Consider the following 1,042,023-nt stretch of genomic DNA (forward strand, 5'->3'; position numbering starts at 1 on the left):
ATAAAATCGCCTGCATTTCCATATGCAATTGTCTTTCGGTTTCTATTGCTTCGACGACAAAACACCATGACTGAAAGCAAGCTGGGGTGGATAAAGCTTATTCTGCTCACACTTCCTCGTTGCTGTCTGTTCATCAAGGAAGTCAGGACGAGGAACTCAAATAGCGCAGGAACCAGGAGACAGCCGCTGATGTAGAGGCCATGGAGGGGTTCTTGCTTGCTGGCTTTCTCTCAAGGCTTTGCTTAGCCTGTTTTCTTATAGAATCCAAGACCACCAGCTCAGGGTTGGCCCTACTCACAGAGGGCTGATCCCCAGCACATACATCAATCACTAATTAAGAAAATGGCTTACAACTACGTCTTATGGAGGCATTTTTCTCAATTATGGTTCCCTCCTTTCAGCTAACTCTAGATTTTAGTGGGTGAAGTTGTCATAAGACTAGCCAGCACAGTAATGTACTCTCATATATTTTGCCCTATCAAATTTTAGTTTTTAAAACATTTCAATGTGAAATACTAATTTGATTTCATAATCTACAATGAGCAAAGAGTCACAGTCAGAAAAACATTAATATTATCAGGTGTTGTTTGGAAGATGGCAGGCTTTTTTTTTTTTCATAATAAAAAGAGACGAGTGGAGAGGGGAAAAGTAGAAAGGAGGGCAGAAAGAGCAACTTGATAGAAACAAAGAGAGAGCAGCCTGAGAGTCAAGCTGTATAGTTTAAGCTTTTTATAAAATGTGGGTGTATCCAATTTGCAGATTTGCTCTCTTAATATCCATCCACCTTTACATATGCCTTCAGGGAAAAGCTGTATATTCTTATGTTCTGTGTATATGTGTATGCATGAGTGTATGTGAATGTGTGTTATATATACTACACCAGTCTTAATGCTAAAGCCAAAGGCCAATTTACTCACGTAAAGAGATGTAATATTCTCAACTGATTGATTGACTCTACTAACTGAGCAGATGATAGGTTCGTGGTAAGTCGAGAGTGAGTTGTACAAGGATTACGCTGATGCTGTTTGCATGTGGATGTGGTTTGCACTCATAGGCATTCACACACAAGAAAGTTGTAGTGATTCCCTGGAAACATTGTCTTAGCGAGGTCAAGGCTCAAGGAACCATCTGCTCCTTGTGTATTTTAATAGGTTTCTACAGGTGATATCCACTGTGCGATTGAGATCTATGTGAGGACTTTGGGTCTAACCTCACATGGGTCAGAGTCTTACAGAACAACAGATGTTTTCCTTTTCACAAATCTTAAAGGGACCCAAAGAAAATTCATGGGATAGGTGAGCCTTTCTCCTCCATAAAATAAATCTCTTCACAGAACCCACCATAAAAGGCTTTGCAATGCAGTAGGAGAGGAGGTTAAATCATTCTTAGGGTAAAACTCACTGACATATCATAAATGATCGTATGACCAGATTCTCTAACCTCTACAGACACACACACACACACACACACACACACACAGAGGCAGGCACGCATGTACGCACACATGCAGAGAGAATTCTTTTAATTCTCTCTCTCTCTCTCTCTCTCTCTCTCTCTCTCTCTCTCTCTCTCTCTCTCTCTCTCTGTGTGTGTGTGTGTGTGTGTGTGTGTGTATGTGTGTTAGGATTTCCTTGAACCCAAGGCCCAGAAACCTCTCACCCAATTCTCTACATCAGTAACTGACCGTAAGGGCTGAAGCTTCATGGGATGAAGTAGTCAATAATGTCCACTAGGAGGCAGTAGAAGCGGCACACATTCTTGGTTACAACCTTTGTGACGGGAAGGAAATAACCCCCTACCACCCTAATGACATTAGGTGAGTTGTTATTATGCTTCTGGGTGTCCCAGAGCCAAGATGGATTAAGGAGTTGGGAGGCAGGTTGAGTGGGGGTTGAAGTTGTAGGTAAACACAGGGCCATTTCTTTTGACTTACTGTAGGAATATGTCAGACAGGTCTGTGTGGACAGTCAAATCTTTGGGTCTCAGAGTAAGTAAATTGGGACAGAGAGTAGAAAACACTAGCTAACCTGATGGGTTTATTCCTGTTTTGTCTAGTAATCATCAGTGGTAATTACATTTCCCTTATAGTAGATTTCATAATCTTGATCTTTAACTAAATTGCTGGTCTGACCTCTGTCTATGTAGATAAAGGTAATGGCCTGATACTTAGCCCCTCCATCTCTAAACATTTTACTACTCTGAGAGTTTGTCTCTCCTTTCTGGCCTCATGGTTGTTTGTAGAGACAGAATCTCACTATGTTTCCCAGCCTGGTCTGGAACTCACTAAATAAACTAGGATGACATCGAACTTGTAACAATAAGCTAAGGTCCCATCCAGTTTTACTTTTGCTGTGATATTTGAGTCTCCGTCCTTACCATCTTCCAGTAGTGTGCTGGGATCAATTCTTATTGGTGGGTATTGCTGATCAACTACACAATTGGTAACATCAGGTAGCTTAAAATCAGCTGTAGTAAGAATGGTTAGGCCACAGACATCGGCTGAAGTTAGAAATCAGGTGACCTCACTCCTCTAAAGCCAGTTTTTAAACACTTACCAGGAACCTGCTACAATGCTCTCAAAGTTAAGTTTGAATTCTAGGCTGATAGACACTACTATATAAGTTATTACAGCTTAAATTCTTTTGGCAGGAAAGAAATCTTGAATCTCAAATGTGTTTCCTTATGGTTCTCAACCCTCTTTTTTAAGAAAGAAATTACCTATTTTAAACTAGCTATACTTAAAATCCTAGCCCCTCAGAGGCCAATAATTGATCTTTGATCTTTCTTTTAAAGTCATTCTCCTTCCTCATTTCCCTTGCCAACCTTCATCTTGTTTCATCTAAATTTGAGAGACTCTCAACTCCTCTCTTTCTCTTCTTGCTCTCTCTCCCTCTTTCTTCTTTCTCTCTTTCCTCCATCTCGCTTTCCTCTCTTGCTCTCTTCTCTCCCTTTTTCTCCCCTTTTTCCCACTCTCCTCTCTATCCCCTCCCTCTCCTCTCTCTCCTCCATGCTCTCCCCTCTCATTTGCAAATACTGTTCATGGCTCTGACTCTGATCGTAGTTTTCCTCCAATAATCTCTGCCTTGTCCACAAAACTCCCATCAGTTCTGGCAATGTGTCTGCTGTCTCGTGGTCACTCATTTTAGCTGTGACACATCTGTCTGCTACAATGACTCTTCCTGTCACCTCACATAAGCCCTGTTACTTGAGCTGTTCTTTCAAAGACATGGGACACTATTCTCTCTAACTGTCAGAAAGAAATAAAGACAGCAACCAACCATATGAAGCAGGTTTAACCTCACAGTGATCTGCTCTGAGCCTGCTCATGCCCATGGCCTCCCTGCTTTGCCCATCTAGCTCAGTTTAATCTTTGACATTGTCTTCTCATTTTGATTCATTTAGAAATTTCAGCCTAACTAAGAAGTGATGCCATTGTTCCTGGTGAAAAGGAATTCTCAAAGATACTGGTTCTAGACAGAGGCAGGCAGACAGACAGACAGACACACACACACACACACACACACACACACAGAGGCTTTTGTAACCAATCATAGAGAAACTTTTACAGTAATGCTTATTTCTGTTCTGTTCACAATATAAAAGAAATGGAAATAAATTAGATATCCATCAATAGATAAATGGATAATGAAAATGTGGTAAATATACACAACTGAGCTTTATTTAGTTGTAAAAAAATGAAGTTATTATATTTGAAAGAAAATATATAGGTCTGGCAAATATATTAAGCAAAGTGACCCAGATCTAAAGGATAAAACCACCTATTCTTTGCCTGTGTGGATAGATCCTAGCTTGTAAGATAAACATGTATGTATATAAACGGGTTTAACTTTTCTAACCATTAAAAAAACCAAGATAGAAGACCAAAAGTGGTATCAAAGAAGGGAAAAGGGTGAAAGAACAGGGAAAGGACATGAAAGCAAAATATGAGACCATAAAGTTGCAATAGAAGTCAAGGGGACATGGAAGTTAGGGGGATGGTAGAAGGGTGAGAATCTACTAAAACTCAATTATTAGAAAATGCTATAATAATATGTAATAGCTGTGTGCTGCTTGCTGCACAGCACTGTCCTCCAATCCAAAACAGTTGCCATCTTCATGAGTTCAGCTGTGCTATTCGCAAATGTCCATCAGGTGGACTGATGGACTGCTGCCATTCCCTCATAGAAAAGGTTGCAAGAATGGTCATTGGATCTTTACCTAAAGATCCAGCCATTTCCCCCAAGACAGTTGTATGCAATTCTGTCTTAATTGCCTGTGACCTCTGTGTCTCTGTAGAGCAAGAAGATCTAAGTTGTAAAGGAACTAGGGGATAGGCATCTTCTGGATAGCTGTGAGGTAGCTGTCATCTCTGCTGAGTGCAGACGTCCCAGTGTGCCTGCTTTATGTTCACTCACACACCTATCTGTAAACTCTTTCATTATTTCTTCAGGGAGAACTTTGGTGGAATCTAACTTGAGTATGTCATTGGGACTTTAGGGGTTATTTGATGATTATTTTCTGTTACTCAAGTAGTTTGAAAGAGAAAAGGATAGAAGATACTATTATTAATGCAGAAGAGATTTACATAAGTCAGATTCCCATGGTGATGAATAGCTTCTCACTGGAGCACAGTAGGTCAGGGGAAGATCCTGTCCACAATTTCTTCTGCAAACCAGAATTGTAATTTGATGGGGGCTTTATGGCTCAATAAGACTTTTCTGATCCCAAGGCTAAGATTTCATGATTTAGTGACTGAGACGGACATGTAAAATACTAATTACAGGATACCAAGATAAATAACTTGGTAGAAGTAGAAAAAGGAACCAGAGATATGAGAGAATAAGGTTTTTTGTTTGTTTGTTTGTTTGTTTGTTTGTTTGTAAACAATGTCTCTGAGTTGAGATGCTATGGAAGGTGAAGGACTTCTCAAAATTTAGAATGGGGGTGAAATCCTAGAGTATTATGGAAAAGGTACAAGGATAGAAAAGAGAGGCACTACTGGAGAAGGGTGGATGCTTGTGTGTCTATAGAGTTGAGAATTGAGAGAGGACAGGAGAAAAGGTCTGTTAGATATAACATACCAGTCTCTTAATATATTCTTTCAAAATAACACCACTGTCATAGTAAAACTCTATATCATTTGATAATGTTTTGTTTTCCAAATGCTGTTATTAAGGTAGCTGAAACAATCCTGAATACTAAAAATAATGCTGGAGGAATCATTGTTCTGGATTTCAAGTTCTATAATACAGGTCCACAGCAGTAAACACAGCATGGTTCTGGCATAAAAGTAGGAACACAGGTCAATTGAACAGAATACAGAACTCAGATATAGCTTAATGCAACCACAGCTGCCTGAATTTGACAGACAGACCAAAAAACACACACTGGAGGAAGAATATTATCTTCAGAAAATGGTGCTGCACAAATTGGATAGCTACATGTAGAAGAATGAACCAAAATATTTATATCTCGTCATTATGAAACTTGACTTTAAGTGGATCAAGAACCAGTATTTGATAAACAGGACCTAATGAAACTAAAAATCCTCTATACTGCAAGATGCCACCAGCCAAGTGAAGAGGCAGCCCAAGGAGGGGAAACTCTTTGCCAACTATTCATCTTGCCGAGGGTTATGGTTATTGTTTAGAATATTCAAAGAACTAAAAAAGATCAACACCAAGAAAACTAATAATCCAGGTTTAATAAAAATGGGACATCAGACTAAATAGATTTTCCCAGGAGAAGAAATACAAACAAAGATTTTTTTTAAATGTTGGCAACCTTGGCTATTCGCTAAATGAAAATTAAGAATACTTTGAGATTTTATCATACTTGAATCAGAATGGCTAAGGGTCTTTCTAATGACAAAAAAATGGTGTCATGTTGTAGGATAAACGGGACTACCTTTTCACTGTCATTTGAGTGTAAATTGGTGCATTCACTATGAAAATCAGTGTGGTGGTTCCACAAAACAATGTAGAAATAGTCTATTATATCACCCACTTTTACCACTCAGGCTCATATACTCAAAGGGCTCCATCTATACAGAGACACTTGATCATCCATGTTAATTGCTGCATTATTTACATACCCAGGAAATGGAAACAGTCTAGATGTCCATCAACTGACATCACTGGACAATGAAAATATGGCATATTCATAGACCATAATGATGTTCGGCTGCAAAGGAAAATGTGAAATTATGAAAATTTCAGATAAATAGTTGGAACTGAAAATAATCATCCTGAGTGTGATAGCAAAGACCCAGAAAGACAAACAGCACACGGTCTCTCTCACAGGGATGCTAGATTTGAATCTTCAGGTCTATGTTTAAATTGGAGTTCCCATATAAGTCAAGAAAGTAGTGAGGAGCTCTGGCAGGCAGGAGTGCTGGGTTCCAGCCTTGCTTTGGTTTAGTATTTCCTCACTATACCCTCACTTCTCCCTTTTGGAATAGTAATGTTTATCTGTCCTGTTATATGTTGGAAGTATGTAATTTGCCTTTTGATTATTCAGGGGATTGCAGTTAAGCAATTATTTTCAGTCTCAAAACAAAACAAACAAACAAACAAAAAACCCAACTGACTTTGGACTTTTGAACAGAATTGAGACTGTGAAGAAGGAATGGGATTTTTTTTATATTGAATTAAATGCATTTTGCTTTATGATATATATATATATATATATATATATATATATATATATATATATAGAGAGAGAGAGAGAGAGAGAGAGTCATGAGCTTACATGGGACAGGGAATATGATGTGGTAGTTTGAATGAAAAGTATCCTTCCATAGGTTCAAGTGTTTGAAGACTTGGTTCTCAGTGGGTACTGATGTTCAGGGAGGTCTAGGTGACATAGCCTCCCTGGAGTAGGTACTGAGTGAAGATTGGTCCAATTTCTCTCCTCTTGTATCTGTCTTGCTATGGTGAATGCAACAAAACTAACATCAAAGGCTTCTGTCAAAGTTTCTGAAATACCGTGGCAGTCTTAAGTCTGAATATCCTAAGGTTACTGTCTAGGGGAGACTATGTGGTTAGAAGTCCCATGGAAATTGGCCTCTCAAATATCCTCATCAAAGTGCTAGATATACTGAAGAAATTCTACCTCGTCGGATGCTAGGACAGAGCTGGCTTACTAGAGATACCTTGAATTCACTTTTTTTTTTTAATTTCAGCAGGGATTAACAATGCTATCAGCCTATTTTACTAACCATCTATCTGAGACCACTCATTATGCAAAATCCCTTGTGAGAATCCCATCATCAACGGTTTACAGCATTTCATTTTATTGTTACGAAACTAATACTTGGAGAACTTATTATTTATTTATTTATTTATTTATTTATTTATTTGCAGGGAACAGCCCTCTAAGTAAAGTGACTTACCCTAGTACTTGTGCATTCAAAAATGAACCAGAACAGGAAAATGGGGGAAAATCCAGGGACATTGGAAAGGAGAAGATGACTGGTTCCTAAAATGTACCAACTTTTAGCTACCTTTCCTTCTTCATGCTATGTTGCTGGACAGAATATCATGGATGAAATAAAACACAAACTTGAACTGCTGTCAATCAAAGACCCTTTGATCTGGACTTCACTGGGGAAATACCATGGAGAGGAGTAAGTGGGTATATTAGGTACATTTCCTGGAATAAAACTCCTTCTGAATTATTTTTGACAACTGCATGTATATATAAGATCACCTTAAATCCACACATACTCCCCAGTAGAAGCTATAATGTAGACTTAGGAAATCTTCCTCAGAAATACTGTAGAGTGGTAGGTAGAGGCTTTGAACATAGCTCCTTCCTCTTTACTCTGTCAGATACGGTGAAATCTGCAGTTGAAGAGCTCCAGGTCTGGCCTGTGAAACAGGTATAGATATAGATAATTTTTATGCCACATGATAATTTCCACTATGGCAGCACATGCAAGGTATCAAAGGAGCAAGTGGAAGAAGAAACTAGCTGTAGCTGGGAGACCTTAGATTTGACTAGTAAAGTCACAAAGGCAATATTTAAGACCAAACAGTAATTTGTTTGATTGATTTTTGTTGTTTCTGTTTTAAAAACACACTCTAAATAAAGAATGTATATTGTTCAGGTGATAGAGAAAAGCAAAGCCAAAAGTGGCAAACAAATCTTCATTGAATCTCAGACATCCAGCTCATGGGTATCACAGGCTCTGAAGTCAGACCTATTAGTCACAGAGCTCTTTATAGAGCTTTCTTTCCTCCCCTCTCATCTCCATGGCAAGTCTTTCTCCTTTATTTCTTGAGCTTCTTCAAGATGTACTGCTTGAATTCTCTTTTCTAATCTGTCTACAGTCAGATATCAACCAATGTGCTCCAAAGCTGTTGTTTTAAAACAATTCAGAGTTACAAAATCCAATTTTATGTCAATTGTGGATATCGTCTTTAAAATTGTAAGCCCATACCCCAATTTTCTGGTTAACCTCATTAGCTAGATGCTCATAGTATAGCTCAAGCATATGTCCAAAACATGACTCTTACATTCCCTCTCTATGTAAGCTTTCTTTATAATGTCTATAATTCTACTAAATGTCAAGGCCATCTTTCTCATCACGTAGGAAATGAGCCTTGGTGTCTATCACTGGCTTCTTTCAGTATCTCATACTCCACCTCCAACAGATACTAAGCCAAGCTCATTGTGTCAATCTTCAAAATGCGTTGAGTATGAACCTACCTCTTAGAGTCTCCATTACATCTATGCTGCAGCAGAATCTTAGGATTGTTCTTCCTGTCCTATGCAGTGTCTCCTGCACACACAGGTACTCAACACAGCAACTAGAACAGTCATTCTAGATGAAAGTCAAATCTGTTACTCTTGCCTTCAAAACTACCAAAGGTGTTTTAACCCAAGGATCTTTGGGTTACCCTTAGATAGAGAAGGCTGAGTAAATAATTTTGGGGTTTCCACTATGGAATACACAGATACTCCATGAGAAGAGGAGAGGTGAATGGTTTTTAGTAGCTGTCCACATGTCATGTGGAAAAACTCTACAAAAATTATGGAAAACTGGAGAACATGAAATAGCCCACTGGAGATATATACTATGCCCACCGATGCGATGATTTAACAGCTACCTTTAAGCAACCACTCCGGGGGAAAGGCTCAATATCTTAAAAAAAATGTCCAAGAAAATTTATTGAAGCATTGACCATAACAGCAAAACTTCTGAGGCAGATACAATGATCAAGAGGAACAAAAACAAACTCTAATTTAATCACATAATATTGCTGAGTGTTTTATAACTGCATTAAATAATTCCCAAAATATAATAAAAATAGCTTCAGAATGATTCCATTTTTGCAATATAATGCAAAATAAAACCATGTCATGGGTGAACAATAGATACTAAATCCAAAAACCTTGCTGCTTTACAGGTGGACAAAGGATGGAATAAAGATGAGTATCTGAAAGGTTCATCTATACTAACGTGTCTTGTTTCTCTTAAAAACATCATGTCATTAAAGCAAAACTAATATAACAATAATTAAAACTATGTGTTAGGTCATAATGCACCTCATTTTTCTGTATGTTTGAATACCTTAAAGGTGTGAAAAAAGTGATGACCTTTTACTTAAATATCTCATAGTTTAGCTGGAAAGAGGTATGCCTACTGCTAGTTTGTTGGTGATGAGAACAGAGTCCCTCAAATCAGCTTCAAAATGCAGGCATGTATTATAAAGTCACACAAAGGACGTCTACTGAAATCAAAGGATAGAAAACAAAATACAGCCAAGACTCCTGCGGACTGGAGTAGGAACTGGAAGGTGGCCCAGAGACCAAGCTACCATTCCTAAAAGCTTCAAGGTTGTATTTGCTTTCTTTCTATCTCTGCCTCTGCCTCTGCCTCTGCCTCTGCCTCTGCCTCTGCCTCTGCCTCTGCCTCTGCCTCTGCCTCTGCCTCTGCCTCTGCCTCTGCCTCTGCCTCTGCCTCTGCCTCTGCCTCTGCCTCTGCCTCTGTCTCTGTCTCTGCCTCTCTCTGTCTCTGCCTCTCTCTCTCTCTGTCTCCCTCTCTCTCCCATCCCTTCCATCCCTTCCCCCTCCCTCCTTTCCTCCCCTTCTGATTTCTCTATGCAGCTGCTTTATTCAATGCTATCTATCCATACTGCCTTAGCCTCTGCTCTGCTGAGTCACCTCTAGAACTGAACAGGAAACTGCCCTTCAGAGTGGCAGCTTCCTTTGCGATTTTATTCCCATTTAAAAAGAGAGTACAATCTTTCTTAGGTAGATAAAGGAGCCTGGTTCCAGGACCCCCACAAGACTCTCAGACTCCAAATACTGACATAGTATTTACATATAATCTGCACATATCCTTTTGTATGCTTTAAATCATCTCCAGGTTATTTATAATATTTCATACAAGGCAAACTGTATAAGTAAATGCTAAACCATGCTGTCTATGGAATAATGACAAGGCAAAAAGCCCGAATATACTCAGAACAAACAAAATCTTTTTCAAATAGTTTCAATATGAAGCTAACCCAAATCTAGGAAATTTGTGAGCATGGAGAACTTCATGTATTTAATTGAGACATAACATCTTTATAAAACAGGCTATGCTGGTCTATTGTCATGCCAGCCCTGACATACAAGCCACTTCCTTTGCCAAATCCTTCGTTCATCCTTGTGGCCCTTCTTAGTGCAAATATGGCCAGGGTTGTTCACTCTCAGCAGGTTATAGGGGAGGCCGCTTTCAACTGCCATGGCCACAATCAACAGGTTTATCACCAATTCAGTGCTTGTTGTAGCCTGAAATACTTCACCAGGCATTTTGCATTCATCAACCCATTAGCTTCATAGCACAAAAATACTGCATTTACGGATGAAACAAAATGACTTATCCAAGGCTTATTGCAAATGCCAGCACTGGCAAGCAGTTAGTGCATGTCAAGTAAGTCTGTGGACAAGTCCTGTACTCCCTGCAAGGGCAGGCTGCATCCAGTTCAGTCATTGACAAGCAAGTGCAGAGGAGAGAAGAGGAAGAAGTCCTTCTTGCAGGGCAGCTGTTAATGGCTTAAAGAGACACTCAGAAATTCAAGGGTGCTGAGATTTTGCCATCCTTAACTCCTAGATTTCTTCAACTGGGATTCCATATGCAGTTGGAAAGAAGTGGACTGATGCAGGATGAGTGGAATTGTCTTCCAGCAGGAGTACCCAGAATTATGCAATCACTTGCATTCTTTCCTCATTGGCCAAGATGAAAGATCTTCCAGTGCGATGGTCAAATATCTAGGAAAATCTGTGTGATTACTAAAAGGGCAAACACACACTGGGGCTTGCTGCAAACAGTTGGCTCCTTAGGAAGCACACATTTCAGAATTCCAAGGGCTTTCCTGATATAAACACACCCTTCTGTGTGTGTGTGTGTGTGTGTGTGTGCTATTGTATAGATTTTTCTTGAACAACTAGCAAAGACCATCATTTCCCAGTATTGTCATCCTGGACCAGGACCCCAGACCCTTGAAAAGGCTTGTTTCATTCCTCTCTAAATTTAAGGTCACACTCCTATAAAATGAGCTCTCACCAAGTTAAACAGAAGTGTCTGCCTCCCTCTTCTACCCTACTTTTGCTTCCTTTCCCCTCCCTTTACTCTCCTGTGCTCCCTCCTCTTCTCTCTTTCTCTCTGTTCTGCCCCAGGCTGGGGCACATGGGAAAGTGCTCCATCCCTAACTATACCCTCAGGCTTGCAGTGTTTCTAATGGTAGTGATGGGGAGTGGGGGTAAGTTTCTACTTGTTGGTCCTGGAGAAAGGATACCCTCCATGAAGCAAGGATGCCCTCCATCACTACACTGGGACAAAAGGCGCTGTACTGTGTCCTTCCTGGAACTCCCCTCCTACAGCATCAGGGTCTTCTGAGTTTTTCTGAGTTCACTCTCAGTCCAGGGGCATGGGAGGGAAGATTTAATATGAAGATATTCAACATACACAGGTTATTGCTTCTTTCACTTTATCTAATCTGTTAAACTTGCTGTCATGATTCATCTTCTGTAATTAGCTTCTCTAAGGATAAAATCTTTTCAATGGAATGCTTCCCAGAATTTATCAATTAAAAATACCTTCCTTTTTTTTTTTTTTTTCTTTAAATACCAGTGCCTGTGCAGAGAAAGAAGAAGAAAACACTTGCAAGCATGATAAAAGGATACAGGCTTCTGACTGCTTTCTCTGTCTTCTCTACTTTTTGTAGAATCCCCCTGTTTAACAGTTTCTTGTAAGTCTTCCTAGAGAACAAAGACTCTGTTGTTGGGGGTTTTACACGCCACAGCCATTTGCATCTTTTAGCTCTGCCATCAAAGATGGGGGAGGGTGTGCCCACAGGGACCCATCTGCCTTAGAGTAGGACAAAGGTGCTCTTTGCTTACACACCCTGCTTCCTTTTATTTTCTCCTTATCTTTTGGTCCTGGAATTCCTGCCAGAATACAAAGGCCTAATGTGCACAGCTTTTGACAAGCACCCTGCCCTGCCCTGCAAGCCCTGCCTGCCGCCCTGATCTTCCAGGAAGAGCCCAGCTCTGGCTTTGCCCCAGTGTTTTGTACATCCTAGTGAGTGCAAAGCATTTTCCCAGGGGCTGTAATTGCTGAGGTGCTGCCTCCTGCTGTCTTTGCTCGCTGACAGAAAGCAGTACCATCAGCCCTCTGAGTGCTTATCCCATACTAGGAGTTTAGTAAATAGAATAAGAGAATAGTGGCGATCAGACTATGACAGAGTGTGGGAGGCCACCCTGGCTGGGACCTTCACAAAAGCACTGATTTTCCTACTGAGGCTCACCCAAGGGGCAGAGGCCTGCTTCTCAGAGGCTTAGGGTGTGGTCTGGAATCCTGCGCACTGAAATATTTCCACGTGGTATTTTATTGATGCCCTAGGTGGGAGGCAGTGCTGTCGCATGGGAAAGGGGTGGAGAAAGAGACAGTTCTTCCTTTTCCAGTTTCGAAAGTTCTACGATATTTTGGAGAAAGATGCAAATATCAGATCCTTCTCAGACACAGACATGCAGGCAGAGACACATACGCACTGGGAGACGCTGGGCCTTTGCTAAATATAACCCTTTGTAGCGACAGTGTCTCAGTAATTTTAAAGTGAAGAGATAAGGAGGGGAGCCAAGTCTTTCATAATGAATGCAAGCCTATAGCTTTTAAACAGGGCTAACATATGGGCCACTGATGTGAATGTGAATGCAAATTAGATATTTCTGATTGCTTGAAATAAAGTCAGCAGAATCAGCCTCACACAAGCAAATGGTGAAGCTTTAACTACGTCGGTGCCAGGTTGGAGACAAGAGCTCTCAACACATACTCGGAATAAAGAGGGCTTCAGGCTGGCATTTTGGATGGAGGCCTTTCTACACAGGGCATGCTCTTCTCATTGTTGCCAATATAGTTCTTTGTTTTTTTAGAGTCTTTCATTTATGTTGCTCAGAAATAAAGATCTATTTAGACGTCTAACCTGTCCGGTTGACTGTAGGTTGTGGACAGCCTTGGTGTGGTCAGGAATCTCTGAGAAGTCATTTTTATTAGATCTGCTTTACCAGCTGGTAACATCTGTCCTGTGTGTGGGGGTGAGGGGGGTGGTGAGAGCAGAGGGTCAAAAATTGGTGCATGGACATCACCCATTGTGGTACATAAAACCACACCAAAAGTCTCACTAAGGTGTCACATGATGCTCTGAAAGAGGCAGTCCTTGAAGGCCATAAGAATTTACAGATGGGGTCTCTCTCTCTCTCTCTCTCTCTCTCTCTCTCTCTCTCTCTCTGTATCTCTGTGTTTGTGTATACACAGAAGGCTTCATGGAGGAAGAGCCCCTTAGCTAAGTCTTCAAAATCAAACGAGAGAAGGAAGTAGAGGAGGGTCAGAGTCCATCCCTGCTCCAGACACAGGTGAGGTAACACAGGCAAAGGGCAATGAGAAGCATTTTGCTCTATGGTAGTGGGAGAGTGGGCTGGCAAGCTGCGATCAGAAACATCCCTGACGGCTTCACAACAAGATTGGTACCTTACATGGTTCACTAGAGTTGTTGGCCACAGGACAAGGCCAACAGAAACCTTTCATGAGAGGCCTTAGCTTAAGTGCTGAGTTCAGGCAGAAGAAACATGCGGCCCAGAGCTGATCCCATGGCCCCTACACACTTGATGATTGTCCAGAGACCTGAAATACGCACCCATGGCTCACTATTGGTAAGGAAAACACTGTCAAAGCAGTCCAAACGTTCTAACAACTTCTAGTAAAAGTGATATCCTGCCTGGTCCTACTCTGTTCTCAGTGCAGATGTTTCTCAGCCTTGCTTCTGTGTGGGCCAGCACAAGGGTCTCAGCATAAGGATGGAAGCTATCTGCAGGAGACATTTGCCAATGTCTGGAGACAGTTTTGATTGCCATAATCAGTGCGACAGGAGGTGCAGCTGACATCGAGTGTGTCAAGGTCAAGGATACAGTTAACACCTGTAATAGAGAAAAATTTTGCCACAGTGAGAATAGCCAATCAAAAATGTCAACAGTAGCAAAGCTGAGATACTCTGCAACCCCCCAAAAGCCCCAAGGAGATGGGAAATACTGCCTATTGCTGAAGGAGAAAAGCCTCAACTTTGGTTATGTTTCCTCTTCATCTATCCTTGGGGCTATGGCCTCACTGAGCAGGTCAAGACAATGGCAGTTTGAATATGTACAAGTTACAGTTTGAATATGAAACAGAAATGCAGCTGGTGCTCTGGTAGAGAGGAAATCGATTAAGCATTGATTAGAAACCTGTTTCCCTTCTTCTGTCTCCTTGCCATTATCACCTATGTCCTGAGGACCTTGAGACAGACAGCTCAACCCCCCCAGAGCCTTCATCAGTGTTTTCTCAGTGCTTTTCCAGGCTTGGAGTGGACTTGTATCAAACGTTCGCCACACTGGGGGAATTTAAAGTTTATCAGAGCTGAGAGGTCAATCATAGCTTTCTAGTTTCAAGTTATAATCGGTTGATGCTTTTAACTTCTTAGTTCATTGATAGATATGGTGTGCATCAAAGTATAAATGCTCCAAACAATGCAGCAATATTGGTCCCATCATCCCTGTCCCCATGTAGCCTCTAACTCTGATGGAAGATACCATTGGAGAGGAGGAACAATACCTTTGTCCAGAACCATACCTTTGTTTTACCTCTGTTTGTAGGCATGTCTTGTGCTGTGCTTCACTCCCTGACTTCAGTGGAAGCATCACTCACACCTGCCTTTACTATTGCTGCCCCAGAACATGAGTGTATTCTCTAAAAGAGGACATCAGCCTCCCCATAAAGGCTAAGAGACCAAGATAAAGGAAATCAGCTGATATAAACTAGCTCCAGGCTGCCTACCTCTTTCTACCTGACCCATTCAAACCGGCTTGCAGGCAGGTGCTCTGTGGTTAGGACAGGGTCTGCTCCAATTCCAGAAACATTCCTGTTCTTTACTGACTGTTTTCCCTGCTGTGGGAAGTTGCCTAGCAAGTCTTCAGCTGCATAGCTGCTCAAGGTTGCTAGCAAGCTGTTCTCATCCCCCTAAACAAATTGTTATTCCTACTAATATCAGATCCTGCTTACTAAACATAGGACATTGCTCACTAAATCCACAGCTGCTTTTTTGTTCAAGGGTACTCAGGACTTATTTCAGTCAGGTAGAGTAAGGTGCCTAGACATAAAGTAACTGTCCTGAAGTAAAGACATTTATACTCAGGCTTCCCCCACATACAGGAGATGCATGGCACATGGTATGGGGCCACACAGGGAAAGCACCAGACTAGCTTAGTTTCTGCAAGAATCAGCAAGGGGTAGAGGAAATGGGAGGCAATGCTTTCACTGTAGTTTTAGCTAGGAAGAAAAGGAGATCTAAGATAGGGAGGTTTAGGAATGAAATAATTTCATCAGGTCCTTGGGTTTGAGAACAGTCTGTATTCTCTGGCTCTGAGATGATAGAGGATGGGGTGGGGACACTGCATGGTTTGACGATTTGATCTTGTTGGTTTGGTTGGCTTCACACTGAACAAAAAAGGAAAAGTATGCTCTCTTGAGTCATTTACTTTCTTTAGGAATTTGTGGCCCAGCATCAGGATACAGAAAATAAGAGGCATGCTTCCTTCTATCTCCTATGGAGGCTGTAAATGGTGATGTGGGTCCAGTGCTTCTGGGGTTTGCTTTACTCTATATACTCCTTTATTCAAACAAAACATTACTGATTTGCCCAATATATAAAATGATCATCACCAAGGGCTGGGCTGGTGAACATAGGACCATTGTACAAAGTCTGAAAGACATAACCTCCCTCCCTTTTCTTCAATGGCCTTACTTTTTAATTTAATTTAATTTAATTTAATTTCTCTACCTCTACATGTATGTGCCTGAGTGTGTATGTGCATGCAGGAGCCCATTATGACTAGACAAGGCATCAGATCACCTGGAGCTGAAGTTACAGATAGTTGTAAGTTGGTATGTGGGTGCTGGGCACTGAAACTGAGTCCTCTGGAAGAGCAGTCAATTCTCTTTATGGCTGAACCATTTCTCCAGTCCTGCACCCTATTTTTGGAGACAGAGTCTCACTATGCAGTTCTGACTGGCTTGGAATATGTTGTGTATACCATGCTGGCCTTGAATTCATAGGAATCTGACTGCATCAGTGTTCCAAATCCTTAGACTAAAGGCATAGGCCATCACACTTGGATTTCTGGGTGTTTTATAATAAGGGAGGTGAGACTAGAAGTCTGTGGATGATGTCTTGAAGATGTACACAGAAGGCTTCTCCTATTGCTAGTTATGCCTACATAACAAGGGATTTGGCTGTACACATTCTATCCTCTGGTCTGTCGAAATTTCCAAAGTTTTTATCACCTGAGACATTGTCTGCTCAGAGGACAGGCTAGGAAGAATATGTCTTATCTGGATGTTAGGTTTACCCTGGGTATTGTATGTGAACCATGACTATGACTTGGGCAGGATAGAAATCCAAAGTATGATGACATAGGCAAGAAGGACTGGGAGAGAAGAGAGGCCTTGTGCCTGAGACCTGATCTGTGTTCTCTGATGGAAAAGGGGGCAAACTTCAGACTCTATAAAGACCTTATAGTCCACTGACTCAATATAGGTTTCCTAAAAGACATCTTATTCAGAACAATAGATAAAGTGCATCCACTCAGGGCCAGACAATGCCCTCCTGAAGACACCCGATCAAGAATGCCAATGGCAGTGATTTGGCTGGGCTTGCACAGAACCTTACATTCCTAGAGCACCTACCTCTGAGACGGAGATCCTGCTCCTCATCACTCTCCAAATTCGGGGACTAAGAACACCATGTTCTAGAGTAGTCCATAACTCTCTCAGGCCTAGGTGAAGGTCTCTGAACAGAACTCCTTGGTCAGTTGCTGGTTATGGCTTTGGAGCTGTAGCCCTATTGCCAGAAACTGTCTGTGGCCTAGAACAAAGTTGTGCTCCCTCCTAGTATTCCCCATGCTTCTAAATCCCTTCAGGTCTTCCTATTCTACTGGCCAGGAGGGAACTCTCTACAAAAAGCCAGGCAGCTCTGGAGGTGTAAAGCCAGACCAGGTCTCAGGCTCAAGACTGGAGCAGCCATGATGACTTTCTGAAGGCCTCTCCAGGTCTGCCTCATCTCAGGAAGTACAAATAAGTCCAGGAAAGGGCAAAATGGTCTTATCACTTCCACGATTAATACTATTATTCAGATGATCACTGTTAATTGTTGCTGTCTGGTTTTCCATATTAACCCCTTCTTGTTTGGAGCCAGTTATCACTAACATGGTTGAGTCTAGGGAGACTATAGTTCATTTCTCATGGATCTCAGTGTTCTGAGGCCCTGCCTGTCACACGATGTGATGTGATAGTACCGAGGTTTCTTGCCTGCTTTCCTTCCTTCTTTCCCTTCCCTTCCCTTCCTTCCTTCCACCTTCCTTCCTTCCCTTCCATTCCTTTCTTTCACTCTCCCTCTCTCCTTCCCTGTCTGCTTGTCTGTCTTTCTGACTTTCTCCTTGCTGGGTCCCATATTTGTAGGCAAGCTGACACTTGGGCAGAGTCAGGAATCACCACTGCTGGGCTTGCTCCCAGACCTCTGTTGAAGTTTATCTCATTCTACTCCTGTGTTAGAGAAATGGAGGGCCACATGTTACTAATTATTCATCAGTACCCATTTCATTCTCACCTGTTTCTTGTGAGCACAGGATCCTTCGGCAGAGGAGAATGTATTTCTGTTTGGAATTTGAATTAGAAAATGGTCATCATTGTTTTGCCCCGTGGAACTGCCCGGTGACAAGGCCTTGGAATCAGAGGCAATGGCCATGCTGACCCATAAGTTATGGAAGTAATGACATCACTTTTATTTGTCCTTGATTTTGAGTTTAGAATTTGGTATTAGGATGTTGAAGGTACCTGCTAGGAGTTTAATTTCTGAAATAGTGAATAACATCCTTAGAATATTGTGGGCACATAAAAAGGTGCCTAGGTTGATAATACCCCAGGAGACTCTTGGTGTAACAGAGACAGGTGGCGTATTAGAGAATTGAGCAAATATGTAGAAGGCTGTGTTTATAATCCAGATGTTTCTACTTACTGGCTGCCTGATTTTAAACTCCCCTTTTCTTTCATTCATACCAACATGAATGCTGAATGTTCAAGTGAGGTTATTCATATAAAAATATTTAAAAACCAAGGCAAGAGCTGTGAAACTCTGAACTTGTTTTCTTGGCTTCTTAAGGTCATATAGAAAATGAGAAATTACATTTGATTCTTTCGGGTGGGCAGATGAAGTAGAAAACAAACTCATGTGGTAAGGACAGGACCCCCAAGCATAGGTGAAATATGATGCAAAATGAGAGAGGAAAGCAGTTGGTCATGGATGTGTTAAACCACAGTCTTCCCTTATGATTCTGGTATAGCTGCCTCAAATGTGTGAATGTGTCCAAAATCTAGGATCAAACATTTAATGCAGAAGGAAAATGGCATTTGAAGTACACAATAAGATGACTTCAGGTTAATTTTGCAACTATTTCTAAAACAGATCCCCTGAGGTCAAGGTTGATCTTACTCAGTTTTGAAACATTTGCAGAAATCTCTGAGACTCACTGCTATAGAAACAGACAGGACAACAGAGTTTCAGATGTGGACCACTCAATAGCTCTGGCTTTGCTCCTTTTAACAACCACAACAACAAAAAACAGAAACAAAAACAGAAAAACCCTCCAAATAACAGTGAGATCAACTGTCTCGATCATTTTATGATCTACATAGGAAACCTAATTTTCAGGGTGGTGACTAACATCTCCAAGGTCACATTCTAAGTCTGCACTGTACAGTCTGGTAGAACAACATGGCAGCCACCAACCGCGGTGGCTATGGAGACGAGAGTGTGATGAAAGGAACTGAAAAATGAATTCTAAATTTTATTTTATCTAAGTTAATTTAAATTTAAAAGTGGATACTTGATTCATTTGCTGGAAAATTGTAAGTGCTATCTAGTGCAATTTGGCTATGTTAACCTACTTTTAAATCTGAATCTAAATACAGATCAATTATTTCTGAGAAAAATATAGCATCTGAATTTAGGTTGTTGTAAGTGTAAGATGAAAGTCAGATTTCTAGGACTTAGCAACAATTTAATGTGAGTATCTTAACAATAATTTTATATTGATCATTTGCGGAAATAATATTTTGGATGCATCAAGCTAAACAAAAACAAAAAATTAAGCGAGTAAGATTAATTTTCCCATTTCTGTGTTAGATGTTCTATTGTGACTACTAAAACTTTCATTACACTTGTGTCTCAAATTATAATCTTTTGGACAGCACTATTCCATAGCCTAAAACAATGAATTTGTAAACATAGTGTTTTGACTTTTGGCCTCTTGATATTAGCTGCATTGCTTTTTGAGAATTGTGTTCGGTCCTTTCCATTATTTCAGAAAAAGCTCACACAGGGGCATTCATCATAATGAGTATCAGTAAGGGGCAGAAGCAAGGAAGCACCGCCTTCTCGATAGGTGTAGGCCCTGCTTGGCTGCCTTGTCTGTTCTTCTTGGCCCATCTAGGAGTCAAGTCTTAACTTTGCTCCCAGTGTGCCCTGCTGACTGCGACTCTTCATTCTGTTCTCTGTACTGTTATTTGCCAACTTCCCTTTTCTCTTTCACTCGAGTGTGATCATGGCTTTTGCTTTGGCCAATGAAACCTGGACAACTATGATGTCTACCTCTCAAGAGTAGAGAGAATAGACTGGTGTGGGCTTTGACTTTGTTTCTTTCTTCCTGGACTCGGATTTTGACTGTGAAGCTATTGCATGAGTCTGGGATCTGAACTGATGGTATAAAGGCATGCCGGAAGCCACATGCCGGAAGCCACATGCCGGAAGCCCACATACCAGAAGCCCACATGCTGGAAACCATACAAAAAAGAACTGTCCTTTGACTGGCAACCCCTGAGCTGCAGGGGGTCACGTATTATTGTACTACAGCCCAGATCTCAGTGTTAATAAGCTTTGAATAGGTCAGGAGCTAGAGACAGGTAAGAGGAGATCCGGCTGTATGTCAGGTGACTCCTATTTTTCTTTTATAAAGGCTTTGAAAAATGTAACAAAAAACAATCCATTTAAGTGATTTACAAAAGGCCCAGAGAAAGAGTTAAGAGTTTCCAGGGGAAAAGTCCCCTCCCGGGTAAGAGTTGTGGGGACAGACTTTCTTCTCAGGAGTAAAGAGACTACATCTGTCCTCTTGTACCTAGAATGAAACTGTTACAAGTTTGATGAAAGAAAACTGACCCTGGTTGAGGGGAGAGGGGTGAAACCCAGTTCTCTTGATTATAGAGATTGTAGATAGCCCTGCTTTATAGTCATGCACAAGGTTTTAATGGCTATATTGGACCCGGATACAGCAATAGATGTTTATAGGTCAGTTATACTTGGAAAATATTCTCAAAACTCCATTGGCAGAGGCTGGAGACACAGAGCAGTGGGTAAGAGCACTTGTCCTTGTAAGAGGACTAGGGTTTGATTCCCAGCACCCACATGACAGCTAACAACTGTCTGCAACTCCAGTTACAGAGGATCTGACATTTTCTTCTGGCATTCCTGGACACTGTGTGTATGTGGCACACAGACACATATGCAGGAGAAGTACCTATACATATAAAGCAAAAATATATAAATCTTAAAACATTAAAACTCACACCATTGGCATTATACTCTATAAACTCTTCCGTGCTTTGTTGAAATCACTCTCAATGACAGTTTGATAACCCTAAAATTAAAAGAATCCTACATCAGACTTTCTTTAGTCACACAAGGATATTCCAACTGTACAAGCTAAAATGTGTTTAAAAAATCTTCTTTTCTCCTGTAGTGTATTTAGACCTTTATTGTAAAAATATTACACCAAACCCATTTCTTTATCCTGTAACTCTACAGTGGGATGCCTGGGAGTTTGTGCATTTATGTTAATGTGCTTATGTGAGAAATTAAAGGAAGGCAGCTCAACTTAAAAATACCTTTAGACATTTTAATAAATACTGTACCTCAAAAGGCAAATGAAAGTATCAACTTTGTCTGTCTTAGGTTTTATAATTTTGGTCTTAAGTTTTACTACCCTAGCTGATAAACTGGTCTCTCATTTGATATAATTTACTTTGTATCATAAATACATTTGTGCTTCACAGCATACTGTGACTGGGGTTCAGAGAGCACACAAGTGGGGTGGTTATCTCCTTGAGGACTTTAGCTCAAAGGCTGGAGCCTAAGTTCTCTGGAGGACAAGGTCAGACTCTTAAAGGAGAGATTCATCCTCAACTTTTTTTCTGAATGTCTGACACTTAGCTCTGGTACCAGTGTGTGGGAAACCGTCTTTCAGTGGTTGTCAAATGAATACAAACGGGTACAAAAGTATAAGACAAACCTGAGGAATAAATGTCATACTTTTAAAGAATTGGAAGCACAATGTTGTTATAGTCTAAAGAATTAAAAGATAACATTGCAGATAGTTACAGGTTGCATGGCCTTAATGGGCGATAGGGTACAACAACATGAGATTCCATCTTTGGAAAGGTCAGACACTTAGTTTAATGTTTGGTTATTGTTATATAAAAATTCTTAATGTTTTTTTTCCAAGGGTCTTGTGTTTCATTTTGCAATAGACTCTGTCAGTCACTTACCAGATGCCGGGTAGAGATGATGAAGGAAAAAAACCAAAGCTTCCGCACTAAGGGGAAATTAGTCCATAGTGAATTTTTCAGGAAGAAATATTGGCCTCCCCCTCCCTCTTCTAACATGGCAGGGTGGGGAAGGAGGCAAGAAGGAGCCTGGCTTTGTGGCTTTGAGCAGGGAGAAGAGAAGCTTCTTAGGCAGGCCCTTACCTGTCGTGATCTTGGCGGGTGACGGAGAGACTACACATAAGCTCCCCGCAGCAGCGGGGTGGGTCCTCTAGCTCCTTCTATTAATTCTATTTACTAGGAGGAGACATTATATTCCTATAGAGTAAGAAGACAGAGCCTCCAAAACTGTCTGTTTTAGGTCTCAGATCAGAGGCAGTTGAGGGACAGAACAAAATTCCAGACCCCAAATCATTTCTTAACTTAATAGGGAATGTACTCCCTCCTCTGTTTCCCTAATCCCCATCTCTTCCTTCCTTCCTTTGACTTCCTTCTTCCTTCCTTCCTTCTTTTCTTTTCTTTCTTTCTTTCTTTCTTTCTTTCTTTCTTTCTTTCTTTCTTTCTTTCTTTCTTTCTTTCTTCCTTTCTTTCTTTCTTTCTTTCTTTCTTTCCCTTTCCTTTCCCTGTCTTTCTTTCTTCCTTTCTTCCTTCTTCCTTTCTTCCTTCCTTCCTCTTTCTTTCTTCCTTTCTTTCTTTCTTTCTTTCTTTCTTTCTTTCTTTCTTTCTTTCTTTCTTTCTTTCTTTCTTTCTTTCTTTCTTGTGTTTCTAGTTGCCAAGCCAGTTTCTGCTCCTTGGCTATTTTCTAACCCTGGAGACTTTGTTTTCTTGGACATTCTGACTGTGTTGCCGGTTTGTTTCTGTTCTAGGATCTCAGGGTAATACACCATGAATTTGTGTGGAAGCTCTGTGGAAGTCTTCTAAGCCTGTGCCCCTGGAAGCTGATGAAAATAAACTCTAAGCAAAAAGCTCCCTGCACTGCTCAAGCCTCCTGCTTTTCAACGAGTGGGCCTTGCCTCTAACTTAGATCACTACCAAGGTTTCTGGCTCACTTTATTTTCTGTCTCTGGCTGGGTCACCTTTATGGCATTTTGGTCTTATCTGGTGCCTTATAGTTCCTGCACCCTAACCACACTGCCTTCCAGAACTTCAGCTTTGGTCAGGGTCAGCCTCTGTTCCTCTTTCTGGTGTTGGAATGGAGCAGATTTTAATTCCTTCATATAGGCATTTCTGGGAACCTCAGATATCACACTAAAAAGAACACAAAGCCCCACCATCTCCCACTGCCCAGACCCTTGGGAACTGAGACTAGCAGGGGAAGGATAGTCACCACCATTGTCCAAAATAAAGACAACTGTATTTACAGTAGCCACTGCCTTGAGGTTCCCACCAACCTCTCATATCGCCATGGAAGTAATTCCTAGGTAATGTCTGTATATTTCCAATCCTTTAAGGCAGAGGCAGAAAAAGCAAGCAGGCAGGATGCCCCTTTGAATAAAGCAGAATTGGGGCCCTTCTGGGAGGGTTTCTCACAGCTATGATTCTCTACTTTCTTTAGGGGACAGGGATGGCATGCCTTTCTAGCATAGAATTGTGCCCCAAGTAATAGCGTAGAAAATTCTCAGAGAGCTACAGGGAATTCTTACAAGGAGGCCCCTCTGGTCTCTCCTATTTCCTAGTGGTGCAGAGGGAGAACGGAGAAAGCAGCAAGCATCCAAGGGCTTCAGTGCTTTGGATGACCTTCATCCACTTCTAGGAAGTTGTATTACAGGACCGTCCTGGACAAGAGCCCAGAGAGCAACCCTGTAACTCTAAGAGAGCTTATGGAAGAACCGAAGGCGCTTGAAGAGGGAGCAAAGGAGAAGGGGAGGGAAGAACGGAGGGGGAGAAATTTTAATGCCTTACAATATGGAATTGGTTAAATAAACCATGGTCCATCTGTAAATGAAATACGATAATACTATGCAACTTTAAAAAATAATTTTAATGTGGTTTCTACCCTGGAAAATGTTCTTGCTTTATTGTTAAGGTAGAAAAAGCAGGTTACCAAACAGTATCCATTTAAGGAAACACAGTAAATGTTAACAGTGGTTAGCCGTGGGTGGTGTGATTTCGGTTGACTTTTAAAAATTATTTTTGTTTATATGCTTTTTTTTTAAATCATCCACAAAAACATGCATTACTTTTGTAGTTACAAGCGACAGTCTGAAAACTAATAATGCAGCCACTGAACACCTAGCCACTCTCAGGTTGTTTTGTGTGAGGTGCAAAGGCGCCACAGAGACCCAGTGTCCTGTCTTTGAAGCACTTTGTTCCCCAGTTAGAGTGAGCAGAGACTTAGACTGAGACCCTGTACTCGCCAGACATTGCCTCATATAAATCCCTGGCGTTGGCAGCCCTGGCTTTCAGCCGAATCCCCACCTGGGGCCACTGTGAGAAATGAGGTTACAACAACTTGGTGGGCGTGGGGGAGGGACACCTTCTGTTGAGCTGACGCACATCTACACAGCGCCACCCAGAGGATAATCAAGGAACTCAACTCTTTAATTTTTCTATCCTGCCAACGTTTCTGATAGCTGCAGGTGCACACAGTTGTCTGTTTATCCTAATGTTAGGGTTACCATTTAACTTGATGAAACCAAGCCCTGTGGAGATCCTCTGTGAGCATCTTAAGGTGTGGTTTTGGGTGTTATTTCCCAGTAGACTCAGGATCTCTGAGGGCAGTATCTGGGGGCGATTCTAAAAGCTGCTCACAGTACTCCTCTGCACACCAAGAGTTGTTAGGCAGCCAGCCCCCCCTCCTCCCTCCCTCTCACGTCTATGTAAGTCCTCCCACTGCCGGACTCACCTTTTCCTTCTCTCTGGAGTAAGCAGTGGGGTCGGTGGGAATATAGACAAGCTGCTGCCCACCAACAACTTCTGAGTTCCTTTCTTCATTCATTCTCACTTTGAGACAGCGTGAGCAAATGATTTAGCCATCGGCACACCCCCTCAGGAATTCATTTTTAGAGGGGACATGAGCAGGTGAACACAAATGATCATACAGTGGGAGGAAACCACCATATGGGCTCGTGCCACTCCAGGAGAGCCTCAAGTACTGAGAAGCAATAGGAAAGTCCTTGTGTCCAGAGCAGCAACTCAGAGAAAGGAAGCTTTGCAGAGCTAATGGGAGAGGCAGAGGGACCCATTTCATAGCTGAGAATACAGAGGAATTGAAATCAATCGTTTGCTTGTGCGGTAGCACAGGGAATCAGGCTAGAGGTAAACCTTCTCATCTGTAGAACATGGGCAATGGTTCTGCTGCCCAGCTGGGTGGCTCTGTTCAGCTCTGTAGCCGTGCTGAACAGATACGTATCACCATTTTGCTGTTGTGGAGCCTGAAGATCGAATGGGGTGTACAAATGTGTATACACGCCCCTCTGAAACTGTGAGAGGTACATTGAGCCCTCTAGTGCTTCCAGAGTTTCCAGAATGCAAATGCCTACCCCACCATAAGAAGCAGAGAGAAGCCAGGAAGAGTGTGACTGCAGGGAGCTGAACTCAAAGAAAGATTCTCATCATTACTGAAAGAAATGGCTTCGAGAAGGGCAAGAGGAAAACAGCAGAGCGAGGAGGCTGAGCGGAGTTGCTGCCAGGAGAGCGTCCAAAGTGATGGCAGCTGACGCGAGAGCTGTATTTCAGGATCTTTCACCCACTTGCACATTTGTCACTTGGAGATGCTAACAAAGGCCCACAGTGGAGATCTGCTGTCTTGCCATTGAGCCTCTCTATGAGGGCATGGCAATTAAACAAAGAAGCCAGAAGCATGAGAAACCAAACAACAGGAGGCTGACTGTATGGTGGAGGTCAGTGCACATTAGTGAACTCAGTTGATGCCATTCCAGAACATTCTCATTTTCCTCTTGGCATAGAGCTTACTCTGAGGATCCCCATTATCTGGGACAGCAGCAACCATCAGTATCTGCCCTGCTTGGCCTCTACTGTCAGGGACCTGTTCTGTTCAAGTAATGATGATAAACTCACTCAACAAGTTCCAGAGGCTGTAAATAATGGACCCAGTGGCCCTTCTTCAGATGACAGTGAACCGAAGCAGCACTTTCGAGTCTCCTTTACAAGAAACAAGGGGTGTCACAGGATGACTGATGAAGATAATTTGGACCAATGACCAAAGGTCACTATGCTATTATCTAGCAGTGCCAGCCTCAATGTCTGTCTTAAAGCCATGCTAAACAGTACATCAGACCAGACTTAGAAGGTTTTCTCAGCGTGGCTTGTCCATTCAAAGCTTCCCACAGAAAGAGCCTTAATGGACAGATTCTTCTGGTATCACAGGAGCCTGGAAGAGACCATAGAAACCAACCCTTCAATACCTGTTTCTCTAGCAATCAAGGCAAAGATGCTGTCTGCTTAGCAGATGAGGGTAAGCCTCTGGAGTGGGGTTTGTATCAGGAGTTTGATCTTGCAGGCTCTGAGTTTTAAGTTTCTTATCTATAAGATATAAATCTATGCCACCCAATTTATTATAGAAATTAACTAGATATTTCATCTGAATTGTCAATACAGTATTGGGTAGACAGTAGGTGCTCAATGTTTCCCCCACTTTTCCTTTTAAGTAAACAGCCTCAAGTCACTCTCCAGGAAAATGGCAGAGGCAGGTGTTCCTTTGGCTAGTCCAGGAATTCTTCTATGGATTTCTTCCTACCCATCCTGCATCTTCTTCAAGGCACGATGGAAAGAACTTCCCATCCTCAGATGGCTATCTTGTGACTCACCTTTCATGACAAACATCCCTGCAGAATTAATTTGAAGTGTCACTAGGTGAGGTAGTGGTGGATGTGAGTGATATTTTTTATAGTGTTACAATAATTTATCATCTTCCCTCCAGCAGCTCTACTCTGGCTGGCAGCTCTAAAAACCCCACAGTCGACAAGAGAGCAGTGAACAGAAATATTTTCAAGAGCAGATGGGACATACCTTCAAAACGCAGGATTGTCCCACTGAAACTGGGACATCTGGCAACCCTAAAAAAGCCCAAACTAGATGAAATAAAAATTATGAGATGGAGGAACAGAAAAATATGTCTTTGCATTGATTAACAGAGAATGTAATTAATCTCCTCCAACTCCCTTCTCAGTCCTGCAGTGTAAAGCAAGGAGAACTTGCAGCCTTACTGGGTCCCCCTGTGACAATTCTTACGTGATAATTTCAAAGTAGTATGAGTCTTGAAACTTCATAGTAGTGCCTCCCTTCCTACTGCTGGCACTGTCCAGGGAGCAATGGAATCCACACCTCAAACTTCTTCAGCACAAAAATTATTAGCCTGGGCAACAGTGATGGGGAGGGACTTCAGGTGGTTAGAACCGGGCCAAAGCTTGAAGTTTTATTGGGAAATTAGAAGGAGAACTCTTTCTTGCTTTGTTAGATGGCTTTTATTCCTGATTTCTTCCTTAGTCTGTTCTTCACTTCTGTCCTCTGCTAGGGATTGAACCTGGGGCCCTCATAAGCCACGTGGCAGGCCTGAGAACAAGAGAACAGTGTCAATCAATAAACTTGTTTTGCTAAATCTCCAAGGAAGATTTATTGGAGAAACTGGCTCTGTCCATCTCCAGCCATGGCCCACTGCCTAACTGTTCCTGTATGTGTGTTGCATCTAGCCAGAGCTGTCTGTCACTCTATCTACAACACCCTTTCCACTCTCCCAGCACTCAGGCACCACCCAATGCTTGTTCTTGTGTTACCTCACAGCTCTTGGTCCTCCAGCTTTAGCCATTTATTTACACTCACCTCCCGTGTCTCCACCATTACTTTCCATGTTCCAGGTTGCACTGTGACCCTGTGTAATGTGGTAGCGCTTCTTAGTGGGGAAGAACAAGGGGTCAGTCAGCTCTGGAGACTGAGAATCAGTTTTGCTCTATACTAGCTCTGTGATGTGTGCTCATTTGGTAAAGTGTACTCAGCTTCTCCATGTGGGAAGAAGGAGAGTCATTGTTCCACAGGATCCCTGTGAAAACTATTTGAAAAATAAACATAATTAAGCAACTATGCTACTAACATCACAGTGAGCGCCGTGATAGGAAACATGATACTCGTTTGTATTAATATTATGATTACTCGTGTTTTTACTAATATTATTGCTGTGGATTAACTTCTAGGCCATACAGATCCAGAGACCTGTCAATTTAGTAGGAAATAGTCATCAGTGAAGGTGCCAGGCTTCAGTGCCAGACTCTGCCTAGCAATGGGATTCAGGATGGTCACTGCCACAAGGGCAACTGAGCTGAGAAGAGGCCTGTGCATCAGGCTGATCAAGGATTCCATTGCAAGAGGGATTTGCAGACTTAGACCCAAATGTGACGTTGTTAGAAGATTAGAAAGGACATCAAGGACCAAATCTCCGTCCTTCCCAGGCATAGAAGTAGAAGGGAGAGAGCCTGCTATGCTTGGGTGCTTAGCCTTTTTCCTATCAACTTAAGTGTGTATTATTGGAAGATCGTGGTGGTGTGTGTTTGGAACAATGGTGAAAGGTGATGGGAGTGAACTCTCTCTTTGGCCCACTGGCTGTTCATTTGGTCCAAATTTTAAATACAAATCCTGCTGGTTATGCTCACTATGATGCTCAAGCATCCTTGATATCTGATCAAAACTCTCATGCACCAACTTCACTAGCTTACCTTCCTGCCCTGTTGTGCACAGCTATCACATCAAATCTGTTTAGCCACGGCTCCCCTTCCCCCTGATGCTTCTACTTAGTAACTTTCCCTACTCTGCTCCTTGCCTACCACTCTCCATTGTCCTAGATGCATCCAGATAACAAGCTCTTCTCCATGCCATGGCGGCTCCTTCCTACATAGCCTGTAATGCCCCACCCTGAAAAACAACTTTCATAATGACTTCAGCATCTACATACAATCTTTTCTCTTTAATGTCAGTCAAAAAATTGTGAATACGAGCTGGAAGGGCTAGGGCTGGATCTCAGACAGAGGGGGGACAGAGAGGGAGCTATGGGGCCAGAAATGTGAGACTCAAGACTTGGCAGGACTTAGTGACAGATTGGTTGAAGGAAGAACGGGTGAGGGAAAGATTGGAAGTGATTGATTCTTGATTTTTAGCCTGTGAAGCCAGACAGATGGTGGTTATATAAGCGAAGTTTGAAAATGGAGATAAGGGGAATTTTCTGGATCCCTGGAATACATGTGGAAATACCTGAGAAGTGGCTGAGAGGAATGTGTGGGTGCATTGCTCAAAGGAAAAGTCCTCAGTTGGGGCTAAAGGATGGGGGAGCTTTATCAACCTGTGTAGCTAACAGAAGTGATAGCAGTTGAGAACACCAGGCAAAGAGGCCACAATTAAAAACCATGAAGAATATAAATAATTGAATCTGCAGATCCCTCTCCCCGTTGTCTGTGTAAACTCTTCCTTCACTGACCAGAGTTGTAGCTTCCTTGTTTCATTCTTTGCACGGAGTAGGAGTAAGGTTGCCCATCCTGGCTCAAAGAATCTATAAATGTGCTGCCCAGAGGATGTAGCTCAATGCTAGAGCACTTGTCCAGTATGTGCAAAGCCCTAGGTTTGATTCCCTAATATCACCATGGAAATAAATAAGTAAGTAAATAAAATGGTTCTTAAAAGGAAGTCATCTGTAACTCTCCCAAGGACCCTAGCAGAATCAATTTTATTGCAGTATCGTGAATTAACAGACCTTTGGCTTAGGGCTCCCAAAGTATTCCTGATAAGATTCCAGCCCTTTGGCTCTGATATGCACAGGGACGGGATTCTTGCTTTTGTGTCCAGCATATTATGGACGGGAATGAAAGACATCTGTCACCTGCAGAGGTTCAAGCCTGCTCAATTAGGACAAAGTCAGTAGGATGGAATGGCATAATATAATGCACTTAAATGCTTATTGCCCTTCCTGGCCACAGGCAAGCTTATTTTATGTGAAGAGGGTCTTTGAGCTTTATACACAAGGCATAGACACACAGGTCGTGAGCACTGTGAGATTTACGTATGAACTGTAATTTCCTGGGATGGGAGGAATTGCTATGCATAGGCTTGACTTTACACCCATGGTCACCAACAATTCAGTGTCCTATAAAGAAGAGCACCTAGGTTGAGTTTACCAGAAAATGGGCTCTGGAGAAGAGAAGGCATCCAAGGATATTGTAGTTTGCATGTTTGTGAGGCAGACCGGAGCAACTGTGTAGAATAGAAACCTCCCAAGAAGGGCGGAACATCCAGAGACCTGTGACCACTTGTTTTGGTTTCATACCAAGATTTACCTTTCCCTGATAAACTACCAGAAGAGGAGGAGGTGAATCTTCTGGTCATTCTAGTCTGTCTATTTACTTGAGCATCTTTAACATCTATAGCTGTGTTTGGTGTACGGTGAGGGGTGGACAGGTACTCATTGATTGAATATCCCCTCTAAAAGTTTGGGCGTAGTCCCTGACACAGAGCAGGGTGGGATCTGATGCTCAACTTTCCTTCTGCCTTCCAGAAAGACATGCTCTAAGGTCCGTGTTCTAAGTATGCATTCATTTCCTCTTTCCTCCTGTGCACACTGAGGGTCCCTACTTCTCTCAGAGGATCTCAAGAAAACGGATTTTCTGTGTTTTTATTTTTTTCTGCTTCTAATCACATCCTCCACCTTCTGTTCCATCCTTCAGCACTCTGCATTCTGCTTGACAATAGCACCTTACAATCTTTATTTTGATAGACCAACTGCTACTCTCTTTCAGCTATTAGATGCTCTAAGATCTAGGGATGTTAGATCAAAGTGGTTCTACAGCTGTGTCCGTGAAAGGTCTTCCAGCCAGTCTTCAGGAGAAGATAATGACATGAGCACCACGTTATCATTCCAGAATTGTCGATACAACCATGGGTTGTCTAGGTTGGAGTATGAAAATCTGTGGTAAGAACAGTCTTGTTTAAGAGACCTGGCTTTAGCACTGCCACTAATCACATCCTGTGACATGGGTAAATTAAAGTTCTGTAGCTCTCTGAGCCTCAAGTTCACTTCTGCAAAATGAGAATAATTAGAATGACAATCTCTTGCATATTCTGTTTTAAAGACTTATTGAAGGAATCAAATGCATAATAAGCTTAGAAATTTGCAAGGTTTCCTATGATATGAGGACTCTTTCTTTTTTCACTACTACAAGTGGTCGATAATAAAGCGAGTGCCACAAAGATGCCTGAAGATGGAGTAATAGTACTCACCGTCTATTCATTTAAACTCTAAGTTAATATTTTCTAAGACAGATTAGGTATACTTAAACTGTGCTCCATAAACTTTTAATCAGACATGCCAAATGTCTTACGGTCCAGTTTGGCAGGAGTAACTCGTTGCCTTAGTCATTACTTCCATAAACAACACATTGAGGGCTTAAATCACCACCACGGAGAGAAAGGCTATTTGCCAAGCATCCTTTGGTCCATGAGCCTCACCAATTGACAGTTATCTGAATGAGTATAAGGAGAGGCAGTTGGATCCAAGACATCTGAACTGACTCCTGCCAAGTGGCAGGAACAATTTTAGTGCTGCTGAGAACCTGACTGCAGTTGCCGCCTCCTCCGCCTTCTTCCTTCCTCCTGTCCTTGAGCTCACAGATGCCGCCTGCCTTCTGCTCTCTCCTTTACCAGCTTCTTGCATTTCCATGTTTCTTTGCACCCGCTTTTCTAGCTGCAGATTCTCATTTCTGAGTTTTCCTCTGTCTCTCTCCACCCCCATACGCATGGTCGCATGGTCGTAGACTGGCTTCCTGGTGGGCCTGTGGTTTCCTTCCCTCACCCCAGTAAAGGTGGCCAGACAAGCTTTTGCTGCAGCAGGGACAACTCATCCTCCTGCCCAATCATGTCCACTGTGCCAGCATCTTGACTTTGCTTCTCCTGCTTCACCTGGATCATCCACCCCGACATAGTTGTCCTGCCCAGTCAGGTCCCCCCCCCCCCCAAGCCCAAGAGTGAACAGAGTGGCCCCAACCTTCTCTCTGCCAGAATGTTATCACCATTCCAGACAGACTCTAAAATCCTCAGCCCTAGTTTGAAGCTAGTCTGTCATTTGGCTTCTTAGTGTTTCAAACTGATTCATCACCAGTGACACTTTGATATCATGTTCAGTGAATGAACGAAAGAATCAGGAATAAAGGAATAGCTGTTCTTCACATGATACAGGGTGCTGCACTAGAAATGGATGGATTTGAGCTTAGGGCTGTATTGAGGCTTCAGCTGTTTATTCACTGGGTTTGAGAAACTCACCATTCTGTCTACTCTTCTCAGTAGCTAAAGGTAACTCTTACACCCAGGCCTGTGATGGTGTCTGGGGTTCCTAAGTAAATGGTTTACCATGGACCATCCTAACCTCACACCCCTGGGAATCAAGGAAATAATACTTTAAATCTTATGGTGAACAAACTGCAAAATTATAAGGAAAGACACTACCTGTCCTGTTCCTCCCACTCTCATTTTCTTTCTCATTTTTTTTCTCCTAGAAATGTATTTTAAGATTTTGGGTTACTTGAGTTTTTGGTGAATATGGATCATAAATAATTTTATAAACATTTTCCTTTAACACATACTGACTAAGAAGCACTGCTCTCAAGTTCAAGGTGGTCCAGAGCTCTGTGGTTTTCTAGAATTGATCACTTGTTCCTGAGTGGCCATGTACTGTGGGAGACTTGGGCTAGATAATACTACTAAGTCTGGGGCCACTGTATACTGTGAACACAGTGCCCTGGGGCCACTGTATACTATGAACATGGTTCCCTGGGGCCACTGTATACTATGAACACAGTGCCCTCTGGTGTTGGGATTACAGAGCCCTATTTGGGTCCTTTAGCAGGTGCTTTTGAATATCCTTCACAACTCACTCACCCCTTACCTTTTTAGGTTTTTATCTTTTTATTATGTTCCTCACTTACTACTGTACTCATATGGACAATGTATGCTATCTATCTATGTAGCCATTTCTTTCCTAAGTACCCACGGAGTCCCTTTCATTAAGTAGGGCACATTCACAGACATTAGAATAATGAAGAATGAGTTGGCATGGTACCTGAGATCAGAAAGACCAGAATAAACAATTAAGTAAGTAGACACATATATCAATCGTGAATTGGCAAAGTAGCAAAACAAAACAAAACAAAACAAACAAACAAACAAATCTAAAGTACTCTGATGAGGGTTCATAGAAAGAGGCTTGCAAACATAGAATGTTCAGAGAAGACTTTCTAGGGACAGAGCCCTGAAGGATGCCAATGTATTAGCCATGCAAAGACCAAGGGAGAAATGTCAGTAGATGAATGAATGAGAGGTGTTAAAGCTTGAGGAGAGAGTTAGCCTGCTATGCTCCACCAACTGAAGGGAGATCCATGTCCTACACATAGGGGGACCCACAGGACAGAGCTGTTGGGGTAGTTTCCCATATAGAAACACCATTCATGCCCGACTTTCTGTGCCATGAGAACTCTTTATCTAGCTTGAAAACACATAGCCTGTCTTGGGCTGGTATTCTGTTGAAGATTCAGTTGTGAGCATACAGACCACCTCTACCAGTGAGACATGCTCCTAGCTGCACCAGTGCTGCATGTGTGCTCTGATGTCCTTCCCCACAGATTCTCTTCATAGTGGTTCTTATTTCCCTATACCTGTTATAACCTCTTGTTCCTGAGGAATCCAGGCTGAGCAGTCATCAGAATGAGATACCCTGGATCATCAGCCAGGAACAAATCCGGACCCCAGGCTGAACTCCTGAGATCACATCCCTAAAGTATGTTCTAACTGGAATCAACAGGAAAGGTTATGTTCTTCTCTTCATGATGGGGTTCTTGTTTAGCTGCCCATGGCCACATCCTCTGCTTGGAGGAGAAAAATGTGTACTTTCAGAGAGGATGAAGTAAAGAAGACAGGTAGATAGGAGATGGTGGCAGGATTTGAACCACAGCCCCTACCCACTTCATGGTATCCATTCTTTCATTCTGTGTATGTCCCAAGTATTCTAATAAATACAGCTTACTCCTTATTTTGTTTAAATACACTACAAATGCAACTTTCTGGACTCCTCATTCTCTTAAGGACTATCCTGGGCTAATTCTCCCAGAGTCCAAGGCTTTACCTGAGTTCTAGTTTATTTCTATGTTGCTATGCTAAAACACTGGACACCAGCAACTTAAAGGACAAGAGAATTTTTGTGTTTTAATTTTTATGTTACAGTTCATCATCGAGAACTGGAGGAGTTGGAGCAGAGACCATGGAGGGATGGCAGAGTACCTTCTTGCTTCTAGGATCACATTGAACTAACTGGCTTACAAAGTTCAGGTCCACCTGCCTATGAATGGTACTACTTATAGTGGGCAAAATATTCCTCTATCGATTACCAATCCAAAAAAAAAAAAAATGCTCCATGAGCCTGCCAGCAGGTCAGTCTGATGGATGCAGTTCCTCAGTTAAGCTTCCTTCCTCCCAGCTGTGTTAAGCTGACAACCAAGATTCACCAGCACTAAGTCCTTCCAGAAACGATATATTAAGAACAGGGAGGGAAATCCCACTCTCTCCAAGCACATTCCTCTCTACCAGTGAACATGAGCGTGTCTCACTTCTTTGAGCAGTGTCAGAACTGGGAGATCATAGGTCAGATTCCATGATGCCTCTAAGCTAGGACAGATGTAACACAGCTTCATGAAAGCCTGCAGATACTCTCAGTTACACGTTTGGGTGTGTGCTTATGCATATGGGGTCAAATTGTCAGTCACGGCTTTCAAGATGATCCACATTTTATAAACGGAAGGTCTTTCCCTGGGCTCTGGTCAGTTTGGAGTTCTTAAGACCATCTGGAACATGATTTCCTTTCTTCTTAGAGTTTCTCTGTGCTATTTTTCTTTAAGCTCAACGGTATCGGAGGAGGGAGAAAAGTCCCTAGAAACCAAGCCAAAAACTCCGTGTGAATCCTAACAGCAGGCTCCAAAATGCCAAATGGGAGAGAAAGAAATGGAAACATTGACTTTTTCCAGAGTCGTGTAACAATTCATCTTTTAGCAGATTTCCATGTGGTCTGATGCGCCTGAGCTCTTGGAGGCAGCCGGGCCAGCAGGAGCAGTTTGTCTTGCTGGCTTCATGTTATCTTGTCCCCATCTATCCATCCGTTTCCATCACTCCAAATCTGGTGACCTTTAGGATTTGCTGTAAAATCCAGATGTTCAATCTGGCTTGTAACCCCCCTGAGGACTGGCTATTGGAGCATCACAGAGGTGCATGCAGGTATTTTAAACTGAAAATGATTAGTTAATGAGGAGGTAGCTTTGGGGAGCACCAGAAGGAATGATCTACTGCTGGAGAGTGGGTTTTCCTGCCGCTCACTCCACTTCTAGGAATAAGTTCTCTTGTTAACCCTCCATCCACTCAAAATGTACTGCTCGTAAAAACAGTTCTGTAACTTCCAGGGTGTCCACCAGCCTGAGGATACAATTTATGAAAAATCCTGAACGTCCAAAATGCAGTTAGTATATACTGGTTATTCAAATGTCAAACTGTGTTTATCAAGCGATATAGATCTTATACATATCTTGTTCTTCTGTTTCCTTTAAAATAGGAACAAACCAAGTGTGATGGTTTACACGAGTAATTGCAGCACATGGGAAGTCAATAATATTGCCACAAATTTAAGGCTAGTCCTAATTAAATAGTGAGTTCTGGGCAAGAAGGTTTGGCTACACAATGAAGTCCCGTGGGGGGGGGGAGAGAGAGAGAGAGAGAGAGAGAGAGAGAGAGAGAGAGAGAGAGAAAGAGAAAGGGGGAGGGAGGGAGGGAGAGAGAGAGAGAGAAAGAGGGAGAGAGAGAGGAAGGGAGGGAGGGGGAGAGAAAGAGAAAGGGGGAGGGAGGGAGGGAGGGAGAGAGAGAGAGAGAGAGAAAGAGGGAGAGAGAGAGGAAGGGAGGGAGGGAGAGAGAGGAAGGGGGAGGGGAAAGGGGAGAGAGAGTAAGTAAACAAAAAATGTTGGTAACATACACATATCAAGAAAAATGTTTTGAGTAAAACACAAACAGATGCATCCATCAGTATCAGTCATCTTGTATTTTCTTCCTAAGTCCTATTGTCATTTGAAATCTATTGTGGCTCTGTATTTCAGCAATTCTTGCCTTACTTTACCTCCCCAAGTGCTGAGATTTCAAGTGTGTACCACTTTGTGCAGCCAAAATAACCTTACCATTTCAATGGTTACTTGTTTGCTTCCCCTATTAGAAGGTATATCATGTGGGGACAGACACTTCACTGGTCACTTCTCTAATCCATAACCTGAAACAGAAAGTTTGTTGAATATTTGCTGAATATTAGATGACTACAGAGTAACTGAGTAAGAAATAAGAAGAGATATGCAATGGTGTCTGGGTTTGGTAGTTGTATATGAGATGGATCCCCGGGTGGGGCAGTCTCTGGATGGTCTTTCCTTTTGTCTCAGTTCCAAACTTTGTCTCTGTAACTCCTTCCATGGGTATTTTGTTCCCCATTCTAAGAAGGAACGAAGTATCCACACTTTGGTCTTCCTTCTTCTTGAGTTTCATGTGTTTTGCAAATTGTATCTTGGATATTCTAAGTTTCTGGGCTAATATCCACTTATCAGTGAGTGCGTATCATGTGTGTTCTTTTGTGATTGGGTTACCTCACTCAGGATGATATCCTCCAGATCCATCCATTTGCCTAAGAATTTCATGAATTCATTGTTTTTCATTGCTGAGTAGAACTCCACTGTGTAAATGTACCACATTTTCTGTACCCATTCCTCTGTTGAGGGACATCTGGGTTCTTTCCAGCTTCTGGCTATTATAAATAAGGCTGCTATGAACATAGTGGAGCATGTGTCTTTCTTACCGGTTGGATCATCTTCTGGATAGATGCCTAGGAGAGGTATTGCTGGATCCTCCGGTAGTACTATGTCTAATTTTCTGAGGAACCACCAGACTGACTTCCAGAGTGGTTGTACCAGCTTGCAATCCCACCAACAATGGAGGAATGTTCCCTCTTTTTCCACATTCTCGCCAGCATCTGCTGTCACCTGAATTTTTGATATTAGCCATTCTGACTGTAATTTAAGAAAATATCTAATAAAAAATGCCTTAAAAAGGAAATATGATACTGAGAGATACAAAAAAAGAAAAAGAAAAGGAAAGAAAAGAAAAGAAAGAGAAGTAAGAGGACTAAGCATGTTGTCGAACAAATACTTGAGCTGTAACTACTTAGCAGAAAAAGCCTTCACTCCTGACTGTGGCTAAATCACCAGTAACGTTTTCCGTTTTGGAGAACTCTGACATGCACTTCTGCTGTGCCCTTGAGCCTCTGAGTCACCTTCATGAATGACAACTCACAAGGATCGTTCCTACATTGTTCTTCACTTGATCTTAGCCAAAAGGCCGAGAAGTGATTACATTGTTCTTTAGGTTCTGTATCTCCACTATAAATTGAGGAAAAGAGCCAAGTCCACTCCTTTCTATTTGCATCTGGGTATGCAAATATATGGCTCTTTTATTTATTTAGAGGTGTGTGGGTCTCTCTCTCTTCTCTTTCTCCTCCCCCTGCCCCCGTGTGTGTGTGTGTGTGTGTGTGTGTGTGTGTGTGTGTGTGTGTGTGTGTGTGTATGGAGGTCAGAAGAGGGCATCCTGGAGCTGGAGTTTCAAGTAGTTGTGAGCTGCTTGTCAGTGTGGGTGCTTAGAACAGAAATATAGACCTCTGCAAGAGCAGCAAATGCTAATTACCACTGAGCTACCTCTCTAGCCCCTCTACCATGTGTAGCATTTGTCCTCCTATTGGCATAATGGGAGCCCTGATTTTTGCACTACTTTATTGCTCTCTACTCCTGGACTCATGGTTCAGACAAATATCCTGGATTATACTGAATGCAGAATGCCTGTGTCAAAAGTACCTGTGCACTGCTCTGTGCTGACATGTACCATGAGGACAGTTTCATTTTCTAGTGTATAAGTAACTATGGCCAGTGAGATTAGCTGGGTGCCTGGTATGCAAAATCAAGCTTGATACAGCAGCCAGTTTCCCCAGATCTGTCTACTGTGTCAGTGTCACTGAAAAGAGTGTGAAACATTAGACAAGGCTTTCTGATGAGGAATATCTGCGATTGTGGACCTGGAGAGTCTTGCCTGACAATTGGCATTGACTCTGTAGCATCTGTTGGGAGATCTGTTTGTCAAGTCCCAAAGACTTGGATTTTAGACTTCAATTTAAAGCTTAATGCCCCCCCAAAGACACCCACTTTCAATTATAGACAAGTCATTCTCTCCAGAAATCATTTTTTCTTCTTTGAAGTGGGATTCACATACAGCTTCCTGAGCCATTCTGAGAGTTAAATGCCACAGTGTCCATCAATATTTGCCACATGCTAGGCACTCAGCAAAGGCTAGTTCTGTCCCCCATTTCTCACTTACATACCTTAATTTAGACAATCATTTTCCACCCTCTTTGAAAAAGTGCAGAGAATATCACTCTAAACCAAACAGGATGTTCAGTTCTCATCATCATGAGTGACCTGCCTTGATCTCAGGCAACCATGGAAGGATGTGTGCTATTGCATTCACCCTACTTCACACCCACTGTGAGTTTACCCTGTCTTGTTGGGGCCTATCATACCTATAGCCTTTCACAAATATTACTGAGGCTTAGCAGGAGAAAGAAATGTTGCCTGTAGGTTACAGGATAAGAGATTCCAATCTCAACTTTAACTTCGTGGAATAGTTAAGGATGAGCCACTCCTAGCCTTTTAGTGTGTGCTGTGACCTACTTTACACAGCTCTCCATATAGTGAACGAAAAGGGATTTCACCCCTCAAGAAGGACAGCTAACTTGTCACAAGTTACACCATTACAAAGAGTAAAGCTAGAATATGAGCCCTCAAGTTTGACTTAAGACGAGAGCAGTAAAACTGCCAGATCCCCCTGAATCTCAGCCAACCCAAGTAGCTGCCTCCATCATTAACACAATGAGAATGGGGTGGGGCGGGGACTTGATACAGCAAATTCTTGACTTTGGAAAGGGTTGAGCCTGCCTGTAGAGAAAAATAGGCTAGAAATGAAGCATCTACATTTGTCATCAGGAAACAGTATCTTGAACAGTCCTCTTTGTCTGCCTCTTCTAATAGAACAGGAAGATTGTCTCAGACATTCAGCAAGCTTATCAATTTCTCTTGTGATTTTTCGGTTCTCTCTCTAAAGAAGGAACGGAGAGCCTGTGATTTATTTTGGTATGGCCCACAGGGTCTGGAGTGAAACAAAGGAAGGATTCCTCTCCTTTTTCTGTTCCTGCTCTGCTGCAATAACAGCTCGCTCATCCCCAAGGGAAGCAGGACTCACCGCTGATGTGAGCATAAACAGTCTAGCTGCATCCTGTAGCTATCAGGAAGTCCTTGCTACTCAGGAGGGCAAGTGGACCCTGCAGTTAATCAAGCAGCTGAGTGGACATTGTAGTTAATCAAATCAGATATTGTGGCATCAGCTCTATTTGAAACAAAAGAAGGGCAGAGGGCTCTAGCAAGACTATGCTAGCAGAATGGGAGATAATTTGTTTCAGCGATGAATTATTGTTTAAAAAAAAAAAGGATGGATAAGATAGTGGGACTGATTTTAATCCAGATCAAAGCTATTTGAGGTTTACATAGAAGTCACTCTTGTGAGGCAAAAATAGCTATGCTAGAGACCTGGACTCAGTACTACCATCAGAACTTCCTGAATTGGAATTTGCTGTCATGAAAAATGAGATAGCCAAGCTATCTCATGCAGTATGGGTTTAATTACTGATGATTAAGACTGATTGTCACCGGATTTCAATATTATCAAACTTCAAATTACTTAAACTTCTCAGTGAGAGTAACAGTTCAGCAAACGTGTTCATGATTGCTTGAGTGTATAACACTAGGCACAACTACACGTTTAAAATCAGACATTTCCAATGCCCAGGAAATTGTTTCAGATAGCATAATTATTCACTCTTCATAAATGGGTATAACATTGTTAACTCACTTTCCAGACAAGACCTCTGAGGTTCTGGGATGTTACATGAACTGTGAGTGTCACATGCAGTTTTCAGTGGACCTTTAATATTCCTGAATACCTGTATAGATAAATACAGCATAGTGAGGTTCCCCAAGTAGACAATTTCCTGTATTTTGTCTGTATTTGTAATTGTTATTAGTCTTGTAGGGGAGTAGAGTAAAAGTGACAGTGTCTCAGTGGCTGGCACCTAAGTAGCAAAACACAGATTAGCAGCAGAAAAGCAGAATAAATTTTATTTAACCAAAGTTCTATAAGACACATCAGCCTTCATAAAATGAAGACCTGGAAATTAGAGAAAAATATTTTTATGCTGTCTGGTGCAAGGAGTGGGCAGCTATGAAGAGCTGTGACTAGGCATAGAGGTCCTAACATTGTATTGTATGTGTAAAATGACAATGACAAATGGAACTTTGAAAGGCTCTTTTGTTCAGACTCATTCCTGAAGGTCTGTGTGAAATTTTTTCCCAATGTCTACAGGGCAGAAAGCCTGTCATAAAAGGACATTCAAAGGACAAGGGTCAAGAGTGTCTTACTAAGGTGAAAAGAGGCACTATGGCTTCTGTGACTCTTGATATGGGGCTAAAATCCACACTTAGAATTGTCATGAGTATTTATTACTTGGATGGGGGGCATTCTAAGATGTAAGCCTTTCTTTTTTTTTTATTAGTGTCTTTTCTTTATTTACATTTCAAATACTATCCCTTTCCCTGGTTTCTCCTCAGAACCCCCCCCCCCAATCCCCTCTGCCCTACTCCTGCTCACCAACCCACCCACTCCTGCTTCCTGGCCCTGGCATTCCCCTACACTGGGGCATAGAGCTTTCATAGGACTAAGGGCCTCTCCTCCCATTGATGACCAACAAGGCCATCCTCTGCTATGCATGCAGCTGGAGCCATGAGTTCCCATCATGTGTACTTTTTGGTTGGTGTTTTAGTCCCTGGGAACTCTGGGGGTACTGGTTAGCTCATATTGTTGCTCCTCCTATGGGGCAGCAAACCCCGTCAATTCCTTGGGTCCTTTCTTTAGCTCCTTCACTGGAGACCCTGTGCTTAGTCCAATGGACGGCTATGAGCATCCATTTCTGTATTTGTCAGGCACTGGCAGAGCCTCTCAGGAGAGAGCTATATCAGGCTCCTGTCAGCAAGCACTTGTTGGTATCCACAATAGTGTCTGGGTTTGGTGATTGTATATGGGATGGATACCCAGGTGGGGCAGTCCCTGGATGATCATTCCTTCAGTCTCTGCTTCACACTTTGTCTCCGTAATTCCTTCCATGGGTATTTTGTTCCCCCTTCTAAGAAGGATCGACGTATCCACACTTTGGTCTTCCTTCTTCTTGAGTTTCATGTGGTTTGTGAATTGTATCTTGGGTATTCCGAGCTTCTGGGCTAATATCCACTAAGCAGTGAGTGTGTATCATGTGTGATGTTTTGTGATTGGGGTACCTCACTCAGGATGATATCCTCCAGATCTATCCATTTGTCTAAGAATTTCATGAATTCATTGCTTTTAATAGCTGGGTAGTACTCCATTGTGTAAATGTACCACATTTTCTATATCCATTCCTCTGTTGAGGGACATCTGGGTTCTTTCCAGCTTCTGGCTATTATAAATAAAGCTGTTATGAACATAGTGGAGCATGTGTCCTTATTACATGTTGGAGCATCTTCTGGGTATAGGCCCAGGAGTGGTATTGCTGGGTCCTCAAGTAGTACTATGTCTAATTTTGTGAGGAAGCGCCAAACTGGTTTCCAGAGTGGTTGTACCAGATTGCAATCCCACCAGCAGTGGAGAAGTGTTCCTCTTTCTCCACATCCTCACTAGCATCTGCTGTCACCTAAGTTATAGATCTTAGCTATTCTACTGGTATGAGGTGGAATCTCTGGGTTGTTTTGATTTGCATTTCCCTGATGATTAAGGATGTTGAATATTTTATTTTAGGTGCTTCTCAGCCATTCAGTATTCCTCAGTTGAGAATTCTTTGTTTAGCTCTGTACCCCATTTTAAAATAGTGTTGTTTGGTTTTCTGGAGTCTAACTTCTTGAGTTCTTTGTATATATTGGATAATAGCCTTCTATTGGATGCAGGATTGGTAAAGATCTTTTCTCAATCTGTTGGTTGCCTTTTTGTCTTATTGACAGTGTCCTTTGCCTTACAGAAGCAATACTCACAAATAATATGAAATACCTTGATGAGACTCTAACTAAGCAAGTGAAAGATCTGTATGATAAAAAAAAAAAAAAAAACTTCAAGTCTCTGAAGAAAGAAATTGAAGATCTCAGACGATGGAAAGATCTCCCATGCTCATGGACTGGCAGGATTAATATAGTAAAATGGTCATCTTGCCAAAAGCAATCTATAGATTCAATGCAATCCCCATCAAAATTTCAACTCAATTCTTCACAGAGTTAGAAAGAGAAATTTTCAAATTCAGTTGGAATAACAAAAAAAAAAAGAAGAAAAAACCAAAAAAACAAAAACATAAAACAAAACAAAACAGGATAGCAGAAACTATTCTCAATAATAAAAGAACTTCTGAGGGAATCACCATACCTGACTTCAATTTGTATTACAGAGCAATAGTGATTAAAAACTGCATGGTATTGGTACAGTGACAGGAAGGTAGATCAACAGAACAGAATTGAAGACCCAGAAATGAACCTACATACATATTGTCACTTGATCTTTGATAAAGGAGCTAAAACCATCCAGTAGAAAAAAAAAAAGAATAGCATTTTTAACAAAAGGTGCTGATTCAACTGGTGGATAGTATGTAGAAGAATGCAAATTGACCCATTCTTATCTCCTTGTACAAAGTTCAAGTCCAAGTGCATCAAGGACCTTTACATAAAACCAGATACACTGAAAACTTATAGAGGAGAAAGTGGGGAAGAGCCTTGAAGATATGGGCACAGGGGAAAGATTCCTGAACAGAACATCAATGGCTTGTGCTGTCAGATCAAGAATTGACAAATGGGACCTCATAAAGTTGCAAAGCTACTGTAAGGCAAAGGACACTGTCAATAAGATGTAAGCCTTTAAATGCATAAGTTCAGAATATTGAGCATGATAGAGGTGTGGTCAGCTCATTCCTAATGAGTAGGCCCCAGTAGAAGCATCCAAGTTGGTCTTCTAATGTTGCCCTTGCACACTCTATCATTAATCTAACATTGTCCTTGGGGCCTTGTTAACTTGTTTTGTTAACACAAGAAGCTAACTCTCCAGTGACACAAAGTGTGGTTGCTGTTTTATTGATCATCTGTACTTTATCAATGTCATTGATACTTAACACAAATACTCTAAGAATGAAGTGTTCACCCATCTTGGCAACCTAGCAGAAAGTTTAAGAAATGTGGAAGCTTTTTTCAAATACTAGGTTTTTGTGGGGCATCTGTGTATTAGGGCCAATCAAGTTTATTGTCATATATAAATATATTTGACCAGAAATAAGGCTCAGCTTAGAAGTTGTACCCATAGAGGGAAAAAGCAAAATTAGGTTATTGAACAAGGGCTAGAGTGAGAAGAATAAAGAGGAGATATCATGGACATTGGGGTGGAATTGACTAGAAGGAGCAACTTCTCACAGTCTATATCACAGGATGATACCCACCATTAACAGCAATTAATAGAATATTTCAATATAGTTATTAGATAAAAGTTTGAATGTTCTCAACACAAGGAAATGCCAGCAATTGAAGATTGATCTGCCTATTTTCCCGTTAGAATTATCACATAACTTATACATATGTTGAATGTCACACTGTACTCCATAAACACACACAATTATTGAGCCAATTAAAAACAAAAAAAAATCTGAAAACATAATGAGACTTGAGGAGCAAAGAGGACAACATCCTGCTAGATACTTGAGTGGGATTTTTCTCTCTCAATCCTCACAGAACACTACATAGCACACATTACTATTGACAAGCTCATAGAAAATGAATGTGAAGCTAGCCATTGTTTAATGCCTGCGCTCACACATTGTCTGCTCTATTCACAGTAGCCAGGAAATGGAAACAACCTAAATGTCCTTCAAATGATGAGTAGGTAAAGAATATGTGGTCCACATACACAATGGAATACTATATAAATGTAAAAAAAAAAAGTGAAAACATGAAATTTCAGGTAAATTAATGGAACTAGAAAATATATTGAAGGAAATACCCCCAAACCAGAAAGATATGTGTTCCATGTTCTGTCCTGTCTGTGGGGTGCTAGCTTGTAATCCTTAGATTCGAGTGCATAACCTGGAGTGACTGCAGAAACCAGGAAACTAAGCTGGAACCATGGTAGGGGTGGGCTTATTGGAGCACCAGAGAGGAGACTTTTTGGGAAGGGGAAAATGAGAAAGTCAGCAGGGGAGACTTACTTGGGAATACGGGCAGGGAAAGCTACATAGAGGAAGAAGAAAGGGTAAGGGATAAATAACAATAAGATGTTTGAAAAAGCTGTCGGGAATTATTTATGTTAAAATTACACTGTCTCTATTAAAGTTTGGGCCCTTGGGTGATGGCGATTCCCCCCAAATCATAGACTGTCTAGCATGACTAGTGTCAGGCATGGGACTCTTCCTTTCAATTTATTGGTTGGGAGTTCATCAGACCACCCAGACAATATAGGCTATTGCCTTTGTCCTTGGTGCCTTCCAGAAAAAGCAAGTAAGACCCTTTTTACCAAGGATGCCACACATTCTTGACTCAGGCCCTGAAGATCTAGATCAATCTGGATCTGATCTGGAAGCCTCGTTTCTGAGGATTAGCTCTCACGGACAGGAAGGTACAAGGTAAGCAACTGGTAGTCCTAGCCAGCTGTGACACCTATGAACCATTACAACGAATTGCTAGGCAAGATGTGTCTAAAGATTCAGTAGCTGCACTTACGTTCTGGGCACACACAGCCAACAGCCACTTAGTTGAACTTAAAATCTGCTCAATAGGAGGGGATTCAGGCCTGGTGCTGTTAATCTAGCCTATCTCCATGGCTGCTGAGGCTATGGGCCCTAAAGGAGGATCTGCTGCTGCCATTTTCCTAAAACTCTGAAATCTCTAACTGGATGTGAGTACTTACCCTCATCCCCACAGGTGAGTGGACTTCCCACTGCTCATCAAAGCTTCACTTTACACCATGAAGGCCAATGCAGGAGCCACAACTGGTCACATGTCAGAGATAACTGAACGTGGGTGCACACCCCCAACTAGTGCCAACAATGCCTACATTTAAGGCTCAGGGAAGACTGTGGAAGATCGATGGAAATGTTATAAGAGCTAGAGTACCAGAGCATCTGCTGCAGGATGGCCTCGTCCCTAAGATAGATGGATAGATAAGTAGATAGATAACTAAATTAATAAATGATTAATTGATTGATTGTATGTAAAGTAAAGGAGAGCAAATTTTTTTTCCCAGAAAGCATAGAAAGTGTAAAATGAGAGAAAAACAAGTAGAAGAAAGATAATAAAACTTAGGAAGCATAGAAAGTGTAAAATGAGAGAAAAACAAGGAGAATAAAGATAGTAAAACTCAGGACAGATGACACCATTCTTGTTATACTTTTTGCTTCTATGTGAAGCCCTGGGAACGGTGGAAAAGCTACTAAAATCAGAACTCTTTTGAAAGAACACACTCTGGATCTTCCATGCAAACTCAAAGAAGACATTTGGATTAAAACAAGCAAGTTCGATAAAGATAAGAAAAACAGGTTTTCTACAAAGAAGCAAGCATCAGTTTAACCCTGTGTCTTCTTTATTACTCTAAATGCCAGCAGACAAACATACTTTAATGATCTTCTTCTCTCAATGAAGTTTCAGATCTGAGTGTTTAAACTCAGTTAACTGCAAGAAAGCAGTAAAAATATACAACATACAGCAGAGTATTACTATTTTTGATAAAATTACTTGAATGCTCATTCCCATTTGACAAAAGAAGAAACAAAGTCAGATTAAGAAGGAAGAAACTGTAACATTTAAAAGATTTGTTTGACTATTTCAACAATCCTTTGAACATGTGCAAATGCGTGTGGGTTCATGTGTGCATGCGTGCATACAGACATTCACATGCACATACATATACAGATACAGACACACACATAGAAACACACACATACACACATGGACACAGACACACACAAAGAAACACACACATGCACATACACACATGGACATACACACAGAGAGAAACACATACACACACACACACACACACACACACACACACACACTTGTTTCATGTACATTTGTTACATGAAAGCCTAAATTAAAAATGCAATTTCTAATTTAACCAATTACAATAGTTGTAATTATTGTAAAGTCATAAAGAATACATGTTGGTCTTAATCTACATTTTCTAACAGAGCTTCTAAAGTCCTTGAGTTTTGCAAAGACTGCATTGAGAGGACATTCTGTTGTTCTTTATAATCCTATTTCCATCCACACCTGAGTTTCTGCTGATGCCCTGACTCTAAAGGATGTGCTGCCTGCCTCTCTGTGGGAATCAGCTTTATGATGAGAGAGGATCAGAGCTTGCATCAGTGTGTCTCTGCTCAGCTCTTCAGAGGGGAGCAGGCTGGGATTGAGTCAATGGGTACCACTGAGTCAATGGTTATTGTTGCCGTCTTTCATATAAAAGTAACAAGGTCTCCATAAAGTCCCTAAGTGACCCGGTTCAGTGTTTCTGGGTGGGCGAGGAGGCGCTAGAGCAGGGAGAGAAGTGCTCTTTCCCCGTGACACAACTTGTGCTAGACATGCCCTCCATGTGTCTGTTTGCTTGACTTGGAGCCTCTATAACAAAACACATGTAGCAAGTCAGCTTATGTCTGAGCCCTGTGCTGGGAGAGCAACTCTCAAGCTTGGTAAAGGGTCAGGGGAGTGCTCACTTCATAGCCCATGGGCCAACAGTTCGTGGGGCCTAGTTTTCAAGTGCACAGCAGCTTTTAATCTCAGAAGCAGGTAGACTTTGGTGATAGTTTTACATCCGTCATTTAAGGGGAGGTCATCTATAAAATTTAAGGCTAGATTTTTTTTTTAATGTCTTTTGCCACCAAGTGGTGCCTTCCCCTTCAGATCTAATGACTTTTGTAAGCAGGGTAAAATAGCTGTAAGCTGGAGAGAAATCTGACTTCTGAGATTCAGAAAGTTTGCTATGGAGAACTGAGTAAACTAGAAATGCCAGAGGTATGTTTTCACTCACTTACTTGCCAGCTGTCCCACAGACACCCCACTATTCCCAACTGACACAGGAAACTCTATGGCCATGTCACTAGGTCCCTATGGTACTCTTTCTTGGCCTGTTCTTACCAAAGTCATACTGGTCTGTCTTTGCTTAAGTTGAAGAACCACTATCTTAAATATTGTAGATCAGTGGATCTCAACCTTCCTAAGGCTGCAGCTCATTAATAGAATTCCTCATGTTGTAGTGACCCTCCTCATCATCAAATTATTTCATTGCTCCTTCATACCTGTGATTTTTCTGTTATGAATTATAATGTAAACATCCAATATTACCCACACATTGAGAACTGCTACTGTATAGCTTCTCCAAAAATTACATCTCTAACTTCTGATTTGTTTCTAGGTCCTGCATGGCAGAATTGCCTGTGGTATCTCCTTTGCTGTGCCCAAGCTCAGAAGCAAAATGGCTTTGAGATTATAGGCATCTGTTACAATGTTCAACCAATGTGGATTATTTTTCTCTTGATTTTTTTTTTTTTTTTGATAGAAGAGATCCAATCATTTTGGTCTGCTTTGCAGGGAGTGAGAGGAAGGTAAGCTTTGGGTGTGAATATGTGTGAGGAACACTTGCGGACCTGTTATAATGACACCATAGAAATCTTTTAGCGTCAAAAACAAAAATACCCCGATACTTCCTGCCTTCCCGTGGAGCACTGGCCTTAGACAAGAGTGTTACAAAAGCTGGGAGAGTTGATGTGTTTGTGGATGTCGTTATGGAAAGAATTTAATTTGAAGGGTTAAGTGGGAGAAATATTACAGATTAAGTTTCCTAAAATAGAGAATCAGAAAGTCTTTGTTCTGTCAATATACATCTGCTACTTCCAGCTGTACTTACACAAAGCAAGCAAGGTTGATAGACCTTAAGATGAGGAAAGGAAATCTGTAATGCCCCCAAATCTGTGGTTGGAGAAGGAGATGTTTACTGTTACTTCCTCTCTTTCAACAGCATCAGGAGGGTGTTTTCAGAGTGTTCTGTGATTCTTGAGTTGTAAATACAGTTTATGCAACATCACTAACCTGATATGAAGGTGGAAGATTCATCCAGCTTGACGGAAATGGGGAAAAGGAGACAGGCAGGATGATGACCACCCAAGCAGCCTTCTCCACCCTCCCCCAGTGAAATCCTGATGAGAGACCTGGATGGATGTCATATTAAATCTGGCAATGTTTAGGCTTCTCTTGTCACCGTTCTCAAGTGAAAACAGTACATGATATCACTGGATCAAGCTGGTTACTCCCTGCCTGTAATGGAGCATGACAGCCAAGTTCCACCTGTGCCTTTTTTCACCATGATGTTTGGCCAGTGGCCGAAGCTGCTTGGCTACTTGGCTGTATAAGAAGGAAACTAAACTGTAACTGAGATGATTAATCTGATTCTATACTCACAACAGGCAGACCTTTGAAGGGCTTTGGGACACAAAGAGTAGAGACTGTAATGGTTGGTAGCACTTTTTTTTTAGGCTCTGAAGAAGAAATTAACCAATGAACTTGGGTCCATTGATCTGGCATTATTAGTATTTGGAAAATAAAATGGTAGCTCTATCTGCATTGGCCATCAAGTCGCATGGCCACAGTTTATTACTGGGCTGTTCATTACTCATCATACTCTCCTTTCCAGAGAAGATCCCTCGAACATAGATGCTCCATATAATACGTTCACACTGATTCACAAAAAGTGAGCAGCCATTCACTTTTGCACGTGAAACCACTCCAAGAGGAAGCAGGGCACCATCATCCCCATTGGCTGACAGGGAAACTGAGGATGAAAACATTAGGCAGTTGGCCTATTCCATACAGCAAATGAATGGCTGCCCCAGTCCTTGAATCCATACCAGCTAACAGAGTACATGCTTACCGGTATCCTGCTAGCTGCTGGCTTCCGGCCTTCAGCCCAGCGCTCTTACTTCCATGACATAGACTTTTCTCTGGCCTCAACATCAGTGTCATCTTGAGTAACCATGGCTTTGTCCTGTAACTCTGTGAGCTTGACACTCAAACTCATCAGTTCTGTCCACAAACCCATGCAAGAGCTGTTGGCAAACTTATACAAATCTTAAAATACATTTTTTTTCTGAGCCTTCACAATTAGTGCCTCTATTCCAGGTGGTAAAAAAACAAAACAAAAACCAGCAAAACAAACAAACAAACAAACAAACAAACAAAAAAAACCCAACAACATCAACCAAAAAAACCCTCATCGGGGCATACTGAAACACTATAATGTGTCATCTAGAAATACCCTATTCAGGGCACACAGAAACACTATAATGTGTCATCTAGAAAGCAAAAGTGTACATGGAATATGTTTTGTGATTCTTCTCTCAGCATGGAGATACAAGTGTAAAAGAGAATTAATTTGTGTCAAGTATAAACTCTGTCATTAAACTAAAGGTTATCAGTGAATATAATGGCCACATATTATTACATCTACTTCCTGTTGATATATTAGTCTCCAAGTGCTTTTATGTAGTAATTAATTTTTATTTCATTTTATCCTTTTTTTTTTCTTTGTTGAGCTAGGATCTCATAGCCCTAGCCCTGGAACTCACTATGTGGTCTAGGTGGCTTTATACTCATAGTGACCCTACTTCAGCCTCTCATGTGTTGGGGTTACAAATGTGAGCTATCATGCCTCATTAATAGCTATATTTAACACAATTAAAAACATGTGTGGTTTTTAAAAACCAATATGGCCTTTAATTCTTACTATAGTTGAGATCTGAAGTGTTTCCCCCCAAGGCCAGCGAGTGTGCAGCCCAGACTTCATGGAGATGTTCTCAGGCGGTATTGAAATTGCAGATGTATGACCAGGAAGTGGTCTTCAGGCCACTTCAGTCATGTGCTTACAGGAAACCATGAAACCATAGCCTTTACCCTCTTCTTTCAGTTCTTTTCCATGAGGTAGGAGGTCCTGTTCTGCCACGGGTTTTCCTCCAATTAACACTTGGCAGCCACCCTGAGACTTCAAGGTGCTGATGCAGTTGATCGTGGACTGGAGCCCTGAAAGCTATGAGCCAAAACAGGGAAATCCGACTAACATGTCCTCTTCCGCATCCTAGAAATGCTCCTGATGGTAAAGAAAGATAAAGACAGGCCTTACCAACTTATATAAAACACGGGCCTCGCCTGGATAATCAAACCCCAAGCAAAAATGAGGGGCTTCACACGGAAGGGAGTTTCCACATACATCCTTATTCCCCACCCCCCTCTCTGAAGACTCTCACATACCCTCTTCCCTCTGATAGTTAAGACTAGCAGCACACGATATTTACCAGGGGAACTATTAATTGTACTAGAGCATATCATGAATTAGAGAAAATGAGGATATACACTGCAATTATTGATGAGAAAGACTGCAAAATTAAATATTTATTAGAATTATTCTATAAGTTCAAGGCAGCATTAAGTAAAAGCCAGCATGGGTGGTAAATTTCCGCTGAACTTTCAGCAAAGTCATCCTAAACATTGAACGCACAATAACATTTAAGGCCAACATGGTGGTTTAAATGAATGTTCCCCATAGGCTCTGGTATTTGAATAACTGGTCCCCAGGCTATGGTGCTACTTGGGTGGGTTCAGGAGGTATGGTCTCACCGGAGGAAATACATCAGTAGGTGTTGTCTTTGAGGTTTCAAAGCCTTGCACCATTCCAAGTTGACTCTATCTCTGACTCTTGCTTGCTTGTGCTTCACGATGTGAGATCTTAGCTGTTTCTCCTGTCGTGCCTGCTCTCTGCTGCCATGATGCTGTTTCATGACAAACTCCCACTTCTCTGCCACTGTAATCCAAATAAGCCCTTCCTTCTGAAAGCTGCTGTAGCCATGGGATTTGATCACAGCAACAGCAAAGTAACTACCGCTGCAAAATTGAGGACAAAGAAAAGGGTTTGCCATCCTGGTTAAGGAGATTTACCTGAAGACTTCAGTAACCCAAAACTGTGAGGTGGTGGTTCAGACCCATGAACAAATAAAACACACCTAACAGAAGCAAAGGTCAGAGAAATGGCATCGTACACAGAAATGAAGGAAGTAGATGTAGTGCCAATTCAGGTGGTGATGGTATTCCAAATGCTGGCTTTCAGTATACACAAAAGGCAAGCACGGGTCTTCATGCTATTATAAAAACAACCCCAGCAGTGTGCAAGAACTAGGTATAAAGGTAAAGACACGGAATACAAGGTAGAATAGAACGTTTTTAAAATCACTGTGATTTGGGTGAGAAAGTATTTTTTTATGTAAAACCCCAAAGCACAAGCCAGACAGTAAAACCCGATTTTGACAAAATCAGAATTAAAGACCCCTGTTCAATGAGACTCCTGTAAAATAGAGTAGCATATGGTTGGCAGATTAGAACGTATTTGCACCTGTGAAAACCAACAGAGGGCTGATTTAGAAACTACAAGGGACTCTAAGAACCAACCAGAAACACAAAGAAATGGTTGAAGTCACTGCCTCTGCTCTCTAGTCCACCACCAAAGAGAAAGGGAATGGGTCTTTGGCAGTAAACCTGTGGCAGGAATGTGACTTTCAGTCTTTGATATGTGCTTAGACAACACAGTGTCTCTTTGAGTTAAAAAACAAACAAACAAACAAACAAACAAGGGGGGAGGTGTTTCCAGGGTACTATGAATATGCATAATACCTCAGATCCTTGCTCATAGGTATAATTTTGAACAAAGTAAAATATTCTCACCAATTCTTGATTCTCTGGCCTGTAAAATTCTCAGTTGACCATGATGCTGAAATCCAGCTATAGGTGTATTTCTCAGGCACTTTTAGACAAGTTCATAAAAGATCAGTTGTGAAAAATACTGTTTATAATCAAATTATGGGCAAGTTTGTAGCACTGGAGTCTAGCTAAATATCTTTCCACTTTGTAAAACATAGTCAGATGAACGGCTTGGTTTTTAAATGATATGTAGGGACCATACAAGCAAAGAAGTGCGAACAAGTTCGTCTCTAAAAGTGGAATCTGGATCTTCACGTGGTGTATGGGAGAAATAGCCCTTCAGGGTACCTGAAAATGGCACGTGACAGGTCAGATCTCTATTAGATATTGGAATGGATTAGAGTAAGAGGAACCCAGAAAAAAATGAGGACCAGCAAGGGGTATAACAGAGCAATATTCAGATTGAACAGGTAGTGTCAGTACACATAGATAGAAAAATGTCTGAGTGGACTTCAAGGGGACAAGATGATAGGACTTGGTTTTGATGAGAATGAAGAATGGATAAACCATGAATAATGCAAAACTTTTGGTTTGAATTTTAAGACATTACTCTCATTACTAATTGAAATCTGACGGGCATTTCCTGCAGTCAGAAGTGATGTTTGTAAATAAAGAAAAGCCATCGGCTTTAATGTTCAGAATATTTAATTTTAGCCAGTATGAGAACCACAGAAGTATTTACTATTGACTGGTATGCTGTGCCTAGTGGAGCTTGATCCTGTAAACCTTGTTAGAAGCAGTGAGAAAATGAAGAAGAGACAGACATACAAACAAAAAAGCTGAGGGCAGGAGAGCTGTGCCCACTCTGATAGAATAGCACCTACTGTACAGCAACCTGGAACCTCATTCAATTTGTTATGTATGGCACAGGAGGAGGAGTCAGCTAGTCTTTGTAGGAGCAGTTGCTAGTTAGTTATTTATAAACACTTGTACTTTCACACACTGTCAACATTCATAGTAAACAATATTATGGAATATATGCAAGGCACAGTGGTGATATGTGGTAGCGGCATTAGCATTGCCCTGAGAGGGACACAGAATAGAACCTAATTGTGTGGCTTTGAGTCTGGTTCTATTCTGACTGCTGCTGTTTCTCCATGTCTTAGGTCCTTACCTGTAAAACAGGGTAATGTGTGCAATATGATTGTTATGTGCTTTAAAACAGAATGCCATGGAAGATGTCAAAATAAGTGAGCATAGCATCAAGAGGAGATTTATAAAAGACCCTGGAAGCCCAACATGGCAGAGGGTTGAGACCGTGGTGATCTTGCGATCATATTAAGAGGCTGTGGAACCTTTAAGAGGTGGAGCCTAGCAGAACTTCTTTAGGTCATTGCAAACACTGACTCTGGAAGAGATTGAGGTAGCTCTTCTGGAGCTCTGAGTTGGTTTTCAACAAAAGCTTGTTTGAAAACAAGCCCTATCATTTTCTATGCTCTTCGGCTTCCAATCTAGAGTTACCTCTCCCATGCTCCCAACCTATAGAATATAAGGTGATCTATCCAGGAAAGACCTCTCCCATACAACACCAACCACATTATTTGGACTTTTGGTCTCTAAAAAAATAAATTATCCACATTGGGTATTTTTTTTTAATAGTAGCAGAAAACTTTCAAATACATGGACTAACCTGGGACCTGTCAAACAGAAGGGCAGGTGAAAGAGTACATGCAAAATCATGAGGTTAGACAAAATAGACAATCTGGGGAAAATCTATTAATTCAATATATCTGGAAGGTATAGTGTGTATGTCTGGTGTCAGAGACAGTTGAGGCTGGACATGTTACCCTGTGAAGCCTTTGTTTTAATAAACTCATCTCTGAGAGTCCTTGTTGTCCTTCTTCCCATTGCTCACCACTGCCCCTCTCCGTGTTTGCTTTCTCTTATTTGCTTTTTGTCTTGAATGGTTATATGTGAATTGAGATGGTTGGTTAAGATTTTGACCTATACAAGTCTGCCCACATCAGTTATGATACCTAAAACAAAAAGCCAAAATTTCCTCTTTGTTTGAACATCTACTGGTTCTCGACACATCAAATTTCACCTTAACTACCAAGATGGATCCCACATTGCTCAGGTGTCATCTTGATCCTTAGAAGTGACAGCCTTCATTGTGTTATTGGATGAGTGCTTCGTTTTCTCCAGGTCAGTCTTCAGATTTTCATGCCCTTTGTGTAGTCTATGTTGCATCTGAGGAGGCTCTTCCTGACTTCTGTGATCCCTGATTTTGAGTAGTCAACATGTCCTCCTCATTGGTTGTGGTTCAACAAGAAATAATCAGGAGCAGCTAAGAGTTGAGCTTAAATTTATGGTACAAAATGGAATGGCTACTTCTGAATCTTGCCTGTGTTCTTTAGACTCGTTGCATCTACGCCTACATTACCAAATAGCCCCTCCTTTCTGGTAAGTAGCTGGAAACTTAAAGACACTGAGCAGGATATCATTTCATAATCTTAAGTCATCTTTTTGAGACATGCTCTCACTATGCATAATTGACTGGACTAGAGCTCGATATGTAGACCAGGTTATCCTTGAACTCACAGAGTGCTTGCCTCTGCCTCCCAAGTGCTAGGACTAAAGGCATATACTACCATCCATAGCAAAAGTTTATAATCTTGATAGGGACAATTCAAATAAAAATATTGCCAGACACATAGAAGACAAATAAACTATCTATAGGTGCATTGAAACTTTAGGTTGCTAGCAGGGGGAAAAAAGTGAGTCTAAACAGAAAAAGGAGACAAGACTACAAAATGAAGGTTCTCTTTCTAGATCAAGAAATGAAGAGTTCAAGGTAGAGGAGAGCAAGCACTCTGTGAGTTCAAGGCTAGCCTGCTCTACATATTGAGCTCCAGTCCAGCCAAGTATACATAGTGACACCATTTCTCAAAAAGATGGCTTAAGATTATGAAATGATTTTAATTTTAAAGATCATGACTTGACCACTGGCAGGGACTGAGAAGGTAGCATACAGGATGTATGAGAAAGGGACATCCCAAAGTATGGGAAATGACCATGGATCATTCTGCAAGGAATTATTCCAGAGGTTCTGTAACCTTGTCAAAGGGGCATCCAGGCTTGGAAACAGAAGCAGGAGCTGTTAGTGCTGTCATGAACCTTTGGATAGGTATGGTGCCTTTTTTTATGAGTGGTATTAAGTCCTCCCATGTTGAACCCAGGTGAGGAAAGAAAACAAAAGAGCATTGCTGCCTTAGATATCCAAGAAAGTCTTTACAAACAAAATAAAACACAGAGGAAGCGCTGCCTGAGGCTGCAAAGCCAACACAGAGGGCACACATTACAGTCATTACTGCGATTCCACAGGGGGGAGAAATGTAAACAGAAGCATGTACTTGATTCTCAAGCATTAGCCCGTCTGTGGGAACAGGGAAATATCAAGGGCAGAGGTCTGACCTAGGGATAAAATTACCAATTCATTCCACCTTCCTTTCAGGGTTCTTATGACAATTAACTTGCCAAGTTTCAACCACAAGACCATATGTTTGCTAGGTCACGTGGAGAAATGGGGTTTATTCTGATTATTTGTTTGTGTTAACATTGGAGCAGTGCAACAGTTATCACACTGGACAGATTCAATCTGTCAGGAGAGCTCCCCGTACACGAACGTGTGAAAGTACTCCAAATGCATGTGAATTTTCAGGACGTTTTATTTATTAGCTTTTGTGTACATTTATGTAAGTGCTATATGTGTGCCTAGTGCCCACAAAAGGGTTCTAGATACCCTGCAGCTGTAATTATGGACTAGGTGGTTGAGTGCTGCCCTGTGGGTGCTGGAGATTGGATTTAGTCCTCCGGAAGAGTGGTGAGTCTTAACCACAGAGTCGTTCCCCAGCCCTCCAATGGGAACTTTTCAGTAGGAAATCCCTGCATCTGAGTCCTCCACAGCAGACCTTGTGCATAAATGCCTTTCACAGGATGGTGTTCCTGCTGCTGCCAGGCCAAACAACTGGTTCTGAAGACCCTTCTTAACTGGCAAAAGAATAGTCAGATATGTCAAGAACAGTTTTGGTCCATTAAATTAATGGACACTAACTATTCTAGTATTTTGGCAGTTGCTAATCAGTGATGTCACCCCAGTTAGGCTTTTTGATCAACCAAACCACCCATCCATCTATGCACAAAGAATAACAGGAGCACGCGTCACTATTCCCTTAGAAGCTTTACTTTCATAACTATATGAAAATTACTAACCTCGGACACGAATGAGCCTGGAGACAGGGCTCGGTGATTAAGAGAGCTTACTACTCTTCCCAGGCACCCAGACTCAGTTTCCAGCACCCACATTGGGTGACTCCCAATTGCCTGTAACTGCAGCTCCAGAAGATCCAACATCCTCTCTGGTTCCCATGGGCCCCTGCACACAAATGGCATACAGATACACAGACGCATACCTACCCACACATAAACTTAAAAATTAATATAAGATGTAGGGTCATCATCCTACCCTAATTCGTACGTGGGATTTCTGAGTCATAAGTCATAATTCAACCCACTAGACAGGCTCCCTGATTCTTTGGCCTCTCCAGTCTATTTTACTTTCGCATGCTCTGTTCTCACCACAAAGACTCCTTGGCATTCCCCCAAAGGCACTGTCCTATTCTACTGTCTTAGTGCTCTCTGCCTTCAGCATTCTCCAGGCAGTCTAAGCCAAGTTTAACCCCTTCAGCCCCACTCTTCAGGAAAGTACTATGCCCTGAGAACCAGTGAGGGCATTATTCTCCAGAAAGCCCCCTTCCCTTGAATGAATTCACCCTCTCTGGAGGAATGCCTCAACATTCCTCAGTGAGATCTCACTGCTGATCTGCATTCCAGATGCCACAAACTGTCCTTAAGGAGCAGAGTGAGTTGCTCATCTTCAATAGTCCCCTTCCCTAGCTTTCGGTGCAGCATGAAGTAGAGCTCAGAGGATCTTAAGGGCACATGGATGCCCAGAACCTCTTTAGTTAGACTCATTTCTGAGGGAGCTGTGTTGTCCAGGTCCCCTCTTTTCAGTGTCTCCTTCAGCTCAGGAAAACAAGTTTTTCCTTAGAACAAATGGGCGTGGAGTATGAAAATATCATGCAGGATTAGTCAAATGCTCTACTGCTTCCTGGTCTATGTCTTTCAGACAGTCTAGGAGTGGAGCTTGCGGCAGGTGGATAGGGATGTGGGGGAGACAGGGGGTTCTGGTGAGCATCTAGGGAGGTGGCTCAGGTGAACAGCTGTGAGGGGTTGATGAACAGCTTTAGAGGGCCCAGGTGAGCAGTGGCTTTGGAGAATGAACATTGCTTGTCCCCAGAACTCTACTCCGCCTGGGAAGGTAAGACTGTTTGCTAACTTCGTGAGTCACAGTACTCTACATGTTCTTGCGGCAGCCTGAAAGAAAACACTGAGTTCTCCCGTTGCCTTCCCACGTACTGGTACTGTGGAGACTCTGGGGCTGTAACCTGAATAACAGGCTCACAGGAATGCAGGTGAAATTGACCAAATTGGGTTGCTAGACACAAATGGGAAGATTTCAATGTTGTGGAGGCTGAAGGTGTTGAAATGCTCCCTGGGAGAAATGCTAATTGGAGTTGTGGGGGCTAAGAATCCGCAGGTGAATGGTGTGAGCATGCGTGCTAGCTGATTCCAGGGAAAGAGAAGAAATGGAGGAAGGGTCAGAGAAGCGATAGACAGGACAGACAGACACACAGAGACACACACACACACAGACACACAGACACACACACACACAGACACACAGACAAATAGACACACACATAGAGACACACAGAGACACACAGACAGAGACACACAGACACACAGACACACAGACACATAGAGACACATACACAGAGAGAGACACACACACATAGAGACACAGACACACACAGACACACACACAGACACACAGAGACACACAGACACACACACATAGGCAAACACACACACAGAGACAGACACACACACACAGAGACACACACAGACACACACACACAGACACACACACACAGACACACACACAGACACACACACACAGACACACACACACAGACACACACACACAGACACACACACAGACACACACACACCCCACATGAAAGTTCAGTTTCTAACTTTAAACTGGTGATGCTTATGTGAATCTGCCACTCTATAACAAGTTTTAGAATGATATTTTGATACTTTATCTTTAACAGTTATAGACTGCTAATTAATGAAACATCTGTTAAACACTAATGAAATTAAATGTTCCAACCAAACAGTAGAACATACTTGTGTTCTACTGTGTGTGTGTGTTGAGAGCAATTTCATTTGGCAGGTATTTTAAAAGTCAGTCATGGCTCTCTGGCTCTCTGTCACTTCTGGTTTGGTTTGGGGGCTCGGGCCTATTTTAGTTGCCATTACAGAGGAACATTCAAGACAAAAGGAACTGACTTTATAATTATTGATTCTTATTCAATCATCTTCAGCTAAATAATAATTTAAAGCATCCTTCTCCCAACTCTTTTCAGTCAAGATATGAAAGATGGAGTGAGAAATTAAGAGAAAAGCTTGTTTGTTTTGCCTTTTTAGAGAATCATTGTAATGATGCCTTTTATTTCTTTTATTGCTTCTCAATAAAAACATGTTGTAAATGCAGTGAAGGAAACTCACTGCTTTCTGCGGCATCGGTAAAAACCAGAGGCAATGCATCGAACTACTATATGGACACTAAAATTAGGCATGTGTGGGCTTCATCATACAAGCAGTGATGAGATAAAAGGCGTCCAGGACAGTGAGTGACTGCAGCTTGCCATGACTGCTTTGTACACCTGAGAAAGCAGGGATGGAATGAATTTCCTCAGCCTTATCTACCTTCTGCCATTTTATAAGCTCGCTATGAGCCAGCCTGATCTACTCACACAAGCAAGGACATGAGGAGGGAGCATGCTTGAGAGAGGCAGAACAAGGAACTAGAGAACAGACACCAAGTATGACCCCGAGTGAAGGGAAGGTGTGAGTTGACCCTTCTCAGGGTATGAGTGGATGAAGTCATTACGCTAATTGAGAGGCTATGTGTTTCAAAAAGCTCTCTGCCGACATATGCTGCTAGATTCTTAATTAAACATTAACCTTTTACAAATTGAAGTGTGCTACTAAAGGGAGGGAGAGGAGTGCAGTGAGGAACAGTAGGCAACAAACAGCAACATGGACGTTTTCCAGAGAGTCAGGGACACAGCGCTGGGGAAGATGTAGGGGTTGGGAGCTTAGAGATAACACCTTCCTTCTAAACAGCACAGTCATCTGTTATTGATTTCCAAATCTAGAATGCAAAAAATGATGGGTATCCTTGCTTTTACATAGATCTCATTGTACTTTGAATATCTTGTGTCTTGATTTACCCTGGACCTTCTTCACCCCTCCTCTAATCCTTTTCTTGCATACCAAATAGTCCCCACTAATTTCCTGTCGTTATATCGAAGTGTACAGTAAAAATCTAAATGTGATGCTTTTCTTGACCCCCATTATTACCCTATTTTGTTCCCCCCCCCGTTCCCTCTTTCATTACACACAATGCACACGCAAACACACATTTAACTCTAGATTCCGCATAGATTCCCTCCACTCTGCACAGCCTTGGTGTCTGCTCTCTAGTTCCTTGTTCTCCTTCCCTCGTGCATGCCTCCTTCTCATGCAAATTTAATCCAAGTTTGACTAATTTACTTAACATCATGATGTCTAGTTCTGTCCAATTTCCAGCAAATAGTATAACTCAACTCTTTTTTTATGGCTGAATAAAGGCTTGTTGTGTATAGGTGCTATATATTCCTTTTATACTGATCTGGTACCATCGCTTGGCTATTATGAATAGTGTTGCAGTAGACATGGCTGTGCAGTATCTCTGTGGTATGCTTGCTTATAGTACTTCAGATATACACTCAGGAATGATATAATTCCATCAAGGGATGCTTATATTTTCAGCATTTGAGATCCTCCATATTGATCTCTAGTGTGTGATCAACCGCAGTGATTCCCACCAGCAGTGTAGAAAGCTCCGTTTTTATGTGTCTTTTCACAGAACTTACTGTTTTCTTCATGACACCTATTCTGACTGGGAAGACAGAGAACTTCAATGACGTTTCGCTTTGCATTTCTCTGGTGACTGAATGGGATCCCCCACACAATTGGTTTCTCAATAATTAAGTATTGATGTATAAAGGAGATACTGATTTTTCTATGTCAATTTTGTATTCTGATCTTTGCTAGGCATGTTTGCTATACCTTAGCATTAACCTGTAATTATCTTCATGTTATCTTGTATAGCTTTGGGGGGTTTTAAGTACATGATCATATCATCTACAAATACAAAGTTTTATTTTTTGTCTCTTCTATTTGTATTTACTTTGTTTCCTGTGTGTGTGTGTGTGTGTGTGTGTGTGTGTGTGTGTGTGTGTTATAGCTAGGACTTTAAACCTCATTTTGAGTAAGGATGGACAGAATTATTACCCTGACTTTATAGGAGATACTTTTATTTTTGCATTTAGTATAATGCTGACTAAAGTTTTCTCATATGTAGTTTTTATCATGTTCAGGTATGTTTGTTTTGTTTATAGTTTCCAGGATTTTTATCATATAGGGTTGTTGAACTATATCAAAGGAATTTTTTTAAGTAGCTAGCAAAGTAGTAGGCTTCTGTAAGTCTTTCCTACATGTTTAGTGTTTGTTAGCGTACTCTACCCCATTCTTTCCTCTCCCCTGTTGCCCATCCCTATCTATACTTAAATTTTTAACTCGCAGTATTCCCCATGCTCTTATATGATATTTGTTCTATTATTATCTCATCCCTTATCCCACCTCCAACACTTCTCATGGGCCTTTTTGAGTTTCCTGACCTCTATAGACACCAAGAATTATTCATATACATCTAAAAATTCAAAGCTAAGATCCACATATGAGAGAAAACATTCAGTGTATGCCTGGCTGTGCCTGGGTAACTTCATTTAGTTAAATATTTGCTAGTTCCATCTACTCCTAAAAATTTAGTAATTTATTTTTTCTTAGCAGACAAATAAAATTCTATTGTATACACATTTTGCATCTCCATTACATATATCACTTGATGAACATCTATGTGGATTCCATTTTTAAGACATTATTAATAGAGGGGTGATGGGCAGTCTCTCTGTGCTTTAGGTATTTGCTCAGTAATGGTATGGATGGCTGATATGATAGCTCTATTTTTAGCTTTTTTGACAACCTCCCACACACACTTCCATAGTAGCTGCTCCCTTCCACAGTGGGTAAGAGATATTTTTCTCCACATCCTCCAAGGCATTTGTTGTCATTTATTTTCTTCTTAGTAGCTATTTGACTGAGATGAGATGGAATCTCAAAGTGGCTTTCATTTACATTTCCCTAGTGGCTAGCGGTGTTGCAGTTGTGTCTGAGACATATAAGTTTAACATTATACTGTCCTCTTGATGGATTGTACCCTAAATTAGCATGAATGTTTTACCCTTTCCCACTAGTTCCAGTTTGAAGTCTCTTTTGTCAGACATTAAACCAGTGACAGCCCTTTCCTAAGATCCATTTGCTTGTCCAACAACTTTTTCAATCCTTTCACCCAGAGAGTGTCTGTCTTTTGTGATGCAACGCATTTCTTGGAAGCAGCAAGTACATGTTTCCTGCTGATTGATCCTAGTCTGCTAGTCTGTATCTTTTGATTAGGAAATTAAGACCCATTGATATTCAGTTATGATGGAAAAGTTTGTGTTGATTCCTGTCCATGTTGGGTTGTTTTTGTTGTTGTTGTTGTTGTTGTTGTTGTTAGTTTTTGTTTTTTGTTTTGTTTTTATAGTGTTTAATTCCCCCCTTCATCTTTCTCAGTGGCTTAGCTGTTCTTCTACTGTGGCCCACAGATGAATTTGTTCTTCAGTTCTAGAGGATTCTTCACAGTATTTTCTGTCAACCTGGCATAGTGATTATAAATTGCTTTAGCTTATTTTTGCCATGAAAAAAATTTTTGTTTATAATAGATAGTTTTGCTGGGTGCAGTGGTATGGTTTGGCAGTTATTATCTTTTAGTACTTTTAGTACGAGATAGTAATCTGGGCTTTTAAATTCCTGTTAGAAAAATCTGCTGTTAGTTTTCCAGGAATGCATTTATATGTGACTTGGCGTTTCTTTCTTGGTGCTTTCAGTACACTTCCTTTGTTGTATATTTAATATTTTAATTATAATATGACAAGGGAGGTTCTTTTACGGTCTGTCTGAGGTCCTAAATGTTGGATTGGCATATCTTTTCCTGACAATGGGACATTTTCTGTCATAATGTTTTTTAAATGTTTCTTTGCCTTTAGAACTATATTTTTTCCTTCTTCCATGCCTATTCATAGACTTGGTCTTTTCAGAACACCATGTCTATGTTGGAATCCACACTGGTACCTTATTACTGTTTTATCTTTGCCCTTGTTTGTTCTAATTCCTCCACCTTGTCTTCAAGCTCAGTTGTTCTTCCCTCTTCTTGGTATAGTTTTTTTTTTTTTTGTTTTTTGTTTTTTTGTAGAAACTTTGCATAGAGATTTTTGTTCAACCTATATTTTTTTCATGTAAAGTATTTCACTTCTTCCACTATTCACATCTCTTTGTTGAATTCTTTTTCATATCTTACATAGTCTTCCTTACTTCATCCAGTCACTTTTGTTCAGAATAAAGAGCTTAATTTTTTTCTTTGATTTCTTTGAACATATTTAAAGTCATTCTTTTGAGTGCTCTGTCTGGGTATTTAGTTACTGTTTTATTGTTGCAAAGAGACACCATGATCAAGGCAACTTATAAAAGATAGATAAGATAGACATATAAAACATAGATAAGAGAGAAATATTCTGGGAATATCAAATTTAAAATATTTTCAGAGAAGAACAGTTCTATAGAGCAGAATACATGTAATAAGTCTTTGAAAAAGCTATCTCAATGATCATTTGAAGTGTACTTAGCAGGCATGATCTTATTTGCTTTCTTATTTATTTTTCTAAGTCTTTTGCTGTATGATTTAACACAACTCAGATGGTTCAGAATGCACATAGGGAGCTCAGAGGTGGTGAGGATCCTATAAAGGGTACAGAAGATGTATCTGACTCAGAATAGTATGGCATGAAAACAAAACAGCTTTTTCCAAGGGATGTAGATGATAGAACATGGGGCCAAGAATTGAATTGAAGTCTGTCTCACTGGAGTTTATGCAATTGAGGGAAATTTTAAAAAATTGCCTAAACACAAAAGTTTTATGTTCTCACATAGCCATGATTAGAGCCTTGCACATCCATTTACACGTGTAACTGACAAAATCATGTCTTGTGGAAAACTTGTCTAGGACCAAAGCTGTTTTACTCAGAAGCACCTATGGAACTGCAAGTGTGTATCTTGTTGAATGGTAAGAGATGAGCGTATGGCAGTCTCTTAGTCAGGGTTGCTATGGCTGTGGTTAAGCACCATGATCAAAAGCATTGGGAAAGGAAAGAGCTTATTTTGTTTATACTTCCATATCACAGTTCACCATTAATGTAAATTAGAACATAAATTCAGGGCAACAATCTGGAGGCTGGAGCTGATGCAGAGGTCATGGAGGAGTGCTACTTACTCTCTTGGTCCTCATGACTTGCTCAACCTGCTTTCTTACAAAACCCAGAGCCAAGAGCCTAGGAGTGCGACAGCCCACAGTGAACTGGCCCTTCCCCCATCAGTCACTAATTAAGAAAATGCCCTACAGTCTTGCCTATAGCCAATCTGATGGAGGCATTTTCTTAAGTGTGTGTGTGTGTGTGTGTGTGTGTGTGTGTGTGTGTGTGTGTGTGCGCGCGCGCGCATGTGTGCATATGCTCATGCATGCTGCCCTCCACCCCATGCCTGCATGTGTGTGCATGCGTTAGATGACACTCACTTGCACAATAAGAACTAATAGTCCAGCAGTGGTTGTCCTCATGATAGGGAAGGAGATAACCCAGTAGCTCCTCAGTTTATAAAGCAGGAAGTTTCAGGAATCATGATCTAGTATTGAAAGGCAAGAAAATCCAGAAGAAAAGACCGAAGATGCTGGCATCTAACGCAGCTTTAGAAGCAAAGGCAGTCAAAGCACAGGTTGCTTTCTCCTCAGACCTTTCTGTACCAGGGCTACTAAGTGGAAGGTGCCACCAACTTGGAGAGCAGATCTTTCCCCCTCATTTCCCTTACAAAAATGTTCTCACAAACATGTCCAAAGGTGTATCTTCTAAGCAATTCTAAATTCCATCAAGTTAGAAGTGGATGCTTACAATCAGCTATTGGATGGAACACAGGGCCCCCAATGGAGGAGCTAGAGAAAGTACCCAAGGAGCTAAAAGGAACTGCAACCCTATAGGTGGAACAACACTATGAACTAACCAGTACCCCGGAGCTCGTGTCTCTAGCTGCATATGTAGCATAAGATGGGCTAGTCGGCCATCATTGGGAAGAGAGACCCCTTGGTCTTGCAAACTTTATATGTCTCAGTACGGGGGAATGCCAGGGCCAAGAAGTGGGAGTGGGTGGGTAGGGGAGTGGGTGGGTAGGGTTTGGGGGGACTTTTGGGATAGCATTTGAAATGTAAATGAAGAAAATACCTAATTTTAAAAAATCATGACTAATGTCATCAGCCTGAGAATATTTTCAAGATGCTACTCTGTTGACTTTGGTTGAGTGCAGCTCCTCAACACTGGAGAAGATAAGGAATTTATTTTCTCCTAGCCTCTAAGAAAGAATGTAATCTATCTTAGTCAGTATTCTATTGCTATGGGAAGACACAATGAACATGGCCACTCTTCTAAAAGAAAGTATTTAAGTCAGAGCTGGCTTATAGTTTCAGAAGTTTAGTCCACGATCAGCATGGCTGGAAGCATGGCTCCAGCAAGCTGTTGGAGTAGTACTTGAGATGTAGATCATCCTGGAGAGAGAGAGAGAGAGAGAGAGAGAGAGAGAGAGAGAGAGAGAGAGAGAGAGAAGAGAGAGAGTTTAGGAATTTAGGCTTGGCATAAACTTTTGAAACCACAAAGCCCTCCCCCATAGATACACTTCCTCCAACAACTTCACACCTCTTAATCCTTCTAATGTTATCAAAGGCTTCCACTCCTAGTGACTAAGCAGTCAAATATAAGAGTTAACTGGGGCCATTGTCATTCAAACTACCACACAGCCATACTGAGGCTTTGATTTTGCTTATTATACTATTTTTTTCTGACTTCTACAACTAAGAAATAATTTCATGTTTTCTTAAGCAATTTAAGTTGTCCTCATTTCTCATTGCAGCAGTGGCAAACGAATAAAAATTGAAATAGACTTGCAAGTGGACTTGATGTTGCAAGCATGGAGCATCTACAACCAATAGGAATAGAATAGGTGAAGCAAGTTTCTGAGTGAGGGATAGAAGAATCAGGTCATTAGATTAGGTTTGAGGTGTATGGGTCAAAAATTGAGCTCTCATGTTATTCTTCCTTAATTTCAGGGTCCACAGGGAAAAAACAAAATGCTACAGTTGCATACAGTAAATAATTTGCACAGAACCCAGGACATTTTCTGCACAGTGTAGAAAATTACAGAACAGTTTCATCAGGGTAAAAGGAATAATTATGTTTGCCTTTAATTTATGTTTGAGCTGTTCTTGATTGTTTAAACCTTTGTAAACCTGAAAGAACAAATTTAACCGCACACAATCAATTATTTAGAACTATGGGAAATTTTTTTATGAACCAATTCCCACAGAGCATACAGCTCTTGAATCTGAATCTTCCATCACTATCCAGGAGATGGGAAAGAAGTTGGACAAGACACAGAATTTCCCCAAGGTTCCCATTTGTGAAATTTTGCCCAATCCATCAACAGAAGCAGGGAATCTTGACTCCTAGATAGTAAAAGATTGCTAGGGATGCCAGGGGTTCAGATTTCTTGTTTTATCTATAACTAGCATAATGCATGAAGCAGCTCTTAACACAAAATGACAGGAGGGCATGGGCTGTCCTTGGATGATGTACACTTGTGGGCAAGCTCCTAATGCATTTTCTAGATTTGATGAATGATGTGAAAAGGCTGGGTTCAGGATTTTTTTTAAAAAAAAGCCAACTGAGAAAGCCATGAGAACAGACCAGTAAGCAGCATTCATCCATGACTTCTAATTCAAAGAGGTATTATATAAAGAAATGTCTATCTGGTTCCATAAAAAAACTAGTTACTAAAGTAAGGGTGCACAAAGAGATTGAATAGTGCTCCTTAAGGGAACTTTAGCCCTTTTAGATGGATTGACATTTAGGGTTTATCTGTAAAATTCACACATAAGCCATTCCTCATTAGGATTTTAGAAGTCTTGTTTACTTAGTTGTTTATGATCTATTTTTGGATAGTGTTCATGACCAAAGGAAACTTAGAGAAGAAAGGGTTAATTTCATCTTACATAGCCAGGTCACAATCCATCACTGAGGGCAAGAACTCAGGGCAGGAACCTGTGTGTGGAACTGAAGTAGAGGCCTTGGGGGGGGGGGGGTGCAGCTTATTGGCCTGCTTCCTATAGCTTGCTTTAGTTGCTTTGTTCATTTGCCTGCACATGTGCAAATTCACCACATACATTCCTGGTCACTGTGGAAGACAGAAAAAGTCCTAGGTCCAGTGTAACTGGAGTAACAGACAGTTGTAAGCTGTCTTGTGGATGCTGGCAACTAGTCCTGAATCCTCTGCAATAGCATCAAGTGCTCTTAATCACGGAGTGATCTTTCTAGCTAATCAGCTTGTTTTCTTATATAGTTCAAGCCCAGCAGTCTAGGGATAGTGTCTTGAACCCAGTGAGTGATTCTCCCCCTCCCCACGATCAGTTAACAATCAAGAAGATGCTTCTACATACATCCCATATGCCAATCTGATGAAGGCAATTCCTTGATTGAAGTTCCTTCTTCCTATGTGTTTGAAGCTGACAATCAAATTTAGGTATCATAGATAGGATATGTATCATAGGTCAACCTCACATTTGAGATTCTTCTTCCCAGCTTCCCAAAGACTGGGATGACAATATACTATGTCTTGCTTTGCCTTTCTTACTAATGAGGTAAGATTTGTTGTCTTAGGTGCTACTTGTAAAGTTCTCAATTCTTGAAAGAGAAGAACTTTTGGATTAAAAAATGCCTTTGGGATAAAAATGGCAGAAAACTATGAACTTAGCAATGCTGAATGCACTCTAGCTTAGGGGACTCATGGAAGAAATAAGACAAGAGACAGTACAGGAAGTATGCCAGTAAGGAAGTAGCTATTCAGTGACACTGATATTGTTGTATGTCCAAGACAATGTGTTGGAAGCTGTCTATACTCACTCTGTTCAGATTAATTATTCCTGGATTCTTGGTAGTGATCCTTCCAGTGAAACATGTTGGTTTGATAGTAAATAGGACAGAATCAATACCTGCTTCCTACAGAACCGAGTGAAGTCAACTTAACACCATATACCATATGTTTATTGAACAATTGTTTCCTATAAGCAAAGTAAATGAGTATATTGTCCAGGCGCCTAAAGTGTTCTAGAAAACATTTCCCTAAAGCACTCATTTACACTCAGACATTTTATACCTTATTTACAGTGACAAGCAATATATGCACGCACATATACTTTAAGTCGTGGCTAGTAGTTCCATTCTAGGATTGTAGATTAGAATGTAGTTTGTTTTGTTCTTTGACTATAAGGCAAGCTTTAACAAATTCATTGTTAAAAAGCAATTTCGGCTTTCTTACTGCCTTTCATCTACTTTGCAGAGCGGTTAATTGAAGTCATAGAATGTACATTTTTCCCTTTGGGGATCAATATAGCAAGGTAGAAAAGGAAATAATTTTTGTTGCTAGTTATAATGCAGCCCATAAATTTTTATGTCTTGAATTGTCTTGCTTTGAAAACATTTTATTCACCTATCTTCTGTTAGCTTCTTTTACATACTATTATAACTATTTGTTTATGACTTTATCTGCATTCTTCAAGCAGTCTTAATGCAGAAAAAAATCTATTATTTTCATATCCATAGCTCCTTGAAGAATGTTAGCCTGAAGATGCTACTTGATAAACTGTGTAGAGATGAAATAAAAGTGAATAATGTTCAGGTTCAGATGTAAAAGCCGGATTCCTCACCAAACTCCAGGACTATGTATCCAAGTTCATAGCACGATTACTATTGCTATCATCATCATCATCATCACCACCACCACCATCATCATCATCATCATCATCACCATCTGTCTAACAACACACAAAATGATGGTATCAGGTTTGGAAGCAATTCCTCCTGTGTTATTGCTTTGATCCTTAGAATAATTCTGCAGTAGGAACATCAATAAAAGTATATCTGCTCTGTAGTGAGTTGTCAGCTCAGACTGAGACCTGCTTAAGTTCTCACAGCTGGACAACCTGATCTGAAGCTTAGCTCTGTGCTCTGAGTCCCGAGAGGTCTGTGTCTTGCTTTGTTTAGATAGCTACTCAATGTCCACCTTGTGCTTTGTGTTCAGTACTGCTCAGCCCAGTATGTTTGATGTTTGGTGAATAAGGTCTATGTGAGCTGCTCTGACTGTCCATTGCCTCTGTCCTGTAGACACCAAGAAGATCATTTCTTTGTCACCATTGTGACAAAAAATGCTTTTCAGCCATTGGTAAAAGTCCTGTTGGGTAAAACCCAGTTCTCGTTGATGCTCAGTGGTCTAACAGCAGGCACAATGTAAAAAATGCTCAGGGACAGGCAAATGAAGAACGAGGAAGTTGTGCCCTTCTTTGGCTGGCAGCATCATTTGATTTACAATTAAAAAAAATGAATTGGCTAATAGAGCTATTGTGATGAGAATAAATAGGAAATATTTATTGAGCAGGCATGAAGTGCTAATTCAAAATCTAAGGAGAACAATATACAGCATTGTTAAATGCCTTCCTAAAATGAAACACCATCTTAAAGTCCATCTAGTGGAACACAGAGCAATTTGGGACCAGCCAATCTCATGATCGGCACTTAGCAGCTCGATATGCCATATTATCTTCTAGAGATTAGTTAGAAGAGAATTGCCTTTCTTTTATTTTAGTGGCTTGCTAACCAATAAATCAGTTCCAATCATTGTTTAACTGTACTGTCCGTAGAGATTATACTGTCAAGTAAGTTTCTGGCTCATTGCTACTGTTCAGAACATTTTGAGTTTTAGGTTTTTTTACATGATTAAGGAGGGAAGGAACATGTTGCTCTAACCTATTGATTTATGTAAAGCACCAGGACACACATAGACCCTCTTGGCAAACATAGAACAGAACCAAAGGGCTAAATCTATCTCCTTCCCCATTAAATTTATCAGAAAATAGAATTATCCCACTATTTATGGAACAATAGACTTTTTTGCATTACAGCTATTGGCATACTCTAGTTTTTGAACTCTGGTCTTGAATTTGGGAGTCCAGTAGATTATACATATATGGTGGTTAATTTTTGTTGCTGCTGCTGTTGTTATTGTTTTGTTTTCAATAAGACACAAAATATTGTCAACTGGGAAGAGGGAAACTCAGCTGAGGAATTGCCCCCATCAGATTGGCTTGTGGGCATTGGCACAGGGGCATTTCCTTGATTAGTGACTGATGTAGAAGGACCAAGCCAACTGTGTGCAGTGCCAGCCTATGCAGATAAGTGGTGGGTGCTATAAGAAAACAATCTGAGCAAGTCAAGGGGAGAGAACCAATAGGCAGCATTCCTTCTTGGTTTTTGCTGAAGAACTTGTCTCCAAGTTCTTGCCTTGAGTTCTTTCCTGGATGACTCTCAATGATGCACTATGGGATAGAAGTATACCCCAATAAATCCTTGCCTCCCCAAGCCGTTCTTTTGGTTATAGTATTTGTCATATCAACAGAAAACAAACTAGAAAAGCTTAAGATCAGATAGGCTTGGCCACAACACATAGGGTGACAGGATAAACTATTTAACATAGATGGTCCAGTTTCTGCATCTATAAATTGATGTAATCATGTCTTTCACCTAGATTCATTGGAAGAATCAAATAAGATAATGACACAAGCTTCCACTCTGGGACTTGGCGCAATGATTAATACATGAGGGTCATATCATTGCTGTATTTTCCATTGAAATGGGACAAGAGTTCTTTTGAAGCTGTTTTGACATTATCTGTACAGGATGGTTCTCTTGCTCCGATCAGAAATGAACATTGAAAGGTCTTGTTCCCCAATCAATAAAGATGCTAGCGGCTAATGGCTGGGTGGAAGAGGAAGAATTTTCAGTTTCTGGCAGGTAGGTTAGCAAACACAGGAGAAGAAAAGATTCACCATGATTGGTGTGTGTGTGTGTGTGTGTGTGTGTGTGTGTGTGAGAGAGAGAGAGAGAGAGAGAGAGAGAGAGAGAGAGAGAGAGAGAGAGGAAGAGGGAGGGAGGAAGAGGGAGGGAGAGAGAGGGGGGATGGATGGAGGAAGAGAGAGAGAGAGAGAGAGAGAGAGAGAGAGAGAGAGAGAGAGAGAGAGAGAGAGAGTCATTAGCCATGTGAGAGGTGCTGAGCTGGGAGTGAAGAAAAGGGCACACTAGTTGAGAGAGACTTAGAAAATTCTGACCATTGAGCAAAAAGCAGATTAAAAATAAGCTAGTGTGTATTTATCTTTCATCTGCGGATCCAAGGGAACCTGGGCATGGCTGGCAGTACTGTTTGCTTGGAGCTTAAAGTGGGGTAATAGAAACTACGCACTGCAATTATCACTTTTTTGGGGGAAACACTTTAATTGCACAGAACATGCATCTGATGAAGATGACAGGTAAGTGAACTTCTCTCCCAGCCCAGGATCTCTCTCTAGAGCACTAACCATTGCTCAACCCCCATCACCATCCCAATTACCTCAGCAGAAAGTTTTCCCCAGATGGCAAGGAGTCTAGCAGCACAGCTCTCCAGCTTAATCAGGATATTATATAACTGTGTCCTGCGAGGGAAGGGTGTGGATATAAAAGAACAATGTCAAGCACACAGGTCAGAATCTAACCAGGGGAGGAGGCACACAGACAAAACCAAGGGTTTTGAAATGCCTCAGGTCTAAATAGACCAGTTCAGACTATTATCTCACCCTAGGCTATAAAGAATTAGCATTTTCTATGCACACTATGGTTTGGGGTTTTGGGACTATTGAACTAAAATTCCCAATGATTTGTTTTTTATGCCAGCTCTTTTGCTAACCTAGACCTGAATGCTTTTCCTTGATAGTTTGAATACATTAGCTGGAGAGCTCAGCAATACAACTGGGACCATTCTAGAGTTATCAGCAACTGGATGGTAGCAGTTTGGGTGTTCATGTGGATGAGAAATCTCTGCCCTTCATGGCTTACATCCCTACTTTGATATTCTAACCTTCCCTCATTTGTTTTTTCTGGACGGGGATCTCCTTTTGAAACTACTTTCCAAAGTGAACTCATTTATTTCCTTGGCATTAACTGTGGTCTGATTTTGTGGCTGATGACACAGGTCAGCTCAGATTTCATCACTCAACTTCTGACACCCATACCTAGACTGTCTCTCTCTCTCTCTCTTTAAGCCTTTATATTTTCAAGAGAAGCCCAAACTTTACATTTTCCTGACAAAATTCTATAGACCCTTCCACAAACTTCTGACTCCCTCTCTAATCCCTAGTAGACAAATACAAATATTTACCCAAGTTGGAAACCTGAGAACAGTCTTTGAATTTTGCTTCCTCCTACATAATAGAACAAAGTAAAACCTGCTGACTTTTCTTTCCACAAAATGCTAAAATAACTCACTTCTCTGTTCTTATCTGATGGGCCTGTCGCCGGTATGTTTTACCTGCTCGCCAGCTTCCTGTCTTCAGTCTTGTTGATTCCAACCACTTTATTCCCCATATGGAAGCAATACAAAACAGTTTTAGGATAAAAATCTGATCATGTCATTTCCAACTGCCCTCCAAATTAAGTTTGAACTCGTACCGGGATGTGAAGTGTGCTGCGTGTGTTCTAATTACTCTTTCCCTCTGTGTAATGCTACCTGACTTGTCTCTTCCTATACTACTGACCCTTGCAAGCCTTCAGCTGGACCATTTTACCTCTTGCATTTAGACTTGTGCACATGCTGTGTCTCTCTCTAACCACTCTCTTCCTCCTGCTCCAAGAAATGGGCTTATGCTTAGTTCCTGTAGCCATTTTAAATCTATCCCAGGCAGGCATATGATGCAGGTGAATCCAGTAAATTAAGACACATTAATACTGAATCTTCCTTTATCCTCGTTTACCAGGACAGCTTATTAATGGCAGGATTGTACAAGAGAAGCACTCTGTCAGGTTCCAGATACCTTAGACCAACTGCAGAGCATCCCTAAATTCTGTTTTGTGACACTGTCAAATTTCTGAGCTTTAAGGGATTTGCTTTTTTAACCTTGCTATCCTAGTATAGCATTGCTAAGTGAATTCCAAGAGATCAACATAATGAGAATAATTTACGTAGTGGAATGTAGGAATGTGTGGCATCACTCCCAGGTTTGCCTTTTTTCATCTTGTCCTGAACTAGGAACTGGAGAACCTCTCATTTCGCCTCTTTCCCCTTCATGATATCTCCTCAGTAGTTGACTCCTGTTCTTACTCAGGACCAACTATAGACAATGTAACTTCCAGGCTGCTTCATGCAAATTTACAGTTGGGCAGTGTCCTCCTGTTCTATGCAACTACACTATCATTTTGGATTTCCTTCTTTATCTCTTCCTTTAGACGGTGAACACTTCAGTGTACTTAAAGATATCACACTCACTGAAGTCCCATGGACAGTAGGGTCCCTTGAACTGTCCTCTTAGTTTGGTCATCCTTCTAGGGACTGGAACTGTGTTTGTGTTTATGCCTAGCTCCCTTGGAACTTTCCTATCAATGTTTCTGTGCATTGAATCTCTCAGGCCTGAATACCAAGTCCCACTGTGTGTTTGTGTGTGTGTGTGTGTGTGTGTGTGTGTGTGTGTGTGTGTTCCAGTAATGGTTTGCAATGCAAATCACTGGATTGGTAACAGGCAGTACCATAACCATGGTAACCAAATAAAGACAAGTTGCTTGCCTTCCTCAGGAAAGTGCATTCTAGCATTGCATTCAGCCCTGGTGTCACTGCCAGTGAGTCAAAGGGCATTGAAGAAATGAGCAATTTCATAGAAATAAAAAGACAACAGAGCCATTGCATTGTTCCCCACACTCTTCCTCACAGCCCAGAATTTGTGACTAATAATCCCATCATTTGTATTTTCTGTTACTTTTTTTTTCTTATAGAGATGAAGGGAGAAAGAATGAGTCATTATGTGTTTTATCCTTGAACTTAACAATGGATGGCTTTTGCCAAGCAGATCATACTGGGCTTTCATAACAATTAGCGTTTAAGTAGGAGCAGATAGAAGCTGGGTCACTTTGGTCACCTGAACTTTTCCATCTTGGCAATGGTAAGACAGGAAATAGAAAGTACCGAGATCTCCAGATTCTCAGAGCAACTACAGCAAGTTCCAGGCCCACTTCTAGGCTGGGATCCCTTCACTCTGCTGCAGTAAGTCTTACAATCTCTTCTATCCCAGCCTGTGGGAGGTGTTAAAGCTCTACTCTCACTTCCTCGCTGTTGGAATGAGAGGGCAGCTTGAGTTTGTTCTGAGATCCTTTACCTGCAGCTGTATGGCTGGGCAATTCCCAGGAAGAAAGCCATTAGCAGTTGGTAAAGTGATCTGATTGCCAGGGATTCAGGCCTGGATATCTTCATGTAGTAGCCTGGGTGGCTACTATTATCATGGAAAGGTCTGATGTTCCAGGATCAAGCTTGTTTGGTTTCATCCCTGAAGGATCCAATACTGTTTCCAGCAAAGTGTTCATGGAGTGATGCAGAAATGGTGTGTTTTCCTTGGGGAGCTCTTCTTTGCTTATTGGGATCATTGTGCCTTCTTTTCACTGCTTATTTTCATTTTTAACTAAACAATGAATTTATAAAACATGATGAAGGAGTTTAGTGTACTAGAGATATGCAAAATGTGAGGTGTGTGTGTGTGTGTGTGTGTGTGTGTGTGTGTGTGTGTGTGTGCCTGTGCAAAATGTGTATGGAAGCGAAAATCTTGACAGAACAGAGAATGCTCTTTCAGGCAGCTTGTCAAATAAAATGAAGAGGACTTGGTTACATTTGACTCTTAGATTCAGAATCTTTATTTGATTCTTGGTTTGATTCTTTTGAATTCTATCCCAAATAATTCATTGGGCACACTAATGCTGCAAATTGTATGGTTGGCATATGTGCAGGGTGTGTGTGTGTGTGTGTGTGTGTGTGTGTGTGTATGTGTGTGTGTAGGGGGTGTCATTATTTTGTTTTCCACCTGAAATTCAAATGCAACTGGCTACTCTGTTTTGTTGCTGAGACATGCAACTTGATTAAAGGATAAGAACTGGAGAAGGTGCTGAGTGAATCAATGAGCACAAACTTCTCATTATAAAAATTTTACTGTTTATATCCCACCAAAACATCACCCATCTATTGTTGCCTTAGTGCCACATGTAGGAAAGGGTTTCATATTGAAATGTACACATTAGGATGGGAAGCCAACAACAGCACAATCAGAACAGCTTGGAGTTGAGTGAGTGAATCTTGCCTCACTATGGTGACATGAACGTTTGTGTTTTAGTGGTTTCCAAACTAAAAATTGTAAATGGCTATGACCCTGACGATATGCATGGCCACCTGAGAGGATACTGGGTGAGAGCTGCTCCCTGCAGTCCTCTCTTGGCTTTCCAGTGTGGCTAGTCACCCTCAGAACAATCTCTTCTAGGACACTAACTAGCCCCAGGGAATGAGGCACAGATATGTTTTGCACATAAAAAAAAAAAGGAAGAAGGAGGAGGAGAAGAAGAAGAAGAAAGAGAGAGAGAGAGAGAGAGAGAGAGAGAGAGAGAGAGAGAGAGAGAGAGAGAGAGAAACAAATAAAAGAAAAAGAAAATCAACCAAACAAAGCTAAGAAAAACTGGCCAAAATACTAAAGCATGATTTTCGGCACATTGGGCATCCTACTCTGTTTACTAGCCATAGCTTTGTCCCTGGTATATTATGAAAGTTGCTCAAGCAAGTTGATACATATTTAGAAAGAAGAAACTAATACATAGAAAATTAGCATCTTGTTTGCCAATACAGAGTACTTTCTATATGCCTCCCAAAGTTATTCCAACTTCTCCGGGACTTGACTATGAGAGGCATTCAGGATGTATGTTTGGAGGTTACAGGGAATCCCCCAAAGTGTTGAAGTTGGTGCGAGAGAGAGAAAGAAAGGCAAGGATAATAAAAAAATATGGAGAGATGGAGAGAGGAACAAGGAGGGGTGTGAGAGGAAAAAGAGGTAAGAAGGGGGAGAGAAAGCAGTGATAAACAAAGGGAAGGAGAGAGAGAGGAGGGGAGAGAAGGGGAGGGAGGAGAGACAGAGAGACTAACTCGGTTTGTGGGTGTTATCCATTAGGCTCTTGATGAATGGGTTATGAATTGGTTTCTTTAAAGAAAACATGCATGAAAGGGGGAGCATCAGTATAGTCCATATATTTATTATAATTATTGAATTCTTTCAGGCCTTCAACTTGCTCTACCTCTGGACAGTTGTATTGGTTGCTTCTTCTCTTAAGGATTTGCTGGTATTTCTAGTTTGGGCCCCTACTGGCTTTAGATGGGTGGGGAGAGGTAATAAACCTTCCTTCACCCAAACTTGGACCTCTGTTGTTTACGTTGTTTGTCATATTTTCATCTCTAGTCTGGAGAATCCTTTATTCATTAGCAGAGATAGTTCTCCTACCTCTTTGTCTGCCTATGTGTGACTTCTGCCCGTTCCTCAGTGTGTGTCTTGGAAAGCTTAGGAGATTGTCTTTCATTTTCTCCACCCTATCAAGCGTCCTCCAACAGGTTCTACATACTTGAGCATAGGGAGACTGCACAGCTCTCCCGAGCTTTCCCCAGGAACAGCCTCTGCCTTAGTCAGAGTTATCATTGTTATGACGAAGCAGCATAACCAAAGCCAAGTTGGGAAGGAAAGGGTTTATTTGGCTTGAGCTTTAACTTTACATTGTTCATCACTGAAGCAAGCCAGGACAGAAACTCAAAAAGTGCAGGAGCTGATGCAGAGGTCATGGAAGGGTGCTGTTTACTGGCTTGCTCCTCTTGGTTTGCTTGGTCTGCTTTCTTACAGAACCCATGACCATCAGCCCAGGAATATCCCCAGAAACAAAGGGCTAGGGATTCCCATATCAATCATGAATATAGAAAATGCCTGAAAGGCTTGTCTCCCACTGCATCTCATGGAAGTACTTTCTTAATCGGGGTTTTGATCTCTCACTTGACTTTAGCTTGTGTCAAAGTGACATAAAACTATCTGGCACAGGTGCATACTTAGGGCAATATGGGAGGCCTTTCCTTGGGGCTTTTATTCTAACCAGAGACTATAGCACATTCAAAACTCTGAGGAATTGATGCGACTAACTTCTTAACTTCCATAGAAAACACCCACGGAGCAGAGACTTGGCAGCTCTTTTTGATTTTTGTGTCCACATTTATCCCATTTGCCTCTTCGCTGGTTGATTATTTTCGTATTCTATGCAACTTCATTGCTGATGCTTTTATTGTCACAGATAGCATCATGTTATTCAGAAACACTTATATTTTGATACAGCCAAATTTAAGCATCTTTTGCTCTAAATAGTTTTTTCTTTTTATCTTGATTAATCAGAGCTTTTCTACTCTAAGTTCTAACAATACTTTCCTGTGTTTCTCATAGCTTTGTTCATCTGTCTGTTTGTTGCCCTTTTACTTTATGATTTCAGATGGAATTTAAGGCCATCCAGAGACTTCCCCACCTGGGGATCCATCCCATATACAATCACCAAACCCAGACACTATTGTGGATGCCAACAAGTGCTTACTGACAGGAGCCTGATATAGCTGTCTCCTGAGAGGCTCTGTCAGTGCCTGACAGATACAGAGGTGGATGCTCTTAGCCAACCATTGGACTGAACACAGGGCCCCCAATGAAGGAGGTAGAGAAAGGACCCAAAGGGTTTACAGCTCCATAGGAGGAACAACAATATGAAACAAACAGTACCCTCAGAGCTCCCTGGGACTAAACCACCAACCAAAGAGTACTCCATGGAGGGCCCCATGACTCCAGCTGCATATGTAGCAGAGGATGGTCGTGTCTATCATCAGTGGGAGGAGGGGCCCTTGGTCCTGTGAAGGCTCGATGCCCCAGTGTAGGGGAATGCCCAGACCAAGAAGCAGGAGTGGGTGGGTTGATGAGCAGGGGGAGAGGGGAAGGGATAGGGAGTTTTTGAAGGGGAAACCAAGACAGGATAACATTTGAAATATAAATAAAGAAAATATCTTAGAAAAAACAAAAACAAAAACAAACAAAAAACAGGTGGGATTTAATCCTGCTAATGGTGTGAAGCAGGGGTTTAAATAGTTTAAATAGCTATTTTCTCCTGAGTGAGTATTTTCTTGTCCCAAAGTAAGTTACTGCTAGAATGACTTGCTTTCTTGACTCTTAACTCAAAATCGGGGCCTCCTCTCCCTTCCCTTTTCTGTCTCCTCCCAGAAACTGCTGAGATTTTCTCCTCTGCCCTGTGGGGATTGAACTCTTTCTCTTAAACTGAAATGAAATTGTCCCTGAGTTCCCTTTGGAATCCATTTTAATGTTTACTTTTTATGTGTGCATGTGTATGAAAATGATGTGCTCATTCATGTGTGTTCGAATACACACGCGTGGTTTTTTTTTTTTTTTTTCTTTTACAGTTCAGATTTTATTCCCCTTCCAGTCAGAGGGCAGTCATGATAGGCCCGTTTTTTGTGAGCAGATCAGTAATAGTGTCAAGTCTTGGGGGCCTCCCCTTGAGCTGGTTCCCAATTTGGGCCTGTCACCAGACCTCCTTTCCCTCAGGCTCTTCTCCATTTTTTATCCCTGGAGTTCTTTCAGACAGAAACAACTATGGGTCAGATTTTTGACTGCAGTTTTTTGGGATCAAACTCAGTTCTTTGTCCTTGCAAGGTAAGTAACAGATTTCTCTTTTTTAAAAAAGCCCTGAGTCTGTTTTTAATTTCTTTTATCTACAAGACTAAGAGCCTCAAATGGGGACCTTATGTTCCAGGGTAATATTTGATAACAAGGTGTTAAGCTATATTTTCCACCAATTAAGTATGTCCACTAAATATAGTATTTATATTTGTCTATTTTTCTAGCTCAGCTGTCAGTTCTGAGAATGTTGTATTACAAGTTTTTAATATGATTAGCAGCCCCAATTTCTGCTTCAATCACCTCTTCAGTTTTACTTTGTTTCCAGAAGTTACATACTAGATACAAACATCCATAATCTATGCTTCTGCAGTATGAATACTGACTATTCATATGATGCACAATGACATGTTGGCCTGATCAGAAGAATGTATGACAGTGACCTGCAAAACGATGTAGTGCTGATGTCATGACTGTTATCGTTTGCATGTGCACACTCTATGTTGTTTACACCTAGACAACAGCCACCTAATGAAGCTTCCTAAGGCTGGTCTCCTGTTGCTATGCAACACATAATTGTATCTTACAAGGTGATGTGCATATCTGTCAAGTTAATACCTTTTACCTGGAGTTCAATTTTGTTCTAAATTAATATTGATATAGCTGTTTTTTAAAAGTATTTCTCTGGGGGTATATCTTTCTTCATTTTAACCTTCCTCCTCTGTTTGTTTTGTTTCATAAATCTTTCTCCTTTAAGTGCCACCAGCTGTATTTTAACAACATTCCATCAGAGTTTGTCTATCATTTCCTATGTAAATGCAACACATTTGTACTGCTTTCACAGACACATAAGGTCTGCATGACCTCAGTTTGTATTTTCTGTCTATTGAACTAGGTCTTTCCGGACTCCACGGATTGGTTTTAGCTTCTGATGTTTCATCATTTATTTTCCATTGGCTGAAAGAAGCTACTGTATCTTCATTTTCCAATAGCTAACCTTCAAATTTTAAGTCCCTTATTTCTAAACATACTCTGCCCATTCCTACCCACAGACAAGACAGGGATTACTCTCAAATCCATTGAAAATCACCACTGATCTGCACAATATGAAATTGGTATGATAATATGAACAACTTTTGCCATACGGTTGAGAGGTTACATAAAACAAAGAGAAGTCTTAGAAAAACTCACTTATGAAAACTGATGCTCTGGTAGAAAACCGGAACTATATTATAATAACAAACGGAATCTAGACAAGCATGGTGGATCATCCCTGTAATCCAACCATTTCAGAGGTAGAGGCAGAAGAATTGAGACCTTGAAGCCAGATTGAACTAAGTAGGGGGATATTGTCTCAGAAATAAATAAGTAAAAATAAAGAACTTGGATTTATAAGCCTTCCATGGAAAAAGGTGACCTCATTGGTACATATAAACATTTAAGGAATTAGTCCATACTTCTATCCCATCTAGGAAAAAAATAAAGACCTTTCCCAAACATTTTATGCAGCTAATCCACCTTGCAATTGGTATTTAGCAATTATTTTATAAGAAAGAAAAAAATCCTGGCTGATTGCTTTTGCTAATAAGAAAATTAAAAACCCAATTAAAATATGAGCAAATGACAGGAACCTGATATAGCTTTCTCCTGAGAGGCTCTGCCAGCACCTGACTATGACAGATGCAGACACTCATAGCCAACCAGTGGACTGAGCCCAGGGACCCCAATGGAAGAGTTAGGGAAGGGCTGAAGGAGCTGAAGGGGATTGAAACCCCATAGGAAGAACAACAATATCAACTAACCAGATCCCTCAGAGCTCCCAGGGACTACACCACCAACCAAAGAATATACATGGATGGGTTCTTGGCTCCAGCTAACTATACAGCAGAGGACTGCCTTATTTGGCATCAATGAGAGAGGAGGCCCTTGGTCCTGTGGAGGCTTGATGCCTCAACAGAGGGGAATGCTAGAACGGTGAGTGGGTGGGAGAGCACCCTCATAGAGGCAAAGTGGAGGGGGATAGAATAGGGGTGTGTGAAGAGGAGACCTGGAAGGGGGACAACATTTGAAATGTAAATAAATAAAATGACCAATAAAAAATAAATAAAATATGAGCAAAATTAGTTTAGTGGATATATGAATTGTTACTACATCAGGATCTAGTTGATTTTGTTTTAGGCCTGCAAAATTACTATCTAACATTCATAAAATCAACGAATGCAACTTACTACAATAACCACATTAAATAGTGGTATGTTATGGTGAAAAAAATAATTTCATGCAAATCAACACTATTTTATGACATTTTGCAAAATTAGCAAACTGGGAACAAAATGCTTAAACTAGGATTGAATAATGAGTTTAAAGTCTAGAAACAAAAGCATCTTATTAAAGATAAAACGTAAAGGCTTTCCTTGTGTATTGAAGGACAACATGAAGTAAACAGCTGTTGCTTATAAACCAAGTCTTCGTCCACTGTTTGGCAGGATACTCTGCTTGCTCTACATCCTAAATGCCTCAGAGTCACATCTCATGCTACCTGTTGGGGACACTTATTTCAGATAACTTTGTCTAATAACTGTATCTGTTTTGTAACTTCACACAGAGCCACTCATTGGCAAGTGTTGTTAGTACTCTTTGTTTCTCTTTCTGAGACATCGATCAACCCTTAGTTAATTTCCTATCTACACTCCTTTCTCTTTTATTTTGCCATTCCTGGTTGACAACATTAAGGGAAAGCTGCTTTGAATTCCCATTAGAGATGAATGATTAGAGCACAGGTGATGGGGCATGTTGGGATGGGGAGATGTGTTGCCCGGTGGCAGACACTTCTGGTGGCCACTTATGGAAATGCAAGGCAATGCACAAGATTTCAATCTTGGGAATGGGTGTAATAAGAAATTACTGTTCCAACCCCTTTCCTTGGCTATTATTGAGTTTCTGTAATTGAGGTAGTAAAGTCTAGTTATAAACAGGTAAGAAGCAGGCTTGTACTGAAGATTGCTTCTATGAAATGAGTGATGGGTACTTTTAGGATAGAATTCCAACATTGAAAAGCACCTGAAGTTTATCTAAACTTGCCTGTCTTCCTTCAAGCATCTCTTCAACAGTACACCAGCAACCTATTTCTGCATGCATGTATTTTCTCTAGAAGATGTTTTGTTTCCTGAATGTAATCATTAAAGGAAAATATGGTGATACCTTTACAGTCTCTTACAATCATTTAGCAGAAATAAGATCTCCTTCCATCTCTTGGTTCCTTGAGATTCAGTGGTTATGATCAAAGTGAAAAGGGAAAGATTTTGTTAAAGTGATGATAGAGATTAAAGAATTGTCTTAAAGGTTGCCTCTACAATTGATGAGGGTAGAAAATGGATTTAGACACAGGTGAATGCTTAGGCCTGAATCTTTTCTAACTATTAACCATTTCTAGTTCCTTCCCTTCCCTCCACTCCCCTCCCCTCCCCTCTCTTCCTTTCCCTTCTCCCCTCCCTCTCTTCCTTCCTTCCTTCCTTCCTTCCTTCCTTCCTTCCTTCCCTCCCTCCCTTCCTTCTTTCCTTCCTTCCTTCCTTCCTTCCTTCCTTCCTTCCTTCCTTCCTTCCTTTTGGTAGTTTTTCTGTCAGAGCCTTTCTTCATTTGTACCATTGTAATTGTGTACCATGGTATTAAAATATGATACAATTCTACTTGTATAACAATATATTATTTTAAACTTGGGATGTATTCAACTCATAATCTTAAACTACTTGACTAGTTACTGTATATGGACTATTTTATTACATATGATTATACATAATATATATATATATATATATATATATACTTTATTTTTAAAAGTAGATTTAGCTTCACAGCAAAATCTAGAAAGTAGAGTTCATATACAGCCCCTTCCCTCTATCTATAGCTTTCCTCATTGTCAACATCCCTCAAAATGTCAACAACTCGTTGAAATTAAGAAATCACATTGAGAAACTATTATCACTCAAGGCCCACAGTTTACATTATTACTCATGCTCTGTGTCCATTCTATGGGATTGAGCAATACATAATGCCATTTATAAAGCATTATTGTATTATTCAGAGTCATTTTTCACTATCGTAAAACATCCTCTGTGCTTTCCCTATTCATTGTTTTCCCTGCCTTAAGCCTTAATGATTATTGATATTTTCCTGAGTTCATAGTTTTCTGCCTAGAAAGCCATATATTTAGATTCAGGAAGTGTGTGGCTTTGAAGACTGGTTTTTGTTTAACTATATGAATTTCAGGCCTCTTAATGTCTTTTTATGGCTTGATAGCTTGCATCTATTATAGAGTTAACCATAGCCTCGTTATTCACTTTCTCAGGGACACCCTCCTCCCAATTTTGTCAATTATGAATAAAGCTGCCATAAAGGCATTAATTGTGTGGGTTTACGTTTTCAACTCTTCTTGGATAAAGAACAGGAGTGTAATTGCTGGGTCATATGCAAGACAATGACAAACTGTCTTCCAAAGTGGTATAGTAGTTCCTACTTCAACCAGCAGTGAATGAATATTCTTGATGCTCTATATCCTTGCCCATACTCAGTGATGAATGTTCTAGATTTGGCTCCTCTAATGGGTTTGTGGGGGTACCTAGTCTATATTTCCCTCACAACCTATAGTGTAGAACATCTTTTCAAAGGTGTATTAACTATCTGTTTATCTTCCTTGATATCCTGAAAAGATATTACTTAAGGCAACAGTTCTCAACCTTTTAGTTATGACCCCTTTGGGGGGGTCAAACTACCCTTTCACAGAGGTCACACATCAGATATTTACATTATAACAGTAGAAATTTACTGTTATAATTAGAGATGAAATAATTTTATGTTTGAGAGCCAACACAACATGAAGAACTGTATTAAAATGTTTCAGCATTAGGAAGGTTGAGAACCACTCACTTAGGTTTTTTGGTCGGTTGTTTAATCTGCTTGTTCAGTTATAAGGATTCAGTGGGTGCTGTCCACTGACAATAGTCTTTGATTATATTTTCTCCTTTGATCATATATCTCTATCTCTATCTATCTATCAATCTATCAATCTATCTATCTATCTATCTATCTATCTATCTATCTATAACTTATTTTTATAGTCTGTGCTGATAGTGTAATTTAGACATTTTAAAATATTTTTTTTATTTTGCATGTGACAAACTTGTGATTCATGTTGACTTCAATTTTTTCTGCATGGTGAAAACTATGTCCATATGCATTGTTTTGCATGTGTGCTCTTATTGTTTTTGTGCCCTTTGTTGACAAGGCTACATTTCTCCTTTCCTCCTTCAAGATCAGCCCATGGCAGTAATTGTTGCTGAACTTTGTTTTGTTCTAATCTCCTACTTTGCTTCCAGCATAGCACTGGAAAAATGATTCGAGGATCTTAGTGAGGCAGCTAGAAGTTTCTCACCAAGTCTGATGCTACTTGCACGTCTGTCTGTTTATTTGTTTATTGGAGATTACGTGTTAGGTTGGGAATACCTAGTTGACCATCATATTCTAAAGGCAAGAGGAAAGATACATGGGAGGGACATGTGGTAGAGCCAAAATGAAGGGTAATTATCAGTCAAGATAGCATCTGGTTTTTTTAACACTCAAGAGCATATATTCATCAGAAAGCCACTTTTTAAAGTACATGAATTCTATTGTTAAGTATCCCAGTGCCTGTGTCCTGAAATTTTTTCCTATTTGTCTCTACACCTTCAAGGCCCAGAATCAATATATTTGTGACAAACATATGCTCTCGAGTTTTAAAAATAAGATGCCATCTTAACTGGTGATTATTGTGCATAAGTAACCCTTCAGTTTGGCTCTTTCATGGGTCCCCTTCCCATAGACCTTCCCTGTTGTCTCCTTTCTAAGAATCCCGATGTCTTTATAAACGAACAGATCCTCTTCTAGTGTTTGAGAAATGGTTCTGTGCTTCTGTTAAGATGCACATCCTCCTGCATCTCTCGCACTATAGTTAGTTGGTATAATTTCTCATAGTCAACTCTGAGCTTCTTAAAACTTGTCTTGTACACAGTAGATGCCCAAGTATTTAATTGAATTAAAATGGTAAATGTCATTATTGTACTCATTTACTTATTTTTTTAAATATTTTTATTAGGTATTTTCCTCATTTACATTTCAAATGCTATCCCAAAAGTCCCCCATACCCCCCCCCCACTCCCCTAACCACCCACTCCTACTTTTTGGCCCTGGCATTCCCCTGTACTGGGGCATATAAAGTTTGCAAGTCCAATGGGCCTCTCTTTCCAGTGATGGCCGACTAGGCCATCTTTTGATACATATGCAGCTAGAGACAAGAGCTCCGGGGTACTGGTTAGTTCATAATGTTGTTCCACCTATAGGGTTGAAGATCCCTTTAGCTCCTTGGGTACTTTCTCTAGCTCCTCCATTGGGGGCCCTGTGATCCATCCAATAGCTGACTGTGGGCATCCACTTCTGTGTTTGCTAGGCACCTGCATAGTCTCACAAGAGAGAGCTATATCTGGGTCCTTTCAGCAAAATCTTGCTAGTGCTGAGTTCAATTCCCAGCAATGACATGGTGGCTCACAACCATCTGTACTGGGGATCCGATGCCTTCTTCTGGTGTGTCTGAAGACAGTGACAGTATGCCCACACACATGTAAATTAAAAAAAAAACAGCAATATGCCAACTCATTTACTTATAATGGGTAATTTTTACAATGTATTTTATGAATAACTTCTGGTATATGATGCTGTCTTTGACACGATAAATATAAAGATGAATACGTCATAATTTGATCTTACTAAGAACATAGAATCCAAGGTCAGGAACAATCACTGTTTCATTCATTAAGCAGTTATTGCTAATCATCTATAATCACTTGTATCCTGATCTAAGTACCATGGATCCAAAAGGAATTTCATGGATTTTTGCCTTCAGTTAATGCACTTACATAATGGGGGAGGCAGTCATGAAGTGAACCATTTCACTTGAGTGTGGTAAGTGCTATAGTAGGGGTTTGCAAAAGTTTTTGTGAAGACATTGAAGGAGAGAGGAGCTCAAAAATTAAGTTCTATTTTATTAAAATAAAACAGGGTCCAGGAAAGAGACAGTGATTGCTTGTAGCAGGACCTGTAGCCAACATGATTAGACAGAACTCATTGATGAACCTGAGTTCTCTGTTTTCAGAGATTTATATACTTGTCAAAGGAACTTAGATTGCAGCCATGGAGGAATAGGAGCACCCCTGATGTTCTTTTGCCTTTCTTTTTTCCCCTCCTTGGCAGAATGAGGCAAAGTCAATGTGGAAAGGACCAAGGGAAAAGTCAAGGAAGTCACTGAGGAATTTTTTTTTTAAGCTTGAAAGTTTCGAAGTGACTAACACAGTGCTAGCAGTGGAGATACCAGTAAGTCTGACATCATCCATCTTGAAGCTGTTGCAGGTCTCCCGGAAGTGGTGTATGTGGTCTTTCAGCTAATAATCTTGAGCTTATTTTCCCTAGCAAAAGATGTTAACTCCAAGTTCAGGAAGTCTGACATTAGGATCCAGCTGGGGCACAAATGTCTTGTCTTGAAATCCAGCTTGCTCCTAAATGGCAAGAGTGAGGCACCTTCACATATTCATGGTGGGAGGAAGCCACCCACAGAACAAGTCATCACAGACGGCCTGTTCCTCCCAGCAGAGTGTTGATGGAACACACTCTTCCCAAGGATCTGCCTCTACTTTCCTGAATCACTTGGAAATCTTTACTAGTGTTTGTGGGACTTCAATACTTGGATAGGAATGAAGAGCAGAAGGGCATTCCTGGCTTGACTTTGTTGTTTGAGCTTTTACATCTTCCAGATTTATGAGTCGTAGGAACAATGGCTTATTCTTCCTCTTCATGTAGTTTTGTTGAATATAATTTTAAAATATTTTAAGTGTGAGTACCATTAGTCACATATTAAATAATCTGTGGGGAAGATGAAAATAGAATAATGAAATTGCAAAATTATCTCATCTCATCAATTCCTTCCTATTATATGAATAGAAATTACATTCCAAGAAAACTTGAAACTACACGTCTAGTGTTATACAGCCAATTGACAGCTATTTGTTGATTAACTAAACTGGAAACTACAAGCTTTTTGTTTCCCTGGTGATGGATTAAATCTTTCATTTGCTTATCAGCTGTTGAGAGGCTAATAGGAGAAGTGAAAAGGAAGTATTCACATAGTTTTAGACCATATTTTAGGTAGTACTTACTATAATATGAATATTGTTTGTATGTGTTCACATGTATGCATAATCACACTATTTTTCTAATTCATATCTATTATACATTACTCCTTGATGCTGTGAACCATTCCTAACAAATATGTAGTAGCAGCCTCTTTTCTAGCCTTTTCTATTTCAATCAGCTTTGCCTTGGCATTGCTCAGTTGTTTCTGGTATTCATTTACATATACACCCATTCAGTAAGTACACATTCAGTACTTTACTTATGCCAATATGGTAAGATTAGGAAGACATCTGTCCTGAATAAACTCACAGGGTGATTAAGGTAGTTTAGAAACATAGTGACTAAATTGAAGGATAGAAAGAAACAGACTTACCAAAGAAAACCAATACCTTAAAATAGCAATTTAGAGTGAGTTATGTATGAGTTATAGTGAAACAAATACAGACATATTTACATAGGGAGAAGTTGTAGACAGAAGAGAGAAATGGACAGCAAAGACGGAAGTATGGAACATCCAAAACTTAGAATCTAGGAAATGAGAAACAAACTTGAGAAAGAATGCTTTAACACTAAGTAGGAAGAAATTCTGGAAGTGTAATCTTTAAAAATCCAGTTAAAAGTTGTTTCTATTAAGAGGAAGTGATAACTACAGTTTCTAGAGATTCTAAAATGATAAGCATAGAGATTGAAGTACTAATGATTCATTCAGTTACATAGGGAAGGTGTGGATTGTGTGTGGACAGGGGCCTTCTACTAGACCCAAGAGAGACTGCAAGTTCTGTTTCTGTCAGGTTGATAGCAGTGGGAAAGGATGTTTTGAGCTATATGGTAATCCTCCATTTTAGGATTAAATTTGAGAGATGGAAGGAATTCAGGAATCAGGGAAGGCTTGTAAGTTCTTGATGGAGCAGGTATGCTAAAGGAGATGAAATTTGTTAAGATGCAGAATGCTAAAAGAGGGGAAGATACATTTGGGATTAAGAATGGAACCAAGGAAACAATGAAGAATTCTGTGTGGAACATATTAAGTTGTCTACAAACATTCATGTGGAAATGTCAAGTAAAGGGGAAGTGCATGGCCTGAAGTTCAGAGGATATGCAAAATTTGGAAGTTTAAGTTTGGGTGTCATCATCACTGGTCTATAAAAACAAGGCAAGGTTTGAGAATTTGAGAGGGCAGGGGAGGATTATTGTAAGATGAATCATATTATAGTGTGTTTTAATGTGGATAGAATGATCCAGTGAAGGACCAATGACTCCAAAAGGATAAAGATGGTGTCCAAAGAAATTCTGAATAGAATAGAAGTAATAGCAGGGGCCAGACAGATGGCTTAGAGGTTAAGAACACTGACTGCACTTCCAGCATTCCTGAGTTCAATTTCCAGAAACCACATGGTGTGTCACAATTATCTGTAATGGGATGTGATGCCCTCTTCTGGTGTGTCTGAAGACAGCAATGTACTCATATAAATAAGTAAATAAGTAAATAAACAAATAAATCTTTTTAAAAAAAGAAGTAATAGCAGATGCTTGAATTGGGATTTGTGAGTCCATTTTCCAATGATGAACAAAGTATGAGCATAGGAATTGAGTAGAAATGTGAAAACATAATGGACTGAGGGGACAAGTGTCAGAGGGTCTCTATATGGTCTACATTGCTAAGGAAATGTTTCAGAAAAAGATGACAAGAAAGCTGTTCTATTACTGGCAGTGTATGAGGGTGAATGCAGTGGATATTCATGGTCTGATGACATATGCAGAGAATGCAAGAGCACAAAACAGCAAGATGATCACAAAAGAAATGTGTACCATCCCCAAATACATAGTTCAAATTGTAGGATAGAAGGGATAGAAGTTCCTGGCTTGAGAGGGCAAGCACAAGGGAAATCACACCCGTGTTTCAGTTAGAAACTGGAGATAAAGGAGTATTCAGTGATGAGGTAGGGATGCAGGGGGCAGTGGATGGAAGTGAGTGAATTCTGGGGATGAAGAGAATCAAAAAGCGGGCGTGGGGATTGGGCCAGATAAGCAGTCACTCACAGGAATGTGACCCAAAGACACAGTGAGATGGTACCCAGTCTCTACTTCCCTTGATGTGTCAACTTCTCAGGGTTAGAGTCTTAGTTTTGGTAGTGAAGTGAATAATCTTGAAGGTTTTAATAATAATCTTTTAGAAAATATGAGCCTAGAATTTTTATATATAGATAGATATAGATATAGATAGATATATAGATGATATATAGATATATAGATAGAGATATAGAGATGAGATATAGAGATATAGAGATATAGAGATATAGAGATATAGAGATATAGAGATATAGAGATATAGAGATATAGAGATATAGAGATATAGAGATATATCTGTGAGCAATGCCAGAGCTGGGAATAGGCATATCCTACCAGAGTACTGGGTAGCCGAAAGGAACCTAAGCGTACCGCTGGGGGAGTCAGTGTGTGAAATGGGTAGAGTAGAGGAAGGCAAGAGTTGGATGACATTATAGATCTTATAAAGGATTTCAGAACAGCCCTGATAACAATGGTTAGATGAGACCCAAGGATATGGTTGAAGAGATCTCTGTGGACCTGTCTGGATCCCTGTGGGCTATGCCAGGGTTGTTTTTCCTTTATGAGGTTGCCTTCTTGACCACAGGGAACATTCAAAAGGGGTGACCAATGCTAAAAACTGCAGCTTGTACCCAAGAGATCAAGTACACATGGAAGAAATTTCAAGACCCTGCTAAAAGCCTCTAGCATGCCACAGAGACTCTACATTCCCACAGTTAGAGAAATACTGTATTCTCACATTTCCAATAGTTTCTGCTAGTCTACTGAGTTATTTCAAGACAACATGGGTTATATACAAATTAAGAGTGTTAAATCTGTTTGGGATCAGAAAAACTCTTGTATTGGTTAGTATAGTGGTTAGTCTTAAATGTCAACTTTAAACAACATATAACACCTGGGAAAAGAGCCTCAATTGAGTATTTGTCTTTATCAGACTGGTCTGTGAGCATGTTCTGTTCATTCAAAACAAATCTCTCTATTTTTAAGTCTATAAAAGAAACCATGTCATCCTGGGTAGCAATTTCCCTAGGCAGGAGGCCTTGAACTATAAAGGACAAGAGAAACCTGGATGTTAGAAGACAGCATCTATGCATTTGTTTCTTCCTGATCTTGACTATGGATCAAGTTCTCATATAAACTTCCCCTCAATGATGGACTAGATCCTAGAAATGTAAAATAAAATAAAGGCTCTTTTCCCCTGACTTGATATTCTATCATAGTAATGGAAATTGTCTTAGTTAGGGTTTCCATTGCTGTAATAAAACAACATAACCAAAAGCAGCTTGGAGAGGGAAGGGTTTATTTTGCTTAAACTTCCACAACATGGTCCACCATTTTAGGAAAGCAGAGCAGGAACTTAAATCCAGCAGGAACCTGGAGACAAGGGTTGATGTAGAGACCATGGATGTAGGAATGATGATTATTGGCTTGTTCATCATGGCTTGCTCAGCCTGCGTTCTTATAGGACCACCAGCCCAGGGACAGCACCATCCATAATGGATTGGGCCCTCACACATCAATCACTAATTTAAAAAGTAATAATGTCTCACAGGCTTTTCAATAGGTCAATCTCAGTTGATGTTTCCATTTCACAAATGCCTCTAGCGTGTATCAAATTGACCTAAAATTAGGCAGCACAGAACCAAGACTAGAACAATTGGTGATTTCTTTCTTTCTCTTGGCCGTTCTTGACAGGGTAATGATGAGAGAGAAAAAGAAAAACATAAAAGAGGAGAGACTGAAAAGTACAATCAGTGGTTGTTTTGAATAGGCTTCCCATTAATTCTTTCATATGAACTAGTTATTTTACAACTATTCCAAGAGTGATGGAATGCAGTATAAAATAAGTTTGAGAATTCCTTCAAAGTTCAGAACGCAGCAGAGCTGAGAAGAGTCAAGGGATCTGACCTGCCAGATTTGCTATTTTAATCACATAAGAACCAAGGATGTTGTTGGCTGAAATGGAAACCTGCTACCAAACCTGATGACTTGCATTCAATCCTCAGACCTCGGGTGGTGGAAGGGGAGAGTAGACCTCTGAATTCTATAGCTTCTCCATACTTGTGCCCACTTGAAAATTAAAGGAATAAATGTGAAAGAAACACTAAACGAAAAACAAAACAGCCAACAAAAGTGCTGCCCAAACTACCTGGAGTTTCCTTTCCCATGACCATTTGGCCTGGTCCATGTGCTACGCTGGAGCCTGATGTGCCATACCACACTCTTGGAGGTGTAATGATTGTCACTTTGTTGGGATTTTTACATTTCCTGACTCTGCTATGGAATTAAGAGATAGGGACAGATGGGGTGATGTTGCTCAAACTATAGAAAATTCAAAACAGAATTGTTGTGTTATGTGGAACCAATTGTTTTCTCCTTTGGATTGTTTTCACCATTCTGAGAATTTGGTAATGTTTTGTGTTTTCTTTTTCAACACATTTGCTTATTGTACAAAGTGAAGATTTGGTACGTGTAACTTTGTATCTTTAAAATTAAACATGATATAACCAACCACCCGTATTAGTGGGTCTTTTTATATATACATGTCTATCAAAATAGAAGGATGTGGAAGAAAGGACTGCCTGTTTCAGGTTTTGGTGACCACATAATCCAGATGTAAGCTTTCTCCTAGGGTCAAGTCAAAGTGGCCAGCACTGGGTTTCAAATGGTCCTGGGAACAAAGGTGTTCCCTAGAGGAGACAGTAGGGCTCAAGCAGCACAACTGCCTGGCAATTCAAGGGACAATTCAATGGAACAATTCAAGGCTATCATTCAATTAGTTTATGTCCTTTTCTAAAGAGGCACATTGAGGGTCCAGTGAATAGATGTCAAAGTTGGCCATTCGAGCAGCAGAGACTTAACTCCAGAAGCAGACTTGTTTACTAACTGGTAGTTGCCCACTAAGGCAAAGTGAACAAGAGACTTCCTTTACCAATGGTCCCTAACCTCTGCTTCTGGCAAAATTTCCACTTTTGAGGCATACATTTTTATAATCTGTAGTAAGTACAACCAATCTGGTAGAGAACCAGTCTTCAATGGTTGCATAATACTGGAGGCTGAGGTGGAATTTACTGAGTGAAAGCTTGGGACATAAAACTAAAATGATATTTCTATCTAAAAATGAAACAATTCTCCCAGTGATTTGCAAAAAGCAGTGGCTCAGTTGACATGTAACATTCTGGCTCAGAACATAGTCAGCTGCTTGGTAACTCCTGCCCTTCTGAGCAAAATCTCCAGCTGAGACCAAGAAAAGGATCATATAATCGGAAGAACCTTGCTGTTCTGTGACATACTATTCTGTTGTTAAAGTTTTCTGATTCTCTAATGAGTGTCACATCTCAGGATATCCTTGAACAAACTTTTAGAATTTTACTTCTTGTGAAATTTTGCCTCTTCAAAGCTATCTTCTGATTTTTACTCACACCCACAAGACAACCTTTTCCTTAAATCTGAAAGAGTAAAAAATCCTGTGTAAAATTAAATAAATGCACTTTTAGTGCAGATCATAGGCATTCATTTTTCTAGTGTTATGAATTCTAGTATACAACTCCATCGAGTATGAAATATAATCTGATCTCTATTACTTGTGCCTTGATTTATTGCCATTTTTAAAAAAATTGCCAAAGAGGAGACTCAAAAGTTAACATTCTTGAATAAAATGTCCGCCTTTTGGGCCTTACATTTAACTGTTTGAAACGTTTTGGTTTTTGCATTTAGAATGTAAAATTAATAGTTATCTTAAGTATCAGTTCTAAATTTACATGAATGGCACATTTTAATGTATAAAGCATGTAAGGGCAGTGTTCCTGACAATTTCATCTGGAGTGCATGCCTGAACTTAAGAGAGAATCAGATATTTGCAGCCAGTCAGAATGGTTTGCCTTTCTCAGACACGAGTTGCGAATGACAGCTTATGTGTCACGTGACTTGTGATTGCGCACCAAAACCAGGAAGCTAGGAAGACTGCTGCAGCCTGGCTGGCTCTTCAGCCATGTCTATGAATTTAAAGACTGAACTAACGCTGACCGAAACATTTTACCACACTACTTTAAGCACAAAGAGTGTTTTTGAACTTGAACTTTGGTATCTTAATTTTTTACATGTTTTTTAAAACACCTGTTATGTGCTGAAAGTTCATATCCTCAAAAGTAAGAATTGTGTTCTCTATCCACATCTCAGAACACAGAATCCATGTGGATGTGGCTTTGTGTCTGGCAATGCCAAGTTACTCCCTTGGTCTGTCTGACCATCGTAAGGAAACTATTCTGCCAAAAATCAGCGGGGATTCTACTTGAGTAGGGGAGCCTGTTTCAGTGAGACAGTGACCTTAGATGGCTCAGTTGCTTCTAAGAATCCTTCCTGTCGTTGAGCTAAAACTCATTGTGCCTGGTTTGTCTGCCTGTGTAGTTTCAGTAAGCTTGTGGAACCACCCTCATGATAATGGAGGAATTACAAGGATCTGACACTCCCAGAGCAGGTCTGGAGATGAGCAAGAGAGATATCCTAAGACATACGAAGAGGGCATGGGCACCTCTGGATGGGCATCTGCTTCCTGACTCTGAGGAAGAAAACCCAATGGTCACTATGTATGTGCAAGGTAAGGGTCCTTCTAGGGATCTAGGAAGTGCTCTGCTGTGGGCAATGCGGGATGTGAGGCTTTTGCTTGGGAACAAGTGACCTCTAAGGACTTGATATTAAAGAAACAAGTGTTCCTGGCATGATTTCAGGCAATTCTATAAAACAGACATACATGACTTCAGCACAAATAGACCAGCTAAGTGATAAACACTGCTTCTTTTTCATTTCAATACCCTCATCCTAAAATCCCAAGACTATGAAGATACATTCAGGCCCAAGTCAAAAAAGCTTCTCCTCCCGACACCAACTTCTCCTCTTCCTCCTCCTCCTCCTCCTCCTCCTCCTCCTCCTCCTCCTCCTCCTCTTCCTTCTCTTCTGTTTCCTTCTCCTCCCCATTTCTTCCTTTTCCTCGTCCTCTTCTGTCTCTTCCTTCTTTTCCTCCCCATCCCCTCACCAACCTTCTGGTCCTCCTCCTCCCCACCCTCTCTTCCTCTGCCTCCTCTTCTTATTCTCTTTCATTTCCTTTTTCTTCTTCCTCTTCTTTGTGTACATGTGTATGTCAGAGATAGAGAGGTAATCTTGCTGAACTGTGAGCCGTGCAATTGAGCTAGACTGGCTGCCAATGAGATCAAGGGATCTGGGTCCTTCTAGTTCAACTATGCCCTGCTCTTTCATGGGTACTGGGGAACCAAATGCAGTTCCTCATGTTAGCATAATAACAAGCACTTGAACCACATGCCATTTCCTCAGCTCCCAATAAACCTTATTTTAGAACACCATTTGATTTAAAATTTCTTGGGCGTCTTGCATGAGGCACTGGTGATCATTGACTAACATGAAAAAGTAATAAAGAGGAAAACATTCCCATTTTATGTACGCATAGCACAAATGTACGCATAGCACAAATGAAGACCACTCAGCATCTCCCAGCTTTACTGGCTGGTTTACTTTACCCAATAGTCTATATGAGAATTATTCAAGTATTTTATGGATAAAGTCAGACTGAGCCCAGGGTATGATGTGGTAGCTAACAAGAGCTAGAGCAATTGTCTCTCAGGGCTGGTTCTGCTCATCTCCTTTCTTTTTCCATTTTCTAATTTTTGAGCTAGTGCTAAAGATCCACCTTAAAAGGCTGGAGCCTTTTTAACACACAGGTTGCCTTTGGAAATTCTGGGACTCTATGGCAATTTGTCCCTGGAATGAATGCAAATCTGGTTTCTAATCTGGCAGAGAACTCCTTGCAAATAAACATTGCTGGCTAGCTGCCTTAGGTAAATGTTGGGATTTAATAAGGAGAGGTTCCATGGTGATTTAGGGCCAACAAGAGAGAAACAAAAGTCTCATCCCTTTTTCTATTCATTGTATTCACGCTACGCAACTTTCCACCCACTCCAGCACCTCTCACCTCCATTGATTCATTTTGCCAGTCCTCTATGCTTTGTTCCTTTTTTCCTTAAGTTATAGTCGTTTGGCAAGTTTACATCCATTCTTGGAGAGGCTGATTATGGAAAACAGGAGGTTGTGCCTCCAGGGGGAAAATGAATATGCTTACATGAACATGTGACTAACTATGTAGGAAACAGAGCTGCTGAGTGTGGCAGATGATAGAGTGGGTCATTGTAGATGGTTGTGCTTTGACTAACAGATCTGGTGCTTTCATTTTCTTTGTAGAAAATTCCAAACAGGAAAGTATCCAGCAGTGGCTAGACTCTGGATTCTTGTAAGTGGTGTTTTATTTTATCTTACTTTTGCATGTCTGTGTACTTTATACAGTTCTCTTGCAAAGCTCCATGAAAATAATGTTGGTTAGCTCTCCCTGGAATGGGCTCTCAGCCATGGGTTACCAGGGTGGGAGAAGTATGGGTTTTCATATTAACTGAGTACTTGAGGATTGCTGCATTACTTCAAAAGCTGTATGTCAATGTGCAAGTACAAAGGTGGACTATTATTTGGATTCAACTGCCTGAATTTTTGTTTTGTTCATCAGTTTAATTACAGAAGCAACTTGGTAATAATCTCTCTACGTATATTGTTGGGCTCACAGTGCTTTGCTTCTTTTATAGTGTCTCTGTAAATGAAAACTTCCAGCAAACCATCAACCATACTGGTAAGGCAAGACAACCCATCGAAGCTGTGCTTTGTGGAGCTGAGTAGATGTATGTGTGAAAGGCACCTATGATAATCAAACTTCCTCAAGGGAGACTAAGAAGAGGCTCTTGGAAATAAGTCTATCTTCTCTCTTGATTTTATAAGACTAGGACTCAGAAAGTGTACCCATGTCCCCAGCAGTGGGTGATGGGCTGAAACCAGCATTCTTGCTACCATCAAACACTCAGACTGTAGCAGGAAACTCTCTCAGCCTCTGTAGACATTTGTAAGGATGTAATTATGTAAACAAAATTGTTTAGTTATTCATAATATATTGTAGTTTATTTCCAATCCTATTTTCTCTCTCTTTTCCCTCTTTTTTTGTATCAAGCATAACATTTCTATCTTTTCTCTAATGATATGTTTATTCTAGAGATGAACAAATGACTAAATCCTAAAACAAAGAGCACAAATATTTCTGAGACAGAAAGTGTATCATACTGCCTCCCTGGGGTTTGATAACAACATTATTAAAATAATGAATGCAGATCTCATGGATTCCATCTTTATTAAATGAAAATACCAGATTTCATGGGATCTGAGATTCTTCCATTATAAAATGTGCTTGTTTTATAAATACCTCTCAGATGGGTAAGATGAAATCTTGTGAGTGAAAATGAAAATTGGCATCAACACCAAAACACCTTGATCATATGTGTTAAAAATAATGTTCTAGAATTGATTGAATGCCTAAAGAATCTGTCTAAATATGACATAAACAAGGAATGTAATGATAACAGAGACAGTTATTAGTCTATTGTAACTTACCTTGCTGTTCTTAATTATTTTATATCCTCTACACCTTCTTCAATTAAGATTGACCAATGTTTGCCAGTCGATTAAAATTGGATCATTTTGCTTTTCCAAACTTTTAACTTTTTAAAAGTTTAGACTTAAAATTTCATTGAAATTCCCTCCTACACTCAGTTGCTCTACATTTTAAATTTAATTTCTTATTCTTTTAGAGTGCCATTATGTTCATAATGAATTTTATTCATTACTCATTACCTCCTGTCATCTTCAGTCTCTCCTTTCGCCATCTTCCCCTCCTTCCCAAGAAGCTCGTCCTGTTTTTATGTTCTATTGAGTTTAAGTAGGGTTGCTCATGTAAGCATGGGTGAAAGCTATTTCTTGGATTATATCCAATCAATCAGTAGCTACACGACTAAAGAACGTGATACCCTTCCGTGCCCACCATTAGCTGTCAATAATCACTCAGGGAGAGATGGGCCTCATGAAACCTTTCCTCTTCCATGATCAAGTATGGACACGCCCACTCTTGTGCAAGTTTCTTTACCTGCAGTGGGTTCATTGAGTCCAAGGCCATATTATTCCAAAAGAAGTCTTTTCACTACATACCTTCTCTTACCCTGGCCCTTCCATTTTCCTATTCTCTTTCCCAAATAAGACCTTGACTCTGAGAGAGAGAGAGAGAGAGAGAGAGAGAGAGAGAGAGAGAGAGAGAGAGAGAACATTATTTAAGATCCATTTTGAGCTTAGCACTCAGCCAACCTTTACTCTCCACACTGCTTTAACTGCTGTAGGTTGTAATGAGACACTTCTCTGATGGCAAATAAGAAAAGCATTAATCTATGGATAGAAACATGAGGTTTTAGAAGGCAAATTAACCACATTTCAATTAAATCACTTTATTTTTAACATAAGGCCTCCGTGATGTCAAAATTTCAGAACATGCTTCCAATAAATTGAATATGATGGCCTCTCTATTCATATCAATTCACACTCAAGGAAGAGACAGAAACATAAGTATATTTTATCACACAGACCTGTCTTTGACTCTTGTTTATGTCATGCTGTGAGGCCGGCATTCTTCCTTCCTTTGGTTACACTGTACTTCCTGGAAAATACAACTCATGGTCTGGCTTCATCAGAGCCAAGTTAGTGAACTATAAAGTATAAAGGCACAGCCAGGAGGGAAGCAGGGTCTCTGTGTGACTCTGAGGTCAGAGGGCACAGCTTTTACTTGGCAGCTTGTTAGTCTTCAGCAAGGCTTTTTAACAAAGCCTTCTTCTATAAGCTAACTGAGCTTTTGTCCCCCAAGTCCTTTCTCATTGGTCATATTTGGAACTCAGTAACCCATGTGGGAACATGGCTGGTTCTCATTCTTCTGTTGCAGTCGAAGAATTTGAATGTCAAGTGCTATGACTTTTGGTCAAAGATAGTTACAAGCAGGCAGGAAGCTAGACTTGCAGGCCTCCAGGAGAATATATGTGCATAGAGCTTATGGAATTCCAGAGCCACACTGGGAATAAGTTGAAGAGAGGGAAGAAAAGGGGTTACTGCTAAGAAAGGTAAGGTTCAAACTCAGAAAATCTGGTGAGGGTATAAGGTGATAGATATCACACTATCTTCCTACTTTCTCCAGAGACAGTGGCTTAACACAGACAGAAACTTCTTCTTAGTGTACTGGATACTTTCCATGTCCCTTGTTTCCATGTTAATTTTAATAATTGCAGAAGACTTGCAGCCACCCTTCCCACTTATTTGCCAACTAACATAGGCATTATGAATAATGCTCTTTCACTTTCAGCTACGTTTGATATCAAATATTATGGCATTGCAGTGAAAATCTCTCTGTCCCCCCTTTAAGTTACCCCAAAACATTGTCTAACAGTAGATAGTGACTTATAAGCAACTAAAAACTAAAAACTGCCAAGTCCAGACAATGTTCTCTTATTGGCCTCTTACTGCCAGTTTGACCATATGGGCTTGGTGGAGCAGCAAGGATCCACCCATAACCAGACATTCAAAGCCTCTTTGAGGACATAGTGCCAAGGACTGTGTCTATCTTCCCACAACAACTTACTCTTTGACTCAGATTCCATATTCAAACAAGATTGTTGCAAATGCCTTGTCAACTTCTGAGGACAGATTGAATGACACTGCTACCTAACTGTGAAAGTATATAGTCATTATAATGTAAAGATCAGACACCACCTGGCATATTTCACTTATAAAATGATAAAATTACATTGTGTATATGTAAAAATGTTTTAAAATAAACTTCCTTATGATTTATTATGGGTGAATGTTCGGCTATGTACCTATTTTATGTACTGAGGTGTCTTAGTAATTGTTTTATTGCTGTGAAGAGACATCATGACCAAGGCAACTCTTATAAAAGAGAACATTTAATTGGGGCTTGCATAGAGTTTCAGAGGTTAGTCCATTATCACTATGGTGGGAACAGGGCAGTAGACAGGTAGGCAACATGCTAGAGAAGTAAGCTGAGAGTTCTACATTCTGATCTGGAGAGAGAGAGAGAGAGAGAGAGAGAGAGAGAGAGAGAGAGAGAGAGAGAGAGAGAGAGAGAGCGCCTTACAAGGGCTTTTGAAATCTCAAAGCTTGCTTCCCCAGTGACACACTTCTTCCAATTAGGCCACACCTTCTTATCCTTCTAATCCTTTCAAGCAGTATTCCCTGCTGACTAAGCATTTAAATATATGAGACTATGGGGTCATCCTTATTGAAGCCACCACATTATATTAGATGATTTATGAGTGGAAGCTGAAGACATCCTGTTCTGGAAAGGTACATACATGTGGAGACTACTACTCTCAAGAATTCCACTCTTTCTAGATCATGGCAATTTGAGCTTAACATAGGCTACCCTTATGATGAGACCCTGTAGTCTCAGCTCGTCCTACTTCTTAATCTTTCTTCATCTCATGTCTCCTAAGTTGAAGTTTTATTCAGATGGCCTCTTGCCATTCTCTGAGGCCTTCTCAAATTCCATATCCTCTGAGCGGTTCCTCCAGGCTTCTGCATGGAGATGTACTTTTTCTGTAAAGAAGAAGAAGAAGAAGAAGAAGAAGAAGAAGAAGAAGAAGAAGAAGAAGAAGAAGAAGAAGAAGAAGAAGAAGAAGAAGAAGAAGAAGTTAGATCCGTCCTGGGTCCTACCGGGTAGCCCTTGGCTGATACTGCCTCCAATTGTTAGAGCAAATGGAAATCCTAACCAGGGTACAGATCATCTGTAAATTCAGTGGCCTAAAACTAGTCAGACAAGAGTCGTAATAAACACAAGGATGATGCTATCAGGTTAGAAAGTTTTCTCAGAAGACTAGACCTAGTCAATGAAAAATTAAGAAAACAGTGAGGCAAAGCAAGAACATTCAATGTAATGAAAGTAAGGAGTTTGAACAAGACAAAGAGATGAAAGAAAGTTAAATGTATGCAGGAACACATATGGAAGGAGATCATTTTGAGGAAATGTTTTGTGCAGTGAGGGAGACAGAAATTTTTGTTTTAAATAAGATGTACTCAGATGATAGATTTCTGAAATTCCAGAGAGGAAGAATCACATGCAGTCTCAGGATGGGCTTGGCATAGGAACACCATCTACGGTCTCCTTTCAAATGGGTAATTGTAACTGAGGTCTGCGATCAATAAGATTTTAATGTCATGTCTTTCCTTAGAAGAGAGTCCTGAGCAACTTTTGACGAGCATCTCTACTGGAGTGACCTATGACCTTACTACAACGAGGAAACAGATGTTCCTGGCTATGGGAATGGCTGTTACATCTTGAGCAGAAGCTATTACAGACTTAGGCTTGCAGCAAGGGCTTCCACTCGTGTCAAGTTTGAAATGGGAGGAAAAGAAATAAATGGCTATAAGGAATGAGAATATGATTCCAAATAGCTTTAAGATGTTGAATGCAAGTGTTAGCCAATATGTAAGAGTCTGTTTGGGGTAAGAACATGGGTTAATAATTATCCATACAAAGCTAACACACTGTGGATTACCCCTACAAAGTGTCCTGGTCAGGCAAGAGTTAAATTTGCAGAAAGCTACAGAATGTTATTATTTTAGAGCATTGCAGAACTGTAATTTGATTAGTCTATTGGACGATATTCCAAAGAACCAAATGTCTTCCATGAATCAGTCAGAAATGCTTAGGAAAACCAAAATAAAAAATGCTTTCTAAGCCAACAAAGGTGCTAATTAGTGCCTTCTGCAGATCTGACTGCATCTTCTTCAGTAATACATTGTGCAGGGTTAAGTGCGGTATCTGCTGCTTCAGATGGCACAAGTCCACCTAACAGTAGGGCGGATGGCTAGAGATTATATCTAGAAGGAAGCAGAATTGGAATTTTAACCACAGACGAGAATGAAATCAACAGACTTTTGTTCTCACTTTAATGGGAACCTTGGCTAGCAGGAATTCGCTGACCTTTGTTTCACCTTCTCCAAAGGCTTCCAGCTAGTATTATAAATCAAAGGAGGGGTCCTGGAGGGGGAAAATGGTAGAGAAAGCATGAAAGCCAAACAAGATGGAGTGTAGCACTGAAACTGCCCAGCTACCAGGGTGTGGCATAGCATCATAGATGCAGGTATGTTCCACCTATTGCACATACAACCTTAAGCCTGATGCCTACCGAAGTTTCAGGACATCTAGGATAATAGGGGAGGGTTTCCTTCCTGCTGTGGTGTTCCCCATGCTTCAGATTCTTGTTCTCATTCGAGGTAGCAAATGCTTCAAGGATCCATGCAGATAATCACTAATGAAGCAGGCAACATAAAGACAAGAAAATTGGAGTGTAGGCTGCCGTCAACAGATTGCTACCCTAAAGACACCTGGGCAAGCGCTGCAGCCACTTCCAAGTTTTAAGGAAAGTCTTGGAGTTCCAATCCCTGTGAGAACTGGCACCCCATGAGCCACCAGCTTGTGCCTCTCCTTCAGGCTCATCTTGGTACCAGGCCAGAGAAGCCTTCTTGACCTTGACAAGCCCGACCGTGGCATCCAGGAAGTTTATCTTACAAATCAGAAAACAACAACAAAAACCAAGGAACAGTTTCTCTCTTGGTGCTCTAGGCAAGACTCTCTACAAGTGGTCCATGTGCTGGGAGGCCAGCTGCTGCTTCTGCAGATTCAAGACATCATCACAGAAGCACTATGAGAACAGAAACTGGCCTCCCGGGGCGGAGAGAGGTGGGGAATGTGGACTAGAAATCAGTGAGTGAGCCTAATAATTGTAATAACCTTTTAACATTTTTTTAAAATCAGGCTTACTTTTAAAAGTCTTATCAGGTGTCCTGTGCTAAATTTTCTTCAGACTCTCAGCTTGGCAGCTCAAAGGGTTCTGTGTCTGAACGCACTGGCAGAGCCAGATTGTTGGGTCATTTCCAGAAGTATTGAGAAAAGTATCAGGAGTCTAGGAAAGCACTTGAGTAGCTGCACGTGTACTGTCATGATGCTGAAATTGAGGTAAGGGAGCAACTGTCTTCTAACTGGTGATGGTGCCTCACAGCATGTGGTTGCAGGACCAGAAAGCTCTCCCCCTAGCTGGTGCTGAAGGTGTAAGGTTTCCTTGTGTATCTGGAAACCCCACTGTGAGCAAGCCTGGCCCCCAACACGTTCCAAGAATGTGCCTGCTAACTTTCAGGAACTTGTTTTTTCCCTGGATGCTGGCTGCCCTTTGTGTCCTGGCAGCCAGCTGGATCCTCACTACAGCATCATGCAGAGGGATGTGCTCTGTTGTTTGTGTAGCCTCCGAAATCTCATGAAGAATTCTAGGGCATGAGGATCCAGAGTCCAGTGACTAGAATTTTCTGGGTGACTGCATTTTCTTCAGGGTTATGGTTTTTTAAAATGTAGCAAAGCTAAGTTAACTCTTCTTATCAATATCAGAAAATGGATCAGTTTCTCTCTGACAGTTTGAGCAATTCACTGTGGCCACAGTGCCAGACGCCTGCCTGAATATACACATTCATTTACATTTTCTAGGACACCCAGGACAGATAACTAGAAAGGGCCAGGGCAGCTCAAGAGCAGCCACGTGGCAAAAAAAATATAGCCAAATTTCTCAGAACCACAGAGTTCTTCCATGGGGAGAGCTGTACAGAAGAACAACAAACAAACAAACAAACAACAAAACAAATCCAAAAATCAGAATTCTCCTGATGAGCTAGTCCAAGGGGTGCTTACTCTGTAGATTACAAAGTAATACTAGAGGCTGTACTTATAGAAAGAGGGGAAGGAAAGAGGGAAGTTTGCTCAAAATGTTAAATAGACCTTATTTTACCTTCCATTTGGCAACTTGCTACTTAATTCATCATGACATTCTCTTCATGTAATTGCTTACAATTTGCACTGCGCTTGCTTTTATGACGTGATTAATAAGGTGGTAAATCAGATTTCTTTCCACTGACAACTTCACTCAATTGTCTGCGATTTTGTAATCTCGAGACGCTCCAAGACTGAATTGATTTTAGTGCACAAGTGAGCCACTATGGATTAATAATGCCTGTGCAGGCGAGAGGTCAGTACTGAGTAGACTTTGTTTATGAACTCTAGCTTACACTGGTGTCTAAATGCTTCATCACATTCCCTAGAATACTCTGTGAAGTAGCAATGACTTTATTTACTTATTGATTTCCCCTTCAAATTTATGTCTCCTTAAATAGCTACTTGTTAACATATGACAAAGTCCTTCCCCTCACATGAAAATCTGTAATGTGAAGATTTAGAAAGTCTATCTAGGCTCAGTGGAACAGTGATGTAATTTATTAGTCATAACTACCACTGGACTAGGAAAAGAGTATTGTACAAGAGCTCCAGGCTGGGTCACATCCTTTCCAATGAATTGTTTCTCAACCTGCTTTATTCCTGGGAGGGTCCTACTTGCTTTGCTATACATTCTGTGTATTTTACTCTCACCAACTCTTTAAAGTGTAATTGTACATGTTTGGCTTGCTTAAAATCCTCTATTTAAGCTGTGGCACATACCTTTAATCCTAAGTCTTGGGAGGGAGGTATGGGTGGGTTTCTCTGTGTTAAGTCCATTGCTGTCTACATAATAAGTTCTAGGACACCCAGAGCTACATAGTGAGAGGCTGTGTCAAACACAGAAACAAAGAAACAAAGAAGCAAAATCATCTACTTACCCACATAGCATTTATGTACTTCCAGTCTTTATTTCTCTAGGTCATGTAGCAGGATAGCTGAACTTTTAAACCCTCTTTAAAGTATGATGCTATGCACCTGGACTCCCAGCCCTGGAGAGCCTGAGATAGGAAGAGATGACTGCAAGTCTAGCTTGGAGTTCATAGGGAGACCCTGTCTTATAACAGCAATAGAAAAAAAAAAAAAGAAGAAGAAAAAAAATGACCAACAGTAATGAGTGAGTCTTCTTACCTTTACTCTCCAAACTTGAAACCCACAGTCAAGTTCCTAGGAACCTTGAAGTCATTCAGTGACTCACTACCTAGACAGTAATCTTGGCTCTAGACTAAAAGGCCTTTCATCACATGCAATGGTCTTCTTTATGCTTCCTTCTGTCAGGGTTTTCCATTTAAACCTTCTCCTGTTCTTTCTTTTCAGTAGAGGCAAGCTTTATTTTTTTCACAGTACTGGTGGCAACATTGACACTCATACATGTCACATGTTATAACAGGACAACCAGGAGTGAGAAGTCTGGTGGACATTAGGTTAAATTTGACCGTGATCTGAATATATCTTTTGTAGGTATTATTGACATGTTATGTTGTGACACAGTGTGAATACTACAGTGACTTTTAAGTGTCCCCTTTGATGTCTAACCAACATTTTGTTCCCAACACCATCCTTCTTGCATCTACCAGGCAACTGGACCCTCAGTACCATCTTCATCACATACAGTGTTTTGCTTAAAACAATGGATTTTCATATCCTGGTACATAAATGTAAATCTGTCTTTTTGGCTTTTAAACACACTACGGGACATTCTGTTGGCAGTGTGGTGTTTTGGAAAGAAAGAAAACAACAACAGCAGCAAACCAAAATAAGCTGTGGCATTTTACAGGCCAGGAGAAGTTTATGTAACTGTGATCTCTCCTTTCCTTCTCCCTTAAGTGTAAAATAACAAGGCCCATTTTAAGGACTTATTGTGAGGACTTGGAAGATTGTGTAAGAGCTGAAGACATGACTTAGCAATTAAGAATGCTTTCTACATATTTTGCAAATGATCCTAGTTCAGATGCCAGCACCCACGAGGTAGATTAAAACTATTCTTAATTCTAGTTCCAGGACACCTGATGTTCTTTTCTGGACTCCTCAGAAGCACTGTACATGCCTATATGAAGGCAAACACTTATGCACATAGAATAAAATAAATACATCTTTTTGAAAATTAATTTTTAAAAAAAGGCATAACTGGCAGGCTTTGCACAGTACCTCACACAGTTAGTGCAAAATAAATAGTTACTGCTGTAATTAGTAATAAAGGTACTAATAAATTCCTTAACTTTGCTATCTTTGACTATATATGTGTGTGTGTGTGTGTGTGTGTGTGTGTGTGTGTGTGTGTCTGTATGTCTGTGTGTCTGTGTGTGTATATATACACACACATACATACATAGTCAGGGAAGTATGACTACTTTTTCATGCATTCTGTGAAAAAACAAGGGTAGGACCTAAACTGAATGGTATAGAAAGGACTAGATGATACAAATGAATGGTAGAGCTGGGTGCCTGCTGAATGTTCCCTGCATGGTAGCCTTGACCATCTTCTACCTGTGATCTTGCCAGAGCACCCTGAGTTATCCTGTGCGAATACCCCCAGAACAGTGCTTCCCACCTGCTGCAGATGCCGTTTTAATTATCTCTAAAGCTACACCTTTGTCCAGGAAATTCTAACCCCACTTCAAAATACAAACGGCATCTTTTCTATGACACCTTTGCTAAGTTTCCTGTTTGCTGCTGATCCCAATTCCCTGCTCCACACTGAGTCCCCACCGACCCTCACATGATTTAGCATTGTCTAGGTCTTGTTTACCTCAGAGGTACAGTGCCAGGTAACACCCCTGGATAGGACTCCTCTCCCACAAAGGTTCTCCCGGAGCCGTGTATGACAATCATGTTTAACCCTATCTTTTCTCTTTTCTTTTTCCCTTTGTTTTGTTTTGTTTTTTGTAATTGCAGCTTCTTTGCACGAACAAGGAATCATTCAAATGACCGTGAAAGACTACATGAGGTACGTAGCCAAATCAGTCACTTCACTTTGAAATTCAACAGCTACATCACTGAAGCAGAAACAATGAGAATATTTCTTCTAAATAATTGTATGGATTTGAGGATCTCAGGAAATATCTCAGCCACTATGATTAGAGCATTTTCGCTGACCTTGGCAGAGTTAGAGCTTCCTTAAATATCATAAAGGAATAAGAGGATTAAATCAACAAATGCTGACCTGCTGTGAAACTTAGTTACAATATTTGCATAAATGCATCCTACTGCAGTGCATCAACTCACAGAAGGTATCATCACAGGTTTGTCTGGAAATGGTGGTGCTCAGGGCACCTCTTACTGACTGTTTAGATGCTGATGGGAAGCAGTGTGTCTCTAGTGGAGGAGAAAGTAGATTTCAGAGTGTGCTCCCCAGTACAGCAGCATGAGCTGGACCCTTAGTATCAAAGCTCACCTAAGACACACTGAACTGAAATTCATAGGTGAGGCTCAAAACTCTTCTTTGCAAACCCTTTAGATGATACTAAGGGACAGTCTAGTTCAACAGATGCCGGGATTGACTGAGCTCTTTGAGGCTAGGAACTACTTCCTGATCTTCCTGATATTGGATCATCTTGTAATGCCAGAATCCTTCCAGAAAACTAAATGTGGAGTGCTGAGGTACACACATTTCACAGTTATCCCTCCCTTAAGCGATTGGGTGTTTTTGTTTGTTTGTTTGTTTGTTTGTTTGTTTGTTTGATCTGATGCAATTATATGATTTTAAAGCAAAGCAAAACAAAAACAAAAACAAAAAAACTCCCAGGGAGCTCAAAGAGGAGACTGAGAGCTGGATTTAGGGTCAAGCTCATGTCCACATGATTGAATCAAACCTGCAAGCATTCATGGATTTTTCTGGATCTAAGTCCAGGGCTACTTCTATGTTGTTCTACTAAACATTGCAAAATGTATGTAGCCCTCAAATGTGGAAAAAAGGTATGGTAGTTTGCCTCTCTGACACTGTGATAAAACACTGATGATCAAAAGCAGCTTGAAGGAGGAAAGGATTTTGCTGGTTTACAAGTTATAGTCTTTCACTTAGGGAAACTGGAGCAGGAACCTGGAGGCAGGGACTGAAACAAGAACACAGAGGAATGTGGCTTGCTCAGCTACCTTTCTTATACAGCCTGAGTTCCCCTGCCTAGGGATGGATTTATCCACATTAGACTAGAATTTCCTCCATCCAGGAACAATCAAGAAAATGCCCTGCATACATTTCCATAGACCAATCAGATAGTGGCAACTCCCCATTTGGGGTTTCCTTTTGACAAGTGTCTTTATTTTGTGAGGCAAGTTGAGAAAAAAATACTAACCAGTACACAAGGCAATAATAAGTAAATAAATAAATAAGTTTTCCTCTTCTGTCAAGATCTACCGCCATTTAAGTGTAGAATTCATATTATTCAGAAACGTGTTCTTTTTCATTGTTAATGAAAAGATACAATTAAGTAGAGAGGCAGGGTCCAGATGTTCTTACTCAGTACGGACAGGACTAAAACAAATTTAGCAACTCAAGTTTAGTAACCTTGTCTCCTTGGGAACATTGACATCTGCAGAGTGTTGTTTGATAAATTTTAATTGTATGCCAACTGTCTAATATGATCCATGATATGCCTGAGCTACATAAAATAGAATTGTATTATAATACAGTTCAATTTTCTTTGGAAGTGCTTTAAAATGTTTTGCAATAGAGGTATACTAAATATGGTGATTCTCATTGTCTTGGGTAGTAAGGGACTTCATTACTATTGCATATGGTTGGCCATGGGGGACTCTGGGGACACAGGTTAGAGACTGTTAGCCATGTACTGTGAAATCCTTCTTCATTTTGAGAAATGACGTGGAGTACCTCCAGTGGTTGTTTGCTGTAAATCTTTCATCACATAATATTAACTTCTTCCCTCAAGTCGGAGCCTGGCAAAGCTGTGTTCCAGAATGGTCCCCCAATGATTTGCCATCTGTCAAGAGTGAGACATTCTGTCACCTTTATAAACACTCACAGTCACCTAACACTTAAATTCTCACACATTCTAGAACAATGCTCAGAAAGGAGGAGCACCCCTCTGCTACACACACTGCCTCCTTCCAAGGTGCGCCCACTGTGGGGTTATTAGAAACAGGAGGAAACAAAAATGATTTCTTGAGAAAGGACATCGTCCCAATGACCTTCTGGGAGAATCTAAACAATATGACTCATCTTTGATCCCCTTGTCTTCTAGATCTCTACATCAGTTCTCAGAGACTCCTACCCTGTCCAGAGGGACTAGTTTCAACTCGTGTTATTCCACCACAGGTGTACCTCAAAGGTATGTGATTTCCAGGAACTTTCATCAAGATAGATGATTCAGCTCAACAATTGGCTTTGTTAAATTAAAAATATCTACTTGAGAAATACTTGTTAAATTAAAGGATGAGAGGGAGAACAAAGGAATTCCAAATCCTATTTTTAAGAGTACATTTAAAAAGGCAGTGAAGTTGGAAAGGAGATTAACTGTCTGTCACTGGGAAATATCTGATAAATAACCATATATATATATATATATATATATATATATATATATATATATATATATATATATATAGTTGCTGCAATTTCATTTGTTGACAAAACAAGTAGGGTGTATAAGAACTGCAACTCTACCCATTAGAACTATCACTGAGTTATATTTTAAGACAACTATAAGCTGTAAAAAAGATACAGAGACCACATTATTATTGACAAGAATAACAGGTAAAATTTATAAAACATGTCTAAGATCTGGAGAGAGACCCCTGGACTTAGTGGGAGCAGGGTAAGGACTTAGAACAAAGATTTACATGAAATGATTTACTTTCTAAAAGGTACATTTGTTTCATTTATTTCCTGTGCTATTAAATATATTGCAAGTTAATGATATTTTTATAATGATTCAATAATATGTTTAGTGACAAGCCAATCAATATTCATATTGATATCCATGACACTGTACCCTTTGGAAGTCAGGGACAGTCTTTGTTTACTTTGTGTTGTACCTTGCCCCAGAGCTTAGAGTACTACAGATGTTCAAAAAAGATTAGTAAGAATAGACTGAATAAAGATTTATACAGTGGGGCCAATAGATAATAAATTAAATTTTCATGTAGAATTTAGGATTCTCTCCAAACTAATTACTCATTCGAACCTTCTTTATATCAATTTGTCCATGGCATACAACCAACTGATTGTCACTGCAGCCTTCCAAATCATTTTAATGATTAAGGTATCCTAGCCAAAGCCATTTAGACCCCTCAATGAGGGTTCCTAGCCTGCCTTTTTGTCTCTGATTGAGTCAGAAGGCAAACCATCAAATCTGTAAGTGACATTAGAAATTGTGAACATGATACAAGCCCAAGGGAAGGGGGCTTGCCCAGGGGACTAATGAGACTGAAGCTCCAGAGAGAAAATTATCTAATTTTCTGTGTCCCGAGCAAGCTTTTGAGAGTACCATGGGAAGTAAAGGCAAGCAGAACCCTTCACGAAACACAAGAAAACCCTCTGAAACCTTTTGAGAAATCTCAGTTCCCACAGCATTTGGAAGGTCAAACACCAGAAACTTTGAGTGAGAAATGAGTTGGTATATATAAAATTTCTAGACAATTTATTCTTAATTTCTGTACCAACACAGACTAGAACTATTTAACGAAAGGATTTGTTGTTTTTGGCCAAGTCAAGACAAAATATAAAGAAACAAAAACCAGAACATATTCTAACCCTACCTAGTGATTTGAAAATGTTATTTGGAAATGTTGAACCTATGGTGTGCATTCAGTAATATCCTTGTCAGATTGGTGTAGCTAAGGATGCCCCAGACTGATACTTACAACAAAAATTCTTTGGGTATCCACTTCCAGGTTGTTGGTGATATTGTGTGTTCTATTTCCTTGATTGCTATCAGACATTGTTTTAAGGTGATTGCCCGTGTGCTATGACTTCCACTCCCTACTCTTTCTGCCCTGTCCGATTTAACACTTGCACAGTAGGAAAGGAAAACCAGATGGATAAGCTCATAGTTTTGTTTGTAAAGCACAGGCACTTGTTGGTAGGTTGGGTATCTGACTGGCTTCGAAGTGAGCTGTGTGAGAGTTGTAGTGAACTCAGCATCTGTTTGTCTCTTCAAATTTCTCTTCCACTCAAATTCTGGAAGACTGGGTAAGAAGAATAAAATGGGCTATGGATAAATGGGCTGTTATACATAAAGATATTCTTATTTTTAATCTCAGCATTCCTGAATGGCTGGAATTTTGGGAAAAAGATCCAGTGGAGATTCTCTTGGACTTGGGGTTTGGTGCTGATGAACCAGATATCTGCACACAAATCCCAGCCCGGTTCCTTGGCTATAGCTCAGCAGCCAGAGGAATTAACATCCATGTTTTTCTTGAAGCACAGAAGCAGCGGATGGACTTTGAGAACCCTGACTTATATGGTAAGTGGGAGCTGGTGGCATTGCATCTCAACACTTGGCACTGAGTACTGGGGAGGGCCACAGTATTTGACAGATTAGGCTACTGTTTACTTGTGATACCACTCAACCCCAAGGGACTTGAAACAGGAAAAATTGACTTCTCAATCCCTCTTTGATTATCTACCATGGTTTGCTATGTATATTTAGAAGCAAGACTGATCTGCCCCACAGTGTCACTGAAGGATTTGCCCTGTATCTACCACAATCTTGGAGTATCACCAGTTGCAATGGCAGGGGAAATGTGGGAATGGGAAATTATACATCACAGGTCTTCTCAGATGTCATTGGCCAAAACAAGTCACATGACTTCCTAACTCCAAGGCAGTGGAATGCACAATCCTGTGTAAGCCCAAAGGTGAAACACTCTCATGGGTAACACTACTCTAGCCACTCCCCAAGAGACAGCCCAGCCTGCTTATCATGAAGCTTTGAGTGAAATCTTCTCAATTAGAGGCTGCTTAGACTGCTGCTATCTATGCCTTGAGATGCAGGAGGTAGCTACTCACCACTCATATCTTAGTGAACTGTGGATTAACTATATTTAGTTCTTATTTCCAGTGTGTACTGCCCATGTTTCGCTAGCTTGTGGCCAGTAGAATACCTACCACTAAGGTATCTCAGCAGATTCTCTTGGAGAACATGTACTTGAGCAAATAAATTGAAAGACAGAAACCTAGTAGTAAGCAATTTATTTGCCACAGGGTTGATTGACAGTCCTCAGGGTAAACTATTTACAACAGGGTTGATTGACAGTCCTTGGGCTCCTAGAGGGAAGGTAGTACAACTTTTTCAAACTCATTTAGATGTGAGCCACTCTCAGATCAACAAGGTACACTTCCATGGATTACATAAAAGAGTTTGAGAAAATCTAGATGAGAAGTTACAAAATTATGATTCTGAAATAAGTTCTTTTTTCATATTTTTATTGGATATTTTATTTATTTACATTTCAAATGTCATCCTCTTTCCTGGTTTCCCCTCCAAAAACCCCCTATCCCATCCTGCCTCCCCCTGCTCTATGAGGGTGCTCCCCCAACCCACATACCCACTCCTGCCTCTCTGCCCTGGCATTCCTCTACAATGGGGCATCAAGCCTTCCTGAGATGAAGGGCATCTTCTTCCATTAATGTCCAACAAGGACATCCTCTGCTATGGGTCCCTCCATGTGTTCTGTTCTATTGATCTACCTTCCTGTCACTGTACCAATATCATGCAGGGTTTTTTTTTTAAATCACTATTGCTCTGTAATACAGCTTGAGGTCAAGGATGGTGATTCCCCCAGAAGTTCTTTTATTGTTGAGAATAGTTTCTGCTATCCTGTTTTGTTTTTGTTGTTGTTGTTGCTGTTGCTGTTATTCCAGCTGACTTTGAAAATTGTTCTTTCTAACTCTATGAAGAATTGAGTTGGAATTTTGATGGGATTACATTGAATCTGTAGATTGCTTTTGGCAAGATAGTCATTTTTGTATATTAATTCTGCCAATCCATGAGCATGGGAAATCTTTCTATATTCTGAGATCTTCTTGGATTTCTTTCTTCAGAGACTTGAAGTTCTTGTCATACAGATCTTTCACTTGGTTGGTTTAGAGTCACTATTATTTGTGATTATAAGTTCTCCAAAAGTTAAGTCAATTAAAAGGAAGAATTTTCTCAAATAGTTTTCTAAAAAATACTTCTCTTGGATTTCTCAGTTTACTCTCTCTCTCTCTCTCTCTCTCTCTCTCTCTCTCTCTCTCTCTCTCTCTCTCCCTCCATGTGTGTGTGTGTGTGTGTGTAAAATGGTTCTCAAAATCTCAGGAGTTAGTTTTTTAAGACTATGTGATCCTGTGAATGCTTTGATGTGTTCTTCTTACTTGTAGAAAGAGTTAAACACAGTCTCTCCTCCTTCCAAAAATGAAGTTCCTTCATCAATTTTCTATTTCTAGAAAATATCTAGATTTAGGTAGGCATTTTATAAATGAAATTGATATGTTGATTATAGAAAATCCAGGGCTGGGCCTTTGGTCCTGGAGTGGCTGACTTGTTTTTATTTCTCTTGCATTGCACAAGTATACTAGTACTTCAATAATGCTAAGAAGGTCAAATGTAAATAGGCAAGAGCTATGTTAGTTGGATACTAAAGACAGAACTGAAAAGAACGTCTCATTCAAATTTAGAGCAGAGGGTTTAAACTGGAAAGTAAAATCAGTTAATCTGCCCACGGGCCAACATAAAATGCTAATTCATGCTCAAGACAGTTGTTCTCTGAGTCGACTGAACCAAATAAATCAGTAGGTTTGTCTTAGCTGAATACAAACTTTTTATGAGATTATGGAAGGCAATCATAAAAGCAACTGTGTGTATTATAGTTCATGAAAGTGATGATAGTTCCTATAAGCTTAACATAGGGGAAGAATGTAATGAGAATTATCTGGAAAGATAAGAATTCCTCTAAAGGTCTTGAAAGAATTTCACTGTGGTCTGTGAAATGTTCACCAGTTCTTCAAAGCTGAAGGATGATTAGCTGATAGTTCTCCTTTCATATGAAAGAAACAGGTGAGCACAGGATGTGGTTAGGGAAGGCTGGAGAGACTGCTATGTGTGTCCAGACAGAATGGAGGGCAGCATCCATGATTTGCTATCTTCCTTGTCAACTTAACTATATTATTAGAGCACATATCCACTGTGCTGATACTGTGGCAAAACTTCTATGTCTGTTCCAGAGAGGCTGTTGAAGAGAGGCTGAACTTAACCATGATGAACTAATTAGAATGTTAGAGGAGATTTCAAAGCAGACAAGTATCATGCTCATGTATAGTTATTGCTATTTGTTTCTAGAAAAATGTATAACAAAAACTGAGCAAGATGTTAACAAGAATGTCTAGAAGTTAGTTAGCCCAGAAATCTATGGAAAGATGGAGTGGAGATCACAACTGCTGAGACAATTGAAGCCATTAGAAGAAACCAAATACTTTGCATCAAAATAATAGAAAAGACCTATTGAAGGCATCTCAAGAATTGGCCTACAGCTGAAGAGATGCTCAGTGGGCAAAGCTCTTGATAGGCAAGTGAGAAAACTTGAGGTTGGACTCCCAAACCCCATGAAAACAATAGGTGAGAACTGAGAAGACACTTAAGTTGTGTTTGCCACATAAGTTAGCAGTGAAGGGTGAGGCCCTTTGAGTCCCTCTTCCATCCATCCATGACCATTGAAGGGCACATTCTTTTTTTAATATTTTTTATTACATATTTTCCTCAATTACATTTCCAATGCTATACCAAAAGTCCCCCATACCCTCCCCCCCCACTTCCCTACCCACCCATTCCCATTTTTTTTTTGGCCCTGGCGTTCCCCTATACTGGGGCATATACAGTTTGCGTGTCCAATGGGCCTCTCTTTCCAGTGATGGCCGACTAGGCCATCTTTTGAAACATATGCAGCTAGAGTCAAGAGATCCAGGGTACTGGTTAGTTCATAATGTTGTTCCACCTATAGGGTTGCAGATCCCTTTAGCTCCTTGGGTACTTTCTCTAGCTCCTCCATTGGGAGCCCTGTGATCTATCCAATAGCTGACTGTGAGCATCCACTTCTGTGTTTGCTAGGCCCCGGCATAGTCTCACAAGAGACAGCTACATCTGGGTCCTTTCGATGAAATCTTGCTAGTGTATGCAATGGTGTCAGCGTTTGGAAGCTGATTATGGGGTGGATCCCTGGATATGGCAGTCTCTAGATGGTTCATTCTTTCGTCTCAGCTCCAAACTTTGTCTCTGTAACTCCTTCCATGGGTGTTTTGTTCCCAATTCTAAGGAGGGGCATAGTGTCCACACTTCAGTCTTCATTCTTCTTGAGTTTCATGTGTTTAGCAAATTGTATCTTATATCTTGGGTATCCTAGGTTTGGGGCTAATATCCACTTATCAGTGAGTACATATTGTGTGAGTTCCTTTGTGAATGTGTTACCTCACTCAGGATGATGCCCTCCAGGTCCATCCATTTGCCTAGGAATTTCATAAATTCATTCTTTTTAATAGCAGAGTAGTACTCCATTGTGTAAATGTACCACATTTTCTGTATCCATTCCTCTGTTGAGGGGCATCTGGGTTCTTTCCAGCTTCTGGCTATTATAAATAAGGCTGCTATGAACATAGTGGAGCATGTGTCCTTCTTACTGGTTGGGACATCTTCTGGGTATATGCCCAGGAGAGGTATTGCTGGATCTTCTGGTCGTTCTATGTCCAATTTTCTGAGGAACCGCCAGACTGATTTCCAGAGTGGTTGTACAAGCCTGCAATCCCACCAACAATGGAGGAGTGTTCCTCTTTCTCCACATCCTCGCCAGCATCTGCTGTCACCTGAATTTTTGATTTTAGCCATTCTGACTGGTGTGAGGTGGAATCTCAGGGTTGTTTTGATTTGCATTTCCCTGATGATTAAGGATGTTGAACATTTTTTCAGGTGCTTCTCTGCTTCTCTGTATTCCTCAGGTGAGAATTCTTTGTTCAGTTCTGAGCCCAATTTTTTAATGGGGTTATTTGAATTTCTGAAGTCCACCTTCTTGAGTTCTTTATATATGTTGTATATTAGTCCCCTATCTGATTTAGGATAGGTAAAGATCCTTCCCAATCTGTTGGTGGTCTTTTTGTCTTATTGATGGTGTCTTTTGCCTTGCAGAAGCTTTGAAGTTTCATGAGGTCCCATTTGTCAATTCTCTATCTTACAGCACAAGCCATTGCTGTTCTATTCAGGAATTTTTCCCCTGTGAAGGGCACATTCTTATTTCAAAGTAAAGCCTGGGATGTCAGGCAATTTGCAGAGTTAGGTTTTCTAGAGGTAGGTACTGAGAGGACAATGTCTATAGCTATGAAAGGGAAGCCAAAATGCAAGAAACCCCAGAAGTTAGAGATCCAGCCACATGGAACATCTGTCATGTAAAGCCACAGTCAAAGAGCAGAGCAATACCCAGAAAGAGGCCACATAGGCTGGAAATAATAAGGTCAAAGCAGCCAGGCTTTATCAATGCACTGTAGTTCCCATTATGCCGATCTGTGCCCTGGAGGTTATCATTGAGCCACAGGACTTAAGGTTTTTTCTCTTGGATTTCATCCTTGCTTTGATCTCATCCCATTGTTCTAGGATTCCATCTTTCCCCCCTTGGAATTCAGGATATTTATTCTAGCTCATCATGTTTGAGAAATGTAGAAACTATTTCTGATCTTACATGGTCTGACTCTTCAGAGGAGACTTTGAACTCGCACTTTTGAGCTGTTTACACTGTTAAGAATGTAGAAACACTTGGAGATGCATTTATACATGAGTCATCCATAAGTGTTTGAGGGCCAGATGTGGAATGCAGTGATTTAATGAGAGATATGTGGGTGGCAAGGTAACAGGGGTATATTTGTTATGGTTAACTTTGGCTGTTAACTATATTGAGAAACAAGAAATTAGAAAAGCACACTTCCAGGTATGTCTGCATGCTTTCAGAGAGGATTAACTCTGAAAATGGTGGGGAGATGGTGCTGAATGTGAGTAGCACTGTCCCACAGTTTAATAGAAGGCAGAGAACTTAAATAGAATACAGAGAACAAAGAAATTTCTAGATATTTATGTTTGTATTCATAGATGAATGTTACTGTCTATCTTAAGTAGAGAAGCCATGAATTCCAGAAAATGGTAGTAAATGCAGAAAAGACTCTTGGCTGCACAAGGTGCTGAAAATAGGTGCTCAACCCTAAATAAAACACATAATATTCCCTTTAAGGCTCATGGAACGTTACCCAGATGAGTTTGGAAAAATCGTAAGGACTGGGAAATAAAGAGGGGGGAGTGCAAAAAGCCATCTTTTGGGCAAAACACAGCCATTGCAACCTTGAACTCATAGCATGTCTGCCATGACTAGGTGTGCATAAGAATGTGCCCCTCAACAGTCAGGTATGGATGGAAGAGGGACTCAAAGGGCATCACTCACCCTTCACGGCTAACTATTATGCTACTGACATATTCAGGAAGAGAGGAAGTCACTGCCTTCAGTTGCATACCACTGGCAACTCCTTCAGGCTCCATTCCGATGCTCACACAGATAGCACTAATTAAGGGCTACACAAATCAAGTGTTATAGATCTGGAAAATGGACTTTTAGATATGGGCCAAGGGATAGGATAGGGATATGGAACGATAGGAATGGGAAAGAGATCCATCCCATAATCAGCCACCAAACGCAGATACTATTGCATACACCAGCAAGATTTTGCTGAAAGGACCCTGGTATAGCTGTCTCTTGTGAGGCTATGCCAGTGCCTGGCAAACACAGAAGTGGATGCTCACAGTCAGCTATTGGAAGGAACACAGGGCCCCCAATGGAGGAGCTAGAGAAAGTACCCAAGGAGCTGAAGGGATCTGCAACCTTATAGGTGGAACAACAATATGAACTAACCAGTACCCCCAGAGCTCATGTCTCTAGCTGCATATGTATCAGAAGATGGCCTAGTTGGCCATCATTGGGAAGAGAGGCCCCTTGGTCTTGCAAACTTTATATGCCCCAGTACGGGGAATACCAGGGCCAAGAAGTGGGAGTATGTGGATAGGGGAGCAGGAAGGGGAGGGTATAGGGGACTTTCAGGATAGCATTTGAAATGTAAATGAAGTAAATACCTAATAAAATATTGGGAAAGAAAAGAGGGGAGGAGGAGAGTAACCAGAATACATTAAATATATGTATGGAATAGTCAGAGAACTAAATTAATAAAAAATACGGAAAAAAGAAAGCCCACTAGCTCAGGTATACATATTTCCTGTCCTTCCCTTTTTATCCGTGATGATGTGGGCTGTCATACTCTGCCACACCCTCCTCACTACGATTAACTGAAACCTCTAAAAACATGAATAAAAAAGCTTTCTCCTGAAAGCTTTTCTTTCAAGTATTTGGTCATAGTAGTGAGAAAATGTGATATATAGCATGTCTCTGACCAACTATGTGTGCTTTTACCATTATCAAGTAATATAATCTTCATGCTAGCATTGGGGCTTGGTGAAGCCATACTAAAAAAGTAAAAGCCCTTGGTTTTCTGTCACCATAGCTTTATTTTAACAATGTAAAAAAGAACCCACCTCGCCATGGCATCATATGCCTAAATTATCTCTTACTTCATGAGGTCACCCTATAAATCTAATTAAGACAGTAATTTTATATATTGACAGATTATTAAGGCATATTAAGATACTATATATTATGAAGAAAGACTAACAAATTGAAAATATGATTCATTTTGAAAGCAAATAAGATTCTTCATTATTTACTGTTTGTTTCTTGAAAGGATGAAAACAATATGGTGCCTTTTAATAACTTTAATAGCCAATCTTTGTTTAATGTTGTCTATTTACATGTTTGCTTTGATGTACATCACAGCTATGAGAGACATATAGACAGCCACAATTAAGAAAGTTAAAAAATAAATCCATGAGCATTTACTATGTTTGGCATGGAATTAAACCCTGCATGTGTATTAATTCATGCATAATGGGGTCAAACTTACAGTGATGGCTAACCAGGGGCTTGTAACCAGGCCTCCTGATTCCACATGCTATTCCACACTTGGGTAATGAATATGGTAGGCATGAAAATGAGACAACTACTGAATGAAGCCAGGGAAAGAAGACTTAGGCAACATCATAATAAGAGCCTGAGATATTGCTTTAGAATGTATTTTATCATTTGCAATAGTATGGATGGATATTGGTACTTTGTCCACTAGGACAGCACTATGCCACTAAGCAAATCCTCAGCCCTAGAGCTTATCTTTTGACATTTGATATTTTACACATAAACATACAGAGTCACATATCTCTAGGGTTTTAAATGAATTAGCATGTAACAACTATGTTATATATGAACCTATGAAGTTATGTGTATCCAACTCAGTTTAAAAGCTATCAGCTTTCCTCATGATAGAGTGACTACTTGGTGGGTAGGTGTCCCATCTTCAGAGAGAGGGAGTTTTAACAGCCTTCATCAACTTGGAAAAGCACATTATCCATTCTACAAGCTTGTTTCTCTTCTTTTTTAAAATTTATTTATTCTTTAGGGTTTTTTTGTTTGTTTTTACAGTCCAGACTTTATCCCCCCTCCCAGTCCACTCTCTGTCTATTCCACATCCTTTTCTTCTTACATTTATTTTACTTACTGTATGTGTGCCTGTGTACATTCCACACACGTGGAGGCTAGAGGACAACTTGTGGGAGCTGGTTTACCATGTGGATTCCATGGATGAAAGTAAAATCTTTGGAATTAACTACAGACAGCTTTACCTGCTAAGTGATGTCAGTGTCCTCCATTATTTAGTTCTTACTATATTATTTACGGCATCAAAGTAGTTTAATGGCAAAAAAAAAACCTATTGTAAAAATTCTATGTTCCTATATTTTTCAGGTCGGTTCCAACAGTTGGAAATCCTGGATCATGTGACCAATGCCTTCTCTTCTTTGCTGGATGGTGTTAAAACCCAACAGAACCAACATGAAGAAAAAGCTGAAAGACAGGCTATGCAAAATCCTTCATCAAGTGGAGCTAAAGAACATAAGAGAAAAATGAGCCAACTTTTAAAAAGAGCTTCAAGACAGACGAGCAGGATGGATGGTAACCCAGCACTGTCAAAATCATGCAAGACAGAACATGAGATTCCAACTCTGCCAACCAAGCCATGGGATCCTAGAGTGGAGCTACAGGTGGCTTCCATTAGCCATGATGCAAGTCAAATGCTTCCATTAATAGAGTGTGGTTCTGCCCAAGTCCACAATGACTTGTCACCTTGTCCTCCTCTTTGTCCTCCTCCGCATGCTCTTCTGGACAAGCCATGGCCTTGCTCATGCACACTGGCCAAGCAATCTCCTCATACCTGTTTGTCTGAGGGGTCAGTTAGAAGGAGAAACTGGAAGGAGAAATGGAATCACATGGACAGACTCAAGAACTTGTCACACATTGTGAGTAAAGGACCAGATTCCTTTGAAATGGAAGAGGTGAGTGCTGCATCTAGTGCTCAGTTCCCACTGGAATGGCCCACGCTACCATATCTATCTTTTTGCTTTCTTGACCCCATTGATACACTTGATCTCCCAACTCTTTTAGCATTTTACCTTGTGGTTCTGTCTTAGTTAAGATTTTATTGCTGTGAAGAGACACCATGACCAAGGTAATTCTTATAAAGAAAACATTTAATTGGGGCTGGCTTACAGTTTTAGAGGTTTAGTCCATTGTCATCATGGCAGGAAGCACGGCAGCATGCAGACAGACATAGTTCTGGAGGAGGAGAGAGTTCTAAATCTTAATGCATAGGCAACAGAAGATATTGTTCCCCTAGGCATAGTTTGATCTTATGTGAATTCAAAGCTCTACCTCCACAGTGACATACTTCCTTTAACAAAGCCATACCTCCTCCAATAAGCCACATTTCCTGATAATGCCACTTCCTATGTCCAGGCATTTACATACATAAATCTATGGGGCCATACCTATTAAAACTACCATAGGTTCCAAATTCAATTTAGTCTGAGACAGTTAAAGTCATTTTAGTAGCTTCACACAGAACTAAACTAGGATGAAACCAGCCTTAGTTATTTTTCTATTACTGTGTCAAGATACCACTATGAAGGCAATTATAGGAGAAACAGTTCATTCAGAGACTTACAGTTTGGGATGATAAACCCACGATTATCATGGACAGGAAGGAGCATGGCAGTAAGCAAGCAGTCATGAGAGCTTACATCCTGAACCATGAGAGCTTACATCCTGATCCACAGGCACTCTACAAGGAGAGCTAACTGAGAATGGCCTAGAATTTTGAAACCTCAAAGCCTACGCCCAGTGACACACCTATATCTATAAAACCACACCTCTTAATCCTTCCCAAAGAGTTCCTACAACTGGGAATCTACAGGGTCATTCTCAAACACCACACGGATCCACCTATTTTTTCTTATTCACAACTGAATTTGAGTAATCTCTTACTTTGCTTTTACTCTATTTTTTATTACATATCTCAATGTGGTTTTTATCTACCTTCTATCCACAATACACCTTCTTTAAGGGGTCAGTTCAATTACTCCAACTCAGTGATAGTTGAATCCAAATTTCCCTCTCCGTTTGTTCTTAAAGCCCCATCATGGAGACCTAGTGAAAAGATGTGTGTATCGGTTGCCACTTCTGTGCTGAACTCCTGACAGCATCAAGACCAAAGAAAGTGTTCAGAAATGCTTGCCAAAATGTGTCATGCAATATCTTTAATAAAACACTAAGAGTGCAGTGAGGGCTTGGAATTTGGGGAGTTAGTTTTCTTTATGTACTTGTGTCCGGGATTATTGATATTTATATATGATGGCCCTGTTTTCCCTGTGTTCTCTAATTCTTCAGTCTTACTTCTCTCATTCATATTAATTTGCATTTTATTCTGATATCTCCTTTTGTGTTTAGTTGGTTTTGTGTGTGTGTGTGTGTGTGTGTGTGTGTACATTGTGTGTCTGCGTATGTGTGTATGTGTATGTATGTGTGTGTGTCTGTGTGTGCATGTGCTTGTATTGATAATGGAAAATAGAATGGGACATGAACTTATTGATAACTTATTTCATTTAATGCTATAGAATGAGAAAAGGCAGCCTAGGGAGACTGCATATTAAAAAATGAGCCAATGTCAGGATTAGTAGCAAATCTAAACATTTAATTTCAAGAATTAAAATGTGTAAAATGGCAGGTTTTTTGAGAGCAAGCAATTTTTTGGTATTAAATGATAACCAATATTCATAACTAATCTGGACAATCGAGTTTAACTAGGGTTGGTTAAAGTCTTTGAAGACAATCTATCATGTTTTCCTCCAATCCTATTGAATGTTGCTTTTGGCAGTATTTGGCTTGACTACGAAAACTATACTCCCTACAAAAATTATACACATATTTTTAATGCAAAGGGCAACATATTCTGTGTTTAAGTCTACTAAGTAGAATTGAGTCAGTTTCTTTCTTTTTACATTACCAAGCATATTAAATGAATTTCATAGTTATGAAATTCATGCAGTTATGTTACATGACAGATGCTTTTTTATATTCATGATCAATAATCTTTATCCTTCCTTCCTTTGTGAATGGACTATGTATTACAGAAAACACATATGAGGCCACCAGTATTATTGTTAGTTGGCATTTTTATTGGATGCAGACTGCCTCTTTATTTAATCTTTACTGACTTTTAAAACTAATAACAATGGATCATGTAGGAAGGTTACACATGGCATTTATATTAAATTGTTGCACTCTTTTCTTTCTTGTTTTTTTTTTTTTCTAACTGAAAAAAATGTGCTTTGCAGCATAGCAGATTGACTTTTCTTCATGATAATGATGTGGAAAGAGAGTTTTCTCATTACATTTAAAAATGTGATAAAGCACATTGGTTTGATCTACTGAAACCAGCAAAAGGAATGCTGGGGAAGTGCATCTAATCAGCTCTCAGTATAAGAGACTGCTTCTGAATCCTCAAGTGAAAACTTTGACTTCATGACTATATCCTAAAAAGTGAGCTAAACCTAAATCCTATAAAGAAATAGTCCAAAATGTCAACAGTATTTTCACTATATGAAGCTCTATATGGTGACACACTTCTACAGTAAGCAGTGTTACTGTCTAAAGGTGATAGTTGCTGCTTTGTTTTAGCAATAGCTTGGTCATCATTCATAGAATATTATTTATTACTCTCCAAAATATTTCAAAAATAAACTCTGCTCCCTCAATATAGAATTAATCTTGTGTGTGTGTGTGTGTGTGTGTGTGAATATGTAGCAGCTACATTATCTCAAATTACTGTGCATAAGCTTTTCAAGCAATACTAGCTTTCTCACATATATTTAATATTCTTCAATAGCAAAAGGAGTTCTAATTCACAACTTCCAAAAAGAAGAAGCCTTGATCCTCTCATCCAGAAGTGACCCTCCCCTCCCATAAACTCTTTTAATTCGCTGAGTCTTTTTTGTGGACATCTCATGCCTCCTTCTCTCCTCCATCTCCTCCTCCTCCTTTTCCCAGAAGTCCATTATCTATCCCCATCAATTTATGTTTATTCCTCTGCACGGTTATCAGTTGATAATTATTGCTTATTGGTTAAATAAAGTGAATGTGTCATGAAAATATTTCTAGTGAAATTGATGTATTTTGACATCTTAGGTCCAGAGCTTTGAAGAAGACACTGGCAACCCTCTTATCCTGACATCAGGAATTGTAGGTAAGGATTCAATAGTAGATATGGTTTCATTAGTGATCGTTCAGGGACAGAATGAAATAGCCAATGCTTAGCTCAGTTAAAATATATGGAGATTCATTGTGACAATGAATTCCAATCCATTTCTATAGCGTTTGAGCTGCAATGTAAATATATGTGTAAATTTTAAAATACTTTTCAGGAAAGTATTCCCTTTCCCTGTGGTTGTTGTGTGGTTTGTCGAGCTGGCTCTATGAGCCGTGTGTAAGAGAATGGATTTACCATCTGAGACTGAATGGGCGTTTTCCTCTCCTACTGTCTGGGGCTGATTGTTGCACAAGTCATGCCATTTTACAGGGCTCAGTTTTTTCCCACAAATAATAAAGAAATCAGTGCGAATAATTTTAATGTTTCCTACTAACACTTGCATTTTAAATTGTTTGTAACCTCATGTCAGATTCTTCATGGACAGAAATTGCCAGGGTGCAGCTTTCCTGGCCTTCTCTTGGGATGTACATTCTAGAGTAGAGAGTGAGCCTTGCTTTGTTCTTGTTTCTTATCCCCCCCAGTTACAGCACTCACAGCTGCCATGATCCTTCAGTGAAGCTGGAAGCAGGCAGAGATTAGTCAAGCAAAATAGAGCAGATGAAGCTAGTGTGTTTCCTGGAAGAAAATATGCAAATTTTAAATTTAATTTAGTGTGGTGTCAAACACATCTTTTCCATTACAAAGTGTATGTATGGGTCTCATTTTGCTAAATGCTGTTTAGAAATTATGCATTAGTAATTATAGGGTCCTGCTGATTATATAAATTGTTATCCTGCTCTTCAAGTAATTACCACATAACCTGCACTGAGATTTATAAGACAAAAATAAGCATCTGTTTTCCATCTAATTGAATGCTTCTCAATGAAGCTGGAGGTCCCCTTGTCAAAAGGAACTGCCTTCCTTGACATTCAATTAGGAGGTCTACTGATATCACATAAGCCATCCCAATTATTCCAAAAAGATTACGTGGGAAGTTGAGCAAATTAGGAGACTAAAGTGAGAGAGGTGGTAGTTTGCCTAATAAGAAAAATCTGGACAAGTTGGGTTCTCTCTCTCTCTCTCTCTCTCTCTCTCTCTCTCTCTCTCTCTCTCTCTCTCTCTCTCTCTCTCTCCCCCCTCTCTCTCCCTCTCCCTTTCCCTCCCCCGCTCCCCCTCTATGTCTGTTTGTCTCTCTATCATTTTTTGTCATTTTCCTTAATTTTCAAAACTAGTGTTTTGCCAAAGTATGTTAACATATGTCTGTAATCTCAGGATGTAGGAGGCCAAGGCAGGAGGATGGCAAATTTGAGGCCAGCCTGGGATACCCTGTCTCCAAACAACTGAATAAAAATATGACTACAATCAGAGTTAAAAGAATTGAATAAATGAAGCAAGAAAAGTATCCTGTATCATGTTTATCCTGCATCACATATATACATGCATTTTAAAATAGATTAATTAATCAATTAATTAATTAATTAACATCATAAATGCTGCTCCCTGTCTGGGTCATCAAGTCCCTCTCACCATCTCTCTCACCTTCTCCTTTGAGAAAGTGGGACACCTCCCTTGGTATCCCTCCACCGTGGTGTATCAAGACTTTGCATCCTCTCCTACTGATGTGCCCTGTGGTCATTTCAGCCTGTGTGTGTTCTTTGGTTAGTGATTTAGTCTCTGGGAGCTCCCAGGGGTCCAGGTTTATTGACTCTGTTGGTCTTCCTGTGGGGTTCCCATCTATTTCTGGGTCTTCAATCCATACCACTAATTCTTTTATGAGTGTCACCCAACTCCACCTTATGTTTGGTTGGGGGTATCTGCATCTATTTCTGTCTACTGCTGAGTAGAGCCTCTCAGAGGACAGTTATGTTAGGCTCCTCTTTACAAGTATAGCAGAGTATCATTAATAATGTCAGGGATTGGTGTTTGCCCATGGAATGGGTTTTGAGTTGGGCCAGTTATTGGTTGGCCTTTCCTTTGGTCTCTGTTCCATCCTTGCATTTTTTTTTTTTTTTTTTAGACAGAACTAACTTTGGGTCAGAAGTTTAGTGGGTGTGTTGGTGGACCTATCCTCCTACAGGGGGTCGGATGCACCTAGCTACAGGAGATGCTCTCTTCAGGTCCATGTCCCTACTGTTAGGCATCTCAGCTAAGGTTGCCTACATTGACTCCTGGGAGCCCCTCCTATCCCAGGTCTCTGGGACTTCCTAGAGATCCCCCAACCCCAGACAGCTGCATATTTCCATTCATTCCCCTGGCATACTGGGTCTTTCTCCTGTCTCTCTTTTCACCTGATTTCCCCTCCCCTTCTTCTTCCCCCTCCCATTTCCCTTCTTCCTCCTGCCTCCTATGACTATTTTGTTTCCCCTTCTAAGTGTGATTCAAGCAAACTTGCTTGAGCCTTCCTTCTCTTTTAACTTATTTGGGTCAGGTGGGGTGAATCATGGGTATTCTGTCTCTTATGGCTAATACTCACTTATCAGAGAGTACATGTCATGTGTGTTCTTTTAGGTCTGAATTACCTCATCCAGGATATTTTCTAGTTCTATTTGCCTACAAAATTAATGATGTCCTTGTTTTTATACCTGTATATTCCATTGTGTAAATGAACCATATTTTCTGTATCCACTCTTTGATTGAGGGACATCTTGGTTTGTTTCCAGTTTCTGGCTAATACAAATAAAGCGGCTATGAACATGGTGGAGGAGGACATGCACTTGGGGTATTATGGGGCATCTTTTGAGTATATGCCCAGGAATGGTATAGTTGGATCTTCAGGTAGAAATATTTCCAACTTTCTGAGAACCATCAGATTGATTTCCAGAGTGGTTATTCAAGTTTGCGTTCCCATCAGCAATGGAGAACTGCTCTGCTTTCTCCACATCCTCACCAGCATCTGCTGTCACTTGAGCTTTTGACCTTAGTCATTCTGACTGAGGTAAGGTGGAATCTTAGGGTCTTTATGATTCGCAGTTCTCTTATGACTAAAGATGTTGAGCATTTCTTTGGGTGTTTCTCAGTCATTCAAGATTCCTCTGTTGAGAATTCTCTATTTAGCTCTGTGTCCCATTTTAAAATTGGGTTATTTGGTTTGTTGGAGTTTAACTTCTTGACTTATTTATGTATTTTGGATATTAGCCCTGTGTCAGATGTAGAATTAGTGGAGATTTTTCCCAATCTGTAGGCCGCTGTTTTGTCCTATTGACAGTGTCTTTTGCCTTACAGAACATTTCCAGTTTCATGCGGTTCCATTTGTCAATTGTTGATCTTAGAGCCTGAGTCACTGGTGTTCTGTTCAGGAAGTTGTCTCCTGCACCAGTGCATTCAAGACTCTTCCCACTTTCTCTTCTATCAGGTTTGGTGTATCTGGTTTTATGTTGAAGTCCTTGGTCTATTTGGACTTGGGTTTGGTGTAGGATGATAAATACAGGTTTATTTACATTCTTGTACACGCAGACATTCAGTTAGACTAGCACCAGTTTTTGAAGATGCTTTCTTTTTTCCACTGTATGATTGGGGTCTCTGTCATAAGTCAAGTGTCCAGAGGTGTGTGTGTGTGTGTGTGTGTGTGTGTGTGTGTGTGTGTGTTTATTTCTGGGTCTTTGATTCTATTCCATTGATCAACCTATTCACTTTTGTACTGGTACAGCTTTTATCACTATTGCTCTAAAGTACAACATGAGGTCTGGAACAGTGATTCCTCCAGAGGGTTTTTTTGTTTGTTTGTTTTTTGTTTTGGTATTGTTCAGGATTGTTTTTTTTTTTAATTTTTCTATATGAAGTTTAGAATTGTACTTTTAAGGTCTACAAAACATGTGTTGGGAATTTGATGGGGATTGCATTAAATCTGTAGATGGCTTTTGGTAAGATGGCCATTTTCACTATGTTACCCCTACCTATCTAAGATCATGGGAGATCCTTCTGTCTTCTGATATCTTCTTCAATTTCTTTCTTCAGGGTTTTGAAGTTCTTTTTGTACAGGCTTTTAATTGCTTGGTTAGAGTTACACCTAGATATTTTATATTATTTGTGGCTATTGTTTCTCTAATTTCTTTCTCTGTCTGTTAATCATTTGTATAAAGGACAGCTGCTGATTTCTTTGAGTTAATTTTATATTCAGCCACTTTGCTGAAGTTCTGTATCAGCTGTAGGAGTGTTCTGGTAGAATTTTGGGGATTGCTTATGTATATATTATATTGTCTGCAAATAGGGATATTGTGACTTCCTCCTTCCAAATTTGTATTCCCTTGATCTCCTCTTGTTGTTGTAATGCTCTACCTAGAACTTCAAGAACTATATTGAATAAATAGTGGGAGAGTGGGCAGCCTTGTCCTGTCCCTGATTTTATTGGAATTGCTTTAAGTTTCTCTCCATTTAATTTGATATAGGCTATTGGTTTGCTGTATATTGCTTTTATTATGTTTAGTTATGTGCCTTGAATCCTTGAAAAGGTGTTGGATTTTGCCAAAGGCCTTTTCAGCATTTAATGAGATAATCATCTCATTTTACTCTTTCAGTTTATTTATATAGTGGATTACATTGATAGATTTTTGTATATTGAACTATCTCTGCATCCCTTGTGTGACGCCTGCTTGCTCATGGTAAATGCAGTTTTTGATGTCCTTTTTTATTTGGTTTGCAAGAATTTTATTAAGTATTTTTGTGTAAAATAAGTGAAATTGGTCTGAGGTTCTCTTTCTTTGTTGAGTCTTTGTGTGGTTTATATATATCAAGGTTACTGTGATTTCATATAATGAATTAGGTAGTGTTCCTTCTGTTTCTATTTTGTGGAATAGTTTGAGGAGTATTGACATTATCTCTTCTTTTAATGTCTGGTAGAATTCTGCTCTAAAACCATGTGGCCCTGGATTTTTTTTTCTTTTTTCTTTTCTTCTCTTTTTCTCTTTTCTTTTCTTTTCTTTTCCTTTTCTTTTCTTCCTTCCTTCCTTTCTTCCTTCCTTCCTTCATTCCTTCCTTCCTCTCTCTCTCTCACTTTCTTTCTTTCTTTCTTTCTTTCTTTCTTTCTTTCTTTCTTTCTTTCTTTCTTTTTTGTTTTTGTTTTGTTAGGAGACTTTTAGTGAGTACTTCTTTTTCCTTAGGGGTATGGGACTGTTTAGATTATGTAATCTTGATTTAACTTTGGTATGTGGTATCTGTCCAGAAATTTCATTTATATTTTCCAGTTTTGTGGAGTACAAGCTTTTGAAGTAAGGCCTAATGACTTTTGGATTTGTTTCTGTTGTTTTGTCTCCGTTTTCATTTCTAATGCTTTTAGTTCAGATACTGTCTCTGTGCCTTTTTGTTAGTTTAGCTACGGATTTGTCCATCTTGTTGATTTTCTCAAAGAACCAGCTTTTGGTTTTGTTTGTATTGTTTTCTTTGTTTCTATTTGATTGATTTCAGCCCTGAGTTTGACTATTTTCTGTTGTGGTAATTCTCCAACCCAAATATGCCCCAGCAATGAAAACACAACTCAATTACTAGGAATACAAGCCACTACACTACCATCCTCTCCATCTATGAGAGCCCTTATAACTTGCGGTTTCTCCAGGCCATGCGCTTCTGCTCCTCCATGTGCTTTTCTTCCACCTCCTCTGTCCTCTCTCCCATTTTTTAGCTCCACCTTCCTTTCTTCTGCCCAATCACAGGCTCTAGTCTTTATTTTACAAATTAAGGTGGGCCTTTGGGGCATAGATGCTCCGAATTGAGACATTACCTTGGTGGATTTTTCATTTGATGAATATGAAGTGTCTTTCCCCATCTCTCTTGATAGCTTTTGGTCGAAAGTCTATTTTGTTAGATATTCGAATTTCTACTTCAACTTGTTTCTTGAGTTCATTTGCTTGGAGATCCTTTTTCCAGTCCTTTACTCCTGAGGTAGTTCATATGCAGCATAAGGATAGATCCTGTTTATGTATCCAGTCTGTTATGTGTGTATTTTTATTGGTGAATTAATTGCACCTGTTGATGTTGAGAGATTTTAATGACCAATATTTTTAGTTCTTATTAGTTTGATATTGAAGGTGTTATTGTGTGTGATTCTCTTCTTTTGGTTTTGCTGTGAGTTGATTAATTTCTTATGTTTTACTGGGTGTAGTTACCCTCTTTGTGTCAGAGTTTTACTTCTATTACCCTCTGTAGAGCTGTATTAGTTGAAAGATATTATTTACATTTTTTTCATGGAATATCTTGGTTTCTCCATCTATGGTGATTGAGTGTTTTGATGGGTATAGTAGTCTGGGCTGACATCTGTAATCTCTTTGTGTCTGCAAGAAATCTGTCCAGGATCTTCTGGCTTTTAGTGTCTTTGTTGAGAAGTCAGGTATAATTCTGATAAAGGTCTGCCTTTATTTGTTAATTGGCCTTTTTTCCCTTACAGTTTTTAATATTCTTTCTTTGCTCTACACATTTGGTGGTTTGGTTATTATTGGTGGCAAAAGAATTTTCTGGTCCGATCTATGTGGTATTCTCTAAATATCGTGAACATTTATAGTTTATAGCCATCTCTTTCTTTAGGTTGGGGAAGTTTTCTCCTATGATTTTCTTAAAGATGTTTTCTGACACTTTGAACTGGAAACCTTTATGCCTTTCTCTTCCTATTATTCCTTGAATTAATCTTTTTATAGTATTTCAAATTTCCTCGATGTTTTGAGTTAGAAACGTCTTACATTTAGCACTTTCTTTGATCAATGTATCTATTTCTTCTATGGAATCTTCTATGCCTGAGAGTCTCTCTTTCATCTCTTATATTCTGTTGGTGATGCTTGTGTCTGTAGTTCCTGATCTCTTTACTAGGTTTTCTATCTCCAGATTTGCCTCCATTGTGTTATCTTTATTATTTCTGTCTTAGGGTTTTACTGCTGTGAACAGACACCATGACCATGGCAACTATTATAAGGACAACGTCTAATTGCAGCTGGCTTATAGGTTCAGAACTTCAGTCCATTATCATCAAGGTGGAAGCATAGCAGCATCCAGTATATATGGTGTAGGAGGAATTGAGAGTTCTACATGGTGTTCCAAAGACAAATAGGAAAAGACAGACTTCCTGGCAGCTAAGATGAGGGTATTAAAGCCCATACTCACAGTGATACTCCTTGGGCCAAGCTACAAACCAGCACAGCTTCAATTTCCAATTTTAGGTGTTGGATGGTTTTATTAATATCCTTCACCTGTTTGATTGTATTTTTCTGTATGTGGCAGGAGGATTTTCTTTTTTGGTCCAATCTCTTTAGTATTCTCTAAGCTTCTTGTACATTTATAGTTTATAGTCATATCTTTATTTAGTTTAAGTAAGTTTTCTTCTATGATTTTGTTGAAGATGTTTTCTTGTCCTTTGAACTTGAAATCTTCACCCTCTTCTACTCCTGATATTCTTAGGATTGGTCTTTTCATAGTATTCCAAATTTCCTGGATCTTTTGAGTTAGAGACTTTAAGGGCCTTATTTGTTTCCTCTTTAAGGGTTTCTAACTGTTTGATTGTATTTTCCTGTATTTCTTTAAGAGAATTATTTCTATCCTCTCTATCGTTTTCATGAGATAGGATTTAAGGTCACAGTCTTGCCCTTCAGGTATGTTAGGATATCCAGGGCTTACATATTATCTTGGCTTCTGTTGATTATGTTCTTGTGCTTGCCTTTTACCATCTAGTTGTCTCTGTTGGTGTGAGTTGGTGTTGGTTGGTATGAGTGTCCTGCATTAGAGTAGGTTCCCAGGTGACAGGTAGAGCTATAAGTGTGGAGTTTGGGCAGGCTTTCTGGGAGGCAGGTAGAGCTGTGGGGTGGGATGCAGTGCAGTGAGCTGCTATGCTACCCACTCGGATGCTGACATAGAGCACAAGGAATATGGCTATACTACATTTTTTTTTAATACACAATTCTAAAGATGACTTAATCTAAAAGATGAAAGCACATGAGTTTCTTCCTTGCCAGCAGACTATAACTGGCTACTTTTAGGGTACTAGCTGCTGATTTGTAATCCCTTCACTGCTTCCTGGATCTGGGCATGTCTGTTCTTAGAGCTGTTCCTCTGAGAACCCAGTCCCATGCTGCATAGAGGTGTCTCATATAGACATCCTGGTAGACATCCTTGATTGAACTTCTATATGAGTGAGCCATCCTTGATGCCTAGTCTAGTAGTTAACTTTTGAGCTGACTCCAGCCCAGAATACAGTGGCAACCATACAGCCTAGCAAGTCAGCCTACATAGCTGTGGGAAGCAATTGCTTAATATTATCACATATTACAGATACGTAGTTGAGAGCACATAAATATCTCATAAATATCATTAAGGCTCAGTTGACTCTTTTTATGCACAAAATTCTGAATGTTAGCAAAAAGTATAACCATTTCATTTATGAATTTGAACAAAGTGACTTTTTTATAGGAGATGAGGAGCAAAGCTATAAATACTGAATTTCTGCTTACCTCTCAAAAGTTAACGCTGAAATGACAAGGTAAAAAAGGATATATATATACATATATATATATATATATATATATATGTATATATATATGCTATTTAAAATGGGGAAGGTATATCATCTTATTCCAGAAGTCATTGGAGATTGTATTGGTTCTGAATGAGAGAAACAGTATGGGGGAATCTGTGTGGATAATTCCAAAAGAAGAACCCATTGAGGGATTAAAGAAAATGGTTTGCTAAAAGAACACAATACATCAGTTATGTCATCCAAATGAATAACATGTAACTATTGGACTAATCAGGACATACATTTTCTGTTACTTTAGAAAATAAACAAACATGGAAAACTTGCTACAAGATTTGGCACTTTGAAATCTCATTATTTAAAAGAAATATCTGCTTCTAAAACACGGATTCAAAGGGACATTCAGAACTCCCTGGAGGAATTCATTTCCAGTGAGAAGCATGAGGAAAGCCCATGCCTCAGATCGGTCCCCCAGGGCGGCCATTCTGCTCAGGTCTAGCATGCAAGGCCTGATTCTGTGTCTGATGATAGGCAGATTTCCCATAAATAACCACAAATTCCAACCATAGTGTTTCTAAAAGTTCTACGTAAAGACATTGAAGCTAGAATGTTAGCAGGCAAACAGCTGGGGGTTTCAGTGCTTGAGAAAAGGGAATAGCACCTTGGGTAGGGTTTTTCAAAGAAAGCAGAGTCCTTCTCCTGCCTGAGGTGGACTTATTTGTCACCCTTCCAAAACTGAAGCAGAAAATTGTGATACAAGCTCCCCTCCAAAACAAAAATCAGAAAACAAAGTCTAGGATAAAGATAGAAGGATTCCGAACAGTAAAGAGGCATGACTCCCAGAAAGAGATGGTCAGTCTGGGGAATGCCCAGTTCTAGGTGTGAAATCTGTCCATAGCTCCATACTTGAAGTAAACATGCATCAGAAAGTCCAAGAGATAGCAAAGGCTAGAAGAAGTGAAAAAACAGTCCATTTTGGATAATTGGTAGCTTTCCCTTAAATGTTCCTTGCATCCTGAAACACTATTTTCAATGTGTAGGTACAATAAAATATATGATGAAATAAGAAAATATAGCCAGTGCTTACCAAAACAAACACATAAACTAACAACAAAAAAACCAAGTAATTGAGAAAAGTCATAAGAAACTCTAAATGTTGGAATCACCGAATATCATCAAGCTAAACAGTGCGAAAGAAAATATGCTCAAACTAAGTAAAATTATTACAAATCTCAAAAGTAAAATAGAAATTATGCTACAGTGAAAAACAATAAGTGATATAGTTTTTTATAATTCACACTTCAGAGAATGGGTTTAACAGTAAGCTGAGCAGGTAGCACAAGGTCACAACTCCAGCATCTAAGGGGGAATACCACAGATTTGAGGCCAGACAGTTCTATATACTTTGTTCTCCCCTCCCCCACATATTTTTAAACTCCAAATTGAAAATATTAAAAAGACTTGGAGAGCTTTAACAGATATGTGTTATAGATTACAGATGCACCTATCAATAGAAAGTATTAAATAATATAAAAAGGGTAAGTGAAAAAGCATCTGAGATATAGGAACCTATAGAAAAGTGTTGAGGACCAAATATACATTTGATTGCAGATAGAGAAGGACTTGGTCAAGGAGAACTGTGCAGGAAAAACATTTTGAAAAAGTAATGTTCCATAACCTACTTATAAATGTGCATATGCAAATATAAATTGGAAAAACTTAGCAAATACCAACAGGATAAATGCATAGAATGCTACACCCCAAAGTGTTAGGATCAAAGTCATGAAGACCTACTGGAAGAGAGCATATTTAAACAGACACAGAAAAAGAATAATGATGTAAAGATTTGAAAGGCAAAGGCCTTCTCATCAGAAAAGATGAAGGCCACGGGACCATACTCGTAAGCCAGAATCTGCTTTCAGCAAAGTGCCTTGGAAAAGATGATAAAGACATCTTCAGACCACACTAACTAAAATACCTCCCCAGAGGCATACATTCTGCCAGTAATTCTCAAAGAAGTGCTTCAAAGATGGGCAGCATACCTCTACTGTTGTAATACATATTATTTATAGAAGAAGGATCTGAAAGCCAGTAGGTAGACTCATATAGATACATGAGATGGCACAATAGCAAATTTAAATAGATTGGAAAATTAAGGACATAAAAAGACTAGCTCAGAAAAATAGAAGAAATGTAATATACTTTAAACATACACACACATACATACAACATAAAATGACTCCCTTAGAAAAATTACTGAAAAGTAGATGATGTATGGGAAAATTATCTGTACTCATGGAAAATGCACAGAAATTATATAATAAACAGAACACCATTTAGATGGATCTAGAAAATATTAAGTGAACTTAACAGAGAGTAAGTTTGTTGTTTCTGTTTCGAGCAAGGTTCTGAAATTTTAACAGTTACAAAGTCAAGTAAATAGATGGGTAGATGGATAGGTAGGTAGGTAGGTAGGTAGGTAGGTAGATAGATAGATAGATAGATAGATAGATAGATAGATAGATAGATAGATAGATGTAGATACAGATATAGATAAGAAAAGATAGATAACAGACAGAGGAGAGGATATAGACACTATATAAATATAGTTTTTTCAAAGAAACTGAAAGAACCAGTTTCCCAACCCTGAGCCTTTTGGCTCACTGTGGTTACAAACAAGGATCATGTTGCATAAAAGAGCAAGGGCAGTGGGTGAGAAGTTGTCACTAGTACTCAGTGGGAGCTTGCTGTTCCAGAATACATTTTGCCTGTCTGCCTGTCACGCCTCTAATCCCAGCACTCAGGAAGCAGAGGCAGGTGGATTTCAGCCTGGTCTACAAAGTGAGTTCCAGGTCAGCCAGGACTATACAGAGAAACCCTGTCTTTAAAAAAAAAAAAAAGACTCTCTACAGTTAGAAGATGGCTCCCATGTAGTAACACCAACAGAGTGTAGAAAATGTGAGTACAGATAGAGAAATCTATTGAGCAAGAGAAGTGTTGGTTCATGAATTTGAGCATATTTCCCCAGATTTTATCTCTGCAGTTGAGATTTGCCTTATAATTGATGACTGGCCTTAGTTTCATAGTGGCTTTTCCATATCATTCTCAGTGGTTTAAAACTGATGGTCCCTAATATTTGGTGACAATTGGCATAAATAAAATGTAATGTCCTCTACTAAGCTGTTATCCCTGCAGTGTGTGTAGTATTTACACAGCCAGCTAAACACTGGCTATTGGTTTCATGCTTTGAGAACTGACTAACAGAAAACCAGAGTGACAAGTCTGGGATCAAACAAATTGAAATAACTCCTGAAATGAACGTTTTGATTTGGAAAGTTGAAAGAAAAAGTGGAGGAAAGATCAAAACAAAGTGAAGCAAGCAAGCAAACAGAAAGCAGGTGGAATGCTCAGACTGGTTAACCAAGGGGCAGTTTCCACAGAGCTATGAACAAATTTGATAGAAACCAACAATAAGCAGTGCAAAATCTGTATGTAGAAGCATCCTGATGGCGCTGCCACTGTCAGGATGCTCGATCAGAAAGGAACCAGGAGTGAATACTTTTGCTCAAAGCTGGACCGGTCTGTGGAAGGAGACAGCTAAGCTGCATACCACTCAGCAACTTCTGCTTTCCCAGCCCTTCAAACTTCAAGGGTCAAACCCAAGTGGAATCTACAGACTATTGGCTTATGTTAGGATCTGTTTTTTTTTTTTTTTTTTTTTTTTTTAACGTGTATATCATACTTTGGGCAAACATAAATAAATTCTACAATAAAATGTATGCGAAGCCCAAGCATATCAGTGAAATTAGACTATGTCATAACAAAGTACATCATACCAAGTTAAAGGGTTTGGCAAGATAAAGGTTATCCATGAATTTCCAGACAGAAAACCACAGAGAAACTCAAAGATCTTGTTAGTAACACTAAATGGCAAGTTGGGTGTGTGGGGGAAACAGTGTTATTTAGAACTGAAATATATGAACCAATGATTTTATAAGTAGATATACTCTTCGGACATACAAGGGACAGCTAACATCATTTCCAAAGCTAGGAAGCCTCAGCCAGTACAACCATACCCTCAAAGACAAAGTGCTCAAAGAGCTGTAGGCATGCTTGGACGCTGAACCCCGGAAGTAGCACGCTCTCTCAGCTGCAGCTTGGGACTGAGTTGCCCAGTGTCCATGCTTCCGTGTCTCCGCTTAAAGAGAAACTTTAAGGGCTTTGGCAACAGATCTACCTCGAAGGACTATGAAGGAGTAAGTTGTTATATGTAAAGCTCTTAGATCATGCTTTTTATTTATTTTTTATTGTTCTTCTCATTAAATGTTACTAAAAGCATTCTAGAACAGTTGGAATCAGGAACGGAAGACGTAAACTTGAATAGTAAGATCAACAAGATGTGCCATTCCAGTTTAGCTCTTGAAAAAAAAAATGCTATGCAATTACTCGGGAGAGGCTGGGAGTTGGCTCAGTTATAAAACATGTGCCATGTTAGCATGAGGACCTGAGTTCAGATGCCACACCTAGGCTTACATATAGTGAGCTGCCTATATTGGCTTGTTGCTCTTGACTTAGTCAACCTGCTTTCTTATAAAACCCAGGACCACCGGCCCAGGTGTGGTACCATCCCCCAGGGAGCTGGGCTAACCTACACCAATCGTCAATCATACAAATGACCCCATGGTCTTTTGTAAAGGTCAGCACGATGGAGGCAAGTCGTCAACTGAGATTGTTTCTTCACAGATATGCCTAGGTCTACATAAAGTTGCCATAAAACAACTAGAACAGACTCAGTTTCATAAAAGGAAGGCAGTGATGGATGTGACAGGGCAACATGCATCTCTGGCCTCAATTTTACATTAACGTGCACACTCATATACTCACACATATCACACTGACACACATGCACACTGTGAGATTTAAAATATGACTACACGTTTAAATTCCATTTTATTACAGCAAACTTACCATGAAAGCTTAGCTGTGAAAATTAGACATAGGATTATAGAAAAACAAACACAGAAACTAATCAAGAACTATAAAGCTAAAATAAAATAGTGCATATTTTAAAGCAGAAGAAAATATTGAAAATAAAATGCTAAATTTCAGGTTATTCCAAATTATAAACTTCATTTAAAAATTAACAGTCTGCCTGGAAAGCTGGTTCTGCTGTTCCAGAGGACCCAAGTTTGATTCCCAGCATCGATTTTGTAGCTTACAACTGTCTGTAACTCCAGTGCTGGGAGATACAACACCCTCTCACGATATTTGTGGGAGTACACAGACATACATGCAGGTGAAACACTCACATATATACCATTTAAAAAATAAATCTTAAGTTTTGAAAAAGGGGGTTCTAGTATTTCAGTCTTTTACAGGTCAAATATAAACCAGAAAAGGAGACAAGGTGCTGATGTTACAGTTAATTATATGCATTTAATATAACAATTATATAAATATTCTATCACAGTATTTTTGGAGAATTTTACATCTTCTAATGATTTGTGAATGCAAAGATTATTTCATTGATTTCTTAGATATGCACACAAGTATGGGTCACTTCTCCATAGACATGAAATGCAGTGGAGTAAAACATTCAACACTTTTCCAAACCCATATGACAAAACAACAACAACAGCACAAAACTAATGTATAAGGGCTGTATCCTCTATTCCAAATAAAAAATAAAATTGCTGGAACTGTTATGTAAAAACTACTAATTCTGATAACATAATGAGAATGAAGACATCTCATGGAAACATATACTTATAAAAACAAAGCAGCAATTTGACACAAATTGACAATAGGAATTGTTTTCATTATCAAATTAGAACTCAGCAAAAATAAAATGTCTGCCTAAAGAAGCCAGCATAAGCTCCGGGGGGCTGCAACCCTATAGGTGGAACAACAATATGAACTAAACAGTACCCTTGGAGCTTGTATCTCTAGCTGCATATGTAGCAGAAGATGGCCTAGTCGGCCATCATTGGGAAGAGAGGCCCCTTGGTCTTGCAAACTTTATATGTCTCAGTACAGGGGAACACCAGGGCCAAGAAGTAGGAGTGGGTGGGTAGGGGAGTGGGAACTGGGAGGGTCTAGGGGACTTTTGGGATAGCATTTGAAATATAAATGAAGAAAATACCTAATTAAAAAATAAATTTTAAAAAAGCCAGCATTATAAAATAAACATGCTTTGAAGCTGGACATAATAAAGAGAGGTGGCAGGCCTGCAGGGTGACATGGTGGGAAGGAGCTTACAGCCAAACCTGATGACCCGAGTTTGATACCCAGACATGGGTGATAAAAGGAGAGAGCCAACACCTCCCAAGTTGTCCTCTGATCTCCACACACAAGCACCATAGGATACCACACAGAACGAGACAAAGAAATAAACACCAAAAAATGATCAAATGAAATTGGTAATAGAGGAAGCGGAGACAAACTGTTTGCTAAGAAAAACTCAAGCACTAAATCCTTAACAGGAAAAAAATATAAAGCTTTACCAAAAAAAAAAAAAAAAGCAATAGAAGACAAAAATTATAAAGTTGGAAAAGAAAAAAACTGACATAGAAAGGAAGTAATATAATATGCAAAATCTATTTAAATTATAAAGGACATCAGTGTAATCAAAACCAGAGATAATTGTTTGGAGTTTATTGTAGGAAATTATACATGTGTATATAGTATATCAATTTTATATATAAAGAAGGTTCCTATGGATAAATCTATATACAATTTTATTACATGTTATAAATTTTAAATTATTGGTATTGTGTTAACAATAAATATTATGGGCTATATAGTCAAAATTACCAACATAATTTGTAGACCAGAAAATTCAGAGTTGTAATTACTTGTACAGTAGGATCATACACAGCAATGATATTAAACAAGTTAACTTTTCACACAGGTAAGTATCACAATAGAACGTCTGCATATGTATATACAATATACATTAACCGTACCCATATTCATTTTGTACTAAATATGTAAAAACAAAAAACCCCACAAATATACGCAAGGGAAATATGAAGACCCACCTAGAACCCTGCTTCACTTTTGCAAAAAGGCAGATGTGGTGGAAGTGAGACCACAGAGTTTGTCCAGGGGTCCTATACCTGCCATTTTCCTTTTTATAGGAATTGCAGCTCAGGGATAAAATACTTCCTTAGCATGTGTAATGCCTAGGACTTGATTCCCAGCAATTCTGAAAAACAAAAAACAAAACAAAACAAAACCAAAAACCATGAAGTAGCAATTAAATGTTAATTTTCATAGAGCTTTTGGATGCTTATAAGAATCAGATGTTTGTTGTGTTCTTTTCTTTCTATGTACTAAAATCTGAAAGATTTTCAAATATTTCACAAAAATATTAACAAAATTTAACAAAATAAGTGGTTGCAGAAGGAATTTTTACTAAATAAGGAGTATGTAAGTGAGCAATTTTCAGCTCAATTGAAATGTAAGAAGTAAATTTTAAATTAAATTGAGTCAAATAGAGGTGCAAGTGCCCATGTAATCTGTGTCAAGGAAACTCATTAAACAATTTATATCTGACATTTTCAACTGTGGCTACCTGCTGGCCTCAGTATACTCACTAGAAAGTTTCTCTATGCAATACTAAAAAGGTACAAAAGTCAAGACTAGCTTAGATAGCTAACAAAGAGGAGTATTTGAATGATGAAGCATAGAGTGTGGGCTTGTCACTGAGATGAGGCCATCAGGCCTGCTTTGTCATGGTGCACTAACAAAAACCATGGCTGATTCTAAGACATCACTATGAAGACTGTTCCCAAGGAAGAATATCTCAATTCTTTGCATTAGAATGCACATATGCATAAAAATACATTTACAGCTAGGTGTGGTGTTACTGCCTTGAATCCTAACACCCAGGAAGCAGATGCAGGTGAATCGCTATGTGAGATATACCTGATAAGCACTGATTTCCAGGCCAGCCAGGGTTACATACAGAGGGCGTATGGGTATATAGGACCTATAATTTATAGTGTCTATAATTTCTGTAACATACAATAAATATTGAGCATAGATTGATGAGTAAATAAATGGGTAAGTAAATAGATAGATCTACAGATATGTATAGATAGAGAGATATCTGATAGATGGATAGGTGGGTGGATGGATAGATAGATGATAGATGGTAAATAGATACAAAATAAATAGATGATAGATGATAGATGATAGATAGATAGATAGATAGATAGATAGATAGATAGATAGATGATCGATAAATGGTAGCTATGGTGCTGTTAATGCTGATCTTTGATGGCAGAATGACATCTAATTTCTCTTTCTTTTACTTGTCTGTATCTTCTAATTAGTATAAAACAAAGCCAACAATTTATTCAACAAAAATCATCTATAAGTGCCATTTAAAATTAAGTATATTTGTGTATTTAGTAAGAATAAATTGTTAAGTATTTGTTAGTAGTGTTTTTGCCTCAGATCTAGATAAGGGGTGTTTTAATATGTTTCTTTTATATCTTGACTCTAGACTGGGCTTCTCACTGACCACCCAATTCTAGGCTTTGTTCTCTCTCTGTCCCTGCCTCTCTCCCTTCTCTCTCCTGGTGCTATTTCAAAGGTGCTGAGACACTTATTAGATAGCATCCACCATTCTCATTTCTCAGTCAGATCACTGGGTTCTTGCTTCTCCAAAGGGCACTGCTATTGGCCTCACCTGGAGAGACTATAACTATTTGCTTCTATTTCTCTTTCATTTGCTAAACTGCTCCACTTGAGGATTGGATCTGGTGCTTGACTCCATGCAGACTGTCTCTCACACGGGTCATGTCACATCTGGGCTCCTCTCATGTTAGGTAAAAGAGGGAGTCCTAATTATGTTTATTTATCGATGGTGCTAGGTATCCAGGGTCTCATGGCCGGTAGTCAAGGGCTCTACCACAGACCTACATCTCCAGCCCAGAAGGTCCCATGTAATTCATTAGTATGATTTAACTTTATGACAATGTGTTACATTTAGGCAACAATGTATATTCTCAAAATGAGACTATTTTAGACAGTTCCTGGATTTCAATAAGATCACCCTCCGTATCTGGTGAGATTAGTTCCAGGTTTCCCTGGCAGACATCACAGAAGCTCAAGTTCCTTATATTTACATGAGAGGAAAGCCAACCCTACTCTCATGGAACTTATGAATTTCAACAGATACCAGATAATTGTTGAACTGTACAGAATAAAAAGTAATACATGAGTAGAAAGATGCTAGCCTCTGAGAGAGGGCCTGGCCATGGATTTGAGAACCTTGAACTTCTTCTGGTACACTCTTTTGCACACCCACATCCTGGGTGCCACATTACAGGTATCATGCTTGCATTTTCTGAGTTTCATTCTCTCATCATCTTCCCGCAGGGGCAGGAAGTAAGGTGCGGATGGCACACTACCACAGCCAAACCCTGCAGAGGCCCTGGCCGTGTTAAATTCCGTTGCCTTGTGGACTGACCCGAGAAGCATGCTCCCTGTGGTGCCCTCAGCATCCACTTTAAATCCTTGTACAGGAAAGCTAATAAAATACAAAATAAACCCAAAAATTAAACAGAGACCTGAAGCCTGAGAAGACAGCCATGTCTTCCAGAGCATGCTACACATCCTTTGCCCATGACAGCTTTAAACCCACACCAGCAACTATAACCTCCATGGTCATGAGCATTGCTGAGGTATAGATGTCACTGCCCCTGAGGAGAGGAATGGGGTGCTGAGGAATGGGGTGCTCCTCTCCTTTGATGTTTGGTTGATTTAAGAGATGCTATGTTTGTAGAGAAACAGCACCCATGCAACAGCACATCTCAAAAAGAAGGGACTGATCTCAAGGAGTTGTCTGTTCAGAAGATATATTAGGACCAGTAGACACATGGAGAGCAGCGGTCGGGGCCCAGTCCCATGGCTCAGTTGTCTGGCATCAATTCAAGTCCAATTGCTTAATTTTTGCACACCCCACAGAAGCCGATTCCCATGTCATCTGTTGTCATCTTTATATTTCTCTATAATGCGGTTTCTGTTTGTTTAAATGTGGCAAGCTTTATGGTAAGGTGCCGCCTGCAGTTGAGTGGTGGTGGCTTTCCTTTCCTTTCTTCCTTTCTTTTTCTTTCTTCCTTTCTAATTTTCTCTCCCTTTCTCTTTTTTGTTCCTTGGCAGTAGGCATAGACTTAATTTTAAAGACATATTCAAACCCAAATAGCCCTGAACAACTTTTACAAAAAGCTGGGTATTTTCTAGCCTTGTTTTAAAAAATATTACAATTTTATTAGGCAATTTTATCATTGTTATAAATAAGTAATTGTACTGGGGAGAAGGGATAATCCTTATTTAATTAAATTCATCTATACTCCCATGTTGGCAGCAAGAAGACATATGTGAGACTAATACCCGCAGCCTGCCTCTTTGCATGTGCAATTAAAAATTCACTCTACAGTAGCCCTGGCAGTTTAGTGTTGCTTTTGGCATTTACAAATTCTTTTATTTTGTGACTTTTTTTTTACCATACACATATGCTGGAGCAGATGTTGCTTATTTGTTGTTTATTCAAATCTGTAGGCTCTGGCAGCTAACTCCATTGTTCTGTAATGAAGCTTTATTCTCTGTCCTGTATTAGGACCCAGCGCCTGCTCCAGAGACTGTGAGAGGCTGCCTTCCTTCCCAGTAGGATGCCACAGTTATTGCCCTTGTAGTTGGCTGCTTATAGTCTGAAGCTTGCACAGAGAGGGAAAGCAGCAACAACAAAGGGCGGGGTGGTCATGGTCGGAGTGAGTGCAAGGGAACAAACTGGAAGGTCATCTAGCTGTCCTTTGCTCCGTTTCTGCCCTGTGGTCTCTGCCTGGCATCCACACTCATCTGCTGTGGGGATTTGGGGTCTGAGACTTGGAAGCATTCTCTCTCTCTTTCTCTCTCTCTCTCTCTCTCTCTCTCTCTCTCTCTCTCTCTCTCTCTCTCTCTCTCCCTCTCTCTCTCTCTCCACCCCTCCCTTCCTCCAACCTTCCCTCACTCCCTCCTCTCTCTCCCTCTAATTTATTTTGTTCATAAGCAGGACTTGTACTGCCTCTTCCCACCCCACCCCCACTCTCATCCTCGCATTTCCAATGCATCCAGATTGGCTAACAACCATGCTTAACTACACAAGCACTGCCCAGCCCAAACCTGTTTCTGTTGTCAATCACACCTTCAACACATCTTTCTTTATCCAGACACTGGTTCTGGCTGCCCATATCTTGGGGGCAGCCACACTTCATAAAGTAGAGAATGTCAGGTCCTTGTTGACCATAATAAAGACCTGCTGATCCCTAGAGCTTGGATGCCAATTTGGAGACATTCGCCTTCTGGAAAACCCCTGTCTTGGCCAGGAGGCAATCAATCAGAGATGTAACCACCTCCATCTGGCACATTATGACATGGAACCTCACTATTAACACATTTGTGATTCATCTTGTCCCAATGAGTGGTGCCAGGGATCAAAATCCTCCCTCCCCATGGCAGCTGGGAGCATTCTAGCTTCCCAGCATGTGGAGTTAACACGTCGGCTCCTGTGACATTGCAAGTAACAATTCTTTTAATTATCACACCTTCTTCCCCCTCCCCACCCACTCCACAGACATTTTGGCATGATGGGGATATTTTGCAGCCTGTAGTCAGTATTCTTAATTGACTGAATGTGTTCAGATAGCATGGTATTACCCACCATGGGGTGAAAAGGGCAGTTGCCTGATGCTAAGTTCTGTAGATATAATACCCTACTCTTGTTCTAGAGGCTTTTATTTCCTCAATGATGATGAATGTCCCTAAGCCATCTATATAAATAATGTGAACCTCCTTAGGACTTAGTTCAAGGTTCCTCTTGTTCTGATCTCAGCATCCCTCCGTAGACCCGCTTTCTCTCCACTTGCTTGCCTGTGTTTTAAGGTTACTAAGTACCCCCTTCCCAAGGCCTTACTCTTATGTCTCTGAGGCTGTGCTCTTCCCTTTGAATGGGATCCACTTCTGATCTACTTTGCCAAAGATCTAAAGTCATTTGTCCCTCAAGATCTCAGCTTAGCCATTGTCTCTTCTACCACCTCTGCTACAAACTCTGTTCCCCAGGGACACTCTGTCTTCAGGGATCCCCAAAAATGTGTATATATTCCTCCATGGAAATCTTAACTCATTTTGCATCTGAAATGAGCTGTGTAGAAAGTATGTGCTCTTAAGTCTGTCATTACATCTTTAAGAACATTTACCATATATTGTACTAGGTCTCTCTCAGCTAAGGGTTAGTGTTCCATCTACAGAGAGGTTAACATGGAGGTTATAAAAAATGGAGGCAAAAGGAACACTTTTAAGAAATGGAGAGATGCCTAGGTGGTTAGGAGCACATATTGCTCTTCCAGAGACCCAAGTTCAATTATCACATCAGGTGACTCAAAATTGCTCTAACTACAGCTTGTGGGGGCTGTGGGACCTTGGTGCATACCTGCATTCATGTGTACATATGCACACACAAAACCACACATACAAAATTACAAATAATAAAATAAATCTTCTTAAAAACACTATTGAAGCCGGGCAGTGGTGGCACACGTCTTTAATTCCAGCACTTGGGAGGCAGAGGCAGGCAGATTTCTGAGTTCAAGCCCAGCCTGGTCTACAAAGTGAGTTCCAGGACAGCCAGGGCTCTACAGAGAAACCCTGTCTCAAAAAACCAAAACCAAAACCAAAACCAAAACCAAAACCAAAACCAAAACCAAAACCAAAACCCACTATTGAGAATTCTGTGTGCCAGGCAATACACAAAACTGTATGTGTGGTATGTGTGTGTGTGTCTGTGTGTGTGTGTGTGGGGGGGGGGTGTTCCACCCAAACATATACTTGTGAGGAACAAAAGTATCCCATAGTTATCTTTTTCCATTGCTCCTCACCCTGATTTTGAGGCAAGATCTCTCATTGAATAAGAAACTCAGACCATCACTTTGGCTAGGCCGCGTGCCCAGCAATGCGCACGCTTTAGGGTAAGTCTGCTCTCCACTAGCACTTGAATTACAGGTGCATACCTGAGCTTTTAAATGGATACCGGGCCCCCAATTCATGTTCTCATTGACTAACAGCAAGTACTGTGCCTGGTGAGCCATCACCCCAGAATTAAAGTAGTGGCCAGTGTGACTTCTAGACTAATGCTGCCTTCTCCTCATTTGTTCTTTTAAGAGGAGTAGGAACTAAACTTGGGAGCTCATGCATGCTCAGCATGTTCTCTGCCACTGAGCTATCACCCAAATTACATGTTTAACTCATCCTCAAAACTATTGTGAGGATAAGTAGAGTTTATTCTATTTACAGAGAAGAACACAGAGGGCTCAGGAGTGTAGAGACCTGGATCAGGGTCACCCAGCTAGTGAGCAAATGAGTTATGATTCATTGATTTGTCTCATCATGAAGTGACATTCTTGTCAGAATTTACCTATTTTCCTAGGCTAAAACAAAGAAAAAAAAAAAAAGCAAACCAAACCAAAACAACAACAACAACATAAAACCAAACCAAACCAAAATCTAGTGTTCTTCTACTCGATTATTCAAATATTTCCTTACAATAAAAATATAGATTGTACTGGAATTCTGAATAAAGAAAGAAAAATACTCCCGAAGGAATATTAAAACCAAATAATATTACTTTGGTTGAGATGCTCCACTCCAAGAAAAAGATCAAATCAAAATGTATTATCTAACTAGGGACTAAATTTAGTTAATACCAAATAATCTTGCATCACCTGCATATGTCTATCTTGTATAGCACTAATTGTAACAGTAATAATGATTCTAAACCACATAGTAGCTGGAGCTCTGCTAGGTGCGAAAGGGAAGGCAAACACACCCAGCTACCCCTCTCACAGGCTAAGCTTGGCATTTAACAAGAGATACAACTCTGAATGTCCTCCAAAGGAGCTTATGTCAGAAACCAAGAAGCTTTTCCTTCAGTTGGGCTTTGTTTTGGAACACAGTTAGAGAAAAAGTCTCTTGTACTTTTTTTTTAAGTTTACAGAAATCATTTTGTAAGGAAAAGGGATTGTGGCCAAGGTCTGGCTAACTTCTAGAAGCCCCTAGAAGGAAAGTAAATAAGCCAGGGTTGGTGCCAACAAAGACGAAGCGAGCAGTGCAGCAGCAAACCTATACCGTTAATTAGGAAGCTTGTGATTGGCCAGACATCTCATAGAGCATGAAGTCAACATGAAGATCAAGGAGAGCAAGAGGACGTACACAGGTTCCCACCAGCTTTTCAGGTGTCACTGGGATGGAGAGCCCAGGTCTGGCCTGTGTAATAAACATCACCCTTTGTCATGATGTGAGCCTGTGATAGCAGATGCCTCATTATCATAATAAAACGCCCCAACATCATAAAAAGCAATTGCGGGAAAAGCTTTAGAGAGTGGGGTTCTTCCTTCTATAAGTGACCTTTTCTGGCTTCTCTGCCCTTTGAGGGAATTGACATTTCCTTTCTGAGCCTTCTCTAGGAAAACTGAAACCAGGGATTGGTCTTTGCAGGCGGAAGAGAGTTGGAAAAGGTATTTGCCAACGCAGCTGAGAGCTTGATTGGTTTCTGCTACTGCCAACTCGGCCATCTTCTGTCACCCACGCAGACCTCAGTGATGATGTCTAACACTCTATTTTCCTTCCACATGTGCAGTTCTTGTATGAACACCTCAAGGATTTGACCTCGGATGGATATACCAGTCAATTGGATTTTAAACTTGTTTTTATATAATATGTACTTTATACGTTTTCTATTTTCATTGACATTTAAAATGTGTGGAGTCAGTCTACAGTGCATTTCACATCTTTTTCTTTACAGGTATTATATTGCTAGTATGATTTCCTGCTCCTGACAATATTACTATTTAAAACACACTAGTTGGTCTTTATTAACTACAAAATAGAAAATGTTATAATTCTGTAGATGTCCAAAGATCTTGCCATGCATTAGTCAGGAAATAATCTGGTTTTGTGGGATTGAACACAGCCTAGAAGCTCAGTGATTGTGTGTTGAGTTGATGAGTAGGCCCAACAAAGATTTCTCAGAGGCTCTGTTTTCATTTTTTCTATAGAAAACTCCAATGATGGGTGGGTAGAGAAGTGGGGGTGGGTATGGGGGACTTTTGGGATAGCATTGGGAAATGTAAATGAGGAAAATACCTAATAAAAAATAAAATAAAATAAAATAAAATAAAATAAAATAAAATAAAATAAAATAAAATAAGAAAGAAAATATGTGCTGAAAGCATCTGGTCCTGGGGTTTTTTGGGTTTGTTGGGGGGGGGGGATTTCCTTAGGGGTTATAGTATTATGTAAATTGTTTACCTGATCTTGATTTAACTTTTAGTCTTTATCAAGAAAATCATCCAATTCATTTAGATTTTCCAATTACATGGAGGACAGGTTTTTGCAGTAAGACTTAACAATTCTACAAATTTCCTCAGTGTACTGTTATTATGATTCCCTTTTCACTTCTGATTTTGTTAATTTGGATACTTTTTTTTAGTTAGTTTGGCTAAGAGTTTATCTATCTAGTTGATTTTCTCAAAGAACCAGCTCTTGGTTTCCTTGATTCTTTGTATTGTTTTTGTTTGTTTGTTTGTTTGTTTGTTTGTTTCTAATTACTGATTTCAGCCCTGAGTTTGATTATTTTCTGCCATTTACTGCTCTTTGGTGTCTTTGCTTCTTTTGGTTCTAGAGCTTTCAGGTGTGCTTTTAAGTTGCTAGTATGAGATCTCTCTAATTTCTTTATGATGCCATGTTATGCTATGAACTTTCCTCTTAGCACTGCTCTCATTGTGTCCTATAAATTTGGTAATGTTCTGCCTTCACTTTCATTGAATTTGAGAAAGTATTTCATTTCTTTGCTTTATCTTCCCTGTCCTGTATTCTTCAGTAAAGAGTTGTTCAATTTCCATGAGTTTGTAAGCTTGCTATTGTTTTTGTTATTGAAGTCCAGCTTTAATTCATGGTAGTCTGATAAGACACAAGGGGTTATTTCAGTTTTCTTGTATCTTTTGACACTTGTCTTGTGAGTGAGTAAATGTTCAATTTTTTGAGAAGGTTGTGTGAAGTGCTGAAAAGTTAAATTCTTTTTTATGTGTGGGGGGGTGCTCAATAAATATCTGTTAGGTTCCCCCCCCCCAAAAAAAGAAAAGAAGACTCCAATGAAACCATTAATGTTTAATAAATGTGGAGAAGATGAAAGAAAAGGGAGAAGAGAAATGAGGGAGGAAACACAGGGAGACAGAGAGTGAGTGTGGTGCTTCGTGAGGCTTAGGATGGTTAAGCACCACAAGCTTACACAAAATCAAAACCATGTAACAGAACTTGACAGCGATAATGTCAGCCAGTGCTGTAAATTCCTGTTTTTCTGTCCTGATATGGGAAGCAGAAAAGTTTAAGATTAGAAAGAATAAAATATTACCTTATCAGACAAATATTTTCTCATTTTAAAATCAAGTCTCGTCTCAACTAGAATTTTCATCCTGGAATTAAAGAGGAGTCTGAAAGTTTACCTGGAGAGGCGGATGAGAAAGTATGGGCTAAGAGAGTTCTTGTGAGAGGTTCCCAGGCAATGACTGGCAAACTGATTTGACTAATTGCTGATATTTTAATTATCATGTTATTATTTTCCTTGATGCATATTGCCATCTATTTTTATACTTTCTAATATAGTCTTGATATATTGTTTTCAGAAGCTAAAGTTTTACATGATGTATAAGCTAACAAACTGGTAGTTTCCACTTAAACTCAGCTTATTCATCTTTGGTAATTTCTGTTTTGTTTCATCACTGAATGGGAAGGACTCTATGCCTTTGCATTTTTATTAGATTCTTTCTCTCCTACAGTTTTTGTCTGTGTCTTTCTTTAGGTATTGTCCTCATTTATTTAGACTATAATCCAATAATTTTATTAGAATTAAGGGTGCAGAACTCCATACAATGTTTTGTTCTAAGTGTACATTTTCTGTTGCCCACGGGTTACTTTGATTTCTTCATTCAAGGCTGTCACTTTAGGATTTCTTAGCATTACTCAATTAGAGGTTCCTTTGAAGTAAATTCAGCCAGGGGACCTTGCTCTTTAGACCATCTCCTCTCATCTCTGTTTCTCTGTTCTCTGTTCTCTGTTCTCTGTTCTCTGTTCTCTGTTCTCTGTTCTCTCTTCTCTTCTCTCTTCTCTCTCTCTCCTCTCTCTCTCCCTCCCTCCATCTCCCTCCCTCCCTCTCTCTCTCCATGCTTATGTGTGTATATACACATTTATATGTGTGTGGTATATACATGTTTATATATTCTTTTGTGTGCAAGTGAGTACTTATATGTGTATGTATGCATGTTTGTATGTATGTATGTATGTATGTATGTATGTATGTATGTATGTGTGTGCCTGTGTTATATATGCATGTGCTTGTTTATATGTTCTTTTTGTACACACAAGTGTCTATATTCTTGTGCGTGTGGTCTATGTATGTTTATATATTCTTTTGTGTGTCCCTGATATATGTAAGCATGTGCATGTTTGTGGTACATACATTTCTCTGTGTTGTTGTCTATGTATGTATGTGTGCAGATGGATTTGAGTACATACACACAAGGAGGCTAGCGGTTAACACTGTTTTCCTCAATCAGTCTCTACCTTAATTGCTTTAAGATGGGATCTCTCACTGAACCTGCACTTTGCTGATGTGAGGCTAGACTAACTGGATAGCGAGCCTGGAGGATCCTCCTGTCTCTACCTCCCAGGTTTGGAATTACAGGCATGCAGGATTCAACCTTGTTTTTCCATGGGTGCTGAGGCTCGGTATGGAAATCCCCATACTTGTAACTGAACCATCATCTCTCTATGGCCCAACTTTTCTTTATCAATTGATGATGTACTCATGCTGATAGAGGGCTGTCTCCAGTAGTTTCCTAGGAACTACACAGAAATAGAAGACTTTTTGAGAACTTGGCTATCTGAAAATGTTTTGATATGTTCCTTGCACTCCATTAGCATGCAGGCTCAGCATGAATTCTGGGTTGCCAGAAATCCATCCACCATTCTGAAGACCTTGTCCACTTGTCTCATTCCTGTGCTCAGTCATTGAGAATTCTTAAAAAAAAAAATTGTCTCTACTGCTCTGAAATAACACAATAGACTTATTTTCATCCACTGGATTGGGATCCATGACACAAATGCATGACCTTTGGTTGTAAATTATTTCTTAGGAATCTTCTAATAATAACTTTCACTTTCCTTCTGGAGATCAACGTCCTTAATATTGGCACTCTGGAAGTAGTCCTCCAATGTTTGCATGTTTGCTTGGTGATTGTCATGAAAACAACAGGCCTCCTCTATCATGTACACCTCCTTTGATGCAGGCTGAACACAAATTGAAACCATGAACCAAATTAAACCTTTATTCCTGTTAGGTTGATTCTCATAGGTGTTTTTGTTTGTTTGTTTGTTTGTTTGTCTGTTTGCCACGGTGACTGCTGATCAATAGACCGATTTCCATTTCCATGCACTTAATTTCAGTGAAGCTTTTGTTCTCAATAGGCTTCCCCCCCATAGCATCTTAGTTTTTTCTCTTTTCATTAAAATTATCAGTTACAGCTCATGCATATGTATGCGCATGACTTGATACATTTTCGTGAAGTTTCTTGTGGCATAGTTCTTGTTTTTTCCTAGGCATTTCTTTTTCTATCTTCTTATTGAGGACTTTCTCTTCAGTGTTGCAAGTTGTCTTAGATATCTGGCTATACATAGTAGGATCTTCATGATTAAGAATGAAATATTGAAATTCTCATTAAGAATTTGGAATATATATGAATATGTGTGTGTGATATTTATATGTATGTATGTATATATGTATGTATGTATAAGTAAACAGTTTGTTATACATAAGTTTAAACACATATTGGTCTAAAATAGATAACATTGAATGTTAGTTTCTATTAAACTACTTATATTCCTCAGAGGATGTTCTTCTAATCTCCTGCCTAGAGTAACATTCAGTCATTTAGTGATCTGGGAAGCTAGTCAAGACAGCTTAGAGATTTTGGCTTTCAGAACTCAGTGTGTGCATGTTTGCAGTAAAATAGGCACAACACCAAGTTAAGGTCATTGGACCCTTTATTTATCCCAGATCCAATGAATAAATTTCCATCATTTGGCTGGGTTGGAAGTAAATAGCCATTCAGTATTATAAGCTTGCGAGGAATACTATCTGTGCTTCCCAAGCAGCTCTTACTGAATTGAGTTTTCTTCATGCCTTCCTTTAAGTGCACTTAAAGACATTACTATCAAGGGTCCCTACACCGTTTAATGGTTCTGATGCATACATGAGGCTAGTTCTTCTTTTTGCTGCTTTATGAGTCATGTTCCTCTAGGAAGCAAGCTAACATGTTTCTTATATTTTCTAGCTCTTAAGGTACTACTTTGATCCCTTATGTGCTTGTTTTCATTCTTTAATTCATTCATTGGTTTTATAACAACTGTATTGAGATGCAATTTATATGCCACAAGCTGACCCTTCATGTGTCTGTCACTGCTAATTTTAGATTATTTTCATCACCCTATAATTGAATTACAGAGCCATCATTGGTCATTTTTTTTTCATTTCTGATATCCTCTCTTACAAGACTTTGACTAAATATTGTTTTCCCACAGTGCTTATGAATATTTTGTAAATGGAGTAACAGAAAATGAGATCTTTTTTGGGTTACTTTATTTATCCTAATGTTGAGGTTCAACCATACTTTATCCTGTACCAGAAGTATATCCTTCGCTGTCTCCAAATAGTTGTCTACCTTGTGGGTGGTTACATTTTTTAAATTATTATCAGCTAATAGATGTTAAGTTGATGTGTTTGTAAGTTTTGTTGTTATGGCATCAGCCACAACTTATTGGAGGAAGGATTAAGGATTTACTTTGCCCAGAGTTTCAGTGGTTCCAGTCAGTTATGCTGTCGGTGAGGAACAGCAGGGTAGCTCAGGTCAGGAATACAGGAAGTGGGAGTCAGGAAACACCGGAGCCATGCTTCCATCTATAGCCCATCAACTCCCAATAATAGTATAGTCGAATTTTAACCCATCAGTAGATAAACCATTTGTTAGATGCTCTCAAGGTCTAATTATGCCTGGAAGTGCTTAGAATGAGTTTTACTAATGATCAAGGAGTTTCCCCATCCAATCAAGTTGATAATTAAGATTAACCATCACTGACAGCTTCTGAATAGGGGCTGTTATGAATGCTTCTATTAGTATTCATGTTTAAGGCTTTGTGTATACATAGGCTATGTTTCTCTTGAGCACATACTAGGAGTGGAGTTATCAGGATGTGTGATGGTTTGCTGTTTAACCTTGTGAGGACATCTTGAAGGGTTTCAAAAATCACCTTAAATATTTCTTAATCCTGCCAGCAAAGAAGAAAAGTTCCAGTTTTCCTAATTATTGTTAGTATCTATTACTGTCTGTCTTTTATTGTATGTTATTGTATGCTGTGTGATATATGTGGGATATGAGCACATATATGTTGCTATATGGTGTGTGAATATGATATGCGTGGTATATGAACAAATGTTTTGGGGGATTGCTCATACCTATGCACAAGTGTGCAGAAGCCAAAGGAAGATATTATGTGTCATGTTTTATCAGTCTCTGTCTTATTATTTTGTAATCTCTTAACAAATTGGAAGTTAGGCTGGAGGTCAGAGTAGCCCAGTGGTCATCTTATCTCTGCCCCCTACAGCGCATAGTCACCTGCATGCACTGCCACACCAAGCATTTTATGTTGATGCTGGGACCTAAACTCAGGACTTTATGCTCACTCAGCAGGCATTCTCACTCACTGATCCATTCATCCAGCCTCTAATATCTGGCTTAGTTATCTCAGATTCATTACCAGTTGTATCTTATTGTAGTTCTGATTTTCATTTCCCTTATGATGAATAATATTGACTTTTTATCTACCTGTCAAGTATTGCATGACAGATTTGGAGAAATTTCACATTTAATATCATGCTTTTAATTTGGAGTTTGGAGATTTGGCTGTTTTTGAGTTCTGAGAGATTTGTATATATTCTCAATGTTAGTCCCTTATTGAATATTTCATATATACTTTAAAAATATTGTCTCCCATTTCATGGATTGTCTGCTTGTGTTGTTGATAAGCCCATCTGGAATTCAGTTTTAGATTATGACGTCTTATATGTCTGAGTTTCTCTTTTCAATTATTCCTTTGGCTTCGTAACTGAGACATCATTGCATAGCACAATGTTCAGTGATTTGCCCTACAATCCCATGGTAGTTTTATAGTGCAGGAAATTAGACATTAGAAAATTACCCATATTCATTTGAGTTAATTTTTGTTGTTGGTATGAATTAGAAGGCTCAACTCTATTCTTCTAATTGTGGTTATTTTGGCTGCTATAATGCAGCATTTGTCTGTATTTCTGTTCTTTTCTAATTGTATTACCTTTTTTTCTTTGTTAAGTAAACTCTAAGTGTATGCGTATTTTTCTGTCAAGCTACTCTAGTTTACTCCTTTGGTCTCTATGTCCAAATGCTATAGACTGCCTTCTTGATAGCTTCCCAGTGGGTTATAAATAAAGAAACGTAGGCTTTTCACCTTTTTTCTTTTTCAGTATTGTCTCAGCTACTCTTGATCTTTGAATTTCAAGGAGAAGTTTAGAGACAGCTTTTTGATTTCCACATAAAGGAATAGGAGAGATTTTGGTGGAAGTTTGGTTCATTTTAAAATTAAATTGGAGACTATTACTAATAATATCTTTTGCAATAATATGAATGTATTTTTATTTATCTGGTCATCTTTAAATTCCAACAGTGTGTTGGAGTTTCAAATATTGAAACCTTGCAGCTATTTGATTAAAATTGTTCTGAAGTATTTTGTTCTTTTTGTTTTTATAAACAACTATTGTTTTTATAATGGAACTATTTTTCTTAACTTTGACTTGAAAATGCTCATGCTATATAATATATAAATAAAATTGAAATTTTGATGTGGATTTTGCATCCTGCAACTTTACCAAACTCATTTTTTGTTTGAATTGTTTTCAACAAAATTACCAGAATTACATTTACATATATAGAAATACATATATACATATATTATACATATATACTTAGTGAAATGATAAGAATCAGAATATTTCTATATACATGCATATAATTCTAAGATGAGAACATCCACATTTCTGATGTGTGTATACATGATATAAATGTGTAGATTGTATATATAGAACATAAAATATGTAGATATAAAATATGTAAAGAACTCCCAGTACTCAATGGCAAAAAGACAAATAAAATTAAAAATAGGCAAGCAATTTAAGGTTATTTCTATGAAATGTTTATACGAATAGATGATCAATGAATGAAACTTTTCTCAAATCATGAGACATCAGTGTAATGAGATCTAGTATAATGAAATAGTTCATAGAGCAAATCATTGTACAGTGTACTATGCAATGAGGTCTTAGTTTTGCCAAAGGAATAATTGAAAAGAGAAACTGAGACATATAAGACTTCATAATCTGAAACTGAATTCCAGTTGGGCTTATCAACAGAAAAGCAGATGATCCATGAAATGGGAGACAATGTAGTATGTTATATGACTACATAGAACATACGTATGTGGCACCTGCAAATCTAATGTTAATTCTTCATATATTCTGGATTGACCGATTGATTGATTGATTGATTGATTGATTAAATTGTCCTAGAAATAAAAGAACAGAGAGTGGATATCTTGTGCTGCTAATCTTTGGAAGTAAGCATTCACTCTTTTAACATTAAGTACAATATATACTATATTCTTTTTATAGATGCCCCTTTTCAGATAAAAGTCAGCTTATTTGTAATTTGAGTGTTTTCTATCATTAAGGATTATTGTATTTTGCCTAATAATTTCTTTGTAATTGTTTGATATAGCCATAAACATGATTCTTTCATTTATTGTATAATATATTGAGTAATTTTCTGATGTAAAAGTATTCTTGCCTTCCTGAGGTAAATCTCATAAAGCTGTATAGCATAACCTAATATAAATACATTTCTGTACTCATATTGATGAGTTTGTCTACATGTACAGACCTCTGGTGACACCTCTGAGCAATTTTACCATCAAACATAGGTTTAAAAAGAATCAGTAAACGTTTGGATATGGAATGACCCCAAATGCCCACATAGCAAAGGCTTGTTTCCAGTGTGCTTTGGGGAAGTGACAGAAATGTTAAAGGCTAGACCTAGTGGGAAGAATTCATGGTCATTGGAAAATGGCCCTAAAGGAGTCAGTATTAGTTATTTTTCCCATTGCTATTAACAAAACATCTGACAAAAGCAAGTTAAGTTTATTTTGGCTTACAGTTTGAAGGGGTAGTCCATTATGGTAAAGAAGCTGTAAAGGCAAGAACTGAATGTAGCTAGTCATGTTGCATCCACATCTAGGGAAAAGATGAATGATTGGTGCTTGACTTGTGTGTTCTTCTTTGAATTCAGTCTCAGGTTCAGCCCCATAGGAAGAGCCACCTGCATTTACAGTGGGTCTGTCCTCCTCAGCCAATGCTTTCTGGAAACATTGTCATAGGCATACTCAGAGGTCTGTTTCCACATTGATCCTAAGTCTAGCCAAGTAGAATTTCTCTTAGCAGAATTCAGCCATCTCAGGAACTGGGATCTGTCCTTTCTTTAAACTTTCCTTGGTAATGAGATGAGCAGTTTCGCTCCCCCACATGCCCACTAATTCCTCTTCATATCCCCAAAGCAATGGGACCTCAACATCTGTGGGGCAAAATAACCCCCTTTTTTTAAAAAGCTGATTATCTCGGCAATTTATTACAGTGTCAGTTGATGACTTCTTTCTTGTGTTTTATTGAAGAATTATGAACAAATCAATAAAATCATTACTGTTGTCATACCAAATTATTAATGTTCCCTTAAATTATTGGTTAAATTTATCACCAAAGTCAATAGTCAGAAGCTTTCCTTTGTGAAATATTTTAAACTACCAGTTAATTACCAGGAAACATCTGTCAAAGATCAATTCTAGGTTTCCCATGACTACCTTTCTGTGGCTTGCATCTCATCTAAAGTCATGGAATTTGTTTTCAGTCTTTCCTGCAGTCTTCTTTGCTTCTGAGAGATGGATGATTACCCTAGTTTAGTTTTCAAGTTACTAACTGAAATTTTCCCTTTAAACTAGGTAAACCTATGTAATTTTCTTCATTGTTTTTTCAAAAGCTCCTTTTTATTCCTTCTTTTATCTTTTTCTCATCAATTTAGATTCTCTCTGCTCTAATCTTCATTGTTTCTTTCATTGCACATGTTTTGCATTTAGTTTGGTGTTCCATTCTCACAGTCTTAAGATCAATTTGAAAGAACTAGTTTGAAATTCACTTGTTCGCTTTGAGAAAGCTTTCACTATGTAACCAATCCTGCCTTAGAGTTCCCATTGTAGCCTCCATGTGGCTCCAATTGATCACTTCCTTCCTACACTGGTGTCTTACTTATGTATCACCACATCCAGATAAACTGCTTTAGGTTTCGTTTGGTTTTGATTTTGTGATGCTGGAAATAGAACCCACGGCCTTGAGCGAGTTAGGCAAGTGTGCTAGAACTAAGCTGTCTTCCTAGTTTTGCTTTTTGTAATTTTTTAAACGATAGTTACATAATATCTCCCTTCCCTTTCTACCCCTCAAACCCCCCCCCATATATCCCTGCTTACTCTCTTTCAAATTCATGACAATTTTTCATTAATTGTTGTTACATGCATATATTTTTTCTAAATATAACCCACATTATGTTATTTGTATATTTGTTTTCAACACCAACCATTCGGGACTGGACAACCAATTGGTGTGCTCTTCCATGAAGAAGATTATTTCCCCCTTTTTCAGTATTCCTTGACTGTAGTTCTTTTGTGGGGTTGTCCTTATCCACATTTGCATGTCTAAGTTGTCTGTGTTCAGTTCATGTTTAGGCAGTCATACTGATGAGACTTTATGAGTGGACTTTCTGACATTACTAAGAGACACAGTCTTAGAGAAACCCTCTTATCCTTTGGCTCTGAAAATCTTTCCACTTCCTCTGCCACAATATTCCCTGAGTCTTAGGGGCAGGAGTTGTTTTGTATATGTATGCACTGGAACTGGGCTCCATAACTCTGTCTTTGCTGTTGTTGTTACTGTTTCCTAAAATGATCTCTGTTGCAAAGAGAAGTTTCCTTGAGGAAGGGTAAAGACTGTACTTATCTGTGGGTATAAGCACAAATATTTCTGTGTAGTTAGGGGTTATGCTGGTGTAAAGGCTCTGCTCCGGGATCCATGATTTCACCAGGTCTGGGTAGTGGCCAGTTTCCCTGTACAAGGCATACTTTCACTCTTTGAGAAGTTCTTAAGCTTAATCAAAGAGCTGTTGGTTACTGCCAATGTACGTGTGCCACTAGTGTATCCTTAGAGTTATCAAGTGCCAGATTGTGACGATTGTGATTGATAGGCATCATAGCTGAGCATGACTGTTGGTAGGTTCCCTCCTTTGGAAGCATTTGTGTTGCCTTCTGGAACCATTGAAGGATGTCAGTTCCAGCTCTGGGAAGTCTGAGTCCTGTATAAAATACTTGATGTCTTCAGCAATAGGCACTTCTACATCTGGGGGACAGCCAGGGCAGTAGCAATAGCTTATAGGTTTTGGAAGTCTCTTGGAAAACCCTAACCAACAACTCAATAGAGAGCTCTCATGTTAGGTAATATTTGGTTCTTGGAGGAAACATTGTCAGCCTAGATCAGAAAATTTTATGTAAGCAATGTGTATATATTTAACCACAGACTTGTCTGTATTATAAACTTTTAAGGTAAATAGTAACATGATTACTTATGACTTTTTCAGACATCCACATTGTTATTTTACTTTCTTTCTTTTTTCTTTCTTTCTTTCTTTCTTTCTTTCTTTCTTTCTTTCTTTCTTTCTTTCTTTTTTTTAATTTATCTTCCTCCCCATTCCTAATTAGCGTTCCACCTTTTTCAAGATAAGCTCACTTAACATGGGGATTTGTAACTATAAAGTTAAAACATTGCTTTGGCTACATTTCATAAATTATGATATCCTATATTTTAACTTTAACTCATAGTAAGCATTCTTAATTTTCTTTGTAAAATATTTTATTTATATCTACATACTCATATGTGTTTATATCAAATATACTCCACATTTCCTCCTCCCCAGTTCTTCCCCAACTCCTCCCCAGACACTTTTCCTTCTCCATTTCATATGCTTTTTTTATTTTTAAATGCCCACTGAGTCCATTTAATGCTACCTATATGTGCATAGTTGTGGGACTATCTATAGAACCTGGGTAGACTTTCAGATTCACCATCACTGAATCTTTCTCTTCTAGCACCCATCAGTTTCTAGTAGCTCAAAGATAGGGGTGGGACTTTATGAGACCATCTTCCATCCCTGCTGGCATTCTAGAGGGCTCGATCTTGTTCAAGTATTGGCCATTCACATAGTCCCAGACGCAGTGAGTTCACGTATATTACTGCATGGTCATGTCCAGCCAACACTGTTTCGCTACAAAAATCTACTCTTAGCTCTTTCAATCTTTCTGCTTCCTCTTTTCAGATTTTTCCCTGAGCATTAGAAGGGATTATAATATAGATGTCCCATTAAAGTTGAGCCCTTTAAAGTCTCTTATTCTCTGTATGCTGACTAGTTATGAGTCTGTATTAACCATCATGAATATAAAGGTAAGAACTAGGGGCCATTTTATTACTATGTCTACTTAGCAGAATAATAGTACCAGGTTTTCCCATGGGGCCTATAACCTAGGCAGTCATGGGATTTTCAGAGCCAAGCAAAAGTTACATCTTGTAGAGGAGACTTTAGACTCAAAAGGAAAGTGGATGGTTATTTACATAACATTCATACCACTATTGTACAATTAGACATAGCTTGCCAGGACAATCATTATTGTAGTTCACAGATTCACAAATATGTTAGTTTGTTGATGACTTTTGTTCAAGGTAATACATAGAACCTTCTAGAACTATGAAAGTTTGCCAATAGAAATGAGACTTCCATGTCTGCATGGGCTTAATTTTTTTATTATTTGTGATGCAGGTATGTGTTGTAATCAGCAATAGCATCTTGCCATCAGGTTCTATAGGTTACTTAAGGACAATGACAGTACCCTGTAATGGTTGAGATCACACTGACCAACGATTCTAAGAAGAGACAAACCAAAACATGCACAGGACTTCTTATTTGATAGCATATATTGTCAAGTAGGGGAACACTTGGTCCCTTGTTATGGGGTAACTCCACTTAAATCCCTTTTATTTATATATGTGCATATATTTTAGGAAGCTTCTATAGTGATGTTTCATATGGCATTTTTAAAGGTCTTTAGTTATCCTTTCATTTAGTCTATTCCTTATTTTGGAGTGTGCTTTAAAGAATTCTACATATCTGTGACTTTCTCGGATTTCCTTTTGCCATGGATTTCCAGTTTTATTCTTAGGCCCATCATGATGAGGTAATTTAGGGCTGCAGGAATTGATTCTTTTGCTCCACTTAAAGAATAAAAAGGCAGAAAGAGCTAGGTCTCAGCACTCTGTCAAATTTTATGAAAGCAGAAACACACACACACACACACACACACACACACACACACACACACTTATAGTGGAGGGGAGATTGACCAAAATAAATAAATAAATAAATAACCTTTTGTTTGCAGTTGAAGTGAATACCTTTTCTCTCTCAGGGTTGGCTGATTTGGAATATTAAAGGTGATTAGACAATCTAGACAAATAAGGAGAAGCTAATTAGGTCCCACTAGAGAAGATTCGGTCCTCTCTCCCCAGGTGTCTGAAAGTCACAAGGACTGACTAGTTCCCAATAGTAGGGGAGTTAGAGGAAATCCACTAAGTCTTTCTCTTGGAGAAAGAGAAGAAACAGGAAGTGAGCTGCCTTAACTACTTAAGCAAATGTATATTAATCTACCTTTACCATACTTTCCCTGTTCACCTACCTACCAAGGATCTAACTCCTTTAATTCTGGAAAGGCTAGCAAACATACATTTTATTATTTCAAATCTTAAGCCATTTTTCTTAATAGTTATCCTGTTCACTTTAGTACCTTAGCTTAAAATAGTAAAGACAAAATTAAGATTTAAAAAAAATTGAAAGAATGTAAACGACTTCTTCCTATATTAGACTCTCTCTCTCTCTTTTTTTGTTTTTGCAAAATCGCTTTGCTCGTGGTGAATTATATTAATTTTCTTTGTGTGTGTGTCTTTAAATAAAATAACTTAATTATTTTATTTTATGTGCATTGGTGGTTGGCCTGAATGTATGATTGTGTGAAAGTGTCAGGTCCCTTGGAACTGGAGCTATAGACAGTTGTGAGATGCCATGCTGGGAATCTCTCTAGGCCCAAATCATCTTATATTTAAGATGTTTTATTTTTGAAGAATGGGTTCATAGATGAAAGAATTGTTGATCTTTTGATTGGTATTCTTTGTTTTACTACCTTGAAAATGTCATTCCAAAATCTTCTGGCTCCTAATGGTTCTGGTAAGAGCTCAGTTCCTAATCTTATTGAATATCTCTTGTATGTGACAAATCATTTTGTCTTGCTAGTTTCAAGACTTTTTAAAAATGTTTTTAATATACCTAACCATGCTTCCTTCTGTGTTTCTTCTGCCTAAAATTCATTAAGTTGTGAAAATTTTTGTCAAAATAGGAAATTGTATTGAATTATCTCTTATTGAATTATTTTTATCTTCTTTAATTCTACTTTGTTTGTTGGCACACTTGGTGATATCCTACCAATTTCTGGAACTTTGTTCATTTTGTTTCTAACTACTTTAATAGCTGAATGATTGGAATCAACTTATTTACAAAGTTTCTGATTTTTTTACTTGGTAGCTTAGATGTGATGCATAAGGTCCTCTACTGAATTTTTCATTTTCGTTATCATGCTGTAAACCTTTGAGATTTATTTAACTATTATTATGTATTTTATAGTAGTGTTCATATTGCTTTACTTCTTCAAATGCTAATCTATAAATTCATATAGAATTCATGTAAACAATGTCAAATATATACAATATGTATGAAATATAATATATTAAATATATAATTATTGATTTATTGTTTATTGTGAATGCAATATCTGCTTTCCCTTATGGAGAATTCTAATTGGCTGATTTTCTTTGTTTTCTCTTACTTTGCTACATAATAACCATGCTTTACTTTTTGTGCCTTCTAATTGTGATATACTGGGAGTTTTAAGTAACATGAAAACTCTTGAATTCAAACAGTCCCATCATGATTGTGGTAGCAATGATCTGTTGTGTTTGTTTCTTGTTTGCTTGCTGGAACTTTTGGGGCCAGTAATTCTCACAGTTCCATGTCCTCTGCCATATATAGCCACTGAAGTTCTACTTAATAGTCTAGTGACCCACTAATGATCAAGTAGATTTTCTTAGTTGTCTTGGACAAATAATCTTAGCACCCTTTGGTATAGCACTGTCTTATTGGTTCACATCTTCAACAGTCTATCTGAAGGTTCATCTCTTGCCTTCACTTCCTTGTGTTCAATATCTCAAAGTTATGTAGAGGTGTGCAACTGAAATCTTTTAACGCTTTCCTGGACATGTGCACGGCCATGAGGGAAAAATGTATGCTCACTCTACTCTATGTTCGTTTCATTATAAAGTAATTTATCTAATTATGCTTCAGTCAGGGCATGTGTTTATTATAAATACCTGATTGTTACTGGATTATGGATTTGAAGTTTTCTACTTGTAGAATATCTGGTGGCAAGATACACCAGAAGGAAAGATATTCTCGTTTAAGGGCACCTTTCCTTTAAATCCCCATATGATGAGCAGTCTGTTGTATTTCACTCTGAAGCCAAATCCTGTGGTTATGTTTATATTTGTGCTGTATACTCAACAGCACTCTGCCTTTTGGGTTTGAAAGGCGTCTCTGCAGTGCAGACCTCCGTTGGAATTCTCTCCACTACTTAGAGTAGAAACACACTAATGGCACTTGTGCTCCTTACCGTTTTCTAGTACGTTTGTGCTTCCCTTCTGACTTTTTGTCACATGTGTCATTGAAGTCAAGATTATATACCTTTCCTGATGCTGAGGGGCTTGCCATAAGAAAAGCAGCTAATACAAATAGTATGATCATTTGTGGACCTCTTCACTGCATTACCTTTGTCTTTGACCTCAGGGAACATGAAGTGCTAAGTTGTTCTTTAGTCTAAACTATATAATGCTTAAAATAACTGTACAACATGTGATATCATCTTATACAGCAAAAGTATGGAAGTATGCTTCCCAATAAAACTATATTTCAAGGGGTGGAATAAATCACTGTTGCTTGGTGTAGGTTCTTAGGGATGAAAGTGGAATGATAATCAATTTAGTAGCATGGCTTTTTTTTTTTTAATATGTGATATTATGATATTACCACATCATTTCTCCCATCCTTTTCCTCCCTCCATACCCTGTCATGTACCCTTCTTTGTTCTCTCTTAAAGTCATGGCCTCTGTTTTCCATTCATTTTTGCATACATGTACATACACATAGTCCTACATATAGCCTTCTCAGTCTGTATTGTACCACTTCTACGTATGTTTTCAGGGCTGACCATTTGGTATTGGACAACTAAATGGTATCCTCTTTTCAGGGGAAGATTAATTTTGCCATCTGGTCTTCCTTAGTTGCCTATAGTTCTTTGTGTAAAGTTGAGGCCTCCTAGGTTTTCCAACATCCACATTAGCATGCTTGTTGTTGTTTTCCTTGTTAGGCTCATATTGGCAAGACTTTAGCGACATAGTTCCTGATATTACTTGAAGACTGAATATCACAGCGAACTCTCTGATCCTCTAGCTCTTACAATATTTCCTCTCCTTTTCTGCAATGCCCCCTGGGCCTTAGGTGTAGAAGTTGCTTTATGGCTATATCCACTGGGACTGGGATCCACAAGTCTGCATTTTGATTGATTGTACTTTTGCATATGATTTGTCTGCTGCAAAGAGAAATTTCCTTGATAATGGGTAAGGACTCTTGTCTGTGAGTATAACAAGAAGTATTTAGAGTATAATTAGGAAGCACAATGCTTTAATAGAGTTGTGCTTCTCCTCCAAGATCCATGACTTTACTAGTCCATCACTTATTTTAAAAAATAACTTCAATCTGCATTTCACATTTATATTCATCCTAGTAGTTAGCAAATATTTATTGAACACTCCTGAAATTCCCAGAAATAAGACAAAGACAAATCAGGCCTCTACAAAAAGACAAACATTTCACAGGTCTATGAACTTTATGAGTACATTAATTTTCTTCAATAACGTATACCTGTGACCTTGTATATAATTCCTGATACACACTGAACTTATGAAATCAATTAAGATAATTTCAGATGTTTTTACGTGTTATAAAACATGACAACAGAAACTTGGTGCTCTGGCATGGGAATTGATGATGGCACAGGTAGTTCAGAGAGAACTCGTGAGGAGGGACCACAGAATGCCACTGTTGTCTGCATTTACTTATGTTAGAAACAAGCATGGAGGAGACCCCTGACTTGGGGGCTCTGTTATGTGCTCGCATCCCTCAGACCTCTGGATTGAGTTTTTGATTCGCTGAGATATGTCAAAGATGAAAACTGCACATGACCAGTATAGCATCCCCCCTCTCATCTGTGGGAGAGAGTAAGACATTTAATGGAGGCCTCATTTCCTTTATATACTCTAGTAGCTACCCTTCTGCTGCTGTGATTAAACACCATGCCCAAAGGAACTTATGGAAGATAGAGTTTATTCTGGTTTACAGATGTAGAGAGGCCATCTCTAATGACAGAGAATGTGGCACTAGGCAGCCAGGGCAGGAAGGTGAGAGATTTTATCTCCAACCATACACAGAAGAATATGACCAGGAGGATGGGAAAAGCTATGAACTTTCAAAGCCCACCCACAATGATGTGTTTCCTCCAGCAAGGCTCCACCTCCTAAACCTTCCATAATCTCCACAAACAGCACCACAAAGCAAGGTCCAAGTTTCCAAATACATGGGTAGTTCATGGGGGCATTTGTCATTCAAACCACTGTGTTCATATATCCATTATAAATTTTATTATATAAATTGGAAAATAACAAACTACAATATACTATAATAAAACTTCCAGGATTATGCTCCCCTTCTTTCTGTCTCACTCCTAGCCTTCAAAATATCGTTTTGTGTTCTACTGTATTTTTAGACCTAAAATTGACTGTGAGAATTGGAAATACAAAATTCAAAACCATAGATAATTAAATACCGTTGTAGTGTTTATTTATTTATCTTGAAAGTAACGAGTAAATTTTCCCATGCCATATTTTTGTTTTGGGAAAAAGGTGCGACATCATCTTTAATGATTGCTAATGTGATGTCTTGAGCAAAGTAAATCTTGTAAGTAATGTCTTAAGCAAAGTAAAATAACAAATTATTTTAAAAGGGAAATTCTTAATTCCTAGAGGGAAAGTATGTGTAATTATATAGACTTTCATTTTTAGCTAGTACAAAATTTGTTGTTAGTAGCAATTGCTTGACCAGGTATGGACAGTAGAAGTAGTGTGTTGGGTTTTACAAAAAAGCCTTAGTTTTCTGTTAAGTCGCTGGTCAGTGTACAATCTGTGATAATGTTTTGAGAATCTTATTTTACTTACAAACACAAATCATTGGCATTTCCTCAATTTAGAAGAGTTAACAGTTTGTTACTAATTACACTGTGTCTTCTTCAAATCTCCTTATTACTTACATTTCCTGTAACTATCTTTCCTTACTAACAAACTGCTCCTTGGTACTATGGTGAGGCTGTAAACAGTGTAGGGAGCCCAGAGAGAGGGATTTACATGTGGTAGGTGAACCCCGTCCCCATGAAATCTGTTTATCATTTAACTTATTTCTTAGAGCATTGTCATCTTTTAGAAAGAACTTCCTGGAGTGGGGAGATCCTGTGATCACTCCACCTGCAGCAGAAGCTCCTGTGATCATTCTATAACCTCAGTAGGTCTAGAACCCTGCTATAATTAGAATGTAAATAAAAACCAATGACTCAGTAATGGACTTACCAGAGAAAGTGATTGTTACGAGTGAGTTTTTCAATATCTAGCTTTTCATAACTGATCAAACTTGAGTCTTGTATGTTAGATACCAAAGACACCAAGTGTTTCCACGCTATATTCATGGATCCCTGAAGTGGGACCCTAAAAGAACCAGCATCAGCATTTGCAGCGGGAGTTGGGGAGCAATGTTGGACATCTGGGTGCCACAAACTTTTAACACCCAAGTCCCACACATCTTTGGATGAGATTATTTCTTTGATGATTCATGTCTAATACAAAAGCTCCCAAGTGCCCATCTCTTTAGAGAAGCTAGATTTGCTAGAGAAGCCTTTGAGCTAAAGTTTCTAAAACAGATTCCTGCTTGTCCTCTCTGCAGTGAGGTTGCAATGCAGGTGCTAAAAATCTGTGACCATGGCTTAGTCTGTGTAAACTATCTCCGACTCTGTTGACTGGCAAATCCATTACACAACAGCATTCTGTCTTCCTGGACAGCATTTACTTCTGTGCTGGATTGTGTGTGCCAAATACTCAGAAGTGGGCCTCAAGTAGGTCCTTAGAGAAAGCAAATTTCTTTTTTTAAGTTAAAAACCTAAAGCAAGCTTTTCTTAAAATGTCTTTAAACATTTTATTTATAAAGTTATTTTATCAAAGGAAAACTCTCTAATACTGGATTCCTAGGGTATAGGTCTAGGATCCAATACATCAAGCCTTGTCACTCACTCCAGAAGTCAAAGAAAAGATACCGGAGGAAGATGGGAACTTAATTTTCAGTGGGTAAGCAGGGAATGCAGAGGAAATCAGTCTCTTCCTTTCTTGAGGGGGAATGGACACAAGTGTCAGCTATAAATCAGAAAAAAAAAATCAGGAAGATGGCAAGGGGTGTAAATGACCAAACCAAGGTTAGTTTAATCAATACCTAAGTTCTTCTCAGAGTCTTCTCAGTGTCAAGACATTGACATTGCTCCATGATGCTTGGGGAAATCTCTCTTCAGGGTAGGCACCTAATTGAGCTGCTGTGAGGGGTACTCCAGAGGGTGATCTGCTTTGCAAGGCATTTACTTATCAGGACTGTGGTTGCAAAAAAGGGCAACCACGCAAAACCACACTCATATAATGTGGTTGTCCTTTCCTCATAGACTGATCTACCTGGAAGGATCTATTCTCACTGAAAAATGGAGGTCAGGACTTGTAGGGACAACTCTGGGGATCGAGATCAAAATTATACGCGCTGCCGGTTGGCCATCTGCAGATTATAGTGTCCCTGTAATTAGTTGTTTGCCATTTCTAGCCTTGGAAAAGGTGGGTTACTTGTGGGAGATTAATACTTATTAAATGATATTACATGCCTGTTGGAATAGTATGGGATTTGATCAAAGCTAAAGGAAGAGGAGGGCTAGGATAAAAGCAGAGTTGCTAAGTTCTACCAATCTTTAGGTGTTTACCAAGTTCTACCTGTCAGTCATCTGCAGGATTGAATGAAGAGTCAGTACTTGGACCAAATACAGCCTCTAAGACCTTTTCAGAATTCAAACTGAAATTAAAGAATATATTTAATCCAGCTGCAGTAGATGCTAAGAGATTTTATTTATTAGGAGTAGTAATGATAAAAATCTTCAGTTAAGACTTTTTTTAAAAACTGGATTGAAATCTATGTTTTCTTTTCAATGTTACAAGAAAACCAACTTGATTCTAAAATCAAAGAACAGACAGAAGTTCAAGTGGGTTGTAAACTTGGCAAAAACATGTTCTGCCAAGAAAAAAAAAAAAGAATTCAATCTCAAAATCTGCTACAGTGCTTCTTCTTCTTCTAGTTCTCCTTGTGTAAGTGCAAAGTCCAGAAAAAGAGCCTCAGAGCATCATCCAGAAAATATAGCATATTCTGTGAAGCTAAAGATGTTTACAGTGCTTATCTGAAGTTTGACCATTTGCATCATTGGCTACCGTGTGCTTCCAGTTCCAATCCTACTGTACATTGTTCTAGTTGGGCTGTACATTGTTCTAGCTGGGCTGCTCCTACTAGATACTTCTCTAGTACATTTTGTTCAGGTTTTGCTTGTTCCAGGCTGATGACTGTCCTTCCTATATTGTGCTTCTGTTGATAATATGGCTGTCACGGGGGAAATGCAGTGGCTTAACCTGCTTTTTTTCTATAGCAGTTCTTCCTATTTTCTCTTCTGAACACTTTCACCATTTGGAACTCAGACAATTTTCTGCATGTCAGGAGAGAAATCAGGGCAGGAACTTAAGACAGGATCCTGGAGGCAGGAACTGATGTAAGGACTGTAGAGCAGTGTTGCTTACTGGCTCACTCCCCATGGCTTGCTTAGTCTGATTTCTTATAATACTAGGGTCCAGCTGCCCAGGGATTGCACTATCCATGGTGGACTAGGTCCCTCCACATCAGGTATCAATGAAGAAAATCCCCATGGGCCAATGTTTCTCAACTAAGCTTACTTTTCTCAGTTGACAATAACTTATGTCAAGTGGACAAAAAACCAACCAGGATGCTTGGAAATAGTCTGGAAACATATATACAAAGCAGAAGTACATCCTTTCACCATATCAGATATTCCCATACAGCACATCCACTGCATCTATTTTACCCTAGAACTGTAACTTCCATGCTGAGTAAGTTCCTTGATGGCTTCCCTGTCTTTCATTTTGCTTCTTTGTCCGCTCAGGTCCTACAGAGTATTCAGTCAACAAGTGGTAGCTGTTCCATAAGTAACCAATAACATTCAAGTACATTTTATCTAAACTAAAAGTGACTGGGAATATCAGTAGTGTAAGAAAATGTAACATGAAAGACATTCTTTTAAGAATTATCAGAATAAAAATAGGTGCATGTGGTAGTTTGAATGAAAAAGGCCCTATAGGATGTTAGGGATTGGCACTATTGGGAGATATGGCCTTGTTGGAATAGATGTAGCATTGTTGGAGAAAGTGTGTCACTAGGAGTGGGCTTTTTGAGGTCTCAGAAGCTCAAGAAAGACCTAGTGTTTCTCACTCTTCCAGCTGCTGTGCATCCAAATGTAGAACTCTCAGATACTCTCCAGCACCATATCTGTTAGCATGCCACCATACTTCCCACCATGACAATAATGGACTAAATCTCTGAACTGTAAGCCAATCCCAATTAAATAGTGTCTTTTATATGAGTTGCTGTGGTCACAATGTCTAAGACAGTGAGTAAGGTAGAGATGAAAGGACTACATATTTAGATACAGAAGGTAATGCTCCAGCCCTCTGCCTGCCTTTCCTCTAAGCCTATGCGAGTTGAAGTCCCTAAAATCTCAAACATTTTTATTGAACATGAGATTAATTCTAGAGTTTTCTGGTTGCTTTTCTAGACATAACATTCAGTCAAGAAAAATATTCAAAGGGCATCAAATGAAAAGTGTTTTGAAAGGGGGTATTTAGCTAAAGTGAGATTCTGGGAACTACTCAAAAATGGGGCGCCTGGAGGCTTGTAAGATCACCATTACCATCCTTATGTCTAAAAGACCAGAGGAAGCCTATAAATTGCCTTCGAAGAGAGACCCATAGGAGCTCTTTTGATAAATGCACAGCTGTTTTCTAAAGGCATCCTGGAGAAGAAGGCAGTGAACACAATCTAGGCAATTCTTCCTGTTCTTAAATCTCCTAGCCTATGGGCATCTCCCATTGTCTGAACACCAAGTAAAGACTAGAACACAAGGCAGTACATAAAGTATCGTGAATGGATGAAGACATGGGCATGGAAGGGTGAGTAGAGAGTGAGTAAGGACAGTTGGCCTCTGGAGGAAGCCTTCTGCTCCCACTCAGCTGCAAGTGGGAGAGGGAGTGCAGCTATAGAAGACATCATAAACTTGGTAAGTCTTTATTCACTTATGAGGTGCCAGGAATCAAACACAGAGTCCCTGCATGCCAAAAAACAAACAAACAAACAAACAAACAAACAAACAACAAACAGCATGCCAAAGAAACAGCCTAAAAGAAACAGTTTAAAAGAATTAGTTCTTTAGCTTTACAATTCTTTTTTCTCTCTTTTCTATTTTGAATTTTTGCTTTTGATGAACTGCAATGCCATATAAGAGGAATAATTCTTCTTACTATTTGAATTATTAACAAATAACTTGCCAACCAACTAATTGACTTGAACGATAGCATCTCCCAGTCTGCTTCACAAGATAAGAACTATGTTAGGTGAGCATTATAGAGATTAAAATTCCAACTAATGATGCTATTTAGACAAGAGAAAACTTAGATTTTCATAGTATCATGTTATTTGGATTTTTAATTCACTATTTATCTAGTCCTGGGAACTCCTATCCCTCTGTTTTGGAATATGGAATAAACCCAGGTCTAAATTAAAATTTATCATTATATCAAATTCTTCAGGACAATGAATCAGACATACTTCTCAAAATTGGATCTGGTCTCTTTGTTTTTATTGAAGCAATGGCTAATTTAAAAAAGAAAAGAAAAAGTGTACACAGACAAAGAAGGTACTGTTTAAGGAATAAATTCATATACTATTCTATTTTCAGAATATTTATCTAGACTGAAATTGTAACTTGCTTTATTTCAATATCCTGTGTGGCTAACTGTTCCTGGAATATTCATTGCATTAAGCTCACACTCCGTTGGCCTCTTGACCCCCTCTAGGCAGAGGTATATCATGTGGAGGAAGGAAGAGAAGGGGCAGGCATACTGGGTCACTCCTTGGCATGATTACTCTGAAGAGTTCTTTTTAACAGTTTCCAAGGGTCATGCCATTCTTTAAAGAAAACAAGCAGAGAAAGCAGTATGCTGTAACTATGTAGAAATAGAATGAGAATCTGAAGGCCTCCATGGAGAAGGCTGTTTTTACTCAGTTACATATCAGGAAACCATTTCCTCAGATGACAGAAGATGTGTAGAGTTGTGTTAGCTGTGTTTTAAAGTGGACATATGATGCAATAGTTCATATAAGCTAAAGCTCAAATGGAAGACAACAGTTTCTGAATAAAGATATGGCCAAGGTCCACCAAAAGAGGGCAGCCTGTGTGAGGGGATGGTAAGGTGTCGTTCAAAGACCTGCAGCTCCACTAATGTCATACCCATGACCATTAGTATTCCCCAAAGAGAAAATGCCAAAAGTATCAATGACTATGTCTGAAATCATAGAATATACCATAGAAAGTTGAATAGCTGAGGGAAAATTGTCAATAAACACTGACTAGGAGCATAGTCAATACTTTCAATTGTTTGGTATTCGATATCATCAATGGAAGATGAGCTTTAATTTTTACTTTAACTTTTATTTTTAAATAACTTCTTATACAATATAGTTTGATCATATTCTTTTTCCTCCCCTAACTCCTATGACATCTTTGCTCCTCTCCCCTCCCTTCCTCAACTTCATATCTTCAAGTTCTCCCGCCCCCCTCCCTCCTTTCCTCCTCCCTTTCTCTGTAAAAACAAAATACTGACCACGTGTTCTTCCCTAGGAATGTAACTGATATATTCTTTGACTGCATTGAAGAAAACTATCCCTGCCCCCGGAAGCTGTCACTATGCAAATAGTTCCTTGTAAGACCTTGTGCAGGTCTTGTGCATGATGTCACAGTCTCTATGAGTTTATATGTGAATCAGCCCTATTGTGTCTAGAACCTGCTACCTCTTTGGAGTCAAGAGGGTTCATCAACCTTGGCTTCTACAATCTTTATGCTTCCTCTTTCATGTAGATCCCTGAGCATTGAGTGATGGAGTTTGATACAAAGGCACCATTTAAGGCTCAGCATTTCAAAGTTTCTCACTCCCTGAAAACTGTCCAGTTGTGGGTGTTAATTAGTATCTAGTGTCAGAAAAAGTTTCTGAGATGATAGATGAGCCATGCACTGATCCAGTATAACAACATGTTATTAGGAGTTATTTTATTTCTATGATGTTCATTTAACAGAATAATACTTCGTTTTATGCCCATAACCTATCTATTCTCAGGTTCTTGACAATATCAGACGCAGTTTCTATCTCATGGAGTGTGTCTAAATCTAATAAAAAAGTTGTTGGTTATTCCCATAACATCTGTGCTACTATTGCACCAGAGGGTATATCTTGAAGGCAAGCCACTGTTGTAGTTTACAGAATCTGTAGCTGGGCAAAATAGTAAAAATTTAAGATGTCATTAATTCAAGAATAATTCACAAAACATTAAACTACTAGGAAACTAAAAGTTGTTTTTCCAAGTTTCTAAAGAACATAAAAAAAAGAGGGCTTTATTTAGAGACAAAACAAATGCTTACACATGCACACACACACACACACACACACACACACACACACACGCACGCACACATCTTAAGGATTGACTATAAAAAATTCATAATATACTATTTAAACAGAAGGAGGGTACAAAGTGGGTAGTACTACTTTGTTAATGCATACAGGTTCACAGGAGCTCAATGAAAGTGCACTGGGCTAAAATACACAGATATATATAGAAATACTTGTCTTCCCACATGATTAGATAAAGATATTTTTCATTTTCTAAATTGTCTTCACCGTTGTGTACTGTTTTATAATAGTGAATTAATTAATACTTAATGGTATCAAGCCAAATAAATTTACTTTTAGAGAAGTACTTTTTTTCCAGTGACTAAGAAATGTAGCTATTCTGACTGAAGAGTGGAGGAGAAACCGCTAAACCTGGAATAATAGAACAAGGAAAGGGAAAAATTCACAGCTTGCAAAGCATCAGCTGAGGGCTCACGGGCACTCTCAAGTGTGCTGCAGAAATCCTCCATCGGAAAACCTGAACTCTCTAGAACTTCTGGCACGAGTGAAGGCATTGACATGTTTCAGATAGGTTTTTCAAAACCCATGAACATACTATCTCTTCTTCATGCATATCTGGGATGAGACCTGAGGTCAGGAGAGCAGGCATCTTTGCTGACACTGTATAGCATCTAGGGCAGTATAAGACCTGAGGGGACCCAGTGCACATTCTAGGGATGAAGGGTCCCACAGGAACATCTGTAGCCCTGCCTCTGTGCCCTGCACTTCTCACTGCATTAGCAAGGAGTTGACTCACAGCACGAATGTGTGGGACGCCAGAGATGACACAGAAAGGTTTCCAATGGAAGTCAAGCTATCATTGACAGAATGAACCTTGAACGCGTAGGAGCCAACACAAAACTTAGACAAGAATAGCTAATAAGGAAGGCTCTAGAAGGTCCCCCACGGTACCTAATTGGTAACCCCATCTTGACTTATGCGGGGATCTGAAGACAAAACCATAAAGATGTTCCGAAGCATTTGAAATGGCATTCTAAAAATGCCTCCGTGATAGCCACTCCAGCCCAAACAATCCTCGCTGCTTCCTATTGGGCAAAGCCGCCGCTCTTCATCTCAGGTTCCAAGCCCCTCCTGGAGCCCTTTGGTTTTGCGTCATCTGTAAGTCCACACAAGTCCTAAGACATGTGACTCAGCCTTACCCCTGAGAGGTCACAGACTTCCTACCCTGTGACAATGAATGAGAGAGACACTTGGCAATTAAATAGGTAATATCGAATCTATTGATGTAGATGGTTAACCCCAAAGTTCAAGGTTGGACCATGTTTTCTTATTCTGTATGATTTCTTCATGTTCCTTGTCCCTGTAAACCCTGTTTCTTTTCATCTCTTTACAATTTACATTTCAACTCCTTCCCCTCTTTTGTTTCCTGAGATGCTCTACACAAAGACTATTTTCAATGCAACTCAGGTGCTTTTACTATTGACACAGTCCAGAGAGAAGGCTTCTTCTATTGGAAGGTCTTGGCAGAGCCCTGGCTCCTCCGTGGTTGGTGTAATGCTGCCATCTGGTGGTTACTTTGACAAAATGCCTAAGGCATCTTTCCCTTGGGTAGGTAGGCCTGTTAGCTCAGTACAAAGGTGAAGTTTGCAGGCAGGGCTCACCCAGCTGAAATAGTAAAATCTAAATTCTAGAAGGCAGATTTGCACTGTAGAAGTTAATTTCTAGTTGCTATCAATGCTATCCATCACAGTCATGAATTGTGTAAACAGTGAGACTGAATTATAATAGTTAAAATGATGTTCCTTGGGAACTATCATTACATGTTCTTAGATTTACACATATACTATTGGGCATTAACCTCACTCGTCAGAAGCCCAATATAAGAGAATAACAGTTCCTACATAGGAGAGACAGAATCCAAAGCTGGTAGATGTGGCTATAAATCTGCCAGATGAGTCAGTTGGGTATTCTAATAGCGTGTTAGCTAAATATATTATGAGTTTAGCCTCTAGGAGCCATGGGATAGTCAGAGCTGGTGAACTATCAGTTATTGAGAGCAAAATGAAATCAAGCAGAGGTTTGGGTGGTGAGGGGTGTCATTTATCTAGTTTTGGTTTAGAACAGGGACCAATGAGAGGGGAAGTTTGTATGATAAAAATTTTCTAAAAGAAAAAGAAAACCTTCAGGAAGCAAGGTGGACAAAAACAAAACAAAAACAAAAATAAAAACAAAACAAGGCCTCCACTTAGCAGAGTGGACCAAAGCTCCTTGGGAGAAGGTTCCCAGAAAAGGTCCGCTGGCATAAGCTCCAGTTCTCCTAGGCGTGGCCTGGCAGGCTTCAGGGACTGGGTGGGATGGCCCCCTGAGATAGCGCTGCTTCCATTACTCTTCAAAAGCCATGTTCTTGTACCGGAAGTCAAGCCCTCCTGCCTGGGTGTTACCTTGAGGATGTAGCAGTGATAAACGATACTCATTTGTATCTGTCTGTTTGCTTAATAATCCATCATAGCTATCCCAGACTAGGGGATTTCTCATACTTTATCTCTTTTAACTACTACAGCCCTAAGGGGAAGTTTAAAATGAGGAAATCGAGAACTTAGCTGCTGGTAGTCCCTGAAAACACTTTATAAGGGGCAAAGATCTTAGTCTCCTAAAGAAACTAAGCCATCTGTAAATTGCCCCACACATTTCTTATGTCTCTTAGAATGATTCAGGATGTACACATTTGACTTCTAAAGCAAACAAAAACTGAAAATCCTGTTCGTGAGAGCATCATGCTCAACTCTGTTGTTCAGTCACACCATGAAAGGGAAATCTCGGTTTGGTCTTTTGTTAAATTTAATTAAATTTGAGAGATATCACTTGAGTGAGATTTAGCAATTGTGTGTCATTTTACAGGGATACAGTTAATGAAATGTAACTGTTGTCAATACCACAAATACACACCCTTTAGAACAAATGACTCCTACAGTGTAAAGACACATCACATTGTGCCTGTAGCTGTTTACAGTACGTCCTCCTACTCAGAAAAGCTCCATCTATCTGCAAACCTTAAACTGTAACTATTACAAATGTGTTGAATATATGAAAGATGTAGACTTTTATCTTTGCTGTTCTTTAAGCAACTTTTATATACCATTTAAATTATAGTAGGTATTGTAAATAATCCAAGATGATTTTAAGACGGAAGGACAGTTGCGCATACGTCACATGCAAATATCGTGGTATTTTGTGTGAGAGATTTGAGTAGCTGCAGTTTTTACTATTCTGAGGGATGGAGTTCCATGAAACCAGTCACCTACAGATCTCAGGACCAAAAGTATTTCCATTTGGATCAGGTTGTTAGAGACTAACCAGTTTATGGACAGATTTTGGCTTAGTGGCAGAACATTGCTTCCTCTGAGCATGGCAAGGATAATAGCAGCCATCAGCCATCATACATCACACTGATGGCTCCTGCTCCAGAACAAGAATCTTGAAAATTGTTCTGGAAAAGTGAGTAGCAATAGTGTCCAGGTGATGCCTAAAACACTTCACTAAAGCAAGTGGCTCCACATCCTGTTTTGCCTCCCCTGCCCTGAGTCTTAAATCCTCTTACTTAGGAATTTTCTCTCTTGATGCTATAGGCCAGGGGTGATGAAGGAGATGTGGAAGTTAGTCCTGCTTACTGAATATCTACAGTCAGGGCCTCCTGAGGTGAAACAGGCTGTCGGGGGACCTAAAGCACATATGGTAGCTTGAAGTAGGAAGCTCATGTAGAAAGTGTTCAGGGATGGTCTGCTCACTTACCTGATGAGTAGATGGGCTCTATGTAAAGTAGTCAGGGCATTGTGTGAAAAATATTAGAAAATCTACACAAAGCTTTTACACTGTTATTATAACAATTATCACATAATTTACAAACATTACATAAATTACAAAATAGGTGATTTACTTCCTAACTTCAAAAGTACCCGGAGAAGTTGTTTTGTTTTGTTTTGTTTTGTTTGTTTGTTTGTTTGTTTGTTTTTTCAAGACAGGGTTTCTCTGTATAGCCCTGGCTGTCCTGGAACTCACTTTGTAGACCAGGCTGGCCTCGAACTCAGAACTCCTCCTGTCTCTGCCTCCCAAGTGCTGGGATTAAAGGCGTGCACCACCACGCCCAGCTACCTGGAGAAGTTTTTTAAAATAATATTTTTATTTTATTACTTTTTGAAATTTCATACATCTATGCAATGTATTTCGATCCTATTCACTCACCACCTCTCTTCAGTGTTCCCTAGGATCCACCCCATCTCATTTCTTTTGTTGTTGTTAGAAACTCCCTGAGTCCAACTAATGCTGCCCACATGCAGACATCATCTTCTCTCCCCATTCTCCTTCTCTCCACTAAAACTTTAACCTTGAAAATTACCCCACTTGCCTTTCATGTTGTCTATGTTCAGCTGACAAGTTATAATGCTGGTTGAATTTGATTTTAACAAGATCAACCAGCTCTTAAATATGTGACACAAATTAAGTATTATAAAATAAATCTCTATAAATATGTGACATACAATAAGACAAAAAGGCCACCAAAAGATTGGGAAAGGATCTTTACCTATCCTAAATCAGATAGGGGACTAATATCCAATATATATAAAGAACTCAAGAAGGTGGACTTCAGAAAATCAAATAACCCCATTAAAAAATGGGGCTCAGAACTAAACAAAGAATTCTTACCTGAGGAATACCGAATGGCTGAGAAGCAACTGAAAAAATGTTCAACATCCTTAATCATCAGAGAAATGCAAATCAAAACAACCCTGAGATTCCATCTCACACCAGTCAGAATGGCTAAAATCAAAAATTCAGGTGACAGCAGATGCTGGCGAGGATGTGGAGAAAGAGAAACACTCCTCCATTGTTGGTGGGATTGCGAGCTTGTACAACCACTCTGGAAATCAGTCTGGCAGTTCCTCAGAAAACTGGATACAGTACTACCGGAGGATCCAGCAATACCTCTCCTGGGCATATATCCAGAAAATGTCCCAACCGGTAAGAAGGACACATGCTCCACTATGTTCATAGCAGCCTTATTTATAATAGCCAGAAGCTGGAAAGAACCCAGATGCCCCTCTACAGAGGAATGGATACAGAAAATGTGGTACATTTACACAATGGAGTACTACTCAGCTATTAAAAAGAATGAATTTATGGAATTCCTAGGCAAATGGATGGACCTGGAGGGTATCATCCTGAGTGAGGTAACCCAATCACAAAGGAACTCCCACAATATGTACTCACTGATAAGTGGATATTAGCCCAGAAACTTAGGATACTCAAGATATAAGATACAATTTGCTAAACGCATGAAACTCAAGAAGAACGAAGACCAAAGTGTGGACACTTTGCCCCTTCTTAGAAATGGGAACAAAACACCCATGGAAGGAGTTACAGAGACAAAGTTTGGAGCTGTGTCAAAAGGATGGATCATCTAGAACTTGCCATATCCAGGGTTCCATCCCATAATCAGCTTCCAAACGCTGACACCATTGCATATACTAGCAAGATTTTGCTGAAAGTACCCAGATATAGCTGTCTCTTGTGAGACTATGCCGGGGCCTAGCAAACACAGAAGTGGATGCTCACAGTCAGCTATTGGATGGATCACAGGCCCCCCAATGGAGGAGCTAGAGAAAGTACCCAAGGAGCTAAAGGGATCTGCAACCCTATAGGTGGAACAACATTATGAACTAACCAGTACCCCAGAGCTCTTGACTCTAGCTGCATATGTATCAAAAGATGGCCTAGTCGGCCATCACTGGAAAGAGAGGCTCATTGGTCTTGCAAACTTTATATGCCCCAGTACAGGGGAACGCCAGGGCCAAAAAGTGGGAGTGGGTGGGTAGGGGAGTGGGTGGGGGGGTATGGGAGACTTTTGGGATAGCATTGGAAATGTAAATGAGGAAAAATATCTAATAAAAAGTATAAAAAAAATACATTGTATGAAATTCCCAAAGAACCAATATTTAACATATTGTTTTTAAAAAAATTCAACTGTATCAAAAATAGCAATAAATTTAGTATGTGGGTGTCTAAAAAAGAATATGTGACATAAATTATCATAAAATAAATCATAAAAATTATTTATTTTTATTTATTTATTATTTATAAATATTTATTATTTTCATTGATAGTTAACAACAAATATTCTATTACTAGTATTAAATGTTCTATAAAAATTGAATGTTATACTTGGGTGTTTACTTGATTGGCTCTTTCCCTATAACCTGCTCTATGTTATAATAATTCTTATTTTCATACACTCAAAGGGTTTTTGTAATAAGCCCATTGCTATATTATTATCATTTTTGTTAACATAGTCAATTTCCCCCCAAAGTAGGGATCAAACACAGAATTTTAACAATGCTAGGCAACTGCTCAACCACTGGGTTTGCCCCCAGTCTTCACTTATCTTTGAAAGGAGTTAAACCTTTTTAAATGTGTGTTTGATGCTTCCTTTCAGGCTTTTCACAGTCTGGCCTCCAAAGGAGTCACTTCCCTATTTTCCCAGGATTATTTTCAAAGATAATTCTCCTTCTGCTTTTATGTTAAGTGTATATAATACGCCTCTCCAGTGGAGTGGATTTTAAGACTTTTTCCTCTTCGTTGTTGGTATTAAATTATTTGTTTCTGATGTGCCTTGGTGTAGCTTTCTTCATGTTCTGTATGCCGGGGGGTGGGGAGGGATTGTTTCTGTCAAACACTTCATGTGTTCTCCATTCTCTTTGGAATTTTCCAGTTATTAAAATATCTATTCACTCAGAGAGGTGGCACCATGTATTGGTGTGATTTTCATCACTTAAATTCTTGTTTTCCCTATGCAAATTTGATTTGGGATCATTTCTATAAGCTATGTATTTCTTTCATTAGTTGTTTTTATTACACAATCCTTCATTTGCTTTTAATCTTATCCATTATGAACTATCATAAGCAGTATAGTTTTCATCATCTTTAGTTTGATTTGGGTCTTTAAACAGACATACACACACACACACACACACACACAGCATCAATGTCTGCACTTAACACATTTCATCATATTCCTTGGCCATATGGCATATAGTCATAAGTGTTTAATGTCCTTGTCTGATCATTCTAACATCAGGATCAATTCTTTATTTGTTTTCATTTGCTGGTGTTCTGCCTTCCTGTTTGGGTCACATTTACCGGCTTCTTTTATAGTTAATTATATTCCTTCATTGGCAATTTCTTTCCTGTATATAATGTATTTTGATTACTCTTCCCCACCTGCTCTTATCTCCCTCCCACCCTCTTTCCTACAAATATCTTTCCCACATTCTTGCCTTTTTTGTTGTTGTCTTGTGTGGTGTGACCCAGAGTTTCATAAGGGCAGTCTATGTGACCATAGGTTTGGAACTATGCATTGAAGAGGGTGGACACACATTTGACATACCTGGTATCTTGTAGTAGATGCTAAGTGGTATGGATTTAATTTTGCATGTGGTAAGTATTGGTGGATTCCTAAAAAGCTATTATTGAATTTACTTCTGAGGCAGAGTTGAGCTACCAGGAAATACTCTGATGAATTGGAGTATTATTATTATTATTGTTATTATTATTATTATTATTATTATTATTATTATTATCTTTAAGCTTTTCCAGTCCTTATCCTTCTCCCATTTTGTCCTCCCATTTGTTCCTCATTCCATTCCTCCTCCCCCATATCCAAGAGGATATCCCCACCCCACACATAGCCCTACTTGCCCCCACACTCTGCCAGGTCTATACCCTGGAGCCTCAAGTCTCTCAAGGGTTAGGTGTGTCTTCTCTCATTGAGACCAGACCAGGAAGTCCTCTGCTGAATGTGTCAGGGACCTTATATCAGCTACTGTAATTTGCCTGTCTGGTGGCTCAGTGTCTGAGAGATCTCAGGGGTCCAGGTTTGTTGAGGCCACTGGTCTTCCTATGGGGTCACCCTCCTCCTCAACTTCTTCCAGCCTTTCCTTAATTTAACCACAGTGATCTCTGACTTCAGACCATCGGTTGGGTGTAACTATCTGCTTCTGTCTCAGTCAGCTGCTTGTTGGTCCTTTCCGAGGGCAGCCATGGAAGGCCTCTGGTTTTAAGTACATCATAGCATCAGTAAGAGAGGCCCTGGAGCCTCTCCTTGAGATGATGGGTCCCTATTTGGACTGGTCACTGGACCTTCTTTTCCTCAGTCTCTTCTCCATTTTTATCCCTGTAGTAGTTCTTTTAAATAGGAACAATTCTGGGTCAAAGTTTTTGACTGTGGGATGGCAACCCTACCCTTCAACTTGTACCCTGTCTTTCTACTGGAGGTGGATTCTACAGGTTCCTTCTCCCCACTATTGAGCATTTCATCTAAGGTCCCTCCCTTTGAGTTTTGAGAGTCTCTCACCTCCCAGGTCTCTGGTACATTCTATAGGGTCCCCCTACTCCCCAACTTCCACGGTTGTATATTTCCATTCATTCTGCTGGCCCTTGGGGTTTTGCTCATCACCACCACCAATACCTGATCATGTTCCCCTTTTTCCTCTGCCTCTCCTCCTCCCCTCTCCCACCCAGTTCCCTCCCTCCACCTGTTCCCTGTGATTATTTTATTCTCCCTCTCAAGTCGGATTGAAACATCCTCACTTGGGCCCTTTGGTTTCTTAATCTACTTGAGTTCTGTGGGTTATATCCTGGGTATTTTATACTTTTTTGGCTAATACATCCACTTATTACTGAGTATTATACAATGCATGTCCTTTTGAGTCTGAAATACCTCACTCAGGATAATATTTTCTAGTTCCATCCATTTGCCTGCAAAACTCATGATGTCTTCATTCTTAACAGCTGAATAGTATTCAACTGTGTAATGAACCACACATCTGCTCATGGATTGGTAGGATTAACATAGTAAAAATGGCCATCCTACCAAAAGCAATCAACAGATTCAATGTAATCCCCATCAAAATTCCAACACAGTTCCTCAAAGAAATGAAAATAGGGGAGAGCCAGAGAGCTTCTGAGGCAGCGCCATCTTCGGCTCCAGACAACCGGCCACCTTCCTGGTGAGAGCACAGGGGTCCGCCCGGCCGGAGAGGTTTCTGCCTCAGGCCCCGGCGGCGGGAGCCTCCTTGGCTCTGGGACTCCGCGGAGGGCAGGCTGCACGGGTGAGGGTGTGGAACACAGAGGCCAGCCATTTCTGAGACAGGCGAGAGCCACAGAGCTTCTGAGGCGGCGCCATCTTCGGCTCCAGAAAACCGGCCACCTTCCTGGCCAAAGCAACACAGCTCCTGGGAAAGATCCTGTTTTGGGCCTTCTTCTTCGGCCAGGAGGAGGACCAAACACCAGATAACTGTGCACCTTCCCCGAAAGTGGAGAGCTTGCTTGCAGAGACTGCTCTGACCACTGAAACTCAGAGGAGAGAGCTAGTCTCCCACGTCTGCTGATAGAGGGTAACAAAATCAACAGAGGAACAATATCTAAACAAAGACAACTATAACAACTAACTCCAGAGATTTCCAGGTGGCGAAAGGTAAACATAAGAATCCTACTAACAGAAACCAGGACCACTCACCATCATCAGAACCCAGAACGCCCACTTCGCCCAGTACAGGGCATCCTAACACACCTGAAAAGGTAGACCTGGATTTAAAAGCATATCTCATGATGATGGTAGAGGAGGACATAAAGAAGGAATTTAATAACTCACTTAAAGAAATACAGGAGAACACTGCTAAAGAGTTACAAGTCCTTAAAGAAAAACAGGAAAACACAACCAAACAGGTAGAAGTCCTTATAGAAAAACAGGAAAACACATCCAAACAGATGATGGAAATGAAAACCATACTAGACCTAAAATGGGAAGTAGACACAATGAAGAAAACCCAAAGTGAAGCAACGCTGGAGATAGAAACCCTAGGAAAGAAATCTGGAACCATAGATGCCAGCATCAGCAACAGAATACAAGAGATGGAAGAGAGAATCTCAGGTGCAGAAGATTCCATAGAGAACATCGGCACAACAATCAAAGAAAATGGAAAATGCAAAAAGATCCTAACTCAAAACATCCAGGAAATACAGGACACAATGAGAAGACCAAACCTATGCATAATAGGAGTGGATGAGAATGAAGATTTTCAACTCAAAGGACCAGCAAACATCTTCAACAAAATTATTGAAGAAAACTTCACAAATCTAAAGAAAGAGATGCCCATGAACATACAAGAAGCCTACAGAACTCCAAATAGACTGGACCAGAAAAGAAATTCCTCCCGACACATAATAATCAGAACATCAAATGCACTAAATAAAGATAGAATACTAAAAGCAGTAAGGGAAAAAGGTCAAGTAACATATAAAGGCAAGCCTATCAGAATTACACCAGATTTTTCACCAGAGACTATGAAAGCCAGAAGAGCCTGGACAGATGTTATACAGACACTAAGAGAACACAAATTCCAGCTCAGGCTACTATACCCAGCCAAACTCTCAATTATCATAGATGGAGAAACCAAAGTATTCCACGACAAAACTAAATTCACCCATTATCTCTCCACGAATCCAGCCCTTCAAAGGATAATAACAGAAAAAAAACAATACAAGGACGGGAACCACGCCCTAGAAAAAACAAGATAATCCCTCAACAAAACTAAAAGAAGACAGCCACAAAAACAGAATGCCAACTATAACAACAAAAATAACAGGAAGCAACAATTACTTTTCATTAATATCTCTTAATATCAATGGACTCAACTCCCCAATAAAAAGACATAGACTAACAAACTGGCTACACAAACAAGACCCAACATATTGCTGCTTACAGGAAACTCATCTCAGAGAAAAAGATAGACACTACCTCAGAATAAAAGGCTGGAAAACAATTTTCCAAGCAAATGGTATGAAGAAACAAGCTGGAGTAGCTATCCTAATATCTGATAAGATTGACTTCCAACCCAAAATAATCCAAAAAGACAAGGAGGGGCACTTCATACTCATCAAAGGTAAAATCCTCCAAGAGGAACTCTCAATTCTGAATATCTATGCTCCAAATACAAGGGCAGCCACATTCATTAAAGAAACTTTAGTAAAGCTCAAAGCACACATTGCACCTCACACAATAATAGTGGGAGACTTCAACACACCACTTTCACCAATGGACAGATCATGGAAACAGAAACTAAACAGGGACACAGTGAAACTAACAGAAGTGATGAAACAAATGGACTTAACAGATATCTACAGAACATTTTATCCTAAAACAAAAGGATATACCTTCTTCTCAGCACCTCATGGTACCTTCTCTAAAATTGACCACATAATTGGTCACAAAACAAACCTCAACATATACAAAAATATTGAAATTGTCCCATGCATCCTATCAGACCACCATGGTCTAAGGCTGATCTTCAATAACAAAATAAATAATAGAAAGCCAACATTCACGTGGAAACTGAACAACACTCTTGTCAATGATACCTTGGTCAAGGAAGGAATAAAGAAAGAAATTAAGGACTTTTTGGAGTTTAATGAAAATGAAGCCACAACATATCCAAACTTATGGGACACAATGAAAGCATTCCTAAGAGGAAAACTCATAGCTCTGAGTGCCTCCAAAAAGAAACTAGAGAAAGCACACATTAGCAGCTTGACAACACACCTAAAACGTCTAGAAGAAAAGGAAGCAAATTCACCCCAAGAGGAGTAGAAGGCAGGAAATAATCAAACTCAGGGGTGAAATCAACCAAGTGGAAACAAGAACTGTTCAAAGAATCAACCAATCAAGGAGCTGGTTCTTTGAGAAAATCAACAAGATAGATAAACCCTTAGCCAGACTCACTAGAGGGCACAGGGAAAACATCCTAATTAACAAAATCAGAAACGAAAAGGGAGACATAACAACAGATCCTGAAGAAATCCAAAACACCATCAGATCCTTCTACAAAAGGCTATACTCAACAAAGCTGGAAAACCTGGACGAAATGGACAAATTTCTGGACAGATACCAGGTACCAAAGTTGAATCAGGATCAAGTTGACCATCTAAACAGTCCCATATCCCCTAAAGAAATAGAAGCAGTTATTAATAGACTCCCAGCCAAAAAAAGCCCAGGACCAGACAGGTTTAGTGCAGAGTTCTATCAGACCTTCAAAGAAGATCTAATTCCAGTTCTTCACAAACTATTCCACAAGATAGAAGTAGAAGGTACTCTACCCAACTCATTTTATGAAGCCACTATTACTCTGATACCTAAACCACAAAAAGACCCAACAAATATAGAGAACTTCAGACCAATTTCCCTTATGAATATCGATGCAAAAATCCTCAATAAAGTTCTTGCTAACTGAATCCAAGAACACATCAAAACAATCATCCATCCTGACCAAGTCGGTTATATTCCAGGGATGCAGGGATGGTTTAATATACGAAAATCCATCAATGTAATCCATTATATAAACAAACTCAAAGACAAAAACCACATGATCATCTCGTTAGATGCTGAGAAAGCATTTGACAAAATCCAACATCCATTCATGATAAAAGTCTTGGAAAGATCAGGAATTCAAGGCCCATACCTAAACATGATAAAAGCAATCTACAGCAAACCAATAGCCAACATCAAAGTAAATGGTGAGAAGCTGGAAGCAATCCCACTAAAATCAGGGACTAGACAAGGCTGTCCACTCTCACCCTACCTATTCAACATTGTACTTGAAGTCCTAGCCAGAGCAATTAGACAACAAAAGGAGATCAAGGGGTTACAAATTGGAAAGGAAGAAGTCAAAATATCACTTTTTGCAGATGATATGATAGTATATATAAGTGACCCTAAAAATTCCACCAGAGAACTCCTAAGCCTGATAAACAGCTTCGGTAAAGTAGCTGGATATAAAATAAACTCAAACAAGTCAATGGCCTTTCTCTACACAAAGAATAAACAGGCTGAGAAAGAAATTAGGGAAACAACACCCTTCTCAATAGTCACAAATAATATAAAATACCTTGGCGTGACTCTAACTAAGGAAGTAAAAGATCTGTATGATAAGAACTTCAAGTCTCTAAAGAAAGAAATTAAAGAAGATCTCAGAAGATGGAAAGATCTCCCATGCTCATGGATTGGCAGGATCAACATTGTAAAAATGGCCATCTTGCCAAAAGCAATCTACAGATTCAATGCAATCCCTATCAAAATTCCAACTCAATTCTTCAAGGAATTAGAAAGGGCAATCGGCAGATTCATCTGGAATAACAAAAAACCGAGGATAGCAAAAACTCTTCTCAAGGATAAAAGAACCTCTGGTGGAATCACCATGCCGGACCTAAATCTGTACTACAGAGCAATTGTGATCAAAACTGCATGGTACTGGTATAGTGACAGACAAGTAGACCAATGGAACAGAATTGAAGACCCAGAGATGAATCCACACACCTATGGTCACTTGATCTTTGACAAGGGAGCTAAAACCATCCAGTGGAAAAAAGACAGCATTTTCAACAAATGGTGCTGGCACAACTCTCGGTTATCATGTAGAAGAATGCAAATTGATCCATTTCTATCTCCTTGTACTAAGGTCAAATCTAAGTGGATTAAGGAACTCCACATAAAACCAGAGACACTGAAACTTATAGAGGAGAAGGTAGGGAAAAGCCTTGAAGATATGGGTACAGGGGGAAAATTCCTGAATAGAACAGCAATGGCTTGTGCTGTAAGATCAAGAATCGATAAATGGGACCTCATAAAATTGCAAAGCTTCTGCAAAGCAAAAGACACCGTCAATAAGACAAAAAGGCCACCAACATATTGGGAAAGGATCTTTACCTATCCCAAATCGGATAGGGGAGTAATATCCAATATATATAAAGAACTCAAGAAGGTGGACTCCAGAAAATCAAATAACCCCATTCAAAAATGGGGCTCAGAGCTGAACAAAGAATTCTCACCTGAGGAATACCGAATGGCAGAGAAGCACCTGAAAAAATGTTCAACATCCTTAATCATCAGGGAAATGCAAATCAAAACAACACTGAGATTCCACTTCACTCCAGTCAGAATGGCTAAGATCAAAAATTCAGGTGACAGCAGATGCTGGCGAGGATGTGGAGAAAGGGGAACACTCCTCCATTGTTGGTGGGATTGCAAGCTTGTACAACCACTCTGGAAATCAGTCTGGCGGTTCCTCAGAAAATTGGACATAGTACTACCGGAGGATCCCGCAATACCTCTCCTGGGCATATATCCAGAAGATGTCCCAACCGGTAAGAAGAACACATGCTCCACTATGTTCATAGCAGCCTTGTTTATAATAGCCAGAAGCTGAAAAGAACCCAGATGCCCCTCAACAGAGGAATGGATACAGAAAATGTGGTACATTTACACAATAGAATACTACTCAGCTATTTAAAAAAAATGAATTTATGAAATTCCTAGGCAAATGGATGGACCTGGAGGGTATCATCCTGAGTGAATCACAAAGGAACTCGCACAATATGTACTCACTGATAAGTGGATATTAGCCCAGAAACTTAGGATACCCAAGATATAAGATACAACTTGCCAAACGCATGAAATTCAAGAAGAACGAAGACCAAAGTGTGGACATTCTACCCTTTCTTAGAAATGGGAACAAAACACCCATAGAAGGAGTTACAGAGACAAAACTTGGAGCTGTGACGAAAGGATGGACCATCTAGTGATTGCCATATGCAGGGATCCATCCCATAATCAGCTTCCAAACGCTGACACCATTGCATACACTAGCAAGATTTTGCTGAAAGGACCCAGATATAGCTCTCTCTTGTGAGACTATGCCGGGGCCTAGCAAACACAGAAGTGGATGATCACAGTCAGCTATTGGATGGGTCACATGACCCCTTATGGAGGAGCTAGAGAAATTACCCAAGGAGCTAAAGGGAACTGCAACCCTATAGGTGGAACAACAATATGAACTAACCAGTACCTGGGAGCTCTTGTCTTTAGCTGCATATGTATCAAAAGATAGCCTAGTCAGTCATCACTGCAAAGAGAGGCCCATTGGAATTGCAAACTTTATATGCCCCAGTACAGGGGAACACCAGGGCCAAAAAGGGGCAGTGGGTGGGTAGGAGATTGGGGGGGGGTGGGTATGGGGGACCTTTGGGATAGCATTGAAAATGTAAACAAGGAAAATACCTAAAAAAAAAATGAAAATAGCAATTCTCAATTTCATATGGAAAGACAAAAAAACCCAGGATAGAAAAAACAATTCTTAACAATAAAAGAACTTCTGGGGGAATCACCATCCCTGACCTCAAGCTACCAAGTAATAATGATAATAAAAAAAAGAAGAAGGAGGAGGAGGAGGAGGAGAAGGAAGAGGAGGAGGAAGAGGCGGCATGGTATTGGTACAGAGACAGACACGTTGATGAATGGAATAGAATTGAAGACCCAGAAATAAAACCACACATTTTTGGACAATTGACCTTTGACAAAATCAAAAATATACAGTGGAAAAAAATAAAGCATCTTCAATAAAGGGTACTAGCCTAACTGGCAGTTGATATGTAGAAAAATGAAAATAGATCGATATTTGTCACTTTGCACAAAGCTCAAGTCTGAGTGGATCAAGGACTTCAACATAAAATCAGATACAATGAATCTAATAGTGGACTCTTACTTTTAAGAGAGTATGAAGAACCAGAACAATGCCCTTCTCAGGCTACTTACTCCTCACCTCCGAGTCAATACCTTAAATGTGCTATATGAATTATGGAGTTTCTTGGCCCTGGGTGAATTTTGAGTCCTATTTTCTTCAATTATTTTAGATGTTTCCTCCCCTATGCTAGAGCATAGCTTAAGAGGGAACCAAGAACTCATTCTCCATGGGACTTTCCTTTTTTTTTCTCACACTATCCTGAAAACCCTAGATGGCTCAATTTTGCTGGAGTCTTACCTCTACTTCCTTCATTAAATGTGTCTTCCAAGACTCTCCATGAGTTTCTGTCCTTATACTGAGTCTTGTAAACTAGCAGCAGAAATCTGGGTAATCATGGCGCTCACATCACTGAGCCTGCTTCTCCGCAATTGCTCTCTTGGATTGCTGCCTGTCTTCAAACAAAACAAAAACCATTGTTCATGTGCTTTGTACAGTATTTAATTGTTTCAGAAGGTAGAGAAATTCTGGTACCTATTACTTCAGCTTGCCAAGAGCAGAGGTCCTTTTAAGGTTGTTCTTGGGTGAAGATTTCCATATTTCATCCTTAAAAACACACCAAGAAGTGACATTTATATCAGAGAAACCATTCCTTCAAAATTTTCCACTGAGTTCCTCAATCCCACCAGGTTCAGGTGTCAAATGCCTTTCTTTCTTGGTTTCTAGCTTTTAAATGTCTTGAGTCTGAATTGAAGAATATGAGGTTTGAACTTCCTAATTGTAGGAAGATCAGTGTCTTTCTTCCTCAGGGCAAATGAGCTGATGTGGGCTGCTGGACCACCTCAGAGACCATTTCAACTCAGACACATAACATTAAGACTGACTGAAGACAGCCCTACATGAAGAAAGCATTGGTGTTAATAGAGACATCCTCAAGGCTAGGTCTGGAAAACGTAAGCAGTGCTTATGATCTTTGAACTTTTCTTCAATAGTTAGATGTGTAAGCAATGGAAAATTAAATATTTCTCACTTAGGCACCAGATATCTAAGAGTGTCATAGATATATAGATAAAGATAGATAGATAGATAGATAGATAGATAGATAGATAGATAGATAGATAGATAGATAGATAGAGAGATATTCAACACCAACTTCCAGATGTATTCTTTGTCTCTTTTCCCAGAGAAGACAATGTCTTCTAGTATAAGCAAGTGTTATTAGAGAAAAATCCAATACTTTGGGCTGGAGTGAAACACATCTAACAGATTATTGGCCTAGCAAATATAAAGTACTGGATCTAATCCACAGTACTACACAGTGGATAGTATAAACTTATAGTCTAAGCATTCAGGATGCAGAGACAGGAGGTAAAAATGCTTAAGATCATCCTTGGCTTAGCTACATGGTGAATTTGAGGCCAGCATGGAATATATGAGACTCCACCTCAAAATAAAATGCCATAGTTTAATCTTTAGTGCAATGACTTGCTATCAAGTACCTATTCTTTCAACTAGACACAATACAACACAACACAATACAACACAACATGTGCATATAATGTCTGCAAACCCTAGCCTGTCTGCATAGCATTGTCCTCTGTCTGCCCTGCCCAGTGTTTTGTGGGAACAAAAGTCACAGTCTGGACATGGGCATGACCTTGTGGTCTTAAATTTAGAGCCAGGGAAAGCTAGGAGAGAGTTTGTAGCTAAAACTTAGTCAAAGGAAAGATAATATATATGTGTAAACATATTACATAGGAAGGTATTGTTGTATTAATGTGATATTTAGGGACATCTGTACTTTTTGTCATTAGTTAAAATTCAGCTCACAATCAATCGTATTATAATTTAAGAAGTGATTTCTTCTACTGGTCCATGTTTTTACAGGTTCAGGAAGATGTAGATGCAGTTTTACATGAGCTTTCTAACACTTGAAGTAAGATGTCCTTGGAAGTTTCCCATTGGGTCATTCATGGTCAGACTATGCATGATCTCTAATGTGCTAGGCATAGAGAAGGTTTACTCTCAGTCTTCTGGGCAGGAAAATTTCACTTCCCTAACCTCCATGTCTCTTTCTTCACACAGGCACTCGAGTGGACAGAACAAACAGCTGTCAGTCTGATAGCAGTGGATTTTTAGAAGAGCTACCAGAGCTCCAGCCCCTCCAGGTAGGTACAAGGGGGATGGAATGGGGCCCTGACTGGATACTTAACACTCTAAGTCCTATCAACCACCCAACCCCAATTATAAACTCAGTCCTGAAGACCTTGGAATGACAAATCTAAAGTGCACATCACTAATGGAAAGTTTTAAAGACCACACACTATAGATAGATAGGTAGATAGATAGATAGATAGATAGATAGATAGATAGATAGATAGATAGATAGAGAGAGATAGAGATATGTAGATATAGATATAGTTAGATATAGATGTATAGATGATATAGGTGATTGATATAGATGATATAGATATATACTCTCTTTGGTTTGATTTTTCTAAACAATGAGCTGAAGTTCATAGGGAAGAGGTGCTAGGTGACATAGTAATCTGATAAAATTCCACGTTTATAGCCTGTGCTCAAGACTTCTGTGCCACTGGTCTGCCCTAACTTCTTGATTCATTTTCCATGTTGGTTTCTCCTGCAGGTGTCTTCCATGACAGGCAGCCAGAGTCCTACTGTCTGTAGAGGTTGCAAACCAAGGGATCAGAGTCATAGTCCAGCATCACAGCAAGACTCTCTGCAGGAGTCATATGGCTCTAAATCCAAGAGCATGACAAGCTCATCTTTGTTGAGCCAAGATTGGAGTACATTGGAAGAAAATGCTTCAGCTTCTGTGGTGGAGGAGGAGCTTCAACTCAAGGCCATGGAAGAGCCACCAGAAATAGTCAACCCAGATATGACCCTCATCAAGACTATCATGGTGGGAGAACACCCAGAGAGTGTTGCTGGACCTGTGGTCACTTCTACTTCTACATGTAATAACACAATGGGGGTCTTGGTGACTCATGTCACAGAAAAGGAAGATAGGTCTGTAGGCCACAAGGGTACTCGAAAAATGCTGATACAAAGGCACCACTTTGAGTCACCAAGGTCATTCAGGATTGATCAGCCTTCAGACAATTTCTATCATGTGGACTCTGAGATCACCAAAACAGAGGACAACTGCAAAGTCTGCCCTGATACCAAGCAAAGCTCACTGGTGCAGGAGAGGCCAGCACAGCACTCTCACCAGCACAGAGGAGCCATGCCCTATAAAGGCGACCTTGTTCAAACCTCTGAAAAGTCAATTCCCCACCTTGATAAGCCACCTGGACATGTTCCCACTGACTCAAATGCTGCCAGCTCTTGGTCTGTGACAACCCAGATGTCCTCCAATCTGGTGTCAGCTGCTCAGAGGGTTGCAGACCTAGGGACCTATAATAAAGGAACAGCTTTTGAATGCACTCCATGTGACCCTCTTAATACCACAGACCTAAAACTGCAGACAGAAACAAGGCAGGTCAAGGATGTTGCTGTTCAGACTTATGCACATGAATGCAAGCTCAGGCCATCACATAATGACTTCATTCATGGGCCTCGGCCCCTCGCCAAATCCATCTCTTTGGATACAGGTTTTCCTAGTATCTCCGCAACAGGCTTCTGCCACACCATACCTGCCCACTGTTGTGTCTGCTGTCATCACTGCCCCAACTGCCAATGGAGGAGGCAAAGCCCTGGCCCAGAACCCTCTATTTGCAGGCATTCCCTGTATTCACAAGCAGAGGATCCTAAAGTGCAGTTCATGAAGACATTGAAAATACTCCAAGACACTACTGTGAGGGACCTGTGTTCTGTAAGTGTTTCCTCTACAAACTGGGATGGCAGATGCACCAACCACATTCTGACGCTACAAAGATAGTGTTTTTCCTCCTTTATAGCAGAGAAAACTCAGAGCATATCTCTTTTTTTAAGTGTTAGTCATGTTTGTTGAGTGTTTTATAGTTTATGAGATAAATTCATACATTCAAGGTTATAATATCAATTAACCTGTATCATCTCCAAGTCAGTATAAGTGAGAATTCTGACTTTTAAATCCAGTAGGCTATATAATCTTGACTGAGCTATTTAGAGTCTCTAGGGCAGTCATGAAAAACAGTGGAATGGGGACTATGGATGTAGCTCGGTGGCTAAGTACTTGCATACGGCCCTGGGTTTAATGCATTTACATATATGTACATATATATATAGGAATGCATTCCTGTATGCATCCAAATATATATACATATATGTAGAGAATTGACCCATTCCATTATCACAAAATTGTGTAGGGATGAAATAAACCACTCAACATATTTAGAGACTCAATGCAATACTTAACATGGAGAAAGCTCAAGTTAATATTAATTGATAGAGGATTGCAATAGTCATCAATTTTTGTCACTCTTATTATTGATGTATTACTTGAACCTCTGGTGTTATATAAAGAGACTTCTGATCTACCTTTGGCAACTGGTTTAAAAATGAGTACTAGGGTAATGGAACACTGAGTAATGTCAACCTAATCCCTGATTAATCAATTTGTCTACAATGAATCCTTCTAATGTGCCTTTTAAGTCTTTCTAAGGTGGGGGATAGTCTAGGTCTTACAGGCTAACTATCAAGTAAATCTTTAAGAGTATAACATCTGAAATTTCACATACAAAAAGTAAAGGGTGTTGATGATACAGGATTATAGTTGTTTATGAACAGTACAGAGGAACTGGCTTACTAAGTGTCACAGTTCAGTGCCCTTGTGTACCCTTCAACCCATTAATTCCACACACAAAAAATGTACTGACTGTCTATTGTAAACACTTAATTTATACTGTGTCGTCTAATCTTCACTTTCTTAGATGTCATAAATATTCATTGGGTTTCTAGTGTGTGGCAATTCCTCTCTCCTTTGTAAAAGAAGAAACTGGACTGAGAGAGTTTAGGTAATCTTTCAGCACTTTGCAACCACTAAGTGGTGAGTCTCAACTCAAATTCTTAGGCAAAGATGTGTCCAATTTTAAAACATCTAAACCTGTATAAGATCGATTGCGTGAAAGATAAAGGAAATCATCATGTGAACTTTTGACATATAGAACTCTACATAAGCCTAACATAAACCTTGAAATTAATTTTCAGATGGCAAGATGTCAGAAATTTAGAATATTTAAGAATGAGCCAAAATAAAGGCTGTATTACTCATAGAAAGATTCATCTAGGCTTTGTAATTAACTCTGGGTATCTTATTCAGTGGAAGAAAAGGGCAAAGGTTGATGTGTATTTAGGATCCTGGGGTTAAAATAACCAAATCCTGGAGAATGGGCCTGGGGATACAGCTCAGTGGTGGAATGCCTAGGTACCTCAAATTTCAATATCAAGATAAATAAAATAAAATCTAGGAGAGCAGAAAAATCACCACCACACTCATTAACTGCGAGGTTATAAGTACTCTAAGCAACTGTTCTTCCCCACTCTGGCTCATATCAGGTGACATTGCCAGTCTTTGGAGACACCTTACTTGTCACAACTGGAAGGCCAGTGGGTGTTACTGGCAACAAATGGATACAGAGCAGAGAAGCTATTGAGCATGCTACTGTACATGCAAAGGGCAGCCTTACCACAGATCACTCTTTGGTCTAATATGTCAGTGTTGTCCATACTGAAAACCACAGCCCTAGAAAAATAAGCACTTACTTGACTATGTAGTTTATATGCTAATATGTCAGATATGAAAGTGAGCTAAAGAAGGTGCTATTTGAGATCCTATACAGACAGTTAGATCATATAAACAAGTACTCCCATCTGTAATGAGAGCCTGGTTCAGTTATAGTGGTCCATTTCTGTAATGCCATAACTCAGAAGATTAAGGCAGGAAGAGCATCACCAGGTCAAGGTTAGTCTGGTCAACATAGCAAATGCTGAAGGCTACATAGTGAAGCCTCATCTCAAGGATCAATTTTACAAAGAACTATAAATGAAATGATATTTAGTCTTATGTTTTATTTAAGATAACAAGAATGCAATCAAAATTATGTTAAAATTTTCAGGTGAGAAAGTTGTTGGAGACATACCCAATGTCATTTGGTAATCATGATGGTGGGATAGGATACTAAATCTGTTTTCTGATCACATCACACCCACCAATTAAAAATAATGTGCATTTTTCTTGGCAGCGTAAGAAAAACAGTAAAACATGTACTAGTAAACAGAATGTAGAAGACAACTGCATCAAACTGTGTTTGAGAATAACTGTCAATGTGAGGAGACCAGAGAAACTCAGGCATAGGGACCCAAAGTTGGCTCAAAGTTAAGAAAGTTAAGGATGCTGCTTATGATAGTGATAGTGACTGAGTTTGGGTCAGGGGTTTCCCTGAGTATGGAACAGGAAGGGCCTTGGACTTACATGATTCTAGCTGGGTGGAATGATTTGGCGCCTGGAAACAGATGCTCTGCTTCATTTGGCACTACAGCATAGAAAGGTTGTTGTGATCCTTTGTGTAGAATCGCCATCCTCGCACTGGTATGTAGGTGTCAGTATCAGTCTATTGAGTGTGAGCTTTCCTATCTCTCTGCTTGCCCCATGATGTGTTAGCCCTCATCCTCCTGGAGTCTGGAATTATCAGGGGCCGGGGAGGTGGCTCTGTAAAGTGCTTGCTGTACAAGCATGAGAACCTGAGTTTGTAGCTCCAGTATCCACATAAAAACCAGGATATGTGCTGGCACAAGGACCTGGAGGTCAGTGCTGGGGAGGGGGTGCAGAGGTCAGTGCTGGGGTGGGGTGCGGAAACAGGTGGATCCCCTGGAGCTTAATGGCTAGCCATTCTAGCTGAATAGGTAAGCTACAGGTTTATCTAGAGAGCTTGTCCCCAAAATAAGGGACAAATAATACTTAATGTCAACCTCTGACTTATACACACACACACACACCTGCATGTACATGAACATGGACACACGTAACCACAGCAAGAAAAGAATTTGTAAGTATACAGAAAATACAAAGGTAATTGATTTGGCTGATGTGGATATTCCACAGTTTTACTAGATGGCCATGTATTTTTCTTCCTTTAAATTTAAGAGTTCAGAAATACACATTCAATGGGAACAGTAAACTCATGTGGTCATATACACTTACAATGAGTGTTTGTTTTCATACACACACACACACACACACACGCGCGCCTGCACACATCTGCACACACATGTAGATAAGTCCAGGAGCAGGGGATTAGTGAAGAAACTTGAAGAGTAGAAAAGGAATGGGATCTGTGCTGTGCATGAGCCTGGCTGGGCCTGTAAAACCTGGAAAAGGATTCTGCAGGCAATGTGGCTTTAAGTTAAACCCAATGGGATAGGAAATCTATTTAGGACAAAAGTAAACAGAAACTAGGTCATAGGCAAAATGAAGATTATAGACAGAGATGGATGCTACCTGTCTCGTGGCAACAGGCATTCAGAGCAGATGTTGAAAGTCAGAGCAATTTTATGTAAAAATCTTGCCTTGAGAAAACTTTCCCTGCCCACTCTTGTCTTCTCCCCCATGGTGTGTGACACTACAGAGAAACCCACAGCTCGTTCTGTGATAATCCGGTTTACCTAGAAGACCGGTTTGTTGATATGATTAGATTCCTATGTGTACTTTATAACAATAATTTCTTAGTGGAGAACTGATTTGTTCATATAATTAACTTTGTCCATATGAAATTTTGGGAATAGTTTAATTAAGGTATGTTAAGTCAAAGCCAAATGTATTTCCATACTTAAAATAAGATTCCTGAGTATTAAAAATCTGTATGTACAGGCTTAGGTTTAAAAATAGAAATTTTGCAGTGTTTAAAAATGTGAGTCAATTAGAAAGTGAAAGCTCACGTTGTTGGTTTGCTTTTATACTGCTATTCTTACTGTTGAAGTTTAGATTAATGGGTTTCACCAGTAGAGCAGACCCTGTGGGTTTGACCCAGACTTTACTTAGGACAAAAAGACAGAGATGTCACCACACACACACACACACACACACACACACACACACACACACACACACACACCTGTTATTATCCTTGCCAGGGTTTGCTTTATTCTGAAATTAATTACTTAATTAATTAATTATTTCTAGTACTTGGACTAAATTGTGTATTTCTAAATAACCAGGAGGTGGCAGCACTTCAGAATTTTCCACAGCACTGCAGTCTTAAGTCACAAGCTGGCCATCAGCAGTCTCCAAATCTAAGCTCCCTCCACACTCCTGCCATCCAGTCTCAGGGGGTTACCCACACACATTGAGCTGAGCCTTGAAACACAGTGTTAATGATGCTCAGCCTGCTTGAGTATTGTGCTGCATGGCCTGGCCTTGCTGCTCCTTGGTCTTTGAAAGTAGTTACCTGAATTGACTTGAAGCACTGACCAGCTTCCTTCTGAGGGACAGGTGTCTCTTCATGCTGTCTGATCTTGCTTCATTCCATGCAGTGACTTCGTTAGATATTGGGAAAGAAAAGATCAATTAGGTGGTGTGAATTTGAAATATGAGCAGCGCTTTTGACTACAGACACAGACATCAAAGAGTTTTTGTCTACACACAGGTGGGCCTCTGGGTCATGGTCATACAAAGAATCATCCCATACAGATTGCAAAACAAGGGGAAAGCTGATCAGAGATTGGAAAATCAGGACAGTGCCCCCCAGATAAACTAGGCTCAGTGGTTCAAAGACACACAGAGGACATCAATTAACAAGGTGAAAACAGGTTTGATTTAGGAACCGATAGTAAAGGAAAGAACTGGATTTCATTTTGATCTGTGCAGAAGTATTATGGGGATTTTAAGGAAAGGGTGAGAGAGAGAGGGAGAGCAGAGGCTCAGTGGAGCTTGTGCAACAGAAAATGGAAAAAGGACAGATGTGTTTGTAAGCTGGCTGTATTTTAAACTCTTCTAGGTAAAGCAGTAACCAACAAGCTGGCATGATCTTGACCGTGGAATTTTGAGGATAAGTAATTAAAAAAAAAAAGTCTTGGACTTTCCAGAAACAGAGGCAGAGGACGGTGGGTTCTGTGGCCTGGCAGTCCAATGGGTTTCATTTGAGTTACTTCTCCAAAGCCCACAGAATCCTATCCTCCCACAGAGACTTCTAGTTTGAGCTCAATTCATAGGAATGGCTCTCGGGTCCTTAAGAAAGACACTTCTGGTTTGTACAGCATGAGTGTTCACTGCTGTGAGTCCTGAAGAAGGAAGGCTGGAGTCTGTGTTGCTGTGCCTGCCTCCCCACGGTGCTTGTACACTGCACTGCTTGGCACTCAACATCAGCTTCTTCATGCAGCAGATGGAGTCTATTAGAGAGATCCACAGCCAGTCAAAATGCAGAGAGTTAGTGGTACACACACACACACACACACACACACACACACACACACACGGCCCCAAACAGGACATCCATAGTATAACCCCTACATCTAAGGCTCAGTAAACATCATGGAAGAGAGGGTAGAAAGATTGTATGAACCAGAGACTGAAATATCAGCTGTGTGGCATTATGGACATAACAAAGACATTACACCCATAAACTCTCAACAACATGGCTGCCTGCACAAGACCTCAGCTATTTATATGAAATCATTTATGGAGGAAAAAAAATCAAAACCAATGGTCTTACCTCTAGATGAAGAACTAACAGGCAATCAGTGTTTGATGAGAGCAAGAACCATTTTTTTCCAAATACAAGACCCCAACACTAGGTGGTTATTCCTAAATACATGCAAATAGGGGCAACAGTAGTGTGTGTGTGTGTGTGTGTGTGTGTGTGTGTGTGTGTGTGTGTGTGATTTCTGGCAACATTGAGCTTTCTTAGGCAATCACTTTAATTAGATGTTAGTCATCCTAGGGCCATGGCCAAGTGTCTGGTCAACTCACTACAGGTCAGAGTTATTCTCTGTGGATAATTTCAAAGCTCTTAGGTTGCAATAATATATTGAATCAAGAACACGAATAGATAGCACGCATTGAACACTAGTATGGGGAGTGGGACCAAGAAGAGCTCAAGTCTTAATTCTAGCTCCTAGAGAGCATGGATGCCTAACATTTCTCTCAGTTGGTGTTGTTTGACGAGGAAAACAGATCCTGTAGACTTCTGTCTTCAAGGACTGTGGTTATGAAAGGATAAAACTAGGAAAAAAAATCCTAAGCAAATTTTTGAGCAAATACATTTAAGTAAATGTATTCAATGTTGTTGATGCTAAGAGTAATGGGGTACTGGGTACCAACACTGAACAAGATTAAAGGAGACTTCATTCTTCTAAGTGTGAGTCTGCTCTATGGTGATTTTTCCTGTTCTCTCTCCACCTGCTTGCATCTCTGTATCATCTAGGACTAGCTTGGGCTTCCATGGATATAATTAATTCTCATCCAAGTGCCACTCAGCAGCCGCTCCCTTTTGTATTGGTCAAATACAATCTCTAATTTCTTCCCAAGCCACGTGCTGGTGCTCCTTGGTCTCTTCTAAATGTTAGCACTTGGGCTTCTTTGCAAAGGGTGCATTCCAAATGGGAAGAAAGGCAGACTCCTCCAGCCATGTTAGCAGAAAGTTCACCCTTCTCAGGTTGTTCTTTTTTGTTGTCAGTGCACAGTCTACGAGATGGAAACCATGAAGATGGTGTGCCAGAGTTTCCGGGAGCACTTAGAGGAAATCGAGCAGCACTTCATGGGACAGCAGGCACTCTATCCCAGGGACATGTCAGAAGAGGAAAGGTAATTATCTAAGGCAAGCATAAAAGTAAGTACCAGACCACACACCTGGAGCAAGGGAAGGTAATCAGGGCAGGCAGGCCAGATGAGCATGATGGAGCAGGGCTAATGAGCAATCGGCTGGCTCCTTGCTTTCATGGCCTTAGTTGTGCTTTCTCAGTGTGAGACCATGAGAGCCGGCATGGGATGGGTACCCTCATTATTGAAGATTGGGGCTATTTGAGAAGGTCAGAAGAGGGGCAATCAGATGAGAAGACAGGAAAGGACAGCAGGATTTCTTTAATTGATGGGAATGGGACTTGTGCAGGGAGGTATCAGAGTTTAGCCATGTGCATTATTGTCACAGGGGTGGAAAATATCACCAAAATGAATTCATTCACCTATTGCCTATGGCTGTTGGGATAGGTTTTTAAAGTAAAGTTCTTATTGGGGAGTATTGTGTGTTCTTATTTGGGAGACGGCATGTTTTAGAGTTTCATGGTGGTTATCCTTACCCAACTTGGTAACTTTCTTACAAATAATTTATATCATCTTGAGATAGGTAAATGTGGTACATAAGTTATACCACAGTAGGATTTCTCTTTAACTGGTGATGATTTTGAAGTTTTCTTTTCTATTGTCTTTGAGCAGGGAAGAGGCTGAGTACCTGAGGACTTTGCGAGAAGCCCTGAGGCAGCAAGTGGCAGAGCTGGCCTTTCAGTTAGGAGACAGAGCCAGGCAAATCAAAGAAGGGATCCTACTGGTAAGGGGTGTGGCGGGGAATGGACACAGAGTGGGTACATAGTGTGCCTGTCCCCAGCCTACTACTCACAGGAGAGCTGCTCAAATGAGAAGCCAATGGCGGGACAGTTTCAGACTATAATCTTACATATTACCTGGTCACATCTGGAGATTGACCTTGACCTGTCAAGTGCTGGTTGGCTCAGATTTGTAGCTACTCTAAGGTTTCTCCTGCCATTCAAAGGAGGAAGAAGTACTATTAACCCTTTCCCTGTAAAATCAAGAATCCCAACATACTGAATCTGGCCTACTTAGCCAACATAAGCTAGCTCACCACTCCACTTGGCTACTGGTTTGGAAAGCCCATTGCAGAACGTTTGTGCCCCATAGATACCTTTCTGGCAGGTCTGGGGTAGCTATTTAGTGCAAATGTGACAGGTCTCTGTCACTAGCAGTGGACTCAGAGGAACAGTTCTGCTCTGTGTTTTCCACATGCCTATAGTAACCTGAAGCATCCCTCTTTCCCACTAGGGCCTCCATTCAAGTAAAAGCAGAACTCATGACGTCATCAAAGAGAACAATTCCAAGACAGGCAGCATGAATCACAATTTGAGCCTATTACAGATATTTTTAGCACAGATTTTTAACTACAGGAGTTAATTGGGGGACATGTGGGGAAAGAGTAAGACATGCTCACATGTGGAGAGTCCCATTAGGTTTGTTTTAGTAGGCACATATAGGATTTATGTGGTTCTCAAGTTACACTGCTAAAAGTTGTGAATAGCCAACTCCCCCTCTTTAGCATTGCTCAAAGAGAGCAGCTCACAACAAAGTTAAAGTTTACAGAAGGGGCCAGAGAAGTAACTCAGGAGTTAGCACTTGTCTTGCAGAAGTTTAGTGCACAGCATCTGGGAATGGTAGCTCACAACCACCTGTAACTCCACCTCTAAGGGATTCAACACCCTTTGCTTGATCTTTGAACAACTACAAACAGATATGTACATAATTAAAACATATACAAAGAAATTGTAAAAAATCATGAATTTTCTTCTCTGAGCAAACTTGTAAGATCGATTCCTGGGGGATATTGTTTAGGGTTAAGAGTGAGAGGTGAAGAGAACTCATGTTCCCTAAGGGAGCAGTTTATTTATTGTCTTTGGTAAAATGCTTTGTCAAATATATTATTTTGGTGAGCTATTTGGACTTTCTTGGTGATATCTGGTTTCCTGCCTTTCTCTATGGAAAGCAGCTCAGATTCCTGGACCCACACATTTCTCCCCATGTGTCCTAGTTATCTTCTATCACTATGATAAAACACCTTGGCTGAAAGCAACTTGGAGAACAAAGGGTTCATTCGCCTTGCAAATTACAGTTGACCATCAGGGAAAACCAAAGCGGTATCTCATGTCAGGTATCTAGAAGCAGAAGTAAAGCAGAGGCTATGGGGGAATCTCTGCGTACTGCCTTTTTCTCTTCTCCAATACTTGCTCAGCCTGATTGCTTATAACTCAGAACCACATACCCAGGGGTGGCACCACCCACGGTGGCCTGGACCCTCCTACATTTCTTTTTAGGCAATTTGTTAGAGGAATTTTCTTAACTGGGGATGTTCTTCTCAGATAACTCTAGTTTGTGTCAAGCTGATAAAAAACTAACCAGTGTGCCATGTCACCATGGCCCCTATCTTCCTGTCCTGCTCTCTACACACTCCATTTTGTCTTTTCTTTCAGCAGCTAGACCTTCTGTGTGAGGAGCTACCTGAACACTGCGACAATCTGCCACAATGCAACTGGACAGAAGGAAAGCATGGCCAGAGATCATGTGTTCAAACCCATGCTGTGGCCCCTGATCCCACCCTTCCTGCCAGTAGTGGCCAGTGGACTCCCTGCTCTGGGATGACTCAGCCAGTTGCTCTTAGTCCCTCTCACCTTGAGACCAGAGGAGGGATATCTCTACAGTCACCAGCTAGGGCAGAATCAGGTCCGGGTCCTTCACTCAGTCATGTTGGAGAGAAGTCTCTGTTAGACCAAAGTGGGTTTGATGATCTTTGTACAAAATGCAATGTCCAAGAGCAGCTTTAACAAGGGAATCCAAATCCTATGTAGCCTAAAAGCTCTGAATATTTTAATATTCATTGATTGCATGCGCCCACTATGTAACTGACTGAGGTATATTATAGTCACTGAGTAGCATATGATTGCTATCCTGATAGAGCATGTGTCCTAGTGGAGGATGAGAAATGTTTAAACATGCATATGTATCTACAATGAAAAATCAATAAAAAGACAATGTGGCCTTATTTTATGAAAAATAATTATCTGAGTCTGATCAGGTATCTGGAAGGCATGTTTGGAGATGTTGGAGGCATCTGTGAGCAAGACAGAATGTCTTTCCATCACAAGTTAGATAACATGAGGGAAACAAGACAATGAATAAATGCTATTTCCATAAGGCAGTTTGTGGAAGAGTCACTTTCTAAACTGGGAAGAAAGGGTCTCGACAAAGGGACCTATGAGAAAGGACTTGAAAGTAAGACGATGGAAGCCCTACAGAACTCAGGTGCAAGAGCCTGGAAAGCAGAATGGAAGGTTCACAAAGCTGGGGCGTAGAAACAAGCCTTTTGCCAACTGAAGTGAGTGATAAGTCAAAAGGGGTCCGAGTAAGGAACCTGAGTCCCTTCAGACCATGGTCATGTGTCTAAGAGCATATATTCTTTCAAGTGCAACAGAAAGCCTCTGTGAGTGTTAAATGTGGTGTTCAGTGGTCCTATCTGCCTTTACTAATCACAGAAAGATACCACCATGGAGCCCACAAAGAGACAAGGCTACTGGTTATAAGTCTATGTTTGCTGTAGCCCTCAAGTCAAAGGCAACAGTTGTCCAGTTGTTTCCATTCAGCTGTGGGAACAGCATAGCTCCTACTGCAGGGGGGATGCATGAAGGTGGATAGGAAGGCCAAAGGATGAGTCTCTGGAATGAGAGACAGGTGAAAAATGAAAGAATCAGAAACAACATCCTGGGAAGTGCTTGAAGGAAGTTTCTTGTTTGTATGAGAGAATGGGTGCGCAAAGAACACTTCCCAGCTAGGAACCTAAGACAGCATTCTTTTGGAAACTATCTACTTCCAAGACCTGCCCGTTAGCCTGTTTCATTCCTTATCCTCCTGCTTTGGTTGCTATGACTCACTGAGACTCTGCCCCCTGGATCTACTGGATCCACTACTGTACTTCCTCAGAATGTGGGTCTCCATTCACAAACTTTCCTCAGTATCTGTATGTATAATATGGCCCCAGCACCAACCCCTTCCAAAACTCCAGCCTTCCATCCTCTAGCCATTCAATCTCAGATGTACTCATCTGCCTTGTCTTACTGTGTCCTTCATTGACACCTCAGAGTCAGTCATTGTATCACTGCTGGGATCTGTCATCGTATGGCTTTCAGAGTTCCCAATTACCCAGTAACAGACATGCCTTAGCTTTTTGCTCTCTAAGCTGCCTTGGTAGCTAACAAACTGCCAGGCACTGATGGAGTCATGTTTCCTTGAGTCATGGAGAGAACCTTAAAAGTACTATGTCAGAGAACTAAGAGTCATCTCAAGGCCATGATTCCAGGACACTCTGCTCCCAAAATGTTTCTACACCCTGGAATTGAAAGATCCTGGCAGAATGTAAAAGGACACAGAAGCCCTGAAATTGGCAAGATAGACGTCAGTATTAGCAGAAGTAGCTCCACTGATTTAGAAAAATAGAGGTGCACAATGCTCTGGCCACTCCTTGAACCTGTGTGTCTGCCAATGTTCTGACCAGGTGTGTGCCCATTGCTGCACCTTCATTAGACTCTTTCCTTGTACCCCTCCCATACCCATTTCTTGAGAATAGACATTGTTTAGATCTGGAAATCCCCTACTCTCCCCCTTCGCCTTTCCCCCCTGAGGGCCTATAAAAACTGGGACCTCTTTCCCCTCGAGGTCGACTCCTCTACCCCTGCATGGGATATGAGTCGTCCCCAGAGCTCTGGCTTTCCCCCGAATAAAGCCTCATGTGGTTTGCAAAAAGCTCAGTCTATCATGAGTTCTTGGGTGTCCACTATTGTCCTGAGGCCTGAGCGCGGGGCTCCTTTTGGAGTCTTTCAGAATTACTACACACTCTCCTTTCTACTGCTGCTCCACTTTCCTGGACCACATCTTCGCTCTAGTTCCCACATTAAGATGCAGCTTCCAGCCCTAAACTGGCTTCTAATTGCTTTTGTACATCCCGAATTTCTTCCTTTTCTATCCTTTCAATATTTTACTTGGCTCAGACTTGAGTTACATTTGCCTGCAGTGTGTGAGCATGTGATTCCTGCCTGTTTGTTCACTAACTGCCTACCGTCCTTGCAGCCACCTGCATTATGGTCTCATGTCCTAGTTTGTTCTTATGTCAATCCGAAACATTTGTCCTCTGAACTACCTTCTATATTCACACATCCCTTCATATCACAGGCTCTGCATACATGAATTCAACTGACAATAGTTCAGCCATATTAAAAAAACAATCACATATCATTATAAACATTATTGTTATTATTCAACTATTGTGTAACTAATACATTCTTTTGTTACCACTATAGGTAAACTAGGGATGATTTAAAGTATTTAGAGTATGCAGGAGACGTCTGTGTTTTGTGTAAACACTACATTGTTTAACATGGGGTTACTGGACAGAGTAAATATAGTAATTGGTTACAGTGTTTAATATGGTATCCCTCACAGAGTAAATGCTCAGTACATGTCTACTATTATTAGTGAAAAGGGGAAACCATCAGTAAGTCCCTGATTATTACCTTCATAATCCCTCTTGTTGAGAAGGATTCTGTGAAACAAGCAGCTTACCCAGGAAGAATTTTAACAAATACTCAAGAAATGGGGATGCCAAGAGACAGGGAAAGATGGTGATCTCAACCCAGAAGCAGCACTTCTTTAGACTGTGGGAGGAGCTAATCTTGAACTTAAAGAAAATTTGGGTGTGCATGGTTTCGTCCATCAGGCATAGGACTTCAGCTGTGACGGAGGGGATGAAGACCCACTGCTTAAATGAAGAATGTCACATGGAGTCCCCAAAGAGGTCTACATAGTCAGCAACCGACCCCAACTCTCCAACAAGAAAGATAAAAGGGAGCACAATGTACAAACATGGTATCCCTTTCTGCTTTTGCTGTCTTAAATGACTGAGAAACTGATTGCCAAGTATCACCTGGAATTCCCAAGTTCTCAGGCCTTTGGTCTCAGACTAATTGTATCCATTGACTTTTCTACTTCATGTGATTTTGTTTTTCTGGAAAACTCTGATAGTAAAGAAGAACACAAAAACCAAGAACCTGACTTATAAAAAGGTATGCTGAGTCCTGGGCTTGCTAATAAGAAGCTATTGGACTCTGGGAATAAATACAAAGTTTGATCCAATTTTGTGATTAATTATTTGTATTTAATAAGCTAAGCTCCCTAGGTCTCAAGGTCATCGTCTATTACTGAACAGAGACAATTCTTATTCAGGTCTGTAGCTGAGGCCTGGAATGTAGTCAAGGCTCAGTAAATAAATACAGTGTTATTTGTCACTAGTGGGTTGATGAGAGGAAGAGGAGTAGGTGTCATTGGGTGACCATCTCACCTTTAGCTGAGTACTGTGCTAAGTACTTATGTGTCTTGTCACATATCTCCACAACAAAATTCCAGAGCAGAACTTCATGTATGCAAAACACACACACACAAAGAGAGAGCGAGATAGACAGACAGACAAACAGACAGACAGAAACAGACGAAACTACTTCAGGTTTGGAAGGCAGTAAGGGTGTAGGCTGACACACACTGATTTTCTAAAACCATGGTTATCTTTAAGACTGTCAAGTCTTGGGACTTACGTGCAACTCACTGATGAGCTCAACTCAACCAGAGTAACCTTTGTTCTGTCTGTAAACTGATATCTAAAGTTGAATCTCTCCAAACACAGATTCCAGCAGCTTTCACACCTCCTCAGTGAAGTTTCTTTGTGTAGTAGGTGGTGGTTAATTTAAGAACTCACAACTGAGCAAAGGGCAGAACACTGTTAGTGGATTTCTCAACCAAAAATGGTACATATGTATCATACCCAACTCAATACCCAGGAACTATCATAGAAGATAGTACAAAAAGATTATAGGAGCCATGAAGGAAATGGGAGAACAACCACACTCATGAACTCAAAGGGCCATGATTGCCTACACAAGATAAAGTCAGTCAATCTTCTAGCACAGGGAGTGAGGAGACATACATCCCCACCTCTACTTGAAGGGCTGTGGACAGTGGATAGCTTCTAGGATGGAAAGAGTCAGTTTTTATTAAGGGCATGGTCTCTAGCATAGCAACCACATGGTTTCATACCCAGGAGTACATAGGTTGCGCAAATTATGCATGATGGGTTATTTAAAAGCAAAACAAAATGAAGACATAATGTTGTAAGTAGGGCTAAAGAGGTGTTAGCAGATGTTGGAGGAGCTGGGGGAATAAGAATAAATATCAAAATACATTTATGAACTTCTCAAAAAATTAGTAAAAATGTTTAGTAAAAAAGCAACCCTAGAGGAGCTTAGTTTGAGTTAAGCAAAGATGGCTTCCATGTTTGAGATTCTGTTCACATTCTATGATTTTCAGGAAAGGAAATTTGACATCAGTTTGAATAATCTGCCAACCTTGTAATTACAGCTGTTACATGTTGTTTAAATTCCAATTTGAAATTAGATATATAACCAGCCATCCCACAGGAAAACACCATGGAAATATTTCCTCCCAAGAAGAAATAACTTTGATTCTTTGACCTCTTTATAAGTGCCCTATATTATTCCACTTCACAGAAAGCAATTACATTTTCAACACAGAGCCAGTAATTCCTGAGCAAACGCTCTTGTCATTAAATACTTTTTTGCTTCATTTTTCAGTGTTAGCAAAATTCTTTTCTTTTGGAGAAAAACTGGGGCTATGCTCTACAGGAAAAAAAAAAGAAAGAAAGAATAGAAATAAGAAAGATCTGTTCAATATACAAAATCATAGGGGACATGTCTCTGAAGAATATTTTTCTATGCACTAAAACGTGAATTTCTTTACACAAATCTGTGTGGTCTGTGCATATGTTATGGATCAGAACAACTGTCAAGGTTGCTTTCTTTATCTCCATCTTGCAACTTGGGTCTTCACTCATGCATAACACAGCCAAACAAAATATGTGACTTGAATTCCAAGTGCTATTTCTGAAATTAGCCTCTCTAATCAAAGCTCTTGGTTTTGAGTACTGAAACCTAAAGGGGGTAAAATTTACACAAAGAAGTATGATATAGAAGAGGCCAAGTTGTTCCCTGGCAAATGTCTAAATGTGAAGTCTGAGTTTATTCTTTTGTTCTTTTTGATTTAAAGAGAATGACTTCAGCTTCATGTAAAGGACTATTTATGTTATCCACTTCTTGAAGGTATTGGAAAAATGAATGGGTTTCTCCATTTTTATTTATTTTATGGTGTGTTGGTGTTTTATGTGTCTGTGTGAGGGTGTCTGATTCCCTGGAACTGGAGTTATTTTATATACAGTTATGAGCTGCCATGTGGGTGCTGGAAATTGAACCTGGGTCCTCTGGAGGAGCAACTGATTTTCCTAACTACTGAGTCATCTCTCCAGCCCGGTTTTCTCTATTTTTAACTACATGATCTAAAATTCCCTCAAGAATCAACTTGAACAAGATCAAAATATAAGAGTACATTCAAACCTTGGGCCTGTGAACTCCCAACCATAAGTTCTTGGCTAGATTTATAGCACCAGATATATGTTTCCTTATGTGCAGCAAGTCAAATCTAATCATAAGTAGTTGATTATTCCCATATCTTGCCACACTGGTCATTATTGCAGGACACAGAGTTTATATATGGCTCAGACTATTGATGTTTTCCTAATTCCTTTAGTACCCTACACAGTATCTTTCGAAACTCTTAAAGCTAGTCATTCAAGGAGGAAGCTTCCTAGTCAGTACCAATTACATTTCTCCATGCCCTGTGGCCAATCATTTCAAAAACCATATATAGATTTAGTACAACCTCAACCAAAATTTCAATACAACTATTCATATAATTTTTTTTAAAACTTAAAAACTTAAATTCACATGTCAGCACAAAGACCCTGGATAGCCAAAACTTTCGTGAATAGAAGAACAAAACAAAACAAAAAAACAACAACAACAAAAGAAAACACTGTTAGAGGTACCACTGTTCCTGATTTCAAGTTATACTACAAAGCTATAATAGTAAAAGCAGCATGGTACTGATACAAAAACAGACACACTGATCAATAGATCGAATCAAGGTCTCAGATATAAGTCCATGTCCCTACAACTACCTTATTTTAACAAAAATACCAAAATCATACACTGAAGAAAAGACAGGATATTTAACAAATGGTGTTGGGAAACGTGGGTGTATAAGATGAAAACTGACTCTTCTCTCTCACCCTGAACACAAACAGTTCCACGTGAAGCTTAGATCTCAGTGTTATCCATTAGAGTGGCCCAGATCACAAACTCAAGTGACAGAGCATGCTGGCAAGGATGTGGAGCAAGGGGAACACTTCTCCACTGCTGCTGGGAGAGCAAACTTATACAACCACTTTGGAAATCAATTTGGCAGTTTCTCAGAAAATTGGGAACAGTTCTACCTTAAAACCCAGCTATACCACTCCTGGACATATACCCAAAAATTGCCCCACTCTATCACAGGGACACTTGTTCGACTATATTCATAGCAGCTTTATGCATAATAGCCAGAACTGAAAACAACCTAGATGCCCCTCAACTGAAGAATTAACAAAGAAAACGTGGTATATCTACCCAACTGAACACTATTCAGCTGTTTAAAAAAAAAAGCCATCATAAAATTTGCAGAGAAATGGATGGAACTTGAGAATATCATCCTGAGTGAGGTAACTCAGACCAGAAAGAAATATGATATGTACTCACTTATAAGTGGACATTAGCCATAAAGTGCAGATCATGCTACAATCTGTAGGCCCAATGAAACTAGATAATAAGGAGGGCCCAAGAGAGTATGTGTTAATCTCACTCAAAAGCAGAAACAAAACAGTCATTGCAGGTGGATGGAGAGAGGGAACATGGTGGGAGAGGGGGTGGGAGAAGGGTATGGGGATGGTAATCTGGTGTGAGGCAGATTCGGGAGAGGGCTGGGAGTGAGAATAGAAGACAGTGGGGTCTATCTCTGGGACTAACTGAAGTTCTAGGATAGGGGAAGTTATAGGAAGTCTACATGGGTGACCTTAGCTGAAATTCCTACTGGGGTGGGGGATATAGACTGAAGTGGCTACCTCCTGTAGCCAGTTAGGATTTCCAGTAGAAGGAGGAAGACATCAATCAACCCACAAAGCCTTCAACCCAAAATTTGTCCTGCCTAAGAAAAGGATTGAACAGAGACTGAGAGACTGGCCAACCAATGACTGGCCCAACTTGAGACCTATCCCATGGGGAAAAGCTAACTTCTGACACTACTAATGATACTCTTGTATGCTTGCAGACAGGAACCTAGCATAACTGTCTCCTGAGAGGCTTCATCCAGCAGCAGATGGAAACAGATGCAGAGACCCACAGCAAAACATCAGGCAGAGCTTGGGGAATCTTTTGAAAGAGTGGGGGATAGAATTGAGTGAGTCAGAGGTCAAAGACACTATAAGAAAACCTACAGAGTCAGCTAACCTGGGACCATGGTGGTTTATAGACAATGAACGACCAACCAAAGAACATGCAGAAGCTGGAGCTAGGCCCCCTACACATTTGTAGCAGATGAGTAGCTTGGTCTTTATGTGGGTTCTCTATCAGTTGGAGCAGGAGATGAGTCTGACTCTGTTGCCTTCCATTGGATCCCTCACCCCCTACCTGAAATACCTGGTTGGGCCTCAGCGGGAGAGGATGTGCTTAGCCCTGCTGGGACTAGATGTCCCAGGGTCAGGTGGTACTCAAAGGGAAGGATAATGAGAAGAGGGATTTGTAATGGAGGGGAGGAGGGAGGGGCTGTGATTGGGATGTAAGGTGAACAAAAAAATAAATTATGGAAGAAAAAGTGTGTGGAGAATGAAAGCAAAAAAGATCTCAGTGTTAGACATGAAACTCTGAGGCTTCTGGAAGAGAGCGGGAGGTAGGTACACTTATGGCTGTAAGTTCTGGTAAGCACTTTCTTGATAGCAATCTGACTGCCCGAGATATTATACCAATAATAAAGTGGAACTTCATTAAATTAAAAGGCTTCTCATTGCAAAGAAAACTGTGAATTGACTGAGATGCAGCCTACATCTCAGCCCAGTTAATCATCTGATGGCAGCTTGGTATCTAGAATATACATAGAATTTAAAAACTAACAACAAGACAATGAACAACCCACTTAAAAAGTGGGATGTAGACCTGAACAGAGAGTTCTCAGAGAAAACACAATGGTTCACTAATATTTAAAAGGTGTTCACCATCCCTAGCCATCAGGGAAATACCAATTAAAACCATTTTGAGATTCTTCACTGGCAAACTGGTCCACTTTTAAAATATTGGAAGAACACATGTTTTACATGGTATGTTTCCTATCTGAATCTGTGACAATTTAGTAAACAATGGTCAACATCAAAAATTATTTCAAATCATGAAACTGAAGACCTTTCTTTTCTTGGTCTGTTGAGAATATAAGGTCACCCAGCACTACAGATACCTGGTAACTCTGAAACCAGTCCTTGCACTGTTCACTTTCTAGAAAAAAAAAAAAAAACAACAAAAACAACAAAAAAACAAACAAAAAAGAAAAAAAACCAGAAGAGAAACAGCAAGCTGGAATCTTTCCTCTGTTGGCCAGCCATTCCTGCACTTCCAGGGATTCTAACTGCTTAGTGACTAATAACAGTATGCCAGAATCTCAGGATAGCTATATATGCTTATTTATTAAAACCTAAAGCATTGGATTTGGGGAGATGGCAGATAACAGGCAGGTTGAACCTGCTAGAATCTCTAAGGAGATTCTGATAACAGCTGTGATAAGCAAACAGTGAGAATCAAAAATCTCAAGTTTCACAGCAAAGTAAAAGCAGAAAGCTTACAAAGTAGGGTGAGGAAATGGGCCAGAGTCTTTCCTGGAGGGATTGACTTATCCAGGGAGGTAAGTCAAGATAAGAGGGAGGGGGAGGGGAGGGAGAGGGAGAGGAACAGAGAGGGAGGGAGAGGTAGAGTGGGGTGGAAGGGGAAAGGAGAGAGAAGGAGGGAGGGGGGAGGGAGGGGGAGAGGGGGGAGAAAGGGGGAGAGGGGGGTTAGGCAGAAAGGGTGGGTTAGGGGATTGGGAGAGGGAAAGGGAAGGGGGAGGGGAAGGGAGAGAGAGAGAGAGAGAGAGAGAGAGAGAGAGAGAGAGAGAGAGAGAGAGAGAGAGAGAGAGAGAGAGAGAGAGAGAGGCAATAGTTGCACACAGCAACAACTGAAGGAGGAAAACACTAAGAAAGAAGCTCTCCCTGCTACTCTGCTCTGTTGGGCTTTCTGCTGTAACAGCAGCTAGGGGCCATTTTAAGCAGCATGGCATCTTAACTAGCTTAGGCCTCTAACTTTAACTTAGAGGCCTAAGTACTGATGCTGGACCCTGACTGGCAGCACCAGACCTGCCACAAACCACATTCTTGGGTTTGGAGAGCAAGTGTGATGGGACTATACCCTGAAGTCCAACCAGCACAGTCCCTTTATTGTTTATTTATGCAAACCTTCTCACTAAAACATGAGGATATCACACAGTGTATTTTGATCACATTCCCTCTCAAACCTCTTCTCTGCTCAGCCAGCCTTTTGTGTTCTCTCTCTCTCTCTCTTTCTCTCTCTCTCTCTCTCTCCCTCTCCCTCTCCCTCTCCCTCTCCCTCTCCCTCTCCCTCTCCCTCTCCCTCTCCCTCTCCCTCTCCCCCTCTCTCTCTCTCTCTCTCTCTCTCTCTCTCTCTCTCTCTCTCTCTCTCTCTTTCCCCCCCCTCAAACCTACCAAGATTTTTTGTGCTGCCTATATGCTCTTGGTCTATAAGATGGTTGGCCTATAAGGGGTAATGGCCTTAAAAAACACCAACTCCCCTTCTGCCAGCAGTTATTAATTTTCAGGAGATACTCACCTAGCAGTGAGACATTGTTTCCACCTCTCCTATCATTTTTGGAAGTTTCTCTGGCGTAAATTGTCAAACTGCTCTGAGTTCATATGTGTGAGTGTCTAGCTGCATCTGGAAAACAGTTTTTTTATAGGCCACCCACCACCACTGGCTCTAATGATCTATGTACACCCTTTCCATAAGTATCCACAAGCCTTGGGGAAAGGGGTATGATACAGCTAAACCATTTAGGGCTTAGCATTCTTTTTTTTTTCCTTTTAAAAGTTCTTTATTATTATAGTATATTGCTTATATACTTCTTTTTTAAATTTTATTTAATCTTTTTTTTAACACTCCAAATTTTATCCACCTCCTGATCTACCTTCTGACTGTTCCCCATCCCCTCACCCCTGTCTCCACAAGGATGTCCACAGCCCACTAGATCTCTAAACTCTCTGGATTTTATTTCCCTCCCTCCCCCACCCCGGTACACCCTCCAACTGTTCCACATCCCATACATCCTTCCCAACACCCTGTCTCCACAAGAATGTCCTGCACTTCCCACCCCCCACCCATCCAAACCTCTAAACTCCCTGGGGCCTCCAGTATCTTGAGGGTTAGGTGCATCTTCTCTGACTTAACCCAGACCCCGCAGTCCCCTGCTGTATATGTGTTGAGGGCCTCATATCAGCTGGTACATGCTGCCTGGTTGGCTGTCCAATGTCTGAGATTCTCAGGGGTCTAGGTTAATTGAGATTGCTGTTCCTCCTACCAGGTCACCCTCCTCCTCATCTTCTTGCAGCTTTTCCCTAATTCAACCACAGGGGTCAGCAGCTTCTGTCCATTGGTTGGATGCAAATATCTGCATCTGACTCATTCATCTGCTTGTTGGGTCTTTCAAAGGGCAGTCATGCTAGGTCCCTCTTTGTGGGGCCTCAGTAATAGTGTCAGGACTTCGGACCTCCTCTTGAGCTGGATCCCACTTTGGGCCTGTTGCTGGACCTCCTTTTCCTCAGAGTCCTCTCCATTTCCACCCCTGTAGCTCTTCCAGACAGGAATAATTATGGGTCAGAGTGTTGACTGTGGGATGGCAATCCCATCCCTCACTTGATGCCCTGTCTTTCTGCTGAGCTCTACAAGTTCCCTTTTCCCATTTTAGGATATATCATCTAAGGTCCCTCTCTTTGAGTCCTAAGAGTCTCTCACTTTCCAGGTCTCTGGTACATTCTGGAGAATCCTTCTACCCTCGACCTCCAGAGGTTGCCTGTTTCCATTCTTTCTGCTGGTCCTCAGGGTTTCAGTCATTTTCCCTCACACAATACCAGATCAGGGTCCCCTCTCCCCTCCAATCCTCTTTCCCTCCCAGGTGCTTCCCTCCCCTCTTGTGATTGCTTTCTTCTCCCTCCCAAGTGAGATTGAGGTGACCTCACGTGGGCCCCTCAGCTTGTCGACCTTTTTGAGTTCTGTAGACTGTATCTTGGATATTCTGTTCTTTTTTTTTTTTTTTTTTTTTTTTTGGCTGATTGATTTACACAATAGAATACTAGTCAGCTCTTTAGCATGAGGAAATCCTGAATTTTGCAGGAAATGAATGGAATTAGAAAATATCATCCTTAGTGAAGTAACTCAGACCCTAAAGGACATGTATGGTATGTTGACCCGTCCAGCAGGTCCAGTTATTCGAGGGTCTCAAGGGGACCTTCTCCTAAGAACCAAATGGGGGGTAGAGAGAGATGAGGGTCTTGTGCGAATAACGACACAGAAACGTTCTGAATTGCATCAGGACCCCAATGTATTGCAAAAGGCCCAAGGCTTAAATGCACAAGCAAAAGGGGAAGTACAGATGCTTATCAGCGGGAGGGGTGGGGCAATACAAGCAAAAGAAGTACTTATCAGTGGGGGGGGGGGCAATAGAAATTCTTTCTTTTGGCAGCTACATGGGGAAGCAGGAACTTGGTGGTATCAGGGTGTGGTCAGGACATCGGCGATGACTTAGGGCTGGAACATCCCGTGGTTGTTCTCAGAATCGATGTGTCGGTGGCCCGCTTTTGACCCCCTTTTCTTCTCGGGGGGAGAGGCCCAATTCAGAGATCAAGAGTTGTCTTAATAGCTCCCAACAGTATGTACTCACTAATAAGTGGATATTAGTTAAAACAACAACAACAATAACAACAACAACAACAACAAAAAGGACTTAGCATTCTATAGGTTCAACATCCTTAGACATCAGGAGAAATGTGAATTGAAACTACTTTGAGATTTCATCTTCGAGATTTCATCTTACCTCAGAATATCTAGAATTCAAATAAAATTATGGAAAGATGGTGTGGATGTGAGGAAAGATAAACACTTATTCACTGTTGATGGAAGTGCAAACTGGTGCAGCCACTATGGAAATCAGCAAGGAATCCCTCAAAAAAGCTGCAAATATATTTATTAGAGCTATATCACTCTTGGGCAATATAATGCAATGTAAGGTGAACCAATACATGCATGCTGCTAGCAAAGAATCCTTCATCACGTAGCCTTTCACTCTTGCTTTAGCAGAACATCCTTTCACCTTTATGTGCTTCAGATAAATGTTCTTTCATGAGTCTGGCATAGTCTTTCACCTGTGTCTATTTTAGCTAAATGTTCCTTCATGTGTTTGCCCCAGCAAAATACCATCCAACTAATTTTCCAAAGACCCCTTAAGTTTCCACTTCTAGAACCTGTAAGTAGACCCATCATATGTCCTTGAGAAAAACCTAGTACTATTATTCTGCTTAATTACTTAGTATTAAGCCAACTCCTAATGCTTTATCATTAAATCCATAGACTAGTATGTTTCTCAACCATCATCAATGAAGCTGTTCTCTGTAGTAAGTCATATTTACACAGGGACTCAAGGTGCCGAGAATAGGAGATTGCATTTTAAATCTTTTATTGAGAATTCCATGGCCAAATGAAAAGGTTAGCTTGTATTGTTTAAAGTACCTCTTTCTTATATAGAAGACTGACTAATAACTATGTTCAAGTCATTTCTGTTCATTTATTATAGGTGGTTTTATCCGTGAGGGTGTAGTCTCCCAAGTAATGAGAACCTTGGTCATTAGGTTCAAAGAGAAAAAATGAAAACTTACCCTATTTGTATTTTTAACCTGAATGTCAATCAGGGGAAAAAAAAAGCCCAATTCATTTATTAAGGCAAATCTCTTATCTAAACCTACCAACCTAATGGCTCAGGCTTTCCTTCTTCTTCTTTCATTTAATTTTTATTTTATCTGCATGGATGTTTTGCCTGAATGTTTTGACGGTGAACTACATGTATGAGTGTGGTGTCCATATAGAACAGAAGAAGGTGTCAGATATCCAGGACCTGGCATTACAGATAAGCTTTGTTGCTTTCAACATGATGCTGGAAATCAAGCATAGGTCCTCTGGAATAGTAGCCACTGACTGAACATCTCTCCATAACACCTTGTTCTTCTTATTCAGAGAGAACTTATACCCCTGAGTTAAAAAACTAATCACAAAAATGCACATAGCAAAAACAGCTTTTTCTATTTCTGAGTTACAAGATTTTCCACTATCCTTCCCCAAAACCATTGTACTCCAATCCATTACAACTACACCCCACTTCTCTGGTGCTAATTTCTGTCTTAATTCTTTTTGCGTTACTTTGACAAAATACTCTTGGAAAAGCCAATGGCAGAGTTCTAGTTCCCTTTTTTTTTTTTGCTCTAATTAAACACTAATCAAAAGAAACTTAAGGGAGGAAAGGGTATTATTGGCTCCAGGTCTCAGTCCATCATTGAGGAAGATACCCAGACAAGAACAGATACCCAGACAAGAACTTGAAGCATAAACCATGGAAGAACCCTGATTGCTATCTTAGCAGACTTAAGCTTAGCTAACTTTCTTATACAAACCAGGATTACTTGTTTAGGAATGCTGCCATGCTCAGTGAATGGGATTCTCCTATATCAATTTAAAATCAAGACAGTCTCCCACAGATATTCACATAGACCATATGATCTAGTCAATTACTAGTTGAGGGTATTCTATCAGATGACTCAAGTTCCTGTTAAGTTGATAGAGTAGAGAGAAACAATGAGAGCAATTGACCCTAACTTTACCTGGGAAGAGAATAAGCCCAGAAGACTTGGGAAATTATACTGGCTTTTCTTCCATTGTAGGCCTGTATAAGAGTAATCAGTAATAACTATACCACACACCTCAAGTTTCATTGTCTTGAAAATTTCCCCTGCCAAAGAAATTAGTCATTTATTTTTAAATTTAGCCTAGTGTTACTTCTCTAGATACAGGCCGAACACAGCCACATTCTTTACCAAAATATCACATGAATGCTCCTTGGTTCAATTCTAGACAAACTCCTAACACCTTTTGAGTTGGGCCTCTGGTGTCTGCATTTCTTTTAGCATTACTGTTTTCCAAAGTCTCACTAGAATAGCCATTAAGCTCTGCATAGTTCCAACCTAAAGCTCCAGAATCTTCCACATTTTTCTACAGATTAGAATAAACAAACAAATAAACAACAACAAAGCCCGACATGGTAGGATTTATCACAGCAACAGCCTCACCTCTCAGGGTCAGAAAGTAGACCAAAGTTAACTAGAAGTGATGAGAATGACCAAAACTCATTCTGGACTGGCCTGGACTTGAGCCTCATTGACCTCCCCAGAAGCAGACTTGCAACTCTCAGCTCCTGGACAGCATTGGGTATGCCCTCCAGGCCTTCTAGGTTATATACAACTATGTCTCATTCTTTGGCCTCTAGACTTACCAAGAGACAGGATCCAAGAAAACACCCACATTTTCACCAGGTGTTGGCCCTGAAGTACCCTGGTGGAATTAATAAATAAATAAAACCAACACATATCTGGATCCTGAAGACACAGATCCATCATGTCTTACAGCACTCACTTCCTGTGACTGTCTTTGGGACTCAACCTGAGCCCTGACACAAGGGATTACTTGGGGTGCACAGATGGCAGGTGTGAGAGTTGCCATGGTTACCACCACAGGCCTTTCATGTTGGTTTCACTGAATTATTTTGCATCTCTTGGGCAGTGAATTACAGAAGCCAGTCAATACATGTGCATTTCTTTGAGTAGGAAAATACTATCTATGGGGAAGTAACCAGTAGTAATAGCAATTGGGAAGTCAGTCAATAAATAGAAGATTATGTTCAAATCACAAAAAATACACAGAAATAATGTGTATAATAGTATATAAGTCAATTCCTGGTGGCAAGGTACTCAGTTTTGCTGACAAATGCATATATATGCTCAATAAAAGACATAATAATACAAGGCACAATTAATAGTTCAGTACTACAAGAGGGTGATATGATTGTCAAGTTAATCTGCATCAATCAATGATGGCTAACTATAATTCTCAACTTGGTTGAAATTGGAGTCAACTGAAGGATGATCCTCTTGGGTGGGAGTGGGAGGACATTTGCTAGAATTCACTGAAGGAGGGGAGATCCTCTCCTAGAGTCGGCAGCACCTACTAGCTGCTACTCAGGTGTAATGAGGGAGAGAAATCCTGCTTCTGCCTGCTAGGCTCATAAGTGTTTCTACTCTGTTGCTGCCAAACTTCACTGATGTCAAAGCACAGCTGCTTGCCTTTAAACAAATACTGAAGAGCAGCAGATCTCCAGGAATCTTGCAGGCCTTCCATGTCACCAGAGTGGTACTGCTGAGGTGTATAACCTAGTAGACTAATAAGCAGTTCTCAGTCTCTCCAGTATAGAGATAGCTAGTATTGACTACCCAGCTTGTATCATGTAAGCCAACCTAATAAGTTCCCTTTGTAATGCATTTTCATTCTGTTTCTCTTGAGAACCCTGACTAATACAAAGTGTATTTGTTTTTCTGCCCAGGATGCTTTATATCATAATAACCAGTAGAACATGATGTAGTGGCACTCACCTTTAATTCCACCATGTAGGAGGCAGAGACAGGCAGATCTCTCTGAGTTCAAATCTACATAGAGAGTTCCAAGCCAGTCAGGTCAACCTAGTGAGATTCTGTCTCAACATACACACACACACACACACACACACACACACACACACACACACACACACAGAGAGAGAGAGAGAGAGAGAGAGAGAGAGAGAGAGAGAGAGAGAAACAGAGCAGGGGAGGGGGGAGAGAGAGAGGAAAGAGAGATGGGGAAGCAGGAAAAGATTCCCCCAGGCCAAATAACAGAACTTCTTGAGTGTAGAGAATTTAAATATTTCAGAACAATGTATATTGAGCTAATTTTTGTCCCTTCTGAAAGCAATCCATTGTTCATACCTGTGTCTGACCTAACATCTTTGTAACTATATAAAACACAATAAATGCATTCTTAGCAAATGGCTTGTTTCTACCACATCACCAGACAGCATCTGAGCCGTAGCTGAGCCTGACTTGGTTTGCTGTGTGCCCTGCCTACTTGATCTTTCCATTGATACATTTGAAAATGTATTGATATATGAATCTCTTGATTTTGCTACTATGAGAACATCTTATGAAACTATTACCACACTTGAACATGGCATTTGGGTAACCTTTATCTATGTCCCCAGACCTTGATCATTCCTATTTGACTCCACAGTGAATTATCCTTTATTCTTCTTGAGGTGAGAGTAAGTAATGTTCTTGTATCATCAGGTAATAACTAAGAATTTTTTAAAACATTACTACTTCTTTTTCAAATAAATAAGAACTTTCACAAACAAACAAAAATGGCTTCCTCTTCATATACAGGTGCAAAGACCTGAAGCAGTGTTAATGTTGTCTTGGCATACAAAAGTAACTTTTTAAATTTTATTTTTTATGTGTAGGTGCCTGGAGACATATATATACATATGCAGAAGCCCTCAGAGATCAGAGGAAGACATTGGGTTCCATGGACCTGCAGGGAGCAGGCAGTAGTGAGCCACCCCATGAGTGATGAAAGCTGAACCTAGGTCCTCCATAATAACAGCAATCATTCTTAACAACAGTCATTTCTCTAGACCTAGACATGATTCTTAACCATATTGAATTTTGCCTTCAATTTTCCATCTTTCTGTCTGGGCAAAGGAACTTCTGAATTAAGAGTGTGTATACTAAGCTAGGATGTAGCTTAACTAGGACACTGCCTGCCTAGCATACACAAAGCCCTGGTATAATCCCTGGCATTGTATAAAAGCAGACATGGCAACACATGCCTATAATCCCAGCATTTGGGAGTTGAAGATAGGAGGCTCAGAAGTTAAAGGTCACCTTTGGTTGGTTACGTAGAGAGCTGGAGGCCAGCCTAGGCAACATGAGATTGTCTAAAGTAAACAGAAGTGTATGAGGACTCATCATTTGCAATTTAGCCATAAATCTGGCTTCATCTCTTTCCTCTCCACAATTCCACTAAACTCGTTCTGGAAAATTGGTGACTTATAATAGAAAACAATCAAGTTATTTGTCTTTGTCTGGTTTATATAAGGCTTTGCAGCACAGTGTTTGGAAGGCTCTGTATAACAACAATACTTATCTCCCACACATTGCATTCATGGATGAACTACCCAACCTGCGGTTCTGTGTTTATGTAATAAAAAGAGGAGAAACACCAAAAATAAACAAAACGTTGGCTATGCTAGCAATAACCTCAAAAGGTTATTCCAGAGGTTTGGGATAAAATAATAGGTTATTTTGGATGACTTGGCAGTGTCTAAAAAAAGCTTAATGTTAAATAGCAGAAGCTATTTCTGGGTACTTGTAGCTAATATTGAGTCTATTTGCAGAATTTGAAGCTGTGGACCAGGCTTTTCATAGAGAAAGTGCCTGTTTTCCAAGTCACTCCACTCCCTGCATTTTCCCTCCATCTCACTTGCATTCTTTCTGTGTACATCATAAACTCTGTTCCAACTGACTGTTTCCTACACACACATTTCTGAAGGCGTTCTGCTTCAGTCATCACACCTTGGCCATTGTGCACCACAAGGAAGAGAACACACCAGTGGGCTCATGAAACAACAAAATCTTTTATTATACCTACCACATAAGCCCAGTCACTGATGGATCAAAGTCACCAGACAAGGCCCAGAGAGACTTGTCTCTTCTGAGAGCCCTGAGTAGGGGTTGAAGCAGGGTTTATAAGCATAAAAACTACAAGCAGCTGGGCTAGGGTACAGTTGTAATTTTGACCAATCAGAACTCCGTGATTAGGGACTTTCCTAAGTTTTCCATCATTGTCAACTGACATCGAATGTCAGTGGTTTTGCCCAACCAATCAAGTTCATTTATTCTTTCTGCTGGTAGGACCAGGCATTATGTTTTGTGTAACTATCATTGCTTAGAGAGGGAGTTGGTAACAGGTACGTTTTGGGGAATTACTATTGCTTACAGAGGAAGTTGGTCAGCTTAGGTAAAATGGAGTCTGAAGTAAAAAAGGCAGTATTTAAGGCAAGTTCTGCTCTCAAAACAGTCTCTCCTTTTTTTCTCAGCAATCCTCATTTTAATTTTCAGTTGTGCCCATAAAATAGCTCATGTATATTCACATCTTTAACTCAGACCTCTGTTTTACATTGTGATCAGCAATTGGACACACACAGTTCCAGAGTGTCTATGCTAATGATATCAGGAATGATAGAGGTAGAAGAGAAACTGAGGCAGATTTGTGACTAAATCAGAAATTCAATAATGATACCATTTGACACTTACTTTTTTTTAAAATTTTTTTTTCCATTTTTATTAGGTATTTAGCTCATTTACATTTCCAATGCTATACCAAAAGTCCCCCATACCCACCCACCCCCACTCCCCTACCCACCCACTCCCCCTTTTTGGCCCTGGCGTTCCCCTGTACTGGGGCATATAAAGTTTGCGTGTCCAATGGGCCTCTCTTTCCAGTGATGGCCGACTAGGCCATCTTTTGATACATATGCAGCTAGAGTCCAGAGCTCCGGGGTTTACTTTTATAGGCACCATCCCTGCCCTGGAGCTTGAGGTTATTGAAGAGGATTCCGGTGATCTGAATAAACTTGGTATTGTTCAAGACAACTGGGCTTTGACTGTCCTCTTCGCTCTGGAGGGGCATATGGCCTCACTGATACTGACTTTGGGTAAAAGGCAGAAAAGCCCAAGAGCTGCTAAAGCTTCCTTAAGCAATCATGCAGAGGTTATTAGTAAAGGCCATTCCAAGAGGTGGTGTTGATCCCGAGTACAAAAATCCTTGAGCTGTAGCAAAAATTTGGCAGATCTGATTCTTAAATCTCAAAGAATTTATTCTACCTTGAATTATCATAGCATTTGTCTGTTTCCTGATTGCGATGAATGATAGCTTGTTCCATTTAACTTTCTACTGTCTAAGGTTTACTCAGCTTCTCATTTCTATGAGAATCATCCTAGACTTAGAAAATAATCAGCTATTACTTATTTTTGTATTCATACATCAATTTCTTTCAACTTTCCTTCAACATTGCTAACGCTCTTTCATACATTTCCTCATGCTATGAGGATCCCCAACCATAAAGTTATTTTCATTGGTACTTCATACCTGTAATGTTGCTACTGTTATAAATCGCAATGTGAATATTTTTAGAGACAGTGGGTTGCCAAAGGGGCCACAACCCACATGTTGAGAACTACTGAACTAAATACTGTATTATCCTCTCTTCCCGTATGATTCCTATATAATAAATAAGCACTTGAATTAACTATCCTCGCCCCAGTATAGTGATGAGAAACAGAGGCGTATAGGTGTTAGAGGAATTGATGTCACACACGAAGGAAACCAGGCGAACTCTGAACCATTCTAGAATGCAGATAATCATGGCCTGCTCTGTCATGCAGCCTGAACTGGGTCAAAGCTGCAGACAGTGTAGGTGAGGGTTAGTTGATGGTCTTCTTTGGACCTTATGTTTCCCTACCTTTCAGCATTGATTAGGTCAGGTTGAACAATGTACTTATGCATAAGCCTTGTTGAGATTTAATATTGCTTTGTGTTGGTTAGTGGGCAGGTGTTTGTTTAAAGGAAGTGGAAACAGGTGTGCCAGCCTTGATTCAATTATACCAGGAAGGGAGACACACTGATCCATGGCCATTTTCAAGGAGAGATGCTGATTGCACTAATTAATCATTTGTCTGTCAGAACTAAATAGAACATAATAGAAAATGATGTTCCAGTTGCCATAGGTATGGAACATGGAGTCTTGTGCCTGGCTCTCCCGGAAAGCAGATGCAACTGTTTATCATGACATCAATTAAGATGCAGTGCGTGACTCTGCCTGGATTACCATGTCTGAGATGACTAGAAGGAAAGGTGTTTTCTAAACTCTTGCCAACAATGTGGGACCTCATCCAACAGGAACTGCCTCTCACAGGAACATTTCCTTTCAAAGAGATTAATTGAGTCTTTTTAGATCAAAAAGTATCCCCAAGATAGGGTAAAAGGGATATTTGGTATTCTGTCTCTTGAAACATTCAATCTAGTTGTTTATCTGTCCAGACAGTCATGTTCATAATGGGCTATCATAGAGTATTTAATTTATTCCTTCATTTATCTACTGGCTACTCAGTAGCCATAATGGTCTTTTAAAACCATAAGTCAAGTACATTGATCTGCTTAAGTGTCTTCAATGACTGATCAATAGATTTATAGTTTCATAGAAATGAATAGCAAATCATAATACAGGGGGACATATATCAACAGTTTACAAGATAGATACTTCCAGTTAGCATGATATTCAGGAAAAAAAAAGCATTTGATAGAATTTACAGTTTTATAATAAAACTCCCTACAGAAATTGATATTAGAGGAAATTTCATAAAATGGTGAAGGACATCAATAAAGCTCAACACTTATCATCAGCAATGGTGAAAAGATTACTGGTGCTTACTAAGATTAGCACTGAAGCACAGAAGTGCACTCTCACGACTCCTGATCAGAGTTTTACTGGATGACGTAAATAGAGCAAAGATGCAAGAAAGGTGAATGAGAAGCATATATGTATTTTTTTTATTTTATTTTATTTTATTTTATTAGATACTTTCATTATTTACTTTTCAAATGTTATCCCCTTTCCTGGTCTCCCTCTGGAAGCCCCCTCCCCTTATCCCCTCCTCCCTCCTCTGCTCACCAACCCACCTACTCCCTATACTGGGGCACAGAGCCTTCACAGGACCAAGGGCCTCTCCTCCCATTGATGACCGACTAGACCATCCTCTGCTTCATATGTAGCTGGAGCCATGATTCCCACAATGTGTACTCTTTGGTTGGTGGTTTAGTCCCTGGGAGCTCTGAAGGTACTGGTTAGTTCATATTGTTGCTCCTCCTGTGGAACTGTAAACCCCTTCAACTCCTTGGATACATTCTCTATCTCCTTAATTGGGGACCCTGTGCTCAGTCCAAGGCATGGCTGTGAGCATCTCCTTCTGTATTTGTCAGGCACTAGTAGAGCCTCTCAGGGGACAGTTATATCAGTTTCCTGCCAGCACTTGTTGGTATCCACAATGGTGTCTTGGTTTGGTGGTTGTATATGGGATGGATCCCCAGGTGGGGGAGTCTCTGGCTGTTCATTCTTTCAGTCTCTGCTCCACACTTTGTCTCTGTAACTCCTTCCATGGGTATTTTGTTCCCTTTCTAGGAAGGATCAAAGTATCCACACTTGGTCTTCCTTCTTGAGTTTCATATGGTTTGCGAATTGAATCTTGGGTGTTCTGAGCTTCTGAGCTAATATCCACTTGTAGGTGAGTTCATATTATGTTCTTTTGTGATTGGGCTACCTCACACAGGATGATATACTCCAGATCAATCCATTTCTCTAAGAATTTCATAAATTCATTGTTTTAAATAGCTAAGTAGTAATCCATTGTGTAAATGTGCCACATTTTCTGTATCCATTCCTCTATTGAGGGACATCTGGGTTCTTTCCAGCTTCTGGCTATTATAAATAAGACTGCTATGAACATAGTGGAACATGCGTCCTTATTACCTGTTGGAGCATCTTTTAGGTATATGCCCAGGAGTGGTATTGCTGGGTCCTCAGGTAGTATGTCCAACTTTCTTAGGAACCACCAAACTGACTTCCAGAGTGGTTTTACCAGGTTGCAATCCCACCAGCAGTGGAGGAGTGTTCCTCTTTCTCCACATCCTCACTAGCATCTGCTGTCAGGTTTTGAACTTAGCCATTCTGACTGGTGTGAGGTAGAATCTTAAGTTTGTTTTGATTCACATTTCCCCGATAACTAAGGATGTTAAAAACTTTTTTAGATGCTTCTCAGCCATTCCGTATTCCCCAGGTGAGAGTTCTTTGTTTAGTTCTGTACCCCGTTTTTAAATAGGGTTATTTGTTTCTCTGGAGTCTAACTTCTTGAGTTCTTTATATATGTTGAATATTAGCCCCCTTAGAATTGGTAAAGATCTTTTCCCAATCTGTTGGTTGCCTTTTTGTCTTATTGAAAGTGTCCTTTGCCTTACAGAAGCTTTGCAATTTTATGACGTTCCAGTTGTCGATTCTTGATCTTACAGCACAAGCCATTGTTGTTCTGTTCAGGAATTTTGTCCTGTGCCCATATTTTCGAGGATCTTCCCTACTTTCTCCTCAATAAGTTCCAGTGTCTCTGGCTTTATGTGGAGGTCCTTGATCCACTTAGTCTTGAGCTTTGTACAAGGAGAAAAGAGTGTGTCAATTGGCATTCTTCTATGTGCTGACCACCAGTTGAACCAGCACCAATTTGTTTAAAATGCTGTCACTTTTTCACTGCATGGTTTTAGCTCCTTTATCAAAGATCAAGTGACCAAGGTGTGTGGGTTCATTTCTGGGTCTTCAATTCTGTTCCATTGATCTACCTGTCTGTCACTATACCAATACCATGCAGTTTTTATCACAATTGCTCTGTAGTACAGCTTGAGGTCAGGCATGGTGATTCCACCAGAGGTTCTTTTATTGTTAAGAATAGTTTTGCTATCCTAGGTTTTTTGTTATTCCAGATGAATTTGAAAATCGCCCTCTCTAACTCTGTAGACAACTGAGTTGGAATTTTGATGGGAATTGCATTGAATCTGTAGATTGCTTTTGGCAAGATAGGCATTTTTACTATATTAATCCTGCCAATCCACAAGCTTGGGAGATCTTTCCATCTTCTTAGATTTTCTTCGATTTCTTTATTCAGACACTGGAAGTTCTTATACATATCTTTCACATGCTTAGTTAGAGTCACACCAAGGGTGAAGGATCTTGTTTCCCTAATTTCTTTCTCAGCCTGTTTATCCTTTGTGTAGAGGAAGGTTACTGATTTGTTTGAGATAATTATATATCCAGCTACTGTGCTGAAGTTGTTTATCAGGTTTAGGAGATCTCGTGGAATTTTTGGGGTCACTTAAGTATACTATCATATCATCTGCAAAGAGTGATATTTTGACTTCTTTTCTTTCCAATTTGTATCCCTTTGATCTACTTTTGTTGTCTAATTTTTCTGTCTAGGAATTCATGTACAATATTGAATAGGTGGGGGGAGAGAGAGAGAGAGAGAGAGAAAGAGAGAGAGAGAGAGAGAGAGAGAGAGAGAGAGAGAGAGAGAGAGAGAGAGAGGGCAGCCTTGTCTAGTCTCTGATTTCAGTGGGATTGCTTCCAATATCTCCATTTAGTTTGATGTTGGCTACTGGTTTGCTGTATATTGTTTTTAATATGTTTAGGTATGGGCCTCAAATTCCTGATCTTACCAAGACTTTTATAATGAAGGGGTATTGGATTTTGTTGAATGCTTTCTCAGCATCTAATGAGATGATCATATGGTTTTTTCTTTGAGTTTGTTTATATAGTAGATTACATTGATGGATTTCTGTATATTGAAACATCCCTGCATCACTAGGATGAAGCCTACTTGATCATGATGGATGATCAATTTAATGTGTTCTTGGATTCAGTTTGTAAGAATTTTATTGAGTATTTTTGCATCAATATTCATAAGGGAAATTGGTCTGAATTTCTTTCTTTGTTGGGTCTTTGTGTGGTTTAGGAGTGATTGTGGCTTCATAGAATGAATTGGGTAGATTATCTTCTGTTTCTATTTTGTGGAATAGTTTGAGGAGGTTTGGTATTATGTCTTATTTGAAGGTGTGATAGAACCTTGCACTAAATCCATCTGATCCTGGGCTTTTTTTGGTTGGGAGACTATTTATGACTATTTTTATTTCTTTAGGGGATATGGGACTGTTTAGATCGTTAATCTGATCCTGATTTAACTTTGGTACCTGGTATCTGTCTAGAAAACTGTCCATTTCATCCAGGTTTTCTAGTCTTGTTGAGTATAGGCTTTTGTAGTAGGATCTGATGATACTTTGGATTTCCTCGGTTTCTTTTGTAATGTCTCCCTTTTCGTTTCTGGATTTGGATAATTAGGATACTGTCTCTGTGCCCTCTAGTTAGTCTGGCTAAGGGTTTATCTATTTTGTTGATTTTCTCACTGGTTTGGTTGATTCTTTGTATAGTTCTTTTTGTTTCCACTTGATTGATTTCATCCCTGAGTTTGATTATTTCTTCAGTCTACTCCTCTTGGGTGAATTTGCTTCTTTTTGTTCTAGAGCTGTCAGGTGTGCTGTCAGGGTGCTAGTGTATGCTCTCTCCAGTTTCTTTTTGGAGGCACTCAGAGCTATGAGTTTTCCTTTTAGGACTGCTTTCATTGTGTCCCATAAGTTTGGGTATGTTGTGGCTCCATTTTCATTAAACTTTAAAAAGTCTTTAATTTCTTTCTTTATTTCTTCCTTGACCAAGTTATCATTTAGAAGAGTGTTGTTCATCTTCCACATGTATGTGGGATTTCTCTTATTTATGTTGTTATTGAAGATCAGCCTTAGTCCAAGGTAATCTGGCAGGATGCATGGGATTCTTTCAGTGTTTTTGTATCTGTTGAGGCCTGTTTTGTGACCGATTATATGGTCAATTTTGGAGAAGGTACCACGAGGTGCTGAGAAGAAGCTATATCCTTTTGTTTTAGGATAAAATATTCTATAGATGTCTGTTAAATCCATTTGTTTCATAACTTCTGTTAGTTTCACTGTGTCTCTGTTTAGTTTCTGTTTCCACGATCTGTCCATTGATGAGAGTGGGGTGTTGAAATCTCCCACTATTATTGTGTGCGGTACAATGTGTGCCTTGAGCTTTAGTAAGGTTTCTTTTATAAACATGGATGCCCTTGCATTTGGACCATAGATGTTCAGAATTGAGAGTTCATCTTGGTGGAGTTTACCTTTGATGAATATGAAGTGTCTCTCCTTATTTTTTTTTTTTTGATAACTTTAGGTTGAAAGTCAATTTTATTCGATATTAGAACAGCTACTCCAACTTGTTTCTTTGGACTGTTTGCTTGGAAAATTGTTTTCCAGCCTTTTACTCTGAGGTATTGTCTGTCTTTGTCACTGACGAGGGGTTTCCTGTATGCAGCAAAATGTTGAGTCCTGTTTATGTAACTGGTCTGTTAGCCTATGTCTTTTTATTGGGGAATTAAGTCCATTGAGAGATACTAAGGAAAATTAATTGTTGTTTCTTGTTATTTTTGTTGTTAGAGTTGGAATTCTGTTCATGTGGCTGTCTTCTTTTAGGTTTGTTGAATAATTACTTTCTTGCTTTTTCTAGGGCATAATTTCCCTCCTTTTGTTGGAGTTTTCCCTTTATTATCCTTTGAAGGGCTGGATTCATGGAAAGATATTGTGTAAATTTAGTTTTATCATAGAATATCTTGGTTTCTCCATCTATGGTAATTGAGAATTTTGTTGGGTATAGTAGCCTGGGCTGGAATCTGTGCTCTCTTAGGATCTGTATGACATCTGTCCAGGATCTACTGGCTTTCATCATTTCTGGCAAGAAGTCTGGTGTAATTCTGATAGGTCTGCCTTTATCTGTTAGTTGATCTTTGTCCCTCACTGCTTTTAATATTCTTTCTTTGTTTTGTGCATTTGGGGAGGAATTTCTTTTCTGGTCCAATCTATTTGGAGTTCTGTAGGCTTCTTGTATGTTCATGGGCATCTCTTTCTTTAGGTTCGGGAAGTTTACTTCTAGAATTTTGTTGAAGATATTTACTGTCCCTTTAAGTTGGAAATCTTCATTCTCATCTATACCTATTATCCTTAGGTTTGGTCTTCTCATTGTGTGTTTTGGGTTAGGATCTTTTGCATTTTTCATTTTCTTTGTTGTGTCAATGTTTTCTGTGGTATCTTCTCCACCTGAGATTCTCTCCTTTATCTCTTGTATTCTGTTGGTGATGCTTTCATCTATGATTCCTGATCTCTTTCCTAGGTTTTCTATCTCCAGGGTTGTCTCTCTTTGTTATTTCTTTATTGTTTCTACTTCCATTTTTAGATCCAGGATGGTTTTGTTCAATTCCTTCACCTGTTTGGTTTTGTTTTTCTGTAATTCTTTAAGGTGTTTTTGTGTTTCCTCTTTAAGGGTTTCTTCTTATTTACCTGTGTTCTCCTGTATTTCTTTAAGGGAGTTATTTATGTCCTTCTTAAAGTCCTCTATCGTCATCATGAGAAGTGGCTTTAGATCCTTATCTTGCTTTTCTGGTGTGGTGGTGTACCCAGGACTTGCTATGGTAAGAGAATTGATTTCTGATGATGCCAAGTAAACTTGGTTTCTGTTGCTTCTGTTCTTATGCTTTCCTCCTGACACCTGATTATCTCAAGAGCTCCCTGCCCTCGAGATATCTGATTGGAGCCTCTCCTTCCTGTAATCCCAGTTGAGTGAGAACTCCTCAGAATCTGGCTTTCTCTGTGATCCTGTGATTCTGGGTGTGCCAGAGTTCCTGGGAGTCAAGCTGCTTCTGAGACCCTGAGATCCTGGTGTGATCAAGCTCCTGGGATTCTGGAATCCTAAGATACTGGGTGTGTTAGAGTGTCCAGGAGTGGAGAATTCTCTCCTCTGGGGACTGTGGGACTGTCTGCCAAGATTGTGCCCAAGCAGTGTATATGTCTTAAAAAGTAAAAATGTATTCATAGATGAAACTAACTAGAAAATCCCAAAGGATCTCCAAAAGAGCTATGACAGTGTGTTTAGCAAGACTGCATAACCCTAGCTCAGTGTACAAACCTTGCAGGTTTGTATGTTGTAATGAGTAATTAGAAAAATAAAGTCCTAAGTAAAATTTAAAAGGTAAATGAAACATGCAAACTTTAGAAAATATATAAATGTTTTGGACTAAGAAGTATAAAAAAGTATGTTTTTTAAAGGGAGTAAGATATGTTCTGAGTCAAATGAGTATAACCTTGGTCAGGAATAAGGATTCAGGTTGCCTTGGATGTATACAGTTATATGATTTCTTATACAGATACAGAACAAAATAAAGTCTTAAGTCAGTGCATTTAGCAAATGTATTTAGGGGCATCAGGTAATTGGATTACAGATCTCTGCTATGGGCTTCAGGTGTTCTCTGATACTTTGGAGGGTGGAATTTTATTTATTAATTTTGTTATTGCACTGTTTCATACATATAAACAATATATTCTTATAATTCTCTCCCTCACTCCTTCTTACCTCCCTCACAACCAGAGGGATACCTATCTGTATCGCCACGTATTCTTACCCAGATTCATGACTCTTGGTTTGGTTTTGTTATTCATTTCATTTGACCAGGGCCACCTATTTCAGCACTGGATTTTAACTACCCATCATTAGTGAATAAGCCCATAAAACTGAAATAGGTAGGTAGATAATTTGTTTATGAATTGGAAGAGTTGGTAAAATATCGCCGTGCCAAAATTTGACCTAAGGATTCAACTAAAATTAAATCTCTCAGCAGAATATTTAAAGAAATGGATCCTCATATTCTAAAGTTAATATGGTAAAATAAAAGAGTTTGAGTAGCAAAGAAAATTGAGAGAAAGAAGGATAAAGTTGATGAAGGTTGTGAGGAAGGTAAGAAGGAGTGAGGAAAAGAGTAATAACATATTGTTTATATGTAGGAAAAAGTGCAATACAAAATTAATAAACAAAAATCCATCCTCCAAAGTACCATAGAGCACCTGAAGCAGAGATCTCTCTACTCAGTCTTAATTTAAAGCCTATTAAAAGGTAAAGTTAAGAAACTACAGCAGTAGTAAAAATATGAACAAATAGAATATCAAGATAGGAAGGATCTGAAGAAATGACTCAGACATTCAGTCAATCTTTATCATCATAGATTCTACATTTGAAATCCAATTTGCTGGGTCCTGTTCCTCAGAATCTGTCCCTATGTATCCATTAGCCAAAAAAATGTATGACTAAGTATCCAGGGTCATGGTTTGGAGCAGGAGAGGACAGACTGATTTGAAATGAAATCCAGGCTTGCTTGCACCACCAAATTCAGGAATGATAGTAAGAGAATGTACACAGAGAGCAGCAGGCAGACATTAATATTGCAAAACTCAAGCAGTACAGTATAGGACTCTAGGTATGAGTGCTGGAGTTAGAGTAAGACTATGCTCGATGGAAAAAAAAAGCAGAAAAGAAAGATACATGCTTTAGAAGGGACTAAAGAAAAGAATATGGTAAAGGCATCTGCTGATTCCATGCACTAGAGAGCAAGAGTGTAACATGGAAGCTGGTCACAGGAATGAGCTCTGGTTCCAACTGGTATCAAAGTGTGTGGTCATATTGGACACTGATAGTGACTGAAGTGTATTTAACATATGGAAATCAGAATCCTCCTTCTTGCAGTCATAGACTAGAATCTGGAGTAGAAGATGGTCATTGGGAAAGAACCAATTCATATTAGTTTATAAATTAAAAAAATTTCAATTCCAAGAGTATTTCAAAGGCAGAGTCTCTTATCTATAATACTTTGACTGTATTTCAAGAAACTTTTCTTAGATAATTACCCATTGAATCACTAAGTAAGATGGCTGATTTGTTCAACAAACAGCTACTGAGTGTATACTTTATGCTAGTCAATATCAAAGTGTCTCAAACATACAAAGCCAGATAGACAAGGTCTTGCTTTCATAGTTTGCATTCTGTGAGATATTCAGGACACGAATAGGTAAAATATAAGTAAGTATGTAAAAGCAATAAAAATTTAAATAATAGCAAGTACAATTATATAATATAATTAACAAATTAGATGTGATAGCTGATGTACTGTGTCATCAGCCATGGGCAGCTCCATCAAGTGAGAAACCAGAATAATGAAATTAAGTGAATCCCATGTCAACAAGTGTTGAAGATGTAGAGAAATCACAACTCTTTATAATTTTCGTGGCAATAGAAAGATGGGCATAGCCAATTTAAAAACAATATATTATTTTTTCAATATGGTGAACTCAGAATTACCACCTGACCTAGCTATACTACTCCTGTCTACCCACAAAAATTCATGACTGCATGTAGATGTATACACAAATGTTCAAGAAGGATTGCTCATGATAGTCAGAAGCAACATAAATCTCCATTTGCCTGGGGTCCACAGTCTTTTTCTTTTCCAAGACAGGGTTTCTCTGTACAGCCCTGGAACGTACTCCGTAGACCAGGCTGGCCTCAAACTCAGAAATCTGCCTGCCTCCCAAGTGCTGGGATTAAAGGGGTGTGCCAACACTGCCCAGCTGGGTCCACTGTCTTAAGAGCCCTTTAAGGATGGACAAGCTTCAAAATGGCCAAACTTTCTTCTAGTTTGTACTTCCCCTTTAAAGGTTTTACCACCTCTTCAAAATGCCACAAGCTAAAGACCAAGCTTTTTCTACAGCCTTTAGGGACATCCAAAACTATAGTAGTCTGTTAAGTTCAATGACATTTGAATTTTGTTTTGAATGCCAAAAGAAGCTGCTGCAGAATTTGAAGTAGGGTGGTGACATGGTGTGATGCATTTTAAAAGGTTACTCTGGCTACTTTGTGGGTAAATGACTCCAAGCATAGCAAACAGAGAGCAATCAGACAGGAACTTCTGTAATAGTTGGCACAACACCCAAATTTTGGTTACTTTCTCGATTTTCCTCCCCTCCCCTCCCCTCTCCTTTCCTTCCCTTTCCTCTTTTTTCACCTTTTAATTTCCCATTTATGTTTTATTTTTAAATAAAAAAGAAGGTTGCTGTGGGTTGAACAGAACAACTCACAAGTTTTCCCAGAAAAAAATGTCTGCTTAAAATATCTGTCAACCTTCATTGGCCACTATAGACTAGTTTATCAGTAACAAAAACTTAAAAATTTCTCTTATGTAATTAGGATGTATTCAGGGTGTGTTGTCCCACCTAGTATTTTGATCCCACATTTTATTTCAAAGACCCATAGCCAGAGTAAAATACAGGCCCCTAGGAGTGACTATGGCAACGCTCTCTGTAACTGACAGCCAAGAATGACTTTGCCACATCGTGATCTGCCATCATCAGAGCTGTACTCAGAGAAAACAATAGGGCATCTATGTGTAGGAAAACACAATTTTCATCTGACTCCTCATTTTGCCCGAAGGGCCATTTCCTTTGTGCAGACTGATGTGGGTGGTAAAGAAGAGACAAGCTTTATTAGACTCTTACCCACATGACAGGATTTGCGGGCTGCTATTCAGCACCTTTTCTAATAAGCACTTTTCCCAGCACTGAATTGCTTCCTGAAGCCAATTTTTACTATCAGATATAATTTAAAAATAAAAGAGAATAAGTTTCCCTTATTTTCCTTGACCTCCAGTCTTCAGTCCATCTCCTTACTTGATATAGAAGGTTTGTAGAGCAAGCACACTACTGTTTGCAACCTAGACATGTTCCACTATGATCTAGGACTCTTCCAACCCCACTCTCACCTGTGACAGGCACCTGGGTAGCTGTTCAGATGTCACAGATATACCTATGTTAGAAGGCAGTCTATTGTGAGAGTGTGAGTGACTTTGCATCTTATCTTTCAGCCAGTTTCAAGAATTCACAGATGGCATGCCCAATTTCCTATAATGCTGAGCCAGCCCTAACCATTTCATCAGCCCTCAACAATTCCTGCCCAGTGTGGTTTTCTTCCACAGTCTCTCCTTCATGTTCCTGAATACCACTTTGCAAACCATTTGTCTCCTAATCCCACTAACGGGTAACTCTTATCTCGGTGTGGTTTGGATTTTAAAACAGTTAGTTATGTTTTTAAATGATCTACAGGCATCTACTGAACTTTAAACCCAGGATATAACACAATGGCTTTACCACCTCTGTCACAGAGTCCTATTGCACCTGGGCACCATGTGCTGGCATGGTTGTGTCATATGCCTACTAGGTCAACTACCTGCTGTATGTTGCCTACCCATCCCATCTCAAGTCACCAAACTAGCACTAACATCTGGATTTCTCCCACACCATGCCCAGGCTGTCAGGATAGTCTCTGCTTGTACTCATGGAGATGAAGTAAATAAGATTCACTCACATGAGAAGAAGCAGAGATGGCCCATGCAGAGATGTCTGTAATAAGGGAGTCAGCTGTCATCACATGCATTTGTCAGACTCAAAAGCAGGTCATGGGTTGCAAAATTTTATAATAAAATTAAAAGGAAAAGGAAGACTACTGGTGTGCCCTGATTCAAAATTGGCATCGGAAAGACAGAAGCAGGCTAATAAGGGGGGTATCCTATATCATCAGTTTATACAACTTATTTACTTTTTTTCTGGTTGAGTTGAGTTAAAGTGAGGGAAAAAACATGCAAGCTGATTGTCAATTTCTAGGTCCTGACTTCTGAATTATTGTAGCACATCTAATCTCTCAAGAGATGGTTGGCTAAAAGTCTATTTCCCAACTTAGTCTTTTCATTTGTACATTCAGTCTTTTTAGGAAGGAAATTATTTCTCTTTCTCTTCAGTATGTAAGAACTCTCTTTCTAGACTAAAGACATCCATTCTTTGTCATATATACTGTAAACAATCTGAATTTGTTTAAAGTTCTTAGATTAGTTTATAAACATTGTATAAATATTCAGTTTTCATGGCCTCTGCTTTAATGCTTTTCATATTCAAAAATATGAAATTTGTATCCTTGTATTTCACCTGTATTTCCTTCTCATGGGCAATTTTATTTCTTGCTTTTATTATTATAGTCTATTTGGGATTTACACTGGTTAAAGCGAAGGTGGTTTTCTGATTCCTCCAGGCCTCCCTTGGCTGCCCTGCCCTCCAGGCAATCTTCGGTGGCCCACTCTGCTTACCTAAGAGAAGGTGTGCTGAGCCCCATTGTGTTTGCCCAGTGTGCAGTACTTGCTCCCCACAGTGAAGATGCCTGGGGAAGAAGGATTCTTTCTGTCCATGGATCCTTGGAGCTCTCATCTGTCTCTCCAGCTCTTACCCCATCATTGGGGAGTCTCTTTATTTCCACTTACAAGAGATTTCTTCTTCTCTCCCAACAGTTTTATTTATTAAGTTTATTAAACTTAGATCACTAGACTTCTTTGCATCATCATTTCTATAGTAGGTTCAAAACACTAATTTCTGAAATCTTGCCATTTTCTAGATTCTTAACAATAACACAGCTGGGTGTGGTGGCGCATGCCTTTAATCCCAGCAGAGGCAGGCGGATTTCTGAGTTCGAGGTCAGCCTGGTCTACAGAGTGAGTTCCAGGACAGCCAGGGCTATACAGAGAAACCCTGTCTCGAAAAAAACAAACAAACAAACAAACAAAAAAACAAAAACAAAAAACAAACAAACAAACAAAAAAACCCAAACAATAACACAAGCCTCTTTTCACCTTTCATTTGATTGAATAGAGGGGACAGTCATGAAGTTATAATCTTTATAATCTCATACCAGTAGATCTTGTAAATGGTTTACAAAGTTCTAATGAGTATCTAAGCATAGAGCTGACCCAGGAGATTCTCACTAGAACCGATGTAGACTTGACTTTTAGATTTCTATTATTAATGGGACAAGTAGGGATATTTTTAGGTGCCTACAACGGATCAACTGACAATGAATCAGCCGTTGTATCTGACACTTAGGTAGTATCATCTCACATAATATTTATTACATCTTGTAAACAAGTGGGACACTCCTTTTCTAGCTGGAAAAAATTAGATTTCAGATATTAAATTATCTATGGTCAACATGGTGTAAATTGAGGAGATGGGATTTAAGCACAATTCTCTGTGACCTCAGGCCTTCTGCTGTCTCTCCAGGTATAGCATATGTATTAGACAGAAATGTGTATGAAGACTGGGAGAAGACTGTTCAGGAAGCAGTAGCCTATCAGGTAGATGAGATGGGATTAGCCCAGGTGAGCCTGGTTGTTGATGCAAATGTTCAAAACTGACCTTGCGGGCAATCGGTATCATTGTGGTGTCCTGCAAGGCAATGGGAATCAGTCTGCCTTGAAAACAGGGACAGAAGTAAGATATGCTTGGTTTTCTCTAACCCAAACCCCAAAGAACACACAGCTGAATGAGAAGGCACGCGCTTCCTCTCTAATAAAGCATGGACACGTTACCCGACCCCTCTAGACCTAAGCATGCGGGCTGCACATATGTGGCACTCCTGTGCTGTCACGGTCTGGCCGAGGAGTAGACCAAAGCTGGGCACACACACCTCTGTCAACACCTGCTGACCTTCTCACCAGCAACTGGAAGAGAGCTTCCCTGGGCTTTGTGAGTGGGCTGACATGCGGCACACACGTTTCTTTAAACCAAGTGCAGAAATTATAGCCGATATTGCAAACACATGCTGGGCTTTTGCACATCCCCAAACTGGGTGTCATTTTTTATACAGTTGAAACTAAAGAGGTAAAAAACAAAAATCTTAAAACTTAAAAGGATCTTTTCCACATTGTAAAGATCTTACTAAACACTTTTCCTTATGTTCATGGAAAGTTAATGAACTTAATTACTAATATTTTGTAGCACTATTCAAGAACAATAACCCTGCATTTCTAAATACTGCTCTTTGTGCAAAAAAAAAAAGGGGGGGCTTTCAAATACATTGTTACGTACCTTAAAATTCTATGTGCCCTCTGGGAGGGTGTACACACTCCCTCCCTCTGCATTCAGAAGCCCGAAGGAGCCATGTGTTTGCCTCTCTCCTCACCATCTGCTAGCTGACATCAATCCCCTCTCTGGCTTCCTCCAACAAGGCAGCCTTGTAAGAACGCTTGCAGAACAGTTCATGGGCTTTGGCAACGCAGTGAGAATTGGACTTGTTTTCTCTATTGCCTTCTCTCTGTAGTGAAGCTTTCTCCAAACTTGGACAACTTACATTTGAGAATTGCAATCGCTCATTGAGAAAGAAGTGAGCAAAGATTTCACTTCTCCATGGGCCTAGCCTTTCTTGGGTGTTGTGGAGGCCAGCTGTGACCAGGTTAGCCCCTTCGCAGCTTGCTGCTGGATCAGCCAGTGCGTCCTTAGCATCCTAATCTTTAGTACATGTATTGATTGCACACCTGGGGAGCTGTGACAGAACTGATACTCACGCAAACCTTTTGAATAGTGACTGAGCAGTGATCACTCTCATATAGAAGGCAGATGGCAGTTTCGAGAAAATGGTTCTTGTGACTAAAGCCCTGATGGGTCGGAGACATTCCAACAACACATGGAAGTGGAAGAGCAGAAGGCCAAGGAGGCTGCAAATGTGTGACACTCAAGAAGTCACCCTCATCACAGAGAGAGACAAAGGACACCATGGACTCTGGAGAAGAGGTATCTGGATCCCAGTCCCCCCTTTTCTCTTAGTAGCTGTGTGTCTTGGCTAGAACGTACGTCTCAGAAAATCAGGTTTTACCTTGCAACATGGTGTGAGAACAGGCATCTGAGATGCAGTGAGAAGGTCATAATATGTAGCCAGGTCAGGGCACATTTGGTGAACTGACAAAATTCCAGAGGACAGATTAACGACTGTTCAGACCACCATGGAGGGTGGAGGAAGAGAGAGGAGCTGCACCCCTAAAAGCCTAGCAAGAGGGACCCTGGCACTAGGGGGGTTACCAGTGTCTGCAGTGTGCTGGTACATGCATAAATCTACCTGACTGGTAAAAGCATGACACACAAGCATGGAAAGACATACAAGAAAATTGAGATGAGAAGGTGGTTGGACGAACAGCCGTATCCTCAGTCAGAAGCCGAGACCTTCTGCCCCAGCGTGACAAAATGTCACCTGTGAGGGGAACTCAGTACCACACACCAGTGAGGAGAACTCAGTGCCACACACAAAGGCTCCATCTCCACCAGCTTTTCACAACGGCCCCAACCGAAGTGAAAGACATTTAAAGATTAAGTATGTTATATGTTTTTATTTCGAGTAATTTGTTAGATAACAGAATTTCTGTGTTCTTAACTCAAATGCTCCCCATTATCAGGAGCCAAAATGTGTTCAAAGCTGTGGCCAGAGCAAAAGCCTAAACAGCTGTTTACCCGAAGAATCAATCTGAGGGAGATAATTCCTTCCCTCAGAGGTCGATGTGGACAAACAAAGATGTCTCCAAGACTTCTGGGAGATCTCTCTCTCTCTCTCTCTCTCTCTCTCTCTCTCTTTCTCTCTCTCACAAACACACACACACACACACACACACACACACACACACACATACACACATACTCCCCAGCCACATAAAAACTTTTGTAGATTGATTTTGAACGGCAAATGTTTTAAGAGGCCATTTCATGGGTTATTAACTGAAATAAGTTGTTTAGAATTGCATATTTTTGATACTGGTCACATTCATAAAGATTCAATCCTTGTGAAAAAGTGAAAATGCATTCATAAAGAGAGCAGAAGCCTCAGGTGTCCATCAGAGGGCTCTGCATACTGTAGAGCAGTTTGCAGACACAGTGGCCTCTTGTACTTACACTGGAGTGTTCAGCACGGGTCGGTGATTTCACCAGTGCCCATGTGTAGTTGTTATTTAAAGCTCTCCAAGGCATACATCTGCATTACCATCTGTCATTTCACTTGCAGTTTTCATCTGTCTTGAGAGTGGGGAGGGACATGATCAGCTGGAGTGTGTCTGTGGGGGGGGGGATGGGGAGTCCACAGCAGCCCCAAGCTGAACCCGGATATATATATATATATATATATATATATATATATGCCTAGGCAAAGAGACGTAGAAACCTGTATGCTTTGTAGATAATCCCTTTGAACTGTGGTAAATTAAACATCTAAAAAGTTTACAAAATTCCACAGGCTAGAATGCCTTACAATAAGACAGTTCAGTTCTGAGGAATCTCAGAAATATTTCAATTACCTATTTTTTTGACAGTGTTTCTCTGTGTAGCCCTGGCCATCCTGGAACTCACTCTGTAGACCAGGCTGGACTCGAACTCAGAAATCTGCCTACCTCTACCTCCTAAGTGCTGGGATTAAAGGCATGTGCCACCACTGGCCGGCTTACCTATGCGTTTTAGTGATAAATTTGACTCTGTAAAAATTTAAGAACCTTTTGTTTGTGTGTCTGTGTGTGTGTGTGTGTGTGTGTGTGTGTGTGTGTGTGTGTGTGATGGGCTCTACTAAGAGACTAAAAAGATAAGCACAAGTTGTGAGTAAATAATTGTAAAGTTTTAATTAAGAACTAGTATCTAGAATATGTAAAGAATTTTGAAAATTCAACAATAAAAAATCCAATTGGAAAACGAGTGAAGATGCGAAGAGGCACTTCACAAGGAAAATATATACATGACAAATAAGAACATGAAAAATGTTTAATATCACAGTCCCTTTAGGTGATGCAAATTGAAACCACAATGAGCAATCACTACATGATGAGAAGAGTATTCAGGAAAATCATGACAATATGAAAGGCTCCTGAAGATGAGAGACCAGAGCATCCCACTCTGCTAGCGAGGATGAGAAACCGTACAGCTGCTGTATGGTATCATAACCTTAAACATTCAGTTGCTAGAAATTGTACTTCTGGGCACTTATCCAAGAGAAACAAGAGATTTCATTCACACAAAAAGCCTCTACACAGTGTTCAGCGCAGCTTTCTTTGTAATCGCCCAGCATTGAGGACAACCCAGGTGTTCTTCAGTAGGTGAATGCTTAAGCACACTGAAGCCACCCAACATTGCTCTATAGTGAAAAGGAAGGTGTTGCTGGTTCAGGCAGTGATGAATCTTCAGAGAATATGCTGAAAGAGAAATGCCAGCCCAAAGCCTCCTCCTGCAGAACTCCATGCTCATCAAATTGTTGAAGGAACAAAATCCCAGAAATATAGAACAAACTGGTAGTAGGGGAATGGGTTAGTGAGACATAGGTCTACCTATATACACGCCTGCTGAGGGAATCATGTGATGACAGCAATGTTCTGAATATTACGACATCAATACTATGGGGTCACTCTGATATTGTTATAGTTTATTAAGATGCTTGATTGGCAAGAAATTGCCTAGCGGTTATAGGGATTCCTTCTGAATTATTTCTTTATATTTCTGTGCTAAGAGTTGTTTTTATTTGAAGTGATTTTCTCAACGGTATAATGAATTACAGTCTCAAATATGTGAAAAGACAGCAAAAACGTTCAGTGTTACTAAGATTTGTTGAATTCTAGAAACTAAAAAAAAAAGTATAATAACTTATAGCTACCCCCAAAAGGACATTTGAAGCAAAATATTAAGCTTTTTGGGAGAAAATATGTTTTCCACTTATGTTTAAAAGAAGACACTGCTAATAGAGTGTCCGGCAAGGCTGTTGGTTAGGAGACAGGCAGCTGGAAGCAGTGAACTGCTTCCTCTCACTGCCCCTCAACATGAAGACTTTCTTTCTCAAGCAATCCTTTGGCAGTCTTTCTTTTGTTCATTTGGTTGGTTGGTTGTTTTGGTTTTTGGTTTGGTTTTCATTGTCTTGGGTTTCTGCTGTCATCATCATTGTTGATGTTGTTGTTATTGGGTTTTGGAGACAGGGTTTCTCTGTTTAGCCCTAGCTGTTCTGGAACTCACTCTGTAGACCAAGCTGGCCTCGAACACACAGAGATCAACTTGCCTATGCCTCCCAAGTGCTGGGATTAAAGGCCTCTATCTCTTTACAGGAAGTTTTTTGGTGGTTTTATCTGTTTGCTTGCTAGTTTGTTGTTTAATATTGGCAAAGGGCATCAGCTGACTCATAATATAGAGCTTTCCTCTGAACAGGTCAGTATGTCTTACCTGCTTACTTGAGCCCAAGCCTGTGGTGGTATACATATGATTTTTGTCTTTGGTTTCTTTGAAGGAATACAGTTTTCTTGACATCCAAACAGTGTGGACAGGGACTAATCTCTTTTGCTTTGTGCTATTTGAAATGCTCTTTGATAAGTAGCAGGAGAGAGTGGCTAGGAACAGGGAATTAGTATTAGTTGCTGGATTTGAAACCCTCCCTTTGCTGTTTGCTAATGGTAAGAGCACTTTTTTGTCAGTCTTGCAAGGATCATGGGGCCCTGAGTTCCACGAGACTTCATGTCCTCCTGAACAAATCTGTGATCTTTGAGACAACTGTGGTGGTGGACTGGCATCTCAGTTTCACTCTCCTGTTCAGATGGAGATTCCTAAGGCTGTTCCCTTTAAGGTTGTTAGGGCTAATGGGGTTGGAAGAATGCCTGGCACTGGAGAGTACTAGCAGTCTGTAAAAGGTAGTAATAGGTGCCATCATTATTCCTTTCCTCATCAAGGCATCAAGCTCTGGACTCAATTGATACCAACTTAAGTGTTGCAATTTGCTGTGGCCCCTTGATGACAAGCTGCTAACCTTTGTGCCTCAAGTTCCATATTTGTAATCCCAGGCAACCTTACCCCTGAAAACCAGTTTTTAAACCTGCCTCTGAATTTTCAGTAGGATTCTAAAGTGGAGTTGGTTTGTGTTGATTTCCCTGATACTTACACTAAGAACTCAACGTAGACTCCGGGTGTTGCCGTTGTTTGTAATATACAATTATTGCTGCAGAGAGCAGGGATGACCAAGTTAGTTATTGTTCTCTCTCCATCCCCCTTGCCCTGGTGCCTGAGAAACAGAGCATCCCCATGGCAACCACAGCAGCTGGTCCCTAGATAAGAGGAGCTGGAGTAGGGCAGCAGCAGCCAGTGCAGCCGAGTAGAGCCCCAGCGCGGTGAGAAGAACTGCCTTTACCTTCTCGGCTCAACGCCTGCACTGATTGGTAAGTGCTTCGTATTTTTACCCAGGAACTTTGGCAATAAAAAAAAAAAGGCCAGCTTTCAGTAACTTATTGCTTCCTTGTGTTTGGTGGGACAAAGCAAAGCATGTTGAATGTTCTTTATGGAGCAAGGCTAAGCTGGGGCTCCCCGGGGCGAACAAAGTCACGGTTGTTACATCAGTTTGCTGGTGTTGTGGGGGTCTTGACCTCTGTGATAGTCTGTGTCCTCTCAAACAAAACAGCGAAGCTTGGAGATGAGTGTGGTGGGTGTCTTCATACTCACTTGAGGCCCTGAAGGTCTGGGCAAAGTGCGCTTGTCTCCGTACATCCTCACATCTTACTTCACAGCACAGTCAGTCCATGAAGAAGACTGCATGCAGGGTTAGGTCTCCACATGAAGGATTCTATCTGCACGTGTGGTGCTCCGGGGCTTGAGTTCAATCCTCAGTTCAAAAGAGGTTGGCAAAGTGTGCAGAGCCAGAGGGAAGGCTAACCGGGCTTACACTGGGCTGTGGATATTGTTTTTCCAAAACTTTTATTGCATCAAGTAAAGCTAGACCTAGTTGTGTGGCAGATACTCCTTAGAATGTTATGTGACTAACAGAGTATCTAGTGGCTCCCGAGACTTGCTTCTCTTCATCCTGAGGCCTGGAAATGGGTGTCCTCTGCCTTTGGGTTGTGCCTTTGGGTGTGCTAATTTCATCAGCAGCTTTGGAAAAGGCTGGCACTGGGATGAGATTGGTATGACAATTTAGATTAACTTAAATATAAGTTCGTGATTACTGTGACTAAGTGAGCAGAGAAGGCATCCACCTACAGAAGGATCCGTGTGTGCCTGGCTTCTGGCTGGACTCGGGTCCTTTTACAAGCCCTAGGGAAGAGATGCTGGTACACCCAGTTACAGACGTGAAAGCGCTCGCTTTCTTAGCCTTTTGGCTAGGGTCAAGTGTGCAGACATGGAAGCTAACTTTGCAAGGTAACACCTTGCTTCCCAGCAAGAGTGAGGAAAGTAACAGAGACTGCTTCTGCCTAGGGCCAACTCACAGTGTGTCACCTTTGGGGCAATTTCTTGCCCGTGCATTAAAATGTATATCCTTACTCTCTTAAGAGAACTCAGTGCCTGGGCCAGTTTGTGACCTCAAACTGAGCTGCAGAAGCAGCACGGCTGTCCCCTTAAAAGTAGCCTGGGTGAGTGGAGACTGGCCTCAGCAAAGTGTGCACCCGGGTTTTCATAGCTGTGCTGGCACAGGATGGCCCTCTGGCTCTTTAGCAACTTAAAGAGATACCTTCCCTGGTATCAGTGACAGTTAGGTGACAGTTATCACCAGCACTGGCTGGTAACAGTTCATGGATCTCCATTGCCAGTAGCATTTGCATTAGTGTGAATTCCAGTGGAGAGAAAGTCTGGGTCCCTTATGAAAAGAGGTAGTAAAGAGGTTACAAGGTTGTAACATATGGAGTCCTGGAAATCTCCCCAAGATCCTAAAGTTAAGGTTGCTGGTCTAGTACACACTTCCCATGGGCCACCCACATTCTCTCAAGTAAGCACCAAGAAAAGGCTTCAGCTACCCAGCCTTTATTCTTTGAGACATCTGAAAAGCAGAAAGGATGAAGAATGGTGCGGCTGTTCTATGGTTCATCATAAACTCAGTACCAGAACCTGACCTGAGAGGATATGAATCTTCTTGGTGTCCATCCTTGCAGCTTTTGTGGTGAATGCTTGAATTTGTCTGTAGAAATAATGCATGAGATTGCCGGGACTCCCCAGGGCCCCTCTAGGAGTCTTACATAATGAAAATGTCCTGGTTTCCCAGCAAATGGCTTCAGCTCAGGGTAGGTGGGCCAATGCTGAGTGAAAGAGGCCCTGCTAAAGCAGGATGAAGCAAAAAAATTTAAAAAGATAAAGAAGTCACAAGCCCTTAACTAAAGGTTAAACATCCCTATTGTAAAATCTCTGTGAGTAAGCATCTCTGAAGGCTTTAACATTGGGGCTGGAATCTGAGGACCCAAGGGAACCAATTGTTTAGAAAAAAAAAATTAACTGGTTTCCCAGAAACTCACCCAAATTACAGGGAGCAGCCAAGGGAGCAATAGAAACTTTCTCTGGCCATCATGACAAGTGCAGGGTCCTATATGAAAGCTAGGACACAGATGGAGTTAAAGGGATAATGCTTGGGTAGAGTGGGGAAATGAGACAGACTTTCCTATTGTAGGGAGCTTCCTTTCCTCTTAGGGTGGCAGTGGAGAGCGAGGCAGGACTGTGTGGTTGTCTCACATCAACACTCAACAGGCAGTGATAAGTGACCTCCATCAACGAGACAGCTCTGAACCCAGACACTCCATTATCATCACTGTTCTTTGTTCTCTTTGAAGATCTCATGACAGGACTGTCAAAATGACATCACCCAAGATTAAAGTGTCTTGTGATTCCCCTGGTCAAAACATGCCTCTGTCAAACATCTTTGATACTCTCTTAACATAAAATCCCAAATCAGAAAAGTCTCCCAGGTCCTCCTATCAAACAGTATTCTACTCCACCATAGCTGGAGTTTAATCACACATTGGCTACCTCAGCCTGCCCAGGGGATCCTGACATCTCCAGCTGATGCTTCGACAGCAGTGGGTAGGTCCTTCCTGTTGTGGTCCATGGCTGATAACACTGCTTATCTCAGATGAGGGCAGGTTCTCCCCAGCTCACCATCTGCATGAAAGAGAAACCTCTAGTGTTTCTTGGGATTTTTCAGTTACTCAGCTGCTCCTCATCAACTGTCATAAGCAATGGTATAGAACAGTTGCTATCCAATAGAAAGCACCTTCAATGTGTTAAACATGGGGTGATCCAACTTCATCTTCACGGGGACTCCATGGGGAAAATGCCATAGCATCAAAGTAAAGAGTACCAGCTACTGGGCTCATGGGAGATGTGATCCCAGACCAAGGAGGAATTTGCTTTAGGTTGCAGGGGAGACAGGTAACATCATAAGGGCCTAGATCTCTGCAATGATTCTGTGAGTACATGACTACTGGTAGGTCAGCCTAAACTCCCTAAACTTCAGTTTGCTTTGAGGATGGATGGTCATGGCAGACCACTGTGGGTGATTTTCAACACACCTGTGACATGGCAAAGAGGAGGAAGTCTCATCAAATAGGGCCATGTTGAGTCAATGCTTCCATGTTGAGGAAATGGTTCCTGCAGTCTTTAGCATAGAGCTCAGTCTTCCTGGATGACAGTCCCCTTTTTAAAACTCCTGGCACAAGGGGATAGTCTATGGACAGTTACAACACACTTCCTTAAGGTTCCAGGGAGTTGGCAGACTATATACCCAGTCTAAATTGATGTCTGCTGAAGTCACTCACACAATCAGTTTGCTAAGAGTCACTAAAAGCCAGGCTCAAGTGATCGTCTAATGGCCCATCTGTTCTGCAATGACCTCAGCTGGTGGGGGGGGGGGATCCCTCAGTCTTCCCAGGGAACAGTGACTTAGTCTTCAAAGCGAAGGAGTTAGCTCAGAGCTCCCAGTCTGTCATTGGGGATGGTTTGTGGTTCTTCTGCCTGTTGCAGGAACAAGACTCTCATGAGCAGAGTATCAGCTTGGTCATTTTAACCTTGTTCATTTCTCCTTGCCCTTACCCTCGCTAATATGGACACCAGCAATAAATTATCAGAAGGGAACACAAGAAATAGACTCTAATGGAGATTTTCTCAGAACCTCAGCTAATGCATTTCTCATCCAGACTTCACATGTGTCCGTGCAGAAAGAATTTTGCTCCTCCTGGGCAAGGCTCTAACTAATCACTGGGAAAGATCACACGTTTGTGTTCCAGGAAAGACAGGTGTCCAGGGACAGGAGGGGACTTGTTTTTATGTCAGGGATCCTGAGAAAAGTAACAGAAATATTCACAAAGATCAAGTTTTCCTCACTAGGTACCTGCTGCCCTCACAGGTACATGAGGAGGCAGCTGAGTTACTTTGTAAGTTCCAGTTATGAGGACCCAAGAGCCTTAGTTAACTCTGGGTTCAGAGGATTTTCTTCCTTCCTTCCTTCCTTCCTTCCTTCCTTCCTTCCTTCCTTCCTTCCTTCCTTCCTTCCTTCCTTTCTTCCTTCCTTCCTCCCTCCCTCCCTCCCTCCCCCCTCTCTCTTTCTTTCTGTCTTTCTTTCTTTCTTTCTTTCTTTCTTTCTTTCTTTCTTTCTTTCTTTCTTTCTCTTTTAAGAGATTAAAGTGCCAAGAATTCACTAGGACTAGATCAGTCTCATAGATTTTAATCTAAACTTAACTAAGATGACGTGTGATAACTAAATAAATAAAGCGAACTTGTGCGCTCCTGTTCCTCACTTGTTATGTGGATATAATCATGCATTATAGAACTCAACACAGAAAATGCACAACATGATGGATGCTTGATGTTTTCTTTAGCTCTTAGTCAACTCATTTCTAACTCAAACTTGATTAGCTCCATGAACCCTTGAATAGGCAAATAATAAAGATTTGACATTCAGCACTTCCTAATAGGGAGAAAGATGACCGTGTGTGTCTGTGTGTGGTTTTGTGTGTGTGTTGTTTTATTTTGTATTACATTTCAGATTTTGCAATAAACCATAAGAAGAATACATGGAAAATAGGACTGAGATAGGATCTGTAATAGTAATCACTTGATATTTAATGTATTTATTAAATAAATAAGTGGATGAATGAACAGAAGAGACTTACATACTTAGATACTGTTTTTAATTTCTCCCGTGCCAGAAAAGACTCTCTCTCTCTCTCTCTCTCTCTCTCTCTCTCTCTCTCTCTCTCTCTGTCAACTGAGGATGTCCACTGAGATGATGACCACCGAGCCAGTGCCGCCTCTGGAGCTTTCAGACGACATACTAGGCAAGCTGGATCCTCAGTGCAGCCCCTCAGGTAAATGCTCCCTCTGGCACATCTGTCCGCAGGCCACAGGAGGGTCTCTGCCGCCATACTGCTGTCAGGCAAGTCTGAGAGAAGGGCCCCTGAAACCCGATAGCCAGTGCCTTCTGGTGACAGGCTACACCAGATGGACAGGCAAATAGCCATGGGTCTGTGGGGTTCGCCACGTAAATATCAGTGGAAGTACTGGAGAGAAGTTCATTCCAATGAGAGAGAGAGAGAGAGAGAGGGAGAGAGAGAGAGAGAGAGGGAGAGAGAGAGAGAGAGGGAGAGAGAGAGAGAGAGAGAGAATCATTGTCCTGTGTTTTGGATTTGACAGAGTCCCAGGCAGAGCATTTTTGAGGCAATAAATGGAATGTGGCAATATAGCTTGTTTCCAGTATTTTCCAGCACACTTAAACCCCATGTGCAGCGCCAATAAAATATTTCAAATATCTCTCTTTGCCTATCAAGGCAGAATTTTAAATAGCCCCTTTCTGCTTTATTGTCAATCTGTTTCCTTTCCAGAACTGACTTTTTGCATAACCTTTGTAATGAAAACACCAAAAACATTTCTGCCTCTACCCATTTCTAAAAATGAGACACTCAGACTTTTGATGGATGGGCCTCTTGCATATTCATAGTCTTTGTTAATGCCTCGTCTGGCTATGGCTCCTCTCATCTCCCCTCTCCTCGATTGCCTTCAAGATATTTTATGTTCAGGATTCCTCCAAAAAATAGGGAAAATTACAATTGAAATGAAAGTCAAAATTGAAACAAATGTCTCACTCTCTGCACTAGGTGCCGAGTAGCACCTTAGTAGCCCACCCCTAACAGATTTATATGCAAGGTATGCCTTCAGGGACCCCACAGCTGGGCAGCACCCATCCTAAGCACCATCAGTCAATCAATACCTATTGTGTGTCTATCATGGGGAAGGGTAATAAGCCTCAATGTGGTAACAACTTTGAAGAATTACAGTGTCTGCCAGGCTGACAATCAAGCTGAGTAGCGCCAAGATGTCGCGTGATCCTTATCAATAACCTGGTCACATTTGTAAACAGGAGATGAAAGTAGAACAACCACAGGCTTAGTGTGGGGATTAAATGAGGTCATTTGTCCAAGAATGGGATGAAGCGTTTGGTAAAATGTAGTCAGAGAGAAACGGAAAGAGCCCAAATGTGCAGCAAAATCAGAACAATCTCCCCAGGCCTCCTTTTCATATGTAGGTGAACTTCACGCAGCCCAGTGCCATCCCAGTACAAACGCAGTAAGTATTGATTAGACTGAGGCTGTTGGTAGCATTATCAATGCTTTTCATTTAGAGGAAAAGCTGACTTTTCAGTATCACCAAAGAGAACCATGACATGTGGGGTTTTTTTCTTTCTTATGTTTCTATATGGGGATGGCTGATGATGCATGCACATTGTGTGTGGTTACTAAGTATTTCTAGTGTAACGTTTCAAAACATCTGGACTATGTAGTCTAAGAGACTACAAGCAACTTGGAGGCAAAAATGATTTCTTACCATTTTACTTCTAGGATCTAATAAATCATTTGACAGGTAATAATAGGTGTTAAAAATGTTGTTTGGCTAGAATCATGAATGACTTTGGGTATGTCTCGTCCCACAAAATTGAACTGAAAGTTTTACATATTTAGTCATCAGTATTTTAAAGTAATTTATCTGAACATTTCCTCAAAGAAATATATAAAGAAAGAAAAGTGGGAGCCAAGAATAACCATACACATGTAAAATTCCTGCACTTAGGAGAGTGAAGCAGAAATATTACAAGTTCAAGGCCAGCCTGGGCTACACAGAGTCTTGGGGGTGGGATGGGGAGGGAGAAGGAAAGAGGACAAACAAGGAAAAAACAAGAGAGTGGGAGGGGCGAGAAAGTACTGAAATGTTAAATCAACCTTTAAATCCCCCATATCTATAGAAATGCCCAGATTGTATCCAGGCCACAGTTATGAGCGTTCAGAGAAAATGTGTAATTTCTTGGTAGATTCATAATAGAATAGCTCTTTAGAATAGGCCTATTTGAATCCATTCATTCAAAGACATTTTGAACAAACATGTACTTGTGATGACTAAAATGATTTCAAAAACAAAGTAATATCAGAAATAATACTGACATCACCCTTTAAAATATTATCTGAGCAAAATTGCTATTCATATTCAAGAAATTATAAAGACTAGTTAGGGCTGGGTTTAACAAAGGCTGACAGGCTGACAACGTTGGGGCTTCCTGCAGATCTGCTGGCAGGTCAGACTGAGCAATGACATGGTGCACAGGTGACATGTATCAGATCTCCAAAACACATGCACATTGATTAGACGTCACCTCCACTTAAACGATGGAGATGATATCAATGGGTTTAGAAATTATGTCCGGAGTTTCCAAACTCAGCAAGTGGGAGACTCAGGATGTGAACTTGGAGTAGAGTTAGTTCAACTTGCATCTAGAGAGCGTTGGTTGGAGAGAGATGCAATGAAGAACAAAATCCCCCAAAGTGTGTGACCTTTGTCTCCTTGAAAACTGTCTGGAGCAGGAGACTACAGGGATTAATCATTTCAGAGCTATGCATCAGGGCTCCAGCAACGGCAGAGAAATGCAAAGCAGAGCAGAGCAGAGCAGAGCAAAGATGCCTGGGTTTAAGATGCAGGCTGGACAAGGTTTTCAGGAGCCAAGGGATTGGTCTGGAGTCATCACCTGTGAGAACCTCTGATGATGTAATGGTACAAGCTGGGATGTCCAGGATCTAGTAAACGTGGCTGTGAAAAGCAAAGAGATCAGACAGAAAACAACGTTATAATTGTATAACCTTATAAAGAGGAGACTTGGCAAAAACACGGCCAGAGAGGAAGGTAGATGCTGAAGTCTGAGTGGGGCTTTTCAAGAGGACTCAGCAGCTCACAGAGGTAAAGCAAATAAGAGATTCACCTTATACCCTAGTGAAACAAACCAGGATCTAGGAGCACGTACCACCTTGGCCTTGTGGGCATTTAAGGAAAATGATTCTTGAGCAAAAGAGCCTGAACAGTGAACAGTGAACCTACTGTTCCTGCAGAAATTCAGCTCAAGAACTGGTCACATTTTTTTCTGCTTGTCTTTGCCCTAATAACTTTCCTGATTTCTCTAAATTTAAAGTTTTACCAGGGTTCTGGCTCAGTGGTTAAGTTCACTGGTCAGCCAACGAGGAACAGTTAGGACCATCTAGAACTCCAGTCCCAGCGGGGGATACCAGTGCCCTCTTCTGGTCTCTCCAGGAACTGCATACACAGGCATACATGCAGGCAAAACACCCACATGTATAAAACAAGAATAAGTGTTAAACACTATTTAAACTTTGCTGAGTTCTGATTTTCTATTTTATATACAAACATAAGCAAGTGCATTTTGGATATTCCATTTGGTGTGGTAAAAAAATAAGCACTTTTCTGGCCAAATGACCTCTGTCCCTAACATCAAATATGGTTAAGAAACGAACCAACTCACGACCCAATTGTGTTATTCCTTTTCCTCTTTGAACCCATTTCCTCTTTGGAACCAGATGACCTTTCAGACCAGTTCATTAAGGACTGTGACCTCAAAAAGAAGCCAAGGAAGGGGAAGAATGTACAGGCCACTCTGAATGTTGAGTCAGATCAAAAGAAACCCAGGAGGAAAGACACACCAGCAGTGCACATCCCACCTTTCATCCCAGGTAAGGGGCGGGACATGTTGCTCTCTGTGGCTGTAATGGCAGGCCTGTAAGACCCGACACCATCAACACACGGGGAATAAAGTCCCCACAAGCTTCCAAAGCTCCCATGAGCATCTACATCCAGCAGACATGGGGTGGCGTCCGGAGGTTTGAAAGCTACGTTGTTTGCCTTCTCCGGTACCAGCCCACAATGCACCTATGCACAACACTTCCACATTAGGATCTGCAAACGTGACTACTTGACCCTCTTCCTCTTTCTGCTCCTCTAACCATGCAGGTGTGATTTCGGAACACTTAATCAAAAGATATGATGTTCAAGAGAGAATTCCAAAGGCCAAATCAGGCCCAGCTCTTCATAACTCTGATATGGAACAAAAAAGGCCAAGGAGAAAAGACACGCCTGCCTTGCACATGCCTCCCTTTGTTGCAGGTAAAAAACAAAAACAAAAACAAAGCTGGTCTAGAACATTCACAGCAGGGATGGGAGCACTCTCGAGGTGCAAGGGACATGCCCTATGCCCTGTGTCCTGGCCCAGCAAGCTGTGTTGCATTCACATGCCCAGGAGAAGGGTATACGCACTGCTGCCTTCTGGGTTTTCCTTCATTAGTAGTTCCCCAGGGGATGACTTGGGGGAGGAGAAGGCTGAGAAATAACTCCTGCTTCATCAGACCTGGTCAAATTCACTCAACCATTGAAACAAATATCGGTGGGATCTTGAGAAGAGGTGAAATTCCTGCTTCCCCACCTTACATGGATTGTTCATGCTAGAGCCCGTGGATAACTTCCCAGATTGTATGGACCAATTGTCAAGACCTGGGACAGAGATAGAGGAAGATAGAGAAGATTCACATCAATATCCTAATACATGTCAGATCACACACGCATGCATGTGTAATAAAATGAGGTATTGTCTTTGTCCCTGGGAAGTTGGTGAGTGAATGGGAAAAGAAGCAAATGGAATCACAGTCAGACTATGACTCTGCAGACTTAGCAAAGTTTCTTGAGTCAGGGAAGCTCTGCCTTAAGGACCTTCAGTGGCAAACATCGCTGCAGGCACACAAACACACACACACAAACACACACACACACACACACACACACACACACACACACACACACACACCCTGCTTCTCTCACTGTGTTAGCTGAGGTGCTTTATTTCTGGAAGCTTTTCGTATATAAAGAATTGGCAGTAACCACAATGCTAGTTAAGCTAAGAAGGACAGAGCCTTTTGGCGGGTATCCAGAAAGACTCGTGCTGGTTCTAATACGGCTGTTGAGAGGAACTCACAGGCAAACACACCATAGAGACATATCTCATTAACCCTTGGCAAGTGGAAGCTGGACAAGGATTCACTACCCCTTCTAAATCTCATGCTAACCATCTCCCTCCCTTAGGTTAATGAGCTTATTTGACAAGTCCAACTGCCTGAATGGAGCCTCTGTGGGGAGGCCTCTAAGGCTTCCCTGCCAGGCCCGGGCTTTGTTCGAACTTGGCTCACAGTTGAAAACTGCATGGCAGAGAGTGTTGGTTGTGATTGGTCAGAAACACATACCAAGAACTGTCTAAGAGAAAAGAAGTACTTAGTCTACATTGGGGGTGGAGGAGAAGGAGCCAGACAAAATAAGGATGATGCAGCAGGTAACAGTGAACACCAACAGGACAGTTGGGAGTCAGAAATCAAAGCAGTGCACTCATACAAAGCAAAGAGAGTCAGAAATCAAAACAGTGCGCTCCTGCAAAGGGAAGAGAGTACCTCCGTTGAAACTGGCACATGTCTGTTCTGCTCAGGGGGAGAAATCCCTTGGTTTGGTTTATGAGGACAGGTGCCATCTTTGTCAAGACTCCTCAATGTTTGAGGAACATCTACTTAATGCAGATAGCTATGGTTTGGATGGTGCCTAGGTGAGATCTTGCTTAGAATTGGCACAAAGACCCAGGACTAGAAATCTTGGCCCAACACCAAGATTCCTTGGCTCAACATGCTAACATCTTACAAGCAGCCAAGTTTCCTTAGCTCTAAGTTCTGCTCTACACAGAAAGAACGGAACTGACATTTGCTAGAGCTTTACTAGATCTGAGTCTTGTTCTAGACGTTGAATGTGTGAGAACGCCAGAACGTGACTGTTGCTCAACGTTTCCTGTCCTGCAAACCATGATTTTAGCAGAGGGTCTATAGGGTATTGATGGAGAACTACAGAATGAAGCCTGGTCTTAGGAGATGGCTCAGTGGATAAAGCGTAGGGCTCCAGTTTCAGTCTCCAGACTGACCTTTTTTGTGTGGGTGTAGACATAGAGCCTGTATCCCCAGGGATCATGAAGTAGAGGCAAGGGATGCCAAAGGCAGGCTGGCTAGCTAGCCTGGCTGATTGTTGAGCTCCAGATTAAGAGACCTTGTCTCAGTATATAAAATGGAAAGTGATTGTGGAAGATACTTTATCTAAAGCTCTTGCCTCTACATATACACGTGTACACATGTGCCTGTAAACATGTAGACTCACGTGCATTTGTATACACACATGACAAATTAAAAGGATAAAGAGACTGAAGGCTCAAGTCTCTCTTACAGTATCAAACCCTTGAGGAAATGCAGATTATTTTCCTAGTAGGTAAGCTGAGACTTGGGTGGCTGGAGTGAGCTCCTCAGTGGGGACTGATGACCAAGGGAAGAGCTTTCGTTTTAATGTCTCCCTCCCCTCAGAATCACAGTCCTGACTCCTCAGGAGAACAGAGACCAGGAGGAAGTCAGATCCCATCAGTGTTGCTCAAACTGTCCTCAAATGCCCGAAGTGACGAGAACAGGAGAGGCTGTAGTAGCATGCTCCCATCCCTATGTTCTCTGAACAGGGTACCCAGAAAAGTCGACACTACTCTGAGCTTCTGTAATGGGTGTCCTTCCGATACTGTGACAAAACACTGGAGAAAATCAACTTAAAGTGAGGAAAGTTTTGTTTGCCTTAGGTTTTCAGAGCTTTGGTTCATAGTTGCTTGGCTCTGTTGCCTTTGAGTCAGCAGCAAGACAGACCATGGCAAAATGAGGTACATGGTAAGACAAAGCACTTCATCTTGCAGTGGCTTGGAAAGAAATGCAGGGTGGGGATAGGATGCTAATGTCCTTCAAGGATCTAACTTCCTGCTGATAGGCTCTGTATCCAAACAGCTCCACCACTTACAGACATCAGCAGCAACTGGAAGTCCCATTAAGAGCCCAAACACAATATATCCTTTATCATTCGCTTATAAAATATTACAACCAATGCTTACCTGTGTTGATATAAAATTTGAGTTCATTCTGCATGTTAAATTATTTTCTGTGCCCCTGTGGACAGACTGTTCCACTTCAGGAAGGGCCAGCCTTTACCATTTAATATGTTCCTGCTCTTCTTGCTGTCCCAGGGCCTCCTCCCACCTTCTGGCCCAGATTTTTAAGGACTACATTTCAAGGGCACCCAAAGTAACTAGAAAGTTGCTGATGATAAAAATGTAGATTTTTGTCTATTTTAAATTACCAAAAATTTGACTTAATGTAAAGAGATATCCAAGAAGGAAGTATGGAAAGTTTGACCCATTAACAAAGCTAATTCTACATGCTCCTAGCATACTGGTTTTAATTCTAAATAAAAGCAGAATGCTATGCAGATATTATAAGAGAAATTATCTCCAACTGTGCTTTATAAGTGATTTATGCAAAAGCCTTAGTTTTAGCCAGACTTGAAGTTATTTTTCTCCTCCAATAAATACTATCTAATTGATTAAAAATATAAACAAGCTAAAAATTGAATCAAATGAATAGTCATTAAGATCCACACATAGTTTTCATTAATTTGTTGCCGTTGAGTGGAGGCCAATGCTGTAGAAAAGCCCCGTGTGGAGCGCAGCTTCCAATCCCCAAGCTGAGATCTTTAGGAAGTGCTGCGTGGACTGGAAAATCCCTAATGACAGGAGTGGAGGCAGGCCGTGCAAAGCTGTGGTGGGAAGCATGGCTGGGAACCAGAGGGAAGAGACAGAAATTACCCACACTCATTTGTCACTCATTAAAGTGGCCCTGCCTTCACTAATGGACAGCATCAATGAAGTCTCCCTTGCTGAGCTTTTCTGAACTGATCAGCTCTGAAAAATGATAAAAAAGGAAGGAAGAAAGGAGGCAAGGAAGCAAGGAGGGAGGGAGGGAATAATAAAAGAGAAAGAAAAAAGACAGACAGGAAGGGAGAGAGGGAGGGAGGGAAAGAGAGGGGGAGGGGGAGAGAGAGAGAGAGAGAGAGAGAGAGGAAAAGTTAAATCAAATCTTCTGAATTTCACAGGCCAGTAAAAAACAACTTCATACTTTGCCTAAGTAAGGATTCATCTAATATATCTACATTTTGTAAAAATGGGGATATTTTAATTCTATCTTCAAATGAAGAGTGGTTCTAAAGTGTGGCCATACTGTGTGTGAGAATACACTGCTCTCTAGTACCTCCCTTTGCTCTGAAGTGGGGGGGGGGGGGGGGGGCGGCTCTGTCATCCAAGGGCTGACAGACACTGGGAAGGAGACACTCAGAGCTCAATATTTTCTCTGGTGCTTTTAGGTTTGATTTTATTAGTCTTACTGTTCCATTCAAAAGAGAAACAGACTAACAAATTATAGAAAAATAAAGTGAAAAAAACCTGTATTATTTAATTGATCATAGGTGTGGCTTTCAACTTTTAAAAATATGTATTTATGAATGGTGGGGGTGGGGAAGACAAGCAGTACATGTGCTACAATGGGTCTGTGGAGGTCAGAGGACAACTTATAGGAAATAGTTCTCTCCTTCCATCTTATGGGTCCTGGAGATCCAACTCAGGCTATCAGTGGTAATGACAAGCCACTTTACTGAGCCATGTCACTGGCCCACAGATGTGGATGTTTTGCTAGGCATGTTACCAACACCTTATTTAATTGATGTAATGCTTGTTTGTAATAAGTATTAGTGTTTTCATTTTACATATGAGAATAGAACATTTAGATGAAACAACATTAGGTCGCACTATTTGCATTAAAAGAGTGGCTAAACAGAAGCCCCCAACATTTGGCCTCCAAAATCCCTGTGCCTTTTATCCTACCATACTGCAAAGAGTGAAGGTAGCCTATGGCTTAGGACCTGTCTCTCCTTGTGTCCAGAATGGAGTCCTCTTGAATACCTCCTCAGCAAAGGTCTAACAAGGTCACTGTTTCTCCCCAGACTTGGAAGCATTTCTGTGTGTCATTGTGCCTTTGAGAGCAGTCTTGGGGCTCCAGGGACTACCTGATACTTCAATTGGATGTTTGTATAATTGCAGGTCTGACTCTGCTCCGGGATGAGAGTGCAGGAGTGATTCTAGAGGATGAAGAAATGGATGGTGACAAGCTAGCTATTTAAAGACATCTCCCCTGAGATTGCGTGTAAATAGATTACACTGGTTCCCTATGGTGATCTAGAGGGAAAAAATAGATTTGTCTCTGCTCTCATTTTGTCCTAGTCGACTCTAAGATCTAGACGCCTCCTCCCCAGGAGACCTACTACTCAGATTGCTGGTCAGGTCACCTCTTTGTCTTTCCTTTCTTGCTTTTTAACCCCACCTCCTAAACTTTCATTTTTCTATACTGTGCAAAGGAAAGTGATTTTTTTCTTCCAAAGTAAGAGAGGTGAGACCTCAGTGCTTCATGTCTGCAAGCAAAAATCCTGGATAAAAGATGGGGAGGGGGGAGGGGAGGCGGTCCTTTCCACCTGGTTTAGTAGCAGGGCAGTCCGATTCAGCATCAAACACTCAGGAGTACAGCAAGGCCACAGCTGCTGGTTAGACTGTAAGAACATTTGGACTCTAACTCATGGACTGCTATGATGAAATGTTTTTTTCTTTCTTCCTTCCTATCTTGAGAGTCCAACTCTGATCATCCTCTCCTCTGAAGACCCTCATTACAGATGTTATAATGGTTCAAGAAGAGGAAGCCAGCCCATTATGCAAGAATAAAAGACATCAAAGGCAGAGGATGCTGGTCTATGTAGGGAGGTCTTATACTTAATCTATTGTTAAAAAAAAAGAGAGTTCTTAACTATATTGGTTGTCGTGATATTTGTGAATTATGTCATAATGGGAGGTAAATAAATACCAATGTAAGGAATTTATTTTTTTAAATCTAAGGCCAGTTGAAGGTTGTTCTGATATTTTTGCCATCTCACTTATTTAGACTCTGATACGTTTTCTTATATAAGAGGTGGTGTTGTCTAGTGAACACAGATGTGCATTTGGCTCCTGTGCAGCTGGCAATCTCCAAGTGCCTGTGGGGACTCTTTGCATCTGTACTTCATCAGCCAAACAGCAGACAGAGAGGAGGTGAGGACTAAAAGGGTGAAAAGCAGAGTATCTAGTGTTCAGACCAAGGCAGGAGGCATGGGACAGCTCTGTACATACTGAGGTCCAGCTGTTTGTTATCCTTTCTGTCTTTCTGTTCCCCTTACAAAGATGTGAAAGATGCAATACATTTCAGAAATAAAGATACTTCCGCACACATCTCTGTGTCCTAGAAATTTCTCCTGACTCTTACTTATGATTTTATATATATATATATATATATATATATATATATATATATTGAGAACAAGAAGCCACAAACCTTGCATAGTTTGGCTTTGATTTGCTCGTAGTTTTGTTTTGACTGTAAAGATTGTTTTAAATCCTTGAATTAGCTGTTAATATTTAAGGATCAAACCCGAATATCTGCATGAAATCCTAGATTTCATATTGTCTTCAGAAAATGTCTGGAGAGCTGGCGTTCTAGGCAGGCTAGGCTTTACTAAAACACCCTAGCTCACCCTATGACTACTGAGTTCTAGACACAGTTCTAGAAGGCATGCACACTCTACATTTGGGGATCTGTTCCATCCCAGCTACTGACCCATTGACTTCACACTCTAACATTTTCTGGAAGTTTAGTATCCTGGTAGTAGAGACCGGGAACCTATATATCCTCAGGGCTTTCTTGTCTTCTTGCTCCAGGCAGACCAAGTTGGGACGGAGGAGGGGGTGGAGCATGAGACTGTGACCAGATTGCCAAGTGGTGAAAAGGGCCACGATAAAGTCTTTAAGCAAGCCAAAGCAATGGCAGGCGAGTGAGCAGCAGCATTAATACACCAGCAACTGAATGATTTGCAGGGGTCTCACAAAGAAAACACAGGTGCCCTCTCGCCTTATTAGATTTTCTGTTTAAACACAGAGTTCACCAGCTGCCAGGCCTGCAGGCTGTGCTTGATAACTCCCAGTAACTTGGGAAAGCACCCATCATTTCTCATGGAAACAAACTGGCTGTTCTAGAAGTGAGGGCCTTGGATTCAAGCCCTAAATGTGTGATGCTGAGCAGATCCCTGAAGCTCCGAGTTTGAATATAAGGATAATAATGGTCCTTTAAAAAAAACAAACAAACAAACAAAAACAAAAACCTTCTTTGTAGCTTGAGAATCAGTATGTAGACAATGGGTTTTGTAAGCTAACATGGCTATCCACGGAGGTTTGGGAGGATTAGAGAAGGGACGATGCCTTTCTGTGGACAATCCCCAGTTGCTTTGCTGTTGATCTGTGAACAGACCTGGGAGGTGAGAGACTCTCCGGGACTAAAGGAGAGGGACCTTGGATGCAGTGCTCTACAGTGAGGAGGGGGATCTTGTAGAGTCCATCTCCAATGGAGGGACAGGACATAAAGTGTGCAGGGATAGGGTTGCCATCCCAGTCAAAAGCTCTGACCCAGAACTGTTCCTGTCTGAAGGAACTGCAGGACAAAAATGGAGAAGAACCTGAGAGAAAGGAAGTCCAGTGAGAGGTTCAAATTGGGATCCAGCTCAAGGGGAAACCTGGGGCCCTGACACTGTTACTGATGCTGTGGTGCGCTTGCGACAGGAGCCTCGGAGAGGCCCAACAAGCAGCTGAAAGAGTCAGATGCAGATACGAGCACCCAACCAATGGACAGAGGCCAGGGACCCTTGTGGTTGAATTGGGGAAAGTTGGAAGAAGCTGAGGAGAAGGGTGCCCCCATGGGAAGACCAGCAGTCTCAACTGAACTTGACCCCCAAGATCTCTCAGACACTGAGGCCCCCAAGACATACACAGTAGAAGACTGCCTGGTCTGGCCTCAGTGAGAGAAGATGCACCTAACCTTCAAGAGACTTGAGGCCCCAGGGAGTGGGGAGGTCTGGTGGAGTAGGGGTGGGGACATCCTCTTGGAGACAGGGGTTGGGGTAGGAGATCAGTCAGGGGGCAGACTGGGAGGGGGATGAAGACTGGATTGTAAAAAATAATTTAATAATAATAATAATAATAATAATAATAATAATAATAATAATGATGATGGAACTGGTTCAGGGTATCAGGTGGGGAGAGTCTGCCACCTGTGCAGCCCTCATTCAAATGTCTTCTTTCTATTTCTGGGAAGTTGTCCCTTGTGACAGAACGCAGCCTCTATGAAAAGGGGCAAAGCCAGACAAAGTGCACCCAAACCTGGATGTCACTGCAGTGATGTGTGTTGAAGCCAAACCTCTGTCATGCCCTTTGTCCCATGTGGCCCTTTTCTGGGTAGTAGATTAGTGAGTAGACTTGTGACTAGTTCTCCATATACTGTAAATTCCCTCCAATCAAAGAATGGTGCTGATAGAAAATGTATTTCAAGCACCATTCAGAAAGCAGGCTCAAGAAGCAGTTGGCCAAGCAGTCTTTTCCACAGCGTCCTCGCTGAACCTGAATTCGTTAAGATAAAGAGATTCCACATATGAGAAGTAACTCTCTTTCAAAATTTAGCATCCCATCCAGACAGCCTTTAAAAGTTGTTGGCTGAGCTCACACAGTCAGCTTCTAATGCCTAGTTATTTCTTGGAAGGTCACAAGAGGTGCTGCCAGGTAGAACGGGACCATGAAGAAAGAGAGCAAGGTTTTCTTTTCATTACTATTGGGTCAGTTTTTCTTCCCCAGACTGTGGCATCCAAGTTGCCCTTTTTAAAGAAGAGAACGACTTAGCTTGCAGTTGTCCCAGCTACGAGGCTGGTCACATGATATTTTCCCCAGCTACAAGGCTGGTCACATGATATTTTCCCCAGCTACGAGGCTGGTCACATGATATTTTTCCCAGCTACGAGGCTGGTCACATGATGGGTTTGGAGCTACCTTTCAGTTCCTCTGAGGGAAGCGTCCTTGCCTCTGTGACTGATGGGTACAGAAAGGATGTTCACAGGAATATCAAAGCAGCGAGGGGAGACAGCCAGCTCGCCGCAGAGGGCAGCTGCGAATGCCCTTGTGCTCCCAGACACCTAGGGTCCCTGTCAGTCAATCTATCACCTTTCCGGATGTTTTGAACACAAGTGTGAACCCACAAATCAAGCCAGAAGACTGAGTCTTTTCTTCCCAAAGGCATCTTCACTGGACCCAAGCTCACTGAGCTAAGAAAGCATCACACATGAGAGTTATTTATTTTTTTTAAAGCACTGGCCAGGGTCTTTCTTTAAATCCAGACAGCCTTTATTAGCATTTCAAGAACTTGTGCTCTGTTGGAAACAAGTTCTGCCCTGGAATATCCAAAATGCCAAGTTACCTTTCTCAAGAAGAAAAGAATAAGTGTTTCTTAAGATGAGAAAAAATCCTGATACCCTAAATCTAATTCTAAGTGTAGGGAGGTGCAGGAGGAGAGGGAAGAGCCAATCAGCTAACAGTTCCTGGCAGAAACAACAAAAGACTTTCCCATACTCCTAAACATATGCTGGAACCCAATTTTGAATCCCAGGCTGCATATCAGAAACGGTTAGGTGTGAGAACTGCAACCGATCCAGAAAGGCCTCATTCTCCTTCTGAATTGTCCTTATGTCCATAAGTCTTTCTCCATGCCCAGGGGCACTGTTGTCTGTCTACACAGTTAGTGTAGCAGAGGATCCATGTAAATAACACATTATTTTCAACTGGAAATTTTCAATGCAGAATTTTTTTAAAAATTATTTTGTTATATTTAGGGGTGTGTGTGTGTGTGTGTGTGTGTGTGTGTGTGTGTGTGTGTCATAGGACTTGCAGGGGGAAGAAGTCTGTTCTTTTCTTCTACCACGTGGGTCCCTGGGATTAAACTCAAGACATCAGACTTAAAAGCAAGCACCTTTACGCACTGAGCCACTTCACCAGCCCTTTAGAAAGACTCTTAGCTAGAGTCCCAGGAAACAGCGTTCTAAACACCGGTTCACCTGTATCTGGTAGCAGAGAGAAGCCAGGCAAGAACCTGGATTTTTTTCTACCCCAATATCCACAAGGGTTCAAAAACAAACAAACAAAACAATAACAACAACAAAAACTCTTTAATTTCAATGATTTCCTCAGTCTCTGCTTTTTGGAACCTAAAGTTGCAGATCCTTCCAGCAAGGTAAGATTCCTTAAAGAACTCACAGTAGAAAAACAATAAAAAATTAAAAGGAAAATTGTTTATTCTAATGTGTCTCTTCCTTTTGATGCTAAGGATTTACCTTGTTAGCTGAGAAAGAAAGAAAGAAAGAAAGAAAGAAAGAAAAAAAGAAAGAAAGAAAGAAAGAAAGAAAGAAAGAAAGAAAAAAAGAAAGAAAGAAAGAAAGAAAGAGAGAGAGAGAGAGAGAGAGAGAGAGAGACAGAGACAGAGAGAAAGAAAGAAAGAAAGAAAGAAAGGAAAGAGAAAGAAAGAAAGAAAGAAAGAAAGAAAGAAAGAAAGAAAGAAAGAAAGAAAGGAAGGAAGGAAGAAAGAAAGGAGAAAGGAAGAAAAAAGAAAGAGAAAGAAAGAAAGAGAGAAAGAAGAAAGAAAGAGAAGAAAGAAAAGAAAAAAAGAAAGACAAAACAAACAAACAAAAAACCCCACAGAACTAATCTAAACTGTAGGTCCTCCTATCCCTATGTATGATATGTTAGATCATACATTAGTGATACAGAGAAATAATATGTACCTTAATACTTACCTGAGAAATCGCACACATTGTGCTGCCCCTCAGAATAAAAGCTCTTCTCTGATCCTTGTCTGCTCTTTTTCCCATGCTCCTCCTTTAATCCTTAAAAGCAATTTGCAAAAAGTCAGATAAGGCCCAGGGAACTGAGAGTCAAGGAAGCTCAGGTAAGAATACTCAGAACTAGCTCAGTGCTGTTCATACTGGGTGGAATTCTGAGACTCTTCCTTCGACGTAGGGGTCAGGGCACAACTGAGACTGTAGCAGTCTTTCTGTAATCTAGAATTCTTAAGATCCCTTGAAACCATCTTTCCCATTGTCATAATCCAAAGCATTGTTTTCTCTTTAACGGTGCTAGCATCTTCAGAAACATCTCCTTTCTTTGTTATATCTGTGCACAGGATTTTCTAATCAAGCTAGACGTCTTTTCAAGTTTATCTGCTCTGCTCTTTTGATCCAAAATATCATTTAAAATGTTGCTAAAATATCCAGCAATATCCACACCACAGCCTGAATGCTGGTTACTGTGATATTTCCTTCATGTCTAATCTATCAAATCTGAATTCAGTCTCATGCAGAATACTGTGGCAAAAACAAAGTATAAACAAGTTCTGACCTATATTGTAATAATGTGATCTCTAGCTTAATTGCCAGTAGCTTTCTCATTTTGATATGAACCCTCATGAGCCTGGTGTTCTCTATCTGTAGTTCTAGTTGCAAGTCTACTTTTCTAAGATTCGACCAAAAGTTTCCCATCAAGGTGTTGCTTCCAGTATTCTGGCTCTTTTCTACTTAAGCTTCAAGTTTTCCCTATAAACCACTTACAAAGCACTTATGAACCACATGATCAGGTCTGTCATGGCAACAGTTGCACTCTCTGATACCAAGGTTATGTTTTGGTTGCTTCTGGAGAGCTATGACTAAAATGCCTGAGAACACGACTTGAAGAAAGAGCAACTTGTGTGGAGCTCATAGGGTGAAGCCCAATGTGTGTTTTAAACTAAGTTACTTATAAGAGTGGGGGATAAAAAAAGTAAAAGAGGAAGACTTGACCCCATACCATTATGCAGAGCAGCAAGGCAGCGGGAGTGAATGGTTGCTAATACTCTTTACTGCAAGGTGGACAGGAAGCGGACAGCTGGGGAGGGACAGACCTGGTTAATCCCTCAAGGATACATACCTAGCCCAGTGTTGTACTTTATCCAACTAAGCCTCATCTCTTAAATGTTTCTAAACATCCTGAGATAGCACACACAGCTGCAGACCAAGCACTCAGTACACGGGGTCATGGAAGAAATTTCATGATTAAACCACAGTAACACTTTCAATTTAAGTCATATGTGAGAACTCCTTATCACCAACATGTTAAGTCACTACCGCATTAGCAAGTAGATCCATCACGAAGTGCATGTATGAAAGTGTCTTTGTTCAGTGTGCTTTGCTCCCAAGTAAAAATTGGGTGGCTTCCCTGGGTTTTAGAACTTGAGTCTGCACATGCTCACCTGGTGGTAGTGGTCCCAAAGCAGTCCTTGAACTGCACAGTTGTAGCTGTTGTGTGGTAGACAGAGCACTTCTCCACTCAAGATCTTAGACTGCTAATCCACAGGCTGCATCTCATCCACATAGGTGTGTACCTAGAGCTTCTGACAGTGTGTAGAGGTATGGTACAGGATTGACACTAGAAAGAAGACTCAGTCAATGGAGAGAGAAGAAGAAGTTCATCAATAAATCAGTAGGGAGCTTAAGGTTACAGTGTACAGGGGCAGCAGATCACAGTTACAGGGCCCTCCTCTGCTATACAAAGGGAAACAAGGACAGAAACCCAGGTACAGAGAAAATTCTGGCCTTCTTGGGATGAAACATCAGAAAAACTCCCATCATGTTCATCTTGGAGTTTGATGTAATGGTTCAGCCACAGCTTAAGGGAAAGAAGGTTCTAGGTTGTCTTTGGGGCTATACTCACTAGCATCACATCGGCAGCTAGAGAGATGGGGGCACCATCCACATGTTCTTGCTACAGGATGCATGTGAAAGGATGAGGAGAAATGCCAGTCCTTTCTACCAACTGTCTTTCAGCCTCTACTGGGAGTGAGAGGAAGGGGACCCAGGGCACAGACCTAGACAGGCACCTGAAGGAAGCAGTGCTATGTGCTACACTCTGCAGCTACAAGCTCAGAATAAACATAAATCTTGCATAAAATGCAACCAGAAGTCATGAAGTCATTTCAATCTCATTGCTCTGAAAAGCAAGCGTCAGAGTATATTCAACCCTATTCCATGCCACTAACGTCTGCCCCAGAGTGAAGCTTTTTGCTCCATTTTCAAGTGTTAGGGGCTTCTTTTGTTCCAAAGAAATCACGTTTAGAAGTGTAACATGTGGAGTATACAAAAGCCAAGGTACAAAGTAGGAGAAATGGGAGCAGTCCCCAGGCTGCCCTCCATTCCATTCCCTCCATACATACTTCATTTGGTGGCCTTTGAGGGAATCCTTAGCACTCTTCAGAGGGGACCGGAAAGCACCACATTGGGTAATTAGGCAGCTCTGTTCTTTCCTTCACTGCCTCCAACCTGAGCATCCTCCATTCACACTCAGCCCCAAGCCTCCCATGTGGAGTGGGATGCAGGTTTTCATTGTGTGGGTAATGTATGGGTTTTAATATACAAGTTTGCAATCTTTGTCTTTGATCTACCATGTGCATTTCTGAATAGGAACAACATCCCTAGTGACTCCTCACTCTGAGTAGCAGCCAAAGCTGCAGCCAGTCTCCTGTAGTGCAGCGCAAAAAGCCAGCAATAAAAAAACTAACTAGCAAATCAACAGGGTGTAGTTGTTGAACGCCTGCACATTCATAATTTGTAACTGTGTAGCTATAAATCCCCTCCTAGTGCTTTGCTTGAACGACCTGAAACAAGATGCTTTTAGTTTTTCTGCATTTAGATATTTGGTGAAGAAGCAATATACGTTTGCCAATAGTAAAAATATTTATAGCTTTTATTACCTTAAGGAATTGCCTCAATGACAGGAATTGCAAAGAACCAATACCAGATTTCACCAAACCCTAAAATGAAGTTGCTACCACTCCCAGATTATTTTAAAGGAAAGGGAGTATGTTTGATCTGCCTAATAGTTTTTAGGACATAAGCTCTCTCAGCAAATCCTCAACAGCAGGACTAGCCGCATAAACCAGTGGATACAGTAAGACCCAATCCAGGTGTTCCTCAACTTCAGTGCAAAGCACACGGGAGTTAACAACAGAGAGAATATTCTGGGTCTTTTAACTTAATACATGCCAGACTAAGTGTTACCTGTCAGATCAAGTAGATTAGACAACAGAGTTTCTAATCTGCCAACTGGACAGATATCAGTCAAAAAATAATAACTCTATGATATCAAAACACAATTGTGCTGGCTACACAGAGGTTCTGAGAGCTCATAAAAGAAGAATCTGACCCTATCTGGGGAAGAGGCATAGTGAGGAAAACCTTGCTGAAAGGAATAATGTTCTAGTGGGGAGCTCAAGAGTGTATCAGGTAAAGGGGGAGTAATGAATGGAGGGAAGAGCAGCTCCAGGTGGTGGAGAGAGGAAGTACTGAGGCTCTGTGAAAGAGGGGAATTCAGGGAGAAGACCAAGGTGAGCCAGCATGACCAAGCACAGAAAACAGCTGGGGTGAGGCAGTCTGGGGAATGTTCTTGCATGTATGTTTGTATACCACATGTGTGTACAATGCCCTTAGAGGTCAGATGATGTCAGATCCTCTGGGAACTGCAGTTATTGAAGTTGTGAACCATCATGTGGGTTCTGGGAACAGAATCTCAGTCTTCTGCAAGAGCAACAGTGCTCCTAACAACTGAGCGTCTCTCTAGCCCCCGTGTGAATCCTTTCAAGGCCCTTAATGTACATTTGCCTTTCTCTTTCTTTTACTGAAGAGGAAAGCAAGAAACAAAGATAGAAATGGCATCTCCAAGGCTAAGAACTACCTATTAATAAGCTCAAACCACCAGCCTCTTGACTCTGGTTGCAGCTCTGCTCTGTGGTTTTGAAACTACAGATAAAGGTGCAGGCATACACAGCAATAAATAAAACTTTCCATATTGTATTGATTTTTGATTTCTGCTGATGCCCCATCACACAGTGGTAAGGTCCATGAGCAATCCTCAGTCATGCTAGCTCCCCTGGAACCATGTGGCACTATAATCTCTCAGAGAATGATGTCTAAGAACAATTCCTAAGGGTTTTAGATTCACAGGCTGCTTAGGTAGTAATCCTAGAGTCTGTGGGCCAGGGGGAGCATAAAATTGTTATCTCTTCTCTAGGAAGGAAAACAAGCTAGCATTCTTCTCTCAGAGAAGACAACCAGGATACCTAAAGTATCACCTAATAGCCCCTGGGAGAGTCACTATCCTAGTTCTCCCATTCATTGACTAATAAGAGTCATTTCTGGTCCACCACACCCACAATGCAAGGACAGTGCACATCTCCTACACAGCTGTTTGTTTAGCTGTTGTTCTGGAAGTTTAGTTATTGCAAACAGTTCTCAAAGAACATTTAAAAAGCTTGAAAAAATAATTTTAAATAACACATCGATATTTGTAGTTCTTATAACCAGTTCTTTATTCTGACATTCTTTTTTGCTTTTAACATTTATTTATTTATTTATTTATTTATTTATTTATTTATTTATTCATTCATTCATTCATTCATTCAATGTATATGAGTACACTGTAGCTGTCTTCAGACACAGCAGAAGAGGGCATCAGATCCCATTACAGATGGTTGTGAGCCACCATATGGCTACTGGGAAATGAACTCAGGACCTCTGCAAGAGCAGTCAGTGCTCTTAACCTCTGAGCCATCTCTCCAGCCCCTATTCTGACGTTTATATGTTAGCTCACTTGTGTTTACTCTTTTATCACCTAAGTATTTATGGATTGTTCCCAAATCACAGAATATTTAGAGGTGAAATATGACACAGCACCAGCCTTCTCTGAGCTCATCTCAGAGGGGGCCACCATGAACATGCTGATGATAAACCATGTCTGCCTCTAAATAAATGCCAGTTCTGGAGAGAGATTGGAGTTAAGTACTTGCAGGGAGATTTCCACAAGGGATCTGAGGAGTGAGCTTGACTTGAATAATTCAACTGAATGGAGACTGGAGAAGAAATGATTCTTTCAGACTGAAGGACAGCTGGGTAGAAGCAAGAGGCTGAGGGATGCCTCTGCAGCCTTGGGTGACACACCCTTCAAGGCTGTACCTTAAAGTTTGTAATTCGTGGTCTGTCCACACTGATATAACTTCAGGCTTCTCACTGCTAAGATTTAACCTTTGGCTTCTGGACCTTTTTGGAGTCTTGCTTAATTTCCAGAAAGAAAAAAAATTTAAATGGTCCATATAAACTTTGCTAGGCTACTACAAAGAATACCTGCAAAAGCACTGGTAAGCAGCATCCAGGGGGGCCTGAAACATGGGATTGGAACTTGTCGGTAAGGCCATGTTCTTTATCCCATTGGTTGAAGGTAGCCTGCTGCTTGGGCTCTCCAGGGAAATGGCTGCCAGCAGGCACGGGTGGGAATCTGGTACGGGATGGTTCAGATTGAGTAGATTCTTTTGTTCCTCATCACACATTTTGCCGTGGCAATGAAGCCAGATTCCATAAAAAGATAACTCCCAATCGGTTTAGCAGTGACTGTTTGGGACTCGTGAAGGAATAAACATTTGGCTTATTGTCCTTCAGCTCTGCTTTCCTAGAGGCCCAGGTCCTGCAGACTCCTGATGGCTTATGCTTATTTTCTCGATAACCTCACCTGTGTCCACCAGGCTTACACACAGCCTACCCAGCCCACCTGCCTGGGGATCCTGAAACACAGATCACATAGAGTCCTCACCTTCTCATAGTGCAGAAGGACTCATGGTCATGGCCTGTCACATTCACCAAGTGTCCTCAGTCCACCCAGTACCAAACAATTCTTATGTAGGAGGACACTGGAACAAAGAGGAAATTAGTAATTTGCTACACAGTAGGAAGAGTTAGTGGTTGGTTTTTATAAGCCTGGATAGAGTGGGTGCTTAATAATGACCTGGGAAGAGGAAAAAAAAACAATATTTTGTGTTTTTATCATGCCAAACACTGCATTTTAACATTTTAAATTCTACAATTGTTTCAGAAACACCCTTAGCCTTGCCCTACAAGTACCAAAAAGGAAAGAATGAAACCTGGGAGATTCCCATCTGGAATGGTGACTGGAGACTTGTTCCACATTGAAAGCTCAATGTACTTAGGAAGACAGGATACAGTCTGCAAAGGGTGCTTGTGATAAAGGGTCATAGGAGATCTTTCCCCTCTAATCTGAGGTCCAAGGCTACATGGGAGAAGGTTTTGTTTTGATTGAGCCCATTCAGGGACGTTAACTATTCAAAAATTTCCTCAGGACTTGTCATAAAAAAACAAACAAACATGAAAATGCAATTTGATAACACAAATGTGTATCTGGAAAGGAGTTGTATGTTGGGACTTTATAATGAGACTATTAAGACATAAAGAACAACTCCTCCACCCTAAAGTCAGGGAGCTGGAGAGAGGGCTCAGCTATTCTTGAAGAGACCAGGGTTCAGTTTCCAGCACCCACACTAAACAGGGAACAACCATCTGCAACTCCAGCAGATGAGAGTAGACACCCACTGTATCAAATGCACAAAACCCCACAGGAACACATAATTAAAAATAATGAAAACAAAACAAAACAAAAACCAACCACAAACTCTTCCTACTGTGTAGCAAATTACAAAGTTTCTCTTTGTTCCAGTGTCCTCCTACATAAGAATTGTTTGGTATTGGGTGAACCGAGGACACTTGGTGAATGTGACAGGCCATGACCATGAGTCCTCTGTACTATGAGAAGGTGAGGACTCTATGTGATCTGTGTTTCAGGATCCCCAGGCAGGTGGGCTGGGTAGGCTGTGTGTAAGCCTGGTGGACACAGGTGAGGTTATCGAGAAAATAAGCATAAGCCATCAGGAGTCTGCAGGACCTGGGCCTCTAGGAAAGCAGAGCTGAAGGACAATAAGCCAAATGTTTATTCCTTCACGAGCCCCAAACAGTCACTGGTAAAAAAAAATCACCTTCCAGACCATAAGTAAGGCACTGGATCAGAGAAAGACTGGCAGCTCTCAGCCAGAGGACAATGCATGAAAATAAATTCTTCTCTCTGCCTGTGCCCTGTCTCTGTGTTTGTATGTCGGGGTGTGTGTGAGTGTGTGTACTAATGGTTCCGTTTCCCTGGGGAACACTAACTACACATTGACGAGACTTAAGAGTTTTTCATCCCCACAACTTCTGTTTGTTCTGTTTCATGTTTGACAGTTAACATGGCTAAAATCAATAAAAAACCCTTGGGGATTCACGGGCAGATGTTCTTGGATCTATCCTCAGGAAAAAAAAAAAAAAAGGAGGGGTTTGACAAAGCCCCGAGGCTCCTCAGCTCAGTGAGGGATAGCTGCTGAGTTAGAGAAATATAGAAAAGATCCATCCATCAGGAGCATGGAGTTGGAAGTGCTCTATTGTCTTGGGCAGAATCTTAAGATCTGACTTTAGAATTTTCATTGGTAAAGGTAACTTAGTCCATAAGGTTATGTCAAGATAAAAAACTAGTAGGCATCCCAGCATTATCCACTTTCTTTTGTTCTTGGATTGGGGTGAGTGGTTCTGTCTCAAAGGACACATACATATTTATGAGATAAACTGACTTATGATGTCTAATTTGTTAGCTCTCAAATGCATGGAGATTGAGTGTCTCCTTGTTCTCGCCTAATGGCTCCTTTCCAATTACCTGCATCACATCTGAGCCCCATGACCAAAGCAGTGGCTATGGGCAAAGAGCCACTCATTGATTAGGGATTTACAGAACATACTGTACAGTTAGTCAATTCTAGGTGGAAGGGCAGTGAGACAGTACAAAGGAGGTGATGAGGATAAATCAAAGATCATGTCTGCATTCAGTGTCTTTTTGATGCTCTTTATTGAGAGAGAACGCCCATTACGGATCATGTTAGACAGATAAGACTAAGGCGCAGAGAATCTAAGCAACTTGCCCATGTTTGCTGAGGAAAGAAGCATTTATTCTATAATTGGGTCCTAGGGTTTTGCTTGTGAATCCTCACACATTACCGTTTATAGTCCCACCTTTCTGAAATACAGTAGTAGTCTACTGTGGGTCCTCATTTCCTTAAAACAAAACAAAACTATTCAGATCCTAGCTGTTTAAATGTGTCTTGAACACATAAAATTGTTTTTGGTATTATAGAAACAATAGAAATACACCACCACTGGAAACTAGTGCACAGCTAATTTCAGAGGCATTTATTGTACAGCTCTTCCCTGTGTGACTGGGTTTTTTTTTGTTTGTTTGTTTGTTTTGTTTTGTTTTTTGTTTGTTTTGTTTTGGGGTTTTTTGTTTGATTGTTTTTTGTTCTTGGTTTTTTGGGACAGGGTTTCTCTGTATAGCCCTGGCTGTCCTGGAACTCACTCTGTAGACCAGGCTGGCCTCGAACTCAGAAATCCGCCTGCCTCTGCCTCCCGAGTGCTGGGATTAAAGGCGTGAGCCACCATGCCCAGCTCCCTGTGTGACTGTTGAGAAACTCATGGTGGGACTTCAACGAGACCCAGCCTCTCCCTGCCTCTAACAGCTTTCCCTCATTAAAAACAAAAACAAAAATGAAAACAAAAACAAACAAACAAACAAAAAACAGAGACAAGTTTTCAGAAAATTAGTCACAGAAATTATGCCAAAATGATCTTGAAGGTTAGTTTAAGGACATCCCTCTTGAGTCGCAAAAGGGGCCCAGGACCCTTCTGAGGTCAACCCAGCAGTTTAATGAGAGGCTCGTGGCTCCTGCTCAAAGCACACTCCACTTGTCCCCATTGTTGCCCTTTCAATGTAAGTCAATGTACAATGATGAAGCTGCTCCCAAACTGGCCGGCCGCTGTCACCCACCAGCAGCAAGAGCTCAGCTCCACAGTGTCATCTACACAGCTTGGGGATCCTCTCAGCGTCTCAGAGGCTTCTTCTCCTCAGTCACAACAGAGATTCAGGACCAGGCAGAGGGAAGCAAAGTTAGGGAATTTGCTAACCAGGATAATGGACAGAGGCGACTTGAGAGGCAACCATAGAACAGCCCACTTCTGGAGCAGAGCAGGAGTTTTGCAAGTGATTGTGGACTTGTGGAGTTTCTTCATTTAAGGGAGATGATCTATAACAAAGGGTGAGGCAGGAAAATGTATTGGTCTACTCATTTCCTTGTTGGAATCAGGTTTCCCTTTAAATAAAATCATTAAAAGTTGTGACTGAGGCAAAAACATAGGTTAAAATGTAAAGATTAATTTGATTTTGTTGTGCAGGTCATGCAGTGGTTAAAAAACATGCCCTTACCAAGAGCATTATTCACTGGCTGGTGTTTTCAGGAAGAAAGTATAATTTCTGTGTACAGTTTTCATTTAGGGCAGTTTCTAGCTGGCTATGTCAAAAGTATTGATTCAGCAAGAGACTTAAAATAAGCCGTGGTAGGTGAAGGGCTGCTTCCCTTCCTATATTCCATTTATCTTTCAAGCTTGCCTCAGTAGCAAGGAGCTATGGGGCACCACACATATTTTATAATTCTAAAAGATGGAAACACTGCAGTGGTTTCTAGGACATACTCATTAGAATCCATCTAAATGCCTTGTTCTAGAAGTTTCCCATTTTTAAAAAGCATAGAATTCCTTCTAATGACCCAAATCTCAAGGAGTAAGGCCTTGTGGAAATATAGCTCATTAAAAAATAATTGTAGTAAGAGAAAAGAAGAAGAAGAAGAAGAAGAAGAAGAAGAAGAAGAAGAAGAAGAAGAAGAAGAAGAAGAAGAAGAAGAAGAAGAAGAAGAGGAAGAAGAAGGGGAAGGGGAAGGGGAAGGGGAAGGGGAAGGGGAAGGAGGAGGAGGAGGAGGAGGAGGAGGAGGAGGAGGAGGAGGAGGAGAAGGAGAAGGAGAAGGAGAAGGAGAAGGAGAAGGAGAAGGAGAAGGAGAAGGAGAAGGAGAAGGAGAAGGAGAAGGAGAAGAAAAACTTATTTGCTCTTTCCATATGTGCATACATACCACACACAAAGTTCTTTCAGACAGTTGATAAGTGTTTAAGTCAAGACATACAAACCTTAGGTTGTTTTGAACAAACTACCTTCAAAACATAATGTGAGTTCCTTTGCTCTCAAAGATACACTGTAAATACAGAATCGTCTACCTCAGACAAGTCAGCAATTCATTGTCCTAAGAGCCCTGTGGTGACATGCAATTCCTTCACACCTGTCCTAGTTAGAGTTATCATTGATGCAAGGAAACATGATGACCCAAAGCAAGTCTGGGAGGAAAGGGTTTATTTAGCTTACACTTCCACATCACAGCACATCATTGAAATAAGTTAGGACAGGAACTCAACCAGAGCAGGAACCTGAACTTGGAGGCAAAATCTGATGCAGAGGCCATAGAAGGGTGCTGCTTGCTATTTTGCTCTCCTTGCGTTGCCCAGCCTACTTTCACCAGTCCAGGAGTGGCATCACCCACAATGGTCTTAGACTCTCCCACATTAATCACTAATTAAGAGAATGTCTAGGCTTTCCTATAGCCCAATCTTATAAGGCATTTTCTCAGTTAGGGTTCCAATATTTCAAACGACTCTAGCTTTAGTCAGCTTGACATTAAACTAGCCAGCACAACACCTAACATTGGAGAGCACCTCACTGTGATATGTAGGGCAATGTATGAAAGTCTCCCAAGTCCTATATTTGCCACAGGGTATACGCTGGAGTCAGGAGGTCAGAGACCATCTATCATTTGCAAACTGGATGCTCAGTATAATTGGGAACTTTCAACCAGTTTCCTTTACCTGCCAAAGAGAATAATGACTGTTGCCATATATTCAGAGTGTTGGTGGGAAGAGAGGCTATGCTCACAACGTAGAATGCTTGCCTCTGAGTACAGGTGTTCAGTTTTTCTCTTCTTTCCTAGATCCATGCTTCAGGGAAGGTAATTTGTTTTATTTTATTCTGTATCTTTGATGAGTCATAATGGCCAGAGAAATGACATTGCACATACAGTCATCAAAGATAAATATCGACAACGAAGACAAGCAAACTCTTTTTCTTCCAGGTCTTATGCAGAGTGGTGTTTATCAACCACTGTGAGTGGGTGGGTACCTTCTGGGTTAACCCTTCCATTAATGCATTCACCAAGTAGTCTTGTCTTTACTTATGACTGAAACCTTTTTTTTAAAGATGTATTTTATTTATTTATTTATTTATTTATTTATTTATTTATTTATTTATAAGTACCTAAGTACACTGTAGCTGTCTTCAGATGCACCAGAAGAGGACGTCAGATTTCATTACGGATGGTTGTGAGCCACCATGTGGTTGCTGGGATTTGAACTCAGGACCTTCAGAAGAGCAGTCGGTGCTCTTAACCACTGAGCCATCTCTCCAGCCCATGACTGAAATCTTATGATACAAGTTCATCATGCCTACCTGTGCCCATGTCCACCATTTTAACCATTTGAACATGTATTCCATGATTTTGAGCTAAGCATGCCCATAATGTATCTGCCATTGTTCTTTTTAATTAGAATCTTAAACTGAGCATGCTCAGGATGCCACTCCTTCACTGAGCATGCTCAGGACTCTATTCCTTCACTGCGCATGCTCACGGTGCTTAATCCTAAAGTGATTTATATAAACATGTGTATCTCCCTGGGCAGAGCTCCCATTCCTGCTTTGCAGAAGTTCTGTCCCCGCTCCTCTTACCCACTACAGTAAAAAGCCTCCTCCATCTTTTGTCTCTGTTGTGCAAAAGCTATTTTGATTCTACCATTCCCTTGCACTGTTTCTAGGCTTGTCTTCGGGGTTTCTTTGTCAATATGATAGCAAACAACAAAGATCCATGGATGAAGAACTGGTTGTGGATTTGATTTTTCAGTTCTTTTTAAAAATCTTTGAGATAGAACCCTGCCTGTCAGAAAAAGACACATTATTCGTTATCACTGTGGATTCTACAAATCACCTTATTTCACTCCTACTGGGTCATCACATACATTCCTAGGACAGTGCCTGGAGAATGAAAGGGTTAAAGACTCATTTGCACACTTCTATGGAACACCCCAAGCCAGACCTTTGTCAAAAACATAGCTTTTCTTCCGACACAGCAGTGCCACCTGCTGGATATATTATCACATTACACTTCTAACCTCTTGATAGTGCGTTCGATTAATCTTTGATAAACTGATCTGTAATTTGTAATTTCAGAGTACTGCAATCATCAGGCAATGTTGAGGTTTATTTTGCTTTTTATAATTGCCAGAGTGTGGGGGTGGGGGTTAAGAGAGATATCTTGGGTGAGACTCTGAATTATAAGAGTTGCTTTGGGGAAGAAGCTTTGTAATATAAAACTGGAGTGTGGTCAAATGTGATAGCCTTGTGAATTGTCACAAAGGTTAGGGACAGACCAATCGGAGCTTTAGGCATTTTAAAAACTGGCCACTTAGTGCAGTCAATGTTCTATCACAAACTCAATGATCATTAGGACAACTCTCCCAATTTTAACCATAGCTGTGGGGAAAATAAATGAAACTAGCACCATTAACCTAGTTTAATGTCTTTTTGCTCATATTTAATAGAATTGTTCCATTTGAAAACTAGAATCCGGAATTTAGCTTTTCAGTAGTTTGAGCTGACCTCTCAAACTAATAGAATTTCCAGACTCCACATGGGAAGCCTCAGCTCACTCCCGAGCCACTGGGAAAAAATGAGCCTGAACCGAAATTAAAGCTATTTCTTTGAAACAACTGTTCAGAGTATTATGATTTCAATCATCACTTAACAGGACATACTGAATGGAAGATTTCAGCCTTGCTGAAGGATGTCACCTGAGAAAATGAGGCCATAGAAAGCCTGATAATCTCGGAAAATGAGCAGTAGAAACTTGCCTTCTCCCTTATTGGGCTGTACTCTGCCTCCTTGTGTCTCTGTAGCACTTCCTGACCTCTGTCATCACCCTTACTGGGTGCCTGGAGTGACTATCAGTATCAGAGGGTTTCTGGTCACACCTCCTCCCAGCCATTCAGCCAAGAAAGACACCAGGAAACCAGAAAGAGGAGTGTGAGGATGATGGAAGGAGACAGGCTGGATATGCAGGTCCACCCCCCCCCCCCAAAAGCAAGCACTGGTTGAAAGCACCTGAGGCCACGGGTGGTGTTTCTGGGGAACTCATTTCTACAGCATAAATTACTGAAAAGAGACCACAGAAAGCGATGGTGCATCCCTGTAATTATAGAACTAAGTAGGCAAGAGAAGGATCAGGTGTTTGAGGGAATGCTAGGAAATTTACTAAAACAACGACAACAACAATAACAACAACGATAATAGATGTCACAGCAAGGGAGAGGCAGCAATACCTCCAGTTGCTTATGATAGAGTCAAGATGGCAAGGAAGAACAAAAGCTTCAATTTTGAAAGATCCCAGGTGCCAGTTTGCATCCATGATTCTTGCTGACCAGTGAAAGACATCTTACTTCTGGAAGTGGTAGGGACATCGTGGATGAATGTCCAAGTCCTGATATATATTCAATTGTTTTTCCATTCTCAGGTCTCCCCTTCGGAAATCCCCTATCCCCTCCCCTCCCTCCTGCCTCTGTGAGGGTGCTGCCCCATGCACCCACCTACTCCTGTCTTAATGCCCTGGCATTTCCCTACACTGGGACATCAAATACCCTCAGACCCAAGGGCCACTCCTCCCACTGAAGTCCAACAAGGCCATCTTCTGCCACATATGTGGCCAGAGCCGTGGGTCCTTCCATGTGTACTCTTGGTTTGGTGGTCCAGTCCCTGGGAGCTCCAGGGGATCTGGCCGGTTGACACTGTTGCTCCCCCATGGGACTGCAAACCCCTCAGTTCCTTCAATCCCTTCTCGAGCTCCTCATTCAGGGACTCCACACTCGGTCCAATGGTTGACTGTGAGCCTCTGCCTTTTCTGTATTTGTCAGGCTGTGACAGAGCCTCTTAGGAGATAGCCATATCAGCCTCCTATCAGCAAGCACTTCCCAGCATCCATAATAGAGTTTCAGGCTTGGTAGCCCATTCCAGTAATGGTGTGCTAGAGAGCTCAGGATAGTAGTTTTAGTCTTTCCAGAGGAACCCGAGAACACATTCACAGTATTCACAGAGCAGGATCCCAAACCATCCTACACTGTCTGCCTTGTTGTACTGAGCACTGTTTGGCTTTTGACTGGCAGTGACTGCATTTCTCTGCCTAGATCTTAAGATTCTCACTCGCTCATCCCATTCAGGACCATAGCCTCAGGGCTACCCAAATATGCTGGGCTCCTGTCCTATTCCAAAGTTAATCCTGGTTCACCAGTTAGCCCCAATCAAGCCTAGGACACAGGATAGGCACAGGCAATAAGAACAGCGGGGATATGCAACAGTTGAAGCTCATGGGTATGAGTGGGGTGAGTGAGAGATGGTCATGAACACGAGTGCGAACATGTGGAACATATTCTCAACTTTCTTAATGCTGCAACCCTTTAGTACAGTTCCTCGGGTTGTAGTGTCCCCAACCCCAGAATTATATTTGCTGCTACTCCATAACTGTAATTTTGCTACTGTTACTAATCATAATGTAAATATGTAATGTATATGTAATGTGTTTCGTGATGATCTTAGGTGACCCCTGTGAAAGGGTCATTGTACCCTACAAAATGGGTTGCGACTCATAGATTGGGAACCATTGCTCTAAGTCATCTTAGCAAAAAGCAAACATAGCATGCTCCTGTCTCTTACAAACAACCCCTAAAATACAAAAATATTGTAACAGCCCTGGCAGAAATGAAGATGTTCTAAAGAAACGCTTGTGTCTCTCATTCAATGAGTCTGTTGAAGCAATGGACACTAAGAAATGGAGATGTCCTCCCTGGAATCTCATGATGGGAGAAAAAGGGGCTTCAGCCTTGTGAGACCACCTACAGGATGAAACTGAAGCCCAGACAGAGATGGTCAATAGCCAGCTCCCTGGTCACCCCACCCCATGGTTTCCTTGCCCGTCTGTTGCATATTTGCAGTTGTCACATCTGTCCTGACTACAGGTCCCTTTCTATACTCAGAATCATCCCTAAGGGTAAGGATTGCATGTCTCAAGTAATAAGACACTCCCTTGAATAGAAGTTCTTTAAAAACAGAAGAAAAAATTCCTGCCCATTTATGTGTTGAACCTGGATGAAATTTGAAAAATAAGACCAGAGTCATTCTCACAGCCAAAATTTTCACCAATAAACCTAGCGACCTGGGTCTCTGTAGAGCCTCTTGGGAGATGCTTATTATACCCAGATCAAATATCTCAAAGGTACCCAGCTGCAAGGACTGTATTCCAGTATTTCTGGATGTGGTCCCAGGAGAGACAACACAAATAACAATTCGAGTCCAGGCCAGAATATAAACGAGAAGTGTTGGAAGTTCGCAGTGGTGTTTCTAACGCTCCCCAGGCTATGCTCATGTTCACAAGGGACAGGTGGTAGCTTGATGCAATTAGGAGATGCTCTAACCCAAAAGTCTTCTTCAGGACTTTGTGATGTGTAAGAGAGGCACCTCCCTCAATTCAGAGGCTTTTCATTTTTTGTCTCTCCCTTGGGAACTTCAGTTCTTTAAGACTTCCTTCAGTACATATCCAAGAACTGGAAAAAGTTTGATGCTAAATGGGGGAGGGGCAGCTAATATTTTACAGTGACATCATTATCTGGCATCAATATAGTTTAGATAATGTTGATTTGGACAAAGGATGGTGACAAGTTATTTCTCAGTCAGTGTAATGAGCCAGCTCAAGCCATATTAAAGTAAATATAAATGCAAGTTTATTGGAAACTTTTATTCTGTGCAAGAGTTCACTGTTCCCAAGAAAAGTGCTCAGAGTTGTTGCCATGGGTAGGGAGACAGAGGGAAAGGGGGAGAGAAAGAAAGAGCATGCACAGAGAGAGGGAGAGAAAAGAGAGGAAGAAGGGGAAGAAGGGTTGCAGGAAAGCATCTCGTTGCCTTCCTCTTCCAGAGCTGCTGTTGTGTGGCAGCAGGCAGGGCTCTCCATATCTATGGCTCACCTGTACCATGCGACAGAGGGCAGGTCTGTGGGCATCTTTGCCTAGCAGAGCTGTGGGACAAGAGGTTAGCAGTATTCTGGATGTCTCCTGACTTTTAACCTCCAATGTCATCAGCACATCCCTTGGGACTGTGATGACTTCCTTGTCACAGCAGGTCCCAGTGTAAGGCAAGTCAGGATTTTATTATTAATTTTAGATATCTATTTGTTTTCTATCAAGAGAGAAAGAACAGTCATTGATTTGGATGGGATGGTTGGTCGGGGGCAGTTGAGAAGAGTTGGTGAAGGAAAACTATAGTCAGAATATATCTTATAAAGAAAAATATTTAAAAATACAAAGAGGAAGAGGAAGAAGAGGAGGGTGAGAAAGAAGAGGAGGAGGAAGAAGGAGGAGGAGGAAGGAGGAGGAGGAAGAAGGAAGAGGAGAAGGAAGAAAAAGGAGGAAGAGGAGGAAGAAGGAGGAGGAGAAGGAGGAAGGAGGAGGAAGAGGAGGAAGAGGAGGATGACAAGGAAGAAGAAGGAGGAGGAGGAAGAAGAGGAGGAGGAGGAGAAGGAGGAAGAGGAGGAGGAGGAGGAGGAGGAGAAGGAGGAAGAGGAGGAGGAGGAGGAGGAGGGGGAAAGCCTTGCTCACTGGCTAGCATGATGGCTCTGCAGGAAAAGGTGCAGTTCTCTCTACTGTTTGTTTTCAATCAGAGAAAGGTATCGTTTTAAATGTGTGTAACAAGCCTTTTGACCTTTTTTGCTATTATTGGGCATCTACATGAGCCTTCTCAAGGACCAACTTAGGTGCTAGGTCTTTGAGTGTTAAAGGTTCTAGTTTGATCCCATTTAGCTTCCTGTCTTGGAAGCATAAACTTTAAATTTAGCTTTTGAGGGTTTCAACAACAAAAATTAAATTATGTGGTTCAAAGGCCTCAGAATCAGCCATTATAGACACAAGAATAAACCCAATTTCTAGAGTTAACCCTGGGAATAATGTATTTTCTCAGAGAGATAATATACCTTAGAGAACCTCCAAGCTTGTCAAAGAGGGTTCTAAGGGGAAAGTGCTCACTGTGGGGTACCAGGACATAGAAAAGGAAATGCCTTCCGCAGAGTTCTAAGAAACAAGGCTTTGCCTCTCTGCAAAGTGGGAAAGCACTGGAAGGGACAATGTCTCACATCTGCAAGCAGGATGGGGTATCAACCTGATGGTGACTGATCTTAAATACTGAAGTTTTCCAAAGTTCCCTAGTGAGGCGCCACTCCATGTAAGTGACTGCAGATCACCAATGAGGCACCTCAGGTAACTCTAGTCATGGCAGGTAAAATGTTAGTTTTCCCCCTCAATATAGGAGCATTATTCTCTACTTTAATCTATTGATCCCATTTTAAATAACAGCATAGTCAAGTGATGGTGGGAATGCCTCCAAACCAAGGAATTATTGTCATCTTAGCCTTGCTAATTGTCCCATAAGTTGCCACGTAAAAAGGCATGCTATTGGGTGTCCTCATTTAAAAGTTAGGGAACATTCCTAGACACATGGTTTATTTCTCCAGCTAAACCTTGTACTATGTAGCTATCTAGGATGTATATAAACTACAGCAGCTAAAGCAATGTTGCTAGATGGGCCTTGTCACGGATATAAATAATCATTTGATGTTTGCTCATCTCTTCCCAGAGTGCATAAAGATTTTAAAGAACTAGAACTCAAGGAATTCTCTAGAACAAAACTCTCTTTTTGGATTCTTCACATCCTTAATAAATTAAGACACATTGTTTATACCAGTGTACTAAGAAAGGGCTTACAAATTCTCTTCAAACAAGAGAATGTGTCTCCTAACTTCTTTCATGCAAAGATTTACGCACCTGTCAATAGTTGTAATCTTGCTTTAGGTCTTGGGTTTCTTCATTGTTTTATATTCTGTCAGGACTAGTATAGTCCATACTCAATTATTTGTATCTCACACTAGTTTCCTTTTAATCTATTCAACCTCTGGGTTTCTTCTTGAAATTATGCCTGTGTGTTTTGCTACATTTTCAACATAAAACTGTAAGAATCCTTTGTCAAACAGTACTAAGAGACTAACCCAAGAAACTCACCCCTGGGAGCAAACCACATAAGGATGACTCTAGGGTTATATATGGATGCAGTTTTCCTGCTCTTGCCCTTTGGGGGACATTCATTGACAGAATCAGATTATTTTTCTTTGGACCTTTGTTTTTTCTTTTTTAAAAGATAGTTTTGTAATTATATTTGTTAGCATTTTGTCTCAACTCTGCCCCAGTTTCCTGGCAACAGCCTGGTGTGCCTGACTCACTATAAAAGGGAGTGCTTGCCCCCTCCTCTCTCCCTTGCTCTTGCCTTCTTGCTCCTGCTCTGTCTCTCTCCCCATTCCTCTCCCCCCCCCTCTGCACACAGCCTCTACTTCTCTATTCCTCCTCCTCCTCCTCCTCCTCCTTCTTCTTTTCTCTCTCTCTCTCTCTCTCTCTCTCTCTCTCTCTCTCTCTCTCTCTCTCTCTCTCTCTCTCTCTGCCTTTCTCTGTCTTTATTACCCTACTAACTCCCCTCCCCAGGCCCCGAATAAACTCTTCTATACTATACCATCCTGTGGCTGGTCCCTTGGGGAAGGGATGCCTGAGCATGGGCCCACAGAGGCAATGTCTTCCCCCATACCTGACTACACATCCACCAAAACAAATCCCCTCTCTCCTTATCTTTTTATAAACACAACAATATTTATATTCAGAAAACTTAGCACTGATCATTTAACCTGTTTTAGTGGCAAGTTCTTTGTCCTTTGCTTTTTCTAGATTGGCAATTCGAATCACAGATTTAGGACCCAGGGTGTTGTCTTCCCAGTAACAACGGGTCTTATCATATCTGTCATTGTACTTGGTCCTGATAGCTTCCATCAGCTTATCCAGAGTACCTTTGTCTTCCGAGTCAACCCTTGTGAAGGCAACAGTAGTAAATATGTTCTGTGGGTCAGCTGTCTCAGCCTGGCCTTTTGATGATGCAGTAGGGGGCCCTCATCTTATGACACAGGTTGACAAAAATGTGGTTTACATTGTAGCCAGTCACCACCAACTGAGCCTTCTTGTTTCCCACCAAGGTACTGATAGTATTGAACCCTGCTGGAAGGACAGGTGGTCTCTTAGTTGTGAACTTTAGTAGAAGCTTTCTTCTCAGCAAGGGTCAGCAGCCTTGTTTCTTCTGCTTTGTGTCTGGCCTGTACTTGTGGGCAAACTTAAGCAGCTAGGTATCTTTTTGCTGGTCCATGGCCTAGGGAGTCTGGTTAATGGTGGAAGTTTCTTTGAGCCACTTATAGAGGAGAGAGAGCCCCTTTGCTGCTTTAGCCTGATATAGCAGGGCCATTTGAAGAATTAAGAGAGTTTTCTTTGGGGCTGGATGTCTTACCCAATGCAGAAGTTCTTCTCTTAAACCACCATTTTGGCCTCCTGTTTCTTCACAGCAGTGGGGCCAGGGCCACATTCTTCACATTGCTCTTTCTTTGAGGCTTTTTGCTTGCCTGGAGGAAAAACCTGGACCTTGTGTTTTTAACTTCTTCTTCTTCTAGAATATAGCAATTTCAGACCAATTGTAATGTCTGCAATTTTAGTAAGTCCTACTACAGGGAATTCAAGTACTCTCTGACTGCTGGATAGACTAGGGAGATTCTTGTGGTCCCTTTCTGGCAGGGACTATGTAGCAGGGAATAATTTTTAAATGAAAGACCCCAGACCCTCATTTTTAGCTATCCCAAAAAACTTCTGGGACTATAACTCTTAGAGAGAAGCTGAGGCAGGGAAGTAGGGTAGAGGATGAAGTGTAGATGGCCTTACACAAAGTCTGCAGCATTGTTATGTGAGAAAACCTGTTGGCAAAGAGGGAGGTTTCAAAGCTCACTCCTGAAGCCCACGTGAGCAAGAAAGACTAGACTAGGCAAATGATCCAGAGATCTCACACTGTGCAAAGAACCCCTAAAGCCTTATCCTTTGTATACCACCTCCCCGTGAGCTTTTAAACTTGTTCCTGTGGTGGTTCACTTCTTCCCTTGGGACTGTGTTGTTTTTTTAATGACTTCTCTTTTTCCCCTTGCTACTGTCAATGTGCCTTCTTCCAGTTCCTTGTTCTGGAAAACAATTCCCTGGAAATTTTGGCAGGTGCTCACCAAATCCCAGTATTTACTATTATTATCCCCACAGGCCAGCACTCAGTCATAGGCTCACATAATTAGGCCTTGAAAAAAATATCCATGTGTATGGAAAGGAAATTAGCTTGTTAAGTCAGTGTCATGCTTCTCCCGACCCTATTAAGAAGAAAAAGTACAAGTTCACAGAACACACATGCTCATTTAAGAAGGATCCATCAGGCATCAAAACTGTCTGCTTTCTGTGGTCTTCAAACAAGGTTTGTAATGTGAACACATGTAATGTGAACTTACTGAGGGGCAAATGACATAGGACAACTTAAACCATTGTTTCTTGGGGTTTTGCTCCACAATCTCTCTTCCTGTTTGCAAATGAATTGACCTGAGAGCTCATCTATGTGTTCAAGTTTTATTGATTAATTCTTCCTTTCCCATGGTACCCATGAATTCTTCTCACAAAGTATCAGCTATGGAAACCTCCAGGAATGAAGAAGAGAAATGCATAAGCCACCGTAGGGTTGTCTCTCTCCAGAGTCAGCTCTCTAGAGGGTTTCTATGAAGGCTTAGGCACAGCGCTGGTGAAGGCCTAGGATACAGCCTTAGAGCCCGCTTGGCAGGGCTCTGACAGGACTCTCTGTGGTGTACTGGAGGGATAGAAATAAGGAAGTCAGATACTAGCTTATTCTCAAATATAGCAACAAAAATAAAAAGCAGTGTTGATCTAGGTGTATTATGACAATTATTTTCCTTTATGAAGTAAATTGTGAGACCCCCGACTTCGAGCATTTCTCCCTGGAAGGTAAAGCCCCTGGACGTTCCCCAAACTTGTTTTCCCTGATCTCTAAAAATACAGCCAGAAAGCTCTTTGTTCTCTATAGCCAGCAAAAAGCCTTTTTGTTTCTGTGCCTTATAGCCAGAGATGTGATAATTGTAGGAAGACCTACAAGGAAATGGAGATAGACACTGAAGAGGAGGCTGCAGCACACTCCGCCCCCCCTCACCAGAAAGGAGTTATAGCCAACTCTCCTCCCAACTCCTCCCAATTCCTCAGCTAGCTGTTAAAAGCCCCCTACTGTTACCACTCGGGGTCGAACTCCCCTGCCCTGCACGGGGCAGAAGGAGTTCATCCTCAGCTAGCTGATAATAAAACCTCTTGCAGTTTGCATCAGGTGTGGTTTTCTCTCCAGTCATTGGGGTGCCGGCCAGCTCATCCTGGGACCTGAGCGGAGGCCCAGCTTCGGGGGTCTTACAAAATCACTATATAACAGAGATGTAGGCAGACAAACAGATATATACATATACCTATATTAGTATATATAATCATTTGATGAATCTATATGAAATATATTTATATACTTTAAAAAATTAAGAAAGTAGTTGCCTCAGAATCCCAGGTTGTAAATTTTTCTCTAAAACATGTTAATTTCCATTTCTTGTTATGACATAAATTACATATGATCTAATTAAGCTGAGAGAGAGAACATTATTACTATGTACTCAGTTGGGACATGTTAATTTAGACTTGGATTTTTCCACACCTATTTTATTTAGGTTTCTAGAACACTACAACCTCCCTTCTAACCCACTGACCTGAGGTAGGAGATAAAGAAGGTTTATAGGAAAAGGATGTTGTGGGCCTGTTTAGAAGTAATTCTTTGGAGGCAATTTCACTCTTTGTAGTCAGGCTAACATCAATGTAGTCCAATAGCAAACACCAAACATGAATCAGTAGCAGTGGCTCTATCCCTCTATCCAGCAGCAACTTCAAGGCTCAGCCAAATCTATATGAGTCAGCTAAAATGACAAGACTCAGCCAGAATACCACGAGAAGTTCTTTGGTGTGTTTCTCTCTATGAAGTGAAAACCAGCAAGGAAGACCAGTGAAGACCAGCAAAGAATAGTGAAGCATCGCAAGGTATAGCAAAGCAAGATCATCCTTTCACTATCTGTGCGGTTCTACTTAGACGCTTTCCAAACACTGTGCATCCTCTCAAGCAAAACACGGCATGCCCTCTCGTGTGTCTGCTTCAGCAAAACATCCTCTCACATATCTGCTTCAGCAAAACATCCTCTCACATGTGTGGTTCAGCAAAACATCCTCTCACACGACAGCTCCCAGAAAAACATGACATGACACAATTGAGTTTCTAAAGAAACCAGAAATTTCCACTTCACCTTATGAAAAAAAGGGGTTCAAAGACATAAGGAACATTGTTAATATAACCCTATTTCCACATATTTACTTTCCTGAGTTTTCTCAATTATCAAGTTAAACCACATCATTCCAATGGTGACAATATGCAGCAAGGACATCTAAATTGTTCAGGGATTTCCCTTGTAATCATGAGGTCCAGAAAATATATAAAAAGGCCAGGCATGGCCATACACGTTTGTACTCAGGCACTAGGGCGGTAAAGGCAGGTGAAAAAGAAGCCAGTTCCCTGGGGCTCAGTGGTCCCAATGTCTATCCTTTTTGGTGAACTACAAGCCAGTGAGAGATCTGGTCTGAAAAACAAAACAAACCAAACAAAAACCCGTGGGTATTGAGACATCCAAGACTGTTTGTCCATTGTTCTCATACAAGTGCATACATGAATATGCATACATGTATATACACTCTTAACGAGAGAGAGAGAGAGAGAGAGTCTATCAAACCCATGTATTTTATGTAAATTTAGCAATTGCTTGTCAAACTTTGTAATGTCATTTTGTTCATATGATGGTTTGAATGAGCATGGCCCCATAGGCTCCTATGTTTGTATGCTTGGTCCACAATTTATGAAACTGTTTGGGAAGTATTAAGAGGTGTGGCCTTGTTGGAATACATGTGTCACTTGGAATGGGCTGTGAGGTTTCAAAGGCCCAGACAGGCCCAGTCTCTCTGAACCTGCTGCCTGTGCATCAGGATGTAAGGTTCTCAGCTACTGCCTCAGCATGGTGCCCGCCTTCTTTCTGCCTTGATGACCATAACTACTGAAACTGTAAGCAAGCTCCAATTAGATGCTTTCCTTTAGAAGAAATTGCTTTGGTCATGGTGTCTCTTCTCAGCAATAATAACAGTAAATAAGACAACTTGTTTCTACATAATTAATGATAATCTGCTGGGTTTTGCAATTTAAAGTCTTTTAGTCTCAGATTTTGTGGCATGGTGACTTTTCCCCTCCTTTTGTGCTCATACTTTGTCTTCCCTGGGTTTAATTTCTGAGAAATTTGAAGCATTTAGATGAGCTTTTGGTAACAAATTCACTGGTTTTCTCTCGATTTTATAACTCTTAGGTTCCATGGAATGTCTTAATCCTCAATCCTTGGCCACGGTTTTACTTCACATTTTTAAACTCTAAGTTTTAACCCTTATGATGTAAAATTAAATTTACCCATCTAGTCATCTTTTAGTGCTGTTTCCCATTCCTTTTCTTCAATAATAAGTATCTTCTGCATTTTTATTTCCCTTCTTTAAATTTCATGCTCCCAGTTTGAACTGATTTTCATTCTATCTCTATTTATTTGACTTTTACTTACATTTATTTTATATTGAATTTATTCCTATGAGGTACATTCTGTTTCTTTAATTTCTTCTGGGATATCCTTTTCTTCTGTGCAACCCCCTCTTCTGACTTTGGAACAAATTCTTTCTTTTCAGTGAAAGTCATCTCAGTGTGATTAGGTTAACCCAGCCATAAGTTCTGTAAATTCACTGGCACATCTTAGGAGTTTTGCTCACTTTGATATGTTCAATAATCAGAGAATATACATTTAAACCCTTAAGTTCAGCATGACTCTCTGCATTTTTAAACATGTACAGCAAAAAAAAAACCAAACCAAACCAAACCAAACCAAACAAAAAACTCAGCACTGTTTAGTGCCACTGACTCTGTGTCCAGCCCATGAATGGCCAATATGGCTCCTTTAAAATGACATCGTTCAAACACATGGTAACTTCCCAGATATGCATGCTCTTGATGGCCAGGAAACTTTTACCTGTGTTCTTAAGAGAACATAAAGATTTGAACCTCTTAATTTGCATGATGTTGGGTTTTCTGGGTCAAGAGAGTAGTGAACCATCTTCACAGGTCACCCAAGGCCACTTACAGGATTAGGAAGCCTTAATCTCCAGTGTCCTTTCAATCGTACTTATCCTTTTCACCATCTTTAGGATTTCTCTAGCCAGCTTCTGTGTCTGATTTTGTGCCTGCCTGCTTTCTACCTGCCTGTAAGAAGAATAGCTTGTCTTTCATCATAGAGTTGTACATATAATCTCTGGACACAGAGGACCATCATTTACAGACCCACTCCTTTCTCTAGATTTCATCTCCTAAGTTTCTATCACATCCTTGAAACCCATAAAATGATGAACCCATCAGTGGAGGAAGACCATTAATGATGTTAGAGACTTCACAAACCAATCACTTCCTACCTTTGGATATTATTGAAGGGAACCAGGCCTTCAGCATTTGATTCTTTGGTAGATATTTCAGGTCCAAATTGGCACTCTAATCTGTCCTGACTAATTTTATGGCAAGTTGGCACAAACTAAAGTCATCTGAGAGGAAGGAACCTCAATTGAAAAAATGTCCCTATAAGACTGGGCTGTAGGAAGGCCAGCCTATAGGGCATTTAAGATTCTGTCTCCTAAGTTTGCATTACCTCCTGGAAACCCATAAAATGGAGTTAGTCTACTAATGATGGCAGAGACTTCACAATACATTCATTTCTTATCTTTGGACAAGAAAACAACCTTAAAAAATTTTAAATTAGTAATTGGTGGGAGAAGGTCCAGCCCAATGTGGGTGGTACCATCCCAGTTTTATAAGAGAGCAGGCTGAGCAAGCCACGAGGAGAGCAAACCAGTAAGCAGCATCCCTCCATGGTTCTGCATCAGTTCTTGTTTCCAGGTTCCCAAGCTGTTTGAGTTCCTGCCTTGACTTCCATCAATGATTCAGGATATGTAAGTTAATGAGCACTTTCACCCTCATTCTGCTTTTGTTCATGATGTTTCATCCGAGAAATGGTAACCATAACTAAAGCACTAACGCAAACAACAAAAATAATGGTAAGTGCAATTAGCGAAAGGCTAAGCAACCCCACACATGTGTAAAATTTGTGGGGTATTGTACTCTTCAAAATTAGACTTCTGCCGGGCGTGGTGGCACACGCCTTTAATCCCAGCACTCCAGAGGCAGAAGCAGGCGGATTTCTGAGTTCGAGGCCAGCCTGGTCTACAGAGTGAGTTCCAGGACAGCCAGGGCTATACAGAGAAACCCGGTCTTGAAAAACAAAAACAAAAACAAACAAACAAAATTAAACTTCCATTTGAGCTTTCCTTAGAGCCCCAAACCAGCATCTTAATCAAGTAATTATTGTCATATGAATTCTACAATTGCTAAATAGATTAAGTAATTTCTGTTCTGTTCTAAAGACCACCCTCTCTTTGCCCGGCTACACCACACGTTCCCATGTAATCAATGCCATCTTCACCCTCATCATTAGCAACATCATCAGGATCTTTCTCAAACTCCCTGTTCATGTTCTGTTGATTCCACTTTCCAATTTTAGATCTCCACATTCACATCCACTTCTGCCCTCAATTCCTCCCCGACTCTGAGATCTCCTTGCTGAATTATCAGTTTTGTCTCTTCTCAGATTCTAGAAAATTTTCTATTTGACAGCCACATGATCTTTGTAGCTTTAAATTTTATCCCACTAGGACCCTGTTAATATTTTGAAGAAAAAAAAGTGAGAAAGAAAGAAAAAGAAAAAGAAAAAGAAAGAAAAATAATCTTTTAATTACTTTTAATATCAAGTCTTCACTCTCTATTACAGCATTATAAAGCATATCTACTTTTGCCTTTGCCTATCCTAAGGAGCTTACCTCATACTAACCTCTCAAGTACTTACCACCCTAGCACAGTGTCAGTCTTTTCCTATTTATTAAACATATTCTCTTTGTTTGTGCTCTTTCTCCTCCTTAGAAAGTGCCTCTCTCTTCTCCAGATGCCTGAGCCTGCAGGTCTCCACTAAGATGAGAAGGGTCATTGGGATGTAAGAAGAAATAGTACCTCTCCTTTTCATGACAGTAGACCCATTGTGTCAACAACTGAAGTTGGTTGTATTAAATGACATCAGTGTCAAAGAGCTAACTGGAAAATCATACACACACACATAAGCACACACACACATACACACACACACACACACACACACACACACACACACACTTCATCAAAAGTACAAACCTGATGTGGAATATCTCCTTGAGTACTTACTTGGGAGCTGTCTTCCAGGGTCATGATACTAATAGTTGACTGACAGCAACTTAATAAACAAGGGTTTATTTTTCTGTCACACAACAGTAAGAACCAATGGCAATGCACAGGTTTGTCATCTCAGGGTAAACTGAGGCAGGCAGCCAGTGAGGGTCAGTGCTGAGAGCAGATGATAGAGGTTGATACCCAGATACCTACTGGGGCTTCTGCCTATGGCAGACAGCCAGTGATTAGAGAAATTACTCAGCAGACTTTTCTCTGAGAGAACAAAGCTTGATTCACTGGGGCTTGGCACTCCCTGCAGCCAGGGAACAGTCAACTCTTTTAACTCCCTGGGGCCAGTGAGAAAGAAAAGGAAAGAGAGAAAAATCATACATACACATACACATGCACATATATACACACACTGAGTAAATGAGGCAAAAGAGAAACTCCAATAACACCATACATACAAATTCATACACATAATTGGTGATAAAGTAGCTCCAACACACAGCCAAACAAAATTAACATATACACATACATACAGATTTGATGGATGGGACAAAGTTCCAACACACACTCTCATACTACAAACTTTACAAGATACATTCATACACATACATGTATACATAATACTTGGAGGGTAAAGAGAACAATATTCCAATGAGTTTATTTTTCTCCCATATTTGATATATATTCCAGCAAAATCATTTGAGCAGTATAAAATTGCAATGTGAATATGTTTTTGTTCTTTTCTAGTGAATGCCTATGAAAAAACAGTATGTTCCCCAATACCTTTTGAGAAATAACATAACATAGTATCGATAAAGAAAACAAATTATTCCCAAGAACCAATGTATATTTGTAACTAAGCAACTTGTTATAGATTAAAACAGTGTAAACAAGCAAGGTAGGTTTTTCAGCCAGTTTCTCTTACTGGAAGGCAGCAATTTGCAGTTACTTTAATTTATTCTTAAAATTGATCTTATAAGAATCTTAGAAGAATCACAAATCTAAACTTTTATATAAAAGTCAGTCATGTCTATTTTAAATCCTCAGAATGCATATCTACTGATCAGCAATTATTCATAAATCAGATCAGAAAGCTGAGAGCAAAAAATAGGTAGAAGAAATCAATTATCACCAGTCCAGTCTCAGTGAGAGTCATGCCAGCTAGTGCTGTCATTGTTCTTGTTCTCTGACCTTAAAAGGTCCATGGCTTAACTAATAAGAGTGTGTCTTTCTTTTTTTTTTTTTTTTTTTTTTTTTTTTTTTTTTTTTTTTTTTTTTTTCCATTTTTTATTAGGTATTTCGCTCATTTACATTTGCAATGCTATACCAAAAGTCCCCCATAGCCACCCACCCCTTCTCCCCTACCCACCCACTCCCCTTTTATGGCCCTGGCGTTCCCCTGTACTGGGGCATATAAAGTTTGCGTGTCCAATGGGCCTCTCTTTCCAGTGATGGCCGACTAGGCCATCTTTTGATGCATATGCAGCTAGAGTCAAGAGCTCCGGGGTACTGGTTAGTTCATAATGTTGTTCCACCTATAGGGTTGCAGATCCCTTTAGCTTCTTTGGTACTTTCTCTAGCTCCTTCATTGGGGGCCATGTGATCCATCCAATAGCCGACTGTGAGCATCCACTTCTATGTTTGCTAGGCCCAGGCATACTCTGACAAAAAAAAAAAAAAAAAAAAAAAAAAGCCAGTATCAAAAACATCCTAACTGCCGTCGGCGTGGTGCCACACACCTTTAATCCCAGCTATATCAGAGTGTGTCTTTCTAAATGTCAAATTGTTTCCTAAGATTTTCTACATCAGAGCCAGTATCAAAAACATCCTAACTGCCGTCGGCGTGGTGCCACACACCTTTAATCCCAGCACTCCAGAGGTAGAGACAGGCAGATTTCGGAGTTTGAGGCCATCCTGGTCTACAAAGTTTGTTCCAGGACAGCCAGGGTTATACAAAGAAACCCTGTCTCGAACCTCCCCTCCCCCTCAAAAAAGGTTCCCCTTCAACCTATGAAGTTGCTAGAAAAGCTAGGTTATCTTAACCTAGCTTTTCTAGCAACTTCATTTTTCCAATTGTTTTCTAAGGGTGGTGGTCATTGCTGACAGTCCACACTTCTAAGTTCTTTCCTAGGATGGTGATTAAATCACTAATCTGCTCCAGCACAATGCCTGAAAAAAGAGATCAAGCACTATTATTGTGAGTGGCAGAACTACTGCCCAGAGAGGATCTGGAAGCCCCCTTAAAGTTTTCATAGAATTCCGAGATTAAGAGGGATGTGAGGGCAGCAGGCAGAGCAGAACTCCATAACAGCATGAAGTCCTCTGGACAGGCATGTCAGGGTCATGCCTCAATCCAGGTGCACCCATCATGTCTTTGCTACCAGTGGGCCACATTCCACGAGTTCTAAAGTCATCTGTCATTCCTTCTGCATGGCCTTCATCAATCCAAGAGGTCAACAGTAAGACCTATGTATCAGATTCAGTAATGTAATCAGGGATCCAGGCCTTTTCTATCTTGGTGTTTAGTGTCATGCAAGGAGCTGAACTCCCAATTCCAGGTATGTGATTCTGTGTGGCCCTCCAGACTTTGGTGAGGGGCAGCTTCAATTCTCACTAAGTCAAGCCCACTTCAATTGGATGAACATGGAGAAAGTAGAGTGTCTTACAGCTCTTCCAGAAAAGGAAAGCACTGGCAAGGGCCTTATGATGGCTGTGAGGGTGTGCTGGTACAGTTCCTGGAATCTCACAAACTGGGAGGCCTAGCCAGAAGGACCAAGAGTTTGAGCAGCAACTTGGGCTACACAGTAAGAGCCTGTCTCAAGTCCACAGACAAAACAAAACAACTCCCATCCCCAGAGAAATAGATGTTGAGTTGACACGTCAGTGTACTAGGGATAATAAGAAGGAATTAATGCCAGTGTGTCTGCCTGTTGCTATTTGTTTTCACATTCAAATGTGTGACTAGTTTGTCTACTTAGAACTTTATCTCTTCTATTTCCTTTAGTGTCTATAGCTCATCTTCTAGTATTTCCTAAATTCAATTTTCTTTGTGAGTGTGGAGTTATTCATATATACACACACACATGCACATGTGTGCTCTCTCTCTCTCTCTCTCTCTCTCTCTCTCTCTCTCTCTCTCTCTCTCTCTCTCTCTCTCTCTCGATTGCCCAGAAGTCATTCTTCTGAAAGACACCAGGTGGCAGCAATGCCTAAGAAGTGGCTGACATAGTCCGGTTAGCCCCATGTAATTGAATCCATTTAAATAAATCAGGTAAGTTGGAGAAGTGGCTGTCTTTGCCAAGTCCTTGAGCCACTAATCATTATGGCTTCAGCCTCACTTCCAGAAATGAGAACAGCCTGAGTAACATCCACTAGTAGCACCATTTTTTTTGGCTTATGGACAGCCCAGACCCTACTGAATTTAAAGAATTGCCATACCGTACCATCACCTGGTCCACACTCTGCTACCAGACCACACTCTGACACTCTGGATTACTGCAAAGCCTACACACATGGACATTCCTGAGGTAGACACCTCGACAGACCTTCCCCTCTAAGGACTAGGATATCCTGTCTTCTCGGGGAATTTTGAATTTTAAAAAACAAAGCAGAGGAATATGGAACAAAATGGCATTCTAAAAACATTTTTGACATAATAAGAAACCTGGCCAGCAGAGCAGATCATTAAAATAAAGGAAGTATCGAGTCCTTTCCTGGATGTGGGTGCTGACTGGCTTTAGCACAGTGAAAAGTCTGGCTCACTGAAATAAGTAGCCTGGAGCTCTGCACTGGGAAACTGCTGTGGTGGTCTGGGTGAGAATGGCCCCCAGAGGCTCAGGTGTTTGAATACCAGTTGGTAACACTGTTTTAGTAGGTTCAGGGATATGGGCTTGCTGGAGGGAGTATGTCACACAGTGGGGGCTTTAAGATCTCATAACCCTGTGATATTCCCAGTCTGCTTTCTCTGGTTGGGGCTTGCAGTTTAAGATGTGATTCCTCAGCTTCTACTACAGCCATTATGTCTCCTGCTCATGGCCACACTTTCCCACCATGAGCCAAGAAATTATACAACAGGGAAAAGCTAAGATCTGTGTAATCCACTGATACCATGCTTTGCACTGTAATTTAGTGGTTCTTAACCTGTAGGTCACCACCCCTTTGGGGAATCACACATCAAATATCCTGCATATCAGATACTTAGATTATTGATAACAGTAGCAAAGTGAAAGAGCAATGACATCCTTTTATGTTTGGGGATCATCACAGCATTAGGAAAGTTGAGAACCACAGTGTACTCCCAGTACTCAGGGGACTGAGGCCAACCTGGGATACATAAAGCTACTATAACTGAACTACAAAGCTGTCACTTGTAGAGAAGGAACAGGCTCATGGAGAGTTAAACACAAGTCAAAACAAAGCATCATTTTTACCCGAGGAAGTAAGAGTCCCTCAGCCAAAAGAAAGTGAATTTGCTGTTGCACTTTAGAGAACAGCTCAGGTTTCAACATGCAGAAAACAGAAGACATTGCAAAGCTGTTGCTTTGCAGAAAAACAAATAACCTGCCATTTGTCCTAGGGATGGGACTGTAGATAGAAATCATAGACTCAAAATTAAGAGTCATCAGCCACACAGACATATCTTATCCCATGGGGAACCCAAAACCTCAGCAATGAGAGCTGGACTCTCAACTGCTGGCACGATCAGTGGGTGTGCACATACATGACAGCTATGGGAGGAAGCAGTAGAGTTTAATGCTCTCTTAGTGATGGTCAATGACTTGACCTTGTGTACATAAGTTTAGTAACTATATGGAAAAGAAAGAACTAGAACTCCTGAAGTTGATTATGGTCAGAGGCTGAGAATAAAAGAGACTGGATAGTTATTCTGATTTTTTCCTACCTAAGACTTGACCCATAGTAAAAGAAAATTGCCATTGTGAAGATTCTGTGAATTCTTTGTTGTTTCAGAAATGAGACATAAAATGATGTCAATTGTTTTCTAGAGTATGCTTTAAAAATACCCAGAATGTGTGTCATGTAATGGATGAAAAATGGGTTGCTCTACACATTCATGAGAAATTTAGGCTCAGTGCCAGAGCAAACAGGTGACAGTACAAGCCCAAGAATGTAGAGGCAAATATGTCCCTAAAGGACCCACAGTCAGCAAGACACCCTGCACCAAGGGACTGTTATCTGAATCATGTTGAGCCTTCAGGAAAGTTCTGTACAGTTGAGCTATAGGGTACATTAGAGAAGCAAAGCAACTGGGCTGGGATTCAGTGGAGTGATGGACAGAGGGGTAGATCCTATAAAAGACATGATGTAGTGGGTGGTCGGGGATTTCATAGGAAGTAGGAAGTAATAGTAGCACACAACTGTAACAGTTGGAGGGAGACTCAAGAACTCTAAAGTGTGGGAGATACAAAGCAAGGGGGTGTTGGGGTGCAGATTTTGTGTTTCTACCATATGGAGGAATACATGAAAGTCTTTAATACAGGATGATGTGCAAATAGCCACATGAGCATCAACTCCATGTAACGGCAGGTGAGGATGAACGCCCATGTCATGTCAGAGAACCTGTGAGGGACATCGTTCTCTCACTAGCGGTCTTATTTCTTTCTCGGGCTGGCGCTCCTCTCTCCATAAGGAATAAAAGCTAATAATTGCAGTATGTTCGCTCTAGTCAACCCCACACTATGCTGGGCGAGGCTTTATTATTACTTCACTTTCTTGTAAATGAAACAGAAGTTGACAATGATTATGTAACTCAGTTACAGAGGAAACTAAAGGCAGATCCAGGGTTTACTAATGAGTTTTCCTAACTCCAAAGCCCAGTTCCCAATCTTTAGCTAGGCAGCTTGCCCTGAAATGACAAGTATGCTGGTAACACGGGTGTTCTTCTACTGAGTAACCCCATTGTAAGTTTCTGCCATTAGCAAATTAACTTATTGAGTCTGAATGGACGAAAAGATTATATAATTACAATAATCTGCTACACAAATTCATAAACTGAAAGAGATGAGTCACACTAGTCACCTTAACAAGACAAACAATTCTGAATACTGCCAACCTGGGGACAGGGAGGGGGGCCTACTTTTCAAGTAAACTGCAAAATTCTAAGAAAAAAAGTTGACACATAGCCAAGGAAGTCCATTCAAAGCATTTTTTATTTGCTATAAGAATATAATCTTTCATTTTCTGCTTGTAAAACATAGTAGGCATTTATAAGCAATGTAGACTCTCCACATGTGAATGTTTATTGAACTAAAATTTTAGCAAAGATTGAAAAAAAAAATCACATCTTAAGAGAAAAAAAAAACCACAGAAAGAACAAACATCCTCAACACCCTACCCTCAATCAGCCATGAAAGAGAAGAACCACTGAGGCCTGTAAACTAAGTCAGGAAGTTTTAAGAGACAGGAAGGTCCCCCAAACCTTGTCAGTGTGTAGTCAAAGTGGCTCTTTGCATTCTGCATGAAAGTTTCTGCATGGTACCAAGTAGACAGTACCTGTGAGTTAAACTAATCCAGATGGAGGTACACTTCCAAGCTGCGGACAGCTTTTCTTGCTCAAATACTGGGTAGGGAACTAAGAATTGTGATTGTCTTCCATATCAAAAAGTCACAGTGATTTCTCGCTTGTATAACAATTATCTGAACAAACTACATTATATATGAGCTGCCCAACCTTATCAGTGCTCACTGGATGCTGGAGCTTATTTCTTGGATAATTATGGTCTGTGGAAATGAACTGAACTCTCTAATCAAAGCCAGGATTCTGTGACTATCACAAAAGGTTCCTTGCTTCCCTGAACATGGAGTGCCCTGTACTAAAGCTTCTCTGTACCTATAGTCAGCGGGTGTGGCAATAGCTTCCTGAAACCCACAGTCCATCTCCATCAGAAAAGTAGTAGGTTAAACAAACTGAGACTTGAAAATGTCACATGGAAAGCTCAAGGACCCAATGCAAGTCTCAGGCAGAGCAAGCTTGTCTTAAAACCAATTGAACCTTCGGATGCTCTCTCCAGGTGTGAGAATTCCCTTGCATCTCTATGATTTTAGTCTCAAAGTAAAACTTCTTGGTAAAGTCATAGAAAAGCTAACAATGGCATGCCAACAAGAGGTGACTTAGGAAGATTTCTGTCCCACCAACAGTGAGGAGAGCAGGTGGGAACCTCAAGAGCTTTGGGTGGGCAGTCTGTGGCCTAGATGAGCTAAGATTTAATTTAAAGGCATCTCTAAACTCTGGGGGGCAAAGCTGGAAATGAGGAAATAACTTTAGGTTTATCAGTTTACAGCTTCCTGCTTCAGTTCCACAAAACCATATTCCCCTGTGGTAGATCTGGAGCCTGGAGTCTTCGAGCGACAGGCACTTCATGGATCCCTGGGTACTCTGACAGAGGGAAAAGATTAAAATGAATTGAGCCAAATGTATAGCTAGAAAACTCAAAAGTTCCAAAGTACATTTAAGCTGCTAGGAATGAGATGTGATCAGAAATCAAAATCTCTCCCTCCCTCCCCCTCACCCCTCCTCCTCCTTGTCCCCCTCCCTCTCCCCTCCCTCTCCCCACCCTCTTAGATCTATTTTCTAAGTCTGAATTCTGTAAAATCAATGAAGAAAACAACCCACCATCCATCTTTCCTCTAAGATTGTTGTGCTCAGAAGAAGAACATTTGTTTTGAATGTGTTTGCTTTCAAGGTCACACATTTGCTTGAATTTTGAGTAAGTATTTTAAATTTTAAATCAGTGAGTTTAAAATTGGACAACACTAGCAGACATGCTAACATGAAGCAGAGAAATCTTATGGGGTTGCAACCCTAGACAAAGAAGTATAATCAATTAAGGAATGCTGAGAGTGGGAGAAAATTAGTTTTTTTCCCCAGGAAAAACCACATCAACTGATTGTCCAACACCAAATAGTCTTCTCTGAAACACACACATACAAGTAACACAGGGACTGAGCAGATTATAATTATATTTAGTAATATATATATATATATATATATATATATGCGATATATAATATAATATATAAAAAACAAAAAGTCATGCTTTTGAGAGAGAACAAGTGTGTATGCAAGGGTTTGGAAGAAGGGAAAATAAAGGGGAAAATGGTGTAATCATATTTTAATTTCACAAAATAACATCATTTTAATGGGAAAAGTTATTTTTAGACGTACATTTCCTATCCCTGATGGCTATTGAGGCAGTGTTCGTGTAAGGGTAAATCATCTCTTGGGGATGAAAAAACAGGTCAGTGGGAAGAATTTAATTTTTCAGGATAAGATACATCATTTTTAATTTGGGGGCAACTTACCGCTTTTAAAGGCCTACACAGTAAAATCAAGTAAGCCTAGCATTTACTAGCTTTTTGCTGGAGTCTTTATTGACTCCAAATGTAGTGACTGGTGATCTATAAGAGAATGACCGAGGGGAATCTCAGGCAGATTTCACTTTGACTCTCAGGGTCAGCCACAGTAGTGTAAGCTGTAAGAGGTGTGTCCTGGTGCATCTGGTAGGTGCTAAGGGACACTCTCTCTGTTCTTATACTTGCCCTATTTTTTGTTCCAGTGATGAGAGATGTTCTGGATCTTTTTCATCTTGATCCGCTGATCCAGCATCTTGTATCTTACAGGATGATCATCAGTTTTCTTCGGGACGGAAGGTGCATAGGAGCTAGATGCATAAGCAGGACGCTTAAAGTGACGCAAAGGAGGCTTGATGACTGGAGAGCATGGAAAGGAAGACAGAGAACCATTAGCTTCAGAGAGACTTGACTGGACAGAGACATGGCCGTTGTGTTCCTCTTTGACTTGTATGTCTCCTCCAAGCCAAAAAAATGAATAAGATTAAATTTCTAAACTGATTGAATAAGCACAATATAACTTAGTTATTAACTTTAAACTCAATAAAGACAAACTGCTAGAGATGGGCAGTGGTAGCTGTATATAACATTTACATGGCAATGAATGGGTGAACTTATGAAAAGGTGTGGGAATGCCGGGATCACCAAGCAAGGTGACCATGGTGAGCAGTGACATATCCATTGCTCACAACATTTAGCACTGTGTGTAAGCTTTGGGGACTAGAGAAATGCCACATACTCCCAAAGTACTAACTACAAGCACACCACCAAGAAAATATTTGCAAGATATCTATAAAGATCTAATATCCAATATGTACAAAGAACTCTTAAAATTCAGTGGAAGGAAACAATTCAGTGGCAAAATGAATAAACTCCTAGCTACAGAAGAGACATATATCAAATAAGCACAGGACAAATGTGTACACTGAAGAATTACAAATAAAAAAGCAATATTTGATAAAATTGATAAAAATAAATGAGTGATCAAGCCATATGAACATGTAGACACATCTTAAATACACGTTGCTAAGAGAAAGAAACCAGTCTGCAAAGTTAGTCATACTATGTGATTGTACTTACAGGATAAGCTTGAAGGGGGAAAGAACCCCACAGAACTATGGAGACAATAAAAAGATCACTGGCTGAAACATTATTAAAGTGAGGAAAAAATAATAAATAGGTAAGCAGTAGGAATTCCAGGGGAGTAAAATCATTTTATGTAATACTAGTAGATTCTGACACTATTTGTCAAAACTCATAAACTTTTATAGGAGAGATCTCTAATGTATGCAATTTTTTAAAAAGGCATTGAGGTTATTAGGATCCCAGAATGCACTGCAAAAAATCTGACATCCCTGCAAATTTAAGTAACAATGAGCCTGCAGGGAACAGGAAGCTAGAGGACCACCTGATTAACTGCTTATAAGCAGGCTCTAAGAGCAAAAGGGTCAGGGAAGCTACACATAAACTATGCATTCTGGTATTAAAGTTGCTTCTCAGACAGGGGCAGATGAACAATTCCAATTCTACTCTACAATTATCTAAAATTGAAAACTTGTATATAAAATGAGAACAGATGACAAAAACTATCCACGAAGATGTTAGCAGCTAAGCAAAAGGAGGAGGCTAGCACGATCTAAAGGTCATTGATTAGACTTGGTGAAATCAATACAAATTCATCACAAAGATATTGATGGCTACATATAACAGTGTTTATAAATAGGAGTGCTTACATAGCTTAGTGTACACACGTGCATTTCTTTATCAGACCTAGAATAATTGCAGGCTTTAAAGCTACAGCAGCAGAGAACTAATCTTATATGTGCATATTTATTTCAAATACCACTCTCCAATGAGGGAGAAAAAACACATCTTATAGCAATAGCTTGCTATAGAACTAAGCACAGTATATACACAGTGGACTTGGATACCATTATAGAAACATAAAACTCAAAAGTACCAAAAAAAGAAAGAGAGAGAAGAAGAAAAGGAGGAGAAGGAAGAAGAAGAGGAAGAGGAGGGAGAGGAAGGAGGGAGAGGAGGAGGAGGAGGAAGAGTTTTAGCATGGGTTGAACATGGTAATATCCTTCCAAAGAACGTGTATCCTAAGAAGGATGAAATAGCAGTCACAGTGAAGAAATATGACCAATATGGCCCCATTCAGGAGACAAAACATGACATAGCATAGCATAACAGAGCATATATCCTTGGTTTTATGTGACAGGAGTTAATATTTTGTGATGAAAGTAAAACTTACATAACCCCATTCTAACAGTAAGAAAAAGAAGATAACCCCAACTGGTAGACAACCACAAAACACCTGACTAGTAAAGCAAAGAAGCCCGAGAGACTGAGAAGCTGCAGAGCCAAGAGGAGCTAAGGAGACACAATGCTCTCGTGTGTTTCCCTGGGTGATCCTAGAACAGAGAAAAGAGTGGCAAGTGAGAAGCAGGAAGATGTGAATGGTGGAGTCCAACATTTAACTGGCAGTTCTGTGAGGAGAAGAGATGAAGAATTGATTAGGTTTTCTCTTGTCTGTTCTACTCTCCCACAACCCTTATTGTTCCTCCTGAAATTCTGTTTAGTTAATGGACATGGGGAGAGGAATAATGTAGTCAGTAAGGACAAAACAAATATGATAATTAGGTGAGAAGCCTGGAGAATCAGAGGTGGTGCAGCTGATTGCCCAAGCACCAGCTCTCTGCAGGCCATTCCTGCTTTTCCTAAAGACCAAAGGGAAATGGTACTTAACTAAGAGGGTTGAAAGGACTTAGAGCTAAGAGACACTTCTATTAAACACCTAAAGCAGTTCTCAGAAATACCCTCTCAGCAAATATTTTGTTACATGTGGGGCTGGGCAGATGGTTCAATGAGCAAATCTCTGTAACCGTTAGGCCCAATCAAGTTCAGATCCCTAGTAGCCACAGAGAAGCCTGGTACAATGACAAGCAAGTATAGGCCCCCAGTTCTGGTGGGGCAGAGACATGTCAATCCCAGAGTCTCCCTGGACATTCAGTCTAAAAGGAATGGCAAATTCTAGGTTCAGTGAGAGACAGTGCCTCAAAAAGTAACATGGAGAAATAGAGGAAGACATCTCTGGCCTCCACAAATGTTCGTATGATAAGCACCCTCCGTACACATACATCACATACACTCAGACACAAATGAACTATGAAATGCGATACATTAAATTGTCATGTTTCAGGCCAGCAAGATGACTAAGCTAACTAGCTAGATGATCTGACTTCAATCACTGGAACTCACACAGTGGGAGAAGGAAATTGACTAAAACAAGTTATCTTTTGAGCACAACATCTACGCCATGGCACACACACGTGGGCACACACACACACACACTAAAGAAATAAAAAAATAGAAATATATTTAAATAAATTCTCAGTTTTTATTTAATAAAACACAGTACTGTGATATCATGAAAATATTGAACAAGTGTTTGTTAGCAAAAATAGAGGCTTATGTGATTATTATCACATAATAATGAACAATAACTCTGACTCTAAGCTTTATATATCATGTATTACTGTTTTGCCTACATGTGTGTCTGTGCACCACACACGTGTCTGGTACCCTCAGACTAGAAGAGGTTATCAGATGTTCTAGAACTGTAGTTACAGACAATTGTGGACTGTTATGTGGGCGCTGGGACTTGAACCTGGGTTCTCTGTAAGACCAGCAAGTGTTCTTAATCTGTGAGCTAACTCTCCAGCCCCTAACCTAATCTTATCACCACAAAGCATATTATCATGTGCATAGGAAAATCTAAAAAACAAAACCAGCTCCAGGCCATGGTTATATCTATGCAATATGAACATTTGCTTTGATTGACTGTTAGAGTTGTAATTTTACAAAAGAAACACAACTGAGCATTTCTTCTACCGAATCATCTGTCAACTCTACAGGAATACACCAGAGAGAAAATTCGATAAGACAATGTTCCCTGGGGTTTTCCCACTAGACCCCCAGAAAGTCTGGCTCAGCACACTTTTTGAAGTCTAAGATTAATATTTACCTATTGGTTTCTTAGAACATATGCTGTGTGCTGCTGGTATAACGGAAAAGAACAGAAATCCCTGCCCTGGTGGGCAGTCTTTCTAGGTCTACCCGAGAACTTGTGCATCACTTACAAGAAGAGGCATTCTTATAAGCTGCTCTTCCCAGGCTTCTTAATGCCCAGGCTGAAACTGCTTGGTGATATCTTCACACAATGAAGGCTGTCAGAAAATGGGTCTGTTGTGACACAGGAATAAATTCCCCTGTTTATTGTTAGAATGGTCACATTTAAGCTCTCAGAATGCTTAATCCCATAGTTTAGGGTCAACAAGTATTATAGCCGCCACCATTCCCACCCCCAACACATCTAGAACAAGTATAAAAACATTGCAGTGACCCAGGAGGATAGAGAAGGGAGGGCTGAGCGTCTCAGATCACAAGCTCAGGCCTGGGATCACTGATTTATGTCTTTTGAGTCACAGTCCCTCTTCATATTCATCCTATTTTCACAACTCAGCATGAACTCAGCCAAAGTATTATTGAATTTCCCACTTCACAGCATGAAGGAACATTTACCATTTGCTAGAATTCTGATTGTCAGAACAAAAACTCTGCTTGCCACTAGCTGCAAATAGCCTGAACCTACTGGTAGAGATCAGCTCCCCACCGAGCTATAAATACGTGCATGCCTGCTGTCACAGCCACTCAATATGGGGAAAGGGGGGAGGCTGTGCCCAATGCTGTTTGTGTGTACTTTTTGCTTTTCTCCTGCGCAGGGATCAAGATTTGATGGCAAGATATGACAGCAGGGCAGGCACAGGGGCACCATCTTGAGTGCTGTGTTGATCTTTCTTCTGGGGTTCTAGGTGTCTTCCTGAAGGGTAAGTTTTTTTGTTTTGTTTTGTTTTTTTTTTTGTTGTTTTTGGATTTTTGAGACAGGGTTTCTCTGTATAGCCCTGGCTGTCCTGAAGCTCATTTTGTAGACCAGGCTGGCCTCGAACTCAGAAATCTGCCTGCCTCTGCCTCCCGAGTGCTGGGATTAAAGGCGTGCGTAAGATTTTATTCATCATTGGAATGTTTCTGGGGTCTTAGAAGGGACCCGATCCTCTTCCTTTCAGTAACTGCCATTCACTACAGCTGAACCCAATAGTACAGTCTCCTTCTCTGGGCAAAGAAGAACCAAATAGGGAACAGAACCCTACTTTCCATGTGTTTTATCTGCATGGTTAACACGTCTTCCACTAGTGGACACTGAAATAAGAAATATATCCTCTTATGGCAGATGACTTGCACAAAATGATAGTATCAGCTGATGTAGATTTTGACTCCGGCTTACACACCTGCACACAGTGTTTATTTAGAGGTCACTTTTGAACACAATCAGAAAAAGACAAACTTAAAACAGAAACTATACATCATTACCTATTATTGTTTATTTTAAAATTACACATAATCTTTGATTTTCATAAATCAACACTCTTTCAGGAGCATCAACTCTCATTTAGCCCTCATTATTTTCATAAATACTACAATTCCTTCCTCCCAAATAATGCCCATAGCTTTCTTCTCCTCTTCTTCTTCTTCTTCTTCTTCTTCTTCTTCTTCTTCTTCTTCTTCTTCTTCTTCTTCTTCTTCTCCTTCTTCTCCTTCTTCTCCTTCTTCTTCTTCTTCTTCTTCTTCTTCTTCTTCTTCTTCTTCTTCTTCTTCTTCTTCTTCTTCTTCTTCTTCTTCTTCTTTCTTCCTTCTTCCTTCCTTTTTCTTCTTCCTTCCTTCCTTCCCTCCTCCTCCTCCTCCTCCCTCTTCTTCTTCTTCTTCCCCCCTCTCTCTTTTTCTCTCTCTCCCCTGTCTCTCTCTGTCACTCTTCTCTTTTCCTTTCCTCTCCTCTCCTCCTGCCTCACTTCCTTCCCCTATCTCTTCTCATAAACTAATGCACATACTCTTTAGTCTAGAAAACAGATTTAATTTGTTTAGACATCAAATTTATACAGCTGTTGAATTCAGATATGATTATGATAAATGACATATAATGTCTACTAACTGTACAAGGTAACACGCTGAGAATTTAATATGAATTAGCTTAGTCCATGCCTCCATTCACACCTGGCAATAAGGAAGCACTGGGGCCACTCCTTACCCAGGTATGGAAACTGAGGCTTAATAGATGTATATCACAACTATGATGAAGGAAGTCTGAAGCCTTGAGTCACATCCAAACAGACTTCAGACCCTTCCTGGTACATGGATTAGTATGTTGGACCAAATTTAGTTTTAATAATTGCTATAACAGGCTTAAAATGCCAAGTTAAAACTATTCCCTTTAAGTATCACTGAACCTACATAACTCCTGTGGCATATGCTGAGTTCTGCAGTACTCCCCGTACAGCTATAATAATGCTTCTTAAAACACATGTCTTCTGTGTGTATGGCTCAAAGAGATCCTGAAGGAGGTCCCCTAAGTAAGTGTTTTCTTCTGGTGCCTCCCTCCTCTCCACAAGCTAGAATGCTGGCATGTGTTCCAAGTTTGGGGGAGTAGAAACAAGTCACCATGCCAGGCAGGCTTGGGACCTTAGGTGAAATTGTCCTTATTGGTTCCTCCCCTGTCTGTCACATGAAGAGCTGCAAAAAAACCTACCGCTGTGGTGTCCAAGTTTAGTTCAAGCACATAGAGCAGAAGCTGTGGGGCAGACTGAGCCTCTACTGTCTTTACACCACCACAAATCCAGAGAGCAGGAACTCCTACCTTAATCTCTCCAGGATTCTTCCTGATTTGTATCTCCACAATCGCATTTGCAGCTCTGTCGTCTTTAGAGGGTAGACAGATTCAGCTTTGGCCCTGTAGTCATGTGACATGAGAGCCTTGTTTCACCCTCTCAACTCAGTACTAGTGATGAATTAGCACTCACTTCAGAAGTCAATACTGAGAATGCAAAGAACCACGGGTCCAAAAGCAGCCAGCACTGGTATTTAAAGGAGTGCTCCTTCCCTAGCAGTTTTTCTGCATTTCCCGAGTTGAAGATATGGAATTGTCTGGCAGATTTGTTATTGCCAGGAGTATTCAGTAGCAGTATCCTCTACAAAATTTCAACTTATATACATCCCAAGATGTGGAAGCATTAGCCTGAAGCCAGGCTCATAGGTATCCTGAACTTTTGTAGACACAGAATTTTATAATATTAGCCAAATCAGAAAATTACTCTTCATCCACACACATTACATGGAGTTGTCTAAAGTGACACTTTATTTTTGAATCTTCACATTGTATTTCATATTAAACAATAGAATGATGACATTTTTAAAGATCTTGGTTTTCCAAAGACTACCTCAAGAAAATGAGAAGCCTACACATAGTCTATAGCTTTTGCTTTTTCCTCAGAAATACCAAAGAGCTCTGTGAGGTGAACATGGAAAGCCTGCATTCTGGGAAGCTATCTAGTGATACTCATGTTGAGCCAAGGTTAAGACCACAGATGGGCTGAGCTCATTTTGAAAGAAAAAAGTCATCTATAATACAGTCATGCATCATATAATGATGCTTTGGGCTGCATATAAAGTGGAATATTCCATATAGGCCAGGTGTGTTATCAAGCTATACCACTGAGGTTTATGTAAGAATTCTGCATGGTGTACACACACTGAAATCACTTAATGACATATTCCTGGATATGAATCTCCATTGTGAAGTGGTGTATGGCAGTATTTAGGGTTAGAGGAATCTATGGGGTACATGACTGGGTCTGATTCATGCATAAAGACCTGTTCTTGTCCCTTTTCATCAGCATTACATGATACAGACTTTGTGACGAGATCTATGGCAGAAAAGCCCATGAGTTTGTCCTCTTGGAAGCAGTGGGTGGCATTATGGGAGAAACATTGGCCTAAAGGCACAAAGAACTGGGGTCATTACTACTCTATCTGAGATCCTAAGGGTCTCCTCATGAAGGGCTATTTTTTTTTTCTTTTCAACTATACTATGATGTGGGGAAATGGTAACTTCTTTCCGTGGATGTTATGAAAACTTCAAGAGGTTGTATACCAGGGAGAATATACAAGCTGGTTCTTTGCAGTGAATAAAAAGTAGGTACTTGGTAACAATCATTACATGATAAATGAGCATGGAAGACCAGGATGTTTTATCATGGAGTCTTTTCTCTTGATTTTCTTATAACACTATTGCAAATTTATCAAATTCCCCAAACACTATTTACACCTGAATGATCTCACCACATAATGAAGAGATTCTATTTCTTTGCATTTGTCAGATAACATACCACGTAACTTCTCAAGGAAACCACGTTTTAAAATGATGTGGTATTCTAAGCAAGGAAGACTACACAAAACACATTTTGAACTAAGCAAGTAAAAAGATGGACGTTCACTCAATGACTCTGAGAAGGACCTAAAAAGATGCTAGAGATACTGATGGGGAGAATGCTCAGATAGAGATACTGATGGGGAGAATGCTCAGATAGAGATACTGATGGGGAGAATGCTCAGCCAGCCAACGAGGAGATGGAGCTTCGTTCCTGACTTCTAATCTATATGTAATTAGTAGATTGTGGGGAGGCTATGAAAATGACAAGACCCATCCTGATTCCTGAGACCCTGCATTCCTGACACTGAGACATAGAAATGCTTGAGTCACTCTCTGTGGGGGTGGTTGCTTGTTTTATGCACTTCTTTATTCCATACCCTCTTCAGCCCTTCACATCTACATCCCTGGGTAGGGATAATGTGCACACACATTTTTGCATTCCCTGATGTAACCAATATTGATAGTAGCTGGTGCAGAGAAATGCTTAAATGAGTGAACAAACTACGGTGTGCCACACTCAGTAACCTTCACAGGTGTTGCCTTTAAAAAAACAAATGACTCACTTTAACTATGCACTTGCTGGCAATGTTGTTGGTGTTAACAGAAACCAGCATTTCTCCCTTACTCCTGTGATGTCATCATACCTAGAGTCACTGCCTATGACTTTTATAAGAAGGATGCCAGTGAGTCCATCCCATCACAAGCTTCAGGTGTACACTGCAGTGAACCATTGCTTTATACAGTTGCTGCGACTCTGGCTTCTATCTGTAGGTCTCGCTATAACAGGGAAAGGCACTGATGCATAGGCCTCAGTCTCATCTCCTAACAAACAAGTGAAGGGAAGGGGGCTGGAAGGTCAACTATTTCTATATTCAAGCAACAGCAACCTTCAATTACCCTGTTCTGCTTTAAGGAAAGAAACCTTCCCTCAGGGAGATGATCATATTTTATTTCATATTTTTATGTTCTCCTCTTGTGTGTCCTGGCACACACAAAGTCCATGTTCCCCACTGGGACAAGTGGCATTGTGGAAAGCCTTTCACTTAGTTTTCCTCATCAACATGTGGATGTTTCTTTCACTTGATTATTTAGATTCAAAATGGAAACATATGGCTAATCAGTTAGCTGCGTGCCCATGTCTGTGCTAAACCATTTCAGAGGCTTCTGACAAGAAATTATTAGTAATTGTACAGCTATGGCGCCACAGAAAGGCATAAAATATAAGCCTTGATTCAGTCCACAGAAAGTGAGCAACAATGGCCAACTCTCACTTGAAATTGCAAGTGAAAGTCAGTTGCATAACCAGGTCAGTGGTCATTTTGGGACTTACTTGAAAGAATCCTTCATGCCAGAGATATAAAGCCTTAAAGTCACAGGTGGAGAAATGATCTAAACCTCCAGACATAAGGCAAGTTTATGAAAAGGTGGCTCCAAGTGTGCAGAAGTTACCTTTAGCCTTTTCTTGAATCTCCCAGGAATGAGAACAGGCTTGCCAGTGGCCAATAATTACTTTGGGCAAGTGATTAAGGTATTCATGCCTCAGTTACCTGAAGTGTTAAAGAAGATGCTAGTACCAAAGTCCTCAGAAAATTATCAGGGTTTAATATATGTTATTAACAGCATTTTCCCTTATGTCTGCAGGTTTAAAATACATATAAAAGGACTTGTCTTTAAAAAGCTGGATTAGGGAGAGCAAAACTCACCAATTGAAGTTTAATACTCAATAACTTACAATACATGTAGATTTTGTTTGGGGAAAAAAATATAAATTTTCCACATTGTCTTCAGACCTTGGGGATGGTCAGGTTTCTTCCAAGGAAGTTTCTGGATGATGTTTTATCCGTAGTCTCCTGCAACAGGACACAGAACAATATTATTGGGAGATGGATAGCATTTGGCCCAGAAATTCTTTCTATAGCAGGCAGCAGAGTTCAGAAGCAGAGCCACATCTATTGCAAGACTACTGTACATGCCGCAGTTTGTGCAAGGAGCAGTCAGCTATATCTGCATCAGCAATGACTAGGTACTGTACCTTTCCTCTAAGATCACTTCAGGAGGCACCTGGGAAGCTGCTCAGAAGTCACTGCTTTGGATGGGTGACAGTTATGGCTGATAGTTGTGATAAAACTTCAGGCAAGAGCCAACAGTTCCCCAGCTCTCCACCATGGATGTTCCCCACCCCTAAAGTCCATGAAATTGCCATTCAAAATGCCACTGGACAACAAATAAAGTAGGCTCTAGGAAAAAAAAAAATCCTTTCGGTATGTGCTAGTCTTTCCAATGCAAGTTCCATTCAGGTTTAGATGTGCAAGGGTTCCAGATGATGACCCCAAGCAGCTTTCTTGTGCTGAAGCTGAAAGGTGATCCTGTTAGTTAACTGCAGAACTTTAGTCCTTTAATGAAATGATCACGGTAGCCTTCTGACAAACAACTTCCAGAGCTTCTAAAAAGACCTATCCCCTCATATCTAAACCACATCCAAAGATTAGAAGGGAAAGATGTCAAAGTTCATAGAGCCCATGTTAAAGTAGCAACATGAATGATCGATTATTTTTGCAAAACAGCCATAGCTTTACATAAAGTCATTTTTTTAAACACATGGAAAAGTATACCAAAATCAAGCTAGCAAAATAAGTACCTATACTCGCCATGCAGCTTAATGAAATCAATGTTTTAAACATTTTAAAAGAGATAAAATGGGAGCTGGGAATGTGGTCAGTGGGTAAAGTGCTGGCTGCAGAAGCCTGAAGACCACTAGCATCAATGTGAAAAAAGATGTGGTGGTTTATTCTTGTAAACCTAGTGCTAAGGATGCCTCCAAAGGGATGTCTAGGGCTTGGTGGTTAGCTTTTCTAGCTCAGTTAGTAAGTTCCAGGTTCAGTGAGAAAGCCTATCTCAAAAAGTAAGGTGGAAAGAGATAAAGGAAAACACCCAACATTAACTTTATCCACACGAGAGCTTAAACACAGGTAGGACTTAGTACTTATTCTCCATCACATCCCTTTAACTCTCCAAAGCCATCACCTTGAATTTCTTTATTCCTGTGCATATGTGCATGGTATTACATTTGTAGTCATAAAATAATATTTCTCTATGTTTTAAAATGAGAAAAATCATTCTAGAGGTTATTACCTTTTAGTGACTTGTTTTTCTTGCTCAACATCATGTAATATACTATGTATAAACAGTCTTGTAGCAACAAGACTAGAAAATAATTACAACAGAAAAATGATTAAATACCATGTGTCATATTTGTACAGTAGAGTTATGTATAGATGGTCTCCAAAAAGCCAGCTCTGTATTTGGATGGAGCTTCCTTTACCAAACACAAATGGAATATGACTATAGTACCAATGCATACCAATACACAAATGTAAAAGTGGGATGGATCTGATCCAATTATGTCATTGCTGCAGTTGAAAAGTCAATTTAAGTGGAAGGCAATGGTTGCTAACTACATCTGGGGGCTTGTTTTGACACTCAGGTTTGTGTTGAAATTGCCATTCTGCATTCTTAGTTATTTCTTTTCTTTTCTCTGTCTATTGACTTCCTGCTTGATCAGTTTTTCATTTGGATGCCTGTTCTATCTTAGGCTACTGTGCCACAGTGACTGCTGGGTGGCTTATCAAGACAAAAAAACCCTGACTTTTCATGGGTATAAGCCTTGACTTATAAAATCTGAGTTCCAGGTAAAGGCCCACTGCCTTCAGTTTGGACTGAAACTTCTTGTTATGTTCTTATTGGATGGTTTCAAAGCTCCTAGCCCACCCATGTTGGTTCAACCCTTGTGACCTAACAATGTTATTGTGGGATGTTTGATCACACTGTGAACCATTAGATTGTGCTGTTTACTGAAAAACCTGTTTCTAGTGTGGTGTGGCCCAGCCTTAGCACAGACCTTTAATTCCTCTGGCTGGGATATAGGCACTCCTATAGTATACACTTTTAATCACAAACAACCAAGGAAAAATTAGTTTGTAGAAGGAAGCATCCATGTTTGAAAGGGATGTCTAACTGAGAGGCACACAAAGTGAAGAATCAAAGAAAGATTTGACAGAACAGAATATATACCCAGTTTTTACTAGAAGACAGAGAACAAAGAAGTTACTTAAGAGAGAAGAATTCAGAGAAAGAAAAGGAGAGGAGGCAGTTTTGCTGGGAAAGTTTTACAGAGATAGGTTGCAGAGAGAACAAACCAGACACAGGTGAAGACAGAACCATCCAGAGAATGAGAGGGAACCAGAAGATTAGAACAGATTACCAGAGTTAGTTTGAGAGCAAGCAGAGCAAAAAGTCAGAGGCCAAGAAAGAAGACAGACTGAATCAGTCAGCCTGGAGCCAGAACAGCTGAGTTGAATCAGCCAGCCATAGACCAGAAAGAAGTAGGAAGGGGTGACCTTATTTAGCAGCAAGTCTCAGAGACTGAAAACATTATAGGCCTAGATTAGATTGTATGGAGGCTAGAAGCTTCCAGGACTCAGCCTAGATCACCAGATGGAGGCAGTAAGCCTCTGAGATGACAATTACATCAGGAGAATAAAAGATAGTTTTACACATTTCCTACCATCCTATTGTAGATTAGGCTCCAACACATGGGATTGGGGCAGGACCCAAAAATTCAGTTCATAAAAATACTACACATTATATATTTAACTATTTCACTGATGATCTTTTGTGTTAGAAAGTCACAAAATTTCTCAGTTTTTCCCAGAGAAAGAAGAAATTAGTACTCCCAATTCCACACTGCAATGACTTTATGTATAGCTTCTCCTTCCTGTTTTACTACAGTATTTTTATAGTCCTACACACTTAGCAACATGTGTACTGCCATTCTACCTTCCTTCTTTCTGATATGTGCCCCTCAATGCTTTCAGCAATGACTAAAGAATAGCACATCCTGTAACTGTCCACACTGAATGAAGATTAAAGGCGCCTTTTCTCCCTCCTTCACTGGGTATTAATGTTTCCTCTTGCATGTGGAAGGCATAGATCTTCATTGCCTTCTGACATCGACTGTAGCCAGTGACAATTTGATGCCAGGTGGTTGGCAGCTGGTACTGGTACGTTTTCTGAAATAACCATATCATTTAAGGTTTTCTCATCCTTGAGGTCATTTTTGAAACTCTCCTACAAAGTCTTTAAGTATGCATTTTGTGGCTGTTGTTGCTGTTGCTGTTGTCATTTTAGGTCTGTTTGAATTAAGATCTGGTGTTGACATTCACAAAGGAACTCACACAATATGTACTCACTGATAAGTGGATATTAGCCCCAAACCTAGGATTCCCAAGATATAAGATACAATTTGCTAAACACATGAAACTCAAGAAGAATGAAGACTGAAGTGTGGACACTATGCCCCTCCTTAGAATTGGGAAAAAAACACCCATGGAAGGAGTTACAGAGACAAAGTTTGGAGCTGAGATGAAAGGATGGACCTCGTAGAGACTGCCATATCCAGGGATCCACCCCATAATCAGCATCCAAACGCTGACACCATTGCATACACTAGCAAGATTTTATTGAAAGGACCCAGATGTAGCTGTCTCTTGTGAGACTATGCCGGGGCCTAGCAAACACAGAAGTGGATGCTCACAGTCAGCTATTGGATGGATCACAGGGCTCCCAATGGAGGAGCTAGAGAAAGTAGCCAAGGAGCTAAAGGGATCTGCAACTCTATAGGTGGAACAACATTATGAACTAACCAGTACCCCAGAGCTCTTGACTCTAGCTGCATATGTATCAAAAGATGGCCTAGTCGGCCATCACTGGAAAGAGAGGCCCATTGGACTTGCAAACTTTATATGCCCCAGTACAGGGGAACGCCAGGGCCAAAAGGGGGAGTGGGTGGGTAGGGGAGTGGGGGTGGGTGGGTATGGGAGACTTTTGGTATAGCATTGGAAATGTAAATGAGCTAAATACCTAATAAAAAATGGAAAAAAAAAAAGATCTGGTGTTGAATGTGGCTTTCCCATTGGCCTGTCTTTCCTGAGCCATGTGCAGTCCTTTACCTCCTATGCTTTCATTTTTTAATCAACTGGTAAATTATTTACAATAGGATTCACCTTTTTATATATGCATCTTGTAGTTTTTCATATAATCACAGAGTTATGCAATCATTAAAATCATCTAAATTCTGAGAGTTTAATCCCTTCCCTCACAAATCCCATGCCCTTGAAAAGCCACCCCATACTCCTCTCTCTACATAGCATATGCCATCAGTACCCAAGTCAAGTCTCTTGCAATATGTCATACAAACAGAATCACTGACATATAGATTTTTGTGTCTGGCTTCTACTGAGAGAAGTGTTCTCAAGGATCTTCAGAATGTATCAGCAGTTCATTCATTTGGAATAGATGCGAGATTTTGTTAATATAATTTTTCAGTTTCTGGGAATGTAGATGGGTTTCTACATTGGACTACTATGGGAGACTTTATTGTGAATATGTGATAACAAAGTTTCCTATGAAAATTGCTTTCGATTCTCTAGCATTCGAATCTAGAATTCCTGGGTCATTTGATGACATAAAAGATTTTATTTTGTTTTGCGACAGGGATTTTCATTGCAGCCTAAGCTGGCTGGAACTTGCTATTGAGTCTGGGTTGCTGTCCAACACTTGATCCCTCTTACTCTGCCCCACATATGCCAACCAGCATACACCAGAATACTTGGATACATTTAACTTTTTAACACATTGTAAAAATTTCCCAAAGGGCTCTGCTACTGCCCAGCACTGAGGAAGGATTCCAGTTTCTCCTCAGCTTCATTTAAACGTCGTTGTTCGTCTTTTTTTCCTGCCATCCACTACACTTGAAGTCAGATCCCACCAAGTTTGAACTGTATTTCTCTGACTAAGGATGCTGCTTGGTCATCTAGTTATACATTCATTGGTCATTTGAAGTTCTGTGAGAAACTACTTCTTCTTCTCCTTGTCCATTCGTGAGCTTGGCTCTTGGGCTTTTACTGTTGAGCTGCTCAAGTCCACTATACATTCTAGAAACTAACCCCTACTCAAACATTATTTGCCGATATTTTTCCTATTGCTCAATTTGCCTTTAGACACAGTTGGTAATATTAGTTGCCCCAAATTATATTATTTTGATAAGGCCCCATTTACCTATCACTTCTGACGTTATCACTGCAATTCCTGTGTTTTGTGTTCTGTGCTTCTTTCCATTTTGCCCCCCACCCCCCATGATAGCTCTACATCCTGTCTAGGGTTTGTAGTTACTTTCATTTGATCCCTTAAATATTCTGCCAGGGAAGGGCTTATGATGATGCTTTGTTTCTAAAGCCCCAAGTCATAGTTGGAGGATTAGAAATTCACTTCCAGTGCTGGCCTTGCTGATAAGAAGGCACATGACTGTTTGCCCGTTGGTCAGTAGCTCAGGCTAGAGCTCCAAACAAAGGCCACCAGCAGAGATTTTACCTCTCTTGTCCCTGTCTTGTATTCTGACTAGGTCCCTATTATATCAGGCCTGCATCCCAGAAGAGGTTTTTTTTTTTTTTTAACTACTTTTTGGAACTTCTTGACAGACATTGCTTGGGCTATGGAGCACAATTGTTCCACAACATCAGTCCTGTGGTGAACCCTGTGTACGTCCCTTTTGTTTCTCCTTCCCAGAGCTGTTTGTCTCTTACACTGCCTTTCAAGACTTTAATTCTTTTTTTTTTTTCTTTTATTTTCGAGACAGGGTTTCTCTGTGTAGTCCTGGCTATCCTGGAACTCACTCTGTAGACCAGGCTGGCCTTGAACTCAGAAATCTGCCTCTGCCTCCCAAGTGCTTGGATTAAAGGCGTGCCAGGCTCATTTTCCTATTTTGTCTATCTTTGCATGTGTTTGAAGCAGAGGAGTATATATCAAGGAATGAACATCTCAGGTTATCCTGACCAGAATTCACAAGAAGAGTTTCATCACTTAATGACTGAATCAAGTAGCCTGTAGCTGATTGGTGTGATCATACTCAATTCAGCCTTGAAGATGGTGTGATCATACTCAATTCAGCCTTGAAGATGGTGTGATCATACTCAATTCAGCCTTGAAGATGGTGTGATCATACTCAATTCAGCCTTGAAGATGGTGTGATCATACTCAATTCAGCCTTGAAGATGGTGTGATCATACTCAATTCAGCCTTGAAGATGGTGTGATCATACTCAATTCAGCCTTGAAGATGGTGTGATCATACTCAATTCAGCCTTGAAGATGGTGTGATCATACTCAATTCAGCCTTGAAGATGGTGTGATCATACTCAATTCAGCCTTGAAGATGGTGTGATCATACTCAATTCAGCCTTGAAGATGGTGTGATCATACTCAATTCAGCCTTGAAGATGGTGTGATCATACTCAATTCAGCCTTGAAGATGGTGTGATCATACTCAATTCAGCCTTGAAGATGGTGATAAGGCCTAAATCTTAAACTCTTCAGCTAGGTCCATTTAAATGACTCCATGATCCATGCTTTTTAAAACTACTGTTTGTTGGTTATAGTTAAAAATTTTCTATAATATAGCTGTGGTATGATCACCAGCTCCTTTAAAGTAGAACTTAAGAAGACCCTAGCCAGATCTGAGTAGGTAGCCATAACACCATCAAATAAGAAGGAGAAACTATGTATAGTTCTTGAAGTAGGAAGGGGTTGAAGAAAGCTGACGATTATAATTAGCAAATTGGAGGCATCTGTTAGACAAAGTCCCTGCAATTGTGTCATGCATTTTGACACATAGGCTTTTGAGATGGCCAGAACTTAGAAAGTAAGACCTATGGGCAAGTCTAGACTGGCAAACTCAGATAAAAAGACAAGGCTTCCATCATGGTGATTCATTGGCCATATAAGCCTAACAAGCTACCTCAGTATTCAGCACAGCAAGTGGGTCAACATCAGGTCTGCATACTCTTGTAGATAGCCAGGTTGACCTCTGGGATCCTCCCTGGCTCAAGAATGAGATATCTTTCCAATATGCAGGTATGATCACTTTCCACTGGCATTGCTGGTGTGACGCTCAGAATTCTGAAGTGCACAATAACCACAGCAGGCACATGATAAGATAACTTCTAGACACTGAGGATGGGTCCTTTCTAAGGAGCCACAACTCTCACTCACAGAAGCTTTGTGGATACTGATGGGCATCTGCTTATCACCTTGGCAGTCTGGGGATCAGAAAGTAGAAAGAGGAACTTCACTGTAGAAAAAAGCTAACTATTAACAGGTAAAAGCACTTTGAAGAAAATTGGTGCCACACAATATTAATTTTACCCAGATGGTTTGGAGAAAACTGCAAAGAGAAATGAGCCAAGGGAAACTAGTTTCAGGCAGTCACAGAAGAGAGAAAAATCAAGGCTCCTTAGCAGACAATGATGGAATCCACAGGTCAGGCCTGTGCACAGAGCTACAGATCATAAAGTGAAATACTAGGTCAATGTGGATTAGGGTTCACTGTCAAGAATGCTACTCATTGTGAAGTGAGCTATTATTTTTGCCTACAAGCAAGAAAAATGTTAATCAAATTATCACATACCATGAATTACAAACCAGCCTAATTCCAGAGTGATTAAAACACAAGACAATATGCTTCTCACAATAGTTGAAATATAGTAATTCCCCAAGGCAGAAATCTAAAAGATAATTTCACATTAGTAAAGATATTTTTAAGAAGACAAAGGCAAACAAAATAAGGATGAGTTGTCATTTTTCCCACCAAAGTAATAAGTTGCAAAACATAATATTCAGCATTGGCAAAAAGATAACAAAATGTGCAATTAATTAATTAATTATAATAAGAGATAAATTAATATTATTAAAAGGAATCTTCACAAGAATCTAAGTATCTACGAATTCTTAAGCCAGGATTCCTAACCCAGGAATATCCCTCATTAGAATCCAAATATTTATAGACAAGAATGTAACATGAGTATAATAATAAAAGTTATCATTGCATATATAAGTAAACTGACATAACCATTGACACATTAGCCAATTACCAAGATATTGGTTAATTTACTAACATGTAGAAGACATTTCAAAATGGATAAAAAAAATCCTATATAAGATGGAGATTTAATTCAAGGAAAAAAATGTGTAATAAGACCTAGAAGCAGAAGGGATCTTAGTTAATGTGTAACATTAGCAATAAACAACATTTTTCTTCCTATAGTCTTTCTTATTATTATGAAAAAGATTACCATGTCCATGTTTACCTTTTATAGTGTCTCTTTCTCAAAACAAATCCCACTATACTTAAGCTTGTAATAGGGGGTGTGAGGCTACCCATGTCAAGCTACTATCGAGGAGCAGGCATTAGTCTTCCTTGAACATACATATGAGCATTATGGGTGAATATTTTCTCCTAGGAGATCCTAGAAGGGAACTGGGTCATATTGACTTTCATATTTGTAATAGTAGACCCTCACTGTGCCTTCCATATGTATACACACACACACACACACACACACACACACACACACACACACACACACACAGTATGAACTGTGTTAGAACTGTCAGTCCTAATCCTTAGAGAAATGAAGTAGGTGAGAAAAGTAAAGTTCCAAGACAAAGGGGCACAGAGGAGGTTTGAAAGTTAATCTATCTATCTGTCTGTCTGTCTATCTATCTATCTATCTATCTATCTATCTATCTATCTATCTATCTATCTTTCCATCCATATGTCATCTATCTATCTACCCACCTAGCCATGCCCCTATCTCTATCTCTCTACCTCTCTCTATCTCTCTCTGCCCATCCATTTTCCTTGAACTACCTGATTCTCAGAAGTAGATACTTCATAGCCTGCACAAAAGAGAGCACAGTTCCCCTCTGTCCATTGCTGAGTGGAAGATTGTGTGGGAAACAACATGGTCACATCTGGAAGAAACTCACAAGTGAAAGCAACAGACACAACACTCCCTGATAAGCTGGACTTGAACAGAGGCTTTTCTACAGATGCTGCTGCCAACTCTTGAAACACTAGTGCTTTCTGTTGAGTGTGGTCACTGAGATAATAGGGCAATGTCATTTACCTACCTGGCAAGGTAATGCGACTTGTGGAACTAGTGCTCGGAGCAGGTGAGCCATGAGAACGCTTCTTTGTACCTATGAATAGGAAAGAGAAGATAAGGAAAGTATAATCAGGACTGGCAAACGCTCAGCTGATACAGATGTCTGGACCTGAAAATACCATGTAGAAGATGGCTGGTCAAGGTTACAGGTGTGTATTCTATGGCACAGAGAAGCCAGAAGTTCAGCTTGTACCTTTGTGGGATTATACTTAGTATTTTGGATAGTAGTTTGGCATGGTAGGTACCAATGCTCTTGAGCAGAACACTTCAGTATTAGTAGAGATTATTGATAAGTATGTAGTTACAAGAGATGCCAATTTCAGTGTTCTAGAGTGGAGACTATAATAGTTTAAAGCTCCACGAAGTTATAATGTGTATGTAGGGTGGGAATCAGCAGTTGGGAAATGGAAAGTTTGGAATTTAGAACTGAGCAATCAGGGATTTAAAATATGTTTTAACTACAGCTTGTTCCTGGAACTGGATCATGAAAGGGATCTGTCTGATTCTCAGATCTTCACCAGGAAATGAGTGAACAACTATGTCTATGTTTTCTGGCAAAGTAGGGTATGTTAGTGCACTCAGAAACTGAGGAAACCACTGATGTTATGTTAGCAGGGTCCTCAAGCTTCCAGCAGATGGTGACTAACTTCATTTGCAAAGTCAGTATCTTTCTTCATATAAGCAGGTGAATGTGTCATGAAGAAATGAAGAGACAGCCTCCAGGATAAGATTTAAAAAATGAAAAAGAAAAAAGGAAGCAAATCAAAGGAACAAAACAAAGGAAGACAGAATTGTTCATTAAAGGAACGCATTTCTCACACACATACATCTTAAACACACACATACAAATATTTATATATAAAAAATCAAGTGATGTAGACAATTATATACACATATATTATATAGTTATAAATACTATTTGCTTAGATTTTTTTGTTACTTCATTTTATCATCCATATTGAAGAGAAAGAAGCATGGAAACCATAACTCAGCAGCAACACATATGATGATCCCTTCAAAGAGATGTGAAGATAGTTCTTTTGGTTGAACCATACAGTGTTTCACTTTGTAACTCATGCTACCCTGGACCTCAGTATTCTTCTATCTCAGTCTCCTGAGAATTGAGTTACAGGCATGTATCACCATGTGTGTTCAGAAAAAAAAAATAAGCAAAGAATATACATAAGCCAATGTTATTTCTGTTACGAGTTCCTGCAATTGCCCAATATCTTAGCTACTTTCCTATTGCTTAACAAAACAGCATGACTAAGGCAGCTTATGAAAGAAAGCATTTAATTTGTCTTATGGTTTCAGACAATTGGAGTCCATGATAGTAGAACAAAGACATGACAACAGAAATAGCTGAGAATTCACATCTCCATTCTCAAGTAGGAAGTAGAGAAGGAACACTGAGAATGACACAAGTCTTGAAAACCCACCACCCACCCCACAGGGACACACCTCCTCCCCCAAGGCTACATCTCTTAAGTCTTCCTAAAGTTTCACAAACCACATATTTAAACAAATGGGGACCACCACTGTCATTCAAACCACCACACTCAAACTATTAGTAAAGTCACATCCAGTATAGGTGGGTGCAGAGAACTGGGGTGCTTAGAAGTTGTACTAATGAGTTAAACCATGCTATCTTGGTCCAGGTAAAGATAACAAGAGGGATCAGCATCAGAGGAAGTATGAACCCAGAACTGGAGATGTGTGGGTAATCAGTGAGGTTTTCCTGCTCTACAGTCTCCTGGTATAGTGCAGAGACATAGCTTCTGCAAGGTGTAGAGGCACAGCTTCTGTACAGTACCAGGGACTGTTTTCTTTTCTCCTCCCTCAACACCCTCAAGATCCTCACAATCCAACATCATCTCTCTCTGTCTCTGTCTCTCCCTCTCCCCCACCCCCTCTTTCTCCCTTCCTCTCTCTCTAAAAACGAACAAAACAAAACAAGAATCATGGGGTCCAATTTGTATTGGTTATCTGCTCTTGAGCATGCGGCTTGCCCTAGAGTGTGGTTGCCACCCCTTGTCACTCCACTGAAGAAAACTGATTTTTCCTCTTCCAGTAGCTATCAATAGCCTAGAGGTAGCACTCTTGGCCCACTTATGCTTTTCTATGCTGAGATCTTGTATGGCTTGAGTTTGTGCAGGTCTTATGCATGGTGTCTCAATCTCTGTGAGTTCAAACATGCATGAGTTTTTTTTTTAATGTCTAAAGATATTTTTCCCCTTGAGGTTGTCCATAATCTCTGGCTTTTACAATCTCTTCCACATTGATTTCTTGATGGGGGAGGTGTGATTAAGACATTCCATTTAGGGTTAAGTGATCCAAAGTCTTTCACTTTGTACATTGTCCAGCTGTGAGACTCAGCGTTAATTGCCTGTGAGAAGATGTTTCTCTGATGAGGGTTGAGTAACACACTGATATATAAGTACAACAATGTATCTTTAAGAGTTGCTTTATGTTCACATAGCAAAATAGCAGTAGTTAGTTTTTGCTGCCCAGTGTCTACTACCCTATCTGGGGCAATCTAGCTTGTTGTACACCAAGCTGGGGTAGAGAGAGGGAACCTTAATCCAGTATAGGCGGGTGTAGTACAGGATCTCCATCAGCAATGAATGTACAGGCAAAAACCACACCTGGGAACAGCTTTGGGGGACTGTTTTGTTTATTTGGGGGAGGGTGGGATAGTGAAATGGTATTTATGCTCCTGGGAAGATGGCCACGATCTCTGGGCCAAGGTTTGCGTGGACCTGTCCATTGGCCTGGACAGGGGTATTAGAAGGTGCTTTATCTACATACTCAGGGGCTGTAGGGTCAAGGAGGAGAAGACCTTATGAGCTCAAACAAGGAATGAAGCCCAATAACTGTCAGAGTAATAAATTCGTGCTAGGTTTGATGGTGGGGCAGCTAGCTTTATGGCACCAGGTTGGGAGGGGGAGGGAGCCAACTCTTGTTGTCCTCATATTTGGGATATCCAGGATTGAAGCTTCCTGGACCCTTCCTCTATGGTCCTGAGCCATTATGGTCCCACAAGCTTTTGCCTACAGTTCATGCCCTATATAGTTTCAAGTTCTTGGCTTCATTAACAATGTCAAGTATTTGTTCCATCTCATAGAGTGGGCTTGGCTGGTTACACTCACAACATTCATGATGTTCTTGCACCATGGACATATCCTGCAGGCATGACAGAGCAAGACAGTGCATAGCTCCTTTCATCTTTTCCTCTTGCTGAGGCAACTTCACTTTAACTAGAATTTGATCTCCTTGATGAAGAATTTTATGTAAAATTGCCCTTCTTTATTCAAATAACCCACAGCCAAGCTGCCCCAGCTAACTTATCTTGCCTCTATAAAAATACCTATTTTTTGGTTTCAAATCTCCATTTCCAGCTAACTATTTATCTTAGCTTCTGTTAAACTGTTTGTTTTTACAAAATATCTGCCTGAAGCTGCAGAATAAGATACCAAACAACGGTTTTTGCCTTTAAAAGCCCCCTGCTCTAAATACTTGGGGATACACTTAGGTTCTGTATACCTGAGTATAGTCCCAGCTGGTTGGGATAAATACTTTCAGTTGGCTATAAACTGTGTCTGAGTGGTTATCTCTGGTGGGATTCCCATAATACTGGCAGGGCACTGTTGTAGCTTGCAGAATAAGATATGTGGGTGAGATTAGTAATTAATTTTCTCCTCCAGCAGGATAGATAGCACTTTCCATCACTGTGAATGGCTGTCAGTAGAGGTGAAACTTATGGTTGATTGCTCCATGTTCTGTGACATAAGTATTTGGTGTCTTTGTCAACAAGGTTTTATCATCAAGTTGTGGAGGGTAACCAATAGTTTTGACAAAAACCTGTTATGTTTCAGGTGTCTATGAGACCCCTTTAGCCACCAATTCAAATGATATAACCGATTCATGGTACTAGTGCTTTTATTTGGTAGTATATGATGGGTATTCCTGCACAAACATCATGACCAAGAAGCAAGTTGGGGAGGAAAGGGTTTATTCAGCTTACACTTCCACATTGCTGTTCATCACCAAAGAAAGTCAGGACTGGAACTCAAGTAGGTCAGGAAGCAGGAGCTGATGTAGAGGCCAGGGAGGAATGTTTCTTACTAGCTTGCTTCCTCTGGCTTGCTCAGCTTGCTCTCTTATAGAACCCAAGACTACCAGCCTAGGGATGGCACCACCCACATTGGGCCCTACCCCATTGATTACTATTTGAGGAAATGCCCCACAGTTGAATCTCAAGAAGGTATTTCCTGAACTGAAGCTCCTTTCTCTGTGATAACTTCAGCTTGTGTCAAGTTGACACAAAACCAGCCAGTACAGAGCCCCAATTAAATGATGTCCTTATATGAGTTGCCTTGGTCATGGTGTCTGTCCACAACAATGTAAATCCTAAGACAGGCTAGAAAAGCAGTTGAATGCTATAAGCAGGGCTTAATGGGCCATCCATGTAGGAGCTTGGAAGGCAGTAATGCTGAGAGCAATGTGGATACTGGCAGCCCAGTTCAAGAAGTTTCATATGGGAACAATATTAGCTAAAGGCTAGAAACCACTGTGATATTTTGGCAAAGCATGTGATTATTTTCTGCCCTTTCTCTTAAAAATCTTCTGGAGGTTAAATTGAAGACTTTGAGATTAAATCCCTTAGCAGAGTAGATTTTAAGATAGCCTAGTATTCACGTTGTCTTTGTCCTGTGGTTATTAGTGATCATTCTTATGCAGATCTACAATGAAAAAGAGCTCACAGGGTAAAAAGAAATACAAAATGCTGAGTTCAAGGAGAAAAAGATCACCAGGAAATTCAATGTTGGACATAAATTTTGTGTTCAACGAGATGAAAAGCTTAAAGAAAGTCTGATGCAAAATGGAGTAAAGGGAGAGATGGCCTCAGGGGCAGACCCCACTCAACCAAGCTTCCAACTCTTAATAAGGAGCCCATAGAATTAAAGGAGAGCTTATGCAACAACAACAACAAAAAAGTACCAATAAATCAAAGCTTATGCAAATACATGCAGGGGGCCAAGTTCCATCCCAGGCAAGCAGAACTGGTCAGATTCCAACCATGTGATTCTGAGTATAGAGTCAAGGAAGCCATAATAAAGAGGTTGTAGACTCTTCCTCGGCAGTTAAAGAAAGCCACTAGCTGAGGGCAGGCTTGTGGCAGGGAGTCCCCTGCTTGCCATGGCCTCAAGCTGTGAAAGTGAAGCCTTGATTGTGTAAGAGACTCCAAGATGTTGGAGATGCCAGAACTGAGAGATGTCTACTGAGAACTTCAAACACCAGAAAAAAAAATTGTGCTGTAGTTAACAGAGCTGGAATCTAAGCCTTTTGATTTGAGCCTTTGGTCTTTTTAGACTTTTAAACAGTCTTGAGACTGTGGAAGACTGGGGACTTTTGAAGTCAGACTAAATGCACTTTGCTTTATATGGCTACAAGCCTATGGGAGCCAGGGAATGAAATGTTGTGGTTTGAATGTGAATGACCCCCTCATGTTCATACTGGGAATGTTTGATTCCCTGTGGCAGCTCCATCAGGGACTCCATATTCACTCTGTCAGTGTTTGTCAGCCTATGGAGAGTGAGGGTCACAGTGCCATCTGCAGACATTTGAGCCCTTTAATTAGGAGTGAGGTATCGGTGGGATGGGCTTGGCCTGGCAATTCCAGTGTAAATGAATACTCAGTGAAGAGACTGTTTTGAGTTGAAGAGAGGAGCCATCTTTCTTCTGAACAACCAATACGCTTTGGCCTCACAGATGCTATTTTTAAGTCATTTCTGCTCATGTATCTTTAGGTTTTCAGAAAACTCAGATCTGGCTTATGACTTATTACTGCAAACTGGGGAGGCTCTTTGCCCTGCATTTCCACATAAAGACAATTTCCTGGGCTAATAGTTTCCCTTTATCCTTCCACTCTTATTCTGCCTTTTCTTTTTTCTTTTTTCTTTTTGTTTTTTGCCCTCTGCCCCTTCTCATTCTTTCTACATATGTATGTGGGTTCATGTGTGCATGTACGTATGCATGCACACATAAGTGTGTAGGCCACAGAACAACATCAGTTGTCATTCTTCAGTCACTGTCCACCACGGTTTTAGAACAGAATATTTCAATGGTCTGGAATTCATTGAGTAGGTATGGTGGTTTGAACAATAACAGCTCCGATAATCTTTTAAATTTGAATGCTTGGTACCCTGGTTAGTGGAACTGGGAAGGATTAGGAGCTGTGGTTATGTTAAAGTAGGTGAGGTCTGGGTATAGGAGTTGTGTCACTGGGGATGGGTTTTGAGATTTCAAATGCCCACACCAGACCTGGTCTCTCTCTCTGTCTCTCTTTCTGTCTGTCTGTCATGAACTCTACTACCATCTATAATCCAAATTGAATGCTTCCTCTTATAAAATGTTACCTTAGTCACGGTGTCTCCTCACACACATACAGTAGACTGGTTGTCCAGCAAGGCCCAGAGTTCCACCTATCTTCACCCTTTGAGTGCTATACCACCCAGCTTTTCTTTAATGTGGGTTCTGGAAATGAAACTGGTGTGATTATGTTCTGAAGATGAACACTTTATCAACCATGTGGGCCATCTTCCCAGCCTTTATTCTGCTTTCTTAATTTAAAGAGTCTATTCAAGTTATGAGTCTTTAGAATTCGCAAATATTTTATAAGTAGGCAAGGCATACAAAAGAATAAGCAAGTACATTGAAACAGACTTTATTTCATTTTTGTCAACTATTAAGGTTTAAAAACATCTATTTCAGGATAAAACTTTGAGGGTCAGGTAACAATACTCATGCAAGTGTGCTTTGTAAACAATGGAGTATAATAATGTAAGTGTTTGGGTTTTACTCTAAGGGAAGTGTGTGTGTGTGTGTGTGTGTGTGTGTGTGTGTGTGTGTGTGTATGGTGTGTGTGTGCTTGTCAGTGCTAATAATGCAATGCGCATATGCACATGGAAATATGTCATGGTTGGAAAGGGACATTTTAAAGCCAAGAATTAAATTGTCCTTGATCTACAGTGAATGTTTAGAGAGTAAACTATCTAATCAGTCAGCTCGGGGCAGAAATGTCACCAGGGCGACTCGTGTGACTGGTGTCTTTTGACAAACGAATAGCTTTCAGATATTTCAAATTAATGTCCTTGGCTCCCTCAGCTGAAAGGCAATGAATCCAATTATTCAGGAGACTGGAAATGGGATGGAGATGGAAGTGACAGTCAAGGCTGCCACCCACACAGTGAACACACGTTCCTAAGACAGGACAGCCTGAGGTTAGTGAGAAACCCCAATGATTTGTGACTGAACTCAACCATTTCATTTCCCTTCTACAAAGATGGGTGGCACAAGCTCAAGCCTGAGGGGAAAAGAGTGGTTTAAGTGCCTGTGAGTCCAAATATCATCCTCCTGAATGGTACTGCTATAAATACAACCCACTGGGCAGCATGGGTATAGAAAGGCCATGATGGCAAAGGATATTGACATAGTAGGCATTTTAAATCTATGTTTTTGAGCATATTATAAATGCCTGCTCTTACAGTAGTCATAACTTTCTGGCCATTGTTGCTAAGTGTACCTACTGACATTGTTGTGTTCTACTCGGCCATTTGTAGTAGGCTGATGTCTCAGAACAAATGATCACTTGTGTTTTCTTTTTATATCCTAAAAGAAAGGGCATTAAGTTCTCTTTCATTGTAGAATCACAGCAGCTTAGGAGATCTCAAACTGAGTCTCCCAAAGGGTTATTCTCCAGCAATGTACGCATGCCCAGAGCTCGTACCTGCAGTGTACTTTCCCACACTACACCATCAGTTCTATGTTTGCTCTGGCGAGACTTGTTTTCTCTTTGCAAAATACAACGAGCTCTTCACACATCAGCATTTATTTATGCTGCTTAAATATAGCTCTTTTAACATTTGATTGTGCTAAGAAATTGGACACCCCCACAGTATTTGCAATGTTTAAACCTATAGCTGAACATCTAACAACTTGTTCAGGAACGATATTCTAAAATGTGACAAAATCTAATATTCAGACAGATTCGTTTCTGTTATTTAGAATACATATGCTAAAATAAAAACGTCCAACTTCATTGATCAATAGCAGAGAGGTGGTTAAATAAATACTACTAAATAAATACTAGAGATACTAGATGCATTTATGTTTGTGCTAAAATTATATGAATGAGGAGGCTTAAAAAACAGGATAATGTTTACACGTTAATATTATATGAAATGAGTCATAGTGATAACTTAGGTACACTGCATCACCTTAACTATGTAAACAGAGTAGTTTACACATAGTAAAGTGTGCACAGTCAAAGACCTTAAGGAAACGCAGTGAAATGCTGGCAGTGATTAATTGTGGGGTGGGGTAGTACAAGTAACTAAGTTCTTGTTGATGATCTGATAACAGCACTTTTATAATTAAACAACCAGATCCCACAGGGAAGAAGTACATAGCTAAAGGTTATAATTTATAAACTGGCAAGGCAGGTAGTAATACAGCAGAGTTACTGTGTGAATAATATGCAGAGCCACACTGAGTAGTGATTGTGTGATACAGTCCATCACCACAAGGGCTGCTTCTTAGTTGCTGGTTGCAGATCTTATGACAGTAAATGGCATCTCTCCTTATAGACAATGATAATGGGCAAACTAATGCTACTCTGTTTAAAAGGAAAGGAAAACATTTCCAAGAATGGAGGAAGAAAATAATTTAGAATTTGAAAGTTGGCATTCAGGATTATGATACCATTGTACTAAGTGAAAAAATTACTTGGAAGCCAACCTAACTCTAGGACAGCAACCTTAGCTTCTGATAACGCATTGAACATAACCTTAACCCCCATGAAGACTTTACAAACACGGCGGCCTACTGTGAGTAACCCCTAGTGTGCAATAGAAGTGGTTGCTATTTGAACATTACCCAGGATTCAGGAGGGTGTAAGTAATGGTGGTAGAGCAGGTTCGGACAGCCCCAGATTTGGCATAGAGAGTAGACAACAACTCCGAGAAAAACACAGCCATCTCTTTGTTTCAAATTCCAATAAAGAGGTTAACTAATGTCTTTATTTGACAATTAGAGGAACATACAATTATTTATTACTAGATGTTAGGGGGAATTATACATGAAGGATTATCAGGCTCTTTTGTGCAATAAAGATTTACAATAAACATATTTTTAAATGTTTTAACAGCAGTTTGGCACTCTCTGTTTTTACATGAATCCCGTGCTTCGATTTTGCATTTGGAGGTGTGATGTTACAGTGTGTGAACAATTAGCATGACGGTACAGCACCATAGGGGACAGAATACTTTTCCTTAGAATGGATGGCCATTCCCTTGCTCTGTGATGGATACATGCAAGCTGAAACCTGCACTATGTCTGCCTGAGACTCCCTCACATCAGGGAAGTACATGATATTGTGCCATGAAGTAAACACAAGCCATTTCCGATCTTCCTTTTTGGAAAGGCATCTGCAGTACCACAACCATACATTTCTTAACTCCCCCTCTCCCAACAACTAGGTATGTGGCCTAATCTGGGAAAAGTCTGGCAGGCTGGCAGCCTTCTTTCTTCAGAGTTCTGCTAAATGTTCTTGACAGCATTTTAGACACTTGTCACAAATCTAGCCGTCTGGATCTGAACAGCAGCAACATCTAAGGCTTAGAAAGGGTTTCTACCTTCTATTCCTATATAGGCAGGGGAGAGAAGCTCCCTACAAGGAATGAGTGAGTCTACAGACTCATGATGAGAACATAACATCCAGAGGAAAAAACCCTTGTAACAGAAAAAAAAAAATGTCCTACAATCAAGGAAGACAAAACATTGTATTAACCTGTAAGTTGCTTTGAAAAATTTCCTCCCATTCTGAGTTCCTTGTCCTTGCCTCCCTTTACCAATATATCCCTTTCTCCCTGTATAGCTTCTTCACTTTGCTTTAGACACTTAACACTTCCTCATTTGGATTACACTAGAAAATGTGCCCCCCCCCCACTATTTTGTGTTTCTCTGTGCTCAAATGATACTGCAGGTAGCATGGCTTATCTGGACAGAAGCCACTGAAGAGACTTGGGAAATGACAGAAAATGTGAGACACAAAGGAAACCACGAAGGGAAGGGCATGAAGCAGGGAGAGGATACTTCAAAAGTCAAGCGGGTGTCCCTGTACAGCGGAACAAAAGAGCTAAGACAACCCGAGCCAAGATCTACAAATGAAAATAGCAAAAATATTTTAAAATCTTACAGCATATAAAATTGTATAAAATCGCCTCAAAACAAGAAAAAAAAAAAAAGAAAGAAAGGAATTCTCTACAGTCTGTTTCTAGAATCCATCACTGGATGGTATGTATGGCTGTAGATTTTCACTATAAAGCTATAAGTATTAATGTGTGTGTTTTTTATATCATCACACATATCACATGTATACCTATTTGAAGACAAGGGCAGCAGTATACAAAGCCCCCTCCCTAGTATAGAGCACATAAGAAGAGCAGATATAAGCAGAGGTATGCCTCCTGAGCACTTGGTTAAAAGCCATTTCAGCCCCAGGGCTCTAGTGAGCTTGCCTGTGAGTGCTTCTGCAAGTGTAGACTTCAGCTCCCATGAAGAGTGTGTCCATGTGGGAGCCTCAGAGGCAATGGGTGAGCCTGAGCCCTCCAGAAAAGATGCTCAGTACTGACACTGACTGTGGACTGGTACAGTCAGCAGTCACACAGAAGGCAGATGAATCCCCAGCAGAGAAGCTAGGTAAGTGTGTTCTGGTTGAGCTGAAAGGTTCCACCATTCTCCTGTTCCTGACTCTGCAATGGCCCCTTAGTTTGGGAACAGGTGTATCAGGGAAACCTGCCCTTGCCAGTGTTAACCCAGTTCCACTTGAACAAAAGTCAGGATGAATGCTAATTCATCTCTAATATGTGTGCCGATATTTTGAGTGAAAATGGGAAGCAGCGTTGATATAAGAAGATAATCAGAACTTCAGTCTTTAAAGCCTGACCTTGAACTTCTCGGATCAGGTCTCCTGCTGGCCTCACCATTGTTTCCTGAGAAAACAAGTTCTTAAATGAGGCTGGCTTTGCTCATCACAGGAGATCTCCTGGAGAGAACATCCCCCATACAAAGATCCACTGAGAAGCTCACATTTTTCTAACCTTACTCACATTTGCTAAACACTGCAGTCAAATCAGTAGGTGGCCCTGGTTATATCCTGACTTCAGGGCCACCTCTGTGCCCACCAGTGTTTCTGCTTGGACATAGGGTAATGAGTCCCCTGGTTTCACAGGAACGTTGTTGCTGTTCATAACTGGCAGCTCATTATGCTCTCTTTCTCAGTGATAATGAGGCCTTTAATCACGGATCGCTGTTGATGGATTACAAGTATAATTTTCCATTTGTTCAAGAATAAGAACCAATATAACATCATTATTGAAACATTATATTCAATAACACTCAGCTTCACTGCAGCTGGGCGTTGTGCCCACCACGGTAGCAGAGCAAACCCTGCAGTGATTTCTCATGCTGCATTGATAGTATTTCCCATTTGTTTCAAGAGCGTCCAAGTTTCAGCTTGGATTCTAAGCAGAGTCATGAGCACTTCCTGCAGTTCTGTGGCATTATCCCTCCTGGTTCAGTCTCTGAAGAACCTCATTTCATTGATTTTATTTATTCATTTTTTTGTTTTGTTTTTGTTGTTCTTTCTCAAAATTAAAGGCCACAGAAAATATATTAATCGACTTTCATGCACTTGTTAGCTCTGACAATTTCCCCAAATAGCCTGCTGTTTCCCCTTGTGATTCAAGTATGTCTGCATTTACCCAGAATGCAAGTCTCATGAATACAGCCACATGGAAGGAGAAGGTTTGGAATATGTTGTAAAGGAAATTTGAACTTTGTTTGAATTGGAAGGGGACAGTATGATTCCATCTGACAGTGCTCCCATGTGTCCTGAATGTTGGCTGGGTGACAGGCACTGTGACAGACCAGACCTCTAATTCCTGCAGTGTGGCTGGGCATCTCAGTGTTAGAATGAAGAGTCTGACTGGGAATAAAGGTACTCCCCCAATCTCTTTTATTTGGAAAATTATGCTACACTCAGACTTGCAATCCTGGAATCTTCTCTGTCTCATCATGAAAAGGATTTTCTACTTTTTATTATTTTTTTCCCCACACTCATTGGGAGAACATTATAAAATGTTTCTCGTTATAAAATGTCTACTCACACATTAACAAACACCAGAGGAAGATATACCTTATTTGTCCCCCCATCTCTCCTCCCATTGACTCATAAAGTCTGTGTAAAGAAAACTTACTCATGAGAGAAGAGAGTTCAGGTTCCCAAGTGCCAGAATGTGGAGCACAAAATAGCCCCCTCCCCTCACACTGTATGATAACATTACCCTTCCCTTTTCATTTTTATGCTTTCTAATGTCATGGCTGGAGTTAGAAAATATGATGTCTGAGATTCTACAAAGGAGATAAATCTGCAACACTAGCTTGCCTTTGCCTTTAGTGCTTATCATGATGTCTATAAAGGTAGATGTGCGCAGAATCCTGTCAGATGTCTTCAATAGTTTCTTAAAAGTTCCAAGAACAAAACGGCCAGTGGAAAAAAGTGCTTTAATGATTTAGAAATGTATCTTTTAATTGATGCCATAAGCTACTGGGACACACAGACTAGGAAAGGCAGCTACAAATAAGAAATAAAAACCACAACTCCGTAAGGATCAGTCCCTCTGTCCTGAGATGAGACCATAGTGACATAACTTGGATATAGACTTGTTGGGTGATATGAAGGTACAACTCAAGAAGTGATTCCAGTTATCAAGCTATACTCAGAAACATGAAAAGTATTTATTGTAATACTAATGAGTATGAGGCCACTGATGTGCCCACGGTTTCTTATAGTAACTCTGGTGTGCAAGGCTGCACTATGCACATGAACCAGAGCAAGATGATAACTGGGGTATGGGATGATGCCGGTTGGATATCAAAGCAAAACTTGGAAGAAGCTGTTTCAAGAAAAGCAAAACCCACGTTAAAAAATGCTAGAGCTTTGGAAATATTGTTTCTTCTTGTGAATACTGACCTGGAATAATTATTCTAATGTGGTATCAGATCTAGGATGAGTTTAGAGCAGAGTAGTGTGCTGCTAAACAAATGGCTTTGCATGTGTAGTCAATGTGCTTTGACACTTGAGAAGTAGAATGCTGGGACTGAGTTAGCAGAGCTTTTGTTCCTTCTTTTCCCATTCTTTTTCAGCAGATTAGTGGCTAACAGCAAATTTAAATCATTTACATCTTCACTGATTCTAGAGAAATGGCTATATTCCTATTTCTTTTTAAATATTGTGTAGTATTATTTGCTAGATTATAAAATGAAGCAGTAGGCATTCTGTATCAACTGCCCAAGTGCTTCACATACAAAAATATAGAGTAGATGTGAGGTAAAAGGCCCATGTTCCAAAGGCATAGACTGCATACACTCAAGCATTGAATTGACACACGGAATCAGTCTACCTTTAAGAACACAGTTTGTAATCCGGTGATCCCTGGGTGGCATGCAGCTCATAAGCACATTTTCTTGCACTAGTGCAGCGTAAGCATCTGAATTCGAAGCCAATGTATAAAACTTTGTAGGAGATTTACACAAAATACTGTGTACGTAGGACCCCTGTTCCTACACAGCACAGATATAGCCCATGATACTGGGCTGCTGCTTTCTTACCACAGCATCTCCTTCAGCAGTTCCTCCCCATCCTTACTCTTCACTAACACCCAGCCTCATCAATTCCTGAGCATCCTCACTCTTCTCTCACAGCCATGCCTCTCCAGGACCCCAACATTCTTACTCTTTCTTACTGTCTCCTTGATATCACAGCCCATCAAACTGCCTTGTATTCCAATACTTAGATATTACATGGCTTGTTCTAATCATGACATTTGGCCCTTCCATCTATGCTCCCAAAGTTATTTAAATCTGAAAGCTCATAGTTTAGTTAGGAAAGCAGATAGAGCAATGAAGAAGTGTCAGTGTTGTGATGAGGCCAAATATACAACCAACAGAGAAAAGTCAGTAAACATCGGTTCTGTGTGCTCCAGGCAACAACTTTCTTCCCGACTTCCTGCTGTAGCCTGTTTCTGTGAGCCAAGAGGTCGTAAGGACCCTACACAGTCTTCTTTAACCTCTCAAGAAACACTAATAACTTATTTCAGCAATACAGATACTTTAAAATATCTGACTGTATGCTTTTAATATAGAAATTAAATCTGTGGAGCTCATCTAAGTTTATTACCTAGTTCATTTTTTTTTCCCTAACATTAATCCTATAAGACATGCATTATGTTCAAAAAGGACCTAAAACTATAAAATAAAAATACATCCAAATCAAATGATGGGGGGAAAAAAATCACACCTTCCTTGCATTTCACTGGATCCCACTTTCTGTTTGGCTTCAGAAAAATCTACTTTTATTCCCTTTTCCTACCAAATATCTTATCTTTATTTTCTATTTGTGCTATTAATAAACTCCTTTATAGTGTTAAAAATCTCATTTAAATGAATCTCATCTCTCTGGTTCTGGGTCCCTTATCACTTCCCTTTCTAAAGCATTTTTAAATTAATGAGGCCAATTTATAGATATTCAAAAGAAAATGAACAGACAGTGGTCAACATTTGAGCGACATTGTAGTGATTGGTACTTCCCAGTCACAGCACTGGGGAACCCGCCTGGCAATATGGTCATCAGCTAACACATTCAAGTATATATTTATGAATTTACAGATAATAAATTAAGCATCAAATACAGAGACCTACAGGATAAGCTCCTCTTTAAAAAACAGTTTTGTATTACACAAATGGGAAAAAATTGTTCTTAATTTTAAGTCATAAAGTAAACTGAAAAAAAAATGAAAGTTGTTGACTGATGAAAAATAAAAGAACCAGAGATTGGCATTTCACTGTAGTCGTAATGAAGGCCAGTCTGGCTATATTCACCATCAGGAGCCGGGGTGAAAGGCAACAATCTAAGATAACAGCATTAACAAAAACAAAACGGCAGTCTCCAGGTCTCACTCAGCGCATCCGGAATGGCAGTCTTTCACCAGGTCCAGAAAGCCAGATTACTAGTAATGGATTATAAAGTGGCCTTTCATGTTTGATTTCTGCTGGGCTGGGGATGGGGGGGAAACCAAAATGAAAATAAAAAGAACATAAGGAACCACACATGGGTTTTGTGTGTTCAGGGAAAGAAATCCCCCAGAATTCTAAGACCTCAAGCCAACCCCCAGAGGCCCCTGGGAGGGAGAGAGAAGGCCAAATGTGGGACTTGGCTTTGAAAGCTGTACACCTTCCCCAGCTATGAGTCTTTGTGGAAGAAGGAGAATGGAGAAGCTCAGCTAAAATGGCGGGAGACACTGGCAGCCTCAGTCTATGTGAGGTCTTTTCTACTCCTCTGGATCTGAAAGAAAGAAAAAGAAAAAGAAAAGTGTCAATGCTGCCTTCCCTCCCCCTCTACCCTCAAGGTCTCAGGAAAAGAAAATCTGGGGCAAAAAATCAAGGCAATCAATGGAACAATTCAGATTAATCATAGCAGAAAACCAGTTGGGAGATAGGAGAGCTCTGCTGTCCAAAACAAGACGCATTCTATTCATAAGGAAAATCTCAGGAGGGAACCTTAAGCCCCAGACACATATGTACAGACACAAGGGCTGTCTAAACTGGGTCTACAGGCATTCAGCTCAAGCACTGTTTAATAAGTCACTTTTTTTTTTTTTTGTCACGGAGAGGACAGTGGCTGAGAGTCTGGCTAGTGTATTTCAATGGTTGATGGGATCGGAATAAATCAGATTGCTCCAATCTTGTTTCCATGCAAAGAGAAACCTTCTCAGAATATCTGTCCCATTTACAGAGAAGCTTCCCAAAGACTTCCCAAACAAGAAATGCCCCAGCCCAAATCATCATGCAAACACATCCAGAGGAAGAGTCAAAGACGAAAACAAAGATGGAAACAGAAGTAAATTCATGGAAATAGACAATATTGGGATTTTTTTTTTCACCTGGTGAACTCTATCCCGCTTATCCTCAAAGCCTTAAAGCAACAGCCCCTGTAGGACTGGCAGGCACTGGTGTTCCAGTAAGTCATCCTTCCCTGTTGGAAAAGTTCCCTGCTGTGCAGGGCCCCAAAGGAATGACAGTGTAGGATTCCAGCCTCTAGGAAGGGTAATCGCTTCATCTACAGCAGTCTTAGAAGTAATCTCAGGACAAGGAAAGCTTCCCCTTCAAACTTTAAGATACTTTCCTAAATAAGACTTAGCTGAAATTAGGCAGAAAACTAGTTGCAAGATAGGACAGCCCCTTCTGATCTATTGTAATTATAGCCAAGTCTCAGTTTTCCAGGGGCCATTGATCCCGACCTCCTGCTGCTCCTTTTATTCTGGGCTTGATGTTTGCTATGTTTACCATTAGCAACTGCACCCATTTGGGAGAAATAATAGAAAAAAAAAAAAAAACAAAAACAAAAAACCCAGCCCTTAGGCCAGTCCTTCTCTATTGACAGCACTTAGCAGCAAGGGAGGGAGACAAGACCAAAGGTAACATTGAAAATTAGAATTTTTCTATAGCTTATACAGTTTGGTCCACAAGGGAATTGAAAACTGGATCTCCCTTCTTAGTGCTCAGGCCCTGCCACTATCAGTTTAAGGTCATACATAAACGTGACTCCTTATAGATGGTACTCATCACAGTCACAGATACTCCTCCAAAACTCAATTTTGTTATGATGGATGGCATAAGAGTTTTGTTTTGTTTAAAATAAGACACTTTGGTTAGAAGGAAGCTGAGGGCAATTTGCTCAAAAGCACCATCATTAAACGTAGTAGGCTCTGCCTGGCTGGCTAACAAGGAGTGTGACAGCCCTCCAACATTGCAAGTAGTCTGGATTATCAGTGGCCTGCTGTCAAAAGTTGTTCCAGAGATGGAAAGATCTCAGGATCTTAGATCTTCCCACCTTTCTAATCATCGCTTAAGTGTGAAACAGAGGAATGAGTGCTTCCTCAGGCTCTAGACCTCAACTGAGCTTTTTCTAATATTGGATCAAAGTTGGGGAGGTATGGGGGGGCTAAGGATAAAGAAAGGATGTATATTTAAACAGTATGTGAGTTTGTTACTATTATATATAAGATCAACAGCAAAACACCAAGAGGTTACAGATCCCTGGCCATCATTCCAGCCTCAAACACATAGCTTGCTTAGGGTAATTTTTATTTAAGATGCTTTACCCTAGATGTCCACTTTTGTAGCTTCTCAAAGGATGATGTTCTCTGACAAACTTGACTCTTTGAGATGAGGAAAATCATCTATTTCTGTCCACCTTTGTGTCCTTTACTACATGACATAAAAACATAGTATGCTTTGGCAAAATATTATATTCCATATATAGGAAAGTCTAAAGTGAATGGCGGTTTGTGCAGCTGATCTCTGGAGAGGGGACACCTGCCACAAGGCATCTTTGCCATGGTTTATTAATCACATCTGAGCCTCTCCTCACTCTACTTCTTATGTGTGCTTATGCATTTCAGATTTGTATTTTTGTTGTCAAGTTAAACAGAAATTGAGAAAAAAAATCATCAAGACCATAGAGTACATGAAAATGAAGAGTCTGAAGACAAATTATTATAAGAGAGGTTGCTGTACTGAATTCTAGTTAAAATAGTTTGCTATAGATTTTATTTGTAATAAATCCATGGTCAACTTTTTGGAGGCCAACAAAAATGTTGAATGTTCTTCCTTTCAAAGGGATAATTCATGAACTAAAATGGAACTAGGCCATCTTGGGATGATTAAAGAAAATGTTTAGGCAAGTGTTCCCTATCTGCTCCTTGATCTAAGACTCCTTACTTCTCACAGGGGGAAGCTTGGTTAGCTTTGAATCCTGAAGCACAAACATGTGCCACAAGAATTCAAATAAGTGTACTGGCTTCATGGTGGTAGATAATGATATCTCAGCAGCTTCTTACAGACATGGGAGATGGATTTAAAGTAGGGTAGCTTTGCCTAGTTCACTCTTCCTCTGCATCCTATTCCCAAGAGATGCTGAGTTTGGGTCCTATAGCCATTTGGGTTAAAAGTCATGCTTTTAAAGAAACAGTCAAGGTTCACATGAATCTGGTATAGTTTTTCAAATGTGTTTATCATTCATATTGTTTATTCTCAGGTTATCAGCTGAGCCTCAGACAGGCAGATAGTCTAAGAATATGACCCTAGCCTTAAATAAAACACTGTAAACATAACTCATTGCTACATATTTCTTTTACATTTTTCTTGGGTTTATTTATTTGTTTTCTAATAGCCTGATTCAATGTCACAGACTCAAAGAGGTAAGCTGAGTTGGCTGAGGACAGCTCCATATTTTCAAATGGAGTTGGCTGAGGACAGCTCCATATTTTCAAATGGAGAAATACTGTTTCCATATGGAATCAATGAAAAATTCAAAGCTGTATAGCAAGTGACTCAAAGATCTACAAAATGTTAAATATAAAAAAAAATGGAAAGAATAAACAGTTAAAAAAAAAACAATACCCAATTTTAATTGTCAAATATATTCTGGGATACAAATAAGCATTTGTTTTATATTTTATTAATAAGAATACTAAGACATACTAAGAAAATCATTATTTTAGATATATTTATTAGAGTCTATCCAGGTGGAGATTTCACTGTTCTAGTCTCAGGCTATGGCATGTGTTTTAAAGGGTTATTTTCAATGTGTACATTTTTTTCTTGTACCCTCAATAAAGGTCAAGATTGTAGAATTATTCCAAATTAATTCAACTATATATACTATCAATGTCACAACACTGTTTAAACAAAATGCTATGTACATACAGTCTAGCAGAGCTAGTCAGACAAATGGATAGCTGAGTTAGTAGATAGTAAAAAAAAAAGATAAACAAGGATAGATAGATGAGGGACTATAACTTCTAAAAGACTGAACTATGCTATCTATATGCCATAGATAGCAAGGCTATCTATATTCCGCAGAGTGCCACCATCTGATCCCAAATACAATAAGCTTCACGCATGCCCCCAGCCTGCCTCTCTCATCCATGGCGCCATCGCACCACTGTTACTGGTGCTGTCACTAAGCTTTCCTGTTCCTTTGCTGTTTGCCTCTTCCTTTGTATGGCATGTGCTTCCTTTGCAAATCTGGAATATTAACCTGTCCATGTTCTGTCTGTTAGGAAGCAATGTTTCTTTCTGCTTTCACTTTCATTTTAGGTAAAGTGCTACATTTCCCACTGCAGGACCCCAGTCACTGCTGCTAGGTCAGTAAGTCTTGCAGGGACCTGTACTTACACTGGTATGGGTAATGCACAATTTCTACACAAGACAGTGTTCTTTTTACAGTCTTTGGATTTGCAAATCTCAGAAGGAACCAGGACCATGAAGGTTAAGAAAGGTCTTCCGAAAAGTTTGTGGGACACAGAATCCTGACCTGAAACATCCTGACAGCACTTCATGCTTTCCTTCAGTATATTAGTTCAGGGAATCACTGGCTGTTTCAACATGGATGAAGAAAAAGAATGAATTCTGATGCCTTCATGATGGTTTGTGCCAAAGAGTACAATTATCATGTACTGTAGAAATCTAGTGTTTAGAAACACATACATTCTCATCTGGAAATCAGGGAGTCTTTCCTATGAGAGCTCTAAGATAAATATTGAGCATGGACATTTGACACAGTTCCTGAGATCCTGCATATGTAGCTAAGACATGGCAGTCAAGATGTAGACAGCCTTGGGTCAGAATATATATTATTTCAAAAGAAGCTGGTTTTTTGTTTTAAGGATTTTTAAAAATCAATAGAGCTTCTCTGAGAAAATATTGTTACTTTTGTTTTTCTAATTGTTTGCACAGAACCTGACAAAATATACTTTTTTTCCTAAGGGAGAAACAAATAAGTATGCATTATGTTATTACCATTTTCTTTTTTATATGTTCTTTTTATATGTTCTGTATACCAATATTAGTTAAAAAAATAAAAACCACTTTTTTTTCATCAAAAATATCATTGTCCCACTATAGAAGCTTAGATCCAGACCCATGGCTTAGGAACCCACTTAGTTTACAGGTCATTTTTACATGATAAGTAGCTTCTTTCATTACCCTTCCTTCAATCCATTTGTTTCCATTCATACCCACAGGCCTAGCTCCAGATCTGTGACCTTCAAACCTGTTTTGTTTCCAAGCCATCTTTGACTGTTAAGACACTCTTTTCCTCTCTCATCTTTCCCACTGCCTGATGCCATCTCTACACACATATGCCAAACTCCAGTCCTGGTGCCATTTTCCTGGTCCAATTAAACAGCTCATCTCCCAGCTTTACCACATAACTCCTGTCCTGGCTCAATATAAAACAGGACAGAGTCTCACACCACACACACAACCAAAGAAAGAAGTCCACATACCCAAGTCAAATCATAAAAACAACATTAATGACCAAGACAGCATGGCTCTCATCAACCACAGTAGTACCATAGTACTATTCCTTAATGAGAAATAGCTAGATGAGTCCCAGGACACAGATTTTAAAAGGGAAATCATAAATATTATCAAAGAATTAAAGTAATTATAAAAAGACATGCTTAAATATCTTATTGAACTGCAAGAAGATAGCAGTAAGTACCTGAGTAGTGTCCAAGAAAATATAAATATACAACTGAATAAAATGATGAAGATAGTTAAAGATTTGAAAACATTGTAAAGAGATAGAAATATTGAAGAAAACACAAACTGAAATGAAGACAGAATTGAAAACTCAATACCAGAATAAGAAATCTTAAGTAAATACTCTTACAAGTAGAATGAATTAAACAGAAGATAAAATATCAGAGGTCAGAGATAGAGCAAAAGATCTATACCAAATAAGTGAAATACACACGCGCGCGCACACACACACACACACACACACACACACATACATATGCAGAAATATGAAGAAAATGTGGGACACTAAGACCAAATCTTCAAATTTTAGCCATATATAAGGGAGAAGAATCATAAGACCTTCCCATAGAGCAGATATTTAACAAGATCACAGAATAAAATTTTCCCAAACTAAAGAAATGCATACCAATGTAGATACAAGAAGCACAGAGAACCCCAGCTAGACAATGCTAAAAAAGAAACTTTCTAGGGTTTAATTTAATATCACAGTTAAAGCACTAAATGCAAAGAATAAAGAAAAATTGTTGGATGCTGCACAAGAAAAAACACAGGTTACATCTACGGAAAACATATCATAATCATTGATTTCTCAGTGGGAAAGTCTGAAAGCCAGAAAAGTCTGGAGCAGTGCACTTCATGCTCTATAAGACTTTGACTGACAATAGAGATTACTATACCCAGAAAAACTATCACCACAGTTGAAGAAATAAAAACTTTCCACAGCCTAAAAGAACTAATAATATTCAACACCTAAAGAAAATGCTACATAGAATACCAGAAGTAATGAACTGAAGAGAGTCATGAGCATAGCCAAGAGATTCGACAATAAAGCCAAACAATAAAAACTATAATTAAGGAATTGTAAAGCATGACAGAGAATTCAAACAGTAAAACAAACCCTAGCATCAACATACACCCTCAATACAGTTCTAATATTAACAGCTCCAACTCGCTAATCAAGAGTAACTGAATGAGTTAAGAAATAAAAGCCATCTTCCTATTGTTTATAAAAATCTATTTTAGCTTTAAAGTTAGGCAGAACCAATGTGAAATGATAAAATAAAGTATCTCAAGTAAACAGGATCAGGAAGCAAGCAAGCATTGCCATCCTAATAATTGACAGAATAAACTTCACACTAACATTAACCAGAAAAGACAAATAAGGGCACTTCATTTCAGTAAAAGGACAAATTACAAAAACAAAAATTACAATATTAGACAATATGCATCCAACTCTGGCACACTTAATAAATAGATAAATAAAAACATACTAATGAAAGCAAAGGCAATACAAACTCAATAATATCAGTTGACTTCAACACTCTATTTTTCCAATAAACAGGTTTTCTGGACAAAAATAACCAGAGAAACCTAAGAATTATATGACCGTTTACACCAAATAGACATAAAAGATATATAAAGAATATTCTACCCAAACACTAAATATAGCCTGATTTTTTTGCTACTTTGGGAGTTCTTTTTTCTCCCACCCTATTAACTCTTTAGATAGGAAAGAAAAAAGGATAGAATGGAGGCACTGTTATCATTAAATGTCTTCCTGCTGATTAGTGGCATCAAATGCCTTGGGGGAAGTTTGATCTTCACTGTCAGAATATCTAATTTTTTTCTTCTTTGCATACATTACTTAAACTGCAAACAACAGCAGCCAACCACCAACCACCAACTACCATGAACCCACCCACCAACCCACCAATGACTATACCTCTATGGTCTCTAGTATTTATATACCCACTGAAGAGTTCCAAAAATTCTAAATGTAAATAATCAGAGAAACATTCTACCACTGGCAAAATCCCACCCCTGCTAGAGTATGAGGCAAATGATAGTCAGCTGCTGTAAAAAATATGGGGGAGCATCCTTGTATCCCACACCTGTATTTAAAATGAAAGTACATTCTTATAATATTTCTCTCTTTTTAAAGAAACCAAAATTCTCACTACAATGAAAGAATATACATTCTATTCAGCAGCACAGGGATGCTTCTTTAAATTAGACCATCTGGGACACAAAACAAATTTTAACAGTTACAGAAAAGCTGAAATGATTCCATATATTCTATCCAACTATTATGCAATAAAACTTAAAATCAATAGTATGCAAAACTCTAGTAAATGTATAAACTCGTGGAGAATAAACAATACATTGCTGAGTAATGAGTAGGTCAAAGAAGAAATTAAAATATTCTTATAGTTAAATAAATATGAAAACACAAAATCTCAGGGACAGATTAAAATTGTCCCTAAAAGCAAAACTAATGACCCTAGGTGCCTACATTAAAAAATCAGAGAGAACACAAATAAAGGAGTTAATGATTTATCATAAGAATAAAAATATGTCCAAAGTCAATAACTGGCAAGAAATAATAAAAGTCAAAGAGGAAGTTAATGAAATAGAAACAAGGCACATAATACAAAGAATCATGGAATGTAAGAAATGGTTCTTTGAGAAGATGAGCAAACTCTTTTAACAAAATCAAAACTAAACAGGGAAACACTACAATGGACATCAAAGAAAGAATATTATACAGGGACATTTTAAAAGCTTGTACTTCAATAAGTTAGGAAATTTAAAAGGAATTTATCAATTTTCTGATTTCTCTAAGCTACCAAAGTTGAACCAAGAAGACATCAACAACCTAAGCAGTTCTGTAGCAAAGGTGACACTGGAAAGTAATAAAAGCCTTCCAGCTAAAAAGCCACGTGTCGATGAATTCACAACAGAGTTCTACCAAACCTGCAGAGAACTACAATTATACTTCTTAAATTATTAAAAAAAAAAACCCTGGAAACAGAAGGAACACTCCAAAATTTATCCTATGAAGTCATATTGTGTTGCTATGTAAGGACGTAGCAAACAAACAAACAAACAAAAAGCTCTACGGACTAATTTGTCTGATGAACAGAGATGAAGACCCTCAATAAAATCCTAGCAAACAGAAAGCAGGCACATATCAAGAAGATCATCCACCATGATCAAGCTGGCTTCATCCCAGAAATGCAGGGATGGTTCAACACATGTAAGTCAATAAATATAACAATATAGCAGTATATATTATTTATATAACAATACAAAATGTGTAAAATATAACAATAAATATATAAATGGACTTAAAGATTTAAAAAAAAAATCATATCATTTCAATTGATGCAGAAAAAGCCTTTGAAAAATCCAAGTGCTGTCATGATTAAGGCATTAGAGACAATAGGCCTGGAAGAAATATACCTCAACATAATAAAGGCAATAGATAACAAACCCACAGGCAAAATCATCCTAAATAGAAAAAAAAAAACTTGAAGCAACCCCATTAAAATTATGAATGGGACAGGGATATCCACTCTTCCCACTTCTTTTCAAAATAGTACTAGAAACATAAGCCAGAGCAATATGGCAAAAGAAGGAAGCTAAAGGATACAGATAGGAAAGATGCTAAATTATACTTATTTGCAGATGACATGATATTATATATAACTGATTCAAGAAAATTTACCAGGCAACTTCTAGAAACAATCAACAATTTCAGCTAGCATCAAAGACAATAAAATATCTTGGGATAAACTTCAAGGCATATTATAAAGCTATAGTAATAAAAACAATATAGAACTGGCACAAAAATAGACATGTTGCCCAATGAAACAAAATAAAAAGCTCAAACATGAGTGTGTGAAACGAGCCATCTGATACTGATAAAAAAGCATCTTCAACAAATGGTGCCAGGTAATTGAATGCTCACATACAAGCATGAACTTGGGCTCATACTTATCACTCTGTACAAAAATTAGCTTCAAGTGGGTCAAAGACTTTTAATCTGAAACCTGAAATGATACAACTGCTAGAAGAAAACTTAGGCAAGATACGGGTGTAGAAAGGGATTTTTCTGAATAGAACTCTAATTGTTCAGAAACTGAGGCCAACAATTAATCAATGGAAACTCATAAAACTAAAATGCTTCTATACTAAAGAAACCATCAGTCAAATGAATAAGAAATTCACAGAATATGAGAAAATTTTTATCAGCCACATATCCAACAAATCATTAGTACCCAGAACATATTAAGAAGTACAAAAATAAATAGAGTCTAGGAAACAAATGACCCAACTAAGAAATGGACAGAAGAAAAATGTCTATGAAATACCTCGAAAAATGTTCATTATCCTGGGCAATTAGTAAAATGCCCATTAAAACAACTTGAATTTTATCTCACCCTAGTCAGAATGGCTAAGATCGATAAAACAAGGACACCAAATGTGAGTGAGGCTGTAGAGAGAACGTAGTGTTCAGTCACTGTTTGTTGGAAGGCACTCTGAAATCAGTATGGAGAATGGTCAAAAGAACTAAAAATAGCACTATGGTATGATTCAGCTACCAGTCTTTGGTAGATGCCCAAAGGAGTCAACATTGTTCTCCACAGATACTTGCTCATCCATGTTCATAGCCATCCTACTTACAAAGTTTATTTACAATTGGAAATACAAACAGCCTAACTGCCCTTCAACAAATGAATGTGTACTAAAAAACACAGTATCTATGCATTTAAGAATGCTATACAGCTGCTAAAAAATGAAATAGTGAAATTTGAATGTAAATGGATAGACTAGAAGCATTTACATTGAATGAGGTAACTCCCATCCAGAAAGACAAACATTGTATGATCTCTCTCATCCATAATACCTAGTTCCAAATCTTCAGATATTAGTATATAATACAGAGTTACTACAGAAGCCAGGAAAGTATAAAGGAACAATGGAGGTACTTCAAATGGGAATAGCAGGATACAGATGATATTAAAGGGGGAATGGAAAAATGAAGAGGGAGGGCAATAAAGAAGCAGAAGGAGGAAGAGAGGAACAGATAGCACCAAGGTTGTTTGATATCGTCTCAAGGAATCATCTTATGTCACACATAGACACACATACTTGCACATACACATATACAGTTATGCCACTTGGTCTGACAATGCTCCCATGAGAATCATAGGTTAAACATAAAACCTCCTCTCATGTGGCTGGTAAGGATAATCTAGATAACTCCCCAAACCATAGAGGTTACGGTTGTTGCCCTGGATGTTTTTCAGAGGTTAAATATAAGTCCCTATTGCTAAAGACACCACACACACTTGTACTATTCAAGCTGGATCTAACCTGAAAGCCTACTTCCTACAGTCTAGCTTCCATAGTACCAGAAAGTACTAGGAAACTGCCAAGGAAGGGAAGCAATTAAACAGTCCGACCCAACTTGAGACACAGCAGTGGCACTCAGATGGTGGTGGTAAATGACAGCTATTCAAGTGGACCTGAGGTCTACTTAGCATGAGGGAAATCATGCCTGTTCACAGAAACCTAGCCAGTTACCTGGGACTAGTTAGACCACGGATCTTAGAAGAGAATGTACTGTTGCCACTTTCTATATCACCATAATTCCTATTTTTATACCCACAGAGAAGTGTAGCTATTTCCTCTCACAAAGAAGCTTCTCTTTATAGAACATGATGACCATCTACAGAAAACTACAACTGTGTGTATGCAAAGATCAGTAGTTTGTGGGGTCCCTAGCTCTAACATATACATCTTCAGCCTAGCTCCTACATCTATGGTTCAGAGGAAAAAGATTGTAAAGGCCAGAATTTTAGGAAGTCTGCAGTGTGATTGCCAGTAGATCAACAAACCTGAATGATGGTAATACCCATAGACATGCCAACACAGAAAGGTGAGAATCTCATGGGGCCCTACCCCTAGACAAAAAATCTCCAGACAACTAATGATTATGACAGATGGAGAACTGGCCTCTGCCATAGATGACTTCTCTGAATGGGGATAAAATACAAAGTTGTCACCTGAAACCATGCACATGCAGACAACAAAAATGAACCGGACAGGTTGTACTTACATATTGCTACATATACGATACATTTATACATAACAATAATAATCAAATTTATCAATTTGAGAGTAGGGTGGGATATGGGAGGAGTCAAAGGGAGGTGATATGAGAGGGGCTTCAGGAAGAAAAGGAAAGGGGCTGATACAATATATTTTAATTAAAATATAAAAAGTAAATAAATATTTTTTATTTCTTTTTGTCAAGCCCAGTTCCTTAACAAGTATAATGATATATCAAGAGTATAATGAAATGCCAAGAAGATAAAATGAAACAATAAAAGTTTATATATCAATAATTACAAGGTAAAGTTGTTTTTTAAAGATTAGTTTTGTCTTTAACAACAACAACAAAAAACCTGCAATAGGCTTTCGTTTGATATTTTCACTACACCGTTATCTGATAAGAGACTGGGTTCTAAGCAGCTGGGACAAAAGCATGCATGGGTGCTGGATAGTTCCCTTCCTATAACACAATTTAATATTTTTAAATCCACTAATCTATAATATAGCATGCATATATACAGTGTAATATACAGTGTATATACTCTATGGTTATAAACTTCCAGAACATAAATTCTACAGGGGAAAAATGTATGTCACATTCTACTTTCTGTTGTATAATCCATCACTGATTCGACATAAAATTATATTCACATTGCATTGATTTGTGGTATATGCTAGTTCAAAAGGAGCCAATGGGTCTGATTAATCATGATTCATCAGTTCTAGAGCCATGAGTAACTCCTGGCCCCTGCTCCCTGATCCTAAGGGGGGATTCCATCACTAAAATAAGCTAAGAGGTTTTGCAAGTCTCCACCTACCCACTTCTCACCCACATACACATTGGCCCATAGGCCTCCCAAACGTCATCCACAGCCAAACAGAAGCAGATTTGTGCATACTTGAGTCTACAGTGACTCTTAGTATTTGATCAATGTAAAGGGTAGATTCCAAAATAAATTAAGAAGCCACAGTGTATTACACAAACAAAAATGTTTAGGCAACACAGCCCAGGAGAGTCTCATTAGTGGAGTATTGTTTTGATGCATAGCAAGCCCCTTGGATAACATTGCAGTTCTCTCCATTCACTGATGGGGACATTGGCCTATGCTTAAAGTTCTTGAGAAAAGACTAAAATGCTTTCAAAAACAAATATTTCATGCTGAGGCACAACTTGCATTTACTGTCAGTATGTTTAATTAGGTCAAAGGAGATTCCATGGACAAATGGCTAAGGGAATAGAATATTAATCAGAACATGTGTTGTCATGATGACTTATCTTAATTGCTACCCAGAGCACTCCAGATGTTTGGTCCCTCAAGCCATAAGGATTCTGGATTCTCACACTAAGAGAAATTCATTTATTTAAGAAATAAGTCTACCTTTTCTCTCTGTAAATATAAAGCTACAGCAAGACACTTTCTAAATACAAGAAATAGTGTTATCATCTAAGATGGAAGACATACTTTCTTCCTTCCTGTTAAAAAAACAAACAAACAAAAGATGGACTTAGCTGTTTGTAGAAAATAACCTCAGAATATGTTTATCTTTGTGCAATGTACAATAGTGCAGATACTGAAAATAAGCTGAGCACTCAAGCTAGTGAGAACTAATTTGCTAATTTTAAAGTAATTAGAAAGGACTCCAGGTCCCTGCAGCTGCAGCACCACCTTGGCTGTGGCAGAAAAGGTCAGACAACAGCAAGAGTTCCCAAACTTTTGTCATTTTGGTCTATTTTCCACATCATTTCATCTGCAGACACATTTATGTTTGTTACACATATGGTAGAGAAAAACTCATGAGAATCAAATCATCTGAGAACATCTGCCTTAAAGATAGCAAGGTTCCATCAAGACCAAGGACTAGGAAAACAACCAAGAAAGACTAAAAGAAGACAGCCACACATTTGTCTGAAAAGGAGAGCAGAAGGATGCTGCTGGGGAGACTTGCTTTCAGGACACGAGACACACAAGATGGCTCAGGCTCACTTGTCCCAGGAGATGCAACCCAAAGGTAGAGACAAATGCCAGGGGTTCCCAGGAATGAGGATGGAAGGAAGATCACTGAGAAGTTCAATCGACTCCTCCCCACATCCCCCGGGTTATCAATACAATAAGATCCATTACTTAGAAGTAGTTCCAATTTTATTCCCATATTTTAAGTCAACCTAGGCACTGGTCTAGATATTTCCTCTCCATTGATTCTCTAAATAGAGTGTTCTAGTGACCAAGAGGAAAGTGTAAGAGAAAATCATCAAATTCTTTTCCACTTCATCTACCAAGAAGTGGCTTTAGACCTGGTAAGGATTTTGAATGAAAATAGCACCAATTCTCCCAAGCTCGATGTTCTCAGTCTTGCTGATTCCAAATTAGTGACAAAGGACACAAAACACAGTTACTCAGCCTGTCTTCCTACAAGCTAGCAAGCACACGGGCATACTGAGTCCCTCTTGAGGCACTTGTAGGTTGGTGTTACAGTTGGATACTAGGGACAGAGGGCAGGGCTTGTCATTCTTTACTGCAACCAGTTCATTGTGGCATCAGATCAAATTAATCACTGTGCCAATCAATTTAATTCTTTTAAATCCTTGGGAATAATTAAGTTTAAGGACATGGTTAAAATAAGAAGGCTTTCTGAAGATGATCAAATTTAAGCCATAATGCACATGTAATGGCATCGTGTCGGTTTTAAGTACAACTGTGAGGATTGGGAGGTAGCTCATTCTTGAATTCTTGGCTAGAATAGACAGGCCCTGGGTTTTGATCTTCAGGGATGATGATGATGCTGATGCTGATACATATCTATGAAGTTCAAGCTCCCATATTAGAAATTAGAGGCTTGATTTGATTCTGGGACTTATGCTGTAGGACTCAGATGAGGAGTATGGTCAGATGTTAAGTGCAGGACTGAATGCTGTGTTTGCAGGAGACACTGTTCCTCCACAGAGTATTTCTGGGGTGGACTGCTTGATTTGGTCTAATGACACCTGACAAAGAGCCTCTGGCATTTGAGCAAGCTTTCTCATTTTAAATTGCATTTTATTTCTGCATAATTCACTTATAATAATTCACTTCTTAGTCACAATTACTGAAGGAGGAATCAAGTGGTTTCTGGTTGCATGAGCAAGTTGGTGAAAAATTCCAGGTGTGAGTTCCCTATATATTATATGATAAGACACTTGAAGTGAGTGTTCTGATTGCTTTTAAAAGGAGCAGTTTAACAACAAACTTCACATATGAAAGTAAAGACAGTTATCATTGTTGCTACACTAAAAGGGGTTGACACATTCCCCATCCCCTAAAATTAAAATTATTTTAATTTTATTATTTTATGTGTATGGTTGTTTTGCCAGCATGCATGCAGTACCTGAAGATGCCAGAAGAGTGTGTCTTACCCCTCAAGCTGGAATTGCATATGGTTGTGAGCTATCATGTGGGTGCTAGAAATTAAACCCTGGTCCTCCAAAAAAACAAGTGGTCTTAACTACTTAGTTACCACTCCATTCTCCATTTACTTTTTGAGAATGTGTCTTATGTACTGCCAGGCGAGTCTAAACCCAAGGGTGACCTTGAACTTCCTTTTCTTTAACATACACTTTTATTTATTGTTTGAGAATTTTGTATAAGCATACAAAATGTTTTCGTCAAATCCACTCCTAACTATTTACTGTTGCACTCAAATGTCCTCTTATTCCTCAATTTGATCTCCCAGCATTTGTTCTTCAAAGAACAGCCTTTCATCAAATAGACAAAGTGCATGGAAAATATGATACCCTTGTCAAAAACTATTTACTAGAAGCTCACATTATCTGTTATCTGAATATCATGTCCATTAATGGAAGGGTGACCAGGAAGGAGTCTGGGTTACAAGGGAAACAATGACGTTTGTGTAACTAGATGACTCCATCTAATAGATCCAAGGAGGAAAGGCCATATAATTGCAACTCTCAGCCTTTAGATGAGTGGAAAGTTGTTAATGAAAGCTAAAGCTGTACCCATGAAATACCTCACATCACAGGCCCATGTGACGCGAGGCTCACTGATGAAATGGTTTGTACATAGTTACTGTCAGACCACTGGCACTGTCATGGATATTGAAGAATCTCCTGTATCAAATTGGATAAAGAATGCTCCCTAGTTATCTCTGATTGGTTAATAAAAATCTGAACAGGCAATAATTGGGTAGAGGAGATAGAAAGGCTAAACTTCCTATCGTCAGGAGTCAGAGAGAGGGAGCAAGGAAGAAAAAGTTGGCCATGAGGCAGGTAAGGGTTCAGGAGAAGAAGGGTCACAAGGCAGGTGGAGGAAGAAGGAGACCATGATGAGGTCAGTCATGAAAAGGGTCACCAAGGAAGTTCTGCATGAGGACAGACAGCTACAGCAGAACAAGCCAAGGAGAGACTGAATGCAAGTGACTCGAGGCCTGTGGCTGGGAGGTGAATAGCTTAGAGGATTAGAATACCTCAGAATCTGCTCAGATTAAACTTGCAGCCTGTTAATAAAAATATCAGGCTATGTCAATTATTTGGGAGCTAGCCAGGTTACAAAAACCTGTCCCCTTTACATTTCATCCTCTAATTGCACCATCAATGGTCCCAAGCTCATATATTAATAATGTGCATTAGTCTACTGAATGACAATCAGCAAGTCTAGAACCAAGTTGGGTGTTTTTTTTTTTTTTTTGTTTTGTTTTTTCCGTGAAGTTTGCAATAAAGAATGTCAGGCCAGAAAAGGAGGCATAACAGAGGGTGTTTGTGATGAGAAAGTATTGCCAGAGCAGAAAAGATACAGTGGGAATTTGTAACTTACTACAGAGAGATGATAGGGCACTTTAAATGCAATGAGGTCTCATCGGGGCAGAACGTGAGGAGCAATTGACAGCACCGTTTCCCTCCTGGCACAATGCTAACAAGTTTGCAGGAGTTGTATACTTTATGGAAAAGTGGCGAGAATGACACTCTTACCATCTGTTTTCTTTGACTCATTTCCGGTGTTGGAGTGATCCTTCTTGTCTGCCTTATTTTTACCGTCTTTCAAGTCACCTGAAAGCAATAAGCATGACAAAGTGAATGTGTGCAGCTGGGGAGGTAGGAAAACTTAAAATCCTGCCGGGACAAGACCTGGTTCAGCACAGAGGATGAGCGACCACACACCCTAGTATCAGTATCATTTGTGATCACATGATTGATTCTGGAAACTGAATTATAGTCAGAAATTAAAATTAAAGTATCCACTCAAACAGGCTGGTACTTAAGTCAGTTGTGTTTTTCTAAGAAACACAGTTTGGTTTTGTTGTTAGGCTGTGAAGTGAGGAAAAAACTGGAATACATGAAAGTTCTAATTAACAGCTAGTTAATTATATTAACTAATAGCCATGCTTTAGCTTTTTATCGGCAGAGTGGGGATAATAATATCTATTTTTATTTTATTGTATATGAGTATGTTGTAGCTGTCTTCAGACATACCAGAAGAAGGCATCAGATCCTATTACAGATGGTTGTGAGCTACCATGTGGTTGCTGGGAATTGATATCAGGACCTCTAGAAAAGCAGTCAGTGCTCTTAACCGCTGAGTCATCTCTCCAGCTCCAATAATGTCTACTTTACATATAGGTAGATGGACAGATGTACTTGAGCTATGTAAATGTACAATGTCATGTATTGCTTATAGACTGTGCCCTCTATCTTAAGCAGACTCTATATGTGCTATTAATGAAGTTGACAAAATATCATTTCCAAAAATTAAAAAGGCTACACTTACAAATGTGAGCAAACATATGTGAAGAATTTATATAATGCATTGATGAGGGAACTAGAGAAAACAAGATGGTTTTAAGAGCATCCAAAGAAGTAGGTATTTATAAACATTTTAGAAATGTGTTAGAAATGTGTTAAAACATGGCTGTTATGAAAAAGGCATAAAAGTATTTATAATCAAAGAACAATGCTCATGACCTTCTGGCAACCTGTAAAGTCAAAATCTCTCACTTAGAAAATAGCTTTACAGTCATATGTATGAATCAAAGACTTGAAATAGAAATTTAAGCACAACTGTATTCCCCCAAACCATGAGTCAGCAAGTTAGGGGACAATCTGGTTATCCACCTGTTAGAGCTAACTTGTAAGGTTTAATTTAACTCTTAATACTGAAGTGGGATAAACAGATTGTCTGGAAGGATTTAGAAGGTGTGTTTAGGATCTTTTTAGGATTGGTTTAGCTGGAGGATATGATTAGAACCCTCTGAACGCCAGGGAACGAAAAAGTTCTTTTAGAGTTCCTTTCTCTGTTTAAGAACATTAGAGATGGACTGAGTGTCTCTAACAGTTTTCTACAGTCCATCTTCCCCATGTGAAATTTCATGCTCCTAGTGTGAGGCCTACCATGTTGTTCTAAGCCAGAGCTTTAGCTATCTCTGCAGCAGATGTCTATGGAGGTAACAGGCAATCAGCACACACCCCCACTTAGCTGGACTGCTCACAGAGAAGTTGCATTGGTGGAAAACAAGGCTTAGCAACTCTTTTAATCACCAAGGGGGTGGGATCTCTAACCGATAGCCTTCAGCCCTATTCTAGAAAATACTTTTGCGGTCCACATAGAAGAGAAAGCAGTTCATACCTGTTTGCTAACATTCCTGGAACAGAACACATTAGGTGACTTCCCATGGGCTGTACATGGAACAGTTGCAGATGGGAGCTGGTGCTCTACAAGCGGGATGAAGGTGCCGTCTAAGCAGCTCTAAATCATCTTAATTAGGCTGCTGTATCCATGTCCCCAACTACCCTCTGCCATTCTTATGGCTCTAAATTGATTCTTTTCTATACTTCTCATTCCAAACTTAATGTTAAAGGAGAATGGTAGACTGCTTCTCACTTTACAACATGGCTATGACACCAAGCAAGGTTTGGGGTCCTCATTTGTGTCTTTTAAGTTTTCCCTCAAGTATTAAATGTGAATTAATGTTCTGCCTTCTCTCCAAGCTTTAATAGAGTTGAAAACCTGTTGATAGGAGTAAGGATTGGGGTATGGGGAAAAGTTGATTATATTAATTTTGTTTGTATTCATTGGCTCCTGTCACCAATTATATCCAGGGGCTGGCATAATGCCACTGCCCAGTTTTGTATGAACACACTAAGAATGACTTTTGTATCTACAAAGGGCTGATTCAAAATAAGCATTTGACATGAACATTATATCATGTTTAAACTTCAATTTCTAAAAATAAAGTCCTAGGGGACCACAACCTCACCTATTCATGAACTATCCTAAGCTGATGAATAGCTGTGATAGAAATACATGGGCTGTGAGGTCCAAAGGATTCACCATCTGACACATTACAGAAAGCATGTAGCATCCCTGTCAGCTAGACAGCAGACAGGGCTCTGCATTCCTCTGATCCCTTCCTCTTTCTAACAGCACTGGACTTGGCAGATAGGAAAAGCTGGCTATGAAACAGAAAATGGGGATTCCCAGAAGCTAAGGATCTCTATTTGATGGTTGCTTAAGTCTTTTCATTTCTGAGTCTCAATTTTTCTATATGTAACATGGAACTATGTTTACAATGTTACAATTTGTATGTGTACCTGTGTATATGTGTATATACATGTAGCGGAGTGGATGCACATATGTGCGCATACCTGTGGAGGCCAGAACTCAACCTTTGGTGTTCCTCAGGTACCACCAACCTAGTGTTTTAAGGCAGTCTCTCTCAATGTCTTGACTACCATGATCACTGAAATCTCACGAGTAGCCAAGGCTCTGAACAGGTTTGATATATATTTTATACAGAGATTAAAAGGTTATGTAGTCTAAGGTCTACCAGAAGAATAAATTGACAGTTACTGATTTGAGCCTAGATCTGTTTGCAAAGATGTCTTGTCATATAGTTATATAGTCACAGCCTGGCATTTGCAACCTGCAGGAGGTAAACATCCTGCATATGTGTAGGCAAGGGGGCTGATTCTATGCCTTTACACTATCTTAATGTGTCTGTCTGTGAAGCCTTTCTCTCTCAAACTAAAACTCTTAAAAACCAGAATCCACCTTCTTCCAAAAAATCATCAGCCACTCGCCTCATCCCACTACTTCAACTACCAACAACAACGTCTTCCTTTATGTAGGACTCTTGGGCATTGTATCTGCTACTCTGCCCTCCCTCCTGTCTGCATCACATACATATTCCTTTAGAATTACATTTGAGGGTGACTATATCCCCATGACAACACACACTTTCCATAGTCTTTCCACTCCTAAATCCTCCAGACCTAATATAGAGGATGACACAAAGTTGTTAATAAATATTCACTTCATTAAATATAAGAACTCACCACACCAACTGTCTGATGATAGTGTCTCATTGCCCTCAGTTTACCTGGACCATTCTGAATTTAGAACTGAAAATCTGTATCCCAGGAAGTCTTCATCTACAGCAAACCAGGCTGACTGGTCACCTAATGTGTGTGCTTAAGCCTATGTCAATATACAGATACATAGTTTGGAAATAGGGCTCCTGCACACTGGAGTCTGGCCTGGTTAAAGGGATGGAAAATTTATTTGGGTGGTTTGACAATGAGTATAAGAATCTAAATTGTGCTGGGCTAGTTAATTGGAATTTGCATCACATGTGAGAGTCTCCAGGGCATCAGGAAAGGGCCAGAAAGATGTGTACTGTTTTAGAAAGTAGAGCTAAGTGGGTGGTCACAGGATGGGATCATGACTGTATCTCTGAAGGAAAGGGAGCCATGTCAGCTGCCAGCAGAGGGAAGGAGACAAGTTTCTGTTTGTCACATCATTATCACCCCAAAGAGAGCCTTTTCCAAGCAGCCCCTCCTCACCGTTCTGCTGCTTTTCGCCTGCCTTTTCTCCTTTGGAGTTCTTCCCACGAGGGTTATCACCCTTGCGTGTTCCATTGACTTGACTTTTGGCTTCTCCTGATGTCTTTTTCTCGCCTTTGCTGGTTGTGCCTTGTTCAGCTTGGCTTTTGGCTTCCATTTCCTTTTGCTTTTCCTCAGCAGCCAGGCGAGCCTTCTCTTCAGCTTCCTTCTTGGCTTTTTCTTCTGTATCCACAGCAAAGAGACAGAGAAAGAGAGATCTACCATTAGGAAAACTTCCATTTTGGAAAAATAATCAAGACTAATGTCCATGGGAACCAGTACACTGAAAGGACCTAAGGGCTTTATTGAGAGTGTTGGATATATTCTTGGTTATTTCAAGTCAGATTTATATGTGTATTTAGGGTAATAATAAGATAGGCTACTTCTAAAAGCACTGAGTTAGAGGAGGGAACTAGAGAACATAATAATGGGAGTGATGGCATGCACACTGCTGTTGTTACTGCTGATTACCTCTAGTGCGTGTATTCCCATGTCATGCACTATGGTCAGCAGTCTTCAAAGCTTATTCCTGCTCATCCTTAAAAACTGTCCTGTGACCCTATTTTATGGTCATATTTTAATGAAGAATGAGAGACGTGATCAGACTCTCCCCAGCCATAGTAATAAAATAAATAAAATAAAATACAGCATCTTATGAGGTTTACCTAACACTTACAGTAGAAACCTTGACAACTGACTATGCAATAAAACGTTGGGGAAAATAACCATTATTAGAAGAGTCCAAACTCAAGCCAGTTAGTGAACTTAGAACTAGACTAGGGTCAAACTTCAGAAAGCTAAAAACAAGCCCCCAGCCCGAGGTACTTAACTGTCCTCAGGAAGAGAGGTGGCCTTCAGTATGGCCATATACTCACTCTGGGTCCATACTTTTACTGAGTATCTATATTATTTCTAATGTCACTGATTGTCTCACTAGTTAATGAAAATACAGTATAAGTATATAGGTCACATGCTTATGAAAAGATTGGCTTTTTCACTCAACTTGTATTTAATGAGCAGCTTTATTGTCAGGAACAATTTTTGATACTGGAGATACGGCGACAAACATGGCAGAAGTATGAAGAAGATTATAATTAAGGAAAATTAATGGCTGAGATAATCTTGGATTTTCTAAGTTTATTGCAAGAATTGAATATGAAAAAACAGGACAGGATGGTTCATAGCATAGGGCAAGAGGTGGCTTTAGACAAAAGGGTGAAGAAGACTTTCTTGGGAAGATAGCATTTGACCAAGTGCCGAGCGATGAGAAGCAGAGCAAGGAATAATCTGTAAAAACTGCAGCATTTATCCAAGAAACAAGACAGCATGAAGGCTGTGAGAAGAACACGATTGTTATGTTTCTAGATGGATGTTGAACTGGCCCCCCAAAAGGAGATTTGACAAGGAGTTAATCACAGATAAAATGTTCAAATAACCAAGAACAGGCACAGATAAGATAATGGAAGCTGGAGGGCAAATGGTGGGTCTCAACTGAAGAGAAAACATAAGTGAAAGACCCCTCACATAGCCAAATACCCTGTAAGTGCTAGGGACTTGCCCCACCGAGCTCACGCTAAAGACACTCCTGATACCTTTAGGCTGCTCTGTGAAAAGCATTATTGCATGTTTCTCTAGATGAGTGAAAATTTTCCTACCTCTCATTACCAGGGGCTCCCTGTGTTCCTGTTGAGTTAGTATTGTTCTTTGAGTTGTTTTCATACAGGATGATTGCTTTAATCTAATGGACACCAGAGAGACTGTGTGTCTGATATTTCACTTTGTGTTGAAAGATCCTGGCAGAATGTAAAAGGACACAGAAGCCCTGAAATTGGCAAGATAGACGTCAGTGTTAGCAGAACTAGCTTCACTGATTTAGAAAAATAGAGGTGCACAATGCTCTGGCCACTCCTTGAACCTGTGTGTCTGCCAATGTTCTGACCAGGTGTGTGCCCATTGCTGCACCTTCATTAGACTCTTTCCTTGTACCCCTCCCATACCCATTTCTTGAGAATAGACATTGTTTAGATCTGGAAATCCCCTACTCTCCCCCTTCTCCTTTCCCCCCTGAGGGCCTATAAAAACTGGGACCTCTTTCCCCTTCAGGTTGACTCCTCTACCCCTGCGTGGGATATGAGTCGTCCCCAGAGCTCTGGCTTTCCCCGAATAAAGCCTCATGTGGTCTGCAACAAGCTCGGTCTGTCGTGAGCTCTTGGGTGTCCGCTATTGTCCTAAGGCCTGAGCGCGGGGCTCCTCTCGGAGTCTTTCAGTGTTAGCTGCTAAAATACTCTGTGTCCTGGTCAGGCCCAGGTTGGGTTCACTCAGCTCTATGCCATGTATTCTGTGGATGTTCACGAGGCCTGGTTTTCTTTTTACTTGGCAGGTCCTTGCACATGTTTATTATGGACATTATCTTTAACATATCATGAGCTTTTTATTTATCATTTCATTGATCTGCCAACCCATCCATTTGCTAACTCATTCATTCTTTCAACCAAGTCAATGACCTGACCTCGTCTCAAACAAAGTAAACCAGATTCTAAAAGAAGGAGAAGAATCAGATCAGACAGGATAGAATAGGGTAGGATAGGACAGAATAGGATATCTCACATCTTTATTTTTGGCACACAGCATGTGCTAAGAAGCTCTGATGTAAAGTCTAAGTATTTGTCATTCAGTGTGTTATGACATTCTTCTCAACAAGATGTACTTACAATTTACAATGAGAGGATATAAAAACATCTCTGTAAAAATAAGTATCATATTCATATGCAGGATAGTAACATCTTTTGACTTCAACAAAAATGTAAACTAAAAAGTGAAAGAATGCCCTTTAAAAGATGGTGGGTTGCCATTCCCAACAGGTTGCCAAGCAGAAGGGGCTCCTAGGACATTCACTAAGGCTTTCTTGTATCTTTAGGTGCTTTGAGGAGAGGGTCAAATGTCATGTTCATCATTGCTTGGCATGGTGTATAGCACACATCATGTTTTCTTGAAACTTGATGAAGCTTCGAGATGTCATTCATGCATACGAGTTACATCAACTACCAATGCAACCCAGCACCTTAGAATGATGAAACACCAAAGCATAGAGACTCTCCAGCCCTATTATAAAAGGAATAATAGGCAGGCATTAGCTTCTTTAACTTAAAATAAAGGCAAATAAAAAGATGACTGTTTTTTCTTTTTTACCATGCTCATAGATCAGTGCTTTGCCATCACTAGAGAAGCTTCCTCCTACAGCAGATGGGAACAATAGAGACTCACAGACAGATATTATGCAGAGAGTGAGAGACCTTGGAACACTCAACCCTAAATGGGATGTCTCCATCAAACCCTTTCTCTTGGGGCTCAGGGAACCAAGCTGAAGAGGCAGCAGAAAGAGTGTCCGAGCCAGAGGGGATGAAGAACACCAAAAAAACAAGGAACTCCAAACCAACATGAGCAAAACTCATACAAACTCACAGAGACCAAGGCTGCATGCACTTTCCTTGTACAGACCCGCCACAGGTTCTCTGTGTCTATATTATAGCTTACAGTTTAGTGTTTTTAATGGGATTTCTGAATGTGAAACAGGTATGTCTCTGATGCGTGTGCCTTCTCTTAGGCTCTTCTCCTTCTGTTTGTCTTATCCAACCCCAATGTGATAGCTTTTATTTTTTCATATTATATTTTATTTTGTTGTATTTAAAAGATAACTTGTAAAAAACAAAGACAGAAGGAAACACAAACAAGGAGAGGCAGAGTCATTCATATTTAGAATGCACTGTCAGAGAAGATTAGCTACGGCTACCTTCACAGACTCATTACAGAATACATGGAAAACTTCCAACACTCAAAATATCTCCAAGCCAAAAATCATTTAAATAAAATCTGAAGCTGTTTAATTGTAGTTTACTATGGAAGACCATAAAATATTATCTTAGAAAGAAATATTCATTTGACAAGTGAGTCAGACCAATTTTCCACAGATGTACAAAAACAACTGAGAAGGGGAGAAGGCATTTGGGAAGTAAATCTGTTTTTGCTCAAGTGCAGCTGACATGCAAAAGCTATTTTAAGTTAACAAACGGTAGCTCTTATTACATCATGATCAGATCACACTGGCCCACAGTGTGAGTCCCTTCTCTGCAACAATCTTCTAGTAAATTCTAGCCAAGACTCCACAATGCTCTTTGGCTTGTCTAATCACCTTCTGCCTAGAACTTGTTGACATTAACCCATAGAGTGTACAGAGATACTACTGAAGATAGCGAGACTCTTGCAAACACATATAAGACTAAAATGACATCCCCACGAGGTTGGTTTTTTCCATCTGCAATCAGACTCCTTTATAGTCTTAGGGTGAATTTATTAGTATAGATACTATCATTCTATGGTGAGGAAGTTGGTGAGACACTGATAATCTTCACAGACCCACATGTTCCAGTGGTGGCATGGATACAGAGAAGTTATTTGTTGGATCTTAGATCTAGACACCTCAGCATCATTCCAAGGCTTATTGACTAGTAGGCTGTAAACTTTATGGTTTGTTTTCTTTTCCTTTTTCCTTAATTAATTTATTTATTCATATTACATCCCAACTCTAGCCCCCTAGCTCTCCTCCCTGAGTCTCTGCCTCACACACTCCCTCCCTTATTCCCCCTTTCCCTTATTCTTTAAAAAAAGAACTCCCCCCCCCCCAACTATGGGTACCAATCCATCCAGTACTAGGTACACCCTCTTCCATTGAGGTCAGACAAGGCATCCCAGCTAGGGAAAAGGGATCCAAAGGGTGGTAACAGAGTCAAAGAAAGCCTCTGCTTCAATTGTTCAGGGGCTCACATGAAGACCAAGCTGCACATCTGCTACATATATGTGAGGTCCAAGGTCCAGCTCGTGCATATTCTTTGGTTGGTGGTTCAGTCTCTGTGAGCCCCATGGGCCAAAATTAGTTGACTCTGTAGGCCTTCTTGTGGTATAATTGATCCCTCTGGCTCCCTTGATCCTTCCTTCTACTCTTTTATAAGACTTCTGAGTTCTGCCTAATGTTTGGCTATGGGTCTCTGCATCTGGTTTCATCATCTGCTGGATGAAGCCTCTTAGAGGACAGTTATACTAAGCTCATGTTTCCAAGCATAACAGAGTATCATTAATAGTGTCAGGGGTTGGCTCTGTCCCATGGGATGGGTCACAAGTTGGGCCAGTCATTGGTTGATGTGACTCATTAAGAAAATAACCAATGAAAGACAGCTGAAGAGTTAGGGTATGACAGAGCCCTTGGGATCTGTAAATTGTACTTCTTCTCATTTATGATCTGGGATTTCTCACATTGGATGTCTACACAGTCATAAAAATGCACTTGTGTCTTTATTCATCTTGCTTCAATATGCCTAAGTAATAATCCTATAAATTTGTTAGTGGAAATTCCACTAGGCTACTTCTCCCTTAATTTACTCTGAACTGCTGACTTAAACAGGAGAGAAAGAGATGGAGGAGAAAGGATGGTAATATGAAATGAGTTAAGAGATAGGAATCTAACCTGCCAATATAAGTATGTATATATCTGTCTATTACACTCCATACAGAAATAAGGAGGGCACTAAGGGCATGCCTTAGAGTTCATAAGATGTTTTTATAGCAGATTCCTAAGTATACTAGCTGATAGGAAATATCAATCAATGTTAAAAATCTAAAATTGAGGAAAATGTGTCAATGATACATAATAAATGTACAAAGTTTATTTTTAAAAAAGAAATAAGTGTTAAAGATAAAAATGAAAACAAATGTTTAAAAATAATGTATTGGGCTGGAAAGTTGGCTCAGGAGTTGAAAGCACTTGCTTCTCTCCCATGTGTTGTTCTATAACTAACCCTAACTCCAGTTTCAGGGCACCTGGCCCTTTCTCCTGATCTTTGAGGGCACCGGGCATACACATGGTGCATATACATCTATACAGGCAAACACTCATGTACAAAAGAAAATCTAAAAATTTAAAAAATAAATGTGCAAAGCTAAGCTGGATGGGAAACAACATAGTTGTTCTTCTAATCCAAGCAGGGAATGCCATAGTAGTCAACAAAAGCCAAGTGCTATTGATAAGCAAGCAAAAACAAATTTCCCAAGTGCAGAGATTCTCACTATATATCATAGTGATTTGTTATTATGTTTATTGAGACTCACTGTCCAATAAAGAAACATAAAGCAAGTTTGTGGGAGGGTGGATGTAGGTGGTATAATATTGACTCAGCAAAGCCTATGAAACCTGACAGTCTGTGGCTGGGTAGAAAGTTCAGGATACTTTACAACTAAAATATTTTCCTCAATATGTAAATATTATGATGACTCAACAATAAGAATGTGGGTATCCTAATGGAGAGAAATAGACAGTTTCACTCTTCTTGCATCTGAGAGAGAAAATTTAGTTTTAAGAAAAAGCCAGTGAAGAATTTGGTTTCAAAGATTTTAAAGTTCTTGTCTCTCTTGACAGAAGAACCCCATGGAGTTTTTTAACTTTTCATATTTATAACAACATTATATGCAGCAATGCCCTGGAACCGTAACACTCAGCAATGAAGGAGTAGCTCAATGATTGTATTCTAGACAGCATTGCATCTGAATATCCAGCATCAGGATAAAATGACCACAGTGGGAAAAAAACAGTAGAATGTAAATGACATTTCATTGTAATATTTATTTGTGTGTGTCGGGGGGAAGCTTACTATGTGTATACACAACTGAGCAAAACTAGGTTGGTTCAGAGCATCAGCAAGAGTTACTGACATTTGGATGAGTTAGAATGGTTTTATTCTCTTCTACATCGATATTTTAAATAGTCCAGCATTTATGGACTAAACATATTTCACTAGTAGAAAATAAATACGTAAATGTATTAAATATTGGATAGAAATTAATAAATACAAACTATATTGATTGACTGTTATACCTGTAAGTTTTAGGGTAGAAATGATACTTGACTCAGAAGATTATTCAAACCATTAACTCTTTCATAACTAATGAGTATTCTGGTCTACATAACTTGGTAAATCAGGTTGGATAACATCACTTAAACCTAACAGCACATGTTCAAAGGTCTATGGAAGATAGCTTGTCTCAAAAACAGAGTCCTTTGGTATTTTTTTTAAGTCAATAAGGAAAACAGTCGGGGATCATTTACTCAGACTGACCACTACCAATGTAACTGCAAACCAGAATTCTTCACTATGAACAGCACAGCTCAGGGATTAAAGTGCAAGCTGAGTTGAGTTGACACTGTCACAGCCAGTGTTTTAACCCTGCTGCACATGGCCGACCCTCCTCTGTAATATATGTAAATAGCAGCTCCCTCTTACCAAACACTAAGTCAGATTTGCTCCTTAGTGCTCTCCATACATTCTTCAGTTCTTAGTGCTAACTCTGAGATAATATGTTGAATGACCATGTCCAGAAGGGAGTCTCAAAGCACCTGCCAGGATGAAACCCTGTAAGCCGGGATTCAGTTCTCCATTTCTCTGCTAAATGTGGCCCCCATAGCTAAGCTATAGGCCCCTAATTATCTATAATCCAGGGGCTGGATTGTGTTCCTTTTGCTTTCGTATTTGTCTTAGTCTGGGTTTCTATTCCTGCACAAACATCATGACCAAGAAGCAAATTGGGGAGGAAAGGATTTATTCGGCTTACATTTTCCACCTTGCTGTTAATCACCAAAGGATGTCAGGACTGGAACTCAAGCAGGTCAGGAAGCAGGAGCTGATACAGAGGCCACGGAGGGATGTTCTTTACTGGCTTGCTTCCCGTGGCTTGCTCAGCCTGCTCTCTTATAGAACCCAAGACTACCAGCCCAGAGATGGTCCCGCCCACAAGGGCCCTTTCCCCCTTGATCACTAATTGAGAAAATGCCTCACAGTTGGATCTCATGGAGGCATTTCCTCAACTGAAGCTCCTTTCTCTGTGGTAACTCCAGCTGTGTCAAGTTGACACAAAACTAGCCAGTACAATGTGTATATATTTTTCTTTCTTCTCTCTCTCTCTCTCTCTCTCTCTCTCTCTCTCTCTCTCTCTCTCTCTCTCTCTCTCTCTCTCTCTCTCTCTCTCTCTCTGTGTGTGTGTGTGTGTGTATTTTCCTCACGTAGTACTTACCTCCATCCCAAGCCAGGGTCTCTCACTGACCTACATTGACCTACATACAGATCTTCATGTGGTCTAGGCTAGGGGGGCAGTGAGCCCAAGTGAGCAGTCTCTACTCCCCATCATGAGATCACAAACACATACCACCATGAAGACTTCCTTTATTATGTATTACTATGTTGGTATCTTCTTTACCCCTCCAGCTCCTATTTCTAATATCCTCAAGCAAATCCCAGTGTCCTTCAAATTCTACCTACTGGATGTCTTCCCAAAGGCTCCAAGCAGGGTTAAGGGATACGTCCTTTCCTGCTGCTTAAAATAGTTTCTGTATCTCTACCTGCAAAGCTAGTGCATTGTAAAATGATGGGGTGTTTCTCTGTCCTTTTGAAAGGACCAGTTATTCTTTGGGAAAAAAGCCAGTTAATGTTTCCCCAGGTGATTAGTTCAGGAGGTAATTTCAGTAACCAAGATAATTGCAAACAAATGATTTTGAATGACCTCCTTAAATTGTGTGTTGTCAGAAATTAGGTGTTCAGGTGTAATAATCATGGGAGAATGTTCTTCCAATGGTGCAGTAGCCTGCCAACACAGAGGATTTAAATTGCTCGAAGCTTTGGAATAGACCCTCAGTGCTTACAATTAAAATATAGAACAGGTGTTGGTTCCCTCCATAGCTCAGGGTATAACATCTGTCCCCAGAAGATAATGACCTAGTTATGCCCCAAGAACACTATAAATTTAAACTCCTTGTCTTACCTGAATTATTTTTTCAGGATTTTTGATGGCAAGTCAGTGTCTAGCCTTTGAAATAGTCCAGCTGCTAGATGCTTCTAGCTATCTAGCATGGGGACTGCAGAATCCACAAATGTAACGCTAGGACTTAGAGTTGTCCTCTAGCTTTCATTTATCAAAACCTCAACCCTTAAATTTAAAGGTTGATTGGAATAGGAGCTCTGTGATATAACGAGGCCTAGGCCAGATCTCGAGGGTAGGGACACCACAATGATGTTAGTGGGATTATGAGAATAGGAATTTAAATTTGCACACTGGCTCTGACTCTTCATGTAACTCCATCTGCCATGAAGCAAGCAAGGTTGATACCAACACCATTCTCTTAATTCTTTGTAAAATAAGTGAGTATCAAATACTTTGTTATAGCAACAGAATATATCCCAAAGCATTTGCCATCCCACCTTCTTTCCACATGTGCTGACCCAGGCAGAAGAACAGTGCAGGTGTTGTTTGAGGACAAGGCCTCAAGAATCTTGGCTGCTCTGAGGGTTTGGGGCTCAGGGATGTTGCTACATACAAGGTCTTCATTCTTCCTCATCCACTGTATCAAACTCTAACATAAATGCCCTTCCAATGGACCCAGAGGATAGGGATATCCACAATAGCCTTTGGCACTGGGCATGGAATCTACAAAGTGGATGGCACACAACAGGTGACAGGAGACACTGACTGCTATTGAAAGCTCACCTCTACAAAGTCTCCTACCATCACCCCCATCCCTGAACATCAAGAACTAATTCACATCTTTGAATCTCCCTGAGATCTGCCATCATAGATTCATATTACTCGGGCTTGTGTTCCCTATATACATGTGCCTCTCCATCTAAACAGTGTGATCATGTTGTATGTGCCAGTCATGGTCAATATTAAAAGCAAACATGTGAATATATGAACTAAAACCCCCAAGGCATGACATTTTATATTTTTTGTGCATATTAGCAAGAGTCACAGCTTTCTGACCTGAACTTTGATGAGATTTGCTTCAGGAAACTTCAGTTTACTTACAAGTTATTATCACCTCCCCCAAACCCAACCAAACAAAACAACAACAGAAACAAAACAAAACAAAAACTGCATCAGTCAGTTTCATGGTTGGGAACGAATAGAGGAAAGCCATCCATACAACAGGAAGTTGCTGGAAGAATACTAAGGCTTCTCATACCATGACACAGCAGACAGTAGCTACTGACCAGGCTTTACTAAGGTAGACGACAGAAAGGCTTTACAGCTGTGGCAGCTGACATGAAAAGTAAAACAAGATAGCCTAGCAGAGACCAAGAAGTACTAACCCCAGTACTAACACTAGAAGAGGATTAGGTGTGTTACAGAAAGGGAGAATTGGCTTGGAGGCCAGCCATATCCTGCCATGCACTCAGCATTCAAGAGAATAATAATTATCACATGGGAGTATTCAGCAGTCAGAACCCAGTCTGTGGAGCAATGTGCCATGCTTAAAAGGCCCATAAATCATAGAAGGCAGCCACTTGTTTTGCAAGTGAGCACCGAGTTTGCCTGGATAATTGTAGAAGATTCTTCCTGAAGAGCACATTACCTTTGGGTACCTTGGCTCGCCACCGCTCCCGATTGATCTGCACCACCTCAGTCCAAGTGGCTTTAAAACTCTTATAGTCAACAGGAATGACAGAATTGTTGATGGGAGCACTTCCATCTGACCCAGAACTCTTGACACCGGATCGCTTTGCATCTGATGAGTTGATGCTGTTCAAACTGGGGAACAGAAGAAATCATACCAAAGATGAGTGTTAGTGTCAGCATCTGCAGCATGCAAGCCTGCAAGCAGTGGGAGAGGCCACAGAATGCTAAGTGGGATTTGCTGAGCTATCATCATGAAACTCCCTGGCCCTGGGGTTTGTGGAGATTCTGTTTCACATATAATATGATATGAAATTCAGAGCTTTGGCAGGAAAAACCACAACACTGCATGTTCATGTGCCAGGGGCTCTGTCCTCAGTTTTAGCATCTTCGATGTATACTCATATTAACCATCCTTAGTTAGTTAGTTTAATTGCTTATCTAGCAACCATATAATTGTTACAAAGTGAAATTTTATAAATTAAGCATCCATAAAGGTAAGTCTTTTATTAATTTATGGTATGCATCTCCACACAAACCATATAAAGATGTGTAATAAACTTAGGTGTTGGACTATTACAGTCAAAGGCACACTTTGTTGGTGAAGGTCTGTCCTATTTACATGGATGTTACTAGTGTGAATAGACTAAAAGCAGGAATATTAAAAATTCTTTCTGTCCTCCTCCTTTCCAATGCATTTACAGGTTGGCACCTGCAGGGTTGTAGTAATACAACCTTGAAAAGTCAATTCAGAAATCCAGTGTATGTTCTTTTCTCCCTTTATTAGAGAAATTGACAAGTGAGAGGAACCCTCTGGCTGCCTGACATAGGTACAAACCATATTATCAAATAGCTCTCACCAGAGACAGCTACAAGCAGCAGCATCCAAAATTCTCAGCATCTCATACAAGTGATGTTTAATGTGGCTAGTCCTTCTCTCCATTACAATTGTGAAATTTATTACTTTATGACTTATCTAGTTGTCTGGTATTCTACACCCATTTTGTCTTCAACATTCTATACAGAAAATTACAATTTTCTGCAGGGGTCAGTTTACGATCCTATTTGGATCACTAATAATGATGTGCAGTGTGTTCTATCAACTGGGAAAAGAGTCTCAACAAGGAATTATCTAGGTCATGTTCATCAGTTTGCTTGTTTGTGGACATGTATGTGGGATTATTTTCATTATATTAATTGATGTAGAAAGATGAAGCCCACTTTGGGACTTCCATAGGTTTGGGTCCTGGACTGTATAAAAAAGAAAAAAGTCAACTGGAGTAAATATACACGCATTGATTCTCTTTGGTCTTGAATATGGATGTGACCTGCTGCATCAAATTACTGCCCTGACTTCCCCATAATGCAAGACTGTAACCAGGAATTATACAACAAATAAACCCTCCATTAGAGTTGATTCTGTCAATATTTTATTGCAGATACAGGGAATGAAACTAGGGCACTGAGCTGACTTGTCAGGGGCTACACAAGTTAATAAGCAATGGAGTCAGGATTTTAAGCCCGACAACAGGCTATATAGCATGATCTCTACTGTTTTACTATGATATCCTTATGCTTTATGCTATGACCCATGGCACTAGAAAACACTTAAATTTGAGGTGCTGTATATTTTTACAATCTGTATTCCAATTTCTTTTCTAAACTTAGAGATGAGAGTCGGCCTCATCTCTTGTAAGACATCTGATCCAAAGCATGATCATCTACATGATCAGGAACAAGGGCTGACTGTGCACAGCAGAAGTATAGTCATCAGTGCTGCTTGAAACAAAGATTTCTGAGACTAGGGGCATTCTGCTCTAACTTTGCATGACCTGTTATGGGTCAGCCTAGAGAACATAGATAGCATCATCTCAACTCCTGTGAAAGAAAAGGAGGTAGACTTGCCCCCTGTAAGAAGTAAAAGAGGTACAGCTCATTGTGATACCACACATATCCCCAACAAGAGATTTCCATCGCCACCAGGTTTCAAACTTTCCCCACTGACCTTGATCTCCTCTGCCCTGTCCCACCAGTCTGGGAGCTTTCGTCAATTAATGGACTCACAATCTTCTCGGTCATGTCCGTGAGCACAGTGAAGGTGGGCTCCACAATGAAGTCAATAAAACCTATGGAGAAGCAGCAATGACTCAGATAACAACATGCTAACAGGGACCAGCCCAGGCTTTCCACTAGAAACCAATTAGTCTTTCCTTAAACAAACAAAAACACAACCAAGCAAACAAAACACCACATCTACATAGGAGCTCCAAATCTGCCAAGAGCTAGTTAGTCTCATTCTTACTGATGCCATGAGTCAGTTTCATTTCCCCTATATAATTTCCTCAGGACTTTTCAATAAGTGATTCAATTTAATGCTTAAAAATACAATTTAACACCTGCTATGTAATAAGCACTGTGATGTGTTTTGTAAAAGGCTGAAGATGAATAATTCAACTGAGCAGCCCTCAGGGAATTTATAGGTAAGATTTAGTGGGCACAAAAAATGACCCCTAGAATTTCTGCAGGGCCAAAGGAGAAGCCAAGAAGAAGGCTCCTAGGAAAGAAACAGAAGAGAATGGAGAGGACACATTTTGCTCCCATAGAGACCAGTGAACAGTTGTGTGGAGATTGTGTTGTTTGAGCTGAGTGCTGAAGGATGGGTGGCGAGAGAGATGTGGCTATTCACTCTGGGTAAAGGGAAGTGGGAAAGCATGCAAAAGTTGTCTGAGGGATGATTAGGTGTAAAGAATGCTTTGGACTTGGGGGGAGGGGTGAAGAGGGTTGGAGAGCCAGTTATCCATAGTTTAAGGAAGGAAGATCCTGGGGTTTAGAATTGAAGGAGTACTGGACTGGCATGAAGAAGTCTGTGCATCTTTGTGATATATTCAAGGTTCCTTTGATATGGTTCTTGCAACAAGAGGCACGAAGAGGCGGTGAGTAGGAAAGACTGAGGCAGGAAAGTCTTGTTAAAGAAACGGAGAAGCAGAGCTGTTGTAACCTGGTTACCAGAGGTACACATGGCCCAGCACAACCAGGAGGGTGGCTTGAGAGGGATTCTTCAGGAGGCTCCAGCAGCAAAGCAGAAGAAATGAGAGAAGACAGAGGATGGACTACAAGATGCCAACTTGAGACAGAAGAGGCAGAAGGAGATGGGAAGAGTGAGAAGAAAAGGGCTAAAAACTGGGTTAGCGTCATTAATGAAATGATACCTTTTAAGATGGCCATACTGAGGTGGTAGTAAAAGCCAGCATATAGTGACATATAGTGATTATATTAATAACATCCCCTCCCCTGCCACACACACACCAAAAAGAGAAAACTAGATGAGTATTTATGACTCACTAGGTGAAAATAAACACACACTGGCACTAACTCATCACAGCCACATGTAAGGAAGGAAATTAAATAAGGGGGACACTGCCCACTCCTCTGAGTGGGTATCTGGAAATGGGAAATGATTATGTAGTTTCCACAGTTACTAAGGCAATAATGCTACTGATGCTGGTGACACTCAGCAGAGAAAGATAGCAAACATCCTGCAATGTAACCCACAAGGGAAGAACGGTTCATCTGATCATTAACACTGTTAACAAAATTTGTTTTGCAGCTCACTACAATTTAATTGTGAGTTCAAATGACAGTATTTGATGATACACAGAATTCTTTGGATATGCCCTCGTTTCCTACAGGAAAATATATGGATGTGCTATTCTTGGCACAATGTAAAATCCTTGCCTGATTCTCTCTATAATGTCTCTTTCTGTATCAAATTCCCTACCCACTGCTCCTGCCATACTGGAGCTACAGAGAATTCATTGACCATGTTAAGCAGTTTTAATCTCTCTGCTTTCTCCATCTCCCATCTGCAGTGTCATTTTATCTACCACTAAGCCACTGCCAACATGCACCAATATCTATTACAACCTACCTAGACACTGCTTGAATACTTCCTCAGATATAGCTCAAATATGACTCCTTACTATGTGGACCACCTCTGTCTAAAGGCTCATATACTGTCTTTGGGTTTTATTGTTTTGTTTTGTTTTTTATTTTAAAAACTTTTATTTTTTTTCAATTTTTTATTAGATATTTTCTTCATTTACATTTCAAATGCTATCCCGAAAGTCCCCTATATCCTCCCCTGCCCTGCTCCCTTACCCACCCACTCCCACTTCTTGGCCCTGGCATTCCCCTGTACTGAGGCATATAAAGTTTGCAAGACCAAGGGGCCTCTCTTCCCAATGATGGCCTACGAGGCCATCTTCTGCAACATATGCAGCTAGAGATACGAGCTCTGGGGGTACTGGTTAGTTCATATTGTTGTTCCCCATATACTATCTTTGTATTCCATTGTAAAATGTTAAGTCCTGAGTGCAGACAGAAGAAGCATGGTGGTAAGATTTCTTCTCGTATTGAAGCACAATGGCAGCTGAAGCAAACCGGGCTTCCTAACTACGGTATGCATGGCCATCTCCTTGGGAAGTTGAAGCTCTCTTTCCTTTTGGTAAAAACGATGGAGACCCCAGGGTGACTCTGTGCAATCTCTTCCAGAACCAGCCACAGTCCATAGAGAAAGACAGGACTCCACCCTGCCAGAGGCTGGCAGCAGTGAGACCCAGCCCCAACTGGGATCCCCAAGCTCAGTGGCCCCGACCACTACATATATGTATCATCTGATGCCCCTTCCAATCAGCTGGCAAATACCTACCCACTTGTGACTGAGCAACCATGGTTGACTTTCTGTCACAAAGAGGAGAAAATGGCAGCCCCAGCTCTGCTTCTCTGTCACCCTAGAAAAACAGAAGGTCACAGTGAACAAAAGAACAGTGTGCTGAGCTGCTCAGAATCTATTTACAACGCCAGCTACTGCATAGGCCACTTATTTTTATCTTAATGATTACTATTACATTGCGTAATAAGTCCTGGGGGACCTACTTCTCTAAACAAAAGACACCAAGTAGTGGTGGCTTCTGGGGAACAATCATTCCCTCTTAATGCAAAGGCTCATGCTGTCCCAAAGAAAGTTTTAGTGGGCCTGCAATAGGTTCCCCAGGGAAAACTAGGCAGCAATCCATGTGTCCTGTGGCCTAGAGCCAACATCACAGTCAGAATGGCTGTGTTCCCCATGGTTTTCCTGCGGCTACCTGTGGCCTTCTTCTAGCAACTGAACCCCCAGTGGTGAGCAGTGTCCAACAGGAAAATCAAACTTACTCATGTAGCTTTGTCCCCTAACGTCACCTAAAGCCAGACACAACGGGAGTAAGTGCTTCTGTGTTTGTAGTCCTAATGCTTGGTCTGTTGTGAAAAGTGGACTAGTAAGAGCCAGTTATTAGACAGCAACACAGTATAATTGTTTGGCCAGAACAGTCTTTAGGGAACTAAAAAGCACCTCTCTAACACAAGCACTATGGGACAAGCAGCTTGGGTTGTCTATCCGTTGATAGAGGTAGCTTTGAGAACCACGAAGCAGAAGTTCAATCTTTGCCATGTCCAGAGGAAGGAGAATATATCTCAGCAGTCCATCAGTAGATTGCACTATTTCTTTTTTTTCTTTATTTATTTTTTAGATATTTTCTTTATTTACATTTCAAATGCTATCCTGAAAGTTCCCTTTCCCCTCCCTGCCCTGCTCCCTTACCCACCCACTCCCACGTCTTGGTCCTGGTGTTCCCCTGTACTGTGGCAAAACTTACACTGGATAACGGCTACAAGTCTGGCTTGAATCCTACCTTGTTGCTGATGGGTGTATGGTCCTAGGAAGGTCCATAACCTTTGCTATTTCACAAATTTCCATCTGTTAAATGTGGGATAATAGCCCCAAATCTAAACGGCTTATCATAAGGCCAAAGGACAAAAATATATATAAGCCAATAAAAACCAAAAAACAAAAAAACAAAAAACAAAAAAACTACTTAAAGAATTACTGTTGCCAAGAATAAACAGGCTGAGAAAGAAATTAGGGAAACAACACCCTTCTCAATAGTCACAAATAATATAAAATATCTTGGCGTGACTCTAACTAAGGAAGTGAAAGATCTGTATGATAAAAACTTCAAATCTCTGAAGAAAGAAATTAAGGAAGATCTCAGAAGATGGAAAGATCTCCCATGCTCATGGATTGGCAGGATCAACATTGTAAAAATGGCTATCTTGCCAAAAGCAATCTACAGATTCAATGCAATCCCCATCAAAATTCCAACTCAATTCTTCAATGAATTGGAAGGAGCAATTTGCAAATTTGTCTGGAATAACAAAAAACCTAGGATAGCAAAAAGTCTTCTCAAGGATAAAAGAACTTCTGGCGGAATCACCATGCCAGACCTAAAGCTTTACTACAGAGCAATTGTGATAAAAACTGCATGGTACTGGTATAGAGACAGACAAGTAGACCAATGGAATAGAATTGAAGACCCAGAAATGAACCCACACACCTATGGTCACTTGATCTTCAACAAGGGAGCTAAAACCATCCAGTGGAAGAAAGACAGCATTTTCAACAATTGGTGCTGGCACAACTGGTTGTTATCATGTAGAAGAATGCGAATCGATCCATACTTATCTCCTTGTACTAAGGTCAAATCTAAGTGGATCAAGGAACTTCACATAAAACCAGAGACACTGAAACTTATAGAGGAGAAAGTGGGGAAAAGCCTTGAAGATATGGGCACAGGGGAAAAATTCCTGAACAGAACAGCAATGGCTTGTGCTGTAAGATCGAGAATTGACAAATGGGACCTAATGAAACTCCAAAGTTTCTGCAAGGCAAAAGACACCGTCAATAAGACAAAAAGACCACCAACAGATTGGGAAAGGATCTTTACCTATCCTAAATCAGATAGGGGACTAATATCCAACATATATAAAGAACTCAAGAAGGTGGACTTCAGAAAATCAAATAACCCCATTAAAAAATGGGGCTCAGAACTGAACAAAGAATTCTCACCTGAGGAATACCGAATGGCAGAGAAGCACCTGAAAAAATGTTCAACATCCTTAATCATCAGGGAAATGCAAATCAAAACAACCCTGAGATTCCACCTCACACCAGTCAGAATGGCTAAGATCAAAAATTCAGGTGACAGCAGATGCTGGCGTGGATGTGGAGAAAGAGGAACACTCCTCCATTGTTGGTGGGAGTGCAGGCTTGTACAACCACTCTGGAAATCAGTCTGGCGGTTCCTCAGAAAACTGGACATAGTACTACCGGAGGATCCAGCAATACCTCTCCTGGGCATATATCCAGAAGATGCCCCAACTGGTAAGAAGGACACATGCTCCACTATGTTCATAGCAGCCTTATTTATAATAGCCAGAAGCTGGAAAGAACCTAGATGCCCCTCAACAGAGGAATGGATACAGAAAATGTGGTACATCTACACAATGGAGTACTACTCAGCTATTAAAAAGAATGAATTTATGAAATTCCTAGCCAAATGGATGGACCTGGAGGGCATCATCCTGAGTGAGGTAACACATTCACAAAGAAACTCACACAATATGTACTCACTGATAAGTGGATATTAGCCCCAAACCTAGGATACCCAAGATATAAGATATAATTTGCTAAACACATGAAACTCAAGAAGAATGAAGACTGAAGTGTGGGCACTATGCCCCTCCTTAGATTTGGGAACAAAACACCTATGGAAGGAGTTACAGAGACAAAGTTTGGAGCTGAGATGAAAGGATGGACCTCGTAGAGACTGCCATATCCAGGGATCCACCCCATAATCAGCATCCAAACGCTGACACCATTGCATACACTAGCAAGATTTTATTGAAAGGACCCAGATGTAGCTGTCTCTTGTGAGACTATGCCGGGGCCTAGCAAACACAGAAGTGGATGCTCACAGTCAGCTAATGGATGGATCATAGGGCTCCCAATGGAGGAGCTAGAGAAAGTAGCCAAGGAGCTAAAGGGATCTGCAACCCTATCGGTGGAACAACATTATGAACTAACCAGTACCCCGGAGCTCTTGACTCTAGCTGCATATATATCAAAAGATGGCCTAGTCGGCCATCACTGGAAAGAGAGGCCCATTGGACTTGCAAACTTTATATGCCCCAGTACAGGGGAACACCAGGGCCAAAAAGGGGGAGTGGGTGTGCAGGGGAGTGGGGGTGGGTGGATATGGGGGACTTTTGGTATAGCATTGGAAATGTAAATGAGCTAAATACCTAATAAAAAATGGAAAAAAAAAAAGAATTACTGTTGCCATGAAGGTAGCCATATTTGAAGTCAGGTGTTGAGAAACATGGAGAGAATTTGTTCCAGCAGGCACACTATAATTGTAATGAACATTACCAGTAGCGCTCAAAAACTTAAGGAGCTTACAGCCAAGACTGTCTCAACACTTGGATGCTTATTTCTAAGTAACGTCACCAAGGAGTCAGATAAGGATTTTAGCAGAAGAAAAAAGTAGACTTCTAAGAGGAGGCTTTTTGCTGATCAGGGGTATCACATACTATGAGGGCCTAATACCTACAAAGAGCCAAGAATCAAATGACACAAAATCAGCATTTATGGAGCAAAAGTTCTAATGCATACATAAGAATGTATGAGAACTATCAGCCCAGTGAGACTCACGTATGTAAATCTAAGATATTTAACTGACACAATGAAGAAGGCAGACCACTATGACTGAATGTAGAATGTGTTGATGATTTGGTCCCCAGAGGGTACAATGGACTCAGGCCTGATGAGTTCATAGCTGAATGTGCTTGGAGGAAGTGAGTTACCAGGGGCTCATCTTTAAAGGTTATAACTCTTATATTCAGAACTTTCTACTTTGGCTCTCTTGGCTTTCTGGTTGCCGACAGGAGAGCACTATTCTTTTACCCTTACAGTCTACCTTGATGTTTCTGCCTTGTGAAAGACCTAAACACAACAGAGTTGGCTAATTCTGTACTGAAACATCTGTAACTGTGAGTCCACATAAACCTTCCCTCTTTGAAACTCATGTTCCCAGGTGTTTTGTCACAGGAGCAGAAGGTTAACTGTTACACAGACACATCTGACAGGGTTTTGGCTGAAAGTAAAATGCGAGCGTTTTGTATGATCCACAGACATTCACAAAGATACTACATAAACTTAATTTAGTCTCCAAATAATAACAAACTATTTGGTAAATAAAAAGAAAAGTGAATAAATATATTACTGAAAATATAGAAATGTTTGGAAAATACTCTACTTGAAGTAACTCTTGGACTAAAGAAAAAGAAAAACCAGTTTGAAAGAACAGCTATTAAAGAACAGTTATTAAAGTGTTGGAGCACACTGTCAGAGCAGCGAGCTTCCCACAAGTAAACAAACACTATTCAGCTTCTATTTTTCTAAACAAGTGAAAGGAAAAGCAGATGAAGTGAGTTTCATCCTTGGAGAGTTAGAAAAATAAAAGTAAATGAAATAAATAATGGTGAAAACCATAATTAAGGTATTGATAAAGAAAAGATAATTGTAAAATGAACAACACAATCTTGTAGGGGGAGGGAAAGGAAAAGTTCAACAATATATATGTCAGAAAACAAACTCACTGATGAGGAAACACCCACAGACAGAAGAAATGAAAAGAACAGGATGAGATATCCTGAAAATGTAAAAACGCACAGCAGTGCAAAGGAAACAGACCTTGAAGGTCTTCAGGACAAGAAGGACTTACCAAGGCAAACATACTTCTTCAAAGTCAGTGTTTCACCCGTGGCTATGGCATGGAGTTTGTAAAACATGGTTATGAAGCTGAATGTGTAACTCCCTCTTTCAGAAGAGCAAGAATGCCTGGACCATGTCCACAATATGCTATGCTGTTATTTTGAAATATAGCCCAACATTCTGAATACATCTTTAAAGGCTCTCTGGTCCCATTGAGTGTTCCCATGTGAGCTGTCCAATTTTAAAGCTATCATTAAGATCTGGGTGAGCACTGCTCCTTCATGGGTTTCCTACCACGCTTTGGCATCTGGGTTAAGTCAATAAAAAATACTTTACTGAGTTATAGTCACTGAACTCAGTTCCAGTCCAGTGGGTTAACACTCCACCTTTGATAGGCCAAAAAATCCAATATGGTTATTTCTACATTGCCTCTAGCACATTTTCATTGCATTCGAGAGTATGGGTATATGCAAGCAAACAAGGTTGTCTTTATAGTGAGGAGATAATGTTCACATATTAACAAATTCATACACTCTCATAATTCAAAATGGAACCACTTCAATATATCAATCTCACGTGAGTTGGCCATGATTTACCCTTTGGCCACAGACTGAATATTTCTAGCCTGGTAGAGTATTTTTACAAAATTATATCAAAGGAAGCATATGAAAAAGGGGGGGGGGTGAATATTTAGAGAAAAGCCCTCAGTGAAGGATGAATTTGTAGTTGGTTGTCCTTGTACACCCATCAGAGTCACAGCTGTGTTTCCCATGCCCACTCCTCACTCCACTCCACATCATGGAACCTGGGAATTACTCTGGAGCCCACGTAATGACTGCACAAAGGAACAGTCCACATAAGGACAGAACACATAAGCTTAGGGTAAAGGTGGGTGTGCATATGTAGACAGGCACCCACAAACACTGAAAAGAACATAGGATAGTTGATGCTGAAAGGTTCTTAAGAATATTCATTCAAACCTGCCACACCCACTCCAGTAGTGACTCGTGTGACATGCCTAAAAACTTGGACGCAGTCCTGAGGCAAAAAGTTCACTGAAACTTAGACTCCTGGAACTATGGCATCCTGTATAACTAATGCTCCAAACTTGTCCTTGCGTTAGTCAGTGAATGGATCTATGTGCTTTCTTCAGTATTGTTTTATTATAGGTGCCTCTAAGCAATGACTTGCCAAATACCTAAGCAAAATTGAACTTTGCTTCCTGGCCTTTACCAATGCCCTAGGTAGTCCTTGAGCCAACCCTGGGCTTGGAATTCAGGAAGAATATTAGCTATTCAGTAACATTCAGAATTGCCTCTAGTATTGTAAGAGAGATAGGTGAAAGAAATCAGGCAATACTATCTATTACATAGAGTTAGAAATCTCAGGGCAAGCTTAACAAAGTAAGTTTAGAATTCTTATTATAGTTATGTATGGCAGACTACATTACTTATTAGTAGAAAGTTCCCTCCCATACAGACATACACAATCACTTAGAATAAAAGCTGAGTCACTCCCTTATACAGGAATTTACAATGGTTTAGGAAGTAGATCAGACTGTGGTTTAAGGAGGAACTAGAGTATTGCATTATTCATGAGAAGGTTAGCTAGAGTGGAACTCCTTAATTAGAACTATGGCTTGGGCTTGAAAGCCCTTGCCCAGGGAGTAAGACCTCACACCTGGCTTCTAAGACAATAGCTGACCTTAGATAGAGCTGACTTTGTCTCAGTTGTTTTATTGCCCAGTTTCTGACAGTCTTTGCGTTTTCATTCCTCTGTTTTGTGTAAGAGTCATTAAGCATCCGGTAACCTCATTGTACCTTGCTGATGTGTCACCTAACTTCCCTATTTTCTTCTGTATTAAAAATATGATGCTTGCTTTCAGAAATTACATTCAGATACCACACTCCCTTGTGTTCGTGTCTGTTTGTCACTTTTTTGCTGACTCCCTGTCCACCTGTACTGGGACCCTGATTTCTCCCACAGATTGAGGGGGGGCCAACTGAGACCAGTCCGTGGTACAAACCTACTCCAAATCTTTTCTGTTCTCTCAAAAAAAAAATCACATACAATATAAAAGACAGGAGAATCAGAAGGGTGATCTTATTAGTCCCAGGAAGCAAATCAGTTGGAATCAAATCTCATGGCTTTGTGACTGTTAACTCCAATCCTACTTACTGCCAGACTGGGCGTACAATTTCAGGAAAAAAATACATACAGAAATTATTATGCTATTATTTTCCAATTCAAACAAAGGTCATAAAAGCAAGAGTGTCAGCATCATTTTATGTCCAAAGCCCATAGTAACTAGTGTGTTCCACAGCTAACACGGTAGAGACTTAATCCTCAAAGTCATGTTAATAGTATTTAGAGGCAAAGTCTTTGGGAGGTAAAATGGATAAGAATGGGTCACTCATGACTACATGATTACATTACCCCTTGAAGGTGTCAGTAGCTTTAAAGTAGAAAGACCAGAGCTAGCATACTTGCCTTGTGATGCTCCCACCCAGTTAAGATACAAGGAGCTATATCAGGTGCTGATGTTGCAGGCTAATGTGTTCCTCAGTTCCAAAACCATAATCTAAAACAATTTCTATTCTTTACAAATTATCCTGCCTCGGGTATGGTATTAAAGCAGCAGATAATGAACTAAGGCTCAGAGAAGGAACCCATCCTTAGTCACTTGAGGGAACAATGGTGAGATGTGATACTAAGAACTGCTTTATGGGGTTAGGGTCCTTAAAACCCATGTTGTGTCTTCCCCTTTGTGAACAAACAAGAATTAACTGGGTTCTTTTGCTCATATGAACTAACAGCAGCTTAATTCTGTAATCTACATTTCATGGACTAACCCAGGGTCTCATGTCTTAAAGCAGGTGTTTGTGTAGCAGCTCTTCTCAAGGAGAGGCCAGTATCGGTGTCAGACTGGAGAATTAACCCTATGCCTGAAGACCTCTGTCTTGGTGCTGTGCATTTGTTTTAGTTCTTTTATCTGTTATATGTACACATTTGCATTTGTCTTAAAGCAATGCATGCTCATTAAAGACTGTCTGCTCTTATAGATATCATGACTCTGGATTGAAGTTGAAGCTACATTTAAATGTACTTGAACAATAATTCCTAGTGATTTCTTGACTCTAATTTGCCACATCTTTGTTTTGAAACATTGTACCATGGCTCACCCATCAAAAGAGACAACCCACCCAACCCCTGGGGAAAAAAAAAGACATGAGTCAAAATAACCTTTTTGGTAACTCATTAGGCCAAAAAGGGGGTGGGGTTTAAATGATACTCAGTCAAGAGACTACCACCAGGAAACACTTTTCTTCATCTAAGCAGAATCTAAGTAACTAAAACACAATGCATTTCATGATGTCTTAAGAGTCAGAAATTAGATAAAATTAAAACATTACATATGCAGAAATTAAACAACCATGAGAACCCCCCCCCCACCCCACCCCAATAATGAAATCCTCTATGGTCTTTGCCAGAGAGGTGCCAAAATATTTGATTCCCAAAGTATCCAATACCAGCCATGGGGAGCAGCAGGAGACAAGGTACCTGTCTAAAGAACTCCTCCAGGAGAGACATGGTCCAGCGGTGGTGCAGGTCCCATGCTTTCGCAGGATGACTGATGTCTGCTGTGTGTAACATGAGGGATAAGGCTTTCGGCTTCTCAATTCTGCAACCCCAACACAGGCAAGCACATGGTGACCACACACTTCAAACACTGGAGTTCAACCATCTTTCAACCATCTTTAAAATCCCCTCTGTTTGCCCTCCTCAAACTCAACTAGCACCGAGTTGAGGAAACAACTGTTTGCTTCCAAGGTCTGTCATCATGTTAGTGAATGAACAACTTTTTGCTTCTAAGGATTGTCACCTTGTTAGTGAATGAACATGTCACTATTTACTTCTCATTTAACCAATTTATAAAATGCCTGCATTTAGATTTCAAGAGAAATCTAAACAATACTTTCTTTAGTTAATCTCTACATTTAACAGACCTTTGATCATTTAATTACTAACAGGGAAATGATGCTAATTTGGGACAAAGTGGTACCACGTCTTATATTTACTCTGATAAGCCTGCACATGATTGGGAGATGTTGTGTGACGTTCAAGCTTTTTGTTCCAGACATGACTACTTCCTGAAATAACCCAACCATTATCCTGAAAGTGATATGTTTTCAATATATAAAATGTAGAGACTTGAGTTCAAAGCCCTATGAGAGCATGATATCACAGGCAACTCACGCTTCTGGTTGCTGCAGGGCTGTCTTCATGGCTTTGATTTGCTGGAAATGACAGGACATATCTGTGGCCATTACCATCTCAATAACCAAAGTTCGAAACTCCCTTTTGGGGATAGCGGTGAAGAAAAGACAGGAAAGTAAAGAAAAAGAAATTCCAAGTTATTTTTTGCAACATTTGGTTAAAATCAGTTAATTGTTTCAGACATTTCAAATCTAATGTCAGTCTTTGCAGTAGTCAGAACTAAAGAATAATTTATTAAAAATATGATATAGGGAGCTGAATAGATTGCAGAGATTAAGAGCACAGACTCTACTTCTCGAGGTCCTGAGTTCAATTCCCAGTAACCACATGGTGGCTTACTGTAATGGGATCTCATGCCCTCTTCTGGTGTGTTTGAACACATCAACACTCATAAATTAAAAAAGAAAAAAGGAATATGAAATACTGAGAGGGATTGCTCAGTGTTTAAGAGCATTTAATATTCTTGCAGAGGTTCTGAGTTTGATTTTAAGCACCCACATCAGTTAGATCACCTTCTTGTGTATTTCCTCTCGTGTGTGTGTGTGTGTGTGTGTGTGTGTGCGCACACACACACACAATTTATAAATAAAATAAATGTTTACAACAGAATATGATGCCTCTGTCATTTGGAGAATTAACATACAGGAAGAGTTGCAGTGGTGCTGTGGTGCTGTGGTGCTGAAATCTGAATTGAAGGGTTCACTTCTCAGATGGGCATCCATTTAGCAGCTGATGGACATTTGGTTTGTTCTACACTAGTTTAGAGAGTACAGTACATCTGAGCATCTCTGTGCTCATCTCTGTATGGACATGAACTCACTGCTTTAGAGCAGATATCCAGAAGTACAATGGCTGCCATGTTGTGCTCCTGAGCATTAAATTGCATAAAAATCTACCAATCCTTTGCAAAATGACTGTTTAACATCACGTTTGACAAGTGTGTTAAAGTTCTAGTTTTTTTTTTGTTTTTTGTTTTTTTTTGTTTTTTTTTTTTTGTTTTTTTTTTTGGTTTTTTTTTTTTTTTTTTTTTTTTTTTTTGCCTTGCCTTCTGTTAGCTTTTAACTCTAGCCTTCTACCGTGAATGCAGTGATGTCTAATTGTGATTTTAATTGCCAAATGCTATCGGCAAATATTTTTCAAGATTTTTAGGAAACTATGTTTTAATTATTTTTACTTTTTAAAAAGAAGGTTTTACTTTAATAATTTTTATTCCTGAATTGTCAAGGTTCATTATGCTCCTGGATACAAACTGCAGTAGAATATTCACAGTATCCATGCTTCTCTGGTTTCTTAGCTTATGCCAATTCCAGAAAGTTTAATTGCATCAATTATATCAATTCCAAACAGTTTAATTTTCATTAATTTAAATTATTATTTTTTAAAAAAATGCTTCTCACCTTTGGCGTTCTAAGAATACCACAGGTCCTGAAGGTATTGATGTGCCTTGCTGTAATATTCTTGCACTGTTACCAAATGTGCTGGGAGTAAACCCAGGGTGCCTACCACTGGGCTGCATTCTGAGCCAAGGAGCCCTTTCAAATTTTACATTCTATTCTTCAGTCTGAAACTTTCCCAGTTGAACTATCTCAGCTTGTCTAGATTTTGTGCTCTGTTTTATGAGAAAGTTTGAGTTGATTTTTGAGTATGATTTGAAGTAAGAGTCAAAGTTACTAGAATACCATTTGTTGAAAATACTTTCCTTTCCCCATTGAATTGACTCAACACCTTTGTCAAGAATCAAGTGGTAAAAAAAAATCTAGAGAAGTTTCTAAAGTGGTACAGAGCTTGCCAAGCAAGCATGAGGACCTGTGTGCTGGGTATAACAAAACATGCTTGTAACCTAGCACTGAGGGAAGAGGGATCAGGACAAGAGGATCCCCAAGGATTCCTGTTCAGATAGTACTACTAAGTGAGAAGTGACCTGCACACGTTCAAGGAATGATGCTTTAAAAAAAGAAAGAAAGAAAGAAAGAAAGAAAGAAAGGAAGGAAGGAAGGAAGGAAGGAAGGAAGGAAGGAAGGAAGGAAGGAAAGGAAGGAAGGAAGGAAGGAAGGAAGGAAGGAAGGAAGGAAAGAAAGAAAGAAAGAAAGAAAGAAAGAAAGAGAGAGAAAGAAAGAGAGAAAGAGAGAGAGAAAGAGAGAGAGAAAGAGAGAAAGAAAGCAAGCAAGCTGGAGCACTATAGAGCTCTGTAGAGAACATTTAACACTGACCTCTGACCTTCACACTAAATGATTTTTAATTGGTATACAAAGTGATAGCTTTCAGCATGGCCCTGTGTTCATGAGTATCACTACCCTCCACTTTGTTCTTCTTTGTTCTTCTTCCCTCTTCTCTCAAAAGAGACATCATTCTACGTTTATGTCATATGCGTGCTTATTTAATTTAGATGCTGCAGACTCATAAGTTTACCTATTTTTCTATGAATGCCATAATTTCCTTCTTCTTTAGGGCTGAATAAAACTCCACCGTAGGGGATAGCAAGATGGGTTACTGACTGAAGGCACTTGCCACCAAGTCTAATCACCTGAGTTTGATTCCCATGCTGGAAGGAGAGAACATGGTATACTGTGGCACTCAAGCACTCACCACCTCACCCACCAAGATGGGTATCCAGGATGGATCATAGCTTGGCTCTTGTGAGCATGGTTACGGATAAAGGTTAGTGTGCAAGTGTCTCGGAGCTACCCTCATGTTTTTCTTTAAGGGTACATTCTTTTTTTTTTTTTTTTTTTTTTTTTTTTTTGGTTTTTCGAGACAGGGTTTCTCTGTGTCCCCCTGGCTGTCCTAGAACTCACTTTGTAGACCAGGCTGGCCTCGAACTCAGAAATCTGCCTGCCTCTGCCTCCCGAGTGCTGGGATTAAAGGCGTGCGCCACCACACCCAGCTAAGGCTACATTCTGAAGTAGGAGAGATGAAATATATACTTGTTCTGTTTTTAGTTTTCCTAGAAGTTTCCATGCTGACTTCAGTGCAGAAATCCTTTATCTCCTGCCCTGTGCAAGAATTTTAAATGTAACGTCCTAATGGCTAGCTGCTAGCCTATTAGTTTTTACATCAGCTTCATCTTTAGTAGCCTTATACGATTCATTAACAGTTCTAGTAGCTGCAATAATAGTCTTAAGATTTTATGTGCAGTCAGACTTCATTTGTTAACAGAAACATATTATATAGTTTAATATAAGATTAGGCATCCTAATCTTGTTCCCACTCTTCAGAGGGAAGTGTTCAGCATTTCACCATGAAAACTATGCTAGCTTTACACAGCTGCCCTGTTTCTTTCTGGAGATGCTGTATGTTCTCTTTTGTTTCCCATTTGAAGATAGTTTGTATCTGATAATTAATGATGTTTTTTCAAATTTTGGGGATATACCTATTGAAATGACAAAGTTCTTTGATTTTTGTAAATATTTTATGGTTATGTTTTTGTTTCTTTTTGTTTGCTTGCTTGCTTATGGCTGTTTTTAATAAATATCTTACTATATTGCTCTTGCTGGCTTGACATAGCTCGGTCTGGATTGGATTCCAGCTCAGGGTCTTCCTTACTCTGTCTCCAGTGTGCTCAGATTACAGGTGTGTAGCAACAACATTTGGTTTTCTTTCCTTGCTCATTTGATTTTAACATGGTGAATTATTTTAATTTACTCTTGAGTTCTAAATTAACCTTGAGGTCTCAGTGATAAATTCTCCCTAGTTGTCAGGGTTCTCCAATGTGGATGAACATTTCATTATAAACTTTACATTTATTTGTTTGTTTGTAAGACAGTGTTTCCTATACCCAAGACTGGTTATGACCTCTCTACGGAGGGGTAGACAAACTTGAAATTTCCATCCTCCTGCCTCCAGTTTCTCAGTGCTGAGACTAGAGGTATGTACTATAAATTCAATTTTATACAGTACTATGTATCAAACCCAGGGCTTCTTGGATTCTAGGCAAAAATTCTACCAATTGAGTTACATCCTCAGCCTTGCACTTTACTTACATAGTTATGAAAGTTATAAAGACCAGGGTCATCAGGGACAGTCAACTGAGGACCTTTAAGGGCCAATGATATACTCCAGTCAAAAGCCAGGAAACTCAAGCTTCAGGAAGTGGGTTTAAATCTGAACCCAGGAGGAGAGAATTTGATCTTCTCTGGGGGAGAGGGAGCCTTTATTGCATTTCGTATAACCACTGGCTCCTCAGATGAGGCCTGCTTCTATTAGGAATGACAGTCTGATTTAGTGGCTCTGATCATTTATAAGTTAACTTCAACTGAAAACAGACTCATAGAAAGAACATGAACACTTTTCATAGAAATAGCAAGGATCAGTGTGGCCCAACTGAGTTGATGCAAAATTAGCCACACTACCCAAGTCAGGCTTTTTGTATAACACTTGTTTAAATAATAATACTTAACAAGGATTCATGTATTTATGTTCATTGGGGTCTAGTAGTTCACAATACTCATTTTGTGATTTTTTAAATAAATTTATGGTGTTTAAAATTATATCATGTTGGATTAAAACTAACTAGAAAGTAATTGCTTCTCTCAATATTTTACAGATAATTTACAGATATTGTGATGACATCTTCTTTGTGTTTTAAAAGACTTCATTAGAGAGAACATCCAAGGATGGAGGATTCCTCCTGTGAAGATTTTTAACACTAAATTCAATTGTTTTAATAGATACAGAAATATTAAAATTATTTGTTATATCTTAAATGAGATTTTATAAATTGTATTTTGCAAAATATTTCTCTTTTTAATCAAAACTGCCAAACATAATTAAATAATATTGTCATATTTTCTTATATATTTGAAATATGTAGAATCTAATAGTGGCAATATATTATATGTTCTAGCTCAGTCAAGTTAGATGCTTATCAATTTTGTTTCTCTTTTCAAGGAACTAGATATTAGCCTTGTTAATTTTTTTCTGTTGTTTGTAATTTTATGGGTTTCTTCAGTGAGATGGTTATTTCTGTCCTCATGTGTACCATGAATTTACTATTCTTATTTTAGCTTCCCACAGTTACTGTATTTATATAAAGATTTCCCAATAAGATGCTCTAATTATTCAAATACAGGATGCTTTATGTGTCTCCTTAATATTTTATTTTCTTTGAGACAACAGTGGCAAGATGCATAGACATAGATGATGGGTGCACAAATAGACTTCACTAAACTATTTTCAAAGGACTAATTTGACTGCGTTTATATTAATTTGCCCATGTGGTTTGAATCACTTGGCTTTATAATGTATTAATCAGAGACCATATTCAAATTAGGTAAGCTAATCCTATTATTTATGGTCCTATTATTCATACACCATCACCAGTAATGCAAGATTAAAGATAAACAGTGTGGATGTGCTTCAAGGTCAACAGGTCGGTCTTATTCCAGGCTGCAGAAGTTCAGCTGCTCTGACCCAACTAGAGACAGAAGGACAAAGGAAGCTGAAGATCACACAAGAAAGGAAACTGAATATCACTTACTGTTTTTGGACAAAATTGTATCCAAACAAAAGAAGAAAATATAAAAACAAAACTAAAGCTAGAAGCGGTACATCTACTCTTTATAAAAATGTGAAAGGCCAAGTTAGCAAGCTTTGGGGTACTTTATGTGAGAGAGCAGTATGAAGCTTAGATGAGGTGTCTTTCCTCAGCAGCAACACACCCCATCTGTCCACTTTCCCCTCTGTGGCTTCCAAATCTGTCACCTCATATTACCTCCAGTCATCCTTTGAGAGGTTAACCAGAATATTCATCTCTTCGTCTTCCTGCAGAAGGCGGTAGGCTGCACTCAGGTGGTGGTTCTCCAGGACAGATCTGTCATTGTACAGGATAGCTGGATCTGACCTGAACAGAGAGACAGACACACAGACTCCTTCAGAGTGAGACACAGCTCAGATCCCTTTGGCTTACTCTGACAAGTTATAGTATGCCGTCACTCTTTCCTGTGTTTTGAAATCATCTTGTCCACATGCCATTTGGGTCACCAATAGTTCAAACTAACACCACACATTATCAGTAGAGACAAGGCACTTTACTATCAATATGTGGATGTGGCATGTGTGACACCCAGCCTGAGCCTGCTGAAACCTGCTTTATAGTCAGACCTCAATTGCCTGCACCAGTCACAAAAGTGACTTCTTAAAATGTCAGTGTGTTAAGCTTCTTTAGGAATTTTAGAATAGCTTTAATCTTTAAATTTGTGTTTAATTCAATGAATCCCCTGGGGAATTTATTTTAGTTGTCATTCTCTAAGTACATATCACCTCATGGTTACTATCTGCACACTGGTTCCGTAACTTGATCTTAAATTGCTTTCCCATAGAAATGTCACAGATGGATAATTGAAAGCAAAGAATATAATTTTTATGTATCCTCAACGATTATTCTGTAGTCAAGTATTACTTAAACCCAGGATTGTTAATGGCTCCAGTTTAATGAAAGCTTGGATTGTCAGTGTTCATTTTTATCTCAGAGAGGGCACCATACCTACAGATAAGAAGTGTCTTCTTAGAGTCCCAAAACAAATAAGACACAGGACTGTAATAGAAGTAGCAGTCCTTCTGACAACAAGACTGATACCCCTGAAAATAAGATCTACCTACTGTTAACCAAACCTTGGGCTAAGTCTATTGTACCTTTAAAGTCTTAGGCTTAACATTTTTGTCTATCAAGGGAAAAGGGGTCTGGCCCACAGTTTTCTAAACAGGGATTGCTTGTGCTCAAGTGAATTGAACAAAGTTTTACTGAGGACAAACGTGTCAATGTTTTAATTTCATTCCAAAGTTAATACTAGTAGATGTCTACTTTGTGGTATTAGATTCCTATTTACCTCCTAGGATTTATAGGTTGACTGGATTTGTTCTTGGTCTCCAAGCAAGCTCCTGACAATTGCCCTACCCACCCTTCTTCCTTAGTCAGGTCTGAGTTACTGGTCTCTGGTCTCCAAATGAGGCATCTACCCAGTCTTCTGGGGACCTGCCTAAATTTAGACGTTGGAACAGATGACAAAAAATAAGCTTCCAGCAGCCAAGACTACTCTATTTGGGAAGAAGCAGTGAGGACTAAAGAGGGAAGCTTAAGCCCTTTACTTTACTCCCACTTCCTCTTCTGACCACAGCACAGAAAAAAACTATCTTCTGTATGCCCCAGGGAAGGAAAAAGAGGAGAGCATAGAAGCAAGAGACAGGTATCTCACCAGAAGCTCAGAGACCAGAGGGTAAGAAGGCACCAGTATTGTTAACATAACAGAAGCTCTCCAATGACTATCTGAGCTTAGTGTCATCATTTACATGACACCTGGGGCTCTGTGCACATGTACCACACCCATTAGAAACAGCTAGGGTAGTACAGAACATACATAAATAATGAGTAAGCATTACCATAGTGAAGAAAGGGGATCCACTTTAGAGCTGAATAAAATATGAGAAATGGCAGGTGGGTTTTTTTTTTAATGCTGTTTATTCAATGAAGCTGCCCAGGTTCATATCATGTTTATAAATTAACCCTTTCTAAATTCAACCATATAAAAGGAAAATGGCAGGCACATCACATACCTTATTGACATCTAAAATCATATCCCTGCCCCCTCCTGCCTATTTTACAAACATTTCAACCCTCACCGAGTCTGAATGTGGAAATTGTTTGTAGTTCCAGTATGTTCATAGTCATGGATGGCAGCCGAAAAGATTATTGCAAAGATCTCCAGCTCTGTCAGCCAGTTCTGAAAGGGAGAATCATAGCAATCACATCATCTCTCTTCTTCAGACCCTTTCAGCACATGTACAACACACCCACACTTTTGCCTTCTACCCTGCAGCTGTTTGCTTTCTTACACATAGAAGTAGCATGGGCTCTTCCCCATGGGGGAGACTGTGAACTTGTGGTGTGAACACAACATATGAGGATTGACCAAACCATTTCTCTGATCTGATTTTCCAGAAAGGCAGTGACAGTTAACATGAAGAAACTTTAAAAGCCCTCACCACATATTCCTCCAACTTTAAAGTAAAATTCTTATTTCTCTTTCCTTTCCCTTCCTCACCCTCTCCTTCCCCTGAGAAAAATTCAACATAATACCCTCTCTTTTTTATACAGACATTAAAATTTTTAATACAATAGCAAGCACTAAGAATAAAAAACCCTTATGTCTGACTACTGGAGAAGTGTCCTCTACAATATGCATAGATACATACATAAGGATAAGACTGTTTTCTTCCTTGTGTAAACTGATATTTGCAGGACATGGTTTCATTCAAACCTGTGGTTCATTAGTTTGTGAAGTATGTCCAAAAGTAGCAGAGTTAGCAACATCTGGAAGATTCTTCAAACATAAGCAAATTCTTTGGTTCTACTCAAACCCAGTGGATTGGGATCTGTGTTATTGCTCAGCAATTTTTACCCTACCAAGCCTTCCAGATAATCCTGATGCACATTGGGGCTTAAGAAACACTCTGTTGATGGATGTTCCCTTAACTGAGTCCCACTGAATGTACTCCATGACTTGCAGATGTACCACCCCCCTGTACCCTGGGCACCCCTTGCTGACATACCAGCATAGACAGAATAACCTTCAGGTCTTGGCCAACTTCTCTTGCTCTCTGCTCCATTATGTCACTGGTTAAACAGATGTTTACCACATTCAGCATGCTTATTCCAAGCCCTCTTGATTAGAAACAGCTATTATAACCTCTTAGTCTGGTGTGATATAAACCAATTAAATATGAACACTAACATGAAGTTGGCGTTTCTTTAGAACCCATGTTGAATGCATTGTATAGTTACTGACAGCATGGCTGTCAAAACACGTGTGACAACTGAGAAATGTATCCACAGAGAAATGTAAAAATTTATCATCTGTGGTAGTTTGATTTGCACTCTTGGTCTCCAGTTGGGGGGCACTGTTGGGAAGTTTTGGGAAGAGTGGCCTTGGAGAAGTACATCAGTGGAGGTGAGCATCAAGAGTTTAAAGACTTGCACTGGCCCATGATCCTCTACCCCTGCATGATGTACTATTGTGAGCCCCCGAGCGTGCCTGGAATAAAAGTCCTCTTGCAGTTTGCATCAAGACCGTCTCTCATGAGTGATTTAGGGTGTCACCTCTCCTGAATCAGAACGTGAGGGAGTCCTCACATTATGAGTCTTTCATTTGGGGCGTTGGTTGGGAAATGCAACCACCCCCCACACCCGAAAACCGACTTGGAGGTATGGGGATCCTCTCTGGAATGTGTGTGTGCCTGCCGGTGTCTCTGTTCTGAGTGTCTGTTTTCTGCTTCTGAAACGAACATGCGCTTGTTGTGTTGGTTTGTTTGTCTGTGTCTCATCCTTTGTTTCTGAAGCATAGTGCAGCCTGACTTTGGATCCACCTGAGTTTGGTTTCTCTGGTTTTGGTTGTCCTGGTGGAAGCTTGTAGATGATGGGGTTTTCTGAAACATGTGCGCTTTCTGTTTGCAGTTGTCTTCTCAGGCCGGAAGGACCTGAGGACTGTGGTCAGCAGATGTACTAGGAGGACCACAGGCTGCCACCCTGGGAAGTGGAGAGAGCCAGGGACGCCTGGTAGTCTCCAGAGATCTGTCAGTGGGACCGAATTCTGTTGTTGAAGCAGAAGCTTCCCCCTCTGAAATCATCTGATTCTTTTGCCTGCTTGTGGAGGATGCGAAAGGTTTGCATGTGTCTGGATCTGTTGATTTCTGTTTTGTGTATTTTTGTGTATGTGTTTAGAGCTTTGTGAAAATCTAGAGAAGTTAAGGTAATTCTCATAGGTGATTTGTACCCTGACTAGAGATAGTGTACACATGAGACATGAGAGAATGGTTTGAGAAAAGCAATTCTCTCCGACTATCTGGGGATAATTTGGTGAAAGAAAAAATAGACAGTATCAATTGGTCTTTGGAGCCCTGCACCTGTAGTTAGGAGTCTAGTGTGGCTGGAGAAGCCCTTCTAGGAGCTGATTGTAAGTGCTGCTCTTAAAGGGACCAGAAGCTTCTCAAGTTTTATGGTAAGAGAACTGATGGCTGTTTTTCTTACAAAAATCTCTGTGCTGTGACTATTGGATTCATCAGGTAACAAGGAGCTCCTCTCTTGAAATTACAGCTAGAAAAATTAAGAATTTTGTTTGGTTTAAATAAGCAAGTATGTAACCATTTCATTTTTGTTTCTGAATAGTTTTAAAGGTATAAATATGTTTTATATGTCTTGGTTATAGATTATTGGTTATAAGTTATTGGTTAGGATTAAAAATTTGCAACATTGGTAACAGAAAGTTGGCGTAAAACTGGTAACTCTGAGTAGGAGTAATTCAGAACATGTGGCATGAACCAACCCATGAAAACAGGTTTCTAAAGATATGCCTGAATTGGGTAATATTCTATGTAATTCTTATACTAGAAACCAGACTTATAAAAGATAGGATTTAGGGCAGTGTCTCTTTGAGGTATTGGGGGCTGCACCTTCTTGCATTTGTGCGCAGGAACAGGCAGCCAAACTTTGTATCAAGTAATATTTTTGGTGTTGATTTTTAAAGAGAATGGATTGTTTACACTATTAAAATTGGGTTTTGCTTCCAAAAATTGTGGTTGTGCTCTGGTGTTACAAGAGAAATCTATAGTGAAGGCTTCTCTCGAATTGGAGCCATCAGCTAATCCATCGGCTCCTCCAAAATCTACCCTGAGACTGAGAAGCCTCCTGAGTGGCCTAGTCCACTACCTTCCCCTTATCCACAGCCTTAACCCCCGACACTGGGGAACCCTGAACCCCTCGGGGCAGTGGGAGGTGGACCCGTGGACCTGCCCAACCTTCAATCCCTATAGTACTGGCCATTTTCCTTTGCTGATCTTTATAACTAGAAAACTAACCACCACCACCCCTTTTTCAGAAGATCCCTAATGCCTCACAGGGTTGGTAGAGTCCCTTATGTTCTCTCATTAGCCTACATGATGTCAGCAGCTGCTGCAAATGCTCTTTACAACCGAGGAGCAAGAGAGAATTTTGTTAGAGGCTACAAAAAACATTCCGGGAGCCAACGGGAAGACTACACAGCTACAAAATGAGATCAATATGAGATTGCCTTTGACTTGCCCCAGTTGGGACTACAACATGGCTAAAGGTAGGGAGAGCTTGAAAATCTATCGCCAGGCTTTGGTCTCTGAGGCGCTCGGCTCACTAACTTGGCTAAGGCAAGAGAGGTAATACAGGGGCCAATTGAACCTCCCTCAGTGTTCCTTGAAAGGCTTACGGAAGCCTTCAGGTGGTTCACTCCTTTTGATCTTACCTCAGAAGCCCAGAAGGCCTCAGTGGCCCTGGTATTCATAAGGCAGTTGGCCCCGGATATCAGAAAGAAAGAGATTAGAAGGGTTACAGGAGGCTGAGTTACGTGATCTAGTAAAAGAGGCAGAGAAAGTGTTTCATAAACAGGAGACTGATGAAGAGAAGGTGTATTATGAGAGAGAGAGAGAGAGAGAGAGAGAGAGAGAGAGAGAGAGAGAGAGAGAGAAGGCAGAAGAAAGAGAAGCAGGAGGCAGAAGAAGGAGAAAACAGGAGGGATCGTAGACAAGAAAGAAATTTGTCTAGAATTTTGGCCACAGTGGTAGGAGAGAAAGAAAAGACAGGACCTAGACAGATAGGGAACCTGGCAACAGAAGATGAATGTGCTTAACAGAATTAGGTGAGTTGGAGTACCGAGCCTCAGCTAAAAATGCTCAGCTGTGTCAGACTGAAGTTATTTATTTGGGATACACCCTTCAAGATGGGAATCAGTGGCTAAAGGAAGCCAGAAAAAAAACTAACTCAGATCCCCACCCAAACTACACCAAGGCAAATAAGAGAATTCTTGGGCACCGCTGGCTTCTGCAGACTCTGGATACCTGGGTTTTGCGACCTTAGCTGCCCTGTTGTACCCCCTAACCAAGGAAGGGGAGGTGTTTATGTGGACCCCAGATCACCAGAAAGCCTTTGAAGAAATTGAAAAGGCCCTACTAATGGCCCCAGCCTTAGCCTTGCCTGACCTAACCAAACCTTTCACTCTTTATGTGGATGAGAGAGCAGGGGTCACCAGAAGAGTCAGACTTTGGGACCTTGGAAAAGGCCAGTGGCTTACCTATCCAAAAAGTTAGACCCGGTTGCCAGTGGGTGGCCTTCTTGCTTGAAAGCTATTGCTGCCATAGCTCTACTTGTAAAGGATGCTGATACGCTCACTCTGGGACAGCAAATAACTCTAGTGGCACCCCACACTCTTGAAAGCATTATCCAACAGCCCTCTGACCAATGGATGACCAACGCTCGTATGACACATTATTTGTTGACTGAATGAGTGACCTCCGCTCCCCCTGCTGACCTCAATCCCGCTCCCCCACTGCCCAAGACTGATAACTCTTCACCTACTCATCACTGTGCTGACATTCTGGCAGAAAAAAAAATGATCTAAAGGATCAGCCTTGGCCTGAGTGTCTGAGCTGGTCCACAGATGGCAGTAGCTTCGTGGTTGAAGGTAAGCAGAAGGTGGGGGCAGCAGTGGTAGATGGAAAGTAAGTGATCTGGGCCAGCAGCCCCCCCCCCCCAAGGGACATTGGCCCAGAAAGCCAAATTTGTGGCTTTGATACAAGCTCTACGAATGGCAAAGCAGAAGTCTATCAACATTTATACTGACAGCAGGTATGCTTTTGCCACTGCACGGAGCAATATACAGACAAAGAGGGCTGTTGACATCTGCAGAGAAAGACATAAGATGCTGTGGCTAAAGGGAATCAGATGGCAGACCTAGCCGCCAAACAAGTGGCCCAAGGAGCAATGGTCCTGGCAGTCAAGGAGCCTAAAGATTATTATGATGTCAGAGAGACCAGCTTTAGATACAGCCCTGAGGACTATCAAGTTATGGACAAATTAGGACTGGTAAAGGACACCCCATATGTTGTAGTAGAAACAGAAGAAGGAAAACTAGTCCTCCCATGGAAAGAAGGACACAAGTATGTTACCAACTTACATTACTTGACCCACTTGTGGGCCAAGAAATTAAAAGGTGTGGCTAGGTCTTCTGACTACTACGATATAGAACTCTCTGACTTGGCAGAAGAAATAGTCAAAAGCTGCAAGGCCTGTGCTGTGACTAGTGGAGGATACTCCATGTATACTCCTGAGAAGAGGCTTCTCAGGGGTGACGGGCCTGAGGCCTACTGGGAGGTAGATTTTACAAAATCTAAGCCAGCTACTTATTAGTGTTTATAGACACCTTTTCAAGCTGGGTAGAAGCTTTTCCTACCAGGACTGAGATGGCCACTGTGATGGCCAAGAAGATCCTAAAAGAAATCTTCCCAAGGTTTGGGATACCCAAGGTAATCATGTCTGATAATGGACCTGCCTTTGTTGCCCAGGTAAGTCAGGGACTGGCCAAGATATTGGGGATTGATTAGAAGTTACATTGTGCATACAGGCCCCAAAGTTCAGGACAGGCAGAGAGGATGAATAGAGCCATTAAAGAGACCCTTACCATAATGACCGTGGAGACTGGCACTAATGATTGGATAGCTCTCCTACCCTTTGTGCTCTTCAGGGTTAGGAACACCCCTGGACAGTTTGGACTGACTACCTATGAATTACTCTATAGGGGACCCCCTCCACTGGTAAAAATAGCCTCTGTACATAGTGCTGACATGCTGCTTTCCCAGCCTTTGTTCTCTAGGCTCAAGGCACTCGAGTGGGTGAGACAGTGAGAGTGGAAGCAGCTCCAGAAGGCCTACTCAAGAGAAGGAGACCTGCAAGCCCCACATTGCTTCCAAGTTAGAGATTCAGTCTACATTAGACGCCACCGCACAGAAAACCTTGAGACTCGGTGGAAAGGCTCTTATCTTGTAATCTTGTCCACCCTCCTTTCTACCCTTATGGGACCCCTTTTGATTTTGCTTCTACTTTTAATTATAGGTCCATGTGTGTTAGATAGGCTAGTTGCCTTTATTAGAGCAAGACTTAGTACAGTGCAGGTTTTAGTTTTGAGACAATAGTACCATTCCCTAAAGGATCAAGTTCATCAGGGAGAAGATAGTATCTACTTCTAAGATTAGAACTACTAACAAGTAAAAGTGGGGAATGAAAACGTGTACCATAAAAACAAAAAACTATGCCTTTAGGCTCAGGCTTGAGAATGTGACCTTTGTGTCTCAATGCTCCAAGGCATGCTAATCATAAAACAGATATCGACATTCCTCCACCCACCTGCTTCCTGGGTTCAGGGAGTGTTTGTTCAAAAAGGGTCACCCTGACCATTCATGGAACCCGTTATGCAAATGTGCTATTGTTAGAGGCTCCTGGAAACTGTCTTGAGAAATAACCTGCACAGTTACCAGGTATTCCTTGTGACTCTTGTGACTTTGCACTTCCTCATGACTCTTAACTGGTATTTTTGGTATTTTCCAACAATGCCCTCCCCACCCCTTTGAGTTGTGGTTTCTTCCTTTAAATACCCCCTTACCCAGCTACTCAGGGACCATGGTCCTCTACCCCTGTGTGGTATACAATTGTGGGCCCCAGAGCGTGCCTGGAATAAAAGTCTTCTGGCGGTTTGCATTAAAAAAAAAAAAAAAAAGACTTACACCATTGCTGGCTGCTCTGAGGCTTGCTGCTATGCCTCTGATCTGCTCTCATGTACTCACCCACCAGAACTATAAGCCAAAATAAACTAGCTCTTCCTTAAGTTGACTCTGGTCGAGGTATTTTGTCAAAGAATCAGATGAGTAACTAATGCACTTTGTGAGTATTTTTAAGGTCCCACTTCACTTTCAACAAAAAGAAGTCAAGTTTTCATTAGGCTGGTGGGAGACAGAGTGAAAATTCCAATCATCCAACTTACAAAGGAGCACATAATGAGTATATGAGATATATTTGTATGACTTATGTTCATATGAAGTAGTTCATAATAATCATACATATTTTGTAGTTCTCTACTTTAAGTATTTCTTTCAAATAATTGTTAGTTTTGGTTGTTAACTAAGGAAATTCCTGAGAACAATTGCAATCTATGAAAAAGTGACTTTATTAAGGTAAAGAATGAGGATTGAGTCACAGTTAGTTCATTAAAAATATTTCTAGTAATTTGTATTACAAAATTCCCAAAAATTTTATGCTTTTACCTACTCAAAAATATCCCTGAAAATTATGATCCAAGTTTCATTCGAAGAAAGAGGGGGGGGAGGGAGGGAGGGAGGGACGGAGAGAGAGAGAAAGAGAGAGAGACAGAGGCAGAGAGAAAGAAAGAAAGAAAGAAAGAAAGAAAGAAAGAAAGAAAGAAAGAAGGAAAGAAGAGAGAGAGAAAGGAGAGACTTAGGAAAAAATTATTGAAATGAGATGAAAAAGCTATACTTATGCATAGGTGAAAGTGCGAGCTGTCAAGCCAAAGGACAGGAGTTCAATCTCTGAGACCCACAAAGGGGAGATTTCCCCTGACTTCTACACGTGTATACACAGTGCACATGCCCTTTCCAACTGAATAAATAAGTAACTGAATGGAATAAGTAAGATACAGATGAAAAGAGATTACAGGAAAACTGCAGCTGCCTTTCTATATATGGCAAGGACCCTGTCAACCTTCTCACTATAAGGCTCAAGGTTCAGCAGAACCTATCTTGGGTGTTTTCTAAAATACTATTTTTATTATTTGAAAGTTTCACTTATACAACATGTTTTGATTATATACACCTACTACTTCTTCCCATCAATCCCCCTAGGTCCTTCTACCTTGTCTCTCCCCTTCTCTTATGTCCTTATCTTAAAAATTATTTATTCTTACTATACATATACAGTTGTTTTCCTGAATGTGTGTCTGTGCAGCACATGCATGTTCTGCCCACAGAAGCAAGAAGAGGCCATCAGATTGACTGAAACTGGAGTTACAGAGGTTGCGAGCCATCATACAGATTCTGGGAATATCCTGGGTCTTCTGGAAGAGCAGCTATACTCTTCACCACTGAGTCATCTCTCAGGCCCCCATATCCTCTTTTTAAATGTAGAAACTCATGTATCTTTCACACATCCATGAAGAAACTAGCTGAACAGCTGTTAACCTCACTTTACTGATTGAGAAAATGAGGTCGGCAGATCCACTGAAAGTCACATGTGACAAGCCATACAATGTGTCTTCAGAATTTTCACCTATAATCTTTAGGTTAAAATTCCTTTGTTTATATTCTATATTCATTTCATTTTGTGTAAATTTATGTGTGTTTAACATCATATCACATCTCTTTTTGATATTGTCCATATATATCACATTTCTTTCTTCATTTTTTTCTTGATAAAGGGTATCATATCATAGTTCAAAACTCACTATGTCATCTAGTCTGGCTCTGAACTCACAGAAATCTTTCTTTCTTAGCCTCCTGAGTGCTAGAATTACAGGCTTACATCTCTGCACTCCTCTATACTTACTTCCCTAATAACCTATTGTCACATATCTGCTTTTGAGCCATTTCCTGTATTCAAGTCTTGTTCTAGAGTCATATAAAGTCAATGTCATATTTTAAAATACAGTGGTGGATGGGAATCAGCCTAGTGCCTAAGCAAATCCAAATCACACAACATTAGTAGTCCAGGCAGCAGAAAGCCTGCAAAACAAACAAACAAACAAACAAACAAAAAACAAACAAAAAACAAAAAACAAAACCAAATAGTTCCCACATTACAAATATCCAGCACACTTCCTCCCCACACAGACAGACCATCAGCTATTCTTAGTTATCACTTATCTTCTAATAAACCCAAACAGCAAGGGATCAAACACGCACACAGCAAAACCTAAACTGTACTTTTGAAATTGATTTTAAAGCCTGAGCCTTGTAATGATCAGTATGTTTATTGGCTTGGGGATAAGAAGTGAGGAAGGTGATATCTGGAAGAAAAGGGGAGGGGTATACAACAGCTTCAAAGAGTTCAGACATCAAAGAGAGCTTCAGTGATGGGGAGAGTGGAGGAGGGCTTTCAGCAGACCTGTCCACCTTGAGTAATGAAATAAGCCCCTGGCTTGAGTGGGAATTAGGGTAGTCTGAGGGCCTCAGAAACATCAGGCATTAAAAGCCAAAGTGAATGAAGATTGCAAACCAACTCAATAGTGTTTATGTCCCATAGAGTAGCAGAGCCAGCCCAGCACTCTAGGAAGAATACTTGTCTGAATGGAGAGGAAGAATGAAAGATTCTTACGGCATGTGGAAGTAGCATGGAAGTAGAAGCCATGGGACTTAGTGCTGAATTACAGTAGGTACTGATAAAAAGAAGTTATGATCAATAGAGCAACAGATTATGCATGGCCTCCCAACACTGCACCAGTACTAAACACTCCCTGGGTAGAAACAGATGGCATCCTTGGTAAAAGTAAAAAATGGAAAAGATGGAAGAAGACATTTTGAGGAAAATTTGAATTCATATTTTAATATGGCTCAAATTTCCTTGTTTTTTTTTCCAACTTAACTACTGTAGTGCAGAGGTTTTAAGACAAAATATAAGCAGTCAGATAAGTTCCACGGGCATTTTTGTCCCAGGTTTACCTAATTGTGATATTTGCTTATCTTCTAAATTCATCTGTCACAGACAATTCACTGGCAGAGCTTCCTTGACACCTGGAGGTGGTATAATTTAGACTGTGGCATGTGTGGCTCAGAAAAGCAAGCTGTGTGCTTAGGTATGTGGGTGGGTGAGAAGAATTATAGACAACAGAGGAAATCTGAAGGAAATGGACATGAGTTAATTTTCACCTCTACAGGATACATTACTCTAATTAAGTTGTGATTCTGCTGCGTGAACAGCAACTTCTATTTTTACATTATTGTTTTATTGCTTCCTTCACAAACCAACACACAAAAAAAGATAGTTAAAAAACATCTCATGTACATACCATACCCACACCCACAGAGAACACAGAAAGAGAGGGAGAGGGAGAAGAAGAGGGAGAGGGAGAAGAGCAAGTTGTAGGTCATAGAAAGAAGGATGAGTAGGGCTGGAGGGATGGCTCAGCAGTTAAGAGCACTGACTGCTCGCTGGGCTTGGTGGCACACGCCTTTAATCCCAGCACTCAGGAGGCAGAGATAGGCAGATTTCTGAGTTCAAGGCCAGCCTGGTTTACAGAGTGAGTTCCAGGACAGCCAGGGCTATACAGAGAAACCCTGTCTCAAAAACAAACAAACAAACAAAAAACAAGCACTAACTGCTCTTCCAAAGGTCATGGTTTCAATTCCTAGCAACTACATGGTGGCTCACAACCATCTGTAATGGGATCCAATGCCCTCTTCTGGTGTGTCTGAAGACAGCTTCATATAAAATAAAATAAATAAATAATTCTTTAAAAAAAATAAGGATGAGTAGATAAAGTGTTTGTAATATAAACACAAAGGCCTGAGTTCTAAGTAAAGCCATGTGTGGTGCCTGCAATCTCAGGCCCTAGAAAGATAGCAACATACAGATCCCTGGGGCTCACTGGCCAGCCAATTTAGTCTAATTGTCAATAGGAGATTCTGTCTCAAAGACAAGGTAGGTGGGACCCAAGGAAGAACAGCTGAGGTTGTCTTCTGTTCTCTACATGCTCATACACACACATGCACCTGCACACACACACACTTGTGCATACCTGCATACTGCACATAAATGAGCACAGTACACCACTGGATATGACACCATCGATACAAGTTAGTGGTAACTTGTATTAGCATAGATGTTTCAGAGTCTTTCTTTAAAGCTGATGAAGCTGTTTGATTCATACTTATATCCCACAGGACACTGTGCATGATAGGTACTAAAATATGCTGACTGGATGAGCTCGGAGCACTACTCTGCTTCTGCTTCAGCCTATGTATCACCTTCAAGTACACACCCATAAGGATTATGAGGTATGAGGAGTTTTCTTTCATCAAAGATAACTGGAGAATTATAGTCAAATACTTCAGTGCATGGCCACAGCAGTCAGACCCAGGGGAACAGCGAGATCAGCTCATTGTTTAAGAGTCCTTGCTACTTTTGCAGAGGACCTGGGTTCTGTTCCCAGCACCCACATGGCAGTTCACAGTTCCCTATTGTTCTGGTTCCAGAAAATATGAAAAGCTCTACTACATGGGCACCAAGCATGCAGTCAAACATAAAATTAAAAAAATAATAATAAATTTTAAAAAAAAGAGGAAGCCAGACCTGAGACCAGCTTGGCTGTGTCACTGTACTAGTTGGCTAGAGTCACCATAACCATAACAAAATACACAGGGACTTATTTTTCAGGGCTAGGAGCAAATTTCCTCAGTCTGAGCACTGCTTTACAGGAATGTGTGTTTTATTGTACATGGCACGGTCTGTTTGCATAGACATTTGAGAAGACAATGTGCAGTAGTTACTTGTGCAAACTTTCCATTACGGTGACAAGTGCCCAAGAGAAAAGAGAAAAGTTTGTTCTCAACTCATGAATCTGAAGGCTCGAACCCATGAATGATGGACAGTTGGTTAGAGGTGGTAACACAACATGTACAATGACAATGCTGTGCCCTTAGTGGAAGAGCAAGGGCCAGGAAGGAAGAAGAAGTAAGTTCTGGGTTTCCATTTAAGGGACACCAATTCTATTTGTGTGAGCTCTGCCCTTAATATCCCATTACTTCTCCAAGTCCTCACCACCTAATATTATCACCATGGGATGATTTAACCAAGTACCATCCTACCACAGAAAGTGCTGGATAAACCTTCGAGTGTATGGTTTGAAACTGAAAAATCCATTGTTGTATCTCTCGTTTTCTCATGAAAATCACTTATTCTATTTCTAGAGCTTACCACATATTTTAGCACTAGTAAAATAAGAACTACCTTCCTGTTACATACAGTTTCTTTTCCAAACTGCCTTTTCTAAATAGCAACTATACATTTTATATGAATTTCAGACTTGGGTTATCAAGTTACACATTAATTTTTAAAATTGGATTAGTATTTATTATTTTGAGGAAAATTGCCATCCATACAATATTATGGTGTCTTGTTTAATGCACAATATATTACTCCATTCAAATGTTAGGTTTGAGCCCTTGGAGTTTTACAGTTTCCTTTTTTCAGTTTCGGAGTTCTTTATGATGATCTTACATTTTTTTAATCATGGGTCTCAGTGTGGATAGCTCTGTGTCAGTCCAGGTCTTCACAGGTCTGACTTAATATATGCTCTTCCGCTTCAGTCTATGTCATCATGAGTCTGTTTGGGTGTGGACATCTCTGTTTCCCTCCATGTGTTCATGAAATTATCATTTTATATGGTTGTTGGTCTGAGTAGAAACTCTTGTTATTACAAAAAACAAGTTCTCTTTGATTTTGGAATGGCTTCTTAAATTTTATCTTTCTAAAATGAGCCATGTAATAAAGACTAGAATATGATAATGACGTTGAGGGAAATTCTAATATAATCTGGTATTAATACATTCTAAGTTGAGGAAGAAAATACTCAATATTTTTGATACCTTACTTGTAGCCATCTTTAAGGTAAAATCTTTCTCACATTTCAGAAGAGAGGAAATCTGGGTACAGAGACTCAAGTGTTTTATCACAGGTCACAATACCTAATAATAATTAAGCAGGGATTTATAGCTAGTATATCTAGCCACAAAGCCTACTCCTTCCCCTGTATTCTAAATTTTAATTCAGTGAGCTACTAAACTGAGCCACTGTACAGAAAAGACGTGTGTGCATGAGGTTGTGACTGACTGTCAGGCCCAAACGGTCTTACTCTCATAGGCCTGACTAGACCTGTGAAAACAGATTGCCATTCTCTTGTCCCAGAAAAGCATGTAAATCAAGAGGTTCAAATCTTTGTTTGTTTTCAGTTTGAAAATATTTGCAAATGTCCCAGGCTGTCAATTGTGTGCATATCCAAAGTGCTACCAGCATTTGAAAGCTATCATGCTGAAGCAGCTGTGAGTGTCATTCCTGTGACTGTTTTGTTAGCTTGTTTTGCTTTGTTTTGCCCTTTTACTTTTTCTAAGAGATCTGTAGAAAAATACTCAGCCTCAGCGCCAGTCCATAGAATAGTTCAAGAATCAATACCAGTGGAGTCATAAGCTGTGATCAAGTCCACACAGTGGGGCTGGACTTGTGGTCATTGACCCACAAGCAGTGCTCGGTTTATGCTGTGTGTGTTCAAAGGTGCAGACAGCACATGAGAGCTTATGGGGTTAGATGCAGATTTCTAGGTGCTGAACATACCCAAGTTAACAAGACATGTACCAGAGATACAGCACTCATGGCCACATTAACCCATGCCACTCTAAGATGGTCCTCACTGAGAAGAAACAAACTGTTGCTAAGCTAGAAGAAAGGACCTCACAGAAGAAAAAGATGCCCCAGTGCAAGCTGCTGAAACAAAAAGTTTGGCACATTATAAATTCAGACATGAAATAAAATAATTTCTATAGGTGTTCTAAAGGTAATCTCAATGTAGAAAGGCATGGAAAGCTATTTCATTTGTTCGTTGTTTTGGGGATTTTTCTCTTTACCACCAAATCTATGCACATTACAGTCAATGGTTTATATGGAGGTAAAAAAACAAAGTAGACTGGTCAGATGATTCCATGGACAAAGGTGTCTCCTGATGAGCCCTACAAGCTAAGTTCAGCTCCTGGCCTCTGCAAGGTAGAAAGAGATAACTGATTCCTATAATTGTCTTCTGGCATCTACATACCTATTGTAGTATATGAGAACTCTTTCATACTCACACACAATAAACAAAGAAACAAAATAGAAAGTTGAGATTCAAAAGCATAATCAACTTGAACAAGCGAGTTAATAAAATGTATTACAAAAAAGACATCGGGAATCCATTTAAAGAGCTGAAAGGTAGAGTCATAATAATATTTCAAATGATTCAAAATAAAGATTGACCCTTAGCTTTACAAAAATGCCTAAGATGTAAACAACCAAAATGCTTCTGAAAAAGACCTAGTAGTTTAAGTCAAATATGAGTTGAAGTAATGGTAGACGATTCTACTGAATATAATTTCAGAATCAGTAAATATCATTGTTAATTAACAGTTGCCATGAGTCAAGATGGCCACCTCTACAGGTGGACATATGTACTTAGTTCTAGTAAATATATTTTAATTGGTCATGATCTATTTTAATGGGTCCAGAAAAAGGGAGAACATTGCGGAGAACCCCCAGGCTCTCCATAATGCTCAGGGAGCACTTCAGAGTGCCCAAACATCAGGGGATATTGAGAAACAGGGAGTTCACAAGGCAATGCATCCTCTTCAAGCTCACCCTCATCATAGCTGGAACACCCTCCAACACCAATGGGAGTCCCTGCCAGTACTTACTGCTACTCCTGTCTTATAAAGGAGGTAATGCACAGTCTGTGTGACGTCAGCTGCATGCATCAGGTTATGGTAAGGATTTTTGTGCTTGCTGTAACCCACTTCGAGGGCCTCCACAAATGAGACAAGTGCAGAAATCGGTATCTGAAAGAGAACAGTAAGCATCACTCACTGAAGACAGGACTATCTTGTGAGAAACACTAAGGTCCCTGCCTTGCTTATTTTGAGGGCTATTGTAGATCACAGGAGGAAGCCACAGTGTTTCTTAGTTAATAAAATTCCCTGGTAAAACTGTTAGATACTTTTGAAGTCTAACATTAGATCCCTGGGTGAAGAACACTCCATCTTACAAACTGCCAAAGAACTATACAGATTCATCTCTAAGACAATTTGTTTAAAATATAAACCGGGGGGGGGGGGGTGATGTGTAAGTATACAACCCTGTTATTGGTGACTCCTCAAGTTCCATATTTCTTTGTCATTTATCTGTTTTTAAACTTTTTCTCCAATCCCAACAGAGAAGAGATGTTATATAGGTGCATACAGCCTTTATTCTGAGAAAAGTGTCCCCAGCACCTATGTTTTCTTGAAGCCTTCTGATGTAGGTACAGTGAAGGACAAACAACACTGCTATAAGTTATTTGTGGTAAATAACTGCAGAAAGCAAATGCTTCAATACAGTTCTTAAGAAATGACAGACACTCTCTGTCCACAGATCAACATTTGTGTATAAAACAACCTGCATTTTCCAGAGACTCATCCACATGATACATGAAGTCTGAGAAGATCAACTGGATAGAGGTTCCCTTGAGAACCTGGCGCTGGAGATGATTATGTCTCCTTATTTAAAGCAATAAATTTATCTGAAGCATGGGTGACTGGGAAATACCAGTGCTCTGTCACAGATGATAAGTGAGAGTTTGTGTGAATGAAGCATGAGGTGAGGGAAAGTTTATAGAAGCTGTTGAACTTACTGTCTCCATTGCTGTCTTTCTAAGACTGGTCAGTAGTGCACATAATTGTAATGAAATGATATTGGCAGGCAGCACCTATGGGAGACTCAGCTACTGCAGGCACTGCTTCTAAGAAGATAGGTCTCCAGTCTCTGCCTTCCAGCAAGATTCACCAGTCAGTATGCAAAGGAAGGAGACCTCCAGAAATAAGAAACTACAGTCCCACCAGAATGGTATTCACAGTTGCCCATAGCAGTTTCCTATCTACTTAAAGGATTCCCTTAGTCTTGACATTGAAGTCAGTCACATAAGAATGGACACATGTATGTGTTTAACTTTTTAATGAGGTTCTGACCTTAAAACGGCTGATCAGGTCATAACGTGTGAGTAATTCATAGAAAATGAACTTCAGTGCATGATCTCCACTGGCCTCATTGAGGGAAAAGACATCGAAGGACCACGTATCCACATCCTACAGGAAGAAAGCACTATTAGTTCACATCACCTATGAACTACTAATTGATCCATGTTTGAGTGCACCTATAGCCCACACTTGCAAGACTCTAAAGACTCTTTGTTGCTTTCTAATGTGGTAATACAAGAACATTTACTGTTAAAAAGATATCAAAGACATTCATTATCTAACAGAAATATTGGCAGGCATTATGGCTGGTAATTTATCAAGCAATTCTTAGGTGGTGTTAATAGTTACATTGTACAGATGAGAAAATGGACAGTTACCTAATTCCTCAAAGGCCTGTTGGAAGCAGATGCTTGGGACACTGGTGGGAAAAGGACACATAGCATTCTACACTGAGGCCTCCTCTCAGGCTCCTTCATTCAATCCCATCAGCTACTAGTCTGAGTTCAAACCAGCTGGGGCACACAGCTCATGTAAACTCTTTCCAATCCACTAGCATTCTATGTAATGACATCCTCTGAGCCCAGAGCTGACACTGTTAACTCATTTAGACGTGTTCAGAAGCATCTTATGATACTGAACACAAAAATGTATTGCCACTTACACTTCAATAGCTAAGCTGAAACCCAAGAGAAAACATTCATTTCATGAACAGAAAAAGGCTTTCTGGAGCCAGGAATCTGGTAACATATTTCTCTAATTGGTATAGTGCTTTGGTGAAAGAAGTAAATGTAAAAACTGGACTGGATATCACTGTATATGCCATCAAATCCCTATATGTGAACAAATACTGGCTGGAGAATTAATGAAAACACTATCCTGTGTGCTCTTGCCACAACAATATCAGCCACTTGTGGCCATAATAAACAAATGTGTATTTAAACCATCATCAGGCATTTGGTTTGCTTAACATAGCATGGGAATTCCTTCCATAGTTAAAGGATGTGTGTTGACCTTCTCTTGATAACAAGGACCCACAAGAGATCACAAATACTGAAAGCCAGGGGTTGGCTGGTACCGCAGGCATCAGAAAATGGGGAGGAGCATGAAAGGTTCGGCGTATCCTAAGATGGCCCCTAAATCCCATCTCTGTGCTCCTGTTTCACTAACACTTCTAGCCATCATGTTCAAGACCATTGGGGATTCTCTCATGGAAACTAAACTTGATAAAAGCAATCACATAAAGGTTAAAAAATATGCCAAAGGATCTCAGTTGGATTCTTTCTATTTAAACTTGGTGGTGAACTCACTTTGTTTAGCAATAATTAACCTCTCATTAAAATAATGAAAGCTGTGATGTGAAGTGTTAATACACAATCCTCAAATCCCCCAACTCTAGAAAAAGTCATATGTCCCCCAGTGTTACACAAGACAGCCTGGGAGGGACAAAGGGTCCAGTATCACATGGTAGTAGAGCTACTTAATAATCTTACTGCCAATCTCTCAGGTGGGATTACTACCTACAGATGGCACTTGTAAACCCAAGACATCCACTCTGTGATTCTTAGGGTACGTACCTTAAGTACTCAATGAGGATCCAGGGCATAGATGCCAAAATTTACCCACAACCTGGAGCTTTGAGTCCTAGCCACCAGTCTGATCCAATCATGAGAAAGACACTGAGCTCCAGGAAATGAGTATGCGAGTGGGTATTCACTTGGGGCCTTCATTTCAAGAAAATCTTAACTGTTATTCTTGGATTTTATTCTTACTCTAAGCCACTTGGTGACTCACTGAAAGTACTAATTGAGGAAGCTGTAGGCTTCTGAAGGATACTAAACCTGGAATTTACATTTTAATGAGAACTGAATTTAAGTGCCTTAAACATGTTTTCTCTTTTACCAAATTTTGCCCAGGGACAATTGCAGTCAAGATAAGAGAACATCCCAGTTAGCACAGCCTATAGGAAACTGGAAATTGCTAACTCCTCCCATTTAAAGCTTATCCAAGGGGGCTGATTCCTGAGTCACAGGACAACTGTTCTTCTAAAGAACAAGTCACTTCCGTGCATCTAGAACCCTACCCCAAAGGCTACAGTGAAATCAGAAGCTGACATAAGTGGAGACAATACCAGTACTGACATGCGACCCAGTCAAAATCTAGACCATCAGTTGTTACGTATTCTCTTACTTCGATGTCATTTTATGCCATGTTCACACATTAACTGCAAAAGTTAAACATGCCATAACACAAAGGTCATTTTTAGTCATCTGAATTCTCTCAGTCTTTGAGAATTTTTTGAAACTAGAAGAAATCAGTAGTTATTTTCATATAAACTCCAGCAGCTCAGTGCAAATAACCTTTTCCCCAACAGACACAAAAAGGAAAGAGATTCTGTCTCTGTGCTTTCCAATCCACTTGCTAATAAAAGGCAAGTGTGGAGAACTGGAAAGATTTTACATTGTAGAAAGGACTTGAACCTTCTTGACCAACAATGGGGTTAATGGAAAAAGCTTTGGCCTTAAGGCATACATCAGCAGACACATGAAGGGCAGACAGCCATTTGGAACGAGCTGGCCCCTGCTCTGACTACTCCAAGTGTCTTTCTCTTAGGTGACACAGACTTCTGAGTTTCTTTTTCTTAAGTGTCAGATAACTATTTGTCCACACAACAAGTTGTTCCACTTTTTACTTTTCAGTTATTCATAAAAACAAAAAAATAGAGAGACTCCAGTTTGGAAGATACTCTCATTAACAACCTGCTATCGGTGAACCTATCTTTGTGACAGAGGCAGAAATAAAGGTTTAAACTGCCCTCTAATGCTCCTAAGATTTATGCTGAATGTTTCAGTTCAATTATGAAAATCAATGCAATTTCATTGTGGGTGTTAGGAAACAGACCTCAGGAAGTGGCTCTGCGGTGCGGCCGAGCTGGGAAACTTCACTATAAACTACACGGATGGGCTGGCCATTAGCATGTGGGTGTGTGGCTCCTCACAGTATCCTTCCTGCTCTTAAGATGAGTGGAGGAGAAAGAAATGAAAATAGGAGAAGAGAGGCATGAATCCTATAAACACAGCCAGTGGATGTCTCTGAACAAGAAGGAAAAACATGAACGCACAATCAGAATGACCCCATGGGGCTTGCTTCTTACACGAAGCCATTTATGAAGCACTCATCAACCCTCTTTTCATGAGCGGGTAATTTATCTTTTGCAAACATCATCAGATTATACTCGGTACATGTTTCAGAGAAAGACAGTCCTGGAAGTCAGAATTCCATGCTGCTGCTGCACAAATGGACAGGTGCTCAGTGCAGACAGAAAGTATTATCAACTAGCCCAAGTCACCGTGCCCTAGCCAACCCCACCTTGGGACTGAAGTGCATCAGGAACACTTCGGACCCCTGAATCTGACTCCATACTTCCTCAAGGAATACATCTGTGTTGGAAGTCAGGTTCGTAAGCCTGGAAGGGGGTTACCGCACAAGGTTGAGCCTGCCTAATTCAAAATCATATTTGAGTGTCTTCCCATGGAATGGTTGGCTCATGCAAAGTCTTAGGAAAACAGCAGAATATCTGAGGGGGACAATGGCTCTCTCTGGAGAAAACAATCACATCATGGAATGTTACCAAGAAAGCACTATGGGCTGGGAACACTGTGCAAGCCTCAGCTCTAATCTCCGATTAACTCTGATTCTGTTTTTCTTAAAAATTTCTCCATCTTGGTGCATACTTTTATTTGGTTTTTTTTTTTTTTTTTTTTTTTTTTTGGGTTGGTTTGGTTTGGTTTGGTTTGGTTTGGTTTGGTTTGGTTTGGTTTTAATCTTACAACATAAACTTGGAGCAGGTAATCAAGTACTGATATATATACAAGCAACACGTTTCTTCCTAAGTGTAAACATTTTTGCTTTATTGCAGCTGATCTGTGGCTACTGCTACATGAATTGCATCATAGCAGATCACTGGGTAAACAAAATTCTCACAGGGTTTAATTTAGAAGAAAAAATTAGGAGGTTAAAGACTAAGAAAACAGCACTACTATTAGAACAGATTTTTTAAAACAGAAAGCTTGAGGTATAAATAAGAGAAAGGGCAGAGATGAAACGCTATTGTGTCCTGAGGGCAGGGTAACTGCTTTATTGTTCCCACTTACACATAAGCCTTCCCATCAGGCTTACCTTCAATGCATCGATTACAGCCGGTGGATAGCTCAGCCCAACCATGTTTGATGTCCGTCTGTACATTCTGGCAAAGTTGAAGGAGAAAACAAAATGTAACAGCTTAAAATGAATGGACGTACACACAAAGACAAGTGATAAACACCCTGCAAATCTGGTGACCCAAAGAACTTGAAATTCCAAACTTACTCAAGTGAAGGGTTCAAAAGAAATGAAAGCAACCTCAAAGCCACTGGAAACAAAGTTAAATTAAGTTCATGTGTCCCATATTAAACACTAAATTACTAAAATGACCATGTAGCCTGGCTGCGGGACAGCAGGAGTAGTGCACAGCATTGCACTCGATGATGGACAAAGGACCAGTGTGCACGACCCAGCAGAAATGCTTCTCTCCAGAACCTCTAAAGCAAGCAAGGAAAGGTCCCAGGTAAACTTTGAAATCATCAACGTGGGACTTCTAAAATGTGTAAGTGTGTAATAGGGGCTGGTATAAAAAATAATTCTATTTCTTGTAGGGAATTATTCAGCATCAAAAAGCTATCAAACTATGTCTCTCAGGGAACTCAGAGTCCTTCAGTAAACTATCTTCCCTGGGTTAGCGACCTCAGTGTGCTACCGGTCTAATCCAATACTATTTATATATTTAAAAATGTGCATCAGATAACTTCTGACTTTAAAAATGAGGCTGAACTTAATCTAAAATCTCAAGATGGGAATTCTGAGCAAAGGGAACTCTTGTCCTAATGATGCCATGGGGATTAAAATATCAGTTTTTACTCAGAGATTTGAGTTTTATAATAAGTTATCAATATTATATTATCGGCTATGGGAAGGGGGATGGAGAGGAAGCAACATTTGGAATGTAAATAAATACAAAAATTAATTAAAAATTACATTAAGAGAAGGCTTACAGCCATAGGACCTGGTATTCTTCTTATTGTCTTGGCCCTTGTTTACCAATGAGTTTCACCTTTACCTTTCCACAAATATCCCAGCTTGCACCGCATGGACGATGCTCTTGAACCTGGGCTTCTCATCACTTCTCCTAAGCATCATCCCCATCTGCCGTGTGAAGGTGGAGGCCAGCCAATCCCGAACTTCTGAAGGCACAGCATCTGATTGAATGTCACTAAGCTCATCCTCTGTATCCAGCAGTCGCCTGGAAATAAAACACACAATCAAGGCACTGAGAAAAAAATCTGAGTCTAGAATTTTCTGTCTGAAACAGTTCTCTTTCTCTATCCATCTAAAATGCAGATACAGAAACATGATATAAAACTGGACACAGACACACACAGACACACACACACAGACACACACACACACACACACACACAGAGAGAGAGAGAGAGAGAGAGAGAGAGAGAGAGAGAGAGAGAGAGAGAGAGAGCAGTGCGCTTTGGCAAGGTTAGTCTTCCTGATGGGTCTCCTTTGGCTGAATGAATCTAGCCTATCCTCCAAAAGCACAAGTGTAAAAAGTGTAAAAAGCTAAGACCCAATCAGTGATTGTATTGAGGGAAATCACTAAAGGTTAAAACTATTGCACAAATCGCAACATTCAAGTACTTAGAAGAAATGATTTTAAATGATACCAAGGAATGCCCTTTTAATTCAATAGGATATAATGGAAACATGAACTTTTAAAATCAAGGAAACTTTCCCAAACAATGCAGTTCTTCATTTGAGTCCAGTGACTTAAGTCATCTGTGAATAGACTTTTCTGAATTGCTTAACATGTTCAGATGTCAGAGCACTAGAAAGGAACAAAGTAATTATAATAGAACTAAGTATACCAAGAAAAAAATGAATGTCATCTATTCAAGGCTTATTAAAATTACACAATTAAAATGGACATTAATATAATGGTGCTTTTTATCCTTGTTGTTTCTTTAGATGTACTCATTTGGGTAAAGGGGGAAAGACTGTAGTATTAAATTCCTAATATTAGTAATAAATTGCATCCTTAAAAAAATAAGCTCAACAACTTATAAACTGTACTGAAATCCTCAGCATGGAGTTTAGTGAAGTAAGACATCATAAATAGCGAGGAGCCTGTCTGACCAGAGAGACTTTCACATTCAACATTTTGACAGTTTCCAAAAGGAAAGTGGTTCTATTTCTTTCAAAATCAATTTCAGTGCCTACAATTGCCATGGTACTTGTATAATTTAAGTGGAAATGTTTGGTGAGCGAGGGATACTGGGGATTGGGTCACTCTAGGAACCTCCAACTGCTAATGCAGACGGTGGACTCAAACACACATTTGAGCCTGATGCGGTACACACAGGGCTGTCACAGTGGAGTCTACAGCAGGGAAGACCCTGTCAGGCTTTAAGAACTGCCTGTCTTCTCTTACACCACTTTATCACCCCAGGCATCTGTGCAGTAAGGCCTGCTGGTCCTCTCATAGTTGAGGAAACAATAATTCTAGCTCTTTCTTCTTTGTTGAAACTGATGTTTCAGAGTCAGAGCTCTGAACCACACCCCAGACCTGCCACAGGAAAGGGCTGTGGGAAGGAGGACAGTACGGGATGGGATCAGACAGATGGACAGAAAACAGCATTACTTTCTTAGCATCGTTTCTAGCTTACCTTGTTTCATCAATATATACAGATTCAAGCACTGTGGCTGCATATTCCAGATTCTTCTTAAGGTCTACCACAGAGGCCTCTCCTCGTTCTAATTGCTTGACCAAAGACCGTAACCTACGGGAGACAAGATGACATTATTAGGATAAAGGAATCAAAGAATAATTCTAAAATTCTGATGGCACATGCTTTATAGTCTTGGATATTGTTTTTCACTCCAATATACCTGAAATTTAAAAAGTTGCAGTGATAAAAGAGCAATTTATGAAATAATAAAGTAAGAATAAAAATGTTCTCTAGCCAGGCCCTGTCCACAACCAACATTGTGCAGTACGCATTCATTGTTATGAAGGTTCTAAATTACTGACAATTTTCTTCTTCTCAGAGATGTCTCTTTTAGTCTCTAACATGATAGAGAGCCGTCTGAACAGCTCAAACACCATCGGGCATCTCCGAGATTCCCTCTGTTGGAAAGGCACTTTGCTCAGCAGTGGACACAGAGAACCATAGCCCCACAGCCTCCAGATGTTTCAAGACTCATGAGAAGGTATAGAGTTCCACTATAGCCGCAGATAGCCGTGGGAAACAGATGCAAGGAAGTTATGTCAGCAGACAGGAAGAGTGTCCGTAAGGAGAACAGTAATGACGTAACTGTCAAAGCTGAGGGTGGCTGGTAAGCTGAGGATTCTGGGTGGTCCAAGAGAAATGAAGAAGCCCATTCTCCTTACATATGAGTCACTGGAACAGAGAAGGGCATTGTGGGTAATGGTGGTCAAAGCCGAGGAACAGAAGCTGTGGCGGCAAGCACCTCTTTGAGTTGTTCGACAGCCAATGGTTGGAACACAGATAGCACAGACTCAAAGGTCAAATGTGGACTTAAGTTTCACTTCACAGAGTACCCACTCTGCACATCAGGTAAGCTATGCAGCATCTCACAGAGTATCCACTCTGCACATCACGTAAGCTATGCAACATCTCCGAGGATGGTAAAGTAGACCACCACACAACAAGGATTGGAAGTTGACATAAAGATCAAATGCTAGTGATGCTATTAATAGACTATGAAATTCTTGGTAATTCTGTGTGATGGTATTGATATAACGACTGTCACTATTGTTAGTCAGAGGTCGTGGTTCTCACAGGTAACCAGACGAGAAAAGTCTTCCCAGAACAGTAAAGATGACTGTCGTGCATCTTTTGTATGTGGGTTTATGCAGTCTGCCTCACCTGTCTGATATCAAAGTATCCACAGGTTTGCATTAGCACGGCAGAATAGGTGAATTACTTGACAAGGTTTGCCATTGAATCTGGAAACTTAGGACATTTGGCTGTTTCAATACCCTGGTACTTGGCAACTTGTACACAACTCTTCTCAAAAGTTTTGAGAAAAAAAAAAGTTCTACCTTGACCCTGAAAAGTGGGCAAAATAATTGGTTCTCCAAGTTTTAAGTCTCCCAAGAATCTCACTAGTGTAGAATACAGATAAGATTTAATTGAGGGTAGTCTCTACTGTATTGACTGGCAATGTCCAACATACAGAGCTTAGTCTGTGGAAGTCCCTGTGGGTCTGAAGATGCCCATCAGCCTGTGAGCTACATTTGTGAAAAGTACTAGGAAGGACACTCGACAGTTAGAGCAAGAAAAGATGTGGGCATGGGAGGTGCTGCCCATTACTCACACTCAGTGAACATCCTGTCTGCCAAGGAACAGAGATATTTCAAGGACCCTAGCTACTTTTTACTAAGAACAAACACTTTTAAGCAAAATACATTCCCAGCTAAGCCTGCTGCCAATGCTGATTCTCCCTCGGGAGCTCAGACACGGAGAAACTGGGCTCTCTGCTGAAAAAGCAGAATGAGAAAAAAAATTCAAACTTTAAAAACATTCCGGACAAGTCCCTTCCGCTCGACTCGAGCCCCGGGCTACCTTGCCAGCAGAGTCTTGCCCAACACCCGCAAGGGCCCACACGGGACTCCCCATGGGATCCTAAGACCTCTGGTGAGTGGAACACAGAGCCTGCCCCAATCCAATCGCGGGGAACCTGAGACTGCAGTACATAGGGAAGCAGGCTACCCGGGCCTGATCTGGGGCACAAGCCCCTTCAGCTCCACTCGAGCCCCGGGCTACCTTGCCAGCAGAGTCTTGCCCAACACCCGCAAGGGCCCACACGGGACTCCCCACGGGATCCTAAGACCTCTGGTGAGTGGAACATAGCGCCTGCCCCAATCCAATCGTGCGGAACCTGAGACTGCGGTACATAGGGAAGCAGGCTACCCGGGCTTGATCTGGGGCACAAACCCCTTCCGCTCCACTCGAGCCCGGGGCTACCTTGCCAGCGGAGTCGCCTGACACCCGCAAGGGCCCACACAGGATTCCACACGTGATCCTAAGACCTCTAGAGAGTGGAACACAACTTCTGCCAGGAGTCTGGTTCGAACACCAGATATCTGGGTACCTGCCCTGCAAGAAGAGAGCTTGCCTGCAGAGAATACTCTGCCCACTGAAACTAAGGAGAGTGCTACCCTCCAGATCTGCTTATAGAGGCTAACAGAGTCACCTGAAGAACAAGCTCTTAACAGTGACAACTAAAACAGCTAGCTTCAGAGATTACCAGATGGCGAAAGGCAAACGTAAGAATCCTACTAACAGAAATCAAGACCACTCACCATCATCAGAACGCAGAACTCCCACCCCACCTAGTCCTGGGCACCCCAACACAACCGAAAATCTAGACCCAGATTTAAAAACATTTCTCATGATGATGATAGAGGACATCAAGAAGTACTTTCATAAGTCACTTAAAGAATTACAGGAGAGCACTGCTAAAGAGTTACAGGCCCTTAAAGAAAAGCAGGAAAACACAGCCAAACAGGTAGAAATCATTAAAGAAAAACAGGAAAACACATCCAAACAGGTGATGGAAATGAACAAAACCATACTAGAACTAAAAGGGGAAGTAGACACAATAAAGAAAACCCAAAGCGAGGCAACGCTGGAGATAGAAACCCTAGGAAAGAGATCTGGAACCATAGATGCGAGCATCAGCAACAGAATACAAGAAATGGAAGAGAGAATCTCAGGTACAGAAGATTCCATAGAGAACATCGACACAACAGTCAAAGAAAATACAAAATGCAAAAGGATCCTAACTCAAAACATCCAGGTAATCCAGGACACAATGAGAAGACCAAACCTACGGATAATAGGAATTGATGAGAATGAAGATTTTCAACTTAAAGGGCCAGCTAATATCTTCAACAAAATAATAGAAGAAAACTTCCCAAACATAAAAAAAGAGATGCCCATGATCATACAAGAAGCCTACAGAACTCCAAATAGACTGGACCAGAAAAGAAATTCCTCCCGACACATAATAATCAGAACAACAAATGCACTAAATAAAGATAGAATATTAAAAGCAGTAAGGGAGAAAGGTCAAGTAACATATAAAGGAAGGCCTATCAGAATTACACCAGACTTTTCACCAGAGACTATGAAAGCCAGAAGAGCCTGGACAGATGTTATACAGACACTAAGAGAACACAAATGCCAGCCCAGGCTACTATACCCGGCCAAACTCTCAATTACCATAGATGTAGAAACCAAAGTATTCCACGACAAAAACAAATTCACACAATATCTTTCCACAAATCCAGCCCTTCAAAGGATAATAACAGAAAAGAAGCAATACAAGGACGGAAATCACACCCTAGAACAACCAAGAAAGTAATCATTCAACAAACCAAAAAGAAGACAGCCACAAGAACAGAATGCCAACTCTAACAACAAAAATAACAGGAAGCAACAATTACTTTTCCTTAATATCTCTTAATATCAATGGACTCAATTCCCCAATAAAAAGACATAGACTAACAGACTGGCTGCACAAACAGGACCCAACATTCTGCTGCTTACAGGAAACCCATCTCAGGGAAAAAGACAGACACTACCTCAGAGTGAAAGGCTGGAAAACAATTTTCCAAGCAAATGGACTGAAGAAACAAGCTGGAGTAGCCATTTTAATATCGGATAAAATCGACTTCCAACCCAAAGTTATCAAAAAAAGACAAGGAGGGACACTTCATACTCATCAAAGGTAAAATCCTCCAAGAGGAACTGTCAATTCTGAATATCTACGCACCAAATGCAAGGGCAGCCACATTCATTAGAGACACTTTAGTAAAGCTCAAAGCATACATTGCACCTCACACAATAATAGTGGGAGACTTCAACACACCACTTTCTTCAAAGGACAGATCGTGGAAACAGAAACTAAACAGGGACACAGTGAAACTAACAGAAGTTATGAAACAAATGGACCTGACAGATATCTACAGAACATTTTATCCTAAAACAAAAGGATATACCTTCTTCTCAGCACCTCACGGGACCTTTGCCAAAATTGACCATATAATTGGTCACAAAACAGGCCTCAATAGATACAAAAATACTGAAATTGTCCCATGTATCCTATCAGACCACCATGGCCTAAGACTGATCTTCAATAACAACATAAGTAATGGAAAGCCAACATTCACGTGGAAACTGAATAACACTCTTCTCAATGATACCTTGGTCAAGGAAGGAATAAAGAAAGAAATTAAAGACTTTTTAGAGTTTAATGAAAATGAAGCCACAACGTACCCAAACCTATGGGACACAATGAAAGCATTTCTAAGAGGGAAACTCATAGCTCTGAGTGCCTCCAAGAAGAAACGGGAGACAGCACATACTAGCAGCTTGACAACACATCTAAAAGCCCTAGAAAAAAAGGAAGCAAATTCACCCAAGAGGAGTAGACGGCAGGAAATAATCAAACTCAGGGGTGAAATCAACCAAGTGGAAACAAAAAGAACTATTCAAAGAATTAACCAAACGAGGAGTTGGTTCTTTGAGAAAATCAACAAGATAGATAAACCCTTAGCTAGACTCACTAAAGGGCACAGGGACAAAATCCTAATTAACAAAATCAGAAATGAAAAGGGAGACATAACAACAGATCCTGAAGAAATCCAAAACACCATCAGATCCTTCTACAAAAGGCTATACTCAACAAAACTGGAAAACCTGGACGAAATGGACAAATTTCTGGACAGATACCAGGTACCAAAGTTGAATCAGGATCAAGTTGATCATCTAAACAGTCCCATATCCCCTAAAGAAATAGAAGCAGTTATTAATAGTCTCCCAACCAAAAAAAGCCCAGGACCAGATGGGTTTAGTGCAGAGTTCTATCAGACCTTCAAAGAAGATCTAATTCCAGTTCTGCACAAACTATTTCACAAAATAGAAGTAGAAGGTACTCTACTCAACTCATTTTATGAAGCCACTATTACTCTGATACCTAAACCACAGAAAGACCCAACAAAGATAGAGAACTTCAGACCAATTTCTCTTATGAATATCGATGCAAAAATCCTCAATAAAATTCTCGCTAACCGAATCCAAGAACACATTAAAGCAATCATCCATCCTGACCAAGTAGGTTTTATTCCAGGGATGCAGGGATGGTTTAATATACGAAAATCCATCAATGTAATCCATTATATAAACAAACTCAAAGACAAAAACCACATGATCATCTCGTTAGATGCAGAAAAAGCATTTGACAAGATCCAACACCCATTCATGATAAAAGTTTTGGAAAGATCAGGAATTCAAGGCCCATACCTAAACATGATAAAAGCAATCTACAGCAAACCAGTAGCCAACATCAAAATAAATGGAGAGAAGCTGGAAGCAATCCCACTAAAATCAGGGACTAGACAAGGCTGCCCACTTTCTCCCTACCTTTTCAACATAGTACTTGAAGTATTAGCCAGAGCAATTCCACAACAAAAGGAGATCAAGGGGATACAAATTGGAAAAGAGGAAGTCAAAATATCACTTTTTGCAGATGATATGATAGTATATATAAGTGACCCTAAAAATTCTACCAGAGAACTCCTAAACCTGATAAACAGCTTCGGTGAAGTAGCTGGATATAAAATAAACTCAAACAAGTCAATGGCCTTTCTCTATACAAAGAATAAACAGGCTGAGAAAGAAATTAGGGAAACAACACCCTTCTCGATAGTCACAAATAATATAAAATATCTTGGCGTGACTCTAACTAAGGAATTGAAAGATCTGTATGATAAAAACTTCAAGTCTCTGAAGAAAGAAATTAAAGAAGATCTCAGAAGATGGAAAGATCTCCCATGCTCATGGATTGGCAGGATCAACATTGTAAAAATGGCTATCTTGCCAAAAGCAATCTACAGATTCAATGCAATCCCCATCAAAATTCCAACTCAATTCTTCAACGAATTGGAAGGAGCAATTTGCAAATTTGTCTGGAATAACAAAAAACCTAGGATAGCAAAAAGTCTTCTCAAGGATAAAAGAACTTCTGGTGGAATCACCATGCCAGACCTAAAGCTTTACTACAGAGCAATTGTGATAAAAACTGCATGGTACTGGTATAGAGACAGACAAGTAGACCAATGGAATAGAATTGAAGACCCAGAAATGAACCCACACACCTATGGTCACTTGATCTTCGACAAGGGAGCTAAAACCATCCAGTGGAAGAAAGACAGCATTTTCAACAATTGGTGCTGGCACAACTGGTTGTTATCGTGTAGAAGAATGCGAATCGATCCATACTTATCTCCTTGTACTAAGGTCAAATCTAAGTGGATCAAGGAACTTCACATAAAACCAGAGACACTGAAACTTATAGAAGAGAAAGTGGGGAAAAGCCTTGAAGATATGGGCACAGGGGAAAAATTCCTGAACAGAACAGCAATGGCTTGTGCTGTAAGATCGAGAATTGACAAATGGGACCTAATGAAACTCCAAAGTTTCTGCAAGGCAAAAGACACCGTCAATAAGACAAAAAGACCACCAACAGATTGGGAAAGGATCTTTACCTATCCTAAATCAGATAGGGGACTAATATCCAACATATATAAAGAACTCAAGAAGGTGGACTTCAGAAAATCAAATAACCCCATTAAAAAATGGGGCTCAGAACTGAACAAAGAATTCTCACCTGAGGAATACCGAATGGCAGAGAAGCACCTGAAAAAATATTCAACATCCTTAATCATCAGGGAAATGCAAATCAAAACAACCCTGAGATTCCACCTCACACCAGTCAGAATGGCTAAGATCAAAAATTCAGGTGACAGCAGATGCTGGCGTGGATGTGGAGAAAGAGGAACACTCCTCCATTGTTGGTGGGAGTGCAGGCTTGTACAACCACTCTGGAAATCAGTCTGGCGGTTCCTCAGAAAACTGGACATAGTACTACCGGAGGATCCAGCAATACCTCTCCTGGGCATATATCCAGAAGATGCCCCAACAGGTAAGAAGGACACATGCTCCACTATGTTCATAGCAGCCTTATTTATAATAGCCAGAAGCTGGAAAGAACCTAGATGCCCCTCAACAGAGGAATGGATACAGAAAATGTGGTACATCTACACAATGGAGTACTACTCAGCTATTAAAAAGAATGAATTTATGAAATTCCTAGCCAAATGGATGGACCTGGAGGGCATCATCCTGAGTGAGGTAACACATTCACAAAGAAACTCACACAATATGTACTCACTGATAAGTGGATATTAGCCCCAAACCTAGGATACCCAAGATATAAGATATAATTTGCTAAACACATGAAACTCAAGAAGAATGAAGACTGAAGTGTGGACACTATGCCCCTCCTTAGATTTGGGAACAAAACACCCATAGAAGGAGTTACAGAGACAAAGTTTGGAGCTGAGATGAAAGGATGGACCATGTAGAGACTGCCATATCCAGGGATCCACCCCATAATCAGCATCCAAACGCTGACACCATTGCATACACTAGCAAGATTTTATTGAAAGGACCCAGATGTAGCTGTCTCTTGTGAGACTATGCCGGGGCCTAGCAAACACAGAAGTGGATGCTCACAGTCAGCTAATGGATGGATCATAGGGCTCCCAATGGAGGAGCTAGAGAAAGTAGCCAAGGAGCTAAAGGGATCTGCAACCCTATAGGTGGAACAACATTATGAACTAACCAGTACCCTGGAGCTCTTGACTCTAGCTGCATATATATCAAAAGATGGCCTAGTCAGCCATCACTGGAAAGAGAGGCCCATTGGACTTGCAAACTTTATATGCCCCAGTACAGGGGAACACCAGGGCCAAAAAGGGGGAGTGGGTGGGCAGGGGAGTGGGGGTGGGTGGATATGGGGGACTTTTGGTATAGCATTGGAAATGTAAATGAGCTAAATACCTAATAAAAAATGGAAAAAAAAAAAAAAAAACATTCCGCCTTGTCTTGGAGAATCTACCAGAAACCTAGCATAAATGTTTTGTTAGCACCCATTTAATCCTTTAAACCTAGGAGCAAGGGATAAAAGTGGGGGAAAATGAGGCGAACTATGACTAATAAAATAAAACCTGCAAGTGCCACCTTCTAGTAAGAGTTTCCAGGGGATTAAATAGAAGCAGCTGCAATCAAAATAAAAATGTGTGTAGGGTAAAACAAAAAACAAAACAAAACAAAACAAAAACAAAAAAACCCTAGACATGCAAGTGAGAACAGATCAAGTAAAATCAGACCAAAAAAATGAAAAGAAAAAAAAATCCAGCATACACAATTATACTTTTTGATTCCAAAGAATAAGAAAAAAATGGAACTGGGAAAGGGTTGAGAAAAGAAAACGCATTGCTTTAAAAGTAGCAAAAATTCCTGGCTGGAAAAGCACGTCAGTGGTTAAAAGCCCTGGCTGTTCTTCCAGAGGAGCTGGGTTCCAACCGTAGCACCCACATGGCAGCTCACAACGGTCTGTACCCCTGGTACCAGAGAATCCACACAGACATGAATGCAAGCAAAATACTGATGCACATGAGATAAAACAAAAAGAAGAGGAAAATAATTAATAGTGATAGTAATGATAACAAGAAGAAGTAGCAAAAATTCAACCTGGCTTTAGGCTTCTACCTTGCCACACACCAGAAAGCAACTGTACAGTGGCATTAATTTTTTTGAGGACAATGTGGTATAACTGAAGACATCCATATGCCTGTGTAGCAGGATTGTTGTGTATTTTTGTGGAAGAGTGCAAAATGTTGTAATTTGTAGACTTTCCAGAAAAGAGAAACAAGCAGCTTGAAGGAACACTCTGGAAAGTGCTCTGTAACATAGTTGCTTTCATGTCCAGTTAGATGGCTCCTGATTGCAAGCAGGACCTGGATTTAAGTATAAACTTTACCAAGCAGATGGCTTCTTTAGAATTGACCAATGAAACAGAAGCTCCAAGCAGGATAATGGGACAGAGAGTGAGCAATGAGAAGCAAACTCCCATTTCTATTATAAGCACCACCTGTGCCACCCTTGCCAGCTAACACCTTCTAATCAGGAGACGACTGAAAGGACTGTCAGAGAGATCTTGGCTTATTCCACTATGGTTAACTAATCTCATTTCCAGGAAAGCCCAATATCAAGAGAAGCAGGCAGTGAGGAGTTTCTGGTTGCCCTTCCATGGAAAACAGGCCCCAGCAGAAGTCACACTTCACTTGAGAAAACAATGAGCACTCAGAATCTCCCCAGCAGGCACACTTCACAGCATAGGAAGCCCCAAACTTCTGCATCTCAGTCAGCAGGAAGTCAGCAACGCAGGGGACTAATAACCCAGAGAAGAATTCACACACGGTGTACTTTTACAACTCGAAAATGTATACATATTTATATCTTCCTAGTTTTCTAGCATTTGAGCTAGGCTGAAGATGTAGCCTGGCAGAGAACATGGGATCAGGGTTTAACCCACTAGTTTGAAAAAGAAACCATCCATTTGACATATTCACCTCTCTTGGTATAAAGATGATAAACAACACAAGAATATCCCAGGGAAGAGTCAGCAATGAGGTTTTGTCTATGGCACACAGAATGCAGAGGAAGAGCTCACTGCCAATGGAGCTTGCCAAGGAAGCATCTGCTAGGAACTCAAGAAGGTTCAGGAAAGCATAGATTTGTAGAGTGAAACTGATGTTAAAAAGTGACATATGGAGAGAATAGGAATTTAAAAGAAACAAAACATGACAACAGAAAAGACAATAAGAGTTTTTGTTTGGGTTGTTCCTTTAAAAAATGGTTAGTAACTTTGTAAATAGCCAGCCCTCCCTCACCCACACTTTGGCCAGCTCCAATTTAATCCAACAGCCAGGGTCAACAGACTCTGGAGCCTTAGGCAACCTGACTCTTAATTACATTGTTGAGCAGGTGCACAGTATGCCAGGGAATGCTGATCCATTGGCTCCTCGGCCCACTTCCCTCTACCTCCTCTGTATCCTCACTTGCAATGCACTACCAATTAATGGAGCTGTTCTTTCTTAGGCAAAATGCTTTAAAGTAGCTTCTCAGTTGCTAAACAACTAGTACCCATTAGTCTCAAAACAATCACAAAAGAAGTCACTAGATAAGCACTCACTGATAAGTGGATAGTAGCCCAGAAACTTAGAATACCCAAGATACAATTTGCAGAACACAAGAAAACCAAGAAGAAGGAAGACCAACATGTGGATACTTCATTCCTCCTTAAAATAGGGAACAAAATACCCATGAAAGGAGTTACAGAGACAAAGTTTGGAGCTAAGATGAAAGGATGGTCTATCCAGAGACTACCCCACCTGGGGATTTATCCCATAATCAATCACCAAACCCAGACACTATTGCATATGCCAGCAAGATTTTGTTGAAGGGACCCTGATATAGCTGTCTCGTATGAGGCTATGCCAGTGCCTGGCAAATACGGAAGTGGATGCTCACAGTTAGCTATAGGATGGAACACAGGGCCCCCAATGGAGGAGCTAGAGAAAGTACCCAAGGAGCTTAACAGGTCTGCAACCCTATAGGTGGAACAAAAATAAGAACTAACCAGTACCCCCAGAGGTCATGTCTCTAGCTGCATATATAGCAGAAGATGGCCCAGTAGGCCATCATTGGGAAGAGAGGCCCCTTGGTCTTACAAACTTTATATGCCCCAGTACAGGGGAACGCCAGGGCCAAGAAGTGGGAGTGGGTGGGTAGGGGAACAGGGTGGTGGTGGGGGAGGTATAGGGGACTTTCAGAATAGCATTTGAAGTGTAAATAAAGAAAATATCTAATAAAATTTAAAAAAAAAACTTAATAGAGTTGTTAGGATAAAGACCTTTTCCTGTCCCTCAAAATTTAGGTTTCCCCCAGATCTGAATCTATATCACCACTGGCTGCCTCAAAAGTAGCTGGAATCTTTCATAACCCCATTTTATAGCATCTCTGTTAAAGTTAGAGGTAGCAGTTTTGTTAAAATTGGCCCAGGAAGGATTGGATAGCTTCCTATGTTTTCCTAGTAAAGTGTATCTGCTCATTTTTCATGCAACTTCATTCCAGAAGAACCTAATGGCCAGGTCTCAATTAAGTGCTAGCCTATATGTTAAGAAAGATGCATATCCAGACCATATACTGGCAACTGGGTAAGAAAAGTGTGAGACATTTATACAACAACATATTGTTCTGCTGTTAAGAAAATAAAATTATGAAATGTGTAGGTAAACAGATGAGCTGGAAAAATTCATCCTGAGTGAGGTATAACTTAGACCCCAAAATGGCAAATACTGTATATTTTCTATTCAATGTGGATGTTTACTTTTAAGCTTCCAATATGTGCGCTACAATCCAAATAAATGCAGAGAATAGGTATAGAATAAGGAACCAGTATTCCAAGAGGAAATAGAATACAGTGTTACTGAGAGATAAAGGGGTAACTAGAACAGAAGGGTTAAGTGAGGAGGTGAATGGTAGAGAAAAGTAAAGGAGGGATTATGGAGAAGGACAACTGACCTAAAGGCCTTTTCAAAAACCACATGGAAACATAGTACTATAGAGGCACACACACACACACACACACACACACACACACACACACACACACTGATACACACACACACACACTGACACACACTCACACTCACACACACACTCACACACACACAGACACACACACTGACACACACACTCACACACACACACTCACACACACTCACACACTCACACACACACTCACACATACACACACATACACACACTCACACACACTGACACACACACACAGACACACACACTCACACACACTCACACACACACACACACACACGCACACACACACTGTATGGGGAGAAAGGTAATCATTAATATTCACAAATCTACAAATCCAGAGAATTATAATAGCACTCTTCCTACAAGATATATTGGTGTAATAGTGACACAACTGTTATAGGAGTGACTGGTACAAATGTTATAGGATGGACCAGCCGCTTTCTGATTCCATTTAAGGCCCACTCCATTAGATGGAAGACATACCTGATACCTCCAAAGTTGCCAAGAACTGGAGAGTAGACAGGTCATAGGTCCCAGGGGAAAAATCTACAACTGTTATTCTGCTAAGGAGCAAAGAAATAAAATGACTCCCAGTGGCATATTGTTACACCCGTAGGTCATTGTATCACTCAACCCTTGCTTTTTTCTTGAAGTAGATGGAGGATTAACACAAAGACCCACGATTTGACAATGTACAAAGAGTAAGAGACTTTGGAGCACTGAGTCCTAAATGAGAAGTCTTTTTCAACCCCTTCCACCACACCCCTCCAAGGCTTAGGGAACCTAAGCCAAAAAGGAGGAGAAAAGATTATTAGAGTCCGAGGTGTCAAACAATGCCCAGGAAGCAGAGTCCTCCAGACACAACAGGACTGATGCACATAGGAATTCACAAGGACTGGCCCCTGGCATGAGGTCTGCACATGCTCAATCAAGACACAGCCACAATACCGAAGGGGAAGTAGACACAGGGTCCTACCCTTAACCAAAAAATTGTTTGTAACGGATATGTGGTGCAAAGGGAAAATCAGTTTCTTAAATGGAATCTCATTGGGTATATTAACCACATTTAAGGGCAGGCCCAGGAATAGTTGGCCAATACAAACTCTCTCTGTCTCTGTCTCTGTCTCTGTCTCTGTCTCTGTCTCTGTCTCTGTCTCTGTCTCTGTCTCTCCCTCCCTCCCTCCCTCCCTCCCTCCCTCCCTCTCTCTATCTCTGTCTATCTGTGTGTGACACAGAGGCAGAAACAGAGAGACAGAGAGAGAAAGAGCTTTTTGTTTCTTTTTTGCTAAATTGTTTTGATTTCCATTTGTGTGACTGTATCTCTTTTTGTTGTTGTTTTAGAGAGAGAGAGAGAGAGAGAGAGAGAGAGAGAGAGAGAGAGAGAGAGAGAAAGCATAAAGGTAGGTGAGCAGGGGACGGATCTAGGAGCAGTTAGGTGAACGGAAAAGAAACTAGTCAAATATATTGTATAAAAATAATTAAATTTAAAAAGACGGAATTTTCGAGTAAGGTAGGGGAAAAAGAAAGAAAGGAAGGAAGGAAGGGAGGGAGGGAGGGAGGGAGGGAGGGAAGGAAGGAAGGAAGGAAGGAAGGAAGGAAGGAAGGAAAAGAAAAGGAAAGCTACTGTCTTGTGCCAAATCAGCATGTTAATCATTTTTACCTTTTCTTGCTGAATTTCTTTCTGGAGAATTGTTTGTTAAAAACTGCTCCATTAGAAGAAGGAGGGAAAAAAAGAATAACTAGGAGGAAAAATATAAGTACGACTCAACTTAATATGTAATATAAAAGATTTGAGAAACAAAACTATGCACACCACTCAACTTCTGTTGAAAGATTAACAGAAGCAAGATCTAAGAAAACTGGAGATGGGAAATCGCTGAAGACTGGGAGCCTGTATTTGATTACAAGTGGGTAAGAGGCACATTTTGAAGTGATGGCAAAGTTGTAATTTTTTTCATTACTTGCTTTTTCTTATTATATAATTTCCAAGGAATAAAAATACTATGTTTCTTCAGGTGTGAAATGAAGAGGAGAGGAGAGGAGAGGAGAGGAGAGGAGAGGAGAGGAGAGGAGAGGAGAGGAGAGGAGAGGAGGCTATTTAACTTTTTACTAGCACTCAAGAGAACTTATAGCCCAGGTGTTTAATGGGAATTCATTTCATGTGCACCCAAAATGAATGAATTCATGAAGCAAAAAGGGAGGGAGGGAGAAGCAGGAGAAGGGAAAACTAGAGGGAGAGAGAGAAGGAAGAAAGGAGGGCAAAGAAAATATACAACAATAAAAATAGTCTATCAGCGTTCATAGTTTCCAGCACTCCATCCATTTCTGTCATTGTGGCTGCCAGTAAGAGTTCCAGAACGAACCTGCAACACCATTTTAGGAAGTGTTTGTGGTTTCAAGCCTTGGCACTGTGCCTCTGGGAGGCTGTGCATCAATTCGCCAAGGATGAGCCCGTGCATCTTCATATGGGTTGTTCATTTCTTCTCACAAACACTCTGCAAGCCATCACCTGCTTTCCTGCAAAGCATTTGATGACCTGCAGCATCTGCTCAGCTCTGCACACATTCAAGTCCAGTGCAAATTACAGGACCAGAGTCCCCTGACCTGGTCAGTATGTGCAATGCATGAAGACATATGCTCAGATATAATAAGAATGTGTACCTTTTAGAATTTGTCTAGGTTTGGGGCCTTCTAAGAAAACTGGCTTCCATAAAGAATAGTCTCAGCCACTCTTACAGTACTCAGTATGAGCACTATTAGTATAAACCCTAGGAGAACACATGGCCAAAAGTTCTTTCATTTCCTAACTTTATAATGTCGTAGATGTTATGGAGTTTTTAATTTCACATTATCTACAATATACAACAATCAAAGCTTCATACTCTCTACCGGGGCTGTCAACAAAATGTTTTCTCACCCATCGGAAACAGTGCCAGTCTCAACCCAAGTTACAAGCATTCCTAGTCACCTAGATGGTGCCCCCATAGGACTTAATGATGAAAACGTCAGGCAACAATTTGAAAGTTCCTTTGGAAAGAGCTGAATGTTATTTCCTATTTTGACCGATAAACCTTCTCACTAATGTTCTCTCGATTAATAATTCAACACACATGAGCAGCGGTTGTTTTGTTGTTGTTAGAACAGAAATATCTTTCTATATGAAAGTATAATTAATATGTTTCAGATACATAAGAATTGATGAAAAATTTACTTTAAAAAGATATGGAAGGAGGAAAAACTGAAGAAAAGTCTGAATGCTGCCTTCAGAATTCAAAAGCTAGTGGAGGTAGAAGAAAGTCTCTTCTCCCCCACCCCCTGCCCTAAATCTTGTTCAGATTTCACCAGGAAGCAACATATTCAACAACTTAAAAACAACCTGCATGAGGAGAGACTATGCATGGCTCCCCTCCCCGGTAAGCCTACCAAAACAACCAATGGCCCAACACCACTGCCTGGAAAGTAGGTACGTTTGTTAAGCTTAAACCCATTATGGTATAAAATCCTCAGGAGTTGTATACGGATCAATGATAAAGTGTTTGCCTGGCATGGGCATCCTGGGTGATTCAATCTCCAAGAACAACACACACACACACACACACACACACACACACACACACACACACACACACACAGAGAGAGAGAGAGAGAGAGAGAGTGAGAGAGAGAGAGAGAGAGAGAGAGAGACTGAGATAATCAAAAAGTGCAAGTAAAAATAAAAAATTACAGACATGATTGCTCCTATTTGTGTTCTGCCCAAGGTTAGCCCCCTCAGGGATGGACAAATAGCTTTTAAAATGCCCATATGGTCCATTATGCTTACTGTCTCAGACTAGTTTAGCTTTAGAAAGGGGACTTGATCTCTTACAGCTCTTCCCCAATGTGCACTGATAAAATCAGTCGGTTGTAGCCCATCACCTCCATGTATCTGTATCTTACACCCTGCTCTCTCCAAATTGACGCTGTTCCCTGGTACTTACCTAAATGTTGTGGAAAATAAAATGGCTCCTCTTAAAAAGGGTACCCCACAGGAAATCAGGACTTAGACTTTAAGTCATCTGATGGCAATACCTAGACATCAGTTTTTCTAGTGATTTGTTCATTTCTACCATCATTGGAACTGATTGGAATGGTGTACTTAAAACATGGGTTCCACATTTAGCCTTCTTCAGAGTGCCTTCTCTGTGCAGACACAGTGAGAGGTTCCAAGCATGGAGAGATTACTGGTTCTCAAGAGGGAGGTCTGTAAACACGATGGCAGGAGTATGATGATCCGAGAAAGAAAGGAAGGAGAGGAATCTCTATTGAACAACAGTTTCCCCAGAGAAGGCCACAATCAGAGGTGGCCTGCAGGTTTAATGTGGTTTATGAGAGGACAGCCAGGGACACAAGATGAGACTCTAGCCTGGAACAGCAGCCTGAAAAACCCATTTGTTTACAAAATGTCATGAGGGTCTAGAACTCGGGCACACCAAGAGATGAAATTTTAGATATCAGAAATGGGACCACAACATGCCAAAATACTGCAATCCAGGTTTCTCTGGCAGCATTAATGATGGACATTTATTCAAGGAGAAGCAGGGTGGCATGAAAAATCTGATGATTTAGAAAGATCAACCTAAGTAGCATCAGACTGGAGGGGCACAATGCTTATTGTACAGCTAGTTCTTCATGTGCACAGATTGCGTGTGTGAATAGAAAACATTCAAGAAAGACCATGCACCCCTAGTAAATATGCACAGACCATTTCCTTGTTATTTCCTAAGGAACAGCCAAGCAGATTTTCTATAGCATTTGCATTTTAATTTGTATTATAATTAATACAGAGATCATTTCTTATATAAAAGATGCTTATAGGTTATGGGAAAATTCTATACTATTTATCAAAAGCATTTGAACATCCACAGATTTGGTTACTTACAGTGAGGAAACCCATAGTTTAGAAACTAATATCCATGGGTTTCAAGGACAGCTTTAGAATGGGTTTTCACTATTATCAGTCTTGTCAGATGGCCTGAAGACTGTGGTACAAATATTTTCTCAAAATTGATAATGCTTTGGCTACTCTGATAGGGTGTCACAGAACACTGGGTTAAAGCTGCATACTTCTTAGGGTTTTTAGGAGGGAGCTTATGTAGAGTATGTGGTTTGTGAATCAGTGGTCACCAGCTCACTGTGTGATATGTCAAACATATCCAATTCAGCACCAACAAAAGCAATGACTGGCAAAAGTAGATCTCTGCCTTTTACTCTGCAATCCACAAGCAAACGAGAGGCACACAAATAGCTGTTGCACGAGCTGTTGGACTCCAGTGAGTTTGTGAGTCAAGCAAAGAATTCATTGCTACTTTTATATCTTTCTATACAATTTATCAATTAGAACAATATCACAAAGCTACAACAGATGTGAATTGTCTTTACACAATAGATACAACACCAATAACACTGCAGCTCCTCCAGTGGAATGTGCCTTTCCTCTAAGCCGCTGTGAAATATGGAATCTGAACTGATCTCTGCCGTACCACAGAGAAAATCTGAACACATTTTGCCAAGATGCAAAGGAAGTTTTAAAAGACAGCCAAATAAAATGACTGGAAATATTCTAATGTTTTGAAATTCAGGAATATATTCATAACAAACTCATGGTAAAATCATATATTAGAGTTTACTTTAATAGATAAAAAATGAAAATGCGGCATATCAAAACGTGTGGCATGCAGATAACTGAGTATTTGAAGGCGATGTATAATCTGAGTGAGAATATTTGAACAGGAGAACCTCTGACAGTGAATGGCATCATTATCTGATGAAATGGAGCAAGTTAGCATAAAGGCAAACTTGAGGCTGACACATGAGCAGATAATGAGCCCAACAGCAGAAATGATCACCAAATTCAAAAGCTGTGTTCACCTGAACAAGACAAAGTAGGAAAGACACAAATAACCAATACAAACAGTGAAAACAGAATATAACCTCATACTATGTAAACACCCAAAGGATACACTGAATATTTAAAGTTCTATTAAAAACTTAATTTATCAAAACTGACATAAGAAAAATAAAATAGTAATTCTATCCCTATTAAGTAAGTTGAATCCAACATGATAGTTTAAATTTCCCACCAAGAGAACTGTGGTCCTGTGTCACTTTATTACTAGATTCATCTGTACTGCTCACCACAAGAAACTCACAAGGACCTCCCATAGGACAGTGGCAAAGAGTTTAGGATGGAGAGTTGAACAGACACAAAAATCAGATGGCTAATAAGTTAAAGGCAATGACAAGTGATGCATAAAGTGGCGCACACCTTTAATCCCAGCACTCGGGAGGCAGAGGCAGGCGGATTTCTGAGTTCGAGGCCAGCCTGGTCTACAAAGTGACTTCCAGGACAGCCCGGGCTACAGAGAGAAACCCTGTCTTGAAAAAGCAAAACAAAACAAAACAAAAAACAAAAACAAAAAAGAAAAAAAGAAAAGAAACACAGAAACAAAATTGGTTAAAAATCAAAAAATAATTGTAATTCACTGATTTAAAGGGACTAGAAAAGAAGCAACACCTGAACTGTATACTGCTGTGAGAAGCATTTCCTAGTGATTAGAAAGCAATAAAAAAGTAATAAAAATAAATTCCCTAAATTTGATGTGTGTTTAACAACAAAATACAAACATCACACATAATATTAAAATATAAAAAGCTCTCCTGTGGATCCAGCTCAAAATTTAGTGTGCCTGTTGTGACGTCTTTAAGACTAAGATATAACTGAGTGGAACACTGCACACTCGGCATGCAGAAGACCCTGTGTGTAAATGCTAGCAAAATTGTGGTGGTGGTGGTGGTGGTCATAGATTATATGAGAAGTTTTCACTAACTCAAATAATTAGTAAATTATAGCATCTACAAAAGACACCAGAATTAGAAAAATATGTGAGAGTGATTCTTACACAAGATCTAGAAGTCCTAAATATGGGTGAGCAAGATGCCTCATCCCCTGAAAATGGCTGCCACCAAGCCTGATAGAGGAAGAGGAAGAACAAAGAAAAGGAAAAGAAGGAATTTTATCTCATAGAGCTTCGAGGTGGAAAGACAGATAACCAACTCTCAAATTGTCCTCTGACTTCCACATGCGTGTACTAACATACCCATGCACACACAAAAGAAGAGCTTATGAGAAAAAAATACACTGTCTGTACTTCTCAAAGGATCAATAAGCTATTTTTAAACAAAATATTAAAGTCCTGTATCTATAAGAAAACTGTAATATCTTACTAAAAGAATTTTAAATAGCCTAAATAAGTGGTGTAATTATCCATGTTTATAGAAACCTAACATTTTAGAAATAGGAAGTCACCCTAAACTTATCTGTAGATTCATTTTAATACCAAGTACAGTTCTTACAGATCATTTGATGAAAACTAACAGTAACTCTAAAATTCACTGAGAAATGCAGAGAAACAAACAATATGTTTTAGGTTTTTTGTTTGTTTTTTTAAAGAACAAAGTTAAAGGATTCAAATTCTCCAATGTTAAGACTTATTACAAATCATTTAATTCTGGCCTGGTCCCTCCCCTACTTCATTCTTTCAGCCTTTTCCCTCTGCACCAGCTGATGAGTCAATGGATAGACATAGTTATTTTTATAGTAAGGTAAGTGCAACAAAGTCAACAAAGAGATGTGCTAGAGAAGAAAGAAAAAGAAAAAAGAGGGAAAAGAAAGTGAGAAAGGGAGGGGGAAGAGTAGTAGAAAGAATGGGAGGAGAAGGAAGAGAGGAGAAAGAATAAGATGAGAAGAGCTGGAGAAGGGGAGGAAGGAGAATGGGAGGGGAGGAGGAAGAAGAAGGGGAAAAGGCAACAGCTGTTATTACCAGATAGAAAGTACTTGAGTTACCCTGTCTTAAAGCAATGGCCTATGAGTAGAAGAATAGGTACACATGTGTGCCAGCTGGACATAGTGAATAGAACAGAAAGCATCTTTGCTCCAAATAATCCCCATAGTCTCGGAGATTCTAGGAGGTATTACAAGATACTTATAATCTTAGTGCATTTTGAGTTCTTAGCACTGACCCCACGCCTGTGGGCCTCTTGTGAAACACAATGGTGTGGTTTAGACAGAAACTACCACCAAATCATTCTTGGCTAGATTTGAGTGGTGCAGGAGTGTTCCAGACTGGCCTTGAACTAGTCATAATCACCATGTCTTAGCCTCTGTTTTCAAGTTATTTACCACACCCAGATTAATTCTTGGCCTTAGAAAGAGTTTGCTTCATTGTTGTTATGTTTTAAAGTTCATCCTTAGGCTGTTTCTACGACTTGTTTTAAACTACCACATTTGTTTTAAGAAAACGGTTGACTTTTGTTTTGCTTTGTGTTTTAACGCAAATTGCCCAAAGATGGCAGAATCATGTTTCCTGAAGGAAACTGTATTTCTTAGGTTTGGTCTAAATATGTCAGTTTTAGTAAGAGATGATACTAACACAATGTACTTCACTGACCATTGTTCTTCAAGAGAATGAAAGAAAGAAAAAAAAAGAGAGAGAAAAAAAAAAAAACCAACCAACCAACTAACCAAACAAACAAACAAACAAAACACAACCCAGATTGCAGAAAGTATCTTATGGGATCCACCCCGGACAGCTGAGGACTGACGAGGAAGGAGCAGATTCTAAAGAAGCTGTTTCTCTCTGGTTACTACTGTTCATGTGGAACTTCTCTGCTCATGACCATGCCACATGGACAGAAACTAATTAACAGGGAACACATCCTACAAGGTGCAATGGACAGAAATGAGGAGGAAAGTATGCAGGCATACTCAATGAGACAACAAACCCAAAGGTCTCTCCTGTTTTCTGAGTCAATCCAGCCCCCATAGCTCTTGTTTCCCCAGAGTCTTCTTCCTTCACCAGAATTGCATCATTTTGGTATGGCTATCCAGAGACACTAAAGTCTCATCACCCAGAAAGACCACAGGAATTCTGTCCTGCTTGCTACGTAATGTGTGGCAGTGATTGTCAGCTGAGGGTACAGAGCTATATCTTTACCTCACAGAAATGCAGAATTCTCTCAAAGAGTAAGAGAATTTAAGAAAGGCGTCAGACCTCACAAGCTAAGCAAGACCCTGAGAAGAGCTAATGTCATAGATCAGAGGAGAAGAAATAGTGGAAGGCACAGTGCACAAAGAACCTAGGAAATTCTGTACTCAAAGATGGTGGAGTGGCTTCCTTAAGCATGATAAGCTGGGTAAGTGGTGTTTCACAGCAAGTGCTCAGTAATCTGCAGCTCAGTAAATGAAAGAATGAGTTGGGGGGGCGCACATGTTTGCATGGGCAAGTATGCTTATGTGTGCATGTAGACATATAGGCCGGAAGGCAACCTCAGGTGCCTTTCTCCTGTTCCTCCCTTCCTTCCTTCCTTCCTTCCTTCCTTCCTTCCTTCCTTCCTTCCTTCCTTCCTTCCTTCCTTCCTTCCTTCCTTTTGGTTTTTTGTTTGTTTGTTTGTTTTGAGGTAGGGTATCTCACTGGTCTGGAACATGCCAACTAAATTAAGTTGGCTGGCTAGGGGGACCATGAGACCTACCTCTCCAGTGATAGGATTATGAATGCATACCCTACATTTGGCTTGTATTCCGCGAGTTCTGTGAGCAACTTTATGCCCATGTACTTGCCAGGCAAGAGCTTTGCTAACTGAGTTACCTCTCTAACCAAAAGCATGACATGCATATCTATGAAACCATCTTCGTAAAAGAAAGGCAACGCATGATAAACCCCAAATGATTTTCTTATTTTGTACTTCTTTTATTTTTTCCTTTATATTAATAGGATAATTAGTTCATGGAATAATGCCCTTCAAATAACAGCTAACAACGTGGCTTTAAATTTTCTTTATTAACTTAAAAGAAGTAGGTTTCATTATAACATTTTTCAAGAATTTTTTGTTTTGTTTTGTTTTGTTTTGTTTTTCCCTCATTCTACCTTCCTCTCCAGTGTCTTCCCACCTTCAGGAGCCTCCTTTACATTGTCATGTCCTGTGTGACTTTTTGCCACTTCCCTTCCCCTTCCTCAATACTTTGTGTCCCCTCTGTGATCCTCTCTAGTTTCATTGTCTATACCTATTCTCAAAACCCTTAATTACATCATACATGCACACATACATACACATTGCACATATACATACACACACATATATACACATACTTACATATGTACACACACGTACATATACATACCCACATGCATATATTAGAAGTTAGGATCCATATATAAAAAAAAACATGCAATTTTTTGTCTTACACTGGATTGCCTCACCTAAATATAATCTTCTCTAAGCTCATCCATTTTCCTAAATTTTTACTTTTCTTAACAGCTGAATAAAAATTCACGTTTAAATGTATCACAATTTCTTTATCTACTCATTGATTGATGAATATCTAGGCTAATCCCATGTCTTAGCCTTTCTGAAAAGAGAGTCAATAAACAGAGATGCTCAGATATCTCTTGTCAGACACCAAGTCCTGAGGTGTGTGCCCAGGATTATTGCTGGATCATACAGCAGTTCTATGCTTAATTTCTGTTTCCAAGTGTTAGCCTAGTTTACATTTCTGCCAGCAGTGTATAGGGTCCCATTTCCTTACAGCTTCACAGCAACTGTTGCTTGTTTTCTTATTCCTCCTGGTCATTTTAATTGGGATGAAAGGCAGAGTTGTAGTTGAAGCTTGTGAATGTTCAAGAAGCAAGTGCTCATACCGGTGCCCTCAGACATTTGCTGTGTCCCACCAGCCTGTGAATATGAGTGACAGGCTCAGCAATGCACTGGGACCTGGTGTCACAGCAGAGAGGCATCTGCCCTGGGCACAGCCAGCCAGAGACTGACAAGATTGATAACAGTTACAGTGCAGATATGACATGTCTCTTTACAAGGCTCAGGAGACACTCTACTAAGCAATACTTTCAAAAACATGAAATATTCTGTGTTTCTTGTTGATCTAATCTGGGTTTGGATTTTTTTCTTGTTTGTTTGTTTTTTTTTAATTTATTTTGCCTGTTTGTTTCCTAAAGAGAGAGAAAAAAGGTATGAAGTTGAATGGTTGGAGAGATGGAAGGATCTGGGGGAGATGAAGGAGGGAAAATCATGATCAAAATAGACACTGTGAAAAAAATCATTTTCTATCAAGAGAAAAAAATACAAAAAGTATTTGAATACAATGATCAACATTTCTCAATAAATTGTAATATATTTCAACTAATCATTAGCATCAAGAACTATCCCACTTCATACACGATTAAATAAAAATAACTTTTAAAAAATGAATAGATGCCAGGCGTGGTGGCGCACGCCTTTAATCCCAGCACTCGGGAGGCAGAGGCAGGTGGATTTCTGAGTTTGAGGCCAGCCTGGTTTACAAAGTGAGTTCCAGGACAGCCAGGACTATACAGAGAAACCCTGTCTCAAAAACCAAAAAAGCAAAACAAAACAAAACAAAAATGAATAGATGCTAATGACAGAGTAAATTAATTCAATCAGTAGAGGACGCTAAAGATTCTATTCATATTTTGAAATTCTAGTGACTTACAAATTTTATTTGAACATTACGAGGTCAGATCCCTGGATCAATTGTTGCATTAGCATTAAATATATAAGCTGTTGTCAAGCCACAAGTACAGGATAATTCTCTCTCTCTCTCTCTCTCTCTCTCTCTCTCTCTCTCTCTCTCTCTCTCTCTCCCTCCCTCCCTCTCTCTCTCTCTTTCTCTCATTTGTCAAAACTTCAAAGGTATGTGCCTAAAATGGGAATATTATTTCATAGTAAGACTAGTAGACAGATAGCAGCCTCAGTCAAACAGAAAACACTTAGTCAGATTCATTCATTATTGTAATAATCTGGAGTTTTTACATATGTCCACAGGATAATTACATTTACACCTTTAATAAAAGGGACAAAATGAATGTTTATTTAATACTATGATCAGTAGTTAGTTGTGCCTATCATGAAGATAATATGATTGAGGCAAGATATAAAATGGTTATTTCTATCTTAAACTTATGTGATCTTTAGTCTTAGCTTTCACTGGAAGGAATGTTAAGAGAGTTGAGACAGGAACCAGCAAACAAACACTGCAGACTGTGTTCAGATTTTATAACCCACCCATCTCTCTCCTCTTAACGTTGATTCCTCTTCTGTTTAATATCTGGTATCAACGAGTCAACCCTGTTCCCTTTTGATCTTAACCTAAACCTTTTCATTTCCTTTTCTTTTCAGTTTACATTTTCTTTCTATAGGTTTTCAAAAACAAACAACAACAACAACAAAAACAAACAAACAAAACCAAAACCAACCCTGCACAGGCTGCCCTGGCTTGTGGAGTCTCTAGACTTCAGTATCATGAGGGCTGGAAGTATTTTAAGTTTTTTCATTGTACTTTTTTACCCTTCTCTTTTTATTTTACCTTTGACCCAAACTGAAACATCTTCCTGCCTTTGTCCTTAAAGTTTCCTCTTAAAAATTAATGAATCATTGCCTATGATGTTATTATTTACTTTTTCCTCCCCTGTTTTTATTCTATTAATTTAACATCAACCATTAGATTTTTTTAAACAATCTGTTTCCCCTCCCCCATTGCCATTTATGTGTTAGTGCAAAGGGTACCATCAGTGTTTCTCCATTTCCTATGATGGTTGAGGTTTATGGCATTAGTATTTTACTCAATAATTATTTATTTTCATAATTTGCGAATAATATTGAAAATATTTCCAGTATTCTGTTCTTGGTAAACTACTGGTGACTAAGCCTAGTACCCTGAAAACCAGCAGTGAAAAAATTAACATACATCAACATTACTCTAACATAATCCCTCTTGAACTCTATGAACTGTGATCGAATAAATAGGTATGATTTAAAAATAAAATCAGCCAGTAGCCTAACCCCAGATCTCTAAGAACCCGATGACAACACAGAAAAAAAAAAAGCCATAAAAACCATAAAAAAACAAAAGCAACAAGGTTCTTTGGAAATTATAGTTTTATTATAATGTCCTCTAATAGCATTCAATTAAATGAAATCCCAAAGAATTCAAAAGAATCATTATTAGTATACTTAAAGAAATAGAGCATACCAAAAAGTTTCTAAATGAATTCTAAGAGAACATAAATGGTCGAATGAAATAAGAAAGTCAAACAGTATATTACAATACATGGAATTTGAATTCAATAAATACAAGTACTTAGGGAAAAATAAAACCAAATTACTGTAAATGAAAATTTCAATAAGTCAAACAGGGAAAACTCACTAAAGAGTAAATTATGAGTAGGTTTGAGGGAAAAGATGAATTAATAAAGTACAAATAGAATATTAAAGATCAATGAAACACCATAAAAATATTGTCTCTATGATCATGGGAAGAAAAGAATTTCATGCTAAAGGCAGAGAAAACAATTTCAATAAAACCATAGCAAAAAAAAAAAATTGTTAAATCTAGGGTGATACCCTTGGGCACGGAGTCGGTGGACACCCCCAAGGTCCCTAGAGGACTCTCCATGCTATATTAGGACAACAGGTGAGTGGAACACATCTTCTGTCCCATTGCAATCACATGCAGGACCTGAGGCAGTATTAGGGAAGCGCCTTGGGTGCAGAGTTGGCAGACACCTCCACCCCCCAAGGTCCCTAGAGGATTTCCACGCAATCTTAGGACCACCAAAGGCAGGACCGAAAGCCAGATATCTGTGCATCTTCCCTGCAAGAGGAGAGCTTGCCTGCAGAGAGTGCTCAGACCACTGAAACTCAGGAGAGATCTAGTCTCCCAGGTCTGCTGATAGAGGCTAACAGAATTATGAGAGGAACAAGCTCTAACCAGAGACACCTATAACAACTAACTCTAGAGATTACCAGATATTGAAAGGCAAACATAAGAATCTTACTATCAGAAACCAAGACCACTCACCATCATCAGAACGCAGCACTCCCACCTCACCCAGTACTGGGCACCCCAACACACCCAAAAACCTAGACCCGGATTTAAAAGCATATCTATTTGCTGAAAGGACCCAGATATAGCTGTCTCTTGTGAGACTATGCCAGGGCCTAACAAACACAGAAGTGTATGCTCACAGTCAGCTATTGAATGGATCACAGGGCCCCCAAGGGAGGAGCTAGAGAAAGCACCCAAGGAACTAAAGGGAACTGCAACCCTATAGGTGGAACAACAATATGAACTAACCAGTACCCCGGAGCTCTTGTCTCTAGCTGCACATGTATCAAAAGATGGCCTAATAGGCCATCACTTGAAAGAGAGACCCATTGGACTTGCAAACTTTATATGCCCCAGTACAGGGAAACGTCAGGGCCAAAAAGGCGGAGTGGGTGGGTAGGGGAGTGAGGGTGGGTGGGTATGGGAGAACTTTTGGTATAGCATTGGAAATGTAAATGAGCTAAATACCTAATAAAAAATGGGAAAAAAAAGCATATCTAATGATGATAGTAGAGGAAATCAAGAAGGACTTTAATAACTCACTTAAAGAAATACAGGAGAACACTGCTAAAGAGTTACAAGTCCTTAAAGAAAAAAGAGGAAAACACAACCAAACAGGTAGAAGTCCTTAAAGAAAACAGGAAAGCACATCTAAACAGGTGATGGAAATGAACAAAACCATACTAGGCATACAAAGGGAAGTAGACACAATAAAGAAAACCCAAAGTGAGGCAACGCTGGAGATAAAAACCCTAGGAAAGAAATCTGGAACCATAGATGCCAGTATCAGCAAAAGAATACAAGACATGGGAGAAAGAATCTCAGGTGCAGAAGATTCCATAGAGAACAGCAGCACAACAATTAAAGAAAATCCAAAATGCTAAAAGATCCTAACTCAAAAATCCAGGACACAATGAGAAGACCAAACGTACGGATAACAGGAGTAGATGAGAATAAAGATTTTCAACTTAAAGCGCAAGCAAATATCTTTAACAAAATTATAGAAGAAAACTTCCCAAAACTAAAGAAAGAGATGCCCATGAACATACAAGAAGCCTACAGAACTCCAATAGACTGGACCAGAAAAGAAATTCCTCCCGACACATAATAATCAGAACAACAAATACACTAAATAAAGATAGAATATTAAAAGCAGTAAGGGAGAAAGGTCAAGTAACATATAAAGGCAGGCCTTTCAGAATTACACCAGAGTTTTCACCAGAGACTATGAAAGCCAGAAGATCCTGGACAGATGTTATACAGACACTAAGAGAACACAAATGCCAGCCCAAGCTACTATACCCAGCCAAACTTTCAATTACCGTAGATGGAGAAACCAAAGTATTCCACGACAAAACCAAATTCACACATTATCTTTCCACGAATCCTGCCATTCAAAGGAAAAAAAAAGAAAAAAAAAAACACTACAAGGATGGAGTCCATGCTCTAGAAAAGGCAAGAAAGTAGTCCTTCAACAAACATAAAAGAAGACAGCCACGAGAACAGAATGCCAACTCTAACAACAAAAATAATAGGAAGCAACAAATACTTCTCCTTAATATCTCTTAATATCAGTAGACTCAATTCCCCAATAAAAAGACATAGACTAACAGACTGGCTACACAAACAGGACCCAACATTCTGCTGCTTACAGGAAACCCATCTCAGGGAAAAAGACAGACATTACCTCAGAGTAAAAGGCTGGAAAACAATTTTCCAAGCAAATGGCCTGAAGAAACAAGCTGGAGTCACTATTCTAATATCGAATAAAATCGACTTCCAATCCAAAGTTATCAAAAAAGACAAGGAGGGACACTTCATATTCATCAAAGGTAAAATCCTCCAAGAGGAACTCTCAATTCTGAATATCTATGCTCCAAATGCAAGGGCAGCCACATTCATTAAAGACACTTTAGTAAAGCTCAAAACACACATTGCACCTCACACAATAATAGTGGGAGACTTCAACACATCACATTCATCAATGGACAGATCATGGAAACAGAAACTAAACAGGGACACGGTGAAACTAGCAGAAGTTTTGAAACAAATGGACTTAACAGATATCTACAGAACATTTTATCCTAAAACAAAAGGATATACCTTCTTCTCAGCACCTCACGGGACCTTCTCCAATATTGACCATATAACTGATCACAAAACAGGCCTCAACAGATACAAAAATATTGAAATTGTCCCATGCATCCTATCAGATCACCATGGCCTAAGGCTGATCTTCAATAACAACATAAATAATGGAAAGCCAACATTCACATGGAAACTGAACAACACTCTTCTCAATGATCCTTGGTCAAGGAAGGAATAAAGAAAGAAATGAAAGACTTTTTAGAGTTTAATGAAAATGAAGCCACAACATACCCAAACCTATGGGACACAATGAAAGCATTTCAAAGAGGGAAACCCATAGCTCTGAGTGCCTCCAAAAAGAAACTAGAGCGAGCACACACTAGCAGCTTGACAACACACCTAAAAGCTCTAGAACAAAAGGAAGCAAATTCACCCAAGAGGAGTAGGCAGGAAATAATCAAACTCAGGGGCGAAATCAACCAAATGGAAACAAGAAGAACTATTCAAAGAATCAACCAATTGAGGAGCTGGTTCTTTGAGAAAATCAACAAGATAGATAAACCCTTAGCCAGACTCACTAGAGGGCACAGTGACAGCATCCTAATTAACAAAATAAGAAATGAAAAGGGAGACATAACAACAGATTGAAGAAATCCAAAACACCATCAGATCCTTCTACAAAAGGCTATACTCAACAAAACTGGAAAACCTGGACGAAATGGACAAATTTCTAGACAGATATCAGGTACCAAAGTTACATCAAGATCAGGTTAATGATCTAAACAGCCCTATATCCCCTAAAGAAATAGAAGCAGTCATTAATAGACTCCCAACCAAAAAAAAAAAAAAAAAAAAACAAAACAAACCCAGGACCAGATGGGTTTAGTGCAGAGTTCTATCAGAGCTTCAAAGAAGATCTAATTCCAGTTCTGCACAAAGTATTCCACAAAATAGAAGTAGAAGGTACTCTACCCAATTCATTCTATGAAGCCACAATTACTCTGATACCTAAACCACAGAAAGACCCAACAATTTCCCTTATGAATATCGATGCAAAAATCCTCAATAAAGTTCTCACTAACGGAATCCAAGAACACATCAAAATAATCATCCATCCTGATGAAGTAGGTTTCATTTCAGGGATGCAGGGATGGTTTAATATATGGAAATCCATTAACGTAATCCACTATATAAACAAACTCAAAGACAAAAACCACATGATCATCTCATTAGATGCGGAGAAAGCATTTGACAAAATCCAACACCCATTCAGGATAAAAGTCTTGGAAAGATCAGGAATTCAAGGCCCATACCTAAACATGAAAAAAGCAATCTACAGCAAACCAGTAGCCAACATCAAAGTAAATGGTGAGAAACTGGAAGCATTCCCACTAAAATCAGGGACTCGACAAGGCTGCCCACTTTCTCCCTGCCTATTCGACATTGTACATGAAGTCCTAGCCAGAACAATTCAACACAAAAGGAGATTAAGGGGATACAAATTGGAAAGGAAGAAGTCAAAATGTCACTTTTTGCAGATGATATGATAGTATATATAAGTGACCCTAATAATTCCACAAAAGAACTCCTAAACCTAATAAACAGCTTTAGTGGAGTAGCTGGATATAAAATTAACTCAAACAAGTCAATGGCCTTTCTCTACACAAAGGATAAGCAGGCTGAGAAAGAAATTAGGGAAACCACACCCTCCACAATAGTCACAAATAATATAAGATACCTTGTTGTGACTCTAACTAAGGAAGTGAAAGATCTGTATGATAAGAACTTCAAGTCTCTGAAGAAAGAAATCAAAGACAATCTCAGAAGATGGAAAGATCTCCCATGCTCATGATTTGGCAAGATCAATATTGTAAAAATGGCTATCTTGCCAAAAGCAATCTACAGATTCAATGAAATCCCCATCAAAATTCCAACTCAATTCTTCAACGAAGTTGAAAGGTCAATCTGCAAATTCATCTGGAATAACAAAAAACCTAGGGTAGCAAAAACTCTTCTCAAGGATAAAAGAACCTCAGGTGGAATCACCATTCGAGACCTAACGCTGTATTACAGATCAATTGTGATAAAAAAAAAGCATGGTACTGGTATAGAGACAGACAAGTAGACCAATGGAATAGAATTGAAGACCCAGAAATGAACCCACACACCTATGGTCACTTGATCTTTGTCAAGGGAGCTAAAACCATCCAGTGGAAAAAAGACAGCATTTTCAACAAATGGTGTTGGCACATCTGGCAGTTAACATGTAGAAGAATGCGAATTGATCCATTCCTATCTCCTTGTACTAAGGTCAAATCTAAGTGGATCAAGGAACTTCACATAAAACCAGAGACACTGAAACTTATAGTGGAGAAAGTGGGGGAAAGCCTGGAAGATATGGGAACAGGGGAAAAATTCCTGAAGAGAACAGCAATGGCTTGTGCTGTAAGATCGAGAATCGACAAATGGGACCTCATAAAATTGCAAAGCTTCTGTAAGGCAAAAGACACTGTCAATAAGAGAAAAAGGCCACCAACATATTGGGAAAGGATCTTTACCTATCCTACATCGGATAGGGGACTGATATCCAATATATATAAAGAACTCAAGAAGGTGGACTCCAGAAAATCAAATAACCCCATTAAAAAATGGGGCTTAGAGCTAAACAAATAATTCTCACCCGAGGAATACTGAATGGCTGGGAAGCACCTGAAAAAAATATTCAGCATCCTTAATCATCAGGGAAATGCAACTCAAAACAACCCTGAGATTCCACCTCACACCAGTCAGAATGGCTAAGATGAAAAATTCAGGTGACAGCAGATGCTGGCGAGGATGTGGAGAAAGAGGAACACTCCTCCATTGTTGGTGGGATTGCAAGCTTGTACAACCACTCTGGAAATCAGTCTGGCGGTTCCTCAGAAAATTGGACAAAGTACTACTGGAGGATCCCGCAATACGTCTCCTGGGAATATATCCAGAAGATGTTCCAACTGGTAAGAAGGACACATGCTCTGCTATGTTCATAGCAGCCTTATTTATAATAGCCAGAAGCTGGAAAAAACCCAGATGCCCTTCAACAGAGGAATGGATACAGAAAATGTGGTACATTTACACAATGGAGTATTACTCAGCTATTAAAAAGAATGAATTTATGAAATTCCTAGGCAAATGGATGGACCTGGAGGGCATCATCCTGAGTGAGATAACCCAATATCAAAAGAACTCACATGATCTGTACTCACTGATAAGTGGGTATTAGTCCAGAAACTTAGAATACCCAAGATATAGGATACAATTTGCGAAGCACATGACACTCAGGAGGAAGGAAGACCAGGGTGTGGACACTGCCCCTTCTTAGAATTAGGAGTAGAACGCCCGTGGAGGGAGTTGCAGAGACAAAGTTTGGAGCTGAGATGAAGAGGTGGATGTCTAGAGACTGCCATATCCGGGGATCCATCCAGTAATCAGCCTCCAAATGCTGAAACCATTGCATACACTAGGTAGATTTTGCTGAAAGGACCCTGATATAGCTGCCTCTTGTGAGACTATGCTGGTGCCTGGCAAACACAGAAGTGGATGCTCACAGTCAGCTATCGGATGGATCACAGGGCCCCCAATGGAAGAGCTAGAGAGAGTACCCAAGGAGCTGAGGGGAACTGCAACCCTATGGGTGGAACAACAATATGAACTAACCATTGACCCCCGGAGCTCGTGTCTCTAGCTCCATATGTATCAGAGGATGGCCTGGTCAGCCGTCATTGGAAAGAGAGGCCCATTGGCCGTGTAGACTTTATATGCCTCAGTGCTGGCGAACACCAGGGCCGGGAACTGGGAGTGGGTGGGTGTGGGAGTGGGGGTGGATGGTGTTGGGGACTTTTAGGATAGCACTGGAGATGTGAATGAAGAAAGTACCTAATTTTAAAAAAAAAAGAAGAAAAAATCTAGGGTGATACTCCGGTTGCCATTGAATGCCTTTAGAATAGCAAGTGGAAAGAAAAAAGAACCTCTTGATGACACATTATAGTCATAACACTAAAAATACAGAACAAAGAAAGTATATTGGAGATTATCAGAGAGAAAACAGTACATCACATATAAAGACAGGCCCATCAGAATAACAGCAGAGTTCTCAACAGAAGCCTTAAAGCCAGGAGGTCTTTAATGAAGTATTGCAAACACTGAAGGAAAATATTTCTTCTGTTTATGTCGTAAAACATCTGTCATAATTGAAGGAGAAAACACACTTTCCACAATAAAAAGAGAATAAAAGGATTCATGACTACTGAGCCAGCTGTACAAAGACACCAAAGGAACCCTTAGGTTGAAGAGAATGACAAATCGCTATTGAGCAGGCTATAATAGATTGGAGAGAAAGACAAACTTATGCAAGGAGGGACAGGAAAAAATAAACCATGCTGGAAGAGTTGTTAAACATGAAAGGAACCAGAGAGCACTAAACATGATAAAATCAAAAAATGACAAAAATTAATATCTTCCAATATTAACTAAATCATAATGATCTAGACTCCATGAATTAAAATACAGGGCTGGAGAGATGGCTCAGAAGTTAAGAGCATTGACTGCTCTTCCAGAGTTCCTGAGTTCAAGTCCCAGCAACCACATGGTGGTTAACAACCATCTATAATGAAATCTGATGCCCTCTTCTGGTGTATGTCTAAAGATAGCTATAGTGTACTCATAAAATAAATAAATCTCTTAAAAAACAGAATTATAAAAACAAAGCAATCAATACCCAAAATTGGTGCCTTAAAGAAGGGCACTTCACCATTGAAGATGCAAACACAAAGTGAAAAGAATATTTCAATTACATTGAACTAAGAAGCAAGGAAGTATTACTGCTCTAACATTTGAGCAAAGCAGGTTTCAAACTAACTTTTTATAAAGATAAAGCTCGTTCCATACTGATTAAGGAAACAATACAGAAAAAAATTATAGTCCTAAACACGAATGTATCACATATATGGGTGCATTCAATTAAAAAGAAAAACCAATACTATCTAATATAACACAGATGAACCCCAATTTAATAACAGTGGCAACTTCAATGCCCTTGTATCACCAACACAGTCTGTGAATAAAATAACCAAACATCTAATCTAAATGACATCACAGACCAAACAGGCCCAATAGTCATCTATGGAACATTTGATACATACTCAAAAGAATATACATTCTCTTCAACATTCCATGGAACAAAATAACTTCTGATATACAATGGAAATAAAACTAGAAATCCACAGTAAGAAGAATTACAGAAAATATACAAACTCATATAGATTAATAATACATTGTGTTTAAAGTTAATCTTTTATTTATTTATTTATTTACACTCCAGATTTTATCCCCAGCACCTACCCTTTTAATATTGCACATCCCATACCTCCTTCCCACCTCCCTGTCTCCATGAGGACTTCTCCACCCCCACCCCCCACCCAACCAGACCTCTAAACTCCCTGGGGCCTTCAGTCTCTTGAGGGTTAGGTGCATTTTCCCTGACTGAACCCAGACCCAGCAGTCCTCTGCTGTAATGTGTTGGTGGCCTCATATCAACTGGTGTATGCTGCCTGGTTGGTGGTTCAGTGTTTGAGAGATCTCAGGGGTCCAAGTTAATTGAGACTGCTGGTCCTCCTACAGGGTCTCCCTCCTCCTCAGCAGAATACCCAAGATACAGTTCACAGAACTCAAAAAGGTCAACAAGCTGAAGGGCCCAAGTGAGGATGTCTCAATCCCACTTGGGAGGTAGAAGAAAGCAATCATAAGTGGGGTGGGAGAGAGGAACCTGGGAGGGAAAGTGGATGGGGGTTTGGGGAGGAGAGGGAAACCTGATTTGGGATTGGGTGAGGGAAAAAGACTGAAGCTCTGAGGGCCAGCAGAAAGAATGAAAACAGGCAATCTCAGAAGGTAGGAAGTTGGGAGGACCCTCCAAAATGCACCAGAGACCTGGGAGGTGAGAGACTCTCAGGACTCAAAGGGAAGGAGGGACCTTAGATGAAATGCCCAACAGTAGGGAGAGGGAACTTATAAGAGTCCACCTCCAGCAAGAAGACAGGGCATAAAATGAGGGAAGGGGTTGCCATTCCATAGTCAAAATTCTGACCTATAGTTGTTCCTGTCTGAAAGAATTGCAGGGATGGAAATGGAAAGAAGCCTGAGGAAAAGAAGGTCCAGCAACAGGCCCAAAGTGGGATCCAGATCAAGGAGAGGGCCCAAGGCCTGACACTATTACTGAGGCTATAAGAGTACTCACAAAAAGGGACCTATCATGACTGCCCTCTGAAAGACTCAACAAGCAACTGAAAGAGTCAGATGCAGATATTTGCACCCAAACAATTGACAGAAGCTGCTGGTCCCTGTGGTTGAATAATATACTGTTGAATGATAAAATGAGACATGGAAAATATTTAATTTGGGTATATTGGAAAAAAAGACAGTGTATTCAAGAAATGGTGCTGGCAAAATTGTGGATCCACATGTAGAAGAATGAGACTGGATTCCTATCTCTGACTTTGAAGAATAACAACAACATGAATTGCAAACTCATCAAAGGTCTTAATATAAGACCTAAAACACTGAAGCTACCAGTGGTGGTGGTGGAGTATCTTGCCATTACCCTCTGTTGTCTCGCAGAACTAGAATGTAAGACCCTTTCTTGAAAATACCATACATTTTGGTTTCTGGACTTGAAGGAATCAAACTAGTATTGATCTGTAAGTTTCTGCTTTGAGGGCTAGCTCTCTCAGTATCAGAAGGCGCCATATCAGAAGGTGCCCAGTATCAGATGAATATTTGAAGCAAATATGGTGTCCATACACAATTGACTCTTTAGCAATAAAGAATAGTTATGCCATATACGTGAAAGTACACGCAAATGGAAGTGATCATATTAAGTGAACTAAGCAAGTTTCTGAAAGACAAATATATATTTTTCTCATTTTAGCCCTATATTGATATAGATACATTAAAATCACAGGTGTTTGTATGACATGAGTGAAACTGTCTAGGGGAACAAAGGAGAGTAATGGGAGAGAAGGGTGAGAAAGGAGGCCAGAGGTGAGGGGAGAGTACGCACAGTGAACAATATAGACTTGTATAAAAATATTCTCATGTAACATGCAGTGAATTTTTAACAATGGGAATTTTTAAATTAAAATTAAAAGCATATGCTCTGCTGATCTGAAAATGATTGCACAAAATGTATAAACATTCTTATGGTGTTTTTAAGCCCTCAGTGGATGCTATGTGTGTGTACAGGTGTGAAGACACCCCCTGTGCTAGGCACTCTGCTGCTGTGGTACAAATAACTCTTGATGTAAGGCAGAACAAAAGTGAAAGGATTAACTGTGAATAAAGAAGAGATTTATTGAATCCATTTTGGGAATGCAGGAATTCTTGGGTCTAAAGTACACTGTGAAGATACATACATAGAGACAAGATCTAGACAGTGCCTAATAGATAATACATATTATGCAAATGTAATGTAAATTTTCCTCAACAAATACTGATAGCATTTTCCTTGAATCTTAGATTCATGGCTGATGCTCTTAATAGCAGACAGGTCAACAAAGATGAACATACAGACTTATTTGAAAGTAATAGCATGGGAGACTTTAGAAATGCAGATCAAAGCAAGCAGGTAGATTTGCATTTACTCTTCTGGGGTGGAATGAGGGGTGGACAGAGGTGGAAAAGGATGACCAGAGCACAAAAAAACTATGAGCTGATGGTCACAAACTGGGAAGGTTAGAGGACTTCAATTCTTCCCTGGATCTTCAGAGAGATGAGGATATTTTTTTCCCTTCTGACAAATAGAAACAGCCCCTTGAATGAGGCTCCCATGATCTGGCTCTGGAGAGGAGGGAGAGGAAAGTCTATACAGCAACCTCCCTGCCATTTGTCAAGTGGAAAAGTGTTATTTCGTGGACAATGTCCCGAGCTGGGGTTATTCTCACTGTTACTGTACCCTTCCTCCAGTAAGCAAGTTAGAGGATCTCTGAGGATAAAGAAGAGGTCTCATGTCAAGCCGGTCAGACAACTGAATTATAGAGTACTTTAGGAAGGCAGCTGGAAGCATTATGGGGACTTCTATACACAGGTGGAAAATAAGGTCTCAGAAATCAAATTGACTGCTTTGAGACATTTAGTCAGTAAAAGTCAAGAATTCAAAAGCAGTTATCTATCCACATTATAAGTTTTATAGCCTATTTTCCTATTATTGCTCTTTCTGAGGTGAAAAGCCAATGTATTTACTCTGAATTTAACCTGTATTAAGTCAATTAACTGCTGTTCAGGCACAAGCAGGATAGGGGAACTATTCGTTCCTGTTCTTGTTTGTACCTGTGCCTGACTCTGTGATACAACAGAACCACACTAAATCAGACAAAGCCCACTGCCGCACACAGCTTATATCTGAGTGACTTACATGATGTTTGAAAGGCTGCCTTAGACTAAGTGCAATATCCATGAAGCACATTACTTATGGAAGCAATCTGGGTTTCAGCCCCACCAATTCCCACCCCATTTGGGAGGTAGTGGGCTGCTATTTCACCAGCATTTGATTATAAAGTTAGGTCTCAGATTTGAGGCTGAGGGGGCTAGGTACTGTGAATTGCTGCCAATTCCTGTGCTGATGGCATATTCTCTACATCTTCTTTAGGAGGAGAACTAGAGGAACAGAAGCAGCTCAGAATGAGATGGTCTAACTTGATAGGAAAGGTGTCACTTTGGAAGACCAAAGTGTGGATGCTTCGATCATACATAGAAGGGGGAGCAAAATAAACATAATGGGTAGAGTGAGTGAGGGACCTGGGAGGGAGAGGGGGGAGAGGAGAGGTGGCCAGGATCAGATATAGGAAGGGACAGGAGAGAAGTATAGAGGGTCAGGAAATTGAATAGAAATATGTAGCAGTAGGTGTTAGCATTCTGTCTAAGCTCTACCCCACAATTACCTGGCAATAGCAAGGTAGGCCTGACCCACTATAAAAGGGGCTGCTTGCCCCTCCTTGCTCTCTTGCTTCTCTCTTGCTCTTGTTCTTCCCTTCTTGCTTCCTGTCCCCTTCCCTCTTCCCTTTCCTTCCCTTCCCTTCCCCTCTCTCCTTTTCTCTGCCTCTACTACCTTCTTAACTCCCCTCCCTATGGCCTAAATAAACTCTATTCTATACTATACTGTGGTGTGGCTGGTCCCTCAGGGGGAGGGGATGCCTTGGCATGGGCCCGCTGAGACATCCCCTTCCCTCATACCTCACCACACCCCCGTAGAACATATTCTATTTCTCTTTATCTTTTCATAAACATATCAGTGGGGAATGGGGAACTGAGGGTAGCCACTAGAAAGTCCCAGACTCCAGGGAAGTGAGAGGTTTCCAGGACTCAATAGGGATACTTTAGCTGAAATATCCAACAAAGAGTTACAGAACCTGTAGAGATCACCTCCAGTAGATAGGCACGGTTCCCAGTTGAGGGATGGGGCCACCCACCCATTCAAAAATTTTAACCCAGAATTTCTCCTGTCCAATAGAAAGACAGGGACAAAGAAGTGCAGCAGAGACTGAAGGAAAGGCCATCCAGAGACTGCCCTACCTAGGGATCCATTCCATCTGCAGACACCAAACCTGCACACTATTGCTGATGCCAATAAGTGCTTGCTGACAGGAGCCTGATATGGCTGATCCCTGAGAGGTTCTACCAGTACCTGACCAATACAGATGAAGACACAGCCAATCATGGGACTGAGCCCAGGGACTCCAAGGGAAGAGCTAGGGGAAGGGCTGAAGTAGCTGAACGGGATTGCAACCCCATAGGAAGAGCAATATCAACTAACTGGACCACTCAGAACTCCCAGGGACTAAACTACCAACCAAAGATTATACATGGAGGGATACATGGCTCCAGCTACATATGTAGCAGAGAATGACCTTGTCTGACATCAATGGCAGGGGAGGCCCTTGGTCCTGTGGAGGCTTGATGCCCCAGTATAGGGGGATGCTAGAGTGGTGAGGCAGGAGTGGGTGAGTGGGTGAGTGGGTGGAGGAGCACCCTTAGAGAGGCAAAGGGGAGAGGGGAGGGGGTGGGTGTTTGTGGAGAGGAAACCAGGAAGGGGGATATCATTTGAAATGTAAATGAATAAAATCATTAATGAAAGGAAGAAAGAAGAGAGAGAGAGAGAGAGAGAGAGAGAGAGAGAGAGAGAGAGAAAGAGAGAGAGAGAGAGGAAGGAAAGAAGGAAGAAAGAAAAATAAATAAATAAAGAAAAGGTGTCACGCCAGCCACAGGTAGAAAGATACGTTATTTGCAAGTGACTTCAGTCCTGACCTGACATAGTTTTTGTGTCAAATACAGCATGCTATGAAGATGGCTAACTGTAATAGGGATTATTCTCTATTTGAAGATGAAAGATGTGTTTGATTACATGCTCAAAATTCCCAGGGGTGAGTTTTGAGGAAAGAAATAAGATTTTAGTAGCTGCTGATTGCATCTTGAGAGTTTTGAGTTCCTTCCAGGATCCAGTGACTTTTCACCCACGCAGCCATCAAATGAGTTTTGCTTTTTAAAGGAAATTAATGTCAGCCTAAGTGTGAATGAATCAGACCTCTGACTCTTTCAACACCAGACTCCATTATGCTGCTGACACCAAGCCTTGGAGAAATAGTTGTAAAACATTGTGAATCTGCTGTGAATAAGCATGCTGGAGAAATGCTTTACTTGATGACTTAATGACATTTTCTCCAGACTGGATTGGAATAAGTTTAAAAAAACAAAAACAAAAACATAATGAATAAAACAAAATGAACCAGACTTAGAAAAATCATAGAAATTGTGCAATATCTTTCCTCCCCCTAATTACAGTATTGAGCTTATAGTATAGACCTGACAAGCTATCAGTCCTGATCCATACTGCCACTCTCTCTGTTCTTTCCTAGTAACTATTCTTCAGTGAAATACTCCCACTCAGTCATGAAGTCTTATCAAGTAAGCTCCTAAAAAATATGTACACCTGTGCTCTGGAAAAATTTATCAAGAAGTGAAATAGTGAACTGTTCAGATTCAAATCTTAAAACCTATGGAAATAATGTAAGAATGTTGAATGCTGCCCATTGATCAAAGACTCTCAATAACATAGAGTATCGGAGGCATATCCAATAGTAAGTCACAGGGGATTTACAAGAAGTCACAGTGATTAGACCTCCTTAATTAGAATGTAAATGCACTTATTGATTTATTATATCAAACAGATCTATGAGTAGCTACTGATTTTTTCAACAAGCTCATTTTCTATGTCAATGATTGATATTAAATATATAACAGAATCCCCTACCTCATTTGCAGTTTCCATGTGCTGAGCTCAAATGAAAGACACTGGGGACAGCCTGTATATAAGTTCCTTTCAATCTGATTTCAATGTTTTAGAAACTCCTATTAAACAAAATTTGTAACTACCTGCCAGCTGAGATGAAATATATTGCCTCTCTGTGTGTTTGTGTGTGCATTTGTATGTACGCACATGTTAGTTCTATAAACTTCTAAATCTTCATGGGATTTCTCATTCATCCTGTTGTACAGAGGAAGCAAGTATGAGAGAGGAAAGGCAGGGGCAAGGGGGGGTATGAGAGGAGAGTGGGGAGGAAGGGAGAGAGAAGAAAAAGAGAGAAATAGGAGACAGACAGACAGACAGATATACACTGAGTTGAAAACAGCTTTTCCTGCTGAGGTAGACATCTGAGACCCTAACTCTTTCATTTTCATTTTTTATGTTTCTAACCCCCAAGGCTGTCTTCTCCAACATGGAACCAGTCAGATTAATCAACAGGAGCCCATTCATTTAGGCTTTCTAATTACTGCTGACACTTCTTTCCTTCTGTCATTTCTTCTCCCTATTGTTCTTGTACTTTGTCTTCTTCAGTGCTTTACTGCCGAGCAGAAAGGCAAAGTGTTCCAGTGCAGAATACCAGGTTTCTCCTATTCCAGCTAAACCTGTTTGAGTTGAGACAGCCGGCATCCAACTGGAATGCAGATGACATAAATAGAGTTGGAGTACTCTTCTCATTCATTCTCTCTCTCTCTCTCTCTCTCTCTCTCTCTCTCTCTCTCTCTCTCTCTTCATAGGACCAGGATATAAGGAAATAATAATGATGAGAATTTTCAAAGATACAAATAAATTAAGCTGGTATGAGACTGGATTTCAAACCTGAGTGTGCATCTACTGTTCATGCTTCGGGTTAACATGAATGTAGGAAACATAGTACCATCTTGGAGACAAGCTCTGATAGCAGGTTCCTAATGTCTACAGTGCAGCTTCCATGATATAGTCCAAAAGGTACAAATTCTGATTGTGGCCTTCACATTCATCACCTTGGGCAAAGAAAGATGCTTCCTTAATGGCCAATCATCTGGTGAGATCTGAGGAGTCATTCCTGGAAGTTGGACTGAGTGCTAACGCTCCCTGCTTTTCCAACAATTTTATTGAACACTTCACACTGTCTATCAAATTCTCCTCTGCCTAAAATAACCACAGGGCTTTCTGCTGCCCGTAACTTAACCCTGGAGCAGGTGTAGAATAATGAGTGTGAAAGTGATAGAATAAAGGCCATCAAGAAAATATCAATCATCTCACAAATTCATGGAACTTTCCCTAAAACAGACCATATAATGATAGAGAAAACAAACCTCAACCAGCACAAGAAAATTGAAATAACCCTTTGTATTTTATCTGACCACAGCAGGATAAAGCTAAATATCAACAGCAGAAGAAACCACAGAGAATGCACACAGTCATGGAAACTAAAGGTACACTCTTAAATGAGTCATTGAAGAAATCAAAAGGAAATTTAAAATTCCTATGCCTAAATGAAAATGAAAACACAACTCAACCAAAATCTATGCTTACAACAAAGGCAGTGCTAAGAGAGAAAGTTTATAGCTCTAAGTGCTTACATAAAACAAACAAAAAGCAGAGAAAACTCAAATATACAATTTAATGATTGTACCTTATAAAGCTCTGAAAAAACAAGACAACCCAAAATTCCCAAACAACAAATGAAGAGAAAATAATTAAGATCACAGGAAGTAATTAACAAAATAAAAATAAACAATCTCCCAAAGAAAACAATAAATAGGGCCAATGAAAATAAGGCACTAGTTCTTTGAATAGAAAGATAAGGCTGACAACACCTTGGGTAAATTAAAGAGAAAATTTAGAAAGTAACAATAAAACTGAATATGAAATGGGAGACATTACAAGCAGTTACCAGTGGAAATCAGAAAACTATAAGGACATACACGAAAAATCAAGATACCACTAAAATGGAAACATTGAAAGACATATATATATTTCTAGGTGAATCACACCTACTAAAATTAAACCAAGACAGAATAAATACTATAAATGAATCCATAAGCAACATAAACATTGAAGCAGTAATATAAGTCTCTCAGCTAAAGTAAACCAGGATCTGACTGAGTCACTTTAGAACTCTCAGAACTCAGAGAAGAACTAACACCACATTAATCAAGCTTCCTCACAAAAGAGAAGAAGGAATACTTCCAGGCTTTTCTCACCAAGTCTCTATTACCTTGATACCAAAGCCAGATAAGACACAAGAAAAGAAAATTACATACTGGTTTTCCAGATGAACACGGTTGTAAGAGTTCTCAATAAAACACTAGGAAGCTGAATTCAAGATGACATCAAATGTTCACTCATTATGATTGTGCTGGTTCTATTAAGGATAAGTGGAGATGATTCGACATATGCAAATTAGTAAGTTGAGTCATCACAAAAGTGAAATCAAAGATTAAAATTGCATGGTTTCTTCAATAAACAATAAATATCATTGGCCATTAATAAGATCTAACATCCTTCCATAATGCAAGCTATGAAAAAGCAAGGGATAGAGAGAATATACTCAAGATAATAAAGGTCATGTATAACAAGCTGGTAGTTAACATCATGCTAAATAAAGAAAATTTCCAACTATTCCCTCAGAGGTCAGGAACAAGACAAGCATGGCCACTCTTCCAATCCTACTCCACACAGTGGTAGAAGTCTTAGGTGGAGCAGTAAGAAGAAAAGAGAAAAGATCTCTGTTTGCAGGTGACATTATTTTATTATTTCTTTTTAGTTTTATTTTTAATTAGATATTTACTTCATTTACATTTCAAATGCTATCCCGAAAGTCCCCTATATGCTCCATCCAACCTGGTCCCCAACCCACCCAGGCCCTGGTATTCCCCTGTACTGGGGCATATAATCTTTTCAAGACCAAGAGCCTCTTCTCCCAATGATGGCCAACTAAGCCCTCTTCTGCTACATATGCAGCTAGAGACACGAGCTCTGGGGCTACTGGTTAGTTCATATTGTTGTTCCACCTATAGGGTTGCAGATCCCTTCAGCTCCTTGGGGACTTTCTCTAGCTCCTCCATTGGGGACCCTGTGTTCCACCCAATAGATGACTGTGAGCATCCATTTCTGTATTTGCCAGGCACTGGCATGGCCTCACAAGAGACAGTTATGTCAGGGTCCTGCCCTCAAAATCTTGCTGGCGTATGCAATAGTGTCTGGGTTTAGTGGCTGTTTATGGGATGGATCCCCAGGTGGGGCAGGCTCTGGATGGTCCTTCCTTCCATCTCAGCTCCAAACTTTGTCTCTGTAACTCCTTCCATGGGTATTTTGTTCCCCATTCTAAGGATGAGGTATCCACACTTTGGTCTTCCTTCTTCCTGAGTTTTATGTTTTGTAAATTGTATCTTGGGTATTCTAAGTTTCTGGGTTTTTATTGTTTTTAGTAGCTGAGTAGTACTCCATTGTGTAAATGTACCACATTTTCTGTATCCATTCCCCTGTTGAGGGACATCTGGGTTCTTTCCATCTTCTGGCTATTATAAATAAGGCTGCAATGAACAAAGTGGAACATGTGTCCTTATTACCAGTTGGAACATCTTCTGGGTATATGCCCAGGAGAGGTATTGCAGATCATCCAGTAGTACTATGTCCAATTTATTGAGGAACCACCATACTGATTTCCAGAGAGGTTGTACCAGCTTGCAATCCCACCAGCAATGGAGGAATGTTCCTCTTTCTCCACATCCTCGCCAGCATCTGCTGTCACCTGAATTTTTGACGTTAGCCATTCTGATTGGTGTGAGGTGGAATCTCAGGATTGTTTTGAGTTGCAATTCCCTGATGATTAAGGATGTTGAACATTTTTTCAGGAGCTTCTAGGCCAGTTGGTATTCCTCAGTTGAGAATTCTTTGTTTAGCTCTGTACCCCATTTTTAATGGGGTTATTTGAATTTCTGGAGTCCAGCTTCTTGAGTTCTTTGTATATATTGGATATTAGTCCGCTATCAGATTTAGGATGGGTAAAGATCCTTTCCCAATCTGTTGGTGGCCTTTTTGCCTTATTGACATTGTCTTTTGCCTTACAGATGTTTTGCAAATTTATGATGTCCCATTTGTTGATTCTCAATCTTATAGTACAAGCCATTGGTGTTCTATTCAGAAAATTTCCCAACGTCCATATCTTCGAGGCGTTTCCCCACTTTCTCCTCTATAAGTTTCAGTGTCTCTGGTTTTATTTGGAGTTCCTTGATACACTTAGACTTGAGCTTTGTACAAGGAGATAAGAATGGATCAATTCTCATTCTTCTACATGATAACCGGCAGTTGAGCCAGCACTATTTGTTGAAAATGCTGTCTTTTTTTCCCAATGGATAGTTTTAGCTCCTTTGTCAAAGATTAAAAGATCCTGACAGAGAGTTAAAAAATTATTTAAGCCCCTAGTCCCATTGTTTCAGGATGCCAGGTGTTTGTAGTTTTTGCCAGGTGTTTGTGGTTTTTGCCTTGCCATAGCCCAATGCCAGGTGTTTGTGGTTTTTGTGTCTTTATAAACCCCTTACCCCTTGAGCTCTTCATCGACTCCTCTACCCCTGCATGGGATAAGAGTCGTCCCCAGTGCACTGGTCTTTCCAGAATAAACCTCTTGCAGTTTGCATCAAGATGGTTTCTCATGAGTGATTTGGGGTGTGGCCTCTCCTGAGTCAGAACTTGGGGGAGTCCTCACACTGCGGGCCTTTCAAGATCAAGTGACCATAGGTGTGTGGGTTCATTTCTGGGCCTTCAAATTTATTCCATTGATCTATTTGTCTGGTGCTGTACCAGTACCATGCAGTTTTTTTTGCAACTGCTCTATAGTACAGCCTGAGGTTAAGCATGGTGATTCCACCAGAAGTTCTTTTATTTTTGAGAATTGATTTTGCTATCCTAGGTTCTTTGTTATTCTACATAAATTTGCAAATTGCCCTTTTTTTCATCTTTACTCCATATATTTTATTTTTATATAGATTTTGTTTTTACAATAGTTAGTTTGACAAAATATTTGCATTCAAAATTCTCAGCTCCCATTGTTCCCTGTTCTCCTACACAGATCCAGACTTGCCTCAGTCAGCACCATCATGGAACTTCAGTTAGCTTTTTTTGGGGGGGGGAGTAGGGGGGAGGGGGGGACTTTTGGGATAGCATTGGAAATGTAATTGAGGAAAATACGTAATAAAAAAAAAATCCTACCGCAAATTGCCCTTACAAACTCTGTGAAGAATTGAGTTGGAATTTTGATGGTGATTGCATTGAATCTGTAGATTGCTTTTGGCAAGATAGCCATTTTTACTATATTAATCCTGCCAATCCATGTGTATGTGAGATCTTTCCATCTTCTGAGATTGTCTTTGATTTCTTTCTTAAAGAGACTTGAAGTTCTTATCATACAGATCTTTCACTTCCTTAGAGTCACAACAAGGTATTTTACATTATTTGTGACTATTGTGAAGGGTGTTGTTTCCATAATTTCTTTCTCAGCCTGTTTATCCTTTGTGTAGAGAAAGGCCATTGATTTGTTTGAATTAATTTTATATCCAGCTACTTCACTGAAGCTGTTTATCAGGTTTAGGAGTTCTCTGGTGGAATTATTAGGGTCACTTATACATACTATCATATCATCTGCAAATAGTGATATTTTGACTTCTTCCTTTCCAATTTGTATCCCCTTGATCTCCTTTTGTTGTTAAATTGCTCTGGCTAGGATTTCAACTACTATATTGAACAGGTAGGGAGAAAGTGGGCAGCCTTGTCTAGTCCCTGATTTTAGTGGGATTGCTTCCAGCTTCTCTCCATTTAGTTTGATGTTGGCTACTGGTTTCCTGTATATTGCTTTTATTGGGTATGGGCCTTGAATTCCTGATCTGTACAAGACTTTTATCATGAATGGGTGTTGGATTTTGTCAAATGTTTCTCAGCATCTAATGAGATGATCATGTGGTTTTTGTCTTTGAGTTTGTTTCTATAGTGGATTACATTGATGGATTACTATATATTGAACCATTCCTGCATCCCTGTGATGAAGCCGACTTGATCATGATGGATGATCGTTTTTGTTCTCGGATTTGGTTTGCAAGAATTTTTTTTTTTTTTTTTTTTTTTTTTTGGTTTTTGGTTTTTCGAGACAGGGTTTCTCTGTGTAGCTCTGGCTGTCCTGGAACTCACTTTGTAGACCAGGCTGGCCTCGAACTCAGAAATCCACCTGCCTCTGCGTCCCAAGTGCTGGGATTAAAGGCGTGCGCCACCACGCCCAGCTTGCAAGAATTTTATTGAGTATTTTTGCTTCAATATTCATAGGGGAAATTGGTCTGAAGTTCTCTATCTTTGTTGGGTGTTTCTGTGGTTTCGGTATCAGAGTAATTGTGGCTTCATAGAATGAATTGGGTAGAATATCTTTTGTTTCTATTTTGTGGAATAGTTTGAGGAGAATTGGGTCTTCTTTGAAGGTCTGATAGAACTCTGCACTAAACCCATCTGGTCCTGGGCTTCTTTTGGTTGGGAGTAGGTTAATGACCGCTTCTATTTCTTTAGGGGAAATGGGACAGCTTAGATCTTTAATCTGATCCTGATTTAACTTTGGTACCTGGTATCTGTCTAGGAAGTTGTCCATTTCACCATGGTTTTCCAGTTTTGTTGAGTATAGTCTTTTGTAGTAGGATCTGATGATGATTTGGATTTCCTCAGGTTCTGTTGTTATGTCTCCTTTTTCATTTGTGATTTTGTTAATTAGGATACTGTCCCTGTGTCCTCTAGTCAGTCTGGCTAAGGGTTTATCTATCTTGATTTTCTCAAAGAACCAGCTCCTGGTGTGGGTGATTCTTTGTATAGTTCTCTTTGTTTCCACTTGGTTGATTTCAGCCCTGAGTTTGAGTATTTCTTGCCCTTTACTCATCTTGGGTGAATTTGCTTCCTTTTGTTCTAGTGCTTTTAGGTGTGCTGTCAAGCTGATAGTGTATGCTCTCTCTACTTTCTTTTGGGTGGCACTCAGACCTATGAGTTTTCTTCTTAGGACTGCTTTCATTGTGTCCCATATGTTTGGGTATGTTGCATCTTCATTTTCATTAAACTCTAAAAAGTCTTTAATCTCTTTCTTTATTTCTTCCTTGACCAAGTTATCATTGAGTATAGTGTTGTTCAGTTTCCACGTGAAGATCAGCCTTAGTGCATGGTGATCTGATAGGATGCATGGGATAATTTCAATATTTTTGTATATGTTGAGGCCTGTTTTGTGACTAATTATACAGTCAATTTTGGAGAAGGTACCATGGGGTGCTGAGAAGAAGGTATATCCTTTTGTTTTAGGATAAAATGTTCTGTAGATATCTGTTAAATTCATTTGTTTCATAACTTCTATTAGTTTCAATGTGTCTCTGTTTAGTTTCTGTTTCCAGGATCTGTCCTTTGATGAGAGTGGGGTGTTAAAGTCTCCCACTAGTATTGTGTGTGGTGCAATGTGTGCTTTGAGCTTCACTAAAGTTTCTTTAATGAATGTGGTTGCTCTTGCATTTGAAGCATAGATACTCAGAATTGAGAGTTCCTCTTGGAAGATTCTACCTTTGATGATTACGAAGTGCTTATTGTCTTTTTTGATAACTTTGGGTTCGAAGTCGATTTTATTTGATATTAGAATGGCTACTCCAGCTTGTTTCTTCAGACCGTTTGTTTGGAAAATTGTTTTCCAGCCTTTTAATCTGAGGTAGTGTTTGTCTTTGTCCCTTATATGGGTTTTCTGCATGCAACAAAATGTTGGGTCCTGTTTATGTAGCCAGTCTGTTAGTCTATGTCTTTTTTTATTGGGGAATTGAGCCCATTGATATAAAGGAAAAGTAATTTTCGCTTCCAGTTATTTCTGTTGTTAGAATTGGGATTCTGTTCTTGTGGCTATCTTCTTTTAGGTTTGTTGAAGGATTACTTTTTTGCTTTTTCTGGGGCATAATTTCCCTCCTTGTGTTGGAGTTTCCCTTGATTATGGGCTGGATTCATAAAAAGATATTGTGTGAATTTGGTTTTGTCACGGAATACTTTGGTTTCTCCATCTATGGTAATTGAGAGTTTGGCTGGGTATAGTAGCCTGGGCTGGCATTTGTGTTCTCTTAGGGTCTGTAACATAACATAACATCTGTCCAGGATCTTCTGGCTTTCATAGTCTCTGGTGAGAAGTCTAATGTAATTCTAATAGGTCTGCCTTTATATGGTACTTGACTTTTTTCCTTACTGCTTTTAATATTCTATCTTTATTTAGTGCATTTGTTGTTCTGATTATTATGTGTCAGGAGGAATTTCTTTTCTGGTCCAGTCTATTTGGAGTTCTGTAGGCTTTTTGTATGTTGATGGTCATCTCTTTCTTTAGGTTAGGGGGGTTTTCTTCTATAATTTTGTTGAAGATATTTGCCTGCCCTTTAAGTTGAAAATCTTCATTCTCATCTACTCCTATTATCTGTAGGTTTGGTCTTCTCATTGTGTCCTGGATTTCCTGGATGTTTTGAGTTAGGATCTTTTTGCATTTTGCATTTTCTTTGATTGTTGTGTCCATGTTCTCTATGGAATCTTCTGCACCTGAGATTCTCTCTTCCATCTCTTGTATTCTGTTGCTGATGCTTGCATTTATGTTTCCTGATTTCTTTCCTAGGATTTCCATCTCCAGAGTTTTCTCCCTTTGCGTTTTCTTTATTGTTTCCTACTTCTATTTTTAGATCTTGGATGGTTTTGTTCATTTCCACCACCTGTTTGGTTGTGTTTTTCTGTAATTCTTTAAGGGATTTTTCTGTTTCCTCTTTAAATCTTCTACCTCTTTAGCAATGCTTTCCTGAAATTCTTTGAGGGATTTTTGTACTTCCTATTTAAGGGCTTCTACCTGTTTAGCAGTGTTCACCTGTATTTCTTTAAGTGAGTTATTAATGACCTCCTTAAAATCCTTTACCTACATCATGAGATATGATTTTAAATCCTAATCTTGATTTTCGAGTGTATTGGGGTGTCCAGGACTCACTGTGGTGGGCATACTGGGTTCTGATGATGCTGAGTGGTCTTGGTTTCTGTTAGTAATTTTCTTATGTTTGCCTTTCACCATCTTGTAAACTAACACCATTTGGTGTTAGATGTTCTAGCTGTCTCTAGCTGGAGCTTGTTCCTCCTATGATTCTGTTAGCTAGCCTCTTTCATCACTCCTGGGAGTGGAACTCTCTCCTGAGTCCCAGTTGTCAGTGCACTCTCTGCAGGCAAGCTCTCCTCTTACAGTGAAGGTGCACAGAGGTCTGGAGCTCAGTTCTGCCTCCTGGGTGAAGATGAAGGCCAGAAGAAACCCTGTCCAATTAGCTCTGTTGCTTCTGCGGCCCAAGTGCTCTTCTGCATGGGCTGGTCTCTGAGAGACCAGGAATACAAGATGGCACTCTCACCTGAGTCAGGGGGTCAGAGCCCTCTTTGGAGGCCGACTCTTCTCAGTGACCCTAAGATACTGGGTGTGCTAGGGCTGAGACATGGAGCATCCTCTGGGGCCCATGGGACTGTCCACTGAGTTCTCACTCAAGGTGGCCCAGGATTGGCGCCGACCTGAATGAACCCCAGCCACTGGTTGAGCAGATTTCCTATGACCCTGTTCCTGCTGGCACAAGCTCCTCCCAGTTGTTTTGGAACAGATGTTGCATTCCACTCTCTGTGATCCCAAGATCCTGCAGCATGGAGAGTCCTCTGGGGACCTTGGGACCGTTTGCCGAGTTGACATTATTTTATATATAAAATGCCCTCAACATTCCACAAAAAAAAAAAAAAAGAATCTTTTAGAGTTGATGAACACTGTCTGCAAAGGGGTAAGATACAAAATTAATTACAAAAGTCAGTAGCCATACTGGAGCCAGAGATATGTCTCAGTGATTAAAAACATGAACTGCCCTTATCGAGGACACTGCAACACCTACACAATGACTCTCAACCACCGGTTACTCCAGTTCCAGGGAATCTGATGCCCTGTCTGATCTCTGTGGAACCCAGGCATCCAGGTGGCATACATAATCACACGTAGGCAAAATATTCCTCCCAACAAAATAAATGAACAACAATCTAAAAGAAATTTAAATTTTTTAAGAAACATTTGAAAAACCAGTGACTTTCATATATAACAAAGACAAACATACTGAACAGGAAATCAGAAAAACAATCCCATTCACAATGGCCACAAAAATAAATAAATATCTGGAAACCTAATCAAGGAAATGGAAGACCTTTACAATGAAAACTGTAAGAAACTGAAAGAAGATATTGAGGAAGACCCTAAGAAACTGAAAAAACCTCCACTACTAATAGATCAGAAGGTTTGGTATAGTGAAAATGGTTATCCTACCAAAGCCATCTATGAATTCCGTGCAATAACAGTCAAAATTCTAGTGTTATTTTTCATGCATCAAAAAAAGCAAAAGTTTATGTGATAGCAAGATAACCAATGATAGCCCAAACAATCCTAAGTTAAGAGATATATGGGAAATATTGACATATCCAGTCTCAGATTGTGCTAAAGAGACATACTAATAAGAACAGTATGGTACTGGTAGATAAGCAGACATATTGATCAGTTGTGTAGAATTTTGGATCCACACAATGCAGCTACCCAATTTTTGGCAAAAGATTTCAAAAGACATAGTAGAGAAAATATATCATCTTCAAAATGATGCTATAAGAATTGGATTCCCAACATGTAAAAGGATGAAACTGGACCCTTTTCTCTAACTTTGAACAAGCCCAACTCTAAATGGATCAAGGATCTCCACATTAGACCTTATACTTTAAAAGTGATAGAGGAAAAAGTATGTTTCAACCTATAGGAACAGACAAGGACTTTCTGTTTTCAGAATGTTTGCCTGCATGAGATCTACAGAAGGCAGTAAATATTCAGTAACACTTGAGTATGGGACTCCCAGGGCCCTGCTCTGCTTGGTTCAAGGGGGTGATGTCAATCAAGGTCTGCTGAATGAAAGTCATTGTCTTCAGTGATAGAGCCACAGGTAGTGAGTGACTCTTGCTCTGGTGACCAGCTTCACTGAGGTCTATGTTATCCATAGTTAAATTCAGTATGTCAGAAAGCAAAACACAAAGATAGGAATGTGGGATGTGGACTTGGTAAGAAGGAGGGTCAATGTGAAGAAGGAAGGTAAGGAGGCAGATAGGTGGTAGGAAGATAATGATGGAATGTAGGTAGCAATAGGAAAAGGGGATGCACAGGATGCAAGATGGAGAGGAGAAGAATGAGTGTGACTACAGTGTATTGTTTATATCTATGAAGCTTTCAAACAACACTTAATGTTAAAAACAAGAAAGTATCAAGGTTTTGCCGAGAAAGCAAGATAGACTGGATCATGTACCCACTTTAAATAAAAGGTTTAGTTGCAATGTTGAAAAATATTGCTGCCTAGTATTAGTAATATTAGTAGTAACTTGAACTAATTGTAATCATTCTATGCTGTCATTTCTGTAAAGTGCTTATTTGTATGGTGCACTAAATCTAATAATTTATATTCATACTTCATTTAATATTCACAAGTATCTAAGATACATATTATCAGTCTGATGACAAGATGAGAATTAAAACACATATATCTTTCAAGGTTAAATGAGGTGTGGAGAGTTGGAATCCTTTGTCCCCCGAATCTCACCTCTAAATGGCTTGATTGTACCAACACTCAAAGCTTATGAAAACACACCAATGAAGGAAATGCAATTTGATAATATTTAACTTTTCTTTAGTTAACTTTGTATGTGATTGCCTTGGCCCCTTCTAAAAATCCTTCAGATTATTTTGGGCAGACTTGATTTACCAGTCCTGAGAAAATGCTCTTGAGGTACCAACAGAATTGAACCATGAAAATACAAACTCTCCCAGATTTTGTTTATAATTTAATAGATTGTCTCCAGAATTTTCATAGTGACACAATTTTTAAAGACTTTTAATTCTGAATTTGTACTCCAGAAATGTCAGCCTTGAGCGTATACCTTCACTAAATTTTCTGAAAGCCTTGTGTGTGTGCCTGTGTGTTGATGCCTACATATGTGTTTGTACCTCCGTGTATGTGCACCTCTATGTATGTATATGTATGCATGTGTGTGTGAATGTTTTTGCATACACATGTTCTTCTGTGTGTATGTTTATTTCTTGTAAGCAGTGCATTTCAAAGCTAACGTATAGCCTGAAAACTTTAATCTACAAAGAACACTTTACTTCCTTGACATTCTTGTCTTACAGTCAGCCAAATTTTATGTGGGCTTTGAAAATGAATGAGGACATAAAAAAGCAACCTGGGTGGACAGAATGCATGGATTGCATCCTTTTTCTGGAACACTTTTACAATTTTATAGCTTACAAATTTTGATTAGAGAAACTGAAGAGGCAAGTGAAGTCAGAGGCTTATAGTGAAAGAAAAATGGATGTTAATCTTCAAGATAAGAGTCCAGAGTGGTTTATAAAACTAAGGTGGGTAAAGGGACATTAGACTTCAAGGTAAGTATGCAAAGTTGAGAATATGTTTTCTAAGAAAACAATTCTAGGTATAAAAATCTTTGAAAGAATGACTCAACCTAGAAGTCTATTAGGAAAGGCAAAGCCTCAAGCCCTCTTTCCTTCTGTGACTAAAAATGTTTCTGTCATCTTGGGTACATTTTTACCTTGGGTTAGGGTTAGGGTTAGGGTTAGGGTTAGGGTTAGGGTTAGGGTTAGGGTTAGGGTTAGGGTTAGGGTTAGGGTTAGGGTTAGGGTTGGGAGCACATTCTGGATCAAGGGTTAAACACAGAGGGATGGTATGCACTGGATCAACTTGGGAAGAGGGAGTCAGGGGACTCTTCACAGCTTCTGCTGATGCTACCAGGAAGCTACAAAAACAAACAAACAAACACACACACACACACACACACACACACACACACACACACACACTTCCACCACCACCACCACCACCAAAACTCACCATGGGGTCCAAGTCAAAGAGTGCCTCCTGGTTCCAGACTCAGATGCTCTGAATCACTGTCCTCTTGATTTTGGATTGAGTTTCTACTGACTTTAACCCCACAACCCATGGTTTAGGCACAGCATTTTTGGCTCTGGTCAGAGACACATGGAAGATAACTAAAGACGGTAGCATTCCCCACTAGTCTGTAATCTAGGAGGAGGTGTGGAAGATGGGGATGAATGGTACCCAAGACCTGCAAGAAGACCCACTGAGGTCTGTAGCTTCCAAAATTCACTTAATCATAGTATTGGGTAATGTCAGTGAAATTCTTTGCTTATAAATAATTGAAACTAATTCATGTCAATACATGTATATGTCCTACAGTATATTTGCAAGGGTTAGGCGCTGAACCATGTGAAATCAAACAGGAGATTAGGAGTTGGGATTTGGTCTCAGCACAGTACAGCTAAGTTTGCCAGTTAGACCAATACATCCTCTAGTAGTAGGAGTAATAGTGTTAGCTTTGCAAACCATTTCTTATTGTGCATTACCCAATTATTAAGCAGTTCTGCTTTGTTAAAAGAAGACACTTAAGTGAGTTTTAAACTGCAGATATGAAGATTTATACCATTGTGACTAGCATATTCTGTTTACATATCAGAGTACCTGAGGCAGAGGAAGCCTGGGGGTGGGGGGGAGAGGAATGAAGGAAGGGGTGGGTGGTAAGAAAAAAAGCTATGAGAGGGGAGTGGGACCAGGTATGTGAAAGTGTAAAAGGAGCTGAGCTAATCTGGAGCAAAGATGAGTGGGAGATTCTGCCGAGAGGATGAGCATATCCCAACCTCCTGTGAGGTCAACAGTGACTCCAGCTAGAACGACCTGAATCTCGCTTGTGGCCCATAAGCATCATGGCTGGCATTAAGCTAACCTCACCTTGAACCATTTCAGGACATTTTGGTCAATAGCTTCATAAAAGCCACAGGCACATGCTTACATGAAGGGCCTCTCCTATTAGTGATGTTCCTCCAGTCATCAGCAGCTGTGCCTTCCTTTTGGAGGCCCCAGAGTTTCACATAAGAGTACAGAGCAAAGACACTGTTTCGCTCTGATGTTCCTTGTTCAGGAGCACAAGAGGGCTCTGTGCTCTATTTTCTGAGAGTCCAATGTACAGCACTGTAATGCATGACTGCTTTAGGGAGATCATATGGTCCTATTATTACACTTTTTAGAAGGCTAGAGTGTTTCAAACACAGGATCATCAACAGTGATTGAGAAAAGCTTGGAGCCCCTGGAAGTTCTTTATAGACTAACAGGATAACCTTGGAAGTAACATCTATTGCTAGTTCAGGTGATATATACCTTACCCTAGTGCAAAGTGTATTAAAGATAAAAGACAAATGAATGGGATAGAAATTGGTACATAAAGTATCTAAGTAACCTTTGGGACTCATGAAGTGGGACAAGGAGTTCAGTTAGGCTGAACCAAATTGCAGTGACCATTTTTATGCATGCTTCCTTATTCACACAAAATTAAGGTCATGAGAAAAGAGTGTAATCCAAATACTGATGGTAAGATGGTAAATTTCCAAGTAAATGCCTCAATAAGATACACTTACAGAAACAATCTAGTAGAAAATCTATCTCATCTGCTTGAAACATCCAGGAGCAACTTGTGTGTGTGTGTGTGTGTGTGTGTGTGTGTGTGTGTGTGTGTGTATGGTGGGGATACACTATACTTAGGTGTGCATGTGTTCACACATGTATATGCATGTAGGAGTGAGTTTATGCATAGATGTTGTATTTTATTATTTCTAAGCCCGAGGCTAAAGATTTTTTAAACAGAGCAGATGTCAAGTCATAAGTGTTACTAGAACCTCATTTAATTATACTTGTTATTAGGTTCATTTTCCCATAAATCTGTCTGTTATTTTCAGTCAGATATCTCTGTTCATCAGTGAGGGAATTATTTAGCACATTATGTCAATAAATACTTATTTTCTGTTATGTATGGCATACTAATTAAGGGATTGGTTCACCTGAACAATAAAATTCCATTTAGTCAGAAAAAAAAAAAAAGAGGAGGAAAATTTCTATAGATACTTGGAAACCACTCCAAAAATATGCAAGGCTGCCAATGTGTATAATGTCCTGCATTTGTGTTATTAAAATTATTTATATTTGCACATATAATTACATGGAAAATTTGATACAGTATCCATGAAACAACTGATGAACTGTGGAGTGAAAGGAAGTTCCATCTTTACCACTGTACCTGCAGTCTTTCACCATGTGCATTTCTTATTTTAATTAGAAAGTAGTTAAGGCATCAACATCATTTTTCTAGAGTAGAAAAATAATTTTCACTGAAAAATAAGAGCAACTTCAAAGAACCATGTGGAAGTGTCATAAGTTTTACCCAGCATTCAGACATTTTTAACCTGAAGCATATATATTTTCAAACGAAATTAGAATAAAATAACTAGACATTCATCAAAAATGTAAGCAATCTGCTAGCATATCTACCTAATCCATTCCTGCACATTCCCAACCAGTACTATCTACCTGAAGTCGCTTCTGCTCTCCCCAGCTCACCTCTGGGCAAGGTCTACATTCTTCTCAAAATGCGAATCAGATAGCACACAAGTACTCTTCTATTACATACTGTCATCTGTGAACCGCATATCAGCTCTTATACTCACAGTGGACAAACAGAAAACACCATATTTACCCTGCACAGATACTATGCACACGTGTAATCATTTGAGTATATGTTTCAATTATTTCTTTCCCTTTGGTAAGCCATTCACTATATAAAACGCATGTTTAAACCCACGTATGGTAGTGAAATATAAGCAAATTGAAGCACAAAACAGTCACAGATGTTTTTCAGGATGAGTCTTCTATATTACAGTGGACACAAGATTGGCCACTACATGAGAAAATAAACATTTGACTAATTTACTAGAAACTTCAGTCTGTGTTAGATAGAATACTGAAATTTATCAATATAATAATTTCAATTTACCATATTTAAAGTAGGAACAGAAGTGAGCACACTGCATTTTGGGGGGGAGAAAAATCACAGGTTTTCTGTTTCAAAAAAGGTATACCAGGAACATAAAGTAGTTTCAATGCAAAGCATGTTACATGGAGAAGATTTCCACTGTGGGAACATATTTGAGGTTACAACATGTCATACAAAGATCACCACTGTTGGACACATGCTACAACACAGCATGTCACATGTGAACGCAGAGCTTGTCACATGGAGGAGATCGCTACTCTTGGACACACAGTAGGACTTATGCCATGTCTGTTATACCTAGCCATAAAGATGTTGATAAGCGGAAGTGAAGAGTCTTAGAAGTCCACAGCATAAACCCTTGACTCCAGAGGGCAAGCTGACAAAACACAGAATCATAGTTGGAGTCTACCTACTTCTCACAGCAGAGATGTCCACCAAAGCAGATGAAGAGCCATTCTTTTTAAATATTTAAATATTCATTTATTCATATTAATTAAAGTGCATGGGTCTTTTGCTCATATGTACATCTATGTACCACATGCATCCCTGATTCTTTCAAAGGTCAGAAGAGGGCATTGCATTGCCTAGATTTGGAGTTATGGACAGTTACGAGCCACCGTATGGATTCTGGGATTCAAACTTAGGTCCTCTGCAAGAACAAGAAGTGATCTTAACTACTGAGCCATTTCTCCAGTCCTGGAAGAACTGTTCCTATGTTGAAAAAACCTGTGTTTGATGATGTTTTCATGTAACAACTGGACAACGTAAGGACATAGTGCCTCTTAGCAGAGACCCAGACACTGAAACTTACGTTTCACAGAGCAGCTCCTTGTTTCTTTCCATACCATTATTTCTTCACAGTATTGTGGGAAAGGCATAAAATAGAATAAGTGCTTCAAGAAGTAAAACTCATTCTTTGAGTGCTGTTCTCTTGAATAGCACCATACATCTGTTACAGGTTTCTTTAATATGGTGGTCCTGGTGTCTCTATGTTTAGCAATGAAATTTGATATTTAGATGGAAATTTCCTCTTAATGGGAAACTTGCTGCTGAAGTTAAAAAGACTGCTTGCTACTTGGAACCTTAATTAGAAATTGCTCTTAGCACCACTGAATTTTTAAATACTCCACTACCTTGAGTTGAAGACTTGTTTATCCAGCAAAACATGGGACCTTGTCTGAACTTTAGAGTTTAGGTAACTGACGTTATCTGACTTGTATTACTGTGCTACATACGAGGACATGTCCTCTCTTCCTTTGCCACTATTCTTTTTTTCTTCTTCTTCCTCTCTTTCTCTTCTACCTCCTACAATTTGTTCTTCCATACCCCTAAAAGTTTTCTTGCACTTTCAAAGCATAACATATATAAAAGTATGAATGAGTCAGCTGAACTCACTTTCCTCATAATAGAATAACATACCCTTAAAACAAAAGCAAGAAGACCCCATTCTCTTGTTCTGTAGGAGTTTATGAATGCAGCTGCCATCCATTCCTGGGTTCACAGATCCTAGAAGATCCAGACACTAAATAGTGAAGACTAGACATCTTATGTAAATGGAAACCAAAGAGAAGTTTTACGTAATGACCCTAAAGTTCTTAGTTTAATCAAAGGCAATGCTTTTAATAAGTATTTGGCTGACAGCCATAGGCCTAGGGCCACTTTTTAATGTATCAAGTCAGTCATTTTAGCTCTGCCCCTTGATGCAAGCTGCACTTTACTCTACTATGACCTCCCTCTCACAGATTCACTCTCTAGTTCTTGCTATTTACTCTCAAGTTCATACCCCTGAAAGGAAAACCTACAAATCAGCTTTCAGAGCAAAAGCAAATCAGCAGCAAAGGTTGGAGAGTTCTTCCATTGCTATCTTTATTCTCCAACACCTCCTCAGTGGCAGGCCCAGCCATTGGAGACAGATATGATGGTAACTAAGACTTGGTCCCTTGACACCAAGATGGTCAAATCCAGTTAGGAATGAATAGGATGAGTTAGTTAAGATGCATAGGTTAAGATAGATGCAAATAAATTCTAGGGAGGTTGGAGAAGAGAACTGTGAGATCCTCTGCACCAAGGTCTCATTGCTCCTTGGTTTCTTCCTAGAGGTCTGTCACCATCAAGAGGCCACTGTCATGCAATACACAGTTCTAGCAGGAGTGGCAGCTTTCACAATGATTGTTACACAGAGTAAAGTTCAAAGAGAACCAGTGAGGGCTACTACCTAACAGTGAAGTACTTCTCTTCCTGTTTGGCAGAAGTTTTTGTCTGTATTCAACTGCAACACGTTACCAGTTTCACAATGGTCATATTTGATAAATGAAAATTAGAACAAATGTCTCACAAAAGATAAGATTTTTTCTAGTGAAAAAGGATCAGGAGCTTATTAACACACACTTACATAGACAAAGAATGACTGTTTATCTGTCTTTTTTTTCCATTTTTTATTAGGTATTTAGCTCATTTACATTTCCAATGCTATACAAAAAGTCCCCCATACCCACCCACCCCCACTCCCCTACCCACCCACTCCCCCTTTTTGGCCCTGGCGTTCCCCTGTACTGGGGCATATAAAGTTTGCGTGTCCAATGGGCCTCTCTTTCTTAATAGCTCCCAGCAACTTTGAAATAAATTGAAAGGGTGTAGACAGAAGCACTGAAGTTAGGAGACAAGCAGCAAGGCACATAGCAGGGACACTGTAAAATATGTTCCATGAGTGATAATGAGTGAGAGACAGTTAATCATTGTGAAATAAAAAGTCAAGAATACGCTAAAAGCAGACTAAAAGAAATCCAAGATCCTATATAGCCCTCAAAGTTACCTAAAAATTAGCTGGCCTCACCAATATTTACCAGCACCAATGATGCTCACCATTAAGATCAATTTTTAAAAATAACAATTATTACTTGTTAGAGATTTCATACATTCACACAATATTATATTTTGAGCATATCCATATTTTATTTTGCCTAACTTCTCCCAGACCACTCCTTTTCATTCCTTTCCTGATTTAGTATCTTTTTACCCTAAGTAACTCACAGAGTCCAATATGTATTGCCCATATATGCATGAGTATGGGACCATCCACCTCAGGCCACACCCCTAAAAAAACTTAAATTTTATTCAGCATATTTTAAGTTGCAGAATGAAATTAACACTTCCAAGATTGTCTTATATAAAACTTTGTAAAATTTATTAAAATATGCCCCTTATTTTTAAATAAAGTGAGATAGAAACTTAATCATTTTGCCTCAAAATTCTTTTTCCCTTTGTTTAAGTGGGGTTAGATACTCATTTAAAACAAACTGCACAGGACCAAGAAAGAGTCTCTTTCAGTCTAACTACCCAGACTGAGATCTACTGACTGACCTCCTCAGCTGTTCCCCCAGCAGTCCATTCCAAGCTATATAAGCCGAAGCCAACACTTACCAGAGCACTAATAAGCAACTTTAAAAGTCTCACAAGAATGTAATTTGAAAGATGGATATATTTTGACTGAACAGAGGCCAATATCCTAAAGAAAATCAATGGACATCTAAGATGTATTAAAATGGACTCATAAGGTTTTGGTTTCCAAAGATTTTTTTTTTTTTTTTTTTTTTTTTTTTTATTTTTTTTTTTTTTTTTTTTTTTTTTTCCATTTTTTATTAGGTATTTCGCTCATTTACATTTGCAATGCTATACCAAAAGTCCCCCATAGCCACCCACCCCCTCTCCCCTACCCACCCACTCCCCTTTTATGGCCCTGGCGTTCCCCTGTACTGGGGCATATAAAGTTTGCGTGTCCAATGGGCCTCTCTTTCCAGTGATGGCCGACTAGGCCATCTTTTGATGCATATGCAGCTAGAGTCAAGAGCTCCGGGGTACTGGTTAGTTCATAATGTTGTTCCACCTATAGTGTTGCAGATCCCTTTAGCTTCTTTGGTACTTTCTCTAGCTCCTTCATTGGGGGCCATGTGATCCATCCAATAGCCGACTGTGAGCATCCACTTCTATGCTTGCTAGGCCCAGGCATACTCTGACAAGAGACAGCTATATCAGGGTCCTTTCAGCATAATCTTGCTAGTGTATGCAATGGTGTCAGCATTTGGAAGCTGATTATGGGATGGATCCCCGGATATGGTAGTGTCTACATGGTCCATCCTTTTATCTCAGCTCCAAACTTTGTCTCTGTAACTCCTTCCAAGGGTGTTTTGCTCCCACTTCTAAGGAGGGGCATAGTGTTCACACTTCAGTCTTCATTTTTCTTGAGTTTCATGTGTTTAGGAAATTGTATCTTATATCTTGGGTATCTTAGGTTTTGGGCTAATATCCACTTATCAGTGAGTACATATTGTGTGAGTTCCTTTGTGAATGTGTTACCTCACTCAGGATGATGCCCTCCAGGTCCATCCATTTGGCCAGGAATTTCATAAATTCATTCTTTTTAATAGCTGAGTAGTACTCCATTGTGTAGATGTACCACATCTTCTGTATCCATTCCTCTGTTGGGGGGCATCTGGGTTCCTTCCAGCTTCTGGCTATTATAAATAAGGCTGCTATGAACATAGTGGAGCATGTGTCCTTCTTACCAGTTGGGGCATCTTCTGGATATATGCCCAGGAGAGGTATTGCTGGATCCTCCGGTAGTACTATATCCAGTTTTCTGAGGAACCGCCAGACTGATCTCCAGAGTGGTTGTACAAGCCTGCAATCCCACCAACAATGGAGGAGTGTTCCTCTTTCTCCACATCCACGCCAGCATCTGCTGTCACCTGAATTTTGGATCTTAGCCATTCTGACTGGTGTGAGGTGGAATCTCAGGGTTGTTTTGATTTGCATTTCCCTGATGATTAAGGATGTTGAGCATTTTTTCAGGTGCTTCTCTGCCATTCGGTATTCCTCAGGTGAGAATTCTTTGTTCAGTTCTGAGCCCCATTTTTTAATGGGGTTATTTGATTTTCTGAAGTCCACCTTCTTGAGTTCTTTATATATGTTGGATATTAGTCCCCTATCTGATTTAGGATAGGTAAAGATCCTTTCCCAATCTGTTGGTGGTCTTTTTGTCCTATTGACGGTGTCTTTTGCCTTGCAGAAACTTTGGAGTTTCATTAGGTCCCATTTGTCAATTCTCGATCTTACAGAGCAAGCCATTGCTGTTCTGTTCAGGAATCTTTCCCCTGTACCCATATCTTCAAGGCTTTTCCCCACTTTCTCCTCTATAAGTTTCAGTGTCTCTGGTTTTATGTGAAGTTCCTTGATCCACTTAGATTTGACCTTAGTACAAGGAGATAAGTATGGATCGATTCGCATTCTTCTACATGATAACAACCAGTTGTGCCAGCACCAATTGTTGAAAATGCTGTCTTTCTTCCACTGGATGGTTTTAGCTCCCTTGTCGAAGATCAAGTGACCATAGGTGTGTGGGTTCATTTCTGGGTCTTCAATTCTATTCCATTGGTCTACTTGTCTGTCTCTATACCAGTACCATGTAGTTTTTATCACAATTGCCCTGTAGTAAAGCTTTAGGTCAGGCATGGTGATTCCACCAGAGGTTCTTTTATCCTTGAGAAGAGTTTTTGCTATCCTAGGTTTTTTGTTATTCCAGATGAATTTGCAAATTGCTCCTTCTAATTCGTTGAAGAATTGAGTTGGAATTTTGATGGGGATTGCATTGAATCTGTAGATTGCTTTTGGCAAGATAGCCATTTTTACAATGTTGATCCTGCCAATCCATGAGCATGGGAGATCTTTCCATCTTCTGAGATCTTCTTTAATTTCTTTCTTCAGAGACTTGAAGTTTTTATCATACAGATCTTTTACTTCCTTAGTTAGAGTCACGCCGAGATATTTTATATTATTTGTGACTATTGAGAAGGGTGTTGTTTCCCTAATTTCTTTCTCAGCCTGTTTATTCTTTGTGTAGAGAAAGGCCATTGACTTGTTTGAGTTAATTTTATATCCAGCTACTTCACCAAAGCTGTTTATCAGGTTTAGGAGTTCTCTGGTGGAATTTTTAGGGTCACTTATATATACTATCATATCATCTGCAAAAAGTGATATTTTGACTTCCTCTTTTCCAATTTGTATCCCCTTGATCTCCTTTTGTTGTCGAATTGCTCTGGCTAATACTTCAAGTACTATGTTGAAAAGGTAGGGAGAAAGTGGGCAGCCTTGTCTAGTCCCTGATTTTAGTGGGATTGCTTCCAGCTTCTCTCCATTTACTTTGATGTTGGCTACTGGTTTGCTGTAGATTGCTTTTATTATGTTTAGGTATGGGCCTTGAATTCCTGATCTTTCCAAAACTTTTATCATGAATGGGTGTTGGATCTTGTCAAATGCTTTTTCTGCATCTAACGAGATGATCATGTGGTTTTTGTCTTTGAGTTTGTTTATATAATGGATTACATTGATGGATTTTCGTATATTAAACCATCCCTGCATCCCTGGAATAAAACCTACTTGGTCAGGATGGATGATTTCTTTAATGTGTTCTTGGATTCGGTTAGCGAGAATTTTATTAAGGATTTTTGCATCGATATTCATAAGAGAAATTGGTCTGAAGTTCTCTATCTTTGTTGGATCTTTCTGTGGTTTAGGTATCAGAGTAATAGTGGCTTCATAAAATGAGTTGGGTAGAGTACCTTCTACTTCTATCTTGTGAAATAGTTTGTGCAGAACTGGAATTAGATCTTCTTTGAAGGTCTGATAGAACTCTGCACTAAACCCATCTGGTCCTGGGCTTTTTTTGGTTGGGAGACTATTAATAACTGCTTCTATTTCTTTAGGAGATATGGGACTGTTTAGAAGGTCAACTTGATCCTGATTCAACTTTGGTACCTGGTATCTGTCCAGAAATTTGTCCATTTCGTCCAGGTTTTCCAGTTTTGTTGAGTATAAGCTTTTGTAGAAGGATCTGATGGTGTTTTGGATTTCTTCAGGATCTGTTGTTATGTCTCCCTTTTCATTTCTGATTTTGTTGATTAGGATTTTGTCCCTTTGCCCTCTAGTGAGTCTAGCTAAGGGTTTATCTATCTTGTTGATTTTCTCAAAGAACCAACTCCTCGTTTGGTTAATTCTTTGAATAGTTCTTCTTGTTTCCACTTGGTTAATTTCACCCCTGAGTTTGATTATTTCCTGCCGTCTACTCCTCTTGGGTGAATTTGCTTCCTTTTTTTCTAGAGCTTTTAGATGTGTTGTCAAGCTGCTAGTATGTGCTCTCTCCCGTTTCTTCTTGGAGGTACTCAGAGCTATGAGTTTCCCTCTTAGAAATGCTTTCATTGTGTCCCAAAGGTTTGGGTACGTTGTGGCTTCATTTTCATTAAACTCTAAAAAGTCTTTAATTTCTTTCTTTATTCCTTCCTTGACCAAGGTATCATTGAGAAGAGTGTTGTTCAGTTTCCACGTGAATGTTGGCTTTCCATTCTTAATGTTGTTATTGAAGATCAGTCTTAGGCCATGGTGGTCTGATAGGATACATGGGACAATTTCAATATTTTTGTATCTGTTGAGGCTTATTTTGTGACCAATTATATGGTCAATTTTGGAGCAGGTCCCGTGAGGTGCTGAGAAGAAGGTATATCCTTTTGTTTTAGGATTAAATATTCTGTAGATATCTGTCAGGTCCATTTGTTTCATAACTTCTGTTAGTTTCACTGTGTCCCTGTTTAGTTTCTGTTTCCACGATCTGTCCATTGATGAAAGTGGTGTGTTGAGGTCTCCCACTATTATTGTGTGAGGTGCAATGTGTGCTTTGAGCTTTACTAAAGTGTCTTTAATGAATGTGGCTGCCCTTGCATTTGGAGCGTAGATATTCAGAATTGAGAGTTCCTCTTGGAGGATTTTACCTTTGATGAGTATGAAGTGTCCCTCCTTGTCTTTTTTGATAACTTTGGGTTGGAAGTCGATTTTATCCGATATTAGAATGGCTACTCCAGCCTGTTTCTTCAGACCATTTGCTTGGAAAATTGTTTTCCAGCCTTTCACTCTGAGGTAGTGTCTGTCTTTTTCCCTGAGATGGGTTTCCTGTAAGCAGCAGAATGTTGGGTCCTGTTTGTGTAGCCAGTCTGTTAGTCTATGTCTTTTTATTGGGGAATTGAGTCCATTGATATTAAGAGATATTAAGGAAAGGTAATTGTTGCTTCCTGTTATTTTTGTTGTTAAAGTTGGCATTCTGTTCTTGTGGTTGTCTTCTTTTAGGTTTGTTGAGGGATTATCTTCTTGTTTTTTCTAGGGCGTGGTTCCCGTCCTTGTATTGGTTTTTTTCTGTTATTATCCTTTGAAGGGCTGGATTCGTGGAGAGATAATGGGTGAATTTAGTTTTGTCGTGGAATACTTTGGTTTCTCCATCTATGGTAATTGAGAGTTTGGCTGGGTATAGTAGCCTGGGCTGGCATTTGTGTTCTCTTAGTGTCTGTATAACATCTGTCCAGGCTCTTCTGGCTTTCATAGTCTCTGGTGAAAAATCTGGTGTAATTCTGATAGGCTTGCCTTTATATGTTACTTGACCTTTTTCCCTTACTGCTTTTAGTATTCTATCTTTATTTAGTGCATTTGGTGTTCTGATTATTATGTGTCGGGAGGAATTTCTTTTCTGGTCCAGTCTATTTGGAGTTCTGTAGGCTTCTTGTATGTTCATGGGCATCTCTTTCTTTAGATTTGGGAAGTTTTCTTCAATAATTTTGTTGAAGATGTTTGCTGGTCCTTTGAGTTGAAAATCTTCATTCTCATCCACTCCTATTATCCGTAGGTTTGGTCTTCTCATTGTGTCCTGGATTTCCTGGATGTTTTGAGTTAGGATCTTTTTGCATTTTCCATTTTCTTTGATTGTTGTGCCGATGTTCTCTATGGAGTCTTCTGCACCTGAGATTCTCTCTTCCATCTCTTGTATTCTGTTGCTGATGCTGGCATCTATGGTTCCAGATTTCTTTCCTAGGGTTTCTATCTCCAGCGTCGCCTCACTTTGGGTTTTCTTTATTGTGTCTACTTCCCTTTTTAGGTCTAGTATGGTTTTGTTCATTTCCATCACCTGTTTGGATGTGTTTTCCTGTTTTTCTATAAGGACTTCTACCTGTTTGGTTGTGTTTTCCTGTTTTTCTTTAAGGACTTGTAACTCTTTAGCAGTGTTTTCCTGTTTTTCTTTAAGGACTTGTAACTCTTTAGCAGTGTTCTCCTGTATTTCTTTAAGTGAGTTATTGAATTCCTTCTTTATGTCCTCTACCATCATCATGAGATATGCTTTTAAATCCAGGTCTACCTTTTCAGGTGTGTTAGGGTGTCCTGGATTGGGCGAAGTGGGCGTTCTGGGTTCTGATGATGGTGAGTGGTCCTGGCTTCTGTTAGTAGGATTCTTACGTTTACCTTTCGCCATCTGGCAATCTCTGGAGTTAGTTGTTATAGTTGTCTTTGTTAAAAGATTGTTCCTCTGTTGATTTTGTTACCCTCTATCAGCAGGCGTGGGAGACAAGCTCTCTTCTCTGAGTTTCAGTGGTCAGAGCAGTCTCTGTAGGCAAGCTCTCCTCTCTCAGGGAAGGTGTACAGTTATCTGGTGTTTGGACCTCCTCCTGGCTGAAGGTGAAGGCCCAAAACAGGATCTTTCCCAGAAGCTGTGTTGCTTTGGCCAGGAAGGTGGCCAGTTGTCTGGAGTCGAAGATGTTGCCGCCTCAGCTCTGTGGCTCTTGCCGGGAAGGTGGCTGGTTGTCTGGAGCTGAAGATGGTGCCGCCCCAGAATCTCTGTGACTCTCTCGCCCGTCCCAGAAACGGCTGGCACTCTGTATTCCACACGGTCACCCGTGCAGCCTGCCCTCCGCGGAGTCCCGGAGCCAAGAAGGCTCCCGCCGGCGCCTGTGCCACAAACCTCTCAGGCCAGGCAGACCCCCGTGCTCTCACCAGGAAGGTGGCCGGCTGTCTGGAGCTGAAGATGGCGCCGCCCAGAAGCTCTGCGACTCTCTCGCCCGTCCCAGAAACGGCTGGCACTCTGTATTCCACACGGTCACCCGTGCAGCCTGCCCTCCGCGGAGTCCCGGAGCCAAGAAGGCTCCCGCCGGCGCCTGTGCCACAAACCTCTCAGGCCAGGCAGACCCCCGTGCTCTCACCAGGAAGGTGGCCGGCTGTCTGGAGCTGAAGATGGCGCCGCCCAGAAGCTCTGCGACTCTCTCGCCCGTCCCAGAAACGGCTGGCACTCTGTATTCCACACGGTCACCCGTGCAGCCTGCCCTCCGCGGAGTCCCGGAGCCAAGAAGGCTCCCGCCGGCGCCTGTGCCACAAACCTCTCAGGCCAGGCAGACCCCCGTGCTCTCACCAGGAAGGTGGCCGGCTGTCTGGAGCTGAAGATGGCGCCGCCCAGAAGCTCTGCGACTCTCTCGCCCGTCCCAGAAACGGCTGGCACTCTGCATTCCACACGGTCACCCGTGCAGCCTGCCCTCCGCGGAGTCCCGGAGCCAAGAAGGCTCCCGCCGGCGCCTGTGCCACAAACCTCTCAGGCCAGGCAGACCCCCGTGCTCTCACCAGGAAGGTGGCCGGCTGTCTGGAGCTGAAGATGGCGCCGCCCAGAAGCTCTGCGACTCTCTCGCCCGTCCCAGAAACGGCTGGCACTCTGTATTCCACACGGTCACCCGTGCAGCCTGCCCTCCGCGGAGTCCCGGAGCCAAGAAGGCTCCCGCCGGCGCCTGTGCCACAAACCTCTCAGGCCAGGCAGACCCCCGTGCTCTCACCAGGAAGGTGGCCGGCTGTCTGGAGCTGAAGATGGCGCCGCCCAGAAGCTCTGCGACTCTCTCGCCCGTCCCAGAAACGGCTGGCACTCTGTATTCCACACGGTCACCCGTGCAGCCTGCCCTCCGCGGAGTCCCGGAGCCAAGAAGGCTCCCGCCGGCGCCTGTGCCACAAACCTCTCAGGCCAGGCAGACCCCCGTGCTCTCACCAGGAAGGTGGCCGGCTGTCTGGAGCTGAAGATGGCGCCGCCCAGAAGCTCTGCGACTCTCTCGCCCGTCCCAGAAACGGCTGGCACTCTGTATTCCACACGGTCACCCGTGCAGCCTGCCCTCCGCGGAGTCCCGGAGCCAAGAAGGCTCCCGCCGGCGCCTGTGCCACAAACCTCTCAGGCCAGGCAGACCCCCGTGCTCTCACCAGGAAGGTGGCCGGCTGTCTGGAGCTAAAGATGGCGCCGCCCAGAAGCTCTGCGACTCTCTCGCCCGTCCCAGAAACGGCTGGCACTCTGTATTCCACACGGTCACCCGTGCAGCCTGCCCTCCGCGGAGTCCCGGAGCCAAGAAGGCTCCCGCCGGCGCCTGTGCCACAAACCTCTCAGGCCAGGCAGACCCCCGTGCTCTCACCAGGAAGGTGGCCGGCTGTCTGGAGCTGAAGATGGCGCCGCCCAGAAGCTCTGCGACTCTCTCGCCCGTCCCAGAAACGGCTGGCACTCTGTATTCCACACGGTCACCCGTGCAGCCTGCCCTCCGCGGAGTCCCGGAGCCAAGAAGGCTCCCGCCGGCGCCTGTGCCACAAACCTCTCAGGCCAGGCAGACCCCCGTGCTCTCACCAGGAAGGTGGCCGGCTGTCTGGAGCTGAAGATGGCGCCGCCCAGAAGCTCTGCGACTCTCTCGCCCGTCCCAGAAACGGCTGGCACTCTGTATTCCACACGGTCACCCGTGCAGCCTGCCCTCCGCGGAGTCCCGGAGCCAAGAAGGCTCCCGCCGGCGCCTGTGCCACAAACCTCTCAGGCCAGGCAGACCCCCGTGCTCTCACCAGGAAGGTGGCCGGCTGTCTGGCCCAAAGTATTTTTAAATTCATATAATTCCAAATTATTTCATGTGGCCTTTTTGTGATAAGAGGAAAGTAGTTTTAGAATGGTTTCATCTAAATAATGCGTTCATTTCTATAAGTTTCTGTTTCTGTTGCTGTAAAATCAGACTCACAGAACTGGAAGCATATAGATCATCTGTTGTGCTTTTTCTTCTAATATATTTCTAATTCAAAATTAAACTCACTGCCCGAGGAGTAAATGGACATAGTACAGTCACCCTGTGGTACTAGAGTTATTGGTCCTACAACCTATCACAGATTTCCAAATCCAAAGATGTTCATGCTTTTATAAAATGTTGTATAGTGGGAGTGGAGAGATGGCTCAAGTGCTTACTGCACAAGGACCAAGTTCAGGTCCACAGCACATAAATGCTAGACATGGGAGTGCATGTCCAAAAGCCCAGCATTAGAGATTAGAGATGGAAGATCCCTGGAGCTCATTGGCTAGTCAGTCCATCTGACAGAATCATTGCCTTCCAACTTAGTGAGAGATGCCGTCTTAAAATAAGTCTGAAAGTGATTGCGGAAGAGAGCTAACGTCAACCTCCGACCACCACAGATACGTGTATACACATAGAAACTCATAAGTAAATCCCCCATACCCACAATAGTGTGATGTTTAGTATAGCCTACATTTACCTTACATATACTTTAAATCATCTCTAGGTTACGTACAATAACCAATAGACTACAAATGCTATGAAAACTGTTGTTAATGTTGTATTGTTTTTGCAGTAATGGCATTAAAAATATCTGGGTATGTTCCGCATATGTGGAATTTTGTTAAAGTTTTCAGTCCACAGTTGGTCAAATCTGTAGCAGCTGCTATACTTGGTATAGAGATGGCAGAACATCTACAACTGAAAGGACAGAGGAAAGGGTGAATCAGCCTTTCCCCTGAATGAGGCTCCAGTTCTTTCCTACAAGACAGAGATGATGAACACCACCCTCCTTGAGGGTAGGAAGAAATAGGTGTTAGAGCCAGAAGTCAAAACAAAGAAAGAGGCCTGAGAGGTGTGTAAAAGATCTAATGTCTAGTGAGCCTGTTTTCCTTAGATTTTCATTGATGAGACACAACTAACTAAAAATAAATAAATAAATAAATAAATGTATCTTGTGGATTTGGGAGATTCAACCCATTACAGAAGAATAAATGTAGCAAAGCTAGCAGTTTACATCACAGCAATCAGGAAAGCCAGGATAAGACATACACAGTATCCCACTTCTCCAAAATCTCCCTTCCCCTCACACTAACGACATCACATTATAAATAATCAAGGGGTTAATGAACTTACTAAGCCAAATTTCTCAGGATGTGATTGTCCCTGAGAATGTTCTCACAAATACATCCACAAACATGCTTTATTTATCTCCTGGGCATTTCTTCATCCAGTTACACTGATATTTAGACCTTTGTCATAGCCTAAAAGGAGGCAGATGGATGGTGCTGGAGAAATCCCAGGGCAAGCAGCTTGGAGCCTCCCTGAACTCCCGAGTCACTATGAAGACAGATTGTAAGACTGTTTCCTTTGTACTATAGGAAAGCCATAGCCAGTTGTCTGCACATGAGTGAACACTATGCACACCCCCATCTCTGGCCTGTTCTTCATGTACTGAGCACTCACTCTGGCCAGGCTTTTCTAATAGACAGGTGCATGATACCTGCTCACCCTCTATGGGTACAATAATCCTGATCATCACCTAGAACACCCAGGCTGGGTCTTCATCCTTTAGCCATAGAGACTCATCGGGTCGACTGCTCTCTCTCTCTCTCTCTCTCAAGGTTCCTTTGCCTTGTCTCCCCATCTCCGTATAAAAGCAGACCATGAATACTTCCCCCAATGCATATCTCTACATACCAAGTTATTGTTAGCCTCAGCTGGAAAAATATATTCTCATTTATGAACATGTCAGATAATAAGCAACACACAGGGTATTTCAAACCAGAATGGTATTTCAAACTCTTAGCATCCTCCTCTCTATGCTATAACCACATGGAGAGCTATCACCCACAGCACTAGGTTTCCATCCACATGGAGCTTTACGATGGAGATCCTGATACCCTATGATGCTTCTCTGAATACACTGAGCACAATGCTAACGAACAATAAGTGAAGATGGAACAACCACAAACAAGAAACTGGCTTCAATGTCCCAGAGAATAGAGGGGACCTCATTGCCATCACTGTCTCAACCCAGGGTCAAGGCCAGTCTCCCTAATCTACCTGCAAAACCAGGAAAACAATCCAATGTTCTAAAATCTACAGAAGCTACCCTAGAATTGAAAAATGTCTCAGTGCTGAAGCTACAGAAGTCTCCGTGTCATGACTAGGAGGCCCCTCCTCTGCTTGAATATGTGTCCACTATTCATTGAGGTCACTTCTCTGAAAACTGAAGCCAGCAAGGTGTCTGCTCCTGTCATCTTTCATGGGTTCAGGAAAGAGGTACAATATGATGTTTGTGCCTTTCTTAATAGCAAGTACTCTGTCACTCTTTCATATCCCCATCCTCTTAATGGCTCTTGATCTGAGCCTTTCAAGAATTTGGGGAAAAGAATGTTAGAGGAGAGTGTTGAGAATCTGGTTCTTAATTTTTAACCCAGCAATAGGGGCACATGCATGACCTCCTCAAGAGGTTATTTGTGATCTCATAGTAAGACTATCTAAATCTCTGAGTTTGAAATTACTCTATATGGAAGTGTTTTGAAATTTTGTCATAACTAATTTTACTAAACCATGTCATAGAATATTGACATATCATATGATATGACATGTCATAGAATATTGACATGTCATAGAATATGACATATAAACATGTCATAGAATATTCCATGTCATAGAATATTGATGCTTTTTGAAAAGAAAATGATACAAACACATACAAAAGGGGAATAAATATTTAAGCAACACTGAAGACAGGCTATTTGTAGGAACCTTCTAAGGGCATGTAAACAATTTTCTTTTTGCATTCACCTCTAAAGAAGGTTGTTAACCAGAGCTCAGAGGTAACCCGTGCTTGTTACTATTGCAGAGTACCCAGGAATGTTTATAGCACTCTCCTGGGAGCTAACAACCACTTACAGCTCCAGTGCCAGGGAATCCAACACCCACTTCTGATGTCTTCAAGTACCATGCATGCATATGATACACATACATACACATAGGCAAAACATTCATACATATAAAAATAAATCCAAAATAAAAAATTAAAGAATAGAACAAACATTCCACTCTCCTTTCTAGAGCAGGGCAAATTGCCCAAAATCTGTAGAGAGCCCCTTTTAAAGTCCATAGAGACCTCCTCTCAAAGCTGGAAAGAGAATTCTGGGGACATCAGGAAGTCTGCTTGGAAAAAAAAAAAAAAAAACCCAAACTTGTGCTGAAGTCAATTGTCATCTGTAAGTTCACCAGTCAAAATGTTCATTTGGGTGTGGCTAGCTTGGGTGTGGCTAGCTCCTAATCTATGTCTTCAAAAGAGATTTTCTAGTTTTCTCATTCTACTTCCATAGTTGGCCCTGAAAAGAAGTGTATTACTTTTTACAAGACAGTCTTATTGTATTTTTTGTTTGTTTATATACACGCTCACACATTTATGTGCACGTGTCTGGGATAGAGAGGGTGTGTGGAGGTCAGTCTGTGGGGTCAGTTCTTTGTTACTGCTTTGTGGGTTCTGGGGATGAAAATCAGGTCATCACACTTAGTCACTAGCCTATATCCCATGGTCAATCTTCTCAGCCCAAGGGGTGCATTTCTAAATTCATGATTCTCAATAATTTATAAGCCTAGGATGATATTATCCAATTACCAGAGGAAAGAGATGCATAAGGCCTTAATGTAGATGTGTATTGCCCTTTTCTCTTAGGTAGTGAATGATATTGTACAAGTAAGAGATAGTTCAAAATGTTAAATGAATGTGAAGTAGAAGCTGGAATTCATTCTTCCCGGAGCAGCTCATTTTAAGATGCAATAAAAAGAAAGCAAGGTTTCACCTGGAGTAAAATCTGTTTTGATGGACAAGTGATAGCTATCCTCAGGACATGTCGAAACATGAAAACACATACTTCTTGATGGATTTTATTTAAATCTCACCCAGTAAAGTCTGCCTTCCCCTGTGAAGGAAACTTTCTCTGCTGGCAACAACTTATTCCAGTTTCTAAGAGGCTAGTTTTACAAAAAGTAGCACATGGACAATTATGGCAGCAAGGTTTCAATAACACTTAAAATAGAAACGACCGCGGGAATGAGGAGCAACTGGATATAGCTGGGAAGTGATTCAGACTAGGTTTCAAGGTAAAGGCTGTATACATGGGATCTCCCCAGTCAACACCACCACCGCTGCTGTGTGTTTGTGTGTGCATGTGTGAGCAAACACATACATACATGTGCACACACATACACACACACATATCAAAAAAAAAAAAAATTCCCTCGGACAGTCTAGAAACCTTTAAGCCTCAGGCTAAGAACTATAAATGCTTCCAGGTAAAGTCACAATTTAAAGTCATCGGACATGACATATCTCCAAACCTTAACAGCATTCTTGGTGTGAGGTTCAGAACACAGATTTGACTTTAACATTCAGTGACTGCTCACGACACATGTAGCCACTGGAAACCTGGGAGTCCCTCCAGGTGACTACTAGCTTAGGAAGTCTAGACCCGACAGAAGCTGCATCGGTTTTTCATTCACTTAGAATCTTTATAAGATTCTAAGCAACAGCTAAACAAACTTATTTCATGTTTGTCATAGGTAATAAACCCAGAGAGAGCAGTCTTCATTTTCTCCCAAACTGAAATGGTCATTTCAATCTCAAGCTAGAAAGAACCAAGTTCATTGGTAGCAGATCATAATCAACAGTAACTAAGAAGATAATTTTTTTGAGGGGGAAAGAATTTATTCAGCTTATACTTCTCACATTGTTGTTCATCACCAAAGGAAGTCAGGACTGGAACTCAAGCAGGTCAGGAAGCAGGAGCTGATGCAGAGGCCATGGAGGGATGTTTCTTACTGGCTTGCTTCCCCTGGCTTGCTCAGCTTGCTTTTTTTTTCTTAGATATTTTCTTTATTTACATTTCAAATGTTATTCACTTTCCTAGTTTCCCCTCTGAAAATTCCCTATCCCCTCCCCCCGTGCCCCAACCCACCCATTCCTATTCCTGGTCCTGACATTCCCCTATACTGGGGCATAGAGCCTTCACAGGACCAAGGGCCTCTCTTCCCATTGATGACCAACTAGGCCAGCCTCTGCTACAAATATAGTTAGAGCCACAAGTTCCACCATGTGTTTTCTTTGATTGGTGGTATAGTTCCAAGAAGCTCTGAGGGTACTGGCTAGTTCATATTGATGTTTCTCCTATGGAGCTTCAGACCCCTTCAGCTCCCTGGGTATTTCTCTGGCTCCTTCATTGGGGACCTTGTGCCCCATCCAATGGATGACTGTGAGCATCCACTTCTGTATTTTCCAGGCACTGGCAGAACCTCTTGGGAGACAGCTATATCAGGCTCCTGTCAGTAGGCTCTTGTTGGCATCTGGCTGGTGTTTGGGTTTGGTGGTTGTTTATGGGGTGGATCTCCAAGTGGGACAGTCTCTGGATGGTCCTTCCTTCCATCTCAGCTCCAAACCTTGCCTCTGTAACTCCATCCATGGGTATTTTGTTCCCCATTCTAAGAAGGAGCGAAGTATCCACACTTTGGTCTTCCTTCTTCTTGAGTTTCATGTGTTTTGCAAAGTGTATCTTGGGCATTCTAAATTTCTGGGCTAATATCCACTTATCAGTGAGTGCATATCATGTGTGTACTTTTGTGATTGGGTTACCTCACTCAGGATGATATCCTCCAGATACATCCACTTGCCTAAGAATTTCATTAATTTATTTTTTAAATATTTTTATTAGGTATTTCCCTCATTTACATTTCCAATGCTATCCCAAAAGTCCCCCATACCTTCCCACCCACTCCCCTACCTATCCACTCCCACTTTTTGGCCCTGGCGTTCCCCTGTACTGGGGCATATAAAGTTTGCCTATCCAATGGGCCTCTCTTTCCAGTGATGGCTGACTAGGCCATCTTTTGATACATATGCAGCTAGAGTCAAGAGCTCCGGGGTACTGGTTAGTTCATAATGTTGTTCTACCTATAGGGTTGCAGATCCCTTTAGCTCCTTGGGTACTTTCTCTAGCTCCTCCATTGGGGGCCCTGAGATCGATCCAATAGCTGACTGTGAGCATCCACTTCTGTGTTTGCTAGGCCCTGGCATAGTCTCACAGAGACAGCTATATCTGGGTCCTTTCAGCAAAATCTTGCTAGTATATGCAATGGTGTCAGCGTTTGGAAGCTGATTATGGGATGGAACCCTGGATATGGCAGGCTCTAGATGATCCATCCTTTTGACGCAGCTCCAAACTTTGTCCCTGTAACTCCTTCCATGGGTGTTTTGTTCCCAATTCTAAGAAGGAGCAAAGTGTCCACACTTTGGTCTTCGTTCTTCTTGAGTTTCATGTGTTTAGCAAATTGTATCTTATATCTTGGGTATCCTAAGTTTCTGGGCTAATATCCACTTATCAGTGAGTACATATTGTGTGAGTTCCTTTGTGATTGGGTTACCTCACTCAGGATGATTCCCTCCAGGTCCATCCATTTGCCTAGGTAATTCATTGTTTTTAATAGCTGAGTAGTACTCTATTGTATAAATGTACCACATTTTCTGTATCCATTAAGAAGATAATTTTTATGTAATAAATACTTTCAAGGTACTTCATTTATTGCTTGGGAGCATTTCTACACCTGGGGTCTCCTCCTCAAAGGAATATGAGTAAGGATTTCCATTCAAGGAATTAGGTTCTAGGATTTCCATTCAAGGAATTAGATTCTAGAATCTCTCTTTTCATTTTGGAAGATGTCTACCTTTAAGTTTACCAGTTCTCTCCTCAAAAGTGTTAGGTTTACTCTCAACCAAAAAGACATTATTTCTGCTTCTGTGTTTGTTCCTAGAAATTCCCTTTAAACCCTTTTAGCTACCATTTCTCTGTTTATACTGCCCATATGTTCTTATTAGGTAGCTGCGTCTTCATCTCTTACCTTGCTGATTCCATGTGATGATTTCAGTACCTGTGTCATATATGAGGCTGGTTCTAATGGTTGCATTTTGGGGGGCATACCATGTCATGTCTTTGGTTGAAAGGAAAACATGTTATAGGTAATAAGGAATGCAGGGAGCAGGGTATGAATATAAGGATTTATGTTGATCTGACTAGAGAGCAGGTTACACTTAAGTTTTCATCCAGAGGTTTCAGATTTCTCCAGGGGCCTCACTTTTGCCAGTCTTTGGCTGTTTTTGAACTACTCAGAGAAGGGTTGCTCTCCAAGTTCTCCCTGCTGTGATCCACTGCTGTGATATGGTAGCCATTGGCATGCTATTGCTATGTGTGCAAGATAGGAAGACTTATGTCTTGTTTTAAACCAATTCCAATTTCTCCATGAGCTGTATCTCGGAGCTGTGCCCTTGTCCCTCATGGCTCTTACTTTCTTCTTCAGCTGCGATGCTATAAAATTACCTCCATGATCTTGCCTCCCCAACGTGCATACATACACACACACACACACACACACACACACAGACAGCAGGGAGTGGTTGATGGTAGGTCTGTTAAGAATAGGCTTCTTCCACCTGAAAAATGTTCAACATCCTTAATCATCAGGGAAATGCAAATCAAAACAACCCTGAGATTCCACCTCACACCAGTCAGAATGGCTAAGATCAAAAATTCAGGTGATAGCAGATGCTGGCGAGGATGTGGAGAAAGAGGAAAACTCCTCCATTGTTGGTGGGATTGCAAGCTTGGACAACCACTCTGGAAATCAGTCTGGCGGTTCCTCAGAAAATTGGACATAGTACTACCGGAGGATCCAGCAATACCTCTCCTGGGCATATATCCAGAAGATGTCCCAACCGGTAAGAAGGACACATTCTCCACTATGTTCATAGCAGCCTTATTTATAATAGCCAGAAGCTGGAAAGAACCCAGATGCCCCTCAACAGAGGAATGGATACAGAAAATGTGGTACATTTACACAATGGAGTACTACTCAGCTATTAAAAAGAATGAATTTATGAAATTCCTAGGCAAATGGATAGACCTGGAGGGCATCATCCTGAGTGAGGTAACACAATCACAAAGGAACTCACACAATATGTGCTCACTGATAAGTGGATATTAGCCCAAAACCTAGGATACCCAAGATATAAGATACAATTTGCTAAACACATGAAACTCAAGAAGAATGAAGACTGAAGTGTGGACACTATGCCCCTCCTTAGAATTGGGAACAAAACACCCATGGAAGGAGTTACAGAGACAAAGTTTGGAGCTGAGACGAAAGGATGAACCATCTAGAGACTGCCATATCCAGGGATCCATCCCATAATCAGCTTTCAAACGCTGACACCATTGCATACACTAGCAAGATTTTGCTGAAAGGACCCAGATGTAGCTGTCTCTTGTGACACTATGCCGGGGCCTAGCAAACACAGAAGTGGATGCTCACAGTCAGCTAGTGGATGGATCACAGGGCTCCCAATGGAGGAGCTAGAGAAAGTACCCAAGGAGCTAAAGGGATCTGCAACCCTATAGGTGGAACAACATTATGAACTAACCAGTACCCCGGAGCTCTTGACTCTGGCTGCATATGTATCAAAAGATGGCCTAGTCGGCCATCACTGGAAAGAGAGGCCCATTGGACACGCAAACTGTATATGCCCCAGTACAGGGGAACGAACGCCAGGGCCAAAAAAATGGGAATGGGTGGGTAGGGAAGTGGGGGGGAGGGTATGGGGGAATTTTGGGATAGCATTGGAAATGTAATTGAGGAAAATATGTAATAAAAAATATTAAAAAAAAGAATAGGCTTCTTCGTGGGGAAGGGTCTGTGCCTTACAGAGATGACTCCTCTCCTACAGGAGCCTCTAGGGTGTCTGTGATCACTATGAAAGTGTTCGCCTTGTCTTAGTCTATCTTGTTTTGGCATATTCAGTTGTTTTATTTTGGAGGCCTGCTTTACTATGATACAAAGGGGTGTGGACCTGGGAGAGAGGGGAGATATGGGGGAGCAGGTGGAATTGGAGGGTGGAGAAACTGGTCAGGATGTATTGTATGAAAGAAAAATCTATTTTAATTTAGGGAAAAAGGAAGGAAGGAAGGAAGGAAGGAAGGAAGGAAGGAAGGAAGGAAGGAAGGAAGGAAGGAAAAGAAAACCTAGTAGAAATTCTAGAAGTAAAGCCACAAAAGTGGGAGAGACCATGAGGTCTGAAACCTCAAGGTCTTCTTTATGTCACCCTGGTATGCACCAAACATCCAGTAAGCCACCAGATTAGTCACCTAACTGCTTAGGGCAAGCTGTAGATACAGTAGCTTCTACCCTTGAGGGCAGAGCTCACCAAAGACTGGTTGTCAAGTGTTGTGTATTAGAACAAAACCCCACAGTTTCTTTCTTTAACATCTTAGAGCTTCCATCCTCTCCATAAATATCTATTTATTCTATGAATTTTTGACAAACTTATATCATAAACTAATTTTATGTCTAAAAGTGTTTTGAGGTAAAGGTAGATTTTGTTATAGGTCATTTAAATCTACTACAAAATATTAAAATTTAATAACTGATAAGCCTATGATGCTATAAACCTTATAAAGATTTAAGACTCTGTACTTGGCTATGATTAAAATATTAGATGGTTATATAAAATTGAAGGTAGTTAGTTGTTAAACATGAAAACAAACTTTTAATCTATACCATGTAATAAGTTAAATCAAACTGTCCTTAGGCATTTAATGCAGAAGAAAGGAGTGTACAGTTGAAAACTAATCAGACTGTGGCTTTCTTATCTTTTGTTACTGTTTAAAAGAGGCAGGCAGCTTTTGAAATGCTATTTCTGCATTCACTCAAAACACTGACCTATTAGAATTAGGTCATTGGTAGAAGGTACAGAGGCAAGTCACAGTTGTAGAGTTAAACATGTTTTAAGGACAAGATCAAGTCTAGACACTGGTAGATACATCTGAAAAGTCTGTCCTAGCTGCACTGCTAGATAATATACACTAAGCATACAGGGGATGATGGTAAACTGAGATGTCCATGCTAAGAAATTTAACTCTAAAGTCTAACCCTGCACTCACCAGGCCAACCAAGAGGTCCTGCTGTGGTTGCTCCTCTCTGACAGCCCCTTCTAACTAACCCTCAAGCACAACTTCTCTCCTGAATTCTTAATAATCTAGCTCACTAGGAAAGCAGTTGGCATTTTTTCAAACATTCAATTTCTGAAAATTAATTCTGGCTTTTCTAGGACATCAATTTGAGTGGCTACTCCCTTTCCTTCTCCATAGCTTCATATACATTGAACTTTAACTAATAGGAACCCTCTTGCTCAGTGAACACAGACCTTGTAATTGATTGGCAACCAGGAAAAGGAGCTTTAAATGACAAACTGGGGAGACATCCTTCAACCTCCCTTCAGTAAGAAGTTTATAAAACATAACTGCAAGTCAAAAAAAATCCAATCATTTTTCTACTCTGAGAACTGTCTCTAAGTTTTTCAAGCAATTTAAAGATTTATTTAATTTTTTATTATGTGTGTGTGAGTCTATGTGTGTGTCCATGTGTGTATGTCATCTAGAAGACGGTATTGGATTCCGTGAAACTTAACTTACAAGTGCTTGTGAGCTACAGGTGTTACAAAAGCAGCAAACACTCTTAATTACTGATCTGCATGCCTATATCACCTAGATAATTCTAAGTCTGTCAACTTGATAATGAAGAGTAGCCACCATAGAGGACCAGCCACTGACTTTCCTATGAGAGAAGGGAAATCTCCACAATGGTAGTTAACTTCACCCTAACTAATTCAGGTTCATTGTTTTTAATAATGTAGCTTTTAATTCATGTATCGTTTAGTGACTCTATTCCTCTATTAATTACAAATTGATTTTCTGAGCTGGTCTTGGGCTTTATACACTTTGAAGAAGAACAAGCTTTGGGCCTCTAGCTTGCTGAAATAATACCTACCTGTTCTTTTCTCTAATATATGTCGCAGCTTGACTTAGAATCCCAGTCTTGACTCTTTGTTGGAAGAGATTAGAACAGACTTGAGAAATGCTGGATAAACAAGTCTGAATGCCAGCTCTGCATAACCTTGGACAAGGGACTATCCTCAAGCCCCAGTTTCCCCCATTTGTAAAAGGACAGCCACACATGTAACTTTGCTTTGAGATTTCATCTCGGGTCTCAGGTATCTCTTCACAGTTTGCATTTCTTCCCAGGAGACCCAGTGAAGATTTGGGGGGAAGGAACCTCCTCTGCAGAACCTCCTCATATAAGGAACCTCCTCGCACAAGCAGATAAAATTCCTACGTGGAAGCAGCTGCAGTTGAGCAGACACGAGGCACCTTGCCTTGGCAATCCTTCCTACTTGTTTGGATTAAGCTATGTATAATTTTGTGACTCTGCTGGTTTGTCACATACAATTCATCAAACTGAGATCTGTTGATGTCCATTTCATTAGATGTTGCTAGTAAAACAGGAAAATAGGTCTGCAGGCTGTCCCTCACTGATAAGCTGCTCATCTGCTAATCAAAACCAAACACTAAAACCCCACCATGAGTCCGTCTAATACAAAAGAAAACTTGGCTTTTCTTAAAAATAGTAGAACTTAGGAGGCAAATCCCAGTTGTAAGGCTGAAAGTTCAAAGGCACACATTTTTTCTTGTGTCTAAAGTACACTGGGACAACAGGAAGAATACCAATTAACCATCTTAAAACAAAAATCACCAACTCCCAGGACATAACTGCACAGCTCTAGCCTGATGTCCAGCTTACTGAAGGGCATCTAAAGGGTAATACTGGGACCAGATGGGATCTTGCTCAAACGTCATTTTGACAGAAAGAAATTGAGGGCTAGGGAGATATCTATGACCGTATCACTTCAGTATTATAGTAATTTACCAAGTGGGGGTCACAACAGTCTCACCAGCCTGATGTTACCTCGCTCATGTCAGAAGGTCAGTATCTGCTCTTCTCCACCATCTGCACAGTCTTCCTTGAAGGATGAATGACTTATGAGAGCATTGGAGCATGCAGCCATGAGATTACAGAAACACTGGACACTAAGGAGTTCGCAACAGTGGCCATGCCAAAGACCTGCTGCAGGGAACCAGGGAACCAGGGAACCTCCTTCCCTGTTCTTAATATGTCTCCACCAAATGTCAATATTTTGTTCTTTGGAGCATCTGGTCAGACATGATATAGTAGTAGAGCAAGAATCTTCTTGCTGATGTATTTCTTTTCTCTCACATAATTAAGATTACTGCAGCTTAGAAAAACAATACTGGGGGCTGGAGAGATGGCTCAGAGGTTAAGAGTATTGTCTGCTCTTTCAGAGGTCCTGAGTTTAATTCCCAGCAACCACATGGTGGCTCATAACCATCTATAATCAGATCTGATGTCCATAGGCAAACAAGTCAAGAAGCCCATTTGTGGGCTTCATATCTTTAGAGACAAGAATTTGGGCTGAAAAACAAAAAACAAAAACAAAAACAAAAAACAAAAAACTACCTGACATCACAGGCGTTCGGTAGAATAGCCAGTTCTACCAGTTCAAGATGAAAATGAGGAGTTCAATTTCAGAAGTCAGTTGCAAAGAAGAAATATTTTTAAGTATTTATAAATTTAGAATCTGTTTCAAAGCATGTTAAAATATGTTCAGTCAAAGATTTACCGATGAATTAACTTCTGTGGGTGGGTATGGATTTTCTTTTCCTGAACAATGTGATATTTAATCCTCTCACTGTATAGAGACAGGTTATAGGAAAAGGCAGTTTGATGGCTGGAAGATGAAGTGGGCTCTCTGTAGCCGATAAGTATCACATTTGGCTTCCTCATAGTGCCAACTTATGTATGACCTTAGTTCACCCTTTGATAACTCTTCTATTTAACATTCTTGACCATGACTCTGGCACTAAAGAATGGGAATAAAATTCAGATTTGAAAACTTAAATTAAAACTTAAATCATGCATTTCCCAAGGATATTTGAATCAATGACCAAGTCAATAGCTGCATACTTTATCCCAACTATTAGTATAAAAAGTCTTTCAATTGTACGGAATAATTTGAGGAATAATTAAGTTAATTCTTTAAAGGTCTGGTTGAATTCTAGGATGAATCTATCTGTTGCTCTTTGGTTTTTGTTTTACTTGGAATATTTTTAATTACTGTAGCTTTCTCTTGGCTATTATAAGTCTATTTATTTATCTACATTTAAACTTGGTAGCTCATAAATACCTAGAAATCCCTCCATATTTATGAAATGTAAATATGCAAAGTATATCATTGTAGTTCTCCAAATTTCCACAGTTGGTGGTAATTTTTCCCATTTTATCTATAGTTTTATTGACTTGAATCCTCTCTTTCTTGGTTAATTTGGATAAAGGTTTGTCAACCTTGTTAATCTTTTCATAGATATAACTCTTTGTTTCTCTGGTTCTTCATATTCATTGTGTTGATGTTTCACACAATCACACAATTGAATGATTCTATTTCATTCAGTCCAGCCCTGTTTCTGACTATCTTTTGCAATCTGTTTGTTTGGGATATTAGTTTTTCTTGTTTTTCCAAAGCTTTTATGTGCATCATTAAGTTTAATATGTGATCTGTCAAAAGTTTGATGGAGGCACATACTGCTATAAACTTCCTCTTAGTGCTACCTTCATTTTGTCCCACAGATTTTCATTTTTATTCAAGTCTAGAAATTTAAAATTTTTCTTCCTTGACCAAATTATCTTTAAACAGTGAATTCTTTAGTTCCCATGAGGTTATGAATTTTCTTTGGTTTCTATTGATGTTGATATCCAGCTTTTTTTTTCCTTTATGAGTTGTAGGCCAGTGAGGTGTCATAGACTCCCATACATTAAAAGCAGAAACCAGTGATGTTTGCTGACCTCTAGAACTTGACAGTAAAATCTTATTGTTGAAGATACCACATATTTGAGTCATAGAGCATAAAGAAACCAATTTTCTATTGGTTAGCTTTTATGGTGCTGGAAGGTACTGTGCATACTAACAGAAGAGAAAATAATAATCAACTTTACCCAGCTAAAACAACCCTGTAAACAACAATACTGACCAGCCTACCAAGGTATGTGCACAAATGCAAAAAGACTATGGATATCATGGGTGTAACTAATTCCTTTCTGATAGTGTTTCAGGCCAGCTTTCTCCACAAGATAAAACTAATACCTGGTACAGTTATTGTACGTAAGAATCTGCATCTAGACAGGTCATAGGCCATAGAGGAAAACCTACCAACTTATTAATATTGCTCTGCTAAAGAGACATAATGTTAAATGAATTTTTAGTGACATCATTATATCTGTAGATTAGTGTATCTCCTAATCTTCATCAGAGAAGCTTCTATTTACAATAGAAGACAATTAGCACAGACCACAACAGAGAATAATGTATAATAAAGTACTCAGCCCTGAATGGAGCATCACACTCCTCCTTCCAAAGTACAGAGATCATCACAGAAGAGTAGGTGGAAAGACTGTAAGATTAGAGGCAATGATTAGAAACAAAATGATGCCTTCTGGACACAGCAGGACAGCTACACTTATGAACTCTGAGTGATGATGATACCAATGCATAAAACCTGCTCAATGTAAGCCAGACGAAATCTCAGAATGAAGAAGGGTGGGATAGAATCCCTGTCATAGTTATGTTTCAGTTGCTGTGACAAAGCACCATAACCACGGGAACTTACAGAAGAAGAGTTTATTAGGGGCTTACAATTTCAGAGGGTAAGCCCATGACTACTGTGGCAGCAAGCAAGCAGACATGCACTGGAACAGTAGCTGAGAGCTTACATTTTGAGGTATAAACACCAGGGGGTTAGAAATGAGGTTAAATGGGAATAGAATAATAGCAAAGGCTTTTGAAACTTCCGAGTCCATCCCAGAGATACATCTCTTCCAGCAAGGCCATGCCACCTGGGTACCAAGCACTCAAATATATGAGCCTATTGGAACCATTCCCATTCAAAACACCATAATCCCAGCCTAGCTGAGAAGTTACTGGCAATCGGTAACTGCTAAGAGCAGGTGAGTCATTTTTCTTTATGGAGGTAACCCCATACAACCAGGGAGCCCCAGAGTGTCACTCTGGGATGCTGGACACAAGCAAGCAACAGGTTTTCTAGTCCCTAAGACATTCTACACCTTACGTCTATATCAATGTTTCTGACTTAATAATATTTCCAAGCTAACATTGAATTAAAAATAATTTTTTATCCAAACATTTACGGGATAAATTGTCTTTCACTCATGTTAGAGCCAAGTAATACAAACAACCATTAACCTCCAGGTCTCTTTCAGGGCTCAGTTTACCCTGATGATCCTCTAGCTAATACCCACAGTGGACTCCTTCAAAACTTGTACAGTTTTCAGACACAGTTTAGACTTTACAAGCACTAGCTTCCAGCAGAGGTGTATCTAATGTTGTACAGCCAAAACATTCCTGGAGATTTGTCTATAAACTTATGGGGTTTTTCTCCTTTAAGTTTTTTTATTGACTCCTTGTGAATTTCACATCATGCACTGCAATCTCATTCATTTTCCAGTCCTTTCATATCTGCCCTCCACTCTTATAAACTCTGCTCCACAGGAAAACAAAAAATACAGAATACATACATACATACATACATACATACATACACACATACATACACCACCTTGCTGTGGAAGCTGTAGGATCCTACAATGTGTCACACAGTATACTCCTTTGCCCAAACGGTGTTACCTGTAAATGTTCACTGCAATGAGTCATTGGTCTGGTTTTAGGCCTCTGGCTATACCATCAATATGGAACCGTGTGATGGTTTGCATATGCTTGGGCCAAGGCGTGGCACTATTAGGAGATGTGACCTTTTTTGGAGTAGGTGTGTCACTGTGGGTGTCGGCTTTAATACCCTAGCCCTAGCTGCATGGAAGCCAGTATTCTGATAGCAGCCTTCAGATGAAGATGTAGAACTCTCAGCTCCTCCTGCACCATGCCTGCCTGGATGCTGCCATATTTCACCCTTGATGATAATGGACTGACCCTCTGAACCTGTGAGCTAGCCCCAATTAAATGTTGTCCTTATAAGGGTTGCCTTGGTCATGGTGTCTGTTCACAGCAGTAAAACCCTAAGACAGACCATGACAAAGACTCCTCTTGGATATTTTGCTGTTGTCCTGAGTCACAGAGATTCTGCAGTTTTGGTTCTGCAGCAACTTAAATAACCAGTTCAGAATACATTATTTACAGCATTCTTTATGACTCAATGCTTTGGCCAAGTTGCATTTTGCAATAGGAATATCAACTTTAGTTTATCTACTTTGTATCTCCCTTCAATATTGAGTGTATCTGTAGGGTACTCACCACAGTACCTGGCAAATGCAGACATTCAGAGGTGTTCTTTCTAGGACTTTTAAATTTTTCTAAAAGTTTTTAATTATTTCAAAATAAAAACTAATGAACATATGAGAAACCCTTGTAACAAATTAAGTACTTCTGTTACAACCTAATTTTCTCCAAATTGTATTAATTATTAGTTAAAATGCTACAATTACTGGAGTGTTGTCTTTGCTTTCTCTCTGGGATACCTTCCAAGGGAGCAGTCTTGGTCCTTAAGTACCTCCTATTCACACATTTCCCAATAGAAGATCAGTGGGCTCGACTTTCTTGTCACCTTCCTTAATTTGGTTGAACCAACTGGCACTTTGTGTCTGATACCTTTAAGAAACCACAGAGTGGTACTTTCCATTTGAAAATCATGAACCATTTTGCCTAGAGAAGCAATGAATGAATGAATGAAGTTTAAAAGTTATCTATAATTAATATAACTCAATAAATTCAATTATCCACAGCTATCAAATAATTTTATTTGTATCCTATGTATACTATTACTCTAGTTTATATATTTTAGAAAGTATATACATATATACATAATTGAGTATACTGAATATATCTGATAAAATGCTTAAGGCATAATATTGAACCATGTCTTTAAAATTAGGTAGGTCTAATTGCACATTACTTATTTATTTTATTTGTAGTGTGTAATATACACTTTATTCATTTCATTTCCATTATTCTGAGGAAAACAGTCAATAATCGCATTTGATGGATAAGAATTCTGGGGACAATGACACACGGATGAGGAGTTTGGTCAGTTCAAGTGAGAAATGGGCCTACTCAATCTGTCTATCCAGAGTTCTGTCCTGAATCTTGGTTTGGCTAGGACTTCTCATGTTTATCAACTTGACACAATTCTGATATCTTTTCTAAGTAACTTAACTTCCTTTTGCTAGTCCCACCTCTTTCTGATTCTATCAACTTCAAGCAGTTTGAAGGGCAGGCAATCAAGCCTTTAACACATGTAAGTATTTTATAATGTATTTACACACATTACTACATATAAAAATACATATCATTTTTCTCAATGTCATCCAAGAATAGTACCAATAACATATTCCCAGAAACACTGTCTTTAACCATGTCTTCACTGATAAGCAGATAATGTAAATGGAAGGAGTTATTTACAAACCAACCTTTGTCTCGGTTCTCTAGCATGATCTACAAACCAAAGAGTTCAAATTGCAAACCCCTGAGACCATTGTACAGATAGCAGTCTCTGAATCTAGAATAAATATCAAAAAAATAACTGATGGCCTAATGTCTGTCTGCTTACAATGCCTACAACCTTATATGCAGATACCAGACCCCAGGTCCACAATATCCAAGACACTTTTCAACATCTTTCCTATTAACACAGTAATAACACAAACTAAAGACACAGTTTGTCCCACTGATTTCTGAGTGCTCCTCTTGGAATCAAGCCAGAGGAGCCTGGATAAAGCATCAAAGTGTTTTACTACTTCTGAAATCTACAGTTCCAAAGTATCTGAGTGCAAACACTTTCCAAAGCAAGCTGACCTCACCTGCTAAGTGACACTCCCAGAGAGGCTTTTCTAAGAAATAAATCCTTGGATGCTGTTTGCAGCAGCCCAAACCCAATGATTTCCAGTTCAACACATGCCAGGCTATCGATACAATATAAAACTTAAAGACTACTGGAGATGGAGAGGACGGGCACATGGGTCACATTTTCCACCCACAGACAAGTGACTCATGGCTGTGTTTATTATGACCTCAGGGCCTAGAGCAGAGGAGGCACAGAATTGGAACTGAAGCAGAGTTGTCTGAATTCTCTGGTGAGAAACACTCAGAGAGGCTTCTGCAGAGGAAAGAGGAAAACATGGTTATTTCGGTAAGCCCCATCAGGGCAGATACCTTTGATATGGCTACCAACATCATGGGGGTTTAGACACCATTGTGCTCTCCTTGAATTGGTCTAAACCACATGTTCTCACTTCGATATGCCCAAGGATACCAATCCAAGTCTACATTGTACTTTCTGCAATAGGATCCCGTATATAAATGTGAGGGTTGGTTAGAGGAGAGATCCACATAAATAATTTTTTAATAAATAGGGAACTCTCAGTACATATAGGGAACATACAAACAGGCCCCTGAAAACACAACTCTGTCTTCCCTGGGACAAAAGCCCAGTCTGTCTTCTCTGACCTCTTTAAAAACTGCCCTCTTCATGGTATCTTTTGTGTCCTCCATTTTTCCTAGAAGGAATATTTTCTAATTTTTTAATAAAGAAAGAGTGTTCTAGAAAAACAGAAAACAAAGAGAAAAAAATGTTCTTTACAAGAATAACTATTACTAATCTTTGGCATACAGGGGTAATAAGAAAAATACAGTAACTGTTAAGAGTTATTGACCAATTGTCAAATGTCAGGCATCCCATTAGACATTCTGTAGGTACTTTCTCATTCAACCCTCACAATAATACTTGCTTTTTGAAAGGTATTATGTGTATTTTACCAACGATTGACAACCAACATCATGTGCATTAGCAGGCAATATTGCCTAGAAAATATTCACTTGGTGGTCTACATAATAGTTAATCTTTGTCAATGTGACACAAGCTAAGGTTATCTAGGAAAAGGGAACCTCAACTGAGAAAATGCCTGTATCCCATGACTTGTAGCAAGTCTATGGAGACATTTTCTTGATTAGTGGTTGATGTAGGAGGGCTAATCCCATGTGGGTGGTCCCAGCCCCAGGTAGATGGTCCTGGGTTTGGTGATGTCACAGTGGTGATGGGCAAGAATGAGGGCTGAAGTTGATAGTGGATCATGTCATTGCCCAAAGGAGTTGACTGGATCATGTGCAGAAGCCCAGAGCTTATGCAGATGCAGACTCAGCCCCCAAACAAGCAGCCTGCACACAGGATAACCCTAGATCTTGGCCATGATGGAGGCCTGAGAATGGTCTGATTTCTAGATTAGACCTCCACAGAAGACCACCATGTCCCACGATGCTGCTGAGAGCCTTGTGTGAATCAGTGGTCCTAATGTGATTGAGACAACATGGGAATATCCATAGCCTATGTTCATGTCCCTGGGCCATGCTTCCCAGGAACCCTAATAATGTGACTGCCACCTGAGACTGTAGTAATGACTAGGCCTGGGCTATGTGGAAGAACATGTATGTATAAAAGACCTTAATGTAGCTGGTCTGTGTTAATGCAATGGCCTAAGCCATGCCTCTCTAAACTTCTTTTAAAGTCTGTATCCAATAGAACAGAGTATATGAGTCAGGCTTTCAAATTAAACCCTCAAGCAACTCCCTGAGTAGCTTCTATTGAGGACCCATGGCTCTTCTTCCCTCCTGACCTGACTAGGAGCCTCTTTTAAAGTACCCCTCTGAAGTCTCCAGAGAGGTCATTGCTCCTTCACTAGGATTTTGAAGAACCCCTCAAATAGGGAAGTGAGGCTGTGGATTGCTGGGAAGGGGGTGAGTAGAATGTAGTACTTTTCCATTTCCATTTTTCTGCTTCATTCTTCTCTTTCATAGTTGTTACAACACCAAATTGTGAGGTCGAGATATACTCTTATTTGTTATAAACAGACAGACAGACCTTAAACTAACCAGCAGTCATTTCTGTACCTGTTCTTCAATATGGAAGACCATATCAGCATGCAACATGTACACAGAGGCAGGAAACCCAATCCCTGCATCCAAAGGGTGGGCACCTTAGGACTTACAAAAGAGGACAGTCCCCGAGAGGCTACCTCAACCCAAATAAAAAGCCAGATGCCTTCGAGTCAGCAATCTCAGCACTGAGCCCTACCTGCTGGACGAGTCTGTGCCTCGTTAATAAACTTTTACTTTGCCCCGAACTCCTTTCCAATATTTTAATTTAATTAATCAATAGGAAATGAACACAACAGCTCACAATGATAGAAGTTCAGGCCATACCTTTTGAATTTATTCTTATTAACATAATTGTGCTAAACACTTTTTGGCAAGTTTAATATTTGCTTTTATAATTCTTCTGAGTTTCCAATAATTGGGTAGTTGCTAATAATGTTTTAGGAGATAAGTAAGCCATCTCCTAGGGAAGATTAAAAGCTTAAGGATGAAGGAGGTGAGGAGTTACCATTAGTTCCTTGCCATTGGTTTCCTTGGAACACTAACCAGCATGTATGTCCTGCCTCAGTCTAAACTTGAATTATGCTAGGGACTGCTATGGTCAAATCTGGTGTCTTCTAACCTTGATCTGAGGGAGCTAACAAGACTGTTGAGAAGTAGAATTTAGACTTCATATGAAATCATTTAGAATCTGTGGAACTAGCTAGTATTAGGTTGTACAACATGACTATATGTGCTAAATGTCATGGGAAAAGTTTTTAATGAGGGTAAGTGGTAAAACAAAACAAAAACCACCAAAATATATGTTCATATCACTGGTTCCATGGACAATTGGCAGATCAAATGCCAACATAAACACAGAGATAGTTTAATATAAAACTAGTCTAATTACTTCATATTCAACCTTAATATACCAATATCCACTACTTGTGACAGAGAATTTGTCAGAAAAAGTAAATTCTTGGAGAAAAAATAGACAACACATCTCTGCAACTATTCCTCTATTAAACAATGTGTCTTTCTAAGAAGTGGAGAAATAAGCCAGCCTGGAATTGTTTCTTTCTTGGATGTTCATCTACTCAATTGTTCTCCATACAAGCTCACTTCTTCAGTTTAGAATTTATTGCTGTTTTAACTTTATTAAGAAATAAGCAATGTATCTGTTGAATAAACAACATGAGAATATGTCTGTCCTTACTGACACCTAAGTTCCATTGCTCCTCACTGGATCTCTACTTAGTGTCACACACACACACAAAAACACACACACACACACAGAACACTTCCATTAAGGAGGAAGCATCCTAGCCACATAGGGATAGACACCATCCCTTCCCACTGTGCTTGGATTTGGAAAGGATAAATATAAGGAATGGAAAGTCAAAGGTAATGAGAGAGGTATGGAGAGTCTCTTATAACACAGAGCTCTGCTCAACACCCACAGGGTCCTCTTCATAATAATCTAGGGGGTAGGTTTGAGACCAGTTTTTACAAGATGAGAACAAAGACAATAGTTACCACAAGTACGGTGCAGATTCTCAGGCTAGGGGCAATAACATTAGTGTCTGAATACCAGATCTGATGTCTCATGGCTGGATGACCTGAATGAATTATTGAATCATTTTAAGCTTACGTTCTTTATAATTAAATTTGGGGAAAAGTCTTTGAAGGCAGTTTAAGGTTGCTGAATTTAGTTTAGTTTGTGCATGTGGCCAGAATTCTGAAACATAGCTACTGTTGTTTTGGTTTGGTTTGGTTTTTCCTAGCTCACACTGGTGATTCCTTCTGCCTTCATCCCTTATGTTTCATCTGGTGTCTTTTCTCATTTGCTCTGTAAGCTGAGACTTCTCTCTAAAGGTGAATTTCCAGGACTCCCCCACTGGAAAGTTTGAAAAAGACCAACAGGAGGCATCTTCAGAATAGTTCTGAGATGCAGAAGAGAGGGGAAGAAATAAATCATGTGCTTTGTTCTTCCTCTGAGGTATGTTTTGTGGAAATGCGTGTCCATCTGTGACTCTAATTCCTGTCAGGAGACTCCTCTTTACAGTTTCTATCCTCTCTGGATTCCTATGATGCAAGCACAAAACACTGTTCCTGCATCTACAGGAGTAAGCATGGTACTATTTTCCATTGGATGAAGCCTCTGGGTACCCCATAGTTTTGGCAATCACTTTACTCTGCCCCTGAACTTATGGGTAGTCTTTGCAAAGTCCTTTGAACCACCTGAGTTGGAATCTGCCTACACCTGACTGATATTCAAATTCCCAAATCTCACACCAGTAAAATGAGAGACACAGGCACCAATGTAACACTTTGCCAACACTTTATAAAGCCCTCACTTGACAGTGGTAACTTAAGTGGCAAGTGTAGTTTATGATCAAGTACAACTGAGTAACCATTCTTATTAGAAAGGATAGGCGTACTGTCAACATATAGCTGTCAAACTTAAAATGTGTTCCTCTTCAGATTTGTCTAAATGGGATCTTACAAGAACATCAACTACATCGCAAGTTTTCTTTCTCAGAATGTCTATCTGAATTACTCTGAGGAGAGTAAGCAGACACCACAGTACTCTTAAAGAACTCTCTTCAAGTTTAATAGCTCACTTTTTCTCAGTTTTTTTCTGGAACTGTATATCACCATCTCCCAAGCTTTGTAAACAGCCATCCTGAGAATACCCCAGAGCCATTTCACAAACCGTTACATTCTACCATGTTCAGTTAGTTCTGACAGAAGCCCCTTGAGTAGGTCTCAGATTTCTAATCAGTCCATGGGGCATGAATAAGCATGTAATTACTAAGTTAAAGAGTAATTATATGGATATTTATTTGTACCCAGCAAGCTTTAGGGACTGAAAACATCCAAAGGAGGAATGCTATGTGTTCTTAAAACTCCCAAATTCTTGTTTTCTTTAGTGTTTTCTTTTTTCCCTTCTCTGCATATTTTTTTTTATAGCTTTTATTTTGGTGCACAGTCTTGCCCTTTGAAGCTTACATGCTTTTAAAGGAATATTCAGAGTAATGTACCATAGTGGCTCCACATGACTGTGTAGACAAATTCGATGATTTAAAGCAATTCCATAAGTGACCCCATTTTCTAGTGAGTCACTGCAAATTCCCCATCTTGGAATGAGGCCATAAAACAGTAGTCTCCACAACTTCTCATGATCAAGAGACCTCAGGCTGGCAACATGCACAAAGCATGCGTTCTGAGAGTCTGGCAGCTGCCATTTTCAGTAATTACATTCTGCCCATCTTAATTCCCAGCTGCAGTGTCAGCTGGATGTACAACTCCTACCCACTGAACCCCATTGTACCCCCTCAAAGCTGTAGAGCTCTGCCCCAGATGCAAGAATACTCTTCTGTACAATAAGTGCTGTCCAGTAAAGATAAGTTTCCATAAGAACTTGTGTAATCACACAAGTCCCTGAAGTAAAAGATCAGTGACAGCCCCATGTCATTGTCATCAGGCCTCTTCCAATGCACAATCTGTGCATCTAAGAGTCATGATATTTCCTCCTGTACGAAACATAGTCTTCCCAGTTGTAAACCCCTATTAAATTCTCTGGTTCTCACCTAAGACATCATAGGCTCAAAATAAACATTTCATAAATGTATAATTCAACTAATTCAATGGATAGGTGACTCCCCTTGGCGTTCTGAACATCACTCATTTCCCATGTGGTGAACTGTTCTCTCCATACTACAAACCAGATGTTATAGGCATATTGCATCTCCCAGAACTACTTGGTGTACAAATAGCCTAAGAGGCTGTGAATCCATTTAGCACGCTTGCTACTGGCACCAAGGCAACAAACTTGACCTCTGGCTTGTTCTTCCCTAGTTTTATATCAGTTTCACTTTAATTCTTTATGCCTTTCATTTCTCAGACCCACTACAAACATCTTCCACTGAAGGACCAATACCCAACTTACAGTAAAGCTTGGTAATCCCAGTAAGTGTTAACTATCATTAGTGGTGCTTGACATACTGAGCCCTTGTCAGAGGGCTACAGTAGAGATGTAAGATGCCTCTGTTAACACTGTGATGTGATTTCCACAAAAATCATTTCAATTTGGGTAGAATAGTAAAATAAAATAATGGTACCAAACAAAAATATAAAAATAAAAAACCAAAATTATAGCATAGATAAGCCAATAAAATTATGGACCTGTTTGTATTAAAAAATAAGTCTAAGACATAAAGTCCTTCTCTACAGATGAAAACCCAGGCCCACAGAGGACAAACTCTTGTGCAGAGTCTGAATGGAGCACATACTTCTGACTCTCTGGGAGGGTAGAGAATGGAGAAACAAAGAACATGTGAAGACTAAAGTGAAGTTGAGTGGAATCTCAAAGAAAATCAAAAGGTGACAACATGGTCCCAACCAGTTCTGTTTACAGAGCATCCCTTGAGTGTTGTGATATCCAACAAGTCAGAATATGTCAAAATGGACAAGGTATATCTCAATCATTGGTTTTATTAAGCCCCAAGTCCCTGAATTCCTATGTCAAAGCTCTACTCTCTGGATTTCAGAATGTGACTGTATTTAGAAAGAAGACCTTTAAAGATATGATTAACTTGGAAAAAAAAAAGCTGTTAGTGTAGGTGAATATCTTAGCCCTATATGGCCAGAGTCCTCTCAGACACCAGATGCTTGAGTATATAGAGAAATGTTTAGGAAAGTAAGAACACAAACACCACAGCCAAGGAGACCAATCCTGACCTGATGCCCCTTGGACTTCTGGAATTGTTAGAAGATGAGTAACAGCTATGCAAGCCTCTAGTCTGTGCTCTTCTGTTCATGGAAGCTGTAGTCAATTAACATACCTTAGATGCTCTACTTTGAAATGATGCAAAAATTCCAAGTGAAACCACTGGGCAGGGATCAGAATAAAAGCCAGTATCTCTAAATCCTAGGTCTAAAGTCCTGAACTGCTAACTCCCTTGTATTCCTATGACAAAACAAAGGTCCTTCCTCATCACTGGGTCCATATAGCCTGAGCTATGATATAGAGATGTACTACAAACAGCATCACCCTTAACTACCTCATAGGTCCATTTCATCATGAAAGGGTATCATTAGCTTTCTATGTGAATGTAAAGTTTAGACTTTCAAACTACATAGACCCTGCTTTGTCTCCCCTGTTCAGAATAATGACGATATAAGAAGCAGTCACAATAGGATGCTCAAAGTGAGAGGAAGGCAGGCAAGCCTGAAACCTGAAGAACAGCACAGAGGTCCATATCCCCCTGACCACTTATATAAACAAGGAAAATGACTCAAGTGCGTGCCCCTTTCTCTGCAGGTGGCACCAGGAAAGACTAAGTCAAAGCTCAACCATCAAAAGTAGCATTAGAGAATGGAGGCCTAGTATCTTCTAAACTTCTATTTGGCTATACCTAGCACACACTAGCACACAGGTGAAGCACCTTCTGACTATGAAGGTGGCAGACCCATAAGTCAGCATGCTGGTTAGTTGTTGTTGGCTCCTTCTTTCTTTCCTTCTTTTTTTCTCTTTTTCTTTTTTCTTTTTTTCTCTTTTCTTTTTTTCTTCCTTCCTTTCTTTCTTTCTCTTTCTTTCTTTCTTTCTTCCTTCCTTCCTTCCTTCCTTCCTTCCTTCCTTCCTTCCTTTCTTTCTCTCTCTCTTTTTTTTTGTCAAGTTTACACCGGTTACAGTTACCTCAGAAGAAAGAACTTCAGTTGAGAAAATGCAACCATCAGAAAGCCTATAGGAAAGTCTGGGGGCATGGGGCATTTTCAATCAATTCAATACAACCTTTATAGAAAGAAAGTGGAAAGAAAGGAATTGGAGATATCCTAGCCACTGAGCTTGTGTTTTCTGAATCTCTTATTAATGAAAATCCAAGGGTTCTTTAATGCAATGTAAAAACTAATGTTTAAAACTTATAGTGGGAAATAGAAAGCCAGGGGACATAGAACTTTGGAGGATGATAAAATTTACCCAAAGTGTTGTAGTGGTAGTACTACAACTCTGTGAATTAACAGAAAAATAATGAATTGTGTACTTATGTGCACTTTACAATATGTCCATTGGTCCTCTAAAAAGCTGCTTTCAAATGAAAAGTCTTATTCAGGGTCTGTCTGATTTCTTGAGAGTAAACCTTAAGTCCACAAAGAGCATGAAGGACCATTTACAGGAGACTGCAATATTTTCTTTGTTAGCACTGTGTTTAGCCATCTCTCTGACCTGGGCTCCACCCCTTTCTATCTAGTCAGAACTCTGCAGTTTCCAAGACTGCTCACCCACCCCCACCCCCCACAACACATACACCTCATTTTGCTATCTGCTCTGGAACCTTCATAACTTCATCCCCTCCCCCCACATCAATTTGCTATCTGCTCTGGAATCTTCATAACTACAGTTGCTGGCAAAACATCAAAGGAGATGTTCAGTTTAACCTTATCTTTCTATTCTAAGAAGTTTTTTTTTTTCAAACCCCATGGAGAAAATTAGTTATATCTTCTTGTGTATCTCTAAAGCTACTAGTTATTTTAATATCAGTAAATTCCTTGAAGATACTAAGAGAATCTGCAGTTGCATCAAAATGCCCATGTCATACCAATTGGATATGTCTCTGACCACTATAAAGTAATTAGTAGAAAGACTATATTGAAACCAACAAGGATATAATCCATTGTGGAAGAGAGGCAAAAGAATAAAAGTATAGCCTCATTGTTACCCATCAAAGAAACACGTTGACAGTACAAAAAAATTTCACAAAGAAAAGTAACAATGTATGATGGAAGAATAAAAATAAGATTCATAGCTAACCTCTGAGAAGCTCCCCCCAGCAACTGACTCAGAATGATGCAGCCACCCACAACTAAATAGTGGGTGGAACTTGGGCACTCTTACAGAAAAACAAGGAAGATGATTGCAACCTCTAAATGAATAGGAACTCTACAAGAAAACCAACAGAGTCAACTAACCTGGACTCTGTGGGCCCTCAGAAACTGAACCACCAACCAAAGAACATATATAGGCTTGATCTAGCCTTCACTCCTGCACATATGTTACAGATGCAGTTTTGTCTTTATATGGGTCCCAAACAACAGGAGTGGAGGCTATCCAAAAAGCTATTTATCGCCTGTCTGTGGGGTATATTCTTTTAGCTGGGATGCCTTGTCTGGCATCAGTGGAAGAGGATGCACCTAGCTATGCAGAGACCTAATCTGCCATGGTGAGGGGATACTCAGGGATGCCCCAGCCTCTTAGAGGAGAAGAGGGAATAAGGGGATATAGGGAAGGATTGAGAGAGGGAGACTTGGAGGGGGGAGTGAGAAAGATATAAAGAGGAAAATTTAAAATCCCATAAAGAAATCCAGGAAAACACAGATAAACAATTGGAGAAAATGAATAATTCCTTAATGGAAGTCAGAAAAACAAACAATTGGAGGAAAAGAGTAAACCCCTTAAAGAAAGCTAATATAAAACCAACAAACAGTTGAAGGAAATAAAACTATTCAAGAACTGAAGATGGAAATAGAATCAATAAAGAAAAATACATGTTGGGGTAATTCTAGAAATGAAAAAAAAAACCTAGGAATTCTAACAATATGCAGAGGCAAGATTCACCAACAGAATATAAGATGTGGAAGAGATAATCTTGGACACTGAAGATGAAATAAAAGAAATGGACATATCTGAAAAAGAAAATGTTAAATCTAAAAAATTCTTACATAAAACATCCAGAAAATTTGGGAAATATGAAAAGACTAAACCTAAAAATAATAGCAATAGAGGAAGAAGATTCCCAGCTCAAAGGCTCTGAAAATATTTTCAACAAAAACATAGAGAAAACTTTCTTAACCTAAAGAAGGAGATACCTATAAAGATACGAGGAGTATACAGAACACCAAATAGATTGGACCAGAATAGGAAATCACCACCACCACATAGGAATCAAAATACTAAACATACATAAGAAGACTATGTAAAGCTCCAAAAGACCAAATAACATATAAAGACAGACCTACTAGAATTGCACATGACTTCTCAGTGGTGACTCTAAAATCCAGAAGGGACTGAGAAAATATGCTGCAGAAAATATGCTGAGAAAATAGAAGAGACCACAAATGCCATCCTAGACCATACTATACCCTGGAAAACTTTCAATTACCATAAATAGAGAAGATAAGATATAGCATGATGCAGTCATATTTTAAAAAATATCTGCCCATAAATGCATCTCTCATGATAGAAGGAAATCTCCAACATATAAAGTTAACTACAGCCATAAAACATAGGAAATAAATAACCTCACATCAACAAAATCAAAAGAAAATACACACACACACTCACACAGCAATACCACCACTGACAATAACAACAAAATAACAGAAATCAACAAACATTGGTCATTGGTATCTCTCAACATCAATAATCTGAATATCAATTTCCCAATTTAAAAATACAGACTAATAGAATCCTTCTGCTGTACCCAAGAAACACACCCAAACATCAAGAATAGGCATTACCTCAGAGTAAAGGTTTGGAAAAAGATATTTCAAGGAAATAGATGTGAGAACCAAGCTGCTATAGTAATAATATTTAACAAAATATATTTTAAGTCAAAATTAATCAAAAGGGATGGGGAAGGATATCACATGCTCATCAAAGGAATAATATACTAAGACTATATTGCAATATATGAGTACACTGTAGCTGTCTTTAGACACACCAGAAGAGGGCATCAGATCCCATTACAGATGATTGTGAGCTACTAGGTGGTTGCTGAGAATTGAACTCAGGACCTCTGGAAGAGCAGTCAGTGCTCTTAACCACTGAGCCATCTCTTCAGCCCAACATTGAAATTCTTACCATCTATGTCCTAAACACAAGGCCACTCCCTTTGGTAAAATAAACATCACTATACTTTAAATCACATACTGATGCTCACACACTGATAGTGGGAGATTTCATTACCCAACTCTCACCAACAGACAGGCCATCCAGACAAAAACTGAACAGAGAAATCCTAAAAGTAACAGATGTTATAAGCTAAATGGCCCTAAATGATATTTACAGAATATTTCCTCAAACACAAAAGAATATACCTTCTTCTCTGCGTGTCATGGAACTTTTTTCAAAAGTAACCACACACTGGGACACAAAGCAAGTCTCAACAGATATAAGAAAATGGGAACAACCCCCTGTATCCTATCACACTACAATGAATCCATGATGGATATCAAGCTAGGTATCAACAAGAGAATCAACAGAAAGCTTACAAACCCATGGAAACTGAACAATTCTCTGCTGAATGAAAACTGAAATAAATAAAGAAATTAAAGACTTTCCAGAATTCAATTTAATGTATACATAATATACTAAAACTTATGGGACACAATTAAAGCAGTGATAAGAGGAAAGTACAATAAATTGCCTACATGAAAAAATTAGAGAGATCTCATACTAGGAACCTAATAGCACACCTGAACGCTGTACAGTAAAAATAAGTAAGCACACCCAAGAGGCACAGATGGCAAGAAATAATCCAATTGAGGGCTGAAATTAATAAAATAGAAACTAAGAGAACAATACAAAGAATAAAAAGTTGGTTTGAGAAAATCTACAAGATATACAAACCCTAGGTTTTAGTTAGTTTAGAGAGGGCTCCTAATGAAATAGAAGTAGTCATTAAAAGTCTCACAAAAACAACAATGCCCAGGGCAAAATAGTATTAGCACACAATTCTACCAGAGATTCAAAGAGTCTTAATACTTCTCAAATTATTCCACAAAATATAAACAGAAGAAACATTAGCCAATTCATTTTATAAGGCCACACTTACTCTGATATCTAAAGTACATAGAATTAGCAATGAAAGACTTATAGACCACTTTTCCTTACTAACAAAGATGCGGATGCAAAAAAATCTTAATAAAATAAATGCATGCCAAATCCAACAACACTTCAAAGATCATCCATCATGATCAAGTAGACTTTATCCCAGAGATTCGGGAATGGTTTTATATATATATATATGAAAATCAGTAAATGTGATCCACCATATAAACAAACTGAAAAACAATAACAATACACAATCAGATCATTAGATGCAGAAAAAGACTTTGGCAAAATTTAACAACCCTTGATGATAAAAGTCCTTGAGAGATTATGGATACAAAGGACATACTCAAACAAAATAAAGCCAATACATATCACACCCATAGCCAATACTAAATTAAATGGAAAGAAGCTCAAAACAATTCCACTAATTCAGGAAATAGACGTTGTCCACTCTCTTCATCTTTACTCAATATACTATGTGAAATTTTAGCTAGAGCAATAACACAACGAAGAGGATCAAGGGGCTACAAATTGGAAGACGTCAAAGTATCATTATTTGCATATGACATGGTAGAATACATAAGTAAACTTAAAAGTTTCATCAGATAACTTTTACCGCAGTTAAACACTTCCAACAAAGTGGCTGGATACAGAATAGATAGATAGATAGATAGATAGATAGATAGATAGATAGATAGATAGATAGATACATAGATACATAGATACATAGATACATAGATACATAGATACATAGATACATAGATACATAGATAGATACATAGATACGTAGATACATAGATACATAAATACATAAATACATACATAAATAAATAAATAAATAAATAAACAAACAAGATTAAAACAATTAGTAGTCCTTCTATAAATGGCAAATAGACTGAAAAAGAAATCAAGGAAATAACACCTTTCAAAACAACCTCAAACAACACAAATAATCCAAAGTGTCTTCTTATAAGCTAACCAAGCAACTAAGGACTTGTAGGATAAAAACAAGTCTTTGAAGAAGATATCAGAAGATGGAAAAATCCTACCAAAATCAATCTACAGATTCAATGCAATCCCTATCAAAATGTCAACACAATTCTTTACAGAAAAGACAATTCTCATCTTCATATGGAAATGACAAAAACCCAGGATACCTACAAGTTCCTGAACAATAAAAGAACTGTTGGAGGTACCACTTGCTCAACCATGTTAATGGCAGGCAGCATTATTCATAATAGCCATAAACTGGAAACAACCAAAATGCCCCTCAACTGTAGAATGGACTCTCTCTCTCTCTCTCTCTCTCTCTCTATATATATATATATATATATATATATATATATATATATATACTATATACATATATACATATATATATATATATACATACATATATCACATTTATACAATAGAGTATTACTCACCTTTAAAAAATTATAGCATGAAATTTGCAGGCAAAATAATGCAATTAGAAGAAATCGTCTTGAGTGAAGTAACCCAGACCCAGAAAGACAAATATGGTATGCATTCAATTGTAAGTAGCTAGTAGCAGATATAAAAAGCAAGCTATGACCCACAGACTCGGAGACATTAGGCAAATAGGAGGACCCAATGGGATATGCATAGATCTTGCTGGGAAAGAGGAATATAATAGATTTTGCAGGTGGATGTGGGGTGGCAGATGGGGATGGAAGGAGAGATCAGGTGTTGGGGTAGATGGGACAGAGGGAGATTGCAGGGAGAGATGGCTAGAATGGGGAATCATGGCAAAGAGGCAATAACATAATTTATGCCATGGAAACTTCCTGAAATCTATGATAGTGATCCTAGTGAAAACTGCTAGTAATAAGAGGGATGGAGTATGAATTGGTCATTGCTCATAGCTAGGTAAATCTCCCAGTCGGGTTGCACTTGGTTGAGTTGTTGGCCAAGTGATCCTGTGGAGATCTCAAAACAACCCACGCTGACAGAGCTGCTCTCCTCAGACTGGTAGGGAGGGAGGAGGCTTGTGGAGGACAACATCCACACAGCTCATTGAATTGCATGGAGCCTTCACCCCAAAATTCTCGTTTCTTCCATGTGGGAAGATACTCTCTTTTTTTTTATGGTAAATTTTTTTTAATTACGTATTTTCTTCAATTACATTTCCAATGCTATCCCAAAAGTCCCCCACCCCTTCCCCCCACTCCCCTACCCACCCATTCCCATTTTTGGCCCTGGTGTTCCCCTGTACTGGGGCATATAAAGTTTGCCTGACCAATGGGCCTCTCTTTCCAGTGATGGCCTTACTATGTAGGCTATGTCAAAAGAAATGTGAACACCAATCTAGCCACAAAGCCTTTGACTTACAATCTGCCATGCCTACAGTTATATGTTGGGGCAATGGTGGCACAAAACTTGTTGGAGAGCCAACAAATGATTGATTAACTTGAGATCTCCTCAAGAAAGAGAGCCTGTGTCTAATAATATTTCTTGAATGTCTAGAAACCAGAGTCCGGATAGCCCATAGATCTAAGGTAGAACCAAATATGTCTTGTCTGCAGAGAACAAAATCAATGAAATGATTCCTAGTGGTATTCTGCTTCACTAACAGATTGGTGCCTTGTCCAGTTGTCATCAGAGAGACTTAATAGAAGCAGGTGGGAGTGAATGCAGAGATCCACAGCCAGACATTATGTGGAGAATGAGTCTAAATTAGAGGCCTCCCATCAGGTCCCTTTCCTCAAAACTTGCAGAAGAAGGAACAGAAAAGTTGCAGGAATCAGAGGGGATAGAGGACTGCTGCAGGCTATTTGATCATACTGTGAATTCCAAGATTGTTGTTTACTGGAAAACCTGTTTTTGGTTGTGATGTGGCTCAACTTTAATACACCCCTTTAATCCAAGATTTTTCTGCTTGAATATTATAAACAGAATTAAATAACAGCAACCATAGGTCAAGAGGCAGAGCAAGCACCCAGTTGACAGGAAGTGAACATAGGATTATTAAGAAGAAAAAAAAAAACATTAAGGGGAAGTCAGAAGGATGACTAGAGAGACACACAGGAAGTAGAAGGGAGGGATAAACAGGAAGTTTAAAGGAGGTTTTCACCCCAGCATCTGGCTCCTGACTCTTCATTAGTAAAATCAAATGATTGAGAGTTTGTTAAGAAACAATAGAGTGCACCAGGAGAACATGCCCCACTGAACCAAATAAGCAGGACACATATGGGCCCACAGAGACTGAAGCAGCCAGAACAGGGTCTGCAGGAGTTTGTATCAGGTCTTCTGCATATATGGTGTGGTTGTTAGCTTAGTGTCTTTGTGTGTCTCTATTTTGCCTGCCCTTGGAATCTTTTCCTCCTGTTGGGTTGCATTCCCCAGCTTCTGTGTGAAGGTTTTCGCTTTGTTTTACTGTATTGCTTTGTCATGTTTTATTCTTATCTCCTTTCTTAACTTGAGGCCTGCTCATGGAGGACTGCTCTTTTCTGAAAGGAGATGTAGAGGGGGTGGATCTGGGAGAGAAGGAAGGGAGGTAGTTTGGAGAAGAGAAGGGAGGGGGAAATGTGCTCAAGATGTATTATTTGACAGAATAGTCTGTTTAGTAGTAGTAGTAGTCGTGGTCGCCGTCGTTGTCGTCATCATCATCATCATCACTGTCCGTCGTCAGCAGCAGCAGCAATCTCCTCATGAGAGAGGAGCCCTAATGACCTAAATCCCAGTGGACCCCCCCCCCCCTTCGTAATACTGCCACACTAGGAAATGAGTTTTCAGAATACTTGGGGGGGGGCACTAAACACATAACTGTTATAAACAGCTACCCACAGTAGACTCTCAATATAGTTTACATTACTAAAATTAATACAGAGGCCATAGGATTAAATAATTCAACACATAGCTGCTTTACAATGATGTGCTAGGTTTTTATATATCAACTCATTCGTTCCTCCACCATATGAGACAGAAAAGCATCATTACACTGCTCTCAAAGCTGTGGGAAGCCATCCAGGGCAGGAAAATATGTGTCCATGGTCACTTAGCCATTGCAGAGCAGAGCCAGAGTTCCAATCCAGATAGACTGACTCTAAAACTCAGACGTATAACCACTGCATTGACAGTCCCCATGCTTATAGTACTTGCTATAATGTTATTTTCATAAAAGTATCTGAAAATATTCACAAGCCTTGATCTGGGACATGAAAAGAACAGAAACAAGAGTTTTGTTGTCCCAAGCATGAGCCACAGACAAAGAAAGGAAGTAGGGCATGCTCAGTGCTGCCTGGTTTTTGGACATGGGTGTCAGTGCCTATCTGAGGACAGATGATGTGATGACCGATACTCATGTGAGCCTGACAGTGAAGGGAAGAACATGAACACTTCCTCAGTAAGCTGTACTAGCAAGGAGCTTGTCTTAGTTAAGGTTTCATTTGCTACAACCAAAAGGCAAGTTGGGGAGGAAAGGATTTATTGCTGTTCATCATCAAAGGAAGTGAGGACAGGAACTCAAACAAGGGAGGAACCTGGAGGCATGAGGTGACCATGGAGGGGTGCTACTTACTGGCTTGCTTCCCGTGGCTTGCTCAGGTTGCTTTCTTTTAGAACCCAGGCCCACCAGCCCAGGGATGGCATGACCCACAATGGGCTGGGCCCTCTCCAGTCAATCACCAATTAAGAAAAATGCCCCACAGCTGGATCTAATGGAAGCATCTCCTCAATTGAGGTTTTTTTCCTTTCAGATGACTCTAGCTTGTGTCAAATTTTCATAAGACCAGCCAGTACAAAGCCCCCAAACAGACCTCCCCTCTTCTTCACTCTTGTTCAGCATTCAGAAAGGAGGCACCATGACTGACAGCTCTCCTCTGTAAGGCTGAACAAGAGACTTATAGTCAGCCAGAAACTGGCTGTATCTAGCCATCTTTGTTATGTTCTGATAGTTTTCTGGGACTGGACAAGTCTAATTCACTATGAAGTTCTAGGTGAGTCATAGAGAGAATGTGAATCTCAAGTACTCAGGATGAATAATATAGGAAGTAATTAATTTTAATAAATTATATTTAATTTGAGGAAGCAAGGACCTTAAAGACTTAGCATGTGCAGATGATTTAAATTTGATTTAATTTCTATTAAATTATTATAGCTATGGTGACTAATATTCACACACATACTTTGAATCTGCCTGCTACCTCCAGGTGTTTGAATCCCTACCGGATTCAACAAATCCTGTATAGCAAGATTATTATTTTTTTCCTACATTTCATGAGACCTGGGTGTTAGAACTCTAAAAAATGATCTGTAAATAGGTTTTGACTCCTGATCAAAACCACATTGAGACTTGCATCCGACTTGCTTCCTGACCAACTGTGTTCATGTGTTACTGCCCATCTTCTCTCTTTGGTTTATAGCTTCTTGAAGGTGCAGTCAGTCATGTGTCTGAGTATCGTCTACTCTCTTGTGTCCCTCACACTTCTGTCACCCTCTTTTAAAAGCCCTTGCTATTACACTGGGCCCATACAGATAATCCAGGACAGTCGTCCCATATCCAGATCTCTAAGACTTTAAGATGCAAATTCTTTTTGGTTACATGGTAGTTGGGGGAGGGGGATAACATTTATAGGTTTCAGAAATTATAATGCAAATAACATTGGAAAGTCATGTTGATTCTTGGGACGTTGAATATTTATTTCTTCAGTGCTAGGGGTTAAACCCAGAGTTTCATATACGCTAAGCACAAGCTCTACCATTGAGCTATATCCCTAAGCCAAAAAAGTGCATTCATTTCCAATCTTTTCTATTTCACTGAATGTTAGAAACACTGAAGACTGGAGGGAGAAGTTAATCAGTAAGATGCTAAGAACCTGAGTTTGATCCACAAGACTCATGCTAAAAGGGGGAGGAGGAAGTCGGGCATGGGACCCTGCTTGTAACTCCAGCTCCAGGGAAGGAGATAGGTGGGCACTAGCCAGGCAGTCTGGCTCTAGTCAGCCTCAGAGACCAGAGCCAGAGCCTTTCTCCAAAGCCAAGGTTCTATGACATAACACCTGAGGTTGACCTCCCACTCCCACCCACATGTGTACAAACAGCCACATATATGCTACCCTAGTTTCTTCTTTAATGTGATGAAACTCTGACCAAAAACAATGGGAGAGGGCAGTATTTGGTTTACAGGTTATATTGTCAGTGGAAGCCAAGGCAGGAACTCAAGACAGAAACTGAAGCAGAAGACAAGGAGAAATGTCTCTTAGAGGTTCACTTACCCTAGCTTGCTCAGTTAGCTTTCTTATACAGCCCAAGCTAACCTGCATAGGGACAGCCCCACCTGTAACACGCAGGTCCCCTTTACACAATTTAACAATCAAGACAAGACCACTGGCCAATCGGCTGGAGGCAATGCCTCAACTGAAGTGAGTCACTTTTTCCAGGTGACTGTCATCTGTGTCAACTTGACAAAACCTAACCAACACACAAAACCCCATTGAATGTCGTTAGTTTTGTAACTACATAAGGCTTTATCCTACATTGTAATTTATGATAAAAAAAAGTTGTTCAGTTACAGTTGTTCAGTCATGAGAAATTATTTAAAATCTTAAATTCAGACAGGCACGGGGAATGTTCAGTGATCCTGGAACTGGGGAAGCTAAAGGTAGAGAATTTAGCTCAAGGCCAATATGAGCCAGATAGCAAGGCCCAGGCCAGCCTATGTTTCAGAGCAAGACCCAGACTCAAAAAGAAAATATAAAAAACTGACATTCACACTATGAGCGTGAATATAAAGATTTTTTTTAATCAGAATTTCAGTTGGTGTGTAAGGCAACAAATTAAATTGCGTAACATATATTGCCCACTTTTAATTGGTTTACTTCACATCTTTGAATTACAAAAGTTTTTTGCTAATAAAAGTTCAAATCAAATTATTTAGCTTTTTACCAAAATATTTCAATAGATCCATGAGTTTAAAACAAGTCTCCCTGGATTCTTATCACGGTTTTTTTAGTAATTAACAATAAACAACATTGAAATCACATTTTACAGCTCACCTTGATGCCTAAAATAAAGCTATTTTATCACTGTTCTAGCTTTTAAAGTATCTTGTGAAAATAGTTTCTCTAGACAGCTGCCTGTTTGTTAGTTCAACTGGGTATTATTATGTATAGATAGATTGTCAGTATGTATCACATGGGAGATATTAGGGAGTGTTTATCAGCATTATTTTATATATGCATATATATATACATATATATATGAATATGATAGTATGAAAACCATTTATAAAGTTTTATAAGTAAAATTAAATAGGATTTTTAAAAAAGGGAATTCTGTATCTTACAGAAGGGATTGAGCAGACCATTTTCAGAGTACGTTCCACGTGCAAGCTTTTGATCTGGGTCCCTCCCTTGAATAGTTACTCAAATGCATAGTAATTTATCAGTGCCTTAAAACACACCTATTATGTTATCTAAGATATCAGCTGCTCCAACAGTTGACACTGGCTCACCAGATGTTCCACTAAAGTTCTGAGTGGAGCTCTGGGCTTCCATTAGCAAATTATCCTCAAAATTATCTGGAGGCTTAAAGTCTCCTCCAGGGAATTCAAGATACCTGGAAATAATTCTCATTGAGACCCCTGACAGAATGTCCTAAATAAGAGATGCTGAAGTATGAAACACTTCAAATTCTAGAGTGTAAATGAGTTATCTAACAATAATAATTTACACCCTCCCATCCGACACTAAACAGATGTTTAACCCAAGACCCACCTTGTACTAAGAACACTGTTTGCCACTGGAGACTCAGCAATGGAAAGACAAGGCTGTAGAGTCAACCTAACAGTATTCCCAGATAAGTAATGAGAAGGAGAAGAGGTTGAGATAGGGAGCAAACTCTGGTGCTCAGGAAGCAAAGATGTGACCTTTCTCAGAAATCTGTCAGGCTGGAGAATAACAAGTTGGCTATCCCTTATTTTAAATGCTTGGGACCAGAAGTTTTTCCAATTTCAGACTTTTTAAGTATTATATTTGCATAGACATAAGGGGATATTTTTGTGATTCATCTCAATTCTAAACATAAAACTTGTCTATATCTTCAGTGTGTTTCCTGAAGGTAACTAACTTCGTACTACAATTTTAGAGTTTTGTCATTCTGACATGTCACATGAGGTTGGGTGTGGAATTTTCCAATAGTGGTATCAGATCCACACAAAGCTAAGACTGGATTTTACATTTATAAATTTAAATTTTTAAATTATGTCTATAAACCTATACAGGGCTTTCTAGGAAGAAATACAGAATACTATGGGAACACAGGAAAGCCGGGAGAGAGAAACCTAGCTGAGTACTGGCCTCCAACAAAACCAATATGCAACTCCTGGGTGATTTTCAATGTCTCAAGAATATCTCAGTGTTCCTACTCCATCTGAGGATGCACAGATGACCACTACATACTGTCAAGCAGGAGGCTGGGCCTGTGAGGACACCCCAGGAAAGAGACGACAGAGATGTGGAGACAAGTGGTGCTGAGCCAGGCCCAGAAGAGTCAGCGCTCTCAGCCCTTATGCACGCCATCCTTCTGCTTTCCTCCTTTGTTGTCTCCTTCCATGCCTTTATTTCTGTCCCTTTCCTCACTTTATTTTTTTCCTTTAAACCACCCGAAATGTCTCTGACTCTCTTTCCTCCCCTTTCCTATTTCATTATGAATCACCATCTTTGAATCAAGATGGATTCAAGGGCTGGATCTAACACCCTGTGCTCAAAAGAGTATTGGTATTTAATACTGGTATGTGAGAGCTAGAGCGACCTCCCTCTCAGCAGCTAAGAATGAATCCTGCTTTTACAATGGATCTGAGCTCACTTCTTAGAACCATAAGACAACTCACAACGTGACCTCAAGGGATCCAATGTGAACACATAATGCACATAGACACATTTTAAACAATATTTTTTGTAATACTGGTATATTGGTGCCTTGAAGTTCTTAAATGTTTACAAACAACTCAAATTTTCTCTGCAGCATTGAACTATGAATATTACAGACAGCTCTGCATAGAAAATTTGTCACTCTAGATTGAGAATTCTAGAAGCTAATTATTCAGGAAGGTCACCTTTGGGGTAATATCTTCAATAACTGATAATGGACAGATCCTCTGCTACCTTCATTCACAAAAACACCGATGACTTAATTAAATCCGAACACATAGTTTGGTCATGTTGGAAAACACCTATTTTTCCTCCTTAAGAAATCCTAGTAAACAAATTATTATACAGAAGTCCCTCTTAATTCACAAATCCAGGGAGTCCACAGAGTCTTCATGTTACAGAGCAAAAGCTCACTCAGCTCCCTTCTCCAAGCTCAGTCTTCAGATACTATCAAGGACAGAGGGACTTACCTTCTAAACACTGGAGGGGGAAGTTCACGGAATCATTTCTAACTAATGCTTTAGCAGGTCACTTAGAAACTGCTGTCAGTAGATGCCATCCAACTCATGAGTGGATGGAATCTCTTCTGAGAACAGACTTACTGGCTCAGGACCAAGAGTGAACGTGTCCATCAGCCCCGTCACACCAGCATGATGAACTAGGTCTCCAAAGGTCCCTCCTCCAGGGTGGGTGCTTTCAATGCTATCTTATCAGAGTTCTGTGACAAAATGTTTATTGTTCACATTTTTCACAAGAGGCACTCTTTATCTAATCTGATATACTTGTGATTGATCATGCTCAGAAAATTGATTTTCTAGAGACTTATTTATTTTTAACCAAAACTTAAAGAAAAAAACTGAAAACCCTGTTCTGCCTTCCTTTAGAATTTTGTTCCACTTTACAAAAAGATGGAATAACACTGGTCAGCTCCCCTCACAGTGTGTGCAGTGACTGACTAATGCCTCCTCTCCCTGCTCTATGACTACCTTGAACCCTAAAGTGTGACTGTGCTATAGCAAATTACCATAAACCTGGTGATTTAAAACAACAAAAATCTATCCTTTTTTGGTTCTAGAAGAAATAAAATTACATCATGATGTTCTAGGTAGACAATTTTGAGGGGCTTGTCAGTGGACCATTATTTTAAGATCTACAGTGATCTTACTTGGGAATAAGATTTCCTTACATATAGTCACTTAAAGGAGCATTGTATGATCATAGTAGATTATAGTATATCCTAAGCCAAAAATTGATGTCTAGATAATTAAGGAGAATACCCAAAAACAAGACCCATGTGATAGAGAAGAAAGAAACTAGAGTGATGCTGCTACCAACCAGGAAAAGTTGGGCTCATTGGGAGCTGCACGGGGCTAAAAGAAGCAAGGAAGGATCCTTCCCTAGAGCTATCAGAGGGAGCATGGCACTTCGGCTGCAAAGATCTGGCCTCCACAAGTTACAAAGGAGCACAGGGAACGATGGTGTAGAGGTTTTTAAGATGAAAATTATTACATCGTATAAGCTTCCGTTTTCCAAAATAAATAAAAACAAAGTAGAAAAGGCGTCCCAGTCCATGACCAACTCTAACCTGCCTGTAATATACAATTTCATTCATGAAGTCAAAGCAGCGAGTCAGAACCATGTCAGCTGTTGAAAGTCTGCTTTAAACAGCTCTGTGGATCAGAGCACACTCATGTGGACTAGGATGGAGTCACCAGCATTTCCTATACTTATTTATTCATGCATACACATGTTTAATTAGGGGGTACAAGTTGTTGTTTTTTTTTAGTGAAGATTTAAATTGCTTATTGGGAAATTTCCTGCTTTTTAGACACTTTTTAGTAAACCAAGTATTTCAAAGAAACTCAGGAAAGGTAAACATAACTACACACTGGACATGCAACATAACACATTTATTTCTAGTAGAGATTGGGAACAAGGCCAGTATGGAGGTCCAGCCAGCTGAGTTCATCTTGCCTTAGGCTCCCTCTGCCAGCAAGTGCCAGTGTCAAGTCCTCTCAAAGATCCCGTCCCCAGGAGCACTGGAAGTCACCCCAGAGCTCTAGAACTACTAAAGTGGATTTAAAGCACCCAGACCTAAAGGAATAAGCATAGACTTCCGAACCAGGAAAAGGTCTCTAGCTGCAATTCCAGAGAGTTTTGTCCACCCAGGTCCTGTCTCAACCAAGTGCCTGGTTGAAATGAGGAAGCAAAATCTTAGATAATAAAACATCTATTCCAGTAAAACCAACTTATTTGAGCATCATATTTTTATTTTCCTGGAGAATGATATAGTCCCATGAGTAGAAAGTAGCTTAAATGAAGTTATTTTCTGGTATTACCAGTAATAAAATCCCCTTGACAGAAGCCAACAACTCTAGAACTACCTTTTTCAGGACTCTCATGTCAGGACCCATGTCCTTGCAGAAGAAGGCTAGGTATCTCTGACATCTTAGCTCTTTCCTTCACCCTCCCCTGATCCCTACTTGACTCCAGGACCACCCATCACTTTGACATGCTGGCTTCCTATTAAGTTTCTGTTATAGACAGCAGAAGACCAGACTGGGAAGAAGAAGACATTGCAGTAGCAGGAATTGCCCATCCCCAACCCTATAATGTGACAGCAGTAGCAGATGGGACAGTTTTCTCCTGAGGCAAAGACTATCTCTAGCTCTGGTGACTACTTTCTGTCAGGCTCAGATGGAGGTCTAACAGATCCCAGCCATTTCCGGATCCTGGTCCCTCCGATCTTGATTCAGTTCATTCCGGCTGAGAGTAAAGTGTCTTCTCCCTTTGGACCTGAGAGAGCCCCCTAGAACTACCAGCCAGGTCAGGTTTGATACTCAACCCTCATGTATCAAAAATTGACAATAATGCACTAACCTGAAATTTGGCCCTGTTCTAGTAGATACTAGATCACAAGTTCTCACCTTTGGTCAAGAGATTTTTGGATCCACTTAAAAAATTTTTTTTAATTCCTTGAGAGTTTCATACACTGGGTTTTAATCATGGTCACTTCATAAGTTCCTCATGATCCTGTCATTGTTCTCTCAGGAAAAATTTGGTTTCTTCCTTGTTTTGTTTCTATTTTAATGAAACCCCAGGATGTGGCTCTAGACTCAGCTTTCTTCAGGGTCTCTTATTTTCCACCTTAGAAATCAGCATGCCTGCATCACGGCCTTGTTCTGGCAGACACTAAGTGGAAGGATCTCAGAATCAGCCAGCAAGTCAGGCTGTCTGTCCTGTCACATTTCCTCCCCCAGCAGGGAAAACTCAGGAATGATTTCATTGCTCCCTGGCTTCATTATTTAATAAGTACTCATCACAAGCTGACCAGAGGGAAGGGTTGAATCTGAAACAGCACCTGCCTCTGAGACATAAGGTGTTCATCTCTTTTTCCCCACCATAATATTTTTATTGACTATTTGGGAGCTTCACATACTGCACCTCAGTCACAATCACTTCCCAGTCCTCAGTCCTCCCAGTCCTTCCTCCCAGTCCTCCCAGGTCCACCCACCCCCACCTTTATGACCTCCCCACAAAAAAAGAAGACAAAAATAAAAATATATACCAAGTTCATTGTATGTTGCCCACACACTCACAGGAGCATGGTCAAACTCTCAGTGGCCATCTTTTTAAAGAAAACTGAGTCCTTCCCCACCCCATGCCCTTCCAGAAGCCATCTGTGAAGAGATGCACTTCAGCATCCCTATCACAAATATTTACAGTTCTCTTCAATAGCTTCCTGTCTAGACTTTCTTTGCAGGGTCTGAGGGGGGTGGTGGTGGAAGGGAAGGTCACATTTTTAGTGTGGGAGACAGAGGAACAGAAAGACATCCCTCAGAGGTCAAGATGGCCTCAGAGCAGTCACTGGAGTAGATCAAAGGAGCAGAGAATAAGGTTAATTGGAAGGAGATCAGAGAAGATTTTCCAGAAAGAACCACTACACCAAGCCTTTATTCGGAGTTGGATTTATACAGAGGAAGAAATTCCCTTGATACTCAACTGACTTTGAGAAATATGGAAATAATATCAGTCATAGTTGCCAACAACAGAGAGATGCATTCCATGACTGAATGAGTATAAATTGGACTTGAATTGTACTACTCATAAGGAGACATTATGTGCTTTGGTGAGTGTGACAATAGAACTTTATTCAATTTCAAAACTAAATGGTTCTCTGCTGGAGATTCACACTGAGCAGCAAGATGTGGGAAAAATGAATTTAAATTAAGACTGGGTTTAAAAAAAAAAAAACCAATACTTTACTGCATCTTACTATGACATCTACTTAAACTGAGACTACACAACTGTCCCCTCACACCCAGGAGCCTATTGTACTGATAGCCACCACCTCTTAGTTCCTTCCAGACAGCTGGTCCGGCTTTCTACTCCTCACTTCTCCCATTCTCCCTAAATAATACTTGAGAATCTCGATGGAGGCATTTTAATACATGACTTTAAATATATGAATATCCAACTTCAAATTTGCAGAATTGATGACATGAGTATTTGAATATGTATAATTGCTCACTGTTTATTTTTAAGCCATTTCATTTGAATGTGACTGGCACTTTCTTACAGACCTGATAATATTGCTGAGTGTCTCAGACTATTCTCAAGAGCCCATCACATCACGGCATCTGGTCCCCACACAACATCTCTCTAAGAGGAAAACATGAGCATCTGAAACTCAGCCACTAGCTCTGATGTCATCATGCCCTTATCTGCAAAAGGGAAAGAAAGGCTCAGGGGACTGTAAAGATCAAACAAAAGAACCTGTACGGTGCCTCCCACCCTGCTTGACACAGAGCAGGCACTCAGAAGACAAAGTCTCCTTTCCATTCATCCCTTTATTTCTGCATTGATTACCAATTAAGGTAGTGGAATAAGAATAGACTCCACAGGATTGTTGTGTTTGAATGCTGGGTCACCAGTCCCTGAAACTGGAAAGAATTCAGAGGTGTGGTCTTGTTGTAGGAGATGTGTAACTGGGGTAGGCTCTGAGGTTTCAAAACTCAACACCATTCCCAGTTAACTCTCTCTGCCTCTGCCTTATGCTTATGAAGCTAATGTAAGCTCTTAGTTACTGCTCCAGCGCCTGTCTGCCCATAGTGCTCTCTGCTATGAAGGACATGGACTCTAATCCTCTGAAACTTTGAACCCCATCATTAAATTTTTCTTTCTAAGTTCCCTCAGTCATGGTGCTTTTTCACCCAATGAAAGTAACTAAGACACCCATCTTAGAGTGTGTGTTGTGTGACATGCTGGGAGCAACAATACAGTATTGAAAACAAAATTACATAGTGTATGTCAATATGTGCACTCATGAGTACATATGCAGTTAGCTATCAGTGATAAGAAAACACAGAAGAAATATAGTCTAGGCAAGAGAAGTAATGCTTTTCAAGAGGACAAGGTACTAGCCATGGTATCAAGGTATTTCCAACATCAATGGGGATTCAGATAGGTAAACCCCAGGCATTACTTCACATCAGACCTATACACATGACACTCTGCCAAACAATTTGGGGAAAACCTTAGTTGGGTGCAGGAAGGCAGTGATGTGTGTGCAAGGCAGAAAAATGTGAATTCCTTTCATGTGATGTCTTTGTGCCTCTCCAGGCTGATGAGACTGTAGCATACTACAGGCAGAAGAATGTGCCCAGTACCCCTGTATCAGGTTGAGTGTAACAATGGTTTCAGTTATTAGAATGAGCTAGCTCTTAATAGCTTCAAGGCAGAACAAACTAAATGACTTTAACTTTATCTGTGAACATTATTTTTTTTTCCATTTTTTATTAGGTATTTAGCTCATTTACATTTCCAATGCTATACCAAAAGTCCCCCTTACCCACCCACCCCCACTCCCCTACCCACCCACTCCCCCCCTTTGGCCCTGGCGTTCCCCTGTACCGGGGCACACAAAGTCTGCGTGTCCAATGGGCCTCTCTTTCCAGTGATGGCCGACTAGGCCATCTTTTGATACATATGCAGCTAGAGTCAAGAGCTCAGGGGTACTGGTTAGTTCATAACGTTGTTCCACCTATAGGGTTGAAGATCCCTTTAGCTCCTTGGGTACTTTCTCTAGCTCCTCCATTGGGAGCCCTGTGATCCATCCATTAGCTGACTGTGAGCATCCACTTCTGTGTTTGCTAGGCCCCGGCATAGTCTCACAAGAGACAGCTACATCTGGGTCCTTTCGATAAAATCTTGCTAGTATATGCAATGGTGTCAGCGTTTGGATGCTGATTATGGGGTGGATCCCTGGATATGGCAGTCTCTACATGGTCCATCCTTTCATCTCAGCTCCAAACTTTGTTTCTGTAACTCCTTCCATGGGTGTTTTGTTCCCACTTCTAAGGAGGGGCATAGTGTCCACACTTCAGTCTTCATTTTTCTTGAGTTTCATGTGTTTAGGAAATTGTATCTTATATCGTGGGTATCCTAGGTTTTGGGCTAGTATCCACTTATCAGTGAGTACATATTGTGTGAGTTCCTTTGTGATTGTGTTACCTCACTCAGGATGATGCTCTCCAGGTCCATCCATTTGGCTAGGAATTTCATAAATTCATTCTTTTTAATAGCTGAGTAGTACTCCATTGTGTAGATGTACCACATTTTCTGTATCCATTCCTCTGTTGAGGGGCATCTGGGTTCTTTCCAGTTTCTGGCTATTATAAATAAGGCTGCTATGAACATAGTGGAGCATGTGTCCTTCTTACCAGTTGGGGCTTCTTCTGGATATATGCCCAGGAGAGGTATTGCTGGATCCTCCGGTAGTACTATGTCCAATTTTCTGAGGAACCGCCAGACTGATTTCCAGAGTGGTTGTACAAGCCTGCAATCCCACCAACAATGGAGGAGTGTTCCTCTTTCTCCACATCCTCGCCAGCATCTGCTGTCACCTGAATTTTTGATCTTAGCCATTCTCACTGGTGTGAGGTGGAATCTCAGGGTTGTTTTGATTTGCATTTCCCTGATGATTAAGGATGTTGAACATTTTTTCAGGTGCTTCTCTGCCATTCGGTATTCCTCAGGTGAGAATTCTTTGTTCAGTTCTGAGCCCCATTTTTTAAGGGGGTTATTTGATTTTCTGAGGTCCACCTTCTTGAGTTCTTTATATATGTTGGATATTAGTCCCCTATCTGATTTAGGATAGGTAAAGATCCTTTCCCAGTCTGTTGGTGGTCTTTTTGTCTTATAGACAGTGTCTTTTGCCTTGCAGAAACTTTGGAGTTTCATTAGGTCCCATTTGTCAATTCTCGATCTTACAGCACAAGCCATTGCTGTTCTGTTCAGGAATTTTTCCCCTGTGCCCATATCTTCAAGGCTTTTCCCCACTTTCTCCTCTATAAGTTTCAGTGTCTCTGGTTTTATGTGAAGTTCCTTGATCCACTTAGATTTGACCTTAGTACAAGGAGATAAGTATGGATCGATTCGCATTCTTCTACATGATAACAACCAGTTGTGCCAGCACCAATTGTTGAAAATGCTGTCTTTCTTCCACTGGATGGTTTTGGCTCCCTTGTCGAAGATCAAGTGACCATAGGTGTGTGGGTTCATTTCTGGGTCTTCAATTCTATTCCATTGGTCCACTTGTCTGTCTCTATACCAGTACCATGCAGTTTTTATCACAATTGCTCTGTAGTAAAGCTTTAGGTCAGGCATGGTGATTCCACCAGAGGTTCTTTTATCCTTGAGAAGAGTTTTTGCTATCCTCGGTTTTTTGTTATTCCAGATGAATTTGCAAATTGCTCCTTCTAATTCGTTGAAGAATTGAGTTGGAATTTTAATGGGGATTGCATTGAATCTGTAGATTGCTTTTGGCAAGATAGCCATTTTTACAATGTTGGTCCTGCCAATCCATGAGCATGGGAGATCTTTCCATCTTCTGAGATCTTCTTTAATTTCTTTCTTCAGGGACTTGAAGTTTTTATCATACAGATCTTTCACTTCCTTCGTTAGAGTCACGCCGAGATATTTTATATTATTTGTGGCTATTGAGAAGGGTGTTGTTTCCCTAATTTCTTTCTCAGCCTGTTTATTCTTTGTGTAGAGAAAGGCCATTGACTTGTTTGAGTTAATTTTATATCCAGCTACTTCACCGAAGCTGTTTATCAGGTTTAGGAGTTCTCTGTTGGAATTTTTAGGGTCACTTATATATACTATCATATCATCTGCAAAAAGTGATATTTTGACTTCCTCTTTTCCAATTTGTATCCCCTTGATCTCCTTTTGTTGTCGAATTGCTCTGGCTAATACTTCAAGTACTATGTTGAAAAGGTAGGGAGAAAGTGGGCAGCCTTGTCTAGTCCCTGATTTTAGTGGGATTGCTTCCAGCTTCTCTCCATTTACTTTGATGTTGGCTACTGGTTTGCTGTAGATTGCTTTTATCATGTTTAGGTATTGGCCTTGAATTCCTGATCTTTCCAGAACTTTTATCATGAATGGGTGTTGGATCTTGTCAAATGCTTTTTCTGCATCTAACGAGATGATCATGTGGTTTTTGTCTTTGAGTTTGTTTATATAATGGATTACATTGATGGATTTTCGTATATTAAACCATCCCTGCATCCCTGGAATAAAACCTACTTGGTCAGGATGGATGATTGCTTTAATGTGTTCTTGGATTCGGTTAGCGAGAATTTTATTGAGGATTTTTGCATCGATATTCATAAGAGAAATTGGTCTGAAGTTCTCTATCTTTGTTGGATCTTTCTGTGGTTTAGGTATCAGAGTAATAGTGGCTTCATAAAATGAGTTGGGTAGAATACCTTCTACTTCTATCTTGTGAAAAAGTTTGTGCAGAACTGGAGTTAGATCTTCTTTGAAGGTCTGATAGAACTCTGCACTAAACCCGTCTGGTCCTGGGCTTTTTTTGGCTGGGAGACTATTAATAACTGCTTCTATTTCTTTAGGGGATATGGGACTGTTTAGAAGGTCAACTTGATCCTGATTCAACTTTGGTACCTGGTATCTGTCCAGAAATTTGTCCATTTCGTCCAGGTTTTCCAGTTTTGTTGAGTATAGCCTTTTGTAGAAGGATCTGATGGTGTTTTGGATTTCTTCAGGATCTGTTGTTATGTCTCCCTTTTCATTTCTGATTTTGTTAATTAGGATTTTGTCCCTGTGCCCTTTAGTGAGTCTAGCTAAGGGTTTATCTATCTTGTTGATTTTCTCAAAGAACCAACTCCTCGTTTGGTTAATTCTTTGAATAGTTCTTCTTGTTTCCACTTGGTTGATTTCACCCCTGAGTTTGATTATTTCCTGCCGTCTACTCCTCTTGGGTGAATTTGCTTCCTTTTTTTCTAGAGCTTTTAGATGTGTTGTCAAGCTGCTAGTATGTGCTCTCTCCCGTTTTTTCTTGAAGGCACTCATAGCTATGAGTTTCCCTCTTAGAAATGCTTTCATTGTGTCCCAAAGGTTTGGGTACGTTGTGGCTTCATTTTCATTAAACTCTAAAAAGTCTTTAATTTCTTTCTTTATTCCTTCCTTGACCAAGGTATCATTGAGAAGAGTGTTGTTCAGTTTCCATGTGAATGTTGGCTTTCTGTTATTTATTTTGTTATTGAAGATCAGCCTTAGTGCATGGTGATCTGATAGGATACATGGGACAATTTCAATATTTTTGAATCTGTTGAGGCCTGATTTGTGACCTATTATGTGGTCAATTTTGGAGAAGGTACCATGAGGTGCTGAGAAGAAGGTATATCCTTTTGTTTTAGGGTAAAATGTTCTGTAGATATCTGTCAGATCCATTTGTTTCATAACTTCTGTTAGTTTCAGTGTGTCCCTGTTTAGTTTCTGTTTCCATGATCTGTCCATTGGTGAAAGTGGTGTGTTGAAGTCTCCCACTATTATTGTGTGAGGCGCAATGTGTGCTTTGAGCTTTACTAAAGTTTCTTTAGTGAATGTGGCTGCTCTTGTATTTGGAGCATAGATATTCAGAATTGAGAGTTCCTCTTGGAGGATTTTACCTTTGATGAGAATGAAGTGTCCCTCCTTGTCTTTTTTGATGACTTTGGGTTGGAAGTCAATCTTATCAGATATTAGGATGGCTACTCCTGCTTGTTTCTTCATACCATTTGCTTGGAAAATTGTTTTCCAGCCTTTCATTCTGAGGTAGTGTCTATCTTTTTCTCTGAGATGAGTTTCCTGTAAGCAGCAAAATGTTGGGTCTTGTTTGTGTAGCCAGTTTGTTAGTCTATGTCTTTTTATTGGCGAGTTGAGACCATTGATGTTAAGAGATATTAAGGAAAAGTAATTGTTGCTTCCTGTTATTTTAGTTGTTAAAGGTGGCATTCTGTTCTTGTGGCTGTCTTCTTTTAGGTTTGTTGAGGGATTACCTTCTTGTTTTTTCTAGGGCGTTGTTCCCGTTCTTGTATTGGTTTTTTTCTGTTATTATCCTTTGAAGGGCTGGATTCGTGGAGAGATAATGCGTGAATTTGGTTTTGTCGTGGAATACTTTGGTTTCTCCCTCTATGATAATTGAGAGTTTGGCTGGGTATAGTAGCCTGGGCTGCAGTTTGTGTTCTCTTAGTGTCTGTATAACATCTGTCCAGGCTCTTCTGGCTTTCATAGTCTCTGGTGAAAAATCTGGTGTAATTCTGATAGGCTTGCCTTTATATGTTACTTGACCTTTTTCCCTTACTGCTTTTAGTATTCTATCTTTATTTAGTGCATTTGATGTTCTGATTATTATGTGTCGGGAGGAATTTCTTTTCTGGTCCAGTCTATTTGGAGTTCTGTAGGCTTCTTGTATGTTCATATGCATCTCATTCTTTAGATTTGGGAAGTTTTCTTCAATAATTTTGTTGAAGATGTTTGCTGGACCTTTGAGTTGAAAATCTTCATTCTCATCCACTCCTATTATCCGTACGTTTGGTCTTCTTATTGTGTCCTGGATTTCCTGGATATTTTGAGTTAGGATCTTTTTGCATTTTCCATTTTCTTTGATTGTTGTGCCGATGTTCTCTATGGAATCTTCTGCACCTGAGATTCTCTCTTCCATCTCTTGTATTCTGTTGCTGATGCTCAAATCTATGGTTCCAGATTTCTTTCCTAGGGTTTCTATCTCTAGTGTTGCCTCGCTTTGAGTTTTCTTTATTGTGTCTACTTCCCTTTTTAGGTCTAGTATGGTTTTGTTCATTTCCATCACCTGTTTGTATGTTTTTTCCTCTTTTTCTGTAAGGACTTCTACCTGTTTGATTGTGTTTTCCTGTTTTTCTTTAAGGACTTGTAACTCTTTAGCAGTGTTCTCCTGTATTTCTTTAAGTGATTTATTAAAGTCCTTCTTGATGTCCTCTACCATCATCATGAGATATGCTTTTAAATCTAGGTCTAGGTTCTCAGGTGTGTTGGGGTTCCCTGGACTGGGCGAAGTGGGTGTGCTGGGTTCTGGTGATGGTGAGTGGTCTTGGTTCCTGTTAGTAAGATTCCTCCGTTTACCTTTCGCCATCTGGTAATCTCTGGAGTTAGTAGTTATAGTTGACTCTGTTTAGAGATTGTTCTTCTGGTGATTCTGTTACCGTCTATCAGCAGACCTGGGAGACAGATTCTCTCCTCTGAGTTTCAGTGCTCACAGCACTCTCTGCTGGCAAGCTCTCTTACAGGGAAGGTGCGCAGATATCTTGTATTTGGACCTCCTCCTGGCCGAAGAAGAAGGCCCAAAACAGGACCTTTCTCAGACACTGTGTTGCTTTGGCAGTTCCCAGGTGGTACAGACTCTCACCTAAGCAGACTAAATTCCTAAGTTCCTTGGAGTCCCGGGACCAAGATGGCGACCGCTGCTGCTGTGGCTTAGGCCGCCTCCCCAGCCGGGCGGGCACCTGTCCTCTGGTCCGGAAGGTGGCCGGCTGTCCCCGGCCCACACAGGGTGCTGCCTCAGCCCCTCTGTGCTTCTGCCTGTTCCAGAGGCTGTCAGGTTCTCTGGCGCACCCTCTCACCTGTTCAGACTAATTTCCTAAGTTCGGCAGGTCCCGGACCAAGATGGCGACCGCTGCTGCTGTGGCTTAGGTCGCCTCCCCAGCCGGGCGGGCACCTGTCCTCCGGTCCGGAAGGTGGCCGGCTGTCCCCGGCCCACACAGGGTGCTGCCTCAGCCCCTCTGTGCTTCCGCCTGTTCCAGAGGCTGTCAGGTTCTCTGGCGCACCCTCTCACCTGTTCAGACTAATTTCCTAAGTTCCTTGGAGTCCCGGGACCAAGATGGCGACCACTGCTGCTGTGGCTTAGGCCGCCTCCCCAGCCGGGCGGGCACCTGTCCTCTGGTCCGGAAGGTGGCCGGCTGTCCCCGGCCCACACAGGGTGCTGCCTCAGCGCCTCTGTGCTTCCGCCTGTTCCAGAAGCTGTCAGGTTCTCTGGCGCACCCTCTCACCTGTTCAGACTAATTTCCTAAGTTCGGCGGGTCCCGGACCAAGATGGCGACCGCTGCTGCTGTGGCTTAGGTCGCCTCCCCAGCCGGGCGGGCACCTGTCCTCCGGTCCGGACGGTGGCTGGCTGTCCCCGAACATTATTTTTTTTAATACTGTGTCACCAGCATTAATAAGTGCAGTTTTTAAGCAAGCGTACTGAATCCTTACTGTTCACTGCCACACAGAGATGAAAATTAAGGCTTGTCAGTGCTTTTCATGATCTTAGGTAGAGGATGCTGTATAATATCAATTAGAGGCAGCTGAATTTTCTTATTTTTCTTGTGTCTTGGCTCTGCATGTGGAACATAATGGTTTTGTTCTCGAATCATTACACCACACAGTCAGCATCCACTTGATATACCAGCTTCTGACCATGGTTCTTGGATATTGTATAAGTTTTTTTTCTTCCAACAAATATTCCTTAAGGGATCTTCTAATACAAGTCAAAACACACCAGGTAGTATGCAAATGGTTTTACACTAAGATGATACAAAATGACTGTGGATGCCACAGTTATAGAATTGTATGTGGATGTATATGATATATATGTATGTGATGCATATGTATATGTGTGTATATGATGTATATTTATGTGTATGTTATATATGTGTATGTACATGATCCAGGGTCACCATCATTGCAATCATTATGGGCATGAGAAACTGGCTACATTTTGTCTAATTCTTAATTTTATATGTAGCCGGGAGCCCTTCACTAAGTCTTTAGTTTTAGTTTTTATGTTTCTTCTGTTCTTCTTGTCTGTTTTCAATGCCTGCATTCCTCCTCCATCTCCCTGGTGCATCATAGATATATAAATAGATTAATTGATATAGATATAATAGAGCAATTTTGTGCTTCTATAATAGAATGCTTGAAAGTGGGTAATTTATAGAGAAGAAAAGTTTCTCACACTTACAGTGGTTAACTTAATACTGTGAGGCCGATATATGGCAAGGGCCTTCATGTGTGTCATCCACAGTAGGAGAAAGCCCAAGAGTAGACCAAAACCAAGAGCTTGCCCTTGAAGCCCTTTCATAACCAGCATGCATCTGTTCATGCATTGTAGGGGCAGAAGCCTTTTCAAACCATGATAAACATGATCCTTCTGGTTCATTTTATAAAAATGATTAAGCCAAAAGATAACTGTTATTTTCTAGACTGACATTTGGGTTGGTTGATTTAAAGATGTTTGCTTGTGAAAAATTTGGGAATATGTAAAGAGTCAAAAATTAGATAGATTAAAGAGAGGAACAAAGAATTTACAAAGCCCCTCCTGGTGTTGGGGAATATCTAAGATCTCCCCAGTGATCAGCTAAATGTCAAAATGCTGGATGTTTAGCACCTTATGTCTACTTATTTCCTCTTATAAACATAATAGGTTAGACATATAAGAGCCTTGAATGCTTGATACTAAAAAATGAAGTCTTGCTATGAAAGTCTTATAAAAATCTCAAAAATTAAAAGTCATGGTCACATAACAAATATTTGAATAACAAATGCAAAAGGTAAAAATCAAGAAAAGTGCCTGGGACAGAAAATTAGAAGGCCAAGTTCTGCAGTTAGAGCTTATATTCAGCTAAGTCACAAGCTCAACATAGTTTTCACTGTTTCTTTCCTCACAAAGAAAATCATAGGCTAAAGTATGTTTTATAAACAGAGTCTGGAAAAGGAGTACAAAGCAGTGAGAAGTAGAAAGCTGGAGGAGGAATGCAGGCATTAAAAACAGACAAGCAAAACAGAAGAAACTCAAGAGCTACAACTGAAAGCTAGGGAAGGGCGCCTGGACACAAATAAAATTAAGAAAACTGTCAAAAACGGAGCTGTTCTTCATGCCTGCAACGATGGTGACCTTGTTTAAACATCTGGATTCATCACCAAAACAGCTTTTGCCACCTGGAGCTAGAAGATGGAATAAAGCATTGCCTTTTATTCTGCTGCATATTTAAACAAATGTTTATAAATATGAGAAAGTATAAAGAGGTAAAAAGGGAAGAATAGAGGTTATACAGGGAGAAGAGCCTGGGGTAGGGAGAGGGAGGTAGAGCAAGGAGGTTTGTATAACCAACCATGGGTACAGTCATCCTTTTGGACCCTATCTATTTTATAAATCACACAATACTATCATCAGTGTGCTTTTCAATTTCCTCATGTAGAAAAAAACAATAAATCACTAATATCCATGGATTCATGACGTGGCAGAATCAGTATTGAAACTGGGACACAAACCTCTCCTAATGTCTCCTCAGTGTCAAAAAAAAAAGCCAGTGCTCCACACCCAAACAGCCAACACACAGAGGCAGGAAGTAGTCATGAGATGCAGTCTGCAGTCTAAGGCCACTGCCACAGTGTTCCACCCCTAATTCTTTTTATGGCCCCAAGTAAACCTACAAAGGCCCCTATGTGCTACTTATTTTTTTCTAGCTACATAACAGATTTTATCTAACTGCCTGCCATAAGAAGATAATGAAATTTTTAAAAAATTCTGACCATCACAGAACAAAAAATACAGAACTGTACTTTAAAGCCAAACAAACAGAAAGCGCCCATCCTGAAATTTCAATACCATCTAAGCCAAACACATGCCCTTGCATTTTCTTGTGGTTTCTGGTTGACTAGGTCTGCCTGTACATGGTTCAGTCTACCCAAACATAGATACCCTGAGAAGCCTGCATTATCCTGAGAAGGACATATGAAAATATGTTCTGCAGGAAAGTCCCATTCCGTGCCAGGCTTCAGAGCCATCTGCCTCTTTGTGCTTATACACATACTACACACACACACACACACACACACACACACACACATACATGCATACACACACAAACACACTTATGCATACATGCATATGCACACACACGTACACACAAATACATGTACAGTGCACTTGCTGAGTGTGAAATCCAAGCATAAGGAGCGGATATAGCACTATGAGACTTCCCGCTTCGTGCAGACAGTGAGAAACACATACTGAAAACTGTCATGATTCCTAGGAAGGCTTTTTGTCCCTTATGTGAGGAGATGGTTTTCTTGAGTTTCTCCTGCTTCTTTCCAGTGCCAGCTCCAGGCCTGTACAATGACTCAGAGGACTGGGATATCTTGTACAACTGTATGTCACCAGAACTTGGCTATGGATCTGTGTTACCGCCACAGTCAGTTATAACATCAGTAAACATTTTTTAAAGATTCTATGAAAACAAATTTGGAGACAGAAGGATCAGCATATCAGTAGCTCAATAAAAACCTCTCACACTTCATCGGAAACACTGAAACGAGTCCATTTCACACCAAGGAGTGACAACAGGCACATCCTCCTGGAGTCGTTTGACACACAACAAGCCCAAATTTGAATTGTCGACTTCTCTCCCTGTTCGTTCCATCTGCCTGTACTCTGCAGTCTGTGACCTGTCTGTATTACCTGTCTATGTACCTGCCCATAACAAAGGCCCCCTTCTCTGTGTTTACTGAATAGCATAGAAGACACAGTGTGATGGAGGGGCAAGCACTTCTTTACAGAGAGATTAGGAGTAGTTTACAGGGGAGGATGTTAGCTTATTGACCAGAACAGAAATCATAACTACAAAAAGATATTATCAATCAGCATGCATGTGTTGCTTCCAACACTTACAGGGTATTTGTCATGTAAGCTTGCTTTCACTCTGTTGGCGGCTTTCAGCAATCAATTACCACGATGCATACACATGCGCATGTATATTATTCTGAGTCAGAGATATGGAAGAGCACATGACTTAACTATATAGCAGTGCATTTAGCTTAGGTTGTAAAAGCCAATTCCACTGGGAAGTCTAAGGCATGGAAGGGTTACATTGTTCTCTCAAACAAAGCCTAAACTTAAACAGGTTGAGTACACAGTAAGATAGCAGTTAAGTATACAACTGCAAGGGCAACTACAGCAGGAGTTCAGTCTCTTAGAAGGCAAGAGGTATTTGCAGAAAAATCTATCACTACAGTGAGGTTGGAGAAGAAAAGAAGACAATTCCTTCTGCTGAGGGAACAGCCAACATATCTTGAGACCCATCCCATGTGAGAGAGCCAACCTGACACTATTTTTTTTTCAATTTTTTATTAGATATTTTCTTCATTTACATTTCAAATGCTATCCCCTATACCCTCCCCCCGCTCTGCTCTCCTACCCACCCACTCCCACTTCTTGGCCCTGGCGTTCCCCTGTACTGGGGCATATAAAGTTTGTACGACCAAGGGGCCTCTCTTCCCAATGAGGCCGACTAGGCCATCTTCTGCTACTATTAATGATACTCTGGTACATTTGCAGACAGGAACCTAGCACAACCGTTTCCTGAGAGGTTTTATCCAATAGCAGATAGAAGCAGATGCAGTGACCCACGTGCAAATATCAGGCAGAGCTTGGGAATCTTGTGGAAGAGTTGGGGATAGAAGTGGGTAAGCCAGAGTGTTCAAGGACACAACAAGAAAACTTACAAAGTCAACCAACTTGAGGCCATGGGGGTTCACAGAGCCTGTGTCACCAGTCAGGGAGTATTCAGGAGCTGGGCCTAGATCCCATACACATGTGTAGCAGATGTACAGCTTGGTCTTCTTTTGGGTTCCTAACAAGTGGAGCAGAGACTTTCTCAGTCTCTATTCTCTGGTATATTGGATCCCCTTTCCTCTACCAGCATTACCTAGTTTGGCCTCAATGGAAAAGGATGTGTCTAGTCCTGCTGAGATTAGATGTCCCATGGTGGGATGGTACCCAAGGGGGTAATCCCCTTGTCTGAGGAGGAGAAGGTACAATGGGGGGATTTGTAAGGGTGGGACTGGGAAGAGAGAAGGGAGGGGGTTGTGATCAGGATGTAAAGTGAATAAAAAAATAAATTACTGGAAGAAAATATCTTCTGGGTGGAGGATCTTTCAATGACAAGCATGTAATACCCAAGCAATAGGCCAGGATATTGTAGGGCTCCTCCCACACGTGTCATCCTTATAACCCACTGAAGGATGGGGCAGAAACCCTCTGTTCAAATTGATCTAGAAGCTCTCTGTTGTATATTGTTAGGCTGGCATTCAAGAAAAAGAAGTCTGAATAGCTGTTTGAAAAATACTATAATTTCATAATTGCTATTTTACTTTTAATAAATGAATCAGGAAGCTTCAGCAGCAGCTAATGAATGAATCTGGGAGCCGCAGCCACGTCCAAGAGCTCCTCACCCACCTACCTACTTTGTGCTTCATGTGTTTTATGTACATTTTCATATGACACGATTTTTCTTGAATTAAATTTATTCTTTGGTAAATTCAGTCATGTGCATAATGGACGCTAATTTTCTCACAGCTCACCCTATCTTATCTCCTCCCATCCCATGTTAACGGCTCAATGATTATTAGTTGTGTGTTTAGTATTTCCATTATTTTTAGAAATATGAAAGTGCATACACACACACACACACACACACACACACACCATAGGAATGGTTTCCTGCCTCTTAAAGATAGTTTACATACACTCCTACTGTACAATGTATTATTGATACCAAACATGGTTGTGTGCAAATCTATTTTCCTTCTAAATGGGAGATTCCTGAAATCAACACAGAGGTTGTTTTATACAATTGTGCATCCTCAGTTCATAAGTACTTAGAAAGTGCTTATGTGTGATTGTTAAAAATATCACAGTGGAATGACAAATTTTAAACCATTTAGACCCAGAGAGTAGTAACTGCAGGCAATATCTCTGAAAATTGAAATCCGGTCTCTTTTCATTTTGTTGATATATTTTAGATAGTTCTCCATAAAAGCAATATCTATAAATAAAGCTAATGTATGCTTGGAGGTCTACTAATGTACCCAACCATCAGACCTATAGCTTTTCTTGATATACATTCAACTCCATTTCTGAAAAAGTTTAAGCTTGCACACTGACCTAAATGAATTCAATCTGTCAAGGTCTCGAGCCTGCCACAGACTTATTCAGACCAAATCAACAGGTCGCCCTGGGATAGGGGATAAAGATTTCATCGATAAGTGCAATCACTGGACTGGGTTATCCTTCTAAAAGATGGCTGTAGGGCAAAAATGCATACAGAAGCTGGCAATAGACACTCTCCTTTGCTGGCACTATGCCATATTCCATAAATGGTGTAGTTGCTTTGATGTATCTGTCTGGAAGAGAGTGAGGTTCTAAGTTCTGAGAGTGAATAGCAAACCATATTCTATTTCTATGAAGTATAATCACATCTGTCCTCTGGCGCAATTGTGTAGTTTGAGATAAAACACTCTACAGTACAGAGATTATTGTCTTTAAATGTAAGTCTCATTCATCATAGCAGCCAGACTTGTGTCTTGCCGAAAGCTAGTAATATGTCTTTTGGATAAAGTACAAACTTTCAGAGTTAATAACTCCATTGCATTGCATGGCTCATACATTAAAGCATAGCCAATGCCTGGATTCATCTATTGTAGTTACATAATCCAGCTTCTTTCACAAAGTACAGTTTGTACCTGCAGAGGCCAGGAGAAAAAATGGTTCTGGAAGCCATTAGTTCATTCATGCATTCATGCATTTATTCATGTATAAAAGCTGTTTATTGAATGCCTACTATGTAGTATGCATAGGTTCTATTGCCACTGAAGAAAACAAGACAGAAAAAAAAGTGTCCTTATTGGATTTATTATTGGTGACAGTTTAGTGAAAGGAAAAGAAGGACAAAGTAAGCCAAGTTCAAATGATGGGCCATTTCAAAGATCTTTCTGAAGAGAGTGAGATTAGAAAAGGGCATTTATGCAAAGACAGCCCTCTACATAGAATTTAAGAGATTTTTACAAATTATTTCAAAAAATGGATGTGTACATGTGTGTTTACATGCCTGTGCATATGTATGTTCACATGCCTGTGCATGTGCATGTTGTATGTCTGTGTTGTATTGGTGTGTGTGTGTGTGTGTGTGTGTGTGTGTGTGTGTGTGTGTGTGCATATGAGTACATGTGTCTTTAGAGGCCAGGGGCATCAGATCCCTCTAAAAGCTATAAAATTACAGGTAACTATGAGCTGCCAAACATGGGTTCTGGAACTCAAACTCTCCAGCAAAAGCAGCCTGCAGTCCTACCCACTGAGCCCTGGCTCCAGCCAGCCGTCCACGTAGCATTTAGTATAGTTGTGATTATGTGCTACACTATGGATATCAAATCAATCAGTTTGCCAGAAAGTCAGTCAAGAACTTGTACTCAACTCAACGCAATGTGAATGCTTAGATTTTCATCAAACTCCTGAGTATATAGTTCAGATATTTGTAGGCAAAGTCTCAGTTGTCCAACTACTAGTGAATACCAGCTGTCTCTTGAGAGATCTAAAATCAAGGGCTGGTGAGGTGGTTTAGCAGATAATGTGTTTGCTTTGCAAGCCTGGATATCTAAGTTTTATCTCCAGAAACCACATAAAGAAGGAAAGAGAAAAACAACTTTACAGTGATGGTCTCTGATCTCCACATGCACACTACAGCATGCACAAGACCCTAGCCTACAACACACCCGCGCGCGCACACCCACACACACACTATTAGATAAGAAAATCAAATATACCTAAAAATAAATTAGCATTAAAAGATCTTTAGTTTAGAGACTACAATATGGCTTGATGGTTAAAAGCACTGGCTATTCCCCCAAGAGGACCTGGGTTTGATTCCTAGCACCCATATGATATCTCTGTAACTTGAGTTCCTGAGATTGGAGGTCATCTTCTGGCCTCTGAAAGCTTCAGGCATGCATGGGATATATCAGTATCTATACCACAAACCACCAAAAAAAAAATCAGACAAAATAACCATATAAATAGACAAACAAATAAATAAATATTTAAAAAATAATAGTGTTAGCCGGGCGTGGTGGCGCACACCTTTAATCCCAGCACTGGGGAGGCAGAGGCAGGCGGATTTCTGAGTTCCAGGTCAGCCTGGTCTACAGAGTGAGTTCCAGGACAGCCAGGGCTACACAGAGAAACCCTGTCTCAAAAAACCAAAAAAGAACAAAAAAACAAACAAACAAAAAATAGTGTTTAGAATGTTCATTGTCTCAGTAAAGGTCAATATCTCAGTTCCAAATTTTACATGAGGAAGTATGAACTCCGAAGGCAGCTAAGAGGTTCAGGATGGAACTCTCATCTCTCTCATTCTCAAATCACTTCCCTGGGGAAGACCCCACTTCCAGCGCCATGCCCAACACAGACCTGGTCAGGGTGATCAGGCATTTTTCCCTTCCATGCATACTAGGAAGGAAAGAATGTTTTTATTACTGCTAAATATAGAGCTGAGTCATTTGGGACATCAGCATAGCAAGGAAATCTGGCTAATAGAAGGGACTGGGTTAGGCGGGAGCAGAATAAGCTATAGTAAGATGCTGAGTCTAGGTACACTCATCTGAGCATAGGCCATATTTCAGCCCACTCTGCTTACTGATTATCAGAAAGTTACTAATTCATAGATCAATAAATCATCTTTTCCATTTCTTATCCTAATGCAAGTATGTCACAGAAAGGGTCTAAATATATACAATAAGTCAATTCTCGTTTAATATTAAAGGGAGGATATTCCTCAATATACACAGAGAACAATTCTAAATGCCTCAGAAGAGAGAGGTAAGTGTCTTTATTTCATTAGTCAACAGTTATTTGATACACACCATGTTTTCAGCTCCACTGGAACATCAAAATGTATAAAACTCCACTTCCCTGGGCTCATAGTCAATATCTTACAATCCATCACTTTGACCAGTGTCTTCTTATCCATAATACTTAATAGGCTTCAGGGTATTTCTATAACACTTGAGTTTAGGACCACAGAATGAGAGCCATTCATCAAAATCCTTGGCTTCTGAGCTGTCATCTTGTGTCTGTCTCACCCTTTTTATTTTTTATCAAGTACCACAAAGTCCTTTTTTTTAAAAAAAAAAAAAACTGTATTATTTAATCTTCACCATTGAACAGAGACGTCAGGAGTCCAAGACACCAAGTGCATTTCAGTCAGTGGGCTTCAATGTGGACTTCCACTCCAGCTACTCCCCTTTCATGTTTCTTTTCACATGTGTGTGAAAGAAGGGATTCCTCAGTCACACTAGTGACTGTGTGTCTAACAGGTATAGAACAAGGCACCTCTAAGCATAAAATCAAAGTTCAGGAGATTACAGATTTGAGATTTTTAATGTGGTCATACTAAAAAGACTTCTACCAGTTCAGTACCTGAATTTGATTATCTCTTTCCCCATAATACAAATTGGTGCCTACGAACATCTTGAAATGTTTAAACCTGATTCAAATTAGATTCTTTTCAGTAGATACTGAAGAGACTGCATAATATATGCAAAATTTATGATTCTGTGTGCATATTGTCTTGAAGACCAGAGGTCAACCTCAGGTGTCATTCTTCAAGAGTCATCTACTGTTTTTTATTCATTTGTTTTAAGACATGATATCTCATTAGTTAACAAGCAGCTCACTGATTAAACAAGGCTAGATAGTCAGCAAGAGGGATCTTCCTGCCTCTACCGCCCAGGCCTGTAGTTACAGCACATAGTAGCATACATGTTTTGGGTTCTTTTTAATTTGTTTGTTAATGTGAGTGCTAGGGACCAAATCTGGGTGCTCGTGTTTGTGCAATGTCTTTGTTAGGGCTTCTACTGCTGTGCTAGAACACCATAACCAAAAGCAAGTAGGGGAGGGAAGGGTTTACTTAGCTTACACTTCCATATTGTAGACCATCATTTAAGGAGGTCAGGACAGGAACCCAAACAGGTCAGGAATCTGGAGGCAGGTGCTAATGCAGAGGTCATAGAGGAGTACTGGTTACTAGCTTTTCCACCAAGGCTTGCTCAGCCTGCTTTCTTATAGAACCCAGGTCCAATCTTGTGGAAGCAATTTTTTTTTCTCAATTGAGATTCCCTTCTTTCATATACCTCTAGTTTGTATGAATTTGACATAGAACTCACCAGAACATGCAGCAAGCACTATACCAACTGAGCCTTCTCCTTATCACCTGTTTTAATTTTGAGACACTTCTTTTAAATGCTATTAGTTGTTTATTTAACACTGTTGTCTTTTATTTTTAATCAACACAGAAGGTGCATTTTCTTTTTGTAGATCAATAACAGATCCATAGTCCCTTTCCTGATTTCAATAATTCTGGCCAAAGCCAGTCATGTAAGAAAGGTCACAAGAGTTTCATTATGAAATGGGAAAATAAAATCTCCTAAGAAATAACTTTTCAAACTTTTGTAGATCTTGACTTCTTTGCCTCAAATTACCTTCCTTCTTTCCCATCACATTCATTGTGGGAAAAAGCTTCACTTTCTGGAATAACATTCTCTGGCGAAATTATTGTGATCCGTACTGTCCAGTCACTTTGAAAAAATAGGCTCAATTCATCCCAAAACACAATACCTTCTCTCTCCCCACACAATGCAAAGAATGAAGGGAAATAAATGTTTCTATAGTATTAGGGTTTACTTGGGATATAAGCCATGGCTTGGATCCCAGATTCTTCATACAGTACCAGTATGCCTGGGCCAAAAGCTCTATGCCCAGGCAGAGTTCCTGTGCCAGACCTGTCACTTACACTTGGTACTGGTAGTACATGATAAATTGGTACCATCTTCTTGAAGATGATAAAGGGCAATGTTGGAGTAGTGTTGTCCTATTCATAGGCACCACAGGAGATAAAATTCCATAAATGAGTAAGCTAAGCCAAGAAAGGGAACATAATTGATGCTCAGTGGGTGAATTTGTGACCAACAAAGATGACAAAGGAAGAGAAAGTGGTGTATAGAATCCCCAAACAGAGTGGGACACCACAGATCACCTTTATTCTGTCTCTCATCAGCTATAATGCCTCAGTAAAACAAAAATACCAGGAGCTCATTGTCCAGACAGTACTGCAGGAAGAGAGTAGCCTCCCTTTCTCTCCTTTCAGCTTTCTTTGTTGCTCCTTGGCCCATTTCTTCTGTGACTTATGGTGGTTTGAATGAGAATGATTCCCCTATAGGAGCTGACTCAGGAAATTTCAGGATATCCCAATATAGAATTTTGTCACGTGGTTACTAATAATCACTCTGATGCAGGTCTACAAGGAAAGAGAGTAAGGGAGACTACTGAAAGAAATGCAAAATATACACCTTAAAGGGAAAAGCAACACCAGGAAATTGACCTGAGGAAAGTCTTGTGCTGAAAGATAAGAAGATGAAAGTAGGACTTGATCTGAAATGGAAAAAAAAAAAAAAAAAAAAGGAGCAATGCCCTCAGGACAAGACCCCACCCAGCAAAACCTCCAACTCTCCAACTGGACAAAAGGAAAGGCCTGAGGAATTCTCCGTTCCTAAAAACCACCAACAAAGGAAAGCTTCTGCAAATGTAGAAGGCCAGACTGTCCCCCAACCGAGCAACCAAACTTGGTGGCATTGTCCAGGAGCTACTGCTTTTATCCTTTAATGAGGAGGATACAATTAAGAGTCACTGAGGCCTTGAGAGACCAATGTGTAAAGTTGTGTAAGTGAAGCCTGATTATGTTGGAGACCCCAAAATATTGGACATGCTAGTTGTATACGACATTTTCTAGCCTACGAGAAAAAAGTAGGTTGCAGGCAGCAAAGCTGGGAGAGTGAAGCCATCTATGCCCTTTGACATCAGACTTGGAACTAGAGCATTTGTACTTTGACCTGTTGGGTTTCCGTCTTGCTTTGGTCCAGTATTTTCTCACTATGTCTCTATTCCTCCCTTTTAGAAGTGCCATTGCATGTTAGAAGTATGGAATTTGCTTTTTAATTTTACAGGAAGCACAATTAAGTGATTGCCTTGAGTCTCAGAAGAGACTTTGGAATTTTAAACTGTGTTGATGCTGTGGAAGACTGGATAGACTGTTGAAGTTGGACTAAATGTATTTTACATTATGATACTGACATGAGTCTATGAGGGCTAGGGAGTAGGTGTGATGGTTTGAAGGATGCTTCCTGTAGGCTCATGTATTTGAATATTTGGTGCTAGTTGGTGGAACTGTTTGAGAAAGATGAAGAAGTATAGCCTTGTTGAAGGAGGTGTGTCACTGCGGTTGATCTGTGAAGTTTCAAAACATTCATATGATTCTCAGTGTTCTTTTTGTGTCTTATGGTTGTGGATCAAGATGTGAGCACTCACAATTCTTTCTCTCTGTCATAGACCTCCAGAAACTGTAAGCCATATTATGCATTTTCTTTTATAAATTACCTTGGTTGCTGCATGTTATCACAGCAGTATAAATGTAATCATGATAGATTTGATTATATTCAAGCACATACAGAAGAACAAAACTAGTGAATATAAAATTCTGAATGCCATAAACAACAATTAACTCTACTGAGATCCATGGAGCAATTGGATGGCAGGTGTTAGGAGTTGGGTGGGGGCAGAGATAGTATCTAAAACAGTATATGGCTCAGAGCAGACACTCATAAATATCTGTGTGCTAAAAGGCCAAATTTAATTGTTTATTTTTAAAAAATATTTTCTCTTTTAAATAATTTCATAAGGAGTAAAACATAATAATGAAATTAAATAATCAAAATAATAGGGAAATATATAATAAAAAGTTTCAGAGAATGTTTCAGATTAAATGATAGAAATTTGTTGTTTAAGTAATCATTAAATGTCTGCAATCAAAGTATCAAAATACTGTAGACTATCAATTTTAGACTGGGCTCTAAAAACAACTTGAGATCTGAGCCTGTGGATTCACGTGTACATGACAGTAAAGCAAAAGAACACCGTAGTTGTGTAACAGTGTCAATTAGATGCTAATTTGCTGAAAAGTATCAATGACATTCCAACCCTTTTTCACATAAAATACATACATATGGACATGTATATATATACATAGACATTAAGTGAGAAGCCCAAAATTGTTTTTATATCTTCAAGAATCCTTCCAAGTGAGATAATGATGAATATATTCTGAATCAAGGTGCTCCTTAATATGAGGCTATGGGGACTAACATTACCCCCTCCATTGCTGACCAGAATAGAAAATCATGGCAAGATGTACCTCATAAGAAATTAACATAAAACATGCCAAATATATAAAACTATGTTTTTCAAAACACTGTGTATCAGGCCACTAAGAACAGATAATGAAGGGTGTGTCTGAAACACATAAGTACTGTGGATACCACAACATATTGCCTGGAGAAAGATCTCAGGGTTTGGTTCACTCACAGAGGGGTAATCAGATAAGTAGATTTCTACTCAGGAGATGGCTGGACATTTCAAGTGGACTAAGGTAACTAGAATTCCCAGGACAGAGTCCTTAAGAAAAGAGAACGGCATAAAGAGAAAACAAACATCACCTTCAACAAAATCTTCTTTAATAAATACTTAAGTAACAATCAGGACACGTGTGCGGAAGACCTGCATGCTGTGCTCTAAAGCAACCAAGCTGAGCATACGCCGAGAGCCCATGCCCAAGCTGAGACACATTTCTCTGCTCCTTAGAGAAATACGTGCTGACATCAGATTTATCAGTCTAAGATTAACTGCTTTCTTCTCAAATTCTAGAGTAAGACAAGGATTCTATTCTTTTGCATGAAGAATGATGCACATTATTCTGAAGGTTGTATGCACTGCATGAATGCAACACAAAGAAACAAAAAGGCATACATATTGAACGGGAGGAACTAAGCCTGTGTTTTATTTACAGTCAACATGAACTTTTATATAGAAAGACGGATGGCCCAAAAAGTTACTAGAACTAATCAATCCTTTTAGCATACATAGAGGATAGGAAATCATTATATTAAAATAAATTCCATTTCTGTATACTATAATGAATTAGAAATTTAAAAGTAATTCCATTTATCCTTCCTAGACCCTTTTTATCCAGGCCACACCAAAGCACACAGCTGCTTTCCAGGGACTCACTAGATCCCAGAAGATTCCCTACCAGGGACCCTCCAGCCAGCCCAACTCCTGTAGGGATATAGGTAGACTACCTGTGTGTGCTTTCTTTCCCAGCCCCCTACATTTGAATCACCCCAAACCTTCAAAGCTGCTTCCTAGATACTGATAACACCTCCCACTAGCCCTCACACTCCTATTTCCTACAAGGGACTCTCCTGGGAGACTCAGGCTAATCTCTCCATTTGTGGTTCACCAGGTCTTTGCTGGGCTCTAATACTTAGATCCAAGAACCAGTGCACACTACTAGAAAAAAATTTATTCCAAGCTCCTTAACTAAGCCACTTAAGTCACTAGACTGTAACTGAAAAGGATGAAAAGTTTAGATGGGGCCTGTAGCTCCAAATACAAACTTGCTGTGAATTAGGCCCTTTCCAAATGGTAAAGAGACATGTTGCCAAATAAATAAATAAATAATCAAAAGTGATTTTTAGTAAAAAAATAAAGTAAACCTCAATGGAAAAACTAATTATTCTAGATGTGAAAATACCAATGCAGAAAAGAAAACAATGCTTTAAAAAAAACCAACAGCAAAATAATAGATCTGCTTCCTAAACCACAAATCCTATAGTAATATCCTCTAGTAAAATTTGATTTAGAAGAACTTCAAGATAAAAAGTACAAAAAGATGATTATAACTATGACCAAAAACTCAAAGTAGATAAAATCAGAGAGAAAAATAAAATTGGAGTGAATCCAATATATAAAAACGGACTTTGAATTTTTAATGAAAACCCAAATAGAAATGAAAAAGTCAGTAGGACAATTAAAACCTCATCAACAAAATGGATCCTGCCCAAAACAAACCAACAGAATCACCCCAGAGATTTAGGGATAGAAGACAAATAGAGGATTTTCCCATTCCGGAAACGTCAATCAGCAGGATTTTTTTCTTTCATGTAAATAGAATATGTGGTAGTTTTGGAACAGCACTTTGCTGGCTAGCTAATATGTTAACTCAACATGAGCTAGAATCATCTGAAAGGAGGGGACCTCAATAGAATATATGCCTCCATAATAATTGGCTGTAGGGCATTTTCCCAATTAGTGATTGATGAAGAAGGGTACAGCCCATAATAGCTGGTGCTATCTCTGAGCAGGTGGTCTGTAGGAATATAAGTTAAAACCCTTTCATCTTCCACTTGATTTCAGTCTTGGTGTTTCACTGAAGCTATAGTAGGCATAAGACAAAGACTTAGTCTTTAGATTATGGTAATAAACAAAGAATACCATAACCAAGGAATGAAGATATTCTTTTATGCCCCACACATAGAAGAAGAATTGTCTATCTAGGTACAAGATGCTACAGAACTTCAAATAAAAAAAGAAAATCTTAACAAAATATTATAGTTAACATATTAAAAACACACAATAAGAATAGGTACAAAAGCTGCAAAAGAGAAAATCCAAGTCACTTACAAAGTCAGAGCCCATTAGAATAACTCAGATTAATCTACAGAAGCTTTAAAAACTTGAAGAGGATAGCAAGGCATGTACTCCAGCTTCTGATAGCAACATCAATAAATATTACATACCCTACAAAAGTATCTATTAAAATTGAAGGAGAAATAAAATAGATTAAAGGATTTATGACTACTAAGACAGCTTTACAGATAACACTAAAAAGAATATATCAATTAATTCACTGAAAAATAGTATGATTGACAAACATTTAACCAAATTAACAAAAAGTCAGAGAATCCAATTTTTTTAATTAGAGATTTAAAATGGAGCCATTACAATAGACACTGAGGAAACTCAAAATCATAAGGTCACACTTTAAAAATCTACTTTCTACCAAACTTGAAAGCATAAAAGAAATGTATGAATTCCTACATATTTATGCTCACCAAAATTGAACCAAGATGAAATAAATAATTTAAATAAACCATTACATCCAATAAGATAAAAGGAGTAATAATCTCCCAAGTAAGAAAGACCAAAGCTCCAGACCTCCCAAGAAAAACTAACATCAATATTCTTCATTATTCCATGAGATAGAAAATGAAAAAACATTACTAATTTTGTCTTAATAGAACTTGTATTATATCCTGATACCAAAACCAGACAAAGATCTAACGGAAAAAGAAAATTATAGCTAATATCTCTAATAAACATGAATACAAAAATTCTATATAAAACCTTTGCATACCAAACTTAAAAATACACTTGAAAGATTATTTAATATTATCAAATCAGCTTTATATAAGAAATCCACAGAGGGTAACATATAGAAATCAATATACATAATCTATCACATGACTAGTCTTAAGGACAGAAAACATATGGATATTTTATTAGATCTAGGGAAAAAAAAAACTTTGACAAAATCCAAAATTCCTTTATGATCAAGATGCTGGTGAGTTTAGGAATATGGGAGTACCCTGGTTAGTTTCATGTCAATTTGACACAAGTCTAAAGTCATCTCAGAGGAAGGAATCTCAATTAAGAAAATGCCTTTATGAAACTGGTCTGCAGACAAGTCTGTAGAACACTTCTTTAACTAGTGATTAAAATGGGAGGACCTAGCCCATTATAGGTGGTGCTACTCTGGGTCTGGAGGTCTTGGATTCTATAAGAACATAGGCTTATCAAGTTATTTGGGGCTGGTAGTCCTGGATTCTATAAGAACATAGGTTTATCAAGTTATGTGGAGCAAGCTAGTAACCAACGTTCATCCATTGTTTCTAATTCAAATCCTGCCTCCGTGTTCCAGCCTTACTTGAGTTGTTGCCCTAAATTCCCTCAATAATAGACTGGTATCTGGAAGTGTAAAGGAAATAAATGCAATTTACAAACCTGCAGCCAACATCATTCTAAATTAAAACAACCTCAAAGAATTTCCACTAAAACCAGAAACAAGATAAAGATATCTATTTTACTCTGCTTATTCAATATAGTACTTGAAGTCTTACCCAGAGGTGTCAGACAAACAAAGGCAATTAAAGGGGATATGAAATTGAAAAGAAGTCAGTGCAGATGATAATATTCCATATATAAAAAAACATAAATTCTTCAGCAGAAAACACCTACAGCTGATAACCCTATTCAGCAGAGTAGCAGAACACAAAATTAACACATAATCTGTAGCCTTCTTATAAGGAATGCCACACCAAGAAAGAAACAGGAAAGCAATACCATTCACAATTCTCTAAAAATAAATAAAGTACCCTGAACTAAACCTGGCCAAAGAAGTAAAATACTTAAAGACCCTGACAAAAAGAAGTTGAAAAAGACCCAAGGATGGAAAGACCTCCTCCCATGCTCATGGTGTAGTAGGATGAATACTGTGAAAATAGGCATTCCACTGAAATCAGTCTACACATTCAACTCAATCCTCATCAAAATTCCTACACAAGTCTTCACAGAAATTGAAATAATAATTTTAAATTTCATATGGAAACATGAAAATCCCAAGATAGCCAAAACAATACTGAACAATGAAAGAGCAGATGTGGATAACACCATTCATGATTTATTTTATTTAAGTTATCCCAAAGAACTATAGTAGTAGAAATAGTGCCTGATACTGACATAAAAACAGACTTAGTGACCAATGACATAGAATTGAGCATTGTATTAATCAGAGTTCTATATATATACACATTTATGCTTACACATACGTATACATATGTATACACACATATTAAAGTAATTTATTAAAGTGGCTTACAGGCTGTAAACCAGCTAATCTAACAATGACTCTCTACTATTGGAAAGTCCAAGAATACAGTAGTTGTTCGATCTACAAGGCTGGATATCATGGTCGATTGTCAGTATACATTGGAATCCTGAAGAACTAGGTTCTCATACCAGTGAAGGTTCTAATACCTTACAGCAAGAAAGAGGAACTTGTCAGCAACAAGGAGGGCAAACAGGCAAAGACCGAAAGCTTCATTTTTCCATACCTTTTTATATTGGCTGCCATAAGATGTAGCCCAGATTTAGGACAGGTCCTCTCATCATAAATGATCCAGATTTAGGGTAGGTTTACGTACCTCAAATAATCCAAACAAGAAAAGGTCCTCATAGAATGCCCAGCTGCTTGGGTTCCAGTTATTTCAGAGGTATTCAAGTTGACAGCCAAGACTAGCCATCACAAATACCCACACATGAGTCTACGCTTGTGCACCAACCTGATTTTTAACAAAGAGAGAACAACAATATAGATCTTCAACAATAAATGGTGCTGGTTAAGCTAGGGAGCCGCAGGATGGAGAAGAACAAAACTAGATTCTCATCTCTCAAGTTGTACAAAACTTAACTCCACTGAGTGTTTTGTTTGTTTTGTTGTTGGTTTTTGGACTTGTTGACCAGAGGGGCCAAAAGCTCTCAAGTATGATAGGATACTGACAACGTTCCTGGTTTCTCTCCAGAACTTGACAAGAAGACTCTATGAAGACACCACAAACTCAAGTCTTAGAAAACAGAGAAATCAAGCTGGTATTCAACCACTAGATATCTAGTCCTGGAAGGTGCTATTCACATTACCAGAGAAGAAACGTATTATCAATCTTACCTAGCTGTGAGGCCTGAGAGTGACTATCATGACTTTCCTAGCAAGACATTCTCACTGGTACAAGGTGGCATGAATAGCATGAGAGCAAGTAAACATTTTCTGGATTTAAGTCCCAAGCCACAAGATGAAACCTATACCTAGTACCATTAATAGGATGAGCATTTATGGCTAGACAGTTCCTAGGCCATAGGGAGAACCTACTACTATTTTATGCTGCTAAATGGGCATGTTATCACACTAACTCCTAATGACTTTATCATTATAACCCCTGAAGGGGATAGGAACTCCACAAGAAGACCAACAGAGTCAATGAACCTGGATCCTTGGGGCTCTCAGAATCACCAACCAAAAAACCATACATGAACTGGACCTAGGCCTCCCTACATATATGTAGCAGATGTGTAGCTTGGTCTTTATGTGGGTCCCAAACAACTGGAGCAGGGACTATCCCAAAAGCTGTTGCCTATACATGGGTTATGTTCTTCTAGCCAGATTCCCTTGTCTGGCCTTAGCTGGAGAGGATGTGCCTAGCTTCACAGAGATTTGAGGTGCCAGTGTGAGGGGATATCCAGAGGACCCCCATCCATTCAGAGGAGAAAGAGAGGGAGGTGAGGGAAGGATTGTGGAAGGGGGTAATGGAGATGGGGACAGTGAGTGGGATGTAAAGTGAGTAAGTTAAAAAAAAATTTAAATGGTAAATGGGGGTTGAGGAAGTGCTCAGTGGGTAAGAATGCATGCTGCATAAACATGAGGACCCGGTACACACAGACTGTTCGGTAGACCTGTAACCCCAGCACAGAAGGGAGACTGGAAGATCTGTGAGGCTTACTGGCCATAAGTCTAGCTCCAGGTTCAGTAAGAGACTCTATCTCAAAGGCATGCAGCACAAAGTGAAAGATCAGGACACCCAGTGGCCTTCCCTAGGAAGTGAGTATGAACATGAATGTACATGTATGAACATGAATGTACATGTGTGTACACACATACATATACAAGAGGCAGTCAGGAGAAAAGATTTGGGGGTATTAGATAATCTTGAATACATGAATGGCTTTGATGTATGCAGGTATCAAGAATAATCATATTGCGTACCATGTTCAATGTGTTTATATATACTCAACACAACTGGTTTAAAGTTATGGTAGAATGCCTTTGCTTTTGCTATTTAAGATAAAGCCCCACTATGTAGTCCCAGCTGGTCTGAAGCTCACTCTGTAAACCAGATTGGCCTAAAACCTGCAGTTATCCTCCCAGTCTCTACCTCCTGAGTGTTGGGAGCACATGTGTAAATCCACAGTAAAACTAACTGAAAACATTTGTTTCATACACAGATGGACTATCATTTCAGGTTTTTCTTGACAGAGTTTCTCTGTGTAGCCCTGGCTGTCCTAGAACTCACTCTGTAGACCAGGCTGGCCTCGAACTCAGAAATTCGCCTGCCTCTGCCTCCCGAGTGCTGGGATTAAAGGCGTGCGACACCACGCCCAGCTCATTTTAAATCTTGAACCTACCTTTTTCTGGTTTTCTTGTGTTAAGCAGGTTATCCTTGCATCTCAGTTTTCCAACTGTAAATGGTAATTCAGACCATTTATTTTATGTTGCATTAAATGATAATTAATTCAGAGCCTGAAACCTAAACCCAGTAAATTATGGCTATTACTAGTAAAACAAATAATAAAATATTTGTTCTAACTTCCTGTACAAATAATTTGAGTTAAATATACAGCTCATAGTTTTAGGATTGAGAATGCTGACTATCTGCCCAGTCTGTTAGCACATTCTTACTTGTAATGCTAGCACCAAGAAAGGGGAGGTCAGAGGGCCAAGAGTTCAAAGTCAGCTTCAGCCCCGTGGTAAGTTACAAGAACCTGTCTGAGTAAAACACAACTCTTTCAGTGTCACACAGGGCTAAATCAAAGGGCCTTGGGCAAAAGGTCAAAAATATACTTTAGTTTGAAATACGTTCAAACATGAGTAGTGAACCCCCTGGCTACAAACTCAATGTGCTTTCATAAAAATGCAATCTCGGGAAATACTGCTCCTTATATACTACAAACATTTGTCTAATGTTTTGGTGTTTTGTTTTGTTTTGTTTTTGTATGGTTGGTTGGTTGGTTGGCTGGTAAAAAAATCATATTTTCAGCTGTGGTAGTTTAAATATGAATGGACCTGTATATTTGAATGCTTAGGGAGTATCACTATTGCTGGAGTAGATGTGGCCTTATAGGAGGAAGTATGTCACCATGGTGGGCTTTGGGGTTTCAGAAGCCCACGCCAGGCTTTGCAGCAGCTTCTTACTCTTTCTGCTACCTGCAGATCTGGATGTAGAACTCTTGGCTCCTCCTTGTCACAAACTGTTGCTCAGAAAATTGGACATAGTACTACTTGAGGACCCAGCTATACAATTCCTGGGCATATACCCAGAAGATGCTCCAACATGTAATAAGGACACATGTTCCACTATGTTCATAGCATCCTTATTTATAATAGCCAGAAGCTGGAAAGAACCCAGATGTCCCTCAACAGAGGAATGGATACAGAAAATGTGGTACATTTACACAATGGAGTAATACTCAGCTATTAAAAACAATGAATTCGTGAAATTCTTAGGCAAATGGATAGAACTAGAAAATATCATCCTGAGTGAGGTAACCCAATCACAAAAGAACATACATGGTATGCACTCACTGATAAGTGGATATTAGCCAAAAGCTCCAAATAACCAGGATACAATTCATAGACCATATGAAGTTCAATAAGAAGGAAGACCAAAGTGTAGGTGCTTTGGTCCTTCTTAGAAGGAGAACAAAATACTCACAGGAGCAAATATGGAGATAAAGTGTTGAGCAGATACTGAAGGAAAAGCCACCCAGAGACTGTCCCAACCTGGGGATTCATCCCATATATAGGTACCAAACCCAGACACTATTGTGGATGCCAAGAAGTGCATGCTAAAAGAAGCCTGATATGGCTGTCTCCTTAGAGGCCCTACAGAGCCTTACAAATACAGAGGCAGATGTTTGCAGCAAACCATTAGGCTGAGCACGGGGTCCCTAATAGAGGAGTTAGAGAAGGGTCTGAAGGAGTTGAAGGGGTTTGCAACCCGACAGGAAGCACAACAATATCAACCAACTAGACCCCCCAGAACTCCCAAGACCTAAGCCATCAACAAAGGAGTACACATGGCTCCAGCTGCACATGTAGCAGAGGATGGCCTTGTCATGCATCAAAAGGAGGAAAGGTTCTTTGTCCTATGAAGGCTCAATAGATGACCCAGTGTAGGGGAATTGAGGGTGGGAAGGTGGAAGTGGGTGGGTGGGTGGAGGAACACCCTCATAGACGCAGGGGGAGGGAGGATATGATAGGCTGTTTCCGAGAGGGAGAGAAACTGAGAAAAGAAATAGATGTAAAATGTAAATAAAGAAAATATTCTATTAAAAAAAGGAGATTAAAGGTTTCTTTGAGTTTATTTAAAAAAAAAAAGAGTTTCTGAGTTCATGGTGCCTCTTTACATGCCAGAGTGGTTTTTGAGGTAGCACTGTTTTAAAGCTCACAAATGTGGTTTAATTGTTAACAAGCACCTCTAAGACCTGCCATTTGCAGTGATGTTGTTGCAAATACATTAAAGGCTTTCTCTTTAACCATGATTTCATAGTGTTCATTCATTCCTGCCACATATAGTTTAGGGTGGCACATGTCAGAGTCAACAACAATACAAGCTGGTCTAGAACTTATTGTGGAGGCTGGTCTCTAAGTCACAGCAGTCCTCCTGCCTCAGAGCTCCTGACTGCTGGAATTCCAGGCATTAGGCCCACATATGGCTCCCTAGCCCATATTTCCCGGATTCTATGATAGAAAGGCAAAGTCTGCGTATCTGTTTAGGACTCACAATTGCCATATATGCTGCTTAAACTCTAGTGTATCTAGCCATGAATATACAATTTCTGAGTATAATTATACCTGAAATAGCTAAAAATAGATATATAGTAATATTCTGCATCCTTATTCATCATATTTTATATGTAGACAAAAATAGAGATAAGTTAAATTTACAGATTCTGAATTCAGTCTGATAAAATAGTAATTCTTATTAAATACAAAGACTTCCAAGATGCCTAAAAATTTTATGACCTTTTCTCAAAATTGGACACTTAACTAAATCCTGTTGAACCAAAACCTAGAAGAATAGAGATGCTTTAAAGTCAAGAAAGTAAAAGGCACAGATACTTGTTTTACAAGATAAAGATGCTTAGTGTAAAATTTCAGTTTTGTTTCTGAAAAGCATACAAGAGCCTTAAGTTCTGGAAACTACACAGCAATAAACTGTACTCAAAACAAGGCCTGGAAGAGTTCAGTGTGTGTCAGACTAATTTCACAGGAATCTAAATTTCACTTTGGGGGAAGAAATCCTAGCCTTCCAGAAGATGCACGGATCCTACAGCAGTTGTTGGTTGTTTTCAGTGCAATTGCCAGGAACACAGAATCCATGCCTGCTTTCCCCACAGAGCCCTTCAGACCTCTGTCTGTCAAAACAATTGACAGGCTGCAGCATGGCTCCTTGTTTCCAGATGGCCTCGTGAAGAAATGTTGCGAAGTAGGGAGAGTGCTGGAGAGCAGGGGAGTGCTGCAGGCTTGCACCTTAGTCTCCTCCCCCAGCAGGCAGTTTCTCTGAGGCTAGCAGGCTAGGGCTGCAAAGGAAGTTTTATCCCCAAAGGAAGCCTGTTGCTAAGGCTGCCTAGCTCCCAAGATTCCCTACTTCCTCCTGATAGTCCCATACTCAAAGTTCCAAATGCTTTCTTCCATTATGTTAAAAAGAACATTTACCATAGATTTTGCTGGATGGAAATCTCTCTCAGTCTGAGTTTTGCTCTAAGACCCAGGACACTAAGCTTCTAACAGCTTTGACGGCTTTTAAGGAAAATCCCCATCTGTCTGACTCTTCTCTGACGAATTACACTTAGTGGACATTCCCAGCTTCATGAACAGTCTTTCTACAAGAACGTTTCCTGAGCAGAGAAGGAGGCAGAGATGAATTAAGAGTGTATTTATTAACTGTGTCATTTTACAATGTCCTGCCGCCATGGTCCAAGATACAGATTGCGATGTGACTCAGGTAGGTGAGCAGCAAACGTGTACTTGCTCACCCCTTTTGCTCTCTTCGTAGAGGACATTTTTACACTCAGAGATACATTCTTGGCTGAAGCATGTACACACCAGTCATTAATCACTTGGCTAGATAACTGAATTCAATCCCATCTCACTGTTCTCAGTTTATATCATGCAGACAGCCATGTCTGTCAACACAACTTCAAAGACCATTTTTCATAGGTTTGAAGAGACTTAGATCAGAAGTAAAAATGGGTCCTTTGCAGTCTATAGCCATTAAGGTAGGCAGTGTCTACCTTTTTCAAGGCCTTGTCTTGAGAAGAGAAAAAAAAAAAAAAATAAAGGCTATCTCACCCCGCTTTAAAATTAATGACGATAATTTCTGGAGATGTCCTTCATTTCTAAGCTAATGGTATGGAAGATCTTTTAATTCAAACTCAAGTTGAATATTAGATCAAATATCTCAGAAAACTAATGTGTTCTTACTTTATTCTGCTCAAATCTCTGGTCACAGTGTCTGATAAATGGCAGGTATTCAGAAGGGTCGGGGACAAAGAAGGGAGAAAAGAAGAAAAGGTTGAAGATAGGGTGCCAAGGAGGAAGGAAGAAAGGGGCGACATAAGAATAAATATTAATAAGAACCAATTATGGATCCAGCTCTAAAGAAGTAGCAAAGTCATAACTGTGACTCACCAGCACATGGAGTAAAAATGTATTAAAGGGACACAGAGCCCAAGTCTGCGCAACCAGAACACAGCCATGTAATTTCCATATGGCAAATAACAAGAGCCAGTTAACAGAGGAGATGACAATTGAGGTGAGCTTTGCAGCCTAGGTAGACTTTAGGCAGGGAATCCAAAGCCAAGGAGAGGCAGTCAATGTTGAAACAAAGTAACATAAAAGAGGACTAGTCCACAGGGTGAGACTTCTATAGGATCCAGACTCAAAGTTGGAGCATTTGCATCTAGAATGACACTTCAGAAAGGAAATAGATGAGAACACAAGAGCAAAGAAATGTATTTGCTAGGCCTGGCCCCTTAAAGGGGACCCTTAACAAGTCCTGAATAGTGTCTCCGTACAATCTGCTGATGTCGAATCACACCTTGCTCTTTTTAATTAGCTTCATGGACAAAATGAAGAATTATCCTCTTCTCCTTTCAAATATAGATGTATTTGAAAAGTACAATTAATGTAGAATTTTAATCTGTTTCATCATCTGCATATTGCTTTATTTTAATCCCAGAGATATGGGACATCAATATAAAATCTTTTCTGTTTTCCTATTATGAAAACATAATTGATGTAATTTTGTTTTCTTTGCTTTTTTTTCCCTACGTCTGATGATGTCTTTAACATTTAAAAGCAAATAAAACCAGCATCACCACTGCCCCTTCCTGTTTCTTCCTTGTTCAGTAATAAACAAGAAAGAAAGTAGTACTATGCACCCTTTAATAGACTTCGCATCAAAGACTGGCCAGCCCACTTGACAAGGAAAGAACTAAGAAACAGGACATACTGTCACACAACTGGATCTGGCAAAGATGTCAACTCTGGAACATAAGAGACACAGAATCAATGTGACAGGCAGGAAGACAGGTGAAAGCCTTGACATACAGCTTGCAGCTGAAACCTCTTGTGACCTATTTTGTTAAAGATAATTGGTATAAATACCTCAGCTACTAGCCTTACATTCAGTTTCCTCTCTACAACTGTCCATCAGTTTCTGAGACAGGTGGGAGGATCCCTTCTCTAGTGATTATTGAGGGCAAGATAAGCTGCAAGTTTGGATGCCACCATTTCTTAAAACTGCACCAGGTGGGTAGTTCTACCCCATGTAAGAGAATACATGCTTGCGTGTAAAACAAAGTGTAGCAATCCTTAGTCTAAACTAGGAAAAAAAAAACTCAATCAGAATTTAAATTTCAAAGAAAGAGTCCTCTTCAATCAACATGCTGGAAAAGTTTTGATATATATCTGCAATTGTTAATTTATAAGTTTTACTAGTCTTCAAGTTATTACAACTGATTAAATATAAGCCCCTCAGAAAGAATAAACTAAATTTGTTAACAGGCATTCACTTTATATTGGCATGGCAGTCTTCTTTCACTTTCTTTTGAAATTTATCATATTATTTCAATTAAAATATTATTACATCACATTCTCCTTTCCCTTTTCCTCCCCAGCCTCTCCCTTGCTACCCTACAATCTCTCAAATCTATGTTCTTTTTTCACATATATACAAAGAGAGGTGTGAGAGAGAAATAAATATAGAAATAAAACCTGCTGGATTTGTTTAGTGTTGTGTGTGCGCACATGATTTCAAGGTTGACAATTTTATAAGTAACAGATAACCAATCAGGGACTCATCCCTGAGAAACACTAATTTTCCTTCTTTCTACAGCCTAGGGATGGAATCTAGTGATATTTACTCCATCCATGTCATTGTTCAAGCCTTGTCTAGGCAGTCATTTTCTTGATGTATCATGGATCTTCCTGGTCACTAAAAACTTTTCTTCACCTATGTTAGATAGTTTTACTGTATATTTTATTCCTTTCTCACTCCTATCTTTCTATAAAAGGAAACAAAGGTCTATGGAGATTAACATCATTCTTAAAGCTGCCCACTGAATGACACAGCTTCTATCTAAGCCTTTTGTCTATAAGACATCTTTCCTACAGTCCAAAGAGCAACTTCTCTGAGAGAAGAGAGATTGAGTAGTGTGGGATTTAGACACTGTGAAGTCACAGAATCTTAAGGGCCAATTCCTCTTCTTCTACTTAAGGAACTGAGGCACCAGGGTGTACACAGCATGCCCATGTTGCCCAGCTTATTTACTTAAGGAACTGAGGCACCAGGGTGTACACAGCATGCCCATGTTGCCCAGCTTATTTACTTAAGGAACTGAGGCACCAGGGTGTACACAGCATGCCCATGTTGCCCAGCTTATTTACTTAAGGAACTAAGGCACCAGGGTATACACAGCATGCCCATGTTGCCCAGCTTATTTACTTAAGGAACTGAGGCACCAGGGTATACACAGCATGCCCATGTTGCCCAGCTTATTTATGAATGGGACTAGGAACGGAGTGTTCTTACTCTCAGCCTGGAACTCTGGGTTCAAGGAGGACATTGACATGAACTAGGTAGGGCCTTGTGAAAATACAGAATCGGCATACTGTCAGGACCCAGGAAACAGGCAAGGGGCAATCTTCAGGGGGACTGCAGAAGCATGTGCCTCTATCACAGGTCCAAGGCATTTCTACAGCAAAAAGGAGGAGAGGTGGAGTAAGAACAGCATGCCTGTGTAGGATGTCTTGAGAGACACTGGGCAGTTGATGATATTGCTGGGTAGAGGAACTCTAAGCACTGAAGTAAGTTCTCTGTGTCCCACATTCCTGCAGACTGGGCCCTTGGCCTTCTAACCTTGGGAAATCCCTTTCTGCTATTTGAGCTCATTGTTTCAACTTAGGATGAACAAGATAGTGTCCTACTCTCCTTCTAGACCCAAGATCTACAGGAAAGTCAAACAGTATACTTCGTTACATGGTGATTGTACTTCTGTGGGATGCAACCTCACTTATGATAGAAACCCAGAATACTATAACAAGTTAGGAAAGCCCAGGGCCCATGGGTGGCTGCAAAGAACAGAGCACATCAAGGGTATTTTCAACCATTACCCACGGATGGTTGGGATATGCCCTGATCAGTGGGAACAAAGCTCAGGTTTTGTTTTGTTTTGTTTTGTTTCTGGCTAAAAGATGTACTCCTGTCAACAATTTCTCCCACTCTGAGAGTTTTCCCAATTCTCCAGCCCTGGCCATTCTCCACTCTCATGATTTCAAGGCAAGAATCAAGTTTCCAGTGACTCCATTCTCTGAGAGGGTGTGGAGATAGCATTGACAGGAAACAGAAACATTTATTCCCAGCACAGATATCTAAAATATGAGATGAAATATGAATGGTGACCCCCAAACAATAAATTTTCATTGTCTTTTCATAACTGTAATTTTGCTATTGTTATGATTCATAATGTAAATATCTAATATGCAAGATATCTGATATATGATTCCCCAAAGAAGTTGCAACCCATAAGTTGAGAATGGCTACCCTAGAAGGAACCATGGTCCCTGATTACTTAATGTAGATAATAAATTCTAACACTCATGGTCACATATCAGGTATCCTTAAACAAACAGATAAAGACCTCTCAGCATCTCTGCACAAACCCAAGAGGTTGGGGATAATCTCTACCCAAAGAGTAGCTGAGGACCAGGGGCCTCAGAATCACTTATGTGAAATATAGAAACCCACAACCCAAGCCTAATGGGTCAGGACCCCCATGTTCAAGCCTGAGAAGCGCTGTTTGTAAATATCTCAGGAGCAACACAGTTGCAAAGCACTGTGCACAGAGGTGCCTAACAAAGGAGCAGAGAGCTAGGGTAGGAGAAAGAGTCCATGAACTGCAAAATACAAACCCAGGTACCAGCACAATAATTTACAAGGCAACTCTTTGGAAAAACAAACAAAAAAACAAAACAACAAAACAAAACAAACAAACAAAAACTTCCATTGAGGTTACCTGGCACCAAAACTTCCTCCGGATAAAGAGAGTTCTGAATCCCCAGGCAAAGAGTAGAGGGAATGAAAAGCAAACCCATCTGATAGCATCGTCAAAAGATTAAATATGGGCTCCCAGAGCTGTGATTCTCTGTGGTGAATTTAATGCCTTTGTGACTCACCCACAATAAATGAGCTTACAGAAAAGGGGAAAGTGGCCCATGAAATATAGCCAATTACAGCTTAATCTTCCTCACCCTGGAACCCATTCAAAAGCTTTAATGAACTTACAGGCTGGAAGGCAGGGTAAAGGATGCATAAGAAATACAACTCAGGCTATCCTGGCACTGTGGAAGCCCAGTTCCCTTTGTCAATAAGGAAGAAATGTTCTCTATCTAGTAAGTACTTTGAGAAAGGGAAAATACAAAATCCTGTTTCCATTATTGTTGTTTCCTGTTATAAAGCTCCAAAGAATGCATATTATGAAGGGCTTATTAGAATACATGGCTTCCAGCACCACAGTGAGCTTTCTTGACCTGCGCTTCCCCTGCAGCACGGGGACAACTGTCCTACTTTGCTTTCTGATGCTGTCACAACACTGACCAAAATCTACTTTTGGGGAAAAGGGGTTTGTTTATCCATCTTACATCTGCACATCACAATTCCCCACTGAGGAAAGTCAGGGAAGGAACCCAAGGCAGGAACCTGTAAGAGGAGATCAGCCTGCTTTCTGAATTGTCACCAGGGGCTCACTTGTTCAAATGCTTGGCCCAGGCTTATGAAATTTGTGGGAATTTAAAGGTAGAGCCTCATTGAAGAACATGGATCAGTGGAGGTGAGCCTTGAGGATTTTATTGCCTCTCATCTCTTATCTCTCCTCTCTGTCTCTGTCTCTCTGACTCTGTCTGTTTCTCTGTCTTTATCTGTCCCTGTGTCTCTCTCCATTTGTCCCTGTCTCTCTCTCTCTCTCTCTCTCTCTCTCTGTCCCTCTCTTTCTCTCTTCCTCTCTCTCTCTCTCTCTCTCTCTCTCTCTCACACACACACACACACACACACACACACACACTCTTGTTCTTGCTCTCTCCCTCCCTTCCTTTCTCTCTCCTGCCTATGCAATGCTACCGTCTGCTTCGTATTCCTCCAGTCATGCCTCCCCAGTGTGACATACCTTGGAACTATAAGCCAGAGTATATTTCTTACTTAAATTTATTTGGTCAGATATTTTCCCCAGCCATAAGTAAAGCTTAATAATAAAGATATACCCCTTTTCTAGAAAGGGTGTGTTGGATATCACAAGAAAGAGCAAGAAAATCCAGATAATCTGCGAGTTGCTAACAGCAGAAAAGCACTCAAGTCTTGTGACCTAACAGAAGAGGCTGTAGTGTCTGGATACCTTCTTCCTCCTCATAGCCTTCTCCCCAGTTATGACTCAACTAGAAGCCACAGTAAGGAAGAGCGGCTGTCTTGTATCAGTCTGCAGATGTGCCTCATTAGAAATACCAATCTAGAATAAGGTCTCTGCTTAGCACAGAGAGAACTGGTTGAGCAATTTGGACATTTTCCTTGACACTGTTTTCACTGAGATCCTAAATTATTGCAAAAAAGCATTTTCCTACCCTCCCTACCACAATCGTGCATAGCAAGCCCTTGTCATGTCTGGTTTAAAACATAAAGAAAAGGCACAGGGCTTAAGCCAAATTAAGTCCGAATTACCCTCATTAAAATGAAAATAATTCTTACTGATGAATTTCAGTGTAAACATCAAGTTACGGCCACATTTTTGCCATCTTCTCTCAATATGTCCAAAGTTAAAGAGTGTCAACATGGCATAAGAATTAATAGTTGGGGTCATAAAGTAAACCAACCTCGAGTGAAGCAGATCCCATAGTTACCTGACACTAGAAAACTACTTGGACTTTGCTAAGACTCAAGATTTCTTAGTCATAGTGTGAGAACAATAATAAAACTAAGCCAGAGGTGGTAGGAAAAAAATCAAATGAGGTAAGTGCATTAATCATGTAGCCAGTGCCAGGAACTAGTGATCACCAGCTACTCTGATTATTTCTGCCATAGTTATTGGTATTTCAAAGCAAAGTTTAATTTCTCCTTAGGCTAGTTTATTTAATTATTTTGCTTGTTTTGCAATCAATATTACCAGTATAGATTTTGAAATGGAATTTAAAAACCTTACATTTTTGTTCCAATAGTTTGTTGTGAATGACTTACAAATTAACAGATTCTCCAAAATTAATTTTCTAGGGAATCCTCCATTTCCTTTGAGGAGTATTATAATTCTTCTGCCTTTAAATGAGCTGCCAAAGTCCCACTTTAAAAATTAATAACAACAACAACAATAAAAATAATAGCAGAGACCTTTTTAAAAATCCACACATGTAAGAGTTTTCATCTCTCAGGATGTAGAAACTCAAAAGCAGTAAGGGAACAGTGTGCTCTGGTGTGTGGAGCACGCACTAGAGAGCAGCACAAGCCTACGACACTAGGGGGTCTCTGCTGTGCTGGGAAGAGAAAACACCACCCCCAGCCTCAGCTGCATGCATCTGGTCAGTTACATTTGACGTAAGTTGTCCAAGGCCTCTGTGGTGATGATCAAGAAGGGTAGCCTGGCCTCCCAAGAAACCCTAGTTAGGAACCAGCTCAGAAGTGGGGCTGCTCTGTCCCACTGCTCCCTACTATAAACTTAACCAAAAATATTTGCTCTGGAAATGACCTTTTGAATATAACACTTTCCTCCTTATTATTCTAAATGACTTTTCTTCCTATTGATGGCATTAGGGGAGCTCCCTAAGAGCATGAACAACGTTAGGAAGGACAAAGGAAGATGAATCCAGACTACCCAAACCCACCAAGTCAACCCCATAGGAAAAGCAACAATATCAATCAACCAGACACCCAGAGCTCCCAGGGACTAAACCAACCAAAGAGTACACATGGAGGGACCCATAGCTCAGCTGCATATGTAGCAGAGGATGGCCTTGTTGGGCATCAATGGGAGGAGAGGCCCTTGGTCCTCTGAAGGCTCAATGCCCCAGTGTAGGTGAATTCAAGAGTCAGGGAGGTAGGAGTGGGTAGATAGATGGGGGAACACCCTCATAGAAGCAGGGGGAGTGAGTATGGGATAGGGGGTTTGGGCAGGGGGAGACTGGGAAGGGGGATAGCATTGGAAATATAAATAAAGTATCCAATAAAAAAAAGCATTAACAAGAAGGACATCATTGAAGGAGAAGCATAAAATATGTACATTATTATACAAACAAGCTTTATGCCCATAGCAGCCACTACACTCCTGGAGGCCCACACCTACTGGCCTTATCCCAAGGGCAGGAACCATGTCATTCTGTCCCTACTAAGGCTATGCCGGACTCGGGATTTAACTATCTGAAGAATACTGCTAAAGAACAATAGGAATTAGATTTAAGCTTAGATCTCAGACCTCCAAACCCGTGCTCTGAATGCGTGCTGTGGCAATATCTTCCTTCTGTACTCTTGGAATAATTATGATACTCAGTGCTGCACACAAGCCAACGACACAAGCAAGCAACTGATGGGAAGGATGAGAAATCATCTGTCCCATCAATCTGAAGCAACAAGTATCCGTTAGACAGGATTCATTCTCTATACAAGAGACTAATGTGAGGAAATTTTCTTTTTATTCAAAATAATGATACTAGATGGGAGCAATTTAAGCTTCACAATGGCTTCATCAGACCTCATCTCCAACTTCCAAAATCACACCCCAAGTGCACAGTTCTTGACAGCAGTGAAATCAGCAGGGGGAGGCAGATGCCAAGCAAACAGGTGAAAGCATAGAGTTAGCAAACCCTTTTGGGCATAAAACGGTTTTAATGGATGTCTGTGCTAATGGGCCTCCACAGCACCATCCCACCATTAGCAGCACTGGTATTATATAGCTATGAGGATCCTCCATTTCCAAAAAGGAGTAGCTGTCTCCTGAAAAAATGAGGCTCCCGTTTATCCATTAGTTATTGTCAACTTTACCTAAAAGGGTTAATTTTCTCCTTCCTTCTCCTACCCTGATTCTTTCATAATAACTGGCCATGAGTGAGCACCGCTAACTATTTAAGATGGTGCTGTTACTAACAGTACAGCATGCTAGTTGTTAATGGCGTCTTCACGGCACCTTGACAAAGGTACGCAGATCTGGAACTACCCTGGACTCAGCTGAAGAGCAGGGGGAGATGATCTCACAGCATATCCTGCACTCATCATCATTGAGCTCTCTTAAGCTCTTCAGTTGCTAGGCTAATCCTACAGAGCCCTTGATAATGATCTGATGATAGACACATCCTGCAGAGTAAGGGGATGATTATAGAAGTCAATCCACATGACTTTGATTTGCATTTAGAGAGGCAACAATAGGAGGATCTGGTCCCTGAGTGGCAGAGCACCACGATCATAGATCTCAGAGTCAGAGCAACTTGCAGAATTCCCTGGCTACCCCTGCTTGCTAGGGGACCCATCTTGTTACTGGGCTGGCACTAGTTTCAATGGATAATTTTGTAGCCTGGGTATACTAAGAAGAAATCCATTCAGTTTATATTTTGGCTTGCTTTCCAGCTGCTAATTTTTGCTAAGAGTATTCTGGTGATTTCCTTTCTCCACATGTATAGGATGCTTTGTTTTATTACCTTCTTGGTGAATACGCAATAATACCAACTGTCTCTGCTAAGAGCTGTAATTGTATGCTTTAGGGGAGCAAGCAGACTAGCAGATGGACCTTAGGATTTCTGACGTTCTTCAGGATAGAGTATGCTGAGTGCACATAAAGCCAACAACAGCATCTCTTCAATTTACTTGAAAATCCCCTTTCATGCATTATAAAAGAGTTGAAAAGGTGTTTGTCTTGTGAAATTTAAGTGCACTTACCAAACCTTGAAAATCTTATATTCAGCTACCTATGCCGTGGAATATAACTATCAATGTGATACACTGGGCAAATCATAAACTAAAATGGAACAATTAATAAAAGCTAAAATGTTATGTACTAAGTCTTGAAAGTACACATTGTTTTCACTTTTATTTATTGAAACTCACCACAGTTTCATATGGTAAATACTGCTCTCTCCCCCCACACACACACCTCTTCTCTTCCTCTTCCCCTCTCTACTCTCCCCTCTCTCTCCTTCCAACTTCCCTTTTCCTCTCTTTCTCCTTTTCTCCCCTTCTCTTTCCCCGTCCCTCTCCCTCTCTCTCCCCCTCCCTATCCTGTTTCTTTTTCCAATATTGTGATTGTTGCTGCTTTGAGGCAAAGTCTTACTATATTTCCCAGGGTGGCCTCAGTTCCAAGGCTCCTATAATTCTTTTACCTCTGCCTCCCAAGGAAGTGGAACAGGAATATACCACCATGTCTAACATGTTATTCAATTTTCAAATTATTGAAAAGTGAAATTTCATTTTTACATAAGCATGTATGTTCTAATGTATGTGTGCAGGTGTGCATCCAATGTATGCTTGTAAGTGTGAAAGCCAGAGGGTGACATTGAGTGCTTTCTCCAACTGTTCTCTACTCTACACAGCAAGATAGGGTCTACAGCTTGAACCTAGGACTCTGTGATTCAGGTAGCCTATCCAGCCAGTTTGCTCTAAGGATCCTTTGTATCCACCTCCAGGGTTCCTGGGGTTACGGGTGAGCCACCAAGCTACCATGTATGTGGGTACTGGGTATCTGGACTCTGCCCCTCATGTTTGAATGGTAAATGCTTTACCCAAATAAGCCATCTCCCCAGTACCAAAGTGAAGCTTTAATCAATGTTGTAAACTTCAACCCTGCTAAATATTTTTGGATAATTCTTTATTATTTTCTCAGTCAGGGTGTAAATTCACTAGATACCAGTAGTCAACCTCAGAAGCAACAACTGGAGCGGCTCATTCTCTGACATCCACATGACTGTCATGGTGCAGGCACCCACATAGACTCGTTAAGTTTTAGAGAAAAGAAAAGTGACAACTATAAATGTCTTTATCCATTGCTAAATGTCCTTTGGGTGATTTCTCCACTCAGTCAAAAATTATTAGCTTAGAGAGAGCAAGTAATTCTTAAAGGCTCTCTACTTCAAGAAACACAGGTCCTGAAGTTGGGCATCTGGAATCTAGAATATATGCATCAACCAGCTAAATGATATTTACATTGTGAGGGTTAAAGGACATAATTTCTAATTCAAAAAATGAATTAATGAATGAATGAATACATAAATAAATGTATGTCAGAGAATATGGTTTCGAGTGCTTTCCCCTGTGGAGCTCTCTCATGGCCATACCAGACAGGGCCCTGGAAAACATTCCTTTCTACTTTAAGGCCCCATGTACCTTGCTCTCCTGCCCACTCCTCAGCCATTGTTTAGGCCTAATTTATGTATCCTGAGCAATTTGTTGGGGCTGATTTTACAGTTTAGTAAATGAGAGTGAGCCCCTACTCTCACAGAACCACTAACATTCAAGCCCTACTCATCCCACCAGCTCTCTTGGGTGACCTGAGACACAACAAAACATTGCTCAGGAGCTCCTGGACTCTGGCAGCCTCTCTGAGGGATGGCCTAGCTGGCCAGTGACAAACCACTACCCATGTACCAACATATTCCCATGTGATATACACATGGTATTTCTATTTCATTCTTGGCTCATAAGAACCCTAGAAAGCAAATCCATTTGCAGATGAAAGAGAAGAAACCCATTCCAATAGTTAAAGGGAACCAAACATACTCCTGAGTATCCCATAGGGTTACAGCAAGGACTCAAATTTCAGCCCAAATATTCAAAATCCCAACACCCTGATCATCACCCCAAACTTTTGCTCCATTAACTCTTTAGCTGAGAAATGTCACAGACATGACTTTTCCCAAGTGCATCCTCCACTTACTCAACTCTATCCAGTTTGCTTGGAATTCTTCATTGTTATTCCTTGTCTCTGGCACACAAAACTTAAAGGAATAAATGTTCCAGATTCCACATGTGGTGATAGAATGTGAAAAAAATCAGGCATTGATCTCATGAATGTTAAAATGGTGGTAATACATCAAACAAGACAGAAAACACAGGGTAGATTTCCTTTTCTGTTTCTACTTTTATGAACAAAGAATTACAGATTTATAGAAGACTGATAATACGGCTTCAAAATACTTGAAGATGTTAAGCAAAAAGTAGTGGTTTGTAAAACTAAAGAAGAAGAGGGTGGTAAGGAAGGATTTCCTTTACTTGAATTATGTTATGTAAATATAGCTCTTAAAAGATATCATCACTAAACTCTCCTGGGGCTTCAACTTTTAAGTTAAGAACAGATACAAAAACATTTCAAAAATAAGGGACGAACAAAAGGGATCAGAGGTCCAACTCAGTAGCACACAAGAGGCCCTGCATTCAACTCTGGGTACCATACTAACTAGGCATGGTGGTATATGTTTGTAATCCTAGCACTTCAGAGATGAATGCAAGAGAAGCAGAAATCTTCGTTTACAGAAAACATTTGAGGCCAGCCTAGGCCCCTTAAGACCCTGCCCTTTCAAAAGGAACAGAGTGACAGACAGAGGAAGGAGATGAAGTCTCAAGGAAATATCCTGCCAAACTTTGTACTTTCTGTAGACTTAACCTACATCATTTTAGGGTTGCCATTGCTGTGACAAAATACAGCCAAAATCAACTGGGAAAGGAAAAGTTTCATTGGGCTTATGATTCTACGTCATAATTCCATCCTTTCATATCCCAGATACTGAGATCAAGATGGGTCTAGAGATATGCCCCTTTTTGCAAGTTAAAACTCTGGGCATAACTTGAGAATCACAGTGGTCTCCCATCTTTGGAGCTGCTGGTGCTTTGAAAGATGCATTTGAACCTCATTATGAAACTGATGCAACGATTCTGAAACTCACTCTGCAACACATCACAGAGGAGCCAAGTGATAAACAGTCACGTGTTCCAACATTCAAAAGAATCCTCTTTAAATATGTGGGATGCTGCCCTGAACATGTCCCAGCTTGGTGATCAGAACAGGAGAATAAAGCTTAGAGCCCTGAAGCAGAGCAAAGGCCTTCTGCATTTCCACCCAAAACCACAGCCCCACAGTGGAGAAATTGAAGGAGAAGAGCAGAGGCAATGAGCCAAGCAAGGATACACTTTCACATTCTTGCCATGCATGCCATCTGTCTTGCTGACCTCACAGGCCACCATGCTGGCCAGTGTGGCAGCCAAATGGGAGTCTGGACATAGGATTATGCAGTGAGATGAAAAAAAAAAAAAACACATTTGCAAGCATGAGTCATTCATCAACCGGAGATTATTTATACATAGAATCACTGACTTTAGTTCTGACCCATGGAAAAAAAATACATGGATGATACCAATATCATTCTTCATAAGCTCAAACAACATTAAAAGAAATAACCCAGGGCCAGCAAGTTGGCTCAGCAGGTAAAGGCACTTGTTGCTGAGCCTGATGACCTGAGTTAAGTCTCTAGTACCAGCATGGTGGGAGAGAATGAAATGCTGCAAGTGGTCCTTTGATTTCTACAAGTACACCATGGTAGTATATATGTGTACTTGTTTATGTGTGTATCCCCCTCCACACAGACATACATAGACACCCACAGACACTCCCACACACATTCACGATACTGCCACCACCCAAACCAGCAACAAACAAATAAAGTATGATGAATTTTTAAAAAGTAAATGCCTGCAATACCCACCATACTTCAGCAAACTACATTCATCACTCAAAATATTAAAATCTTGCAATTATTCCAACAACAACAAACATCTAACTCTTGTGCACAGGATTCAATCAGAAAGAACTGGGAAAGCCGAATATATTTTAGGTGAAAATATCCAAGAAGACTCTAGAAAGACAGTACTTCTAAATTCAGACTGCAAGAAAAATATAATTTAAACAGCTAAAATTGTAAAAAAGCAAACCTCTAGAAAGAAGGAGGAAAAATACCCACATTTTCTCATATTTATTTTAAAAGAATTGAAAATAGAAGGAGATATGGGGGATAGAAATGTGGTTGGGGGAGGGACAAGAGAAGGCCATGGACATAGACAGGTCTATCATCTGCAGGTGCGAAAATATCACAGGGAAACATGATTTGTACAATTAATGTAGAAGGATAAAAATTATGGAAAGGGCATGAATAAACAAAATCGAAGAAAACAGGCAGACAGGATAGAAAGCTGTTCAGCTAAGCTGGGGTTTGGGGGTGACTTGAAGGAAGTAACACAGGAAAGACAAAAACAAAAACAAAAACAAAAAAACAAAAACACAACAACACAACAACACTGAAGCAAAGGAAAAGAAAACTCAAGTCTCAGAAAAGAAGATGGCTCCTGGGGAACACACAGGATGCCATGAGAAATTTTTGCAATAATAATTGAATTCCATTTCTCCCTTCTCTTTTCTCCCTCCAAACACTCCTGTATACCCCGTACCACTCTTCTTCAAATTTATGGATTCTTTTTCTTACTATTATTGCATGCATGTGTATGTTTATTGTTTTAAAACAGCCAGAAAGGCTGTAGAGAAAACAGTCAGACATGGGTGTGCAGAACTGAGACAACGAAGACACTGAAAGAAAGGTATGATCAGAGAGACTTCCAGTACACCAAGCAAAGGACGTTGAGCCTGGATTGTGGAAATAAAGACCAGACTGTGGGAAGCAGAGACACACAATGTGTTACAAAGCCGGGAGAAAGGGAAGAACACCAGGGTAGTGCTGAAGAAACACACAAGAATAAAAGACTCTGACATTTTGATCATAAAGCACAACAAGGCAAGCAATTACTCATGAGGAGACGTAATCGTGCCCAGTTGTTAATCCTACCTAAAAATGTGACAGCTCAATCCTAAGGTCCTTCCTGCTATCAGTAGCTAGCGGTATCACCAAGACTTATCACTTGTCCTGCCTACTACCACCCAGGATCCCTCCCTCTTTCCCTCCCTCTCCCTCTCCATGTCTAGTTCTCATCTCCTGCTAACCAGCTTCTCTGTGTCCACATAGCACAGTCTACTATAGATGCTTTAGTGGGGCCACAGAGTAAGTCGTTGTTTGCTATTCAGAACTGTGACCAAAGCCATCTATGTCGACCTTCAGCTCCTCCCCTCCCTCACACTCTGTTTCACCCAAAATTACAATGTCAGTATTCTTCTATGCTAAGTGTCTCTGATGGTTTCTTCTATGTGTGAAGTATCATGTGCATCCCTGATCTGTACTCGAACCAGTCCCACCTCCTCCAGCTCTCTCTGATCTTCCTTGACCTGTCTCTACTTGCTGTAAAATCACACCAACTCCATTGGCAATCTTTGAATGTAAAGCAGACATGCTGTCACGGATAATACTCCAGTTCATCCTACTTTGAGAATTTATTCATCATTCTCAATATAGGAAAATATCTTAAAGTGTTTTACCTCTCAGAAGATCCTTTGGGCTCTGATGTCTCTATTACTTCTTAGGCTCTCAATATCACTATCACTAAACAGGCCACAGAATACAAATTAACTATGCACGTGTGTAGAAACATGTGCCTTGATAAGTTCTATGTCACCTCTGTTACCTCTCCAAAAAAAAAAATAATAAAGCATTTCTTTTCACTGACAATTTTATTTGCAAAGAGTGGGGTGGGGACTAATGTCCATCAATTTCATTTAAGATAGCAAAAGAACTTCTGTATTTACTGCAGGGTCATAGTGTACCTGCTAACACTAGGATACAACTGCTTAGCAAGTAGCCTCCCCAAAGACTACACAATACCCCTTCCCAACTCAACACTCTATTATTAGCAGAAAAGGTGGTGAATCAATAAGTGACTCCTGGAAGAAGTGACTCATGAAGGCAGAAATGGGCAGACTGTCCTGGATGCAACCGTTCACTGAACTCATCAGACAGGATTACTGAGCTTCACTGAAGTACAAGAGAAGGAAAAATGCAAGACACTGGAGGGGGTGGCTCCTTGATTAGCCCTGCAGCAGACAATGGTCCCTCTTCAGGCAGCCACCTCCCTAGTCACTTCAGTATCGATACAGATGTTAGTATACCCTGCACACTTGTGTCCAGAATATTTTTGAGTCATTTTCTTCCTTGAGCAAAGAGCTAAGGAATCATGGAAACATACATTTGAAATGTAACTGAAAATCGGAACAAACTAGAAAGCCTTCTAAACTATCCTGCTAGACTTCACTGTGCCTATACTCAGAGCTCCATTCACAAAAAGCAGCACTGTGTGTTGGTTCTGATCTAGTAAGAAAGCTGTATGATATCATAGTTATCGTGCTTACCTGTGTCTCACCAACAAAGCATGCTTACCTGCTTACAATGGTATTTTTACTTCTCATGTTATTTCTAATTTTTAGTAAGTTAACAGGAATATTATTTTTAAATTGGAAGATATTTATAAAGCATTATATATGTGACAATCCATGTTATGTGATAATCAAAAATATCAAGTTAGTAGCTCATTCATTGTTATGTTTATAAGTCAGATATAATCAGAAGCAGAACTTCTATCTAAACTATCTAAGTATAGCTAGAATTAAGACAAACAATCAAAACTATTATGCTAAATGTCACAGGCTTTCTAGTAATGCTAAAAACTCTAAATGACCATCATGACCAAACTCTGAACTGTCACTGTGTGGACAATAAAGATTGGCCATGTAGCTGCTGAGGTAACTCGAGTTTTACTCCGGCTTCTCCCGTTAACATTCTGACCAGTCACAAATTATATAATAACCCATAACATTATAAAAAGAAAAAGGTGTGTGCTCTGTGCATGCATAAATGTTTGTTGGAAGCATTTTTGACATAGAAATCTTTGCTGGGATATGATCCACATCAGACAGTGTGAGATTAAAATGACTATCTAAAAATGTTCCTGTTGAAAAACCTGGAAAATTTAAATTTCACTAATAATTTTTATCTAAAAGTATGTGAATAAATATGTATCTGTAAAATCAGACATGGATTCATCTAGTTATAGCATCTAGGATAGAAATCCCATTTTTCCAGAGCAGCCTTAGGAGGACTACATGATTTCTAGGTCTCTGTGATCATCTACACAATCTGGCATGCTGCCTCAAAGATGCCGACTCCTCAGCCTGATGACTTGGGGCTGATGTTGTATTGAGAATAACCTGATGAGAAGTTTTCCTGGAAATAGGTGTTCTCTATGCTCCTCTCCAGCTGGCCCTCCTGGGCAAGTCTCATTCCAATAGCAAAGCAGGGCTCCCTTTAATGGTGGTGAGTTCAAATGCAGTCCAGTGAGGCTTTCTGTGCAGAAAGATGCTTGCCTCTGAGCTTTTATGCCCTTGCACACCTTCTACTGGGATTCTGGTCTTGAAGAAATAAGCAGCTTTCCACTGATCCTAACAATGCTACTGGGAAAATTCCCTTGGACTAAGCTCTGCCTTACACTTTATGAATTGCTTCAAGAATGATAACTACCTCTGTTTAGCTGGAATAGGGTGATAAGTATTTGAAAGCAGGTGTATCGCTTTTCTTTAACATAGCTTTGAGCAGGGAATAAATGTATACATGAAATGAAACAGCAAGAAAATTCTAAAAAAAAAAAAAGATTATTTATGGATGCTTGGCTATATTTTCCTTGATGTCCAAAACAAACCTATACAATAGAAAACTTATGAATCATGCATACCACTTGATTTTCTGACACTAAACCACCAGTTTCATTTAACTAAAAATGCAATGAGGGGACAGGGACAGGGCTGTCAAGAGCTCAGTGTATAAAGGTGACTGACAACTCAAGGTCATTGCCCAGGATATACATAATGGAAGAAGATCAACCCTTTTTAACTGCCCTCTGACCCCTCCATGAGGATGCCATGTGCATCCATATATAATCCATATGTGTGTGTGTGTGTGTGTGTGTGTGTATACATATGTATGTATGTATGTTTGTATATATGTATGTATATGCACATATATACATCTACATATATATATATATATATATATATATATATATATACACACACACACACATAAATAAATAAATGAAAAAGGTTTATGGTAAAAAAATAACTTCATTTAGAATTCAAAAGCCACTGTCACCCATAATCATACAATTATTGCTAACATGAAAAAGAATTCCCAGCTACTTCCACCCCAAAGAAACCTTGATGGCAAACACATGGTCAAGCAGAATAATGCCTAGCTAGTAGAACAATAGACTTAAATTGCCTACCATTCATCTAACAAAGGTGATCCATAGCTTCTGGAAAAGTCTCAGGCAAAGTCATTCTGGACGAAGCTGAAGGTCAGCTTTTCTAGGGTTTTGAGCAGGCTGCAAATTATTAAGCGTCTAGGTGCACTGGTAGGCTGAACAGTAAGACACAGTAGAAGTGGCTCTGTGCCAGTGTCCCATCCCAGGTCACAACTGAAACACAAGTAGCTTCCACTATGGCCACTTAGGCCACTCAGCTCCAGAAGCCATGCAAGAAGTGCAATTACCCTGAGACAATCACACAGTAGTAAAACGTGGAGACATTTGGAGAATGAAATCTCTGTGAGGAGATGAGAGGGATGATGGGAAGGCAGGCACAGAAAAAAGGAGCTATGGCCGTGAATGACAAAGCCCTCCTTCAAAGCAACCCCAGCTGACACCAGTTAGGTCACATTCAAACTATCCGGACAGTTCCCAGCCTGAATTTCCTAACCATAAAATCATGATGAAATGAAATGGCTATTTTGAGCCACTGTCCTGAGAACATTTTAATATTTATAATACAACAGTAGAACATAGATCTATTTAATATGAAAAATATTTGGAGTAGAAGAGTCCAAACTGGTCTTAATTAATAAGTTTATAATTTATAATTAAAAAATTGCACTAAGCATTGATAAAGCTAGCAAAAGCAATCTTTATTCTTGTAATATAATAAAGAATATAAGAGCATTCACATCAGATATGCAAAAATACACTTTCATAAATAGCCATAGTAATTTGAACATTTGACAGGATTGAACAGCTCTTTCATTAAGACTCCACCCACCTGTCTGTCTCCCTTTAATATACAATGGAGGGGATGCTGAACTCTCTCGTATTCCTGACTGATCCATGTAAAAACTGTCAATCACATCTTACTGCTGAAGAATACAGTACCCTCCAATCCAAGTGATTAACTTATATCCTGCTCAGCAGTTCTCATGCAATTACCACCATGATCCCAGCCAACCTAGACAAGACAGAAGTGTGTAGCTGGCAGTGTAAGCCAATAACATTTCTAATAGGGTAGCAATGTCCAGGAAGCTTTCAAACTGTAGCCAATTTCCTCTCAGTAACTCACATAGTCCAGCTGCATATAAATGTCTTTGGACTGCAGATTTTACTTGGAAACCACAGAATATACAGATTTCTACTAGATAATACTAATTAGAAAAGTTGATAATAACTAACCAGTACCCCCAGAGCTCGTGTCTCTACCTGCATATGTAGCAGAAGATGGCCTAGTCGGCCATCATTGGGAAGAGAGACCCCTTGGTCTTGCAAACTTTATATGCCCCAGTTCAGGGGAACGCCAGGGCCAAAAAGTGGGAGTGTTGGGTAGCAGGGTGGGTGCGGGGAGGGTATAAGGGACTTTCGGGATAGCATTTGAAATGCAAATGAAGAAACTACCTAATACAAAATTGGAAAAAGTTCAAAAAAATGATTATCTAAAAATGTTTTGTTAAAACTACTAAAAATTTGTATTTGTACTAATGGTTTTTATCTTGATATAAATTATACTGGAAGTAAATTTATAATACTGAACTCAAATGAAAAGCCAACACTTGTCTTCTAGGCTGTATTGTGGACTTTAAACACTTGGCAAACAAAAGGCCCATGCATGCCTATTTCTTTAGAATGTACTTTACAAATTCAGTAGCATAGGATATTTTTAGCACTTGTGTTAATTATATCCCTAATGAGTCTTCTTAATGAAGACCACTAAGACAGGGGTAGCTGATGGCATTTTTTTGTACAAAGTCTATTTGTAGTGCATGTTAGTACTCTTGTACTGACTTCCAATCTACCATGACACCCCAAGCCTGACTCTTACAGAATTAATTCATCTTTCCTGGGAAAGACCTGGGAAAATCACATGACATCATTTAGTAAATAAAATAACAATCATATATGTTGTAAGAAAATAATTTGTTTCTATTTTAATCAACTCAAAGGTAAATTGCATAGGATACCATGGGACCTATCTTGTGGTACTTTCAATGGTAATTTGGTGTCAGGAAAAATCAACTTAAAGGTTCAATCTATAAGAACAGTTAGCAATATTTCTTCATGCAACAACATTTACTATGAAGCAACAATATTCCAGGCATATGGCAGATGAAATCAAAATACTAAAAGGTATCATACACTATACATCCATCAATAAATACAGAGAAAGAAAAAATACAAAGCAGCTATGTGACACAGATGGGAGAAATCTCAGAGCAGTATCTAATAGTGGGGGCAAGTTTGTGTCAGATAAGGAGGACTAGCATAAGCCAAAGAAATGTGTCCTCAGTGCATCTAGCACAACCATGGGCAGTACACGCAGTATCTATCCACTCTCCTCCTTGTTGTCCTGGGTAACTTTGACGTTAATCCACTTCATCCTGCATCATACCAGAAAAGCTCCCTGACACGCACATGGTCTATACCTATAGATCAGCCTCAGGTAAATACAAGCATGAAAAGATCAGCAAAGCTATTCCCCTAAGAAACCATCCCCTCCCCCACAGGCAGCTATCATCATGTTTAGAATTACACCCAGAAGGCCATAGAGAAAGTTTATAGAGTTAGGGAGATGTTGGAAGTGGCAAGATGTCCTTCTGGGAAGTTAAAGAGGTCATAGAAGGCTGTGTGTGCCATCATTGTCTAATAGGGTTATGAAAATGAAACACTAAAAAGTGTGCTGAATGAACAAATCAGGCATGGTAACTCATGTCTTTAATCCCACCACTCAGAAAGCTGATGCTTAGAGGATTGCCATTAGAGGACACTGTCCACTGCAGAGTGAATTCTAGCTCAGCTTAAGATACAGAGTGCGACACTGTTTGAAGCAAAACAAAATGAATGAAGTATCACACATGTGAAGTAAAGCATACACTGATTTTCTTGACTATAATAATTACTTTACCATTCTTATATCAAAATGTCATATTGAAAATGTTACATATACATCAGGAAAAGGGTGAATTAATGGATCAATTCAACCACGGCGCACATAACATTTCTTAAGTTCACTTATTATTTCATTACTTAGAGATTCCACCCACTTTCCCTGCACGGCCCACTTGTGTTCACACACAAATACCCATGCCCCTCTGCACTAGGAAGCACCTACTGCTGAAGAAGCACTGTAATGAGAAATTCCATCACATATGCCTGTGAGAGCTGGGATTCCCTCAAATACTGTAAGCCACACTGGAACTGTAAATGCAAAGGATGCAGGCTGGAGCGTTGTATCCATGTGAGCAGAGCCAGTGTGTACTAAATAGCTTCAGGGTTCCCCATCAAAGTGCCTGCAAAGCACAGCCCAGAGCTAGACCAGACCCCTGTGTAAGTAGGTACTTAGAGAAGGTGACAGATTCTTCTTCAAATCACCCTTCCTACAGTCAAATCAAAAGGCTGCCCTTGCTTCCACACTCCAACTGACTATTCCTGGCCAGCTTTTCCTCAGTGACTCAGTTGAATGAGAATCCAAGATTCATTTAAAGTGTCTGTTTCCTCATCCAGAAAGCATCACCTCTCAGCCTATTTCCTTCTTGGTCAAAGTTTTGGAAAAAAATCACTTGATAGCACAGCAGTGAATCCACTGGGTCTATCTCACGAGCTGTCTACCCATTGAGATGCACCGTACAACATACAATCAAATTTCAATTTTATAGCAGCAGCAACAAATTGTGAGATAAAGAAGGCAAGTCACTGAGAACTCAAGGACTGTTTAATACAATGGCAGTGTAGAGAAGTCAAACCTGGGAGGAGCTGAGTCACAGCTCCTCCAACCTCAGCTCAGAAGGCTCTTCTCCCCCAGAGAGATGTGCTTACCTCTGGGACGTTTTCTTATATTTCCTCCTGTAGGAAAAGAAGCATAAACACATGTCAGACAGATCCTTTGGCAGACAGTGGAGGAAGGGATTGCTTTAGCAGGGACAGGAATGTGTGTCAACAATTCTAGGGTTTCCTTCTGTGGTGTGGTTTCACAGTTCAGCTGCTAGTCTGTGACTGTCGTCATATTTTGGACAGGCAGAAACACACGTAGCCTTCGCAGTGAGAAGCAGCTTTCCAGGAGTTCAAGGGTTCTTCTGCCATGTGCTTCCCTTCCTCCCTCTGAAGGTAGTGTGAGATCCTGACAAAGGGCAAGCTTAAAGATAACAAGAGCTAGGCTCAAGCCTTAGCCTTCACGTGTACAAGATCCACAGGGATGGAACACAGTGCATAAAGGCTTACAAAAGGTCTTTTGTGTTGTCTACTTAGTGGCCAATAGTTATTAGTTACTTGTGTTTTTACAATTGTTATCACCCCCATCATCATCAAGCAGCAAGAATCCTTCAGTGGGATGTGTGTGTGTGTGTGTGTGTGTGTGTGTGTGTGTGTGTGTGTGTACAGGTATGCATGCTGGGAATCACACACAACCTCAAGCATAATAAGCATATGTGGATTACTGAAGCTCACCCCAAGACTGAGAGCCCTATATGGTCCTTTTTAAAATGTAAATATGTTACACAGCTAAGCCATGGAATCAGAAATAGATTTTCAAAGAAGGATGAAATGAGAAGCAATACAGCGATGAAATCTAGGAGCAAATGATAGAAGGGTGTCGGTGCATAGTAAAAGTTTGGTTAAGGACTTTCCTAGGACACAGAAGAGGCCAAGAAACAACATATCTCTGCTACTTCCTTGTCAGTTAGCCTTGGACAAATCTCGTGTGCCTTGGGATTCCTGATCCATCAAATAGAGATAAGACACCTGTCTTGGATATTTTACCAAATCATAGAAGAAGATGGCCTTAAAAATATGCTGGCTCAATGTAATACTGCTATGTATGATGACATCGGTTTTGTATTAGTTCCTGTGAACCTCAACAAAGGGAGCAGATTCTTCAGTCCAGAGAAGTCAAAGAAAAGAAAACCTAGGAAAGGAAGATCTGTCTCCTCAAGGCATCTCTAAGCTTTCCTTTCTTGTCTCATCTATTTTGGCACTTCTCCAAATCAAGGAAAATCCCACACAGATAATGCCCCATAGGAGGAACAGCCATATGAACTAACCAGTACCCCAGAGCTCCCATGGAGTAAATCACCAATCAAAGAGTACACATGGAGGGACTCATGGCTCCAGCTGCATATGTAGCAGAGGATAGCCTTGTCAGTCATCAATGGGAGGAGAGGCCCTTGATCTTGTGAAGGCTCTATGCTCCAGTGTAGGGGAATACCAGGGCCAGGAAGCAGGAGTGGGTGGGTTGGTGAGCAGGGGGAGGGGAAAGGGATGGGGGGTTTTTGGAGGGGAAACCAAGAAAGGGGATAACATTTGAAATGTAAATAAAGAAAATATCTAATAAAAAAAATGCCATGGTCTTTGAAAGTCAGCATTGAAAGCATGAGAAACCATCTAAGTCCATGGAGAAACTTAAAAAAGGCTGAAAGTCACCCAAAGGCAAATAGTAACACTGAGATGGGCACTCTTGTTCTTTGCTTAGAATCCCAACTAATTCTTCAGGGACTAACATCAGCAGAGGGATCTCAAATCTGAGTACGGAAGCCTGGGCTGCTGGCTTTCACAGTACCTTGTGTTTTCCGGAGTTGTACAAAAGCCCTGTTGGGAGGGGTGAGAGAACCAACGGGGACTGGAAAGAAGAGCTTTGCTTTCAGCACCTACTCATAACAACCACTTACATCTTGCTAACTTATGCCTCCCATTCCTTTTGGAGAGAATTTACTCTAGAAAGAAAATAAGGCATGCATCTAAAGTGGTATTTTATAATAGCAGTTATAAGACATAGTTTAAGGGGTTTAACTCTAATTTAATAACTTCACTGGCAAGGAGACCTCGAATCCAGCTCTGTTGTAAATCACATTTTAATGTCTGTGTAAATGAAAAGGACAAAATCATTTCAGCTAGAAATCAGATATTTAATTCACCAGGAACAGACTCTTGCCATTTACTGAATATTCCAAGTATTTGGTTTCCTCTGCCACTGCTTTTGAGCTTGTGAGATTAGAAAGCTTGTCACATGGACTTCAGCATCTATCCCAAAGGTTTGCACATCAACTGGCACAGGGTGAGCAGATTACAAATATCTCCTGGCCAGGCAAAGGGAGTCTTTGCAGCTGTCATCCACACATGTCCAAATGTGGCTTCTGCATTTGTTAAACCTTGGGAAAGGAAGGCTTAGTGCTATCCCATTCCCGACACTCCTCAATTGCAGAGAATTGGTTTTAGCAGTAAGGTGTTCCTTTCTTGTCTCATCGATTTAGACACTTCCCAAAATCAACGTGAATAACATACAAATGATATCATGGTGTTTGACAGTAAGCATTTAAAGCACAAGAAAGCTCTCAAGCCATGGAAAACACTCCAGGTCCAATCTCAGGCACTGACAGCCCAGCACGCATCCAGACAGAGTCCTGCACATCCTTCAGCTCTCAGGTGATAGATCACCTCCTCACAGGGGCCCCCCCAAGCTTGAAACGCCTTCCTCTGTGTCTCATGGTGGTCTGTGCTCCTACTACAGTTCCTTAAGACTCCAACTGGTCCTGATGTACTACACTGATGGCAAGAATCTGTTCACTGTCTGCCAGCATCCTTCCCTTGCCTGAGATGGCAGCTGTCCACAATGTCTTAATAAAATGAATGCACTTAGCAAAAAAATAAAAATGCTTTAATTTTACTCCTTCCATTTAGTGAGGATTTACTAGGAAAGTAAGGACAGCTGTTGGTTTCCTACATGAAGGAGAAAAGTAAGAAGGGGTCTGGTGAGTCCCACTTCTCAGTTCTATTCCTGGAACTGCAAGTAACTTAATTCAGATAACCTGCAAACCCTAGAGAGGTTGAACCTACCTCATACTTCACTGAAGTGAGGCTCAAAAACAAAAACACAAAAACCTACAACAAAAAAAATTAAGCAACTAGTTAAGTAATTAAATTACTAAATAACCAGGTTAAGTAACTAGTTCTAAGGATACAGAGGCTTAAGGAGGCTGATACAGAAAATAAAATTCTGAAGCTCTCACAGAGTGTTGAGAAGAATTATGCAAAGCAGTGAAAAGATTCCAGCAGGAAGTCTAGATGCTAGCAGAAAACAAGCCCAAAGGCAGTAAAACACTCCATTCAAATGCAGGAAATGAGCTGGAAAAGAAACCCAGGTTATTCCTGGCCTTTTGTGTCTGAAGAACTTCAGCAGAATTCATCCCTGACTCACTGCTATTGTTTTGGTTTACTGAGTTTACTTTAAACACATGAGTTGTGGAAAGTTGAAGCAAAACAGCAGAATCTTACAATACCTGTAGCTGGACAGATGTAGAAGGGAGACAGGGGCAGAAGCTGAGCTGACAGCAGTGTGAGAGAAGTCGAGCCCAGGAGGCAGCAGCCCATCTTTATTAGTCTAGGCTGGGAAAGAACTCGACTTCATAAAAGTCCCAAGGCAACATTTGCCCCCTGGGATAGGCTCCACTGTTCACACCTCCCAACATACACACATACACACACACACACTTGCACCCATGCACCCATGCACACATACCCATTTGGCAGAGACATGCATCCATGAATGCCTGCACACAAGCTAGCTTCATTTGTTTGTATGCTGCCTTTTGTTAAAGGGTATTAAAGGCAATGCTTAGGACCACATCTCTATGCTCAAATTTGTTCTTGAGCTCAGTGTGTTCAACAGTTTATATCATTTCCAAACTACCAGTTTCTTTCACCTCTGAAAAAAAAATCTAGGTAATATTAATAATATTTATTTTGCTGTGTGGCAGAAAGTTCAATGTAACAAGTGTCACTAAGCAGGTGGCATAGAGCTTCGCATCCAGTAAATGCTCAAAAGAAGGTCAGCTGCTACAATAATATCGGTAACAGAATTACAACACAATGTGGCAATGTGATTACAAATTTTGTTCTGGGGGACAATGGTTCAGTGATTAAATTTTTCAAGAAAACATTGAAAATTGCTTTTCTGGAATGGAAATAATGAATGCTTAGTTCTCATCTTGGAATAATAGACCCATAAAGAAAACAGGTATTAACTTCAGTTCCTCTTGGAACTAAAAGCCTGCCTGGCTTTCCTCCATGCTGAAAGGACCCTACATACTGCACACCAGCTCTGGCAATGTATTAACTCGTCCAGCAGAGCTATGCACCTCCCTTTGGTGTCAAAGTAAGGCCACTGCTCAGATAGAAAAACAAACAAACAAACAAATAAAACACCCATCACTAGAAATTTCTGATACCAAAAGATAGTTTTAGCAAGCATTCATATTATCAACAATTCCGTAGACAATGAACTTAACATCTTGCCCACACAGCAACCTTAAGAGCTCTTAGGAAGCTGTCATGCATTGTACAGTTACCATGCACTACAAGAATGTCCAACTAATAAACACTCCTTTACCTCTTACAGAAACTGAAAGACCACTGATCTCCACCAAAATTCCATGTTTGCTTAGGTCATAATGTCAATGAAACTGTGGCTTGTATTATCAAATGGTGTGTGTATATGTGTTGTATATAAAAGCCACTGTACAAAACAGCAGAAGTGAGCCCCAAAACTTCATCTTGAAGGCATCGGTCCATCTGCATTCAGCAGAATGGATGCAGTGGATCCTGAGACTAGCGCATCATCAAAGAACAAAGAGCACTGATCTCAAGCGTTCTACAGGCTACCCAGAGCTCTCCATGTCTGTGTCATATAGCAAGGTCTTCTAGACACTGTGCTTCATTTTTCCTCACCTGGCCACAGTCAAGGAAGTAGATGGTGAAACTGAGAAAGCCTAAGGTGTTCTTCTAGTCACAGCAAGAATGGACCTTCCAAGGAGCCCAGTAGAGACAAACATTCAAACAGCAAGAAACAAGAGCTGTGACAAGGAGCCAAAGAGCTCTCAAATGACTTTGTTTGCTTGCATTTTGATGGCTGGGAGTTCCAAAGCCATAGGCAAAGTATGCCAAAGTCAGGCATATGATTCAAGAATGTTTTTCTAATTTCTTGATAAGTAAGAATGATTAGTCACTGATATTAAATTATGGAATGCCTGATAATGCCTTTCACTCTTCTAGAGTGTGTATCTGAGCAGAAGCTATTTGGGTACCTCAATAATGAGGTTTATAATAAACTTAATATTCCAACAAACTGTGTTTGAAAACCTGAAATGTCCAGGTGTCCACTTTAGGTTGACAGCAAGGCATCACCCATTTGTGTACAGTAATGTTAGGGCATGAGAAATTGAATACATAGCCACACATCTGGGTCTCCTGGGAGAGTGACTCCTATAATGGAGAGGATCATGTCTTCATCTTTCCCTATGGAGACCACAGCACTGTGCACAGTTAGATATGAAAATCTTAATTCTCAACCCTTGGAGAATTAGACTTGGAGAAAAACAAAGTCCTTTATAACTGACTGCATGTTCTCACAAGGCTGGATCATGTGTGTTGCTGTGGGAAAGTGAACCGAGACAGAATGCTCCAAATGGCTGTGAAATGACCCAAGACCAGATTGGTCATTTGATCCTTTGGTTTGGTTTTTGCATTGGAATGCCAGTCCAGACTGAAACGAAATGGATATGACCAGACGTTTCTACTGATTTCTTAAACCATTTGTATGAACACTCTCTGGGGTTCTGAGAATGGAGAACCTTTGTGTAGTTTTCTTTCCTCTCAACAATTCATTTTTATAATACATTCATTAAAACCTGGGTTTTTACAACTGCATATACTGATTGTCTTCTGGCCTTTACACATTTTGAATAACAAGATGCCAGTGAAAACACATGAGAATTACGATTCTCACACTTCCACTAAGTGCCCAAAGGTGAGAGGGAAGACAGCAAAGAGAATCTCTTCTTTTACTGGTATAAATATCTCTTTTTAATTCTTATTGCCTTTATTTATATATTCGTGGGGTGGGGGGAGGAAATACACACCATGTAACAGTGCATGTGAACAATTCTAGTTCCTGGGGATCCAATAGCCCCTTCCGGACTCTATGCTAGGCATGGCATACATGAGGTGTGCACATGAGGTTCCTTACCAGAGGAAACCTAGTAAAAATCAGTTCTCTTCTCCTACCACATAGGTCTCAGAGATCGAACTCGGGTCATCATGTTTGGCAGTGAGCACCTTTTCCTACTGAGCCATTTCTCCAGCCCCTTACTCAAATATTTCTTAGCTGATGAGCTACAAAACAAAATTGCACGTGCCCAAAGATCCAGGCCAAAACAAATGATAAATGGTGACATGATATAGTTTCACTTTAAACCAATTGTTATTGGAGAGTTTGGTCTTTGTTATTAATTTCTTAGAGATATTTTCTGGTGATTTTTTTATAGAAGAAAAAAATTTCTTAGAACTTATGCCCTCTACCATAGCTCAATTAAAAAAAGAAAAAGAAAAAGAAAAAGAAAAAGAAAAAGAAAAAGAAAAAGAAAAAGAAAAAGAAAAAGAAAAAGAAAAAGAAAAAGAAAAAGATGCTCTGTTCAGGACAGATCTCTCGTGTGTGTGTGTGTGTGTGTGTGTGTACATACTAACATGATTAGTCAAATGAGAAGAAATTCAAATGAAGGAAGCCTTTGCCTTTGCCTTTGTGGCTTAAGGTTGGGATGGTTGAAAAGATGAACAGAAGGCTTATCTTAAATGGGTCTGTAAATAATAAAATCTGTCAGTTCCTATTGATTCTGGAAGCACATGCTCTGGCTAGTACTGGTCATATAATAGAGCATGAATGACCTTTAAGGAGAAACTATTATTCCAAATTAAACAGCCACCTAAGAGGCCTATGTGTGACTCCAATTTACACAGAGACTCCACTATGGCCCTATTGCATCTCCTACTCCTCACACAAGCTGAACTCAATACTATTTACCCCCAACAGACTCTCATCTCTCTGCAGACAGCTGGCCAGACACAGAAATCCAACTCTTATTCACGCCTCCTTCTCTCCTAATCATGGGTCAAAAACTCTAGCTCTTGGATTATGAGGAGTCCCCAGATGAGACCTCCCTCGTAGAGAGCTGAGATCATCCCTTGTTTGGGAGCAAGGCTTTTCAAACAGAGCAAGCTAAAAACTATAGCTAAAATCCCATTGGTTAAATCTAGGCAGGGAGCTAATGAGTGGTACCAAGAATGAGAATGGGAGGGGATTTTAACTGAGGAAATCAAAAGTAAATGCAACACTTGTATAAATTTGGTAGTATGCTTTTCATAAATGATCCATACCTTTATTATATATTTACAACCACTTGCTGTGTCATATGTGCAGCAGAGTCACAAGGAAGGAAATAGAGAAATTTCTATGACTTCTTCCCTGAGAGCCTGGCTCCTAATTCAATAGCTACCAGTAGGAAAGGCTGAGAAATCTGTTTAATATCTCTCAAGGCACAGACAAAGTGGAAGTCAATCCAAAGGATTAAGACAAAGCCTCCATCTTCACTAACACAGGAATATGAGGAAGGGGATGGGTTTATTGAATCATCAGGAGCTTGGGCTTCCAACTTCTACTTCATTTTTCTCTCAAGTAGAATTTGTCACAGTAAAGGCTGTATATCCTGACGTTATCACAGACTAATTTCCCTAAGACTTTCTTGCCCACCCACTGGTACACCTGTGTCCCTACCCTTACTCACAGTCTTTACTACAGCCTGCTCTTGGTTCAATCCACTTCTGAGTAAATTCCAGTCAACCCCATAGCTTCTTGGAAGCAGGAGGCCTTTCAACTTCCTCTAAGATGTTTGCATCTCTCTGGACACAATTCTGTAAGTTTCTATTTTAAACATGGCAAGATGAAGTGATTGTCTGAAACACGGGGAACTAGCAGATACAATCCTTGGACCCATCCTAGGTCTTCTCCCCAGTGAAATGAGGAAAGCCCTGGGATCAGGAGTCTTTGGTTCTGACGTCACTGAAACCAAGTGGTAGCTTGAAAGTTCTGATATTTTTGGAAATGGCTCATTTCATCCAGTGGTTTAACAGATGGGTGGCGAGGACTAAACAATTCATTATTATGATAACTAATATCTGATAAATGTTTCTTGTATTTCTAACTGAGTACACAAGACCCTAGTAATGAAGGTGTACCTAATCTTTTTTGGTTAGCAGTCAGAGTCTATAACAATAACCATTCAGGACCCTATACATGAATAGATAAAAGAGATTTCATTGAGCTTAATCTCCTAAGGCACCACAGAAGCCTTCAGAGTCATGCTTGTGACAGAGGCAGAGATGGAATGAGATGCATGACATCACTGAGACCTTTAGAGACAGATGTAAGGGTATTGCTCATAGATCAATTCTCACGTAAAAGTGCTGAGTTACTGAACCATAATTCAAGATGAATCTATATTTGGTGTGGGAAGCTGGTCAGATTCAAATGTGAAATCAGTCGGGCAAAACGACATCATTTCTGAGAATGCCAAGTACACAGAACATTGAGAATGGAGGATTGCACTGATAATGACAAGCCACCTACATTAGCAGAATCCACTCAGAAAATACATAGTAAATTGCTCTAAAAACTAGGAAGCATGCCAGAATGACCTGTTTAAACTCACAGTCAACTTTTGGTTGTTTCTTCATAGAAACAAACAAAACACAGCGACAGAAAAGAGTCAGAACAAAGGTGTTGGGATATTAATCTGAAATTGAACCTCTCTAGGATACATCTGGAAGTAGCAGATTTCAACGATTAATCTTTTATAGCTGTATAAGCTAGGTATATCTTCAAAATGTAGAAAGTGTCCTGGTTATTTAAGAGTTTGGGTTGTTTAGAATCTGGATAAATTAGATTACCCAGAGTCCAGTGGGCTTATAAACTACTCGGCTCTTCACAGTGTGCTGGGCTCTGGGTTTCAGGCCTTAGTTGCTTGGGTCTTGTCCTGTATCTCCCAGAGGGCCCCTGATAAGAGTCTCATCTTTTCACTCCCTAGGGAAAAGGACTCCTCTGCCTTTAAAATACTAGAAAGAACCCTGCTTTCCTCCAGGATCCTGCCTCCATTCCAAAGCTATGTTTGAATGGGCATTACACCAAGCGGTCAATACAAGAGTTTCAAACAAGGCTATGTGTTGTGGTTATTGCCTGGATTTGCACATCATTTTGAACAGGAAAATGCCAATTAGAAATTATATACAATCCGGACTTGCTGTCTCCTATGCTAAACTAGTTAAGACACTGATTTTCAGTGTATTCTCTCTTGTGACATCTACAGGAATATTCATCAAGCATCATTCAGACACACATTTTTTTTTTCTTCTCACTTTGTTGGGTCGTGCACTATGCTCTTTCTTTTATCACCTCTTCATGCTCCCACTACAGTTCCTGCAGTGATGTCCTTGAACTGCCTCATATTCAGTATATCCAAAAGTGACCTCATCACGTGGGTTCCCTGTTCAACCTGTTCCTACCCACAACTAAGCCTGCCAACTCGAGCAGGTTCTCAGAGATTCCTTAGCTAAAAACACCTGTGGATCAAGATTAAAAACTTGGCTTTGTCCTTACCCCTACATGCAAGTCTTGTGGGGCAGAATTCCCCCAAAGGCCTCAGATCTATCTGTACAGAGAAGAGCTTCCTATGCTAATGCTAAAGATGATGCTGAATCTGGCCCTTCCGGGGTGTGGCTTCCCCCAGTCTTCTAGGGCTCCATGCTGTAGCACCTTGTCTGTCATTTCCTTTTCTCAGAAGTGTCAGTTTCTGGGAAAACTGGGCTTTATTCCCTTCACACACTCTTCCCTAACACTTTTATTCAATTAATATATACTTCTTTGTATCTCAGATTAAATTTCAGCTCTTCATAGAAGTCGTCTCTGAGTCTTGGGCCTGGTTTGGGTAGTCTTAACTATTTTCATCGCACCCTATCTCTCTTTGTGACACTCAGTGTAAATAGCTATTTCAGGAAATCGTGCTAACATTTCTCTCTACCTTTACACTTGACACCCACTCAGGGAGAAAGCCTTTGTCTCATTTCCTAGTAGATCAGTGTTACCAGGCACACAGTCAGGCATACAGGCATATAGTCAGGCATACAGCCACACACTCAGTGATGAGGAAATGTTTTCTAAGGGAACAAGTGACCAAAGAATTCTCTGCAGAAAGATGAATGAAAGCCATTATCTACGACGTTCAGCTTCATGTTTTGGTTGAATTACTCTCAAGCTTTGTCATAATTTTACTATGTAGAAAAACTTCACATCGTACTCATTAAGGTTCATTAGTGTTGTTTAATAACAGCTGTCAAGAAGACTTTAAATAAGGAACACTCTCCAGTAAAAGCCTGAAGAATGTTAATTCCTTACATAGATTTACTATTCTTTCTCCACAAGTAGCCCTCCATTCCCTGCAGAATTCACCTTTCATTACTTATCAAATGCTGGTGGTCACCTCCAAAGTTATCACAGACTGTTTTATATGCCTCAGGTTAATCAATGATCTATCTTCTCAAAAGGCCATGGTGGAGATCTTAGATGCCTTCTCCTTCCATAAAGAGAAACCAAGGGAAACATTTTTCTACACACACACACACACACACACACACACACACACACACACACACTCACAAAATATCAAGACCGCAAACTAAAACTAGACTATAGAAACCTCTCTACTTAGGGCTGCTGCCCAACTGAAAGAGTCATGTGCAAGTCTTGGTCAAAATACTATGCACATAGCTGCCAAATATTGGGCTATAATTAGCACAAACAACTTATGATAAGAACCGATGATGTACTATTAAATAGCATTAGTATTCAAGTAAAGAAAGTGCACTCTAAATGTGAGGCTCTAGCCTCATACTTGATACCTACCACTTTCTCCTCTGTTATACAGGAAAACTTCTTTTCCAAGCTCTTGCTGTATTAGCAAGAGAAGAGCTGTTCTGAATCTGGCTTTAGTATCAATAGCATTTACTTTCCATATGGCTATTGCCTTCTCTTTTGGTGGTGGTGTTTTCAAGATTTTGTATATATAAGAACTTTCTGGGACGGAGACAAGGTATCTGAAACCTATAATCCCAGCACTTTAAAAGCTGGAACAGAAGGATCAGGAGTTCAAAGCCAGTACCAGCTACATATCAAGTTCCAGATCAGCCTAGGCTATTTGGTATCTTTAATTTTTAAGTTCTTTCTGATCATCCTAACCAGTCACTTAAGTTTTGTGAAGGCAAGGCTTTCCTTCTGATATCCTTATGCCACCTTCATAAACTGCTGCAGCGGACACACTCAGTAAAAATGTGATAATCAGGTAGACACCTGACATTTTCAGTTAAGTAGGATACTCAGGAGACCTCGTCATGCACTGAAACCATTGACTGGAATCAACCAATTTTTAAATATTTCTAGAAGGGTTTCTCTGATGACAGTTGGGTCAGAGTTCTCTTTCCTGGGTCACTTGCTTGAATTATTTTGACTCAGAGCCAAGACTCTGAGGATCACAGCCGTAAGCCACAATTCCCTCTCTCTATATATATATGTTCCTTGTTGTAGTCACCAGTAGCTACTGGGACATCTCAGAGGGCACCAGGTCAACATATCCATTCTCAAAACAATCGTTCTTACCTAAATGTACTCCAAGGCATTGGCACGAAATTCCCTGACATACCCAAGCCAGAACAGGCTCATGAGATAATTTCTCTTTCTCTATCTCTGCTCTAAATCTAAGTTCTGTCATTTCTCATTGCCAACACAGACCTCAGTGCAGGCACTGATCCCAGCTGCTTGCTTGACATCCAGCCTCGTCTCCAAGCTCTGTCCTATACTTCACCCAGAGTGATCAACCTGAAATTCACATCTCATTGGGTTACTCTGAAGCTTCAATGCTTCCTTTTAACAAGATAAAATATAAACTCCTTTCAAAACAGACAAAAAGGATTTCTCTATATGGTATGAAGAGTACAACTTCTTGTTAAGTTGTGCAACATGCTTAAATACTCACTTCTTTACATTGGAATTATGTTTAATAAAATGTAATATTTTAATTCCATGTTGCTTCCTACTCCATGTCTTCTTCAGCATCATCTCTCACTCCTTGATGTGTCCAATAAGCACTCTGATCTTGAATTCTCTCTATCCCTCACCTTGCCATGAGCCATTAGTGGATGCAACCACCTTTTAAAGGAAATAATAAGGCTTTTAAGTATCAATATGTAGAAGAAGTTAATTGTTCTTTTCTACAGTGTTCTAGGAGCTTTCTGTTCGCTAGCTCCATGTTAATGACATCAAGGATATACAGCACTGACCAGTCATTTGAGGATTATCAATAGAAGATAAGCAAAATGCATCTCACTAGGCTTCACACTACATCTCTAATATATTTACTTTGCCAAAAGCCCATGGAAACAGTTCAAAACTGGGGCAATCCTATTGCAGGCTGAACTGATGGCTTCTCTTTTGCCCCACATTTTGCAAAAGTTTTCCCTGAATCATTGTCAAAAGACTAACATTAATGAAAGGAGCTTTCCTTGTGTTTTTAAATACCTCCCAAATCTTAAAGCTCTTGCCTGGCCTCCATGGCAGAGGTCCCTCTCTCTGCATCCCCCTTTAGTTACATTCACCACGATGGGTACTGGTGCCAGTCTCTCCATGACCTGTTAAGGTCAGATAGGAATCTTCTCCACGTTTGCATACCAGAGGATGGCAATAGGACTGGCACATAACAGATACTTAATAAATGTTAGCTAGGCAGCTTTGTGTTACCTAAACACTAATGACACTCTTTAAAATTCAGATGAGTACACAGAAAATGTGCTTTGGCCAATCTGCAAATGCAAACACCTAGTTATCTCTGCCCAGGGCTTGTTCCCCCTTTACCAAGTATCTGTGAAATTCTTTAGAATTTTTTAGACATTTTAGACTCATTTAGAGTTTAGACATTTCTAGAGAAAGTACCCAAGGAGCTGAAGGGGTCTGCAACCCTATAGGTGGAACAAGAATATGAACTAACCAGTACCCCCTGAGCTCATGTCTCTAGCTGCATATGTAGCAGAAGATGGCCTAGCCGGCCATCATTGGGAAAAGAGGCCCCTTGGTCTTGCAAACTTTATATGTCCTAGTACAGGGGACCGCCAGGGCCAAGAAGTGGGAGTGGGTGGGTAGGGGAGCAGGGTAGGGGGAGGGTATGGGGAACTTTCGGGATAGCATTTGAAATGTAAATAAAGAAAATATCTAATAAAATAAAATTTAAAAATAAATAAATAAAAACAGACCTTTTTTAGAAAAAGCAGCATCAAAACAACCTAAGCAAAACAGAACCTAACTGTTCCATGCAGCTGGGTCAGCCAACAGCCTCGGAAAACAGCTATGGCAACAGATCCAGGGATCCCCACCCTACCTTTCCATTCCTGCTTCTCCCTGAAGGTTGGCTTATTGTTTTCTAGCATAAGACAATTCTTCTCATTAAGATAACAGGAAATGAATCATGGTAGTCACCAGGAAAGTCCAGAAGGGAACAGTTATCAAACTCTAGGGCCGACACAGAATGCCAGCTAGGGACTCCATGTCCCTGTTTGAGATCCATGTTTATTGAGACCCACTGACCTTAGGGACATAAGATCCTAGGATTCACAACTTATGCTACAGGAGCCTGACCCTTTGATGGAGTTTAGGAGGCAGAGTGGGAAACAATGCCTTTTACTATAGGAAGACAGTAGAAAACTGTGCTGGAAAGACAAAAGCAATATTTTCCCTCGTCTACCAACAGAGGAGCCACTTACCTCTCTCTCTCTCTCTCTCTCTCTCTCTCTCTCTCTCTCTCTCTCTCTTTCTCTGTGTGTGTGTGTGTGTGTGTGTGTGTGTGTGTGTGTGTGTTACTTTAAGTAATGCAAGAAATATAAGGCATTGCATAACCGTAAAATTTATGATACTGCCTCATAGTTGGGCAAGATGAATGAAAGAGAGGTTAAAACATTGTGATTATGATAGCAAGTGCCAAAGAATAAGTGAAATGTGTCCTGTTACACTCAGTTAAAACAAAGTGCAGCACAGGGACACCTTCTTGTCATTGTGTGGCCATTTGACAGCAGAAAAACTCTTGGTCAGAGCCCAAGCCACTGGTCATGACTCACTTGCTCAAACTCAAGCAGCCACGAGGTCTCTCATATCATCACGGCATGAAGATATACTACACTTCCCATTAGCAGAGCCTTTATCAACAAGGTGACTTGGAGTGGCACGTTAAAATTTCATATCCACTCCTACAGAGGAAGTACATGTGCCAACATGAGAGAGTACTAGATAATCCAGAACTCACATAGCTCTCAGACCAGTTGAACTAAATCTCTGACCACCTGTGTTCTGTCTGTAAGAGTGTCATGGTAATAAATTAGTGTGAAAATCCAACTACGGCCACTGCCTCTTTTAAAATGTTGAAAAAGCAGCTTCCTTTCTCTTTCTGACAGTCTGTTGTGTAGACAAACACACACACACACACACACACACACACACACACACACGAGTATCCCAGGAATTTCCATGGTGTAGAATGTAAGGTATTATCCTGAATTGTAGAAATGTATATGCTTTTGTTGCCAGAGTGTTAGAACTGCTACTGTGTTGAAACAAATAAATGACTATGTAAGTAAGAAAATAAATGTGGTAAGACAAATGATAGTAGAATCAGCACAGTGGTAAAAAAATTTACATTGCAGTAACAAATACCTTTTAAATTATAAAGTGGAACTAAAGCGGTCAGAGCGTGGCTATTGAGCAAAAGGGTCTCCTCAGGAAAGGTGGGAAGAGGAATTAGAAAAGGCACACTGGGTAAAGAACCAATTGACACATTTGAAGGCACCCCCGAGGTCTGGAAAGATGTGAAAGACTAGAGAAGATCCAACTGTGGATATATCACACATCACACTGCAGCACGCTGAGGAGTGAAAGCTCTCACATAGGAAACTGAGAAAGCTGCAAGACCAAGACCGTGTGGTGTAAAGCTAAATGCTTCTCACATGAGTTCCCACCTGAGCTATGCTGAGCTAACCAAAAGCTGTTTCTAGCCTCAGTAGCTTTGTGGAATGGCTTTAGCTTGTAAAACCTCTAGAGAAACAGTTCCGGAGATTGTAGCCATGTGTCCCTCTGGCTGGAAAGGCAAGAACACCAGCCTAACTCTGCTTTCACAGTGCACACCTCGGCCCTAAGTTTTGTGGACCTAACAAACGTTCTGTGTGTGGCACAGTATGACAAGATTATCTATCGCTCAGGACACTGTACATGAGCTTCCTGTAAACACATCTCTGAAAAGAGCTTCCACATAAGCCGCATAAGCTGGCCAGAGAGCCTGCCAGCCAGGGACCAGTTTTCCAAGTAAGTTTACAGTCTCCACTTACATTAGCTATACAAGTCAAAAAAGCAAATTCCTTGGCAAGGCGTCCTACAAAATCAATGGCAATGGGCTTCTTCCATTCTAGATGGAATGCTTTTTATAAAGTATACCCCTGAATAGGGACCCTGAAAGAAATGAACACAACTTTAGCGTCTTCCCTTAGTAATTCTAAATATCCTGCCAGGATGTGATCTTCCCTAAGATGAGGTCAGATCAGATCAGCACCTTCTTGATTTATTTGGCTTTGCTTCTTGGATATGTATGCAATGCTTTCAAAAGCACTGATGGCAGACGCATAGCAAGGAGCTATTTCTCTCTCACCATCCTTGTAAGTTCAGAAAACCTGCAAAGGGTTTTCAAAATTACAGTAGATCGCTGAAGTCGAATATCTGACACAATAATCACCTACTTGCTGTGAGCAGCATCAATGGGAGCTGTGTGTCAGCTGACAAGGAATCACTGGTCGTGAATGTGTAATAAAGGAAAATATACTCTGAAGTCACCTCAGTCCTCAGCAACTAAACCAGAAAGAACGAGGTGAAGTGACTCAAGTTCAGAGCTCTCTCTGTATCACCATTTGTGCTGTTCCCGTGTGTATCTGATGTGCACTTTCTCTAAAAACAGCCCACCCTTCTCTAAGCAAAACCTGCCAGGAAGAGTCCTAAGAAAATATCAGGACCTGAACCGAGCTAGAGAGTAGGCAGACAGAATTATCAGCAAAAGTGTCTATCTGAATCTGAACAGTTACTAAGTCACTGGATGATCTACCAACATGCTTGCAAACAGTTTACAAAGAAAATTTCTAGTTAAAAGTCCCTCACCAAACTTCTCTCCCTGGGCAAACGGACCGGAAACACCTCCTTGCTACTTGCATCACAAGTGTGTATTCAGGAGGGTATGCCCGGCCCCTTCTCAAATAAAACAAGACTTGTAAAGAGCAAAGCATCAGGACAGAAAAGCCGCCCTTTCTGCTGCTGCGTTAGAAGGTAGGAGCCTAGACTGTAGTTTACAGAGACAGTTGTGGAACTTCTACCACTGAGTTCAAAGGGCTTGCAGTGAGGGGTAAGGAATGGTGACTGTGGATGCGCAGTAAAATAGGGACGAGAGAGGGAAAGAGGGCAAGGGAGTCAGGGAGTAGGGAGGTGTACTTACAGCCCGCGGAGCCGAAGCCAGATTTTCTCGATCTGCTCAGGTTGCAGGTGTTTCAGAGAGTTGCTCTCGAATTCTTCAATTTCCTTGGTTGGAGACTCCATAGCTGCAGGTTCTCACTGAGGGTGAGGTGGAGAGAGTTTGTGTAGTCCCTTCCCAGCCTCCTCTCCTTGCTGGGTCCAGCCCAGTGAGTCTTTCAGTCACTTTGTCACTTCCCCTGCAGCGTCCCCAGAGATGGCTCAGAGCCTGCAAGGATCACAGGGGACTCCGGCCCCAGGTGCGCGCTGGAGGCAGCTGTGGAAACCAGCCATGATGCTTACTACTGCCAGGGACAGGGATAAGGACTGTGTCCGGGAGAAAGCGCCTCGACTCTGTTCCTGTTCTTTTTCCCTTCAAACAAAGCCAAAGAAGCTACCGGCGGCTCCCCAGAGGATTTGGAGGCAAGAGGAGAACTGAGTGGTAAAAAGAGGGGAGAAAGTGAGGAGCTGGGTGGAGTAGGATGAGCCTGAGCAGCAGGGTGAGCCGCGGGGTGCTCAGACCCCTGCCCAGCTCCGCCCTGCGCCCTGCGCCCTGCCTGCTCCGCCTCAGTGCCCCTCACTTACCAGCAAGCCCTGCTGACATGCAAGAACTGACAAGTGAGAAAAGTCTTTTGTTGGCTTGGGGCTAGTGACAGGGCTGGCACCCCGTGTGGGGAGGGAGGGGATAACACTGTCAGCAGGGCAGGAGTACCACACCTGCCCCCACAGGCAGCCCTTGGCCACCCAGCCCTATGCCCTACAATGATGGCTGCCCGCACTGCATAAAGAACAGGGCTCCGCGCCCCAAGGAAGGGAAATCTGGGGCTTCCCAGCACAAAGCCCTGGTGTTTTCTTACTAATAAAATTGATTCTCATTCTCTCTCTCTCTCTCTCTCTCTCTCTCTCTCTCTCTCTCCCTCCCTCCCTCCCTCCCTCCCTCTCTCTCTCTCCCCCCCCTTTCAAAAACAGATATTACAACAAAAGAGTTTCTTCAAATAATGCTACAAGCCTTCTAGGCGGCTCCGCTGTGCGCTGGCTACGCAGCTGTTGACTTTGGCAGTCTGTCAGCTCCACACAGCTGCACCACCCTGCTAGATGGTCCCCTTGGTCATGCACAATGTCAATAACATAATTGCCCAGCAGAACGGGACCAGGTTGGAAAGAGGAAAGCATCTAGGGTTAGGGATCAACTTAAAGACAAGAACAACTTTTCATTGGTCAAGTCAAGTTCCATTCATATGATTTGGCAAAGGAATAAAACAAGGGTATATACCTTTCACTTGCTCAATGAATTGGGTAATTAGCAATCATTTCCCAGTAATTGGCCATATACTCTAGCAAAGATACCTAGGTGGATCAGAAAAAAAGTCGCCCTCATTTGTCACAGATTCAAAAGTCAGTCTATTCATCCATCCTTAAAGGTACATAAAGGCATAAAGTACACCTCCACTGAATTAAAGCATTGCTACTAGGCAAAGGTAATATTAAACAGCTGCTATATATTAGTGTGGAGGGCATTTACCTGAATAATATAATTACTTATTCACATTCACCCAGCTGATAACAGTGACTTGGGAAATGGTATGCCAAAAAGGGAAATAGTTTGCCAACTTGTCTGGGGGCTAGAAGACAGAAGTGTGGGCTGAAACTATGGTATTTCCATTAGCGTGCATGTGTGCCCTGAGTGAGGACCTGCTGACCAAATTCAGACATGTAATAATCATTCGGATAACAAGCACTGTGCCAAGTACAGGAACCTTTCTCTGGTCCGAACACTGTGCTAACAGTTCTCTGCTCACACAACAGTCTGTGAGTCTGATATTATCACCGCTTTTCAACAAGGAAATGGGAATAGCAGGAAGTTACCTGCAAGAACGAGAACCAAACCAGGAACAACCAGAACTGGAGTTGAGCACCATTATTCTGGCCTCAGAAAAGTGTCCCCATCGCAAGATCACATTGTCTGCATGTCCAAAGTGACAAATATAAGCAAAAAAGTTTCCTGTCTCTTCCACCCATACAATTCTTTGAAATCATGTAGAGAGATTTGGGGAAAGGAAGGCAGATATTACTGGATTTGATTAGGTCAAATAAGCCCATGTTAGAAGGAAAACAAACATGCTTTCATTACAATCTAGCAGATGAGAGAAAAGATAAGAAAACTTACTGAGAATCTTTGAAGTCAAGATTTAGTGTCACATTAGATATTTTTGAAACTACCGTTATATTAGAAAGTTGATAAAATACATAAATTTGCCTTATTTTAGACCAGTCATGATTTCTGAAACTAGAAGTCTCCTGGAAGATAATTTCAAAGTGTCAAAGATGATTTTCAAAGTTTTTTTTAAATAGGATATTTCAAATAGCATCTATTTAATAAGGAATTCCAATGTATTCCTTAACTTCAAACCATGAAGATGAAGCCACTCTTCCTTCTGGGATCAAAGAGTCCTAACTTCTCAGGGATTCTGTTCACTCGGCCTCTCATCTCTCAGCTCTTGACCTGACATACCAGTTCTGTGAGAAATGAAGCCAGAGTACCATAAAGGAGCTTAGGCATCCTTTCTTCCTTCTAATCAAGAGTTCTCTAACCCACAGTCAGAAATCTGTTTCACTTGACAAGTTCATGCTTTCTGTTGCTCTGTTCTTTTCCCTTTAGCTGATGCAGATGCAGAATGCTAGATACCTGCAGCAATGTTGTGAATCACAATTTCTGGTGACATTCTCTTTGGGAGGAAGGAAATAAACAGATACAGACTGACTCAGAAGCAAGCTTTGGAAGCCATAATGCTGCTCACAACTGTATATTGGAGGTTAATTTCTGTTGTTAATTACTAAGTCAGTTTTTTAAAGTTGAATTCTAGAAAAGTCTCATGTAGGCAAATACTTAAAAATACACATACTCAGGCATATATATATATATATATATATATATATATATATATCATACACATACATGCATACCTATCCATATATGTGCAGACAGTCAACAATTTAAAGCACTTTCCCCAGTATTTAAGCAGTAACACAGCCTAAATACTTGCAAGCATTTGCCCTAACAGTACATAGCACCATAATATATTAGAAAGCTACCAAACTGTTTTGTTTCAGGGTTCAAAGAGAACTTTGATGCATATTAGTCAGGTGAGAACCCAAGCTTTTGTAGGCATATGAGAATGACCTCCCAGATCCCTTCCTCTCTGGGATTTTATAACCATGAACACAGCACCCATCAGCCACTGGGAACTACCAATGCCAAGTGGTTTGCTAAGCTTATCACAGGTTTGTTCATATCCTCATCAAAACATACTTCCATATAAAATTAAAGCCACACTGAGATTCCGTTTCACCACTGATGGAATGGCAGTCGTTAAGAAAATAAATAAAAACAAAGGATGTCAGGAAAGAGAGGAAAAACAACCCTAATAGACAGTCATTTTGGAAACCAGTATGGAGGTCCCTCAAAGGAAGAACTTCATGACTCTGCTGCCTCAAGTCAACAATTCACATGGATATTTGTACATCTTTTTACTGCAGCACTATCTGTAGTGACAATTTTGGCATCTTGGTTTCTTTAAAAAACACAGAAGTAATATAAGAATATGGCTCTTTTAATCCCAGATGTGGGGATATGGTGCTACTTCAGATTGTCCACAGCAGCTGACTATGATTTGCCTTGTGCTCTAGCAGGGGCATGATTTTGCCAGCAGCAGATAGTTTCTGTGATTGTGTGACATTTGGAATTCTAAGTACTTTTTAGAGGGTGTATAAATGCTAGAGCCCTAAGGGACAGTGTGGGTTCTTGGTTGTTGGTTGGTTGCTGTTGGTCTGAGTTTGTTAAGTAGTCATGTGCAAAGAAGGAACAGCAAAAGAAGAAACTAGATATCCTGAAGGCAAAGATCAAACTTTCCCCAACGGACTCAACAGCCCTAATCAGGAGGAACAAGTCTAATGATAATGTTGTCCCTTTCCCCTCTATCCCTTTTTCTGTCCTATCTAGTTTTAGGGGGTTGAAAGAATAGAAAAAAGGGGGGTGGAAAGAGTGGAAGAAAGAAGAACCCACAAAATAGCAAAAAAACAGTTACAACTCCATAAGAGCTAAGTATAGGACTGACCTAGGGGGTCCATCCACAGAGGCATAAATGACGAAAATATGAGGTATGTATACACATAATAGAATGTTATCTGCAGGAAAATGGATATAGTAATTGGAGATTGTCATAATAAATGTATTAAGTAAAACTCACAAAAACAAATGCCATCTTGTATCTCATCCGTGGATGACAGATTTCACACAGAAACAAAATTCTGTATGTTTATATAAAATGAAAGCAAAAGCAAAACTGCCTAGGGGGGATGAAGGGCATGAGTGAAAGGAGGTGGGGAAGAGGAACATAATCAACGGAAAGTTCATGTCCTTAGCAGTGAGTACAATGAACACATATCAATACAATGCTTCTGCATAGCTTCACTGTGCCCATGGACACCAAAGAGGTGCCAACACTTTCAGGAAGATTGCAGCCAAGAATTTGAAGACGCAGACTAGAAGGCAAAGCTCATGGTCTGTTCTCTGTGACAGTCTACCTCCCTGTGGACATATAAAGAGACTAGTAGGAAAGTACAGACTCGAGAAAACAGGGCTGCTATGGCAGCACAGATGATAGGACTCTCTAACACCATGGGGAGAATAGAGAGCTACAGGATGCAGATGACATTTGAACTGGATCTTGAATGTGGATGAATCAAAATTGTTGTCATGGAAGGTAGTTAAAGGGAGAGGACTTCGTTGTGAGAACAGGTCAAAAAATGAGAACCACTATACATGTAAGTAATGACACTTAGCATAAAATGTTGGGAGGGTCTGTCAGCCCCTTGTAGCCAGAGCTTAAAATTTTTTTTTGAAGACTAGAGAAGCCAAGGGTGGTTCTCAGAAAAAGTGTCATGTCACGTGTGGAGGATGCCTGCTATGCACAAAGTGCCTCAATCATCCTGAACTGAGCTCAGTTCTCTAGGAACTTCCACAAGATATGCAACAGCCTCAGAGAAAATGATGACGAGAACTCCAGTAAGAGGATCCCAGCAATAAAACAGAAACACGATCCTCAGCTAGTGGCTATCCCTGAAAACATCCATACAAGTAGCATTATAAAAACTGAGCTGCCTATAGTTAGGAATATACATGTATACACATATATGCATGCAACAGCAATTAATAGAGAAAGAGACCATAAGCTTGAAAAAGTCCATGGAAGGGTAGGTGGAAGGGTTTGGAGAGAAGAAAAGACAGGAGAAATTATTTAATTAAATTATAATATCAAAAATATAATATAATAAATAAATAAAATGTCAAAACGGAAGAGAAGAATGTGGAGACAGTTTCAGACCCAATCAGAGTACAGAGCACTACCTCTCATGAGCAGCATCTGCCAGCTACAAGACTGTGCATGCTTGCTTAGGCCTCCTGAAGCCAGCCTATGTCCTTGACCCATTTTCACAAACTGCCTGTGACTTCACCAAGAGAGCTGAGGTGGAAGCCCTGAAGACATATGGGGTGTTGGCAGTGACAGCAGGGCTCAGCAACAGCCCTCCTTTCTATCCACTCCAGATGTAAACCCCATTCCAGAGGTTCTTCTCTCCAGGGGCTCCCTTCAGGAAGAGTCCAGGAAACCACTATCACACAGTCTTCCCCTCCAACATCCTTTCTGTTTGATTTTAGGATTCAGGAAGAACTCTGTCCCAGGAAGTGCTGTCACTATAAAAAGCAAGACAGAGTTCCCCTAGCCTAGCCCTCATCTGAAATGCAAATCTGAACACATGCCTACAAAATGGCCCAGAGACAGGGGCTAGACAGATGGATCAATAGATAACATATTTCTCACACAAGCATGGAGACCTGAGTTTAAATTTCCAATATCCATATTTGTTTGTTTGTTTGTTTGTTTGTTTGTTTTTAAAGGAGGGGCAGGTGGAGCAATATGTGCCTGTAATTCAAGCACTGGAGGTGGGAAATGCCCACTTCATGATTAAGGTGAAGAAGCAGTGGAGTAACAAACCCAACATCAACTCTAGCCTATACATACACATATGCATTTATGTGCTGACACACAAAGAAAATCACTCCAAGCCCACATTCAACTAACACCATGCTACTTCAGGAATAATGTTAGTAACTTACAAGAGCAAAATGTATCCTAATTCTTCCCTCTTGTCCTTATCAAAAGAAGTAACAGAGTGAAGCATAGCATGTGACACAGACATTTTTCCTTCTGTGACCAGATCCTGACCCTCTGATGAGAGACCACATCCTCCAATAGGCCACAGGGGCACGTCACTACTGCCCTGTGCTGCTAAGACAAAATCTTCTCTGGCTTTAGCCAGGCTGAGCTAGTGGAGTCTGGGCTCCTATCCCAGTGCTCACTTGCCCTGTCTGGAAAGCACCAACCTCACCTGTGCTAATCAGGCGTTTTTATTAACACTCAGAACAGCTGCAGGAAATGCTATCTGTGAACTCACATGCTAGACATGACTGTAGGCAACACATCCTTGGCTACAGGTCAGCAACTCCATTCCTCTGAGCAAAGCATTTAGCCACAGGTAGCACATGACCTATATAGACCCAATCAGCTCCTTGGGGGATGAGGGGTGGTTGGTGTGGTTACTTGAGGGAAAAGAAAAGTTCAGTTCTCTTTGAGATAAAACATATGCTTGAGGGTATCTTAGCTTTGTCATTATAGGTTCCACCAGGTAGAATTAATATTTTTAAAAGTGGCATAAACATAGAAAAACAGAAGAGGACTAATAAGACATAGAAAACAAAATGTAGAAGGTATTTTGGATCCTGTTCTACCTAACAAATAATTACATATATACACATGTATTGAGAGAGAGAGAGAGAGAGAGAGAGAGAGAGAGATTTACTAGTCCCATCAGATGTGTGTAAAAGGCAGTCATAAGAAGTAAAAATAATACTTGACCAATGTCTCGAACACAGAGACTTTTGTAAATCAATAGTTCTTCCCTTTCCTATCCATGTGGCAGGATTCTAGAGAAGGAAAGTGAAACAGTTTGCAGAATTCACAAAAGGCAAACAAACCTAAGGACCCTTTGTTATTTGGATGGTAAGATGCATCTGCAATTTTGTCTCTTGATTGTGCTCTATCAATCTATTGCCGTGGAACATTGGCTTCTCAACACTGAATGAGTCATTTATGACTCTCATCATCCTTGTTTTACAGTCCTGTGGCTGAGACATCACACAACCTCCCCTGCCCGGCTGAGCCCCTGATTTCTCTCCTGCCAGCCTATGATCCTCCAGTTACTGGCAGGCAGTCTGATAGTGCCCTGTGGCCACTCTGCCTCTTGAAATACACTGCTAAGCCAGCAGAATTAACTGGGCTGCGCTAATGAAATTGAAATTTTTGTTCATGTAAAAGTGCTGATGCTACTACGGTCAGCCGAATTCTGGTCCAAATGTACATAAATCAGCCAGTTGTTCTTCGTACAGCTGTAAAGCAAGTTTGAATATGGAAAGTCTCAGAGCTGCTGTCAGAGATCTTGCTGTCTCTTTTCTTGAGCTCATGGTTGTACTAGAAAGGAAACAGCATCCCAGGACCTACACAATAAGTACCTACACAAGAGAGTGGGTAGTCAAGCTGGGGTAGGGTAGTCAATTCAAACCATGTTCCAACCCAGTTGTTCCAGTGTCAAGAATAGCTTCACATACACCTAATACATCGGCAAAACAGCATGCTCATAGGTGAAAAAATAAAAAGGAATGCTCACTGAATACTGTAGGCCATTAGCAGATGTAGGACGCCAACTCTAAGAGGGCCCCGGTTTCCGGTGTGCCTTTGTGGTAAACAACGGTCAGTCTGCCGGCACCTAATTTGCATGCACCCGCTCGGGAGGGGTTGGCGCCAGATTCGGGCTAGCGCCTGCGCAGTGGTATTGTTTACCACAAAGGCACATCGGAAACCAGCACCATCTTAGAGTTGGCTTCCTACAAGCAAAGACCTTCCAGAAGTCTCTTGGGAAGTTAACTAAAGGGTAAAGGTTCCAGGAAAGTGGGATATTCATGACTTACAGTAACAAAGAAACTTCCATGGTGTTCACAAGTGAGTCAGGGCTGTGGGTAGCCTAGACTGCCTTGTTAAAGCTGAGGGTTTCCTTGGTCTTGTCTATGAGGAAGCAGTACAGTTAACTGAGCAGGTATGTAGTCTAAGCAAATTAGGATAAACACTTAAAAAGGTTTTCCATCATTTTTGGAAGTCCCTTAGAAGTAAAGATTTATGTATCCTTATCAATATATCTGGGGAAAACATCCGAAAATTGAAATCTTTTAAACTCATTCACAAACTAATTCAACAAACATTATGGTAATATGAGCTATGCAAAAGGTCAACAAAAATGTTCCAGCTTCTATGCTCTAGATTTTTAGTCTACTTGGATAACGAGGTCATAAGCAGATCATAAAACAATAGATCATCATAAAGGTAATAATTGATAAAATGAAAATATAGTATGTTGGGCATTGTGTAGCCTTTAACTCCAGCACTTGTCAGACAGAGGTGACAGAGCTCTGTAAGTTTGAAGCCAGTTGGGTCTACATAGTGAATTTCAGACCAACTAGGACTATATAAAGAAGAAGAAGAAGAAGAAGAAGAAGAAGAAGAAGAAGAAGAAGAAGAGGAGGAAGAGGAGGAGGAGGAGGAGGGAGAGGATGAAGATGTAAGGATGTGGCTAGCTAGACTTCCCTACCTGGCAATTGATTGCAAGGAGGAGGCAGATGCTGCCAGTTCCCTTAAAGTCTATAGTCCAAAATGTATAGTCTCATTTGCTCTGCATTTAGTTAGTTGAAGCAATCAGGAAAATAGCTCTGATTTACTGGAGGAGAAATACACCCCAGTTTTTGTTTTGTTTTGTTTTTTTAGGTATTTCATTTACATTTCCAATGCTATCCCAAAAGTCCCCAACACGCTCCCCCACCCACTCCCCCACCCACCCACTCCCACTTCTTGGCCCTGGCCTTCCCCTATACTGAGGCATATAAAGTTTGCATGACCAATGGGCTTCTCTTTCCACTGATGGCCGACTAGGCCATCTTCTGATACATATGCAGCTAGAGACACGAGCTCCGGGGGGGTACTGGTTAGTTCATATTGTTGTTCCATCTATTGGGTTGCAGATCCCCCCCAGCTCCTTGGGTACTTTCTCTAGCTCCTCCATTGGGGGCCATGTGATCCATCCAATAGCTGACTGTGAGCATCCACTTCTGTGTTTGCTAGGCCCCGGTACACATCAGTTCTTGATGGAGGGATAAGAAGAGTCACTGATTTTGCAGCCCTCTTTAATCTAGCTGGGTGACAAGGATGACTGGGCAAAACATCCACACACCTAGAGGAAGGTTGGCAAAACACCAAGTAGGAGGAAAATCTCTGAAAAAAGAAATAACCAGCACAAGGATAGTGAAGCAGGAAGGGACTTGATGAACTCAGGATCTGACCGAGGGAAACTATGCAAGGGTGTTGCATAGCCAGCAAATGGAGCCACAGAAGAGCCTTGAAAGCAGGCCTTCACCAGAGGTCTCCTGAGAGTTGGGTCATAAATGCCATATCCATTGCTGTTTCTCCAGGGACTTCTCAGAGAATAACTGGGAAATGCATTTCATTTCAGGTCAAAGATTCCATTTACTGTTAAGATTGGCACATGAGAGACTTGGTAACAGACTGGATCTTCCACTGGGCCTAGCATTGCTGTGGGGCTACACAGGGAACGCTAATGAGTGACTGCTGCCCAGAGTCATCTTTCAGGGACTAAAGAGCTCATTTCCAGCTCTCTGAGAGAGGATGATTAGTCCGTAAGTCCACCAAGTCAATTAAATGTTATTCTTTGTGTGACTCAACACGTGGGGAAATGGAGATCGTGACTGCTCCTGAAAGGTTTGGTTTGTTTTCCAAAATTACCCTTAGGGACCTATCCGTGGTCTAAACTGGACTCCAGGATTCTCAAAATGGAAGAATTTTAAGATTCAGAACAAAGAAATTTGATCTCATTAATCACTTCCACCTGAATGTTTTTAATGATAAAAGTACTCAAAAGGCACCTCAAATTCTATTATCCTCATCACATATTGACTGGTAAAGTTGTTATCTGTCACTATTTCTTCTGAGAAATGAAGTTGTTGCACTAAGCAGGTACTGAGACTTGATTTGCGGGGGGTGGGGGGGGATGGAAAGTTATAGGAACAATTAAAAGTAACTTGCATGCAAAGTGAATCTCTGCTAAAGGCTCTGAAGCTGTTCATACCACCAATACCCACATGTGACCGGGGGCCTCTCACATACAGCTATACCCCCCCCCACACACACACACACACTAGATGTTATGAAGAAATAAAGTTTCTGCAACGAGATGTAGGAGGCAGTCGAGGATTCCAACCAAAGCACTGACGGGAAAGAGTTCTGAGTACTTAAAAGAAGCTCATACCAAGTCAATGAAGACCCTGGCCGAAAGCAGTCTGCCCTCATTGGACGAAGCAAAAGAAGCCTCTAAATGGCATGAGAGCTTTCAGTTAGCACTCTCCTTTATTTACCCAGGCACAAAGAACATTCATGAGAACAAATCTTCATGTGTCAGTTCAAACATCACTGTAGACAAGCCCTCTACAAACTATGTGGAAGTCAGCCCCATCTCCCATAAGAGTTCTTACTGATGGTTAGATATTCCCATACATTCCTATTCTATATGTAACTCAATCCATCAGAAATCAACCATTCTGCAGATAGATTCCAAGTGATCCCTACAGCTGCTGCTATCACTTTAGACTTCTGGCCCCATTTCCTGTTCATTGGTTGCAGATTTGCTTATTTCAGATAACTGAGCTGGTCAGAGAGGAAATTTTAATATATAATTGTGCTAAAGCCCCTGCACTAGTTAGAGTTGAAAACAAACACTATAGAGATTTGGTGACAAAGAGCCGGTCATGACGTAGGAGCTACACTTGATAATCTTGGCTTTCAGAAACAACCTTCCCAACACAATGAAAAAAGTGCTATGTCAGAATACTGGCAGGGAGACTTACATCACAGAGTCTGTAAGTTAGGTTAGCATTTCACTGTGAGCCTGCCTTCCACTGTTACTAGCTAGGTCTTGAAGCTATACCTGTAAAGGCGTCATCATAAACTGCTTAGAACATAAAGAGAAAAAAAAAAAAAACGGAGGAAGGAAAACTTGTTCCTTAAAAAAGCTGTGAAATATAGTACAGCATGAAGATTGCAGGAAATGACTGAGTTTCTCTCTTTCTTAAATCAATTAGGCAGGTGCCGAGTCTGAGAGCTTATCAGAGCTTGCTCTTCAAAGTGTGAATGCATGATTCTGGGCCTTCAGGCGTGCCTCGCACCACATCATTTTACACTTTCAGAAACAGAGATCTGCTGGCTGAGGCCCCTTGCTTGGCTTTTTTTTTTTTTTTTTTTTTTTGCAAACACCCGGGGCCAGGTTTTCTAATCAGCAGGGTACATATGCCATGGCAGCTGGAGCCCCTGAGCAGCAAGGAGACCTCATTTGTCCCAGCTGCTGCTAACCATGGCACCAAATCAATATCCTGTCAGAAGGTGCTTTCCTGGCAGCAACTGCAATTGCTAACACTCCAGTGACTCTGTGACGTCGCCAGGTGTTTGCACAGCAGAGGAAAATCCCTCTTTGCACCACTAGCTCTGACCTCACCGCAGAACAGGGCACTCACCTATCTTTAATCACCCATGAAATGCTGCAGAGGAGAAGCAAGGGGTGCTGAGGACAGGCTGGGATGAAGCAGCCCCGGGGGTGACCAAATGTGACTCATCTCCCTTCACATTTCAAGAAAAGCTGGATCAAGGTTGGCTTGCTTCCAAGGGATACAGAAGACAGAGAATACCTTTCCTGTTCCCAGTAGACGAAGACTGAGCAATGCTTAAAGAAAAATGGCCAATATCAATAAATCATTGGGACCCGTGGCTGACATAGTTTTCAGCTATCTCAGTTACTGGGCAGTTGTCAAAATAGAGCTCTAAAAGGCCCTATGTGGACAGAGCCTCCACTGTTACTGAAAGGGCAAGTTAGCCCTGGACAGCATCCAGAAGGCACCTCTCCATCCCTGTCCTGTCCTCAAGCATAAATGCTGTGACAGACACAAGTGGCGACAGTGAGAACCATGGCAATAATCACCATAACCAGTTTTTATATCAGGTACATTGTACGTACTGCGCTTTCAGCAAGCCAACTGCCCACAAAGTCCTCACACAGAACTGTCTGAAGCAGGCTCAAGGTCACAGACACAGTGGTGGAACTGGACACAACCCAAGAGCTGCCATTTACCTACAGAACACTGGCATCTCTCAGAAGCAGGCTTTGGGGGTGTAAGTTCACAAGCTGATCTGATCACCCAAGTTCTCAAACCACAATGCTCTGACTTTGCAATTACTGACCATTGAAGGCCACTTTTAAACAGCTTCGCAAACAAGAGTGAGGAGACCCAGTACAAAGCACTAGCCCAAGACTCTGGCTGTGGGCGTCAGCGATGCTGAAATTAAAAGGCAGCTGCGGTTCCTGCTGTGGGGACCATTTCAGTCATTTGGCTGAGGTTCTTGAAATAGGCCCTGGGACTCAGAACTCCACAGAGCATCTGTGATGGTGCAAGGGACCCAGGGGATTTAGGCTGCACAGCTTCCACAGGGAGGCAACACTCTCCTCCCCTCCCCGCAGTTTCCAGCAACACAAAGAACACAGAAGCATGGCAACCCTGGGTGAAACCTTGAAGCAGGGTTGGAGGACCTAGGTTTTAAAAAGGTCTATGCATCACTTACCAGAGACATTCTCTTTTGCCACAATTCACTTCCTTACTGCTGCCTCAAAGCATTACTGTTCCTCCCCTGAAGGGGATGGACACCACACATTATACAGAAAATGGTGCTTGCTTCTATAAGGCAGAATAAAATAGTTTCTTAGTAGTGTGTCTTTTCAACTCTTCCCACTCAACCCATCTTTTTCTCTCTTGATGCTCACAAGAGATTTAAGAAATCAAAAGAAAAGATGTTCCTAGAATGACTGACACATTGAGAGGAAGACGAATTAGTAGAGCTGGATTAAATGCTAGAGGGCTGAGAGAAGCATAGACCCTTACAGTTAGTAACAACAACAACAACAACAACAGCCGCAACAACAACAACAACAGCAGCAGCAGCAGCAGCAACAACAACAGCAACAGCAGCAGCAACAACAGCAACAGCAGCAGCAAACTCTCTTGGTTTTGGACAGCCCTCTTCACAGGTTTCCCAAGGCGGGGCGTAGAACACACTGACTTCCCAAGGTCTCTGGCCTCTATGATCCAGATTCACTGAGATCAATAAAATATTCCTTATGCCTGGGCCTGCCTTTTTTGTCCCGTTGTTTTAGTCATCATAGGTGTGGTTTCATTCACATGGTGACAAGTTTTGATTCCAGGGATGCAGACAGTAATGACTTTGACATGTCCGGGCTTTCCTCACACCACCCTGAAGCTGAGGGGGCCCAGTGCCCAACACCAGGTAAAAACCATTGACCCCCATCTTCTATGCTCTGGGTTCATCTCCTTTGGGTACAGACCCAGGAGCAGGATGGTAGATCATGTAGTAGCTCTAATTTTAGATTTCTGAGGGATGCCCACACTGTCTTTTATAGTTTTAATATAAGACCCTCCTACCAATACTGTGTAAGAGTTCCTTCTAGCCACAGCCTTACCAGCATTTGATGTGCTTGTTGAAAAAATAACAGCCATGCTGGCTTTTGCTGAGATAGAATGTAGTCTTGTTTGGCACTTTCCTGGTGGTTAAAGATGCTGAGCCATGCTGGTCATTGGTACTACTTCTTTGGAGAGGTATCTGTTCAGACCATTTACCTATTTCTTGTTTGGTCACTAGTTTTGTTAATTTTTTTTTAATCTTTATAAAGTCTCTATGTCAGCCCTCTGTCAGACACAGAGCTGGCACAGACTTTCTCCTATTCTGTGGGCCATGTCTTCACTCCAGTGTTCCCTATACTGTACAGAATCTTTTAAGCTTAGTACAACCCATCTCACAGTTCTTGCTTTTGTTTCCTGGGCCACTCCATTTTTACTTGGGAAACCTTTACCTGTTCTATTATCTTGACATTACTTTTCTAGTAGTTTCAAAGTTGTTTGGCTAGCATTAAGGTCTTGGATCCATTCTGAATTAGTTTTCATAAAGAACAAGAGATAGGGATCTAGTCTTCACCTGGGTACCCCTTTCTGAAGACATTTAATTATCTTTACAACTGTGTAGCAACAAAGACTGTGATCTTCACCTCTAGCGCCAGTGGCTTTTCTAGTATTTTCTAATTGTACGCTCAGTAGGAGACTTACTCTTGTTTATAGATGAGGAAGCTGTGGGCAGCTAACAGAACAACTGGAATTTGAACTCAATTCATCTTGACAAATAATTGATCAGCTATTCTGAGAACGAAAACATGAACAAAATAAACTCTAAGCTACACTGGTAACCAGAGCTTCGAGGAAGGGGCTAAGTAAAGCAGGGACTAAGAATTGTGAAGAGCCCACAAAACTGTCAACCCCAATTTTATCCTGACTAGAAGAAATGCAGACATGGGGAATGGAGCAGAGACTGGAGGAATGGCCAATTGGTAACCGGCCCAACTTGAGACCCATCCCATGGGCAAGCACCAATCCCTAGCACTATTAATGATACTCTGTTATGCTTGCAGACAGAAGGCTAGTAGCATGGCTGTCCTCTGAGAGGCACCGCCCAACAGCTGACTCGGACAGATGCAGCCACCCACAGCCAAACTGCAGAGTGAGCTTAGGGACTCTTATGGAAGAACAGGGGGAAGGATTGTAGGCACCAAAGAGGATGGGAACTCCATAGGAAAACCAACAGAATTAACTAACCTGGACCTATGGGCTCTCAAAGACTGAACCACCAACCAAAGAGCATGCAGGGGTTGGACTTAGGCCTCTCTGCACATAGGTAGCAGATGTGCAGCTTGGTCTTTATGTGGGTCCTGCACAACTGGAATGGGGGATAAACCAAAAGCTGCTGCCTGTCTGTTGGATATGTTTTTCTAGCTGGGTTGCCTTGTCTGTTCTCAGTGATAGAGGTAGCTCCTAGCTCTACAGAGACTTGGAGTGCCAAGGTCGGGGTCCCATTCAGAGGAGACAGGGAGGTAGGAAGGGAAAAAGGATTGTGGAAGGGGTGGCTGGGGGTGGACAGTGGGTGAGACATAAAGAAAACAAAACAAAACAAAACAAAACAAAAAACAAAAAACAAAAAACAAAAACAAAAACAAAAACGTGTGAAGGGACTTCCCAGAAGAAGCAGCTGGAGTTGGCCTTGAGGAAAAGGCAGGATGGGAACAGAGACTTGAAGGAAATTAGAGAGTAAGCAGGAGAATCTGAGAGGGGTAAGGAAGAAGTAGGGTGCATGACAGTTCACGGGACCAAATGACACATGAAGCTGGATCTAGATTAGCCAGGGATGAGCATAGCAAATAAGACTGAGAACTAGGATGGAAGAGGACCAAGATCCTGTGTCAGTCATTGCAAGGACTTGGGTTTTCACTCAGAGTGGAATGGGGACACCTTGCAAGATCAAAAGCAGAGGCAAGGAATGAATGAATGTGAATTTGATAGAGAGCTACCAGGAATCAACAACTATTGAGAGAGAAAGAACCTATTTTCCTCAAGGAAACACCCCCCTGATAGGTTATCCAAATGATCAGCCCTAAACACACCTCGAACAACACTAAATGGACTCTGTAGGCTGTGTGTACAAATGTATGTGATAATAGTAATGAAAGAAGAAATGGTCTTAAATTTAAAAGGAGCATGGGAGGGGGTATTGTAAAAGAGGGAGGAATGGAAATGGTGAAAACACATTACACATCTACAAAACACTAATAATAATAATAACAATAATAATAATAACTTTCTTTGCATTGAGTATTGAGAATGGACAATGGCAGAGCCACAGGGTAGATGTGAGCAGACAAGTTACAGGCAACATTTAATCAGTCAAAAGCAGTGGAGGCTCAGCTGGGGTGGTAGGCATGGATGAGCAGTTGTATATCCATGTGCATGGGAAGAGAGGAGAGAGGAGCCCAAGGACAACTCCAGTCTCTTTTGGCTGACCCCTGCATCCTGAAGAGGCAAACCTGGAATCTGCTGGTTCACTTACAAGGCCCCAAGTCAATGGAAGAGAAACAGCATGATGTGTAATTTCCAGGGTTCCTCTTTTACTGAGAGAGATATTGATGCTTACTCTGGGCAGCTGTGAGAAGTAAGGGAGATTCTTAAAGAGCCTACATGCTTTACTTGAATTCATTTATGTAAAGCAAGCTTTGGGAAGCCCTCCCTTTGTGATGCCCCCAACCTTGCTGCCTTCTGCCCTGTACAGTCTTCTCTCTTGCTTGCCTGGCTGTCAGGTCACCTGAAATCACACTGCTTGCTGCTATACAATGCTTGCTTCTGCTCCACTTTCTAAAGCCAGGAATACTAGGGAGATACTGAATTCCAGATGACAAGTGCCAGAAGCCAGGGTTGTCCCTTCTCCAGTCATTAACAAGGCCAGCATTTCTGGATAACTTAGGCTGCTATACAAGTGCAAGCATCAGCTCTGAGCCCAGTCAAGTACAGCTGTAGAGTTCCCCACCAGAACTCATTTCTTAGCCAGGGTGACAGCCTGGGGGCGGGGGGGGGGTGAGAGCAAAATGTCTAAGGCTTTTCAGATTGTAGGTATCCCATTTCCCTTGCTTCTATAAATACTAAGATGAAAAGCCAAAGATGATAGAAAACTTACTTCTACAAAGGGAAATTTTATAACACACCTATTATGTGAAAGGCACTATGCTTAGGATTTCGAAAGCATCAACTTGCACAATATATACACCTTCCTGGAAAACCACCATTGCTTTTTCTATTTCTCCCTAAAGTTTAGAAAACTAAGTGCTTTCCCTAAAGAGAGCCAGTAGTCAGAGCACATATCTAACTTTAAATTCCAGCTTTCTACCAGCTGCTACTAAGATGACCAACAGTCCCTTCCTCTAGATATAAATGGTTCCTGGAACCTTTGTTTTTAAATACTCGGAAGTCATAGGAAACAAGGACAAGTCACTTCACTGCCTCTTAACTTTTGAAGTGTATGTGCCAAAATTACAATCGCTCCAAAGGTTCCCAGAAGATAATGGAGAATAAGTACCCAGGGGCCTCACCTTTCAGAAGAGCATATTACTTCCCACTGCATTCATGTCCATGTTCTGAAATCCCAAGAGTCCAGTCCCTAAGGAAAATCTGCTGCCAGGAATTAACCTCTGATTCCCACACCATGATCTTCCAACTCATCGCTTCTAGCAAGCTTTCCAGATGTGAGTCAACAGACTCTCTTTCTCTGATCATAATTTATGTTTCTGTTGAATTTACTGCAGCCCAGGAGTCTGGCCTGGGATCTCACAGAGAGGGTTAGTAACTACAGATCAGATTCATCTGTTTAGGGTTCTGTTTTACTTCTTCAGAACCTGGCTTACACCATGGCCTAGGAGTACTCATTCATTCATTCACTCACAGACACTAATGTCTAACTATGCCACAGCTGGAGTCTTCACATGAACTCAGCACCTTTTTGAGGTGTGCTGTTGGAAACTCGGGGTCTGGCACTGTAAAGATAACACAGAAGCTATTATCCTATAACTTGATCAAAGAAACCAATAGCAGAAAATAAGACAAGGCTGACCATGGATATGCAGCACTGGACTCTTCGGGCTTTGAATAGCCAGCCCAACTGTTCTAGGAACAAGAGGCCCTTGGAACACCTTGTATGCCTTAGAACACCAGTGAAAGGGGAGGCCCATGTAGGACCAAGACCCTCTGTGTTCTATGTCAGATGCTGAGCAGACAAGAAGATCCTAACTCCTCTCAATCCTAGATCACAAATTCAAGGTTGTACAGAAAAAGTTACTATCACTCTGGGATAGATAGTGAGTCTCCCTCCTCACCTTTTTATATGCAACCAAATGTCCCATTGAAGTCCTGTGCTAGAGAAATGGTTAACAACTGATGCATGGTCAGGGCATAGTCAGACTTGACCTTCAGTACTAGTTGGTTACTGTAGTGTAAATACTGTAATCATAGCCAGCTCCAAAGCACCAACCGGATAGAATTTTTCTTCATCTGCTAAATGAGTTCATATGCGTTACTGCAGAGTAACTTAAAACTTCTGTGAAAGTGGAAAGGCACTCCTGTGTGGGACCGTGAAAGGCAGACCATTTTGGTTGAGCAGGCTTGCTCCAGAGACTCAGTAGAAAACTCTACAAGGGATGGAACAGTGACCCACATTCCCAGAGACAGGTGCCTAACACCACAGAGCCCCCAACTCCATAATTCTGTGACGATCAATCACACAGACTAAGCCCCAAGCTCCTGGCATTCTAGCTAGATTCCACCTTCACAGTTACCTGATGATAGCCAGGTATGCTCCTCCCCACAGCTACCCTGAAACTACAAGATAGCCCAGCCCCACTATAAAAGGGACTGCTTGGCCCCTCCTCTCTCTCTTAAGCTCGCACCTTTCTTACTCTCATCTCTAGCCCTCCTTCTATCTCCCTTCCCCCCTCGCTCCACGTGGCTCTGGCCAGCCCCTCTCTTTCTCTTATCTTCTCTCTTTCTCTCTGACTTTCTACAATAAAGCTCTAAAACCATAGACCATCTCTGCTCATCAAGCCTCCTCCCCCAACCCGGTACTTGAATGACTGGATAGGCTTTCCTCTAAAGAGTCACGTCTAACCTCCAGCCAGAAGGCCTTCCTTCCACAGACCTGACCAAAGACTCTCACCGGAGTGGGAACTACCCTGCACCCTCTCTCTCCCTGCCCTTTCCTCTCTTCTGCCCTGAGGCTGGCTGAGCCGCCCACAGGGCCCCCAACTTTGATCTCAGTTCTTCCGCAGTGTCCAGTGGAGTTTGGGATGCCTGAGACTGAGACCTCAGACTTCCCCTTGTCCACTCCACCACCACTGGCTGGAGTCCATGGCTTCTCACAGCCAGACACCCACCCGGAGCCTTGTGGAAAGTGTGTAGCAGTCCTCCAAGTCTGAACACCCAAAGCACCGGAACTCTGGTGGGTTGCGGGTTTTCTCCCACTCCCTTTATTCCCCCACGCAGGCTGCCCTGCACAGCATGCACGAAGAAACAGACAAGTAGTGAATGAGAGACTGCCAACTGGACAAGTCTAGATGAGTCCCCCAAGCCCGATGGATTATTCTCTCATCTGTTGCAGCATGCTTTCCTAGAATAGACACTATCCAAGCTCTGTCCACAGTGCAAGCTCAGTAAGGGGACTACATCTTTATTCAAGAGATCCCTAATCCCTGTAGGGTGAAATCCCAGTGACAGCTTAGCACAAAGGCCATCTTTGTCCAGAGCTCACTTTATCTCCAGCCTGTTCTCATTCCTACCTGTTCTACCTAGCCTAAGACCCTGCATAACTTCCAGCCACACTATGGCTCTCTTAATGTAACACAGCCCTGGCCTTTGGAATGTTTGGTGCCATGAAACCTGTCCTAACTAAGAACTGAATCCCTACTAACTTCTTGGCTTTACAGTAGATCCCTTTATCCCTACTTTCACTTGGTACGTTATTACCCGCCCATCATGTGTCCTAAAATTATTAACTGGAGAATTCCAGAAATAATTCATAAGTTTTAAATTGTCTTCCATTCTGAGTATGATCAAGATGGAAAAAGACTTTATATAATTGTTACTATTTGTTATATTTTATTTTTCACTGTTCATGTGAAATTATTGGGTTGGGGTGTATCACAGTAATTGAACACTTGTCTTGGATGTAAAAGCTCTGTAGAGAAAAATTAAATACATTTCTATTTTTAACCTCTTTTAGGATCTAATTTCTAAGGTAAACTTTATCATAGGTACATATAAACAGGGAGAGACATACAATAGATTTTGGTATTATCTGAAGCTTTGAGCATCCCCTGATAACTTGGAGCCCCCGCAGATAAGGGGAACCACTGTTTCTTGAGAAGATAATCTGTATTTATAGACTGTGAATAAACTGCTTAAAGACAAGAAATAATATAAACTCCTGCTTTGGAACCCAGCACCAAGGAGGATCATGAAATTAAGTGTGGATATCTCAAAAACACTGGCAACAAACACTAAAAGTTTTCTGAATACACAAGCTAAAGCAATTCAGAATGAAGCATGTCGTGACCCCATGGTGTTCTGGGTGGCACTCACCAGTGCTGCACCACTCTATCTCACATGCCCTCTGAATGAACTCACCACATGTATGCTTTGACCTCCAGACACACACCACACATGAATGTGGCCTTAAATGTCAGTGCTCAGACTGAAGGCTGCTGTATGCTCTGGCTTCTCATGATTTTATTGTAAATGCATAGATTTCTGCTCTTATTAGAAACAATCCTGGTGCAGTTTTGGAAAACAAAGGCTTTTAATGTTTCTGTTTTAATCTGTTCTATTGTCCTTCCTCGGACCTTAAGTATCAAGTTTGTATACTCTATTACTGGGTCATGATGTGTTAAATATGTGATTTTTGAAATTGCTGTTTGAGTTGCTAACTTGAGTTTAATAAACTAAAGATGTTGAATTAATTTTGGTTTAGGTTTAGCAAAGCATTCAACCAATTTCTTAAACGTTCCTAACAACATATACTTTAGGCAATTTGTACTATATAATTATGCCAAGAAGCATTTTCCACAAATGCTGATCAACTCTGAAAAAAGTTGAAGATGCTCTGGGCCCTGCAAATCAAGTCTTGATCCTAGATCCAGCTCTTCATGCAAAAGGATGAACTCTTCATGGCCTTTAATGAAGAAAGCCTACCCTCATCTTCACACTCTCCCTTTGGAGAAGGAATTTGAGTGCCTTCCCTTGAGACAATCCTCCTCTGAGGACTGCTGGCCCTTTGTTCCTGTCACCTGGCACAGGTTCAGGGCTTGGCCAGAATCACAGGAGTCTTGACTTAAGTTAGGGACCATCAAGTGGGACCTGGCTGCTTATCATCATCGTTCAATAGCACGCTTTGGGCCTTAGAGATGCATAACTTCCTTTCATCCTCTACCAAGGTGATCTTTCAATAAGTAGAACCAGGAAGCACTTCTGAGAAGTTTTTGTTTCTGGAAATTTAGACTGGCTATCCATATGCAAATGTGGGAACATTCACCAAGCTTTTACCAGATTTTGGGTCCTAAGCAAGTTAGTACATACATTAACTGTCTACTGAAGAGTATGGCACAAAGTCCCTAACATCTGGCTTTTCTCTAGGCTCAACATCTTCCCCATGGTTATCATTTCTCTCAGTATTACGCTGCATAGAATTATTAATTGTGGTTACAAAAAACAGCCTTTGTTCAAGTCATTCACAATGCTAAATTATAAAGTATGAAGATAGTGAGTGCTTTTACTGACAACATTTGAAGCGTGAACTTGAGAATCCAAGGCAGGGCATATGTGAAGCATTAGGTAAAATGAAGTATTCAGCAAATTTGCCATACTTCACAGATTGTGGAAAATCTCCACTCATTCTACAGTCACTTTGCCTATGAGCTCCTCTTTTACTGAGTAGCCATGGCCTTTCAATCAAGGCTAGAGGGGAGGTATTGGTGATTCTGGAAAAAAAAATATATATCTTAAACCTATATCAGAGAATGCTACAATGCTAAAGAGAAGATGTTAAAAATACACCCAAAACAAAAGTACTAATCCTTAGTTTAACACCATAGAGAGTATAAAACATTGTCCAAATAAACTATTTATTCTCCCACACATGATCAATTCTCATATGGTAGAATGAATGAAGGCTTGGAAATTAGATACACCTGACTTTAAATCTTGGCTCTCCCTTCACTGACTCCAAATGGGCCTTGGACACTTTTGCGAGAATCAAATAAGTCAATGAATACCATCACATAAATTACTATTTTCCTATAGTATGAGAAGCACTCTACTATACAAATAGCCTTCAGAAAATGTTATTCTAAGATCTGGTATGTTTGCCCAGGAGAACCCATAAGGAAGTTAGAGCATTACCTGTCAAAGGCTTTGGCAATTGTTGAAGATGAGAGATTCCAAACCCCACCCTGGGAGAACCAGTGAACGGTGTAGCTCTTGTCAATACTGGCAGGCTTAGGCAGTGAGGGAAAGGAACTGACCAGCTTTCTTTCACCTTTGGGCCCATTAGGTTTTCTGTTTATCGGATGAAGTTCATCCACATAAGAAAGTACAATCTTCAGTATGTAGTTGATTCTGGTATTCATCTCGTTCATGAGTTCCTCCACAGACACTATTAGAATGTTTGGTCAAATATCCTAGCATCCTGTGACTCAATCTAAGTTAACCATCACAGCATCTAAATACAGCTACTGAATTAAATAGGTTGAATAAATCTGGAATTGGGGTACTCAGACCAAATTCCAAGCAACCACCAATCCCAGTGTCCAAATAACTGGAGGAATCATGGATCGATTTAGCCACAATGAAGTGTTCAGCAATCTTGCCTGTGATCCATTGACTAACTCCAGAAAGCAGTGAACTATGGCCCCATTACGAGCATTTGGGGAACTATGAATGAGAGGGAACATGCTGACACTGACAAGAGGAAAGCTGCTGTCAGCACTAACACCTAGCTAGTGAAAGCTAACTAGTGAAAACTTACATTCTGCATGGGCCATTTTGGGAGGAACACAGTCACAATGTGATGTGGCATTAAACAGGAGGACCTACCAATAGCTGAAGGCCTGTGTGCCAGCCAAGTGCCAAGCCCTTTGAGGAGACTGACCTTTACAAAGCTCAACACAGGGCAGAGGATAAGCACTTTCACTCTCCATTTTACAAAATGAAAAACTCAAGAGATAGGCAGAAATTTTATGATCTTGATAAGACTTTCTCTTTGGAGAAGAAACATGTACACAATTTTATTTGCCACTTTGCTAATAATGTCAAGAAACTCAAATTCAAATGGTCAGAGAACAATTTCTTTTTTTTTAATTGGATATTTTCTTTATTTACATTTCAAATGTTATCCCCTTTCCCGATCACACACACACACACACACACACACACACACACACACACTTCCTGGAAAGCCTCTATCCCATTCTCCCAACCCCTGCTTCTCTGAGGGTGTTCCTCCACCCACCCACCCACTTCCACCTCTCTACCCTCAATCCCCCTACACTGGGGCATCTATCGAGCCTTCTTAGGACCAAGGACCTCTACCTCTCCTCCCATTGATGCCTGACAAGGCCATCCTCTGCTATATATACAGCTGGAGCCATGTGGACTCCTTGGTTGATGGTTTAGTCCCTGGGAGTTGGTGGGGAGGGGTGTGTCTGGTTGGTTGATATTGTTGCAGAGGACAATTTCTATGTGGGGAATTAATTTTTTTTCTCCCTTCTATCTTAAGCCACATCCAATATTTTAGGTATCAAAGAATGGATAAAAAGTTACGTGCATAGAAACTAGGATGCCAATCCTAATTCACCACCGCCCAGCTCCTCTCTTTTCTTCTTTTCTAACGTGGAAAGGCTGAGCTGAACTGGGTGGTTGCTCCATTGGGGCTGTTGTTTATGCATCTGTAAGGACTTCCTAGGATTTTTCCAGGCATCAATAATTCCCCCAGGATTACATTTATCTTCTTTCTACTTACCACTAAACTTTCTGATTCAAGCAGTGCCTTGTTTTGGGAAATAAAAATATTCTCTTCCTAGAGGCCCCTTGGTCTTGCAAACTTTATGTGCCCCAGTACAGGGGAACACCAGGGCCAAGAAGTCGGAGTGGGTGCGTAGGGGAACAGGGTGTGGGGAGGGTATAGGGGACTTTTGGGATAGCACTTGAAATGTAAATGAAGAAAATATCTAATAAAAATTGAAAAAATGAAAATAAATAAATAAATAAATAAATAAAAATATTCTCTTCCTGTTATAGACACATGAAACTCAGAACAAAGAATACACAGTGGAGTATATACAAGTAAAGATGCTGGAGTCTACAGTCTTCTTTGAACAACATGGATTGATAGATAATAGAGCAAAGGTTTTATGTGACTCTCTGCATAAATCAACTTAACTATATACTTGAGACTTTCATTGTCATTGAAGATGACAAGTGAGATGCTGTCTCCTCCCCACCCTATTCCTTGCAATATCACTGCACTTGAGATCCCAGAGGCAGGGACTCCATGTACATTTTTTTTTTTGTACATTCCACTTAAGTAAATAATACGTTAACTGACATAAACTCAAACCTGCTAGAGCTTGTCTGTTTCCATACACAGCTGACAGCCCTGCAGTCCCATTCCAATCTACTTACCTCCGAGTAATCTTACCTTCTAAAGGTTCACTCATTCCTCTTTTCTCAAGTACAAAACTATTCCATGCTGCTGGAGCTAGCTAGACCCACTAGCTTCCCCTCCCTCACAACCTTCCAGATATTGGTGTATATTGCTTTGGTCCGCTCTAACACTTCCTATAATCCAGCTCAGCCACCTCTGGCAGAATCGCGGGAGGTGGGAGTCTTCTCTGACCCTTATCTTCCTCTCCATCCCCTTCATCAGAACCACCAATATGAAAACCATAGCTTTGCCTTTTGCTTCCCCTTTTCTACATCTCATCATCATCATGTCATCTCATACGTATACTTCACATGGCTTTTACGGTACGCTGTATGTTCAGCAAGTAATTTATTTAAAGATTTATTTATGTATTTATTTATTATGTAAACAGTATTCTGCATGCATGCCAAGAGAGGGCACCAGATCTCATTATAGATTATTATGAGCCATCATGTGGTTGCTGGGAATTGAACTCAGGGCTTCTGGAAGAGCAGCCTTTGCTTGTAAACTCTGAGCCATCTCTCCAGCCCAGCAAGTGAATCTTAACAGAGAACATTCCCTTAAACCCTGTTCCTCCTGGGGCGCCTAGCACTATAGAAGCTACTCAGCCATCTCTGTGTGTGTATAGGAAAGAAGCAATCAGGGAGGAAAGGAGGGAGGTGAGTCAACTTTTTCTTCATTCCATCAAACCTCAGGGTGTTCTCTATTTCATTCCTAAAAAAAAAGGAAAGTCTCATTTGAGGAAATAAGTGGTACAAATTCTGCTGTGTTTGACGGGGAAATAAATCCATTCTTCTGGCTGCTGCTATTAGTCACCCAGTGCCATAATTTCAGCTGCTGCATAGTGGCTTATTAATCTCCCTTTCCTTCAAGTAAAAACTCAGACCACAGGTTTTGAGCTGCTAATTTCTGCTGCATGGAGGAAAAAGTAAAGATGGTATTTTACTAAATTTTTCAGAAAGTTACATGAGTATGTTCATCTTAGCTAACATAATGCATAACTCCTTGTAGAGACAGTACAACCCTTTCCCCTTTACTTGCACAGACCCATCTGTAATTCACCTCCTTACCAACATAAGAAAAGAAAGCCCCAAGTACTAAGCAGTGACAACATACACAAACCTGTTTATCTGCACATCATATTTGCTGCTCCAACCTCATTCCCACCCAGAGACAGATGTGACAGCCTTCCATTCTCCCCAGCCCTTGAACAAATGTGCTGGAGCAAAAGGAAGAGTTGAACAAACATAAGTTTGAACTTACATATCCCAAGTAAGATATGACCACTCTGAATCTCCAAGGCCTTGTTGTAACTGGTTAAATCCCATGGACCAGCAGAGGGTTTCAGTTACTACTGATGCGACTCCAGTCTGGTAAGACCCCGGTGCTAACACAAGACATCCAGATGATATTTTTGTCCTCTAAACAACTTATATAAGTTGTTTCTTCCTTATCAATGAAACAGTCTTTCAAGAGTTATCAGAAACCTACTTATCAATACAGATTTCATATTAACTAGCAAAGTTTTTTTCACCATGGCCATAATGGAAATTTAACTTAGGCATTATCTAGAGACTCAAGTTACAGCTCTTGGCCAAAGGAAGTAGAAAGTTGAATCAGATTTCCTGATTTTAAAGAAGCTGTCTATGAATCAAGGTATGGTTGAAGATCTAAAAGTAGGTATGAAAGGATAATCCTTCATGACATATTCAGTAAGTCACACTTAGTGAGCACCTGCTGGATACATTTAGCACAAAGCATGACCCCTTTGAGGTTTTCTGGGAACAGAAGTACCATGTACAGCAGCACATTCAGGACCTGACTGAAGACAGCTAAGGAATGAAGGAAAGACAAGCAGACCTGCAGACAGACACGTGGACACATGGAAAGCAAGGATAATGTGGTCTAGGCTCCTGGCTAATGAAAACCCAGAATGTTGGAATTTCAGTAGATTTGTTATATTGAGTTAAACTGAGAGGCAGAATTATTGCATACAGCTGAACAAGGAGGCAGGGTTACCTGCAGATAAACAAGGAGGCAGAGATAATGGTGTAGATGAACTAAGAACCCAGGTTTAGCTAATCTTGGTAGGAGCATTCTCTATGGTGGAGCAGTCTTCAGGCTATAAATACTTAAGAGGAAAAAGCTACTATGGAGCTTCTGCACTGTCAACAATTACACTCTTCCCTGAAGAAGGCTTTGCCATCTCTCCAAGCCTGAGGCTATGGGTTCTTTAACAAGGTCATGACTATGTCAATAACACATCCACTCGGAACTTCATTCTGGGCTTCCACTCCCTTTACATACTTCCTCCTCACCCTGAGTAGTCCAGTGGAGACCTGCTCATCTCAAGGGTAGACATCCTTGGGTACAATTTCTCATTCTGCCACTTGTCAGCCATCTCCTTGGCAATAAGGCTATTTATTAACACTATCCTCAAAGGGTTGTTCCAAGAATAAGGTTAGCAAACCTATGTGAAGTACTTGGCATGATGCCTACCTCATTAAATGTCAAGTCCTCTCTCAGTTTAGGGCCCATCCAGGAATAGACAACTGTCCAAGAGAGATAAGACTCATACCTGGGGGCTGGGGGAGGGGCTGGAGTGACAACTGCTTCTACATTGTGGCATGCTATAAAGCGGGGGGCAAAGAGGCCAAGGTGACTTCAGGATTGCTGCATGGCCTTTGTGTTTGCACTGCTGCCTCCTGGAAACTGCAGGCAGAGGTGCTTCCCCAGTAGGCCTCAGAGAATCTGGTTCATTACCAGCAAATGCATTCTGTGTGAACACAGACCACTCTGCTCTCCCCAGGCCTCTGTCGGTTGCTTCTGAAAAATCAAAGAAATCAGGGTGGAAGCATTGACAAGGCACACAAAGCCATACCCCGTTCAATGGAGGGAGGGGGGACCTACTCAGGCAGGTGACAGGTGAGAGAGAATTGCTTTAGGCTGAAAGCAGAGGCCCCAGGGATGCAAGTTAAAAATAATCAAGTCAATTCATGGGTCATTTCACTTAATCTCTTGCACCCAAAAGCCCTCAAGAATAAAAACAGACAAAAGAATGTACAGACATCAGAAAGTGAGTGATTCCAACAGGTTCTTAGGAGCAGAAAGTAAACTCTGGTCTCCCGTGATGGAGACTGGAGCAGTCTAAATGGCTATACCTCACCTGAGAGGGAGGAGCTGATTCACACTGCACCACAGTCCCAGGGAAACTCAAGGCTGGAGGAGCCCAGGCCAGTGGAGACAAGGGTGAGCATAAGCTGAGGGCGGGTATGTGTGTGTGTGTGTGTGTGTGTCTCAGCCTGCCTGCTGCTTCTGTAATGCTCGCAGCCAGAACACATTTCCCATGTGTTCTGCTACATAGGAAACCAGAAGACTCATCTCTGAGAAACCGAAGGATGCCGATAGAAAATGCCAAAATATGATGTGATTCTCCAAAAGGAGACCATGCTGCCTAGCTACCTTACATAAGAAAGACCCAAAGCTGACAAGCCCCACCCACAAAGAAGGGGGCTGCCATTAGCTTTTAGTGCCCTTAAAAATAACTGGACAGTGAGTGTCATATACTAAGAAAATTATTCAGCATGGCAAAAAAACAGAAACTGGGGAGGAAAAAAAATCAATATCATGTAAGGAAGAGAGGAAAAGCCTTTACAGAAATTCAATAATATCTATACCGATAAGTGAAAATATTTAAGACAAGAAGCAGGAGAAAGATGTTATTAAATAAAATGAAAAATAAATTCTAAAAATTAAAGATTTAGTAAACAAAATAAAAGGGATCTGCATGGTGAATAGTGGAAAGGGTCAAATTCTAATATAAAAATAAATAAATAAAACAAGCATGCAAGAACTCAGGGATCCAGCGTCTGACTGAGAGGTGCTCCTGTGCTAGTGTGCAAGAAAGAAGTTGTTAGAGGAACCCAATACAGTCACATGTCCTAGAACCAGGCTTGAATCCCAGACAAAGGGGTTTTGAGTATGCCCAGCATAAGAAGAAATAGGCCACCCTATAGGTACATCATAAGATGTCAGAACACCAGAGTAAAAGAAAAAACATTAAACTTTTTCCAAAGAAAAGAGGGAAAGGTTTCTATTTTAAAAGAACAGGGATCAGAAAGTGTCATAGTTCTCAACTCTACTCAAGCCTTAGAGACAATAGGGCAAGGCAACTGTTTTGAGAAGGAAAAAAAGAAAACTTTCTTGACCTAAAACTCTGTGCCTAGCAGAAATTTGAAACAAGTATTTGGATATAATAAAGACATTTCCATATATAAAAGGCTTCAATTTTGTACTTGGAACCTATGAGATAGCTCAGTAAGTAAGGGAGCTTGCCAGGAAACTGGGTTGAATCCCATAACCTGTGCAAAGCTGGAAGGAGCTAACCAACCCAACGAAGTTTACGCTCTGACTTCTACATGCCTTGCATGCCATAGCCTGTGCCCCCCTATACACACATATACACACACACACAATAATGATACATATGTTAAAGTTATCTTCAATTAATTCTTTTCCTTAGTTAGCTTAGAGGATACAAAAACCCCTGGGATTCAACTCAACCTTCCCCCTGAGTTGGATTTCCCACCCCCTGGGTGCTATGTTGAGAAAATAGAGACTCTAAATACTGATGAGGGAGCCCACTGATCTTCACCAGAAAACGTCAACAGAAAATACACAAGGAAAATGAGAATGATTCTACGCTTGCATTATTTTAACAAAAATAAATAAATACAAGAGCATGAACTTGAGCAGCTTCCACCATACCAAAGCTCTCAGCACCAACACAGACCTGCCCTTGGCTGCCTTTGGTCAATAGATGACCAGACACAGAGAAGAAGGCCCTTCTAGCAGGGCCACACACTATTCTTGATCTCAAATTTCTAAGAAAAGGGGACATAATTCATTTACTTTTTCTTAAGGTGTGAGACTGCGATGATAATGAAAGTGAATAAAGATACACTAGCAGCCTTCAGGAGACAGGTGAGCAGACATGAACAGCTGCCAACCTGAAATCCCAAAATGGTGTAGTAGGGACCTATGAAGGTTCTTCTCTGATAATTCAAACTTGCCCAAGAGAGACAACCGAATGTATTGCTATCAGAAATTCAACCCCAAACAAACCTGATACAAATAGAACCAGAAGTGTTGTGATTGTATGGGGACTATTAGGATATTTTGGAATATGTGTATCCATACAATGAGGTATCTTAAGGACAAGACAGAAGTCAAAACAATAAAAGTCCCCCTCCTCAAGTGTTCAGGACAGACAACTGAGAGTTTAGTGTTCTTGTAAATGTGAGAGCCAGTTAAAAGGAATGGCTGTTAGGGAGAGGGGAGGGGAAGGGAGGGAAAGAAAGGAAAGAGAATTCCTAGGAAACTTTTAAAACTGTATCACCCTACATACCTTACCACTAATAGGTCATTAATAGGACTTCTATATAACAGCAGGGAGTCAAATCTAAACAAACCTCAGGGCTCAAACCCATTTAATAAGTGCCCAAGGAAACCCAAGGACAATATGAGACGCACAAACAAAGACATTAGAGGAAAATGTAGCCACAAAACCACAGCTGTAAGAATCATATCCAACTCCTGAAGAATCTTCCATGAAAATTAAAAGATATCACAGTCCCTTTGGCCTGGAACATCGTTCATTGCTCTCGAGAAAATATCTACAAACCCTACTAAAAGGTGACTATGGCAACTTGCAACAGCAACAAGTAACTATTACAGCCAGACTCAGGTAAGTCAGAGCCCTTGAAAGTAGCAGTTGAAGGACTAAAATACCTAATATCAATGTTTTTTTTCCATTTTTTATTAGGTATTTAGCTCATTTACATTTCCAATGCTATACCAAAAGTCCCCCATACCCACCCACCCCCACTCCCCTACCCACCCACTCCCCCTTTTTGGCCCTGGTGTTCCCCTGTACTGGGGCATATAAAGTTTGCAAGTCCAATGGGCCTCTCTTTCCAGTGATGGCCGAATAGGCCATCTTTTGATACATATGCAGCTAGAATCAAGAGCTCCGGGGTACTTGTTAGTTCATAATGTTGTTCCACCTATAGGGTTGCAGATCCCTTTAGCTCCTTGGGTACTTTCTCTAGCTCCTCCATTGGGAGCCCTGTGATCCATCCATTAGCTGACTGTGAGCATCCACTTCTGTGTTTGCTAGGCCCCAGCATAGTCTCACAAGAGACAGCTACATCTGGGTCCTTTCGATAAAATCTTGCTAGTATATGCAATGGTGTCAGCGTTTGGATGCTGATTATGGGGTGGATCCCTGGATATGGCAGTCTCTACATGGTCCATCCTTTCATCTCAGCTCCAGACTTTGTCTTTGTGACTCCTTCCATGGGTGTTTTGTTCCCAATTCTAAGCAGGGGCATAGTGTCCACACTTCAGTCTTCATTCTTCTTGAGTTTCATGTGTTTAGCAAATTGTATCTTATATCTTGGGTATCCTAGGTTTTGGGCTAATATCCACTTCTCAGTGAGTACATATTGTGTGAGTTCCTTTGTGAATGTGTTACCTCACTCAGGATGATGCCCTCCAGGTCCATCCATTTGCCTAGGAATTTCATAAATTCATTCTTTTTAATAGCTGAGTAGTACTCCATTGTGTAGATGTACCACATTTTCTGTATCCATTCCTCTGTTGAGGGGCATCTGGGTTCTTTCCAGCTTCTGGCTATTATAAATAAGGCTGCTATGAACATAGTGGAGCATGTGTCCTTCTTACCAGTTGGGGCATCTTCTGGATATATGCCCAGGAGAGGTATTGCTGGATCCTCCGGTAGTACTATGTCCAATTTTCTGAGGAACCGCCAGACTGATTTCCAGAGTGGTTGTACAAGCTTGCAATCCCACCAACAATGGAGGAGTGTTCCTCTTTCTCCACATCCATGCCAGCATCTGCTGTCACCTGAATTTTTGATCTTAGCCATTCTGACTGGTGTGAGGTGGAATCTCAGGGTTGTTTTGATTTGCATTTCCCTGATGATTAAGGATGTTGAACATTTTTTCAGGTGCTTCTCTGCCATTCAGTATTCCTCAGGTGAGAATTCTTTGTTCAGTTCTGAGCCCCATTTTTTAATGGGGTTATTTGATTTTCTGAAGTCCACCTTCTTGAGTTCTTTATATATGTTGGATATTAGTCCCCTATCTGATTTAGGATAGGTAAAGATCCTTTCCCAATCTGTTGGTGGTCTTTTTGTCTTACTGACGGTGTGTTTTGCCTTGCAGAAACTTTGGAGTTTCATTAGGTCCCATTTGTCAATTCTCGATCTTACAGCACAAGCCCTTGCTGTTCTGTTCAGGAATTTTTTCCCCTGTGCCCATATCTTCAAGGCTTTTCCCCACTTTCTCCTCTATAAGTTTCAGTGTCTCTGGTTTTATGTGAAGTTCCTTGATCCACTTAGATTTGACTTTAGTACAAGGAGATAAGTATGGATCGATTCACATTCTTCTACACGATAACAACCAGTTGTGCCAGCACCAATTGTTGAAAATGCTGTCTTTCTTCCACTGGATGGTTTTAGCTCCCTTGTCGAAGATCAAGTGACCATAGGTGTGTGGGTTCATTTCTGGGTCTTCAATTCTATTCCATTGGTCTACTTGTCTGTCTCTATACCAGTACCATGCAGTTTTTATCACAATTGCTCTGTAGTAAAGCTTTAGGTCTGGCATGGTGATTCCACCAGAAGTTCTTTTATCCTTGAGAAGACTTTTTGCTATCCTAGGTTTTTTTGTTATTCCAGACGAATTTGCAAATTGCTCCTTCCAATTCGTTGAAGAATTGAGTTGGAATTTTAATGGGGATTGCATTGAATCTGTAGATTGCTTTTGGCAAGATAGCCATTTTTACAATGTTGATCCTGCCACTCCATGAGCATGGGAGATCTTTCCATCTTCTGAGATCTTCTTTAATTTCTTTCTTCAGAGATTTGAAGTTTTTATCACACAGATCTTTCACTTCCTTAGTTAGAGTCACGCCGAGATATTTTATATTATTTGTGACTATTGAGAATTGTATTGTTTCCCTAATTTCTTTCTCAGCCTGTTTATTCTTTGTATAGAGAAAGGCCATTGACTTGTTTGAGTTTATTTTATATCCAGCTACTTCACCGAAGCTGTTTATCAGGTTTAGGAGTTCTCTGGTAGAATTTTGAGGGTCACTTATATATACTATCATATCATCTGCAAAAAGTGATATTTTGACTTCCTCTTTTCCAATTTGTATCCCCTTGATCTCCTTTTGTTGTCGAATTGCTCTGGCTAATACTTCAAGTACTATGTTGAAAAGGTAGGGAGAAAGTGGGCAGCCTTGTCTAGTCCCTGATTTTAGTGGGATTGCTTCCAGCTTCTCTCCATTTACTTTGATGTTGGCTACTGGTTTTCTGTAGATTGCTTTTATCATGTTTAGGTATGGGCCTTGAATTCCTGATCTTTCCAACACTTTTATCATGAATGGGTGTTGGATCTTGTCAAATGCTTTTTCTGCATCTAACGAGATGATCATGTGGTTTTTGTCTTTGAGTTTGTTTATATAATGGATTACATTGATGGATTTTCGTATATTAAACCATCCCTGCATCCCTGGAATAAAACCTACTTGGTCAGGATGGATGATTGCTTTAATGTGTTCTTGGATTCGGTTAGCAAGAATTTTATTGAGGATTTTTGCATCGATATTCATAAGAGAAATTGGTCTGAAGTTCTCTATCTTTGTTGGGTCTTTTTGTGGTTTAGGTATCAGAGTAATAGTGGCTTCATAAAATGAGTTGGGTAGAGTACCTTCTACTTCTATTTTGTGAAATAGTTTGTGCAGAACTGGAATTAGATCTTCTTTGAAGGTCTGATAGAACTCTGCACTAAACCCGTCTGGTCCTGGGCTTTTTTTGGCTGGGAGACTATTAATAACTGCTTCTATTTCTTTAGGTGATATGGGACTGTTTAGATGGTCAACTTGATCCTGATTCAACTTTGGTACCTGGTATCTGTCCAGAAATTTGTCCATTTCGTCCAGGTGTTCCAGTTTTGTTGAGTATAGCCTTTTGTAGAAGGATCTGATGGTGTTTTGGATTTCTTCAGGATCTGTTGTTATGTCTCCCTTTTCATTTCTGATTTTGTTAATTAGGATTTTGTTCCTGTGCCCTTTAGTGAGTCTAGCTAAGGGTTTATCTATCTTGTTGATTTTCTCAAAGAACCAACTCCTCGTTTGGTTAATTCTTTGAATAGTTCTTCTTGTTTCCACTTGGTTGATTTCACCCCTGAGTTTGATTATTTCCTGCCGTCTACTCCTCTTGGGTGAATTTGCTTCCTTTTTTTCTAGGGCTTTTAGATGTGTTGTCAAGCTGCTAGTATGTGCTCTCTCCCGTTTCTTCTTGGAGGCACTCAGAGCTATGAGTTTCCCTCTTAGAAATGCTTTCATTTTGTCCCATAAGTTTGGCAATGTTGTAACTCTGTTAGCCTCTATAAGCAGACCTGGAGGGTAGCACTCTCCTTAGTTTCAGTGGGCAGAGTATTCTCTGCAGGCAAGCTCTCTTCTTGCAGGGAAGGTACCCAGATATCTGGTATTCGAACCAGACTCCTGGCAGAAGTTGTGTTCCACTCACCAGAGGTCTTAGGATCCCGTGGGGATTCCTGTGTGGGCCCTTGCAGGTGTTGGGCGAGACTCTGCTGTCAAGGTAGCCCGGGGCTCGAGTGGAGCAGAAGGTGCTTGTGCCCCAGGTCAGGCCCGGGTAGCCTGCTTCCCTATGTACTGCAGTCTCAGGTTCCGCGCGATTGGATTGGGGCAGGCGCTGTGTTCCACTCACCAGAGGTCTTAGGATCCCGTGGGGAGTCCTGTGTGGGCCCTTGCGGGTGTTGGGCAAGACTCTGCTGGCAAGGTAGCCAGGGGCTCGAGTGGAGGGGAAGGGGCTTGTAATATCAATGTTTTAAGAGATATAACCACTTAATACTTTTAGAATTCAAGATCTAATACAATATATTGTATTCTTAGCATAAAATATCTAATAATAAATGATAGTGGAAACTCAAGAGAGAATCAAAAGGAAATACTAAAAGTAAAAAAAACACTCCAAGGAGGGGCAAGGTCAAAAAAGAATCCCCCGAGCCTTAATATGCACCTGTTAAGAGAGACTCCCTAAAACAAAGCCCAAAAAGAATGAAGAGGAGAACAATGTGTACAGGGCGTGAGTAACAGTGATGTCAGAAAACATGCAAGAGACGGAAAAAGAAGAGGAGGAAGAGGGGGGAGGGAAAACAAAAACATATTTGAGTTAATAATAGCTGAGAGTTAACCAAAATTCACAACAGACATCAAACCTTGGAGCCCGTCAGCTCAGAAAACAAAGCAAGATAACTGAAAAAAAAATCCATCCCTGGGCAGGTCATAATCAGGGTGCTCACAATAGAAGAAAAAGAGAAAAACGTGGAAGGAAACAAGGAGTCATAACATCATTACATTTACAAGAATGGGGAACAATACATTTGTTCTTGTTACTTCATAGAAGCAAGAAGAGATGGAGGGGAATATTTAAAGCACTGAGTGAGAATAGAAATGGGAAAACGCCAACCTAGAACTCCATAGACAGAAAAATTAGTCTACAAATAAGGGAGAATTGGAAATTCTTCAGGCATGAGATGAGTCACCAGTGGACTTTTCCTACAAGAAACTTTGAAAGAAGACTCCAAGAAAAAAAAATGATATAGTTCAGAAACTCAGATATTCAAACCTGCCTAAGAAGATGGAGGAATGCTGGAAATATATAAATATAGCTAGAGCAGTAACTTCATTATTATTCTTAATTGATCTAATAGATAAAATTGTTCCTAATAATAATAGTGAATTATACATGGTGACTCCAAGGTAAGGGAAATGGATGGCAGCACTGTGGGATAGGGGCAGAGGAACAATGCTAGGGCAACATATCTGTGGAACCCATGAAGAACTACAGTGTCATTTTAAAGGGGCCCTGCATTAATTGAAAATGAACTTTGCCAACTCAAGGCCAACCACTAAAAAGATATTTTGTAGTATTGGGAGGCCATGCCCATGCCAGGCAAATGCTCTATTGCCAAGATAAACACACAGCACTTAAAAAGAATGTTTAAGAAGTACAGTGGTTACACTAAGACAAAGGAGAAAATGAAATCACAGAGTCTAACTAAAACACAAGTAGACAAAAATGAATGGGGAGAGGATTTGCAGCATGTTGGCAAACTCAGGCTCAGACCTTCTGTTTGGCCCAGGCTCACCTCTGGCACATGGATACTCTGATTCACCTGGCCTTAACTCCATGACCTAAAGTAAAGTAAGGTCCCTTGGGCAAAGCAACATGCAAAGCATTGGCCACTAATATTGCCAGACCAGAGGATGAAGAATAATAGAAGCTCAGACTAAAGGTCCATTACTCTGGGCAGTGTGAGTTAGTAGAGTTGCAAAATTAAAACACACACACACACACACACACACACACACACACACACACACACACACACACAAATATTTATGCACTAGGCATCTCTTCACAACCTTGTTTGTGACAGAAAAGAAAGAGGGAAAATACAAAGATACCTTTAATTTTTTGTTTTTACTTAAACCATTATACATATAACATGACCAAAGAGATAACAAACAAGCTTGACTAAAACAGAGTGAAGTTATATAAAGGTCTGGGTGTTTATCAGAGAATAGGGGGAAAGCTGCAAAATACTGTCTACTGTTTTTTTTATGTTTAAAAGCACCCATTCCCCACCACAAGTTCTAAAGCAGGATTTCTCAATTCCTATCAACATTTGGAACTATATAACTGAATTGTGAAGGCTTCCTTGTTCATTGAAGAATTTTTGATATCACCCCTGACCTCTACACAGTAGGTGTCAGAGGTAACTCCCCATTTGAGGTGATTCTAAATGTCTCTTAACAGAGTCAAATATCTCAGAGGACAAAGTTGTGTTCTGAAGGAAGTCTGTGTGTTTGGCATACAGATGTCACTGTGTAGCGTTCAGCCAGGCAATAAGGGTGCTGAAATCAAAAAGCAGTTATCTTTTCTTCTCTTTGGAAGGAGAACCTCTTGAGATGTCTCTAGATATTGTATGATATAAAAATATTTCTTAGGAAATATTTTTGTTATTGATACATTAATTGTACAAATGGGTTTTGTGGTGATAGTATATACACACAGTTTAGATATACATATATAAATATATAATGTGTAAATAAGCAATTCATATAGAGCCAGTTTGGGCTAGGAGGTAGACATGTACTCTTCCCTACTCCCCTGAATAGACATTTACATGTTCAACAAAGCACATTCCTTTCAGTTTAACTTTACCTAGTCCACACTTGATCCAACAAAAAGGGAGTAACAGAGAACAGACCAGTACCTACTTCAGAACTTTATATTTAGACACTAGGACTTGGAGAGGACAGAAAAACAGCCACCAAGAATTATGAGACCATTTCATTGAAAGGTCAGATACAGATGTCAGTCACACATAAAGTGAAAACATCTTCAAGGGGACAAGCAAGGATGTATGTGGAACTGAGATGGCACATCCATGCCCAGGTCAAAATGATCAGTGTGAGTCCTAAAACAAAACAAAAATCAAGCAGCTACTATGTACCAGTGTATAGCAAGCTCTGTTCCTACTACTCAGAAAACATTTGTAGATGAAGAAACAGAGGTTCACAGAAGTTACTCATCCATGATCACAATTCAAAAATGATAGACTCAAGTGTAGCCATCTTTAAATCTTTCTGCTAAGTGATACAGATGTCTCACAAATTTCTTCATACAGATGAGAGAGTACATATCTACGTCAGACATATGTGAAAGAGAGACAGAGAGACAGAGAGAGAACACTTAAAACAGTAACTCGAATATCTAAAAATACATGTCATCAGCACTATCCACACTAGCAAGCACTGCTGCCTCCCATGAGATGATGAAGAACAATGGATGTTTCTCTTGGCTGGATACAGGAGAGAGACTACAGCTTCACCTTTGTCCACAACTACCCTCCCCTGACCCTCTTGATCTTTACTTCTCTATCTCCTCACCCTCAATCCTCTACCTAATTTAAAGTGAAGGACTAACTTCAATCTACAAACCACTGTGATTAGGATCGATAAATCATCATCCCTTAAGCCAGCTACCTTTCAGAAACATCTACTAAAACCCCAGAGACAGACATTTCTAAGCTTCTCAGAAGCAGGTAGGGATACAACAGGAGCACATTAGAAGATGACTTTAGTTGACTTTAAAGAAACTAGAAATCTTAAACTTCCCAAAGCAGCTACATATTAGTTACAAATAAAATATCTTGTAGAATCCATACAGGAGAGAGCTGTTGTAGAATCCAAGAGAAGGCAGCAGGCTAATGGAGATGAATTTCCACAGGGAAGCTCTTTTACATTTTCCACAGCAGAGAGAAGGGTTTACAACAAGACTGTATGACAGGGCTCCTGAGGGTGATGAACTGTGCCCATTCTTCAGGATGCAGCTATTCCTAATATTGGCAAAAGAAAATTCAAGGATATCTGTGAATCAGTCTCAAAGGGAAAATTTTCTCAAAAGCACCTAAGGACATTTTAAAAATGAAATTAATCATAACATGTTAAAAGCACATGCCACCACTGTCCCACAGTCTCCAGATTTTTCAGCTTTGAGTAGAGGGATAACAGTGAAGAGAGGACAAGAGTATACATCTGAGATACGGAAGCCTGTAAGTATGAATCCATATCCCAAAACCTTCCAAAGAACAGCACCACCTTCAAAGCATTTGTGTGCATCTATAATTGATTTTATTTTATCAATTTCTTATTGTATTCTTGTGTTTTCATAGGAAATGATTCAAGAAATGGGGACAAGGTAAGAGGCAGGCAAGAATAGCTTGATCACAACCAATGAATCTGATTGGTGATGCATGGTTGGCAGTTAGGTTCTTTTGCATCCACAGAGATGTTGGAAGCTGGCAACATGAGTCAAAATCTCTTGAGGAAACTGAAACTGCAGCTGAAACTTGTGGGAAAGTCCATAGCTAGAGAAACTGAAATGACAGGAAGAGACAGATTCAAAGATTACAGATGATGTGCATGCTCACTTTATTAGCCAGCACAGGGATGGAGTAAGGCTAAGTCATGTTGGCTAATAAAGATGTCAGAGAAAGATAGACAAAACAAGAGTCAATATTAAACTCCAATAGCATATCTAATTGACCACATTATAGGATAAGATAGGTGGCAGAAAAAATGAAAGTGATTTTTCGTTAATGTGTTCCAAGCCTTACAGCAGTACTTTCCGTGAGAGCCACTTACACTATTACTTTAGTTCAGACAAGGTTGAAATATTCTCCTTTAATTGTGAAACCATAAATCCACTTCAAAATGCGTGAGTAATTAGAAATCTAACCTTACTTACAGCCTGGAATCAAATGATCATCTCTGTACTCTAGTGTTCCCTAAACATTTTCAGGCTCTCCTGTGGCTTTGGATGCTCACTCAGATGCTGGGAGCATGGTGCAAACTGCTTTTACCTCAAAAATAATGTTTTTCTCCATATTCTTTCTTGGGTTATTTTCTTTCTCCTGTTTGTCATTCTTCTTAGTTTTATCTCCCTCTCTTCTTCACAGCTTTTTCTTCTAAAGTTTTCTATGTGAATGACATAAATGGTCCAATCTCATTTTTATAGACAATCTTGTCTATGTTCCTAAAATGTTTTGTTGAATTATATGTCCTTTCTCTTTAAAGAACTAATCTTTATTACATGCTATGCTGTTAAAATACTTGGTCAACTTCTGAATTCACTTTGTTTTATTTATCCCTTATCTGTCTATGCCTGAGTATGTGCACTGTTTCAATTATTACACGTTTTATAATACATTTTCCCAATAACAAAATTTCTCCCTTATTTACCCAACTAGTTCTACCTTAATAAGAAATCCCTGCCAAAAAAAAAATTATCGTTTTTTCAATTAACGTATTTAGTAACTCACATTTCTAACATTGTGCTTGCTCTCAATCCTGCTACATTTACTTTAGTAGTGATTTTTAAATTTTTATGTCAATATTCATAAATTCAACTGACAAGCAGTTATCTTTGAAGAATAATTATAATCAAAATTTGCAAAGCTGATCTGAGTGTCTTTTTATTTTTAACCAATGAAGTCGAATAACCCAAATGGAAAAAAAAATGGTTGGTCAACAACACTGCAATTGAATTGCCAACAGATACAAATATGAATGTAAGCTTGATCAATTATCTCCAGGACCTTGACCAGTTAGCTTCTTGCTTACCCCAGCTCTTTGAAGAAAAAAGAAAAAAAAAGGACAAAAATCTATATGAGAAGAACCTAAAGAAAGCAACAGCAAGAACCATGCTTCCCAGATAAGCAAAATGGCACAGGCTATGATCTAAACAGTGAGGAGCTGAGACAGGAGGATGGCAACTTTAAGACCTGTCTGAACCATGCAAAGACTTGAACTTCTATGCCCCTATAAATAAATACATAAATAAACAAACAAACATATAGGAGGCTTGATATAAATGTCTGTGTATGAATTGATGAAGTCAATACCCAATACATTGAAACTCAGTTTGTATGTGTATGTTGCAACATCATGTAAATGTTTATCTGTGGTTTCCATCATGAGCTGTTTCTGATAGTGCTTCTTTATGTTTGATCAGCAACACATGGTAATTTTCTGAATTCTTAGCAAATCCCATGTCTTATTATTATGTATAAGAAGATTCTCTAAGACTTTCCCCAGTGATGTGTACATACACAGTGAAGTCATTGATAGCCACAATAAAGTCATGAGAAAGAAGTGCCTCTGGCAATGAAACCACAAAGCTAAGACTTTTACATCTGATATTTGTCCATATTTAAATGTGTATCATCCCAAACGACACTGTGAAAGTGGACTTTATCTTCTACTTTTAATGAATAAAATAGTTATCAAAACCATTTCTTCTGCCGGGCAGTGGTGGTTCATGCCTTTAATCCCAGCACTTGGGGAACAGAGGCAGGTGGACTTCTGAGTTAGAGGCCAGTCTGGTCTACAGAGTGAGTTCCAGGACAGCCAGGGCTATACAGAGAAACCCTGTCTCGAAAAAAACCCAAACCAATCCAAACAAAACAAACAAACAAACAAACAAAAAAACACTTTCTCCTTAAAACAGAGGAAAAGAAAGAAAGAAATCCAACCTGGAATACATCCAAAAGGGAAGAAAGGAGGAAAGAAAGAGAAGAAGGGAGGGAGGAAGGGGACAATGGAAAAAGGAAGAACAAACAAAGCCTACATTTCCCTGAGGACGTTGCCCAATAGAAAGATAAGACTTAAAAGAAGCTAAAGCTGCAAGGCTGTGCATGACTAAGGCACATAGGTAGTAGAGATGAACTAGCATGGATAAGGAAATCCCTGGAAAATGGAATTCTAAAATTCAAAATTCAAGAGATTCCTTTGATCAAGGAAGAACCTGGACCATGAGGAAATCCTGAGTTCAGGATTGAGTTCAGAATGCGACCAAGGATGCTAATTGAAACATCAATTAGTGTTTCAATTAGCATCAGTTTAGGTATCCCTTGTAATTTCTGTACCCATGTCTGCAATGGGACGCTTAGATGCTATTCAATTTTTTGAACATTTCTTTTAGTGTGCTTTTCTTCCCCTAGATAGAGCTAAGCTGATGTCATTGCCAAAGGCCTAACTCCTAACTGTGCTCAGTAAATCCCATAAGCATCCTTCTGCTTTTCTCAGGGTGATGAACAACAGTAGGTAGCCAAAACAGATGCATAATAACCACAAGGCAGGTGGGGATAGTCAGTTTTATGCTTAGTAAACACCTTAATTCCCCCCTCCCCCAGATGGCAGAGGGGCTGTTGAGACTCATATATGTATGTAAAACAGCAAAGAGGAAGTGCCAAGTATTTCTGCTACCTGTACTTTCCTCTCTACATTCTACCACCTGGGGTGAGCTTTTCAAATGCTGAAGATAACCTTGGAAAGCTAAAAGTGGAGAAAACAGAGATCTAAAGAGTGAGAAGCCAGGATGGGAGAAGTTAATTTGAAACCATTTAAAGAACATATTCTATCTTAGCTGACTTTTGTCCCACATAGCCACTGCTTAGGAGTGGCTCCTAAGTGACTCTTCCATGCATATTTAGTGGAGGGCTGGTGTCCCTTATGATCAAATAGCCATGACTTCCTAGAAACTCTGTTATATCTCTGGAGAGGTTCAATCAACAACATCCTATAGAACATTTCTTGGCAATAAACTAAGCATTTCAACAAAATGTTAACCCTTGTCACCTCACTGTGACTCCCTGAACTACACAGGGATAATCACTTTCATTTCAAATTTTGCACAACAATTAAGTGAAAACTTTTTGGTTCTTGGCTCCTCTAAGTAGGTAAGTGCAAAAGCCAGGAATCAAATCTCTTACTTGGTATGTCCCCAAATTCCCATCTGTGCAAAAGCATCATTTACATTTCCACCTCCCTTGACATACTCAACTTTTTCTTCTATCTAACCCATCAGAAAGATTTTGTTTGAAAGGTCAAGAAATAAAGGTATGGATCTCAAACAGCTTGGAAATCTGGGCTTTCATACTCCGTGGCCAAACTCTGCCATTACTACTTATGAAACCATCAAAACTACCTCAGATGTGATGAGAATTTTACAGTCCCATGTTCCCTCGGAGGCCTTGATGTCCATGAACCCAAGTCTGTTGTATAGATGTCAACAGAAGTTGAGGGTCGGTTAGCAAGAACTGTATTGAGGATTTTTGCATCGATATACATAAGGGAAATTGGTCTGAAGTTCTCTATCTTTGTTGGGTCTTTTTGTGGTTTAGGTATCAGAGTAATTGTGGCTTCATAGAATGAGTTGGGTAGAGTACCTTCCGTTTCTATTTTGTGGAATAGTTTGTGCAGAACTGGGATTAGACATTCTTTGAAGGTCTGATAGAACTCTGCACTAAACCCATCTGGTCCTGGGCTTTTTTTGACTGGGAGACTATTAATGACTGCTTCTATTTCTTTAGGGGATATAGGACTGTTGAGATCATTAACCTGATCTTGATTTAACTTTGATACCTGGTATCTGTCTAGAAACTTGTCCATTTCATCCAGGTTTTCCAGTTTTGTTGAGTACAGCCTTTTGTAGAAGGATCTGATGGTGTTATGGATTTCTTCAGGATCTGTTGTTATGTTTCCCTTTTCATTTCTGATTTTGTTAATTAGGATGCTTTCCCTGTGTCCTCTAGTGAGTCTGGCTAAGGGTTTATCTATCTTGTTGATTTTCTCAAAGAACCAGCTCCTTCATTGGTTGATTCTTTGAATAGTTCTTCTTGTTTCCACTTGGTTGATTTCACCCCTGAGTTTGATTATTTCCTGCCTTCTACTCCTCTTGGGTGAATTTGCTTCCTTTTGTTCTAGAGCTTTTAGGTGTGTTGTCAGGCAAGAACACATCAAAACAATAATCCATCCTGACCAAGTAGGTTTCATCCCAGGAATGCAGGGATGGTTCAATATACGGAAATCCATCAACGTAATCCAGTATATAAACAAACTCAAAGACAAAAACCACATGATCATCTCGTTAGATACAGAAAAAGAATTTGACAAAATCCAACACCCATTCATGATAAAAGTCTTTGAAAGATCAGAATTCAAGGCCCATACCTAAACATGATAAAAGCAATCTACAGCAAACCAGTGGCCAACATCAAAGTGAATGGTGAGAAGCTGGAAGCAATCCCACTAAAATCAGGGACTATACAAGGCTGTCCACTCTCTCCCTACCTATTCAACATTGTACTTGAAGTCCTAGCCAGAGCAATTCGACAACAAAAGGAGATCAAGGGGATACAAATTGGAAAGGAAGAAGTCAAAATATCACTTTTTGCAGATGATATGATAGTATATATAAGTGACCCTAAAAATTCCAACAGAGAACTCCTAAGTCTGATAAACAGCTTCAATCAAGTAGCTAGATATAAAATTAACTCAAAAAAGTCAATGGCCTCTCTGTACACAAAGGATAAACAGGCTGAGAAAGAAATTAGGGAAACAACACCCTTCTCAATAGTCACAAATAATATAAAATACCTTGGCATGACTCTAACTAAGGAAGTGAAAGATCTGTATGATAAAAACTTCAAATCTCTGAAGAAAGAAATTAAAGAAGATCTCAGAAGATGGAAAGATCTCCCATGCTCATGGATTTACAGGATCATTATAGTAAAAATGGCTATCTTGCCAAAAGCAATCTATAGATTCAATGCAATCCCCATCAAAATTCCAACTCAATTCTTCAACGAATCAGAAAGGGCAATCGGCAGATTCATCTGGAATAACAAAAAACCTAGGATAGCAAAAACTCTTCTCAAGGATAAAAGAACCTCTGGTGGAATCACCATGCCAGACCTAAAGCTGTACTACAGATCAATTGTAATAAAAACTGCATGGTACTGGTATAGTGACAGACAAGTAGACCAATGGAATAGAATTGAAGACCCAGAGATGAACCCACACACCTATGGTCACTTGATCTTTGACAAGGGAGCTAAAACCATCCAGTGGAAGAAAGACAGCATTTTCAACAAATGGTGCTGGCACAACTGGCGGTTATCATGTAGAAGAATGCGAATTGATCCATTCCTATCTCCTTGTAGTAAGGTCAAATCTAAGTGGATTAAGGAACTCCACATAAAACCAGAGACACTGAAACTTATAGAGGAGAAAGTAGGGAAAAGCCTCGAAGATATGGGTACAGGGGAAAAATTCCTGAATAGAACAGCAATGGCTTGTGCTGTAAGATCGAGAATCGATAAATGGGACCTCATAAAATTGCAAAGCTTCTGCAAGGCAAAAGACACCGTCAATAAGACAAAAAGACCACCAACAGATTGGAAAAGGATCTTTACCTATCCCAAATCAGATAGGGGACTAATATCCAATATATTTAAAGAACTGAAGAAGGTGGGCTCCAGAAAATCGAATAACCCCATTAAAAAAATGGGGCTCAGAGCTGAACAAAGAATTCTCACCTGAGGAATACTGAATGGCAGAGAAGCACCTGAAAAAATGTTCAACATCCTTAATCATCAGGGAAATGCAAATCAAAACAACCCTGAGATTCTACCTCACACCAGTCAGAATGGCTAAGTTCAAAAATTCAGGTGACAGCAGATGCTGGCGTGGATGTGGAGAAAGAGGAACAATCCTCCATTGTTGGTGGGATTGCAAGCTTGTACAACCACTCTGGAAATCAGTCTGGAGGGTCCTCAGAAAATTGGACATAGTACTACCGGAGGATCCTGCAATACCTCTCCTGGGCATATATCCAGAAGATGTTCCAACCGGTAAGAAGGACACATGCTCCACTATGTTCATAGCAGCCTTATTTATAATAGCCAGAAGCTGGAAAGAACCCAGATGCCCCTCAACAGAGGAATGGATACAGAAAATGTGGTACATTTACACAATGGAGTACTACTCAGCTATTAAAAAGAATGAATTTATGAAATTCCTAGGCAAATAGTTGGACCTGGAGGGCATCATCCTGAGTGAGGTAACCCAATCACAAAGGAACTCACACAATATGTACTCACTGATAAGTGGATATTAGCCCAGAAACTTAGGATACACAAGATAGAAGATACAATTTGCTAAATGCATGAAACTCAAGAAGAACGAAGACCAAAGTGTGAACACTTTGCCCCTTCCTAGAAATGGGAACAAAACACCCATGGAAGGAGTTACAGAGACAAAATTTGGCCCCCAATGGAGGAGCTAGAGAAAGTAGCCAAGGAGCTAAAGGGAACTGCAACCCTATATGTGGAACAACAATATGAACTAACCAGTAGCCTGGAGCTCTTGTCTCTAGCTGCATATGTATCAAAAGATGGCCTAGTCGGCCATCACTGGAAAGAGAGGCCCATTGGACTTGCAAACTTTATATGCCCCAGTACAGGGGAACGCCAGGGCCAAAAAGGGGAAGTGGGTGGGTAGGGGATTGGGGGGTGTGTGTATGGGGGACTTTTGGGATAGCATTGGAAATGTAAACGAGGAAAATACCTAATTAAAAAAAAAGAAGTTGAGGGTCTTGGGGAAAATTGTTATCAGAGTCATAACTGGAACCTAAGCCTTCTAATGTCAGAATAGCAGTCCCTCACATTCTTAGGTCTTCAAGTCTTTCAACTTTATTGTAAAAATTGGTCACTTTTGTGATGCCTCCTTTTATTCCTAATTCTGGAAATTTGTCTCTTCATTTATTTATCTTGATCAATCTTTTTTTTTTTTTTCAAGACAGTGTTTCTCTGTATAGCCCTGGCTGTCCTGGAACTCACTTTGTAGACCAGGCTGGCCTCGAACTCAGAAATCCACCTGCCTCTGCCTCCCGAGTGCTGGGATTAAAGGCGTGGCCACCACGCCCAGCTTATCTTGATCAATCTTGATAGAGGTATATTTCTAGAGACAGCTGATATTAAGAGTGTTTGAGCTCCCCATATCCAGGGATCCATCCCATAATTAGCCTCCAAATGATGACACCATTGCATACACTAGCAAGCGTTGGCTGAAAGGACCCTGATATAGCTGTCTCTTGTAAGACTAGGCCGGGGCCTAGCAAACACAGAAGTGGATGCTCACAGTCAGCTAGTGGATGGAGCACAAGGCCCCCAATGGAGGAGCTAGAGAAAGTATCCAAGGAGCTAAAGAGATCTGCAACCCTGTAGGTGTAACAACATTATGAACTAACCAGTACCCCGGAGCTCTTGACTCTAGCTGCATATGTATCAAATAATGGCCTAGTCGGCCATCAGTGGAAAGAGAGGCCCATTGGACACGCAAACTTTATATGCCCCAGTACAGGGGAATGCCAGGGCCAAAAAATGGGAATGGGTAGGTAGGGAAGTGGGGGGGGAGGTAATGGGGGACTTTTGGGATAGCATTCTAAATGTAATTGAGGAAAATACATAATAATAAAAAATATTTTTAAAAAAAGAGTGTTTGAAACATTCTACTCATCTTCCCTTAATGACTAAATAAATTTTGAGATGAACAAGTTTCATCCTTTCAATCTAGAACATGGAGAAAAGAGTTTTGTAAATTAAACAGCTAGTTCAGCTCTTCTTCCCTTCTCTTCTCAAGAGAGAAGAGCATGCCTCTGCATCACTGGAGCTGGTCCTCATGCCACTAGGCATCAGTAGTAGGATCATGCATTAGGGGAGGCTATCCGGAAAAAAGACAGAATGGACAGTGTGACAACAAGAGGTTTCTACAAAGGTTTCATGTCCAGATGTTTGTAAGTCACATAATGCTTTGGGAAATAAAAAGCAGAAAGGATAAAGTAGAGGCTATATACTATCACCATGGCTGAGCATTCTGTCAGCAGAAGGGATCCTGTAAGCCTCCCCAAAGACAATATAGAGGCAAAGCCTAGTAGACATGAAGAACCAGACCTTAAACAGAGCATCTATGAGCATACAGATAGATGGTGGCAGTTGCGGACACAAAGCCAGCTTACTTTTCTACTGTCCAGGAAACACTTGATGTTTTGGTTTATGACCTCTTTGTGATAATACAGCAAACTGGTATACTTTTCTACCCAGAACTCTTTTAGAAGGGGTCTTCCAGGATGTGTATGTACTAAATGCTAAGTCAGGCAGTGTCCATATGAATCCTGGGGATAATAATGTACCAGACTCAATGGAAAACTGGAAATGATTTTTTTATTTTGCATTTTCTCCACTCATACTTACTCCCTGCCTTTCACAGTGAGTATAGATATCTTTGGACATCTTTGGGTTATACTTAAGTTCCAGCTCTACAAAATCTCAAGGAGAGTCTCCAAAAACTGGAAGTAAAGAAAGGAGCCCAAACCGCCAGTTTGAAACATACAGAGAGATGTTGAAAATTCCCACGTGAAATCAATATCCTAAGTACAACTCCAGACTTTCCTCACATTACACCCCTACTTCAACAGAGTGGTCTCAGAAAAGAAACAGTTTCATGAGAAATGTCAGTTTCCATAACAGTCAAAATTAAATAAAAACAAATCTAGTAAATTTTCTAAATACTTAAAGCATCCAGTAGTTAAGCAATTAAAAACATAAAAAGATCAAACAATTAAGCAGCAAATAGTACCTAGGAATATTCCATAAGACCCTGAACCTCACTTGTGAGTGATCTTACTAGATGCAAAATCAGAACTATAATTGCCCAAAATTATTTTTAAAATTGTTCTAATGAGAAATACTAAAGAAATGAACAGAATGGGTGACATTGTAAATTTTCCATTTGCCCATACTTTGATGGATGGGAACTATGCCTCCTGAGTATAAGAAAGTTATGAAAGGACATGTGAACCCCAGAACCCCCACCAAGTCCAATTTATGTTGCTCACATGCTTATGTGTGTGGGGCCACCCACTGGGGCAAAGTAGTCAACCTAATAGAAATTATACCTTTAAAGAAAACACAAAAACATTATTATAGTTATATGTGAGTAGCTGTGTGTAACTATGATTACTACAATTAGTTCTATGAGTGTTGCCTTTCCATAGATGGAAAACAGACAGGAAAAATAAAATAATTTACCCAGGAATACAGGATTCTTTAATATAATATTTATATTAATCTTGGAGAATTTTATACAAAATATTGTAATAATATTTATATGCCACTCCTCTGCCTAACTCCTCCCATATCCCTACTCTACCCCCAACTTCATGCCCTCTCTCTCTCTCTCTCTCTCTCTTTTAAATAAATAACCAACCAAATTTAATTTGTGCTGCCCATATTCTCATGAGTGTGAGGCCATGTACTGGGGTATAGTAGTCAACCTAATAGGAACTACACTCTTAAAGAAAACTGACTCCCCTAAATGCCACCAACTGTCAATAGCTCCTCAGCTAAAGATTGAGACTCCTATCTCTCACTCCATCAAGACAAGAATACTGATTATCTTGATCATCTTATACAGCTCTTGTGAAGGGAACCATAGTTGCTGTAAATTCATGAAAGCAGTGGTCCTGTCATGTTTAAGCAATACTGTCTTTGGTCCTTTCTGACATGTGGCTGTTATAATCTTCTGTCCCCTTTCCTGTAAAAGTCTCTGAGCTTTGGCATGCTAGAGAGGTTCATTTATGGATGAACACTTTACAAACATGTATCCTCTTAACTTGGAGAATTAATAACCATCCAATTCACAGAAATACAACTCTGATGAGGTCTGAACTGCACTAATATACTGGTAGAGAAATACTAATTTAGAGAGATATTTAGTATTATGTCCATTCAGTGAAATAATAGTAGTAGATTTATCCCTTGAGCCTGTAAACTCTCCAACAATGGGGTTTTGACCAGATTTATACTTCTAGGCATGTATTTCCTCTGGTGAACTACATCTCAAGTCCAATCAGAGAGCAGTTGGTTACCCCTGTAATATTTATGCCATTATTACTGTAGATCAGAGGGTTCACAGCTGAATAAGACTTCTTCCCCGAGAATCCTGCATAAACCCTCTTGGTAATATGAAGCTGGCCAACAGGAAGCTTCTAGTCAATACCAAATTGAATTCTCTTCAGTCCTATGACCTGTGTGTCTTCAGCAACAGTCTTGACATCAAGTAGGCAACCATGAGCAACTGCAATAGTTTGTATTTGAGAGTAGGGGATCTCTAGGACACCCCAGATTGAAAAACAAGAATTCTGAGTCAAAGGGTCTGGCTAGGAGTTACGATAGTTTGGTATTGCAGTCCTAGTGAAGACATGGCTCAAAAGTACAATTTTGACTTCATGAATTTCTCTCTTGCTACTCAACTTCAAAATAATCTCAACAGTCTTTTACTTTCCTAGCTCCCTTTTGCCCCCCACCCAAAAAAAAAAAAAAAAAAAAAAAACTTCTCTGGTCCCTTAGCACCCTCCAACAATCCGGCAAGCAGGAAATAGATTTCTTTATAACTCTTTCTTTTCTCCATCTACTTCTGGTATAGGAGATAAGATAAAACTTAAATAGCATTATCATGCACATTATCTTGAGGAAAAAAGGAGAAAAGCTATAACCCACAAAATGAAAGCTTCTCAGCCTTTAATACCTCCCACAGGGGAGGTAGTGACAATAAGCATAAGGGCATCTCCTCAGCTGTCCTCCTTCAGCTCCCATTGTAATGAGAATTATAATAAGTACACTATTGTTACTAGCTTTCATTGGACATTTATCTATATCTACCTATAGTCTGAATTTTCTTCAAGTTGAGAAGGTCAAAATAAATCTATGTAAATCAAAACTACCACATCCCCCCCCCCAAGGTGCTAGGATTGTCATTCTTAAAGGTTCCTCTATGTGGATCAGTACATGGGCCTTCTCTTTTAATATCTGTGGAGGACCTACTGTCCTTCAATTATTACAACTCAATATTCGTCTTTCAAGGTGCTCCTGAAACTTTCACACTCACTCTGACTGTGTGAGCACATGTCACACTCTATCCCTCCCCAGCACATTTGTTAGTGGCACTAAATGCTAAACATACGTTTTTTGCTAAATGAACAATTTTGCTATCCAAATAGACAAGAGACTTATTTGTGTTAAGATTTAGTAGTTTAATATATTAATATATTTAGTAGTTTAATGTGTGTGTGTGTGTGTGTGTGTCTGTGTCTGTGTCCCTTAGTGTATTATTTGAGTAGTGGTCAGAAGAGGTCAGTGGATCTCTAAACAGGGATGTTTAAATTACACTTAGAAGGGGAATCAAAATTGTCATAGAGGCAGAGGGATGTAGAGAACTGGGTGGGGGAGGGGGGAGAAGGGAAGGAGAGGGGAATGGGGAGACAAGATCAGGTGAGGAGGGGACAGGGGGTAGGAGAGAGACACAGAAGCAGCTGCCTAGGGTGGGGTTGGGGGAAGAACCTCTAGGAAGTCCCAGAGCCCTGGAATAGTGAAGACTCCCAGGAGTCAATGCTGGTAACTTTATCTGAGATGTATAACAGTGGAGACATGGAACTTGAAGAGGCCACCTCCTATAGCCAGCCAGAATCCCCAATGGAAAAACATGGATACCAACCCACTCACAAAACTTTTGACCCAAAATTTGTTCTATCTAAAAAAAAAAAAAAAATCATATAGGATTCAAATCACCACACATACACAGAATTTAAAATAAGATAAATCTCAGCCAGTCCCACAGCACCCAGAGGAAGATCCACTCCCAGGTACTCTAACATGACTAGGATCATAGGATCTCAGGGTTCCAGGATCCCAGGAGCTTGGTCACAACAGGATCTCAGGGTCCCAGAGGCAGCTTGACTCCCAGGAGCTCTGACACACCCAGGTTCTCAGGATCATAGGATGTTAGAATCACAGGATCACAGAGACAGCTGAACTCTGAGGAGTTCTGACACAACCAGGATCACAGGAAGGACAGGCTCCAGTCAGACATAGCCAGGGAAGATAGCACTAGAGATAATCAGATGGCAGGAGGCAAGCATAAGAACAGAAGCAACAGAAATCAAGGTTACTTGGCATCATCAGAACCCAATTCTCCCACCATAGCAAGTCCTGAATACACCATCACACCAGAAAAGCTAGATTCACATCTAAAAATCACTTCTCATGATGGAGATAGGGAACTTTAAGAAGGACATAAATAGCTCCCTTAAAAAAAAAAAAAATACAGGAGAACACAGGTAAACAGGTAGAAGCCCTTAAAGAGAGAACGCAAAAATCCCTTAAAGAATTACAAGAAAACACAATCAAACAGGCGAAGGAAATGAACAAAGCCATCCAAGATCTAAAAATGGAAATAGAAACAATAAATAAATTACAAAGGGAGACAACCCTGGAGTTAGAAAACCTAAGAAAGAGATCAGGAGTCATAGATGCAAGCATCATCAACAGTAAGTCAAAGAAAATGCGAAATGCAAAAAGCTCCTAACCCAAAACATCCAAGAAATCTAGGACACAATGAGAAGACCAAACCTAAGGATAATAGGTATAGAAGAGAGTGAAGATTCCCAATATAAAAGGCTAGTAAATATCTTCAGCAAAATTATAAAAGAAAACTTCCCTAACTTAAAGAAAGAGATGCCCAAGAACATACAAAAAGCCTACAGAACTCCAAATAGACTTGACCAGAAAAGAAATTCCTTCCATCACATAATAATCAAAACACCAAATGCACTAAAGACAGAAAGAATATTAAAAGCAGTAAGGGAAAAAGGTCAAGTAACATATAAAGGCAGACCTATCAAAATTACACCAGACTTTCACCAGAGACTATGAAAGCTAGAAGATCCTGGGCAGATCTCATACAGACCCTAAGAGAATACAGATGTCAGCCCAGGCTACTATACCCAGCAAAACTCTCAACAAGCATAGATGGAGAAACCAAAGTATCCCATGACAAAACCAAATTCACACAATATCTTTCCACTAATCCAGCCCTTCAAAGGATAATAAAAGGAAAACTCCAACAGAAGGAGAGAAATTAGGCCCCAGAAAAAGCAAGAAAGTAATCCTTCAACAAACCTAAAAGACAAATTATGATAATTAGTTCTCTCTTTCTATCTATAACACTGATTACAGAAATTGCATCAAACTTGGATCCTTAGGTCTAACACTGAATGACTTTGCCCACCGAGTTGTTTTGGCAGAGCTGAAGAGATATATTTTTGAATACCTGACTCAAGACCCAGTTGGGGGTAAGCTCTCAGTAATGATTTCTTTCTTGTTTGGATATATGGAAGAATGGAAACAAAGGCTGAAATTTTAAAACCTCAAGTATTTATAAGAAGTCAAAGGTTTGAATAACAAAACTAAGCAAAGAGTTCTCATTAGCAAATCCATTACAAGACCAAGTGCTCTCCCTAGACTCAGGGAGGGTAATTCGTTCACTCTTTGACTTAGAATAATTCATTTATATTGGATTTAATACTGGATAGTTCCACTCGTGGTAAGCTGTACCTCTCAGTCTGTCTTGTCTCTTGATTCTCACAGCACCACTTCGGTTTCTTCTCATCGCACTTCTAGATCTGAGACATTGTGTTCTAAATGGTTTCACAGTCATGCCTGCCCTCCAGAATGTTTTAGTGAGGAAAGAATATGTATTACTTTATTTGTTGAAATGTTCTATAAGTACCCTTTAAAATGTTCAACTTAAGCATCAGGAAGATGAACATCGAAACTACTTTGAGATTTCATCTTACTCCATTCAGAATGGCTATATCAACGAAATAAAACAACAAATTATGGAGAGGATGTGGAGAAGAAAGAGCTCTTATTCACTGCTGGTAGGAATAAAGCCCAACACAGCCATTATGGAAGTCTGGCATGTGAGAGGCTGGGTAAATGAGTTCGGAATGTTCTTTATTTCCATATCAGTGTTAATTCACTAACCAGCATTGCTTCCCAAGAAGCTATTCAACCAAGCTTTATGGAGAAGTCTCTATATCCTGGTGGCAATTTCATAAGGAGCCATTCATTATTCCTTTGTTATAAGGCTCTACTGTGTTAAACAATGAACCAAACAAGGAAGTAGCAGCTAGATTTTAATCCATCAGGCCAAAGGCTACCCCAAATAATTTCCTTAGAAACTTTATCCACTGAATATGCAAAAGACATAGTATACTTAGGTGCTCCTACATCTTAGAATCCAGATTATTTTCTAAGTAAAGTACCTTGCTTCAGAAGTGTATCCTTATTGGTATAAACCATCAATAGCACCCCATGGTCTGCTGTTCCATAATGAACTCAAATACTTACTAATAAAATATGACAACATTATGAACTAACCAGTACCCCAGAGCTCTTGACTCTAGCTGCATATATATCAAAAGATGGCCTAGTCGGCCATCACTGGAAAGAGAGGCCCATTGGACTTGCAAACTTTATATGCCCTAGTACAGGGGAACACCAGGGCCAAAAAGTGGGAGTGGGTGGGTAGAGGAGTGGGGGGTGGGTATGGAGGACTTTTGGGATAGCATTGGGAAATGTAAATGAGGAAAATACCTAATTAAAAAAAAAACATGACGACTAGCAGATACGGAAGGAGGAATGAATGAGATGCGACTGCTTTGAAATGGTTTCTTCACACTTAAGAAAGGCACTAGAACAAATAGCTTTCACTAGAGCTTGTCACTTGTTAGTCTGATGCACTACTGTGACTGTAAAGAGAGCCCCTTTTAATACTCAACTATCATGCTGAAGGTTTCAGAGCAAAAAGCTAGAAAGAACCTGGGCTTTTCCCAGTAGTATTGAACCTCTGAATCAACCAATTCTGGAGTCATCTATTATTATTATGTTGATATTAAGTAATATAAATATTCTTATTATTCTTTTGGTCCCTGGGGTTGAGTTTTCTGTTACTTGCACCAAAAGCATTCTGATGTGGCTGGTATCTATTATGTGGCTGGTATCTATTAAGTGCTAGGCAAAAACTTAATAGGAACTATCTCATTTAACCCTGTAGCAACCACTGAAAGTGAATTTCATGAGCCCAGATTTACAGCTAATAAATTTGAGGCTCAAGATAGATGAGGACTTGATAGCCCTTGCATAACAAGAAGGAGCAGTGGAACATTGAACCGCCGTCACAGCCACCATGTGCAATATACACTAGGTACTTTCCCATTCCTACTGCCATGTCCAGCACACACAAGGTGCTTACTAGATGTTGGCTGACTAAGCCAATGAATGAAAAAGAAGGGAAGAAAAGAGCTAGTGTAATTCTTTATTTTTACTTCGAATGACAAGATATGGCATGTGGAAAGATGAAGGAGATGCTTTGAAAATGGTTTTCTTATGCTTTATACTCATGGAATTTTCTGTAAATGTAGACATAGTAAGAAAAGAAAAACTGTAATTAGAGGGTGTAAAGATATGTAAAGAGGGTGTAAAAACATAAATATGTTGCCTTTAAAATGTTGTCTACTAAATATGTGTAAATGGTAAGGAATTTATTTTTATTTTAAGTGGGAAAAGGCCATTTGACTAAGTAGGTATTAGGTTTCAACTCTCATGTGCTTGACAGCAAATCTCAGGACTTCTGTGACCTCTTCCAGGCCCTGACTTCTTCTGTCTCGGTGAGCATATGACTTGGTAGATGATCTGGAAGGAGGCCTGTTTCCTGCACTCAGTGGTTCCTTTCATATCATCTGGAGAATAAAGTGATCTGCCTAGATGATCTCACCCAACATGATTATACATGGAAAACAATTAAAGCCGTGACTCATTGCAACTCTTATTTTGAAAGAATTCCCTTCACACTTCATCTGACAGACCAGAAAGCAGGCGTGGAAGCCGGAAACTCCTTCCCCATCATTCCCAGGCCTCCTGCTAACTTGTCTAATACACTAGGCTGACTGGGAAATGGTGGGCTTGGACCACTGTAGGCAAAAACAGACCTCCCAAGCCCCTTTCAATGCCATCATCAAGTTCAATGTATAACCTGAACATCCTGACTTGCTCAGGCACCTCACAACATCTACCTTAGTGTGCGTGCTCATGACTAATGGGCAGGGACCAACCCTGTATAGTTCTGCTGTTGCCAGCAACTCTAAGCCACTCTGTGCTATCTTAGGGAATCGTTAATTTGCTTGCTGTGTCTTGGTATTCAGGATCGATCCTCTATCTTACTCATATAATAAAAATTTGCAAGGCATTCATGTAGATTCCAAGGAGGTATCTTAAAGTCCAGGATGTATGCATACATTTTAAACTCAAGCCTACTTAAGAACTTCAGAAGTGGGAGACATCTTAGTGGGAACATCTACGTGGAAAAGGGAAAACTAATAAGATATTCCAAATATTATGGAGTGTTATAGAAACCACCTCAAAACAGGAGGATAATCTTAAAGATACCAAGACAGGTGAAATACTAATATTAGAAAAAGGGAATCTGAATACACTACATACAATCTCCACAACATTTCTGTACATCCAAAAATAAATATTTAACATGCTCATCACCACAAACAGGTGAGCAGGTGGAAGTAGGTCATAAACATGTTTCTGCCAGCCTGTGTCCCTTCACATTTTCATCCCTCATCCCTGATGATTCCACTCCCTTGTGCCTTCTCCAGTTGGGATTCAGATGCAAATGAAAGCTAAGTTAGGAGAAGACAAAGGGGATAGAAAAATAGAGTAGCAGGGAACTTAGAAGAAGAAAAGGGGAACTGCAGACGCAGACAAATGAGAAAGAAGAGGTTACGAAGGCACAGGAGGTTCATTTCTGGGTCTTCAATTCTATTCCATTGGTCTACTTGTCTGTCTCTATACCAGTACCATGCAGTTTTTATCACAATTGCTCTGTAGTAAAGCTTTAGGTCAGGCATGGTGATTCCACCAGAGGTTCTTTTATCCTTGAGAAGAGTTTTTGCTATCCTAGGATTTTTGTTATTCCAGATGAATTTGCAAATTGCTCCTTCTAATTCGTTGAAGAATTGAGTTGGAATTTTGATGGGGATTGCATTGAATCTGTAGATTGCTTTTGGCAAGATAGCCATTTTTACAATGTTGATCCTGCCAATCCATGAGCATGGGAGATCTTTCCATCTTCTGAGATCTTCTTTAATTTCTTTCTTCAGAGATTTGAAGTTTTTATCATACAGATCTTTCACTTCCTTAGTTAGAGTCACGCCAAGATATTTTATATTATTTGTGACTATTGAGAAGGGTGTTGTTTCCCTAATTTCTTTCTCAGCCTGTTTATTCTTTGTATAGAGAAAGGCCATTGACTTGTTTGAGTTTATTTTATGTCCAGCTACTTCACCGAAGCTGTTTATCAGGTTTAGGAGTTCTTGGTAGAATTTTTAGGGTCACTTATATATACTATCATATCATCTGCAAAAAGTGATATTTTGACTTCCTCTTTTCCAATTTGTATCCCCTTGATCTCCTTTTGTTGTCGAATTGCTCTGGCTAATACTTCAAGTACTATGTTGAAAAGGTAGGGAGAAAGTGGGCAGCCTTGTCTAGTCCCTGATTTTAGTGGGATTGCTTCCAGCTTCTCTCCATTTACTTTGATGTTGGCTACTGGTTTGCTGTAGATTGCTTTTATCATGTTTAGGTATGGGCCTTGAATTCCTGATCTTTCCAAAACTTTTATCATGAATGGGTGTTGGATCTTGTCAAATGCTTTTTCTGCATCTAACGAGATGATCATGTGGTTTTTGTCTTTGAGTTTGTTTATATAATGGATTACATTGATGGATTTTCGTATATTAAACCATCCCTGCATCCCTGGAATAAAACCTACTTGGTCAGGATGGATGATTGCTTTAATGTGTTCTTGGATTCGGTTAGCGAGAATTTTATTGAGGATTTTTGCATTGATATGCATAAGAGAAATTGGTCTGAAGTTCTCTATCTTTGTTGGGTCTTTCTGTGGTTTAGGTATCAGAGTAATATGGTCACTTGATCTTCGACAAGGGAGCTAAAACCATCCAGTGGAAGAAAGACAGCATTTTCAACAATTGGTGCTGGCACAACTGGTTGTTATTGTGTAGAAGAATGTGAATCGATCCATACTTATCTCCTTGTACTAAGGTCAAATCTAAGTGGATCAAGGAACTTCACATAAAACCAGAGACACTGAAACTTATAGAGGAGAAAGTGGGGAAAAGCCTTGAAGATATGGGCACAGGGGAAAAATTCCTGAACAGAACAGCAATGGCTTGTGCTGTAAGATCGAGAATTGACAAATGGGACCTAATGAAACTCCAAAGTTTCTGCAAGGCAAAACACACCGTCAATAAGACAAAAAGACCACCAACAGATTGGGAAAGGATCTTTACCTATCCTAAATCAGATAGGGAACTAATATCCAACATATATAAAGAACTCAAGAAGGTGGACTTCAGAAAATCAAATAACCCCATTAAAAAATGGGGCTCAGAACTGAACAAAGAATTCTCACCTGAGGAATACCGAATGGCAGAGAAGCACCTGAAAAAATGTTCAACATCCTTAATCATCAGGGAAATGCAAATCAAAACAACCCTGAGATTCCACCTCACACCAGTCAGAATGGCTAAGATCAAAAATTCAGGTGACAGCAGATGCTGGCGTGGATGTGGAGAAAGAGGAACACTCCTCCATTGTTGGTGGGATTGCAAGCTTGTACAACCACTCTGGAAATCAGTCTGGAGGTTCCTCAGAAAATTGGACATAGTACTACTGGAGGATCCAGCAATACCTCTCCTGGGCATATATCCAGAAGATGTTCCAACTGGTAAGAAGGACACATGCTCCACTATGTTCATAGCAGCCTTATTTATAATAGCCAGAAGCGGGAAAGAACCCAGATGCCCCTCAACAGAGGAATGGATACAGAAAATGTGGTACATCCACACAATGGAGTACTACTCAGCCATTAAAAAGAATGAATTTATGAAATTCCTAGCCAAATGGATGGACCTGGAGGGCATCATCCTGAGTGAGGTAACACATTCACAAAGGAACTCACACAATATGTACTCACTGATAAGTAGATATTAGCCCCAAACCTAGGATACCCAAGATATAAGATACAATTTGCTAAACACATGAAAATCAAGAAGAATGAAGACTGAAGAGTGGACACTATGCCCCTCCTTAGAATTGGGAACAAAACACCCATGGAAGGAGTTACAGAGACAAAGTTTGGAGCTGAGATGAAAGGATGGACCATGTAGAGACTGCCATATCCAGGGATCCACCCCATAATCAGTATCCAAACGTTGACACCATTGCATACACTAGCAAGATTTTATCGACAGGACCCAGATGTAGCTGTCTCTTGTGAGACTATGCCGGGGCCTAGCAAACACAGAAGTGGATGCTCACAGTCAGCTAATGGATGGATCACAGGGCTCCCAATGGAGGAGCTAGAGAAAGTAGCCAAGGAGCTAAAGGGATCTGCAACCCTATAGGTGGAACAACATTATGAAATAACCAGTACCCCGGAACTCTTGACTCTAGCTGCATATGTATCAAAAGATGGCCTAGTCGGCCATCACTGGAAAGAGAGGCCCATTGGACATGCAAACTTTATATGCCCCAGTACAGGGGAACGCCAGGGCCAAAAAGGGGGAGTGGGTGGGTAGGGGAGTGGGGGTGGGTGGGTATGGGGGACTTGTGGTATAGCATTGGAAATGTAAATGAGCTAAATACCTAATAAAAAATGGAAAAAAAAAAAAGAAGTCACAGGAGGTATAATGAAGGTCAAAGGCACTCAAGAAGTTTGTCTCTTCTTACGAGCAACTAAGCAATGTTGAGATGGAAAATGGTAGTAAGCTTAGTGCTTCCTGCACAGGCCCTCAGGGTGTCAAGTTTACTGTTGCTGGAAAAGTTTAGACTACTTTGGTCAGAACTTAAAAATGACTGAACAATATTCTCCAATAAGAGAGTGGAGAGAGACTGAGAGAGAGAGAGAGAGAGAGAGAGAGAGAGAGAGAGAGAGAGAGAGAGAGAAGAGGCCTGATAATCACCCATGTCACCATCTATAATCTCATATTCTCAAGAGGCAGCTAAAGCCTCCAAGATGACAAAACCAATTTTAAAAGACACTCAGATTCCTGAGTCTCTGTTACAAGTAGCCATGGAGAAAAGCTCAAGCTACAGGAATGGTGAGTGGATAGATAGATTGATGGTAGATGATGATATAGGAGGAGGAAGATAAGTAGATGGATGGATAGATAGATAGATAGATAGATAGATAGATAGATAGATAGATAGATAGATAGATAGATAGATACAGGCAGACAGGCATAGAGACAGATACTCATATGATCAACACCCCTTATGTAGTAAGAGCTATAAGGTCAGTTTAAGTGACATCCTCAGAAAGCAGGTAACATTAGCATTTGGTTTCAAAAGATGACAGCTTCTATACCTTCATAGATAGGAAGTGAATGTTCCTAGTAAAAGCATCTCCCTAAGAGAACACTCCAGATTGTGGGATATAGTCAGCAGCAGGACCAGCACCTGATCCTACACTCCTACATACAAAAAAAAAAAAAAAAAAAAAGAGTACAAGTGCTGAAAACAGAGGGTATACAAGCAAGAGTGGAGAGCATCCTGAGGAAGAAGGCTTTAAAGAATATTTAATTTCTGTGTGTGCATGTGTGTACATATGTGTCCATGTGAATGGTGCATGCACATGTGCATGTAACTGTCTTTCTGTCTGTCTTTCTGTCTGGATACCCTCAGAGTCGAGAAGAGGACTTCAGACTTGGGCTGGACATACTAGTAGTTAAAAGCTGCCCAACATGTGTGCTAGTGGGAACCAAATGCAGGTTCTGAAACATTAGTAAACTCTCTTACCTGCTGAGCCATCTCTCTAACCTCTCTTAATTGAGGCTTTAAAAACATACCTTGGGAGGTATAGTATCAAACTGTCCTCTAAATATTTGTTTGCATGTTCCCAGAAGAAGTAGTCAGCCCCAACTCAAAAAGCCTCTCTTTGCAGTGAATAGTGGTCAATGTAGGGATGCATGGCTGTGCAAATTTCTGAGAGCAAGTGATGATTGAGGATTCAGCCCTACATGTGTTAATTATTCTGCTTACTCTAAAGTTATGAAACATTTAAACAGTGAACCATACATTTTTTATTTCTTTCTTAATCCCCCTCCTTACTTTATTACTTCTCTTTTTCTGCCCAATTGAAACAATGAATATTTATTGTCTATCACAGAGACTGTGCAACATGTTAGATCTACACACTTAAATAAGAAAGTAGCTGGCCATGATGGTATACACTCAGGAGGCAGAGGCAGGCAGATCTCTGTGAGTTCAAAGACACCCTCGTCTCTATAGGGAGTTCCAGTCTAGCCAGAGCTACATGTAAGACCCTGTCTAAAAGAAACAAGAAGAAAAGGAGCAGGGATCTGAAATATTTTTCCAAATGTAAGACACAGTATGATGAGGTTTGTGACTCTGAACTACAGAAATAGAGAGGAGCAGAATTCTGTTCAAGAAGGATGGAGAGGTACTAGGTATCTTACCTAGGCTTGGGACAATAGATGAAACATGTCTGGGTTGAGAGGCAGAGATCTACATTCTACAATGCATATATAAGCACACAAACATGAAGAACTTACAATAATTGAGGGATGCTAAGAAGTCCATTACTAGTCAGATGTCTAGGTTCAAAGTGACAAATATGAACCTACAGTGCCTTAAGTTAGAAAGACAGAAAAACATACACTGTCTCAAAAAACCAAGCTTCAGCTCCAAGCAAATCCAGGAAGTCAAGTAATGGCATCAAGACTGTGTCTGTCTGTCTACCAGCACTCCGTGCTTGTGTGTTAGCTTCATACTTGGTAGGCTTCCCCAGCATGTAACAGGGCTCCAGCAACATCGGGTGTACATCCTACCTACTTGGATAGGAAGCCATACTGGAAACCCAGCACTTCTTTCTCAGTCACTGCTATAAAACTACTTCACTGCTTCTGATTGGCCCAGCTGGAAGTGTCTGCCCATCTGCAACCAGTCACCATGGCTGGAAGAATTCCATACTTCTACTGGATGCAGAATGAGGCCAACCTCACCCAAGTCCTATGGGGTAGAAGTAAGTGAACCACACTTCTCCAAAGGGAAGTCAGGCTGTTGTTAACATATAAAAGGAAATAAATGCCTGGAGAAAAAGCATTGGGTGGGATTGGAAGAATGGATAAAGGATAGAATATAATAATGGTGGGGGGGACCTAGATACTAGCTTCTTGATCTCTTTAAAAGCTGCTCAAAGACGCTTGGATTTCCTTCTTCTGGCCCCTGGATTTCAAGTTTTTTCCTACAATGTAAATGATGAATGGCAGCGTGCATGGGCATACACAGTGTTATTCACCACTGTCTGTCCTTACCTCCCACACTAGACAGCAATGAGCACAGTGAACATTGCTCTAATTGGGTTTTAAAGAGTAAAACAAAACGAGAATAAATTATTCACAGACTTCTGCTCTCTAATTATTAGGAGTAACAAATTATTTCAATTCCACACTGCTGCTCAATGTCTCTGTTGGTAACAGATGTTACAGGCAAAGGGGAGCCACTCACAGTTTTTAAATAGTAGAATCTGATTTTTAAAAATAAAGATAACCCACAGCAATGATGTGTAGTTGAAATGGACAAGGGCATTCTAGAGGCAGAAAGGTCAGTGAGGAGGCTGTTGCAGAGGATGCCAAAGACCTAAATGATAGCTGGAGAGAGTGAATATAGGGAGATAATTACAGAGTCATCTCATGGGCGGGGACTGCTTACTGAGTTACAACAACAGTGATGCTTAGGTTTAGCCAACAGCTTCCAAAACATCCATTCTCAGCCCCTTTTCCCAACTCAACTCAACTGTTTTCACTCCCTACACACTCCATGAAGATGAGAGACTCAGAAATGAAGGCTCCATCTAAGCAGTTTCTGTAAATTCAAAGGAGTGCTTCTTCATATCTGTTGATTGTACTTGAAAGTATATTTCAAAATAGTTTATGATAATAATTATTGATCGAATAGTTTATGATGTAATTATCGATCATTTATGTTCTGGTCCTGTGGGCATTATCAGTACACTTACCATTGCAATTACTACCGAATTATTATACTATTACTAATAACTTCACACTAGTAACTTCCATCTAATAGCACTTTCTTCTAGCTCCTTTCATTTTATTTTCACAATAGTTCTGATATCAGTATCACTGCCTCATTTACAAACTACATCAAGACTGAACTGTCCAAGTGTATACAACATAAGCATAGCAAAGGCTGGATTGAAACTGTAGGCTTCTGACTACTAGAAACACAGTGTTTCCATTTTTGTTTTAGTGACCTCTATTTGCAATGAAAGACATCCAGGTCTCCAGTGTAAGAAGTATCATCCATCTTACACGTAATAACTAATGCTTGGAGCAAATAAGCTGTGTGCTTGGTCACATATGACATGGTCTTGATTCTTGGTCTGCTTCTTAGTAGGGAATAGATTGAAGCACAAATGACAGATGTTTGAAGGCACATGATGGAGATTTCATTCTTATCTCTACAACTTGTTTGTTTGTTTGTTTGCTTGCTTGCTTGTTTAGAGGCAGGGTCTCACTGTGTAATCCTTGATGGCCTCCAAGGTGGACCTCATAGGGATCCACCTGCCTCTGCCTCCCAAGTGCTGCTATTAAAGGGATGTGCTGCCATACCCAGCCTCTGCAGGTTCTTAACTAGGTGTCCTTGAGCAGGTCATGTAATAATATTCCCTCTGACATTTCGATAGCAAAGAGGTAGGTTTTGTTTGTTTTGTTTGGGAGCATGAGGTTGTTTGTGAATCACTATTCCTTTCTGCAACATAGTTTTCTGGAAGCTAGGTGTCCTTTGAGCCAAAATTTCTATTATCTGCCCTTAGGATGGATGCTATGTTACATTATCTATATGCACAGAAAGTTTTATCATAGCATAATGGATAAGCAGGGAAAACTCAGAACAAACTAAATGTCCAACAACAGTGATGAGTGAAATTAAAGTCACACACACACACACACACACACACACACACACACACACACACACACAATGTGGTAACATGGAAAAATACTCAAGATTCACTAAGATTTTATTTTTTATTTCATATTTTTATTTTTTATTATTATTAGTCACTCCATTTGTTTACATCTCAAATAATTTCCCACTTCCCAGTTACTCCTCTACCACCCACATCCCACATCTTCCCTCCCTACTCCCTTTTGCCTTTATGAGATTGCTCCTCTACCCACCCACACTCTCCTGCCCCACTGCTCCAGTATCTCCCTACTCTGGGGCATCCAACCTCCCTGGGACCAAGGGCCTCCCCTCCTGTTGCTGTCGAACAAGGCCATCCTCTGCTACATACATGTATCTGGAGCCATAGATCCCTCTAGGAACTCTCCTTGGTTGGTGGTCTAGTCTCTAGGAGAACTGGGTGGTCAGGCCAGATTATGTTTTTCTTCCAAAGGGGTTTCAATCCCGCTCTGCTCCTGCAGTCCTTCTGCCAGCTCCCCCACCAGGTTCCCTGAGCTCAGACTGATGGTTGGCTTCGAGTATCCACATCTGCATTGATCAGTTGCTGGCCAGACGTCTCCAGGAACTGCCATACTTGGTTCCTCTTCGCAAGCACCTCTTGACCACAGCAGCAGTGTTGGGTTTGGAGTGTGCAGACATGATGGATCTTCAGGTGGGGCAGTCCCCAGTTGGCCCTTCCTTCAATCTCTGTTTCATTTTTTTGTCCCTGTTCTCCCTTTGGACAGGAACATTTCTGGGTTAAAAAACTGAGATGGGCAGGTACCTCCATCCCTTGACCAGGGGCCGTGCCTATTACTGGAGGTGTTCTCTACAGGTTTTATCTTCCCATATCTGTGCATTACAGCTGAAGTCAATCCCGTTGGGTTCCGGGAGCATCATGTTTCTCTGGTGTCTGGGATCCTCCACACTAAAGATTTTAATCTTCAGTGAAAATGTTTGGATCCAATGTCTTCATACCATAATTAAGAGAATAGGTATAGATGGTAAAACTCCAGGAATGAGGCCAGAATGACAGCAAAGGTCGTATGTGGGATGTTTTCTCCACTTATCAAGTATTCTACAAAGGTAATAATATTGTTTTATAGCACGATACCATTTTGAAAAAGATAAACAAAAGGACTTGTGAAGCAATGCTTCAGCCGACCCCCAGAGTGACAAGATGTGGCAGCCATTAAATAGTAAGTAAAAATAGTCACTGCCTCCCAGGCTTTTGGAAGTATCCACATAGCACATTCTCAAAAGAAAACGTAATTTGCCTGCATTCTGTTGAATTGGCTTTTGGAGAAAAGTGACATAAGGGACATTTGGTAACACTTCAGATATCTAAAACAGTATGGACATATGGCATCTCAAGAGGTGGGAGAGTCATCCGTGCGTGACCTTTTGAAGACTCCAGACACCTGCCCTAGATATACTGTGCTCTTTGAGGAACGGGCAGTGAGTTCTGAATCCGGTGATCATAGATAGGAAAGGCTTTGGGGGTCCTTTAAAGAACAGCACCTAGTAACAGCAGTGCACATAATGGTGATGTGGATATAGGAGAAAGAAAAGCCAGAGAAGGCCAAAGGAGAACCTGGTACAGGCCTCAGTTCTTCCACATAGCAGCTGGGCCAAAGAATCTTGTAATACACACAAGCAGAGATTCAACAGGATACTGTTTGAAGTACTCATGAGTTTGTTGCACAGCCCCAGTTTAGAACCACTGAAAGAGAAGGGCAATAGTGAATCTGAATGGACAGATACCACAAGGTATAGTCAAAGGCAAGGTTTCTAAGTAGGGAAAGACAAATTTCACCCACTGCTCATTGTATGAGAAGTATAATCCACTGTGTTAGCAATTTATATGCTGTGCTGTACCTTAAGGATTCTCTCTCCCTCTCCCCCTCCCTCTCTCTCTCTCCCTCTCCCCTCCCTCTCTCTCTCTCTCTCCCTCTCCCCCTCCCTCTCTCTCTCTCTCCCTCTCCCTCTCCCTGACCCTCTCCCTCTCCCTCTCTCTCTCTCCCTCTCTCTGTCTCCCTTTGCAAAGCCAAACTTAACCAATTAGTAGCAAAAGCTTCAATTAATGGAGATGAGGCACTACACTATTTTTTCATCTTTTAGTGAAGTGATCGTAACCACTCTCTATTGTGCCCCCATATTTCACACTGTGACCAGAAGAGTCTCTGCATTGCAGAGAAAGGTCTCTGGCCAGCAGGGTGTGCACAGAAGGTCCACAAGTAGAAGATAAGAGCTCACCATTGGTGGCAATACACCTTGACTCCCTAACTCTACATTCCCCATAGCTGAATCTGCATCCCTAAGCTAATATCCTGGGGATACTGGACAGTAAGGTGCTCAGGCCAAAGGCGCCCTGTCACCACTGATTGCTACAGTGACACTGGGCTCTCAGAAATGATGAAGAAAACAAGGCAAGATTTATCCTGGCACCCAGCATTAGAGGGGGTTGTAAGAAAGAAGGTAGGAAGCAGGATCCACAAATGAAGATCTGGACCATATCAAAAAAAAAAAAAAAAAAAAGAAAGAAAAAGAAAAAGAAAAAACAACTGCCAGAGAGGCAATGTGATCCAATGGCTAAGCATGGTTCTAGAGCCAAAACTAACTGGCTCTGAATCAATAAGTATCATGATCCTAGAGGAAAGAGTGTCTTTGTGCTTCACCTACTAGAAGAAGTTATAAAGATTAAAAAGCTTGTTATAACATATAAATATGCAACAAGTAGGAAAATACTTAACCCTCAATCCAAGTCAAGTCAGCTGGTACTACTGTCCTACGCAATGTATAGGTCATGGGTTAAGATGAAAAGGATTGGAGGGAGATACAAAGGATAGGTCAATGGTACTGGGATTTGCCCATTGTTGAGGAATACCTAAATATAGATGTCTAGTCATAATAAAGCTAATTTTCTCATACAACATAGATTCCAGATGCACATCTGCATCCTCCAAGAAAATGAAGTAGGATGATTGGTGCTAAATCACATGGCCTATGAATTACACAGCACCTGCCAAAGCTGCACATGGTACCCATACTTCACCCAAGCCACATGTGGTACCCACACTCACTCAAGTCACATGTGGTACCCACATTCTCTCAAGCCACCTTGCCACCCTCTTCTTGATCTCTCTTTATATTAAGTACATATACTTTTTTTAAAAAGCCTCCAAGAAGACTAAATAAACAAATAGTGAGAAAAGAAAAACCCAAAGTTTATACTGATACTAAAATGAAGACAAGAAGCCAAATGTCCTTTGGTAAATAGAGAGGGAAAAGACAAAAAGGTAGAAATTGACATTGATTCCAACAGATCTCATCAGTTTGTGCTAGAACCCTTGTGTACTTTTATTGAGAAAAAGTGTTAGAACATCAAAGTGCTCTTCAAAGATAATTTAGTTATGAATGAGAGGTTATGAACAAGTGGTGAAGATACCTTAATCAAGCAGTTGAAGTTGAAGTCATTATCATGAGTAACAGGGAAAACAACTACTGCCCCCCCCCACCCCTATGCACTAGGCTAACAAACAAACAGCATCATAGACACAGCATTCCTGATGAGAAGGATGATCATAAGCAGGCAAACCCAACCGGAGGAATATTCCATACAAGGGGCACTATGGGCAAGAAACACATAGATAGGTTGTCTCAAAATATCAGTTTCATGGTGCTAGAGCACTTGATCTTTGACAAGGGAGCTAAAATCATCCAGTGGAAAAAAGACAGCATTTTCAAAAAATGGTGCTGGCACAACTGGCAGTTATCATGTAGAAGAATGCAAATTGATCCATTCTTATCTCCTTGTACAAAGCTCAAGTCTAAGTGGATCAAAGACCTCCACATAAAACCAGAGACACTGAAATTCATACAGGAGAAAGTGAGGAAAAGCCTCAAAGATATGGGCATAGGGGAAAAATTCCTAAACAGAACAGCAATGGCTTGTGCTGTAAGATCAAGAACTGACAAATGGGACCTCATAAAATTGCAAAGCTTCTTTCTGTAAGGCAAAAGACACTGTCAATAAGACAAAAAGGCCACCAACAGGTTGGGAAATGATTTTTACCAATCCTAAATCTGATAGGGGATTAATGTCCAATATATACAAAGAGCTCAAGAAGCTGGACTCCAGAAATTCAAATGACCCCATTAAAAAACGGGTACAGAGCTAAACAAAGAATTCTCAACTGAGGAATACCTAATGGCTGAGAAGCACCTGAAAAAAAAAATGTTCAACATCCTTACTCATCAGGGAAATGCAAATCAAAATAACCTTGAAATTCCACCTCACACCAGTCAGAATGGCTAAGGTAAAAAATTCAGGTGACAGCAGATGCTGGCGAGGATGTGGAGAAAGAGGAACACTCCTCCATTGCTGGTGGGATTGCAAGCTTGTACAACCACTCTGGAAGTCAGTCTGGAGATTCCTCAGAAAATTGGACATAGTACTACCGGAGGATCCAGCAATACCTCTCCTGGGCATATACCCAGAAGAAGTCCCAACTGGTAATAAGAACACATGCTCCAGTATGTTCATAGCAGCCTTATTTATAATAGCCAGAAGCTGGAAAGAACCCAGATGTCCCTCAACAGAAAAATGGATACAAAAAATGTGGTACATTTACACAATGGAGTACTTCTCAGCTATTAAAAACAATGAATTTATGAAATTCTTGGACAAATGGATGTATCTGGAGGATATGATCCTTAGTGAGGTAAACCAGTCACAAAAGAAGTCATTAGATATGCACTCACTGATAAATGGATATTAGCCCAGAAACATAGAACACCCAAGATACAATTTACAAAACACAAGAAAATCAAGAAGAGTGAAGACCAACGGGTAGATACTTCATTCCTCCTTAGAATAGGGAACAAAATACGCATGAAAGGAGTTACAGAGACAAAGTTTGGAGCTAAGATGAAAGGATGGACTATCCAGAGACTACCCCACCCGGAGATCCGTCTCATAATCAGCCACCAAACCCAGACACTATTGCATATGCCAGCAATATTTTGCTGAAGGGACCCTGGTATAGCTGTCTCATATGAGGCTACGCCAGTGCCTGGCAAATACAGAAGTGGATGCTCACAGTCATCTATAAGATGGAACACAGGGCCCCCAATGGAGAAGCTAGAGAAAATACCCAAGGAACTAAAGGGGTCTGAACAGGTGGAACAACAATATGAACTAACCAGTACCCCCAGAGCTCATGTCTTTAGCTGCATATGTAGCAGAAGATGGCCTAGTCAGCCATCACTGAGAAGAGAGGCCCCTTGGTATTGCAAACTTTATATACCCAAGTACAGGGGAATGCCAGGGCCAGGAAGTGGGAGTGGGTGAGTAGGGAAGCAGGGCGGTTGGAGGAGGGTATAGGGAACTTTCGGGATAGCATTTGAAATGTATATAAAGAAAATGTCTAATAAAAAGAAAAAGAAAAAAAGAAAGAATACTTTCTGCTCTTTTCAGAGGACCTGAATTCAGTTACCAGCACTGCATCAAGTGGCTCACAACCATCTATACTCAGCTGCACCTACACACATACAGACATACACATACAGATTATTACAATAAATAAATTATTATGTCAGTATCATGAGAGACAAAGAAAAGATGAACATCTGTTTACAGGATTGAAGGTTTCTAAAGAGACAATTAAGGTGATGGACACATCTGGAAGGAAACCTAGATCAATGAAAAGCAGGACTGATTTAAAAGATATCACTGGGGCATCTGGTGAAATACACATGGACTGTACATGAGGATCTAAAATTATATCAATAGTGAGTTTCCTGATTGTACAAGTTTTCTCTAAGATATTAGGTTTTGTGTTGTTGTTGTTGTTGTTGCTTTTGTTTTTTTGTTTTTGTTTTTGTTTTTGAAGAGATAAAGTTAAAACTGAAAGATCATACTCTCTACAACCTAGGGTCATATGGTTCAGGAGCCAGAGGAAGATGGACAAAGATGATGGATCTAAGACAAACACCAGATGACAAAAGGCGGTTCCAAGAGAAACATAGACCACAGTTATTTCATCAGTCTTGCAGTGTTCATAGAATTTTGAATATTGCTAAAACATTTTTTGAAAAACAAATACAGAAGTATTTATTATACACAGGTTAACCCAGGGTTAAATTTTATCACTAGATGACACACTGCCCTGGGAGATTCAACAACACATAGAATACAACCCAGACTGGGGCACAGACAATGCGAACTCCTATCAATCTTCTTGGCTGCCTACCATCACTAGAGGATGAGATCATATTACAGAATGCCCATCATACCTTGACTGTAAGCTATAGAGAAAAGAAACTGGGATGGAGCTGGAAATCCCTTCCAAGCTGGCAGGCAGTAAAGGACCAGAGGATGCTGAGTGGACTGCTTAAGGAGAAAAGACACTATCAGTCTTGTCCATTCCAGCAGTGAACTCTATGAATGAGAAATTCAATCTTCCAGGCAAGATATCTGCACAATAGTGGCTTGATTGTGGTAGGGGTAACCAACTCTTCTCTTACTGGACCTGATAGCTACTCTATAGGAAAAGTGGGATGACCCATACTTGGTGATGTTAGCCAGACCACAAGCTGAAGTCTGGGGAGGTTATTGACCCAAGCAGAGAGCTTATTACTGATGCTGAACAAAATTAGCAAAGCTGCAAACTGCCCTACAAATATCTATGTTTATGCCCTTAGAAAAAAGCTGCTGCTCCAGTGTTAGTCGGAGAAGCCTTGACTAACGACCTTCTGGTGGTGAATGAAGCAATTCACAGCCACACGGTGCAAAAAACAAGTAGTGCCTGTGGGCCTAGCCCTGCACAGCACATGCATAGAACCCTCTCTAAGTCTCGGAGAACATCGCAGAAGGGGGGCCAGGAACTATGTCTTGATGTGTACTCACTGCTCAGCCCAGAAGGCCCTGACAAATAAATGGTGACAGAGGCAGTCAGGTCACTCTCAGGAGATAGTCATAAACATGGGAGGGGAGCAAACAAGATGGTAGGGGTGGGGTTGAGAGCAGTCAGTCTGTGTTGCAGACATGTGCAAAAGTTTTTTAAAAAAACAAATTCGATTTTTTAAAAAGAAGAGCAAATCATTATATAAACACATAATTAAACAATTATAATATATTCAGTACCCTACACATACTTTTCTTATTCAAAACCTGAGCTGTTTCCATTAAATGAGAACAAAGAACTAATCTATACCTACAGTCTTGGTTCTCCAGGCCAAGGTGGCTGTCTGAGTCACAACTTCTTCTTTGTTCCTTTGGAAAGTACACAGCTCATTCCTTACAGATGTTTATGTATGTCTGCCTTCAAGTACTTAATCCTTCCTACCTGAACTTAGGTTATGAGCCTGTCTAAATGGACATGTGCATCTGCAGCTCTGCCACAAGCCGCAGAGCTCCAACCTAGTATTCCTGAAGCCTGTAGACTATTCGGCCTTCCAAATCTACTTTTTGCCACATGTAACAGTAATCAATAATCAGGAAACCATGGCAGGCTATGTGTGATGGGGAGGTCTAGTCAATGACTATTAATGACCACTGCATTTAAAAGAAATTCAAGCTATGAACTCTGCTCCAATCTATGGAGGGGTACCACTGGTTTCTACCTAAATTCATCTCTGCATCTCCTCTGGGTACCATGAAACCTACAGGTGACCAGATCCTGTATCATCTTATATCTCCATTGCTGCCTGAGAAACCTTTATTTTGAGGCTATGTGTATAGGATAATTTAATTCCTAAGTCTATAGCCTGGGAAGAATTACACAGTCTCTTTTCTGCCTCCCCAATGATCTCAAAGAACAACAAAGATGTTTACCCGTGGAATAAAACTGGAATTCCTTTGCTGTGCCAGTCCCTCAAAACTTAATCCTGAAACCCTGACCAGGAATGGCTAGGGAATGAATGAACGGACTGTTGACACTAAAGAAACAACAAACACATGGACACACAAAAGCCAGAGTCAGGTGGGCTATGTCTACTCTGCTGGAGATACACCACTTAATGCAACACACTGGAAACTCTGCATGTTACTATATACAGGGCTGTGGACAGGGTTAGCTGGTCTTGGTAGGAAGTATCTATAGGTAAACAGAATCACACTATAAATATCTGGGAGGAGGAAGCTACCATTGCTAGTTTGGGGGTGTTTTGTTTTTGTTTTTGTTTTTGTTTTTTTAATACACAGCTCACTTGTTCTCACTCAGAACTTCAAGGAAGGCTTCGGCATTCCCCTGAGCCTAACTCAGGAAGACTTTTCCATTCCCATGTGGCTGAGGAAATGGGGGCCTTGACATGGCTTGACATAACAATATACATTCAAGCTTTCCCTCACTCAGGCTTCCTCTGTTCTCTCCACTCTTCCCCAGTAACACAAGACCCTGCCACCCTTGCTTACTTTAACTTCTCTCTGCCTGTCCCTAGACTTTTTCAGTCTCCCTTTTCTATACCTTAGACACAAGTCCAACAGCTCCTTTAACCTACACCATTTTCCTGACTCTCCCAAGCTATTTGTCTTGCTCTACCCTTTATGACAATCCAGAGTGGACTCATTCATGGATCAACTAAGGGCAATTCACAGACGAGTTCACAGATCCACATGAGGTGGGAGAGTAGGGTACACACTGACACTGGTCCAATTCACTGCCTGTATCTCCTGTACCAAGACAGGATACCACTGTGGAGGAGGGGAAAATCACAATTGGTGTAGAAAGGCACCAAGAGGGAATCCTGCTTTTTTCTTCTAGTTAGTCAAACTGCTTCCCATAATGCTGTGGGAACTAGCACTTCTATTACATAAGACATTTGGTCACATTACTACAAGGTTAACAACCTGATTAGGTCTTCTGATACATAGGACAGACTTCAATCGCCAGTCAAGTGATGGCCACATTTTCATTTCACAGGACACAGATGTAAAGGGGTTTATTTTCTTCATTAAGAAACGTTAATTTCAGCACGCATATACATACAAAAAATACAGAAAGCTATTACCACTAACATATGGTATTTTTGAGATTTTTCCAGGGGCAGGGTCCCAAATCATCAAACCAATCTGTTTGTTTACCCATCCACCCACCATTATGACTTAGCCCCAGGCCTGGTGCTGAAAAAAGAAAGACAGTAAATAACACAGAAAAAGTGGGAAACGAGACTCAGCTTCTTTCTGAGGTGCTGTAGAGACACTGGCAACCTGACTGAAAAATAAAGTGACAGTTGTGGTCTTCTTTCTTCCCTTCTCTGGAGAGATACCTACTACTAGTCTGGAGGCCCCACACCAACGGAATTGCAGCCGCTGATAAGTGACCAAAAAGAGCAAAGTTTAGCTTTCTTTCATTGTCTCTTAGGCTTGGTGTAATTTGAACAGGTCCCAGAATTGCCTGACATCATCAGCCAAACCTGAGACATCACCTAGGCTCCTGAATGGGGAGAGTCAGATAGTACTGCTACCATAGGAACAGCTGTAGCCAGGGCTGAAGACTGGACTGTTTGGTCAAGAACCACAGGAGAATCACTACCAGTTGAGTCCAAACATTTGAGCATTTTACTTCAAGAACCTAAAGTTAACCAAATGTGATGGTGCATACCTATAATTCCAGCATATCCAGAAAGCTGAAGCAAGACATCAGAAAATTAAGGGCAGCATAGTGAGTCCCAAGACAGACTTAGCAATCTTAGCAAGAGCTCATCTCAAAGTACAGGGTGGGAAAAATGGGGTAGGAGACCTAAATCATGGGGGAGGGGGGCCACTATCCAAATGTGAAGCTCACAGAAGCTTCAAATGCACCCCCCTCCTTTCCCAGTAAAGTAAATTCTAGAGGAAGTTCTGGCCAATTAAAAAGAAACCTTGAAAGCAACATTTTCTTCACACTCTAGGGTGCTAACAAAGCTGTAATCTTGTTACACAGGTCTCCCTCACACTGTGATATCAATCTATAAAGTATAATTTCTGTAAAGTAGCTCTCATCCCCTACTAACAAGCAAGAATAAATGTTCTATCCTTTGATAAATGACATCAAACATGTTTAGCAAGAAAGGAATCTGGGTGTGAGCCTTGGCAAGCTGAGTTCTAACAAGCACCTCTGTGCTGGAGGCTTCTGCAGTCCACAGGATACTTCCAACAGCATTTGTACCACTGTTCTCTCTCTTGACCAGGAAATCCCCTGATGTCAAGGAGCCAATGAAATTATATTCCCAGAGCCTGAAACCATACAGTTCTGATATTAGGAAAGAAAGATAAACTCAAAAAGAGAAGGGTACCCCATAAGCTAGCTCTGTTTCTGCAGCTCAAAGATAATGTGTCCTGGTTTGAATAAGAACACACACTCTAGGTAAGAGAGGGTCAGAGACAGGTTCCTTGGCTATAATCAAGGCATGCACGTATATGTATGCATGCCTTGGGTAATAGCAATACTCATTCTTTCAGTATTAATTTAAATTTTCCTCTGTGTTATGTTGTTGTTGCTGTTGTTGTTGTTTTAATCCAATGCTTCTAAAGTCTACTGTAAGCAATAAAAGTATAAGAAATTGAGAAAAGTTTCAGTCTCGTAATAATACTATATCCAATGAGAAGCAACACCACCTCATATGAAAAATAAAAGTAAATATACAGCCTGGCCTAGGATTCCTAGGACCATGGCCTTGGAGCTGTGTCTAAGGCACAAGCTGTAAGTGACAGAGTGGCCCAGGAGAGGACTCCAGAATGGCTGAATACTTTATAAAGTCAGAATTAAACACACAAGAAATATATCAGGGAAGACAATGTGAAAGGAGCTGAAGAATATGGGTGAAACCAGGAAGGGGATTTGACTCCCAGCAAAGGATGGACAGAGATGACTTAGCTGTACTAAAGGGACCTCCCCAAGCCCACTCAGGAGGCCTTAAAGACAAACCCTCATCATAAAGGTTAGCATCCACAGATAGATTCAGCATGTCTGCTATGCCAGTACCCTTGGAACAATAGCCTTACCCATCACCAGGCCAGTTGTCCCCCACAGAATAACAAGGTCATGGTCTAAGCATGTTCTTGTAGTAAAAGATTTGACAGCAAAATATGACAATAGATGGGCACAATAGACAAGCTCTTTCTTTCCAAAACTCCCAATGCAAAGACCAAGAAGAATGCCAGGGCAAGTGATTGCTATATGCATATTTTACCAACTTTAATGAGGAAAAACTGGCATCTCTAAAGATGTTCTTAGAGAAAGAGACGTTAATAATGCCTTCCCAGAAAACCAACATCACTATAAATACTTCTCGATTTAAAATTTAAAATTGTGTGTGCACAGATGTGTGTGTGCACATAAGCACATATTTAAATGTGTGTGTGTGTGTGTGTGTGTGTGTGTGTGTGTGTGTGCACATACAGGTTACAGAAGCTGAAAGGTGGCTCTTAAGGGAGGAGAGGGCAGTGTAATACATTAACTGGAAGCAGAAGGAGGAAGTAATTGGTGGAAGAAAAGGAACCAGCTAAAAGAGGGATGACAGAAGAGGGAGAACAAAATGAGATTAAAGAAATGATACACATGCAAAGAAGTCATAATGAAACTCATCACTTTGACCCAAGAAAATGTTATAGATGAATAAAAATGTTTTAAAATCCTCAAATCCTTCCTTTACATTCCCTCTTGGTAAACTTGAGGATTATCAAAGACCATAGAGAAACACAGAAATTCCCTGAAGGCAACACTAAATTGGGAAAGTAAATGTTCATATAGGTAGCCACACATGATGATAAATCTGCGCAGCCAGACTTCCCTCTAACTAACTGGGCACACTAACCCATGACTCATTGGGGGTGGGGCTGGAACCCCTAGGGATTCAGCCACATGCCACGCCCACCATCAACTACACTGAATACTTCCTAAAAGTAATCAAGTCAGAAATTGAGTTCTTGGCAGGGGTCCCTGGTAGAAAAATGACTGCCAGATGCCAAAATGAGGGGTTCAATAATTTAATATGGAATGGAAAACAGAGCCATCCAATGGCATCTAACAAGACCTTACACTTCTCTCAGACTGAAGGGTTGGCTCCATGGGGCTCTGCTCTTGAGAACATATGCCTAATTTCCTATGTATAGAATCTAGGAAATAAATGCCAGAACCCAAATACAGACACTCTAAGTGAGAGAAGGTTATCAAGCCTGTGGTGACTTTGGGGAGTATTGTCTTCCTCTTCCAAAAGCAAAGCTATCCAAACCTGAGGACTCCACCCACCCTAGGAGACACAGAGTTCAAGGTAAGCAACTGAGATGACTGATACACAGGGTAGCTTCAGGGCTGCTCACAATGTTGGGTCAATGCCATGTCTTACTCATATAGCACCTACAGGGCTCAGATCCTCAGGACCCAGGAACAGAAGAATAAGCTTTGGTATAAAGGGTCAATTTAACCTTAAACTGTGTTTGGAATTCTTGGAAAAGAAAGAATTGGAGGTTGTGAGCCTGTTTAACCCATTTAATCCTAATAGTAATCTCTGAAGCTTGTGTTTCTGTTCAGAAAATGAGGAAACAGGGTAAACGGGCTCCACATAGGTTAAGAACTACATATTACAAATTCATGCTTGTGATATTTGAGGCCTGGATGTGTTAAATGACTTGACTTAATCATTTTCAAAGTTATGGATTAAAATCTATTTTATCTCTTGTTTCCCAAATATGTCTTCATATAAAATTGAAGGAAAGGGTAAAGAAAACAAAGGACAGAAAATAGAGGCTTTAAGACATGAAACAAACCCCAGTGGTAAGTACATTGGAACTAAAATACAATACAGATACACCAAACACTGAACCTATCTAGCTAGGCACCCAGCATTGTCCATTCTGAGATGATGAAGACCCCAGACCTTAGGATAAGAGCTACTCCATGACCCTTTCCAGAGACAGCTGGGGCTTGGATTTGAACAAGAAGGAACATTGCTACCCTTCAAGCCCTGGAACTTTCTTCATAAGACTACACTGAACTCTCTGCCCCAAGACATTGAGTATCTGTCCTTCAGCATCCAGCAGGGAAGGAGAAGATGAGGGTACTTAGGCCTAAGATGGATTTGCACACCTCCGCTAGCCATGTGTAGCCCAGAGGGAGGAAGGGTGGTCCATTCATTTTCCAAATTCTGAATGTCAAAGTCTCACTTTCAGTGTCACATTCTGCTATTAGTGCTAACTAACATGAATCATGTTAACCTTTAGTGGTAGTTTCCAAGCTGTTTGCAGGACGAGTTTGAGGTAGAAGATCGGGGAGCTTACCGTGAATCTAAATTGGATGCTTTCAATTTATTTCAATCTCACCTTGTTATTTAAGGTGAGATTCCAACTGGACCTGACATAGAATCCTAGCTTTCCCCTGTCTACTACCATTAGTAACAGCCAACACCGAAGTAAGAATTCCTATTAGTCTGCATTTGAATTCAGCCCAAATCATAGGCTCCATCTCCTGAGACAGTTTCTTCTTCTCTGACATAGTACCATTGTTATACTTTTATTGCTATGATAAAACACCATCATGAAGGCAACTCAGAAATGACAGTGTTTAATTTGACTTATGATTTCAGAGGGTTGGAGTCCATGATGGTGGAGTGAAGGAAGAGCTGAGAGCTCACATATTGATCCTCAACTATGAGAGAATAGTATAAGTCTTTTAAAGGCTCAAAATCCACCCCTCAGTGACATACGTCCTCCATCTAGGCCACATCTTCTAACTGTTCCCAAACAGTTCAACCAAATACGAAGCAAGTATTCAAGTAAATGAGCCCATTGGGTCCACTCTCCTTCAAACTACCAGAAACAGGCCCCATCTTTTGGGTTGGTTGTAAGCTTAAAGTAGAACATCCCCTCACTAGTGAGAACGCACTCCACACACTTAAGAAAAATAGTGAAAAGCTCTTCAATAATATCATCATTTGGCTCTGGTTAAGGTCCAAAGGGGAGCTGACTTTAAAGATCTCATATATGTGTGTGTGTGTGTGTGTGTGTGTGTGTGTGTGTGTGTGTGTGTGTATACCTTAGGCTTATGATTCCATATATGCAAGTCTGGCCACTTAGGCTTATAATTTACACATCAAGATATTGCCATAATTGTTGTTTAAGTATGCCAGTGTCATTCTTTTTCACATAGTAATTATCCAGGGTCATCTTGCCTACTTGGCAGAATTATGCTTTTCTCTTTCCTCCTTTTCCTTCCTTCCTTCCTTCCTTCCTTCCTTCCTTCCTTCCTTCCTTCCTTCCTTCCTTCCTTCCTTCCTTCTGCTTCTGCTTTTCTTTTTCTTTTATTTTTGTTTTTTTGTTTGTTTGTTTTTTTGAGACTGGGTTTCTCTGTGTAATAACCATGGCTGACCTGAACTCACTTTGTAAAGCAGACTGGCCTCAAACTCGGAAGGATTGGCCTTCCTCTGCATCCTGAGTGCAGGGATTAAAGGTATGCACCACCACACCACAACTATGCTTTTCTTAAGAAGAGCACCAGGAGCTTTATGACAGGCCAGAATTTGATGATGGTTGCCACCCTGCATTGTTCCGGTGAGTTGCCCATCACAGGTGTGTTCTCTGATAGAGAAATGATTCTAATGGCTGGTTCTAAGTCATGTGTACCTCCCATAGAGAAATGGGTCTAATGGCTGGTTCTAAGTCATGTGTGCCTCCTACTGTTAGGAGAATGGAACAATAGCTGGTCAATCCTGATGAAAATTTGTACCCCAGCAACCTAAATATTCCTTATCTCTAACATGCTTGGCTAGCAGACTCATTATTTTTGTTGTATTTATTGCTCCCTTAGCTAAAGTTTACTTGGTATGACTTAATGTCTTTAGGCAAGTCTATTAGTAAATCGTCTATAACATCAATTCTATATTTTAAGTTTCCTCTACATCAGAGCCATGCCTGACAGTATGAGGATATTTGTTATTGTAACAATGAGCCTGGGACAAACCAAAACATACAAACTTGTGAAGCTTTTCTGAAAAGATCCATACTATTCATAGATGAGAGCTGATACTCAAACTGTCAGCAACATGGAACATCCATGAGGAGTCAAAGAGCACGGAGGTCTTCTTGAGGACTTGGTACATATTGCCATTGTAGTTTGGATCTTGTTTGATAATAAGGGTTGGCAACCATATTTCATGGCTGTAGATTCCAAAAAGGAGAAAAAGAAGCTAACAATCAAAGCTATCACTTATTCTGAAGCATTCAGTAATGACACTAAAGATTTCTTGGAAGGATAGGTCCTGACAGTTCCTGGGCGTCATGAATTTCTTCTCAGCAAACAAGACGCCACAGGACCTCAGGTGAAAACTCCCACTGTGCCTGTTTCCCTGAAGTTCAAAATTATGTGAATATATGGTAGATTTTCTCCTAAGACATAGATATTGTGAGTCAACAAGTCTCAGGTTTCCAGGGTACATACACTCCAGCAAGCATTATTTAAATTTCATCTATAATTTCTTCCTTTCTTTGAAATTCAAAATGCATTTTAAAAAAAGCTAGCATTATCAACAGGGTAACCTGATTAATTACTAATTGATAAATAAACAGTATTTTTGGTATGCTTGACAATTTGTATGCTTAAAAGAAAAACCTCACAACGGATCCTGATATTCACAAGTAACAGCTGTACAAGTTGTTTCTTCAGCATTGCCGCAGCAATCAACCATCTTTGTAAGGAAGAGTGCATAATAGCATTCAGAACACCAAAAAAAAAAAAAAAAAGATTGGCTGATGACAATGAATTTCTAACCTCAACTGATACAAAGGTGGAATGACTGTGCCTCCTCTTCCATTGCTACTATGTTAAGTTATACAAAGTACCAAAAATAAGTTCCCACCTTAATAATTTATCACTTAATCTCTTTCATAAATGAAGATGTTGGCCCGGGCTACAACCAGAAAATCAGGTTTAAAAAGAAAAAAGAGGCCTTCAATCATTATACACTTTCTTTTTAAAGGCTCAGGGAACTATAAGAAGAATGGGTAATGGTAATGATGATGAACACACAAATCAGATGGTCTTGTGAGAGTAACCCTTCAGATGGCAATGATAAAAGACAATGAGCCTCTTTTCAGATGGAGGAACTAGTTATGGATACACTGTAGATGAGGAGTCAGGCTCCAGGGCAAGATTTCAGGAACTAGGAAAGCCATTCAACATCCTTGCTTTACTGCTGTCATTTGCAGAAAAATGCAGGTTTACAAAGAGAGCTTATCTTTATTTCAAAAATCTCAGGATGCAATAACTAACCCCTTTATGGAAATAAGAAAATTGTTTGCCTACAGTTCTTGCTTCCCCAATGTAGCCATCACGTTACATAAAGAAATCCAAACAAAACTCCTATTCACACTTCTGTTCAGACTCATCTATAATTCAGTCTACATAAGAACCTGCACACAATGAAATGGCTCTAACTAAGCCATTACACACATTACGTCTATGCAAAAGATAGCTCATTTAAAAAACATTTCATGGAGTCTAAGAGTTGCCTAGAGTGGAGTTTATATGTTCCACTTGCTATTTGGAGAATAGAACAGTTTATGGTGACCAGAAAAGTAGGACTAGTAAAGTTACTGTAGCAGAAAGGAAGGGAGGAAAGGAAATTGGAAGAATTATGAAATCTCAACTTCTGATACAATAATACTGGATGTTGCAAGGCCCACTCATAAAAAAAAAAAACATAAATCCCATTTTCATAACACATTCACACCCAGATTAACTTTTATTATAATGGATAAGAAGATAATAGATAGAGTTGTAATGAAAATGGAGAATACAGTTAAAAGAAAATTAACAAGTCCTTTCCAGGGAGATGCCAGACTAAGGGACCAGGAACAGAGCAGCGAGCCATCTGGAGAATGACACAAGATTGCATTTCATTTACCTGAGTGATAGAGTGTACGTCTCTACCAAGCAGAAACCTCCCCCAAGCAAGACACAACAAAGGCACAGGGCTGAATGAATCACAACACATGCTTTATCTCTGTGCATTTATCCAAATGCATTATTATCCTTTGAAGCAAAAGCATCATTAACCCAATTCAAGCTGCTGACGTCACCGAGTCCTAAACCTCAGCACTGAAATGCCAATAGCCATTAACTACCAACAGAAATAAACCATAGACTTAATATTCACTACATCTGTGAAAGTTACATGGGAGTCCAGTTAGTATTAATTCCAAAAATTCTTCATCATTGCTAATTCATACAGTATAGAGAAACAGCCATTTGCTGCCCCCTGAGTAGGGAGCCAAATGGACTGAGACAGCTCTCAAAACCACTAAGAAGGAACAAACTGGATTATCATCCACCAAACCTGAAAGATGTCTTCACCAAAGCTTCTGGGCTATCCAGCTGTGGCAACTCATCTGCCAGAATTTCTTCTGGGGGTCGCGTGTCCTGGACAATTGTTGGCCGTGGTTTCTCCTTAATATTCCCAGTGAGCCCATCAATGAGGGAGTTCCACAGGCAGTTCTGTGACTTAGACCCTAAGGATAAAAGAGAAATGGGCAAATGAGTCACAGCTGTGCCCTTCATCCCCACCCAGGATATGCAAGGCAGAGCAGGAAGTTTAGACATCTCTCAGCAACACCTACATCACAGGGCTCCATGAGTAGATACTCAGCAGGCAATTTGTGGATAAATAAGGGATCTTTTTATTTGTATGCAGAAGACAGACTAGCTGTAGATATACAGAATTACAGTTGAACATCACAGGCATCCTGTTTCAGTGCAGAGGGATCAGCTCCATGTGTTGGGTAATAGCACCTGTATCCATGAAGATGTCTATTCAGGGATTTCCAGACACAAATCTCCCCTATGAGTTGAACTGGCCAGAGACCAGGTTTTAACATGCCATTCTAAAAGGATACCCATCCAAAGAGTGTCCACTCCCCCTCCTTAGAAGTGGGAACAAAACACCCATGGAAGGAGTTACAGAAACAAAGTATGGAGCTGAGATGAAAGGATGGACCATGTAGAGACTGCCATATCCAGGGATCCACCCCATAATCAGCTTCCAAATGCTGACACCATTGCATACACTAGCAAGATTTTACTGAAAGGACCCAGATGTAGCTGTCTCTTGTGAGACTATGCCGGGGCCTAGCAAACACAGAAGTGGATGCTCACAGTCAGCTAATGGATGGATCACAGGGCTCCCAATGGAGGAGCTAGAGAAAGTACCCAAGGAGCTAAAGGGATCTTCAACCCTATAGGTGGAACAACATTATGAACTAACCAGTACCCCTGAGCTCTTGACTCTAACTGCATATGTATCAAAAGATGGCCTAGTCGGCCATCACTGGAAAGAGAGGCCCATTGGACACGCAGACTTTGTGTGCCCCGGTACAGGGGAACGCCAGGGCCAAAGGGGGGGAGTGGGTGGGTAGGGGAGTGGGGGTGGGTGGGTAAGGGGGACTTTTGGTATAGCATTGGAAATGTAAATGAGCTAAATACCTAATAAAAAATGGAAAAAAAAAAAAAAGAAAGAATGTTATGACATAATGTTTCATGATACAGTACCTGTTACAAAAGCAAAATATTGACAAAGGATCCTTATCACATAAGTGTTCATAGATAATTTATTAAGGTGAAGTCTTGGGTAAGAAAAAGACTGCCACAACTGTGTAGAAGGCAAATGAGAAAGGGCTGTGTATGTGAGAGGTATGGACATCATATTATTAGCAATGTCATACTTGAATTGACCACATTTGTGTTTTGTTTTTTAGCTAAGACATTCGAAATAAAAAGTATTTGTAATACAAAAAAAAAAAAAAAAAAAAAAAACAAAGAGTGTCCACTCTAGGAATTACAAGTCACTATCAAGCTGTCCATTTCTTCTGCAATATTAAGATTTGGGAAAGGCTATTTTGCAATATTTATTTATTGACACTCCAGTTTAAAAACACATCAGATATGTCAGCTAAGTGTGAAAGGTGAACATCAGGTGGAAATGATGTTATAAGTGTAGAGTTGAATTAGACAAATGTGGTGGATTGAATATGCTTGTCCCAAGGAGTGGCCCTATTAAAACAACCACACCAAAAGATGCCAATATCAACATGATAATGTGTAATAATATGATAAAAATATCTCTTACATTCAAAGGAACTAAAAGTTTTTGCTGGACCTCACAGCCAGAATTAATAATACACCTCGAGGTCATTTAAGACTTAAGACTGGCTTGCTATATACTCAAACTGTTGTTTAATGTGTTCTTGAGGGAAAAATATAACAACCAACCTTACTTGCCTTGGATTTCTCATGTCATCAATTTTTCCAATCTAAACTAACGCATGGCTGGGATCTTAAGTTTGGTACTCTTGTATACCCCACATCAGAGAGTGATACATATATGCCTGTACATCATGATAATCATTTGCTGAAAACAGAAAATAAAATGAAAGCGGCCTTATATCATTAATATCCATCATAAATATTGGTTGTAACATATGAATATTGCTTGATAAACAATGATAATAGTGTTTATTATCTGGGTCTGCTTGGGTCAGTTTGAATCAGTGACTTAATCTCTTATAAAATTTTGTAAACTATTCCTTGTTCTTTCTCTGGTATGATTCTTTCTGTGCTGTTCAATTAAAGAGAAAGCAAAGCCTTTTGTTACAGACACACCCATAGGCACACTCATGTGCACAAAGACAGAGCCAGGAACAGATAGATCCACAAGACAGCATTCAGCAGGCATAGATTCAGACTTATACAACAGACAGGCAACAACAGAAGAAGGGGGGAAGACAGGGGGAGACACCAAATCTGGGTTCGCTTTTGGATAAATTACACCGAGTAGAAGTGCTTAATAATTTCTTTTCAATAATGCAACACTGACACATTGTAAGTGATTCTAAGTTTATTATTAATGCATTCAAACCAAAGTACTGAAAGAACACGGCCTTGGTGGGATGTGACAAAGTGTTCCCTTACCTCCTCTTCTTTTTTCTTTTCCTTTTATTGGATATTTTCTTTATTTACATTTCAAATGTTATCCCCTTTCCAGGTCGCCCCTCTGGAGCCCCCTACCCTATACCCCTCCCCCTGCCTCTATGAGGGTACTCCCCCCACCCACTCCTACCTTCTCACCTTGGCATTCCCCTACACTGGGCATCAAACCTCTTCTAGCTCTTCCATAACAACATAGATCCCTGCCTATTAAGCATGGTTGTATCTTCTGGAAACTCTGTACTTTGACATCTGCCCACTTGTATATGCTCAACACAGCCAACTTCATCACTTTACTTTGCCTCCTGGCCCTGATCATCCACTAGCACCCAGGGTCACCCAACTTCCTCTTTATTGGGCTTTCATGCTCCTGATCTCTATTGACTGCCCTAATAACCCTAACCATAATCACCCAGGAAATAGGTCACATAGAATTAAATCTAAGCTACCCTTCACAGACACCATTCCCCAATCCTGTGCCTTGTTCCCTGACCTCACTTATTCCTCCCACAGAGACTCAAATCATGGCTCCTACTCACAGTAACTCCTCCTTCTGCATCTGTCCCATGATCCATTGCTTCTTCATATGGCCACAATAGGATCAATGAGTATAAAAACAATTATCTATAAAATGTCAGTTCTCTCCTAATCCATTGACTTCATCATTCTAAAGAAATAAATTAAAACAGTTGAAACACAGCTAGTCATGGAGTAATGGTTTTTATATTTGCACGAAGACACTGTGAGGTAGGCCTGCCTTGCTTCCATAGAATCGCATTCATCTGTTAACACTCTACCCACAGAGAAGGAAAACCACTCTAATTCAACAAAGCCTATTGATGGAACATGAGTAATGTACAGGGAGGAGTCTGAGACAACACTAGCTATGGCCACGCTGCAACAGGAAGGTAGAGAATAGGTGTGTGTGCACATAGAGACACTTAGCTTCTTGAAGACCTTAAGCAGCCCCTTGCATCCCACCATGGAATTAATGTTGGCTTGCTATGCCTGAAGGGTGGCTCTGTTATGAAGAGCAGAAGAATGTCATACATATAAGGGAAAGTACCTTCCTGAACCTTTATCAAGGACAAACACGACAGTGAAAAGTTCTATTACTAACCATCACCATCCATGATGATCCCCTTGGAGTGTCCATTCAAACTACTCCTACATCAGTCAAGAGCACATTAGGAACAGGAAACAGACTCATAAGTCCCTGAAATACAGGACAATTTTGAAGCCCTAACCATATAGCTTAATATGATCTGGTTTTATTAATGAAGTCTGGTTCTATGTTAATTATATGTTAATGAAGTTCTGGTTCCAGGAGAAAGAACAAGAATAGCAGCTGCTACGTAAAGGTCTTACAATCAACTTCCTGGACATTTTCCTCCATTCCTTCATTTTCTCGTTCAATAAACATGCATTAAATTTCATCAGTGACCCAGGTCCCATTCCAGACCCCACTATAGAGAGATGAATGAGGAGTTAGGGAAGTATTGAAAATCTTCAGTGGATCCAAGTTATAGCTCCTACCAGTCTTCTGTTAAATTTACTAGTTTGTCTTTGTAGCTCTGACCATTAACAATACATAGCAATACACCATAGCTAGGGAGCAACAAGGTATTGTAGGAAACCAAAGAAGGTTCACCTACTCAGCTTTGGGGACCTGGAAGAGCAACAAGGAAACGTGACACAGGACATGAATCTCAGGCCAGAGCAGTACTGCAGCTAATAGGAAAGGGCACTGCAGCAGTTCAAAGACACAACAGAGCCACCCACTGAGGCTGGAGCAGAGACAGAGGATTGCTGTCTAGAGGAAAATCCAAAGGCCTCTTAGGGCCTTGAATAAAATGGTCAAAACCATAGTAGTCTATCTTCTCTTCAGGGAGCAGACTGCTACACTGTAGGGCAGGATTAGAGGAAGGTCCTCATGAAGGCATGGGGCATTAAAGTGAGGCATGTTATTTTTAAGCAAAATAGCAAAGCTTTATATATACAGATGACTAATCTTAAGAATAAACTAATAAAATACAAGTTCATTTGCAGGCATCAGGGACTTCATAATATCTATCATTTTGTCGAATGGGTCCCCAGGGGATATGCAAATGGTATCTTCAAAAACCCGCACCAGCAAATATGGTCACAATGACAGGCTTAAGGGCAGAGACAGTAAGTCATTAAATAGGACTCACTTAACTTTCATTACCAATTCCCAGCTCATCTGCCTTCCTCCCTTAAAGGAGAAAAAAAAAATACATGAAAAAAAAAACATGAAATTCCCCAGCTTTCCTTGCTGCTATAGCTAGCTTTGTATTGCAATTCTGCTCCAATTAATTATAATTGGAAATGCCTGAGGCTATCCCTAGCACACTTTCATCCCTTTAAACTTCACCTTTCCCTCCTTTCTCCTCTTCATTCCGTCTTCCTGCTGAAAGGTGACAATAGTATTTGAGCTGCCGCAGCCATCTTGTTAGCATGGGGTGATAAGCATCAGGACAAAAACCTCCATCTTGCAAAGGTAGTTTGGGAAAAAAACCTCAAGTGGAAGCGACAGGAAGAGGTGGATGATTAAGTTCGGGTGATAAAGAAACACTATGAAGGAAGAGCGCTAGTCTTTGAAATGAATAGCTTTGTGGAGAGCCTGTGCCGCTCACCCAACCCAGGTTATCACCACTTTCATTATCTTGAACTTATTTTATACCCTGAAATTAAAGAAAACAGATGGGTAACATGATTTTTGCCTACAGAAAAAAAAAAAAAAAAAAAAAAAAAACCCTTATCAAATGAAATACAACTAATTACTTTCTTGCAGAAACTGACAAGTCTTGACAGTTTTATGACTATTAAGCAAATTCATTTCTGCTCTCCTGCTGGTCTTAATTATCTGTCTGCCTTAGGATTTGCTGTGCTGGATACCTACCCTGCCCCTGCGTCACTATGACAGGATGCCTGATATAAAGGACATAAGGTAGAAAAGATTTATTTTGGCTCATGGTTTTTGTAGCATTCATCCATCACAGCAAAGAAGGCATAAAAAAAGAACTTACATCATGGCAACAGGAAGAAGAGAGAATGAAATATAGGAAGAAACCAGGACAAAATATAGCTCCCAGTTACATAGCCCTAGTGACCAATTCCTCCAACAAGGGACCACCTTCCTTCTTAAGCCCCATAATGTCACCAAATTGTCTATCAGGAGATACTTTAAGTTCCTATGATGTAATTGTTTCTGGAAGCACCCCACAGTCACACCCAGAGTGTATTTGACTCGTGTACCAGACATCCATCAACCTGATCAAGTTGACAATTAAGATGAAGCATTGTGTGTTCCAAATAATTGAAATATTTTCCTGGTTTCTTTAACAACTAAATCAACTCACCAACACATTTGTGTGCTCTTAAAGATATTAGCCTTTAGCAACTCCAAAGGAGCCATGGCTAACATTTGCTGCCCTCACTTGAGGAATTCTGTTGTAATTAGGCTACTACCACCTACCGGCCACTTGAACTACCTGCAATGTATTCATATTCTAAGCATCTGTGCCACTGAACAATATTCCCAATGGAAATAACTCTATTTGATGAAAAGGATATATTTAATTCGGGGTGATATACATAAAGTTTATATTTTATTCTCTCTCCAGTAAGAAACAAGAAGAAATTTTAAAAGGAGCAAAACCTATGTAAATAATATAGTGGATGAAATAGTAATAGAGAAATTAGGGTAGATATGAAAGGATTATTTTACGTTGATAAATATTTTATATTGTTGAACTGTGTAAGTTAATATTAAAATAAATAAAATCTAAAATTGTATGCAGACATAAACATATGAATCTAAATATATATATATATATATATGTGAATCTATCTATCTATCTATCTATATAAAATGATAGCTGTAACTGATCTTAAGAGTGAGCCAATATCTTCTGATAATTACAGAACAATGCATGCCTAGAGAAATTTTAAAGTCCTTGTGGCAGTGGAACTTAAACCCAGGATTCTATACCTGCTAGTCAAGAAGCCTACTACCAAGTCATTCTACCTGCTCTAAGAGATCAATTCTAAGGATACATACAAACATACACTAGAACGAATTTTTAGACTTGGTGGGAGCCATGAGACCGTAATCCTAAATTTTATGTAGGCTGTAGAAAATTAACATGTGGAATTAAATTTAAATTAATTCATTTAAATTTAATTAAAATTAAAATGCTGGAAATGAAAGCTTTTATTTCAGAAGGAAAAGTCACACAGGAAAAAAATGGTCAAGGAAGAGAAGAGGCATGTGGCTCTCTCAGTATGAACACATGGTCACATTCAGGAGACATTGAGAACATGTTTGATGACCAGTTTGATTAGTAAAAAGATAACTATTATTCAGAAAGGAAAGAAAACACAAAAATAAAATGTGAGCAAAATTAGTTTCAATTTTTAAAGTAAAACATGTATCATATCACAAGCAACATAGTGAAGAATCACAGGAAATACAGTAAGAGGAGGACCAAGCATGGCCAAGTACATCCAGGAGTTCCCATCAGTGTCAACAGGTTTCTGCTTTTCAAAAACAGCATTTGAACCTTTGCCCTGTATTCATGTACTAGACATGTCTCTTCCAGACAATTCAATAATATTCCTGAGTTACCCTATCTTAGTCTCCTGCCTCACTTGCCACCTAACCCTGAGAAGTCCTATCTGAAGTTTACTTTTCAAATAAAAGCCAAGACATTTGGACACTCCCCATCTTAGTCTCCCATAGTCAGGGTGATTGTCATCTAGACGTACACAAAGGTCAGATACTGAAGCATCTCTGATACTCCAGAACCCATTTCAGACAGGCCAATCTAAGCCTCACCTGTTCCTTCCCAGGAAAGCTACAATGAGGCTCTTGGCCACACAGGCTTGCATCTTCCTCTGTCAATGACCAATCCAAGCACTTCCCATGTGGCCCCAGAGTATGACGCATCTTCCTCTCTTCTCGTGGGATCTGTGTGCCTAACTATGTTTTCAAGGTCACTCCTCTGATGACCTCTTAAGTAAAACAATGATATAATTAAATGTATCAAAAATAGGTCAAGTAGGGCTAGATTCTAGAAAGATCGTCAGAGGAGTTGTTAATTTTCTGACTTAACCCTCAGAAATGGTTTCTGAGGGCTTTCCATGCATGGGCACCGGATAGTTCCTCTGTGGGTCAAGAATCCCTAGAGGAAAGCTGGAAGAAAAGTACCAGCGGAGGTTCCCAACAGGCCCCGCTAGAAGCAAACCCACGCCCAGTACATAGAGTATCCACAGTATAGTCTCCCGGGGGCACTGGCTGGAAAGTCTTCTCTGACGAAATGAAAACTAAAACTTCCCCCACTCCAATTTATTTTAGGCTGATTTGAAAGCATGAAATGCCTCTGACTAAATAGAGACAAAAATACAGAAACAAAAATCACATGAGTCTCTTCCAATAATATCAAAAGCCCCGTGAGGGAGATCACAGGTAAACTAAGCCTTCAGGATACCAAAAATAGTGTGGCTCAGGTGCAGGAGGCAAGCAGCTCCACTGAGCCCACTCCATCTCATCTGCTCCTCCTGCTCCCAAACCCAGCTGTGTGCTCCTCCGCCTTCTTCCCTATTTGGTACCTACCCATTTTCCTACACTCTCCTCTGTGTCCCTGACGTACCTCCTTCCTCTTACTTTCTTGTCGAGTATTCCATAACCCTTCCAGATGGTCTGTAAATCCACTTGACTCATAAGCTCTGTTAGCAGTTATCTGTAGCCATAAGCACAGTAGGAGAAGGAGCAGTCAGGTTCCAATGTGTCACTGTCCAGTACTCACGATGAGCTGAGAAGTGCTATGATATCTGATGGGAATTGCCTTAGTGACCATCGGACCTGCTTCCTCAACACTTGAACACTAGCGTATTTTGTCTCCAAAGATTGAAACTCTTGGGTCATAGAGTGAGGGGAAAGAAACCTAAGTGTTTTAACCCAATATTTTCACTTCCTTCATCCTCTGAGATACAACACAGTGTTTACACTGTCACATAAGAGAAAACACAGATGTACAACGTAGACCAAGAAGAACGGTCCATGCTTCAGAAGGTCTTTTATAAGGAGGATAAGATTCACTGGGGACATCTCAGGCCTCAAGGAAGCAGTCTGTAGCTTTTAGGGAAGGGGGCTCAGCTACAGGGAGCAGGAACCATGCAGGGTAAGTTTAATGGACTGAGAAAAGACAAGGGCACAAGCAAATGAGAAGAATGTAAACTAGGGGTAGCCACAGATCACTTTATAGTGTGCCTAACAGAGGCATCCAAATATACTGCCTGCAGAGGAGCCCTGGGTAATATTGTAATTCTGTTTCATTCTGATAAAAGCAACGTATCAGCTTGGGTCTGAGTAAACAATGTATACAATCTGTTGTTACACACTGAGAGTTTGGTCTTGCAAAAACACAAAGAAGGGAGGAAATGTAATTCTCCAGAAAGAAAAGGGAAAGTGCCTTTGTATCCATCCTCCTCTTGGGATGAAGTTCCTCTGTGGGACAGACTTTACTCACTAAAACTGAAGGGATGGCGCAGAAAGCAGGAAAAAGAGCAAACTGAAAGAGCTAAGACTACCAAATCCTACAGCTCTCTCTAAAAGCCTGTAACACCTGTAATATCCCCCCAGACAATCCCCTTTTGAGCTTTGTTTTTAAGATCAGTTTAAGGAACTTTACAAAGAAAGGTGCTTCATACAAAAAGCACACATACTAAAATCTAGGGTCCACATATGTGAGAAATGTGTAGATTTTGTCTTTGAGTCTCAATCACTTTTGTCCCTAGTTTAATCCATCCTTTGAAAATGTGAAGATTTCATTTTTCTTTCCATTGGCATAAACTCTCAGTGTGTATAGGTATCACAGGAAACATTTCTCTAACGATAGACATCTAAAGTGGTTCTGTTTTTCAACTATTGTGAATCCTGAAGCAATCAACAGGGAAGTATAAATATCTCTGTAGGGGCACAGGTGCTGTAAAAGAGGAAATTGAGGAAACAAGTGAAGAGACTTCGGGGGAGGGGAAAAGTAAGGAAGGATGTAAACACAGTACTCACACATGAAATTCTTTAAAAAGTAAAAATTAAAAAGACAGGACTCTGTGCCAGGCTGTAGTCCTTTAGGTACATAACCAGGCATGGTCATATACAGGGCTACTTTTCATTTTTTATGTAACATCTATATTGATTTCTATAAGGGCTGCAAAAGCTCACTTTCCTTACAGTATATATGGCTCCTCTTTTCCTGCATTCTTGCCAGCATCTTCTGTCATTTGTTTCGCAGTTCTAACGGAGGTGATGTGGGATCTCAAAGCCGTTTGACTGCATCTCCCTAATGGCTAGGGATGTTGAGCACTTTTCTAGGTATTTGTTGGCCAGTTGTATATTCTCTTTTGAAAACTGTCTATCCTGATCAGTATTCCATTTACTCACTGGGAGCTTTTTTTTTTTCCTGGTATTTTTTTTCTAATTTTTTTATTGGTTATTTTATTTATTTACATTTCAAATGTTATCTCCCTTCCCAGTTTACCCTCCACAAACCCCCTATCCCATCCCCCTCCTCCTGCTTCTATGAGGGTGCTCCCACTTCTGCCTTGCTGCCCTAGCATTCCCCTACAGTGGGGCATTGAGCCTGCACAGGACCAAGGGTTTCCCTTCCCACTGATGCCAGATAAAGCCATCCTCTGCTACATATGCAGCTGGAGCCATGGGTCCCTCCATGTGCACTCTTTGGTTGTTGGTTTAGTCCCTGGGTGTTCTGGGGGGTCTGATTGGTTGATATTGTTGTTCTTCCTATGGGGTTGCCCCTTCAGTCTTTCCCCCAACTCCTCCATTGGGAACCCTGTGCTCAGTCCAATGATTGGCTAAAAGCATCTGCATCTGTATTGGTAAGGCTCTGGCAGAGCCTCTCAGGAGAGAGCTATATCAGGCGCCTGTCAGCAAGCACTTCTTGGCATCAGCAATAGTGTCTTGGTGGCTGATATGGGATGGATTTCTAGGTGGAGCAGTCTCTGGATGGCCTTTCCTTCAGTCTCTGCTCCACTCTTTGTCCCTGTATTTTCTTTAGACAGGAACAATTCTGGGCTAATATTTTTGAGATGAGTTAGTGGCCCCATCCCTCAACAGGAGGCTGTGCCTAACCTCTAAATATGGTTTCTACAGGCTTTCTCTCCCCTTTGTTAGGTATTTCAGCTAATGTCATTGGGTCCTGGGAGCCTCTTGCTTTCCTGGCATCTGGGACTTTCTGGTGGCTACTCCCAGTTCACCATCCTCCATTGCTATACACGTCTGTTCAATTTCCTGACCCTCTGTACATCTCCCCAGTCTCCTCCCACACCTGATTCTGCCCCCCTTCCCCCCCCTCTCTTCTTCCCAATTCCCTCCCACCATCTACTGCCCATGATTATTTTGTTCCCCCTTCTAAGTAGGACTGAAGCATCCACACTTTGGTCTTTCTTCTTCTTGAGCTTTTTATGGTCTGTGAGTTGTATCGTGGGTATTCCAAGCTTTTTTCTTAATATCCATGTATCAGTGAGTACATACCTTGTGTATTCTTTTGTGACTGGGTTACCTCACTCAGGATGATATTTTCTAGTTCCATCCATTTGCCTAAGACTTTCATGAAGTCATTGCTTTTAATAGCTGAGTAGTACTCCATTGTGTAAATGTACATTTTCTCTAGTCATTCCTCTGTTTGAGGGACATCTGGGATGTTTTCCTGGTATTTAATTTAGGCAGTTCTTTGTGTATTTTATATATTAACCCACTGTCTGACATTTAGTGGACAAATATTTTTCATGGCAGGTTTTTTTTCTTCTTTATAAAATCATTTTAACTTCACTTGATCCCATTTGCCAATTCCTTGTAGCTGGCCTTTAGCTACTTTGTGGGTTCTTCTTTCTTGCACCATTATCTACGTCTTTTCACCCACTCTTTCAACCCCCTAACACTAGGCAAGAGAGCAAAAGAGACAGAAAAAGAAAGAGACCCCTGACTAAAGTCAGGGGCTAGATGTTATCCTTTGACTACTTCCTGCTGATTAAGGGTGTCACGTTCCTTGGGGCAAGCTTGGTCTTTACCAACAGGATATCTAATTTCTTCTTGTTGTTTCTTCTTTGCTCATGACTACTTGTCAAACTATGACCAACAACAACCAAGCAACAACCCCCACTACCTCTTGGGGACCTAGCATTTATATACCCTCTGAAAAGTCCCCAGAATTCCAAACATCACAGAATTAGTAGGTGGCAAAAAAATCATGCGCCCTCCAGAGTATGAGGCAAGTCATAGTCAACTGCTGTGGACAATCTGAAGTTGCTCCATATCCCACATTTGAGATTAAAATAAAAACATATTCTTATAATATATCTGAGGTCTTGAAAGGAACTAAAATTTCAAAAGTGTCACCATCTTTCCTGAAATTACTTTCTATGCTATCAGCACTTTTTTTTTCTTTTTAGAAAGTCCTTGCCTAGTTCTATATCTTAAGGTTTTGTTTATTTATTTGTTTGTTTTATATTTTCTCTGCTAGTTTCAAAGTTTAAGACATACATCAAGGCCTTCGGACCATTTGTTACAGACTTTTGGTGAAATGATAGATCTATCCAACACTATATTTTAAAGAGGCTGTCATTTGCTGAAGTATGTTTCTGACACCTTTGTCAAAAATTAGTCAGGCAGTAAGAAGATGTTATCTTCTTCAGACACAGGATTCAGAGGACCCAGAGCTGGACCTGACCTTAATGCTTACTCCCCAAAGTTTTCATGGTACCAGAAGGAATCATGTAAGCTTCCAAAGGAGGGGTGCTAGCAACTTCCTACCCAGTTATGGCACCTGTAAACCACAATAACTAGCATGGTAGGATCACCCTAGGGGTGCAGCAGTGGCACACATGCCTTGGTGGTAACCAGCTACTCTCTAATTGTATTGATTTCTGAACCGAAGTCTATGTGTCAGGTCTTTATGGCAGCACTATGGGTCTGCAGTCACATGTAGAAGAAGGAAAGCAGATCCCCTACTCTCAACAAATGTAAGAGTCCTAACACTCTGAATCCATTAAAAGAAACATGAGGGAAAAAGAAAAACTTTAAGATAATGCCATAGGCAAGCACTCTGCCAGCACATGACAAGTGGGACCTCATAAAATTAAAATGTGTCTATATGCAAAGCAAGCTATAAAATGAGGGAAGAGATAGCCTACTGAATAGGAAAAATACTTTTACGAACTATACACATCTTTCAGGTGATTAATATCATTTAACATGGGACTCAAAAAACCAAAGAACAAGAATTCAAGCACCTCAATCAAAGAATATACTAAGGAAGCTGATAGTTCTCAAGACCTGAGATATAAACAGCCAGTAAACGTACACGATGTTCAACTTCACTGGCCATCAGAGACGTGCAAATTAAAACCACAGTGAGGGTCCAAGTTATCAAGGCAAGACATCTCACTAAAATAAATAATAAACAAACCAACAAATAAACAGTAAATTCTCTTGAGGATATGGACTGAAGGGAACTGTTATGCACTATTGAACTAGGTTGCACTCCAACTAGAAGCATCCTCACCAGCATTTGTTATGTGAAAGGTAAAGAGGTCCAGCCACTATGGGACTAGTGGTAGTATGTGGGAGAGGACCAGCATGCAACATTCTGTCATCAAAACATTGTGTATGGACAACTGCTCTCTGGAAGACTGGTGAGTCTCGTTGCCTTTTTCATGAGCTCACTATAGAACTGACAAGCTGCTCTTTCCTCATCACTAACTTGTTTCTGTTTGCTGAATTGGTATTTGAATTCTCTGTTTTCAGTAGATTAGCATTTCTCCTTTTGCACTAATTTTTAATCAAGGAACATGGCTGCATGCCACCATCCAGGCATGCCAGATTCACACTAAATCTGCTTTCTAAGAAGACATTAGTGAAAATTTCCTGACATCTGCTCAAAAGCTATCTATTTTATATTACATTTATTATAGTGGGAGGGTATAAGTATGAAATCAGAACATAAATTTGGGGAATTCATTCCTTCCCTGCATTAGGGGAGTCCTGGGTATTAAACTCAAGTACTCAGACTTGGTGGCCAGTTCCTTTACCCACTAAGCTGTTTTCCCCAGCCCCTAAAAATTGTTTGATTTTTTTTTATTAGGTATTTTCCTCAATTACATTTCCAATGCTATTCCAAAAGTCCCCCATACCCTACCCACCCATTCCCACTTTTTGGCCTGGCGTTCCCCTGTAATGGGGCATATAAAGTTTGCATGTCCAATGGGCCTCTCTTTCCAGTGATGGCCGACTAGGCCATCTTTTGATACATATGCAGCTAGAGTCAAGAACTCCAGGGTACTGGTTAGTTCATATTGTTGTTCCACCTATAGGGTTGCAGATCCCTTTAGCTCCTTGGGTACTTTCTCTAGCTACTCCATTTGGGGCCCTGAGATCCATCCAATAGCTGACTGTGAGCATCCACTTGTGTGTTTACTAGGCCTCGGCATAGTCTCACAAGAGACAGCTATATCAGGGTCCTTTCAGCAAACTCTTGCTAGTGTATGCAATGGTGTCCTCATTTGGAGGCTGATTATGGGATGGATCCCTGGATATGGCAGTCTCTAGATGGTCCATCCTTTTGTCTCAGCTCCAAACTTTGTCTCTGTAACTCCTTCCATGGGTGTTTTGTTCCCAATTCTAAGAAGGGGCAAAGTGTCCACACTTTGGTCTTCGTTCTTCTTCAGTTTCATGTGTTTTGCAAATTGTATCTTATATCTCGGGTATACTAAGTTTCTGGGCTAATATCCACTTATCAGTGAGTACATATCATTTGAGTTCTTTTGTGATTGTGTTACCTCACTCAGGATGATGCCCTCCAGGTCCAACCATTTGCCTAGGAATTTCATAAATTCATTCTTTTTAATAGCTGAGTAGTACTCCATTGTGTAAATGTACCACATTTTTTTGTATCCATTCCTCTGTTGAGGGGCATCTGGGTTCTTTCCAGCTTCTGGCTATTGTAAATAAGGCTGCTATGAACATAGTGGAGCATGTGTCCTTCTTACCGGTTAGGACTTCTTCTGGATATATGCCCAGGAGGGGTATTGCTGGATCCTCCGGTAGTACTATGTCCAATTTTCTGAGGAACCACCAGACTGATTTCCAGAGTGATTGTACAAGCTTGCAATCCCACCAACAATGGAGGAGTGTTCCCCTTTCTCCACATCCTCGCCAGCATCTGCTGTCACCTAAATTTTTTATCTTAGCCATTCTGACTGGTGTGAGATGGAATCTCGGGGTTGTTTTGATTTGCATTTCTCTGATGATTAAGGATGCTGAACATTTTTTCAGGTGCTTCTCTGCCATTCAGTATTCCTCAGATGAGAATTCTTTGTTTAGCTCTGAGCCCCATTTTTTAATGGGTTATTTGATTTTCTGGAGTCCACCTTCTTGAATTCTTTATATATATTGGATATTAGTCCCCTATCTGATGTAGGATAGGTAAAGATCCTTTCCCAATCTGTTGGTGGCCTTTTTGTCTTATTGACAGTGTCTTTTGCCTTACAGAAACTTTGCAGTTTCATGAGGTCCCATTTGTCAATTCTCGATCTTACAGCACAAGCCATTGCTGTTCTATTCAGGAATTTTTCCCCTGTGCCCATATCTTCGAGGCTTTTCCCCACTTTCTTCTCTATAAGTTTCAGTGTCTCTGGTTTTATGTGGAGTTCCTTGATCCACTTAGATTTGACCTTAGTACAAGGAGATAGGAATGGAACAATTCGCATTCTTCTACATGATAACCACCAGTTGTGCCAGCACCATTTGTTGAAAATGCTGTTTTTTTGATTTTTTAAAAAGATATGTCAAATGTTTCTTTTCTTTTCGTGTGGGAGGTACTGTCATTATTTAGCCTTTTTTCATTTTCTTTATAGATTTTATTTTCTACGCAACAATGTGTTTGCATAAACTATCACTAATATGTGCTATTGTGCTTCCATACTAGGTTAACATTATTTCTAAAGTCTAGTTAAAAGGTGTTGGAGAGATGGCTTACCAATTAAGAATTCTGCCTGCTCTTGCAGAGGACCTAGCTAGTTTCAGTTCCTAGCACCCACGCCAGCTCATAACTGTAACTCCAGTTGCATGGGATCTGATTCCCTCTTCTGACACAACTGGCACCAGGCACTCTTATGGTGCACAAACATACATTCAGGCAAAACACCCATGCACAAAAATTAAAACACACAAACTACTTAAGAACGCATGTTCTATTTAATCTTTATTCTTCACTAGTCTCTGTCCTCCAATCCATGTAATTTTTAAAATTATTTTATTTCTTTACATAAAGCTAAGGAACATATCTATTTATATACACACATTATAGAAATGTCACATTGTAATCGTGGGTCATACACCCATGATACTAGAAAATTACTCATTTTGCTTTTGAATTCACTTTTTTATAAAGATGACATCACCAGAATGATCTCCTTCTTCTTCTTAGTTTCCCAAGACGTTTTCATCTCAATTAATATGCTTTGTTTCTTTCTAATTTTATTTTACTTTTATGTTACTTTTATGTGTTTTACCTCCATGTTTGTGTACTGCATGCATGCAGTTCCCATATAGGCCGGAAGAGGGTGCTGGATCCCCTAGAATTGGTTGTGAGCAGCCATGTAGATGCTGAGAATGAAATTTCTCATGCATTTTCCTCTGGAAACACAGCCAGTGCTCTTAACTGCGGAAGCACATATTCCTCCCCCTTGTCTCTTGAAACCATATATAATGGTGATGTGCTTTATTCTGATCTGAAGAATTATAAGTTACCTTTAAATTCAAAATTGTATATTCCATTTTTATCTCCACATTATCATCAGAAACTTATTAATATACATAGATATCTCTTGATATGAAATAATGGAATTCGCTCCCTCTCTGCTCACTGCTACTTTATGAAAGTCTAGCTCTTTATTGTTGAGTTGTCTGAACACTGAGATGTTTCACCACTAACAACTAACTACATTTTCCATGATATTTGTTTGCCTGGTTTTCTGTGTTCAGCGGCTCTTTAGCATCATAATGTATGCTCTATAGCAATACTGTGCAATCCGGCAGATGAAAGCTATGTGTGTCATTTTATATTTTTGGTTGTGAGCCTAGCCTTTAATGGCTGAGCCATCTCTCCAGTCCATATATATCATTTTAATTTCCTACAAGCTAAATTTATTAAAGACAAATGAATGAAACTAATTTTAATAGTATACACTTTCTTCGGGACATAATCTGTATTACCATACTGACATACTCTCATAAAATAAGAAAACATTAATGGTATTTTATATTATACCTAAACTTACAATCCTGAAGATTTTAAATCTAGAAAATATCTCAATTAAGACCAACCAAATTTCATATTCTAAATAGCCACAATGTACAGAAAATTATAACCTATAGAATTTATTTTGATACATGTTTTGATTCACCAAAGCATATCCTTGAGCAATTCCAAGAATGCCACTTAGCTAATGAGAGATGCACAAATAAAAACTTAATCACAGATTTATTAAATTTTAATTATGTCCTAATATTTATGTGCTGTGTACTGAAGAGAGGAGTGAGGAGCTGGCTCTGGTGGGTTCTTTCTTTGCAGCCAGTTTCCTTTACCTGTAATTCATTTACTTGTGATATTTCTCTTTGAGGGTCTCCATCTCCCTTTTCCTGACCTTTTTGACTCATCATTTCTTCCCTCACACTGTCTTCCAGTTCATCTTCCTGGAGTCATTCTGTATTTCAAGGTAGATCTTAGTCCCTACACGGGGCACTTGTTTTCTATGCATCACTTTGTTTGTATTGTGTTTACAGCCACCTGCTTCTCTTCTCTACAGACTTTTCTTCCTGGCTGTGTCTTTCTGATTCTAATAAAGAGTATGAAGAATATCTACATGTTTCCTTTTGGGCTTCTGAATTAAACCATTTCTGCACAAGTCTACGTTTTTCATCATGGTCATTAGGATGGTATTTAACTCCACTATTTCTTTACTTTTTGTTTCATTTTGAATTTATCACAATCCTCCTATACCCCACCCTTTCATGACATAATACTTGTTTTCCACAAAGCAAAATTGCTCTGGGTTCTAATCACTACCTGAGCTGCCAGATAAAATTAGCAGGAAGAATCATGAGTAAGAGTGGACCGCCCATCTAGAAGAACATATCCCACATGCAGGCAACAACTTTTGGGAGAGCCCTCACTCCGGATATCTGGGACCCACATGAAGACCATGCTTCACATGTATTACATATGTGCAGGGAGGCCTAGGTCCAGACCATGTATGTTCTTTGGCCTCAGTGGAAGAGAATGCACTTAGCCTCACAGAGACTTGATGTGCCAGGGTGGATGGATATCCAGGGTAGAACCCCACCCACTCACAGAAGGGGAGGGAGTAGGGGAAAGGATTGTGTAAGGGGATGAGCAGAAAGGGGCAGAAAAAAAAACATTTTAAAAATTAGAATAAAATAAAAAACAAATAGTTATTACCCTAGTCATGGCAGTTTTATAAACATTCTTCAGTGTTATTCTCTGAAAACATTTCAGTCAAGAAATATAGAAGATGCAAATCAATTTCCATAATAAAATTAAACTACACCATCCATTCCTTCACTCCAGCTGATTGACAGGCTCTCTGTGATACCAGGAACAGATGGCATTTAGATATAGGTAAAGAAAGTAGAAAAACATACCTTCCTAAGAATTTCAGGGCATTTCCTTCCATTTCTGCTGCTTATTGTCTGCTCATTTCACTGACTATAATTTTAATGTAGAGTCTCTATAGATATGTACTTAGAGGGCATTTTATTTGCTGGCAATCATTGGTTTCTGGAAGGCAGTTGTGGTTATAGCAGAATAAACATGGAATTAGAGTTGAGTCTAATATGACACATCTACTCTATGTGAGCAGGTAGAGCAGAGATGAAGTGTTTCTTTTTTTTCAATTTTTATTTAGGTATTTAGCTCATTTACATTTCCAATGCTATACCAAAAGTCCCCCATACCCCCCCCACTCCCCTACCCACCCACTCCCCCTTTTTGGCCCTGGCATTCCCCTGTACAGGGGCATATAAAGTTTGCAAGTCCAATGGGCCTCTCTTTGCAGTGATGGCCGACAAGGCCATCTTTTGATACATATGCAGCTAGAGACAAGAGCTCCGGGGTACTGCTTAGTTCATATTGTTGTTCCACCTATAGGGTGGCAGTTCCCTTTAGTTCCTTGGGTGCTTTCTCTAGTTCCTCCATTGGGGGCCCTGTGGTCCATTCAATAGCTGACTGTGAGCATCCACTTCTGTGTTTGCTAGGCCCTGGCATAGTCTCACAAGAGACAGCTATATCTGGGTCCTTTCAGCAAAATCTTGCTAGTGTATACAATGATGTCAGCGTTTGGGAGCTGATCATGGGATGGATCTCTGGATATGGCAATCACTAGATGGTCCAACCTTTCGTCACACTTCCAGATTTTGTCTCTGTAACTCCTTCCATGGGTGTTTTGTTTCCTATTCTAAGAAGGGGCAAAGTGTCCACACTTTGGTCTTCGTTCTCTTGAGTTTAATGTTTTTAGCAAATTATATCTTATATCTTGGGTATCCTAAGTTTCTGGGCTAATATCCACTTATCAGTGAGTACATATTGTGAGAGTTCCTTTGTGATTGGGTTACCTCACTCAGGATGATGCCCTCCAGGTCCATCCATTTGGCTAGGAATTTCATAAATTCATTGTTTTTAATAGCTGAGTAGTACTCCATTGTGTAAATGTACCACATTTTCTGTATCCATTCCTCTGTTGAGGGGCATCTGGGTTCTTTCCAGCTTCTGGCTATTATAAATAAGGCTGCTATGAACATAGTGGAGCATGTGTCCTTCTTATCGGTTGGGGCATCTTCTGGATATATGCCCAGAAGAGGTATTGCTGGATCTTCTGGTAGTACTATGTCCAATTTTCTGAGGAACCGCCAGACTGATTTCCAGAGTGGTTGTACAAGCTTGCAATTCCACCAACAATGGAGGAGTGTTCCCCTTTCTCCACATCCTCGCCAGCATCTGCTGTCACCTGAATTTTTCATCTTAGCCATTCTGACTGGTGTGAGGTGGAATCTCAGGGTTGTTTTGATTTGCATTTCCCTGATGATTAAAGATGTTGAACATTTTTTCAGGTGCTTCTCTGCCATTCGGTATTCCTCAGGTGAGAATTCTTTGTTCAGTTCTGAACCCCATTTTTAATGGGGTTATTTGATTTTATGGAGTCCACCTTCTTGAGTTCTTTATATATATATATATGTTGGATATTAGTCCCCTGTCCGATTTGGGATAGGTAAAGATCCTTTCCCAATCTGTTGGTGGTCTTTTTGTCTTATTGACGGTGTCTTTTGCCTTGCAGAAGCTTTGCAATTTTATGAGGTCCCATTTGTCGATTCTCGATCTTACAGCACAAGCCATTGCTGTTCTATTCAGGAATTTTTTCCCCTGTACCCATATCTTCGAGGCTTTTCCCTACTTTCTCCTCTATAAGTTTCAGTGTCTCTGGTTTTATGTGGAGATCCTTAATCCACTTAGATTTGACCTTAGTACAAGGAGATAGTACTGGATCAATTCGAAATCTTCTACATGATAACAGCCAGTTGTGCCAGCACCATTTGTTGAAAATGCTGTCTTTTTTCCACTGGATGATTTTAGCTCCCTTGTCAAAGATCAAGGGACCATAGGTGTGTGGGTTCATTTCTGGGTCTTCAATTCTGTTCCATTGGTCTACTTGTCTGTCATTATACCAGTACCATGCAGTTTTTATCACAATTGCTCTGTAGTACATCTTTAGGTCGGGCATGGTGATTCCACCAGAGGTTCTTTTATCCTTGAGAAGAGTTTTTGCTATCCTAGGTTTTTTGTTATTCCAGATAATTCGTTGAAGAATTGAGTTGGAATTTTGATGGGGATTGCATTGAATCTGTAGATTGCTTTTGGCAAGATAGCCATTTTTACTATATTGATCCTGCCAATTCATGAGCATGGGAGATCTTTCCATCTTCTGAGATCTTCTTTAATTTCTTTCTTCAGAGACTTGAAGTTCTTGTCATAGAGATCTTTCACTTCCTTAGTTAGAGTCACTCCTAGGTATTTTATATTATATGTGGCTAGTGAGAAGGGTGTTGTTTCCCTAATTTCTTTCTCAGCCTGTTTGTCCTTTGTGTAGAGAAAGGCCATTGACTTGTTTGAGTTAATTTTATATCCAGCTATTTCACTGAAGCTGTTTATCAGGCTTAGGAGTTCTCTGGTGGAATTTTTAGGGTCACTTATATATACTATCATATCATCTGCAAAAAGTAATAATTTGACTTCTTCCTTTCCAATTTGTATCCCCTTGATCTCCTTTTGTTGTCTAATTGCTCTGGCTAGGACTTCAAGTACAATGTTGTAGGTAGGGAGAGAGTGGACAGCCTTGTCTGGTCCCTGATTTTAGTGGGATTGCTTCAAGCTTCTCACCATTTACTTTGATGCTGGCTACTGGTTTGCTGTAGATTGCTTTTATCATGTTTAGGTATGGGCCTTGAATTCCTGATCTTTCCAAAACTTTTATCATGAATGGGTGTTGGATTTTGTCAAATGCTTTCTCAGCATCTAACGAGATGATCATGTGGTTTTTGTGTTTGAGTTTGTTTATATACTGGATTACGTTGATGGATTTCCGTATATTGAACCATCCCTGCATCCCTGGGATGAAACCTACTTGGTCAGGATGGATGATTGTTTTGATGTGTTCTTGGATTCGATTAGCAAGAACTTTATTGAGGATTTTTGCATCAATATTCATAAGGGATATTGGTCTGAAGTTCTCTATCTTTGTGGGGTCTTTTTGTGGTTTAGGTATCAGAGTAATTGTGGCTTCATAGAATGAGTTGGGTAGAGTACCTTCTGTTTCTAGTTTGTGGACTAGTTTGTGAAGAACTGGGATTAGATCTTCTTTGAAGGTTTGATAGAACTCTGCACTAAACCCATATGGTCCTGGGCTTTTTTTTGGTTGGGAGACTATTAATGACTGCTTCTATTTCTTTGGGGGATATCGGGCTGTTTAGATCATTAACCTGATCTTGATTCAACTTTGGTACCTGGTATCTGTCTAGAAACTTCTCCATTTCATCCAGGTTCTCCAGTTTTGTTGAGTATAGCCTTTTGTAGAAGGATCTGATGGTGTTTTGGATTTCTTCAGGATCTGTTGTTATGTCTCCCTTTTCATTTCTGATTTTGTTAATTAGAATGCTTTCCCTGTGCCCTCTAGTGAGTCTGGCTAATGGTTTGTCTATCTTGTTGATTTTCTCAAAGAACCAGCTCCTCAATTGGTTGATTCTCTGAATAGTTCTTCTTGTTTCCACTTGGTTGATTTCGCCCCTGAGTGTGATTATTTCCTGCCTTCTACTCCTCTTGGGTGAATTTGCTTCCTTTTCTTCTAGAGCTTTTAGGTGTGTTGTCAAGCTGCTAATGTATGCTCTCTCTAGTTTCTTTTTGGAGGCACTCAGAGCTATGAGTTTTCCTCTTAGAAATGCTTTCATTGTGTCCCATAAGTTTGGGTATGAAGTGGCTTCATTTTCATTGAACTCTAAGAAGTCCTTAATTTCTTTCTTTATTCCTTCCTTGACCAAGGTATCATTGAGAAGAGTGTTGTTCAGTTTCCACATGAATGTTGGCTTTCTGTTATTTATTTTGTTATTGAAGATCATCCTTAGTGCATGGTGATCTGATAGGATACATGGGAAAATTTCAATATTTTTGAATCTGTTGAGGCCTGTTTTGTGACCTATTATGTGGTCAATTTTGGAGAAGGCACCATGAGGTGCTGAGAAGAAGGTATATCCTTTTGTTTTAGGATAAAATGTTCTGTAGATATCTGTCAGATCCATTTGTTTCATCACTTCTTTTAGTTTCAGTATGTCCCTGTTTAGTTTCTGTTTCCATGATCTGTCCATTGGTGAAAGTGGTGTGTTGAAGTCTCCCACTATTATTGTGTGAGGTGCAATGTGTGCCTTGAGCTTTACTAAAGTTTCTTTAATGAATGTGGCTGCCCTTGTATTTGGAGCATAGATATTCAGAATTGAGAGTTCCTCTTGGAGGATTTTACCGTTGATGAGAATGAAGTGCCCCTCCTTGTCTTTTTTGATGACTTTGGGTTGGAAGTCAATCTTATCAGATATTAGGATGGCTACTCCAGCTTGTTTCTTCATACCATTTGCTTGGAAAATTGTTTTCCAGCCTTTCATTCTGAGGTAGTGTCTATCTTTTTCTCTGAGATGAGTTTCCTGTAAGCAGCAGAATGTTTGGTCATGTTCATGTAGCCAGTTTGTTAGTCTATGTCTTTTTATTGGGGAGTTGAGTCCATTGATATTAAGAGATATTAAGGAAAAGTAATTGTTGCTTCCTGTTATTTTTGTTGTTAAAGTTGGCATTCTGTTCTTTTAGTTTTGTTGAGGGGTTATCTTCTTGTTTTTTCTAGGGCGTGGTTCCCGTCCTTGTATTGGTTTCTTTCTGTTATTATCCTTTGAAGGGCTGGATTCATCGAGAGATAATGCGTGAATTTGGTTTTGTCGTGGAATACTTTGGTTTCTCCATCTATGGTAATTGAGAGTTAGGCTGGGTATAGTAGCCTTGTCTGGAATTTGAGTTCTCTTAGTGTCTGTATAACATCTGTCCAGGCTCTTCTGGCTTTCATAGTCTCTAGTGAAAAATCTGGTGTAATTCTGATAGGCTTGCCTTTATATGTTACTTGACCTTTTCCCTTACTGCTTTTAATATTCTATCTTTATTTAGTGCATTTGTTGTTCTGATTATTATGTGTCGGGAGGAATTTCTTTTCTGGTCCAGTCTATTTGGAGTTCTGTAGGCTTCTTGTATGTTCATAGGCATCTCTTTCTTTAGATTTGGGAAGTTTTCTTCAATAATTTTGTTGAAGATGTTTGCTGGTCCTTTGAGTTGAAAATCTTCATTCTCATCCACTCCTATTATCCGTAGGTTTGGTCTTCTTATTGTGTCCTGGATTTCCTGGATATTTTGAGTTAGGATCTTTTTGCATTTTCCATTTTCTTTGATTGTTGTGCCGATGTTCTCTATGGAATCTTCTGCACCTGAGATTCTCTCTTCCATCTCTTGTATTCTGTTGCTGATGCTCAAATCTATGGTTCCAGATTTCTTTCCTAGGGTTTCTATCTCCAGTGTTGCCACACTTTGAGTTTTCTTTAATGTGTCTACTTCCCTTTTTAGGTCTAGTATGGTTTTGTTCATTTCCATCACCTGTTTGTATGTTTTTTCTTCTTTTTCTGTAAGGACTTCTACCTGTTTGATTGTGTTTTCCTGTTTTTCTTTAAGGACTTGTAACTCTTTAGCAGTGTTCTCCTGTATTTCTTTAAGTGAGTTATTAAAGTCCTTCTTGATGTCCTCTACCATCATCATGAGATATGCTTTTAAATCTGGGTCTAGGTTTTCGGGTGTGTTGGGGTGCCCCGGACTGGGCGAAGTAGGAGTGCTGGGTTCTGATGATGGTGAGTGGTCTTGGTTCCTGTCAGTAAGATTCCTACGTTTACCTTTTGCCATCTGGTAATCTCTGGAGTTAGTAGTTATAGTTGACTCTGTTTAGAGATTGTTCTTCTGGTGATTCTGTTACCTTCTATCAGCAGACCTGGGAGACAGATTCTCTCCTCTGAGTTTCAGTGCTCAGAGCACTCTCTACTGACAAGCTCTCTCACAGGGAAGGTGCGCAGATATCTTGTGTTTGGACCTCCTCCTGGCCGAAGAAGAAGGCCCAAAACAGGACCTTTCTCAGAAGCTGTGTTGCTTTGGCAGGTCCCAGAAGCTGTCAGCTTCTGTGGTGCAGACTCTCACCTGTGCAGACTAAATTCCTAAGTTCTGCGGAGTCCCGGAACCAAGATGGCGACCGCTGCTGCTCAAAGTGTTTCAAAGCATAGTCTCGTGGCCATTCTTAGAATGTAGAGCTTCTCACATTGTCTTCAAAGTTTATTTAAAAATGAATCTGATGCCGCAGATCATTAGACAATGAGATCATCAATTCTCAGAGGAAAATTCTTGATTATTCTTTATCCATATAAAAAGAATGAGTTCAACAGAGTAGTGATGTAGATGAGATTAAAGGGCCATTGTGTCTGATAGCAGGCTAGAACTCTTCTTGACAGACATCTGCTAATGATAGTGTATCATTTGTCCATGTTGATTAGATGAGTAGTTGAGAGTTACTTAACAGCATGTCTAAAGTCTTCTACAATTTATATTTTTACTTGTATCTTCACTAATTCAGACACTGACACGCTACCCCCAGCATTTACTGAAAAACTTTTAGTGCATAACTACCTTGAAGCATGCAAACATCTAAGCCTCACCACCTGCTAGGACTCATTTGTAAATCTATCTACTATTCCCTTGGGAAGGTTCAGGGCTGATTTTCAGTTCATTGTAAAAATTTGGTGGGAATGAATTCAGAGATATAGAACATACAAAAGTGTTATGAGTACTTGGAAGGATATGCCACACTAGCCCTAGACCTTAAATGGCATGTATTCTGTGATCAAAAATAAAAGGGTTAGAAACCAATTGCTTGGAAATACAGAAAAACCAAGAACAATGTTTTCCCCTGGTGCCTCAAATTATGCATTGCTGATAACAAAATGACTATAGTGGGCCATGTGTTGAAAATAAGCTAAGTAAGGAAAAGAATTATGTCTTACTCATCTTTATACATGTGTGCCCAAGGTTAAGTTTTTAACTGTTTCTAAGCTTCAGGTATCTCAGACTGTAGGTGCCAAATGAAAGCCTTGTATGAGCATCTCCTCAGCCTTGTCTTCCTCCCCAGAAGATTCTGTTATACTGGATGTGCTTCCAGTTTCTGACTCGATCAGCTCATTCCTGGTCTGGCCTTGCTACTGGGACGTTTGTTTAGGAAACCGAACTTCACAAGATTTACTGACCTAGAAGATTGTTCTTGGAGGACCCCAAGAACTGTACCTGAAGATATTAGAATTTCAACAGAGCCCTCAATCCCATGTGATAGTTAGGAAAGTGTTCATAGCTCAGCCAAAGCAGGATGGGGCTTCTCTGAAAACTGGGCTCCAAGCTTGGGCAAGACCTAATGAGTGCCATACCAGAAGCCTGAGCAACATCTTGATTTCCCTTCTTCTAGGAAAAGGAGCTAGTCAGAGTGCTTGGCACACAGTAGGTGCTCCATAAAAATGTGATTAAAAAGAAAAAGGACACAACACAGAATCTGTAACTAACAAGTCATAGAAATCCCTTAAATCAAAAATGTTCATTCTTATAAAATAACAAAGTATAATCTTCAAAAAACTACTGAGGACAGGGGTGAGTGGATGTCTCCTTTGTTGGAGATCAGTGCAGATCTGCTATCATTCCTGCTGAATATGTTTTGATCACACTAACCTGAACCAGTGGTGTAGGCCTGAAAACACAGCTACTTGGGAAGATAAGGCCTATGCATCTGAAACACAAATCATCTCCCTCGTTACTAGCATCCCTCATGTTCCCCTTAAATCCATGTTTATCTTCCTCCCTTCCATTAGCCTGTCAACCACAGCTCAGTTCTCTGTTTCTGTCATCTAACACTTTTAGAATGTTCTACAAATGGAATTGTGCAGTGTGTAACCTTTCTGGGTCAGTTTATCGTAGTCACTACAATTTTCTTAGTTAGTCTAAGTTGTTGTTCCTCTTTATTGCAGAGTAATAACAGACCATTTGTATGAGTTGCCAGTTTGTTTAGCCACTCAGCCATTGAAATACATATAAGCTGCTTCCAAATTTTGGCCATTTTTAATAAAGTCAATAAAACAGTCATATACAGGTTTTTGTATTAATATATCTTCATTTTCTCTGAAGTAAAATCCAAGAGTGCAGGTGTTTAGTCATACAGTAACTACATGTTATTATGAAATTTTGAATCTTTTTCTCTGTGTCTATTAATACAATCCACAACGTTTAAATAGGCATGTCTCTGCATCCTCAGCATTTGAGTGCCATAGATCTTCCTTTAGCTAATTGGATAGGTGTGTAATGGTGTCTCGTTATCATTTCAAATCCACTTGCCTGTTTGCCAACACCCAGGATATCTTTCTTGCCTCTGTTTATTTTCTTTGGGGACATGTCTATTAAAGTCCTTTGACCACATTTAAATCAATGTGGTCTACTTTTCTTCTCTTGAGTTTTGAAATCTCTTCGTGTATTCTAGATACTAATCCTTTGATACATGTGTGATTTGAAAACATTTTTCAGTTTATTTATTCTTGTAAATTCTTTCAAACAACAAAGATCTTTAATGTTGACAAGGCTCAAATTACCAAGACCCCTTGCTATACATGTTTTTGGTATGTATAGAAACTCTTAGCCCAGGGCCCGAATACCTTCTATTTAAAAAACAAATATACATTTAACTCCATGGTCCATTCCAATTTCTTTTAATATTTTTATTGGAGAATTTCTTACAATGTATTTTGATCATATTTAACCTAGTCCCTCAACTCTTCCCAGATCCTGCCCCCCTCCTAGCCACCCAATTTCATGTCCTCCACCTTCTCTCTACCTTTCTCCCTTTCTCCTATTCTTCTTCCTCCATCATTAAAAAAATAAATAAATAAAATATACAGAGTCCTGTTTATGTTGGCTCACTATTCCTGGGCATAGTGCCTGCCCTGGAGTGTGGTCAGTACTCTGGATGTCACACCAGAGAAGAACACTGCCTTTACCTATCTCCACAGTAATAAAATGTCAATATCCCCTCAGCTCCAGATGTTACTTCATACCTATCTGCCCTGCTGCGTGCTGAGATTTTGTCTGGGATGAGCTTGTTCAGGTATTATACATGCTATCTCAATTGCTTTAAGTTTATATGTGCATCTACCCTGTTGGAAACAAGTTTCCGTCTATTCATACAGCACCTGTAGTTCTTACAGTCTTTCTACACCCACTTCCACATAAAAGTTTCAGCCTTGACATCAGGAATGTGATATAGATTTCCCATTTAGGGGTGGGCTCTGTGAAGTCTCTTCTCTGCAGGTTGACCAACTGTCGGTCTCTGTGTTACTTTCCATCTACCGCAAGAAGCGGCTTCTCTGATTAGGACTGAGGGATGCTCTGATTGATGGGTACAGCAATAAGTCACTGGAGTTGTTTTATTGCTGTGTCCATGTAGCTTGCCTACAATATCCAATATTCCAAGACATCGTATTGAAAAAGCCATATTTCCTTCATTGAATTGTTCTTGTAGTGTTGTTGAAAACAAGTTAGGTGTGTTCCTCTAAGTCCCTTTCTGGGTTTACCATTCTATTTGGCTGACTTGTGGATTTATCTTCTTACTAACAACACAGGGTCTTTATTATTAACCCTTGAAATCAAATAGGCTAATCCTTGAGTCTTTCTCAAAATTGTTTGACTTTCTAGTATTGCTGAATTCCCCAGATTAATTTCAGAAAATATAAACCTCTAATTTATATCTATATAAAATCTTGATAGTATTTTAGTGTGGATTGTGTTAAATCAGGGTATCAATAGTGCAACAACTAGTGTTTTTAATATGTTGTCTCTTTCAATGTGTGAGCACAGCATGGTCTTATGCCATGTAACAGTTTGGTTAATAACAGACTACATACACAATGGGAGTCCTAGAAGGTCAAACCATAATTGCATTATTGTGTACACATCTTCCAGGTATGGATTCACACAACAACAAATCACCTAAGCAGTGTGTTTCTAGAACATGTCCTCAGGGTTAAAGGGTGTATCATTTGATATTTTGCACTTGGAGATGTCTTGCATTTGAGGTTCTAGGGTTTCTTTCATTAGTATTGCAGTGTCAGCGCAAGTCTTGGATCTACATCTTTGCATCCCACCTGGTTAGAGTACTTGTAAACATCATTGCCCCATTTTTCTGTCTAGCTTACAGCAATACAATCAGTTTTGTGTGTTAATCTTGTATAATATAACGCACCTCACTTATTCAACTTACTGTTGAACTTTGAGTAGAGTCTTTGGGATTTGTCATTTGTAAATGCTAAATTTGTCATTCTTCCCTTCTGATAGGCTTTTTAAATTCATCCTTTATCCATTAAGGTATAAGATAGAACTTTTAAAAGAATGTTAAATAAGTATAGTATGATATGTGTTCCCAATTTTAGGGGAAAGCATCCACCTTTTTGTCCTTCCATTAACTGTTGAGGTTCTTTCTGTACATATTCTTTATCTAATCACAAGCCACCCTAAAATCTGAGATTGTTTTTACCATGGATAGCTGTTGAGTGTTGTTTAGTGTTCTTTCTACATCACTGACATGATCATGTGTGACTTTCCTACTTTAGCCTGTTAGTATAGTAGGCTATATTGAATGGTTTTTTAGAAGAGTCAATGATCCTGGAATCCATAGAATTAACTCCCGCTAGTTGAAATCTATTTTTCAAATACACAGATATTACAAGGGACTAATAGTATTAGCAAATGCTAATACTCTGCTGGGGATTTTTTCATCTATAACTATAAGGTATTGGTCCATAATCGCTTCTGGTACTATCATTGTCTGCTTAATAAATATCTTTATCAAGACAATGCTAGCCTTCAGTCGCCTAAGAAGTGATAAAGATATAAAGATCTGATGTTCATTTGTATTGGTTTACAGTTTTCAGGCATACCATTTGGACCTTAAATTTTAAAATTGTGGAAGTTTCTAATTATGTAATAGTGATGGTGCTACTAAATGTGTTTCATTTTGGATAAGTTGTGTAGTTCTGTAAGAGTGAAGTATATTTCATCTAAGCTCTGAAATGTATCGATTGTAGAGATGCTCAGAATATTTTATTGCCTTTCTGATACCTGCTGGTCACGATATTCTGTTTCATTTCTTATATTTATGATTTGTTGAAGTTTCTCATCTTACAGATCTTTCAAAGAACCAACCCTTTGTTTTCTTGACATTTTGTTCACAGTCAAGTGTAGCTTAACTTGTGGATTTTTTCTTATAAATACAATTAATCTGTTTCTTGACTGTGCCAACATCATAAAGTATACTAATGCAGCTACACTGTCACTCCATTTTAAATACAGAAGATTTACCTTTCTGGGGCTGCCATCACAGATATAGTCCATTTTTATACAGCACATCTATGTGTCTCTGTTTTTAATGTCACTAACTATTGCTCTTTTCCTTATTATTTCTTCTATAGTGCTTGATTTGGGTTTGTTTAGCTTTTTCTATGTTCTTAACATTCACCTTGGGCTGTTTTTTAAATATCTGCATACATTTTTTTTTTCTTTTCTTTTTTTTTTTTTTTTTCCATTTTTTATTAGGTATTTAGCTCATTTACATTTCCAATGCTATACCAAAAGTCCCCCTTACCCACCCACCCCCACTCCCCTACCCACCCACTCCCCCCCTTTGGCCCTGGCGTTCCCCTGTACCGGGGCACACAAAGTCTGCGTGTCCAATGGGCCTCTCTTTCCAGTGATGGCCGACTAGGCCATCTTTTGATACATATGCAGCTAGAGTCAAGAGCTCAGGGGTACTGGTTAGTTCATAATGTTGTTCCACCTATAGGGTTGAAGATCCCTTTAGCTCCTTGGGTACTTTCTCTAGCTCCTCCATTGGGAGCCCTGTGATCCATCCATTAGCTGACTGTGAGCATCCACTTCTGTGTTTGCTAGGCCCCGGCATAGTCTCACAAGAGACAGCTACATCTGGGTCCTTTCAGTAAAATCTTGCTAGTGTATGCAATGGTGTCAGCATTTGGAAGCTGTAAATATCTGCATACATTTTGATTCAACAAACTTTCCTCTTAACCCTGTTTGAACAAAGTTTAACTTTTAAGTACCGTAAGCTTTGACAAACTTCATCTTTATCCAAACTCAATAAAGCATGATTTTATTCCTCTTAAGACTTCATCTTCATGATGGAAATGTGATATTTACTTACAGTTGTTTGAAGATCTGCTTCTTGAGTTTCTCTAATTGGTTCCATTACAGTTAGAGATCACATTCTGCATAATTTCTGTTCTTTTAAATTTCTTAATATTGTTTTATGATCTAAGGTTAGACTATCTTGGGATGTATTCTTTGCATACTTTAGAAGGAAATGTGTGTTTGGCAGTTACTGAATGAACTATGCACATAACAATTAAATACCACTGATTGTTGGTGGTGCTGAGTTCTTCTTTATGCTCTGTATGCTCTATGTATGATTGAAGGAGGTGTGTTGAAGTGTCCAACTATAGTTGTGTAGCTAGCTATCTCTTTCTTGTTTTACCTATGTCAGATTTTGATTCACATATTTTACATCTCAGTTCACTGTTACATAGACATGTGAAAGTGCTGTCTTCTTGGTAGAATGACCACTATCATGACACAATGTTCCTAATGTTTTCTTTATTTGATGATACATTAGAGATTCTCTTTGATTGATGCTAATGTGGCTCTTTTTCCCCATTCTTTGACTTTCAACTTGCTTAAATGGTTTTACTTGTTTCTTATAGGTAATATATAGTTGGTCATGTTTCTTAATCTACTATGACAATATCTCCGTTAATTGCTGAACTTAGATCATTTGCATATAGGGTATTATTCATACTGGAGACATATTTGTTTTGCTTGTTTTTTAATCCTTCTATTCCTCTTGTGACTCACTAGAATGTTTGTGTATAGATTTCTAAGTAGGTATACTGGATTTTGCATCATACATTGGATATACACGGTAATAATAAGTACCAAAGTATATGTCTTCTAGAGTGATTTTTTTGCCAATTCAAGTATAGAACCTTTATATCCACTTATATCCCTGTGGTTGCCCAATTTAAAATAAAATTATGACTATTTAATAGCATCCATAATGATTATATTTGTTTTATGCACCCTTAGAAACACATCGGATAATTGTGATTTCTCTTCAAATACCGTAAGTAATTTAGAAAATCTGAGGTAAGCCCTTATCGACTTGTTCTTGGTATTTCCTGCTCTTCCCTTCCTCATTTCCATGGCTCTTGATTTTAAGTTTCCTTTTGTTTAGGAACTTCCTTTACCCTTCCTTCCGCCTGATTTTTTCTTCAACTTATAACATGTAGATTGTTCCTTTGTTCTGGAGGTCATCGTACTGGTTGCCGGTTTCCTCATTTGTAGTTCTTTCCTGTTATCGCTTGAAGACATTGTGTTTCTGTGGCTCCTGATGAGGAATCTGCCATAACTCAATTTGCTTTCCTTCTACCAGTCAGTTGTCTGTTTACTCTGGCTTCTTCCAAAATTACTCCTGAATTTTTAGAAGTTTGATTAAATGTTTCTTAGCATGAATTTCATTGGTCTTACTCTCTGACACACAAGCAGAAAAATACAGGATACTGCCGCATTACTGCAAAGAGAATGTAAAAATCCAAGGACCCCACTGGGCTGCTACTGTTCCACTGACATCCAAAAAATAAAAGGAGAGGTAAAATTCTTTGTTCCACATATGTTGTCTACCGATGGCACATCATATTGTCTCTGCTACATGTATAGGTCACCCGAATGAAAGGGAGAAAATGCAGCCTTACATCTCAGTGTGAGGTTTATCTGTCTCACACTCTAACAAGAACAGGGGGGATGGGAAAGATGCAAACACTTTTGGAAAACAAATCTATGTTTTAAAAGTCCAATTTAGGAGATTTCAGTTAGTTCACCATACTGCATAACCCAAATTCTTTCATTACATGGGCAGTAAAACATGGTGCCAGCGGCTATGGAAATGATGTGGAATCAGTGAGCTCTACTGACACTAAATTGTCCCTCCATTGCTAGAACCCATAAAATGCTTTCTGTTTATTATAAAGTATTTTGAAATATTTTATTCAGTATTTCTTTATGCATGTAAAAATGAAAGAGTTTTCAAGTTATCTAAACTATCTTTTGCTGGAACCTAAAACATTGCCCTAATTTTTTTTTCACAACAAGAGAGTAGAAGACAAATGAGGAGGGAAGTAGTCAAATCACATCTTCCTTGTGCCCCTGAAGTCAAAAGATTCTAATCTGACCTTTTTTATTGTATGAGCTTCATGCAGGTATCTAGGAGGAAATACTGCTATTTCCCTTATGGGAAAAGAAGCTGGTCTGCATTTAGGCAAAATGTAAGTGGGGGGGGGGGGGGTAGGAGGTAAGATGCTAAGGGCAACGGGGTCTTCAAACACCAACACAATAAAGGAAAGAAAGGTGTTCTGTGTGGGGTACTGGGGTAGTTTACTGGAGGAAGGTGAAAATAAATGGTAAGACATGGAAGAGGGTGAGAGAAAAATAAGAGGTGGTACCCAGGAGGTGGCTGGTGGAAGTGGTACTTTAAAGTGTGCCAGGTGGTAGGGCCACCAAATGGACTGTTAAAAATAGTTCTATGGTTCTAAGGTTCTATCAGGACCCATCCCTAAGAGCCAGAGTCAGCAAATGTAGAATGAATTCAAGAATTTGCATTTCTAGAAAGTTCTTGGGATTCTATGTAAAAATCATGGAGCTGCCATCCCTTCACCTGTAGACATTCTAGAGACACCATTAGGTGAGTGGGAAATAGAAGCTCAGATCCTGAAGAGTGTTGAGGGACCTAGAGCCCAGTACAGGAGCTGAAGTATTGAGAAATACTATGGAGTGTATAGGAGAAATCAAAAAAAAAAAAAAAGCTCAAATTCAGCTCCTACTCCCATACATCTGTTTTGATCTTTACTGCAGGACAATCAACATATGAAATGCAGTTATTTAAAGTGTATATTATGAAATTTTTGGTCATAAGCACACACCTGGGATACCATCCCCACCATCAAAATACTTCTGAACATCCCCATCACCTCCAAAGTGGCCTTTGTTTGGTCCATCTGAATTTTTGTTTCTTCGTTGGTTGGTTTTGGGTTTTGATTTGGTTGTTTTTGGGGGGCCTTGTGGTTTGAAAATGTAGTACTAGCTATTCTCTAATATGCTTTAAGAGTGTACTACTAGGTGGTAAACAGCAGATGTCAACGATTTGTTCATCTTTCACAACCCAAACTTTATACCCACTGAAAATAACTTCCCATTGCCCAGCAATCTCCTTCCCTTCTCTGTTCCTATGAATTTGTCACTTCAACCTACATAAAACCTTGCATGCTGTTGATGCCTTCTTCCCTGAGTTCTCTATATCTCTTCCATTACACATGGCCCTCAGAATTCTGACGGCCTGGCCATGAGCTGCAGCCCTTCTTTCTCATCCTTGATCTCGTCTTGATTCCAGAATCCATCCCTTCCTAACTCAAGCTCCCTTGTCTATGACAGCCATTCCTAGTGATAACAATATAGGAAACTTCTTTGCACCCAAGCATTCTCTGTCACAATTTAAGCATCAGCATATAGAGGACCATGCTCATCTCTGGCTCAACCCTGCCCCAGCACTCATCTCCCAGTGCACATTGCTGCTTCTCCCACACTGCTTCCAGGTAAGGAAATGATTCATCCAGGGCAAAGACCCTCAGTGCTGTTTTTAGCTCCATCAGCCCTAGTTGCCTAAGGTCTTCAACAGAAGATCTATCTCTATCAACATCTATACTTCTCTCTCCAAAATAAGAGTGCCAAATCTACAGACATTACCAATTACCTTCAATTCCTCCTGCTGCTTCTGAAACCACTATTTTGTTTTATTTTTATTTTATGTGTGAAGGTGTTTTGCCTGCATGTATGTCTGTTCAAGGCCAGCATATGGCATATGGTTCAATAGCACTGGAGTTGCAGACAGGTCTGAGCCACTGCATGGGTTTTGGGAGTAGCCCAGGTCTTCAGGAAGGACAACTAATACTTTCTTAACCACTAAGCCACCTCTCTCGTCGAAAAATTACTATTTTTTTTCAATGATTGATCATCTCAGGAAGACATTTTTCTCCCATCTTCTAGGAGAGCAATGGAAACTTCAGAATAAAACTATCTGGCTATTTACACGTTGAGACCACTGCATCCTCTGCATGTTTCTGCAGTTCCCTGGAACTCCTTCACAGTACAAGTCCAAAAGAACATGCAGCAGCCTCTTAGTTCCTGGAGCGCAGAAGCACATCGCGCAGCCCAGGCTTCGTCTGCCCCTCTGTGGCTGGACATGAACACTACACGTGGCTGTTAACCCCTGACAGGGGAAAGAGCTCTTATGTTTTAAGATTAGAAACAACTTTCTCTAACACACCAACCTTTATGATCTCTCCATATATAAGAGGGAATGCCCAGGATAATGATATAGCTTCAGCCTCAGGACAAGGCTCAGGACAGGTGCCATTCTCAGACACCTTAGCAATACTGTTTATAATAAGCCAGTTATTAGGTACTTGCTCTGATTGAGGCCAGGATGATTAAAAGTCAAAGCTAGAGCTTGAAATGCAAGGACAGATGAGATCTGAGGTCTCCCATGAGCGATCCCTAATCCCAGTGTTTCTCTGTGTTGGGCTCATCTCACACGAGTACTGTGAACCATTTTTCCTGTATAGACTTCCCCAACCCCCGGCACCCTCATTTATGTCTAGCAAATAAGCTGTCATGTGACATGTCACCCTTTCAAATCAGGCACATGGCTTAGAAATTGTAGAAGTTACCTACAAGAGAAATCACCCTTTCTGTCCATAAAGGGACTTACTGTTCCAGATCTCCTGGCTACGTGGCTCAAGGACCCTCTTCTCTTTCCACACCAAGGCAAGTGTCAGGAACTCTCACTAAGGTAAATCCTGCACACAATCTCCAGATTATCCATCTTTCTGACTATTACTCAAGAGACGAAAAATAAAAATAAAAGGGATAAAGGCATATCCATCATGCTCATTGAAATACTTATTTTGGAAATAATGGTTCCAGGTAGGAGGACAATGAAAAATGGGACCCGTGAGAAGTGCGTGTTCATTGCAGTGTCTACAATGTGAGCACTTAGTTCTCTGTCATTAGCATACATCATTACAGTTTTATAAAAACCATCTCTGGGAAATCAATCGTAAAATTTGAAACTTTCTGAAAAGTGGGAGAAGGCAGAGTTTAGAGGAATTTCTATAAATAGAGAAATCATAGTTTTAACTTCATGCATTAAGATCACTCTGGTCACGTCACACTTGGATCTTGTCAACCACACTCGGGGTAAAGTAATGATCGGATGAGATATCAACTTTTTGTAAAAGTTATCACCTTCATTTTTTAGATTGGAAATCCAGGACCATAAAATTGAAGAAAAGCAAACATAGCGTTGCAGTAAGGGAATCCCACCTATTTTTATTTAAGACATAACTATTTCTCAACTTAAAGCAGAAGAGGTTTGTAGTGCATTTCTATCACCCCTGTTCTGGCTCCAGCATTCCCGCTGTTTTCACTGCTACCCACTCATTCAGGACATCCACAAACTTGCTATGTGATGTGCGGATCATATGGGTATGGAAGCCATTGAGAAGCTTTTGATGGTTTCTTGCTTATCAAGATCAAGATCTGGACAGATCTGGTGGGAAACAGTAGCCTGACTTGTGATGTTCCTGAGCCCAAGGAAAGGCATCAATCCATCTGAGCTGTAAAGTGTCACTAAGACAGTGGTACAAGTGCACAAACCCACAATCGGTTGCCATGATGCTTTATATGTGGATAGGCTATGCAGCTACAAGCTTCCTTCCTTCAGCACCACTAAACCTCCTCCCTCTGCACTGCGCTCTGGGGATACCCCTCACACAGTGCCTCTCTAAGTATTGTGACAAGAGTCATCTGGGGATTTATTAAAAATGCAGGCCTGGGTGCAAGATTTGGAGTAGGTGTCTGAAGGCTCTGTATCTCTCAAAAGCAAACGTGAAACTTGTCTACTGCTCTGGAAATCAGGCTTCAAAGAGCAAAGCCCTAGAGTTCAGCTTGGAGACCAGAGGTCTTGAGACTAAAAAGCCCATGGCCAAGAGTGCCTCGCATGGGATGGGGCAGAAGAGTAATATTGATGTGATAGTTTGTATATTCTTGGACCAGGGAGTGGCACTATTTGGAGGTGTGGCCTTGTTGGAATAGGTGTGTCACTGTGGGTGTGGGCTTAAGACTCTCACCCCAGTTGCCTGGAAGTCAGTCTTCCACTAGCAGCCTTTGGATGAAGTCGTAGAACTCTCAGCTCTGCCTGTGCCATGACTGCCTGGATGCTGCCATGCTCCCACCTTGATGATACTAGACTGAACCTCTGAACCTGTAAGCCAGCCCCAATTAAATGTTCTTTATATAGACTTTACCAAGACTTATATATAGTCTTCACCAAGACTTGCCTTGGTCATGGTGTCTGTTCACAGCAATAAAACCCTGACTAAGGCAATTAACTAGCAGGAGACTGCATTACTGCTTGAATAACACCTAACAGAATCACAGAGGTGAAGCACATGAGCAAAGGCCTCTGGTGAACACATTCTATGGAGCCCCACAAGAATGAAGCAAGGTTTACTCACGGGAGAAGCGAGCAAGTGGTCTGGCATTCTTGTCTCCTGCTTCATTTGCAACTAGGGAGAAAACAGAGGACATAGTTAAGAACAAGGCACAGCGACGAGTACCCATAAACATCCCACCCAACGAGACTCAGGCCTATTGCCAATGCTATTCATTGATTACCCTCCACAATCTGAAAGTAAAGCCCTGGCGGAATCTAGCTGGTGCCCAGCTAGAAGCTATTCCCGTACTGACTTCCATTCATGGTGCTTGAAGGTGCTCTGCACGCTACTGGAAGAAAAAGGTAATCTGTAATATCACCCAGCTACAAACCCTGAAACCTACAGCAGCAACCTGCCTCAGAGATGTTCTGATCAATAGGGTTACAAATGTTTCAGGAACAGCCAATCACTCTGAAAGCCCGCTCCATGAGATCTAATCCACACCTGACACTACTAATGAAGCCAAGAACTGGAGACTAGATGGGCCTTATGGGAAAACCTACTAGTATTATTCTACTAAATGAACACAGCTATAAAATGACTCTTAATGACATATGTTACAACTGTAGATCAGTGTACCACTCAACCCGCGTCAGAGTATTCTTATTCTTGCAGTAGATGGCCATTAACAAAGAGATCCAAAGAGGCCCCTTGGTATTGCTAACTTTATATGCCCCAATACAGGGGGACGCCAGGGTCAAGAAATGGGAGTGGGTGGGTAGGGGAGCAGGGCGGGGGGAGGGTATAGGGAACTTTCGGTATAGCATTTGAAATGTAAATAAAGAAAGTATCTAATAAAAAAAGAGAGAAGAAAGAGAAAGAAAGAAAGAAAGAAAGAAAGAAAGAAAGAAAGAAAGAAAGAAAGAAAAGGAAGGAAGGAAAAAGAAAGAAAGAAAGAAAGAAAGAAAGAAAGAAAGAAAGAAAGAAAGAAAGAAAGAAAGAAAGGAAGGAAGGAAGGAAGGAAGGAAGGAAGGAAGGAAGGAAGGAAGGAAGGAAGGAAGCCCCAAGGGTGACTTTATGTCCTCTATCTTGTCTCCATAGTTTATAATCAAGTACACGGAGCCACAGTCCCTAAGTCTACAATTTATATCCCTACAACTTTGGGCCAAACTAAGCTACCTAGTATCCTGTAAAAACACAAGTTTCACATACTTTTATGTTTATTTTTTGATTTTGTGTTTGTATGCATGTGTTAAGTGTGTGCAAGTATACACACATGAGCATTATCTATGTGTGGATGCAGCTGCACACAGGCCACAGCACGGGTGGAGGTCAGAGGATAACCTCAGGGAGCATTCCTTCCCTTCCTCCTTGTTTGAGAGAGGGTCTCTGTTGTTTTCCCACTGTGTATGCCAAGATTGCTGGCCCCTGAGCTCCTGGGATTCTCCTGTGTCTACTGTTCATCCCCTCATAGATACACTAGGATTATGGAGGCTCTGCCTAGGCATCTAGCTTTTATAAGTTCTGGGGATTTGAACTTGGGTTCTCACACTTGGGAGCCCTGGGGGTACATTTATACACTGCACCGTCTCCCAGCCATTGCTAAATTTAAATATCCTATTTATTCTCATTTAAGATTGATATGTGGTGTCCTATATATTCATGAAAAACAGACATAACTATTTGTGATCTGTTCTAATGATGCAAGGCCAATCAACAATAAAATCCTGTTCATTTTATATTAGGAAAGAAATGAAGACCAACAGCAGGCAGAATAGAAGTGATCGCTAATGTAACCATTGCTTTGAATGAAATTGACATATCAGGACACGAGAATATCAGCTTCCTAAACTCATGCATCATTTTGCAAATGGTGAAAGGAGTCGCAGATTTCTCTAGGTTTACAAGGGTAAACCATTTAAAGTTGACAGTATTTGTACATTCAGCCTTAGGCTTTGGAATCATCCCGTGGAATTATCCACGTTTGCATCGTTATACAAAATGACCAGCAGGGGGCGCTGCTATTGCACGCATATCATTTCAACAATAGAAGCTCAATCACTGCATCCATTCCAAGGACACTTTAAGGGAAAAAGATTCTCACTTCAGAAAAGGGCCTGGGGCTCTATTAGCATTCTATATTTCTTTTGTCTTCTAAGGCTTCTGGTAAACCCACTACTGAACAGACTTCCCTTCCTTCCTATAGGCAAAGCAAGCCTGAGGCAGGGCAGTGCAGTTGCCTAAGCACCAGAGGACTCCTCCCCACACTTCAGCCTCTTACATGAACCTAATTGGAGCTTGACCTGAAGAGCACTGACTTTGTGAGCACTTGAAAAACTTAGCCAGTCCTCTAGGGCTTTCTAGAAGAATATTCATATTATATCTGGAGGGAGAAGGAAGGAGGAGTTGACTTGTTACATGCTTCTCCAGGCCTTGCATTCAAATTGTTTCCTCTTTAGACACTGTACCTCGGAAGAAAATGGAACAGAGATTTTGTTCATTTGTTTGGGGTTGTTTGTTTGTCTGTCTTAAAATCCTTTACTGCGGAAACTTACGGGCTACATTCAGAGCAGTATTACACAAGCCACTGCAAGGGCTATAAAAATGAGCATCCACCTAGCTGCTAGCCTGGGGAAGGCACATTCTCCCCAGGTTACTATTTCAGATCAAGTCTTGGGACTTCCCTCCCAGCTACCCTAGACAAGAATGGGAATTGCTGACCCAGATCCACATTAAACCAGGAAGGGCAGGCATCAAAATCTAGGCCATTGAAGTACCAGGAGAGTAGCTTCTACCCAGAAGTAATACGATAGCCCAGAATGACTGTCCTCCATGAAGTGCCGGCAGACACCATGCTCCCCTACTGAATGGTTTCCAGGAGTAGCCTACAAGATGTGATCCAACTCACTTGGCCTGGAATCAAAGCCCTGGCACTAACTTGATCTTCCACTACACTGTTAGTCAGCTTTCTCTAACAACTGCCTGAGGTGATTCATTTACAAAGTAAAGATAAGTTTTGTTCATTCTTCAGATTCCATCCCACAACCCAGTGGAGCCATTGCTTTTAGGTCTCTAGTACCAGATGGTATTGGTAGGAGGTCTTAGCAAAGCACAACTAAGTCACCTCATTATCAAGAAGCAAGGGAGATGTGGCAGGGTTTGGGAACCTACAGTTCCTTCAAGATCATGCCTCCAAAGACCAAAGGCTAGTCAGTAGGGTCCACCTTAAGATCTCACCCTCCCCAGGAGTGCCACCACTAGCACAAAGCCTTAGGCACATTGGCCTTTGCAGTACCTTTCCAAACTACAGAGATCACAGTTCCCTCAGCATCTTTCAGCTTCACACACTCATCCCTCCTAGGTCTTCCCCCAGACTCACCCCTACTGTCTTTCAACGTGAGGTGTGGCTTTGCCTTTCCCTGTATATCCCATGAATGACTGCCTGTGTTTCACTTTGTTCCCCTTCCAGACCCAGCTCTCCAACTTCACCAGGCATCAGAACAGCCTAGAAAGTTTGCTGAAATGCAGATTACAAATGCTGAGTTCAAATACAGTGGATATGGTATATGTCCAAGAAAATGTATTGCTGAGAAACTCCCAGGTGCCATTGTGGCTACTGGTCGGTTTCAATTCTTCAGAACAGCTGGCACAAGTTGTAACCTGCTCCCACCCATTGCAAGAACTCTAACCTTTAATTTTCGGATTTCTGTTCTTTTGACCAATGACAGCCACTCTGAATAATGTGATGAGTTGATGCTTCTAGAACTAACGTGGAATGAGTAGCTACAAATGGCACAGACGGCATCTGGACCAGTCACCTCAAACTGGCTTCTAGACCGTCTACATGAAAGTCTGATTCTTTTGGGCCTGTATGCTTGTAAGTTTTAAAGAATTAGTTGATGGACCATGTAGAGACTGCCATATCCAGGGATCCACCCCATAATCAGCATCCAAACGCTGACACCATTGCATACACTAGCAAGATTTTATTGAAAGGACCCAGATGTAGCTGTCTCTTGTGAGACTATGCCGGGGCCTAGCAAACACAGAAGTGGATGCTCACAGTCAGCTAATGGATGGATCACAGGGCTCCCAATGGAGGAGCTAGAGAAAGTACCCAAGGAGCTAAAGGGATCTGCAACCCTATAGGTGGAACAACATTATGAACTAACCAGTACCCCAGAGCTCTTGACTCTAGCTGCATATGTATCAAAAGATGGCCTAGTCGGCCATCACTGGAAAGAGAGGCCCATTGGACACGCAAACTTTATATGCCCCAGTACAGGGGAACGCTAGGGCCAAAAAGGGGAAGTGGGTGGGTAGGGGAGTGGGGGTGGGTGGGTATGGGGGACTTTTGGTATAGCATTGGAAATGTAAATGAGCTAAATAGCTAATAAAAAATGAAAAAAAAAGAATTAGTTGCCAGAACTGATAAAAGAAAAGTTATGTGATTCCAAATATAAATATATGCTACCAGTTTCTTTAGGGATACAAGGTCCAGACACTTCAGACACAAATGAACACACTGCCCCAACAATGGATAACTTTGCTTCCTGTCTGAGATGCAGCTCTCTTCTTGCTGTCCTTCTGACTTACACTCTGCCCTCATGGTCCACATATTGGTGTCAACAGGACCTTGTCAAGGATTTAAAGAATAGAACAACACTGCAGCAGGGAAGAGTACTATAAAGAGTGACCATACCCACCTTCACTACACCCTTCATTTCAAGACCACACACTTTCAGATAGGTTTGAGAGCCATTGTCTCCCAGCTTGGACACACCTCCATGCATTATTTATTTTCCATTACACACACATAGACGCATACATACACACACACACATACCACACAGATACACATTACACACACATATACACACATACCACATTTACACACATACTGCACACACATACACACAAAACACACACACACAATACATACACATGCACAAAACACATACATGTACATATCACATGCATACATTCACATACACAATATACACACACACATAAACTACACACTCATACACACACACACAAACCATACACAGAAACCATACACATACACACACATACCAGACACAATATCTATACAATATACAATATACACACACAATACACACACAAGCCACATACATATACACATACTTACCAACACACACACACACACACACACACACACACACACACACACATATATATATATATATATATGCTCACACACATCATACACACACTAAGCTTTAAGAGTAATTCCATTTATCAGGTTAATTAGAGCTTGAATTTGGCAAAGTATGTCCAGATCTCTATGGATGTATGAAAGGTATCCATGCTATGATGTTAACATAAAGCACACAGATTTAAGTTATGTATATATGCAACAGTTTCTTTCTATGTTGAGCTGCCTAACTAGCATACATGTGTGTACAGGTGCAAAGAGACAAATATAAAATATATGCTGCCGGATAAAGAATTGATTGTTTTTTTGTGTGTCACATTTGAGAAAATTTGTTATCTTTCTATGTTTCTCAATAAGGACAATAATTTAGATTTTTTTACCCTTTTTATATTTCTGCATAAGGTTAATAATTTAGAGTAAACATGTATCATGTTTATAACCATTAAAAATATTTTAGCAGAGAGATAAGAGATAGCTATTGTTTTTGCATATTATGATGGGGACAAACATATATATAACACACACACAGATAGATAGATAGATAGATAGATAGATAGATAGATAGATAGATAGATAGTGTTTTAGGTCCTTGATCACATATTAGACTTCCCACCTGTGCCCTAAGAGTACCCAGGTTGAATATTAGAATCACTTGGGGAAATTTTCAAATTCCTTGTGCCAAGACAACCTCTTAGGTCAATGTTTTGGGGAAAGAAGCCACCACTCCCTACATCTTTATTGAAGTAAAATTCACAAACCATACAACTCAGAGTCTTCAAAACTAGCACCCCATTCTGTTCTTCTAATGATGCTATTTCTTTGATGTTATAAGCTAAAATGTATCGGCCTAAGTAAAATTCAGCTGCTAAGGCTGCAGATATGACTGTGAGCTAAGGCTGCAGACATGACCGTGAGAATCAAGTGGCATCTTTTTATAGTAAGTAGTATCAGGATCTTCTCATAGTGTAGAACTATTGAAAAGAGGATCTGGCTCACACTGCTGCCAAGTCAGTTATGCATATCACGTGTCCTGAGCATTGCCTGGAAGCTGGGTCACAGAACTTGCCTCTTAAAGAGATATGCCAGCCCTGACATACAGGCCAGCTGGGTAGGTCTCTCCAGCTATGTCTATACAAGTAAAGTCAGTGGGAAACCAACTGGATAATCACACTAATCTTCATTGTATCCCAGATCAACTGAAGCAGAGTCCCACCAAACAGTGATAGGACTCCAGGTTTTAACAAGTACATTAGAAAGCACTGTGTGTACTAATATACCTCAGAGGAAGCATTCTAAAATTACGTTCCCTTTCACCTTTGGAATGTTTCCTATATGGTTCCTCTAAAATAAATAAATCAATAAAATTGATTAAAAACAAATTTCAAAGTAAGGACTTTCCCCGGAGATCAAGGTTGGTGAGACGGTGGGAAAATTAACTTGGAACAATAAGCTTCCCAACTCCAAACACTGAAGGGGACTTTGATGTCTCAGCTAAGCCACAAAAAATCCAGGCCATTCAGGAGGGCAGCAGTAAACACAAGGAAAGCTTGGGGAATCCTAAGAGTTGTGGCAGTAAACCAGGCAGGTGCACACTGCTTTGTAACCAAAACTAGAACTAAAAACACTGCCACCCTTGTTTTGAAAAGCCCAACACCTGGGTAAGTGTAAATGCAGCTGAATGCTGGTTACAGAGGCAAATACACAGTGAGTAGAAGCCCAAGGTAGAGCCTGGTTTCCGGTGGGGGCAGGGGGGGCGGCATATACCCAGGCCTGTTGTTTGCCTTAACCTCTGGATCATGCCTGGGGACCCTCTCCAGGTGAGCTCTCTTACGAAGCCTCGTAGATGAAATGTCACACGTAGTAGACATCCCAGAGAAGAGAGAATGAAATGAATATCTAGGTACCTTCCCTAATTACCAGATAAATGAAAGCTAAGAACTGCCTACAAGGGCTTGATTTTTGCCTCCTCTTTAACTTGGGAAAGACCCAAACAGCCTCAGAAAAACAAGATCGCATGTTGGAAGAGAATCCTTCAAAATTACTGCTAACTGCCTTGATTTGATGGTGCTTTCTAAGTAGAGTCTTTCATGACAGCCTCTCGTCCCTGCTCCTCCAACATTTCTAGCATTATTCCCTCCAGAAGCACTAATTACTTACATGTAAGGCTTAGTGTCTTCCTCCTTCCATTTTAATCCAAGACACACATAAGCAGAGATTCTCTGATGAATGGGGAAAAAAAACCTATTCCACTCAGTGCCTAAGGCCTGTGAACTATATTTATTTAATTATCCGTGGTTTAAACTCCAACAGTACACCTTACAGAGTGTGTCTGAAGCCAAGAATATTTGAGAAATTACAGGAGGACAGAAAGATACAAAGACATCAGTATCCTTGAATACATGTAAGTACTCTAAGGATCCATTCATTGTTTCAAAATTATTTATGAAGCATTGACTGAATGGCAGTCTCCACATAAATGTGTACACTGAGCCCACGGTCTCTGCTTTCACACAAATAAGACTACCATTCAGAAAGGGTGAGTAGCTTTTCCAGAGACCACACAGTTGTGCAGCACAACCTCCTTCCAAATTTACCTGGAGTCAAATGTCATATCTTTCCACATTGCCTCTTTGCCTTCAAGAAGGGAAGAGAGGACTCTGATCTGGTAGCCACAGGTCTGTAATCCTAGCAACTCAGGGTCTGAGCCAGAGGTTCACAAGTTCAAGACCTGCCATGTCTACAAAGTAAGCTCATGGGTCAGACTGTCCTTGTTCTCAAAATAATTCTTTTAATTTGAGGGACAAGGTCTTAAAAATTAAGCCTAGTGAAGCCCTTGCCTAGCATGCATAAAGTCTTAGGTTTACTGCCTAGTACTAACAATGTAAAGGAGAGAGGGGAAAAAAAGAACCTAGGGAAGGGTGCACTCATCGAAGAGCCAGACTACAGACTGACCTTCTCCTCTATTGTCCCTAGCACCACAGAAAGGCAAGCAAGTAGCAGACAGAAGAGTGAAGAATGTCACCTGCCAGGGAACCTGATACCTGGGATATGCCCAGGAGATTATCAGTAGGCACAACATCTTCACTAAGATGAACAGAGTTGACCAGGACTCATTCCAACAGGACTGAGTACCAGGAGAAGCTTCCTATGAACGCCCTAACTCCCAGATGTCTCCAGAGCACTAGAATAATCCTTTCATAGTCGAAAATAACAACAGAGAACGGAAGCCAGAATTAGACCCAACTGAGCTTGAACCAGTAGAGCTTGCCGAAGGGAGTTCATTTCACTTCATGGGTGATGAAAGTGTTATGACAAGAGATCATATGCCTTGTTCAAAACCAGACCAAGCAAAGCTGAGCATCAGCTATAACACCCATGTCTCTTGCTCCCACTCCTGCCTAGTACTCTTGGAGAAGAGAATCTGCCCATCCCTCGTAGACCTGCTACCATCATGTTTCAGATGCAAACAGAAAGTTTCTTTTGGCTCCTTTTGCCCCACATGATTTAAATAATACTGATGCTTGGCAAACCTGGAGTCTGTTCACTCTGACATATGATAGCTGAATACAGTGCTGGGTAAAGATTTCTCATGCACAGACAGAGTTTGGTGAGACACATCTGTGACACTCACCAAAGCCTGCCATGCCTGGGCTGTGGAAGGTGATCAGGGAATGGAAATCAGGTAAGCAGAAAAGTCCCTGCCAGGTTGCACATAGCATAAAGAATATGACCATAAGTGGGTAAGTGCCTTTATAAAGTATATTTTCACAGTTGTTTAAAGTAGGATATGCTATGCAATGTAACTATGGGCCAATTTAGTTCATCTCATTTTTTTTTCCTCTACAAAGTCTTCTGCGATTTTTGCTACAATCTCCCCACTTTTTCAAATGTGAAAGGTGAGTCTTTGAGACTGAGACTGCCTAAGATAAAACAACTAATAATGCAGTTCTGAAAAATGAATTCAGTATCATCTTATGCCAGATCCATGGGCCGTGATGCCCATCAGTTTGGCATCCAGTGATCCATGATTCTCACTGATATACAATCAAGGATGACAGGAATACTCCCTTCTACTCTGCCTCGAGTTAGAAGCATGTCAGAAGAGGGCCCTATGTTCACCTGCCCCCTACAGAAGACTTTAGGCAGTCTACTGCAGTCTCTACCCAAAGACACAAAGACGTCACTACCCTCCATGAGATTCCTCACACTGCTGTATTCAGAAGCTCTGAGTATCACCTCATTATACTTCCCAAGCCAATTTGGCTGTCAAGCCAACTCTGAATCAGCCTCTTGTATAGAAGAAATCCAACCTGCATTGATGGCTCGTTGGACTCATCATTTGAGAGTGGCTGAGATCGTGTACCTTCTAGATGCTTCTTTCTGGGAGCAGTAGCAAAGCCTTTCAGGCGTTAGGATGGCTTTCCTACTTGCTCAGCTTGGGTTGAAATGAAGCACGGACGAGGAAAAATCAAAGCAGTCCTCACCAAGCTAAGAAGACAACTTGTCATTTATTTGGGGGAAACTGAGTCATATGGAAAGAACTGTGTGAACTCTTTCTTTCTTCACTAGTCCCATTTCAGGTTTGCTTATTTATTTATGTCCTGCCAAATTCTACAAATTGCATTTTGTTTGGTTTGCTCTATGTATCATTCCTTAGAGAACAAGGTGAAATGTTAATGAAAAGTGAAAACTGGCTTAGTTTGACCACTTCTTTGTTCTTTTTCCTTGGCTTCTAGAAGTTGTCTTATATAGACATGCTTGGCTCTGACACTGCCATCCAGCATTTAGCTACCCTCTGTTTCATCTTCCTGAATACCCTCCACCTGAATTGTGCTAGATGTTAGATCAAGTGCTGAAGGTCCCTGTGGCCTACAATGAATTGTGCTAGGAGGCTTCCAGGAAGACAGAATTATGAGATTTAAAGAAGTAGGGGTGAAGATGGAGTGTGTCCTGGGAGATAAGGGGAGGGTATACACTCTGGGAACCCCAATGATATTGTAACTCACTCCTTTCACTGGTCAGAAGAGCTGGAGAAAGGAGAAGTTAAATCACCCCATGCTGAGATTCACTGGCTGAAAGCTTAATCCCAGAGCAGCCGTCTTAGTGGGTGGAGAATAATAAGAGGTGACATCACCTCGGGTCAGAACCCTCATGATATGATTGATATAATTGCCTAAGAGCTGTTAGGAACTCACTTGCGCTTGCTGGCTCTTCCGTAATCTTAGAAGGTTCTCACCAGATGCTAGGCCCTTCAACATCCAGCCTTCAGAGGCAGGGCTGAAGTAAATGTTGTTTCGTTGTAAATCACTTCAGTGCACAGCATTTTGTGATGGCAACAGAAAATGGACCAGTATAATGAAGAGAGAGCACAAAGATTTCTCTCATTACTAAGGTCTTTGTTCCTCTTCTCACATGCATGTTGTATATGCTAATGGGAGTATAAATTCATCTGTAAGCAGTTATATCTGAGCACACTCTAAGTTCAAGTGCTGGTACATCGGTCCAGTCAACCATCTCTGTAAAACACTGCTATCCAACATAGACGCAGGTTCATGTGGTGACAATCATGGGAGTTCCATCTAGGTCTCCTGTCTCATTCCCTAGCAGCCACCATAGATGAGAGAATTCTATGCATCTGCTTTCATTAAAACACCCTAGTTACCAATCCAAGGAACAGTCAGTCAATTTGCAGTTAACAAGAACGCAAAATATAAGGGAGATTACAGTATGCCAATCTGGCTGTTCAAACTAATAGCTTGCTACACTCTACCCCGACAAAACAAAACAAAAAAAGTCTAAAGAAAACAAAGAGAGACACTGGCATTTATTAATTTCATATTCCATGCAAATACTGGTAACAGCTTTACCCCAGCAATTTCTATTTAATTTTCACGCTATCTCTTGGGGTTAATAGTTGAGAAAGAGCTAAATGATTTGGTGTAACCAGGATTAGTGAATGGGCAGGCTGGGACTGGAACATGGCTCTGCAAATCCCTGTCCTCCCTTTTCTCTGCAGGGGGCTTCATTACAAACCACATGGAGAGTGGGTTGGTAAAACTAAGAATCACATGCTTGGATTCCCTATAACATCTCAAATAATTGGGCCTCCAGCTGCTTCTGAACTGCCTTAAGGCTACCCTGAGTTGATCCTCTGTCTCATGAAACAGTCTTCCAACCTCAGGAAGCCCTTCTTCTCCATGGTGAAATCTTCTCACGGGCCATCCTGTTGTCTGTCCCTCACTCAGTCTCTGACCCTCTTTCCTTCTGACAGCCCTTCTCGGACTGGATGTCAACTGTCATGTGTCCAAGCTCCTGTGCTGTTTCTTTTCCAACAAACAAACCCAACTGTCTATCATGAGACATAAATATCCCACTTCTTTACCAATGAAAGTCAAGTCATCTAAACAAAGGGCAATGTTTTGTTTTCAGTGAGCATGTGCCATAAACACCACTCATTTCTCCACCATGATTTTTACATTAGGCTAATCCAAGTTCCACAATAGTCAATCTTTTCTAGTGCACAGGGTTCATCTTCTACATCATACGTCAATAGGCCTCTAAAACAGGCAAGCTTGACTAACAAAGGACCATCTGTGGAAAGTTTTAAAATCCATGTGTGAGAGGCTTTATTTCTAATAAGTCCCTGTGTCGTGCCCTGGGACTCACATTCTGAGTCCTGAGAGCTGAAGGACATAACCAACTTCAAGCAGGAAATATCAAGTGTGCATCCAAAGAGCTCACTGGAAACCCCCAGACTTAGATATTACATGCTATAGAATTCAACATTCAATCCTGTTGGTTTACTTCAGCAATATTTTGAAGCTGGGGAGCAATTTTATTAGAGTTTAAAAAGGAAAACTCCTAGAATGGCAAGCCAAAAGGAAAAGAAAAAAACTCAGCATCTGTACAGAGGAGGAAGATGAACAAAAGAAAAAGAAAAGAAAGGAAAGAGAAAAACATGCTCTTTGGCTAAGTCGACATGGAGGGCAGCCACAAATGGACAAGCAGTCACATGGTGGGGAGGGAGGCTTGAGAGAAACTAAAGCATGCCTAGGAAAGTGATAGGAAGAACGGGGCATGCTTTTCTGTGCAACTGAGAAAAGCAGGCACTTATCTGTGTGGCTACTGCTCTGTGAACAGCTGTCTATTCCAGCAATCTCTTGAGGAAAAGAATTGTTATCAGCACAATGTTCCGAACTACCTAAGCATAGATACTGATGTGTGTGTGTGAGCAGAAAAAAAATCCCTTGAAGTCAAGGATGAGATGAATGGTGACATTCTTGCACTTCACATAGATAGAAAGGAGATAGGCTGCAAGATCACGGCCGACCTAAGTAGGTCACCAGCAAGATGCAAAGTTTCATGCGCACAAGGAGCCCCTCAGATCTGATATTAGAACTCAATTTCACATGCTAGGACTAACCTTATGTGACTCCATTTTGATTCCAGCTTCTTGCAAAACCCTGAGTTTTTGAGAACTAGTACATGTGCGTGTACACACACACACATGGGAGTGCACACACACACACACACACACACACAGCCCTCCCAGACATCAGCTCAGGCATGTGCCGCCAGCAGTGTTGTGTCCAGAAGCATAAATCACCACATCATTACCAACTGTCCGTGGGCTGAGGAGATCAAACCGCATCAAACAAACGAAGCAGGGCACAGAACATCACACCCCTGGGCAGGAACTCAGATGCCCACTAGACAGAGCCTCCCTTGGCACAGCCACTCCCTCCAGTCTAGCACAGGCTTGACACACATGAGTCACTAAGGAAAGGGCTGCTGAATAGGAAGAGAAAGTCAGACCCAGGCATAAAGACTCAGAGCCCTGGATAAAGATGCCCCATGTTACTGGGACTTCCCTTCTCTGTCCACAAGTCGAAGCTTTCCTAGGGGACACTTAAAGGCTTACTGTCCTCAGCTTGCCACTTTATCTTCTGGCCACATGGATGATTAGGGACCATCTGGGAGTCATAAACTAGAAGCAGGTATTTGGTTTGCAGGCAGGACACTTAAAAATAAAGGACATAACTTTGCTTGGAAAGACTCCCCCAGGGTATCATGAATCCCTATTGTTCACACCTGCTTCATTCCAGCTCCCTGCTGTAGATTTCAGGGATGGGCAGCAGGGCTCTTAAAACAAGCCGGCCACTTTCCCCACAAGCCTGTTGTCCCCCAGGTTTTCCATCTCAGAAAGTGGCCCCATCTTCTCCTCCCACTGCTGCCTAGAGGAGCTGACTGGATACAATAGGATGTTACTCTTTTCTTTTCTTCCTTCTCTCCTATACTCTATCATAATGGCTTCACGTGTTAGACTCTATCTCCCAGCCCTTCTCCTGGGTTGTCTCCTGGCCTCAGCCCAAGAGTTCCAGTTCAGAGGTTACATGGAGCACATGTCTCCCTGGTGTAGGCCTCCAACACGTCTCACTAGGTGGGTGGTGCCTCTGGACTCCTTCCTGCTCGGTGGCACTCATCTTCCATCCTCCATTCATCCATGATGGCTCTAGGCTCCAGCCATACTGGTCAACCTTCTGTCTCTCACATTTGCCAAATGCAGCTCCCAGTATTTCCTACAGCAGTGGTGTAAAGTGTTTCAGGAGCACTGGCCTCTCATACCAGACCTTCCCTGTGCCAGACATCAGCCTAAGCAGATAATATGTCTGACAATTTCACCAACAACCCTGAGAGTATTGCTATTAACAGTGCCACTTTTCCAGTGAGCTAACTGAGGGCAACAGGGACACTAGATGGCCTGCTCTAAGCCAGAGTTGGTAAGTAGCTGAGCTGGATCGCAATATAGCTAGTGTAACCCAGAGTCTGGCTCTGGCTCTGGCTCTGTCAAGTTGCTACCTCTTACAGTTATTACCTTCAACAGAAGCCTCCTTCTTACTTTCTAGGACTCAACTCAAAACACCTGCCTCCAGAGGGACTGCCCTGACCACCCTCTGTCTCAGCCTCCACCAGGTCTAGAATTAGCATCTTTGCTTATTTGCATATGTATTTTTCAACTCTAATCATACAACCTGAGTATGTATGCTCCCTGGAGGCAGCTTCCTGCAGTCTCGCTCTCTACATCCCAAGAATTCACAAGAGTGCCTGGCACAAAGCTTCACCCAACAACTCTTAAGCCACCTGGTGCCTAAGTTGTGTTACTGCCTGGCTGCTGCATCTGAGTTTGCAGTCCTCCATTAGGTCCTATGCTGTGGACTGAAGCCTCCTCCTAGCCTATTTTATGGGCAAGCAGAAGCCTGGGTGATAAATCCCTGCCCAAGGAGACCTCACCCCACCTCCCAACTTTGTTCCCAAGTCCTTGACCTTGTCCTCACATATCTGCATGCTGTCCTGGGCTGTCCTTTCCTGAAACAGGCTGAGCTTCTACCTTGGCTACCAACGTCTTGTCTAAGCCCTTCCTTTCACATTCCTGCTGTCTTCCACCTCCCTAGCTAACAAATGCCCAAATCAGAGTCTAAATGTGGCTGCATCAAAAGAAAGAATACTCCTGTGATTGTTCTCCTATCCTCTGAAGCCATTTTCTACCACAGCAGTGGAAAGACTGCACTTCAAGTCAGATAGCCGGACTTAGAGTCCAGATTCCTCTACTGAATTACTGGTCCTCTGTGGGTCTCCTCCTTTGCATATAAAATTAAATCATGACACTTCCCTATCAGAAAGGTACAGCACAGATGAAAAAAAAAAAAAAAACCCATGGGAACCCTTGGCATCACTACAGCATTCATTTTGATGAGTCATTCAGGAAAAGATGAGTGTCACACGTGTTTCATGAAAGTGTGAACCCTTTCAGAGCACTCACTTATCTTCACCATGGATCGCACGTATGACCTCAGTAATCATGCATGGCAGTGGATACAAAGTGCCCTAGATTCTAGTTCCAGGGGCATCCAGGACCCAGCAAGTTCAGCTCTGTTATTTTTGTCTTGTCATTAACAAAGAGAAAATAGAGGGTTGGTTGGATCATTTTTTTATGTGAATATGACACAGGCTGGCGTCATTTTGGAAGAGGGAAGCCCAGTTGAGAAAATGTGCACGAGACCAGCCTATGAGCATGCCAATGGTACATTTTTAAATTGATGATTAATATAGGTAGGTCCATCCTGGAGAGTATGACACCACATCCAAGACCTGGATGATGTGGAAAAGCAGACTGAGTAAATCAAGAACAAGTCAGTAAGTCGCATTCCTCCATGGTTTCTGCCTCTTCTCCTGCCTCCAGGCATCTGCCCTGTTTGAGCTCCTACTCTAACTTTCCTCAGTGACAGACCGTGATAAGGAATTGGAAGCTGAAATAAACCTTTCCTCCTCAGGTTACTTCTGGTTGTGCTCTATCACAGCAATAGGAGCTCTAAGCCAGAGAGCTTTGTCATCCACACATAGGCTTGCCCATGAAATAAGGCAAAGACAATCTGTATGGTTGGCACCTATAACTTTATGTCATAAATATTAACTTAGAATAAAAAAGGTAGGGGAGAAAGTCACTCTTGTCAAGGAAAGGAACCTGGACACAGGGACCTCCAGAGCTTCTAATCCAGTGATTCTCAACCTTCCTAATGCTGTAACACTTTCATATACAGTTCCTCATGTTGTGGTGACCCAACCTGCATAACTGTATTTTGCTACTGTTATGAATTATAATCTCAATATCTGTGTTTTCTGATGTTCTTAGATGACCCTTGTGAAAGGGTCATTTGACCTGCAAAGGAGTCACAACCCACAGGCTGAGAACTACTGCTCTATAATTGAAACACTGGAATCTAATTTGTACTTTTTTTTTCTTAAGCATCATTGGAGTCTTTCCTTAATCTTTTTTTTTTCATTTTCATATGTGCATGTGTGGTGTCATGTTTTACATGTGAACAGGCAAATGTGTGAGTGAACTCGGGGTCTGAGGTGGATGGCAGAAACCCTCTTCTAGCACTCCACTTGAGGCATGGAGACAGTCAATCAAAGCAGAGATTGCACTGTGGCTAGTCTGGCCAGCCAGCTTGTCCTGTGTAAACATCCTATGTCACAAGTCTTCCATGCCCTCCTTCCCAACCTGGAAGTGCATCAGGCTAGGCCATCACATCCACCTGGCAGTCACGCGGGTTCTGGGGATCCAAAACCCAGTCCTAACACTTTCAGGGCAAGTGCTTTAACCAATGAGTAATCCATCTTCCTGGCCCCAACTTCATTATTAGGAATTTTTCCAAATTCTATCAAAATGAATTAGTAAGAAATTTGTGAGAGAGAAAAGCTGAGGGAATGGTCAGTATGAAAGACCTGAGGTGTGGTACAATGGAGGGAGGGAAAATAACATGCACTGCTGTGCCTAATGAAGGATGAATGACAGCCAGCAGAAGCCGAGGTGACAGATGCTATCATCTGCACTGTTACAGGCATGGCTGATCCCAGGCAAAGGAACCCTAGTCTCTCACATACAATGGTAGCTGAGGCTCTTCCAGACCATGGCTTTGGCCTAGGGTTGGAGGTGGAGTTTCTTCAATGCTGCTTTGGAAACCCATCCACAGTGGATCAAGGCCTCTAGGAACAGGATCAGGAAGGCAGAGAAACCCCTTTGTCTTATGGTGCACTGCATTCTGCCTTCACCTTATTTGTGCTTTCTCTCTCTCTCTCTCTCTCTCTCTCTCTCTCTCTCTCTCTCTCTCTCTCTCTCTCTCTCACTTTCTAAGCATACATGAGGAAAGCAGGTCTCCACCAGTGACAGTTCACACAGTCACTCACTTCACTCTGGATTACAACACTGACCTGTAGCTAGGTGACGCTTCTCTCCAGAGGGTTTCTTAGTCTGAGGAGGGTATGTGTGAAGGAAAAGATGGTCATTCTAGTGTCAACTCTGATTGCAATTCATTATGGCAGGAAAGTCAAGTCAGGAACTTAAGTATCAAATCTATACTCGGGAGCAGGGAGAAACCAATGTACCCATGATGCCTCCTGCTTACTGCTTCCAGCTTTCTCCTATCCTACATAGTGCAGCACCCTCTTCCTAGAGAGTGGTGCATCCCATAATGTCTTCCCAAGTTAATTAACAATCAACAAAATCCCCCCACAGATCAGTCCCATCTAAGTAATTCCTCAACTGAATCTCTCTTCTCTCCCAGTGATTCTAGGTTGTGACAAGATAACATTTAAAACTGACCATTGAAATGGTCAAAATTGTGCTCACCAGATTGGAGAAGTGTTAGGGTGATGAGAGGAACAAATCTCCTCTGGAAGCTGCATCCAGACTACACCTGGTCCCTCCTTACATGTCCTCACCCCCCCCCTTTCTCCACTCATTCCTTTAATCATTCCCATGAGAACTGTAAACTAATAAGGACTTATGGGATAGGCAGTTTACTGCATATCTTTCTCATACAGACTCTGCAAGACAGGGATGTGTGTTTCCTCATCACACCTACATTCCTAGCTCCTAGCACAAGGCTGGCAGATAAGAAGGCCACCGGAAGACACCATAAACAACTGTGTATCTGTCACTTTAGGCAGGATTTTGTGGGGTAAAAGATATGTGGCATCAACCTCCAAGATGGCCCCCAGGAAACATGACCCAGCTTGTAAACCCCTTTCCCAAGCTCAGACAGCCCTGCATGATTGATCAAACAATAGGAAATAATAAATGCACAACTCCCTAAGCTCATTATGAACAATATCTGTTCCCACCTCACTCTCTCTGATCACTTGCTCTCAAGCTCCAGGAAGCAATGCTAACAATCACCATAGCAACTGCTGGAACAGCTCTGTGAACCATCCACAGGGTGAGGAACTAAGACCTCCTACCAAAGAGTATCCATCTATGAGACTGAGCCACTTAGGAATCAGGTCCTCCAGCCCCATCTAGACTAATGTAACTTGTTGAATGGTGCCCTTGTGATATCCTCAAAGTGGCCTCAGACAGACTCCTTCTGGATAAAACCTTCTAGATAAGCTGCTCTCAGATTGCTGCCCCACAGTGACTATGCAGAACTCTGTTCTAAGCCATTAGATCCTAACAGGAGAAAACAAAAAGGAACAGACCATAAGCCTTCACTAATAGGGTTGTGAAGAGAAAGGGCTTCTCCAGACCCAGAGAGGCAGATGTTATGTTCTCTTTAGAGTCTGGTGACATAAGGAATGCTCATGGGTGGGTGAGTACATCTCAGATAACTGAAGTACATGGTATTCGAAGAACATTTATTCAAAGGATCAGAAGCTTCCAGAGATGGGTATGATTATTCCATAAGTAAGAAAACTAAAACTCAGGTGTTTTTTCCCCATGGTACCCAGATAGCAAAAGCAGTCATGAAGTTCCAGTACAGGATGAACTAATAGGAGAATTAGTGCCTACTTTGATGTTTCAAAGGCCTGCGGACCTTCACCTCAATCCAAAAGAAAAAGAAAAAAAAAAAAAAAAAAAACCTCCCCCTCAAAGCCAGGCTGTGAGATAACCAGGTTCTTTGGTCTTATTTCTATCTGGAGCAGGATTAGGCACGGCACTCTGGGGACCCATGTGGAAGGCTCCTCAGGTCACCTATTCCAAACAAGAATTTCATTCAGCCTATGTGGTTCTTCCCTTCTGGTCCCCAAACTCCTGGGCCTTCCCACTGCCTGGCAACCATGATGCCTCTCTGAGGCACAAATGATTGTCTATGTCCCTAGGGATCTTCCTTCCACTCTGCAGGGCAAGCAGAGGCCACATTCCAAGGCAGTTTAGAAAGAACTACTGGATTAGCAGAAGATGCTGGAGAGGGATATAGGATGGACTCTCAAGTAGCAGGCCCACCACAGAAGCATCCAGGAAGAGAGGTCCTGGAAAAAAGGTGGAAGTACCCATTCCCCTGGTTCCTACTGTGCCTTGTCCAAATCTTCATTCTCACTGCCAGCCTGTAGCGCCCCATAAGACAGGCATCACTATCCTGATGAATAGCATAGAAACCTAAAAAGGTCAAGCAAAGTCCTGAGGGGTACAGACAGTTACTGTGTACAACTCAGCAGGCTCTTGCCAGCAGTTGTGACACTACACTAGCCAAAGTGCATATGGGGATCTTTAAAACCTCCCAGTAAAAAGGGACTCCACAAGATTATCTACCTTTATAATCCAAAAAGATCCTTCTTAAGCAGCTTGATTTGACCCCACAACTGTCTGAGTCCAAAGTCTTTACTCCTTCAAGCAGATCTTAGCTCCTAGCCAAACTCTAAGGCTTTCTGGATCAAACTCATCACAGTTAAGTCAAGAAAAACAGAAGCATAGAACTAAGGGCCATTCCCACCGGGATGCCTCTTGGCACTCACTAACATCTCTCACAACCTTCCCTTTGCATTGGACAACTACAAGGCTTAGAAACCAAGAGTGAGCCATTCACATAGCCAGGCATGATGGCATAGTAGAGGCCTGCATCCTGTGGTACTGCAGGCTAGGTTTGGCCCTGACAGGAGATTGTCTGGAACACAACTGCAGACATACAGAGCTATGATAGATTATTGGGGCTCATGTTCTCCAGGACAACCCCCTTCTCAGGTGTGGATGGGGAGAGTGAAGTAATGGTTCCTAGGAACAATGTCCCTCCATTGACAACTTCCAGAAGCCCAGGCTTTTATGAAGACAAGGGAGGTTGGCAGAAAAGGAGAGCAAGAAGCACTCAGAAGAATTTCCAGTAGTGAAGAACATTACTCAGCGTTCTGGGTCCTAGGAGGAAACTGGTCGTTATGTGAGAGCTTCTAAGCACTCCTCTGGGTGCTTAGAGCAATCAGTGTCTACCTTTGAGAAGATTCAGACTCCCTGGGAGCATCAACATACATAGCAACAGCCTGCCAGCTCTGTCTAGGCTCCAGCCAGGTTACAGGAGCCAAGGGAGAGACTACAGGGAGGAAATCCGAGCTCTTCATTTGTTGCTCCATGGAAGATGACTATTAAAAATGTGTTGACTTTCTGAGGCTGTCCATCAGCCCTGCTCATGTGCTGATGCGCCCTTGACCACCCATTCTGGGCCTTGCAAGGTTCAGCTTCTCTTCTGGACAGTGGGATCCTACCATACCCAAGTTACACTTTAAGACTCTAAAGTCACAGCACCCCGCTCTCCTTCCTTAGTCTTAGGAAGTCAATGACTTCCTTCAAATCCCTCAGGAGGTTCTTTCTGGCCCAATAGCGTGGGTGAGTAGCCATTTTAGACATCACCAGCCTTGCATGAACTCAGTTCAACCACTTCCTTCCCGAGGCCTTGATGGGGACCCTGAACACAGTTCATTGGGGATCAGGCAAGAAACAGATCCAGAAGAATGAGCGCTCCACAGCACACAGCTCAGCTGGAAATTAATGATGGGAGGGTCTTTCAGGCAACTCTTGGAAGAGTCATCTAACGCTCATCAATCTCTGTGTGGCTGTCTTCCAAGCCAGCTCCTTTACACTGGGTGTCAAGCTCTTATGAAATGAGAAAATTGGCTTACCACTGCACAGGCACAGAGAAGCCCTTAAAGCCAGTGTGTAGGGGCACATAATGAAGATTATTTTAAAAAGAAACTCACTGTCCTTAGTCTTTTCATGATTGAAGAATAATTTTGGCCTCAATTTGCAAGTGAATAGGATGGATAATGCAACACTTTGGTCATAACAGGGAAGTCATTATCACTCAAAATAGTCTCCAGAATATAATAGGCATTGCAGGCATTCTACTGGATCCAGAACCACACAATAGATAGCCCCCTTTCAACTGTGCAAAGAAGCTATGAATCAAGGGACCTCATGGACAATGGACAGTTGCCCCCACCTGACAATTTTCTGAAGTCTGAGCTTTTCTAAGGGCAAGGGGAACTAGCAAAAAAGGTTCTCAGAGCATCTGCAAGATGGTCACCAACTGAGAGTGACTAAGAACTTAAAATGGAATACAACACACAGGAGCACCTTTACCTATATTTATTGTAATCTATAGGTAACTTCATATCAAGTCAAAAATGGTTAAAATGAACAAGTTCCTAGGGGGGGGGGGATGTAATATCAAAATACACTCTGGAAGAGCAAGCAAGATGGCTCAGAAGGTAAAGGCATTTGCCATAAAAATCTGGTAATCTGAGTTTGATCCCAGAACTCAGGTATCAGTGGAAGGAGAGAATAACTTCACAGAGTGGTCCTCTGAGTTGTACACATAAGTGTACACACCACTACCATCGCCCACACAAACAGACACATGTACACCAATCATTTTTTAATTTAAAAATTCATACTCAGCCAGGCGTGGTGGTGCACGCCTTTAATCCCAGCACTTGGGAAGCAGAGGCAGGCAGATTTCTGAGTTCAAGGCCAGCCTGGTCTACAAAGTGAGTTCCAGGACAGCCGGGGGCTATACAGAGAAACCTGTCTCAAAAAACCAAAAAAAAAAAAAAAATGCATACTCAAAAATAGATAGAAGGAATGATATCTAATAGACCTGTACCCTATAAAGGAATTGACTTTGTAGCAAAACAATGAAATACACACACACAAAAACAGAAGAAAGCATATAATATTATGGTATTGTAGTTAACTTCTGTAAAGTATTCAAGGAGCAGATCAATCAATATATTCAAACAATACTAGAACAGAAGCCTCCAAAACTAGAAAGGACAACACAAGAAAGGAAAATGGCATATTAATCTTAACTGTAAGTAAAATAACATCATGTAAAATATTAGAAAACTTTTAAAAAGTTGTTTTTCAAAAGACAACAAATTCAGGCATGAGGGAAAGAAGAGTTTTATATACAGCACATGGGAGTGTAAACTGGGGCAGCCACTATGGAAGCCAGCATGGAAGAACCTCAGAGTAACAAAAGCAGGACTGTTGTGCAATATGGGAATCCCTCTTCTGGGTCTAAAGCCAAAGGATTGTAAACCAGAGAAGAGATTCCTGCGCACCCTGGCTCCTGCAACACTGTCTACAACAGCCAGAGTGTAGAACGAGCCCAGGTGATTGCCACTGCGTGAACAACAATGACAGAACAAGTACCACACAGAACTATAGTCAGCTGCAAAGAATAGTAAGATCATGACTCTTGCAGGGAAATAGAGGGAACTGGAGAGTGGTATGCTATGTTAAACAAACCAGACTCAAAGGGACAAATATGACATTTCACTCATATCCAGAACCTAGAATGTGTGTCTCGGGGAGGGTGACACAAAAGCAGAAAGTAGAAAAGTTATAATGAAAAAAGAAAAGGAGAGACCAAATGAAAAGGGAAGGGGATGAGGGAGGGAATGGATCTATGCAGGACTGTCTGGGGAAAGGGAAGAGACTGGCAAGGCCAGATAAAGGCTTAAGAGGTCCTAGGGCAATAAGAACAAAACACAGTGATATAGATGGATGAAAATATCACAGTGACATTCATTGCTTTGTATGCTAGACCAAAAATTAATTTTTCAAATATTGATTGTATACATCGTTAATGGTCACAGAAATATAACAATACTACATCCAAAAAATATTAATCTGGATGTTAATTTCTTAGACAAAAAGGATCATTTCAACAAACCTGGAAAGCATTTTTGAAGACATTTAAGACCTATTCGTAAGGAAAAGAAATAAACAAGACAAACTGTAAGAGAAAAGGTCTGATGGGAGGCAAGATGAAGTAAGTACATTGGCTTTGTCTCTCCCACTGAGAACAGCTATAAAATCTAGAAGGAAAACATGGAGTATGCACTTGAAGGCTACAGCTAACAGAAGCAGGTAAAATGCATGGGGAAAGACAAGACTTAAAAGTACCATAAAGGATGAACAGGGCTCATCCCAGGTGCTGCCAAGAGGTGTATGGGACAGAGCCCCTACGAGGTTTCTGCAAACGAAATTAACCCTTGACTCAAGTCTTTTTGTATACACTCAGGCTCACAATCAACAATAACAAAAATCAATATTTTGCATAGGATTTAAATAAGACTGTCATCGAATAATATTTTAAGTATTCAAACTAAAGTTTAAAATTTTGCTTATAAAGAAGTCTGATCTTGAGATGCACAGAATGGATAATTAGCATTGATGCTGAGTTGATAAAATTGACAGAATTATCTGTCAAAGACCTTAAAGCAACCATTACAAATGAAGAACGAACACTCTTGAAATGGAGGGAGACAAATCTCAATAAACCACTACGAAGAAAGCAAACTAAATAAAACAATGTTTTAAATGTTTGAACAACCTGTATGAGGCAGGAAAAGAAAAAAAAAACAGAAAATAAATGTCTTCTTAGGCAAGAAAGAAAGAAAGAAAGAAAGAAAGAAAGAAAGAAAGAAAGAGAAAAAATAATAAGCTAGGAAAGTGAAAAGCAAACTAAAGCCAAATGTAGAAAAAGAAAGAAATAATAAAGAGCAAAACCCAATAGAACTGCAGCAAAAATACAAGAAAAAAATAAATTAAACTAAAACTGGATTATTGAAGATTAATAAAACTAATAAACATACAATAATAGCTCATGTGTTGTGACAAGTAAGCTAGGATTTGCAAATATCAGGAATAAAATAAGGGACTATCGGCACAGATCCTGCACACATTCAAGATAATAAGCTACTGCTGTTATGCGTTCTATACAATAAGTCTCCAAATCTCAATGAAATGGACTCACTCACAAACTTCAAGTCAACATGATTAACCCACGGTGGAATACATAACTTAAACTGTCCCACTGCTGTTAAAGAAGTTGAATTTTTGTATAAAATCTCAAGAAACAAACACTACAAGTCCAAAAAAAAGAAAGCCTCACTGAAGAATTCTAGAAATCAGTCATTAAGGAAAAAAAGGACATCAATTGAACAAAAATCTCTTGTGAAACACAGAAACAAAAAAGAAATTTCCCAGTGCAGTTCAAAGATCACAAAGTCAGAACAAGGAAAAGAAACTATAGACCAAAATCTCTCATGATCACAGATTTAAAAACATTTATTATATTTGGACCAAAAGTTATATTCTTTTTTTCTTTTCAAAACTTTTTGTTTTGTTTTCAATACATTTGGACCACAGTTTCTCCTCCTTGCACTCCTCCTAATTTCTGCCTCCTTCACATTCCCCTCTCCCTAGAACCATTGTTCCTCAGTTCCCCTTCAGAAAAGAGCAGGCCTCCCAGGGATATCAACTGAACACAGAGTAACAAGTTACAACAGGACAAGACCCAAACCTTCACATCAAGGCTGGGAAAGCCAAATAACATTTTTATATGTATGTATGTATGTATGTATGTATGTATGTATGTATGTATGTATATGTATATGTATATGTATATGCATATGCATATATATATATATATATATATATATATATATATAAAACAGTAGATTAAATGTGTCAACATGTAAACACATCAGACCACACACACACACACACATAAAGATATAAAAAAAAAAAGAAAAAGAAAAAGAAAAATAGGGGCTAGAAAGATGAGTCGATGATTAATGGCACTTGCTGTTCTTTCAGATCAGGGTTCAATTCTCAGCTCCAGAGGATCCAGCAGCACCTACACACACATGCCACAGGCACACATAGAGACTCGCTCATGCACATAAAGGTAGAAATAAAATGTCAACAAAAATAAACTTTACAATTCTCAGTAAACTGGGAATGAAAAGGTACATCCTGTGACACAAGGCATCAACAAATGTCCCCAACTAAATTCTTAACAAGCCTGAGACTGAACATTTGCCCCTAAGACTGACAATAAGGTATAAATGGCATCATGTTACACGTGTTAGCCAGGAGCTGGAGAAATGTCTCAATGGCTAAAGGTGCTTGCTTGCACTCAACTCAAGTTGAAACCCCAGCAGCCAAGTCAGGAAGCCCACAACCGTCTGACCTCCACTCCAGGGAATCTGAAACCTTCTCTGTGTTCCCTGGAACTGGCACACACATACACATACACAAAGATAAATCTATAGAAATAGGAATGATACTTTTTCTTTAGTTTTAGTCAATTTAATAAGGCAAAAGAGAGAGAGAGAAGTAGAGAAAGAAAAAAGACAGACAGACAAGAAAGAAAGAAAGGAAGGAAGGAAGGAAGGAAGGAAGGAAGGAAGGAAGGAAGGAAGGAAGGAAGGAAGAAAGAAAGAAAGAAAGAAAGAAAGAAAGAAAGAAAGAAAGAAAGAAAGAAAGAAAGGTGAAGGAAAGGAAGAGAGTGGCTGTCTTAGAAGAGGCAAGCTCAAACTGGCCCTATTCATAGACAACAATTATCTGGGCTCTATTTTATTTAAAATCTTCGTGAAACTGATAAGCAAGGTCAGCAAATATACAAACCTAAAAACACAAAATCGATCATTTTCTAAATACTAACAATGAACAGCTGGAAGACAAATTACCAAATGGGTGCTACTCACAACAGCCCTTTCCTGAATTAAACACTCAGTTACACACCCACCAAAACATGTAAAATCTGAGTGCCGAAAATGAAAATACTGACATAAGAACATACAATCAACAAGAGTCTCCAGACTCAATAAGCATACTTGACCTCTGTATAGATTGGCCTACTGGTATAACACAAATCAGGTTGGATTCTAGGACCAATGTCAGTAAATGAATGCAAGCTGATTTAAAAACTCATAGAGAAATGAACAAACCAGGGTATTCAAAACAACGTGGAAGAAGACAGTAAAAGTAATTGCATGGCCTGTCTTTAAGACTTAAGGCACAGTGTGCTATTGTTATTAAAGAAAATCACAGATATGAACACACGGCCTAGAAAATTAACCACAATTGATTCTTAACAGATTAAACCTCATTTCAACTGAGCATGCTGGCACATGCCTGTCATCCCAGCTACTCTGGAGGCCAGGAACTACAGCAAAGATCACAAGTTCAAGGCCTACCTAAGCTACAAAACACTATTCTTACCTTACACACACATGCACACATGTATATGCACACACACACACCACATCACCAGCAGCACATCACAAAAATAATAACAACAAAGAATAAAAAACAGAAAACAACATTCAATAGGGGGAAAATATATTCCACAAAAGTATGAGAGCTTTAGGACAGCCATATACAGAAAAAAATACTATAGACTTATACACCAGATATTTTAAAACAAATTTGAAATATATCATAGGTCTAAACATAAGGTATAAAATCTATTTAAATTTTTAAGACTGCTTAAATAAGAGAGAAAAGCCATGTTCAGGTATTGAAAGGCTCAATTCTTTGGTATCTGCACACATGATACTAAAAATGTGGTCTATAAAAGAGAATAATAAATTGGGCTTTTTCAAAGTTGAGGATGCTGCTCTGTGGAAGACACTGGGTAAGAGAAAGAAAAGGCAAGCTCCACACTGGGAAGAAAACTTCTCAAGGGACACCTCTTACAGAGTATTGGTCTTCAGAATACATTCATTCTTAATTCTCAAAACTCAGAAATAGAAAAATGGTACAATTTAAAGACAGGCAAAAGATTTATACACTTTACCAGGAGACTGTACACTAGTATAAAAAACATTTAAAAAAAAAAAAGAAAAGAAAACATCAAACTGTATGCATCATTAGCCATTAAGAACCTGCAAGTTAAAGCTGCCATAAGATGGATCTACTGTGTGCCCCCTAGGGAACACAAAGAGGCTTTAAAATGGGAAACATCAAAAACTTGTGCCAGTGGAGAACCTGCAATTCTCAGTCCACTCCTGAAAGCAGGAAATGGGACAGCCACTCTGGAAAAGCTTAGCAGTTTCTTACAAAGTTAAACACACCTGCAACCCGGGAATTTGTCTGAAGAAATGGAATGTTTGTTCACACAAAGGTGTGCAAAATGTTTACAGCACCTCTAATCACAGTCACCAAAATCTGGGGACACTCTAAATTATCTTCCATGGGTGAACAGAAGACAAACAAAACAAAACAAGAAAAACTTCTTTATTTATACAATGGAATATGAGTCAAGGGCAAGCTGATACAACAGAGCTGAGTTTACAGGTATTACAGTGAGAGAATTTTGGGTGTTTTGTTTTGTTTTAATTTAAGCTGGTCTAAAATAGCTATATATGATATGGGACCATTCATACAGCATTCCTTAAAAAATTAAAACAAAGTTACACTGTCAGAAAACAAATTAATGTCTCTCCAAGGTTAGATATAGAGAGTCTGATTGTTAATGGACAGTGCAAAGGTGTCTTGAAGGAGAGCACTCCACATCCTAGGCTGGCGTGGAATGTACATACATCTCTATATGAATAGAAACATGCATCAAATACTCTATGCTAATTTAGGAAATAAAACTGAAAGTAAGCATAAAGATGTCTTACAAGACACAGAATTGATGGATGTTTCCTCAACCTGAGTGTGAAAATCTACTAGACACCAGAAAAAACCTGGAAAATGCCCTTCAAAGTCTAATAATAATAATAATAGAAGAAGAAGCATGCCATCATCACTAGTATTGAAACAGCAGCCCTGGTCAGGCAGGCTCATCCCCTAAGAAACCCAAGAGTATCCAGAATGAAATCAATGGAATTAATATGGAGGTTAAGAAAGGAAAAATCCATAATTTGAATATATAAACTTTCCAACAAATACAAAAACTTTAGGGTCCCAAGAAATAAATCTAGTTAAAGCATCAACATCAGCATTTAAAAGAAAAATCATAGACTCCTCTTCAGAAGTACTGAAGGTTTGCTCTGTGCTATGTTCCTACACTGGAAGACAAGAGTATATCAGTTGCAGTCCTCATTAACTAATGAAATATTTTAACCAAATAAGTACTTTTAAAGACTAAAAACAGTGTCTGGATCACCATAAATGACATATAAATGTTGTTGAATAAACAAATCAAAATTCCAGTGAAAGTCTTCATCGAACTTGATGAGCCTGTTCGGAAAGAATCGGCGAGGTGGAACAATGATCCCAAAATAGCCAAAGCCATCTTGAAGAACAGAGGTAGGAGGAAGCATGCTGGTTCCATCTGATATGAGTATTTAATTATGAAACCATTAAGATGATGTTTTGGTTGGCCTAGGAATAGACACACAGAGTAATGGAAAGGAATAAGGCCCCCTGTAATGTTTGCTACACAACAGAAAAGACAAGAAAGAGATCCCTGGGTGATGAAACTGTTCATTATCTGCATTTAGGGAAAATAAGACTAATTCACAGCTTGTGATTTAAGGTAAAATAAAGACAAACTGTGAAAAAGTTAGACCTGAAAAAGAAAATGCTATTTTCTCAGGGTAGAACAGGACTTCTTAAGCAAGAAAAGATGCAAAGGGGGAGGGGGTTGTTCAACAAAAACACTGGGACACAACAATATAATTAAAATAGTTTGAAACCTAATAGAGTACAACGTGAGCCCCAGAACAGTTTTAACTCAGATAGGCAATGCAACATCAATATCCAAAGTATATAAAGGACTCAATGCAGACAATACCTAATATAATCCGTTCTGAACCAGATAACACAGTCTGCAAAATTAGTAATTAGATTTTCAACACTGTTAATAATCAGAGGGAAAGCTACAAGAAAATCCCATCACTTTGTAAGAGGGAAACTCATAGCTCTGAGTGCCTCCAAGAAGAAACGGGAGAGAGCACATACTAGCAGCTTGACAACACATCTAAAAGCTCTAGAAAAAAAGGAAGCAAATTCACCCAAGAGGAGTAGACGGCAGGAAATAATCAAACTCAGGGGTGAAATCAACCAAGTGGAAACAAGAAGAACTATTCAAAGAATTAACCAAACGAGGAGTTGGTTCTTTGAGAAAATCAACAAGATAGATAAACCCTTAGCTAGACTCACTAAAGGGCACAGGGACAAAATCCTAATTAACAAAATCAGAAATGAAAAGGGAGACATAACAACAGATCCTGAAGAAATCCAAAACACCATCAGATCCTTCTACAAAAGGCTATACTCAACAAAACTGGAAAACCTGGACGAAATGGACAAATTTCTGGACAGATACCAGGTACCAAAGTTGAATCAGGATCAAGTTGACCATCTAAACAGTCCCATATCACCTAAAGAAATAGAAGCAGTTATTAATAGTCTCCCAACCAAAAAAAGCCCAGGACCAGATGGGTTTAGTGCAGAGTTCTATCAGACCTTCAAAGAAGATCTAATTCCAATTCTGCACAAACTATTTCACAAAATAGAAGTAGAAGGTACTCTACCCAACTCATTTTATGAAGCCACTATTACTCTGATACCTAAACCACAGAAAGATCCAACAAAGATAGAGAACTTCAGACCAATTTCTCTTATGAATATCGATGCAAAAATCCTCAATAAAATTCTCGCTAACCGAATCCAAGAACACATTAAAGCAATCATCCATCCTGACCAAGTAGGTTTTATTCCAGGGATGCAGGGATGGTTTAATATACGAAAATCCATCAATGTAATCCATTATATAAACAAACTCAAAGACAAAAACCACATGATCATCTCGTTAGATGCAGAAAAAGCATTTGAAAAGATCCAACACCCATTCATGATAAAAGTTTTGGAAAGATCAGGAATTCAAGGCCCATACCTAAACATGATAAAAGCAATCTACAGCAAACCAGTAGCCAACATCAAAGTAAATGGAGAGAAGCTGGAAGAAATCCCACTAAAATCAGGGACTAGACAAGGCTGCCCACTTTCTCCCTACCTTTTCAACATAGTACTTGAAGTATTAGCCAGAGCAATTCGACAACAAAAGGAGATCAAGGGGATACAAATTGGAAAAGAGGAAGTCAAAATATCACTTTTTGCAGATGATATGATAGTATATATAAGTGACCCTAAAAATTCTACCAGAGAACTCCTAAACCTGATAAACAGCTTCGGTGAAGTAGCTGGATATAAAATAAACTCAAACAAGTCAATGGCCTTTCTCTATACAAAGAATAAACAGGCTGAGAAAGAAATTAGGGAAACAACACCCTTCTCAATAGTCACAAATAATATAAAATATCTTGGCGTGACTCTAACTAAGGAGGTGAAAGATCTGTATGATAAAAACTTCAAATCTCTGAAGAAAGAAATTAAAGAAGATCTCAGAAGATGGAAAGATCTCCCATGCTCATGGATTGGCAGGATCAACATTGTAAAAATGGCTATCTTGCCAAAAGCAATCTACAGATTCAATGCAATCCCCATCAAAATTCCAACTCAATTCTTCAACGAATTGGAAGGAGCAATTTGCAAATTTGTCTGGAATAACAAAAAACCTAGGATAGCAAAAAGTCTTCTCAAGGATAAAAGAACTTCTGGCGGAATCACCATGCCAGACCTAAAGCTTTACTACAGAGCAATTGTGATAAAAACTGCATGGTACTGGTATAGAGACAGACAAGTAGACCAATGGAATAGAATTGAAGATCCAGAAATGAACCCACACACCTATGGTCACTTGATCTTCGACAAGGGAGCTAAAACCATCCAGTGGAAGAAAGACAGCATTTTCAACAATTGGTGCTGGCACAACTGGTTGTTATCGTGTAGAAGAATGCGAATCGATCCATACTTATCTCCTTGTACTAAGGTCAAATCTAAGTGGATCAAGGAACTTCACATAAAACCAGAGACACTGAAACTTATAGAGGAGAAAGTGGGGAAAAGCCTTGAAGATATGGGCACAGGGGAAAAATTCCTGAACAGAACAGCAATGGCTAGTGCTGTAAGATCGAGAATCGACAAATGGGACCTAATGAAACTCCAAAGTTTCTGCAAGGCAAAAGACACCGTCAATAAGACAAAAAGACCACCAACAGATTGGGAAAGGATCTTTCCCTATCCTAAATCAGATAGGGGACTAATATCCAACATATATAAAGAACTCAAGAAGGTGGACTTCAGAAAATCAAATAACCCCATTAAAAAATGGGGCTCAGAACTGAACAAAGAATTCTCACCTGAGGAATACCGAATGGCAGAGAAGCACTTGAAAAAATGTTCAACATCCTTAATCATCAGGGAAATGCAAATCAAAACAACCCTGAGATTCCACCTCACACCAGTCAGAATGGCTAAGATCAAAAATTCAGGTGACAGCAGATGCTGGCGAGGATGTGGAGAAAGAGGAACACTCCTCCATTGTTGGTGGGAGTGCAGGCTTGTACAACCACTCTGGAAATCAGTCTGGCGGTTCCTCAGAAAACTGGACATACTACTACCGGAGGATCCAGCAATACCTCTCCTGGGCATATATCCAGAAGATGCCCCAACAGGTAAGAAGGACACATGCTCCACTATGTTCATAGCAGCCTTATTTATAATAGCCAGAAGCTGGAAAGAACCTAGATGCCCCTCAACAGAGGAATGGATACAGAAAATGTGGTACATCTACACAATGGAGTACTACTCAGCTATTAAAAAGAATGAATTTATGAAATTCCTAGCCAAATGGATGGACCTGGAGGGCATCATCCTGAGTGAGGTAACACATTCACAAAGGAACTCACACAATATGTATTCACTGATAAGTGGATATTAGCCCCAAACCTAGGATACCCAGGATATAAGATATAATTTGCTAAACACATGAAACTCAAGGAGAATGAAGACTGAAGTGTGGACACTATGCCCCTCCTTAGATTTGGGAACAAAACACCCATGGAAGGAGTTACAGAGACGGAGTTTGGAGCTGAGATGAAAGGATGGACCATGTAGAGACTGCCATAGCCAGGGATCCACCCCATAATCAGCATCCAAACGCTGACACCATTGCATACACTAGCAAGATTTTATTGAAAGGACGCAGATGTAGCTGTCTCTTGTGAGACTATGCCGGGGCCCAGCAAACACAGAAGTGGATGCTCACAGTCAGCTAATGGATGGATCACAGGGCTCCCAATGGAGGAGCTAGAGAAAGTAGCCAAGGAGCTAAAGGGATCTGCAACCCTATAGGTGGAACAACATTATGAGCTAACCAGTACCCCGGAGCTCTTGACTCTAGCTGCATATATATCAAAAGATGGCCTAGTCGGCCATCACTGGAAAGAGAGGCCCATTGGACTTGCAAACTTTATATGCCCCAGTACAGGGGAATACCAGGGCCAAAAAGGGGGAGTGGGTGGGCAGGGGAGTGGGGGTGGGTGGATATGGGGGACTTTTGGTATAGCATTGGAAATGTAAATGAGTTAAATACCTAATAAAAAATGGAAAAAAAAACAAAAAACAAAATCAGAAATGAAAAGGGAGACATAACAACAGATCCTGAAGAAATCCAAAACACCATCAGATCCTTCTACAAAAGGCTATACTCAACAAAACTGGAAAACCTGGACGAAATGGACAAATTTCTAGACAGATACCAGGTACCAAAGTTGAATCAGAATCAAGTTGACCATCTAAACAGTCCCATATCCCCTAAAGAAATAGAAGCAGTTATTAATAGTCTCCCAGCCAAAAGAAAGCCCAGAACCAGACGGGTTTAGTGCAGAGTTCTATCAGACCTTCAAAGAAGATCTAATTCCAGTTCTGCACAAACTATTTCACAAAATAGAAGTAGAAGGTACACTACCCAACTCATTTTATGAAGCCACTATTACTCTGATACCTAAACCACAGTAACACCCAACAAAGATAGAGAACTTCAGGCCAATTTCTCTTATGAATATCGATGCAAAAATCCTCAATAAAATTCTCGCTAACCGAATCCAAGAACACATTAAAGCAATCATCCATCCTGACCAAGTAAGTTTTATTCCAGGAATGCAGGGATGGTTTAATATACGAAAATCCATCAATGTAATCCATTATATAAACAAACTCAAAGACAAAAACCACATGATCATCTCGTTAGATGCAGAAAAAGCATTTGACAAGATCCAACACCCATTCATGATAAAAGTTTTGGAAAGATCAGGAATTCAAGGCCCATACCTAAACATGATAAAAGCAATCTACAGCAAACCAGTAGCCAACATCAAACAAAGTAAATGGAGAGAAGCTGGAAGCAATCCCACTAAAATCAGGGACTAGACAAGGCTGCCCACTTTCTCCCTACCTTTTCAACATAGTACTTGAAGTATTAGCCAGAGCAATTCGGCAACAAAAGGAGATCAAGGGGATACAAATTGGAAAAGAGGAAGTCAAAATATCACTTTTTACAGATGATATGATAGTATATATAAGTGACCCTAAAAATTCTACCAGAGAACTCCTAAACCTGATAAACAGCTTCGGTGAAGTAGCTGGATATAAAATTAACTCAAACAAGTCAATGGCCTTTCTCTACACAAAGAATAAACAGGCTGAGAAAGAAATTAGGGAAACAACACCCTTCTCAATAGTCACAAATAATATAAAATATCTCAGGGTGACTCTAACTAAGGAAGTGAAAGATCTGTATGATAAAAACTTCAAGTCTCTGAAGAAAGAAATTAAAGAAGATCTCAGAAGATGGAAAGATCTCCCATGCTCATGGATTGGCAGGATCAACATTGTAAAAATGGCTATCTTGCCAAAAGCAATCTACAGATTCAATGCAATCCCCATCAAAATTCCAACTCAATTCTTCAACGAATTAGAAGGAGCAATTTGCAAATTCATCTGGAATAACAAAAAACCTAGGATTGCAAAAAGTCTTCTCAAGGATAAAAGAACCTCTGGTGGAATCACCATGCCTGACCTAAAGCTTTACTACAGAGCAATTGTGATAAAAACTGCATGGTACTGGTATAGAGACAGACAAGTAGACCAATGGAATAGAATTGAAGACCCAGAAATGAACCCACACACCTATGGTCACTTGATCTTCGACAAGGGAGCAAAAACCATCCAGTGGAAGAAAGACAGCATTTTCAACAATTGGTGCTGGCACAACTGGTTGTTATCATGTAGAAGAATGTGAATCGATCCATACTTATCTCCTTGTACTAAGGTCAAATCTAAGTGGATCAAGGAACTTTGCATAAAACCAGAGACACTGAAACTTATAGAGGAGAAAGTGGGGGAAAGCCTTGAAGATATGGGCACAGGGGAAAAATTCCTGAACAGAACAGCAATGGCTTGTGCTGTAAGATCGAGAATTGACAAATGGGACCTCATGAAACTCCAAAGTTTCTGCAAGGCAAAAGACACCGTCAATAAGACAAAGAGACCACCAACAGATTGGGAAAGGATCTTTACCTATCCTAAATCAGATAGGGGACTAATATCCAACATATATAAAGAACTCAAGAAGGTGGACTTCAGAAAATCAAATAACCCCATTAAAAAATGGGGCTCAGAACTGAACAAAGAATTCTCACCTGAGGAATACCGAATGGCAGAGAAGCACCTGAAAAAATGTTCAACATCCTTAATCATCAGGGAAATGCAAATCAAAACAACCCTGAGATTCCACCTCACACCAGTCAGAATGGCTAAGATCAAAAATTCAGGTGACAGCAGATGCTGGCATGGATGTGGAGAAAGAGGAACACTCCTCCATTGTTGGTGGGATTGCAGGCTTGTACAACCACTCTGGAAATCCGTCTGGCGGTTCCTCAGAAAATTGGACATAGTACTACCGGAGGATCCAGCAATACCTCTCCTGGGCATATATCCAGAAGATGCCCCAACTGGTAAGAAGGACACATGCTCCACTATGTTCATAGCAGCCTTATTTATAATAGCCAGAAGCTGGAAAGAACCCAGATGCCCCTCAACAGAGGAATGGATACAGAAAATGTGGTACATCTACACAATGGAGTACTACTCAGCTATTAAAAAGAATGAATTTATGAAATTCCTAGGCAAATGGATGGACCTGGAGGGCATCATCCTGAGTGAGGTAACACATTCACAAAGGAACTCACACAATATGTACTCACTGATAAGTGGATATTAGCTCCAAACCTAGGATTCCCAAGATATAAGATACAATTTCCTAAACACATGAAACTCAAGAAGAATGAAGACTAAAGTGTGGACACTATGCCCCTCCTTAGAATTGGGAACAAAACACCCATGGAAGGAGTTACAGAGACAAAGTTTGGAGCTGAGATGAAAGGATGGACCATGTAGAGACTGCCATATCCAGGGATCCACCCCATAATCAGCATCCAAACGCTGACACCATTGCATACACTAGCAAGATTTTATCGAAAGGACCCAGATGTAGCTGTCTCTTGTGAGACTATGCCGGGGCCTAGCAAACACAGAAGTGGATGCCCACAGTCAGCTAATGGATGGATCACAGGGCTCCCAATGGAGGAGCTAGAGAAAGAACCCAAGGAGCTAAAGGGATCTGCAACCCTATAGGTGGAACAACAATATGAACTAACCAGTACCCCGGAGCTCTTGACTCTAGCTGCATATGTATCAAAAGATGGCCTAGTCTGCCATCACTGGAAAGAGAGGCCCATTGGACACGCAAATTTTATATGCCCCAGTACACGGGAACGCCAGGGCCAAAAAGGGGGAGTGGGCGGGTAGGGGAGTGGGTGTGGGTGGGTATGGGGGACTTTTGGTATAGCATTGGAAATGTAAATGAGCTAAATACCTAATAAAAAATGGAAAAAAAAAGAGTACTTTGAGTGTTCATGCATGTTTAAATATTTTCTCCTCCGGGGAAGTGGGAGAATTATATTTTCCAACCTCTTGAGGCCAGGCCAGTACATGTTATTTGCCTCTGCCAAGGAAATAGATGTAGAAGGGTCCTTTGTAAGTGAAAAACTTGAGAAATTTGAATGCAATTCCTTGTCAATCTTTCCCTTTGTCACTCTGTGAGCATCTGACATTAGTGTCTAGATTTTGCTTACCTCTTCTAACACTGTGCAAAAAATGATGGCGGGTCAGCACGTACATAGTACGAGTGAGAGGTTAAACATTCTTCTATGTTTGCTTGTGTCACTTAATTTGAAAATCTTTATTTCACTTTTTATTTTTATATTTTTCTTATACCTGTATAAACTGGCCCCTACAGATAAGTTACACTTTATCCCTATAACTGGAGAGTGAATACGTGAGTGCTCATTTTATTGCTGGCTGTTCTTTGTTTAAAAAATGTTTCATCAGATTTTAAAACTAGATTATGAAAAAATAAGTGGTTAAACAGATTAGGTATATAATGTATATGCCTTTATTCTTCTAATATCAACTGCTTCCTGTGTGTCAGGCAGTAAATTAAAAGACAAGCCACAGGCTGAGAATATAATACTTGCCTAGTGTTGAAAACCAAGTGAAAGTAAGGTTTTGTGGTAGAAAGCAAACAAGTTCAATGTGTCACATAAAATGTGCAGTTGACCCCCAAAGGACTCAGAAAATACTGAGCAGAGATCTGTCATATTATTTAAAAAAGATATCTGACTGTGCTTATGTATTTCTGGCTGGCTTTGGTGGTTTGAATAAACATGGCTCCCATAGACTTATGTGTTTGAATGCTTAGTTTTTAGCTGGTAGAACTATTTTAGGGAGGATTGGCGGTATGGTCTTGTTGGAGGAAGGGTGTCACTGACTATAGCCTTGGAGGTTTCAAAAGTCCATACCAGGACCAGTCTCTCTCCACCTGCTACCTGTGAATCAGATGCAAGCCTTCAGCTGCTTCTCCAGGCTATGCCTACCTACCTGTTGCCACACTGGTCATGAATTCACCCTCTGAAATTATAAACAAACTTCCAAGTAAGTGCTTTATTTCATAAGTTGCTTTGGTCACGCTGTCTCTTCACAGCAATAGAAATGTAACTAAGAGAATCGCTGGTACCAGGGACTGAGGTATTGCTGTGACAGGCCTGACCATGCTATTTATCAGAAGAATGTCGACTATGAAACTCTGGATTATGAAAGTGAATGAATGCTATATTCAGAGCTTAGTAGACCATTCACATAGGAATTTGGAAGGCAGTTACGCTGAGAGAAATGTACACTATGGAAGTCTAGATCAAAAGGTTTCAGAGGGAAACAATATTAGCTACTGTGTTAGAGGTTATTCTTGTAATATTTCAGCAAATAATATGTGTGCTTTCTGCCCTGTCCTAAAAATCTGGCAGAGGTTAAATTGAAGAGTTTTTGAACTAGTCTCACAGGCAGACGTGATTTCAAGACAGCTGAGTATTAACTGTGTCATGTGACTATTAGTAATCACTCTGAAAGGGAGAAAGCAGGGCAAAAAGAAATACAAGATGCACAGTTTGAGGAGAAAAGAAATACCAGGGAATGTGGTACTGGAGCCAGCTCCTGTGTTCAATGAGATGTGAAGTTTAAAGAAAGGCCTGATACAAGATAGAATAAAGGAAATGGTGCTCTCAGGGTAAGACCTCACTCAGGTAGCCCCTTAAGTTGTGAAAAGGCCTAAGGAGGTAGCACAAACTAAAGGCAACAATAAAGGTAATCTTATGCCAGGTTCCAGACAATAGATGGGCTTGGCAACTTTGGCCATGATGCTCTGGCTTTAGAGTCAAGAAGGATACAAGAGTAATGGAATACAAGAGTACTCCCTTTGTAGTTAAGAAAAACTGCTGATATTGAGCATGAGGCAGGGGAGTCCCTGCATGGAGGCCAGGAGAGACCATGGCATAAAGCTATGGAAGTGAAGCCTGTATTGCATTGGAGACCTCGAGATGTTGGAGATGCCAGATCCATGGGCTGTCTGCTAGTGAAAGCATCATACATGGAATGGAACCATAGAGAGAAGCTCACTGTGGTCAACCATGCAGGAAAGAAGTGGGAGATCTGAGGAGCCAACTAGGTGGTTTAACATTAGACATAATGATACAGGATTTGGAGTTTCCCTGGGTGACTTTTAGTCTTGCTTTGGTCCAATAGTTCTTCACTGTTCCCCATTCCTTCCTTTTTGGGATATTCTGCATTGTTTTGGCTAGTCTTATGTTGACACAAGCACAAGTTATCTGAAAGGAGGAAACCTCCATTGAGAAACTGTCTAAGATCTGGCTGTAAGGCATTTTCTTAATTAGTGATTGATGGAGAAGGGCCTAGACCTAAATAGTGTGTGGTACTATCCCTGAGCCTGGGTTCTATAAGAAAGCAGACTGACTAGGCCATCTTTTGATACATATGCAGCTAAAGACAAGAGCTCCCGGGTACTGGTTAGTTCATATTGTTGTTCCACCTATAGGGTTGCAGATCCCTTTAGCTCCTTGGGTAATTTCTCTAGCTCCTCCATTAGGGGCCGTGTCATCACTGCAAAGAGAGGCCCATTGGAATTGCAAACTTTATATGCCCCAGTACAGGGGAACGCCAGGGCCAAAAAGAGGCAGTGGGTGGGTAGGGGATTGGGGGAGTGGGTATGGGGGACCTTTGGGATAGCATTGAAAATGTAAACGAGGAAAATATCTAATTAAAAAAAATAAAGAAAAAAAATAAATTAAAAAAAAAAAAAAAGAAAGCAGACTGAAGGAAGATCTAGCAATACCTCTCCTGCGCATATACCCAAAAGATGTTCCAACTTGTAATAAGGACACATGCTCCACTATGTTCATAGCAGTCTTATTTCTAATAGCCAAAGCTGGAAAGAAACCAGATGTCCCTCAACAGAGGAATTGATACAGAAAATGTGGTACATTTACACAATGGAGTGCTACTCAGCTACTAAAAACAATGAATTTATGAAATTCTTAGGCAAATGGATGCATCTGGAGCATATCATCCAGAGTGAGGTAACCCTGTCACAAAAGAACACACATGATATGCACTCACTGATAAGTGGATATTAGCCCAGAAACTTAGAATACCCAAGATACAATTTGCAAAACACATGAAACTCAAGAAGTGTGGATACTTCGTTCCTTCTTAGAATAGGCAACAAAATACCCATGGAGGGAGTTACAGAGACAAAGTTCAGAGCTGAGACAGGAAAAGGGACCATCCAGAGACTGCCCCACCCTGGGATCCATCCCATATACAACCACCAAACCCAGACACTACTGCATATGCCAGCAAGATTTAGCTGACAGAACCCTGATATAGCTATCTCTTGAGAGGCCATGCCAGTGCCTGGTGAATACAGAAATGGATGTTCACGGTCATCTATTGGATGGAACACAGGGCCCCCAATGAAGGAGCTAGAGAAAGTACCCAAGGAGCTAAAGGCATCTGCAACCCTATTGGAGGAACAACAATATGAACTAACCAGTATCCCCAGAACTGTGTCTCTAGTTGCATATGTAGCAGAGGATGGCCTAGTCGGCCAGCAATGGGAAGAGAGGCCCTTGGTCTTGTGAAGATAATATGCCCCAATACAGGGAAATGCCAGGGGCAGGAAGCGGGAGTGGGTGGGTTGGGGAGCAGGGAAGGGGGAGGGTATAGGGGACTTTTGGGATAGCATTTGAAATGTAAATGAAGAAAATATCTAATAAAAAAATTAAAGAAAGAAAGAGAGAGGGGGAGGGAGGGAGGGGGAGAGAGAGAGAGAGGGAGAGATAGAGAGAGAAAGAAAGAAAGAAAGAAAGAAAGAAAGAAAGAAAGAAAGAAAGAAAGGAAGGAAGGAAGGAAGGAAGGAAGGAAGGAAGGAAGGAAGGAAGGAAGGAAGGAAGGAAGGAAGAAAGAAAGCAAGCAAGCAGACTGAGCCAGCCATGGGGAGTAAGCCAGTAAGCAGCTCTCTTCCATGGCCTCTGCATCAGCTCCTGCCTTAAGGATACTTCCCTACTTGACTTTCAGTCCTAACTTCCTTTAGTGTTACATGGGCTACAATGTGGAAGAGTGAGCTGAATAATTCCTGTCCTCTCTAACTTGATTTTGGTCATGGTATTTCATAAAGCTAAGAGTAGCCCTAACTAAGACATACACCATTATATGTTGGAAGTATATAATTTTTTTTCCTATTTCACATGGATTGCCTTAAGACTTAGAAGAAGGGCTGGTAAGATGGCTCAGTGATTAAGAGCACCGACTGCCCTTCCAAAGGTCCTGAGTTGAAATCCCAGCAACCAAATGGTGACTACAACCATCCGTAACAAGATCTGACTCCCTCTTCTGGGGTGTCTGAAGACAGCTTCAGTGTACTTACATATTATAAATAAATAAATAAATCTTAAAAAAAAAAGACTCAGAAGAAACTTTGGACTTCAAACAGTGTTGAGACTGTGAAAGTCTATGGGGACTTTTGAGGTTGGATTAAATGCATTTTGTATTATGATATAGCTACAAACCTATGGTAGCCAGGAAATACAATGTGGTGCTTTGAATGAGCATGGTCCTAAAAGGTTCATATGTTTGAATATTTTGTCCCAGTTACTAGAACTATTTGGAAAGAATTAGAAGGTATGGCCTTGTTGGAGGAGGTACATATGGCACAGGGAGTGGACTTGGGGTTTCAAAATCCCAGTATCACTCTCTCTGTCTGCTACCTAAAAATAAGATGTAAGCCTGTGTTCCAGTGCCATGTCTGCCTGGCTGCCTGCTATCATGCTCCCCACCATAATTGTCATGGATTTACTCTCTGCAACTATAAACATTTCTCCAATTAAATGCTTTCTTTATAAGTTGCCTTGGTTATGGTGTCTCTTCACAGCCATTGGAAAGTAACTAAGACACTGACATACGAAAAATCTTTAAAAGCTACTGGGTAGAAGCAGGAAGATAGCCAAGTTTAAGTGGAGCAAAAGGGTAAAGGGCTGGTTAGTCAGAAAAAGAAGATAGGAGATGTTTGGCTGATGAACCAAGATAAAGGTTTGTAACAAAAGAGAAATGTTGCGCCAGACAGATTCAAAGGTACAACGCCATGTATTCACGAGTGTCCAGAATATGGAGCTGATAGATACGGACTCGCTTGTAGGATTTGGTAGTTGGAGTAGGAGTGATCCTACTCCATGTTTAAACACTTGGTCCTCAGTTGGTGGAACTATGTGGGAAGGATTAGAAGGTTTGGCATTGTTGAAGGAGTTATGTCACTAGATGTAAGCTTTGAAGTTTCTCAAGTCCATGCCATTCCCTGTTAGTTCTCCCACCCCGTCTCTCTCCCTCTCTATCTCCATCTTCCATACGTTCTCTTTCTTTCTCTTAACTACTGTCATGATGGTCATAGACTCTAATCTTTGGAATCCATGAGTCCAAATTAAATGTTTCTTTTGTAAGTTGTCTTGGTCATGATGTTTTGTCACAGCAATAGAAAAATAACTAAGACACTGGGATACCTGAAGCAATACGTTATTTCTAGTGGAAAACAGGAAGACATGTTCTCATAGGCATTTTAAGGCAGGGAACCCCAACAATTAGGAAGTGGGAGGGCATAGCTTTCTTGAACTACACAGGTACTGTACCATCATGCACTATAAACATCTAAGTAGGGTTTGTTTTGTTTGTTTGTTTTGAGAAAATGCTTCTGAAATAAAGAGCTTTCTACAAATGAGTACCTGTGAGATAGGTCAACACATAAATAGTGATGGTCTTTCTGCATTGGCACATGCAGTTCGTAAGGCAGAAAGAAGAGTACTCAAATTAGTCCTTTGATTCCTTTAAGGTAAGAAAGGGAAAACAATGATAGTGGCTAAAAATTATCTGTAGTTTCCAGTGAATCACAACTTCCTCACCCTAGGGGACCATCTCTGGCTAGATTCAGAATGGTTCACATTGCATATCAGTCATGGGAGTTTACACTTCCTTCTACATCACAGAGAACTCAGGGATACAACTAGACAAGACCCAGAAGAATTTGATTGATGCCTAGAGGCAAGTCAGACAAGCCTATGTTTAAATCCTGTTGCTTCTTAGGAACAGTCCTTTCCCCTGTCTCACAGCATATAGCGGGGAAATATGGAAGGGTCACTCTTCAAAGCTGTCTATTGAGCTCTCAGTATGCAATTGAAGTTACTTTTAGTGTCTTTAACCATAGCTTGAGTCTAGATCATCCCCTAATGGCCCATGTGGTGAAGGTTTGATTCCCAGAGAAGAGCCCTAAGTAGCTGTGGCATCTGTAACAAATAAGACCTAGTGGGAAATCTCCAAGTCAGTGGAGGTATGCCCTAAAGAGACTGCAGGACACTGATACATTCTTTGATTTCACTTTTAAATTTACTTTATTTTTTATACAGCTTTAATTAAATAGAATTATTTCAGTTTCTTCTTCACTTTTCTCCTTCTAGCCCTTCCCATGTCCCCTTCATCCATGTCCCTCACATGTCCCCATTCACTCTCAAATGATAGCCTCTTTTTCCTTAATTATTGCTGTTACATACACACTATTGTGAATACACACACACACACACACACACACACACACACATATATATATATATATATATATATATATATATATATATATATATATATATACACACACACACACACAAAGTGCTGAATTTATTCTTGTTGTTTGTATATAGGATATTAAGGTTGACCATTCTGCACTGCACAACCAATAAGGAATGTCATCTCTGGAAGAGGCCAATTATCTTTTTCCCAGCCATCACTAGTTGCTTATAGTTCACTGTCTAGGAGTAAGATCCCATGAAACTTTTCCCCTTCCATATTCCCATGTTTTATAATAGATGCCCTGGTATTCTGTCTGTTACACCCATTCAGACCCTTCTTCTGCCATGCAGAAGCTAGGGTGTAGCTATATCTAGTGGGCCCTTGTGCTCAGTCCTCACTTTTGGAGTGAAACACAAAAACCGTGATTTTGCTTCACCACACACTCCAAAATAGAGACCCAAAAGCAATTCGTTCACTTGATTATGGAGTGGAACCTTTAAAACTATGAGCCTTCAAAACCCTCTCCTCCAAAAGAAAGCCTTCCCTTCTTATATGTTATCTTGGATATTTGTATCATAATAGAAAACTGAATAACACACCTTCTCATCTACAAAAGACAACTGAAATCTGGGTCACAGAGACCTGAGAAAGAGAGGAGAATATTAGGATTCCTGCTCAGGAAGGACACTTATGTATCACAGTTTCTGAAGTGGCTGTAGGAAGAATGAAGCGTGTCTCAGTCTCAAAAGCCTTTTGAGATGAGGATTTATGTGTAAGTAGGTTTCCAAGGAGACCATTTTTACAAAAGCTACTACGAGACACAAAGAAAATCTAGCCTGCTCCTGCCGTCAGCAAGTTCCTTCTACATCCTGACAAGTGATGAAAATGTAGGAGGGAAAGGCCTAAAATTTGGGTATAAGGCAGTACCCTCACACAACTTGTGGAATGAATGAATACATGAACAAGCAAACAAGTGTACTTTGCTTCATGGTGATGGGGAGCCAGGGGAAAACAGGCCACATGGGACCCAACCAGGGAACATATAGGCCACTGGGAATGCAGTGTTGAGCCTAAGACAACAGTGGATACAAGATGAGAAGAAAAAGGGCAAGACCTTGACTGGGTCCCAAAACTTTTTTGCAGAACCAAGGAACTTGTAGAAGAAACCACACGTGAAAGCTCTCAAGATTCCAGAACCAGCCACTTTACCCTGGCTGGTCTCCCACTGAAGCAGCATCCTGCCCTAACAGTGGATGTGGAAATTGAAAGCATTTTGCTCCCCATCTCTATGAGTACTTACTTCTTCCTCCTAATATACAAATCCTTGTACTCAGACACCATTTCTCTGTTCAGTGGGATATCAGTATAAGATATCCTGCGGGGAAAGGTGTCATAGCTGATTGAAACTCTGTTCTAAGCAAATCTGATACTATAATAAATATATATGTGACTAGATACTCCTTTCTCCCACCTAGCCATGAAGCATTGTGCTGGAAGGGATATTCTGGCACATTCTTTCATGGATATAATCCTTAACAATGGAGTTCAGCAGGTGTCACTAGCTAGCGTGTGTGCCCAGCCCCCCATAGAGGAGACCCTGAGTTAATAGCCTAGGCTTTGAGAATGGAAGGGGATTGGAATTCTTTTAAACCCTCAAAACAAGGAGAATGCAGATTTTAAAAGACTATTGTGATAGGAAATAACCCCAAACAACAATTCTGCACATTTTTGAAGGGAGAGACGGGCATGCTTGCTGGATGAAGGACTTCAGACAGCAAAGGTGAAATGGAGAGCATCTGTACTATAACCAGGGCCATCTCCTCAATAGTGGGATGTGGAAATGCGGGAAAGTGACACCCTTTGAAACACCAGACTGACTCAAGAAATAGGTTGTCTGTGGCCATAGCAGGAGGACACGAGACATTCCTGACCGGTTCCTGGGCATGGACCCAGAAAGGCCATACTACCAGAGGATTGACTATCATTGCAGCTACTACTTTAGCCGAAATTCAAACTCTTTATATTTAAACTTCCTTTTACAACTGTGAGCTCATGTACCTACCAACAGCTCATAAAATGTCATTACCCCAATTTTGAAGATTATAAAAAAAAAAAAAGAAAACCAAGGCACAAAAATAAGTCAATCATCATGTCTTAAGTATAGTGGAGTCACACCTTCTGTGGGGGTGAGGAGGAGCTTCTAAAGATAGCTTTGAAGGCAAACACTGCATGTGTTTCAGAGTCGTCTTTGAAAATCCTTTAACTCAAGTGTAAAGAATAGGGGCCTTAGCACCACTTATACAATAAAATATATTCAAGATAAATGTTTATAACCAAGCATTTAATAAAGGATTTAAATGCTTAATGTAAAGTTTCAGCCTTCTGAATTATGCACAAGATAGAAAATGGGGAAATTATTGTTAAAGACCTGTGAGTTTACACGTGTACTGGTCCAACACAGCCCAGTGATCTCAGCCCTGCACTCTGAATGAGAACTGAGACACTCAAGACCAGTAGGCCAAATGCCTGAGCTGAGGCCAGGGGTTGGTCTTCTTTAAAATGATGGCCTTTAGGAAGCAATGATATGCACCAGAATGGCAGGAAGAGAGGCTGTTAAAAGTGCAGTCTCCTGAGCATATAGTGAATCGAAATCACCTTCCTTTCCCAGGCGACTCTGATGCAGCAGAAGGTCCTCAGACCACACTTTGAGAAACCTTACAGTCAGTTCTAATACCTGCTATAGTGCACTTTCTCCTAACTCCATTGCTGTCTTCCCAGTGCTATGAGGCTATAAATACACCCAGCATTGGTCACTGATAATACCATAGCCACATCCTCTTACCCACAGCTCAGCGGCAACATGCCCACAGAGCCTCTGTAAGCATGCCCTGATGCTTTGGGCTGACTGTAATGATTACAGACAGAGCAAAGCCCTTGAAATTGTGGGACACTTTCCTGAAAGAATTCTGTTTCCTAGTTAATCCCCCAAAGCCTTTTACCTAAAAACGTACCCAAAGGCTGGGCGCAGTGCAGATTTGGCTGTAACACACCATGAAGGCATCCAGTCACAGGTTCACATTTCTGAATAGACTCATTCTCCTCCCTCTAACTGAAAAGGCACATGACCCAGTGCCAGATGGCAACATGAGTACAAATCAAGCTGGATTAAGTCAGGAGCTTTAGCCAAGCATGATGCAGATAAAGATGAAGATAGCAGATGAGAGAGAGAGAGAGAGAGAGAGAGAGAGAGAGAGAGAACAAATGCTGAATTCTTTAAACTGAGGCAATGAATTCTCAGCCTGTCATTGTTCCCAGCTTCAGAACTCCAACTGTCACACCTGAGTAGGCTCCCAACCTTGCCCACATATAGCGGACCATATGTAGCCCTCAATCAGGCAACCTAGGTCTATGCCCCTTGTTCCTTTACTCACTCCACTTTCTACACTGTCCTATTGAAGCTGATGCTATGGTTCAGATCTTAAGCATCTCTCACAGGCCCATATGGTAAAGGCTTGGACTTCAACAAAGTGCTATTGGGAGATGGTAGAGCCCAGAGGAAGGTCTTCAGGTCTTCGAAGAAATGACCTGGAAGAGGATAGACCCTAGCCTCTTACTCTCCCTTTGCTTCCCATCCACAAAAAAGAGCCATTCTCCTTCCTCATGAACTCCTACCGTTAAGTAATACCACAGACCTAAAGGTAAAGGACCATGAGTTATGGACTGAAAACACTAAGGCTGCGAGCCAAAATAAACCTTGTCCCTCTGCACGCTGCTATCTCTGGAGTTCGCTTATGTCCTCTCAGCCATTTCCCCATTAGCTCAAAATTTGTTGTCATGTTACCTCAGATATGTGTTATATTATCTAAGGCATTTCTTAATTATCTCAAAGATTTATTGTGACATTTTTTCCAGGAAACTTTACCATATTATAACTATTTGTTTCTAGAAATAAGTAGCTGACTGAAAAGGCTGGATTTGACTTTTTCAATATGGCATGAACAGGACATAGTTTTAGATTAAAAAATCAAGGGCATCATCGTCATCTACTTGGTTTCCCTAGCCAGACACCTGGACACCCATCATCCTTCACTCCTTTGATCTCCCCTCCCATACCTAACCTCATGTAGTCCTGTCAGTTTGACATCTAGCCCACCAGTGCCCCTCTAGACTCCAATATCAGGGCAACTCTAGTCTCCATCCTGGCCAGGATGTATCTCTTCCAAATGTCTGGAGCAGTCTCCTAACTGAATCTTGCCCCAGTATTGTTTCATGTCTGCTCAGCTACCTTCCCCAGTCCTGTGTCCTTGCACTTACACAAAGCCTAGCTCAGGAGAGAGTTAAAAGCATACTGAGCACCAGTCTATGAAAATTCCTTGCCCTTTCTTTGCTTTCTATTTTCAACCTCTGAAAGAGCAATAGTGCTGTTAACTTCTGAGATAGCTCTCCAGACCTAGAAAATAGGCTTTAAGATAAACTATCTCAATTTCTAAACTTCAGTTGAGTAAGAGTAGCTCTAGAGATCTGCCATTCAGCATTGGGTATGGAGCAGCTCAACAGGTTTTTATCCATGTTGATGATTGGACCCAGGGTGTAACTATTGTCTGCTTTCAAAATTAATAACCATGTAAGAATATAACCAATGCATACAGATTTAAATTTAATATGATTTTAAAAGAACTTTATTAGAAGATTTATATTAAACATCATATTAGGTAAGGGTATTTTTTCATTATTAATTTTAACAGACAGAAGCTTCTCAAATGGAGGCTGAGTGGTACATTGACATATAGATATACCAGGAAGCTGTTAGGATTTGGTTTAATCCTGTGTCCATTTAACAGCATATAATCGTGGGCTCTCCCCTAAGGCTTATAAGCTACCTAGCCATAGGTTCTTGGAACAATGATATAGTACCAGGTTGGTACCAGCCTGATTTTATCATGTTCTGTGACTCAAAACTATAGTGTCTTTAGCAAGTGTCTTACCATCATGTTCTGGAGCATAACCATGAGCAGTGACAATAGCCTACAGTGTTTGGGGCACTATGGGACCTTACTGGCCAACAATTAAATGTTGATTAATATAAATACCCATAACTCCCCAAGGTACAAAAATAAGAGTACATAGATAAATACAGACAGACAAACAAGCAACTAAATAAATAAACTTTAAGTATGTTAACGAACAGTATGGTAGTTAGTATTAGCTTCTGAATAGCTGTCTCTATTCTGTTTCTCTTCCAGCTTCTTGGATCACAGCTTACATAGCACAGGGGACTGAAAACTATCAATGGTCATTCAGCATTTCAGTGACAAATTTTGAGTGGAAAATGGCTCTGGGGGTATGGAAAAAGTTGGAGCTATCACAGGTGTATTGGTGAGAGATGATGTATCTTGGAGAGAGTAAAATTAATAAATGTACAACCCCTGGACTGATGGTGGTATTAAGATCAGCTTCAGAAAGAATCCCTATTTCCAGAAAACTGTGTCCTGCCTCACTCATACATACCTACCAAACCACAGTGCCTGCTACATAGCCTCTGAGCTCAGTTTCCTCATCTATAGAATTGAGCCAATAATAGCTACTCAAGGTCACATGAAGTTTAAAGAAATGGTTTCAGTTTAGTTCAAGCAAAGATTTCTGTGGCATAAGCAATGTGTTGGGCATTGAGCAAGCACTGGAGTCTCGGGCATAGGAGGCAAAGGCAGCATCATGTGGTAATGCTTGGGCACACAGAGGACAGCTCAGGAGTATCTACCCTGAGGGATGGGAACAGAGGTCAGAGAAAGTTTCTTGGATGAGCATGAGAGGGAAACATGTTCCAAGCAGACCAGCCTAAGAACTCCATGCTAGGGAGAAGAAGCAATATGGTACACTGGATACAACAGACAGCCATTGCAGATGAAAGAAAGCAAGCAGTAACAGGGACAAAGGGACAGCACAATCTTCCACACTTTCTGGGGAAAAAACCCACAAACTCCCCGACTCACTACACACTTTAAAATGTAGCCAGGAAGCTCAATGGCACCCTTCATTGGCATCAGAAATGAACCAAAACCATCATTATTTTCTAGATAGTGAAGAAAATATTCTCTCCATTTACTAGAAACAACAGCAGTTGAAGAAGTCCATCCATAGTGAGTGTGGAGTATATAAGTATCCATGTCTGAGCACACATGAACTCGTGCATACACTCAGGCACATACATGCAAGTAAGAGAGGGAAAGGGCTCTGCAGAACTATCCTGTCCAACAAACACTTCACGGCTTTAGAAGCAGCCTTGGGCTTCCCACAAGGTTCCTCACCACTGAAGGCTTGTGGATCCTCTAGAAAGTCAAAGGCACACCATTGTGTCTGATTTGGGAACTGGAAATGTTGCTGTTGTTGTTCTTACGAATCTGCCAAAAGCAGCCAACTGAAACATCCAGCCCTCCCTACTGCCAAGTATCTCCCAAAGGACTCCAACCCATTGATAACAAAACGTCCCAGAGGTTATCACAAACACTAGGGTATGGCTGCTGATGTCACCTTGCAAGTGGTTAAGAGCATTAATGAGTTCACAGAGTCAAGGCCGCTGGGATAGAAGATACTAGGGTAAACCACCTAAGCCAAAGACTTCCTGCCCAACTTCTTCCTTGTCTTCAATGAGGCAGCAGTGCACACAGGAGGTGCAATGACCAGAACCTTGAGAGTGTACAGACCCCAGTCTGAATATGGTTGGGTTGTAGTAGGGGTTTTTCAACAGCAGAACGCCCCCCTGCCCCAGGGAATCTGTTTGAAAGTTTCTCATTGGATGTGAGTGGCCCTGAGAATTTTCAGTTTCCCCAAGTCATAGGTGAGACTAAAGCCACCTTCATGGACCACCATTTGAGGTACTGCTACTTGCTACTGCTAAGACCTCTGCTGAGTTCCTGAAAGGCCCTAGACTTCTAGTTCACCATCTTTTAAGAGAAAATTTCATTTTTACTTTTAATATGTTTCTAATTAAAATAGAATTAGATTACTTTCTACCCTGCCCTGTAGCCCCTCCCAGGCACCCTTCCTTCTAACCCTCTATGAACCCCCGACTGACTCTGAAGTTGATAGCCTCTTTTTCTTTGAGTATTATTGTCATACACATACATGCACACATACACATATGTATGTATATGTACAGATATAACCTGCTAAGTCTATTTTTGTTGTTTGTGAATGTAAGGTTTTAAATTTGACCATACTATACCAGACAACCAACAAGGGGGGGGGGGTTACTAGTGTATTTCTTTTGAGCTATTTCATTGGATTCTTATATATCTACCTCCCATTCAATACTTATTCCACCCTAATCTCTTCCAATCCCCCCAATACTAGTTAGAAGAGAAAGAAGGTTAGAGGGGTAAGGGGATATAGACCTCTATAGATTACTTCTTGTTGATTAGGAACACCGTGTTTCTTGAGGTCAGTCCAGTCTTTATCATCAGGATATCTCCAACTTTTTCTTCTCTTCAAACCACAATAAAAGTAATCAGGAGCAGCAGGGAGAAGCACCAGCCTTCTAGGAGCACCCCTCCTCCTCCCAGCACCCCTCTCAGGGCTCTGGCATTTATACCCTCTGAAGAGTCTCCAGAATTAAACTGTCTGCAGCTGGCAAAGATCACACCCCTGCTAGTGCATGAGGCAAATCATAATCACCTGCTGTGAAGCAGCCTCTTATTCCACATCTGGGATTAAAACAAAAACATATATAATATAACTGGGTTTTTAAGGAAACCAAAACTTACTACAAGGGTTCATCCCTGAGAGAAGCTACTTCTTCCAAGAGTCATTAGCTGTTGGTCTAGGTGTAGGACTCTATGAAATGTTTCTGCTTTCATATTAACATGTCCATGAGTATTGGCATAGTTCCAGTCTTGTTTGTAGAGCTGTTTGTAAGAGAGACTTTTCACAGCAGATTTTCTAGTATTCTCATCTTATATTCTGATAAACTTTCCTCCTTGCCCTCATATGATGCTCCCTAAGTCATAAATGTTTGCCTACATGTTTGCATGTACACCACATGTATGCAGTGCTCATGGAGACCAGAAGAGTATGTTAGATTGGAGTTGCAGAAGGTTGTACAGCACCATGTGAATGCTCAGAACCAATCCTATGTAGGTCCTATGTAAGAGCAGCAAGTTCTCCTAACCTGAGCCACCTCTCTGGACCTCAGTTCCCTCACCTTTTAAATGGGCATAATACCTGCTAATCCTTTGGGCACTGCATGAGAGGACCTATTTTTCAGGATCTTACATAAAGGCATTTGATCAATGGAATCTACATCTGTTCCTTGGGATGGGAGGAGCAGTAACACAGTTGAAACCTGGGGCCCTGGGGAAAGAATTACAACACACACACACACACAATTTATTAAAAATCTTATCAGAACTCTATTCTCTGCACTTCTTGAAGCTTACTTGTTCTGAGGAACAAAGGAGAAGCTGCAGCTATGGGGGTCTGTGTTCCTATCCTGCTGGTCTGTAGTACCACTATTATATAGTCACAAACTTTCATAAAATAGAGTCACAGTTCTGTCCTGGGTACCAGGAACTGAGATAAAAAGACCTTACTCCTATCCCTGAGCACAGCCTGGTAGTCAGACATAAGCTGGTGACTAGAATTCATTATACTAAGCACCACCATAGTATCACACACAGGGGGAGAAGATATCAGTTATCGTTTAAGGAAGTACTAGGCTTAGAAACACTCACTGAAAACTATGTTTGTGATGGTCCTTGAAGGATATATAGGATGAGGAGAAAGGACCATAAACAGAAACAAGACCAGGGAAGCAGGACAAGGGGCAGTCAGCCCCTCCTGTCCTGTGCTGAATTAGGCATTTATGTGCGAGACTGGGTGAGGCTTTTTCAGAGATGGAAAGGACCAGGTAGATGATGGTGAGAAATTCCTCATGAGTAAAAAAGAGAGACATGGTATGTTTATACATAACCACTTCTGTTTTGGGTTAGGCACTATGGTACCTATGTGTGAGAGTCAGAGAGCTAAAGTTAGAAAAATCCAGCAGGGGACAAGAGATGGGAAAAATCTGACCCAGAGTGAAGACATAGAAAAGGGGATGAGACAAAAATCAAAGGGCATTTCATAAGAGTCCCCTCCAGTAGTTTCATCATATTTTACCACCTCAAAAAAGCAGGGTTTGCAGGAGCTAATGTCTGAGGGCCTGTACACATGGACTTACACAAGCAGTTGTCCCCCAGGAGATTTTGCTAATGTAGATGGAAGATACAGGCAGGTTATTTGGTGAGGTTCTCTAAAAGCTAAGACTAGACAACTTCTTTGGCACTGAGATAATGAGCATCCCTGTAGCATCCTGAATCTGTTTGTCCTATCAGGTGCCAGATGTGGAAGCTCAGAAGAGTCGTCTGTGCCTCTGTCCAGGGGCAAAGCTTGAGCATCCACACCCATGTTCTTCATCCAATGCAGGACTTTGGGGATTGATGCCAGCAATTTACCAAGGGGTCTGAGCCCCTGCTATCACCAGCCAGCTGATGTCCTGTCACGTCCTGTCATGGCTTCTATTGCTTAATAATGTTGTCCCCTATTAACCTGCAACATTAGAACCATGAGTCTTATAATAATTGACTCACCAATACATTTTCCATGTGTTTTCTTCCTTGCCCATGAGAGCTGGGCCCATGCATAGCCTGGGACTGGCTGGTGTGCAGAGGGACAAGAGAAAGGGTACGGCCCTGGTGGATTCTCAGTTAACAAGCTCTACACAAGCTCAGCAAAGCACCTGCTAGCCAGGAGAGTTCAAGACTCTGAGGTCCCTAAGGAACCATAATGATTTTTTTTTTAAGCCATGGCATGGCATGAATGTTTCTTGATTTGGGAGCTCCCTTACATGTGGAAGCTCAGGAAATCTAACAGCTGCCAGTTTCCTAAAACCGTTGTGGACAAGCTTGAAGCCTTATATGATTATTTTTTTCTTCATGCCAAGTATGTTTCATTCAAGGGTAGCATCCCCTTAAAGAATCCTTTACAAGCCAATGCTCTTCCAGTACTACTAGACCCCCTCATTAACCCTCTCAAGTCTTAGTCTTTTCATCCCTAAATAGAAAAAAAGTAGGATCCAAACCTCAGAGGAGCAAGATAAACTGAGGAAAATGTGTCTTTAATCTGCCTGCACAGGGGAGGAGAGGGACCTTAGCAGATGACCCACTACACCCCACTGTCTCACTTCATGGTCTGGACTTCAGTGACTTATGCACATGATGTAAAGTTGAGCGTGGTCTTGAACTCCTGATCCTCCTACCTGTACCTCTAAGTACTGAGATTACAGGTATACCCCACCATACCTATTATGTTATAATGGGGATCAAACCCAAAGTTGTGTGCTGTAGGGAAACATTCTACCAACCTAGCCATATTCCCAGACTCAAAGACAAGTTTTAACACAGTTATCCAGTATTCTAGAGAAAGAGAGGGCCAAGGCTGATAGGGGACCACACTGCCACCTAAACTCAGGATCTTCTCTGCCCTCCTTATCTTCTTCTCTCTCTTCATTCACCAGCATTTTTTTAAATCTTACCCATGTGCCAGCACTGCTGGACACAAGGCTTGTGGTGTCTAAGGCCTTGTAACTCTTTACTGTAGGAAACACACTGATTTGACCCCATTGTCCAACTAGTTTCAATGTAGGCTCTACCTCCTGATAGCTGGGGTCCCTAAGAAATCACCAAACCATTGACAGCTCTGAAATCCAGGATAAGGAGGCTTTCCAGACTCAGTCCTGGTCTCACATAAGACCTAACAATGTGCTCACTGCCCTGTACTGAAAAATTTAAAAGCTAAATCAAATGAAACACTTCTCTAAGTGTTAAGGAAGATTTTATTTGTCCTCCCTCTCCCTCCATGGAAATCCTTTGAGCAAACACTTCCACAGCACTTCACTAAGATATACAACCACCAAAATGGACCCAGTTGATCAAGAGAGAAAGGAGAGAGGGGGGTGGGGGTAACCATGCTAGCCAGCTTCTCCTGCCTTGAAGCCCTCAGGTCCCAGGTCTCCACAATCTCTTCTCTGTAGTGTCACTAGATCAACACACAAATCCATGGTGTGTTTTCTTCTGCCCAGCTATGGACAGTTGCCCAGGAATTCTCCTTTCCACCTGACTACTGGGCTGTTTCCCCAAGAAGGGCTGCCAGCCCTTGAGGACTGGGCCAAAACCAGACACCAGAAACACGATGAGCCTATGTCCACTAACTGACCAATTGTCTCACCAAAGAAGACGTGGGTATTTAGGATCCAAGCAGGAAATCTGTGTAAATAAGAGCCAAACTTGGGATGATGACAAAAAGAAAGGAAGAGCCACAGAGCCAAAACTAACTGGAAGCAAAGGAACAAATTTACCTACAAGGAAATCTAACCCCACTGCTCACTGTCCTGTGACCTTAGGAAACCTCTCAGGATCTCAGTATCCCCATCTGCAGAACGATCCCAAGTAATCATCTATTTTCAGAACTATGGCCAAGACTGAGGTAATGTACATGCCACAGCAGTATGCAGAGCCCAAGATCATGACCCACTTCTCCCCCTTCCACATGATTCACCCAGGTCTTTGTTTCCTATGACAGTGGCAGTCCATGGAGAGAAGTCTTAGGTGGGCTCTCTCTGTGGACAGATTTCATCTTCCTCACACATCAGGGACTGAAAGATGCTCAAAGTTGCTCAGTATTGGCCTCTTTGATCAGAGGTAAGGAATAACTTTGATTTTCCACTCACCTTCCCCAGAAGTCTGTCCGTGTCACAGCTGGAGTGATGGGAATGAAAACAGCTAGACTGACATTCTCCTGACAGGGAACATCAAGAGAGTATTGATTCCCTGGATAGCAGCAACTTAATGTTGTATATTTGTAGGCTACTCTTTTAACATGCTATCAGGTCTAAAGTATTGTCTTTAGGTGGAAAAGATTAGAAATACAGTTGTTTTTATGTTATCTTGAGCCTAGAAAACAAGATATTTAAAAAATATTTTATGATGACCCTGAGACACGTGACTCACCTGAGACTGGGGAGTTCTACATATGACAGTTACTGGTTAATGAGTAAATGTCTACCACAGACCAGGGACTACCAACCTGAATGCAAATCAGATTTTAAATTCTAAATTGAACTATAAATGGGACATGAAGTGCCAGGCTAAGTTTTGACATTAATTTGTATCTTGCTTTCTTTGGTTCCTATTGCCCTGTTTTACTCAATTATAAATAAGACACCAAACGAAAAGTGACCCCTTTTAACTCTTGAAAAATCTTATACTCCGAAAAATTATGCTGGTGGAGGTTAAGTTAGAGAAGGAGGGTTGGATGTGAGGTACCTTGAATAGCTCATGTACCGCCATGCTAGATTGCTGTGTATTCACAGGTGGCTTCAAGAAGTCCCTGGTATCAGACTATGACACACAGAGTCCCTGTGTACTTAATATGGGAAGTAGCAGGGACTTTAACTAGAGCCCCAGGGAGTAGACGGCTTCATATTCTGTGAGTCACACCCCTTGCCTCTCTCACCCACTTTGTACTTCTGTGGTTGCTAGCATGAGAAGAGAGGCTCCTTTTTAAATTTGCTGCCAACCACCAGGACAGGAATTTAGAATAAGGCTTAAATTAATGTTTGAAAAATCGAGAAGATTGTCCTGACAAGGCTGCTGTACGCATGAACTCACACCAGCTGAGGTTGTACCTCTCAAGACCTGTTGAAGATAACGCACCTGAGGCTGGAGACAGAAGTTTTGTTAGCATACACCTCCTGTTCACCATCACTGCCTTAACACTCTAGGAACACGAGGTCTCACATAACCTCATATGAAGCTCACAGAATTGATATTATATTTAACATTTTGCAAAGATTTTCAAATTTATTTTTACAAAGCTATAAAAATAATGTAGAGAAATTTGTATATGCATTACCCACATTCATTTAACATTTTGTTCCACTTTCCTCCCATGTCGCTCTCTTCGCCCTTTACCTCCATCTACCACCACTCACCCATCCTCTTTCTGCCTCTCTTCAGGTGTGTGTGTGTGTGTGTGTGTGTGTGTGTGTGTGTGTGTGTGTGTGTGTTTGTGCCTGCATGCCTGTGTTTATGTGTGTGTGCTTCTATATATTTTAGGTGTGTGTGTGTGTGTGTGTGTGTGTGATTTTAAGGCATTTTTAACATTAAATGCCTATAGCTACTCTTCCTAAGAAATGACTCAATCACAGTATAGCTAGCTATCCGCACTGACACAGTGAGTATATCTAATTTACAACCCATTCCCATTTGGCTAGTTGATCTATAATCCCCTTTATATCATTTCTCCCTCTGGGCAAAACCCAATCTGAGCTCTGGCATTGAATCTAATGGTCAAGCAAGTCTAGAACTGGAACATTTCCAAAATCTTCCCTTGTTTTTTTTTTTTAAATAACACCTTTTTCCATATTTAGCTCCCCCAACACTTTTCACATATATGTAAATATGAATGTTCCTCATTTTGTGGATATCTGGTATGTCCTTGTGGTTAGACTGTGGTTTTGTGTCCTCAGCCAGTGCTCTACATGGACACTGTTGTATCCTTCTCAAAGTCTCACAGCAATAAACACACACTGTTCACCTGTCCATCATACATTATTATAACTTTAATCTTGTGATCAAGTGGCTGCTGAATTTTTCCTCAATATCACTATCATTTTGTTTTTCCCTTGAAGGATGCATGACATAGCAGAGTCACACAAATATTCTGCTCTCCATCCATATCATATACATGCTAGTCCTTGTATACACAGATGATTCCTGCCTGATCCTATCTTTACTATGATGGGTGCCCTCCTACTGTACCTCTATATACCAAAATTGAGAATTTCTTGGAAGAAATCCAAAAACCAAAAATACATTAGTTTCTGTACAGCAGTCATGGAAGAAGACATAATTAATGTTTATCAAATAAGGGGAAATGTCATATTTGGTCAAGTGTTACTATATGCATACCCTTTACACATATTGCCCTAGTTTTATCTGTAAGATAAGAATTTTCACTGAGTTTAACCGATTAATACACTGGGTTTCAGAGTGATTCCCTAACAGGCATACAGTTAAAGACTACACCGAGATCTGAATCTAGTTTCACCTGACTAAAAAATCTATTACCCTCCTTACTCTAGTGAGTGGCTTTTAATTCACCCCAATATGGGTTCAATCTGTCAAGTTCACTGACCATTCTGAGTGTCCACTGAGCTCAGATACCTCATGCAGGTATCTGTTAACAGAACTTTGGTGCAGTGCAGCCTATGCACAGTGCTCAAGGAATGGCAGAGAAAGGCCTGACAACTACCCAAAGGGATACAGTGGCTTTAGTATGCACGTTAACATTTGTCCTTGCCATCCTGTAGTTGTTGAATCTTCATGTTATGTAACTTACATCCCAGAGCCTACTATAAAGCCACCAAACAGCCAAATTTTGGCAACAACAAATGTTTGCTTAGGTTCCTTCCACACACCTCTCTTGACTTTCCAAAGTAGCCAACAGATGCTTGTCTGTTCCCATGATTCCACACTGGAATGTTCCCTATTATTCTTCAAACCAAATTACTGTTCCTTTGGAATCAGGAGTGGTTGTATCAAAAAGCAACAGCAGTGGTCCAATTTAGAGACAACATTACTCAAACATACAAAATTAACACTAGCAATGGTTTTTAAGGCTGTTTATAAAGAAAAAAAATTAATCGTTTGTGGAACAAGGCTGGCTGGAAAGAAACAAGTGAATTCATCTCTTTGGACCTTGTGCTATCTCATTCCCCTTAGCCTGTTAAGTACAGATATTGACATGCAACCTCTCTCAGCTGATGAGGTCTGACTGCACTCTTCAGCTCAAGGGGTAGACACCTGCCTTCAACTTGGCTAGTCAATGCATCCAACTGGCCCCTAGCCATAGTGTTTGTCTTAGCATCAAGCATATAATCTAATCCAGGCAAACAAGATTTGATCCAAGACCTTATGCAGGAATAAGTGAGTTCTTTTTATTTCTCTCAAGGACAGTGTAACAGAAGCCATCACATAAACAGGGTTTGCCTAAGAGTGAACCCAAGACAAGTCCAAACAGAGCCAAGAGATGGGGGCTAGGGAGAGGTCTAGGCAACCTGAGGATATAACTGGTTCATTGATTCAAGCTGTGGCTACATCAAGGCTATCCTTTGGGTTTTCCTGTCTTGTGACTCTCAAAATTAGATTTTATGCTGGAATCAGCTGAGTTGTATCTTTGCCACATGCAACCTAAGAAATCCTAACTGGAAAAAAAAAGAGAAAAATAAATATCTGCAAAACTTTAAAATGAATACAGACTGGTAGCTATCAGAAATGCAGAACTCATGGTATAAAATGTATGCACAGGAGAAAGTCATCACTTCCAAAAGAACAATCAGAGAAAGCATTGTCACAAATTCCTAATAAATATATAGGAACATCTGGGAGACCTCTCCACCCACACAGGGGTAGGATGGTGTTAGGATAGGAGGACAAAATCTGTAAAGACACATAGCATCTCAATTCAAACTGCTGATATTGTTTTGCTGATAGACTTGCAGTACTTATCTCCAATAGTTAAAGACATAACCAGATGACTATCATTACATTTCCCAAAATAGTACCTCAATAAGACCGATCTCCAGTCTGTTCTGCTGACTCTTGATTGGCCATATGTAAGGGAACAAAGCCAGCAGGGTGTGGGCTTCCATGAGTGTTGATGGTTCCTGGGCATGAGGCTTGTGTTATATAAAATATATAAACATATAACATAGATAGGTAGATAGGTAGAGAGAAAGAGATACACACACACATTTCTCCTTTGAGAAACATTCTCTTTGCCAAGGTTAATGACCCCATGATAATCAGAGACAGCAGAAGTCAAGGAGGTGAGGGTATGGCTAATGTCTCAGAAAAATAGTAGAACACTGTGATCTTCAGGACAGCCCTTAAGGCTGTGGGAAAGAATTCTGAAAACATGAGGTCAAAAATATATAATTTCTCAGCTATGCAAAATATAAGGAGCTTCACAGATCTAAAGGAACAGAGGCACCTGTACTGTGAGCCAACTTGTCAGAAAGATACTAAGGAAGGAGATGAAGAGATTTAGGGAATGTGATTACCAGGCAAGATCTCACCAAACTAAGTGTTTTGTTTATACTTACAAAAAAAGCACAGGTAGATTCTTGAGTTCAAGGTCAGCCCAGAACAGAGGAAGTTTAGGGCCTGTCAGGGTAGGAATGGTAATTTTAGGGCAGGGTCCTACCCAATTATCTTGTCTATACTTGTGCTTGCTGTCTCTTTCTAAGAATCAAGGGGCTGGGGTCATGGGATGTTGATTCATGGAATAGATAATCAAAAGGAAACCTGAGGTAATGACTTCATTGATATGTAATCTAAAAGCTTGGCTTTTGATCTGCAAGAGATGAGCTATCCAAAGAGGTTTTTAGAATAATGTGAGAGAGCTGTCTCGAGCAAAGCAGAACACAGAGTGTAGTCTGAAAAGCTGTCTAGAGTAGAACAGAAAGAGAGAGAGAGGGAGAGGGATAGGGAGAGGGAGGGGGAGGGGGAGGGGGAGAGGGTAAGCAATCTGAAAAGCTGTCTTAGGCAGAATGTAGGCAGACAGCTTGGACCCATGAATTGATTTCAAGTCCTTTGTTTTGCTGCTCTCAGTCAGCCCTTCTCTCAAGAACCCCTCTCCAAGATGAGGCTGGTCCTTGGCATTGTTTGATTCCCCAACGTCATCCTGAGTGTCATTTTACATTTGTTTCAGTAAAATCAGGATCAAGCCAGCACTAGGGAATATGCGTAGTCAGATTAGGATTTGCAGAAGATAGACAAGTTGAGAGGTTAAAAGCTGTACCTTGCTAATAAACAGGTAAAGGGAAGCTATAGAGACAGAGGGAGAGTGGTATATGTTTGAAACTGTGAAGGATATAACATTTCAAGGGTAGAACCAAGAAGGACAACTCAGAGTCTGACTGAGGTGAGGAAAGACTGAGTAGGTGAAATCATTAGCAAAAACAGAAGAGATTTTGGGGTTAGGGAGATGGTTGGTGAGTAATGTAGTTTTCACATACACACAAAGACCTGTGTTTCAATCACTAGAACCCATATAAGCCTAGACATGATAGAATATCTGTAAGCCCAGTGCTCTTACAAGGAGTTGGGCAAGAGTAGAAGCTTGTGCACCAGCTAGCTTGTAGTCCACAGCATCCAGGCAACTCCATCACAAATGAGGTTGAAAGCAAAAACTAAGGCCTGAGGTTGTCCTCTGTCCTCCACATGCATACCGTGGCACATACACATACTCACATGTTACATACACACAGACTGTACACACTTTCACAGCATGCACACACATCGTACACACAAATACTAAGAGAGACAAGAAAAGACAATTAGAGAAAAACAAATTAATCACTTTGCAAATAATGTCTGAGAGCCTGCCATATACCATGCACAGTGTTCTGCCCACCAAAACAGCAGAGAACAAGAGAGCAAAAGCCCTGGCAAAGTGATGGGTAATGAGAATAAGCAACAAAGTGTATTCTTAGCAAGTGAAAAGAACCCATATTTTCCATGAAGACATTAAAACTCATGCTGTAAGAGGTGAGCATGGATTTACAAATGGCAAAACACCAAGCATGTGTGTGGTACTTCTCACATATCCCTTTCTTTTAGTCACTCTTAGGCATTGGAATTATTTTTCTGTTTCACAGAAATTCAAAGTGATGTCCAGAGAGGCTCAACAGTGGTGAATACACTAGAAATAACAGAAAATAATCCCAGGAATTGAAATGTCAGACTGGAAGTGCTTCTAGAATGACCAGGTGAGATGACAGGCCCCTGAGTGATTGTTTCCTAACCATGTGAGGTGCACCAGGCCAGATTTAAAGCTGTGAGGGCCTCTTTCTTGTGATAATCCTGAGTCCAGAGCATAAGCTGAGTTCAGTCTTGAAGTTTCTAAATGTTCTTGACCCATTCTCAAAAAAAATAAAAATAAAAAAGAAAGAAAGAAGAGAAGAGAAGAGAAGAGAAGAGACAAAAGAAAAAAAGAAAATTGGGACTATGTCTTGTTTATCTAGGCAGGCAACTGCAGGGGCAGAGCTAGGGTAGGTTTGGAGACAAACCTGCATTTAAATACTGGCTCTGCCATTCCCTGAGAACCTTGTCCCTAGCCTCAGTTACTTTCCTAGAAATGGAGAGATAGGATGCTTTTCTCTGTAGTAACAGAAGAAACTAAAGCACATGCAAAGTATGTAGCAGACACAAATGCTACAGTGAAGATAAAGTTGGAGCTCTTTTTTTAAAGATTTATTTGATTTATTTATTTTGTATATATATGAGTGCTCTGTGTACACCTGCATGCCAGAAGAGGGCATTGGATCCCATTACAGATGGTTGTGAGCCACTATGTGGTTGCTGGGAATCGGACTCAGGACCTCTGGAAGAGAAGTTAATGCTCTTAACCACTGAGCCATCTCTCCAGCCCCAAAGTTGGAGCTCTTTTTTTTTTTTAAGTTGGAGCTCCTAATGAACCTGTTGATGCCTAAAATCCCAGCATGCAAGGTACTAATACAGAAGGACACTAAATTTGAGGTCTGCTGGGCTAGTTACCAAATACCAGCAAAGTGTTGGCTATATAGGAAAACTGTCTCAAAACAAAAACAAAATAAAAGATGTTCCTTTATATTTATTCCTTCCTTTCTTTGTCCCAAAGAAATTATTCAAGGGAGCACAGTAAATATTTTGACTGGAGCCTCAAAATGCAGAGTCGTATATTGAGCTCCCACAGAGAAGCTTAAAAAAAGACATGAGGGAAAACCGCCTATAGTGAAATTCATTAGCTTGTTTTTCAAATCAATAATTTGAGTTTGAGCTCCAGCCTTCCCTTGGAAGAAGGACTTGGAAAATGTAGTTAGAATAATGGTTGTGTATCGTAATGAATAGCACTGAACCACTCACCCTTATCCTTTCTCTTTTCTCCCCCCTCACAAACCCATGCATGCAACAGTCTAAGTGCTGGCTGGAGGTTGGGGTAAGAGAACCCAAGAGCAGCTGGAACACCTAAGGCTAACTGCTGGCTAGTGCTTTGTAAACATGACGCAATCTCAGGACACTGGAGAAGAGAAGATGCCCCCACCAGATTGACCTGTGTGTAAGCCTGTAGGGCGTTTTTTTTTTTTTTAATTAATAATTGATCTGGGAAGGCCCAGCCCATAGCGGCTGTGCCACTCCCAGGCAGTGGTCCTGATAGCTATAAGAAAGCAGGCTAAGAAAGTAATGGGGAGCAAGCAGTACATTCGTTTACAAAGGCACGTTGGGAAAGCTCTTGGAACAATCTAATCAATTTGTCATGTACTGCCTTAGTTTTTTGTTTGGGATAGAAGGGTGTTTTGCTTTGTTTGTTTGTTTGGTTGGTTGCTTAGTTTGATTTGTTTTGCTTTTGGCTTTATTGCTATGAAGTGACATAAAAGAAAACATCTAATTGGGAACCTGCTTATAGTTTAGAGGGTAAGTCCATGACCATCATGGTGGGGAACGTGACAGCAAGCAGGCAGGCATAGCAATGGAGCAGTAGCTGAGAGTTGACACCTGGTCCATAGGCACAAGGCAGAGAAAGAAGCAGAGACAACTGGCCCTTGGATGGGCTTTTGAAACCTTGAAGCCCACCCACAGTGGCATACCTTCAACAAAGGCTGTAACTGCTAGTCCTTCCCAACTGAAGAGCAAGCATTCAAATGGTGACCTTATGGGAGCCATTTTCTTCCAAAACCACAAGTGCACAACAAAAATTCTCAACAAAATACAAGCAAACCAAATTCAAATAGCATTTTTAAAAGCTCATCTATTATGAATGACCTGTTTTCACTCCAGAGATGCAGGGACAGTTTAACACGTACAAACCAATTAATGAAACAGAAAAAGATAAATAGATACAGAGGCAGAATTACATGATGGTCTTACTAGACAAAAACAAGGCCTCTGACAAAATTCAATATCTCTTTCTGGTACTGAAGAAACTAGGAACAGAAGAAACATACATTAACATAATAAAGGCTATAACTAACATTATACCAAATTGGGGAAAACTGTTATGTTAGCATTTATTCTAAATCAGGAATGTCTCCTCTTCTTTGGTATGGTGTTTAAAGTTTTAGCCATGGCAGTAAAGCAAGAGGAAGACATGAAGAGCATGCAAATAGGAGAGAAAGAAATCAAATTATTCCTATTTACAGATGGTGTGATCCTATATTATAAACAACTACAGCCTCCACCAACAAAGTAGAGTAGAAACCATGTGGAAGCGAGAGGTTTAAAGTGTGGGAAAAGTGGAGTCAAGAGAAGATTGTGTAAGGAAGTGAGAGAGAAATATTATGTGCCAATTCTCATGAGGCATAGGATTTAACTACATATCACCAAATGAGTCCATAGATGTCATAGGAGAACAGAGTAGGTACTGTTTTGGGGAGAAGATGTCCTGTGTAATGATGCAGATAAGAAATGGTGTCAGGGTGCAGTGTGTATGAGCAAATTATAATGGGATCTGTATGAAACTGTGACACTGAAACATATATACATATGTACATATATATACTTGTATATATGCATATATGTGTTTGTGTACATATTTATATACACATATATGCATATATACAAGCATATATATGTACATATGTATATACAAATTTATGCACCCACATATATACATATATATTTATTTATATTTACATATACATGCACACACCCAAACATACACACACACATATATATATAAAACCATAGCATGTATGGGTTGCTCCAATGACGAACACTGCAGCTGGACTTCAGAAGCCACTGAGGTTCTTAGTGATTCTCTGTTGTCTTAGAGAAATGCCATGACCAAAGCAACTTGGGAAGGAGAGGATATATTTGGTTTATACTTCTGCACCATAGCCCATCATTGAAAACAGTCGGAAGAACTCAAACAGGACAGGAACTGAAGGCAGAAGCTGATGCAGAGGCTGTGGAGGGGTGCTGTTTACTCGCTTTCTCCTCATGACCTGTTCAGCCTGTTTTCTTATAGAACCCAGGAGCACCGGTCCAGGGATGGCACCACCCACAATGGTCTGGGCCCTCCCCCATCAATCACTAATTAAGAAAATGTTCCATAGGATTTCTCACAGCCTGATCTTTTGGAAGCAGTTTCTTAATTGAGGTTCCCTCCTCTCAGATGACTTTAGCTTCTGCCAAGTTGACATAACTCTATCCAGCACACAAGGAATTTTTTGTTAGTTTGAAGACAGCCACTTCAGGGCTCAGACATTAGTACCACTAAACATGGCAACTGTCGGAGGGGATATGTGGGAACCAGCTTCAGTTTTCAGATGTCCACTGAGGATACTGAAACATGGTTCCCACGGATGGTTAGGGACTACAGTAAGCAAGAAGCCATCTGATTCATTAACAAGATCAGTTGCATTGATTCCATAACTGTGATGGCAGTCTAGTTCCGAGAACTCAAAAGGAAAATGTCTCAAATCTAAAAATCACTGATCCTCAGTGCCCCCATCTAACGCCTGTTGCTGCCTCATTTCCCCAAGAAAGACGTGAGCGCCACTCTCATTACAGAAGGTGGTTGAGTCACCGAACAGAAGTGGACGTGCAGCTAAGAGCAGCAGGACTGGGCGCTGTGCAGTTAAATCCCAGGGGACTTCAATGACAAGTGGCCTCAGCAGCACTTACCAGGATGCACAGGTTCTCAGCTGTGGAACGTGTTACTCAAAGGAAATTTTACACAGAACCCTAAAATGAATGTATTAGCAAAGTTTATTTTTGAAGTGAAACCTTTCATATTTATTATAAAGTAAAGTGAACTGGAAACTTCTTTACTGAGGATAAAAACTTTCAGTTATGGGTAAGGATAGTGCTGTTGCTTATGAGAAAAAAAGCAGCCACTCTATTATTCCTGTTCTGTATTGATTACATATAATTGAGAAAAATTCCAGTTGGTGATTCTAAGAAGGGAGGAATTTATAAGTAGGAAATTGGCATTGCTGCTCATCCTGTGATCTCAGAACTCTTTTCAAAAATTGAAATAATAGCAGGGTACAGTGGCTCACATCTATCAGCTCGGCACTAAGGAAGAAAATGCAAGAGAATCAAAAAGCTGAGGCCAGCCTGAGCTACACAGTAAAATTCTATCCCAAACACAGAAGCAAAGAAATTGAAATAATAGCAGCATTATCCCAACATCTGCAGTAGTTCACCTTGAAACACAAATTGATGGTTACAATTGCCTATGGTTTTTTTTTTAAGTATGTCCAGGAACTAATACATACATATTATAGTGTTTAAAAAATTATATCTTATGTTTATGTATCAATTAATTTTTTAATGATTTTTATTTAAGAGGCACATGTGTATGCCACAGTACACATGGGAAAGTCAAAGAACAACTTGCAGAACTCAGTTCCGTCCTTCCACCATGGGCTCTGGGGATTTGAACTCAGGTCATCAGGCTTAGCAGCAAGTATCTTCACCCTCTGAGCCATCTCACTGGCTCCAGAGTTTCATAATTCTTCAAGCATCTTGATAAGGTCCTAATATTCTATAGAACCATTTACAAATGAATTCTCAAATCACACCCCTTCCATTTATGGATGAGGAATTCAGACCCCGTGACCAAAGCAACCGGGAAGGAGAGGGTATATTTGGTTTATACTTCTGTACCATAACTCATCATTGAAAAAAGTCAGAAGAGACTGGTATCTGTCACACATTTTGAAATGCAGATATACAAATAAAAGCCAGAATTTTGTGCTCAAGTGCAAAGGTGCTATCACTGAGCACAGTAGTAAGTATCACTACAGTAGTAAGTTAAGTGGAAACATAGGCCAAGAACGTAAATGCAGACATTTCACCAGAGGAGGCCAGGTATTGTGACATGGATTTTTGAAGTTAAAAAACAAACAAACAAACAAAAAAACCCTCTGAATAAAATTCCTTACAAGGTACTCAGTCCCCATCCGGGCAGCATCCCAGTCCTGGTGTTTCTGGTACCAGTTCTTATACACAGGCCCACCAGCTACAGCCAGTCTATTTGTATAACAGCTTCTTCCAAGATGAAAACATTACATCCTATAGGAAACTCCTTAAACAAGAAAGTACACAACACAAAATAGCTTCAGGAAGTCTCGAAAACTGATCAGATTCACTAGGCTCTGCCCTGCAAGAGTTAAATAAAAGCCAAGAGTCCCTCTTTGGTAAATCAAGCTGCAAAGAAGACTCAGACAAGATAAGCTACAAAAAAGACTCAGAGAGGCTGGGCTGCAAAGAAGACTCTTGAGACCAAACCAGCTGCCTAGAGGAAGCAGAAATCAGCAGAACTGCCTGGAAGAGGTTTAAACTAAAGTCAGTTGGAAAACACACTTTCAAACCTGTTGAGCTGCCTACAGACTATCCAATATAATCCAGGTTCACAGCTTTTGTGAGTTTTCATCCATGCTGGCGTGGGCTCTGGTGATGCAGGTGTCTCTGAGTCTTTTTTATTCTTATATGAAACCCCAGTAATACTCATTGGTTTCCCAAGTTGGACTTTGTTAGAATCCATGCTTCAGTCTGTCCTGTGTTCTTTATCTAGGGTGAATAGACATGTGTGTTACATCTCTTCAGGAAAAGTTTTGTCACACAATACTGTCATAGTCAGAGCCTTTATCTACACTTTGTACTTCCTCAATAAATTTACCAAACTAAATTTAAAGCCAACTGTGTTGGGGGAAAAAATGAACCATTTTTCTTTGTTTTCACATTAACACAGAAGATTTCTGTGACCACATAAAGTATGAGAATTTCCTACCAGCCAGCAAGTCAACAGTACTCAGAAGAGGACACCAACTGGTCGACCTCTAATCCAGTTTAGTTCTGAAACTATCTTCCTATGCCAAGGGTTGCAGACTCAGTCCCTGACACTGAGAGTTGCATGTCCCACTTTTTTTAAAATCTGCTCTTACATCTGGCTATAGATTGGGGTTCTAAAACCCTTTCCTCAAATTCAACAATCTTGCAGAAGTCAGGGAGGTGGAAGTTCAAGAAAGATCAGCCTGGATAACTTACTAAGACCCTGTCTCAAAATAAAAGCTAAAAAGAGGAGTATGGATATAGCTCAGTGGCAGAGTGCTTGCCTACCAGGTACAGTACCAGTGCTTGCCTAACCCTAGGCTCAGTTTCTCCTAGAGATATAGGCATGGGGAATGAGAAAAGAGTTTCAGAATGGCATAAAAGTAATTGGCAATAAAAAATAAGATTAATGTATTGGGTGTGGTAGCTCACACCTGTAATCTCAGTGCTCTGGACTCTAAGGCAGGAGGATGGCTACAAGTCAATGCCCGTCTAGGCTACATAGTAAGTTATAAGCCAGCCCAGGCTACACAGTAAGACCCTGTTTCAACAACAAAACAAATAAATAAGTAAATGTTTAAGTGAACAATTGGCAGAAAGTTAGATTTAAAATTAGATTTAATGGAAACAAGTGTGAAGGTTCGTCTGGAGTAACAGGGGCATCTAAAATTGGAGAGTGTTAACCCTCCACTACTCTGTATATTTATTCAGAGCCAATGGAGTATGTTCTTCACATGGCTTAGTTTTGTGATAAATGATAACTAGACAATGGTGTTCATAAAATAGCAAAAACATATATAAAGAAAATCAAACACGCTAGCATGACTGTAGAATGGTAAAACAACTATAATTTTATAAAACAGCTTAACACTAAAGATAACAAAGTAGGAGTACAATGGTTTTTACTATTAATTCTGAAAACTTCAAAAGCAAATTAAAGAACAGTTTAATGAAAAGTAACAATCAGAAAATAAATGCTTTATAAACACTAAATAAGATAAGAGGTAAATAAATACATTCCAGCTATCAAAAGCCCCATCCTATAAAAGAAAAACTCTTTTTCACTAAAAAACACTAGTAGGTCAGAAAAAAACAAAATATATTATAATGAAATTACACTAATATTTTCATTTTAAACTGTGAGATTGTATCAAAAATAGTATAAAGGTAAGTTTTAGAATGCAGTTGGGAATTATGACAGTCTAGTAAGGTCTCAGTAGTGGATTCTCCTCGAAGATCAGTCACCTCACTAGCACAGGGTGGTTGGTCTGGACAAGACATAATTTCCCTCTTGATGAATAGACCTTCAGCCCAGCTTATCTGGTTTTCAATACAGCTGTTGGTTACTGACAAGATGTAAAGTGCCACTATTGCACTGTTAGGGCTATCGTTCCATGCTGGTTATTGCTATGGTTCATGGGTACCAGAACTGGATAGGACTGGTTGATTCCTTCCCTGGACTCCTTATATAGCCCTTCCTAGTACTATAAAAGCTCATGGGAGCTTTCAGGTTAGATCCAGCTAGAATCTTCTAAGTCTTATTTCCCTTTTTCACCCAATTTTTCAAGACAGTGTTTCTCTGTGTAGCCCTGGCTGCCCTGGAAGTCACTCTGTAGACCAGGCTGGCCTCAAACTTGGAGATCTGCCTGCCACTGCCACCCAAGTGCTGTGATTAAAGGTGTGCACCACCACTGCCCCTAAGTCTTATTTCCAAAAGCATGCAGTACCTTCAGTAATAAGGACTTACCTGCAACCCCTGAAAGCCAACCAGTGCCAACTGCAGTAGCCTATATTGTTTGGAAATTGCTTTCCTACTTTGATCAACAACTGAGGTTTTCTATACCTGGAACTGGTGGTTTTGTTAGGTAAACTCTGACTCTTGTAAAGAGCATTGTCAGCCCAAGTTGTATAACTTCATTTAAGATATGTGTTATATACAATTTTAGGCAAATAGGTAATAATATGATTCCTTGATGTTTTATCAAGCCACCTTGGTAAGTTTTTTGTACCTCCTTTCTCCCTCTCCTTCTGTATTGACCCCTTTCCCTAGCCCCAGTTAAAGCCCCCTCCCTATTTTTCCCATTTTCTTCTTTATACCACTTGTATCCTGGATTCCCCTCTCTAGCCCTTCCCTCTTTATACTCCTGGTTTCTTCAGCTACACAGTTGCATAATCACATCTGAAACTGTGGAACTGGGAACCACAAATGAAAGAGAACAGACAATACTTGTCTTTCTGGGTTTGGGTTTTCTCACTCAATATATTTCTTAGCTCCACGCATTTACCTACAAATTTCATGATTTCATTTTTGTTACAAATGAATAGTATTCCATTATGTATGTGTATCACAATTTTATTATCCATTCATCTGTTGAAGGTCATTTAGGCTATTTCAGTGTCCTGGCAGCTGTGAGTACAGCAGAAGTGAACATGGCTGAGCAAGGGTCTAAGGAGTAGGATGTCAAGTCCTTTGGGTATATGCCACGGAGTGTTTTCAGCCTTGTGAGAATTCTCCACACTGGCTTTCGGAGTGGCTGCATGAGTTTTTAATCCCACCAATGGTGAGAGAGGATTCTGCTCTCCCCACATCCTCACCTGCGTGTGCACTGAGTAGTTATGCTGATCTTGGCCATTCTGACTTGGGTGAGGAAAATATGTCGTAGTTATAATTTACATTCCCCTAATTACTAAGGATGATGAATACTTTTTTAGATATTACTTAGCCATTTTATTTCTTCTTTTGTGAAATATCTACATAGCCCAATTTTCAATTGGTCATTTGTTTTCTTGAATGTTTTGAGTTCTTTGTATATTCTGGATTTTTTGTCCAGATGTATATTTGGAAAAGATTCTCTACCACTTTGTGAGTTTCTTCTTCACTTGATTGTTTCCTTAACTGTAAAGATGCTTTTTAGCGTTACAAGGTAGAGGTTGTCAATTGTTGGTTTCAGTTTCTGAAAAAAAAAATGTAGTCTTATTCAGAAAGTCTTTTCCTATAACTGTATCTTATAAAGTAATGCCTATATTTTCTCCTAGTGGTTTTAGTGTTTTAGATTTCAAACTGGGGTCTTAAATGTAATTCACTTTGAGGTAATTTTTGTTCAGAGTGATAGGTATGTGCCTAATCTAGCACCATTTATTGAAAATGCTGTCTTTTCTCCTGTGTATTCTTTGGCCTTTGTTAAATATCAGATGGTTGTAGTAACATATACTCAAGTTTGATCTACCACTTTGCTCTATTGGTCTACCTGTCTGTTTTTGTGTCAGTATCATTTTTATAACTATAGTCTGAAGTATGCCTTGAAATCTAAAATTATAACCTCTCCTGTATTGTCCTTTTTGATGATTGCTTTGGCTGCTTAGGATCTTTTCTGGATTCATATACATTTTAAGATTTTTTTTAAATTTCTATAGAAAAATGTTGTGGGTTTTTAAAAATTGGGATAGCACTAAATCTATAAATTGATTTTGGTAAAATGGTCATTTTCACAATATTTATTCTTTCAGAACCCTAAACATGGGAGATTTTGTTTTACTTTGTTTGTTTCATTTTCTGATGTCTTCCTCTATCGTTTCCTTCAGAGAATTAAAGTTTCCATGGTAGATGTCTTTCACCTACTTGGTTAGGTTTATTACTAGATATTAGTTTCTTTGAGGCGATTATGAATGGGAGTGTGTTTGTGATTTCTTTCCACCATATTTGCTGTTGGTGTATGTGGCAATTTGAATAAAAATGGCCCCCATAGCCTCGTGTATTTGAATGTTTACGTTATCAGGGAGTGGCAGTGCTTGAGGAGAATTTGGAGGTCTGAGCTTGCTAGAATAGGTGTGACCCTATTAGGGGGAGTGTGTAACTAGGAGTGAGCTTTAACGTTTCAAAAGCTTAAGCTAGGGCTAGTGGTTTTCTTTTCCTGCTGCCTGCAGATCTGGATGTAGAACTCTGAGCTACTTCTCTAGCACCATGTCTGCTTGCACACTGCCTTGCTTCTCACCATGATGATAATGAACTAAATGAAACAATACTTCCCCCACCCCAACCAAATTAAATGTTTTCTTTCATAATAGTTGCCATGGTCATGGTGTCTTTTCACACCAATAGAACACTGACTAAGTGTACAAAAAAAATTTTTGTAAAAGACTTTTTTAAGATGATTCTATATCCTGAAACTTTGCTGAAAATGTTGATTGCTTCTAGAAGTCTTCTAGTAAAATTTTGGGATTTTCTTGTGTATGAAATCATATCATCTGAAAATGGAGATGGTTTGGCTTCTTCTTTTCCTACTTATATCACTTTAATTTTGTTATTTTGGCCTATTACTTCAGCTATTATTTCCAGCAGTATATTAAGAAAGAGTGGAGTTAGCGGACAGCTATTCCTATTTGAATAAAATTGCTTCAAGTTTTTCTCCATTAAGGGTAACATTGGCTATGTATTTGTTATATACAATCTTTATCATATGTTGAGGTGTGTTCCCTCTACCACTGCTCTTTCTAGAATGCATATTAGATTTGTCAAAGTCATTTCCTGCATCTCTTGAGATGATAATGTGATTTTTGTATTTGAGTGTAGTTATGATTTACTACATTTAAGAACTTAAATATGATGAACTATTCCTGCATATACAGGATAAAGTCAACTTGATTGTGTTGGATGAAGCTTACCATTATACCCACAGATAAAGTATAGCTTTCACCCCACATCAAGGAGGCTTCTCTTTGCAGGAAAAAGAGATGAAACAGAAGAACACAACTGGTCATTATGCAGAAATCAAATGATCTTGTGGAACCCAACTTGTTCAACCAGTGATAGTCCAACACTATGGCTGCCTAAACAAAACCCAAATAATGATAATACCAATAGTCACACTAATGAGAAAGGAAGAAATCTCACGGAGTTCCACCCATAGACAGAGAACTGCAGGCAACTAGTATTGTTGGGAAGCGAAAATTAGTCTCTCCCAAAGATGAGGTCCCTAACTAGTTATGAAATACAAAGTGGTCAGCCCAAAAATCATACACACACAACAATGATAAACAGACCAGTAAGTTGTATTAATATATTGATGAGTATAAATATATAGATATGTAATAATAATAAAGAATAGAGTCCATTTGAGAGGAGGTAAAAGAGGATGGAAGGGTTAGAGACAAGGCACATAGGAAAATTTGGAGGGAGGAAAAGAAGGATGAGTAATCTCACTATATTTTAATTAACATTATGCATTAATTTTTTAAAAACTAGTGTTTCTAAAACAAACAGGGCAAGAACATAAGTTCTTAGTCTGATGAAGAAACTAAATACTTCCATCCAAGATGTTAATTTCAAATGACTTTCACGCATTGTGACAACAAAAAAAGGGAGGAAGGAAGGAAGGAAGGAAGGAAGGAAGGAAGGAAGGAAGGAAGGACCATCACATTTCAGTGGGAAACATGTTGATCACACAGCAGTGTACACAGATAATCCATGCCAGATGGGGAATGTTTGTGTCAACATGTAGACACCCATTGGAACTGGGTGTACAAAAGAAAGGATGTTTGCTAAAATTGGGGAAATTTTAATGTTTTGGTAATGAGCCTATTTGGTTTTGCTTAGTAATGAGTCTATTATAGAAATAAAATGGTAAATACCATTTAATGGTGCTTACCCAGAGAATCATTTTATACTGAAAAAGTAATGTGAGTAATAAATATATAATTTCTATGAATTCTTACAAACCCTCCCTCCATTCCCAGGTTCTTCTCCCTTTAGTTCTGCCCAGCCCTGACCTGTCCTTAGATAACAGAAACATCTTTGATGGCCACATTAAATAAGAGGAGCTGATATGCTTTTATTTCCTAAGATAATCTTTAAGGAACCCTGAAATGCATAAGAGGTGAAAGAGTAGAAATAAAGATTATCAGCTAGGCCTTTCTGCTCAAAACTGTCCGGTTACCTGACAAGCCAAATGCTGCACCTCTTCCGAACAGAACCAGTGAGCCTGGCTCACCACTTCCGCATATGAGGGGCCAGTGGGGACTGCTGTGGGGCCCAGATGTCTGCTGCACTGCTGTGTCACCAGTATGCCCACTAACAAGCCCCGCCACCTAACCCAGTGTGTTTTTACTAAGTCTCAGCCCCTCTCCACACCCCTTTTTCTTCTCTCTCCCTTTTATTTTTTTCTGAATCCTTTTATTTTGTGTTAATAGAAATTCCTATTTGGGGTAGCTTAATGTATTTCGGAATGTCATCAGATTGTGAGACTGCTTCCTTGAAACATTTTTGTGCTATTGTTTTAAAAAATAATAATTAAAAAACAGTTGGCTTTAATAAAAAATGTCAATGCAAAAAAAAAAAAAACCCAAAGTAAATTACAGTGCACCAACCTATACATAAAGCTAAAAGCTGAAATACAAAGAGAAATTAAAAAAAAAATGTACAACAGAAATCTCTAATAAGCAAGTAATTTCCATGAGCTCAAACAGCCAACATGGTAGATAGAGAATTATATAGATCATGGTGCTATATAACCACTACTCTGTGCTCTGTGTAATTAATCTAGATTAGAATATGTTTACACTAGAAGTTAAATCATAATGTCTTTAAATGAAAAAATAAATAAAAATTTTACTAGCACTAGAATGTTTAGAAAGAAAATATTTAGAGTTAAAGAAACTAGAAAGTTGTAAGCTCTTGCTCTTTAGGGGTATATGAACTTTTATTGGCATATATTCTTTATACACAGTGTTGACTTTTACAAAGTTAATTTCTTCCACCACATCATATATTTGATCCTCTCCATCAGTCCTCACCTTCCTCCCTTTTCTTGCTTTCATTCCTGTAGCATCACACACAGTAGCATAAGAAAAGACTTTCTTAGACATGAACAGAACTGGCATCTGTATGAATGAATTCAATGTTATTATCATGTCAGTGCTTTAAAGCACTGCAGGAAAAAAAAAGAAATAAATTGCAGCGAACAATTTAAATCTTTATCTCATTACAAGCTAAATTTATCTCAAAGATTTCAGCATTAAAAAATGAAATACTTGAAAAATGCTCATGTGTATATTCTTGTATATTTTTATCTTCCATTTTGTGTGTATACAATGTCTGTATGTGTGTTTGTAAGTGTGCACATGTATGTGAAAGCCAGATACTAACATCAGGCATCAGTAGGCTGACCTAAGAGAGTCACAAATTTGATGCCAACCTGGGCTCTAAAAACAGATCCTAACACACACACACACACACACACACACACACACACACCAAGATATTTATGTAAATTAGAAAAACTATCCCAATTGAAAAACTGCTATGAGCAAAATATACTGTTTTCTGTTGGATATGGTGGCGCAGGCCTGCAATGCCAGCATTCAGGACACTAAAGCAGCACGTTATGAGACTGAGGACAGTCACAGAAAACCTCCATCTCGAAAGAAGAAAGGAACCTTTTTACTTTAAAAGACTTGTACCATTTCTCAAAAAAATAAATAAATAAAAAATAAAAGATAAATCAACACATGGAAAAACAGGTTCAACTTTACAAAATTAACCAAACAGTTATATACTATTTGTTAACTCTCTAGTAGCCAACTCCTAATGGCTCATTGTTATGCCTGTAGATAAGTGCATCTCAACCCTCATCGGAGACCCCTCTATTTGTGGTAGATGATGGTTAACACAGAGACCTATAACTGGCTATGGTGCAGGAAACAAAAGGCTGAAGAAAGCTCAGCTCTATAGGGAACATAGCTACTACACTTACTCTTCTCAAAGCTCGGAGATCATTGGGGTAGATGGGTTAGAAAGATTGTAAGAGCCAGAGGTGGTGGGGGACTCCAAGGAAACAGTGTGTTCTGGACAGAGCAGGGCAGCTGCACATGTGTGCTCATAGAGCTTGTAAAAGCATTCACACCACCTATGCAAGTCCAAGCCAGACCAAATCCCAGCAAGGGGGGGAGAATGGCTTGAAATTACAAGCCATGGAGCTGTTGGCAACTGATAGCTGCTGGGAGGAAGAGAAAATTTTCTCTTAGAGTATAATCCTTGGTAAAGTCAATCACTCTCCAGTGGAAAGCCACTCATCCAAGAAAGTATTTGGACAGCACAATTATACTTGGTAACATTTTAAAATTGCATAACACAAGAAAATCAAGAAGAAGGAAGATCAACATATGGATACTTCATTCCTCCTTAGAATAGGGAACAAAATGCCCATGGAAGGAGTTACAGAGACAAAGTTTGGAGCTAAGACAAAAGGATGGACCAACCAGAGACTAACCCACCCAGGAATCCATCCCATAATCAGCCACCAAACACAGACACTATTGCACATGCCAGCAAGATTTTGCTGAAAGGACCATGATATAGCTGTCTCTTGTGATGCTATGCCAGTGCCTGGCAAATACAGAAGTGGATGCTCACAGTCAGCTATTGGATGGTACACAGGGCCCCCAGTGGAGGACTAGAGAAAGTACCCAAGGAACTGAAGGGGTCTGCAACCCTATAGGTGGAACAGCAATATGAACTAACCAGTACCCCCAGAGCTCTTGACTCTAGCTGCATATGTAGCAGAGGATGGCCTAGTCGGCCATCATTGGGAAGAGAAGCCCCTTGGTCTTGCAAGCTTTTTATGCCCCAGTACAGGGGAACACCAGGGCCAAGAAGTGGGAGTGAGTGGGTAAGGAAGCAGGGCAGGGGGAGGATATAGGGAACTTTAGGGATAGCATTTGAAATGTAAATGAAGAAAATATCTAATAAAAAATTGAAAAAATCTAAAAAAAAATTTTTAAGACACAAAGCAGGGTGAGGAAGGAAAAAAGAGAATATATGTCTAGGAGGAGTTCAGGGAAGGTAAAAATGGTCAAAACATGTAGCAAATTTGTAAACAACTGATGTATCATTTAGATATAATAAAATATATATTACATATATACTAATTGATCCCTTCAAGGTTCAGGGATTGATGCAGAAGAGGAAGAGGAAAGATTGGAATGTCAAAGAAACAGTATTTACCATGTACAAGAGGGCAGACACACATATTGACTTACAGAGACTGTGACAGTACACATCTGTGATGCACAGACCTGCACACACTCAAGCCAGAAAAAAAAATTCCAGGATGGAAGAGAAAGCAGAAGTTTCCACCCCTAGTAAAGAGTGAGTCACAATTGGTACCTCCTGGGAGAGGAGAAGTCACTTTCCCTCAATGAATGCCACTGTACGTGTCAACCACACTCCAGGGCAACACAAATTAGTTTCTGTCTTTTGAGGTTTAGGGTTGGGGTTTTGTTGTTTTAATTTTTTTGAAAGAGAGAACATTAAGTTGGGTGGGTAGGAAGATGGGAGAGGTTCTCAGAAGAGTAGAAGGAAGGAAATGAATATGATCAAATTATATTGCATAAAATTCTCAAAGAAAAAATAAAAATAATAATAAAATGAAAACACTCTATGAAAAGAAATGTGCTATTTACAAAAGAAACACAAATCATCAATTGGTATATTGGAAAAATAGGCTTATGTCCCAAAATTAACTAAGTGTTAACTTTTTAAAAGTTAAGATCCACCATTCATAACATAACTAGGAAACTGTGCCTTCTATAGAGGAATGCTAAGTGGTACAACACTGGAAAGGAAGATGACATAAAATGTGTAATTCAAAGGGAACATGCCCCTATAATATAACCGGATAGCATTGATTCAACTCTCACAGTCCAGCAACTTTATTTCTAGAAATTTATCTGCAGGTAAAAGGAATTCATAAAGATGTGGAGGCCACGAGATCATGATATGCCCTGTAACATTGTTGATGACTCTTGGAAAGCAGAAGGATTTAAGCACCCAATAGTACAGAATCTACACGAACCTTAGCAACTCTCAGAACACTGATATGCAAATTGTTTGTGGAGACAAAAGTAAACAATAACATAGTAATGAGAGCACATTTGAAAAAATAGTAATCAATATACATGTTCACTAAAAACATTTTTGTTCAGGAAGATGTTTTAGAAAATGGCCACATTTTCCCACATGTTGTAGATAGGATCTTGTATCTTCTCTGCCAGTCTTTATAATTTATTTTTTTATATAATTTTTTTCTGTAATCAAGCACAGCAGCATAATCATTGTTAGAACAATAACAATGGTTATAATGATGCGGTGAAAATAAGCTTTCTTTCTTTTAAAGAGCTCTGGTATGCTAGCTCTCTCCTCACTGTGCAAGGAAGCACCGTGGTTCCCATAAGTGGAAAAAAGATGTGGCTTGCCAGCACCCTGAGGGACTCTTTCAGTAGGATGATTATAGCTGCTATGACAACAGGGAAGGATGTGACGTCACAGAATCATCCAGTGACTTCGGTATTCCTGTCCCAATGCAGAGCTCTTGATGCCAGCTGGAAATCCAGCAGAGACCTCATTAAGGGCATCTGCTCAGTAATTACCACAAGTTTCCCCTCATCACACATCCAGCTCAGAAAACAGCCCTGCCAAGGAACTCCAAGGCCTGATTCAAAGGGGCCCCCAACCTTGCGCTCTATAAAGCTCAGACTGACAGTCAGCAAGAGATGTCAAGTTCCAGCCATCAGTAAATACACTTTAATCAACAGAGACAAGGAGGCAAGAAGTACAGGGCATTTACTGAAGCCTCAATACACTTAAGCCTCAGGGTATTTTAACTAAGACATCTTACATTGCATGTCTATAGCACATTTAGATAGTGTTTCCATTAAAGAAAATCTAATATGCCTCTAATATACTGGAGAGAAGGGCAAACGACAATGACTGTACAACCCAGCAGAGAATCTGCTGCAATATCGGAATGTATAATGAATTCTCCTGCAAGGAGTGCAAAGTCCCAAGACCCTAGTCACACAGGACCAGCACAGAGCCCTACATAGAGACAGGCAAAATGTTACAGGGGAGGTGAACAGACAGAAAGGGTTTCAAGTCCCAGCCCTATTACTGAATCTCATGAGCCTAAACTCCTATACCTGTAAACTGAGAATAATAATGAGGTTTGTTGAAAACGTGTGCCTAGGTCTCAAATGAAAAGCTCTCTCAGAAAACCTTTATGGAAAAATTAGATGGATATATCAGTGGACTATGTCGCACTTTATGAAATTTGAACTCTCGAATTTTTCCTGCAAATAAAAACCCCAGTACCAGGGATGAGTGAACTCATAATTATCCAGTGAGGTTTTATAAACCCCCAAATATTACAGGCTGTTGACACTACACTTGGTTGCCTCTCAGAACATGATGGTAAGACCCTATAGTTGAAGATGCTACATACTTAAGTCATAGAACATGGAGAAACAAAGTGGTACTGAGCTGGATGCTTCCTCCCTTTTGGGTAGCCTTCACAATGCTGGAAAGTGCGATGCAGCTACCAGAGGAAAAAAAAAACATCATCAGGGAGACCTTCAAGCTACAGCAATGACAGACACAGACGTGGCAAGACATGCCCATTGGTGGAACAGTAACATAAATATCATAGGATTAACCATTTTCTGATTGAATTTTAGCCCTGCTCCACAAGATGAACCCCATCTTTGTCACCAATACTAGGCCATGTACCCAAGGATAAACAGGACATAGGCCCTACAGGAGAAACCACTACCATTATGATGCTTAATAGACATAGTGTTCAACCAAATCCTAACCACTTAGGGTTAAGTAACTAGACCAACGAATCAATGCATTATCCAGCCCTCATCTATTTGCAACAGACAGTGACTAACACAGAGACCTAAAACTAGCCAAAGTGCATAAGATAAGGGACTCAATAACGCTCATCCCTAAAGGAAACACATGTATCACAATCCTCCACTCAAGGATCAGGGATCAGAATAGAAGAAGGGGCAGAAAGAGAATGATCCAAAGGCAGTGGACAAGTATAAGAAAATATTTGGACACAGGAGGGCAGCTTCACATGTGAACTCACATGTTAAAAACCTATACAAGTCCAAGATAGACCAAATTCTAGCATGGAGAAGGGGTTTGGGCACACAATCCCACCCTAGCAGTGGAGCAAACAGCAACATTAGCTGCTAGGAGAGGGACAGACAGCTTCCTCTAAGAATATAGGCCCTAGCTGCAGTGGAAAGGTACACATTCAAGAATATTTGAGTAGCATAAATTGGACTTGAAGGGTATTAAAAAGAAAAAAGAAAAGAAAGTTGACTGGGTATAAAAGGGGGTATGGATCTAGAAAGAGTTAGAGAGGCAGACATAAATATGATCCAAACACGTATGAAACCCGAAACCCTTGTAGAACCATATATTTAGGTTTTTTTATATTCATTCTCTCTCTAACATACTCTCTCTTCCTTTCCCTCTCCCCATGTCCCCTTCTGTGAGTGTCTTCATCTTTCTCCCTACTACTATTATGATACTATGATATTACTGTCATTAGTATACCCCTCACCAGCCCAGAATGTTACCAACATTTCTCCTTGCCCATCTTACTGCCAACCTCTTATCTCGGTGATTCCTAAACAAGGCTTCACACTAAAGTTATCCCCAAGATCTTCCTGAAAGAACTGGCCCCATTGTTCAACTGTAATGTGGAGCTGATGGTTGCTACCCTACAGCACCATCCCTGCAAGCACTTGAGATGTAACTGATTCCTAGTTCTACAAAACTCAGTTTGAGAACTCTGATATTGCTGGTAGTGTTGCAAAATGATGCAGTCACTTTGGCAGCTCCCAAAAGTTACATGTGAATTTACGGTAAATCTCAGAAACTCTACTCCTATAGATTTACCCAAGAAACTAGATGGAGATGTTCACACACCTTAACATAAATGAGTATGGCAGTATTGTTCATAAAAGCTCCAAACTGGAAATAACGGGGACCACTGGATAAGTCCTATGATCACTAGAATCTAGACTAGGATATTAGCAGAGGTTATCTCTGGATAATGAGGTTTTCGGTTTTCTGAGATCATAAAACTAATATGGATCATTTTTACAGAAAATGAAATGTATAATGCTATCTTTATTTTATTTTTAAAAATGAACTAAGTAGTTATGGAAGTGGATCACCTACTGAACGGAAAGCGTCTAAGACTTCAGCATTGTTCCAAAAGGGAATTAGTGTTCAGAAGAATGCAGGAAAGCCCCGATATAAAGGGGGAGGTTTTAACACAGGGAAAGAGCTGGATGCTATGTGATAGCAAGACCATTCAACAAACAACCACTGATTCTCTATGGAGCATGGAGAAAGTATGTGTTTATAAACAAAACTCAGGTCTTAATCACTTCCCCCTTTAAATGGTTCATTGACTTTCATTGCTCTTGAAAAGAATATTTACCAACAAGGCCTTTAGTCAGACTTCTGCTAACCTCTCCAACCTCTTCCTGACCCATGTGTCTCTATTACCAACCCAACAGGTCATCCCTACCCTCCAGCCCCAAGGTCTCTGCATAGATTATAACTCTACTGCAATCCACAGATATTTTCATCACACAGTGCTATATCCCACATGGACTCAGACAGGTATCCATAGACCACACTGGACAGTAAATGCCAAGTCAGAGCTAATTCTTTTATCATATTGTATCACTAGCACCTATCTAGGGCTTTTTTTTTTATCAAATTATATCCCTGGCACTTACCAGGATAGCTGGTATATGGTAGGAACTCCATAAAGGAGCAATTACCTGGCTCAGTGAGCAATTACCAACCATGGCCAGGGAGGGGCACTATAAAGTGTGGGCCTGGACACAAGCAAGGATCTTGGAAAGCTGGCAAACTCTACCTAGGAGGGTAGACTTGATCCATCTGGCAAGCAAAGGGGAAGCCATTAGAGGCTTTGAGACTGACAATTCAGAAAATCTACAGTACCTGAATGTAACTAAGTGAAGTGGAGCATAAGACGCAGAAAAAGAAAGCTAGGGTGGCTACCGGGTCTCTGGTTCAAACAGCATAATGTTCAGAACTGTGAGGACTGTGAGGATTCACTTGGCCATCCCCTAAGCATCCTCTTCTTGAGGAGGACTCAGGGCCCACCTACTTCAGGAGGCAACAATGACACAAATGTCCTTACCCAGCCAACACACACACACACACACCCCTTTAAAATGGAGCTGTGCTTTACAGGACCTCACGGGATGGAATATTGCATAACAACTGTACAGTCACCCCAAAACAGGCTACTCAAAATAGTCGCTAAGTTCAGGCTTATGTTCCTATACAGCTGGAAAAAGATATGAATCTGTCACACTTTTTCACACCCTCAAACAATTGGCTTCATAAATGATCTGAATGAGGAAGAAAATGCCCATTTTAGAAAGGCGTGTTTCTCTGGGGCCCGGCAGATGGTTAGGAACATGCTTAGCTCTGAACACCACAGGCTCTGTTTCCCACTGGATGCTGGAGTCCTCTTCAATACTAATTGGCTTGATAAAAAAATTAAAATCTAAAGCAGCTTTCAACCATTAAAGAATCACGAGTCACTAGACACAGTGGGGCTCTCTGGGAAATTCTAAACTAATGACTTTAAAATAGAAAACCATTCCCTTTCCCACCACTGCCTAAAACCTAATGTTTAATTTGGGTTATCTAGTTCCAAAGCGCAAGTAAGACATCAGCTTTCTCCAGAGGCCACACTGAGAGCAAAACTTCAGAGTGCTAGAGGGACCCACTCTCAGTGATGACAGAGCCAACACCTAAACCCACAGAAATTCCTCCAGATTTGGAACAAACTAAGGAGAGAAGAGGGGAGGAAAAAGGAGCTAGGCACTTAGAATGGTCACCTTACTGGGGTATGTCACAGCATATGTAGACAGCATCATTCCTCCTTAACAAGCAAACAAGACTGAGAAATTTAAAAGAAACAAAAGAAAAACTGACTTTCATAAATGTTGACTATAAGAGCTGAGTGGTTCAACTTTGAGTTTCTCTAAAAATGTAGAAGGAATAGCTTTTTGATTCTTTTATGATATAATAATTTCCAAATGATCTCTAGTGGCCAAGATATTTGAATAACAAGATACACAACTAAGCAGGTCCAATAGAGCATTCCAACCCAGAATGCAAGCTGTACTGAACGGCTACTTACTAATTTGACTTTTTTGATAGGTCACTCCTCCAGCTGTCTGCTTTTAGCTTGGGGAACTAAATAGAGCTACCTCTAAAGAGCCCTCTCCTGTGCTGTGGTCACTAGTCCAGAACAGGAGATCACTCTGTCTCTTTCTTAAATAGCATCACTGGACTCCCTCCTGAGTCACTCTGCCATGTACCAAGGAGAAAAAGCATTGCCAATTGGAGAGGCAAAACCAGGAGTCAGAGAAGTCAACACAATTTGCTCTCAAGCAAACTCAACAGCAGCATGTGTGGCCTGATTCTCATGGACAGAGCCTTGAGTGGTTTGGGCCTTCATCCAACAGCCACTGCCCTCCACCAAGTGAAAACCATCTCCCAGCAGTTCTGCCTCCAAGCCACCTGGGCCCCTTGGGGAAGAACTGGCTCTCAGGCCAAGCTCCGGCTACTCTCCACAGCCCACCTGCCAACAGCCCAGGAAGTGCCAAGGAGCTCTCCCCAAAGCAGCTGGCACCAATTACCCAGAACCAGCTGGAAGCATTTGGCTGCAGATCCCTGGCCTGGGTGGAAATCTGCCTCACAGTCTTACTAGCACTTGACATAAGTGGCTGCCTTGGGGCTTGGGAGACAGCTGTGAGGAGCACCATCCGGGGAAGGAGACACATGTGAGTCTGAGAGTCTTGCCTTCTTCCTACTTCAGAGTTTCTCCATCATCACAACCAACAACCTTCCACAAACAGACACTGGGACTGAGCTTGGTTCCCTCGTGGCTAGCCCTGTGTTATCCTCCCAACAGCAAAGCAAAAAAGTGACCACTATTCTCATACCAAGGATGGGCCTGAGGCCAAGAGCAAAAGGTGCCAGGGCTACATCTAGAGCACAGGTCATCATCACGTCCTGCTCCACCTGGCATCCCAACATAAGCAAGATCACCACTGCTGGCCTGGCAATTAAGGTCTCACTTTGCAAAACTATCACAAGTGACATATCTTCAAAGGTGGTTAACTGGTTGAGGGAGTTCTTGGACACCCTCCAGTAATCCAGCAGATGGAAAATAAGGGGAGGACATCAATATCCATGAGCACCAAGCTAAATGCCTTTTGAAGGAAAATGCCAATATTAATACCAAAGCAACTTTTCAAGAAACATTTTATATGAGCATCTGATCAAAGAGGGCCCAGAGCTGACTGTTAGTATTTTCATGTTATGAATAAGAAAGAGTTGGGAGCTGAGGTTAATCTCAGTGGCATGGTGTCCATGGGACTTGTACAAGGCCCTGTGTTCAATCCTCAACACTGGGAAAACCTGGTGATCTACAATATGTACAGTATTGAATAGTAGGTCACCGGAGCTTATTCTTCTTGCTTGACTGAAGCTTTAGAAATTAAGATACTTTATTTATCATTCTGTTTTTCTGGGGCTGGAGAGATGGCTCATCAGTCAAGGGCCTTGTCTACTCTTCCAGAGGACCCAACTTGGATTCTCAGCACCCACGTGGAAGCCCACAGTCTTATAACTCCAATTCCACGGGGTCCAACACCCTCTGCAGGTTTCCACAGGCACTACATAAATGAGGTGCACAGATTAACATAATAATAAAAAGCCTTCCAGCTTAAAAATTAAATGGTCCCACCCTCACCTGTGCCCTGCCAGCCCTAGTTACCTCTCTCTGCATTAGTTACATTTTTCATTGCCATAACAAAATGCCTGACACAAGGCCCTAAAGGGAAGTAGGGTTCATTTTGGCTCATAGTTTAAAGACACAGTCCATCCTGGTGGGGAAGCACCTACTCAAAAGAAGAAAAGAGGATGGCTAAGAAATAGCTCAAAGACTTATTTTGCAATAGATGGATACCATTACAGCAAACACAGCCAATCAAAATGCAGAGACATGGATCCCAGATTCAATTGATCAAATCATGTACCTAAGGCTCAGGGATCCTTGTGCAAGAGGGATGTAAAGATTGAAAGCCATAGGAACAGGGAATTTTCTATGAGAAGGTTTCTCCCATTAATGTCAGAAGCTACTCCCATAAAGCCCTAGCAACGTGACTGCCTAAGCATGAGCCGTCACAGAGAACACCAGCATACACGCTAAAGTGGATGAGAGAAAGCCAGGAGGCCTCAGCCCTACACAAAGGATGACAGGCAACTAAGGAATGTTGAGAGTAGGAAAGATAGTCTTCCCCAGAGATTAATCGATTACCTGGTACCAAATGGTCAGCCCTGAAAGCATACATACAAGTAACATCATAGAGACTGAACAGGCTGTATTTATATATTTCAGACATATGTGTATAAACACACACAAACACACACACACAACAACAATTAATGAGAAAAAGAGGCCATGAATTTGAAAAAAAAAAAAAAGAGCAAGGAGAGGTATATGGAAGGATTCAGAGGGAGGAAAGAGAAGAGGTAAATTATATTTAATTTTAAAAATAAAATATTTTTGTTTTTATTTTTATATTCTTTCATATATTATACCCCAACCACTATTTCCCCTCCCTGCATCCTCCAGCCTCTCCAGCAACCCCCACTTTTCCCTCTCCCCCAGACCCACATCCCCTCTGCCCCCCAAAAAAGAGCAGGTCTTCCAGGGACATCAACCAAATATGACATAACAAACTACAGTAAGACCCAGCACATAGCATCACATTAAGGCTGGACAAGGCAGCCCACAAAACTGAAAGCAAAGGATACTGTCAACAGGACAAAATGGAAGCCCATGAATGAGAAAAGGTTTTTACTATAGTTACACTGACAGAGGGCTAATATCTAAAATATATGAAGAACTCAAGAAGCTGGACATGAACAAATGAAAACCAATTTTTTTGAAAGAAAATGTACACATAGGATCTGGGAGCAGCCCCAAGTTCAAGTTCCCCTTGGGACTCTTAGAATGTATACCTTGTGAATGAATTGTTTCTGTATTTTACTTATCTTTCCTGGGGTCTTTTTCCCAATGATGTTTACAAGTCCAGCACAAAGGTCCTGGGATGGATTACACACACACACACACACACACACACACACACACACACACACACACACACACACGACACACATTGTTAGAAAGTAGATAAGGCAGAGAGATCAGTCTGGGCTGAGAAAGACCTGAACCACATGCACTGTACAAGGCTGAGCCACATGCACATACAAGGGGGGAGAGCCTCTCCACCTGTGCAGGAGTGAAATGCCCACTCCCAGTTTTGGCATCCAAGTCACCCTGTTGTCCTGCTGCCCTTTGTCCCTCTTGAGAGGGGAATCCACCAGCAGAGCTCACACCCTCAGCTCTGGCTCACAGGCCCCACAATCTGAAGGTGGGGCAGCGTCCCTCACGTCCTGCCTCTTGGGCTACAGACTGTGATCTCAGAACTCCTTTGCTTTTCTTCCTAAAGAACAATGCAAAAAGAAATAAAGGGCTTGGGGTCCAGCAGCAGTTGCTGTAGGAAACATCCCTCTCTTGACTACACTTCGGTTCTCAATTATAATTCTCCTGTCACTCTCTTTGATGGAAGCAGCTTCTTTGCTACATATCCTCCAACTTCACGTGGCCTACCTTCACTTCTGCCAGTTCCTTCTGACACTATAGAAGAAACCACCATTTTCTCCTCTGAAGAATGAGCTGTGGGTAGGGGTCAAGTAGGCCGAACTGGGTGGTTCAACAAAACTAGCGTCTCTGTATTTCTGCAGACAAAGCCCTCTCACAGGAATAAGGGTCTGTTTGCATTGCAGGATTGAGTAAGGATCTATAAATCCACTTAACACCAGCTCCAAAAGAAACCCAAGCACCAGAAGACAAGAAAAAAATCTGTCCAAATAAATAAGACCCTGCTCCACCACACACGTTCCCATTCATTTCCCACTCAAATGCTCACTCCCAAGTGAGCCAACCAAACATGGACTTCTGCACATGGCCTTCGGTTACAGTTAATCACGTCCATCAGTGGCCTAATCAGTCACAGGCCTAATCGAGGCCATTCAGGTAGAAGGAGGGTTAAGTAGTGCTTTCTACGTATGTCAGTGTTGACTTGTTCAGACCTCTTAATCACACACCCATACCATCATAGTAAATCATAGAGGAGAACACAAAGCCATTTTCCCTGTGACATAGCTACTGTGGGAGGTGGCATGGTTGTGGGGAGGAGAGCCTGGTGGGAGTGGTCAACCTTGTTCCTATCTATGTGACTTCTAGAAAGATCGCCTCTTTTTTTTTTTTCTTTTAGAACTGGGACCATACAAGCTACCTTTCAGAATTGTGAAAAGTGATAGAATTATGTTAAGTGAAGTACCAGTGGAGAGTGAAGTACCAGTGGAGAGCTTTGACTACACCCCACAGCTACTCTTTCTACGCAGAACCCATTTTCAATCAGTTTTGGCATCAGCTCCCATATCGGGAACTCTTAAGAGTCCAGCCTGCTGAAGCTTGTCCCACAGGAGTGTTACAGTGTTACTGGTGTTTTAAGACCAGCTTTTACTTTGCAGGACTTTCCTTTGCCACAGAATATCCAACTCTTCTGGCCTCTCTTCAAAGTCTTCCTTAGGGTTTCTATTGCTTTAATAAAACACCATGACCAAAAGCAACTGGAGATGTGGGTGTTTCATTGTATCCTTCCAAGTAACAGCCCATTACTGAAGGCTGTCAAGGCATGAAGTCAAATAGAGCAGGAACCTAGAGGCAGAATCTGAAGCAGAAGCCATAAAGGAACCTTGATTACTGGCTTGTTTCTGTGGCTTGCTCAACCTGCTCCGTTATATCATTCAGGACCACCCACCCAGAAGTGGCACCACCCCTACTGAGCTGAACTTCCCAATCAATAATTAATAAAGAAGACATCATACAGATTTGCCCACAAGCCAATCTGTAAGGGCATTTTCTCAAGTGTTTCTCCTCTTCTCAGTGAACCCTAACTTGTATTAAATTGCCAAAAATCTAACCAGGACATCATCCATAGATTCTGTTCCCAGGCAATCCACTTGTCTGACCACATTCCCCTGGAGTATTTCTCTCCTAAGAGAGCCACAGGTCCAGTAAGAAACAGAAGGGAAATATTCCTTCCTAAAGAGAAGGCAAGGATCTTCCAGAAGCAGGGGGTGTTCACAACATTGTCATAGGGGTGGCTCATGACTCTCTCTCATCTATAGTGACCCCAAAGTTTCTTTATCTCCATAGGCTTTCCTAGAAGAATATCTTGCATATTTTGGGCCCTATGAACTCCTTAAGCAAAATATTTTGACCCAAAAGTTTTACAAATTAATAGTCTAGAAGAAGAGGTGGTTCCTAGGATGAAAGGTCAGGTGCCTAAGAAAAGGAGCAATCTGGGACCATCAGGACTTTTTCAGGAATCTCTCCTACATGGTGTTGGGGGTGGGGTTCTGATCCATCCCGCTGAAGCACAAGGTGAACCAGCAGCACTGAAGCATCTGTCCTGACTCTCTTCACAGTCTTCCTTAGGGTTAATGTATAATGATGCTGTGAGGAAAAGGGTCTTGCTTGGAAAAAAATACATGTAAGATATCTGACAAAATGTACTTGAAAGGCTTTCAAACATGTATGAAAATGCACACATACATAATATATTAGTTCATATCAATTATATCATTATTATATTAACATATGGTATGTCAAAGTAATTAACATATAACAGCAATTATATGTGGATGTAATTAACATACACCACATAAATTCATAACTTTTAGAAATTAAGAAGTGATGACTTCCCCAAGGTAAAACAGTCAAGGAAAATGAGAAAACAACTTTACAAAATACTAAAACTTGTTGAATTGAGGTGCCACATTTCACCTCTCACATGAAAACCTTTTAAAGCTACGGTGACCAGCATTCATGACAGCATGCTAGGACTCTGACACCCTAAGTAGAAACTCTCTCCAGAGAGTGGTGGAGTCAAACACTTCAAAGTCCCTAAATATGCAAGCAATTGAACCAAGCAATTGCACTGCTAGAAGCTTAACCTTAAAAGGTATTCCTAAACAAAACTTGGACTTGGGATTAACAGTCACATGGCAGATGAGATTATGTATTTATTCCTCCAGCATTTCGCATACTATAATTATCACATAGAAAACACTCATGTTTAAATAGACCACCTTATAATGGGGAGGAAGTATTCCTAGGTATCCTCAAGGGTTCTGTTTTTATCATCGCCCATAACGGTGAAAAGTGAGAACTTAAGTAGCCCACAAAAGGAGATTGGTTAGGGGATACTTCTCCTGGAGAAGGAAGCAAAACTAATGTATTTTTAAGTATGAAATTTCCAAACACTATGATAAAACTGTACCTATGTAAAAAATATTAGAAAGTATAAACCGGAAATATTAACATTTAGCAGCAAACAATAAAATGGGTGAATTTCCCTTATACTTTTTAAATATCTATATTTTCTAAAATATATTGATCTAGAAAATCTAAAAGTGTTTTATTTTACTTTTTCTTTTATTTTTTATTGATTTAATTTTTACTACTTATAACATGTTCTTGTGGACATGACATGTAATCCCAAGTGTGCAGAATCTCTGGATATACGTCCTGTGTCTACATGTCTTCATAAACTCCTCATAAATTAGTTTAATGTCTTGCATGAGTGCAACGATTACTGTTTATTGAATTTTTGTTATGTGGCAGACACTGTGCTAAATCATATCATTTAATAGAGAAAAATTCAATAAGCCTCTGCTGACAGACGAGGACGACAGATGAGAAGCCGGGAAGGGCGGAAAGCTCTCATCTCAAAGAGGCCCGTGCACGCTGGGGACCTTCTGACCACTAGACAACCAATGACTGGGCTCTGCCAGCCCATCTCCCCTAATGGGAAGCGAAGGAGTGGGGGTGGAGGAAGACCACACTAAGATCCTACATCTTGAGGAGACAAACGTTTTTGGAGGACAAGGTCTGATGGGAACTACCAAATAAAATTTAAAACTTACTTTTGAAAGTTTTTTTTTTCTACTGAAGTCAAGAAAATTACAATTCACATGACCTTTTGATGGACAGTTTTGACCTTGGAGCTTTTAGTTCATTTTGAAGCACCTTCTCTGAGCACAGACTATTGCCTCTAGAGAGTGAAAGGTAAAGAAGCCTTGTCCCCTGAGGACTTCTCACAGGCTACCACCATCTGATGCCGGGCCGGCCGGCTCTGGGGTGAACTCCTGGGTCTGCAGTGAGGATGTCTTTCCAGTGGGATGGAGAGTGGAGGAGGGAAGCAAGCTAATGAAGGGTAGGCATGACTTCTCAATGCTCACTTAGGGGAATGGCATTCCTGGCTGCAAGAATGATCTGGAGAAAGTTGTCTGACAGGTGCGATACAGTGTATCTGGAACATATTTACTCTGTTCCACAAACCATGGACCACTTTGTCAGGAGCCCAAGTAACCCTCATCACTGGTCTCTTCATAGCTCCAGCACTTTCCTGCAGGTGCAGCCAAAAGCAAACTTGGGTATACCCTCATTCTTAAGGACGTTGTGGGGTTAAGATTGGATGCTATGGTCGCTTGAGTGCTCTCTCAGATAAGAACTTGGGAAGAGTGCCTGTGTCACTGCTTCAGGCCTGCTGCTAGCCAAAGCTAAAATTCCAAAATGAAGCTGCCCCCATGCCTGTCTCCATCTCCCAGGTGGGCTCATTTCCCAAGAGTATGAAGATGCCAGGCCATGACAAGTCATTTCAAAACAGCAGAAACTCTGTAAAACTATAGAGGTCAGACCTCTTCAAATGGGAGTTAACTCTGTGGTCAGAAATCTGCCAGACCCTTCTCCTCCATTCGCTCCTGGTGAACAGTTTGGAGCAGAAGAAGAGCAGAAATAACAACATACCCGGGTTGGGATTTTTTGCTTTTGTTTTTTGTTTGCTTGTTTTTTTTTTTTTTTTTAACTTTCCAGTGGCAAGATACATATTCCCTCCCTGCCTGCCTGAATCTTGCCTCTAGGAGCTAGGGACTCTAAACGGACCTTGCCTTAGGTCTGTCTCCCTGGAGCTCTCTCCTCTCCTCTCAGCTTTTGTCTTCCTATCCCAGTCTCTGAACTTCTAACTTGGTGGTCTGTGCCTAGATATCAGTTACTCTTTGTCTCTGTGTCTGTCTACTTCCTTCGGTCCTTTCTGACTCCTCTTCTTATCTCCTCAATCTGTCTCCATTCGTCTCTACTCATCCATTCTCTCCTAGACTTAACAAAACCTCAGCGAGGAAATCGGTATAATTGAAAACCGATTTCAGCAGGATGCCAGCTAAAGCAATAGAGTAGCTGGAACAAGCCACACTCCAGCTTCCCCGCCAGCAGGTCACGGTTTCCAGCGGCTCCCTCCAGCCAGCACCCTCCAACCCAGATTTCCGTGCCCACCCTCTCCCCGTTAGAATCTGCCACTGTCACCGTCACCGCCACTGTCGTGTGCGAGAACGCCAGGAACGGCCGGGGTGCAAAGTTCTCACCGATGGTGAAGCTGTACCCGTCGATGCTGAAAGTGGCGCTCCTACATTTCTTGAAGCCCTCTTTCTTGTGGCTGGTGTCCGTCATGACTCCTGCGTTCCCGGTCCTGGCTTGAGCCCGCGCCCAGCCTCCCTTCGCTGCACTGTCACTGCAGACGCGCGCTAGGTACAAGCTGCTCACGCCGGCTGCAGGCACCCAGACCTGGGAGCTAACAACCAAGGCTCCTAGTGAAGCCCCTGCGCCCCCGCCACTGCCCCATCCCGAGCCCGCTGTAGCTGCGATGGCAGGGGCACTGGAGAAGCTGCGTGTGGCTGTGGGCTGGCCCGGGCTGCCGCGCCCCTTCGCGCTCCGCTCTCTGGAGGCTGGGGGAGGTTGGGGGACCCCGAGGGAATGGCGGGGACTGAAGTCGTGCTTCCTCTAAGTATGTTTTCTCTGACAGACTGGAAAGCTCCCCCCAAAGCACATCAAGAGATGGAGACGCCAATACCTCAGTCCTGAGACGCCCAAGTTTACTCCAAACAAGGAAGTAGCGCGATTGCCACGCCCACTTCCTCCCACATTTGTCCCCAGAACTAGCCCAAAGCCCTGATAGTAGTACTTCTCAGCAGTCCCTGACCAGAAGATAATTACCAAAGTAACTCATTTGTGGGTGAGCATTTCTACACAAAAACCCTACAACGTGCAGCTTACAACATAAATTAAACAATCGATATCCAGCCGCTGGCCCAGCTCCTTTAATTTTGAATTTGTCAAGTGCATCGGACTCCAGTGTTTGTGAAGGTGGAAGAAATCTCGAGGATCCTATAGCTAAGTCTCAACTGAGTGAAAAGGAAACCGAGGCACAGGAGGACTTGGGATGCAGAAGACTCGCAAGCCTTTATGTCCCCACACCATGTGTCCCTTGGGTTTTCCAAACATCTAAAAATGATCACGCTTAGCCAGACACATGCTGGAGATCCACAAAGACCAGAGCTGAGTCCCACACGGGGATCCTCTCCCACACACAAGGTATCCCAGAGATAAGGTTAAGTCCACCTCATTTGCTGAGCAGGAATTTGTCACAATTAGCAAATTCTCGCCAACATTAAGAGTCAGGCAAGTGTGTTGCTAGGTAGCTTCAGTTGGCTTCAGAAGACAATAGATCGGGGATCCGACAAACCCCTTGAGCCCAGGTTAATTACACCTTGGATAGTCTTTCTTCATTCACCATGTACTTATAAAGAAATTGGTTTGTTGTGTCACAGCATAGCTGGGACTTGAATGGCAAGTTCTCTTAGTGGCATCCTAGAGCCATACTCACTGTGATCGTTTGATGGCAAGATAAATTAATCATAAAACAACGGGTACCACAAACCTCATTTCTCATAGAAGTCTCTATCTCTTCACCAGAGCCAGGGCTGCATCCAAGCCCTGCTGGTGCATCCTAGCCGCAATCCTTTACGTGTAACAGTCATGTCTAGAAGATGCAAGTGTGAAAGAAGCTTACAGACCGACCTGAATGTGTGCACTAGCTCTTTCATCAGTGAAATTAAGATATGCAGAACCTCCAGACATCCCTGTCTGGTTCTTTCAGTGAGGATCATGTGAGGAAGCATGTCAGACCTGCAACAGCATGGGCATGCGTGCGCAGCAAACACTGAGAAAAATTCTTATACATGACAATAACATGTCTGCTTATTATTGCAGCCACTAATTTTATGAGAGGATTTTACATATAACATTATATATAGTATATGTAGATATATACATATACACACACTCTATGTGTGTGTGTGTATATAGTGTGTGTGTGTATGTGTATGTGTGTGTGTGTGTGTGTGTTTTACATAGCAACCACTTAAAGTTTCTAATCACTCTCATTTTCTGCACTTCAAACTTTTAAATGAACCATTTGTCTTCTTTTCTGCCAGGGAAGGTGCTGAAGTGAAGAGCCTGGACACCTGAGTTAGCATCTCCCATAGTAAATTATCTAGAAAAAGAAAGCCTAGTGTGATGGAAATTTTTCCCTGAGTGAGTGAAATTAAAATTATATTTAATCACACTTAACAGACAAAGCTTCTTGAAATATAATCTATCAAAAATAATAACAATGTGATCATTTCTCTATCCCCTAAGTGTGGTAAAAATAACTTACCTGAACAATTAGAACTGTTTAAAAACTCTTTCTCCCCAGAATCGTTTTCTCTCTCTCTCTCTCACTCTCTCTCCCTGGTTTTAGATATAGCACACCTACAGAATTACTAAATTCATTGTCTCAGTCCTAAAGCAGCCTTCTCTGTGCAGAGCTCTCACACCAGCTAAACCAGACAGAGCTCAATGCTAGCGTTACATAATTCAGGAAAGAATGAGTTTGGGTCTGAGAGCAAAAGAAGCATAGATTGTACTTGCTCTACCCCACGTGCTCTGTCGAGAAATGCAATACAGCAAGGAAACCAAGCCAAGGCAACCAAGCAAACACAGTGGTCCTCTCTTCTTATAGTTGGAGCAGGTGTCATCAGATGACATCTGAAAGCCAGGTCTACCCTTCTCTGTTGCTAGAAACCCTGCGAGTTAAAGGTGGATATTACATTTTTAAATGGTTTGGCACATTAAAAAAGTATAAAGAACTCAGTTCTCTCTCGATTTTCTCACAGACTCTGTAGCCTGGCTTTAGAGCCTTTTCTCTAACTGAGCTGCCTTGTCTTGGCTCAATGGAGAAAATGCAACTTCTCCTGCATCAACTTGATATTCTAAGGCTGTCCCCTTCTGTGAGGACAAAAGGGTGAGGGATAGGGGAGGGGAGTAGTACAGACTGGGAGGGGAAGAGGAAAGAGAAACTGTAATCTGGGTGTAAAGTAAATATGTTAATTAACGAATGAAAAATATATAAAGAACTCAAAAGTTGGAAGTGGTGGTGTACACCTGTAATCTCGGCCTTTGGAAAGCTGAGGCAGGAAGATTGCAAGTTTAAGACTAACATTAAAAAGAAAAGAAAAAAGACCAAGCTCATCTTGAAATCATGACAATCCTCCTGCCTCACCTTCCTAAACACTGGGATTTACAGATCCGCACTATCATACTTGGGTTGCTCGTGGGTTTTTAATTTTTATTTTTCTAGAAAAAGACAAAGCACTACACAGCATTTAGAAACTATTCTCTGGACTTGCAGAGCTCAGCTTGTTCCCTGGTTTCTTCTACCCCATGAGCAATGCCTTTGCTGTTGGTATTGACTGGGGAATCAGTATCTTCCACTCCAATCAGTGTGTTCTGAGCAGTGCCCTCCTGTTGACTCTCACACACCGATCTTCATGAGCAGCTGATACCTTGAACCCAATCCTGCAGTTAGAACTCCCTTTCTTCCCATTCCTCCTCCAGAGTTCATTTGGAATACAAAGTAGGGAGAAATCTTTCATATACTTTCTATCATCAGCCCCACCATTACCACCTTTTACCAAGCTGTCCCTGGAGAGGAGAATCTTACACCTGACTGGATGGAGTTCCAGGGCATTCTTTGAGCCAAACTCAGCATGGCAAAGAGTCTCTGCTGGGCCAGTCTGGATAGCTAGAAAGGGGGCCCTTCTTCCCTTGGAAAGCAGCCCAACTTTGGGACAAACTCAGAGCTCAGTGATTAGACTCCAGATTAAGGGTTGCACACAATGGCTCTTTATGAGCCTGCTCTCGGTCTCTGTTCATAATACTCTCAGAACAGCATCAAAGCCACATTCTGAGCTCCAATAGTGCCATTCCCATCCACCCTGCTGTCCACTTCAGACAATGTTCTCTTAGAGCATCCATGAAGTCCTGTCAGAACCTCACTCTAAGAGCACCTGATATCTCTCAGTACCCTTCCTGTGTTCTTCCCTGGGTCCAGGCTACCACTGTCTCTTACAGACACTGTGACAATAACTTCTATCTACCCAGTCAGCTGGCCTTCCTACTCCAAATCATTAACCACCCCAGTATTCAGGGACATCTTTTAAATAAAAAAAAAAAAACGTTAGTAATGTCCTTTCTCTGCCTAAAATACAGCAATGACCCTTCAGCATTCAGAGCAATTTTTTTTCTGAATAAATAAAAAGCTCCTTCCATTGTTCCATGAAGCCCTACAGCATCTTAGAAAAAGCTGAAGAATATTTGCAACTTATGCTCTCTCTCAGGAGTAGGAGGCAGAAGATGCTTTTAATGAGAAGTAGAAGCTAATGCGAAAGTAGTTGGATGCCCAGGAAGGCAAAGCTATTGTTGTGGGTACCTGGCACTTCCTCCCCTGATCTAATGCAAAGGGTTTCCCCACCTGATTCCTGGCTTGTTCAAGGGCTTAGAGTAGACAAACTCCATAAACTCTTCCCACTGCCAACCTCCTGGAGACGATTCAGACACTGTGGTTCCTGGGAATCAAAAGGAAAAGTTCTAGCATCTATTGAAGACCTCCACTTTCAACCCCTTTGTTAGTGTGCTCAGCTGACCTCTATAACCTCTATGCCAAGCAGTTAAGAGGGCCTGGGAATCCTTCCCTGGGTCCTCTACAGCTAGCTTGTAGAAGAAGGAAGCCAAAAGAGGTGATGGGCCATGTGGAAGGATTTTAAGGTGTAGGTATGAAAGAATCATGTCCCCTACCACCACATTCCAATAACCAGAAATTAGTCATATCACTCCCAGGAAACCACAAGTTGTTCTGGGAAATTAGTGTTGGAGGAAAATGTTTTGTAAACACATCCTTTGAAACCCTATCCTTTCCACCCTGTTGACTGAATTTGACTTTAACTTACCAGGTGGAGTGGTGGCTTAACCTAAGAGCTGAGAAAATAATCTTACCCCAAGCCAGAGTTTAAACTTTGAATTTTAAATCCAGACTACCAGAACCAAAACACCTAATATACATCTGAACATAAATTGAGCTCTACTTTTTCTTGTTTAATAAACAAAAAAAGTCTTTTCTATGTGGCCTATTACTGTTGAATCATATAAAGAGCTTTAACGCTGCATTATAGCCTTGACCTTAGAAGGAAAGCCGGAAGTGTAATTAATTTAGTGGCTGTATAGTGCATCATCTTATGACATGCACTTTTCCTTTTGTAACTAGAAAATGTGTGTGTGTGTGTGTGTGTGTGTGTGTGTGTGTGTGTGTGTGTGTGTACACAAAAGTGCCAGATTGTAAAAGGGCAAAGAAATCAGCAGAGAGAGGGTCAGTCTATAACCTTTCATAAATCAGGGAAAGCCTCCAAAGATATGTGTCAACAATCTGGAGAGCAGGGGATTGGAGCATCCAAGGTTGAAACCTGTGTGGTCCCTTGTGGATAAAACCTGTAAACATTTGCACTCAGTCCCAGGGGAGGGAGCTCCGTTTCTTGAATGTCCAGCCTCTGTCAGGCCCCTTGTGCCATGCTCTGTGCTGAACAACACCTGGATCTCATTTCAAGCCAACAGTTACAAAGAAGGGGGATTTTACAGTGCGATTTTCTCAGTGTGGTGCAGAACCCTCTGGAGAGGATAACTCGCTTCAGTGGCAACCTTGGCAACAGAATTGTCAAGGGCACCAGGAGGCTGGAAACCAAAGAGCAAAGGTGAACAGGTAGTCAAAGGGGGATTGCTGACACAGAGTAGACTTTGGTACTTGCCAGAATGCCTTCTAACAGATACATTCTCCTGTATCAGTTGTTCACTGGCAACTAAATTGATCTAAAACTTTCTTCCAAGTTAGTGATTCATCTTAAACCAGATAGCAAATGTATTCCTTAATTACCAGTACACTTTTCTACACTGGGTGTGGTTTCTGATGATGGTGGCAGTAATAGGAATGCTGGTATTTGGAAGCAAATGTCAGAACAAAAAGTGAAGGGAAAAAGAACAAACTATAAAATAAGCTGCAGTAATTTCAACTATTTTTAAAATGCATTTAAGGAAAACAGAAAGGTGAGAAAAAGTTACCTGGAAAGTGGGAAAGTAAAGTAAGCCAGGAAGAAAAACTTTGTCTGTAGTTATCGTCCAGCCTCCCTGGATCAAATGTGGCAGACAGACAGTAGGCTCTCTCTCTCTCTCTCTCTCTCCCCCACCCTCTCCTCTGTGTGTGTTTACCTGCTTAGAGCTTTACAAATATTTAAATTGCAAATTTTTTAAAAGGAAAGGAAACAGGAGGGAAGGAGGGAGGAATGAAATCCGGGTGGTATTGGTATCTACAGTTAGGTGCTAGAACTGTAGCTAACTTGGATTCTGAGAGCCAGAGAGTTCAAGCTTGTCCTAATTCCTATAAACACAAACAGGCTGGGCTCTGGTGGCTTCCCACACAGAAACATTAACTATAGTTTGATTTCTTTTTTGATGTATTGTTTTGGCTTGAATCTCAAATATCCTCTACAGGCTTCTGTTTTGTGTTTTAAACAATTGGTTCCCAGCTTGTGGCTCTCTAACTGGCTTCACTGGTTCCAAGAGGAGCCCTTGAAGGTTAAACTCACCTCTGACTGCAGCCTGATTTCCCTTCTTCTGGACTTGTCCTGATGAAACTCAGCCACAAGCCTGCTACCTTGGTGAATTGAAATGCCTCAAAAACTATAGGTCAAAATAAACCCTTTTTCCCTGAAGCTGCTCCTGTGGCATATTTGGTCACAGTGACAGAAAAGGTGGCAGAAAATTAACTAACACATGTCCTACCATAATCAAGTATATATATATATATATATATACATATATATCCACTTAGGGAGACCTAAATTACTTCTTATATTGGTTTTGCTCTAAGTAAAATTTATTCTTTCACAATTGTATCCATGTAGCTAATGTATTCTGATCACTCTTGCTCCAAACCCTCTCTTCTCTCCCTTCCATCCCATAAACTCTCACTCCTCTCTACTCTCTACAAGTCCCTTTCCCATGATCACATCTTTTTGCTTTATGTTATATCTTTCCGAGTTTATCCAGGGCTATATACATCTTGGCCCTACCAGTGGGTATACAATTAAAGACCGTAAGTACACCTTCCCAGCATCTGTCACAAGCCCCTCTTCCATCCTCATGACAGTCTATTCGCAGGCTCAGTCATGTCCTCTCCCAGTAAAGGCAACTGCAGTTGCTCTGAGTTTGTGATGTCTAGAAGACAGTGCTCCCCAGTCTTACAATTCTAACATGTATCTTTTATATTGCTCCCATCCACTCTTCTTCAATGTTCCTTGAGCCTTAGAAGTAGTGATCCAACTGTCCTGTTTAGGGCTGAGCTCCCTCTCTCTCTCTCTCTCTCTCTCTCTCTCTCTCTTTCTCAGCCCCTTGAGCTCGAGTTATCTCCATTCACTATCATTCATTGCCAAGAGAGGTTTCTCTAATCAAGACTGAGGGAAAATTTGTCTATAGGCATAAACATAAGTATTTCGAAGGCATTTTGATTACATGTCAAATAGCAAAATAAAAGTGGTAAGCTTCATTCTAGCATCTGTGACCTCCCAGGCATGAACTTTTCAGCAGATTTGTTTGACGTGCCAGGCATGCATTTCTTCCTCAAATCCTGTCAGAGAGTGTGATTGGTTGCTCCATAACATTCGTGATACCTTTGCAATATCTTGCCTAGCACATTGGAATGTAGCTTTCAGGAGTCATAGGTATATAAGATTATTGATGACTTTTCTATTCCCACAGCCTGCATAGAAGCTCTGCCACTATGTATGGTAGCCAGAAGGGAGGGAGTTTATAGGTCATCTCTGGCTTGATTTCTCTAGGTCCTGGAACAATAGTGTCTTCTGCAATAAGATCTTATCTTCGTGTCAATAGCAATAGTATGAAGACCGTCTGGCGTCTTTCTAACCAACAAATCATAGGAAGGGAAATACCTCACCTCCGACACCAACATGTTCACTTGATCAACCATGGCTTCTGATACTGGCATTATCCAACCATGGATAGTATTTTGTAACACACTCTTTTCAATAGATCAGAGGACAACTTTCAGGACTCAGTTCTCTCCCTCTACAGCGGGATCTAGGAATTGAACTCAGATTGTCAGACCTGCACATATCTGTGTGGCAACTGTTACCTGCTGAACAATCTCACCACTCTCAAGTATTATTCTTAATTAGCTTATAGAGTAGTAGTATATGTCTTCTTTTTATACCCTTAGTTTTGGTGCCCCACCCCAAACCTCCTTCTTCTTTCTTTTGTCTTCCCATTGCCGGATTCATTTAAACCCTACCACCCCAGCGTTTCCCCCACCCTACTTCCATTCCATATGAGTATTGGCTTTTATCTTTAAACGTTTTATAATGTAAACTAAATATTAAACTAATCCATCCTAAGCCAGATCAACATGCGTTCTCACTAGAGAATGTAAGTTTCTCAGTGTTTATAATTATTTTGTCCATTGTTGTATATCAGATGTGTAAAAAGAGCCATAGCCCTATGTAGGTGGTAAATAAATACTTGCTGAATGAATGAATATATGAATATTCTGTTTCTGGCATTTGGTTTAAAGACACATGTAGGGTCTAAGAATAAGTAGTGAAATGCTTGCCTGGCCTTTACAAGACCTCAGATTAAATCCCTAGCTTTGTGAGAAAGAAAACAAGGAAGACATACAGAAAATGAGTGTGTTAGAGTTCCATGACAGACATGTTCTAACCATCCTCCATGCCTCAGGATAAGACTGTCCATGGTTAACACATTTGTCATCTGGACACATCAGATTCCTGTTTTCCGGGGGTAGGGGCATCTCTCATTCTTCCCCATTACATCACTACCTAATGGAAACATTCGGCTGCCACATCAACACCATGTGACATCGTGTGTCAGTGACTAACAAAATATTAGGTGTGAGAGTTCACCATAGAAGGTAAGCTAGTACTAAAAGCAACAGACTGCCGACTTATGTGATTGAAGTTTGAAATTACGATCATGAATTACAAATTCTTACTGTGTGGGGAAATCAGAGTGTCTATACTGACAAGATGACTGAGATCTCAGAGTCACAAGCAAATTCCTCCAGATGTTGATTACACTTCTGCCCAAAAAACTTTTCCAGAGAATCAGGGAGTGTATTATCATGACAAAAGAAAGTAGTTATGGTTGGCAGCAGGTGGGAGTCTCAAAGGTTTAGCACAGAGATGTGTTTGTCAGGTATGTAAGTTACCAGGATGTACCCCTCCCATTGTGATACGTGCTTGCACATACATTTGTGAACCAACTTTCTTTCACAATGCCTCTCAAGTCAGCAGAAACAATCTGTGAAAGTAGACTTTGAGTTGCTTCCCTTTGTCTTCCTTATGGTCTCAGGGCCATCCTTCAAAGCAATAGGGTTTACATGCCTAAGTTTACATACATAAATCAGCACTCTGCACACCCTTATGGAACAGACTAAAATACACACTGCAATGGGCATCTTACAGAACTGATTCAAACACTTGGCAACCCAAGCAGATCACAGGTCAATATAGATGTACAGAATACAGAGATATAAGACACATTTCTGAAAGAATACAAATCAGAAAAGAGTAAAAAATGGCATTGGTTCGATGAGAATTAAATGATGTGGGAAGAGTCAGTTCCCTCTGAGATTTTCTTCATCGGCAATTGCTGCCTGTTGAGGTTTGTCCTATGATTCTGTTTGGGGCTCAGAAATTGATGCTGTTGACTGAAGCAGTCTCTTTCGTCTTCCTGGTTTGTCTCTCACTGTGTGTTCTCATGGTTAAAGGTACCATAAGCAGCTCTCTGTCTCCCAGTCTCCTGTCTCTCACTATGAATTCTTTGATCAAGTCATAGGAACTGGGATTCTTCTTCCTCAGAATTGATTATAGAAACCAGGGGTTCCTCGGGGTTACTAACACAACCTAAGAATCAGCACCCTAACTTTCCCGAGATTTTCTGTGCAAGAGTTGACCAAAAATTCCCTAACTTTCTTGCCTGATAGTGTCATGTAACCCTGATGACAGAACAATTCTGCTTATACCAGGAAGGAAGGAAAGAAGGAAGGAAGACTGCACGGACATCCCCAGAAGCATCTAAATGAACAGTGTGAGCACAAACCATTTCCTCAGTCTACTGTCAGATTACAGGTCCAGTCGTATTTACATGATTCCTATGCTTCATCCAAACAATGCATTAAAGAATGGATAACTGACCATGTATCTCTGAGTCTATACTTAAAGCCTCTTGTGTTTATGTAAACTACTTATCATGTGTTTTCCCCTGTGGATCTTTCTGTTGTCATTTTCTTTCATCAGAGTCAAATACATTTGCTTCAGAAGTAAAACCTGGACTTTCTTTATTAGACACTATGCTAGACTCTTCTACCTATAAAGCCTTTTAGTCCTCACAACATTTCCATATCATACATAAAGAACCCTAGGCCAGTGTCGCTAAGGTGGCGGTAAGTTCTGCATACAGCCAGGTCCACATCCTCCCTGGCTCCATCACTATGTCTTCTGATATGGCATAATGTTTCAAATACCCTCATCAAACTACCCTTCCACACATTCATACTTTTTTCAACTTTTTCCTTTTGAAATAAAGGCCAGAGAGACAAATAAGCATGAAAGAGATGGGTCCAAGTTGGAGACCAGCTTCAATTCCTTTCCCATTCACTCCTACCTGGAGACAGAACTGCACCTCGGAACTTCGTTGCCTTTCTATGGAGGGAAGCCTGAGGTTCCACCAAGCCTCTCCACTACTCATCTCCTCAAGCACATAGGGCGGACTTGGTCACATCTGCAGCATGATATGGAACCCTGGAAATGGCCACTCTCAGTGCCCTGCCACACAATTGGAAAAAGCCTAAAGCATTAGGAGACTCACCCAGGAGCCAGCAGCTGCAGAGGACACCTCCCCGTGGTAGCCATGTGGGGCTCCTAGCCTTCTCAAAAGGATTTCTTCTAAGGAAATTGGATAGAGATACGGCCGTCTGGGGGAAATGAGAGGGGAAAAAAAATGGAGAAAAGGCCGAGGGTACCCAGAGGCCCAGAGTGAAAAGCACAAGTCTGCCTGCTGGGTCAGGCAGTCTCAGAGCCAAAGGGGATTCTTTCTTCTCTGCCTTTGGTAGTTCACAATCCTGATGGGCTAACCCACAACCAAGCAGATAATACAGTTCTCATAACACAAAGGGGAGCTCAGGATGTGGCTGGAGCCAGGCCTGAGGGCTGCTGGTCCAGCGGGCCATTTCCTGACACAAAGATAACATTGCATTTTTCTCCTTTGCAGATAAGAGTGGTAAGAGGCAAGAGAAAGTTGCCTCCCCACCCCACCCCACCCCCATCCCTGTTTGTGTGTGTGTGTGTGTGTGTGTGTGTGTGTGTGTGTGTGTGTGTGAGTGTGTTCCCCCTCTTTGGCTTAATTGATGTCACTTCTGCCTCTACCAAGACCACATTATTTTCATCCCATTAATGTGTGGATGCCATCAAAAGATAACAAATATTTTCAAGCATTCTGAAATGCATGACATTGGCCTCTGTCTGTTTCCTCAGGGGAACCAACCATCCTTCAGGTGGTTGCTGTTAGCACTAAATGAATTCAGTGTGAATAGTGCTTGGGACAATGTTTGGCACATGGTAAATGCTCAATAAATATCAGTATAACTATGTGAGACCCAGCTACGCTGATTTTACATTGCAGTAAACATTCATGCAGGTCATCTGACAGAGTAGCCTGAAAGAGTGGAGGTTTTACAGGAAAAAAAAAAAACAACAAAAACAACAACAACAACAAGATAGGGTCAGAAGGAGAAACAGATAGCACTAGTGATTACAGCTAGTTAGTGTAGTTAGTCTGTTACAGCATTCACCCGAGCCATTAAAGCTAGGACTAATTTGCACATAGAACCAAACTCCTTCTCTCCAAGCTCCAAATGGAGTCACCAAATTCCCCCTACAAACATTCCCTGAAGCATCTCTGCCCACAGCATGAAGGACCACATTCTGGAAAACAAAGACCCTTCCCTCTAATCTCCCACCCGATTGTCCCTCATTGGCCAGAGCACACACAGCTGAGCTTACAGCAGTACCACAGAGGTGGCTGGTGAGTGACAGGCACATGACAGCAAGACCCCACACATGGCAGTGACTTCCCAGAAAGGCAGCAGAAACACACAGAAGGGCACATCATGGATAAGGAGCATGTGAACGTTGATGTAAACAGTGGGTCTTCTCAGGCTGGAGGCCCGGTTATCACTTCTCACCAGAAGAGAAGGAGGCATGAGAATAAATACATGCAAGAAACCAGGATGCAATTGCTCATGAGGACATTGAGATGTCCGACCATGTATAGATACCAGTCTCTCAAAAAGAGATCTCACAAAGCCCCTTGATTCGTGGCCCAAAAACCTGTAGGGAAAGCAACACTGCTCGATTCTAGGAGCTTGGGAACTGGCAGATGGCAGGGAGCTTCCTTAGGATCCGGCTTGCCCACCACCAAGGAACAGAGACTAAGGCTCCGTAACAAGGACTCCAGACTTTGCTCCGCAGCACCTGCAGCTGCCACCAATCCATGTGTCCCTGGTTTTCATTACTCTGTTTGGCTGCTTCAAGTTCAGCGTTAGGAAGGACATCTGGAGAACTTGGAAACATTGGCCTACTTACCTTGTTCTCCTGCAGCTGGCTGTTTTTCTGTGGCGTCTGTCTGGGTGTTCAACTCTTCTGTCTTCCCAGTGCCAGTCTCTATGGCAAAGAAAAGATACAGGGTCGGTGGGCAGCTGTGGTAGCCAGAGCACCCCCCATGGTGGTCTTTCTCAGGTGTCCAAAACAGCTGTCTAGTCTGTCGGCCAAACTCTCACCTTTCCAGGCCCTCACAGCAGGACCGCTACAGTCTCTTTGCCCTTGTACCCAGTGTGCTCACAGAAGTGGCATCTGTCCCCTTGGTGTTACAGACCCAGACCTTTGTCTGCCTGCATAATACATAGGAGGGCTGTCGCCAAATGGGTGGTGGGCAAGCCATCTCTGAAAGGGGAACAGGCGAGGAAAGTCAAGGGAGTGTCCTCCAAAGTTCTGAAAGGCTCCCACCTGACACAGATTTCTACATCACAAGAGCACTGGTATGGAGGAAGAGTGGAAGTGCAGGCCACGCTCTGCATATAAACTCCTTCGCCATAACCTGGTGGATAGAAGGACTGGTTTTTCAAGTAGACAAGCTTTTGGGTTTTTTTTTTGTTTTTTTTTTTTTACTCATTATTGGCTCTTTGTGAATTCATATCATGTACCTCATGCCTACACATCTCCCCTGACCCACATACCCACCCTCCACCCTTGCAACCTTCCTGCAACAGAGGAGAAGGATGTCATTGTGGAAGCTGTAGTGTGTTGCAGTGTGTCCCACAGTACCTCCTTGTAGCCACACGTTTTTGCCTGTTGATGTTCATTGGAATGACACCTTGGTATGGTATAAGGCCTCTGGCTTCTGCTACCAATACTTCTCTATCAATACTGGATCCTCACTGGGAATCCTCTCGATATCCTGATGTAGTTTTGGATCTGTAGGAGAGGCCACTTCATGTGCTATTCATGTGCTCAGTGGAGGAGATGGTGGGGTGGGCCAATTCAAAGCCCTGGATCTGGGCCTGAGACATATCTGAGCTGATGAGCCTAATGGCTCTCCTCTTCTTGAAGCCTCAGGGATGACTCATCAGTATCTCCCACAACCAGGGCTGTGAGGTGTAGGGCCCTGCTCTTCTCAATGGCACAGCAGGTGAGGGACAGGGACTGTTGTCTGGCATTCATGAATGCAAACGTGTCAGCTCTCCTGCCTGCTGCCTGTGGCGAAGGCAAAAGGGTAGGAGAGGGGACCTCTGTCCACCGCACAGCAGACAAGAAGCAAGGCTGGCTCTCTCATGCTCACATCCTTGGGACTGGCTCACCCACAACCCCAACAGCAGGGTCGGCTCTGAGTGCTGCAGCAGGCGAAGAGCAGGGATAGCTCTCCTGATTTGATAACCTCTGGCCAGTTCTGCTCTCCTGCCTGCCTTAGGTGGCAAAGAATAAGTGGGGAGGGGAGGGTCATCTCCTCTTCACCATGTCACTCCACACCAGACAAGTTTGAGGGCCAGCTCTCCCACACTCACACTTGGGGCTGGCTTGCCTACACCTCAGCCACCAGGGTCAGCTACTGTGCTGCCTGGCAAGGTGCAGGGTCCACTCTCCCAAGCGCTGCAGCTGATGAGGGGCAGGGCCAGTTCTGCTCTTATGAGCCCAGGGCCAGGTGTCCCACTTGTTACAGATGGTGAGAGGCAGTGTGGGGAGGAAGGTATCTCTTCCTCACCCGTGCCACCGCATGGGAGACAACTGGTATGTCCAGCTCTCCCATGCTTGTGCCTTCATTGCCAGCACACCTGCAACTCCCAAAATGTACAGGGCCACTCTCAAGTTCTGTAGCTGGCTAGGGAAAAGGTCAGCTCTCCTGCTCTCATGTCTCCAAGGCCAGTTTTCCCACAATGCCCCGGTGAGGGGTGAGGCAAGTCTTACACAGTTCTCAGACATGAACATGTCCCTGGGTGACAGTTTAGACCAGGAACAGCTGCCTGCTGCTGCAAGGCCATGAACCCAGGCATGATCCCTGTGACAGCACAGGCCAGGACCCCACCATGGTCCTTGGTGGCCTTGCTAGTTGCTCATATCCGGCTGTCCCTCACTACCCTCCAGTCTTGGTTCTGCCTCTCTTCATTCTTCCCACGCACTTCTGCTTCTCTTTCTCTTCCATTTCTCCACCACTTGCTTCTTTCAGTGGCACCTAGGGTCTCTGACTGTGTAAGGTTGTCTCAGGAGTGATCTCTGGAGTGCTATGCCCTCGTGCATTATGGTACCAGACAGGGGTCATATCAGGCATGGTCTGCTCCCCTAGGCCTATGCAACACTCAACTGGTGGTCATCTTAGGTGAGTTCCCTGTCTGGGCCCCATGATGGTGTTCTAGTGGTCATCTCCAGCTTGTTTCTCACTTGGCCCACTCAAGTGGTCCTTTGTGAGAGTTGTCCATCATGGGTTCACTTCAGCCTGGGGCCTGTGGTCCTAGGAAGGGTTCTTCTAATCTTCAGCTTGTTCCCCATCCTGGGAGACAGTGCAGGCCTGCCTGGTGCTGCACTGGTGGTCATCTCAGGCTCGCTTCTTTCAGGATATGTTAAACTACCTATCATTCAGAGGTTCACAGATCAGAACACTGAGCATAGACATAACCTCTCTCCTCTCTGCCACCTACTGACACCCATGTGACACAGCAGCCACACCTGCAACTCCTCTAGGGACAAAGGACAAGCAACCTTAAGGAGTATAAATAACATAATTAAGCTTCCAACCAAGGCCACGATGTCATAAGCATTAGAAATTAAACATGGCTTTCAGCAGACCTAACACATGGTCTTCCTTTCCCACAACAAACTTTCTAGGTGTACAGTTAGGAAAGTTAAGAAAGAAATTCTAAAGTGAATACATTCCAACAGACATGTTTCTGAAGTTAGTATGTATTATAGCAATTTTATGGGATTTAAAACTTGTAGCTGGGGATGGGGTTGCCACCCCACAGTCACATCTCTGACCCATAATTGTTCCTCTCTGAAAGAATTACAGGCCTGAGGAAAAGAAGGTCGAGTGACAGACCCAAAGTGGGATCCAGCTCAAGGGAAGGTCCCAAGGCCTGACACTATTACTGAGGCTATGGAGCACTCACAAAAAGGAATCTATCATAACTGCCCTCCGAAAAACCCAACAAGCAGCTGAAAGAGTCAGATGCAGATATTTGCACCCAACCAATGAACAGAAACTGCTGACCCCTGTGGTTGGACTAGGGAAGGCTGAAGGAAGCTGAGGAGGAGGGCAAGGCCGTAGGAGGACAAGCAGTCTCAATTAATCTCGACCCCCGAGATCTCTCAAACACTAGAACACCAAACAGACAGCATATACCAGCTGATATGAGGCCCCCAACACACATACAGTAGAGGACTTCCAGGTCTGTGTTCATTCAGAGATGATGCACCTAACCTTCAAAAGACTGGAGGCCCCAGGGAGATGATGTTCTTTAAATGTTTAAATGTTCTTTAAATCTTTAAATGTTTAAATGTTCTTTTTCTAATTGGTGGATTTTTTAAGGAAGGATCATAAAGCGTGGCCTTGCTGGAAGAGGTATGTCACTGTGGGGTGGGCTTTGAGGTTTCAAAAGCCTATCCCCCACCACTCCCTGCTTCCTAATTGTGAATCAGATGTAAGCTCTCAGCTACTGCTTCAGTGCCATGCCCGTCTGCCTGCTATTGCATTCCCCACCATCCTAGACTCACTTTCTGAGACAGTAAGCAAGCCTTTTTTGATAAGCTGTATTGGTCATGGGATCCCTTTACAGCACTAGAAAAGTAACTGAGATGATGCCATTCTCTCACCGTCTTGTAGAGATTTTATGTAACTGTAACGTGGATACAGGGAAATCAATCATGCACTCTAGTACCCCCAAAGTCCAAGAACAAATGGGATGGGCAGTGACTCCCCACAGGCCATGGCTCGAGGGGACACAGCACACTTCCTGCTCATCACCAGGATACAGTAGAAAGGGACGAGACAAGCTGATTGGTGACCAACTGGACGAACGTGAAGTTGCTAAGCATCTGTTCACCAGCCTATCAGCTGACTAATTTTCCTTTTGTCTTACCAAATTCTTATCGTTGTAACATTCTCTAACATTCGCAAAAGTTTGCGTCTCATTGAAACTACCCAATCTATATTTTAGTGTACTTAAATTGTGTATATATTTCGAGTTTCAAATATTGCATCTATCACAAATAGCAGAGGTTTTATTAAACGAGGTGTTTTCTTGTTTAATTTGTATATATTTACTTGACTTACACAACCCTCCCCACAACTGTCTTATTCTTACACACATGCATAAAAAAGTCATACCTGTACTCTAACTTTCACACATCCATCTCAATCAAGTAAGTTTAAGGAACATCTCACCCTACATGTAGCACGCTGAGCATCTCGGCAAACACTGAATAGACAGGGTGGAGAAGGAAGCATGTTCAGAGCACATACTAAACACAGAGGTCTGCTGAGTGGGCCTCAGAGCTCTGTTCCCCGTGGACTCAGCACCACAAGTGAAGTCAGAGTCACAATCTATATTTACAACAGAGAAACATGAAAGTCGAAACCAAAGCATGCAGCAGGCTTAGACCACAGGAGACAAATTTCTGAACAGAACACCAAAAGCTAAGGCACTAAGATCAACAATTAATAAATGGGACTTTATGAAACTGAAAAGACTCTCTAAGGCAAAGAACACCATTAGAAGAACAAAATGTCAGCCTACAGAATGCGGAAAAAGTCTTCACCAACCTTACATCTGACAGCGGGCTGATAGCCAAAATATATAAAGAATTCAATAAATTAGGCCTCACCAAACCAAAGAACCCAAATAAAAATGGAGTACAGATCCAGAAAACCAAATAACCCTATTAAAAATGAGGTACAGAGTTAAACAAAGAATTCTCAACTGAGGAATATCGAATGGTTGAGAAGCACCTGGAAAAATGTTCAACATCCTTAATCATCAGGGAAATGCAAATCAAAACAACCCTGAGATTCCATCTCACACCAGTCAGAATGGCTAAGATCAAAAACTCAGGTGACAGCAGATGCTAGTGAGGATGTGGAGAAAAAGGAACACTCCTCCATTGCTGGTGGGATTGCAAGCTTGTACAACCACTCTGGAAATCAGTCTGGCAGTTTCTCAGAAAATTGGACATAGTACTACCAGAGGACCCAGCAATACCTCTCCTGGACATAAACCCAGAAGATGTCCCAACTTATTGTAAGGACACATGTTCCATCATGTTCATAGCAGCCTTACTTATAATAGCCAGAAGTTGGAAAAAATCCAAATGTCCCTCAACAGAGGAATAGATACAGAAAATGTGGTACATTTACACAATGGAGTATTACCCAGCTATTAAAAACAATGAATTTATGAAATTCTTAGGCAAATGTTTGGATCTGGAGCATATCATCCAGAGTGAGGTAACCCAATCACAAAAGAACACACATGATATTCACTCACTGATAGGTGGATATTAGCCCAGAAACTTAGAATACCCAAGATACAATTTGCAAAACACATGAAACTCAAAAAGGAAGACCAAAGTGTGGATACTTCGTTCCTTCTCAGAATGGGGAACAAAATACCCATGGAAGGAGTTTCAGAGAAAAAGTTTGGAGCTGAGACTGAAGGAAGGACCATCCAGAGACTGCCCCACCCAGGGATCCATCCCATAAACAACCACCAAACCCAGACACTATTGCACATGCCAGCAAGATTTTGCTGACAGGACCCTGATATAGCTATCGCTTATGAGGCTATGCCAGTGCCTGGCAAATACAGAAGTGGTTGCTCACAGTCATCTATTGGATGGAACACAGGGCCCCCAATGAAGGAGCTAGAGAAAGTACCCAAGGAGCTAAAGGGGTCTGCAACAGTATAGGAGGAATAATCAATAATATGAACTAACCAGTGCCCCCAGAGCTTGTGTCTCTAGCTGCATGTGTAGCAGAGGATGGCCTAGTCGGCCATCATTGGGAGAAGAGGCTCTTGGTCTTGCAAAGATTACATGCCCCAGTACAGGGAAATGTCAGGGCCATGAAGTGGGAGTGGGTGGGTTGGGGAGCAGGGCGGAGGGAGGGTATAGGGGACTTTTGGAGAGGAAACTAGGAGAGGGGATAGCATTTGAAATGTAAATGAAACAAATATTAATAAAAATCATACTGCTGCTAAAAAAAATGGAGTACAGATAAAAACAAAGAATTCTCAGCAGAAGAATCTTTAATGGCTAGGAAGCACCTAAAATATGTTCATCATCATTAGTCATCAAAAGATCTCTGAGATTCCATCATACACCCTTCAGAGAGGCTACGATTAAAAACTTAAGTGGCAGCTCATACTGTCAATGATGTGGAGCAAAGGAAACTCTCCTTCATTGCTCGTGGGAGAGCAAATTTATGCAACCACTTTGGAAATCAATCTGGCAGTTTCTCAGAAACTTGGAAATAGTTCTACTTCAAGACCCAACTTATACTACTCCTGGACATATACCCAAAAGATGCTTCTAACATACCATAAGAACATTTGCTCAATTGTGTTCATAGCAGTTTTATTTGTAATAGCCAGAAACTAGAAACAACCTAGATGTCCCTTACCAAAGAATTCATAAAGAAAGTGTGGTACGTTTACACAATGGAATAATACTTAGCTAAATTGATAACATCATAAAATTTGCAGGCAAATGGATGGAACTAGAAAATATCATCCTGAGTGAGGTAAGCCAGACCCAGAAAGTCAACCATGGTATGTGTTCACATATAAGTGGATATTAGCCATAAAGTACAGGATAACCATGGTACAGTCCACAGACCCAAAGAAGCTACGTAACAAGGAGGACCCAAATTTCTCTGAGAATGGGGAAATAATAGACAAAAGGTGGGGGAGGGGGGGTAACAGGGTAGAAAAGAGGTAGGGAGGAAAACAGGAGGAATCAAGTGTGGGGAGGATGGAGGGAGAGAATTTGGAGAGAGAACTGGAATGGGGATATTATCTCAGGGATGAGCTAGAAACCTAGGACAATAGAAACTCCCAGAAATCTATGAGGTGTCCCTAGCTATGACTCATAGCAATAGGAGATATAGAACCTGAAATGGCCACTTTCTGTAACCAGGTAAGACTTTTCAGTGGAGGGATGGAAACACCACAAAACCTTCAGCCCACAATGTGTCCTGCCTACAAGATGTGCAGAGATAAAGTTGGAGCAGAAAATGAGAGAATGGCCAGCCAATGACTGGACCAACTTGAGACTCATACCATGAGAGAGAACCCACCCCTGACAGCATTAAAGATCTGCTATGCTTGCAGATAGGAGTCTAGCATAACTGTCTTCTGAGAGGCTTCAGCAAGAAATTAATGGTAACAGATCCACAGACCCACAGCTAAACATCAGGCGGAGCTCCAGGAATGTGGGAGAGGGAGGGGAAAAATTGAAGAAGCTACATAGATCAAGAGAACCTACAGGATCAACTAACCTGGGCCCAGTGGAATTCACAGAGACCGAACTACTAACCAGAGAGTTCGCATGGGATGGACCCAGGCTCTCTACATATATGTAACACACACGTGCAGTTTAGTCTTCATGTGGGACTCCTAACAGCAGGAGCAAGGGCTGCCTCTGACTCTATTGCCTGCTTTTGAATTCCTTTTACATAACTGGGTTGCCTTGTCTAGACTCAATAGAAGATATGCCTAGTCCTATGGCAACTTGATATGCCAAGCCTGGTGGATATTCATGGAAATCTTCCCCTACTCTGAGGAGAAAGAGAAGGGAGGTGGAGGAAGGGAACTGAGGGGAACTGGAAAGAGAGGAGGGAAGGGAAGCTGTGGTCAGGATGTAAAGTAAATAAATTAAGTAATTAATGAGGGAAAAAACTAATACCAATACATTGTTTTAACAAAATCACAAGGCAGAGTCGTGCAGGACTACCTTTGATTTGCCAAAGGACAATGCAGGTTCATTCCAAAAGGAAGAATGACTCAGAGAGGAAAAAGTGGCCCTGATTGGGGATGCGGACCTGGGGTCACAATTACCAAGTCCTTGCTGTTGCTGGGATATTGTCAGGGGAGTGTTGGTTTCTCTGAGAAGCCCAGAGCAGATGCACGAGAGCCACAGAGCATTTTTCACTTCTTCCTGCTTTCTCTTCAAGTGCACCTTTCAATAATTAAAATCTATTAAAGTCCTAAAGCAAAACACTTAGTAACACTTCGGCAGGTACTAGGAAGGAGAGAAATGGAATTTTGATAGCACGCCTGTTACTAACTTGAGAGGGAATCAGCTTAATGCTAATTACTTTTAACATTTGGCTTCTATATTTAGCAAATGGTCTAACTTTCAGAGAACAAAGTTCTTTCTATGAATGCTTGCTAAAGTACCTGCCCCAGCTATCCATATGCTACTAACTCTACAAGGCCCATTTAAAACCCCAACAGTTGTTAAAATACCTTTAGTGGAGCCCACAAGGACTGCTCCAACTCCACCTCCACCTCCGTCGTTACTTTTGTGTGTATATTAAATGTACTGTCTATGACATATACCTGAGGATGTGATAAAAAGGAAGATAGAAATATCCGTGATGATGGCCAAATTCACTGAATGCTTGTTAAAGGCAGGTGCTTTTGTGCATATTAACCTACTTAATCCTTACTTTCTATGTCTTACTATTAGCCCCATTCCTCAGAAGCGGTAAACTGGATTGTCTGCTGTCTTAGTTTTCTTTCTATTGTTGTGATAAACACCACAACTAAAGTGTTTATTTCAGCTTACAGCTTGCAGTCACACTATCCCTGAGGGAAGAAATCAGGGCAAGAACTGATGCAGAGGCCATGGAGGAGTGATGCTTGCTGCCTAGCCCATACTCTTGCTCCTCACAAAGACTGCTCTATGTTTCAGACACTGGGAAGATAAGAAAGTAACTCCAAAGTGAACGTTGTCTAACAGACAGAGTTTCAAGCTACCATCCAAACCATCACTGACTTGCTAGCTGGTTGGTGGCCTACATCTGCCCTGGTTTTGTGGGAGTCTTTATGTCAGTTCTACCTCGTAGCCCACCCAAATCCTTGTCCCAGCATAACATCCCAATTCACCCATATTAATCTCTGGCAGGACACACTGCAGCTATCCAGGCATCTGTCCCGGGGCAGGCTGTGAACTCCATTGGAGCTGTATCATCAGCCCGTGAACCAATCTGCCCTGCCACCTACTTGTATACAATAGGAAAGTTAAAAGTGCCTTTCTAAATGATCAAAAATTAATTGAAAAAAAGAGTAATATTTTGTAAAGTACATGGAATTCAAATCTCAGAGTCCATAAAGCTGTGTTGAAGCACAGCCTTGACTACTCATTAGCCTAGAACCCAGACTACTTTAACTAGATCCTAAGGCCTGCAAAGTGGACATTGCTCACTATCTGCTCCCTCACAGAAAAAAACTTGCCATACGACCTGACACACATGGAGAAGACAGAATAAATGGCTTATTAACAGTTACTTGGCCCTAGATCCAACCCCTTTTCCCTCTAAGTGTCCAGAATCCACTCTCCATCTCCTACCAATAAGATTTCCAGTTCCTCAAAGCACTTTGTTCCCAGGGAGAACCTAGTTCATTTTCCCAAAATGGCTACTTCCAGTCTGTCTGCATAAGCATTTCTAAGTCTGGGGCTTTTTGAAAGTTAACTGGACATTCTACCAAAAACAAAGAGCAGAGAAGGATTCCACAAATCAGTCAGCTTAATAAATGTTGGACTAGACCACTGCACATGGTCCTTACCATGGAACTCTGCAGAGTACTGAAACACAGGAATTCTCAGAGAAGCCTTAAGGCACTCCCTAAACTCAAGCAACTGCTGAGCCTTCTTGTCAGGAACGGGGAAGCCCAGCTCTACATGACTACCCCGAGAGTACATTGCTTTGATCTTTCTTTTGCTTAACTGTGGTCACACTGTCACCACTGACTGGTGACACCATCTACTCACATGCTTCAGCCTGTGTCACCTGCACCACACTGCTATTGCTCTATTCCCAGGATGCCCCGTGCCTGCAAAGTCCATTTCTGTCACTTCCTGCAGGGCTGACCCCCCTCTCCTCCATGCCTTTACTCAAGTGTCACCTTCTAATAGGTGACCACGAATCCCCCCAGCACCCTCCATACTTATTTCATTATAACAAACCACAGAATTTGCTTATTTTAAATGTCAGACAGGCACTGTTGGTCTAATTTAGCACATTAACGTGCTCCAAATAAATAGAAAACCACACATCACAGGCCTCAGTAAATATCTGTAGAGGTAGCCACCGATCCACCTCCTACTGGATTTAAATCTAGGTCTAAGGTTATATTGTGGTTCTCTAGACAAACAGAACCAACAGAATATATCTATATGCACATATATAAATCTGTAAAAGGAAATCTATTACATTAGTTTGCACTATTAGAAACTAACAGTCCCCAGTGAAACTGGAAAATCAAGGAAGGGACTGGGGTGACAGCTCCATTGGCAAAGTGCCCGCTAAACAAGCATGAGGACCTGAGCTCAGACTCAGCACCCACATGAAAAGCTGAGTATGGAGGCAAACACCTATAACCCTAGCACGGAGGGAGCAGAGGCAAGGGATCCCCAGGAGCTTGCTGGCCAACCAATCAATCAGAGGGATATGAGCTCAATGGGAGACTGTCAAAAAAAAGTGAAGAGTGACAGAGGGAGACCCCCAATATCAACCTCTGGCCTCCACATATATGTGCACAAAAGTGCTTGTACACTCATGTGTGCACACAGTCACTCACACACATATTCTCAAATAAGCAAGGACCAAAGACTAAACTCTAGAACAGTGGTTCTCATCCTTCCTGATATTCTAACCCTTTGATACAGCTCCTCATTATGTGGTACCCCACAATCATAAAGCAATTTTGTTGCTACTTCATAACTGTAGTTTTGCAACTTTTATGAATCACAATGTAAATATCTGATATGCAAGATATCTGATATCTGCATGTATGACCCTACATCTGATATGTGATCCCAAATGGAGTCACGACCCACAGGTTGAGAACCACTTTAGGATGTGACCATGACTACTAGATCTGGAGAAGAGAGATGATGTGGTAAGGAGACTGTAAGCAGTCAGTGCAGAACCAAGAGACCAAGTAAAGAAGATAAGTGGTTCAACTATACCAAACACTCATGGCAGATCTAACAGCAAGAGGACTAATAAATGCCTACTGGATCCAGCAGTGACCAGGTCATCTGATATTATAACAAGTACAGTTTCTGAAGAAAACAAAACATCAAGCAGAGTGCATTTAAGAAGAAATGGAAAGAGGAGAGACACTGAAAGAGCATAGGCAACCATTGGGTGAATGTTGCCGCACACTGGCACAGAACCTTGGGATGGGCAGCTATAGGTAAAAGGCACTTAATAGAATATCTAAGTCAGATGCAATAGCATCCTGTGTCCTGCTGATGTGTAGTAAAGGATGCAGAAAAAAGAAAGGGACAGTTACCCAAGGTTAACTCAATTGGGTAACAGATCTAGTGCAAACATATATGTTGTCCCATGCACTAATAAGATCTATTAGAACCTTAGCTATCTCACAATTGTACCCTAATGTTATGGTAAAAGTACCTAGAACCATCTTCATTCTCACTTCCCTACCCTCGCTCACTCATGAGACACACATGCACTTACATAACTCGTCAATCGGCCTTCCCTCTGCAGGGAGAATGACACCGGGAAAAGAAAACCTATAGATATCCAAGTCCCTTGAATGAAATGTCATACAGGAATTTACATATAACCTACATATGTTTATCCTCTCTGTGCTTTAAATCAGCTCTAGACCATTTATTATGCCTAATGATACTGGCCTGCTATCTCAGCTCCTGGGGAGACTGAAACAGGAGGATCACAAGATTAAGATATGCCTGGGTTACAGAGTGGGTGAAAACAAGGCTGTGATGTGCCTCAGTGAAAAAGCACTTTCCTACAATGTATGAAGCTCTGAGTTAAATCCCAGGTGCTGGAAAAATAGCTAAGGTAATGTAAATATCATGCAAATAATATCATATTATTTAGAGATTAATGATGAGGGAAAAGTCTGCACACATCCAATAATAAGTAATGAGATTTTTTAAAGAGATACTTTCCACGCATGGTTGACTCAGTCCACACACAGAACCCATAGATTTGGCTGGCTGGCAGGTTCTGCTCCTGTTGCTATTGGCTTTGGCCAAGACAAATTTATTTCCTCTGTGGACTACTGCCAGTCTCTCACTCTTTGTTTTGTCTCTTTCAAAGAAGCTGCTTGTTGAAGTATAACAAATATATGTAAAAATCTCTGAATCCTAAATACACGGCTTGATTAATTTTCACAACCTAAACCATGCTCAGTTCTAGTCCAACCTAGATAGGCCCCCATAACCCCTGCCTTCGGCCCTCACAATCACCCCAAGGCTAGGTGCCAGGCTTCTACCACCATGCATCCACTTCCTCTGTTTTGAAATGATGTATGTGGAGTCATTGCAATGTTTCTTCTTCTGATCCTACCTCTGCCTCTCAGACTTACGTCTGTGAGGCGCCCTCCTCTGGGTGACTATGCCATCATTGATTTCATCTCTCAACTGTTAATATTTCAGTTGTTTCAGGTTTGAGCTTGTATTGTCTAGTTTTATGTCAACTTGACACAAACTAGATGGCACAAGTTAGGGAAGAGGGAACTCTCAATTGAGAAAAGGTCTCCATAGAATCAGGCTGTAGGAAATGAAGAAAAACAAAATAACAACAACAACAACAGAATAAGAACAAGAAATAAGCATTATGTGCCCCCCACAAAGATCCGGATGTAAGCATTTTTCTAATTAATGATTAATGTAGGAGGCCCCAGGTCACTGTGGGTAGGCAGATGATCCTGGGTCCTCTTAGAAACCCAACTGAGTTTCTATGAGGAGCAAACCAGTATGTAGTATTTCTCCATGCCTCTGACTCCAGGTTTCTATCCTGTTTGAGTTCCTGTCCTGAATTCCTTCAGTGATGGAGTGTGATCTGAGAATTCTAAGCTGAAATAAACAAACCCTTTCTTCCCCAAGTTGCTTTTGGTCATGGTGTTTATAACAGCAATGGCAACTCTAAGTAAGGCAGAGTAACTATTAAATAGACTGCTGTAAACAGTTCCTGGCCCATCTATTGGTGCACATGTGCAGGTGTGTGCTTTGGATATATTCTCAGGAGTGCAACTGTTTCATTGCTGTACACGTCATCTTCAGCAGACACTGTAGAGCTTTCTGCTGTCTTCATAGCTATAGCAGCTACATTGCTCACTTGGTGCTGTGCTTTAAGTTCTTCCCTCTCTTGCTACTCTGGTAGCAAGCCTTGCTGTCTTAGGGAGGTTCTAGTTCAATAGCCTTTTATCTCTTGCTTCTACTTGTGTCTCCCTCTAACCTCCTCTCTAAAAAAGCCAGAAACATCTCCAAACAAAAACCTGAGTGTACTGTTCCCTCTTAAAACATTCCAATGTTTCCCAGTGGTTCTCAGAATTAATCCAAGCTAATACTCACAGCCTCCAGGTCTCCACAGGTCCTGCCCTCTAGCTCTTGTGTGATTTCTACCTAGTAGGAGTTTGATTCTACTTCTCACACTCCATTCACTATATATATTCATTATAGCCAGACCAGCTTCCTCCCTCTCCCCCAACAAGCCAAGCTCTCTGCCTCTTTGGGGACTTTATGTGTATTGTTCTTTATGAAAAAGCATCCTTTATCTCCCATCTCCATCTCTATGGCCACCTGCTTAATTACTATTAATTCTCCACCTCAAATCACATGTGAAGACTTTTACTCTCTCACAATTTAATTTCCTTTGCACATACAACACAACATATGCTCTTTTCTTTATTCATTTCTTCAAGCCCTTGTTTTTTCACCTTATGGATTGTAAGATCCATAAGGGTAAGGCTGTGGCTGTCTTGGTCACTATTGTATATTTAACACCTAATACATAATAGGATCACAATAAATTTTGGGGAATCCGGGCGTGGTGGAGCACGCCTTTAATCCCAGCACTCAGGAGGCAGAGGCAGGCTGATTTCTGAGTTTGAGGATAGCCTGGTCTACAAAGTGAGTTCCAGGACAGCCAGGGCTATACAGAGAAAACCTGTCTATAAATAAATAAATAAATAAATAAATAAATAAATAAATAAATTTTGGGGAGCTAACAAACTGAACATATAGTATCATAGTCTGGAAGAATCTAAGCTAAGGAAAGAGTTAAGCCCTTTCATACTGAGGAAAATTAATGAGGCAAAATATTCTGAGATCCTCTGGGACAATGTGTACATTAGGCATTTTCCACAAAGCACCTGCTATCAGAGGTATACCATGGGCTCTACAACAAAAATACCTCGGTGTTTGCTTTCAGTTGTACATGGGCTCATTATCAAATATATTCAACCTTGGAAGGACCCTGAGAAGCCCACTTCTCTTTTACTTCTTTGTATCAATGTACTTGTTCTTTGGAGGTATTGCAGCATTTAACTTAATTTTCTGGTTTATTACTTCAGAAAATTTGTCCACTGATAATAATGGTGCCAACACACTACTGAGGGGAAAAGACACCAGTCTTACCAGATTCAAACCACAGTGAAGACAGGACTGGAAAGATATGCTCACTAGGGTAATAGTGTCATGAATGTTATGAGAGTAACCAATCACTTTCTGATTTTATTTAAAGCCAATTCTATGAGATGGAACCTAGGCCTGGTACCATTAGCTGAACCAAAACCTTATGACCAGCTGGTCATTTTCCTAGGTCATAGGCCCTTAGGAAAAAACTAGAATTATCATTATTCTGCAAAATGGACATAGTAATAAACTGATCCCTAAGTTCTTATATTTTGTGAGACAAGGCTCTCTGTGGAGCTCTGGCCTAGAACTCACTATGTAAAACATTCTGGCCTTGAATCATAGAGATCTTCCTGATTCTGTCTCTCACATGCTGGGATTAAAGGTTATGCTACCACACCTGGTGAGTTCTTATCACTATACCCATAGATCAGTGCATTTCTCAGCTTCATCGTAGAAGCTTGTTTTGCTGTAAATGGCAATTAACACAGAGATGTACAATCAGGCAACATTCAAGGATAAGAGACTGTAGAATGCTCAGCAATAAATGGGGCAGCTATATAACACATACACACACACACACAAGACTCAGACATAATCATGGAAGAAGAGTCAGGAAGATTATAAGCACCATAGAGAATAGATATCTGCAGCACAGCAGTATTGCACATGAGAACCCACAAAGATGGGACTGTATTCATGAGACCAATGCAAGATCAATCTAGCCAAGATCCCAACAGGGATCTGGGGAGAAGTTCACAAAGTCTCATCCCTATCTGAGAAACTATTGGCAACTTGTGGCTCCTGGGAGAGTCATTAGCCTTGAGGATACAGGCCCTGAGAGGCTACCCATACTCCACTAGGTGCTTCTGTGCCTATGCACAAAGAGGCTGTACTAAATCAACTCAATGAAGAGAAAGAATATACATATGAGTAAGGAAAGACACACATGAAGGTGGGAGGGGATAGGCTAGAAATTGCATGGAGTCAAGGTGGATCTGATACCAACACAGCATATACATGTATGAATATTAAGGAACTTTTTAAAATGCAAAATTAATAAAATGAAGAAAATAATTCTTCATATTTCTCTGACTCAAGGAAAATGGGGTTCTCTCCTTCCAGGCTTTTATTCTTTTCTCCTTTGTCATTGAAAGGCTCAGGAGAAGACTTGACTAGACCTACCAGAGGAAGTAGGATGTTCTGGAGAGTCTAATTATTCAAACTCATCTCATTTGTCAAAAACTGGTAAAGATGTACTGGGAATAAATTAGAAAACGCTTCAGTTTAGAGACTTGCTCCAGCTCATTAGCTCAAATCATCTTCCATAACTGGCCTTTGTCATCCCATCAGGGACATGGAAGAGGCTTTACAGTATTAGAACTTGACAAAATTGCCTCTAAATCAAGAGAGTAATAAGTCACCAGGAACAACCATAGGGATTCAAAAGCCAGAGTTGCCTCCTGTGCCTGAAATGAAAGACATTACACGGGCATCTTTTCCTGCTAGGACCTGCCAAACACCTTTCATGACTTACTGACTCTTCATAAAATTACCATTTTCTCTCTCTCTCTCTCTCTCTCTCTCTCTCTCTCTCTCTCTCTCTCTCTCTCTCTCTCTCTCTCTCTCCTCTCCCTTTTCTCCCCCAGGGACCCTAATAAGTTCTGGTAACTTGTGACTCAAAAACAGAGTGAACTATCCAAGATTCTACCTAATGAGTGGCTTATATTCAAGCTTGTCCCCAGATCACTCTGGCTCTAAGACCTTGCCCCACTCTAAGTACAGATTTCTGCCTTGGCTGTGAACTACAAGACTCAAAGGAGGAAAAACAGAGCCCTTTCCTGTACTACATTTAAAATTGCTCATGGGCTCATGGTGCTTAGCTCAGATTAAAGGGAACTGGGGAAAACATCCAATTAATTGAGATCATCACAGGGTTAGATTACTACTTAATAGATGAGCAAAGCCATGGGGACATGGCCTCAATACAATTGTCTGGTCCCTTTTTCAGATACATTTAGATATCTAACTCCCTGACAGTACCTTTGATAAACTGAGTTAAATATACTATACTTGGGTAAGAAGCTGCTCTAGGTCATGAGTCACACCCTACTCTGAACATCAGATATAGAAACATGGGCTGAAATAGGGCACAGGAACAGGATTGATCTCCAGGCTTGGTTTGTCTCCACAATAGATATGGGGTTCTCTAGAAATGATACAGATGGGAGGGAAATTGAGGCCAGAGAACCAGAACTGGGGTTTGCTAGGGAGCCAGCCAACTTAGCCTTATTGGTGAGCTCCAGGCTATCGAGACACCAAGCGAGACAAAGAAAATAGTGATGTGCCTGAGGAGTAAGTACCCAAGGTGTCCTGCACTGTCCACATGCATGCATATACATAGCACATGCACAGACACATGTGAACACACACACTTGAAATGGAGTCAAGCATCAATTTAAAACAATAAGGATGAAAAATAATAGCAAAATCATTATTTTCCATGATTAATTTTTGAGTATTTTCACATGTTTAGCCTCAACACACTATTATCACAGTTCCAGCTCCAAAGTTTATTTTTGTCTGTAGAGCATGACCATATCTCAAGACTGATATAGGCCACGCTCTAGCACTTTCAAGAGAGTCTTTTGTATATGTGCACGTTCTGTGTGCCCTGGAGAAATGTGCTGTCCACAATTTAAGTATACAACCAAAATAAAGAATGAGGCTGGGCATTCAATCATCACAGCTGGTCTACGTGTACATGTTCTTTGCCACTGAACACCCATTTAAAAAGCCCCAAAACTACTTGAGTAGCAGTCTTGGTCATCAGAAAACAGTGTTGTATAATGAAAAATCCACACATTCTGCAGCTCGGGTGCCCTGGAGAGTTGATTCAGCCACTTCTGCTGATGTGGAATGGAAGAAGTTGTACCTCAATTGTGGGACTAGAGTTACAATTAAAACAACTTGATAAAAAGGAACCTGGTGTGCAGAAAGCGCTTAACAAGTACCAGAAAGCTGTGGCAGCATGGGAGCCTCTGGGGCCTGCAATTTTAGCCACTGTGAACATGTTAACATTCTCTGTTGGCTCCACAGTTAATCAGGAGAAAAGGCCAGTTCTTTAGAATTTGTTTCATAGACTGGGATCTTTACAAAATACCAGGGTGGAGGGGAGTCTCAGATCCTGTTATTTCAGAAAGAGAAGTATGGTGTGGGAATCTTACATTTTTGAATCATAGAAAAACAGTGTTTTCACGCACACACTACATGTAAAAGTACAAATAGCCTTTAGTTAGTGCTTGTATAAAAAGGAAGTTCCCAACAAGGTCCAACAATAGTACATTTTATTTAATTTCATTCTTTAATCAAATCTCTTTCAGGAGGGCTAACCCACTTTCAGTAGCAACCCATAATTACTAAGAAAGAATAAATTCTGTTGTAATCAACTAAAATAAAGACTGGCAAATTTTTGATAACTGAATATGTGATATTTACCTTAAAAATATTTTAACATTATCTTACTAATAGTTTACAGATGCCTGAGAAAACATGAAATTATTTTTACCTGAATGTTAGGACATTTATTAAATAAAGTATGCCACGGTCATATCAAGGGCATTAAAGCATAAACATAAACCTTGTGTTAGTATTTAATATGTGAGCCTATGAGGGCCATTCTCATTCAAACCACCACCAACCGTCATGAAAGCCACGCTGGCATCACACTCACTGTTAGTCAAATTGGCCTTCGATTCCCTAAGTCATTCAAGACAGCCTTAAGCTCTTGATCCTCCCACTGAAATCCTGAGTACTGGGATTACAAATGTGAGCAACCACACCTGACTGGATAGGTAGATGATAGATGATAGAGATAGATACGTAGATAGGTAGATAGACAGGTAGATAGATAGATAGATAGATAGATAGATAGATAGATAGATAGATAGATAGAGAAGATAAAATATTAAATCTACATATGAAAAAAACACTGGATATTTGACTTCATTGCCACAGTTACCGACCCTTGTTCTCTCCCTTACTTTAGTTCTCTTACTTCTCCTAAATAGTCCCCTTTATCTCTCTCTCTCTCTCTCTCTCTCTCTCTCTCTCTCTCTCTCTCTCTCTCTCTCACACACACACACACACACACACACACACACACACACATCTTTTGAACTTTTTATTGGTTGTGAATTTCACATCATCCACCCCAATCCTGTTTATCTCTTCTTGTACCCACCCTTCACCCTTGCAACCTCCACCCTCAAACAGAGAAAAAAAAAACCAACATGGAAGCTGTAGTGTGTTGTAGTGTGTCCCACAGTATATCCTTTTGTCTATCCTTCTTTGCTTGCAAATATTTATTACAATGACTCCTTGGTCTGGTATGAGGCCTCTGGGTTTTGCTGTTCTATCAATATTGTAACTTCATTGGGCCTTTGGTGGTAACAGACCCCTGCTGCTGCAGAGCCATGGACTCAGACATGGCCCCTAGTGGCAGCACAGACCAGGACTCCTCCAGAGTCTGAGTTGAGATTACCAGCTGTTCACATCAGCTGTTTCTTACTATCCTTAACTCTCCAATTCTGCGCCCCCCACTTCATATTGTCCACATGCTTCTGTTTCTCTTTCTTTCCGTTTCTCCACCACTTACTTGTTCTTTTTAGTGATGCCCAGGGTCTGAGTGTCTGGGATTGCCTTAAGAGTGGTCTCGGTAGTGCTATGCCCCACTTGTGCATTATGTCACTGGGCAGGGATCATCTAAGGCATGGTTTGCTGTCTCCCTACCCCGGTCTGCATGGTGCTGGACTGGTGGTCATCTCAAGCTAGCTTCCTGTCCATGACCCCATGGTACCAGTCTGGTGGCGGTCCTCTCAGGCTCAGTCCTCGCCCAGGCCTGCCCAAGTGGCCCCATGCAAGGGTCCTCTGTTTCCGACTCACGTCCTCATAGGGCTGGAGTTCTTCTAATCTTCAACTCAATCTCCACCTTGGGAGCCTGACTTGGCCTGCATGGCCCTGAACTGGTTGTGATCTTAGACTACTAATCAATCAGATGTTCACAGGTCAGAACACTAAGCATAAACATATCCTCTCTCCTCTCTGCCACCTACTGATAAACATGTGACACAGTGGCCACACCTGCAATGCTTCTAGGGGAAGCACATATTTATTTTAAACAAACCTCTCAATACTGGTTCATATAGTCAGCTGGAACTCCCAGAAATCTATCCAACAACAAGGAGTAACACCCACACCCTCCACTATGTTGTGTTTCTAACTCAGGATCAGGGCAGTGGTTTCTCAACATGTAAAGCCTGTACTCAAGGACTGATAGCAGCTATGGTTGCCTGCACATAACCAAGGCTGTCAGCATTCCAGCATGAAGTAGAAAGGGGATCAACCCCTAGTTGAGGAGTTATGGACAGTAGATGGGTAGATGTCTCTGAGAGAAGGCAAGTTAGAAATTTTTAAGGCTGTGGGCCCTGGTAAGTCAACTATGCTATGGTGGTTGGCCCCATCAGCATGCGTATATTGGCAGAACACACTGAACTCAGTGAGTTATTAGAAGAGTGTGAGGTTAGGGGGTGGATCTAGGAGGACTAGGAAGGAGAGGTTTGTCTGCACTCTATCTCTACCCATGCCGGGCAGATGACAACTGCCTGTAATTCTGTGGACAACTGCATTCATATGCACACCTACACCCACATAATTTAGAATAAAATCAATCTTAAAACAAACAAATGTGGGGGGGTCTGTGGGTGTGTGTGGTTGTGTGGGTGTGTCTGTGTGGGGGTGGGTGGGGGTGTCTGTGGGGGTGGGTGGGTGGGGATGTGTCTATGTGCGTCTGTGTGTGGAGGTGTCTGTGTGTGGAGGTGTCTGTGTGTGGGAGGGGTGCGTGTGTGTTTGTGTCTGGGGGGGGCTGTGGAGGGGGGTGTCTGTGTGTGTGTGTCTGTGCGTAGGGGGCAGGAGGTTGTATCTGGAAAGGGAAAGAAGCCAGTAACTCAGTGATAAGACAAATAATCCAATTTCAAAGTTATGGGCAAAAGACTTAAATAGACACTACATGAGGGAAACTCTAGGGAGAGCAAATAAATCCATGAAAAAATGCTTGGTGTTATGATCAGTAAGAAAACATAAGTGAATTCCACCATGAGCTACCACTATTAGCAAAATAGCTATAATCAAAATGCAGGATACAAGCAAGTTCTGGGGGTGTAAAGGGAGACTCCCAGATTAATAATGGACTTGGAAAAGGACACAGCCACTTCAGCATTTTCTCAACAGCTCCAACACACACTTGCTATGTGAACAGGTACCTCCTAGGTACCCCAAGAAGAATAAAGATGAGTGTCCATGCAAAGACTCTCAAACAATGTGCACAATGGCTCCAAACCAGCACAGCCCACATGCTCATCATCTGATAGACAATAAAAATGATGGAGTATTCAGAGCTTCATTAGCGGGCAACCAGTGAAGCCACATCGACTCTCATCTCCAGAAAAATGCCCACACCTACAATATCCTGTGATAACCATCTTGGCTTCCTTAATAAATAAACAAGCATTCTTAGCACATCCCATCAAAGATGACTTTTTTGGAAGTGTTACCTATTACCCATAATAGTTTTGAGAAAATAGGCATACATAAATTGAAAATGCCTAGTTTGACTGTCTTTGCCCCAGCCAAGCCACAGCATGGTTTTCTAGTGATAGACCACACCCACTTGGTGAATTCTGGAGCTCCCATGCCTGTGGTGAGTACACCCACCTCACAAGTGTTACCATGCCCTAAATTAAGATGGTATTAAATAGCAGCAAGCATCAGGACAGACTGAGAAATAGATTACAGAAGATGATGGAGTGGGGTGAAGATTAACCTCAGTTGAGAAATGACTCCATCACACTGACCTCTCAGCATGTCTGCAGGGTTGGTTGGTTTGTTTGTTTGTTTGTTTGTTTGTTTGTTTGCCTGATGTGAGAGGGTCCACTGATGCGACTGTTCCACCCCTGGCCTGGTAGTTCTGAGTGTTATGAGAAAGCATGATGAACAAGGCATGGAGAGCAAGTCAGTAAGCATTGTTCCTCTACAGCCTCTGCCTCAGTTCCTGCCTCCAGGTTCACTCAGTGATGGAGAGTGACTTGAGAGTTGCAAACTAAAATAAACCCGCTTTTTTTTTACCCCAAGTTGCTTTTAGTCATGGTATTGAGCATGCACAGCAATGGAAATCCTAAGACAGGTTCTCAGCACTTGCATCAGGCAGATGACAACTACCTGTAACTCCAATTCCAGAGTATCCAAAGCCTCTGGCCTCTGCGGATGCTTGCACTCATATGCACACAGCCACATGCATACATACACACATACACACACACACACATACACACACACACACACACAGACTTAGAATAAAATAAATCTTAAAACAAAAGAAAAAGAAAGAAGTCAAAAGTCCTTACCGCTCTTCTCAATACTCCACCCACATACTTAGCCTGGTCAGCTCACAGAGGCATAAAAGAAAAGCACAGGGAACTATAGCCAGGGACAGTCAGGCTGAGATGGTGGTGCTAACACCAGGGAAGGATGTTAATACTGACTTTCTTGAGACATTATGAAAAGGTAGAAGTCTAGTGGCCAGTCTCTGGTATGGACCCTGCTGTTTCTGTATTACTACAATAAGAAATCTCGTACTTTTGTCTTAGTTGAGGTTTCTGCTGCAATGAAGAAATACTATGGACACACCAACTCTTATTAAAATAAAAATAGACATTTCATTGGGGCTGGCTTCGTGTTCAGAAGTTTAGTTCATCATCATCATTGCTGGCATGATGGTGTTGGAGAGGGGCCAATAGTTCTACATCTGGATTCCCAGGCAGCAGAAAGGAAGAATGAGCCACTGAAGCCTCAAAGCCCACCCCTAGTGACACAGTTCTTCCAACAAGGCCACACCTACTCCAACAAGGCCACACTTCCTAATAGCACTACTTCCTCTGAGCCTATTTGGGCCATTTCCTTTCAAACCAACATAACCTCATATGGTGGCACCTTACACCCTCCATCCCACATCTCACAAGCCTGAAACAGGTGCCCTTGAACTCCAGACCAGCCTCTGCTGCACAGCAAAGCCACTCAGGAACAGAACAATCCTGGAATAGGTATATTTCTAAGATGAACCCATGCCCCTGATGGACACACCCTGCATAATCTCATCCCATTTCATCATAGCCATCCTGTGACTTGCTTAGTAGTGAGCTTATGATTAAGGAAGGTAAAGGTGATTTCCATGCATGACTGAGGCTCTACATCTTTGGTTTAGAGTCCATTGAGAGGGAAGTTATCACGAATGTACTTTACTTAAGTAGGTGAGAGCCCCAGCAACCCCCACAAAGTTGGGGGTTTTCCTTGCAGCCTTGATGAAGTAAGTCAGCATGTTGAGGAAGCTCATAATGCAAAGCGCTAGGAACTGTTTCAGAACAAGATGGCAGGCTTGCCCATTCTAGGTCAGATCATTACAGCCAATAAAGTTGGGTGAACTTGTGTGAGAAGAGTTCAAGCTTGGAGTTTATAAAATGATACCATAGATTTTTTACATTCATCTAACTTTAGCAATGTGCATTTTAGAGTTGAGTTGGGGACATCCATTTCTCTGTTTCCTGGATGCTTGACTTCAGCACAACCTCCTCAGACCCTCCATGTTGGACCCCAGAGGAAGGAAACCAAAGAAACAATGTTCAGGCCAGGCATCAGCAGATACATACTATTCACATCTTCCTGTCTTCTTCTCTTTGGCTTCCTTGGTCCTTGTCATAGCTTGATTCAGTATCCTGATGCATCATTATGCATCCAAACTTATTCAAAAAAACAAAACAAAACAAAACATAATGCACTGGATTCCAGGCCATGTCCTTTGAGCTTTGGTTTTTCAGGTTCCTAACTAGGTACAACTTGGGAAATCTTTCCTTCCTTCTCCAATTACAGTTGTTCAGATGCTGTTGCCCAAGTACCATAGGCACCTCTGTATTCTCCAACACTTTGAAGTTGAATCTTCTCAGGGAAGAAGCTCATACCCACAGGGTCAGGGTAGGCACATAACCTGTCCTAAAGTTCTGCCAGGGAATTGGAAGATGCAGATCCTTACTCCATCATCGTCTCTCATTTGTCACAAGATTTCACACAGGACTGTTCCATTAATGCAGAGGCATCCTTAATGCAGACTTTCAGGCCACTACCAGTAGTCCACTCACAAGCATGCAAGATGGAAAGCTATTCTTTCTGGTTAAAGACCCCTACCAGTACTCAAGGGCCCCACATCTCTTTAAGGTGCTTTTAAATACCAAACTTTCTTGGCAAGCTAAAGTCTGGTTTCAGAGAGCATTTCTACACTCAGGGCCTTCCTCTTGTTGCAGAACATCAGTACTTGCTCACTAACAGGAACTAGCCCAGACTTTCTCTGACTTCCCATTCCAGAAGCTGGATGCCAAATGCCTTGCTTCAGCACCACCAAGTATAAAAGTTGAGTCCACACACATGAGCAATGTACCTGCCATTAGTGGAAAACTTTCCAGAACCTACCTCAGTACTGAGGCAGCTAGGCCTCCCTCTGCCTCATCACAGACTGGAAGTGAACAGGAAGCACATGCCAGTAAGGCGCATGTAAGGTCTTAGCTCCTCCCTTGGTAGCTGAGAGGACATAGACTGGGACCAAATGATCTGGATCTTGGTACTCGCTCCTTAAAGCATCATAGCTTTCCAAAACCTCTTCACTCCCTCTTCACCATTTCAATCGACTTCTCCCTGTGTTTCATAGTGCTTACTCCCCACCAGCTTCCCTCATCTGCACTCCCTTGGGTTTGTGTTCATAATCAGACGGACAGCAAATTCTTAAACTGTGATCCATGGCCTCATATGGGTTGCATAACTGAATGTAGGATCAAAAAAATTTTTGTCTCTTGCACATCAACCAAATACTAATTCAAAATCAAAACCATAATGAATCCTGGATATTTCTAGCAGTGTTTTCCCATGTTGTATCATGGTGTATCATTCACTATAGCCTTGATTCTGAACACACAGACATATGCACTTTGCACTGCACCCACCATGTGCGATACAGCACCAACAATACTATCTTAAACACCTCAGCTCAGAGTTGAGACTTACTATAAGTTATAAGCTACAGTGTTATCACTGGACATACAAACCTTTCTGCTCTTACAGAGACATAATATTTTAATTGCAGAAAACAAAGACGTTAATTATTTTTTTTCCTTCTGTCATTCCTCGGTGTATATCTAATTAGTATACTTTGGATTATAACATTAGAAAGTGTGGGCTTGTTTTCAGAATTCTATTTGAGTTGCTGGCTTAAGTTTTAATCTAAAACAATTATTAAATGAATTTTGACTTGGGATTAGGACAGAGTTTCAAGCAATTTCTAAATTGATCCTAACCAGACTTTTGATTTTATACAATATATTATGACAATTGGTCTGCTTCGTGTGAAGGAGAATTCCTAAAAAGAAGCAGTGTTGAAGAAGGCTAATTAAAACTTCACTGACTGCGGAGAGTTTAGAATGTAGCAGGTCTAGAGTCTGATGACAGTTTCTCTTGTGCTATCTTTAGCTCCCTAAAAAGTAGTTGCTTGCCTACTTCTTTGACTGACCTAACTTCTGATAGATTAAAATCTTGGGAATGTATTGACTTACTAAAAATCCTGTTAACAACAATATGAACTAACAAGTACCTCCTGAACTCGTGTCTCTAGCTGCATATGTAGCAGATGACCTAGTTGGCCATCACTGGGAGGAGAGGCCCTTGGTCTTGCAAAGATTATATGCCATACAGGGGATTGCCAGGGCCAGGAAGCAGGAGTGGGTGGGTTGGGGAGCAGAGATGAGGGAGGGTATAGGGGACTTTTGGGATAGCATTTGAAATGTAAATGAAGAAAATATCTAATAAAAATTGTTTAAAAATTTAAAAATAAATGAAAATAAAAATCCTGTTATCTGCTCATCAAAGGACTAAGAATCCCAACAGATAGATAGCATCTGAGGCCAATCTGCCTGGCTGTAGCCCACTTCCCTGAGGTTCCTTTTCATCAATGTAACTTGTAAATGCTTGATTTAGGACTTTCTTCATCCTGCTACTATACAACTTCAGAAAACTGCTTCTATGGGGGAACATAGAACGCGGAATAATCTGGCTTCACATTTTTCAAGCCATGGTCATTCGTTTGGCTCCAGAAATAAACTCCCTCTTATTGCCTTTGAAGTGAGAGCTGTGGTTTTGCACTAACGACAGCATCAAAAATATCCGTCAGTTCTGACAAAAGTTAAAGATGCTCCCTGTCCTCCACAGCCATAGCCTACATCCAGGAGCTAATTCTTTAATGAAGATTAATAAACATGTTCATCTCAGTCTGCAATTTTGATTCTATCTTGAAGAAATAGCAACATCATATTATACAAAAGAATTGTTTTAAAATGAATTTTACTATGGTTTATTTGGCAGACACTCACAGAATCTAGAGTTCTGCCCAAGAAGGCATGTGCTGGAGGGATGGCACTTCCCTTTGTCAAGATCTGCACTCAGAACATCTGTCACCATCTGGCAAGTCAGTGTTCACAGTGACCATATAATTTGTGTATAAGAAACTTAGGGGCCTGCTGTTGCTCAACAGTGAACAATTCAGAGAAAATGCCAAATGAAACGTGTTGGAACTTAATCTTTTTTTTATTAGGTATTTATTTCATTTACATTTCCAATGCTATCCCAAAAGTCCCCCACCCGCTCCCCCACCCACCCACTCCCACTTCTTGGCCCTGGTGTTCCCCTGTACTGAGGCAGATAAGTTTGCATGACCAATGGGCTTCTCTTTCCACTGATGGCCAACTAGGCCATCTTCTGATACATATGCAGCTAGAGACACGAGCTCCAGGGGGTACTGGTTAGTTCATATTGTTGTGGAACTTAAATCCATCTTCTTAAATTATGTTTTGTGGTGTCGTGGAATCTGACTTCAAAATGGAAATATTGTCAGAGAAAAGTCAATCTCCTAGATCTGAGGCAAGGTTATAGTGACAATTTTGGAATTTTGGTAGATTTTTTTAAACACAGAAATATTATAAGAATGTGCTTTCATTTTAATCCCAGGTGTGGGGATGTAGGGTTGCTTCAGACTGTTCACAGCAGCTGACATGGTTTTGCCAGCTGCAAACAGTTTCTGCAATTGTGTGACATTTGCAAGTCTGGAAACTTTGCAGAGGGTTCATAAATGGCAGGGCCCCAAGAGGTGAAGGGTGGCTGTTTGTTGTTTAGGGAGGCTGGTTGCAGTTTGTTAGTAGCTGTGATCAAAGAAGAAACAAAAGGAAAGAAATTAGATTCAGGGATTTCCCCCCCCCCCCCCCAATTCCTCTCCTCTTCTCTCTATCCTTGTTTCTCTCCCAATTAGTATTAGGGGGCAAAACCAGGGACATAAAGGGTAGGAAAAGAAGAACCCACAAAACAACACAGAGAAGCTACATGGGGTTAAATTGTCAGGGAAGATTTAGAAAAGAGATTTTCACCTAGAATTGGAGGACTAGCTTGGGTGCCCAGTTTTCTGCCCTTCTTCAAACTCCTAAGTGCCTAGTTCTTTTGAGATCTGATGCAGGTTTTTCTGTATCAACACCGCCATCTGGTGGTCATATGCTCTCTCTGCAACAATGTGTAGCTCACCGGAGCCAGCAGTGGTGCTGTAAAGGATTGATGCAGGTAGACAGAGGTCTAGATTTTGTATCCTATCTGGCTGGAGAGGCGTGCATTGTTGTAGTGCAAATGCTGGCAAATGTATCTCCAACATTTCCAGCATTAAAATTTATGTCCCTTCGAAGGGTTAAAAGGAAGGAAATGTGGTTGGATGACAGTATTTAGAGTTGGAACCTGTGGGGAAAGGTCAGGATTAAATAAAGTCACCAGGGTGGTGTCCTTGTGATTAAATTCTAGTGGCTTTGGAAGAGAAAGGAATAGAATATTCACACACTCCCTGCAGTTTGCTTTGTAAGAGCCTATAACACTCTCTGTTACCTGGGAGGTCTGCCAGCAAGAAGAGCATCACAGATTTAACCCCTCAACCTTGCATCTCCAGAACAATAAGCAAAAACAACCCTTTTTCTTTATAAAGTAACTCTGCCTCAAATACTTGGTCCTAGTAATTAAATGGATGGTAAAAATGTCCCTAAGTACATGATGTTGAAAGCACCTAGTTCCATACATGGTTTAATGCTCTCAGAAATTTGTCTTATGTTTAAAGTTTGCAATTTTAAGGCTTTCTGACCTGCACCGAGATACCCATATGAGGAGGACAGTAGCGTCATTAGCAGTCCTCTGACTGTGCTCCTCAACGCCGAATGCTATTACCTCACCAGAAGAAAGTGCACAGAGGACTTTTAATTTTAACTTTCATTTTGTTTTATTTCAGTTGCTTTATTCCTCCTACCCTTCTTGGACTGTGTCTGTCCACGTCCAATGTCAGTCTAACACAAGTCCACACCCTAACACACATCCCCAAAATGAATCAACAGATTCATCATGCTCTCACCAGAGTGGTTTTAGCCAAATATATCAACATGTATCCTGAAATGTCTCAGCGGGTTTGGAACTTAATGTTGCCTTCAAATGCTGGGAAGAATGGAAAGTAGCTGCTCCTGGGTGAACTTAAGTGATAGCCCATCAAGAGGCAGCATCTTCATTAACCAGAGGAGCCCAAACTGGATGGCATTGAGTATCAAGTTGGGAAATGCTGAGGTCAGTAAGGAGCACAGACTACAAAGGATGATGATTCTGCATCTGCCCTGTTAGAAATGTCCACTGAACCCTGCACCCTCCTTTGTATTGCATCTGCCCTGTTAGAAATGTCCACTGGACCCTGTACCCTCCTTTGTATTGCATCTGCCCTGCTAGAAATGTCCACTGAACCCTGCACCCTCCTTTGCATTGCATCTGCCCTGTTAGAAATGTCCACTGGACCCTGTACCCTCCTTTGTATTGCATCTGCCCTGTTAGAAATGTCCACTGGACCCTGTACCCTCCTTTGTATGTTAGCCCTGAATTTCTCAATGGCTCTGGTCACATACTTGACAATTTCAGTCAACGAAAAAGAAGCCATAACTATTTTCTCCCAAGCCTTTTTTACTTTTACATCCACTTTCATCTGGTATTCTAGGCCACACAGTTAACATGTTTTGTTCAGCCTGGAAAGGGGATACACACTTACAGATTCCACTGCAGGTCATTGCATGAGTAAAAATACCCAATCTAAGCCCCAACCTGTACCTCTTCTTTGGCCCTTTCCCAAATCTGACAAGGATTGGATGTTTAGGTGCATAACATCCATCTCCACACAGCCCACAGGGCCTTTGAACAAGCATGCTAACTGTTAGAGGCCAGAGATGTCTGAATGCAACTGAGGCTGAGAAGTGGCTGCACGTTTCCTTCAGGAAAGGGGCTGCCACAGGCATTGTGGCCCTTGAGTTGGACCCTTCTTTCTGTTCAGGAACTGAACTGCACCTGGGACTATGGTCTCAGGTGAGAGTGAGTCTGATCCTCGCAAGGGGCCATTCCAGCAAGCCAAATAAGGAGCAAGCCTGAGACAACCACCAGACTGGTGACATGAGGCCCAGACAGGGGACTAGCCTGAGATGGCCACTAGCCAAGCACCATACAGGCCTTGGGATGCAGACCCTGCCTAAGATGACCACTACACAGTTGTGTAATGCACGGGTGAGGCATAGCACTCCTGAGACCACTCCTGAGATGATACTAGATACTTAGAGACCCTGATCACCTCTAAGAGGAGCAAGTAAATGGTGGAGAAATGGAAGAGAAAGAGAAGCAGAAGGGTGTGGGCACAGTAAAGAGGGGCAGAACTGGAGACTCAAACATAGTGAGGAATGGCTTGATATGAGTAGTCATGACTATAGCAGCAGGGGTCTGTTACCACCAAAGGCCAGACGGCATCCCTGGTCTGGGCTGCCACCTAGGGAGTGTTGGTGCCTGAAGACTGTGCAGAACTGTCCTCACCCCTTACCTGGGCATCATGGGAGGGCTGGCCCTGGAGGCATGAAAGCAAGTGAACTCTGACCCCTCCCCTAGGCAGCTTCAGTACTTCGGTGAGCAGCCATTGCCAGAGTTGTGGATGACCCTGCCCTGAGGATATGATTGTGGAAGAGCTAGCCCTACCACTTATCCTCCCATGTGATGGCGTGGATGAGAAAGAGCTATCCTCCTTACCCATCACCACCTGCAGCAGGTGGGAGACCTGGCCCTGGGGTCAAGAAAACAGAAGAACTAGTCCTGCACCTCACGAGCTGCAGCACTTGGGAGAGCAGGCACCTCACCTAGGCAGCACAGTAGAGCTGACCCCAGTAACAGAGGAGTAGGGGAGCTAGCCCCAAGTGCATGAGCATGGTAGAGCCACACACATACACACACACACACACACACACACACACAAACACACACACACACACACAAACACACACACACACACACACACACACACAATTGTCTTTTGGTAACATGGGCAAGAAAGAGACGTTCTTCCACACCACCCCTTGCCACCTACAAAGCAGAGCTGTCCTCAAGGTCATCAGAGCAGGACAGCTATCCCTGCCCCTCACCTGTTACATCACTCAAGGGTGCAGGCCCTGTACCTCACCTGGGCAGCAGGGTAGAGCTTATGCTGGTTATGGTGGTTGTGGGTAAGCCAGCCCCAAAGGGATAAGTGCAAAAGATCTGTCTCTGCCTCTTGTCTTCCGGACAGTGGTGTGGATGAGGAAAATATGTCATCCACCTCTCCCTTGTCCCTTGTCATTTAGGGCAGGTAGGTGAGCTGCCCGTGAAGTCATGAAAGTGGGAGAACTGGCCATGTCTCTTAGCAACTGCAATACTCTTAGGACTGGGCCTGCACCTCGCCTGTGCAGTAGGGTAGAGCTGGCCTTGGTTTCGGCGGTTCCTGGTAACCCAACCCCAAAGGCACGAGAGTGGGAGAGCTAGGTGCTGACCAACTCTGATACATTTTAGGCCTAGGGCTTTGAAGTGGCCCACTCCAACATCAGCTTCATCAGCAAACTGCTGTAGTACATGAAGTGGCCCGTCCTACATTTCCAAAACAGGATCTCCATGACACGGGGCAACAACAGGATATCTGAGAGGAGTCCCAGTGAGGTTCCAGTATAGATAGAGTAACAGAAGGCAAAATCCTCGAACCTGACCAAGAAGTCATTGGAATGAACATTTGCAAGCAAAGAAACGTGGACAAAGGGTATACTGTGGGATACACTGTGACACATTACAGCTTCCACAATGAAATTTGGGGTATACTGTGGGATACAATAGGATACACAACAGATTCCACAATGAGATTTTTTTCTCTGTTGAGGGGGGGCAGAGTTGCAAGGTTAGAAGGCGGGTGTGAAGGAAGAGGGGGATAAGTGAAATTGGGATATATGATGTGAAGTTCACAAAGAACAATGAAAAGTTAAACACACACACACACAATTAATGAGGAGCTAGAAGGATTGCTCAGTGGTAAAAATCACTAGCTGCTCTTCCAGAAAACCCAAGTTTGATTACCACCATCTTCAGGGTAGCTCACAACCATCTGTAACTTCAGCTTGAGGGATCAGATGCACTCTACTGATCTCCTTTGGCACTGTGTGGATGTAGTGCAGACACATCCATGCAGTCAAAACACACAATACCAAAATAATAAATTTTTTAAAGAAAGTATTTACAAATCAAATATTAATAATGGACTACTAGAATATTAGAACCTTTAAAATCATTGGCAAAAAGACAATGGAATTAAATATGGATAAGGATTTCAATCTCCATGCCACCAAAGAACATGTAGGATTGGGGCTGCTGAGTCTCTGGTAACTCTGTTTAATACTTAAGACACTTCAGACTAATTTGTAAAGTGGCTGTGCCTGTTTATAGTTCCAATAGCAATTGCCAATCTTTTAAAAAACTCTTCCCTGTATTTGGAAGGATAAATGTTACTACTTTTCTATTCTATATCCTGGTTGGTATGAGAACATGAAATGCTGCACTGTTATGAAACAATCCTGGGCATCTATCAGAAGATGCAGGATAAAAGAAGCTCGGTACAAACACACTGTAAAGTCTTACTCAGTGTGGTGGGCTGCCTGCCTGAAAACGGCTTGCATAGACTCAGATGCTTGAATAATACACCCACAGTTGATGGAACTATTTGTGGAGGTTGAGAAGGTGTGGCCTTATTGGAGGAGCTGTGTCATTGTGGGTGGATTCTGAGGCTTCAAATGACTTCCACTATTCCCAGTGTTCTCTCTCTCTCTCTGCCTCTTGCTCTTAGATCAAAATGTGATCTCTCATCTGTTCCTGCTGCCATGCCTTTATACTGCCATCATGGACCAACTATCTGAAATCTTAATTTCAAAGAAACACTTTCTTTTATAAGTTGCTTGGTTATGTGTTTTATTACATCAATAGAAAAATAATTAATGCAGAGTTGACATTAATTATGAAGTAAGTTTTTGCTATGACAGACCTGACCTTACTGATTTTTTTTTTTGGAGGAATGTGAAAAAGTTTAGTGCTTTGGATCAGAAAAGCAGTTGAATGATATAAGTGGGGCTTACTGAGCCACTTACAATATGTTCAACACTGTTAGTCATTAGGGAAATACAAATCAAAACAATAATGTGAGACAATGCCACATCAGTTAGGATATATAAAGTTAACAAGACTAACCATTCCAAGTGCAGGAGACGATGTGGAATACCAAAGTGTTCAAACCCTGCTAAGAAGAATATAAACTGCCACAGCTACCTTAGAATCCAGTCTGGTAGCTTTTCAAACTTTAAACACAGTTACCATGTGACTCATAAATCCCATTTGTTGATACATTCAAGATAAATTCAAACATTCTCTCTCCTGCTCTCTCTCTCTCTCACACACACACATTATTAAAAATGATAACAACAGCTTAATTCAAAAAAATCTAAAGCAAAAAGTGTGGGTGAACTGTTGACTAGATAATGTAATATGATACAGCCATTGAAAGGGGTCGTAATTAGCCAAGCAAAAGAACGAAATATTGAAATAAAATGAAGACTTGAAAATATTACACAAAGGATGGGTGAAAGGTAACTTCATTAATGATAAAATAAATTCCACAACAAAGAAATCTAAAAGGATAGAAAGTCAATCGTTGTTTGACTAGAACGGGGGCAAGAAAAATGTTGAAAGGAAACGGTGAAAGCAGGCTTGAGGAATTTCCTTTTGAGGTGCTAAAAATGTCTTGATCCTGAGTGTGGTGATGGCTGAGACCATCTTCAATGTATAGAAACACTAACCTCTAGGCAAAGTTCCTTGGCATTCTTTGCCTCAAAAATTGATACCTGTGTTCTTTCTGCTTGAATCTGGGTGGATCTGTGATGCATTCAAGCAAGAGAGTGTCAGAATGTGGCTTCCAAGGCTACATAAAAGGCTGTCTGTTGGAACACTTTCATGTGCTACCCTGTGTTTGGCTAGATGAGGGCTGTGTACCCAGAAGGAAATCAACCCATAGGAAAAGGGGGCATAACCCCTAGTCCTCACAGCCAGGCAGCAGGTGTAGAAGTGTGGGTGCAGTAGAGGGTTCCAGTCCCAAAACAGAAGTCACCCAAATCTAATACCACAGAAGATGCCCTGGACATCACAGAAAAAAATAACTTATCCCTGCACTGCCTGCCCAATTTCACATCCACTGAATCACAGAGTGGTAGCTACTTTGAGCTATTAAGTTTTGGGGTACTTTCTTATATAACTAAACAGTGATAAAGGGAAGCTTAAAAATCTTGCTCAAAATTAAAATTGTTCTGAATCCCTGACATCACAGAAACTCAAGTTCCCTACAGGTCATCAGCTTATCTCATGCCCCTCACTCACAAAAACAGGCAAAATGGTGAGTACCCCGTGCACAGTACCCCTGACACTAAACAAGAGGCAATGAGTTCTCAGGAGACAAGTTTCCCAGATGTTTGCATCTCTTAGTCCTATCAGGAAGCCGGGAGGGTTGCTCCAGAATCTAATGGGCAGAGAAAAAGACATGTTTCTATCTACCCAGTGCTCACAGTAGCTGCAACAGCCAAGACTATCTCAAATGTCCATATCCCCAGGTTGAAAAATCCTACTATAGGATGCTCTTAGAAAGCCCTGGTACTACAATTTGGCTTTGGCTTTGGCTTTGGCTTTTGCTCACATGATAAAAGCTTGTACCTGGGCCAGTGATATCACCTTCCCTGAGCCTCTCACCTATCCATTATTTTAGGACTGAAATGACACAAAACCATTATTCTATGTGCAAAAATGTATTCTTGAAAATCTGACCATTTAAACCTTGAACAATTCAAAGTCAATCTCGACAAACAATAGCAAGAAGTTCTGCCTAGAGCTGACCCCATGCTGCCTTACGGCATAGACATAAATACCATTTGTAGCTCCGTCTGTGTGACAGCTTTGAAATTATATGATTCCTGCTGGATTTATATACTTGGGAGAATCACATTAATTTCATGTATAAAGCAAGATTTTGTTAATATTTCATATCATTCTTTTTCAAGTTCTCTGGCTTGCTCCATAGGGTAATTGAGTGGGTTAGTTTGTAGTCTTCAGTCACAGAGACTCCTAACCCCAGAAAGGACAGTTGCTGCCCTTGGTTGATCTGCAGAGAATAAAATGCAAAAGATTGGGCTGTGACCCCAATAGCCAGCCGAGTAACAGGTGCCTAAAGGGAGTCCAATGGTTATCATTCTCCCTCCCCTCCCCCCACCCTCCTCCAAAAAGCAAAGGGGGAGCTCTGCCTGTTCCTCACAACACTTTGTTCATGTCACAACAAGAGCCACAAGGCATTGTATGCGCTGACCTACAGCTCTGGTCTTAGATCACTGTTCACTGTTCACAGTAGCTATATTAAAGCAGCACATGGCCCCATCGCTGCCTATTTTGCATCCCAGTTGGGAAAGAACTCTTAGTAAATCTTGTCAATTAAAAAAAAAAAAAAGCATTGTTTTTCTGCCTTGCCATGCCCACATTTTTAGTCACCAATCTCCAATAGCTGTGACATCATAAGTCTTAATACGGCCAAACCCTATGCGAAGTAGTTGGCAACCATGACAGGTTGCTATAATGGCCCCATTTTAGGAATTGGGAAATTGAGGAAGGAGAAGGAAACACTTGGTAAATGTTAAAGTCGGAATTCAAGTCAAGGCAAATGTAGTTGCATAATTCACACTCTCCACCATTGAATTGTACAACCTGTCACCAACCGAAGCATCAGAAGAAGAAAAATCGGAAACAGCATGCTCCATACAAGTTCCTGCTTCTTCTCAGTAGCCGGTACACTCCAACTGTGATTTCTGGCTCAGAACACAGTAAGAAAGAAAAGCCCAGTGCCCTGTGAGGGGGGGATGCGGGGGGGGGGGGGGAGATGGAGCACAGCACTGGGAGTTGCGCTATGCTGGCCCACAGACTTGAGGGAGCAAGGGGTCTGCATGAGAACAGAGAAGAATGTGGGTTTATGGGACTCTGTGTTCAACTGCAGAGCTGGGAGTGCTTCCTGCTTAGAGTGTTTACTCTGATGTCTGTCCCACTCCATGACCCTCTGCCTGTCTCTGGCTCAGGCAGAGGCAGAGATCACTTGAGACATTTCTGTTTGTTAGGCCTGTAACTAGCATCTTAAACTCTCCGTGGTTCCCTGCAGTCCTTGATATAAAGCCTAAACTACTTAAAGTATCTTAGCAACGCCTCCTGTGATCTTCTACTTCCCGGACCGGCTCAAGTGAAGTTCATGAAGTTCCAGAAGTAAAGAATACGGCTAGCACCCCTTCATGTCTCTGCTGTGACTGATCTCCTTATGCACTGTACCTTGATGCCCCAAAGGATGCCCACGCTGCCCGCAAATATGCCCAGAAGTTCATCTGAGTCCCGCTGCCTACCAAAGGCTTGACCAAGAGTACAAGTCTCTGGACCAATTGGAGGCTGATCCAGAAAAGCAGGGAAAGTTCCTTAGGGGTCAAATACAGTCTCAGCTACCACCCTGTTAGCTTGCAAATCAGACAGAGAGTTGGCAGCCAGAAGACTGCCAAAAAAATCAAAAACAGAAGAAAAAAGAAAATTAGAAGAGAAAAACCAAACCAAACCAAACAAACAAAAACCCTTATACCCTGGGCTTAAAAGAGGGCCAGCAGCCTAAGAATAGTGGGAGAGTGTGGTTAGTGGAGAGGCCATCCTGAGCCCCTCCCTCACTTCCGGCTCCTAGCAGCTGGGAGTCTCCTCTCATTCATTTTCCTGTGGTTTCTCTCTGAGCCGCTGAAATAACAAACACAGCTGAGGCCCTGCTGCTGCCTGAATTGAGCCCTTGATGGACAGCTGCATAATTTGGAGGCCAAGAATTTCCTCCAGCTGCTGTTAGTGACGACCCTGTCTGGCTTCTGTGTTTAAGTTCATCAAACTCACTTTAGTTCCAAGTCCAGAAATCTAAAACCGGAAGGTCTCAGCTTTCCTTCCTGGAGTGAGCCTTCCAACAAACCCTGCAGAAGGCTCTGTGCCACCTCCGTCCTTTTCCCAAGGAAGACACAGGAGTGCCAAGGACCCCTGTGCCGAGCCTGCTCTCTCTGGGTCCTGTAGAACCATCTCTGCTGTGTTTTCCAACAGTCTCCTGTTGCCTCTCACCTCATACATATGAGTGTCACCTCTCTAGTGGATTATTCCCATTAGCACACAACGTTTTTATTTCTTTCTTTAAAAACAAAAAAAAGTTATTCTCATTTGTCTGCATGTCCTTTTACAAAAGTGGCTTCTGCCTTTCCTCCTCTTTCCATCCTTCCTCAATCTGACCTGTTCCTGTTCCGCTTTTCATCCCAGGTCCGAGGGTGCTTGCTGCCTTTCTCCAAGTCAGTGGCGCCAACTGCAGCCATGAGATCGCTGTCTTCTTGGGAAGTACATATTCCAGCTCCCGGACTCCGCCCCTCCCCCAGTTTCCTGGTCACCCCTTCCCAACCTCCTGTAAGGATCGCGACATTTGTCACATCTCTGTGACTTCTGACCCAGGTGAGTCCTCCCAGGTGACCTTGCCCCAGGTACAAGAGCACCACATCACAGCATCCTCGCTCTGATGGCGCTGTGTTACACTGAGTCTCTGCTGGATGACTTCCTGGCAAATGCAACTAGAAATCCCTTAGGTATCTCAAGTGTGACACATCCACAGCAGAGGCTAAAGCAAGCCCACATCACCCTCTACTCCAATCTCCTTCATACCAAAATGACAACCCCATATTTCAAGTTGCTCACACCAAATGTGCTAGAATCAGTTTTGGCTCCCGTTTCATTCTTTTTTTTTTTTTTTTTTCTAAATTCTGTGAGTTTCACATCATATACCCCAGTCCTGCTCATCTCCCCATCAATTCATTTCTGCCTTTTGCTATCTGCCCCCCAAAATAAAAATAACACATACATACAAACAAGAAACCCAAAACAAAACAAAATACAAAAGACCCCAAAGCATAGAAAAACATATCACTGTAGAAGCTGTAGCATGGCCCAATGAGTCCCATAGTATACCTCTCTGTCCTCACATCTTCACTTGCAAATGTCTATTGCAATGAGTCTGGTTCAAGGTCTCTCTGGCTTCTGTGCTACCATCAATATTGGATCTTCACCAGGACTCCCCCACCCCCACCCCTTGTTTTTGCCCTGTGTCGTGGAGATCCTGCAGCTTTTGATCAGCAGGTCTGATCCTTTCATGTGTCCCAACCATTTGCAGATAATATAGATTTTGGGCCTGAGCCCAAAGAGCCCCAGATCTGGGCCTGGGTGGTAGCTGAGCTGGTCAGCACACCAGGTCTTCCTTATCTGCACCACCTGGGCAAGCTTTCCAGCACTGCTCTGGCAAGGCTACCCAATGATGCCATCTGCAGGAGGCAGAGTCAGCTTTCCTGCTTTCAGACCCTTGAGAACAGTTCACTGCATTCATGCCTCCAGAGCCAGCTCACCTGTACTGCCCAATCAATGTGCAGGACCCATACTGCCAAGTGCTATAACTTGTGAGTGGTTGGGACAGCTCTCCTGCTCTTGAATCCTTGGGGCTCGTTCATCCATTCCTTCATCATCCGGGCCAGCCCCACTGTGCTGCTCAAATGCTCTCCCAAGTGCTTTAGGGAGTGAGGAAGCAGGGCTATCTCCCACTCTTGTCTCCTTGGGGCCAGCACTTCTTACTACCATAGGTATCCAGGGGGAAGGGCATAGCTCTCATACTCACACCACCTCATGGCAGATAAATGACAGGACCAGCTCACCTTCCATCTTCCAACTGGGGCTGGCTCACCTATGCCCCCTCCACAAGGACCAGCCCTACTCCAGGGCCCAGATGAGGTATAGAGCCTGTTCACCAGAGTGCAGCAGTGGGTGAGGGGCAGCACCAGTTCACCTGCTCTCAGGATTTCCCCTTTCATTCTTACTTTCTGTCTATTCTACCATCAAAACACAGGTTGATGAAGACTTCTTATCCCAGCAACTCTTCTCAACTCTAAGCCACTCTATTCTCTGGCCTGTTCGACTGCAGTAACATGGAGGGTTTCCCCTTGCTCTCCTTGTCCCACCTCATCGGTCTATTCCCTCAGTGGCCAGACTGTGACATCTCACAGCTCTGTTACGAAATCTCTCCAACATCATGTCATTTCCTCTCACTTGGGATGGGATTATCAACCTCATTTCATGAAAGTCAACACACAGTTGAATATTTTGCTCTTGTTCACAGCTCTAGTAGATGGCAAAAGCAGGATTTGAACCAGTAGCCAGCACCAGCACCAGCTCTCTTAACCACAGCAATGCACCCTCCTTACAGGGTTCATCTTCTAGTTGGAAGAAATGTATGAAATACCATCTTGCCTGACTTTTCTACCCTCACCATCATCATCTTATCCCTTGGCCCTGACCAGAGTTCTGGTTCTGCTTACAATGCCTCTATCCTGCTCTGAGAATAGATCCTTACCTGGATGTGTGGGTGGATGGATGGATAGATGGATAGATGGAAGATGGAGTGATGATAGATGGATGGATAGGTTAGTGGTTGAATGATAAATAGATGGATGGAATGGGTTCACTGATTCACTCAATCATGACATAAAAGGCCAACCCATCCTCTTCTTAATCACTGACTAAAATACATCCCGAGCTTTGAAGTCAGTCACTAATGAGTTGAAATCCCAGCTTCACCTCTAATAATCAGTGTAACCTTTGACATATTATTGTCTCTGGAGTTCAGATTCCACCCCTTTAAAATAGTTCTCATTGCCTCCATTCTCCAGTCTCCAAGAGGTTAACACTAGACATGTTTGGACACCCTCATATCAAAAGGGGGAAGTCAAAGTTTTCCCCCTCTGATCTGAGAAGCTCATACTTATAAACTTACATGGGACTTCTCAAAAGCCAAAAGGGCTCTTTGACTCACCAATATTCTTCTTCCTATCCGCTTCATTGCACATTATTTGGTATCAATATAATTTTAGGTTCTAAGGAATCATGAGTGAAGAAATAAGCATGGTTTTGATCCACATTAGGCTTTAGTTTATTCTGGAAGATCAATCTTAAACAAGCATCTAGCATCCAGGATCTTCCAAGCAACTTGAACTCCAGTACAGCCAAACAGGTGCTGTAAGAAATGTATTTTGAGAAAGTAAAAAGTACTAACAACAAATGAATTTGTCATTAACAATATAAATGACATATAGAAGCCTATGGAAACACATAGGAAAATATAAATCAGGCATTATAAACACCAGTTTCCTTTTTAAAATAGCTCAGAGAATGAATATTTTAGGTTAAAAAAAAAAAGAGTCACGTGGAAAGGCCTGATGGGAAGACACAAAGGTCAGTCTGTCAGAACAGAGAACATTCTTGCGTGAACATTGCTCAGGGCCAGACACAGAAAGTGTGAGATGAGCTGTGCAGGTACAAGATGTTAAAGAGCTCTGTGAAATCATTTAAGGATGATGGATTTCTTTTCTTCTCATTTTTGAGGCTATAATTTGATTACATCATTTTCCCCCTTCTCTTTCTTCTCTCCAAACCCTCTAATACACCTCTCCTTTCTTTCTTTAAAATCCATGGCCTCCCTTTTCTATTATCTTTTTTTTTTAAGATTTATTTATTTATTAATCACACAGTGTCCTGCCTGCATTTATGCCTGCAAGCCAGGAGAGAGCACTAGTCCTCATTACAGATGGTTGTGAGCCACCATGTGGTTGGTGGGAATTGAACTCATGACCTCCGGAAGAGCAGACAGTGCTTCAAACCTCTGAGCTATCTCTCCAGCCCTCCATTATCTATTGTCACACATACACACGCGCGCACACACACACACTGCTCAATATAGACTTGCAAACCTGTTTGATCTGTATAACGTGGCTGTATGTGTATATTTTCAGGGCTGACCATTTGGTGTTGGATAACCAATTGGTGTGCTCTTCCTTGGAGAATATGGAGAAGACTATTTCTCTCAGTCTTAGCATTCCTTAATTGCCTCTAGCTCTTGGTGTAGAGTTGAAGCCTCCTGGGTTGTCCCCTGTCCACTTGAGCATGCGTATTGTTGTTTTCCATGTTCAGATAATGTTTAGGCAGTCATGTTGGTGAGACTTTATGGGTGTAGCTGCTGACATTTTTAGGAGACACAATCTCATAGCAAACTCTTAGAAAAGGTGATGGATTTTACTGAGAACAACAGGAATCCTAATGGCCCTTTAAAGTAGAAAATTATAAGTAGGTATTTATTCTTAGAGCTGTGTCTCAAAAATTAATGTACTAAGGCATCACCTGGGAATTGGGACTCTCTTTCCCGTAGAATTGGAGTGGAGCCTGGATCCTGCATTTTTAATGAATTCCCACAAGGTACCAATCGTGCTGGCCCACAGATGACATTCTGAGCACTGGGATTTGAAATGCTCACTCTGGCTTGTTCAGAAAATGGGTTAGAGAGCATGACCAAGGAGGCAGAAGCATCAACTGAATGATTGATGATGGTGGGGAAGTAGGCTAAGGGAGTGGTCAGTGGAGCAGATGTAAGGATGGATATAGCAGAACTTTAGGGGAAACAAGAAGAGCAGACTACGGTTCTGGTTCATAGCTTGGGTATCAGAATAAATCACTGTGACCTTCTCCAGGACACAGGCAGAGAAAGAGCAACTAATATTGAGAGATTCTCCTGAGATTCTCCTAAAAGTATTAAATATAAATAGTAAACAAAAAGGTGAATACACAGATCCAAAGTTCAGAAGAGAGTTTCAGTCAGGAGTCACATATCTGGAAGCCAACCCAAGATTTTTGTTTTTCTTTCTTTGTTTGCCAAAAAGACTAGAACTACAATTTCCTTCATTTTAGAATCCCCTAGGGTAGATGGACAGTGAGCAGAGAACTCTATATCAGTCCCTCTCTAGAGCCTGACCACTCTCACGTTCCACAGTTAGCATCACTAGAACCTACTAAGAAGCAAAGTCCCCTTCATGAGGAATGATGGAAAGAGAGCTCTCCTGTATCTTTGTATCTTCACATTGAAGGAAAAGCCCAGTCTCCTTCACAGAGTATTTGAAAGCAGAAAATGAGAGAAGACTATGAAAAATGCCTAGCAAAATGCTTGGTAGAGAATGAAGAGAGGATGGGAGAAATAGCCTATGTACCATGCTCAGTAGTACCAGTAAGGACTTGGCAGAACTTAAAGCCCAGAAAATGGATAAGCCAGTAAGGCATATGAATTGGAGGGAGTACAGGCAAGAGCTGGCCTTGTACATACTGGCTATGTCTGGGCCAAGAGGTGCAAAGTCTGTAGAACTAAGCACAGGACTACTGTTGGCTGGTAGACCAAGCTGTTGACCTGGGCTCCAGAGAACTCCAAGACAAGATGGATTTGTGCTAGACAGTGGAATACCCAAGTGACTTTGGGCATGAGTTTTCAGGGTCTTGTTTCACATCTTAATGCTTTTGTTAGCTCACCTCCCTCTTCTTTTCCCTTTCAAATCCTAACACAACTAGTTAGACTTCCTTGGCCCTCCGACTTAAATTTCCAAGAAATTTTGCTCTGAAGTTTACCTGCATTAATTTGATATATATAATGGTATATGCCTACATCCTACAATTGACTATAAGTTCCACATGACTACTGTGCTAGAGTAATAGGAGACAAAATCAAAGAGTCTAAGCCAGATTGTGCTGCAATTAGGTGTGCAGCAGTTGACAGACTCCATAGTTGAAAATGAGTTCTGGTACAGAACACCAAAAATGTCAATAAGGCATTCTTTAAATCTCTTAGACTTATTAGAGTTGGCATGAGAAGAAAAACAAATGCTTAGAGATAAGGATTGATGAGAAATGACCAATCCAGAGAGATAAGCAAACACTGAAGCTGGCATTTCTCAAGCGCTTTCTGACAATCCCTGGTGGCCTGGGAATGACTTTAATGGGCCATGTGTGCACCTGCAAAAGAAAAAAGAAAAGAAAAGAGAAAGAAAGAGAGAAAAGAAAAAAGGAAAAAGAAAAAAAGAAAAGAAAAGAAAAGAAAAGAAGGGAAGGGAAGGAAAAGGAGAGGAGAGGAGAGGAGAGGAGAGGAGAGGAGAGGAGAGGAGAGGAGAGGAGAGGAGAGGAGAGGAGAGAAGAGAAGAGAAGAGAAGAGAAGAGAAGAGAAGAGAAGAGAAGAGAAGAGAAGAGGAGAAAAGAAGAGAAAAGGAGAAAAGAGCCTAAAACTAGAATGGATAAAGGGCTGGATTCAAGACCTTATTAAATCAAAGACCTCCCAAACAAACAATCTCATCAGTAGGGGGAGGGGGTGTCTAAAAGCCTTCTAGACTATCACAGATTAGGAGAGAGGAGGAAAAGAAATACAAAAGGGTACTAGAGGAGGGTGGAGGCTATCGACAAGATGTATATGGAAGACTCATAATGGAGCCTACCTTTGGTTAAATGACACCAAGGGGAAGTGCTTTGATTTCTTTCCTTAATGCAACACTGACATATTATTGGTGACTCAGTGTTTATTATTAATGCATTCAAAACCAACTGTACATCATTAAATAGTTTATTTGTGCTCTTTCTGATTTTTTAATGTAGTCACTTAAAGCTGGATACTTCCCTGTGGGGCTGCATTTGTTATGACTCAGAGATTTTGTTGCATTGTGCTTTCATTTTGCTTCATTCTAAGAAACTTTGTTTCTTGATTTCTTCTTCAACTACTTGTTTAATCTCTATTATTTTGTGTACTTACTAGAAGATTTATTTACTATCGATTTTAAGTTTGAATATATTATAATCAGATAGGATACACTTGGTTATTTCAATGTTTCTAAATTTGTTAAGATTTGTTTTGTGTCCCAGGATGTGGTCTGTTTTAGAGATACTTCCATGAGCTGCTGAGTAAAATGTATATTCTTTGGTGTTTGGGTGGAATAGTCAGTAGATACCTGTTAACTAGATTTAGCATATGATGTCAATTAATTCTAATATTTCTCTTCTTTTCTTTTTCCTGAATGACCTGTCTGTTGGAGGAAGTGGGGTATTGAAATCACCTACTATTAACATATGCACACAATCACAAATAATACAGAGAGAGAGAGGGAGAGAGAGAGAGAGAGATTAAGAAAGAGAGAGAGATTAAGATAAAGACTTTAAGGAGCTGCCAAGGAGGTACACATTGTCTAGCCCTAGCCCATAACCAAGCTCAGAAGAGAGTCTAAGACTATTGTGAATAACCACCCCTCCCCCACAGAGGCACAAGCTTGGAAACATCCCAGTCTCCTAACTCCTGGCTATGAAGTCATCAAGTACACCCCGTGGTGATCACTCCAGTTTCTGACAATATTTTATTTTCTCCATGTAAGACAGAATTCACTTACTATTATTACAGACTACTAAACTAATCCATACATAGACTTAGCTTTACAAGCTGAAGTTTGGAGGATATATTACAAACCATGCTTCCTGGCTGGCTCTGTGACCTTAAAATATTCCCACCCTTCTTCTCTGTTGACTTCTATTTCATAAAGTTTCTAAAATCCCCAGGCCTTTTCAAATAAAGGTAAAATAAGTCTTTGGCAAATAAGACTACCCACCACTTTTTAACAAAACAAATAATCAGTACTGATTCCTGAGCAGTGAGAGTCAGTTGAGGTATGTTAAGACGATGAGAAAGGAGAAGCCAATCATAAATGTAAAATATTCATATCACTAAAATCACTGTCACTGTAATCACTAAACAGGACCTAAGGAACGAACGTCTAAAGGTTGTACCAAGTACACCCTCCTCTAAATATAAAAAAAGCATGGCTTCAATCTGTCCTTCACCAATGAACTAGAACCTGCTCCAGGACTCAGTGAGATTCAATTTACTGAGAACATCTTACACCCTGACACTAGAGTGTGGCGCTACCTAAATCTTACTAATCATACTTTCTTTATTTTAACATGCAAGCAGTAATTATCTTAGTACCACTCAGTGTTAGATAATGAAGAGAGGAGAAATGGAGTGGCAAAAACTAAAGGATTCCCTTTTATTTTTTTAAATTTCCTCCTGAAAATATAACAAGAGATAGATAGATAGATAGATAGATAGATAGATAGATAGATAGATAGATAGATAGATAGATAGATAGATAGATAGTAACAGAACAATGATTTAAAGGTTGTCTGGGTTTTCATCCCCAGCACAAGACTTCACTATTCATCAACTCCTCCAAGTGCCTCTTGCCTGTGGTAAGAAATAGAGTTCTGAGTCCATGTTTTGGATTCCCTGGAAGAGCAGATGGGCCTGAGTTCATGCTTTCAGTGCCTGTCCTTTCTCATGGAGATTTTGATAAGTGCTCCCTCTCCAAAGGGTTGTCACAAGGGCTAAAGGATGAAAAAGCCTTTAGAAAATGCCTAGCACACAGTAAGCAACAAATAAAGGAGCACTATTAGTTATGGCATGCTAGTGATTAATTTTCTACAGCTGTTATTCATTTTGTACAATCTACAGCTGTACAATGGAAGGCTCTTCAGATTCTTTGTGCCTGTGTGTTTCATATACCCATGGAATCCAGAGGACTCCTTGAAGTACCTTGATTCGTCAGTGATGTGGTGGTTTGAATAAGAATGGCCCCATAGGCTCATATATATGAATGCTTAGGGAGAAGCCTTAGGCGGTATGGATCTTCTGGACTTTCTGGAGTGGGTGTGGCCTTATGGAGTAGGTATGGCATTGTTAGAGGAAGTGTGTCACTCAGGGTAAGCTTTGGGATTTCAAAAGCCCAAGACAGCCGCAATGTTCTTCCTCTCTGCCTGCTGCCTGCGAATCCAGACGTAGAATTCTCAAGCTAGTTCCCCAGCATGTCTGCCTGCAAACCATCATGCTCCCCACTATGTGATAAAGGTCTAACCTCTGAAACTTTAAGCAAGCCCCAGTTATGCTTATTTTTATGAGAGTTGCCTTTGTTGTAGCACTAGAACCTTGCCTAAGACAAGTAAGATAAGGAAATGAAAGCATTCTCCCATTAAAACACTATACCAGGTGGTTTAACTAGGTTAAGAGGAAAAGCAGATTTGTACTACATAGACCTCTTCACCTTTGTATGTTCTTTGCCACTTCTTGCGATAATCCCTGTTAGATAAGCCATGTGAGCATAGTGTCATTTGATGATGTGCCAGATTCAAAGAGAAATAAAAGAAGTCCAGTTGGTCCTCCATGCCCATGAGTTCCATTCCACACTGGTAGGTTCAACAAATGATGCGTTGGAATATTAAAAAAAAATTGTACCTACCATAAACATGCACAGAATATTTTCCTGACATTATTCTCTAAACAATATAGTATAGCCACTAATCATAGAACATTTATGTTTTATTGGCTGTGATAAGTTGTCCAGAAGTGACTTGGAGTGTATAAAAAGATGCTCTATGCTTTTTGTGTAAGGGAGTTGAGCATATGTAATTTTGTGTCTGTAATAGCTTTAATTGTTGACTTTACACTAGCTAGGATCACCTGGAAGAGGGTTTCAGTGATGGTCTTCACATTGGTTTGCCTATAAACATGTGTGTTGGAGACTGTCTTAACTACGTTAACTGATTAGAAAGACCCAGCTCACTAAAGGTGGCACCATTCCCTAGACTAGTTCTTTTTTTAACTCTAAAAATATATTTTTATTAGATATTTTCTTTATATACATTTCAAATTTCAAATGCTATTCCGAAAGTTCCCCATACCCTCCCCCTCAACCCCCCTACACACCCACTCCCACTTCTTGGCCCTGGCGTTCCCCTGTACTGGGGCATATAAAGTTTGCAAGACCAATGGGCCTCTCTTTCCACTGATGGCCGACTAGGCCATCTTCTGATACACATGCAGATAGAAACACAAGCTCCGGGGGGCACTGGTTAGTTCATATTGTTGTTCCACCTATAGGGTTACAGACCCCTTTAACTCCTTGGGTACTTTTTCTAGCTCCTCCATTGGGGGCCCTGTGATCCATCCAATAGCTGACTGTGAGCATTCACATCTGTGTTTGCTAGGCCTCACAAGAGACAGCTATGAACTGTGTGAGTAGCAAAATCTAACTGGTCACAAGTAAGTGAGTGAACATGCATGTGTTTATTTCTCTCTTCTTTCGACATGGATATAAACATAATGAGCTCTTTCAACCTCTTTCTGCTATGATTTTCTTGCTATGATGGACTTTAACCTGTAATTATGAACTAAAAATGAACCCTTTCTCGTCTATGTTGCTTTTTGTCAGAGTATTTTTATCATAGTAACAGAAATAAAACAATAAAATTATCTAAGAGGGGCTCCAGATCCAAACACCTGAGGATACTGAGGAATGAGCTCGCATACCTAAGGGATCAAAAGTTGCTGCTTTAAAATAAAAGTGTATTATATACATTACTGTATCTATTGCTTTTCTCACTTAAAATCACCAAAGATTATTTGTCTTCACAGAACTTTATAGTTTTATATGGCACTTCATTTCATTAAGGCTTTATCTGAGAACTGAGTAAGCTGGGTTGAGGCTTCATCTCTCCAAAGACATTCCCATATCCTCTGCTTGGAGCCCAAGACACAACTAAGCAAGCAAACGTAAAGTTTTTTTAAAAAACTTTATTTCTACCACCTAAATGCAGAAGAAAGGTAAGTAATCATTGCCTTTAGTTCTAAAGCGGGTAAGCAAAATATTTAACACTTCTCAATGGTCTGGGCCTCCCAAGTGACAGACACTACTTTCCTTTGAGAGGGGTCTCACTTTCATATAGGGGCTTGTCTTAGTAAGGGTTACCACTGCTATGAAAAGACACCATGACCAAGGCAACTCTTATAAAGGCAAACATTTAATCCTGATTAATCCTGATTCGAAGGCAATCAGAATATACTGGCATCCTAAGTCAGCTAGGAAGAAGCTCTCTTCTGAAATCGGTGCAGCCTGAGCATAGGAGGAGACCTTCAAAGCCCATCCCCACAGTGACACACTGTCTTCAACAAGGCCACACCTCCTAACAGTACCACTCTCTATGCACCAAGCATATTTAAACCACCACAGGGCTTCAATCCCATCTCCCCCAGTAAACTCATGACTAAAGCATTATCTATTGTCCTTCAGAACAGTTAAAACCCAGTCATGCAGATAAGCAGTGTATACACACAGACATAGGAACACAGAGATGCACATATACATGCACACAAATATACAGATAGACTCACACAGGCACATACACACACATGCACACACACAAAATCTTTGGTCCCCAAGAGAAGCTTAATTTCATGAAAACTCAACTCTGCTTTTAGAGAAATGATTAGGATTCTAGGAACCTGTCAGATGTTTTGCCCTATGATGTCTAGTCCACTGTAAAGATCTGAAAGAGGCTGAAGCAATAGCTCATCAATTAGGAGCCCTTGCTGCCTTTGTAGAGGACCAAGATTCAGTTCCCAGTACCAGCAGATTTGACATCTATTTCTGGCTCTAAGAGAACCAGGCACACGCAGAGAACATATAATACATGCAGGTGATACTCACACACATAAAATAAGCATAAATAAATCTTTCTTAAAGATCTGAAGGAGGTTAGAGGTCTATTTGTATAGCTGGGGATCCGTTAGACCCTCCCTAGTCCTTTGTGCACTAGAAGTCTTCACCCCATCTAGTTCAGAGCACTTTCAAACGTGCTTTTGTGCCTGTTGCCATTTTGTGTGAACTCAGGGGTAAGAAGAATAAGTATTAATATCATCATGTTATAAGGAAGGAATGTATGCCCAAATATATTAGTACCTTACCTACAGGGCAAAAAATAAAGTATAAATGTAATCAGGACCAGATTCTTGGGTTTGTTTCCTACATCAGCATGATCCTTCTACAATTCTTCTTCCATACTTCTTCAGTTTCTACATTGAGTCAGACCTAGTGTCAAATACCCAAAACCATCAAGAAAACAAGGTCCCTGCTAAAGAGTCCAGGTTTGTGGGAAGAAATGAGGGGGGAGGTAAAACCTTTCGATATAAGAATGCTCAGGTACAACTCAAAATGTAGAAAATTGGGGAAAGGAGTAGTTAATTAGCCTAGATGTCACTGACAACCTTTATATATAATATATTATAGGGTTGATCAATACTGTTTAAAGCTGGCTACAAACTCCCTTTTGCTCAGCAAAATATATTGATGTCTGTACTGATTTTTTAAAAAACTATCATATAAAAGTAGAAGTAAAAAAAAATCCAATGAAATAAAATGCTGATGTTGTTTATTGGAAAGTTAATAAAGGGTGATTTTTTTTTTCAGAAGGGCTCCCAGTTACTGTATAACATACATGCGTGGGATGTTCCTTAGAGCTGTTTGGCTTTTCTTGGCTGAGCTAGGGAAGCTGGAAGATGCAGTCTGTGGGGTGGGGAGAGGGGTCACCTGGATGGGAAGACATTGAGAAGGGCCAGGATGGCAGAGTACAGCTTCCTCCATACATAGTAAGTTAAGAGTACTGTGGTCTCCTCCCCTAGGAAGACAGACAGTGACCTAATGAGAGTCTGCCATGCTTTATGTGAGGCTGAGAATGTTCCAGATGAAGGCACCAGAGTCCCTTCCTTACCTTTGTTCTTTCACAACCACACGAATTGCTGGAATTTAAAAACAGCTGAGCAAAGGCAGGCAAATGTCGACAGATATGCTGAATTTGAATTCCAACATCCCAGAACACCATTATGTATGGGTCTTATATTTAATTATGGGAGGGATTCATAGATTATGAACTGGAAGAAAAGCAGTCTGACTAACAGAACACCTCATAGGGAAACTCTTCATAGGCAGTTTGAAGAGTGGGGAAGAGGATGCTAAACAAGGAAAAGAGTAGAGTCTCAAGCTGTGCACAAAGACTAGATGGAGAACAAGGTTTAACATGGTATTTGAGGCTATTAAACTGGCATGCTGAAACATGCTTGTAATCCTAGCACGAAAGAAGCTGAAGCAGGAAGACCACAAGTCCTAGACCAGAATGGGCTACATGATAAGACCCTGTCTCTCTCTCTCTCTCTCTCTCTCTCTCTCTCTCTCTCTCTCTCTCTCTCTCTCTCTCCACATGCACCGTCTCCCCCCAAAAAGACCATTTATGGCTGCTCAGAACTCCATGGCACCTCCCCCCTACATCTCTAAAACTTTTGTGAGCCACTACTACACTTGCCAGGAGGAGCCAATGACATCACATAACTAAAGCCCTTTACAATGAGGATGCGGAAACGCAAACGGAGTCAGAGTCTAACACCAGAACCAAGGGGTGACAAGGAGAAATAATTTAGTTGGTTCTCAGACTCACACTAGGGAAGGCAGCTTAATTTCAATCTGGCTAAACATTAGACAAAATTAAAAGAGACCTCAGAAATTACTGAACTCTGCAAGACCAATTTTACAATCAGAATGGAATAGACAATTTTCTAGGAAAACAGAATTTCACTAATATTCCTTAAGAAAAAAAAACAAAATATAAACATTCCGAATTCTCAGAGAAGGTTAAAAACTTAAAAACAAAAGCAAACAAAACAAAACAACACAATACAACTACAGTAAAAAAAAAAAAAAAAAAAGCATTAAGCCCTACAGTTTCCTAGAATATTTACATAAATGTTCAAAGATCAGATAGTTCAATGATTTTTATACCTTTCTAGAATATGAAAAGAAAAAAAGAATGTCTAATTTATTTTGGTGGCATTACATTAATAATAACATCTAACAAGTATTTCATGCACGGTAAACTCTATAGGCAAATCTCATTTAGGAAGGTCAATACAAAACTCCTAAATAAAACATTAACTAGCACATGACAACCGTGCATTAAAGCAGTAATACATCATGTGACTGAAGCTCATTCTGGAGCCAGAGATACTGAAACACTAGGCGTTCTAATCATTCGTTCATATTTATTATCAAAGGGGAAAAGTCATACTGACCCCTTAGAGACAAAAAGAACCTTTTATAAACTGCAGCCCTAATTTTGATGTAAAAAAAAAAAAATCAACCAAAATAGGAGTCGTTACAAAATTCCTTAAGTGTTTTGGAAGTTGTATCTTGGGTATTCTAGGTTTCTGGGCTAATATCCACTTATCAGTGAGTGCTTATCAAGTGACTTCTTTTGTGATTGGGTTACCTCACTCGGGATGATATCCTCCAGATACATCCATTTGCCCAAGAATTTCATAAATTCATTGTTTTTAATAGCTGAGTAGTACTCAATTGTGTAAATGTACCACATTTTCTGTATCCATTCCTCTGCAACCCTATAGGTGGAGCAACAATATGAACTAACCAGTACCCCAGAGCTCATGTCTCTAGCTGCATATGTAGCAGAAGATGGCCTAGTCGGCCATCATTGGGAAAAGAGGCCCCTTGGTCTTGCAAACTTTATATGCCTCAGTACAGGGGAACGCCAGGGCCAAGAAGTGGGAGTGAGTGGGTAGGGGAGCAGGGCGGGAGGAGGGTATAGGGGACTTTTGGGATAGCATTTTAAATGTAAATGAAGAAAATATATAATAAAAAATCCCTTAGGTATCTATTATGAGGTATATAAACAGACATATATATATTCTTTACATGGTACTATATCCCTTAACATAGAGTACATATTCTTTTCCATGTGTATGCATGTACATTCACGCATATAGCATTTTAATAAAGTCACAAATAATAAGCCTTACTCTTGCTATTACCATGTTATCTAGTCCCAGAGATGAGAGGAAGGCAACTGTATATGTAACTAGACATGAGAAGAAATGAAAATAAAAACTGAAGAGAAACATATAAATTGGGGATGGTTTGGTGAATTTTGTATACCTGGAGAGATAGCTTGCTTGTACCCAGGCATAAGGATTAGAGTTCAGATCCCCTAGGGGGTCCTAGAGCAAGCTGGCTACCTAGACTAGACCGAATTGGCAAGCTCTGGTCTTAAGTAAGAAAATGGAAAGCAATCAAGAATGACATCTGACTTCCAGTTCAGGCCTCAACATGTGTACAGGTGTGTGTGTGTGTGTGTGTGTGTGTGTGTGTGTGTGTGTGTGTTTCTCTTCTTTCAGTGTTGCTGGTGTGGAAATATCTTTTTCCTGTGTTTTTGGGTGTAGTTACCTTATCCTTCTTGTGAAAAACACTGCCTATAAGAGAATCTATCTCCCTCGCCCCCTCTCGCTCTCTCTCTCTCGCTCTCTCTCACTCTCTCTCTCGCTCTCTGCCTTTCTCTACCTCTACTACTCTCCTAACTCCCCTTCCAATGCCCTTAATAAACTCTTTTCTATAGTATACTGTCATGTGGCTGGTCCCTAGCTTTAGCATGGGCCTGTTGAGGGACCCCCTTCCAGTATGCCTGAATATACCTCCATAGAACACACCCCCTCCCCTTATCTTTTTATAAACACAACATTGCTACTGAAACCCAGGAATTATTCGTGGACTGCCACTGCCTCAGACACTACTGAGACCCACTGGGCAAGCAGCACCATAGCTACAGCCACCGATGCCACCATGTGGATTTCTGCCACCAAAGCTACAGACCACCACTGTCTGCCACTGAGGGACTCACAGTCTTCTTCCACATGAGCTGCTGCCACCACAGTCTACCATGTGGGGCTAACTACTGCCACATGGGTTACTCAGTCAGACGGGCTCATACCAACCATACAGATTCACGTTTCCTGCTACCAGACCGCTAAAATTCTCTCACAAACATTGATATATTGGTGTCTTAGTTAGGGTTTTACTGCTGTGAACAGACAACATGACCAAGGCAAGTCTTATAAAAAAACAACATTTAATTGGGGCTGCCTTACAGGTTCAGAGGTTCAGTCCATTATCATCAAGGTAGGAGCATGGCAGCATCCAGGCAGGCATGGCACAGGCAGAGCTGAGAGTTCTACATCTTCATCCAAAGGCTGCTAGTGGAATACTGACTTCCAGGCAACTGGGGTGAGAGTCTTAAGCTCACACCCACAGTGACACACCTACTCCAACCAGGTCACACCTATTCCAACAAGGCCACACCTCCAAATGGTGCCACTCCCTGGTCCAGAATATACAAACCATCACAATTGGTAAGGCTTTTTTTCCCCCAGTCATCGGGAAGGACCCTGATTTCTCAGATAGGGCCTGGCCAGTCTTTATGGGCTAAAGGGTTGATGTTTCACAGCCACAGTACTTATGATCAGCCTTCTAGCTGACATACAAGATAGGACTTGACCCTTGGGTGACTACCCCCTTGAAAGCAGATCTCCCACCTCTCCCCCTCGAAGCTCCTGCAGCCATTTAGGAATCCCTAGACCTAGGGTGAGACACTGTCTGATGAGTCCAGGATTCACCATATAGCCTCTAGGGGCCTAGGTGACAAATTAGGCATCTAGACTGGCTGAAATTTTTTGTTATTGAATTATTCTGAGGACTCAGGTAAAAATAATCCAATAATTCCCCAATAGGTACTTCATTGTCTTCAAGCGTATCTCTAGGCTCCCCACTGGGATATCTCCTGGAAAATCTCAAATCTCTGAAGTTAACGCCTGACTTGAGGACATCGAAACTAGTACACCTCTGAAAAAAGGTCTGGGTTCAGTACCCATTAAATAATGACTCCAAATGGCCACTTAATCGCATACTACATCCAATTATTTTTAAGGGCTCTTCATACATATTGCCACACTTCCACACCCCTGGCCTGTTCTCGTGGCTTGTGTGCTCAATTAGTGTCACAGGCCTGAACCCACCTGGACAAACTCACTTTCTGTCAGCACAACCGCAAGCCACTGCTGCCAGTTCTCTTATTCTGTCCTAGCCAAATGTCTCTGTTAATGCAAAATGTGTTTTTCTCTACTTACGCAACCGGTCAAAGTTACTTAAGATTTTCATTCCTATCCTGTCTCGATAAAAAATTATTTTGCTACTGCCATTAAATTATGGTATACTCTATTCAGATATAACCAATCTATATAGCACTCAATCTTGTCAGAAGTCTGCTAATTATTAATATATTTAAGCATATGACAGACAGAATTTCCCAAAGCCTTTAACAGTTCACTCCCACGAGGTCTCAGAAGATTTGGACACAACTACAAGATACTTCTTGGATTGTGTTATGATAACCACTGAAAAACATAGTGGATAAAACTGGATACCCTGAGTCAAATGACTTATATTGTCTAAATCAAGGTAAGTCATTTCTTATGTCACACATATCCATTCAATGGAGGAGAAAAAAAGCCCTGCATCTTTGAAAGCCAGACTGGCTCTGCACAAGTTGCCATGGAGTCCATAGAGACCACAGTGAACTGTTGGCTAGTGGACTCTGCCATTTTTTAATTGATATATGACTGCTAGATTATTGTTTATTCTTTCTCAGATTTCTGACTACATTGACAGCTAAGGTGACTGTAGCTTGACAGCTAGAAAAAACTTTCCCAGATGTAAGTTACTTCCTTACCTAAACTTGGGTTCCATTGCTTAGATGCTTCATATTCCCTCTTCTTGCTATGCCATTGTCCTAACGTTATCTGAGTTCCTAAAGACTGTATATGTTGTTAACTCATGTTGTTATCGCTTTTGTAAACTTACAAGCTACAAGAAACCCATTCAGCTCTACCTTTTATGGACCAAATAGACTCGGTCCTAAGTTCCTACTTACTGTCTATTCCAGAGGACAGGATTCTTCTGTGTTTTAAGAAAAGAAAATTTCTTTCATCCAAACATACTTAATCTCTATCTATAATAAATATATATGTGTGTGTGTTTCAGCATCTTGTCAAGTCCAGGCCTTTACTACATCTAGGACAGCTCCAGAGAAGCAACCTCCAGATGCTCTAATCTCCTCTCACAGACACAAACGCTTCTACTGGACTTGTTCCTTCTGATCTATCCACAGACTGATCCATAGATCCTGGACAGCAAGGAAACTGCCAACTCTCCTTAGACTGGACAAATATCCCCATGCCCATTCCTCTAGGTTTACTAAAGGCACATCACCACCAATGCCAGCATGAAGTAGTCAGATATCATGAGGACCCTAATCCTGCTTTACCATCACCTCTTTCTAATTTTTCTTTTTTAATTGAACCAAAATGGGGAATGTTAGCATTCTGTCTACACTCTGCCCCCACAGTTACCTAGCAACTGCCAGGTAGGCCTGACACATTGTAAAAGGGGCTGCTTGTACCCTTCTTGCTCGCTTGCTTTGTCTTGCTCTTCCTTTCCCTTCCCCCCTCTCTCTCCATGTGCCCATGACTGGTCTCTACTCCTCTACTTCTCTCTCCCTCTCCCTCTCCCTCTCTCTCTCTCTCTCTCTCTCTCTCTCTCTCTCTCTCTCCCTCTCCCTCTCTCTCTCTCTCTCTCTCTCTCTCTCTCTCTCTGCCTTTCTCTGCCTCTACTACCCTCTTAACTCCCCTCCCCATGCCCTTAATAAACTCTATTTTATATTATACCATCGTGTGGCTGGTCCCTCAGGGGGAAGAGATGCCTTAGCAAGGGCTTGCCAATACACCCCCTTCCCCCATACTTTACTCCACCTCTATGGAACATACATCACCTCTCTTTATCTTTTTATAAACACAAGAATGTGGGCTCTTTGAAGGACATTTATACTCTCTGAATTTGATGCTAAAGATGCCAAAATAAGGTGAGTGAAGAGGAATGAGTAAATAAGTCTAATCACCGTGTAAGTAACACACAGTAAGACGTTGCCAGGTAACTGTGGGCTAGGACTCAGGAACTAGGCTCAGATTAAGAACATTCACAATTGAGTTAATGCAAAGCTCAGAGCAGGCTCAGCTGAGGCATGTGTGGCATTCCTTTTGTCTTGGTCATCCTGGGTAGCCCCTAGAAAGGTGTTTATGGGATTTTGTTTATTGCCTTGCTTGTTCCTTGACCCAAAACTGACCTTATTATTTTGCATGTACTTAAAGTGGTATAAAAGCAGACTGCTTTTATAATAATAATATAAATAATAAATAAATAAACCTGCTTCAGTCTCAGAACTGGCTGGGGTCATGCTACAGTGCTGTCTAATTGTCTTTTTTTCTTTTTAATCCTTGCTGCTGCTCTGGAGAACCTGTTGACTGACTCAGCTGACTTGGTCACTAAATACTTGTAAGAAAAGACATAAAATAGAGAATATCCATGTATATTTTTTAGTCTCCTCAAGATTTATATAGTCAAGTAGGCAAAAAAACAACAACTTAAAAAAAAAAAAAAACCACAGCTTGAGATCAATCCAGCAATCAGAACCTTAGGGGCAAAGATTATGGGTACAATGTCAACTTGTGCTACATAGCAAGACTATATCTTTAAAATATTTATATTTTTGAAGAATTTTCTCAAAGGGCACAAATGAGACCCATGTTCTATGTGGGTCCTTCCATTGGGGTTAAAAAGCAGCATTGAGTCAGTCCCGAGGCTCCCTGCTCTCCTACGCTTCCCCATTGCCTGACCCTGGGGAGCCTGAAGCCCACTATTGATAACAACAAAGCAAGTCCTATAGGCCAGAACAGAGCTGGGAACACAGCTGCCGGCTTCAGCTTCCCTTTTCCCAGGAGAACTCACAATTAGTATGAATTAGTATGGCTGTGGAAAATGTGACAGAGTGGAAAAAGCAAGAACTCAAGTCAGCCAACGTTCAGTCTAGGCATCTCCAAGGTCATGAGATGGGTATAAATCCCTACTGCAGATAAAATTCTTCCACTCTAATGTGGGCGAGCTAGCTCTTGGGGAGCAGCGCAGAGTGCCCAGCCCCAGGATGGACAGGCCAGAATGCCCTTAACTCTCCTGGCCAGGAGATTCCAGATGCTGTATTGTTTAACCATGCCATCAAGCAGAGCCTGAGAGTTGGTCCAGGATATAAGTAGCCAGGCACTGTGATGTGACAGGAGCCAGTTTCCTTGCCAGAAGGTTACATTGAATATTTTTGATCTGAGGTAGGGGGCTCTCCCAGAAACCACCTTTCAGTCTCTTTATGGGATGAAGATCTCATAGCGTACTCTAGATTAACCTAAGTATTTATACTCAGGAAAGTTGAGGGCTTCTAGATACCTCCTCCCTTGTGTGTACCTTAGAAACTGTGGACATCCCAACAGCTATTGACATGGTTGTTTGATGTGTCCCATCACTTACAATATTTTAAACAATACATCTCATTTCTTCAGCTAGCCTCATCCTTGACTGCTCACCCGTCCCTGGTCCTCACCCAGGCTACATTTTCCTTCCGGTGTATCAGTAGATGATGTGGGATGAGAGACAGGCTGAGGAAATCAGTGAGACCAATGGGAAGCAGGGAAGGTACAAAACAGGGCAGTTTAGGCTTGGATGGAGTCTGGACAATCTTGGAAAACACAAACTGCTTAGAGAAGGGACACATTAAAATATCCACTCAGAAACTGCTTCTCTACATAAGAATAGTTTTGAGAGTAGAAGAGGAAGAGCAATGAAGAACCACAGAGGGTGCACCTGGCAGAGACCAAGGGTCTAGTGGCCAATGTGATCAAGAAACACAGGAGAGAGTTAGCTTCAATCCCCCACCTCACTTTATGCCTGGCTGTCACAACCAAGATACTAGCAGTGCTCCACCACCAACACACTAGCAGTGTTCTGGGGAACAAGAGTATTTTTAAATGTTGCTCCTCCCTTGGTGCAGACTGAGCCTGCCTGTATGTGGAAAAACACAAGGCTCTATCTCTAATGAACTGCAAATGTCACCAGGAACAAAGCACCATGCATATCTGGGAATTTCTTGGTTCCAGTCAATCTTAAAACAGGGGCTCCAGGTGGACATTGCCAGTTTTTGTCACAAGCATCAGGAAGACCCAAAGGCGACTAGCAAAGCTGTGCACAGCAGAAACCCAGGCAAAGTTAAATCTTAGCTCTAACTGGACTCTTAGAAAGCAGCAATGGATTATTTATTGTGTGCATGTAAACACACACGCACACACACAAATCAGAGGACAATTTATGGAGATTTGGTCCTGCCTTCTACCATGTATGTACTAGGGCTTGAACTAATGTTCAAGGGTTTGATGGCAGTCACCTTTATACCCACTGAGCCCCCTTTACTCACTGAGCCACCATTGCTCAGCCATTTCAGGTGTCAGAAATCCATATTAAAACAGACATTACTACTGGTAAAAAAAATTATACATCTAGTAACAAAAATATTAAATAAGCAGGATGCCTGAACCTAACCCTGTACTAAGAAAATCATACTAAACCCATATACAACAGTATAATTTCACTATTGATAAAAATCCCCATTTAAGAGGTGAGAGATCTGGCTCTAAGAGACTAACACAGAGAAACCTGCACAGTTAATGAAGATAAAACCCATATTCTTCATGTCTCATTCCAAAGCTTGGCTCCTCCTTCTTAGTATGAATTCCCAGAGAACAATCTTGATATTCTTATGCCATAATTTCAACTAGGGAGAGACGCTACTGCTATTGCATACCTAAACAAAAAGTGAGAGGATTATACGTACATGGGAAAACCCCTGCTCTATAAGAGAGATTGTGTCTTAGGGATTTTTTTCTTTACATTTTTCTTGATGTTAGTTATACTGTTTTATTCTTCAATCTTCATGAAATAAAAACAATCTGACTCAAGAGTAACTGAATGTTACTTGTCATCCACCTGTCAGTGTGTTTACACCTTATTCAGGTCACATACAGGAAAATAATTATAATATGTACTTTTTGCATGTGTTATGCTTTGTTTAGTGAGGCAAGATCTATGACTGAACCCACAGCTTACCAATTCTGGCTAGTCTAGGTAGCCAGCATGTCCTGGGAATCTCCTGCCTCTGGTTTCTGGAGGCTAGAAATACAGGTGGTCATCGCCCCTGCCAAGCTGTCACATGGGTTCCAGAAATCTGAACTCCATTTCTCCCTCACACTTGTACAGTAAGCCCTTTTATCCACTGGGCCATCCCAGAAATGTACCTGTACAGATGCCTATCTTCCACAGCACAGCACCTTGGGCACAGCTGCTTCCAGCGACAGTAGTTAGCCAATCTCCTGCCAGTGGGTATACGTTAATGGGTTTCTTTCTCACATATACATAGTGTATTTAGATTGTACTCAGCCAAATAGCTAATTTTTATTGGCATACATATATTACACATATGATAATGGTTTTCATAAGAACATTTTCTTGTTTCAAAATGTATCAGTGTGTGTGTGCCATACATACATGATGTGTGAGTAGGCAAAGGTGTGACTATAACAGTACACATACATGTGCAAGTCAGAGGAAAACTTTGTGAAATCAGTTCTCTCCTTCCGCCTTGGCATGGGTTCTGGGGTTTGAACTTGGGTCTCAAGGCTTGTGCTTCAGTCAGCTTTCCTGCTAAGCATCTTACAGCCCTATAAGAACATTTTCACAAGGAATATGCTGTAATTTGACCTTGTTTCTCCCCTGCTTTTCTCTTCCTTCTCTCTTCCTATTTGTCCTTTTTGTCTCCCTCAGACACAAACTGTAGATGGTTTCTTTTCTACTTTTATAATATGTGTGGCCCGGCAGTGGTGGCGCACACCTTTAATCCCAGCACTTGGGAGACAGAGTCAGGAGGATTTCTGAGTTCGAGGCCAGCCTGGTCTACAAAGTGAGTGCCAGGACAGCCAGGGCTGCACAGGGAAACCCTGTCTCAAAAAAACAAAACAACAACAACAACAACAATAATAATAATAATAATAATAATAATAATAAAGTGTATATATGTGTGTATATGTGTGATATGATCATATGTACCTATATAGAATGTATTTATTTATATGTTCTACAAATGAGAGAAACATCTAATATTTGTATTTCTGACCAAGTTGATGAACTTTCTTTCACCAGAGCTTTAATGCCTCAAGCAATTCAGCACAGTGCTTAAGCCCTGGGTTTGTATCTTGCCACTTGATAGGCATGTGACATCAGATGATGCTCCATGCCTCAGTGTCTCTGTCTATGAGAAAGAGATAACAATGGAACTCACCTGACAGAATGTGCTACAGCAATCAGTGCCTGGCCTATAAGTGCTTGTTGGTAAAAGCTAACACATTGTCCCTACAAATATAGTTATTTAATTAGTTGCACTTTTCTAATCGTTAAAGGGAAGTCAAGGGCTGGTGAGATGGTTCTCTGGGCAAAGGCACCCTTGGGAACCTGACACCTGAATGCCATCCCCAGAATCCATGTGGTAAGAGAGAACTGACTCTCTAAAGTTGTTCTCTGACCTCCACACATATGTATGTTATGCATGCACACCCACATATATTAGCACACACACACAGTAAAATAATTAATGCATTTTTTAATCGAGGGCATGAAGTAAATACTGCAGAAGGATTTCAAAGTCAAGACCAGCCTAGATTACATAGGCTCTATCTCAAAAATAAAAAATAAAAGATAAATGTGACCTCCAAGTATTACTACCACATAGTAAGGTTAACAGAAAAAGACAAAACAACACACATGCTCTAGAAGTAAGAGTCATCAGAGGTCTCTACTATGGGGTGTGAGGTTTGGGGGAGAGGGGCCTGTAACAGCTTCCCTGTCCACTTGACAAGATTAATAATCACCATGGGAACTCACTTCTGAGTTTACTGGTGAGTGTGTTTTCAGAAAAGTTTAATTGAGTAGGAAAGATCCACCCTGAATGTGGGGACCACCCCATGGGCTTTGGTCGTGGGCTGAACTAAAATGAGTAAGTGAGCTGAGTAAATCCATCTTTCTTTGCTTCTTAACTGAGGATGGCTTGAAACAGTCTTCTCTTACGCCTACTGCCTGCCTGCCTTCCCCACATGCTGCACGGTGTCCCTGCAGACTATTAGCCACTTTAAAGGCATCTTTCAGATGCATTTTGTCAGATACATTTGCCACAGGAACTGGAAAGGTAACTAACTTGGGAGTCTAGTACAATATTCTTTGTCTCCTGGACTGGAAGAAGATGCCCAGTTATTAGGATGTCGACAGGGAAGAATAATAAAGTCACAAACAACTGCCATACGGAGCTGGAGAAACTCTCAAGAGCCCTGATGTGTAAATTTTTTTTACAACATGAAAATAAGGGCTGCTCAACTCTTGAAGTAACTGGGCTACAAGCCAAACCTACTGAGATTCCAAGAAGGACTTAATGAACCATACCTGACTGATCCAACTGTTCCCTGTTTTAGTTTCTTGGAGTTTATTAGAAATCTCTGAGATCAGCGAGGTTATCTAGCTCATTGGCAGGGAAAATGACAATGTGATTGAATATTCCTGGAATTTCCAAGTGGGGGTTGAGGGGTATTGAGAAATAACTATGGAGAAAAGATCTTGACACTGAATCTGAACTTCTAATACAATTTATTGGGGCTCAAAAATACCCTAAAATATTGTACCCTGGAATATATCTTTAATTAAGGGCACTTACATGTTTTAATATTCCTTCCAATAGATACAAATTTAGCTCATGAAAACTCAGACAAAGGACCAAGGTTAACTTTAGCTGTTTCTTAGGTGGGTCTTTAAACAAAAAGGGAAATATCATATGCCTTTTCTAGCACCTGAAGCACTGTATCAGAGTAAATTGGTCATAAACTGTTTTCCCTCTGCTAAGCACCACTCATTTCCCAAAGATAATCATTTACCATTGTTAGAGTTTGGGCCCATTCATTCACCTAAGATCATTTGCTACCCCCTCAAACTTGCCATAGCCCCCATGTGCTTCTATCTATGAGGAGATGTATAAAAGTGTCTAGTTCTCACTGGGCTACTGAGTAATCACATTTCTGTGACTGTTCCCTCTCATGTGAAATAAAATTGTTAACTTTCTTCTATTTTTTTGCCTATTGTCAGCTCAGCCCAATGAACATTCACATACTGGAGGACTCTTCATCACCTTGATAAACATCATCATATATCTAAATTAACATCTTTCTGTTACACTCTAGAGCATTTAGTTAACATATAGGTAACTAAGTAGGATTTCTGAAAAACAGTAAATGCAGAAAAATTGGTAGAGAAGTCAAAGAGCAGCCCTTGCAGCTGCAGAGATGATCGTCCCAAGATCATTCGAGATCTGTCAGAAGAGTAAGCACTCCAAACGTGAGGGGATAAACACTGACAGCTTCACACATATCCCCCCATCTGAGGAAACATGCATGTAAACTGGAGCTACACAGATGTCTGCCTGTGTTTTTCTTTTCAGTAAAGAAAAAAATGTGGCCAAGTACGGTGGTTTGAATAAAAATGGCCCCATAGGCCTGTATGTTTGAATGCGTAGTCACCAGGAACTGCAACTGTTTGCAAGAATTAGGATTAGCTATGCCGGGACCTAGCAAACACAGAAGTGGATGTTCACAGTCAGCTATTGGATGGAACACAGGGCCCCCAATGGAGGAGCTAGAGAAAGTACCCAAGGAGCTAAAGGGATCTGCAACCCTATAGGTGGAACAACAATATGAACTAACCAGTACCCCCCCCCCCCCCCGAGCTCGTGTCTATCTGCATATGTATCAGAAGATGACCTAGTCAGCCATCATTGGAAAGAGAAGCCCCTTGATCTTGCAAACTTTATATGCCTCAGTATAGGGGAACGCCAGGGCCAAGAAGTGGGAGTGGGTGGGTAGGGGAGTGGGGTGGAGGGTATGGGGAACCTTTGGGATAGCATTGGAAATGTAAATGAGGAAAATACCTAATTTTAAAAAAAATTAGGATTAGGAGGTGTGACCTTCTCTACTCTGATGTTTTCAAATGCCATTCTAGACTCTCCACCAGTATAGCCAGGACCAGAGAATATCCCCAACCTTTCTGACAACAGTAACTCTGGGATTTGGCTCCTTCCATTTGGAAAAATACTTAGTAATTTGTTATCTTAGTCACTGTTCTATTGCTGTGAAAAGATACCCTGACCAAAGCAACTCTTATGAAAGGAAGCATTTAATTAAAGGCTTGATTACAGTTTCAGAGGGTTTGTCCATTATATCATGGTAGGGAGCGTGGCAGAACACAGGCAGACATGATGCTGGAGAATTAGCTGAGAGCTCTACGTACTGATTCATAGGCAGCAGGCAGAGAGAGACCAGCTTGGCTTGGGCTTTTGAAACCTCAAATTCCAGCCCCAGTGACACAACTTCCTCCAACAAGGCCACACCTACTCCAAAAAGACCACACTTCCAAATCCTTCTAATTCTTGCAAATGATTGTACCCCCTACGAACTAACCATTTAAATATATGAGCCTGTGGAGGCCATTCTTATTCAAACCACCAGCTTTTCTTTACTGAAAAACAAGCAAACAAACAAAAACGTAGGCCTTTACCACTTATAAACATACTTGCAATACGCATCTTTCAATCTGAAAACTCACATCCTAGCAGGATGCTTATATTGACAGCCAGTGCAGAGCATACATAAGGAATGTGGATGTTAATCCTAGCTCATAATTACCTCTGTGCAATCTCAGCTAATTCCCACTTTAAGTTCCTTATTAATAAAGTAGGATCAGAACAGTACCATCTCGACGGTTTGGTGTGAAGTTCAAGCAAATTGCAATTGTTCAAATAATAAGAAAACTAACTGCAAAGCTAAATTATTATTTTTTAAAAAATAAGTAAACCGAATTTAGGAGCGCATTAGCATTTTTTTTTAATTTCGCTTAGGTTCAGCTTGTAGAAAATGGAGATGATGTCTAAGAAGTATTTATTTAAGCAGAGCACACCTTGGTTTCCTGGAATATTTGTTCATTAGTTTCAATTCCTCCCAACATGAATATAATCCACCTCACATTGTGGTTTACAGTGTAGATTTCTGGTATTCACCTCTACAGACTCTGATTCACTCCATCTGAGGGGTCCTGAGAGAATGCATTTTAACAAGAATCCAAGTCATTCTGGGGCAGGAATTTTCCAGCACCCTTTGAAAGAAGATAGTGCTTGCAATTTACAGAACCAGGCTTCACCTGGCATTACTTACCTTTATTTAACTTAAACTTATCATCTCTCTACCCAAATTACCAATATGAATCCTAGCTTTGCTGTTTACTAGGTCTGTAGTTTCAAGCAAGTTGTTTGACCTTTATGAGCCTGTCTCCTACCTGTGAAGTATAAAAAATAGACTCTAAAATGTGCTAAGGGCCAATGTGCAAAATATTTATCTTTCTGTCTCTCTTCCTAATCACACATTCTCAACATCTTGTGCCTAGGTGAGACTATCTATCACATGCCAAGAGAGCCAGTCAGCCATGTAAGCAAGGACAAGTCTTAAAATCCTCTGCCAATAGCATTCAGTTGGGAACTGTCGAGTAGGAACCACGGGGAAAAGCGGAAAGGCACACATGGATTCAGCATTACCACTGGGCAGGTGTGGATGGAAATGGGACCACAGGAGCCAGCATAGGTGGCTTGACACATCAAATTCTTACATCCCAGATATTCAAGGGCAGAATGGCCTAAGAAGATTTTGAACAGTTGATATATTTTAAACATCACTTACTTCACCACTGAAAAGTATTTCTAATTTTTCATTTATTGATTTTAGAAACTTTTAATATGACCAAATATAGTTAGAGAATAGCCACAAATATAATAATTCACTATATGTTGAGTATTTTATTTAGATATTACCATCAGTTAACTTCTCTCCCCAGGAGGCAGATTAAATCAACACACATTGCAATCTAAGTTGGCTAATTTAGATATATAATACACAAATTTTCAAGGATGACATACATGTGTAGGATTGGAGATCTTGACCTCAGAAGTAAGTGATGGAGACCACACCCCCAACAACCTACACAGCTTCTGTTTGTTCTTTGTCTCTGCCTTGGCTTTCTCTGTACCCTCGCCTGGCTTCCTCACTCTGCTTACTGCTTGATTCCCACGGAAGAGTCTTCATAGCATAATTACATGAAGTGATGGCCATGCCAATGGCATGGGCCAAGCACAAATATATAACTTGTATAGGTGAAGTCCATACATACCATTTCCACTTCCCAGATAAAGACTCAAAGCATTTGGTACTTAGAACTAGGGAATATCCGAGCCTCCATAATTCCAGATAAGCTTCCAGAGATTTCGTCCCTGGAACCACACTGTGAGAAAGAATTAGTAAGAAGACTCTTGAAAGTCTAACTAGCTTACAAGTGGTCTAGGAGCATGTAATGAATAATTTCCAGAAATTAATTACTTATATCCCCTGTATTGAAGGGGAAACTACAGATGCCTTAGCTTCTGTTCCTGTGATTAAGCACTGACAAAAAGCAAGTTGGAGAAGAAAAGGTTTATTTCAGTTTATAGTCCATCAGCAAAAGAAGTTAGGGCAGGAACTCAAAGCAGGAAGTTGGTGGCAGGAACTGAAGATGGAGCCATTGAGGAATTCTGCTTACTTGATTGTTCCTTGTGGCTTGCTCAGCCTGCTTTCTTATACAACCCAAGACCACCTGCTCAGGGTTGGTACCACCCACAATGAGCTAGGCTCTCCCACATCAATCATTAATTAAGAAAGTGCCCTTCAGATTTGCCTACAGGTCACCTAATTGATGGCGGCATTTATTTGACTGAAGTTTTTCTTTCCAGACAGCACTAGGTTGTGTCAAACTAACAAAATATAGCCAGGACAACAGCCATTGGCTTCATCCATTGAGAAAACTATGAAGATGGGATAATAAAGAGACCTCTCTGTGTCTCTTATACTACTAGTACAGTGGAGATCATAAGCATTCTTTCCATCAAGTCGTTCACCAGCAAGAACAAATGCATCTCTTGTGCCTGGAGATGCATTTAGCCGAAGAGCTTGGTGCCCTCTGCTATAATTTAAATCTGACTCTAGAAAAGAAAAATGACTCGTAATTACCACAGGAGAGAATAAAAGGAAAATGGTTGTGTGGCTTCTCAGCTGTGATAGGACTCAGAGTCAAGGACAGCTTCCCCATCCCCAACTCCCCGGGTGAAGGAAGAGAGTTAGGAGGGCAGCCCCTGGAGGTGACTGCTCCATCCAGGAGCCTAGCACTTGCTCATCACATGTCCTTGTTCCCTCCAGGCCTCATCAGTATTGCCTGTCTCTAGCCTAAGCCTTAGAAGTTTACTCCTGTCTGTTTAAATTAGCTCAGAGTAGGGACACACATCAAGAGATGCCCTGAGTGTTGAAGATGAAAGTGCTTAGATGTAGCCACCTACCCATCCACCCACTTTTTTAGGATGATGGGCATCCTGTTCTATTTTTCACATTAGTCAGTCTTTTTAATTCAGATGAAAATTACCAAAAAAAATTAATCCCAAGTTAAAAGCTTGGCTGGTAAAGGTTCATAATTACTCTGACATATTAGAAACTAGTGTGAGAGTGGTTGCTAAGGGACTGGAGAGGTGAAGGAATGAAAATGGCTTCACTGACCCCAGAGCATCTACCCAGACCTAACAGAGGGGAGCCATGCCTCTAACACCACATTCCTGGCTAATGCTGCCCTTCAGGTCACTTCTACGGCTGTTCTTTAAAGTGTGACCATTTGAGCAGTGGCAGTAGAAACATCTGGAACTTGTCAGACATATAGATTCTTGGTAGCTCATCTGGTTTACAAACAAAAAATCTGAGAGTGGCCCTAAAATGTTATCAAGTGACTGTAAGACACCCTTAGATGGGAACACAATCACCTGAGAGAGTTGATTCATACACTAGTACCCCAGTCCCTGTCCCATAACCAACAGTCTGGGCTTCTGGAATTGTCTTTCCAGGTGAAAGCCACTAATCCTAATGCCTGAGAGAACCTACACAGAGGAATATAGGAGTAATTTTTTTTAAGTTGTCATATAAGACAGACATGGAAGCCAGGAAGCAATCAGAACCTCTACAGCACAGTGCTTCAAGACTGCAGTTTAAAAAGTATTGATTAAATGATTACCTTAAATATGAATCGTCTTAATAGAATAACTGAAAAAACAAATATTAGTCAATGTAAAAAGAGAATTAACTACTCTACAAGAAAAACTAGACTAAATGAGAAGCATAATACTTGTCCTAACATGAAGTAAGTACATAATAATAACTACTATAAATATTTAGCATAATTTAATACATAATAAATGTGTAGAAAATTTTTAAAAAGTATTGATTGGACACTGTATGTGTGTGTGTCTGTGTGTGTGCATCTATGTCTGTGTATCTGTCTGTCTGTATGCCTGTGTATGCATGTGTTACTATTGAGTGCACACACAGGTATGTGGGCATATGTGCATACACAATCAGAACAGAACCTTGGATGCTTTCCTCTATCATTCTCTGCTTTATTACCTTCTCAAAAGACCACTGGTCTTGTAACAAACAGAAAGCTTAACTTTTCAGCTAGGCTAGTTGGCCAAAGAACTCTTCAGACCCATCTGTCTCCACCACAATATTGAGGTTGCAGGCATATACAACCATGCCCAACTTATGGCTGCTGGGGATTCAAACTCAAGCCCTAATTCTTGCAAAGAAAGTGTTCTTATCCATTGAGTCATTTCCCCAACCCCTTGGTTGTACTTTTATTTTAAATCAATGCTTAGAGATTGGAGGTGTAATTTAGTGGTAGAACACTTGTCAGACATGGAAGGTCCCATCCAGGAAGGAACTGAGGATAGGAAGGAGAGAGACATGGAACAATGAGAGAGTTAGCACTTATAGTACATGCAAATGTTAAAACAAGACCAAAAAAATATCAGGTAGAAATAACAAAACTTTAAAAGGCTTCCAAATGGCTAATATATAGACTGTTAGCCTTAATGAAATGACTTTCACCAACAGTATCAAAATAAATACCTACTCATTCAGAAAGGTCTCTAATAAAAGCTGGGAGCCACTGATAATCTTCCATAGATAGTTGGGCTATACATAAACAGCTGTTTATGCTGGAAGGGTTTTTTTTTCTCTTATTTGTTGTTTATTCTGAGTTAGATTTTCATTGAAAATTGATTAAGCTTTGATCTCAAAACTATGAAAACAAATAAATATATAAAACACCTGTGTTTGTGGCTCAGTGGGTAAAAGAAGTACTCTACAAGCATGAGGCACTGAGTTCAAATCCCAATGAGCCCATGAACAAAGTTAGACATGCCAGTAGCTTCCTGACACATCCCCAACACTGAAGGAGGCAAAGGCAACCAGTCTAGCTCAAACAGTGAGCTTCTGCTTCACCAAGAGACCTTGTCTCAAGGCCATAAGATCAAGAGCAATAGAGGAAGACTCTAGACATCCTGCTTTGCCCTCTTCATGGACACAAATGAGCACACACACCACTTACAACATGCATACATACATGCATACATACATACATACATACATACATACATACATACAGTAAACACCTCTCATTACTGTATGTCAGGTCCCCATTTGAACTTTGACATCTTATCTCACTGAATTTTTACTGCAAAATAAGAGCAGGGGACCATCACTATCCTCAATGCAATAAATCTGAGGCTTGAAGAATTTAAATTTTTATGAGAAGATACAGCTGACTGTAGACCCTGAGTTTGGTGTTCCCCTAAGGTCCTTGACTTTAACTACCACCTCAGTAATACCCAAGGTGATCCTTTCTCCATTAAAGCTCTGACACTCTCCTTGCAGAACTTTCCATTGCTTCCCTTCCCCACAGCTAAGACAAAACTTTCAAAGCATGCCACTAAGCGAGAAACTACAGGAGTTATAAATGAGAACTAAGCACGCAGAATCTAATACAGAAGCATGGGGAAATGAGTCTGCATCTCTAGAGACTTCCTGAGACCAGATTCTTGAGTTTGCTACATGAGCAGTTAGCCAGCTCCCTGTGCCTTACTGTCCTCCTCTGTAAAATGGTGATGCAAATTTTCATGTGGCAATCTCACTCAGAACTTGTCAGTGTGGCTTGTACAATAAACACTTAGGAGTCAGCATACCAAGCTAATGTGCTCCTGGAGTTCACAAATTCTGTGCTATTTTGTCTGATAATATAAATTTATAATGAAATCCGATGCCGTTCAGCCAAAGGCAACCTAATATTATGGGAACAGTTCATCCTCTTCTTACAGAAAGTAAAAATGAACTTGGCTCACAAGCCTAGTTATCTAAACCAACCGTAGGTCTAAAATATGACCTTTTCTCCCTCCTCTTCCTCTTCCTCCTCTTCCTCCTCTTTCTCTTTTTCTTTTATTCTTTTTATTCCTTTTTAGTCAAGGTCTTACTATGTTGCCCTTGTAAGCCTGAAACTTGCTACATTGCTATGTATTCCAGGCTGTCCTGGAACTCACAAAGATCTGCCTGTCTCTGTCTCCTGTAATCTGCAATTAAAGGTATATGCTGCTGGGCTTGGTAGCACGTGTTTCTGATCCCAGCATTGAGGAGATAGGCAGGCAGATATCTGTGAGTTTCAGAAGAGCCTAGTCTGTACAGTGAGACCCTATTTCAAAAATATAAAAAGATAGAAAAATGAGAGAAGAAAGAGAGACAGAGAGAGAGAGTGAAGGAGGGAGGGAGGGAAGGAGGGAGGGAGGAAGGAAGGAAGGAAGGAAGGAAGGACAAGACATGACATACCCAGTGTGATGGTTTGTATATCCTTGGACCAGGGAGTGGCACCATCTGAAGGTGTGACCTTGTTGGAATAGGTGTGACCTGGTTGGAATGGGTGTATCACTGTGTGTGTAGGTATAAGATCCTCACCCTAGTTGCCTGGAAGTCAGTCTTCCACTAGCAGCCTTTGGATGAAGACATAGAACTCTCAGCTCCTCCTGCGCCATGCCTGCCTGGATACTGCCATGCTCCCACCTTGATGATAATGGACTGAACCTGTGAACCTGTAAGCCAGCCCCAATTAAATGTTGTTTTTTATAAGACTTGCCTTGGTCATGGTGTCTGTTCACAGCAGTCAAACCCTAACTAAGACACCCGGCCTGTAGCTTTCTTTAGAAAGAACAAAGTTCAGAAACCTTCTTGCTTCTGCTTAAGAATCTTAGGTGATCTAAAACTCAAAACATTATTTCAAATGGACATAAAAGTATGAAATACAAATGGAAGGATTGACAAAACTATTCGGAAACAATAAAAAAATTAAAGTGGAAAGTACTTCCAGGGTGTACCCATGACCTCTAGAACAAAAATTAATTCAATGCAAGCTACTAGAAATTTGCTTTATGGAACTATAAATTATACAAATTTATTATAACATCCAAACAATTACTCCACATCAGGGATGTGTATGTTTGTAATTCAACTGAAACCATCAAAAGCTAGTAATGAAGAGTTCCACAAGGGAAGCCCAAACTTCATCTTATGTAATTAGGCCACAGACCAGGACACACTGTTTAAAAGCTAAACGTATGTTCACATGTTAGAAACGACCTCTAAATACCTTAGTAGTGCCTCACTTTTGCACAATATGCATACTCTCCTGACCATTTTCCCTCTAATACTTCCTTTGAGTTTTCACTGCATAGGAAACAATACAAACAGATCTGAATTCAGTTTAAAACAGCTCCTATAAGCTTAAAGAACAAGTGCCTGTCCTAAAATGCTGATCTTAGCAGAACACATGACTCCTATTCTAGTCTTCTTTCCAGGAGTACACTGATACATATCCTCTAGATGGAGAAAATATCCTTAAAAATGACATTTTACAGTGGTAAATCCTCCCTTCAGGAAATTGTGTATCATCTTTCAGTGGAAAAGTTGTTTTAAAAAAGACAAAAGCTGATGTGGACATTGAAAATATTTCATAAGAAAATGCTTAAGGACATGAACATGGATGTATCCTTAGCTCTCGGTGGGTTGAAATATAAGCCAGGTTCCTGTCCACTAGCCTCAGTCAGTCTCTTGTTTGTTAACAAAACCAATATTACACACCTAATCTACTGAGTCCTTCAAAACATGACAAGCAACCTTATTGAGTATTCATAACCAAAGGGCAGGCCAATGAATGCTTTGTTAGTTACTGTTTTTACTAATAAACTAAGAAATGTACTTCCAGTTACAAAAAAAAAAAAAAAAAAAAAAACCTGACTGATTGATTCAATGGATCCTACAAATATCGAAAACTAAAAACGTCCAAGTAGGTTTTCCTCTTTTCTGCCTTGAGAAGGTGGAAAGGTTTAGTGCCTGTATAATACTCAATATTTGCATAGTATTCTGCCATTTACAAACAAGATTCTGCTTGCATTGTAGTCCAACAAACTAGTGAAATAAGTACTGCTGTCAGCCCCATACCACAGATGAATAAACTGATGCTCAGGCACGTGTCTGACTCAAAATCACAAGAAAAACATGGGAGGAAGCTTAGATTCACACCTTAGTTCAGATTTTGTGTGAGCTTTTCACTTCTAGCACACTTCCTATCCAAGAAAAGTCACACACACACACACACACACACACACACACACACACACACACCAGAACACTTGCATTCTTCACCCGTGGAAAGTGGTCTTAGACCTGCAGAAATTTCCTTATCACTTCCTGATTCCCCTGGAAGGAGACAGGAAGGAATGCTTAATTCTTCTTTTGTCCTGTCTGTGAGAATAAAGATCTCTCCTCATGGTGCTGATACACGTGCAAAGTTAGCAAAGGGGGTCTTTAGGGTGTGTCTGTATATTTCCCCTCTGCACTTAAACCCCTATGAACGAATGACAGTCCTGAAATAACCCTTACTGAATCATAAATGCATCTTAACTCTTAAAAAGCCATGAGTATGAAGACAAGAAAAGTGAAATAATGTTGGAAGACAGAGCCTCTCCTCATCCCTTCTCCCCAAAGACAAGAACCAGAGAGCACTTCCTCGGGTCTCCAGGCAGGAGCAACCGTCAAAACTCACCTCCTGGGCTGTCGCTGGGGGAGGACTGGGACATAGCTGGCAAACGCCTCCGCACGGGGGACAGCTCCGCGCTCTCCAACTTTGGAAGCTCCTGCTGGCTGTGCTTGGCCGGCGGCGGTTCCCAGGCTGGGGAAGGTCTGAAAGAGCCTTGATGCCCGAGTACCCGACGCTGGGTTCTAGAGTCTTTGAGAGACGCGGGAGCAGCGAGCGGCACTTCTTGATGCGGCGGCGACGATCCCGGCTGCACGACGGTGTTGCGGGACCGCGCCAGCACGGAGGAGACAGAACCCATCCCAGCGGGCCAGGTCGAGATCCTCGGGGATCCGCACCCCTTGGCAGCCAAAGGCTGGCTCCCTTCCCACCCCGGGCGCCCCTGGTGGACTGCGCCTCCTCTGACACGAAGGCAGCTGAGCAGGGTGCAGGGAGAATTAAATGCTCCCACCGGAGGTGGACTGAAAGTAATCTGGTTGGTGTCTGCCTGTCTGGCTGTCCAGAGCGGATAGGGGCACAAGGGGATGGAAGTTTGTTGATTCAGATGTTCTGAGGCATTACTGGAGGAAAGGGCGTGGCAGTAAGAGAGGAGTACTTTTTCCTCCACTCTGCACTTGGTTCACCTGGGGCCAAAGGCATGGCGGATCCTTCCTCTCCAGTACAGTCCCCAGAGAGGATGAAACCTCTACCAAAGATGGAGAAGGAGCCAGCATTGTTTTCATCCCCCACGCACCACATTCTTGATAGTACCCTGCACTTAATACAATGAAATATGATCACATCTATCCCACATTTTCCTCACCCCCCAACTTCTTTCAAATTCCCCATACACACTTTGAGCTCCCAATTTCGTGTCTTTCTTTAAATAACCCACTAAGTTCAGGGCTGTTCATATGTTCATGGATGCGGGGCTGACCACTAACGAGAGCATGAGAATCTCACCAATAACCTCTTAAAGTTAATGTCGCTTCTCTATCTAGACTGTGATTCGTTGATGACACCTGTTCAGTTCTGTCCCTGTGCCTAGCTTGTCAATCATCCTCCCTCATATGTTTTCTCTGTACCCCTCAGCCTGGGCATTGCCCCCGTTGTGACTGACAAGACTGCCTATTCTTCTTTTCAGAGGTTGAGCCCAGGAAGGGAAGTGGAAGTAGAGAAAGAGTCATCTCAGCTAGTTCTGTTCTTGAGAGCCAGCGAGGAGGCGCCAGCCCTGAGAACTCCCAAGGCATTACCCCGGAGCAGCCTGGGCTCTGTTAATAGCCTGCTTTCCTGCCTGAGGTGAGGCCTTTGGCTCCATCCTGCTCTGCCAGCAGTAAGAAGATAGTGATGTGGGATGCAGGAGTGGAAAGGGAAACCTGGGATGGTGTTCTAGCTAAAATATGTTGCCCAAAGGGGTTTTAGGTACTGCCCAAGGTCACACAACCAAGTAGTTATAGAAGTGGACTCTATGGGACTCCTCTTTCTAAATCGAGTTTCCTATCCATTCTGTGCCTGTTCTAAGGATTTTTGGGCACTGAATTGTGAAGCAAGACAATTACTTATTCAATATACAGTATATTTGAGGTTACATTGTGTAAAGGGAGGCAGACCTCCCCCTACAGAGTCCAGCACTCTTTATGGCATTACACTATGGCTCTTGGCACTCATCTTTAAATTGCCATGCTCACTAGTAAATATAAAATAATATCATCACAGTGGTGGAGTCCAGAAGCAATCAGATCAATAGATGGGAGGAGAAAGGGGTTTTAGAATCTTCAGTTGGTGTTTAGAGGCACATCAGAGGATCAGCCAAGACAGGACACCTACAGGACACATAGCCTTTCTCTCTTTCAACTTGTTTCACATAGGTGAAGAAAAAAAGCCAAAATCATAATGCTTGAGCCACAATGTTACTCATGAGACTCCAACTAATTGGCCCACACAGGCCGTTACCTGGCTCCTTTTACCTTGCAAGAGCTAGGGTAGTGCCTTTTTACTCATCCAATCTCAGGGGCCCATCTTCTCAGGGCAAGCCAAAAGAATGTTACAGGGTCCATCTCCAGGACAGAGAAATGTGTAGATATAGACAGAGTAACTGTAGTGAGCGTAGGAAACTGGCTCAGATAAAGGTGAATATGGAGAGTGACATGCCTAATGACCTGCAGTTAGCAGATTGAAGATCCGGAAGAGGTTGCCTCTTGTTCCAGTTCAGCTCCAAGGTCTAAGAAGTGGCAGAGCTGATGAGATCAACTCTGAAAGTGTGAGTTTGAGTCAGAAGCAGGACAGCCAGTATCCCTGCTGGGTTGTACAGCACATTCTCCTTACTCCACCTTTTTGTTCTGGTCAAGCCAATGGCTTGAGTAAGCCCTAGCCCCCACGGCAGGGATAGTCTGCTTTAATCAGTCCACCAAATCAAACGTAATTTTAACCTCACAGACACTCCTAGAATAACATTTAAGCAAATACCTGTGCCTTCCATGGCTCCACCAGTCAACATATAAGACTAATCCTGCCATTGCAGCTACATGAATTGCTTTTTAATTCTTTGATCCCATTTTTCCTTTCCTTGCTAGCCAGAGATCTATAGCCCTATAGCCCCGTTGTAAATCCTCACTCTGGAAGGCACCTGTAGGAAGCAGAGTTTCTAGATATGCACATCTTATTCTGGCACTTGACCTGGTTTTCCTGTGAACCAGGTTCAGACATAGTTTAACCACCAAACGTTTGGTTTTGGTATATACTCACTTATAAGTGGATATTGGATGTTGAGTAAATGATAATCATACTACAATTCACAGACCCAGAAGAGCTAAGAAACAAGGGGGGAATTTAAGGGGGAATGCATGGGAAGTCCCACTGGGAAGGGACTTTCTCTGGTCCATTATTTCCCCCACTATGCCCCATCCTCCCTTTTTGGAATGGTGATGTATATCCTGTGGCATTTTATGTTAGAAGTATATGATATTTTTATTAAAAAAGCAGGAGCTTGCAATTAAGTGATCTCTTTGAGTCTAAGAAGAACTTTAGACTTCAAGCTTTTAAACAGTGCTGAAACTGTGAAAGACTATGGGGATGTATACTGTTGTATAAGATGCATTTTGTATTATGATATGGCCACAAGTCTATTTGGGCAAGGCAGTGGAATGTGATGTTTTTAATGAAAAATGTTCCCTTGCAGTCTTAGGTATTTGAATGGTGGTGAGGCTTAGATGTTACATTCTTTCTGAAAGAAGGATGTCACTGGAGGAGGTCTGTCTAGTTTGAGTTTGTCCTCTTCATTTAGTGCTTGAAGTTCAAGATGTGAGCTCTCAGCATCCGGTTCCTTCAGCCATGCCTTCGGCTTACTGACTTGTTTCTCTGCTGTGAACGTTATCCCTTTAGAACTTCGAGCTAAAATCCAATGAGTTTTTGTTGTGGTACCAACAGGAATGTGGCTGCGGGATTAGTTATAGGAGTGGTACTGATTCAGAAAGGGAGCTGGGTGTCCAGGAATCCCAGCCACGAGGATGATGACTCAAGAGAGCTGCAATCTTAGAGCTCTCTGAACAGTTTACAGGCAGCTCACTCTGCGAAGTCTCTGTTCCCAGTAGCTTAGCTGCTCAGTCTTACTGTTCACCAGCTTCGTTCTCCCTTTGTAAATCTGGGGAGGGACTTTCAAGAATCTTCCAGTTTTCCACTTTTCCAAACATGTGACCTTTAGTTATCTCCTGGGTTTAGAGAGTTTTCCGCTCTCTCTTCTGGAAAAAAAACTGTTTTGATTCAGAAAAAAAATATGCATAAGATGAAAAGTCCTATGACCTGGGCATGGTAGTGCATGCCTTCAATTCCAGCACTTAAGAGGCAGAGGCAGGCAGATCTTTGTGAGTTCAAGGCTGGCCTGGTAAACTCCAGGCCCACCATGGCTACTTAGTAAGAACCTATCCCACAAAAACAAACAACCACCACCAAATTGAAAACCCTCGACTTTACAATTTACAAATTTGAATGGAGGTACCCTGCATGTGTGAATAATATTGCTCCCAGAATCCATAAGTTACTGGATTAGTTAATTTTCTCTCCTTGTGATCAAACACTATGACCAAGACAATTTGTAGACAGAAAGGTTTGAGGAAGGCTCATGGTTCGAGGAAGTTAAGATTCACAGTGCTAAGGACAGCATAGCAGCAGGTAGAAGACATGGTGCTGGAGCAGCAGCAAAGAGCTCATATCTCACACCACAAATAGGAAGCAGAGAACAAACTCAAATAGCACAAGTCTTTATGATCTTAAAGTATGCCCCCAGTATTATACGTCCTCCATCAAGCCACACCTTCTAAGCCTCCTTAAACAATACCACCAAGTAGAGACCAAGTATTCAGATGCCCAAGAGTACGTGGGACACTTCCCTTTCAACACTACCAGTTATTAAACAAAATCTTGGTTCCAGATGTGGAATACCTTACTATGAGTTTTTGGACAAGGAATACCCAGAGATTCCTAAAATTATCTAGGAGATTACCAAAGTCCTCGACAACCTTCCCTAACAGTAGACCTTTCTGGTTACAATACCAATTTGCCAGGCAAAGTTTGTCCACTGATGCAATAGAGGGATGCCTGTTATGAGAGGCCAGGCAAAGTTTGTCCACTGATGCAATAGAGGGATGCCCGTTATGAGAGTAGCTAACTATCCTCAGAATGGCTATGAGATATTTGTATACCATGTTTACCCACTATTCAGAATACCTAGGAAGCAGAGCTCTCCCAGATGTCCATCAACAAATGAGTGGATGTAGAAAATGTGATATATATGCGCACAACAGAATTTTATTCCACTATAGTGAAGAATGAAACTGAGATTTTCAGGAAAATGGGTGGAACTGGAGATCATTATGTTATGTAAAATAAGTGAGGCCCAGAAAATATCCCATTTTCTTTCATATGCAAAATCAAAATCAAATGCAAAAAACAAAACTATTTGCCTGTGTGTTTGTATACACAGGTGATGATGATGACAACAACAACGACGATGACAACCACAGCGATGATGATGTTCTCCCACTCTGTGCTTGAACAGCAAATTGGAAAAAAATGAAACAATTGTCCTCATCTTTGTTTTCCATTTGCATTTTAGACAGAAGTCTGTATATGGGCAGCTAAAGCTTGGCTGTAGAAGCTGTCAGGGAACTTACTGGCTATATGTGATTTCATTTTTCTGGACTTGCAGTGTCTCCTCCCATGCTTGTGACTTCATCCAGCAAGGGCAGGAAGCATTGCACCAGCTCAGCAGAGTTCTGCACTGAGAAAGACGGTAAAAATCTGACTCACCTGCCAACATCCCACTAGAAACAGAACGTCATCAATACGGAACAAATTTTTTTTTGGATACTGATGGTTTTTTTAAATGACAGTGTTGAACTTTACCTGAGCTCTGTGCTTCTGGAAAATGATGGATCTTAATACCTCCCCCATTATTCTTAGTCAATCCAGGCTGCTCTGAAACAAGAAACACTACAGAGTCAGTGATTTATGTAATGTTTGTTCTTCATAGTTCAGAGGCTGGGGATCTAAAACTAGGAGGTCAGCATAGTTGTGAATTGAGTGAGGACCTTTCCCCTCCCATGTCTTCACCTTCTTTCAACAATGTCATCTTTTCTTTCCATAAAAAGCGATAATCCCATTAGTGGGCTTCTAGCTTCACAGCCTAACCCAACCCTAGTTAGCGCTCAAGGATCCTACCTGGAAATATCATTACTCTGGGGATTAAAGTTTCAACTAATGAGTTTTGGGGGCAACATAGTCAGTGTGTAGCATTCTACATAGTTGTATTCTAGAAAACCACTTACCAGAGGAAAATAATACCTTCTCCCTTCTTACTTAGAGAAGAATGAGTATGAATGTCACCTATAATGAGGCTAGACATAGACCCTCCTCTCTATTCATTAATTGTAAATGAATCACTGAATCTTCCATCAACACTGACCTGTGGAGAATTCAAGTGTTGCAAATACAGAACAAGGTTATCTTGGGCTTTCTTTAGTCCGCATTAATGGTCATTCATTGGCCACCTCTGTGTCTGACATAATATTCTTACGACTAATAGGTAGTTCCATTTGGGATGGATCAACAGGGTACGATCTTCCACCAGCCCAGAAGTTTAAAATGTCATAATATCTGAGACCTACAGCAGAGATGTCCAGTGCTTTGCCATAACCTACCTACCTGATGCTCCCATCAATCGATTGATCTGAAAGCTGCCTTGATTATGACTTTCTTTCATTCTACAGCTATTATTGCATTGGAACATGTAATGTGAGATGACGTGAATCTATGTTCCTGGGCCATAGCCATTCATATGTAGATCTAAAATAAACTCTCTTATTCCTTACTCTCTTATTCTTATTACAGCTGTGTTTTTGCATCAACAGGTTCAATACAAAGAATGGCTGCCAAAGGACTTTGGAGAAACTGGAGCATGCTAGTGACAGCAGCAAAGTTCAGAATAGAGCCCAGCTCTCACTCCAGGATCCATCTTGGACATAACCACAGCTAGCATTCCCCTGCCCCAGCTCCTCATCCTTGTCTTGTCAGATGTCTTCTACTGAAGGCAGCTCTGAGGACTCCTGGAAAGGCGCAACCCAGGTAATGAAACCTTGTAAAATGTTAAGATTGAAGTTGTAGTCTGCCCTAAGTTACTCCATTTGTATAAACTAGAGTCTATCCTGATTGCTTTGTCCTGAGAGACTCCATTTTAAGAATGACTCTGTACTTGGGTTCATAAATAATCACTGTCATCTGTCTAGCATCATCCACATAGAACAAACTGATAAATGACCCATTCCTGTTAAAAGTAGAAAGGGTGAACTGGGTCTGTAAGCACATTGATACACTAAGATAATATCAGGAAAAGCAGACACAATGACTTATCAAACACAGCAGACTAAGGAAAGAGTGCAACCTGTGCCCTGTGAAAAAGGAAGACATCCAATGCTGCAATGGTAACAATTTCCAGTTCCAGGTCACCTAACCAAGCCACATGTGTGTCAGAGGACCGGGGGACAGAGAACTGCCAACTGTCCCAATGGCTTCAGCTCATCTCAGTCCCTGCTACTGCCACAGCCTACCCCAGGTGCCATCTGTTCACCTGTCTGGACTTGCCGTACGTCTGTCTGTTCTGATCCAGTCCTGTCTTTCTGCATCACTCTAACAGTTGAACCCTGGCCTTGTGCCCTGCCTCTGCCAACAACAGGAGTCGCTTCTCAGGGTTTTCTGCCCTTTAGCTGGTGAATTATCTCACTCCCAGGGAAACTACATTTTCATCCATTTCCCAGCTCTGGCTTCTTGTGTCTTTTTGAAACTCTTTTCCTCATTAACTCTTATTAAGAATGATCTTACATCATTCTTAACCTACCTATATATACACACATAGATAAATGTACCATGTAATATGTGATGTGCAATCTGAAGGTGTGGAACAAGAGGAGCTTCGAACGCCTCCACCAGGACTATTGAGAGAAGCAGAAGTGCCTGCTCAATCACTGCCAGACGGTGTGGATCTATTGCTGCTCAATAAATTCTGACATTGGTGATGACACAAACGTTCTGTCTGTGTTTCTGATATAGTTTGCTGACTACACCAAAACACAGGAGCAACGACTTGGCCTCCACAGGGATCATGAAGCATTGATTGACCACCGAAGCCTCTCTGTGATTGGCCAAGTGCAGAACTAGAGGTGGCTCCTACCCAGTGGAAAATGTGTGCTTGGAGTGCAAGAGTGAGCACAGGCACTGATGACAGGGGGAGAAATGGGCAGATCGCAGCCTGGGAAGGAGACAGGATTTGCACCAAGGGGCATTACTGTAATTTTCTGGGATACACTAAGGATAAACATCACAGGTGTTGCTGTACACCTACAGGGTACTAAAACTACAGGGTACTAATAGCACACAGGATGTTTCTCTGATAAATGCTCCATGGCTTAATGTTTCTTTGACGTATCCCTGTGGCTTAGAAAGGTTAAATGTGTTAGTTTTCTCGCTTCTTAGTCTAACAAAATTAAGACTAAAATAAATTGTCCTAGCTTAAGTGATGAGCTGTCAAGTTCTGAGCTAACCATTGTTCAAACTATTATAAAAACACATTATCTTCAATTATAATACACACATACATACACACTGAAAAAATGGACTAGGGAGTTAAGACTCCAATTTTCTATCCAGTATGGGACGTCTGCTAAATCTCTAACAAAAAATAGTAAAATTGACATTAATACCTAGGATGAGTCCACCTTTTTTAAAAATATGCATTCTTTTTAATTTTTATTATCTTTTTATTAAACAAAATATATTGAAATAATATAAAACTAGAGGGTACAAATTCAATAACTACAGAAAAGCGTAAACAATGAACATTAACTGTCAGTGAGTGGTGCTAGGTGTTAGATGTAGAGTGGGTGTTTCAAGAGGTCTGAGATGGATTGCTGAGAAATACTGGGCTTATTACAGAGTAATTAACAACATGGGCAGACAGACAGAGGGACAGCAGTGGGACAAGCAGAGTTCATAACCCAGCACCAGAGAAACCTGCATGGTGAGCCTCTGAAGAGAGTTGGAGCCTCTGTGGCAGAGCAGGGGTCTGGTATTATACTTTCCTGGGGATGGGGGAGGGTTTCACACCACAAACCAGCATCAGGCTCTAGGATTCCCAGGCAGGAGACAGAGAATCAGGTGGGGAGTGGGATGAGCCTGGCACCAAGATCTTAACACCTTAAAATCAATACCCTTTGGTGCTAACTTGCTTCCCGGGTGAAAAATCCTGTCTGCAATGTCAGTATCTGAGAAAGAATAGCTGCCACAAGCAGTGTGTTACATTCTTTTTTTTTTAATTAGGTATTTTCTTCATGTACATTTCAAATGCTCTCCCAAAGGTCCCCCAGACCCTCCCCCCCCCCGCTCCCACTTCTTGGCCCTGGCATTCCCCCATACTGAGGCATATAAACCTTGCAAGACCAAGGGGCCTCTCTTCCCAATGATGGCCGACTAGGCCTCTTCTGATACATATGCAGCTAGAGACACGAGCTCCGGGGGTACTGGTTAGTTCATATTGTGTTCCACCTATAGGGTTGCCGACCCCTTTAGCTCCTTGGGTACTTTCTCTAGCTCCTCCATTGGGGGCCCTGTGATCCATTCAATAGCTGACTGTGAGCATCCACTTCTGTGTTTGCCAGGCCCCAGCATAGTCTCACAAGAGACAACTATATCAGGGTCCTTTCAGCAAAATCTTGCCGGTGTATGCAATGGTGTCAGCGTTTGGAGGCTGATTATGGGATGGATACCCGGGTATGGCAGTCTCTAGATGGTCCATCCTTTCGTCTCAGCTCCAAACCTTGTCTCTGTAACTCCTTCCATGGGTGTTTTGTTCCCAATTCTAAGAAGAGGCAAAGTGTCCACACTTTGATCTTCGTTCTTCTTGAGTTTCATGTGTTTTGCAAATTCTTAGAAAGAATCAGCCTGGTGCAGCTGCAAGTAGCTGGAGGAGTGCCCCATCTACCTAGGGACCCTCACTTAGGTAAAGCCAGGTCCTAGACTACACAAGAGAACGGAATCTCAGGAGAGTCGAAATGTGAACAAAGTCTGGCTTACCAAGTTGAAATAGGGGATAGTGGGTGTCTCAAATTTAAATGTGACAGACAAAGAGGGGGAAGGAGAGAGGCAGACTTAGGTCTTTGTGTGTGTGTGTGTGTGTGTGTGTGTGTGTGTGTGTGTGTGTGTTTAAGTTACAATTATTTAAAAGATGTAATTTCCAAAAGGTTAACAGGTTAAGCAGTTTTAAATTTAAATAAAAAGATACCTGAACTGGTTTTTGTATGTGTGTGTGTGTTTCTTAACTGAAAGAATTTCCTTTTATAATTAAAATTATAAAGTGGTACTGTGGAGTACATTGTTTAGATTCAGGAATGAGAGGAGACAATCTCAAAGTCGCAAACATTGATTCTGAGCATGGTTTCTTTCCTTCTTTTTTTATTGGATACTTTATAGATCTACATTTCAAATGTTATCCCCTTTCTCAGTTTGCACTCCAGAACCCCCCATCCCATCCCACCACCTCCTACTTCTATGAGGGTGTTCCACCTACGACGCACCCACTCTCACTTCACTGCCCTGACATTCCCCTACACTGGGGAATCGAGCCTTCACAGGACCAACTGCCTCTCCTTCTACTGATGCCAGACAATGCCATCCATTTGTACTCTTTGGTTGGTTGTTTAGTCCCTGGGAGCTCTGGGAGATAGGGTCTGGTTGGTTGATACTGCTGTTCTTCCTATGGGATGGCAAACCTCTTCAACTCCTTCAGTCCTTTCTCTAACTCCTCCGTAGGAGTCCTTGTGTTCAGTTCAATGGTTGGCTGTGAACATCTGCCTCTGGCAGAGCCTCTCAAGAGGCAGCTGTAACAGGCTCCTGTCAGCATGCACTTCTTGGCATCTGCAATAATGTCTGGGTTTTTTAACCCAGAAGAGTTCCTGTCTAAAGGAAGCATGGTTTGTTTCTAACATTCTCCTTCGCTATCCTGAGGAAGGAAATCTCTGTCTCTACAGCCAATTTTGGTTTTATCAGTTCTGTCGAGGTTTCTTGACTCTCAAATATCAGAAAACAAAAATTAGATCCCAGGACTGGGGCTTCACTCTTCTTATGTGCCCAACTTTCTAAGTGTCCTTGTGCATGTGTGTGTGCACATGTGTGTGTGAGAGGTACATGTGCATATATGCACATGAGAATGGAGACCAGAAAACAACCTCTATGCTGTTTATAATTATTGTTTTTTTTGCTTTGTGTCCTTGAGACAGGATCTCTCACTAACCTGAAACTTCTCAAAATAGACTAAATTGACTAGCCATAAAACCCCCAAAATGAACCTGTCTCTGTCTCCCCAAAACTGGAATTACAAGTGAACACTGCTACACCCACTTTTTAACATGGGTTCTGGAGATCAAACTCTGGTTCATGCAAGCCCTTTACTGATGGAGCTATATTCTCAGCCCCTAGATTTACTCTTGATGGCCATATCCCTCAAAGACTGAAGTCGTATTTGAAATATATTCTGTTTCACCAAATAATCTAAAGGAAATAAAAGAGTTGATTCTTCTCATTACATTCAGTAGTAGTCACTTATAAATCAGGAGAAATAGTTTTTAAAGGTGTTCTTGTAAAAAAAAAAAAAAAGTCAGCAAAGGAAACTAGAAAAGACTCAATTTAACCTCAAAATGGTGAGAGTGGACTTTAGTGTTCTAAGAGCTTGGCCTCCCCAGACTTAGAAACTCAGTATTTGAGGCCTAGGTAGAATGCAACATGCAAGGTCTTGGAATCAGTTTTTGTAGTGGAGAATGGAGAGCAGAGGGGGACAGAGTAGGAGTGGGGGAGCTGGGAGAGGGGAGGACCTAAGAAACTGCTTTTCTGGATAAACTTGTTTTGTTTTGTTTTAACTGAATGGTGAGAGACAAATCATATTGTTTATTTTTGTTATGCCAGGGCTTCAGAGTGTGTGATGGGGCTTATCATGGGCAGTAGAATTTTTTTTTAAACCTTGGGCCTGTTTTATGTCCCTGGTTTGGGGATGGGAGATTTCTTTTAGCTCTTCTTACTTGTTCTGGCCAATGACTATCAATGACCCCTAAAATAACATAGAGACAAGCCAACTAGGGAACACATGGAGGCCACATGCAGCTTGTGAAACTAATGGACCTCAAGTGAGATACACCAACTGTGTCCAATCTTTTGACTTTGAGAAATGGTTTTGTTGCTGGTTAAATGTACAGGATTGATTGTGAAATTGTAAGACAGATGAGCAATGAATTTTTTTTTCAATAAATAAATTGCAAGCATGCTGAGAAAGGGGCAGTGGGAATCATAGATGAGCTATTTACATAAAATCAACCAGTAGCTAGGTGTATGGCTTAGTGGGTAAGAACACTTGCTCAACAGGCCTGAAATACTGAGTTCAGATGCCAGCCCCTATGTAAAAAGCCCAGCATTGCTGTGTGCTCCTGTAAAAACAGCCTTGGGGAACAGTGAGAGGTGGATCCTGAGAGTTCTCTAGCCACCCAACCTAGCTGAAACAGCGAACATCCGGTTCAGTGAGAGACCCTCTCTCAAAGCAATAAGCCCAATTAAAATCAAGATGTCCTGTTCTGGCATCCATGTGCACTCGTGCATACAGAGAGAGAGAGAGAGAGAGAGAGAGAGAGAGAGAGAGAGAGAGAGAGGTGGGGAGGTTGGACAGATAGAGATAGAGGGGGGAGGGAGAGAGGGATTGAGAAAAAAACAGACAAATGAGACAGAGGAAAACAGGGAAACATATCAACCAATTATAACATATTAATTTTATTTAGCTTTCCATTCAAGGAAATTACCAGAAACATTAATGATGTGATTGGGAAACTATAAAAACTAACTGAGTATTTCAGAAAATTGCTCTTACTTCATTTCATGGCACATCTAGTCTCTGGAGCAGTGTTGACCAACTCCAGGCTTGATTTTGCACTGGGACATGAAGTGACTGTAAAAGCCTCAGCAGCCTTTGTCGCCTCTAGCATAAAGTACAACAGATAGGGCAAAATCATTTCATGTAGCACACCATCATCTCCGGCTAGTAGCTGACCTACAACCTGTTGTGTCCTTGCTCGGCTTGGCTGGTTGTTCATGGCAGATGTTTGAGGTTTTGCTTGTTTGGGTTTTGAAATAGAGTTTCAATATGTAGGCCAGATGGGCTTCAAAATCTACAGATAAACAAGGTAGGTCTCAAATGCACCATGCTCCTGCCCTGTCTCCTGAAAGCTGGGATTGCAGGAGGATGCCACTGCATCTGGCACACAGAGCTGTTCTTTTAACACATTTCCTGATGTATGTCCAGGCAGAGCAGGAAAGAGTATGGTGATGAAGTAAAGATGCTAGTCAAGGAGATGGAGCCACATATGTGTGCTGGAAGGCTTAGGTCGAGCTCTAGCCATTGTCTGCCCACAAGACCCCATGTGTTTTACTGTGATTAGCTTTCTGCCAAAGTCCTGTGCTTGAAACCTCAAGGCTATAAGAAAGACTAGTTTAATTGCTCTTAATTGTCACTACCACGTAGTAGGAAATAATGCCAGAAAAGGAAACCTAATGTCTATAATTCACAACAACGTAAAGGACAGCTGTGTGTGCCACACTGATCCTGTCCAGCTGCTGTTGAGCAAGAGTTTGTACTAAGGGCAGGAAACAATCCTAAAGCAAACCAAAAGAGAGAGGAAATGTTAGTAGTGCTATTTTTCATTAATTAATGTATTCACTTTACATCCGAATCACAGCAGCCCAACTCCTCCAGTCCCTTACGTAGCCCTCATGCTCCCCTTCCCTTCACCTCTGAGAAGGGGGAGGTCCCAACAGGGTACCAACCCTCCCTGGCACCTCAAATCACTGCTGGACTAGGTACATCCTCTCCCACTGAGGCCAGATAAGGCAGCCCAGTTAGGTAAACCTAGCTAACTACCCATGGCTTGAGAAGTCACAGCCTGAGATGAGAACATACTATTGCCGTGTTCCTATAACAGCATTCTAAATACATATCCTTATACCCACTGGTAAGTAAATATAGCTCTCACCCTCCATCAAAGAATTTTCTTTTTGGAATAGATGGAGATTATTACAGAAATCCACAACTGGTGAAAATGTAAAACATAAGTGACTGCCGACTGTCCACTTAGTTGGCACATCTAAATCCAACCCCTACAACTAAGCCTCAAAAAATACCATGAGAGAGGGGAGTGCAAACATTTTAAGGATCATAGGACCAAGATTTCGGCTGCACAATAGTGTTTTCTAGACATGGCAGAGAAGAAGCTGCTGTCATAAAATCTCAACAATATGGCTGCCTAAAGACCTGCATAGTAACAATACCAGTTGACTTGCCAACGCCAATGGGGTAATTTGACAAGGCTCCATCCCCAGATGAGGAGTCGATGACTGCTAAAAGAGGAAGAATAAATGTTCTGCAGGAAGATAGATTATCTCCCTGGTAGATTATCTAATCTCAAGTGGTCAACCCTAATTACATACATATATGACCAGTACTAACTGGATTCAGTGGGTTATATATGTAACAGTAATAATGCTAGAAGAGGCCATGAAATTGAATTCAGAGGCAGTAGAGGGCACATGGGAGGAGTTAGAGGAGGAGGAATTGAAGGTGGAAGAGGAGATGGAAGTGATATAAATACAATATACTTATATAAAAGTCTCAAAGAACCAAAATAAATAAAAATGTAAAAGTCTACAGGGAAGTTTCTTGGCAGAGATGGTATCAAAGTTTCTACAGAAAGAGTTGATCATCCTGTAGCCCCTAAAAGTGACTTTACTGTTTTCCAAAGGGAACACCAGGCCCTTAGGTTTAGGAAATAGTTTTATACCTATCTTGATTTCATTTAATTTTAGATTTATTTATTTTATGTGTATGAGTGTTTCCCCTATGTGTATGTATATCCACATGCATGTGTAGTGACTGTCCTGGATAGTTTTGTGTCATTTATATATCTATATCTTGACACAAGCTAGAGTTATCTGAAAGAAGGAAACTTCAACTGAGAAAGTGGTTACATAAGATTAGTTATGGGGCATTTTTTTAATTACTAATTAATGGGATAGGGCCCAGCCCATTGTGCCATCCCTGGGCTAGTGGTCCTGGCTTCTACAAGAAAGCTGATGAAGCAAACCATGGTAGATAAGCCAGTAAGCAGCACTCTAAATCGCTTCTGCAGCAGCCCCTGCTCCAGGTTCCTGCCTTATTTGAGTTTCTGCCCTGACTTCCTTTGATGATGACCTGTGATGTAGAAGTTGAATAATCCCTTTCCTCCCCAGGTTTCTTTGCTCATGGTGTTTCCTCACATCAATAGTAATCCTAACTAAGACTATTGGTACCCATTGACAACGGAAGTGGGTATTGGGTACCTGTAACTGAAAGAACAGATGGTTGTGAGCACATGCGTGTGCTCCATACCCAGGTCCTTTGCAAGAGCAGTCATCTCTCTAGCCCCCTTTGCTGTCTTGTCGAGCAGTCATCTCTCTAGCCCCCTTTGCTGTCTTGTTGAGCAGTGCTCTTTGAGCTTGCTAAGCAAAATGATAATCTAATTTCTTTTATTGTGGACAGATCCTGCTATATGGCCCAACCTGGTCTCGTCCCATTCAGTGTGGCTGAAAGTGTTATCATTTTAGTCATATACCAGCATACACTGTCATTTTTTTTATGTCAAAGCAATAATTTTCTTTGGTTTATGCTGTTTCTGCTTCTATGAGTGGGAAAAAAATTAAAAAATAAATAAACTACAGAAGTTAAATTAAACCAAGATGAAGCACTTTCCCATAGCCAGTTTGTTGATTTTTCAAAAGTATTATTAAATTTTTATTTGGAAGTAATGCATGTGGAAGTCAAAAGAATGTGTGGGAGTCTCTTTCTAGCATCAGAGAAGCAGGCCGCAGACACATGGAAAGCTGAAGAAATGGAACAAGTGACTGGGCGCCATGATGCCTAGCTTAAATAAACTCACCTCTTGGGTCTCTAAGTTTACTAGATCATCTTAATCACATTGCTCTGGTAATGAAATTACATCTTTTGTTTTCTAGAGGTATAAATATTCTTGAAGTCAGGGAAAAAAGAACAGCATCTCTCTCTGCTCCCATTTGCACAGCTAAAAGAAACTTCAGAGCTCAAATTGGGATCATTTCGAAGCAAAAGTTTAAAAGTAAAAGAGTAAGGATTGGAACTGATAACTGTACATATTAAATGGGCTGATTCATGAGAAAGTAATTAAGAATAACATATATAAATGCATTTACTTATTCAGAGATGGTTGTCAAGGTCTCAACCATCCCGTTGCACTGTAGAGCAGAAACTCAGAGAAAAATACCCAACAATGGCCAGAAGAAGCCCATCAGCCAGCCCTGAGAGGGGGTGGGGGGAGACAGAGACAGAGACAGAGACAGAGAGAGACAGAGACAGAGACAGAGAGAGACAGAGACAGAGACAGAGACAGAGAGAGAGCAGGAAAAGACAGGCCTTTTGAGAGCGGCTTCTGTGCAAGCTTTTATCAAGAGTGGGAGGGACCTAACAAGAAAGCAAATATGGTTACCAGGAAAACATGGAAAGATGATAAAGAAGAACACACGTGCAGCACCTATCTTTCCACAGGAAATAAAGGCTTTTCCCCATGAACATAAAACAATCTCTTTATGTTATGATTTGAATATGAACTATCTCCACAGGTTCAAGTGTTCAACACTTGCTCCTTAGCTGGTGGCCTGGCTAAGTAAAGTAGGTCATGAAGGCATGCCCTTAAAGGTACTATCTTGCCTCTGGCCCCTTGTTTCTGTAGGCATCGTATCCACTATGGGGTAAATAGTCTCCTCCTCCACATGTTCCCACTACTGTGGTGTTCTGCCCAACTGCACGAGCTGAGAAACCATGGGCCAAACCCTCTCAAACTATGAATTAAAAGAAACGCTTCTTCCCTTAGTTGTTTGGTTATAGCAATGTAAAAGTAACAAATGTAAGGGCCAGCAAGATGGTTCAGCAGCTAAATGTGCATGCCATCAAAGCTGATGACCTGAGTTTTATCCCCAGAACCTATGTGATCAAAAGGAGAGAACTGGAAACCAGGAGTTGTCCTCTACTGCTACATGTAAGCTACAACACTAATCTTTTTAAATCACAGAAAAGTAATATAAAAGAAGTGGGTTCGCTGTTGTGACTATGTGGGTTTGTAAGTCTTTAGAATTGGTTTTTGGGATGAATTTAGAAAAGTTTGAAGAAGTATGGTAGAAAAAGTTTGGGATGTTATGAACAAATCTGAATGAGTAATTTTGGTCAAGCTCACAACAGTAAAATACTATCATGAAGGCAGAGAGTGAGGACTGTGCCATGGCCGACAGGCTGTTCTCCTGTCAGGCTGAGAAGGGAGACAGTAAGGATTGTGCCCATGAAGAACTACAGGCTGTTTTTGTGACCACTGACAAGGCACACTGTAAGAACTGTGTCACAAACTGATGGCTGTTGTAACAGATGACAAGACAGACAATAAGGGCTGTGTCCATGTACTACAGGCAGTTATTGTGAGATATTACCACTAAAGACCATGTGGATGTCCCTGGTCTGAGTTGCCACCTGGGATCATATTGATCTCCAAGAACTTTGCCGAGCTAGCCCCACCCCACACTGACTCCAAAAAAGTTTCATCCATATGAATATCCACAAATGTTAACACACTGCTGAGGTGGAAACTTAAGGGTTCTTTGTTTGTCCTTTGTGTTGGATGATGTTCTGCTAAAGCAAACACATGAAAGGACATGTGATGAAAGATTCTTTGCTAATGAAACACATGTATTGGTCCACCTTACATTGTTGCATTTGTTGGGACTCCGTAGAGAGAGATGCACCAAAACACTGCTGGTGGTGTGTGGGCAGCTTCTTGGGGCTTCTGCAGACTGGGGCTGATTGTCAGAGTGATGTCAGCTGAGACAGACACTTGTGCTGAGGCAAGACACATGTAGGACACGTGACGTTTGGACGTTTGTATAAACAGAACTGGATAGACAGTGACAGAAGCTGAGTTAGGCTTGCTTATAAAGGTAGCTGTACAATGCTTGTTGGTCTCAAGTCTTCGCTGATTTTTGCACTGCTGAGAGAGGCACAGCTGAGAACTTTTCCTGGAGTCCCTCCAAGTCCCTTCTGCTGGCTCATGCTGAGGCTAAGGCCTGGCTGTCTCTGCTAGGTAGTGTCACTGCTGCTGATTTGTGTATGCTGTCCTGACTTGACCAAACTGGACTGCTGGTGAAACCATGAAGTGTTTGCATGTAGAGCTGCCTCTGGGAACCTGTGAACTATACTGCTGATTTCCAGACAACATAGACAGGAGTTGCTCCGAAGAAACCATTTCTATGTTAAACAGGTCCACTTCCCCGTCTTCTTTCTTTTCCACTATGTCTGGTGGGTGGTGGGCTAAAAGGGAAGTTAAAGCATTTAAGAACCATCATTACAAATAGGATTTGAAAAAATTAAAGTTATACATAGCTCATCTCCTCTTATAGAATCTCCAATTCCTGTATTTTTCTGGTCTTCAGTGAAGCAATCCATGTGTCAGGTTTCCCTATGGGCCTCAACCAAAGTTGGACCTCTGAACATTCCAAAATACTAGTTGCGATGTTTAGATTATGACCTAATCACCGACAGAAATTGGTGCAAGCCTTGAACCAAATACTTGATCCACCAATGTGAATTTTATACACATACCCCCTCATCATAGACAAGCCTCAGCAGTGCATTCTGGGTCTTGCCATCCAGTATGGGAAACAGCTGCTCTATGTGATAACTTCCGATAACTCGAGGATGGTAATGGTCACCCTGGTGCTTAGTGTTTCTTTGTCTGGAATCCCAAGAGTCTCTCTCTGTCTTAGGATTGCCTAGAGCAGTGCCCTACAGGAACTTAACTGTCATCTCTTTTGTTGTTACCCCTGACATGAGTTTGAACAGATAGAGCATATGCTACCTCTATAGCACAGTGGGGTCAGTATGTATTAACCTCATTCAAAATAAGAAAACACATTGAAGAAGGTTCTGCTGCCTGTCCAAGTTAACATGGGTTCAAACCCAGGTCTTTCTGACTCAGACCCACGCATGTTCTTACTCACAGTGCCAAGCTAACCTCCCACCATTTATCAAGTCTGTAGCATTTTGAAAATGACAAAGTTATCTATTCCTCTTGTTTTGTCTGCTTTTTAACTTTTTAAAAACTTTTTCCCTATATGTCTGAAAGCTACTAATTCAAAATAGAAGTTATGCCATAAGAAACTATCAAGAGAAATGGGGGGGGTCACCAGTAACTGATAAGAAGACACATTTCTTAGGACAGATCTCTCTGCTAAATACAACTATTCTCTAGAACTCACCCTACAGAAAAATCTGTCTTTACATCTTACCAGCCAGAGCCAGACCACATGCTCTGGTTCTGGATAAGAATATCCCTAGGGCTGGAGAGATGGCTCAGTGGTTAAGAGCACTGACTGTTCTTCCAGAGATCCTGAGTTCAAATCCTAGCAAGTACCTGGTGGCTCACAAGTATATGTAATGAAACCTGATGCCCTCTTCTGGTGTGTCTGAAGACAGCTACAGTGTACATATTAAATAAATAAATCTTTTTGGAAAAAAAAAAAAAAAGAATATTCCTATCCCTGGTTAGGGATACTGGCAAAGAACAATGGAATCCCCTGAGTAGTTAAAGACAATCCCAGTTTCTCTCTGGTAGATGGTAATTCCCAAACAAACAAATTTGACATCTCTAAAGAGGATTAAGTGGATGATAACAGCCCCACACCTGTTGCCTACCCCTATTCCCCCTCCCCATGAATTTGGTTTTTGATTTATCATATACACTTGCCACAAACACTACCAACAGAATGCAGGAAGTGTGGTTCTCCATGGAACATCTCCTACCACTCACACCCAGCACTCAATACTGAATACATGGGAAAAAATGAATAAAGTTACCAGTTGAAGATCCTTAACTGAATATTCCATAGACATGAAGACAAAGAAGTAAGGACTTCCAACACATGGCCCTCCAACAAACCTTCAGATTTGTTCTCCTGATTCACCACCTCCTTTACTCATCCTCCACAAAAAATTGCCCTGATTAATCTGCCCTTGCCATCAGCTTACTCTGCCCACTCATCCAAGCAAAGACCCAAGAGCACTTCGTGGATCTGTAGCCTAATATTCCCTCAAGCAATGCAGCTAAAATTGTCATCTGATACCATAGATAAGTAGGAAAGCCAAAGATGGAAATAGATACTGAAGAAGCAGTTTCCAATAGAGAATACGGCAAGGGGACAGTTGAATGCTACGCCTTTGGATGGGCATCCATCTTGAGGTTACTCAAGAGGCAAATAACATTTAAAAATAAAAGCCTTGTGTCTCTAGGATTGAGAGGGAGGATGAAAGGAGATGGGGGAGAGAGAAGAAGAGGAAAGAGAGGGAGAGGGAGAGGGAAGAGAGGGATGGGGAGAGAGAGAAGGAGAGAGAAAAGGAGGGAGAGAAAGAAAAATTGATATAATTTTTAATTTTTAAATGTACCTAAAGCAAGAAGAAAGGATGAACTAATTTTGGCTCAGCAGATCCTATTTTCATCAGCTCTAATTTCATGTTCATTTTTTTTCTATAAGGTTGTACATATGGATATGAGCATTAGCTATCAAAACTAGTTGGCAGAACAGACCCAATGCCTTAAGCCTTGTGAGATTTTGCTTAAGTGAAACCATTGCTTCTGAGGCAGGTGTTGGCATTATTCTAGGATCTGCTGTTCTTGGGGGCTTGCTGTGCTGCCCGTATCTCCAGTGAGATCTGGCCTGAACAAGCAGTGAATAAAATAAATGAAGCCCTCAAGGACTCACTAGCACAGTGTGCTGAGAGCTGGCCCAGAGGCAACTCACACAGATGGAGCCCGAGTTCCCCTCCCAGAGCCAGGCAGTGGGGGTAGACGACGGCTTTGGTAGCACTGGCTGGGAGGTTTGGAAAGTAAGCTCTCACAGGTATTCCTCCTGCTCTTCCCCCAACCCCTCTTCTCAGGTCAAGTGCTCCCACCCTGCATTTCTGCTTTCTGTTGTTGTATGAAACACACACAAACACACAAACCAAAATGTTGCAACTTCAATTTTTGGTGATGGAGAAAACGAACCCACAGGGAACACACACACACACAAACCAAAACGTTGCAACTTCAATATTTGGTGATGGAGCAGAAGAACCCACAGGGAACCCCTGCCAGTGGGTTCTTCTGCTCCATGCTGTGTTGGCTGTTTCAATCAAGACATTTATATCCCACAAGAAATTCAACTAGAGCCTCAAATTTTCCTTACCACAGTCTTTCTTTATCTTCTATCTCCAGATATGGCTTTTTCCTTTGATCTCTCTCCAGTAAGATAACCAAGACTTCATGGTAGCATGGTGATTTGGCTCCAGCTAGTTTGTAAGTAGACTATAGGCTGTACAGTGGCCTGTCTGCTAATGTCCCATTAGCCAAAATAGGTCATGTAGCCAATATGGAGGCAAGTTTACAAGGGGTTCACTAGGGCTTCACTATACTTGTCTATCATGGGCTTCAAGCACTAATTGCTTTACTTATTTTTTCCTGAAGCAGAACATTGAACCCTGCAGACTAAAGGCTCTCCAAGTCAGTAGAAATCTGAAACTGACAATGAGCATCGACTTACATTAATTAGTTGCCAGTCATGGTGGTACACACATTTAAACCTAGCATTCAGGCAGCCCAGATGGATAGAGCTCTAGGAGCTACAGGCCAGACTGATCTAATAACAAGTTCCAGTCCAGCTTGGGCTACTTGAGGACATATTCCAAACAATAAACAGGATACTTGCACTCAAATCCCGCCTGTGAATTTAGAGCACATCAGCCTATTTCTTTGGACTTTAATTTTCTGATTCGGAAAGCAGGAACACTGAAAACCTCAGAGTGTCACCCAGTGACATAAGCTTTGTGAAAAACCATGGCACAGAGCCTACTGCATACTATGTGTTCAGCATGCACCATGATAAGCTTAAAGGACACAACAGCTTTTGCCTGGACAATGACGATTACACAGACAATCATGATACATTTCTCCTGGTATCCATTAGCTATTAAGATTTGGTTTGGGGGGAGGTGGTTTCTTCGATTGATTGGTCTTTGTTTGCTTCATTTGTTTAGGGGGTAGAGTTGTGTTGCCCTTTATTTTAGTATCTACTTTAGTGAGATTTCAGGAATAGAAAAATAAAAGAACAGCACCAACCAAATGTAGTGTTGCGTTCCTCTAATCCCAGCACTTGGGAGGCAGATGCAAGATTAGGAATTCAAGGTCATCTTCAGCTGAATAACAAATTGGAGACCAGTAGCCTTGGCTGTATAAGAACCTGTATTATATTGTCCAAGTGCTTTGAACTTAAAACACACCCCAGTACCAGCAAAACAAACACCAAATATTCTTTTTTATTTGAGGATCCTAGCTCCAAATCTTTAGATATAAGCATACAACCTGGACCAGGAAAATAAAGAGGAATGTGGGAGAGAAGTTCTAGAGAGGAGATAGTAGGACACAGGTGCTATGAAGGGGAAGAAGGGGGGAGGGGACTTCAGCTGAGGCAAAGGAGGTAGAATAATAAAGAAGGAAAGAAGAAAGGGGACAAATAACATTAAGGATTTTTTTAAAGTCATATAGAATCATATTACTTTATGTTTACATAATTACATATATATATGCCTTAAATGATCAAAAATTAAATTAAAAATGCAATTTGCATTTCAGAATCCAATGCCAAAAGGGCTGTAAGAAGATCTTGCTTTGTTGTGATTTACTGAAAACAAGATCCAGCAAAAGCAGTGCACTCTGGTTGGGCAACCTGGATCCCAGAGCAGACTCTAGGAGCCAGATCTGCTGGAAATGTTCCTCCCTCTTTCCACAGGATTAATTAGGCCCCAGAAGGGCTCTGTGACAAACAGGAAACATGGAGTCCTTTTATCACAGAAGAAACAAAACAGCAAATCCCTGAAGCTGTTTGAAGGAGCATTGATAAAAACCTCAGGACCCCTACCACCAACTTCCCTCTGCCCCTACCTTCTATGAAGCCCACCACGCACATGCACACACTCCCTCACAGCCAGATCAACTGCTTAGAACAAAGGACATCAGGTTTCCATCCTGAGGAGGGCAAGTCTATTTCATTTTCCTCTAGACGGTGCCCTAATTTGTCTCTACTTTGCCATGTAGCTCAGGACACAAGCTTTCAAAATTAATGATGCTTTTTAAAGAGTAATAGCTCTGCTCTAATCAGATGATATTTCTTGCCACTCACAAGCTCACCATTGAAACTACCGAAGAAATAATCAGCACATCCCGAAAATGCGCAGCTTTCAAGCCCATAAGTTGCTTAGTAAATGGTAATGAGTCAGGTGACTACCAAGTCAGGAAAGTCACCTTGCACCTACTACATAATGAAGCAGGCAGTGCATCCTCCAACAGGCAAGTCAGAATGTGGAGCTGTGGATGTGAGATCAGGTTTAAAAAACATCCCTAGTTTTGGTGGTGATGGTGTTTTATCTTCTATTGAGATAACAATCACATAATTAATCATTTATGTATGTACAATTCTGTGGTAGTTCATGTTTTTATGATATATAACCATCAACTCCTCCAGTTTCAACTTTTTCCATAACCCCATAAAAATATCCTGTACCCGTTAAATAGCCATTCCTCATAACCCCTGACCCTATCTCCTTAACAACCTCTAAGTTGCTTTTTAAGTATGGACTTTTCTATTCTGGATATTCTGGAGGTACCAGGGGCTAGGACAATAGCCTTGCAAACAAACATGAATATCTGAGCTCAGTTACTAGAACCCATATAAAAATGCTGGTTATGATAGAAGCACATACTACAGGGAAAGAATGCATTGTAAGCATGTAATATGGGCTTTTCATAAACCAGATAACATAGACTCTCTACCCTTTCTCTGAAGCCTGGAAGAGAGGAAACTTCATGGTGCCTTATTGGTCAGAGTTCTCCACAAAGTCCCACCACGCTGTCCTTCTGTGACAGTAAGAACTCTGCTAATGAATCCCTCACCCCAAAACAACTGTAAGCAATAAACACACTGGGGCTGTGGACAACTGAGGCTCAGTATGACTAGAATTTGTATATGAGACTGGGCAATGTGCAACTTAGATCCAACATTCATAAAGAAACAAAGGTAGACTCCTTATCCATCAACTCCTTAGATGTTGCTCCTGGGGATATTAACTCCATAGAATTTCAGGCATAACATGCTTACAGGCCAGAGAAAAGCTTTAAACAGAACAGTACACTTAAGGGAGCAGTCCACACAAGGCACAAGTAGAATACAGGGTGGGCCATAAAAATAAGGTAGGAAACAATGACAGTATCCACTATCGTTCCCAGAACCCACTCCACAGGCAGACCCCTTAGTTTCCATGCCTTCAACATATTCTCCTTGCTTTTTGTGTGCCCTGATGTCTGCCTTACCTAGATCCTACCTTGATGCAAGCTCCAGCAGATAAAGAGCAGCTTCTCCACAGTATACACTCAGCTGTCTCCAGCAAGGCATTTGGAATGGAGGGGACTTGCATGTATGTATGACCTACCACAAGTCATATGGTATGCATATCTTATTTCATGCTCAGAGCAGTCTTACAATGCTCACGGGGGAAGGTAGCAAAAGACTCAGGCCAAAGGGTTGCATCCTGGTTCGGGTTACATTGCCTTTACCCAGAGACAGGAAGGCAGGAGGCAGGGTTCCATTTCCCATCCTTATTCCCACAGAAGATGAGAAAGATCCTTGTCTTCTCTGTCAACCTTGGACACACACCAGAATCAACCTCTCATGCTGGTCAGAACACAGAGACTCCAAGTGTAACCTTTGAATCGGGAAGTAGCTCTATTTCACTGGTCCAGCCTCAGAACTTCTGGCATTATTTCCTGGTACTCTATAAGGCCACTGCCTTGCTTATAGATCTACTTTCACCCACAGTGATTTAGATGGTACAGATCTGGATGTTTCTGGGGAGACAGGAATAGGGGTGTCTTCAATAAGGGCTGTTTTCAGACCCCAAATGAATATACTCCCTTCCCTTCCCATCACCAGGCTGGGGGCTCTTCAGTTTGGCTCCATCAAACCCTGGCCAATACACAACTGGAAATGCAAATTAATCACTGAGCGCAAGATAACAACTTCAATGTTATGTAGCCTGCATGCTGCTACCCTGTGGAAATCTCTGCGGCAGACAATGTCCCTCAGTTGTGCTGGTTACAAAAGGCGGGGGGGGGGGGGAGAAAAAGAAAAAAAGAAACAAAAACAAAAAACAGAGGCTTCCAGACATTATCAGTAGCCTGCTTTCCTCCTTCTCCCCAGTAGTTTAGATCCTCACCCCCAATGGACCTACCAGTGCCCTTACTGGGTCTCACCTTATAAGACATATGGAAGCTGAGAGCTGAAGAAAGAAGCACACTACTCTCTCAGACATCTAGGAAAACATCACCAAGACCTAAATCAAGTGCAGAGTTAAATTCAAAGCCCCAAACTCTTTCTTAACACATGAAGAGAAGGCACTGCATCTTCACCAGCTGCGAAGACTATTCCATTAAATTGAAACACACAAGGTTAGGAAGTTCATAAGGAACTCAGACAAGGCAGGTCCTCCTGAACATACAGAATGAGATAAATCTGACAGTTTGATAGGGTATATTTTACTAGTGACTGAAACAAACCTGTTTGTGTGTAACTGACTTCTCAGTGCCTTGATATATTTGCCTACCACAAAGCCGTTTGCACAATAGACCAGATAATTTTGCTGCTTTGAGTTTATCTGATGAGAGTGAGATGTGAAACAAACTACTAGGAAAAGCCTTTACATGTTAGCTCTCATCTCAGGAACTGAGGATGAAGAACTTAGATCTTGTGTTTCGCTATCAGAGAAGTAAGTTCTAAGCTATGTTATATGAGGCAGTTGAACTCAAGTAAGAAGACTGTGTTGCACTAAAGAGCTAGATAATTTTAGCACAATCTCCTCAGGTGATTTCCCCAGTGAGCCACTCTCTGGAGAAGACTCCTTGCCTCCTTTTCTTGGGCAACATTCTTTCAGGTCCTAGAAGATAAAGGAGCCTTCATATCATAAAGTCACTTCCCTACCTAAGAAGGTTCTAGAATTAGCAGTTGCTACAGTTTCAGTTTACACCCATTCACACTCCTCCCAGCCTTATGAAAAGCGTCAGGTCGGGCTGGAGAGATGGCTCAGTAGTTAAGAGCACTGGATGCTCTTCCAGAGATCCTGAGTTCAATTCCCAGCAACCACATGGTGGCTCACAACCATCTGTAATGGGGATCCAATCCTCTCTTCTGGTGTGTCTGAAGATAGCAACAGTTCACTCACATACATGAAATAAATAAATCTTAAAACAACCAAAAAAAAAAAAAAAAACTCTATAAAATTAAATTGATTTGACCAGAATCTTGTGATGTAATACATAAACACCACATTTGGCTGAAACACAGTGTGGTGATTTGAATATGCTTGACCCAGGGAGTGGCTCTATTAAGTGGTGTGGCCTTGTTGGAGTAGGTGTGGCCTTGTTGGAGGAAATGTGTCACTGTGGGAGTAGACTTTGAGACTCTCCTCCTAGCTTCTTAGACATTAGTTTTTCCCTGTTTGCCTTCAGAACAAGATGTAGAACTCTCAGGCTCCTTCTCCAGTGCCAGACGGGCTTGGATGCTACCATGTTTCCTGCCAGTATTATAATGGATTAAACCTCAGAATCAGTAAGCCAGTCCCAGTTAAATGTTGTCCCTTATGAGGGTTGCCTTGGTCATGGTGTCTCTTCACAGCAACAGAAACCCCTAACTAAGACACAGAGGCTTAGAAATGTAGCCTTGGTGTGGTACCCAGTAATGATCGTGTAGTTGCAGCTACCCAGGAAGAAAGCAGGAAAATCAACTGAGCCCGGAAAACCAAGGCTAATCTGAAGAACTTTTTGACAAATTAGAGACAGAGAGAGAGAGAGAGAGAGAGAGAGAGAGAGAGAGAGAGAGAGAGAGAGAGAAGAAAAAGCAAAGAAGGAAGGTAAGTGGACAGGAAGGGGAGGAAGGCTGAAAGGCTAGGAGGTGAAGTTCATTTGGTAGAGTACTTTTCTAGCCCTGGGCTTAATTCTCAATTTTAACCAGACACAGAGGCAAAAATCAGTTATTTAATAATTAGGACCTAGAAACAGAAGGATTAGGAATTCAAGGTCATCCTTAGATACACAGTTCTTAGATACATAGTGAGTTCAAGGCCAAACTGAGCTCCATGTGACCTTGTCTCAAAGAAAGAAAAAAAAAATAAAAGAAATTAAATAAAGAATAAAGAAATCTTTAGTTGAACAACAGTGTAAAAAGAGAGTAAAAACCAGGGGCAACCAGTCATTATTGTGTCCATGCCCAAGCAATAATAGGACGTTTGTTATCTTCTGTGTATGCACACTTCCTGGGACCACTTAGAATAAATTGATTGATCAAACGTAAAAATCATTCTTCAGGACTTCCTACAAAAATAAAGTGTTACTTTAATGTCACTTTATTGGTGGCATTTATTGGTCCCTACTGGTGCCCTTTCACCAAGACTGTCTAGACCTCAGAATGTGTGTCTGCACCCCTGCAAATACATTATCCCATCTCATCCCCGTGTAGGCTTAAAGCACATGTCATAGTTCTGCTGCAGAGAGAAAATATTAAGGCTTAGAAACACTAAATAACCTTAAAATCACACCACTGATAAGAAAAAGAGCAAGAACCTGAATCCAGAGCCCCATTCCACCCGCTTAAATTCCTGCCTAGGCCTTCTTTATTTCTGGCAATCTGTCCAAGCTAAGCTCCTCCTCCTCCTCCTCCTCCTCCTCCTCCTCCTCCTCCTCCTCCTCCTCCTCCTCCTCCTCCTCCCCCCCTCCCGTCTCCCTCCCCCTCCCCCTCCCCCTCCTCCTTCTCCTCGTCTTCCTCCTCCCTTCTCCTTCTCTTCCAATTCCCTTTGGCTCCAAAGCATCAACTTTTCTCAAAGTGCCAAGAGCTCAAGGATAAAAGAGACATCACTCCAAAGAAAATTGCACCTTTGGGGAAGAGAAGGCTCTTTTGGAAATAAACTGTAAGTGCATCTCTAGGATTCCATAGAGTAACATAATTGCTCTCAGACACAAGTGGCTTCAGTCAGTTGCTGGAAAAGAAGAGATCATTTTCTCTAGGGCACCTCAGTCACTACCAACCACACTGCCATTACCAGTAGACACTCTCCAGGCAACTTAATCATAGAGAGGCTTGAATAGGATTTTCCAATGACCTCAGCAATGGTACAGTGCAAACCATGAATTCCTTCAGCAAGTCAAAAGCCCTTTCTGGCCTCTTATCTATAAAGTGAAAAACTGGACATCAAGTTGTAATGAGCTCCCTTCAACGCATCATACTCCTCTCTGCTCCAGAAGCTACAGGTCCAGTGTGCCGTGCTTGGTCCTGGGTGTCAACCTGGCTGGATTAAAGGACACCTAGGAATGGTGGGACACATTTCTGTGTGTCTGTGAGGACACTGCAAGAAACATTTGTCTGTGGGACAGTGAAGGGGGAGTAGAGGCCCACTCTGACTGTGGGTGTCTCTTTCACCAGGCTGACATATCGATGAAAAGAAATTGGAGGAAGTTGCTCCCTCTTCTCAGTGAGTGTGTCTGTCCCTGTGCCACCATCAATCAGTGATGTCAAACACTCCCTTCTTCAGTCTCTCAGCATGTGCTCAGTATTGGCAACTCTCCAGAGAATCCCCAGTCCTACAGCAAGTGCTATAGTTGGACTACTGAGGAATCCACCTTCTTGGAGTAGGCAGTCTGATTCTCTATTTCACCAGCATGCATCCATTGTTAGATTACTCAGCATATATAATAAATACCTTTTAATAATATGTTCATATGCTCTACTGATTTTGTTCCTCTAGATAACCCTGAACAAATGATATAGTCCTCAAGCCGTAGTCACTAGGCTATCAGAAGCCAGGCTTTCTTGGGTAAGGTATTCTCTGACTTACCATTTACTTTCCCAGATGTCAAGTGTACAGAAGAAATTATGTGTCTGCAGATGGCCTTTTATTCACTTCTACGGTCACTGCTTTGATAATGTGCAAAGTCATTCTGGGTCTATAACACACCTGAACCCTAACCCTTTCTCATTCTGTTCATGACACAAATGTCTATTGTCTGACTCAATGTTCCCTACTAATTAAATATCACACTTCCAACTGCAATTACCAAGAGAACTCTCCAGGCAATTCTGTAGAAGAATAAATAAGGCCCTTCTCATTTCTCACTGCCCTCATGAGATGCTGACCATAAAGCTAGTTAAAACCAATGACAAATCACAGGGTTTTTTAATGAAGCATTAATGAGCCTGTGAAGTACAGGTTGACTTGGATTCATTAAGCAGCTCAGGCTGGTCTGAACTCTGATGATACTCTTGTTATAACCAGTATGACAGAAATGAAGATATTCTAAAGAGATACTCACATATCTCAATCAGACTATTTGAACAATGGACCCCCATAAAATGGGAATTTCCCCCAGGAATATCATGCTGGGAGAAGGGAAGGGTAACATCCAGAAAGGGATCTTGTCTTTCTGAAAGACATTTCACACAGTTCTAGCAACTTGGCAGACTACCTTATAGAATAAGCCTGAAGCTCAGATAATGGTGGATCTATACTGTGAGGATCACACCTTGACTGAGACTGCTTAGCTGTGCATATCTTTGACTCTCTACTTAAACTTTGATCTTACCTCAAGATAGATTTGGGGGTTCTCTAGATCTCTTTGTCCCTCTTCTCCATGTAACCACAATGAGTAAATTTGTTTTCTACCTTTAATTTGGGTCTCTTAATTGGTTATTCAAGATGGGTGACCAGCTGTGACTTAGGTACATTTTAAGAACACTACTTGTGCCTCCCTGGTGTGGTGATTACAGGACAATGCCACCATATCTGCTTTGTATAAGAGCAACACAAATTAAAATGTTACAGTCTGAGTCCTGAAGTTAATTGTGAAGTAGGAGAGGCTTTATAAATGAGAAAATCACACCTAAAGAGAAGCAATGGCTTGTCTGGACACATTAGGTCTACAAACAATATACCAGACCATTGTTTCTATTGAAATTGTCTCCACTCTGATGGTTTTCATTTTTCTTACTATGAAACAGAGCATAAAAGATGATAAACAGTAGTAAAACACCATTTTAAAATATTAAGCCAAGGGCAGCTTTATTCCCACAGAACATTGTGCAGCAATCTACAGATACATGAAAACAGTTTCAAGACCCTAATGGGGTAGATTCTAAACACAGCATAGCTAGCAATGGAAGACCAATGGGTAGAAGGAATAGCATGCTTGACCTTGAGGGTAAGAGGTGCCCCTCGTCATCAACATCCCTTTATTCCCCCTTGCTCCTAGAGATCTTAGTTGATTTTATCCTCCACAGAAATGCAGGCAACCATAAACAGAGTGGAGTGAGACTGGGGAACAAGGCTAAGAGTAAGTCCAAAATGTTTTACACGAAAGTTATAGTTGCTTTCCACTAACTGGTGGTAAGGCTCCAATTAAACCTCCCGTTTCAAAGGTCCTCCATGCCTTGTCTTTCTCCTAGGAAATTCAGTTCCCCTGAGACCCCCCTACTACAGTGCAGCAAGAATTTGAATAAATCTGATCCCAAATTAAAAATAGCAAACCTGTAACTATGGCACCGTCTAGCTCCAATATACGCTGGATGCAAAGAGATTTGGCCAAGGGATGGAAGGGCTCATACTTGGTCCTACCTGTAAGGAGAATCAGAGACTCTTGGAGGAAACTAGAAGGTGTGTAGTTGAATTTAAAAAAAAAATTCTCTTGACTGCTCATCTGGAGCACTGCTTGGAACTATAATACCTCATCAGAAACTCATAGATGTAGGCTGATGGCAGAGAGCCACTTATCCTAATCAGAAATGGAAAACCTGTATGAAGAAACCTGATATCTAACCTGTTGTGGTATCAAAGGAGTAACTTAAGTGAGGAAAATAAATTCTGCTCTATTTCTTAGCAAATTAAAGAAGGCCTTTGGAAAACTGAAGTTATCCCAGCTGACCTCCCTCTACCATCTATCTTTCTTAAACAGGAAAAGAAATGTCTTTTCCTTAAATCAAATAACACACTTCATGTTCTTACCTTTCTGCCTTTCTGGATCTTTGAGATCTAAGTTTTCTGTTTTGCTTCTCTCTATATACCGTCTCTACTTTAAACAGGATCTCAAGTAGCTTAAGCTAGCCTCCAACCCTGTTTATGTAGCCAAGAGTGACCTTTAACTTCTGATCCTCTTGCCCCTACCTCTAAGATGCTTTAATTATAGATGCATGGCACCACACAATTTTTAAAGTGTGTGTGTGTGTGTGTGTGTGTGTGTGTGTGTGTGTTGCTGTAAGCATGCCCAGTGCATGTGTCTAGGTCAGAAGGCAGCTTTCCACCTTGTTAAGGCAGGGTCTCTTTCTCTGGTGCTGTGTAGCATGTTCTACACTAGCTGGCTGTTGAGCTTCTGGGACATTGTCCTGAATCCACTGCCAACCTCACTCTAGGAGTACTTGGATTACAGATAGACCCACCTCTGGCTTTTTATATGGGCTCAAACTCAGGTTGTTAGATCTTCCCAGCAACCCCTTTTACATCCTGAGTCATCTCCCCGGGTTATGCTCTGTGTTAAGCAGTACTGTTTTCTCTTCCAAGATGGTCCTAATTTGAGTCAAGTTAAAAAAAAAAAAAAGGGGGGGGGGGCTGGTGAGATGGCTCCGTGGGTAAGAGCACCCGACTGCTCTTCTGAAGGTCCAGAGTTCAAATCCCAGCAACCACATGGTGGCTCACAACCATCTGTAACAAGATCTGACGCCCTCTTCTGGTGTGTCTGAAGACAGCTACATGTGTACTTACATGTAATAAATAAATCCTTAAAAAAAAAACCCTATCTCAGTCTCCCTTGTCAATTTGTACACAAGCATATTGCTATTAAATCATAACCTTTTGTTTCATTATTTGTCCCCAAGATCTCATATTAATATCACAATATAAAACAATACAACTTTAAAATTCCCATACTCTTTTTTAAAAATATGAACACTTTTAAGTTCTGTCTATTTAGAATGTCCAGCATCTCTTTAAAAGTTCAATGTATTTCAGCTGTGGGCCCCTAAAAGCAAGTTCTATGGTTTGTATATGCTCGGCCCAAGAAGTGGCACTATTAGAAGTTGTGGCCCTGTTAGAGTAGATGTGGCCTTGTAAGAGTAGGTGTGTCACTGTGGGTGTGGGCTTTAAGACCCTCATCCTTGTTGCCTGGAAGCCATTAGTCTGCTAGCATCCTTCAGATGAAGATGTAGAACTCTCAGCTCCTTATGTGCTATGCTTGCCTGAATGTTACCATGTTCCTGCCTTGATGGTAATGGACTGAACCTCTGAACCTGTAAGCCAGTCCCAATTAAATGTCCTTATAAGACTTGCCTTGGTCATAGTGTCTATTCACAGCAGTAAAACCCTAACTAAGAAAACAAGTTACATAATTATCTTTGAGATAGGGTCTCACTATGTATCCCTGACTGGCCTGGAACTCATTATGTAGAACAAACCAACCTGACACATACAAAGATTCATCTGCCTCTGTCTCCTGGGTGCTGCAATCAAAGGTGTAACATTCAGCAAGTTACAGACTTGTTTCAAGAAGGAAGAACCAAAGTATAGTTGTAAGTGCATCAAACCAAAGTAAATACCTAACAGCATAAATCAAACCCTTGTCTGAAGTCTGACACTCACAGGATCTTCTGAGCGCCAAAGGACTTGGAGAGCTTCACATCTCATGTTCTACTATGCATGGCATTCATAGCTTGCCTCATATGATAAGGGCAGGCTGACTCCACATCTACCACTGTCCTTGGTTGTCATCCCTTGGTACTGGAATCTGCATTACACTGTAATAGTCACTGTGAGTGAAACTGACACTCTTTCATACAAAAACAAGAAAGGCCACATTTAGCCAAAGCAGTGCTAAGCAGAAAAGAAAAAAAAACAAAAAACAAAAAGCAAAAAACAAAAACAAAAACAAAACACTGTAGCTGGATCACATTACCTATCCTCAAACTACCACAGAGCCATAGTGACAAAGTCAGTAATATAGAAACACACCCAGACCAATGTAAGATAATAGAAGTCACCAAAAAAAAAAAAAAAATCAACCAATACAGTATGGACACCTAATATTTGACAAATGTTTCAAATATATACACTGGGAAAAGCCTATTCAAATAACTGATGCCAGCAAAATCATATATCCACCCACAGAAAAATCTCTTTGATTTCACATAAAAGTCAACTGAAAATGGATCAGACAACTTCAGACATGAATCACCTATAAGACCTATATTTATATCACAAAGTGTTTCCTCTAGCAGTTTCAAACTATAGTCAAGAACTTTCTAGATAGAAGCCCAGCAACACAAGATCATGCTTCAAGAATAAATAAAGGTACATGAAATCAAAATGCTTCTTTATGGGGCTGGAGAGATGACTCAGAGGTTGGGTAATATTGTTCTTTTAGAGGTTCCAAGTTCAATTCCCAGCACTCACATGGCTGCTCACAACCATCTGATGTAGAATAGGATCTGATGCCCTCTTCTGATATGCAGAAGGAGACAAACAATACAGAAAATAAATAAATAAATAAATAAATAAATAAAATAGATAATAAATGAATAAATAAATCTTTTAAAAATGCCTCTTCGCGGCAAGATAAACTGTCATGAGAGTAAACAGACAACCTATATTTGCAGAAAATCTTCACCAGCTATATCTCAGATAAAGAGTTTATATTTTGAAAATATGAAGAACTGCAAAAATTGTATATCAAATGTATAAAACTGCCAGTTAATAAGTGGGGCAGTGAACTGAGCAGTCAGTCTTAAAAAAAAGAAAAGAAAAGAAAGAAAGTCATATGACCAATACATATTTTTTTACATGTTTAATCTCTATAACTATAAATTAAAACTACTCTGAGGACCCAGAGGCCTGCCCACCACCACAAGGTACCGGCAGGCAGAAGACACCCAGAGGCCCTCCCACCACTGCATGACCTGCCCTCCACGGGTGCCACTACAGTGTGAAATGTGTGGTGGAGGGAAACAGAACGGTTTGAGCACTATGAAGAGTTAGAGCTGGAGACCAAAGAGCCCTGACACCTGAGGTCATAGTGAAGTCTCAGCCGTGTGGCCACTCAGCAGCCAGGTTCTGTGACAAAGTCTGTGGCCCATGTTACCACCAAAAGTCATGCGGATGTCTCTGGTCTGCTGCCTGGAACCATACTGCCATTACAGGGCTGTGCAAAGCTGGCCCCACCCTCACTGGACTCTGTGTTCTCCCAGAGATAGGTGCCTGACCAGGTTCATTGCTGCCTTACACAGTAACAAGAGGAGGGGGTCAGTCTACATAGCCTCAGTAGAGTAATGGAATGAAAATGAGACCTGTATACACAACAGAATTCTTTTCACTGATAAGGAAAAGTGAAATTTGCAGGAAAATTAATGCACTTGGAAATGTATAGTTAAGACAGATACAGGAAAACAAGGATTGCATGTTCTCTCAGATGCAGGCCTGGGTTTCTAATTGTACACACGTGATGGCTCAGCAGGTGACAACAGTGAGTGCCACTAAGCCTGAGCTCGTGGGCTCTGTCCCAGGGCTGGACAGAATGGAGAGAACTGACTCCTACATACTCCCACACACAAATAAATCATGGAATACGTGTTTTTGTGTGAGAATGAGTGTAGGTAGAGGTCAGGAAACTAGAAAGGGGCCCATGAACCAGGGGAACAAAGAGGCTTAAAGGAGCCAGTGGGAAGGGCAATAGAGTGTGTGTTGTTTTAGAACACTGGAGAAAGTTTGAGACCACCATGCTAATTAAGACAATTAGGAATATAAAGAATCCTTTATCAAGAAAACCAGTGACTTAGCAAGCAGGCTCCTGACACAAAGAACTCTTGTCACAAAACTCCCCTTCCAGGCAGGGGAGGGACTTTAAAGTCAAAAGTCAAAAAGGCTGTAATCACATCACACCAGGAGCAGGATCTAGTGGCTCTGGGATTTTGTTGTTGGTGGTTTGTTGTTGTTGTTCTTGTTTTGTCTTTTTATGTTTTGTTTTTTTAATCACGTAGTCAAAATTTATTTCAAGGCCCGTGAAAACATTCAATCTAATCAAAACAGTACTATTTTTTAAATTATTTTATTTGCGTTTCAAATGTCCCATTTCCCAGCCTTCCCTCCAAAAATCTCCTATCCCATCCCCTCTCCCCTTTGCCTGTAAGAGGGTGTGCCCCCACCCACCCACCCACTCCTGCCTCACCCTTCTAGCATCCTCCTTCACTGGGGCATTAAGCTTCCAAAGGACCAAGTGCCTCTCTTCCCATTGATGCCAGATAAGGCAATCCTCTGCTACATAAGTATCGGGCCATGGACCTCTCATGTATACTCTGGCTGGTGGTTTACTCCCTGGGAGCTCTATGGGTTCTGGTTAGTTGACATTATTGTTCTTCCTATGGGGTTCAGCTCCTTCAGTCCTTCCCCTAACTCTTCCATTGGGGTCCGCAGGCTCAGACTAATAGTTGGCTGTGAGTATCTGCGTCTGTCTTTGTCAGGTGCTGGCAGAGTCTCTCAAAGGACAGTCATACCAGGCACCTGTCTGCAAGCACTTCATGACATCAGCAATAGTGTCAGAGTTATATGTCTGCGCATGAGGTAAACCCCAAGGCGGGGCAGTCCCAGGATGGCCTTTCCTTCAGTCTCTGCTCCATTTTTTTCTCCCTGCATTTTCCTCTAGACAGGAAAATGTTTATGAAGTTACAAGGACCCTTTAGAAGGGCATTAAATTATATTTAAGTACCTGTATATACAGGGCTAAACAGGCGTCATTTGTTTTCAGAACAAAGGACCACATCAAAAAAACAAATACTTCTACTTCAACATTTAGTTATTAAATAATTTTCCTAATGGGAAAACAAGTATTTTGTTGGTTTTCTTTAAAAGATCAAAAAAACAAAAACAAAAAACAAACAAACAAATAAACAAACAAACAAATAAACTTGTATAGCCAGGCATAGCAGTAGCCAAGATAAGTGGATCTCTATGAATTTGAGGAAATCTAGGGCTACATAATGAAACTCTGTCTAAAAAAGAAGGAAGGAAGGGAAGGGAAGGGGAAGGGGAAGGGGAAGAGGGAGGGGGAGGGGGAGGGGAAGGGGAAGGGGAGGGGGAGGGGGAGGGGAGGGGAGGGGAGGGGAGGGGAGGGGAGGGGAGGGGAGGGGAGGGGAGGGGAGGGGAGGGGAGGGGAGGGGAGGGGAGGGGAGGAAGAAATGTGTACAAATGAATAACTGTGTTCCTCCTTCAGTCCCATAGAAGCCTACTGATACGAGTTTCTTGTTTTGTTTTTTTCTAAAAATGCAATACAGATCTACACATGACCTCCGTTCACACAACGATGAGTAGGATGGCAAAGCTCACAAAAACTTATATATTTTTATATCTATAAAATATATTGATACACAAAACAATACAACTGTGGTATGGATTTTCCTCCTTGGATGTGTGATGGTTTCCTGTGAAAGCCCTCTCTGTTTGGCAGAGAACACTCACCAGCACGCAAGGTTCTAACAACAGAACTGAAATCCTTATTTTGCTCCAGTGGCTTCCTCTTCTGCCCACACTCACAGATTTCATTTCCATTTTAAGACACTGTCTTTCTAGTGGTTCACGCTAATTAACATTACGTAAAAGAATCTTGATTTCTGAATATTTTTAGTACTGTAAATGATGGATTTAGTAGCTGAATCTTAATAGGATTGTTGCATTGTATTGTCAAACTAATTCACAGCTACTGGAAAGTGTTCGACCTAAAATACAACTGAGAGGAGACTGTATCGTGAGCAGTGGAACACTGCATTGGATGGATAAATAAGGTACCTTTCATCAGTGGCCATTCACAAATTTGCCTTTACAAATGTGGAAGAAGCGGGTTGGGGATTTAGCTCAATGGTAGAGCGCTTGCCTAGCAAGTGCAAGGCCCTGGGTTTGGTCCTCAGCTCTGGGGAAAAAAAGACAAAACGTGGAAGAAATTGGCTTCAAATTCAGTACTTGTTCTTTTGATTTGTTTGTTTGTTTTCCCTTTCTACACATCACCTTGAAACACTGTAATAAGTGACTCTAAAGAATCAAGGCCCTTGCTTTCAGCTGCTGGGTGAAGCCACTCACATGACTGTTGTGCTAGCCTCCTGACTGAAAGGATAGCAGAATATTATTAATATTAATAGTGTCTGGGGTGGGCTCTCTGTCATGGCATGGGACTCAAGTTATACCAGTCATTGTTTGGCCACTCCCTCGCTTTCTGCTCCCTCTTTATCCCACCACCTCTTATAGGCAGGGGAAATCGAGGGGCGAAGGTTTTGTTGCTGAGTCGGTGGAGGTCAGGGAATCTTGAGGAAGAGAGGGAACAAGGATTGAAAGAGCCAGAGAGGTCAAAGACACCACAAGAAAACACAGAATCAACTAACCAGGTCACATAGTGGCTCACAGAGACTGAATCACCAACCAGAGAGCATGCATGAGGCAGATCTAGTCCGTTACACATATGTAACAGACATATGCCTTGGTCCTCATGTGGTACCTCTAACATCTGGAGCAAGGGCTGTCTCAGACTCTGTTGCCTGACTTTGGATCCCTCTCCCCTAACTGGATGGCCTTGTCTAACCTCAGTAGCAGAAGATGCACACTGTCCTACTACAACTTGATATGTCAGGGTGGGTTGATATCCATGGGAGGTCTCCTCTTCTCTGAGGAGAAGGAGAGGCAGGCATAGGGGGAGGGGAGGAGAAACGGAAGGTGGGGAAGCTGGGATTGAGATGTAAAGTAAATGAATGAATAAATAAATAAATAAATGAAAGACTTAAGGTTCTTTCTGCCACATTGCAAATTTCTCCATAGAAGTCCCCTTTCAAGGATATATGATCTGGATTCCCATGGACTTTTTCACATTTATGTAGCATAGGTCTATTGCTCTTTACCATATTATGGACATCTCTACTCCCAACAGTGGGCTGCCATAATAAATGCCAGTGGACACATCAGCTGGAAGATTGTCCACTATTTGTTAAGAAAATGGGCTGAGAAAATTGCCCCAGTGCTTGGAGCTCAACCAAAGCCACGTGTACTTGGCTGCTATAGAAGAACAGCAGCCACCCCCCCCCCCTGCCCCCAGGACACAGAGAAGCCAGCTTCTGCTGCTAAACAGGAGCAGCATCCAGTAAGTGAACCACCCAGGCCAGCAGGGGACCAACAGAAGCTGGGCGGTGGGAGTGAGACACCTTGTGTGAAAAGTGCCTGCTCACAGACCTCACAGCGACTGCCAGAACTCAGCCAGGTAAGGAGGTGGTGAGTCTTTTAGGACAGAGAAGGAGGAACCTTTGATCCTTAAAAACGTCTCATTTTTCAGAAGTGAGAAATCATTCGTTTACGTTTACGTTTACGTGCAGGATGGGAGGTGTGGAATCAGGTCAGTAACCTGACCTCCTAAATCGTATCAGTGTTGTGTGAGAGTGGATAGGGTGGGGAAAGCAAGAGAGGCAGGTGTGGGGGAGATCAACCAAAACTAAGTGTGTTTGAAAACGCCATAAGGAGAGCTGTTACTCTATTGTATATGTTACTCTAACTAAAGCATAAAGCTACGTTTTAATAAAAAAGAGGCTCTTCAGCAGTAAAAGGCCTCCATTCCCTGAGTTTGCTATATATCTAAGCTATTGCAGATGTTTTATATATATGGTCTCTATTAATCTTCACAAGCTTGAATGGTAGCTATTTCTCCCCCACCCCCCAAGTTAACAAGTTAGGAAATCAAAGCCAACAAAGTTAAGTGTGTAGTCTGTCCAAAGTCAAACAGCTGGCCAAGGTTAAGATTACAGTCCTGGGTGAGTCTAAGCCTACAGCTCATGTTTGTATTCACAACTCCGCATTCAAGCTGAAGCAGGGCGATTCAAAGCTCAGAACTGGCTTGAGATAAAATGTGAACTCAAGACTAGCCTGACTAATGTAGGGATCTCCTGTCCTTAATTTCAAACTATGGAATGTAGCTCAGTGGGTAGAGCATTTCCCTAGCAGGCATGAGGCAGAGTCCAGGGAAAGCACATTATTCTTCACAAATGAAAATTCGTTTCCTGCTTAAAATAATTTATTTACATTGATGTTTTTGACTACATGTGTTTGTATGAGGGTGTCAGATCCCCTGGAACAAGAGTTATAGACCATTGTAAGCTGCCATGTGGGTGCTGGGAATTGAATCCAGGTCCTCTGGAAGAACACCCAGTGTGTGTAACCTCTGAGCTCTAGTTCCTAAAATTGATTTCCTTTTTATAAAAGTATATACAGGGCATGGTTTGTGAGTGCCTTTAATACCAGAACTCGGGAGATAGAACTCTGAGTTTAAGGCCAGTCTGGTCTACATAGTGAGACCCTGAACAGAAAAAAAAAAAAAAAAAGTGGGGGTTGGGGGATAAAACAATAACATGAGTTAAACTCTCCCTGGCCTTATCTTGTGATCCAGCAGTAAGTACTGCAGAGTAGGTAACCAGAAACCAAGTTCTCCAGGAGCTACAGGGAGTGAAAAGTCACAGGCTCCGCACCTAACAGGCTGGTCCCACAGTGCCCTCTGGTGGTCAGTTGGAATCAAGAATGCTTTTGTTTTGTATTGTTTTTTGAGATAGGAGCTCACCCCAGGCTAGCCTGGAACTCACTATGTAAAATCCCGTTTTGTCTCAACCTCCTGAGTGCTGGAATTAGGGGCAGGAACCACCATCACTGTGCTTGGCTACATGAATTTTTCTTAAAGCTGAAAATGAAACCTTGATAACCAGATTCTGTCACTGTCACCCTTGGATAAGTAGATTTAATCTGCTTTCCATCCATCTTTTCCAGTAAATGTACCCTGACCTCACAGCCCAGGGGACTGGGTCTACAGGGCATGCACTGGCATCAAACTACCCTGAGATCACTACTTGGAGACGTCAGACAGTGTCTTTCTAAAGTGTGGTCCGCAGAGCACAAGAACTGATTTCCTGGTCCTTAGTAAACCCCAGTAGCACAATCTTGATAATTGTGCCTCCCTGCACTGATGGTCTATCAACCATGCCAGCAAACTATGCAAGTGCTGGTGCTGTTAAAAACAGCTTAAATTCTGAATTCTAACCTAAACAGGGAATAAGATTCATTTTCCTTGAAACCAGGACTTTGCATGGCATCCATACCAGATGCTATTTTCCCAGAAGTGAATAGCTGTACAAGATTGGGAAAGCCTTTAAAGTTGCTATGATGCATCCATGTAAGCTGTGAGTGGTGATGGTAAGAGGCCTTGAAGGATTTCCTAGAGGATAGAATACTACAATCATTCCCCCAGAGGCTTAACTAAACCAGGGAGCAAGAGCCAGGAACTTCTGTTAGTGGGTAAATAGGTCCTAGAATCCTGTTAGAAAGCTTGGGCTCATTTCTAGATGGTGGGTTCCTGAGGGATTTATAGCCATGTGAGAGCAATCATCCCTGTGGCTGGGGGCTGTGAGAGACATATATGATAAGGTAAGGGGACAGCCGGGAGTCAGAGAAGGCTGTCGTACCAGTGCGGCAGAGATGAGGGCTACTGGAGGCTTACAGGAACGCATAGACTTGGTAGCTTCAATCGGTGAACTATGTTTAACTTCTTTGTATGAAGTTTAGAATTTCTGAGGTTTACCCAACTTCAGATTCTTGTGTAGAAGCAGATAGCCACAAAACAAAAAGGATATGCATATTCCATCCAAGCAATTCAACCCCGTAGTAAATCAAATTAGTCCGTGAGAGCAGAGAGGACCAGGTGTGCAAACTAATCTCCCTGCACACAAAAGAAAGTGCCAGAAGTGGCAAAACAGCATTCCTCCCTTTCTTCTGTCTTTTTTCTGCTTTTGACATGTTGGCCAAATCCCAAGTCTAAAAATTCATTCAATTTCCCATGCTGGGTTATGCCTAGCTAGCTCCTGATTTAAACTGGCATATATGAGGACTTGGAACCATTACTAACGATAATATCCCCAATGTAAAAAAGCCTCTCATCAAGTACCCAAGGAGATGAAGGAGTCTGCAACCCTATAGGAGGAACAACAATATGTACTAACCAGTACCCCAGAGCTCGTGTCTCTAGCTGCATATGTAGCAGAGGATGGCCTAGTCGGCCATCATTGGAAAGAGAGGCCCCTTGGTCTTGCAAACTTTATATGCCTCAGTACAGGGGAACACCAGGGCCAAGAAGTGGGAGTGGGTGGGAAGGGGAGTGAGTAGGGAGGGGAGTGGGTGGGGAGGGGAGGGGGGAAGGGTATAGGGGACTTTCGGGATAGCATTTGAAATATAAATAAAGAAAATATCTAATAAAAGATAAATAAAAGCCTCTCATTATCAAGTTTATAAGGAAAATTTAAAAGTTGAACATTAAAAAGCAAAATACAAAAATGTTAAATTTAACAAAATTTTAAAAAATCTAACTGAAACTGCCTTTTCTCAGTGAGTTAAAAGTCTAACATTCTGCCTGGTGTGGTGGCTTGTACCTTTAATCTCCACACTCTGGAGGCAAAGGCAGACATACCTCTTTGAGTTCAAGGCCAACCTTGTCTACATAGAAAATTCCAAGGCCAAATAAGTGAACCTTGTCCATCCTGATTCCATAAGTTTAAAAAAAATAAAGAGTTCAACATTCTTAGGCTAATGGCCCAAAATGATATTCCTTGAATTCTTAATCTATCTTAACCAGAAATACTTCTATCTATCTATCTACCTATCTACCTACCTATCTATCTATCTATCTACCTATCTACCTACCTATCTATCTATCTATCTATCTATCTATCTATCTATCTATCTATCTATCTATCTATCTACTCACTTGTTTATTTAACCAGTTATTGTATACATGGGTGTGGAGGGCAGAGGACAACTTACAAGAGTTGCTTCTTTCCTTCTTACCACGTGGGTGGGTCCCAAGGATCAGATTCAGGTCAGGCTTACCAACCAGTGCCTCTGCCTACTGAGGCATCTCACCAAGAGACTTTGATGTCCAGTAAGAGTTATTTCAGTCACAGGCTGAGTGACACTTAGGGAGATTCTTAAGTCTCATTAAGTTATAGATCTCACATCTTCCTGAGTTTTAAAACAGAGATATAAGCTGGGTATCAAATCACCTGAGTACAGTGAGTTTTCATATATTTGCAAAGTTTTGCAGGCTGTCATCATTAACTCCAATTTGTACCACCCAAAAAGAAACACTGTACCCTTTAACGGTCACTTTCCCTTTCTCTACCCAGCCTTGACAACTAACTACTCTTTACCTCTTATGGATTTGCCTGCTCTGGAAACTCATACAGATGAGTTATTGCTTGTTAGTACTTCATCTTTTTTATGGCTGGTGATGGTATGGATGGAGATTGTTCACACGGCGTGGAAGGGGGGATTGTAATTAATGCTGCTACGGACAGTCATGTAGCTGGACTGTCGGCTAGTTCTGCTGAAGGTGTAGCCCAGCAGTGGGACTGCTATGGCACTCACTTACTACTTAACTCTGTGGATCTGTCAAACTGTTTCCTGTAGGGAGCCGCCCTCACATTCGCCATTGCAAGATGGCGCTGACATCCTGTGTTCTAAGTGGTAAACAAATAATCTGCGCATGTGCCAAGGGTAGTTCTCCACTCCATGTGCTCTGCCTTCCCCATGATGACAACTCGGCCGATGGGCTGCAGCCAATCAGGGAGTGACACGTCCTAGGCGGAGGATAATTCTCCTTAAAAGGGACGGGGTTTCGCCATTCTCTCTCTTGCTCTTGCTCTCTTGCGCTCTGGCTCCTAAAGATGTAAGCAATAGAGTTCTTGCTCTTGCTCTCTTGCTCTCTTGCTCTCTTGCTCTCTGGCTCCTGAAGATGTAAGCAATAAAGCTTTGCCGCAGAAGATTCCGGTTTGTTGCGTCTTTCCTGGCCGGTCGCAAACACGTGTAAGAGTTTCCAACAGCGACTACATCTTCTTTACTCCAACAATCACTAGAGTTAAATTTGTACCATTTCTCAACATTTTTTGCTTTTCTGTTTTCTGACTACCAAGGTCCAATTATTAACGGATTGAAGTTCAGCAATCAAAAGCATCCTTTGGGTCACCTAATTAACATGCCCAATTTAAAAAATGTAAAACCCCTTGTTTCCCCTTGTGCTTTTATAAACCACCATACAACTTACCCTCTCCTCTGTCCCTTCTCCCCTCTCCTTTGTTCCCTTCCTTTCTTCCACCCATCTTCCTGTCTTCCTCCATTTCCTATCTTTGTCCTATATCCCTGCCCTCTGTCCCTCTGGGGCAAATAAATCTTTGTGCTGAGAAGAACTTGGTCTTGGTGGTCCTAAGTCAATACCTTTTCTTTCATATTTGAGTGACAAATACTCTCTCCTGCCCTGTGGTTCTTCTTTTCACTTCTTGAGGTGAAAGTTGTTTGGATTGTTTTGTAGCCCTGCCTGGCCTTGTCCTTACTCAATACATGTACCAGACTGGCCTCAAACTTACAGCAACCTTCCTGCTTCAGTATAGGTGCTGGGATTATAGATACATGCCATTACTTCGGAATTTTTTTTTTCATTTTTGAGACATCCAATTCACTTTTTGTTACTCATGCTTTACTTCTTTTCATTTTTATAAATGACTTTTCTTTACATGTATGTGTGTGTCAGCAATGTGTTTGTGGGTTAGCGGAGGCCAGAAGAGAGCATCTGATACCTCTAAGTTGGAGTTACAGGCAGTTTTGAGTCACTTGATGTGGGTGCTGGGAACCAAGAGTAGGGTCTTCTGAAAGAGCAGCAAGTGCTCTTAACTGCTGAGCCATCTTTCCAGGCCCACAATTCACTTTTCAATGGGACCAAAGATACAAAAGATTATCACCAGCCCCAACACTCAATTTAGAAAACAACTCATCCCAGACTACAGTTCATGATTCTATCAAGTAAAAATGTCCTAGAGCCTGAAACCTAACACTGACAAAGTCACAGCACAGACTCTGAATATGATGGGTGCAAATAGAGGCCTGACCAGTGTAGATTCTGAAGATGAGCTCCTATAGGCCCACTGAGAACTGGAATCTGTCAAGACCTTACTTCAGATGTCCCAGGCCTGAAGCAGCCTTTCCTTGTGCTACATCTATTTCTGCAAAGTGGCCCTTGTCCCGGTTCATTCTAATCCGTTTCTGTGTGTGCTCCTGCTTCTTTCATTAAGACTTGGTCACACTCCTGCTTCTGTTGCATAGCTACTTCCTCTGAATTACAGCATTTCTTCATGGAGAGAGGTGCCTGAGATTCCAAAAGCCGAGAAAATTCCTAAACGTTACAAGATTCATAGAAATCAAATAACCCCATTAAAAAATGGGGCTCAGAGCTGAACAAAGAATTCTCACCTGAGGAATACCGAATGGCTGAGAAGCACCTGAAAAAATGTTCAACATCCTTAATCATCAGGGAAATGCAAATCAAAACAACCCTGAGATTCCACCTCACACCAGTCAGAATGGCTAAGATCAAAAATTCAGGTGACAGCAGATGCTGGCGAGGATGTGGAGAAAGAGGAACACTCCTCCATTGTTGGTGGGATTGCAAGCTTGTACAACCACTCTGGAAATCAGTCTGGCGGTTCCTCAGAAAATTGGACATAGTACTACCGGAGGATCCAGCAATACCTCTCCTGGGCATATATCCAGAAGATGTTCCAACCGGTAAGAAGGACACATGCTCCACTATGTTCATAGCAGCCTTATTTATAATAGCCAGAAGCTGGAAAGAACCCAGATGCCCCTCAACAGAGGAATGGATACAGAAAATGTGGTACATTTACACAATGGAGTACTACTCAGCTATTAAAAAATGAATTTATGAAATTCCTAGCCAAATGGATGGACCTGGAGGGCATCATCCTGAGTGAGGTAACCCAATCACAAAGGAACTCGCACAATATGTACTCACTGATAAGTGGATATCAGCCCAGAAACTTAGGATACCCAAGATATAAGATACAATTTGCTAAACGCATGAAATTCAAGAAGAACGAAGACCAAAGTGTGGACACTTTGCCCCTTCTTAGAAATGGGAACAAAACACCCATGGAAGGAGTTACAGAGACAAAATTTGGAGCTGTGACGAAAGGATGGACCATCTAGTGATTGCCATATGCAGGGATCCATCCCATAATCAGCTTCCAAATGCTGGCACCATTGCATACACTAGCAAGATTTTGCTGAAAGGACCCAGATATAGCTGTCTCTTATGAGACTATGCCGGGGCCTAGCAAACACAGAAGTGGATGATCACAGTCAGCTATTGGATGGATCACACAGCCCCCAATGGAGGAGCTAGAGAAATTACCCAAGGAGCCAAAGGGAACTGCAACCCTATAGGTGGAACAACAATATGAACTAACCAGTACCCCGGAGCTCTTGTCTCTAGCTGCATATGTATCAAAAGATGGCCTAGTCGGCCACCACTGCAAAGAGAGGCCCATTGAACTTGCAAACTTTATATGCCCCAGTACAGGGGAACCCCAGGGCCAAAAAGGGGGAGTGGGTGGGTAGGGGATTGGGGGGGGTGGGTATGGGGGACTTTTGGGATAGCATTGAAAAATGTAAACGAGGAAAATACCTAGTTAAAAAAAATTTTTTTTTAATTTAAAAAAAAAGATTCATAGAGCCCCTCCTCAAGGTTAGAAAGCAGTAAACAGTCCCTGGAAATGAGCAATTCCAGTGGACATGGCCTACAAGGTGGGCAGGGAGCTCAAGTACAGCTTTAATGTGTCACCATCTTGCCAGGGGCTACCAACCTACCAAAGTGAAAAATCATGTATGAACTAGCACCCAACTCAACATCCTTCCAGCTTAAACCCACCCATCTTGCCCAACTGGGCCCTCTACTACAGCATTTTCTCCCACAGTTTTTAGTTATCTAACGCCAGTGCTCCTGGTCCTTGGCTAAGTAAGTATTAGATGACTTGGGAGAGCCTGATAAACAACACCTACTTATTCTGATGGTTCAGAGTGATTATTTACTCAGGATATTTGGCAGTATCTGGGCAGTTATAGGTGGAAAACGAAGGGGTAGTCTACTCATATTTCATGGCTAGAGATCCTGACACTGCCAAGGTTGAAAAATTCAGCATAGTATCTATGCTAAATAAATTGAGGATAAAAGTGTAAAGAGAAGGGAATTGTGTCGTTTTTATTACTGTTACAGAACAGATTGGGAGCTGAGAAGGCAGCTCAGTGAGGAGTGCCTTCCTGACATGTACAGTACTCTGGACTTGATTCTCAGCTCTGAGAACAGACTAGGAGACCTAGTTTGACTGCAGGCAAGTGGATTCATCCATGCAGCCACTTGGGCAACTATGCCTCTGCCTATAAAACTTACAGCACACTAAAGTTAAGAACATGTGCTCCCTGCAGAGTACTAGGTCCTCAGAGAAAAAAAAAAAGAGAGTTGCAATGACCACCATTGCATCATTAAGCTTGTTCCAAAAGGAAAAAACAAGCAAGCAACCAAATCATAGTTATCCTGAAATTAGGCAATGAAGTAATATTTATACCAAACAAGTCAAACAATATTACAAGTAAGTAACTTTGTTCTGGAAATTAAAAGATTGCTTTTAAAAGCAGAAACATTAAAATATTTAATACATTAAATAATATATTATATATACTTAATATCATATTATTTAATATAATATTAAATATATTTTTCCCTACACACACACACAGAGTAATGAACTTTCTGATCAATTTGTGCCAGATGAAAATGCAGCCTAGGTAAACATAATTTCATAAAAGTACATTATATTAAAAATACCACTAAAAGCAAAACTATAGGCTGGGAATATTATTTGCAAAATATGTGACAAAAATAATTTGATTATTCATCTTAATTTTCAATCTGATGGGAATTAGAATCACCATGGAAACAAATCCCTGGGCATGTCTGTAGGGGATTCTCTTAAAGTTGAGGTGGCAATCATCCCGTAGCTGGGGTCCTAGGTTGACTAGAAGGGACACGGGGAGCTGAGTAGCAGCATTTATGACCCTCTGCTTCCTAGCTGTGGATACTGTGTGACCAGCTGCCCCACACTCCTGCCATGCCTTCCTTTCGATGCTTACTCACCTGCCCTGGAGCTACAAGGGAAGGCAACGCCTTCGTTCCTTATGTTGCTTTTGTCAAGTATTTTGTTGCAGCAACAAGAAGAGTAAAATAATTTCACAAAAGTTTTTGCAAAGCCGGGCGTGGTGGAGCACGCCTTTAATCCCAGTACTCGGGAGGCAGAGGCATGCGGATTTCTGAGTTCGAGGCCAGCCTGGACTACAAAGTGAGCTCCAGGACAGCCAGGGCTATAAAGAGAAACCCTGTCTCAAAAAAACCAAGTTTTTGCAAATTGTTTAAAACACATAGGCCAAAGCTTGATACAAACATTTTTTATTTTTTTTAAAGATTTATTTGTTATGTTCTGTCTGCGGGTACACCTGCATGACAGAAGAGAACATCAGATCCCTTTGACAGATGGCCATGAGCCACCCTGTGGTTGCTGGGAACTGAACTCAGAACCTCTGAGTGAGCAGCCAGTGTTCTTAACCAGTGAGCCATCTCACCAGGCCTACTTTATATAACTCTAATGTGGTAGAACCTGCCTATAACCCTAGTGCTGGGGCACTGAGGCAGGATCGCAAGTTCAAGGCCAGCCTGGAAGGGAGTGCCTCCAAAAAGGACTTGGATGAGAAGGCCTCGAATAACTCAAAAATACAAGTAAGTCCAAAGTAAGTTTCTAAAAGTTTTTAAATCAGGTTTTGCTTAGCACATGGAAGAGAAAATTACAGCATAGTTGAATGTTGAAAGGGTGTAAGGGGACTGGAAAAACAGGCAAAAGTAGCATGAAATAAACTTCCTGTTGGCAATATGAAATATGTGCTCTACGAATTTACTCTAGGAAAAACAAGAACTATAAAGATTTATTAAAATGACTGTAGCCAATAAGCATAGGTGAAATAATTTATAGTAAAAACACTTAATAAAACTTTATAGATATTACTGCTGAAATATTTGACACAGAAAAATACTCATCATTTAACCGTCTCTAAAATTGCGCTTAGCATGGAGTCTAAAATTTAGGAAAAGCAAATTTTTGATTAAACGTACACACTCAAAAAGCCTCTGACAGGAGTGGGTGAGATGGCTCGGCCGGGAAAGGCACTTGCTATTCAGGCTAATAGACTAAATTCAATATCCAGGACCCATGTGAGAGAAGAGAAGAACTGAGTCCTGCAGGTTGTCCTCTGACCTCCATACATGTTCCGTGGCACTCACACACCCACAGGGCACACTCACACCCAAAGTAAGTAAATGCTTATTGTTGTTGCTGTTGGTTTAAGTATAGGAAAAGACCAGTGCCAGGGGATCCAACACCATCTTCTGGACTCCGAGGGTACAAAGCAGGTAAGCGGTACACAGACATACAAGCAGGTACTCATACACGTTAAAAAAAAAAAAAACAATGTCTTTTCAAGCTAGGAAAATATAAGATGTGATTACTTCTTTTGACTTACCTGCACTTGTACAATACAGCATACATGGTCTGTGTTTATAATAGGAATTAATAAAAACTGAATTCAATGTGAAAAGCATCATTATGAAATAGAGTTTGAACTGAATTTTCTTAAGGGATCATTAAGGTTTTTTAAATGATACATTCAAACTCAAAGTTCATTTTGTTTTGGAATGAATGCTGTTTCAGAGTTCAGTTCAGGAGCTGGAGAGATGGCTCAGTGGTTAAGAGCACAAGCTCCTCACACAGAGAACCCAGGTTGAATTCCCAGCCCCACACTGCACAGGTTACAGCCCACAGTAACTCCAGTACCAGGGATCCAACCACCTCTTCTGGTCTCCGCAGACACTGCATATGAAGTAGGCCCACATGCAGGAAGATACGCATACACATACAATAAAAATAAAGAAAATCTCTGAAAGAACAAGACCTAAGTTCACTTTTAGCAAAGAGGCCAGGGAGAACAGCCATTGGAGGACATCTCATTAGACAGATCCCTTCTGCTCCACCCTACCCTCAAGCCACTGAGTAAAATTACCCCTGCCCCAATCAAATTAATACAAATGAGGGAGAAAATAAACAGAAATCAATATGAAACTAAGTATCAAAAAACTATATTTGCTTCACGAGCTACTTCGACATAATAAATCAAATCACAGTTAACCAAAAACATCTTTATTTTTTTTAGTCTTTAAAAAAAAAAAGAAGACAAAACAAAACTCTTCTTTTCCCAAAATAACCATGATTAGCTTAGAAAAATGGATGTATATCTTCAAAGAGTTTCCCTTTAACGGAAACTTCATTTATAGACTCTAAATGTTAAAGGTTTGAAAACAACGTCGAGGAAATCCATTCATACTTCAGGCCCTTCTCCTCCGGGAACCAGCTGCATTGGAGAAAAAGAATTTATTAATAACACTACCACACCACCTAAAAAACCCTTCGTGTCCCTCGTGGACCAAAGCCAGCTTTGCCTCTCCCCCATCCTTCACATCCCATCTTCTCCAAGTCCATCTGTTAGTAATCCCTACATCACTAGCTGACGTCTAAGTTATTAATGATTCCGGATGAGCTAGAAGTCGACAAAGATTAATAAGCAAGCTAATCCTAAGGACTGTACTGGCTAGTTTTGTGTCAACTTGACACAAGCTGGAGTTATCACAGAGAAAGGAGCTTCAGTTGAGGAAATGCCTCCATGAGATCCAACTGTGGGGCATTTTCTCAATTAGTGATCAAGAGGGGAGGTCCCCTTGTGGGTGGGACCATCTCTGGGCTGGTAGTCTTGGGTTCTATAAGAAAGCAGGCTGAGCAAGCCAGGGGAAGCAAGCCAGTAAGGAACATCCCTCCATGGCCTCTGCATCAGCTCCTGCTTCCTGACCTGCTTGAGTTCCAGTCCTGATTTCCTTTGGTGATGAACAGCAGTATGGAAGTGTAAGCCAAATAAACCCTTTCCTCCCCAACTTGCTTCTTGGTCATGATGTTTGTGCAGGAATAGAAACCCTGACTAAGACAAGGACCAAAGCACTTTCAACAGCTGCCCTGAGGCACAGATCACCAAGGCTCCCTTCCCATCCTCAGTGTGTCTATCTCAGTGCCATGAACATTGCCAACGAAATAGAAGTTTAAGTCAGTTCCATAATCCCTACACTACAAAAGTAAAATAATTTCCAGAGAAAAGTTTTAATGTCTTACCATTGTTATATTATTTCCATTTAGTAGAATTTGATCTAATTTTGTAATTCTTCTTCCTTCTGGTGTAATTTCACTAAAAAGATAGATTAAATGGAGTCTGGATAAACAAGTAATCAAAGGCAGTATTAGAAACACTTTCCCTCCCTAAAAGTCCTACTGGGGTAAGGAGAATAGCTTGGTGGCAGAGCACACACACAAGGCCCTGGGTTCAATCCCTAGTGACAAAGCTGTTATTCTTACACATGATTCAATGTGAACGCATATAATTACAGTAAATATATACAGAATACAAACTGCCCATTGGATAATACTCATGTAAATATAATTCACCATAAAGCTTGTTCACACTAATTTCTTACAAATTCAGGAATAATATGAAGATAATAATCCTTTAACTGGACCTCACAAACACCAGTAAATAACGTTTCAGTATTAAGGTATTTTCCAACAAGTAATTTTTTTTATATCGATCATACTAAAGCTGCTATGGAGGTTTAAAGGAGAATGGCCTCCACTTGGTCCTCTGTTGGCAAACTGGAAATGATTAGGAGGTGTGGCCTTTTTTGGAGGAGGTGTATCACCCTGTTAGGCTTTGAGATTCCAAAAACCTAAATTATACCCACTTAGTGCGCTCGCGTTCTCTATTTACTTCTCTCTCTCTCTCTCTCTCTCTCTCTCTCTCTCTCTCTTGGTTATTATCTAACATATAAGCTCTTAGCTAGGACAGTCAGGGACTCTAACCATCTGAAACTGTAAGCAAGCCCCCAGTTAAACGCATTCTTCCATAAGATACCTTTGTCATGCTGTCTCTTCACATTAATAGAAAAAAGTAATCAAGGCACCATCTTTAATTAAAAAGAGATTTCCTCCCCTCCTCTCAAATTTTTTTAATTTTTTAAATACTACTCACAATTCTGTGACATCTTCCAACACCATATCTGAATTTAATGTTAAGAAAATAAATAAGGTTTATTCAGGTATATGTTTTTGTTTGGTTTAAAATATGTTCAACACTATGATAGTGCAAATTCAAAAGGTTTGTTGTTGGCAAGAGCCCTATCAACTGTCAGCAAACACACCTCTTAAAATACTACCAAGTTCCTGGAAAACAAAATTATTCTTAATGTAATAACCAGAAATTCTTCGGTTGTCTATAGTTCTTTCTTATATTAATACATCTTTAGAAACCTACACCATTCCCGCTTTTAAAAAGGATACTGACAAAGTCATCAAATCCTAGAAGTGTCCCGACAATTTCTTTATCACTCTTCATCACAATGTGAATTCTTGACCCTATACATTTGTCCACAAGCTCTGTGGAAGGAAAAGGGTAATTTTACCTACTTATTAGATCGACCAACATTTGAATGCCTACTTCACTTATTATTTTTTATCATTAAAGATAAGCAAAAACATTCAGTTTTTTGCTATTTATTTATTTATTTACTTACTTTTATTAATCATTCCATCTGTTTACATCTCAAATGATATTCCCCCTTCCTGGTTACCCCTCCACAACACCCCTCCCATATCTACCTTCTCCCCACTCCCCAATTGCTTCTATGAGGGTGCTCCCCCACCCACCCACCCACTCCAGCATTCTCCTTATGCTGTGGCATCAAACTCCACAGGATCAAGAGCCTCCCCTCCCAATGATGTCAAAAAAGGCCATACTCTCCTACATATGTATCTGGAACCATTCGGTAATTTTACATCTTACACAAATCTCTGTTTAATCGTTAGCACAAATGTTTGCCTTAGCTTTCACTTAACTCTTTATTTGCAATTAATAGGACTGTGATTTTTATTTAGATTATTTGATTAATGTATGAAAACACACACCATGAGGTGGGTGGAGACCATAACTGTTTTTCTTCATCAGTGTTTGTACCGATAAACAATATCTAACACTGCAAAAACTTTCAATCACAGACACATTCACTAAGCTCACCAGCCCCAAAACATGACAAGGGAGAAGCATTATTACAGACACCGGCTTTCCCGTCACTCCTTCTCTCACTTAACCTTAACTCTCTGTGCTCCTGGGCCAACCTGTTCATCTCAGCATCTTAGAATTGCTCAGCACGATGCGTGCCGGTGTGCGATCTTGAAAGCAATGGCTGTAATTCAAGTTCATTATTCAACAGTTCTCTGGCACTGCGCGGGAATTGCTTGTTGAATTAATGAACGACGGGGCTAGTTTCCAGATTTCTATTGTAAGATTCATTGTATGCCGTGGCGCACTCCTTACCCAAGCCAATACAGGGTCTACCTGATCTGGAGACCAAGAAGGCCAAGCTGAGAACTGGGACTGCGCGACTCATGACATCTTACTGGCGAGCTCAAAAAGGCCGAGCACGTCCTTCACTAAGTGGGACCCTCACCGACCACCGACAGGCAAAACGGTCTGTCTGTCTGCCCAGTGACGCCAAGGACCGGACAGCCGGGCCCGGAGGGGCGGTGGCCCAGCCTCGGCCCCCAGCGTGGAATTGCAGCAACCCGACCGCTCCCCAAACAAGACTTTTACCTAGTGGCAGGAGTTGGGACGGGTTCGTGGTCGCGTTAGCCGCCATGGCCACGCCGGAAGTGGCTAAGGACACCGGCGCAGACTTTAAAATTGCGCGCTTCCGCCCTTTTCCACAGCTGGTTCAGACAAGACTAATCCAAAGCCGATCTTGAGATCCAGAGGATCCCAATGGATCGCAGACAGATTCGATAGAGAGGTTCGGATCTCTATCCCTGCCACCAACCCAACAGGCACCTATGGTACCCCCAAGTTTTGCTAAACTTCAGAGATAATTTGCCGCCGGAAGACCAGCATACGAGATCTCTGAGTCGGTTAATTTTCCTCTAGAAGGTTGCATTTCAAGCCTGTATCTTTCTTCAGAGCAATAAAATCAATTTATATTTCCTACTATAAACTCGTTCTGCATGCTCCTCAACAACTACTCATTTTTTTTTTTTTAAGGAATCTGGTACTTTTAAGGCCAGAGGACTGAAAGTCTATAAAGCAGCATTTTTCACAAGCTTTTTTTTTTTTAGAAAAAACAAACAAACAAACAAACAAACAAAAAACTTCTACTATTATTTAATTTCTTCTTGTCGTTTCTAGGTGTCTGGTTTATTACAGGCATTAAAGTCACTATCAGTTTTCAATTTGCAGGCAACCGTAAGATGTCACTCTGTATGTTGACTCCATCATGTTTGGAAACCTTGCTATCACACTTCTGCATTGGAAAAGATTAAAAAGCCCCCTTTTAACGTGGAGTGGCCAGTAAACCCAACACTTGAGAGACAAAAGGAGGCATCTGTTGCAGGCATGGCCCTCTTAGACCCCGACACAAAATAAGAAATTAAAACTAACAAGGGCTAGCTGGTAGCTTGGCTATAGGGTACTTTCCTAGCATTCATGAGGCCCGGAGTTTGGGCCCTAGTGTTTTTTGTTTGTTCGTTTACGTGCTTGTTTTGTTGTTGTTGTTGTTGTTGTTGTTGTTGTTAAAGCAGATAAATACTTTGCCTTTGTCCATCTCATGTGACAGACTTAAAACCAAACAGCCTAAATATGAGAGATGAGCACCCTTCATTCCTCCATTGAAAAAACATATCAGTGGAATATTGTTTGACTAGCAGCTTGCTGGATACATAAAACAATGTTCAGAAAAGTCTTCAACCAAGAGAGTGGGAAGGAGGACAAATAGTACATTTCATGTGCACAGCACTATGGGATTTAATATGGAAAGCAATGAAAACTCAGCTCCATTCTCAATTCCAAGCCAGTGGTGGCTTTTTTTCCTCCACGCCCAATCTATAAGTCTTACAGATCTACTAGGTCCCAAGGCAATTACAAACACACTTGACAGCCATCCTTTTGAGGTAAGAGTCAGGATTAAGTTCCTTGTGCTTAAAACAAGTTAAAACACTGTCCCTTGGCCACAGCTTGAAGAACTGAGGAGTTGTTGGGAGTCTTCTCACACAGTGACTAAGAATGGGTAAGCAGAGAAGAGGCAAAAGCCGCATTCTGAGAAAAGGAAACATTGTGTGCAGTGGATGTGTGTCACTCCAAGCTTCTCTTGTTGATCTTGTCTTTAAACCATACCCATTTCTCCCACATTGAGCATAAAACACTTGCCTTTTCAAATCCATTTCCTGAGTAACCCCAGTCTTCACTCATTTTTTTTTCTATTTAACTGCATGATACTGCTCAATGTCCTGGTAAAGATGTTCAGTTTGCAGGACCCTGGCCAGAGATGATCACCTATCCTGACTTGTGTAGTCTTGTTGGAGGCCGATGCTGGCTGACAGCAGTGTCAATAGCTGTCAGGATTACTTGGATGTATTTTTTAATATAATTATTCAAAGTTAGCTACCCTTCAAAAACCCGATTCCTCAAGACTAAGAACACTGGGACATAGCATAGTGATTAAATCCACTGGTTCTGAATTTAGTGACTTTTAGTCAAATCCAAACTTCACAATTTTTAAAAGCTTTTAAAACTGTTTTTAAAATTACATTGAATTGTGTGCACCATATGAGTGCACACACATGTGTAATAGAAGAAAATTTGAAGGAATGTGTTCTTTCCTTCTATCATGTGTATTCCGGGGCTCAAACTCTGGTCAACAAGCATGGCAGAAAACACCTTTATCTAGAGCCATCTCACTAACCCCAACACAGTTTCTACTAATTATTTTTTCTTATGTGTACATTATTTAAGCTTTTTAAATCTTAGTTTTTCTATTAGAAGCACTGATAGTAATGGCAAACACAGTATTATTTTTAATTAATTAATTAATTAATTAATTATATGGGTGTTTCGTTTGCATGTATGTCTGTCTTTGTGACTTTTCTATTGATGTGAAGGGACACTCTTGCGCGCGCTCGACTGGCCAGGAAGAACGACGCTGCAACAGGATCCTTCTGCACACGTTTATTGGGAGAGCTTGATTGTAGAGGCGAAAAGACTTCGAGCCCAGAACTGGTGCTGCTTTTATAGGCCTAGGAGGGGCGTGTCTCACACCCGGATTGGTTATGCACTAAGCCTCATTTGCATGTTCCTCATCTGATTGGCTACTCTCTCTCAGTACCTTACAGAACCTCATTATCATACCTCATTTGCATGTCTCACATCTGATTGGTTATACTCTCAGTACCTTACAGAACCTCATTATCATGCCTGGGCCAGGCAGTGTCTTTGCAAAAAAATTTACTGCATATGTACACATTGGTTGTTTGTCCAATCTTATGTGTGGTGGCCAGCAGTAGTCAGTGCCACTCAGCAACAGCACATGTGGCTTCCCACAGGACACCACAACCAAGGCAACACTTAAACATCAATTGGGAACTTGCTTTAAGTTGCAGAGCTTTAGATCATTATCATTCTTGTGGGGGGGCAGTAATAGCAGCATCCATGGCACTGGAGCAGTAGCTGAGAGCTACATCCTGATCCACAGGCCAAGAGAAAAAGATTAGTCCTGGCATGGCTTTTGATAACCTCAAAGCCCCGCCCCCCGCTTCCAGTGACATACTTCCTCTAAGGCCACACCTACTAATCCTTCTAATCTTTTCAAACAGTTCCAAACACTGGAAATTAAACATTCAAATATATGAGCCTATGGAGTTCATTTTTATTCAAACCAGCTTATTGTCTGTGCACAATATATGTGTCTGGTGTCCATGGAGGCCAGAGAGGGCACCAGATCCCTTGGGACTTAAATCACAATTATGAATCCCATGCAGATGATGGGAATCAAACCCAGGTCTCCTAGAAGAGGAGCCAATACTCTTAACCATGGAACTACCTCCCTCACCAACTTAAAATATTATTTTAATGATTAAATGAAATAACCTATGAAAATTGGTTAGGACAAGATCTAGTACACAGCAATAGGTATTCTGTGTGATGTCTTGTTACTTATTTGCCGCAGACCCTCTGGGCCCCTTTGTCTGCGTGGAACGGGTCTCTAGTCTCGGGTGGGCAAAGCGTCGGATGAGTGACAAACAGAAGCACACAGGAGAGGTTGTGTGGAATCTGAATGTATTTTTCAAATCGAGCATCAGACTTTTTATGCAGAAGACAATAAGGAAGTTGGGTGACATATTCGCAAGGTACAAATGAGGTAACCAGAATCTTACATAAAACAGAGGAATGCAAACACAGGTCTAACGGGAACCACCTGGGATAGAATTTATTGTTAACAACTGGGATCAAAAAGGGCTCCACCTAAGATTTGATTAATCTTAGAAGCCAGGGTCAAGGGCTTCGTGCCCTTGCCATAGTTCCTATTTTAGTCTATTTATAGTCCACCTTCCCCTTAGGCCATTGTAAATATGTGTGTATGGGTGTAACTCAGCTATAGTCTTAGAAGCCAGGTGTGAGGTCTTTACTCTCTTAGGGCAAGGGCTTTCACACCCAAGTCATGGTTCTAACTAGGGAGTTCCATTCTATCTAACCATCTCATGAATAATGCTATACTCTAAAACCACAGCCCAATCTACTTCCTAAACCACTGTAAATTCCTGTATATGGGAGCGACTTGGCTTTTATTGATAATACCAGAGGCTATTCTGAATGTCACTGTCTAGCTCAAGGACGTTCTAGGACTGTTGGAACACTGGCGGAAGGCTTTAGTTATGTCAGAATTCAATCTTAAAAGGCACTTATAATAGGAAAATACTGAAAGAGAGCATGTGGATCCATACACTAGACTAACGCGGGAATGGAAAATTAATGTATGGGTTAGAGGGAACACCAGACTCCAGGAGGAGACCTTCCTTGAAGCTCTTTGCCTCATGAGTGACTTTTAAGCCTCTTGGCTTAAGCTGACTCAACCAGGGCACGTGGCACTTATTGATCTTTATTTCCTAATACTAACATAATACAATGTCTTAGGGTAGAGGCAGCACATGGGTAGCATTATTAGTTATTTACAAATATATGTTATTAGAGGGGGCTTGTGAGACAGCTCAGAGATGCTAAAGATGAATGTTGCCAAGCTGGATAAGCTGAGTTCAAACTCTGGAACTCACAAGGTGAAGAAGTAAATCAACTCTCAAAAACTGTAGTCCCATTCCCATATAGGTACTCCAACAGGCAAAATAGATGTAAAAGAAAGGTTATTTTATAACCATAAACCACATTAAAGCAACAATTTATCTGCCTTGGTGCACTAAAACTACCACATTCCCAGATGTACTATTGGATCTAATCAATGCTCTTTGAATTTCTTATATCTCATTTATGCCCATTGGCACCTTGGTCATGGTGTCTCTTCACAGCAATAGAAAAGTCACAAAGACAGGCATACATGCAAACAAAACACCCATATGCATAACATATTTGTAAGGCTTTAAATACAGAGTGAGGCCAAACTCGTTTATGACGTCCCCTTCTTTTCTGGCTTTTCTTTTCTATCTGTATTCCTGCTTTATTTTCACCAGAAAAAGAATAATATAGTCAATGCTTTAAGTCTCCCATGAATGAACAATATGAATGCTAGCAACTTTCTTTTTGCAGTGCTGAGGCTGAAAGCAGGGACCTCATGCATACCAGAAGTGTCTTTGAAAGACCCTCGAATTCCCGGCCAATGCACCAAATGAAAGACCCTCGAGTTCCCGGCCAATGCACCAAATGAAAGACCCCCGAAGGGAGACCCTCCCTCAGACACTTAAGTCCCGGGACAGCCGCGTACCCAAGAAGACACTGAGACCATATATAAAATGTAGAAGGCAAGATTTAATAAAGTAGCAACAACATGAAAGCACACAGACCAGAGCTCTGGGGTCGAAATAAAGCAGCAACAGAAAGCACACAGAGCTCTGGGGTCGAAACTCATACACCTTTGCACAGGGTAGAGGAGTCTCGACGGTCAGCCAAAATTTTTCACAGGCTTATATAGTAAAACTCAAAGGGGGAGAACTGGGCAGGGAAAGTACAAGTTTACATCACTAGGGAGTTCTGCCAAAGGAATCTACGTAACTAAGGAGTCATGTCCTATCAAGGAATCTACGTAACTAAGGAGTCATGTCCTATCATTTGGCAATGTACCCGGTTCATTTTGAGGTTGTTTCAGGAGGCCTTTATCTCAAAAATGTTCTTGGTCGAACTTTAGGGTGAGGAGTTTTGGGGTGAAAAGTTTAGGAGTGTTCCGAGAACAACCTCTAGATGGGAGGGGGTGGGCTCCGAGGTAAAAAGTTCATGTTCTCACAAGAGGCCAGTAATTTTTCATTCTTCATCTTGTCTTGTTTTGATTTTGTTGTTCCTGTTTTGTTTTGTTTTGTTTGTTTGAGACAGGCTGTCACTAAGCTACTCAGGCTGGCCTTGAACTCACTCTGGAGCCCAGGCAGTGCTTGAACTTTCTCCTCTCCTGCCTCAGTCTTCCAAGTAGCTGGACTTAAAGGTCTGCACCACTGGACTCGGCAACAGTAGTAATTTTTAATGCCACAAAAAAAAAAAAGAATAAAATATTTTCATACTCTAAAAAACAAACTTAGTATTTGCACAGTAGAAAGAACAAGACTTCTAGATGGGAGCAGTTCTATTCCACATGTTCTTTCCTGAGGCAAAAAACCAGGCAGGAGCAACCAGCCAATTCTAGCTACAATTTCGCTGAGTTGGAAAGGTACCAGAGCTTCTTGTCTCAAAGTGTACCTGCCCCCCTTTGGTGCTTCCTTCTGACCAAGCATAAATGGAATTTATGAATCATTATAAAGTATATGTATCTAGAAAAAGCTTTTCAAGATGTTATATATCCAGAAAAGCAATTTAAATTTCCTCTGAAGTTAAATGCCATTATATGAGCACAACCAAACTTTCCTTTCAAGATAAGGTACAGAAGCATACTTGGACTTGGTTATCTCAAACGAACTTTTCTTCAAGTCTTGGGATTCCCCTCTCCAATACTTTGAAAAATAAGAGAATTTTTTTTCAGTAAGACATTTGTCCCTGTCAATAATATCCTGTTAATGAGTGTATTCTATAGTGATGCAATTCACTTAAAAATTGATGCAGAATCTGTAAAAAATGGCTTAGTTGGTAAAGTGTCTATCACTCAAGCATCTGAGTTCATTACCTAGCACCTAAGTTAAAAAAAAGTTGGGCTGGGCAGTGGTGGCACACGCCTTTAATCCCAGCACTTGGGAAGCAGAGGCAGGAGGATTTCTGAGTTTGAGCCCAGCCTGGTCTACAGAGTGAATTCCAGGACAGCCAGAGAAACCCTGTCTTGAAAAACCCAAGAGAGAGAGAGAGAGAGAGAGAGAGAGAGAGAGAGAGAGAGAGAGAAGGAAGGAAGGAAGGAAGGAAGGAAGGAAGGAAGGAAGGAAGGAAGGAAGAAGTTGGGACCAGTGATTCATGTTTGCAGTCCCAGTGTTGGGGAAGCAGAGATAGGAGGATTCCTAAGGCTTGCTGGTCTTCTACTATAGCCAAATTGGTGATCTCCAGGTTCAGTGAAAGACCCTGTCAATAAATAGAGAAGCAATTGAAGAAAGATACCTTTGGCCTCCACAAGCATACACAAACATAAACACACAAAAAAAAATAATATAAGGGAGGTGCTAATAAATGAACCAGATTAAGGGCCATGAAGTCATCTGTGTCTCTCCCTTCTTTTGTGCATTCTCAACCTCTGCACTGCAATAAATCCTTTCTCCCTTAGGTCACTTCGTGCCTGATAGAAATTAAATACAGCATGACTTTAAATGATACATTTTTTAAAGCATTTAGATATAATAGTTAGAGATAATCTAGTCTCACCTCATAGTTCTAGGATGCAAAGCGACATATACCTCTAAAGGCAGAGCTATGTCTCCTGGACAGTGAATTAAATACCGATGCTAACAGGAGACAGAGATCTAGCCACACATTTCAAACAAATGTGTGAAGTCAGACTAATCTTAGCTATGCCAACTGTGGAAAATATTAACACAGGTTACATCAAGAAAATAGTAAAAATCAAATAGTTAACATAAAAGGGTAAAGTGAAAAAGTGTTAAAAGTACTGTGCATACTGGAAATTGTATACTTTTCATGAAGCCATGACAACTGCCTAGAATTCTGTTATATAAAAAAGGTATGTTAGAGTATGTTACTGAGTAGTAGCTGAGTAGTTTTTTGTTTGTTTGTTTGTTTTTCAAGACAGGGTTTCTCTGTATAGCCCTGGCTGTCCTGGAACTCACTTTGTAGACCAGGCTGGCCTTGAACTCAGAAATCTGCCTGCCTCTGCCTCTTGAGTGCTGGGATTAAAGGCATGCGCCACCATGTCCAGCTGTAGCTGAGTAGTTTTAGAAGCACTTAAACAACTTAATTTTTGAAACTGTAGCACATTCAGTAAAGGATTTGAAAATTCTAGGAATAACAAACCTATTTTGTGCCAACTATAGTAAACTCCAGAAGATGTACTGAAACTGTACATAAGTATATTTTAATCACAGCACTGGAATAAACATTTGCTAGGTACAATTTAAGTTTTTGTTGGTGAAGATTTGATTCAAGGCTTAAATTGCTTCCAAACTCTAGTATATAATCTATGTATCTATTTTTTGCAAGTCTGAGAAGGATCCCATTTGCCTAGACTTTAAACTTTGTATTAGCCAGGGTTCTCTAGAGTCACAGAATTTATGGAATATCTCTATAAACTAAGGGAAATTATTGGACCAACTTACAGTCTGCAGTCCAACTAACCCAACAACGTGCAGCTGTGAATGGGAAGTCCAATAATCTAGTAGTTTCTCAGTCCAAAGAGGCTAGGTGTTTCAGGTCTTCTATATAGGCTGGAATCCTGAAGAAGCAGGTTCCAATAGATGTGTTGACATTTAAGGGCAAGCAAGTGGAGAAGAAGGAAGCCTTCCTTCTTCCATTGTCCTTATGCAAGCCTCCAGCAGAAAGTATAGCTCAGATTAAAGTGTGTACCACCACACCCGGATTTGGAACTTGTTCTGTCCCAGGTTGGCCTTGAACTCAGAGATCTGCTTGCCCCAATCTGTTGGGTTTTCAGGTGTGTACTACCTTGCCTGGGCCTAAGCTTTTCATAGCCACCATGCCTTAAGATCTGGATCAAAAGTGTATGTCATCCCATGTCAAGATCCAGGTCAGAAGCCTATGTCTTCCAGCCTCAAAAACTCGATCACAGATGTGCCTATCATTTCTGGATTGTAGTTCATTCCAGATGTAGCCAGGAATAGCCATCACACTCTCCAATGTGAAAAGTTTGTCTTTTCTTACAGTTTTAATAACCATATGCCTTCTTTATCTCCTCTCCCCGTCTCAGGTCCTTCATTAGTTTATCCAGATGTACTCAGTTTAAACACTGCCTATTCTGTACTGGTTGATCTTTTCCAGCCACATCCTAAATCAGCATGAGTTAGGACCTCAGCTAAAATGGAAAAGCCAACAACCACCATTACCACCACCACCTGGCCATCCTGAACAGGTGTGCTTGTTCCTGCGGTTTTTTTGGACTATGACCCTTATCATCATCATCATCATCATCATCATCATCATCATCATCATCATCATTTATTGTCCTTGTTGTTGTCGTCATTTTTCGAGACAGGGATTCTGTGTAGCCCTGGCTGTCCTGGAACTTGCTCTGTAGGCTAGGCTGGCCTCAAACTCAGACATCTGCCTGCCTCTGGAGTACTTAGGTTAAAGGTGTGTACTTCCAAGCCTCGACTAATTTTAAAGTTATAAAGCTTTACGGGGTCATTTTACTTTGTGAACACATTTCTCTCTCTCTCTCGATTTATTTTATTTATATGAGTCCTCTGTAGCTGTCTTCAGACACACCAGAAGAGAGCATCAGATCCCATTACAGATGATCCATTACATACCATGTGGTTGGCTGGTGGGAATTTAACTCAGGACCTCTGGAAGAGCAGTCGGTATTCTTAACCGCTGAGCCATCTCTCCAGCCCTGTGAGCACATTTCTAACACTATGTAACCCACAGTTGGCTTGAAATTTGCAAACCTCTTACTTCAGCCCCTCAAGTTGTGGCATTACACACTTGCATAAAAGAAACTGTACGTATAAAAATTAAATGAAAAAAAAATCTAGCCGGGCGTGGTGGCGCACGCCTTTAATCCCAGCACTCGGGAGGCAGAGGCAGGCGGATTTCTGAGTTCGAGGCTAGCCTGGTCTACAGAGTGAGTTCCAGGACAGCCAGGGCTACAAGAGAAACCCTGTCTCAAAAAACCAAAAAAAAAAAAAAAAAAAAAAAAAAATTCTAGAGTGAAAGTAAAAAAAATTTTGAGTAAGCAAGAAACTTAACTTCAACGTTGAATACATGAGATACCAAACCTCATGAATATGTCTTCTTGCTAAACATTTAAAAATCAAGACTGAGAGATCCCACGGAAGATTTAAAGAGTGAAGAGGAAATACGTTTATAAATAAGTAAAACTGGTAAAAAGGAGGAGTAACGATATTTCATGAAGGAAAAATAGATTTTAGAAGGAAGTGATTTGACAAAGATCGTAGGGAGAAAGGAGCAGGTTTAAGAGTCAGCCAAATCAACCCCCTGTGCACACCACTTCACCACTGCACAGGGTCTGTGTCTGTCTGCCCTACCTTGCCCTGCCCCGCCCCGTCCAGCTCCGCCCCGCCCCACCGGTCGTGTAGGCCGCGCCTTCAGCTGGGGGTCCTCTTCCTTCAGGCCAGCTCTCGAGCAGGCCCCGCCTCTCCTGTTATACAGCCCCTCCCCTCTCCGCCTCCTTTTCCTTTAGACCCGCCCCCTGATCAGGCTCCGCCCATGCCGCCTCAGACCCAGCCGGGACAGGGGCCTCAGGGTACCGCCCCGCGCTGCCGGAGGCGGCTGTAGCGTCAGGTGACAGCCCGGAAGCTGCGGAAGCGGATGAAGCAGAGAGGTGGAGGCCCGGTGGGGCTCCGCGGAGGTGAGGGAGCTGGTCGGCGGCCCCGGAGCTCGTGGCGCAGCGCGTATGCGGCGCTCAGGCTGACATCCGAAGGCTGCCGCTCTGGGTCGTGCGGCCGGGCCTCGGCGTTTGGAGTCGCGGCGGGGGCCTCCGGCGAGCGTCCATGGAGAAGTCTGGGCGTGAGAGTGACGGCGCCCCCTGCGGGCCTGTCCTGCACATCGTGGTGGTCGGCTTTCACCACAAGAAGGGCTGCCAGGTGAGGACCGGCCCGCGCCTTCTCGGCGCCCCGCGGCCTTCCTCGCGGTGTGCCTCCGGGGACTGCGCGACGAGCCGCGGGGGTTCGGGTTTAGCGGAAGAATGACGGGCGAGCCTTGTGTTCCCTGTCAGTCTCCACCAACCTGCTGGGTGTCTACCCATAAAGGAGCTCTTGAGGAAAACTCGGTGTTTGGACGCCGGCACGTTACGAGCTGTGGGTTTCCACACGAATGCTCAAGTAGACTGACGCACTTGTAAGCTCCGCTCGGCTTCCTTTGTTTATCTCTTGCGAGCCTTGGAATCTGTAGTTTGGGGTTAGCGACCGGCCCCGCCCCCTTCTCTTTGTGCCATTTCAGATTTGATCCGGCCCAGAGCTATTCTTTTGGTTAGGTTAGCCCTCCAAATCGCTTGCAGTAAGTAAAAATGTAATTTGTCAAACAGATAGTGCAAATGGAGCCAGCTTCTTAAATGACTCTTCACCCTACCGTCTGAACCGAGCGTTTGCTTTGTGTTGAAGGCAAAGGAGCAAAATAGAATAGGTTTGTTTAGCCTAAACAAACACTGGAAGCCAATGATGTCATAATGTGCTAGTGAATATATATATTGAATACTTAAGGTGTTGAAAAAAACGGATTGCTTCTAGCAGAAAACGAAGCACTTGGTTTCTTTTCTTTCACAGAGAATGTAACATTAGATTTATTTACAGAAGTTCAGTTAGTTAGAAGATAACAAAAGTAGTGAAGGGAGTGGAGAAGTGATAGCTGCGAGTGTGTGTGTCAGTGTACAGGTGTGTGTCGACTGTTACCTTCAATCTAGGTGTGGTGGCACATGGCATACATCCAGCAAATGGGAGGCTTGGGGCAAGAGAATTATCTTAAATTAGACAGGGTACTTAGACCCTGCCTCAAAAAAATAGACTATTATTTTAAGATGTTATATTCGCTTATCCTCAGAAAGATATGGAATAACACTAAAGAGAGAGTAACACTATTGTGTATGATATTAAGAAGTTTTTTTAGTACTTCCTGATTACAGCCTTTGAACTAACTAGTTGCTTTATAAGCTAGGAGTAAAGTAACAAAATGACAAAAATCATACTAAAAAAAAAAAAAGATTGCTGAGATTATACTGTTATGAAAAACAGCCCCGGAGTCAGTCAGAAGTTGTAACTTTGCATCCTGTGCCATGGGTGTTCTTGTGTGTGGTAGTATAGTCATCGTGGAAGCTTGATTCAGAACTACACTGAATGGAGGGAGCTCTGGGAAGGAAACTGGAAAACATCAGAGTTGATAGGAGATAGGGTAGTCTTCGGATTCTTGCTGTCATTTGAAAGTCAAGATTATTATGTTTCTGCCTCTCTTACTGGTTTTATTAATAGTATAGCTTTCAATAAGGGAAACAGTATATAGTGTTGCATAAAGATTAGAGAACAGAGACTGTTTAAAAACAAAGATACAAGAGCAGCCTGCATGCTATCTCATTTTTTTGCCTTTGCCTTTTGGTTTCAGCATGCAGGTACAAGTGTCTGCTTTTGTAAACTAAGTTCTGTGCCAGAAGCAGGAGGCCTGTATTAGGTTACTCTTAAGACCAGCAAATCCAAAGCTTCCTAATTTGCCCTTCTTAATTTCTTTTGTCAGATAATGTATAATTACAGTGAAGCAAACAAGTCCTAGTTGAGTTTTTCCCCAATTGATGCCTAAAGTAGCTTGATTAATCATTGATCTTTTTAAAATTATACCTACTTAGGGTATTGAAGTAACAAAGCACTAAGAACCTAATCCTAGGCTGGGGAATGTAGGTAGCTCAGTGGTAGAGTGCTTGCCTAATAAGTACAGAAGGTAGATCTTTGAGTTCAAGGCCAGCCTGGTCCACAGACTGAGTTCTAGGACAATAAGGGGTATACAATAGAGAGATCCTATCTTTTTTTTTTTTTTTTTTTTTTTTTGGTTTTGGTTTCTCGAGACAGGGTTTCTCTGTATTGCCCTGGCTGTCCTGGAACTCACTTTGTAGACCAGGCTGACCTCGAACTCAGAAATCCGCCTGCCCCTGCCTCCCGAGTGCTGGGACTAAAGGCGTGCGCCACCACGCCCAGCAGAAAGATCCTATCTTAAAACAAAGATTTATCTGCTGTCATGCTCTGCTCATTTTTTTTGGTCATGCATGAATACTTAGTTACATATTTTTACACCTCTTCCAATCCCTCTTGTGTCCCTCCCTCTCCTCAAATTTTTCATTTCATCTTTGTTACACACATGCAAGCATGTGTGCATACACACATATACATTTAACCTACTGAGTATTTAGTGTTGCTAATATTTAATGTTGCTGGTGTGTATGTGTTTAGGGTTGACTACTTGGAATAGATAACCTATCAGAGACTTGTCCCTGGAGAAGGCTGAGTCTCTATATCTCAGCTCAATGAGTTGCCTAGAGCTCTTCATCTAGGTTTGGGGCCCTTGTGAGATTTCCCCTATCTGCTTTGCCATAGCTACTGACTTCATTGTGTAGGTCTTGTTTAGAAAACCATATTGCTGAGAGTTCATGTGTACAGCTTTCCTGTTATATCTAGAAAATATTATCTCACAGATAATATCTTGTCCTCTGACTCCTAGAATCTTTCCACCCCCACTTCTACCATGTTCTCTGAGCATTAGGTGTAGGAATTGTGTTATAGATGTATCATCTACTTGGGTTGGGTACCTCATGGTCAGTTGTCCTCTGCATTTTGAACAGTTGTAGATTTCTTTTTGGGTTTTTTTTTTTTTTTTTTTTGGTTTTTCGAGACAGGGTTTCTCTGTATAGCCCTGGCTGTCCTGGAACTCACTCTGTAGACCAGGCTGGCCTCGAACTCAGAAATCCACCTGCCTCTGCCTCCCGAGTGCTGGGTGGGATTAAGGGCGTGCGCCACCACGCCCGGCTATAGTTTTAAATTTTTAAATGTTCAATAGAAAACAATTATTTTCCAAACCTTAAAATAATAATAACAATAATAATAATAATAATAATAATAATAATAATAATATTTATTGTGTGTATGATGTGCTTAGAATGGGTTATGGCCCATGTGTAGAAGTCAGAAGTCAGTTTTGTGGTGTTGCTTCTCTCCTTCAACATTTACATGAACTAGGGTCTTTATGTTTACATTGTTAGGTTGCAGGCACCTTTACCCACTAGGCCATCTCAGCACTCTAAATTTTTGCTTTTGGCCTCTTTTCTGATAAAGTCCTGGTTTGTATACATAGCTAGCTCTAATTCTTGAATAAACTGTTTCTTTGTTTTTGTTTTCTTGTTTTTTTTACCAAACTATTTCTTTTCTTTCTTTATTGTGCATTGACAGTATCATACACGTATGTAAAGTCTTTGGGTCATTTTCATCTCTCATTACTCTTTTTCATGCCCTCCACTCCTGCTGAACCCTTTCTACTCAACAAGTCTTCTATTTTCATGGTTTTGGTTTGTTTTGGTTTGTTTTGGTTGTTATTGTTGTTGTGTGACCCACTGCACAAACATGGATGGGGAAATTAGTCACTGGAACTTTGGCACCTTAATGACTACACCACTAAGGAAAATGATCTGTTCCCATCCCCTAGCAACTATACTAATAGTTCCTCAGAGGTGTGTGGGACCTTATGACTCTCCCCACGACTCTCTTGTTTTTGTTTTTTGGGGACAGAGTTTCTCTGTGTAGCCCTTGGTATCCTGGAACTCAGTCTGTAAACCAAGCTAGCCTGGATCTCAAATCTAAACTCTTATTTCTTTTCCTTTTTTTCCTCCAAGATTTATTTATTTGTTTGTTTGTTTTGTGTGTATGTGTGTGCCTGAGTGTATATGTTCACCATATGTATGCAGGTGCCTGTGGAATCCAGAAGAGGGTGTTATATTTCCTGGAATTGTAGTTACAGGCAGTGTGAGCTTCTCAAAGTACATGTTAGGAATTGAAACTGAACTCTCTGCAAGAGCAACAAATACTCTAATCTCTGAGCTCTCTCTCCAGCCCCACTCTATATTTCCCGGAAAGAAAAAGCAGAATTATAAGACAGTTGGAACTTTACCAGGGAAACTGGGTTTTCCTAACAATTTAGAAACTGACACAGAAAGAAGTTTAAGGGTCACTTGATAAAACAAAACAAACAAAAACAAAACCAAGAGCCAGATGGTGGTAGTGACACCTTTAGTCCCAGCACTCAGGAGACAGAGGTAGATTTAACTCTGAATTCTAGGACAGCCTGGTCTACAGAGCAGTTTCAGCAAGACTACGTAGAGAAACCTGGTCTCAAAAATTAAAAAAACAAATCAAACCAAAACACACACACACACACACACACACACACCAGAATCAACAAGTTAAAATTTGGCATCTGCCAGGATGGAGAGATGGAGAAGAGAAAGAAAAGAAGTCATCACTTGTTTTTTAACTACATTTTAATTTTATTTTGTATGGGCATGGAAGTTTTACTTTTACTATGAAGAGTCACAACCAATTAATGGATGCTTAGAAAGACTGAGTCTTCTCCAGGGATAAGCCCCTGATGGGTTAATCATTTCAAGTGCTCAGCCCAAAACACGCGCACACTCATGCGCGCACGCATGCACTAGCAGCAGTAAATCGACTCAGCAGGTTATATTTATATGAACATTTGTGTGTATGTGTCTGTGTGTATAACAGTAATAAAGACAAAATCCTGAGAGGGAAGGACATGGAGTTGGAGTGGAGAGAGAAGGTGGGATGTGGGAAGCCGTGCACAATCGCCATTACAAGATGGCACTGGCTTCCTCAGTGCCTAACTAGTAAACAAGCAATGTGCGCAGGTGCTGGAGTAAATTCGTGCCAAGTCACTGCCCATCCCGGGGTGTAATAGTGGGGTGATGGGTGAGCAGCTAATCAGGAGCTGACATGTCACACAGAGGGGTATTTAAGCAGCTCCATTTTCCGGGTTCGGGGTCTTTCTGAGAAGTAAGCAATAAAGCTTTGCCGTAGAAGGATCCAGTTGTCCGAGTGTGTTTTGCTGGCGAAATGTTACAAGGACATTCTGTAAATACAATACTCATGCATGACATTAAAAGAACAAAAGAGCTGGGCATGGTGGCATGTAACTTTAATTTCAGCATTTAGGAGGCTGAGGCAAGCAGAGCTCTGATTCCAAGGCCAGTCTGATCTACATAGTAAGTTCCAGCCAGCCAAGACTACATAGGAGATGCTGTCTCAAAAATAAATCATAGGTTTTTTTTTTTTTTAAATAGCAATCTGACAGTTATACCTTATATACTAGAACAAATAAAAATCTGGGATCTATAACTAGCAAACTTACTGTAGAAATATATACATAAATCATTTCATATCAAAAAGTCTAATTTCAGGCAAATTTTAAAGGAAACAAATTGGAAATAGTTCTCTCCTTGCACTGTGGGAGTTCTGGAAAGGAAACTCCAGACATGATGACTTTAACCCTCTGAGCTATTTCATAGGCCCTGAAAATCATGCCTTTCAAATTAGAGTCCAATAAACCAGGAGGGTTCAGCCCTGGAAGTCAGTAAACAGCTATAAATGGAGGTGGAGGAGTCTTCATAGAAAGTAAAAAAGCATGAGCATGTGTCCTTAGTGTTTTGGATTCTATCCAAGGAAAAAATAGAAAGATAGAAAAGGAAATGTTGGCAGACTTAGTACTACTGCTTAATGGAAAAGCTATAAGCAGCTTTTCGGGAGTGGGGCTTCTGGGAGATGAGTACATGATCTCATTCAGAGGATCATTTTCCCCATCTCCATAATGCCTTCAGGAGAAGCAGCTTTCCTAAGGAGAAGTAATTGACAGAGAAGGCACACAGTGGGGGTTAGAAGACCAGTTGGGGAGACACTTATCTCCTTCCACTACAACGACTGCAGGGATTGAATTTTACGTTTTTAGGAGTGACTGCAAGGACCATTACCCACTATGCTATTTTACTGGCCCAGGATTAATTCTTAGAGAATAGTATGTTATGTTCTAATCTTTGGAGCATATCAGAATGTCATGCTTCCTCCTAGGACAAAAGGCATGATTAAGATTCCTTTTTTTTTGACCCAGACACAGTAGCTTTCCCTTAATGGGCCTCAACATAGTGTTTACCTTTTCATGTATTATTTTAAACTCTAAGTGGCAGCTGTGATGTTTCCTGTTAGGTACCTAAATAAGAATTAACAAGGTTGGAGGCTACTGAGGATGGATCCCTGCCTCTTGCTCAGCTTTGGCCCCCAGATTCTGTTTCTTTGGTAACTACTAGAAAAAGGCACCCACATGGTGTTCTTACGTAGATGAAGGCAAAACACCTATTTACATAAAATAAAGAAAAAAATCACTCCTTGTTATTTAGAGCATTGTTATTACTTCCACTTTTTATAAGTCAGCCATTGTCTTCTTTCCTCCTGTTACCACTTCATAATAAATATGTAAAATAATTAGAATCAGGGTAGATCTGCCCACATGAATTGGTTCTTTAAAGAGAGATACTTGAAATTTTCTTGGTTTTAGCTTTATCCTTTTGGGGGACATAATGCTGCACCGTGGTTTTTGATCCTTAAATTTTACTTAGGTTTTAGAGCGTGATCTACTTAGTAGTAGGTAATAATCAGGATAAGTGTTTCTTATTCTCTGGAAGCTTATTGCGCGTTTGAGCCGAGATTCTTACCTAATCTTCAGACCTATTATGAACTACCCAGAGTTAACATTAAACCCCATCATTTAAGGGCTTGGATCCTTAAGACTTATTACAAAGCCAGTTATAGGTGCCAAGGTCCCAGGCCACCTGAACTACTGTTCAATTTAACCCCAAATTCAAAGGTTCCCACAACCCTCAGCTCAAGGATAGCCAAATGAAGAGAGTGCTCTATAAAGCAGGATATGAAGGAGAAATCTGGAGCATCCATTCCTTCCCTTCATCTTCATGTATTTAGTAACTCAGGAGCTCTCTGAACTCCACTGTTAAGGGATTTAAATTTCATTACATGGGCGTGATTAATTAACACATTGGCTATTTGCTGATTGAATTCAATCTCCAGACTCTCTCCTAGGGTCAAAGGACAAGCTTGAAAGTTCCATCTTCCTACTCAAGGCATGGATTTTTTGGTGACTATCCTTTATTCTAAAGATAGCTTAAGTATAAGTTAGCGTTTATTGGGACTGATTACAAATAATTTATGACTCAGGAAGTTTCAAGGGTTTTAGCATCTTTGTTGAAGGAATCAATAGTATTTTTATTATGCCCATTTGAATAACAACTAGTTTATAAAGCAGTTAAAAACCTCCTAATATAACAAGAGGATTGATGAAACAAATAAGTAGTAGTACTGTGTAGCTATTAAAATTGTGAGTGTTGGGCTGGCGAGATGGCTCAGTGGGTAAGAGCACTGACTGCTCTTCCAAAGGTCCTGAGTTCAAATCCCAGCAACCACATGGTGGCTCACAACCATCCATAATGAGATCTGATGCCCTCTTCTGGTGTGTCTGAAGACAGCTACAGTGTACTTACATATAATAAATAAATAAATCTTTAAAAACATTTTGAGTGTTGGGCTGGAGAGATGGCTCAGCGGTTAAGAGCACTGACTGCTCTTCCGAAGGTCCTGAGTTCAAATCCCAGCAACCACATGGTGGCTCACAACCATCCATAATGAGATCTCATGCCCTTTTCTGGAGTGTCTGAAGACAGCTACAGTGTACTTACATATGATAAATAAAAATAAACCTAAAAAAAAAGAAAGAAAAAATTGTGAGTGTTCATGTAGAAAGGAGGTTAACTGTTTTGAAATCAATTAGCAAACTCATCTAATTTTTAAGTACAAGTTCCAATTGTAGTAATTTTACCAGCAGGAAACAAGAATTCTAAAAACTGCCAACATAAGGTAGGCAGTCTACAATTTATGGATGAATTGTGTTTCCAGAGTTGCTATTTAAAGCCTGGACCACATTTTCCCAAAGAAACTGTGTTACAGACACCGTGAACCCAATTCTTCCTGACACGGTCTTAATTTCACTTACAGAATTCTTGAGTATGTTTAGCACCTAAACTCTATTTAAACATACTCAACTCTATTTAAACTTTGAGTTACAACTAGACCCTTTAAATCAGCTGGGAATAGTCTATAAACCTTCCCATCTTTCTCCACTTCTGCTTTTGAGTTTGTTGATAATCTTCAATAGCATCATTCAGGGTTTAAGCACATGACAGTTCATCAGTGTAAGACCCTTTCTTTGATCACTGTTTGGCTAACATTCTTTTTCATTTTAGGTTGAATTCTCTTACCCACCACTAATTCCAGGAGATGGACATGATAGCCACACTTTACCTGAAGAATGGAAGTACTTGCCTTTCCTTGCCTTACCAGATGGTGCACATAACTATCAGGAAGGTATGTCATTAAATCGTAGACCAATTACTAAGTGCAATTTTGGAAATTTTCTCATAGCGGTCGTGAATACTTTGGATAAATGAAAGCCTTTGGACCTGTTGTGATTACTTATAAAATGTGTATGTGTTGGAGGTGAGACATGCACAAGAGAAGCTTCAGAGAGTACTGGGCCTATTTCCTTGGTTAGTAACCCTCGGCTCCCTCCTGCCCAGAGCTCTTAGGTATAGCCAGAGCAGGGCTGCTGCTGATGGGTGTGCCTTCAATTATATTATGCTTGAGACTGAACTCAGTGGCAGAAATGAAGATTTGCCTGCATTAGCTGTACATGGTCTGGAAAGCTCTGGTTTCAGACTTACTCAACCATCATCCTCTAATGCCCACCTGGATACAGTGGAGATTGTTTCTTTTGCTCTGTAGCCATTGCTGCAATCCTGTACTTTTTTCTTTTCTTTTTTTTCTTTTAGTTTTTTTGAGACAGGGTTTCTTTGTGTACCCCTGGCTGTCCTGGAACTCACTCTGGAGACCAGGCTGGCCTCGAACTCAGAAATTCGCCTGCCTCTGCCTCCCAAGTGCTGGGATTAAAGGCGTGCACCACCACACCTGGCCTGTACTTTCTTACTTACATGAGAATGTTTGTGTCCTCAGAAAAGAATGTGCTGACAGTTTCACTGAGTCTTCTCCCACCATATGGGAATGCTTTGTCACACCTGATAAAGGACTATTCTACCTTGGTTAAACCAGATTAATCATCATTTGAGTACTTGTTTTCCTTGTGCATTATTTAATACTTCCTTTATAAAATAAATCAGATGTTACCATGCAGTTTAAATAAGTTTTATTACAGAATTTGTAACCTCAGAAATGTTTCTCCCTAACTTTTTATTATGGATGCTTTCAACCTGGTGGAAAAATTAAATTAAGATTATAGGGACTATTTTGCAAGTTTTCTTTGTTTGTACATATTGTCAGTTTTGTTACTTTTTATTCTAAAGTCATTTGGAATAACGACAGACACTTGACTTCTAAATATTTAAGTACATGCACCCTCTAAGAATGTAACATTCCTCAGCATCCAGTTGTATTATCATAGCTAAACAATTTAGCAGTAATTTCATAATATCTCATATCCAGACTGTGTTCAAATTTCCCCAGTCTTTACCAAAATTTCTTGAGTCCACTCAGAAAATTTAAGAATTCACATGTCGCCATCAGTTTTTATGATTGATTTTTCTTTAGTCTGGAACAGTCCCTGTATATATTTCCTGTAATTGTATAGTCAATTTGATCTGTTATCTTTGATACTCTTAGGTTTTGTGGCAGACATGTACTGTAAGGATTGGGAAAAAGTCTGATGTCAAAATAAGTATCACATGGTTCCTGGATGTGTTGTCATGTTTGTGTTATCGACTGCATTATAATTTGGTTGTTCAGCAATGAGTAACTAATATCACTACTTACATTTTTCTGTGTATCTCTTAGATACTGTGTTTTTTCACTTGCCACCCAGAAATGGAAATGGAGCCACAGTATATGGTATCTCTTGTTATCGACAAATTGAAGCCAAGGTATGATGGTTGATGATGAACAGCAGCAGGAAAAAGCTCCTCCAACCTGTTCTTGGGTGTTGGTCGTTTGGGGAATCACAGTCTTTAGCTTTCATGTAGTACTTGTGTGCATAGACAAGAAGAGGGTGTTCGTCCCATAGAGTTGGAGTGATAGATAGTCACAACTCACCTGACATGGGTTCTTGAAACAGAACTGGGATCCTCTGCCATAGCAGTGTGTACTCCTAACTGCTGAGTCATTGTTCCAGCTACTAATTTGTAGGCTTTTGAGGAATCTCCATACTGGTTTCTATAATGGCTGTAACAATTTGTATCCTTACTAGCAGTGATTAGGGGTTTTCTTTCTTCACATAGGTACCAGCATTTGTTACCATTTTTTGTCATGCATTATTTTTATTAGCATATTAAAATTTACATAATGAGAACTAGTGAAAGATGGAAGGCATAAAATTACTTTAAAAATTAAATTCAATAGTAGTTAAATGTATAGAAATGTACAAAAACAAAATGTTGCAGCATTTTGGTAGCATTACTAATGAAAAAAGGAAATACATCCATAGTAAATTTGAGTGTCAGTCCCTAAAACCACACTTAACGATGGCCTTCTTTACCTCTCCTGACTAGTTTTGAAGTCTACTTTAGCATCTATGACTTTAGCAACATTAGGGTTTTTTTTTAAGACTCCCATTTGTTTGGTAGTTTGATTTCCATTCTGTGACTCTCAGTTTTTGGATGTCTGACAGGTATGTTTTTCTAGGAGATAGCAAATCTTGTTTTTAAATCCAGTCAGTTTTTGTTGGTTGGTTCTCACTAAGTGGTTGGCCTGGTATGTGACTTGTACATAAAGCAGTTTCAATCAGCCAGTAAATTCTGGGAGAGTAGGGATTGTCCCTTCACTGTTCTACCCAGGGCCTGGCTTCTGACATTCAGTACAAGGCTGGCAGGTTACACTCCCTCAACTAGTAGTATCTGAGATTCACTGTGACATATTTTAACCAAATGCACGATTTTTGTTATGTTCTTACTGAAAACTGTTTTGTAAATGCTGCTATGAAGTATTTCTAATACATAACTGTTTGCTTATAACAGGCATTAAAAGTGAGGCAAGCCGACATCACCAGAGAGACTGTTCAGAAAAGTGTCTGTGTTTTAAGCAAGCTGGTAAGAGACCTAAAACTAACTTACCTATTAGCATTCAAAGCAGAACTTTTTTTGAGTAAGAGATGTGTGAGAATTGCTAAAATTAGTTAAGTACTTACTAATATGCTCTTGTAGCCTCTGCATCCAGCAACACGCTCTCATTTCTATTCTGCTGAAGATTCTAAGATTAGCAAGTTGACATTTGACCCAAATAAGACAACTGTTACATTTCATTTATCGATTTTTGTTTGTTCCTAAGACTTTGAATAACTGTTCTTTTAACAACTTTAAAAGAAATCATAACTGCTTCAGTTTTATTGATAATACAGAAGTTCATGACTATTGCAGTGAAGAAAGTTAGCCTTAACATGTACTTTAAATTTTAGAATGTTTGAGAAAAGCCAATGACATGGTAAAACTATACTAAAACAGAATTTCAGAGTTGTGTTTCTTCTTGATGCATAGTCTTCAATTTGACATTAACAATTGCACATTTAAGCACGTATGTCATTTTTTTATTTGTACTCTAGAGAAAGGAAAGGAGTGCACATGTGTAGGTCATCGGACAACATTGTGGTGTTACTTCTCACCCTCTGACTTTATCTGTGTTCCAGGGATCAAACTCATCAAGGCTCTATCAGCGGAGCCAATGCCATGGCCCCTATTTTAACATTGTTTTTAAACAGGGTCCTATATGGCCCAGGTTGGCCTGGAACTCTTTGTATAGCTAAGACCTTGAACTCCTGATCCTCTGCCTCCACTTCTAGAATTACATGTGTGTGTGAAAAATACTCCCCAGTTAATTTGTACATGTGGCCAGTTATCCATAACATAGGAATAATATCACATATGTAAGTAGATACATGCCGAAAGGCTACCAGAGTAGTCACCCTTCAAAGGGCAATTTTGATAACAGAAACTGAGTTTTCTGTGTGTCTGGTATTAATTCTTACCAGACATTTTATATAACATTGTCATTTTTATTTTCCTAACAATGTTGAGATATCTTTGTTAGTCTCATTTTACAAATACCCATATTTTAGAGTAACAATATCTAATTCTCATGTGAGACTACTAAACATGGAAATAGGATAAAAATGCAATTTTGTCATATCTAAAACTAAGGAATGAAAATAGCTTACTTAGAAAGGTTCACTTGTTCATAGTGCATTGTAGTGGATATGAAAATGTAATGATATTGTACTTAATGATAACAGTCATCTATTCACCAGGATGGATACTAATTACTAATTACTAGTTCAGTATAAATTACTTGCATTCTAAAAGGGAGAAATAAATGAGAAAATGTCTCAAATGTAAATAAAAGGGTGTATATGATCTATCTTAGGTAGGAAAAATAGGAATTGAAGAGTAACTTTGTTCACATATACAAAAAGAGAACCAACCATCCTCAGATTATGGGAAAGGATGTGAGCTTAAATCAAATCATGAGTGTTCAACTTGGTGTAAGAACCAGACTGCTTAAGCATGATTAAATGTTACCACAATAGAGTGAAATGCAGTAGCCATTGACATTGTTGTGTCACTGTGTGTCAAAGACTCTCTAAGTGCTTTATGTACTCCTAAACACAGCCATAGAAGCTGTACCTTTTGGTATACAGGGTCAGCCTGGTGAGGAGGTATGAAGAAGTTAAGGACATTTAATTAAACAGGCTGAAAGATGGAGCAATTTTGCCAAGATAGCTTTCACCTGCTGCCAAAGAGTGGGACTAGGTGATTTCACAGCTTCTGGTTCTGAATTTGGGCCCTACAGTTGGTAGTTAATAACTTTCATCCCTAATATCTTCAAATTAAAAGCTGTAGGAATTTGTTTACTGCTGTTGTTCACTATGTTCAACCTAATAATGGTTTCTCTTTTTCTTTAGCCTCTTTATGGCTTACTTCAAGCAAAACTCCAACTCATTACACATGCATATTTTGAAGAAAAAGATTTTTCCCAAATTTCCATTCTAAAGGTAACTAATTTCGATACTGATGTATTTCGGTGAATGGTAGCTTAATGAGTCAAATAGCTCTTGTGGCAGTTCTATGAAGGATAGTCCTGATAGTTTAAGATAAACATTGCATGAAAGTCCATTTGCTCGGGCCTGAGATGGTTCAGTGCTTAAGAGCTCTTACAGAGGGCCCAAGCTTGGTTCCTAGCATCCACATTGGATGGCTCACAACCACCAAGACTAAGACTGCCTACACAGTTCTTTTCTGGTCATCGTATTTCTGGAAGTTTAGTGGCTAAAGTGACAGTGTAAAGTTCTAAACTTGGTCTGCATTCCACAGGAGCTCTATGAACATATGAACAGTTCCTTGGGAGGGGCCTCATTAGAAGGATCGCAGGTGTATCTTGGTAAGTAACTTGCAGGGCAAGCTTTATTTTCAAAGTTTTCTGTTGTCAAACTGAGTTGCATGTAACTGTTGATGATCAGAACTGTTAAGCATATGTGCACTCCATTGAATATTAATCAACTAATAAATTTCACACAACCTTTGTATGGGATCTAAGTTCTTAAGTTTGCTTCTTCCTTAAATACTCAGCATTCATCCTGAGATGGATCATTATTTTATACTGGTGATGATATTCACATGTATTGCAGAGGCAAGTTTCAGCTTTTTAGAATAGTACTGGACTTCTTTCCATTAATGCTGATCAGCTCAATTCCAATAGAATGGTGCTGCTTAGCTCTTGACTGAGATTCTTCAATTTGGGGGTGGGCGTGGGGGGGTTGTTAATGTACACTATTGACAGCACAAAAAAAAAATCCATTGTCAGCTGACGTAGTCAATACATACTATTTTGTGATAAAGAGTTGTAATGATATGGTAATTTGTGTTTCCTCAGTTTCCATTTCAGTGTGAAGTAGCCAAGTTGTGGTTTACTAGTGCAGTTTTAGAAAGTCAGCTAGATAGTCCTGCTCTGAGACTGTATTTATACATTGTTTTCTCTTTTACTATTGGTGTTAGAGATATGTGAATGGAAAACATTGTGATTCAGAAATAGTAGATATGTAATGCAGTGACCAGAGTTCACATTTAAAAGACTGGGGCTGCCATTATGGTGTAAGCTTTATGATTTTTAAATTTATGTGGTTTATGTGTGTAGAATAGAAGTGTTACACCCAGTGTCTAAAACTGTATCCACTAATAGTATAGACATAACTGTATCATATTACAGTTCATAAAATTTAAAAGCCACATTTTAAGTGCTCAGTGACCACATGGCTAATGTGTCTGACAGGTAATATTTTAAACATCTTTATTCTTGGGGAAGATTTTGTTAGACAATACGCTTTCTGACTATATATGTATTTCACCAAATATTACATAAATGCTTGAATATTTACATATTTTCATTTGCTGTTTTAGATATTCTCTTTCACATTTAGCTCTCCTGTTTGCATTGTAGGTTTGTCTCCTCGAGATCTTGTCCTTCATTTTCGACACAAGGTGTGATAGATATCCTTCAACTTGCGATGTACTGAAATGGGAGAGGCTGTGCTTGTGTTCCTTTTCCTTCGAACTCAGTGGGCAGCATCACAATCAGCTGGCGGCATAATTGTGGTTTTGCTCTTCTAAGACAGCTTCTTAACTATACAAGGCTGGAGGCGACAGGAGTATTTGTGTGGTAAAAGTCTGGGAGTACCTCTTGCTCAATAGAGTTGGCTTTTGATTTCTTTATTCTGCAGTCTTTGCAGTTTCACTTAGTATGGTGTTTCCCTGAAAGTGTAATATTTTTCTATATGAATTAATTCTTTTTGTTGTTGTCATTTTGGTGTCAGATATTATGGTCCTTATTGTTAAAGCGTAAGTTGCCAAGGACACACACGCACATAGTCACTTATTTACCAAACTTTTATTGACTATGTAAATGCATGTATCCGAAACTAGCCTTGAACTCACTGTGTAGCTAAAGATAGCCCTGAATTTGTGACTCTCCTGCCTCTACCTCCCAGTGCTGAGATTACAAGTATGAACCACCATGCCTAATTTACATTTCTGGGGATCTGAACACCAGGCTCTCACACATTACCAACTAAGCCATTCCCCAGCCTCAAATCTCTGCCTCTTCAGAAACTTGAAAATTTTCAAGCAGAGATGACACTATTCCTTCCAAAACAAAGATTATTTCAATCAAAGGTTAAGTGATTCACAATTTTAGAGAACATAGCTAATGCTTAATTTCTCAGTTCAAGTTCAGAGTTTCTCGTTTCTTAAGTCGTATAATTATTTAATATTGTTTATATGATTATATTTGAAAAAATGAAATAGCAAATTATTAATAGATCTGAGTTCTTGTTTTAAGATAGTATTTCTTTCTTTTTCTGCAGGTCTTGATCCTGTTTAAGCTAATTCTTCTTGAAAAGAAGGTGAGATACAGAAGGATAAAAGGAAGAACAGGTTTTTTATTTTTTATTGTCATTTTTACATACTATTATAATGTGGGAATTAAGGATTAACTATTAAGACATATTTTGTCTATTAAATGAAACACAAAATTATTTTTTTACTGTCATACACATACAAATCTGTGTGTTCTTTTTGGAGACAGTTTGATAGTATATTGAATTGTACTGTCACCATAAGTTTAAACTAACTTACAGAAAAGGAAATATGTTTGTTCACTGAGACTTCAGGGTTGATGGTTGACTTGGTGCTTCTAGGGTATCACAATGTTGGGTTTTCTCCTTGTCCTACAGTCCAGCTAGTTTTACTCAGAGCTGATCTCCCTTGTATACAATAAACTGCCAACAGTAATTTGGCTATTTGCTTCCTCAGACATAATACCACTTCCCATAATACTACTTTCTAAGCTATTGAATATGAATTTGTCCCATCAATTTGTTATCAAAAGTCTGCCTGTACTAATTGGCTTAAACTTGGGTTCCAGACCACTGTGTACTCCAAAGAGATGGGCTTGCCATGATCATTGTGGACCTCAGGTCTAATAGCCTATTCCAGCTTACCACTTTCTTTTATAGAAGTTTGTTGTTTTTAAGACTTATTTTATTTGTATTTATGTGTATGTGTATAGGTGTGTGCATGTGCTTACAGGTTCCTGTAGAAGCTGAAAACAGGACATCAGATACTCTAATTGTGGTTACAGGGTACCTAATGTGAGTGCTAGGAATTGAACTCAGGTCTTTTGCAAGAGCAATAGCTGTTCTTAACTGTTGACCCATAATAAGAGTTTTACTGGAAAAGAGGCATATCTACTGTTTACTTATTGTTTGTAGCTGTTTTCACTCTTTAGGAGCAGTCGCGTAGTTAATGAGAGACTATATGGCTCACAAAGCAAATGTATCTGTCCCTTTTTTAGAAAAAGTTGAAATTATGCTTTAGACTAATCAGAAGCTAGCCCTGAAATACAACCAGTTTTATATCCCATATTAACTGTATTCAGTGCACCTAAAGTAAAGGGAATATTGAGGGATCAGCCATGCACTATGTTCATTATGGCTTATTACCTTAAGCGAATTGTTCCTTTGCCCCAGTAATTCTCTCAATAGAGATTTTTTTTTTTCACAATTAATCTGGGTTGAATGCAAACTACCGGAAAGAGTCATTTAAAATGAGTTAAAAATCAGTAGCTAATTATTTTGTGTGTCCCATTTAACTCCAAACAATAAACATTCCCAAATACTTTTTATTATCAAGATGTTTCATGGCACATTAGGTTCATTTATTTTTACCTAAATAGTGTGAGTGTTTTGCCTGTATTTGTATATATGTACTACATGTGTACCTAGTGCCCCCAGAGTATCAGAAGAAGGTATCAGATCCCCTGGAACTGGAGTTATATAAGGTTGTGAACTGCTGTGTGGGTGCTGGGAACTGAACCTGATCATCTGCAAAATCAGTCAGTGTTTATCACTGAGCCATTTCTCCAGTCCTGTGTTCTATTAACTATGATCCTATTTTATAAACAAATACAGATTCACTGAAAGAAGGCCGTAGAATAAAAATGCAGTCTGTTTTCAAGTTTCCCTAGATGTTTTAACCTCCTTTTCTTTCTTTTTTCCTTTTTTTGGGGGGGGTTGGGGAGTGGGGCTAGGACAGGATCTTAAATGTGATCCAGGCTGTTTGAAAACTTATAGTCCTGTTGCCTCTAACATCTGAATCCTGGGATTAGAAGCATACATTACCACTTGTAGCTATAATAATGTCCTTGATAGCTGATTTATTTTTCTTTTAGTTCCTTATGTTAATTTTATTTGCCTAGAAATAATGTAATTATAATACACCGTGTGAAGTAGAGAATTTTTTTGTCAATGAAGTGTTAAGTATCATTGTGGGGACTTAGGAGAATGGAGTTTTACTCTAATTAGGACACTAGGGGTTGGGGAAGTGGCTCAGTCAGGAGAGTGCTTGTGATGCAGTACAAGCACCTGAGCTCAGATCCCCAGTGCCCATGTGAAAAGACAAGCTGGCATAGGAGCACGTTCTGAAAGCTCTGCACTGGAGAAATAGAGGCTGAAATCTGTCACTTGCTGGCTAGCCCATCTGGCCAGTCTGTGAGCTCCAGATTTAAATTAGAGACTTTGTCCTAAAATGTAATAAGGTGGAGAAGCAATTGGAAAAGACACCTGATGCCTCACTCCAGCTTCCACACACATTGAGATGTGTACATGAACACATAAAAATGAACACAAAATAAAGATTAAAAACCCAGGCATAGGGGCTGGCTCATAGGAAATGACTCAGCATTTAAGAGCACTAGCTATTTTTTCAGTCATAGGGTTTGATTCCCAGTACCCACATGGTAGCTCATAACCATCTATAATTCCAGTACCAGGGTGTCTGATGTTCTCTTCTGCCTTGCTGCAAGCACCCAGCAGCACACATTGTTCATGCAGACAAAACCACAGAAACTAAGATTTAATTTTTAATAATTCTGGTGCTCTATTTTAAAAAGAAAAGAACAAAAAGAAACCCAGACATAGTATCACAGGCTTGTAATCTCAGCCCTTAGAAGGCTAAAGCAGGAGAATTATGGCAGGTTCCAGAACAGCCTGGGCTGCACAGTAACTACCTGACTTTCACACTCTTAAATTTTACTTATGGTGTACTTTAGTCTGCATTTATTTCTCTGATATCTCTGGCCTATTCCATCAATCTCTCTCTTTTTTTAAGATTTTATTTCTTTTATATATGTGTAAGTACACTGTTGCTGTTTCAAACATGACAGAAGAAGGCATCGGATCTCATTACACATAGTTGTGAGCCACCATGTGTTTGCTGGGAATTGAACTCAGGACCAGTCAGTGTTCTTAACTGCTGAGCCATCTCTCCAGCCCCCATCAATCTCTTAGTAATTTATCTTGTATAAAAATTACAGATTTAAAGAATGTTGAGCTGGGTTTTCAATGTCTTTATAGAAAGATAATGAGGGTGTCTCTAATTAACTTTATAGATAAAATGATAAAATGTATAGGCAGTTCTTTTTTATCGAGGAACCAGTCAAGAATCCTATATTACGTTTCTAGTTCCTGCTAATGTCAAATTACTCTATAGCACAATGATAGTACATCTAACTCCAGGTCAAATTGTACTATCATCACTTCATACTCATTTTTTAAAGATCTATCTTATGTTTAACTGTATGTTTTTGTGTGTATCTGTGTATATGAGTGCAGCTATGCCCAAAATCCAGGAGATCTTTGGATCCTCTGGAACTGATAAGCATTTTTGGACCACCTGATGTGGGTGCTGGGACCTAACTCAGGTCTTCTGCTAAAGTAGTATACTTTCTTAACCACTTGACTATCTTCTTAGTCCTGCCGCTTTTTCCCATTTCTTCTTGAATTTCATGACATTGGGACTTTTTAATTGATCTTTATCTGTATGGGTGTATGTACACTTATACACAGGCATGTGCACCTGTGCCTGCATGCTGAGGCTAGCAGAGGGTAATGGGTATCCTCGTCTATCAATCACCCTATTCATTTTGAGTCAGGATCTCTTTTAACCTGGGACTATTCTTTCAGATATACAGGAAACCAGCAGGCCTCAGCAATCAGCTAGGCTCTGCCCACCTCAGAGCTGCTATTTACAAGCTTGTTATGTGGGGGCATTGGAACCTGCACTTCAATCCTCATGATTGGCACTTTTTTAAATTATGGAATGCTTCATGAATTTGCACATCATCTTTGCAAGGAGTCATTTCTCTGTTTAGTTCCAATTTTAGTATCTGTGGTGTTGAAGTGGGTGCGATTGGCACTTTTAAAGAGAATCTAGTCAAGTATTACAGAATTAAATATATGATTGTTTTCCTGTGGTTACTTTCATTTTAAACATATTTAGCAAGATACTAGATCAATGATGATATGACCTCAGAATGTGACACAACTGTATGGTTCTTGGTAATAAGAATTTTGATCATTTGGTTAAGTCGACAAACTACCTTAATCAATGATTTGTGGGACAATGAATCTAAATGTTGTGACTATTCAGTTGCCCAACAATCTCCCATGGTCATTTGGTGTCTGTCTGCAGTATTTTTTAAGTTACATATTTTTATTTATTAAAACCTTATTATAAAGAACTTGAAATTTTTTTTTAAAAAATCATGAAATTAACCAGACCCAAAGTCTGGTTAACTCAATGTGTGTGTGTGTGTGTGCGGGTGCGCTTTTGCATTCCCACAGTCACCAAAGCATATATATATAAAGTCAGAGGACAACTATTTATTTATTTATTTATTTATTTATTTGCTTTGCTTTGCCTTGCATCCTGATAGCAGCTTCTTCTCCTTCTCTTACTCCCAGTCTTTCCCATAGATACCAACCCTCCATGGCATATCAGATTGCAGCAGGACTAGGTGCATCTTCAACTGAGGCTATAGGAGTCAGTCTAGTTAGGGAAAAAGGATCCAAAGGCAGGCAGTAGAGTCAGAGACAGCTCTGTTCCAGTTGTTAGGGATTCCACATGAAGACTAAGCTGTACATCTGCTCATGGGCTTTTTAAAGTCTTATTCTTATGCAAAGAATCCTCCCCTTATTATTACAGCCTTGTGAATTTTGTAGTTTAATTTCATTTTCATCCATTTCAGGTTCTGTTTTACATTTCTCCAGTGAATAGATTGGTGGGTGCACTAATGACTGTGTTATCCCTTTTTCCAGGTAAGAGGATAACCATTACTACTTTTGCTTATTGTTATTGAAATTTTGACCTTTTAATAATAAAAGTATACAAAAAGTAAACTCATTAGGGTTAATATTTCCATTTTAATTTTCCTTTTGGCAATATTTTTTTTTCCTTTAGCCTGGTTTTCTTTCCTTATTTTAATTTTAACATTGGGGAGAGGGATGGTGTAAGCCATGGCATGCTGGTGGTCAGAGGACAACCTGTGAGAGTGTACCCCCCATTGTGTGTTGTGGTATTCAACCTAGGTTGTCAGGTTTGGCTTGGCAACAAGCACCCTTACCCATCTTGCCAGCTCCCTTTTTGTTTGTTTGTTTGTTTGTTTGTTTCAATTTTTTATTAGATATTTTCTTCATTTACATTTCAAATGCGATCCCGAAAGTCCCCTATACCCTCCCCCTGCCCTGCTCCCCTACCTACCCATTCCCACTTCTTGGCCCTGGTGTTCCCCTGTACTGGGGCATATGAAGTTTGCAAGACCAGGGTGCCTCTCTTCCCAATGATGGCCGACTAGGCCATCTTCTCCTACATATACAGCTAGAGACATGAGCTTTGGGAGTACTGGTTTTAGTTCATATTGTTGTTCCACCTATAGGGTTGCAGACCCCTTCAGCTCCTTGGGTACTTTCTCTAGCGCCTCCATTGGGGGCCCTGTGTTCCATCCAATAGATGACTGTGAGTATCCACTTCTGTATTTGCCAGGCACTGGCATAGCTGTCATAACTTACTTTGTAGACCAGGCTAGCTTCAAACTCAAGAGAACTACCTGCCTTTGCCTCTTAAGTGCTTGGATTATTTTGTGTGCTATCACACTCAACTTTCCCAGCTTTTTCTTTTTTTACAAAAAATTTCATTTAAAAAGATGCAAATACAGCTTTTGAAAAAATTTTATAGGAAATTTCCACTATATAAAACAGGAACTACACCTTATTTTCTTCCATATTATTATAAGCCAAGCTGTTCTTCAATATTTTATATTGTAGGCATGATTGAGCATGGCCTCAGTGACTGTTCTCAGTATAGACCTCGAAAGAGTATGTCTGAAGATGCTGGACCTCAGGAAAGTAATCCCTCTGCAGATGATTTTACTTCTGAGTCTACTTCTGACGTCTTAAATACCAGCTTGGAAACTGTCACAAGAGTCATGGCAGTAAACCATGGCGAAGATGCTGTGCCCAAGACGGAGAAGCCTTACTTCCAAGTAGAAGGTAACAACAACAAAGGACAGGAACCCAGTGATTCTGGCCGATATTTGGAACTTCCACCCCGTCCATCTCCAGAGTCTTCAGAAAGTGACTGGGAAACGTTGGATCCTAGTGTCTTAGAGGATGCCAGCTTGAAAGAAAGGGAGCAGATGGGGTCAGACCAGACACACTTATTCCAAAAGGACTCTCTGCCCTCGGACAGTCCTCCAATTACTGTACAGCCTCAAGCTAATAACAGGCAGGTGGTCCTGATACCAGGGCTCATTTCTGGTTTGGAAGAAGACCAATATGGCATGCCTCTGGCCATCTTTACAAAGGTAAAATGGACTGTCCTTTATTGAGGACATTAATTGTAACTTTATGTGTTTGGACACATTTTTGGGTCTTAAAGTTCTCCTTGAAAACTGGGAAATACCTAATGAATAATGCTGTTAGATAAAGATGTTGGACTTTTAAAGAAAACCTGAAATATTTTAAAGACAAAGAATTTTAAAATTACTGTGTTTATATTGTAATTGTTAATATGAGATCTTGGGGGATGAACAAGAAAGGAAAGGTTATGATTAATAAGTGATATGTTTGTGTGAGGTTCACAAGGGGTTAAATGAACCTTGACATACCTGGGAAGAAGAAATCTTAACTGAGAAAATACCTCCATAAGATTGGCCAAGGGCAAGTCTATAGGGCATTTTCCTCATCAAATATTGATATGAGAGAGCCAGCCCCCTATGGTTGGTGCCATCTCTGGGTGGATGGTTTTGGGTTGTTTTAAGAGCAAGCTGAGCAAGCCATGGGAAATAAGCCAGTAATAACTAACCTTCCTCCATGATTTCTTTTCTAATTTCACTCAGTGATGAATGTGACCTGAGAGTTGTAAAGTGAAATAGACCCCTTCTGTCCCAATTTGCTTTTGGTCATGGTATATTATCACAGCAATAGAAGCCCTAAGAAATATACATACATATGCCATGTGTACTTAGTGTCCAAGGAGTACTAGATCTCTGTAAAGTGGAGTGACAGACAGTTGGAACCTACCATTAGTGTGCAATGAGACCCAGGTCCCCTGCAAAGCATCAGGTACTACTAGCAGTTGAGTCATCCTTCCAACCCCAAATTGTAAAATTTCTTTAACTGCCATTGTTTCTGCATGTCCAAGAGCACTTCTTACCAGGAGGCAAATGGACTGAAGAAGAATTTTGGTTTTGAGGATCAGATTCCTCAGAGTAATCTGAATCTTTTCAATAAACCATGTTAGTTGCTAGATTTATGCGCTTTATGCCAGTACTAAATATGTGATAGGCTTACCACTGTTACTGTGATAAATATGTGATAGGCTTACCACTGTTACTGTGATAAAGGAGTCTTTTTTCCCCTTGGTATCATCTTTCATTGTGTGTTGAGTAAAACCCAGTGTGTTGCTTAATCACATTTCTAACTACAAATACTGATCCTTTAGGTCAGTAACTTTGGAAGATTAGATGTTCTAAAAACCAAATTGTCTTTAAGCTGTTTTCCCTTGGGATTCTTTCACTTCATTATTTTTATCTTACATGTATAAAGTTTGGCCTGTATGTATATGTATGCATTACAGTGCCTGATCAGGTCAGAAGAGGGTGTCAAATCCTCTGGAGCTCAGGTGACAGAAGGTTGTGAGCTACCATGTGGGTACAGCTAATAGCCTGTGGTCTGTTTTTGGTTTTGCTTTTGTTTTGTTTTGAGGAGGTTTTGTGTGTGTCCTGGAACTCTATTTATAGACCAAGCTGGCCTCTAATTCAGAGGTTCTCCTGCCTCTGCCTCCCAAATGCTGGAATTAAAAGCATGTGCCACCACCTCCCAGCTTCACCCTGTACTTTCAATCTCCTAGCCAGTTCCCCAGCTCTTAGTATTTGAACTTGGATGAGAATGATGTCATGTCATCCTTACAGGCCAGGTTTACTATGTAAGCCCTAGAGGTTACATCAGATTGTTAATAATTTGTATGACCTTTTTCTGAGAGCTTATTTAAGAAATACACAGAAGGAGCTGAAGAGACAGCTCAGTGGTTAAGAGCACTGATTGCTTTTCCAGAGGTCCTGATTTCAATTTTCAGCAACCACATGTGGCTCACAACCATCTGTAATGGGACCTGGTGCCCTCTTCTGGTGTGTCTGAAGACAGCAACAGTGTACTCATATAGAATATATAAATCTTTTTTTTTTAAGAAGTAATAAAAGGGCTAAGGAAATGATGAGTCTAGAACTACTATCCAGCAGAACAAGAGAAATAGAAAAAAAATTGAAACAAATCATACCTGTGTACTCATGCTCTGCTGCCATGCAAATGAGTAAGCAGAGGAACACTGAAAGGGGAATGGCGTGAGATAAGCTGAGAAAAGAGATGGAATAGCATTTGGGGTGTGCAAGTCCAGTATTGTGGGCCTTCCTTCTGATCGAGTACTGGAGTTGGGCACACACTGGCATAGTTAAGTGTTGGGATGACTAGAAAGGACTGGGGATCCTTTTCTGTTCAATTTCCTGTGTCAGCTTTCCTCTCCAATCACAAGTCAGTTAGGAAAATCAGTTGATGTACCATAAAAACTGATTAAAAGTTACTTTGTTTTAATTTCTATATGCCAGTTTAAAACAAGGTATTTTAACTAGTGAAATTTAATTTTCTCAGCTATGTAACAGTGATGACACATGATGACTGTGACCCAACGCTTTGGTAGCTGAGACATGAGGATCCTGAGTTTGAAGCCAGCCCAAGATGAGAATCGTATCTCAGAAAATAAAAAAAAAATCACATAGCTTCTCAACTTGTAACTGAATATATAGAATTTATTTTAGTATTTGGATATTTGAAGGGGATATGAATAATATCCCATTATATTCTACCCTACTTTTTTATTAATTCACTCATCAACTGATCATTGCCTCCAACTTTTGGCTACTATGAATACTTCAGAGAATATTGATATGCAAATATCTCAATAATGTTTGCTTATAATTTTTATTTTTGTAATTTCTGTGTCAGTGTATGTTTACCATACACGATAATTATTCTCTGTTTTTTTGTCTTGTTCTTTATCAGTATATGGTGCCATTTCATGTATGGATGTTGAGTTGTCTTAGTTAAGTGGGAAGCCAGGAGTAGGTTTGGATATGAAATCTGCTTTTTTGGAAAAAATATATTCTTCTATAATCATATTCTGGCACCTTCCAAAGATTTTTAATTAAGTTGAACATCATGAAAAGAAAAGTAGTGACACCATATTAAAGCTATTTTGAACAGTTGTATCAATATGTAGTATTTTCACATGGTTCAGTAGTAAAAAGTCCAAAGCACCTGTAATAAAATTTTCTGTGGCCTGAGAATGTACAGTGCATGCCTAGCATACACACAGCACTGGATTCAACCCAGAACCAAGAAGAAATGTTTCCTAATCCATCTCTTCTACCCTTCTGCCTTCTCTGATAGCTGTGAACATCGCCAGTGTCTATCTTTTTATAGCCTAAGGAAATGCATAGGCTTTCCCCTATCCCTTTTACACAAATGATAGCAGTCCGAACCCATCTTTATCTATCCCTTGATCACATTTACATTTCTGAGAATTGAACTTCATCACTACAGGGTTTCTCTGTGTAGCCCTGGCTGTCCTGGAACTCACTCTGTAGATCAGGCTGGCCTCGAACTCAGAAATCCACCTGACTCTGCCTCCCAAGTGCTGGGATTATAGGCGTGCAACACCACTCCCAGCACATCAGCACTTTCTATAGTTTTAGAATATGCCATTATATGGCTAGAAATATATCTACTCCAGTTTTTACGAAGTTATAAATAAAAAGTGCTATGTTAAATAATTTAAAAATACACTAACAGATGAGCAGGCATATCTGTGAGATAAATTTAGGTAAAGAGTGTGTGTGTGTGTTCTCAAGCCAAGGTTCTTTTTACGTAGCCCCGTTGAAATATTCACAGGAAAATAGAAACAGTTACTGAAAGATTCTGAATCAGCATAGGTTTTCAGTAAGTGTGATGTTTTATGTACAACCTGAGGCTACAAACAGATCAGAGATTCAACAGCTCTGTCCTGCCTTTATGCACAAATCTTTACCACTGACCACACCCTCAACTCTGGGGATTGGGCTGGGTTGGGCTTGCTTTTTTTGGTTGATTGGTTTGCAGAATTAAATGCCTATTGAGGATTAGTGATTCAGCTGTAATTTTAAGTCAGTGCTTTTTCAAATAGAAATTAAAGAGATACTGCCAATGTAACTTTTGCTTTAACTAATTTGTAGCAAATATTTTGACATATCTTTGTATTGTGTCTAACAGTAAACTAGATGTTTTTCTCTTCTCATTGCACCTAGATGGCTGTGCATGCTCTACAATTCTTAACTGCTTTCTAGTAGACAACATACTTTTTAATGGATATAATATATTTAATTCCCTAAATTAAAAAGGAAGTCAGACTTTAAATTGGACCAAAAATGAAGGGATTAAGTAAGATAGCCTTGCAGAGGTTTGACCATTTGAGAAGAGAATTAGCTAACCACTCACTGGACTTTACTGCAGTCAAGGCAAGGCATTGCTCTATGTGAATATTATTTTAATGAGTCAGAGATTAAATGGGCAGGCAGGGAAGAATGGACAATTTTTTCATGAAAAGAGGAGTGGCTTATTTTATTTTTCACGTTTCTGTTATTTTCTGTTGCTCTTGTAATCCATAGGGATATCTGTGTTTGCCTTACATGGCATTGCAGCAGCATCATCTTCTCTCTGATGTCACTGTTCGGGGATTTGTGGCTGGAGCTACTAACATCCTTTTCCGACAACAGAAGCACCTCAGTGATGCCATTGTGGAAGTACGTTTATGTCTGAGTCTATGAACTTGGCCTGCTGGCTCACTATTCCTTTCCTAAATATAATTATGAACTTATTGTAACAGCATTAATAAGAAAAATAATGTCTACTATATTCTAGTCATTTTAATTTATTTGTTTGTTTATTTATTTATTTATTTATTTATTTCGTTGGGTTGGGTTTTGTTTTGCTTTGTTTTTTGTTTGTTTGTTTGTTTTTTGTTTGTTTTGGTTTTTCGAGACAGGGTTTCTCTGTATAGCCCTGGCTGTCCTGGAACTCACTTTGTAGACCAGGCTGGCCTCGGACTCAGAAATCCGCCTGCCTCTGCCTCCCGAGTGCTGGGATTAAAGGCGTGTACCACCACGCCCGGCTTGCTTTGTTTTTGAGACAGGGTCTCTATGTACCCCTGACTTTCCTGGAACTTACTTTGTAGACCAGGCTTGTCTTGAACTCAGAGATCCACCTGCCTCTTCCTCCCAAGTATTAAAGGAATTAAAGGCATACCTCACTATAAACCACTTTATATTTATTAACTGATCTCATTTTCCTAACAGCCCTCTAAGATACATACTATCTACATTTTGGATATACATAAGCTGAGGGTCACAAGTAAGGGTGATTGTCCCATTATCAAACAACTGATAAATGCTTGAGCAAGGATTCCAGCCTGAGCAAAGCATGCCTATCATGGTCTCAATGCCTTATTAAAATGTGGAATTTTTTCAGAATAATTTATACACATATCCTGCTTAATATGTTCCTGATGTTAAAGAACTTCATAGCAGTTATTCAATACTGTGTCAGTATATTTAAATTTTTAAATTATTCATTTAATTTCACAGTTGAAAAATACTGGGATTCTTTTTAATGCACTGATGTTTTTATAATTACTGACAGATTTATTATCATCCCCAATATAAGTGAGGGAGAAACTTTATACCAGATAGGAGGGTACAGGTGGGAGAAGCATAAAGTGCTTTAGCGTTCACAAGTTGATTGATTGATGTTTTATTAATTCACTCTACAACTAACCTTTGGGGATGAGTTGACTTGTACAGCAGTTGCTAAGTATGTGTAAGGGCCCAACTATAATTACCAGCAGCTAAAGAACAAAACAAAACCTTGCCAGTTAGGTAGGTAGGTATGTATACAGTATATACAGTATGTTTGTGTGTGTGTGTATACAATATTAAAAATATTTCAAAGTGTGCATGCCCTCAAAATGGAAAAATTTGAAGGAATTATAACTAAGTTTATTTTTTTCATGTTAATATAAGGACAAGTTTTATTGTGTATGTATCTATATTTTCCAAAGCAATTATATAATCAAAGATTTTAGAAGCATAATTACTTTTATAGTTCAAAGTCATGTTCTTAGTTGCACATATTTTTTCTGTAAGTCTTTTCTTAAGACTTATTTATATGTGTGCTTATTTTGCCTGCATGCATATATGTGTGTGTACTGTGTGCACACACAGTAACCATGGACATCAGAAGAGGGTGCAAGATCCCCTGGAACTGAATGGATACAAGCAACCATATGAGGCTGTGAAGCAAACGTAGATCATCTCCAAGAGTAGCAAGTGCTCTTAATCACTAAGTCAGCTATCCTCCTCTACCTATAATTTCTAAAATTAGAACAGGCACTTTATTCCATAAAAAGAGAAAGTATACAGAAACCGCAGTGTACACACCTGCCTCTTTCTTAGATTCATCCTTTGAGAATATGTTATTCATATTTTTTAGTTCCAGTTCCCCAGTGGTTCCTTTTTATAACATGACATGGAAATCTGTGTCCCAACTCTGACTTGTACCTGGGCACTCTTCTAGGTGGAAGAAGCACTGATCCAGATCCACGATCCAGAACTTAGGAAGCTGCTTAACCCAACGACGGCTGACCTAAGGTTCGCAGACTACCTGGTGAGGCACGTGACTGAGAACCGGGACGATGTCTTCCTGGATGGCACCGGCTGGGAGGGTGGTGACGAATGGATCCGGGCCCAGTTTGCAGTCTACATCCACGCTCTCCTGGCTGCTACACTGCAGTTAGGTAAGAATCACTCAGCCGGAGCTGGAGAGATGGCTCAGTGGTTAAAAGCACCGACTGCTCTTCTGAAGGTCCTGAGTTCAAATCCCAGCAACCACATGGTGGCTCACAACCATTGGTAATGAGATTTAACATCTTCTTCTGGTACATCTGAAGACCGCTACAGTGTACTTAGATATAATAATAAATAAATCTTTAAAAAAGAGGAAGCACTCAGCCACAATTCTTCTTATAAACCTTCATGTTCTAATTTTTATGGATGTTTTGAGTTGCGTTAGAAAATCACTGGTACCCATACAGACATAATGATGACTCTGACATTTTGAGTACTTTATATGTTTCCAAACCTTTTTCTTTACATATGTTTTAGACTTTGATTTTATGGTTTGGGATAGTCTTTACAGTAGTGACTCTATTTGAACATGTGGTCTGACCATTACTCTTTCTTTCTTTTTGTTTTTTTGTTTTGGTTTGGTTTGGGTTTTGGTTTTGGTTTTTTTCAAGACAGGGTTTCTGTGTAGCCCTGTCTGTCCTGGAACTCACTCTGTAGACCAGGCTGGCCTCAAACTCAGAAATCTGACTGCCTCTGCCTCCCAAGTGCTGGGATTAAAGGCCTGACTTTTTTTTTTTTTTTTTTTTTTATCCTCTTTATGATAAAAATGTTAAGACAGTATTGATTGTTTTCACTTCAGTTTGGCTGCTGATTACTTTGTATCAAAGGAAATGTCAGTATTTGGTAACTTTATAAAAGCTGCTTACATATTTTCAAGTTATTAAAAAATGTAAAGGAACCATTGCAAATTATATTCTGAGTGATTAGACCTTCAAAGTTTTATCCTATTCTAAAAAATATTATTTTTCCTGTTAAATGATTTAAATGGGGCAGGTGAAAATACATTTCTGGTTAAAACTACTTCATTCTACTTAGAAAACAGTATGAACTAGAAGTGGAGCTTTGCAATAAGCATTTCTACCTTGGAACTCTGGCAAATACTTGTAGACTTGTAGCAAAAATAGATTTCAGAATAATTTTTGGTTGTCATTACTGAAAAAATACATTGCTTTTTTTTTTTTTTAAACAGCAATGAAATATGTACGATATGCAGTTTACTTTCTTGTAATAGTCTATAAACGTGCACGTCTGCAGTATTGTGCAGCTTATTTGCATTTTTGTGTCAGCAGGGATTTTTTTTTTTTTGTTTTCAAATCACTATTATCATTTCCGCCTGCCAGGGTAGTCTGAAATCTAGATTTCAGGGATGTTTTCATTATAAAGAAAAAGTAATGATCATGTCCTCACTTATTTGTTGGATATTTTTAAATGTCTATCATTTCTACAAATATATCATTAGAGGCATCAAAATTAAATCTCGTAACCCAAAATTACTAATCTTAAAAAGAAAGCCAGATATCTGCTAGTTATTTGGCCTCATGAATAATCAATTCTTTGTTTTCAAGACAGGCTTTTTCTGTGTAGCCCTGGCTGTCGTGGAACTTGTTCTGTACAGACCAGGCTGGCCTCAAACTCAGAGATCTACCTGCCTCTGCCTCCTAAGTACTGGGGTTAAAAGCATGTACTATAATTGTCCAACATTCAACTTTAAAAATTAATACATGCAAGGCATGTTCTGAACACTTTACAGCTAGTAATAATTTTGGCTTTAATAATAATCCCAGAAATTACAATTTACAGAGAACAGGAAACAAGTATTGAGTTACAGAGTACTGTAACTTGGTCATCTATCTGGGTGAGAGGCTTGAGCAGTCTGGTTCAGAAGCCCATTCTTACACGTGACCAGCAGAGAGGGCTGTGCTGCAGGGGAAGTGTACCTTATTGCTGTAAATGGAACTATGTGTCTCCTGGTCCTTTCCTAGCAACAAAAAGCTACTGGCATTTCACCTTAAAAGCATAGAATATAGCCAGACATGGTGGCATAGACCTCAGATACCATCTGCCTGGACAGAAGGAAGTCAAGACAGAAGAGTCACAAGAGTTCAAAGCCAACCTGAGTGCATAGCAAGACTTTGTATCAAAAACAAAATAGCATACCTTCATGTGTAGTAAATGTGAGGCAATAGCTTCTTGAATCAGTTCCCCAGACCTATTCTGTCCTTCCAAGCAAAAGGAATGTTCGTGGACCCTTCCCCATGGTATCAATATAACAAAGAGCTACTTGGCATTAATGTGAAGATCCTATGTTGTTGTAAGTATTTTTGATAGTACAGTGCTTCAATAATTTAAGAATGAAGCACCAAATACTGAGACAAAGTCCAAACAAAGAAAACATAGGTAAAAGAAGTAGTCTACTTGCTTGTTCTTAACCTCTTTTAACATTAAGGAGATTCTAACTCTCATCATATGCTTAAGCCAATATGTCTGCTCCCTGCCATGTGTGTACTTTTTATTTAATAAATAATATAATCCTTGTAACAGAAAGGAAAACGTGGAAACATTTTGGCATAGAGAGCCTTGGGCAATGTTTGGCTCAGTCCTCTTATTTCCCAGTTAAGAAAATGAAGTTCTGAATGATTAAGTGATTTGCCAAGGGCTTCAAGGCTTCTTAACAGGGTTTCTGGGACTAGAGCCAAATTTGCTTACATCTAGGCAATTTCCCCACAATGTGGCTGTGGGACTTAAAAACATAAAGGGACTTTCACACTTTATGGTTATTAATCTTCATGCCCAGATGGCTATGATCCAGCTTAGCTTTCTTCAACCATTTTCTTGGCAGATAATGAAAAGATGTTATCAGACTATGGAACAACTTTTGTTGCCGCCTGGAAGAATACTCACAACTACAGGGTATGGAACAGCAATAAGCATCCGGCACTTTCAGAGATAAATCCAAAGTAAGCATATCCTCTAGACGTGGTGGGATGGAAAATGGTTGCTTTACAAAGAAAGCCTGTCGTTATTGAAAGAGACAGTCTTAGTATACAGCCCCTGCCTAGCCTGGAACTCACTGTGTAGATCAGGCTGGCCTCAAACTGAGAACCACCTGCCTCTGCCTTTCCAGTGCTTGGATTAAAGGTTTACTACCACTCCTTGCTTAAATACTATTTTTAATGATACAAGCATAAATTACATAAATTGGCTATTTTTATTGTACTTTGAACTTTTATTTCTTGGTAAAAATGGACAAAGTCAATTTTGTATTCAGCACCGTGTTATTGTGGGAGCTATTGTTTATTGTTTTTAGCTAAAGTAGAAGTGCAATTTAAGTGATTAAACACACACTTTCTTTTTTTTTTTTTTTTCCATTTTTTATTAGGTATTTAACTCATTTACATTTCCAATGCTATACCAAAAGTCCCCCATATCCACCCACCCCCACTCCCCTGCCCACCCACTCCCCCCTTTTGGCCCTGGTGTTCCCCTGTACTGGGGCATATAAAGTTTGCAAGTCCAATGGGCCTCTCTTCCCAGTGATGGCCGACTAGGCCATCTTTTGATATATATGCAGCTAGAGTCAAGAGCTCCGGGGTACTGGTTAGTTCATAATGTTGTTCCACCTATAGGGTTGCAGATCCCTTTAGCTCCTTGGCTACTTTCTCTAGCTCCTCCATTGGGAGCCCTATGATCCATCCATTAGCTGACTGTGAGCATCCACTTCTGTGTTTGCTAGGCCCCGGCATAGTCTCACAAGAGACAGCTACATCTGGGTCCTTTCAATAAAATCTTGCTAGTGTATGCAATGGTGTCAGCGTTTGGATGCTGATTATGGGGTGGATCCCTGGATATGGCAGTCTCTACATGGTCCATCCTTTCATCTCAGCTCCAAACTTTGTCTCTGTAACTCCTTCCATGGGTGTTTTGTTCCCAAATCTAAGGAGGGGCATAGTGTCCACACTTCAGTCTTCATTCTTCTTGAGTTTCATGTGTTTAGCAAATTATATCTTATGTATCCTAGGTTTGGGGCTAATATCCACTTATCAGTGAATACATATTGTGCGAGTTTCTTTGTGAATGTGTTACCTCACTCAGGATGATGCCCTCCAGGTCCATCCATTTGGCTAGGAATTTCATAAATTCATTCTTTTTAATAGCTGAGTAGTACTCCATTGTGTAGATGTACCACATTTTCTGTATCCATTCCTCTGTTGAGGGGCATCTGGGTTCTTTCCAGCTTCTGGCTATTATAAATAAGGCTGCTATGAACATAGTGGAGCATGTGTCCTTCTTACCTGTTGGGGCATCTTCTGGATATATGCCCAGGAGAGGTATTGCTGGATCCTCCGGTAGTACTATGTCCAGTTTTCTGAGGAACCGCCAGACTGATTTCCAGAGTGGTTGTACAAGCCTGCATTCCCACCAACAATGGAGGAGTGTTCCTCTTTCTCCACATCCACGCCAGCATCTGCTGTCACCTGAATTTTTGATCCTAGCCATTCTGACTGGTGTGAGGTGGAATCTCAGGGTTGTTTTGATTTGCATTTCCCTGATGATTAAGGATGTTGAACATTTTTTCAAGTGCTTCTCTGCCATTCGGTATTCCTCAGGTGAGAATTCTTTGTTCAGTTCTGAGCCCCATTTTTTAATGGGGTTATTTGATTTTCTGAAGTCCACCTTCTTGAGTTCTTTATATATGTTGGATATTAGTCCCCTATCTGATTTAGGATAGGTAAAGATCCTTTCCCAATCTGTTGGTGGTCTTTTTGTCTTATTGACGGTGTCTTTTGCCTTGCAGAAACTTTGGAGTTTCATTAGGTCCCATTTGTCAATTCTCGATCTTACAGCACAAGCCATTGCTGTTCTGTTCAGGAATTTTTCCCCTGTGCCCATATCTTCAAGGCTTTTTCCCACTTTCTCCTCTATAAGTTTCAGTGTCTCTGGTTTTATGTGAAGTTCCTTGATCCACTTAGATTTGACCTTAGTACAAGGAGATAAGTATGGATCAATTCGCATTCTTCTACACGATAACAACCAGTTGTGCCAGCACCAATTGTTGAAAATGCTGTCTTTCTTCCACTGGATGGTTTTAGCTCCCTTGTCGAAGATCAAGTGACCATAGGTGTGTGGGTTCATTTCTGGGTCTTCAATTCTATTCCATTGGTCTACTTGTCTGTCTCTATACCAGTACCATGCAGTTTTTATCACAATTGCTCTGTAGTAAAGCTTTAGGTCAGGCATGGTGATTCCGCCAGAAGTTCTTTTATCCTTGAGAAGACTTTTTGCTATCCTAGGTTTTTTGTTATTCCAGACAAATTTGCAAATTGCTCCTTCCAATTCGTTGAAGAATTGAGTTGGAATTTTGATGGGGATTGCATTGAATCTGTAGATTGCTTTTGGCAAGATAGCCATTTTTACAATGTTGATCCTGCCAATCCATGAGCATGGGAGATCTTTCCATCTTCTGAGATCTTCCTTAATTTCTTTCTTCAGAGATTTGAAGTTTTTATCATACAGATTTTTCACTTCCTTAGTTAGAGTCACGCCAAGATATTTTATATTATTTGTGACTATTGAGAAGGGTGTTGTTTCCCTAATTTCTTTCTCAGCCTGTTTATTCTTTGTATAGAGAAAGGCCATTGACTTGTTTGAGTTTATTTTATATCCAGCTACTTCACCGAAGCTGTTTATCAGGTTTAGGAGTTCTCTGGTAGAATTTTTAGGGTCACTTATATATACTATCATATCATCTGCAAAAAGTGATATTTTGACTTCCTCTTTTCCAATTTGTATCCCCTTGATCTCCTTTTGTTGTCGAATTGCTCTGGCTAATACTTCAAGTACTATGTTGAAAAGGTAGGGAGAAAGTGGGCAGCCTTGTCTAGTCCCTGATTTTAGTGGGATTGCTTCCAGCTTCTCTCCATTTACTTTGATGTTGGCTACTGGTTTGCTGTAGATTGCTTTTATCATGTTTAGGTATGGGCCTTGAATTCCTGATCTTTCCAAAACTTTTATCATGAATGGGTGTTGGATCTTGTCAAATGCTTTTTCTGCATCTAACGAGATGATCATGTGGTTTTTGTCTTTGAGTTTGTTTATATAATGGATTACATTGATGGATTTTCGTATATTAAACCATCCCTGCATCCCTGGAATAAAACCTACTTGGTCAGGATGGATGATTGCTTTAATGTGTTCTTGGATTCGGTTAGCGAGAATTTTATTGAGGATTTTTGCATCGATATTCATAAGAGAAATTGGTCTGAAGTTCTCTATCTTTGATGGATCTTTCTGTGGTTTAGGTATCAGAGTAATAGTGGCTTCATAAAATGAGTTGGGTAGATTACCTTCTACTTCTATTTTGTGAAATAGTTTGTGCAGAATTGGAATTAGATCTTCTTTGAAGGTCTGATAGAACTCTGCACTAAACCCATCTGGTCCTGGGCTTTTTTTGGTTGGGAGACTATTAATAACTGCTTCTATTTCTTTTGGTGATATGGGACTGTTTAGATGGTCAACTTGATCCTGATTCAACTTTGGTACCTGGTATCTGTCCAGAAATTTGTCCATTTCGTCCAGGTTTTCCAGTTTTGTTGAGTATAGCCTTTTGTAGAAGGATCTGATGGTGTTTTGGATTTCTTCAGGATCTGTTGTTATGTCTCCCTTTTCATTTCTGATTTTGTTATTAGGATTTTGTCCCTGTGCCCTTTAGTGAGTCTAGCTAAGGGTTTATCTATCTTGTTGATTTTCTCAAAGAACCAACTCCTCGTTTGGTTAATTCTTTGAATAGTTCTTCTTGTTTCCACTTGGTTGATTTCACCCCTGAGTTTGATTATTTCCTGCCGTCTACTCCTCTTGGGTGAATTTGCTTCCTTTTTTTCTAGAGCTTTTAGATGTGTTGTCAAGCTGCTAGTATGTGCTGTCTCCCCTTTCTTCTTGGAGGCACTCAGAGCTATGAGTTTCCCTCTTAGAAATGCTTTCATTGTGTCCCATAGGTTTGGGTACGTTGTGGCTTCATTTTCATTAAACTCTAAAAAGTCTTTAATTTCTTTCTTTATTCCTTCCTTGACCAAGGTATCATTGAGAAGAGTGTTATTCAGTTTCCACGTGAATGTTGGCTTTCCATTATTTATGTTGTTATTGAAGATCAGTCTTAGGCCATGGTGGTCTGATAGGATACATGGGACAATTTCTATATTTTTGTATCTATTGAGGCCTGTTTTGTGACCAATTATATGGTCAATTTTGGAGAAGGTCCCGTGAGGTGCTGAGAAGAAGGTATCTCCTTTTGTTTTAGGATAAAATGTTCTGTAGATATCTGTCAGGTCCATTTGTTTCATAACTTCTGTTAGTTTCACTGTGTCCCTGTTTAGTTTCTGTTTCCACGATCTGTCCTTTGAAGAAAGTGGTGTGTTGAAGTCTCCCACTATTATTGTGTGAGGTGCAATGTATGCTTTGAGCTTTACTAAAGTGTCTCTAATGAATGTGGCTGCCCTTGCATTTGGTGCGTAGATATTCAGAATTGAGAGTTCCTCTTGGAGGATTTTACCTTTGATGAGTATGAAGTGTCCCTCCTTGTCTTTTTTGATAACTTTGGGTTGGAAGTCGATTTTATCCGATATTAAAATGGCTACTCCAGCTTGTTTCTTCAGTCCATTTGCTTGGAAAATTGTTTTCCAGCCTTTCACTCTGAGGTAGAAACACACACTTTCTGATGTACACATTAAACAATATAAACTTCTAGATGCATTTGGTAGGGAACATGGTTTCAGAACATTTTGGTGGACTAGTCTATTATTATCTTTATATTATCTCTCAAAGAAAATGATAGGCTCAACTCTAACTTCGGTGGATTTTTTTGGCTATGGCAAAACTATATTGCCACCTGAATGTATTAAAAACAATTAAAAAGTAGACTACATTTTAATGCTAGTAAATGAAAGAACTAAGAGTTCAAAATAGTCTGCCTCACCAGTTGCAGGGTCTGGGTGCTGAGGCATACAAAGGAAATGTGAGCTGGTTTGCCAGGGACACGTGAAGTGGCTCTTCTTATAAGCTAGGTCACCCTAATTAGTCAACTCTCCAATATGTGAAGCTGTCTCAATCATTGCACCTGAGGCTGTTAACCTGAACCAACTCTGCGGATCTTAATGCTAGTACATAGGTTGAGCTAGGCTGGGCTTTAAAAATAGGTACGAAAAAATATATAAAGAAACTAAAGTTATGGGGGTTGAAATGCAGACTGGAAAGCACTCATAACTAAGTGTGATAGCACATGCCTGAAATCTCACACTCAAGAGGCTAAAGTTGGAGAAATGTAAGTTTGAAGGCCAAAACAAAAACCAAATAAACAAAGAGGACACCAGTAGATATATATACTAACATGGAAGAAGGAAATCTCATGGGGCTTCGTAGGCAGCTAAGGAATACAGAGCCCAGAGGAAACAGGAGAGAAAAAGTCTGTCTAGGGAAGAGCCCTCAAATTGTGGTCAGCCCTGAAATCATACACATACAGGTAACATTATACATTATAAAGACTGGTAAGGTGTGTGTGTGTGAGTGTGTATAACAACAATTAAAGAAATAGACGTCATGAATTTGAGAGAGCAAAGTGAGTTACGTTGTAAGGTTTGGAGGGAAGAAAGAAAAGAGGAAAAACAATGCAATTATATTTTAATTTCAAAAATAAATGTTTATAAAAGTACATATAGAAAAAAAGACACTTTGCTTTTACATTTTTAAAACAAAAAGGGGAGAAGATCAAGGATGAAGAGGCCCATTAGAGTAGTAATTAGGAAATCATGATGATCAGTAGATTTTAAACATTTTCACCAGATTAAAAATAAGAAATGAAAAAAAAAAAAAAAGAACGATGGTCTTCATTATCAGGAAGTGTAATTTGAAACATTCCAAACTAATTACCTTGAAATCTGCCTGATACTTTTTAGCTTCTAAAGAGGAATCTCTAAATTACCAAGCATAATGTATAATGTTCCCCCATCCTGGAATCACGCTGTTTGGGGAATAGGAGAAATGACTGATGAGGGACGTTTTTGTGATGTTGCAATGTTTGATACTGAACCTGGGGCTTTGCACATGTTAGGCAGCTACAAGCACAGCACGTTTGTATGATCTGTCAGCTTAGTTCTGTGATCCATAAAAGGAAGAACTGGTCTATATGCTTGCTTTGACCCAGAGCACTTTTACTGTCATTTGACAAAACTATAGCATTATATATTCATAGCTATAGCATAAGTAGCTATGGATTTCTCTTTCTCCATAACACAGGATAGAGTAACCCTGAGTTTAAGACAAGACTTGTTTATTGACCTTTCTCTTTCAGTCTTAACTATGCTTATTAAGTCATTTGTTTGGTTGATTTTGGTTTTGATTTTAATAAAATGTTTTTCCTTTGGTGTGGCAGAAATTCTCACAAAACTACAGTGCCAATTTGTTTTACATTTTGAGTTGCTTTTATAATAAACAACAGATTTTGCTGATTTACTAGCAAATTTTTATGGCCAATGACATATATTTACAGGGTGACCAGGATCAAGGTAAAGTTGTGACAGTGGCCTAAATTAGCTCCTCACCTAATTTCCTGATGTATTTTTAAGTTGGGCTAATGCTTGGTCCCTACCCCAGATGAAGTAATTCCTGTCAGAACAGTGTTAGCACTTCTGTCCCCAGTACACACATGTCCATTTCTAGCCACATTCATTTACTGCACAAGGAAAGAAGATAGAACCCAAAACTGTTGAGTCACTTGGAGAGGTCATATTTGGAATGATGCATGTGTCCCCACTGTCAGTTTTAGAGCACTATGTCCTCTTGTGTCTCCCAAAAAGTTAACTAACAGTTCATGTGACTGCATTTTGCACCATTATTGATGTATTCATAATATAAATTTAAACTTTGTTTTACAGCCATCCTTTTCAAGGCCAGTACTCCGTGTCAGACATGAAACTCAGATTCTCACAGTGAGTACTTAGAGAAAATAAGGGGAAATTATTCTGAGTCTATGCCATATGTTGCCAAATAGGTATTATGTTTACTTGATAGATTAGTGTTGCAAATAGTAACCCAGTGTGTTTAACATTCTGTAGCTCAACAGCATGTATTTCAAAATAAAAACTCTGTCTATACACAATAGTATGAGATAACAGGACTTGCCATTCTTATTTTGATGATATCCTCTCAGAAATCATATCTGTCAAGAAGATTTAGCCATAAATCTTTCTGTTCTCACCTCAGCTCATTTCTGTGTTCTTTCAAATACATTCAAGTATTTATTCATAATAATTTTGCTTTTTATTTTCTTATGATAATAGAATGGTTTGGTTGTGGGCATTCTCAAATGTTTGATATTTTTAAAAATTGTATTTCTTTTTTTTTTTAGTTCTGTTCAGAATAGTGAACGTGGCAAAAAAATTGGCAGTGTCATGGTCACAACCAGCCGGAATGTGGTACAAACAGGAAAAGCCGTTGGTAAGGCACACCCTCAGCTGGAGCTGCTTGTCATATGTATCCATTTTCTGTCTTCAGTGTGGAATTCATTACAATAAAGTTATAGAGATTTCTGGATCACATAACAATACAAGGGGGCTTTTAGAGACACTACAGATAACCAGGATTAGACTACAGATAGTAAAATCAGAATAGCTTTAGATCTGTGAAGAACTTAAAACCTGGTGCAGGGTTTCTAATTTAACCAACATCTATGTTGGCTTGGCTCTTGAGTTCTTTTCTCCTCTTCTTCCTCTCTTTTCTCTCTCACTCTCTGTCTTCCTTTCTTTTATTCAACCCCCTACTTTTGTTTGTCAAGACAGTGTCTAGCTTTGTAGTCTAGATTAACCTCAAACTCCAGATTCTCCTGATTCAACATCCCAAGTGCTGAGATTACAAACTTCTCATTGAAATTCTATTAGATATTTAAGGAAGAAATAACATAAATTGAATACAAACCTTTCATAAAGTAGTGAATAAGATAATACTTTCCAACTCACTTTATGAGGCCAGTATTAACCAGATACCCAAAGCTAGGTAAATCATTGCATGAACATATATTCTGTGCCTAGCATTTTTTCACTCAAAATTTTTTGAGGATTATTCTATGTTGTGTCGGAATAAATATCTTATTTCTTCCCACCCCCACCCCTTTTGTTTGTTTGTTGTTGAAGCCCCAGCTAACCTGGAACTTACTATATAGACCAAACTGGCCTTGAAATCAAAATCTGCCTGCCTCTACCTCCTAAGTACTGGAAAAAAAGGTGTGCACCACCATTGATCCAATTTCAAACTTAGAAACTATATTAGTTACTGTTCTTATTACTTTGACCATATCTGACAGGAACAACTCAAGGAAGAACTTTGCTTTGGCTTATGGTTTAAAGGGCACAGTTTATCAGGTCAGCAAGTCATGATGCAATTCATAACAGTGTGAGCATGTTGCTGCTGATGCTCCTTATGTCCTAGTAGATCAGGAAGCAGAGAGCTGGAGCTGGAAATAGATACAACTTCAGACGCCAATGTAACACTTCACTTCTACTGGACCACAGGTCCCAAAGTTCCTTAACCTCCCACAGCAGTACCACCATGCAGAGACAAAGTATTCAAACAAATGAGCCCATGCGGGACATTTTCTGTTACCCTTAACAGAAATAACTGTTAACTCTTATTGAACAGAACTCAGAAGCCCCAGTAGAAGAATGCCTCATAATGGTCTTTGTAACTAACATTCCTTACACCTATAGAAAGTTGGTGAAAGGACACTCTGGACTCCTTTTAAAAGACACAGAACACATAGCCCTACTTAGGATCATTTTATTGCCAGAGGAATGAAATTTGATATATATGTTTCTATATAGTTATAGTGGATTCTTATATTTAATAGAAAAAGTTAGCTTCTTTGAAGACATATACATCACTATAGTAGCACCCCCCCCATCCAAAAGAGATTATTCAAAGAATCACAGAGGATACCTAAAACTATATACACGCCATGTTTTTTTCTTGCATATCAACCTTTGATAAAACATTAACATGTAAATTAACCACTGAAATTAACAGCAATAATAGAATGAGAGAGTTATAACAGTAGATTTTAGTAAAAGTTATATGAATATATTCTGTCGCTCAAAATTTTTTTACTTTTTTTGTTTAAAGAAATCACTTTACAGCTCTTCTTTGGCATGTTCAAGTTGCCAGCTCCACAGCCCTTGCCTTTAGGGTTACTGGAACATAGACACTGCGCTACCAGGTATCTTCGTTAGGGCTATTGCTGTGATAATTACTACCAAAAGCAACTTGGAGTTGAAGGGATTTGTTTGGCTTACATGTCCTAGGACAGTTCATTGAGAGAAACAAAGGCAGGAACTGATGCGGAGACCATGGCGGAACACTACTTACTGGTTTGCTCAGGGCTTTTGCTCAGCCTCTTTTCTTACACCATCAAGACCACTTAACCACTGTGGGCTGAATCGTCCTATACTAATCATTAATCAAGACAATGCCCTATAAATTTACCTACATACCAATCTGTTAGTAGCATTTTCCCAATTAAGATTCCCTCTTTCCAGATTTGTCTAGGGTTGAGTCAAGTTAATTAAAACCAACCTGCACACCATGGGAGTGAGCCTGATAACCAAGTGACAGAAGGAACAGAAGCATGTGTACATTAGACAGAAGGAGATACGAGGAGGGACAGAACTGGATTGTGAGATAGGCCATCACTACTTAGAACAGACTGAAGTTTATAATTTATAAGTGATTTATTTCTAAGATAATTCCATTGAACATTTATAACCTGAATAGCATTGTCTGAAGATTCAGACAACAGGGAACTCAAGTGTAGGAACTGAAACCACAGGCAAAGAGGACAGCTATATTTGGTTTCTAGTGTTGCTGCTGGAATTAAATTGCAACATGAGTCTCTTCTATGTCCCCTTTCCCTAATAGCAATGACTCAAATAATCTCACATTCACAGCAACTTCAAAGATACTATTATTTAAAAACAACATGAGACCTACAAGGCTCTCTTCTAGTATAGTACTATTCTTCTAATGTAATTAGGTTCAGAGAACATGTGTGTTTGTTCTGTCTGCATGAATGTGTGGGTACCCGTGCATTGGGCCAGAAGCATTGGGTCCCCTGGAGCTAGAGTTAAAGGCAGTTTTGAGTCTCTTGATATGGGTGCTAGGAACTGAACTTGGTCCTGAAAGAACAGTAAACAATCCTAATTCCTGAGGCATCTCTCCAGTTGTATATTCAGCTATTTAAGCTCTCCAGATAATTCTGATGTTAGTCAGAGTTGCTAGTGCTGTAGCTATAAAATTATGTTATCAGCCCCCATAAAGTACCTAGTGTGGGCTCCTATGGTGAAACATTACTCAGTTTTCTTTAAGACGTGTAAATGGAAAGATAGTCTTTTGAACTAAAAAAAAATTTTTTTTTTTTTTGGTTATTTGAGACAGGGTTTCTCTGTATAACCCTGGCTGACCTGGAACTCACTTTGTAGACCAGGTTGGCCTCGAACTCAAAAATCCGCCTGCCTCTGCCTCCCGAGTGCTGGGATCAAAGGCGTGCGCCACCACGCCCGGCTTGAACTAAAAATGAACGTGGTGTCTTAGTAACTACATTATTTTACTGTGTTTCAGTGAGTTAACTTTATTCATGTTTGTTGGGTTTTCATTGTGTAACGAAATATTAGGTACAGGCTGGACATGTGGTTCAATATTAAAGGACCTGCCTACGTTCTATTCCCAGCATGCAGAAAACTTAAACCTTTTATTAATTTCATACATTTTTTCCTTTTGTTTTTCTTTTTCACACAGGCCAATCAGTTGGAGGAGCTTTTTCCAGTGCAAAGACAGCTATGTCTTCATGGCTATCTACTTTCACCACATCCACCCCTCAGAGTCTTCCTGAGCCACCCAATGGGAAGCCCTGAGTCCAGCAGAGCAGCAGAAGCTGCTTGGTTTTCTGCGGTGTAATGCTCCCTCCCCGTCTGCTGCTCCCAGGGTTTCTTCTTCTATCCAAAGGTCCATACCCAGGGACCAAGATGATAAACTGTTTACATGGACGGTTGCACTCTATCTAAATGAAAGTTGCAGTATGCTGAATGGATGAAATTACAACCGTAGCGGAATAGCTTTCCAGGTTGGGGGTTAAATCGACTACTTTTACTTCATTCTGAGCCTAATTAATGTACACAATGAACGTTGTAGTGAATTTTAAGTTCTGAGACTGTACATTTGTTTACTTAGAAGAATTTTTACATATGTATATTTTGTTCTATTTTGCTGTTTAAATATTTAGATGGCCATTGTAATTTATATTGACTAAAATTAAGTTATATTACTATTTCACTATCTCTGAAGTTAGCCCTAAAATGTATTTGTAATGGGTAGGGACTATGCATTCCAGTCTGAGTTCTCTAGGGTGGACTTCTATGGGAGGGTTGGAGGAAACCTTCTACCCACTTAAACATACTTACCAGCTCACTTCTTCCCAGAGCTGTGAAAGTAAGAACGGAAAGCTGAGGATAAGATGTCATTTTTTATGAATGTCTTCTTGTCACAGTTGGTGTGAAGCAGCAAAGATGCCCCTGTGCTTCTCCTATTGGCAGTGCTGTGCAAGGAAGCAGCAGTGGTGACTGAGCCGCACTGAAGGGCTGCCGCATGTCTGGAGGGCAGTACTTTGACAACCCACATGCTAGCTCGATCAACTCCAGTTATGTTGCTGTCTTAATCAGCACTTTGTTATCAAAATTATGTGCCTTGTTTCTTGTGAATGGTTGTCTGTTGGATCTGGATAGATCCACAGGCCTTCTCTTAGTCTTGTTCTGCATTGAGCTTTTCAAAGGCACTTGACCTCCCTACTTCCCTGACTGGAAATCTTTAGTCAGGTCTGCTACCTTCTAAAGAAAAACAAAGTGACCAATGAAGGTTAAATATAAACCATGACTTAGTTCACATTTAGAAAAGCAAGAAGTTGGCCAAGGAGATGATTTAGTGAGGAAAAGCGTTTACTGTGCAAGCATGACAACCTGAGTCCAGATCCCTGGAACCCACATAAAAAGCCACATCTGTAATCCCAGTGTCCCTACAATGAGGCGGGAACAGAGTCAGAGTTCCTCAAAACAATGTGGAAAGGAAGAACCAACTCTTGAAAATTGTCCTCTGACCTCCATGTAGGCAATGTGTCGTGCAAATTCTTATATTCACACACACAAAGACACCTCAAATGAAAGAACAGTAAGAAGCAAGAAAATGAATTCGCACCCATGCCAGGAGTCAGTTGTTTGGTAAATCAGTACAGTTGGCTTCATGTTACCACAGGCATGAATTTGCCAGCCTCTCATTTAATTCATGTTGGTCATGTATAGCTGTCATTTGCCTTTCAGGGGATCCTGAATGGGCATTCTCAGGGAGTACTTACAGGAAACAGTCTACCTTTTCAGTAACAGAAGGCATGTAGAATAACCATTATATCTACATATGATTAAAAAAGCATTGGGAAAGTAAGAGGCATTGATTATCTTTCATTTATCCTCTAGGAGGTTCCCTAAGGACTATAAAAAGAAGATAGGGCATAACTCAATATTTTTAAAATTTTGCAAGTTGGATTTTCACACAAAACCACAAAAATATGAACTACTTTAAGTTGGGCATAATAAGTTGAGAGAATCCAGTGACAATAAATTAATTGGTTAATGGGAGAAAACCATTAATTTTCTTTGGCCAGTAAATATTTGAAAAGAGAAGAAACTAAAGCCACACAAAACTGTGAAAGGCACATTAATGTTGTGCTGAGACTATTAAGAATTCCTTGTTAGATACCATTTCATGTGGCTGCAGCATGCTGATATATCCATGGTAGTTGACATTGCTAGGAGCCCTGCCTGGGTTAGCTAATAAGGTAATGATTCATTCTTTAGTTTGTACCAGGTTTATATGACTTGCCGAATTGCCTGCTATTACTTAAACAAAAGCAATGCAGCACTGACTTTGAAATATACTTGGGGACAAAATGTAACTGGTTTTGTTTCACACTCCCCATTTGAGTGTGTATGGTTCCCCTGTGTATGGTCTCACAGTCTTGCCACACAGGTCTCTAAATTGCCAACTTCCTCCCTCTTGTCTCAACTGGGATTATAGGAGCACACTACTGTGCCAGGCTTAAGTGTATATTTTAATTGAACCTTCTCTTAATGTAGTTAAAAACTTAACTCTTAAAATGGTTACTTAACTGGTCAGCCTAAAATAACTTACCTTGGAATATAAAACATCTTGGAATGGTCAAAAGACTATACTCCTACTTCCTTCAGGTTCTTGGAAATGTTGGCTTTTCAAGGGCCATAGGCCATTTTGTTGCTGGGGGCATCACCTAATGCAGCAGCCTGTGTCATGGAGAACAGGAGATACAGCCAGTGAGCCCAGACACGTGAAGTCTGTATTTTAGGCTCCAGTGAGCTAGACTAACTCGGAAGAGTAGTCTCCCTCCAGTGCTGGCATGGTAGTCCTTTAGTCAACACCTGGCCTTTTGACTATTGCCAGGAGATGTGGCTATTGGAAACCATGCTTTCTCCAGTGATTGCCAGTGCTCTTGTGTCTTAAGAACTGAGTGTTTGTAACTAGACCTGCAGGAGCGAAAGTCAACCAGCATTTTTCAGGTTTCCAGCAGGCAGACATTGACAGTAGCTGCACTGCTGTTGAGGTAGTTTTGATCGTAGTGTAACGACAAAGGCACAGATAAGGAAGAGAATACAAGCTGTGAGTCTGGAGTAGAGTAGAAATTCTGAAGCTGCGTGTAACAGGATGTAGAGCAATTGTATATGTATATCTGATTTATAACCAACATGAATTGTCCACCCCCAAGTCCTTCACTAGCTCTCAAGCCTGAAAACAGTTCTCTCCTTTTGCGGTAAGAAACAGTTGGCTTTCTTGGGCAGCAAAGTAGAGTGCATGACAGGACTTCCTCAGTCTTTCTGCTTTTCACATTTTGTACTAAGCAGTTAACTGATTTTTAGAATAGCTTTCTTTAGAAATTCAAGGAAAGCAAATTAGGAAAACACAAATGAGAAGCTATTACATGGCTGAGAAACAGGGCACTTAAGTCTGAATGGAGAGTATTTTGACATCAGTATTTAACCTACTAAAGGCATGAGTTTAGACAAGTTAGAATTGTAATCTGCTATTGACATTTCTAAGTGAAGCTATAACATTCTTTAGCTGGTAGGCAGGTATTATTGAAGCTGTATATTTTATAGAGAAAATTTTGAGGGAGTTAACAGCCAGTGGCTCTCTTCCTTCCATGTTGATAAATTTAGAAGTCCTGCGGCCAGCATCCTGATTTATACCCACAGGCAGTGTCTGCTGCAGCCTCCACAGAGGGCAGCCTGTTAGGACAGAAGCTGCTGCCTCCTGCCTGTGGTGCTAGCTGCACCAGCCTGTTCATGTGTTGGGGCATTGCTTAGGATCCCTGAAACATTTGCACACTGTGGTTCTTTAAAGAGAAATGGCCCAGCATTCATGGCTTTCCACACCATCTTCTGGTAGCCTTTAACTATGACAGAATGCTCCTTGAATCACTTGAAGATGACCATCATTCCTCATAACCTAATGTGCCGGTTTTCTCATCCAAGTCTTCTGACTTCGTTAGCTTGGAATTCTTTTTCCGTAATTTCCAACATTCCACAAAACTTTTTTTTAGAGAAAAAAGGATCTTGTTTTTATTTTTTCGTACAAAAAACTCCATAAAAATGACTTCCTACCTACATTATGAAGAAGAAACTGGCTGCCTCGTATACTATAACACTCCAAAATGAAAAGATTGTGCATGTCTAAGGGGTTGGATATATTTTGTAAAACTCTAAATACATTTGTATTTCTGTGCTGTTCAGAAATTTACCTTTTTACTTATACTAATTAAAGATGCAGAAAACTATATATTTAAATCATGTATATGGAACGCAATTTAAGGGGTTTCCAATCGTATTTTTCATCAGCTTCCCATGCACATAGTATGCTGCTGAAGTTTCTTTTTTGTGCAATATAAACATTTGAACATTTCAAGTCAGGTACTGAGCCAGAAAAGGTCATTGAAGTTTTCAGAGAACTGCCTAAAGCGTATTTTATTCTGTTGAGATACTGTTATTTTATAGCTGGGAAACCAAGATTGTGCATTACATGTTTCAGTCCACTTGATCATTCCTTTCTAAATTTAGAAAGCATGTGATTAATGACTTGGTGGAGGTACTTAATGATTGGAAAACAGTTTTTAAGGAAGTCAAGCTATAGCTTCTCTTTCCTCCAGTGGCTTTGTAGTTTGTGCCGGTTCATTTCTGTTGTCATTTGTTTTTTAAAAACATATTCAAGTTATAAATCATGTCTAGTCATACTGAACTGTAGAGCTTCTATTGTACATTTATTTTAAGGAAAACCTAATAATAAAATTATCCTGTTTCTCTTGCACACGGGCTATTGATCTCCTAGACTTAACTGCGTGTTGTCTGTGTGATCTCTGGCCTTCACAACTGGGCAACAGTGCATTCTTCATTTGTCAAGAAAGCAGCGCATGGGTGAGCTGAAGGACTACACATCCAGTTTAGCTTCCTCCTGATACTGCTTATCACCATACGCTTTCTAGCTATGACCTCTTCGGAAAGAGCTTTATGTAGCGTCTGGGGAACTCTGAGGAATGCTGCGCAAGTACTAAGGATATTGGTCATGTAATCACTCATGGACAGGGCCAGGGAAGGAGAAAACTGCACTCCCGCCATCCATTTCTCCACTTGGACTGGTAAGGTTCAAAATAATACACTGAGGATTCCAGGTATGTGTGCTGTGCACCATGGCTCCATTACAACTTGTTTATGGAATAAGAAGATAAATGTCCCTTTCCTGGGGTTGTGTGAGTGTGGCCTTTAAGTTGTTTAGCACTAAGGAAGGTGATCTAGATTTAAAAGGATATTTTTTCAGATGACAATACAAGTTAAAATTAAAACCATTCAGGTAGAAAATTATAAACTCCTTAAGATAGAATAGATGTTATAATATTGTAGTAAATTATTCAGATTGTGAATTTCTTTTAAACTTTCCAACCACACACACACACAGACGCACACATGTGTCAAAATAATTATTGTCTGTAATAAACTTCATCAAAACGAGTTCTGGCTTTTTAGTACTCTGAGTATATTTAACTTTAATGCATTAATAATAATAAAAGACTTTTATGCCTTAAAAAAATAATGTACTAAATTGAAAAAATTGATGGACTGGATGTTGTTAGTGTATATCTTACCTTATAATTTACATAACTGTTATAACTGTTCAATGTATGTGAGAGAGAAAAGGCCTTTTTAATAGATGAAAAATGGTGAATTGTTGTAAATTGGTTCTAATGCTAAGTCACGGGGAAAATGCTAATGCTAAAGTCACAGGGAAGCCTAACATCTGCCTGAAAGAGGCTGAGGGTCCCTGCCCCTAGTTGGCTCTAATTGGTAAATAAAGTTGCCTGTGGCCAATGGCTGAGTAGGGAGACAAAGGTGTAGGTGTATAGTCCTATAACCCCAGGCAACGGAACCATGGAAAGAAGGTTTTAGAATTGCTATGACGGGGAATCTGAAAGATCAGGCTTGAGAGCTGAAGAAGTGAGAGCATACAGACATGTAAGAGCATCCCCATTCCTCTTCCCTTTTGAGTCTAGGGTAACAAAGATAGAATTTAGATTTTAGTAAGTAATAATTCAAGAGTATTGGAGGGGAGACGTTAGCATCGAAGTGTGGGAATGGCCCACACTTGATCTGCTTAGGGGCATATTAAAAATATTAAATATTAAAAATGTGTGTCTTTCATTCAAGAATCCACAACATTGGAAAGGTAGTGAGAAGTGCTAACACAACTGCCAGAGATACTGCCACAACAAAACATGATCATTCAACTATAGCACACATGGGTGTATGTGTTCTGCATACTGTTTATCATTTTGGGTTTTACAAATATTTCCCGTGATTCATTCTTCACAATGCCTCAAAAGTAGTTATTTTTTTCTTTTAATTATTTTTAATCATGTGCATATTGAGGGGTGGGTGTTCACAATGCCATGTCCACAAGAGGGCATCCAATCCCCCAAAGCTGGAGTCACCGGGTGGTTATCTAAAGTGGATGCTGAGAACTGAACTCTGGTCTTCTTCAAATACAGCATGCCTTTCTAACCACTGAGCCTTCTCTTCAGCACATGAGTAAAATTCTTAATCTAGTCACATTTATCCAACTACATTTAGTGATTCTGTATTCTCTTTAAGAAACCCTTTACCTGAAAGATCATAAAGACACTCTACAGTGTTGAAGTTATTTATTTAGTCTTACATTTCACATTCAGGATTATCTGGGATTTCGTCGTTAGAGCCATGTGAAGTGAAGATGCACAAGGACAGTGTATCTCGCTGCTGCTTCTTTCTTCCAGGAAGAACTCTGTGGAGCTGGCTAACTTCTCATCGTTGTGCATTCATGCAAAAGCACTAGAGGAGCATGGGGTCGGAGTAAGCGTTAGAGAGAAGCCTCTAAGTGAAACAGTACATTTACAGTAGTAAATACAGAGATCCTCACTTAGCTTATGCATATTTCTCTTATTGTTTCAGCTCTTGGCAAAGTATTACCTCAGCACCACTTAATAGAGATGGATGAAGGGATCTTGTTTTGGTATTCTGATTGGCTGATGTCCTCAAAGTCAAATAGTCTCACAGTTGCTCCAGTGTTTCCAAATCTGTCCTGGGCAGTCACAAACTTTGAGGACCTTTTAAGTGTACAAGAGACTCAATTTTCCCCCAGGAAACCGATGTTTACAGTCTGTGGCCACTTGAAATTACTGTTAACATCAACTGAGTCCCTCAGCTGCATATATGTTCTGCCTTCCTTGTGGAGTACTTGAGTTCTTTTCTGTGTGTTGTGTATATTGCATGATAGCACTCACTATCTCTGGCTGAATATAGTTTGCTGCCATAGGTTGCCACTTGCCAGAGGGTAGAGCATACTGACTTTTGAGCCAGGGTACTGAACCACCATACATTCCTAGGGGGTAGCAACTGTTCACTGGGGACAGTTAGGTCCCCAAGCCAAGACCTAAGGGTGGTGAGTTTTAGCATGGAAGGAGTTGAAGATGAAGTTGTAAGACACCAAGGACCCCAGAGCTATGTGAACAACATGAAGAAAGACTAGGGAGCAGCGTGTCTTGGAGAAATCAAATGTTCCGAGTGGCAATAAGGGTCAGCAAGGAGATAAAACCAAAAAATAAGGCCAAGTCAGGCCAAGGAGAGTCCCTTCAGCCTGGTGAATGGAAACAATTTGGAAGGTAACAGGGCTTCCTAGGGGCAGGCAACATCTTAGGGAGCTGCTTCAGGAGCCTGATCACCACAGCCTGTTTAACTGAACTATGAACCTGTGTTTCTCAGCTGGCCATCTCATGTCCAAAACACAGTAAACCCCAAAACAAAACTCCCCCAACTGTTCTCGGTCAGAATCTAGTCACTGTAAGAACATGGCTCCAGAGGTTGGGTTGTAAGGTGACTAATGAAAAGGCACTGTAAGCCACTATAGGTATGGGGGCGTCATATTGAGGATCCAAGCAACTGCTCCAGCTACTGTCTCCAGCAGAGCAGAGACCCTAGAGATGTGGCTCTATCACAGTGCTCAGAGAAACCTTGTCTGCATGCTGTACACTGGGTTACTTCACATGTGTTAAAAAAGTCCATCTATAACTAACACCTAGATTCTTCTAGCCAACCTAATCCATGAGCTTGTTTTAAGCAGGAACTTGTACTTCCTCTGGGGAATAAAGGGATGAGTGAACAAAGAGGAACGGTAGCCTTCCCACCTGCCTGGGCCAGCCCTGCTCCAGAAAGCAGTCATTGAACAATTTGTAGAGCTTTGAGGCAAGTTCTGTTGCACCGTTCTCTGCTGCCATGGCCTGAATTGGTTCTTTGTTCAGTAGCATCCATCCATTTAGAAACTGAAACCTCTGCCCTAGATAAATCATTGCTCACACCACACGCCTGTGAGATGGAAAGTCCCAGGTAGACTTTTGACAGCTCAATCACTACTTTTTGTTATTAAAATCACAAGGCTAAAAGCCAGGTGTAGGTGTATAGTCCTATAACCCCAGCACAGCAGAGTCCAGAGAACAGTTCAAAGTCAGCTAGATGCTTTAGGATTTTATTGCTATGAAGAAACACCATGATCAAGGCAACTTTTATAAAGGAAAACATTTAATTGGGGCTGGTTTACATTTTGAGAGGTTCAGTCAACTATCATCATGGCAGGAAGCATGGCAGCATCCACGCAGGTTTCATGCTGGAGAAGGAGCTGAGAGTTCTACATTTTGATCTGCAGGCAGCAAGTAGGAGCTCCCACATATATCTAAGACCTTTAAGCCTGCCTCTGCAGTGACATACTTCCTCCATAAGGCCACACTTACTCCAATAAGGCCACACCTCCTAATAGTGCCACTTCCGACGGTTCAAGCATTCAAACGAGTCTATGGGGGCCAAACCTTTTCATACCACCACACCTGGGCTACATAATGACACATTGTCTCACAAAACTATTGGACTAACAGGAATTAAAATAGAAAATTTAATCTTATATGCTTGTACACTGTGTGTGTGTGTGTGTGTGTGTGTGTGTGTGTGTGTGTGTGTGTGTATGTGTTCAACAACCTTTAAAGTGCATTTTTTTTCCAGTTGGGACATTGTGGAAAATATGCAGATGTACAAGACTGTAAGCATTCCTTAGTGTTCAGCAGTGGGGATGCTAGTGTGGCCTAGGGTTCATGTACCAAGACCTTGGTCCCTAGCATAGCAAGAATGAGAAGTGAGACAGTTAAGAGGATGTTAGATTACTAAGATCAACCATTGCCCTTCTGCTGAGTGACCTTACCCATAGCCTACCATTGTGATGACATCTACCTGGAGGCCATTGGAGAAATATTGCTCATTGGCTTTGCTCCTTATAACTAGCTCAGTTTATATTACCCAGGACCACCTGCCCAGGAGTGGTAGTATCCACAGTGAGCTGGGCCCTCATTAACCATTAATCAAGAAAACACCCCCATAAACTGACCTTTGGGCTAATCTGATGAAGACATTTTCTCAATTGATGTTTTCTCTTTCTAGATGACCCTAGTGTGTTTCAAGTTGAGGAAATAAAACTTAATCAGCATAGTATATAATTGTACCACAGTATATAATTAAGTTAGTAGTTTAATTGTACCACTAATGAAATATGAAACAGAACTTGCATACTAATGAGAAGGGTATGCTTTTTGTTGTCTTTGGTTTTGGTTTTGGTCAGGGTTTCTCAGTGAAGCCCTGGCTATCCTGAAACTGGCTCTGTAGACCAGAAACTCCAAAAGATTTACCTGCCTTTGCCTTTAGGGCTGGGATTAAAGGCATGCACCACCATCATCCAGCTTGTGTATGCTTATTTTTAAATGAAGAATTAATCTTGGCAGAATATTAGATACTACAAGACATAGAAAATCTTAAAATTTTTTTCAGACTTAATGAGAATACCACCTAGCATAGATGCAGAGTGCAAATATCACAGTGGGAGTACAGGTCCCCTCAGAATCCAGGGGAAAGGTATCAGATCTAGAGCTAGAGTTACAAGTGACTCAGTACAACATGATCTAGGTCTTGGGATTCAAACTCAGGTTCTCTATAAATGTTCCTACCTCCTCATCCCCTTATTTAGTGATAATAATAGTATTATTATTTATTTGGTTAAACGTCAGAGACTCAAATAGAATTTTTTTTTTTTTTTTTTTTTTTTTTGGTTTATCAAGACAGGGAGGGTTTCTCTGTATAGCCCTGGCTGTCCTGGAACTCACTCTGTAGACCAGGCTGGCCTTGAACTCAGAAATCCGCCTGCCTCTGCCTCCTGAGTGCTAGGATTAAAGGCATGCGCCACAACGCCAGCTAGAATTCTTTTTTAAAGATGTACTATCAAGGCCTGGAGAGGTGACTCAGTAGTTAAGAGCACTGACTATTCCTACAGAGGTCCTGAGTTCAATTCCTAGCAACTTTATGGTGGTGGCTCAAAACCATCTGTAGTGGGATATGATGCCTTCTTCTGGTGTGTCTCAAGACTGTGACAATGTATTCGCATAAGATAAATCTTAAAAAAAAAAAAAGATATGCACTGTCACTCTTGAGTATTTGAGTTTCTATGTGTGGTCAGAGGTCAACTTCTTCGAAGTCAGCTCTTTCTACTTTTGTTTTAAAACAAACTACCAAAAACCAATTCTCTCTCTCTCCTTCCTTCCCTCCCTCCCTCCCTCCCTCCCTCCCCCCTTCTCTCTCTCTCTCTCTCTCTCTCTCTCTCTCTCTCTCTGTGTTTCTCAGAGCATGCCTGTGGAGGTCCGAGGATTACTTGCAGGGAGTCAGGTCTCTCCTCCCACCATGTACGGGTCAGGTGTGAGGGTCAACTTTGTGGCATAGGTTTTCCTCTTCCTAATGGGTTCCAGAGATTCAACATAAATGGTCAGGCTTGGCCTCAAGGTGAGCACCTTCCTGCTGACTCATTTTACATGCTTGCATGTTCCTGTAAACTATTTTAAAAAGGTAAAAATTACATACCATAAACTTTATGACATAGTAATTATATTGCAATAAGATATGGCATTATATCTAGCAGCATGAAGACTAGCAGGCGTTTGTTGCTTGATAATATTGAGAAATTTTTTGGTTTTGTTTTGGTTTGTTTTGGTTTGGTTTGGTTTTTGGTTTTTCAAGATAGGGTTTCTCTGTATATTCCTGGCTGTCCTGGAACTCATATATGTACTTGCTATATATATACTTGCCTAGTGAAGTTTTAGGTTTGATTCTCAGTGGCACATAAAATATAGGGATGTAATCTCGGCACTTGGGACATGGGAGTAGAAGAAAGTTCAAGACCATTATAGACTACATGAGACCCTATTTCAAAAAATAAAAAACCACCGGGCAGTGGTGGCGCACGCCTTTAATCCCAGCACTTGGCAGGCAGAGGCAGGTGGATTTCTGAGTTCGAGGCCAGCCTGGTCTACAGTGTGAGTTCCAGAACAGCCAGGGCTATACAGAGAAACCCTGTCTCAAACCCCCCAAACAAACAAACAAACAAACAAACAACCAGGAGCATCAAGATACCCAGAGTTCAGTCTTCAGAACCCACATGGTGGAAGCAGAGAACTGACTTCCATATGCCATGACGTGAGAACAGGAGTGTACACATACATGCTAAAATGAACATTTAAAAAGTATATTTCAAAACAATAAAATATCTTACATTCTAACACAGCAGAGTCCAAAGTCTCATAGTCTGAATCTTACAAGCTGCAGCATGAGGTGGGAAACATTTAGAATCTTTGTCTTCTATAATGAAAAAAATATCATGTTTCTATATGAGAAAAAAACTACATGTATGTATATACTGTAATTTATAACACACAGTAGTCTCCAAGTGAGCCAAGATGTTTTAGATAGTGTAAGGATAAATAAGAAATATGTTTTTATGAGTAATAAAAGATAAGATTTAGATGACTTCAAGCAGCTAGAGAAGGCTTTATTTAATGTCAGAGAAGTAATGTCTCTGGTTCTGGCCACACCATGATGGGGATGCGGGACCCGGTCATTCAATGAGCAGAATTTAGATCATAGAGTACATGCTTTGAGCTGAGGGTTTTATAGCTAAGGATGGGAAAGGGGTTTAGTACAGGTAGAGTTGATGGGCTACAAAGGCTATTGTCTTTTCTGCAGCCACCAGGTATCTGGGATGGGGGACAGCTGCTTTGCTTCTGCAGTCCCCAAAGAACTGTTCCTGGGATTACAGATGTATTTATTCCACTACACCAAAATGCAGTGAAGCCTCGGGATGGGACTTGAACCAAAATCCTATGGCAGAGCATTTCTCCAGCACCAAACGTGAAGGGTTTTGTCTGTTTGTTTTGTTTTTTGCCTTTTGTTTTTCAAGACAGGGTTTTTCTGTGTAATAGCCCTGGCTGTCCTGGAACTCACTTTGTAGACCAATCTGGTTTCAAACTCACCAAGATCTGCTTGCCTCTGCCTCCCCAGTGCTGGGAGTAAAGAGATATGCCACCACACCCAGCCCAATATGAGGGTTGTTTGTTTGTTTGTTTTGGGGGGGGTTGTTTTGTTTTGTTTTGTTTTGAGACAGGGTTTCTTTTTTTTCTTTTTCTTTTTCTTTTCTTTCTTTTTCTTTCTTTTTTTTTTTTTTTTTTTTCGAGACAGGGTTTCTCTGAATAGCTCTGGCTATCCTGGAACTCACTCTGTAGACCAGGCTGGCCTCGAACTCAGAAATCCGCCTGCCTCTGCCTCCCGAGTGCTGGGATTAAAGGTGTGCGCCACCACTGCCCAGCCAAAGGTTTCTTTTATAAATGTTTTTATATTCCAACATAAAAATTTCTCCCTCCCCCCCCCCAAAAAAAAAACCCAAAAACCGGGCGTGGTGGCACACACTTTTAATCCCAGCACTTGGGAGGCAGAGGCAGGCGAATTTCTGAGTTCGAGGCCAGCCTGGTCTACAGAGTGAGTTCCAGGACAGCCAGGACTATACAGAGAAACCCTGTCTCGAAAAACCATAAAAACAAAAACAAAAACAAAAACAAAAAATTTCTCAATATTATCAAGCAACAAAATAGCAAACGCCTGCTAGTCTTCATGCTGCTAGATATAATGCCATATCTTATTGCAATATAATTTCTATGTTATAAAGTTTATGGTATGTAATTTTTACCTTTTTAAAATAGTTTACAGGAACATGCAAGCATGTAAAATGAGTCAGCAGGAAGGTGCTCACCTTGAGGCCAAGCCTGACCATTTATGTTGAATCTCTGGAACCCATTAGGAAGAGGAAAACCTACACCACAAAGTTGTCCCTCACACCTGACCCATATATAAGTAAGCAGAATAAAAAATTTTTAAATAGCTTCTAGGATATTCAGAAAGATCTACAACTATCACTACTGTCTACTTCTACCACTCCAAAAGGAAACTCTGTGTCCACTAGCAGTCACTCCCTGTGTCCCAGCAGCCCCTGCCAGCCGCCAGTGCTATCCATGGATTGCCTTTTCTGAACGTTTCCTTAAAATGGGATTAAACTGTTGAAGTTTGAATCGGAAATACTCCCACACAGATTCTTATTTTGAATACTTGTTCCCAGCTGATACTTCTATTTTGGATGACGAAAGGAATACTACCTCAGGTGATATGGAGGTGAGGAGGTGAGGGCTGACCTCTGATGACCATGGCCTAGCCACAGTTACTGAGGCACACTCTGGGCACAGGGAGTGCCCATGATGGGCTCCAGCTGCTGTGTGTGCCTTCCCTGCTATGTGTGGGGCACATTGAGCGGATAATAAACTAATACCCACACATCTTCTGGTAGTGTCTTTTTAACCACTTTTTAAAGGTTTGTCTTATGTGTCTGGTCACCCAATGCTGTGGTGGACTTTCAGGTTTTGCCAGTTCAAAGCATAAATGATTACTTAAGGAAGACATGTTCTCTGAAGAAGAGCTCTGTTACTGTGCCAGCACTAGGAAACATTTACATAAACCTGCGTGGTACAGCCCACTACACGCCCAGGCTGTGTACCTACAATGGTATGCTGTTTGTGTTTTGTTTGAAACACTTTAGCTTAAACTTAGACTCCTTCTGCTTCATTCTCCTGCAGACTGAACTTAGCTGGTTCTGTGCTGTGCTTTCATGGCTGGCATTGTAGTGGGTTTGCATTGGCATCATCACAAACATGTTATCTTTTACTCCAGCACCACTATGGCTTCAGTGTTTCTTAGGCACAAGTCATTATTTTAGCATCATTATATACCTATTGGAAACATGGTCCCATACATGGTCCATCGATGTAAGAAACAGAATTTCACTTTTGTTTTCTATTTCAGGGGAGGTTCTCACATATGACCCAACACGCATATGGAAGGAGGTCAGAGGACAATTCCCGGGAGTGGAATCTGGGAATGGAACTCAGATCATCATCCCTGCATATTCTACCTGCAAAGCCGTCTTGGTGGGACCTCCTTTTCAACTTTTTGGCATATGTTAATTTTATGTTCTGGGATTGTATGTATTCCTGCACAGACATGGCATATACCATGGATCTGATGATATCTAACTATTGATCCTACTCCATTCTTGCCCCATGTCTCAGGCCCAGTAATTACAATTTACTTTCAGATTTATTTTCTAAATTTGTTTTCACATATGAGAGAACATGCAATATTGTTTTTTTTTTCTGAGTCTTGCTTCTTGTTCCATATAATATCTTCTAGTCAGTGCATTTTGCTGCAGGTCATGGATAATAGTCCATTATGTACAGATGGAATGTTTTCTTTTTCTTGTCATTACCTGTTCATTTATTTGTACTTAAGCTGACTGATGCTGCATCTTAACTATTATGAAAATAGTGTGATACACACGGGCAGGCATATGCCACAACACACTGTCTTCACACCTCTCTCTTCAGGTTTAATAGTTTGAGTAAATTTGTATGGTTTTGGTATTTGGTCTGTATTGATTTATGCTTTATTTATTTATAGGGATAGTGTTTGTTTGTTTGTTTGTTTGTGGGGATAGTGTCCCATTATCTGGCCCAGACTAGCTTCTACCTTGTGAATCACACTGCTTCCCGAGCACATGTGTCACAGGAAAGTACCGCCACACTCTCTGCTCCTATTACCTTTGATTAATTGGCTCCTGGGTGGCCTTGGTCTCTCACTAATTTTGTATTAAGATCTATTTGGTCAAATAGAAGGTGCAGCTGTTTTGTTGGCTTTAGGAGACGATTGTCATACGCCTGGAATGTCATTTTCTATAATTTCTAGTTGTGTGCTCTCACTACTGAAATGAGTTCCTTATAGGAAACATACCATTGGGGCTTGGCAGCCTTTTGTTTATAGTTTCTTTGAGATGACATTTCAGGCTGCCCTTAAACTCACAGCAACCCTCTTGGCAAGTGTGGAGGTTAGAGGTGTTTGGTTTTGTGGTACTGGAGAGTAAACCCATGCTCTCAGGGAAAGCTGAGCCACCTCCAACTCTGTGTTTGTTTGTTTGTTTGTTTGTTTTGTTTTTTCGAGACAGGGTTTCTCTGTATAGCCCTGGCTGTCCTGGAGCTCACTTTGTAGACCAGGCTGGCCTCGAACTCAGAAATCTGCCTGCCTCTGCCTCCCAAGTGCTGGGATAAAAGGCGTGCGCAACCACGCCCGGCTTCTGTGTTTGTTTTAATCCACTCAGACTATCTGTCTTTTATTTGGAGAATTTAATCCACTTACTGAATGGTATTGTCTTAGTTACTGTTCTATTGCTATAGAGGAGACACCAAGACCAAGGCAACCCTATAAAGGAAAGTATTTATTTGGGGGTTTGCTTACAGTTACAGTTTCAGAAGGTAGTATATTATCATCATTATGGGGAGAGTAGTAGTACGCAATAAGGCATGGTACTGGAGCAATAGCTGAGAGCATACATCTGAGAGCACACATATCTGATCCTAAAGTTGCAAGCAACAAGTCTAGGTCTGGTGGCATGGGCTTTTGAAACAGCAAAGCCCACCCCTGGTAAAACATACCTCCTCCAACAAGGCCACACCTCCTAACCCTTCCCAAACAGTTCCACTAGCTGGCAACCAAGTATTCAAATGTAAGTATAGGAGACATGCTCATCCAAACCACCAGAGGTATTGACTCAGGGTCATTTGCTTGGTTCCTTCTGGCTGCTTTGCACATTCTTTGTTCTTTTTTTTTTTTTTCCGTGTATTAAGCTCCATGGTTTGATAGTTTACTGTTGCTGATGTTTGATTCTTTTTAATTTTTGTTTTTGTATCTACTCTTCTAGTGAGATTTGTACTTTCATGTACTTAGGATGGTTATAGTTTTCAATTCTGGATCTAGAATTCTCTTAATCACAGTTTGTAAGGGTGGTCTGGTAGTTATAGTCCCCCCCTCCCCCCCCCCCCCCCCGTCTTCCTCCCCCCCCCCCCCAGTTCCTGTTTATCTTAGAAGGTCTTTTTCTTTTACCTCTTCAAATTAACCTTGCTTGGGTAATTATTTCTGGACTTGAACATTCTCTAGGACTGCAGGATTCCAGGTGAGAAATCTCATTAGTCTAACAAGTGTTGCCTTTAAATGTGTCTTGGTGCTATTTGAGATTTTAAAATTCTTTCTTTACACTAACCTTAGGTAATCTGATTATCTTGTCTTGGTGAGCATCTTTTCTGGTCATGTGCATTTGGAGTTCTACAATTCTCTTGCACATAAATGTTCATGGTTTTGTTTGTTTGCCTTTGAACTTAAAACATGTTTTCTTTTTCTAACATTTCACCCACTTTAATTTATCTGGAGCTATGATCCTTGTGGGGGTGTTATACTACCTTGTGTTCCTACATAGGACAGACTTTTTATTTTAAAAAAAATTAAGTCACTTTACTCATGAGTGTTTTCTTGCACATATGTAAGTGTATCAGGCCTGTGACTGGTGCCCAGCAGAGAACATCTGGTCCCCTGGACCTGGAGTCACTATGGTTACAAATTACCTCCTGGGTGCTGGAAATCAAAGCCAGGTCCTCTGCAAAAGTAACAAGTGTTCTTAACTGTTGAGCGATCTCTCCGGCCTCATCTTTACAATTGTTTATTGTTTGTGTGTGGGTGCATGTGGTGCCTTTGGCGGGTACATGTGGAGGTCAAAGGACAGCTTTTCAAGAATCAGTTCTCTTATTCCACTCTGGGTTCCTGAGGCTGGCCTCAGGACATCAGGAGAGCGCAGTAGCAAGCACTTTCACCTGCTGGCCCTTGGAAGGTCTTTTAGCTAAGGGATCTTCTTAGATGTATCTTGAGATATTAATCTATTACACAGTGTCTGGAAATAAAGAGCATGTAGCTTTTGTGGGGAGGCAGAGATGTCTGTGATTAGTAAATTTGGACACAGTTGTTTCTTGTGTCTTAACTGATTCTTTCTGAACCAGAGGTTCTCAACCTTCCTAAAGCTGTAACCCTTTAATACAGTTCCTCATGTTGGTGACCCCCAACCATAAAATAATTTTTGTTGCTATCATAACTGTAATTTTACTGTTGTGAATTGTAATGCAAATATCTGTGTTTTCTGATGGTCTTAAGTGACCTCTGTGAAAGGGTTGTTCCATCCCCAAAAGGTTGAGAAATGCTGTTTTTATTCTCAAGGCGGGGGCATGCTTATTGCCCCAGTTAGGCCAAAGTAGACAACCTGTGTAGGTCCTGAGTTTTTTCTTTATTATCTATCTATTCAGTTTTTTTTTTTTTTAGGCAGTATAAATTTTCAATCTTCCACCTTTGCTGCTTTATAGAGATTTCCTATTTGTAACTTTGTTGAATTTTTGTTTTAGATTTTGTTGTTCCTGAAACAAAGTTTCACTGTGTAGCCCAGGCTGGCCTGATATTCCCGAGCCTTGGGATTATAGGCATGCACCATCATCCATATTAAACTGAGTGTTATCATAAATGGACTTGGGATTTGTCAAGTTATTTTTCTGTGCTAATTAGCATGATCATGTGTTTTTATTAGATTATTTTCTCCCCTCACCCCATCCCCCCTCCCCCTGCTCACCAACCCACTCCCTCCAGCTTCCCTGTCCTGGCATTCCCCTACACTGGGGCATCGAGCCTTCTCAGGACCAAGAGCCTCTATCATGTGTTTTTTCTTTTACTGTTAATACAGATATGAGAAGCTTAGAGGGGTTTAATGTTTTTTTTTTCTTTTGTAATTTTGTGTGTGTGTGTGTGCACGCGCGCACACATTGTGTGTTTTCCTGCCCCTGTAAGTTTGTATAGTCTGTGTGTCCTGGATCTACCGGACCTGGATTTACAGAAGTTTTGAGTCACCATGTGGGTGCTGGGAATCAAACTTGCATCCTCTGGAAGAGCAGTCACTGCTCCCAACTGCTGAGTTACCTCTCTTGCTCCTATGTTTCATTCTGTTTAATGCCAGCTCATCTAAGGGTAATTTGAGCCCTCTTTTCATATTGTCAGACACATCTCAATACTAATTTCAAAACAGAAAAGAACTAGACACAAATCCATCTTAATTGTAGTGAAGACAACTCAAACAAGTAATGATAACAGCTTGATGAATGTTAATTTGTGCATTTTAAATTTAAATAAAGGTAATAGATGCCCCCCACCCCCTAGTCCTGTAGCTTACAGGGGTAGGCTACGATAGAATTTTTTTTTAATGCTTCCTTGAGGAGGTTACCTCAAATGTAAACAGAATTTAATCAGTTATCACACAATTTGCCAACCAAACCAGGGCATTTTGGGGAGTGAAAGTGAATGCAAGCACAAACTACTTTGGCTGATTTTATAAGACTTAAACAACAACAACAACAACAAAAAACCCAAATGAACAAAACAATTATATGAAAAAAATAAGGCCAATAAAACATTTGATGTTGTGAGCCAACATACTTTAGAGATGAAACTAGGCTAGCAAAGCAAGCAGAGGAAATGCTTCAAGCCTCGTACACTCGAAACAAACCCTGGCTTTATTCCAAGGGTACGATACTGAGCAAAAGCAGGACTTCTTTTTAGACAATCTGTTTCAGTGTGGTGAAAGATCAATGAGGGGCCCTTTGGACAGGGACTGGGACATAAAATATCTTCCAACTGTCTGTGGTAAAGGTTGTACAACTCTTAACTATTCTTAAGAAACACACAACTGTTTGTACTTTTAAATGGATGGATTACATAGAAAAGATTATAGCCCCCCAAATGATTTACCAAACAAGAACTTTGATTTTGAAGTTGTTTTTTAGAGAGGATCCCTTTATGTAGTTCTGGCTGGCTGAGAACTCAGGAGGTTCACCTGCTGCTGCTGGGATCAGACTTATACCACCACATCCAGAGAGAAAAATTCTCCAAGAGACAATGGTGTACTGGTTAGTTTTTTTTTGTCAAATTGATACAACCTAGTTCATCTGGGAAGAGGGAAACACACCTGAGAAAATGCTCCCTCCCCAGCCACCCCCCACCCCACTGGCCTGTAGGGCATATTGATTGATGTGGGAGGGCCAGCTCACTGTGAGCTGTGCCATCTTTGGGCAGGTGGTCTTGAGTTGTAGAAGAAAGTAGGCGGGGCAAGCCATGAGCAAGCCAGTAAGCAGCAGCACTTTGCCAGGGCCTGTGCTTCAGTTCCTGCCCCGATTTACCTACATGATAGATCTGTAAAGTATAGTGAAGTTGCTTGTGGCCATGGTGCTTCACTGCAGCAACAGAAACTGTTAAGATAGGCCTTAAATAGGCCAGGGAACGGGGTGTGGTCTTTCAGTGGCTGGATCTTTTCTAGCATATGCAGACCCCCTGGGTTCAATCTCCAACACTCTAAGGCCTGAGCCAACAGTACTCAAGCACAATGCTGTGGTCTTTCAAGGGTGTTCCAATAGGCCAAGCAATCCTGCCCTGACTATCTCAGCTTTTAAAAAAATAACCGCAGAGAATTCTAATAGTTCTCTTTATCTGTAGACATATCCTAAGACTGCTACACCTCAAACTGGGCATAGTATTAGATCCTACATATGCCATTTTCATGCCTTTACTATAAAAGATTATTTCATAAATTACAAAGTAGGCTATCAACAGTTATGATGGTGTTAGTTACTTAAATGTGGTGCTTATGCCATAGCAAGCCTGAAGCGAGCTGGTTTCTAAATGACTAGCAGTTATATCTTATTCAGTACAAACATGCAGCTTAAAGGGACAATTGTATCAATTTAAAGCCTACAAATTTAAACAAATTCTCTATTTAGTATTTTCAAACCAAAACTGATGTTGGAGGATGGGACTGAAGAAAGTAAAATAGCAGTGAAGAGGGCTCTCTCTCTCTCTCTCTCTCTCTCTCTCTCTCTCTCTCTCTCTCTCTCTGTATCTCAAAGAGATTTTTGAGAAACCACCTACAAGTACTTAAATCTGTTCTGGCAAAACCTCAAATAAAAGCACAGGTAGAGTACTCCCATCACAAAAGAAAAAAACAAAAACCAAAAAACCAACAGATACTGATTATATACAATTTATTTAATAAATTAATGTCATTCAAAATACAGTGCCAGAGCATTATGCAGTTGAACATGCCAGCCATGTTTGCCATGAGGCACCTGTGCTCATGTTACATTGGTGGCGCCCCACTACTGCTAGTGGTTCCTGGGATTAATGCCAGAGCAGCACTAGGATCTGCTCTTCTGCACAGTGCAGACAATTCCTGCACAGTTCACCTTCCTAATCCTAGCCCCCCAAACATACACACATCAAGTTAAAAAAAAAACACACCTATTAGATACCTACACACAATCACTCTACAGTAATGCTTGTTATTAAATTAAGATGTAATGACCTGGTTAATCCACTCTAAATCTTTTTAAGATGGAGAAGTACATCAGCAGCAGGTGGTTATATGCATGAGCCAACGTTAATGTAATATAGGAAGTGGAGACATTTACTGATTAAAGCTCCACATAGACCCGCACAATGAGGGACTAGCAATTCATTTGCAAGCCCAGCAACGTAAGTCCACACCTGGTAAGTGACCAGCTGCCTGGACAACCTGTATTCTAGATAGACGAGTGTAAGTCAGTGGGAAGGGAGTCCATGCACCTAGTAGAAGAATGAGACTGATCCTGCAGTCACAGCTTTCCCTGTGTAATACCATAGACAGAGAGCAGATCTTGCTCAACAATAGGATTTAAAAGACATTTCTATACCAACATGAACATTAGTGTTAAGTGCAGTGGAATTATACTAAAAAAACTATATTCCAGGACTTTGGAAGTACAGGAATCCAATACATATACTAAGATAATCTCAGCACAATTTTGAGATACCACACTGGGAACAGATTACTTTTAAAAGTGAAGTTCTGAGCTGGGCGGAGGTGGCGCACGCCTTTAATCCCAGCACTTGGGAGGCAGAGGCAGGCGGATTTCTGAGTTCGAGGCCAGCCTGGTCTGCAAAGTGAGTTCCAGGGCAGCCAGGGCTATACAAAGAAACCCTGTCTCGGAAAAAAACAAAAAACAAAAAAACCAAAAACAAGATAAACAAACAAAAAAATTTTCTAAAAAAAGTGAAGTTCTGGACTGTACATACACAGGGCTAACAATGTTAGATAATCCAGACTCTTATGCTCACATGATACATTTAAAGTTTCTCAGTTATCAAATAACCTATTTCATATTACAGAAGCATATCTTTCTGTATGACACACTGATATATATTATACTGATGCAAATATTAAGTAGGGCATAAAAATAAAATGTATCAAAGATAGATTTTTATGTACTCATACTCTCCTTTTTTATCCTCTGGTTTAGCAAAGGATATCACAAGTTCAGCACGTGGCACTCCCTCAAGTCCCCTATACAGGCGGAAGTGCAACCATTTCCCCATCCAGTTCAAACTCCTCTGTTCCATCTGGTGAAAAAAGGTAAGTTGGTGGCTTCCATGGAGATTCTTCAAGACAGGATGGATAAAGTTTCCCCACAGTGCACCGAAAATCTCTCCCTAGGTCCCACAGTACACGTTCAGATATATGCTGCCGCAGAGACCACCGGTCAAGTTCCAAATCATACTGGTAGGTGACATACTTAGCTCGTTCATTTAAGTGGGTTTCTCGCATAAACACACAAAGAGAATTTGAGATCACAACAGCTCTAACACAGGGATCAGAATACCTTTTAGCAGGGATGTTGGCAGCCATCTTCCATTCATTTTTATTCACATCATAAATTTCCACAGTTACTGAAGACCCATCTACAGTGCCAGAGGGGAGTCTTATGCCAGAATTGGTAGCAATATGCAACCCTCCAATATAGAAAATTTTATCACCAAAAGCTGCAGCTGAAGCAAAAGATCTGCTAGTCTGCCTCATGGCCATTTCTACCCATGAGTCAGATCTTGGAAAGTAACAGTACATGAGGTTTAATGTCATCACATAGATGCAGTCGTGAACTACAACTGCTGCACTCCACTGCCATGCACAAGGCAAAGGGCTCACCATTGTCCACTCATCCTTCTCAGTGTCGTATCTTTCTACAGTCCTCCGGTTAAGTTCTCCACCAACACTATCTCCTCCGATTGCATAGATATAGCCTTCACAGCAAACCAAAGATGGCTTCACACGGACAAAAAGCATTGGTGTCTTTGGAAACCAGGTATTTTGTTGTGCATCAAACCAGTAAAAGCAATTCACAGTTCGGAAGGCAGTCTGCAGTTTACTTGTTTTACTGTGATTTGTTTTTGTGTTTTTCAAGGGCACTTGGCCCCCTGCTATGTAAATATCATTATCCGGAGTTACAACTGTCCCAACCTTATGCAAATCAGCGGGTGGGCTGCATAACTTGTAAACTTTTTCTGCCTGGGGGCTATAACAGACAGAAGAGTAAAGACTACAAGGGTTTTCTGAGGATGCTTCAATGAAAATCATCATTTCCTCCTTAGTCATCCCAAGTCTGGGTTTGAAGAACTTGGGCATAGACTTATAAAGACCCTGAACCACAACAGACTTATCGTTGGGTGGGAGACCTTGAAACCAAGCTCTTTGTGTGACTTCTGAAAGAGCATCAATTCTGATCTGGCTAAGAACTGAAGACAAATACTGGGATCGTGACTCTGTGTTGTACTCTAGCCAGAGCATGGCAGCCTCTCGCACGGTTTCCTCCTTTTCTACATTTAAGTTGTCGCTGCTGAGGATGTCTATGAGGAGGTCGTGGGACAGCTGCATGAAGGCTTCCTGGCGGTACACAGCCGTGAACTTGTGCTCCACCATCCTCTTTGCACTCTGCTTTAATTCTTCACAACTGAAGAGGTCAGCAAAACTCAGCAGCCGCACACAGTTCTCTGCATTAATTTTTTTAATTAAATATTCTCGGCAACGCTGTAACACATCTTCTACCTAAAAAAAGATGACACGTAGAAAAAAAAAGGTAAAAAGATGCTGAGATTTTGAACTCAGGACCCTGCACTGCGATCCATACTCCCAGCCTCCAGTTTACTTTTATCTACGATACCACAGGTTTCCCATAGCAGATGCTCCTGTACTGTCAAGTTTTATACGTTTGGGGTAAGAGACAAGTTCTTGCAATAACAAAATTAGACTTCTAGGCTATACAGTTTTCTATTTCTTACTCTTGCCCAATGGCCTATTTTACCTGTTCTATTTAGGCTGGATGAGTGGCACACACTGGTAATCTCAGATTTAAGGAGCTGTTTAAATTTTTTAACTGCCTTTCTACGGCTGGTTCCTGATTGTTTTTGTATACAGGTTCTCGTTACAGTAGCTGAGGCTGACCTTAAACTCCAATCCTTCACTCACTTCCACCTCCCACCCTCCCTCCTTTTCTCTTCTCTTTTCGAAACAGGGTTTCTCTGTGTAGCCCTGGCTGTCCTTGAACTCAGAAATCCGCCTGCCTCTGCTTCCCAAGTGCTGGGATCAAAGGCATGCGCCACTATGCCCGGCTCACTTCCACCTCTCAACTGCTGAGATTACGGCCTGGTGCTACCATGCCCAGCTGAAACAAGTTTCCAAAGTACTAAGTATTATTCCGAAACAGGAAAAAGATGGGAAAATACCCACATTCCCATTAAAATCAGAAAGGGAAATCTGAGAAATACAGACTAGAAAAGATAATCATACTAAAATGCATTAATCATCAATTTTACTTAACTGCTTAATAGCTCAATATAATTCCACAACCATTACAAATAATAAATCTTCCAAAAGAATCTAAATCTGTCTATGGTAAGTCTATTAAACACGAATGAATTTAGGCTTTAACCACAAACACTCTTAAACCAATACTTAAGTTGAAATCTAAATTCTGAAACGAAAAGTATGAAACATAATTTGTCTCTGTCTCTTTCAAGACAGTTTGGGGTGCCCTGGAGAATCTTTGATCCTCCTGCCTCAGCCTCCCGAGTACTGTCATACCCAGCTTGTTAATTTTTAATTTTAATTTAATTCTGTAATCAAACCCACACAGATTATGACCTTGTGTTTAATACAGTGCTACCCCTGGAAAATGGAGGAGGGAACCCAAATTTAATATTTTTACACCAATATGCCTATTATTTTGGCATACACTACTTTTAAGTTATATGCATGTCATAAAACTACTAACTAAAAAAAAAAAATCCTATTTTTTTAAATTTCACATTTTATATACAAAATCTGACCCATATAAAATCTGCAATAAAACTGTACAGATAAAGATATCATTAATGAAACACTGTTTCCTGATAAAAATAAGCTACACCTCAGCATCAGGGCGAGGCCGCTGTACCTGCAGGAAGCAAGCTGTTTCATAGAGCTGCTCCACAGTGCTGTCGTTTACTGCCAAGTTCCCTGTGTACGCGTAAGCTATTATCATCTGCAAGGCGGCAGCGTCCACATTCCTCAGGTGTACATGTGTCTGCTTGCTTTCACTTAGTCCACTCATGAACATGGCCCTACAGGAGACACAGGAACAAGCTTAATAAAGGAAAGCAAACTAGGTACCACAGGACACAAACTTAATAAGTTGTTAATTCAATTTACTTATAGAGAACACTTTCAAAGGCAATGAGAAAGTCATATATAATCCAGGGCTGAAGACAAGCCATACAATAACCTGTAAGCCATTCTGACGGAGGACATCAAAATTACTTTATTCTTCACAGTCACATAACGGAATACTATCCAGCAATAAAAACAAGTATTGATAAATAAATGAACCTCAAAAACATGCTCAGTGAAGAAACCAGATACAAAGACAAATAAGATATTACTTGAATTCATTTACATGAAATGTCAAAAAATTACCAAATATTCACAGACAGAAACTGACTAGCAGTTAACTAGAGCTATGGGAGGGATGAGAAATGACTATACACACGAAAACAGGTAACAGAAATGTTTTCAATCCGACAGTGCAAATAGTAGCAGGATTCTGTCATAGCTCCTGGACACATATCCTCAGCACACAAAACAAAGATACTAAGTCCTTTTTAAAAAGAGCCATATTTGTATAAAATTGGCACACACCTTTAAATTACTTACTTATCTAGTTATCTTTGCACCAAGCTGCCTGTACTCTGATTCTATGCACCAAGCTGCCTGTACTCTGATTGTCCCTGCCTCTCCCTCCAGTGCTGAGATTATAGACATGTACATCATACCTGCTTCCTGTGGTGGTGGGAATCAAACCCAGGGCACTGCATACGTGGGAAGGCATACCCACTCAACTTCAACACTATCCAGCCCTTTTTATACCTCAAACAATGTAAATACAGGAAAAGTAGCTAGGCTATAAGGTTTTCTTTCTTAGAGCATTTTCTCTTTGCAGTTGAATATGTGGTAAGAAAGCTGCCAAAAGCTGACTACACACTTAAAATGGGTGAATTTTATGGTTTATAAATCCCACCTTTAAAAAGCTTACCTATCACTAAATTTCCTAAAAACCATGCAGCTCCATTACAAAAAGTATGGAAACTATGATAGAAAGACTATTTACACTGTGGGAATACATACTCCAAGTCTTTTGAGTTAGCCATCTCACTTGTGTGCCTCTGACTGTCCTGGAACTTGCTATTTAGAATAGGCTGTAAAATTTAGAGATCTACCTACCTCTGCTTCCTGCTGAATTAAAGGCATGCACCATATACATGGCTCTTAGTCCACGACTAAAAAGGTTACTTTTATTTACTGTGCATGTCTACACTGTGTGTGAGATCGGGTGCAGGCCACAATGCATGTGTGGAGGGAGGATCAGTTTCTGGGAGTCAGTTCTGTCCTTCCCACAGTGTGGGACTAACTGGAGGGTCTAAGCCCAGTTGTCAGGCTTGATGGCAAGTGCTGAGCCATCTTGCCAACTCACTTACTAGAATACTTAGCTGGAAGAATAAATATTACTGCATGCACAAGAGAAAAAAGCCTCTGTAGGCAGTGAATTAAGAGTGAGTACCAGCTGGGTGGTAGCGGTGCACACCTTTAATCCCAGCACTTGGGAGGCAGAGGCAGGTGAATTTCTGAGTTCGAGGCCAACCTGATCTACAAAGTGAGTTCCAGGACAGCAAGGGCTACTCACTAATTTGCATCCTGCAAAGAGATGAGGAAGGCATATAATTTGGATAACATAGTGTGGGTAAGGTTATAGCTGAATAAAGTTCATGAAGTATAGTAGAGAACTGAAAAGACGAGTAGGTCGTCATAGGCCTTTAAATGGGCAGGGCTGGAAAGGCAGATCAGTGGTAGAGCACTTTGAGTAACATACATGGGGCCTTGGGCTCAGTTCCAGTCTCCCCTGCTGCCTGAGGAATCTTGTACACAGGAAAGAAGACAATGCTTGCACTAACCATGATGAACTCTTCTCTGAGATGGACACTCTATACACAAACAGAGCTCAAGAGCCCAATGTTGAAAACTAGAAAAGTGGCTATGAAACCAGCGCAGGCATCTAGCTGGAGACACACAAGGCTGATAAAGCCTAGCTACTTTCTGAACACAGAACAGGATCCTCAGAAAGCAGATAAGAGTCAAAGCTGCCTGTTTACTTTCAATAAAATACCTGGGAAAAATGTTAACCATTAACAAGTTGTAAGGCCAGGAAGGAAAGTTCATCATTGGAAAAAGGCAAGTCAGGTTGGGCTTATGTGAAGACCTGTTGAGTCAAAAGGAAATAGTATAATGAATGCAATAATCGAGGAAAACTGGAGGCTGGGCATTAATGAAGGAGCCATGACTCAGCTACAAAGTGGCCAGTTATATAAAGACCCCCCCCTCCTCCACCACAGAAAATTCAAGGAAACTGTACTTAATAATTCCAGTTTAAAAAACACAACACTGTAGACGACATTGTAGTAGAACTTAGTTTTTTGGTTTTGTTGGTGGTGTTTTTGGGGATGGGGTGGGGGCATTTGAAATATTTCCTGAAAAAAAAAAAAAAAAAGACAACAAAACCAAAAAAAAACCAGTGAGATGCACACAACACCACTCAGCACAACTGAGGTGTTGCTATCAAACTGTGGAGTCAGCTATCTGGAAGGCCAAAGCAAGAGAACTACAAGTTCAAAGCCAGCTTAAAATTTTAAACTTTCAAAAATTTTCCCAGTATATCTCACTGGGAAAATTCTTGCCTTGCCCAAATGATACCCTGGGCTTAATCTCCAGTAACTATAAAACACAAAACAACAACAACAACATGAATCCACCTGTTGCCAGGCACAGTAGCTTGCACCTGTAAACTCAGCACCTGAGGGGTTAAAGCAAGAGGATCACAGTGGGTTCAAAGCTGGCCTACATCAGTCCTAAGAGCCAAACGGCAGCTGTGCTGTGGAGCGAAGCCCTGCATTTATTTGGCCTCTGTTTCAGCTTCTGTCTCAGGTCCTTTGCCTTGGCTTCTTTTCATGATGGACTGTAGCCTAGAAACTGAAATAGTACCCCCACCCTCAACACACACGCCAAAATAATTCACTGCAGAAGGAACTTAAGTTACTGGTGATTCCTAATACAACACAAAATGAGCAATAAGGACAGACTTTAAAAATCCAATGAGGGAACACAGGCACCAGTGTCAATCAGCATGGCTCCTAAGTCCCCCCTGAGGCTAAATTTAGGATGAACACAAATGATTATGACTGAGTCAGGAGAGTGTTCGTAGAAAAGACACCCAGAACATCTATTGCTACCGGTTTCATCTGTCCGGAGGGAGGAGGGAGGAGGGAGGAATATGAATCATACTCACTCAAAACCCTCAAACTGAAAAAGGTCTGCAAAAACCCTTGAAAAGAAGGACAAGTGGTTTTCCATTCACCCCATTAGAACAGTGGCATAAAGCAAGGATGGCAGTGAGAATGGTTATCAAATATTGTCACGAGAACACACTACTTCAGTCAAGTAACTGTTTCCTGAACACTAAAAACAGCGCAAGCCTAACCAATGTGACCACAGTCATTTTAAAAATGTACCTTTATTGACCAACTGATTGACTGATTGCATGTGTGCCTATATGTGCCATGGTGAGTATGTGGAGGTCAAAAGGTATGTGGGAACCAGTATTCTCCTTCCACCATGTGGGTTGTGGAAAACCTACTCATTAGGCTCAGTGGCAAACACACTTACTTACCCACTGAGCCACACTGCTCACCCTTTGTCAAAGTTCTAAACTGGCTTAAAAAAAAAAAAAAACAAAAAACAAAAACAGGTGCTGAAAGGATGGCCTCTGGAAAAGATCACTATCTGTTTTTCCAGAGGTCCTGAATTCAATTCCCACCAACCACATGGTGGCTCACAACCATCTGAAATGGGATCCAATGCCCTCTTCTGGTGTGTCTTAAGATAGCTACAGTGTACTCATACATAAAATAAATGAATCTTTTTAAAAACAAAACATACAAACAAGGAATCACATAACGATGTAACAAGTATCATGAAACTGCTGGGGTTTATTCTCAAGCAGTGACTCACGTCATTGAGTATAAAATAATCAGTAAATTTTAACAAAATAAACAAAAAAGCACAACTAATTTAAAGACAGAATTTTGGTATTGGGGAGAGAACTGGCTCAGTGAGTAAAATTCGTGTTGCACAAATACTGAGGATTTCAGTTCAAATTCTCAGAATTTACTTTGGTCAGGCCCAGAAGCAACTGTAATCCCAGTTTCCTACAACAGAATAGAGAATGCCCAGCAAGTCTGGGGTATGTGACAGTCTCAAACAAAATGGGAGGCTAAGTCTGACACATGAGGTTTGTCCCTGATCTATACACATAAAGTGGCATGTGCACTCTGCAACATACCATAAACACACATAAAAACAAAAAGCAGAATTAGCTGTGTATGTAGCAACCCTGAATTCTGAAGGCAGAACCCAGCTAAAAATACTTAAGACTATCTGTACTACATGTACTATACTATATGGCCATATACTATAATCTTAGCACAAACAAGAAACACGTAAGAAAAAATTAGTACATTTTCTTCTGTGGCTATAAAACTAGTCCAATCACAAGATCATAACGATACGAAGCTTTAACTGTACACATGTACTGAACCATGTTCTCAATAAATATAAGCAGTTGCTTTAGGAAAATCATGTTTTCCCATAAAACCATGGAAGCGAAAGGAAACTCCAGGGTGGGGAGATGGCTAAGTAGGTCTGGCTGCTCTTCCAGGACTTGGTTCTGTTCCCAGCACCCATATGGTGGCTCACAACCATGTGTAACTCAAGTTCTGGGAGATCCAACACCCTCTTCTGGCTTCCATGGGCACTGCATGCAGCCAAACACACACACACACAAAATCGCAACTTTTTAAAAGGTGACTTGAGTGATGGCTCAACAGCACAGGCTCTGCCAGGACCTGGGTTCAATTCCCCCGTGAAGGCTCATAACTATCTAAACTCCAGTCCAAGGGATCTAAAACCCTCTGCTGGCCTGTGTGGGCACCAAGAACACATGTGGTGCAGACTTCATGCAGGCGAGCCTCTGGTAGACAACAAACAAACAAACAAACGGAACTGGCTACTAATAAATAATGGCAGCCTTGAAAATACTGTTCCCCTTAAATTGCAATATTAAACAGTACTAATAAAAGATAAAAGTTGCACGGTCTTCAAAAATCTTAACTCAGGTAAGTAACTTGATAGCACTGGAAGAAGCAGCAAGATGACTTGGCAGGTAAAGACCTTTGCTTGCCAAGCCTAATGCCCTCAGTTTGACCCTTGGGACTCACAGAGTCAAAGGACAGAACCAACTCCTCCAGGTGGTACTCTGGCTTCCACACATGAACTGTTACACACACACACAAAATGTGATTAAAAATTTATATAACATAAACTATATTATTTTTACAACCACAAACAAGAAAAAATGAAGTGGCAACACAGAAAATATTAATAGAATTTCTCTTGCATAGTTTAAAATTATACAAGATGATTGCTGAGATAACTATTGTATTCTATTAACAATGCTGGAGCAGGAGAATTGTACAAGTTCACAAAATAAAGACTAACCTGGGCAAAAAAAACAAACAAACCCAACTGCATGACTATACAGATGTCAATCTCTAGCAAAAGCATAAAGCTCTTTTCAATAATGGCTTATGATTTACAACTAAGTCATTAAGAAGAGAGAGCTTATGAACTCAGGTATCCACTCACTGAACCTATAACCCTGAATTTCTACCACTGGCTAAGACAATGGGTCTAAAAAGCAAAAATGACATCACAGTCACCTGCAAAGCTCTTTAATATACAGCATCTAAGTCTGCACTGCAGAGCTACCAAAGCAGAACTGGTGTTGGAACCCAGTAACCACCACTGTAAAACACACTTGATTATTGCAAACAGGCCTTGTAACAGATAAGAAAATCCACGTCTGAAACTGCATGGAAACCATAACCTAAACTGAAACCAAGGCACTGTACAGGGAACTGCACGATGGACTCTGGCTCCCTGAGGACTGTACCATCTCCACACTTTTTTGTAAATCAACCTTTCTTTCTTTTCTTTTCTTTTTTTTGGTCTTTTGAGACAGGGTTTCTCTGTGTAGCCCTGGCTGTCCTTGAACTCAGAAACCCGCCTGCCTCTGCCTCCCGAGTGCTGGGACTAAAGGCACATGCCACCACTGCCCGGCTGTGAGTCAACTTTCCAAGTCCTTTAGTCTGTCTTGCTTACAGTTGTTATGAACAGGCACAGAAGCACATTTTTGTAACAGAAATACACTTAGTATACATTTATTGTCTCTTATTCATCCTATCTCTTTCAAATATTGAATAAAACTCACTTTAAAGACAGAGAACGAAAGCAATTTCTCTACCTTAGCTTCTAATCTCAAGAACCTTAAAGATGAAAATCATCTTGAAAGTTTAAAGTCTTATTATTTGTCTGAGACTGAACTTGGAACTGTGAACTAAAATAAACCTTTCTAATTATTATTTCTAATGAGCATAACTAAACGTGGAAGTTCTGAGACAGAGAGAGTACCAATACTGTCACTGACACTGCATGGAGCCTGGTAAGGCTAAGCTGAGGACTACCACAAGCACAACAGTAACCAAGTTACTATTAAGTTGGCACCTAGTTTTGTTGTTGTTAAAGCTAGTATCTAAACAGCAACAATTATCTCCTAAAAATTATTTCAGTCTGCTGTATAACTCTTCAGTTTATAATGACTGTGTGTTTCTAGAAGAATAAATTAGCTATCCTTATTTTTCTTCCCAAGAAAAACAGTATTTTGAATTTTGGCTGCCACCCCACAGTAAAACTTAAGTCAATTTCAACAATTTTTGTGCAATTAATACTTTTGTGAAAATGTCATCTGTCCCTTAATCACATTAGGCAATGCTCTAACATTGCATAAAAACTTAACTAAAACACAGAGATGGGAGTTTTAAAAACTTTAATCCCAGGATGTGGGAGGCAGAGGCAAGCATATCTCTGTGAGGTCAAGGGCAGCCTGGTCCCCATAATGAGTTCAAGGACTCATGTATGTACACCAGGGCTACACAGTAAGATTCTGTCTTAAAAAACAAAACAAAACAAACCTAAAACCCCAAAGCTTTAACACTGAAAGACTGTACTGATGAAGCCTCACTGCAGCATCTCCAGTGAGATGCGCTGGTTCCACTGCTTGTTCTGGCATAGCTGAGTGTACACACACACCCAGAGTAATAAAGAAATTTAAATAACACTTTTATTACAAACTAAACAAGATAAACTACTTACCTGAAATAGGAGCTACATGTTGCAAGAACCATCTTATGACAAGGGAATTCAGTGCCCTCAACAATTAACACTATGTCAGTAAATAACTGTTGTTCATAAAACAGTTTCAACTGTTCCAATAAGGACACAGCATATTCGGTATTGATCTGCCTTTCCTCTTGAGTGGACATGATTGTATTCCATTAATATCTCCAAGAACAGATTAGAAAAGTCCGTCTTGATGGAAGGTCAAATGAATACTTCAAAAGCAAAGGAGGGAGTTCACTTGCTGTTATCTGCAGCATTCAGAACAGAACCCACACAGCCGCTCTGAATATCTTGTTACAGGCTCACAATCTTTGCTAGGTCATCCTGAGCTACAGTTTTTCAACAGATTCTCCAAACATCCTGCTCAAATTTGCACCTGGGAAGCTCATGAATAGGGAAAATACAGGAGGTAGATTTTGTTGCAACATCTTATGTTCAGTAGGTCTTCTGCAGAACTAAACAGAAAAAAGTTCAGTTAGAATATGTAGATCAAGCTTTTAGAACACAATATTTAAATCAACGGCCTTTGATATGCATTATATCTATGTGAACTTCCAATAAACTTTAGATATAAGTACAAAAATTAAACAGAATTGTTCAAGTCTAAAACACTTAAAGTAACTAGGCTGCAGAAAAGTAACAGTTGTGCTTTAAACTTTTTGCCTTCCATACGAGATATAAGCATCCTAGAAAATAAGCAAATGAAAAAGCAGACAATTTTAAGGTTCTTTAAAGAATTTAAATTGCAAAAGCAAGATTTTTTAGTTAATTAACAGCCAACACCTGACTGAAACGTAAGAAATCCAGAACTCAAACAAAAGCCCTCTTTGGCAATGGGTATCACTCTCTGAACATACTCTCATGATCTCAAAGACGGCACAGCAACTGGATTCAAAGGATGCTATTTCTAAATTTGGAGAAATTCTATTGTATAGACATCTGTATATGTAGGCATCAAACATGTATTTTGTTGAGATGGAGATAGAGTTCAGAACCTTCCAACATACCAGGCAAGCACTCTCCCACTGAGTCGCATCTCTTCTCTAAATTATACACAAGAGAGATCTGTATAATTTATCTCTCTGTAGTGAGTTCTCTCGTAGAAATGTTTATGAGTGAGAATAACATGTTACATAGAAACACGCTTACCATACAAATTATGTTATCCAAATTAATGTGTGAACTCAAGTTGTCAGAATATTTGAAGAACAAGTTTCCTTCATGCCTCTCTCATTAAAAAAATTATAAATCACCAATAAACCCAAGTACCCATAATAAATTAGACATAATCAAATGGGTCTTGAAATCAAGAAGACTAGCTTATTTCAACAAATAAAATTGGAACAGCTAGCCGGTTAATCTTTGCTGTCACCTCACAAGATTTAGAATCACCGTGAAGACAAGTCTCTGAGTGCTTGTAAAGGAGTCTCTAGGTTAGATTAATGTGAAAAGACCTACGATAAATGTAGATCCCAGGCTGAATGGGAAGGAGAAAGGCAAGTGGGAAGCAGCATTCAGTATCTTCTGCTTCCTGACTGGGTTGATGTTGACAGCTGCCTCAACCCTTGCCCCCATGGACTATACACTCAAACTGGAAGCCAAAACAAACCATTCCTTAAGCCGCTATCATGCCTTTAAAAAATTGTTTATTTATTTATTTACTTATTTATTTATTGTGGTTTTTTCAAGGCAAGGTTTCTCAGTGGACCAGGCTGTCCTAGAGCTCACAGAGATCTGCCTGCCTCTGCCTCCCGAGTGCTGCAATTTAAGGTATGCACCACACTTGGCTTATCATTTATTTTGCTACAAGAAATATAACACCACTCAATGGGGAAAACTCACAGCTATATTCTACTACATAACATTCACTTAGTAAAAGAACCAAAAAACTGGAGCTAGGGTGGTGGCTCTGTGGTTAAGAGCTCTTAGCACACACATGGCAGCTTATAACTTTCTGTAACTCCAGTTCCTGGGAATTGGAGCCCTTGTCTGGCCTTTTCAGCACTGCATACACATGGTTCAACATACATGGACGAAAAACACCCAGTCCATGTAAAACAAGAAATAGTTAAAATTTAAAAACAATTAAAAATTCAAATGAATTAAAAGTTTAATTTAAAAATGATTTGGAACTCAGGATTCGTAACACGTGATGTCAAAGGAACTATAAGCCAGAAAATTAAGAGGGAAATCCAAATAGGTGGCTACCCATAAATTAACCCCCAAGCTACTGCAATTTTAAACTAGATAATTAATCCTGAGCTCCAAACTCGGAAAGGGAAATAATTTTTACTTTAATTAGAGCTACTGCTTTTTCCTCACCAAGTATCAATCATTCAGGGTACCAAAAGAAATCACAACGTATCTTCTGGCTGGAACTACGAAACTGCTGGAACTGCTAATCCCAAACAGACTGTCATGTTTCTAGCAAATTAACTATGGACGTAACTAAAAACAGGTAAAGGCAAAGCAAGACCAGGTCCCAAAAGGCTCTGTTGTCCTTCTAGATCTGAAAGGTACATCATAAATCTAAGTTTTACTCTACAGTCTCCGAGGTTACTACCTAAGATCACTAGCTGCTACCGTGGTAGTGAAGGTTTAGAAACATTTGCATTCTTTACACCCACAGCCCTTTATTCAAAATCCTTAGGATGAGATATGTTCTAGAAGCTGAAGTAACATATTTCATGGAGGTACTGTGATGCGTATTATCATATATTAAAACTCTCAAGAAATCTAGGGCAGTATTCCATAACTAAACACATCATCTTTACCAATGGCAGTAACATGGAATAGTTGTCCTGTGACTTCCACACCTGAGCTGTGCATATACAAATTTCAGGACGATTAACAAACTGAGATGCCCAACACCACACCAAATTTTCCTGTAACAAAATTCCTTGCTCTTTAAGAAAAATATGAAAGACATCGTTAATACTCTGAACCCATTCTGACTTTTGCCTTGATTGGAGTGAGAACCACTTAAATTTAGTGCCTAACTGTGAAGGTAGTTCCTGAGGCAATGTCATCTCTCACATAGCGGCTGGTTTAATCCACGGGTAGACTCAAGTTATGAAGACTACTGAACATTGGAGGCTGAGGCAAGAGGACTATCCCAAATTTGAGGCCACTTGTGCTACACAGATACTTCCATGCCAGCCTGAGTTAAGAGAGTCTTTAAAGGATAAATGATGGTCAAAGAGAATGTGAACAAGACTTGTAGTTGCTACATTTCAAAATTTTAGATAGGAAAAGTAAGTTTGTTAGAATCTATTACACTGCATTTCACAGTAATAATGTTATTGTATAAAATTGGTAATCATATGGGAGGTGGACTTCTGGACATGTCTGCTGAGTGAGAACTATCTTGATTACATTATTTCATGTGACCCATTAAGACCCATCTTAGCAAGGCAGTGGTGGCACACTCCGTAAATCCCAGCATTTGGGAGGCAGAGGCAGGTGGATTTCTGAGTTTGAGGCCAGTCTGATCTACAGAATGAGTTCCAGGACAGCCAGAGCTACACAAAGAAACCCTGTCTCTAAAAACCGAAAAACAAAACAAAACAAAACACCCATCTCCATCTTAATTGTAAGTGAGATCAGTTTCTGGGCAGGTGGTCCTAAGAGGCCACAACAGAGGAAGGAACAGCGATTTTCTGCCCGTCTTGAATGTGGATGTAATGTAACTAGCTCACTTAAAATCCTGCTGCTGTGGCTTCTTAGCCTTAGAACCTAGAACTTCAAGCCAAAATAAAGCCTTTCTCCCTCATGTCGCTTTGACCAGGGCATTTTATCACAGCAAGAGGAACCAAGATATTGGGCTATACAGTGAGACACTGTCTCAAAACAGCAAAAACTAAAAACTGCTAAGGGTAGATTTTAAATGTTTCTGACTCCCTTTCTCTGTCTCTCTTGTCCTCTCTCCCAAGGTAGGTGAGATGATGAGCATATTAAAAAACTTCATCATTCCACAATGTGCACATCAAAACATGAAATTGAGGTCAAAGAGATGGCTGAGGTTAAGGGTACATGTTGCTTTTACAAGGATCTCCATGCATTTCCAACATCAATCTCACTGTAGCCTGTTATCTGACATTTCTGACCTTCTAAAGCACCTACATACTTGGGCATACCCATATTTAGAGATACATAATTAAAAAATAAATCTCTAAAAATTATATTGTATCCCATAAAATATACAATTATTTGCCGGTCAAAAGTAAAACATAGGCTGCAAGTGAGATAGATAGGGCACTGGCCTAGCCTGCAAGAAGCTGTGTAAAGTCCTGGATTCAATCCTAGCACTGGAAACACAAACTGGAAAACACATGTACACACACACACACACACACACACACACACACAGAGAGAGCTGGGGGGGGGGACGGGCACAAGCTACTCAGGACAATAACGCAGGAGGACAGCAAGTTCTTAGCCTGAGCCACATACATTCTAAGATGCCATCCCGAATTTTCTCAAAAAATTGACACTACAATGAAGGTATTCCTTTAGGAATCAGGTTAGAGATCACTCAATTATAGGAAGTACCATCTCTTGCTGCCATCTTCCAGTACTGCAAGTGTCACTACAGAAGGCTGAAGACTTGTTGAAAAGGATCCAAGACATTCTGGATAACAAGTATTACGGTGTGTATGCATATGTGTGTGTGTGTGTGCATGTGTGTGCAAAAGCACATAAGCCTAAATTACTTTGGGGAAAAGCCCACCTCTGCAGCTCACTAGCTTTGCACCTTAGTTTGCTTGTATATAAAAACAGAACTCTTCCAAAGCTTTTTCAGGGTCATCCTTGAACAAAGCCTTAAACAAAGCACAGCACACATTGTACAACAATTTTTATTAGTCCAATCACTGGTGAAACTTTGTATCCTTTCCTAGAGGCCAAATCTCCATACTTTTAACAAGCCTAGAGATCCTAGTTACAAGGTCACAGTAGTAGCTCCCTATTTCTATCTTTTTCAGACAGGGTCTTGCCCTGTGGGGCTGTTCTGGAGCCCTCTATGTAATCCAGGTTTGTCTTGAACTCTGACCTTCTTGCCTTAGCTTCTCCAAAGCCAATAACCCACACATGAGCCACCACGTTCAGCTCTAAATGAAACTTTAGTGAAATTAGTTTTTAACTGTACTGAGTTTTCTGATGGTACAAAGTATGAATTTATCAGCCCAACAAGATTAACCTTGGATGGCTGATGTCAGTGCAGAAAAAGTAAAGCCAGAGACATAATAACACAGTCACTAAACAAGTGCCTCTTGAGTGGTCACTCCCTTTGTAGGACTAAATGGGGTTGTCTTAAAACTCACTATGAAGAAGACCACGCTGGCCTCCAACCAAGAGATCTGCCTGCCATTGCCTCCCAAGTGCTGAGATTAAAGAAACGCACCATTACACCCAGCTCACTACATGATCTTTAATCAACAAATGCTACACAAGTGAGTTTTGAGAGTTATGACAAGAAAAAGTGAAAGTGTTTTGAGAAAGGCTGGGGCTTTGTTTGTTCTTTAAATTTATCAAATCTGATAAATTTCAGTAATTTCTCCTACTCTTGGGAGTTCAGGTCTGTCCCCAAATGTTTCTTTTATTCCCAAGCTATATTCTCAATCAGGCTAACGACACATACTTATGTGCACAAGGGCAAGCTCCAAACACTACAGCACGATCAGTGAGCTCCCAAGAGCCTATGACAGAATAATTGAGCTCAGGATGCCATTTTAGATGATCGCTCCTTTACCTCTCCGTCTTACTCAGGCTCAAGAAGTGGGACGGGCCTGGCTGACACAAAACTGACCCAAAGTTTTCCACTAACACTGTTTTCTTGGGTCAGTTCCTCCAACCACAACAGAAAACAATTACTGACAAGAGAACCAAGAAGTGTTTTCATACACCTAATACTGTTTAAATTAACTTGTCATTCCAGATACCCCAAGTTATGTAAGTATCACCTTGGATGCTCTACATTCTTTTATAGGAGTCTAAGGGGTAGAGCCCCTTAACACTGACTGTGACTACTAAAATATGTTTCCTTACAGACACACAAAACTAAATAAAAGCTTGATGCCAAGTGTGCCCTCTCCCCAGCAGGCAGAGGAGGAGATGAATCCTGGTAGTCCAGGCCAACCTTAGCCTACCGAGCAAGATCTTGTCACTTAAAAAACAAACCAAGGGCTGGCTGGGACTATAGCTCAGTAATAAAAGTAGGGGGCTTGCTTAGCATCCCCAGTGCTACAAAAATAAGTAAACCACAGAGGTAAAGTTCTTGGAAGCCCCTGCTTGCAATGAAAGGCACAAGTCACTACTGTCATTTATATGAGTGGCGTAAATAAAGATGGTCCCAGTACATTGTTTCCAATCTCCCATGACAATCTCTCCTTCCCATAAAATGATCTAAGAACTCAAATCCTGCCAAAGCATCAAGAATACCCTTCATACACCTAAGTGCTTGAACCAGCCTGCCAATCAACGCTCCAAGTTACATAAGTATCTGTTTTATTCAAACTCTGCAATACAGGGCAAGACCTATGTATAACAAGACACATTTCAGGACAGCAAAACCCACCATTTTCTCAGCCCCAACTGTCTTAGGAATGCTGCAGGGAAGGGGTGGGTGGGTGGTTGTCAACTATTTTCTAAATAGCATGCAAATCTATGGAAAACCAGGTATCTTTTGGCTTTCAAGACTGCAGTCAATAGGGCACGGCATGCTAGTAGTAGTTTGCAAACCCCAGGCTGAAGCAGGACTTTAAGGCAAGCCTGCGTTACACTATTAACACAGTCTACCTCAAGAGACAAATCAGGTTTCTAGGAACTTAAACATCTAAATCACTCAAGGCATAGAAACTTAAGAAATGCTAACTATTTCTGCTATCTAATAAAGAAAACTCTACTGTGGCCTCACTAATAACTACTACGACTCCTATTATTTCTGTCACCTCCTTACAGTATTTGTAAAGTTAGCATATTTTACAGCACTGTACTTATGGAAATAAAATAGAGAATAATTACAGTACTTATCTGAAGAGAGGAAATAAGTGTGGAAACACACGGATTACATACAAAGAATGCTCAACGGAAAAGCCGTAGTTGCCAAGAATTATATACCCTCTCTTAAGATTTCTGGCCCTGATCTAAAGGAACCTAGAAAAGCGTTAAACCAACAAAAGAGCAAAGCAGAAAGGCATAACCTTATCAGACAGACGAAACGAACAGCAACGTTTCACATCACAGAGGCTGGGAAAAACAACTGACTTGGCTTTTCAAATGGATCTTAGATTACAAATAAAAGCTTCATCCACAGTCTGACTAGACGAAGTCATTCTCACCTGCAAAAGATCTGGTCTATATTACTCAAATCTGGGGAAGAATTCACAACTCCAAAGAAATGAAGAAACTAAAATAAACTGTATTAACTCACAGGAAGAAAATATAATTTCAGTCAGAGCACACCGCTGATAGGGCCGTTCCTCAGTGTCTGCTCAGTGAGCCAGACTTACAGATTCATGTATAAACAACACGTGACCAGCACTGTCTTTTTTTTCCCCCCTCGTTTTCACAAAGCTGATATAGCTGTTCACAAAGCAAAGTCTTTCAAGTTTACTATCTTAATTCCTTGCTTAACTTAAAGAGAGGCCACCAAAGAAATTCTAGAGATCTACAGCCCGGAGAATACGCATCCCTTTTCCTTTAGGTAGCTATAAAAAAAAGGAATCTTAAGAGCTACTAGGCCAGGCGCTTGGCGGGGCGGGAAGTGGGGGAGAGCACACGACAGCAGCGCCCAGTCGGCCGACTTAGCGTCCAGTTCCAACCCATGATTTCCGTCTAAAGCAAACAGGTTTCAAAGTGCAGCTTCCCCTTCCCACAGCAGAGCACAAGCAGGCCGAGGACAACAGGACCCCGGCTAACCTGGCTAACTCTTGGTTACTGCCGATGTGCCAAGAAAAAGAATTATAATAATACTTTTTTTTTTTTTAAAAAAAAAAAAAAAAGGGCAAGGACGCGGTCGCCCTTCTCCGGCGGCCGCGACACGAGCCGGGCAAAACAGCTCTCCCTCAGAAAGGACGCCGCCCCGAGCCCCGCAGCTCGCGCAAGGCCGCGCCGGAAACACCGCGCGCTCGGCGGAAGCGCCCCAGTTTGAAAGCCGCCGCCGCCGCCCCGGGCCACAAAGGCCGCCCGCCAGCCTCGCGCCCGGCCGGGCTCACCTCGTCCCCGGTCGCCCAGCTCACCGCGCCGCTCCGCCGGGCTGCACTCACGCGGCCGCACGCACGGCGGGGGCGTGGCGCTGCGGGGATCCGGGCCGCTCGCTTCCGCCCCCGCTTCCGCTTCCTCGCGCCTCCTGGGCTGGGCCGTCACGGCCTGCCGCCCGCGCCAGTGCCCGCGCCCGCTCCAGCAGCGGCTCTGCGGGCTCCCGGGTGCCCGCGGCTGGACCCCGCCTTCATCTGGCTCACCGCGCCCTTTTCCTCTGCCCCACCGGAAAGCCAAAACAATCGGAGCCGCGCAGGCGCGGGAAGGAAACGGAAAGCAGGAAGGGCGGAGGCGGCGCGAGGTGACGCTGGCGTCTGGGTCCGGGCTTCCCGGGCTGCTAAGGCGCGTGCGCGTAGCAGAGCGGGGTCGCGCCGGCCACCCATCCTCAGGGATGGCCTAGAAAAATCAGTTCCCAAAGTTCTATTCAGCGGCACTTGGACTTCTGTGCAGCCGCAGTTGTTCGTGTTTGAGGTGTCCACCCGAGATACAGACATTTGCAGGCTGGGCCAGAGTGGGGGCCAGCACTGCACCCCGGGAAGCTGAAGTTAGGGGAGGAGGACATTGGACCGTTTGCTATATGGGCTGCTTTCCTTAGTTCCAGCCTCCATCGCTTTCAGAAGTTCCGCTTGCTAAGGCCTTGGAAGTATTGGCACCATCGAGATAACCCGCAGTTTGGAAGCGAATGGGTGCAGAGGACGGTCTCCACAAATGATGCCTCCAGCCAGTTTTTACTGCAATGCAGCAGACACCCTCCATGCCCCAGATTTCAAAGCAAAGCCTTGAAGTAGCAAGTGCCTGTGGTCTGCGAGACTTGTTGGCAAGCAAAAATGTTATAGATTTGCCTAAAGATACATGTAACGAAAACGAAACAAAAAACGTTCAGAATTGCCTACTTCCTAACTTCAACTGTTAGAACAAGTCCAGTTTTGAAAATAAGAATGGCCACATATAAAGCATTAGGCAAAGAGACAGACACCTCTAATCCCAGATGGCAGGAGGCTAGAGAAAGGATATCAGGAATTCCCGGCTGTCCTTCGCTAAATAGTGAGTTCAAATTTTAACAGGAGCACATGAACGACACCAGACTATTTAAAAGTGCTGGTTTGGTAGAGGGGGTTAACAGGCCCTCAGAATGCATTACAGAGCATTACAATGCAATGCATCTATCTTGCTTCCCTGTAAGGATACAAAGAAAATCTTGTCTGCTCTCAAATACAATGTATCTATCCACTCCATTTTGCTGTCTTGTAATAATACAAAGAAAATATAGTTAACCGTGCTGGTATACAATGTATCTATCCACTCTAATTTTGCTTCCCTGAAATAATACAAAGAAAATCTAGTTGACCGACGTCGTTGTGAACACCTAGCACATAGCACAAGGAACTTCTTTGTAGTTAATGGGACTGCTCTTCATCTTGACTGCGTGAATATGGAATTCCTAGGTCACGACCCAATAACGATAAAGTTTACAAAGTTTAATCTGGGCATAGTGGCATAGGCCTGTAATCTCAGTATGCCAGAGTTAGGTAGGCAGATTTCTATAAATTCAAGGACAGCCTGGTCTAAATAGCAAGTTACTTGTTATAAGCCAGCCAGTAAGTGAGTCCCTGCCAAAAAAAAAAAAAAAAAAACCAAAACAAAAGAAAAAAAAAGAAAAAAGAAAGTAGCGTTTATATAAAAGATGATGTAGTCCAAATAAGGTTTTTAGTCTATTTAATTGCTTTTGCTAATACCAGCTTCATAGTTTTGATAATATACTATAGTTATCTAAGATGGGAAGTCACTAGAGGGGTTTTCAAAGAACATTCTACTTTTGTTACTTTTTATGCTATGTGTGTGTGTGTGTGTGTGTGTGTGTGTGTGTGTGTGTGTGAGTATGTGTGTGTGCGTGTATGTGAGTGTGTGTGTCTATGTGATTCTTGAGAGGTCAGTGTTCATGCCACCACACTTGTGTGGCAGTCAGAGGACCACTTTGCAGATTTCCTTCCACCCTTGTGTGGCTTCCAGAGATGGCACTCAAGGTTGCCAGGCTTGGAGAGCAGGCTTCTTTGCCTGCTGAGCCATCATGGGCTCATATTTTTTATACTTTTTATGAATCTGTAATAAAAAAAATCTCCAAAATGTGGGGCTAGAGACATGATTCTAAAGTTAAGACCACTAAATTCCAGAGGACCTGGGTTCAATTCACAGCATCCACATTGTTGGGGGCCACAAAAGTCCTTATATTTCAAATAAGCACCAGGGAAACCAGGAATGTTAAACATACAGGGTATTTCCACAATGGAGGAAGTAAAATACTTGCATCCTATCCAAAAACCTGAGAGTGGGTGTTGTTAACATGTGGTAACCTTTTGCTCTCTGTAGAGGTAGAATTCACCTAAATCCCTCAGAATAATTATTCCAGACTCTTCACCCCTAAACCTTTTATCTTTAGCTCCTAATTAATAGACCCATCATTAGGGGAGGTAGCCTGTTGACCTCTATTCTATCTTGATCTGAGATGACACCAGGATTGTATTATACCAAAAAAACTTCTCTCCCAAATTATACTGTATTTAAATATTCTTCACGTGGTACACAGATATGCATGCAAGCAAAACATCTATGCCACAGACCGGGCTCAGTGGGCCCTCCTTAATCCGTGCAAATCAGAGTCTCGGACAGATGGGCATAGAGTCTGTGAGTGACAAACAGAAGCGACACAAGAGAGTGTGAAGACTCTGAGTGTAATTTGTCAAATCGAGCATCAAACTTTTTATACAGAAGAGTAACAAGAAACCAGGCGAACACATCCACTAAGTTACAGTGACACAATACAAAAGGAATGTATACATCAAAAGATGGCACGGACCAGGCCGTGTTTACCACTAAGAAGGGAGCCAGGTGTAATGCTAGTCTATTGTTAAGCCTACCACTAGGGGTTCTTAGTAAATGCCTGATTTATGCTGTTTCTTTGAGCCACATGAAGAAACCTGTCTTGGGGGATTCCCTCACTCTTCATGGTAAACCTACCTATTCACTAGGCCATTGTGTATTTCCTTGTTTGGGTGAGACTGGCTACTGTCCCAAGTAATCACTCTGCAGACTAGCCCTGAGCTATTCTAGCTCCGTTCTTTGCAATGCATAATTAGTTTTCCCGTCTCTGCTAGAAGTAAATTTGAATGTTACTGAATAGGTAACCTTCTCACTGAATTCCTACTGAATTCCAAACTGGTGGGCTTCAAGGATTTTCTGGAACACTGATGGAGGCTCACCTATGTTAAAATTCAATCTTTAAAGGCACTTATAATAAAATAATACTGAAAGAGAGCATACACCATACTAACGTGGGGATAACGTATGAGTATATGGGTTATGGGAATGCCAAGGTTCCAGGAGGCATAGTTTCCTTGAAACTCTTTGCCTCATGAGTGCTTCCAGGCCTCTAGGCTTCACTGGAGTGGATGTAGCACATCTATACATATAAAATTACATTTACATTTTTTCAAGTTCTCAAAAGTGAACATCATGCATTCAAAAAATATTTTATACCCTGGAAACCAGAAAAAAAAGTCTCATAGGGGAATGGATGTGTCGGGGGGAAAGATCCAAATACTGTGAGTCAAGTTCTATAGAAGCAATATGCACAGGGTGCTCTGAAGGTGCAGAGGAATAAGTCGGTTATAGTATGTGTATGTTGGCTCATACCTGTAATCACAGTCTTTGGGAGGCTGCAGCAAGAAAACTGTCCCAAATTCAAGGTTCTATTGAGTTCTAAGCAACCCTGGGCTACAGTGTACTATTCTCAAAGGGGGATGGGGGGGCGTTCAAGTAGATTGGGGCTTGCTTCTCTCCTGTCTCCTCTGGAGGGTAGCAGGAATATAGTTTGAGCCTAGAAGCTTGAAGTTTGGCTGGGCAACATAGAACCTATATAGCAGGAATCAAGGCACACATATGGCTTTGCTTCAGCCACAGGGGCTTGCTCTGAGTACTGTGGAGCACTTAGGCTGGCCTTAAACTTTGAATCCAGTTGGCTTAGGCTCCCAAGTGCTGGAGTTTCAGACTTGTGCCATCAATCCAGTTCACAGATACTGGAGTGAGTCTGGCAGCTTTGATCTTGCTTGTTTTCATTTGCACTTGTTACCCTTTTGTTGTCTCTAACATGATTTTGCAATGTAAATTCTATTACAGCAGAAACCACCATTTTGGGTTTGACTTTCCAGTTTTGTATAGTACTGTCTAGAGCAGTGGGCTCTTAACAGGTGGGTTGTTGCTGTCTTTGGTGGGGTGTTAAATGACCCTTTCACCTAAAACCACCAGAAAACAGATTTTTTTTTTTTTTTTTGCATTGCAATTCATAAGAATAGAAAAGTTACAGTTATGCAGTAGTAATGAAAATAATTTTATGGCTGGCGGTCATCACAACATGAGGAACTGTATTAAAGGGTCACAGCATTAGGAAGGTTAACCACTGGTCTAGATGCTAGTAAATATTTATTGAGTGGATAAGGTCTTTGTTTATTATGAGAATGACAACATTTCAAGACAAGATAGATTTAGATCATGAAATGGTTTAAAATCTATACCTTATGATTATATAAGAACACTGTATAACAACATAAAAAACAATTATATTATTAATGTAATGCTAATAGTGCGTAGCATGTGGTAAATGACTTTTTAAAAAATTTAATTTAATTTTTTTATTAATCATTCCATTCATTTACATCTCAAATAATATCCCCCTTCACAGTTACCCCTTTCTATATCTGCCCTCTCCCCCTTCCCCTTTGCCTCTATGAGGGTGCTCCCCCATCCTTCTACCCACCCACTCCCACTTCACCACTCCAGCATCCTTCTACTCTGGATGATGAGCTAGAGACTTAGGGATCTAGGAATGCAAGTGGAAGGCTTATTTCTCTGAGCTTTAATTGCCAGCTTCCTCAACATTAAGCAGTGATCTTAGGCTTCCAGCAATGGCTGGCAAAACCAGATATGCATGCTGATGTTACAGCATCTAGATAAGCCTTAGGTGTTGGGACCCTCTGGTTCTTGTATTACAGCTCTCTCCCTGGGTTGTAGGGACTCTTGGCATTTAAAGAATGAAAAGTTCTTGTCTTTAGCCCTTCACAGCCTCTGCAGCCTATGTTCCCCATTCTGTGGCAGCTTGCTTCTTGAACACTGCCACAAACCTGCCACTGTTGCCTTCTTGGCTGCTCCTATTTTACTCCCATTTCTCCCTATCTCCTCCTCTTCATATTACCAGCTCAAGATGATCTAATAATAAATATCAAACGTAGACGAGAAAAGACCATTCCTGGGGGGTTGGAGAGATAGACGAATGGGTAAGAGCACTCGCTCTTCAAAGAAGAGGACCTGAGTTTGAATCCTCAAATAAAAAGTCAGGCACACTCCTGTATTTCCAGCACTGAGAGGCAGAAATAGGTGGATCCTGAGAGCTTGCTGGCCAGCTACTCTAGCAAAAAACCACTGAGAACTGCTGGCTCAGTGAGAGACTCTGCCTTGAGGCAGTAGGAGAGTAACGGAGGAAGATATGAAGATTCCTGGTGTCCTACTCTGCATGAACATGAACCTGCGCACACACTCACACATGGCATACACACAACATCACACACACACACACATACAACTTCAACAGAGGCTTTTAAATCTTTATTTTTATTTTTTAAAATTATATGTATGTGGGTATGTACACATACAAGCAGGTGCCTGAGGAAGCAAATCACCTTGAATTGGCTGGAGGTAGGCGTATAGGTAATTGGGAGCCACCTGATGCAGGTACTAGTAACTAAACTTGGGTCCTCTGGAAGAGTTGTATGAAGGACAACATTTAATCCGGCTGGATTACTGGTTCTGAGGTTTGGTCCATTGTCATCAAGGCAGAAACATAGCATCCAGGTACAGGAGGAGCTGAGAGTGCTGCACCTTGTTCCAAAGGCAAACAGGAGAAGCCTATCTTCCATGCAGGTGGGAGGAGGGTCTTAAAGCCCACCTCTACAGTGACATACTTTCTCCAACAAGGCCATCCCCAATAGTGCCATTCCCCGGGCCAACAATATTCAAACACATGAGTCTATGGGGGCCAAACCTATCCAACCCACTACAAAAGTCAATGACAATTCAAAGCCAACCTGGGCTACATAGCAAGATTCAGTGTGAAAACAAAACCAACACCTGAAACATTAACAATGCTTTTACAGTATTTAATAGTGTTTAACAATGAGTCAAAACCGTTGGAGAAAGTTATGTCATTTTCTCTGTCTTAGTTCTACTGTGGAATACACACCGAAAATCATTTAAAGCACTGACCTGAGCACATTTTTGTAAACCAATATTCATAACAGCATTAGTCACAACTGCCGAAAGGTGGAAACATGTCAACTCACAGGTGGATGTGGGAACAAAAGGAGTTATATACATCAGAATATTACTGCAGTGGAATGAAGTTTTATTTAGAGATTTAAAAAAGGAAACTGAAATCTGCTATAGAAGACATTGTGCTGAGTGAAATGAACCTACATACAAAAGGACAAATATCCCATGATTCCACATTCATGAACCACTTGGAGGAACCAAAGTCACAGTGACTGAGGTGGCCTAACTTGATAGGATCTATTGTCACCCAGGAGGACAAACGTCTGGGTATACTTTTGTTTTGTTTTGTTTTTTGTTTTTTTCGAGATAGGGTTTCTTTGTGTTCCCCTGGTTGTCCTGGAACTCAGTCTGTAGACCAGGCTGGCCCCGAACTCAGAAATCTGCCTGCCTCTGCTTCCTGAGTGCTGGGATTAAAGGCCTGTGCGACCGCGCCCGGCTGACTTTTTTCTTTTAAGATGGAGGCTGGTCCCAAGATGCAATAAATTTGATCTCTCCCCCTCCCCCTCCCCCTCCCCCTCCCCCTCCCCCTTCTCCTCCCCTTCTCCTTCTCCCCTACCCTTCTCCTCCCCTACCCTTCTCTTCCCCCACCCCCTGCTGCCTTCCAGTTGCAACTGCAGAACTCTCAGCTACTCTCCAGCACCAAGTCTACTGTGTGCCACCATGTTCTCTACCATGATGATAACAGACTAAATCCCTGAACTGAAAGCCAGCTCCAATGAAATATTTTCCTTTATTGGAGTTGCTGTGGTCACAGAGTCTGGTCACAGCACTGGGACACTGACTAAGACAATATATGTAGACAAAATGTCCATAGACATAAAAAAAAAAAAAAAAGGTATTTTTTAAAAGGGTGGGCAACAGCATCCCCTGGGCTTGGGTCCTGAGAAGCACAGAAAGGAGAAAGCAAACTGAGCACCAGCATTCTCCTCTGTGTCCCGACTGTGAATGCAAAATGACCAGCTCAATCACGGCTACCAGGACTCCCTTCCCATCATGCACCTCACCCTCGGACTCTGTGCCAAAGTAAACACTCGCTTCCTTAAATGTTGTTTTTGTCAGGATATTTTATCTCGGTAACAGGAAACGATGACTAAGAAAGAACATTGGTACCAGGAGTAGGGATGTCACTGATGAATCTGGACATGTGGTTCTTAGGCCTCTGGAACAGGTTTGTGGAGTGAATGTGGAAATTTTTGATCCTTCAGGCTAGAAGAGTCTCTGCTGTACACAAAGTGTAGTGTGTGTGACATTCTGGTGGGAACTTAGAAGACAAGAATGGTGAGAGAGATACAGTGGAAGCCTGGCTCGGAGACTTCGGCAGTTGGGGGCGGGGGAACCGCAGACAAAGGATTTCATTAAGAAGTAGGATAGAGGCCATGAGAGATTTTGGCTAAGAATCTGGTTTCATTTTCCCCTAAGACTCACTTTAAATTGTCTGTGATACAAATGCTCTCCAGCTAGGGGTATAGCTCAAGGCACATCACTTGCCTGGCAGCCCCTGGGCTCAAACTCCAGCATCAGAAGATGAAAAGAGAAGGAAGTAAGCACGGAAGGAAAGGAAAGAACTAGAAGAAAGAAAGAGAGAGGAAAGTAAAGTAAAAAGACCAAACTCTCTCTTGTACTATCCCAACTCAGTCTATGATTAAATTCCTGAAAACACAACTTTAATTCATTGTTCAAGGGAGTAATGATTTGGAAAATGCCCACTGCAGAGCTTAAGAAGGGAAGGCTTAGGGACGGAAGAGGTGAATCAGCTGTTAAGAACACTGGCTACTCTTCTACAGGACACATATTTGATTCTTAGGACTTAGATAGCAACTCATGGCCATCTATAACTCCAGGGGATCTGACAACAACTTCTGGCACCCTTCCATGAACACTGAACACAAGTGGTGTGACATACATGCAGGCAAAAACACCCCCACACATAAGACAGTAACGATCTGTTTTAAAAGAAGGGGAAACTGTTATTTAACAATGGACTCTGATAAAGACACAAAGTGCAGCTGAACCAGAACCTTGGACTCAGGAATCCAGAGGGATGTATGTTCCAGGATTCCAGGAGGGATGGCAGACAGCAGGTGCAGTGCAGCAGGAGCGTGTGTGGTGTGTACACATGGTGCCCTCGGTCAGTCCCTAACACCAAGCAACAGGAAAGGAAAAGGAGTCATGTGGCCTGCACAACCTGTGCAAATAGGTAAATGGGCCAAACACTATCTAAATCCCAGATCACTGTCTAACCACATCTGATACTCAAGTTAGGTTGTGTAAATGTGTATGTTTTATGATAAATGTCTCACTTCTTGTAAAGCCCATGGTTTGACAGTGCACGATTCACTGAATTGCATAAAGGAAAGAAGTATACAGCAAGACTCAGGAGATGTGAGTAACTGTGTAGCAGGGTGCTTGACACATAAAGCAAGGCATGTGTTCCATCCCAGCACCATGTGTAGGGTGGAAGGGATGGTAGCCTTCCATCTGGAGAGCACTCTATCTCTGTCCTTTTCTCTCTTTCCTCTCTCTGCATCTTGCTATGCACACCCCCTCATTACTAGTGCCTGAGGAAGCTAGCCACCATGGCATGAGGACACCCACACAGTCTTTGGAGAAGTCCATCTGGCTGGAAACAAAAGCAGCTGATCAACAGCCAGTAATAACCCGAGGCTGGAAATACAAGTGAGTGCAGAGTGAGATTCTCCTGTCCCACTGAGGCTGACATGATAAACAACAAATGAACAGACAAACAAATCTTACAGGAGTCTCAGAGTTAGAGTCTCAGCTTTCAGAAGGCTAAGACAAGAGGACTGAGCATTTGAAACCAGCATGAGGTAAATAGCAAGATCTTGTCCCCCAAACCAAAGGGCTGGAGATGACAGTCAGTGGTGGAGTACTGGCCTGACATGCACAAAGCTATGGATTCAATTCTTCACACATGCACACACACAGAGTGACTTTTCTTCAATACTGCCTCTCTAGAGAAGCTTAGTAAAACAGACAATGTAGCAACACACTGTAGTCTCAGCTGAAACAAAAGATCACTTGATCCCACAGAACCCCAGCCTAGACAGTAAAGTGTGACCCCAGTCACCAAAACTAAAAACCAGAGGCAGGAAGATGGCTCAGTGGGTAAAGTCGTTTGCTGCCAAGCCTGAAGACTTGAATTTTATTCCTGGGAACTCACATGGTGAAAAGAGAAAACAGACTTCTACAAATTGTCTTCTGATCTCCATACTTGTATATCCGTGTTCATTGCTGTTTTATTCACAAGACCTAGGAAACAGAATCAACTGGAGAATGGATAAGAAATATGTGATAGACATTAATACAAATTATTCACCTGTAAAGAAAAAAAAAGAGGACATGAAAATTGCAGGTAAAGGGCAGGAACTGGAAAATGTACCAAAGTGAGGTAATTCAGGTCTAGCAAGACAAACACCGTGGTTTCCCATATGTGCTGTCCTAGTTTGTTTTCTACTACTGTGATAAAGACTGTGGCCAAAAGCAACTTATAGAGTAAGGGGTTTTATTATCTTACATGCCTCAATTACAGCCAGTCACTAAGAGAAGTCAGGACGGGACTCAGACAGGAGCAGAGTGGGGGATCACTGACACTGCTCACCGACTCAATCATCTCAGGAGCACTCTCTCCCGGAAGGAGGTTTCACATCACTCTTTAACCAAGGAAAAGCCCTACAGTCATGCCTATGGGGCACTTTCATAGAGGTAATTCCTCAATTTCAGTTTCCTCTTGCCAGGTGACTCAGTTTGTGTGAAGTTAGAACAAACTGACTAGCACGCATGAGGATTACAGTGGAATCCAGGAAACTAGAGAGGTGTTTTTGGGGACATGCTAAGGGAGCACAGATTGAACATTGTCAGTAAAATAAAAGTAGAGGTGAAATATTGGGGTTAGAAGGACTTAAGCAGGAAGGGGAGACCAGTAGGGTGGAGGGAAGGGTTAACCCAAAGGAAGAGTGAATGAAAAGCCATACAGAAGTCTACTATCTCACAATCCAATTTAAAATCAGTTTAAAGGATAGTAGAAAACATGTGAAATAAAAGAAGAGGAGGAGATACAGGGCATTAGAGGAATAAGCAGGGATAGAGGTAGGAGGATGGAAGGGAGGAAAATGTAGTAGGTAGGTCAGCCAAAATTTGAGTGTATACAAAAGCCTTAAGAAAACCCACTAGTGGGAAGAGAGACCCCTTGGTATTGCAAACATTATATGCCCCAGTACAGGGGAATGCCAGGGCCAAGAAGCAGGAGTGGGTGGGTAGGGGAGCAGGGTTAGGGGAGGGTATAGGGAACTTTCGGGATAGCATTTGAAATTTGAAATGTATATAAAGAAAATATCTAATAAAAAAAAAAGAAAACCCACTAGTTAGTACGATTCTGTGGTGGTTTGAATAAGAATGGTCTCTATAGGCTCACAGGGTAGAATCCACTATTGGTATGTTGCAAAATGGTCTTGCTGCCAATGTGCCTTCTACATATTACCCATAGATAGTCCTGAGTTGCTGTTTCCTTGGTCAGAGAAGTGTCTTTTTTTCCATCAACCAATGGAAAGAATGGACAGCTGGTCACAGTGTAGGGAATAGACACTGAGTGTTCAGTCCTATATTAGAGAGAGCCATAGATTGAACTCAATAGGTTGAGCTTCAAGGATTTAAAACAGCTGTTTAATATTTTCTACCTAGGAGCTCTCCAATATTAATTGCTATCTGGCCATTTTCTGGCTCTTTATTTTGCCCATTAGGTAAGTTCTGGATGGTTGCTGGTTTGTTCTGTCATCTGAGCATTGAGGGATTAGGTGTTTGTTCAAATCTTTCCAATCTGGCATCGTGCTTATCTTCTCAGAAATTATAAACTTCCTGTGAGCTGTCAGCATCAGATGGCATCTCCATTCTGATCAGTGATGCTTGCAGTTGATGTGTTTCCAATGTTTCAACACTAGGGGGAGATCCTAGCCCACGTATATCCCTAGTGTAAAACCAGCATACTATTCAGAATGAGCCAGAGGAATAACTGGAAGGGATGGTCCGCCTTTACAGTAATCAGAGCTGGGCAAAATCACTGTGGACAAACCAATTCCAGGAACATTTTCTGTGCCTGTGGCTACCAATACACTATTTACCACCCTGATCTACATACAGCTGGAATAAGATCAAGGTCAACAATGTCATAGGTTGCCTGATGCTGAATTATGGCTTAAGATTGCTACAACCAACCATAAAGGATGCTGACTGAAATGGAAGTCTGTTAGCCTGGAGTAATGTGTCTTTTCCTGATTCCAGAAAAAAATAAAATAAAAACACCCCAAGTGAGATTATTAAAACTAAACGTTTCTTTAAAATTAGTGTATCCTCACACTTGAAAATAGCAACAGTCACTGATAGATTTTCACAGAAACTCATTATTGAGAAAATGAGCTATTCCATTTCCAAAACTTGGTTTTTTCTTTGTTTTCAAATCCTTAATTTGATGGCACAGAAAAATTTTGGTTTCCATTTCCTTGTATGAATAATGTTAAGAGTTTACATAACTTTTTCTATAAGACAGAAGCAAGACATATATGAATTGCACTAACACACACACACTGCTGCCACTAACTCTTATCCTATATCTTTCTATCCTATGCAAGGGGACACTAATTTTGACCCCCCCTTTCCTTTCCTTTCCTTTCCTTTCCTTTCCTTTCCTTTCCTTTCCTTTCCTTTCCTTTTCAACTGCTAGCTTATCTGCCCACAGTTTCTGTAGCCTTCTTCACCCCCACCTTTTCTAACCAAAGCCGCAGAATCACGAGTCTCCACCATGCCCTGTTTTACCTTCTGCATTATGCAAGCTTTGGGGATAACTGCTCTGCAAATCTTACTCTCCCTCAGACCTCCTCTGCCCCACATTTGCGTGTCTTTGTTCTCTTTATCTCTTACCGTCTCCCCAATAGTCATCAGCTTCAGGTTCAAGAAGTGGAGGCTCTGCTGGGCGGTGATGGCGCACGCCTTTAATCCCAGCACTTGGGAGGCAGAGGCAGGCCGATTTCTGAGTTTGAGGCCAGCCTGGTCTACAAAGTGAGTTCCAGGACAGCCAGGCTGTAAAGAGAAACCCTGTCTCGCTAAACTAAACTAAACTAAACTAAACTAAACTAAACTAAACTAAACTAAACTAAACAAACAAAAAAACAAAGAAGTGGAGGCTCTAAGTTCAGAAAATCTATGATAACCGGCTTACCTCCACACAGTCAATCCGAGGAGGCCATGCAATGTTCTTTGGAGGCAGATCACATTGACGAAAACTGTCCAGGAGGGAGAAGTGGAGCTGCCCTAGGCTGCCATTCCTCAGCAAGATGATGGTGGTGGTACTGAAGAGTATGGCAGGTCTCAGCCCACTTAGCAGGACAGCACCAATGCCACAGGCAGAGGCCAGTCAGCCAGTTCTGCCACCCCACTGGCTTTGTAATGATAGAGGAAGCTGCAGTTAGCACAGGAGCAACACTCCTGCCCCTAAAAGGTTCCTGGAAAGGGTGGCAGGGGAAGGCTGTGTCAGGGGGAGGGTTGTGTCAGGGGGAGGGTTGTGTCAGGGGGTGGGCTGTGTCAGGGGAGGGCTGTGTCTGGGGGAGGGCTGTGTCTGGGGGAGGGCTGTGTCTGGGGGAGGGTTGTGTCAGGGGGAGGGCTGTGTCAGGGGGAGGGTTGTGTCTGGGGGAGGGTTGTGTCTGGGGGAGGGTTGTGTCAGGGGGAGGGCTGTGTCAGGGGGAGGGCTGTGTCTGGGGGTGGGCTGTGTCAGGGGAGGGCTGTATTTGGGGGAGGGCTGTGTCAGGGGAGGGCTGTGTCTGGGGGAGGGCTGTGTCAGGGGAGGGCTGTGTCTGGGGAGGGCTGTGTCTGGGGGAGGGCTGTGTCAGGGGAGGGCTGTAGCAAGGGAGGTTTATCTTTCACAGGCTTAGGATGATGGTGTTGGAAGAACACTCTGGTCTCTAGGGTGGGCTCCCTTCCACGCATGTCCAACCTTTTGACATTGTGAAGTAACACTGCTATCCACAAAGTTCATGTTTGAGCACCACACAATTGAATTACAAATGTAGTAGAAAATAATTATAGATCCCGGCATGAGGCTTCTTCCCTGCCTTTGACCATTTATGTTCCCTAATGAAAGACACACAGCCTTCATATTTTAATATGCCCTAGGCAGCACAATAGCTGGGCAGCTGCCTACCCTCTACGCTGTTAGAATCCACTTTCCTATCAATACCCCAAATCATCACTATTCACTATGTTCCATCTGGACTGCTCTTAGCTCCAATTGGGCAGCCCACAAGGCCATGTTCTCTTGGCCCTTAGTCCATGGTGGCTCTCCTCTCTCCTGCACATTCTTTTTTCATTGCCTCTGCCTCCTCCTTTTTCCTTGTGTTCCTCTCTCTCTAAGCCCACAACATCTCAACCCCACCTATGTCTCTTCTGCCCAGCTATTGGCTGTTGGCATCTCTATTCACCAATCATAATTAACTGGGGCTAGGGCCACTCAGTGTCTTACATGTAGACTCTCTTGTCTCTGGGGTACCAGTCTTGGGGCCCTCAGATTAGCATTAGAATATAAGCAGCATTAGGCCAACCCATTACAATAGCAAAAACTACCCTCCTAATATTTTAAGTGATTTTACAATTTTGTGTTGAGCCTCAATCATATTTTGGCCACATGTACCCATGGACCACAGGTTAGAGAAGCCTGTTTAAAGTCATAGGGATGTTCTTGATGGAGAGGAGTGGGGCAATGGGGCCTGAGCACAGCATCCTTGAGTTTGAAGTTATGGGATGGGTTTATTTCAGTGCTTTCAAGACGTAGATCATTATGCTGTTAGTATAAAAAAAGCCAATTAAGCTTGGGAATATTATAGTATTCTGTGGTGGTCTGAATGAGAATGACTCCCCTCCCCCCACCACAGCAGCTACATAGGCCCATATGTTTGAATACTTGGCCTCTGTCTGGTCCCCCAAGAAAGTCTGTTTCCCAAGGCTGGCATTTAGACCAAAGTTCCCATTCCTTTAGGGGCTTGAAGAAAGTTCTTGTTTGCTAAAAAGGAGTCATTCTCCTTATCTCTGGCAAGAGGAGCTTGTGGTCCTTTCATTAACTTATGGCTGTGGTGCCCATTAACTTGTCAAGGTCAATGCTTACACTCTAGACTCATTCAGTCTGGGCTCACAAGCCTCATGCCAGCTCAGAAGCCCCCCTTTTCCTGGTCCCACTTATCCCTCAAAATCTTTTCCCTGTCAGCTTCTCCTTGCTTTCCCAGGAGACAACCTTTGTAGTTTGGAATAAACTTTTCCCTTTTGACCCACAGAGAAGGTATTTTGGTTTCTTTACTGTGCCCATTTTTCATTCAGTTCCCAACTGGTACTGTTAGGAAAGGATTAGGAGGTGTGGCCTTGTTGGAGGAGGAGCCACTCTGGTGGGCTCTGAGATTTTAAAGCCCTCCTGCCATTCACAGTAAGCTCTCAGTCTTTCCTGCTCCCACACCTTTGCTCTGCCATCATGGACTTTAACTCTTTAAAACCATAAGCCCAATTAAACTTTTTTAATTGGCTTAGTCACAGTGTCTTATCACAGCAATAGAAAAGTAAATTAAGATAGAAGTTGGTCTACTGCTGTGTTTCAAGGAATGTGGGAGGCTTTGAGACTTTGGATTAGGAAAGCAAGTGAACATTGAAAGCAGACTTTAATGGGCCATCCTAGTAGGAGCCTGGATGACAGTTGAGCTGAGAACTATGTAGACTGTGGAGTCCCACTGCAAGCAGATTCAGAAACAATATTAGGCACTGGGCTGGAGACAGTGTTGGAACCTCTGACATCTTGAGGTCACCACTGCAACCCAGGCTTTGTTTTCAGAGCTTCATACAGTGGCTTCTCATGACCCCCATGCCGTGACTCCCCTGCCACACGCCTGGCCTCAGCAGCTCTCTTTAACTGAGGAGGAAGATCCCGAGACCTCTTTAATTTTGTCGAAGAATGTGGCTGCTTTTTGCCCTTTTTCTAAGATGCAGCTAAATATAAAAGTAATCAACTCATTCTTTGGTGGAGAAGATTACAGGACAGCCTAATATTGACTCTGTCACATGCTTATTAGAAATCACTATTATGCATGTCTCTAATGAAAAGGAACAAGGAGGATAAAATTAATATAAAATGTACAGTGTGAAGAGGAAAGAGCATCTTGGAATAAAATGTTGGAGACGTGGTTTGTACGAAAAGAGAGAAGATCAGGCAAAACCTGATCTGCATTAGGATAAAAAGAGCAAGACTTCACCCAGCTAAGCTTCTATTGTATGAAAAACAAAAGCCTAAAGAATTTTCTGTTCCTTGAAAGCAGCAACAAATGAAAGCTGCCTCAAGAGTGATTCAATGGGGCCCAGCTACATATCAAGCAGGCAGCCACACTCAGCAGTGTTGTTCTGCCAAGTGGTTCTGGTTTTAAAGTCATGAAGGATACATAATTTAAGGGGTTGTAGGATCTCCCTCCATAATTAAGGAGAACCGCTGGGGCCAGGCATGTTGGCTGGAGAGTCCCTGCATGAAAGGCTTGAGAGACCATTGTGTGAGATAGTGAAAATGAAGCCTGGTTGCAGTGGAGATGCCAAGATGTTAGAGCTGTCAGAGCTGTGGATATCTGCCAAGGAGAGCTGCACACAGGAAGTGGAACCAGCCCAAGGGAGAAAAGTGTGTTGTAGACAGCAAAGCTGGAAAGCAGAGGCCATCTATACCCTTGGCATAAGACATGGAGCAACAGGATTTGGAGTTTGCCTTGCTGGGATTTGGTCTTGCTTTGGTTCAGTGTTTCCTCACTGCTCTCTGATTCGTCCTTTTTGGAATGGTCTCTCCAGCAGGGATGAAGGTGCACATAGTTGGTATAACAAAAGCTATATTTGATTATTCTGAGGGTCATCACACAAGGTTCACACTGCACGTTCCTAACTTTGATAAAGATCAAAACTTGTCAAGGATGTTCCCCCTTACTAGAGGCTCCTAACTCCAAATCTTCAAACATAGCCTGAGTACATAGCCTGTAGTTAACTACTGAAGTTAGGAAAGTAAAATGAGATGGTTGCCTTGATTGGGGGTGGGGATGAGGAGCAATAGAGAGGGAAGTAGCAGAGTACAAATAATTTGATCAGGGAAAGCTTACTAGGGAGGGGGAGGGAGGTAAATACAGAAGATGCTGGGAAGAGGGTAGAGAGGGATGGTAAGATACAAGTGATCTGATAGGGGAAATGGGAAAAGTGCGCCTCCTTAGGGAGAGGGGAGAGAAAAAAAATATAGAAAAAAGAGAGAGGTAGGCAAAACAATAATAAAGATGTCTGAAAAAGCCACAAGGAATTATACCACTAACTACTCACCTTAAAAAAACTATAATGAATGTAATTCAGTGAATAGATATACATATATGGTTGTAATGAACATTTCTTATCTGGGCTGATAGTGCTTCCTTCAAGAACCAAAGTCCAACTAAGAAAAACCCAAACACCAGACACGAGAAGTCCTTTTTTTGAATTGTTGGCCAGGGTTGTCTTTATTAGACAGGGTTCTCTAGAGGAACAGAACTTACAGAATGGATCTCTGTGTAGAAGGGGTTTATTAGAATGATCTATAAGCTGTGGTCAAGGTTGTCTGTTTACCAACAGAAGTTCCAAAAATCCAGTAGTTGTTCAGTCCGTGGTGATGAATGATTCAGCTGGCCTTCAGTGCTGGAATCCTGAAGTCGGCTCTAATGTTAGTGGAGAAATGGAATGGCTGGCAAAGGCAGAGCAAGCAGGAAAGAGTGAAAGCTTCCTTCTTCTGTATCCTTCATGTGGGCTTCCAGCAGGAAGTGTGATCCAAGATAGAGCTGGATCTTCCGCCCTCAAAAGATCCAGATTAAAGAGATATCTTTGCACTTCAAATCATTTAATTAAGAAAAAACAATTGCCTGGCAGTGATGGCACATGTCTTTAATTCCAGTACCCAGGAGGCAGAGCGGGCAGATCTCTGTGAATTTGAGGTCTAGCCTGATCTATCTACAAAGCAAGTTCTAGGACAGTAGGGGCTATACCAAGAAACCCTGTCTTGAAAGAATAGAAAACAAAAAAGAAAAAGAAAGAAGAAAACTTTTCATAGGTTTTAGAAATTCCATTCCCTACAAAATGACTCAAAATATACAACCTATTGCTGTTGCCCTTGGTTACCCTGCTTAGGTGGAAGACAAGTCCCTTTTGCTAAAGACATCACATACTTCAGAGATGGGGCCAAGAATCCCCTGAGCTAGACCTGACCTGAATGTCACTCTCTGAGACTAGCATTCATAGTACCAGAAGGCATCATGTAAACTGCCAAAGGAGGGAGGCAACCAACAGTCTTACTCAGCAATGATGCCTATGAACCACATCAGTTACCTCCATGACACAATAACTCTATAGGTGCATTAGTGGCTGTGGAGGTTTGAATAAAATTGGCTCTCATAGGCCCGTAGGGAGTGGCACTATTAGGAGGTGTGGGCTCATTGGACAAAGAGTGTCACTGGGGGTGGGCTTTGAGGTTTCGGATGCTCAAGCTAGGCCCAGTGTCACTCTTCTTCCTACTGCCTGTGGATCCAGATGTACATCTCCAGCTACCTCTCCAGCTGTCTGCATGCTGCCTTGCTTCCCAACATGTGTAAGTCATCCCCAAATGAATATTTTTCTTTATAAGAGTTGCTATTGTCATGGTGTCTTTATAGCACTAGAAACTCTAACTAAGACAGAAATTGATACCAGGGGCTGGGTTATTGCTGTGATAGGCCTGACTATCCTTTTGTTTGTAGAAATGTAAACATTGGAGCTTTGGAGTAGAAAAGCAGCTGAATGCTTTAAGTGGGCCTTAACTAGCCAAATTGTAGACATGGAAGACGAAGGTTCTAAGAATGATTTGAACTGTGGAGGCCTGGCAAAAGAGGTTTCGAAGGAGAAGAGTGCATGGCCTAGAGACCATTCCTGTGATATCTGCTTTCTGTCTCTGTCCAAAAAAATCTGCCTGGTGATAAATTGAAGAACTATGGATCAATAGCTTTGGCAGAGGAAATTTCTAGACAGCCTAGTACTAACTGTGTAGTGTATTTATTTTATTTTTTGTTTTATTGTATTTATTTATTTTATGTATATGAATACAATGTAGCTCTCTTCAGCTACACCAGAAAAGGCCATCTTACAGATGGTTGTGAGTCATCATGTGGTTGCTGGGAATTGAACTCAATACCTTTGGAAGAGCAGTCAGTGCTCTTAACTGCTGAGCCATCTCTTCAGCCCATGTTATATGTTTATTAATGGCCATGCTTATGCCAACTTATAATGGAAAGGAGCAAGCGGAGCAAGAAAAAATACAAAATCTACCATTTGAAGAGAAAAAGGGCACCAAGGAAGTGTAAAAAATATTAAAGAAAAGTCTGATGTTAAATGGAATGAAGAAATTCTACCACCCAGCTAAGCTCCCAATTTGTGAAAAAGAGTTAAATAAAAATGAAAGTGAAGAAAAACTTAGGGCCTGGCATTGTGATGCTTACCTTTAATCTCAGCACTCAGAAGGCAGAGGCTGGTGGATCTCTGAGTTCAAGGCCAACCTGGTCTAAAGAATGAGTTTCAGAATAGCCAAGCTTAGGCAGTGAAGGATAGCATCAAAACCAGAAAGCTGGTGAAGATGTAGTTGAACAAGAGGACCATGTTCTGCCCCAGCAAGCAGCAGAGCTTGGCAGCTTTGGCAATGTGGCTCTGGCTTTAGAATCAAGGATAATAGAAAGGGGTTATAGAATCTTTCTTCATGGCCGAGGAAAGCTGCTGAGATCAGTGGTGCTTTTGCATGGCGGTCTACAGAGAGCATTGTGTGAAGGTGAAGCTTTGATTGCCTTGGAGACCTCAAAATGTTGGAGACACCAGAGCTTTGGGATACCTGTCGAGGAGAGCTGCTAATAGGGAGTGGAAACAGCATAAGAGAGAGAAGTGTTCTGCAGTCAATAAAGATGAAAGGAGTTGGAGATCTGAAGAGTGTTTTGACATCAGACATGGAGAGGCAGAATTTGGAGTTTGCCCTGATGTTTTTCAGCATTCTTTGGTCCAGTATTTTCTCATTATGTTCTCTTTTCTCCCTTTTGGAACAGCTATATATATCCCGTGCCATTATATGTTGGAATTATGTGACCTGCTTTTTTCATTTTGATTTTATAGGGGATTACAGTTAAGAGGTGGCATGAGTCTCAGAAGAGATTTTGAATTCTGGACTTTTAAACAGTGCTCATACTGTGATAGAATATGGGATTTCCTATGAATTATAAGCCAGCCCCAATGAAATGTTCTCTTTATACGAATTTCTGTGGTCATGGTGTCTCTTTACAGCAATAGAATCCCTAACTAAGAAATCTAGGCAATTACTCAGTGCTAGAGAAATGATTATTCACCTTCAATGATCATTGAAGGAGAGTCTATAATTTATTAAGCCAGCATAATCCTTAACAACAACCTATAAGCATCTGTCCTTATGCCCATAGATAATTGAAGTCTTCACTCCTCAAAAAGGAAGCTTCTCTTTGCAACATATGGAGACCAGGACATAAAACCACAACCAATCAAGATGTAGGATTGTAGAGCTGAGTCCCAATGGATACATCTATGAAACACTCCCACACCCAAGGCTCAGGGGACATTGTGGAAGAGGGGGAGGAAAGATTGTAAAAGCCAGAGGATCAGGGACTTTGCTGAGATTGTGACTCTTAGTAACATCAGAAGATAAACCCATAAAGTCTCACCAACATGACTGCTCAAATGTGACCTGGAGAAGGATGACACCAATGAGCATGCCAGACTGGACAGAGAAATGCCCATGAGGCCTCAACACTACACAGAGAAGTACAGGCAACTGAGGAGAGCTGGGAGCAGGAGGGGTGGTCCTCCAGGGAAGAGCACATCCATTGGCCATCCAGTGGCAAATGGTACTTACATACACGTAACATATGGCTTCAGCAAGTTATATTTTATAATATATATGTATATATAGCTATATACATGCATTCAGTAACAATGGATTTGAAGGAGAACATTTAGAGGTATATGGGAAGGTTTCGAGGGAGGAGGAAGAAGAGAGAACTGTTGTAATTAAATTATAATCTCAAAGCAAAATAACAGCAACAAACAAACAAATAAAAATACTAGACAACAAGAGGCCAATGGAAGTTTTCTACTGGGTCTAATACTGCAGTACCAAGGACTAAGATAGAAAAGTGGAATTTCCTTTTTTGGGGGGGAGGTTAAAATTTTTTATTTATTAAGGTTTCTCATTGATCAAAAAGTTTCCCTTAGTCTCAAATAATTTTCTAAATCTTTCTTAAATTTTTACTTTAAAATTTATTGTTCTCTGTACATTACATCTCAACCACAGTTTTCTGTCTCTCCTCCTAGTTCCTTCACCCGATCTTGCCTCTCCCCCAGATCCATTTTCCCTTTCATTTCCCTTCAGAAAAGACAGGCCTCCCAGGGATATCAGCTAGCCATGGAATAACAAGTTACAGTAAGACTAGGCATTCACCTGCCTATCAAGACTCATGAGGCAGCCCAGTAGGAGGAAAAGGGTCCCAAAAGAGTCAGAGGCAGCCCTAGTGTTAAATGTCCAACAAGAACACCAAGTTTGAGAACTGTAACATATATACAGAGGACCTAGTTCAAACCCATGCACCTAGGTTCTCTCATTGTCACGTCAGTCTCTGTGAGTCCTAATAGCCCTGGTTAGTTGATTCTGTGGGCTGCTTTCTTGTGGTGTTCTTGACCCCTCTGGCTCCTATGAGTAGAGTAGAATATCATTAGAAATCATTGTATCCCTAATTATTTCTCAACCCTACTTTTAATAACAGTTCTTAAATGCTTTAACTTCCCTTCTCGCCCACTACCCACCAGAGGTAGTGAAAAAGAAAGGTTACTAGGATACAGGGGAAGAGGACCTATTTAGAAATTGTTCTTTGGAGCAAATCCCATTTGCTTTGTTAGGAAATCAGCAGTTCAGTACACAGGTCAGCAGCAGCAGCTCCATCCACTCACAAACACTTCATTAACACACCAGCAGTCCAGTTTGGTAGTGTTAGGATAGCAGACATGAATCAGCAGTAGTGGCACGACCTATCAGAGTCTGCTAGGCCTCAGACGAATCGGCATGGGTCAGCAGGAAGGACCAGGACTACCAGGGATACTTCCTACTGCAGTTGGCAAAGTGCTGAGAATAAGTCCCTATGGTTCCTTAGCTATGGATGGGATGGGCATCTATACCAACACCTCCCCCTCTTCCTCCCCAAGACCCAGGAAATATCATGGAAACAATGTGATAGAAGATGGGGTACAGCTTTGAAATGCTGCCCTCTGCACATGACATGAATGTTGCTCTTGTAGCTCACAGCACCATCGATGGCTGTGAACCTATAGAAAGAGCCAGATGAAAACTATACAGCTATACTTCCAGCACGCCTGTGGAAGATGGGAGGCAGACAGGAGATTCTATGAGAAGCTTCTGTCTGCTCTCTGTCAAGTGGCTGAAACAAGAGACACCATTCCTGAAAATCAAGAACCCCAAGTGTCCTCTAACTTTCACACAGGTCATATGTGTGTGCCACACACTAAATAATAGATAAGCTATTAGATGGTAATTAAAATTTTAATTAAAAACATAAAGATGACAAATAATTATTAGTAGTTCATCTTTTAAAATAGCATTAGAAATATATAAATAAAACTTTATAAACTACAGAAATGAACAATTTTGGAGTTGCTTACTTTTATAAAACTAGCAATTGCAGCTGGAGTGATGGCTGGAGTTCAGAGCACTGACTGCCTTTTCCAGGACCTGAATTGGTTCCCACCACTCCATGCTGATTTACAACCATTTGTAACTCTAGTTCTGAGGTAAAAGATGCCTCCTCTGGCCTCTGTGGGCTTTAGACACATAGAGTACGCATAAATATGAGCAAGTAAAACACTCATATACATAAAATGAGAAAAAGCACATCTTAAAACATTTTAAAAAGTAGAAATTGCACAGCAGTGGTTCACACTTTTAATCCCCAGTACTTGGGAGGCAGAGCCAGGTGGATCTCATAAGTTTGAGGCCAGCCTGGTCTACAGAGTGATTTCTAGGAAAGCCAAGGCTATACAGAGAAACTCTGCCTCAAAAAACCAAATCCAAAACAAAACAAAAAAATAGAAATCATTGACTTGCAAGTTAGAGTATTCTGCTTCTTTATTTTGTATTCAAGCCATTTAATATGCTGCTTTAAATGGAAGGCTCCCGTGGCAGTCCCATAGACAGTATCTACAGCATTCCTTGATTCCATCCTGCCTTCTGGTAATCTGCTAAGAGTTCCCACTGCCCTGTATCCAGAAGTACCATGTTATTGATCTCCTTCTTTGCTGCTATAGTCTTCACAACATATAGAAAATTATAAAAAAATTAATAATAATAATAATAATAATAATAATAATAGAGTGCTTGCTTAGCATGCATGAGGCTCTGGGTTCAATCCATATCCTCTTCTACACGTAGAGTTTGAGACTGGCCTGGGCTATAATGGGAGTGTCTTTAAAAAATAATACTCAAGTTAAATTTGTTACTTCAAAAGTCTTCCTTTCTTTTGTCACCTCAGGAAGTTCTATGAAAAGATTCATGGATATTGTAGATAAAAGGATACTTTCTAAATATTGTCATTTACATTTCTTATATTCAGACAAGTCTTTATCTCCACAAATTAAGAGCACTCTCCTGGGTAGGCAACAACTCAGAAGATGTACATGGCTTCTGGCTTCAGGTTTCCCATGGTAAACCAAAGAGAAACAGACAGGCTCAGTGCTCAACTTCTCATTGACCTCAGATTGAGCAGCTGTTTTTCCTACCATTTCTTTAGTTTTGCTCAATGAGAAGGCTAGAGTTACAGCCTATCTGGCTTGGCTGCCTTCGTTTGTTACCTTCTGTACTCTGTGCTATTCCCTGCTGCCACCCTCTTTGGAAAGAATGACTAAGGTTTGAATCTTCCCATTTGCTTCTGAAGTTAGTGGGAATCAGCTGGAACGAAGAAAGCAACAGGAAACCAAGACAGGGAGAATGCCTCTGAGTGGATGGGAGGATGCTAGTGTTTGGGATAGCAGGCTTAGAGTCAATGAGCTGTGCACTGGCTCGAACATGGCCAGCCTCAGTCTTTATCTGATTTTACCACTCCAAGAATCCATAAGTTGCATCCTCCCACTACCTGAAAATATCTATCAGAAATATTCATTCTTCATTCTTCATGTAATTCACAGTGGGAACAGTCCAGAAACTGTGCTTAAACACAATATTCAAGAGACAGAGACTAGAAGAGTGATTTAAACCACAGTGGAATGAAAACTGGATGTTACAGAGGGACGAGTGTTCTTATACTAGTTACTGATCTGTTGCTGTGATCACAGCACTTGGAGAAGGCAGAATTTATTTGGGCTTACAGTTCCCGAGGGACAAGAGTCCATCATGACAAGGCAGGGGACAGGCATGGTGGCCAGAGAAGGAAGCAGAGAAATCGCATCCTCAACCACAAGCATAAATCAGAGGAGGAGCAGGAAGTCCTTCCTGGAGGAAGTGTGGCACTGCCCGTGGGCTTGTGGTTTCAAGGACTCAAGCCAGGCCCCGTGTCTTTCTCTTTCTGCTGCTTGTGGATCTGAATATAGAATTTTCAGCTACATCTCTA

The 1,042,023-nt window shown here is 40.7% G+C and overlaps 7 protein-coding genes, 2 long non-coding RNA genes, 2 other non-coding genes and 1 pseudogene across 46 annotated transcripts; 5 read left to right on the top strand and 7 right to left on the bottom strand.

Annotated features, from left to right (window-relative positions):
- Window positions 1–10,026: 10,026 nt before the first annotated feature.
- Gm38820 lies at window positions 10,027–25,290 on the bottom strand. The gene is made up of 3 exons (XR_869126.3): window positions 25,020–25,290; window positions 18,189–18,234; window positions 10,027–14,469 (listed from the first exon to the last, which is right to left on the bottom strand). It is a non-coding gene; the product is annotated as a predicted gene, 38820 (long non-coding RNA).
- Window positions 25,291–25,695: 405 nt separating this feature from the next.
- Window positions 25,696–199,149, top strand: Itprid1 (ITPR interacting domain containing 1). 6 transcript variants are annotated; one of them, XM_017321524.2, is made up of 14 exons: window positions 25,696–26,591; window positions 92,864–93,053; window positions 94,706–94,754; window positions 95,098–95,141; window positions 105,102–105,153; window positions 107,405–107,491; window positions 109,425–109,627; window positions 118,071–118,657; window positions 121,845–121,902; window positions 187,466–187,548; window positions 188,028–189,215; window positions 195,994–196,121; window positions 196,749–196,860; window positions 198,569–199,149. In XM_017321524.2, the coding sequence occupies exons 2-14, from the start codon at window positions 92,891–92,893 to the stop codon at window positions 198,917–198,919; spliced, it is 3,105 nt and encodes a 1,034-aa protein (XP_017177013.1). In that variant the 5' UTR covers window positions 25,696–26,591; window positions 92,864–92,890; the 3' UTR covers window positions 198,920–199,149. The 6 variants fall into 6 exon arrangements, with proteins under 6 accessions (XP_017177013.1, XP_006506009.1, XP_006506012.1 ...); XM_006505946.4 differs by having other exon boundaries at window positions 25,830–26,591; window positions 196,746–196,860; XM_006505949.4 differs by having other exon boundaries at window positions 25,830–26,591; window positions 196,746–196,860; window positions 198,572–199,149.
- Window positions 199,150–237,902: 38,753 nt separating this feature from the next.
- Window positions 237,903–253,095, top strand: Ppp1r17 (protein phosphatase 1, regulatory subunit 17). The gene is made up of 5 exons (NM_011153.4): window positions 237,903–237,981; window positions 242,725–242,883; window positions 246,427–246,579; window positions 246,857–247,009; window positions 251,883–253,095. Exons 2-5 carry the CDS (start codon window positions 242,790–242,792, stop codon window positions 251,960–251,962), a joined length of 480 nt encoding a protein of 159 aa, NP_035283.1. The 5' UTR covers window positions 237,903–237,981; window positions 242,725–242,789; the 3' UTR covers window positions 251,963–253,095.
- On the bottom strand, window positions 281,346–281,886 carry Gm18099 (predicted gene, 18099; annotated as a pseudogene).
- Window positions 290,204–872,916, bottom strand: Pde1c (phosphodiesterase 1C). 22 transcript variants are annotated; one of them, XR_003956167.1, is made up of 22 exons: window positions 872,519–872,915; window positions 801,600–801,677; window positions 699,544–699,594; window positions 662,392–662,563; window positions 402,090–402,203; window positions 400,475–400,657; window positions 399,499–399,565; window positions 395,314–395,430; window positions 394,009–394,149; window positions 379,333–379,433; window positions 377,429–377,557; window positions 371,698–371,799; window positions 371,002–371,122; window positions 362,500–362,581; window positions 359,797–359,917; window positions 357,751–357,926; window positions 347,265–347,486; window positions 343,398–343,475; window positions 311,769–311,837; window positions 302,535–302,594; window positions 292,611–292,781; window positions 290,204–291,447 (listed from the first exon to the last, which is right to left on the bottom strand). XR_003956167.1 is itself a non-coding variant. In XM_006505730.4 (21 exons), the coding sequence occupies exons 1-20, from the start codon at window positions 872,808–872,810 to the stop codon at window positions 292,612–292,614; spliced, it is 2,586 nt and encodes an 861-aa protein (XP_006505793.1). In that variant the 5' UTR covers window positions 872,811–872,916; the 3' UTR covers window positions 290,204–291,447; window position 292,611. The 22 variants fall into 22 exon arrangements, 15 of the variants coding, with proteins under 15 accessions (XP_006505793.1, XP_006505797.1, XP_006505798.3 ...); XR_003956169.1 differs by having other exon boundaries at window positions 302,477–302,594; XR_003956168.1 differs by having other exon boundaries at window positions 302,448–302,594.
- Window positions 590,101–595,573, top strand: Gm34753. Of its 4 annotated transcripts, none has more exons than XR_003956443.1 (3): window positions 590,101–590,278; window positions 591,837–592,020; window positions 592,133–595,573. It is a non-coding gene; the product is annotated as a predicted gene, 34753 (long non-coding RNA). The 4 variants fall into 4 exon arrangements; XR_003956442.1 differs by lacking the exon at window positions 590,101–590,278 and adding an exon at window positions 590,313–590,372; XR_003956441.1 differs by having other exon boundaries at window positions 590,221–590,278; window positions 591,837–595,573.
- Gm24709 lies at window positions 804,121–804,252 on the bottom strand. The gene has a single exon (XR_003956600.1). It is a non-coding gene; the product is annotated as a small nucleolar RNA SNORA17 (small nucleolar RNA).
- Gm22493 lies at window positions 821,224–821,355 on the bottom strand. The gene has a single exon (XR_003956610.1). It is a non-coding gene; the product is annotated as a small nucleolar RNA SNORA17 (small nucleolar RNA).
- A 48,552-nt stretch (window positions 872,917–921,468) lies between the features above and the next one.
- Lsm5 (LSM5 homolog, U6 small nuclear RNA and mRNA degradation associated) lies at window positions 921,469–925,105 on the bottom strand. Its single transcript, NM_025520.3, has 5 exons — window positions 925,029–925,105; window positions 923,720–923,815; window positions 923,412–923,439; window positions 922,502–922,574; window positions 921,469–921,695 (listed from the first exon to the last, which is right to left on the bottom strand). The coding sequence occupies exons 1-5, from the start codon at window positions 925,072–925,074 to the stop codon at window positions 921,663–921,665; spliced, it is 276 nt and encodes a 91-aa protein (NP_079796.1). The 5' UTR covers window positions 925,075–925,105; the 3' UTR covers window positions 921,469–921,662.
- Window positions 925,106–935,244: 10,139 nt separating this feature from the next.
- Window positions 935,245–982,318, top strand: Avl9 (AVL9 cell migration associated). Of its 2 annotated transcripts, none has more exons than XM_006506790.3 (16): window positions 935,245–935,620; window positions 943,882–944,002; window positions 945,482–945,567; window positions 946,657–946,728; window positions 948,594–948,683; window positions 949,003–949,069; window positions 950,126–950,166; window positions 951,048–951,117; window positions 955,769–955,838; window positions 956,844–957,382; window positions 961,775–961,909; window positions 963,738–963,957; window positions 966,687–966,804; window positions 973,771–973,824; window positions 974,244–974,332; window positions 977,678–982,318. In XM_006506790.3, exons 9-16 carry the CDS (start codon window positions 955,814–955,816, stop codon window positions 977,791–977,793), a joined length of 1,296 nt encoding a protein of 431 aa, XP_006506853.1. In that variant the 5' UTR covers window positions 935,245–935,620; window positions 943,882–944,002; window positions 945,482–945,567; window positions 946,657–946,728; window positions 948,594–948,683; window positions 949,003–949,069; window positions 950,126–950,166; window positions 951,048–951,117; window positions 955,769–955,813; the 3' UTR covers window positions 977,794–982,318. The 2 variants fall into 2 exon arrangements, with proteins under 2 accessions (XP_006506853.1, NP_084511.1); NM_030235.1 differs by having other exon boundaries at window positions 935,311–935,620; window positions 951,048–951,086; window positions 977,678–982,317.
- Window positions 982,319–997,930: 15,612 nt separating this feature from the next.
- Window positions 997,931–1,018,219, bottom strand: Kbtbd2 (kelch repeat and BTB (POZ) domain containing 2). Of its 6 annotated transcripts, none has more exons than NM_145958.2 (4): window positions 1,017,889–1,018,219; window positions 1,009,625–1,010,106; window positions 1,002,207–1,002,372; window positions 997,931–1,000,819 (listed from the first exon to the last, which is right to left on the bottom strand). In NM_145958.2, the coding sequence occupies exons 2-4, from the start codon at window positions 1,009,792–1,009,794 to the stop codon at window positions 999,284–999,286; spliced, it is 1,872 nt and encodes a 623-aa protein (NP_666070.2). In that variant the 5' UTR covers window positions 1,009,795–1,010,106; window positions 1,017,889–1,018,219; the 3' UTR covers window positions 997,931–999,283. The 6 variants fall into 6 exon arrangements, with proteins under 6 accessions (NP_666070.2, NP_001349139.1, NP_001349141.1 ...); NM_001362210.1 differs by having other exon boundaries at window positions 1,017,865–1,018,219; NM_001362212.1 differs by lacking the exon at window positions 1,017,889–1,018,219 and adding an exon at window positions 1,017,569–1,017,619.
- Window positions 1,014,854–1,018,832, top strand: Gm10209 (predicted gene 10209). The gene is made up of 2 exons (XM_030255710.1): window positions 1,014,854–1,014,877; window positions 1,017,653–1,018,832. Exons 1-2 carry the CDS (start codon window positions 1,014,854–1,014,856, stop codon window positions 1,018,448–1,018,450), a joined length of 822 nt encoding a protein of 273 aa, XP_030111570.1. The 3' UTR covers window positions 1,018,451–1,018,832.
- The last annotated feature ends 23,191 nt before the right edge of the window (window positions 1,018,833–1,042,023 follow it).

The sequence above is a fragment of the Mus musculus genome, chromosome 6 (assembly GCF_000001635.26).
Source record: "Mus musculus strain C57BL/6J chromosome 6, GRCm38.p6 C57BL/6J".
Classification (NCBI taxonomy): Eukaryota; Metazoa; Chordata; class Mammalia; order Rodentia; family Muridae; genus Mus; species Mus musculus.

Coding starts and splice junctions, on each gene's coding strand:
- Lsm5 (NM_025520.3), bottom strand. CDS start 925,074: ATGGCGGCTAACGCGACCACGAACCCGTCCCAACTCCTGCCACTAG. Junction 923,816..925,028: donor GTCCCAACTCCTGCCACTAG/GTAAAAGTCTTG, acceptor TTCCTTCCACAG/AGCTTGTGGACAAATGTATA. Junction 922,575..923,411: donor TTGGAAGATGTCACAGAATT/GTGAGTAGTATT, acceptor CTATCTTTTTAG/TGAAATTACACCAGAAGGAA.
- Ppp1r17 (NM_011153.4), top strand. CDS start 242,790: ATGTCCACTGAGATGATGACCACCGAGCCAGTGCCGCCTCTGGAGCTT. Junction 242,884..246,426: donor TCCTCAGTGCAGCCCCTCAG/GTAAATGCTCCC, acceptor CTTTGGAACCAG/ATGACCTTTCAGACCAGTTC. Junction 246,580..246,856: donor CATCCCACCTTTCATCCCAG/GTAAGGGGCGGG, acceptor CTAACCATGCAG/GTGTGATTTCGGAACACTTA.
- Gm10209 (XM_030255710.1), top strand. CDS start 1,014,854: ATGGCTGATGTCAGTGCAGAAAAA. Junction 1,014,878..1,017,652: donor CTGATGTCAGTGCAGAAAAA/GTAAAGCCAGAG, acceptor AAAAAAAAAAAG/GGCAAGGACGCGGTCGCCCT.
- Avl9 (NM_030235.1), top strand. CDS start 935,528: ATGGAGAAGTCTGGGCGTGAGAGTGACGGCGCCCCCTGCGGGCCTGTC. Junction 945,568..946,656: donor ATCGACAAATTGAAGCCAAG/GTATGATGGTTG, acceptor TGCTTATAACAG/GCATTAAAAGTGAGGCAAGC. Junction 966,805..973,770: donor CTTTCAGAGATAAATCCAAA/GTAAGCATATCC, acceptor TTTGTTTTACAG/CCATCCTTTTCAAGGCCAGT.
- Pde1c (XM_006505730.4), bottom strand. CDS start 872,810: ATGGGTTCTGTCTCCTCCGTGCTGGCGCGGTCCCGCAACACCGTCGTG. Junction 362,582..371,001: donor TGGAGGAGTTCTTTAGACAG/GTACCTTGTCTC, acceptor CTGTTTTTCTAG/GGTGACAGAGAAGCAGAGCT. Junction 357,927..359,796: donor ACAGGGCAGAGGAGATCAAG/GTCAGTGGGGAA, acceptor TCTGTTCCCCAG/TTTGAACAGCATCAACTCAT.
- Kbtbd2 (NM_145958.2), bottom strand. CDS start 1,009,794: ATGTCCACTCAAGAGGAAAGGCAGATCAATACCGAATATGCTGTGTCC. Junction 1,002,373..1,009,624: donor ACATGTAGCTCCTATTTCAG/GTAAGTAGTTTA, acceptor TGTCTCCTGTAG/GGCCATGTTCATGAGTGGAC. Junction 1,000,820..1,002,206: donor AAACAGCTTGCTTCCTGCAG/GTACAGCGGCCT, acceptor ATCTTTTTTTAG/GTAGAAGATGTGTTACAGCG.
- Itprid1 (XM_006505946.4), top strand. CDS start 92,891: ATGATAATGGAGGAATTACAAGGATCTGACACTCCCAGAGCAGGTCTG. Junction 107,492..109,424: donor ACCACAGGTGTACCTCAAAG/GTATGTGATTTC, acceptor TTTTAATCTCAG/CATTCCTGAATGGCTGGAAT. Junction 196,122..196,745: donor GACATGTCAGAAGAGGAAAG/GTAATTATCTAA, acceptor ATTGTCTTTGAG/CAGGGAAGAGGCTGAGTACC.